The sequence below is a fragment of the Lissotriton vulgaris genome, chromosome 2_1 (genome assembly GCF_964263255.1).
Source record: "Lissotriton vulgaris chromosome 2_1, aLisVul1.2, whole genome shotgun sequence".
NCBI lineage: Eukaryota > Metazoa > Chordata > Amphibia > Caudata > Salamandridae > Lissotriton > Lissotriton vulgaris.
The window spans coordinates 1967734343-1968796737 of NC_141687.1; the positions used below are offsets into that span (position 1 = coordinate 1967734343).

Here is a 1062395-nt window from a genome sequence, read left to right on the forward strand (position 1 = left end):
AAAACCAATTCATTATTGTGCCACAGAACTGTATCATAGATACACGTTCTGTTGGCTGTCTCTATCTTAATTATGGAGTTCTGCCCTCCAGTGGGCTAAGCTCCCCTGTTTGTCACTATGCTTCTTATTTCAAACCAGGTGAATAACTCTCCTATTTTTATATTATGTTGATGTTTCAATATTAATTGCACTGATTTATATATGTCCGATACCATGAATACTCATACCGATATGTCTCCCTGCTTTGTTTGTTTATTTATAATATTTTATATCTCCCATTTCCTATTCATAAACAAATCTAAAATATAACAACATTACAATCATAAGTGCACATATAGTTCCTCACTTTGATTCAAACCAAAGGGAGTTAGTGTCCTCAAATTTAGGATTTGTCTGGACTCTCTCTGTCTCAATTTCTTCTCACGGTTCCCCCCTCTCTCACTAGGGGGAACTGTTTCGAGGGGCCAGAATGTTAGCAATTTCCAGTCCCCTTCATGGTCCACTTCCATGTGCTTTGCGACCGCATTGCTACGATCTCTGTTGACTGTCGCACGTACATGTTCTAAAATCCTCTTCTTGAGTTCACAAATCGTGCTCCTTCTGTATTTAAGCGAACACGGACATTCAATCATGTAAACCGCAAATTGGCTCTTGCACGTAATCAATTCTATGATTTGCCATATTTTTTTGTTAGGTAATTCTACTTGGTTGGTATTCTTGGCAATTTGACACACTTTACAACTGGAGCATTTTCTAAACCCCTTTGTTTGTAACAATTGAGTTCCTGTTGATTTGCTGGTAATTTGATGATGACTGTGGACTAATTTGTCCCTCAGATTTTGTGCTCTGCGCTAAGTTATGTTGGGAGTTCCCATTCGTTTCCCAATCGTTGGGTCCATTTGCAGCAGTTTCCAGTTTTTTCTCAATCTGATTGATTTCTTTGGTTTCAAAGCAATAATCCATTATTAGTCTCACGGGTTCCGTTGTCATTCGATCACTTGTTTGTGGTTTAATTTTTACTTTGAGAGTGTCTTGTCTCAATTTTTGATTAGCTCTCATCCATCCTCTTTTGATGCTGTGATCTTTATAGCCTCGTTGTCTAAATCGTACTGCAGTTGTTTTGCTGTTCTCTTGCCACTCATTTTCCTCCGAGCAGATTCTGCGAATTCTAAAAAATTCGCTATATGGTATGTTTTCAATAACTGTGGGTTTATGAAAACTAGTTGCATGGAGTGTGGCATTCGTAGAGGTCTCTTTTCGATGCAAGGTAGCTTGTACTTCACTATTGCGTATATAGATCTCTGTATCTAAAAATGTGACACGTTCCTTGCTGATGGTATACGTAAATTTGATCTTAGACTCTGTTGAGTTCAAATTTGAGAAGTATTCTTGGAACTCTACAGCTGTACCATCCCATACAATCAGGTGATCATCTATATGCGTTTAATCTTCAGAGGAAGATTGTTGGGAAATGTATATATATATATATATATATATATATATATATATATATATATATATATATATATATATATATATATATATATATATATATATAATTTAAATATTTAAACAATATTCGCTAATATATGTATATATGTATTCACTAAAATACACTTAATAAGCCAGTCAACCAATCAATTTTCTTTTTAAAAACATCCATTAAGACACTTATTTAAACATTTATTCTTCGATTGACTTTTACATATACATATATAAAACATATTTATTTTTCAGAAAGGCACACATTCACTGGATGGTGTCATCAGTGATGTCATGAGTGATGTCACTGACCATGTCATGAGTGATGTAATATGTGACGTCATCAGCAGTGCATTGCACGCGCAAGTTATAGTGAGTCCAACTAAGTATAACGTGGGAATTTCAATGGTTTCATGTCAGTAAAATTTCCAGCTAACTATAACTGGTGTGAAACCTATGGTTTTTTCAGTGAATTTAATAGGTTTTTTAAATGCTAATTCCTAACTATAACTGGTGTGAAACCTATGGTTTTTTCAGTGAATTTCATAGGTTTTTTAAATGCTAATCCCTAACTATAACGGATGTGAAACCTATGGTTTTATCAGTGAATATATATGCATATTAATATAATACCTTTTTTTTAAAGTATATTCATTTTTTTTTATGTTTCATCCTGGAGCGCTCCCGGTGCGCGCCCCGGTGCGCGTACTGGTGCGCGCTCTCAAAAAAATGTGGGAAACGAAATTACATAAAAACCACTGGACAGACTTTCACCAAATATAGCAAAGACCCTACTACATACCAGTCCCTACCATTATCCCACATTTGAAGGTATTCCATTGAGCCATTTGGGCTGTAGCCCTGTCTAAATATCCTGAGGTAAATTACATGACAAAAACACATATGAAAGTGTTGGAATTTACAACCAATTAAAATATTACTTACATTTTGTACTTTTATGTGCTGACATTTGATTGGTTAAGTACATGAATATATAAGAAAAATGACAGGGAAACACAGCCATTTTGACTGATACTACCTGAGGTACATTTTGATTGAATTTTGACAGAAAACTTCAACTACTTTAAAAAAGGTAAGTTGTTAATTTGAAAGGGGAACTATGTTGTGCACTTTAAGTTAATTTGGGAAAACGTTTTCTGATAGTTATATACTATCCCTGTGTAATAGTTATAGATTGGGTTAGGCTTCTCTGGTATAATTATGAATTTACTTAGACTTCATCACATGCAATCTTTAATAGTTCTACTTCCTGCCTGAAACCATACACTGCCCAAAAATTACTTCACTGTTAAAAACTCAGAAGTACCTGTCTAAACTTAAACCCAACAGTACCCTAACTCTACTAATATAGTTAATGTTTATGCAATTTTCAGAAAGAAAATGGAAGGAAAAAAACAAGCAAATGTTACTTCTATCGAAGTAAAGGTGGAAAATCCAGAAGAGCAAAAAGATAAAGTGGATTTCATGGATGACTCTTTGGACCAACAGTTAATAGAATGTTTGGAACAAATGGCATTATGTACTTATAATTAGGAGGAAATACCAGACAACATTATGTTACAAGTTTTATTAAATTATGAAAACGAATCAGAAGAATACATTTATATTTAATAATTTTAAATTGTTTGAGACAATATTCATTTTTATATGTAATTCATGAATTATTACCAAAATAATTATATTATAAAATGAGACTTATAGTATACTGTGCAACTTTTTTGTGTTACATAGTAAGTATAGTCAGAACACCGACACTTCTTCTTAAGGAAGTGATACTTCAAATTGTCCACCGAGGAAAACAGCAACGGAAGCAACCACCGCTTCAGAAACACAAGGTCAAAAACCTACACAAACCCCAACTGACACTGGTTCCACCATCCCTGAGCTTTTTTTAGAATCAGGCCCAGACGCAACCGACGACCCAGGCGGGGCAAAAGGGCAGGAAAAAGAAGCAGCAGACATCCAACAATCCACGAAGACCAAATCGAAAGCGAGAAAGAATCGCTAGTCATTAATCTCTCAGATACACAACTCAATGACCATGAGATCAACGTACTTCAGAAGGGGATGTCATTCATCCCAACCAGCAGCACTAATTTACTAGAGCTGGAAGTGAGCACATTTAAATTGACCCGCAAATTACGTTTGAGATACTTCTTTGAAAAAGTATTGGAACCTCCAACTGAGACTAAACCAGATTTGCTATTAGGCTTGAGACCACCCAGCACCTACATGCCTCCATGCAGCCACAAGAGTATTGACACTTTTGAGATGCTGGTAAAGCAAGACATTTCTAAAATAAACTTTCGGAAAAAACACAAACAAAACCTAACCACCAAAGACAAGGACACTCTAAGGAAGATTGCAAATAACACCTCAATCAAATGCTTGAAAGCCGACAAAGGAGGGGCCCTAGTTATCTTAAACACTGATCTATACGATCAGAGAGTTACGGAACATATTAAAGATCCGGACACATACATGCCATTAAGTGGGAACCCCACCAGCCAATTCAAAGCCGACTTAATGTCACTGATCACAAAAGCTTTCGATGATGAAATCATAGATGATAGAACGAAAAGATTCTTGATAGTAGAACACCCCAGAAGTCCAACTATCACTATGTTGCCGAAGATCCATAAAAACTTAAGAAACCCACCTTTTCGTCCGATTGTTTCTACAAGAGGGTCAATACATGAACCGATTGGCAAATTCATCGACCGATACCTCCAACCGTCCGTTACCAATCTCAAAAGCCACATTAAGGATACTACCGAATTCCTCACCAAACTTTCCCAAATACCCATCAGTGAAAATGAACAAATCATCCTATGCACAGCTGACGTCAAAAGCCTCTACACCTCCATCCCACACGGCGGTGGCATTGAGGCAGTGGAGAAAGCCTTACTACATAGTGACATTGGGGAACAACTTCAAACCTTCATACTGGAATTGATGATTTTTACCCTCTACCATAGCTATTTCTCACACAACCAGAAATGGTAGTTACAGATGTCCGGGATGGCCATGGGAAATTGCGCAGCACCGACCTATGCCAACATCTACATGGGTGAATTTGAATCCAACTATATCTATTCTGACAGCAACTGGACAGACAATCTTAAATTCTACGTACGTTATATAGACGATCTCTTTTTCGTTTGGAAAGACTCACGTGAAAATTTGGAAACCGCTCTCAAAACTTTGAATTCCAAAGACAATCGGATTGAACTTACCTGGAACATCAGCAGTGAAGAAATGACCTTCCTTGACGTACTCATAAGATCAACCAACCAAGGCTTACAAATAGACCTATATCGCAAAAGCACAGATCGGAATAACACTTTGCACTATACCAGCTTCCACCAAAATTCCCTAAAAAAACATCTCCCCTTCAGTCAAATGTTGAGGATCAAGCATGTTGTATCAGATCCTGAAACCAGCATCCTCCAAATGGAAACCATGGCAAAGAGGTTTTTGAAAAGAGGATACCCCAAAGTGACTATTGATGAAGCCATGACACATGTATCCACCATTCCACGAGCAGAAGTCCTGAAGGGCACTCCAAAGAAGGATAACAAGAGAACAGTACTGGTCAGCAGGTACTCTACGTCCAGTCAAACATACAGAAGCATCATAATAAAACATTGGTGCATCTCATCCTCAGAACCGGATTTTGGTGATTTATTCAAAGAAACACCCATCTTCGCTTATACTCGAGAGGAGAACATCAAAGAAACCTTATAAAAAAAAACCTTGGAACAATGCACATACACTGGCACCCGCCCGTGTCATCACTGCAATAACTGTAACAACATAATAAAAGGGAACACCATCAATCACCCCATGAGGGGATTTGATATAAAACTGAAAGTTGACGCAACATGCGATTCATGCAATTTGATCTATTTGTTGAAATGCCCGTGCGGCATGATCTACGTAGGCAAAACAACCAGGAAGATTAAAACCCGAATGAACGAACATAAATCAAACATCAGAACTAAAAATGTTAAATCCAACATTGCTGTTCACTTTATTGAAGCCAACCACAACGTTGCACAGTTGAAATTCCTTGTTCTAGAGATGGTACCAATAATGGAAGGAAGAGACATCAACAAAACACTTCTCCAGAGAGAAACATCTTGGATTTATAGACTTCAAGCCATGAAGCCTCATGGCCTCAATGATCGTTTAGAATTAAGTTGTTATTTATAGTACCTTTACGGTACATGTTATGCACATCGCCGCCTGTAACGGTCTGCCATGCTTGTATATTATACATTCCCCCACTAACCCATCACCAACCCAGCACAACCCTTTCTACCTCCTTCACTCCACTCCACTCTTAGATGGCCGCCTGTATTGGCGACCGATCCCCCAGCCCGTTTTTTATGTCTATGGCCACCTATCCTATTCAATCTGAGCTCACCGAGCACTCCGCTTGTGAGCCTCACGGAGTTTCACGAACTCCGCCAGCCCAGCAGCACGCCTAATGAAGACTCCGCATTGAGACGCCGACCAGATTCGTAAGTCTTTCACTCTCCCCGGAGCATCACGCTAATGCGCTCCTGCATTTTTGACATTCTTGTAACCTTTTTCTCTTGCCCATTGATTTCAGGCTCCCCGACTGCGGGAACGCAACTTGAAACGTAAGTCTCGCTTGGACGAGGCATTTTCCAAACCTTTCTTGATCCCGCTCTTAAAGCACGTCGCATTAACTCTCTATAAACAACCCTTCGAGCACTAGCTATCGTCTAATTATGTTAGAACTTCAACGTTTTCACTTTAGGCACTAACTCTTTCCCATTGAGAACACAGCGTTTTAAGTTTAACTCACTACTCATGTGCATTTCACTTTTTTTCCCGTGATGGCCATCACCCCCGATCCTCCCTCACTCAACCTGCATACAACCCACCCCTTCACCCTGTTTCCTAAAGCATGCTACACCGCACTATCCGATAAGCATGGACCAAATGTGTCACCATTATATAATGTTATATTATGTTTATATCATGTTATTCATGTTATTTAGTTACCGTATTTTCGCATATTGATGAGTACGTAATTTTGCATTCTTTTGTAGCGCTCCTTGATAAAGGGCCAACCGGCTCGAAATGCATCGGAGTTCGCATGGTTAACCTTGGTTTCATCATTAATTATGAACTTTGAAAATGTTTGAACATTGAAAACTGAGAATGTATCAGTTTAAAGCCTGCAAGTAAACTTTGGATCTTTGAAATCAAATGAACACTCATTGGCTATATTCATTGGAGTCGATAGTTTAACTACAACGAACCACAACAGAGTGCCCATACGCAGGGATGCATTTACACTTGAGGTAATGTACTCAACCCTTTAATATAGTAAGTTTACTCATAGTTACTACCTTTCTCCCACTATATTATCTCCTATGTGTATTTTACATCTCTTTTTCATCATAAAGGAGCAGGATAGAATACCCATGATCCCCTAGCACTTCTCAGGGAGTGCTTAAAGGATCTGTTTCTGCTTTCCTGACAGACTATGTTATGAATTCCATATACCACAATAATTTCTGAAACAACATGCAAGATATCTACAGAGGAAACGGTGTACATTAAATTTAAGTCTCTGCATTGGTACCTACATGTAGGTACTTAAATAAAAAAAAAAAAAAAAAGAACATTTCTTTAAAACAGCTACTTTTTTTTTAAACTGTCATTCTTTTTCCCCATGGTACGCTCCCCGGTGCGCGTACCGGGCGCTCCCCCGCGAAAATCGAAAAAAATATTAATTTTTTTGGGCCCCGCGGGGCCCTTTTATGGCCCCCACATCAAACCTAGGGGGTCAGGGGGGGGTCTACTCTGCCCCCTTATGGTCAATTCCCCCTTTGTTTTTGCCACCTCTTGTGTCTCGATCCTACCGAGACACAAGATGGCGGCCGCTCTGGACTGTTTCGAATGTTTACAGACACCCGAGAGCCAATCAGCTTTCCACACGCAAGTCGCGTGTCGCGCCCGGTACGCTCCCCGGTGCGCGTACCGGGGCGCTGCCATAGATATATATATATTTTTAAACCTAAATTACTCAAAAACCACTGGAGCACATATCTTGAGACATAGCAAAGGCACATCAGTCCCTACAATTTTGCCAAGTTTGGTGGAAATCCATTCAGCCGTTCGGGCTAAAAGTGAGTTTGACCGCCCTATGGAAATTAACATGGGGAAAACATATTTTGGGACCCCCCTTTTATCTCCGCCCCCGCTTGACGAATCCCCCCCAAACTTTCAAGGAAGGACCGAAGCTCCGCGTGGCAAATTTGAGGAAATTTTCAAGCAGATTCGTCAACCGACGCCAAAGTTATTCCAAATAGAATTTTGAGATTTTGCATTAAAAAAATCCTAACTATGACAACCTACTGGCGACCGCCAGTAGGTAATATATATATATATATATATATATATATATATATATATATATATATATATATATATATATATATATATATATATATATATATATATATATATATATATATATATATATATATATATATATATATACAGCAAAAACTTTGTCTCCACATCCAATCTTCTGGACAAACGAAAACGGACCCAGGTAAACAATTTGCAGTAGTTTATTTCTACAGTGTACCATGTACCACCATATCCATACACAAAGTTGTCCCCTTGAAAGAGCCCACAGCAGACAGGTAAGTTATTGGCAATTTATTGATGTGAGCTGCAGTCATCAGTTCAAAATGCAACTCCTCAAATATAACAGGTCTCTCATGCCGACACGTTTCGTGCAGCTGACGCACTTCTTCATGGGCAGACTCTGAAGACACCACCATGCAAACCTTCAGCACTAAAAACACTTATGACGGTCGCCCCACAGGGCGGGACGGACAAGCTGCCTTCTGGTCTTGATAGTTTATGTAGTGCCGGACAGTGTTAATTCAAGTGAATTTACATGCGCCCAGTCTTTGAATTAAACCACAGTGGGCAGGGGAAAACGTTCCGCTCTTGATGCGCTGCACAGTAACCCTCACATCTTGCTCCTCTCAGCTCATAAAAACTGTTGCAGGTTGGCGCTAGCAATGGCCGTGTTCCCACGGCAGGGCTTCCTCCGCGGCAGGACTGGCCTCAAAAAACATCCGAGGTTGTCCCCTTGAAAGAGCCCACAGCAGACAGATAAGTCTGGAATTCTATTTTTTCTTAGTGTAAAATCTGATCCTAACTAGAATGTCCATGTAAACTTTGACTTTTTTGTGAAATATATATATATGTATATATACGAAGTTTATTGTGTAGATTACTTAAAACCATGACAATAGAAAACATTTGAAAAGAAGAAACATAATTATACATAAATATATCAAATATATATATATACATATATATATATATATATATATATATATATCACTGAAAAAACCATAGGTTATAGACCATATATAGTTAGGAATTCGCATTTACAAAACCTTATTTTACTCACACAAAACCATTGAAATTCAATATATAGTTAGTTGCACTAACTATATATCGCGCACCCGCAATCCACTGCTGATGATGTCACATATTACATCATTCATGACATGGTCAGTGACATCACTGATGACATCACTGATGACATCTCAAATGACATCACTGATGACATCTCAAATGACATCACTGATGACATCACTGATGACATCTCATTTGACATTACTGATCACATCACTGATGATATCATTCATGTGATAATACGATGAACCTCTTCAGACTCTAATATAACCTTAGATACAATCAGTGTAAACAGACACTCACAGACTGTCACTCATCCATGGAGTTACTCACACACCTAGTCAGTCATGCAAAGAATCAATCACACCTCCATTTCCTCAACTATACAGTTATACAAACTTTACTTATTCAAACATATACTAACACATATTTACTCTCTTATACAATCCCTGATACAAGTTCACAATGATCCATACAGCCACTCACACATTCACTGGCTCTTATGCACAGTTATTTATATATGTTAACTCTCACATGTACTGTGTTTTACATATGTACTTACTTTGACATGTAGCACTGAGATATCCATTCACTCACCAATACACTCATGCACACAGTCAACCGCCCATACAGCTGTTTCCACATGCACTTTTGAAACCATACATCTAGTGAATCAACTGCTCACACATCTATGCACAGAGTCATACACCTCCCAGCTACCCACACACACACTCAGTCTCCCATACAAATACTTGGGCAACCAATCAATAACCCATATAGTTACTCATATAGCTACTTATCAACACATGCAACAGTTTACAGAACAACAGACATAATGATGCACAAATTAAGACAGTTTAGTCACTAACCCATGCACTCAGTGAGACACATTTAATCACTCACTCATACAGTCAGTCATGCACCTACTAAATCCTTCATCCAGACACTTATACATCCACTCATTCTTCAATATGTAAGACATATTTTAACTTTACAGAAACATACAGTCACTGGATGTTGTCATCAGTGATGTCATTTGAGATGTCATCAGTGATGTCATCAGTGATGTCACTGACCATGTCATGAATGATGTAATATGTGACATCATCAGCAGTGGATTGCGGGTGCGCGATATATAGTTAGTGCAACTAACTATATATTGAATTTCAATGGTTTTGTGTGAGTAAAATAAGGTTTTGTAAATGCGAATTCCTAACTATATATGGTCTATAACCTATGGTTTTTTCAGTGAATTTTCAGGGTTTTGTAAATGCTAATTCCTAACTATATATGGTCTATAACCTATGGTTTTTTCAGTGAATATATATATATATATATATACATACATATATAAACATATATCATCTGTATATCTATATAAATACAAACATAAATGCATGCATACATATATTTATATGCATACAGATGCATGTTATTTACATGAAAGTTGAAAAAACACTAATAAAAGCAAAGCTAAAAAGCCACCTCATTACAAACAGAATGGCTTTAACTTAAACGAGGGCGAGATCTATTGCATTTTCAATGCTTGTTTACTTTGGTTCGATCAAGAAGGCATTCAGATGTGTCACACATTTGCCATAAATTCTGAATGTTAGCACTCTAGTTGCACATTAGATCACTGTAGTAAAGCTACTGCTCACCAGGGACGTCTGCTGCTGGTATTCAAAGTGCATGTTTCAGTCTGCATGTCAGAATTTTTTTAATGAAATTGAAGAGGGTTTGAGAAGTCACTCAAAATGTGCCCTAATTTTTCTTTCTGCAGCACTAATCATAATTCATATGGCAAAATATACCCCCTCGTTTTGTTCCTTTTTAAATTAAATGTTTTAAGAGTTACAACTTTATTCCAATCAAGATGGCTTCAGGTGTGCCATACCTTTGTAATAAGTAGGACTGTTAGCGCTCTAGTTGTTCTTTAGAACACTCTGGGACATTCTGTCATTGGGCTATACTTGGGCTACATCTGGGTGATATTTGGGCTACATTTGGGCTCTTTTGTCTCTGGTGGCCATTTTGGGAGACTGCATGTCAGAATGTTTTAATGAAATAGAAGAGGATTTGAAAAGTCACTCAAAATGTGCCCTAATTTTTCTTTCTGCAGCACTAATAATACCTTCTATTGCATAATATACCCCCTCATTTTGTTCCTTTTTAAATTAAATGTTTTAAGAGTTACCACTTTATTCCCATCACGATGGCTCCAGGTGTGCTATACCTTTGTAATAAGTAGGACTGTTAGCGCTCTAGTTGTTCTTTAGAACACTCTGGGACATTCTGTCATTGGGCTATACTTGGGCTACATCTGGGTGCTATTTGGGCTACATTTGGGCTCTTTTGTCTCTGGTGGCCATTTTGGGAGACTGCATGTCAGAATGTTTTAATGAAATAGAAAAGGATTTGAGAAGTCACTCAAAATGTGCCCTAATTTTTCATTCTGCAGCACTAATCATACTTTCTATGGCAAAATATACCCCCTCATGTTGTTTCTTTTTAAATTAAATGTTTTAAGAGTTACCACTTTATTCCAATCAAGATGGCTTCAGGTGTGCCATTCCTTTGTAATAAGTAGGACTGTTAGCGCTCTAGTTGTTCTTTAGAACACTCTAGGAGGCTGCAGTAGAACACAAAGGAATCAACTGACAGTCTCTGTCCTTGTTGGATGTACATGTTTTACTGAGAATGTCAGACTTCATTTTCACATGACTGAGAAAGATAATGTGAATTTACAGAAAATATGCTTTCAGTTTAGCTTATAGATCCCCTTCCAAACCACTGTGGGAAAATCATGAGATATTAGTTTTCTTTCAAACAATATTCATGATATCACAGCAGAAGGTTTTTTCACATGGTAAAATCACCTTAGAGCCCACCACAATTCCTAAAACGAGTATGGTACCATCAACAAATGATTTATAATGTAACTAAAGTCCTAAAACCCTCTATTAACTACAATGCTTTTTAATGAGGTGCTATCATGTATATTGGTCCCAAGATGGCTGCCAACACATCTTGGATAAAGTGCTGACAGCCAATCAGATCAGATGTGTGGTTAGGCTCCGCCCAGATATATATATTTTTTTGAACCTAAATTACTCAAAATCCACTGGAGCACATATATTGAGACCTAGCAAAGGCACATCGAGCTAACAGTCCCTACAATTTTGCCAAGTTTCGTGCAAATCCATTCAGCCGTTCGAGCTAAAAGTGAGGCCAACCGCCCTATGGAAATTAACATGGGAAAAACGGGTTGTGGGACCCCCTTTTTTCTCGGCCCCCCCCTTGATGAAACCCCCCCAAATTGTATGGGGCTGCTCAGGAACAAAATGTTCCATTTTCCTGAAAATTTCAGCCAATTCCGTCCACAAACGCCAAAGTTATTAGACATAGAATTTTCAAAAATCCCATAGAGAAAAAATCCTAACTATATATACCTACTGGCGACCGCCAGTAGGTAATATATATATATATATATATATATATATATATATATATATATATATATATATATATACTGTTAGACTGGGATTTTTCAGCGGGTCTACCCCCAGACGTTTTGCTTTGTTACCTATTTATCATTGGTTTTAGGACTCTGGCACTTTACCACTGCTATTCAGTGCTAAACTGCCTATGCTCTGCATGTAAATTTTGTTATGAGCTCTACATGAAGCCCTTGGAGATACTTGGGTTGCAAAAAGAACCATCCAGTCCTTTCCCTGCCCAGGACAGAAGTAGCTCTTGCAGTCCAACTGCAGGCCAACCCCACACAGCAACAACAGTAAAGGGGGCAGTACTCCTCCTGGCAGCTCTTCCAGCTCTTCATCCTGGTAGGTTCCTTAGTCCAGCAGTTATTTAAAGTTCTCGGGTCAGGGCCCCAATATGTATACCAAATTATCCTTTGAAGTTTATAAACAAAGTTCCTCTGGCACACATAAACCCGTTCTCCCCGGTGCAGACCAGGTTCACTACAGGAGGTGGAAACAGCTTTGTGGAAGTCAATCACAGTACATTCAGGTGCAAGCGACAACTCCTTCTAATACTCTAAATGCAGCCAGGTCTCTGCAGCCTGACTATGAGCCACCCAGGAAAGGCAGGACACACCCAACCCCCCGTCTTCTGTCTAGTGTGAATGTACATCCCCAGCTCCTGTCTTCACCAAACCCAGACAGTGAATACACAAATGGCAGAGGCACACAGGATTGTTAGGCAAGAAAGTGCCATTTTCAAACACACAATATAAAAATCCATCTCGCACTGCAGATTTGGGTCTACCAACGGCAGCGCTTCGGCAATGACGGTGGTGCTGCTTTCACCGTGACCTATCAGCACCACAATGAGCACCGCCTGCTTCGCACCACAGCCCTGGTCTCACCGCTGCTGCTGGACGACCATCATAGAGGAGCTGCCTGCAGCGTTACCTGAAGGCACCTCACGTTGCACCGCTCCACTTCACACCGCAGCCCCGTGCTGGCGCTCCTGACTTCAAACTCACGGAGTTCAAGGTGTAATGCGTGGGACTTCAAGGGCCCGATGACTCCTGCACCAACTTCCAGAATCGACGCCTGCAGACGCTGCTCCTTCAGAGCTCACTGCAAGGTCCAATGCCCTGCATCTCCAAAGGTACTGTTTTACGGGTCACCCGACAACGTAGCTGGCCCGCAACTGGCCGGAAATGTTGCATGTGTTTGTTCACAACAATGTGGTAGCCCCAGACTGAGCTATTGACTTCAAGGACCTGTATATAAAGCCTATTTTTGCTTTATTGGTATTGTGGATTACTGTATGTTATATTTTTTGGTCTTGTTGTGCACAAATAACTATTGGGTATTTTTCTAAAACTGGTGTGGTGTCCTTTTGTGGTGTTTTCACTGGATTACTTTTGGTTATATGCAAATGCTTTACATACTGCCTCTGCGATAAGCCTAACTGCTCGTGCCAAGTTACCAAGAGGGTGAGCAGGGGTTATATTAGACATGCAATCCTCTTATCCTGACTAGAGTGGAGGATTCTGCCTGACTTAGGTGCATACCATAGCCAACCAGAAAACCCATTTCTAACATTGGCTGTCAGCGGAGAGGATAGGACCTGCATTTGCACGTGACCTACAGTGATTGGTGTACAATAATACCATATTGCAGATCATTACGTACCACAGACTGTTTCTCCCTGTTTGCCTTCTGGATGTATTGTTGAGAACTGGAACTCTGGTTAGTTGTTGTACCTGTGAGCCTTTGACAAAATGGAAATCAACTTTGGGCACTTGTACATCTACATGATGAAGGAGCTACTAGTCTTTTTGCAAGGACAGGGGGTTGCATTTGAAGAGGAGATCCACAAGGCGGGATTTTGAGGCAGGAAACACATTGGGTAGCAGCACTTCCAGATGACTCTGAGAAGGAGTCTGATGGGGAGGATCCTCAGCCTGAGTACCAGGAAAAGAAGGAAACAATGTGGGAAAGATGGGCTTGTGAAGAAAAGAGTAGGATTTTAGCTTGTGATCGGAGACTGAGAAAGTTCAACCGGGAACTCAAGAGGGCTGAGGCTAAGAGAGCCTCAGCCAAGAAAAAAGAAATTTATGTAGTTCATGAACTGAGCTTGGCTGGGCTGGAGGTAGAAGCCATGGGGCAGAGTCCAGCTCAGATGGTGGCAGTAAAAGTGTTATGTCCAGTACTGAGGGAGAAGTACACACACCCAGAGACTTGGTGCTCAGCTTCAAGGAAGGGGATGACATACACCAGAGGATTCAGGTTTATGTGGAAGCTCCAGTGGTGTGTAGGGTCCCTGAGGTGGATTGGAAAACTGGCACAGGGGTTCATATTCCTAATAGTGGGAGTGAGACTCTTCTGACTCTAGATGAGTTTCCCCATGGTAGAAGCCCTGATATGTGTGTGTGGAGACCACCCAGAAGAGTGTGGGCTGAGTGACAGAAACAGTCAGACACTGTCTTACCAGTCTCAGGAGGGTGATGTGGGGTACTTTTGCAAGCACTGGATGGTGACGTGAAGGGTAGCGTGGTTAGCACATGTGAGGGGCTGTGTGACTTAATTGTTGGAGAGCATATTTTAAGTCACTGTTTACCAGAGCTATGCCAACACCTGTTGGGGTGTGAGTTCTCTGATCCCAGGGAGCTTGGACTGGAGGCAGAACGTTTGGTAAATTCCAGAGGGTCGGATTAGGCTTTTGGGAGTGATCCTGAAAGAGGTGGCTCTGATCTTCCCCAACCAGGAGAGGTTTGTAGTGACCCACATAGGTCCCAGGGTCCCAGTGTAGTAGAATGGGTGAGGGATGTCATGTGCTGTCTCTGAGTAGAGGGAGTGATGGTGGGCAGAGTCCCAAAGTGCCCAAAACCCATCCCCAGAGCCAGGTTGGTTCCATTAGTGAACACCAGGAGGCCATCCCTTAGGGGGAACGCAGGGTGTCAGGTGAGCTGGAGGGGGGGGGGGCCTGAGAGGAGGGAGCGGCTGTCAAAAGCGTCCCACCAGTTCTTGTGTCTGGCAGCACCACTCCAAGTGGGAGGGTATACGAGTCCAGAGAAAGTGGTGAGGGGGGAGACCGTCCCCAGTGGAAAGACCAGATGCAATTTCTGATGGACAGAAGGCTGGAGACCTGCGCCAGGCAGTCTCTTGCACAACTCATGAGGAGTGTGTTACCATTGGCGGTGTGGATGTGCTCCCCTAGAAGTCCTGCCATGCCAGGCGTAGGTCCAGCCTCAGGGTACAGAACGTGGGTTGGCGGGCCAGGGACCTAACGGAAGGGGCGATTGCTTGTAGTGTCCCTACCATTTTGCCTTCTGGGGGTACTGCTTCAGGTGGGAGGGGTGCAAAGCCCCCAGGAGAGCAGGAGGAGGGAAGACTTGCCCCTGACTCCTGTCCATCCTAAGGGTACAGACCCTAGGCTGGCAAACCAATTGCAGTATAGCACCCTTGAACTAGTGGGAGAATTGTGCAGGATGGTGGCTCAGTTGCCATGACAATTCGAGACCCTAGGGGTACATCTCCACAGTGGAGGGCACATGACCCTGGAGGAAGGACCAGGGTTGGAGAACCCACCCCAGTCTCCTGGTAAGCTTCAGGGTACAGACCCTGAGCAGATTAACCAGTTGCAGGATAGCACCCCTGAACTGGTGGGAGAATTGTGCAGGAAGGTGGCCCAGTTTACCTGACAATTCCAGACCCTGGGGTGGGAGAGCCCACCCCTGTCTCCTGGCCAGCTGGGCTGCTGGGCCAGTGCCAGGATCCCATCACTGAACTGGTCGGAGGGAAACTGGATAGAGGGTGCAAAGCACCAGGAGCTACCACTCCCCAATCCCAGAAGCTACAGAGGATAGGGAGTCCTGAGAGGTGGGGTGCTTCGCTCTCCTCACACACAGCTGTCAGAGACCACTTTGGCTTGTTGTCCTAGTGGATAGCATTGACCCTGTGAGGCAGGGGGTTGCTTCAGGAGACACACCCCTAGGGTGGACTGGGCCACACCACTGTGTTGGCCACTGTGGTACTGTCCGCCTGCTGGGACACTTTGTGAGCAAGCTAAGGTGAGGTGCTGCAAAGATGGGGCCTGCACTTGAAAAGAGTTCTCCAAGGCTTAGGTTAGTGGGCCCTGAGAGTATGGGCAAAGTGATCCAACTGGGTTCAGGAAGGCATAGAGCCAGAATGTGGTCCGATGTTGATGGCCATGTCTATGTTCTATCACCCCAAGCAGGAAAATCCATCAAAGGATTGATTAGTCTACCCTGGCTTTAGGCTGGGAGGGGGTTGTGTTAGACTTGGCTTTTTCAGTGGGACATTTTCGCCTACTCTTTTTTTACCTCTCTTCTGTTGGTTTTAGGACTCTGGGCACTTTACCACTGCTATTCAGTGCGAAAGTGCATATGCTTTCCATGTAAATTGTGTTATGATTGCTTTTCCATGTTTGGGATATTAGATTTACTAGTAAATCCCTAGTACAGTGCACTGTGTGTGCCCAGGGCGTGTAAATCGAATGCTACTAGTGGGCTTGCATCACTGGTTGTGCCACCCACAAAAGTAGTTTTTCAAAGGTTTCTCAGACAACTGCGCACATTTTTTACTGCCATGTTGATCTAGCAAGTGCACTCACTTGTCAGGCCCTAACCTTCCATTTTCTTACATGTAAGACACCCCTCTGGTAGGCCCAAGGGATCCCATGGGCAGGTTGCAGTGTATGTGATAGTTGGGACATATGCTGGTGTGTTTTACATGTCATGATAGTGAAATACTGTGTATTTAGTTTTTCTCTGTTGAAAGGATATCTGTCCTGTTCGTTAACATTGGAGCTGCCTTGTAACATCTTACAACCGTAACTTTCCATTGGGATAATAGAGAAATGTAGCTTATGCTTCCTGAACTCAAAATTTAAAAATACATCTTTTAGTGAAGATAATATTTATAGTGTGTGTTTGAAAATGCCACTTTTAGAAAGTGGGCATTTTTTCTTGCTTAACCATACTGTGTGTCTCTGCCATTTTTTGTATTCACCATCTAGGTTTTGAGTGACAGGAACTGGGGATGTGCATTCACACTAGACAGCCACAAGGGGGATTGAGGTGTGTCCTACCTTTCCTGTGTGACTCATAGACAGGCTGAATAGACCTGGCTGCATTTAGAGTAGTGGGAGGAGTTGTTGTTTTCACCAGAATGGACTGCACTGCCTTTCACAAAGCTGTATCCACCTTGTGTAGTGAACCTGGCCTGCACCAGGCAGAACTAGTTTATGTGTGCCAGAGGAACTTTATTTGTACCAACTTCAAAGGAAAATGTGGTATAAATATTGGGTCCCTGACCCCAGAACTATAGATTACTGCTGGACTAAGGAACCTTCCAGGATTAAGAGCTGAAATACCTGACAGGATTGTTCCCATGAGGCACAGGGTCAGACTGATTTGCATTTGACCATGTCTGAACTGGGGTGGCAGAGTGGGCTAAAGAAAGGTGATGGATTAAACCCAGATCTGTTGACTGGGTGTGAGTGTTTGATGGGTTCAGATGCTCCGTCCATCGCCACCCCCTTTTGTACCGCTTTGTTCGCCATAAGTTGGCAGGGTATGATCAGACGTGAGTCCCTTGCTCACTTTGCCACTGGATTCAAGCAAGCCTGGCTGAAGACGGCTGTAATGCCAGAAACCGGTCCTAGGAAGCTTGCTTCTGGTCCAGGGAAGGCATGGCTTGGCAGTTCGGGCTGGACTTTTCCCATGAGGCACAGGGTCAGACTGATTTGTATATGGCCATGTCTGAACTGGGGTGGCAGAGAGCTAAAGAACGGTGATGGATTAAACCCAGATCTATTGACTGGGTGTGAGTGTTTGATTAGTTCAGATGCTCTGTCCATCACCACCCCCTTTTGTACCACTTTGTTTGCCATAAGTTGGCAGGGTATGCTCAGACGTGAGTCCCTTGCTCACTTTGCCACCGGATTCAAGCAAGCCTGGCTGAAGACTGTTGTAATGCCAGATACCGGGCCTAGGAGGCTTGTTTCCCGTCCAGGGAAGGCATGCCTTGGCAGTTCGGGCTGGACTGTTCCCATGAGGCCCAGGGTCAGACTGATTTGCATATGGCCATGTCTGAACTGGGGTGGCAGAGTGGGCTAAAGAACGGTTATGGATTAAACCCAGATCTGTTGACTGGGTGTGAGTGTTTGATTGGTTCAGATGCTCCGTCCATCACCACCCCCTTTTGTAACGCTTTGTTCGCCATAAATTGGCAGGGTATGCTCAGAAATGAGTCCCTTGCTCACTTTGCCACTGGATTCATGCAAGCCTGGCTGAAGACGGCTGTAATGCCAGAAAACGGTCCTAGGAAGCTTGTTTGCGGTCCAGGGAAGGCATGGCTTGGCAGTTCGGGCTTGACTGTTCCCATGAGGCACAGGGTCGAACTGATTTGCATATGGCCATGTCTGAACTGGGGTGGCAGAGTGGGCTAAAGAACGGTGATGGATTAAACCCAGATCTGTTGACTGGATGTGAGTGTTTGATGGGTTCAGATGCTCCGTCCATCACCACCCCCTTTTGTACCGCTTTGTTCGCCATAAGTTGGCAGGGTATGATCAGACGTGAGTCCCTTGCTCACTTTGCCACTGGATTCAAGCAAGCCTGGCTGAAGACGGCTGTAATGCCAGAAACCGGTCCTAGGAAGCTTGCTTCTGGTCCAGGGAAGGCATGGCTTGGCAGTTCGGGCTGGACTTTTCCCATGAGGCAAAGGGTCAGACTGATTTGTATATGGCCATGTCTGAACTGGGGTGGCAGAGTGGGCTAAAGAACGGTGATGGATTAAACCCAGATCTGTTGACTGGGTGTGACTGTTTGATTGGTTCAGATGCTCTGTCCATCACCACCCCCTTTTGTACCACTTTGTTCGCCATAAGTTGGCAGGGTATGCTCAGACATGAGTCCCTTGCTCACTTTGCCACTGGATTCAAGCAAGCCTGGCTGAAGACGGCTGTAATGCCAGAAACCGGTCCTAGGAAGCTTGTTTCCGGTCCAGGGAAGGCATGGATTGGCAGTTCAGGCTGGACTGTTCCCATGAGGCACAGGGTCGGACTGATTTGCATATGGCCATGTTTGAACTGGGGTGGCAGAGTGGGCTAAAGAACGGTGATGGATTAAACCCAGATCTGTTGACTGGGTGTGAGTGTTTGATTGGTTCAGATGCTCCGTCCATCACAACCTCCTTTTGTACCGCTTTGTTCGCCATAAGTTGGCAGGGTATGCTCAGACGTGAGTCCCTTGCTCACTTTGCCACTGGATTCAAGCAAGCCTGGCTGAAGACGGCTGTAATGCCAGAAACGGGTCCTAGGAAGCTTGTTTCCGGTCCAGGGAAGGCATGGCTTGGCAGTTCGGGCTGGACTGTTCCCATGAGGCACAGGGTCGGCCTGATTTGCATATGGCCATGTCTGAACTGGGGTGGCAGAGTGGGCTAAAGAACGGTGATGGAATAAACCTAGATCTGTTGACTGGGTGTGAGTGTTTGATGGGTTCAGATGCTCCGTCCATCAACACCCCCTTTTGTACCGCTTTGTTCGCCATAGTTGGCAGGGTATGATCAGACGTGAGTCCCTTGCTCACTTTGCCACTGGATTCAAGCAAGCCTGGCTGAAGACGGCTGTAATGCCAGAAACCGGTCCTAGGAAGCTTGTTTCTGGTCCAGGGAAGGCATGGCTTGGCAGTTCGGGCTGGACTTTTCCCATGAGGCACAGGGTCAGACTGATTTGTATATGGCCATGTCTGAACTGGGGTGGCAGAGTGGGCTAAAGAACGGTGATGGATTAAACCCAGATCTGTTGACTGGGTGTGAGTGTTTGATTGGTTCAGATGCTCTGTCCATCACCACCCCCTTTTGTACCAATTTGTTCGCCATAAGTTGGCAGGGTATGCTCAGACGTGAGTCCCTTGCTCACTTTGCCACTGGATTCAAGCAAGCCTGGCTGAAGACGGCTGTAATGCCAGAAACCGGTCCTAGGAAGCTTGTTTCTGGTCCAGGGAAGGCATGGCTTGGCAGTTCGGGCTGGACTGTTCCCATGAGGCACAGGGTCAGACTGATTTGCATATGGCCATGTCTGAACTGGGGTGACAGAGTGGGCTAAAGAACGGTGATGGATTAAACCCAGATCTGTTGACTGGGTGTGAGTGTTTGATTGGTTCAGATGCTCCGTCCATCACCACCCCCTTTGTACCACTTTGCTCGCCATAAGTTGGCAGGGTATGGTCAGACGTGAGTCCCTTGCTCACTCTGCCACTGGATTCAAGCAAGCATGGCTGAAGACGGCTGTAATGCCAGAAACCGGTCCTAGGAAGCTTGTTTTCGGTCCAGGGAAGGCATTGCTTGGCAGTTCGGGCTGGACTGTTCCCATGAGGCACAGGGTCAGACTGATTTGCATATGCCATGTCTGAACTGGGGTGGCAGAGTGGGCTAAAGAACGGTGATGGATTAAACCCAGATCTGTTGACTGGGTGTGAGTGTCTGATTGGTTCAGATGCTCCGTCCATCACCACCCCCTTTTGTACCACTATCAAGAGAGAAGGCAAAAGCAAAGACTATATAGGCTCAGTAATTCCTTGCTTACAAGGTGTCATAAGCCACCTACCTGAAGCCAAATGATTCCAATGGGGAGACAACGCTGGTTCCCAACCCACCCAGGACTTGCCCTAGGTTTATAGGAGGCCACACTGCTCCGGTGGCAAATCCCAGGGAAGGTGGTGGGGATGGAGAGAGCGCGTAAAGTCAAAGTTGCTGTGGCTTATCTACTCAACAGCAATACAGCAGCAAGCATTCACACCAGTCTGAGGTATGGTACCGGCAGATATGGTACTGATAAACAAATAAATAATAAGGCTTTAGTCTAGCATTAACTCTATCTCTTAAGGTATTAGCTCACAAAATCTCAACCAGCCTTTAGTTTTTGTGTTGTTTTGTTTTGATTTAGATTGTCCGTAGAGGCTGCCTTATAAAAATGTTCAAAACGGTAGTGAGCATGATTTCAGAATCAAACCCACAAGACAATTTGTACAGGAATGTTCAAGTTGAACACAAATGCTGGTTACCTTTGTTTGCAGCACAATGTTGCGACTGAGCTTAGCGCGTAGCCTGTTATTGCGTCTCTCCTTTTCTTCTTGTTCTTTTTCCATCCAGGTGTGAGACTAATGCGAACGTTCTTTGCAATGAGGTCGAAGCAAGAGGATCAAGGGAGCTGTCAAGACAGAGTCCTGGAAGCCGGGTAACAGGTAAGTGGCAGGTGAAGAGGCTAAGCGAAGGGGAGGTATGTGGACAGTCTTTAAATAAGACTGCGTTTGTAACAAGGAACAGGTGCAGATAATTAACTTGATGAGGCTGCCTTCTAGAAGATGCTTTAGAATATTCACAAAGGTTGCATTCTAATTTCTTATAGCAGAGAACAGGTGCTGATGATTAATTTGATGAGGCTGTGTCCTAGAGGGTGTTTTAGAATGTTCACAAAGGTCACATTCTAATTGCTTATAGCAAGGAACAGGTGCAGGGGATTAATGTGATAAGGGCTGTCTTCCGGAAGGTTCACGTTGAGGTTATCCATGTCAGTTGCTTGATGCTTATTCTGGTGGATTTTCTGGATGTTTTCATAGTGCCTGAAACCTGACCTTGTATATGCATAGTAAAACATTTATAAAAGCTAGTAAGCCTTTTCAAACAAACCGGGGGGAAAAGCTGCAGCTAGCTATTACCAACAGCATGTAATATGGTAAAAAGTCAGGGTACAAGACATTTGCTTATTTATTGAGTCATGTCAGTAAATTGTGATAATCAAGAGAGGTGAGCTGTGGCAGTAATCCTGACACAAAGCATCTTCAGCTGTGCCTCTAGGTAGCCCTTATACTGTTTTATAACATTTTAGGACCCTATTGTAATTTTCCCGATTAATGCCCTTATATAGGTATAAATCACCATATCCTTATATAGGCATAAGAATCATAACCATATTTAGACATAGTTCATGCAGTCCAAATACGGCAGGGCTACTTCCACTAGTTCCAAAAATCTACAACGATTTCTTGGAAAACTCGGCTTCAGCAGCTAGGGACTTTCCCTTGCTCTGAAACTGACTTGTCCAAGAACTCATGGAGTTTTCAAAGAATTGAGACTCTTTGATGACGTTGTTATATCCACCTTTACGTCAAACTTGGTACCTTCAAGGTATAAATATGCTTCTACTTGCCATAGCAAACACACAGTGGTTTGGAGCAGTTCTACTATCTACTTGCCCGACGCAGCTCGCTACTGCAAGTGCCGAAGGAAGCCGACCCTCCAGCAGACGCACTGAGAGAGACGCTGTCTTTTCTCCTGCCGAGAAATACAGCTCCAGTGTTTCCAAGCTACCCTTGCGGGTTGTTGGGAAATCGAGTCCTGAGCCTGACCTTCTTCATTACAAATCATGGTACGGAGCTGATTAGACCCTAAGAGAAATCTTGGACAAATTCTTGGCAAGGAATACTACATCTATGCTACACCTCACTTACTTCTTCCCTCATACTAAGCTTAGGTTAAGTACATCGGGATAGGCATATTTTAGAAGCACTAGTTGAGTACTTTTAGCCTCTATTATTTATGTATGTATTTATCTATGGTTTAAGAACCATACAATGCTCTTACAATATTATTTTATCCTACTCTTTTTACTGTATGCATTATATTTTGCAACCTGTTTTACGATTGTAGCAGTTCATTTCTTATGCTTGAGAAAGAAGACTGTTCAATAATTCCTTTTATTGAAAACGCCCGTCTCTCGATTTTCTGCACCTCTGGTGAAACGAAGCATGCACGATTGACTGAGTGAAATATCTATCTATTGTTTCCACGACTCTGAAGATCAGTTTTTCTCTTGGGGAAACAAAGTTGTCATGTTTATGCGGTTGTCAGAAACGAATCCCTACTTGTTCATTCGAGAAAGTTTCTAGTGACCTCTGAGCTAGCTGGCACTCACAATTAAGTCTAATATATTCGATAGAGACCTAGTAGACATAAGTCCTACGTCACATCTATAGGATATATTATTCCAATGCGCAGAGCCTATTGGGATGGGAATATAGGAACTATACTACATGGTGCCCAACGTTTGGTAAGGCACTAATTTAATGCTAGATACTAGAGTAACTCAGGCGTGCTTTTCACAGGGACCCCTTTATCCCGTAAAATACTCCAATAGACGTCTGGAGTGGGTTAAAGGATAAAATATCCACCTTAAACTGAGTAGGATAAAAAATCCTATGTATTAGTTTTTGGTTTGTTCAACGTTGAAGGATACAGTGTTCCAAAATATTCAGCACCTTATCTTTATTTCCTGAAACTTGATACCGCAGAGGATAATCCCAGGGTAAATGGAACTGCAGTAAATGCAAACCAACCAGGTCTTGACGCTACAGGTTTCTGAGATGACGACGTCGATGCTATAATCATCCCGGAAAATGTGCAGAAAACCATAGTTATAAAGCTCTTAGAAAATGGTCTATCACCGAGAGGTGGTAGGGTAATTTTCGTCATAGAGGCACACAAATATATGCAGACAGAGGTATTCTATTCATGGATTCTCTTCCCGCAAGCGAATCCAACAACACATGTGTTCCACTTCTACAAGATAGAGGAACCTCCAGCGGAATACGCTCCTTTCGAGGATGTTGAAATTCCACTAACTTACCAAGAGCATCAGCTCTGGTTTAAAGGCACCCTACAACATCAAAATCACATTACCAGGCTCGGTCCACTCGGTAGATCAGGAGCAACATGGCCGGTACTAGCCAGCTATACACCACATCCTGACATTGAAAGAATGACAGATGTAGAACTGTTAGCTCAGCTAAAACAATTAATTAAAATCCATAGACAATTGGTACAATATGTCATGCGGACTCTAACAGTCGAACCTACTATAAGAATTCCACAGCAGGCCCCTCATCAAGGTAACGCAAACAAAATCACACCACAGACTATACATTCAATCATCGATAAATTACCCACAAAAAGGGAACAAATTCCATTCTGGTTAGCTCAAAAAATTACTCAGATAGAGGCAGTATTTCCCGATAGTACACCTCATGAGAAACAGAGGATTCTAACAATCTGTTTGCCAATGGGGATCGCACCACACCTGGAGGACTGTGACACTTGGGTACAGTCTTTGTTGCAATCTACACAAAAACACATGGTGTACCGTCCATGGCGGTAAAACCAGACGTCCTGAAACAGATTCAAAATGAATACGGGGCAGAGCCTGCTTTAAATCTGGGTATTGCTGAAAGATTTCAAACAGGTCTCAGCTATAATATTAGCTAATATTAAAGGTGAAACAGCATCCTGGGCAATCCAACAAAAACTAAAAGAACTTGATGTAACTGAACAACCATATGAACTTGCCAGAATAATAGAAAAATCCTATGAAGAACTAGGAAGAGATAGTTTGGGAGGGAAACCAGTAAAACCCGAACTAACAGAAAATCCTGAATTTTATTTTTATTAAAAACATTCTCACCACTCCTAAAAAGAAGTGGGAAAATACTAGACAAACACTTCCTAAAGAGAAGCGTTCTCAATCCAGAGGTAGGTCTCCTCAAAAGGAACCCTCTGAAAAGAGGTATAACCTCAGAAACAGGAATAATTTGAGAAAACCTGATAGGTAACAAGATACTGATGCACGTTCCGCTCGTACCTTTCAGACTTCCTCGCAGAAATCCAAAAGAAGAGGACGATCAGAACACAAAGAAGAACGTGTGAAGTCCAAAGACGATCAACACATTCCGAAAAATAAGAAGACTCAATTTGCCAAAAAGAAGGTAGCAAGTCTTAAAATCAGACATGCCGAGGATCTTGAGACACAACTTAAGAACGGGGAGTGGTCCCAGATAATGCTGGACAGCGCAGCAGAGGTTACCATAGCTCGCAAGATCCTGAAGGATCTTCTGGAGACAGTGGACCTGAATGAATGCCTTCAGGTTGCAACTGCAGATACCTGGGTTAGTGTAGTTATATGTAGTCACACTCCGAATAGAGGGGGACATAACTAGGAAAATAAATGCACTCTTTTGGGAAAAAACTATCTACGGGTTATGACATTCTTCTGGCTGAAAAAGACTGGCCACCTGAACTTGTCAGGGAGTGCCCACATGGTGAAGAGATCATTATGCCAGCCTTCTCAAATCATATTCCTATTCATAAAAAATACACCTATGCCAGAAAATGGGCTGTAACCCAGGCTCCAGCATTATATAAAAATCATGTGGGATGGGATGAGGATTCTCCTCACCACAAAATCCAGTTAAAAAATCAACCAACTGCTCAGAAGCATTATCCAGTTAAACAAGAATCAAAGAAACAGGTCAGGGAGATCCTAGATCAACTTGAATACCAAGGGGTGATTGAAACTAAGCATGGGCGTAAAATCTGTTTCGCAGGCAAATTTGCGGATTTTTGGCAATTTCGCGATCTGCGAATCTCACGAATTTGCCCGAAAATCTGCAAATTCGCAAGCTGCAAATTATTTTGCTTGGTCGCGCTTGAAAAATACAATATCGCACGCGGCGTTGACTTACTGTGATTCTGAGTCCGCCGAGTTGTTTTTCTCCCGGTTTGCGTGTGCTGCGCCATTTTCGATCTTGCTGCGTGATCGCGCAAGAGTTTTTTGAACGCAATTACGTTATCGCGGCTCGTCATCTTGCACAGCAAGAGTTTGACAACGCGAGTACGTAATAAAGGCCCGCGATCACACATTGCGGGAGTAAACAATGCCGAACACGTAGATGTGGCGCGCAGCTGACTTTCGGCGGGAGATTTGAACAGCTCGCGTTCCCAAAATTGCAAAAATTGCAATTCTGCACAAGAAATCCACCGCAGGAAGCATGAACCTTGTGAAAATGATGATTTTGATCAGAATAACTCCTCAGATTGACATTTGGCTGCACTTGTTGGTGCAAGGAGTCCATTTTTTTAGGGGGGTGGGAGGAAGGAAGTGCCCCAGAGTCTCCAACTTCCTGTTCTTGTCCAGGAGGCTCCTCCCAGTGCTTTGTCCATGTCCTGGTCACTTTTGATTTGGATCTGGAGCTGGAAGGATTACTTTTTGTGTCTGCTGCTGGATATTTGTATTTGAGGACTTTTTGGACTTTGGAGTTTGGATCACTTGAGATTTTACAAGTAAGTTGGTGTTGTTTGTTTGGGGCATTGCAGTTGAGGCAACTACAGTTCTAAAACTTTTTTCACAACTTTAACAAAATATATATTGTGGGTAGCCACAGTATCCAGTAGGCCCAGGGTTAGTCATGGGTGCATGATACAACTGTTTCTGTGATTTTTTTTAACTTAATTCTCATGTATGTCATGGAATTTTAGCTCACTGTTATATGTTGATTTTTTTTTTCAATTTTGGGGTGCCTGTAAAGCCTCACTAACCAGTAGGCCCAGGTGTAGTGAGTGGTGAATGGACCTAGTCTTTCTGTGGGGTGTCTTGAATGTAAACATGATTGAGGGCATGGATGGCATTGGATTGTGGTGATTATTGTGTGTTTTTGACTTTTTGGGGTGTTGTTGGGGCCTGGCCATGTGGGTGGGGGCCATTTTGAGGCCTGGGACAGGCAGGGCCTGGCCATGTGGTGGGGGTCAAGGGGCCATTTTGAAGCCAGGCAGTGTGCTCAGGCCTGCACCCAGTTTGCCTTGCTTTCAACCATTATGCCCAGGGGTACTCAGTGGTGCATGGGCCTAGTCTATCTGTGGGGTGTCTTGCATTTAAACATCCTTGAGGGCATGGATAGCATTGGATTGTGGTGATTTTTGGTGTTTTTCGACTTTTTGGGGTGTATAACTGATGTTCCTCTGGCTTCCAATGCTTTTAGGTACACAAGAGAACCACCAGTGCCAGGAAGAAGTCCTGCCGCGGTGTGTGCAGCACAACGTCATGTGACGTCACCTGTGGCCACAGACAAAACAACTCTGCAACTCGTGCAACTGCGGCCTGCTGTTCTGACATCTGAAGAAGATGGCCCCAAAGGAAGGTGGCCATAGCGCCTCAGCGAAAAAAGTTGCCTGTGCCACTGCTAGTAAGAAGGAGCAGAAGAAGCAAGTTGCACCACTTACCAAGGAGACTGGTGTGCCCACTGACACCTTTTTTGGGGAAAAAAAACCTACGCCTGCAGCAGCGGTGTCCGCCGGTGAACAAGCTGGAAGCAGCACCTCGGCTTCATTGGGCTCAGTGCCACCACACCAAGTTAGGTCCAAGACCATTAGTGCTGCTGCGGCAGCCACTTTGGTTGTTCAATCACCATCGACCAGTGATCTTGGCTCATCACAAGAAAGTACCATCCAATCAACGCCGGGTGTAACTCAGCTGACGAGTGTTCAACAACCACAGTTGCAACGACAACCACAGGTGCAACTAGTACAAGCGCAAGTACATGGGCAAGGAGAGGCGCAAGGAGAGGTGCAAGTAGAGCCGCAAGGAGAGGCGCAAGTAGAGGCGCAAGGAGAGGCGCATGGACAGGTGCATGGAGAGGTGCAACTAGAGGTTCATGGAGCGGCACAACTGCCTACAACGCTTGTTCCTCCAGAAGTAGGGGCACATCAGGAAATTGATATTCAAGCGTTATCATCCGAGGAAGCCACTCCTCCTGAGGATGATCCATTGTCTTCCAGATCCCCAGCAAGAAAAAGGTCAAGGAGGGCTACTACTACTACAAGTTTTTCTTCAAGCCCCCTTCATTCTGATGACCTTGATCCTGATTGGAACCCACAAATGCAGTCTAAGAGTGAGGCACACCATAAGCCGACAAAGGTAGCTAAGCCTAAAAGGAAGGTTCCCGCAAGGCTTTGACTTATGTGTGATGACGACGAACAAGAAGTGGTGTCTTCTGCTGCTGATGAACAGTCTGACGACGACCCAGTCATCACAGTCGTCACTCCAGCCCCAGCGGGCATGCAGCAGACAGACATTTTGACCCTATACCGAATGACTGCTGAGCGGGATGTGGGCGGCGTGGCACTGGTACCACCACCAACGCAGTTAACTACAACACCAACACGACCTACAGCTTTCATCTTTTTTAGTCAGAAGGGCCGGCAGGGACCTCCATCCAGCTCGACCTCAAGTAGCTGTGCTGTAAGTGAACAACAGAAACGAATTCAGCCACGCCCATCCTCCACTTCATCTGGCATTGAAAGTCAAAGTAGCACCTCCACCACCAGCAGACATCACCAGTCCCCAGTTTGGGACTTCTTTACTGTTAGCGCAAAGGCGGAAAACATGGTTGTTTGTTCAATTTGTAAAGTATCCATTAGTCGGGGTAAGTTTGCTACCAACTATGGTACCGGAGGCTAGAAAGGTCATCTCAAAAAACACCACCCTATCCAGTAGTATTTGCACCTAAGTAAGATCGAGGAAGTCCAACAAAGTAGAACTGATCCAAATGTATCCATTCACATTGCATCTGATGCTGACGAGGGTCTGATTGTGCAGGCGGAAGTCAAGAAACGAGCAACATTTTTTCTGGTACACCCAGTACCCCTGGCAGCAGCACTGCAGTGGTAGCGCCCATACCCTCTACCCCTGCAACATGTATGAGGCACACTAAGAGTCTGGGACAGACACCAATGCAAAAAAGTCCATTAATGAGCCTAACTGGTTTGAAGTCTGCATCATCATCATCATCACGTAAAACGGTTCAGCCCACCATTAGAAGCATACTTTGGTCGGAGGCGCCATTTGAACGCAACCAATCAACGGTGCGTCTGTATAACGCAAAGCTGGATAAAATGCTAGCGCTGGACCTTCTCCTTTTTTCTTTTTTGGAAGGGGTGGGGTTTCTAGAATTAGTGGCAACAGTCTGCCCTAAATGGAAGGTTCCTAGTCGGTCCTATTTTGCCAGAGTTGCGGTTCCAGCACTACATCAAGATGTGCTGGAGGTGATTGGGGCGATTTACAAAAAGGGGGTGGTGATGAACAGAGTGTCTGAGTTAAACAGACCACTCTTACCCAGTCCAAAGATCAGGGCTTGATCCATCACCGTTATTTATCTCACTGCCCCATCCCAGCTCAGAACCTGGCTATATGCAAATCAGTCTGTCCCTGGCCCAGTGCATCATGGGAACAGGGCAGACTAAACTACCAAGCCAATTCTTCACCAGAAAGGAGACAAGCTACCGGGGACCGGTTTCTGGCATTTCAGCCTTCTTCGGCCCGGCTTGCTTGAATCCTGATGGAGCAGTGAGAAAGGGACTCATGTCTGAGTATACCCTGCCACACCTATAGTGGCCAAAAACGATTTACAAAAAGGGGGTGGTGATGAACAGAGTGTCTGAGTTAAACAGACCACTCTTACCCAGTCCAAAGATCAGGGCTTGATCCATCACCGTTATTTATCTCACTGCCCCATCCCAGCTCAGAACCTGGCTATATGCAAATCAGTCTGTCCCTGGCCCAGTGCATCATGGGAACAGGGCAGACTAAACTACCAAGCCAATTCTTCACCAGAAAGGAGACAAGCTACCGGGGACCGGTTTCTGGCATTTCAGCCTTCTTCGGCCCGGCTTGCTTGAATCCTGATGGAGCAGTGAGAAAGGGACTCATGTCTGAGTATACCCTGCCACACCTATAGTGGCCAAAAACGATTTACAAAAAGGGGGTGGTGATGAACAGAGTGTCTGAGTTAAACAGACCACTCTTACCCAGTCCAAAGATCAGAGCTTGATCCATCACCGTTATTTATCTCACTGCCCCATCCCAGCTCAGAACCTGGCTATATGCAAATCAGTCTGTCCCTGGCCCAGTGCATCATGGGAACAGGGCAGACTAAACTACCAAGCCAATTCTTCACCAGAAAGGAGACAAGCTACCGGGGACCGGTTTCTGGCATTTCAGCCTTCTTCGGCCCGGCTTGCTTGAATCCTGATGGAGCAGTGAGAAAGGGACTCATGTCTGAGTATACCCTGCCACACCTATAGTGGCCAAAAACGATTTACAAAAAGGGGGTGGTGATGAACAGAGTGTCTGAGTTAAACAGACCACTCTTACCCAGTCCAAAGATCAGGGCTTGATCCATCACCGTTATTTATCTCACTGCCCCATCCCAGCTCAGAACCTGGCTATATGCAAATCAGTCTGTCCCTGGCCCAGTGCATCATGGGAACAGGGCAGACTAAACTACCAAGCCAATTCTTCACCAGAAAGGAGACAAGCTACCGGGGACCGGTTTCTGGCATTTCAGCCTTCTTCGGCCCGGCTTGCTTGAATCCTGATGGAGCAGTGAGAAAGGGACTCATGTCTGAGTATACCCTGCCACACCTATAGTGGCCAAAAACGATTTACAAAAAGGGGGTGGTGATGAACAGAGTGTCTGAGTTAAACAGACCACTCTTACCCAGTCCAAAGATCAGGGCTTGATCCATCACCGTTATTTATCTCACTGCCCCATCCCAGCTCAGAACCTGGCTATATGCAAATCAGTCTGTCCCTGGCCCAGTGCATCATGGGAACAGGGCAGACTAAACTACCAAGCCAATTCTTCACCAGAAAGGAGACAAGCTACCGGGGACCGGTTTCTGGCATTTCAGCCTTCTTCGACCCGGCTTGCTTGAATCCTGATGGAGCAGTGAGAAAGGGACTCATGTCTGAGTATACCCTGCCACACCTATAGTGGCCAAAAACGATTTACAAAAAGGGGGTGGTGATGAACAGAGTGTCTGAGTTAAACAGACCACTCTTACCCAGTCCAAAGATCAGGGCTTGATCCATCACCGTTATTTATCTCACTGCCCCATCCCAGCTCAGAACCTGGCTATATGCAAATCAGTCTGTCCCTGGCCCAGTGCATCATGGGAACAGGGCAGACTAAACTACCAAGCCAATTCTTCACCAGAAAGGAGACAAGCTACCGGGGACCGGTTTCTGGCATTTCAGCCTTCTTCGGCCCGGCTTGCTTGAATCCTGATGGAGCAGTGAGAAAGGGACTCATGTCTGAGTATACCCTGCCACACCTATAGTGGCCAAAAACGATTTACAAAAAGGGGGTGGTGATGAACAGAGTGTCTGAGTTAAACAGACCACTCTTACCCAGTCCAAAGATCAGGGCTTGATCCATCACCGTTATTTATCTCACTGCCCCATCCCAGCTCAGAACCTGGCTATATGCAAATCAGTCTGTCCCTGGCCCAGTGCATCATGGGAACAGGGCAGACTAAACTACCAAGCCAATTCTTCACCAGAAAGGAGACAAGCTACCGGGGACCGGTTTCTGGCATTTCAGCCTTCTTCGGCCCGGCTTGCTTGAATCCTGATGGAGCAGTGAGAAAGGGACTCATGTCTGAGTATACCCTGCCACACCTATAGTGGCCAAAAACGATTTACAAAAAGGGGGTGGTGATGAACAGAGTGTCTGAGTTAAACAGACTGGGGCAGCTTTGCAGAAGAGTGCTGTTCACACTATCCACTTGACAACAGACATGTGGACCAGTTGCCAAGCCCTTGATTACATGTGCATCAATGCACACTGGGTCTCTTTTGCAGGGGTTAGAGACAAGTCAAGTGCAGGTGTTGACCCGGACACACTTTTTCAAGCTACTCAGAAACATGCAACATTAGCAATGTTTGCCATGGAGAAATCTCATACTGCAAAAAACATTTTGGAGGAGTTTAACAGTAAGGACTCTGAATGGCTGCATCCAAGAAATCGCATAGTTGGTTATGTTTCCACAGATAATGGCAGTAATATAGTTAAGGCCATGCAGCAAGGTGACTATTTCACAGTGCCCTGTTTGGTGCATGGTATTAACATCGTGGTGCAAGATTTCTTGAAAAATGAAAACACAGTCAGGAAGTTACTGATCACCTGCCGAAGAATCTGCACACATTTCAGCCATTCTTTTAAGGCCCGGAAGCAGCTGAGGGGCATTCAACATGAACATAAAGTGCCAGTCCGAGGACTCATCCAGGAGGTGGCAACATGATGGAACTCAACTTTTTACATGCTTGAGCATCTGTCTGAGCAGTACATGGTAATCAATGAGTATGTCTTTCGACGGGATTCTACTATGAAAGACATGAGGCTAGAGTTGGAGGAATGGAAGCTAGTCAAAAGCCTGACAGACATGCTTCGTCCTTTTGAGGTCATCACGCGTGAAGTCAGCAGAGAGGACTGTTCTTTGGGCAAAGCTATCCCATTGTTGGTCATGCTAGAGCACCAACCGAAGGCGGTGTCTTCAACGTTCAGAGATGATGGTGCAAAGCAAAACGCATATCAGTTGGCGGAGAGTTTATTAAGCCGCCTAGTTGACAATGAAAGGCTTAAAAACATACATACAGAACATTACTACATGTGTGCCACTATTCTGGATCCACGGTACAAAAAGGCAGTGGCCAGCAAAGCATTCATTCCTTTTGATGAAGCAAATGTTTCAAAGTACAAACATTGGCTAGCTGTGTCAGCCACTTGGTTCGAAAAAGATCGGCAGAAAATTCAAGGAGCCGGCAGAAGTCCAACTGAATCAGCAGGCCATCCGGCGTCAAGTTCCACTTCTGAATCTGTGGGCGAATGGAGTCACTTTCCCTCACAGCCAGCAGCAAACTTATCATCATCCTCACCTGCACCAGGCCCAGCCATAATATTGTCGGAAGCGGATTGGCTAACTCATCAAGGGTTTGCTCATTCCAGTGCTGCAAAGGCCACAGATGGTACGCAAAGTGGAGCAACCGTGGAGAACCTTGAGTCGATGGTGCAGGCCTATCTGGATGACCCAACAGAGGTCTTTGTTAATAAGAACCCATTGCTGTATTGGTATAGGAAAATGCCTCTATGGCCACTGATCACCAACCTGGCTCTAAATTATTTGTCTTGCCCACTCGCAAGTGTGTCTTCTGAACGTGTTTTCAGTGCTGCTGGTGCCATTATAACTTCAAAAAGGTCCCGCCTCTCGGCCAAAAATGTGGAGAGGATAACAGTGATCAAGATGAATCAGCACTTCATACCACCAGATTACAAAGTACGTGAATGCACGCAGGAAGAAGAGGACACTGACTTAGTTGATGGAAGTTCTTCTCTGTTACCTGACCTACTCCCGTCTCAATTCATGGAGTTTGAGGATGAGCTCTACTTCCCTGACACCGAGGCCTGAAAATGACTACCTTTTTTTGTCCTTATTCACTTTTATTCCTGGGTGTCTTTCTTTGTTTTTCAACTTTTACCACAACAAAACTCTAATCACCTAATCACAACAAGTCCATCAGCAGCACTGTCTTCATCTTATATTCCTTATTGATTTGAAGGTGCCGCAGTCTGCATTCCTGAGGTTCACAAGTTCACAACTCAATCATGCTCCTCTATACTCCTCCTCCAGACTCCCCCTATCCATTTCCTCAAGGCAGATGGATGGATTACGACGAGTCCCCTCAAGTGGGACAGAAATTACTGACTGACTACATGCTTGCTGATTGCTGACAGAGTTACTTCTAATATTAACAGGAGAGGCTGCCCTGTGGGCCCTCACTTTCCGAAGAAGATGCGGACAAAAAGTAGAACAGGTAATGAACAATGGTGAAGATGGCATGCAGTGGACAGCAATGGCTGTCTGGCTCTGATGAAACCAATTGCTGTTTGTTTTTTGTGTATGAAATGATGAATCACATGTCTTGTCTTAGTTATTATTTAATCTTTTACACAGTAATTGTAACTCATGTCAACTACTCTGTTTTTTTTACCTTGTTTAATTAAAATTGTACTTCACATTCAGGGGCCACTATGTTGCATTTCACAATATGCAAAATGTTCTTGGAGCAGACTCACTTTCCAATATACCATGATGATTGATTAAATAATATATCATTTTTTCTTTACAGTCACTCACTGGGATGGATGAATCATCAGCGTCGGTTTACGGAACAACTATGGCCAATTCGTGAGTGGCAAACAGGTAAACCAGTCTACAACAACTACTACAGCACAACTACATGTCTGTCTATTCGTGGTATGTAGTGGTCGAGGGCAAGGCAGTGTACTGTTGTTGTTATGCCAGGCAGAGTCCACTCCAGACAGCAGTTCATGTAAAATTGGGGCTATGTGGCTTGCTGCATACAATTAGATATGCTTTGTCTGTCTGACAAAGAGCCTAGGTATGCTACATCAGGTTGCTTCACTCAGTGGTGCCTGCCTTGACCGTCTGCCTGGCACTGCCTCAAGCTTGGGCCAAACATCCGTTATGTTTGGAAAATTTGCTGTTTTTCGGTATTTCGCAAATCTCCTGAAATTACCGAAAAAATTGCAAATTCTTGAGCTGAACGGATTTTTGGACCATGCTTGCGGCAGGGCCATGCAGACGGTCAAGGCAGGCACCACTGAGTGAAGCATCCTCCTGATGTAGCATACCTAGGCTCTTTGACACAGACAGACAAAGCATATCTAGGGTTTAGGGTTCAGTGCGATTTACTAGGGTTTTGGGGTTTAAGTTAGTATGGTTCACGCTGAGTCTAGGGCTCGGGGCCCGATGCAGGCTCGTTCATAATGATATTGGCAAGGTTTTAGGGGGGTTTGGTGTTCTTTGGTCCAGAATTGGCAGAATTTTGGCCTTTTGGGTGATTGCGGGCGCGTGTGTTTGGATGAAAACTAGTCGTAGACCTTCTTCTTCTTCTTCTTCTTCTTCTTCTTCTTCTTCTTCTTCTTCTTCTTCTTCTTTTTCTTCAAAGAGCGCAGTGGTTCGATTTTGTTCTGCCTTGCTGAGATTCTTGGGAATCACTGGAACAAGTGAGTGTCCAGGTATGTTTCAAGAGGATCGAAGTAGTGGATGCTGAAAACAGCAATGTTTTGTGAACAGCGCAATTTGCAATGTTTTAAATATACCAGTATTGCATGTTTTTGGGGGGCTGTTTGGGGGTGTTCTAGATTTGTGGGGGTGGGCCGGGGGGGGCTGGCAGCACTGCTGGGATAGTTTAATTTTGATTGCGAGTGGTTTGAAGAAAATCCATGGTGGAAAAGGGGGGTTTGGGCCAAGTTGCAGACAGCGTTTTGGCACAATTTAAACTGAGGCCTAGCAGTATTGCGAGTTTTTGGGGGGTGTTCTAGATTTATTGCGGAGGGTCTGGGGGTCTGGGAGCACTGCTGGGATAGCATAATTTTGATTGCAAGTGATTTTAAGAAAATTCATGGTGGGAAAGGGGAGTTAGGGCCTAGCTGCAGAGCGCGTTTGAACCGATGTTGACTGGTTGGCTGAAAATTTTCTAAGTATCAGTTTTTGCATTTTTGCTTTTTGCCTGTTTGGGGGTGTTCTGCTTTTTTGCTGGTGGCTGCAGGGGTCTGGGGGCATAGCTGGGAAAGTCTAATATCGGAATCAAGTGGTTTGGACAAAATCCATGGTGAAAAAGTTTTTCCGTTTTTGCTCACTTGCCGGTTTTTGGGGGGCTGTTTGGGGGGCTTCTAGGTTATTGGGGGTGGGTTTTGTGGTCTGGGGCACTGCTGGCACAGTCTAATTTTGATTGCATTTGTTTTTCAGAAAATCCATGGTGGAAAAAGGGAGTGCTGCAGAGTGCATTTGGACTGAATTGAAGGTAGGCCCATTTTTGCTTTTTGCTTGTTTGGGGGTGTTCTGTTTTTTGCCGGTGGCTGCAGGGGTCTGGGGGCATAGCTGGGAAAGTCTATAATCGGAATCAAGTGTTTTGGACAAAATCCATGGTGAAAAAGTTTTTCCGTTTGCAGACTTTTCGCTCACTTTGGTGTTTTCGGAGGGCTGTTTGGGGGGGTTCCTGGTGTTTGGGGGGTTTGGGGGGTCTTGGAGCAACGCTGAGTATGGATAGTTTTGATTGCAAGTGGTTTGAAGAAAATCCATGGTGGGAAAGGGGAGTTAGGGCCTAGCTGCAGATCGCGCTTGGAGTGATTTTGGAATGAGGCCTAAATTTCTCTGTCACTTTTTCCGGTTTTGCTTTTTGCCTGTTTGGGGGTGTTAAACTTGTTTTCGCCTGGGTTAACGGGCCTGGGGGCATTGCTGGGAAGGTCTAATACCGGATAAAAGTGTTTTGGAGAAAATCCATGGTGAAAAAGTTTTCGACTTTTCAGCGATTTTGCTCACTTTTGTGTTTTAGGGGGGCTGCTTGGGGGTGGTCCTGGTGTTTGGGGGGGTTTGGGGGGTCTTGGAGCAATGCTGGGCATGCCTAGTTTTGGCTGCAAGTGGTTTGAAGAAAATCCATGGTGGGAAAGGGGCGATTTGGCCTAGTTGAATAAAGCGTTTGACACTATTTTTAACTCGGGGCTCGTTAGGGTTAGCAGTATTGCATGTGTTTGGGGGTGTTCGAGATTTTGGCAACTGGGTTCTGGGGTCTACTCTTGGAGCACTTGCCAAGAAATGTCTAATTTTGGTTGTAAGTGGTTTGAAGAAAATCCATGGTGGAAAAGGGGGGATTTGGGCCTACTTTACTTTCAAAGTACGTTTTGTCACCATTTTCCACTAGGCCTCAGACAGATAGCAGTATCGCACGTTTTTTGGGGTCTGATTGGGGGTCTTCTACATTTTTGCGACTGGGTTTAAGGGTCTGGGAGCAATGCTGGGAAGATCTAATTTTTTGTTCTAAAATCGCAGTTTACAGTACACCTAGCTTGAGGGGAAAGATCCACAAAATTCGCCCAAACTTATTTATCCTTCAAAAGGAGACTCAGAGTACGCCCTTTCGAAACTATTGTACTGTTGATTCTGAAACTGAAAGTGTGACTTTTTGCGCTACACAGCGTACGTACCTTATATTTTTTTCTCAGTGGTGTTTTAATATCACTTCCTGTTTTTCCATCAACATTTACAGGGCGGCTTTCATCCTGTGCAATGGGAAAAAAGGATGAAGTCTGGCTTCACATTAGCGTGCTGCAATTCAGCATCCGCCATGCAGCCAGTGGACAGGGTATCTTCTGGTCACCAACATTGATCGACGGAGCGTCAGATAGAATGGAGGAGTACCGCAAATAAGAGAAATGGCTGGATTCATGCAACTTCCCAAATTCAACAGGACAACTACAACAACATACAGTAACAGTATCCATTCATTTCTACTTATCTTTAAAGTAATGTTATTGCTGTGAACTTCTATGAGTGTGACTCTGCATTTCTTTGCTCTCTGCTTCTAAATTCATCCCTCCAGCCATTGTATAGGTTTTACTTTGCTATTTTTCAAACTAATTTAATGTACGAAGTGCTTCTCTGAGTGCAGAGATAGGCAAGTGAAAACGCATAATTACTGCAGCCCTGTACTGTTGCATTCTTTCATTCATAGTTAGTACGTTGTAGAAAGTACTACTTACTTTTCAGTAACCTATCCATGTAGCAAACAACTTGATACATGCAGTAGTGCATGCACTTCCTTTATATCACTTAAAAGATTTATGGATAGCTTCGTATCCAAAGATTTGTTTATCTTCATTTGTTGTTTGTCCATGCTGTGCTTTTTTTTCTTCTCTCAACAAAACTTTCCCAAAAAACCCCATTCCCATCCAATTTCCAGACCCTAACCCTCTTCCTCCCGGCTGTGTGGTTTTCATTGATGTGTGAGTAAATTACAGCAATAATTCCACACACTTGCTGGGGAGGATAAGGCCATAGCAACAGAAAATGAATTACATTTCAAGGCTGGTGAAAGAATCTGAGGATATATTCTTACTCAGCTTGACACAGACCCATGACCATTGGCAAATCAAAGCAAATTTTCATGGGCGCCATCAACTGGATTGATCATCAAGAACGTCCTCCGCCTACACGTGGCAAATGATTACGCTGCTGTGTCCTTCACCTTCAGTACTATTTTTTGTAGTAGTAGCCAATGTCAATTTCCACGCAAGTAGTAGTTATACTTTCAATACTTTAGCATTTGTAAGGCTACATTATGGCACTGTTCTAGTGTACTGTCACGTGCTATAGTATCTATCGTACCGTTCTAATGCTCCGCTCAGGCCAATCAAGGTTTCATTTTCTTTTTTTCATATGCTGCAACTGCCACTGTGTACCACCACTAGTACCACAGCAATGATGCCATTTCATCTGCCCAGGATTGCCAACCTTAATCGCCATGTGCCATGCAGCCAGCCCTGTGCCTAGCCCTATTTTTAAACACGAATTACAGGTAAGGTAAGCGTTTGGGGGGAGAAAGAATAATGGAGTAGTAGGAGAGATGAGAGACTGACGGTAGTACTAGTAAAGTCCTAGGACAATTGAATTCACTAACTCTGTGAGAGGCACTTAGTTTTGTAAACATTTGGGCAATTACTTACACAATTTGAATCAAGAAGCCACTTAAGTTTCAGGAAAACAAACATACAGTTAACCCCCCCCCCCCAGCCGCAACTGCAGTAAAAACACGTATGCTATGTTTAAGTTGAAAGTAATAATTATTTATATCCCTAACAAAAATAAACTATCCCGGAAGACCCGACCCACCGCCCCCTCCCTAACCCCAAAGAATGTCCGTGAAATAAAAAGTCCCCAAAGTCCAAAAAACCCAACAACCAATTCCCACCCCCCAAAAGTCTTTAAAAAAGGGGCAAGGGACAGTCTCTCCTCCTCTAATGCCGCCGGCGGTGTACTTTTTTGGCCAGGTGGTCATGCTCCTTGCGGAGGTTCTTGAGCAGGATTTTCATTTTCTTCTGCTCCTGCTCAAGGTAGGACACCCTGAGGGTTAGACGGTGCATGTGTGCCTTTGAAGTGCTGTGGGTGGCAGCTGATTTTTTGGCTGCTTGGCGGTGGCGGGTGGCTGCGGTACCACGGCTCCGTACTGCTGGAGGCTTGCGCTGATTGGCTGACCCAGGGAGCGCGGAGGAGGATGCAGCTGTCGCTGTGGATGTTGTGGAGGGGGACTGCGTGTCCTCCTCCTCCTGGGCCACCAGCTGCCGATATTCGGCGACAGTCGCCTCCAGCTTCCGTTGCCGGGCCCGTCTAGCCAGCCCCTTCCGTGACAGTTTTGAAGGAGCACCTATATGAAGAAAGAAAGACATTATCTGTAACCAATGCTCTTTCAGATTAACACAAAATAATTCAGCAGAAAGTTGTGTCACAGTAGAACTAGCAACTTGCAAGCACAGTACATAACATTTGTGGCCTGTATCTATCTAACCGCCTACTTCTTCAGCCTTGCTCTAACATTAGTGGGAGTTTCAGGAATCAATTCTACGAGCACTATGGACTCACTACATTAGAGTCGACTATGACAGTACACCAGTATTATTCTTCTTCTACTCTCTTGTTTAGCGAAATTGGTACGTAAACTTCTGGAAGCCGGCATAATGCCAGCGCAGTCAACTTGCACCCGAGAAAAACAGACGCACGCCATGATGACACAGGCTTGCCTTACTGTACCAGTCCAGTACATGCAGGTGGTGAAGCTCTTACTTTTCTATTACGGGTGGCACTGAGAATACTTTGTTACAAGGTCTACTGCTTAATTAATTTAACTTTTCACCCTACAGTGCCAATGACTACTAGAAAAGGAAAATGAAGAAGATAAATAATATGATTATCTATCCTTTCACAGGATATGTATTTGCTTACATATGGGATGACTTTAGGTGCTTTGTTTTTTATTGAGTGAACAGTGATAGGCCACACATGAATGACAGAGTTGTACTAAAATTATTAACAGAGGTAGTGAGTGGCCCCAGTAATCGCCGGTTATATGCTGTGCTTGCAATACAAACTACTGCTACTATTCATGGTAGTATTCGGAAAAATACAACTTCTTTTCCTTGTCTTTCCTACACTGGAACAGACGTGCGGGGGTCAGTGTTACATGCTCTTCAAAGTAACACTTAGTTCATCCAGTGACCGTCTACTCTCTCTACATACACATATGCTATCTATGAGTCAGATAGTCCCATGATCCAGGCATCCATCCATTCAAAGTAAATGTCAATCATTCTTCTTAATGTCTCAACTGGACAAACCTTACTTTTTCTCACGGGAACACAACATTTTCGTTTTATTTTGGAAACCGCAAGCCATGCATCCGTGCTTGACTTGCATTTGAATTTCAACTAAAGAATATATTGTGCACACATACAGTTTCTGTTTCACCCACCCAGTTGGTCCTCTTCCCTTTCTCCTCCCATCCATCCTTGCTTCATCCTTCAACCGGCCATGCATCAAATTCCCAGCCACCTCGGGCAGCAATCAAACACGTATCATTCTTTGCCAGTCATTATTACTTTTAACTCGCTCGTCCTTCCACACTTACTTACACCCTTCTTTCCCTTTTCGTTCATCCCATCCATCAAGTTCATCTCTGATCTGACTTGGATTCTCGAAAAACCTTTCACAGCTGAGTTGAAGTTAATTTAGAGGAGGCTACTACCTGGTTGATAAAAACTTCGTTCTAAATTTGTACGTCTTCTTAACAGTATAGTATACTTGTACTGTACAACATATACACCCGTGCAGAGAGCACACTCTGCAGTCTGCAATCTCGAAACGTAAGGAATATAATAGCTTACCACTGTCCGCCACTACCGTGGCATCCCCCACAGCAACAGCAGTTTCCGATGGCTGTTGCACCGCCTCCGCCCCAGAAGTGCCCACCTCCGTGCTGGCCCCGGCACCGGTGGATGGTTGAGCCGATGTTCCGCCTAGAAAATACATTTCAGATTCTTAGATGCCATATACACCACTCCCTAGTATTTTGTCTAGGAATGAAAAAATTTCACTACGACTACACAAACAAATTTAATATTTTGTGACTGTCTAGTCAAAACAAAAAATTTCCCTTTTTTCAGGGAAGGGTGTTGTCTAGCTACACTTTTTGGCACAACTGATGAATGCTTGCTTTTTAACATGCACCATTTTTCTCATAACAGACAGAAGCTTCCCTTCTAAGAACAAGAGCAAGATCAGATCATCATCACTAGGACGGAGTCAACAACGATTCAGCACCACAAAGAAGATTTGAAGTTCCAACCAGTTGAGGGCTCACCCACAATGAATGTGTGAAATCACTAAGCACTTTTCCATTTTCAATCCACCGTTTATGTTGCATGATGAACTTGATTTTAATAAATGTTTTTTACTTTTAATAAAGCTTTAAAACTTACATAGACTCTGTGGTTTTTGGTCAGGAGTGAGTGAGCGAAAGGGTTTGCAATTTGCAAGCATGAGTCTGTGGCTCTGACAGTTCTGGACTCTGACTCCGTAGTCTTATGTCCTGGGTTGGATAATCATCATTGGGGATCAATCATCGATGAATTAGGGAGCTAAATGACTCTGCCACACTAGCTAGTCAGTAAGGAGATTGGGGGTTCAAATTCTGTTATGACTGAGGTATGTGGAAATTCTAACTGCGCCTATTATAATTGATAAACAATGCACTATTTAGAGTCCATAGTTCTGTTTGTGCAGAATTGTCCCTGCAACATTAGTAGTATGGATTGTCCTCCTATCCAGTCAAAAAGTAAACTAGTATCTTTTTCTTTCTTGGTGGTCATTGACATTTTATTGTTGGGAATTGTCAAAGCATAAACATTTAGAAGACTTCAAAAGACATTATGGACAACCCAGAGGACTGCGCTCAGTGCATAGAGCTATTGCTGAATAGAATGGGAGTTTTGTTTAACACCTTTTTCCAACTGTGCAAGCTTAGTTAGCTACACAGACAGACTAATAATAATAATCTAGTAGTACCACAGGGAGTCATAGTAGAGGCAGGATAAGAATTTAGAAACAGTCTACAAGAAGTTCAAAGACGATTTAGAAAAAATCGAATGAGGAACGTTAGTCAGAAATAGGTACTCTAAAAGATAGGGAAGTATAATTATTAATATTAACATGAAAACTACTGGGGCCAGCAGAGGAGCCCTCGCCGGACCGATCCTGGCCTTCCTGTTCCTGCTCTGCTGGCGCCGCTACCTCCTCCTCTGTCCTCTTGCCCCTGGGGGGAGCTGATGTACAACATGAAAGAAAGACCCAAACATGGATGATTGTTGTCAACCAAATCAAACATTTTAAAAGAACAGTAATAAATTATTTCGGGGAAAGAGCAAATAGACAACAATTGCACTACATTTATTGACCTATCTGATGTGGTCTACTAGGGTATTAGTATTGCTGGATTCGCGGACCGTCGACTTGGAAAGTTATGTATCTCACTAAACCAACTACAAAAAGGTTCGACTAGGACTGGCAGGCAGCACTCCGCAGCACGCGAAGTGACAGACAAAGTCCATCGTGATTGCAGAGCAGTGAGAACACTAAAAAGTAAGTTTCCTACTACATAACCAGTCATTAAAATACTCAAACTATCAATCCAACACCACTATCTCTTCTCAGTGGCAAAAGTACAAAGGAAGGACTCGACTTGAGTCCATAGGGGCAGATTTACAAGCCCATTGCGGCTCTTTTGCTCCGTCGTTGCGTGACTTTTGTGACGCAGCGGCAGCGCAAAAGAGGCGCCATGGTGTGGTGTATATTAACAACGTGACACCTTGAACATATAGAGAGTAAGGAATTTCGTCCTTGGATGCTGGACGGGGAATACTCCTGATCCCCTGGTCAATCTTGATAAAGAACAATTGAAGGAGTATCACCCGATGAGGGAGATGAAGGCTTTTCCGGATTAGGAAACACTGTTCCTTTGTTAGTAAACCCCTCACTCACCACCTAGTGGTAACTTGCTTCATCATCGGGGCCCACCCAAGTGGCCTAGCGTCACTTGGGTGTGCTTCAACACCTGAGTTGCAGTGGAGCAGGTAGTGAAGTGTGGGTTGTAGACAAAAAAAGTGTGAGTGTTAAAATTGTCCTGGTTAATACTTTATAAAGAATTTAATAAAAAAGTAACTGGACAATGTTAAAAAATGAAGGTGAGATACTGGGAGGGGAGTTACGACCTACGTATCTCTGCTATGTGTTGGTCAACATGTTTCTACCATTTGGGGTGATCCCCGGTATTCTTCAGGACCAAAACAAGGAAGTGGGAGGTGTGGGTCCCCTAAAAGACGCACCCTGTCCTAAATCCTTGGTCATCCAGATGAAATAATATTTCTCTGGGAAGACACTCCTAGAATGTAGGGTGCCAACAAAAACCTAAGGAAGGAAGAGAAGTAAAGGAAGTAATTACTATCCTGTAACGAAGCGCAGAAATTAGGTGCTTAATACGTGCAGTTATACTTGCTTTCCACGGTGGTGACTGGAAAAAGTGCCTTCATGAGTAGAGAGCGTGTCTACTTATGGGGTGGGAGCGTGCTCATATCGTGACAGTGTACGCTTCAGCATGGTATACCTAAGGTCATTCCACAGGTTAATAATCGGCGTCCTTTGTGCGTGCCTGAATCAGCATGCTACGGCGTCAAATGGATTTCACTGGACTATAGTGCTCATATCATTACCGGCGTGAATAGCACTGCGCCAGATGGTTGCCTTGCATTGCATGTGGGCTCAAAGATATCCTAATAAGGATGAGTGGTGTACACAAAAGACAAACTAGACTCACACAAACGAATAACACGAAGATAGTCACGGCACGTGACATGTCAGAAAAAGAGGCTTACTGGAGTAATACTCTAGTTGAACTTCAGCGAGCAGGGGGTAGGTGCTTTACTCGTAGCAACATATTCTATGTGAAAAGACATATATCGCAGTATTAAGTATTTGGAAGCTCGCCTACGTGCTGACTCGTGTGGTCAGGCCAAAGGTGGGACCTGTATGGAGGGAAAGTCTACTTACAGTTGGTACTCGTAAGAAAAGGCAGTTCACCTACGTCTACCATCCGCCGCTCGGTTACAGTGAATAGGCGAGCGAGGTGTGTATATAACTGCTAGCATACTTCCGGGGTAGGTCACGTGGTCTCTATGGAGGCCCGTGAGGGAATGGGTTGGCATGGAGATCATTCGAAGCTGCGCATGCGTATTGGCATGGAGATCAAGCGGGGCTGCGCACGCGTCAGGTTGGCATGGAGATCATTGGAAGCTGCGCATGCGCTGTGAGTTAGGAATTGGGTTGTGGATGTGTTCGGATGAAGACAACGTATCGGGACAGGAATATGTACAAACACTGGTACTATTAGAGTAATGGGATCGAAGGGGGAAGTCACAAGGATCCCTGTGTTTGTAGTAATCACATGTACAGTGCGCTACATTGCGGTGGTTGTCATAGGCGCAAAGATGCTGCGCATGTGAGGTGAGGGATTAGAGGCCATAGATGTCAACTGCATACCGATTGTATGCACAGCGGGGCTTATCTGGGTGGTGTGTGGGTATTAGCAGGCAGTGATGCTATTTAAATACAGAGTTCCATGGGATATTGTCATTGAGACCCCATTTGTGTGTGGAAAGTCTATATATCCATCTCTGTTCTTTTTCGAATAGACGGACTTGGATGTTGGGGCCTGGTGGCAACTGTTCAATGACTGTCCACCTCATGTCATTGGTGGTATGATGGGCAGTTAAAAAATGATCCGTGAGTTTTGTCATATTCTTTTTGCATCTTATAGTGCTTCTGTGTTCGCAAATGCGTTGTTTGATTTTGCGTGTCGTCATGCCCACGTAGGGTTTTCCACAGGTGCAGGTGATAAGGTAGATGACATTACTGCTATTGCAGTTGGTGTGGGATCTCTGCTCCCAAATTTTTCCAGGTTCCAAGGCTATGGTCTTGGTATTTTCTGTCAGGTGACAGACACTACAGTCCCCACATCGTGAATGTCCAGTTACTGGCGGGAGACCCCATATCTGTGTTAAGGTTGGGTCGTTGGAATTCGTGTTGTTTCTGGGTCTTGTGTTGACCAAGGTGTTTTTCAGACTAGGCGCTTTTTTATATGAGAAAAGAGGTTTTTCCCAGTTGAAGGTTCCAGAGTTGATTATTGACCAGTGCTTCCTGATGCTTTTGCTAACCTCATTGGAAATCACATTGTATGTAGTCACACATGTGAGGGGTATGTTGTCATTCTATTTTATTGTCTCTTCCAACAGTGCTTGTCGCGGTTGATTTCTGGCTCGTTTTTGACATTTCTTTGTGATCTTTGCTGGATAGCCACATTGTATGAGTTTCCCCGTCAGGTCATCAGCCTGTTCTTTGAGAGAACAGGCTGACTACATATAATGTGATTTCCAATGAGGTTAGAAAAAGCATCAGGAAGCACTGGTCAATAATCAACTCTGGAACCTTCAACTGGGAAAAACCTCTTTTCTCATATAAAAAAGCGCCTAGTCTGAAAAACACCTTGGTCAACACAAGACCCAGAAACAACACAAATTCTAACGACCCAACCTTAACACAGATATGGGGTCTCCCGCCAGTAACTGGACATTCACGATGTGGGGACTGTAGTGTCTGTCACCTGACAGAAAATACCAAGACCATAGCCTTGGAACCTGGAAAAATTTGGGAGCAGAGATCCCACACCAACTGCAATAGCAGTAATGTCATCTACCTTATCACCTGCACCTGTGGAAAACCCTACGTGGGCATGACGACACGCAAAACCAAACAACGCATTTGCGAACACAGAAGCACTATAAGATGCAAAAAGAATATGACAAAACTCACGGATCATTTTTTAACTGCCCATCATACCACCAATGACATGAGGTGGACAGTCATTGAACAGTTGCCACCAGGCCCCAACATCCAAGTCCGTCTATTCGAAAAAGAACAGAGATGGATATATAGACTTTCCACACACAAATGGGGTCTCAATGACAATATCCCATGGAACTCTGTATTTAAATAGCATCACTGCCTGCTAATACCCACACACCACCCAGATAAGCCCCGCTGTGCATACAATCGGTATGCAGTTGACATCAATGGCCTCTAATCCCTCACCTCACATGCGCAGCATCTTTGCGCCTATGACACCCACCGCAATGTAGCTCACTGTACATGTGATTACTACAAACACAGGGATCCTTGTGACTTCCCCCTTCGATCCCATTACTCTAATAGTACCAGTGTTTGTACATATTCCTGTCCCGATACGTTGACTTCATCCGAACACATCCACAACCCAATTCCTAACTCACAGCGCATGCCCAGCTTCCAATGATCTCCATGCCAACCTAACGCGTGCGCAGCCCCGCTTGATCTCCATGCCAATACGCATGCGCAGCTTCGAATGATCTCCATGCCAACCCATTCCCTCACGGGCCTCCATAGAGACCACGTGACCTACCCCGGAAGTATGCTAGCAGTTATATACACACCGCGCTCGCCTATTCACTGTAACCGAGCGGCGGATGGTAGACGTAGGTGAACTGCCTTTTCTTACGAGTACCAACTGTAAGTAGACTTTCCCTCCATACAGGTCCCACCTTTGGCCTGACCACACGAGTCAGCACGTAGGCGAGCTTCCAAATACTTAATACTGCGATATATGTCTTTTCACATAGAATATGTTGCTACGAGTAAAGCACCTACCCCCTGCTCGCTGAAGTTCAACTAGAGTATTACTCCAGTAAGCCCCTTTTTCTGACATGTTATGTGCCGTGACTATCTCCGTGTTATTCGTTTGTGTGAGTCTAGTTTGTCTTTTGTGTACACCACTCATCCTTATTAGGATATCTTTGAGCCCACATGCAATGCAAGGCAACCATCTGGCGCAGTGCTATTCACGTCGGTAATGATATGAGCACTATAGTCCAGTGAAATCCATTTGACGCCGTAGCATGCTGATTCAGGCACGCACAAAGGACGCCGATTATTAACCTGTGGAATGACCTTAGGTATACCATGCTGAAGCGTACACTGTCACGATATGAGCACGCTCCCACCCCATAAGTAGACACGCTCTCTACTCATGAAGGCACTTTTTCCAGTCACCACCGTGGAAAGCAAGTATAACTGCACGTATTAAGCACCTAATTTCTGCGCTTCGTTACAGGATAGTAATTACTTCCTTTACTTCCCTTCCTTCCTTAGGTTTTTGTTGGCACCCTACATTCTAGGAGTGTCTTCCCAGAGAAATATTTTTTCATCTGGATGACCAAGGATTTAGGACAGGGTGCGTCTTTTAGGGGACCCACACCTCCCACTTCCTTGTTTTGGTCCTGAAGAATACCGGGGATCACCCCAAATGGTAGAAACATGTTGACCAACACATAGCAGTGATACGTAGGTCGTAACTCCCCTCCCAGTATCTCACCTTTATTTTTTAACATTGTCCAGTTACTTTTTTATTAAATTCTTTATAAAGTATTAACCAGGACAATTTTAACACTCACACTTTTTTTGTCTACAACCCACACTTCACTACCTGCTCCACTGCAACTCAGGTGTTGAAGCACACCCAAGTGACGCTAGGCCACTTGGGTGGGCTCCGATGATGAAGCAAGTCACCACTAGGTGGTGAGTGAGGGGTTTACTAACAAAGGAACAGTGTTTCCTAATCCGGAAAAGCCTTCATCTCCCTCATCGGGTGATACTCCTTCAATTGTTCTTTATTAACAACGTGACTCATCTGGGAGATGCATTACGTTGTAAAGCCCAGCGCCATCAGGGGGCGTTCCGGCGCAATGGAGGGCATTCCTGCGCAGGAAAGCATCTTAAAAGTGGCTGAGTGAAATCTACAAGATTTCACTCACTCACTTTTAGGCCAATGCTGCGTCTCTCAAAACCCTGCGCCTGCTTGAAGCAGACGTACGGCTTGACGCAGCATTGGGGAGAGAGTGCACCCCAGAGCATTGCTGGATCTGCGTTGTGGTTGCGACGCAACTCCAGCAATGCGCCGCCTTTAGGGCACAGATACGTGACGCTTCTGTGTCGTTTTTGCCCCATGGTGCGCCGCATTGTCAATGCGGCGCACCATGGGTGGTGGAGGCGTGGCGCACAATTACTGGCGCATCCCTGCTAATTTTCAGGGATGCGCCAGTAATTGTAAATCTGCCCCTTCGTGTCTAGCATTACGGAGTTCTGTAAAGTACACTCATACATAATTACTCAGGCCAATGAAATGAGCACAAAATCGAAAACAAATAAGCATAGAAGCACCGCCACTGAGCAGGAGAGCAGTGCACCTGAAATGCAATCACAGAAGATTTTGAAACATAATTTACCTACAATGTAATCCGCAGCATTATTGCTCTTCAGAAAAAACAAAAATGTGCAATATGATAACACATAGAGCAGGAGAAAACAGAGTAGTGATTAAATAGCTACTACTACTCACCAAGCCCGGGGATCTTGACGCCTAGCAGGTCGAGCAGGTCGTGTTCACGGTCCAGGAGGTCGGACCACTGGTGCGTGGCCTGGCTGTAGGTGCGCCGGACCCGAGAATGTTTATACATTGCCCGGCACACCTTCTCACACAGCTTCCGACGACCTCGGAGCCCGTACCCGCTAGCGATCCTGCCGCCTGCAGCGATGGTCTTGGGGAGGCGGCGCTGCACATAATAAAGCAGTGCGGCCACCTCCTCTGCGCTGAAGATCTTCCGGGCTGAGACTAGCTCCCCCCTCAATCGCCCACATGGGAGCCGGGAACGGGGAGCGGGACCCTTCCCCTTGTCAGGCTGCTTCCCGGCTCCCTTTGCCATGGTCTGGACAGGAAGGTAAATAATAAATAGGAAAGAGACTAGGGAAAAAGTAAAGAAAAGAAAAGAGTTTAAAAAAGTAGGTATAAATTAACCAAAAGTAGAAGAAAACACAAAATATAGAGCTAGAAAAATAGAGGGATAGATAATAAGTAAAATAGATTAAAAAAACTTCAAACTATATCTGGTTGAAAATGTCAAATAAAGGTTTAAAAAAAAAAAAAAAAAAAAAACTTCAAACGAGCAAAGGATGGAAAAGATTGAAGCTGGATAGAGAAAGCATGCCCAGAACCATAGCAATGAATGAAAAACAAGATGGCCATGCTGGTTCAGGACCGCGTGGGTACGTTCGCGTGATATTTCCCCCCGCGAGCATGCAAAAGCACACGCAAACTTGTAATAGCGCGCCGCACACAACAAGAGATTGCCAATAGTGCTCGGACACTGAAATACGCAACGCGCACGAGATGGCCGTGTCCATGTACGACCGCATGGTTAGCGGTTGTTGCGCTGCAAGCGGCCCACGAAGACGCAAAAAACCCCGCGAAGAGGCAAACAAAATCCACAAATTCGCACAAATTTGTAGATTTTGCGGATTGCGAGGTCGATTTCGCGCGAATTCGCAGAACTCGAATTCGGAAATTTCGCCCATACTTAATTGACACATGTACCATGTCCATGAACAATCCTTTGTTTCCAGTCTCCAAACCAGACAATACATATCGTCTAGTTTTGGACTACAGACATTTAAATTCCTGTTGGAAAACATTTGCAGTACAAAATGCGCACAGTGCAGCACTGATGAATAACATTGTGCGCAAAAAATATACAACAGCATTAGATATTTCAAACGATTTCTTCTGTCAAAACATTGCACCTGAAAGCAGGTATTTGACTGCTTTCTCAATAATGGGGACACAGCAATACTTTTGTCGTCTCACCCAGGGATTCAAGAACAGTCCTGGGTTATTTTCAGCCAGAGAAACAGAGTTACTACAAACGTACGATGATGAGGCATTATCTTATGTCGATGACATCCGTCTTACAGATGATGACTTGGACAGGCACTTGACCAGGGTGAACACCCTAATACTTGGATTCGCCTCTGAAGAGTATTAATTCAACTTTAAAAAATCAAGAATTGCCCACCTCAACGTCCTATTCTTAGGATATGAACTTTCAAGTGAAGGCAAAAGCCTGGCAGCAAGAAGTTTTCATGTTGGAATGCTTTATTTTGTTTGTAGTCATCGTTCCACACCTACATTGTTCTATCACCCGAGCATTTGTGTATCTCCTACGCAGTACGACACAAGTCGACACATGGGTCACGCCACAGCACACGTTGTGTGCAAGACTCCCTCGTCAACCTAATGGCCAGGCCACTTAATCACACGCCCGCCGAGGGCACCTCCACGGCCAGGGGGGTTCCCCCACTACGCATACTGACATGGAATGTCCGGGGCCTGGGTGACAAAATCAAGAGAGGCTTGGTCCTCCAGGCCATAAAACGTCAGAATCCTGATGTGGTCCTCTTACAAGAAACCCACCTCACGGGGTCCACCTGCAAAGCCCTAGACAGACGCGGCTACACAATGGCGGTACACGCAGACTTCACTACTGGCTCCAGGGGAACAGGCATACTGGTGAGAAACTCTTCCCCCTTTATGGTGACCCGCCGTGTGGCGGATGACCAGGGTCGCTTTGCCGCAGTCCATGGGCAGTGGGAAGGCAGGGCACTAAACGTGATATCAGTATATATTCCCCCAGCCCTACACTCTGTGGCCCTACCAGCACTGGGCAAATTCCTTCTTGATCTCCCCGATGGCGACACGATTGTAGGAGGGGACTTTAACGCAGTCATGGATCCACTTCAGGACACCTTTCCCTCCAGAACCCGACCACGAGGCACGGCACCACTGTCGGACTTCGCGGAAGCCCTAGGCCTGGTAGACCTCTGGCGAAAGTTGCACGCCGAGGCCACCCAATACACTTACTACTCGGCGGTACATAATAGCTTGTCTCGCATAGACTACTTCATGGCACTGGGATTGGGACTAGACATGATAGACAAGGTGGACACACTACCCAGGGGGATCTCAGACCACTCTCCAATTGTCCTATCGCTCACCACCGGAGGGAAACGGAATGCTCGGCTCTACCCAATCTACCCCAATTTTTTAAAAATCCCCAAGATTTGGAAAAGACTCAAACTGGTGACAGCACAGTATTTTGCTGAAAACACCGGCACGGTGGAGTCACCTTCTACCCTATGGGAGGCGTACAAAACAGTCCTCAGGGGGGCGGCCATTGCAGCGATTACAGGACACAAACGGGACTCACGAAAGGAACTCACTGACCTGGAACTTGCACTCGACACGGCCAATAACGCTCATATGACGGACCCCTCCCCGTCCACGACACACACCCTCATGGTTCGGCAGCAACAATACCTTGCTCACCTCAAAACGACAGAAAAGGGGTATATCGCAAACACCAGACATAGAATTTACGATGTGGGCGACAAAGCGGGTCGTATGCTAGCATGGCTAGATAAGAGAGGGAATGGTGCAAGAGGTATTCATAGGCTCAACACTGAGGAAGGGCGAACACTGGTACACCCCGAAGAAATAGTTTGCGAACTAGCACGACACTTTCAGGAAACATACACACCGGAACAGAGGGTCACACGACAACTGGCGACGGCAACACTCGCAGACATTACCATCCCCAGCATCGCACAAGCTGATAGAGACACCCTAGAACTAGACCCAACGGAGGAGGAAATCCAGCTGGCGATCCAAGCACTACAGTCCGGTAAAGCACTAGGCCCTAATGGGATACCGGTAGAATGGTACAAGTCTATGGCTCCAGACCTCAGTGCCCCATTGCTGGCCATGTATTTAGAGAGTAGGGACAGGCTAGAGCTGCCGCTGGATCAACGCACGGCCACGATTGTAACAATACCCAAGCCCGGGAAACCCCCGACGGAGTGCACCTCATACCGCCCGATATCATTATTAAACATAGAGGCCAAGATACTAGCTAAACTTCTAGCCGCCCGCTTGCTGCCCCACCTCAGTACCTTAATCCACCCTGATCAGTCGGGCTTTATGCCCCACCGGAGCACTGCGATGAATCTCAGAAGAGTCCACGGAGTGTTAGCCCGAACGCACCTCCTCACGGAGCAGGCAGTGATCCTCTCTCTCGACGCCAAAATGGCGTTCGATCTGGTAGAGTGGGAATACCTCTTCGTGGTTCTGGAGCGCATGAGATTTGGGCCGAAATACATAACATGGATAAGGTTGCTTTATGCGAAACCCGTCGCACAGGTGGTGGCCAATGGCCACACGTCACCGAGATTCCCTCTAGGCAGGGGGACTAGACAGGGCTGCCCCCTGTCCCCCCTGCTTTTCGCTCTGGTACTTGAACCCCTGGCCATCCAGATCAGATCAACACCCCTGTTCGCGGGCATCAAGTGGGAGGAGGGGTGGGAGGACAAAGTCTCACTGTATGCAGACGGCATGCTTATCTACATGACCGCACCGGAAACCGGCATCCCAGCCCTACTAGACCTATGTGACACGCATGGGCGCGCATCGGGCTACACCCTCAACTGGTCGAAATCCACCATATACACGTTGAAAGGCCCGGCGCCAAGACTGCAGGGGAACTGTCCACTGCTGGCGACGTCGGCTTCTTTCAAATACTTAGGTATTATCATCACGAGCGGGGAAGCTGACTTTTTTGGTTAATAACCTAAAACCACCCATAGATCGCCTGCGAGCAGATGTTAAACATTGGGCGGCCCTCCCTCTGACCTTACTGGGCATGGTGGCATTGTACAAGATGATGGCCCTCCCGAGACTCCTCTACGTCCTGGAAAATACTCCACACCTCGTGCCTCCGCGTTATTTCCAACAGATTGTTGCGCTGGTCACTGTCCTCCTCTGGAATACAGGCCCGGCACGCATAGCGTACGACAAGCTGGTAAAAAGCTGGTACGAGGGGGGCATAGCGATCCCCAACATTCAGCTATATTACTGGGCGGCCCAACTCAAAATTATAAACTACTGGATCCACGCCCCAAAAGACGTCCCGGCCTATCGGGCGGACTGGTCACAACTCGGGACGGACTGTATGCTGTCCGTGCTCTACAACAAGTCACAACTGAAGACCCTCATTGGTCCGACCAAACACACGGCGGCGCTGTGGCACATGGCACAGGCCCGTCTGGGGTGGGCAGGCCGAATCACTAAAATGACGCCCTTGTGGGACACGAAGGCATTGGGGAATCTGAGAGGCTGTAAGGGGTTTGAACGGTGGGACTCCATAGGCATCTCTACAGTAGGAGACCTCTGGGACAACGACTCAGTAATTCCGTTCCCACACCTGCAACAGCAATACAACCTCGGACCCACAGAAACGTTTCGGTATGTCCAAATTAGGCATGCATTACTACAGGCAGTCCCTACTGGCACCACACTACCGGACTCCTCTCCATTGGAAGATAGACTGCTAACAGAATTCATGCTCCAAAGCGCCACCTCCCTTACATATAAAAAACTGTTAAACAATCTCAAAGACCCAACGCTAAAGCTTAAAGAAAAATGGGAGGGGGAACTAGGCGAGACAGACGAATTTGAATGGAATGAGGCGTTGGCCTCCCCGAAGGAGGTGGGAATCTCTAGTAAGCTCAGACTGGTACAACTCAAAATCCTCCACCGCATCTACTATACCAGGACACTCTTACATAAAATAAAGAGAGCGCAGCACCCCTTCTGTTTGAGAGGCTGCGGGGAGGAAGGGACACTGATTCACACGCTATGGGAATGCCCACAAATACGCGAATTCTGGAGACAGGTGCTCCGATCCATCTCCCAGGCCCTTAAACTTTCCATTTTGCCTGAACCACGTAAATGCCTCTTAAACATCTGGGACCCCAATGATCTGGGCAGGTATGAGCTGATCTGGGCATCGCTGGCAATGACAGTGGCTAAGCGGGATATAGCACAGAAATGGGGGGCGCCAGACGTACCTACCGCCAGTAGGTGGGCTAAAAACATGGACATCCTAATGGTGACAGAGAGAGCGGTTTACGTGCTTAGGGCAGCGCCCCGGAAGTGGAACAAAGTTTGGGCGGCGTGGAACATCTACAGAGGGGAAATCTGTGAGCCCTTACCAGAGGGAGAAGACTTAGACTCGGAGGGGGAGGAGGAGTAAATGGACGGATGTGGGGCAATGACCTCATGCACGGAACAGTGTTACACTGGCGACACTGACCTGGCCGTACAATGCAATGCAAGGGGTGGCACAGGCTACTACATGCTATGGGTGACACAAAAGGGTTACGATGACACATGGTTGGGGGGGTAAGTTGGGAAGTTTGTTGATAATGTTCTCATTAAAAAGAGATGTGGCCATTGCTGATATTTGAGGGAAGGGTTAATAAGGGACTGCAATTTACGCAATGTGAACTTACAATTGATGTATGTACAAGGCCCGTGGAGCCGCAAACAACTCAGTCCTTGTTACGAAACTGTCGCTCATTACTTACTGGAATGATACTTTCTACGAAATGTAACGATTACCGAGAAGATGTATGCAACTGATTAACCACTATTCCTTCCTATCAATAAAGTTTAAAAAAAAAAAAAGCCTGGCAGCAAACTTTTTAGAAAAATATGCCCTGGTCAGACCTCCAAAAACACTGAAAAAACTTGCAGTCAGTTCTAGGATTCCTGAATTTTGGAAGAACTTACATTTTAAATTACGCAGAAAGGTTTAAACCTCTCTACGAAATAATCAAACCTGATTTCAAACCTACTAATTGGAATCAAAAACACACCAAAATTTTGCGTTTAGTTCAAACAGACATGTTGGCAACAACACATTTACAGACACGCGTAAATGAACGCAAACTTGTAATGCGAATCATCCCAGGGAGATGCGGATTCACATACCTAACCTTTAATGAAGATGAAAAGGTACCAATAGCTTACAAATCACACTTGTACACACAAGCTGAAATTAAATTCACTTCAACAGAAAATATTCTGACAGCGGTTCAGACTGAGGTAGCAAAAGAGAAAGCCCTGGCTCAGGGTAAACGCATAAAAGTTGTTACTCCTGTACCTGCCTTAGAGGCAGTGACAAAGCAAGCATTCCAAATACAAAAGCTCTACATCCAAGATGGATACAATGGGTTAATTCTCTTGCTGCAACAGACATTGAATATTTTTTTTACCCTTACTTGAAGAAACAAGAATTTCTCCAATACGAACAAGAATGTCCTCTGCTCACTGAAATTCTGCCTCTAGAACATTACAGATGTATAATATATACAGACGGATCAGCACAACCCGCAATTGGGGGAAAACAAGCTTATAGTGCTGCATGCGCGATTGTTAAAGGTCGTTGGCACGATGGTAAATTCAGACCTATGGTCACAAAAACTCAATCCCTAGGAGACTGCGCAGCTCAGCGAGCTGAACTACAGGATTTCAAGATGGCGCTGGAAAATACTGATCGCGAATTCCCCATACTCATAGTGTGCGATTTGTATTACTGCGTCCAGTCTTACAATGAATATCTGCAGAACTGGGTTCAAAATGGATTCAAAGACGCAAAAGGTGGCACAATCAAGCATAAAATGCTTTGGGAACAAGTAGTTATTTTACAGAAAGAACTACAAAAGACTCACGTGATCCATACAGTGAGTCATCAGCGTGATGGCGTTCACATTGAAGAGAATTCATTGGTTGATGAAGCCGCGAAGGCAGCTGTGCAAACGGCTTCCATAGCTGCAATCACTCGTTCAAAAACAAAAATAGATAGCGAAATAATGCAAGCTGTCGCTGATTCAATAAAAGACGGTGGTAAACCACTACAAAAAGCTTTCCACTCAAGTACTCACATATAACTGATGCAAATAATGTTCCATTTGCTCAAATCCCTGGAGTGGGGGATAGAGTAATCCCAAACATGAAACACAGGTTAGGACTAATCTTAGCAGCACATGAAGGGCTTGCCTCTGCACACACAGGTGTTTCTGCTACAGTATCATTATTAAAATGAAGATACTGGTGGCCACGCATGAGGAAACAAACCAGAAACTATGTTTTGGAATGTGAAATCTGCCAGAAAATGAAAGCTTCAACAGTGAAACGTCCTACGCAGATGCCCCTGTTAATTTCTGATAAACCATTAGCATGTGTTTATCCGGACCACTGTGGTCCCCTACAGAGGGATGGTAACTATAAATACATCATGGTTGCAGTTGATTCATGCTCAAGATTCATTTGGATGTGGCCTCAGCGCTCGGCTGACGCCCGAACTGTTATAAAAGATTTGCCGTCTTTATCGGCACATACGCAATCGGCACGCTACATTTGTTAGGGATAGCCGATGCTCTTCGGGATCCGGGTGTTGCTCCAGAGGGTCCACCTCCGGATCTCCCCAGGCCTGGTTCTATAAAACACCTAGAGCCTAGAGGTGATCTGGCGAGGGAAAATAGGGGGCCGGGTTGGTGCTCTGTGGGGTGGTTACCTGGAAATACAAAGGACAAACCGTTAGAGTATACCGGTGTCCCATCCCCAGGACCCCTCCTCTCCCCTAATTCCCTAGGAACTCCGCCTACCTCGAACCCGTGATGTTGGTGACCAGGGAGTATAGTGGGTTCTCTTATACCTTGGAGCTCTGGGACTCTGTCCTGTGAACACAAGCACAGATCTTACTGACTCTTGCTCAATATCGCCCCTCCCTCTCTTAATGCTCGAAAATCTACTTTCTACATACCTGTTGCTTACCACAGAGTTCCCCTCAATGTACAAGGAAGCCAGAGTACCTAGATAAGGTAGTCAAACCAGCCCTCAGCAGATTCAATATAGTCCTTCTGTTACTTCACAGAAGCGAGGAATAACATGCACCAATATCCCAAATGAAAAGAAAAAAAAGAAAACACAAGAAATCCCAAGAGTAAAGTACTCCTTGTTACCTTACCGCCAAACGAAATGAGTCAACAGAGTCTCTGGGCTCCTTCGTTAAGACAGCGTTCCAGGGGTAACATGAGGATACTCCGACAATCCAAACTGAAGCAAGCGTCCCTTCAGACTGATCCAACCATACAGTAACTCCCGTTGCGCAAGGCGAGACTGAACCGACGAGCAGCGCCTCGACTCATTTTGCCTGGAACTCCAAGTAATGGATGTTCGTGTCTTCGCACAGCATGCCGCGAAGCACCACGCACCCCGAGAAAGAGTCAGCCGATCCTCTCCTGTGAACAGTAAACAAAGTCCGGATCACAGCGGGTCTGTGTTTTCATGGAAGCCGCCGGCGAAACACCACAGAACCCGCAGCCGTGAGTCAGCCGACTCACGGCGCTTCAAGCAGCAGGAAGAAAGAGCCCTTCCTCCCTTCACCCTCAACAAACAGAATAGCGGCCGTGTCTTCGCGGAACAAGCGAAGCACCACAGCTCTCAGATCAGCATAAAGTTGCACCACACACCAAACGAAACAAACGTGGAATCCAATACAACCCGTCCCCCGGGTTCAGGAAGTTCTTATAGTTCCCGCCTACTCGCCGTTTCTGGGACTAGTAGTTCGTTGTCTTTAGGCAGGCACACTGTTGTTCGTTACACGGTTCCTGACAACATTCTGAGCAGCGTCCTGCTTTTAACTATCTGGCTTATAAGAGGGCCATGGTCAGTTTGGGCGTTGCTGTGCAGTTTTCGAGTCCATTCCATCCTGAGGGAAATTCGGTTGTGGAAAAAAAAAACGTGACATAAAGCAATCTATAACAGCTAGGGTATTAGGTTCGGGTGACGGGTGGGTCAAACATCTAATAAGTGTCCAACGCAGTCTTCCTAACCTGCCAATAAATTCTCTGGGTGGAATCACTCCATATGAAATCCTTTTTGGTACTAGAATGATGGTTGAAGACCTCGATCGTCATACTTCAGTGGTAGAACAAAAACCAAAGATCGTTTGGCGGTTTTACGGGACTTAAACGAAACAAGAAGAAGTCTAAGCAACACATCCAAAAGTCAACGACCAAAACCACCTGTCCCAGGAAGACCTGTCTGGATTCCAAAGATTGGGGATCTGGTCAGAGAAAAAATAGCGGATAAGAAGGAATTTGGGCCTTCTTACAGAAAACCAGTACCTGTACTAGGAGTCCACGGAACCAGAACAGTGTTACTGCTGCACCTTGCTGGAAGAAAGGAGAACTGGTCTGTATCATTTGACCTGGTAAAACCACATCTGGTGGCCGATAAGTAGTAGGCCCAGTGGACTCCCAAGATGTAGCAGACGACAAAATCTTGCTACTATTTAAGAGGTTCAAACTGAAAGACTCATCATTCTGCAGTGAGAAAAGAAGGACTATGCAATAAAGCCATGGAACTTGTGCCTCTTGAAACCCAAATAACAGTTTGTCAAGAAACTCCCGTCTACAATGATGTAGCATCTGACTATACCAACATGTCAAGGGAACAAGCAGCTCCAGCGATTTCAAACAATCCGGATGCGATACCAACTATTGACATAACTGCCTCCGGCTATTTCATCAACTTCAATACCTTTTCTGAGGATCCCAGTGAACCTGAAACAACGCCAACAAACAAAACTTTCAAGGAACAATTAACGGAACTTGGTCACCAGCTTGCAAATACATATCTGGTTTCACCAGGGGTTGAATTTTGGATTGGGTTAGGTGTATTTTATCTCCTACTATGGCTCATTCTTGTTTTAAGTTTGGGACATGAAAAACATATTAAAATGGACACAGCAAGTAAGAACATCAACTTGCTCCTGAAACCACACAAATCATCTCATCGTGAACAACGAGACCTGTCATCAGTGATCTGTGTAGTGTAGTTCCTATATTCCCAATAGGCTCTGCGCATTGGAATAATATATCCTATAGATGTGACGTAGGACTTATGTTTACCAGGTTTCTAGCGAATATATTAGACTTAATTGTGAGTGCCAGCTAGCTCAGGGGTCACTAGAAACGTTCTCGAATGAACAAGAAGGGATTAGTTTCTGACAACCGCATAAACATGACAACTTTGTTTCCCCAAGATAAAACTGATCTTCAGAGTCGTGGAAACAATAGATAGATATTTCATTCAGTAAATCGTGCATGCTTCGTTTCACCAGAGGTGCAGAGAAATAGAGAGATGGGCGTTTTCAATAAAAAGATTTATTGAACAGTCTTCTTTCTCAAGCTTAAGAAATGAACTGCTACAATCGTAAAACTGGTTGCAAAATATAATGCATACAGTAAAAAGAGTAGGATAAAATAATACTGTAAGAGCATTGTATGGCATATTATCAAGAACGGAGTTAAAATTATCACAGCTTTAGCGACAGGAAACTGCTGCTATAGCGGAGATAATGGGCTTGATAATACGCCTTTGTGAATTCCCATGGAAGCCCAGGTTCGGGTGTGAACCTGGGCTTCTATGGGAATTCACAAGCTCATATTATTAAGCCCATTATTGCCGCTTTAGCAGTAGTTTCCTGCAGCTAAAGTGGCGATAATTTTAACGCCGTTCTTGATAATATGCCCCCATATTCTGTAGTTCAACACCACAAGCTGATAAGGACTTGTCATCCACTACATTGACTCTTTTATTAGACTTCCTGCTATTCTGACACACATTTGCATAATGCCCAACTTTGTTACAATATCAGCAAGAAGCATTTCGTGAAAGACATAGTTTTCCTTTATTGACATGAACAGGAAAACAACATCTAAAGCATTCTTTTGACTGAAAAACGTGCTGCTGTCATTGACTTCCTTCACATTCTTCTCACTTTTGACCTGAATTACCCCACACCGCCTCAACATTCCTTTTCTCATCAAGGTCCTATGCTGAAACATATGACATTTTTATTATTTTCACAGTATGAGTAGTTTCTTCCAATGATGGATTACCCACAGATAGAAGTTTTTGTTGTATTCCCTTATCCCAGCAGTGACTCACAAATTGTTCCCTCACCAATTGGTCCGCATATTCTTCAAACTGACACTCGGGGATCAGCCTTCTGAGTGTAGAAATGTATGACTCCACATTTTCATATTGATTTTCAAATCTTTTAAACAAGCGTGACCTAGTACTGATGGAGCAAGGATTCAAGAAAATGAAACTTGCTTGGAGCAATCTCTCATTAAAAGTACTAATCGGTAAAAATAGTATAGAAAACGAAATTAACATATGCACAACATTTACATATGGGGAAAGGAGCTTTACGCATGCTTAATTAATATAGCCTTATAGCCAGCCGTAGCGGGCTATATCGGCTATTAAAGGCCCGCTACCGCGTTAAAGGCCCGAGCCGAAGGCGAGGGACTTCAACGAGGTAACAGGACTTTAATAGCCAGTATAGCCCTGCTATGAAGGGCTATAAAAGGCTACTAGAACATTCTACCACTCGAGGGCAGAAAGTTCTAACAAATAAAACAAAGACCTCTCAAAGCTCGAGGGGATTTAAATACCCTCGAGCTTCAAGAGGACTTTGTAAGACATTGGAATGTTGCTCTGCGAGCCTTTACCGGGCTGTAGAAGCAGGGAGAACTCCATTGTCTTCAATGGAGCTCCCAACATTCCAATGTTCTAATGTAGAATAAAATGCAATGCGACTGAAACCCGCTTTAAACTGGAAAATGCTTTTGCGTATGTGCAAACCAGATTGACGTAGTTAACAACGTGACTAACCCATTTGAGAGGGAAAACTCTCACGCATGCGCATAGGTTACTAACATTAGGTCTTGAGGCACCGCATGCTGTCATAGGCTTGCCTGAACTTAAAGAGAGCTGTTGCTGCCAATGCTTTTTTTGCTTAAAGAAAAATAAATTAACGTGGGATAGAGTAGAAGTGGGTGGTGAACAGTGATAATCACATATTTGAGAAATTAACATCTGTTTATGATTCCTTTATTAATAGTGTTCGTTTGGGCTTTTTATGGCATGCAAAGGAAAAAGATGGCGGTGAAGATGGAGGCGAGCTAGACATGCGCAGTGTAATAGTGATGTGACCTGCTGACGGTGTCACTGACAGGCTGCCAAGGAACTCTTCTCGACTGTGGAACTGTATTGAAATATGTTTTGATTTGGAACATTAAATACATGTGAAAGGAAATAAGACCGAACATTAAACGATTTAAAGGGGAGGGGTTTGCTAGACAAAAGAGTTCATTAAAGAAGTAAGTATGTCAGCATGAGGTGATGACAACTCCCCTGTCCCTGCCCAATCACAGTTCGTAATCCACTGATATTTGCTACTCTTGAGGGTGGGACATGCGGAAATAAAGACTATAACTAGAGTGACTTACGATTTTATTTTTTTAAAAATATTTTTATTGGGTTTTTACAGACATATGAAACAGTTAACATTTAAACATTTTGCGTTGTCCATACAGGGTGGTGTTCCTTTTAGGCTTCGGTGTTGGTAGCCTGGGTTACAAAGGCTTAAGCTCCCTGTTACCACTATTGTCAAACAAATAACATATGACATATAACATAGAACATATACACTGCAGAGTTTTGTGTTAGGGGTGTCCGAAGGGTCGGGCTGGATACAGTGGATCATGGCCTTAGACAGGCACCTGCCACACTGACTACTCTGTGGGAAGTAAGGAGGGGGGTGAGAGAAAAAGAGAAAGAGTGTTCTAGGGGAAAAGGAGAGTGGGGGTGTCCTGCCCTGAATAACGGGGCCGTGCTGGGTTCTGTCACTGGTGTTGACCTGCACCTTCGGGGTGGATGATACGGGTCTAGGAACCTATCCAGGGGGGTCCACAATCCCCAATTAGGGGTTCTCCATGGTGTGTTGTGTACGGTTGTGATGTCAGTTCCCCTCAAGAAAGTTACCCAATTCAGCCACCCTTGAAGGTGGCCATGGAGGTGTCCTTCCAATTGGTGTGGACTATTTTAGCTGCTGCTGTTAGTAAGAGGTCGAGCAGGCTTCTGTCATGTTGCGAATCTAGATCGGAAGTTATGAATGCGGTGGTGAGTGAGGAGAACATAGGGCTTTGTTCATGAAGGAACAAACTTTGTTCCAAATTTTTTTTACTTTAGTGCAGTGGAAGATGAGGTGTGCCAGGCCCCCTTGTTCTATGTCACAGTTCCAGCAACGGTCGTGTTCCCTCAGGGCCATGACCGCTAGGCGAGCCGGGGTCCAATATAGTTTGTGTAGCAGCCAGAATTTTGTCTTAGCAGGCACCGGGGAGACCATATTCTTCGAGGGGGCCGACCAGAGGGCGTGTCTCTCTTGTTCGGTCAGGGCGGAGTCTAGGTCTGCCTCCCAGTAGTTTGTTGTTTTGCTATTAAGCATGGAGGTGTTGGGTCGGAGAAGTTTGTAGATGTGGGAGTTCTGATGGCCAACTTTGTTCAGATTCTCCATATATTGGAAAATTGATGGAATGTGTCTGGCTATACTTGATTTGGTTAGGGCGGTTCTGATTTTAAGAAAGTTGTAGAGTTCTATGTCAGGTAATTTATGTCGATTTTGTTGTATGTTAAAGGGGAGGGGTGACCCCCCTTCTTCCAGCTGGGCAGGGAACGAGAGCCCACATTTTTTCCATGTGTCTATAGTTAGGGGTTTCTCTCTATATTTTAATTTTGAGTTTCCCTACAGTGATTCCCATTTTGAGTTTTTGATGCTGTGTTTTAGTTTTTGATCCACCTTGAGCAGGGCAAGTCTGGTGTTTTTGAGTATAAGGCTCATGTTTTGTGATTGTTTGTTTATGGTGAGTATTGACAGTGGGTCAAGGTTGTTGAGTATGGCTTTCTCTATCCTGAGCCAAACTGGCGTGTAGCTCTGATTGGGTATGACCCAGTAGATCCCCTGTCTCGCTATAGATGCAGTCTGAAACGTTCTGAAATGTGCCAGGTTTGGGCCTCCTAGTTTCTTATCTAGTCTTCATTTCTTTAGGCTTATTCTAGGTTTTTTGTCTTGCCAAAGGAACTTGTTTAGCAATTTGTCAGTCTTGCGATGGAATTCGTCCGTTAGTGTAAGTGGGATCATTCCCGTGAGGTAGTTGATGACCGGAATGATCATCATCTTAACTGTGTCTACTCTCCCTCCACCAGGATACAAACTTGGGGGACCAGGCTTCCAAAAGCTTTTTTATTTTTTCTAAGGTTAGCTTCTCATTTTGGTCAAGTGTGGATTTGAGGCTTTTGCCGAATTGGATTCCTAGGTATTTGATGAACCCTGGTTGCCAGACGAGACCTGTGTTCTCAAGCACCTCTCTGGTGGTATGGATATTGAGTGGCATGCATTCCGATTTGTCTCTGTTAAGTTTGTATCCTGAGTGGGCCGAGTATTTACCGATGGTTTTCAAGAGGGCAGGGATGGATGATTTGGGGTCATCTGTGATTATGAGGATTTCGTCCGCGTAAGCGGCTAGTTTGGCAGTAGCCTCATTTATATTGACCCCTGCCACATCACTATTGGTTAGGATGTCTCTGATCAGAGGTTCGAGAGCCAGCAAGAGCAGCGCGGGGAACAGGGGGCAGCCCTGTCTTGTCCCTCGCCGTAGGGTGAATTGTTCTGATACCACCCCGTAAATAGCTATCTGCGCCTTAGGATTTGCGTAAAGTGCCAGACCTTTCCGCGTGTAGTTATCTCCCAGGTTGTATGACCTCATGCACTGTTCTAGGAAGTGCCAGGACACTCTGTCGAATGCTTTCTCTGCGTCTAAGGTGATTGCCACCACAGGTTTGTTAGAACTGGACGACTGTTCGAGGACGTGGCAGAGGAGTCTTGTGTTGTCATGTGACATGCGTGTCTTCAGAAAGCCTAATTGTGAGTTACCAATTAACTTTGGGAGTATCGCATTGAGTCTTGTGGCTAGGATTTTGGGGTAAATTTTGCAATCTAAATTGATAAGAAATATGGGTCTGTAGTTCTGGGGGCGTTGCATGTCCTTGCCTTCCTTAGGGATAACCATAATGTTTGCTTCCTTCATAGTGTTTGACACTCTGCCCGCCCCTTGCAGTGGTTGAAGACCTTTTTCATGGTTGGGAGCAGTTGAGGCCTGAAGGTTTTGTAGAAGGAGGCTGTATAGCCATCCGACCCGGGGTTTTGTTGTTTTTAAGTTAGTTATTTGCCATCTCACTTTCGGTAGCACTTATCTCCCTACCTAGTATGAGTGCTTCTTCGTTAGTTATCTTAGGCAGATTTAATCGGTTTAGGTACTCGGTGACTCCGTCCTGGTCTAGTGAGTCATCCCTTCTGTAGAGATCTTGGTAAAACTCACAGAATGTGCGAAGAATGTCTTTGTGTTGAGTGTGTGTATTGTTGTTTGAGTCCGTGATGGATGATAAGGTATGTTGTCCCTATTTGTATTTCAGGTATGCCGCAAGGGCTTTCTCTGCCTTGTTAGCCTCGCATAGGTTGGTCTGCTTGTATTTGTTGATCCACAGTCCCGCCCTTTCACTCAGAATTCTGTTATATTCATATTTCTTTTTTTTCTCAGCTCATTTAATGCGTTTTGCATTCCTTGTATCATTGCTATGAGTTCCCTCTAGAGTTTTGATGTCTAATTCTAGTCGGTCTAGGTGTAATCTAGCTATCTTGTTTCGTTTTGCCATGATGTCAATTAGTGTACCTCTGACTGTAGCTTTTAGTGCGTACCACACTATGGAGGGGTCCATGTTTAGCGTGTCGTTATGTTCTATGTATTCGTTAATGGCTTGCTCTATTTTAGTCCTGTCTTTTTTGTTTGTAAGAACAGCATTGTTAAACCTCCACCTGTGTGTGATGTGTTTGTTGTGACGGCCCGTCAATTGCAAGCTGATGCATGAGTGGTACGAGATAGTCCTAGCCGCTATCTCCGTGTGGTCTATTAGGTGGGTGTGAGAGCCTGATATTAATATATAGTCTATCCTACTGTAGGAGTTATGTGTGTTGGAGTAAAATGTATAATCTCTGGTGTCTGGGTGTTGTAGTCTCCAAGGGTCCCTGAGTTTGAATCTGTTGCATATGTTCTTTAGAATGTTGTGTGAGGCTGGGGGGAGGTTGTACGCCTGTGATTGTCTGTCCAGGGTGTAGTCGAGTGCCAGGTTGAAGTCACCTGCCACCACTGTCATGTCATTTTGGGGTCTCGCTTCCAGTCTCCTAGCGACATCCTCCCAATATGCTGTGTCATCTTTGTTTGGGGTGTATAGATTCACTACTTGGACTATTTTGCTGCCTCTTTTCAACTGTGTTACTAGTATCCTACCTTCAGCATCGTGTAGTTGGTCTTCTATGGTTATTCTGGATTTCTTACTTATGAGTGTAATCACTCCTCTTTTTTTCCCTGTCGCTGGTGAGCATGCAACCTGCCCTATCCATCTTGCCTTGACTCTAGTCGCGTCTTCTAGAGATAATTTGGTTTCCTGTAGCAGTATGACGTCACCTTTAGTCTTGGCTAAATAGTCTAGGATCTTCTTCCTCTTGACGGGGTGGTTGAGGCCCTTAAAATTGAGGGAGACTATCTTCAGTTTAGATGCCAGTGAGGGGTTATTGTTGTGTGTCATAACTTAGGCTGTGTGAGTGTCGCAGTTCCTCCCCGCTCCCCAATTTGGGTTGCGCGCCTTGCCCTTTAGTTTTGCTAGTGAGCCGTGTGCCCAAGTCGGCCTCCCTCTGGGCGTCCTCTCTTTCGTTGGGTGTAACGCCCCATAAGACTTTATTCCCATATACTTGGCTTTGTGCGGATAGTTAGAGAGCAGGATGTAAAAGGGGATGCATGTAGTAGGGTGTGTCAGAGTAGTCAAGAGACACAAAAAGTTTGTGTAAAACAAACTGGACGAACTAGATGAACTGGATGGGACAGATGGACAAGACAGACAGACATTAACCTTCTCCTCCCCCCAGCCTCCCTCTCCCCTCCCCCAACCTCCCTCCCCACGCCCCCCTCTCTCGCCACCTCCTACCCCCCTTCCTTGCACGCGAACGTGCGACAGCAAGATCCCTGCTCCGCCTCCCTGAGAGTGTCACGTTCGGAGACCCTTCTACCCCCCGGAGGGTGGCCATAATTAGATTATAGAGGTATCCCATATTGGTGATCAATACTTATGCATTTATAGATTATGGTGTATACCCCCCTTTATTCCCTCTGTCCTTAGTCCGCCCGTGTTGGCCTTTGATAGTTGCTTCTACGGCAAAAGGATAAACAGCGGCAGACTTGAGGTAGCTTCGTTGTATTGGTATAGTACTGAGGCGTATGGTTGTTCTGAGGTAGATGTGGTTAAGTATCCCGGTTGAGAACTTTAACTTCTTTAGTCTCTGTGACCAGCCAGCTCATTCTATTTTTGGCTCTGGCGATGCTCTTCTCTTACTCAATCCTGGTTGTGCTATTTCCATGTCTTGTGTGTCGGTGTCTGTAGCTATCTGCTTAGTTCATTAGGTTCTTCAAAGACTTTTGATCTACCCGTGTTGATTATTTTGAACCTGGTGGCTCCCACAAAAGAGAACAGGATATTTTCCTTTCTTCGTTTGTCACGCTGGGCCAGGAATCCCTTTCTTATGTCGACTGTACTCTTGGAGTAGTCTTGGGTTAGGATTATCTTGTGGCTGTTCCATTGCATGTTCTGGTTTTTCTGTGCTATCCTGAAGATGGTTTCCGTGTGTTGTGAGCGCAGGGGTTTGCATATAATCAGTTGAGGGCCTGGCCTGTTCGGTGATTTGAATGCAGGGACCCTATAAGCGTTGTCTAGTTCAAATGGTTGGTCAAGTTTGACGTTCGTGATTTTGGGAATCAGTTGTTCGATGAGGGCCATGCATGATCCAGCTGTTGTGCTTCTCATTCTACTGACATCATCATTGCTGATGTCCCTAGAGTGTTAGCCTGTATTAATTCCATGTTCTCTAGCCTGTGTTAATTCCATATTCTCTATTCTGATCCTGGCGGTTGCTGAGGCAGGATAGATTTTACTTGTTGTCCTGCATTACTTATAATAAATCTACTCTACTCACGATTTTGAACTACGACTCTTCACTTCATTTGCTTTATCTTCTTCCCCCTCTGGAACACCCAGGATTCTTATATGGCCTTTCCTGTTGGGATCATCCAGCTCCGCTGTCTGCTTCAGCAGTGTTGCCGTGGTCTTAGACAAAAGAAGACAAATAAGATGCCCAAACCCCCGTATCTTAATGATACAACTATTTCAACAAGACCAAATGCAAATTCATTAGACCTAGTCAGGTACTTTTATTTATACCCATCACTTACAATTTTTACTTTTTTTGAAGGACTTATTCTTTTTAGGCAAAAGAAGATATACATTTATAACATAACATTACAAACTGAGCAAATTTGACAGAAAACACATAAATCAAGAATACATCCAATTAACACAGAACATTAAACATTAAAAATGTCATTCATTTCACCAATGTTTGAAAGTCAATTTCTTTTTAAAGACAAACAAAGCAACGTTAAATCACAAGAGTAACACAGTATGTATTTATAATAATATATCACTCAATGCTATAGTTAACTCTTGTAGGTGTGCCGAAGCGTTTCAGGTTCGAGTAACCAATTCTCAAACCCTCATCAGGGCTTTGTTATTTATCTGTATAAGATGCAAAAAACCAATAAAGTTTTATTGACAACCTGTATGCCTCAAAGCTACCACTCTTAATTTATAGAATCATCAAAATATACCTGTATCTTTCAATCAAGCTGGCGGTGTTTCCATTAGTATCAAAGGGGGACGTTGTACTGTACTTCAAGTTTTATTTCTAAAATGAATAAGGCGCAAAGTATGTAAAGAATGTGGACGACAACGCAACGTTTTGTAGCGCTCAATGGCGCGTGTCTTAGGTCTACATACCTCCATTTGCACCATCCGGCGCCTCTTGGAGGGGAGGAAGAGGTCGTGGCCACTGTGTCAGGGATCCTAATTCAAGAAAAGGATTTATGTGTAATCTTGTTTGACTTTTTTATGAATATCGGATCGATATGCATTTCCATCACCAAGCTGCCCCATACCTTATGTCCGTGTCCTGGGTTGAATGGGCCTTTCAATTCTCTGTCTTTCAATAACAGTTTGCTGTAAACACGACCTATCGGGAATGGAGGACCGGTTACAAACAGCACGGGCCCGAATTGTTTAAAATACCCGAATATCTTTGTTTGCATGTCGTTTCCATAAAATAAAGCATCCCTGTTTTTAAATTGGAATTCAATTTCTCTCTCGTTGTCTTTTTCGGAAACCCCCGGGGGTCCGTTGTGTCCCTCGTTAATCGTCACGCACTACGTAAAAAATGAATAATGGCATGCGCTCAATGAATATCAGGGCCAGTAATGAACGTTGCAAGTTGTGGAGAAGGGTTTGGGGGGGGGGTTTGGTAATAGCGGTTCCAACATTCCTACCTTAATGCACTCGCTCACTGCCTCCACTGTCAGGCTCCCACTGGATCGCCTCACTAACTGCGGCGACCATCTTAGATAGTTTTAAAGTCACGAGTTCAGCGTCCCAGTGTGTTGTGGGACATGTAGTTTTGGTATACGTACCGTAGAGACTTGGCTTTACAAAAGTTAAATAAATGTATTGTGCCATGTTATGGAAGGTGTATCCCACTCTTAGGTCATTATTGTGCACATTTATTTCAACTTATTATGTTTATTTTGGGACGATAGGGGAGAATTTCGATCTGACACCGCATGAAATTTATTTGGTACTGCACGACATGCAAACTTCCTGGGATTGTCCTCATTTTGCATGGCTGTTATTATTACGAAAGTTGCCAACATTCTCAACCAGCCTGTGTTATTCATAAGGTGGTGTAATGGGATAGGTGATCTGCCTATTGTATAGCTTTTTAGAGGGGAATGTAATTATGTCCATATATCATCAATTGGCCATTGTGAATAACGAATCCATTTAAATCCTTGACAGTTCAGACATGCTATTCAGGCCTGTCAATGTACTGTTGACTTTAAGGATAAGGTATGCTTCCTTTTGCAACAACACCTTGTCTACATCCGCGGGCGCTGTACTGTACCCATTGTGAAGAGTACTGACCATTTAAAATCATTCTCAGTGTGGAACTTCTCTATAAAGTGTTCAACCATGGGAGCGGTTAGACCTTCTTTTTAATACGTGACCTGTGCTTTCTGATGCGTAAATTAACCTGCTGGTTTGTTTTGCCAATATAGATCTTTTGGCATGGACAGATTATCACGTATATAACATTTTTGGTCCTGCAGTTCGAGAAACCCAAATGTTTCCACTTTACCCCCTGATGTTCAAATACATTTCCTTCAATTGCTTTCGGACATGCGACACAATTGCCGCATCTATGGTGACCATCAATCGGCTTCATGTTCCAGAGTGACAGAAGGTCATGTTTGGGTTTAAGCTGTGCTAAATTAGCCCTCACAATTTGCTCTCCGATACTTTTATTCTTTTTGTACACAAATATTAGGCGGGAAAAAGGACATTCCAATCCTTCTAACAGGTGCCAATTTTTTAATATTGTTTGTCTCATTTTATGCGTGTCAGGACCAAAAGTGGTTAAACAAACCAAACGATCTAGCTCTTTCTTTTCTTTTGTTTCTAGCAGACACTCACGTGGCTTGAAGCAAACTCTTTTGTAAGAGTGTTTTAGAAGTTTTTTAGGGTAACCCCTATGTATCATCTCTTGACAGAATGTCTGAGCATGGGTATCAAAATCACTGGTCTCCGTACAATTTCTGCGTATCCGCAGCAATTGCCCGTAGGGTAAGTTAGCTTTTAGGTTCCTGGGGTGGTGGCTTCTGTGGTGCAGGATGGTGTTTTTTTCGGTTGATTTCTTATATAATGAGGTTTTTAAGAAACCATCCATACAAGTCACTTCCACATCCAAAAAAGTCATTTTGGTCGTACTTGCTTGCATAGAGAACTTGATGTCATTATGTCTAGCATTAATCCACTTGTGGAACGTCAATAGATCGGTCTGGCTCCCCTGCCACAGGAGCCAGACGTCGTCTATATAGCGCCACCACTGTACGATGTTCCCAATGTATTGATTGTTATTGTCCGCGAATCTCATTTCATATTGTGCCATGTAGAGCACTGCCATTTCTGGGGCATAAGGACACCCCATGGCAGTGCCCTTCACTTGCATGTAGAACTGATCATTAAATGCTAAATAGTTCTTTTTGAGAGCTATTTCTGCGAGTCGCAAGATGAAGCACGTGGGAACCCTATGTGGTCGTTCTTGCTTCTCTAGATACAGTTCAATCACTTCAAGGGCCTCTTCCTGGGAGATCTGCGTATATAAGGATGTGGCGTCCATGGTCACCATTATCTGTGTGAGAGGATCAAATGTTGTTCCTTCCACCTTAGTCAGGAAATCTGTGGTATCTTTAAGGTAAGACTTGACATTTTTAAGAAAGGGCTTCAGGAAAAAGTTGACGTATTTTGATATTGGCTCCAGACATGAGTCAACACCAGATACTATTGGCCTCCCCGGGGTTTCGACTAAGCTCTTATGGATCTTGGGTAGAAAATATAGAATCGGGGTTCTTGGAAACTTCTTATTCAGGAAATCAAATTCCTTGTGACCCCAAAATCCTTCATCTTTACCTTGTTCTAATATTTCAATGATTAGACCCTGGATCTGTTTTGTGCGACAGCAAGATCCCTGCTCCGCCTCCCTGAGAGAGTCACGTTCGGAGACCCTTCTACCCCCCGGAGGGTGGCCATAATTAGATTATAGAGGTATCCCATATTGGTGATCAATACTTATGCATTTATAGATTATGGTGTATACCCCCCTTTATTCCCTCTGTCCTTAGTCCGCCCGTGTTGGCCTTTGATAGTTGCTTCTACGGCAAAAGGATAAACAGCGGCAGACTTGAGGTAGCTTCGTTGTATTGGTATAGTACTGAGGCGTATGGTTGTTCTGAGGTAGATGTGGTTAAGTATCCCGGTTGAGAACTTTAACTTCTTTAGTCTCTGTGACCAGCCAGCTCATTCTATTTTTGGCTCTGGCGATGCTCTTCTCTTACTCAATCCTGGTTGTGCTATTTCCATGTCTTGTGTGTCGGTGTCTGTAGCTATCTGCTTAGTTCATTAGGTTCTTCAAAGACTTTTGATCTACCCGTGTTGATTATTTTGAACCTGGTGGCTCCCACAAAAGAGAACAGGATATTTTCCTTTCTTCGTTTGTCACGCTGGGCCAGGAATCCCTTTCTTATGTCGACTGTACTCTTGGAGTAGTCTTGGGTTAGGATTATCTTGTGGCTGTTCCATTGCATGTTCTGGTTTTTCTGTGCTATCCTGAAGATGGTTTCCGTGTGTTGTGAGCGCAGGGGTTTGCATATAATCAGTTGAGGGCCTGGCCTGTTCGGTGATTTGAATGCAGGGACCCTATAAGCGTTGTCTAGTTCAAATGGTTGGTCAAGTTTGACGTTCGTGATTTTGGGAATCAGTTGTTCGATGAGGGCCATGCATGATCCAGCTGTTGTGCTTCTCATTCTACTGACATCATCATTGCTGATGTCCCTAGAGTGTTAGCCTGTATTAATTCCATGTTCTCTAGCCTGTGTTAATTCCATATTCTCTATTCTGATCCTGGCGGTTGCTGAGGCAGGATAGATTTTACTTGTTGTCCTGCATTACTTATAATAAATCTACTCTACTCACGATTTTGAACTACGACTCTTCACTTCATTTGCTTTATCTTCTTCCCCCTCTGGAACACCCAGGATTCTTATATGGCCTTTCCTGTTGGGATCATCCAGCTCCGCTGTCTGCTTCAGCAGTGTTGCCGTGGTCTTAGACAAAAGAAGACAAATAAGATGCCCAAACCCCCGTATCTTAATGATACAACTATTTCAACAAGACCAAATGCAAATTCATTAGACCTAGTCAGGTACTTTTATTTATACCCATCACTTACAATTTTTACTTTTTTTGAAGGACTTATTCTTTTTAGGCAAAAGAAGATATACATTTATAACATAACATTACAAACTGAGCAAATTTGACAGAAAACACATAAATCAAGAATACATCCAATTAACACAGAACATTAAACATTAAAAATGTCATTCATTTCACCAATGTTTGAAAGTCAATTTCTTTTTAAAGACAAACAAAGCAACGTTAAATCACAAGAGTAACACAGTATGTATTTATAATAATATATCACTCAATGCTATAGTTAACTCTTGTAGGTGTGCCGAAGCGTTTCAGGTTCGAGTAACCAATTCTCAAACCCTCATCAGGGCTTTGTTATTTATCTGTATAAGATGCAAAAAACCAATAAAGTTTTATTGACAACCTGTATGCCTCAAAGCTACCACTCTTAATTTATAGAATCATCAAAATATACCTGTATCTTTCAATCAAGCTGGCGGTGTTTCCATTAGTATCAAAGGGGGACGTTGTACTGTACTTCAAGTTTTATTTCTAAAATGAATAAGGCGCAAAGTATGTAAAGAATGTGGACGACAACGCAACGTTTTGTAGCGCTCAATGGCGCGTGTCTTAGGTCTACATACCTCCATTTGCACCATCCGGCGCCTCTTGGAGGGGAGGAAGAGGTCGTGGCCACTGTGTCAGGGATCCTAATTCAAGAAAAGGATTTATGTGTAATCTTGTTTGACTTTTTTATGAATATCGGATCGATATGCATTTCCATCACCAAGCTGCCCCATACCTTATGTCCGTGTCCTGGGTTGAATGGGCCTTTCAATTCTCTGTCTTTCAATAACAGTTTGCTGTAAACACGACCTATCGGGAATGGAGGACCGGTTACAAACAGCACGGGCCCGAATTGTTTAAAATACCCGAATATCTTTGTTTGCATGTCGTTTCCATAAAATAAAGCATCCCTGTTTTTAAATTGGAATTCAATTTCTCTCTCGTTGTCTTTTTCGGAAACCCCCGGGGGTCCGTTGTGTCCCTCGTTAATCGTCACGCACTACGTAAAAAATGAATAATGGCATGCGCTCAATGAATATCAGGGCCAGTAATGAACGTTGCAAGTTGTGGAGAAGGGTTTGGGGGGGGGGTTTGGTAATAGCGGTTCCAACATTCCTACCTTAATGCACTCGCTCACTGCCTCCACTGTCAGGCTCCCACTGGATCGCCTCACTAACTGCGGCGACCATCTTAGATAGTTTTAAAGTCACGAGTTCAGCGTCCCAGTGTGTTGTGGGACATGTAGTTTTGGTATACGTACCGTAGAGACTTGGCTTTACAAAAGTTAAATAAATGTATTGTGCCATGTTATGGAAGGTGTATCCCACTCTTAGGTCATTATTGTGCACATTTATTTCAACTTATTATGTTTATTTTGGGACGATAGGGGAGAATTTCGATCTGACACCGCATGAAATTTATTTGGTACTGCACGACATGCAAACTTCCTGGGATTGTCCTCATTTTGCATGGCTGTTATTATTACGAAAGTTGCCAACATTCTCAACCAGCCTGTGTTATTCATAAGGTGGTGTAATGGGATAGGTGATCTGCCTATTGTATAGCTTTTTAGAGGGGAATGTAATTATGTCCATATATCATCAATTGGCCATTGTGAATAACGAATCCATTTAAATCCTTGACAGTTCAGACATGCTATTCAGGCCTGTCAATGTACTGTTGACTTTAAGGATAAGGTATGCTTCCTTTTGCAACAACACCTTGTCTACATCCGCGGGCGCTGTACTGTACCCATTGTGAAGAGTACTGACCATTTAAAATCATTCTCAGTGTGGAACTTCTCTATAAAGTGTTCAACCATGGGAGCGGTTAGACCTTCTTTTTAATACGTGACCTGTGCTTTCTGATGCGTAAATTAACCTGCTGGTTTGTTTTGCCAATATAGATCTTTTGGCATGGACAGATTATCACGTATATAACATTTTTGGTCCTGCAGTTCGAGAAACCCAAATGTTTCCACTTTACCCCCTGATGTTCAAATACATTTCCTTCAATTGCTTTCGGACATGCGACACAATTGCCGCATCTATGGTGACCATCAATCGGCTTCATGTTCCAGAGTGACAGAAGGTCATGTTTGGGTTTAAGCTGTGCTAAATTAGCCCTCACAATTTGCTCTCCGATACTTTTATTCTTTTTGTACACAAATATTAGGCGGGAAAAAGGACATTCCAATCCTTCTAACAGGTGCCAATTTTTTAATATTGTTTGTCTCATTTTATGCGTGTCAGGACCAAAAGTGGTTAAACAAACCAAACGATCTAGCTCTTTCTTTTCTTTTGTTTCTAGCAGACACTCACGTGGCTTGAAGCAAACTCTTTTGTAAGAGTGTTTTAGAAGTTTTTTAGGGTAACCCCTATGTATCATCTCTTGACAGAATGTCTGAGCATGGGTATCAAAATCACTGGTCTCCGTACAATTTCTGCGTATCCGCAGCAATTGCCCGTAGGGTAAGTTAGCTTTTAGGTTCCTGGGGTGGTGGCTTCTGTGGTGCAGGATGGTGTTTTTTTCGGTTGATTTCTTATATAATGAGGTTTTTAAGAAACCATCCATACAAGTCACTTCCACATCCAAAAAAGTCATTTTGGTCGTACTTGCTTGCATAGAGAACTTGATGTCATTATGTCTAGCATTAATCCACTTGTGGAACGTCAATAGATCGGTCTGGCTCCCCTGCCACAGGAGCCAGACGTCGTCTATATAGCGCCACCACTGTACGATGTTCCCAATGTATTGATTGTTATTGTCCGCGAATCTCATTTCATATTGTGCCATGTAGAGCACTGCCATTTCTGGGGCATAAGGACACCCCATGGCAGTGCCCTTCACTTGCATGTAGAACTGATCATTAAATGCTAAATAGTTCTTTTTGAGAGCTATTTCTGCGAGTCGCAAGATGAAGCACGTGGGAACCCTATGTGGTCGTTCTTGCTTCTCTAGATACAGTTCAATCACTTCAAGGGCCTCTTCCTGGGAGATCTGCGTATATAAGGATGTGGCGTCCATGGTCACCATTATCTGTGTGAGAGGATCAAATGTTGTTCCTTCCACCTTAGTCAGGAAATCTGTGGTATCTTTAAGGTAAGACTTGACATTTTTAAGAAAGGGCTTCAGGAAAAAGTTGACGTATTTTGATATTGGCTCCAGACATGAGTCAACACCAGATACTATTGGCCTCCCCGGGGTTTCGACTAAGCTCTTATGGATCTTGGGTAGAAAATATAGAATCGGGGTTCTTGGAAACTTCTTATTCAGGAAATCAAATTCCTTGTGACCCCAAAATCCTTCATCTTTACCTTGTTCTAATATTTCAATGATTAGACCCTGGATCTGTTTTGTGGGATCTTCCAGTAAGACTCGGTACCATGTATGATTATTTACTTGTTTCAAGCCTTCAGTTATATACTTGTCTCTTGGCCAGAGCACCACTTTACTCTGGCCAAGAGACAAGTATATAACTGAAGGCTTGAAACAAGTAAATAATCATACATTTGGTCTTAGAAAAGGCAGCTATGGTTTTGGTGGTGTGTTGGTCAGCGTCTTCAATGTCGCTGACCCTCTGTTCCACCGCTGTGATCCTGTTGTTCGCCGCATGGATGTCAGCCCTGGTCGCTGCTAGCTCAAGTTGGATTGTGTCGGTGGTCTGTTTGGTTGATTTGGCTAGGTCATGCACTTCAACTAGTTTTTTCAGGATCATGTCGAGAGCTGCGGTCAGGTCTGCTCTTTGTTTTATGGGTGAGTCCGTGGGGGAGTCCCCCTTGTTCTTCTTTGGTTGCTGACCTGCCATAGTTGGGAGTCCTCTCTTTGTTTGTACTAACTTGTATCTTTTGTCTGCTTTCTGCGCAGATGGGCTGCTGCTATGGCCCTTGGTTGCCTTGATCTGTGACCCCTCTTTGAGGTCTGGGATGGATTGACCAGATTTTGGGCTTGGTGTTAGTTTCTCTCTGACAAGCTTAGTTTTGAGCGCGTTTTGTTCCTCCCCCTGGGATCCCTTGTTGCTCTTGAAGGTGCCAATTTTTTTTTTCAATTGTCCGTTATTTCGCAACTGGCGATTGTTGTGGCTCTTGCTCCTCTAGGCTTGCTCGTTTCCTACTTGCATACGGGTACTGATGTTACCGCTTGATCGCTGCTGGGTACAGTTGGGTGTTCAATACTCTTGTGATGGAGCCCACTGGGTTTCTGAAGCCTCTTGACCCCGCACGGGGTGTACATTTTGTTGTGACTTGTGGGCTTTGTGACTCGATTGCTCGCAGGCCTTTGGACCCCCCACGATTGCGTGTCGTCACCTGTACAGGTTAGGCTACGTGGCTGTTTGGGGTTCTCTCTAGGCTCCCGCAGCGCCCGGGTGGCACGGGGAATGTAAATGTGTAAATGTAAATGTGTTGTATTTGTATAGTGCGAACAGTAACCCGTAAGCATCCCGGCGCTTGTACTCCTACCACAAGGGAACCCCTCCTGGCTTTTCCTTGTGAGGTGTCCACTCCTGGGCATCCCATGGTGAAACCAGGCATTCCTTGTTTATCGGGGGCCGTTGTGGAGACTAAGCAAGCTATTGCCCAGAGTTGCAGCGTGGGGCCCATGCTTAGATTCGGCACTGAGGCGAGAATATCCGGTCAGAGGAATTTTAAGCCTGATCCTGCCGAGGCGGGAATCGAACCCCGGTCCCTGGCCAGCGCTCTGCATCAAGGTCTGCCGCTCTAACCATTGAGCCACACTTCTCCAAGTGGCGGCAGGCTCTCTCCCAAGATGGCGGTCTTCTGCCTTAAGATTTTAAAAGCTAGAAGAGGAAGCCTCTGTTCATTGAGAGAGGATTCGGATTGTTCATTGAGAGAGAGAGATAGGAGAGAACTGCTGCTGAGAAGAAGAGAACAGACTGGGATGAGTCATACCTGAATGACAACCTGATTAGATTGAAGATTACGGAAGAATATCGAGGAGGGAGAGACAGTAAGAGAGGGATGCGTCGTTGCCTCAGACGTGTGCTGAGTCAAGGGGAACGTCAGTACACGTCTGAGGCAACAACGGACAGAGCGGGGCTTCAATATCCTGAGCTAGGTCCCGGTGAGGTGAGGTCCAGTCCCCGGTCAAGACGGATGCCATCTGCACCTCTTAAAGCAGAGGATCGGTACAAGTAGGTTGTATTGATTCCAACCTCTTTTCATGTTAGTGTTGTAACTAAAATTACACATATTCTTTGTACACTTTTTGTCGCAATAACAAAGTTTTAGAACAGAGGCCCTGAAAAAAGCAGAGGGCATTGTTCCCTATTGGCTGAAACATGTTGGCCTTATATATAACTTTTTCAGTTATTTGTTGAAACTGCTATTTGCACTGTTCTGTTTTTAGATTAGGGGGTGAGGCGTTATCTTGAATAAGTAGTTTGTTGTTTTTTTCCTCACTACTCTATTTTAGATCACCACTTTTTTGTTTTGCACTGCACGTAATTCCGATGTAGTCTGGAATAAAGGAATTTACTACCTGTCCATTCTTTCCTTGGGAGTTTGGTTTGATCCATATGAGCGAATTTCCATTGGATGAAAGTAAGTCTCTATTATCAAGAGACCCATCATCCTAATGGATGGATGACCAAATGATAAGATTGATCACCACAATACATTGATGGGAATCCTAGCATCTGCCCTATGATCTCACTTTGTCTACTCCTTGTTTGCTTTTGCTTTCTCTTGTTTGAGCGACTCCCTTTCTGACTCATTATTTAGAGCAGACTGAAGCGACAGGCACACATTGCTGATTTAAGACCCTGTTTTGTTGTTGCTATTGAACAATGTAGTTGTCCCCAGAATATTAATGCGCCTGCCCACAAATTCCTTTTGCAAATCACTTCCAAAACGATTAGGTTCTTTAAAATTAGGTAATTTGTAATCCATACTGTGCGCATACACACGGCTCCGACCTCCAACCGAGTCAAAGTTCGATCGGAGTGGAAATGCAGGTGTACACTGGACATATCATTGAAGAATAGCAGGTGGTACGAAGAAAATGCGCTGAAACCCACATGCACAGACCCGGAAAGGATTCTGGAAACAGGCCCCGGGTTCTACATCTAAGTAACCGCAGCTTGATGGCAGAAACCTCGGCGTGCTCGCGCAAGGAAGTATATGGCTTCACAGTTGAAATGCAGTATCCGATCCGCTGCGCTCGGCCAAGATAAACCCAGGTAGAGCGTGACAGGTGAAGAGGGTTTATTACTAGAAGAGAAGCTCCGTCAGCTCCAAGGGCTTCGACACAGCCTTGGGGTTGCACAGCCCACGGAGTTGACATAAGTTGGACAATGAGAAAAATCACTGAAGAAGAAAACGTGGTAGAATTGAAACAGAAAACAGCTTGCTGTCTCCTCCCTCAACTCATTGCTTAAGAAAAGCTGCAGTGTTCTGCTGATAGAAGACTCCGAGCTCCAATGACAGGAAACAAAACTGGTAAGTTTTATTGTGATCGTAGAACAACGGGCCCCCAGCACAACCATTACCAGCAGAGGACCACAAACTGACTCAATTTCAAATAACAACATTATATAACAGTGGAACATGCCTAAAGGACTGAGAACCTTATGGGTTTTATTTTGTAATGACTCACATAAGAATACTACAATCAGCCAGGGATCATTAAGGCAGCTGTAGGCCACATTTCAAAGTGCTTTCTGCTTATATTTACTTTTTGAAGTATGTACCGATAACCAAGGAAAAATATGGCTTTTTGTGTTTTTTTTACTTTTTGCACTGGCCAGGACAGTAAAATGTTGGTCTTATGGATAAAACACACCGCCGGATAGCAACACTACCAGCAGCCCTCCTCTAATCCGCCTCACTCACTAATGAGAAAGGTAGCTGGGTTCACTGAAAAAAACCTATTGGGCATTTCAGGAACAGGCCTCTCTCCGGCAAAGCCCAAGTGAGCCCATGGGTAGACTCTGAGAGAAATAACTATTGCTACGAAAACAACCTAGTACAATTTGTTACTACATAAAGGCTGTACAAAACTAAATAACATTTATTTACCTGTCCAATAATGTTAGTCCTGCTGTGCCAGTTACTCCTCTCCGAGTATAGAAATAATTACCTTTACAGAGAAAACTAAGTAGGGATCCGTGTACACAGAATACAGTAAGGAAGGATCCGTGTGTAATCTTTAAGTACCAGGTTTCCATCCTAATAAGAGAGAGCTTCCTCACAGGAATGCATGTAGAAGAGCCATACGGAAAAATACACATTGGCAAAGTCGATAAGTTTCTCCTATGCAAGATCTATTGCCTTTGCCGATCTGTTTTAGCCAGGTTGTACACCGGCATGGCTAAAAGTTAGTGGCGTAGAGGAATGTTGTGGAGTGGCATGAGTGTCGTAGAGTGGCATAGAGTTGAGTGTTGTAGTAGAGTGGAACAGAGTGACATAGAGTGGAGTGAAGTAGTGTGAATTGGCATAGAGTTGAGTGTGGTGGTGTCATAGAGTGGAGTGTTATGGACTGGAGTAGAGTGTCATAGAGCTGAGCGTCATAGAGTGGTTTGGTATAGAGTGGAGTAAAGAGATGTGGAGTGTCGTAAAGTGGAGAAGAGTTTGATAGAGTGGTGTGGCCTGGAGTGGAGTAGAGCCTCATATACATTGGACTGTCATAGAATTGAGTGGCGTAGAGTGGAGTGGTGTAGAGTGTCATAGACTGAATTGGAGTAGAGTGTCTTAGAGTAGAGTATTGCAGAGTATTGTATAGTGTCTTAGAGTACAGTGACATGGAGGGTCGTAAAGTGGAAAAGAGTGTAATAGAGTGGTGTGGCCTAGAGTGGAGTAGAGCTTCATCGAGTGGACTCTCATAGAATTGAGTGGCGCAGAGTGGAGTGATGTAGAGATTCGTAGACTGGACTGGAATGGAGTAGAAAATCTTAGAGTAGAGTATTGCAGAGCATTGTATAGAGTCTTAGAGTACAGTGGCATTGAGGGTCGTAAAGTGGAAAAGAGTGTAATAGAGTGGGGGGTCCTAGAGTGGAGTAGAGCTTCATTGAGTGGACTGTCATAGAAATGAGTGGCGCAGAGTGGAGTGGTGTAGAGGTTTGTAGACTGGAATGGAGTAGAGCATCTTAGAGTAGAGTATTGCAGAGCATTGTATAGAATCTTAGAGTACAGTGGTGTGGAGTGACTTAAAGTGGAGAAGAGTATAATAGAGTGGTGTGGCCTAGAGTGAAGTAGAGTTTCATAGAGTGGACTGTCATAGAATTGAGTGCTGCAGAGTGGAGTAGTGTAGAGTGCTGTAGACTGGAATAGAGTAAAGTGTCATAGTGTGGAGTGGTGTAGAATGGAGTGGTGTAGAGTGGAGTGGTAAAGTATGGCAGAGAGTAGAGTGGCTAGAGTAGAGAATCATATAGTGTTGTAAAGTGGAGCGGTGCAAAGTGTTCTACCGTGGCGCCTAGAGTGCAGTAGCATTGTAGAGTAGAGTGGAATAGCACAGAGTAGAGTGGCATAGAGTGGAGAGGAGTAGAGTGCCATAGTGTTGTGGTACTCCACACAGTGGAGTAGAGTAGAGTAAAGTAGAGTATTGATAAGTGATAGAGTAGAGAGTCATAGGGTGGAATGGTATACAATAGGTGGAGTGAAATTGAGGGGAGTGGAGTAGAGATGAGTAGTGTTGTGGAGTGCAGTGGTGTACAGTGGAATGGCATAGAGTATAGTAGACTGTCATAGAGTGGAGTGGCATAGAGTGTTGTGGGGTGGCATAGAGTGTTGTGGAGTAGAGTGCAGGCGTAGAGTTGAGTAAAGTGGAGTAGAGCTGATTGCCATAGAGTGGAGTGGCATAAAATACAGTAAAGTGTCATAGAGTAGAGTTCAGTATTGTAGACTGAGGTGGCATAGAGTGGAGTAAAGTGGTGTGATGTGGTGTAAAGTGGAGTACAGCGGAGCATAGTGGCGTAGAGTAGAGAAGAGTAGTAAAGAGTGGAGTAAAGTGGTGCAGAGTGTCATGGAGTGGAGTGGAGTAGAGTGGCGTAGAGTGGCATAGAGTGGAGCAGAGTGGCATAGAGTGGAGTGGTGTAAAATGCAGTAGAGTGCCATAGAGAGTGGAGTGACGCGGAGTAGTATAGAGTGGCGCAAAGTGCAGTGACATAGAATTTCGTAGACTGGAAGGGAGTAGGGCGCCATGGAGTGGCGTGTCATTTAGTGAAGAAGAGTAAAGTGTTGTACAATAGAGTAGAGTGGAGTATCGTATAATATTGTAGGGTGGGGAGTTCGTAGGGTAGAGTGGTATGCGTAGATTGGATAGAGTGTCAATGAATGGTGTGGCTTAGAGTGGAGTAGTTGTTATGGCAGAGTTTTTGGCTTTATTTAGCAGTGATATAGATCATTAATCTTGCTCGCATCTAGTATAGGTATTCTTAGCCTGTGTTGGCCCTTTTAAGCCCTTTTTTCCAGATCTAGAAGAGGATAGCTGCTTAATATGCCTTTATTCTTGACTTTCACCTGTCTATTGCCTATTGGCTTTGACATATTAGACACATTGGTATGGTTTATGTAGGTATTTTGACAGAGCTAAGGAGCATTTCACCCCTTTTCAGGCCTACAGGCCTAGAGCTAGAGGGACTCCATCTTGATGAAGCTGAGAGGCTTTTCAGGGCAAAGGCAAAGTTTATAGTTAAGGCTGTTGTTCGCTTGGAGAGAACCGGTTCAGGCTGGCCCTTATCGAAGGAATGTATTTTTCTCCACTCCGAAGACACAACTTCAGGCTGGCCAGCTGGGAACGTGTCCTTGGTACGGGGAGGTACAAGAATTTGGTGGGCGGCAGGTTACTGGCCGTAGCTTTCCATGAAAGGACAAGCTTCCATATTAGCGAGCTACAGGAAAGGAGGAGTGCTCAGTTCAGTTCAGTTTTGGAGGTCAGTCCAGCGTGGTGTGCAGTTCAGCGTGGTGCTCAGAACAGCTTGGAGCACAGAACTGCTGGGAGCTCAGAACAGCTTGGAGCTCAGAACAGCTTGCAGAGAGAGAGAGGATGTCTGCTGAAGCTGCAGAATAGAGTGCAGTTCTTGAATGGAGAAAGAAGGCAGACGATTGCTGAAGATGAGGAGAGAGAAAGCAGTGCAGAGAGCATCAAAGAAGGCTGTCAGCTGGAGCAACTGAACCAGAGGCGTGGTGATGTGGTGAAGGAGGGAGAGACAGAGAGAGCCCTAATCCCACCAGAGGCAGAGAGAGAGCCCTAATCCCACCAGAGGCAGAGAGAGAAATCTTCCTTCTAATAGGTGAGGTAGTCTGAATTAGTTACACTTACACTTTATGTCTAATCTTTTCCCTTTCAGCGGAGTGTTCCTGTTATGTTTAATCCTTCTCTTTCAAGCGGTGTGTTCTACCTATAGTCTTTGTCAGTTCTGTGTAAAGGTTTATATTGTACTAATAATAAATGACCCCATTAATTAGTGAATTAGTGTGCATGAGTTCTTTTATGATAAAGTTATCCTGGCTTCAAGCCAGTTGCCGTTGAGCCACTGATGGATCAAAAAGGGGGGTAGGAGCGCTTAAATCAAGAAATAACTCAATCACATAGTGTGTATATCTTTGTCCTCATACAGTAAGGATAATCTTTCCTGGTAAGTATTACTGTTTGAACAGATGCTACCCCTGATCAGGTAAGTAATAGTGAGGGAGAGAGAAGACTTGCAACCAAGGGACTAAGTTAGTACACCATCCCATAATATTATTGTAGTAGCAGACCCTTAGTGAAGAGACTTCCCAATATATATATATATATGTATAGGTGTTCATAGGAATGTGGTCGTCGTTGATATGCGGCGTTAGTGAGAGCACTGAATATGAGATCAGTGTGGATACCCACTGGATTGTGGCTTGAGTAAATGAGAGCACTAGGTAGTCGAACTAGTGTGTAGTTTCGCAGGATTGCGAACAGTTTGGAAAAGGGAGCATTGGGTTCTGCAGGCCCGTGTGTAGACGCACCGGATTGTGTGTCATATCTGCCCTAGGGTAGAACGGTCTGGGTCAGGGTGGCCGCGAGACCAACTGATGTGAATAAGTGTGGTGTAGGGTATGGATATCCCTAGTAATCAGTGAGTATTCTTAGTATCCCTATAGATTTAGTGGTGTTCTTAATAATATGAGCTTGTATATTGCGAGTTCCCCATCCTCAGGTAGGTACCAGGTGCCTGGATAGAGGAGTCCTGAGGAGGGAAGGTGAGTACGTTCTGGCTGGGTTGGAGGGGCCCCTGGGGGCTGATCCCACCTACTCAGAAAATCCAGCCATTACAGTAGTGTTGTGGAGTAAAGTATCATAGAGTGGAGTAAAGTGTCATAGAGTGAAGTGGCCTAGAGTGTTGTGGAGTGGTGTAGAATGCAGGGGCATGGTAGAGTAAAGTGGAGTAGAGTGCATTGGTGTAGACTGGAGTGGTGTGGATTGGCATAGAGTGGAGTGACATGAGGTGGAGTAGATTGTCATAGTGTGAAGTTGCATGAAGTCGAGTGGCGTAGAGGGAAGTGGCATGGAGTGTCGTGGAGTGGTGCAGAGAGGCATACAGTAGAGTTGTGTAGAGTGTCATAGAATGGTGTGTCGTAGCGTGGAGTGTCATAGAGTGGAGTGTTGTAGAGTGGGGTGGCATATTGTGGAGTAGCGTAGAGAGGGATACAGTGGAGTGATGTAGAGTGGAGTGTTGTGGAGAGGCGTAGAATGGAATGCATGGAGTGGAGTGATGCAGAGTAAAGTGTTACGGCAAAGAGTGGAATACTGTGGAGTGGCATAGAGCGGCATTGAATGAGGGGAGTAACGTAGAGTGGAGTAGAGTTGAGGGGCGTAGAGTGGCATAGATTGGAGTAGGGTGTCATAGAGTGGAATGGAGTGGAGTGTTATAGAGTAAAGGACAAAGAGTGGAATGGCGTAGAGTGAAGCAGAGGGGAGTGAGGTAGAATGGAGTAGAGCATGGAGGGAAGTGTCATAGAGTGGAGTAGAGTGTTGGGGAGTAAAGTGTCATAAAATGGAGCAGATGTTGTAAAGTGGAGTGGCATAGATTGGAATAGTGTTGTAGAGTGGAGTGGTATAAAATGGAGTACAGTGGAGTGGTGTAAAATGGAGCAGATTGGCCTGGAGTGGAGTGGTGTAAAATAGAGTGGAGTGGTATGGGGTTGCGTTGAGTGGAGAGTCATAAAGTGGAGTGGCATAGAGTGGTGAGGCATAGAGTTTAGTGGCATAGAGTGGAGGGTCGTAGGGTGGCATTGAGTATAGTAAAGTTTCATAGAGTGGAGTGACATAGAGGAGCATGAATTAGAGTGTCAGAGTGGAGTGACGTAGAGAGGAGTTGCATGGTATTGTAACACACTATCATTACAGACAACTCATTTTCAATTGACATTACCATTACATTTGCACAGACACAGTTTTACTTTAAAAAATATACAGCGCATTAACGATTGTGTGGAAATTGACATCAACTAATGTATTGATTTGTTTTTATCTTATTAAAATATTTGTTTCCACCACACTTTAGAATTACAAAAAATGTGCTTCATTTGTGTTTTTCTAATTCTGATATATTCTGAAATATTATACAGTTCCTTTACTATTATTAACATTTGTTGAGTGTGTAGTGGGCTGGTCCCATGTGTTCAGGAGACATAGAAGACTTAGCCGAGTTAAGTTTCTCTTAGTTTATTAAGATTATAGTTAGAAGTTACAGCAAGCCCCACCCTGAGCAGATTCCTAGCTGCTCAGCCCATCTTCCAACTGACAACAATCACACACCAGGCACCCAAGCATTCCTCTCACGTCACTCACACCAACATTCTGCATGGAACACTCACACTGGCTGAACAGCTAGATACAAAGAGAAGGGAACACATTTACATAACCTGAGGATACTACAATTCCTCTCCCTTTTACACTGAAAAAATAAAAGACCCAAACTAAAATGAAAACAACTATACACAGTAATCTACAAAAGATTAAATCAGTCCATAGACCCAGGGATGCATAATGGAACACATCGTGAGAGGGAAAACAGACAAGCAAAAAGGAGGAAAGAAGAATGAAAGGATAAAACACACACCAACACCATCCTCCTCCTTTAATAGTAAACAAAGAAAATGTAAATAGAGTAAGAAGAGCTCACATGCAACAAGTGAGCAAGACACAAAAGTAAAGGGGAAAACATACCCCAAGACTCCACAGAATGGGTGGACAACACCCAAAGAAGTAATTCTCACATAAGGAGACTGTGGCAAATCGAACAGAAACCTTAAGCGCCACCCCTCATTTGATGGACAATGCTAAGATGGGGCTGACCCATAGCAAAAGCAGTGTAACAGATAACATTGCATGGGACTGACACTCCAATATTACAGGTAACGTTGCATGCGACTAACACCCAAGAAACTGTGTAGCACGAACGCAGCACAGTGTGACTAACGCACACATTACGTTGACGTGAAACACAACATGACGATGCAAAAGCACAGGATGTGGCACAGGCCGACTTACACACACAAAGCAAGGTGATGCGCATGGCGGCCTACACACTGGACACAACATGACGTTCAACGTGTTAGTGGAACTAACACCCAAAACACACATCCAAAAGAAAGATGTACATCAAACCGAAGTAGTGTAAGGGAAGATGTAAAAAGTGAAATGTCCAACATAGTACAGGGACCAATGACTTTGAAATGGGGCTAACACCCAAATCAAACACAACAAAGGTAAACACCCCTTGCACAGTTACAAAAATGTGGAAAGGAGATGTGGGACTAAGACCCAGTCCCATTCCTTAGTCAGGGATACAACATCTGTAAAGAAAACATGGGTGAATAAGAGACATGGGACAGGGACCCACTCCCATCCCAATGACAGGGATAAAACATCAGAAACGTGAAGAAGCGTGAATAAGAGACATGGGACTAGGACCCACTCCCATCCCTTAGGCAGGGATACAACATCTGTAAAGTGAACATGTAATGACCTCCTTCATGTAAAGGTGAAAATACCCAATGTCACACATAACACAAAACTTGTTTTTCTAAAGATGTCCAAAAACTTGTGATAATGCAAAAAAGACATGCGCACAAGTTCAGCATTTCGAAAATAAAGTCACTGCGATAGTGAGGGACAGGCGTTCTTGAGAACAAAGAGTACTTGTTATGCGGCTCCAAGAAATTGTGGCAGAACAGAACATTGGTATGGAGACGACGCCCACTGAAGATTGAAAGACACCAGGGCATCTAATGAAATTTGAACTTACTACACAAACAGGCAGCAAAGAACAAAGTCCACAGAGTACAAAACCAATGAAAGCTCAAACTACAAACCAGCAGAGATTGCCAACAAGACAATACCAGCAAGGACAACGTTGCGCTTTAATGTTAAGCGTAGATGTGATAACAAGGAGAAGAGAACTGATCTACACTCCACGTCGCTGATGCTGAGTTTAAACAGGAACAGTTCGTGGTTTGCAAAAAAGAAATCACAGTCCATTAATCCCAAAGTTACGGATCTGCAGCCTCCAACCCAAAGATGGTGGCACGCTAGGAGACGCACGCCGAGTGGCTCACGGTGCACTCCTGCTGAAAACATCCAAAGGCAGATTTGAAGATCTTGGCAGGAAAGAAAACATCATGAAGGGTTCTGGAGCGGCTCCGCGCAACACCATGGACAAGGTAAGATGTGCGAGCTGTTTTTGAATTTAAAAAAAACATAGCACAACTGTTGTGTTTACTGGCCTCGATATAGGAATGGCAAACCACATCATTGAAACGAAAATAAAACATCACTTTGCTCACCATGTCAGTCTCATCTCTTGGAGCAGAAAGAGAGACCTTGCGATAACAGTACAGACCAGCCATATAACTTCCTAAGCGCCAGTAGTTGAAAGTACACAGGCAAACGTAGAGTTCCCTCCAGTGTTGCACTGACGAGGAGCTCTAAGTAGTTACAGCACACCAAAACCCACAGAAATAAAAGTCTTGAACTTAGATAGAGTCATGGAAAAACAGCCTCACTCAGAACAGAAGCACTGCACTTCGCACTGGAGGTAGAATCACAGGCAGTCACTGGTTACCTTATTACTTGAGGCACTGAAGACATTGGTAGTGGCACCGTAGAGGTTTGTTGAGGCACTGTAGACCTTTGTGGTGGCGTAGGGTCGCTGCGAGATGTAGGCAGCGTAGATAATGTATTTATCGATGTTGTAAGCGCAGAGATCGGAGCACAGTACACCTGGGCTGTCCGGTGTAATGGACACTGGTGGGGCTGCGAGGCATGCTTGACCGGTTTCTTTACCTTGAGTTACTTGACTGGTTTCTTTTCCTTGTGTTACTTGATTGTTGTTGCTCCACATTGGTAAATGTAGTAAGTCCTTTCCTACACGTAGTCCTGCTGTACTCCACATCTTTATTTGGCATCAAACTACCTTTAGTGCGTGAGATGAGCTCCAGATCGTCGCCAAAAATTGAAGTGGGCTGGCCTTGCGCGTGCAGGAGGCACAAGTAGACGCTGTAGACGTGGCCAGGTAAAAGTAGATGACATTTATTAAGTTCATAGAACATCTTACAGCCTTTACCAGCAAGATTGTCACCTATATCCTTTCACTTTGCAGGCAGAGAAAGAAAAATAAACCCCAACCTCCATTGGAAGACAGACCTCAGTATTCGAATGCACCGCAAATGTGACAAGATAAAAACAAAATGTAAAGGTCTGTTTAGTGCTCATTCGCTTCTGAACTTAAGCATGGTTATTTTGGGGGTTCTCCTGTACCCCCATGCTCCTCCTTCCAGTGCAAATGGCATGAGCCTGAAATTGAGGAAGAGGATTGTTTAAGTGATGCTATTAGTATAGAGCACTGACCAAAATAGACTAGTAGACAGAACATTATCTCTCACAGGCATGCAAGATTAGTAGCAAAGAGAAGTAGAATCAGTCAAGCAGAAAGATGGGAGGCAGGAAACGTCTCCCATTGAAAAATTAAAAAAAGTTCCCATAAAGTGAGCACTTGTGGACAAATGCAAGGAGCCAGTCAGTGAGGTGGTAGACAAGCTCTGCTCCTTGTGAGGGGCAAAGGCATGCTGGACAGCCTAAAACAAATAAAGCCAACAAACAGAAAACAAGCAAATGTGAGTTACAAAACACACAGCCAATGGTAAGCAATGGGCGGAATGCATTCCTAAGAAGCTTTCAGCATGTCCTCAGTATGTCTTTGCAACCAGACACATAGTAGGTTTCGACCTAAAAACAACTTTAAATAAGTCTCTACTACAAATGAACAGTATTATTGCACAGAAACTACCTAATCACTTTTATACCTTATCCTTCCTTCCAGCTCAAATCAGGAGCATACTTGTTTCTTTTGTTCTTTTCTACTAACCTTCCCCCCAAACCTGGTAGTTGGTCCACACTAACCTAAACAATAATATCCTTTTACAGTTGAAAGTATAAATTTGTGGGAGTACCATCCTGAAAGAAAAAAATATCGTGTTTCGTATCAGCCTACAGGGCAGTCTGTATAGTGGTGACGGTAACTTGGAAAACACCTGCAATCGCAGCTTCTGTGAAATTAGTGTTCTTAATTCAGTATTAGCAACCTGCTCAGGAAGCGGCATCGCGGTTGTCAAACCACTGTGAGTGGCATAGACCCTCATTACATAAAGATTCACCCCACTACGCCCCTCCTCCTGCGTCACCGTCACGCAGTGTCCCTCCAATCGCAGCCCAGCTTCTCGGTCGCCATGGTGACGGCGTGTCCGCTGTCTGGACTCTTGATGGAAGTCGTAGTGGCCGACCGATCGGCGGCGAGACGGGAGCCGGGGGAGGAGGGTGCCGAATACCGCCGGCGGGGGGGCCGAGGACACCCCCGGAGTCACACTGGACCGCACCGCGTCCCTAGTAACTACCACAGTGACAGCTGAAGGTGAGTGGCCAGTGGGGTTGTTGACCTACGGGATCGCACTTGGAAGATTTGTGAGCTGCAGCCGCATCAAACAAGGTTCATGTGACGCGGTTAGCAACATATGTCCCATATTTGTGACTGCGTTTAGTCTCTGTCTAAAGTATTCTCTGCATATAAATAACTTTTTTTTCGCTCTTTCTAATTACACGTGACTGTTGCTTTTGTGCCTCGTGTTTTTCGAGGTTCACCCTCTCGGGAACTGTGTTTTCCTTCCTTCATGGAGTGTTTGTTATCAATGACTTCGATTACTCGTCAGCTTCAGCGGAACTAGTCTTGGAGGACTTGTCTGCTCAATCCTGCTATTGCTCTTCACGGCGGTGCGTTGTCTACCTGGAACTTGACTGCTGTTCTTTCATTTCTCATTCTATTCCAACTTCTTCTGCCCGGACTTACTGCTTCTTTCTAACAACATTGATTTCTACTTCTGATCATATAGATTGCAGCTGGCCTTCATCCAGAGGATTTCTTCTCTTTCTTTGGCAGCAATGGATTTTTTTCGCCCCGGGTGTAATGTCTGGTAATGATTACAAGGGATCCTCTGCACGAGTTCTTACTTCTGATCCACTTTGAGTGTTATTCTGCTGGAATGTCTCCAGCTATTCTCCATCGATAATGTCTGTTAATGTACTTTCCTGAGAGCCGAATCAACTCAAGGTCTCGGAGCCTTTGTGAACGTGTAATCACCTGATTCCCTGCCATTACATTGATGCTCCTGCCTGGGGTTCTCTGTCCAGAACGGTCCAGCTCATTACTACTGCCAGAGGAGCTGTTTTCGTTCCTCTTTATAAAGTGGCTGAAAGGTCAATGATGTTCACTACCACATCATCTGTGTCTATCAAGAACGGTTCTAATGGTGTTCGTAAGATATGCAGGCATATTTTGATTTGGAAACCCCATCATAAATGAAGGATTATATACACAATAAAACAGTTTTTTTTTTAAATAGTGACTTCTTTTTTAGTGACAATGGGCTCGATACTCCATCTGGTCAAACTCCAGCATGAAAATCGGTTGAAGAATAGTAAATTGTGATTTTTTGCTTTAATGATTTTTGAAAATAGAATAAAGATTCCTTGATGCCTTGAAACCTAGTAGAATAAAGTGTTTATATGGATAATTGCAAACCCCGTTTGCTTGGAAATCTGTCCTCTGCTGAATTTTCATTCCATCATTTACATTGCCATTGGCAGTACTCCTCAGATTTTCCACCTAAGAATAAGTGGTCTAACTCTTACCCCGATCATGTATGCTTGCACACTGTCTATCCACCACCTAACCAAGTTTGCCTGTAATGTTGTGCCACCTCAAAGTTTTTAAGCGTATTGTGTGTCCATGCCTAGACATACACACGGGCCTATCAGGAAGAAATCCAGCCCTGAGTCCAATAAGCAGATTGGAGTTGGCAATGATATACAGACAAAATTTTATGCATCTCCGCTTAACGCGACACATTTAGATATGGAAAATGTTACATTGGCATTAATCAGTAGACCTGCTTCTTTGAATGCGTCCCAATGGATTTAATTATATACCTCTTTAATTCATTACAACCTATTTTAAGGGTTCAGGGCTTGCAGTAAAACAATCTCTCAAGTCACGGGATCAGTCAAAGTTAAAGCATGTAACATTCAGAGAAGCAGCAGTAGAATATGATCTAAGCAATGCCTGTGAAATGATTTAATTTCTCCTGATTTATATGGAACATATGGTTCGAAATGCATCGTGGAAATGATAAAAAATATAAAAATATACACACACACAAACTCCAGTAAAAAAATGTATATAGAAGAATGTGAAAAACATGTGGATGAATGAAAAAAAAATATGTGAAAGTCAATTACCTGTGATTGAATACATTAGGGCTTTCATGTTATCATTCAGAAGTTTTTCAGTGATTTTGAATAGACTGAAAATGCTGACTGACTAGTTGTGCAAGATGGCCTTTCAGCATATTGTTTGCATTGCTAAAGTTAACGATCTACTTGCAATGCAAAAATACTTAATTGTCTTGCCTTGACTATTACCGGTGTCTTCACGCATTAAGCAAAGGTAAAAAGTGTAATTTCTTTTAGGTATTTGAGGATTCTGAGTCTTCTTTTTTTCTAGATTCTATTGACCACAAAGCCTGTGGCTCAGAATATTTCCTTCTTTATCGAACCTCCACCTAGTCTAAGGTGTTTATATATCTATTGGACCATGGAATGTAAGGCCTCTCACCACATTTAGCAGGGGCGGGTGCAGGACACATTTGCGGTACATTACTGCATTCTAGTTCAGCAACCGTACCCTGAAGAGTAGAAGTGTCGACTGAGACGAGGTTTCCACATCATCCCTACAAAATGCACGTACTCACTTGATTTATTTGTTATTATGAGAATGATATACAATTTACAACAATAATGTTTACTAATAGTGACGCAGTAGAACATTTGTGAAGCCCGTGTATTCTAGGTATTAGAGCACAGACAGCCTCCTGAATGAGTAGAGACAGCTTAGGCTTCAGAGGCATGCATGACCACCTCTGATACAGGGAGAAAAGCCAAGAATGCCAAGGCTGAGTAACCATCGATAATTCAAACCTTAATTATTGTTAACTAATCTAAATCCACCGCTCAGATCAGCACCGGTCTACAGTTACCACCTGTTATACTTACAGGAATGACATTCCTTTCTGTCTATGGAAAAAAACTGTGACTATCAGTAGAAGATTGTATGTATATAAGCATGAGTTTATACGTACACGCAAATATGTGTATAAATGTATAGATATATATTGCAGAGTGACTCTATAGCTATCGTAGGAATCCAAGAAATAAGAATTCTGCAGATGTTTGCTCACTAATAACTTTTTCACCATTTGACGAAGCTCTACAAAACTTTGCATATCTATTGCTTTTTCAGGTCGAGCTATTTATAGCTCTGAAATATTGCAGGGGAAACAACGCTCTTGAACAAGCGGATTCTTCCCAATGCATGTTGTGCACTGAAGCGTGACGCTTGGCCAGGCGCGCGCTTGGCCTCACACCCCATCCCCATATGCGTTCCCTCCCACTCGCTCGCTCCCCCGCCCTCCACCAACCTGCTCCCCCGCCCCTCGCCATGAGACTTCAAAGCAATGCGCTGAATTCTCTGAAGTGATTGTTTTTCACGCGCTCTGCAGGTCACCATTTGCGGATGCTAGCGCTTTTTTCTATTGCTCTAGCTTGTTAGTATCCCGCACACCTCCCTTTCTGCCTGCGCCCATCGCTTGTGCTCGTTCCCCTGACTTTTCTTGTTGGCTCCCACTCACTTTTAAGTCATGTGGTGCCTTTTACTAACTGCCAATCCTTTCTGGGTATTGCTCACCACGTGCTCCGATCTCTCGCTCTGTCTCCCTATCCCATTCACGTGGCTTCCTTTCTCTTCCCTCCCCTTCCTCTCTCACTTGGCCTGTCGACTTTTCTCTGCTAGCATTCGTTCACCCTTTATCCACATCATGGTGCTGCCACCACTTCCCCAATGTGTTTTGAACAATTCTGGCTACATGTAAGCAAGGTACCAAACGGACAGTCGCTCTTCTGTACCAAATGCACAGTCTCTCCTCTCTGGCCTCGGTCGGTGGTCTTTTTGCTGGTTTATGTACTTGTGAGTTTCTGAACTCTGCCCCTCGCCTGCGCCTCCCCCATTTACCCCTGCACCTCCCCCTCCCCTACTGCAGAGCGCGTCTCACAGCCGTGCTTTCACTTTCACGGCCGCAAGGCCGTGTCTCTTTCATGGCCAAAGCTTGTTTTTCTAGCTCCTCTTGCGGCGAACCAACAAGCTCACTCGAAATGCCCAGAACGTTTACTTGTTGCTGGGAAGACATATTGGCGGGTATACACCCCTGAAGCTGTGATGTGTGCGTGCCTGGATATCTCTTTGCCAGTTAGATGTTTCATTCATAAAGGTTCAGAATATTAATGCTCTATTGAGACCGTGTGCGCGATGAGTGCATATGTTCAGATGTTGCATCGGGCACAAACAGCCAGCATTGCCGAGCCGCTGACAGACTGCAGACTTTCTACCCTGAAAACCTCCCTCCGGCTCTAGGATCGACACATTCCACCCCTAAACCCATAGTTGTGTTTTTCCCCTCTTTCCAAATGACCCTCCCCCCAAATCACACACTGCTTTACAACCCAGTACAAGGTCACGCCTACAAACTTCCACATCGAGCCTCCCAGGGCGTCTGAAACACTTTGATGCCATCAAACAAGCACTGCTCTGACTGCACTCCCGTTTCTTACAGAACTACGAAATACAGCCTCTCTGTGGCACGCGTTATAATTATTATTCAACTAGAAAAGCCCAGCATCCACCCTCTGTCTCTTCCTTTTGTGTTCACCCCTCCTCACCCCCATCTCCACTCTGTCTGTCTGCTTCTCGCTCGTCGATTCTCTTCCTTTCAGGCTTTCTCACTCTCATCCTCCCGGTCTCTCCACTTCCCTCCTCACCGACATCCACCCACCCACCCATCCATCCCCACCAGCTCTTTCTTCCTCCATGAGCAGTAAAAATAGGCCAGCAACAAATACCAGTGTAGAAAAAAGAGGGAAATTCTCAAAATAACTCTATAAATAGGGAAGACAATTAAAATTACATTACATTATTCTTTAGAAATATTGCCGGGGCCACAGCTCCCACTAGGGCGCATAGTCTCTCTCTCTCTCCTCTCGCTTTCTTTCTCTCTCTCTCCTGCTCTCTTTCTCTCTCTCCCACTCTCTCGCCCTCTCTCTCTCTCTCTCTCTCTCTCTCTCACTCTTTCCCTTTCTATCTCTCTCTCTCTTTCTCTAACTCCCTCTCTCTCACTTTATCTCTCCTCACACTTTCTGTCTCTCCCACTCTCTCTTTCTCTCTGGCTCTCTCTCCCCCTCTCTGGCTCTCTCTACTCCCCTCTCTCGCTCTCCCTCCCCACTCTCTCTTTCTCACTCTTTCCCTTTCTCTCCCTCCCTCTCTCTCTTTATCTCTCCTCCCTCTCTTTCTGTCTCTCTCCTCTCTCTTTCTCTCTCTCCCGCTCTCTCTTCCCCTCCTTCTCTTTCCCTCCCTCCCTCTATACCTCTCCTCTCTCTCCCCCCTTTTTTCTATCTCTCTATCTCTCCTCCCTCTCTCTCACTCTCTCCTTTCTCTCTCATCATTTGATCGTCCTCCCCCACACACAACCCCCCAAACACATTCCCCCACACATACACACAACCCCCCACACACAACCCCCCCCCCACACAACCCCCACACACAGACCCCCCACACACACACCCCCACACACAACCCCCCACACACACACAACACCACACACACACAACCCCCCCCACACACACAACCCCACACACACGCACAACCCTACACACAACCCCACGCACACACACACACACACCCACCCCACACACACACACCCCACACACACCCCCCGCCACACTAGTTTTGACTAGAAATAAAGTGTACTAGTGGTTTATAAGTAAACAGGAAGGATCAAGGCACTTTGGGTGAGTCTGAAAAGGGAGGCAAAAGTAGTTTAATTTCTTTATATATTTTAACAAAAATCAACGGAGTACTGCGGTAATACATAGAAAGTACCGCTGTACTTAAAAAGATTATCCAATCATATGCTGTTTTGTCATTGCAATGTACGCTGCATACCATGAAATAACTGCGGTATACAGTGGCACAATATGTGACTACGCTTTAGTGCTTTATAACTTTAATACTACTGAACCAATTTAGATCTACTATCAAAAAGGACCCTTCCACTCCAAAATCTATATTCCTGCCAAATTTCAGCCAATTTCCTGCTATGTCTGATTAAACTAAACTCTACGACACTCCACTCTACTCTATGACATGCCACTCCATTCTATGACACGCCATGCTGCTGTACGACAGTTCATTCTACTGACACTACACACCACTCCACTCCACTCTGCGATACACCACTCCTCTCTATGATATTGCAGTCTATGCCACTCTGCACCACACCACTCTACTCTACCCTGTTCCACTCTATGTCAACCCACTATACGCCACTCCACTCTACGCCACTCCACTCTTCGCCATTCCACTCTATGCCATTGTACTTTTTGCCACTCCACTCTACACCACTCCACTCTACACTATTCCACTCCACACCACCCCACTCCTCTCTATTGTATTGTATTGTATTGTATTGTAATTCCATTTATATAGCACTGACTACCCCTGATGAGGTGTCCAATCACTTTTTTGTGGGAGTAGCATGCTACTCCAGAACCCAAAAGGATTAGTGGTGAATTAGTATAGTGATATATGAACTTAATTTGAGTTATTTGGATTGAGACGGAAAGTGGGGGGATAGAAGAGGGAGGGGTCTATCAAGATTTATTTTTAGTTCATAGCATTAAAAGGGGATTTGGGATGAGTAAAGGGGAGGTTGAGGGAGAAGAGTCAGAGGGAAGGGTTTAGAAAGGCTAGTTTGGGAGATCTGAATATTAAAAGAAGTATGAGATGCTGCAAATAGGTGTAGAGGAGGGAAGAGTCTAGAAACGGTTATTTTGGGGATCATAGTAGTGGTATGAGTTGCGGGATGAATGAGAGTGGAGGTAGATAATATATTAAGTGAGGTATAAGGTGAGAATTAGGGTTGTGCATTGGAAAGAGTAATAGAATGAGGTTTGAGATGAGTCTGAGAGTTGAGGTAGAGTATATATTGCAAGAGATATAGGGTAGTGCACTGGATATGCTGAATTAGAAGGAAAGTAATAAATATAGAGATACATGAGCACATGGAAGGTATGTATGTATAAGGAAAGTAATATATGTAGATTAAAGTTGCATTTAGTAAACTCAGACTTTCAAGTGTTGCTGTACTTTAAATTATTATTTTGTTTAATTGTTTTGTAATGTGATAGGGAAGCAATAGTAGAGAAATAGTTATGATAAAAGATTTACTTAATTATACATTCACTTTTATACATGTTATACATAGAATAATGTAACTAAAAGTAATATGTACATTTGTTAAGCAGAACTAACAAATATCTATATATTTAAAAACATACTTATTATACACAAGTCACTGGTCGTGCTGAATGGTGAGTCAGCGGTCCTTTAACATCTTTGACTTGAAGAAGTGATGTTATCACTCACAGCAGTTAGCTAATTGGTAACACTGGTTTCTCTTAGAGCCTGACAAGTTTCATATGCAGTATAACAGGTACTGGCATTGCATCATCATCACAGCCTGCATAGCCGGTTTCGTCCGAGCCTCACTGATTGTTTTGCCTTTCTACAGGTTTCCACTTGTCAGGTTTTATCAAAGGGGCCCGTGAGTTTAAATGAGTTGGAGGCTTTTTCCCATTTCTATTGCATATACATAAAAAAAATTGTACCATTTTGATGGCGGGTTTGCTGAATGTCTTTTAATTATTCTCTTGCCACTGTTTAGCCCATTAGGCTGTTTCTCCACTCAGCATTCTGAGCATTGATGAGACTGCAACATTCCATAAAATATTGACCACCCAACCGATTACCACAATTCTCTTTATGATTCAATGTACTGCTGCAATGTAGGCAATGTCAACTTTCAGATTCCTTTTGTCTTCAAACACTCCACAATTCACGCATGAGTTTTGTATTGGTTTGGGTTTGATTTATTACACCCAGTTATTCATGGTTGGAATGTGTTATCACTGCTGTCTTCCTATTCATTTAGGTTGAGAAAGGCTCATTGTCATGATATACCTGAGGAAGCAATATTGCATTATATCTTTGTACTAAATATTGAGGGGAGCTTTTTTTCAGCCACTTTGTCTATCTAATGCAGTCTTCAAGGGCATTTTAAACTTTTGATGGACTAAATCATTGCCTTCAATTGTACAATGCTACCTCTACCTTGTCCTGAGGAAGACCCTTCATTAAGTAATTCAGATGGTCAAGTAATCGACAAATCACCAATTAGTCACACATTAGTTGTGGACATTTCATTTATTCATTTGAGGCTGAAAGAACACTGTGTTCTGTTATATTTTCAGTTGCCTTAGTTCCTAGGAATATTGGGGTTGCCGCCTGGTTTATTTGGAGGACAAGAAACTGGCCGTACATCTTCCCCCTTTAAGTCTCAGTTACTGAAACAGCATGTACTACCACCCTCTACGAAAAGGTCTACTCTTTACATTTTTCACATCCCTCCCTTAGCTAAGCTTTGCAGGTCACATGGTGGTCATTTATGAACTATGCTGGCTCTACTTAGTTGAGTTACTCAATTGATTATTCAGTGCCTCCTCATTTTGATGAGTTCCATCAATGTATGAGAGACATTGCAGTTTGGGTGGTGCAAAACTCATTCAAATTTATGTTCACAAGACAGAGGTACAATGCAGTAAGAGCCGAAGCCCACGCGGGCCCTACCTTCTCACCTGTAACAGGTGATATTACCTCAAACTTGGCTGTGTCAGTTCGGAATTTAGGTTTCTATCTGGAAGAGAAACGATCTATCAGCCATGCTCACAAGCTGCCTACTGCCTATTTTGCCTTGTTTAATGTCTTATGGTAGATCTTAACTCTTCTGCATGACTCTGCTCAGCAACTTGTCATCTAGTTTACTATTCTAAATTGGCTTGATTATGGCGGTTCCTTATTTTTAGGTGACCCAGCACATGTTTCAAGTCCTCTACAGAGAATTAAAAATACAGCAGCCCGATCGGTATTACTATGACCTCGTCACTCGTCTGCCACCAAAGCTCTGGACTCCCTGCACTGGCTGCCAGTGATCACTGGAGTAATGTTTAGATCACTATTTATTGTGTTCAAAACTCTTCATAAGACTGACCCTCTTTATCTGCAACACAAGAGTTTTAACGTCATGCCACAGTCTGCTTGCTTTGCTCCTCAAATGATAACTTTGTCACTATCCCAAGGCGTATCCTTGAGAGTTTAGGGAGTAGAGCATTCTCAGTTAAAGTGGCTCATTTTAGGAATGACATTCCGTCCTTCTTGTGAGCTACTGATTTGCTGGCATTTAGAAAGGCTCTGAAAACCTGGCCGGACACTATCTAGTTAGTCTTCTGTATCTATGTGACAGTTTATAGTGATGGTCTCTAGCATCAGGACACCTATATAGGTACCAAATTAACAGAACATAACATTTGTGCTTCAACGTATCAGGAGGCTCCTGCAGGAGTGTTAACATGTATCAACAGGAATGCTTCAGCAGGGCACTCAATATGCGTTTGTAAGGTATTTCATTCCTAACACCTTCTATTTTGTACTAGAGCTGCAGGTCCTGCTTTTAGCCTTCTGACCCACGCACCAAAAGGCAGCCTTTTAATGCATATTTGGTATGGTGTCTGTAGAAGGATATTAACATAACTTTTCAAATAGGATATCAGATGTCTGTGTCAGTTAACACAGCATAAGCCAGGCTACTTAACATAAAGATAATAACATATGGAACTAGCTCCTTTTGGATACTTGAAAGCTCAGCATTTGAAATAAACAACCAAATCAAGTAAGACAAATTCAAGGTATCGAAACTTGAAAAATATATTGTAAAATGGATCCTACTCATAAACCCATTTTGTTTCCTCATTTTCGACACCTTTGGAATGTTGACAGGTACTCCCTTGCCAATTTCTACTCTCACAGTAGAGTGCTGAGACAGATATTCTCTGAGACAATTAATGCTTTCAAAAGGAATGTCCATTGCAGCGGTGGCTCCTCAACTAAGGCGCAGGAACGTTGCCCCACTGCTCAAAAGAAAAAAAAATGATATTAACATATCATTATCATTTTATTTTTCCTATTGTCAGTGGCTCTCGGGGCGGGCGGGACTGGCCAGAGCTGGGGGAGGAGTGGATTGCACTCCTTAAGTGTGCATTACTGTTTGGCTGTCCCTTTTGGGCCGTCCAAACAGTCATGCACACTTTGTATGTTACCCACCAGGCTGCAATGCACAGCCCGGTGATGAACAATCAAAGCCTCCCAGTCCCTGTCTGAGTGCCGAACCACGGCACTCAGACCAATCACAAAGCTGCAATGCAGCATTTTGATTGGGTTAGGGTAACCTGGGTGCTTCCTGCTGCTTTCTGCTGCCATCGGAGACAGGAAGGAGGAAGAGGACTGAGTAGAGGCGGCAGGCGGCCTAGGTAAGTGTTTTTTTTTCATTTCTTCCCTACCTCCTCTCCCCCACTCCCATCCGGTAGCAGCCGCTACTGGTCCATTGGGGTAGACAAGTGTAGCAGCTGCTGCTCCTGGCTTACTTTTAGGTAAGACCAGTTGTTACTATTGCTGGTATCGGAGGGTATGAAAGCAGCAGTAGTACCAAAAAATATACTGTATGGTTAATTAGGAGTACTTTTCACTCTTTGTCCTTCATTAAGCCCGCCTGCAGCAAAAAAAGAGGCTATCATTTCATGTCCTTTCACATGAACTTCCCAGCAGCCTGTTTTGCACGGGAAACGGCCACTACAACTAGGCCGTTTCCACGAAAACCTTAACCACGCATGCATTACACCGCATGCGTGGTTACAACGAAAGCCTTTACCACGCATACGTTTACTACGAGGTACGTAGTAAAGGCATGTGTGGTAAAGGATACAATTAAAAAAAAGGGGGGGTTAGGGGGGGAATCCCCCCCCTAAATAAAAATAAAACTAACCTCAAGTCGAGATGGCCTGGCAATCGGCGCCATAGAAGACGTAACGGAAAAAGAAACCGCTTCCTCTTTACGGCGTATGACGTCACCACGGAAAAATACGTGGAGAAGGAATAACGTGGAACTACCATTCCGTTGTAACGCATGCGTGGTAAAGGCATGCGTTACAACGGAGATCGTTGTAGGAACATACAACCGTTTTGCACAAGATGGCAGCGGTCTGTTTCCTCACAGCAGTGACTACCGCACGCCGCTATGGAGTCGTCTGAGGAGGTACGCCGGTGTCCTACTGGTTCTTCATTCTGCAGGGATATCCAGGTGCTATGCCACTCCACTCTAAGCAACTCCACTGAGCACTATTCCACTCTACACCACTGCACTCTGTGCCACTCCACTTCATGCCAATTCACTTTACGCCACTCCATTCTAAGCCATTCCACTTTATGCCACTCTACTCTTTTGCACTTTGCGCCACTCCACTGTATATTGTGCAACTCTACAGCGCATCCCTCTACACCACTCTACTCTGTGCCACTCCACTCTATGCTGCTCCACTCTATGCTGCTCCACTCTATGCCACTCCCCTCTGCCACTTTAATCAATGCCATTCCACTCTACCTGACTCAACTGTGTGCCACTCCACGCTATCCTACTCAATGCTGTACCACTCTGCGCCACTACAGTCTACACTGTTCCACACTATGCCAGTCCACTATACACCACTCTACTCTACTCTATGTCACTCCAATCTACGCCACTACACTCTACACCATTTCACTGTATGCCACTCCAATGTATGCTATTCCACTCCATGCCATTGCACTCTATGCTCCTCCACTCTATGCCAGTTAACTTTATGCCACTGCACTCTATGCTATTTCACTCTACGCCACTCCACGCCACCCCAATGTACATTATCCAACTCAACACCACTCCACTCCACGCCACTCCACTGTACTCCACTCCACTCTAGGCCACTTACTCTCTGCTATTGCACGATATGCCACTCCACTCTAGGTTATTTAACTCTATGCCACTCCAAGCACTTTCACTTTTTGCCACGCCACTCTGCTCTACTCCACTTTATGCTTTTCTACTCCACGCCACTTCGCTCTACGCCTCTCCACTCTGCTATTCCACTCCATACCACTCCACTCTCCGCCACTACATTCTAGGAGTTTTGACTCTACAGCACTCCACTCTACGTCACTCCCCTCCACTCTGCTACTCCACTCAATGCCACTACACTCTAGGTTATTTGACTCTACGCCACTCCACTCTACTTTATTCAACTCCATGCCACTCCACTCTACATCACTACACTTTATGCCACTCCTCTCTATGCCACTCTACGCTGTTCGACTCTAGGCCACTCCGCTCTATGTTATTCGACTCTACACTTCACCATTCTACACTGTTCCACGCTACGCTATTCCACTCTACACCACTCCACTCTAGGCCACTCCACTCTATGCTATTCCACTCAACAACACTCCATTCTACACCACTCCACTCTATGCCACACCACTCTACATCGCTCCACTTTACGCTATTCCACTCTCCATCAATCCCCTCTATGACACTGTACTCTACGATATTGCATTCCATGCATTCCACTTTATGCCACTACATTCTGTCCTATACCACTCTGCGCCTTTATGGTTCACTGCTTTATACCCTCCTTATTACATCACTTAACCATGTAAAATCATAGTATTCATAACAATACTTACGACATCTCATTTGTGAGAACACTGTGCATGGTAAAGTGGTGAGTTATAGTTAATGTACTGTGGTTGGAAAGTTGACAACATTGTGTACATAGGTGCAAGAGTTAGTTATTTGAAGGTGGTGCATAAATTAGAAAAGTTATAGTATAACTATAACTTTAGAATGTCTAATTTTTGTCTAGTGTTAGTTTGGTTTGTATAGAAAGAAGAGTAATTTGAAGGTGGTGCGTGAATTATAGGTTGAAAGTGCAACTATAACTTTAGGATTTCTAATGTTTTGCATAGTCCAAGTTTTGTTTGTATAGAAAGATTAAATAACGTTTTTCTAACTGTAACTAAGCTGTAACCATTGGTTTTTCCATTGAATATATATTATATATATATATATATATATATATATATATATATATATATATATATATATATATATATATATATATATATATATATATATATATATATATTTTGCATGTTTGGGTCAATTTATTACACGAAGTGCAGCATTATAAAAGGCAATATTTCATAGTGACTTGTGAGATATGGAACATAATTTCACGAGTCCCGCTTAAATCTGGGCCTCATTATAAATGACTATCTCAAAGTAAAAGTCTAAGCCATACCTATAGGCTTTGTAAATGAACATATAGAGAGCTACATTTTGATAAATGCATTCCTTTACCATTTGATATAAAGTCTGAGCTTAGAGCTTCTTCTTTTAAAAAGTAGTTTTGATACTTTATATATTTTAACAAAAAGTAGCAGAGTACCACAGTACTACCTAGAAAGTACAGCAGTACTTAAACACATTACCCAATCATATGCTGATATGTCATTGTGATGTACTGCTCTATACTGTGAAAGTGCTGAAGTATACAGCAGCATAATATCTAACTAAGTTTTTGTGCTTTATCACTTTAACACTACTGAACCAATTTAGATCTACAGCCAATAGGACCTTTTCAACCCCAAAATCTATATTCCTGCCGAATTTCATCAACATTTGCTCAGCCATTTTCCTGCTACGTCTGGTTAAACTAGACTCTGTGACACACCACTCCGCTTCACTGCATGACATGCCGCTCCATTCTATGACATGTCACTCCACTCTGTGAAATGCCACACACTCTACGACAGTTCACTCCTCTCTGACACTCCACTCTACGACACGCCACTCCTCTCAACTCTAAGGTATTCCACTCTGTGCCACTTTACACCACTCCACTCTATGCCATTCCACCCTGCGCCACTCCACTGTACCCTATTTCACTCTATGCCAATCCAATCTACACCACTCCCCTCTGTTGTACAGAACTCCACTCTACGCTACTCCATTCTACGCTACTCCACTCTTTTATGCACTCCACTCAACGCCACTCCACTCAACGCCACTCCACTCAGTGCCACTACACTCAACGCCACTCCACTCAGTGCCACTCCACTCAACTCCACTCCACTCAACGCCACTCCACTCCATGCCATTCCACTCAACGCCATTCCACTCTATGCCACTACACTCTCTGCCACTCCACTGTACTCTATGCCACTCCACTGCAAACCTCATTCCACTCTATGCCACTGCATTCTATACCACTCCCCACCACTCCACTCTATGCCAATACACTTTGTGCCACTCCACTCTACGCCACTCCACTCTATGCCACTTTATTGTACATTAGTCAACTCAACACCGCTCCACTCTGCGGCACTTTTCTCTGCGCCACTCCACTCTGCGCCATTCCACTCTGTGCCATTCCACTCTACGCCACTCCACTCTATGCCATTCCACTCTTTGCCTCTCCACTTTGCACAACCCCACTGCATGCCAACCCACTCCAACGCTTTTCCTCTCTGAACCACTCCACGGCCCTGCACTTAATAACGCTCCACTCTACACCACTCAACTCTTTGTTATTTGACTCTACACACCTCCACTGTACACTGCTCCACTCTATGCCACTCCACTCTACGCCATTCGACTCTATGCGTCTCCACTCTATGCATTCCACCCTACGCCACTCCACTGTACACTAATTCCACTCAACGCCACTCCATGCCATTCCATTCTATGCCACCCCATGACACTCCAGTCTGTGTGATGCCACTCCACTCTACGATGTGCCACTCCACTGTACTCCACCCCACTGTACGCCACTTTACTCTGCCATTCCACTGTATGTCACTCCATTCTACATCACTATACTTTATGCCACTCCATCAAACGCTATTCTACGATATTCCACTCTATGGCACTCCACTCTATGCCACTCCACTCTGTGCTTTTCCACTCCACTCCACACCTCACCACTCTACACCGTTCTACTCAGCGCTACTGCACTCTACAATATTGCACTCCATACACTCCACTCTACACCACTCCACTCTACCCTATTCCACTGTGCTCTTTTGCGAGGCACTGCTTATACCCTTTCATAGTACATCACTTATTCCGTGTAAAATCAGAGCATTCATAACAATACTTATGACATCTCAAATGCCATAATTTGTGAGTACACTGTTATTGTAGAGTGGTGAGTTATAGTTAATGTACTGTGGCTTGCGAGTTGCCAACACTAGGTACTGAGATGCGGTGGTGCATAAATTATGAATTTCAGTTATAACTATAACTTTTGAATTTCTAATGTCTGTGTAGTGTTCGTTTAATTTGTATAGATAGAATAAATAATATTATAGTTATTTGAAGATGGTGCATAAATTATAAATTTAAAGTGCAACTATAAATTTAGAATTTCTAATGTTTATGTACTTTAGGTTTTGTTTGTATAGAAATATTAAATAGAGTTTTTCTAACTATAACTAAGCTTTAATCTTTGGTTTATCCATCAAATGTTTATGTTTCCATATACATTTATAATACATGTTTCGGTCCATTTACTGTAGAAAGTAAAGCGGTATAAAAAGCCATATTTCATAGTGACCTGTAAAATATGGAACATAATTTCATGGATCCCTTTGAAATCTGGGCCTCGTCATAATGACAGCCCTAAAGTAAAAATCTAAGCCAAACCTATTGGCTTTGCTAATGAACATATATAGCAAGGCTACATTTTAATGACTGCATTCCTTTGCCATATGATGTTAAGTCTGGAATGGGTGTTGATTCTTTTAATGTGAAAGCCATTCTAAATATTACAGTTTGCTACTGGCTGATGAGCTCATGATAAAGGCAAAAGCCGTCCTGGGTTGCTTGCGTTCCAGTTCAGGGAAGACATACCATGGCAGTTTGAACTGGACTGCTCCCATTGTAGCAGGGTAAAGACTGATTTCCATATAGTAGGGTGGAAACTAAGGTGGCATGGTGTGCAAAATAACCATGGATTAGCATGCAGCCTGACTGAGTAACAGTGGCTGAGATAAAGTCAAGCATTCCATCCATCACTTTTTGTGTACTTTTGGTTGTTGATCAATATGGCAAAACCCCTGATTGATGTGGGTATATTTATATCTAACTGCATATAAATTGTTTGAAAAGACTTTCAGCAAAATCTTGAAGTTTGTATTCAATAATGGGATAGTCCAGTAAGAGGCACAGTCCTTGGGTACCTTGTCTACTTATAAATGTGAACCATCATGGCCATCCTCTGATCTGAGGGGAGTTTGCCCTCCTCATTCACTACATATGTTAATGTTAACTAGACTTAGATAGCGCACAGCTGCCTCAGCGAAGAGGCGTCCCGGCGCTGAAAGCAGTGTAACATAGAGGCTAACAACTGAGCGTCCCGGTGCTGAAAGCAGTGTAACATAGAGGCTAAGACCTAGGCCATGGGGAAAAGGTGTCTAAATGGTCTTTCGAAAGGCCAGCAGGCTATCCAGACTGAGAATCTGAAAGGGCAGGGAGTTCCACAGTTTGGCTACCAAACAGCGGAAGGACCGTCTCCCGCATGGAGACAGTTCACTCGAGGGGCAGCAACCAAGTATTGCCCCAAGGAGCGCAGCTGGTGCATAGGAACATAAGGTACAAGCAAGTTGGCCAAAATCCCAGGAGACGCAAGCTTCAAAATTTTAAAGGTCAAGCAGAGAGCCTTGAGTTTGATCCGCTTGGCAATAGGCAACCAGTGTAACCGCCGAATGGCACCGGCTGTTGAGCAGCTTCGCGGGAGCCCCAGCAGGACTCTGGCTGCTGCATTTTGAACTCGCTGCAGGTGCACCATTCTGCCTGATTAGCCCCTAAGAGGAGCGAGCTGGCATAGTCCAATCTAGATAAGATAGCCGGCTGCACGATCAACTGATGGGTGGGTGGATAAAAAAAACCAGCATGGGCCTAAGAGAAGGGCGAAACAAGTGCCGGACACTTTCTTGGTGTGCTCCTGGAAGCTGAGTGTAGAGTCCATCCATACCCCTAGGTTATTTACCACCGCCTTTGGGGTGGGTGCACTACCAAGGGTGTTGGGCCACCATTGCTCACTCCATAGTCCCTTGTTTTTCCCCACCATCAACACCTCAGATTGATTGGGGTTAAGCTGGAGGCAGTTGGCGGTCACCCACTTCGCGACTGCCACCAGGCCACTTCTAAATTTGGAGGCGTCCTGCGTGGAGTCGTCGGAGAGGGCCACCACCAACTGCGTGTCATCAGCAAACGAGACCATGGTAAGACCTTTGTCCATAGCCACCGTAGCAAGAGGGTGAACGTACAGATTAAATAGTATGTTAATCATATAACATATGATGAATGGATTCTCCTAGTTCACATCAAACACTTAAAAATGTTGCTGCCAATTTGTTTGGGCCCAGGATTTCCCAATTTTTAAGTTGTTTAGTCGCGTCCACGATTTCCTTCACTGCTATCCCCTCCTCCAGTTTCTCAGGTGGATTACATTTAATGTCAGGTGGACAGTATCTTTGTGAGGACTGTTGAAAAAATTTCCCTAAATCACTTCAGGTTTATCCTCTTGTTGTCAGTCATATTCCCACTGGCGGCACTAGCACAGGGAGATGCCTTGGATCTCCCAGAGGTGGAGTATGGCAGGGAGAGGGTCCGTTTTCGCGACCTTGGCATTCAGGAAGCTCATTCTCCGGATGCTCTGTATGCACTGAATATGGGAGCAGTTATTATGGGCCTGAGGGAATCCGTCTGGTTCTGGAACAGACCTCCCATCTCGTTTGTGGGGCGTGGGACCATGGCAAGGATGGTTATGCTTCCCCGTTGTCTTTACGCCTTTCAAAACTCCTTCTGCAGTATCCCGAAATCCACTTTTGACACCCTGAATAGTCTCCTAATCTCGTTGGTGTGGACTGGAGGACGCAGCAGGGTAAAACTCGAAATACTCAAGTTAGATGCAGACTCAAGGGGACTGGGACTCCCAGAGTTCAGACTCCCATATTTTGCAGGTTTGCTGCAGTATGCAGCACAGTTGTTCGCCGAGGGCCGTAATGTCGAAAAGGGACTGCTGTCGGACTGAGGCATTGGGACAGAACTGCCAAGATACATCATGATGGGCTCCCGTACCCCTGGGGAATACCCGCACATATTCCAGCAGGTAGAGGAGACCTGGGAGCAAGTTGTTACCCTGATTATCCACAGGGCTAAATACGCTAGCTCACTTCTTCTTCGGTGGCTGCAGTGTTTCCACCAGATCCAGTTTGTCATGGATATAACTAAATGGTATGAGTGGGGCTGCACAGAGCTGGGGACATGTACATGAACGGGACCTTCTTATTCTTCAACGAGGCAAGGGAGTGGTTCCAAGTGCCGGATGGTTACTTCCAACAATATGTGAAAATATCGTAAAATATAGACCTCGTTTCCAGATGAGCCGGAGGAGTCGCACTCGTTTGCATTGTTACTTGACCCAGGGTCCACTAGAGGACTAATCTCACACATATATAGAAAGCCTTGAAAGAGGATCGTACGGTTGAGGTATCCATGATATAAGGCAGATGGAGATGGATGGCGGACTTGACTTCTCCACTCACTGAGGGGGAGTTGAAGAGGGCGTTTGCACAAGTCTGTGAGGTAGCCAGTAACTCAAGGTTTAAGCTCACTCAGTTTTTCTACCTACACCACACATATTTAACCTCTCAGAGATTAGCACGCTTCAATCCAGGGCACTCCTCTGCGTGCCCCCGATGTGGCGTAGACCAGGCAACATTTATAGATATGACCTAGACCTCTGTCTGCCTGCAATCGTCTTAGCAACAAGTGCTCCGGGTGTGCCGAACGGTTACAGCTGTGCGAATAGAGGCTACAGTTAATCAGTGTTATTGAAATAGCCTTCACCCGAGGGAAGAAGAGCTTGCCACCTGTGCCCTCTGAAACCTCTGCCTGCCATTTGATAGTCCTGCTAGGATGTCCTGTTTTCTATTCCCTATGGGATGGGTTCCTGCCACCGATCGCTGCCAAGGTTCATTTAGTTGTTCTTTTTATTTCCTTACTACAAGTTATAATAAGTATTGCTGCACTTATTTCTCCTTGGTGGGAAAAGCTTTATATACTGTTTAGTTATTATGCGTCCAGGAAGGAAACTACTGAGTGGAGCATTCGGGCAACCAAGTAGACTGCTGTGATATAACACGTTAATAATTAGTCTACCGCTGATACATTGTAAACTGTAAGGTCAACATGTAATGTGATATCTGTGCAGTGTTGCAATAAAAATAAGTAAAAAGAAAAAAAAGGTTCATCTTCTTGTTAATAGGGGGGTTATGCAATGGTATTTAACAATTCCTTCATAGTGTCTATATTTTAAGGTGCTCTACCATTCCTGTTTGTTTTAATAATCACATATGTACTTGAATTGTATGTTTTTAAGTAATGAACCATAAAAATGTTTAACTGATTGTGTCATAGGGCCTTTATGTCTTTTTGGTACACTGTTTGTTCTGCTAGAATATGAAGATATTCTGCAGGATACTCCGAAGAAAAACACTGCAGTATAGAGTAGGTTAGCGGCATGGTTAATACTTTGATCTGTTGTTGTACACTACATTTCTGCATAGATTGGCCCCAACACATGCCAAAAAGAACTGGTTTCTGTCAAGCCTGGAGTCATAGGCTACAATGCCAATGACAATCCAATTCCTCCTTCTCTGTTAATAAATAGGACACATCAACCAGAGAGTGTGAGGGGAAAAAAGGCACAAAAGCAAGAGATGCAGGTGGGTGCCTATTATATGCCTCTTTGAGTCAACAAGAAGGTCAGCAGGCAGCAGAAGAAGTGAATCTGTGTTAAAGAGAAACTCAAATGCAAACAACTGGAAAGGAAACGGTGCACCAGCAAGGAGCCCACCGACCGAACCACCTTCAAGACATCGCTCAACTAGTAACACAGACTCCTGAAAGAGACAAAAAGGAACGCCCTACCTGACTGCATCGAAGCCAGGTTGAACTACAGTAAAGAACTCATCAACATCATCAAGGAGGTCTCCAACCACTCAGCGACTGAAAACACCATCACCCCTCCCAAGAACTCTGCAACATTGTGGTGAACTTCCTCCACAGCAATATCTCCACCATCTATAAAAACTTCGAACCCCAGTCTACCATGTCGATGTCATCAGCCTCCTCGCTCCTACAGTCGCAACATCCGACCATTGAATCACCGCTTGGGTCCAGCTCACAATCGGAGTACTACTGACATCATGCACCATGTCCACTCAGGAGCACCCATGGACCCCAAGAACATCATCTGTGGCATCCCCCAAGGGTTCATCCCTCACCCTCCTCTGTTCAATACCTATATGACCCCCCTGGCAAACCTCATCAGAAACCACGGACTGAAAGTTATCTCCTATGAAGACGACACCCAACTGATCCTTTCGCTATTCAAAGACCCTTTCACCACGAGGGCCAACTTCCATCTGTTCATGACCAGCATTGCTGACTGGTTGCAAAATAAATTCAACACAGACAAGACTGAAGTACTGATCTTTGGGAACTACATCTCCCCTTAGAACAGCTCCTGGTGGCCTGCTGACTTGGGACCTTCTCCCACCCCCACGGACCACGCCCGGAACCTCAGCATCGTCTCGGGAAACAAACTTACAATGAAGAACCAGATCAACGCAGTCTCTGCCTGCTTCCTCCGGCTGCGCATGCTCCGAAAGATCTTCAAATGGCTTCCATTCTCCACCAGGCGCACTTTCCCTCAAACCCTCGTCACCAGCTGCTTCAACTACGGCGATGCACTCTATGCCCGAATTACCACACACCTCCTTACAAGACTGCAGACCATTAAGAACCCAGCGGTCAGACTCATCCTCGACTTCCCCAAACGGACACACATCCCCCCTCACCTGTAGAAACTCTACTGGCTTCCTGTCCACAAGAGATGCCAATTCAAGATTCTGACTCACACCTACAAACTACTGCTCAACCAAGGACCAGCATACATCAACCACTGCCTGAGCTTCCACCAACCCTCCAGACTCCTGCGATCTGACTCCCTCTCCCTTGCTCATGCCCCCTCATCTGCCGAAGTAACAGTGAGGACACTCCTCCTACCTTGCCATAAAGTCCTGGAACAGCCTCCCCCTCCATCTTTTAGACTTCTTCCTCTCTACAGGAGTTCAGAAGGGGACTCAAGACCTGGCTGTTCAACTGATATCACCCGAGCAGCTTGGATTTCCGCGCCTGAATACCTTCCCGCCTGATTAGATGCGCTCTATATATCCTGTTTGATTGAATAATTGATTGTCTGACGTATAATTATCAGGTGTGGCAATGATAAATCAGTAACAAAATTAATTAGTTTGGACAACAATCAAATTAGGCAACCAAGTCAAAGATCGGGCGCACAGCTCTAAGTAATGGAATGTATTACAACATAGGAAAATATGAAGTGTGAACTCGAAGAGAGAAAGGCACTGGTTGCCAGACAGTCACCAAAACACCCCAGACCTCCAGGGCAATTGGTTTGGAGCCTTTCTTACTAAACTCGCCAGATGTTAGGCGAGCCAATAGTTCTGTAAGATAAGGAGGAAGGCACAGAACAAACAAAGTAACAACACCTCTTCATAAACTTTACCAGCTTGAGGGAACCGGCAAAGTGAAAAATCAAGAAAGATCAACAGATTGAAAAACTGTGATTAACTAGACAAATCCGGAGCCACACAACCGAATGAAAAGTTGCCAGACAGCATCTGCACTCTAACCTTCAGCCTAAATACGTCTGCTGCCTATAATTCCCCATCAACGGTTGGCCTATCCCAGAAGTTTGTAAATAAGCGGGATGACGGTCTATTTCTCACTTCGAAACTCCATTACCTGTTTTCCCACCACTTCCAGCCAATCTTATAACCCACTCTTTTATTACCTGCACGTTTAGCTGGGATCTGTAGTTTGCCCTGGCTCTTTCCCTGCATTGTCTTTGTTCTCCTCCTAGGGTCTTTTTGATCTCCCCATGATGTCATCCTGCTCCACATTCCTGAGAGTTCATTCCGTGCCACACTCCAAGCAGGGTTGCTTTTATCACATGCCCTCATGCCAAGGTGGGCTGGTTTCGTCCCATGCCCTTATCTTGATCTCATACTAAAACTGTTCCAAGCAGTAGCCCTTTCTGCAGACAACTTCAGATGTTTTTGGACCTCATTTAATCAACTCTAATTAAAATAGGACACTGATATAGGAGGCACAGAACTACACAGGTGGCACAGAGACATTTCTGACTTATCCTTATGTAATTGTATTGCCGCACAGGCTACCTGAACTAGATACTCCCGCATCGTACCACTGTTATATCCTGATGTGGAAAATGTATGCCACAAGAGATATGTAATAAAACTGTAAAAAAAAACTACAAAAAAATAAAAGTTACACAGACATGATGTGTGTATTTGTGCATGCCCGTGCTTGCAAACGTTAGCACCTGGAGCCCAAATCTAATGGCTCTCCATTTCTTGTTTAACTGTGTTCCGGGTGCTGCAGAATGACCGATTTATCAACAAGCTTACGCAACAAGATAATGTTTTAGACTTCCTTAAAATAGCTTGTGTGATAAGAATCGTTTTATGATAGACTCAAGGGCCTATTGTATGAACTGCTTCTTTGTCACAATTGTAGGTTATCGTCTATTTTGAATGAGCAGCGCCCACTTTACTCTTCAAGGCTTGAACGTCTTAAATAAACAACTATTTGGCACTGCCAAAAACTGTATAAAAAATAGCTTTTAAATATAGTAGTCTCTTTTTTCGCACTTTTGATTTTTAGTTTTTGTACTAGAAAAGTTAATTTTATATCGCATGTATTGGTTTCCATTGAACAATAATCGGATCGAAAGAAAGCGAAATGAGATTGCAATGTCTTCCAGTGACCTATCTTTCTATAGTACTAAGAGTGGGTGAGAGAACTGTATATGTGAAGGAATAATGTTAATTTTATAGTAACTTTAACATGGCCAACCAAATAATTTGTAGGTAAATAGTAGCAAATACATGCTTTTTCACCAGTCATATGTGTGTTTTTTATTGGATTTGATGTGCACGGCACCAATTTTGCAAAAGTGTTGTATTCTATACGTACTTCAAGGGGCTATGAGTCAGCCTCCTTCAGCCACTGGCTTCTTTTTCTTTTTTTTAAAGAGGATTTAATTTTTTTTATTTTTATTAAATACCCGGCATACCAATAATAAATACATTTTACAATTCATTCTGTACTGTATAGTATAACATATAACATCCTGTGTATACATAAGACCAATAGATGAATTAAACAGTTAATATGATTAATAAAAGATAAAACATGGGGAGAAAACATAGATAGGATTAAATTGTCTTGTAGTTCAATCAGTAGTAAAAGCAACCTATCGACATGGGGGGGGGTCTTCCTTCAATCAGAGACGTATGTGCCATCAGAGGAGCAATACAATTACACTAGACTTTCTCTGACTACCATAATTCACCTTTTACCCTAGAGATAAATCATATCGTATCTGGGCAGTAACCTAGTCCACTCCCTCGCTCTCAATAGTCGGAGGGCGTTGCGCATTATCTCTCCATCTCTCGATGGGGGCCCAATTTCCTGAGCCCAACTCCCTCATCTTCCTACCTCTCCTTATATGAAGGGAGGATTCCAAGTTGTATATCCCTAAGAGCCGTGCAAGTCACATTTGAAAAGTGGGGGGAATTGGATCCTTCCATCCTGATGCTAGGAGTATCCTGAGAACTGCTACACATATGAAAAGAAGGGATTCATCTTCCTTACTGAGGCCCAAGCTACTATCATGCCCCATTAACAATAGGGTAGGGGATAAGTCGATATTAGATCCTAGCAGCCCCTCCCAGAAGATCCCAATCTCTCCTTAAATTACACTAAGTTTTTCACATTGATAGAACATGTGTATTAAATCAGCTGGCCCTTCTCCACACCTCGGACCTTTGTCACCTTCTTTCTTACCCCAATCATACAATTTAGCTGGAGTAAAATAAAGATTAAATAGGGTTTTATAATGTTGGGCTTTTAAGTTAGTCGAACGGAATAGCTTTTCTGCTAAATGCAGCGCTTTATACATATCCACATCAGGATCATTTAATTCAGTTACCCAGGTAGCTTCACATTTTTCCATATCATCTTGTGAATTCAGGAGCAAGGTACTGTATATCATATTTATTTTGCTTTCACCCCCTACTAAATACTCAATAATATTAATTCTACCCCTCTGAGAGATCCGTGGCCTAAAACCCTATAGATTTTTCTGAATTTGTATAAATTTGAAGCCTTGATTTGCAAGGAGCCCAAATTTCTGCTGTATGGCGCTAAATCCCAACATTTGATCTCCTTCATATATATCACCAATTTTTCTTATACCTTGTTGATCCCAGATCCTACCCATTCTAATTGCAGCAGTACAGTTGTTTTCCAAAGAGGGTTATAGTAGTTTATTTTGGGGATTGCCAAAGTTTTTTGTACCTTCCAAACCTCCCATGCGTTTACCGTTACCTTGTACCGTATTTTCTTGTAATATCGCCTGTCTGTTTAATGGAGTAAAAGCCCTATGGCCTCTCTGCCTAACGGTACAGAGCAGGAATATCGTCGCAAAAATATCGCCTAACATAAATATCGCTGCAAAAATATCTACAGGAAGAAATATCGATGACAAAAATATCGTCTGACCAAAATATCGACAGACAGGTAAGTAATATCGTTAACATTAATATAGTTGTAATAAATATCGTTTACAAAAACATAGTTTACAATAATATCGTTTTTTAAATAATTATAAGTAATGTAGTGTTTTTAATGATTATTTTTAGTCAAAGTAGTATTTTTAGTAGTATATTATTATTTAATAATGTATTTTCAGTTGAATTTAGTATTAATAGTTCCGTAGCGGGTTGTGGGTTTATAGGGGAGTAGGGTGGGAAGTAATTTAAATATAATGAAATAATACATTAATTAATGTTTTAAATGAATATAAATAGTGTAATAAATAATAGTTAATTAATTTCAATTAGTTAATTGAATCATAATTATGTAATTAATTATGTTAATTTTTTAATTATTTTTAGGTGTGTGTACAGGATTTTTTTAGTGAAAATGTTTTTGGGTAAAGGGGTATTTTTAGGGTTCAGGGTCAGTTTTCAGTTTTTGGGTAAAGGGGTATTTTTAGGGTTCAGGGTCAGTTTTTAGTTTTTGGGTAAAGGGGTATTTTTAGGGTTCAGGGTCAGTTTTCAGTTTTTGGGGTAAAGGGGTATTTTTAGGGTTCAGGGTCAGTTTTCAGTTTTTGGGTAAAGGGGTATTTTTAGGGTTCAGGGTCAGTTTTCAGTTTTTGGGTAAAGGGGTATTTTTAGGGTTCAGGGTCAGTTTTTAGTTTTTGGGTAAAGGGGTATTTTTAGGGTTCAGGGTCAGTTTTTAGTTTTTGGGTAAAGGGGTATTTTTTGGGTTCAGGGTCAGTTTTCAGTTTTTGGGTAAAGGGGTATTTTTAGGGTTCAGGGTCAGTTTTCAGTTTTTGGGTAAAGGGGTATTTTTAGGGTTCAGGGTCAGTTTTTAGTTTTTGGGTAAAGGGGTATTTTTAGGGTTCAGGGACAGTTTTTAGTTTTTGGGTAAAGGGGTATTTTTTGGGGTCAGGGTCAGTTTTCAGTTTTTGGGTAAAGGGGTTTTTAAATATAATGAAATAATAGATTAATTAATGTTTTAAATAAATATAAATAGTGTAATAAATAATAGTTAATTAATTTTAATTAGTTAATTGAATAAGAATTATGTCATTAATTATGTTAATTTTTTAATTAATTTTAGGTGTGTGTACAGGATTTTTTTAGTGAAAATGTTTTTGGGTAAAGGGGTATTTTTAGGGTTCAGGGTCAGTTTTCAGTTTTTGGGTAAAGGGGTATTTTTAGGGTTCAGGGTCAGTTTGGGGTTTTTGGGTAAAGGGGTATTTTAATTATATATATGTATTATTGTTGGTATATAAAGTAATGTGTAAAATTAATTTATATGTCCACATTTATTAAGTTTATAATTAAAAAGTGTAGTAAATTTTTTTGAAATAGTTAAAAAATAAAAGTAATGTAATGTATTTTGTTAATAGTACTTATATTTATTTATTATTTAATGTAATTTTAATTATTTTAAAAAGTCGATATTTTTTACATCTATATTAATTACAACGATATTTTGGAGTCGATATTTATGTACTTACCTGTTTAAGTATAGGGTGTCGATATTTTTGTAAACGATATTTTTGCAACGATATTTATGTCAGCTATATTTTTGTTATCGATATTTTAACACCTTCCCTGCCTAACATCAGCTCGAATATTGTCGGGAGGGTGTGATTACTTGCTGCCATAACCGTTTGGTTCCTTTCTGGGTCAAGTAGTATTGCCATCTGACTCAATAGACAGGAACACTGATAAAATCTAACATTCAGTTTTCTGGTGCTTTTGTCAGCAGACTATTTGACTAGGTTTGCCTTTTGCATAGAATGTGCACACCTGGTCTGCACAGAATACAAACCTTAATCAGTTTGTCTTTGCTGATGTTTGTATTTATTGCAATGCATGCTCCAGGCTAAGTGGAACTTTGCAGAGAAGAAAACCTCATCCCCGCAGGTACCATTTGTGGGTATCTGTGCAATAATACAGTCAGTGATATTGTTTCTCAAGTCTTGGAACAGGAGAGAGCAAGACTTTGATACCTGGAGATACCCATACGCTGACGCCACGGATGCAGTGATTGCACAGCTTTTACCAAAAAAAGGGACTGAAAAAATTAATAGAGTCACCCCAGCATCCCAAATGTACATGATAGATCAAATATCGGGATATCGTAATAAATGTATGATCTTTCCAAACTACCTATCTCGTCAAGGAATCTCAGAGTAGTTTTATTAGAATTCTCACACACAGGAATTACTAACTCCTTTGGTTGACATGTTGCAGCCACCCTAGTTCTCTGCTATTCTAAGTGACTTTTATCAAGAACTCGCATAGATCCCTTGGTATCTACTTATCAAGCTGTTACAAAACATTTTTCTACTTTGCTAGGTCTCCTACCACAATCTGTGGTTCTCACTAATCACAGCTATGCCACACACTCTGTGAGCCATACTCGCATATACAGACCCTCTTTAGTCTCGTCTTAGTAGAGTATCTGTGGGTTCGAAAGAACTATATAGTGCGTTCAGTGTAATAGTATCATATTTAATCACATTTTGTTGTGTCACCTTGTGAATACGGCACACTAAGACCACCATTATTATTAATTCTTCAGTGACTGGCTTGCAAAAGCCATTTTTAACGCAAAATAAAAAAGGCATTAGTGAAAATATCTTTAATTTTAGCATAGTACAATGAACAAAGACCCTGCATCCTTCAAAATGAACATCAATAAGATTTTATGGGTATAATCAGCTCTTTTTGCCTTATGAGGTTGATGGAGGCATGAAAGTCCTTTTGACACACACTAGCATGTAGAAAACACAAGAAGCAATCAGTACAGGGCATCGTATGGCTCTGAAAGTTGGAGTTTCAATTAAGAAAAACGGGGTAGATGTAAGGGCAAATGCAGGGGCAGGCCCTGGGGAAAACCATGGAACAGTAATGGGAATTTCCCTCCGTCCACCCTCTACCAACACCATTACCACCCCCACAGTACTATGTGTGGATGGATCCATTCCGCTTACACCCACCACCCCCAATAACACGCCATCTTATTTAAAGAGAAGACAAGAACAGTCAAGTGGAAGAAGAAAAACAATCAGATGTAGTTGGAGGATACTCAGCAGAGGGTACAGACAAAAAGCATGGCCAAGGATACAATAGTGGACCGAAGTACAAGCACAATCTAGTGATAAATTTGACACAAAAAGGTCTAAGTAAGAAACAATTACATTTGGGATAAATTCATGCTCATATGTGAGTTACCTAAGTTTTGTTTGGAAATTAAAATAAAAGAGAAAAGCATATTTTACTGGGACAGCTACAGTTACAAGTTACAAGTAAGGGCCCATCCACGCAAAATGAAACTGGTAGAAATCCTTATCTTGAAGCAGGCTGTTACTATGGAAATTGATAATTGAGATCATTCCACATGTCAAGGGAAATAAAAATAGCTATCAGTGAATTTAGAACAAACACTGAAACTTAATAAAGCCAGCAGACAAGAGAGGTGGGATAGTAACACAGAGAAAAATGATTACAGAAAGGAGAAAGGAGAGATAAAAAAACTATAACATTTTGATTACAGACCCTGCACAAAAGCTACTTAGAGAAATAAAAGACATGGTAGATGAATCAGAAATGGGAGGCTGGATATCAAGGAATGAATCAAAATTCATGGTTAAACACAAGCCAGTTACTCCATATTTTTGTACCCTCTCTAAGGTACATAGGAACAAGGTACCGCCCCCAGGATGCCCTGTTGTGTCGAGCATCGGTTTAGTATTGCTCTCATAATTCTGCATTTTCTTTCTTGTGAACTCTGGTTCAAAGAACTTCCACCTATCAAAAGGACACAAAGGTTCTCTTGATCCTCCTGAAAGACATACATTTTCATCCAGGAAATAATCTTCTTATTGGCCTGGATATAAAAAGCATTTCTACCAGTCCACCTCAGGAGACACTTGCAGTTCTTGAAGAACTCTTGTTTAGTGAAACACGGTAGCATTCTATCCCCAGATGTTTTTCGCTGGAACTATTTTGAATATGAAGGTATCCTATACTTACAGAGCCACGAAACATGAATAGGCTCTGTCTTAAGTGTGGGGGGTCTGTATGTATATCATTTTGAACTGAAATTTGCCTTGAACACTACCTACCCTTTTCTCACTCAGATACAAATTTGGAGGAGATGTATAGATGACATCTTCGCAATCTGGGCAAGTGATGCTGATTCAACCATGCCTTTCTTTGCATGGCTTAACAACTGTGATGTCAATCTTAAGTTCACGCACACAACAAGTAGAGCAGACCTTGCATTTCTAAATTTGAAAATCATACCCCATCAAGGCTATTTTCGAACAATAACCTATAAAAAGCCTACTGACAAGAATAACCGGTTAAATATGACAGTTTCTATCCCAAGCCATAGAGAGATTTTCCCCTGTGGCCAATTTTTACTTTTCTGGAGGAACTGCAGTAAACTACAGAAATTGTAAAAAAAAAAATGCAGAGAGCCTGGAGGTTACAGAATGAGACTACCCCAATAAAATTGAGGGTCTCTTAAAACCAGAATCAAGAGGGCCGACGCCGCTTCTCTCCTTGCCCTTAACACTGGACGCACCCCACAATGCTGCGTAGCTACCCCAGGACACACCCACGGACCATTCGCCTGCCACTCCTGCAAGTTCGCCTGCATCAGGACCCACACCAAATCCTCCTCCTCCAAATACAGCCCCGGCTCTAACCACCTGAAGTGCATCCTGCTGAACACCCGCTCGGTCCACAAACACGCCACTGAACTCTGGGACCTACTCGACACTACATCGCCAAACGTCGCCTTCCTTACAGAAACTTGGATGAACGCCTCATCAGCGCCCGACATCGCCATAGCCATCCCGGACGTTTACAAGATCATCCGAAAAGACCGCACCAACCAAACAGGAGGAGACATCGCCATCGCCCATAAGAACGCCATCGGAATTACGACCAGCTCCGACGATAACCTCGCGACCGCCGAACACCTTCACTTCCAGATCCACACCGACCCCAGGACCACACTTAGAGGCACCCTCATCTACAGACCACCAGGAACCCGCACACAATTCAACGAAAACATCACTGACTTCATCAGCCCACATGCCCTCGCCTCCGAGAACTACATTCTACTGGGAGACCTCAACTTCCACCTGAAAAAGAATAACGACAGCAACACCACCACCCTTCTGGACAACCTGGCCAATCTCGGACTCAAACAACTTGTTGACACCCCCACCCACTTAGCCGGACACATGCTCGACCCTATCTTCACCTCCAGCAAACACATCTCCTTCGATCACACCACAGCTCTCCATTGGACGGACCACAGCTGCGTTCACTTCAGCTACAAAAAGATCACGACCCACATCCCACCACAACCTATTCCTCGAAGAAACTGGAACAAAATCACCACCGACCAACTCTTCACATCACTTAACCAAAACCCCCCCGCCATATCATCGGACCCAAACCAAGCTGCCACCAAACTCACACAATGGATCACCCACAGCGCTGACGAATTAGCACCCTTTAAAAACCACCAGATCAAACAAGGTAGCAAAAAGGCCCCCTGGTTCAACGATGACATTAAGAAATCCAAGAAGTTATGTCGTACCCTCGAGAAAACCTGGAGAAAAAAACCCAACCACTTACAACCTGACCACCTTCAAGGACGCCACCCGCAAACACCACCAATTGATCCGATCCACCAAGAAATCAGCATTCAAGGATCGACTCGACAACAACGCCCACAACAGCAAGGAATTATTCAACATCGTCAAATAATTTACCAACCCCACCGCCGGCACCAACAACATCACTCCCTCCCAAGACCTCTGCGACTCTCTATCCTCTTTCTTCCACAACAAAATTGCCGACATTCATAACAGCTTTGAAAACCTGTCCGAAGAACAATCCACTCCACCCACCTCCGAACCAAAACAGCACTCTCACAACCTCTGCGCCTGGAACCCAATCACTATTGAAGACACCATCTGTATGATGAACTCCATCCACTCAGGTTCACCAACTGACCCATGCCCCCACCACATCTTCAACAAAGCAGACTCCATCATCGCACCCCATCTCCGCGATGTCATCAACTGCTCCTTCAACTCGGCTACCTTCCCAGAAAGCTGGAAACATGCCGAACTCAGCGCCCTTCTGAAGAAACCCACAGCGGACCCCTCTGAACTTAAGAACTACCCCCCATCTCACTCCTCCCCTTCCTGGCCAAAGTCATCGAGAAAGCCGTCAATAGTCAGCTCGCCGCCTTCCTCGAATCCAACAATTCACTCGACCCCTCACAGTACGGCTTTTGAGCCAAACACAGCACCGAAACCGCCCTCATCGCTGCTACAGACGACATCTGAACGCTACTAGACAACGGAGAAACAGTTGCCCTCATCCTACTTGACCTCTCCGCCGCCTTCGACACAGTCTGTCATAACACCCTCATACATCGCCTCAGCAACGTTGAAATACAAGGAAAAGTGTTGGACTGGAACATCTCGTTCCTCGCCGGAAGAACCCAAAGAGTCCGCCTCCCCCATTCAAATCAGAGGCCACCAAAGTCATCTGCGGCGTACCACAAGGCTCATCACTCAGTCCCACCCTCTTCAACGTGTACATGAGTCCCCTCGCATCCATCGCTCGACAACATAACCTCAACATCATCTCCTACGCAGACGACACCCAGCTAATCCTCTCCCTCACCAAAGACCCTAACACCGCCAAAACCAATCCACACGAAGGAATGAAAGAAGTAGCCGAATGGATGAAGAACAGTCGTTTAAAACTAAACTCGGACAAAATGGAAGTCCTCATCTTAGGATCATCCCCCTCTGCATGGAGCGACTCATGGTGGCCACCGGCTCTGGGTACAGCACCCATACCTACAGATCACACACGCAACCTGGGCTTCATCCTAGACTCCTCCCTCTCGATGACCAGACAAGTCAACGACGTCTCATCATCCTGCTTCAACATCCTACGCATGCTCAAAAAAATCTTCCACTGGATCCCCACCGAAACAAGAAAGACAGTCACCCACGCACTAGTCACTAGCCGACTAGATTATGGAAACATCCTTTACGCCGGAACCACAGCCAAACTACAGAAAAAACTCCAACGCATCCAAAACGCCTCAGCCAGACTCATACTGGACATCCCCCGTCAAGCTCACATTTCCGGTCACCTGAAAGATCTCCACTGGCTTCCCATCAACAAGAGAATAACGTTTCGTCTCCTCACCCACGCACACAAGGCCCTCTACGAACTAGGACCCGAATGTCTCAACAATCGACTGTCCTTCTATAAACCCACCCGCCAACTACGTTCATCCAATCAAGCCCTCGTCGCAATTCCGCGCATCAATAGATCCACCATGGGAGGAAGATCTTTCTCCTACTTAGCGGCCAAAACCTGGAATTCTCTCCCCACTCACCTCCGCCTTACACAGAACCACCTCTCCTTCAGAAAGCAGCTAAAAACCTGGCTATTCGATAAGTAACACACCCACCCTCCCTCAAGCGCCTTGAGACCCTCTGGGTGAGTAGTGCGCTATACAAATTACTGAACTTGAACTTGAAATATTGGAATCCAAACAAAGGACTGACCAGGACCAACCTTTGGTCTGTGTGACTACATATAACCCAGCCTCGAACGAGGTGAAGATCATTGATAAAAAGTTGCTGACACTCAATACATGCTCACTGGACTGCAAAAATACTTTATTTTCTCACAAACGTGGTATTAGCCTAAGGTGCATTTGTTGCATAGCATATGGAAGGTACAATGAATACTTCAGTCCTGGAATCATTCAAAACATGAACAAGGGGCAGAATGCACGTTAGGACTTGTCTGGCTGCTCATCCACATCAAGTGCTTGGTCACTCAAGACGACCTTACATTATCACCTGTGAAGGCACAGAAACTACTGAGCTCTTCTTGTTAATTATCACTGATGTCTCATGCTCTAAACCCATCTCGCTCCAGAAATACACACGTTTTTTAAAGCACTTTACTTGATTTTGACCATATTCTAGAATGTCTGAGCATTTTTGGGGAGTTAAAAATGTATTTCCAGTTCTTATTAAACACATAATCATTTTTGCTTTGAGGAGCAAAGGATGGAGGATTAAATTGAGACCCATTTAGAATAAGGAAGAACATGCAATGGCCCATATACAAATCATGTACCTTTACAATGAAGGTGAAAGTACTAGTGAAGCCTTACAATCACTATGGCTCATAGACAGCAATTCAATTTATTCCACCCTTTTCAAACGTTTTCTTAATAATCTTAACCCCTTCCATGCTCATGACAAGCTCAGCTCGTCATGAGTCACAGTGGAGCTGTGCTCATGACGAGCTGAGCTCAGCATAATGGCCGCGGCCCGCCGAAGCGCGGCTAATTCCCCGCCTGTGCAGGAGAATTAATGAGCGGCGGGTCTGTGATGAGCTCAGCTCGTCATGAGCACAGCTCCTCTGTGAGTCATGACGAGCTGAGCTCGTCATGAGCACAGCTGGGCCGCGGACCCCCCCACAACTCCCCCCGCACTGTGGGGGAATTACTCCAGCTGCCAAGGGGTTAAAGGGTTGCTAAGAACGATGCAAAGCTTAAACAATGCACTTATATAGCAAAGCATATGCACTAAAATATACTTCTGCTGGAGGCATTCCTATCAATGAGGGCCAGTTGTATAAGGTAGGTTTTCAGGAGCTTACATGCGCTCTTCCCTAAGCCATCCTAATGCTGTACACATTGCCACCTAACAGCAGTAAACCAGCTAGTATATCATGCACTGGATTTATTTTCAGTTGTTTTGATCAATTTTAGTGCCCTGTAATACTAATAACTAACATAACAATATAGCTCAGCCACAATCAGAGCCCTCAGTCGTGAAATTACCAGCATATTTCACAGGACAACAATGAAACCAGAGGTCAAGCATAATGTTTTATGGGCTTAAACGTATTTATCCGATCCATTGTCACAACTGAAGACCTAAAGGGTAAAGTTGATTCAGCCATTTTTTCCAAAGCTTTAGGGGGCAGTCCCCGGCTTTATAATCTGTCTCCATGGTCTCTGCACATATATCCAAACCTTTGTACCATTTCTCTGTAGGTGGGGTGGAGGGAGATGTTCAATATCTTGCTATATCTCTCTTGGCAACTAAGAGACCAGAGAAAGCCAGGACATTTAAAACCTAAAGATACACGTCCATCCTTTTAATTACACAACACCCTGCCCTATGGGCTACCTGTGGTCTACCTTATGGATGACGTTTATCTAATAAAAGGAGAGTTTAAGGCTCGGCAAGGGATTTAAATGCCAAGTTCACATGGCAGTTCTTTGCACAAGATGCCACAGGAGTTACCCCCATGACTGGACTATAAGGGATTTAAGATGCTGTCTTTATTAACACCCAGAATGTCTTTGTGATCTGCTATCTTGTTTAGTTGAGTGAGTTCTGTTATATTGAACCATGTACTCCTGTTGTGATATACTTTACATTGCAATGGGCGTTTGGTATGAAAGGCAGACTAGATCCGCAATGATCGCTATACGTATTACGATCAAAACCTAATAAAAATTGGGGGCGTGGCCTAGCTGGCAACAATGGTGGTCGTGTAGAGCGCGAGCTCCGACCAGCCGCCGTGTATCCTGCTGTAATATCCTTGCCCTAAGGATGTATGACGGTACAACGCGTACCGTCACAACGCATCCCTTTAGCACGCATCCCTTACAACGCAAGTCGTTACCACGACTTGCGTTGGGGGTGCGGATTTCGAATAGTATAATTTACTATTCTAACACCAGTCCCCGTGGACCCTAGGGAAGGTGTTAGGATAGTAAATTAACTATTTTTAAACCTTTAGCGCCCTCCAGCGCAAGTCGTGGTAACGACTTGAGTTGTAAGGGATGCGTGCTAAAGGTACTGCGTTGTGAAAACATCGTGGTAAACGATGTTTACCTTGCCCTAAGCATCTTTGAGGGCGCTGCTTGCTCCTGCGGGATCGCCCACCCCGGGGGAACTGTCCAGGGGCGGTGATATCACGGGCTCCGAGTGACGTGCGGAGCCCTGGAGGTGGGGAGCGGCCTGCAGGATTTTCGCGAGGCCTGGCGAGAGGCACCAGCTTGGCGGCGAGTTGGGGGACGGTGAGGCGGACACAGGTGGGAAGCAGCCCGCTCCTCTACATACGGGGCTGAGCGCGCCTGAGATACTGGCTGGAGTGGGGTTGGCGTTCCATCGGAGGCCGTGGATTGGGCGTGACGGCGTCCGTGAAGGACGGAAAGGGGCCCCACTCTGAGGCGGCCTGGTGGCAGCGTCCGCCATTTTGAGGCGCAGTGCTCTTTTTCGAGTGGCCTGGAGAGGAGGATAGGCACGTGAAGCCTCTGCTTGCTGGTGCCCCTGGTGTGGGAGGTTGTCTGAGTGGCCCCCCTGTGGACTGGCTGTGCTGGGTGTGGCTGCCTAGCGGGAGCGGCGACGACCTACTGCTGCGGTGAGCGGTGGGGGCAAGTGTGGTGCTGCGGGTGCGTTGGACCTTCCTCCCACCTCCCCTCCACATTCATCCCCTTGGACAACAGTGCCGTCCCCCGGTTGGGGTGTTCGGGGACCAGATCGGGCCCGGTGTGGGACTGCGGAGCCCCGGGATTTTGTGATTCTGGGATTGTGGCTGGTGCCGGTGGGCCTTGATCTCCTGGCTGGGGGGCCCCAGCGGCGGGGTCCGTGGCCCTCGCAGCTGGTCCAGCGCTGCAGTGGGCGAGAGTCTTTTCCAATGTGCCCGCGCGCCGAGTCCAAACAGCCTGCAGACGGCAGATGAGGGCCTGTTGACTTACATGTCGCCCTACCTGACCCGGGACTTGCCAGTGGAGACAGTTGTTGTAGTGGAGAGGCCGATCGCCGGCAATGCCTAAAGCAGCCACTATGACTCTGGAGCAGGGGACCCTCGAAAGATTTACGGAGGCGAGTCAGGCGACTGGCGCTGTGGGCTCGCAAAATCCGGCACCTGACAATGCAGCATTGTTAGCGGCGATAACGCAGTCCCGGGATATGTTGGACGCCAAGATCGGGGTGGTGGAAGTGGATGTTACGCTGCTCCGCCAGGACCTGCGGAATGCGGTGGAGAGAATCACTGGCACGGAGACCCGCATCTCGGAGGTGGAAGATGATGTGTCCGTGCTTAAAAAACAGGTCGCAGCCATGGAAAGAATTCAGAAGGGCTTGGCCATGCGGGTCAAGTACGCATAAGGGCAGGCTCGGCTGAGCAACTTACGCTTTGTGGGGTTTCCGGAGGGCTGTGAGATGGACAATGTGAAGCACTTTCTGGCCCAGTGGCTGGAGGGCTGGCTTCCCCCGGATACCCTCTCCCGCTGCTCTGTGGTGGAACGGGCCCACATGGCCCTGACGCAGAAGCACCCAGTTGGAGCTCGCCCGAGGCTGATCATCGCAAAATTCTTGAACTACTCTGATCGGGACGCCATTCTGCGGCAGGCGAGGGTAAAGGCCTCTCTCACTTATAGCAATGCAAATATCCTTATCTTCCCGGACTACACGAGGTTTGTGCAGCAGCAGAGACAATCCTTCCTTGCAGCCAAAGCCCGCCTTCGTGGTCTCAAGCTTCAGTATGCCTTGCTCTACCCAGCGTGGCTGCGAGTTATTTACAAGTCTTGTACGCTGTTCTTGGATTCCCCAGAGGAGGTGTTCAAATGGACAGATGAGACGGTGAAAATTCGAGTCAACTTGTCCCAGGGTGGAGAGTCGGATTCCCCCTCGAGCGGAATGGCCCGTGAGGGTCTCAGGAGTCAACAGCGACGCCGTAGGAGGTCGAACTCTGGACGTACATCGCGCTCTGGCTCGGTGCCCCCTCAAAGTGATCCGGTGCAGGAGCAGCAACACGCAGGGAAATGATGTCCTGAACTTCCACATTGAACTGAATGTATGGTAATCTTGGATGCTTAGGTGCGCAATAGTTGGGCTGGGTGCCTGACCCCACAGGTGTGGGTGGGAGGGAGTGAAAGCCCCCTGTTATGGGTTGTTACTGTGGGATCCATTGGAAGGGGTGGTTCTTTGTCCCACGTTGTGGATTAGGCCGCGATCCGACCGCAACAGGTGCTTCCCCGTTTGAGAAGTGCGGGTGTGGTGGTGGGGGGGTTGGCGGTCTGGTTTGGGGTTGGGGGTTTTGCTTGCGCATGTTTTGCAGCTGTATGTTTGCCATGTTGAATGCATGCTGAGCCATCGGGTCATCTGTTTCTTACATAGTACTATCTTCGTATGTCCGGTGCTGAGAAGGGAAGGTGGGTAGCCCCTGGCACCCTGTGTATACTGAGTTGGAATGTGCGGGGAGTGTTGGATAAGGTGAAACAGGGGGCGGTTCTTCAGTTTGCCAAGAGGGCTGGGGCAGACATCCTGTTACTCCAGGAGACTCACTTACTTGGTACCAAGGCTCTATGCTTGCAACGCTTTGGGTTTACGCACGTCTACCACTCCGGGTTTACAAGGGGCTCCAGGGGGGTTGCGATCCTTATACACCGTAGGGTCTCCTATGTGCATGATAAACTTTGGTCTGACACCCAGGGCTGGTATGTTTTTGTACAGGGCAAGGTGGGGGTGGGCAAGGTGACCCATGCACAGTGTGTATGCCCTGCCGCCATTGCAGTGGCCATTAGTGGAGAAGATCATGACCATTTGGAGTGCAATGCCTGATACCCTCTCCATTTTTGGGGGAGACTCGAACGATGTAATGGAACTAGGTAGTGATAGGTGGCGGGGGAGGGTGACGGACGAGGGTGGGGAGGTTGGGGGACCTACCACCAGTCTGCATGCCCTAGCCATGGGACTCGATTGGACGGATGCCTGGAGTTATAAGCATGGCTCACACAGGGAATGCACCTATCACTCCACGGTGCACGGCTCATTCTCCAGATTAGATTATATATTTGTACCTAGGGGACTGGCCCATAGGATAGTATCAACAGATATTTTGCCGAGAGCTTTATCAGATGATTTACCAGTAGTCCTCACATTTAGCATGGGCCCGGCCGGACAGCCGTTCCGGTGGCGCATGTCGGGGTGGCACCTGTTACAGGACGGTTACAGGGAGCACATGGCCGAAGAAATAGATTTTTACCTAACCTCCAACGAGAGACTTGGTGCAGCGTGAGGCGAACTTGTAGGTGTTGGAGCGCAGGAGTCAGGAGGAGGGCGGTAGCTCTGCTAGGCGAACGTTAGTTTTGGTCCAACAGCAGTATACCGCGGTTCTGATGGAGGAGGGGCGGCAGGCCTGGCTGGCTACTCGTAGTCAGGTGTACCAATGGGGCAATAAATCATGCAAGATGCTGCACCACCTGTGTCAGGGCACCCTGCATGCCCAACCACTGCCCCAACTATTAGACCCGGTGGGGGCACCCGTACTCGAGCCCCCGGCAATAGCGGAGAGCTTCGCTGCATACTATGAGGAGCTATATGCGCCTCAGGAATGCTTGACAGCTGATGTCGTCCAGCGATTCATAGATGATCTCCCCCCGCGGTCGGTCTCGGACGAGGTGCTGGAACTGTTGAATGGGCCCCTAACCGATGATGAATTGGGCACGGCCCTGGGCGAGTTGAATCCCGGTAAGGCACCGGGCCCCAACGGTTTCCCATGTGAATTTTTCTGGCAGTTCCATGTGCAGCTGGGTCCCCGCCTTCGTCCGGTTATGAGTAGGCGTGCAAGGGTGGAGTACTCCCCCCCGGATTGGAGACACGCGGAGGTGGTGGTCTTTCTGAAACCGGGTAGACCCCGGGAGTGTCACGCATCCTACCGTCCGATCTTGCTGCTCAATACGGAGGCCAAGGTCCTGGCTAAGGCTCTGGCTAATAGGCTTAAGCCCCACATCTTAGATCTGGTCCACCCGGACCAGGCGGGCTTCATGCCTCAGAGGGCGACTCGACACAATATCAGGAGAGCCCACATCGCAATATCCGCCTGGAGGAGTTTGGGAGAGAAGTCAGCGTTATTTTTGGTGGACATGGACCGAGCCTTTGATTCCCTAAGTTGGACGTATTTGTTTGCCCTCTTGCGGCGCCTTAATTTGAGACCGCGTTTCTTGGCCTATATACGGCTTCTGTACACCGATCTCGCGGCCTCGGTGCGAGTTGGGGGTGCGGTCTCTAGGTCCTTCTCGGTTCGGTGGGGAACGAGGCAGGGCTGTCCCCTCTGCCCCTATTTGTTCGCGCTCGCGATGGAGCCCCTGGCGGCGTGGGTGCGCATAGACGCCGAGCTCAAAGGCTTTCGGTGGTCCACGAGTCTTACTGACAAAATAGCGCTATACGCGGACGACGTTTTGTTTTTCCTCACCGACCTTGCAGATTTTTGCCGAATCTTCTGGCTTATACATGAACCCAGGTAAATCAACGTTGTGGATACTCGGTGGACAGCAGCACGTTGGAGCTTGGGCGTCAGGCCTGCAGGTGGCATCGAGAGGAGTGAAATACCTGGGGGTGTATCTGTCGGAGGAGGCGGTCGCCACCCGGGATCACAACCTCACCCCGGTATGGGATCGTATGCGCGAGGACATGAAGGCATCTATGGCAGGTTAGCTATCTTTAAAATGGTTGCGCTCCCGCGGCTAGTGTATTAATTACAGAATCACCCGCATCTGATTCCTCCCCGATGTTTCCAACAAGTCAACTCGGCACTGGGTGGGTTTTTATGGGAAGGGGGGATGGCTCGGGTGGCGTTACGGACGTGCTTCTTATTGTCTTTTACGGGGGGCTGTCTACATCAGACGTCCTTTCTTATTATCAAGCGGCACACCTGTTGGTCTTAAACGAATGGTGGGATGGGGATAGAAGCGATCCGGCCTATGCAGTGGAGCGGCACCTTATGGGGTCGGCGTCCGTTCATACACTGCTATACTCTGCACCGCTTCGGCGGGGTTTTCCGTCTGCCACGCGGGTGGTATTCTCTATCTGGAGGCAAATGCTTCGCAGAATGGGATGGTGGAATGTGCTTACCCAAGAAACCCCTCTCTGGCACAACGGTCACTTGCCCCAATTGGTTGCGTTGCTGGGATTTAGGGGGTGGGATGCGATAGGAATCTCATCCCTAGGGGATGTGATGTTGGGCTTCTCCCGGAAGTCCTTTCAAAAGCTACAGGACGAATTTGGGATGCCCCGCTCCCAGTTTTTTAAATACCTCCAGTTTCGGCATGCACTGACGCCATATCTGACTGACCTTGAGCAACTTCCCGAGTTTAGTCCGCTGGAGGCCAAGTTGTTTTGGGGGAGTTGCCAGACAAAAAGATTTCCCGTATATATCAGACGCTGATTCGTCATAGTTCATCCGACTTGCAGAGACTTAGGGCTGCGTGGGTGGGGGACGTGGGGGACTTGGAAGAAGAAGACTGGGCAGAGGCTTTAGCGAGTCCTTGGGAGGCAGCAATTTCCACTTGCCTACAATTGATGCAATTTAAATACCTACACCGCACCTATTTCACCAGGGAGCGTTTATGGAGGGCGGGCATGATAGACTCCCCCGACTGTCTTCGGTGCGGATCAGAGGTGGGTACACTTTTACACACTACATGGGGGTGTTCAGCGCTACATAGATTCTGGAACAGGGTTTTTAGATGTTTGTCTGAGGTGTTTGCTTGGGAGCTTCCCCGGGACCCGAAACTGGCCCTGCTGCACGTTATGGAGGGGGTAGGGGGCAACGATATAAGCGTCATTTATTGTTATTGGGCCTGACGTTGGCAAAACGAGACATTGCTAGAGCTTGGAAGGCGCCCCAGGCCCCGCCGTTGGCCGCCTTGTGGAATGGCATGGACTTTTGTATGGGGCTCGAGCAACCTATATTTCTGGCCAGGGGGTGCCCCCGCAAAACACTTTGAGATATGGAAGAGGTGGGCCGACTATCGGGGGCTGGACCTGGACCCCCCACCTGACAGGGCCGCCCTCCCGACAATCTGACGGATGGACCGTTGGCTGTGCTCAGGTGGCCATTTGATGGACTTAGCGTGTCCTTGTTTTGGATATTCTTTTACAACTTTGTAATGGCAGCAGCGCAATTGAGGGAGGGGAGAGAGAGGGGGTGGATGTTCGTATTTTATGTAAAAGCGTGACGATGTTATTATTGATCAAATACTGTGTGCAGCTGACTCCGGGGATCGGAGCTATGCAATCTTTGTATGTGCAGACGAATAAAATTTTGTGTTCAAAAAAACTTAATAAAAATTGGTAAAAAAACTAAAAGTTCACATGGCAGTTCAAAACTGCATTCAGACTGCAATGGTAGATCTGGGACATGTTTTGAAGTACTTCTTAAGTGGGCGGCGCAATAGGTGCCGCAGGCCTATTGGTAGCATTTAATTTATAGGCCCTGGATATATGGTATACCAATCTACAAGGGACTTATTGTTAAATTAAATATGACAATTAGGTATATGCCAATCAAACCATGTTTAGGGGAGTGAGCACAAACATGTTAGCACTGGTTGGCTGTGGTAAAGTGCACAGAGTCATAAAAAAACGAAATCCAGCAAAATTGGAGGCAAGTAGGCAAAAAGTGTGGAGAAAGACCACCCTAAGGCTGACCGGTCTAATAAGGAATATTTGTAGTTTCTGAGTAAGCATTTGCAGATGCTTCCCTTCTTTGCAGTCTTAGTCAATAGGAATATTTGTAGTTTCACCTTTCCATGCAAACCCACCACAACCAAGAAATAATTTTGCTAGCAGTAGCAAAATCATTAGTCCTTCCATGAGATGGCACTGAATCAATCAGTAAAGGCCAGAATAACCATTGCCTATTTTTAAAAATAAGGTTTGTTCTGATTTATGTGCCAGCCAAACAAAACACATGAGTTAAGGGATCTGCAATAGCATTCATAAATATTTGCCAGTTTTACATTTATAATTCTGCTTGTGTGTAGCAGTCATAGTAGAGAATATTAGCCATCACCAACACCCTAAAGTCCATATAATAATTTATCAGTGGCTTGCACTGAATGTTATTATTATACTTCTAGGACTATGAACAGTTTTCCTCCCATCGACGACAAGCGCTTAGCGGAACTTGTTGGACAAATCAAATCAGGCTCTAACACAGATCCATGCCCCCCAAGAATTTTTAAAATGGCCTTGCCAGGCATCCAGTCCCAGGTGCTGAGTCTACTGAACAACTCACTGGAAGCAGGCTATCTCCCAACTCAGATGAAGGAAGCTAGGGTCTCCCCACTTTTAAAGAAAGCAGGAATAGGCACGAAGGCTTTAAAAAACGATCGGCCTATCTCGCAGCTACCATTCCTGAGTAAGATCCTAGAAAAACACGTCCTGTGCACATTAGTCGGTCATCTGGAGGAACACCATCTCCTTCATGCCAGGCAGGCTGGGTTTCGGCCCCAACACAGCACAGAACTAGTCATGGCCTCGGTCGCCGACGAGCTGAGAGCCAGGGCAGACAATAAACAGCCATGCGCCCTGATTCTGTTAGACTTGTCGGCGGCTTTTGATACGGTCAGCCATACCATCTTGCTGGACCGTATCGCGAAGCTGGGGATCACAGGCCAGGTGCTTAAGTGGCTGGAATCCTTCCTGTCAGGACGAACTCAGAGGGTGCAGCTGGGAGACCTGTTGTCTGGGATTAGTGATGTGACATGGGGTGTGCCCCAGGGGTCGGTACTATACCCCCTGCTCTTTAATATTTATTTACAACCGCTGGTGGAGGAGCTTATGCGTAGGAATTGCGAAATCTTCAATTACGCAGACGATACCCAGCTATTGGTTCAGCTGGAAACACCAAAGTGGCCCAGGAATCAGTGAGGAACCTGCTCAGTTTCACGGTCAACTGGATGACTAACAATCTGTTGAAAGTGAATGCTGATAAAACGGAGGTGCTGGTGATCAGCAACCGAGGGAATCCCTGGGGTGACCTGTATTGGCCCCCAGAGTTAGGAACTACTCCCTCTCCTGGGATGGTGGTAAAAAGCCTGGGTCTGAGGATCGATGCAGACCTCTCGATGGCCCCTCAAGTTTCAGCTGTGGTTGGCTCTTGCACAAGTGTGTTGAGGCAATTACGAAAGCTAGTCCCCATCTTATCAGCCTCCACCCTGCAATCGATCGTATCTGCCACAGTTATCTCAAGACTCGACTATGGCAATGCCTTATATCTTGGCTTGCCACAGAAGCTGTTGAGGAAGCTGCATGTAGTACAGAACCACGCAGCAAGGCTGATCTACTCCCTGCCCAGAAATTTGCATGCAACCCCCCTGCTCCAGAAGCTGCACTGGCTACCAGTGAAATTCAGAGTTCAGTTTAAGTGTCTCTGTGTGGCCCATAAGGCACTCTTTGGGGAAGCCCCAGAGTACATTAAGCAACGTCTGAAGAGATATGTTCCTGGTAGAACTCTGCGCTCAGGAAAAACTTTCAATTTGATTCAACCCAGGTTTAAGCTAAAAACCAGAGGAGGTCGGGCCCTGTCTGTGCTTCTCCCGCAATTGTGGAATGAGCTTCCGGCCACTCTGAAGGAAGAATCACAGCTACTACCCTTCAGAAAAAAACTGAAAACCCACCTATTCAGAAAGGCAATGACTCCAGCTTAATTGGGGAGACAGCAGAGGGTGTGAGGTAACAGTGTGTTATGTTCTTCTGTTAAGCGCCTAGAGACCGGCGGTGATAGGCACTATACAACCAATTTATAACATACTTGTCAATTTTTACTCCCTCTCTTAAAGGATCTGCTAGTCCTAACTTTAAGCTGACAGAGTCTAATCCTATATTTTGGGGCAATGTTATGGCCTTGAATGGGAACTCCATTGAAAATCTTTTTTGATAAGTCTGTCTCCCAAGTTTCTTAGACTTTTTCCACATTGTTGTAATACCAAGAGTAGGCAGCCTATCGTAGAAAATTACCATCATATTCAAGATTGGGACAATGCAGGGTTGAACAAATTGCATACACATGTAGTACATAAAACATATTGGAGTTCATCCTGTCTGTCATATCTAATGAAATGAGGGGGGTGCTTGATCTCTGAAATACTCTGCATTTAAATCTTATCTTGCATGGAGCCTGTCGCTCATTACCATCAAAGCTGATTATATCCCTCTTTACTCCTCATTGGCACTCATTTTTAATCTATATCTGTTAGCACTTTAGCCCCATTCTCTGACTCCTTCTCCATCCTCACTTATTAAACTTCCTCACTCTTCCATTCTCACTCCTCTCTTATGCATCCATCCTCACTGAACACCATACGCATTATTCACCCCCACTCTGCAGTCAAACATCCATCCGTACACATCATTCATACTTAGTCATCCCTCCTGCTCACCACTCAGTACCTTCAGTTTCCATTTATTAACCATTTTCACTTATCACTCCATCTCCCTGCTCATCACCCCAACTCCCCATTCACCATGACTTCATAGCTGAAGCTCTGTTATCATGCAGTGCACAGATAGGATCCAAGTATCTGAGTGCTCTACATACAAGCATCATTAGTGTATACGTTTGCTACATTGGAGAATAAATGCACTTGAATACACTTTCTTACCTGGCCAGTCTACTCAATATATTGGGTGGACAAAGGAGACTTAGAACAAGCATTGGCATAGCCAATAGGTCTTGCCTTTTGGCCTTTGTAAGTGTTTAGCCATGCATCACTTTATCCTGAGTGCGAAGCCAATAATTCTTGGCAATCCTAGAGCTATGGCCATTGTCTTTGTCAATAACTTTGGGCCTGTCTTTAGGCAATACAAATCTTAGTTGCAAACACATTTATTGCACAACAGCCATTCATTTAGGATCTAGAACAATAACAGGTAATGTGTAAGTGAATATCCTGGTATTGGTTGCCTTCTTTTTTTTTTTTTTTAAACCTTTATTATACCTTCATACGGTTACACAGCAGTTTGCCTACAACCCCGAGGGGCCGGCCGCTATTAAATGAGCAGCGATAGCCAAGCTTAAAAGGAAGTCCACACTGTATTCACGTTGCTACTGGAAAAAGGCACATCACAAAATCGAGTGAAAGGTGTATAGTCAATATCACATTGCAAGTTAAGTGAGGTTTTGTTTTTTGTTTTTTATGAAAATAACAAAAAGAACAGTCAGGAAATCCCATTGAGGTCAAAAAATAAAATTATTAGTGCAGTTTAGCTGTACAGAAGATTCATATGGCAGTATGTGTTGTCCTCTATTGTCTGGAGTCCCTAACCAAAGTGGAGGAGGACAATACCCCCACCTCCGTTCGCATCCGTGTGGCATTTCCCATCCCCCCTCCCTTCCCTCAGTCTACCCCCCCCCCTCATCACCTGACTCTAACTGATCATCCTCGGGCAGAGGGTCACATATTTCACCACGATATACATTCCATGGGGACCATACCTTATTCCATTTACCCGGGCATGCACGGCTTAAATATACCGCCCTCTCAGTTACCATTATCTTGTCCATATTCATGCACCACTGCGACTTCGTTGGTAGTTCTGCCGCCCCCCCAGCGCTGAGCAATATCTCTTTTCGCCACAATCATGCCTAATGTCACCTAGGGTTGGCCATGTCTGGATATGTCAGTTGGTTCCCACACGTTTAAAAGACATCGCCTTGGTTCTGGGAGGAGTGAGGTCTTTAGGGTCTGTGATACAGTACGCAATATTTGCCGCCAGTAATTTTGTATGCGTGGGCAGTCCCAAAGTGTGTGGAAAAAGGTACCCTCCTCCCCACAGCCACGTAGACAGAAAGGGTGTTGTATTCTGTGGATGCGATGTAGGAGTGTTCTTGTATAAAATACCCTATGTAGGACCTTAAGCTGGACGAGTCTCAGCCTAGCTGAGATGCCTACCTCTTTTGGTGACGCCAATGCCTCATTCCATTCGTGTTCATCTAGGGTGTCTACTTCCCGTTCCCATCTTTCCTTCAGGGGCGCCAGCGGGTCAGGCAAGTTGTTCATGAGTTTACGATAAGTAAGTGATGTCGCTCTTTCTATCATAAAATCAGTGAGGAGGCGATCCTCCAACGGTGAGGACTCTGGCAGGGTCGACCCGGTGGGGATGGCTGCAAGCAGAGCATGGCGTATTTGAACGTAGCGGTATGACTCGTGTGGCCCCAGGTCGTACAATTTCCTCAGGCGGGTGAATGAAATGACTTCGCCCCGCTCCCACATGTCGCCCACCGTGGATATTCCAATGGAGTCCCAGTGAGAGAAGCCCTTACTGTATCTCAGGTTTCCTAAGGCACGTGCGTCCCAGAGTGGGGTGAGTTTGGTAATTTTCCTCTTCCAGCCCAGTGCTGCCGTCGCCACATGCCACAGTTCCACCGTGAGTTTGGTAGGCCCCGTTAGGGGTCTTATTCTACGTCGGTCATAGAGTGGGGCAAGCATGTTGTTGGCTCCCAGTTGCGCCCTATCTGTTTGAAAAGCTGGATCAGATTGTGAGGCATGTATCCACTGATTAATGGGCTTAAGCTGCGCCGCCCAGTAATATAGGTGCAGATTCGGCAATGCAATACCCCCATCATACCAGCCTCTGTGTAGTTTGGTCTGTGCTATGCGTGCCGGACGATTACCCCACAGCAGCCCAGAGACAACTGCTGCCACCTTTTTAAAGTACCCTGGTGCCACCGAAAAGCGCGTGTTGTCTAGGATATACAGAAAGCGGGGCAAGGACATCATTTTATATAACGCTGCCTTTCCCAGCATTGTCAATGGCAACCCCGCCCAGAATTTGACGTCTTGCTTAAGTCGTTCCAGAGGTGGCGCCAGATTCAGTCGCATGTATTCCAGTGGGTCCCGCGTGACATGGATCCCTAAATACTTGAACGAGGAACCAGCTAATCTTAGGGGACAGTCTGGTCTGAGCGTCAGGACCTGGCCTTTCAGTACATAGAGCTCCGATTTGTTCCAATTGATTGTATACCCTGAAATTTTGCCGTGCTCGTCACACAGATTCAGAAGTGCCGGCACGCCTTGTTCGGGGTCTGTTAAGTATACCAGCATGTCATCTGCATAGAGGGATAGTCGGTCTTCCCAACCCTCCTTCCATTGTATCCCTTTAAGCAAGGGTGTTTGCCTTATTAGGTTAGCCAGTGGCTCTAGGGCTATCGCAAAAAGCAAAGGAGTTAGGGGGCAGCCTTGTCGGGTGCCTCTCCCCAGCGAAAACGTACGTGAAATGTGGCCATTTGCCACCACGTGTGCCACCGGCTCCGCATACAACAGCTTAATCCACGATATAAAGTTTGGGCCAAAGCCCATACAGGACAACACCTCAAAAAGGTAGTTCCATTCCACCAAGTCGAAAGCCATTTTCGCATCCAGGGCCAGTATGACTGCGCTGTCTTGGATCAGGTCCGCCCTCGCCAGCACCCCATGTACCCTACAAAGATTTAGTGCCGTGTTCCTATGGGGCATAAATCCTGATTGATCTGGATGGATAAGATCAGGCAGATGAGCCATCAACCGGTTAGCCAGGAGTTTAGCCAGGATTTTGCCTTCTGCGTTTAGTAAGGAGATGGGGCGATATGAGGAACACTCTTCCTGTGGTTTTCCGGGCTTGGGTATTGCTACTATAGTGGCCGTTCTCTGATCTAGTGGAAGCACACCCTTCTCTCGGCATTCCACATACATATCTAGCAAGTATGGACTAAGGTCCTCGTACCGGGACTGGTACCATTCCACTGGAATGCCGTTTGGCCCGAGTGTTTTTCCAGGTTTGAGCGCTCGCATGGCCAGCTGTATTTCATCACAAGTGATGGCCACATCCAGGTCGGCAATTGCCTCTGGCTGTAGTACTGGGATTTCCATTCTACTCAGTGCATTCTGTGCCACGACCGCGGTCACCTCCCTCCTCGGAGTATACACCTGTTCAAAATGTGCCGCCAGTACCTCAACTATCTGTTCAGGGTTAGTTTGCGTCACACCATTCCTGTCTTTCACCTGTTGGATCCATCTGGAGCTACCCCCCCCTTTTATCAAGCCAGGCCAACATCCTTCCTGCCTTATCGCCTACATCATATATCCGGTTCTGCGTATCAGTGATGTGCCCCTGCACCGTGAGGCGAGTATGTTCTGTGTATAATCGCTGTTGGAGTGCTAGGGTATGCGCCGTGTCGTCTGTAGGGTTAGGCTTGTGTAAAGTTGTTGCTACACGTAGTGCTAGCTCAGGCTTAGATTGTTCAGCCGTCTGTTCCTTTTTATGGACCGCGATTGAGCTTATAGCTTGCCCCCTTAGTACTGTCTTGTAGGCCTCCCATAGCACCTCAGAGGAGGTCACAGTAGCCACATTTTCATCAAAATATTGCGTTGTAGCCTTCTGGAGGGTTTTCCTAATTTTCGGGATTTTGAGGTACGATGCTTGTATGGGGTATATGCGGGTACGCGATTTAGCCTGGGTGGTAATAGTTAGAGTAATCGGGGAATGGTCTGAAATGCCTCGAGGGTGAATGTCTGCAGTATCTACGCGCTGTAATCCTTCACGTAAAGCCAGGAAATAGTCTATCCGGGAAAGACTGTTGTGGACTGTGGAATGGAACGTGTACTGTTTGTCCTGGGGATGAACGTGACGCCATATATCTACTAATCCCATTGCTGTCAGGAATCGTTGAAACCGAGAGGGCCCCCCAGGTGAAGCTGTCGCTGGAAACCTATCAAGCTGTAGATCTACCGCTGCATTAAAATCCCCACCCAAAATTACATCATTCTCGGGGAGAGACAACAGAAAGTCACCAAGGGCTGGAAGCATTATTGAATGAAGGGATGGCGGGATATATACCGAGACCACAGTTAGAGGGCGACCGTCCCATTGCCCCTGCAACGCTGCGAAGCAGCCCTGACTATCAGTTTTTGTGCTCAGTGGGATGAAGTGCGAGGATTTTTTAATCAAAATACCAGTTCCCCGTGAGCCCGATGAAAACTCTGAGTGCACCATCATCTTGTACCTTCTCCTATCCAAGGCCTTAGTGGCCCCTCCCGTCAAGTGTGTTTCCTGTAAGAGCGCCAATTGGGGTTTGTGCCTCTTCATCGCATTTAATACCAGGCCGCGTTTCACCTTATCCCCCAGGCCCCGCACATTCCATGAAAGTATTCTAAGGGAGGAATCCCCCGATCGTGACTCAGCATTCCTTGCACCAACTAGTTGTTCAGCCGCCATTTTCAATCACACAGCCACGTTCAAACAATCCAAAAAGGATTAATCGTACTTGTAGGTGTACTTTGCCAGTTACTCCACACACATCGGAAGCACCAGTTTCTGACCAACTTAGTGAATTTCCAACAAAGAAACAACAACCCTCCCCCCCCATTCCCTCCCTGCCTCCCTGCTTAACGGACCTTCAAGTGCCGGCCTCCCCAACTGAGCAGAGCGCTTAACCCATCCCACGAACAGAGTACTTGCACGTTGGGGGAGAGTGTCTCCCCGAGCAGGCGGCTCCCTTGCTGCCCTCGGAGTACCCAGGCCGGCGTCCAATAACGACCTGTATAAGCAAACAGTGTGTCAGGGAGTCATTGTCTAAACAATTCACTGTCCGATGACATTATTTTCCCCCGGCTGCTCCAGACAGTTCCAGTGTCGGTGATATACTCGCACTTCTTCCAACTGAAGTCTGTGAGCCTGGCCGGCTGTCGTTCCGTTGTCGGTGTCGCAGTCTGTCGGATTGCGTTCCACTGTGCGCCATCCTTCAAGACAGTCTCACGCTGCCTTGGGGGAATCGAAAAACCAAACTTTCTTATCAGCAACCACCCGTAACCGGGCCGGAAACAGCATAGAGTATGGCAATTCCTGTTCACGCAGTGTCTTTTTCACTTCCAAAAAGGTCCTTCTCCGTCTTGTTACCTCCGCGGTATAGTCCGGGAAAAAGGATATTCGTGAGTTTTGAATTTGAATGGCTGGTGCCACTCTGGCCACCTGGAGAATGGTGTCGCGATCCCGAAAGTTAAAAAGTCTCGCTAGGATCGGGCGCGGTGAGGCCCCTGGCTTCGGTGTTCCCCCAGGTACCCTATGGGCCCATTCCACGGTGAAGAAGTTTGAGAGGCCCTTAGGGGCTAGCTAGTTCTTTATCAAGTCTTCCACATACAAGTCCATGGCTCCTGTGGTTTCAGATTCCGGGATCCCCAAAATGCGGACGTTGTTCCGCCGGGAACGACCTTCATGATCGTCCAGCTTTTCCTTGAGCAGTTTGTTGTCGGCCTGCAATTTCTCCATTGCGACCTGCAGATCCGAGACATTCTCCACCAATGATTTAGCTACCACCTCCACCTGCTTCACTCTTTCGCTCATCTTCTGGAGGTCCGCCCGTATCAGGGTCACTTCTGTTGCGATTGCTCCCACCGTTGCTTATACCTGGGCCAAGGCGTGTAAGACGTCCTCCAGGGTAGTCTTCCTCACACCGTCTCCTTCCGAGCCTTTGCCTAGGGATTTGCGCTGCTCCGGCTGGGAGAGTGATTGTTTGTCATAAGCGAATTTGTCAAGCTTAGCTTGAGTGGAGGTGTTTCTGAGCCCTTTGCCCGCCATAGTATTACGCTGATGCGGTCAGCCAGCCGCGGCTCTCTGGGGGGTTGGTCGGAGCGGATGGTTTGTAGGGTCGCCCGAGTTTCAGTGGCGCCCGTCTTCCTAGTTGTTGGACTTCCCACCGACGGTTCCACACTCTGTACACTAGATGCACTAGTTACTCGGGAGTTAGTTCCAAGTAGGTCGTCCGGTCCCTCCGGCGAGAAATTTCGCTCACACAGCGGCGGACGTGATGTAAAATGGCGGCTAGTACGCACTAACTTTACAGACTTCAGTCGTACTTAGCGTCGCCGTCGTCCACTGTAGAGGCTTGACGATGGAGCGATATTTCAAACCTTATTCGATCTGCAAGGATCTGCAGGCTTTCCACGCCGTTATCGTGGGTCTGTGCTCGCTGCGGGCACTTCCGGTTTACAGCGCCGACGTGGCTCCACTTCCGTCCAGGCAGGTTCCAACCCAGCCACTGCGGCTGCACTCATGCCACCAGGCCGCAGACAGGGGTCGATGTTTCTTCTCGTTTCCGGGGCAGCAATGCTCCCAAACTTTTCCTCCAAGTGCCGTTCGGTCACCGGACCCGGGACACCCATTCTGGGTTCGTTTTGGAGCGGATAGGCATGCGGATTGATGCGGGAAGCCGCCTTGCTACGGGAGCCTCTCTAGTTTGCTGCCGCCATCGTCGGCTGCTAGCCACGCCCCCCCTGGTTGCCTTCTTTTTGATAACAGTGCATTTGATGAAACGAGACCCAACTTTATGACCAAAACTACCAGCCCTTCAAAAGTGACGTATCTCTGTATTGCCTCCCTTCTCTACAGTGTCACAAATGTAAGCATGAAGAGACATTGGCAAATGGTGGCTGGTACGAAAAGCTACACACATGGCGTGTAAAGACATAGCCTACCTCCAACTCCATGCCATGCCAAAACAAGAGTAATCAAAGGGCAACTTCCAGGCTTCCAGGCTTCAGTAGTTTGAGTAATGCAATTTTGCAAATTCCACCCACCCCTAGCTAGAAGTCATCTGCACGCGGCTGTGAGCACACCACAGCGGTTGTGAGCTCACCACAGTGGCTGTGAGCCGACCACATCGGCAGTTGTATAATGAAACCTCTGTCTAGTCTACCTGTAAGAGGTGCTTTTAGGTAATCATGTTTAACAGTTTTGTAGAATGGTACTTTTAATCATTGAATTTGTGAAGCTTGTAAAGCCTTTCATATACGGACTGGCACTGCATCCTAAAACCATGCAATGTACTCCAACCTCCACTGAGGCATAGTTCACATTCTAAAAAAACCTCGAAAAAGAAATCAGAATACATATATAAATCAAGATAATGCTTCCTGATGATCCCAGCCAGCAGTTGCAGAAGCATTCTTTGCTCCTGAATTATTTATTATCACAGTTTACAAACGTGCTGATAAGTTTGTCACACACTATATCCAAGGCCATGGCCATTTAGTATAGCACGGCATTAGATGCCCTTCTGCTGTTACAGGGCTTTACCTGTCATTTGGTGAACTTGCTGACAGTGAGGAGAATAGTGAGGGACATTTTTGAGAAGTCAGACAGTAAGGGAGCACTGTAATGCCTGAATAAAGGACATGAAACATCCTGTCACGCAGACAAAATGTTCCTACAGCTATTTGTGTCTGCATAGTATTCAAGTGCATGGCTCTCTTGTGTACATTGCCAACATAAATGCTATGCATTAAAACCTTTGGTGTTATGTTGCCTCCGGTTACATGTATGCATCAATCTGTGTGATCCAAACAATTACTGTAATTGCCCGGTGCGCATCAGCCCAATTATTCCTTTCAACTGCAGTGGCCTCAAGAGGTAAAGCAGGCAAAGAAAAAACAGTGAAGCCCTTTCAGACACTAGTATGGCATACCCCAGATTCAGCCCTTTAAGAAGTGCTCAAAGGACTTTCTCTAGACATGGGCTAGAAGTAGGCCCGGGCAGTAAATTCCGTCCCGCTCATGGAATTTGGGTAATTTTGCGTTCCGCGGAAAACGTGAAATTGCTCAAAATTCTGCGTTCAACGATTGCGCGAAATTTTTGCTTGTTCGCATTATCAAAATGCGTGTTCGTGAGATATTTCCCCCCGAGCACGCAAACAACAATTGCGAACAGGAAAAAAGCATCACGATCAAGCAATTCCGCGTGTTCGCGGAATTTCTGCGTGTTCACAGAGATTTTTTACTGTTTCGCGTAGATTTGAGTAATGCAATTTTGCAAATTCCGCCCACCCCTAGCTAGAAGTCATCTGCACGCGGCTGTGAGCACACCACAGCGGTTGGGAGCTCACCACAGCGGCTGTGAGCCGACCACATCACCTTGGTCTTTGAAGAAGAGTTTCAGCTACTGCCTTGGGTGCTGTCAGGGTCCACACGCCTGCTGGCTTGATGCTAGCCCTCAGGCTGTGCCAGTCCATCCTTTCATCCATCCATCCATCCATCCATTTGTGGTTTATGAATGCAGATGCGGGAGCAATGCAAACAAGCTTAATTAACTACACTAATTCCGCTGAAATAACTCTCAAGCGCCACTCCCCTCCCCTCCACTCCCCTCCACTCCCCTCCTGCTGCTAAATACAGGTTCACGAAACACAGATGTCTTTTTCACAGTTGTTTACTTGGAATAACATTTGAAAACGTAAGTCACAACATGCGAGCCCTTGTTTAATTACACACTAGCTTGATTTATGCTTTACTGACACGGTTTGGCCGCCTAGTTCCTTACTTCTCCGGTGCAGCGCTGTTGTCTGTCAGAGCGCACAGGCCCCAAACAGCTTTATTAGAAACCCTTGATCCGGAGCTCGAGGAAACTTGCAGTGAATTTTATATTGCTTTTCTCCTGCTTATGAGTTGGAACATCTTCAGTGAAAAAAGTTGGTAATTACCCTTTTAGGAAAGCCGACACATCGTTTCATCTGCATACAATAGTTACCTTGTTAAAAGTTTGCTCAAATGTAGAGCAATTGCTCCCCCTGATGTAAAGAACACATCACTTCTCTGCAGGACACAGTGGCGAGAATGGACTACTTTATAAAACAAGCATTGGCCGCGCGGCCGTGAAAATGACGCGGCCGCGAAAGAAAGTGATTGCGATCAAGAGCGGCGGCCACGAGAAGTGATCTGTGGTGGGGTAGGGGGAGAAGAGGGAGTTGTGTGACGGAGGAAAGATAGATGGAGGCTGCGCGCGTGCACGTGAGCTTGCACGCAAGCTTGAGGCCAGAGGAAAAGCTTGTGAGGAGCACTTTGAAAACCCCCTTACTAAAGTCGAGCAAGCAGCGCATGCGCTGCTCTAGGCTCGACCTAAAAAGGAATTACTTTTTTGTAGCCGCATCCCGATTCCATACGGCCCAAGCCCAACAGCACTGATTTTTCGGAGCGGCATCTTCTTTATGGATTTTGCTTAGTGGAAGTGAGAGTCACACCTTCTCTCTCGTTGCTCAGATGTTACTTAGTTGCTTACTTATTTTGATTACCCCTTAAAAAGAAGAACTGACGATATCATGCCAAACACTGGCCTCTGCCTTCTGTAGCTACATGTTTGTAAGAAATTAAGTTATTGATTGAGGGGGTGAAGCCCCCCTCTGGCAGCAACAACACTTGTCAGGGTAAATCATAATAGTCTCTAAATTAACCTGTGCTTAACCCCCTGGTAGCCTGGTACAAACGCAGACAAGGTTAACTTAGAGGCAATGTGTAAAGTATTTATGCAGCACTCAAACAATAATGAAGTGAAAAAACAAAATATGTCAAATCCCAAACAAATTTAAAAAATAGATTACCTTTTAATAATAAAATGATACCTGAACAACCAAAATTCAATTGGTAGAACCAGAGATATGCAGATTTGAAGTTTTTCATGAAAATAGTGCCTAAAAGCACAAAGCACCACTTACGGTCATCTGGTCACCCTAGATCAGGGAAAGTCACAGGTTCAGGCCAGCTACGATGGAGTGCGGGTCAGATTAGCAACCAGATCAGTTGCACTAAAAAGTGACCTTATATTTCCAGTACAGAGAGTTATATTCTCATTGGAGGAGGCCATGAACAACAGCTTTGTGGAAGGTCGTCGCTGTAGTGCGAAGAGCCGGTTGAGTGTGAAGGACGGTCATTGCTGTAGCTTCATGTTGGTGCATGGGCTGAAGCAGGTTTTATGACACCCATGAAAGGTCATGCAAAATGGAACTACAGGCCTGCAATTGCAGCCTGTGTATGCACCACTTACTTAAGATATAGGTTTACTATATTTAAGGGTCACTGCACTTAAAACCTATAAATCACCCCTCTAGCAGGTCTTTACAATCCTGAGGGCAGGGTGCTTAGTTCTAAGTGAGAGGTTGCCACTGCATGAGCAGAACACTCCTGCAGCCTATGGAGTCCATTCTCCCGGGTTGTCAGTGAAGCAGCCATATATGACTTACAGAGGGGCATTACGCGACAGCATGATGACCAACTCTAAAACGGCTGAAACTAACCCTATTGTGTTTGGTGTCAAACATGTTGGAATCCTAACCCACACTGGTAATGGGTGTGGAAGGTATGATTCCACCCCTCAGAAGCGAGCTTCATGGGGTCCCTGGTGTTCCCCGTACCAGCCTTCTAGTCCCGGACAGCACAAAATGGCTGCTGCCTACCAGAGACACATTTCTGCCTTCCTGCTGCTGAGCCAAGCTCGAGCTGGGGAAGGCAGAACAATAGGCATCCTGTCCCAGGGAGGTGGTCCAGGGAGGTGTGACCACCTCCCAGACAGGATTTAGTGTATTAGGGCTGGGTGGGTGTGCTTACCAGCAACCGAAAGTCTGCATGAGGGGCACATTTGGTGTCCCTGTGCATTGTTCAGTTCAAACCAGTCCTCAGGCCCGGACTGGCCGTTGAGGGCACCGGGCAATTCCCCGGTGGGCCGCATGGTTGGGGGCCGGTTTTGGGCCCCTGGGGCCGTTTTTGTTACAGGGCCGTTATGCTGCAAAAACGGCCCTGTAACAAAAACGGCCGAAAACCGGCCCTGTCACAGAGCGTGGTCGCACCTCTCCTCCCTCCCCTCTCCTCCCTGAGGGGAGTTAGGGGGGTCGGCCGAGCACTTTGCCAGGGCCGGTTCTAGTTCCCAGTCCGGCCCTGCCAGCCCTGGGAGTCGTTGACTCCCGCTCTGGTACGAAACTGGACAAAGGACATGTGAGTAACCTCCCCCTGTCCAGACCCTCCCCTGGGAGGGTCCCCTGAATCTTGCCAACCCTCTCCCATGAGTACTTAAGGGCTTACATGGCTGTAGGATCTTAGATTCGTCGTGGACAAGATTCTGAACAAGAAACCACTGCACTTTGACAGTCTGGACATTCTGGACTTCACTGGACTTCGTTTGGGCCTGACTTCGTCTCCCTTTCAGCCTTCCACATTGCCCTTGCCCGTGCACCATACAAGATCCATGCAAGACCTGTGGAGCATCAAGGACAACTAAAGATAATCTCCCTAGGAGTGAAGGAGTCGCTTCCCTGCATTCGCAGGCACCTCAAAACTGCTGACCGGTCTGCTGATCCCAAGCTCCTACGGACTCCAAGGGGTCCACCAACACAGGAGGTGAGTTTCTATGTCCCTCAAGGCCTGAGCTGCCGTCTTACCGAGTTTGAGGCCAGTATGCCTGGTGGGGGCTGCAATACCCAAACCCTGTGCACCACGTTCATTTGCAAGTGCATGTGCTTGTTGGCATTTCTTTAACAAGTGCATTGGGCTCAGTGTAGCCCCAACCTCTGGCACCATTTCCTACCAAGATTTTCAACCTCCTCGCACCAAGTGCTCCGTGGCCTGTTTGGTGAATCTGCTTGACGTCCTCTTGCTACTCCTGTGCCTCTGGGTCTATTTGAGGGTAAACTTTGCTTTTCTTGGGCTCCCCTGGTTGCTCCAGGCCTGCCTGACTTCCCTTGCTGTGCTGGACCTTGCTGGTCAGAATCGTACATTATCTTGACTTTCTGCTTGGGTTGCTGGTACGAAGGCTAGTTGGTAATCCCGCCGGACACCGACCTCATAGCACTCGACAACCTTCATGGGACAGCTTGCATCCAGCTCCTGGTCATCTTCAACGTCGCCTGGTCCCCGCAGCTGCAGAGTCAAGAGCACCGTGAACTAACCTGAAGCACCCTATATCAGTTGGCATTCGTCTACGGAGCCCTTGGTCACTCCTAAGTGACCCAGACACTGTCCCCTCTGCTTTTAGGTACTCTTCATCAAAAATCCACGTTTGGATTCCACCGGACAAATCTCTTCCTTCCAGCAGCGGCACTTTCACGAAGTCCTCCATTGGGTTTGACTGCGGTTTTTGACGTCACTTCATCCCTATGCATCCAGCTTTCCTGGGATAGGTAACTTGGGTACTTCTGTATCCATGCGTGGGCTGCCTCTCCAATCTTCTGTCTTCCACAGGTTTTCTTCGAAGTCCACTGGGTCGGTTCCTTAATCTTTAAAACTTCAACCGCAACTTTCCCAAAGAGTTGTATGGAGCACGCGGTCATGTTCTCACACTGCACCCGTCCTCCGTCGGGTCCCTACTTACTCACCTTGGGTGGTTCCTTGGGGTCCTAGCAATTCTACGTCCTCTCGACATCATCCTCACTCAAGTCGTGGTTCTTATACCACTTAATTAGTATACAGTTTGGTCCCCCCTTGGGGCACACTGTGCATTAATGCTATTTACTATCATTTCTGTGCTTAAGTATTGTGCGCTTTGTGATTATCTCACTGTACGAGATACTGTGTCGTACTCGACAGTGTTATACTATGTGTGGTGGTTCTCCTTTCATTTAAACAATACTATAAGATTGCATTCTGCAAGCTGCTTGACATTCCTTCAAGACTAAGCCTGAGGGCTGCTCTCCTCAGCTATCACTTGGATAGCTTTCTAGGGTTATCTTTGACCTCTTAAATCAGCATAAGGGACTGGTGCAAGGTGCCCACTTTAAATAGTGGACAACATATACCAGGCCAACTTCTCACACAGTTACAGCAGGTTAGTTGAGCAGTTGTAGTGAAGCTTGATTTGTTCCTGTAGCTCACACAGGAGGTCCGCCAACTGACCCTTGGTGTCACTCTGGTTAGCTTGGCATGAAGGAAAGCAGGTCCAATTATCCTTCTCAGACAGTAAGGCAGTCCTTCAAACAGCAGTGCAGTTTTTCTTGTCTAACTTTCACAGGTCCAGGAGTGCTATGAACATCGGATATTTATACCTGGTGCCAGCCTTTGTGCAGTGCGGGAGGGGGATTTCCTGTCCTACTCCCATATCTCGTTCTGGAAGTGCTCTCTCTTCTCCTTTCAAGGCTGTAAACTGTCCAGGGGTGACCAAAGGCAGGGCAGTCCTGGCGTCAGTTTCCTCTGTGTGTGCAGCAGGCAGATTACGTTCTAGTTCAAGTGGGGCTGGATACAGCCCCACCCAGTTAGGTGGGCAGGATTGGCCATCCTGCCCACACCTAAGTCCCTTTTGTGTTACTGTCTGGAGGCAATACACAAATCTCAGTAACAGAGCCATTCACAATCATATTAATCAGGACAATGGCAAAGGTACAAATGGTTTAGGAAAGAAAATGCAAAGTGGCATTTTTAGAATTCTAACTTAAAATCTGACTTTACCATTTAAGTGGATATCAAATTACAATTTTTAGTGTAAACAGTATATTTCTATCTACTTCCAATCTAAAGTTAGCTCTTATTCAAGGTAATAAGGTAACCCAGCATTAGTCAACGGGAGAGATAGGCCCTACAATATTGACAAACAACTTAAGGAGATTTTCTTTGTCAAGACATGTGATACTTAAACATTTATGTCCTACTTTTTAAATACCATGCACCTTGCCATCAGGGTGGTTAGGGCGTACCTTTGGGGTGACATATGAGTATTAGGTTTAGACCTATCAAAAAGGTTTATTTTGCAAGGTTGAAATAGCAGTTTTAACATGCACTACGGGCTGCATTAGCAGACCTGAGACATGTTTTAAAAGGCCACTCTAGTGGATGGCACAATTGGTGCTGCAGCTCACTAGTTGCATTTAATTTACAGGCCATGGGTACAGTTAGTTCCATTTAATAGGAAAATGCAAGCAAATTAAATGTGTCAATTAGGTGTAGTCAAGCACTGAACAGCCAGCAGCTGCAGACAGCCTGGAGGGCCACCAGATTTCTTCAGAAGACGAGCCTCCTAATAATGCAAACTTAAAAAATGGCGAACAATCGTATCAAATCAAAGGATTAAGGATTACATAAGATGCTGAATTCAGCAAATGTCAAATTGTTTTATTTTTTTTTATTTTTTTCTGTCTTTCCTTTTAAAACAGAGAGTAAATGTAGGTTTTCATTCATTTTTCATTTTAATGATTTTATGTTATATTCTCTTTGCAAATTTTGTCAAGGTTTTAATTAACCATATACAATAAAATATTTACTTACTGTAGTCAAATTTTACCATGTTTGAAGGAGAGAGCACAAGCACTTTAATGGTGGTTAGCTGAGATGTAGTGCAGTGTCCTAATGCAAACAGAAATGATTTTAGCAAAACAGGAGGAGTGAAGGCAGGAAGGTTTAAGGTAATACCAGGCCAAAAATGTCAAGTCTAACAATGTAAAAGTTTTCTAACTTGTGTTCCCTGTAAAGGGGTTACACTTTCATTAATGCATAAGCGCTATAAAAACTATTAAATAAATAAATCAACAAAATGGTTTAGGAAAGAAAATGCAAAGTGGCATTTTCAGAATTCTAACTTAAAATCTGACTTTACCATTTAAGTGGATATCAAATTACAATTTTTAGTGTAAACAGTATATTTCTATCTACTTCCAATCTAAAGTTAGCTCTTATTCAAGGTAATAAGGTAACCCAGCATTAGTCAACGGGAGAGATAGGCCCTACAATATTGACAAACAACTTAAGGAGATTTTCTTTGTCAAGACATGTGATACTTAAACATTTATGTCCTACTTTTTAAATACCATGCACCTTGCCATCAGGGTGGTTAGGGCGTACCTTTGGGGTGACATATGAGTATTAGGTTTAGACCTATCAAAAAGGTTTATTTTGCAAGGTTGAAATAGCAGTTTTAACATGCACTACGGGCTGCATTAGCAGACCTGAGACATGTTTTAAAAGGCCACTCTAGTGGATGGCACAATTGGTGCTGCAGCTCACTAGTTGCATTTAATTTACAGGCCATGGGTACAGTTAGTTCCATTTAATAGGAAAATGCAAGCAAATTAAATGTGTCAATTAGGTGTAGTCAAGCACTGAACAGCCAGCAGCTGCAGACAGCCTGGAGGGCCACCAGATTTCTTCAGAAGACGAGCCTCCTAATAATGCAAACTTAAAAAATGGCGAACAATCGTATCAAATCAAAGGATTAAGGATTACAAAAGATGCTGAATTCAGCAAATGTCAAATTGTTTTATTTTTTTTTATTTTTTTCTGTCTTTCCTTTTAAAACAGAGAGTAAATGTAGGTTTTCATTCATTTTTCATTTTAATGATTTTATGTTATATTCTCTTTGCAAATTTTGTCAAGGTTTTAATTAACCATATACAATAAAATATTTACTTACTGTAGTCAAATTTTACCATGTTTGAAGGAGAGAGCACAAGCACTTTAATGGTGGTTAGCTGAGATGTAGTGCAGTGTCCTAATGCAAACAGAAATGATTTTAGCAAAACAGGAGGAGTGAAGGCAGGAAGGTTTAAGGTAATACCAGGCCAAAAATGTCAAGTCTAACAATGTAAAAGTTTTCTAACTTGTGTTCCCTGTAAAGGGGTTACACTTTCATTAATGCATAAGCGCTATAAAAACTATTAAATAAATAAATCAACAAATAAATCATTAACAATGTGTTTTAAAATTAAACCAACTGCATAGGTTCACATTGGTCCACACATAGCATTACAATATCTATCTTCAATAAATAATTGTACTTCCATGATGATTTTTAAATGGGAATTGTTTTAATTGTTGGCTTGATTAACACAGTAGCATTTCACATATCGAATGCAAAACTGCAGTCCTTGCCAATCCCTCTATGCATCATCCCTCAGCAGTGTGCATCCCTGTTCATCATCCTTATTTATTTGAAGTTTTTGGATAGCTCACTTATCGCCTCCAAGCCTCTTATTTTTAATCATTATCACTAGTTGTTGTTACAATGTAATGTTTTACTAACAGCTTGTCCAGTATCTACTTTTAGAGTTTATCTATAGATTAGGCTTATAGTTCAACGTTCATGTGCAAGTGATCAAAATGAGCCATCCAAATGTACCATTACTAGCTCACATCACAGGGCTGCCAGTGTTTGCCATTCTTTGTACGGTTTAGTATGCATGTTTTAGAGTTCTAATATTGTTGATCACTGCCTCTAAATGTTTTACATTGTCACTTGCTTTTATTTTCAATTATCTGATTTGAAATGGTGTGATTTATTTTGAAACTAATTAGACCTGTCAAACAACATGAATGAAGACTCTGAAGAGGGCGAGGGGTCAGAGGGTGATTTTGAGGAGGACGAAGATGCAGAGGAGGAGGAGGAGGAGGAGGAGGAGGAAGATGAAGATGGAGAAGAGATCGAATGTGAGTCTGAAGCAGAAAGTACAGGAGAACCCGACCAAGATCCCGCAGCTCCGCCTACGGCCGATCCCACTATTGCGATGATAGAATGGAACACAGAAACCATCATGGATCAACAAGCACAATACCATCCTAAGGAAGATAGTCCAACTGGAGAACCTATGCCAAATTCAGAAACATCAGAGCTCGTACCACAACCTATAAAGTCTGCAGACGAGACTGAGGCAGGAAGAAAGAAAAAAAGGAAAAAACGCAGGTATTAAAACTTGGTTATGACTTTTTTTTATCTTCAAACTCTCAGGTACAGTGTTCCATGCTCTCTATCAACTCCACTATTACTGAATGGGTTTTTAACTAATATATGGTGAACCACTACTGACAAGGCACACATTGCTCAGCTGCTGGTTGCTCTGTCAGGTGCAGTAAGCCGGTGGCAATCCCAGTGAGACCCTGTTTAGGGGGCAATGGGGCAGACCTGAGCTACTGGGCTTTAACCATTGTTGTTGAGGTTGTTTTCCACTTGTGTCATGGGGCACGTCTTACTATGGCTCTACAAATCTCTGCATGCACCCATCTGTCTCAGTTCACTGGTGAGCCATGGCACTGGTGCGGGCCTGGCTGGCGCAGCACTGTCTGACCACAGGATGTGAGTCAGTCTCAACTGGGTTATTTGGCCAATGCAGGTACAGGCCCCAACATGGGAGGCTCGGTCACCATAGGAGTTGTAACTCCAATCGGGCCAGGACAGTCAACGCAACTGATGCAGCCCTGACCGGGCTGATGCTGGCAAATGGAGCCCTGATTAAGGATACATAGTCACCACAGCGGATGCAGTCCCTACTGGGGCAATGCAGCCCTGATTGGTTCAAAGTGATCATGAATGCTTGAATCGAATCCCGCCAGGAACCTTTTGTGGGAAACCAAGGGAAGCCTTTGTCACCCAGGTCACTCCTAGCTTTACTCTCAAGTAGTGAGCCTTCTCTGGATATTCCTCACTTGTAGGGATACAAGGGACTTTTCCTCCTGGACAGTCTCTCTTCCTGGAGCCCGAGGCAGACCCCGTCCCCCTTATAGCAGGTAGCCAGATTTATAAGCACTACACAGACCCTCAGCCCTCCAGCAGACAGTGCAGACTTCAAGTGATGTCCTGTCATCCCAAGGCTGGTGTCTGGCTGTCAGGCAGACTCCAGCCCTAGTCACAGAGCAGTCCTTTGGAGTGGTCCCTTCCATGGTCATGAAGGGCCTGGAGTTGGAACAAAGTGGATGGTTTGAGAATCTCATTTTGCAAATTTTCTAGACCAGATATGTAAATCCCCTGTCTCAAACTTCAGAACTGGTTAGTTGTGGTTCTCTTTCAAGTGTCCTTCTCAGTTCATTTCCACGGTCAGGGAAAGTTGTGCTCATCCTACATCTTGTGCCATGGGAAGTCAGGCGTATCCAAAATGGATCCCACGGGCTCCAGTATTCAGACTCACTTACAGACTCTTACTACTTTGCATGTGTTACATCCACACTACACATACATACACAGGATGCCATTGCAAGGTTCTGTACACACACATAACAGCAGAACTTTACACAAAAGGGCCCTACAGGCTATATACTCAGTATCCATCATACAAATGTGTGGTCACGCCTCAGTTGCTATCGGTATCACTCTCCAAAACATGCTACACTGCAACAACTGATTTATTTACTACACCCAAGACAGGGGCAGTAGTCCTCTGTTCATTCTAAGGATACGCTTGGTGACCCCTAAATGTCATATGACAAGTTCTGGAACTTGCATTATCAGGGACAGACCTGGGTCTCTGTTCATACACTTAGATTAGCTTGACGCCAGTGGCAAAATAAAAAGTCAGGATACTAGATATACTCAATCGGTTGCTCAGGGCAGGAGAACATGCCCCTATACCATGCAGGAAACATTCCTGTCCCAATATCATCATTACAGTTTTTCATAGTAAGGCATACCACTGTGTCCATGGCCTCTATTATCAAAATGTGAATCACAATATATGTAGACTTTCCTGTTTTCAGTTTCTATTGTTGATAAATTCTGGTGAGGTTTTTTCAATACCTTAAAAAATCAGTGGTTATCAGTGGTTACACATTTTCGCGCCATTAAAAATAATTTATTTTAATTATTATTTGCTTTTTGCACTGATAGTACATGTGTATAGATAGCATGTGCACATGGTATATGAGGTCCAAATAAAATTTTACTGCACCAGAATGGACTAAAAAGTCAATAGCATTCTTCATTAACTCTGAAGATTGTAAAGATGTTTTCAGCATGCCATCTAGCAAGTGACAAGGATCTCGACAGGGAAGAACTTCAGCTCAGGTATCGATTTTGACAGGACATCATACAACTGTTTCACATATGTAGCTGAATTACTGCAAATACAAACAATATCACTCCAATCTTTATTGAACTTGGTAGGAACTTCTTTCAGCTGCATCCCAAGTGACAATGCGCTCCATTTTCACCAAACGTCTGGTGTCATGTTTTCACAACTATCTCAGATGCTTGGTGAGAACATTCTTTTCACATATACCTACCACTACATCTTGCATTGAATGTTTAAAGCTTGGGGTATTTGGCAATTCACTTGCAATCAATACCGACTCACTAGAAAAGGGGGCTGATGTATCAAAAGATTTTACCCATTCTCTGTCTGTGGGTAAATATGATTGTACATATTAGGAAAGATTCTTATGAAGCCAGCCATTTTACCTATCAGTGAAATCAAATGTAGTCAAAATATCAGATAGGATTTGGATATTTCCCGATACTCTACAGTTTATAAAATAAGTAAATAAGACCTAAAACATGCTTCTAAACACTGCATCTTTAGACCAAAGACCACAAAAATGAAAAAAGCTGAAGGAAGAAGAGGCAATGTTTTAGTGACATCCCTAAACAACAAAACTCAAGCAGAATAATGTTAGCCCAGTCTTTCTTGATTCTACCTTGTATAACAAAGTTACATTGTATTGGCCCCCTCAGGAAGAAATACAAATATCTCTTTCACTCATCTTTTCCTTTCTCTGAATGGCACTTAGTTTGTGGTTGCAAAGGTTTTTTTCAGTGTTTATATGTTTACACCGGTTATGGCTATTTTTCTTTTGGTGAGGTTTTAACAGGTATTATAGGTTAAAAACTAAAACCAGATAGCCTAAATATATGTGACTACAAGACCAGGTGATCCTTTTAGTTGTAGCCACACTACTGCCACTTCTTTATTACACGTTTACCTTGTCCTACAATAGAGATTTACGGAACAATGCCCTGAATTAATACGTTTGGTGGACATTTCCTTCCCAGACCTAAGGCAATGTCTTCACTTTACCAGTCATGTGGATCTCTCAATGCATCGGCACCAGGCACGACTGAGACATCGGGAGCATTGCTAAGTCACTGTGTACAACAATCTGGGAGCCTGAAACCAGCATTATTTTTAATGTGTATCTAATATCATTGACCCACAGAGCTTCTCCAGCATTTTGATTCAATTATTCAGCATTTTCTTTGTTCTGTTCATCAGTCATTTCCATCTATAATGTCACCCTATGTCCAGTCTAGTATCAGGCTGGAGAGTGAACTAACTCTGCTCATGTATGCTAAAATGGAATGATTTACTTTTAGAGATAAATTGCATTGTTAATAAAGATCAAAGTAGCTGTTATTAACTTTGTGACAGAGTAGAGATCAAAAATTGGTTAGACTTTGCCCAGGAAAGTGTGGCCTTGAGTCCAAGCAGGACTTTAACCATCCTAGAGGGGCCCGCCCAGGTAGTGTGACCTTTAGTGTACCAGCAACCTCACCTTCTTGCTTCTCAGACAAGAAAGCCAAATAAAGACCATTACTAAGTGTAAAAGATTCTGTGGATGGAAAGCATAAAGGATTTAAGGTGTGGAAGCATGAAGGAGTTCGTGCAATCTTTGTTCTCATGGGAATGCCATATACATTAGAGATGTAGTGTGCCAAGGAATTTTTTGCAATGAGAGGGCCACATTGATAAAGCCATGCTTTGTGATCATGTCTCCGTTATCCTTCCCTGATGTTGGTCCAGCGCTTTGGTCAGAGAGTGCTTGGTCCCCCTATTAAGGTCAATAAAAGCAAACAGTGAAGAATTGGATGAAACATATTGGTCCAGGAACCATAGACAAAAAAGAAAAGCATGTTGAACGTTCCTGGAAGGTTAGTTTGGAAAGATTGGAGAAGAGAGATAAAAAGGCACTAAGAAATGACAGTCTTTGAGGGCAGTGCAGAGAAAAAGAGAAAACACTGAAATCAGAAGTTGGCGGCATTGCCACAATTAGGGAGTAATGTGGTAGGAAAGGGGAACATGTAAGATAATTCTAAATTTGAGATTGATCAAACGTGCCAAAGCATAGATAGGAAGCACAACCTAAAAAGACAAACAGCAGTTTGATTAGGATAGCAGTACAGAAGAAGTTTTAAAGCAAAGAAAAGAAAAGAGCAACAGTTCTTCATATTATAGAGCTGAAATCTATGTCGATGAGTGTCTGTGACGATTTGCTGTGAGCACGAAACTAAAGAATTGAAAATAAAATCCAGTTTACTGCCAGATAAAGTTGGAGCTGTAGTTCAAGATGAAACATTGTTGGAAGCGTAGCACTTGCAATAGGCGATGTGGATAAATGGCTAGAACTGCTGACATTGGAAAAGGGGGATCAAGGATCCAACCTGGCCTTGGCTCAACATCCTGTGACTCTGCAAAAATGGCTTGATCTGCCTTTGTAACATAAACTGGTTCTGTTACCCTTCGGCAACATTCAAACTATATAAAAACTGCAAAAATAAGTAGATAAGGGAATTTAAAAAAGCCTTAGTATCTTGAGGATTGCTTTTCTAAATGAAGGTATCTTTACAAGTGTTAATGAGCTTGAGCGCTGATGCCGACTAGGATCATACCGTTGAATTTGGAGTACAGAGAGAAACTTTTCAGGACATGCGTCACTTTATGAATGAGCGCAAAGACATAAATTGTATCCATTGGTAACTAATGCAAAGTTACCAGACCAGCTGCGACTTAATTATACCATTTAAGTTTTAAAATGAATCTATCACTGCTGCATTTTTCATAAACTAGAGGGCTTGCATAGTTTTTATATTAAAACAAATTCACACTTTATCCAATCCTTGCTATGTGAAAAGTGGGAAAATGCAATAGAGAATTGTTGGAGTAAGAAAACTGTGAAATTCTATGAAAGGACATTAGAGGGTTAACTATAAATCTGTAATTGTGAAACACCCTACTAGAATATGTCTGGCCGCAGGAGGAGAACGGCCAAATTACATTTGATGTATCCTGGGATGTCAGAGCAATGTTGAGCACAGCCAATGGCAGCAGGACCTCAAGATGTAATACCTTTTATTTTCCCTGTGGCTATTTAGAGCTTTGTGAAACATGGGGAAGAACTTGCGTTCGCAATGTTATCACACAATGTTATTTTTTCCATTCATGTTAGGGCTACCTACCTTTTAAACAGACAGTATGACGGTTTAACGCCCCAACAATGCAGCACAACTGAACTACACATGCACATTTATTGAGTTTCTCAAAATATGTGTTAACAAGGAAGAATATACAGTAATGATATTTTCACATATTTCCTGGTAAAGCACGTTACTGACGTACTCCACTTCTGGTGGGCACGTCGGAAGATGCATATCTTATGGCAAAAGTATTGTAGTGTGATTAGTATGATTTGGTGGTCTTCTCGTTTGTGGAGAAACCACAGTTTGCTATTTTTGGGATGAGAAATGATATACTGAACACTTTAACCAAAGATAATTAGGTGTTTTTTGTTGTAACTGCTTTCGATAGCAAAACTGATTATCACTAAATCCAATGTTTGCAGCATAACATCATAACAGGAAACCTCTGGAGCAATTTATGCGGGGTGAGCAAAATTAACTGAAAATCAGTCTAATTTGGAAACCCTTCCAAACTTTCATGACCCAAGAAAACTGAGCGCATGCATGCACTGTGCGACTTAGAGCTCTGTTGTTTTTAGAATGATGGGAAGAAAATGTTGTTGAATAAGAATATTAATCAAAGAAGCCCCCAACAATGACTAAAGAAGAAAGGAGGGGTGGTCATGATGTGGGTTAATGTAAGGTTTAAAGAGCTATCTTTTCTTCCATATAAAACTGCTTCAGTTACTTGTAATTGAGGTATTTTGTCTCTCACTTGCTTTCTGTGAAAAAAAGAATAACAATGCAATAAAAAGGGAGCCCAATTATGGAAGAGTTTTTGGTGCCTAGCTTGGTGTAGAAAGCTTCCATTGAGTACCCAGGGTGAACACCTGCATCCACAGTGGACAACGTCGGCAGAGTGTGCTGTAACTGAATTAATAAGTCATAGCATGGTCCTTTCTATAGTTCTAGAAAGAAACACAAGTAATGTAGTTGAGTGATTAGTAGGCAAGCTAGATGGATTCAGGAAGGTTGTTTCATTACAGGTTTAAGAGCAGACGAAGACATCCATAAACAGGGAGGTGCGGCATAAGATAGACATATAAAGACGCATATTTGATCATTGTTTTTATAAAAGCATTCAGCATACGATTAGAGATTCATTCACTTGGATTTTCAGTATCCATGATGTTGGGATGGAAGTCCCACATTGATAGGCTGCTGTGAGAACCTGCCGCTGTGGTGTGCATTCTGAACTATGCTGTGATTTTCTTTGTGACCAGTGCCATTGTAGCTCATGGCCTCAAAGATACACTCCTTGTGGTTTTGTTTGATGCCCAAGTAGACTGCTAGACTTTGACCAATGGTGTACACATCTAGCATGTACTCTCCCCAAACATGAGGGTGAATATTGTCCCCTACGTAAGCCATGGGTGTGATTAATGATTAGTGCCACCAGGTTCATGGTGCAGGGACATGGTCTTTTTCACAAGTGTTGCTTGAGGATATATCTATCAACCTGGTAGAATCTATGCAGTCTCCCATAATTAAACGGATTTACTCCCATCTCAGTACTTGTGTGGTAATACATGTGTATGGAGTGCATGGAGACATTATGCAGCATAAATTGCCACATTTGCATGTGTGACAAGATTGTGTTTCCATGCAAAAGTGATTTATTTCTAGGTTCCATGTCTTTGGAAAAGGCCATAGTCCTTGTAACCGGGAAACCACATTGTAGTTTTTCCCTTATCTCTAGCCTTTTAGCCTTTTGGCCTGCAATCCATATTCACTCGAGAGATCCGCCTACGACTCTGCACTGTCCAAAACCGGATTGGCTGCCTGTGCAGCACTGCCCACAGATCTGTCTACCCACAATTTAATAAACAACACAAGAAAACTGGTGGTCTAACAAGGGAAGAAGGAAGAAGAAAACGTCACAGAACACGAGTAAGAGAAAGACCCCAAGCAAATCATTTGCCTATATGACAGCTAGTAGTAGTAAGAAGGTTCTGACACAGGTGTGACTCTGTGACAGAAGAAACCCTGAGAAGGGGAGAGAAAAATAGTGAGGATTTCCATCAACTGCCCTTCGTGGCCAGTGTCATCATTTGGTACTCCAAAAGTACCCCTGCCAACTCAGCTCTTCTGGCAACAAGCCAAACGCTGGTGGACTAGGCGTGATGTGAGGCCAATGATACCAAGATGAAAAATGACAGACTGAGTATCTCAAACAAGTATACTGACCAGGCTAGTCAAAAAATGCAGTGCAAAGGCAAAATTGTGAATGTAAGTGAGTTAAAAAAGATACAACAGTGGTCCAGGACACATTTATTAGTGACCACTGGTGAGCTTATTAAAAAACACAGTGTCGGCTTCGAGTTTATCTACCGAAAGAGATGGTCTACTAGTTTCAGCCGTAATGGGCTCAGGGACCCCGGCTTTCTTCAGGACCTAGTTGTTAAAACTACTGCATTGAGGGGGAGGAGCCAAGATGGCGACTGGTGAAGACGTGTAGGCTCCCGGCTCCGGCAGCTCCCTGTCCTCCGCACTGTTATCCTGCTTCATATCCTGACTTCTCCGACGGCGGACGGTGCGCCCAGCTGTGCTGACTTTATTCCTCTTTCCCGGACCTCCCAGCTCGCCCGGCAGCCGGAGATACGCGATAGCCGTAGTCGAGCCCTGACACCAGAACCACGCCACTGGCCGTCCCCGAGCCTGGTGGGCTGTGGAGCGGCCGTCTTGCCCGCGACTCGCTGACTCTGTGGAGATGGCCATCTCTCCCCGGATCGAGCTCCTGACTGGGCTGCCTGCAGTGGATTGCCGCACACGGAGCCCTGTGGTCTAACCGCCCCTCAAGCTGCCTCGTAAGTAACGCGCCTTTGTCTGTGTCTGGCGGCGGAAGATAAAGGGGACACGGCCATTTTGGTGCAACGGTGGATGCTTGCTAACCTGTCCCGGTGTGACGGCCAGTGGTAATACAGCCCCCAGCCTCGACAGCCCGACCTTCATCGACTCTATTGGCTTGGAGCCCTGTGCTGCGGACGGTTCGCGCTACACTCGCTTTGTAGCTGGCTCTGTGTCTCGCACATCGGAATGGGATCAATTGCCTCAGAGACTGGGGGGGTGCGCATATCCCTGTCTGAGGGATGTGTCGCCCGAAGAGCACTGGAAGCCGGCATGCTCGCTCCCCCCCGGGAACACGAATGTGAGAAGCTCCAACCACCGCTCTCCTACAGGGATATCCTGGCCGCCCTGACTAGCCTCAGTGTGGAAATGTGTGCGGGCTTTAGAGCGCTGGGTGACTGTTTCGACGCAATGGCATCCGATCTACGCGGCGATCGTAATGTGGAGGGCAAGTCCAATCTGGCTTCATCTTCAACCGAACCGACGTGGGATACAGGGCCCTTCATTTCTGATGGTGCAGTCGTGACTGTCTCTGCCTCTATGGACGCCTGCCATGAGCCGACCATAGCATTTGCCCGTGCTACGTTGTATCCTTTGTCTCCGGGATTGGTTGATATGCCGCCTGCAACAGTGTTACGGCCTCGCGCCCGGGTCTTGCCACTGTTGCCTTTGCCCTGTGACCCGGAGGCCCTGTGTTTTCCCGATGGCCCATGGACCTGGATTGCGACGAAGACAGGACTTATTGGTGACGTTCACTGGCCATTTTGTGTTACTGGGTTACTTTCCTTTGATGTGCGGCCATGTTGGTTCTTTGTCCTGGTGGGGGCGGGCCTTCTTCATGTGCTTCTTTCCTGGGTCTGTCCGAGGTCGGGTCAGGGCTAGGTTCTCCTTGTACTGCCGATTGCTGGGCGGGTGGGACCGGGACTGGAAGTTGTACAACCTTGCTTAAGTCACACAAGTTATACTGTTTTTCCCTAGCTGCTTTTATATTAATAATTGGGTTTCAATGACTGTAAATTGTATGGGGACTTTGTTGCTGACTGGGGTAATGGGAATGGCTCGTTTGGCTCCTCCTCCCGCTTCACTTGTAGGGGTTTTTTTGAGGGCTGTAGATTAGGGTGGCCTTTTCTCGCTCTCTGTATTTCATGGTAACGTTTTTATTATTTTCTTCTTTTTCTTTCTTCTTCCTATTGCTTGAACTATATTTCGGGTTCTTTATGGGGCGACAGGCACATTGTCGGGGGGGGTAGGCCGTAGCCTCCGCGTTGGTGCAGGGTGGGGGGGTAGATTTTAGTTTCCATATTAGTTACTATGGGCCTTTTCTCTTCTTTTCCTGCGCTTTCTAATGCTGTTTTCCTTTCTGGGTCTGCAACAGAGGATGGTTGGGAGTGGGTGGCACTGGGCGCGGCACGAGATTTACTACTGCTGTCCGCTTTGTCTTCCTATTGTTTTGTCGCCTTGACGAAGAGCTTTACGTAATTGATAGTATTTTATTGTTGCCTACTCATGTGGACCTACAGTATGGACTCGGATATTCTTTATATCAATCCTTTATTGTTTTTATTTCATCAAAAAAACTTTCAAATTGACCTCACTGATCCTTCTCCCTGGCGGCATGTCCTTTCCAGTGTAACTGTTATTAATTGTTGTTGTATCACATGATGCCGTCGGAAGGCCGTAATGTTGACACCTGTGCTCCTACATGTCGTGGCCGGCCGGATGGTTGTAGGCCCGTATTTGTTTTTCTGCAATATGCACAATAAAGGTCTTCAAAAATTTAAAAAAAAAAAAAAAAAAAAACTACTGCATTAAGTGCAATTTTGAAACAGTGAAAACAAACAAGCATCAGAAATATCACAGTGTAATTACACGTGACCAATCACAGTACCTCTATGCAGGATGGAAGATTATTCATACCTATCCTGTGTGAGGTAACAGGCCTCACCTCACCTGGCTCTGACTCAGGTCAAGGGAGGCACCGCCCTCTCCGTCGATACCTCGGGATGTGTCCTGAGGCAGGGGGAGGCCAATTTAATCCAATTTGAGAAATATGGTTTGTGACACCCAAATACACAGCCTGCTAGTCTGGCTTTGCTTCCTCCTCCCTCTAAGAAAACAAGCATTTGCAATGCAATAGGTCTCGCATTATTTAAGTTTGAGCTATTAGCATTGTAAATGGCAATTGTTTTTTGCTTTATGCTATAGTTTTTTTTTACATAAAAAGCTACATATAAAATATGTTTTATTAAAGTTATTTATGCAGTATCTAAATTTTGTTTGCATAAAACAGTATAATAATATCTTAGTAAAAAAGTCAAATATTTTAATGGAAATTCACCAAATGTTCATTTATGTGTTGGTTTTGAAAATAGCTAAATTAATAGCTTTGTCATTTACAATGCCAATAGTTATAACTTTCGCAAATGTGACACCTATAGCATTTGTAATGCAACATTTGTATTTACGTGACTTAGATGTATTGATATTACAAATAACAATGGCTTTTAATTTTTTTTAATACTGTGGTGGTTCTGAGTGATAATGTGGTGGTGCTGAGTGACTGTACTCACTGTCACTCTGCACTCACTGTCACTCTGCACTCACTGTCACTCTGCACTCACTGTCACTCTGCCTCACTGTCACTCTGCACGCACTCTGCACTCACTGTCACTCTGCACTCACTCTGCACTCACTGTCACTCTGCACTCACTGTCACTCTGCACTCACTCTGCACTCACTGTCACTCTGCACTCACTCTGCACTCACTGTCACTCTGCACTCACTGTCACTCTGCACTCACTGTCACTCTGCACTTACTGTCACTCTGCACTCACTGTCACTCTGCACTCACTGTCACTCTGCACGCACTGTCACTCTGCACGCACTCTGCACTCACTGTCACTCTGCACTCACTGTCACCTGCACTCACTGTCACTCTGCACGCACTCTGCACTCACTGTCACTCTGCACGCACTCTGTACTCACTGTCACTCTGCACGCACTCTGCACTCACTGTCATTCTGCACGCACTCTGCAATCACTGTCACTCTGCACTCACTGTCACTCTGCACTCACTGTCACTGCACTCACTGTCACTCTGCACTCACTGTCACTGCACTCACTCTGCACTCACTGTCACTCTGCACTCACTCTGACTCTGCACGCACTCTGCACTCACTGTTTCTGCACGCACTCTGCACTCACTGTCACGCTGCACTCACTGTCACTCTGCACTCACTGTCACTCTGCACTCACTGTCACTCTGCACGCACTGTCATTCTGCACGCACTGTCATTCTGCACGCACTCTGCACTCACTGTCACTCTGCACTCACTGTCACTCTGCACTCACTGTCACTCTGCACTCACTGTCACTCTGCACGCACTCTGCACTCACTGTCACTCTGCACGCACTCTGCACTCACTGTCACTCTGCACGCACTCTGCACTTACTGTCACTCTGCACGCACTCTGCACTCACTGTCACTCTGCACGCACTGTCACTCTGCACGCACTGTCACTCTGCACGCACTGTCATTCTGCACGCACTCTGCACTCACTGTCACTCTGCACTCACTGTCACTCTGCACTCACTGTCACTGCACTCACTCTGCACTCACTGTCACTCTGCACTCACTGTTTCTGCACGCACTCTGCACTCACTGTCACTCTGCACTCACTGTCACTCTGCACTCACTGTCACTCTGCACTCACTGTCACTCTGCACTTACTGTCACTCTGCACTCACTGTCACTCCGCACTCACTGTCACTCCGCACTCACTGTCACTCCGCACTCACTGTCACTCACTCTGCACTTACTGTCACTCTGCATTCACCGGTCGCGGGGGATATAGACGTCGCCTACTCGTCAATACTTCTCGAAAACTCTTCTAAGTGTTTCGGGCGACGTCCTGTAGGTAAGATTGTCCACCTTCAAGGACGTCATGCCTCCTACGTCAGGCGGCGGCCTGCCGTAACTCATCTCCAGGGAACCCGTGAGAGGCGTCGGGCGGAACCTTAACTACTCAGAAGGTGAAAGTCAGCAGGCGTGGGCGCCTACACTGACAAGAGCTTTGGCCAAAGTTAGTTAAAATAAAAAAATAACCTGAATAAAGTAATTGAGAAGTCAGTCAGGCCGGGGGCGGTACTGCGGGACACCTCTGTGACGTCATTCCCGGGCCGCGCTCTGATTGGCTGCTGGCCCGGGACCTGACGTGCAACCAGGAAGAGGAGCCGACAGAAGGAAGTGGCGTGAGCATTGCGGCCCCGGGGCTCCCGTGACCAGGAAGGAGCCCTGGATACTGTTTCCCTTTAAGTCCCGGTCCCGAGATGGGGGACCGGGTGAAGACCCGCGGGGCGAAGCGGGCGCACTGAGGAGGCGGGGCTCCCATGTGGAGAGAGAGCCCCGCCAAGCGCTACCACCGCCCGGCCGGAAGTGGCGTGAGCATTGCGGCCCCGGGGCTCCCGTGACCAGGAAGGAGCCCTGGATACTGTTTCCCTTTAAGTCCCGGTCCCGAGATGGGGGACCGGGTGAAGACCGCGGGGCGAAGCGGGCGCACTGAGGAGGCGGGGCTCCCATGTGGAGAGAGAGCCCCGCCGAGCGCTACCACCGCCCGGCCACAGAGAAGCCTTCTGTCTAGCAGTGGGCCCCCGTGATGTGGGGAGAGCCTGCAGCTGCGGAGGAAGGGAAGGTGCCTGGAGACCCGGGGAGCGCCCGCCAGACACCGGTGAGTGGAGCCGGGAGGAGAGGGGCTGGTGTGTGTGGAGGGGTCTCTGTGTATGCGTGTAGGTGCGGCGACGGGGGTGTGCCTGTGTATGCGTGTGTATGTGCGCATGCGTGAGTGCTGTGTATGCGTGTGGCTGTGATGTGCGCATGTGTGAATGTTGAGAGCCTGCAGCTGCCGAGGAAGGGAAGGAGCCTGGAGACCCGGGGAGCGCCCGCCAGACACCGGTGAGTGGAGCCGGGAGGAGAGGGGCTGGTGTGTGTGGAGGGGTCTCTGTGTATGCGTGTAGGTGCGGCGGCGGCGACGGGGGTGTGCCTGTGTATGCGTGTGTATGTGCGCATGCGTGAGTGCTGTGTATGCGTGTGGCTGTGATGTGCGCATGCGTGAATGTTTGTGCGCGTGCAAGCAGCTGAATCCAGCCGGGGAGAAGCGCGTGACAGTTTCTTGTCCGTCATTCCCCCGTGTCAGCTCGCTATAAGTCTCCAGCCTGGTCGCATCCTTCGGATGCGATTTCCAGGCGAGACCTAATGAGTGGTCCCGAGTCTGCACTGTTCTACTGTGCACCTGCCAAACCGACCTATAGGAGCAATGAATGGAAGGATTGTGGGGCATTATGAGCAGTGCACCCAACCATAAGTGTGAGACTTTTTAATTATCACCCAGTGAAGGTAGAGAAAATCTCACCGTAGAGAAGGCTGGAGGTCATCAACTTTACCAAGGTTATGAAAAGGTTTGGAGGTCATCAGAATCACCAGTTCTATAGGAGAACTAGAATCTGTCATACGTACACAGGGTAAAGCAAGGCTTTGACTCCCCCATAACTACCCACTCTAGATGGTGATGACTGAAATCCCCATGGTTCCTAAGTCAAGGGAGGACGAGAGGCCTCTAGCCCTAGCCCCCCTGCATTTAGAGAGTCTCAATTTCAGTTGTGAGACTTGACCAAGTTAGGAGCACCAGCTAGCAGTATCTCGAGTAGTGCTTACTTACACCCATGTGCCCGCACATGCACAGGCACATATGACACATGCCAAACTGCAGGCGCTTGATTTTCATTACATCCATGATGCTTGCTGGCTGCTAACCAGGCACCGTGACTGCTCACCCAAGTGTGTACCCCCGAGATTTGTGATACCTGTATTTGCTGTCATTACGGACCCTTTTAATATTGAATACTTTTTTTAACCTCGGCATACACATTGCAGTGGATTTGCCAGCATATGCTAGCAGATAATCATATCAATCTGACTAATACTGCCAATATTATCTGCAATCATATCGCGATGTTTCTGTGCACTACGGAGTTATATCCATGTCCCTAAGATGTAGAAGAAAAACCGAAAACAATACAAGCGATAAGCCAAACTTGCAGTCCTCGTGTTCTGTATATCTTTTGAGGGCGGGAGGGTCCCAGCCGTCCTGTGATTCGTAAGCCCCAGATGTAGATTGACATCTGCCGCCACTTGGATTCCACAGCCTGCATTCGTGCTGTGTTCCCCTGGCCTCTCCATGTGCGAGTCATTCCCTGACGGGGAAGAGGGCCCCCAGTCTGTCATAATGAGGAATATACCCCCACCGGAGTAAATCTCAAACGGGTGTTAAAACCAGAACAAAGCAGACAACATAGAAACCATACAGGCAGAACAAAGTGTGAACAATAATCACGTACACTCAGGGCTTTAAGTGGGATGAAAAAACTTGGGGGTCTTTCAAAGGGGCATGGTCAATGTAATTAAGGGCGTGGCTTAAAAACAAGTAAGCTAAAAATCTGTGTTTAGCACAGTGTGCCGCCCAACTTGTATTTAGCTGTTCCTGTCATTGCGTCCAGATATGATACAAGTCACATCATACCTACAAGTCAGGACTACTGGCTTTGTCACTGGTTGCATAAGATAAATAAGCAGCAACTATGGCTTGTATATAATATTGAAAACACTTCCACTTAAAGCCCTGGTGACACCACGACAATGTTGCTGCTCCTGAGATTCAAAAAGAGAAGGGAAATCCAGAGAGAAAATGACTCTCTTTAAAGGATTTCCCTTCCCCTACAACGCTCACCATGCTCACATCGATGTGCCTGCTGTCACTGCAGTCTGGGAAAAAAAAACACCCGACCGTCTGTGCCAGGGCACAAAACAGAGCACGATAGAGACCTGTTCGAGGCTCCCTTAAAAAAACTGCTGGTGCTCAGACCCGGTGAGACCCCGCCTACTTAAAGCGCTGCATACAATAGTAGGATTACTTGCAGGGCACAAGTCCTAAAAAAAGAAGTGGGGGGACGCTCCAAGTTAGGTGGTGTCACAGGAAGTGACTTCCCGACAGGAAGTGACATCACAAAAGGTAGTCCCCTCTTATTACAGGGAGACCCACTTCAATTGGGGGGCCACGTTAATACACTGTGGAATGTAGCGTCATTCTCTGTGTGTTTTAGGAGCGATTCTGTGAAAAGCTCTTTGAATCGACCCGGCAAGGTTACATGGCGATGGGGCAGGTACAATTCAGCTCTCCCAAAATCTACAGTACATTCACCAGATCAGGCGCTGGCCATTGGCCACAGTTCACTCTTTCCTAAGGGGCCTTCTTGTAGCCTAGTACACCCGCTACCACCATGTGCCCCCTGGCAGCTGCCATGCTCCTTCCCAGTATAATCCATGACCCACCATACTTGGTGGTAAAAGTATACGCATCTCAGAGAGGGAACTCTTGAAGGCTTCTGCAATCTTTCCATACAGCTCCTTCACGTTGGCGAAGCTCTCAATGCGGCCAGGCTTTTGGGCAGGGGGGACGGCGCCCACCCAGTAAAATAAGTGGGGGGACGCCATCCACCCACGTGGCACCCCTATTTGAGCCCTGGTCACTTGTTTAGGAAAACAGTTCACTTCTGCACCCAAATGGAAGTTTTATTAATAATCTAGTGAGTCCGTGTGTGTCGACGGCGCCTCCATCAGGACTATCAATCATATGCCTGAGACAAAACTAAATAGTACAATAATACATTAAACACCTGAATTGCATCATTCACATCATGTGTCAATATTGGATCAAATGGTACAATGATACTTAAACCACCTAAATATAAAGAAAGGAGGAAGGAAGAAAAAGAAGGAAAATAATGAACTGATGGAATTCAGTACCAGAAAAATCAAGACAGTGTACGGCACATGCAAGGTAGTGCAAGATGATACAAGGCTACATGCAGCCATTTAGAAACCAAATAACTGTGTGTCAGGTTCGCGAGGCGTGGGGGTCCATGCAACGAATGTGAACAGGGTCCATGCAGGGTAATCTTCTTTAATATGGATCTGTCGGCTGACCTGATGTTTATAGATCCCTTCATGGAAGGACTATTGGGCTACAATAGTGATAAGAAGCCAATGCCGTACAAAAAAGTTAGAATGGTAAGTGGGAGCACTAAATAAGGAGAATCTACATGATGTTTGGAGCTTCACACCCCTTGTTGGGCACTATAAATGTGGTGACTGCAGCATTTGGGATTACACCATTGAATCTAAAGAATTTGTACATAATGATGGACAAACTGTTTTAACTGAATTCTGCAGTTATAACACTCAGAACATTTATTTAATCACCTGCCCATGTAACATTATCTATGTTGGCCAAACTACCAAAAAATAAGAATATGCCAACATAGGAGCCAGATCAGGTGCAAGATCATGAATGCTCCTCTCGTGGAGCATTTTCAGACATCAGGACATTATGAGAATAATATTAAATGGCTGGTCGTTGTGGTCATAAAGACACCAGTACGTGGAGGTGACATCTCGACAATCATCAGCAGAACTAAAATGGATTTTGAAGATGGACAGCTTCCAAAATGGCTTGAACAGAATGGTGGACTGGACCACGTTGATCTATCCCTTCTTGTACTCGTGTAATCTCAAATTCATGGTAGTTTTTTTGCTTTCATCTTATGAATTTATCAATCACTGAATAAATACCCACTTTGTCTTAGGTTGTTTTTTGAGCTGGAGAAGAGTCTATGATGATCACGTATTAACATAGGCTTGAAACGCTGTCGATATACACACTCTGACCCGCTAGATTATATATAAAACTTCCGTTTGGGTGCAGAAGTGAACTGTTTTCTTAAACAAGTGACCCTACTATTGTACATGATCATTGATCACACTTTATCTTGCCTGTATGTTTTCTAGTTTGTCTGTTTCGTTCTGGTTTTAACACCTACTTGGCATTTACTCCGGTGGGGGTACATTCCTTATATGTTTTTCTGTTGATTTTTATTATGGAAATAAATTACATTCTATATAGTGATTGTCACAATCTATGGTAATTATTATTTTTCCACGAATATTGCTTACTAAAATGTAATGCTTAGGGACAATTGTCCCTTAGTCTCTAAAGTCCCAGGGCTTCTTTCCCTTGTTCTTAAAACCCCAGTCTCTTAGTCAGCACATCACATTTTCGTATGTCCCAGTCTTCTGTGGGTGCCTGCAGAACATCCAATAGCCCTTCCCAATCTTCTGCAATGGGTCTTTTACATACTCCTTGCCACTGCCTCCGCTATTGCCCACTTGAGCGTTTCTGCACTCCAACGCTCCACGCCAGGCATTGCCCGGGCCTTCCAATGCATGACAATCAGCCTGTGAGTCATCATCATTGCCAAGTCTATGAAGCGGGAAACAGCACCGCTAATTCACCTCCTCCTGTTCAATCTGACTAGGCACTGGCCATTGTGTGGAGATAGGTGCAACTGGTGAGGTCAGCGGGTTTGTTCGAAACCACTAGCCAGAGGCGGTTGACCATTGGGCAGTTCCAGAACATGTGCACTATGTCTGCTCTGGGATCCATACATTGTGGGCAGTTTGGCGAGGATGCGGGAAAGATTCTCTGGAGTCTTGCCAGTGTGAGATAAGCCCAATGTAAAATATTGTGTTGAATGTACTGAAATCTTGCATTACGGGAGACCTTCCGCGGGAAGAGGAGTGTTCTATGCCATTCTTTCTGCGTCAGCTCTTGGCCTGTATCGTCCTGCCAAGGTCTCCAAAGTGTGAGTAGGGGGTCTTTGGTATGATGTGAGAAGACACGGAACAGCCCTGTTAATAAGTGCGGACAGCACCCACACTGTGTATGGTGCGTACGGGTGGGTGTTTGTGAGATTCTCCATGACTAATCTGCCACACTCTTCCGAGCTCAGCCGTCATTCAAGCTTAGGCCAGGAAGTGTCCTGCGGGGAGAGCCCTGTCATCGCCCAATTGTTCAAATGGGAATGCTGAAACAGGTCCCCTAATGTGCTCGTTCCGGCCTCCTCCCACATCGTTATCCTTGAACGGATTGAATAAGTTAGTACTGAAACTTACTTAATGTCCTGTGTCTCTCTTTTTCACAAAATCATGGCAGTTGTGGACGTTTTAAACCCTGGACATGTCTGTACTTGTGTATTTCATGCCTCACCCGACTGGACGGAACATAAAACACTACCTTCTTTATGTTACCAGGTTACCATAACATCTCTGTGAGCGAAATCTAAAAACATTACTTTGCAGCCCCCTTTTAAAGGAATATCTTGTTACTTTGTCTTAGTTAATCATTCTTTACAACTGCTCAACATTGCACTCTGTCAGGCGTGTGTAGCGTTAAAAGTAAACCCTCCAATAAGACAACCATTGGCAAAGCCAATTGGTCTCGTCTGTGAAAGCCATTGGCTGTGGTAACAATTAGTAGCCATGCTGTAGAGCAGCTCGGATACTTTGCAGTGTGGCTAAAACTAATTAAAAAAAAAGAACTATGACGCAGCCAGGGCTAATGCAGTTTTTTTACATTAGCATTGGATGCATTATAGTCCTTTTTTATTATTATTTTTAGCCATGCTGCTATACAGCATGGTTACAAATAATTGTCTTAGTCAGCAATGCACATGCTCTACAGCATGAACAAAAGGCAATGCCAGCGCCAAAAGTCTCAAAGTCACGACCTATTGACTTTGCCAATCCTTGTTAAGTCTCGGCACAACACCTCTGTGATTCTCAGCAAATCAGTTAAGGCTTAGTTAAACTGGGCCACTTCGTTTCCAGAATCCCAAAAATCGTGAGACATTGAAAAGAAAGTTGTAACAAAATTCATACCAGTGTAATAACACTAAAAAGGGAAAGAGCTGATCTGGTCCGGCCTTCCTTTTATAAATGTCGGTAAACACAGAGCATAAGATACATTGTTTTGAAAAGGTGTTCCATTAATAAAGAAACAACAGGGGGTGGTGATGGACAGAGTCTCTGAATTAAGCAGACCACTCTCACCCAGTCAAGAGATCAGGGCTTAATCCAACACCGTTTTTTAGCTCACTGCACCATCCCAGCTCAGAACCTGGCTATATGCAAATTAGTCTGTCCCTGGCCCAGTGCATCATGGGAACAGGGCAAACCAAACTTAAAGTCAGAGTGTGGATAAGCAGTTATGAGACATGGGGACAATATAGACTAAATATTATAGGCAACAGCAGTCTGGCAATACGATAGTCCTAAAGCACAGGGAAGAAAATGGTGTGTGTGCCTTATAGGTACCAAAAGAGAGAGCAAAAATGGAACCCAAAGTACTACATTATTTTGCTGAAAAAGGCTTACAATTCATGTAACTGACGGCCAGAGTAGCAGTTTTAGTTACAGAAATCTATTTTGCGTGCACAGTATGAACAGGGCAAACCAAACTACCAAGCCAATTCTTTCACTTGATACCGCCTCATGACGTATTGCAGCCCGAGGCGAAGTTTAGACGTGAACCCATTGAAAGTATTGTAGACCTGGTGAAAAGTGACAGCACTGCCTGTTAAAGGTATGACAGCCCTACGGAGAAGTGTTGTTAGTTGCCATGACTACACATAACCTACTCAAGACGATAGCAAGTCCTTGTTCCAAACAAGCTGCAGTTCCCTTTTCATATCACAGTGTCACAAAACTTTACAAACATGCAGCTCCATTCATACTGTGCACACAAAATAGATTTCTGTAACTAAAACTGCTACTCTGGCAGTCAGTTACATGAATCGTAAGCCTTTTTCAGCAAAATAATGTAGTACTTTGGGTTCCATTTTTGCTCTCTCTTTTGGTACCTATAAGGCACACACACCATTTTCTTCCCTGTGCTTTAGGACTATCGTATTGCCAGACTGCTGTTGCCTATAATATTTAGTCTATATTGTCCCCATGTCTCATAACTGCTTATCCACACTCTGACTTTAACTTTATTTTTAGCATTCAGCTGAAGGTCATTGCTTTGAAAACGTATTTACATTTCTTTTAACATTTTCATTACTTTCTATTGTGCTTTTAGCAACAACCAGGAGATAGAAAAGGTAAGTATATGGGTAGTATCTGAACAGAAGATAGTGGAGTTATTTAAAAAAGAATGGAAAATATTTGGAAGAAGGACATTATATCAGGACATTATGTCAATTGAACATATTCAGCATGAATTAAGGATTCAGCATCTGCTTGAGATCATATGCAGCCAATAGAATGTACCCTCCTTTCTATCTCAACTCTGCAAACACCTCCTTTCTGGAGACCTTTCTGTACGGGTATTATTTAAACATGTTGTTTTACCCTATTCCTACCTTTTGCCACCACACCTTTAGACTCAGCTTAGAAAACGTTGAGCCCGGGAAAGGTAAGTTTTTATTTTTTTAATATTTAAACCGTCCCTGTGTGCCCCCTATCACTCTCAACCCCCTTCCCTCTCGTCCCACCCTTCCCTCTCGACCCACCCTTCCCTCTCGACCCACCCTTCCCTCTCGACCCCCTTCCATCGTGACCCCCTTTCCTTTGTGACCCCTTTACCCTCGTCACCCCCTTCCCTTGCGACCCCCCTTTCCCTCGCAACCCCCCTTCCCCTCGCAACCCCCTTCCCTCGCAAACCCCCCTTCCCTCGTAAACCCCCCTTCCCTCACAACCCCCTTCCCTCGCGACCCCGCCTTCCCTCATAACCCCCACTTCCCTCATGACCCCCACTTCCCTCATGACCCCCCTTCCCTCACGACCCCCCTTCCCTCACGACTCCCCCTTCCCTCACGACTCCCCCTTCCCTCGCGATCCCCTTCCCTCGTGACCCACCCATCCCTCATGACCCACCCTTCCCTCGCGACCACTCACCCGTTCCCCCACCTGTGAGTCATGCTTGCCGCGACTGTTTGTGGAACCCGAATACATCTTCTCCAGATTCTCAAGATCACTATGTAGGATTTAGTGCACTTCATGTTACTCTGATTTTCTGCCCAACATAATTTTTTTTATTTAGTGTTTTATATAGCGCAAACTAGACCCGAAGGTATCGGGTATCGGAGCACTTTATATAGCACCAGTTTTGTTACACAAGGGCACATTCGTTTTTGTTAGGCACTGGGAGATTGTGATTTGCCCAGAATCACAGGATGTTGAGCTACATCCTCTCCCCTTATTTTGACTGCATTAAGCAAGCTCTGAATACTAGTTATGCTCTATGGCTGTGCATGAATGGTATGTTTTATACAGGTCGTTGCTACATATGCTGAAGGTTGTTAGTGCTTGATTTCTCCATGCTGGGCAAAATGTTGGTGGTTGGCGTTTAGTCACCAATCTGACACTGCTGCACCATTGCTTAACCATTGAGTAGCTGTATGATTTGACCCACCTCTTTTTCAGGCCCTGACAATTTCACTACTATATTTCCAGGTTCGCTGGAATACTTCCTACCATTAGAACAATCGCTATGTTAATGCCATGCGTTGGTAACCCATATTCTAGTTAGCTCCGATTTATATAAGAAAGTGCCCTGAAGAGTCCATAGAGCTTCATAGTCTGTGCTATACAAAATGCTGATTTAAATACATTTGCTTGTTTTGTTGACTCATTTTCATGTCTTCATTTGAAGACTGTCAATGCAAAGTCTTCAACAATTATTAACATTCTTTTTTTTTTAAATTACAGATTACTTGGTATAAATTTGACAAACTGCAAGTATGAGAGTGGTAAGCAGACTAATCTATTCATTGTTTCGAACTAGAACAATTGTATCCAAAAGGAATTTCTTGCCAAATACTTAAGTTTATTTGTATTCTGGTGACACACATGCATTACATTTATTGCAAATCATTTTCCCAATAGAATTTCAAACACAAAATAGAAAAACAATAAGCATGCTAGCAGTATGTACCATATGCATTTCATGAATGTACATGGGGTCTGTTGTCATTTTGAAAAAGAAACATGAACATATTGGACCTATGGAGGGAAGAGTAGCAATACAATTGTTGAATATCTCCAAGATTGCTCCTCCATTCTACCAATCAGTAGCAATTATATTCCTTTCTGCTTTGTCTGTACTTTGAAATAAGATGAGTTGTCTATAAATGAAACCTGTTCTCTAGAGCTCATTTAGATCATCCACCTTGGATACAATGGGCTAACTTGCTCACCGCAACAGATGTAGATTACAGATTTGACTTTACACTACAAACAGACGTTTTTCTGCAATATGAACACGAATATCATCTGGCTCATTAAGTCATGCCACTACATCAGTATGATTACATCATCAATACTGATAGCTTTGCCCAGCCTGCCGTAGGGACGAAGCACCAATATTCAGCAGATGCGCTGTTGCAAAGGTTCATGTGCAGGATTGAGAATTCCACCATTAGAAAACCTACGTTCAGTCACTTGGAGACTGCACTGCGCAGTTGGCTGAACTAAGAGCTCTAATTCTGACACTTAAGAATACAGATCCCAAATTCTCCACACTAATAGTGTATGATTTGTAATATTGTGTCCAGTTTTACAATGAGTACTTACACTACTGGTGCCAAAATGGATTCAGGGATTCCAAGGGTTACACATTTAAGAGCAAGATGCTTTGGGAACAAACGGCTAAGCTGAAGAGTGCTTGCTTTAGACTCATGTTTTACATACATTGAGTCACCAACGTGCTGGCACACACATTGCAGGAAATTCTATAGCTGATGAAGCCGCAGAAGCAACAGTGCAAACTGCTGCATTCACTGCAATTACTCCTTCAAGTACGAGGATAGACGAAGACCTCATGACAACTGTCAACACTGCACCCGATGGCACCCACCTGCCTTAGAGTACTTGAGCATTCCACTCAAGTACTCCTACAATTTAAATGTGCAAAACATACAGTTTGCTCATATTCCCGTAGTGAGGGATAGAGTAATACCAAATTCAGACTTCAGGTTAGGTTTAATTCTAGCTGCACACACGGGTCTTGCATCTGCACACACAGGGGTGGTGGCTGCAAATTCGCTACTGCAGCAATGCAATTGGTGGCCATGTCTTTACAAACAGACCAAGGACTTTGTCCTCAAATGCGACATGTGACAGCAGATGAAGGGTTCTACTGTGGCATGTCCACCACAGAAACCTCTCTGAATGTCAAACAAGCCGCTGGCTTGTGTAGACCCTGGACCATTGCAGCCCCTTGTCATCAGATAGGGCTTACAGGTACATCTTGGTTGAGGGGATTCCTGATCTCTATTCCTATGGTTCTGGCCACAGTGGTCAGCTGACACCAGAACTGCTATAAAGAATCTGCAAGTCTTTATTGAAACATACACTGTTAATATTATTATTATAATTAAATGAAATCTGTAGAGCGCACAGCTACCCGGAGGTTTCCCGGCGCCAAGGACCAACGCAACAGAAAGACAGTATTTGCTGATTAAAGAGCCAGGTCTTAAGGCTTTTGCAGAAAGTTTTATGATTGATTTCATGCAGAAGTAAAGATGGAAGTGAATTCCACAACACAGGGGCCAGGTATGAAAAGGACCGTCCCCCTATGCGTGCTAGTTTAAATCTTGGGACTAAGAATTTTGCTTGAGAAGAGGATCTAAGCAGATGTGTCGGACGATATGTCTGGGCCAAAGAACATAAATAACAGGGAGCTGTGCCTATTTCAATTTTAAGCATATAGCATAAGGCCTTAAATTTAGTCCGGTTCCCAATTCTTAGCCACTGGAGGTCCCAAAGAGTGCCTGAAATGGGAGATTTTTTGGGTACATGACAGAGCAGCCTAGCTCCAGAATTCTGAACTACCTGGAATCTGCGTATTACCTCCTTATTGGCTCCTAGATACAGGATATTGCCGTAGTCCAATCTCGACATGTTTAATGCTTTAATTACAGTTGGCACATTCAAATTCCAACCAAGATCCAGATTTCGACTCGAGGTCTTTTAAAGATACCATGGAACGTTTGGGTGTGACTCTGTGGTATTCCTCCCCGAATCATCTATAGAAAAAATTGTTTGTGAAAAAAACTGAGACTTAAAGCAGTCTTTAACAGCTGGGATATTAGGCTCAGTTTGCAGCCGGGTCCATCACCTATAAGGGGTCCACAGAGCTTTAAACAATCTGCCTAGAAATCCCTGGGAAGTCACACTTGCTATGAGATCCTTTTTGGGGTTAAGATGTGGGTCCCAGACATCGACAGTCCCAGCACAGTGGTGGCTGAAACACCATTTGATATAAATGAACATTTGGCTGTTTTACAGAAACTAACCAGCTACCAGGACGAACAAAGCAACCTCCAAGTGAAACACATCGCCACTGGAGAAGTGAAGGAAGCACAAGCAGCTCCCAGCTGTTTGGAGATCTAGTCAGGGAGAACATTCTGGACAAAAAAGAATTGGCCATCCTACAGAGCACCTGTACCTTTCCTGGCTGTTGAAGGAATGAGAACTATAGTTCTTCCACCCTTTGCTGGCTGTAGAATGAAGAGATGTATCTCAATTGATCTGATCAAACCACATTATGTGACTGATTGTAAACAGTAGGCCACATGGGCTCCTGGGTAGTTTCATGCCTCCTCCTCTCACTACCATACAGGAAGTCCCTTTGGAAGCTAATCACTGATGAAGAGTTCTTTTCCCGGCTTGGGATAGCAGAAAACAACAATGAAGTATCCCTTCTGCCTGCAACATCAACAACTACTATATAATCAACTTGTACAGAAATACAGATTTTAATTCAAAATCCTGACACAAAGGCTGTTTATATCAATGTACCACAGTTCAAGTAATCTCCCAGTTCTACACAAACAACAGAGTTGCCAAAAATAGATTGAACTGCCTCCGGCTTCATCATCAACTTTGATGATTTTTCTTCAGATTCATCTGATCCGCCTGAACTTCCACCTCTACCATTCTGGATGAGACTACATGTTTTCTAACTTTGGCTGAAAAATACATACTTGTTCCTTCTTGGCTATACCTTCAAATTACAATCTCAATACTTTTCCTAGTCCTTTGGATTAGTTTTGTGACAGTCTTTTTCTTGCTCCTGGACAGACACTATCTCTCTGATCGTTCTGCTGTGCAACTGGTGAACTTGGTTATTCATCACCCAAAGTTCGCATAGACCTTTCCCTGGTGAACATTTCAGCTGTTCCAGTTCCTGTCCGTTCCGGATTGTTTGGAATAGGGTATTGCATGATGTATTGGGGCCTACAGAACTTTTACAGATACCATATGTTTTTGTATATTTCCGAATGGCAGTATCACCCCTACTACTGTTTCTGCAGATTGGGATATTGATACAGTGCATGAAATGCTAGAAGATATTGTGCATTCTGCAGTTTTTTCTCCTGATGAACTGTACAAAGGCACATCTAACTGTGATGAAATGTTCTGTTTTCAGCATTATGGGGATCATTTCTTACATAAAGCAAGTATTCCACTTGCAGTATTTAATTACACACAATGGGAACACTACCCTCTATCACCACTGGGTAGTTCATAGACGTTTGTACAGAAGTTTGCTTATTTTCTAGTTAGGATACATCTGACCCTGTGTCTTATTTTTATATGCTTGCACTTTCACCTGCAAAGAAAAATATGCTGACAAACACTCAGATGATATAGTCTGCTTCTTTCCTTTCACAGCTGTCCACTCAAGGATTTGACTTTTGAAGGGACACTGTAGATATGACATCCATTTGGGGAACGAAGGGTTGGAAGATTCATGGAAATGAGGCTTCGTTTAGAGCATGCCTTATACCACATCAGATGATGTTCCTGAACACAACTATGCAGCAAAAATCATGCCTTAGTTTAGCTAAGACCAAAGTCTGAAGCATACCAAGCATTCCCACATTTGCAAACTGGTGACAGTTTACAAGATGGAAGAACACTAGATGCCAACCTACGCAATGGTTTATTCAATTCATCAGCTATTAATTGAAGGGGTTGGTTAGTGTGGCCGTTAGAGACCGTTCAAGACCGTTCAAGACTAATGGATGTCTTACACGGTTCTTGGGTCACACCAACGGGTTTAAGATTAGCAGTCCTGACCCACGCAATGTGCAGACAGGACACTCAGGGTGGGAACAACTTACAGTATTGGAAAGTTATCTCTTGATTGGCTAAAAACCATTGACCCAGGTGAAACAGCATTTGTCTCTTCTTTCTGATGACATGGAACTACGGGACTTTTTATTGGGTCCTCGAAAACCACATCAAAAGCGCTTCTTGTATGCAATATACAATGAGATACAGAAGGTCTTACAGCAGGAGGCTCCTGAGAGATTGCGCAAAATTGGTGGGGCTGATATGGAAAGGGCACAAGCAATGGTTGATAATGGTATGACTACCTTGTCCTCTAGGATATACTCTCTAGGTAACATTATGTTGTTGGCAATATGGACAGTCACAGCTTAGATTGATCATGCTGCTAAGTTGGACACTCCAGTCACTTTGTTTTGGGTGCGTACCATGGTGACATATTAATGGCATCAGCCTGTTTTCACCATACAATCTTACAAAACAGCAAAGGATACAGAATACACTGTGTTACACATAGAGAAGCTAGAAAAATTACTTTTCACGATTGTGGAAACAGCCTCTGGGGATTGAATAATCCACAGGTTTGTTACTCTGCCGATTTCAATACTTATTTTCCAATTCTGCTTACAACATCAGGTAGGCAGATACGACCAACTAGGAGAGGGGTCGATATATGAATCATGGATTTTACCTAAATTCCATTGACGGAATAGGTAGTCTGAAGTTTTTCTTAGTGGAAGTACTTTGGGTCATTTCTTAGTTTGCAAGGAAGTTTCACTTCATGGTTCATCTAATGCGTCCATGACAAACTTATTGTTTTTCACCAGCGGCCATGAACCGTCTGACTTTCAGATTGCTCTCTAATGGGAGTTATTTGATGATGAACGATCAAAGTTGTTGCAGCATGACACCAGGAATAGCATATCTTGTTACTGTTTCGCCATTGTGACTTGTTGTAGACAAGTACTGTTTCCCCTTCCGATGCTTTGTACTTTCGATAAAGCTTTCAAATTTGCACTTTGACGCCCTGAGCAGATTGAAATCCTTATTGTTTCAGAAAGATGTGACCTCAACACCTGCAAAGGAGACGTTTCATCTTCTAGTTGCAAGGTCTTCTTCTGAAATACAGTAGAAACTCCGCACTAATTTCACATTACGTTTTGGAGAATAGGTATATCACATTTGTAACATATCTCATGCTGCAGGGTAGCAGAATATTTTTAATCAAAGGATCTTGTTTGGTTAGTACCTTCCAGTCAGTCTTTGGGATCATTCCATCATTCACTCACTCTATGCTTGGAAGGATTTTTAGAGGTCTTCCTCTGGTCCAGCTCCTGATGGTCGTGAATTTGATTTTATTTTTTCTGCTCTGCAATGAATGTTCCACTGTGAGATTCAATGGAACTAACACTTCCACATGTGTTTATGTGCTTTGGCGCACCCTTGCTTTAGAAACTGAATGAGCACTGGTACTGGTGGTCCTTCTGAAGGCCCTTTCGTATTTGTGTCCCCTGCATTTGCCATTGCTCCTAAACGCTTTCTACGAGCCCTCTTGGGATGCTTGTGCTCCTGGGGAATTTGATCCTGGCCCTGGTTCTATGAATTTTGCACAGGCCATGGTTCTTTCTTCAGCGGCTGCTATGGGGAATGGATGGGTTCATGTGTGCTCCATAAATTTGCTCCGAGGTGTGCTTGTGGGAACATCGTCATCGGTAGCTGGGAACATCAATGTTTTGTCTACCTCTCGGAACATATAAACAATCTGGCAGTTGTGAGTGGTTGAAACGTTTTAATTCTGACTTGTTTTTTACTGCCTAAATTGTTTCAAATTACATTATTTGTAACGTTTAATTGTATTAACGTTAACATAGTTTAAATTGTGGCTTTCTGAATGCTTTGGTTTCAAATGTAATAGTTTTAGCAAACATAGATATTGACAGCATTGCTGCGCATTGTTTTTTAGTAGCTTTGGATAGCTTTAGTTGATTCACGTCAGAGGAGTGAGTGTCATGTGTCTGGGTTTGGACCAGGAAGGAGCGCCAACATCTACATGCACACCTTTCTTAAGTTGCCTTCTTTTCTCACACAACGACTTTTGACACACATTTGCTTGGGTGACTGTGCAAGATTAGTTTCTCTGAACCCATATTGCTTGCATTTCAACTTCTTAGGAACACTATCACAACACCTTGAACATTTAGTACAAGGCCTAAGCGTACATTGTGCAAATGTTGTTTGTTGATCATCCTTAAGGCGACACAACTATCACAAGAGGATAAACAATGTCAGCATGGCTGAGGCTTTGGCACAGAAGCATGGGTGCTGTTTATTCTAAATACACAACCATTTCCGGGATTCGGGAGACAAGCACTCTGCTGTCCTTCCCTTTGCGAGGAGGGAGGTCCAACTTGTTCTCATGATGTGGACCTGCATACACTTACCCTCAGGTACTGGGGAGTTAGATCATCCAGTAAGAGATTTGACATATCGTCCGCTCTAGGCAAATTAGTTAGGGAGAACATAGTAGGAGTACACTACACACATTACTTATATGCCTGCATACATACCCTGTTTCAGCAGAAAGATGGAGTTGTTTATCCTTTTCCGTATTCTTGTAATGCTAATTAATCTCATCTGCTTCTATCTATAATCATTGCAGCACATGAATACTATACAAGAATCACAATGGTTCAATAAATATTGAAACTCCTCTTTGTCCATTACTTGTGTATCTCTCTGGGTACGCACGAGTGACTTAGCGAAATGGTTCTAGAACTGTTACCAGATTCATGGGGGAGTCAGGCTTGTCATGTTCTGAAGTTGCAGACACATTTGTTATCCTGTGGGGATAGAAGTGCAAATGGTGCACTGTGAGCTAGCAGGACTACAAGCCAGCTTATCCTGAGGGTACACAGAATCAGTCTGGCACAATCCAAATGTTTATGCTGTCCAACAAACGCACAATATACCAGTGAGGTACATACCATACAACACAAGTATATTGGGTATTCTTGATTAATTGGTACAAGTTAGTAGAAGAAACAGCCGTCATCATTTTGCCAAACTGCTGTACACACAGACTGGCTCACTCACAGCCCTCGTCGCAATTCCGCATATCCATAGATCCACCATGGGAGGAAGATCCTTCTCCTACTTAGCGGCCAAAACCTGGAATTCTCTCCCCACTCACCTCCGCCTTACACAGAACCACCTCTCCTTCAGAAAACAGCTAAAAACCTGGCTTTTTGATAAGTAATGCACCCTCCCTCCCTCAAGCGCCTTGAGACCCTCTGGGTGAGTAGTGCGCTATACAAATTCCTGACCTTGAACTTGAACTTTCTATCTCTTTGTAAAGTAATGTATTGGTGCTATATTGTAATGCTAACTACCCTCAACTGCTCTCATGGACCTCCCTTTCCTCATTCTCCCAGACAGTCATTCACACACACCTTTCCATTCCCTTTCATTCACCAGCACAGACATTGTCTTAAGAGAATACATTGAATTGTCGTCTTTCTCCTATTTGGTGACACACACCTGTTACAGAACTTGTTGAGTGCTGCTTTAGGGTTGGTTACTTGGTGATGTTTTCTCCCCTCCTCCAAACATGTTGAGTGGAATCACAAACTGTGCAACATGAAGGAATGAATATCATATTCATGCATGTCATGAACATGAAACACCTTTTGAATGGTTTACAAACTTAAAAAGAAGAATCTAGCGCATACATAGAAGAGTATTCTGATGTGTTGGGAGGAAGTGTAGGTGGAACTGAGAATCTTGATATCTAGGTTTGACCCCATGTTCTTCAGTCTCCTCGTCTTACTGTAGATGGTCTCATTTCACATTCACCTTCATAACTGTTTTAAATCATTTACCACACTTTCAGTCACCACTCGGTTCCCACATTCCCACCTTCATGCAAGTTACTTTGTGGTGTATAAGAGGGTATAGTAGAGTCCTTTAGGGGGGCAATATTCTAGCACAGTTTGACAACAGAAAGTAAAAAAATAGTGTCTTGGGTAATGTTGTTATAGCTTCCCTTTCTCTTCTTCAGTATGGTTGAGATCTTGATTGCTGGACCAAAAAGCTCCTACGAAGAAAATTATGGATGGTCCTAGGAAATTGGCATTCCAGCATTGTGAAGAGGCCACAGGATAATATGGACACTTTAGAAAATATGCAGCAAGGGAACTGTAGTACATTTACTGCAGCAGTTTAGGTGTTCTTTAATGCAATGCTCAGACTTGTACATTCAATCAATCGCATATTGAAAAGCACTGCTAATCACCCATCTGGGTATACAGGTGCTAGTTGTAGGGTTTAGTCAAAAAGCCAGGACTTGAGTTTCTTCATAAATTCTGCCAGGAAGGGTGATGTGCCGAGGTGAAGGGGAAGGTTGTTCCAGGAATTGGCGGCGACGGTAGGAGAGGGAACAGCCTCCACTGTGGCTACGCCGGATGCAAGGGAGGTGGAGTGCAGGTCTCTGGAGGGTTGGTGGATGTTCAGGCGGTGGTTGATGTATGCTGGTCCTTGGTTGTGGAGGGCTTTGTAGGTGTGTGTCAGCATTTTGAATTGGAACCTTTTCTGTAGGGGGAGCCAGTGTAGGTTATGTAGGGTTATGTATGTCCATTTGGGTAGTTTGAGGATGAGGCTGGATGCTGAGTTATGTATCATCTGGAGTCTCCTTGTGAGTTGGGCAGTGGTTCCTGCGTACAGTGTGTTACTGTAGTCCAGACAGCTGAGGACTAGGGTTTGAGCAATGTTTTTTCTTGTTTGAATGGGGAGCCATTTGACGATTCTTTGGAGCATGCGGATGGTGTGGAAGCATGTGGAGGAGACTGCATTAATCTGTTGTTTCATGGTGAGCTTGCTGGCCAGGATGATGCTGAGGTTGCGGGCATGGTCTGTTGGTGTGAGGGTGGGGCCGAGTTCAGCAGGCCATCAGGTGTGGTTCCACAGGGATGCGTTGTTACCAAAGATCGGCACTTCGGTATTGTCCGTATTAAGCTTCAGACAATTGGTCTTCAGCCAATCGGCACACTCATCATATAGTTGTGGAAGTTGGTCCTCGTTATGAAGGGGTCTGCACATAGTGAGAAGATGAGTTGGGTGTCGTCCGGGTAGGATATGATGTTTAGGTTAATGGTTCTGGCGATGTCCACTTCGGGTGTCATATAGGTGTTGAAGAGGGTGGGGCTGACGGATGAATCTTGGGGGACACCGCAAATGGTGTTCCTTGGTTCTGAGGTGAAGAGGGTAGGTGGATTCTCTGAGTTTGTACCATGAGGAATGATGTGATCCATCTGAGGGCGTCTCACTAGATCCCAATGTGGTTCAATCTCTTGATGAGTGTGTGGTGGGATACGGTGGTGAACGCTGAGGAAAGGTTTCGAATGATCAGTGCCTCTGATTCTCCCCTGTCGAGGATGGTGTCAATGGTGGTGATCAGGGGGGGTCTCAGTGCTGTGGTTGGCATGGAAGCCAGATTTGGAAGTGTTGCAGGTTGTTTCTCTCCAGATGTTCGCTGAGCTTATGGTCAATGACTTTCTCGAGGGAAAAGGGAGCAATGAGATGAAGCGGTAGTTTTGGAGTTTGCTGGGATAGGCAGATGGCCTCTTTAGGAGAGTCTGACTTCTGCATGTTTGTATGCATCAGGGAAGGTGGCTGTGGAGATGGATGCATTGAAGATGGTGGTGAGTTGGTGGCTGATCTCCTTGCTTCCAAGGTTGAAGAGGCGATGGGGGTGCTCCCGAATGGATGGAGTTCATTATGGTTGTGGTGTTCTGGGTGGTGAGCTATTCCCATGGTTTGAGCAGATGGCTTGGGGTGGCATCCGTAGGAGTGAGGAGGCTGTAGAAAGTTGATAGATTGGGCTTCGAAGTTCCTGTAGATGGTGGATATCTTGTGGAAATTGTTCGCCAGCTTGTTGCAGTGAAGCATATCCCTGATCAGCTTCACCAAAGCAGATCTCCCAGACCACCACTGTGTTTGCCTTGTACCTTGCGTGTGTTACATTTTAAGGTAGCTCTCATTTGATAGCAGTGGTGCTGAAAATCTTTAAAGATGCTTTTTACAACACCTTCTAAATTTGTATGCAGATTGTAAATAAATGTCTTTGTGTTACAGAACTGCTTCTCATCCTTTCTCTGAATATTCATAAACATGTACTACTACTAAATTTTAAAGGACAGGAATTAGAGTATACGCATAGTAGAATTAAGGGATACATTTTCTGGACAACACAATTTAAGCACTATCATGTATGGTGCTTTGGGAGAAGTACTGCCTTTCCGGGTAGCCTAAAAGTCATTATATTTAATAAAAGAGTGTTCCCCACAAGACACTGATTATATTATAATTTAGCCACATGCTTACGATGTTTTCCCTCACCTGTTTTGTTAAAGTTACTTTTCGAAGGTTACCTTGAGAGCTACGACGTTCTCTACACACTACAGTATGTTTACTGCTTTAGCATGGGTTTAACATTCATCAGATCTTATGATGTGTCCCATTACGATCGCCATATCACATATATTCTTCAACATCTACCTCCACAACTCAGTAACATCAGTGACCACAACACCCTACACCATTCGTACTGGTACACACTCTTATGTTCACAGCACCAAAAAGCAGAACTAACATCAGGTCTTAGAAATTTGTATTCTCTGCCATTGAATTATGGATTACCATTGACTTCCTGAAAAAGGAAAATGCTCATACCTGAAGCAATAGACACAATTATTCTCCTCATTGTCTAAATTTCCCCAGCCCTTCAGTTCAATTTTCTAATTCTCATCAGTTACAGTAAATGTTTTTGGAATACTATCCTGAGATTTACCATCATCCATATACAGAGGATGTGACATCACTGAATTCCCCATCATCTATTTGCACAAGAAGTGACATCACTGGATTTCCCATCATCCATCTGCACAGGCAGTGACATCACTGGTTTCCCCTCCAAACCATCTTTAAAAGAAGAAGCCAAGCAAGAGGAGTCAGTCCCATCCTCCCAATGCACAAGAAGTGGCATCATTGGATTTCCCATCATCCAGCTACAAAGGAAGTGACTTCACTGAATTTCCCATCCCCCACCTGTGCTGTAAATGGCATCACTGGTTTCCCGCAAAAACAGTCTTTGAAAGAATAAGGCAGGCAGAAAGAGACATTTCCATCATTTATCTGCACAGAAAGTCACATTATTGGATTTCCCATTATCCATGTGAAGAAAGTGACATCACTGTTTTCTGCCAAAATGGTCTTTAAAAGAAGAATCAAAACAAGAGAAGTCATTATCATCATCTATGTGCCCTGGGTGTGACGTCACTGGATTTCACATCATTCATCTGCAGAGGAAGCTGCATTAATGGATTTCCCATCATCCAGTTGCCCAGGAAGTGACATCACTGGTTTCCTGCTGAAACAGTCTTTAAAAGAAGAAGCCAAGCAAGAGGAGTCATTTCCATCATCACTCTGCACAAGAAGTGACATCACTGGATTTCCCATCATCCATCTGCACAGTAACTCACACAGTCCTGCAACCACCAATACAACACTTCACACTCACAAGCTTGCTCCTCATTCCCAGCTCACTCATCAAACACGACATAAGATATGGGACATGCTGCATGACAATGCCCCTGACCTGCTATACCTCACAGAAACCTGGCTGAACCCTGCATCAGTACCTGACTTCACTACAGCCTCTCTCATCTCCCCCACCTCATACGATATTGGTAGGCAGGATGGACTTCACAAGCCTGGTGGCGGAATCACCATCATCCACAAGAACGCTATCAAGTTCAAGTTCAAGTTTAGAATTTCTATAGCGCACTACTCACCCAGAGGGTCTCAAGGCGCTTGAGGGAGGGGGCTGCTTTACTTATCGAATATCCAAGTTTTAAGTTGTTTTCTGAAGGAGAGGTAGTTCTGTGTAAGGCGAAGGTGGGCGGGGAGAGAATTCCATGTTTTGGCCGCTAAGTAGGAGAAGGATCTTCCTCCCATGGTGGATCTATGGAGTTCGGCATGTTTCCAGCTTTCCGGGAAGGTAGCGGAGTTGAGGGAGCAGTTGATGACGTCTCGAAGATAGGGTGCGATAATGGAGTCTGCTTTGTTGAAAATGTGGTGGGGACATGGTTCGGTTGGTGCTCCTGAGTGGATGGAGTTCATCAGGCGGATGGTGTCTTCAGTGGTTATTGGGTTCCAGGCGCAAAGATTGTTGGAGGGGGATTTTGGTTCGGAGGTGGGTGGGGTTGACTGGTCTTTGGGCTGGTTTTCAAAGCTGTTATGTATGTCAGCGATTTTGTTGTGGAAGAATGTGGCTAGGGAGTCGCAGAGGGCTTGGGAGGGAGTGATGTCTTTGGTGCCGGCGGCAGGGTTGGTAAATTCTTTGACGATGTTGAATAGTTCTTTGCTGTTGTGGGCGTTGTTGTCGAGTCGATCCTTGAATGCTGATTTCTTGGTGGAACGGATCAGTTGGTGGTGTTTGCGGGTGGCGTTCTTGAGGGTGGTCATGTTGTCAGTTGTTGGGTTTTTTCTCCAGGTTTTCTCGAGGGTGCGGCAGAGCTTCTTAAGGTCATCGTTGAACCAGGGGGCTTTTTTGCTACCTTGCTTGATTTGATGTTTTTTCAAGGGTGCTAATTCGTCAGCGCTGTGGGTGATCCATTGTGAGAGGTTGATGGCTGCAAGGTTTGGGTTCGATGATTTTGGAGGAGGGTTTTGGTGTAGTGATGTGAAGAGTTGGTCGGGGGTGATTTTGTTCCAGTTTCTGCGGGGAATTGGTTGTGGGTGGTTGTGGGTCGTAATCTTTTTGTAGTTGAAGTGAACCCAGCTGTGGTCCGTCCAATGGAGAGCTGTGGTGTGATTGAAGGAGATGTGCTTGCTGGAGGTGAAGATTGGGTCGAGCGTGTGCCCGGCATAGTGGGTGGGGGTGTCAACAAGTTGTTTGAGTCCGAGATTGGCGAGGTTGTCCAGAAGGGTGGTGGTGTTGCTGTCGTTGTTCTTTTCCAGGTGGAAGTTGAGGTCTCCCAGTAGAATGTAGTCCTCGGAGGGGAGGGCGTTTGGGCTGATGAAGTCAGTGATGTCTTCGCAGAATTGTGTGCGGGGTCCTGGTGGCCTGTAGATGAGGGTGCCTCTGAGTGTGGTCTTGGGGTCTGTGTGGATCTGGAAGTGAAGGTGTTCGGCGGCTGCGAGGTTATCGTCGGAACTGGTTGTGATGCGGATGGTGTTCTTATGTACGATGGCGATGCCTCCTCCTGTTTGGTTGATGCGGCCCTTACAGATGATCTTGTAGTCGTCCGGGATGGCTATTGCGATGTCGGGTGCCGAAGAGGCGTTCATCTAGGTTTCTGTAAGAAAGGCGACGTCCGGCGATGTGGTGTCGAGTAGGTTCCAAAGTTGAGTGGCGTGCCTGTGGACCGAGCGGGTGTTGAGCAGGATGCACCTCAGGTGGTTAGTGTCGGAGCTCTGTTTGGAGTTTGAGGATTTGGTGTGGGTTCTGATGCATTCGAACTTGCAGGAGTGGCAGGTGAAGGGTCCATGGGTGTGTCCTGGGGCGGCTTGGTAGCAGACTGGGAGACGGCCGGGGTTAAGGGCTGAGAGGGTGGCAGCGTCATACGTTATGCGGGTGGATTGGATTTTGCGGGGGCCAGGGGGTCTGGCGCTGGGCGCGGTCCAGGCCCGGACGGACCTAGACGGGCTTACCTTTGGCGCACCTTCGGCGCGCATTGGGCGTGACCGCTGCGAGTGAACGCTGCGCACAAAAGCATCTGTCATATGTGGATAGTGGACAGTCATATGTGGATAGCTGCAAAACATCCATAGACACATTGTCCTCCAACTTGGAACAACTGTCTTTCAAGCTTCACGTCACTGCCACTTTTACCATCATTACAGACTTTCGTGCATTACTTGCCTTCGATGCTAGACACTGCATCCTACTCAGAGACTTCATCTCCCACCTGGAAGACCACGCTGGCCCCACCTCAAGTGCAAAAACAACAAGCTTGAATTAATCTCAGCCACTGGCAATTGCTCAGGGCTGCATCCCAGTCCATCATTTTTTGCCCATTGTACCACCTCAGTTTGCACTCAGCCATATGCAAATCAGTCTTGACCTCGCTCCGTATGGGAATAGTCCAGCACAAACTGCAAAGCCAGGTTCTCACTGAACCAGAGCACAAGCAACCCAGGACAGTTTTCGCCCTTGTTATGGGCTCATAAGCTGGGTATAGCTTGGTTCCCAGGACAGAGTGAGCTCAGGCCCACATCTGAGCATACCATAGGACACCAAATGCAAAACAACAGGGTGATGTATGGAATGCTTAAATCAATCTCAGTTACTGGCAATTTGCTCAGGCAGCATCCCAATCCATCTTTTTTTGCCCACCATGCCCCTTAAGATTGAACCCAGCCATATGCAAATCAGTCTTTACTATGCTCTTCATGGGAACAGTCTGGCCCGAACTGCCAAGTCAGGTCCTCCCTGAACCAGAACACAAGAAACCAAGGAACAGTTTTGCCCTTCCTATGGGCACATTCGCTGGGTATAGCTTAGTTCCAGTGTCACAGTGAGCCTGGGACCCACGTCTGGGCATACCTGGTGCACCTAGAATATCAGATGCAATTAATCCCAGCTGCTGGCAGTCCCTCGGGCAGTATCCCAATCCATCGCTTTTTTGTCCACCATCCCACCTTAGTTTGGACCCAGCCATATGCAAATCAGTCTTGAACCTGCTCCTCATGGGAAATGTCCATCCCAAACTGCCAAGCCAGGTCTTCCCTTACCAGAACATAAGCCGCCCTGCACCAGTTTCACCCTTATTATGGGCTCATCAGCCTGGTATAGCTTGGTTTCAGTGGCACAGGGAGCCCAGGACCCAAGTCTGGGCATACTGGGGCCCTTAGGGCAGCAAATGAAAAAACAAGAAGGTGTTCGAGGGAATGCTTGAATTAATCTCAGCCACTGGCAGTTGATCTCCCTGCTACCATTCCCAGCCAAGGCCTTAGAGAAAATCGTCAACAGACTTGTCAACGACCACCAACTACTCAGACCCAATCACAGCACTGAAACTGCCATCATCTCTGCCATGGATTACATTCACATGACTCTAGACAGAGGAGACACGGCGTCCCTCATCCTCCTTGACCTTTCCACTTGTCAGTCTCCCACCCCATCCTCATCCAATGCCTACACACCATCAGAAATCAGGTACATTCGCACCAATGAATTTGCTCCTTCCTGACTGGAAGGACCCAGTCAGTCAGACTGGCACTATACAACTCAGATGCCAGCAACCTCATCTGTCGAATTCTGCAAGGATCATTCCTAAGCCCAACCCTCTTCAATGCATCATGATCCCTATAGGCAACATCATCTGCTCTCATGATATCAATATCCTCCCCTGTGCAATGACAAGCAGCTCCTTCACTCCCTCACATCCAGAACGCAAACCAAGTTCAATGCCTGCTTGATTGAAATTACCCACTGGATGAAGATCAACTATCTAAAGCTGAACACTGACAAGACAGAAATCTTGATCTTCGGGACTGCACCTCGTGGCCAACAAAGCTAGGAGTTGGACCAGCACCCACCCCTACCACCTCGGAATCATCACTGACAGCAAACTCGAGATGACAGCCCAAGTCACTGCTATCACTGCCTCAAGCTTCCATACCCTGAAGATGATGAGGAAGATTTCTAAATGGTTCCCAATCAGCACCTGCAAAACTGTCATGCACCCCCTGGTCACAAGCAAGCTTTACTATGTGAACACCCTTCGACCAGGATCAATGAAAAACTCACCAGAGAGTTGCATACCATTCAGAACTCGGTGGTCAGAATAACTCTCAACCTTTCATGTCACCCTCACATCACACCACACTATTGTGTTTTTATCTAGGAACTTGAATCAATATTACTATTTTATGCCCTTGTACGGCTATAATCAATAATATCCCTATAATGGCATAAGAATCAGATCCATATTTCAGTAAATCGCCCTTGCAGTCCAAGGCACGGCAAAAGCTACTTCCTTGGATTTCTAGAAAGCACAAAGAGTTCTTTCGACACACCAAACCTCCAGCAACCTGGGAAATCCCCACTTGCTTTGTTTTGATTTGTAATAGAACTCCTGCGAGCACTGTAAGAACGGCCAGCTCTTAGTGACATCTTTATTGACGTCTTATGTCCAAACCTTACGTCAAACTCGGCACCTTTCAGGTATAAATATACCAACGTTGCCTTAAGCAAACACACGGTGGTGGTTTTGGAGTAGAGCAGCTATCTACTTGCCGAGAGCCCAGCTGATGCGAAGAGCCCACGGACGCTGCCTCTCCTCTTTGACGTGCTGAGAAAGACGCTGTCTTTTCTCCTGCCGAGAAAATCCAGCTTTGGCGTTTCCAGCCTACCCTTGCGGGTGACTGGGATATCGAGTCCTGAAAGAGAGATACCAGACCTCCTACATTCTATTCCCAAGGTACAGTGCTGACTAAACCCTTAGAGAGAATTCTTGAATCAGATTCTTGGCAAAACCAACTTAACCTAAACTGCTACTTACTTACTCCTTCCCACGTATTAGGCTTAGGTCAGGTACACCGGGGTGGGCGTATTTTAGAAGCACCAGTTGAGCACGTTAGTCAATGTATATATGTATGTATATATTTTATCCATTTTAAAGTGTCTTATGGCTAAGAAACCATATCAATGCTTTTACAGTATTATTTCATAATACTCCTTTTACTGTACGTACTTTACTTTATATTAAGTATTGCAATTGTGGCAATTCATTTCTCTTGCATGAGAAGGAAGACTGCTCAATAAATAATACCTTTTATTGAAAACGCCCGTCTCTCTCTTCTCTGCACTCTGGTGAAACTAAGAACGCACATTTGACTGAGTGAAATAGCCGTCTATTGTTTTCACACGACTCTAGAGATTTACTCTTATTCTGGGGGAGCAAAGTTGTCATGTTATATGGTTGTCAGAAGCTGAATCCCAACTTGTCTGAGCCAGGGAATCTTATCCCTCCCTATTCATTCAAGAAAGTTTCCAGTGACCTCTGAGCTAGCTGGCGCAAACCTAAATTAAGTTTAACATAGTCAGTAGAGACCTAGAAGACCTCAGTCCTACGTCTACACTGCTGTTTATGTTGTTCCAATGCGGAGAGCCTATTTGGAAAATAGGAACTACAATACATGGCGCCCAACGTTTGGTAAGGCGATAAACTCAGTAACTCAGTAACTCAGTCGTGCTTTTTCATACAGACCCTTTTTCCCGTAAATACTCCAATAGACGTCAGGAGTGGGTGAAAGGTTAAAATCCGCCGGAACTTAGTATGAAGAGATTCCTATGTAGAGTTTTTGGTTTAGTCAACGTTGAAGGATACAGTGTTCCAAAATATTGTGCACCTAATCTTTTGTTTCCTTGGAAACCTCCTTTGCAAACTTTCATTAAAGCAATGTCAAATAACGGCGACAGCAACGAAGCCGGTGAAGCCGCAGTAGATGCGAATCAACGGGGTTTCGATGTTACAGGGTTTAATGAAAATGAACCGGGTGCAATTATCATCCCGGCAAACATAAGAAGAGCTATAACTCTAAAACTTATAGATAACGGACTGACATCACGAGGTGGTACAGTCATATTCGTGATAGAGGCACACGAATATCGGCAGACAGAGGTATTCTATTCATGGATAAACTTTCCAACAGCAAACGCTGTAACACACAAATTCCACTATTACAAAACAGAGGAACCTCCGGAAGAATACACTCCTTTCGAGGATGTTGAAATCCCACTAAATTACCAAGAGCACCTGCTCTGGTTTAAAGGTGCCCTAAAACATACTAATCACATCACCAGGCTCGGTCCACTAGGTAGACCAGGAGCAACGTGGCCGGTTCTAGCCAGCTACAAACCAAATCCAGACATTGATAAAATGTCAAGTGAAGAACTCTTAGTTAAAATAAAAGAATTAACAAAGGCATATAGAGAGTTAGTTCAATTGGCGATGGAGGATATAACTTACCTTCAAAAATTGAAAGAAACAGATATAGCAGACCAACCAATTGAACTTGCCAGAATCATAGAAAAATCCTATGAAGAACTAGGTAGAGATAATTTGGGTGGGAAACCGGTAAAACCCCAACTACTTGAAAATCCTGAAAAAATATTTATTAAAAATAGTCTAAACACTCCAAAAAAGAGCTGGGATGGAAATAAACAATCCACTCCCAAAGAAAAAAGATTCCAGTCCAGAGGAAGGTCTCCTTGGCGGAGGGAAAGAATTCCGAACCGAGAACACAAGTCTCCCCAAAGGGAGCCCTCTGAAAAAAGATACAACCTTAGAAATAGGGATAATTTTAAAAAGCCTGATAGATATCAAGATATTGATACACGTCCCTCTCGATCTTTTCAGACTTCCTCGCAGAAATCGGAAAGAAGAGGACGGTCAGAACACAGGGAAGAGCACGTCAAGTCCAAAGACAAGGAACCTGCTCAAAGTAAAAAAATTACAATTTCCAAGAAAGAAGGTAGCAAGTATTAAAATAATCAAACATGCCGAGGATACTGAGGACACAGCTGAAAAATGGAGAGTGGGCACAGACAATGCTAGACAGCGCAGCAGAAGTGACCATAGCTCGCAAGATCCTGATGAATCATCTGGAGACAGTGGACACGAATGAATACATTCAGGTGGAAACTGCAGATACTAGAGTTAGCGAACCTCATAAAATATACGAAATAACATTGCGTATAGAGGGAGATGAGACTAGGAAGGTAAGGGGTCTGTTTTGGGATAGCCTCTCAAAAGGCTATGACATCCTATTAGCTGAGAAAGACTGGCCACCAGAGTTTGTCAGGGAGTGCCCTCAGGGCAAAGAAATGATTATGCCTGCCTTCTCAAATCATATTCCAATACATAGAAAATACGTATATGCGAGAAAATGGGCAGTAGCTCAAGCACCTGCATTATATAAGAATCATGTAGGATGGGATGAGAACTCTCCTCCTCACAAAATCCAGTTAAAATGTCAACCAACTGCACAAAGACAGTACCCAATTAAGCAAGATGCTAAAAAACAGGTCAGGGAGATCTTAGATCAACTTGAATACCAAGGGGTGATTGAAACATGCACCTCTCAAATGAACAATCCTTTGTTTCCTGTCTCCAAACCAGACGATTCATATCGTCTAGTCTTGGACTACAGACACCTTAACTCATGTTGCAAGACATTTGCGGTACAAAATTCGCATAGTGCGGCACTAATGAATAACATCATTCGCAAAAAATACAAAACAACATTAGACATTTCTAATGGATTCTTTTGTCAAAACATTGCACCAGAAAGCAGGTATTTAACCGCTTTCTCAATAAAGGGGTCACAGAAAATTTCTGTCGACTCTCACAGGGATTCAAGAATAGCCCAGGATTATTCTCAGCAAGAGTAACATAGTTACTACAAATATATGATGATGAGGCATTATCTTATGTCGATGACATCTATCTCACGGATGACGACCTGGATACTCACTTGAAAAGAGTGAACACCATAATACTTGGGTTCGCAGCAGAGGGTTACAAATTCAACTTTAAAAAGTCACGAATTGCCCAGCTAACTGTCCTGTTTTTAGGATATGAATTATCAAGTGAAGGCAAAAGCCTAGCAGACAACTTCTTAGAGAAGTGCGCTGTACTCCAAGCACCAAAAACGCTGAAGAACTTACAATCGATACTAGGCGTCCTGAATTTCGGAAGAACTTACATTCTAAATTATGCAGAGAGGGTCAAACCTCTCTACGAATTAATAAACCCTGATTTTAAACCAATCAATTGGACTCAGAAACACACAGAAATTTTGAGATCATTGCAAACAGACATGTTAGCTAAAACAAAATGAGAAACTTGCGACAATACACACAACCTGGTAATCCGAGTCATCCCAGGAAAATGCAGATTTACGTACCTGACCTCTAATGAGGGAGAAACGGTACCAATAGCTTACAAATCACATTTGTACACACAAGCTGAAAAAACATTCAGTCTTACAGAAAATACTGTAAAGGCGGTTCAGACTGCTGTAGCAAAAGAAAGAGCCCAAGCCCAAGCCAAAAGAATAACTGTTTTTACAGCAGAATCAGCCTTTGAGGCGTTATTCACCCAAGTTAATCTAAAAACGGTGGCACTAGATCCAAAATGGACACAGTGGGAAAATTCTCTTGCTGCAGAAGACGTGACATACTATTTTGACCCGAACATGAAAAAACTGAATGATTTGAAATATGAAGAAGAATATCCTCTGCCAATCGAAATTCTGCCTCTCCAACAGTACTCTTGTATAATCTATACGGACAGATTTGTACAACATTACGATGTGGATAATAAATCCTACAATGCAGCATGCGCGATTGTTAAAGGTCGCTGGCGCTGTGGTAAATTCAGACCAAAAATAACAAAAACTGAATCATTGAAAAACTGTTTGGCTCAGCGAGCTGAAATCAGATCTTTAAAGATGGCGCTTGAAAATGCCGATCGTGAATTCCTGACACTGATAGTGTGCGATTCGCATTTCTGCGTCAAATCTTACAATAATGACTTGCAGAACTGGGTTCAAAACGATTACAAAGATGACACAGGTGCCACAATAAAGCATAAGATGCTTTGGGAACAGGTTGTTCTTTTACAGAAAGAACTACAAAAGACTCACGTGATACACACACTGAGTCATCAACGTGATGGCGTTCACCAACATGCAAAGAATTCATTGGCTAATACAGCCACAGCGGAAGCAACTCAAACGGCTTCCCTAGCCACAAAAAAGCGTTCAGGAAAAAACATAGACTGGGAAACCATGCTGGCGGTAAAAACGTCTTCAAAAGGCGACTGTGCAGCACTACCCGTGAACTATCCACTCAATTATACATACGTAATTGACGCAAACTCTGTTCCTTTTGCTCGAATCCCTGGAGTGGGGGATAGAGTAATTCCAAACACGAACAGGAGAATCTTCTTAATAGCGGACGCACACATGGGATTGGGTCCGAGGCACAAACAGATCCAGGAATCTCTGAAAGAATTACAATCAGAATAAAGGTGGCCGGGGATGAGCCTGCAACATTATAAATTTGCAAAGAGCTGTCCAAACTGCAACAGAGATCGCAGTAGCGAGCCACCCGGAGTATTGCCATGGCCATTTCTGTAGTTAGCATAAGGCTATCTATACGTAAATTCCAGCGTCCCATTAATTTCTTTTAAGACTAGATTCACTTAAAAATACAGACCCCAGCGCTCGGCTGACGCCAGAACTGTTATAAAAGATTTGCGAGTCTTTATCGGCACATACGCAATTGGCATGCTACATTCTGATCAGGGTCCTGCTTTTAGCTCTCGAGCTTATAAGGAGGCCATGACCAGCATGGGCATTGCATTGCGGTACTCTTGTCCCTTCCATCCTGAGGGAAATGGGATTGTGGAAAGAAAAAACCGAGACATAAAGCAATCTATAACGGCAAAGGTATTATGTTCGGGTGATGGGTGGGTCCAACATTTAACAAGTGTCCAACGTAGTCTTAACAATCTGCCAAGAAATTCTCTAAAAGGTTTCAGCCCGTACAAACTATTGTTCGGAACTAGAATGTATATTCAGGATTTAGATAGTCAGACTTCAGTGGTAGAAGATAAGAAAAAATGCTTTCACATCAAAGATCGTTTGGCTGTTTTACAGGACTTAAATGAAACAAGAGAAGCCCTGAGCAACATAAAGTTAAAACAACGGCCAACAACCACTGAAGATACACCACCTGTCCCAGCAAGACCTGTCTGGATTCCAAAGATTGGGGATCTGGTCAGAGAGAAAATAGCGGTGAAGAAGGAATTTGGGCGTTCTTACAGAAAAGCAGTACCTGTCTTAGCAGTCAACGGAACAAGATCAGTTGTACTACCGCCCCTTGCTGGTAATAAGGAGAACCGAGTTGTATCCATCGACCTGGTAAAACCACAATCATGTGGCCAATGATAAGTAGTAGGCCCAGTGGACTCCCAAGAATTAGCAGAACTCCAAAACTTGCTACAATCCAAGAGGTTCAACTGAGAGACTAATCACATTTGATAAACCTGCAGTGAATAAAAAAGGACTATGCAACAATGCCATGGAACTTGTGCCTCTTGAAACCCAAATTGAAACAGTTCGTCAAGAAACACCAGTCTACAACGATGTAGCCTCAGACTATGCAATAGAAAGAAAAATTGAAAAAGCAATTACAACAATTGACAGAACTGCATCTGGCTACTTCATCAATTTCGATAACTTTTCTGAAGATCCAAGCGAACCTGAAGAAACGCCAGCAACAAAAACTTTAAAAGACAAAGCAACAGAACTCTTTCATCAACTCAGAGAAGCATATCTGAATGCACCATTGATTGAATTTTGGATTATATTAGGCGTACTTATACTCCTTTGTCTAATTTTAGTTCTAATTTTAGGAAAATTTATTACAGTACAATGGACACAGCAAGTCAGAACATCAACTTGGTCCTAAAGCCACACAAGTCATCTCACTTCGAGAAAAGAGAACGATCATCAGTGAATGTCACAGCCATTCCAATACCCGGTGGGGTAGTTTGGGACAAAACGGATTACGAAATCTATGGCCCGGTCGAACTCTTGAAATATCCACACCAATTCAAGGTTTCATTAAATGACTTTGTAAAACCAAGTACATTCTCTGATGATTGGGACTTTGAAAGCATAAATAATATGATGTCAGATTTAGTAATGTCAGCAAAATTTACAGAACATGATTATTTACAGGGTTCATCGAACTATGAACAAATGTACTGCTATAACCACTATGCACATCACTATTTTCATGAATCTGCTCAACCTAGAAATGTTTTTAAATACAATCAATGGGAACATTGTGCAACTTCACCTAAAAGCAGTTCGAAAACATTTTTTGAGAAATTCCCATACTTCTCAGGGTTTAACACAAGTGATGCAGAAACATTTTATTATAAACTGTTAGATAAAACAGGGATAAAAAACTATGTTGACAAATACTAAATTGATTTATTCGGAAACATTTTATGAAAAAATGATTACATTTGGTTTTGATTTCTGGAAAAACAACATTGAAACAAAAACCATCTGGGGTACAAAAGAATGGCAGGTCCAAGGTTTAGAAGCATTATTTCGAGCCTGCATGATCCCAGAATAAATAATGTTATTGAATGACACCATTCAACAGACTACTTGTCTTGGCCTAGCTAAGATTAAAGACCTAAACAAACCGTCTATTCCAAAGCCAATACCTGATAATACAACCACAGATATTGAGATAGACATATCCCAAATTTTACACCAAAACAGAACACATCCTGATTATAAAAAGTGGTTAATCTGGCCAACAGACACAAATAACTGTCAAGATAGATTCCTGAACAAAATACAGGGGTTAAAAATGACCAGACCAGACCCTAGATACTCCCAGAGACAACATCCAGGGATAGTAACAACATACAGTGTAGGGAAACTATTCCTTGAATGGCTACAGACATCCACACTGGCAGAAATTAAGCAACGCTTGACTTTACTTAAAGACGGTGCTGACTTGCGTGATTTCATAATGGGACCACGCAAACAGCGTCAAAAACGTTTCATAGCGGCCAGTATATACGCTGCGTACAATGAAGCTTGATAAGTAACTCAAATTGAGACAGCAGAGAAAATACGAGAAATTGATCGTATTAATTTGGAAAAATCGCTTTCTGTTGTGGAAAATGGGTTAATGACTCTGTCCTCCAGAATATATTCACTGGACAGTATTCTATCATCTGCTATGAATATAATAGATCAGGACGGTCAGTCCCAATTACGTTCTATTGTACAGCTAGGCTGGACGTTGCAAAATCTGCGTTCAGGCTACGTGCCATGGCGTCTGATAAACATAACGTCATTATTCTCTATCTTTAACCTTACTGATAAACAAATCAGTTTGGCACAAAAAGGAGCAGATTATACGATTCTGAGCATTGAAAAACTTGAGAGATTACCATTGACAATGTCAGAAAGACCTGTCATTGAATGGATAATACACGGAATAATCACAATTCCGATAACAACTTTCCAATTTAAAAATTGCCAAGAGTATATACCAGCAGGCCAGTATGAAAGGTTGGGTAAAGGGTACATTAAGTCATCATGGAAATTACCTTACACACACACATGTTACAGTGACAAGAACCAGAATGTATTTCTTAGTGGTAATAATTGTAAACGATCACTAAGCGGTATACTTCTGTGCCAAGGTATTAATTTGCATGGGGCCTGTGAGGGGACTTCAAATAACCTTTCATGCCACCAGCACGGCACACCTGCAACACAGATAGAGCCATTCTTTAGACAACTTTCTAACAGGAGTTACGTTCTAATAACGGACCACAGCTGTTGTGGCATGGTGCCAGGCAAAGCATATCTCGTAAGCGTTAGTTCCATGGTCACTTGCTGTATGCAAGTATTGTATCCAAACGGCCCTCCTGATACAGAGGCGACGATCTGGCCTTCTTTGAATATCTCTTCTATACAAATTGATACTTTAAGCAGAATGAAGTCTGTTCTTTTACAGACAACCGTGCCTTTAACGTCATCAAAAGAAACGTATGATCTTCAAGTTGCAAGGACAACAGCAGAGATACATACACTTTTATCAACTAATTGCCCCGTGCATTTCGTAGAAATGCTAAGCCAAATTCTAAATATGTCAGATACCAGTGGCATCGCACATGTATTTAAGACAATTTTTTCGGGACTGTTAACACCCTTCGAAGCAGTCCTGGGCATCTTTCCCAATTTTGTCCATTCTGTCTTTGGCGGCCTACCCGCTACTTTTGGGACTTGTAGCAGGAATTTTATTTTTGACTCTTCTACTCCGATATGGCAAGCCATACCGCAGACAAGACTCCAGCAACAATGGAAGAAACAATCCTAGCTATACGCTATCTGGACCGCATAACTAAAGTCTTTGGATTAGCCCGGCTAAGAGATCTGAATATGACCTGGTTTCTTTCATTCAGACCTATATGGCAGAACTGCATCTTACCTGTGCTTCGATGTATGCTATGCGGAGAAGAATGCGTGTTGAACACTTGTCTTACACTACAATCAGCAGTACCAATGGATATCAATACTTTGCTAAGTCCTGTAACGGCTCAAGCATCGTGTTGTCCCCAGCGGTTACCAATCCTGATGACGGCATTCGTTGAAACTTCACCACTACGATTAGGTGGCAGTGAAGCACGAGATGAGAGCAACATCACCCAGGTACAACCTTCTGTGAGCATTGCTGATCCTGACATCGATGATAGCAATCATTCTTACGACTGCCCGGTTACAGCACTTTCAACCATGGTCGAACTTTCACCTGAAGCTGTAGACTGTTTTTTTCACATCTGTCTAAAATTATGTTCTCCCCTGAACAGAAAGAATAAGTTTTTAAGCAAACCGGCACACAGTGTTCCCCTGAACTCTGAATTCGGCCTTCAGCTTTGATAAACAAAAGCTACTGAAAACATTTGGAACTATTTTTTCCCCTGAAAACGAAATTATTTTTTTTCAAAATTCCAAAATATTTACCCGTTTTCTGACACATGTACTCTGCTTAAAGTAGAACTATTCTTAAAGAACAGAGCTTCTATTTTTAGTAATTCTGGAGACAAAATATTACCTCAGCCTCTAGCACACTTACAAGCAATTGCATTTATATGTGATGAAATAGTCTCAACCTTCTTTTCTGTATTAAGAGACATTTCATGTGTAATTTCAGCTAAATATATATGCATCCTTTTTTTACTGATAATCTTTCGTGTATTTCGCATACACCATTTCAAATGCAAAAAATGTATTTTGGGGTGGGTTGGAAAACACATGCACCTTTACATGTTTACTATTGCTTAGTTTTAAGTAATGATGGACATTAGATCGTGGAGTGGGTATTGTGTTTTTATCCAGGAACCTGAATCAATATTAATATTTTATGCCCTTGTACGGCTATAATCAATAAAATCCCTTTAATGGCATAAGAATCAGATCCATATTTCAGTAAATCGCCCTTGCAGTTCAAGGCACGGCAAAAGCTACTTCCTTGGATTCCTAGAAAGCACAGCGAGTTTTTTCGACACACAAAACCTCCAGCAACCTGGGAAATCCCCACTTGCTTTGTTTTGATTTGTAATAGAACTCCTGCGAGCACTGTAAGAACGGCCAGTTCTTAGTGACATCTTTATTGACGTCTTATGTCCAAACCTTACGTCAAACTCGGCACCTTTCAGGTATAAATATACCAACGCTGCCTTAAGCAAACACACGGTGGTGGTTTTGGAGCAGAGCAGCTATCTACTTGCCGAGAGCCCAGCTGATGCGAAGAGCCCACGGACGCTGCCCCTCCTCTTTGACGCGCTGAGAAAGACGCTATCTTTTCTCCTGCCAAGAAAATCCAGCTCCGGCGTTTCCAGCCTTCCCTTGCGGGTGACTGGGATATCGAGTCCTGAAAGAGAGATACCAGACCTCCTACATTCTATTCCCAAGGTACAGTGCTGACTAAACCCTTAGAGAGAATTCTTGAATCATATTCTTGGCAAAACCAACTTAACTTAAACTGCTACTTACTTACTCCTACCCACGTATTAGGCTTAGGTCAGGTACACCGGGGTAGGCGTATTTTAGAAGCACCAGTTGAGCACGTTAGTCAATGTATATATGTATGTATATATTTTATCCATTTTAAAGTGTTTTATGGCTAAGAAACCATATCAATGCTTTTACAGTATTATTTCATAATACTCCTTTTACTGTACGTACTTTACTTTATATTAAGTATTGCAATTGTGGCAATTCATTTCTCTTGCATGAGAAGGAAGACTGCTCAATAAATAATACCTTTTATTGAAAACGCCCATCTCTCTCCTCTCTGCACTCTGGTGAAACTAAGAACGCACATTTGACTGAGTGAAATAGCTGTCTATTGTTTTCACACGACTCTAGAGATTTACTCTTATTTTGGGGGAGCAAAGTTGTCATGTTATATGGTTGTCGGAAGCTGAATCTCTTCTTGTCTGAGCCAGGGAAGCTTATCCCTCCCTATTCATTCAAGAAAGTTTCCAGTGACCTCCGAGCTAGCTGGCGCAAACCTAAATTAAGTTTAACATAGTCAGTAGAGACCTAGAAGACCTTAGTCCTACGTCTAAACTGCTGTTTATGTTATTCCAATGCGCAGAGCCTATTGGGAAAATAGGAAATACACTACAACACTTGAAGGAGCTCTACTGGCTCACCATTCACAAACAAGCTCATTTCAAACTCCTCACCCACTCCTTTAACACCTTGTGCGCTAGCGGTTTTCCCGCGGTGCGCTGGGTTTTCGAAAATCCCGAGTAACATGACAAGCTCAGCTCGTCATGAGTGTACGAGAGGCGTAACTCATGACGAGCTGAGCTCGTCATGAGCATAGAAGGCGTTAAAGCACTACATTACACTGGCCCAGCATACTTCAACAATTGCATCTTCTTTCACAAACCTTTCAGACAGCTCCACTTGTCCGGATTCCTCCTTGCACGTTGTCAATGTATACGGAAAACCAGATCTGGTGGTACATAGCATAACACAACACATTACCAAAATGTACCTTGTCCGGGGTGGGGGTGCTAGATGGCGCACGACCAAGATGGCCGCACACCTGTGAGGCTCCGGCTACTTGGCTCCGCTATTTTTCATTTCTCCTGTACCCCTGCTGTGTAATTACTATAAAGACATTGTGAACCGGTAACGTGGACCCATTGTTTGCTCCGGTATGGATTTTCATTGTGACTGCTAAATCTGAGTGAGAGGCAGAGCCTTGAGACCCAGTCGGTGGAGCGCCTTTGCATCCTGTATGGAGCCCTGATCTGCAGTGGTGGTAACTAGAGTGTCGCGGCTTCACACGTGGGCGCTGGGCCGCGTTAAATCGGGCTACTGACAGCGGGGGAAAACAAACGCATCAGTGACAAACATTTCATCTGCCACTGATCGGACCCTTATCGGCTTGCTGCGGTGAGTGCTGCGAGTGTGTGCATTGCACAACCGGGTGGAGAACGCGCCGCGGAGCCCTGCTGGGCGGACTGAAGGGCATGGTGTGAGGCGGGCTGGCCCCCCCTGGAGCAGAAGAGCGGCGATCAGTGTGCGGCCTGGGGGAAGAGAGCCCGCGTTGTGACCTGAAACTGGCTGAGTCCCTGCGGCTGTTGTAAGAAACGTATTCCCAGCACCGGGAGTGATTTTAGAGATTACTTGATTGCTGCCATTGCCGCGGGAGCATGAAACACACTTGCGCAAATGCATCCTATCCTTGCTTGATTCGGGCAGCAAGTGGGGGCTGACGGCCGGCCTGCATTGGCCTCCATCACAGCGCCCCTTTTAAAGACACCTCTGAAGCATACACAGGGGGCCCCTCGAAACAGTGATTGGCTGTTTGCTGGGTTAACTGCCTCTAGGAAATGTAAGAAATGCAACATTAAAGGAGAACTTGATTTTCAGGATTGTGATGGTGAAGGCCTCTCCCCTATATGATCACAACTGGTGAGAAATTGCACATCACACCTCGCCTCTCCTCAACATTAGACATCTGAGACAAGGTGGGAGATCAGGGGAGACAACAAACTTTGCAGCATCTGTTGGAGGCGACGATGCATAGCTGGTGCTGCAACACTGCACCTGTCTCCACTTTCCTTGGTTGTTGGCTCTACAATATGGAAGACCTCTTGACACCTACCTAAGGTAGATCACACGGTCACTTTGCCAGTCATGGGCAAACCGGACGGTAGAGAACCAAAGCTGGTCTTGGACGCCAAGAGGGTAGCCACACGCTCCAATTCTGACGACACTACTTCAAGTTCGAGAGATTTGACGATAACTCCACCCCCAACGCAGGAAGACGATGTCAAGTCATTGCTTCTGGCTCTGCAAAATAGTATGACTGACCTATCTGGGAGAATGGACACCATGAACACGCGCCTGGGTTTCCTCACCCAGAAGGTCGACAAACATGACGGACAGCTGAAAGAAGTGGAGCGCATATCAGATAATGAGGACAACACCTTGCAGTTGCAGAATCAAGTCACTGAAATGGACAAACTACTTAAAGTTATTGCAGCGAAAAATGAAGATTTGGAAGCCCGCAGCCGCCGCAATTATATAAGAAGCATGGGTATTCCAGAAAGCACCAATACGGGCCGCATGGAGGAGTATGTGGAGAGGCTGTTACGCTGTGCCAGTGAAGACAACCCATTCTCCTCCCAGTTCATAGTGGAACGGGTGCACCGCTCCCTAGGTCCCAGACCACCTCCTGGGGGGGCCCCCCCAAGACCAATCGTGGCTCGTCTTCTTAATTACCACGATGAAAGCTGGCCAGAGAGCACAAGAACTTGCGATATGATGGAGTTCTGTTTACTATATTTCCAGACTTCACTGTGGCAGTACAAGAGGCGCATCGCAAGTTTTTGGGTGTGAAGCAAAACCTCCGGAAAGCTCAGCTTGAATATGTCCTACTGAACCCGGCACGCTTGCCGGTCACTCACCGAGGTAAGAGCAGCATCTTTACTAATCCACACCAGGGGGAGGAATTCCTCAAATCAATCCAACTGCATCAGATGCTTGGATCTCCAGATCGCCCTCTCCTCAAACAGACTGATGCCCTTCCCTACTCGGATAGGGAATGGACTGTTGTATGGACCGTGTTTTTTTGATATACCGCGTAATCAGCGGTAATTTCCTTAACACATTTTGCCACTCAGAGGCCCTATGTGGTTGGAGCCTGTGGGCTTGATGGCGACGGTGTACCGGACTGGAGACGACAAACAGACTGATGATGGCTGACTTCAGATAAGTGACTTTACTAGATTCCTGGAGCTTGTCTCCCCCCTTATGTCAACTTTATTGGTATTATTTCTCCAACATGGCAGGCGGTAACAATCTGCGACGAGCCAAGTGACCCCCTCCTTTCCACCCCTGGCCTGCTTTATTCCCTGTTGTGGCACCAAGCGTACCCAACTTCTGGTGGAGAGAGGAGTGGTGGTTTCTGTGTTGCCCTGGCGACTCCCCATATGGGAAATCCTCCTTACCACTTGTTGTTTTATTTTTGTTCTAATTCCACGTAATGCATTAGTTGGATATGCATATATATTGCTTAACAGGGGTTTGGATGGGTGGGCGATTCCCAGCACGATTGGGGTGCCGCGGTGGGTGGAGGTGGTTAACGTTCTGTTGCACTATTTTAAAGGTTTTAATATGATACAGCGTCAACTGAATACATTGGCACACATGGCACTTCTTGCAGATCGATACTCGCATATGGCACCATATACTATCTATTCCCAAAATGAGCATGGCTTCGAAAGCTGGGAGTTTAACCACACCACTACACACAGACACAGGAAACTCTCACACAGATCCTCCAAGCCCATGGACTAGTTGACGCATGGCGGCATTGGCACCCAGGGAGGAGAGAAGGCACATATCACACTACTCTCCGAGCTGCCTAGTCTCGTTTAGACTATTGGTTGGTCACCAAAGGGGTGGCCCTTGGCTAACATCCGTGACGCACATGGCTAGGACATTCTCAGATCACTCGTCCGTGCTCTTACAGTTAACTCTTTCCTGCATTACTGCCCCCACCATTCAGTTGGAGACTGGTTCCCAAAGTGCTCTTAGACATGGTATTCAAGGCTGAACTAGGAGAGGAGATCTCAGAATTTTTTTTATCGTAATAAAGGGTCTGTGGCTAATATAGGTACTCTTTGGGAAGCTTTTAAAGTGAACCTCCGTGATTTTTGTATGGCAAAGAGTTTTGGGGTACTTAGGGACATAAGGCTAAGAAGCAAGAATTCTCTTCATTGAGTAAGGCAACTGGGTTTCTTATCAACACACGGTCCCTAGTTAAAAACAACATTGCGTTCAGGGATTTTATCTCGGATAGAAAACCCTCATGGGCTTTCATCACTGAAACCTGGGCTTCTGACTTTACAGGGCCTGAGCTTGTAAATGCCATCCCCGAGGGATATGCCCTGTCAAGAATGGATAGAGTGGGTCGCAGGGGGGGGGGAGCGGGGGGACTGGGCATATTGTATAAAAGCTCAATTAGATGCCGGACCGAGCCTCTCCCCTCCCATCTGGAGTCTTTCCAGGCAATGTAATTTGCTCTTAACTCCTCCCCTATTGTGTTCTTCTCTGGCATTTTGATCTATAGGCCCCTGGGCCCTAGGTCTGCTTTCAGCCATGATTTACTGAAAATTTTGGAACCGTATATTGATAGACCTAATATGACCATTCTTGGATATTTCAATTTCCATTTGGAAAATTCGAATTCTGGTGATATCACTCTCTTGTTAGACTCCCTGGCTTCCTGTGGATTTTTACAAGGAGTAGGAAGTCCCACCCATTCAGCTAGACATACCTTAGACGGGGTATTCTCCAACGATCCTAGGCTAGAAATAGGTTCCCCCCTTTCCCTGTCCTGGTCAGACCACATGACTGTCCCACTTGAATTTACACCTCAACACCTTTCTGTGCCCATATTGGACCCCAGTAAGTGGGAACTGAAAAGGAATTTCAGGGGTGTGAACAATGAACACTTGCATCATTGATATCCAGTCTTAGGCCCCGTGGATACTCTGGCCCCAGTCAAGCAGCATTACTCCGCCAGGAAACGACTCTCGCCCCCCTGGTACTCAGATCCCCTCAGACTGCTAAGGCAGAGTTGCAGGAAGCAAGAGAGACTCTGGAGGTCTCGCCTTGACCCGAAGGAAAAAGAAAAACACAAAAGTCTGCTTAAGGGATACAAAATTGCGGTCATGGAGGAAAAGAAAGCACACTTTGCTAAGTTGACTGCCTGTCTTAGCTCCCCTAGGGAACAGTTTAAAATCGTAGATTCCCTGTCCCTCCTCCAGTCACCCGATCCCATAGTGGCAACCCATGAACTGTGTGATCAGATCTCCTCTTTCTTTTACACTAAGATAATGGGTATTCACACAGCTCTAGAAGCCCTCAACTTAGATTTAGAGGCTTCACCCCCTCCGGTGGTACCCCCATTGGAACGCCAGGTTAATGGACCTTGTAGTAATTTCTCTAACTTTCCCCCTCTCACACTTGAACAACTGAGTTGGCTTTTAGATAAGCTTAAATCAGGATCCCCTCTGGACCCCTGTCCTCTGAAGATTCTCAAAGAGTGCAGGGAAGTAGTGCTGCCTCCTCTTCTGGAGGTGATGAACTTGGCAATCTCTGAAGGTGTTTTCCCAATCTCATGGAAAATGGTGATTGTCAAGCCCCTTCTTAAGATGGCTACCCTAGATCCCGGGATCTTGAAGAATTTCCTCCCCATATCCCTGCTTCCTGCCCCCGCTAAGATGTTCGAGGCCCATCTCAATCACCATCTGAGTGCCTTCCTGGATAACTCTAGCCTGCTGGACTCCTCTCAGCACGGCTTCCGGAGGGCACATAGCACTGAGTCTGCCCTTACAGTGGTTATCAATAACATCCGCGCTAAGGTCGACAGTGGCCAGACTACCCTTCTGGTACTGCTCGACCTTACAGCTGCATTTGATACCCTGTCCCCCTCCATTCTGGCTACTCGCCTTAGCGAGATGGGAGTGGATGGACCAGCACTGACTCTCTTGACATCCTTCCTTAATCAGCGAAAACAAAGGGTCAAGCTGGGTGACTTCCTCTCCACCGTTAAGCCTGTAAAGTGTGGGGTTCCTCAGGACTCGTCCTTGAGCCCCACACTTTTTAACATCTATGTAGCCCCACTTGCCAAGCTAGTAAGATCGTTCGGGCTGGAAGTTCTGTCATACGCTGACGACACCCAGATTATGGTCTCCCTTTCTCAATCAGTGAACATCACGGCCCTTAATTTCAGAAATTGCATGGAAGCAGTTGCGTGCTGGATGATTAAGAACTTCCTGAAATTAAATGGGGAGAAAACCGAAGTTCTTATCTTCGGAGGCAAACAGGAGATCTGGTCGATGGACTGGTGGCCTTCTGCTCTCGAAGCCTGCCCCATGCCCTCCCAATCTGCCCGCAACTTGGGTGTAATCTTGGACACCACGCTCTCCTTTGACAAGCAAGTCAGTAGGACGGCCTCAACCTGTTGTGTTGTTATAAAAATCTTGAGAAAGATCATACACTACCTTTCCCCCAAAGCACGAAAACAGGTCCTCAAGGTTGGATTACTGCAATGCACTATATCTAGGTATAAACAAAAGGTTGGTCCAACGCCTAAAAATAGTGCAGAATGAGGCAGCCAGGTTTGTTGTTGACGCCCCCAGACGCTCATCTGGCTCCTCAATTAGGAAAGATTTGCACTGGCTCCCTATGCAGGCCAGGATAAACTTCAAGGTCCTATGCCTCACTCATTGTGCTTTGCATGGGTCTGGAGCCGAAGATATCAGGTCCCTTGTATCCTTCTATGGTCCCGGTAGGGCACTCCGCTCTGCCAATAAGAACCTTTTGCTTGTCCCCCGAGTTGCTAAGGCTAGATGGGGAGGGAGGGCTTTTTTCTCTCTCGCTCCAAGACTGTGGAATATGCTTCCAGCTGAGCTCAAGGGCCAAACTTCCCTGGCACTCTTCCGCAAAGCATTAAAGACCTGGCTCTTCTCAGAAGCCTACTTGTAGTCGGCGCACTTTCCTACATCCTTAACAGCTGTTCCATCTTTTATGCGCCTTGATGCCCTTGGGTTAAGTTGCGCTTTATAAATCCTCATTCACTCACTCACTCACTCAATTTACATAGGCTAGAGGGAGAGCTCAAGTTGTTGGAAGCGGATATGTGGCAAGACCCGTCGGATGCACGGAGGGCTGACCTTCGAAACAAACTCACGGAATATATGGAGACTGCTGAATGGGAAACTTGATTTTGGGGGAAACATTTCACTGCATGCCAATATGGGGAAGGTGAGAGGATGGGTAGGGCACTGTCTCAGAGCATACAACAACCAAAATTCTAGCATTATATTTTGGAGGTGCTGGATAAGTCTGGAACGCGCCAGACGGATAGTCGCGACATTTTAGACACATTTACATCATTCTATGAGGCATTCTATACCTCCAGACGTTCTGCCCCCCCCCCCGCTTCACCCCCCGGGCTTCAGCCCTTTTCTAAATGACATCGCCCTGGGATGGCTGGGTGACACTCAACTGAAGTTTCTAGCAGCACCTTTTGAGGTGGATGAGTTAAGAGAAGCGATTATGCAAATGAAATCTGGCAGGGCCCGGGGTCTGACGGGCTACCGGATAATTTTTTACAAAGTCTACATTGAACAGCTGATACCTATATTGAGTGCAGTCTATGAGGAATCACTGGAGTCTCAAATTTTGCCAGCATCCATGAGAGAGGCCCTCATCAACTCCCTGCCAAAGCCTGACAAACCTGTGTATCAATGTGATTCGTATAGACCTCTATCCCTAATTAACACGGATGCGAAGATCCTGGCCAAACTTCTGGCTAACAGACTCATTCTAATAATGGAAAAGTTAGTTTTGCCGGATCAAGTGGGTTTTATACGGGAAGGGCTCCGTCTCATAATTTGCGTACCCTGTTTTTGGTTATGCACAGTGTCGACCCGCAGCTGGCAATCGTGGCTGTCTTTTTTGACACCACAAAAGCCTTTGACTCGGTCGAATGGGATTACCTATTTACCATTTTGCAATGCATGGGACTCTGAATTGGGTTCCTATAGTGCATCCGACTTCTATATACCTCCCCCATGCCCAGGGTATGCATGAATGGGCATGTTTCCTCCTCCAGTAGACTTACGAGGGGCACCAGAAGGGATGCCCTCTCTCCCCGCTACTATTTGCCCTTGCAACCGAACCCCTCGCTGCGAGACTCCAGCAACACCATTCGGAAAAATATCTTTGGTGCTTTCCTCGCCCTATCTTAGTCTCTTTATATGCAGTCGATGTTACTTTATATGTTAAAGACCCGATCCATAATCTTAACCCATTGCTGCGCGAATTTATACGATTTGGCGGCCTGTCCGGTATTGTCATTAACTGGGCTAAATCGCGAATATTTCCACTAACTGCAGTGGCGAAGCCCTTCCATGCGGAATACCCCATAGAATGGTGTACTGAACAGGTGAAATATTTGGGGGTACAGGTCACTAATGACCGCGCTGAGCTCCTCCGGAGTAATTATGGGTGTGCATTAGAGCAAGTCACAAACTGTATCAATAGGTGGATAGCCTTGCATCTCACAATGGCTGGGCGCATCTTGCTTATCAAAATGATCATACTTCCGAAATTTTATATCTTTTCTTAAATATTCCCCTATACCCTGGGCGACCCTTTTTTACAATGTTAAGAACTGAGCTTATAAGACTTGTTTTGGATAGCCTCAGGTAGCCGCAGAGCATTGGCTGGCACATCCAATCCCACTCGACGGTGTAATCCTGGCTGAACCTGAAAGTAGGACTGAAGGGCCATCTTCAGTAGACTGCACTATTAAAGCCTGGCAGCGCCTCCTTTAAATACTCAAGGCACCAATGCTTTACTCTCTGGTGCTCCCCCTTACATATCATCTGCGGATGCCACTATTATCGGAGGGCATCTTCTCCAAGACGAAATCCTAATTCCAGATTCATAACTGGGGAGATTTTTATCTAGATGGCACATTTAAGAACATGACACAACTTTTTCAAAAAGCACAAGCCTCCTCTATGGATATATTCCTATATGTGCGATTGAGACAGGGTATTCAAGAAAACACACCGTCATACCCCAGAGAACCCCCCACAGTTACATCATGTATTGCGCGCCCCTTAAGCCTCCCATCTAGTGTCAACTCTATACCACAGCTTATATACAGATATGGATTATAAACCTTGCCCAGCTCGTGCCAAATGGTGCATGGAACTGGGATGCGATATTACGGACCAGCAATGGGATTATTGCCGCAAGCAAATAGAGCTCATCTCCTCAAACAGCCTTAGCGCCTACATAAAAGTCACACGAACATGCATAAAACTAATACTACCACTCTGGGGAATGTGCGAGGGATATCCTATTGTATAACTGAACTGTTCCCTATATATTCCTGTGCTCACTTGCTTTGTAGGATGCAACAATAACTTAACTGCTGACTTGGAACATGATCGGAAACAGGCCTAGAAAAGCTGAATCAAGGACGAATGCTTAAAACACACATATCACCTATGTATGGTGCCTCTTTCTGATGTTTGATTATTGTGGGATATACTGCAGTGCCTAAACGTATGTAATTGTGCTGGAATCACAACTTGGAAATGTTTGTTATTGCTGAAAGAAAAAAAAATTACCTTGTAACCGTGGATATTATGAACGTCACACTTGCATGCACTCTCAATCAGATTGAATTACCATTGGCAGATTGTCAGTTTTGTTCAATGGAAGGTTCATTGTTCTTCATTGGTTCTTCCATTGAGTGCAAGCCCATACATCACAATGGCAGGTGCTTAAGTAACAGTTGGATCAAATCTGGCTTCAAGATCCCTTACCCTACACTTATGCCGTCAAGCATGGCATGTCCACATTCCACTAAATAGTCTGTTTCTTTGGTTCTGCTCTAGTGCGGCGTGCGGCCAAGCTTTGTAACTTAAGAGAAGTTGGGGATGACGAAGAGTGGATCCTGTACTGGACAGATTGTTCTGTGTCTCTGGAGCGGGTCATGGAAATGAAAAGGTTTCAGGTAAACATTCTACAGAAAAGTGTAACAAGAGCTCCACCAAGGCTGGTCCTGTAGCATGACATACCCATGCATTTGTTTGGGGTGGCTGGCGATAAAGACTACAGTGCCTTTTAATTAATTTGTCCTCCTTATCTCTGTTTAAATATTTTTATTGGGTTTTTCTGAAACAGCCCTATATCTGAGCTGAGATTTCCATACCTCACTCTTGAAGGCAGTGATAGTGGATCAGAACTAAGGAATATTTATAGTGTTGTCTCCCTCTTGGTCACATCACCAGCATTGCCAGTAGGTGACGAATATTGCCTGATATAGTTTGAAAGGAGACCAATTCCAATCATGCAGGATCATAAAATAACTACATTTTGGATGTGTTTCGTAAAAGCACTGTGTGTCAGAAAGATGTCTGCCCATTTTTGTCTTCAAAATCCTTTTTTGCTATTCTGTAGATTTTTTTGTTGTTGTTGGTTTAGAGTAAAGTTCGGCAATTCCCCAGAACCCACAAAGGATTAGTGAAGGGATAGAAGAGGAAAAAATGTTTGCATTTATATAGCACAAGTTAGTGTATGGGAATGACTCTTGGGCACGCCCTCACCAATGTCGTATAAGTTCACAAGGCCAACCCTATCCACTTTGGGCATTTTTGAGATGCAAAAAGTCTTCAGCCACACTGAACTTGAACTCCACATCAGTATGTGCATAATTCATAGGTGTTAAAGTTAAGCTAGACAGTTGAAAAAACAATATGCATTTTAAAGTGGCCACTTTTTGCATTGAGATCATTTTGATTTCCTTTTTTTAGTTAGCATAGGAGAACAAAGTCTTGTAAATGAGTGTGATTGCTGTGTCTGCTCACCATTAGGTAGGACACCAGTGGACCACACGTGTCTCTAATCAGTGCAGTACTGCGGTTTACTGGTTTGAGTTCCATTGAAGAAGATCTATGTGCAGAGGTGGCCCACATATTTGAGCTAGTGATACCAGTTGATTATAATTTTTTTACAAAAATAGACCTTCGATGGGTGACCAACATATGCCCAAACTGGCTGGATCCATGCAATATTTTCAGAATATCTATGGATGATATATTCACATTAAATTACTACAAATTAAAATAATTTAAAAAGTTAGTGCCTATCTTGAAAGTCTTGCATAGTTGGTCCTCGTTGTGCTGGGTTGGGCATCTCAGCGATACAAAAGGGGATGATCGACGGAGCGTTTGAGCAAATCAAACACTCACCTAGGTTGGCATCTCAAACATACCTGATTTAATCTCAAGTGTGTATACACTCTTGAAAGACTGAAGATTGTGTGTTTTAATAATACCTTATTTGAACACTGCCATAATGTTGCACCTTTTAGTTGCCAAAAACTCACGTCTATAAATATGCTGTGTCTTGAATCAGAAAATCAACCATTTTCCAGGGATGAATGAGATCTGCAGAAAGGATTTGCTTGCCCGGAACATGAACAGGCTCCTGAAACTCTTTCCCAAAGAATTCAACATTTTCCCACGCACATGGTGTCTTCCTGCAGAGTGAGTCATTTACATGCTTAAAGCCTTTTTCACCCATCTCTGTTTCAGTGTTTCTGCTCCATGTTCCTTCTTTCAGCATATCTGTGTTCATGATGCAGAGATGGTCAAATCCCTACAACTGTGCATCTGAAGACATTTTCAACTCATGGTGTGGGTGTTGAAGGGCTAGGAGAAGTCATGCCCCCTTTAACTCTCCTAAAATTAACCATTGGTAAGAAAGGGCTGTATTAAGCTCTCTGCTGCTACAGCTTTATTTATGACTCAACTCTTTTGCTCTCTAAAGACTAAGAGCTACATGGACTACTGACAGGATGGCAAATGTTTCTGTCGGTGCTGCTCCTTTGTTAAAGCCAGAAGGTATTTCCTGTAAGTCCAAAGAGTATAGTAAAACCTAATGTCACAATTTCGTCCACTCGATAGATGGAGAAAAGAGACTTTTATCTTCCACCGTGTGTGAGGGAAGGCATGATATATCACTAGTTGGTCTCATAAGCTAACTAATCAGCTACTTGAAGGAAAGGGACAATCACATTTGCTTTCACAAACCTTCCAGACCCCTTCCCTTAACAAAACCTCCTACTTGCTCAAATCCCACACATATGGAAAACCAGATCCAGCGGCCAAACCTTTTACAACACCCCTGAAGCATAGCATGACCTGCCCCTATACATAAGTGCCTCTTCTTCACTTTTTCAATTGTTGAAGAAACTGAAGACCTGGCTTTTCTAGTAATCCCACTTGGCCCTAGGTAAGGCTAGACTCACACCTACTCAGTGCCAGTATACTCTCCCAGGTGATAGTGCACTCTACAACTATGCATAACTTAATATATTAACCTGTCTTCTAATACTTCACAGATTAATGTATGCCACTTCTCTTTTGCTATCTCAGTGTGATGGTTAGTAGTTGTGTTGGTACTGTCACTGGTGGTGCAAGCTGCAATGGCCTCCTGGCAAGAGCCCTAGCACTTATTATTTTACAAATGAAGCACTGGGAGGCCAGGAGTAAAAGCACACTACAGTGTATGATCAGATGTGAAAACAGCAAAGTGCATCTTGCTGATCCGAGTCGGAAATGTTCACCACCATGCAATATAGAGCACTGTCAACGTGCATAATAAATGCAGTCAAAAAGTTTGTTATTTTCAATGTTCCTTATGGTTGTGAAGCTGGTTCCATCTATGGAACTAAATACTATTATCAAAAGTGATGATCATTCATTCATTGCAACCTATGTATAAGGTATATTGCAAATTCATATATTGGAAGATAGCATTTATTGTTGTGATACAAGTAGCCAGGAACGCAAGCAAGCTTCCATATTAATCAGACAGGTTGGTCACATATTAATCAGGAAGGCTGATCATCAGCCATTTTTATCAATGTTATTCTTTGCCCGGAAAGCTGTGATGCAATGTGACCATTCTATCGACAGAACTGAAAATATAAGATGGCTGTTGTCGTCAGTACTGAAGGAATTGGGCTATCTAATCAAGGTATATCTTTGTGGAGAATCTCATGAATTACAGGCTTCAATGTAGAAGCTTAATGTTGTGCTCATCTGAGGCTTAATGGCTGCTGAAGCTCTCCTTGCAGGGGTGCCTCTGCAGCACATGTGCAATGTAGTAATGTAGTGCAGCATGCATTTACAAAGCATTTTTCCTTGATATCAAATCCACATGAGAAGCAAGAGTTTGTCGGAGGCTATTTAAAAGAGGCGAGCCTCTCTGCCTGTTCACTGCTTCCATATCTTTTTAAAGTCCATTGAGTCATGAAACACTGACGTATCCGTAGCGATGTCTTCAGTTTTGGTGTCTTTTATAGATTGAAATGTAACCTGCCTTCCACAACAAGGTAATCGTAGCACACTCATGCTTTACTAACTAATGATGGCCCTAAGGCCAAGCAGAACTCCTTCATCTGAATTGCAGTTTTGAAATCATGTTGGGTGGGTACAAATTCACTGTAGGCAAGGGATTTTATTATTTTATGTAATATGTACAGAATTCCCAGCCTGATGATAGAGAATTCTTCTGAGCATTTGAATTTATGAGAGATACCAATTCGAGAGAACTGACTTTACATGCAAGTAACTTTTTCATTCTTGAAGGTGAAGCAGAAAGTAGCCTGAACATGCAAGCATACAATAGTAATGTTCTTCTAGTCTATCAGCTGTACTAGCAGCTGTGTCAGAAGTTTCTGTTGTGAAACACAAGTGCAGTATTTGCAACCACTACTTTATATAATTACCCCTCTCAGAAGCGATTTAAACCTTACAGTACTCTTTCATAATCTTGTAAAGATGAGGTTTACCTTGCTGCATAACTGTGGTGTCATTGCTTTCTGGCTTCTTTTTTCTGTAGCTATGGAGATCTCCAAGCCTACTGTCGCATGAAGAAAAACAAGACCTATATCTGTAAACCTGACAGCGGCTGCCAAGGTAAAGGCATCTACATCTGCCGCAATCCAAAGGAGCTTAAGCATGGGGATCACTTGATATGCCAGCAGTATATTGTCAAGGTAACAGACAGGGAAGTGTTTTCATCTTGTTAGTCCTCAGAACGCTTTCCTGCAGTATTTCTTTCCTGTTAATAGGACTGATTTAAATGAACAAGTTATAAATTGTATTGTAGACCGTGTAAACTTTCTCACTTGTCCAGAGCAATTCAGTTTTTTATTTAAGACTTTATTTAGTCTATTTGATTCGATTAGAAACATGTTAGACCCTACATCCTCGTTGTGATCTTCCCCCAAACATTTTGCCTTCACTCCTCCTCTTTTACTGAATTATTTTTTGTTGACTTTAGGACTTTGTACACTTTACCACTGCTAACCAATGCTAAAGTGCTTGTGCACTCTCCTTTAGCCATGGTAAATTTGACTTACACCTAATTGCCACATTTAATTTACTTCCCTATACCAAGGGCCTGTAAATCAAATGCTACTAGTGGGCCTGTAGTACTCATTGTGCCACCCACTAAGGTAGCCTTCTCACGCCTGCCATTGCAACCTGTAGTGTACCTTAAAAATGTCAATTCGACCTGGAAAAATAAACCTTTTGCCAGGCATAAACCTTCCTTTTTAATACATATAAGTTACCCCTAAAAGCCAATAGGACAAGGTGTATTGTATTTAAAAAGTAGGACAAGTGTGTTCGAGTTTTACATGTACTAATTGTGAAAAGCTCCTAAATTAATGTTTCACTACTGTAAGGCCTATCTTTCCAACAGGATACCATGCTATTGGAGTCAAGCCAACCTGGCTGATGAGAGTTGAAACCCCAAAACCGGTCCTAGGATGCTTGTTTTCCATTCCAGGGAGAACCTGGCCTGACAGTTTGGGCTGGATTGTTCCAATGAGGAACAGGATCAAGACTGATTTGCATATGGCTGGGTTTAAACTGGAGTGGCATGGGGGGCAAAGCAACAATGGATTTAGGCCCATATCTCTGTATTGGGGTGAATGTTTGACATTGTTCAACATTATTTCCATCAATTGTTCTTTTTACTTTTAGAAACTTGGCATATTCTTGTCCTAACCATTGGGTGCCTGCTGCCACCAGCCTTTCACAGTACTGTGAATGGCTTACCTTTTGGGATTTCTGTATTCCCACCAGACAGTGAGACAAAAAGGGGGACAAAGTTGGCAGGATGAGCCATCCTGGCATGATGGCTGGAGTGGAGTTGTCCCCTGCCTCACTTTCACTTCACAAGCCTGCCGAAAGCATACACACTAGTACTTTTATAACCCCATAGTTTTTCGAGCCCCCACTTCAAAGACTGGCACCAGGGATAAATAGTGGACCCTCCGAACACCTCTTCAGTACACCCCTGTACCTATGGACTACAGAAGAAGGGCTAACTTGTTCCCTAGAGGTCTGCCCTGCTGCTACCAGTGGACTCTCCTGATGCTTGAGACCTGCCTTGTTCCCCAGAACACTACTCTGAGACAGAAGACTAGACCTGCTCCTATCATTCCAAGCTAACCTGCGTGAATCCAAGAGTCAGTTGACTGAACTCCTGTTATAGAATACAGGGACAGAGCAAGCACCAGAGACTTGCCTGCGCTGCCCTGCTGCATCTAAACCTATAAGTGGACAGCAGAGGCCCACAGGCCTCTTCTGTCCTCTGCTGGAGTGAGTTCTTGATCTCCAAGTAGTGCTTTCCCAGGTCATGGCGCCTTGGCTCGTATTAGTGGAGCACCTACTGTGAAGAAAAGCAGAGTTCCTGAGACCAAGACTCTGCCTTCCGCGTCGATCACCAGCTCAGTTGAACTCAACTCTCCACATTACAGTGACCTCTAGCAGCAGCCGTCAACTTTAGATTTGCACTTTGCGCTACATTACGAAGATCCAGCAATGACCCTTCACAACGCTGACCACATATATGCAACATCAATGACCATTTGCACAGCCAGACCTGCTCTTCGTGCTACCGTGACCACCATCAGCGACGCTTTCCATGCTCCTCACTGCCTCGTCTCTGCAAAAAGAACTCTTCTCGCCAGTCTTTGAGACGGTAACATTTTCAGCTGGACTAGCCTGGTCCGTGTATCAGGGTTGTGTGCAAATTCCAGTCAGCCTGATCTTGTGACTTTCTCCCCGTTTAGCACATAAGTGGTGCTTTCTGCTTTTAGGCACTATATTTGCCTAAAACCTTATAAATTATTAACTTCAGTTCTACTGATTGCCTTTAAATATTTTTGGTGTCATTTTATTAATAAAAGGGTACTCTGTTTTTCTAATTTGGTTTGGGATTTTTCATGTGTTGTGTTTTCACATCTGATAAAGCCACAGATTCCTTAACTTACCACATTCCTCAGGTGTGCGATTGATTCCATAAATTTCCGAACTGTACTCCTGTATGCTGGTAGGTGTTGTTATTTGGCTCTGCACCGGATATAACTTGCAAAGTGCATATATAGGCGTTATCCCAGCGGGCTTAGGTTGGTTCTATTATTTCTGCGCCAGTCAGCTCAGATCCGAAGAGAGCTACCCCCAGTCTTTTTTCACTGACTTTTTCTTAACTTTTTGATGAACTCTTTTTCGAGATTTTATATTCTGGGGTGCTGGAGATGTCTCCCAAGAAGCCCACAGGCTTCAAACCATGTGTTGCCTGTCACATGTCTGTGACTAAGCATGAGCGAATTTTGCGGATCTCGCGTTCGCGAATTTTGCGGATTTGCGGATTCGCAATCCGCGAATTCCCGCGAATTTGCGGATTTTTTTTTTGTGTTCGCCCGTGTTTCTGCCAGTTCGCGAGGGTTTTTACAATTTCGCAATTTGCGAACTTACCTGTCGGGTCGCAAGTTTTGCGAACTTGTTGTTTCTACGTGTCCAGCCTGTTTGGGACACTCTTCTTCATCACTGCCACTCTCTGTCACCACTGCCACTCTCTGACTACTCATGCCACCCTCTGGCCCACCCATGCCACCCTCTGTTTCATCACCACACCCTCTGGTTGTCCAGTGTACATTATTTTCGGCAAAGCAAAGCACACCTTCCCTGCCTCAAGTGACCTGAATTAATTTGGGGCTGATTAATGTGTCACAGAATATTTTTTTAGCTGGCACCTGCTTCCTTAGTGCGCCCTGATTAGTGATCTTTTGCACTTGCTAAGTGCTTTCATTGTTGCAAAATTAGTTACAACACCTGCCCTGCCCCAACTGACAATAATGAATTAGGGGCTGATTAATGGATTTTAACTTCCAGCCTGGCTCCTGCTTGTCTCCCTTAGCTGTAATTCAGGACCTTTGTGGCATATGTGTAACTATTCTGAGGTTCAGTGCAGGGTCACATAATAGTTTCAACTGGCAACTGAACTCTGGAGGGGCCCCTCAGGAAGCACTACAGGAAATGGCTACTAATGATGTGCCTGAACTTTTGAACCTGGTAAGTAGTTACTTTCAGTTTTGCTAAGATCGTATTTCTGAAATTTTGCACTTATTCGCGGGGCGCGAACTCACGCGAACAGTGCGAGCAGTGCGAGCAAAATCCACTGCTCGCGGATTTGCGGATTTTGCGGGAAATTCGCAAATCTCGCGGATTGCGGATTTCCCGAAAATCCGCAAAATCCGCGAGCGGAACGGATTTTCCGCCCATGCCTATCTGTGACAGACCCACAACTGGTTTGTCTCTGGTTTTGAGGCAGGACCAGGACTCCTAGACGTGCAAGGATTTCCGCTCCGTGAAACCCAACATTCTGAGGGAACAATCCCTCAAACTTGTTGCTGCCCGAAATCGAACGACACCGTGACACTCGGTCATGGAGAGGGCTCTGGACCGCTTGCGGAGCTGTTCGCGGTGGGTAAGTCACATAAAAAGAAGAAGTCTAGGAAGTCGTAGTGCTCTTCAACTTCTCCTTGTCGGTTCAAGTGTTGGACTTATGCCAGGTCAGCTCTCCATCTCCCTGAGTTTCAGAGAGCTGGAGCAGCCTCCTCACAACTCAAGGAGTTTTATGAGGCTACACACCTCATATTTGGGCAGCCCAGTCCCTCTGGAGCGCCTTCTGACCCATGGGTATAGGAGGGGCCCCCAGCCAGTTCCACCTTCTACACCAGTTGGGCCCCTTGGACTTTCCCTGGAACCCAATGCAGTGCCGTCTGTCCTGCTGCAGCTGCCGGACCACGATGGCCCAGGCCCCATAATTATACCTGCTCCGGCGCTGACTGGTACCATGCTCTCTTAGTCGGAGCCATTGCCTTTTCCTTTTGACAAGACTAGAAAGGGTGACGACTGGAAAGGGTCAGAGGACCCTTATGGTTACTGTCATATAATGGATGATACAGAGGGGAACTGCTATGAGGAACTGGTGAATGCCAGTGGCTCGTACACCTCACCAGCCATTGGTCTGGTCACTCCTCCTACTGTTGCTATACAGGAGGGTACATCAGTCGCAGTGTTGGTGCAGAGGGCGGTTTGTGGTCCTGGACCTTCAGCTTCCCACTGTGGCTGTCAAGACAAATGTTAAGACAGAGGTGTTTCAGCCAAGAGTCACCCATTATGAACCTTTACTCTCATTCAGCAAAACCCTCACTAATGTCCTCTTTGGGGCATGGTCCAATGCACAGGACAATTGCCTGCTACCATCACTCCACTCCCAGGTACCCCAGTTTCCCAGCGTCCAAGCCTCCACTTCTAGGATCAATACTGGCACCTTCACTACCACTCCACTGCATAGGGAATCCAAAAGGCTGGATACCTTCAGTAAGAGGATTTTCTCTTCCGCCACCCTAGCACGGCATTCGTTGAACACCATCTGCCTTTTAAGCCTGAAGCAGCAGAATGTGAGGGATTTGGTGGCACATGGTTCTAGCCATCAAGTAATTGCTGATGGGCGAGATGCAGCGAAGTTCATCATCAGATGTGGGCTTAATATGACCTACTCTCTGGGCAGGGCAATTTCAGCAGTAGTGGCACTTAGACGCCGCACCTGGCTGAGAAGCAATAGTTTCTCAGGGGATGTCCAACTCTCTAGACAGAGCAGTTTCATTGTTAGTGGCACTTAGACGGCGCACCTGGCTGAGAAGCACTAGTTTCTCAAGGGGTGTCCCTCATGATCATTCCCTTTGATGGCTCTAATCTCTTTTGTGAAAAGGCAAACTCAGCACTGGAGTGATTCAATGATAGCAGAACTACAGCCAGGTCATTGGGCCTATCCATGGCTTCTCGGCAAACCCAGTCTGCCTTTGCCCCTTCCATGGCATTGGTAGTGGCTTTCAGCCGCATGCGTTTCTGTCCAGCTACCAAGGCTAACAGGGTTTCTAGCCCTTTAACTTTCATGGATGCTATTTCCACAGATCACGTGGGACCACGAGCTAGAGATCCGGTCGGTCCACCACTCCCCTCGCAGCCCCAGCCTCCAAACTCCTTTAGTTTGTGCTCTTACCAACATGGGCATCACCTTCCCCACTGGAAGTCAATAACACCTAGCAAGTGGGTTTTGTAAATCATTCAGAATGGCTACTCCTTCCCTTTCTTGGACGCCACCCACTTGCAATCAGCTGGCGGATGATCATCTCTCCTTTCTCCTTCAGGAAATGTTGGCTCTTTTGGCCAAAGGAGCTATTGAGAGGGTGGCGGCACTAGAAGTAGGTCAAGGTTGCTGTTCGCATTACTTTCTGGTGCCCATAAAGGACGAGGCTTCCAACCCCCTCATTCAATAGCCCAATTTCTTAAAAAACATGTATCACAGTTGTTAAGCTTTAGCAAAGCCAATAGCTATTTTATTTTAAAGGAACATTTTGGCTTTTCCAATACTTATCGCTGATCAACATCGGCAAAAAATAAATAATATGCTTGTTGCTCATACTTAACAGCATTGGCTGCTGCAACAGACATTTGTTTTTCAATTTATGAACGTACGGTGCCCATTTTGGAGCGATATAAACACATGAAAAGATATACGAAGCGCGTTACAAAGAAAAGAGTGACCCTTAGCAAATTGAAGCTTCCTACCCCCAAAAAAGTAATAGTTTACCATCAATACCATTACCAGCACTTTACTTCACTTTTTGTGGTGGTAGTGGTAGCAGTTGTAATAGTAATATTAATAAGTATGATTATGATGTTAACCCCTTTGATGCTGGTGACGTAACCATTCCGTCATCAGTCACGGTTGAGCTGTGCTGATGACGGAATGGTTCCGTCACGAGTACACCCTGTTCTGCATTGTCCAGCACAGGGGAGGAATTCAATCAGCAGCCAAGGTGTTAAAGGGTGTAGTAGTTAAGGGAGTGTTGGTGACAACAGTACTGTTCTTGGAAATTGTGTTACTGGAAATGGTTGGTGTAGTGCTAGAGGCACACCTATGTTTTGAAATCACTTGATGACCTTTGACCACCATTGTTTTAATTGACTTTCGGTGTTTTATTTTATCCTAGCTTGAATGTCCTGCATGTGCTCATTTCTTTGAAGATTTCTTTTGTGCCCCTTTGTAGTTTTAAAGTGGGAGCTTTCACAGAGTAGAACAGCCTTGCCAGGAACAGAACTTGTGGGATGGGCATTTGTACGCATGAGAGAGTGAGAGAGAGAGAGAGAGAGAGAGAGGTGTGTAATGTACTTCTTGGTCTTGAAGTGCAGTGTTATAAAAAGTGGTGCTCAAATGTGTATTATGTTGTACATTGGGAGATGAAGTGTGTGATGCTATAGGCAGTGGTGCACACGTGCATTGTGTTGTACATTGGGAAGTATTATGAAGTTCTTACTATTAGCTTTAACAGGGCCTCACGTCGTCTGGATTTCTAACTCTGTCGGCTAGCTTGAGCTTTTGCGTGCACAGGCAGGCCCCCAAGAATACTCAAATTGTTTAGGTTATTCACGTTCAAGGTTGTTTTGCTTTCTGCTGGATGGAGGATATCAGAATCTTCGCTGGGATAATGTGTGGTAAGTATGCTTGGTGCCTTTCAGAGCAGAGATTGTTGTTGCCAGAGAAATTTGTGGAATGTACAGCTCTGTCTCAGAGTCAAAATACAGGGGCCTGGCCAACTTCTGTCTTGACCTTGACACAGACCAGTATGGTCAGCACGTTTTTTTGTAACAGTAGAAAGGGGGCGGGGTTTCTAGAACCTTCTCCTCAGGTTGAGTAAAAAGTATTAAAGACTGGAGCTCGCACATGGGGCAGACATGTCATCACACGGGAACTAGGGTCCCGATTAAGCATGGGCGGAAAATCCGTTCCGCTCGTGGATTTTGCGGATTATCAGTATATTCGCAATCCGCGAATGCTCGCGAATTTACCGAAAATCCGCAAATTCGCACGCAGCAGATTTTTTTTCTTGGTGATACAATTTTGCGGCGTGCGGTGTAAGTTCGCAATTGCGAACATGTAGGTGCGGCGGGCAGCAACAATCTCGCACTCGCGAAATTACAAAAATTGCAATTCTGCACAAGAAATCTACTAGCAAGCAGCATAGACCTTCTGAAAATGATGATTTTTATCAGAATAACTCCTCAGGTTGACATTTGCCTGCACTTTTTTGGATTTGAGGGCTTTTGATTTTCTTTGGATAACTTTTGGATTAGAAATCAACTTTCTCATATAAGCTTGTTTGGGGCATTACAGTTGCTGTAATGCTGTTCTGCAGAAAAACGAGTTTTGCAATAGTGAAAGCATTCAGCAGGTTCAAAAGTTCAAACTCATCATTAGTAGCCATTCCCTGTAGTGCTTCCTGACAAGGGCCCCTCCAGAGTTCAGTTGCTAGTTGCAACAATTGTATGACCCTGCTCTGACCCTCACAGCAGGCTCATAGAATAGCTACAAGTAGGCCACAAAGGCCCTGGAAAAAAAATTGCACTGCAACAGAAAGCAAATTACAGATAAGGAAGCAGGTGCCAGACTGGAATTTTAAAACAGTGACACATTAATAAATCAACCCCAAATTAATGTCAGTTGAAGCAGGCAGGTGTGCTTGCTTTTTCCCCCCATAATCTACAGTGATGATGAACCAGAGGGTGGCATTGATGTACCAGAGGGTGGCATGGGTGAACCAGAGGGTGGCAGGGGTGAAACAGAGGGTGCTTGGAACCTGTGATGATGAACCAGACGTAGAAACAACATAATCGTGACCGTTGCGAGCCGACATGTAAGTTCGCAATTGCGAACTGGTACAAAACCCTCGCGAACTGGCAGAAATCCTTGCGAACTGGCAGAAATCCTTGCAAACACAAAAAAAAAATCGCGAGAATTCGCGGATTTTGCGGATTGCGAGTTCGCAAATTTGCAAAATTCACGAACGCCAGATTCGCAAAATTCGCCCATGCTTAGTCCTGATCGAGATTCCTGGCTGGGCTGTTAATAGGGCTCCTCCAGCTTGAGTTGAGTAGGATGTTGAGTGAACGATAGGTGAGGTGTTTTGTTTTTGAGTATTGACTTTGTGATGTGTGAGTAAGTTTGTGTGCATATTCAAGTCTCCAGTGGCTATAATCATCTAAGATGTTTTCATTGTGATGTGTGAGTGTCTGTGTGCACATCCAAGTCCTCAGTGATAGTAATCATCTGATTTATTTAATTTTATATATCTTTATGATTTCTTGCAGGACGTCCAGCATAATCTGCTTGTGTTTAATTCCAGTATTATCTGCTTGGGTTTTATTTCATAATATTATCTGCTTGCATTTCATGTATTTTATTCTATGCATTTAAACTTGTGTGTTGTTATTGTTTGCATATATACATATATATCTCCATATACATTTGAATGTTGTTCATTTGACATCTGGGAGAGCCTTTCTATTAAGAGAGCATTGCATAAATCAAAACCCATGTCTTATTCTTTGATGTGTTACATTTTTGTAATGGCTGGATTTTCTGAGTAGGTGGGATCAGCCCCCAGGGGCCCCTCCAACCCAGCCAGAACGTACTCACCTTCCCTCCCCAGGACCACCTATATCCAGGCACCTGGTACCTACCTGAGGATGGGGAACTCGCAATATACAAGCTCATATTATTAAAACACCACTAAATCTATAGGGATACTAAGAATACTCACTGATTACTAGGGATATCCATACCCTACACCACACTTATTCACATCAGTTGGTCTCGCGGCCACCCTGACCCAGACCGTTCTACCCTAGGGCAGATATGACACACAATCTGGTGCGTCTACACACGGGCCTGCAGAACCCAATGCTCCCTTTTCCAAACTGTTCGCAATCCTGCGAAACTACACGTTAGTTCGACCTCCTAACGCTCTCACTTATTCAAGCCACAATCCAGTGGGTATACACACTGGTTCGACTCCCCAGTGCTTTCATTAACGCCGCATATCAACGACGACCACATTCCTATGAACACCTATACATATATATATATATATTGGGAAGTCTCTTCACTAAGGGTCTGCTACTACAATAATATTATGGGATGGTGTACTAACTTAGTCCCTTGGTTGCAAGTCTCCTCTCTCCCTCACTATTACTTACCTGATCAGGGGTAGCATCTGTTCAAACAGTAATACCTACCAGGAGTGAGTAACCTCACTGTATGGGGATAAAGATATACACACTATGTGACTGAGTTATTTCTTGGTTTAAGCGCTCCTACCCCCCTTTTTGATTGAAGCCAGGATAACTTTATCATAAAAGAACTCATGCACACTAATTCACTAATTAATGGGGTCATTTATTATTAGTACAATATAAACCTTTACACAGATCTGACAAAGACTATAGGTAGAACACACCGCTTGAAAGGGAAGGATTACACATAACAGGAACACTCCGCTGAAAGGGAAAAGATTAGACATAAAGTGTAAGTGTAGCTAATGTGATGAAAACAATATCACCTGATTAGTGTGAAGTCTTGTTCTAGCTGTCATCTGGGTTCCTCTCTCGTCTGTGCCTTGGCTCATCTCAGACTCTCTCTCTCTCCTGCACTCTTGGGTACACCTCTGCGCTGATCACTCTGTCTCTGGACTCCTCTCCCCCACACGAACTGTCTCCACCTTCCATCTTCAATCTTAATGGTTCCTGCCGCTCTGATCACCGTTCATTCCACTAGCTTATTCACTCTGTCTCTGCGCCAATGTCCAATTAACTCCATCTGCTCCCATAGGTTAGTCCACGATCTCTCCTCTATCTCTTCTAAAAGGCATTACTTCAGACTCCAGCTATTCACACCTCCTCCTGATAAGCAACTGCTTCTGACTGCTTCCTTCAGTTCCAGCTCACTATTCAACTCAGCTCTTCTCCAGCTTGAACCCTCTCTGCTTGACTCCCTCTGCTCGACTCTCTGGCTGACTGACTCTCTCTCCTTGACTCTCTGCTTGACTCTCTGCTTGACTCACTGGCTCCGCCTCTGCACTTCACTGATATAGAATGCTGTTTCCTCATGGAAAGTTCCAGCCATCAGCCTGCCGCCCACCAGATCTCTGCACCACTTCGCATCAAGGACACACACCCAGCTGGCCAGCCTTTTGTGGTGTCTTCAACACAGAGAATAATACAGCCTACCGATAAGGGCTGGCCCAGACCGGTTCTCTCCAAGTGAAAAACAGCCTTAACTATAAACTTTGCCTTTGCCCTGAAAAGCCTCTCAGCTTCATCAAGATGGAGTCCCTCTAGCTCTAGGCCTGTAGGCCTGAAAGGGGTGAAATGCTCCTTAGCTCTGTCAGAATACCTACATAAACCATACCAATGTGTCTAATATGTCAAAGCCAATAGGCAATAGACAGGTTAAAGTCAAGAATAAAGGCATATTAAGCAGCTATCCTCTTATAGGTCTGGAAAAAGGGCTTAAAAGGGCCAACACAGGCTAAGAATACCTATACTAGATGCGAGCAAGATTAATGATCTATATCACTGCTAAATAAAGCCAAAAACTCTGCCATAACAATTTTATAAAGTGAAATCCCTTTCCAGGTGGTGTTGTGTTGTTTTTATTGCTTCGTCATGTTTGAGTCTCTATGTGGGAGGGCAGAATTTTCTCTTATCTGGGAGTGGGAAGCAATACAAAATGTGATTGGGTAATTGTGGTGGTAATGCTAGTAATGTTACTGGTGATGATGTAGTAATGATGGTGGTTGTAGTCATGGTGGTGATAACGAAGGTAGTGGAAGCACTGCTAATGTTGCTTATGCTTGTGATAATGGTGGTTGTGTTGGTGGCAATGGTAGTAATTGTGTTGGTGGCAGTATTGGTGGGGGTGATATTAGTTTTAATGATGGTAAAGGTGGTGGTGGTGATGGCAATGCTGTGTAAAAGGATGTTCAGCTCAGCTAGTATTCAGAAAAAAATAGTCTACAACTTGTCCTAAGTAGAAAGTCATATTTTAGTGCATACCTCATTTTCTCATTCATTAGTTTCCCATGTACCAACATAAAATACTTCTTGCTCACATAGTACCCATCAAATTATTCAGCCACTGAGAGCTGACGATGTAGGAAGAACACAGATCCCTTATGTACTAAGATACCTGCAACATGCTATCTGCAACGGCAGTGACTGCTTTTAACATAGTGCTAAACACATGATTTTTTGAATGGTTGATTAATCCTAAAATGCATATCTGTTGGACAGGCATGATGTGGAGCTTGTTGTTTACTGTGGCTCTATGACAATGTATGCAGCTCCATATTCTTGTGCATACCTTTTACAAAAATCATTAGCATGTAATAAAACAAGCTTAACTCTTTAAGCATTAAAAGGTTATGCAAAGGAAACATTTTCAAGCAGCGTATACTTTTCCAAACTCTCATTTACAGTGATGGCAGCAATAGCTGTCTTAATCTTAGCGTTTGACAACATAACATAAAGAATTATTTATTGGTAACGGTGAACTACGGAGATGTTTTTCACCAAGGAGTTCTAAGGGACATCAAATAGACAGTGAGAACTTAGTATGCAGTGTAAGTGTGTTAAGTCCATCAGGAGTGGACTGAGAGGGCGATTGTTCTCTATACATCATGTAGTTGATGCAGTCACTCAAGTGGAGGCAGAAGGGTACACTCAGACAGTTAATAGCATTAGGTGATAGATAAATGCTTGATTGGACTGAGCCAAGAAGTGATAGACAAAGTCTTAAGCAAGAGGCTGAAAGAGCTGGTTTAACAAAGCCAGTGTTAGAAAGGGGCTTAATCTATGAATATCGTAAGCAATAAGTGTGTTTGACATATACACTGCCCAAACCCTTTACATGAAAATACTTTAATGGTCTTTGAGAATGGTACAGTTAAAATGCTGATGGGCCGTGTGAATGTAGGTGGGCGTTTTCTTCTCTTCTTATAATGTAAATAAACAGACCAGATCCATAATATCAGATCTGAACACGTGTTTCCACCATGAAGCTCAACCATTAATATTTGGTTGAATATCACTCTGCCCTTGACTCCTATTGACCATCTCCCATGCTTACACTTCATCAACTGCTCTACATCCCACTTAAGATGACCTCAACTGACCACAATGATTTCACCCAATAGTTGTCTTCATATCTGCTTTATACATCTCAACATAACAGACTTTCAGAGCCAGTGACACTGTCACCCGGCTGCCCGTCCCTATTTACATATTTGCATTGTTCCATGATCTCTTACCCAGAGACCTTACCAGCTTACATCTGCCCCCACTACTCGTACTCTTGCTGCTCTGTTACCACTCCCTTACGGAAGCCCAGCGTTAATTGTAAAGCTCATTGTATTGTCATGACTTTCAAAACCATTTCTGCTCCCAAAATTTTTTTCCTTCGTCTAATTCTGTTGCCCGTGACAAAACACTTTTTTTCCATATTGACTCTCACTGTGATTGTGTTTCTAAATAACCTCTTGGCACCTCATTTCAACTTATTTCAAGAAAATGTACTGCATCTGTATATATAAAGAATGCATTGTACGGCACTATTTACCTGACCTAAAAGACTATGGAACCAGCTACCCGATTGCATACCAAAGAGAGAACCCCCACCTCTTATTCTACAAGGCTTTCACATCTTTTCGTTAGCTCGCAGTTTTCTTGTTTGGTTTTAGTACTGTTTTAAAGATTTTCTTCACAAAATGCAAGGAAACCATAATTGGTAGGAATGCTCTTTATGAAACAAATACAATCATGTTACCTACTACAACTAAGCTACTGATCGATAACCTCCTTCGTCTTGCATTTACCATACATTTCAAGGCCTCTTCTACTACCTTTATATAAAATCTATGTTCAGTAATGATTTCTGAAGTTGTAATTAATGACACAAAAAATACGGATAAAATATTAAAAGCCAACTTATGTTTTTCGGTATTTGCCAATGGTTATGTAAGAGGCTGAGTCGTGACTACATAATGTTCACCATGAATGTTTTTTGTTCTTTTTCAGCCATTCCTCATTGATGGATTTAAGTTTGACTTGAGAGTCTATGTTCTTGTCACCTCCTGTGATCCACTTCGGATCTTCGTCTATGAGGAAGGTTTGGCACGGTTTGCAACTAACAACTACATCGAACCAAGCAACAATAACCTGGTAAAATATTTTATTTCCCTTGGAAGAGGGCATATTTTAAGATAATACACCCTGTTAGGTTTTAGATGAAGAATTTCCACTTGTCCTTGAAGAGTGTGTGAGAGGTTTATTCAGGGGAGGCATCAAGGCAAATTAAGCAAAGATGAACATGTACATTTCCATATTTCTAATTGTATAAACCTATGATGGTAGAATTTCAGATACATAATAAGTAATCAGTGTTGGGGATAGCTGGTGGCTGGATATGTAGTAAATGCTCTCATTTGAGAAATGAAGCGACTTTGACCTTGAAATCAATACATTGGCCAATTACGTAAGGTGCTGATCGTGGGCAGCGCCATTCATATCAATGTCTTGTTATAGGTCCTCTACCAGGTTACCTACCACCATGTTTGATCTTTGTTTTTCAGCTGCATGACCTTCGAATTGCACTTCAATCACCCCGACTTGTTTTTCAGGTTGTGGTTTTAACATTTTAAAATGTCCTTTTTTTAAAAAAAAATCCAGATGCTGCCAAACTGTGCATGCTAATAGCGCAGGAAAAAGATCCTACATCAGATTTTTAAACACTTTATGGTGGGAACTATGAACTCCCTCAGCCTGTGATCCTTCTTTTCTCCTTAGGCATGTGGTCTGAAAGTAGTGTAGGCTTGGAAGAAGTTGAGAACCTCCTCAGTAGTAGCCGAAAAGGAAGATAAATTAAGGATGCTAACTAAGAATCTGGTTGTCTTCCACACAATCCTACGTTGTATCCCCTTCATATAAAATGGAAAGCCTTGCCTTTGTCACCTCAAACAGAGATTAAATTCATTGACCCAATGTCTAGTGGCACGGAATCTTTTCAAATAAAGTTGTTGGTCCTCTCCCAGAATTAACTCCTCGTATTGACCATAGAAATGTACCACATGACACTTAGAGTCTCAGTAATTAGTGTAGCTCACATGCTTTTCTCAAACACAGAGGGCACATGGGAAAATTTTATATCTCCCCTTAGATAGGAAGGATCAGTTGTTCTCGTCCATAGGTTTAGGAACCAGTGTAAAACAAATGTCATAACAGCAACTTCCTTGTTGTAAATTAAAAACTAAGCCGCTTCTAAACCACCTCAGAATGAGAAAGGTCATCCCCACAACGCGATTCAGGGTTCTGATGGGTTACCAACAACTTAATCTGTGACTTAAACTTGATACACTAGCTGTTATAGACTGCTTTAAGTCTTGGTTCTTCCTCTCCACTACTGTGTTTCCCTCAGGTTGATAGGGGGAGGAGTACTTGAAAGTCACACCCAATTTTCCAATGGTGTCTCTGTAAGCCTTAGAGGCAAATGCTGGACCCTGGCTGGTTTGAATTAAATGTGACTACAGCAAATGTTCTGATGAAGACTTACACGTCTTTTATAACAGTTCGGCGTCAGCCGATCCCTGTGGCCAAACAAAACGCATAGGAATCAATAGTAGGAATCCGCTGCTTCCATGATGTACTTGTTAGACCCATCAGAGTGTAAGGGTCAGCAGTGGTCCAGATAAACACAAGCCAGAACCTTCTCTGAGATCAATATGTGCTGGACGTGCTGTGATGGAAAATTTAATCTACTGACAGATGTCACATTTGAGCACAAAGTCCTTAGTCTTTTCTATAAGCCTGGTCACTAATAGCATTGCTTTAATAATGAAATTGTAGCCGCCACTCTGGCAGGAGCAGATGCTAGGCCCTCATGTGCTGCTAGAATCAGCCCTAACCTGTGATCTGAATTTGTTATTACTCTATCCCCCACTGCTGGAATGTGAGCAAATGGAATGTTTTGACGATCAACTGGTAGGAGTATTTAGTTAAAAAAAACTTTAAGTAAGTATGTGCTGTCACTCGCTGCCTTGACAGCAATCATGATGTCTCCATCTATTCTCTTACTAGAATGAGTAATTCCAGTGAATGCAGCAGTTTGCACTGTTGCTTTTGCTGCTTCGTCAGCCATGGAATTCCCTGCAACATGTATCCATACATGCTGGTAACTCAGCGTGTCTATCACATGAGTCAGTGGCAAACCAGCTTTTTGTTTGGCCGCATTTCACCAAAGCATTTTGTGCTTTATTGTGTACCCTTTGGAGTCTCTGAACCCAAGGCTGAACACAATAATACGAGTCACACACAATAAGTGTGGGGAATCTGAGATCCATATTCTTGTGTACCAGAATTAGAGCATTTAGTTCAGCCAGCTGCGCTGTGAAATCCCCAAGTGACTGCTTGTTGGTTTTATGAGGGTGAAATTCTCCACCCAGCATCCGGTCCTTTACTGCTATGCACGCAGCAGAGTATTGGTGCTTTGTCTTTATGGCAGGCTGAGCAGAATAGATGATATAATCATACTGAGATAGAGGGATGACTTTGTTGGGCAGGGGATATTCGTGTTCATATATGTGTGTCTAATGTAAAGTCACATGAAGGATTAAATTGGTCAACTCATTTACATTGATTGATGTAAATGAGTTGACCAATTGAATCCTTCTTGGATGTAAAGCTTTTGCGTTAGGAATGTTGGCCTTTGTGACATCCTCTAGGGTTGGAACTGGAGTCATGACAATGATGCATTTCCCATAAGCCCATGATCTTTCTGTCACCACAGCAGTCTGTACAGCTGTTAGAACTTTCTCTCTCGCTGAAAAACACATGTCTGCATTGGTATATAAATGTGATTTATATGCAAATGGTACGGTGTCTCCTTCATTGATTGTGGCATATGTGTACCCCGAAGCACCCGCAATTATACGGATTACCAGGTTTGTGGTGTTTGCTCTTGTGTGTAAGCTTGTATCCCAAAAACAGAACACAGAGCTAGGCTATTTTTGATTTCTTTAAATTAAATGTGTAGGCCATGTGAGCAAATCCCAAAACTATGCAATCTACTTTAACCAAGTGAGTTGATAGGTCATCATTCTTTAGGTATATGTTATCGACATAGGAAAATGCCTCGCCGTCAAAATCTTGTATAAGTACTGCTCCTCAGGCTGAACACAACCCTGGGCTGTTCCTAGACCCTTAGGGCAATCAACACAACTTTTTCTGAGAACCGAAAGCACTAAATGTGGTCAAGAATCAGCTCTCAGGCCCTATATTTTGGCAGAAAAATTCTTCTGAAATATCTAACGTGGTTTTGTATTTTTTACTCACTATATTGTTCAAAGTGCCACACTATGCCCGTTTTGTACAGCAAATGTGCGTGTAGCGGTGTTCAAGTGTCTATGATCTAACACTAAACAATATGAATGGTCTGGTGGTTTCATTACTAGAAACAACTGATTATGCATTGGTGAGGTGCAACTTTCTATTACACCTTGGTATTCAATTTGTGTGAGGATATCTCTAACTTTTTTTTTAGCCTTATGTTTAATGGGGTATTGTCTTTGTGTTCATGGGGTTGACCTCACAGGTATAATGAGATAAGGGGAACTATTATCCCACCTCACATAGTTGCAGTGTATTGCCAGAGCTTGCACTAAGAGCCACTCCTTGGTGTATGAATGTTTAACTGATTCTAGAACAATGACAGAAAAAGCAGGTAAAATTACAGTTTCTCCCCTGGGGCAGTCCATAACAAACTCTGGTGGCCAATCCTTTTCAGCCAAGAGAATTTCACTGCTGAATAACAAGTTCTCCAAAAAGAGAACATTTACGGAAAGCTGTATTTCCCACTCCATAATGGAGTTGCAATTCGTATACTTGACTACAGACGCTCAGTCTTTAGTCCAGGTGTTCAACCTGGATGTAGTCCCTTATTGTTACTGCCGCCAGACACTCTAAAGATTCCGTCAAACTATCATGATCTCTGCCCCGCTGTCCAGCATAGTAAGAGTCCACTCTTCGCTAAGAAGCAGTTTCATCAATATTCTTGGCAAGCTTGATTTTTTTTTGCCAGCTACCTTCTTCCTTTTTAATTGAAGTTTGAACTGTTTAGGTTTGTCTTCCTTTTGTATTAGAAAATCAGAAGATTTGTGTAAGTCTTTCCTTGGTTTAACATACTCCTCTGATCTATGCTATGATCGTCCTGCTCTTTTTGCTTGTTTTTCAGAATGAGTCCTGAAAGGAACGTATTTCAGTATCCTGATACCAATAAGGCGTTCTACGTGAATCACAGTTACCTAAATTATAGCATTTTTCAGTAGACTCCTGTTGAGGAGATCCACCCCACTTTTAGTCTTTCTTTACTTTCCTTATCATCCCACTTCATCTTAGAAGAGTCGGGCGCCTGCTTCAAGTTATCCTTTTCAGAATTACCCTTGATCTGTGGTTTATTAGGTCTGGCTCCCAAATGATCTCTACCTATCGATGCATAGGTTTCCTCAAAAAATTTGGGTAATTTGCACTTCTCATCTCCTGGAGTAACCCTTGCGAATCACTGGCATATAGCCAACGCTCTCCTTCATCTTTTATGCTATTTAACATTATGCAGGATACTTCTGGAAAATAGCTAATGAGGGTGTAACGTGTGTTCTGGTATATACTGCAGCAAAGTCTGTACCTCAGTGGTGTAGTATTCCAATAGGGGAGCCATCCCTATTGGCAGGCATATTGTGAGAATTCTTTATTCTTCATGAGGTCCTATATGGGGAAACCCTGCTTCATGCTAATTTGTTTTTGTGCAGTACAGAACAGAGTGTCCTTCCGTCTGATAGGAACCTTACCCATTACTCCATTGATGGTTACTGGACTTATTCCAGGCGTAGCCAATTGTGGTTGTGCAGCTTGAGCAGCCCTCACTGGATTTACTGTCATTGTTAACATCTCATAATGTGTCAAACATCTATATGGTATAACTAGATCTCTATATAGTATACATAGGTCTGCTGCTGTCCGATGAGCTATATCTGTGTACTATGTGTAACTGGCTAAGTCTGGCCATGTTGCTCCCTCATTACTAAGGGGACCCATTCTAACATTGTTTCTTGTATGTGGTAAGGCACCTTCTAGCCAATGTTGGTGTTCTTGATTTGTTGGTGGTATCTCTAGTGCTTTATAAGTTGTGTAGTTGTTAGGAACTGCAGCTACAGTGTAAGCATGAAAGTGTCTTTTTGTGTATCTACTGCTAGGAATGTAACTCATGAATAGAATACCTTTGTCATGTACGCCTAGTGGGCCTCCACAACAAAGGTAACTTCTCCACCCGCAAAGGGGAGTCCATGGTGTTGCAGCATTTGGGTGACCACTTGTCTGCAGTTCGTGTTATATTAACTGCTGTTTTATCAGCTATGAATATGTGGAATTCAGAGTGGGTACCTCAGTGTGGTGATCATTTAAAATGTTCAAGCTTGAACAACCTATAGCCAACACATAGGATTGGCCTACTCAGCTGAGGATGATTTTTCCCTAACACAACAGACGTCTCCTGTAAGTTGGTGAGTAGGGGTCTTTGGGCATACAAAAGAAAACTACTCAGGCAATCCATTCAATTAGAACCCAAGCTAGATCATTGGTGGTGCCATGTTGTTCAGCTTATACTTCCTGGCCTTAGTCCTGCTAGCTCACAGTGCACCTCTGTACCACCAACTGGGTAAGGTGATAGGTGGAATATGCAACCTCAGAACATGAGAACCCTGACACCCCAAGAAAAATCGTGGTAACAGATCTTAAACCTTTTCGTTTGGCTACTCATGCATACCCAAAGAGGTGCTCAAGAAATAGACAGCATGGCGTTTCAATATTTAATGACGCATTGTGATTCTTGAGTAAAATATTGGTGTTCAAAAATAATCAACAGAATAAGGTGATCAGCATTATGAAAATGGTGAAGAAAATAATTCAACCATTTCGCTGTAATAGAGAATACATGCTTATGTATAAGTCCTATAACATAAAGTATTCCTACCTAGCACTTCCTAACCTATTGTCCCTAGGGTTGGTGAATCTATCATAATTCCTGTAGGGTGATCTAACTCCCCCATTACCTGTGGGTAAGTGTCATCAGGGAGCCCTTCTTTTAGTAGTGAGCTGGGCCTCATCCCTCGTAGGAGGTAAACAGGAATCTGCTGGGCTTGAATTCAGGCGACCTCACAGCGCCAGTGAAATGCTCCTCAAACTAAATGATGGAGTGATGCCACTAATATAATCAACATCATCCATGTTGCCATGCTGAAGTCCCAGTCAGGACGCTATTGTTGATTCTTTTGTGATGGCTCAGTCGCTGAGCGGACTATAACAAATAAATACTTTTTGCTCATTGAACTTAGCCCTTGTACAGAATGTTTAAGGTATTGTGATAATATGCGTACAAAGTGCAAATGTAAACACAGATATTTCAGAGCATATTATCGTGCATAGGAACACAAGCAAATGTGTGTCATATGTCAGTGGTTCTAAGAAAAGAAGGCAAATTGAAAACGTCATCATGTAAAATGGTGGTGTTCCTGCCTGGGCCTAATATGACCACATGACACTACTACCACCTGCTGAGGGCAACAACGAAGAAAGCCTTACCCGCAGGCTTCAAACCCAGCAGCAACAACACCACGGAACTTTTCAATATCGTTAAGAAAATCTCCAAACCGGCTGCCCATAAAAACAACATCAGACCCTCACAGGAGCTGTGAAGCAAACTTTCCGACTTCTTCCATGACAAGATCGCAACTATGTACCGAAACTTCGAACCACAACCCACACATATTGACTTCCTCAACAAATATGCCACCACCACAACTGACACGAACCACAGACTGACCACATGGAACCTCCCTCCACCCAGGACACCACCTCCACTATGAAATCCATCTACTTGGGAGCTCCCACAGACACATGCCTGCACCACATCTTCCACTTCGGAAACCAAGGGATCTTCCAGGAACACACCTCTATCACCACTGCAACATTTCCCAATGTCTGGAAACCCGCCAAAGTCAAACCACTACTCAAAAAACCCTCCACCGATGCCAGTGAACTCAAAAACCACTGGCCAATATCCCTGTCCCCACTCTTAGTGAAGGTACTGGAAAAGATCATCAACAAATAGCTCATGGTACACCTGGAGTAGAACCAGCTACTTAACGCCTCCCAATCGGTCTTCTACAGCACTCACAGCACCAAAACAGCCCTGATCACAGCCACCGAGGACATCTGAACCCTCCTGACTAGGGTGAAACTGCAGCTGTGATCCTGCTCGTCCTCTCTGCAGCCTTCAACACCTTATCCCATCACACCCTGATCGAAAGACTCCACTACATCCGCATCCAAGGGGATGTGCTTAGATGGTTCACCTCCTTCCTTCCCGGAACAACCCAGAGGATCCTCCTACCACTTTTTTCCATCGAACCCAAGGATATCACATGCCGTGTCCCTCAGCTCTTATCCCTCAGCCCTAAGCTCTTCAAATGCATATGTAACCCAATTCCCAACATTGTCGGATCGCAGGATCTCATGGAACGACTGCTGGTGGCTATCAGACCTTGGAACCCGCACCCACTCCTTCCCACCACACCAGAAACCTCATAATCATCATTGACAACAAGCTCGCCATGGACTGGCGATTCTCCAAGCAAAGTGAAATGACAATCAAGATTTCATTAAAGACACATGATGCTAACATTATATTATATTATATGCTGTTTTTTATACCGCGCTCAATTACTACCGGAGTATCCTGGCACGAATAGACCGCTGGGGAACTCGTCCTGGCTTTCCCTGTGAGATGGTCCCTACTGGGTATCTCTAAGGTGAAACCAGGCATCCCCGGCGTATGGGGAGCTTAATGCCCAGAGTTACCAAGTGTGTTCCCAGGTTAGAGTAGGCACTGAGGCGAGAATTATCGAGTCCGCTGACCCTGGTCCAAGGATGTGATTATGCATCACATCCTTTAATTTCAACTCTGAAGCACCTTTAAAGAAGTATAACAATCCAAAACTCTAGGGCCTAGATGTAGGTAATAGCAAATTACTGAATAGTAAATTCCGAATTTTCCGATTCTGTATTTACTATTCGGTAATTGCTATTTAGGTAAAAAAAATCGGTAAAAATACCGAAACGGTAAGATTCGGTAATTACCGAATCGGTATTTGCCATTGATTCCTATGGCCCTTGAAGCCCATAGGATTCAATAGCAAATACTGATTCGGTAATTACCGAATCGGTAAAATTACCGATTTTACAAGGGGGACAGGGTGTCACTTTGACACCCTGTTGCAACTCTGTTACTGGCTTGTGTGCCATGTGACACACTGACATGCCCTTAGGGCATGTCTGTGTGCCACATGGCACAGGTGTACATGCACAGATGTGCATGTACACTGAAATTCGTTATTTACCATGTAATAGTATTACATGGTAAATAACGAATCGGTAATGGCCTGTGGCACTGTTTCCAGTGCCACCTACATCTGTATTTACCGATTCGGTAAATGTACCGATTCGGTATTTTACAGAATCGGTAAATTTGCCGAATCAGTAAATATACCGATTCTGTAAATTAAATGCCACCTGCATGTCAATTCCCAAATACCGGTCGGTAACGGCCGAATTCGGCCATTACCGGCCGGTAATTGGCGACCTACATCGGGCCCTAGAACCAGAACACTCCAGTACATAAATATCCCTTGTCTAGAACATTCCTCCTCTTTTAATCTGCGAACATACTTTTCTCCTTTCACCGCTTCTTCTTCTCTTTACCCGCCAAGCCGTTCAAATCCTTCTTTTTGCTTGCTACTCGGCTGAGAGAGAAAACCAACCCACGAACCTCCGTATTTCCTCATATAATACAACTGTGCATGAAGACAGTCTAAGTAAAGTACATTATTATACATAATCCTAAATTACACCTTCTCTTACCTTTTACCCCTCATTGCTACTTTCTTTTTTTAATTATTTATTAATTTCTGTTTATCTAAGGGAGTAGGCGGGAGGGATAATGTTAGCCTCTGTGTCTTTAATGAAATCTTGATTCTCATTTCACTTTGCTTGGAGAATTGCCATTTCATTTCAAGACAGAGGCTATCATTATGCATGTTGAAAGCCTTTCAAAATTACATTTGACAAAGGTTGTATTGGCCTAACATAGTGATTTTCAAAAATCCCTACATTAGACCAATCAGCTGCTAAAAAATGTCCTCTAATCTTCCTCCAGACAAATACAATTTACTTGCCACTGCACCTCTTTAAGAATGTGCCTTGAATTTTTCCACATCAATGCTACCTTCCTTCATAACATTCTTCACCCATCCAGCAATAGTTGCAGTACTCACCGCACCATATGGTTTCACATATGATATTAATAATTTATTCTTTCCATGTTTTCTGAATTCCAACACCCTGTTTACATGCTCATACATACATACATACTACTAAACACAACTTTCTTTCCTCTGGTTACTTTGGGTAAAATATCGACTCTGACATCGTCTTTGTCCATTTCCAAATCTCAAAATACACCCCATCTGGTCCCATTACATTGTTACTTACCTCCAATACACTCACATCTGAAACTCTTGTACATGAAACAAAGCATATCAAAGTTGCTAATTTTTAACTCTTCAAATCCAAATATTTATTTGTCAGCCAATGTAAAAACAAACTTAACACTGCATTGACATCCCACAACACATTGTACATCACCCTATGAGGCCTTTTCAATCTCATACTCTTCAGAATCCTACAAACCATAACTTTTCTCCTCACAAGAGTATGTCCTGCTGAAATTCCTGACCTATATCAATTAATCGTTCAGTAACGTAATCCTTCTTCAAACTTCTCTACCAAAAAATGTACTACCTCAACTACAGGATCCTCCATGGGATCCAAACTCCTTTCCATGCACCAACCAGACCATGTTTTCCAAATTCCTGGAACCCATGATTCCTCCAGTGCCTCTGCAGCCTTATTTGCAAGTCCTCTGAAACTGCTACCTCTCCTGACACCCTCTAAACAAGAAGGTTCAGCACCTTGCTCTGCACGCAATGATGCTCCTCTCCTTCTGCATTCCTTAGAAGACCTTCTCGTGCTGGAATCAAAAACGGTTCTGCACTTGCGAACGCCTTTATTGACGGGAACCATACCTGAGATGCCCAAAATGGTTTTAGCAACGCTATTTGACATTTCTCCTGTCTCAGCTTCAAAAATACTCTCTGTATCATTGCAAAAGGAGGAAAGGCGTACATTCTCACCAAAGGGTCTGGTCTCCAGCTGCAATAGTTCTCTACTGGATAGGTCAATCGACTGGCAAACAAATCCACCTCTAGTGGACCCCACAGTTTGTTTATCCTAAAGAAACAACTTGCATCCTGTTTCCAATCACTGAAATCCTTAAAATGCCTTGAATTTCAATCTGATTAATCTCTCCTGGTAGATACTCTGCCCTCACCTCTATCTTGTGTTCTAAACAAAAATTCCAAAACTCTGTCGCCAAGTTTGCCAATCCTCTGGATATTGTTCCTCCCAATCTGTTTGTATATGTTGCTGCCGTCACATTGTCCATCCTTATCAACACCGAGTGTCCTCTTAGAGTACTCCTAAAACTTTTAATTGCATACAATACTGCAGTCAACTCCAAGCAATTTATGTGCTCTGACTTCTCCTCCTTTGACCAAACTTCACCTGTCTGTTGACGAGCTCCCCATCCACTCAAGCTTGCATCTTTCTCCAAAACATAACATGGACAACTCCCAAAGATTGTGCATCCATTCCAAGGCTCCATATTGTTCATCCACCACTCCAATTCTTCTTTCACCTGTATACTCATAGATATTTGGTCTTCATACCATAATCCTTCTCTCAAGGGAAACATCACTTACAACGCAACTTTTACAACGACATACCATTACAACGCAACTTTTACATCGCAAAAACTTTTACAACGCATGTATTTACAACAAATGTTTTTACAACGCAGGTACCTTTACAACGCATACCATTACAACGTAAGTATTGGTAAGTATATAATTATTTTTTATATGTTATATGTTTGGGGTAAAGGGGTATATTTAGGGTTCAGGGTCAGTTTTGGATTTTTGGGAAAAGGGGTATTTTGGGGTTCAGGGTCAGTTTTTAGTTTTTGGCTAAAGGGGTATTTTTGGGGTTCAGGGTCAGTTTTTAGTTTTTGGGTAAAGGGGTATTTTTGGGGTTCAGGGTCAGTTTTTAGTGTTTGGGTAAAGGGGTATTTTTGGGGTTCAGGGTCAGTTTTTAGTTTTTGGGTAAAGGGGTATTTTTGGGGTTCAGGGTCAGTTTTTAGTTTTTGGGTAAAGGGGTATTTTTGGGGCTCAGGGTCAGTTTTTAGTTTTTGGGTAAAGGGGTATTTTTGGGGTTCAGGGTCAGTTTTTAGTTTTTGGGTAAAGGGGTATTTTTGGGGTTCAGGGTCAGTTTTTAGTTTTTGGGTAAAGGGGTATTTTTGGGGTTCAGGGTCAGTTTTTAGTTTTTGGGTAAAGGGGTATTTTTAGGGTTCAGGGTCAGTTTTTAGTTTTTGGGTAAAGGGGTATTTTTAGGGTTCAGGGTCAGTTTTTAGTTTTTGGGTAAAGGGGTATTTTTGGGGTTCAGGGTCAGTTTTTAGTTTTTGGGTAAAGGGGTATTTTTGGGGTTCAGGGTCAGTTTTTAGTTTTTGGGTAAAGGGGTATTTTTGGGGTTCAGGGTCAGTTTTTAGTTTTTGGGTAAAGGGGTATTTTTGGGGTTCAGGGTCAGTTTTGGGTTTTGGGGGTACAGGGGTACAGGGTAAAAATAAATTAAAATTAAATTTAAATTAAATTACATTAAATTAAATTTTTTTAAATTAATTTACGATTATAAAATTAACATATACTTACCAATACTTACGTTGTAATGGTATGCGTTGTAAAGGTACCTGCGTTGTAAAAACCATTTGTTGTAAATACATGCGTTGTAAAAGTTTTTGCGTTGTAAAAGCACGCGTTGTAATAACATGCGTTGTATCAACATAGATCCTTCTCTCAACGCCTCCCCCTTCACTCTCTGCAAAGCTCAGTAATGAAGGGGACCATGAAAAATCACCTGCATTGAAGAAGACAATAAACCTACTATCCTTGCCAAATCCCTCAATGTCATAAACTTCTTCATGTTCAACTGTATCTCTAGTTTTTTATGAACTTCACCTTCTTTTGTAGCAACAAAAGCATACTCTTCACTGTATGGACTGGGAAAAACCCAAAACTCCATCTTTTGACTCAGTACTAGAACAGACTTACCCAAGTTCACTATAATTCCTAAGTTCTCTAACTTCCTCATAACTTTCCTCAAGTTCTCCTTCAACCCTTCTGATTCGGACACATCAGCAAAATGTCATCTAAATAAATTATCATACGCATTCCTCTCTGTCGAAAAAAGGTCACGACCACCCTAATTACCTTTGTGAATAACCAAGGTGCTGATGATAGACCGAATAGAAGACACAAAAACTGGTAAAGAATCCCTTTCCACCTGAATTGTAAAAATCTCTCACTTTCTATCTTCATAGAAATTGTGAAATATGCATCCTTCAGATCCAATTTCAGTAAGCGGATCTCTCAAGCAATGGATTCCCTCAAACTTGAAATGTCTGTAAACTACATACCTGTTTAGGTCTCTTAGATTTTTGACTTGTCTCCATCCTTTTTCTTTATTATTTACAATAAATAAATTGCTTCCAAACCATTTCCTTGAATCCTTTGCACGTTGTATTGCATCATTCCTTAGGAAAGATTCTATTTCCACATCTACTATTAGCTCCTGTTCTATGGACATCTTTAGCTCCCTGGTCTTTTCTCTTTGACAGGGATAATCTGTAAACTCTACTCCATGCCCTTGAATTGTCTCTAAAACCCAAGGATTGGGGGCGTGGCAAAGATGGTGGCCTGATCGGACGTGTCTCTACGAGGCTCTCCGGCCCTGAACCCCAAAAGCCCTACTATATCTGCATGCAATACCCCGAAAACGCTGTTTCCATCACTGGGGTCGACACGCCTGCCTCCGGTGCCCCCCTGTAGTCGACCGGGACTATGCAGCCTCTCGGAGCCGGTCGGCGCCCGCCAGGAGCTCTCGCCACTATCCAGAGAAGAAATTGCGGCCACGGGCGCTCGCCGCTGGGAGTGAGCCGGGGCCTCTGCTGCCAGGAGCGGAACAGTCGGGGAAGGAGAGCGCAGCTTCCACCTCAGGGGCACGCTTGGCGACTCTGAAGCGAGCCTCCACCTGTTTCGGGGACCGGGGCACCGGCCGACGGCAGCCCGGACAGCATGACTACCCGAGCCCCCGGCTTGGGGCCTGGTACGGAGGGAGGCCGAAACCGGAGGGCTGTTCCGGCTCGGGGGCCCCGCGGGGATTCTGCAGTCCTCCGGAGAGGAGAGCGATCATCGCCACCGAGGGTCTGGACCTGCACGGGGGTGCAAGGCGGGCAGCAACGAGGGTGCAGCATCGGGCCTCCACCCAGGTAGGCCGCGGCCGCACCAGAGCCATCACTGCGCACCCCTTGCGCCGGGAGGAGCCACATACCACTGGACGGAGAGCGGGAGCCGGCGAACGCCGGTCTAGGGCAGCATTGCAGAGACATCGAGGGCTGAGCTCAGGGTGCAGTTTTCGGCCCTGGTGGAACGGAGCATAGACTTCTCCGCCCACCTCGGAGGCACATCCTACCCAGGTCTGCTGATCACGCTGAAGCCCTTGAGAAGGGTCCTAATCAAGGCAGTGCCCCCCTGAAGTGTACACCCGCTACTAAAGGCCAGCCGATGGGAGCTCAAGCTTGAAGGAGAGACTCCTGCACCCCATATCAGCAAGCGGAGGCGCCCTGGTCCCTGGTCGGCCCCCTGGCCCCCAGCCCACGACTACCGACCGGGAAAGGAAGAGCTCGCCGCCAAAACGCCAAACTAAGGTACCCTCTGGTCCTCCCCTTAGTCACTGGCCCGAGCCTGGACTCAGCACGCCCCGGACGGCCTCTGACCACCCTGACCACACAGAGCCACGGGTAGACTCCAGCCTCCACCACACTACGGATCCTGACGGTCCCACGGCCTCCATTAGGACTGTCCAACGTAACCGCTGTGCCGCCCCCGCCCCTACGGACCCGCGTCGGAACACCTGCGGCTCCATACACCGGCGACATGGCAAACACGAGCCGCAAAGGAACCCGTAATGTCGTGGACCTTCTCCACAAAAGCGCGCCGAAGAGCGAGAAGACCCAGACTGCGGCATCCCCGAAGACCCCAATAGCCCCCAGGGACAGGATGACGAGACTGCTCCCATCACCAAAGCCTTCTTAGACTCCCTCTTTAACACCTTGAGGGATGATTTCCAAACCCTGAAAGAAGAATTGGCGGGAGAACAAAGGGAGCTGCGTCGAGACCTGGACGGCCTGGGCGAACGAGTTGCGACGGTGGAAGAGGCGGACCAGTCCCGCAGCATGGAGGTGGAGCGGCTGCAACAGGAGATTATCCGTCTTCAAGACCAGCAGGTGGACTTACAGGCACACTCGGAAGACCTTGAGAACCGCTCTCGGCGGAACAACATACGGGTCCGAGGAGTTCCTTTGAAGTCCGAGGGGAACAATATGACCGAATATCTGCAGGACCTATTCCGGGAGATCCTGGGGGAATCGGAGGAGTTAGAGATCCGGATTGACCGTCCGCACAGGGTCAGCATGGCGCGAAGAGCACCGGCCCCCCCTCCGGACATACTGGCCTTCCTCCCGGATTTCCCAGTGAAAGAGCGTATCTTGAGAGAGGCCCGAGCGAAACAGCCAATTCTCTTCAGCGGTTACCCCATAGCCCTTTTTCAAGACCTCTCCAGCATCACCCTACAGAAACATAAATCCTTCCGGATTGCAACAAACTTTCTGAGAGACAATGGTATTCCCTACTCCTGGGATCACCCGTTTCGTCTGATCTTTAAGTGGAAAGGGTCGCTACACCAACTCCGCGGCACGTGTGCTTTGCTGAACATTGACATGCCTAAGGAAGCAGGGTCCCCGGATGCATCTCTGAGCAGATCACAAGATGGCCCCTTGCGGCGCCCGGGAGAGGGGTGGCAGACGGTGCGACGGAGGCGATCCCCGAGGTCCATCCCGAAACCTGACCCTGCCACAGTCGCTCAGGAACAGGAGGCGGCTGTACAGGAAGTAGCAGACAATACAGCGACCAAACTGTAAGACACTGTTATCTATGGGTATAACTTCACTCTATAGCTCTAACTGGGGGGATGGGTCGGGGAGCCGCCGGTTGGGCCGCTATCACGTTACCCTCTACATTGACCTTCTACGGACCTGCGCTATGCTCAGGTAGGCCCGAGACTTTGACTAGTTCTCTACTCAGGGGTTGTTTTGGGGAGGTGGGGGGGACACGCAAGGGAGTGTGGGTGTGTTTTGCTGGGGTTAGGGAGGTTCTGTGGGGTTGGTTGGGATGGGGGTGCAGGGGGGATTCCGGGAGGGGGAGGGTTGGTTAGGGGGGGGGGGGGTTGTCCAGTGCTCCGCTTTACCTTCAATGGTCGTAGCCCGACACCGTTGTCTCTCACCTCATCAGGCAGGCTAAACCGCCAGTTCACATCCCATTGACACCATGCCACCTACCACTCTTAAAGTGTTAACTCTGAATGTGCGGGGTCTCAACAACCCGGTCAAGAGACGGGCCATATTGTCTCTGCTGGAACACTCACAGGCAGACATCTGTCTTCTGCAAGAAACGCACTTATTGACACGTGACTGCCACCGACTACGGTCCCGAAAGTTCCCCACTCAATTCTTTTCCTCTGGCCCCAATAAGACCGGCGGGGTGGCAATCTTAGTGGCACAGGCGTTTAAGGGTAAAGTCTTACATAAATGCGCTGAACTGAAAGGGAGGCTGCTGGCTTTGCGCTGGGGGGCTTGCTATTCACCATTGGGTCCATTATAGTCCTAACGAGGGCCAGGAACGCTTCCTTCACTCCGCACTGTCAGACATCACCACCTCCCCAGATAGACACATCATCTTAGGTGGGGACTTCAATATGGTCTTTAATACAGCTTTAGATAGATCGGCGCAACGTTTTCCCCAGGCGGGGGCTTTCTCCACTGACTGTACGGACCGACTCATTGAACTAGATCTTCATGACCTTTGCGCCGCGCTCACCCACATGACAGGGAATATTCCTATTACTCCAACGCGCATAAGACGTACGCTAGATTAGACTATCTTTTAGCCTCTGGCCCGGTTTGTACACTAGCCACCTCGACGGAGACAGGGGTGCTTTCGCTCTCGGATCACGCACCGGTCACCACAACCCTCACGCTGCCTCCTACCGCTAACCCCCCTAGGGTGTGGCGCCTCCGTGACACATTACTACATAGGAAAGAGGTAGTCAAGCGCATTCAAGACGCAATCCATGACTATCAGTCACACAATGCTAACGATGATACCACACAGGCGACACAGTGGGCAGCTATGAAGGCAGTGCTCCGAGGGGAATTCATAGCCATCTCCGCAGCAGAGAATAAAGATAGACAGCTCAAGCGGGACGAGCTTACCCACCAGGTGAGAGAATTAGAACGCATCCACCAGAGGACGGGCCCCCTCGGATCTGGAAACAGCTTAAATTGGCCATACATCTCCTGTCCGCACTGGATATGGACCGGGCGGAATACGCTGCCCTACGGCTGCGAGATGCCTACTACACGGGGGGGGGACAGGTGCGGCAAGCTGCTGGCGAGCAGACTCCGAGTCTTACGGCACCAACAGACAGTGAAAGAACTCTCCCGCTCTGATGGTACGACGGTCACGGAAGATGCAGAGATAGCAGACGCGTTCCGTGAGTTCAACACTTCTCTCTTCGGCTCGATGACCGGGCTGCTGCCGAATATTTAAATTCAGTGGCGCTCCCCTCTCTGAAGCCTTGGCAGGCGGAACACCTCGACAGAGACATCCGCATAGAGGAGGTGATATCCGCCATAGCTAAACTCAAACCAGGGAAGGCACCGGGACCTGACAGTTTCACAGGTCTCTTCTACAAATTCTTTTGCACTATCCTGGCCCCGATCCTCACTCGTCTGTTCAACAACTTCTCAGAGCCAGTGGTTATCTCCCGGGACCTTCTAAGGGCGTCTCTCTCAGTCATCCCCAAGCCGGGAAAAGACAAGTCGAAGTGTGGTTCGTACTGTCCCATCTCGCTCCTGAACATCGACCTCAAACTATACATGAGCATCCTGGCGGCTCGCCTAAGTCCCCACTTGCCAGGTCTAATAGACCCAGACCAGGCGGGATTCATACCAGACCACCAAACGGTCGACCACACCAAGAGAGTCACTCATCTTATAGAGAACGGGTGCAACTGGCGGTTGACGCCGAAAAGGCATTCGACCGCGTCCACTGGCCGTACCTGGAAATGGTCCTGAAGAAAATTGGCATAGGTGAAAAGTTCCGCACTTTCATCTTCAATTGCTATACCTTTCCTACAGCAGTAGTCCGAGTCAACAGCTACATCTCCCAAAGCTTTCCCATCGAGAGGGGCACGAGGCAGGGCTGCCCTTTATCGCCCCTGCTCTTTGCTCTTTATATGGAGCCTCAACACCGCGGTAACGGGGATAAAATTCGGTGGCTACACACATACAATCAGCCTTTACGCAGATGATGTTCTGCTCACACTTGATAACCCATGGACGGCCCTTCCCGCGAGCCTAACGGAACTGGAGAGATTCGCGGCGGTAGCAGGTTTCAAGATGAATGCGGAGAAATCACTGGCTCTTGGCCTTTCCCTGACTCCCTCCACCAGGGAATACTTGCAGTCTACCCTTCCCCTCCAGTGGGCGTCTAAGGCCGTGCCCTACCTGGGGATCCTATTGACCTCTTCACTCCCAGCTATGACGACGGTCAACTACGCTGCTCTCCAGGTTAAAGTCCGTGGGGAACTTGACCGGTGGAGAAGCCTTCCCCTCTTGTGGTTGGGCAGAATCGCGGCTGTGAAAATGACGATTGTGCCTCAAGTTCTATACCTCTTCCGTGCATTGCCGCTTCAGCCGCCCACGGGGTGGCTCACGCAAACGCAGGTAGAGCTCGCCCGCTTCATTTGGCAAGGCCGGAAGCCGAGGATGCGAAAGGCCCTGTCCATGCTTGCTCCGGAGGAGGGGGGGTTAGGAATACCGGACCTGCGCAAATATTTCCAAGCAGCACAGTTGCGATGTTTGGTGGAATGGAGCAGGTGGGAGTCTGAGAAACCCTGGTTATTCCAGGATCAAGCGATAGCGGGACGTCCACTTCAGGAAATCCCGTTCCTTCGCAAGGCAGCCCGACCGGCTAATCTCTACGCTTCATTTGTTACACGGGTCCCGCTGCGAGCATGGGACGCCACTAATGTGGTACACGATCTCACCACCTTTCCCTCACCACTCACACCCCTAGTCGACAACCCGGACTTCACCCCGGGAATGGCGAAGGGGGCTTACGCTCACTGGCGATCGGCAGGATGCCGCTGCTTATGTCACATATATGGCCCGGAGGGAGTGCTCCCTTTCACCCTCTTCCGACAAGAATACAACTTCCCTGAGACGGAACGCATGTGTTACCTTCAGGTGCGCCACTGGGCCCTACAGCCGCAAGTGTGGGAGACTGCCGTCAGACTGTTCTGGCCGTACGAGAAATGGCTCCTGACTCGCACTTCGGACACCAAACTCATATCAGACATTTACAAATTCCTCCAACCACAATCAACCCATCTTTACAACCCGAGCAGGGAGCGGTGGGAGAGGCAATTGGGCAGGACCCTGAGCCACAAAGAATGGAGCCACATATCCTACTGAGCCCGGCACTCGGCATACCACTCAGGATTGACTGAGACACTGACTAAGGTGACCATGTACTGGTACTATACGCCGGAACGCATTGGTGAAATGGATCATAGCAAAGACCAGAGTTGCTGGAGGGGTTGTGGACACCTAGGCACCCTGCTACACATTCTATGGGACTGCCCTTTGATACAACCATATTGGACGCAGGTACTTGATGACGTAGATACACACTTCCACACTGAATTGCCCCGCTTTCCTGCCTACATCATACTTGGGCTCCCCAACCCCTTAAATTACCCCCTACGCTCTCGGAGAGGGCGCCAGATGGCCATCGCGCTGGGCTCTGCGATCCAAAACATCTTGGTACACTGGCGCACTGCAACTATCCCTTCCACTACGGGTTGGCTTCACCGACTATGGGGGGTGCTGGGGATGTAGAAGATGTCCCTTGCCCTAGACGGGGACATAGATCAATTTGAGGAACTGTGGCAGCCATTCCACACTCTTCTGATCACAGAATTCAGAGAACTTACATGCCCACGGTACCTCCGCTTATTACGTCTTTCGGAGCCGGAGGGCGAGTTCTGTGCTGGAAGGAGGGGCGAGCCTCCGATCTGAGGCCTGATGAGGCAACATAGGGAGAGATGGACTTGGGCAATGGACGGGGGGGCGGGGCGGGAGTTTTGGGAAGTTTGGGGGGGGATTAAGGGAGTCCTCACCTGATTGGCATGCAGCACTTTCCTTTCCTGAACAACGCAGCAACAGATCTAATGAGTACTGGACTTTCTTCAAAGCCTCTCCCGTGCACTATTTGTACCTTTTTCATGTATACTATTGCTGCTGATGTTGTACTGTCTATCCTGTATGACTTGCCTTCCAGGTGCAGTTTCCCAATAAAACAGAGTTAAACCTAAAACCCAAGGATTCTGTGTTATTCTCTTCCACTCCTCTGTGAAAAACTCAGAGTTCCCCCTACTTTTCCTTGGGTAGAACCAGTAAAAATCTCCATACTCACCTTGTCCTCCTTGGAGCTGGGCTCGTCCTCTCAAAAATCTTCCACGACCTGCTCTTCCCAATCTTCCTCTATTCGGATAGAATCCAACTGAAGTATAGCTCCTTTCTCTAAATTGATTTCTGTTTTGCGAATAATACTTGGAGCCATACTGGGACCTTTGTGCCCCTCAGCCACAGGTTGTCCCCTCCTACTGGCCCTACCAAAAACACCACCTCTGAATACCTTCCTCATATTCACTTGCAACTTATCCAATGCTGGGAAAGTATTCACATACTTTCTAATATTCTTAACAAGACCTTCCCCGAAGCGCAAACCCGTGGCATCCTCATTACTGTCCTTCTGTGCTATGTCCCCTAATTTAGGATTTATTCTCATTAGGATTGCCCTTCTTCGCTCCGTCAATAGTCCTGCATTTGCATTACCTAAAACCACTAAAGCTCTTTGGCTCCATCCCCTAAGCAAATCTGTGTCCATTGCCTCTCAATTTGCATAAAATTCTTCCGCCATGTCCAAATCTTGGCCATTTGCCCCAACACATCCAGGACCTTATCCTGGCAAATCTTTAAAGACCTTTCAAATCCTTTCCTAGGATCCCTCGCGAGCCGAAACAAAAAACGAATCAACTCGCAATCCAAATTTGGAGTACTACATACTCGTTCACCTTTCTGGCATATTCTGTCCTCATTACTCTTCGCCCATCCCTTTCCAGAGGCCTGCGTATCCAAGACCTAATGAACTTTGCCACATGCTCCATGCTACATGGATGCTTAACTTTTAATAGTGTAAACATCTCTCCTTCAAACGGGTCCTTGATGGCATCATTAGAACTTGAGTCTTCTATCTCTTCAAACTCTTCATCTATGTTCTCATCCTGATTCAAATCAAGTATATATTCGTCCAATTCTTTCTCATCTGTCTCGTTCACTCCTTTTTCAAACTCATCCTCATCATGCGTGCTGCCAAGGGACACCTTTCCATGCATGCTGCATGCCACTTAGGACACCCCCTTCTTTGTGTGCCGCCACGGACACCCATACTTGCACTGGCATTCAAGCCATCCATTCCTTTTTTGTGAACCCCAACATCCTCTACATGCCTAGTCTTTTGAAATCTCTTTCTTCCCACTTCAGCACTTACTCCTTCACCATCTGAAAGAGAAAAATATTCTTCTCCTCAATCTAACTCTCTCCTTCTACTATATTCAAAACATCATCCACAGCCTCATTAACCTGTTTCCTCATCTCATGCTGGATCAGCCTTTTCACTACCTCCTCATTCACCATATCTCCTTTTAAAGTGAACTCACTGTTATGCTCCTCTGACATTCTTAATTCTAAATACAAAACTTTCCAAATTCCAAAGTTTACCTCTGTACTAAAATATTCCTCTCTGTTTCATCGACTAATCCACAACTATCCTCGAATCTGATCGTTATACACCCGACCGCTCAACCGTCACAGCGGTAACGTAAAACCTGCTTATGCCAATCGAAAACTGCCAAAACTAAGATGGGTGCCCATTCTTGCGATGCTTTCTTACCTCATGTGCTGCCCATGCACGTATCAAATACGTACTGCCAATGCACGCGATACTACTTTCAAACCAAAGAGTTTCTTCACACGCCTACACCTCCCAATGCAGACACGCATGCCACGAGCTCCTCTTCCCGCTCGAGCTAGCAACGAGCGAGCCTCAGGTGACCGCGCTATGTACTTTCAAACAGGTAATATGCAGCGCTGTCTTTCATAAAATGCTCTTCTTTTTTTTTATTGAGCGACACGCTAAAACTCCCATCGTTTCACCCAAAAAAACTCAATTCTACGCTCCCTGTATCCAACGCCTACAAATTTCCCTACTTCACAATCTAAACTGTCAATTCCCAGAATTTACAAACAGCCCTTCAGCTTCTGAAAATTAGAAGCTGTAGGGTACCTATCATATCCCCCAAAAAATTTTTTACAATCAATGATTCTCAGACACATACCAAAAACAGTTTAACTCAGTGAACATAAAGACGGTTAAATGTACTTATCTTTCCTCGAGCAGCAATTAAAAGAGGAGGAATGTTCTAGACAAAGGATATTTATGGACTTAAGTGTTCTTGTTCTAGTGTTTTGGATTGTTATACTTCTTTAAAGGTGCTGCAGAGTGGCAATTAAAGGATGTGATGCATAATTGTAACCTCCGGTCTTAACATGAAATCATAGATCAACGCGGTCTTCTCCACCTGCTTCCTCAGTCGACGTATGCTACACAAGATCTTCAAGTGTCTACCCCTACACATGAGATGCACCATGACACAGCCCTCATCACCAGCCAACTTGACCACAGCAACACCATCTACGTGGGAATCACTGCACACCTCCTACACACACTTCATACCATACAAAACTCAGCAGCCTGACTTATCCTCGGCCTTCCCCAATGAACCCCCATCACATCCCATCCCCGACAACTCCACTGGCTCTCCATACAGAAGAGAAGCCAATTTAAGCTGACCCACGCACACAAGGCTCTACAAAACTAAGTACCAGCCTACATTAACCTCCGCCTGAACTTCCACCAACCGTCGAGAAGACTACGGTCTGCCTCCCTCTCACTTGCCCATACTCCCTGCATCTACCGAAGCAGAAGTCGAGGATGCTTCTTCTCCCGCATTGTAGCAAAGACATGGAACACCCCCCCCCCATGCTACTCCAGACCATCACCTCACTTCTGCAATTCTGAATGACCCTCAAGACCTAGCTGTTTGAATAAGCCTCTAGGACCTGCAAGTGCCTGGATACCCTATCAGGGGATTAGCGCACTTTATAAATCCTGATTGATTGATTGACTAGGAATGGCTGCATTCATTTTCTACCGGATATCTCCACTCCAATCTTACTCACATCCATGAGTCCTTGCCCTGACTGATGTAAAGATGCTCACCCCCAGCTGGGATCTACCCAGTTGGCTATGGGTAATGAATGCTCTATATTGAATATGTTGGCTTAACCAGTGGATCACTGCATTACTTATAGCACTGTTATTTTATGTTTGTGGAAAATGCAGTAAAGAAGAAGGCTGAAAGCGAGACGCAATTTCTAAAGGCAAGGGATGGCTAGTTCGGTAGTTTGACACCATGTGGTTAAATAACCTGCGTTTTAAGGTGTGACAGGGGAGTTTGGGACATGATTAAAGACTTTAGAATTATAGGGACATCTGGGGTGTGTGTTAGAAGACTTCAGTGATATTTTGTGCAATTCCTGTTTTTTATTGTTTTTTGTTTTTCGTAGAATCTTTTTTAGGTTCTTCTTTTGTGAGTGATGACATTTAAAAAAAGGATAGTTCAAACACACAATGTAATCATCTTCTCTAAGTGATTAAGTAACCTGTAGAAGTCAGTCACTTTTGAAATGTCTGGTAGCGCTAGGCATTTAGTTCACTTCTACTACAGAAGTGCAGAGCATTCAATTCCAAAGTATTTAATTGAAGTTAATGTGTAGTGATTATGAGTAGGCCTGTGGAAATGTTAATTGTGTTGGAGAAATTACTGAAAGTTCTCAAAATTTTACATTGTGCTTACACCGTAACCTTTTCCTACCCAAGCAACCAGCAAAACCACGTTTTTAAATAAAAGTTCTCATTATTCTAAAAGAAAAGTTTAAGAGGACTTTGGAAACATAGTTTGAATTGATATAAATTAATTTCAGAGCCAATTACGTAGTTGAAATCTTTAGCAGGTAGGTGTAACGTATTTCGATGGGGTTGAATGTGATCACTTGGTTGCAAGGCTTAAGAAGTTAAGAAGAGTATTGTGGTCACAGGTTCAAATCCCAGCAGGACCGCTCATTGTTTTTATTCTTCTAAGATCAGTTACATGGCTACCGTAAATTCTGGTGACAATAAACATCAAATATCCCTGCATTAAACTGTTTTGACAGTGTACACCATGTAATATTATTGCTAATAAGAATGTGCTTAATACAAATGCACAATCAGTAAATATATATCACTTTCTCTCCTCCCATCAGGATGACATATGCATGCACCTCACCAATTATGCCATCAATAAACATAATGAAAATTTTATCCGAGATGAAGTCAGTGGCAGCAAAAGGTACCATTTTATTTCTTGTCATACAAAACTGACCCAACCAATGTGCCCTGTATTTCTGTGCTATTCCTAAATACACTGATGTTTACTAACCAGGAAGCTCTCCACCCTGAATGAGTGGTTAAAGGACCATAATTATGACACAGCCAAGCTATGGGAAGATATTGAGGATGTGGTTATCAAGACCCTGATCGCAGCTCACCCCATCCTCAAGCACAACTACCGTACCTGTTTCCCAAATCATGTCGCTGGAAGTGCCTGCTTTGAGATTCTGGGATTCGACATCCTGCTGGACAGAAAGACCAAACCTTGGCTGCTTGAGGTAATGCGCAATTTTCTGTATTTACTTCTTCAGGAAAAGAATAAGGGTTTTTGAAGCAATTCTATATCAATTTTGGATTTAAGTCATAATGCGGCATTGTTGTGCACATTCTTAAGTAATTTAGATTTCTGCATTTACAATGATTTAAACAGCTCTACACTGGTTACATTTTTGAAGTTGGTGTGCCATTCATCTGTGTTCTAAATCAGTACTGCAGAGCCAGAGTTCTTTATTTACTAAACGTCTTATAGTCTCATCTCTTAACTGTGCACAACATTGCCCGTAGTCTTACCACTGCAGGCGTGATGTAGATACCTGGTTTCGTTTGGACCAAAGATGTTTTCCTATGGTAGTGATCCCTGCCTGACCGCATGGGCTTTTGGGCAAGATTGCTCAAATGGTATCTATTGTCCTCTAACACCTGCTTCTTTTGTATTCTCTTCTTACTTTGTATTCCATTCTTCTCCTTTCTTCCTATTCCCTTATCATTTTTCATTTTTATTTTCCTCTATTTTTTACCCTACTCTCCCACCACGTTGCAGTGTTATGTCTCTTTTTCTCAAATACTTTCTTTTGCTGATAACAGACGAAACACAATTTCGAAACTTTTGATAAGCATTCTTCCTTCAGTATATCGAGTTTGAATATTTACAATGTCTAATTTGATCTTGTATTTTTGATTATGCAGTGGCATACTACCCAATTACTAATTAAAGAATTGTTTAAAAAAATAGAGAACGGTAATGCTCGGTACGTACACCTTACATGTATTGTACTAATGTACATCTGCTCTCCCTCTGACGTGGACATAGACACCCCTTAACATTGAACACTGCAGCGGACAACATCATCACTTTTACAACACTGTAAAACCAAGCAAAGCCGGGTCTAGATAAAGGTGAATTAAAAAACTATCGCCCAATCGCAAGCCTTCCTTTTCTAGCAAAAGTCATCGAAAAGGCCATGAACCAGCAACTCTCGGAATTCATTGAGAGTCACAACCTGCTGGATGATACACAGTTCGGTTTCCGTAAACACCATGGAACGGAAACCGCTCTCATCAAGGCAGCTGATGACATAAGAGTCATCCGTGATCAGGGAGGTACAGCACTGCTTGTCCTTCTTGATCTCTCAGCGGCCTTCGACACGGTCGACCATAAGATCTTGATCGACCGTGTCGAAAGGATGGGTATTCGGCTTACTGCCAAGGATCTTCTTGCCTCCTTCCTGGCCAACAGAACCCAGGCGGTCACCATGGGTCTCTTCCAATCAGCGGATCTGTCGCTGCCGTGTGGGGTTCCTCAAGGCTCATCCCTCAGTCCGACACTATTTAATATCTATGTGTCGGACCTTGCAAGTGTCATTAAAGCACACGGGATGAGCCTCACCTCATACGCCGACGACACCCAGCTGGTTTTGGCCATAAAGGGTGATGGACAGGAGGTGGCAGAAAGATTCCAAAGGGGGATGATTGCTATCGGTGAGTGGATGGCAAGAAATTGCCTGAAGCTCAATTCCGATAAAACTGAGGTGGTCATCTTTGGCAACCTTCTGCCAGCTTGGTCGGCAGCTTGGTGGCCACCGGCTCTTGGTGTCCCTCCCACCCCCACCGCTAAGGTTAGAAACCTAGGAGTGACATTTGACGACAAGCTCTGTTTCATGGCCCATGCAAATAAGGTGGCATCTAATGCCCATTTCAAGCTCAAAATAATAAAAAAGATCATCCCTTATTTGCCAGATTCAGCAGCCAAGACGTTAGTCACCTCCTTGGTTCTCACATCGTTGGATTATTGCAACGGTCTATTGCTTAATGCACAAAGCAGAGTTACGAAAAAGCTTAAGACTGTGCAGAATGCAGCAGCACGCGTGCTCTCAAAAAAACCCAAGTTCACTCCCATTTCGGACACCCTGAAAGATTACCACTGGCTAACCATTCAAAATAGGGCCAAATTCAAAGCACTATGTATAGTCTATAAGACCCTGCAGGATCAAGGACCGCGCTTCCTCAGAAAGCTATTAATTCCTTACAATCCATCCAGAACACTTTGTTCCTCCTCACTTAACCAACTTGTGGTCCAACGAAGCAGAACAGTCTCATGGGGTGATCGCCGCTTTGCTATCGCAGCCCCTAAAATCTGGAACTCCTTACCGAACCACATTAAAACAAGTCCCACACTCCTCCAGTTCAGAAAGAAACTGAAGACGTGGTTATTCAACCAGTAAACCCAGCCACTATTCTTCTGCTCAGGGATAGACAGCATTGCATACCAGCGCCGAGACGCCTACGGGTAATTGCACACGCTCTACAAATGCCATAAATAAATAAATAAATAAATAAATAAATAAACAAAGCTTTCATAGCCTATATCTCTCATACTCATCAATGTGTCACAAATACTTCAAAATGCAAATACAATATCTCTTTCTTGTTCCGGGTCATGTTGTTCCTAAGCATGAGTTACCACTTTTTTTCTGTGATACTCTCTTTTCATAAAGTATTTTGAAACGACCTTGGGTGTTACATGTATGCAAAATGAATAAATAAGTGCATTTCCAAAACCACTGGTAGAAAATGTACTTTTGTATGATGCTCATTTTGTTTGTTTCTTACTGTGTTATGGTCAGGTGAATCACTCCCCAAGTTTTACTACTGATTCCCTAATGGATAGAGAGGTGAAAGATAGCCTACTTTATGATACCTTGAACTTGATCAATATCCGAGCATGTGACAAAAAGAAGGTGTTAGAAGAAGACAAACGAAGAGTAAAGGAACGTCTCTTCCAGCGCAACCCACCACGAGAAGCCAGGTATAGCATTGCTACTCACTCGAATAACTAGTTACAATTCATGTCCTTATGCTCTATTCGCTAGTAACTCTTGTTGTTACTATGTAATCACTGTGTAACTTATGTAAAAATGTTGTAACTTGCAACTCGCTGTTCCTTATGTAAAGCGCTCTGATACCTCTGGGTCTAGCCAGCGCTATATAAAACTAAAAAAAAAAAAAATGATATGTTTTAGTAAGTCAGATGGTGTATTCTTTCAAGGCTATACACTATGCATCTAGCTTTGAATGAAGAATGTTAATATAACATTGGCTTCATTTCAGTCATGCAGAAAGATGGTTCATCTCCAAACGAACAAACTACTGAAAATATGTCAAATATTAAACAAGCATTGGCAAAGCCAATAGGTCTGGCAAGGGCCACCAGCCTTCTGGCAATTCTTGTTTTGTTTTATCAAGGTTTCTTCAAAACCTTATTGTTTGGGAATATTTCGGGTCCACATAAATCTAAAAAGAAAAGTGAGAATAATTTGCTACAGGCAAACAAATATGTGGTCCAAATAAACCCTAACAGATTGCAATAGAGTACCATTGCACTGAGGGGGGACTACTTTGTGTGCAGATGTGTTCCTTATGAAAGAAAGGCATGCCATAGCTCATAATTAGGGTTTCCGGTTTTATGGTATTTATTTTTTCAACATTTCCGTCTGTATTTATCCATATTTGTTTTTTGGTTATTTTATCTGTATTGATCCATATTTATTTTATGTTTTGTTTATAAATAATGTTCTAAAACTGTAAATGTCCATATTTATTTAAATGATAGAGACACACTCATTCTTTTATGTGTGTTATGATTTAGCTATTTAAGAGGCCAAATATTGCATAACAATGCATCCACTAAATAGTAGCATTATAACACAAATATATGTTGACGTATGCCATTAATTAAAGACATTTCATCCTGTTTTTTAATTTCCCATGCTGCCCATCGCTCAGCTGTTGGGCTACAATTCATGAAAGACAGCACGAAGAGTCACTTAAAAGAAGTACAATTTTCTGTATTTATCGAGGCCCGGTTCTATAGCAGAGGGGCGGAGGCTCAGCTCTTTAGCAGAGGGGAGGGGAGCCGGCTCTATAGCAGAGGGGAATAGGCCCAGTACTGTATTCATCAAGTTTTAAACATTGTTTTCTGTCTCTATTTATCTGTAAAAATCTGTAAAAATGTTAAACAGGGAGCCTACATCATAATGAAGTCAGGCAGGGGCTGAAGTGAGCTGATACATTTCCTTTTAATACATGCTGGAGTGGTTGGAATAAAAATGCGAATGACGCATCCCATAGACTAATGGATGAGGTTTGGCATAAACCCCTGTAATTTACCACGTTATAAGCATCATTATAGTAAATTCCAGAGGTCTTGGCTAACCTATGCCTAAAAAAGACAATCAGTATAGCACTAGCTGCAAATCTCTTACCTTCCATAAAGAAAAAAAAGAGAGTGAGAAAACAAAGGCAAGAAAGAAAGAAAAAAAAGAAGGCAGGCAAGAAAGAAGATGAAACAGGGTAGAAGGATAGAGAAAGAAAGGAGGGAGAAAGGAAGGAAAGAAAGACGGACCGGAGGAAGGAAAATAAAAGAGAAAGAAGGCATGAAAGAAAGAAAAAAGAAAGAGACAAAGCGAAAAAAGAAAGGAAGGTAGAATGAAGGAAAGAAAATAAGTGGGAAAGAAGACAAGCTGGAAAGAAGACAAGAAATGAAGAGAAAGAAGAAGAGGATGAAAAAGAGGAAAAAAAAGGATAGCTTAATACAAAAACGTTTCAAATGGATACAATCTGGTATGTTGTGAAATAGCAACAGTCAGAAAAGCAAACCATTCCGTAAGGAATGTACGACATCATTGGCAGGAGATGGGATCTGATAAAGATGGAATGTGGATCAGAAGTGTCATGCTATCACATCAGACTTTAAACATAAAGGCAACACTTAAGTAATTATAATACTGGCATTGAACAGAACTAGCTTGAGTGGGGATGTGCTTCTTGTGACAGATTAAAATGCAGGCGGTCAAAGTGAATTGTAACTAGTGGCTTAAGGAAGCTGTCCCACTGCCCCATGCTATATGCTGTAGTGCGCAAAAACAAAATGTGAATGACACAACAACAGACCAATGGATGATGAGGGCTGTCTGAAAGCCGCTATATGTAATTTTATCCTACATAAAATCAAAAGGTCTTTTCTAACACCAGACCTAAAAAGACATGCCACACAATTTCCTTTCAGAATGTGGGTGATACATAAAATTTGTTGAGACAAATTTGGGGGAGAGGCTAAGCTACATTTTAATACAACAGATGTCGCCAGATGAAAGCAAGGTGAAATTCTGTGATGCCGTCTTTGTCATTTTAATTGCATTTTTATGGCACTTACTATTCTTAGCAAGTCTATGAAATGCTTTACTGTGAGTAGCAGACTACTCCAGGACCCATGGTTAGTGGTTAATCAAGTGGGTATTAGTTATTAACAGATTTTTAGATAAGTTACGTGCCATCAAGGTAAACCATTCAGTGGATTTACTCCATTTTCTTTGTGGGAGTTGAGTGTGGTCATTAGTGTGAGCTATATAGGTACTTACACATAGTTGGTAGGATGAATACATTGGGTAGCGGTGATTAAGTATTGTTGCGTTGCAGGAATATGATTAAAGGGGGATAGGCTGTTATCTATGAAATAAGGTATGAGTCATTTACAGAACTACAGCAATAGAATATAAAAGGCATACAGGCATATGACTTAGAGCACGGGTACTCATTGTACGACCCGCGGGTCCCCGGCGGTCCGGCAAGTCTTCCTTGGTAGACCGCGGACCTTGCAGACAATGTACCCGTGTTTAAAAAAAAAATAATTAAAGACTGTCTGCAAACACTGCCTGTTGCATCAGCGCTACTCTGAGAGACTCTGCTGCTCTGTGGGGGCCGCGGGATTCCAGTGATAGAGTGGAGCTGCAGTGGCGCTAAGAGGTGAAATACAACAATGCCTCATTAATATGCAAATGGTCTTTTAAAGACCTGTGAAGTGCTCCGTTGCGGCTGTGTGTGTGTGTGTGTGCCCTGGAAGCTGTCTCAGCCCAGGCACACTCAGGCAGGTGAGATGATAGAGAGTGACAGAGGGAGGTAGAGGGAGGGAGACAGAGGGAGGGAGGGAAAGGGAGGGAGACAGAGGGAGGGGGAAAGGGAGGGAGAGGGAGACAGAGGGAGGGAAACAGAAGGAGGGAGGCAGACAGAGGGAGACAGACGGAGGGAGACAGAGGCAGGGAGATGGAAGGAGGGAGACGGAGGGAGGGAGACGGAGGGAGGGAGACAGAGGGGGGGACACCGAGGGTGGGAGACAGCGGGAGGGAGTCAGACAGAGGGTGACAGACAGAGGGTGACAGACAGAGGGTGACGAGGGAGACAGAGGGTGACAGACAGAGGGAGACACAGGGACGGAGACAGAGAGAGGGAGACAGAGGGATGGAAACAGAGAGAGGGAGACAGACAGAGGGAGGAGGGTGACAGAGGGAGGGAGACACACAGAGGAAGGAGGGTGACAGGGTGGGAGACAGAGTGAGGGAGACAGGGAGGTAGACAGAGGATGATGGAGGGAGACAGAAGGAGGGAGACAGACAGACAGATAGAGGGAGACAGATAGAGGGAGACAGATAGAGGGTGACAGAGGGAGGGTGACGGAGGGAGGGAGACGGAGGGAGGGAGATGGAGGGAGACAGATGGAGGGAGACAGAGGGAGGGAGACAGAGGGAGGGAGACAGAGGGAGGGAGACAGACAAAGGGAGACAGAAGGAGGGAGACCGAGAGAGGGAGACATGCAGACAGAGGGAGACAGATAGAGGGAGACAGATAGAGGGTGACAGAGGGAAGGAGACGAGGGAGGGAGACGGAGGGAGGGAGACGGAGGGAGACAGAGGGTGACAGACAGAGGGAGACAGAGGGACGGAGACAGAGGGAGGGAGACAGAGGGACGCAGACAAAGGGAGGGAGACAGACAGAGGGAGGAGGGCGACAGGGTGGGAGACAGAGTGAGGGACACAGAGTGAGGGAGACAGGGAGGTAGACAGAGGGTGACAGACAGAGGGTGACAGACGAAGGGTGACAGAGGGAGGGAGACAGACGGAGGGAGACAGAGGGAGACAGAGGGTGACAGACAGAGGAGACACAGGGACGGAGACAGAGGGACGGAGACAGAGGGAGGGAGACAGAGGGATGGATACCGAGGGAGGGAGACAGACAGAGGGAGGAGGGTGACAGAGGGAGGGAGACAGACAGAGGAAGGAGGGTGACAGGGTGGGAGACAGAGTGAGGGAGACAGAGTGAGGGAGACAGGGAGGTAGACAGAGGGTGATGGAGGGAGACAGAAGGAGGGAGACAGGCAGACAGAGGGAGACAGATAGAGGGTGACCGAGGGAGGGGGACAGAGGGAGGGTGACGGAGGGAGGGTGACGGAGGGAGGGAGACGGAGGGAGGGAGACTGAGGGAGACGGAGGGAGGGAGATGGAGGGAGGGTGACAGAGGGAGACAGAGGGAGGGAGACAGACAAAGGGAGACAGAGGGAGGGAGACAGAGGGAGGGAGACAGGCAGACAGAGGGAGACATATAGAGGGAGACAGATAGAGGGAGACAGATAGAGGGAGACAGATAGAGGGTGACGGAGGGAGGGAGATGGAGGGAGGGTGACAGAGGGAGGGAGACAGAGAGAGGGAGACGGAGGGAGGGAGACGGAGGGAGACAGAGGGTGACAGACAGAGGGAGGAGTGTGACAGAGGGAGGGAGACAGACAGAGGGAGGAGGGCAACAGAGGAAGGAGGGCGATAGAGGGTGGGAGACAGAGTGAGGGAGACCGAATAAGGGAGATAGAGTGAGGGAGACATAGTGAGGGAGACATAGTGAGGGAGACAGATTGGGGGAGACATAGTGAGGGAGACAGATTGGGGGAGACAGAGGGAGGGAGACAGAGGGACGCAGACAGAGGGATGCAGACAAAGGGACGCAGACAGACAGAGGGAGGAGGGTGACAGAGGGAGGGAGGGAGACAGACAGAGGGAGGGAGACAGACAGAGGGAGGGAGACAGACAGAGGGAGGGAGACAGACATAGGGAGGAGGGCGACAGAGGGTGTGAGGGAAACAGAGTGAGGGAAACAGAGTGAGGGAAACAGAGTGAGGGAAACAGAGTGAGGGAGACTGAGTGAGGGAGACTGAGTGAGGGAGACTGAGTGAGGGATACAGAGTGAGGGATACAGAGTGAGGGAAACAGAGGGAGGGAGACGGAGGGAGGGAGACTGATTGAGGGAGACTGATTGAGGGAGATTGATTGAGGGAGCGGGAAGGAGAGAGAGGGAGACAGAGTGAGGAAGAGGGAAGGAGAGAGAGGGAGACAGAGAGAGAGAGGGAGAGAGAGATGGAGACAGAGATAGAGGGAGTGAGAGGGAGACAGAGAGAGAGAGAGGGAGTGAGAGGGAGGGAGACAGTTGGAGTGAGTGAGACAGAGGGAGACAGAGGGAGACCGTGAGAGAGGGAGGGAGAGGGAGAGAGAGATAGAGAGAGATAGAGAGTGGGAGGGAGACAGAGAGAGAGAGAAAGAGAGAGAACGAGAGAGAAAGAGAGAGAGAGAGAGAGAGATGTGTGTATGCCAGGTGTGGTGGAATAGTGGACGAAGGCGTCGCTGCAGGGACCTGTGTTCAATCTCATGGTCACAGTTTTCTTTTGTTGCTCTAGCCCCGCCCCAATCCCCCACTGACCCCGCCACCACCAGTGCGGCCCTCGTACACAAACCACACGGTAAATTTGGCCCCCAAGAGAAAGTTTGTGAGTAACCATGACTTAGAGTGTGATATACTCAGGGAGAACACAGGCATATACCAGATGGAAGGCAATGAGAGGGTCAGTGAGAAGAAAGAAAGGAGAGAAAATAACTGAAAGTTTTAAGTCAAATGGAATTTTTCATGAAGGGTTTTAGTAAAATAGTAGGAGAAAGATTTGTAATGCACTATGCAATTTGAGGAGGTAAAACTGTAGGAAGAAACAACATACCATGGATCTATGTCCAGGGCAGATTGATTAAACATGCAATCTCATGCTGATCATTTAGACATTAGAAGTCTGAGCATGCTATGTGAAAGGCTGAGGCAGACCATTACAGTCACCAGTATCCCAACTTAGTACATGGTGTATATACTGCAGAAGGTGAGATTGTGCAGACTTCTTTGTTAGGGAACAGCTAATTTAATGATCTTTACTCGCTATTCTAACCAGGGTCCGTCTAGTGATAAAATAGGCCGGGCACCAAAATAAAAGAGGCCCCATTAGCGAAACGGATAGCTAAAAAAGTGCCCAGTATTGATAAATCGGGGCAGTTTTGAACTCGTAAAAACACGCTGGACAGGTGTTTTACGAGATATGGGAGACTGACTGCATTAGAGCTTGCTGTAGCAAATGTTTGCGGTGATACATTCCAGTGATAGTAAAAGTAAGCAGCAGGCCATCAAACCAAAATACAGATCCACAAAGAGCCAAAATACCAGACCACAGACAGACCTGCCACACTTCCATATAGGGTAGCCCTCTCTGGACTCTAAAAGCACTACATTAAAAGGTCATTTGTTGAGATGCAGCAATCAATAAGATGCTGCACAGAATAAACCAGCAATAGGGGCTTTAAGTGGAATGAAAAAACTAGGGAGTCTCACAAAGGGGCGTGGCCTATACAATTATGGGTGTGGCTTAAAAACATGCAAGCTAGAAATATGTGCTTAGCATAGTGTGCTGCTCGACTGGTATTTAGCTGCTTCTGTCATTACATCCAGATATATACTACAACAAGTAACATAAAACCTACGAAAACAAGTTAGGACTATTAGCTTTGAAATGGTTGTTAGATTTGTAAGATAAATAAGCAACAACAATGGCATCGTTGTATAGAATATTGAAAACGTTTCATTTCTGAAATGATGACACTGAAAGAACTATAACAAGTCTCTTTGAAGTTACCTCAAAGGCTGTGAAGGGTGGTGCTGCTGCAGAGTTAAGATTTTTTTCTCACATTGAGGGCCAAAATGCAGAACCCTTAGGGACCCGTCTCAGCACCTGCTTCACCGGCAGGACCCGGCCCACTTAAAGCCCTGCCAGCAATTTATGATTTATTTTGTGTGAGTAAAACGGAGTTTCCATCACACAGCATGTGCCAAAAACGCTTTACTGTGATAGAGGCAATAATGGTACAAAGGTGTTTACCTTGATGCCTAAATACAAAAACGTCACATGTGAACCACAAAGATGGTAATCTTAAATAGAATAACTCCTCTTTCGACATCCATTGCCCCCGACATATTAGCTGAGCTACTACCGTGTGTATACCTGAAGAAATGGTTGTTGCATTTATTCCTTCTTTGAGATATTCTTAAGCTCAGGGACGAGGAGGCCTTTTTAAAAGCACATTCCGCATGGCCTGACACCACTGTACTTTTGTATCTGCCCATTTACTTAATCACACTAGGGCTGAAGCAACATCCATGAAAGGGTGGTGGTGTGAGTGGTATAAGCTCGAAAGAAAATAAACAAGCTGCCATCTAATTACAGATTGATTGCCCTACTAGATACAGAGAAGTCTTCGCCCTTGTTTTATTGCAGCAAAGAAATATTTATCTTCTAAACTATGGCTTTATTCTGAAATTATAAACGAATTTCTTTGAGAATGTTTTTGTCAACAACACTGTACTAGTGCTGCAAATACTGGTAAATGATGTTCTTCATCTCACATTACACAGAATTTTTAAACTGTTACCTTTAGCTTTTCGCCTGTTGCAGGAACTGCTGTACTAGTGGGAATTGAATTGAGGGGGGGAATCCTTGCACGCTGACTTGCCGCCATCTTGCATGTTAGCGCTCTAGTCTTTTACATCACCAGGGCTATATTAAGACTGATGACGCGACCGCGCAGCGAGTAAGAAGCTGCTGTATCTTAGCTAGCGCGAGAATCACGTCTTGAATAGTACTCGGAAACAGCATTAAAGTGCTTTTATGTTGTAAATAGAATTTTTAAACTGTTACCTTTAGCTTTTCCCCTGTTGCAGGAACTGCTGTACTAGTGGGAATTGAATTGAGGGGGAAATCCTTGCATGCTGACTTGCCGCCATCTTGCAAGTTAGCGCTCTAGTCTAGTCTTTTACATCACCAGGGCTATATTAAGCCCGATGACGCGACCGCGCAGCGGACACGTGCAGCGAACGCGCCGCTGGCGCTCCAAAGGCAAGCCCATCTGCGCCCGTCCACGCCTGTCCGAGCCCCTCCGGTACCAGGGGCCAGACCCCCCTGTCAGTTCTCTATCAGGAAAACTACGGTACAGCCCGAACTTACTCAAATCTTTTAACTCACCCTTAGACCCTGCTTGCCTTCATTCCATTGACCCGAATCAATGGAATCATGGGTGTAAGCACTGTTTACACAGCTTTCAGGGCCCTAGTTATACTACTCCATGTGCAGTAAAATCGTATCAAAGTTTTAAGTTATTTTTATTGAATTGTCGTTCTCTTCCAAAACATTCGGTGGAAATATCCTTACTCCTTATGGAGAAATGCCCGGATGTGTTATTCTTAACGGAAACGTGGCTGAATACATTTACTGACCCTACCCATCCATTTACTGGCTCTTCCTCCTGGCTATACAATACACAGACTTGATCGAACCCATGGTAAAGGGGGCGGAATTGCTATAATTTTAAAGACTCATTTCACTTGCAGAGCCCTGGGCAGTCCCCTAATGAATTGCGAAAACCTTCATTTTGCAATTGGACTTACTCCGACGCTAACCTTCTCAGGGATTCTGGTCTATCGCCCGCAAGGACCCATAGGTCAATTCTGTGATTTACTAATTGACGTGGCCTCCAAATTAGCAATTTCAACTGCTAATTTGACCATCTTGGAGATTTTAACATCCATTTTGATGATATGAACTCTAAGCTTGCAACTGAATTGATTTCTGATTTAGCGGCTATACAGTTATCTCAAGTAGTTCAGCTAGCAACACATGCAAAAGGGCACCTTTTGGACCCTATTTCTTCTGGTCTGAAGGAACTCTCTTGCCAATCACCATTAATTATTCCTTGGTCGGATCATTTTCTTATTCCTTTTTCTTGGTCCCCTGTTTGTTATCCCTTCAACTCAATTAGTTTATTCTAAGTCCCGATGCTGGTCAAAACTCCCATTTTACTCCTGGACGGCAACACTGGAGAAATCCAAACCTGTTTTTACATCAGATCCAATAGTGGCCAATGTGAACTTTGACAATTGGATTAATAATTCCCTGGACTTAGTCCTCCCTGAACTATTATTAAGCTTCATAAAGGTCATAATAAAGCTGTTTGGTATACCCCTAAGCTTCGAGAATTGAAACCATTGTGTAAGAAAGCTGAAAGAAGTTGGAGAAGGAATTTTTCCTCAGAAAAGAAGCAGGAATACAAGAAGACTATTAATAATTATAAAATGGAAATTAGAAACACCCAAGCTCTCTACTATGAGAAGACCATTGCTTCGGCTGCTAATTCATCTCGAGAAACTTTTAAAATTGTCAAGAATGTAATAAATGTCCGTTCTTTCTCTGATCCTACTGCCTCATCAGACCAGCGCTGTGATGAAATGGCGGAATGTTTTCAAAATAAAATTAAGAATATTTGCGTAGGTTTCGCATCCACTGAAGATTTCATTTCCATCCACCACGATAAACCCTCTATAGAAGGCAAGGAAATTAGTCTAGCGAATTTTCCTACAATGGACTATAATTGTCTGTTAGCGATGGTCGATCGAGTAAAAAGTGGATCACCTAATGACCCTGTACCTCTTAGTATCCTGAAGCTGGTACTAGTCAGTAGGTCCTGTTCTTCTAGATGTGGTTAAATCCTCTATTATGTCTGGAGTTCGCCCTCTGCCCTGGAAAAAAGCCATGTTAAGGGCTTTGCTGAAGAAACCTACCTTGGATCCTGACTGTCTCACCAACTATCGTCCGATTTCAGTTCTCCCTGGACCTCGCAAAATCCTGGAAAAGCATTTAAATATTACTCTTTCTGCCCACTTAGAATCGAATCATCTCCTTTATCAAACTCAAACAGGATTTCGTCCTGGTCACGTCACTGAGACAGCTCTTCTAGCTGTCATGGAAGAATCAAGAAAAATTCTCGACTCTGGAGGATCCTCAGCTGTGCTCTTACTCGATCTAAGTGCAGCATTTGATACGGTGAATCACCATATCTTGATTGACCGTCTTAGAAATTTAGGAGTGACAGGAATAGCACTAACCTGGTTGAGGTCCTTCTTGGAAGAACTTTCCTTACAAGTATTTGAGGGTGGAACTCTGTCTAAATCCTGGCCCCTCTCATGTGGAGAACCGCAGGGGTCTTCACTGAGCCCTACGCTCTTTAATGCGTATATGGCCCCACTGGCAGAAATCATACAGCCATATGGAGTAAATGTTGTGTCATATGCTGATGATACTCAGATGGTGGTTTCACTCAACCAGTCTGACTCATCCTCATCCACATCCCGCCTCTGCACTTGCCTTGAAGAAGTGGCCAAATGGATGCATTATTCTCATCTGAAATTGAATGGGGGTAAGACAGAGCTTATGCTCCTTGGCAATCCTCTTTTATTTAAACCAACAGAGATGTGGCTGAAGTGGAGGGTGGCTTTTTTCCTATAATGTAGCCAGGCTTTGAAATTCACTCCCCCTCCAGCTACGGAAAGAAACTAATCACCTGCCTTTTCGGAAGCTGTTGAAGACCTGGCTATTCCCCAGATAAGTTTCATAGGCCTCTTCCTGCTGCTAGCGCTGTGATGCCTATGGGTAGCCATGCGCTTTACAAATGCTACTTCTATTCTATTCTATTCTATTCTATCAGGAACTTGCGCTGATGTTTCTATTGATTGAAGTGCAGTCTTCAAAACTATAACTGTGGCACATCCATGGAAGAAATGTAAAAAGGGGGGGCATCGACCCCAGATTGCTCGTTGTTATTCAGATTTTGAACAGGGGAGGGCGGTAATACAGCATCCTATTTGCTTGGCTCTTGGCAGATGGTTTACATGGGCACAGCTAATGTGCCTTGACCTTGTGAACGATTTGCTATCTTTATCAACTGGCTTGTGAGTGAACACAAGGGAAAGGAAGATATCCACCATCAGAAATATGTTGGCTTTCCTGTTATAATTTTCAATTTGATTTGTAGTGGGATTATAATGTTTTTCAAGGTTTACTTTTTTTCTCATGAATGGTGTTTATTTCCTTCCCACCTTCTTTCATTCCTATTTCTCAATTCTTCTTTTATTCCTGTGCGAATTCCCTTCTTTGTACCTTTTCCTTGGATTTGTTCTTGCAAGTAACATTTCATTATTTTGCCCACCTCCCTGCCTCTCTCATTTCCTAGCACTTACATCAATGCACTCCCTTTTCCAGCAGACTAGTACAATCCACCTATGTCCAGGATGAGCATGGATGGGTTTATGTTTGCACCGCATTAAGATTTAGAACAGAACTTTGCCGTATATACCTCTTTGAGTCCACACAAGTCCCAATAATAAGTCTTTTCAGATGGCTTCTTCAGACCCAGTGTTTTCTATCTGACTTCAGGGGAGAGTGCCCCTTGCAAAACAACAGTGCGCTCCACAGTGTTCATATCCAGTCACCTCCAGCTGCCCCTCAGTGCACAATGTGCTTAGCTCGTGTCTTTTGTAAGTTTAGAATTTTGCAATTAAACCGTTAGATGTACCTTCATACCCCTCCCCTCCCCCACCTCAGCGCCTTGAGACCCTCACGGGTGAGTAACGCGCGTACAATTCCCTGATTGATTGATTGATTGATTGATTGATACTGCTTGTGAGGCATATCAATTCCTGACTTACAACAACTTACACACTCACACACACCTTGTCCACATCTGGCCGGTCCTTCATAGTGGTGGCTGGAGACAAATGGAATCGCCCCCCCCCCCCGCTTTCTTTGTGTGATCTCTCATGAGCAGCCTCTCATGAAGATTTAAAGGCTTACCTCTTCTCACTAAAGTAACCTGGTCGCCTTTCGCTTCTGAGTCATGAACGCCAGGACACTAGTCGGAGATAACAGGTTAATGGTGAACAGTCCAAACACACTTTCCTGCGGCTCTAGTCTTCACGCAAATAACAAAGTTCAACTCGATCAAGATGTTCTAGCTGATATACGAGGTTTGTATTGCTTGGTGCTTGCGGGACATTGCCATACTGCCTTGTTCTTTGTCTTGAGATACCAAGACAGAATGGGCACATACATTTACAGTTTATTTTACACTGTTGGGCCACGCATATTGAGTTAAGGATAGATTTTTGTCAACCATGTGGGTTTATGTTTATTGGAAAGCAATGCTGCAACTGTGCTCCAGCAGGCATGTTAGAGAATTCCCCAGTACACTTAATCTTTGTGGTCTGTGGAGTGTTTAGTGTTGTCGTGCATTATCCTTCATAGGGGAAAGAAGGAGCACTGCTTTATATGTTTATATTAAACACAGTCTCTCTGGGTTGTACAGGTGATTTTGTGAAGTGGCTGGTCTTCTTTTGGCACCACCAGTTTCAAGCTTCATTTTGAAAAGGAGGCAGAAAGAATGAAATTGAACTTGGTGCTCCTGGGGATGTATGTCGGCCCAGAATGGATTCCCACACATTTTTGCTCAGATTGTGTTGTGCGCACAATAAACTAGTACACAGTGGGTGCCTATTCCTGTTTCTGAGCTGCACTGTCAGCAGCTCATGCCCCAACCCATACATTTATGCACTGTGATGCATCCCTTATGCTCTGTGCATGTTTACAGAAGATGTTCATGACATGGTCTTTGTCCTTTTGTATAAGGGGACACACTTCTCATAGGCATGCTGTTCAGACTATCCTAAAATATTGATGGGTACAACACTTTATGGAATAATATTCTTTTTAGAGGTGACTGTATGCAGAGTGATCTTTGTTGTCACAATCTAAGCTTTAAGAAAGCAAAGCTCCATCCCATTCTCCATGAAGGATTACATCCTTGTTGGACCTCTTGCCCTGGACTGAGACCCTGCTCATAGTTCATATGAGAACCTGTTAGGCATGGCACAGCAATGTGCAGTAAACAGTGAACTGAAGGCATAGGAGGTGACCCATGCTCCCAAACGGCGCTCAGATCGTGTCTTACGCTGACGACACCCAGCTCTTGTTCACATACGACAAGAATGAGGTGTTCGATGGGATCCGCATCAGAGGCTGCCTAGAAGCAGTCTTTGATTGGTTCAAAAGACACGGCTTAAAATGCAACTCCGATAAATCGGAGCTGCTTTTTTTGGGATGTGTCTCTGAACCAAACTGGAAAAGTTGGTGGCCACAAGACCTGTTTCCACCGGTTAATGCAAGTACCAAGGCTAAAAATCTAGGTGTCATTGTTGACAATGAGTTAACCTTTGGGCCTCAAATATCCTGTCTTTCGGGGAAATGTTTCGGGATCCTGCGGATGCTCAGGAAATTCCTCCCCTTGATTTCTATGAACCATCGAAGGGTCATTGTCCAAGCACTTGTCGGGTCGCGTTTGGACTATGCAAATGCCCTCTATCTAGGACTCCCTAAATATCTCGTGAGGAGACTTCAAGTAGTCCAAAATTCAGCTGCCAGGGCTATTTATGGACTCCCTAGACGAGCTAGTGCTTCTGACTTGTTGAAGGAACTGCACTGGCTTCCTATAGCCAAGAGGGCTCTCTTTAAAAGCCTGACGCTGACCTACAAGGCCCTTCATGACTCCGGCCCTAGGTACATTAGGAAGCGCCTTGCTCTTTACAAGCCGAGCAGAACTTTGCGATCTGCCTCCTTGTCTAAAATGGTTGTTCCGTCCATCAAGCGAACCAGACAAGGGGGGGCGCTCTTTTCATTACCTGGCCCCGCGCGCCTGGAATGAGCTTCCCATTTCTTTCAGACAGGCCCCTAGTCTGATGTCGTTCAGAAAGGCATTAAAAACCTGGCTGTTTACCAGTTAACTTCGCTGTTCCTTTTATTCTGCAGTTATGTTTCCTCTTCTTAAAGGACCTCTTCGCTAAAGCGCCGGGACACTCCTACTGGAGTAGCCGTTGCGCTATAGAAGAACCCAAATAACATAACATAACGATAGTGAAGGTACATCAAGGGTGTCGGTGGACCATGTCAAAAGGGCATATTACATGGCTTACCAAAGCCCTAGAGGGCCATAGTGGGAGAGGTTGTATGACATTATAATGCATGCCTTTACATCACAAGTTTTACAACGCATGCTGTTACAACGCATTTCGCTTTGGGGTGCTGGATAGTGAATAGTTTAATTTACTATTCCAACTCCAGTTCCCGTGGATAGTAGGGAAGGTGTTGGATAGTAAATTAAATCTATTCCCTATCCTAGAGCACCCCCCAGCGCAATGCGTTGTAATGACATGCGTTGTAAAACTTGCGATGTAAAGCCATGCGTCGTAAAAGTTGCGTTGAAAAGGATATTCCCCAGTGGGAGCATTCATTACAGAAAAGTGCATAGATGTGAAGGCTGCACTTGCACTGCTTTGATGTCATGCACAAAAGCAGTAAAAGAGAAGCAAAATCCAGAGTTTTCTAGTTTCTTCTGAAAAGCTAATGTTTCCTTTGTTGGTGTTTTAGCGATTATAATCAGTTTTATTTGAAAACCGCAAATCCAAGTACTTTAATTTTCCAAGTCCATAGATAATTGGTGTTAAACTTGTTCCGTCCTTGAGTTCTTTTGATATAATTTGAAAATGAATGTGATCCAAACATCTGATATAGATGGGGTAGTAATACTAATTTAAAACAATGTTGTATTGGCAGTGCATGACCTAACAACCCTTCTAATTTCTATTGGTCATGGGCTTATTTAACGTTTGGCTCGATAATTATGATGGACCATTTTCCTCTTGCATAAGTTGCTATATTTATTTGTAGACTTACTTGTTAAGTAATAATGACTTTTATAAACATTTCCAGACCCTGTTTTTATGTTATAAATTATTAACCTGGGTAAAGTAAATGATTGTCAGCTCTAAGACTAAAAATATGTAATTAGGACTCTCCTTCAACCTGTTTTTTTTGTTTTTTATTTATAAATGTTATCACATTTAGAAAGGGAGACAATTATGGTCAGGATTTCATCCCTCCATCTGGGCATTGACCTCATTAAGTTCATAATGTATACCAATGGCTTGTGACTTAGTGGAAGTGTTTGCTTGGGCTTTTGGGTTAACCCTACATTGAATTTTAAACTGTGGTAAATTGACTTCTGCATAAATGACACTATTTGAAGGTATCGTTAAAAAACCATTATGGAATGCGGTGGTTATTCTATGACCTCTGTTCTCGAGGTCCATCAAGCACAGGTAGCGTAGCATTTTATTATTTAAACTGAGTAAGGTGAAGTCATACTTTTATAAGGATTGCTGTTTTTTGTTACACAAAGCACAGTTGAATCTGCAGGAAGATCAGTAGAGGAACGCCAAAGACAATGTTTGCTAGCTAGTACGTGAATTGGTAAATATTTATATGACTTGAGCAATACGAGGTTATTATGCAGAGACTTTTTTTGATCTAGCTTAGTCAATTGTTTTTCAAATACCAATGAAAAGTATACAATGCATTGGATTCTCATTCATGATTGCCTCTGCTTTTCATTGCAGGCGAGAACAATTGGAAAGTAATCAGGCTGTCTGGCTGGAACAGTCAGAGAAATACGAGGATGGCCATTTGGGCGGCTTCCGCCGCATATTTCCCAGTGAAAAGTCAGACAAGTATGAGAAGTTCTTCAAACACAATGGGTCCTTATTTCATGAGACTGCTGCATCTAAAGCAAGGGAGGAATGTGCTAGGTAAGCTATCCACCCAGAAAGAAAGGAGGTTAAATGTTAGGTGTGTGACTGCCAGTTCTTTTGGTTGATATGAAGAATTATCTCAGAAAGACTAATTGTGTAACAGATTTACCAATGACTAAGATTAAAGGGGATTAAAGGGCTGAAGCCACACAACTACCTTATGTGGCAATCAATACCTAAGATCCTGCTGATGTCCATAGTGCTTCATCTCGTGGTGAGTCCTGCTGCATCCACTCAACACATCCTCACTTCCATTGCTAGATTTGGGCACCAGTAGCTGGATCACACTTTCCCTATGGTCGATCCTCTGCAGCTAACTTTGAATGACAATGTATACTAGGATGAAGTTGTGGTGGTACTGAGTAAAAGAAGACCTCCAATGCATATGTAGTTATTCTGTCACCTTAATCTTTCAATTACATGATAATCCTTTATTTTAAAAAAAATATCGGAGTTTTACAGCAATAAACATAGAATCAATATAAGAACAAAAAGAAAAAACATTTCCGCTTTTGACCGGTGCTACTGACAATATAGTGTGAACATCGTCTACGTCATTCCAAATAGTGTATATACAACCCATGGCTTTACAAACATTTCAAAGTGCACCCACCACAGATTGAATTTAAGAAGTACGTCCTGACAATGGACAGAGCCTGACCATCGACCTGCATTATCACATAATCCACAATCGTATACCCTGGCAAGTTGTATTTAATCTAATTTGTCTAACCAAAGTCACCGCAAGCCAACTTTGTATGGTGTCCAGATGTCTCTGGGGCTCGAGCGCGTTGAAAGAAGTTCCCAGTAGCATGACAGTTGATCCCTACAATATGTTATGGCTTTCCCCCAGGCATTTACAGTTCTGGGTGATGTTGCTCTCCAGTGCATGACCACCCATCTTTTTGCAAGGAGTAACATTAGGAACGTGAGCTTTTTAGCAGATGTCGGGGTGTTATTTATTTTATTTATAAAGTTTTATACAGCGCAAACAAGATCCCAAAGGATATCAGAGCGCTTTACAATTGGAGGGAAGTAAAGGTAATAAATGCAGTATCAGCATCAAATAAGAATACCAAACAGAACAGTTAAAAACAAAAGGGGTCAGCAGATAATAAGACAGAACTGGTACATATCGAACTAGGAAGGGAGCAGATTATAAGCTAAAGAAGAATAGCACCAACGCTGGCCTTAAAGGTGTAAGTCCAATCCCTTTGAGCAGAGGATCCAAACCCATTTAAGGTAAGAACTTGTTCATCAGGAATCTTTTAGCTGTCAATTGGAAAGCAACCGTGGAAGAGATTCTGCGTACTTCTGGTGGGAGAGAGTTCCAGATTGTCAGGGCAGAACCTCAGAAAGCTCAGTGACACGTTCTCTTTTTGCAAAAGATCGGTGGCTTAAGGAGGAAAGAGTTAGCACTTCTAGAAGGTCTACTTCCTCTGGACAATACTTGCTTTTGCGCTAGATAACTGGGGGGCTTTAAAATGTTCGTTCGTAGGGCAACCTATTTAGAGATTTCAGGACTGGGGATATGTGCGCATTTCTTTTGGTAGCAGTAACCAATCTGGCAGCAGCGTTCAACTATGCCCTTAGTGGGGCCAAGGTATATTTGGGGCGGCCACAGAGTGTAGCACTGCCATAGTCTAGCCTTGGCAAAACAAGTGCCTGGACCACCTGCTTGAAGTTAGCTTGTGAAAGGAATGGTTTGAGATTCCAGAGTATCCTCATCAGGTGATGAACTCCCTTGCACACATTGCTAATATGGTTCTTCATGTTCAGATGCTTCTCCAGGGTGATTCAGAGAGATTTGGCTTAGTCAATAATGAAGGGGGAGCAGTTGAAGGCAGTGAGGTGGTTCATCCAGAGGTCTAACTTGGGGATGTGATTCGGAGGAGGAATGAGAAGGAATTCCATTTGTTGAGCAGGAGGTGGTTCTCGGTTAACCAGTTTTGAGAATTCGTTAAAGTAGTGTTGAGTGAAATGAGGTTATCCGGGGAGGAGATTTTCAGATAGAGTTGCCTATCATCCGCATATATATGGAAGAGAATGTTTGTGGAATTTAGTGCATTAGCTAATGGTTCCAAGAACAAGTTGAAGAGAATTGGAGATAGGGTGGACCCTTGGGGGACCCCCATGGATACTGGAGAGGGCTTGGAGAGAAAGTGGTTTGCCTTGACTCTTTGGGATCTGTGCTGGAGGAAGGACGAGAACCATTGCAACACCCGCCCAGGAAGGCCCATCCTGTTCTTCAAAATGAATAGGAGGTTTTCGTGATTGACAGTGTCAAATGCAGAGGAAAGGTACAGGAGGATTAGGAGGCAAGATTCATTATGGTCAAGCATTTTTAAAATGTCATCCATAATGTGAGTGAGAGCCGATTCAGTGCTGTGCCCACTCCGAACACCAGATTGATATTGGTCCAGGAGTTGGAAATTCTCGATGTGAGCACATAGTTTTGATTGGATGCATTTTTCTAGGAGTTTGGCTAGAGTGGGGGTGTTAGACATATGGCAGAAGTTGTTAAGGTCTACTTCCTCTGGACAATACTTGCTTTTGCGCTAGATAACTGGGGGCTTCAAAATGTTCGTTCGTAGGGCAACCTATTTAGAGATTTCAGGACTGGGGATATGTGCGCATTTCTTTTGGTAGCAGTAACCAATCTGGTAGCAGCGTTCAACTATGCCCTTAGTGGGGCCAAGGTATATTTGGGGCGGCCACAGAGTGTAGCACTGCCATAGTCTAGCCTTGGCAAAACAAGTGCCTGGACCACCTGCTTGAAGTTAGCTTGTGGAAGGAATGGTTTGAGATTCCAGAGTAACCTCATCAGGTGATGAACTCCCTTGCACACATTGCTAATATGATTCTTCATGTTCAGATGCTTCTCCAGGGTGATTCCGAGAGATTTGGCTGAGTCAATAATGAAGGGGGAGCAGTTGAAGGCAGTGAGGTGGTTCATCCAGAGGTCTAACTTGGGGATGTGATTCGGAGGAGGAATGAGAAGGAATTCCATTTGTTGAGCAGGAGGTGGTTCTCGGTTAACCAGTTTTGAGAATTCGTTAAAGTAGTGTTGAGTGAAATGAGGTTATCCGGGGAGGAGATTTTCAGATAGAGTTGCCTATCATCCGCATATATATGGAAGAGATTGTTTGTGGAATTTAGTGCAGTAGCTAATGGTTCCAAGAACAAGTTGAAGAGAATTGGAGATAGGGTGGACCCTTGGGGGACCCCCATGGATACTGGAGAGGGCTTGGAGAGAAAGTGGTTTGCCTTGACTCTTTGGGATCTGTGCTGGAGGAAGGACGAGAACCATTGCAACACCCGCCCAGGAAGGCCCATCCTGTTCTTCAAAATGAATAGGAGGTTTTCGTGATTGACAGTGTCAAATGCAGAGGAAAGGTACAGGAGGATTAGGAGGCAAGATTCATTATGGTGAAGCATTTTTAAAATGTCATCCATAATGTGAGTGAGAGCCAATTCAGTGCTGTGCCCACTCCGAACACCAGATTGATATTGGTCCAGGAGTTGGAAATTCTCGATGTGAGCACATAGTTTTGATTGGATGCATTTTTCTAGGAGTTTGGCTAGAGTGGGGATGTTAGACATAGGCCAGAAGTTGTTACGGTCAACACTATCTGCGTTAGTTTTTTTTTAGTTTAGATGATACCTGAGCTGCCTTTAGGCAATCCGTGATCGTGCCTTATGCCAGTAACACTTTGACAATCCTTCTCCAGATGGGGATGATGACATCCTTGATTTCTTTCAAGATGGAAGGTGGCTACGGGTCGCTGAAGAGATTAGATGGGTTGATACTCTGGATATTCTTACTAATGTCTCTCTCGCTGAGAGGAGTGATGGTGCCCCATGAGGCTTTGTTCTTGGTGCTCAGGCTGATTGGTTTCAGCTTCTATAAGAGGGCCAAAGGTGGCGAGGACCCATAAGGTGGCAGTAGAGCCTTCTTAGAAACAAGTTCAATATTGATGAGTCTTGATTTCTCAGAAACGAAAGCAGCCAGTTCGTCGCATGAAGGTGGGCTGACTCCAGAGTCAGAGTAGGTTGGAGCTTCCACCGATTGCTGTTTAAGCGGTTCAAAAAGTTTCTTGGGGCGGTTAGAGGCTAAGTTGGGATCTGAAGTAGTCGGCCTTAGCACTCTTGATTTGTTTGTTATATGAACTCCTAACCGCTTTAAGGATTTTTAGCTGATCCGAGGATACCTTGGATCTCCAATATCGTTCAATTGCCCTAAAGTTGCGGCGTTCTGAGTTTAAGTTGTCGTTGAACCACGGTTTGGATATTTTTGTTGAGGCATTTTTTTGTTGGAGTGGTGCAATGGAATCCATGATGCTAGAAATAGTGCAGTTTTAGAAGTCAGTAAGTATATGAACCTCAAACATGTCATCTTGGGAGGAGAGGGCATCTTTACAGTGGGACGCTAGTTCATCTGTATTGATAGATCCGAGGTCTCTTTTCCAAATCTTTGATTTCGTAGGTTGAGCTTTCCTCAGAGACACCTCTCTGTTAATATAGAAGAAGATGCTGTAATGGCCGGACCAATCGTAAGGAGTATCCAGAGTGATGGTGTGTCCTTTTGTGATGATGAGGTCCGGAATTTCTCCTTTATTATGGTTTGCCCGGTCCCAATGTTGAATCAACTCGTGATCACTTATGAATGATTTAAGGCATGTTACAGCATGTCATTGGGTTAGACCAGTGAAGGTTGAAATCGCAGAGGAAGATTTGGGACATTACGGAATCTACATTGCCAGAGATGATTTCCATTAATTGTTTGATGAAGGGGAGATTGTCCTCTGGGGGTGGGGGGATGAAATGTGTGAAGTTTGCACACCGTAAGGTTGTTACTTGAGATGTTGAGACAAAGGTATTCGCAGGAGGATGGCTTAGAGGCCTCCGAGTGGGAAACCAAGAGAGTGCTTCGATATATACAAGCTAGGTCACCGCCCAGCTTCATAGCTCTGTCTAGATGAATTATGTCATGGGTAGGAGGCTCCAGGGGATCTAGGATAGGAGTGGAAGAGGGATTGAGCCAAGTTTCAGTGAGGATGATGATGTCTAATTAATTGTGTTGGATGAGGTCGAAAATCAGAAGCATGTTTACTGGCTGACCTGCAGTTGAGTAGTACGCATTTAAGATATACCAGTGTATGAGGGGAAGGAGTCTGGGTGATGTTCACTCTCAAGTGGTTGTGATTATTAATGAGTCTAAGATTGTGCAGGGGTTCTCTTTTCGGGTTGGAATGAATGGCTTGAATTTGTCCCAGAGGTATCTTGTTGGTGTCTGGAGTAGGCGAGTAAGAGTTGAGTAGGTCATCAATATCATTAGACGCTAGATAGGCCTTCAGTCTTCTGGGGTTGAAGGGGGCGTTAGGTAGGGGTTTGGTAATGTTATGTAATATTAAGGTTATGTATGTATCCCAGCAGTGCCACCAGGGGAGTTTGTGCCATGGTTTGCTCAGTTAGTTACTCAATGTGTGTGAGTACCTCCGCCCAGTATGTGGCTACAGGGTGGCACTCCCAGGCCACATGTAGGAGCGTAGCCCAATGGGGACCTCATCTCCAGCAACACGTGTCAGGGCGTAATCCCATACGATGTAGTTGTGTTGGGTGCGATACATGTGGTGCAAATATTTTAAATGGATCAGCCTTAGGCGGTAATTGGGAGAGAGTTGCTCTAATTGACTACAACTGAAGTCCCATTGTTAATCTGTGATTTCTTCTCCGATGTCTACTACCCAGGCTGTGCGTGCCTGGGGAACTATGAGCGGGGATTCTCTTTGTGTATTGGAATATAGTCTAGTTATCAGTTACGTGCATTGGACACTGTGATTATATGTTCCAGCGCCGGCACCTGTGCTGGGGCTTTGGGGAATGTGTTGTATCTTGACCTACATGCAGCTCTTATCTGGTAATACAGTAGACTATCCGATGCAGAGGGTAGTGGTGAGCTATAGATTTGTTGGAGTGTGAGGAACTCCCCTTCTGGGTACAAATCACTACTGACCACAAGTTTATTTGTCTATGCTCTAGCCTTAGCTGTGTTTTCCAGCAACTAAGTTGTCAGTGTGTTGTTTGCTAATGGCATTGATGGTGCATATAATACACTTAGGTTCGCACTTTTGCAGAGCCCCTTTCAGGCCCAACGTAAGGTTTTTAGTAGTATTGATTTCAAGTCAAGGGCGTTTGTATGTTTGGTAAAAGGCCCGGTTCAGAGGTAGGGGTGCCACCCTGTCTATCTCAATGGCCACGTGAAGTTAAAAGCGTGTTGGATGTTGCCAAAAATGTAAGAATTGGGCCGGGGCACTGTTTGCGTATAATTCAAAGTCCCAGCGCCAACGGTAAAGTGAGTACATCCCAGGATATCCGTTTTTTTCCTGCCAATACTAGTGAAGTCATACTGGAATGAAGGCGTTTGAAAAAATTGTATGGTTAGTGGTTTGGGAATATTCACGAAGAGGTACAGCAGTTTGGGAAGAATAGTTATTTTGGTGAAGGCAATGCTTCTCGCAAGGGCAGTGTTTTCCATCTTTGAATCCTATATTCTATCCAGCCTGGCTATAGTTGGCTGACCAAATATCTTGCACATCGCTGCTGATCCAAATGCCCAGGTATCTCATTGGGCGATCTGCCCATGCTATTGGATATTCCGAGGCAAAGGCAAGTGTGCCGGTCGTTAGTGGAATTATCGTGGATTTAGCCCAATTTATTTGAATCACGGATAGACCTCCGTAGAGCACAAGTTCTCTAGTGATGGGTGCAAAATTCTCCGCCGTGTAGTTTACATATAATGTGATGTCATCTGCGTACATCGATACTATCAGCCCTCTAGTCCAGAATCCTATGCCTCGGTTTGCGTGGTGTTGCCTTAATATGGCAGCTAGTGGCTCTGTAGCTATAGCAAATAATGAGGGTAATAATGGGCATCCCAAGTGGGTTGCCCGTGTTATTTTTATGGTATCTGATATTAGGCCATTTACCTTAACTCTGGCGGTGGGCAATGTGTAGAGCAGCATGATTTGCTGAATGAAACTGGGGCTCAGACCCAACCGAGTTAGAGGTATGAACAGGAATTTCCACTCTAAGGAGTCAAAGGCTTTTCTTGCATTTAATAGTGCAGCGAATGCTGGTACATTTGGGGCAAGATAATGGAGGAGGGTGAAGATTGGGCACAGATTATGTGAGGTGGAGCTATCAGGGAGACATCCGGATTAATCCTGTCGCACAATTAGCGGTAGTAGTGGTTGTAGTTTGTTGGCTAGTAGTTTGGCAAATATTTTTGCACCAAATTTATTTGGGAGATTGAGCAGTATGAATCACATTTTGTGGGTTTTTTTTCTGGATTGAAGAGTTATTATGATCGCTTCCTGCATAGATGGCATCAGTATTCCGTTTTGTAGCGCCTCTGGGAATATCTCCAGCAAATGTGGAGCCAGCAACTCTACTTATTATTTATAAAACTTGGCAGTGATGCCATCGGCCCCAGGGGCCTTGTCTGCTGGGAGGCTGTGAATCACTTGTCTAATGTACTCTTCCGAGAAGGGAACGTCTAGATATTTGCGATTTGTCCTACTTAGCCATAAGAATTCTAGAGTGTCCAGGTATCCTAATGGTTCAGAATCGTCAGGATCTGTTTGTGTAGTGTATAATTGTGAGTAGATGTTTTTCATGGTATTTAGCACTTCTGTTAGCGATCGGGACGGTGATGCATCAGTATTGCTAAGCTCACTAATGTACGCTGAGCCTCTGGGAAATTTTAGGAGACTCGTCAGTGTTTTACCGGGCTAGGCTATCCCCCTCCCCCCCCCCCCCTTACCCACACACTTGTGCATATTTATGCAAGACTTTGACCTCTCTTGCCGCCTCTGTTTGATATTCTGTCAAATTTACCCGTATTGACGCAAGTACTGTGGGCTCGAGGATCTGGAAGTATTGACATTCCAGGTTGTGAATTTCGCACTCAAGTTTCTTTAGACGTGTTCGAATATCTTTGAGGACTCCCGATTGTAATGCTTATTTATTTTTTTGTCCTAATATTGCCAGTTCTCATGTTGAGCCTCTTCCTATCTCTCTATACTGATTGTAATGACCATCAAAGAGAGGAAGGAGTGCTTCATTATGGAGAGTGCAGTTTCTGATACCAGTCCCCATTTCTCTGTACCGCACTTGGAAATAAACTCCTGGAACTTCAGAGCCGCCAGCATGTTGGCTTAATCATTGGACCCACTTGTTTTTTCTTTCCATTCCATCAATAAAATCTCTCTACTCCCTGGGTCACAGGCCATATCTGATTCACTTGTTAATGTAATACTTTATAAAAGTTCAGCAAAGGATGGGGGGTCCTCAGACTTCCACTTCTTGCATATCTTACGCCTTGGAAGTATTATCACATAAAAAATTAGCTTAGAAGCAACATCTTTCCCCACCTCTCCCTCTTACTCTTGCGAGAGCTGAAAGAACACCAAACAAGGGCTTACCTTGATTTGTTTACCTCGGATCTCTCCCAGGAAGTTACAGACCTCTGACCAGTATTTCGTAATTTTTCGGCATTCCGGAAATATGTGCCTATCGTCGGATCCTTCTATCTTGCATCTTGGGCAGCAGTATTTATTACCTGTAACATTTGATAACTTTAACGGAGACCAATAGACTCTGTGGGCAGTAAATAAGGGGGTACGCTTAAATGAGGCTGGTCTCACAACTGCTCGTAGCATATCAAATGATTTCGCCCATATCATGCCAGCTTCCTCCTCCTTAAGTCGTCACTCCATAATTTTCTCACATCAGCCTCTAGCGTATCTTCTTCATCTACAAAGGGCCAATACCAGTAGAAGATTTCCTTCTCCCAGTGCTCTGTTCTTGTTATCTGGTCTAACTTAGGATCTTCCTCATCCTGTGCCCAATCTTGTGTTGCCCACCAAGAGCCCAATTGATAATATTTGAACCTTGGTAGCTTTCCCTTTGTCAGGTTACTAAGTGTCTCCCAGCTCACTAGACTGCCCTCTATCATAAGGTCTGCCCAATAGTAAATACCCCCATCTTTTAACGGTTAACTCAATTGATCATTCAAACATGTTGCGGTACCCGGTGATTCCCAAATTGGTGCCCTCTTAAAGTAATAAGGAATTTTCATTTGTTTCCGGACATACAGCCATGTTCTTAATGCCGTACTCAAAATCTTCAATCTGAAAAATTTTGGGTCACCATAATTAAATAAGAAATGCCGCTGGCCCAGACCCACCTCTCCAAGCATTGCTGTAAACAATACACCCAAAAATGACCTATCTGGCTTGTTTGGTAACATACAAAAGTTTTTGAAATGTAAAGCGTAACAATACACAAGCAGATCTGGTAACGCCAACCCCCAGCCTCCTCCTTAATTTCTTCCAGCCTATCCTTGACTCTTTAAATGCCCAGATAAAACTACCAATTTGTCCCTGTAGTTTAGCTATATCTTCTTTTTTTTTAAACAAAGGGATTAAATTAAAAAGGAAAGTAATTTTTGGGAGTATAAGCATCTTTATTAGGTTTACCCTACCAAAGATGTTTAACCGCAAGTTCGCCCACCTCAACAATGTAGATGAAATCTCCTGGCTTACTTTCTTCCTGTTTTTTCTTAGCATATTTTCCAGTTTCTGAGTAATAATTACCCTCAAATATTGAATTCGTGTTTTAGCTCCCTGAATACCTGTTTCCTGATTACACTGCATAATCTCAGTTTTATCTATGTTAACTTTATACCCAGAGAATAAGCCAAAACCCTCAGCTTTTCTCATCAGATTAGGTATTGCATCTTTAGGATTAGTTGTATATAAAATCAAATTGTCTGCGTAAATTCCCAATTTCATATTAAACCCATTAAAGGAAAAGGGTTAAATAAGGGTTAAATTGTAGTATCTGCCCTAATGGAAATAGCCAAGGGCTCTATATATAAATGAAACAGAAGTGGAGACAGTGGGCATCCCTGTCTTGTGCCTCTTGTTATGTTGAACCAGTTTGATAGCCCCCCATTAGTCAATACCTTAGCTCTAGGACTCTTGTATAGGTTTTTTACCACCCTCGCCAAATTCTCTGGGAAATGAAACCCATTGAGAACTTCCCACATATATTTCCAGTTAACTTGATCGAATGCTTTAGCAGCATCTACTGCTACTACTGTCAAGGGTATCTTTCATGCTTCAGCAATATCGATAGCTCCTATCATCTGAAACGTGAGCTCGTTTAATTGCCTATCTGGAATAAAGCCCCTTTGATCAGAATGCACAACCTCTTTTATCACCTTAGCCATGTGTGCTGCTAAAAAACCCGAGTAGATCTTATAATCAATGTTTAAGAGGGATAACGGTCTATAAGAATCTACTTTCTGTGAATCTTTATTAGGTTTAAGTATTAAGGTGATAGTGGCTTCTGACCATGAGCTAAGGAAATTCTCTCCCAGGTTATATAATCTATTACACAATGACGCAAATATAGGTACTACAATATCTAGCAAATATATGTAACCCTTCACTGGTATGCCACCTCCTCTTCTGTTATCTCTCTTTTTTTTTTTTTGCAGAGTTTTATATAGCGCGAACTTGACCCGAACCGAACCGGGTATCAGAGCGCTTTAAATAGCACCAGTTACGTTACACCAGGACACACATTCATTTTGTTAGGCATGGGAAGATTAAGTGATTTGCCCAGAATCACAGGAGGTTTAGCGACATTACCGAGACTCAAACCGGGTTCCCCAGGTCCGAGGTCGAGCACCCTAGCCGTTAGGCCAACTCCTCTCTAAAAGTCTTTTCTGTTCTGCAGCTAGCTGTGGAAGGTTTTCCCGCATTAACCACTTATTGATACTCTCTGGGTCTGCAAATACAGTTTCTTGATAAAGCTCACTCATAAGCCCTCTAGCTTCCCTCAATATGTCCACATTTGCACAGAGCTCCTCCCCTGATGCCCTGCTTTTTCAACTCTGAATTATGTTTCTAGCTCTGTCTGCTTTACTTTTCCAGGCCAACAGAGAGCTACATTTTTCACCATAAGCAAAATTTTGAAGCTTGCTTATCTTCCATTTCTCAAGTAATTTTTTATCCAGTTGGGCCTGAAATTTGACCTCTAGGTTCTCTAGATTCTTTACCAGGGTACGCATATTACTTGTACCTGCCCAGGAGGCTTTCTTTAGATCTTTCTCTTTTATCTTAATCTCCCTTATTCTACTATCTTCATCCTGTTTTGCTGTCTTTCTTTTCCCCCATTATTGACCTCAGAATTCCTCTTAAATATGCTTTGAAAACATCCCAGACCACATGCTCATTTGTAGAAACAATATTCACCCGGAAATAGTCTTCAGTTTTCTCCTTCAAATCTCTTATCGCGTCTTCATCTAATAAAATCGTTCTATCTAACGTCCATCTCCTTTGTCCCTCACTTTGATGGATGATCAAAGACATTACCACTGCTGAATGGTCAGATAGGATTGAAGGGGTATGCAATACTGCTTCCATATCTGCTTATAAGGCTTGGTCTACAAGGAAGTAATCTATGCGGGAGTGATCCCTATTTTTTTTATTATAATACGTAAATTCTCTTGTCTCTCCATTCTTACTGCGCCAAATATCTATCAAATTAAATTCATTTATCATGTTTTTCAATTTGGCAAATGCTTTTGGGGGAGCAACATATTTTATCCTTCGTTCTATCTAATTCCTTATTTAAGACCAAGTTAAAATCACCGCCTAAAATTATAGGAGCTTCTGTTTCTAGTAGGCAGACTTCAAGATTTACTAAGGGTCCCTGGTTATCCTCATTAGGTCCATAGTACACTGCACATATCAAGGGCTTGTCCTGTACCAATGTAATGCTATGCAGGCCCCACATATCACTACTTTGAGCCCCCCCATGTCGTACCTACCAAATCCACTGTACCCTCATTGTGTGCAAAGTATTTTTCTATCTTATTCCGTATCTCTTCTTTGAACACTGTGTCGAGTAATGCATTTGGCAGAAGACACCAGGTAAATGGTTGGATGTAAGGTTTCAGGATTTGGAATTGGATCATAATGGTTGCATGATCCGACAGCGTGCGTGGAGCATGGGAGACACCAGTTACCCAAGAGTGCATGTCTTTGAAGGTTAATCAACAGTCCAATCTGAACCACCACGTGTTGTGTTGTTGGGTTATGCAGGTACCCTCTTGGGCAGCAGGATGTAAAATCCGCCATGAGTCAATCAGTTGGTAGTCTTCTATTATGTTTCTGAGTGTGGCAGCCATTTGTGGATGGTGCGTGTGAGATGTGCTGACTCTGTCGTCCTGTGCCGACAGCACCACATTAAAGTCCCCCCAAACCCCCCCACAGTACAGCCAAGTTACCCTGTGATTGAATCCTGTGCCATACTTTATTGAAGAATTCGGGGCTGTCAGTATTGGGCCAATAAGTGTTTGCAATAATGACCTGCTGGTGGTATATCATCCCATGTACCAATATATAGCTCCCCTCAGGGTCTATTATGGCCTGAGGTTTAGTCCATTGGATGCCCTTTCATATAAAAATCGCCACTCCACAGGAGTAATTAGAGTAATTCGATGTGAATACCTCTATCCATCTGCTTGAATTTAATCTAGATCTCGGTGAATCTTTCAAGTGTGTTTCTTGCAGCAGACAAATGTCTGCCCCATGTTTGGCAAGGAAAGAGTGCACTAAATGTGACTTCCTATGATCATTTAGCCCATGTACATTCCAAGTATCGCATTTTAGTATGGACATTCTGTCTTGTTAGTGTAGTTTACAATACATGCACAGGGTCGAGCAGCACAATGTGTGATATCCTACCTGTGGTGCAGTGAATGTCTGGTATGATGACCTTTCTGCATATGAGATGATCTCCGCAGTTTATTCCAGCGTCAATTAGCAATGTGTAGAACGACCGCAGGATTAGCAAGACATTTATCTGTATTAAACAACCACAAATAAAAACCCCTACCCTCCCCCCACCCACACCAACCCCTCAATAAAGTTGTGTTGTCATCCCCTGTATCGACCCGAATCTTGTAGACATCCTATACAATCTGGGGAAGTTGGGAATTATACCCAGGGGAACGTGGGGTCACTGGCTAACTCCCCTGCTACCTACTTCAGGGTGGCCGAGCCCTATTGCAGCACAGCCTTACTTAATGTAGTAAACCATTTAACACAGTTTAGACAATAAACAAGCATCTCCTTACCCCCATCTCTTGTCTGTGTCTTTGTAATTTAACTGACCAAGAGTCAAGTGAGTCTCCCTTGCAGCCCAGTGATGGCCCATAGTGTTGTGAACAACCAATAGTAACCCCTAAATCTTATCTGTTTATACACATCAAGCCGAAAGTGCTCATGGGGTGCTTCAGTCATTTTCACTTAGGCGTTCATCTGGTGAGATCTCTCCTGATTGCTTCTGTGGTTTCCGTGTCTTGCCTGCTTGTTTCACAAACTTCAACCCAGCTTTTGAATCAGTAAATATGGTGGGTTTGCCAGTGACGCCCATCTTCAACTTAGCAGGTAGATCAGGGCATATTTGGTTCCTGCCTGTTGGAGTAGCTTCTTGGCAGGGATGAACTCTGCGAGCAGCTTGAACCTGCTAGGTGAAATCCGGATATGGAGATATATTGCTGCCTCATTATTGCACATTATCTCACTCCCTGGCAATTCTTAGAATTGTATGTCGATCCCGGTAATTTAGCACACATGCAAGGATTGGGCGTGATTGCGCCCGTAGGCAGCCTGGGGCCGAGAGAGCGATGCACTCGCTCAATGAGGAACATGTGTGAGAGGTCATCTTCGAACAGTTCCTTCAGCATAGACTCCACAAATATCTCCATGTTATGAATGTCTGTGGACTCAGGAATGTCAGTATTGTGCATGTTACTTCGATTGGACCTAGCTTCCAGGTCTTCATTCTTGGCCTTTATAAGATTCAATACTGTGTCCATCTGTAGCAATTTTTCCTGTGCCTCAGTCTGTAAATCGACAGCATCAAACACTGTTCTCGGACGTGTCTATTCGATTTTCAAGTTTCTCCACGCGTTCTGTTATCAGATCCATTCTAGCTGCTACAGTGTCTATTTTCCAGTCTGTGGCCTGCAAGCTTGCCTAAACATCTTTGAGCATGGAACGAATATTATTGTTTGGAAAGGTATTCATGCTGGTATCTCCTCGTTCGTCTATGGCAGCCGGTTCCCCCTCCTGTTGTTGTTTGGTAGCTCTTTTATCGAATGTCAGCCGAGGTTGTTTTGCGTCCGCTTTCCCCATGGATGTTGTGACTCTGCAAGGAGGCCGCGGGGGTCTGGTCCGCTTTTTACTAGCTCAGCAGGCTACCCTGCACGTGCAGTCCACAGAGCCTACACCGCTCACCTTGCATCAGCCCACAGTGTAATCTTCTGTCAGGGTCTTATTGAACTAATTCTCTCGAATAGGCTTGTCTCCAGCTGAAAGAGTATACCTTGTTCCGGCTTTTGCCGCACATACTTTACTTTTCCTCTTCTTCCTGTACAAACCCGGGGGATGTATAATGTCTTTGGAGCCCCAGTGGGCAATACACACGGTCAGTGGTCTCACGCTTCACCCCACGACGTTGGGGCTTACTCACAGCTCTGTGTGCACCATGCATAGCGCTTGCTTTCCGCTCTGGGAGATAGCTTGGATTATCCCCAGCCGGGTGCCCACAAAGTCCTTATATACAAGCACGGTGGTGCGGTCTCAGCACTCCTCAGGAGAATCTCGCTTTAGCGCTGGTTTGGGGTCCCACACGGGTGTCTGCCAAACGGGTACCTTATTGTGGGTGCCCTGCCAGGAGGCCCAAGCGTGATGGTTCGTCCGGGCAGCGCCGGAGTCCTTACAGCAGGCCGAGCAGTCAGGGCCACTCCTCTGGTCTGAGCCCCCGTGTCAGCGTTCAGAACTTGGCGCCCAGTTTCTCGTTTGGTGCTACCAGGCTTCTCTTGCAGCCAATCTCTGTAGTGCTTAACCCCTTCCATGCTGATGACGGCCCCCAGCCGTCATGCATCACGGTGCTCATGTGCTGATGACGGCTGGGGGCCATAATGAACCCGCCCACTCTTTAGAAGTGCCGCACAGGCGCAGAATCGTGGCCACGGCCAAGGGGTTAAAAGGCCCAGGCTCATATTTTTACAGGCGACGGCCCTTCACTTCACGCAAGACCGTGGCTTTTGTCTGGGCCTCGCGTCTAGGCCGCACAGGTCTCGGGCAGCCTCCCCCATCTCCGACCGCCTTATCTCTAAACGCGGTCTCCAGCAAGCGTCCACTCCATGGGGGGGGGGAGAAAACATACTGCTATGCTAGTATTCCGTTGCTGATGACAGGATTGTGTTGGATAATGAGGCTCGGCTGGCGGAGCCCACTTAACGTGCAGCCATTTCACAGCATGGCTTGGACACGCCCCCCGAGATCCAGCTATTACATGATAATCCTTGAATGAAGGAGCCTCTTTATTCTTTCATTGTATTCCCAGACCGTGGACCACATTTGGTATGTTCCACCATACTCTTGTTTCTTCTTTCCATCTCGCAGTTTTGAGGTCGTTGTCATTGGTTTGGAAATTAGAACCTTGAATCAAGGCATTCCATACAATACAAACCAGTCACTTCTTTAAGCAAGTGATCGGTGAGCTTTATTTAACCTTTGATTGTGTTCTGTTTTGTTTAATGTCTTTTCAATCGACTAGTACAGCACTTAGTTCATGCACAGTGCTTAGTAAATAATTCCTGCCACCCCAATCCCCCTTCTTTGACTCATAGCACCCACCTGTTCAAGTATTCTATGTTCAGATAAGTCACTGCTCTTCCTAAAGCATGAAAATAATACTCATCTGAGCGGATAGTCTCCTTTCATACAACCCTCGGCCTGCCCAAACAACTACCATTTTTTCCTGGGAATTCGCTTTGGTTTTCAGGGGAAATGTCCATCTCCTTTAGCCAATGCCAATGGTCATTCTTATTTGCTTTTAATTTATAGCTTCTCAAATACCTGTTACTCCTGCTTCCTTGCTGTTTGTGAGGTTCTGGTTTCTCTTTCATCCTCACTTTTGGCCCTCAGCATCTCCTGCTTTTGGAAGGTTCAGATCCTAGCGTGTGCATAAGAAATGACCAACATAAGAGGAAATAAATGAACAACAAGCAAACAGTGACCAAGTGATGATACAGTTGCCCATTGTACCTTTGAGCCTGCTGTAATTTCCTGTCATGTTGTTATTTTTCGCTTAATAATTTAGTGGCAATTGTCTGTGCCTTTGACTTACCTAGCCTTCACTTCTTTTTCTGTGACTGAATGATCACAGTATTAAATGACAGCATAATATCACAAAATTAACAAGAAGTGGAGAGAGAGTTTACAGGTGGATTTGTACCCCCTGGTCAGTAGTTACTAAACAAAAGGAATCCACTCAAGGAAGGGTTTCCCTACTTTGGTTGGGAACACCCTGTGTTGTAAAATATCCCTCACACACCAAAAGGACCCTTGGTGTCATGCTTCATCATTGGGGTCTTCGCACCCCTCTACGGGATGCGGCGTGCTACGACCAGCGACTACGCGGGAGCACTAATAAGGACTATGCGTGGTGTATGTGAAGGTATTTTATGTGAGTGGTGAGGTTTAGACGGCGAGTGAAGTTTAAAAAGGGCTTGGCTTGTGGGGTAAAAATGTTTTAATCTGCCCTCGGGCTGGCACTATTAAAAACATGCAGTAAACGGAGGTATAATGTGCAGGGCTATGTGCACTTCCTCCTTTGTGTGTGTGTCGACATTTTTCGGAGACTGAGCTCCTTCTTGAGGACAGGGTACACAAATCCCCACATTACTCACGTATTTTTACTAAAAACATGAAGTTATTAGTTATGAGAGCGGAGCCGCGTATGGGGCAGTCAGGCAGCAGTGTCTCCTAGACTTTCGTAGCGAATCTGCACGCATTCCCCTAAGTTCCAGAGGCTCATGAGGCATTGGAAGTGATTCATAACAGTCGAAATCAGCGACTACAAATCAGCTTGTAGGTACATATCATGTCCTGCACTTATTTTTCACTTTTGTAAATATCTTCATGTTTTAAGTAAAAATATGTGAGAAAGGTGGGTATTTGTGTACCCTGTCCTGAAGAAGGAGCTCAGTCTCCGAAAAATGTCGACACACACACAAAGGAGGAAGTGCACATAGCCCTGCACATTATACCTCCGTTTACTGCATGTTTTTAATAGTGCCAGCCCGACAACCTCAGCAACTCGTCACAACACCCACTCACTCAGCCGGCCACACGCTTGATCCATTCTTCTCAGCAAGCACCCACGTCTTCTTTGACCACACCACCGAACTCCACTGGACTGGCCACCGCTGCATCCACTTCACCCTCCAGAAACCCACCACACACCACCGCACCCAGCAGACGCAGCGCCGCAGCTGGGGCAAGATCACCGAGGACCAGCTAACCGCCGCTCTCGCCCAGAGCCCACCCGCGGACCTGACCAACCCCGACGCCGCAGCCCGCAGCCTCAGACAATGGATCAACGATTACGCAAACACCCTCGCCCCGCTCAAGAAGCCCCCCAACACCCACACCAGCAAGAGAGTCAGATGGTTCACTGAAGACCTCCAGCCCTCCAAGCGAACCTGCCGAAAACTAGAAAAAAACTGGACCTGCAATAGAAAAATCGAAAAGTTACACAGCCCACAGGAACGCCACCCGACTACACCACAAACTCATCAGATCTGCCAAAAGGACCACCCTCAGAGACGGCATAGACAACAACGCACACAACAGCAAAGAACTCTTCAGCATCGCGAAAGAACTCTCCAACCCCAGCGCCAACACCAACAACATCCCACCTTCACAAGACCTGTGCGACTCACTGGCCACATTCTTCCATCGCAAGATAGCAGACATCCACGACATCTTCGATACCGCCACCACCCCGGAAACCGCCGACACCCCCGTTCCCACGACCACCGCCCGCACCAACCGCCTGGACCAACATCAACGACGACTACACCATCAAGATTATGAACACCGTCCACTCTGGATCCCCGGAAGACCCCTGCCCACACCACATCTTCAACAAAGCCAGCAGCTCCATCGCACCCCACATCCGGAAAACCATCAACATCTCCTTCGAGACCGCGACCTTCCCGGAGAGCTGGAAGTTTGCAGAGATCAAAGCCCTAATAAAGAAACCCAAGGCGGACCACAATGACCTCAAGAACTTCCGACCCATCTCCCTGCTCCCGTTCCTGGCGAAGGTCATCGAAATGGCCATAAATAAACAACTGACCAGCTTCCTCGAAGAGAACAACATCCTGGACCCATCCCAGTCTGGATTTAGCAGCAACCACAGCACCGAAACTGCCCTCATCGCCGCCACCGGCGACATCTGGATCCTGCTTGACAATGGAATAACCGCAGCCCTCATCCTCCTGGCCCCGTCTGCCACCACACACTAAGAGCACGCCTCCATGACGCCGGAATCCAAGAGAAGGCCCTGGACTGGGCCACCTCCTTCCTTACCGGGAGAACCCAGAGAGTCCGCCTCCCCCCTTCCGCTCCAAAGCCACCAAGATCATCTGCGGCGTACCCCAAGGCTCATCCCTCAGCCCAACGTTGTTCAACGTTTACAAGGCACCGCTCGCCCACGTCTCCCGTCAGCACGACCTAAACATCATCTCCTACGCCGATGACACCCAGCTGATCCTCTCTCTCACCAAGGACCCCCACACCGCCAAAACCAAACTCCACGAAGGACTGAAGTCAGTCGCCGACTGGATGAGGGTCAGCCGACTAAAGCTGAATTCGGACAAAACTGAGGTCCTCATCCTCGGTTCCTCCCCCTCGGCCTGGGACGACTCCTGGTGGCCGACGACACTAGGAGCACCCTCCACACCCACCAACCATGCACGAAACCTAGTGGTCTCCTCGAATCCACACTCCATGACAAAGCAGGTCAACTACGTCTCCTCCTCCTGCTTTAACACCCTTTGCATGCTTCGCAGGATCTTCAATTGGATTCCCACCAAAACTAGAAGGACGGTCACCCAGGCTCTCATCAGCAGTAGACTGGACTACGGCAAAGCACTCTATGCAGGATCCCCGGCCAAACTCCTGAAACTACTGCAACGCATCCAGAACGTCTCCATGCGCCTGATCCTCGACATCCACAGCCACATCACACCCCACCTGAAGGACCTGCACTGGCATCCCATCAACATGAGAATAACCTTCAAGCTCCTCACCCAAACTCCACGACACCTGACCAGCATACCTCAACAGCAGACTCAGCCGCTACACCCCCGCCCGCCAGCTCCGCTCAGCAGACCGTGCCCTCACCACCGTTCCCCGCATCCGAAGAGTGACCGCTGGTGGCAGATCATTCTCCCACCTCGCCTCCAAGACGTGGAACACTCTCCCCATCCGTCTACGGCAGACCGAAGACCTCCTAGCCTTCAGGAGACTCCTCAAGACCAGGCTCTTCGAACAGTAGCAGCTCTCCCCCCCCCCTCGCACCTTGAGACCCTCACGGTTATGTAGTGCGCTTTACAAATGCTATGATTGAATAATTGATTGGCAGCAATGGGAAGTATACAGGGGCAACTGGGAGATACCTGAATGCTTAGAACGGGAGGGGGTGGTGGGCAGGGGGTGTCTCGGGAAAGGAATCTGATTGATCAGTTGAATATGTTACATAAGCTTATATGTTACAAACTGTGTAATATGGAGATGATGATGTACCAACAAATATTGCCTATTAGGATGCTGTATATTGATACTGACAAAAGTTTAATAAAAGGAAGTTTAAAAAAAAAGAAAAGTAAATTAACAGTTTAGGATCAGTTTATGTGTCTTTGTGACAGGGCATACGATCTATCTTTTTAAAAGGTGTAAGAATGGCTCTCTGAACTTAAAATAATGTAAGGTTTATTTGTGTTAGGATACTTGAAACCAATGTAGACTTTCTCTATAAAAGCTGAAGTGATACAGAATGATACAGAAGTTCCAAAATGAGATAATCAGAACATTAATTTCTTTCATTTATTTTCCTTAGAAACACTAAAAGATTGCTTTAAGCATAATACAGCACAGCCAACCCAATCGCAACGTGCTCTTAATTACAGCCCCTTTTCAGCATATATAAATTAGTGTAGCAGGGTGGACGAACGGGGACCAAAGGGACCTCCTACCCTGAACTGGTGGACTGTAGATCCTGATGTTGCCCCCTCTCTCCCCCCTCACCAGAACGAATGGAGAGTCGACAAGCAATCTCTATGGCCCACACTAGAGGAAGATATAGGACACAGCTCCTTTAATTGGGCATACAGTGCTGAAGAGGAAGGTCCGCCCCCGAATGACGTGGCCCTGGTTGGATTGGCCAAAAAGAACGAAGAAGAAGGATCAGCGTGTGACATCACCCCGGAGGAGTTTGGCGTGACGAGTGGAGTAGGAAGAGAGTCAGAAGAACATCGGAGCTGGGAGGCGAGCGGAATCCAGGAGGCGCAAGGAGAAGGATTGCCGTACCGCGAGACGAGCTGCCTGGGTGAGAGTTTTGGAGCGCCAAGAGGCTAACGTCCCCACGAGCCGCCGGGCCATGCTCCAGGAGGAGTGTGGCTTCAGCAGGTAGTGGTACGGCAGCGGGTTTCAGGTTGAGTGGGGAGGCGGGGAAACTCGTCTCGCTAGTCTAAACCCGACTTCGCTAACCTCTGACTACCGTGTACATACCGGGTAAATACCTTTCCCACCTCCCGCTATTCCTTCCTCTCCCCAACCACGCTTCCCCTCACTATTGTTCCTCGCACCACTTGTGTATATAAGTCTTGTATATATCACTTGATCAGCGGTGCTCCTCTCACTTATTGGGACCCCACGGGTATAGAAACATAGAGGACGGTGTCCTGACATCCTGATTGTTTTCTCTCCGCATGCTCTGTCGGGACGAGGTGTAAGAAGACCATCACCGCGATCCGAGCAAAGAAAAGGAAGACGCCCAGCAGGGGGGAAACTTGTCACCACAGATCCCGCAGCCTTTTCCTGAGAAAGACTCACCTCCAGGAGTAAAAGGACATTTACTAAAATAAAACCTTATCTAGCAAGAACCAGTCTCCGTGCCCTCACTGCAACCCCACCACAATGTCATAACGATATCATCAACATTTTCTCATCTTCTGCCTTCAAAGGGTCATGCAAATTTCATTTGGTTCACCCCCAAAATTGTGACAAACAGTGTGTACTTGGCCTTTCTATTAGGTAGATGAGATCTTAGCGTTTACTGTTGTTTTTTTGGTGATTCTCTCTATTACATGGCTGTACCTCTTTCTAAAGATTATTTATTATGAGCATAAAATGAGAGGCAACAACAATACTCAATGTAACAGACAACAACCTAAGCACAAACTGAAGGAAGCAAGACAAAGCAGTCACTGCTTTGTATTTTTATTTTTTATTTCATTGCTTTTCAGCAACCGCAGCCAACACGTTTCGCCTAAACAGAGGCTTCCTCAGGGTGAAATCCTACAAATGATTGTACATTTTCTTTGTCTGTATCACAATGTCATAGTCTAGCACAGCATTTTCACCAGTCTGACCAACAATTGTTATTTTATTATATCCATTATCGAACTTGTGTAATAAGACACTGCGGTCCGGGAGACTTTTTTAGCCGTACACAGCACTTGGCGCACACTCTCTGAATTTTAATAACCTGATGAACCTCTTTACTCATAGTAAGGATAGCAGCTCCACTGAGTTCGATATTAGAAATAGTGAAATAACAATTTATGGTCAGATTGGTTAAAATGATTTACTAAAATACAACATTTTAATATAGAAAATATACTATAATTCGTAGAATTTCGCCCTGAAGAAGCCTATGTGTAGGCAAAACGTGTTGGCTGTGCTTGCTGAAAAGGAAAGGAATAAAAAAGAAAAATTAGAAGCAGTGGCTGATTCGTCTTGCTTGCTTCAGTACTCTGCATATGTTGTTGCCTGTTACACTGAGGATTGTTGTTACCTCTTATTCTGTTATTCATGTATGAACAATTGGTAGCTGGTCATTTTTTAGGTGGGCAACTGTGTTTTGTTAAGTTGATAATTACTTCAGGTGATGCAGTGAGAAATCCCATGGCTGCCAATATTTTTCTCAAGATTCTTTATTATCCCTGCACCTGATTACCACCTATCTATTGTTGTTGTCAAACAGGCAATGGTTGGTGTCTAAAAACGAAATGAGACTCCCACTTCTTAAATTGGAAATTCTACAATAATGTTGCAAATTTATATTCAGAATCCTGTGTTCTTACAGTTCACCCCTGTTTTACTAATCAGTAATTACAGCTTTGTTCTATTTTTATGAAGACTACAATAACGTGTTGCATTGAATTAGAATCAATTAGAATAGACTTATGAAACTTGCCAGCTAGGGCACACCGACCTATCTCGTGTCATTCTGAGAATCTGCTATTAGCGCAGGGACACACTGTTGGTGTAACGAGGTGCTCTACAAATGCGAATCAAATCAAATGCTTGAATTAATCTCAACCTCTGATATTTACTCACAGCCACATTCCACTCCATATTTTTTTGCCCACTATGCCACCTCAAAGCCATATGCAAATCGGCATTGGTCCTTCTCCAGAATGAACTGCAAGCCTGGTCTTCTCGAAACCCAAACTTCCAGACCAGGTCCTCCCTGAACCAGAAGACAAACAACCCAGGACAGGAACCCAAGACTGGTTTCAACATATTTGGGACTCAGTAGGTTATGTGCAGCTTGGCTCTAGAGGCACAGTGAGCAGGGGACCTACTTCAAGGCATACCAATCTCACTTAGGTCGTCACAATGAAGAATACAAAAAAGTGATGGATGGAATGCATGGATTAATTTAAGCAACTAGTAATTATTCTGGCCACATGACAACCCATTGTTTTCCCCCCACCATACCAGCCATATGCAAATCCCCCTTGGTCCTACTCCAGTAGGAAAAGTACATTCTGAATTGCCATGCCAGTTCCTTTCTAAACCATAAGATAAGCAACCCCAGACTGGTATCAGCCTATTTGGGTCTCTTTAGTCAGGTGCAGCTTGGTTCAAGTGGCACAGCGAGCATATGAATCATGTCTGGGCATACCTGTTGCATTTAGGTCAACACGGTGGAGAATACAAAACAAACAATGTAATGCTTGAATTAGTCTCAGCCAGTGGTAATTACTTAGGGCTGCATGTGTGTTACCACCATGCCACCTCACATTAGACCCAGCCATATGCTAATGCGTGTTGGTCCCGTTCAAGTAGGAACAATACTGCTCAAACATCAAACCAGGTCCATATTATCAACCAGCCCTTCTTGCCTCACCGTCATCATATACTCCTCAGGTAGTTGATATGGGGGCTCCCCCCTCCCAACCACAAGATCAAACTACCGCCTCTCCACATATTCATTCCACTCACTGCTTATTTCCTTGCTACAAGAAATCTTTCACAATCTTAGTAATGCCCATCCTTAGATTCTACCCAGGGTATGCCACTCCTCACCTGCCACTAGGTCCTGTCATTCCCCTTCTATATCAAAGGTATTGCTTTGCCACCCTGCTTACGTCAGCAACAGACATCTATGTTCACATCAGACATCTAGATTCACAGCTTCATGACTCCCCAATACTGATGATTGTTTTTATATCTGAAAGTTTGGAGTTATTTCGACTACATGGCACATGATTGCTCCTATTGAGGATCAATTGCTCAGAACCAGTCTCTCTCACTTTGGGCAATTGAGCATCTTGGTAAGGTTTTAGGGGTATCTTTCAGGCTAGCTTGCTACACCTTCTCTAATAGACTCCTAACAAATGCTCTTTTCTATTGCATATTGTGAATATCATATGAACACTTAATAGGAATTTTTGAACGTGTGCCCCATGATTGATCGATTACCATGATATAGTACTTTAATTCTACTTGGCAAGTGCCAATTGGTTGTGATCAGGGAGAAATCTTGTAATACACTAATACTGACATTGGCAAATATTAGCACTGAATATTGTTTGTGACTAATTTCAGGGAAAAAGGCAGTTTTGTTTGGTATCCTGTTCATTTCCTTATTACTTCTGTTGGTTGTTTCTAAGGAAAATTAATTACCTATGTTGGACATAGTGCTTGCATTTGATACAGGCTACATAGGTTGTTAGGGAAAAGAGACAGAAGGGATGGGTTTTTAAATGTGTCCTAAAGAATAAAAGGGTTGTCTGAGTTCTGAGGTCCACTGGGACATATTTCCAAAAAGAATTTGCTACCCCAGAGAATGTTGTTCGTACACTTGGGCGCCTTTAAACTTCAAAACATTCAGGTAAGTGAATATGTACTTCAGAGATGGTGAGCAAATTTGTTAGCTGAATAGGTTTGTATTCCCGGTAGCCAATCTCAAATGTAATTCTACGTCCGGACCGGAGGTGAAGATTATGCTGTAACTTCCTTTATTCCTTACAGCCAGCAGTGTTCAACTTTAACATTCAAACAAAAAACTAGCACTCCCATGGTGCTTTAGGCAGTCCATAACACCCACCAATCAGCGTCCTCCGTCATCCCCGAGGGCGTGTGCTTCCTGTGGCAACTCCTCTTTCTTTCCTGCTGCCAGCAGTTAAGTCACATTTTTTCCATCTCTTCTTATTTTGATGTGAAATTAATGATCTTGAAGTGTATTTACGGCGCGCTGTGTATGTTTAATTGCGCTGTTGTTTTCACTTGCCTCCCACAATTCGGCAGCGGAGAGGAGAGGTTTTTGTCAGGAGACCGGTTTTGCTTAACCGTGTCTTCACAGTGGCGGGTTTCCTGCTTTAGGCAACGTTACGCTGGTATTTGTCTACTAATTGTTTCCCTTAGGTATTTTTTTTCGTTCGGGCCCCGGAGCATCGTTGAAGCTCCGCTCACGGTCCCTCAGTCACAGGCTCTGCAGTGCAGTGCGTCTTGGCCCGCAGCTTTGAACTCGGAGATCCAAGCCGCTCCCTGCGGTAAGGAGTGGCGAGTTCAAAAGAGCGGCCCACGATTTTCAGCCGTAGCGCGCCTTTGCCTGTCTGGTCTGGGAAACCTGACACCTGCGTTTGCAGGTTAGTTTTCACTTATTGCCACATCGAAACACCTGCAGTAGTTGTGGGTCGGACCCATTGCCATGAGGCGATCTTCAAGTAAAGCACATTTTTCTCATTTTAAGGTGCTTTCTAGCTGTTGTGGGGGCGGGCCCAGACCTCCTGACACCCATTGTATTACAGGGTGAGTCACCCCCAGGCAGACTTTTTTTTCCTGCCAGCTTCTCTGAGACACAAATATAAAGTGGTTTACCACACCTATATGTTACTCTGCCACTACATGCAGGCTTGCCTGTTAAAGCGTGAGCGTGTAGACTGCCACTACCAGCAAGGCTTATCAAGTGGGGACCTGCTAATGATGAAAATGGATTACACTGAGGAGGAATCCCTACAAGTTATCCCCTTAGATGAAAAATTTTGTGATGCTGTCGACGCGTCTATCTATCAAGCAGTAGAGGAAGCATTAGGTCCCTTCGAGCGCTGCCTTATGAAGTATGCCTACGCCATACAAGCCGAGCGTCCCCAGCACCAGATTCATGGGGCGTTTGAGCACCTAAAAAGGGCTTTGCTGACCAGACCCCTTCCAACGGAGCAGGAGTGAACCCCAGACTTCCTGGAGATCCCAGACTTGGATCAAGCTGAGGATGACGACTCGGCGGGGGAGTCCACGGACGAAGCAGGACCATCAACACATTGGTGCCCTAGCATGTTGCCATCTGATACCTCTAATCAGATTGAGCAATCCTCTGACATGTTGGTCCCTGAGGACCTAGTCCACCCACGGTCGTCAGCCTGGACGCCTTCCCCTAAGGTTTCAGCTTTCGTTGCTGTACGCCTGCATAAACCCCTAGAGAAGGTTAGGACCTGCCTTTGGGCAGAGTGCCCCCGTTCAACCCTTCCGGGCAAAGTTGCAACAAAGCCGGAGGTCGACCCTATGATGGCTTCCTTCCTCCAAAATTACGTTCGGGACCCTAAGAAGGGTATCAATGGGTCTTGGAAGAACTGCCAGGACAAGCTTCTGGACCTGACAGGACCGCTCACCAAAATCCTCGAATTGGCTGAGGAAGCCAAAGCGGCAGGTACCTCTTTGTCACCAGAGCATATTTCTAACTGGGCCCAGAGACCATAGTCTTTTTGGGGAACGCTAATTGCGCTTTTCTATGGAAAGGTGACGCTCCTTCCTCTTGAAAGTCGACCCCAAGCTTGGGGAATTGGCCTCTCCGAAAGTGGGCACTGTTGCTGAGGGTGGCCTTTTGGGGACCCTTTTATAAAGGAACTGACTAAGTTTGTCTCAACTTTCACCCCGCTCGACCAGGCGCAGACTTCAATCAAGAGAGTCTTCCACCCTCGTGTTTTTGTCAGCGCTGGTTGTGGCTAAGGTTGCTCGGCCAGCAAATTCAACACCCAAGGCCCTCAAAAATGCGGCAAAAGACCACGGACCCCGGCAGGCAGGAGTTCTTTCAGTCCCGACGATGATACAGAGGCTGGGAAGGCAGAGGACGAGGCAAACCATCGGCCACAACAGGTGAGACTTTTACCTTTACAACACCTCAAAGTGGGGGGCAGGTTGGCACTTTTCGTGAACAATTGGAGAACCATCACCTCAGACGCCTGGGTGTTACAAACAGTAAAGGGTTTCCAAATAGAGTTCTACGGCACTCCCATCCAGGACATTCACCCCAGGCGGCTGTTTTTCGCACAAGACAAGGTTGCACTTATCGACAAAGAAGTGACCGAGCTTCTGCGGAAAGGAGCCATGAATCTCAAAGAGTTCAATCAGTGGCTGGTCTACTGCCATTTCAAGATGGAGGGCATCCATCTTTTGCACGACCTCCTGCAACCCAATGATTGAATGGCGCGCTTGGATTTAAAAGATGCTAACTTACCTGTACCAGAGTATCCTCCTCAAAGACAATTCATTCAGTTTCTCTGGAAGGGCGTGGTCTATGAGTTCGCTACCCTTCCATTTGACCTTTCGTCAGCCCCGTGGTGCTTCACGAAGATTCTCAAACCGGTTGTGGAAACACCTCGGGCGAAGGGGCTGCGTCTCATCGTCTACCTAGACGATATCCTGCTTCTGGAGAAGTGCCCCTTACATCTGGTTGCCCGGCTCAAGGAAACGACTGTTTTTTTACAGAGCCTGTGGTTTGTCATCAACGACAAGAAATCTCTTCTGACCCTGTCCAGACAGTTGACCTTCCTGAGGTTTACCATTGATTCGGTGGCACGCACCCTGAGCCTTTCCTCGCAGAAGATTGTCAAAATTCGCAAGGAGCTCAGACGCACTTTGGCTCTTTCTTCCACCTCGCTGAGGCAGATAGCTTGTCTGGTGGGTCTCTTGTCCTTGTGGATCAAAGCTATCGTCCCGGCCCACTCCACTACAGGTTACTACACCGTCTGAAAGCCTTCCATCTCCGCAAGGACCTGCAATGTGCAGACCAGGTTCCCCTCACGGAGGAGGTTCGCATGGAGATGAGATGGTGGCTCGACCACATGAAGGCCTGGAATGGCAGAGCCATTTTTGGCTGTGACACGGATCTAGTTATAGAGTCCGATGCCAGCAAATCAAGCTAGGTGGCTCCTTGAGGGGACTCCTTAACTGGCGGACAGTGGTCTGCCATAGAAGGTCTGCTGTACATCAATTATCTGGAATTGATGACGGGCACCTTTGCAATACAGTGCTGGACCAAGGACAGGTTTATCCTGCAACGTCTCAGTGGTGCCTTATATCAACCATCTTGGGGGTACGAAGTCCAAGGCGTTTGCGGATTTGGCCAAGGATCTGTGGACCTTATGTCTTTACCACAGCATCTCGGTGACGGCGGAAACCTCCCAGGAGTGTCCAAAGTAGTGGCGGACAGGTGTTACAGAAGTTGGCTGGACATGAGCATGTGGCAGCTTCAACTGCTGGTTTTTCAGCAGTTGAACAACATGTGGGGCCCGTTCTTGGTGGACCTTTTTGCATCTAGGCTGGAACACCAACGCCCAAAATCCTACAGTTTTAAGCCGGACCCTCTAGCGACCACCACATGATCATGAGGCTCACAACTCATATTCGCAGGCAGCAAGCGAAAGTGGTGCTGCTCCTTATTGGAGGTCGCAAGTGTGGTTTCCAGTTCTTCTGGAACTTTCTTGGGATTCTCCAATCCTTCCACCCGCGATCCTTTTCTTCTGAGGGATCCTCAAGGTCTCCCTCACCCCCTCCTCCAGCAGGGGAGAATGCCTCTAATGGCCTGGCGGATTTCAGGCATCACTGGAGAGTTGACGGACTATCGCAAGAAGCTCAGAAATTGCTTGGAGCAGCGTGGCTGGACAGCACCAACAAGAGATACAGATCAGCCTAGGCTCGAATGGACGGTTAGTGTGTTTAGAACAATTACGATCCCATGGGGTGCGAGGTGGTAGCTGTCCTAAACTTCTTGGCATCCCTAGCTTCTTAGGGTTTAGCTTATCGGACGATTAATTCCTATCGTTCAGTGATTTTAGCGGGCCATATGCCGCTCCACCCTATGGTTCGTAAACTGCTGAGGGGAATACACTTAACGCTTCCCCCGGAACCTAGATATTCATTTCTTTGGCATGTTAACAAGGTTCTCCACTTGTTCAAATCCTGGCAAGCCAATAGATTTTTGTCCCGAAAAGAACTTCCAGCAAAGCTCCTGTGCCTCATTTCCTGTTGCAGGGTGTCTGATGTTCAGGCTCTGGACATCTCAGGCCAAGTCGATACCCCGCAGGGATTTACCTTCCACAGCATCCGCAGAACTAAGTCGGGCTCTAGAGTGATATCGTATCCAGTCTTTGATAGTTCGCCCAAGTTGTGCATGGTCAGATGCCTTAAAGAATACAAGAGCATGACGGAGGAGACACGGTCTCCGGGTAAACAGCAATTGTTGATTTCCTTACGAAAGCCCTTCAAAGCAGTTACACCACCGACTATAGCATGCTGGATCCGATGGGTGATGCAAGAAGCGGGCATAAACATCTCGCAGTTTGGTGCCCATTCGGTGCGGTGAGCCATGGCGCCAAAAGCTTTCTCCCTGGAAGCCAGGCTGAAAGACATTTTGAACACAGCTGACTGGTCATCGAATTCGATGTTCAAGTGGTTCTATTTCTAACCAGTCGTGGATATGGCCTCGCTAGTGGTGGATAAGCTTTGAACTAGCATAATCCTCACCTCCTTTCCTGACATAGAATGAAAAATGTCCTAGTAGTCATGACAGAAAGTTTCAATTCTTTTAAGGACGCGGAGGCAAGGATTTCCCCCTCCCAGGGCTCTAACGATCTCCTTGCTCCCACCCTTTGTGGCTTCATACTTCTTACTGTGGGGATGGTGATTCTTCTTATGGTATAAGTATGTCTACCTTGCCTCATTTTGTATATCTTACAGAAATGTGTGTTCTCTTTTGGTCATCAGGTGCTTATGCCTTGTTGTATTGACTGTCAGAGTCATGGAGAATAGAGTCATGGTCCTTCTGGTTGATCTGTTTCAGGTTCCGAGGGTGCCAAAAACAAATGATCTGATGCAAGGTTCTTCTGGCCGCAGTCTCGAAAGAGGAGTTGCCACAGGAAGCACACGCACTTGGGGATGACGGAGGACGCTGATTGGTGGATGTTATGGACTGCCTAAAGCACCATGGGAGTGCTAGTGTTTTGTTTGAATGTTAAAGTTGAACACTACGGGCTGTAAGGAATAAAGGAAGTTACAGCATAATCCTCGCCTCGGCGTCCTTAGTAGAATTTAAACTTTCCGTCATGAGTACTAGAAATTTTTTCATTCTGACTTCAATGGGCATCCAGGGTACACTACTCGGTCCAGAAGAGATGTGGCCAAATGTCTTGTGAAGATGGTGTCTGTGGAGCTGCTTTCACTGGAGCAAGAGGCAATGTTGGTACGTCTGTTAAAATAGCATTACCAAGGTTAAGCCTAGATATTACAAAAGCATGTGCTGCAACTCTCAGCGAGAGTGGGATAGTAAATGTTTGTTTATTTATAGTCAATATTATGCTATGTTGCTAATGTTTGGTTGAAGTAAGTAGGTGGTGAGGGGAGTAGCAATTCTAATGAGAACGAAATAGAGGAGGAGAAACCTTCAACCTTCAGCTGATCAATGAGTGCCAGATCAAATTTGTTTTTTTGCACTGGTGTGAGTAGGAACTCGGTTGGTGGATTTAGCATCATGAAGTAGTTACCCACCTACATTTGTAATATCCTCAATCAAGAACGAGGAATCAGCATGTCTTTGATCAAGGGTGTTTTCAAATACAGTTTCCTTTTTTCCACATTTTGATGTATGGAAACACCCTCCCCCGTAGTAAAGAACTCATTAGATTAACAACTTGAAACAATTTAATCCCAAACACACTTCTTAAGAAATGTGACTGGAAAGGCAAAAACTTGATATGGGGAGGTGGCATGATGCTGTGCTGAATGACTTGCTTATATTCTGCCTACTAGTGATTGCTGGAATTATCCTGTCATTCCCAAAGGAAGGAGACTCATATGCGCTGACAGGTAGGAATAAAAGACAGACCCCTGGCGCTGGTGAGGAGAAGGTAGAAAACAGTGACACAGTAAATAAAATGACCTTCATGGTGATTCTTGTACTCGTCCTTCCCCACGTATGGCAGATAACACATGTAGAATTTGATTGTGGCGTTTGGGTGGCGCACAAAGTGTAGAGGCGCCCTTGCTAATGGACAGCTTATTTTATAGACATTTTATATGACCCTCCTTGCCTGTCACTTTCAACTCTAAACACGTTATAAGGAAGGAGAGCAAGAGCTAAGTGTACCAGAATCACTCCGAAGATAATTTTTCCTGTGTTGGGCCACTTACTGCCTGTCCCTTTTCCTGGATTTGCTTGGATACAGATTATGTCAATTCTCCATCAATTGTTTTATTTTTACATCTATTACAGTTTGTCATTTTGTGTATCAAAGAGAATTATTATCTTCTTCATGTGGATCACATCAAATTGGCCACACATCTCCTTCTCTGAGCACTCCTCTTTCTATTTGGCATTTTCAGGTAAGTCTTAGTTCATCCTTGATAAACTTCAGTCAGTCTTTAGAGGAATAAACAATTCCAGCATTTTGACAAAACAAGAGTGGCCCTGACTCTCGTGTGATAAAGACACAGAAAAGAGGAACAGACATGAATAGGCAGTGAAAACTGATTGCGGTCATGAGTTAAAGGGAATTCTGTCCCTTAGAAAAATGTGCTGCAGATGTCTAGGCAAGCAACATGTCCCAGTACAAACTGCACAGACAGAAAGCACCAAAATACTTTTTCATTCTGTCATTTCTATGAAAATAAGCTCCATCATACTTGTCATTTGTAGCCCAAGGGCAGAAAAAATGTGTCAACATCGAGGGAAAAGAGTTGTAATCTGGCCACCCCTCAATGGACCAGTGTTTTAAAGCACTGTCTTCCAAAGGATTAACCCAGTCAGAGTTCTGATGACAAGCTGGAAAACCGAAAAGAACTATACTTTACACCAGTCCATTTAGCTCATTTAGAGTCCCACAGTGAATATCATTTGTCACATTCACAGTCAAATGCAAAATGTACTTGGACCCAGCTTTTTTTCTCTGCTCATCCTTCCACATATTTGGGTAGAAGGATTTGCACTGAATTAACTGCTGTTGAGTGCGTCCTCGTTTTTGGACACAATGGAAGCCATTTCCTTTTATTTGTGTAACAAACACAGTTCTAAAAAAGAACCTGATATGTTTCGGTTTGCTGAAATGCATGCAGAAGGGCACTCGGCCCTTTTGCATCCCCGGGGACCGGTCCGCCACCCCCCATGGCTTCTTTTAAAATATGTGGGGGGCAAGCCCCGGGGACTAAATGTAAATTTGGGGTTCCGTTACGGACCCCCGAGCCCCGGGGGCCATCACCTTCCTGGGGTTGTGCATATGATGGGAGGGTGGCCGCGCGGCCCCCCATTCTTGAAGCCTGTGATGGCCCTGGGGACCGCCACCCGCCAGGGCCGGCTCCTGCAGTGTCCCGGGGCGCTCACCCCTGGGACACTCCTGTTTGCTAAGGCAGGGCGGGAGCCTTATGGCTCCTGCCCTGCCATAGCAAACTGTGGTTTGGATTTTGGAAGAGAGAGCAGGAAACCTGCTCTCTCTTCCAAAATCCAAACCAGATTGCTTTTCCACACGGGGAGCTGCAAATCAGCAGCTTCCCGTGTGGAAATGCAATGCCGGCTCCCGCAGGAGGCGGGGCACCAGCTGGGACCGTGGGGGCATTGGGGCTCCCCCCACGATCCCCGACGAGAGGCCAGGCCCGGGGATGAGGTCCCCGGGGCAAGGAGTGGCCCAGGAGGGGGGCCACATGGCCCCTTTCCCCCATTGTAAAATTGGCCTGAGGCCTGAGAAGGGGGGCCATGCAGCCCCCTCCAAATATATTTCAGGAAAAAAAAAACACTGGCCATGCCCCAGGGGATGGGTCCCCGGGGCTGAATATGGCCTTGGGAGGGGGGGCCACGTGGCCCCCTTCCATTTAAAAAATAAAAATAAAATAGGGGTCAGGTCTGGGGGGATGGGGTCCCCAGGGCCCATAAAATAGGAAAGGGGGGTATGCCACACAGCTCCCCTTTTAAAAAAAAAAAAAAAGACCGACATTGCGGAGGCCCCGCCCCCTCCCTGCAACACTCTGCAAACGTGCCCTGTGGCGCGTTTAAAGTTCGGGAATTAATTCCCCTTCAACACTGGGGGTCCCTGGGGGCCAACTAGCCCACTAGGTACCTCCAGTAAGTGCCACAGGGCTGCGTTGCAGAGAGGTGGTCCAGGCCACACCCCTTTTTAGACTTCTCTGCAATGCAGCTCTGTGGCACTTACTGGAGGTACCTGGTGGGCTAGTTGGACCCCAGGGATCCTCAGGATTCAAGGGGACTTTATCCCCCAACTTAAAACGCGCCACGGGAGCGTTTGCACAGTGATGAAGGGAGGGGGCGTGGCCTGAGGTGACATGTGTGCAAACACGCCCTGTGGCGCGTTTTAAGTTGGGGCATTAATTAATTAACAGGCCTGTGTTGCATAGAGGTGATCCAGGCCAGGCCCCTTTTACTCCTCTCTGCAACCCAGCTCTGTAGCTTTTACTGGAGGTACCTGGTGGGCTAGTTGGACACCAGGGACCCTCAGGATTCAAGGGGACTTAATCTCTCAACTTAAAACCTGCCACAGGCGTGTTCGCACAGTGGTGAAGGGAGGGGACGGGACCTGAGGTGACATGTGTGCAAACACGCCCTGTTGTGTGTTTTAAGTTGAGGAATTAATTCCCGTTCAACCCTGAGGGCCTCTGGGGACCCACTAGCCCACCAGGTACTTCCAGTAAGCGCCACAGACCTGCGTTGCAGAGAGGTGGTCCAGGCCTCGCCCCTTTTTAAACCTCTCTGGTGCTTACTGGAGGTACGTGGTGGGCTAGTTGGATCCCAGGGACCCTCAGGATTCAGGTGGACTTAATCCCCCAAGTTACAACACGCCAGGGGGCGTATTTGCAGAGTGATGGAGAAAGGGGGCATGGCCTTTGTCTACCTCTCACCAATCCCACTGCGTAGGGCTTACTGGAGGTAAAAGGTAGGCTAGTTGACCCCTAAACGACCCACAGCAGTGAAGCAGACTTCAATCCCCATCCAAGAGCATGCCAGGGAGAACATTTGTAGAGTGGTGGGCAAAGTGGGCGTGGCCTGATACGAGTACTTACCAATGCTGCTGTGTGGGACTGACTGGAGGTAATAGTTTGGAAAGTTGGCCCCCAAGGATGCAACCTCTTGTTACCTCCAGTAAGTCCCACACAATGGGATTGCTAAGACGTCTTCGGAGGCCATGGCCCCCTTCCTCTAACACTCTGCAAACATGCCTCGTGGCAGACTACGGGATGGGCGATGAATTCCAATTTAGTCCTGAGGGAGTCTGGTGGCCAAGAATCCCTCCTGGTATCTCCTGTAAGTTCTACGCAGCAGAATTCCTGGTCGATGGTTGGACGCCCAGCACCCTTTCTCCACCACTCTGCAAACGCGACTACTAGTTAAAGTAGCATACTTCTGCACCCCTGACTTAGAGGTAGTTTTAATCCCCCTGCCCTATTATGTACTAGGGACTTACAGAGGAGGTCATGCTAATCACAGGGGTGCCCCAACGCATAGTGTTCTCTAGTGTATGTAGGTGTTTTCACTGTCTTCTAAGTGTCTTTTAGCATAGCACTGTCTCTAGGACTGGTTAGTCAGAGTCAGTTACTACCAGTACCCGTCTGAAAAAGTTATGGGCACAGGATGATTTTGCAACAAGGCCTCTTTCTGCTCCTCTGTTGGTTCTTTCTGCACATATCTTGCCTTTTCCTGCATTTTTCTTCGTCTTTGTGGACTTCTGTTGCTTCTTTTGGCATTTCTTTTGCTTCTTTCTGTGCGTTTTTTCTTCTTTCTTCACATGTCCTACCTCTGTAGGCATAGTTAGAAACTAGTATTTAAAAAAACCTTAGAAATTCACCGGAAAAAACATAGGTTTCAGGCACATTATAGTTAGAAATTAGCATTTAAAAAGCCTTTAAAATTCACTGAAAAAACATAAGTTTCAGGCACATTATAGTTAGAAATTAGCATTTGAAAAAACGTTGAAATTCACTGAAAAAACCATAGGTTTTAGGCACGTTATAGTTAGAAATTAGCATTTAAAAAACCTTAGAAATTCACTTAAAAAACCATAGGTTTCAGGGGCATTATAGTTAGTTGGACATTTCACTCGTACAAAACCAGTGAAATTCCCCCGTTATAGTTAGTTCAGCTAATGACGTCACATATTACATCATTCATGACATGGTCAATGACATCATCCAGTGACTGTGTGTTTCTCTAAAGTTTAAATATGTTTTATATAAATATTCCAAGGTGTATTGAAGAATGAGTGGGTGTATAAGTGTCTGGATGGAGGATTTAGTATGTGCATGACTAACTGTATAAGTGAGTGATTAAATGTGCCCTAATGAACGCATGGGTTAGTGACTAAACTGTCTGAATGTGTGTATCAGTATGTCTGTTGTTGTGTAAGCTGCTGCATGTGTTGGTCAGAAGCTACATGAGTGTCTTTATGGGTTACTGATTGGTTGCCTGAGTATTTGTATTGGAGACTGAGTGTCTGTGTGGGTGGGTGGGAGGTGTGTGACTCTGCATAGATGTGTGAGTGGTTGATTCACTGGGTGTATGGGTTCGAGTGCATGTGGAAACAGCTGTATGGGCGGGTGAGTGTGTGTATGGGTGTGTTGATGAGAGATTGGATGTCTCATTGGTACATGTCCAAGTAACTACATATGTAGAAGGCATTGTATGTGAGACTTGGAGTATATAAATGACTATACGTGAGAGTCAGTGACTGTGAGAGTGTCTGTATGGATGAGTGTGTACTTGTATCAGTGATTGTATAAGAGAGTAAGTATGTGTTAGTATATGTTTGAATAAGTGAGGTGGTGTGTGTGTATAACTGTATAGGTGAGGAAATGGGAGTGTGATTGATTCTTTGCATGACTGACTAGGTGTGTGAGTAACTCCATGGATGAGTGGCGGTGTGTGAGTGTCTGTATAGGTGTATGAGTGCATATGATAGTGTTGTATTGATGAGTGACTGTATGTATGAGTGATTGTATGGGTGAATGAGTGGATGTGTGTGTAGACCTAAGTATCAGTGAGTGGGTATGAAGTAACTAGTATTGGTGTGTCTATGGTTTCAAAAATGGTAGTCTGTATTTTAGAATGGGTGTAACAAAGGTTATATTAGGGTGTGAAGAGGTGCATCATATTATCACCTGATGATGTCATCAGTGATGTCATTTGAGATGTCATCAGTGATGTCATCAGTGATGTCACTGACCATGTCATTAATGATGTAATATGTGATTTCATCAGCAGTGCATTGCGGGGGCGCGAGTTATAGTTAGCTAAACTAACTATAACAGGGGAATTTCTATGGTTTTGTACGAGGGAAATGTCCAACTAACTATAACGTCCCTGAAACCTATGGTATTTTTAGTGAATTTCCAAGGTTTTTTAAATGTTAATTTCTAACTAGAACATTCCTGAAAACTATGGGTTATTCAGTGAATTTCAATGGTTTTTTAAATGCTAATTTCTAACTATGCCTACAAAGTTAGGACATGTGAATAAAGAGGAAGAAAAGCGCAGCAAGAAGCAAGACAAATGCAGAAAGAGGCAACAGAAGTCCAGAAAGACGAAGAAAAGTGCAGGAAGAAGCAAGAGATGCGCAAAAAGAACCAACAGACGAGCAGAAAGTCCTCCTGTGCCCCCAACTTTTTAGTGACGGGTACTGGTGGTAACTGACTCTGACTAACCAGGACCAGAGCAAGTGCTGTGCTAGAAAAATCTCTTAGAAAACAGTGAAAACACCTACATACACTAGGGAACACTATGTGTCGGGTGCCCCTGTAAAGAGCATGACCTCCTCTGTATTTGCCTTGAGTTAGTGCCTGGGACATTACATGAGTACATGGGTAGTGACTGGATGATTAGAGTGCTGCAAGGACAGTGCATGGTGATTTTATAACTGCTTGGGTTTTGGGGATTTTATAACTGCTTGGGTTTTGGCGGAGTGATTGGATAAGTACATGATGCTGGATGGGTGATTGGAGGAGTGCATGGGTAGTGACAGAGGGATTTCTAGAGCGCATGGGTACAACCTGGGTAATTGGAGGAGTGAGTCAATACTGTGTAGGTAGTTAGAGGTCTGCATGGGTAATGCACAGGATTGTAGCAGTGCATGTGTTAGTGCCTGGGTCACTCCATGAATACATGGGTACTGACTAGAAGATTAGAGTACTGCAAGGAGAGTGCATGGTGAAGTGCCTGGGTTTTGGCGGAGTGCATGGGTAGTGACAGGGCAATGGCTGGACTGCATGGGTTCTGCCCAGGGTATTGTAGCAGTGCGCAAGTTAGTGCATGAGTCATTGCATGAGTTCATGGGTAGTGACTGGATGATTAGAGTGCTGCAAGGAGAGTGAATGGTGAATTTATAAGTGCTAGGGTTTTGGTGGAGTGATTACATAAGTACACACATGTCCCATCAGGCCCTGTCCCCTCCCTTCACCACTGTGCAAACGCACCCTCTGTCGGGTTTTAATTTGGGGGATTAATTCCCCTTGAATCCTGAGAGTCCCTGGTGGCCAACTAGCCCACCATGTACCTCTAGTAAGCACTGCAGAGCTGCGTTGCAGAGAGGTGTCAAAAGGGTTGTGGCCTGTGAACAGCTCTCTGCAACGCAGCTCCCTGGCGCTTACTTGAGGTACCTGGTGGGCTAGTTGGCCCTCAGGTACCCTCAGGATTCAAGGGGACTTAATCCCGCAATTTACAATGCGCCAGGGGGTGCATTTGCACATTTGGTATGTCAGGGCCCGCCCCTTCCGTGCACCACTGTGAAAATCCGCCCCCTGGTGTGTTGTAAATTGCGGGATTAAGTCCCCTTGAATCCTGAGGGTCCCTGAGGGCCAACTAGCCCACCAGGTACCTCGAGTAAGCGCCAGGGAGCTGCGTTGCAGAGAGGTGATCAGAGGCCACGCCCCTTTTTACACCTCTCTGCAACTCAGCTCTGTGGCGCTTACTGGAGGTACCTGGTGGTCTAGTTGGCCCCCAGGGACCACGGGAAGCCTGCTGGAGTAGCCGGGGGTAGGCTCCCTTGGCTGCTGAAGACACAGGAGCCTCATAGGAGGTCCGGGTGGGACCGGACCTCCCTGAAGCGAAACCACTCACCTGCAGGAGCAGCCCGGGTGGGCTCCCCGATCTGCCATGAATCCCCTGGGAGTCCGGGCCCCCCCCAATGAACCGCATCCAGTCACCTGGAGGTCCGGGTGGGACCGGGCCCCCCATCAAGAACGGGAGACGCGGTGAAGCCACAGTGAGATCGCGGCTCCCTCCGAAGCAGCGGGGGAGCCGCTACTATAACATGCTGCATCACCCATAACTTCCTGGTTACGAGAGCTGCGTCCATTGACTGCCTCGAGACCTCGCTGATGCGACTTGTGTTTAACAAGATACGATCTGTTAAACACCGATCAAGACGCCCAAACGGGAACCAAAGAAATTCCATAAGGCGTAACTGACCCGACCTGATGGCAACTCTATTGGTCCTCCGCTGCTCCTAAGGAGGCCTGCCCACTGCTCCCCAGTCCTGATGAAGACCCGTCTGTAAGGGCCAACTACCCTACATCTTGCTAGGGTCGAAACGTAGACTGCTCTCTATAATCTTACTCCCAAGGTTAATCGAGATTCGAACAGCCTGAAAGAGGAGATATTGTTTGTTTTTCCAAAAAGTGTGATTTAATTCCGTTCTTGGCTCCGACTTTGGGAGACCATTTCAGAATGTATTGAAACTATTAATCAATGATGTACAATTGACGATTCTTTATACATTTTCACTTCTGTTCACCCAACTCCCTCACAGCACTTTCCCTTCCCCCCTACCCCATGTGGGCACAAATTGTTTTATAAAGCGTAAATAACTTTACAGAAAATAGCGTAACCATGAAGTGGTTGATATAGGTACTTTGTGAATTAAAACATCGTAACCTCATTTGTTTGTTCCTCTTTGATTCTTTTTCTTTTTCATTCTATGCTCCTTACTATATGTAAATCACTGTATAAGTCCGGGACCCCTTTGTCCGTATGAACAATTACCCAGGTCCCAGTGACTATTTTGGGTCGAACCCTGTTTTTGTACAGCATCACCCATAATGTCTTGCAGGCCAGGACCGGCCTGCAAGGGCAACACAGCGTTTTCACAGCTTGTATTGGCCCCAGGAGAGCGGGGTCGCCACCATACATGTGCCAAGGTGCTGGGGGAGCTGCTGGAGAAGCGCAGGCTCCCCCCAGCTCAAAGAGTCACCCTAAGTGTCTTAGGGATTTAAAGTAACCAACCCCTCAAGGGCTCAGCCAGTATATAATAACTTCTAGGGTGGAACTTTTGTTCTTCAGCTGAGGGTGTTTTGCCAACTGCATCATGGAGTGAAGGGCTGAGTTTCCATCGATGCCCACGACCCGGGTCCGCCATGTTGTTGATTCTTGTCATTTCCTTTGGTCCCTTGGATTCCATCCTGCTGACCTTCAGACATTTCACTTACGCTGGACTGCCTTATCTCTTTCTGCCCCTCAGGTCCCCCTCTCTCCTCTCACCAATCTCAGCCTCTAACTCTTCTCCCCCACATACCGCTCTCTACCCCTTTTTATTTTAATTTTTTAATTTTTTTTATTTCTTTTTTCACTCTGTAAATATGTGATATATACTTGTCCAAGCCGAATCGCTGGTAAAAGGGTATCCTGAGAACAGCTACTATTTGTATATATATATATGTATATGTATATATAGCTAACTCTAACCACCAGTATATGTAGTAGACCTTTGTACTCACTACCATTCCTATGTGATTCTTAGAGTTAATCCATTTGTATCTCATCCCTGTGTGACTTTACAACTTGTACATTTGCAATTTTTTTTCCTGTTTGTATCTTTTATGTAACTCATGTAATCCTAAGTCCTCATGTATCGCAACTGGTTCTTTTGTAAAGCGCTCTGACACCTTCGGGTAATGTTCGTGCTATAGAAAATCGCATTAAATAAATAAATTAAGCTCAACCCAATTCTATGAGATTCTGGAGTTAATTTAGAGAATAGGGCTAACAGAATAGCATTTTATCAATGTATTGATTTTTAGAAAATTGCATACAATACAAATATTAATGATAGAGTTAAAGATTGATGCATATTAGCCATTGATCTTTTATGTGTGCAATACCGTATTAAATGGGAGAAAAAATGTTTGCCCATTCTGTGGTCTTTTGAAGGTCCATAGATCACTATTAGTTTTCCTTTGGGTAGGACACACTTATAGGATGTTTGATGGTGTGTCATGAATTAAAAAGCCACCAATTAAGATTTGATAAAACTATCAACTAACTACCAACTCATGACCTGTTTCATTGCTACCACTTTTGGCTAAAGTCACTGAGAAGTATGTAACCCGACAGTTCTCCATGTTCATCGAGGCTAAAGATCTTCCTCATAGGACACAGTCGGGTTTTCCCCCATCCATTAGTACGGAGTCAGCCCTGCTGTTAGCCTCGAAATCCATTCTCCAAATCTTGGACACAGCCGCTCTTTTGATGCTAGATCTTTGTGCGGCATTCAGCACTGCTCATTGGACGTCTGCGGTGATGAGGTTTGGAGCACATGGCTGTATGGTGGGTTTTCCTTCTTTTTAAAAGGACACACCTTCCAGGTGTGTCAAAAATTACACCACTCTAAAGAATTTCATCTGTCAGAGAGAGTACCTCATGGCTACTCCCCGAGTCCAACCTTATTTGAGATATACATGCTCCCTCTGGCTAAGATTTTTGAACAGCATGGGTTCACAGTGATCACTTATGCTGATGATACTCAGCTGATCCTCACCCTCTTCCAGGATACTGCAATTCACCAGTATTGGATCTTTCATAGATTCACATTCATAGCAGTATGTATCACTATTATAGCCTATAATGGCAATGAAAAAGTCAGTTTAATACCCTATCTATGTCTCTTTTAAAAAAGGACCAAACTTGAACTATAACTAATCAGGCAACAGCACCCTCTAGAACATTCCCAACAGAGGCTGAGTCCCTCAGATTAGCTACCGCACGTCGTGTAAAGGGAGTCTCCCTGAGCTCTGCTCAGTTTCTTCAGCTATTATTTCTTTTTGGATCATTCAAGATTATATTTTGCATTTAATTTCTCTGACACTGGCACTAATATGTCAGAGTAGCAGGAAACAAGGTAATGAACTCCAAAACATGTCTAACCTTTTCCTCAAAAACTCTCACATTCAGAGAGATTAGGCTAATATTGGGACTACAGAAACTTAAATCGCTTCTGATGAGGACAGTGAGGATACCTTCACCTCATAGAAGATGTCAATAGGAGAGGTCTCCCATAGAGTCTCCAAAGGGTGCGTAGAAAAGCCATAAAAAAAGACTAACTATGAGTCTTGATAAGGCACTTCTCACAGAGAGAGAGCGACAATTGTAAAAAACTTCCTCAGAGGCAAACCCTACTACAACTCCCTCTTCAGCCCCGATACTACATCAGGGAAATCCTCATAACCTGACAATGAGGCATCTATGTCAAAACTGCAGTCAAAACATCGTTAACAACCATGTTGACTATTACTGCCTCACCAATAATGGCCTTGTCTATGATGGCATTGTCTTTGATGGCCTCATCTACGACTGTCGCCTGCAACAGCCTCTTCTACGACAGCCTCTTCTACAAATGCCCCATCTATGATGGTCATCTACGACAGCCTCATCTACGATGTTTGTCAACAACAGCCTTATCTATGACGGTCCTCTACGACGGTCATCTACGACATCTTCGGCTATGACAGCCTCATCCACAATGGTCGTCTATGACGGCCTCATCTCCAACGGTCGTCAACAACAGCCTCATCTACGATGACCGTCTATGACAGCCTGATCTACGATGGTCATTTATGATGAACTTCTACAACAGCCTCATCTACGATGGTCGTCTACGACGGCCTCATCTGCAATGGTCTCATCTATGCTGGCCTCATCTACAATGGCCTCATCTACAAATAGCCTAATCTGCGGTGGCCTACTCTGCAATGGCATCGGCTATGAGAGTCATCTATGAAGGTCGTGGATGACAGCCTCATCTACAGTGGTCATCTACGACGGTTGTCTACTACAGCCTTAGCAACAATGGCCTTATCTACGAATGGCCTCCTATACAATTGCCTCCTCTATAATGGCCTCATCTTCAATGGCAACGTCTGTGACAGTTGTCTAAAACAGCCTTGTCTACGACAGCCTCATCTATGATGGTTGTCTCTAACGGTAGTCTATGATGACAGCCTCAACTGCGATAACCCCACCTAAATGTAAATGTAAATGTAAATGTATAGGCATTTATATAGCGCACTACTTACCCGGAGGGTCCCAAGGCGCTTCGACCGCTGCAAAACCCTTCCTGGCTTCCCTGAGAGATGGTCCCTTAATGGGTATCTCCAGGGTGAGACCAGGCATCCCCGGCGGTCTGGTGGGGCCGTTAGTGAAGATGAGGCAAGCTAATGCCCAGAGTTGCCGAGTGTGATCGCTGATCAGAGTGGGCACCGAGGCGAGAGAATTATCGAGTCCGCTGACCCTGGTCCAGAAACCTGCCGCGCCGGGATTCGAACCCTGGTCCCGGGCCGTCCTCTGCTCTCGGGTCTGCCGCCTCTAACCAGTGAGCCACACTACTTCACAAGGATAAACATATCTACGATGGCTCGGCTGCGGTGGCCTCATCTGACTGCACCCTCTACAACTGCCTCGTCTACGGCGAAGGCCTCGTTGACGGCAAACATTGTTTTTTTGTTTTTTTTAAAACCTTTATTTATGAAATGCACAATACACAGCGTCTGCCTACAACCCCGCAGGGCCGGCCGCTATGACATACAAGAGGAGGATAAAAAGGAAGCCATTCGGACAGAACGCTGTTAAAGCCATCTATAAGCAAGAAGTATACTGTGGAGTAGCGAGCGATAGTATGAGGATAGAGAAAGGTTTAATTTTATGATTTTGTCGAGTACGAATTATAACACTACAAGGAGAGTAGAGGCTACTAAATGACCAGGATAGCTATCATCATTCGAAAAACACTGAACCCCGACCCCGAAGAGTAGAAGAAACATAGAAGAAGAAGAAGAAGAAGAGAAAAAGAGAAAGAGGGCCATAGAAACAAAGAGAGAACATAAAACACAACCCATCCCCCCACCCTGCATACCAGCGGAAGGCCACGGCCCACCCCCCCCCAATAGGCATGCCTGTCGCCCCAAGAGAACCCCCAAGTGGGAAAGAGAATAAAGAGAGTGAGAAAGAACATCCCACTCCCCAACTCCCAGAAGAGGAGGGAGGAGCCAAATTCGACATATTCCCGGTGCCCCCGGCCCTATAAGCATCCCCTCCCCGAAAGTACCAGATGCAAAACAGTAGTGGCAAGCGAAACTGCAGGTGGGGAAATCAAATCAAAATCTAGGAGTAAATCAAACCAAAGGCAGTATCATGCTCAGACAGTGATAGTCCCAGCTCAACCATCTCATACACCAATAACAAGGAAGAGCGATTTAGCCCCGGCCTAATCCCGGGTACGTCCCCGAACGGAGTTCCTGGAGATAGCTCGCCCCCCGGAAAACAAGAAACAACATGGCAGCATATACTAGATAGTCAATGGAGGGCCTAACATTATTCTTCCCGGACATACCCGCCGTGCAGTCTCTCCCCACTCCGTGAGATAGTAGAACAATAGCAGTCTTAATTACGATAGAGACGGGGTGGGTCATTGCGGTGCGCACAATCCAAAGCGTAGCAGAAAAAGTTCCAATCCGAGTCCCATTAGCTCGTCAGTCCCGATATACACACAGAGGTCTTCAGCCCTGGCCAGAGCGCAACAGTCCCCTTGCGCACCTCAATCGAGGAAAGCCCAATCCGTACAGAGTCGGGATAGAAAATGGCCACTGTCGATGAGGAAAGAGGAGATGGGGACAAGATGAAGGTCCCCAGGCGGCAGCCGCACCACAGGCAGACAATAGAAACACCCCCACATACAATGACGGACATACCTTCCGTTGCTGGGAAAAAGGCACTTGAGAAGCAGCAAGCTCAGGGGGATACAGTTTCCGAGTAAATGGAGGTTGGGGAAACAGTAACTTTTCCATAGTCAAGATCTCGGACTCCAGCGGTACGTGCAACAATGTATCTCCGGTACCAATGCCGGACTGCCATTCACGGGAGTCGCGATGTAGGCTGACATTCCGCACCTCCACGTCGATGCTCGGACTCACGACTTCCCCCTCCGTGCACGTAAAAGCTGAGTCAGTACATCGCTGAGGGGCGGCCGGTCGGACCCACTCCGTCCGCCATGACATGGTGTCTCCCGTCATGTTAGCTAGTGCTCGCAATTCCGCCCTGAGGTCAATCAATGCCATGAGAACATCACGGCAGGTCGGCTCCATCTGCAAATTGTTCCGCTCCGCAACGCGTGTCAATGGACGCTGCACCGAGGTCCATTTAACGTCTGGAAGGGGTTCGCTGGCGCGATGCGGACGGAGAGTCTCCACAGCAGGGAGGGCAGCCGCCATTTTCGGTGCCTGGTGTGGCGCAGTATTGAGGGGGGACAAAGACAGTCTCAGTGAGTTTGGGATCAGGCAAAGGTACCGCTCGAATCCGGAGCGATGCGAGAGGAGAATCACTGCCGCCGCGGTGCAAGTCTGGGCAGTCCTGGGGTGATCCACTTACTTCGGACGGTGCGGGTCAGCCCAGCCAGGGAGACGACAACAACAATGGAGGGCTGCGCCCTCAAGCACCGATCACGCGGGCTGTGGCGCAGGTGATGCAGGGCGGACCCATCCGACTCATCAAGCAGCGTTGCTTCCAGACAGTGGATCCCCGCTTCCAGGACTCAGCGAAAGCCTGCCGGTCCGAAGGTCCATGGCGGCCAGGAGCAGCACTGGTCTCAGCGTCCGAGCATGGAGTCCCGCCAGACGCGACAATATCTTCAAAAAACCAGCAAGTAGGGACCTCGACGGAGCACCGGGAATATCAGTACGGTAGCAGCTTTGGTCCACTGCGGTGCAAGGCCGGATTGGAGACCAGGATATAGTCACAGAATATACCGGCTTGCGGAGCCGAGAACCGAGCGTCCGTTCAGGTCGCCATCTTGGCTCCTCCTCGACGGCAAACATTGTTGAGGTCAGCCTAGTCATCTACGTCCACCTCGTCGACTACAATCTAGATGGCAATATAAACAACAAAAGCACTGTAGTCATCAACAAGAACAAAAGACACATAATCCATGTGAGAAGTTAGCCTGGCATATGATGTCCACTAGTTCTAGTGGGCACCGTGCACCAGTCTAATTGACCCTTATTGATGGTGGTTGTAAAGTCAACCTTATAGAAAGCTATCCTAGTGGTAGCATGAACCGGCAGTCTTCAGGCTAAGACTTCAGTAGGCGAGTTAAGCAAGTTGTTTTACCATATATAATCCCTTGAGTACCAAATGAAAGGACACCACACAAGGTATATATCAAATATATATGTATTTAATCTAAACACAACCTCTCTGCACTCTTTATAAGGTTAGAGGTAAAAATACAATACAAGTCACACAGTTAATATACGATAAGTTGCACAGTATACGTTATGCCCTAGGAGCCTCACAAACCATATACTAAGAAAGTGGTATAAGTACCACGTGAGAGTTAGAAAGCAGGCCTGCGGCCTGTGGAATCGCTGGGGCTACACTAAACAACCAAGGGTTAGGAATTAGGAGGCCCAGGGGAGACGCGGGCAGTGTCTAAAAACAGACGCGGATTACCATTCACTTTCTATGGGAAACAAAGAAGTTACAAATTCACAATTTAAGGACACTTCCGGATGAACTAGGACGGAACCCTTTTGAACTAGGACGGAACCCTTTTAAACTAGGACACTTCGAGAGACAAGACCCACGAGAGCACCGGAGTACCCGTGTTACCTCACCCAGGGGAGCTGGGTGCATAGGTGTCTTTTCGTGTCCGGTTTCGTCGTCGTTTCCTATGGAGAACTGCAAAGAAGTGCTGCAGGCAACCAGAGGAAAAGTGTCCGGGTGGATCGGAGATGTGAAGAACCTGAAAGCAGAGGGAACAGAGTCTGGGTCACTAGCCAGTGACCAGGAAGGTACCAGGAAGGAACCAGGCAACGTCGGGTGCTTGAAAGTGAAGAAGGTGAGTTTGTCTCTTCAGCCATGAGGTCCAGGAGGCACCGACGATGAGCAGGCGCTGGATTCAAGCTGTCCCATAATGGATCTTGATGACTGCGGTGTCGGTATCCGGATTGGACCCAACAAGCCTTGGCAACCGCAACCCACACAGGATGTCGAGATTGGCTCTGTTGCAGACCAGCAAGATCTGTGGCGCTTCTCCTTTTCAGGGAAGCTTGAGCAAGCCAGGAGAAACCAGGAAAGCAAGTCAAATTCAAAATGGAGTCATCAGGGCGCTCACTAGCCAACAGACTAGGAACCGGGAAGACGTGTCAAGCTCAAATGCAAAGTCGGGGCCCACAGGACACTCGCGGAGTGTGGTGGCCTGGGCTTCAGTGCAAATGGTGCTCAGGGCTGGGGCTTCTCGTATCCAATGTACAACTTACTGAGGCTTCAGGAAAGGAGTGCAGGTAGCAAAATGCAGGATGTCCAAGATGTCCGGTCCCACGTCTCTCGTGTCCGCCACGGGTCTCAGCTTTGCTATGGATGTGGGTCAGGTCAGAGAGTCTGGAAGTCCAGTTCTTGTGTCTCAGAGTCTTCAGGTTCCGACGGGAGCCTTGAAATTGCAGACCGGCAAAGATGCTGTTGGTGCTGTTTTCACAGGGTGGTCACTTGTTGACCACAAGGGAGATGTCTTCTGTCTTCCAGTCAGAATGGAATGTCGAAGGTCCAAGATATGTCTTTCAAAGATTCGTCCAGGATAATCCAAAGTCCTAGGGACACAGCTCCTATACTTATACTAAGAATGGGGGCTGGATTACCTGACTAGGTCCCTCCTATGGGTGGACCTGAGAAGGGGGTGGTTACACCCCTTTCCCTTTGTTCAGTTTTGCACCAGTGCTGGGGCTGGAGTGCCCCAGCAACTGGTTTGAACCGGGCTTTGCATGGAGCACCTTGTGTGCCCCAGGCAGTGTCACTGAATTCAGCCCTCCCTGCCCCAATACACAAAACCCCTGTCTGGGGAGGTGCCAGCACCTCCCTGATCCGGAAGCCTATTGTCCAGGCCTCCCCTGCTTGAGTTTCGTCCAGCAGCAGGAGGTCGGACTCGTGTTTGTGGCAGCAGCATCCATTTTGTGATGCTGAGGCTCTGTTTAACTTTAACCGGGTAAACCAGTAACTACATGTCTTCTCACTCTAGAAGGGTGGAATGCAAGGGTGGAATGCTACCCCCGCCACCAGAATTGGCGCGGGGGGTAGTATTCCAAAGTGTTTGACACTTTACATGACAGGTTTTGATTAACCGCGAGGATTATAATGCCCTTAAGAGTATATGGTATGGCTATATCATAGAACAGCTATAAGGAGATGGTTCCAAAACCTGCAGAGGGGCTCAGCTCATGCCTGGGCACCCTCTCACATAAAACCAAGCACTCTGCCACCAGGATTGTCGAGGCCTACCATAGGAGTGGCTTATAGATGTATATGTGTCTATATGTAAAGGTAGATTTAGGTATACTATATCTAAGTAAGGGGTGATTACACCACCTTACCCAGGCTGTGTGAACAGACCTGTGGTGTCAGTTTGGGAGGCAAACCAGGGGTGGCAAAATACATGCTGCAGCCCCTGGTAGGCCTAGGGTACACCTATGCCCTGGGTACCTATGGTACACTATACAGGGGCTCACAAGAGTGGCCCAGTAATTAATCTGGTATGTACCTAAAGTACATGGTATCAATTTAGAGAGAGAACAGCTGGGCTGTGGGTCTGATTAGCAGGCCCACAGCCACACTAAAGACGAAAAACCAGAGAATCACAGCAAAAAAGTGGGTGCGAACATAGGGAGCAGACCCTACTCTCCTACAATCCAGGATAACTTAATTTCACAAATGAATGGTACTAATATGAGCATGTCTACAACAGTCAGCAATATATGGAGAGACAATATGTGGAGCATTTTCACCACTTCGCTCCATCTCCAAATTCAGAGCATGGGTTAGGTCTATGTAGCTCTAATACTAGACCTACAGGGCATGTTACAGGATTACTACCAACACTTTCCAGAGCCTGCAAGGTCACATTGTGCCTAATATGTCGACATACTCCGATGCCCCTGCCTCTGAAAGAGTATTCCCAGTTTCAAATATTACCATTACTCCTGGGAACAGCCTGTTCACATCTGGTGATGATAGAGAGAAGGCCCACAACCTCTGGATTCCCCACCAGATGATTTATGATAGTTTGCAGACCCTAAAGGAACACGATGCCAAACGCTTCCAACTTCCAAAAGCAAATAAGCATTTGTTTGTTCGCTTTCTGGTTTTAAATAGAAAAGCTGTGAGACCTATTCCAATTGTTTATATATCTGGGAGTAATTGCAGTCATGAAAAACCGTGTCACTCATAACCCCACCTAACCAGCAAGGAGGCGTTCTCAACTACGCCCGATGCTGCCGTACAGGTTGCCAATTCACTGGCAATATGTGGCAGGTATAACCACGAGATGTAGTCAGCCATTGTCACATCCATAGAATTTCAGCCGAAAAACAGAAAGGACAGAAACAAAAAAGATTCTGCAGGGGTTGAAACGTTCTCATCAGTAAACCTAGATTGTGCTAGAGATATAGCTTCAATAGGTTTCCCATAACCGTCTCGGTCAGTGGCAAGGTTGGTTCCATGTCACTACATTTAAAACCAGAGGTTGTTTCACAAACTAGGTGTCCTTGTGAATTATCAAAGATCATCAACTCATCCATCCAAGAAGATTCTGTTCCTAGGCCGCAACACTAGATACTGTTCAGGACAAAGACTTTCTATCCCAAGTCAAACAACAAACGCTTTAACGCTCTAGGAACTGTCTCTCAAAAAAAAATAACAATAATAAATTTAATGCGTCTGTTCAAATAGCTTCTGGGCATCATGTCCTCATCAAAAAACCCCAAGCAGCAGGGGCGCGACCGCCACGGTCTCTCACACAGACACCATCTTGCCTCATCCTATATTAATTGTTTTAAATTGCATATGAATGTTATGTATATATTGTCTACCCACCATCTGTTATTTGAGCTATACTACAAGATATACTAATACAGTAACTACTTGCTATTCTGATTCAAGCATGTGAATCTATGAAAGATCCAATACTGGAGAAGAAAATAGATTCTCAATACATAAAAATCTGGAGGTCATTTTACAACCGTACGACCATAGTTTTGTCTCTTTTTCTTTATTCTTTTCTCAACGGTTTGTAGAATGACCTCCAGATTTTTATGTATTGAGTAGAGTGGATTTGGGGATTGAATCTGATGAGGTCGGTAAACTGTCCCTTAGACCCTTGTCCCTTGTGGATGTGTAGATAGAAGAAAATAGAGTACCTGTAACTGCAGTTCTCCTGTATTGGTATCTTTAATAGACTCTCACGCGACTCATCCTCCTCCCCAAAGTGGCTCTCCTTATAGCTCGGGATTATTTATTCCCACTTGTGCTAGAAAATCTGAAGGACTCAGCCACTGTTAGGAGTGTTCTAGAGGGTGCTGTCACCTGATTGGTTATAATTCAATCTTGGTCCTTTTTTTTTTTTTTAAAGGACAGAGATAGGCTATTAAGTTGACTTTTTCACTGCCATTATAGGCTATAATAGTGACACATACTGCTTTATTATGGTAACATTGGACTTGCACTTCAATGACGGGGAATGATTCAAGCATGTGAATCTATAAAAGATACCAGTACTGGAGAACTTCAGTTATAGGTAAGTAACTTATTTTCTTACAGCTACTTCGCTAAAGTTGTGTCTGGAAGAGGTTGTCAGGTGAATGTAACAACATTGTTTAAACTTGAATGCTGGGAAGATATATGTCTTGATCATGTGCAGACAACCCAAGATCTATTGGTGGCCTGAATCTCTTGGCCCTTTTCCCAGCCCCAAGCCCAAGGCCTCTTTTAGCACAGGGGAGAGCCTTCATTAGGGGAAACAACACTTACAACGCAACTTTTACAATGCACTACCTTTACAACGAAACTTTTACAACGTAACATCCATTACAACGCATACCATTACAACGCAACCATTACAACGCATGTCACTACAACGCATACCAGTACAACGCATGTCATTACAACGCAGTCATTACAACGCATACCATTACAACGCATACCTACACTATCCAACACTTACCCTACTGTTGCACCCCCTGGAGTTAGAATAGTAATTTTTACCCCTACACTATCCAACACTTACCCTACTGCTGCACCCCCTGGAGTTAGAATAGTAATTTTTACCCCTACACTATCCAATACTTACCATACATGCAATGTAATGGTATGCGTTGTAATGGTATGCGTTGTAAATGTAGTATGTGTTGTAGTGGAATGCGTTGTAAAGGTAGTTTCAAAGAATTCGTTGTAATGGCATGCGTTGTAATGGAATGTGTTGTAATGGATGTTGCGGTGTAAAAAATGCGTTGTAAAGGTATGCGTTGTAAAAGTATGCATTGTAACGACATACATCCCTTCATTAGATCTGTTTGCCTCTGAATAGAATGCGCAATGTCAGCAGTTTTGTGTGCTGGAGTTTTCAAGGTGGCTCTTGCTCTGCAGCGCTTTTCGCTGTGAGTGGAGGTCAGGCCTTTTATACGCTTTTCCTCCCATACCACCAGAGTGCTCAAGAAGATCAGGAGCGACCGGGCACAAGTTATTCTAGTGGCTCCAGACTGGGCACGGATAGTTTGGTATCCCGAGCTTCTAGACATGAGCATCGATCCTCCAATCAGGTTGCCCCTTCGGGAGGATCTTCTGTGGCAGCAGCAAGGGAGGGTTCTCCACCCAAACCTGCCCACTCTCCGCCTCCTAGCTTGGAGATTGAGTGGCGACAGTTGACAGCTTTTGACCTCCCTTTGAAAAGTCTGTAAGGTTATTCTGGCAACCAGCGGTACCTCCACGAAATCGATATACGCCTGCCGATGGAACACATTTTGTATATATTGTTCAGAAAGGTCCACTGACCCCTTATCTGTCTCCCTGGCAAATGTCCTTTTGTTTATCCTTTCCTTAGCCCAACAGTGCTCTGCCTTGGCCACCTTGAAGGGCTATCTTTCAGCCCTTTCAGCTTTTCTTCAGCTACCAGATCAGCCTTTACTTTCCAAGTCCCCTCTGGTGCAGAGGTTTTTAAAGGGGTTAACCCACTTGCTTCACCCTTCTCTTTTTCTTATGCCAAAATGGGACCTTAATTTGGACCTCACCTTTATTGATTTGCGCACCGTTTGAGCTGATGCACAACTGCCCTTCACAGTTGCTCACCATCAAATCAGCATTCTTACTAGTAATTACCTTTGCTAGGAGGATGCAGGAACTGCAGGCACTGTCATCACAGCCTCCTTACCTGACAGTTTTTCTGGAAAAAGTGGTGCTGAGAACTAGGGCGTTCTTTTTGCCCAAGGCTTTAACTGCCTTTCATCTGGGACAGTCCTTTACATTTCCCAATTTATATGCACCTCCGCAGCCTTCCAAGGAAGAGGAGCTTCTCCGCCATCTGGACTCAAAAAGAGCGTTCACATTCTATCTTGATTTCACTAAAGAGTTTCCGGTGGATGACCAACTCTTTATAGAATACGTGCAAGCAAAGAGGGGGCCTGCTGTTCAAAAGAGGACCATCTCCTGTTGGGTCGTCCTCTGTATAAAAATCTGCTATGCCTTGGCAAGGGAGCAGCCTTTTGAATTCCTTAGAGCCCATTCCACCAGGTCGAAGGTAGCCACCACAGCCATCCAGCGTGGGGCTCTCGTTGCCGATATCTGTCAAGTTGCCACGTGGGTGCTCTGTTCAGGAGGATTTTCTGGTCTAAAACGTTTCCGCAGTCCCTCCTCCATGGAAGGTATTGCTTGGGTATCTGTTCAAAGTTAAGGAATCTGCAGCTTGATGTATCTATCAGGTGGACAATTTACTTACCTTTGGTAATGCCTTATCTGGTAGAGACATGATCTAGCCGCAGATTCCTTACTGACCCACCTATCCTCCCCACACTGCGGAATTGTCTTTAGGTCCGGGATGTTCCCCTAGCTGTTCCTTTTCAACACACCATGGCAATTCACTTCATGGCTTCGCGCTTGTGGCGTAGAAAGTCATGAAAAGTACTGACGTCAGTGCACCTGAGTGGCAGTTATATTGATGATGCGGACGTCACAATGCCTAAAACGTCACGCGGAGTCGACTGACTCTACCTACCAGCGCACAGGGGTACTGCTAAGAAAAAAATCTTCTGGATCCAGCCTGACGCCTGGAAGTTCAAAGGAAAGAAATCTACGGCTAGATCATGTCTCAACCAGATAAGGCATTACCGAAGGTAAGTAACTTGTCCACCTATACCAGAGGCACAATTTTTGTTCGCACTCTAGTGTTTTTGCCTGAGCTTAATGAGAGCCGGTGCTCGTAAGCGCCTCTGGAGTGCCAAAGGCGCACCAAAGGCAACCCTGTCTGCACAAGAGAGTTGCCAGACTGCCAACATGCCTGACCACATGACCGATCAGTTACTTGTTGGTTAGATTAAAACAACTGCATTTCCTGTACATAAGAAATGTTATCATGCTTTGAATCCTGGTAGCCTTCCCATTAAATGTGGGGACTGTAGGTACACAGTAAAACATTTAAAGCCCAAAGAAGGTAATTGACCCACCTTTCAGCCAAGTTATGATTGCACATACCCTTCAGAATAAGAGTAACCACCAGTGGCATATGTTCTTAGTTAATTATAGGTCTCTTCCTAAGCACAAGCTTGCCATTTTTGAATTTCCGTAGGATAAACAGCCAGAAGCCTTATTATTCACAGAAACCTGGCTAAAAGCGGACTGTTTACCTGTTATTGCAGTAGCACTCCAACAAGGGCATTCGATCACCTTGTGCAATTGGGCTGACAAAGTGAGTGGTCAGGTTGCTGAGATTTTTAAAAGCGTTCTTAAAGCTAACTTCACTCTTATATTGATCCGGGGGCGCAAAACCCTTTTGTTTAAGAATTAAATCTCCCCTACCTTGTCCTTTTTGGGACTTCTTTCCTATTGCCCCCCACCGTCAGCCACTGCCTTTTAAATGTCCTGCCTGACATTCAGGCCTCAAATAGTCTGCAGTACACAAACGTCATGCTGCTAGGCGACCTAAACATGCACCTAGAGGAAAGCAAATGTGAATAGATGGTGCATTTGTTACACAATCTTTGGGCTATACAGCTTTCACAGTTAGTCAAATCCACCTCTCATATAAAATGTCTTCTACTTGCCTCAGTCTTCACTATTATTCACTGTATGTCAGTAAAAGCCCCCTCGCTGGGTGCTGGTCAGATCATTTTAATATTTCTTTTTCAATCCCAATAATGGTGAATAAATCTCCTATAGATGGGCAGCCAAAGGCAACTAGACTATGGTCTAAACTAGATCAACCAGCTGAGAAAAGGTCGTACTTACATCCATTACCGAAATTCATGACAACGTCTCTACATCATATACAGTCTTCAATGACCGGGTAAAAAACTCACTATGTGAGTTGATCCACCTTAGACTGAGCAAAAAACCTAGACTTCAAATAAAATCCTAATGGTTCTTAGCAGAATTGTAAAAGAAAGGAAAGGAAATAGAGGATGACACATGCAACTGACAAAAAAACATTTAAAAAGTATTGCTACGCTATCAGGAAAGCCCAGATGGACGACATAGCCCTGAGAATTGATAGTTCCTCCAATTCCTTGAAGCAACTTTACAAAATTAATACATTCTTTTTGAAACCTCAGAGCCAGAGTTTAGGCTCAGCCCTGCCCCCACACCTCCCTAACGCTGAGTCTTGATGCGACTCATTAACTAACTACTATCTCACAAAAGCTCATCTTATTTGCGATCAGCTCGTCATGGCTTCTGATCTCAGTGACCAGATTAACAATAAGTTCTCTGGAGTCAGGACCAAGGGAGAACTTCCTGTGTTTCCTCACGTCAATGTGACGGAAATCATCAACATAGCAAAACCATAAAATCATTCTCCCCACTGGACCCAGCCCCCCTTGATATTCTGCTGAAAGCATGGACTTCATAGTCTCAGCTCTCACAGATTTATACCACCTATCTCTGAATAGTAGTAGGGTACCTGACACGTGGAAGCACGCAATTATCTGACCCCTAATAAAAAAACATCTCTGAATCCAGAGCTAGCCGAGAGTTACAGACCTCTCTGTTTCCTCCTTGGAGTCAGCAAAATTATGGACAAACTAATAAGAAATCACCTCTCCACATTTTTGAAAACTCATGACATTTTACATCCTGCTCAATCTGGATTTAGACTGGGATGCAGCACAGAAACAATGCTACTTGCAGTCACAGAAGAACTAAAAATGGTCCTTGATAGTTGAGACACATCTGCTGTCATTCTTCTCGATTTAAGTATGCCTGGGCGGTGAACTCCGCTCCGTTGTCGGAGTTTGCAGAGTTTTCCGCTCTCCGGTAAGTTGGCGAGCGCAAGCGAGGGAAATCCAACCCTGGACCACCCCCAGCGACAATTCTCAACGTGTGTGGTCATGGATAATCGTGACTGCTTGCGTTGAGAAACCATTCGTTCGTGTTGAGGAAGCTTCAGCTCGAGTAGAAAATCTACTCGAGCGGCACAAAGTAGCAGCGCCCTCTTGCACTGTGCATAGCGTCGTTTGCACTGATTTTCCAATATTGGTTGGCTTTACCGTCACTCTCATTTGTTGCTTCTTGCTTCCTCTTCTTGTATTTGACCTTCCTTGTAGCATAGCCTCTATACCAGCCTTTTGGATGTCTGCCTTGTATCCTTCCACTACTTACTTTCTACTTTTTTCTAATTAAGCACACCATGAAAGTACATGAGTTTTCCAGCACTCTCCTCTGTGTTTCTCCCACTGTTAAATACCAATCCTCCGATGCCCATGTTGTTCATACCCTCTCTATCGCTTCTCTCCCCATTACCCCCACACTTTGAGTTGCTCTCTGCCTCCCTTGGTTCTCCCCCACCGGATGTTTTGCTCCCTCACTGTGTACTGCTTCTGGTGTGCTTCTTCCCAGGTTTCCTGCGCTCCCTGTTGTTTACTCTGTTGTGTGCTTCTTCTGCCCCATGTTGCCCTTTCCCTCGTGCTGCTTTTCTCCTTATTCTCCACCCGCTGATAAGTTGCCCACTACCCCTTGCAGACCGTTTTTTAATTTTTATTTTGTGCATTCACTTTACCGATCCAAGTCACCCATATTGAATCAGTAAATACATTTAAAAAAAATGACAACTACCACATTATGTCGGCAAGCGCATGCGTGGTGGCTCATGTGTGTGCCTACAGAATGACATAACTGGAAACAATGGTTGTGTCGTGTCTCATATCATTTTACCAATACTGCACAGCATCAGAAAATTGCATTGGCAAAGCCTATAGGCGAGACCTATTGGCTTTGCCAGTGGTTGTTTAGACCGATGGTGAGCTATAATGGGGGCCACAGCCACACTCTCTCTTTACCTTCAAGCTGTGCTTTCAATCACTTTCTTTATAAAGAGAGTAAAAAGCCCTGTGCTGGCTATTTCTCCTTTTTCTATTCTTAGTAATTGAATCTCACATTCTCTATTCTTTTCTCAAAATGTAAACACAGCAGGCTGGACCAAGCTTGGAATTCTCGGTATACATGTACATTTTCTTTATTTAGGAATCATTTGCATACAGTTTTCAAACCTATTCTAAAGATTCATGAGGGCTTGCATGAATAGGTGCACGACCCCACATAGACACTCAGTGGTCCTTTCTTAGATTCACTGGTAAACAAACTCCTAATAGAAACTTCTACAAATGAAACGGTGATATAGCTAAGAAATTAAATGATACCCATGTACATTACATTGAAACAACCCTATTGTGAAACAATGTCAAACCTATTTGTTAGACCCAGAGGTTTCTGGTCGGCTGAGACGCATCTAAGCGAGCCAGAATCCACCGTCCTAGATAGGATGAGTACGATACACTCATCCAATAACCTGCGCTCACCCTTGGATAGCTTGGCACTGAGCAGTCAGGCTTATCCTCAGGGTCGTAGTATTGGCACAACACTGCCCTTGCAACACACTGAGTACACTACAAAAAGACTCCAAACCGCATGTATAAAACACTGGTCGTTGTATTACACACACATTGAAAACAACATACACATTGAATATATGTTTTACAGGTATTGGCAATTGTTGAACTTTCCCATTAGCAGCACAATGCCATGACCATATATTCACTAGTCATAGGTATTTACTTGCCCCATTTGCCCCTCAGCCTCATAAGAGATATGAACACAATCTTGCACTTCCCCGAGGTGTTCACTATCCTAGCTATTCCTCCCACATCAACAATGACAGAAACATATATGCTGGCTGTTCAGAGGTATTCCATTTTCCCGCTATCACATTAGCATTGAAATTGACATTCTCAATATCCCATACCCCGTACTGTTGTTAAGGTCCAGAAATCACAGGTTTTGACTATGCCTCCTGACCAAGCCACTCAAACCACCCCAGCCCATGATACACTTGGTACCAGCTATCAAAACACTTTGATTAGTTTGTCAAGACCACCTTAAGTGGAAGGAAACCGTTACTTGGTTTTGTCCCTCCAGATTAGGACCTCAGGCCCCCACAAACAACTTCAGTCTGAGATCAATAGCCCCCTGCAGACCAAAGGCTGTGACTGGCGTGCTTCCAATTTGGAGAAATGTTTTCCCTCCAGCGAAGGCACGAGCTGCAGTTGCTCTAGGCAGCCAGCTGTGGGTGCACACAAGGCAAACGGGACCTTCGCGGATCCTGTCATGATATCCTCAACACCAGAGTACCTTGTGGCATGGGTCTGGGAAGAAGGAGCTGGTGACCTCGGAATGAGGCCTGAATGTTAAGGACTGTCGTCCTTCCGATCTGTAAGTTGTAGTCTAGGCTTTCAGGTCAGGTCTGTGGACTTAGAAACCCTCCCCAACACTCCTCAGACACCACACGCTATGAGGTACAAGCTAGCACAGATTTTCCTTTGTAAGCTCAGGTCTTCACACTTTGGCACCGCCAGGTGGGCTGCTGATTGTTACAAGCACACTTCTCGGCACAGTGTGATCACTGCATACGTCAGGACGGTCCTTGTCCCAACCGACGATTACTTCCACCCATTATCTGCCACACTTTGTGCGGTCCTTGCGATCTAATGGAAACGGGGAGATCTCCTTTTGTCACTGGGATCTTGCTGTCAGGAGGCCTGTAACCCAGCCCATGGAGAGTGCTTAGGGACCTGAGCCACAACAGTTGGCAATTAGCCGCAGTCCAGCAACATCCAGGCAAAATCCACCAAGTGATAGTCCCCTACTTGGATAACGACAAACTCCAGGCCACCACAAGTCTGCGGATAGTCCCTCCTGCCTCAATGGTACCTCTTGTCGATGTCCCAACGTCAAACCAGCACAGTATGGGTCCAATTCCAAAAGCATCTCAAATTCATGAGGGTAAAGCCTCAGTAGTTATACTCACAAAGGCCTTTGAAGATTAAATCGGTTCAAAAGGCCATGTTTAAAATGCACTGGCCCTCTCTAAATGTTGTCTTGTCTGCCATCCTACCCTGGGAGGTTTGATCAATATCTTTATTGAAGCCAGGACCCTACCCCTTGGAATGTAGGTGCCAGTTCCACCCCCTCTTACCCGTCCCTCGTAGCTAGAGTTCTGCAGTTTCCCTTGAGCCCCCACATTATGGCCATCTATCAGGAATCCACCGATGTAGTTATTGCCTCAGCACCCAGATGTGGATTGGAGACAGGCCGACAGGCACAAAAGAACCATGAGCATAGAAATTCCAACATTCCCAAAGTAGCATTCCATGCTAATAATGTTGAAACCACTCGAAATAATGCATCAATATCAAACAATATACTGACACTCTTCTGCACGCAGGAAATACAGCTCAATAGCCTTTCCTTAGAACCGTCATATCAATCAATGTGAGAAGCCAGACTTACCACCCGGTGCCATTCACTACAAGTGCATGTAGCCTACACGCGCACATGCCCTACCTATTCTCGACACCACACCTTGCCCCCAGGAACTATTCCGATGTAGCAAGAGACATGCAGAACATTGGCAAGTAGCTTTTTAAACGGAAGGTAAGTAACAGTAACCTGCACACACAGGACCTGCAAGGGCAAACCTGTGGCACCTTTGAAGAGCTACCTCCGTGGGTGGCACAACCATTGCTGCAGCCCACGGAGGAGCATTTCAGTTACATGCCCTAGGTATATGTCTTACCCCTAGACAAGTAACTTACTACTATCTCATATCAGCCAAGGATGTACACCAATCACCAGTATGTATATGACAAGCCCAGCACTTTGGCACTGCCTAGCAGAGACAAAGCCCTCAAAGTCCTACGCCAGCAAAGCAAGGTTCAAACAGGAGGTCAGTGACCAACACGTCAGGGGAGACCACGACGAAAGATGCCAGATCTAACACCGTTGATCAATAGATTTTTGCTTTTTTTCACTTTACATCTCCAAAAAAGTAATGTACACAATTCTATTCTATAAACATTTTATTAAAATTCTTCTAAAACAGAGTTTTTGCATCTTTAAGAGTTGCACTGATTTCCTTTATTCATTTGGTTCTGTGTATAGAGTGATATCAGTTGACATCACCCAAGACGATAGCTCTTGACCTAGTCAGTCACATGTTAGACAGTTGAGCATGGCGCAATATCATGCTTCTCTCAGATGTTAAACACATATTCTCCATCGGCTCACCCCCTTTTTGAGAGGTGGTTTTATCCACAAAAAGCATGAAGGCTCTGGGAGTTGGTAACGGTGTTGACTGTCTTGAATATAATTTGGCTGAATGAAAACCTGAGACAGCCATCAGGCACTGGCACCAAATATGTTGTTTTCCGTTTATTTTAAGGCTTCAGTTGGAGGAGCTTCGTTTGAAACAGGAGCAACGGGAAAATCTCACTGGAAAGAAGAAAAAGGAGAGCAAAGAGTTACTTCAGGGAGAGTCAGCAGGGGAAAAAACCATGCCCCGCCGCACAGTTGTTAAGAAGCCGCTACCTCGAATGACATTCAGCAATGTCAGGATCCCAGAAACAAAGGTATTGATATTAATGATTGTACTAAAAGCTCAGACTTGTGCATCAGGACAAAGTTAGAAAGTGCATATATTACAAAAATGTTCTCGTGATTGCTACTTCTTGATACCTTTACAATGAGCACTTTGGAATGCTTGGAGCACGATTGATGACATTCGCATACACAAGGATAGTGAGGAATGGCTGGCATACACCCTCTGCTTCAATATTCAAGTTTTCTCATTCGGTTAGCAAAGTTATAACATTGAATTAAGGTTTACAAAGCCGTGGTCTTGTCCTGTAAGTATAAAATAGAAAGGTTCAAATATGGAGCAGGTGGAATGTGCATAGCGGAAACGTATGTACCCCAACTGTCCTCTGGAGGGGAAGACATAACATTGAGAACCCGGCAAGAGGGTGCAGTGAAATGTAATCTGACAAATGTGATCCTATTTGTAGACGGAAAAAAAAGGCCTAAAGTCTGATAAAAAATGTCTCACGAAGTTGCTGTTGCAATTATTGCGTGTTATTTCAATAATAAAAAGAGTTTTTTTTTAAACTGAGAGATTAAACGCACCCATATTGGTGAAGAACTTTTGCAAAATCATATGTAACAAGATTTGAAAACAGAAAGACTTGCATAAAGGATTCAAAGTAAAAAAGGCAAAATGAAGCCTTTGGTGCCCCACTGAAGGCGGGATGCCTTGTTCCTTTGAAAGGTCTCAATTCCATGACGGTTGACTGTGCTTGTAATATTATCCGCTAGATCCAGCAGGAGTGATCATGTTTTTGTTTAATATGATTTGTGTAAAAATTGAGTACAATAGCTTTTAGATTTTTGTGTCCTTGTTCCCATACCCTGTTTGCATGCTCAATTCTTATTGGTATTTTACCCACTTTTATATTTCTTTATTTACTGTAAGTATTGATGAGTGATTCCTTGCCCACCTGTACAAGGGATTAGGAACATGCTGTCACTACAATACAGTCCACTATATCTTTAGTCAGCTGCTTCTTTGCACTATGACAGTTGTCATTTGGAAAGGTAGCTTCACTAAATGTCTTAAGTGTTTACTTGAGCACTTATTAGGCAATTTACTCATCAAAAATGTATAGGTTTATAACAAAGCAATTCGGTAATGCTTCATCCTTGGTAGATGCTTTTATGCATGGAAGTCGTATTAAAAAAATACAAGAAACAAAACCACAGCCCTGCATATTCTCCCTTGGGATATCGATTTTCTTCCTTTTTTGTCATACCTTCCCATGTGCAAGAGGACCTAAAAGATAACTTGATAGCTGGTTAATGTAAAGCTACAAGAGAAAATAGCAACTCATTCATTCACAGTGAGATCATTAGAGATGTCTAAAAATGCAAATATTCCTCTGAACAATGTAAAGAAATTCATATTTGAATTTGTCTGAAAGATATTGGGCATGTCACATATTTTTACTTTCATTATACAAACATTATTAATAGGTGGTATTCGTTCAAATAATGTAATAACTCCCAGTCCCTTTAAGCTTTTAATGTCAGTACTGACATGAGAAGGTTAGCTTTCAGCATGGAAAAGTAGAACATACAAGCACAATGTAGTTCTGAGATCTAAAAGAAAATCAAAAACTTGTATGCTGACTTGTATTCTGCTCTATCAAAAATCCCAGTTAGACATTCATCACAAGTGAATTCAGTGAGTTTAAGCAGAAATCGGGTAAGGTCAGGACGCCAGTGAAAGCAGAAAGTCTCAGTTACTTGAAAATATGGTGAAAGCTACAGTCTTTGAAAACTAAAAAACTGTTTTGTGATAAAAGCGAAGATAGAGAATAACGTCCAAAAACGGCCTGATGCAACCTACTTTGTCAGATTTCAAGCTTAAAGCCATGATGTGTGATATGTTGTCACTGATTCTTATAGAAAGCTTTCAGGCCTACATTACTGACAAGGCTGGGACAACCATTTCTGTGAGAAATTGGTTTGTTGTTTGAGTGGGGTGGAAACCCTTCTCAAGCAGCAGTCACAATCCACTAAATTCAGAAAATTAGTCTGTTCTTAGCCCTCTGGTATGTTGGCACAAAAGCAGTCAGGCTAAATTTAGAGGTAATATGTAAGGTATTTATGCATTACGCAAACAGTAATAAATTGAAAACACAGCACTAGAAAGAGTCCCAAACCAATTTAGAAAAGTAGAGTAAAATTTAATAAATTATTTGACACCAAAACGACAAAAATCCAATTAGTAGAACAGGCGATTTGCAGTTTTAAACATTTAGGTAAAAATAGTGCTTAAAAGCATAAAGTGCCAGCTGTGGTTATCTTTTCGCGCTGGACAGGGACCAAGTTAATATAGCTGAGGAATGTACCTTAAATCCTGCCAGTCCCAAAGAAGGAAGTGAGATCCACGTCAAGAACGCATGTTGCTTCAATGCTGCGTCCCGCTGCGTCCGTTCCGAAAAGCTACGAGGTCCGCGTTGAGGATGCACTGAGGAGTGGCAATTCTGATGAGCTGTAGGGCTGCCATGCGGGCTTGTGTTGAGGATGTGTCACGCTACATTGTTTCCAATGAGGAGCTGCATCGGCTTGCATCACACTGCATCAGTTCTGATTAGACCACAGCTAGTATGGCAGAGCACCTCCAGCCAGACTTCCAAGGATCCAGGGCTGGGCGGGCACCACTTGGAGGGGTTAGGATTCACAGCAGGTAGATTCCAGGTGACCCTGAGGCTCTGATCAGGAAGTCAGATAACTAGCCCTCAGAATCATTCTGGTGGTCCTGGGTTCAAGATGAAGATCTAATCCTTCCCATTCAGGCAGCAGGGCAACAGGGCAGTAGGGCAGTCATTCTTCTGAGCCTTCTATAGGTCCGGAAGTGCTCTGAACAGTGGGTCTAAGGGTCCTATTTTTATAGCTGGTGCCGCCTTTGAAGTAGAAGTTTATAGAAGTTCCCTTTAAAACGTTATTAGAATTTCCTGCTTCCCTGCCCAAGCTCCAGCCTAGCTGCAGACACAATGGGTTAGTGGAAAATTCTTTGTGTGAAGGGAGGGCACAGCCCATTTATTTTAAAGTGGGGCTTTGCTCATTTCACACCCCTACCCGCATCCTGCCAGTGATGGCACAACCAATCCCTCTATAGTGTGGCCATTTGGGAGGAATACACAAAATCCAACTGCCAACTACACTCTGTCATGTGTCCCAGGAACAGGCTGCAGGCACGAAATATGACAGGGAAATTCCAACTTTCTAAAAGTGGCATTTTCAAAATGGTAATTTAAAATCTGACTTTACCTTTAAAGAGAGTTTTTAACCCAATTTCTCAGACACCAATAATGACTTTCCTACCTATTCCCAATCATAAGTTAGCACTAATTAAATGCAGTGGCAGCTCCTTCGCTAAGGCGGAGGCGCGTCGCCCCACTGCTTTGCAGCAGTGTAAATAAAGGAAAAATAAAATGATAATAAAATTGTCTTTTTTCCTGCTGCTGCAGTTTTGTGGGCAGGGTGGGGTGTGCCTGTTGTCACAGCCAGCAGGGGGAGGAGTGGTATGTGAACTTAAGTGCACATAAATGTTTGGTCGGCGGTCTTGGGCCAGCCAAACAGTCATGCGCACTTTGCATGTTCTCCACCCAGGCTGCATTACAGCCTGTGTGGAGAACATGCCCAGTCCCCATCTAAGCACCGTACCATGGCGCTCAGACGAATCACAATGCTGCATTGCAGCGTTGTGTTCGGTTTAGGGGAGCCTGGGTGCTTCCTGGGGGCTCTGTTCCTGTCCCTGTAGAGACAACGGTGGAGAGACGCGGCGAAGAGGTAAGCTCATTTCTTTTTATTTACCCCGTCCCCTCCTACCCCCAATCCATGCCAGCCGCCACTGATTACATGTAACATAGTAACCCAATGATATCCTATGGGAGAGGTAGGCTTCACAGTAATGGAAAACAATTTTTAGGAGGTGTTTACTACCAGATCATGTAAAACTTAAAAGTAAATGTCCAACCTTTTAATTACAATGCACCCTGCCCTATGGACTACATAGGGTCTACCTTAGGGATGACATATGTAATAAACGGGGAGTTTAAGGCTTCGCAAAGGTGGTTATTTGCCAAGTCAAATTGGCAGTCATAAAACTGCACACTGGCTGCATTGGCAGTTCTGGGCATGTTTTACAGGGCGGCTTAAGTGGGTAGCACAATAAGAGCTGGCAGTTCACTAATAGCATTTAGGTTACAGGCCCTGGGTATATGGTATACCACTTCACTAGGTAAGTATAAGTAAATTAAATATATCAATCCGGTGTAAACAAATTCTACCATGTTTTAGGGAGTAAGCACTTTAACACTGGCTAGCAGTGGTAAAGTGCACAGTCTTAAGGCCAGATAAAACGAATTCAGGAAAATAGGAGGCTGAAAGCAAAAGTTTAGAGGAAGACCACCCTAAGGCTGACAGGTCTAACAATTTTCTAATCTTGTAATGAGCGAAACGGAATTTTGTGAAGGAATCTTAACATGGATCCATATTTCATATTCACGTCCGACTGCAAGAGTTAAGACAAGCAGGGCGGTCTCAGAATCACTGTTAATACAAAGAGGGACAAGACAAGGCTTTCCTTTCTCACCAGTCCTAGTTATTTTAGCTATGGAGCCATTAGCAAACCACGATCACAATGAGGGAGTACAACATGGTCTGATAGTCTGAGGGCAAGTAAACATTATCTCAATTATACAGAGAGCATCCTCCAAAACTCCTTTTACTCATCCAAAAGCCTTCTCCTATTGCTAAGACCTAAAAAAAAAATCTTTCACTCTTTTATCCCTCCACTATCCTTTTCAATCGGAATTAACAGACTAACATGTTCACTTCTCAAATTCCATATTAAACTATACTAATATACTACCCAAATAACTGAATAACATATCCACTACTCAAATTACTTCATATTTTTTTTAGTATACTAATTTTCAACAATAATCCTTTATGGGTTCTGGAGTGGCGTGCCACTCGCCAGAGAAGCGATTCAACACCCATCAGAGGTAACAAGTGCAATATGAATGCAAATCTTCCTTCCCCTTTTATCCCTCCGCTATCCTTCTCACTCCAAGTAACTGACTAATATCCACCACTAAAATTACTTCATATTTCACCATATTAATTCACCACTAATCCTTTGTAGGCTTCCTGAATAGCGTGCGTCAACAACCGCTATATTAATACAAACCTTTTTCCTCCCCTATCCATCTGCTATCATTCTGAATCCAATTAACTGACTAACCTACCCACCACTTAAAATGTACTTGCATGTTTCACTATACCAATTCAACACTAATCCTCTATGGGTCCCGGAGGAGCGTGCTACTCGCCGAAAAAACGCTTCGACGCCTCGTCGGGGGTAGTACGCGCTATATAAATGCAATTACAATACAATACAATATCCAGGACGTGTGGTCGGGCTCCCAGTGGTATTAAGTATACTTGAATAATTCAGCAGTTTCATGACTAAAATGTAACACTAACAAGTCCTATTTAGCTTAAAAATATACATAGCTTGTTATTAGTCTGAAACCTTTCAATATTTGGGTGTTATTGTGTACAGACAACCAACTGACACAGTGGTGGGAAATCTGACCCGAACCCTGTCATCCCAAAGAGTATCAGTAGACTTTTGGGTGAGATTAACCCTTTCTACACTAGGACATATAACACTGTAAATTTTTTCTCTTTCCTTGTATGATATATTGCTTTACTTCTTCAACAGCTTGAACACCAACTTTATAAAACTGATGTTGGGATTTGGCAGATGTGGAGACACTCTGACTTAATTATACTTATCAATGGACAAGACAGTCCTGGGGATACCCGACTGTTGATACCTCCTCAGCAGCAAGGCTCTAACTGTCTTGCTTTGCCTTTCAGATAATACAGAATCTCCCACATGGTGCTCAACCCACGGTGAAGCAGGAGACATAACACAAAACAAACAACACCTTTAGAAAAGGGGTTTATTTTACAAAATGCAAATACTCCCTTTTTAGAATAAGCCTTGGGGTTTTATTTTACGAAATGCACTCTAACAGAAAGGCTTTCCCAAATGCCAAAAGCAGAACATTCAAATACACAAAAAGATATATATATATGTTTATATGGAAGCAATAATACCACACTTGGTACATGCAACCTGTAAATGCATGAGTCATAACATGAATAAACAAGCATCAAATAATACGAGATAAGACTCAAGCAAATATAATGGGACGTCCTGCAGGGGATCAGAAAGATATATATACACTAGATACATCAAATGATTACTTTGGATGTGCACCTCACTCAGTCACACATCACAAAGAAAACACCTCAAATGATCAAATCCTTGGCCCCACATCACAATGGCAATAATCAAAACTCAAGCACCTCAAATGATCAAAGCCACTGGCCACACATCACAGTGGCAATAATCAAAGCTCAAACACCACAAATGACCACAGCCAATGGAACCACGCACCACAATGGCACTAGTCAAAACTCCACACTTCACCTGTTGCAAACACTGCATCTTAGCCCACTCCTGACCGGGGGATTAACAGCTGTGGTTGCGAGCCTCAGCAACCAGGGTTTTACTGTACCGAAGTAGAGGCATCTGTCCGCATTCGGATTCCAAAATCCCGGTTTTAAAGTCAACAACCCTCAGCTTTATAATCTCAAAAACACACTAGAGGATTCAAGGAACCTTCCCCCTGAACCAGATGAATCTTACCAGGAGTGGCCAGTTTACAAGTAAGCATTCCATGGCAGGAAGGAGTTCCCACGTTCCCTCTCAAATCTCTCATGTTCCAGCCTTTATCTTGACGAAGTTCACGAAAGCCTTCTAGGGTACATTAAACAATCTCTCACAAAAATAATCCTTGAACGTGATTAACCCAAACAACTTACAAGTGTGGCTGTGCATGCGATAAAGCTCAAGCCAAGCAGAGTCAGAATTCAGGATGACATGAGGCCATGTCAAAGCCAATAGCAAAAACTTCCTAATACTTATCAATGTACAACACAGTGCACATTTATGCACCACTGCTTATATCATCACATACTTCATCTCTGAATGTACAACACAGTGCACATTTGTGCACCACTGCTCACAACACTGCACTTCGAGACCAAAAGGTACATTCCACACCTCACTCTCTCTCTCATGCTTTCAAATGCACATCCCACATGTTCTGTTCGTGGCAAGGCTGTCCTACTCCGTGACAGCTCCCACTAAAAAACTGAAACCTTTTATAAATGCAAGGCATATGCAGGACGTTGTACATTCAGGCTAGGATAAAATAACACACCAAAGTAAATTAAAATAATGGTAGTCAAAGGTCTTCACAGGGTTTCAGAGCACACAAGAGTGCCTCTAGCACTACACTGGTTGGATGCAGTGGGGTACTTAAAGGATGCATCTATAAAAGTATCAATAGCAGAAGCAGCTCCTCTGCTGTGGCAGAGGAGCGTTGCCCCCCTGCCGCCAGTATTCATTTATTGTTGTACCTTATTTCGTTAATGTTGTTGTGCTTAAAAGAAGATGTCACAAATTCAGCAGCATTGTAAGCCAAAGTCAACACACTCCATTAAAGTTCCAATGGAAAGCAACAATTCAGCACTGTCGGGGTAAAATAGCATGGCGCCAGATCTTCAGCTAATTGAGAAACCAATCAATTCAAATCAGTGGCATAGAACTCGAGTCTTAAGTTAGGTCCTGCATTGCTCACGCCAAGTCATGAAACAGACAGAGGTGAACCTGAGCAAATTTAAGAAAAGAGCAATATGTGTGTTTCCAGCCTGACAAACGGAGCCAAACCAAGTATAGTAATGACGTCTCCACGAGTTTTGGTTGCTTTTCCAGTACCTCTGTTGTTTGTTGGACTAGAAACTCCCCGTGCAGATAGAATTAATACACAGCAATTACTTTTCTAATCCAGAAAGCATAATGGGGCAGAGGGCAAAGTACTCAGTACTGGGGACTCTCCTGTCCAGGTGTATAATGAGTGCAGAGAACTCCCACCCTCGAGGTGCTGTCTGCTCAGATAGTGGTACGTGAGGGGGGGAAGACACGGTGCTGACGTCATCATATAATAATTCAATGGTAATTAAATCCACCATTTTGGTTCTTGCAGATTTTATCCTAAGGAAGTTACTGCACAATGGGCTCTGTGTGTGAGTTTGCCTCACATTGTGGCAATGTTTGTTGCCCTCCACATATCACCCGTTCCAAAATATTGCAAGAAACACTGCTCAACGTGTCAATAATTGTTAATCGCAGTACTGTGCTGCACATCATACTCTAAAATACAAGAGATGAAAATTGCAAAAAACACAGTTGATGGACAGAATGTAGAACAATGTCATACATTCACCCCAGTACAAGGATCTGGGCCTAAATCAATCGTTTTTTTGCACTCCACACCTCCCTGGGTTAGACACTGGCTATATGCAAATCAGCTCTGACCCTGTGCCTCATGGGAACAGTCCAGTACGAACTACCAAGCCATGTCTTTCCCAGACCGGAATCAAGCATCCAAGGACCGGTTTCTGGCTATCAGCCTTCATCAGCCTGGATAGCTTGACTCCAGTGGTGTGGAGAGCCTGGGACTCACGTCTGAGTATACCCAGCACACTCGGGGTGAAAATTGCAAAAAACACAGTTGATGGACAGAATGTAGAACAATGTCATACATTCACCCCAGTACAAGGATCTAGGCCTAAATCCATCGTTTTTTTGCACTCCACACCACCCTGGGTTAGACACTGGCTATATGCAAATCAGCTCTGACCCTGTGCCTCATGGGAACAGTCCAGTCCGAACTACCAAGCCATTTCTTTCCCAGACCGGAATCAAGCATCCAAGGACCGGTTTCTGGCTATCAGCCTTCATCAGCCTGGATAGCTTGACTCCAGTGGTGTGGAGAACCTGGGACTCACGTCTGAGTATACCCAGCACACTCGTGGTGAAAATTGCAAAAAACACAGTTGATGGACAGAATGTAGAACAATGTCATATATTCACCCCAGTACAAGGATCTGGGCCTAAATCCATTGTTTTTTTGCACTCCACACCACCCTGGGTTAGACACTGGCTATGTGCAAAGCAGCTCTGAGCCTGTGCCTCATGGGAACAGTCCAGTCCGAACTACCAAGCCATATCTTTCCCAGACCGGAATCAAGCATCCAAGGACGTGAGTCCCAGGCTCTCCACACCACTGGAGGCAAGCTATCCAGGCTGATGAAGGCTGGGAAAGACATGGCTTGGTAGTTCGGACTGGACTGTTCCCATGAGGCACAGGGTCAGAGCTGATTTGCATATAGCCAGTGTCTAACCCAGGGTGGTGTGGAGTGCAAAAAAACGATGGATTTAGGCCCAGATCCTTGTACTGGGGTGAATGTATGACATTGTTCTACATTCTGTCCATCAACTGTGTTTTTTGCAGTTTTTGTCTAAAATACAAGAGTCACCCTTATGTAGAAAAAGCGCCAGGGAAGTGTAGAACAAAAACAATATTTGATTCCCCTTTTCCTCCTTATTTTAAGTGTTTATGGACTTTAAATAGTAAAGACAATAATAAATTAAGAATTAAAAATAATTTTGGGGAATGATGTAAAAAAAATCAAATGGACATCATCCTATACATGTTATACAAACAATGATTGTATTACAGAATGTTTCAATAAATATCATAAACCTTGTATATATAAATCCTTTTTTGCTTTTATTATGAATTATTTTCTCTGGGTTTTATGAATAATCCTCAAATTTAAGAGCAATGTGATTATTATGGTGCACCTTGAATGAATATCCTTCCTATAAGACCACTGTTACATCTGATACATGAATATCAAAATTCAATCTATATTCGTATTAGCAATTAAAAATTAAGAAATATACAATTAATATTTGAAATAAAAAATTCTAACAATGTCGACTCAGCCGTTCGATCAACAATGAAATAATATTTTCTTTCACCTTCTCCAGGACAAACATTGTAAAAAGTTTATTTCTAGAAAATAGAGAAGGACAGAAAATACATACCGATTATTACAGCTCATAATACATTAAACCATACAGTAATTGCTCTAAGGTCTATTCGTGTCCAATTGTTTTTTATAATTAAATAAAATGTTTCTAGTTACAGAAATTTTCCAAATAGTGTCTCCCACCAAATATTTGATTATATCTTATAAATGCATCCCTTAAATAGGGCTTTACCTATGTTTGGGTTAAAAAAGTATTTTTAATATTCAAGTTCATATTCAGTGACCTCGCTGCATTGTTTGCTTGGTGACACGGCTATGACTCGGGAGGACATCAGTAACCATGCGAGTGTCTCTACAAACTGTGTTATGGGTGGAACTACAACCAGGCCCGAGCCAAGGTTCCCTAGTGCCACTTCCAATTCGGCCTTATTCAGCTATGAAAACTTTCCTTCCAATCTCATACGAAAGTTGCTTAATAAAGCCTCCATTTTGTTAAAAAACTACTCCATTAAATCGCTTCCCATAAACAGAGTTTTGTGTAGGAGCAATTAAAGCGTTATTTGCCATGTTGCTTTTGGGCTCATCTACGGCAGTTCTAGAAAGCTTTGTCCAGCTAGTGGTTTGATTTTAGGTTAAACATTCCTTTTTTTTTTTGCGGTGGGGGACTAGTAGATAGCGGAGCATCCATCCAGTTTTGACACTCAATGTTGCTCTCCAAATGTGGGTCTGGGTTGGGTCTTGCTGTCAGGGAAGATGGTAAATGAGGAGAAAGAACAACCTGCTGCGGGCGTATGTGCACATTTACCACGGGGTATCCTTTCCGTCTTTCACCCTTTTCCATAATCACAGTTGGTTCTGGACCATTTTTTGAACTGCCACAATCCTTTTCTCAACCTGTTCTAATTCTGACGTTAAAGGCCCCATTACTGACGAGAGGTTGTAATCATGGGCTGGAAGGGTTTATTTTATTTTTGCTGTGCTCGAGGCAAGAGCCAGTTTCCTTTTCCCTCATCTTACCATTGTACACTATAGATTAAGTGTAGGCCTTTCTACAAATATGGAATGACTGCCCTCATTACGAAAATTGTACAAAATGAAGCCTTTAGATTTGAATCACAGGATAATTAAAGGAAACATGAAGTGAATATGAGCTCTTATATGAAGCCATCTCAAATGAACTAATATCACATAGCTCCAAGTCAGTGAGCCCTATACATTGCAGGTTTAACAAAGCATGCTCTACAGCCCACACAGAATTAAAAAGTGCCTTTGAATCAATCCCATGGTCACAAACCAACATTAGAGAGGCCAGGTTACAATACAAGAATGCCCTGCAGGAATGGAAGAACAAGGTGAGAGACAATGCCTGGGAGAACCTAAATCAGACGTGTGTCCTAAAAGATACTCACAAATTTTGGCAAGTGATAAACTACCCTTTTTTTCTCTGATTATGTAGGCACAAAATGGATTCTTTGATTACGAAGGCTGAATGTGTGACCAATTTTAGGAAAGTTTCTCAGGTGATTAACAGCGGTACATCTTGGTGTGAGACTCGTACTGGGTCTTTGGACATCATTCTCACCTATCTCACTAATCAATGTCGATTGCAAAATCTATGCGAAAATACTTGCATCAAGACTGAACAAAGTACTGCCAAAATTATTAAGCAACCCACAAGTAGAGTAGGTGGCATGAGAACACCAGACTCCTGTGCCACATACTGGAGCAAACTGCGGCAAGTGAGGAGCCAGCGTTGGCGATAACACTAGACGCCAAGACAGCGTTTGACAGGGTATCCTGGCACTTCCTGGAGCAGTGTATGCGGACATTCAACTTGGGGGTGGCATTCACAAATAAAGTAATGTCCCTATATAAAAACCCAAGTGCAAGGATAGTAATCAACGGAGCGGTCTCAGAACCCTTCAACCTGCAGCGGGGGACAAGACAGGGCTGTCACCCTCACTGTTCCTGCTGGCATTGGAGCCACTGATCAGAGATGTTGGCGCCAATGACGAGATGATGGGTTTTACCATCAACAAGGTGACGGTGAAACTAGCCGCATACGCGGACGACATCCTCATAATCACGAAGAGCCCCCAATCATCTATCAATGCCATAATGGAAACCATAGGAAAATATTCCAACCACTCAGGATACAAACTAAATAAGAATAAATTGGAATGTAAGCCCCTTAACATCCACACCACCAAAGAAACACTGGGGAATTCGGGCCTTGCCTGGCAAACCGGGTTTATTAAATACCTGGGGACACAATTCGGCAGGGACCTTAAGAGCACGCTAGACCTAAAGTGGCTTCTGGAAGCATGGTCACCCAGATACATAACATGGTGGGTGTTAATTGAGACAATAAAAATGATGATCACACCAATGGTCAACTACTTAGCTAACATGCTTCCACTAAGATTAACAGACGATTTCCACCATGAGAGACAAGCTGATTAACAAAGAAACACAAGAAAGCGAGGATAAGCCTGAAGAAGCTAAGGCTTCATAAGAAGCTGGGAGGGCTTAACCTAGCAGACTTCAAAACGTTCCAAACGGCATTCCTTGCAAAACAAGGGGTATACTGGATTCTCCCTGAACAAGACTATACGCCAGTCTGGCTCAAGATTGAGAGGAGCTTGCTAGATAACCTTGAGCCCATAGCGCTCCTCACAGCAAAGAAACGCACACAACCGACAAACCCAAATCTAAAAAATACACGTAACGCCCTGCTCATGGTAGACCAGAAAATGGACATCAGCATAAAGAACACAAGATGGGAATCACTATAGGGGAACAGGAAGATAAAGTACAGGGGGAAAACATTACCAATAGAGGCATGGAAAAGAATGGGCATCTCCTACCTAAGACAGCTAGACGAAAAAGATAACCCGTCCACCTTTAACATGCTAAAAACAAGGCTTAACCTCCCTGACCTAGAATTTTATAACTTCCCTATCGAAAGCGAAACTTAACAAACACAAACCCTCAATCATCCAGTACATGACTAACATTAACAGTACGGGACACCAGGAGTCACACATATACCGGCTACTACGACCCGGCACCACTAAGCTAAACAAAAAGGAAAACACATACTAGGAGAAAGAACTAGGGGCCACACTACACCTTTTATGGTCTTCTCCCACACAAAACAAAATCTCCTCAGTATTAGCACAGACAAAATTCTGGCTACTACAGAAGAGCTACTGGACACCAGCTCGGCTGGCGACATTAGGGCTCAGAGAAAACGACCGTTGCTGGAACTGTGACAAGGAGGTGGGCGACCTGGCACACCTAATATGCCACTGTCCCAAGATCAGAAAATTCTGGAATAGGATCTTCACCTTCATAAACAAAACACTGGGATGTACACTCAAACCAGAATTCGCCTCCCTCACAACTGCATTCCTGACTGCAGATCTAGACTCCCAACAAGACAAGGACCTATTGGACCTGCTACTGACAGCGGCGGTAAAAATAGTTCTCACCAAATGGAAAGACACCTCTAAGGCAACCTTAAAGGGCTGGCTCAACTGGGTGACATACCTGAGGGGGGCGGACACCATTGCACTCCAACACTCCCCATTGAAACAACCATGCAGGGGCATGTGGGAGGCCCTGGACAAATACCTGGTCACATACGACCCGCCTTAAACTATACTAACACAAAGCAATCGCCATGAGCACAGGACAACCCCACCCAGGGACCAAGTCAGTTCAAAGGAATAGCAAACTTATTGTATTCTTCTTCTCCTTTTTTCCTTCTTTCCTTATCACACCTCCCTCTACTCTCTAAGGGGACAATTGGATAAGGGGATCAGCCTAACATGATAAACCCATAATGTGTGCCACTTAATCAGCGACCTTTGGCTGGAAACCCTGTAACAAGAATGCGACGATGACTGTATGTTTTAGGTTTTATGTTGCATATAAAAAACAATAAAAACTTGTTGAAATTATAATCAGCAAATATGTGTCAGCCAAAAAGGGGGCGCTACACATGGCTTTTATTGATTTATCTAGCATTCTCGACCTGGTCAACCTAGAGAAATCATGGGAAATCATACAGGCTATGGTTATGTACCCTGGTCTTCTCAATATGATAAGGCGCTTACACCAGGATTTGGAGGTATCAATTCGTTATGGGCCTCAAGGAGAAATATTGTCATATACCGATTCCCTCTAGAGAGGACAGACATGGCTACATCTTGTCCCCCTTCTTCTTCCTCTTCCTATTATACATTAATGGAATTTCACAACATTAAATAAATTTAGGAAGGGATTCGCCAAAAATGGCCTCTCACAATATTCTAATTCTATTGTACGCAGATGGCCCACGCTGCTAATGGCCTTCAGAGCTTATTAGACTGTTTTCTTGAGTTCCTGGGGTTTTAGACCTGAAAGTGAAATACTCAAATTCATATATAATGATGTGTGGTTCCGCTAGCACAAAAGCAAAGCAGTTTAATATGGGTGGACATCATCTTGATAAGGTCAGGATATTCAACTTCTTGGGGATAGCTTTCAGTTCACTGTTTTTGGAAATCCCTGCTGAAGGCAAAAACTCAACAAATGAGTAGGCATATTGAAGGAATCTTCTGTTTCACCCAAAAACGAAACCACAAACCAGTAGTTCCATGTATGGTACAGGTGTGTGGGTTTTTTGTATAGCTGAGATGTTACAACGTACTGAAAACAGTTTCACACATGGGTTGTTGGCAGTGCCAAAAAACTCCACAAATGTAATGCGCCACTAAGAATTAGGCCTGCAATACCTGGAGGATATGTTTGGAGTGGGCCCCCTTCTTCTGCGCTTAGAGACCCCTGGGTGATACCACGCTATATAAACCTAAATAAATAAAATAAAAAATTCTGTGTATTAAATGCTGGGTGACACCGAAGCAGGCCTAGCAAGGTCAGGTATCCATGATTGTTTAGATTCAGACAATGTTGGAAAGTTACCATGGCTTTGTTATGTCAAACAGATGTTCCACCCACTAGGCCTAAAAGAATGTAAGTTTGATACACAAAATCCCGGTAGTGATGCAAAAATGATAGTGAGACAACGCTTTCATGAGGCCAAGATGGCCGAGAGACTAGAACATATATAGAAAATGCAGTCCGTAGAAGCTTATCTACAAGGGCCAACTGTTAGCACCACTGAACCCTATTTATCATGGTTTGAGAACTCAACTTGTCGTCTTTTCCTCACTTATTTTAAGCTAAGCATGATTCCTTTAAAGTGCCCTTTCCAGGCAAATGTTTATGGTCTCAAGAGTTACCTCCATGTCGCTGTAACAATGTATGGACCCAAAGCATTTGTCACTTTATGTTGTTTTGCACATTATATTCTTTTCCGAGGTCGATTTATCTTGCACCAGTGTTATGCAGGGCAAATGTTAGACAATATCGATTGGCCCTGGAGTTTTTTGCACAAACTGCTTATAAAAGAGGTTTGCTACGCAATTTTTAACTTCATGAAGAACGCTATGGCCATTAGGAGAAGGTACGAATTATTGCCCTATAAAACAATTAGTATTTTTACATACTTGGCACTTTATGTTTTTATTAGAAATTGTTCTGTTTTATCGTCCGAAATTGATTTGCTTAACATGTTTATTTAAAGTTTGCGATACTTATATAGCGCACGGCTACCCCTAACGGGGTGTCCCGGCGCTTTTGCATTGGGAACCCGTCCTGGCCTTTCCCTGTGAGATAGCCCCTACAGGGCATCCCCAAGGTGAAAGCCAGGCATCCCGCCGCGGGGGGCCGTTGTGGAGATTAAGCAAGCTAATGCCCAGAGTTGCAGAGTGAGAGCCCATGACCAGAACAGGCACCGAAGCGAGAATTATCGAGTCCGTGGACATTTGAGCTCAAGACCCTGCCGCGACGGGAATTGAACCCTGGTCCCGGGTCTGACCTCAGCTTCTGGGTCTGCCTGCTCTACACCGTGAGCCACACTTCTCCACTTTAAATTATAATATCCATATGTAGAAATATTTTTATGCCTTTATTGCTTTTTGCCAAATAAAGATGGTTTGACTGGCCTTGCAATGACAGCAGAGTGCTCCTCTGCCTAAACACGGAAATGCTTTTTTATTTATTAACGAAAAGCATCCTTGTTCTCGAGCTGATACCTTAGGAAGGCAGACATTGGTATGATTCTATTAATAGCTGTGTCGCCTTGTGGATGAAAATAAATAACAACATTGGCTCAATGTGTGTCGAGGCCTTGCCTGTGATTTTCAAGGAGTTGTGATAATGGAGTATCAGAGGGCGTTAAAATCATATCACAAAGCTATTCGAACAGCTCGTAAACATCATATTGCCTCACAGTTAGAGGCAGTAGGAAATTCGCCGAGGATGCTTTACCAAATACTGAACTCCTTCCTGAAGCCGGCAGCATGTGAGAGTGTTGGCACTTCATCTCAACAACTTTGTAATGATATTTCTTGCTTCTTTATGAACAAGATTGAAACCATCTATGAGAAGATTCATGCCTCCATTGCTTCCATTGGACATGTTACTCTCCCCACTGTTGTCCCAGCGAGTAAAAAGATCATCGCTTCCACTTTGGCAAACTTTTCCAACATCACCTTGGCTGAAGTGGAGGGACTCATTACAACTATAAAGAGTGGGAGTCCTATGGATCAGCTTCCACCGAGAGTGATGGTTTCAGTGAGGAGCACATTAGCACCAGAAATCCAAAGTTTGGTCAACCTCTCCTTGGACACAGGCTGTGTCCCATTGGAGTGGAAGAGAGCCCAAGTACGACCCATCCGCAAGAACACCGCCACTGCATGGGCTCACATGACTGATCTGAGACCCATTTCCCTTTTACCATTCATGGGAAAGCTCATAGAAAAGCACGTCAATAAGCACTTGTCTAATCACCTGGAGCATACTGGTGCCCTAGATCCATCTCAGTCGGGCTTTAGACCAAAATACAGCACGGAAACAGCATTGCTGTCGATTACCGATGATCTACGCATGCTCCAGGACAAAGGAACATCTGCTGTCCTGGTGCTGCTAGATTTATCGGCAGCTTTTGATACCATCTTACATGAGATTTTGGTCGAGCGTCTGACTGGGAGTGGACTAGGGGGCATGGCACTGGCTTGGCAAAGAGCTTTCTTTCGGATCGGACCCAATGTGTCACCATGGGCGATTTCCGATCCGAGGAGACCAGGATTACTAAGGGGGTGCCACAGGGCTCCTGTCTGAGCCCTACATTATTCAACATCTATGTGGCCCCCCTGGCTGACATCCTGAGAGCCTTTGGTTTTTGCCCAGTGTCATATGCTGACGATACCCAGCTGCTCTTTCCCTTTGACCATCTAACTCCAGAGGTATTACATTCTTTCTCTGAGGGGATGAGAGCAGTTTCCCAGTGGATGTCTTTGAATATGTTGCAGTGCAATGTTTCAAAGACAGAGGTCATGCTTTTCGGTGAGGCTAAGATCTGCTGGGCTCCTGACTGGTGGCCTTTAGATCTAGGCCCAGTCCCCGAGCCTAAGCAGATAGTCAAGAACCTAGGGGTCCGTCTGGAACAAGAACTCAGCTTGAAGCAGCATGTTACCAACCTTGTTGGATCTTGTTTTCGAACCATTGGATTGCTGCGCATAGTTTTTCCATTGCTTCCAGACACCATCAGACTATTGTAATGGGCTCTTGCTGTCAGCTAATGAGGAGGATCTGGATAGGTTACAGGTCGTGCAGAACACCGCAGCCAGGCTGGTTCTAAATGCCCCTCCGAGAACACCTTCAAAACCTCTTCTTGCCAGGCTTCATTGGCTTTCCATCCGTCAGAGAGTTGTTTTTAAGATCTGTTGTACGGTCCACAAAGGACTTCATGGTTTGGGTCCCTCCTATCTGGCAGACAAGTTTGTGCCGTATGTTCCTTCCCGTGCTCTACGCTCCAGTGACCAAATGCTTCTCACGATTCCTAGGATCAAGGGGGTAAGGCTCTGTCTGTGAGGGGACCGAGGATATGGAACGGTCTCCCTCTCCAGCTTAGGCAGCTTGAAAATCATCTGGCCTTCAGGAAAAAGCTGAAGACGTTCTTGTTCCAGGTCTAGCCACACAGTTTAAGAACTAGATTGGAGCCATGGAATTCGATCTCCTGCAGGTTCAGCAGTCAGATAGCGCGGAGATACTCCCTCGGGAGTTTATTCAAGCGCTCTACAAACACGCAAATAAATAAATAAATAATGTTCCCACTAAGTGGAATCTGTGAGCGGGGTAGTTTTTGAGAAAGTATTCCTGCATTGTCAAGCATGCAAATGTGTGTCAAAAGTAATCATGTGAAAGACAAGACAGCTTAGGAAACGTGTACATGGTAAAAGATTTAAAGGGTTCCTCCCTGGGCCTATTTTGGCCACATGACACCAGACTTCTCCAAATGATCAAGGAGAACCTGTGGTGTGCTGTTATCCCGGCAACTCCAGTCTGACTTCGCCAAGGTTCGCCCTTAAATCTCTTCCCCTTTTGCGGAGGGAGAATATTTAACTCCTCTGGAAGAGGTATCTTTTATCCATGGATGGGGGGAAATGGCTGTACATCTCCATACAATGGTTAAGCTTACATCTACCATCTTTCAGCTGAACCTCTTAATTTCTGGGAGCTGCTATTCCAACGTCTATGGCTCTCCTCAGAGAATCTAGAAATCTTAACAGCTGGCAGGAAATCCTTACTAGAACCCAGTACAGGGCTGTAAATGTGACAGCTGATATTGACTAAAAAACTGCTTATATGTTCTATACCTTATGTAACTTTTTTTCCATGCCACCTTGTTTGAAAAGATAAAGTGGTTATCGGGGCAAGACATACCTTGTGGTCAAAGGGTGCCAGTGGAACATTGCTTTCAAGCACTTCTTCACAGCCACTGTGCTAGCTGACACTGGGCATGTCACTGATGCATTCCGCTCCCATGCCTGGAAACGTATGGCCACATTAAGGGGCCAATTATGATCTTGATCGGACAGCTCTGGGAAGTGAAACCAGCTGGTCATTCCGGCAGGATTCCGGCAGGCTCAATGCCAGTCAGAAGCTAGCCTGTAATCCATATGGATGCCATTTTACACCATCTGGATTACAATGTACTGATTCCGACAGGTTTTCCGTGCCCGGCTTTCCGACATGGAAAGCCTGTCAGAAAGCGTGTTTGGTGCCCCCTAGAAAGGCCCCATTCTGTTTGCCCCCTCCGGTTGGGGGCCAAGAGGGCACCTATGGCACCCCCTTGTTGGTACCTGCACCCTGTGCTACGCACCCTAAGGAGCCTGCTGTGCTATGCACGGATAAACACAACCTCCGATTTCCCTATGGGAGCTTGTGCTTTGGCCTGGGTACAGCCGCAACACATGCACCCGTCGGGAAATGTGATAATGGAACCGCACCATGTGCAGGTGCATCGTAATTAGGCGTTCGGGACCACCGACTGGAGGTCACTTGATCGGTCTCGTTTCCGTGACGTCCGCCTGGCATCGTAATATGCCCTTAGAGTTTGTCAGATACAATATTCCTTCAAAAATGTGGCAGACAACCCACGTGCCCCCTCTATTTACCATTGGGATAACATCCATGCTTCTGCTGGCGAAGTCATCGGCTATTCGGCCATCAGTTAATGTACTTCAAACTGTCTACCCTATATAGGGTAGACTTTCCAACATACTTTTTTCTTGTTCTGGATCACCAGGTCAAAGCCTGAAAATTCTGAACTGGAAATTCTCTCTAGGAGAAAACTGCAAGTGTGTCAAGACAATCTATTTTTTTGCTTTTGTGGTAAAATCGATTACCTATGCATAATTTATAATCAATAATCAATAAGAATAACTCAGAAAAATAAGAGGCAAAATCCGGGATATTGAGGTTAACTCAAAAGGGTTTTATTCCTGTAAAAGGAATTGGGTTATTGGCTCGAGCCAAGGTGGCATACCATTCCGTCACCACACAGGTTCGGGAAGGGGCAGACAGACAACATATTATTTACAGAAGTTCATATATATAGTCAATGCATTACAATAACGAATATGCAGTAGGCGTAATAGCTGGAAAAAGAGAGATAAAACATGAATACGTCATAGAAAAGGCGTTACAATAGGCGTGCATGAAGGCGTGTACTAGAGACATCATTTATCATGAGGTCACAAATGGGTGGATACATAGGAGAATCTTGCAATGTCAGCAAAAATATATGGCAGGGATGCGCGCGCAGCAGCTTGACGTGAGTCTGACGTGTAACCGGAGGGTGAAGGAGACTTGACATTTAGCACTACAAGTGTAGACATAAGTCTGGGATGTCAGATCAACCTAATCCCAAATCGTATCTGATATCATATGTTTAAGGAACTGTAGTATCTGGAAGGGAAAAGGTCTCTCGGGCGGAGACTACTCTATACTGTCTGCGTGTATATGCGTCTACGTGTCGGCATGTGGGGTGAGGGGGCATGGGCCTACCATGGCAACAGAGTCTATGAATTACTTGCACGGAGACAGAAAGACCGGGCCCAATGCTCCTGCAGCTGGGAGGATGTTTACTTGAGCTACGAGACAGGAATGTATTTTCGAGGAGTGGAGCAGATAATTCGAAGGTTGAATACAGTCTTGGCAGGCAGAAGGCTGGGCTGGAGCCGCGCAAGGAGTAAGGCAGGGGTGACTGGTACAGGGGCAGCCTGGGTTGAGGCCCTCAGAGTCGGGAAGCAGGAAAGGCTCAATGGCAGAATCAGGGCCTACTTCGCCAGAGCTGAAAAACGTGTAAAGTGTACCACAAAAAGACGGTGGCACGGCATATATAGGAACTGAATATTCAATCCGTTCATGGCGGATCTGAAAGAAGACATGTTAAAGATGGACGCAAATGTATTTGCGTCTTTATAGCTGGCACAGGAGGGAAATCACATGCACTGCAAGCTAGTACATGGAGACGGTGGGGTACGCGCTGGGGAACACTACTCGATCAAAAATTATATTTCCTCATTCCCTCCTTGTTCCCCACGGACCCTTCATGATACATCAATTCTCATCAATTGATCAACTTGTTCACTTAACATCATTTGCTCTTCTTTCTTTTCGCGTTTTGAATGGGAACTTGGATGTGGAATGCATGAAGTGGCACACAGGCCGCAAATCGCCGGTCCACATTGTAGACACAGGCAACAACTGAGTACTATGAGAAGGCCAATACCTAGGAGGGATAGGATCTTCCACCCCCAGGCTGATAACGTTGTCCAGAACCAACCGGACCAAGTCCAGGTGCCTGGAGTCTGATGTATTAAACTTGCAATTTTATGGAGACGTGTAATAGCTTTATACACGGTTGGCGCGTTATTTGGGATGAAAACACAGCAACTTGACCCGATGACCTTACAAGCTCCACCCCTATCTGCCAAGATGACGTCAATAACGAGACGATTTTGAAGAACAACAACCCGCATGGCGGACTGCTCCTCCGTTAAGTTACCTAGGGCTGAAGTGGTCTCAAGTACCACTGCTTCGAGGGTTCTGGTTAATCTACGGATTAGTTTGCTATTGGAAACAGTACCTAGGTAGGGGAAGAAACCTTTGTTAAAATCTGTATATTGTTCCCATGTGGTTTCAGTATAATCGACAAGCGGGAGATCTCTTTGATATCTATGCTTAACCAGATTGGTGTTTCTATGGTAATCAGGAGGGGCTAGAAAAACAGGCGGCAGAAGGAATGCAATGTAACAGGTACCATCCCAATCTAGAGGCAAACGGACATATGCAGTATGGCCACAAATAAAATAGGAATGACGTAAAGCCCTAAACGTGGATCTACCATGATCACTGAAATCGACCACAGTAGTACATTTACTATGACCTAAGTGTACGGAACCATTCTTGCGAACACATAGTTCACCAGTAACTGGCAATACTGCCATAGCAGGTAGAACAGGGGCAGCTTCAGACTCGACAGATAGAATCATAAATGTAACTGTGTAATTACCTAATCCATATACTTCATTTTCTAGATCAGTTCCAGTGTCTACGGGGAGTCCCTCCTTGTCAGGGTAGCATACTTTAAGCAAAACTAAGTTCAGGTTTCCCCAAACCCAGTTACCTTCGAAAATAGCAGCATCAGAAACTAGGGAATTGAGCATTTTAAACCACGCTCCACATGTGCCATTGTGAGTGAACGGGTACGGGAAAAGGGGCAGAACTCCCTTGTTCTCTTGGTAGGGAGGGAGTCGACCACATATCCAACAGTTTGTAGCATTGGTAGTCTGATGGGAGTGATGTAACATACTAATGAAAGTGTTATTGCGCAGCGCAAGTCTGTAGGACAACTCATGAGGGGGTAATTCACTAAAAGAATGTTCAGCAGTAACATTATAAGCAGATTGTGCACGCTTGAATATAGGGTAATAAATGTGCAATAAAACACTAGCAGTAATAACCAGCAAACTTAAAAAAAACATAATAAGTAGTGTCACTATACAGCGACTGCGAAGTGATTTACAATATGCATTCTTCTTATGTTGTCTTTGTCTATCTCTCTCTCTATCTCGATCTAGGGGATACATGTCAGAAACTAATTTAACCGATTCACCTAGGGGAGGACTTCAACAATTAAACTGTCTGACTTGCTAGATCGTAATTTTGTTCTGTATTCTTCAGAAGCGGATTTCTCAACCAAAGGGAGTTTTGAGTCTGAGTCAGTTTGTGTAGGAGGGCAGGGCTTAGAGACCAAGTCCGAAGGAAGTCCGTAAAACTTTTTAACGTGGCTGGAATGCAGCCATCCCTTCCTGCCCTCTATTTTAACAGCTGTCCTCGTCGTGAGCAGAACCAATTTCGGGGCTTGCCAGCGGGGCTCCAATGGACTTCTCCGATCAAAGTTGCGGGTGAACACGTAGTCACCCGGGACCACCTCGTGGGGCTTCACCTCGGTGTTGTCGGGAAACGCTGCAGCTACCTGTGAACGACAAGATTGTAGTGCAGACATCAAGGAGGCAAGGTAATCTGTCAGCATAAGACAATCAACATCAGTTATTTTTCGTGGTATAGGCGTCCCCCACATATTCGGTGGTCTACCAAAAACCACTTCGTACGGGGATAGCCCAGATCGGGAATGGACCACCATCCTCATATAGAAGAGGGCGACCGGCAAGGCAACTATCCAGTCCACACCCTTCTCTCTACAGATCTTGGAAAGTCGGATTTTTAATGTCTGATTATGGCGCTCCACGAGACCTGCTGCCTCGGGATGCCGAACACAATGGAACTTCCACTGATAACCTAACAGAAGTGTAATGTGTTTCACAAGCTCGGATGAGAATGGCTGACCATTATCTGAGTATACGACACGGGGCAAACCATACCGTGGGAAGTATTCACGAACCAGCTGTTTGGCAGTGGTCGGAGCAGTGTAATCGGGAACTGGGTATGCCTCTATCCATCGGGAAAGAGCACATACGACTACGAGGACATACTTGAATCCTCGACAGCGTTCCATCTGGATATAATCCATCTGGAGTATTTCAAAAGGGTGTTCGGGAGGCTGAAATCCACCTTGTTCTACGGGGATGCTTTTACCTGGATTGAACTGACCACAAATCATGCAAGTACGCACTTTCTGTTTGGCTGCTGCCCGTAAGTTTTTATTGGACCATATGTGTTGAATACTGTCTAGCATTGCTTTCTCTCCTAGGTGTGCGGGACTATGTATCGTGTTAATGATGACTTGTACCATAGAGTCGGGGAGAAACCATGTAGATTTTCCCTTCGTCATCCAACCCTGGTCTGTTTGGATCCCTCCTAGTTTAGTCCATTCCTTAATTTCATCTGGTGTTGCATGTGACTGTATGTCGATCACATCATGTGCGGGATCCCTGACTGTCATGCAGTGCGATGGTAACACTAATTGTGTCTGATCAGTTACATGAGTCCGGTTCTGAGCAGTTTGTTTTGCTGTTCGGTCTGCCAGGTCGTTACCCTGGGAAATGATATCAGTAACCTTGGTATGTGCCTTACATTTCATGATAGATATTGCAGTGGGTAGATGTATTGCATCTAACAAAGCTTGAATGAGGGGACCGTGTTGGATGTTGGCCCCGTGAGAAGTTAAGTAACCTCTCTCTCGCCAGAGGACTCCAAAGTCGTGAACGACTCCGAATGCATACCGTGAATCAGTATATATGTTGACTCTCTTATTTCTGGCTTGAATACATGCTTGTGTCAGAGCAATAAGCTCTGCTGCTTGAGCTGACAAAGTGTCAATACAATTGGTTTCAATGACTTCAGTGTCTGTCGTGACGGCGTAGGCTGCCACTAATTCACCTGTCCTTGTTCTCATACATGAACCATCCACATAAAGTGTCAGGTCTGGATCTGGTAACGGAACATCTGTCAAGTCTTGTCTGGGTTTTGTTGTGATAGTAATGACTTCAATACAATCATGTGCCAATGGATCTACTCCATTTACTGGCAATAACGTGGCAGGATTTAATGTGCTGCAGCGTCTGATTTCGATGTGTGGTTGAAACAATGTCAGTTCGTAACCTGTCAATCTTGCTATGGTCAGGTGTTGGGTCTGAGTTCGATTTAAAAGGACTTCTACAGAATGTGGAACCTGTACTGTCAATGGATGTCCTAACACAATAGAATCACTCTGTCTGATTGCTAAGGCTGTTGCTGCAACTGATTTCAAACACGCCGGAAGGGCCTGGGCTACTGGGTCTAATGTGCTAGAAAAGTAAGCACATGGCTTGTGTGAACCTGCTTGTTCCTGAGTGAGGACTGACAAGGCAGTACCCTCACGTTCTGTGACAAAAAGTGTAAAAGGCTTACTGTAACATGGTGTTGCTAAAACAGGTGCTTGACATAGGGCTTTCTTCAAATCTTCAAAAGCTTGTGTATGTTCCTGAGTCCAAGGGAGGACAGTCGAAGTCGCTGCCTCCTGTGTCGTTAACTGAATGAGTGGTTTCGCTAGGAATGCATATTGGGGAATCCATTGTCTGCAGTATGAAGTTAGGCCTATGAAAGCCCGTACTTCCTTTTGTGTTCTGGGTGGTGCCATATTTATAATTAACTGAATGCGATCAGGTGTGAGCTGCCTCCCCACTTTGGACAGCAAGTGACCCAGGTACACAACTTGCTGAACACAGAATTGTAGCTTCGAAGGAGACACCTTGTGTCCCTTGTCGGCCAAGAAGTTCAAAACAATTAATGACGCATTTTCACATTCGGGTTCGCTTCGAGCGGTGATCAGCAGATCATCGACATATTGAAGCAGGGCAGTGTGAACTGGCATGTGGATGCTGTCGAGTTGCTTTTTCAATGCTTGACTATAGATGCTGGGGCTTTCTGTGAATCCTTGAGGTGCGCGGGCAAATTTGAAAGATCGTCCATTTAAACTGAATCCGAACAAATATTGGCTTTCCGGGTCAATAGGGACACTGAAGAAAGCGTTCTTGAGGTCAATTACAGTGAAGAACGCTGCTTCTGAATCAATAGCAGTTAGTAATGAAGAGATATCTGGGACCACGGGGTACTGTGGTACAATACATTTATTCAATTCGCGCAGATCAATAACTAATCGATAAACAGGTGGAGCATTTGGGTCAGTTCGTTTAAGAACAGGAATGATAGGAGAATTACACACATTGGAGTCAGTTTCCACAACCACTCCTTGTGCAATGAGCTCGTCAATGATTCTCAGTAAAGCCACTACAGCATCTGGGGGTAACTTGTATTGTCGAATTCGTGGTAATACCACTCCTGCCTTGAGTGTGACTCGATATGGGGTAATGTGCATACAACCTACATCAGTGGGGCCCTGTGCCCACAAGTGTGCAGGGACGTTCTGTAGTCGGGGATCCATATCTCTCAATACATAATGGCCTTTGAAATCTCGCAAAAACAATCGTACTCCCTCCGGAGAACAGCATATAATAGCTCCTAGAGCCTTCAATGTTTTTATACCTAACAGGTTTTCTGGACATGATTTCGTGAGCAATAAATCAGTAGTCCGTGTCAAAGGACCTACTGCAAGAGGGAGGGGTTGTGATACTTCATTAATAATGGGTTTTCCAGAAAATCCAAGGGACACATTCTGTGAGCCTGAGAGGGGTGCCCCTGGTACTTCGTTGTGGCTTATCGTGGTTCTGCTTGCCCCTGTATCAATGAGAAACTTTCTGTCTTTCCCTAATACTTGACTATGTACATAAGGACCATTTTGATCTACAGGAACTTCAATAAGAGGCAAGCGGAATTCCCTCTCCAGGCTGTTTCATGTGTATCGCTGGTAATCAGGGTAATCGTTCTGCGCATACTGGTACATCTGCTGTGTTGTATTTTGTGTTGCGGTAATGGGCTGTTGTTGGGGTATCGCTACGGTCTGTGTAGATGCTGGTATGGGTGCAATATGTTGTATATTCTGGGGTACTTGTTGTGAAGTCTGATCTTGTCTAGGAGGACGCGGTCTCTCTTTAGTCTTACCCGTGGCGATATTATGTTTCAGAACTGCACAATCGTTTATATAATGACCTGGCTGTTTGCAATAATTACATACACCCTTTACAGGACCTGTTGAATTACTGGGATGGGTCGCACCCTTTTTCTGACCGTCGGCAGGAACCGACTGAGCAACTAACATTTTCATTTTTGTATCTTTCATACGTCTTTGTTCATGTTCTTGTTCCTCTCTAAGTCTATTCTGGTGGTACTGTAACATTTGTAACATTTGTGAAGGAGTATTAGCTTGCCAAGTGCTTTCTACTTTCAGTACTCTATTCTTAACCTGGGGCAAGGAATTCTCGACTAATTTCGTTACAAAAAGATGTGGATATGACTCGCTACTTGCTTTCAGACCGCTATTAATACCAAAACATTTCTCGAATCGTGTATAAAAATCACTAGTGTCTTCATCAGGTTTCTGTTTGCATGCTGAGATTGCACCCCAATCTTCCTTTTTCGTACTCAATAAACGTGGCAACACTTGTATTAATAAACCTGGTAACACTTTAACTTTGTCTCCAAGCCCTAGGCCTGGCACTCGGGTATCTTCTTCATTTTGTAATGCAGCCCAATCAATCTTTGCGTCTCCCACCTCCCACTCTTTTTCTTTGAGTTTCTCATATATGCCTGGAGGCAGTAATACTTTCAGTATTTTCATAAGATCGGGATAAGTGTAATCGCCCATTAATAACATATCTTTTATTTCGCGGTGAAACCCTGCGGGATCTTTATCATGACTGGGTACTAGTTTCTTCATTTCCAACAATTCAATCTTAGTTACAGGTGTATACACAAACACGCGTCTAAGCGTGTTGTCTGCGTTCTGTACGGGGTGCACTTCTCGCAACGGATTCTGTCTATCCATATAATACATGGTTTTTCGTTCCATAACGGGTGCTGAATTGATCTGCGGACATAAGAATGTACTATACTTGTGGCGGTGTTCTAGAATTACTTTAATTAGATCAGTACTTAGACCTTTCCATCTGTTCGTGACCAGTTCTATTAATATGTCAGGCAGAGGACCTGGATCAGAATGTTGGCTTTTATACAATAAGAGCAGATGTTGTATCATGTACATACCAGCTAAACGCTGTTCACTCGGAGTCAAGTTCAAAAACGTATGTGCTAACGCATCATCACCATATTTCTCAGAGCTGTCAGCCCATTGTACGGCTGACCTGGCTAATTCTTGTTCATCCATAGAATCGAGTACATGGTACCCCATTCGCTCTTGAAGTATTCTGTCAGTGGCTTGGAATAAGTGTTCGGGTGTTCTAGGATTACACATGGCTTCCTGATATAACCTTTTACTTTCTGGGCGTACTGGGCGCATTGAATTATTATATGGTCTTCCTTTACCTACATAAGCTATCATTTCCCTGGCCGGCATCTGTGTGTGTTCCGGTGTCTCGGCTTCCTCTTCTGGCTCCTCCTCCGTGGATTCATGTTTGTCGGAATCTACTTCCGGTACAGGCTGTCTTTTCTCATGCATCTTATTTATCGCAGTTCTGATTCTTCGATACATATTGTCTATACAGGCCTCTTTGTCATGCTGTCCATCCGCTATATTCTGGCCCCATCTGTGGAGTGCTTTTACATTTTCCGGGTCTATACCCGGCCTATCCACTTCTCTAATGAAGCAGTTTATGAGAAACCGCAATGTCTTGGCTTTAGTATCCACTTTCTGATAGGTCATGGCCTCCTTAATACTGTCAGGCCCTACTCCTGTCTGAACAAACTTATATATTCGATCTAAGTATTCTGTCATTCCAGGTAATGTCATTAGGAAGTTCGTGACTCGCCGTAAACGTATTGATGCGAGTAACATTCTCTCGTCATTCTTTCTACCAGGTACAGGATCATATCTACAGTCTGCAAGGCGATCTCCAATGATTGTAATATCTGTTCTAGGTGTACGCTGTTGCGCTATCTCCCTAAAGCTCATGCGATGGGTGGCTGGCGGGGTCTGGAAACCTATCGCTCCTCCGGACGCGCCTCCTGAGGCGCCGGCTCCGAAGGGGTTAGTCGGGTCCGTATCAAGGGAAGCAGGAGGTGGAGGGAAAACTGGAAGACCAGGAGGATTCGGGGGAGGAGCATAATCGTTCTGGCCGTTAGGCGCAGGCACTTGTGGCAATGCGGTATTAACATAGGCGGGAGCTACATCGTCTAAATAGGAGGAGAGGAAAATGTCCTTTGCTGTCTTCTGGTGTGTTTTAGTCGGGAGCAATGGGGGTGGTAGGTCCTTCGGTACTTCCGGAGAGGCCTTTGGCAAGCCCTTTGACAGGATGGGGAACATGCCATTCATAAGTGTATTTCGCTGTCTGTCTACTTGTTCTAATTTTACTCTGATACCTTCCTCAACTAATGCGTTTTCTCGGGTCTTGTCAGGCTCCTCCTTACTCTTTTCTTCTAGTCTGTGAGCTTTTTCTGTACGCCTATGCGACTCTTTACGCCATAACTCGATGGCATCCTTCTGTGACTGTCTGGCTTTCTTTTTCCATAAAGCTTCTTCTACTCTCATGATGCAATCTGCATCCCATGTCCCAGCAGCGGGCCATCTCTGATTCTCTGACAGTTCTTTAGTGTAATCCACCCATAAGTCGAGAAATAAAACGGCATCTAGGCCGTGCTTATGGTACATGAAGTACCCTGGAGTGTCCCTAGGTGGAACGGGAACAGCTTCTTCTAGAACCCCTTTACGGGTTTTTATTTGTCTTAGTTTGGAAAACAACGGCATTCTATAATCTGGCTACTTGGTTCTTACTCACATGAACACACTACACAAAAACACGTGTAAGCACAATAATGAAGATCGAACATTCACTCATACCACGACATTTGAATGACACATTAAAACATTTCAAGAACGAACCACATTAATTAATTACAATGAAAACCTACCAACCACGTGAAACAGGATGTACCGCTAAACGGCACAGATACACCTTTTACAGATGCAAACTAGATATACTGCTAAACAGTATAGATACACTGCTAAACAGTGCAGACCAGGCTCGTGTACCCGAACCCGTCTTGACCGGCACAAACTAATGCGCACGTCAGGATGCGTTCCTAGCAACGGTACTCACCAGGAAGCACGGAAACAGAAGGCCTCGGAAACCCTGGACTGGACTGGGCTCGGACTGGATTCGGACTCGACTCGTGACGCAGATACTTCGGAACTTCGGAACCTGGTGGGCCTCCGTATACCTCGGATCTTGCTCTCTCAGCTAGGCTCAGGCCGGGATCCTCCGCACTCCTCACCGCCTCGTCTGGGTGTCGATCGCAGCCTCAGTCACCTCCGTTGGCCTGAGGGAGATACAGGAAATCCTGCGGGTACGCGTAGTTGTCCGTCCGGCTGTGGCAGGGGGCTAGGCCTGCAACGCACCTCCGGCGCGTGGGGTGGGGGAGGGGTCCCTATTCGGGCGCCAGAACTGTGGTAAAATCGATTACCTATGCATAATTTATAATCAATAATCAATAAGAATAACTCAGAAAAATAAGAGGCAAAATCCGGGATATTGAGGTTAACTCAAAAGGGTTTTATTCCTGTAAAAGGAATTGGGTTATTGGCTCGAGCCAAGGTGGCATACCATTCCGTCACCACACAGGTTCGGGAAGGGGCAGACAGACAACATATTATTTACAGAAGTTCATATATATAGTCAATGCATTACAATAACGAATATGCAGTAGGCGTAATAGCTGGAAAAAGAGAGATAAAACATGAATACGTCATAGAAAAGGCGTTACAATAGGCGTGCATGAAGGCGTGTACTAGAGACATCATTTATCATGAGGTCACAAATGGGTGGATACATAGGAGAATCTTGCAATGTCAGCAAAAATATATGGCAGGGATGCGCGCGCAGCAGCTTGACGTGAGTCTGACGTGTAACCGGAGGGTGAAGGAGACTTGACATTTAGCACTACAAGTGTAGACATAAGTCTGGGATGTCAGATCAACCTAATCCCAAATCGTATCTGATATCATATGTTTAAGGAACTGTAGTATCTGGAAGGGAAAAGGTCTCTCGGGCGGAGACTACTCTATACTGTCTGCGTGTATATGCGTCTACGTGTCGGCATGTGGGGTGAGGGGGCATGGGCCTACCATGGCAACAGAGTCTATGAATTACTTGCACGGAGACAGAAAGACCGGGCCCAATGCTCCTGCAGCTGGGAGGATGTTTACTTGAGCTACGAGACAGGAATGTATTTTCGAGGAGTGGAGCAGATAATTCGAAGGTTGAATACAGTCTTGGCAGGCAGAAGGCTGGGCTGGAGCCGCGCAAGGAGTAAGGCAGGGGTGACTGGTACAGGGGCAGCCTGGGTTGAGGCCCTCAGAGTCGGGAAGCAGGAAAGGCTCAATGGCAGAATCAGGGCCTACTTCGCCAGAGCTGAAAAACGTGTAAAGTGTACCACAAAAAGACGGTGGCACGGCATATATAGGAACTGAATATTCAATCCGTTCATGGCGGATCTGAAAGAAGACATGTTAAAGATGGACGCAAATGTATTTGCGTCTTTATAGCTGGCACAGGAGGGAAATCACATGCACTGCAAGCTAGTACATGGAGACGGTGGGGTACGCGCTGGGGAACACTACTCGATCAAAAATTATATTTCCTCACTTTGCTGAGGACCACAATAAACTTGGCAGCCTCTGCCAGGTTACAAACATCATGTGCACAGGATCCAATGGGATCAATGCTCCTTTCCGTCTCTAACCACCCCCACAAGTGGTCACTTAAACAGTGGTATGAGGGACAGCAGTAAAAGTGTGAATGGAATAAGAGAGACAATTTAGTCACAGGACTACAGCACTCTACCTCGCCACTTCTACTGGTCAAGGAGCTCTGTAGGATGTAATTAATCAATCTCTATATCACAAAGCGATATCTTAAGTTTACTTGTTTTTATGACTGCTAACTCACCATAATTGTAAATGGTCATACCATAGCAATATCTGTGTGTAATCAGCTGTCTGTACTTTGATATGTCACTGGTAATTCCTGAAAGCTAAACATACAAAAATTTGACTCTCAAATATAAAGTTCAGTACCACTTCTCCCTATGTTTTGAATACCTACCTCAAATTTCATCATAGTGCACTTTCATGTGGAAGACAAGCTATAGTTTCTGAATGACTAATGTAGGTCTGAAAAAAAACCACTACTATTAACATCCTGTTATTTCCTTCTCTTAGTAATTGTATGTGCATATAGACCGGTGCTACCTTTTGCATGACAGTTATATATATGTATGCAATATAGTGCATTTCTAAGAATCCTTCCTACTTCTTCACAGGTAACCTTTTGTAGAGTAGATAACACCAAAAATAGGAGCTCAGGTACATTTTCCTTTAAATAGGTCAAAGTTTACGTCTCATCAACAACATGCTTTCAAGATAATTCTCTGTCTTCCCAATATCCAGTAAAACATTCCCTTAGGAAGCAGTAAGTCTTGGCAAGAAAAATCCAAAATCCATGTAGAGAGTTTAGCTTCATCAACTTTGTATCATGATTGCCCAGCAAAGGGTGCCGTGAACCACAAGGGAAGGTGAACCTGAAAGAAAATATTCTGCCAATCATCTTTCCACATCCCCATGCCTTATCGGCTGAAGAGACTCTTGATAACTTGAAATGAAGCGGGCATTGCTCTCACAACAGAACAGAACAAAGGACTTGTACTCTTCGGACCAATTACTTATAACGTTATGGAGCATTGATTTTTTCTGTTTGGCTTCTATGGCCACGATGCTAGATGTCTATCACCTATTTATTTATTTATTTATTTTAAAGGTTTTATATAGCGCTGACTAGACCCGGATGTATCAGAGCGCTTCACATGAGCATCATATCATAGTTACAGGTTACACGTTACAAAGGTTACACAGTTATTAGAGCATGGCAACATAGTTACTTGTATGGTCGAGATAAACAATAAGCACAAATACGTAAGGGGAAAAGCAGGCAGGGGGAAAGATTCAGGGGAGGGGGAAGGAGCTGGGAAGTAGACAGGTAATGAAGCCGGGAAAGAGGATGGGAGAGGGAAGGACACCGCATGGGTAGAGGAGGGGAAGGGTGACGGGGAACACAAACCGATAGACGAGTCAAAGCAGCGTCCAAAGTCCTGTAAGCTGTGATCCCAGGGGAAGTGGTATCACTTCCCTATCTCAGTTGCGGGAGGCTTCCTTTACACAGTGGACTTTCTCAGAGGGGTCTCTGAGACTCCAAAGCCTACATTCTAGATCCTTCCCCAATAAGGGGAGTGGGAGTGCTTTGGCAAGGGGTGCCATACCATACCTCAGCTGTGAGTGGCTCCCTTGTGCAGTGGACTCTCTCAGCGGGTTCGCTGGGACTCCAGAGTATAAATATTGGATCTTTCCCCAACAAGGGGAGAAGGAGTGCTTAGTCAAAGGGCACAAAGGACAGGGGGCTAGGCAGACTAGCAAGCAAGATGAGAGATTCAGGGGACAGGGGAGAGGGGATCGGAGCTAGGGAGGTAGACAAAGAGAGAAAGAGTACTAAATGGGAACAGATTAATGAGTTATTATATACCGCTGGCTAGACCTGTGGGAATCAGAGCGCCTTACATGAGGAACAATAATGTTGCAATTTACATCAGTTAAAAGTTACTTAAGTATCAAAAAAAGCATTTAAAGAACATGGGGACAAGGTGAATGGAGCAAGGAAGGGTAAGGGAATAGGGTAAAGGGGTAGAAAGAAGATAGGACATAGAGACGAGGGGAAAATCCGCCCAAGGTCCAGCTGGGTAGGTGACAACAGGGGGGGGGAGTCCACAACCCATCTCCTCTTTATCTGTATGGTAGGTCCACCAGGCATCAGCCAAATCGCTAGGTCTCCACAGTCTGGGGTAAGTTCCGCAGATTCCAAGTCCTGATCTGTAGGCATGTTAGGGGATAGGTTCAAGATCTGGTCAATGTCCAATTGTTGTCCCAGAGAAGTAAAACAACGTATAGGGGGCCATTATGGAAGCCATCTTGGGGTCAGGCAGGGGACTGTACTGTACACTGGTGGCTATCCTAAGGTCAGGCATCTGGCAGTTAAAGTCAATATCCAGGACAGCGGCCACCAGAGAATAACAAATCCAGCATGCACACACCATCACAGGCACAGACATGCACAAGCACACACAAATGTGCTCACACTCTCATACACGCAGACACACACACAAGCACACATACAGAAAATATCATAAACCCAGGCACACATACAATCACATGCTCCAGAACAAAAATACCCAAGGACGTACACACAAAATACATGCACACACACACACACACCATCACACGCACAGACATGCACAAGCACACACAAATGTGCGCACACGCCCTCATACGTGAACAGAGGGCGCATACAAGTACGCATACAGGAACATCCACATGCACAAGCACACATACAATCCCATGTTCTAATACAAAGACACCCAAATACATGTCCACACCATCACACGCACAGACATGCACAAAGAAATGTGAACATAGTCTTTCATACACGCATAGGCGCACACACAAAAGCACTCCCTCCACATTTCTCCAGGACTGCCGCAGCATTGATGGCAAACAATGGCAGGTTTGGACAGACTAATGAAAGAAGGCTAGTTGTGGGCCCAGAGTAAGAGTCACAGCAATCTTGGCATAAAATGGCGGCCCCCAAATCAGCACATCCTGTGTAGTCTATTATGTGCACCATCTTTAACACCACGTTCATGTGGCCCCTGGGAACAGCGTTGATGCCCTCTCCCCACCAGGCCGTACAAACAGCCATCACCGATGTGAGGAAAGCAGTCTTCAGCTCTCACAGGCTCAGTCAGCTGCTCCACGTCACATAGCAGCCCATGCAGCAATCCCCCGGCAGCACCTCCTGCGGACCACGAGTACTGCTCGGTCCCGCCTTGCCTTCCCAGCTGCTTGCACTAATCCAACTTTGACGGTCCACAAGCTCCAGGATTCCAGGACTGTCATTGGGATGCCAAGGGAGGGGCCACCACGACTGTCCCATCTGAAGAGGCACAGAGAGACTTCAGCAAATCCCAGGCGGTGTTGTGGAGTGTGGCGCCAGCGTGGAGTGCACTCTAGCGAGGGGGAGTACGTCAGTGGCACAGGCAGGCGCGGGCTTAATATCATACTCTCTGCAGGGAGACCATGGTTCTTCACATGTCGGGGCTCTCTCTAGCGGTGCATGGATATGCCATATGCCTCATTAAACACAAGGGAAGGGGAGAGGGTCAACCACATACAACTCTACCAACCCGAACCCCCTGAGCACCAATTTTTACACACATAGAGGGTTGGATAGAATCAAGATCAAACCCCAAACACACCGTACAACTAAACAAAAAGTGTTTGTTTTGACAATACTGCCCTCACTCACACACCGAAGTGTGTGACATGCTTCATCATCGGGTCTGCTTACAGTACGCCCAGGTGTAGCCACACTCTGGAAGGAGCATAAGGGAGGGGGTTTGAACATAAAAGACCACTGGACACAATATAACAAAACACAACATATATACATGAACGGATATGTGATCAGTGCATGTCACCCTGTGACTGGAACTAAAGTGCAACACGTTCAGTTAATCAGGAAGTGTTAAAACTAGTTTGAGGATACAAAACAGGAAGTTTATTGACAGGTTCCGCAACCAGGATTAAAAGAAAAGAACGGATGGGTAGTGTTTACAAGAGAAAATCAAGTTCTCAAAACAACCTTCCTTACCCCGCTGTTGTCAACATGTTTCGACCGACTTACTGTGCCATGAGGGTCACCCCGGTCTTCATCAGGACCTGTGTTGCTATTAGTCCTGCAATTGGTCAAGCCGCAATACGGTCAAAGTACCAATTCCTACTGATCACCCTGGATTCTAATCGAATCAGCATGAGTGGAGGGGATCCCGAGAACACGGGAAACATAAGCGAGTTTATTACTAATGTAAACTCGACATGGTGTCCTGCAGGTCCGTCTCCCAAGAACACACTGTTCCGAGGAACGACCTCGTCCGGTTACCTGCTACTGGATCGCCGCGTATTGTAAGCAGACTATGCCATATGCCTATCAGAGATATATGAAAGGATTCCTCAAATCAAAGGAAATATCCAATCGTATTTTTTCATATAGCATAAGATATAAATGTAAGGCCGACATTTGGCAATCGTTTTCCAGGCCTGCTGTAGAGTTAGCGAGGAGGAGAGAGCTCAAAAGCCCTTTATAGGAATCTTGCTCAATCTGTGAACACACACTTAAGCTTTTGCTAGCTATGACATTGTCATACCTTATTGTGTTGTTGTTGTGAAAGTGGAAAAGCATTACAAATTTGTTGCGTTTCCTGTGCAAATCCACATGTATGATTTCTAGTGCTTCATTCAGCAGTATTAATTTCAGTTTCAGTTTCAAAATGCTTTATTCGGTATATATACATAACCATATAGCAGACATAAAGCATAAAACATAAGAACGCGCACTGTGAATATAATACAATTTTTGTGCTTAAAACCTTGCAATATCCATACAAAATGCGTAATCCACAGTCTGAGGACAATTTTTAATAAAAGTCTGATGTACAGTAATTCAAAAAGGCAGTGCAATAAATATGTCCAGGAGGTTCAGTACTTTATAAATGTAAAACACGACTAATAAAGTGCAATTGCCTTTACAACGCATGTGCAAAACTCGCAAAAGTAAAGTGACGCGTGCTAGTAACCAGAAATCACATAGATACAGTGTTCCTGGCAGTGACGCTTCTGCCCTTGCAAGGGCTAAAATAGAGGCGACGTTTCTCCTCCTAAAGGTTACATATATTAATTCCTGAATACTTGATGTTCAAATAATATTTGATTTCCTAGCAGTCATACATCTTAAAATGTATGTAGCTACATAAAAACATATATCAGAACTTCCCAGAGTAAACATTATCTGCATCGCAGCCTTGGTAGATCGTACCTTATATTTTAAAAAGATGGGTTTTAGGTAGAATTTCCTTAAAAAAATGTAAAATTTACAAAACAACATAAAATGGCAACAGCTTTGTTTGGAAATGCCGTCACAAGGGCATGGAGAGGTACTATTCCGTCTAATGTGAGGGAATGCCACAAGATGGTGGACAGTGCCTAGTCTAAAACGTGTTACTTCTGTTAAATAGGGCTGAAAACCTTCGCTTACATTATGCTCACGATAAAAAGTCAGGGTACATTGTTTCTTGCATTCAGCAGCCCTGGCATACCTTGTGTATTCTAAAAAGGATTTCTTAAGCTCTTTTTTTGATATAGATACAACCTGATCCGTCTCCAAAAAAGGGTCTAGATCGAAGAGTAACTTATACCAATGCTGAATATGTCTGAGCCATGGGATGCATGAGCAATGGTCTAGCTTTAAACAGTCATTGATTACACTCTGTGTAAATTTTGTTTCGGTTTTAGACCAGATAGACAGCCATAGTGCCAACAGACGCAAGGCTGCTAGGTCCTTAATATAATTTAGGCCCACTTCCCTGTGGATTATCTCAGTAGAGGCTGATGCTGGGACGCACAGCAAGCGTTTCAGGAATAAGTTTTCCTCATATTGAATTAGCTTGCCGCTATGGGTATGGTGACCCACTACTCCCGCCCCATATAATGCAGATGATAGGCCCCTTGCATTATAAATTGACACCATATCCTTAATTCTGCGGTTTCCCAGTTTGGCAGCAAATCTAAAAACGCTATTGGTGTTCCTAACCATATTGAGGCGCACATTCTCCTGTTCGTTGACCCACCTTCCTTATCCGGAAAATGTTATGCCAAGATAGCAGAACGTTTTAACGGTTTCAATTTTAACATCATCTAAATGGAAGGTCCTATTTTGCTTGGTCTTCTTCCCGCATGACATTACAAAAGTTTTTTCTTTATTAATTAGCAGTTTCCTACTGTCCGTAAACAACTGAAATTTGTCAATAAGGCGTTGGAGGCCAATTTGAGTACATGATAGGAGGACCGCATCATCTGCGTACAGCAATATTGGGATGGGGTTACCATCTATTAAGGGGGCATCCGCTGGGGTCTTTCTAAGGATTATGTCAATTTGATTAATAAATAATGAAAATAAAAGGGGTGCTAAAACGCAACCTTGCCTGATGCCTCTGTTGACCTTAAAAAAGGGAGTACATTCGCCGGCAGGCCCGAAGCGCACTTTGCTAGACAATCTTTCATAGAGTCTTGCCAGGTAGTGTATGATCTCTTTTGGTGCTCCTATTTCTGATAAAATAGGCCATAAAAGAGAATGTTCAACGAAATCGAAGGCACTACTTAAGTCGGCGAGGCATAAAAATAAGTTTCCTTCTTTAACCGTAGTATATTTATTGATAATAAGATCGAGGTTTATACACTGCTTCATTGTACCTATCCCCCTTCTGAACCCGTACTGTATAGGCGATAAGATGGCATTTTCCTCTGCCCATATTTCTAGTCTGTTTAGGAGAATTCTACTCAAGACTTTAATCGACGAATCCAGAAGGGAGAAAGAGCCTTTTTTAAAAAGCGGGACAATTATAGATTGGCCCCAAGTCAATGGAAGGTTGCCTTCAATAGCAGCATTAAAAAATTGTGTTAAAATTGGTGCCCATAAATTAATCTCATGCTTACAAAATCCACTGGCACACCATCGGGCGCAGGGCTTTACCTCCACTACTCTTTGCTAGCCCCTCATATACCTCATCCAGGCTAATGAGTAACGGTATAATAGGCCATGTGGATTTGTTTTAATAAAAAATAATCTACAATCAACCCATCCGAATTAAAAATCTTTGTAAAATAGTCTATCCAGGCGTTGCAGTTTACATGGGAAGGTAGTTCAGGGCTGTTATCATTCTTTAAAAAGGGACAATTGATAATCTCTCAAAATAATTTATTATTTTTTGTAGCCGCTGCCAGATCAAGGTTGGACCAGGCCTCATTTTGTAGTTCTTTTTTCCGCGCCTCCAAGGAGATCTTATAATTATAGCGATCGTCCCTAATTTGTGCTTGGTCTCTTGGTTTGGCAGCTAAAGAAGATTTCAATTTAGATAGAGCTTGGATGCAATTTTTCTCAAACCAACCGGCCTGTGTAGTCCTCGGTTTCCGACTCCAGCCTGTCAGTAAGCCCTCTATGACCATGTTTATCTTATAAAACTCAGAGAGCAATGTAGCAGGGGTTACCTCATTGCTTAAGCAGTAACTTATTTCTACACTGCATTTCACTTTAACATCCTCCAAAAGTCGGTCAGGATTAACGTTAACCCACTTGATTCTCATACCATTAGGTCTTACTGCGGCAATGTCCCTAATTGGGCTACTATAATTATGAGATTTATACCCCCAGCACAATAATGACAGGGAAATGTTGTTGTGATCACTTACAGCCTGCTCGACTACCCATAGATTAGAGTAGGTCGTGCCGCAGGAAACAAGGATATGGTCAATATTAGAGTGGGCGTCCCTTCCTTTAAAGGTTGGGCATCTAATGTTTCCCTTTGTCATAGTGCAATCCAATAACTCTAAATCTACTTTGGCTACTAGGTTATTCAGTGCAGTTCCATAATTATTATGTGGAAAATGGTTATATGGAGCACTGCCTCTGGGGTCCTGCTCCCCCAAGGAACCACAGGTCCCCTGCTTGCATCGAAGATATTATTATAGTAGTTGATTGTAACCAAATCTCTACCTTTATGATGCTCTAAACGTAGTAACTGTGCATAAGGGGCAATCTCGGAGTGACTCTTAAGTTTAAACTCAGTTAACCTAGTCATATCAGAATTAGGAGGCCACCTTTTGCCGTGCCTGCACCTGAATTCACTGCCTCTACCCAGTAAGATGTATAGCCCTCCACGTAAATTGGCTCTTTATACCAAGTCTCTTGGAGACAAATAATATCGTGCCCTTGTATGATAAAGTCCTTCCAGAATGGAGTAAACAACTTCCCACCAATACCCGCTATATTCCAGGTGATAATATTGAGGCCTTCCTCGATAGTGGCATATGAGATAGGTTGAGTTTGGTGTATTGTTAAACTGTTGGATAAATTAGTATCGGCTAGCGGCAGAATGTTATATTGTACCGTAGCTGCAACCAACTGTATATCATTATTTAAAACCACCACCTGGGATTTCTTTGCTATGCTATATGGTCTGGACAACTTGGAATAAGTTTTAATACTAGGCTATTGCTCCCCGTGATTGACTATACCAGCCTGGTCTGCAACTCCCCTTTCAGGGCTTACAGTATCGACATCATGCATCTTATCGTAGTGTGCATAGTGTGCAGTTTGCTGAATAAATCAGCAATGAACAACGAGGGAACACAAGTCCATCAATGATCAGCCTTAAGTTAACATGATGAATTTAAGTTTGAAGTGCATGATAAGAGAAACATAAAAATGCTATTATGAGAAAAAAATTCTAACTTTCATTCTAAGGCAGTGACCAATCCATAGTACACCAGATAATTGAGGGTAAAGACACGGTTTCACACTGTCCGTTTAGACAGTCATTGTAGTGGCATCCCCCGACAAACTATACGCAGTCGAGCAGCCATTGTCATGGGCCCTACTGTAAGCCAGAAAATGGATCACCAAGCTACTGTCCGAGTTCCAAAATACAGTAATAATCAGCTTTCAGTGGCTCTCCTGGCATGTGGGCGCCGTGCCACTGCACCTGCTGCACCAAATGGAAGATAAACACCATAGTATAAGGTTAAGGGTGGCAATGCCTTATGTGTGTTTCACAAGGTGCACCGGTGCAAGATGTCTCGGGATCGCTTTACCTCAGTGAAAGTAAAAGGGGTACTTAGGGTAGCCTACTATACCAGCTCTTGCAATAGTTGAGATACATTTTTACTTAGTGGTGCAAAAACACAACTAGGCTAGAAAGTAATCAATGTAAATAAAACAGGCAGCTTTGGGGCTGTAATAAATACTAAAAAATGTTTTTAGGACTCCCAAGAAAATGTGATGGTACAAACTACCTGGTACGCATCTTCAGGCGGCATACTGACACATGCAAAACCTGCGGTTCCAAAAGAAAAATACAGCGTTCTTTGATACAGGCACTGTGTATGAGGTAAGAGTGAATACAGTGGAATGACTAGTGGAGGCTGCTCCGGAAATGGAGACAGAGTGATCTATAGGCAAGCTTGTGACTTGCTAAAAACAAGGCGGGTCAGGCAACAAGCAGCAGGTGCAAGGTCACAGCAGCCTTGAGAACCGAACACAAACAGAGCATACCGTGCCAAACTTATGGTGGCCAAAAGCGGTACAAAAGGGGGTGGTGATGGAAGGAGCATCTGAATCAATCAAACACTCACACCCAGTCAAAAGATCTGGGTTTAATCCATCACCGTTCTTTAGCCCACTCTGCCACCCCAGTTCAGACATGGCTATATGCAAATCAGTCTGACCCTGTGCCTCATGGGAACAGTCCAGCCCGAACTGCCAAGCCATGTCTTCCCTGGACCGGAAACAATCTTCTGAGGACCGGTTTCTGGCATTCCAGCCGTCTTCAGCCCGGCTTGCTTGAATCCAGTGGCAAAGTGAGCAAGGGACTTACGTCTGAGCATACCCTGCCACACTTATGGTGGCCAAAAGCGGTACAAAAGGGAGTGGTGATGGACGGAGCATCTGAATCAATCAAACACTCACACCCACTCAAAAGATCTGGGTTTAATCCATCACCGTTCTTTAGCCCACTCTGCCACCCCAGTTCAGACATGGCTATATGCTAATCAGTCTGACCCTGTGCCTCATGGGGACAGTCCAGCCCAAACTGCCAAGCCATGTCTTCCCTGGACCGGTAACATGCTTCCGAGGACCGGTTTCTGGCATTCCAGCCGTCTTCAGCCCGGCTTGCTTGAATCCAGTGGCAAAGTGAGCAAGGGACTCACGTCTGAGCATACCCTGCCACACTTATGGTGGCCAAAAGCTGTACAAGAAGGGGTGGTGATGGACGGAGCATCTGAATCAATCAAACACTCACACCCAGTCAAAAGATCTGGGTTTAATCCATGACCGTTCTTTAGCCCACTCTCCCACCCCAGTTCAGACATGGCTATATGCAAATCAGTCTGACCCTGTGCCTCATGGGAACTGTGAGAAGTTGGCCCGATATGCAGCGTTCGCTATTCTAGCGACCGCTATGTATCGTTCCAAACGACCCTTATGGTGATTAGTTGTAAGTCAACCTATAGACCAGCTATCCTAGTAGCGTGGATACGAGCAGTCTAAGGCTAAAGACTCGAGAGGGCGTGTTAAGCCAGCTGTTTACCACACATGTACCCCTTGAATACCAAGTGAAAGGACACTACACAAGTGTTATGAAAATAAACAGTTATTTATTAAAGATCACAACAGCCCTGGACTCTTTATGAGGACAGGGTACTAAGCACAAACCAAATCTCTTAGGAAAATACTTCAAGTGCACAATTAAAACAAGTGTCCGAGGACACGGAAAGTCTAGTGGTCTCGGGCGGACCCGATAAGGCAAGTCGGAAGCGAGGGACTCGGGACCCTAGAGTAAAGAGGCTATGCAGGCACCGAAATGCCGAAGTTACCTAGCCACGAGGGCTGCGGCTGCACAAGTCTTACAGGCGTCGGGGTCTTCGCTGACAAGCCAGGAGCCGGAAGAAAAAGGAGTTGCTGGCCGGCGACCAGTGATGAATAGTTCGTAGAGATCCAAGCCTGGATCAGAGATCGTTGACACCTGAAAGCAGAGGGGACCAAGTTCGTACTACTAGCCAGTAGTCAGAGGGTACCAGGAGGGCACCGGTTGGCCGTCACCTCGACTAGGTGAGTGGGCGACGCTAGGCTCTGCAGTCTCACGGACCAGGAGGCGTTGTCGGCGACCAGGATGGAGGTGCGAGCTGTCCCACGAAGGATGATGCTGTCGGCGTCGCTGGGCTAAGCATGAGCGAATTTTGCGGATCTCGCGTTCGCGAATTTTGCGGATTTGCGGATTCGCAATCCGCAAAATCCGCGAATTCCCGCGAATTTGCGGATTTTTTTTTTTTGTGTTCGCCCGTGTTTCTGCCAGTTCGCGAGGGTTTTGTACACTTTCGCAAATTGCGAACTTACCTGTCGGGTCGCAAGTTTCGCAAACTTGTTGTTTCTACGTGTCCAGCCTGTTTTGGGACACTCTTCTTCATCACTGCCACTCTCTGTCACCACTGCCACTCTCTGACTACTCATGCCACCCTCTGGCCCACCCATGCCACCCTCTGTTTCATCACCACACCCTCTGGTTGTCCAGTGTACATTATTTTCGGCAAAGCAAAGCACACCTTCCCTGCCTCAAGTGACCTGAATTAATTTGGGGCTGATTCATGTGTCACAGAATATTTTTTTAGCTGGCACCTGCTTCCTTAGTGCGCCCTGATTAGTGATCTTTTGCACTTGCTAAGTGCTTTCATTGTTGCAAAATTAGTTACAACACCTGCCCTGCCCCAACTGACAATAATGAATTAGGGGCTGATTAATGGATTTTAACTTCCAGCCTGGCTCCTGCTTGTCTCCCTTAGCTGTAATTCAGGACCTTTGTGGCATATGTGTAACTATTCTGAGGTTCAGAGCAGGGTCACATAATAGTTTCAACTGGCAACTGAACTCTGGAGGGGCCCCTCAGGAAGCACTCCAGGAAATGGCTACTAATGATGAGCCTGAACTTTTGAACCTGGTAAGTAGTTACTTTCAGTTTTGCTAAGATCGTATTTCTGCAATTTTGCACTTATTCGCGGGGCGCGAACTCACGCGAACAGTGCGAGCAGTGCGAGCAAAATCCGCTGCTCGCGGATTTGCGGATTTTGCGGGAAATTCGCAAATCTCGCGGATTGCGGATTTCCCGAAAATCCGCAAAATCCGCGAGCGGAACGGATTTTCCGCCCACGCCTACGCTGGGCCCAGGATTGGGGCAACAAGCCTTGGCAGGTTTCAGGGCCACGTGGTGGGCCTAAAATGGCGTCTTAAGTGGACCAGGAGGGTCCGGGATGCTTCTCTCAAAGATGGAAGCAAAGGCCAGTCTGGAGCAACCAGACCAGCGGCGTTGGTTGTCGGATGTCGTCACAGAAGGGCACAAGCCAGCGGCTAGTGACCGGACAACGTGCTGAGCAGCGAGCAGAAGGGCCCCACGCAGATCGTGGAGATGCTGGGAGACTGCACTTCGGTGCTGGAGCGGCTCAGGGTCGGGGCTTCTCGGACCCCAGAGCACTCACCAGAGAATTACTTCGATGGTCGTGCTGATTAAGAAAGCGTGCAGGTTTTGATGATGGCCGGTCCCTCGAGGTCTCGTCGCACCCACAGATCACAGCTGAGCTGATGACGTGGGTAGACGTCAGAGGTGCCAGTGAAGCCGGTTCTCATCGAGCTGGGCCGTCGGATTCCTGAGGAAGGACTTGCAGCAAACCGCAGAGTTCTTAGATGGTGCCCGCGGATGCAGGGTGACTACTCCTTAGTCACAAGGGAGAAATCTTGAGAAGAGTCTCGAATGTCCTTTCGTAGAAAGTAGTTCTTGATTCAAAGATGATCTAATTTGGAAGGGTCCCCGCTCCGGCCTTTATCCTAAAGAAAGGGGTGGGTACATGACTAGGTCCTGCCCTAAGGGTGGGACCAGGAAGGGGGGTAGTTACACCCCTCTCCCCTGCCGGACTTTCCCCAGGTCAGGGCTGGCGCCCCTGGAACTGGTTCTGACCGGCAGATGCGTAGTGTGCACCGGGGTGCCACTCCGCAGTCACCTTCTCGCAAAAGCCCTACCTACCCAGAATACATAAACCCTGTCTGGGACGGTGCGAACACCGCCCTCGACAGGAAACCCTTTGTCCAAGCGCTCCTCGCTGGAAGGACTCCCAGCAGCAGGAGGTCAGACTCGTGTCTGTGGTGGCAGCATCCATTTTGTGGAGCTGAGGCTTTAGTTAACTTTAACCGGGGTTCACAGTTACGTACATGTCGTGTCCCTCTAGAAGGGCGGAATGCTAACCTCGTCGCCAGAATTGGTGAGGGGGCAGCATCCCGATTCGTATGACACCTTACTCGACATGTCTTGATAACGCGACACCGAAGTTACCGATGTGGTACGCGTTATCATGGAACAGCCATTGGGTCTTTGTTCCGCAAGCTGCAACCGGGCTCGGCTCGGGCCAGAACCTAGTTCACACGAGCCCACGCACTCTGCCTTCAGGATTGTCAAGGCCTGCCATAGGAGTGACTGATAGGAACTTGGGCGTCCATTGTACGGTTAGATATAGGGCTACTATACCTAAAGCAAAGGGTGATTACACGACTTTGCCCCAGCTGTCATGCAGCCAGTTGTGTCAAATTTAGGAGGCCAGCCAGGGGTGGCACAATACATGCTGCAGCCCCTGGCGGCCCTGGGTACACCTATGCCCTGCGTTACGGGGTCTGATAAGGTGGCCCAGTACCAATTGGTAAATGCACCTAGGGTACATGTCGTAATTTAGAAAGAGAACAGACAGGCTGTGGGTCTGATTGGCAGGCCCACAGCCAGAGAAAGTCGTAAACCAGTGAAACAAAAGCAAAAAATCTGGGTGATCATAGGATTGCAGACCCTACTCTCCTACATGACCCCCCCCCAAACGTTGGGACAATAAGCTAACCTTGACCAGGTGAGTCTTCTTGTTCTAAGTGGAAATATCTGGAGAGCCCATCGGCATTGCCATGATCAGTACCAGGTCTATGTTCCACTGTAAAGTCCATCCCCTGTAGGGAAATGGACCACCTTAGCAGTTTGGGGTTTTCACCCTTCATCTGATTTAGCCACAAGAGGGGCTTATGGTCGGTCTGAATCTTGAAGTGAGTGCCAAACAAGTATGGCCTCAGCTTCTTCAGGGCCCAAACCACAGCAAAGGCCTCCCTCTCAATAGCTGACCAATTCTTCTCTCTGGGGGTCAGCCTTCTGCTTATAAAAGCAATGGGCTGGTCTTGACCATCAAAATTCAGTTGAGAAAGAACAGCTCCCACACCCAACTCAGAAGCATCTGTTTGGACAATGAATGGTTTGGAGTAGTCTGGACTCTTAAGGATAGGCGCTGTGCACATGGCCTGCTTTAGGTCATCGAATGCTTTTTGACAGCCCGCTGTCCACTGAACCTTTTTTGGCATTTTCTTACTTGTCAGTTCATTTACTGGTGTCACAATGGAACCATAGTTCCTGACAAACTTTCTGTAGTATCCAGTCAGGCCCAAGAAAGCTCGAACCTGAGTCTGGGTGGTTGGAGGAGCCCAGTCCCTGATTGACTGTATTTTGCTCTCCAAAGGCTGAACCTGGCCTCCACCTACAAGGTGGCCCAGGTATACAACCTGTGTCTGCCCTATCTGGCACTTGGTGGCCTTGATAGTGAGGCCTGCTGCTTGCAGAGCCTCTAACACTTTCCTCAGGTGGACCAGGTGATCCTCCCAGGTGGAGCTAAAGACAGCAATATCATCTAGATATGCCGCACAGAAGTCATCCAGCCCAGTAAGGACTTGATTCACCAACCTTTGGAAGGTGGCAGGTGCATTTTTCAGACCAAAGGGCATCACCACGAACTGATAATGCCCACCAGGGGTAGAAAATGCGGTCTTAGGCTTGGCGTCCTCAGCTAACCTGATTTGCCAATACCCAGCTGTCAGGTCAAACGTACTTAAGTAGTTGGCCGAAGCCAATCTATCGATAAGCTCGTCTGCCCTTGGTATTGGGTGGGCGTCAGTCTTAGTGACTGCATTGAGACCCCTGTAGTCTACGCAGAACCTCATCTCTTTCTTACCGCCCGGGGTGTGAGGTTTCGGCACTAGAACTACGGGACTAGCCCAAGGGCTATCCGAGGGTTCAATGACTCCCAGCTCCAACATTTTCTGCACTTCACTCTTGATGCAGTCTCTAACGTGATCAGGCTGCCGGTAGATTTTACTCTTGACGGGCAAGCTATCACCAGTGTCAACCTCATGGGTGCACCAATTGGTCTGACTGGGTGTTAGAGAGAACATATGCCGGAAGGATTGAAGAACCTGTTTACAATCCTCCTGTTGATGTTCGGAGAGGCTGCCACAAAAGACAACACCATCTACCGATCCATCGTCAGGATTCTGAGTGAGCAGGTCGGGGAGAGGGTCACTCTCCTCCTCCTGTCCCTCATCTATGGCCATGAGCAAACTCATGTCCTTCCTGTCGACATATGCCTTGAGCCTGTTGACATGAAGCACCCTGTGGGGGCTCCGGGGAGTTCCCAGGTCGACCAGGTAGGTGACCTCTCCCTTTTTCTCCAGGATGGTGTAGGGCCCGGACCATTTGTCCTTGAGTGCTGCTGGGGCCACTGGCTCCAACACCCACACCTTCTGTCCGGGCTGGTAAACAGTCAAGACAGCCTTTTGGTCATGCCAAGCTTTTTGGAGTTCTTGGCTGGCCTTAAGGTTTTCGGATGCCTTCTCCATGTATTCAGCCATCCGCGAGCGGAGGCCAAGCACATAGTCCACTATGTTGGTTGCAGGCTTTTTGAGAGGTCTCTCCCATCCTTCCTTCACCAAACACAGGGGTCCTCTTACAGGATGCCCGTACAAAAGTTCAAAAGGGCTGTAGCCAACCCCCTTCTGTGGGACTTCTCTGTAAGCGAATAAAAGGCAGGGGATCAGGACGTCCCATCTACGCCGAAGCTTTTCAGGTAGTCCATGAATCATCCCTTTCAGGGTCCTGTTGAATCTCTCAACAAGCCCATTGCATTGTGGATGATAGGGTGTAGTAAACTTGTAGTTGACACCACATTCCTTCCACATAGCAGTTAAGTAGCTCGACATAAAGTTTGCACCTCTGTCGGAGACGACCTCCTTAGGGAAGCCCACTCTGGAGAATACTCCAACTAGGGCTCTTGCCACAACAGGTGCTGTAGTGGTCCTAAGGGGAATAGCTTCAGGATACCTGGTGGCATGATCCACTACCACCAGTATAAACTTGTGCCCTGATGCTGTTGGTGGTTCCATGGGACCGACGATGTCAATCCCCACCCGTTCAAAGGGCACCCCCACCACAGGCATTGGTATAAGGGGGGCCTTTGTCGTGCCACCTGACTTACCACTGGCTTGGCAAGTGACACAGGAGCGGCAAAACTCCTTGGTATCTTCGTTGATATGAGGCCAGTGAAAGTGTGAGACAAGCCTGTCCCACGTCTTCGTCTGGCCTAAGTGACCTGCTAAGGGAATCTCGTGGGCCAAGGTAAGTAGGAAACCTCGCTGGGACAAGGGTACAACCAGCCTCCTGGTCATGCCAGGCTTGGGGTCTCTTGACTCAGTGTACAGGAGTCCATCTTCCCAGTATATCTTGTGGGTACCTGTGGCGTTCCCAGCAGCCTCAGCAGCAGCCTGCTGTCTGAGGGGTTCAAGAGAAGGGCAGTCTAACTGGTCCTTCCCCAGGTCTTCCCTTGAGGGTCCCCCTGAACCCAAGAATTCAACTTGATCAAGTTCGAACTCTCTAGGCTCAGTTTCCCTCAATTCCTGTAGGTCAGCCTCCTCTGAGACTTGATCCACGACCTGGGGCAAGGGGGAAGGCGCAGCCTTAACCCTACTGCTCTTTTTCTTGGGAGGTGTCTGGTCCGTTGTTCCAGGATCCAGCACCTGTTCAGTGGGGCATTTCCTGACCTGTGACCTGGTCACAGCGAACACATGTGCTGGCAAGCCTAACATTTCCATGTGAGTCCTCTGCTCCACTTCTGACCATTGTGATGACTCCAAATCATTGCCCAACAAACAATCCACTGGGAGGTCTGAACTAACTACAACATTCTTTTGGCCAGTTACCCCTCCCCAGGAGAAAGCTACAATTGCCATACTGTGATTGGTAGTGACATTGCTTGCATTGGTCACCAGGAATTCTGTACCTGGCATGATCTGTCCAGGGTCCACAAAGTTAGGTGTCACCATGGTGACACTGGCACAAGTGTCCCTATAGGCCTGAGCCATTTTTCCATTTATGAAAGGTGTCTGTCTGTATTTGCCCAAAGTATTGGGACTTACGTCAGAGGACATATCCATATCCCCTGTACTGACAAGGACAGCCTGAGTGAGTGTACCAACTAAGTTGTCACGCCCCTCAGAACCCAGGGTTAACCCTACTAAACCCTTGGGAGGTGCACTACCACTGCTGGCTGTACTAGGGGGCACAGGTGCCTTAGGGGCTGCAGTGGCAGGAGTCTGCCCTCCTTTCTTGGTGCACTCACTAAACCAGTGAGTTTTACTTTTGCAGTATTGGCACCACCTTTTAGATTGGCCTTCTTTCTTCTTTTGGGGAGCCTGACCCCCACCCTCTTTGGGTTGTTGGGGACCTGTCGAAGACTTCTGGTCATTTTGTTCCCCCTTAGAATCTTTACCCTTCTGGTCTGCTTTCTTCTGACCACCTTGATTCTGGCCCTGGTTCTGTTTAACTCTTGTTCGAACCCATCTGTCTGCCTTCTTTCCCAATTCTTGGGGAGAGATCAGATCCGAGTCGACAAGATGCTGATGCAACAACTGGTTCTGACAATTGTTTAAAATTTGTTCTCTCATCATCAAATTATACAATCCTTTGTAATCAGTAACCTTACTGCCCAGCAACCAGCCCTCAAAAGCCTTAGTGGCACAATCGACAAAGTCAGACCAATCTTGAGACTGCGTTTTCTGGGTATCCCTGAACAGCACCCTGTACTGCTCAGTGGTTAGGCCAAACCCTTCAACCAGTGTATTCTTCAAGACTTGGTAATTGTTAGCCTCCTCTACCCTTGTGGTGAGGAGCTTGTCTCTACCTTTACCTTCAAAGGAGAGCCACAAGATAGCTGCCCACTGACTCTGGGGAACACCTTGCACAGTGCAGGCCCTCTCCAAAGCAGTAATCCATTTGTGGATGTCGTCCCCTTGTTTAAAGGGGGGCACTATCTTACCAAGGTGTTTTGTATCAAAACTCCTTTCCCTATTGCTAGGTACAATGCTGCCACCAGTGGGGACTACCCCACTTAACTGTTGCTCTCTAGCAAAGGCAAGCCTTTCTTTGGCCAGGGCAAGTTCTTCCCTTTCAATCCTCAGATTAGCTGCCCTTTCCTTAGCTTCGTACACTCTCCTCTGAGGGGACGTCATCCCTCTTTGAGAAGAGTTGTGAGAGCCATTGGTTTGAAGGGATCTGCCAGAGTCTCTTGACAGAGATCTGGCTCGTCCATTCCCAATGTTAAGCTGACCTGACAGTAGCCCTGGGGGTCCCCCAGTACCACTATCATGTTTGCTTAAGTTGGACCGGGTTAGTCTACCGACTTCTACCTGTCCCTTGTCTGCCTCATCCCCAGAGGGATCCTCATCCTCATCCTCCTCCACATTCTCATTCTCGGCGGAGAGGAGGATTAGGTCAGGGTCACCTCTGGTTCCCTCGAGGGGAGGCATGTCTCCATCTGGATTAGAAGGGCTAAGAAGCTTCTTAGCCTTTCTGGCATCATAAGTCTCTAGGAGACCAATCAGAAAGGAGGTGGTGGGGTTAGCCCCTTGCTTAATCTTCCTAGAGGTACATACTTGTCGTAACTCGCGGAAGCTAAGCACAGTATATCTTGAAGGGATGACCTGTGGAGGGTCAACTGACACAAGGGGAGACTCAGAGTTTCCTCCTTTGTCCGACATACTGTTTCTAGTGTGGTGTAAGTGATGCACCTACCTACACTATGTGTTTACCTACTGATCCCTTGCTAAGAGTTGCAGCCAAGGTGTGCTAGGCTTTGAGGAGCTGCAACAGCTGGTTCAGTAGAACTCAGAGTATTCTAAGCTTAGTTATATGTACTAACAGTACTTATGTGATCTTTCAACAAGATATTCTTAGGATACGTGTGGTAAAATAACAGCAAGCTCAAATCCCAACCGCTGCTCACCAATGTGAGAAGTTGGCCCGATATGCAGCGTTCGCTATTCTAGCGACCGCTATGTATCGTTCCAAACGACCCTTATGGTGATTGGTTGTAAGTCAACCTATAGACCAGCTATCCTAGTAGCGTGGATACGAGCAGTCTAAGGCTAAAGACCCGAGAGGGCGTGTTAAGCCAGCTGTTTACCACACATGTACCCCTTGAATACCAAGTGAAAGGACACCACACAAGTGTTATGAAAACAAACAGTTATTTATTAAAGATCACAACAGCCCTGGACTCTTTATGAGGACAGGGTACTAAGCACAAACCAAATCTCTTAGGAAAATACTTCAAGTGCACAATTAAAACAAGTGTCCGAGGAAACGGAAAGTTTAGTGGTCTCGGGCGGACCCGATAAGGCAAGTCGGAAGCGAGGGACTCGGGACCCTAGAGTAAAGAGGCTATGCAGGCACCGAAATGCCGAAGTTACCTAGCCACGAGGGCTGCGGCTGCACAAGTCTTACAGGCGTCGGGGTCTTCGCTGACGAGCCAGGAGCCGGAAGAAAAAGGAGTTGCTGGCCGGCGACCAGTGATGAATAGTTCGTAGAGATCCAAGCCTGGATCAGAGATCGTTGACACCTGAAAGCAGAGGGGACCAAGTTCGTACTACTAGCCAGTAGTCAGAGGGTACCAGGAGGGCACCGGTTGGCCGTCACCCCGACTAGGTGAGTGGGCGACGCTAGGCTCTGCAGTCTCACGGACCAGGAGGCGTTGTCGGCGACCAGGATGGAGGTGCGAGCTGTCCCACGAAGGATGATGCTGTCGGCGTCGCTGGGCCCAGGATTGGGGCAACAAGCCTTGGCAGATTTCAGGGCCACGTGGTGGGCCTAAAATGGCGTCTTGAGTGGACCAGGAGGGTCCGGGATGCTTCTCTCAAAGATGGAAGCAAAGGCCAGTCTGGAGCAACCAGACCAGCGGCGTTGGTTGTCGGATGTCGTCACAGAAGGGCACAAGCCAGCGGCTAGTGACCGGACAACGTGCTGAGCAGCGAGCAGAAGGGCCCCACGCAGATCGTGGAGATGCTGGGAGACTGCACTTCGGTGCTGGAGCGGCTCAGGGTCGGGGCTTCTCGGACCCCAGAGCACTCACCAGAGAATTACTTCGATGGTCGTGCTGATTAAGAAAGCGTGCAGGTTTTGATGATGGCCGGTCCCTCGAGGTCTCGTCGCACCCACAGATCACAGCTGAGCTGATGACGTGGGTAGAGGTCAGAGGTGCCAGGGAAGCCGGTTCTCGTCGAGCTGGGCCGTCGGATTCCTGAGGAAGGACTTGCAGCAAACCGCAGAGTTCTTAGATGGTGCCCGCGGATGCAGGGTGACTACTCCTTAGTCACAAGGGAGAAATCTTGAGAAGAGTCTCGAATGTCCTTTCGTAGAAAGTAGTTCTTGATTCAAAGATGATCTAATTTGGAAGGGTCCCCGCTCCGGCCTTTATCCTAAAGAAAGGGGTGGGTACATGACTAGGTCCTGCCCTAAGGGTGGGACCAGGAAGGGGGGTAGTTACACCCCTCTCCCCTGCCGGACTTTCCCCAGGTCAGGGCTGGCGCCCCTGGAACTGGTTCTGACCGGCAGATGCGTAGTGTGCACCGGGGTGCCACTCCGCAGTCACCTTCTCGCAAAAGCCCTACCTACCCAGAATACACAAACCCTGTCTGGGACGGTGCGAACACCGCCCTCGACAGGAAACCCTTTGTCCAAGCGCTCCTCGCTGGAAGGACTCCCAGCAGCAGGAGGTCAGACTCGTGTCTGTGGTGGCAGCATCCATTTTGTGGAGCTGAGGCTTTAGTTAACTTTAACCGGGGTTCACAGTTACGTACATGTCGTGTCCCTCTAGAAGGGCGGAATGCTAACCTCGTCGCCAGAATTGGTGAGGGGGCAGCATCCCGATTCGTATGACACCTTACTCCACATGTCTTGATAACGCGACACCGAAGTTACTGATGTGGTACGCGTTATCATCGAACAGCCATTGGGTCTTTGTTCCGCAAGCTGCAACCGGGCTCGGCTCGGGCCAGAACCTAGTTCACACGAGCCCACGCACTCTGCCTTCAGGATTGTCAAGGCCTGCCATAGGAGTGACTGATAGGAACTCGGGCGTCCATTGTACGGTTAGATATAGGGCTACTATACCTAAAGCAAAGGGTGATTACACGACTTTGCCCCAGCTGTCATGCAGCCAGTTGTGTCAAATTTAGGAGGCCAGCCAGGGGTGGCACAATACATGCTGCAGCCCCTGGCGGCCCTGGGTACACCTATGCCCTGCGTTACGGGGTCTGATAAGGTGGCCCAGTACCAATTGGTAAATGCACCTAGGGTACATGTCGTAATTTAGAAAGAGAACAGACAGGCTGTGGGTCTGATTGGCAGGCCCACAGCCAGAGAAAGTCGTAAACCAGTGAAACAAAAGCAAAAAATCTGGGTGATCATAGGATTGCAGACCCTACTCTCCTACAGGAACAGTCCAGCCCGAACTGCCAAGCCATGTCTTCCCTGGACCGGAAACAAGCTTCCGAGGACCGGTTTCTGGCATTCCAGCCGTCTTCAGCCCGGCTTACTTGAATCTAGTGGCAAAGTGAGCAAGGGACTCACGTCTGAGCATACCCTGCCACACTTATGGTGGCCAAAAGCGGTACAAAAAGGGGTGGTGATGGACGGAGCATCTCAATCAATTAAACACTCACACCCAGTCAAAAGATCTGGGTTTAATCCATCACCGTTCTTTAGCCCACTCTGCCACCCCAGTTCAGACATGGCTATATGCAAATCAGTCTGACCCTGTGCCTCATGGGAACAGTCCAGCCCGAACTGCCAAGCCATGTCTTCCCTGGACTGGAAACAAGCTTCTGAGGACCTGTTTCTGGCATTCCAGCCGTCTTCAGCCCGGCTTGCTTGAATCTAGTGGCAAAGTGAGCAAGGGACTCACGTCTGAGCATACCCTGCCACACTTATGGTGGCCAAAAACGGTACAAAAAGGGGTGGTGATGGACGGAGCATCTCAATTAATTAAACACTCACACCCAGTCAAAAGATCTGGGTTTAATCCATCACCGTTCTTTAGCCGACTCTGCCACCCCAGTTCAGACATGGCTATATGCAAATCAGTCTGACCCTGTGCCTCATGGGAACAGTCCAGCCCGAACTGCCAAGCCATGTCTTCCCTGGACCGGAAACAAGCTTCCGAGGAGCGGTTTCTGGCATTCCAGCCGTCTTCAGCCCGGCTTGCTTGAATCCAGTGGCAAAGTGAGCAAGGGACTCACGTCTGAGCATACCCTGCCACACTTATGGTGGCCAAAAGCAGTACAAAAGGGGGTGGTAATGGACGGAGCATCTGAATCAATCAAACACTCACACCCAGTCAAAAGATCTGGGTTTAATCCATCACCGTTCTTTAGCCCACTCTGCCACCCCAGTTCAGACATGGCTATATGCAAATCAGTCTGACCCTGTGCCTCATGGGAACAGTCCAGCCCGAACTGCCAAGCCATGTCTTCCCTGGACCGGAAACAAGCTTCCGAGGACCGGTTTCTGGCATTCCAGCCATCCTCAGCCCGGCTTGCTTGAATCCAGTGGCAAAGTGAGCAAGGGACTCACGTCTGAGCATACCCTGCCACACTTATGGTGGCCAAAAGCGGTACAAAAGGGGGTGGTGATGGACGGAGCATCTGAATCAATCAAACACTCACACCCAGTCAGCTTCCCGGCAGAAGCCACCAGAGATTAATTTCAGGCACCAGAAAAGTGACATTATCCGACAGAGGAGATCCCACTTCCTCTGCCTTTCAATTACATACTTACTACTAAGTTCGTCCCAGGCGCAGGGGGAGGCTTGTTTCTTGGCTCGAGCAATTCGATGCACACTGCTTTGAATGTTAAGCAAATATATACCATTGCAAATGTGCTAGCAGTGGCAGAAGAGCTAGCGGTTAAAAAAGACGAGAACCCCATCTACATGGACCATGAATCTGAGGTTTTCACTGAACACTGACCTGGAAACATTCACACACGATTTCAAGCCTGGTTCAACCACACTCACACCTCCATTGAGTGGGATAGCATCAGACTGGAGATGATTTTGTAAATGTTGCAAATTGTTCCATGATCTCTGGTGTGAGGGCGGAAAGGAAGTGGTGCCCAAGCAGGCTAGGGCATTTCACAGTTCGTAAGTAAAACTCCAGTAGGGTCCATCTTTTGCTAAGCAAAACAATAACCAATTATTTGAATACCAGCACTTTAGTGGGATCCTCAATTTAGTTCAGGGGAGGTCTAATCATACATACAAACACACACGAAACTATACCTTGTTTGGGTGTGCCGTGGTTGAGTTAGAATAGAGTAGGCTCTTATCGGTTAAGGGGTCTGGGAGAAATATCTGGATGAATATGTCCTGGATGCATATTTACAGAGGCAAATAAATATATGGAAGGTTACAGAGTGCACATGAAGCCCTGAATAGTGTTGAAGGTAGTACAATTCATAAGGTAAAAGTATAGACTTCATGGTGACAAGATGATAACGTGTAAAAGAAACAAATTCAATAATATTTGTCTGGCATTTGTGGATTCAGCAGCTAATGACTGTTCGGGCTTGTGCTCTATATGACCATTCTCTATGTCTCTGATAGGTCTGCGATTCCCTACCAAATAATTAAAATTACGTTTCTCAGGAACAGGGGGGAGTAGTGAACATTTGGGATAAATAGTGAACTTGATCACTCCAACAATTTTTTTTTAATCGTACTATATTAGTCTGTAATCTCCAAATGAGACTACAGAGAAATCTACCATTGCTGGTAGGCTGTTAACAGATCCATCAACATACCTATGCGTTCATCTAGCTGTATACAGAGCAGTAACTACTGTATGATCCCATGAAGTTTCAGAAGCAAACTCTGGGCACTAACGTATGCCGCCTAAACAAAATTAATAAACACAAGCTTGAGTTCAGAATGCACAGGTCGTGTTTCTGCTACAAGAATGCCCGAAAGATTTATTAGAATACAACAACCCAACAATTTCTTAATGTTGATTGAAAAAAATCATGGAATGAGGCTAAGAACTAGCTTTTTGGCTTTGAAAATGACAACGAAACTTATAAAATAAAACATTTCATGTGTATCAAAACATTAGATTGATCTGGTTGTTAATGTTATCCACAGTGTTATAACTCAAAAACTTTAGGAGCTATATGTTCCCTTCAGCGAATGCTGCTATTTCGTACTATCGCAGTGTTTACAAATAAGCCTTAGGATGTTAAAACAGCCTACAAGGCAGGGAATACATATATAATAATGCATGGCAGAAAAAGAAACATTTGCCATTCTATCTGCATCTTGTTGATAACTGTTTTTAAACAGCAGGAGGTTCCAATTGACACAATGAAGCCACTGGACATTGATGAAGAAGAAGAGCTGGAAAGAGTGCGGGGGCTGTTGGAAAGAGAAAAGCTTATTCGGGAGATGGGCATCCCAGATCTGATCTACAGACTCCTTAATGCAGTCAACCGCAAAGCGTCTCCCAATTATGTACCTGAAATCTACTCTACAGACCTCCAAGCAAGAAAGGCAGTAAGAAATTGTTTATTGTTCAGATTCGTTATTTCAGTGGGTAAACATTCTGTGCTGCAGTTGGGGATCATTGCTGGTGTTTGTCATAACAATGTGGAAGGGTGCTGCTACAATTATGAACTCTTTATACCATTATGGGAGTCTACAGAACACAAGAGCTTTGCAATCCCACAATGCAGTGCATCAACTTAGGCATATCAGTTTATTTTTACCAGTGCTATCAGAGTACCAAGAACACAAGATGTGAGCCCTAGGGTGGAGTATTGTTTTGGCTCCATAAATGATCCAAGTAAATAATACTTTTTAAGGCAAGTTTGCAAATTGAAGAAGGAGTTAACATAATTTTCGCCAGCCTGAGATCTTTTTGAGAGTTACAGCCTTGCTAATATAAAAAAGCAAGTAGTCCCCAATTTAGGTGAAGGTTATTAAGTTATGCACTAAAGAGAATTTTAGTATTAAATCTTTTTATTGAAATGTTTTAGCATATACAAAAACATACATGCCGTTCGGCATATTTGGATCCTTCCCCTGCCATGCTCAGTGTTAGCTTCTCCATACCAAGTACCTGCCACAAGCGGTGTTGCCAGCCTGTGAAGGTTGGGATGTGTGCGGTACGCCAGTGTGTGAGTATATTTTGCAAACTCAGAGCCAGGGCATCAGCATCTGTATCACAGTCTTACCGAAGTACCTGAAAATGCTTAGATTGTTTTTGTAGAGACTACCTGTAAATATTCAACGGGGAATTTTATCCTAGGAATGATGCTGCCACAGCTCTTGCCCTCATTGAATGAGCCCTGGGGGGACCTGGTAAAGACTCATTTTAATTTTGGAAGCACATTTTAATGTAGCATATAACCCATCTGGAAATTGCCTTCTTAGGCTGTGCCATGTGATCATCAAGCCTCACATTTCTATCAATTCCTATCTCTAGGGGAAGCCCAGTTGAGACCTTGGAAGTGTTAGATATTAATTCAGGGGTAAATTCTGCATCACTTAAAGTTTTTTCATTCTTGGTCAAATGAGAAGTCCTAGGTTCTTCTAGTCCCCTGTAGTGGGTTTCAATCAATCAATCAATGAACTTGTAAAACACACTACTTACCCGTGAGGGTCTCAAGGCGCTGAGGGGAGGGTGTGCTGTTACTGTTTGAAGAGTCAGGTCTTGAGGAGCTTTCTGAAGGTGAGCAGGTCTTGGGTCTGCCGCAGATGGACGGGGAGGGTGTTCCAGGTCTTGGCGGCAAGGAAGGATAAGGATCTTCCGCCGGAGGTTGTTCGTTGAATGCGCGGGACGGCGGCGAGGGCGAGGCTGGCGGAGCGGAGCTGGCGGGCGGGGGTGTAGAAGTTGAGTCTGTTGTTCAGGTAGGCTAGTCCGGTGATGTGGAGTGCTTTTTGTGCGTGGGTGAGGAGTTTGAAGGTGATCCTCTTGTTGACAGGGAGCCAGTGCAGGTCTCTTAGGTGGGAGGTGATGTGGCTGCGGCGGGGGACGTTGAGGATCAGTCGGGCGGAGGCATTTTGGATGCATTGTAGTCGTCGCAGGTGTTTGGCCGGGATTTCTGTGTAGAGCGCATTGCCGTAGTCCAGCCTGCTGCTGACGAGGGCTTGGGTCACCGTTCTTCTGGTTTCGATCGGGATCTACTTATAGATCCTGCGAAACATGCGGAGGGTGTTGTAGCAGGAGGAGGAGATGGCATTGACCTGCTTCGACATGGAGAGGGAGGGGTTGAGGAGGAATCCTAAGTTGCGTGCATGGTCCGTGGGTGTTGGAGCTGTTCCCAGTGTGGTTGGCCACCAGGAGTCGTAACAGGCGGAGGGGGTGGGGCTGAGGATGAGGACTTCCGTTTTGTCCGTGTTCAGCTTCAGGCGGCTGCTCCTCATACACTCGGCGACGGCTTTCATTCCCTCGTGGAGGTTGGTTTTGGCAGTGTGTGGGTCCTTGGTGAGGGAGAGGATGAGCTGGGCGTCGTCGGCGTAGGAGATGATGTTCAAGTTGTGCTGGCGGGCCACTTCTGCGAGGGGGGCCATGTAGACGTTGAACAGGGTCGAGCTGAGGGATGAGCCCTGGGTTACACCGCAGATGATGTCAGTGGCTTTGGATCTGAAGGGTGGGAGGCGGACTCTCTGGGTTCTGCCGGAGAGGAAGGACGTGGTCCAGTCCAGGTCCTTCATCTGGATACTGGCTTCTTGGAGGTGTGTTCTTAGTGTGCGGTGGCAGACCGTGTGGAAGGCTGCTGACAGGTCCAGGAGGATGAGGGCTGTAGTTTCGCCGTAGTCTAGTTGGTGCCTGATGTCCTCTGTGGCTGCGATGAGGGCTGTCTCTGTGCTGTGGTTTCGTCTGAATCTGGACTGGGATCGGTCTAGGATGTTGTTGTCCTCGAGGTGGCGGGTCAGCTGCAGGTTGGCGATTTTCTCGATGACCTTCACCGGGAAGGGGAGCAGGGAGATGGGCCGGAAGTGCTTGAGGGCATTGGGGTCCGCCTTGGGCTTCTTGAGGAGGGCATTGATTTCGGCGTGCTTCCAGCTTTCAGGGAAAGTCGCTGTGTTGAAGGAGACGTTGATGACCTTCCGTAGTTGGGGTGTGATGGTTGCGTCAGCTTTGTTGAAGATGTGGTGTGGGCAGGGGTCTGTTGGGGATCCTAAGTGGATGGAGTTCATGACCTTGTGGGTTTTGTCGTCGTTGACGTAGGACCAGGAGGCCAGCTGGTTGGTGCATGTGGCGTTCGTGGTGGGGTCTGTTGAGGTCGGGGTGTACGAGGTTTTGAAGCTGTTGTGGATGTCAGCGATCTTGCGATGAAAAAAGGTGGCCAGTGAGTCACGCAGATCTTGCGAGGGCAGGATGTCATTGGTGTTGGCGCTGGGGTTGGAGAGTTCCTTCACAATGTTGTGTGCGTTGTTGTCCAGGCGCGCTTTGAAGGAAGATCTCTTGTCTGTTCTGATGAGGTGGTGATGTCTGTGGATGGCGTCCTTATGGGCTGCGTGGCTGTCTGGTGTGTGGTCGTAGAGCCATTTCTTCTCAAGGTTTCGGCATGTACGTTTGGAGGTCTGGAAGTCTTCGGTGAACCAGGCAGCTTTCATGCTGGGGTGGTTGATGGAGGGTTTCGTGAGGGGGCCAGAGCGTTGGCGCAGTTGTCGATCCACTGTCTGAAGTTAACGGGCAGCGGCGTCTGTGTCGGTGGGGTCGGTGGGTGGGTTCTGAGCGAGGGCTTCACCAAAGCATACTCTCATTGAATGGGCTCTGGTAAGCCGAAAAGAGGCTCTCTATCATGCAAATGTCCCAGAATAATATGTTGTTACACAAATTAAATGCCAGCGATACTGTTCTAGCAGCATGCTAATCTGGAGAGGACTGTATAAAAAAGTGTTCATGATGTCTGGTATAATGCTACTTTTATTGAATTGAGGCAATGTGTTCATTTCTTTACAAGAAGTGTCCTGCCCATGTGGAATATTTAAAAAATGCTTATATCAATTCTAGAAGTGGCCTTGGAGGACTAGGGCGCAAGTCATGGAGCTTGTGCCTCACTCCTTTATAAACTGATTTAGGGCACTATTTAGGGCCTGATTACTAGTTTGGCAGTTCGGGAGCAGACCGCTATGCTGACGGCCTGCTCCAGCACTGCCAAACCTGTGTGCCCACTGCCTGCCAGATTACGAATTTCCTTGTGTCTGGTGGGCTTTTTTTGGCGGTCCCATGGCAGTTCCTCCGAAAATAGGCACCACAATGGGAACGCCAAAAACAGTAACTGCATGGCATGGACATGGGCAATTTGGGGACCTGTAGACCCCCCTTTGTTTGAGGACCACCATCATTTTCATAGAGTAAAGACCCCCATGACACCGCTGACGGTCCTGAAACAGTAATAGGCATGACGGTGCGGCAGTGGCACCACCAGCATATTGCCGAGCCCATGTCTGCCGGGCCGCCGCCATGGAACAGCGGTTCGCTGGCGGTCGCGGCAGTGCAGTGGTAGTCCTACTGCCAAAGTTGTAATTGGTGCGGTCGAACCACCATGCCCCTGCAAGTCTGGCAGTCCTTGGACCACCGAATGCGTAATTAGGCCCTTAGTGTTTGGCAGATGGGATACTGTACTGCAATCGTGGTGCATATCCCATCGACCGTTTTGTATTACAAGTACGTTGGAGTCTATGAAGCAGACGGATATCCGTCAATTTTGGACAGAGTATTCTTTCTGTCAAACTTTAAATAAGGCCCTAAGTCATTTTTTAAAAGCAGGAAATAGCAAAATCAAGTGAATGATTGATTTTTTGCCTTCACCAGTTTAGCAGGTAAACAATCGAGAAAATGCAGCCAACAAAGCAGAACAAAGCCTGAGAAGGGTGGCAGTGGCAACAGAGATGGATCCTTTCCTCAAGATAGGTTGATGTCGACTTCTGTCAAACAGCATACTATTGAAAAGAAAAGGGCAGTATGGAGGAGAATTTCCACATTATTGTGAGCATCCTGCAACATCGTGTGATCTTAAGATTTCTGAGTTCCTAAAAAGGCAAATGATGTTTTTTGATAAAACGGTGCAAGAACCAATGAAAAACACAAATGTAGCGAGGATTGTTTTTCTTTCCTTTTTACTTACTTTTGACCTATATGTTTGGTGTGATACTACTTCTGGCTCCTTAGGTTCCTATATATCATTGATTTTATAATGACATGCTTGATATTTTGTTGTTTTAAAGCTTACTAATATTCTATACCTCAATGGGCTGTAATCTTCGGAACTGGACCTTTCATAGATTGATATGCCGGAATCATTCCTTATTTTCAGGCTGAGAGTCCCTGATAATTTTGTGCATATCAGTAAACAGTGTTAACATGCCTACTGGCAAACAACATTAGCACAATCACTATATGAATACTCTACAAACATCAGCCAATGAGGTACTTCACACCTTAGAGTTCCCCTTAGTTGAGAAGTGTACACATGTTGTGCAAGTGAAAGTCTCCTGCGGAGCTCTGCTTTTCAACAACAAAAAGAATACTTAACACTGGAGGTCATCCAGCATACCGTGTTTCATCCTTTTCTACTGAGGAGTGTTTTTCAGGGGTTTTAAACCAAGAAACTGTGTTTATACACCATGGTTGAATCTTCCTAAGAGAACAAAATCTCTTTACAGGCAATGTGTTGCCAGTGGCCTTAGAAAAATCTATACTGGTTGTTCTCGCAACTATTGCCTTTATTGCTTGTACCTTTAACAGAATCCTAATGGCCGCATTTGCCATACATTTTCCTCCAAGACCCGTAGGGATAGGGTTAGTGGCTATTATATGACCTTAGGGAGACTAGATGCCCTCGCTCCTTTCGAGGAAGAATCGGTGTAGAGCACCTCACTGCACCCTCCAAAAAGACAGGGAAAAGTAAATATGAATTGGGGATTTAAAAAATGTAATTGCCAGGGATTAAATAGCTGGATTCCTCTTCCAAGAAACCACTTCACAAATAATTTTAAAAGCATGGCACGCCCCTGCTCCGATACATACTTCTGTCACTTGCTGATGTGTTTTTGACCCTTTTATATGCTGAGGTAAATTACTTTTAATTCGATATAATCATATATTTTGAGGTGCGTGAATTCTACCATGTATGTCTCTTGACTGCCCTGATGCGACTTCCAATGAATTTCACCATGCCTTTAATTGTACTATTTGTAGAGCTGCAGCTAATCGTTGGTGTTACACTTTATGTTCTGAAATATTAAATAAAAATAATAAAAAAGCATGGCAAGCCCTCTATTCCTGTTGCTTGAACTCATGGGAAATCTCAGTCAACCAGCTCCTCGTCATCTGCCAGGACTACGTCTGCTAAATCATGAAAGGCATTGCCTCTAGCGAGTCTTTCTCTCTACAGGCACACCGTCTCACATGACATTCCACTTCTTCCACCTCAGGTACAAAGTTGTCTTTGCCGATTTTTGTATCATCAGCCGCTTGATTGCCAATTCTATTGATGATCATCTTATCATTGATGTTTCCATTGATGATTACTTTATCACAGATACTACTGTTAATGAACTTCTTCTTAGTAACTTCACCAACGGTATAGTAAAAAAAACTGCTGTAGGTCACATGCAAATATACATCTACAAAGTTGTTTTTGTCACAAGAGTGATAATGTCCATCCTTCTGGCACGTAACTTGCCCAGGAAAGTCAAACTCCTTCAAACTCCTACCACTCTGTTTAACAGAAGAAGAGGGTAAAGGTGCTATTGATAGTACCAAGGCTTATGATGATAGTCCTGTATATCTCACGATGGAGTACCTTTCGGAGAAACAAGACAAGTAATGATCTGCAGTGCTATCAAGATGATGAGGAAATAGAGGCAGGTGAGAGCCACCATCCTTACTTCAAAGATGCTCGCTGGCAATATCACAAGGTTTATTACTTTTACTATGAAAAATGTATTTCCTACCAGGAGTCACACATGATTCAGGTCACAGTAGACTTCATAGCATCTTTGTAGGATATGTTAATGATGTCTATACCCGATTTCCAAATTTGCATCGATCCCCACCATGGTGATGTCACAGCAACCTGTTTCACAACTACTATGAGCTACCGCGACCCCACCTCTTGCAGCAGTGTTGATCTGTGCAGCACACTGAGCTAGAAACAACCTAGGGAAATAAAGGGGAGAGTAGTGAAGATGAAGGGGAGGAACATGATGATGCACACAGTTACCAGCCCCAGGAGTATGTGATCCCCTTTTAGGACAAAATTCTCTTTCCCCATCAGATTCACTGCTGAACATCATAACCTGATTCAATTTTCCAAGCGCGGGCCTCCAAAATGCTCAATCTACCCATGGCATATAAATGACTGTTTCTTGAAGGTTTTAGCCCTGTGAACCAATGAAAGAAATTGTTACTCTTGAGATCATATTAAAGGAAGTAAACTATTTCTCAGAGACCTAAATACAGTTTCTGCAGTAGTGCGAAGAAATACCGGATCCCTGACAGCACCCTCATTTGACCTACTGGACTTTCTAAAACTGATTTTGTAAGTGTATCTGCTGCCCTGCACCATTCTAGAAATGTAGCTTTTGCATGCACTTCCCCACCCAATCATGAACAACAAAATACTGATAATTTCAGAGAAAGGATTAGCTTCAATGGAGCAACATCCATCAAAGCTGCCAGTACAATGCCTACTAGGCCTTTATGTGGCACAACATTTCTCACTCCCTCTACTTTATTCTAGAGGACAAAAAGAACAAGGCTAAACCATTCTCAATTATGGAGAGCACACTTCATCTGTAGTCCTAAATGCCACCATGCAGGTATCCAGGACAGCGTTTAGGCTACTCAAAGCTGCTCTGGGATGCATGTCAGTACCCTTTTCCATCTGACGGTCTAGATCAGAGTGCTAGGTATATCATAAATGGGGAGGCTCTTAGGCAAACTTGCATGTAGCACTCTCAAGTAATAAGACAGATAAAAACGGCCATGTCCATCTGTGCTCTGTACTTTTGCCTGTCACTTGTTTGTCACAGTTTGACAGCCTGGGACTTACTCTGTTCGGGACAAATTGCCTTTTCTCCCTTCAGTTTCTGCAGTTTCTGTAAATCATCCTCAATGCATCCTTGGTAAAACCCTTGACATCCAAGGAACTTGAATCTTAGATTCAGTCTATGATCAACGATTTCCATAAACGTTCACCTGCACAGTCCACAAGTACTAGTTTCAGAAGTGTCCTCCAGCATTACTCTGATTAATCTTTATCACCTGCACATGTGTCTGGCCCAGGATGCATTGGACACATAGTGGCTTCAAGTCTCTGACTCATAGGACAACACTGTTCGAATAATGCAGAAGCTAAAATAAGCACTCAGTAGTCAGAACAGCAGTGCAGCATAACATTTTCCTCCAAGGAGCTGATGCTGCATTTTGTCATGATAAAGACTGAGATATCGACAGAAGCATGAGGGGCACATCTGCAAGAACTATCATCACTAGACCAGTTGTTAACAGAGTAGCAGGCTGTGCACATAAACATAATGAAAGTAAGACTTGTGAAGCTCCAGGTAATTCTTCATCGAAACCAGAGTTATTCAGTACTGATCAAGACAGACAACACCTTGTCCATATTCACATACACAGGCAAGGGGAAACAAGATTGCCCATATTTTGAGAGGAAGTTCAAATTCTGTCGTGCACTTGACCAATGCGCACACCATCAACCTGTTAGCGGAACCACCGGGCACAAATAATGAATGACAGATGCAATGAGCAGATTACATAAAGACTGCTACAATTCTGAACTACTTCCATGCCTGCTGTGTAAAGTCTTTCTGCACTGGAGAAAATTGTAACTGGACCTGTTTGCAAGCAGAGATAACAGGAAAGGCCAATTCTTTGAATTTGTCTAGGTCTGTCCTACCCTGGTAATACTGAGCAAAATCAAGAAGGAAGTGTACATCCTGGTATACTGACCTTTTGCTCCCGTCTTGCAGACCACAGAACATCCCGCCTACAATATGTCGCATGGAGGTACAGTGTAAAAAAATATCCATTATCTTGGCCATTATGATTGCCTATAGTCTTGCAGAAGCATACACACTCAATAGGGTCATTTCAGTCCGTCCCTTGCAGCCCTGCACTCCCACATATCTGCTGTTGGGATCTACCCAAATCGTGTTACCTGAAAGGGGACGTTCTTTTACACTAAAATGGCCCTCCCCTAAACACCCTGGAAAATTCAGCATGAACCCGGGTGGTGTACGCCCCTCACCTTAGGAATATGCAATGTGACCCGTTTAGGTGGGTTTCCTGTTGTAAAACAATATTGGTTTGTGTCCGCTTGATATATTGCACCACCAAACCCTGTTTGATTTTGCTACCCAGACCATTGATGATCTAGGTCAGCAACATGAGTGGTGTGTCAAAACTCCCCTAGTTTTAAACTCTGTATTACAGCAAGAATATTCTTCTCCATCAATATGTTGAAGTATTCATCCAGAAGAAATTTGCTGTCCTACCGTACTGATGTACTTCAGGATGCACAATCCAAGGTCTGATAATTTACAGGGCTAGTATCATGTCTTCTGCAAGTTATGTTTATGTTTTTTATGTTTATATGCTTATATAGCGCTCAATTGCAGTGGCGTCTTGGCGCTGAGGTATGTGGACAGGAACAATGCGCTGTATTGACAAGGAGCCTGTGCGGAAGTAAACAGCCATATTTTCAGTTTCTTCCTGAAAAACTGCAAGTTTGGTTGAAGCTTCATGGCCAAAGGCATTTTGTTCCAAAGCTTTGTCGCACATTGTGATATCGCCCTAACACCCCCCCCCCCATCCCCCCTCCATCATGCCTGTTTGGTCTTTGCGGTCTTAATGAAGCCCAGGCTGGCAGATCTAAGAGCACGTGGGGGAATGTACGGTGGGAACAGTTTTTGAATGTCCTCAGTACCCCTGCCATATATTGCCTTGTGCACAAGGCTTAGGGACTTGAATTCCACATGCTGTTTGATGGGAAGCCAGTGGAGTGATTTGATTCCTGCAGAGGTTGACTGTCCTCTGGGTATGCCCGGGAGTAATCTCGCTGCGGCATTCTGTAGGGATTGCAATTTTCTCAGTTGTGATTTGTCAATACCCAGAAATAGGGCATTACAGTAGTCTAGCTTGGATAAAAAAGTTCTGCTCCTGAAATACTTATTATCGACACTAGCGCTCTCTATTTGTACATTATGGGCCTAGGCAGCTCCTTTAAAGGCACTAGAGGTTTGTTGAGCGGCCACAATGTTTTATGCAGCTGCTCAGCAATTGTGTGTATTTTACGGAAACAAACTCCAAAAGCATGAGTTTGTTTTTTGTAATACAACATTCTAATGACCTTGAGAGTTATCTCAAAGGGTGTGGGAGTAATTTTCTTTTTTTTGGTCAGGACTGGCAGTCTTTTCAGAAAAAAAGTACATCAAATCATCTGCTCTATGTAAGGCATATTTTATGATGTACTTACGCCGGTGGCTCCATGTTTGTCAGGCTCTTGGTGTGAGGTTTTCCTCAGGCTGAAACCTAAAGGTGCTCCTAAATCCAAATTTTGCAGGCGGACAGCTGTGGTGTGTTGTAAGCAAGGAGGTGCACCAAGAAAGCAGATAAAGTCCTTTGTAATTCTTGAAGAAAATTCTTTATTCAAAGGTTCGTGCACATTCAATGAACAACCAGCCGACGGGTTTCGTTCCCAAGATACGTTCATGGAACTTCGTCTGTAACAGATACCATAGAAGGCATACAATGATTGACAAACATAACTGATGACAAAACAACTTCATAGTTGTCACTTTCATCAAATAATGATATATAACGTAAATCATTAAAATAAAATTAAAAGAAAATTGAAATTAAAACGGCACATAGGACACATCACTGATATTCGAAATACAATTAAAAAAACGAATTAAACCACAACAGAAAAACATTACTGATGACTGGACACAGTCATTTAATTTAAAGGAAACAAACATAGAAACACAGTAAGTCCTACGTAGAGATAGACTAAATGTAAACATGTCTTTTAGACTCCTTTATTAAAACGATAGTTTGCTTGTGTTATCATTTCGATTATCTGATAACTCATTAATTATGAAGTAAGTTATATTAAAACCCACGTTTTTGTCTCACTCATTACCAGGCCAATTATAATCGACATTTCACCCTAAAATGTGGTGATAGCAATAGCTTGATTAAAAAATATGTTTGTTTAGATTACTCATAGCTGAGTCACCGAGTATAAAAGCAAGCTTGGAACAGCATAAAGGGAAAGACAGAGAAGAATATAGGATTTAGAGAAACAGACAGGTGCTACATGAACTTTCCTTAGCAGCTAAAGTTATATCTGTATAAATCAGATGATAATCTGGCAGAGAAATATGTAAAATCAGAGAAACATCAAGTGCTGCATAAGCATTAATCAGTAGCTAGAGTTGTGTCTGGGGAAGCTAGATACAGATAAATCATATAATAATCTGACCTCTCACCTCTATAATGAGAAAGGTTAGTGCGCCGTAAGAAGACATCATGAATCTGATCTCGCCTTATCATAAAAGGAAAATTCCAGGCATACCTAGTGTGAGAATAATTAAAAAAACATATGATTAGAGTTCAGGTGAGAAATGTTAATATAACAATTGTGTAATGGAAGTGGAGACAATTGAAGCCCTCTAAAGTACGGATCGAGATCGTTAGATCGAGCTGAGCATAAGTGCATAGTTTTTATCCTTACGGACTTAAATCTAACATTATGTTCCCATTACCATTAACGATAGATCAAAGGCGTCACATGATACGCACGGACACTAATGTTCTATTTGGAGAGTACGAGTCCTATTTCTCTGGTTCCCAATGCCCATAAGCGCCTAAATGGATGCAAGGTAGCTTAAATTTCATAACTTAACCGAAGTAGAACCACATTGGAATCTCAAGTAGCTATCGCCTTCATCTCTCAATCCCCTGTATGCAGGCGGGTGCCCAAAACACTTCCGCAGGAATCATCAAAAGACAAGAATCAATTAGGGTGACCAACTGGCATGGGTGAAAATTCAGGACGGTGAGTGTAAAAATTCAGGACAAAGGGTCAAAATTCAGGACAAAAATTCAGGAAAGGAGGTCAAAATTCAGGACAAAACTTTGGGACAAAAGGTACGTTCTACAGACACGTCAGAGGAGGTCGCGCAATAGTATAAAAGTAAGTAAATAGACAACCATTTAAGTACAAATCAACATAAGTTTATATTACGTTGAGACAATCGTGCACTTCATGGCTTTTCGGTATGCCCGCAGCTTGCTAATTTAGATGATTCAAAACTCGCATCTCGCTCCAGCAGGTATTAGACACCAGACAATGGTGAACCATACCTGAATACAAGTGGGGCCTCTTTTATTGTTGATTGAAAACTACTGGATATACAAGGAACTTTGTAGCCCCCCGCCCCCCTCCTTTCCAGCCTCTCAGGGAAACACTTGATGCCCGGTCCAACCAGTCAAGCCTTGTTACCACTCTCCAATGGTGCCCCTCATCTTCACATAGACCGTCTCTCATGTGTATTTAATTTCTTATATAGTGCTACTCATCCCATGTATGTAGGGCAGGGTGTCGGAGTACATTACATCACACACACATCAAATGTTTTTTGAGAGGTGTCATCAAGAACAAAACTTCGTTTCGTAAAAAACAGTACACCCAAGGGGTAGCGCTGATAGAGGCAAATATATCGATTGTCCAAACTGAGTTAGACAGTCTTGACAATGCTCCTGAACATGTCATCTTGGCTAAACGGGAGGATTTGACAAAGCTTAAAGGGCGGTTAGCTTCTCTTCTAAACCAACGTATCCTGCAAAGGTGGGAAGCTAGCAAGTTAGCTAATTTTGAATTTGGCGAAGGGGCGGGCAAACTCTTAGCCTGGAAGTCAAGAACTGACCAGACCCGTAACAATATTGAGTCGATATCTACTGGCCTGGGAACAGTATCATCTGACCCAGAGATTAGGTCAGCTTTTAAAGACTTTTTTCAAGCCATCTACCGTGAAGACAACAACATTTCCTTTGATAATGTAAGAAATTGGCTTAACAAAATCTCACTCCCATCATTAACTATTGAACAAGCGGCCTCTTTAGACCAGCCTATAACGGTAGAAGAGGTATCAGAGGCCATACTCAAAAGTAGTAACGGGAAGGCGGCGGGGCCTGACGGTCTCCCGGCAGAGATTTATAAACATCTTGTACCTGACATTGCCCCTTTTCTTACCAGGTTATTTAATCAAGTCCTGATAGATGGCGATTTACCACCCACAACCTGGAATAAAGCATCAATTACGCTAATATTGAAACCAGGAAAGGCTTCCACCGCCTGCGGCTCGTATCGCCCTATCTCAATACTCAACGCAGACTATAAGATCTTCCCCTCACTTCTAGCTAAAAGGTTGGGCCAGGTCGCCCCTTCAGTTCTACATTCAAATCAAAAGGGCTTTGTTAAAGGCCGCCAGCTTTTTGAGCTGACTTATGACCTAATAGGAGCGATCGACATGGCAACTAGTTCATCGTTGCCTTTGGCTATTCTCACGTTGGACGCAGCCAAGGCCTTTGACAGGGTCAATTGGGTATACCTGTCGGGGGCCTTGGAAAAATTCGGCGTGGGACAGGCCTTTCGTAGAGCGGTGGAATTGCTGTACCATAGCCCTTCGGCCTCGGTACTGGTTAATGGGGGTCTGTCGGAACCATTTACCATCACAAGGGGCACCCGGCAGGGGTGCCCGCTTTCACCCCTCCTCTTCGATCTATATATTGAGCCATTTGCTCAAAAAATCCGGGAAGATACTAAAATCACACCTTTTAGATATAGAGATTGGACAAAAAAAGTATCCCTGTATGCCGATGATATTATGATCATAACCTCTGACATCAATTCCGCGTTTCCGAGAGCCATAAAATTAGCACAACAATTTGGTAATATCTCTGGCTATGAAGTTAATGCCACGAAGACTGAGGTCATGGTGTGGAATGGCATAGCAGCGGGGCTTCCTGTGCAACCCTGTGATAATATGAGATACCTCGGCATAAAGATCATAAAGGATATAAAGTTGATCGCCTCTACAAATTTTACTTTAGTGGCTAAAGAATGTAGGAAACTAATGAGCTCCTGGGCACATCTTCCTTTATCGCTCCTGGGTCGGTCAAACTTAGTTAAGATGTCTATCCTACCAAGGTTGACTTTTATTTTAAACAGTTTGCCACTTTACTTTGAGAAAACACTGATAGCAAAGATGCAGAGTGACATTACTTCATTTGTTTGGAGGAATAAGAGTGCCAGAATTGCTTGGACCAAACTGAGGCGACGTAGGGAGAAGGGTGGTTTGGCCGGTCCTGACCTCCAGATTTATGCTTGGGCCTTTCAGTTGACACATGCCCGTATGTTACTCAAAACTCCAGTAGATCAAGGCATCGGGCTCATGTTCACAGCATTATTGCAGTGTGAGGGTCTAAACCAGTCAGGTTTTTTATTTAAGTTTGGGGACCCTAAATTCTTTAAGAAGATCAAACTGAAGGTATTGCAGGACCTTGCAAGAACTTGGTATAACCTTCGAGTTGCTACCAAAATAGGCTACCATTCTAATAGATCTCCTATATGGGATCTTCCTGCTCCCCCTGGCTGGACCAAAGACACATTGATAAGCCCACTGAAAGACGCTGGTATATCATCATGGGGAGATCTATTTTTTGAAGGGGATATGTTCTCCTGGGAACACCTAGTTAGCATGGTAGGTCCCAATCTCTCTAGATTAAAATTCCTACAAATTTCAAGTTGGGCACAAGCACAAAAAATAGGGCCACCTTTCGACAACAACCACCTCTAGGAGGAAGTAGCCAATTGGAATCTTCTCTACTCGATAGGCCACCAGCACCCAAGGAGGTCTCCTTCTTTTATAATTTAATCTTAGAAGAGATCGACGGAGAATTCCATCTTCCAGACCAGCTCTGGGGCTCCCTATTGCCTACAATAAACTTGCACGAACTTTGGCTAACCTCCTGCAATGTTCTCTGGGATAGCGTTAAACCTGCCTGGCTTCATAGAAACCACCTTTTTACCCTCCACAGGGCTTATTATTCGCCTCAGAGGTTGTCTAAATTTTCACCAGGTATACCAGTGGCTTGTCCCCGTTGTGGCCAAGAGGCAGCCTCGGATGTGCATATGTTTTACGAATGCCCACGTCTAATATCTTACTGGCAATCAATAGGCACCAGATTAACATCTTCAACAGGCTCCATCGTGAGCATAGATCTCCGCCTAGTAATTTTTGGAGTAGTGGACACGAAACGTAATGCTAACAACAATCTTTTGTTCTACTCAATGTTGGCGGCGCGACGAGAGATTTGCAGGCGCTGGAAAGAGGCTTCTCCCCCGACCTTTTACGACTGGTGTTCCTCCATGCTACAAATATCTAAAATGGATCTTTCCAGGGCTGGAAAACCGGATAAAAGAGCTTTTTGGTCGAAACTTGATTGGTCCCAATAACTCGAGCTGGGGTTTTTTTTTAATTTTTTTTTTACCCCAGTTCCAATGATTACGAAGCCATGACACACTCTCTTCGCTATATCACTGTCGTCCTTCTTTAAAGGCGAATCAGTGGTAACAGCAATAGTGGAATCTGGTTAATGGCATTCACCTGTCGATGGGTGCACAGGGGCCAGAGATTGAGTGAGATAACGGCATAGCTGTAGGGTCTTGTCGGTTCCGTAATACGATCGCACCCCAACCAGTCCTGCACTGAGACAGCATGTCTACTCTCCACATCTCTCTTTTCCCTGTCCACGGTACTGACGGGCCAGCCATGGTTGAGATGAGGAACAAAAAATAAATAAATAAATAAAATAAAAAAAAAAATTCAGGACAGGAGGTCAAAATTCAGGACAAAACTTTGGGACAAAAGGTACGTTCTACAGACACGTCAGAGGAGGTCGCGCAATAGTATAAAAGTAAGTAAATAGACAACCATTTAAGTACAAATCAAAATAAGTTTATATTACGTTGAGACAATCGTGCACTTCATGGCTTTTCGGTATGCCCGCAGCTTGCTAATTTAGACGATTCAAAACTCGCATCTCGCTCCAGCAGGTATTAGACACCAGACAATGGTGAACCATACCTGAATACAAGTGGAGCCTCTTTTATTGTTGATTGAAAACTACTGGATATACAAGGAACTTTGTAGCCCCCCGCCCCCCTCCTTTCCAGCCTCTCAGGGAAACACTTGATGCCCGGTCCAACCAGTCAAGCCTTGTTACCACTCTCCAATGGTGCCCCTCATCTTCACATAGACCGTCTCTCATGTGTATTTAATTTCTTATATAGTGCTACTCATCCCATGTATGTAGGGCAGGGTGTCGGAGTACATTACATCACACACACATCATATAGAGACAATGACTCATATAAACGTGAAAGTCAACCTATAGGATATATTACTTAAGATAAAGGGTGCTACAAGGTGTAATCATTCTTTCATCCATCATTCAGTCTTCGCCATTCATTCTGTCCTTCCATCTATGTGCCCATCTATATCCAAACATATTCAACCATTTGCAAACCTATCCACCACATATCCTTCCATCCATCATTTCACTCATCCATCCCTCCATCCACCCTTTCACTTATTCATCCATTATTCATCCATCCACCCTTTCACCTCGTCTACCCATACCCTCATCCTTCCACTCATCCATCTATTTACTCATCCATCCAACCATTTACCCTTTCACCCATGCAGCCAGCCTTTCCCTTACTCATCCATCCACTCAGTCACTTATCCTTCCACCCATTCACCATTTCAGTCATTCATCCTCCCTTTCTCTCTCCATCCCCTTTTCACGTATCCATCCATCCTTCCACCAACCTACCCATCTACTCATCCATTCATGAATCCATCCATTGACCCTATTACTCATCAATCCTTTCACTCATCCATCCATCCGTTTTATCATCCATCTACCCTTTTACTTTTTCACTCATCTATCCTTCCTTTTGTCCATCTACCCTCTTTCACTCACTCATCAATCCTTACATCCACCCTTTCACTCATCCATTCATTCACCCTTTCACTTACCAATTCATCAATGCATCCATCCTTTCACTCATCCATCCACCAATTCACTCGCCCATCAGCTACCCTTTCACTCATCCATCCATCCTTTCACTCACCCATCCACCCTTTTACCCATCCATCTATCCTTCCACCCAAATATCCATCTATTTACCTTTCCTCTCATCCATCCTTCTACTCACTCACTCATCCATCCTTTCTTTCATTATCCATCCATTCAGCCTTTCATTCTTCCTTTCACTAAGCCATCCAGCCATTCACACATTCCTTCTCTTATTTACTCACCCACCTTTTCACATTATGAGCTGAGCCTTTGTCCGCAGAGTCGCAGATAGAGGAGGCCCATCAAGAACTTCAGCTTTTCCTAAAGCAAAGGGGTGGCGAAGGGTTCACTATGCCCCTGCACATAGGTAATCTGAAAACTTAGAAGTCATGATTCATGCATGATGCACAGTGCCAGGACGTGAGGTGACGGTGACATGGTGTTGTTTCAAGGGCTTAAGTGGGGTAGAAAAACCTAGGGGGTCTCTTCAAAGGGGGGTCTTCGATGTAAATAAGGGCGTGGCTTAAAACACCTAGGCTAAAAATATGTGCTTAGCATAGTGTTCTGGCCGACTGGTATTATGTTGTTTCTGTCATTGCATCCGGATATATAGTGCATTGCACCTACGACAAGCCAGGACTATTGGCTTTGTCAATGGTTGTTAGTTGCTTAAAATGAAAAAGAGGCAACCATGGCTGTTGAATATAATATTGAAAACGAGTCAGTTTTAAAATTATGCAACACTGAAAGAACTATAACTCGTTATTTTTAACTTGTTTCGCAGGCTTCTTTATATAAACTGTTTTCTCAGGTTGCAGCATGGGCTGCAGTGTACAGAATGTCATGCTGTACACTGAGGCAAGAGGAGGCCGCCACATGACTCATATTACCGTCCTTAGCAGGATAATAGGCTGAGTCAGCTTTGTTGGAATTCGGATTTGTGACCTTCAGATCATTTCAAGTGCCAGCAGTGAGCATGGAACTCCTTGAGCCATCTTGCACTCTCTAAGGCTGAACAAATAGAGCAGGGCACCACCTGGCCCCCTCTCAAGACGCTAGTGGCTGGCAACTATCCTCCAGCATCTTGGTATGGTATCAATAAAGTCGCCCGTTGAGAGCACTCGTTGCTATCTAAAATGTACAGTTCTACTCGTGAACTGGAGTCAGCAATGACGATAATGAGTTACAACCGCTCCATACTCAAAAGGGACACGTTTAGATTTAGAAAGAGGAACCAATTCCCACATGGCTGTGCCAAATGTCTATTAAGTGGGGAGTTTTCCACCCCCTCCCACGGGTCGCCACAATATACTGGTAACATTCTGTGCAGAATAGGAACCACTTCAATGAATTCAGCAATTCTAACTTTGTGCGACAAAATACGTGTGTGTCCAGGCCGAGCAGAGATTTTGTCTGCTTATAGAGCAAAACAGGCGAAAACTCGTCCATTGGAATATACCCCCCACCAATTTGAATATTTCAGAATTTTCGGGAAATCCTTGGAGGAGCCCAGACTGCCCCATTGTTATTCTGTATGTGGCAATTAGCTGGAATACATAAGGACAATGGGCGGGGTGGGGATGCACTTGAGATCAGGGAGGAGTGCGAGGCGCCAGCATCAAGGGGCTAAGGCCTCTCACAGGGAAGCAGTGCTGATCCCTGAAATGGCTAAAATTACGGACAAAAGGCGTCCGTAAAAGGGATCCTCGCGGACAACGGACGTGAGGTCCAAATTACGGACGGTCCGTGAAATTTACGGACGGTTGGTCACCGTAGAATCAATCGTAGTTCCATTCGCCTAGCTACGCGAAGGTACTTCTCAAATTCTAATGCTAATTGGGACCCACTTTAAAAGCTTTAGGATTTCCTTTAATAAGGAAATCGCAAACAGTGCTGAAAAGGAAAAATGAATATCAAAAATGTTTCATCCCCAACTGGCCACGTTACTAATTCCATGCGCCAAACTGTACGAGCGAGTTTGCCACTTTTACGGCTCCAATGCTGCTAATTTTAGTTAGCTTTTTACAGTTTGCCATAATGATTTTGTTAACATAGGTTGCCGGTAGACTCATATCAAATCACTTCCAAGTATTAAAAAACAAAATAGCCCCGCATTCTACATCCCTTGTTAACCACTCAAAGGAGACAGTTAAAACTCAATATTGCGTACTATGATGACCTGTTCTAATAATGAGTGACTCTCTGGAAAAACCTGACATACACAGACATCAATCTGCCTGGGTGGAGTTGAAAGTGAGACTCTCTTCCCACATACCTTGCTAGGTGTCTAAACTTCTCATCCGTGGTTCCATGTTGTGTCGAAAAGCGTGACAGTTTGTCAAGAGGCCCTGCGTCTCTGGGCATGGCTGGATCTCGGAACAAAACACAAAAGTAGGAGAAACTGGAGAATTAACCTTTTCTTGCGCTCCAAACCAGACTCTAAACCTCACCAAATGGGTACATAATATACAGCTAGGCTGTTATTTGGGAGGCGACGGGGGGAGGGGGGTAGTTGGGTGGGGGTTTCGCATTTGACATATTTCATCAGTATTGCTCTCACTTTCTCCTTGAATTCATTAGTGAAAAGTCAAAGTCATGATGCTCAATATTGATCGTGCAGATGTCTCTGGGTTACAGAGCTCTAATAAATAAATTTTGTTTTAAAAAAAGAACTCACCAAATGGGAAAGACATTATTGCTGCTCCAAACCTGGGGCCAGAGTGGGAACGTCGCCCTATAGCCACACTTTCTTCAAGGTGCGGCGTCTACGTCCGAGCCACTCTGCACCCTCCAACGCTTATAGGTTCTCTGAACGCCAGGGCAGATCAACTCAGCCGTCGATGCCTAGTGGATCAGGGATCCATCTGGAGGTGGCACAAGGTCTCTTTCAAAAGTGGGTAGATCCTTGGTTAGATCTATTCACCTCCACAGAGAACCTGTAATGTCAGCAGTTTTGCGCTCAGGAGTTTCCAAGGCGGTCTCCACTGGGAGATGCTTTTTGTCTTGAGTGGAGCTCAGGACTGCTGTATGCTTTTCTACCCATACCACTCATGCTCAGAGTTCTCAAGATCAGGAACAACTGGGCCCAAGTCATCCTTGTGGCTCTGGATTGGGCATGGAGAGTCTGATATCCCAAACTTCTGCAAATGACATCGATCCTCGAATCAGGCTGCCACTTCTGCAGGATCTTCTGTCGCAGCAGCAGGGTAGGGTCTTCTTCCCAAATCTGTCAACTCTACGCCTTCTTGCGTAATATTAAGTGGTGGCAGTTGATAGCATTTGATCTTCCTTCTGAAATGTGAAATGGCATTTTGGCAGCCAGGCAGCCCTCCACCAAGACCGTGCACGGCTGTCGGTGGAACAGATTTGTAAAATATGGTACAGAAAGGTCTATTCAAAACAGATTAAAATAACCTCACATACTTTTCTTATCCCTTTTGTACTAAAATACTGTTACAGTAGCTTCTTTCAAATGTTCATTAGCTCAGGATATAAATAAATTATGTGTTGCGAAGTTTCCCTCACTCCGTTACAAAGACAGCACGTGCTGCTTATCTGTGAGGGGCTTTCTGTCAAACTGGTAGGAAGGCAAATAGAGGAGTCTGAAGCATAAACAAGATGATATAGCCTTTGTGTTCAAGTTAAAATCTAAATATGAGTGTCTTTGACTTGAATAGGACTTCATGGTATACATAGAGTCTTTGTATAATGATACCATCTCAATGTCTAAGAGTCAGCTGATCATCTTAATTTCTTGGTTTCATAGTAACTTCTGAGAGGCTTTGGTCTTTTTGAACAGTTCGTCTATGGCTGGCAGATTATGTGTTACTATGTGATTTAGACAGTTCTTTGTTGATAACAAATATTATAGTGTTGTTAGCCGCCCCGTCTGTCTATACAATAGTTGATACAGTTAATTGTTATCCGGGACGTAATTGACATTAGGCCCGGTTCCCGTCTGATTAGGCTTTGCAGAATGGCTTTTCATAGATTGAATATCTTCCTTATACCACTAATAAACACTGGTTCTGCTATCCCGAGGGTTTCCAGTGGCCAACAAGTGGCTCCTTATGTACAGACTGGAACCAGCTTGGCGTTAGCTAGTGTTACCTTAGTGCCAATGACATTCAATCTGTCCTTTGCTGCAAATCTTTTTATAGCTTCAAAGCCAGTTTTTGTTGCAGATATTCCACGCGGGAGCTGGTCGTGATACCCCAGTAATGCTGCATCCAACTGACCCAACCTAACCGGGGAATGAGCCCTTTGGCCAAGACCCCTGACCCCCCACGAGCTACCCATCGCTCTGCAAAGTGTTGCTGTTGTTAACCCCCTGAACCATTCCCCAGTGTTGCCACTGTTTGCCCCCTTGCTGATTACTGCCCCCAGCCCCAAAGCAAATAACCAACGCATGCCTCCCTCTGCACTGTACACACTAGTCCAGTAACCTACAGAATTCCAGAGTGCAGAGTCGCAGAGTCCCTTATTAAAATCCCAACAGGACCCTCCTGCCCCTACCTGCCCTATACCTGTGCTTCCCACCCTTCCCCGGGTGGGCTTCCCCTGAAAGGGCTGGTAAACTATTGGGAGCTGCTAGCTGTAAAGATGGTTTTGCCCGCTCTAGACGCCCCCATAGTGTCCTGCCACAAATCAGTATCTAACTCCCCCATTTGCCACAGGATCCCAAGCCATACGTGCCCTGAACTCCTCATCATTATACTGGGCCCGATTGACACCATCAGTGGCTTTCCCAGCCTGCCCTTGACATTACCTGGCTGCAAGGAGGGTGTCCATGTTGTTGCAGTCAGCCTCGCCAGTGTCTTGGGTAATTCCGAACATATTGGCCTCTCCAAAGGTTTCAAACATTACTCTGTCCCCCCCATTATTTCCTCATCTCTCAATTCACCCTCCTCAAGGTTTTCTTCATCAAAATCCAGTTTGTTGCTTAAATCAACCTGTGATGCTATCTGCTGGCCTACCTGGCCCCTTCCCCCGCGCCCGAGGTGGTGCTGATTACACCCGGCACTCCTCCCCAGCATCTTTTGCCCACTTATTACTGTACTTCTCATGTCCCGCTGACCGCTGAGGTCTGTCAGGTGTTGGGGCCAGCGAGACCACTCGGGCCTGCTTGTGCGGGCCACGCCGGGATCCCCCGCTGGTAATTGGCCCGCCGCTCGAGGCTCCGCCCTCCCTTCTCCTCTGCACCAGCAAGCTGCCCCAAGCTCTGCTGAGTGTGATCTTCTGCGGTGTACCCCCGCCTGCAGAATAAAAAACTGGTCTGGTGTGCTGGGCCTAGGCAACCCCTCTCCGAAATCCCGTCTCCTCTTCTTGCTTCTGCCTAGGGTACTCTCTGCCCAGCCCCACCCTACCTTAAGCAGGTCCTCCATCTCCCTATCACTGACCCCCCCATTTTCCCCTTAGCTCCCATCCAAACCAGCTGCAATTCCAGCCTATGGCCAAATCTGCCCAGACCCGACCCCATGGCCCGACTCAAATGGCCCCTTGTGCCCTGCTTGACCAGGCCCTTGCCCATCTCCCCCTAACCCAAAGAACAACCCTTGGCTAAATACGTGTCCACCTGCCCCACCCTGTCAAAACTTCCACCTTGTCATTCCAATAGTTAAAAATATCCATCCCTCCCAAGCCTGACTACCTCCCGCAGGCTCCCAACCCCATCGGACTTTCTTCTCCCTCACCTTCAGAGAAAGACAGCTCCAGCACCCCCACATCTGGGGCCCAATCCAGGTTGCTGGGAGTCCCACGCTCCCCCCACCTCTAACCTTGACCCCCTCTCTGTTGTAAAAACCTGGCATTGCCCATCCCCCACAGATTCCTCCTGGGCGTGTTCCCAAATGAAGCCCCCCCTAAACTCCCTCACACCCTCCACCTCCTGACTCTGTGCCCCCCACGGATCCCGCGCTGCGGGTTCATAACCTCCTCCTCCCCCCGCTACGTCCCTTTCCCTCCTTCCGGGAACCCCTAGTGAGACTATTTTCTTTAAAAACCCTGTCCCCACTGCTCCACAGGCCTCAGACAGACTCACTGGCAGCCCCGGAGCAGACGCGATGCTGCTGATGCGCTACGCTAGTACTTGTGGCCCGCCTTGGCCCCGCCCCCATGTATTCCCGCCAGAGCCTCCGATTGGCATCAAGGCTCTGGCTCAGCAAGCACAGCGTGCTGCTCTCTGAGAATAAGAGCGACCCCGTGTACCTACTCCCTTCAACTCCCTTCAACTTAGCCCTCTTGTGTTAAGAGCCGGTCACAACGGCGGCCCCCACCCCCGCGCGCCAATGAGGGTGCACTGGATTCCCTTCATGCGGTATCGATATATCAAGTAAGCATGGGCGGAAAATCCGTTCCGCTCGCGGATTTTGCGGATTTTCGGTTAATTTGCAAACCGCGAACTCTCGCGAATTTACAGAAAATCCGCAAATTCGCACGCAGCAGATTTTTTTGCTTGGTGATACAATATTGCGGCGTTCACTTACCGTCATTCAGCATTTGCCGAGTTGTTTTTCTCGATATTTTGCGAGTGCTGCGCCATTTTGGAACTTGCTGCGGGATCCCGCGGGAGTTTGGCGACGCATCGCGAGAGTTCGCAATTGCGAACATGTAGATGCGGCGGGCAGCAACAATCTCGCACTCGCGAAATTACAAAATTTGCAATTCTGCACAAGAAATCCACCAGCAAGCAGCATAAACCTTCTGAAAATTATGATTTTTATCAGAATAACTCCTCAGGTTGACATTTGCCTGCACTTTCTTTTGCAAGGAGTCCATTGTGGGGGGGGGGGGGGGGGGGGGGGAAGGAAGTGCCCCACAGAAAAACAAGTTTTGCAAAACTGAAAGCACTCAGCAGGTGCAAAAGTTCAAACTCATCATTAGTAACCATTCCCTGTAGTGCTTCCTGAGGGGCCCCTCCAGAGTTCAGTTGCCTACTTGCAACTATTCTATGACCCTGCTCTGACCCTCACAGCAGGCTCATAGAATAGCAACAAGTAGCCACAAAGGTCCTGGGATAAAAATTGCACTGCAACAGAAAGCAAATTACAGATAAGGAAGCAGGTGCCAGACAGGAAGTTTAAATTCAGTGACACATTAATCAACCCCAAATTAATTCATGTCAGTTGAAGCAGGGCAGGTGTGCTTGCTTTCCCCCCCCCATAATCTACAGTGATGAACCAGAAATTAATTCATATCAGTTGAAGCAGGGCAGGTGTGCTTGCTTTTCCCCCCCATAATCTACAGTGATGAATCAGAGGGTGGCAGTGATGTACCAGAGGGTGGCAGTGGTGAAATAGAGGGTGCTGTGAACCTGTGATGATGAACCAGAGGTGGAAACAACAAAGTCGCGACCGTTGCGAGCCGACAAGTAAGTTCGCAATTACCAACTGGTACAAAACCCTCGCGAACTGGCAGAAACCCTTGCGAACACACAAAAAAAATCCGCTAATTCGCGAGAGTTCGCGGATTTTGCGGATTGCGAATTCACAAATACGCAAATTTGCGAACGCCAGATTCGCAAAATTCGCCCATGCTTAATATCAAGACACCCAGCTTCCGCTAACAGACGCACAACCTTGTGTACGCGATAATCTGCCATCACTAGTAAAGAGTACAAAAGCTAAACTTCTGGATAACTACCACAAACGTTTCCTCTAGATAAACGCTAGATAAACGCTGCTAGTAGGTTTTTGGAGGCAGTTACACTCCTGACTATTGCTGCTGAATACTAATGTTTACGCTATACTGTGGATTTGAATGTTTGTTGATTTTTTAATTCGCTGCAGTTAGATAGTTTTAAAAAGCATTTACTTTAGAATTGGTAGGTTTGGAAACATTGTTAGAACGTTCTTTTACCAGTGTGTTCTGCTGCCTGGGTCCTCTTGCTCCTTCGCGTTTTTTCCCCGGTCCACCGCAGCTTTTGCTGGTTGTGTGGAGGGAACATCTATGCCAGAATTGCCCTCACTACCGCCGAGACACTTAAAAGACGTCATCTTGTGTAGGAGACGGTCTAGTCTTGACACAAGCACACCGGCATTGCAGCTATAAAAACAGCTGATGGTGCTGACACGCAGCGGGTGCGCCGGCGGCACGCTGAAGGCGCACCAAAGGCAAGCCCGTCAGTGCCCGTTCGCATCCGGGGCGCGTCCAGCGCCAGCCATGCTGCTGGTTCACAATCAGATAAGGTACTTTCTTCCGTCTTCTTAAAACAATTGAATACCAAAAATCAGTGTGGACGTCACTTGGATGAGGCCCCATTACCTGTAAAGAATGTAGAGTACAGCTACCGCCTATGCAATTTAATCTTGTAATGCCAAAAAACAAAAGGGTAATTTATGACATGGTAATGAAGGGGGGCTTAGTTAATGCACGCTCCCTAGTCAAACATGCAACTGACAACAGAGAACTAATCATTGATAATGATGTAGACTTTTTATGCATTACAGAAACATGGCTAAAAAGAAGACTGCAACCCAGATATTGCAGTCGCCCTACCCCCTAATTATACGATCTGCAGGAAAGACAGAGAGGATTGTAGGGGTGGAGGGGTGGCTATCATTCACAGAGATACTCTATTGTGGGAAAACTTTATTCTACATGAACTCAAGGGGGCCGAAAGCCTTGGCTTCTGCTGTGCCGTAAATGGTTCAACCTCATTTGCGGGAGCCTTAATCTGTCGCCCTCCTGGCAACAGCGGCTCATTCCTAGACTCATTAGGGGAAACTCTCGGCTAAGCCTTGCTTAGATATGCTAATTTTACATTGCTCGGGGACATAAATCTCCATCTAGAATGCGTTAACAACCCTGGGGTCACTACATTCCTGGAAATTGTTACTCCCCTTGGTCTGAAACAACTAGTTCAAGGTCCAACACATAGGCCAGGACATACATTGGATAGTGTTTGTTCAAATTCTCCCTCAATCCGGATAGAGGCATCTATTCTTTAGGCTTGGTCCGACCATCAAGTTATCCCTTTGGCTATCCCAATATCTAAGGCGCCACAAGCATCTAAGAAAAGCTCTATAGGGATACCAAAACGGAAATGGCATCTACTAGCTACTAATCCCAGCCTGCCCAAAACTGCCCAAGAACAAATTCCGACACTGACCGGAGAGCCAGCTGAAGACTCCCACCGCTTCCATACCTGGATGACGAACATAAGTGATGATTTAATGCCTCTAAAACATACTTCCGGAAGGGGCAACACAAAATCACACAATGATCCATGGTTTACCAAAGAGCTAGCGAAGCTCCATCTACACAGTAAACAACTAGAACGTAGATGGAGAAGGGGCTATGAGATAGTAAATCTTTAGATCTTTAAATCATACAGGAAGCAATACCATATAGCAATCAAACTTGCAAAAAAAACTACTTTGGGAATAAAATAGCTAGGGCAAAGCAAAACCAAAAAAAGATTTTTGCTATAGTGTATTCTTTCATAGATCCTAAAGCCCTGCATTCAGTAGTCCCCCTCTCTCAATCTCTCTGTAATGACATTGCAACATTCTTTCAGGAAAAAATCACCAACATCCAAAAAGACTTTGGAGTATTAAGAACAGAAAAAGTGGTGAACGTATTGGGGTCAAATCACAGGCAGGATAGACCCCCTCTTCATATTTTTCAAACAACTACCCTATCTCAGACACATGAAGCTATTTTAGCATGTAAATCAGGGTCCCCATTGGATGCATGTCCTCCAATGATAATGCATCACATTATGGATATAGTGAACCCCGTGATTAATGGAATTGTGAATTCCTGGCTGTCTTCTGGCCTTTAAGGTGGTGGGTACTTGCTTTAGCCTAATTAAGAACATGAAAATATTCTTTGAGTTGATTCCACTGGCGGCAAGGAAAACAGTGATTGGGGCGTTAATACTCTCACGCCTAGACTAATGTAACAGCCTTCTAGCAGGGGTTAATAAATCAACTTTGAAGAGACTTCAGGTAGTACAACATGCAGTCACCGGACTAGTTTTGAAACTCCCACATAGGTCATCAGCATCAGAAGCTCTGAAAACTCTCCATTGGCTCCCGCAACACAAGAGAATTCTATTCAAGCTCTTGGTCATCACCTTCAGAGCAACCTGTCAACCTGGACCAGAATACCTCTCTAGGAGATTCACACCATATACCACAGGGAAGACCTTAGATCTACATCTGCTAACCTCCTCAAATTGCCTGGTTTTAAACTTAAAACCAGGGGAGGGAAGACTGATACAGTATTAGATGTAAAAGCTTGGAATTTTATGCCTATCAAACTGAGAATGACTGTATCAGAAATAAAGTTCAGGAAAGCTCTAAAAACCTGGATTTATGGAATAGGCGATAAATCCGGTCTTGCCCTTATCTAGGCCCTAACTTCTCACTATTCCGCTCGTTATCTGGATAGCGCCAGGAGGCTCCTTTGGGAGCGACAATTAGCGCTTTATCAATGCCACATTTCATTTCTACACTATCCTGCTCCCAGCCACCAGGTCACCAGAACCTAAAATGGTGGCTGGGAGAGCCCAAAAACTACAAAATGGCCGGCCAGGCCAACCTAGCCCCTCCCAATCTGCCCGGGTGGCAGACTTCCCTGCGCTCGGCTGCCCCCAATACCCCCTTATTCACAAATGACCTTTTGAGTCAAAGCATGCAACTCCTCGGCCATTACTGGGCTCCCTTACACAGCCTTTGATGTGCAGCAAAGAAAACCTTGGCAGGAATGCAGCTGAGAAGGAAAACTATGTTCCACGTGCGGTTTTGGTATTATGAAAATACAGCCTTAGAATGAGTGCCATTTATTAGTTTATAAGTTGTAATATACGACATTGTGGAGAAAGTTTCTGTATGTTTTCTTGAAAAGACAAACCCTCTTTGTAATCTATATACACAAATACAAATCTGCTCCTTGAAACGTTGGCCTCGTAGGGCATACTTTACATCGAAAGGCACTGCAATGATATGTTTGTGATATGAGGAGACGCACTTGGCTGTAGGGCCTCTGCAAGTCCTGCCATTTTCACATTTCAATGTTAGTAACCTATGACCTAGGAGCAGACAGCCTACCTCACAGCAGGAAGACGTTCAGCTCGGTTTCCTAGGCACGAGAGCTTGTTAATTTCATTTGGTAATTGTTCTTCTAATTATGCATTTTTGGCCTCTTGTATTCATCACATTAAAATATGCAGGTGACAACAAAAACTCCTCATAATCAATAAGTAACAGTTAGGTAAATAGCTTTCTGCCAAGCGACCCTAATGTCCAGTGTATTCCAGCATTTTAACAGGCGCTCTTTCTAGACTTGCAGAACGAGCTCTGGTCAGCACCGGTGCAGGGACCTACGCCCCCCTCCCGGTTTGGGCACCCTTGGGCTCCTTTGTTACTTTATTAAGGGCTCTGCGCATTTCTTTCCCTGCCATCTTGTCTTGCTGGTGTGTAGGTTCCAGGCTTGAATATCAGTGTCCTCTATTTTTGTCTGAAATAAAATCCACGCGGAGCACATATCCAGTGAACAAAGTTAAATACTTTTTTAACATGCATTTACAATGCAATGGTTTCGCCTTTGGAAAAGTTAGAGCTATTGGCATTGTATATGACAACATTTGTATTTATGTGTTGGTTTTGAAAACAGATAAACAAATGGCATTGTCATTTACATTGTCACTCTGCACTCCCTAGTCACTCTGCACTCCCTAGCACTCCCTAGCACTCCCTAGCACTCCCTAGTCACTCTGCACTCCCAAGCACTCCCTAGTCACTCTGCACTCCCTAGTCACTCTGCACTCCCTAGCACTCCCTAGTCACTCTGCACTCCCTAGCACTCCCTAGCACTCCCTAGCACTCTGCAGTCACTCTGCACTCCCTAGCACTCTGCACTCCCTAGCACTCTGCAGTCACTCTGCACTCCCTAGTCACTCTGCACTCCCTAGTCACTCTGCACTCCCTAGCACTCCCTAGTCACTCTGCACTCACACTCTGCACTCACTAGTCTGCACACTCACTACTCTGCACTCTACACACTCACTCTGCACTCAGATCCGTTACAATTAAAATAAAAGAAAACGATGTGTAAAAAATTATATGAAGTAATCTTCCTCAAGTTTTTCTAGCACCCGATTCTCTCCCTTCCTTCCCCCTTCTAGCGCCCCACCTCACCTGCTGCCCACACTTTTTCAGATTATGCTGTGAATGAGGGATGGCGGGCAAAAAGAGATGGGGTGAAGGAGGGACGAGGGGTTCGTGGTATACAAGGACGAGGGAGGGATAGAGTTATTGGGTGTAGGGATAGGGAGGGTCGTAGGAAGTGGGTACGAAGGGAAAGGGGGGGAAGGGGCCGGAATGGAAGGGGGGAGACGAGGGAGGAGATGAAGAGAAGAAACGGCAGGAGAGCTGAAGGAAGGGGGCCGGACAAGCTGGCTGCAGAGGGAAGAATCGCTGAGTGAAACCGGGTAGTGGAGAGAAGGAGGGACGAAGTGAAGGAGATGTGAGAAGGATAGGATGAGAGGGTTGGAAGGGAGCCTGGCTGAGGCTCGGCAGGGGCTGGAGCTGAATAACAGACGGGATTCAGCGGGGGTCTGTGTGGAGTGATGGAGGGGTAGGTGAGGCGAAGGGTCGTGAACTGATGGTGGGAAGAAGGGGCACTAGAGGAGAAGACGGACTCAGGAGAGACAGGCAGGGAGGAGGAAATGAAGCGGAGGTGGACTGAGAGATTGGGGTAGTTGGAAGATGTCTTGGAAAGAAGGTTTGGCAAGTATAGAGCAGAGACAAGAGTGAAGGGATGGGTGAAAGGGGCTTAGAGGGTCGTGGTAGATGACACTCGGGAGGGGTGGTGTTCGAGGTGATGTAGAAATGACCACACATCATTGATAGGCTGGTGCAGACGAAAGAGGCATATCTATGTGTGAGCAAAATGCAGACATAGAAAACCTGCCGGACATGTCATCATGGATATCCACAAAAGTGGTGAGCAGGGTTGTACTATGCACACAAGTACACATTGTGATTATTTTGCCATTTTATATAGCGCAAACTCAACCCGAAAGTATCAGTATCAGCTTATAATCGTTTCAATAATGCACAAAACTGAGGCTTTCTTTGAAATACTTCAGTGATGAAAAAAAACTAGGCTTTCTTTAAAATACTTCAGGGATGTAAAAAACGAGGCTTTCTTGAAAGTACTTTGAGTTCCTCCTTAAATGCTTTACCAATATTTTAGTTTCCCCCAACTATGCAGTTCTGGATTAAGGGCGCCCCGAGGGGGTACAGTACAGCTCTTGCTGCCTTAGAAGGAATGCCCAGTACCTGTTGATGCGCGGTACACGCGGGGTGCGGGGCGGGCTCTGGATGCTGGTCTTGTCGAGCCGGTCCGGCTTGGGGCAGACGTCCTCTCTGGCAGGCAGATTCCCCCAGAGGCGGCAGCGGCACGGGGCGGCCTGTACTTAAGTACAGTGCGGCTCTCGGGTGCGGTGCGGCCTCAGGAAAAGGTGCGGGGCCAACGCATACACTTCAGGCGTACGATGCGAACCTCTACCAATGCAGGCTCGCAGGATCAGAGGTGCTGTGCTTTAATGCGGGCAGGTTGGTGCGAGGCGTACGGCCACAAAGGCAAGGCGGTACGTCTCGCAGGGGGGCTGAAAATCAAAGGCTGGTGCGAGGCGTACGCTTCTGGCGTATGACGCGTATTTCAGTCAGGGCGAGTCTGAGCGTGGAAACGGACAGAGGGAGGGGGGGATCACATGGACAGCGGAAGGGGGGTGGACACACGGACAGCATGAAGGGGGACAGGGTAACGGGCTCACGGACAGCGGGAGGGGGGCGGGTGAACGGGCTCACGGACAGCGGGAGGGGCGGGTTAACAGTCACACGGACAGCGGGCAGGGGGCGGGCATTACACGGACAGCGGGAGGGGGGACGGAATAACGGCACACGGACAGCGGGAGGGGGGTCAGCAAACAGCCAGCGGGACAGGGAACAAGACTAACAAAGAACACAAACATCGGGGGGGGGAAAAAAAAAGTACACGCCCACAGTGGCCACGTCTTCATGACGTTGCGGAGAGGGAAAGAATCGGCGGAACGCCCACCAATCGCCTCGGGAAATGACGGACAGTTCTTTCTTCCAATGGCTAGCCTCCATTTATGGAGCTAGCCAATGGAAGAGAGAGGCGGAACGAAGGGCACACTGTTGTAACATTAGATTTCACCTGCGCCGAAAAGCTGCGCAGTGCGCAGCTTTCGACGAGGCGAAACCTAAAGACATTAAAGGGTACAGTTCGTACGGAAGCAATTTAAACCAAAATGTGTGTTAATTTTGCCTTACCTGCTTGGAAGGAAACTGTACGTTCTAGCATAAATATTTTGTTATTCTGATGCGTTTCTTCATATACTGAGTGTAAGAAAAAAGGGAAAGAAAACAGAAACAAGCATTGGCATAGCCAATAGGTCTCGCCTTTGGGACCTTATAAGTGTTTAGCCATGTAACAGTTGCACCATGGTTATTGTGCTGGAAAACTAACTAAAGACTTATAAGGTCCCAAAGGCAAGACCTATTGGCTATGCCAATGCTTGTTGTATGTAATCGCGTGGCTTGTTGAGGCAGAACAATTGGTTCGCCAATGCTCCTTTTAAAAGTAAATAAGAAACAAGGGGCGCTATTGACCGGTAACACGAAAGTCAAGGTCATGCAGACTGTTCTTTACATAGCCATGAAGGCACTCAGCTCATAACTTTTCAAAGAAATAAATAAATAACTATGATAAAACCCAGAGGTACAATGTGCAGCGTTTGCGGATTGTGGCTGTAGTCGCTGCAACATTTTGCATCACTTTGTATGTTCATTGTGTAGTAAAAAACCAAATGAAAAAAGGGGAAATTGTACCAACTTGGTAAAGAAAGCATTTGAAATGAATACAATCCCGTCCCTTAGTGTCGTATTTGAACTAGGCATAAGTCTTGGATATGCACGATTTTCTACGATCAATCTGTGGTCTTTTGTTAAACTTCACATTCCCAAAGGACATGTAGGAGACAATAATGGATAGGTAAGGAGACATTCAGAGGCGTAACGCAGCCCCTGTGGCGCAGGGGGCCCCAACCATTGACTCCAAGGACAATGCACATCTATCAATTTATCCCACTGGACTTATTCTTACAATTACTGTCTGAAGACTTGAAATTCACTTTCCTGTTGAGTGTTCAGCTTCCGTAAAAAGGTAGGTCCCTGACAAATCACAAAAATACTAAAATCATCAGTCTGTCTAGTCTGAAGTCTACGGAGCTAGAACAAGGACTCTTGTAATGGTGCGGTCGTGTGTTAAACAATAAAGTTAGAAGAATGTCTTCACTGCCTTAATGTATAGCACTTCTAGACACTACCGAAGGAAGGACTACACCTTTGTCACGCATCCTCTACCCAGTGCTCTGAAATGTAAGGCTCTAATCCTCGAGAGCATGTAGCTTCTTGGGCAAGCACGGGCCCCCCCACATTCATATGAAGATGCGTTTGTTACCTTGAACAGGTAACAACTTATTCTTAAAGTGCGTATCTGTGTGATCTTGGGCAAGTAGGCACCCGCTCTAAAAGCCATTCTGCATAAGACGAGGGTGTCAGCGCCCGCTTCTCTCAGCACTCTTGGGACAGGATAGTCTTGCATCTTAATGAACTTTGGGTGTAAGGGCAATACTGATTAAGGTTTGAGATCGAAGTTGTAGACCCCTCCCTAAACTGGTAACCCGTTATTATTTTAGACTTCCTGAGATATTCATGGAAGATGATGTTTCCACCCTCTTCGGCTTTGCTTGTGCGGCGCCGCTATCCACAAAGCTGCAAGTTAAAGTTTGTATAGTAGTAACCCAGTCTCAAATACATTACTACCAACTGACTCTGTTTCATGATTATGATACTATATTTGTAACTACTGACACGCACGATACAAACAGTACACAATAACCAACTTACCGAGCACAACAGAGTCCTTAAAAGAATTATTTGAAGGCATAAACCAGGATTTGCCGCAATCGGGGTGAAATAATGGGGCCCTGCTGTTTTTTAGGCAGTATGGTGTGCGCTTTGCATGTTGGTAGTTGTAGTTCACTACCAACATGCAAAGCGCACACTTGAGGATTCAATCGCCCTTGCAAAAGCTTTTAGGAACGCCTGCGCCTCTATCTAAAAAGCTGAAAGTTAAAGTTAGTATAGAAGTAACCCAGTCTCAAACACATTACTACCAACTGACTCTGTTTCATAATTAGGAAACTATATTTGTAACTACCGATACGCACAATACAAACAGTATACAATAACACACTTACTGAGCACAACAGAGTCCTTAAAAGAATTATTCGAAGGCATAAACCTTGATCCTACGCAATCAGGGTGAAATAATGGGGCCCTGCTGTTTTCCGGGCAATATGGTGTGCGCTTTGCATGTTGATAGTTGTAGTCCACTACCAACATGCAAAGCGCACACTTGATGATTCAATCACCACGGCAAAAGCTATTAGTAACCCCTGGGGAGCAACAGCGGGTGCTTCCTCATTGCGGAGATGCCGAAGAGATTAGCCCGGGAGTGCAGGCAGAGGCTTACATCAGCATTCAGGCAAGTGATGCCACACGCAGGCCGCATCGCGATCGACTGTCTTCACTTTTCAAGCACTGCACTCGTGCTTGTGGGTCATCCACCTTGCGGGAGCGAGTAGCAGCCATATGTTTGTAATTAACGTGGCCGTGCCGCTGCTCGCTCCCGCAAGGTGGAAGCCGCCACAAGCACAAGTGCAGTGCTTGAAAAGTGAAGACTGGTGGCTAAAGGCCCTCCTGGAGCAATGCATGCACGCTGCCTAGGCAAAACCTAAAAAGGGCCTCCATCATTGTGTACGCGTCCGCATACAAAATGACGCAGGCAGCTGCATCATAGTCTTTTTTAATTCTTCTGTAGCCATGATGCACAGAATCAGGGATGCTGTACAGCTTCCATGAAAATCATTGACAAAGCCAATAGGGGCCAAGGCATGACCATTTGGCTTTGCCAATGCTGCTTCTAATTGAAATGGTCACTGTAAATTCACAGAAGTGTCATTTACCTCTTTGCTGTCGAATCTATAAAAAAAACTCTCCAAAATGAGAACGATTGGAGATTCAGGTCTTCTTATTAAATTCTACTTCCCTATTAACTTTTACTGCACCAGCGTAGTGGCAAATCACAATGTTCATGTTATGATCCATCACTAAATGCTCACTATGTATACATTTTATAATACTTGGTTCAAGTTACCAACTTGCACTACACTGACAATACCCAATAATTTTAACCCTGACTTTTCTATAGCAATGCAAATTCAAGTCACATCCTTAGTATTTTTTTCTAACCAAAACAGCATACTTTTAGCAAACAGGCTTTTGACAATAACTAGGCCTCTTTATGCCTGCCCTATTTCTGTAATGTATACTTTTCGAGAAGGACACCACGCCTCAATGAAATTAATCAAACGTCAACAGCCACCCCTTATTTTAATCAACAAAATGACCACCTTGTCAATGCCCCAAAACATTCGGTCTACTGCCGGTCACTGGCAAGTTCATATACAACCAGAAGTGAAAATCAAATGTTACGCTGTTACTTTTAAAGACTGAGCATTGTGATTTAGAACTCTATTACACTACAAGAATGAATTCACAGCATTGGAGCCAAAATAAGTCTCTTTGGGTTAACATATTATAATGCACTGTATTGGTAAATGGAACTATAAAAAAACCGATGGTCCTAATGCTAATAAGAACACCTAGTTTGTTTGCAAGTTTAGAAACACGCAACATACTACAATCATAAATATAAATGCTGGAATAGCTCCAATAATTTACTAACAAGCATTGGCCGTGCGTCGCGAGAAGATTTAGTAATGGAAAAAAAAAGCACGCTAGTTTTGTGCGGCTGCGCACGCGCTCAGCAGCACGAAAAAGTTAAAGAGATCACGCTGGAAGGAGGCAGATGGCGGCTGCGTGCGTGAACGCAAGCGCTAGGTCACCAGGCAGCACTTTGAAAACCCCGATACTAAATGTCTCGTAGAGCAGCGCATGCGTTGGTTCAGCAAGACCTAAAAAGCCGTATCGCATTTGTAAACAGCGCTCATGTTTTTCTCCTTTGATTATTAATTTCTTTCCTTCCACAGAGAGCCCATTTTTAAAATTCTGTAAGGCACCTTGATCAGAGTGGATTTACCCCCGTTTTTAGGTCTCAGTTCAAAATGCAGCTGGCTGCAAAAGTTTTGCTTACAAGCTTTGGAAATGCTGTGTGTCGCTTGGTGTCCAGCAGCTACGTACACCACAAGGAAGTGAAAAGCCCTGGTGACATGCCTTCTGAGAAGGACTGACTGATTAAGTAAGACCGCGCTAAAAGGCAATTTTTATAAAATATATTGATTTATTTATTCATTTTTTGTATTAATGGTTCTCTTGACATCTATGGAAGGAGGGGAGGAAGTCAACAAAAGTGGGGCAGGCACCCATGTGTTGTAAGGAATACAAAGTGCTGAAAGAGCCCTACTCCATAATGCAGTAGTAGCCCAAGACTAAAATGTGTCCACTGAGGCTTTCATCGTTGGATCAGTGTATCCAACTTTTAAAGCACCCCCTCTATCCCAGAGGCCAACTGGAACATGCTACAGTAGCGCAATTGCCAGTCCAGCCATGTGACTATGTTATTCCCTATATAATTGCTTGGCTAAGTAAGTGTCTCAGTGAGGAGTCTCTGAGAAGGTCTGGTGTGTCCGCTTCCTGACTGCCTGAACCAAGGCCTGGTGGTGATGGACTGGATCCGGGTGTGCCCTGGTTGGTACAGATCTGCCAAACTTGATCACTTTACTTCTGCCATCTGCCTGGTTCCTGTTACCCCTCTGCTCCTTGCGGAGTTTGCCTATGTTCATCCCTCTCTCCGCTTTCACCTCCCAAATGTTTTTCATTGATGTGATTATTTACTGTTACTTTTATGTTTATTGTTTATTGTGCAACTATTCATGTTCTCAACCTATGTAAAGGGCTCTAATACCTCCGGGTCTAGCCAGCGCTATATAAAAACTCCAAATAAATAAATAAAGGGTGACTCCTCTCAGTAGCCTCAGTGCCTCACTGTTCAGCAGATCTAATATATGTGAAAGTTGATAAGTGTCTTCTTAAAATTTCCCCAGCTAAGAGAAAATCACTCACGAGGGGTTAAAAAATAATCGTTGGCAGGTCTAATTGAAGATGAATATTAGTACCACAGAAAATAGCAAAGCACCAAACTCCTGCTAACATCAGAAAGGAGAAAACAGTAATGAAAAGGATTTGAGAAGAGGCATTTTGTAGAGCGTTCAAACTTCACAGAGCACATTTTAGGGACAATAAAAGGTATTAAAAGGGTGATGCATGTGACAAAAAATAGGCAAACAAATGTGTTGTGATTCACCCTTGATTTTTGAAAGTTCCTTATTCTATATGGTACTAATGGAACCTCAAATGGCTGGAAAATATTCTACCTTTTCTTGGAGCGGTAACCTCTATTAATATTCACTAGACAAACCACCATCATGGAGTTGACAAATTATGGGGTTTGTCTATGCTCCTTTTCTGGAAATCATGACTCTTACATGGCAAACAAACAAGCTCATGATTGACATATTTTGACCGCTGATGCTTTTCACAATCCAAACAACACCCACACCCATAATCCAGGAAGCTTGAGGAACACCCCTCTGGGTGACCATGAGCATGGTGGGACCATGGTGGTTCATATGGTGCAAGTGCTCAGTACTTGGTTTAGTCCAGGTCTCAGAAATATGTTGCCTGACAATGTGAGACACCCTTACACCTCTTTAGCTCTAAAAGGGTCACCCAATGCAGCAGCAATTCAATGCATATTTTTAAAATAAGTATGTTATTCATAAGATGTCATATATGTGTTGAATGACTAAATACTTATAAAGTCCAAAAGGCAAAACCGATTGCATTTCAAATGCTTGTTGGTTTTACTGTCCCATATGAACTGAACACTTAAAAGATCACCTGAGTTTATATTTTCCAGCTCGCTACAATGGTGCAATATTCTTTTATTGTAAAGTAATTTAGGATAACAAATGAGCCTTCAGACGTGTACAAGGGATAAAAGTTAATCAACAAATGTTGTGATCCACCTGCCCCATATATCGTGATTGAATCATTATTTCAAGGCCCCAGAGCCACTTTATTTACTGGAGTGTCTGGAGAGTTATGCTTCATTAAGGTGTAACTCGGGTTAGCCCTTGGACTGTCGGAAGATTTTCAAAAGTAATTGTGTTTATTTTTTAGGTGGTTGATCGAAATACGTATCTTTCAATCTCTGAGGGTAGTGGTAAGTTTTCACAATTTGTGAAATGCCTTTAGAGATTTTCAAGAGAGTAAGTTGATTCTCTTCTCCTCCTGGGGGACCTGAGCTATTTTCATCAGTGGGAGTTCTCTTTTGTGTTTTAGTATTTTCCATCCCAAAGTTTCCCGCTGATGAGCCCTTCCTTCTTGATTGATCAACCTGCTCTGTACACTGTTGTGCCTTTTCAGTATCAAGCTTATACCCCCTGTCTTTTTATTTTCCTCTGAAAGACAACTCTTTCCCTTGGAAGATTTCATTCCTATTTTGTGACCGGTATGGATCTGCAATATGGTTATTCAGAGGGTTAGAATATTTTTTGTCATTCGCTGCCAAACCCTTCTTTCTCTGTTTAGAATTGCTATCAAAGATGGCAAACGTTCTCTTTCTGGGAGTTTGTGTTTTTCGGGTGACTTCTACTGCTTCATTTGTCCCCTTTCTATGACGTTTGCTAAGCCTTTTTAAGTGCAACTTGCTAATATATGGTTGCAAGCCACCAATATGCTGATCTACGTTTAAATGATGATTCTGCCCCTTGTCTACAGGTACTTTAAGCTCAGCTTCCAGAGACAAAATTGAACTCTTGCCCATGTTTATGCTCTTACTGGTTGGGCATCTTGGCAGCCACTCAGATTCTCCAGAACATTAGTTATCCATATCTATGGACGTCCCTCAAAAATTGTTGCCTTTTAGTGTGGAGTGGGGCCCTTGATGGCGGTCCTCTCAATTCCATGTTTTATAATTAGATCTACATTGCCCCCATCCAGTAAGGTCTTCAGTTTATGTGGTAACAATTGCAAATTAACCTATTATGTCCTCTATATTGAAGGAATTTTGTACCTTGTCCACTAGAGACCCTAAGGGAGCAATATGTGAGATTCTTGCTAACGCTTTGGTTATAGCATTCATAGCAGTGAGTGCCGGATAAGTAGAAGGAACGCCTTTCTTGACATCTATATCTGTTTGAATGAACAAGTCTGATTTAGGCTTTACATGTGCAGAGATTTGATTTGTCATCGGAGATGAGTTTGTCATATTTTGCTCCATAAAAACTCCATACAAACCCCAATCCCCTTTTGTTGTGGTTGCTGATATTGTGTTGATAAATTCATCTCATTAAGTAGATTAATAATTAATTATGTTGCATATGCCTGAGTGGTGGCCTCTAACTGTGCAGGAAAGCAGAACTTGCTTCGATATACCTAGTCTGTCATAAATTGATTCCTAATCCAAGTCTATGTAGTGTATGTAGAGAAGATTGTTGACGGTTAGGCAACTTATCTGTGCGGTGACCTCTGTTAATTTTCTTGGTTGTTGCACCTCTATCAATGAAACTTTTATTGCTAAGCTGTCCTTGCCCGCTCATGGTGGGCCAGATGCCTGTGAACGTACGCCTGTACAGCATGGAGTAATAGTTTGTTGCTTGTTTTTATGTGCTACTTCCATCCTGTCTGTGGTGGCGTTGTCCTTTTCAAAGAGCTTTTACCTTTCCCTGAACTGTTCAGAAGCCTCTGTGCTCTTGTTTTCATTTTGTGAAATGCTTTGAGGCACAGACAATTTGGACTGCACACTTTAGATTAGTCTAAAAGTTGATTATTGAGGTTTACTCATTAAAGGACACAAGGCCCATGCAAATCCAGGCCGATTGGCGAGTATTAGGGTAGTTGGTGCTTCTGATGTATAGCGAAACCGCCGGCCCCTAAATGGTAGCAGGATGGAAATAAGGTTTCACCGTGGACTTTGACTTCCCTTTGACCTCTTGCGGCAGTAGCCTCCTTCAGCAACCACTAAGTCTTGTGGTAGTTTGGGCAGACATGACACAGTGGGGTGATCCGTTATATTCCTGATCTATGTTGACTCTTCATCAGTGGAATAGGCTTTTAGGGCCCTCTGTCTCCAAGATGCTCTTCATTACAAACATTTTTCCTTAGGGACAAATTTCTCCTTTCTCATTGGCTTAGCTGGTCGCTATCTTTCTCTTGTGCACCTGTGCTGGGTGCCTTCGGCTGAGAAATATTGGCATGACATTTTGCCCAGGTGAGTATGTGGCCAGATTAATCCATGTGACAAATGCACCGAGTCTGTAGAGTGCTGCGGTGCAGGGTTAGGTGGACGAGGCCTTGAGCACAAGCCACACTGGTCGCTAAGCCGGCTGCTTCCATGCTTTCAGAACTCTACCCACTCCCACATCTACTCAAGTACAGCCTTGGCTCTGCTTTACCCAGCTGACTCACTTCAGGAGGCCTCCCAGCTTTCCTGTCCTCTGGTGAGTCACTAGGCTATGCTGGCAATGTAGCGGGCCGAGGCAAGCGCAGCGGGGTTTACAGGAGTGGGCTGGAGTAATCTTCCGTGAATTCCACAGCCCCAGGCTCTTGGCTTTCAGTCCACTGGATCCGCTGGTTTGCACTGCTCACATGGCTCCGCCATGTGCTCTGCCCCACAATTCTCCTCAGCATTAGCAATTTGGACCAGGTGCATATCTGCATTTTTATGCTAGTGTTGAAAGAGTTTTGATCAATTTCAAATATATGTAAGCTATTAAAATTATATTGTCTAAAAGTGCTTTAATTAAGGAGATGACAAATTGTATACTATGTGTATATCTTTTCTTACTTATGGCTTCTGACCATATTATCCAACAGGCATTTAAATGGCATTTGTGTGTGAGTGCTTCTGGAATCTGTTTTTATCGCGCTGTGTTTAAACCTGCCTATTTGCACCAGTCTTTTATAAATGACGATGTTTTGCACATTAGCCTCGTAAAGTTCTTTTAAAACTGCCTATTTGCACTAATCTTTTATAAAATCGCTGCCCTGCACATTAGCCTCGGAAAAATTTCTTTTACCTACCCTCATTTCCCCTGCCAGACTTTACATCGCACTGTTTGAGCTCCCCGCCCGACCCCAGCGGTCCCCGGAAGTTAGACGGGAGCGCACTGCACTTGGGGTTGGCGGTCTAGTGTTTTCTTTACCGACACCAATTAAACGCATGCTGGGGCGACTACGCAGCGGGCGATCACAGCGGGCGCGCCTAAGGCAAGCCCGTCTGCGCCCGTCCGCGCCTGGCCCGTGCCTAGGGCCAGGAACCCTGGCGGTATTATGGTCCATAACTATAGTCGTGCCCAACTCCTTGCTCTTCGGAGCAGTGTTAGCAAGTCTCAGAGCTTTGAAGAGGGTCAGGTCGCCGACTATTGTTCCCATTCCCCATTATACAGCATGACTATGCCTGACCATAGCAATAAGATGGGGATACAAGATGTGTGCGAGCCAGTGGAATGGAACAATATGGAAGGAGGGGAAAGAAAGGGAAAGGCTACCAAAGTAGGGGGATTAATTAAGGATCGACAAGGGACAACTCAATATACTGCCAAGTGCATTTTATTAAATGTTCGCTCAATGGGAAAACATAAATATGAAGTAGAGGAACTGATTCAGAATTCCTCCCCAGACATACTTTTCCTGACAGAAACATGGGCGGATAACACTGCTGCTCCCAACTGGAACATTGCGGTTCCGGAGGGATATGCCATCCTGTCTAATGATAGAGAAAAGGGCCCAGGCGGGGGAATAGCCATTATACATCGTGAGCATCTGAAGACACGGACAGAATCAATATCAATGCTGCCGGCAGAAGCACTACGCTTCTCCATAAAATTAAATAATTCCACTTCATTTCAGGGCTTTCTTCTTTATCGCCCACCTGGGGTGAGGTCAGCTTTCACCCAAGCCCTGCAAACATTGTTGGAGTCTTGTACTGACTCTTTGCCTCTCCCTATTCTGGGTGATTTTAACTATCACTTTTGAATTATCAAATAACCCAGAGTCTGCCAAACTGCTAGACATTTTGGAGGCCTATGGCTTGGGACAACTAGTGACCGACCGACCGACCCATAAAGCTGGCCATACCTTAGATGGCATTTTTACAAACAATCCTGTTATTGAGGCGGAGGACATAACTACCTTGGCATGGACGGACTATGGGGCTGTGCATTTCACTATTAGAACCGCGCAGTCCATTCGAGAACCCATCACCAAACCTGGTAAAATGAAGGTCCGGGGTTGGAATAAGGTTCAGGGTAATGATTTTGAGGCGGCCCTCAATGTTGGCCCTGAAGTGCCTTCATTGGACAATAATGCTGCTGCACTCCAGTTCAAGGAGTGGATTAAGGTGGCGGCTAGGCAGGTGGCCCCTGAGAAAGTGCTAACTGTAAGGAGACCAAGGATATCTTCCCCTTGGTATTGCCCTCAGCTCAAAGCTCTAAAAGTGGAATGCAGGAGAGCAGAAAATCTGTGGAGGATCAACTATAGTAAGAGCAGGAAAGTAACCTCTAATAAAACATTGCAGCGATATAAGATTGCAATAACTGTGGCTAAGGAGCATTATTTCACCACTAAAATTAGAGATGCAGCTAACTCTAATAAGGAGCTGTTTAGAATAGTTAACCTTTTGGCAAAACCACAGCAGGAAACCGCTTTTAAGGCAGATCTGGAGATATGCAATAATTTAGCCTTATTTTTTCAAAATAAGGTCCAAGTAATACATGATGATCGTTTAAACATGCAGGGATCCCGTGACGCCAATATACATTCAGAGGAGGATATGCCGCCTATGCAGTGCAGGCTATCCTGCTTTCCAGAAATGGCAAATGAGGAGGTGCAGAACATACTCCTTTCCATAAAATCAGGTTCTCCTAGGGATCCATGCTCCTCTGCTATTATGCATTTGGCTTGTAAGTAGATCTGTGAGAGGCTAATGCCTCTCATCAATCAAGTGTTGGAGACTGGATCATATCCTGCACTATGGAAATAAGTGGCTATTAGACCCCTGTTAAAAAACCCAACCTTGATCCTCAAGTGCTAAAGAATTATCGTCCGATTGCCGGACTGCCTACGGTGGCGAAGGTCATTGAAAAATTAATGAACAAGGTGTTGAGTGGCTATCAAAACTACTATATAACCTACTAGACCCGACACAACATGGCTTTCGGGCCTGTCACTCTACCGAATTGGCCTTGATCGTTGCATCTGAGGAAATACGGAGGGTTGTCGATGAGGGGGGCAGGGCGGTCCTGATTCTCCAAGACCTATCGGCAGCATTCGACACCGTGAATCACTCTGTGTTGGTGCAGCGGCTGAAGGATCTGGGGGTTGAGGATACCGCCCTTGCCCTGCTCTCCTCCTTTCTGGAGGACAGGGAACAAAAATTGGTCTAGGATGGACTGGTATCGAAGAGTTTTCATCTTCCATGTGGAATCCCGCAGGGATCTGCTCTATCCCCCACACCCTCTAATATTTATGTCACCCCGTTAGCGAGGCTCATCAGAAGGTATGGCTTTGCGTTGGTATCTTACGCGGACGACTCACAGCTTGTTATTTCCATCTGCAAGCAGCCTGAGGTCACAGCCGCAAAGTTTCATGCTTGCCTATCAGAGATCATTACCTGGATGAACCACAATTTTCTGAAAATCAGTACAGATAAAACGGAGGTGATGGAATTCGGGAGGGGACCCCCCTGTATGGAATGACCCATGGTGGCCAACCGAGGCTGGGAAGTGTCCAGTTCCCATCTCTAAGGTTAGGAACCTTGGGGTCATCTTTGATGACAAGCTAAATCTCTCTGCCCAGGTCAATAGCCTGACCTCTTCTTGCGTCTTTCTTTTAAAAACACTACGAAAGATTTTTCCATTTATCTCACGCGAGCTTCAGAAGACAGTAACGGTGAGTCTTTTTCTATCCAAACTAGATTACTGTAATACCCTGTTTTTGGGCATAGATAAAACACAGATGAGAAAGCTCCAATCTCTCCAGAATGCAGCAGCAAAGCTGCTTCTGGACATATCTAGGGGCTGTTCGACATCGGCAGGCATTAAATCATTGCATTGGCTTCCAGTACAGCAGCGTGTGGAGTTTAAGGCCTTGTGTCTGGTTCATAAGGCGCTGTATGGAGGTGGCACCAACGAGATCTCTAAATTATTTACGCCCTACACCCCGTGCATCCTCTAAGATCCACTAATCTAGGTCTGCTCAAGACGTCTTGGGTCAAGCGGGCCAGATGGGGAGGCAGGACACTATCCGATGGGGCAGCCCATTTATGAAATAGACTACCTATGGACATGAAATTTCAAGATAATAGGAAGCTGTTCAGGAAGAACCTGAAGACACTTCTTTTTGTCACTTAAACTGCTGCTGCTGAAAATCTATGGATTCTTACACACACCAGCGCCAAGATGCCACAGCAATCGAGCGCTTTATAAACTCTTATCCTATCCTATCCTAATGGGTATAAACGCTACCTCCATGAGTCCAGAAAAGTTAATAAAGGCAAACCACAACACACTGATTCGTTTATCACAATATACAGTTTGAAATAAATTACATCTTCTGGTTTGTTTATCTATATTGTACTGCATTGTACTGCATACTAGTGTTGGAAATGTGGGCTTTCTGCAAGGTCACCCCAGATTTTCTTTTATCCTTTTTGCTGAGGTTATTATTGCTGGCTTTCAAACTCTGTGATCTGTATCCCTGCTAACCATGAGTAAAGTACTTGTGCTCCTACTTTCAACATGGTAAAATTGGTACACCCCTAGTTGATTTATTTAATTTGCCTGTAAGTTCCAAGTATATGTACCAAGTGTATCCAGGGCCTGTAAATACATTTCTGCCCATGGACTGCAGCACTAAGTGTGCCATCCAATGCAGTGGCACTGTAAAGCATGTCTTGAGGACCACCATGGTATCCTGGCTGTGCAATTTTGAACAGTAAATTCAACCTGTCAAAATAAACCCTTTAGCCAGGCTTAACCCCTTTGCCGCAGCGCGAGTTTCGCTGCAGTGCAGGGAAGGGAAGGGGGGAAGTTAGGGGGGGGGGGTTGCTGCGATGTTCATGACTGCTCTCGGCCGTTTTAAAATCATGGTAGGCGTGTGCTCATAACGTCCGGGAGCCGTCAGAACTCTGCCCACCGATTAATTCGCCAGCACAGACCGGGAATTAATTGCGCTTGGGAGGAGCGGCAACGTTCTGATGGCTTCCAGCCGTCATGAGCACACACCTACCGTGACTCATAACGTCCAGGAGCCGCCATTAGCACTGAAGGTGTTAAGCCCTCCTTTTAAATAATAATAAGTCACCCCAAAGTTATCCTTATTGCACATAGGGCAAGAGTGCATGGCATTTAAAAGTAGGACATGTAAAGGTTTACTGTTCTACATGTCCTTGCAGTGAAAAAGGCCACAAGTTTTTTTCAATGTAGCAAGTCTGGCTGCTTCATAGGAAAACATTGAATTACATTATTACGCCTAATAATGCTAATTTCCATTTGGAAGCGGCTAGAAAAAGAATTCAAGGCTCAAATTGATAAAATCTAAATTCATTTTAATGGTAACATCGAATTTTATATAACCATTAAGGAGAAGGTACTTTCAGAAAGATTCCTGTTCCCTGCCGGAAGTCCCTGGAGGCCAGTCAGTAATTGGCATTCGAATAGCTATGAAGGAAGTGTGAACATGCCCCCAGGACAGGCACCAAAGCCTTAGATGCGGTGAGGTGTTCTTGTGGCTGCGGGTTGGGCCCAGTATCTTTATTAACTTAAAAGATTCCTACCCTGTCATAGGCAGATGTCGGTAACGCCCTTCTTTTGGCCATACTGACCTCAATCACAGTAGGCCTTTCGTCAAGATCACAATGTCAAATCCTTCTGTTAATAATACAGGACTCCTCTTTCATGTTATTGATAAAGCCTCTACTTTTACTTCTCCTGCTGGTCTTCTTGCTTTAGATACGGAGAAAGCATTCGATTAGGTTCATTGGCAGTTTCTTTTTCAAACGATATATTCTTTTAACCTCTTCCATGCTCATGACAAGCTCAGCTCGTAATGAGTCACAGTGGAGCTGTGCTCATGATCAGCTGAGCTCGTCATAATGGCTGTGGCCCGCCCAAGCGTGGCTAATTCCCTGCCTGTGCAGGAGAATTAATGAGCTGGCGGGTCTGTGACGAGCTCAACTCGTCCTGAGCACATCTCCTCTGTGAGTCATAACGAGCTGAGCTCGTCATGAGCACAGCTGGGCCGCGGATCCCCCCACCTTCCCCCCCCCCCCCGCACGGTGGGGGAATTACCCCAGCTGCCAAGGGGTTAATTTTGGTAATAATTTTATTAAAATGGTATCGAAATTATATGGCTCCCCTTCTGCTCGACTCTTTATTAATGGTCAATTTTCTAATCACTTTTCTCTCTATAGAGGAAACCGACAAGGCTGTCCATTGTCACCTTCTCTTTTTTTTGTAATTGAACCATTTCTCTCCTATATTCGGAATTCCATTGATATTGAAGGCTTAGTGTTGGCTAATGTTAACCTTAAAACGTCTGCTTATGCAGATGATGTCCTGCTATATCTTAGTAACCCAGCCACATCTATACCCGCAGTTTTAAATGTTATACATGATTTTTCAACTGTTTTTTTTATTATACTTTGAGTTCTCATAAAACATCATTCTTTCCCCTAAATGTTCATCATACACCTGCAGTATTGGATAATACTGATATTATCTGGCAAAAAGAGAAAATTAAGTATTTAGGTGTACTTTTTTCATCTTCCTTAAAACATTCCATTACTCTCAATTGTGATACTCTGTTTAAAAAACGTATAGCTAAAATTCGTCAATGGTCCACACTTCATTTATCTTGGTGGGAGAAACTTGAAACCATTAAAATGGTATTAGCCCCAATTATCTCCTATAGTTTATCTATGATCCCCATACAATTGCCTTTATCTGTCTTAAAAAAAAATTGATAAACTTATTTCGAAATTTATCTAGAATCATAAGCCTCCTCATATTGGTTATGTCAGGATTACTGGGACCACCACTCCAGGTTTAGTGAGAAACAGGTTAAAGAAGGTGCGCTTGGTGACAGGGCAGAAAATCCAGGCAAGGTCCAGCGTCATCAAGTCTCTGTTCTGTTCCTCCGGCGTTGTATGGAAAGTATCAGGGATTCCTACCCTTAAAGGGCGGTTTTGACGCAGCCGCCAAGTTCTAGGGTAGCGGTCTAGTAGCTGCGGGCTCCCGATCACTAGAACGGTTATTGCGCATGCTCAGTAAAGGAGCTGCGCACTTCAACCGTTTCTTCGTGCGAGGAGCAAGTGTCTCCTTCTCGCACAGACACATTTTGAAGTAGCGAGTTTTGGTGAGACACGAGTAGTGTCTCATTTTCTTTTCAGTCTAGTGTCTGACTTCTGTTGACGAATAAAGAAGAAAGAACAACGCATGCGTAACGAGGGAGTGTTCGGCTCGTGAGGCAAGTCAACGGAATTCTTCCAGCAAGCACTCTGAGGTAAACGCTTATCGTAAGAGACTTTTGGAGCCTGTTTTCAGCCAGCATTTCCTAGAAGTAAGGTATTCAGGACTTGTTATGTTTAATTATACGCCGCAAGAGAATAATGCAGCGTTAGTCTACAAGACTGTAGTATTATCATTGAAGAGAATCCCTAGTGGATAAGAAACAAGCATTATATCTATTAACAACCAAGAGAGTAGGGACCACACACACATTAAGGTAAGGGGCAAATACTAGAACAGCTAAATAGACAATAATAATAATCACAAATGCAAAAGTAAGCTATAACTAACTCTTATCTTGTGCAGATACTCGTGTGCTTCCAGCTCATCAACAAAGTAGAGAGTGGCAATAGCCTGGGTCAAAAAGGGTAAATATTCCGAACTAGAAAATTTGTAGTAGAAATAGTCTGAAAGAATTGTAAAGCAGAAGGGTGTATTCAATGCCTGTTATTCCCGCAGGTACGGTTTTCAAAACGTAAGCTGCTTGACCCGAAGCAGACGAGGACTCACGTTCTTCAACGCGGTGGCTGTCTCTCTGTCTCTCCCATTCCCCTTTCCCCTGTGCCCGCACGGTCAACCAAAAGTTATAACTTTTGGGTGGTTGTTCCGGTGTGGTGGCGTGGGGAACCGTTGACGGTTCCTGTGGTCTGACTCTAAAATCTGACAGGTTATACTAAACTTATACTTCCAAACTCAATGGAGGATTTGGCATACCTATTTTTTCAAATACCATATGGCATTTATTTTGAAACAAGGTTCACTATGGTTTACATGTGCAAACCCTAGCTATTCCCCTAAATGGTTAATGATAGAACGCAACTTAGTATCACCATTTCCCCTCCCATCACTGTTGTCTATGTCCAATTCAAATAAATTTTTTAAATCCTCCCCCATCATAGCATCCACTGAATTGGTTATAACTGATTTTGATGCATCTTTTTCGTCACATATTTTAGACTTTACTATGATTTCTCTTTGGCACAACCCTACATTAAAGTTTAATCGTACTATTGCATTTTGGAAATTATGTATATCAGCTGGTATTTTCTTCCTTAAGGATATTTATGAAAATGATGCGTTGTAATCTGTCTCTGAACTACGGGCTAGATTCATGTTACCCAATACTGAAGCTCTTAAATATAAAATATTTGTAATGTACTATTTAATACCCTCCCAAATGTGCTACCCCACATTAAAACTCGTGATTCGGTAACATGTATTAAAGCTTTTTCTACTGTTCAACACACTGTTTCCAAATTTCATAAACAGCTTAATTATACAAGTACTACCAATCTAACTTTTTTTTAACAATATATTTGATTGATTTTACATGAGATATATAGGGATGAGTTCCAGAGGATACATCGTGGTGGATATACATAACACCATTTCTCCAACACAGCAACTGGATTTGATGCAAAAATGGAAAGCACACGCGAAAATCTTAAAGCTGATGCTTTTATTGTGCAGACCCCCCTGACAGATGCGTTTCGCCTCACTGCTTTGTCAATGTCAGTTAGAATAACTTCATACTTGAGACACAGCTAAAAATGAGATTTCATTAATAGAGAGGAAGGGCTAATAACATCATTATAAATGAAACAAGAGATACCTAATTAGGAGGATGCCCTCCTCTCTATCTCTTCTCTTTTCTCCAAAACGTCCCTACTGAATAAATGGTTAAGAAAAATAGGGAGCTTGACAATGTGATGGCCCATTCAGGGCACAATTATGGAGGACATTTGGGTGAAAATGAATTGATAATAATACCAAATCTTGATCAAATTGCTAAATCACCCAAAGTCCAATCACTATTTTGTGATATTCATTTTATATATGTTGCACAAGCACTTTACACTTTTGTTTGTTTGCAATATATTTACTTAAGTAGATTTAACACACTATAAGATGGCCACCATGAATTGTACATTCAATGATGCATAAGTCTGTTGTTCATGTTTATTTTAACATGTTACTTATGATGATTTTAAATACTTGCGTGTTTGAACAAACAAACTGACATTGACGAAGCAGTGAGGCGAAACGCGTCTGTCAGGGGGGGGGTCTGCACAATAAAAGCATCAGCTTAAAGATTTTCGGGTGTGCTTTCCATTTTTGCATCAAATCCAGTTGCTGTGTTGGAGAAATCGATAAGCCGCTTAACACCACTGGATTAAGCACCTGGGAGAAAGGAGCGACAGCGGTGAAGTCAGGTTTGTCAAATACATAACACCATGTACATCAATAGGTATTAGCTGTATAATTCCCAAACATAACAATAGCAACTTTGCGCAGTTCATTTAGAATTCCACCAAACTATAATTGAACCACTGGATATGCAGTCGGAAGTAATCATATGAAGATTTCAATAGTATGGAGGCCAATCGCCTCACGGGGACACAGTCGTTCAAGGGTCTGACTCGATCAGTTGGGGTAATTATATGCCCCTGTAGTCCGCCCACCGCAACCCTATTTTCTTATGCTTCTGGGGTCATTCCCGGGCCTTAGACACCGCAATCTCTGCATGCATACATTCATCAATGGCGATGTTCCTTTTAGCAATGGTGACATCTAAAAACAGTAAGTGCTGCTTATAGCGCCCCCCGCCTAAATACGGTTGGTGCTATGCAGTAACAATAACTTCAGCTCAAGAGATAGATCCCACAACAGCACCTCACTCAGGCAAGCCACTACCTTTCACCAAAATGGTTGCAGTGTGGTACATCCCCAGACTGTATGTAAGAAGGTCCCTTCTGCTATCCCACATCTCATGCATACAGGGGACTGAATGGCACCCAACTTCCATAGTCTGATCGGGTATAGCATATACAGTACTGTATTGGTCGGTATCAGGTTGAGATTGCCGCTCCACGGGGGCCGGCCAAGGCTTCCGCCCAGTCATCATCAGTGAGATCTGGTATATCTTCCTCCCATGCAGTTCTAGTCTTGTGTAATGTGGTGTGAGTGTGCATTGTCAGGGTTTGGTATAGCTGACGCACCCATGTCACCCATCAGTAGGTACCCTTTTAGGGCATGAAATTCGGGCAAGGCATCAGTCTGCCGTAGTAGGAGGTTTGGGACATGCCGAAGTTGGAGGTATTTATAGAAGTGCGACTTATGAAGTTGAAACTCTGCCTAGAGTTGTTGAAATTACTTTAATAAGGTACCTTTCACTATATCCCCCAGGGTGGATATTCCTACCATGTCCCACCCGCAGAACCCTGTCAGAGCCGTTACCGTGCGCAGCAGTGTACCATGCCACAACGGGGTCGCCCAGGTCAGGCGGCCACACCATCCCATCTGTTGGACCAAGGCCTGCTATAGGCGAAGGACTGTGCTGCAAGCGGGGGGCAGAAAGTCTAGGTTATACAAACTATATAGGAGTTGGAGGAGTGGTATAGTCCCTATTGCCATGTGGTCCAAGGCATATGCTGGGTCCGATGGCGGGTTGTACTACCATTCATTGACCACCTGTAGGTGGGAGGCCACGTAGTAGGCATAGATGTCCGTAGCCGCTATACCACCGCAATAGGTTGACTGCGTGCATGTACTTAACGCCACCCGCACAGTCCAGTCATGCCAAAGAAATGTATTTTGTACAGAATTTACCTGAGTAAACCAAGCTTGCAGTATGGCATATGGAAAATTCTGTATCCTAAAAGTATTTTAGGTAGGGAAACCATTTTTAAAATTGCTGATCGCCCATATAAGGAAAGCGGGAGGGAGGACCAAACCGCTGTTTCGTCTTTAAGGCATTTTAGGAGGGGATTGATGTTACGAGCCCAAGAGGTCTGTGAGCAAGGCGACATAAAGATACCAAGGTACTTGAAGCCAGTGGTTGCTCCCGACAGCTGCTCGGCCCACCCCTCGCAGCCCTGGTGTCCATGCACTGGGAACAGTACAGACTTAGTGGGGTTCATGTGGAGCCCAGTGGTTTGACCGAAGACACGCAGGATCTGAAGGATCTGGGGGCCGAGAACCACGGGTCTGTCATAAAGAATAGGACGTCATCCTCATATAATGCTAAACGGTAAGATCGAGATGCATCCCAGTCAAAGCCTCTGAGCACCGGATAACCGCGCACTTACACCGCCAGAGGTTCCACTACGATGGCAAACAATAATGGTGATAAAGGGCAGCCCTGCTGCCTACCGTGATGTATTGGGAATGGGGAAGAGCGATGTCCAGCGACCCTAATCGAAGCAGTCAACCCTGAATATAGAAGGCTAATCTAACTTTTTTATCCACTTTTTGGAATGAATTTACCGTTAAATGAATGGAGACAAATATGGACCATAAATATATTAGGATGGTTTCCTGTATCATTATCTCAAATAATCGCTTTTATTTTAATCAATTGTCTAGGGACTCCTTGCAAATTATATATTCCTCACTTTGTTGGAACTACAAATATTATGAAGGTACTTTATAGCACATGCTTTACAAATGTGTAGTTATATTTCAATTTTGGAAGAATGTATGGGATATCATTGGTAAAACACTTCCTATCTTTGAGGCCCTCACTTATAACATGCTTATTGGTAAATCTTATGTTTTATCATCCACCTTATTGGAGTCCCATTATAAACTTTTTAATCTTCTTATTTCTGTTACTATTAAATCGATTTCTTCCAACTGCAAATCATCTGAAGCAATATCAATCCAACCATGGTGGTCTTATGTCACTTTCATTAGATCTGGTGCCCCAATTGCCTTATAAGGAACCTTTAAAAAATACATTGTAATTTCAACAGTTATGGAAACCGATCGATGATTATATTGACACTTATTTATAAAACATTTAATAACACAAATTTTTCTTTTATTGACATTGTTGTATGGTTAATGTTCTGAGGAGTAGCCTCATTTGTTCCACGTTCAATTTATATAATTGTACTTTTTTTTAAGACAATTCCGAACTTTGGTATATAGATTTTGTTATGACAATTAATTTTTTGGGGACTTTGCATTATTCTGTTATATATATACAAACACTGTATAATTATTTGTTTTATCTTTGTCTGCAAAAAACCTAATAAAATATGTTGAACACAATGTCAAATCCTGCTTAAATGTCAAGACCTGCTTGGTAGGTCTTCTGGTGTATTACAAATTTCACTTGGGGTGCACCCTGAAGGCGAGAGCTAGATGCTAAAACAGTTCTTCTGTATCCACTGTCAGGTTGATGATGAACCTCGCTATATTCCACAATAATTCTGTCTCTGGGTTTCTTGGTGGTATAGGGTCTGCCTCTAACTAGATTTGGTGTTGGATGTGGGAGGACATTAGTTTACCATGGTACAGTCCTCATCCTCATATGCACACCCAGTTCTCAGAACCAAGTTTAGTGTGGCCAAAGACTGACGCTATATTGATAATACCCAAAGTGGGTGGTAGCCCCAAAAACCTTCACCCTAGTGGTTAGGGCATGTCTGGGTAAATCCCACCCACTACCTTGTGCTAGGCATAAATGTGGCATCTCCAGTCACCACCTTTAGAACACTGCAGAGGACTCACCCTGTTGTCTGAGACCTTAGAAGAACCTAGAACACTGAATCTTGTAACCAGGACAAAGAGGTTCACCCCAAGGGTCATAAGGCTGATTACTTGTTCAACCTATATGGATACAACACACCACAAGACGTTTTTCCAGCAGCTGCCCAGCTGATCAGTGGCAACTTGACCTGGACTGGACTTTACCTGACACCCAGTAAATCTCCAGTGCCTCCCCTAGGTCCTGGGAGCTTTAGAAGTGTACTTCTGTGGTGGATTGGGACTTAAAGGACTAAAGACAGAAGGAAAAATCTTTGACCAGGTTGAATATGCTTAGTGTATGGGACTGGTGCTCCATTTCGGTTTGCGGCCAATTGTGCCTATGTCCTGCTCTACCTCGACAATTGACTATCATTTCCACTTTGTGCTTTTTGGCGATTTTTTCTTATTCATATTTTAAAAATTCATATCTCTGGTTCCTCTTATTGGAATTTTGTCATTGTGGTGTCATTTTATGTTTTTAAAATTTTACCCTACTTCCGGCTTCCTAATTTCTTAAACTGTTTTACATTAATTTTCTTGAAAAGGTGTTCTATAAACAAGAAAGGCAAAAACATGCATGACGGTGTTTATAATTTGTAAATGACTTGTCATGTATTTTAATGAAATATTAGGTCAGAAAATCTATTGATGCACTGAATTTATTTAATAATCTAATTCTGCTAATATTGCTGTAGATTTCTTAGCTATTTTAGTATTTTTTTAAGGAATTAACTATATGGTTACCACAGTTATGTACATTTTTAAGATAAGGATCTGATGAGATATATAATACTGAAGGAGGCTGTCATTATCAAGAATATTTGCTATAATAACAATACATGAGAACTTCATTAGCTAAAATCGGACAGGAAATGAACTGATGTCCTTTAAATCGTTTGCAGCTACATCAAAAGAGAGTTTCGTTAACACATATATAATTCAAATCTCCCAACATCCGAAAAATGAACGCTTCGCAGATCCTGAAAAAACCTACCCTGATTTCAAATACAATGTGCACAGTCTAAGAATATATAGAACACAGGTTCCAAATATTCTTTGAGAAAGCAGCATAGCCTCTTCTTTACGATAGCAACAAGTCACCTTCACTGATGAAATTTTTTAAACATTCGTGTGAAAACTCATTACATTTGCTGACCCAACATCTTCTTTAAAATAGTGCCGGGTGTGAAACTAGAATATTGCCAATGGGAATCATGGAGCAATGACAGAATGGAATAATTATATTGTCTATATATTTAAGACTGATCTAGGTTTACATATTATTGAGGCTTGCTATGATAACAAAGTATGCGGAACTTAATTTGAGCCTGTGGTTTCCAGTGCTCATCACCTGCGCATTTCATGAGCACCAGATAAGTACATTTATGGTAGGCATAGGGAGATAAAGGGGCTTATTTCGATGTTGGTTGGAGGCTTTCTGACCAACATCTACGGTTTCACTGCAGACCGCCTATCTACAATCTAGGCAGTCAAAAGACTCAAGGAGCCCGTTGGCCAGTTGGAGACCGGCACATAATCCCAACGGATGCCATTTCTGCTGTAGGGATTACGATATCGGTTTCCGACACGCTTTCCATGCCGGGCTTTCCAACAAGGAGCCCAGGTAAAAAGAAAATCCCTGCACCGTGTGGCAGGCAGCATGAGATGCCTGCCACACGGTGCAGGGATTCGTACCAACTCCCATTTTTCTATGGGAGCTTGTGCTACGGTCGGTTTACAGCCTCAGCACTAGCTCCCGTAGGGAAATGGGAGTATGCGACCTCACCACTCCGTGCGCGGTCCCATCATAATTATGCGGTCGGGACTGCCAACCAGAGGCGGTCGGTCCCAAATCCGCGATGATGTCTGTCAGAGGCAACTTTGACCGACACCATAATCTGGCCCTAAGTGATTAGGCCAGAATGAGAGGATGCTGAGTGGAGGCCGAGACTCGAAACTGGTTCCAGAGCTCCGAAGTTTTAGGTGGCGCCAGCAGGAAAAGTGGGCTGGTGCAACCTGCCTCCTGACCGGAGCCTAGGCAGTTTTTTATTTTATTTTACAAAATAACCACTGGTTATTGCACTGAAGTTCATATAGCTGAAATATTTCTACAGCGAACCAGATGTTGATTCCCAAGATATTTTAGCGCCGGAGCTCACCTTTCATAGTCGACAGAAGATAAGGATAAATAAACAAAAGAAGAGTGTCTGGGAGAAAAAAGAACTAAGCTTGGAGCTCAATAACAACCACACTAGGATGTTTAGGAAGGCCCTCACTCACCACCTAGTGATGACATGCTTCATCATTGGGCCCCACCAAAGAGACCGAGTGTCTCTTTGGTGTGCTGCAACGCCAGGATTACTGCGGAGCTGGATGGTGAATATAGGGCGTGTTGAGTGAAAATGAAAAATTAGTGAGTGATGAGGGTATTTTAAAAAATTGTCAGTAGTGTATCTGATGCAATTTTATTAATGATCACTAAAGACAGACAATAAAATATATTTAAGGATCCAGTCCACTTTTAATTGAATGGTGGGATCCTAGAGAGTAGTCAACATGTTTCTTGCCATCGAAATGGTGTTAATTTACCCGGCAATTCTTCAGGACTGGGTGTGATAAACCCTGGCGGTATGGGCACTCTAAGGCCCACCCTTACCTAGGGACGTGAAATGTGAAAATAATAAAAAAGTGAAAAAAGTGCAAAAAAATTAGGAATAAAGGATTAATTCCTAATTACTCCTGGTTTAGGAGGCTTCTACTGATCGTTTCTGCACCTGAAAGATAAGGGACAGAGACACAGATAGGACAGGACAAACATTTAGAATTACTCCTTGTTGCCAACAGTTATAGTGGTGAAATTGGTGCTCCAAACGTGAAAGACACTCTAGCTGTGGAGAAAATAGCGCTATGTTTAACACCACCTAGTAGCCAAGGGTACGCAAGGGCTAAGAGAGGTGTGGTGTACTATTTGTGGTACAGGCTAGTAGTGACTAGTGGATAAAAAACAAGTGAGGATCTTCAGAGAAGATCGACAGTTTTGCGATCAAATTAAAATATGTACATATGATCATCAAGTTTTAAAATTGTCTCACTTTTAAGGTGTTAAGAATAAACACCATTGGTCTCAGGAGGGGGGTGGGAGCGTATTCGGCACACCCTATATCATGGCACAACATAAGGAAAAACACAAACCGGCATTTAGAATCATGATTGCCCAAAATGGTTTAGCGGGGCGCGATTGGTACTTAGCTTAATGCAGGCAAGTTGTCTCTACTCACGCCCTCGACGCTCGTCACCCGTAGTGTACCTACGTCGCCCTCGTACTGGACCCCGACGATGAGTGAGTGGGTTCCGTATGTCGTTTTAAATGCAGCGAGGCAGGGCGGCAAATGCTTCCGGGTGGGCGTGGCCTGGTGTTGTTGTTAAACGTCACGTAGGCGTTTCTACACACGGGCGTCCCATTGGGCGTTGTCTCTTGGGTCCGCCGAGTGAGGGTGAGCGTGCCTTTCTATTGCCTGGGTAACCGGGAAAAACATCCGCGGTTACTGTGATGGGGACGCTTCCGGGTGGGCGTGGTCACGTGACGTGAGCACGGAGGCGTCGCTACGCGGCATTAGTCCATTGGTTGAGGTTACGTGGGGATTCGACCTCCTTGTCAGAGGGAAGGTGTCTGTAGTTACCCTGGTAACATGACTCTTTGGAATAAGCACGTTTTTCCACAATGGTAATAAAGCCTGACGGGTTGTGTAGAGGCAATAAGGAGTGGTGCTGATAAATAATGACCTTCTCATGAGGGTCAAGGAGGTTATTTACACGGGTTCAGAGAAATAAGTAAATAAAACACTGATATCACAAGACTCTGATTCATTTGATTACTGCATTCCAAGGAATATCATCGTTTAAACCAATAAGGTGGGTGCCAAGTCTATAGACCCACCTCTGTTCTTTCTCAAAAAGGAGGTTTGTGATGTTTTTAGTGCCCCCTACATGCTCAATAATAGTCCAACGCATGTCGTTGGGGTTGTGGTTGTGTTCCAGGAAATGGCGGCTTAGTTTTGTGGTTAGTTTTTTACATCTGATGTTGGAACGGTGTTCTCCTATTCTTTGCTTGACTTTGCGGGTGGTCATTCCTACGTAACGTAGGTCGCAGGTACACGTGATCAGGTAGATAACATTATCCGTGTTACAGTTGGTGTGACATCTTTGTGTCCATGTTTTCCCTGGTTCGAGTTCTAGGGTTTGAGACCCTCCAAATTGAAATACAAGAAACTGAGTCCAAATTCAAAGCCACAATAACGGGTTACAAAAAGAAACTCGACGAAATAAATAAGGAGCTGAATGAGTATAAGGATAATTTAACTCAAGCAAAAGTGAATAAATTTCAAAAAGATTTGAAAAAATTTGAATACGAAAAAGTGTATCCTTACTCAGTTCCAACATTTACTCCACCTTCCAGTAACCCTTCTAATGATGACATGTCAGATGACAACTCATCTAACAGCAGTGGATCTAGCTCTGGATCATTCAAACAAGGAAGAAGACGAGGCAATCGAGGCAACAGAAATAATCGTGGCCAACAAGGCTACCACAACCAACCACCCAGGTGGCCAGGACCACCCCAAATGCCTACTATGGGCCACCAATTCCCATTTCATCAACCACACCCCCAACGACATGCGTTGGACTATTATTGAGCATGTAGGGGGCACTAAAAACATCACAAACCTCCTTTTTGAGAAATAACAGAGGTGGGTCTATAGACTTGGCACCCACCTTATTGGTTTAAACGATGATATTCCTTGGAATGCAGTAATCAAATGAATCAGAGTCTTGTGATATCAGTGTTTTATTTACTTATTTCTCTGAACCCGTGTAAATAACCTCCTTGACCCTCATGAGAAGGTCATTATTTATCAGCACCACTCCTTATTGCCTCTACACAACCCGTCAGGCTTTATTACCATTGTGGAAAAACGTGCTTATTCCAAAGAGTCATGTTACCAGGGTAACTACAGACACCTTCCCTCTGACAAGGAGGTCGAATCCCCACGTAACCTCAACCAATGGACTAATGCCGCGTAGCGACGCCTCCGTGCTCACGTCACGTGACCACGCCCACCCGGAAGCGTCCCCATCACAGTAACCGCGGATGTTTTTCCCGGTTACCCAGGCAATAGAAAGGCACGCTCACCCTCACTCGGCGGACCCAAGAGACAACGCCCAATGGGACGCCCGTGTGTAGAAACGCCTACGTGACGTTTAACAACAACACCAGGCCACGCCCACCCGGAAGCATTTGCCGCCCTGCCTCGCTGCATTTAAAACGACATACGGAACCCACTCACTCATCGTCGGGGTCCAGTACGAGGGCGATGTAGGTACACTACGGGTGACGAGCGTCGAGGGCGTGAGTAGAGACAACTTGCCTGCATTAAGCTAAGTACCAATCGCGCCCCGCTAAACCATTTTGGGCAATCATGATTCTAAATGCCGGTTTGTGTTTTTCCTTATGTTGTGCCATGATATAGGGTGTGCCGAATACGCTCCCACCCCCCTCCTGAGACCAATGGTGTTTATTCTTAACACCTTAAAAGTGAGACAATTTTAAAACTTGATGATCATATGTACATATTTTAATTTGATCGCAAAACTGTCGATCTTCTCTGAAGATCCTCACTTGTTTTTTATCCACTAGTCACTACTAGCCTGTACCACAAATAGTACACCACACCTCTCTTAGCCCTTGCGAACCCTTGGCTACTAGGTGGTGTTAAACATAGCGCTATTTTCTCCACAGCTAGAGTGTCTTTCACGTTTGGAGCACCAATTTCACCACATTAACTGTTGGCAACAAGGAGTAATTCTAAATGTTTGTCCTGTCCTATCTGTGTCTCTGTCCCTTATCTTTCAGGTGCAGAAACGATCAGTAGAAGCCTCCTAAACCAGGAGTAATTAGGAATTAATCCTTTATTCCTAATTTTTTTGCACTTTTTTCACTTTTTTATTATTTTCACATTTCACGTCCCTAGGTAAGGGTGGGCCTTAGAGTGCCCATACCGCCAGGGTTTATCACACCCAGTCCTGAAGAATTGCCGGGTAAATTAACACCGTTTCGATGGCAAGAAACATGTTGACTACTCTCTAGGATCCCACCATTCAATTAAAAGTGGACTGGATCCTTAAATATATTTTATTGTCTGTCTTTAGTGATCATTAATAAAATTGCATCAGATACACTACTGACAATTTTTTTAAATACCCTCATCACTCACTAATTTTTCATTTTCACTCAACACGCCCTATATTCACCATCCAGCTCCGCAGTAATCCTGGCGTTGCAGCACACCAAAGAGACACTCGGTCTCTTTGGTGGGGCCCAATGATGAAGCATGTCATCACTAGGTGGTGAGTGAGGGCCTTCCTAAACATCCTAGTGTGGTTGTTATTGAGCTCCAAGCTTAGTTCTTTTTTCTCCCAGACACTCTTCTTTTGTTTATTTGTTATTGACCGGGGAACAAGAGTGTCAGTTACTCTCCCTACCTCTCTCCTTGATATTTCAGAAGATAAGGATATTCAACAGTGCCGGATCCTTCATTTGGGCGTGTGGGCGTTGCCCCACTTCTTTCTCGCAGTGCAAGAAGACAGCAACATAAAATAGTAAAACTACCATTTTATGTTTCTGCTTCTCGCACGGCGAGAAAGCAGAAGTGCCTGTTTGGGGGCGCCCCAGCCGTGCCATTTTCTCCTACATACAGGAAAAGGGAGACTGAGTAGTCCTGCTCGAGGCTTACCCACTGTTGTGGGTACTGACTGTTTGGTCGGCCCCTGGCCAAAGCCACTCCCCCCTGCCCTCGAGCAGGACCACTCACTCTCCCTTTTTAGGTTTCGCCTGGGGCCGGAGCTCCTAGCTCCGCCCAGGAGAAATCTTATGTCTCTACAGTGTACTGCTTAGTCCCGCCCTCTGTTCCATTGGCTAGCTCCATAAATGGAGGCTAGCCATTGGAACAGAGATCTGTCCGTCAAGGCTGGACCAGATTCGTGGGTGTTCCCGAGATTTTTTCCCTCTCCACCCGTTTTGCATCGTCATCGGGCGGTGGGCGGTTCGTTTTTTTTTTTTTGGTGTTTGTTTTCGTCATTTCATGCCGACCACGGCTGCCGGAAGAAGTCCAGGTGAGTGCGTTCCTTTCCCGCCCCCCCTCCCGCTGTCCGTGTCTTTCCCGGCCCCCCTCCCGCTGTCCGTTCCTTTCCCGCCCCCTCCCGCTGTCCGTGTGCCTGCCCGCCACGTTTCTGCTGCTTGTTTTTACCAGCCTCTGCAATTCCCGCCCCCCCTCCCGCTGTCCGTGTGCTTTCCCGCCCCCCCTCCCGCTCTCCTTGTCTTTCCCACCACCCCTCCCGCTGTCCGTCTTCCCGTTCCTGCCCCCGGCTCCCCTCCCGCTGTCCGTGAGTCTAACTGAGATATGCTCGTTTAAGGGAGGCTTTAGTTGTGTTAATAACCAGCAGGTGTTAGCTGGAAGGGCGGGGTGTTCCGTGCTTGAAATATGACTTTAATCCCTACTTGTTATTATTCTGTAACCTCGGTTCAATGCTGGGAGAGCATGTGCCCATGCGCATTTTCAATCGCTTTCTCTCCTCCGCGACTGGGCTGGGAGGAGGGATTTGAGGCGGGGCTTGGGTGTGTTGGCTGATGCCGTCCCCTTCCTCTAATCCCTGCTGCTGCTTCTTTCTCCTCGCCGGGGTCCCCTCTGCCAGAGCTTTCTCTCCGTCTGTGCAGCCTCGTTTTCCCAGTTAGTATGCGGCAGCTCCTGGGGCTGGATGCTGGTCGTTATCCTACCCAGGAGCTACCAGAGACGGCAAGCACGGCATGGTAGGTGGCTGGCTGGTGCAAAACTGCTTTTCTCCTGTTTTATGATGATGCACGATGCCGGGTCCTCGCTGCTGTGCTGAGCTGGTAACGTTAGAAAGGGGGTGGTGATAACCATGAGGGAGGGGTTCTCACAAACACATGGACTCTCCCTCTGGGGTTACAGCTCCATCGCCCAGTGCCCAGTGGCTTTATACAGAAACTGATTGACTTCTCTCCCTTTCCCTTACCTAGCAACTCTGATTAAAATAGGAAATTGTCATCCTCTCACGCCCCGTGTCCCCTCTCGATTTCAAACTGCTAATTCTGACGCCTCTCTCCAGGTTATTTTCTTAAACATATTTTGAATGGAAGCATCTAAAAAAATAATAAAGCGTTTGTTTTTCTCAAAATCCACGCGTGGTGCCTAGCAACAGGGCGGTGCGCTACATTTCTGCGTAACAGCCGCGTGATTTATGTTTTTATTCAGATGTTTGTGGCTTTTTTTTTTACGTCAGCTGTTGTGTTTTTTTATGAATGTAGTTTTGTGCTTTAAATACAGAGTGCCCACGCCCGCCCTTTAAAAGGATGTAGGTGTTATTCAGGGCACAGGTTACCCCAAGGTTGCCCGTGGTGAGGGTGGTGCCCGCACGTTTCTTCCTCCTTCCGCATTAGTCCTCACCTTCCCTGTGGCCGCTGACAGGTGAGGGTGCAGCTCCAGCAGGAACAGCGATGAATTTGCAAAACAGATTACACTGGAGCGTCATCGGGAGGCTCTCTGCCCACGAGGCGCAGAGCAGTGACAGGATGCTCTCTGCAGTGCCAGCCTCCCTACTGCCTGCGGCCATTATTACCCCAACGCAGTCACTAGAACCTTAGCATATACATTAAATAAAAAATGCTGTTACTTTTAAACCCCCACCCCCACCCTCCACCCCCCATTTCCTTCCAGATACAGATTTCGGGCAGTTGCACAGGTTTAAGTTGCCTTATGTAGTAACTGTTTCTTAACCACAAGCAATATCTTTTCAGTAGGCCAATATGTTCACTGTTATGCTGCTGGTTTATGAACCTTGTGAGGAGCTCACGCCACTGCAAAGTAGGTTGCCTGTAGCCTAAGTAGTTGAGAAGAAGTAACGAATTAATGGGGGCCTCCTAAGAGTCCGTCTGACGGCCGGTGTTAGTTACTTGTGCACGTTTTAAACGCTTCCTGTCTACTGCCGGTTCTTTCCGAACGCTGAAAATGGAAAATCACTTCTATTCCGACCATTGGAGTAGATGTTTTTTTGATGTTCCTTGATTGAGGCTCCCTGCGTAAAACACAATAGTCGGAACTTTTTAAAGTTTTTTTTTTCTTCTCTACTTTCTTGAACCCTGTATGGTTTGATCTGGTACTTAGCAACACAGAAATGGCATTATAGACAAGGTCGTTGCAGGGTGAATAGTGACTTGCGTATGTTTAGTGATACGAGGTCCCAGTCTTTAATATAAAGCACTGTGACTAAGTTCTTAAAATTACAAACAGTCTAATAGGTCGCTACAAAATTCGGAAAAAGTTTTTGATAAAACCTGCTTCCAAAATGTAGATTTTAGCAATGTAAGTAAACAGTGCTATTGTTTTTAAAACAGTCATTTTAGAAACTCAACATCTCAAAGAATACATGTTGTTAGGAAGCTTCAAGCCAATCCATCAACTAATCCTAATAACGGCTTCCCAGCCCCCTTTTTCGAGGTTGCTCACACTTTTTTCTGTATTTTTTCACGCATGCCGGCACAATAGCAAGAAGGCATGTTTAGTCACTTCAACTCCTGGTCCCTTGCAGCATGTCTGACTCGTCCCTGTGGCTAAAGTGGAGATTGCAGAGGAGGGTTGGCACTGTCAGTTATTTTTTAACATCAATGGGGCTATCCCACCTTATGAAGACCATAGTAGGTCACATCTCGCTTTAAGGATTGGAGTGTTTTGTGTAACACAAGTGCTTTTGATATCTGCTGCTCTATCCTGCAGATGATTGCACGAGCGTCTGGATGTCAAGGGAAATGGTTATTTTGTCACATAACTGTAGTAAGAACACCACTTGACTAGTGAGCAATGAGATTCTGAATGTCAGCCAGTTTATCCACAGACATGGATATATTTTAGAGTTAAGTGTAGACTAGAGTATTAAATAGCAAACACAAGGAGATGAATTGCTGAAACTTTTCAGACACTTGCCCCAAGTCACAGATTGGGGTTGAATCAATCATCGTTCTTTAGTTCACTTTGCCACCTCAGTTCAGACCCAGCTATATGCAAATCAGTCTTGACCCCGTGCCTTATGGGAACAGTCCAGCCCAAATTGCCAATCCAGGTTTTCCCTGAACTGGACACAAGCATCCTGGGGCCACTTTCGGGTAACACCCCTAATCAGCAAGGCTAGCTTGAATCCAGTGCCAAAGTGAGCAAGGGACCCACTTCGGGTATACCCTGCCAACAAGTGTGTGGAGTATTAAGATATCCAGGTTTATCGACCTGGAAGCCCCTAGGTTGGATGAATGCTGAGTAGTTTACTTTGTGCCCCTGTTTCGTTGGCAACATCGTTAAGAGGATGTTATTTCCACACATGCTTAACTAAATAAGCTAGTTCCCCATGTTGGCTGTTACTTAAGTTAGTAGTTTCCGTTAATCTCCAATAATCTGGATACGTTAAAACATCTGCAGTAATAATGCACACAATGTTGGTGAATGCGGGACCTGCAGCCTGAGAGATTAAGCTATTGGCATTGTAAATGACAATGCCATTTATTTATCTGCTTTCAAAACCAACACATAAATACAAAATTTGTATGTACAATGCCAATAGCTCAAACTTTTACAAAGGCGAAACTGTTGCATTGTAAATGCTTGTTCTGTATGTAGGAGAAAATGGCACGGCTGGGGCACTCTCCCCTACGCCTCAGCAATCACAACGCTGCCATTGCAGCATTGTGATTGGCTTAGGAGAGCAGGAGGAGGGAGGCTGTAAAAACGCCCCGGACTCGGAGCAGCAGGAGTTGCGGAGGCAGCGCGGGATGCGGTGGCAGAGAAAGGTATGTTTTATTTTATATGGATTCACCCCTCCCTCCCCCCAGCTCGAACCCACCTGCCCGTTTTGCCGGCCGCGACTTCGTTACTGGCGAATTATCAACCATTTCATTATGTAATATTTAATGTCACGTGAACAGGCGCATTGTGAAATCACGCCTGAAAATCCATTGCCGGGATTAAGGACAGTATTAGAAAATATCAAGTGCGTCTGTCGGTTTAATAGCAGCCACGACCTTCAGTCAGGGCCCATTGTTAGGCTGGTTGTGTGGGGATGAAGGGCGCGTGCCCGCAAGGGTAGTGTCGGGATATGGGCCTATGACACCACTGCCATGTCCAAGCAATACTATCCCATGGTTTTCCACCCGTAAAGGCAAGAGCAAAAGTCCTCAAATGAATGGACACGAAAAGTATTCTATTAACCTACAAACAACAAAACAGCGTCGCCACACTTGATCAGGACAGAACACAGATTACATGCAAATTCAAAAATCAGAGGTGAGGTGCTGTGTGAGTCAGCTCTGCTGCGGGTGCCCACACATTGGCGTCGGAATCAGTCTTCTGCATTGTGGAACTTAACCCACGCTAGAACCCCCCCCCCCCCCCCCCTACCCCCAGAAACGAGAGAAAGAGCACGACCCCCTCTATAGCTAAAAGCCGCACTTCTGTCTTGGCACGGGTGGCACTGAGATAATGGGGCCTGTGTAGCCTGAGCTTTCGGTATTACGGAGACCGCAGGTGAAGAGATATGAGATGTATAGCATGTGATGTAATTGGGTACTATAGCCCTAACAGCACAGGGATGCATTGGTAAACTAACAAAGCTGAAAATGGCATAGCCTGACCATCATAGGCTTTTCACTGCTTGTGTGTGGTGAGTGGATGTGGCCACTGTTGAAGTCATTCTATGTGGCAGCTGTTGTTGAGTGTAGGCTCTTTTCAAGCTCCACAGCACAAGGCACGCAGTACCAAATAATGTAAAGGTGTCTGTCCGAAATTAAGAATGTGCGTACTTGTAACCTGGGGCACACTCACATCCTCTAAGACGTCATCATATCCGCACTGCCGGCTATCACAGAGGACGGTCTTTATGTGGTCTATGCGACATAACTTCTGTTGACTTCAGAACATCATTAAAATAACATAATTTACTAGTAATGATGTAACCATGCTAGGATTGCACTACCCAAAAAATGTGTTATACTTTCACTGTATGTGCCTTGTCCCAATGCCTACACTGTTGGCATAGAACCGGATTTCATACCCTGTTGTAGTGTAGTTCTTCTATTCCCAATAGGCTCTGCGCATTGGAATAATATATCCTATAGATTAGACTTAGGACTGAAGTCGACTAGGTCTCTATTGAATATATTAAACTTAATTGTGAGTGCCAGCTAGCTCAGAGATCACTAGAAACTTTCTCGAATAAACAAGAAGGGATTAGTTTCTGACAACCGCATAAACATGACAACTTTGTTTCCCCAAGATAAAACTTATCTTCAGAGTCGTGGAAACAATAGATAGATATTTTACTCAGTCAATCGTGCATGCTTCGTTTCACCAGAGGTGCAGAGAAAATAGAGAGACAGGCGACAGGTATTTATTGAACAGTCTTCTTTCTCATGCAAAAGAAATGAACTGCTACAATCATAATACTGGCTGCAAAGTATAATCCGTACAGCAAGAAGAGTATTATAAAATAATACTGTAAAAGCATGGTATGGTTTCTAAGCCATAAAATACATAGAATACATACATGAATAAATAAAGACTAAAAGTGCTCAGCTGGTGCTTCTAAAATACGCCTACCCCGGTGTACCTAACCTAAGTCTAGTACGAGGGAAGTAGTAAGTGAGGTGTAGCATAAATCTAGTATTCTTTTGCCAAGAAGCTATCCAAGATTTTTCTTAGGGTCTAATCAGCTCCGTACCTTGGTTTAGAATAAAGGAGGTCTGGTATCTCTGTGTCTCAGGACTCAATTTCCCAGCAACCCGCAAGGGTAGCTTGGAAACACTTGACCTGAATTTCACGGCCAGAGAAAAGACAGCGTCTCTCTCAGTGCGTCTGCTGGAGGGTCAGCTTCCTTCGGCACTTGCTGTAGCGAGCTGCGTCGGGCAAGTAGATAGTCGAACTGCTCAAAACCACCGTGTGTTTGCTAAGGCAAGTGTGGGCATATTTATACCTTGAAGGTGCCGAGTTTGACGTAAAGGTGGACATAATAACGTCATCAAAGAGTCTCAGTTCTTTGAAAACTCCATGAGTTCTTGGATAAATCAATATTCAAGCAAGGGGAAGTCCCTAACTGCTGAAGCCGAGTTTTCCAAGAAATCGTTGTGGATTTGCAGAACTAGTGGAAGTAGCCATGCCGTATTTGGACTGCATGAGCTTTGTCTAAATATGGTAATGATTTCTATGCCTATAAAAGGATAGGGTGAGTTATACCTATATAAGGGCATGAATCAGGAAAATTACACTAGTGTCCTAAAATCCTATACAACACTGCTAAAGTTTAAATTGATGTATGGATTCCAAAAGCTGCATGTTTCAGTGACCCTAAACTGCTGTTCTCTGACCCCTGGCCATATACTCAGAATGTGCAAGGCACGAGGAATCCTGCATGGCGTGCTAGCTATCCCATCATAATCAGGGTGCACTGTTTGGCCCTGTCCGGCTTGAACGGAGCAGAAAGCGCCTTCTGTACTAGATCATAGCACTAAAGGGCCATTCCAGAAAGATCAAGATGTCCATACCTCCCTGCACAGTGCTGCTTGTGTATTTAGACTTGTTGTTTATCACATTTAGAATGGTCACATACATTCCCTAGTGGCTTTTGCAAAACATACACAACTGATATGCAAACACATATCTGTCTGGTATTGTTCAATATTCCTAGCTTATTTTTATTACCTCACATTTGCAATACGTACAACATGCAAGTCAAATTGTGGAATCATTTCTTAACAGCATCTTCCCTGTACATAGGCTGTTTTTACTCACACAAAACCTCCGGTTTAAGTTAAATCAACAAGTTTGAGGGTGCATTCCTAGGGCTTTGTGAATGCACAAAATGTACTAACTTTTGGTGTCTGTCTAATTTGCACCACACAGCTCTTTAGTTCTGTGACACTTTCCTTTGAACAGTTATTTTGTTAATGACAGTCCAAAGGTTTTAGCACATAATATTTTCATATGTTGTGTAACTGATCATCAGCTAGACACATGCCTTGAACAACTTAATGAATTGGGCCATAAAATCTACTAAGGGGGGCTTGTAATGCATCTATTGCACATTCCTGCATTCTGCCGCCCACATAGGCAATCCCTGCACATGGCACACCACATGCACTTGTGTGTGTCCGTCCTGGCATCCACGCACACCGTTGGTGTTCCTTTTCTGAACCCTCTGAGTGTACTGTGGCGACAGGCTCCTGGCCTGTCATGGCTCCGAAGTATTTGTACAAACATGTCTTTCTGTGGTCGTGCCTGCTACTCTCGGAGTTATATGGGTGGGCCACAAAGTGTACAGTAGGAGCCAGACAGGCGGCGGCTGCCTCTTCCTGCTTTCTTAAATTTGCTTGAAAATGCACCATTTGCCCACTGTTTTTCAAAATTTGCTCTGGGGTAGAATTGCCGCCAACTCGCCACAGTGCAGTACAACAATTGTTTTACGCCTCACCACTTTCAAATGTCATCATCCGCCACTGATATTCAATGTATATAATAGAGTGCTGTGGGTCAGTAGGAAACTAATACATTGAGTACCCTTGATCTCACTTTGTCTCACTATCCAGATAAAATCCCCTCACTAGTTGCAGGTGATTTTAACTGCACCTTTGAACTGCTTGCCCCGATCCCCTCAGACCTGACTGATGATTGGGATAGAGAGTGGCAAATTCCACAGTTTGATCTCCCCACAGTTAGGTGGTCCAAGCCAGCCCAGCTGTTTGCTCTTACTATGCAGCATGGCTTGAGAGCCACAAATGAGAGGACTACCTCTGATCCCAATGGGTACCCTACTTTCAACAGACCGGACTACGAAAGTAGAATAGATTACTGGTTGGTTTCTCTCAACCTTTGGCACTTAGTCCAAGACATGACAGTGGCTAACAGGGCTGACAGTGACCACAAAGCATTAGTACTTACACTCACTAAGCAGGGTGCACCCGAGCAAGATATAAGGGGTAGGCCGGATTTAGGCGTTTTGTCTATCACAAACAACTAGAGAGCAATTAGACAGGATTGGGTGGAGGGACAACCGGGGGCATTAGATCTAGCCAAGAGCCAAGTTCGTATTTTCTTGGAGGAGCTAGCAAATCGCACTATTAACAACATTGTGGAGATACTGCGCCCTAAACCATTATTGGATAACGGGGGTGCACTCCTACTTTTCCTGCTGTACCTCTAGACTGCTGTTTCAATAATAGTTACCTAAATTGTGCTGCACCTTCGAAAGTGCTGTCGAAACACGCATGCCAAAACTGACAGATTCTAACAAGTTCACAGACTTGGATACGATGTGCATTGTTCACAAGCAAAAATTAAAAACAAACTTTTTTATTTTTTATACCATAACACTGTTTGATTTTTCACGTTTGAATACTTATTTTTATTCCATCAGTATTCATTGGTATTTCTGATATATTGTGACAATCAATACCACATTTAAATTTGACACACAGTGACTCAATTTGATGAGTCATTTGTTGGTATGTTTTAGCATAAAATAAACATTAAAACATTACTTTTAATGTACAATATGGAAATAGTGTTCAACTTCATGCCCAATGCATTTCGGGACCTCAGTGTCCCTTCCAAAGGGGCATATCTGAAAACCCAAAAGTAAATGACAATGTTTTAACAACTGAAATACATGGAAGTTCTCATTCGCCCAAACTACTGTGCTACTGTTGGAGGCCTGTAACGACCCCTAGTACGTCATTCCACTGAATGATTCATGCTGCTGTTCAGCAGTGTAAACCGGTGAAAACCTATAAAAATGATATTACTGATGTCCATATTTCATGCCAAGCATGCAATGGCAGTGATTGTTGATTTGACACTATTTAAATGCACCCAGTGTTCAAAACATCCAATTTTCAAAACAATGTTACAGATGGCTTGCATTAATCCAGTGATGTAATAGTGTCAGTAAGTTCCAAAACGACAATCAATATCTCTCAAAGACACAGCCCTGCAAGTGTAAGCACACCACATATAAATGCTCTTACCAGTATAGAACGATTCCAATATCGCCATATGCCAATGGTTAAGAAGTGTAGGTCCCTGTAAGAACAGGACCTTATGTCATAAAGTGCAGTACTGTAGCAAATAGCAAGTCAATGTCCTTCAAAACTACTGCCCTGCCAGTGCAATCCAACCACATACCACTGTTCTTACCTCAATGAAACGATCGCAATGGTTGGCCGAGTTAAAGTATTTAAAAAAAATATTATAGGTCCCTGTGAAAGAAGAACTCGTATCAGAAAGTTGCAGTATTTTGAAAAATGGCCTCAAACTATAAGAGTATGAATGTAGTTGTGCACACCTTTTTTCTAAAATAACAACTCTTTTATCACAACTATACTACTATGCGTGCAGCCCCGTTGAAGGTAGCCAACCCTCCTGAGTAATAGGTAATATAAGCGAGTGAATTTTTACTTGGTGATTGGTTGCACAGCAGCTATTCACTTTTCATATACTCACAGTAATCTAAGTAAACAATTGTTATCAACATCCCTTTATGTTCAGAAGCTTTCATTTTAATGACATGCTCACAATCTACATAAATTCATTGTGTACATTCTCATGAATTCATTGCAAAACAGTCTGTCATGTAAATAAAACATTATCCTAATAAACAGCCTAAATGTCCGTAACATCAGTTGCTCAATGCATTTCGGGATTAAACAATCCCTTCTTCAGTAGCGTCTGTAAAAAAATAACGAAATTGTTTTAAACATCATGATGATAGGCTGAGTGTACAATATACAGGGATAGCTATCCCATTACCCAAATGCAAACACTCTTGGCAAAAACAATCCCTGTGTGGCATTACCTTGTGCCATGTAATCTAGTGAACTAGCACCAATAGCTCATATTGTGTGCACCAAACAGTGTTTAAAACCCAACCCAGAAACAAAAAAAGGAAAAAGAAAAAGGAAGAGACTGTCTAATCATGCATTAATCTTTCACTTTGTGACAAAGCTGAACCGATCACCAAAATTGCAATTCATGCGTTCATGCGTTGAATTTGTACTGCAACTTACTAAATTTTGCTGCGGACAACGCGCTCAGTTCAGTGTGCTCAAAACGAAACTGTGTTCTCTCCTAAAACAACTAAGTGGTCTCATCAGCAAACACTTTCACCGTGCCTAATAATCCCCTAGGCACCCCATTTCATGTGCTTTTCATATCTTTACGGGTATCGGGAATAACAACACTCCACAACCAAATATTCAGCGTAAGAATTCGACCACTGAAACTAACCATATGTAAAGTTTGAAATCCCGATATTAGAACCACTGCATTATCTCCGCATGATTCTATGAACAAACCCCCCTTGTTTAATCGGCATCGATCTCAAACTTAACCGTGCATGGCAAGCACTTCCCAAGCAAAGTGAAGAATGGTCTGATAGCGCGTCTGTGTCTCTGCGCACATAGTAAGAACTCTGAGTCCAATGATATTTAAACAAGTGCTCGAAAGTGAAAGAGGACTACTCTTTGAACAAAAAACCATGGCTGCCATCTTGGTATGTACTCACCTACAGAGTCCCATTGTAAAAGTGAAAACATCAAAGCTGTCACCCATAGCTAACCGACTTTAGGAACTCCATACACAAACTGAGATCGGAACTCTGAAATTCCAAAATTCCACTCTCATTTGAAGTAAGGGTGTGCTTATTGATATTGTATGCACATAGACGCTAACAAGAGTAAAACAGCGACTGTTACCTATGGCTCTCGTCAATAATACATGTCCTTGATGCATCTTACCGTGCATAACCATCAAGCTTATCAATGCCTGTATGTTAGTAAGAGTGAAAATGTAAGAATGAATCAAAAGTAGAAAACATGAAAAGAAAAAACAAAAGAGAGAAATGGCATGACGTTCCATGCTCAACTGTGTTAATTGTGCATATTGTTGTTTGCCATTTATGTTTACCAGAATGACTCATAATGATGGGAACATAGAAAATTATAATACACAGTGGTATTTCAAAATGTAAACGATTATACAATACCCTATGTCTGTGTTATATAAAACACATTATATCCATTTTGTCATTCAACCCCCCTGGATTTAAAGTATTCAATTTCCTCATCCACCAAATTTCACGTTGTATCAACACATTTGCATTGTCGCGGCTGTAATCAATGCCACATTTTCCAGGATGGTGTACCTCAACTGCGCTATTGTATGTTTATGATCATGCCAATGAGAGACTAGAATAGACTTGATGTTTTTGGTCCTGACGGTACTCCTATGTTAAGTAATACTTGTTTTTACTTTCCTTTCTGTTTTTCCTACATACATTAGACCACAAGGGCATTTAATGAAGTAAATTACACTTGAAGAGTTACAATCACCAGAGTACCTTAACGTGATTGGTTTGCCAGAGTGTGGATGATTCAGAATATTACCAGTCATAACATTGTTGCACTTGACACAATTAAAACATTTACGCATACCTAATGTAGATGCTCTATCAAAAGGTTTTGAGGCATGCTTACATTTCTTTTAAATTCTGACTTCTACTGTGCGTGAATAATGGTAGTTAATCGAATAATCCATTGAAATCGGGTTCAGACTGGAGGAGTTCCCATCTGGACATATGTTTTAAGGCTGTGGGTTTGGTAGAATATTTGGATACAAAAACCATGCGCTTTTGTTCTTTCTTCTCATGTGTTTGAAGTAGATCCTGACGGTGAGTGTCTGAAATTCTGCTCATGATCCTCGCCAGAATGCTGGCAGTATATCTTCTCTGCCTAAAATTCTCAATTTGGTTCTCTAAGGCTTGTATCAAAGATGTTTGAGATGATTCAATCCTAATTCTCAACAATTGGGAGAATGGCAAGTTTTTTATGAAACTTGGAGGATGAAAACTTGTTAATAATAATAAGTTATTCCGGTCAATTGCTTTTTTGAACACGGTGGTCTCCAAATTATCTTCTCCAATTGTAATAGAAACGTCAAGAGATGAGAGAATTTTTTTGCTGATGGTATGTGTGAATTAAATCCGAGCATTTCTATCTTTCCTGAATTTATTCCTGAATTTTAATTTCTAATTCTGGTTGAGACTTCTTACAAATGATAAAAATGTCATCTATGAATCTACCATAGAAGGCCAAGTTAGACCTCCACTCAATGTCAGAAAAGATGAAATCTTGCTGAATTTTTGACATGAAAATATTTGCAAAAGCAGGTGCCCCTGGAAAGTCTATCGATATTTCACTAATTTGTAAATAGAATTGGTTCTTCCACTCTAGATAGCTGTGTTGTTGGGAAAATTGTGACAATTCTAGTATGAACACCGTGTTAGCTTCAATATCTGCTAACTGCAGCAGTGCCCATTCACAAGCCTCTAACCCTTCTTGTATCAGTATTGATGTGTACAAAGACGCAAGGCATCCCATTTCTCTCTTTTCTTTTTTAGTTTTTAGTTTTCTACTTTTGATTAATTCTTACATTTTCACTCTTACTAACACACAGGCATGCATAAGCTTGACTGTTATGCACGGTAAGATGCATCATGGACGTGTATTATTGACAAGAGCCATAGGTCACAGTTGTTGTTTTACTTATTTTGTACACTTGTTAGCGTCTCTGTGCATACAATATCAATCAGCACACCCTTACTTTACATGAGCGTGGAATTTTGAAAATTCAAAGTTCCGATTTCAGTTAGTGTATGGAGTTCCTACAGTCAGTTATGTGACAGCTTTGATGTTTTAACTTTTACAACGGGACTCAGTAGTCGAGGACATGCCAAGGTAGCAGCCATGGTTTTTCGTTCAAAGAGTAATACTCTTTCACTTTCGAGCACTTGTTTAAATATCATTGGGCTTGGCGTTCTTACTATGTACGCAGAGACACAGACGCTCTGTCAGATCATTCGTCACTTCGCTTGGTAAGTGCTTGTCACGCAGGTTAAGATTGAGATCAATGCTGATTAAACAAGAGGGATTTGTTTATAGAACCTTGCAGAGATAATGACGTGGTTCTAATATCTGGATTTCAAATATTACTGATGGTTAGTTGCGGTGGTCGAATTCTTATGCTGAAGATTTGGTTGTGGTGTGTTGTTATTACAGAAACCTTTAAAGGTATGGAAAGCACATGAAGTGGGGTGTCTGAAGGATGTTTTAGCATAAAATAAACATCAAAACATTACTTAATGTACGGGGCGTGGCTTCGAGAGCGATGATGGCGGACGTGGCTCCTTAGAGCTCCCGCCGGCACGCTACTTATCCTGTGGATTTATCCTTCCCCGAACCTGTAATTCTCCCTACGGTGACGGCGGAGACTGCTGGGGACGGAGGGCACCCTCCGGCGCTGTATCCGGGGCCCCCGATTGCCGGCTGGAGAAGCTGTTGGTGGCGGCGCCCGCTGAGCCTGCTTGCCGCGTGGTGAGGCGGGGCCTCAATTTTTGCCTGACCCTGCCTGCTGGCTCCGAGCGCCGGGCGGCCTGCTTGCTGGTGGGCCCCCCGGGTCCTGGACAGCTGGTTCCTGGCTGCCGGAGGAGGGGCGGCGGAGCCTCCTGCCACCTGTAGGACCGGGAACATTGCTGGAGGTCGAGAGGAGGCGGCGCTGCGGAGGGATTCCGCGGACCCCGGGACGGTCGGGCCCCCAGGGCTGCCGGTGGACGGCGCTGTGGCGGAGCTGGCGCTGGACTGCCGGAGTGCACAGGGGAGCGCCTCATCCGTTTTGGCGGCCTGCTGTGGCCCTGTGGTGTGGCCCCGGGGGGAGCCGGTCCAGTGAACTGCTTGTGCCCCATATTCCCACCGACCCGGTGGAGCGGACTCCGGCGCATCGGCGCCTTTCTCGCCCCCGACTCTGGGGCCAGAATTGGTGGCTGGTGCAGCCCGAGGGAGCGGCGTTGCCTGGTTGCCGCGGCCTTGGGCCCGGTGGTGCCTGCCTTCCCGCGGCAGTGAAGTGCTCTATGGACTGAGGTGAGCGGAGGTGGCTGGTGTGAACCTGCGGGGGCCCCGTAAGGGTGGGGGGCAGAGCCGACTGCTACATTTTCGACTGGGGGCCCTGACTGCCATCTGGAGCCGTCGATCGCTGGTGTCTGGCGCAGTGGTGGCGAGCGGGTGTGGCGCAGTGCCCTGCAGGACTTCCAGGCTTCAGTCTCACCCCGAGTGGTGATCTCGGAGGACGGTGTGAGGAAGGCCTGCCACAGAAGCGAGTCGGCCCGCCGCAACTGTCTGGACCATGACCAGAGGCGGGGGTGGCACGGGCGCCACCAAGCAGGGGACCATTGATAAGTTCACCGGTCCCGGTGGAGGCTCGGGGGCTGCCGGGGGTGGCCAGGGCGCCGGACCGGACTACGCGGCTTTGATGGCGGCCATCACGCAGTCAAGAGACATGTTGGATGCCAAAATTGGTGCGGTGGGTGCCGATGTAATGCTGCTGCGCCAAGATCTCCGCAACGCTGTCGCCCGCATCACGGAGACCGAAACCAAGGTCGCGGAGGTGGAGGGAGACGTTGGCGCTCTGAAAAAGAAAATGACGGAGATGGAGAAGATCCAGAAGGGACTGACTCTTCGTGTGGAAGATGCAGAAGGGCGAGCGAGAAGAAATAACCTGCGCTTTGTAGGCTTTCCGGAGGATTGCGAGAAGGGACCCATGGATGCCTTCCTGACAAGGTGGTTGGAGAGCTGGCTTCCCCCGGACACCTTGTCACGCTGCTTCGTGGTGGAGCGAGCGCGTAGAGCCTTAACACAGAAACCACCGGTGGGGGAACGGCCTCGGCCAATCATCGCAAAAATCTTGAACTTCCACGATAGAGACACCATACTCTGGGAAGCGAGGGTCAAAGAGACTTTGCTGTTCGACAATCATAGAATCATGATCTTCCCGGACTACACCAAGCAGGTCCAGCAGCAGCGCCATTCCTTCCTGGCGGCAAAGGCCAAATTGCGCGGCCTAAAACTCCAATATTCACTGCTTTATCCGGCCCGTCTACGGATTGTCTTCAACTCCAAAACCCACTTCTTCGACTCCCCGGAAGATGTATTCAAGTGGACAGATGAGACGGTCAGGATCCGACCGAACGCCCAACTGGGACTGAGCTCTGGACCTTCCCGTGGATCATCGCAGCAGAGGTGCGACCCCGCCAGCAAGGGTAAACGACATCGGAAGTCTCGTTCACGACGGCGATCCCTGTCCCGGGAGGGCCTTTTGGGTGAAACACAGCCTGACACTGATCAATCTGGCAAAGAAAACTGAACACCGTATGGATCCGGCCTTTGTCGTTTAACCCTCGTCCGTGGATGGATTCTATGGAGGGCTTAGCTCTGGTGATGGAGCGGACGACGACTGGTGCAGTATGACTTGGGCCTTGGTGGGGTTTTGGGACCCTCGCCGAGCTGGCGCCTGTTTACTGCGCCCTCCCTGTGCACCGGATACTTGGTACATTGGGGTTCGGGGTACTGTTTGTGGGCCGCCTAGTCCTCCCAGGGTTGGGGGGTGGTCCTAGGGGTGAGCCCTGTTAGTTGGGGGGAGTAGTTGGGATCCATTGGTATGGTGGGTTTTAGGCGCTCTGTTTTGGGCCTGAAGCTCCACATGCCGCGACAGGTACTTCAATGTTTTCTGAGGTATAGGGGTGGGGGGTGGGTTCTGGGAGTTGGGCTGTTGGGGGGTCGGGGCTGGTGGACAGGGACAGGGGGGTTGTGGGCGTTCTGAAGGGGGTGCACGTGACTTCTGATATTTTGGCTTGTGTGGTGTGGGAGTCCTGGGTCGGGCCCTGGAGGTTGCAGAGACTTGTTCATCGAGACTATGGTTAACACCTCGGGGCAGGAACCTGCGAGTGACTCTGTGCGAATTATGAGCTGGAATGTCCGGGGGCTGTTGGACAAGATTAAGCGGGGGGCGGTGTTGCGCTTGGGTAAAAGGGACTCGGCTGATGTAATGCTCCTCCAGGAAACACATATGTTGGGTACTAAGGCACTGAGCTTGCAGCGATTTGGCTTCACCAGGTATTTCATGCAGGGTTTTCCAGGGGTTCAAGGGGGGTGGCCATTCTTGTCCACGGACGGCTGTCCTATACCCACGAGCGTCACTGGCTCGATCCCCAGGGTCGGTATGTGTTTGAGAAGGGGAGGATTGGAGCGGAGCCAGTGGTATTTGGCAGTGTGTATGCCCCCCCCCCCGCTGCAGTGGTCCTTGGCGGAGAAACTGTTTGACCTATGGGCCGAGATCCCCCACTCCCTAGCAGTGATTGGTGGTGACTGGAACGATGTAGTGGATGTGAGTCTGGACAGCCAGAGGTTGCAGGGGGTCGCGGCTGCGGCCTCTCCTACGCGGCTAAAGGCGATGATGGATGGGTTGGGATGGCCGGATGCTTGGAGACACTTGCATGCCAGGGCGCGTGAATATACCTATGTGTCAGCAGTGCACGGCTCCTTCTCACGCTTGGATTGTGTATTTGTGCCAGGGGCCTTCCTTGACAGGGTGAAATGGGCTGCAATTCGGCCTCGGGGGCTGTCTGATCACTCCCCAGTAGCGGTGCCGATTGACTTGCGCAAGACACGCCAACTATTTCGGTGGCGGATGTCCTCATGGCATCTACAGCAAGCGGCCTACACCCAGCATATGCGCAGTGCGGATTGGTGTCAGTACAACGCGTTGTATTACAACGCGTTCCGTTACAACGCAGATTTTACAACCCGGGATCCATTACAACGGATGTCATTACAATGCATGGCATTACATCGCAAATGCTATTACAACTCATGGCATTACATCGTAAGTATAGGTAAGTATACCTTTTAAAAAAAATGTAATTTAGTTTATTGTAATTAATTTATTTAAAATAATTTAATTAAAAGACATTTGAAAATTGTCATTAAATTAATTTAATTAAATAATATCTATTTAATAAATAATATCTATTTAATAAATGTAATTTTATTACAAAATAGTAATTAATTTAATTTAATAAAAAAAAGTAATTAGTTTAAAGTACATATTTTTTATAATGAAATTAAATTAAATTAATAATAATTATTTATTTAATTTAATTAATTTAATTTAAAAATGTAATTAGTGTAAAATAATTAATCTAATTTATTAAATATATTTTAATCAATTTTAAAATGGTAAATATAATTTAATTATCCCTAAACACAAACCCTACCCTAAAACCTAAAAATACCCCTGTACCCCAAAACCCAAACCCTGCCCTAAAACCTAAAAACACCCCTGTACCCCAAAACCCAAACCCTGCCCTAAAACCTAAAAACACCCCTGTACCCCAAAACTCAAACCCTACCCTAAAACCTAAAAACACCCCTGTACCCCAAAACCCAAACCCTGCCCTAAAACCTAAAAACACCCCTGTACCCCAAAACCCAAACCCTACCCTAAAACCTAAAAACACCCCTGTACCCCAAAACCCAAACCCTGCCCTAAAACCTAAAAACACCCCTGTACCCCAAAACCCAAACCCTGCCCTAAAACCTAAAAACACCCCTGTACCCCAAAACCCAAACCCTGCCCTAAAACCTAAAAACACCCCTGTACCCCAAAACCCAAACCCTGCCCTAAAACCTAAAAACACCCCTGTACCCCAAAACCCAAACCCTACCCTAAAACCTAAAAACACCCCTGTACCCCAAAACCCAAACACTGCCCTAAAACCTAAAAACACCCCTGTACCCCAAAACCCAAACCCTACCCTAAAACCTAAAAAACACCCCTGTACCCCAAAACCCAAACCCTGCCCTAAAACCTAAAAACACCCCTGTACCCCAAAACCCAAACACTGCCCTAAAACCTAAAAACACCCCTGTACCCCAAAACCCAAACCCTACCCTAAAACCTAAAAACACCCCTGTACCCCAAAACCCAAACCCTGCCCTAAAACCTAAAAACACCCCTGTACCCCAAAACCCAAACCCTGCCCTAAAACCTAAAAACACCCCTGTACCCCAAAACCCAAACCCTGCCCTAAAACCTAAAAACACCCCTGTACCCCAAAACCCAAACCCTGCCCTAAAACCTAAAAACACCCCTGTACCCCCAAACCCAAACCCTGCCCTAAAACCTAAAAACACCCCTGTACCCCAAAACCCAAACCCTACCCTAAAACCTAAAAACACCCCTGTACCCCAAAACCCAAACACTGCCCTAAAACCTAAAAACACCCCTGTACCCCAAAACCCAAACTCTACCCTAAAACCTAAAAACACCCCTGTACCCCAAAACCCAAACCCTGCCCTAAAACCTAAAAACACCCTTGTACCCCAAAACCCAAACACTGCCCTAAAACCTAAAAACACCCCTGTACCCCAAAACCCAAACCCTACCCTAAAACCTAAAAACACCCCTGTACCCCAAAACCCAAACCCTGCCCTAAAACCTAAAAACACCCCTGTACCCCAAAACCCACACCGTGCCCTAAAACCTAAAAACACCCCTGTACCCCAAAACCCAAACACTGCCCTAAAACCTAAAAATACCCAAACACCCCAAAACATATACATCAGTACCCCAAAACATATACTCCTATACTCATACTTATTTAAAAAATTACTTAAATTAATATATTTAATTTATAATATTTAAAAACGAAATAAATATTTTTTTATAATTAATAATAATTAAATCAATTATAAAATATTAAATAAAATTTTAAAAAAATTAAATACTTACCAATACTTACGATGTAATGGTATGCGTTGTAATAGCATCTGCTATGTAATGCCATGCGTTGTAATGGCATGCATTGTAATGGTATTTGCGATGTAATAGCTGCGTTGTAACAGCATTACGTTGTAATAGATGCGTTGTAAGAGTAACACACCGCGCAGTGCGATTGCCCACTATTGGCAGGAGAACCTGGCGGGAGGGGTTGACGCGGTGACGGTGTGGGAAGCCATGAAACCCACTATGAGAAGCATTGACGTTGCTTGGTACGCTGCTGCCCGCCATACTCGACAGGAGATCATTGTTACAGCTGCAGAGCGGGTGGAGGTGCTGGAGAGGCGATGCCGGGGGGAGGGTGATGACATGGCGCTGCAACTGCTTCTCCAGGCGCAGCAATCCTACGCCTCGGTGTTGCTAGACGAGGCTCGTCAAGCGTTGAAGGACTGGGTTCTTTAAGACCCAGCGGTGCCAGGGGACAACACCTGAAACCTTCGTGGGTAACCTGCTCCAGCGTACAAATCACAGAGACACGGGACACTTCCTTCGGCGTCAAAGATTCAAGGTTTATTTGCTGCAGGGAAACACAGGAATCACAGAAGTACAACGAGTGTAGTTCGGGGAGACTGCTTCAAATTGGTTCTGTGGATCGCTCCTTTTATACAGAATTCTCCCATAGGTTTGCATAGCACACAAAAGTTTATGACCCGGTTCTCACAATTATCCCCCAGAGGGGTCGCTTTGGTCACTTTGATACACACAAGGTCCGGAACATAAGTGCGGAAACATTTGACGGTTCCCAACTGTAAAAACCCATCTTCCCACCATTAGTACATTCCAATCAGCAGTAAAACAGATCGAAATAGGAAGAAGGACAGGTGCAAAGGAAGATGGAGACAGTGGGGAGATTGGAAAAGGGTGTAAAAGGGGAGGTACCGGGAAACATGAGCTACAGGCATCAAAGGGACGTGCCTAATGAGATGCACGGCTGAGACAATAAACCGGCACGGCGAGGTGGGCCTCGAGCGGGGCCATCTGCCTTACAGTATAATCCCCCTCGTCATAAAGACACTTACAAAGGACATGTGTCTTCCACAAATATCTTGGGAGTCCCAGGGTCGCGAAACGGACAACGTCCGTTCGCTGGCTACTTGAGGGCAAGAGACAAAATGGATGCCGTATCTAAGATGGAACCCGTGGGTACAAATAGAAATATCCACGTAACAGACGAACGGTTTAGGTTAGCACAGCGAAACTGCGTACACCCGCTAAACTCGTCATTTGCGGTTCATAGATACCAGACTCGACCATATTCGTGCGAGTCGAAAACACCACTTACAATTGTCACGGAACCTCAGACGCTCCTTTTGCCCTCATGTAGGCAAGCACTAGTCGGAATCATACTCGATATTCATCAGACCATCTAGATGTTGCTGTAGCATAGCTCTGTCCAACCGATTTCCATTGGTAACAGGCGGTTGTCTCATACACGTTGTAGCACAGAGGCCACATAAGGCAGGACCGCACTGCACACAAAGGCAACACGTGAACAGAAACGCCACGACAACTCCGATAATCATCAGAATCTTCCAACCCCAAGTCGACATCAGGCCCCAAAACCACCCAAGAAGCGTCCAATCCCCTACATCCACGTGTATGGATTCGGAGATCTTATGCAACTTTGAGATGGCTTGATAGACAGTCGGAGCGTTATCAGGAATGAAAATACAGCAGCTCGAATGGATCACCTTACATACCCCACCTCGATCTGCTAAGATCACGTCTAAAACCATACGGTTTTGTAACGTCATAAGCCTATCCGCCTGAAGTTCTGTGGTGATATTACCAAGGGCACTGACAGTAATATTAGCTGTCGATTCTACCACTCGAGTCAACTGTCTCAGGTTCCTACTATTAACCATAGGTCCCCAAAACGGGAGGAAACCCTTGAAAAGTCTCCTGCCTCTTGACCGGCAGTATCCTCTTCGCTAATTACGCCTCTCACAACTCTAGTCTTGTGATAATCTGCATCTACAGTGAACGTCGGAGGTAACAAATTTGCGATAAAACATGAGCCCATGAAGTCAGAGGGCAACCATGCATACGCACGATCATGACAGACAAAGTAGGTACCCTTGGCAGCCAGAAACACAGGGGACGAGATCATCGGCAGCATGTAATTTTCAGTGCAAGCACTCTCTCCAAGTCGGGCTTTTGGTCTTCGGCCACGACCCATTAGACAAAAATTACCAATGTGGGGTACGACCCATATCGAAGGCGAGCTTTTAAGCTGTTTATCACTCGTGAGCGCACTATACTCAACCTTACTCAGAACCCTATAGGCTTGTACCTCTTCCACTGGAATGAGCGACGGCTCGTAGATATCTCTATCTAAGTCTTCTATCGCTATAGACAAAGGCTTGTGATACGAGCCAGGGCCAAAGTAGGGAGAACGTGGCTCTCGATTGGGGTAGGAATCTAGTGCGCTTCGAAACATTGTTTGAAATGCTCGAGCGGACCCTTCGGAACTATACGGTAACACCAGATATGGAATTCCCTTATCCGTAGTATGTGGCATCAACCCACACACCCAACAATTAGTAGTGTTAACCACTAACTGATGCTGATGAAGGAGCTGAATAAAGGAATTGTTGCGGAATTCTGCACGTCTAGCCTGCTCGTGTTCGGGTAAGATGTGAAAAGAATGGGGAGATGCAACAGTGGTAAGTTTAGGATCAGGAGTAGGAGTAGGTATGACAGGAGATAAAAAACAAGACATCATGTAATACACCCCACCCGCCAATAATGCAGAAACAGTCAAAAGCAATACTAATATTTGGAACATAAAACATTTGGTACGACTGAGTTGTTGTAACTTGAACCTTTGCGCCTGAGCTTCTTCCAAGTCCATCAGCTTTGAAAACGCCATCCCCTACGACCGTCCGCAACGTTTCTTGACGCACTTTGTTCTGTGTAGCAGTAGTCAATCCCCAGGAGTTCCCAGGAACCGACGGTCTTTAACCTAGCGTCAAGACCTGCTAACCAGAAGGAAGTACACGCGCGGCCCTACGGCCTTTATTTCACAATTATGTATGCGAAAATGTCTCTCGGCTGTGGAAGCAAAAAGTATAAGGAACGAAACTCAATATATATATACAAAAATAATCACAATGATACAAATGTTCAAACTGATCATGGAAAACGGGATAATGCAGGTGTCAAGGGATCAGAGCAGGATCTTTTATTAGTCTTTAGTGCTAGATCGCAAAAAGTATCGGGTTTTCCCAGGACGTGTCTGTTCGTCAAACAAAGGATCCGTTGAAGAGACAGCGTCCTGCTGATCAGTTGAGTGTTCTGGTCTTGAGTCTTTTGATGATAAATGTTCAACAGTGTCTTTCTGCTGCACTGAGGATTCTCCGACAGGTTGTGCGTCGCTGAAAGGTACAAACGCCGGCAATCCTTCGGTTTCAGTTGATGCAATGCCTCTCCTCACCCACGAGTCTGCCGGCAACGGAATAGGGACTTTCTTCGTATGGGTGGCATGCACCCAGTTTTTCCGACCCTCTAAACGAACAGCAGTTCTCGTGGCAAGGAGGACCTAGAAGGGTCCAGTGAACCTGGGCTCCAAATTCGTCTTGCGCGAAAAATTCCGCGTCACCACCCAGTCTCCGGGCTGGAGCTGGTGGCCTGGACCCTCCATCTGCGTCGGCAATGCTTCGTAAACCTGTTGGTGAATTAACCTCAGTTTAGCAGTCAAGTCATGAAGATAATCGATCAACATTGGGTACTCAAGATCACAGAACACACCTGGCCTAGGGACCCCCCAAACATTTGCAGGACGACCGAACACTATTTCATAGGGACTAAGCCCTACTCGGGAGTGTACAGTTGCCCTTGTTGACAGTAATGCTAAGGGTAAAGCGTCAGGCCACGAGAGACCAGTCGTAGCCTGAATCTTCGCTAGCTTCAGTTTAAGGGTGCCGTTATACCCTTCAACCAAACCAGCTGACTGGGGATGATTGGCGCTATGGAATTTTTGATTAATTCCAAGGCCCTTACACACACTCTTCATCACACTCCCCACAAACTCACTTCCGTTATCTGACCACACAACTCTAGGCATTCCGTACCGAGGAAAGTATTCCTTCAGTAGGATTTTCGCAGTGGACAAAGCAGTATTGTCTTTGAGAGGATAGGCCTCAATCCATCGGGAGAATGCGCAAACCACAACTAAAACGTATTTTAGGTTATTGCATCGCTCCATATGGATGAAATCCAATTGAATCACCTCAAAGGGACATGAAGGGGGAACAAAACTACCAGGAGGAGTTGGGGTTCCCTTACCAGGATTGTACAACATACATACCATACAGTTCTTAACCAAGCGTTCAGCACATTTCGTGATACCATCATTCTTCCACACAGGGGACAGCAACTTACAAATACCTTTCGCGCTAATATGTGCTAACCCATGCGCCATTGTTACAACAGCCAGCACATACGCATCAGGCAGCATCCATCTTTTCTGATCCGATAAATCAATCCAACAACCATTCGCATCCAACTTTCCCGTACTTTCTTTCCACTTCATCTTTTCAGTTTCGGTGGCCTCATTCTGAATTTCTTTCACACTCTCAATAGTGTCTTCACACATACTCGACTCTGCAGGCCACCTAACCGAACTCGTCACATACATTCGAGTGCTAAGGTTCCGGGCAGTCTCCTTAGCAGTCTCATCCGCAAACGCATTGCCACGACCAACATCATCCGTCACCTTACGATGCGCACTACATTTAACAATCGCTACCTGCTTAGGCAACGTAAGTGCATCCAAAAGATCATTCACAAGCTGGCCATGCTGAATCTTCGTACCATGCGATGTCAGAAAACCTCTCTCTCTCCACAATCGTCCGAAGCTATGGGCGACGCCAAAAGCATATTGGCTGTCGGTAAACACATTCACACGTTTCCCTTTCGCTAACACACACGCTCTAGTGAGAGCGATCAGCTCTGCAGCTTGGGCAGAATTCTGATTTAACCTTGCAGTCTCAACAACAGTATTCAACGTTACAACAGCATACGCAGTAGTCACATCGCCATTCGGCAGTTTAAAACATGAACCATCCACATACAGCGTTCCATCTGGGTCTTCCAAAGGAGTGTTTTTAAGGTCCACTCGACCTTTTGTTTCCTCCTCTGTTCTCAAATACCAGTCGTGTTCTGTTATTTCATCTGACTCTGAGCTAATTGGTAACAAAGTCGCCGGATTCAGAACATTGCAACGTTTTATCTGAATATGACTTGCCAGCAACGTCAACTCATACCCAGACAATCTCGCACTCGTCAAGTGCTGTGTTTTCGTACGATTCAAAAGAGTATCGACTGCATGCGGAACCATCACCGTAAGCATATTATCCATGACCAATCCTGCTGATTGTCGGATGGACACCGCAGCTGCCGCTGTTGCTCTCAAACAACTCGGCAATGCTCTAGCCACCGGGTCCAAGGTCGAGGAAAAATATGCACATGGACGTTGCTTACCACCAAAAGGTTGCGTTAAAACACTCAAAGCACAACCTTCCCTCTCATGAACATATAATGTGAACGGCTTACTGTAATCAGGAGTACCTAACACAGGAGCCGAACACAATGAATCACGTAGTTCAGAAAAACTTTTCTGACATTCTTCCGTCCATGGTAAAGGAGTTGAAACATCCTTACACGTAAGAGCCACCAATGGTTTCTCTAGCAATGAAAAATTAGGAATCCATTGCCTGCAGTACGACGTGATACCTAGAAAAGCACGCACATCTCTTTGGGTTGTTGGCACAGCCATTCGCGCAATCGCTGCAATTCTCTCTGGGGTCAACCGCCTTCCCTCCTTTGACAATAAGTGACCTAGATAGGTTACTTCTTGACAACAATATTGGAGTTTAGAAGGCACACCTTGTTATTTAACTCGCAGAGATGTTGCAGTAGCGACACCGTAGCAATTTTGCAAATATCCTGAGTATCTGCAGCCACCAATAGGTCATCGACATATTGGATTAAGGCCGCACCAGCCGGCAACCTAAACGCATCCAGTTGACCCTTCAAGGCTTGACTGTAAATCGATGGACTTTCACAGTAGCCCTGAGGAGCGCGTTTAAACCGGAAGCTGCGTCCACCAAGAGAGAAACCGAAGAGGTCTCTGCTCTCCTCTGCAATCGGGATGCTGAAGAACGCATTCTTTAAATCAATCACCGAAAACCATGATGCAGAAGCTGGAATCAGAGTCAGTAGCGCCGTGATGTCAGGCACAACGGGGAACTGAGGAATCACAATTTTATTCACCTCCCGTAAATCGATAACAAAACGATAAACAGGTGGCTTTGAAGGATCAGTACGTTTAAGAATTGGCAGCACAGGGCTGTTGCACACGTTTCCCCGTGTCTCCTCAATAACATCTTTCTCGATCAGATCATAGATGATCGCTAACAGTGCTCGTTCACCATCAAGGGAGATACGATACTGGGGAATACGTGGCAATCGCACATTAGATTTCAACTGAACAACATAGGGTGAGATGTCAAGCAGGCCCACATCGTTGGGACCTGTTGCCCACAAAGACGCAGGAAGAGAACTCAATTCCGGTGGAAGCTTATCGAGAGACAAGTACATAGGAGAGACAACCCTCTCTCCCAACGTAAGCTTTACACCCGCAGGAGAACAATACAAAGTTGCATACAAGCGTTTAAGCAAATCCAGGCCCAAAAGATTTTCACCACAACCAGTAGTCAAAATCAACGGAGCTTGGAGCTCACGAGGCCCAATTGTGAGGGGCAAAGGGCGCGAAACTGGATTGCTAACGGGGGCGCCAGAGAATCCAACGGAAACATTTGTTAAGCCAGACAAAGGTGCGCCAGGGAGTTTCGAATGCATAATAGAACTTTTCGCTGCACCAGTGTCCAACAGAAAAGGCTCAACGACGCCCGATGTAGCAACTGCGACGTAAGGCCCTCTCTGATCAACCGAAACTGATACCACTCCCTCTCCTTGTCTTTGGCTGTCCTAGTAATTACTGTCGTCAGTTCCCTGATCGACGTAGTAATCGTCTACATTGTACTGCGCAGATCGTCCTTGCGATGATCCACGTTGATCAAAACAATTATTAGAATTTGATGAGTTATCTGAACGATCATTCTGAGCACCACGACCTCTACCGCGTGATGTCTGCTGTGAACCACCACGACCTCCTCTAGATGAATTACCACTATTACGATCGCTCAGAACAGGGCAATTGAATTTAATATGACCCTCCTGTCTACAAAAAGCACATTGATTGTACCCTAACGAAGATCTTTGGGAAGAGGAGTCATTTCGAGATTGTGATCGGTTCGATTGCGACTGCGATCTATTTTGTTGCGGAGCATTCTGATTCGAACGCGGAGGATACGCCTGCTGTAACAACACTTTAGTTTTAAGCTCTTTCGTCTTTTTATCAGCACGGTCGTTTTCTTCTTTCTCTCTATTCTCATAGTATTGTTCTGTGGCCAATATCTGAGCTGAGGTAGAAACGGCCCACGCACTTTCTGAATTCTTTAATTTATTGCTCAAATAGGGCAATAAGTTTGAAACAAATTTATCCACGAACAACCGTTGACCACCCTCAGTACCCATATCCTGACCACTATGGTCGATGAATGCCTCCTCGAATCTCGTAAAGAAGTCGGAGACATTCTCGTCCTTCTTCTGCTTACAAGCCGACAGTTTGTCCCAATTTACCCTCATAGCTGGCATAAGAGTTTTCATCAGAGTGATAATTCTTTGAGGAAGAGCAGCAATCAACTGCTCGGGTTTAGCACCACCAGTTTGTCGACCATCAGCCGCTACAATGGCAGCCCAAGCGCCACCTAGTTCATTCGGATGATTTTCCTGACGAATCTTAGCCCATACCGGTTGCGGTACGACATTGCCAAACAGCATGTCAATATCGGCAAGATTCATTACCGTAGCATCTACGAGCTGCGATAATTCTTTGTAATACCCTGTAGGATTTTTGCGAGGGTCAGGCAATGATTGCTTCACCTGTAACACTTCTGATCGTTTCCATGGGAGATGTATCCACACTCTCTGGAAGAATGGCAAGATCGGAGGTTGAGCTGCAGGATTACCTGGCATCCACACTGGTGGAACTTCGCACATAGGAAATTGACCAGACTCATCTGGCTGTCTTTCAACATCCTCAACAAACAAGGCTTGGGGTATAGGAGTGGGACGGAAAGATAGCAACCGCTCAACAGCACGTCGAACGTTGGTATCCACTATCAGTCCAGTCGAGAACTGAAGCTGTAGATCAGACAAAGCGGTCAGCACCTCGTCGGGTGCATCAGCCGAAATCTGATCGCGAAGGACCTTACACATTTCCTCGAATACAAATCTCTGGGTTGGTATATTGAATTGACAAAACGTGTTGAGTACAACACGTGGTGGATTTCTAAGGGGATGTGTCATCCAACCCATCGCCATATTATATAGCGAAGCGCGTTCTCTGTTACCAGGAAGCTGACTACGTCTCTGAGGACCATCGGAACCAGCGGACCCAAGAACAGGTCCGAGCGAATGAAAGAAGCTAGCCGCAAGAGGAGAAGTACGACTACGAGTAGAGGGAGAAGTATAGGTCACAGGACTAACAAGCGAAGGAGTAGAAACAGAAGCAACAGCTGGGGTTAACAGAGCAGAAGCAGCAGCGGGAGCAGGAGTATGTGGAAGTGGAGGAGCAGTAGGGATAGCAACAGGCAAAGGAGCAGGAACAGTCGGAAGAACGGGTGCAGGTTGAGGAACAGGCAGAGGAAGAATAGGTGGAAGAATAGGTACAGGAGGAACCACAGGAGCTGCGGCACCATGTACGTACGGAGGTGGCGACTTCATAAGATAGGACATTAAAGGATCCTCAACTGCTTCTTCCTTCTTTTCCGACTCCGTAGGCAAAGCAGGATAGCATTTATCTATAGTCATACGCTGTAGCCTATCAAACACTTCCTTTTCCTTAACCTCCTTATCACGCTGAAATTGCTCTGCTTTCTTTACGATGGCGGCAACACCATCTCTCTGATTTCGTTTAGTCTGTCTGATTTCTTTCTGTCGGGCTTCTTTACGCCACAACCGAAAGGCATCAAACATGGCCGGCCTTGACTTTTTCTCGAACAATTTAGCCTCTAGATTATCTAAGATCGGGGTCTCAAAGCTACTGTGAGGTGGCCAACTAAGGACACCATCCTTCTTAGTATAACGAATCCAATAATCATTAAAGGTAATCGGGCCTAGCCCATGTTTACTGTACAGTTCATAAGTCGGAGTTCCAACCGGAGGTATCGGACACGAGTCCTCCAGTCGGGAATCCGCACCACAACGTCTGAAACAACTAAACAAAGTACTGCGACCAGGCATCTTGCACACTAGCCGAGTTTCACAAACGTCAAGGGTTACGGGATTTACCAAGTCCCAGCAAAGAGCAAAAACCCTCGGTTTTTGGCGGCTGCAGTCGTCAAACAACACAACAAAGTACCAAGAACTACAAATGCAATGGAACCATGCAACCACTAAGCAACCACAACCAAGAACTCTGGGAGCGACCCACAAATACTTAACTCAAAGATCGATGGCGTCACCAGGAAGGCCCGTCAATCGTCTCGCTCTACCAAGGTCTACGCCAGGCGCCAAAACAGGTCTACAGTCAGGGCAGCAGTCCGTCGCAGCCGTCAGGAGGCGGGAATCTTCGCGGGAAAAGTCTTCGGGCCACTTGTTTCGACAACAGGATCGATGAAGCGGAGTGCACCTTCCCTCGGAGATTTCACACGAAGTTCCTCACGATCGTCGGGCTTGGACCGGTACCACTGATGCAGCCCCACGTTGGGCGCCAACTGAAGGACTGGGTTCTTTAAGACCCAGCGGTGCCAGGGGACAACACCTGAAACCTTCGTGGGTAACCTGCTCCGGCGTACAAATCACAGAGACACGGGACACTTCCTTCGGCGTCAAAGATTCAAGGTTTATTTGCTGCAGGGAAACACAGGAATCACAGAAGTACAACGAGTGTAGTTCGGGGAGACTGCTTCAAATTGGTTCTGTGGATCGCTCCTTTTATACAGAATTCTCCCATAGGTTTGCATAGCACACAAAAGTTTATGACCCGGTTCTCACAATTATCCCCCAGAGGGGTCGCTTTGGTCACTTTGATACACACAAGGTCCGGAACATAAGTGCGGAAACATTTGACGGTTCCCAACTGTAAAAACCCATCTTCCCACCATTAGTACATTCCAATCAGCAGTAAAACAGATCGAAATAGGAACAAGGACAGGTGCAAAGGAAGATGGAGACAGTGGGGAGATTGGAAAAGGGTGTAAAAGGGGAGGTACCGGGAAACATGAGCTACAGGCATCAAAGGGACGTGCCTAATGAGATGCACGGCTGAGACAATAAACCGGCACGGCGAGGTGGGCCTCGAGCGGGGCCATCTGCCTTACAGTATCATCCCCCTCGTCATAAAGACACTTACAAAGGACATGTGTCTTCCACAAATATCTTGGGAGTCCCAGGGTCGCGAAACGGACAACGTCCGTTCGCTGGCTACTTGAGGGCAAGAGACAAAATGGATGCCGTATCTAAGATGGAACCCGTGGGTACAAATAGAAATATCCACGTAACAGACGAACGGTTTAGGTTAGCACAGCGAAACTGCGTACACCCGCTAAACTCGTCATTTGCGGTTCATAGATACCAGACTCGACCATATTCGTGCGAGTCGAAAACACCACTTACAATTGTCACGGAACCTCAGCGTGGCTGGCTATGTGGAGCAGGGTCTACCAATGGGGGGATAAGTCCTGCACCATGCTTCATAGGCTCTGTCAGCAAACGCTACAACCGATCACCCTACCAGGCCTCACTGACGGGGAGGTGACCACGATAACAGACCCTGCGACTCTTGCGGCGAGCTTTGCGCGCTACTATGCCGAGCAGTACGCTTCTCGGGAATGCCTCCCACCTGAAGCGATTGATGGGTTCCTCACAGATATTCCCCCTCGTGCAGTCTCGGACGAGGTGAGGGAGTCCCTAGACCTCCCCTTGACGGCGGAGGAGCTGGGTGAAGCACTGGGCCAGCTCAATGTGGGCAAGGCGCCGGGTCTGAGGGGGTTCCCCAGTGAATTCTACAAGAAATTCCACTTGCAGCTTGGGCCGCACTATAGGCGGGCATTGGAATTGGCGCGGGAACGAGGTAGCCTGCCGCCGGACTGGCGTCAAGCCGAAATTGTGGTATTCCAGAAACCAGGTAGGCCTCCCGACCGCCATGAGTCTTATCGCCCTATATCCTTGATCAATTTCGAGGCCAAACTCCTGGCCAAGGCACTGGCGAACCGCCTGCTCCCACATATTGCAGATCTGGTCCACCCGGATCAGGCAGGCTTTATGCCGCACCGGGCGACGAGGCATAACATTCGGCGTGCACAGGCGGCGGTAGATGCGGTGGGGCGACCGGGGATCGGGCAGCGTTGTTGCTCGGGGATATTGATAGGGCGTTTGACTCGGTCAGCTGGACCTACCTCTTTGCCCTCCTGCCACTTCTTAACTTGGGACCGGTGTTCATCTCCTATGTGAGGCTGCTGTACACAGACATCACCGCCTCGGTGCGTATCTCTGGAGCGATCTCTGAGAAGTTCCCAATTGCTAGGGGAACCCGCCAGGGATGCCCCCTCTCTCCCTACCTATTCGCGCTGGCCATGGAGCCATTGGCCGCACGGGTGCGTCTCGATGCACAGTATCGAGGCTTTGTGTGGGGGGCGGAACTCTCGGACCGCATCGCATTGTATGCGGATGATGTCCTTTTCTTTATGACCGACCTTCACCGCTCTGGCCCTCGCATGCTGGACATAATGCGAATGTTTGGCGAGGTCTCGATACTCTTCCTCAATCCACGTAAATCGACCCTGTGGGTGCTGGGAGACGAGCCGGAGACATACCCCTGGGCCTCGGCTCTACAGGTGGCGGTCGGTGGTCTAAAATACCTGGGTGTCTTCCTGTCGGACTCTGCTGCTATGGCATGGGAACGCAACGTGCTGCCGGTATGGGACAAAGTCCAATCGGACATCAAGACCTGGTCACGCATGCCCCTTAATATCTATGGCAGATCTGCCATCTTTAAGATGGTTGCCCTGCCACGGCTCCTCTATCAACTACAGAACCACCCGTACAAGATCGACCCGCAGTGGTTCCGTCGTGTGAATTCAGTACTTGGTCGATTTCTGTGGGCTGGGGGTGCCTCCAGGGTAGCACTGCGGACTTGCTTTCTTTCCACGTACTGTGGCGGTCTGGCTACCTCTGACCTTCTGTCCTACTACCAGGCCTCGCATCTACTGGTGCTTAATGAGTGGTGGTATGGCGACCAGAGCGACCCGGCATATGCGTTGGAACACTTTTTGATGGGAGATGCCACGCTACACACGCTGCTGTACTCGGCCAGGCGGCGGAGGGCGCTGCCGCGGGTCACCCAGGTGGTCTTCATGATATGGAGACAGGCACTGCACCGTATGGGATGGTGGGGCAAGCTGACAGCCGAAACTCCGCTGTGGAATAACGGACAACTTCCAGAACTGGCCTCCCTATCGGGCTTCGGAGGCTGGGACGCCATCGGGATTTCCTCACTCGGCCATGTCCTCACGGGGACTACGCTCAAATCCTTTCAGGACCTCAGCTCCGAATTTAATATGCCCAAGACCCAATTTTTCAAATATCTACAATTTCGTCATGCACTCGCGCCGAGCCTGGTGGGGATGGACCAGGTTCCCGAATTCAGCCCAGTGGAGGCCAAGCTCTTCATGGGGGACCTGGGTGATAAGAAAGTTTCCAAAATATATCGAACGCTGGTTACTCACTGCTCTTCTTCTCTCCTGTCACTGAAGGCCTCCTGGGAGACGGATGTTGGACCGTTGGATGAGGATGACTGGAGGGAGGCCCTTGAGTCCCCCCGCGGGGCTGCCATAGCTATACGCCTCAGGTTTATACAGTTTAAATACGAACATAGGGCATACTACACTAGGGAGCGATTGTGGAGAGCGGGCCTCATTGCCGCTCCGGAATGTTTGCGCTGTGGAACTGAAAGAGGAACGCTGCTGCATACGGTATGGTCCTGTGTGGGTCTGACCCGGTTTTGGAATGGGGTGTGGAATTGTTTGTCGGAGGTGCTGGGGTGAGACCTCCCTCGTACGCCCAGACTGGGCCTCCTCCATGTCCTGGAGAATGTGGGAGGCACCATCTACAAACGCCACCTCCTGTTCCTGGGGTTGGTTGTAGCTAAACGGGATCTGGCGAGAGCCTGGAAGAGCGACCGTGCCCCCCCACTTAGCGCCTGGAAGGCGGGATTAGATTTTCTTATGGGGCTAGAATTACCTGTGTTTGAGGCCAGGGGGTGCCCCCGGAAACACTATAAGATCTGGAAGCGGTGGGCGGACTACAGGGGGCTGACTTTGGAACCCCCAGTCGATTTAGATGGTGTGCCACCTCTGGATGGGGACCTTGGGACCTAGGACGATATCTGACACCTGCTTTGCCTTACCCACGTATTTGGTGAACTGTGAACACGTGCACGGGGTTAGGGTGGGATAAGGGGTGGGTAGCAGGGGAAGGGAGTTGGGGTTTGTTTCTTGGGGGTTGGTGGGACATAGGATGGGGAGGGGGGTGCTTCCAAATTTAGGCCTTCTAGTCATTCTACTATGTGTATACTGTGGACAGTATCCTCCTGATTGTGGAGAACTGTACTTATGCTTTGCCTAAATTTTCAATAAAAGCGGTTTTGAAAAAAAAAACATTACTTAATGTACAATATGGTAATAGTGTTCAACTTCATGCCTGATGCATTTTGGGATGTCAGTGTCCCTTCCTCAGGGACATATCTGAAAACCCAAAAGAAAATGGCAATATTTTAACAACTGAAATACATGGAAGTTCTGATTCGCCCAAACTACCGTACTATTATTGTCGGCCTGTAACGACCCCTAGTACGTCATTCCACTCAATCATGCATGCTGCTTTGCAGCAGTGTAAACCGGTGAAAACCTATGAAAATTGTGTTATTAATGTGCATATTGTATGTCAAGCATGCAATGGCGGTGATTGTTGATCTTTCACTATTTAAATGCACCCAGTGTTCAAAACAATGTTTTAGGTGGCTTGTCATTAATCCAGTGATGTAGTAGTAGTAGAAAAGCTTTATTCGATTTTTGTAGAATTAAAAAATCATAAAAGCAACATCATCAGAAAATCGATACATAATGTACACAAATATAGCATTACATTTAAGGAGAACTGGCTGTGGATACAATAATTTTATGCACACATTAAACTTTTCCTTTTTCTAAAAACGGCCATGCTATGATATTTTACATTTCAACTAGACATATAATGGTCTAGGATACAAATCACATATGCTCCAGATAGATATATGGACCATCTCCTATTTGAGGCTGCCAAGATTGGAGAAAAGGAACCACATATTTAGACCTGAATTTAACAAGTACCAGATCGCCCACCAAGTCCTTGCGTAGAGGTCCTAGCCAGCCCACACTTCTGACACTAAGTATGGTTCCATCAATGTTGGGTGGTAGAGGTCTATTTTTGGTTAACCAAAGCGTGACCTTGTTTCTTAGGTCCGTATGGCTTTCATGTTTCCCCCTTATAAGTTCAGGTACTCCTAAAAGAACACACACAATAGGGGCGGCCTCTGGAGGCAAATGTAGATGCTTGGATTTGGACAACATATTGTGATTAACCACTGTTCCCTTATTTGAAGACAATTGTTTGTTTAGCCCTACTGTAGGGCGAGAGCTCCGTACAGCTGTGACAGGGGGATCCAAACTTTTCACATGTGGAGTTGCTAGCTGGTTATAAATGGTCTTGCTATGTATGGAGGATTCGGGCATTTCTGTGGCTACTAAACGCTGTAATTGAGTGGATGTTGCTATAGATATTGCAGGTAGTGGATTGGCCTTGATAGCTTCCTCAACGCCCGTAAGCCTGTCCCCTAAACTAACCATTTTATCCATCAAGGGGGATATTATAGTCTTGATCATGTTCTCGATTGTGGCCATTAGAGAAGCATGGATAGGTGTATTCGATATAACAATATTGGGAGTGTTGGGAGATACAGGATAAGGATTTAGTTTCTGTTGCTTGGCCCGTCTCCCCAAGTGTTTTACCCCATCTCTCTTCCTTTTAGCGATAGTGAGCTGAGGGGTCAATGCCGAGAGCGAGTTCACTTTTGATTGTATTAAAGGGGGCGCATCCTGTATACTGAGAGTTAGTTGAGGTTGATTGCAGGACCGAGGGCTAATATTTGGTATTGCGCGGGAGGGGGAATTAATTTTCACATTGTCTGGTTTCACATGAGCATACGTGGATTTACACATGTTGTTTAGTTCCTCCAGTAAGGATATCTCTGGAGCAACATCAGCAGTCTGTAAAGGAGAGCACGTAGTCTGCGAACTATCCAGGGGGATCGCTCTATTTGCTCTAGTTCTCTGACAATGGGGAGAGTTACCCTCTTTAGATAGTGGTCCATCGTTCCTCTGATCAAGCCACTGTGCGTGGCGACATTCCTGGTGCCCCCCCTTGCAGGTCATGTCATCAGCCATCTTCCAATATGAACAGTTCAATAGTACCACTATGAAGGCGAATAGGAAGGACCTATTAGTAAAGGGGCATAGGTAAGGGGAGACAGTACCTTTAATATTTTTTCCACATCTCCTCGTACCGAGCCAATGGGAATGGCCCCGCCCCGGCCTCCTCTGGCCTCTGATGGCCGCAGATGGCCCCACCCTTGTCCCGGGCTTGGCCCGGCGCAGTCCCGCGCGCGACCCGCGACGCGGGGGCTCTCGCTGGTACAAGAGCACCTCCCGGGGCGGAACTGGGCGTGCGCGACTTCCGCTGGCAAGGGCTGCTGGGGGATGTAGTCCCCGGTCCGCCGCGATGTCAGGTGGCAGAAACGGCAGATGGCAGGTGAGCAGGAAAGCTGCGGCGCTCCTCAGCCTCCCTTGGTCTCCCTCGCAATTCCCAGGTGAGTGGCTGTGTGTCCCCGCTCCGCCGGGGCTCTCGCTGGTACAAGAGCACCTCCGGGGGAGGGACTGGGCGTGCGCGACTTCCGCTGGCAGGGGCCGCTGGGGGATGTAGCCCCCGGTCTGCCGCGATGTCAGGTGGCAGAAACGGCAGATGGCAGGTGAGCAGGAAAGCTGCGGCGCTCCTCGGCGCTCCCTTGGTCTCCCTCGCAATTCCCAGGGGAGTGGCTGTGTTTCATCCAGTGATGTAATAGTGTCAGAAAGTTCCAAAAAGTCAAACAATATCTCTCAAAGACACTGCCCTGCCAGTGTAAGCACACCACTTATAAATGCTCTTACCTCTATAGAACGATTTCAATTGTCTCCATATGTCAATGGTTAAGAAGTGTAGGTCTGTGTGAGAACAAGACCTTTTATCAGAAAGTGCAGTATTGTAGCAAATAGCAAGTCAATGTCCTCCAAAACCACTGCCCTGCAAGTGTAATCCAACCACATACCTCTGTTCTTACCTTAATTGAACGATCGCAATAGTTGGCTGAGTTGAAGTGTTTGGAAAAAATATTACAGGTCCCCGTGGAAACAAGAACTTGTATCAAAATGTTGCGGTATTTTGAAAAATGGCCTCAAACTATCAGACCCACGTGTCTAGATAATATCCTTTTGGTAACCATAATACCATCCCAAATATCAAGATGCTTGTGCCAAATAGTCCTGTGCATGATGGTAAAAGAAAGGTAAATGCATCCCAAGCTTACGGGTAAAAGCGTGGCCTAGGGCTGAGCTAGAAATTTATTGGTTTAATGTTACAGTTTTAAAAGGTACCAATTGTTAGGAACTGGTCAGCTTCTCCCACTAGTCTCTGGTGTTCTGCATTGAGGCTCATGTTGTGCACCTGGTTAAAAGATCACTACCGGGGCGTAGACAGCGTAAAAAAACTACGTTAGTGAGTGATCAAGAAAATATATGCTGGTTTGGCCGCCATACTGGAGTGTGCAAATTAACAGTAATGTATCATGGAGATGTATCAAAAGTTAGTTTCATAAGGCCGTTGATCAATTGCCATAGAAATATTATGAATGCTGCCCTACCAGCCTATAAAACATTCCAAAACGAGCTTACATATGTCTAAGAAAAGAACGGTGATATCATATGGCAAGCGCTTATCGAATGTTCATGCCGAAATGTCGTATGCAAAGGTTGTAAGTCCTACATACCAATGTCGTGCGAGCTTGTAAAGACTCCACATATATTTATACCACGGGCCAATGATACATTAAAAAATATGCGTAAATAAGATGTGAGAGAGGGATACTACGATCGTATTGAATAGGATAAGAAACTATACTCTTAATTGCCATACCAGCCGACAAGACGAATGCTGAAAGCTACAAGGCAAAGGTCTCCATACTGCTATGGACTGTGGATGTCTAGATGACAAATATGGCCTCACACAAACTAAAATCGGCCAACACACAGCACTGACCTTATCTCCAAGGAAACTTTAGGAGAGTGTGATTATAAAAACAAAGCTGTATAAGTCCAATAGTGTTGTTAGTGATTAACTTCACCAAATACTAACATGACTATTGTGTTATGGTGATATTTTGTTGGGTTCCACAAACATTTTGAAGGTAAGTGATTCAGTAAGGTGATCGTACTTATATTTCTCTGAAAGGACGGTTACACATTAAGAATATCTCACTCATAATTTTCTACATGGATGGTCATAATGGTTCTATATAAAGCAACTCATATACATTTCGGTAGTTGAGTCCTTTTTTAGACATTCTTAGTGTGTAACCATCCTTTCCGATCAATATAAGTGTGATCACTTTACTGCATCACTTACCTTCAAAGTTTTAGTGCGAACACAACAAAATATCACAATAAACACAATAGGCATGTGAGTATTTGGTAGAGGTACTCACTAACAACACTATTGGACTTATACAGCTTTGTTTTTGTAACCACACTCTCCTACAGTTTCCTTGTAGATTCGGTCAGTGTTGTGTGTTAGCCGATTTTAGTTTGTTCGTCTTGTCGACTGCACCGGCAATTAAGATTATAGTTTCTTATCCTATTCAATACAATCGTAGTAGAACTTTCTCACATCTTTTTCACATATTTTTTTAATGCATCATTGGCCCATGGTATTAATATATGTGGAGTCTTTTCGAGCTCGCACTACATTGGTATGTAGGATTTACAACCTTTGCGTTCGACATTTCGGCAAAAACATTCATTAAGTGCTTGCCATATGATATCACCGTACTTTTCTTAGACATAGGTCGTCCATTTAAGCTTATTTTAGAATGTTTTGTAGGCTGGTAGGGCAACATTCGTTATACCTCACAGCAATTCATCAACGACCTTATGATACATCTCCATGATATATTTTAGTTCATTTGCACACTCCAGTATGGCGGCCATTCCGGCATATATTTTCGTGATCACTCACTATCGTAGTATTCCGTCACTGTCCCTGACCCGGCACTGATCTTTTAACCCAGTGCACAACATGAGCCTCGATGCAGAACGGCAGAGACTCGTGGGAGAAGCTGACCAGTTCCTAATGATAGATATGTTTTAAAACTTTAACGTTAAACCAATACTTTTCTACATTAGCCCTGGGCCAAGCTTTTACTAGTTAGCTTGGGACGCATTTACCTTTCTTTTACCATCGTGCACGGGAATATTTGGCACAAGCCTCTTGATGTTTGGGCTGGTCTTATGGTTACCAAAAGGATATTATCTAGACACGTGGGTCTGATAGTTTGGGTCAATTTTTCAAAATATAGCAACTTTCTGATACGAGTTCTTGTTTCCACAGGGATATTTAATATTTTTTTCAAATACTTCAACTCGGCCAACCATTCTGCTCGTTTTATTGAGTTAAGAAGAGTGGTACGTGGTTGGATTATACTGGCAAGGCAGTGGTTTTGGAGGACATTGACTTGCTATTTGCTACAATACTGCCCTTTCTGACATAAGGTCTTGTTCTCAGAGGGACCTGCACTTCTTAACCATTGACATATGGTGACTATTGGAATTGTTCTATTGAGGTAAGAGCATTGTGGTGTGCTTACACTGACAGGGCAGTGTCTTTGAAAGATATTGATTAACTCTTTGGAACTTTCTGACACTAATACATCACTGGATTAATTACAAGCCACCTATAATATTGTTTTGCACACTGGATTTTTTTAACACTGTGTGCATTTAAATATTGTCAGTTCAACGATCACTGCCATTGCATGCTTGGCATGCAATATGCACATTAGTGACACAATTGCCATAGGTTTTCACCGGTTTACAATGCTGCACAGCAGCATGAATAATTGAGTGCAATGACATAATAGGGGTTGTTACAGGCCTCTAATAATAGCACAGTAGTTTTGGCGATTGAGAACTTCCATGTATTTCAGTTGTTAAAAATTGGCATTTTCTTTTGGGTTTTCAGATATGCCCCTCAGGAAGAGGCACTGACGTCCCAAAATGCATCGGGCATGAAGTTGAACACTATTACCATATTATACATTAAGTAATGTTTTGATATTTATTTTATGTTAAAACATACCAACATATGACTCGGCAAATTGAGTAACTGTGTGTAAAATTTAAATGTGTTATTTATTGAGACAATATATCAGAAATACCAATGAATACTGATGGAATAAAAATAAGTATTCAAACGTGAAAAATCAAAAAGTGTTATGGTATAAAAAAGAAAGAAGTTTGTTTTGAATTTTTGATTGTGAACAGTCTGTGAATTTGTTAGAATCTGACACTGGCCCCTAGCCACGAGGCACTATACTCTGAGAAACCAAAGAAAAAAGAAGGGAACTGTTTACCCCAGAAGTCATCTCACCAAGGCACTTGGTATAATAAAGACTGTAGTCTACAAAGGAGGCTCTTATACGGTCCGTAAGGCAGAAATCCCGTCCTGAGGCTGTGGCCTGTAGGGCTAAGTATAGTTGTGCAATCGAGTCTTCAAAGAAGGAGTGGGAGAGCTCTTTGTGGTCCTCTCTATGGAATGCATTGGTAAGTAAAGACCCCAAGAGTTTTCGGAGCAAGGCGGCATACTGGCTCAAGCGAAGTGGGAGAGCCCTACAATTTACAGTTCATCCTGAGGAGTCGGTAGCACACTTTGGCTCTCTCTACAAATCCAGGGACACAAAAGCTGAGGGAGCTTCCCGGGGATGTGTGATGTCTGTCGATGAGGGTGGAGTCCTCTCCTTTTCTTTAGAAGAAACTCAAGCAGTAATCCGCTCTTGCGTTCCAGCCCACACCCCGGCCCTGATTGAATCCCCAATGATTTATATAAAGAGGATATAGTACTCTGGGGATCTTACATACATTTTTTGACCAGCTCAATTTTAGCTGGCACTCCCATTCCCTCCTTTTGGAAAATTGCAGCAGTTCTCCCTATTTTTAAAAAGGGAGACAGAGCGAAGCCTGCCAGCTATAGGAAAATAAGCCTTATCGATTCCTTATAGAAGATTTTCTGTAAGCAAATCCTAGGATGAATACAGGACTGGATTCATGAGTCTCATATTGTAAGCAACTTTTAAGCAGGCTTTCGAGCAAAGATAAGTACTTTGGATCAAGCCTTCCGGCTACTTTGCATATATTGAAAGGAAGTGGTAGCCAAGGGAGGAAAGCTTTATGTGTCCTTTGTTGACTTACGATCTGATTTTGACCTAGTTCTGCGTACAAGGCTTTAGACAATCTTAAAGGAACAGAGTATGCTGATGAATCTCTTAGATGTTTTGATCAGATTACATTCATCCAACACCGCACAGGTGTGAGGTGAGGGGGAACAATAAAGTCACAGATCCCTTCCCAGTTCAGTGCGGAGTCAGACAGGGATGCTTTTTTGCCCTCACTCTTTTTACACTTTGTATTACTGGTGTTGTCGATTTTCTCTATAGAGATGGGTGTGATGCCCCAAAATTTGGTCCAAAAATAGTTCCTGCCCTTCTTTTTGCCGACGACACGCTTTTAATTTCTAAATCACTGCTGGGACTAAAGCAGCTTTTGAAATTTTTTTTATTCTCTTTTTATTGAACAAAAACAATGGTACCATGGCATCACATAAAAGCATAGTGGTAGGAAATGACAATAGAGTCTCACAGACTGGTGCATACATCCAATCATGGCTACAAATCCCCCTAAACAGTGAGCTGATCAACATTGAGAGCATGATTTCTGCAATTCAATTGAAGGCAACACACAAAGGCCCCCCCGACACATTCCATTTCGCCCTCTTACTATCCCATTTGCCAGGGCAACCTCTACGTTTGAAAACGTCTTTATCGGCAGTCATTGCATTGTCGAAGTCTCTGGCCCATTTTGAAATCCTGGGTATATCAACTACTCCCCACCCCTGAGCGAAGTTCCTTTTGGCGAGAGCAAACCCCAAGGAAGCCCATGTGCGCTCCGTTTGGGTTAAGTCTGTGGCCTCCCACACATTTGGTAAACAAAGATGAGCAGAACAGTCAATCGTTTTCGCCCCCATCCGCTCCAAGGTATCAACAATTTTGTCCCAGTAGGGTTGGTGATGTGAACACTCCCAAATCGTGTGAAAGAAGGTACCTTCACCACCACTTCCTCTAAGGCAACCAGAGTTTTGGCGTCTGCCCATCCTGGCCAATGTATGTGCTGATAAGGATGTTCTGTGCAGGATTTTGAGTTGTGTAAGGCATAGGTGCATTGGGATGGCAACTTCCCTGGGGGGTGAGAGGGCCTCCTGCCAGTCGTCGTCGTCGAGATACACTAAGTAAGTCTCCCAGAGTTGCCGGAGGGACTACAGCTTCTTTTAAATTATTTTATTAAGTTCTGTGATGACCGAGGGTTGGTCCTAAATGAGTCAAAAACTAAATATATCATTTTTTAAAAAGAAGCTGCCAACCCCACCAAAAGATGGGTGTAAATTGGAAATAGCAAGCTGGAGCGAGTTAATGCCTTCGATTATCTCGGCATCCGTCTGACACCTACAATTTACTGGGCTGCACATATTGAGAAAGTCAGAATGCAACTACAACACCAGACTGCTTATATTTCCAAAATTCACAGGAAAACACTGACAAGACAGCTTGCGCCAGCCTTGGAAATTTAGAACACTAAGGTGTTAGGCGGGGCACTTTATCGAGCAGAGTTATAGGCATTGGCACTACTAACTGCTTGTCTACAATAGAGAATCGTTTCCTTACAACTTTGGTGAAACTACCTTCCAGTACCCCGCTGGTGCCCCTATATTTGGACCTCGCACACAGACAGCCAGTACATAAACTAAGTTATAAACTTTAAATGTTCTGGCACAGGTTGTGGTCTGTGGATGAGCTTGTTTCTCTCCAAAATACAGTCAAATAAAGGAAAGACTGACCCAATAAGTGTATTCTAGAGTGCAACTTAGAAATACTACAAATGTTCATTACAAAATTCAATACTACAATTCAAAAACTATGGCATGCAGAAACTTACATAGCAACCAGTTGCAATAAAGGCCATGCATTATAAGGCGGGATAATGAGCAAAATTCGGAAAAATGCTAAGTCCCAAGTGTCCAGTAAAATCAGTAAGAAACAGGACAGCATCGCTAGTAACATAGGAAAAGTTTCTCTCTTTTCCCTAAATTCAAGGGTTTATATAGTTATTCTCTCCATTGGGCAGTATTACAACTACAAAATCATGGTGCTGTGAGCAAAGTATTAAATTTTCAACAAATCACATGACAGCATTTTAAAAATGTCACATAGCCCTAACACTTTAGCATGAACCCACTACATTAATATATTGATGAATCTCCTCTGACCTAATGTCATTTGAAGGTGTCAGAAAAACATAAGCAATAGTTAACCATTATGAATGAACGCAATGCAGTTTTTTTGGAGAAAAGTGTCATTCAAAAATAAGCAAAACACAGCTTGCTTGACTATGTGCAGCACAACTATAAACAGAGAATAAATATGACACTTCGACATCCATTTTGAAAAGATGCTGTGGATTCCTAACTGAGGCCTAGTTAGTGTAAGCCACGAAGACACTTTACCATGTCATTAGCACATTCGTTTAATCTGCATTAGCTTCATGTCAATGTGCACATGTGAATTCAAGGGCAGATTATTTGCTCAGCTAATTACTATTAATGCACATTTTTAATAGAGGCCTAAACGTGTCATCAAAGTGAGATGGGATAAGTAACACTCAACCTCATCCTGTGGGAAAAATCTGATGCCCCGCAGGGAGCTTCAAACAGAAATGTGAACCCTTAGCTGATGCAGAGCTTTGTGGGTGCTGCAGAGATCTAATAGCGGTGGTGCCGCTTTGACGCCTTTTTTTGAATGTAGTTAAAAAAGAATGACTTCGGTTGTCCTTTCTTTCACAAAACATTTGTTTTTTTCTGAATATTGAGTTACAAAATTTGTTCGTGATGTTGCTGTATTCTAGGAGGTTATTGGAAAAATTATTTGTAATTAAACAGTAGTATCCAGGTGAAAGGCAGTCCCAATTAGTTAAAGATCTTGGTGAGGTCAGAGGAGTCGATGCAAAACAGAGGGCTTTACTCCCTCCTGGCCAGTACCTACCTGGGCTTAAAATCCCTCTTGAATAATATTGTTGTTGTAGTCTTGACATTTGTGGTGTAGTTCATGGAAGTGTTTGTTTGATGTTTTTTTTTATAATAGTTCCATGTTAGAGGAACGTTATATGAAGCGTAATTCCACGATTTGTGTTTTTATAGCAGCAGGAGATTTTCATTGAAAAACATTGGATTGAAAGACTACTTTTGGGGACAGCACAAAAAAATCTTATTTAAATTGTGACAACACATCTTAGAAATTAAATTGTGTTTTGGTGATAAAACACTAATTTGAGATTTTTTTTCCAAATTAATTTTATCAGATGAATACTTTTTATAAACTGTAGTGGTTAATACATAATTTTTGAGAGAAAAAACTATTTTGCCACGGAAATTATGAATAGAGGTCCAGTTTACATATTTTATCAATATTTTCTGCTTCCATGGTTGAAAAAGTTGAAGAATTAACAATTTTTTCCAAAAGCCTAGTCTGTCATTTGATTCATGGTGTTCTATTTTACCTCAAGGTTCGAGTGAACAACTTGATATTTATATTCTGTACTCATGTCTACGGTTAGGTAAACTTGGACCCTGGACTGCTGGAGTAAGAGGTGATGAATAAACGTCATTTGTTATAGAAGTGATTGAGGAAATGTGCAAAATAGGGTGTTTAAAGATGCAGTACATTATTAATGCTTATTTGAAACGGACTGTGACATATCGCATGAGAAACATATTTGTGTTGTTTATGTCATAAGACAGATAGTTTTAAAGACCTAAAACTAGCTAATGGGAGCATGCCTCACCAATACTCAGCATCAACTTGCCTCACACTATGTATTTGCCACTAAATATTTGATAACATTCACAGTCAGAAAACTGTGTAATGTTAGTAAACACATATTTTTTTAGTCCCCCCCCCCTTGTAATACAGTGGAGCAGATGTATTTTATGAGACGCATTATCATATTTTTTCCTCTGCCATTTCATTTTTCAGTACGCCACTTCAAAATAGTTTTTTATTTTGAACAAAATGGTTTAAAAAATGACATACTGGAAATATATATTTATTGCATATAGACAATATGTCTGTATGTTTACTTTGACACTGAAGACATGGTCAATGCCACATCCTTCCGAATGTCTGAATAGAAGGGTGCCATGTCGACGGTCAGGTCGCACCTTACACCTCACAGACACAAAGGAATGTGTGCGCATGACAGCTGTATTTGTGAGGACTGTGGGCAGAGGCCCCTTAGGGCCAACACTATGGGGAAGGTTAAAAGTTATGTTTCCTGTAGTGGCGACAACATACGCCGGGAACATAATTTTGTGTATTGTAATCTCTTCAGAAGCAGGGGCTGTTAAGATAATATATGGGTTTTTCAGGTGAAACCACAGTAGTACACGGTGCCGAAAACCAGCAGGGGAGGCGTTTCACAAGGTGGGTTAACTACTGGACAGCAGGTAGCAAAACCCATGGTTTGTTACACTGCAACAAGCTTTCAAAAGGGTTGGGAACAGGATATATCATGCCATGCTTCATATACTCTCCCCATTGGCTGCATGAGATTTGGGATAGATGCACCCACCATGGGCCAATCTAGTAGGGCTTTTTTTTCAAAGTAGGTGGGGCCACCCAGGGTGGAAGACATGTAAGTGGAAGAAGTAGGAACCACTTAGAAGGTGGGCTAGAAGCTGGGAGCATTCAGCAGCTGATTTCCCTTCAGTCTTCCAGAAGACTAGTGATATACCATAAGTGGGAAAAGAACCAGAACTTAGGAGCATACATAGGCTGATTTTCCTTCTCTCTTCCTCCAGGACTTGTCTGAGTTCAGTGTCCCTTGTGAAGAGGAGATTTGAAAAATAGGACCATCTGAGAAAACCATTTTGCCTATGAGTGGGATACAGGATATGAACTTTGAACTTGATGGGGATTTACCTGCAGTACAAGTATGATCTAATCATCTGATATGAACTCTGCCTTTACATTAAAAGAAATATACCTCAAGACCTGTTGAGTGTTTTGTTTATAGCAAGGGTTAATATAATACCTAACAAATTAGTAGATTAAATGTTAATTATAAGATCAAACAAGGCTAGCTTTCTATATGGTTGGGTCAGAAAAAAATAAACATGACATTGGAGAGTTAAAATCCAACTTGAGCATTTATCAAAAATAGTTTGGAAACCAAAACCCGCTCCCATTCTTTCTCTTGCTGTCCGCTATGCCTGGCTCTTTGAAGCACTTTAAATTGTAATTCAGCTCATTTTGTGGTATTGTTTCATACTTCATAAGTTGTTGCTTTTTATACATAATGAAAAGGTTCACTCCTCATCTATGCACTTACAGCACCAGTCAACTTATAGCCTAAGTTAAGAGAGCAGCAAATGCCACCTCCTCTGGGCCCATTAGCTGAAGTGGCCTGGCTTATTCCTTGTATATTAAAAATAGTCAAAATGTGATGCTTAAATGTTTTTAAAAGTGTCTTCTTTCCCCCTATACCAATATAATTACTAGCAATAATCCTCAAACAGTTCTAGAGTACTCAAATCAATTTCCATTCCGTTCCGCCAAAATACTTTATTTTGGTCAGCGACCATAAAAGCAACACATAATGGAAAGCACATTGTGATATTAATCAAGTGGATACAAGATAAACATTGTCCAGTTAAAAGGACCACAATGTAAAATGTTATATTAAATAAAATCTCTGCGTAAAATCAATTTTAAAGGTTAAATATGATTTTAAAAGCAGAACACGTAAAAACATTATTTTGTTATACAATTAAAAGTTTCTTGGCAGGTTATATTTAATAGTCAGCTTGGCAACGATGTACAGTGGCAACTATCATGATTGTAATCAATGTTTAAATTTGCGCGTTCGCATAATTTTTCTGGTGCAAACAGGCCAGACTACTTCTAAAAAATTTGCCAAAGAAAAGACCACACAAGACCTCGTGTCTGACCTTCAAATCTGCACGTCTTGTTTGTCGATTCATGTTCCAAGAAGTCTACATAAGGCCGGGTACAATTCATCATTTACTTTGTCTGGTATATCCTGGGCAGAAAAAAGTGGATGAGCATCTGTCTCCTGGGCGGGCTGCTCCACGGGCTGGGCATGCTGTGCTACTCTCTGTGTGGTGCCTCCAATTACAGGTGAAAGATGCGAGTGGCAGAATACCCAGCCTAAATTTTATATACAAGGATCTACTAAATGGTGGGTCGATCTCGTCCAGGTAGGTTTCAAATCTTAGTTCACATTTGAGGTTCAACAGGTAGTCAGATAGACTGCCACTACTAATGGATGTGAGTACCTTCCTTGTCTCCTTAGTACAGAAAGGAACTTTGACCCCTTTTACTGAAGAAGCAGAGACGCACTCTGGGCATTGCGAAAGATCAGAAGCCCCCAGTGCAAAAAGAGATTGCTTAATGTAGCTTAGCCACTGCAAAGTGTTAACACATCTGGGGTTATGAGAATATCCTTGTATCCGTTCCTAAAGCATTCTAGCTCATAGAACAGCCATAATCTCAGCCAATATGAGATTGGTTGTAATCTCACTGTGGCATTGTTTGGGCATACATTTAGGTCTATTCTAAAGAAAACCTGGGGCGTACCTTGGGGGAGTCCAAGCTCTGACCGAAAGAACTTATGTTCAGCAATCCATGGCGATTTCACATTGCTATGGCCCCAGAGTTCTTAGCCATCAGTAGCCGCAGACACAGCTTGGGCTCTCCAGCTTTCCAATAGTGCTGACATTGGATGAAAATATGGATTTTTGGTAAGATTCAACATGGCTGCAGCCCTATTCAACATGGCAGCAGCCCTATGATTAATAAGTAGCCCACTCGTGACTATCTGGCTGTCCCATGAGCTGGTGCTGGACAGATGCATACCCAGGTACTTGAAATCTGAGACTCTCTCCAGATTAACTCTCCCTAGTCTAATTGTCCCTCAGCATTGTTTATAGGGATTATTAGACATAAACTGTGTTTTATCAGCATTTATGGCTGGCCCTGTAGTAAGGCAAAACAAGTTAAATCTTTCTAATAGTAGTTCCAGTCCTTTGGGGGTTTTTGACACCAAGAAGGTGTCATCGGCAAATAGTGCTGTGATCTTGACACCACCCAGGACACATTAGGAAGATGTCTCACCTGTTAATAAAAAGTAGAAAGAGTGCTGGGGCAAGAACACATCCTTGCCTTACACCCTTATCTTCTGGGATGTGATCTGTTAATTGAACCTCAGAGCCCCATCTTACTTGGGTATAGTTTCCGGTGTGGAGTCGCACAATGATTTTGAGTAGCACGGGAGGGATACCCATGTCCTTCAAGTTTGCCCAGAGTTTAACCCTGTGGACATTATCGAAGGCAGCCTTGAGGTCCATGAATGCTGCATAAAGGCTCCCTCCATTGAGATCTATAGTTTTCCACCTCAGCCTCAACTACCTAAAAACGTGGTCTACATTACTTATTTTGGGGCGAAATCCTGCCTGAAAAGGGGACAAAATATTATTATTTCCAACCAAGTATTTAAATGGCCCAGAACTTGTTTGCAGAAGATCTTATGGGCTATATCCATCACGCCTATTTGGCAATAGTTTGCTGGAACCAATCTCATGCCTTTCAGGTATATGGTTACTATTTCTTCTCCCTTCCAGGAATCTGCCATAATGGCATTTCAGACACGGTTTAAGTATGGTGATCAGGTCTCTGGTACAGATTTGAACAAATCCCCAGGGATCTTATCCGGCACAAGGGCCTTTCCAAGTTTCAGTTCACAGATAGCCTGCTGTGTCACAGATAGGGTGAATACTCATTTATCATTTAGGAACTCTTGGCAGTCCCTGGGCTTCGAACAGCAACTCGTGAACAGGCAGATCTTTCTATATATTGTTTAGTTTGCCCTTGCCATAATGGGATTGAAAATGGAACACCCAGTCCATGGGTTGGATGTTGGCTTCAGGTGTCATTATGTCTGACTTATTTCCATGGCTAAATATATGCCAAAAGGTGGCTGGGTTTTTATTTCAAATGGCTTCTAAGATGTCCCCCCATATTTGAGATTCCCAGGTTCTCTTGGTATTTTTAATGATTTCTTTATACCTGGTCCTTGCTTCCTGGATCAGGGATTGTCGGCCATATTTCATAGATTTAACCAGGGAGGTTTTGACCTCTCTACACTCTTTATTATACCAAGAGCTATTAATCTGCGTGTGGTTGGAATTTGTAGTTATAGTTTTGGTAAAAGAAGTGCTCTTAAGCTCATTGAAACAATCACCATGGAGCTCTATTAATCCCGGGGGTTAAGATCGTCGTCACTCATTGATGCCAAAAAGTGTTCCAATATTTGGCTTAGAGCACCAGGATTTGAAGCAATACTATCCTATCTGATGTTTCTTCTGTTGTTGGTGACAGCCAATGTACTTTGGCAAGTCTTTGGCCAGATTTTCTAAAAACGAGTCCACCCACAAGATATAAAAGCAAGGGACAGTGGTCACTTTCATATCTGTCCTTGACCCTCATATCAATCAGCTGAGGTCAAGATTAGAGATCTAAGAGAAAATAGTAGATGTTCAGCCTGATTCATCAAGCTTTTTTGCGCTCGCAAAGGGCCAGATTCTGAGAATCAGGCCCTTTGCGAGAGCGATTTTTGCATTTGGGATTCAGCATCCCAAATGTAAAAATCGCTAATTGCGATCTCGCAATTTTGCGAGGAATGACATTTAAGGAATCTCTATTTGAGATTCCTTAAATGCAATTCAACATCCTATTTAAATTTGCGAATTCGCAATTTCCAGGCGCAATTTACCGCGAGGTCAGACCTTGCGGTAAATTGCAAAAACTCTGAAAAATGCATTTAAATGCATTTTTCTGAGTTGCATGTTACACACACACATGTCCTTTGGACATGTGTGTGTGCAACACCTATGTCACAGATCATTTGAGGGGTGCTACAGGGTGTCCTTCGGACACCCCTGGCACCCTTCAAATCGCTATCCTATTTGCGATTAGCAAATTGCTAATCGCAAATAAGGAATACTCACCATTCATTCCTATGGGCCTTTTGGCCCATAGGAATGCATGGGGAGTTTTTCCTTATTTGCGATTAGCAATTTGCTAATCGCAAATAAAGAATGTGTAGGAATCGCAAAAAATATTGCGATTCCTACATGAATCCCGTTTTGCGAGTCCTTAATAGCGATTCGCTATGAATCGCTATTAGGGCCTCGCAAAACGGGAGAATGATGAATCTGGCGGGTTGTTTCTATAAGGTCCCCTCCTTAATGTGGGCTGCCTCTTTAAATCTGAGGGGTACGACCATTACATGTTCTCAATTGGCATGAGAGAGAGAGAGAGATCTATCAATTGAAGAGTAACCTTAGAGGTGGTGGGGATAAAAGCTCCTTGCTGACGGAGATCACCATGGTGGAGGTCTTCATCGCTAGCTATGTCTCTAATTAGAACTGAAGGGTCTAAAGATATATTAAAATTGCCCCCAATTATAATAGCGATATCTCTACTAGGAATGGGTAGGCATTCCCTCAGGTTAGTTATAATCTCCAAATCTGCAGCTGCGGGGTTTTCCTATTCTACACATTATAAAAAAAAAGATTTTTGTCATTCCACGGCCCAAGTTGTAACCCCAAGATATCCTTGAAGTTGATGCTTAATTGTTTCACCTGGCATCCTAACCTAATACTGACTCATATTGTGAGGCCCCCTGAGGCTCTGCCTGAGCGAGACTTCTGCGCTGGCATGAAGAAACTTTTAAAATCATGCTTTACAGAAGCCATTAAATCCAGAGTCTCTTGAAACATGAGAATGTCAGCCTTGTCAATAGAGATCCTCCCGTCGGTTACGGACAATTTGCCTTTTAGGCCAGCAACATTCAAAGATATTATTGTCAGGTTATGGGCCCCCTGTGGGTTAGGTGATTGAGCCTCCTCGCTGGATGATGTTAATATTGGCGATAACCCAACGTGAGGAGCACCCAAGGGTGTCGCACCATTGCCTAGGTCAGAGGAGGATGGTCGCCTGAGAGCTCGGCTCCGGGACTGAGCCCGCGTTGATCCTGCAGATCGGAGTCCGCGGGGCACCCTAGTCCCCGCAAACCGATGATCGGACTGATTGGGACCTGCTGAGACGCCCGGTGAAACTCGAAAACCGGTTGATCCGACGGAAAATAAGTTTGGGGACCCGCGGAGTGCGACCCAAGATGGCGCCCGGACCTTCTCGACTCCTTGGCCGGGACCCTTAATCCGGAGGAGCATCGTTGGGCACGGCGCACCCTCCGCCTCCTATCTCCCTATGATGTGATGGTCTGGGTGTTGCTTTACTCAGAATCTGAGCACGGTGACCGATCCCGGACGGTCTGAGGTCCGGACTATCGTTGACCTCGGAACACGGACGTCTGGCGACCCTGTGTGTGGAACCGACCCCCTGTGCCGCACCCGGCTGCACCCCGCCGAGTGACTGAACTCCATGGGCAGCACGGCGCCTTGGCGCCACGAAGTCTCCGGCGGCGTTGGTGACTCTCGTTCCAGATCCTCATCGGCCAAGCGGGCCTACCCGACCTGGCGCCGATTGTCCCCGCCTCCTCCTCAGTGCCCTCCGACGACACGGTGGTGGCGCGGCCCGGGGTTGCGGAAGACCAACAGGCCCTGGAGACGGAGATCGACGACCCTCGGCTCCACGACAGCCTGCCGGGAGGGACATAGTCGACGCCCGCATTCGGTGGTGCCTCTGACTGACTTTCCACCGTGGGACTCCAGCGCCATGGGAAAACCGAGAGGACCCAAGAGGACCACTCCAGCCGCCTCGGATTCGGAGGCGCTGGACAAAGATGATCGTGGGGACCCGGAGAGCTCTGGTGGCCCTCACTTGCAACAACAATTTGACCGGGTCCTGGAGGCGATAGCGACCACGCGCTCGGCCCTCCAGCAGGACATTGCCCAGGTTGCGACGAGCCTGGGCCTCCTTAGAGCGGACCATGGCAAGCTCTCGGATAGAGTCAAGGAAGTGGAGGGCTCGGTAAAGACCTTAGAGCCCGCGCAGAAGACCCTGGCCGCGACGATGAAGGATGCCCTATCCCGGGTTGAGGCCCTGGAACGGCGAGCGGAGGATGCGGAGGGACGTAATAGGCGAAACAACATTCGAGTGATGGGCCTGCCGGAAAAGATTGAAGATGGCGATATGGTGGCCTACTAGGAAGCCTGGCTCCGGGACACAGTGGCCCCGGAAGGCCTGTCCTCCTTCTACACCCCGGAGCGAGCACACAGGGTGCCAGCGAGGCCGCTGCAGCAGGGCCGCGCCCCACGGCCGGTGGTGGCACGTTTGCTGCATTTTAGGGACAGAGACCTCATCCTTAATGCCGCCAGACATAATGGCCCTTACAAGGTGGAGAATAGCCAGGTGAACATTTTCCCGGACTACACGTATGAGACCCAGCGCAGACGGTCCTCTTTCCTGGCGATCAAGCGCGAACTCCGGAGCGAGGGCATCCAATACTCGCTCCTGTTTCCCGCAAGGCTCCGCATAATCGTTGATGACAAGACTCAGTTCTTTGATTCCCCGGAGGAAGTCTGTAACTGGCTCGAACTCTATAGGGCTGGTAAAGATGGTTTCAGCTCGTCATCTCAGCTGGCAACAGAACCTGGACAGCGACGGCGGTCCAAAAGGCTTCGGAGTCGCCGTGGCCAGACAGGCAGACCTTCGACCGTGGAGATGTCGGCGGAACGGAAGGGAGTGTTGGAGATGTTGTCTACGCTGTCTGGTTCACGAGAAGGCCCCATTATCGAGGAAACGGACCCTGGAGACGAGGGGGCACCAACGGACTAGGAGGAATCGGTGACCGACAGTGTCCACATGCCGGTGATCACTCCTAACTCGGTTGAGGACCTTTTGGATGGACAGGGATGACGGGGTGAGCTACTTCCATTTGGGTGGGGGTCTGCAGCGGTGGTGGCAGGGGTAGGCGATTGCCCATGAACTCCGGTGAAGATGGGGGAGGGATGCCCTGCTCGTGACATAGCTTTTTGTTTTGGGCTCACTTTAGTCTCGGTAGTCCGAGAGTCGAGGGCCCATTACCGGCGCCCAGCCCGCACCTAGCCCTTAAGGCCTTCCTGCGGTGGCGACCGCAGGATTAGTCGGGGATTGTGGGATTGTTGGGGGTATGGTTTGGATGGGAACTAGATGGTACTATTTGGGTCCTGTTCTGGGGAGGGTGGGCAGGGGTTCGTTCCGAACGGGAGTTGTTGTTTTATGGTTGGGGAAAATGGCCGCCATCAGTGTTGGGTTGATTGTTGCTCTTTCTTTGTTGGGACCGAGGTGGAGAGACCCGGAACAAACGATATGGGACAATGGCTGATGTTGCTAATGTGAAATGCATTACTTGGAACGTACGGGGGCTTCACACTATGTCTAGACGCCACAAAGTCCACGCTTATTTAGTGCGTAGAGGGGTGCAAATGGCGCTGCTGCAGGAGACCCATCTCAACAAGGCGGAAGGGGCGGCGCTACAGCGTAGGTGGAGAGGGCATGTCTTCTATACTTCGTACTCAGCGTATGCCAGGGGGGCGCTGATTTGGATCAGAGCTGGGGTTCCATTCCAGGTTACGAAATCCGTGGTGGATCCGGAGGGTCGCTACGTAGCCATCTCAGGCACACTGGGGGGGAGGGACCTGAACGTTTGCTGTGTTTATGCGCCTAATGTGGACCAGCATGCCTTTCTTTCCAGGTTATCGGGCTCGTTGGCCCACTTCTTCTCTGGGCCCCTCCTGCTCGGAGGGGATTTTAATTCATTAGTGGACGTGGAGGCCGACCGCTCGCACCCCCCCTCCCTGACTCTCCGGTTCGCCGTGTGGCTAAAGGTAGGAGGGAATGGCAGACGCACTGGGGGCTCACGGACATCTGGAGGGCACAACACCCCAACACTAGGGACTACCCCTACTTCTCGGGCCTAAACGAGTTGCACGTCCGACTGGACGGGTTTCTGGGCTCGGTGGAGTTGGCTTCAGCAGCGGTCCGGTCTGAATATCTGACCAGGACTATCTCAGACCATAACCCTCTCCTGCTGGACCTTCGCTGGTTTCCCGGGGTTCCCGCTGTGCCCACCTGGAAAATGCGCCCGGAGATCTTGGAGGACATAGTTTTTAAGGCGGACCTAGGGGATAAAATCTCGGAATATTTCGCGTCCAATGGGGGTACTGCGGGATCGAGGGCGCTGGAATGGGACGCCTTTAAGGTGGTGGTCAGGGGCTACTGCATTTCTAAAAGGGTGGGCATGCGGCGAATCATCCTTGATGACTTGGCTGCGGCTGATCGGAAGCTCCGTGAGTTGGAACTCCGCCGCCCCGGGCGTCCTGAACTCCAGGAGCGCACGGCAGCGGCGAAGGAGGCGGTGGCGGCGGAGGTCGAGCGGTTGCGCTGCTTCGACTACAAGGCCTATACTGCTAGGTCGCTCGCGGAGGGGGACAGATCGGGCGCATTGCTGGCGTGGTTAGCTAATCCCACACGCCAAACCTCTCTAACGACGTCCATGCACACGGCGGAAGGGGCCGAAGTGCACACTCAGCCTGAGATCTTGAGTTGTTACCTGCGCTACTATGAACACTTGTACCGCAGCTGCTCTGCCAGGGACCCCGACCTGATTGAGGACTACCTGCGACCCCTGGAGCTCCCAACGGTGGAGCCGGACGTAGCGAAAGCTCTGGGCTCCGACATCGAACTGGGTGAAATCTGCAGCGCCATTAAAAGGATGGCGAGGAATAAGACCCCGGGCCTAGACGGCCTTCCGATTGAATTTTATTCCGCCTACGCTGACCTCCTGGCGCCGAGGCTGCTGATAGTTTACAGAGAGGCGAAACGGCTGGGTCGACTCCCCGGCTCGATGTGTGAGGCCTTAGTGGTTCTCCTTCTCAAACCGGGAAGGGATTCATCCGACCCGGCGTCCTACTGTCCTTTATCCATGTTGACGGTCGATTATAAGATACTGAGCAGCATATTGGCATCGAGGCTGCTCGGTCACATGCGCTCTCTGGTACACGAGGACCAGGCCGGATTCATTCCCAAGCGAAACACGACCATGAACATCCGCAGGCTGTTCCGTTTGCTGGGAGAACCGCTCGTGGACGCCCCGTGCCCTGTGGTCCTTTCGGTGGATTTGGAAAAGGCCTTTGACAGCTTGGAATGGGACTACCTGCGCAGTGTACTACTGCGGTTCGGCCTAGGTGAGGGCTTCGTCAGGTGGACTACGGTACTGTATGCCTCGGCATCGGCCAGGGTACGGGCAGGCCCGCTGATTTCCTCGCAATACCCGGTGGAGAGAGGCACGAGGCAGGGTTGTTCACTGTCCCCGCTTCTCTTCGCACTAGCGGTGGAGCCACTGGCGCTGCTGCTCCGATCGGTTTGCGGACACCATCGGGCCCACATTATGTCTCGCTGTACGCTGATGACCTGTTGCTCTTCCTTGAGGACCCGATTGATGCCTTGAATGGGGCTGCATCGGCGCTCACGGCGTTTGGGGAGATCTCGGGCCTTCGGGTGAATTGGGCCAAGACCTGTCTGTTCCCGGTTCGCAGGGGCACGCCCAGCCCCGACATCAGTAGGGAGATTAGATGGGAACCTGACTGCTTCAAGTACCTGGGGGTGTACATCTACCACGACCCGACTGACCTCCTGGATGGGAACATAGCTCGCAGCACTCGCGCACTGCGTGGTAGCATGGATTTCTGGGCTACCCTGCCGCTCTCAGTGGCGGGGCGAATCGCTCTGCTAAAAATGGTGGCGCTCCCCCGGCTGCTGTACTATTTCCGTGCGCTGCCTGTTTGGATCCCGCCGGCCACCTTTCGTCTGCTACGGTCAATGGTGGTGGGATTCCTCTGGGGCTCGGGCCGCCGGAGAGTGGCCCTCAAGACCCTGACAAGGCCGAAAGCTGAGGGTGGTCTTGCGGTGCCGGACTTTGAGAAGTATTACTTGGCAGCGCAGCTACAGACCTTCACTCAGGAGGTCGCCAGAGAGTTCCGAGGCCCAGAGACCGAGAGGGGCACAGGGATGGCTAGGCATGTTATCTCCTTCATCGCGCTGCGACAACGTCTGGCCTTGCAGGACCTGACGCTCGAAGAAAAGACCATTCGATTATGCTGGAACCGCGCTCACGCCCGGGGACAGTTGCGGCTGCCGTATGCACCCGAAATACCTCTGGGTATGTTGACGGCCCTGCCTCACGGCGGTGATTGGTCACGACTAGCGGACTGGGAAGACGCGGGTCTGCAGCTGGTGGGTGACCTTTACGAAGATGGGGCGCTACTGCCCTTTCAGGAGCTCATTGACCGCTTTGATGTTCCTCGTGGCGACTTTCTTTTGCACACGGCCCTGGTACGAGCGATTCAGGCGCACTGGAAGAACGGATTGGAGGAACCTCCTACATCCCCAGTGTGCCAGTATGTCATGATGTCCGCGGGTACGGTCAAGGCGGTCACTTGCCTGTATAACCGACTGGTCAACGAGGGGTTAACCCCCCTCACCACCTTAAGAACCCGCTGGGAGGCGGACGTAGGGAAGGAGATTCCGGAGACGACCTGGTCACAACTCATGAGGCGGGCCTGGAAGGGCACGCGCCACGCCCGCTTTCAATTGGTCCACTTCTATGTACTCCACAGAGCATATTTGACCCCGGCGAAGATCCAACAATACTTTGCCACGGACTCTGCGGACTGCCCCAGGTGCCGAGCGCCTGGAGCAGACCTCCTCCACATGCTGTGGTCTTGCCCGGGGTTGTCCTCCTATTGGCTCGAGGTGGGGGACACCCTGAAGAGGGTGACGGGGAGGTCCTTATCGGTTGATGCGGCGGTGGGGCTCCTACACTGGTTTCCGCATACCCCCAAAAATAAAATCTCTAGTAAATTCATCGATCTAGGGCTTCTCCTTGCTAAGCGGGAGGTGACCAGGAATTGGAAGGCAAGGGTTGGTCCAACGGGGGCCCGGTGGCACAGCGAACTTTTGAAATGGGCGGCAGGGGAAAGCACGCTGCGATACCAGTTAGCTAGGAGGCAACACAACGAGAAGGCGCAGGAGGCAGCGCTAGAATGGGAGACATTAGTGCAGGCCCTCAGGGATTATTGCGCTTCCAGCGACTCTGAAAGTGAGGATCCAGCTCGCCCCGAGTCCCGGTAGACAGTTGTACTTTATATGTCTGTAGCATTCCCGGGGGATTCTCCCATGGTTCCTTCTACATCTCTTACCATACACTGATGGCGGGGTTGGGGAGGGTTCTGTTTAGTTCATAGGGTTTTTGGGGGGGGGGTTTCTTTTGCTTCTTTTTTGTAGGATGGTTTAGAAAAGCAGATGACGGACTGTGGATCATCCGGACCGGCCTCGACCTCCTATTGGGCCCTCACTGGTAATCGCCGTCCGACCCTCGGGTTGTGGGCTGAATGGCTGTGTAACGGAATATCTTACTGAGGGGGGATGGGATGTGTTCTACTATTTCCGATTGAACTTATAATGCTGGTCCACTTTGTAATTTTTTACTGATTCCTGCAATAAAAATATATTTAAAAAAAAAAAAGATCGTTTGGCTCCCAGATGTTCAACAGACAGAGCCTTGGCTCAGGTACTACAGATTCCTTCACTACCTGTGGAGTAATCTCTCAGCGCCAGGATACCTGCCAGGTGACAGATGCGCTATACAAATGTTTTAAATAAATAAATAAATAAATGCTCGCCCAAAGATTTCACAAATATCTAAGAGCACTATGATAGACCGCCTGGGGGAAGTCAAGTATAAGAGAACATCGTCCGCATACAGAAAAATGTGGTCTTCCCATGTTGCAGTCCAGTTTAGCCCCTTAATCATGTGGTCCCATCGAATCCAGGCCGCCAGTGGTTCCAATGCTAGAGCAAAGAGCAAAGGAGACAGTGGGCAGCCCTGGCGCATTCCACGACCCAATAAGAAGTCCCTTGAAATATGGCCATTGGCTACTACGTGCGCCAAAGGATGTGAGTATAGCAGTTTCACCCATGCACAAAATTTGGGACCAAAACCTAGATGCCTGAGGACAGCGAACAGATAAGTCCACTCCACCATGTCAAATGCCATTCGATCATCTAAGGAGAGGATGACTGCTGGCTCCTGCAGACATTGCATGTGTGCCATTACCGCGTGTACTCTCCGCAAGTTGAGTGCCGAGCTCTTATTGGGCATAAACCCGGATTGATCCGGAGGGTCAGAGTTTCGAGATGTGGGGACAAGCGGATAGCGATCATTTTTGCCAGAATCTTAGCTTCTGCGTTAAGCAGGGATATTGGACGGTATGACGAACATTCATCTGGGGGTTTACCAGGTTTCGGCACTGTAACTATAGTAGCCGTTCGTTGGTCACGTGGTAGCTCTCCTACCTCCAGGCTATGTAAAACCATTGTTAGGACATGTGGGGCCGTTAATTCAGATGTGCGTTTGTATAGTTCAATGGGGATCCCATTGGGCCCCACAGCCTTTCCGGACTGCAAAGAGCGGATGGCAGACAGGATCTCATCAGTCGTGAAATCAGCCTCTAGAGATAATGCCACGTCTTCTGACATTTGGATATCTTTAATGTATGTTTGTGCCTCTTCCGTTGTCATGTGGGAGTTAGAAGTGTAAACTTGTTCAAAATATTCAGCCAGGGTGTTTACTATTTCTGCGGAGGTAGTAACAATTGTACCATTCGGGTGTGGAGTTGAGCTATTGTTCTCTGCGCTCTTTCCCTCCTGTCCAGCCACGCCAAGAGCCTGCCTGCCTTATCTCCTACCTCATAGACAGTGTGCCTCGTAGCTTGGAGCTGTAACTTAACCTGTTCACCCTGATATTCTCAAAGCGCGCACTGTTTAAGAGGCAGGCTTTGCGCCGCCTCTGGAGAGGGGTCCTGCTCATACTGCGCCTGAAGCACTGTCAGGTCAGTCTATCCAACTTTCTTTTTGCCGTGCGCCTATGGCCCGTTATAGAGGCAATAGCCTGTCCTCCTACCACTGCCTTGTTTGCCTCCCACAAAACACCCGGGGACTGTACAGAGTTCACATTATCTTGAAAATAGTGCTTTGTAGCCGTTACAATATATTTGCGGATCTTAGGGACCTGCAAGTAGCCTGGAGCAATAGGGAAAATTCGCTTTCGTGTTTTGGTATGCATAGTGTAAGTCAGTAAGACAGGGGAGTGGTCTGATATGCCTCAAGGACGGAGCCCAACATCAGTCAAGTGGGGTAGGCTGTCTGCAGGAACAAGAAAGTAGTCTATATGGGAGAGCCTATTATGTACTCCTGATTGATAAGTGTAAGATCGTTCTGTGGGGTGTCTATATCTTCAGGCGTCAGTGAGACCTAAAGCGTTAACAAACCCAGTCATGTGGGATCCACCCGTCCCTGTGATCCTACTAGGGTAGCGGTCTGTGGTGCCATCAACAACTATATTAAAGTCGCCCCCTATAACCAACTCTCCCTCCGGTAGGCCCAATAAGAATGCGCTAAGCGCCGGAAAACCCACAGAGTGGAGGGCAAGGGGGACATATACCGACACAATATTGAACCGCTTCCCCTCCCACTGACACGATATGGCCGCAAACCGTCCATGAGTATCTGTCCAAGTGTGATGTATGATCATTGGAAATTGTTTACCAACCAGAATACCCACCCCTCTCGAGCTTGACGTGAACTTAGAGTTTGTTACCATTCTGTGACCCCAGCGGTCCATAGCTTTACATGCTGAACCCATCAGGTATGTTTCCTGCAATAACGCCACTGCTGGCCCGTTGTGCTTCAGGTATTGCAACACTAGCCCTCTTTTAATCTTGTCCCCCAGACCATGCACATTCCAGGTAAGCAACGTCAAGGGAGGCACTAGGGTTGTAGTGGGGGCATCAGTACCAATTCCAGAGCATGTCGACATTGTCCATCCCGCCATGGTAAAATACTGTTTCAAACCATCTCCTATGCAGCGCACCCTTGCAATAGCACCATATACAGTATCCTTCAGTTTTTGCCCTAACATTAAAACATGAAAATCTTGAACACCTCACAGAGAACCCTCTGCCTCTCCCTCGCCCCTCCCTGCTTGACGGAATAGCCCGCCACCCCGACAAAGCAGAGCGCTTAGTGACCATTCCCACTCTTTAATGATGGGGAGGATAGAGAACTGCTCCTGCCCCCCACAGATCCCTTTTACTCCATCATTGTCAGTGACCCAATGCCCCTGTCAATTGTCTCCAGAGAGAACCCTAGACGGGTATTATTATTATTATAATTGCATTTTTTGAGCGCGCAGCTACCCGGAGGTTTCCCGGCGCTAAAGAAAAACAGAGAATGAGATAGGTTTAGAGGGGATCCGTGCACCAATTAAGAATTAAAAAGCCATGTCTTGATTCCTTTACGGAATGTACAGTAACAAATTTCGGAACGTAAGGATTGGGGAATAGAATTCCATAAGGAAGGTGCCAGCAGAGCAAACGAGCGGCCGCCCATTTTGACTCTGTTGACCCGGGGGATCAGAAACTTGTCTTGTGTGGAGGATCTCAACGTACGGGAGGGAACGTAATGCTGGACTAAAGAGGAAAGGTATCTAGGGGCCTTACCCATTTTAATATGGTGCATAATGCAGAGAGCTTTAAATTTTACTCTGCTCTCAATGCGCAACCAATGCAGCTTACGTAGATGAATAGAGGCCGAAGACCTAGCAGGCAAATTGCAGAGAAGGCGGACTGCCATGTTCTGGACCACCTGGAGTTTCTGTAGTACCTCCTTACAAGCACCCAGAAGCAGAATGTTCCCGTAGTCCAGGCGTGAGGTGACAAGAGCCTGGACTACTGTCCTTAGGGTGTCAGCTGGAAGCATCCACGTGATTTTTCTCAGCCACCTAATGATGGTAGTACAGGTGGCAGAGACTTTTACGACGTGTTGCTTAAAAGACAGCTGGTTGTCAAAAAGAACCCCGAGGTTGCGAACTGAGGTTGAAGGGGTTGGAGACAGGCCCATCTGGAGAGGCCAATGTTGAGGGCCCCAGAGCGAAGTGTGCGGGCCGAATAGAAGTAGCTCTGTTTTATCTCCATTAAGCTTTAATTTATGACAGTGCATCCAGTTGGCAATTTGTTCCAACCCAGATTGCAAGGAAGTCGTGGGAAGGTGTTTATTGGTGGAAAGCGAGTAGACGATTTGTGTATCGTCTGCGTAAGAGTAGATTGTGAGGCCTGCTTGCTCAGCCAGGAAGGCAAGAGGTCTCACATAGAGATTGAAAAAAAGAGGGCTAAGAATAGATCCTTGGGGCACACCGTGGGGGGAGGAAAAGACAGAAGAAGCAGACGAAGAAGAGAAAACTTGAAAAGTGCGGTTAGAGAGAAAGCTAGCAATCCAGGCCAGGGCGGAACCATCAATACCCACCGATTTCAAGGTGGACAGCAAGATGGAATGGGAGACGGTGTCAAAAGCGGCACTCAAGTCTAACAAAATGAGTGCCACTGTTTTCTAATGGTCTCCGACACACCAAGAAGCGTGGTCTCAGTAGAGAAGCCAGCCCTGAACCCGGATTGAGAACATTGAAGAAGATTAGAAGATTCAACATAAGTAGTGAGAAGAGAATTAACGTGTTTTTCCAGAACCTTAGAGTAGCAAGGGAGCAAAGAGATGGGACGAAAGTTAGAGGGGTTGTTTGGGTCCGCGTTGGCCTTTTTTAACAATGGAACCACCATCGCGTGTTTCCATTCATTAGGGACCTTAGCTTCAACCAATGAAGCATTTAAAAGATTCAGAATGATCTGAAGTATGGTAGGATCCAAAGTGCGAAGAATTTGTGGAGGCATAGGATCAAGAGGAGAACCGGATTTGATTTCATTAAGATATTTTAGAAAAAGTGAGAGCGAAATTAGCTCCCAGGAATGAAGTGCGGGGGTGGTTGGAATTGACCTAGATACAGTGCCGGACCCAAGAGTGGGAGAAAAAGACGAGGAGATGGAAGGAGCAGTGGGGGTGGCGTCAAAGATAGCATAGATCTTATCTATTTCCTCCCTAAAGAAAGTTGCCAGGGCATTACATTGAGTTGAATCCAGACAGGGGTCTTTCGGGGTAGAAGACATGCCTGACAGATCTTTAACCACTTTGAACAAGGCCTTAGGTCTGTTTTGGGCATTAATTATAGTAGTGTTGGCATGATTAGCTCTGGCGGTGTCACAGGCAGAGTGGTACGCCCGCAAAGCGGCCTTATATCTACTTTTATTAGTGCTGCAGTAATTGGAGCGCCAGATGCGTTCCAGTTTCTTACAGCGAGATTTTTCAAGGCGAAGTGCATCATTGAACCAGGGGGCCGTAGGATGATGAATCTGAGATTTATTTTTCTGCATTGGAAGGCAAGAGTCTAGGGCAGAAGTCAACCACAGGCTGATGACCGGCGCCTCCTTTGTGGTGATGATGGGACACGTAGGTTTGGAAATTTCAAGGCAAGCGTACAATTTATCTTTATCTAATCGTTTCCAATTCCTACTGGCCTTGTGATGGTGTGAACTCGTGAAGGAGCAGTCATTAGTTATCTTAATTGAAGTCTTTTAGATGTCCGTAAACCGCATTTAAACCAGGCTTCCCACACAAAAACCTAGCAGCAAATGCCTCAGGGTAACTTCTTAACGTGATCATATCTGCAGCACTGCATAACCTATCATCCACTGTTACCAATACTGATCCAGTTCCCAGGGGATCGCAGTCCAGTTCCACCACGCAGCTGCAGTGTTGGCCTCTCATCCTCGGCACTTCGGAGGTCAGCGACCTGAATTCATTCTTGCTCTGCGTCGTCTTGTTGCTTGCCACGTTGCTGTTTACGATGACCGTTGCGACCCTGCCTTGATACCTTACGTCAACCATCCAGCCAGTCTTGGGCCTCCTCGGCCGTGAGGAAGAACCACACTTTTCCCTTGTCTTGCACTCTCAATTTGGCTTGGAAACAGTATGGAGTATTTCATCTCCCGTTCCCGAAGGGCCTTCTTCACATCCAGGAAGCTCCTCCGCTGCTTCGTGACTGCCCCAGTATAGTCCGGGAAGATTGTGATATTGGCGTTGTCAATGCGGATGGTTGAAGTCTTCCGGGCCGCTTGTAAGATCGCATCTCGATCTCAGAAATTGAATATTCGCGCCAGGATTGGACGTGGGGGCGCCCCAGGTTTAGGCCTACCACGTGGGACCCGATGAGCCCGTTCCACAGAGAAAAAATTGGATAGTCCTCTTGGCTCAAGGTGAGTTGTCACCAGGTACTCCACATAGAGGTCTAGGGCCGGCCCCCCTGTCGCTTCCGGCATGCCAATTAGGCCAATGTTGTTCGCCTGCTGCCGTCCTGGGCCCCTGGTTCCGCCGCTCGTCGCCCTCACTCACCACCTCCACAAGGAATGTTGGGGGCGGGAGTTTTTCAACCACTGGCCCCTTCACCCTCTTCCGATCCAGTGCACAAGCTGCCGTCCCCGGGTACTGGCAATACTGTGGGTCCAGGCTGCTGCACGTTTCTAGACCTCAACTCTTCAATGGCCACCACATCCGCAGGCAAGGTCGCTGGTCACAGCAATCGGCACCGGACGATGCTGCACGCCTTCCGCCGTGGTCCTGTGAGCTTTGGGGTCAGTGGGATCGCGGATAAATGATCGGATTAATCGAGCTCTGTGCTAGGAGCCCGGAGCCTCTCTAGGCTGCTGCCATACTTCCCGGCTGCTAGCCATGCCCTCACACCACGAGTTTAATTTATAAGCCTTGAAAACTGAAAATGGACCACTTGTTGTCAATTTATCATACTTTTATCATCACCTTTCTTGTTCATGACTGTCTTCGTAATTTAAAGTTTCATTTTAGTTCTGAGCCTGCCTTTTGAGTGCTGTTGCACGGAGTGTTCACATTGAATGTGAAAAATATACAACACTGAAACTTCAGTTGAAAAAAGATAGAAACATGATTTGCCACAGCTAACACTAAACACACGTCAACAAGAATGTTGAACACCCAAAGTATATGGCAGTAATCTATATCTACCTCTCCACTGCTAGGACACCCACCTTTATTCCGACTGTGGAATCTTTTTTGAAATGCAGTAGGCCAGGTGCACAAGAAATGATATCCTGTTGTTTACACTCAGCTTTGTTAAACCCATCAGCCAGTAGCCAGCACAGCCCTCTCGGAAACCCAGCCATCTCTAGATTAAATGTTTGCAAATTGCCATTGAACACCACATTAGCCAAATTTTGCACGTTTACCATATTTGATGGATCATGGACACTTTATTTATTTCAGCGGTTCTGTTTATTGTGATTTAGACCATGGTGGATAATGGGGCGCTTTACAGACGTGCATACATGGATTTTGTTTTAATAACTATAACTATATCATATAGCGTATAAAATATATAATGATGACAGTGGTAATAAAAGCAGCAATTAGAAAATATAGTGTGTCATAATGTCCCAAGAGAGAAGGATAGTCTTTAAATGAAGTCGGTGTATAGGGGTCATGGGTATACAACTATTGTCTGTCCTCAGGCAGGTGAATGAGCCAAAGGCCTTGCTGAAAGAATCAGTTAAAAAACAGCATTCAAGGCCAAAGAATCTTTGGAATAAGATGTATGTTAGTTCCTTTTTGAACACTTTATAGGAGAGGTTGGTTCTAGGTGCTGGGGAGATCGAATTCCACATTGTGGTTGCATTTCTGGGGCTGAATGGAGTTTCTATGAGCTGTTGTCTGAGCTTCACAGAGAGCAAGTTGCTCTGGAAATCATTAGTTTGTATGACCGCTATTAGGGGAATCCAGAAGGCAAGCAAATGGTTCTTGCGTGGATTGGGAGATATTTAAGTGAGATCTGGATCAGTGTGTTGTAATCATACCTTTGAAATCCGGAAATTAACTTAAACTTTGTGGCTCCATGGAGGGAAGCATTCAATGGAAACAGTTGGAATTTTGGATACCAGAGAGCAGCTCCTAAGGTTTATTTGTACTCATGGATAAAAAAAAGGTTTGACGCCTCTAGTGAGTTTGAAATATTATTATTCTCCTTTGGAAAAGAAACTTAAATTGGTGTAAAGGTTAAAAAGTTTGTGTAGCATGAATCCCCGAGATTTCACAAAGCCAACTCTTAGAGGCTTGCAGTCCACTATGTAGAAATTGTTTCCCAGGTTTGGACAGGAATTGAAAATAATGCCTGGGAGAACAGGATGAACTTCTTGCAGAGTCCGGCTTCAGGTATTGGACTGAAATCCAAGGCTGGGTGTAGAGAATCTTGGCAAGCTGAGCAATATCTTCGGGAAGAATACTTTCATTTGTAGGTGAGTGTCACCAGCACATAAGTGATAAGCAATATTGTAGTGTCAGAGTGGTGCTAATTTTTCCAGATATAGATTAAAACACATGGGGGACAGGATAGATCCATTGGAGCCCCCCGTCAGGAGAGAGGATGTGTTGGCACTGGTTACAGATATTCTTTCCAGTTTTTTTTTTTAAATATGAAGCATACTTTTTGAGAACTATCCCCTTCATTTCCATTTGTTCCTCCCGTGTTTTTAGGTAAGAGTGGTGGCTGACTGTCTCAATTTGCAAGTGACAGACTGACAGGCCAAGTCACCTTTGTCAAGCATGCGTGGTATGTCGTCTGCTATCTGAAGGTCTGCAATTTCTTGTGCTGCATACCTGCCTGATGCCTGATTGAAAGTCATTCAAAGGATCATTATCCACAATAAATGGTTTAGTTGCAATTTCACACATATTTCTAGTGTTTTGTCAAGTAAAGGGAGGTTGGAGATTTGCGGCAATTGCTCAGATCGTCTGAATCAATTCCTGACCTTTTCTTCTTTCCTTTGCGAGAGGTAAGACCCAGGCATTTTTTATGCAGCATGGTACGTCTCCCAGGATCAAAGAGGCATTGATTAGGCAGGTCCAATATAGAGAATGAGAAGGAGATGGAGAATAAAGGGTCAAGGAAGTGAGTGGAGAGCTTCTTATTCACAAAAGTATGCATAAGTTCAGATTGGCTGAATTATTCGAAAGATAGCCAGATGATTGAATATTTCGAAGGTATTGCATCTTGCAGTGTGCTGATTACCATTGGATGAGGGAGAGTTCTATGTTTTTTACTGTTGCTTCATAGAATTTGGATATTTTTTACATTTATTGTTTGACGGGTCAGATGTAGGAAGGACAGCTTCTTATGTTTTGTTTGAAAATCTCAAATAACTTCTTGGGAAGATTTATTTTTGCTTAAACAGTTTCATGTTAGAAGACCACTGCTTTGTATTTGTTACGGCCAGTTTGCATCTTTTACAGATTCATGTGTTTTTGGTTTTGCTTCCTTAGGGTACATAGACTCTGAGGGATCAGCTCTCCTTGTTCCCATCTTAAGAGAACCAAAATATTGGTTATCTTGATTTCAGGGGCAGAGCTTCAGCTTAGGGTGTGCCATTTTGTCAATGATCTATAACATTGGTTGTTATCTCCGGTTCCATTGGGATTCTGCTTTGTTTGAAATGCAGTGTGGATGTTTCAGTACTTTTGTAGTCTCTACTTCATTGTTTGGGCCTGCCTGGTTGTCCAGCCATTACTCTTTGGAGAGGATATGAGAGAATTGGAACGGGTGATGGTATGACAACTCTATTGGGATACGAGTCTCAATCTTTAAGATATTTTCCTTGGCAATTTTCAGATAAAATGTTGCACCTTTCGCAAATATAACCTTTTCCAAATCATGTAGGTCTTTCATCTTATCCACCAAAGAGCGAGACAGGTGAGCAGGAAAAATGCGCTCGTTTGAGATCTACATACACGGGAATGCTCACCTGTGAAATATTAACAAAGTTAGAGAGAGTCTTCGTATTCAGCAAAGTGTTGAGTATGCATAATGTTGCATGCTTACAATCAGTAAATATTGTTCTTTCTGTGATTGATAAAGGATGTTTCTAACTTGAACACATTTCAAAAGTATGGATATCAGTGTACGTACTTGCACCCGTGCACTGTGTACCACATTTAGGCAAACAAATGTAGATTGCCTATTAAACAAGAAATAAATAGTTTCTTAAGACCATAATTTAATTGCGCCAGATCAATAGCATACCTATTTTAAGCCATTAAAAGAAACTGTAATGGTTGCACAGTTGAAATAAATTTCACAGACTCGAAATAATTGAAGTATACAAGACGGAGCCATCCAGGTGTAAATAATGTGTTTTGGGCCTCCTGGTGTTCCAGAATTTAGAGGAGAAGAGATGACAACGGTTCCTATCTACACATTTTATCAGCTGCAACCGAAAGTGAAAGTATCTACAGCTGTCCTGTCCAGCAGCATGTCTCCTAGTGATGGTGCATTCTGGAAGGTGCCTTGTCTCCGTTTCTAGCTGCGAAATTACACACCAATCTGACCTAGATACAATATTAAAATTGCCTATGAGGTTAACAACGTTAAATGGAAAAGGAAGCACAAGCAGTGTAATGAAAACAAGTCATATTTGTTAAGGTAAGAACAGATCCTCCATTGGACTTACTTGGAATGGACCAAACCTTTCCTCCATAAGCAAGAAGATTAAGTATAGTATTGTTGAATAAATACCAGGACCCAGATTAGGGAAGTGGCTCAGAGGTGCAGCAGGCGTTTACCAGCATTTTGTTCACCTTTGGGAGCCTTTCTGCATCACAGAAGCAGTTCAAGATGCTAGCACAGCCCTTTCTCTATTCCCCCATGCACCTATTGATTGTCAGGCGTCCCTTTAAGTACATAGTGTGTGTATAGGAAAGCAGGATCTGCTTTCATGGTTACCCTCAATTTTTGCTTGGTGTCAGTATGTTTTTGACCTAGTCTGACTGGGATCCTGCTAATCAGGACTGCTGTCACTGTGCTTTTTCCCTAAATTGACCATGGAAAGTACTTGTGTACATTCACAATTGACTACTGGTGTACCCTTGTAAGTCCCAAGTATTTGGTACTAAGGGATACAGGGCCTAGGTACACCAGGTGGCTCCCATGGGCTGTAACATATATTGTGCCACCCATGAGAATCCACTCAAACTGTGACTACACACCTGCCATTGCAGCCTGTGTGAGTTGCTGCTTGCACCTCTCATGACAGACATAAGTTGCCTTATATCTGAGGTCACTGCACTTAAAAAACTATAAGTCACCCCTATGGCAGGCTGTTTGGTTATAAATGTGAGGGTGCCCCTGCATGAGCAAGACACCCTTACAAAACCCAGAGTTTCTTTTCCAGGCTTTGTAAGTGTGGTCAGCCATTTTAATATGTATAGTGGACATCAGGCATTACGAGAGGTCTAACTATATAGTGGCTGCCCCAACCCCAGTCATGTTTAGTATCAAACATGTTGAAATCATACCTCAACATGATTCCAGTGTTGGAAGTATGATCTGATGTACTGGGGGGCTCCCTTGGGGTACCCCCTTGTACTCCTAGTAACAGCCTTTCAGGGTCTGACAGCAAGCTAGTATTACTGCTGACCACTGACACAATTCTGCCCTCCTGCTGCTTAGCCAAGCTCGAGGAGGGGAATGTAGAACAATTGGTTTCCTGTCACAGGGAGGTGTGACCACCTCCCAAACAGGACTTGGTGTATTGGGCTGGGGTGGGGGCTCACTGCTTTGAAGGGAACATTTGATGTCCACCTTGCATACTCCAGCTTGGGCCAGTTCCGGGAGCCCTTGGCTCCTGCTCTGTCGCAAATCTGGACAAAGGACATGGGAGTATCCTCCCCTCAGCCCAGCCCCTCCTCTGAGAAGGACCCCTGAGTTGTTCCAACCCTTTCTTTAGGGTACTTGAGGGCTTACCTGTGGATGGGTCTTTAGATTTACTGTGGGACAAGACTCAAACAATGTCACTCTTAGACCATCTGGACATTTGGGCTTCACTGGACTTCACCCGGAACCGAGACAACACCAAGGAAGACTCCTGCTGCTCCTGGTCTTGCTGTTCTGCAAGTCTTCTTTGTTGTCTGTGCTTCTTCCAAGTTCTTCAACAGACCCATGGGCATCAAGGACACCCAAAGTAATCTCCCTGGGAGTGAAGGAGTCACTCCCCTGCATCTGCAGGCACCACAAGAAGCTGACTTTTTTTGTTACAGCTCCTGATGTCCTACAAACCTCCCAAGGCTCAGCAGCATGTGTGGTGATTCTGCAATTCCCTCGAGGTCCTGTCTTCTCTGCAATTTTGAGGCCAGTATCCCTTGTCCGAACAGCTGGGACAAAACCTCTGTGCTCCACATCAACTTACTGTTGCCAAGTATTGTTGGCTCTGCACTCTCAGAGATCTTTGGGCTACAAAAAGCTCCAACCTCCAGCATCTCTTCGCTCCAAGCTCAACGTCCTCACCACATCCTCTGCACCGTGGGCCTTCATTCTTGCTGAACTTCTCGAGGTCCTCTTGTGACTTCTATGCCTTTGGCCTGTGGCTCCTCCTGAGGTCCTCTACCGCTTCAGTGGGCTCCCCTGCTCCGACTCTCCTGCTATTGGTAAGTCCCTTGGACCGCGCTGGTCCCAAAGTTGCTCCGTCTTCGTTCTCCACATCAGTTGTGGTAGTTGTGGCTACCAAGGCTTAATGGTGCCCTTGCCAGACACCGACGACCTAGTCACTGATATCTGGTGTGGGACAACTGGTGCATGGCTCCTGGTCTTCCTCAGTGTCACTTGGTCCTCACAGCTGCAGCAACAAGGTCACTGTCGACTTTTCTGAGCCTCCTGACATCGGTGGGAATTGTGTCTTCATGCCTCCTGGTGGCATAGACTCTGTCCCCTCTGCTTGCAGGTTCTACACTTCCATAATCTACCCTTGAATATCATCAGACTTCTTCACTGTCTTCTCCAGAGGTATTTTTTTTCCAAGTCTTCCATTGCCATCTATGTAGGTTTCCGACATCTCTTCACCTGTATGCACCTGGCTTCCCTGTTGTAGGTAACCTGCTTACTGGGGCATCCACGGGGGTGGCTCTCCAACCTTCTGATGCATAAAGAGGTGCAGGCGATACATACTATTGGCTGCAGGATGGTGACATGGCTTTACAAATGTATTGGTGAGAATACTGGTGTCACACTCCTGCCTCTAAGGGATAAATGACAAAGTATTTCAGGCCATGTATGTAATGATAACGAATGGCAGCAAGCGCTTAAATAACCTAAAAAAGGCCAGATTCAGATCTATCCAGTTTACTACATTACATGGGACATATTTCACCCCATACAAGTTAGGGCATATATACCTGGGCTCCACAGCAACCTGATGAAGTCATGAACCAGCTAATATCCAACATACATTATGGAACTGATCTGCTATTAGAAATGGGGTCTCTAGTTGGCAGTGATGTGCACCCTGTCCAAGTAGGGGCCCTTCATTCTAGTTAGAATAAGGGAGTTACACACCCAGATAACCCCTGCTCACCGCCTTGGTAGCTTGGCACGAGCAGTCAGGCTTATCTAAGAGGAAATTTGTAAAGCATTTGTACATAACAAACAGTAACACAGTGAAAACACTACAAATGGACACCACATCAGTTTAGAAAAATAATGTATCTTTATCTAAACCAACAATACCCCCCAAAAAACTCCAACATACACGACTCAAAACATGACATTTAAAAGGTTTCAAGCAAATCTGTCCAAAGAACTCTATGGATGCTGTGATTGTATGCAAAGTACCTCAAATGCATCCAAATCCACAAGGCAAAACAGCAGTAGAGGAGAGAAGCATCTGAAAAACACAGCGATGCGTCAGTTCTGCTGCACGCAGGCGAAGTGATGAGTTGAATCTGGACTGTAGGGGTAAGTGATGCATCAAAATCCAAGACTGTTCTGATCTGCGGGTGATGCGTTGGAAAAACTTGGCGCACAGGTGCGATGCATTGAAATCCAGACGCGCTGGAGGTTGAAGGAGCAGCAACAAACAGATGCTGCATTGATTTCTTCAGCCATGATCCCACAATACGTCAATTCTATAAGACATCGGCTGCAGATTCCTTAACTTTTGAATTCTCCCCAGGCGTCAGATTAGATCCAGAAATTTTTCAGCAGTACCTCTGCGCGCTGGGGGATAACGCCATATGGCTTCACCATAACGTTGACTCAGGTTGTGATGTCAGTGGAGCCACTACAAGTCCCCTCTGTTTCATGGGCGTCAATGCATATACGGAGAAGGGTATACACCCGTTACAACGCATCTTTTACTCCGCACTACCATTACAACGCGACTTTTACAACGCATACCATTACAACGCATTGTGCTGGGGGGCGCTCTAGGATAGGGAATAAGTATAATTTACTATCCAACACCTTCCCTAGGGTCCACGGGGACTGGAGTTAGAATAGTAAATTATACTTACCACTATCCAGCACCTCAAAGCGCTATGCGTTGTAATGGTATGCGTTGTAATGGTCGCGTTGTAACGGTAGGTAGTTGTAATAGTATGCGTTGTAACATGGTACATCCACGGAGAAGCGGTTCTTCAGGCTGTTTTTCTTTCGTAGCTTTTGTTAGTGGAAACAGTGAGCCTTTCCCTAAAGTCATTGGGCTTTAAGCCTTGTGGGACCTGAGCTCCACAGATGTTGGTTACAGATCTGCATACTGTTTGTATGTGGTGTTTGTGGGAACACCAGGACTCCAAAGATTGCAACTCCTTCCAGAGACAGAAGCCGAAGGCACTAAAGGAACGCAGTATGAAGTTGTGGTCCTCACTCCTCAGAGCCATTGTGGCCTTGTTCAGTTCGCAAGGTCGTTCTAGGAGCCAAAGCCATTCTCCAGGATAGCGTATATCAGAAACATCCAATGGTAAGCACAGGCATTTAAAGTCTCGCGCACCTGACATTGCCACATGGAGACTCCGTCTCCCACGGCTATTCCCGCTCGCTGGTTGAGGAGGCCGTTCACGACTCCGCCCTGCATCTCCCCATCTTTCCGGGGGCTGGGGCATCGTTGGGCCAGATGAAGGAGTATTATAACTTTCTACACCATGTATTTGATCCTTCACCTGCCATGGGAGCACCCAGGAGCCCCAAGGAGGTGATTAGTCCTCCTTGGCGGTTGGGCCATTTAAGTCTTTAGGTCGGTGCCATTCAGCGTCGGCCAACTACGCTACATTACCGGTGCACAGCCCTTCAGGGACTCCACCTTCGCCATCCGTTGTTAATCAGCTGACACTGACATTGACATCGGCGGCACCGATCGAAGTCTCTCCCCCTCCTCCTATCCACGACAAAGTGTGACCTTCTCGGTGTCGATCGCAGTCAGGTGCGGAGTCGGTGGAGCAAACTGAGGGGAATTTAGCATTTTCACAACCTTCTCAGAGTGAGACTTCGGCGAGTAACCTTTTAACAGGTGATGTAAAGAGGTTTGGGCTCAGTCAACCCATTTCTGAAGTTATTCTACCTCAAGTGAAGAGTTGGATATCTGCTGTTGGTGAGGCTGAGTCCTCTCCAGCATCAGGGTTACTTTCCCCTACTAGTCTCACTACTGATGCAAGTGCTACCTTCGCAGATGTGTTGAAGAGAGTGGTAGCAGTTTTGGACTTATCACTGCCTATGGTGGAAAAGTCCACTGTCCGCTGATGGATGTCTTTTACCAAGGACAGTCCGGAGAAGACCCTGTTCTTCCATTCAGTGAGGCCCTGTTTGACATATTGTTAGGAACTTGGGCTAAGCCTGATTCAGTTGATTTGGTAGACCGTGCTACATCTCGTAGGTACCTACCTGCTCCAGGAGACCCAGTTTGTCTCCCCCAGGCATCCTACCACTCATATCCTAGTAGTTCACAGGATGTGGATACTGCATCTAAGACTCCGTTAAATAAGGAATCTAGGAGTCAAGATGAATGTGGACGATATATCTTCACTTCTGCTAGTTCTGCGTTAAGATCCCCCACCACGTTTTGTGTTCTTGGAAGGTTTTCCTTCGCTTTGTGGGATACCTTGCAGACCCTGTTGCCATCGCTTCCGGATAACCTCCGTTCTGATGTTGAAAACCTGATTAGAGATGGAGAACAGGCAGCTAAGCTTATAATCAGAGACAGCATGGATAGATCTGATTCAGTAGGTATAGTACTGATTGAGTCGTATAGGTGATACTGGTTTCTTTGTTTCTCAAAGTGCCTGACTTTGTTAGGGCATTGACATGTCCCTTTTTTGATTACACCTGGCTGGTGTTTCTATAGTGTGCAGATGTTATTGTTTCAATACTGGCTTTAGCATCTTAAGTGGTATAAGGATACGAGAGGTATATTTTTTCTTTTTTCTCTATTAACAATGAGCTGCATGTGCAAGAAGTGATGTGTCTTCCGGTTAGGAAGATTACCTTTTCACATATTTCTTTCAAAGCAGTTTGGTGATGTTGGTATGCATTACTGTGATTTGCAGTATTCTTAGACTGACATATGACTTGCTCCAATTGTGAGAATTTGTATACAGAGTGTATACTTGTTTTTTGCAAATACTCTGAATGTCCACTTCAGGGTAATTTTAGTCTCTGGTTTGTGTAATGCAGGCCTGTTGGCTACTTTAGCGGAGTGCACTTTTCATTGAATTCAGGTGGTGCTGTTTCTCTTCTGACTTGAAATCATAGGACACACTTAGACTCAGCACTGTCAAGATGAGACAAATATGCTGCTACATCATTTAATGACACATGTAGAAAAGGAACTCAGCACTCTCAGGATGAGGCAAGGAAACTGATTCAGGTGCATTTAAAATGAAACGGGCATTTATTAATTCAACACTTAAAAGGAAGACAAAATATATTGGTTAATACAGATTCCCAAATATCAACTGATAGGAGTCAAATGTAGATAGCATGTACACAAATCAAGAAAACAACGGAGCAAAGAAACTCATGAAATATATACACAAAGTAAATAAAGGAAATACATCACCGAACAAGAGTCTTTCAGCATTCTGGTCAGCATGACCAGGAAGCCCTTTCATGGTCAGACAGAAGTCTTGATTGGAAACACTGAAAATGCTGTGTGAAAGTGCGTCCACTCTGAAAACAAAGATCCCCTGCCTTTAATACCTTTTACTCAACCTCAGGAGTAGTTTCTAGAAACCTCTCCCCCCTCCTTCTGTTATGAAAACCAGGCTGACCGTACTGGTCTGTGTCATGGTCATCACAGTAGCTGGCCAGGCCTCCCTGTTTTGACTCCGAGACAGAGCTGTACATTCCTCACATTTCCCTGGCCAAATAAAATCTCAACTATGTGAAAGGTACGAGCGCGCATCCCACACAACATACAGTGAAGAGCAAAAACAGGTAAAGAACAAAAAAATCCCCTCCCCACCCTGCAACTGTGTGAGAGAACAGAAAATGGAGTCAGTTATACCAAATGGACTTGAGGGTCAATGTACCATTCCTGATAGCATCACATTCCACTCCCTGACCATTGACTCTCATAACATACCGGTCTGAAATCAACTGTTTAGGTCACAAACATGGATAGAAGATTGGGTACACATTGAACACAACAGCATACTAATATCAGAATTCATATTGCCATTATTATCCCACCTAAGATAGAGCGAAGTTTACCGAAATCAGGTAGCCACACAAACAAACAATCCCACCATCCTTTATCTATGTCCTGTCTCGCTTCTTTAACCAGTTAATTTAAAGCTTAAGTGTGAGAATGAATTGATTTAAAATTATCTGAAAAGTTGAAGCAGCATCTGCCGTGGAAATCTGAGCACTGATGATCATGTTTGAAGACCAGGTGATCAATTGCTGCTCTATACTGTAAGATAGCTTTTCTTGCCCCCTTCATATCTAATAATAAATCTACGAAAGCAACAGATGTGTGATTAATATTTTCAACCATCAAACATGCTCATTTATTAATAGTCCTAGAAGTATAAATAGTTAAGACTGAAACTCCTACTATTGAAGCATCTAAATGTATATATTCTGACTTAGATAATAAATTAACTTCAGAGTCACATTGTTCATTGAGCTGAACAGTTTTCCTCGTATTCTGGACTTGCAATGCTGGATTCAACGGAAACATCATAAGTCCTAATTGCGAAAAAGCACAGCTGTCAAATTCACTGGCATATATGTATATGTAACATTACCACATGAAAATAACCACCCTAGAAGCAATTTAACATGCTTGATATGACTGGCAGCAGATACTACATCCTTACATGACATACTATGATGTACATTTTCTAATACACTTTCATTTTAGTTTTTACATAGGGTTTGTTGTTCCCAAGTCATCTTTGCAGTAGTTACTTCAAGTCGCACATTGAGCACATTGACCAACGTTAGCTGGATTACAAGTTCATTTGTAGCAGACGTCACCTATAGTGACATTGTATGTTATCATTTGAGTTAAATTATCCCAAGTATGGTCAGTAGCTTCTGAACAAAACTGCCAGAACTCATAAGGTGACATGTGAGTTCTCACATCATTTTCTTCCACTGCCCTGCCTGCATGTGCCATTATAAGACCGCAGTAGTACATTGACGGGATAGGTATACCTACTAGGCATGTGGAATTAATATCCATGGTGCTCTTCATGTTCGGCATGCAAAAGTACAACCTGTTGAGAACCATTGGCGCGAGGTACACCCACACATTGTCAGGCCAATTCAACAAAGATATCAGTCTGTGCTGTTGGTTGGTCACTTCGGAGTTAGGGACCCCCAGCCCCAATCGAACACGACCAAACACAGTCCAGAAAATGCAAGAAGGGAACAAACATGCCACGCTGTGATCTAAACAAACAGAGAACACACAAGTATTAATCATTCTCGCAAGTAGCATTTGTCAGCAGCCACACATTCCCATTTCTCTTGCCCTGGTTTCATGATTAACAGAACATTGTTGTAGGAATCAATGAAGTCTGGTAGACAGCTCTTGTAGATGATGTTTTATTCTTCAAGGTACATCTTGGTAAGTTCCAATGTAAGCCTTAATATAAGCCCCACCAGGAGCAGCCTCCTGGCTGCTCAGCCCATCTTCTCCAACAGCTCCACCTTCAAGTACACACATCCATAACATTCCAAATGACATCATATAGCTAGAGCATCAGGCAGAGAACCAGGGCCAGGGAGATGCATTACATGAGAAGCAGATTACTACACATCTTCCCCTTTTAAATAAATTTAACAAAATGAAATAGTTTACACATACATAAACATAGGAAGAGAAGATAAACATTCCAGAAGTAAACGTAAAAGAACACCATAATAACATGAGCCAAACTCTCCGTATGTAATAATAATAATGTAAAAGCAATGCAATAATGACAAAATAGTAATGTACGTAATAAAATAGCCTTCCCTATGTAATAATAATAACAACAATGCAATAATGAGAAAATAGTGATGTAAGTATAAAATAGCCTTCCCTATGTAATAATAATGATAACCATGCAATAGTTATAATGTAAGTAATTAACAGACAGCCTTCTCTATGTAATAATAATGATAACAATAATAATGACATAGTAAATGTAGCAATAGTAATGTAAGCAATAAAGTAGTAATATAGAAGTCAAACTTAAACAAATGGCAGGACCAGGGAATAACATACATCCTCTACTGCACACACTATAATATACCGTCCACTTACCAGGAACACCCTCTACTGCATAATATTGCAGGACCAGGGAAATGTACATATCCTCTAATGCACATAAGATAATGTTCCGTCTGTATACTATTGCAGGACCGCACACGCATTAATACACAGTAACCTCCCAATAAGAGAACACATACCTCCTCGTAAAGGGGGAATCCACCTCCCTATAAACCACACACTTGCAGTAACCTCCAAATAATTGTAAAGGGGGAATGCACCTCCCTATAAACCACACACTTGCAGTAACCTCCCAAATAATTGTAAAGGGGGAATCCACCTCCCTATAAACCACACACGTGCAGTAAACTCCCAAACAATTGTAAAGGGGGAATCCGCCTCCCTATAAACCACACACTTGCAGTAACCTCCAAATAATTGTAAAGGGGGAATGCACCTCCCTATAAACCACACACTCGCAATAAACTCCTAAATAAGTGTAAAGGGGGAATCCACCTCCCTATAAACCACACACTTGCAGTAACCTCCCAAATAAGTGTAAAGGGGGAATCCACCTCCCTATAAACCACACACTTGCAGTAACCTTCCAAATAATCATAAAGGGGGGAATTCCACCTCCCTATAATAATACTGTAAATGAAAATACACATTGAGTATAAATTTAGAATATGACACGTTGCAAATCAAAAGCAGATGCACATTACATTGGCATATATCACCAAATTCAATGCAGTGTCACTAAGTGACTTAGCCGTCATCACATGCACCACAACAATCGAGTGAGTGACTTAATACCTAACAATCATCTCACACAGTACAGGTGTGGGTTTCCTATTTTCCTTATAGCAACATTTCATTACTGTTCCAGTTTTTAATCCTCCTTTCTCTGAGTGAACCAGTTAATTCCTTTTCTTGGTGCAATTGCGCTCCTTAGCCAGAAGATGGCGGTGTTGCACTAGTTCTAAGTTTTCCAAAGCACATTCTCAGTAATATATAGTTTTCAATTAGTGTAAATGACAGTACCTGTCATTTTCAATTAGTGTAAATGACAGTACATGTGACGATCTTCAGGCATCAATGCTCATGGCAACCCTCACATTAAAATCAACTTTATCACCAGTACTTGACTCACAAAATTACCTCTGATGGCAATCCAGGTCAGCTACAGAGCACAGGGACACAACAACAAACTGGGGCCTTCTTGCAATTCCATTTCAATACCATGGAGACACCAGTCGTGGTTGGCAAACACTGCACAGTTACAATAGACTGTGCAAAGGCCTGTAGACTACAATCCAAAGTTTTCTCCTCATTTGTTCTCTGTCACATTTTTAACAGCGGGGCTTGATGATTCTTTAAAAGCATGTGATCAAAATCTGCAATCATTGCCCACAGTTAAAACTGTAAATTCTTGTTGACTGCAGTTTGATTCACATTTGTTCTCTGTCACATTTTTAACAGTGGGGCTTGATGATTCTTTAAAAGCATGTGATCAAAATCTGCCCCCAATTATTTTCTACCATGTGTAGCCGCTTCTCATCAGGACATACCAGAGCCTTGTCAGCATTCAACACCGGGGCATGACCTTCGCCCCTACCAGGGCTCGATGTGTGCTCCCGACATCACTACATTACAGTCCATTTCAACACATTGAGGTTGATTTAGCACATACCTCTTCATTGGGCTTCACAGTTTTAAAACAGGACTGCAGATACACCTTACAGTTTCATACACAGGTGGATCTGGCGCCTAAAATTATTTAGGGCGACTGTTGTCAGGGTCACTGGTGGGGCGCGTGCCAGAAAGCTTAAATAGTTCAATGTCTTTAGTAATATTAGTACCTTAAGTTCCAGTAGCCATCAAATAGCCTTCTTTTCTCCACGCGTAAGTTGTTTTCCTTTTAAATCGTCGCCAATGTAGAAATCAATGAAGTCTCGTAGACAGCTCTTGTAGATGGTGTTTTATTCTTCAAGTTACTTCTTGGTAAGTTCCAATGTAAGCCTTAACCCCTTCCACGCTCATGACGAGCTGGACTCGTCATGGCGTAGCCTCCTCGCACGCTGATGACGACGAGCCCAGCTCGTCACGTAAAGTGCGGTTTTAAAAAACTCAGCTCAGGAGCGGAATTGCGCTAGCGCGCATGCGGTTAATATAAGCCCCACTTCCTGGCTGCTCAGCCCATCTTCTCCAACAGCTCCACCTTCAAGTACAAACATTCATAACATTCCAAATGACATCATATAGCTAGAAAACAACACTGGGTGTGGGCTTCCCACAGTAAGGCCAAGCCTCTTTAGCACTATAAAACAACACAAAAGCCAGTACCGTGACTTCTATTTAGCTTCAGTTTCCTACGCGCAAAGATTTAAACTAAGTGCGAATTGAAAAGGAATTTCACTAAAGATTTAAACTAAGTGCTAATTGAAAAGGAATTTCACGCAAAGATTTAAACTAAGTGCGAATTGAAAAGGAATTCCTTTTCAATTTGCACTTAGTTTAAATCTTTGCGCGTAGGAAACTGAAGCTAAATGGAAGTCACGGTACTGGCTTTTGTGTTATTTTATAATCATATAGCTAGAGCATCAGGCAGAGAACCAGGGCCAGGGAGATGCATTACATGAGAAGCAGATTACTACAATTGTCTTTCCCTGTTGCAATGATTTCTGCTTGTCCAGGGGGCCTATTTCAAGATTCTACCCACACATTGGCCCCCGGCTTCTTATCGGTGGAGAAGATGTGGCCTAACGGATAGATCAGTTGAAGCTTGGGACCCGGGTTCAAGTCTCGGCAGGTATGGTCAACATCCTGTGATTCTGGGCAAATCACTTAATCTCCCTCTGCCTAACAAAATGAATGTGTCTGTATGTAACACAACTGGCGCTCATGTAAAGCGCTCTGATACTTTCAGGTTTAGTCCACGCTATATAAAACTCAGGAATAAAAAGAACATCCTTCCCCTCACACTGTGATAAGGACTGGGGCCGTCCCTTTTTATTGATTATCCTTCACTACACCGGAATAATCACTATTTGATCAATTCTGTCTCCAGTTTCTATTACCAAATCAGTGTCTCCACTGTTCAATAAGCTGACCTTGATTGCGCCTTGATAGTCTACATCAAACACCCCTCCCAACAGTTAATGCCTTTGTGATCCAACCCAGATCTAGGAGCGGTCAATCCAAAGTGGTCCCGGGGAATCTGTATTCCCACTCCTGTCTCAATGAGTGCTATATCTCTTGGTCTGAGACTGTGCAGTTTCAAAGCATGCAAATCAAGACCTGCAGCCTTTGGTATTCCTGGTACAGAGCCAAAGCTCTGGGAGTTTTCTGCCAGTACAGAACAGTATTAGTGGCCACATGAGGCTGAATCTGCAAAGCTGGAGTTAACATCTGCATCAAAGGGGTATCTGCATTTGCTGAAGGTCTATTGTTCAATATTTGTACCACTTCATTCAAATGAACTCTCCAATTTTTCAGTAACCAGTCTGATAATTTTCTCGATTGATCTTTCAACAACCCGTTCATGGATTCCTTTCAAGTGATACAGAAGGTGTAAGGCCCACTCTGTATAGTGTTGTGCACAATAATCATGCACCAATTTACCTTTAAAATAAGATCTGTTATCACTTTGGATCTGCAGTGGAATCCCATAGTACAGAATCAACAAGTCTAACATTTTAATTGTATTCAACTGAGTAGCGTATTTGCATGGAAATGTTATCAAATATCCAGAGTATGTGTCCATCGCTGTGCACACATATTGACGTCCTCGACTGTTTGGCATGGGCCTAATGTAATCAATCTGCCAGATCTGTGCTTTAAAAAATGGTGTGAAATTCCATCCCAAGAAACACAGTTTCTGGGTTTCTTGGTAGACACTGTGAAGGCGGAACTTCGGCTTCTGGGCGACAAAGTGAGGAAAGAACTCAGAAAATTACTTGGTCTATAGAGCTTCTCCTTAAGAACCCTGGCAAAGATCTTGGCCTACTTTCATCCACAATTCAAGCAATTTTTCCAGGTCCCTTGCACTATCGAGCACTTCAGAGATTGAAGTCTAATTCTCTGAGACCGAACCCATCTTACTCCAAAATAGTTTCCCTAGATCAGGAATCAAGAACCGAACTCCTGTCGTGGTTGAACAATGTAGAAGCATGGAATGGCAGAGCCATTTTTGGGGAGGAACCGGATCTGATAATAGAATCAGATGCGAGTTTGGAAGGTTGAGGTGCGAGATGTGGGAACTGATCAACAGGGGGCTTTGGACTCCTCAAGAGAAGAAATTGCATATCAACTGCTTTTTACTAATTATTAGCAAGTTCATTTGCAATTCGTTGTTTCACACAGGAATCAATGAAATGCTGTGTAACGTTACGAATGGACAATGTGTTCGCAGTACGATTTGTCAGCAAATTAGGAGGTCCTCATTCCAAGGGTCTAACATACCTAGCGAAAAGCTTATGGAACTATTGTTTGAACAAAGGAATTACTTTTAGTTCTGGAACACGTTCCTGGGTTGAGGAACAGGGTGGCAGATTGGTACTCGAGGAATTTCAGAGATGCCAGCAGTTGGAGACTGGACAGACAAGTATTCTTAGCCATCCAATTCAAATGGGGTCCCTTCAAGACAGACCTATTTGCAGACCGTCTGAATACTCATCTGAAGAATTTCTTCAGTTGGAGACCGGACCCTCAAGCTCAAAGGATAGAGGTTTTCCTTCAAGATTGGAGGGGGTTAGCACCTTATGCTTTCCTGCCGTTTGCAATGCTTACTCGCCTGCTCCTTGATGCTCGACGTTACCAACAAACCATGGTCGTTACAACTCCACTTTGGAGATCTCAGGCCTGGTTCCCAATCATCCTAGAAATAAGTGTAGACTTTCCTATTTTAATTCCTTCTTTCAAGAAAATAATTCTAGATCCAGAGGGAAACATCCACCCCCTTGTAGAGCAGGGTCTTCTAACTCTGACGGCATGGAAGATTTCAGGAGACAATGGCGAATCCCTGGGCTTTCACCAAATGCTTTCAGACTCCTCTCTGAATCATGGGTATCTGGTACAAGAAAGGCTTATCGACTGGCATGGAATAAATGGGTTTGCTGGGGCCTTCAACAATATTTTAATCCCATTTTAATCCCATTTCAACTTTAGAAGAACCTCAGGCGTTAAAGCTTTAGATGTTTCTAGCAGGGCCTTCCAGCCCGAAGGGGTTTGTTTTTATCTCAAGAAAAGAACCAAGAATTTGTCTTCCTCTATCTTTTACCCCTTTTTTCTCAAATTTAATAATGAATGAATCCCAATTACTAATTTCTTATAGATCCCCTCATAAAGGAGTCTCCTCTCCGACCTTGGCTAGATGGGTAAAAAATGTCATGCATGAAAGCGGTGTAGATATATCTATTTTTGGTGCCCACTCCCTCAGGGGTGCCTCGGCCTCAAAGGCCTTCTTTCTGGGAGCTGGACTGCAAGATATCCTAAGGGCTGCAGATTGGTCGAATTAGAGTATGTTTAAAACGTGTTACTTCAGACCAATTCGTAATGTGATTGATAACGTTCTCAATGCACTTTAAACTTACATAATGTGGACTCCGTGTCGTGCCATAAAATTTAGATTTTTCACAGCCTGCTGGGCAGAAAATCTGGATTTTATTAAGGACACAGAGGCTAATATTATCCCTCCTCTTTCAATTTAAACCCTCCCTGTAATTACAATGATATTATGTTATGTTATTCTTTCCTCTCAGAATAAGAATTTCTATTTCCTTTGGATTTCATCGTGGAAAATTATCATCAGTTCTATTCCTTTTTTCTTCTCGACGTTGATCTTTCCTCGCAGTTTGACAAAGAAGGAAAATGGATGGTCTCCATGTGACTTTATACTTCTCTAGAATGTTGATTCAAGTTCTATGTTCTTCTAATTGTTGCTGCTGAGCTGTGGCAATAAAAGAGATTTGCATAATATTAGCCTCCGTGTCCTTAATAAGATACAGATTTTCTGCCCAGCAGACTTTGAAAAATCAAAATTTTCCTCTGCCTAGCTGACTTCTCACTATCTGTGGGACAGGTCTGTGTTGGGTATACTGACAAATAGGACAGTGATTGCGCTTTGCGGTAACATTTCCCAGATTGCTTGCCACATCTCCTTGCCCCATACCTCTTTTGAATGTATCATCCAGTTATGGGCATGCCATGTGGGAAGCCAACTAACTAACCCATTAGCAGTAGACCACGAATCTCTGTATATATGGTACTTTCCTGGCAATTCATGTTTTAAGACTTCATACACAACATATAGTTCTGCAAACTAGCTACTTTTTCCCTTTCCAGTAGTAGTCAAAAGTTTCTTGGTCACAGGATTGTATGACCCGGTCTTTCAGTGCTTCTTAGTCCCTACATACCAGGCTGATTCATCTGTAAACCACACGTCTCTTGTCTTCTGAAGACAATGCTGTAAACGGCTCACCCCACTTCACAGGGGACTCGTGTATCTTGGGTACATCATGCAACAACTCTGTATCTTCTACAGGGGTTTGCGCCACCTGCTCATGCAACCCTGCAGTGCCTTTGGGACCTCCTCTGGTCCTGTCCTGTATATACCACTTCCACTTGATTATGCTGGCTTCTTGTGCATGCTCTATTCTGTGGGTCTTGGGGGAACACATCAGCCTTTGCATTATAGGAATCTCAGGTCTCAAAATTCACATTGTGCCCTAGGGTCAACTGCTCAGAATCCACCAGGGCCCAATAACATACGAGCAGCTGTTTTTCAAAGGGAGTATACAGCTCACCAGCAGCTGGTTACTTCTTTGCCAAAATCCTAAAGGCACCCTCTTCTATCCTTGTTTCTGCCACAAACCCCAATTAGCATACTTCCCTTGAACTGTCACATTCAGCTCAACATCCACCTCTTGTACTGGCCACAAATCCAGAGCACACTGTATAGCTTCCTTTTCTGATTCAAAGGCAGGCCCCTGTACCTCTGCAGGATTTATCTCTCGCCCTTTACTCTGCAAGTGTGTCACAATCCTGTCCATTTGAATCTGCACTTGTTCTTGTGCATCTCCCTGTTTCATCACTTCTTCAATGTAATGGCAAAGTTGCACCCCAGTAATAACTGATACCTCATCCAAGTGCCCCGCCAAGAGCCGGTGACAGATGGTAGGACTATGCAAGTGCCCCATAGGGTGCTTTTGAAATGTGAACTGCCTGCCCGCCCACATGGCTATTGGTTTGATTTGATTTGATTTGATTTGGACTTGTAGAGCGCATGGCTGCCCTGGAGCGTCCCAGCGCTAATCCTAATCTGAACCTGGTGAACTCAAGCAAAGCAAGGTTAGATGGTGGTAGGGAACAAAAAGGTTTTAAGTGCTCTTCTGAATTTCAAGTGATCCGGTTCCATTCGGAGTTCTCTAGGGAGAGCATTCCATTTGTTTGACACATTCAGAGAGAACCGTCGGCCTCCTGTTCGTGCTTTCCTCACTCGTGGGACAATGGCCAAATTTTCTCCATCCGAGCGAAGGGCCCTGGTCGACTTGTAAGGTCGGATCAAACCTCTCAAGGCTGGAGGGCCTTTACCTTGCAGGGTTTTATGTGCAATACAGAGAGACTTGAAAGAGACCCGCTCTTGGATGGGGAGCCAGTGCAGGGCATTCAGCAATGGTTTGGCTGAGGCCCGTCTCGGCGCCCCCATCAGCAACCTGGCTGCGGCATTCTGAGCTCGCTGAAGAGTCTTGATGGTAGCAAGAGGGGCTGCGAGGAAAAGGGAGTTACCATAATCCAGTTTGGACAAGATCAAGCCCTGGATTAACAGCTTTCTAGATTGAAACGGAAGGAGAGGGAGTACCTTCCGGGCTGCCCGGAGCAAGCCGAAGCAGCCTCCAACCACTTTCTGCGCATGGGTCTTGAAGGTCAGTTGGGGTTCGAACCAAATCCCGAGGCTTTTTATTTGCTGCTTAGGGGGTGGAAGATCTCCCATACAGGCAGGCCACATCTCAGGGGGCAGAGAGGTGAATTGGTTGCCTAGGAGCATGATCTCCGTCTTCGATCCATTTAGTTTAAGTTTTGAACTAGACATCCAGGAGGAAATGGCTGTAAGACAATCTGGGAGATCAACCGAGCTGCCCTCATGTTGCGACAACGAGACGACAAGCTGCGTGTCGTCAGCATAACTTATAGCTTTAACCCCGAATGGGGCTATCACCTTCTCCAGCGGGGCCATGTAGACATTAAACAGTGTGGGGCTGAGAGAGGAGCCCTGCGGCACCCCACACTGAAGAGGGAAGGGCTCTGACATGGACCCATTTTCCCAGATCCTGAAGGATCTCTCCTCCAAGTAGGACTGCAACCATTTGAGGGCTGATCCTGAAATGCCCAGCAAGGCCAGGGGTTGGGCCAGGACAGCATGATCCACAGTATCGAATGCAGCACTCAGATCCAGGAGGATCAGAGCTACTGATCCCCCTGAATCCAAGATGCATCTTACCTCTTCAGTCACCGCCAAAAGGGCGGTGTCTGTGCCCTGACCCGGACGAAAACCAGTCTGAGAGTCACTGAGGAGATGGTTAACCTCTAGGTACTCGGAGATCTGCTTATTCACCACTTTTTCGGCCACTTTGCTTAGACCAGGTAGAAGCGAGATCGGGCGAAAGTTGGCCAGATCGGAGGTGTCTAGTCCTGGTTTCTTTAAAAGTGTTTTGACTCTGGCCTGTTTCCAGCTCGGGGGCACTATGCCCGAAGATAGCGACGAGTTGAGTAACTCCGTGGCTACCGGGGCAATGATGTTTAAAGTTTGTTTGAGAATGTGCATCGGGACTGGGTCTGAGGGAGAGCCGCTTTTAACAGTGGAAAAGATGTTACAAAAATCTTCTTTGGATATGGGGCTGAAAGCCTCTAGTTGGGGACAGGTAGGGTCAGGGGAAGGGATCTCGACAAGTTCAGTGATGGAGGTTTGAGGGAGGCTATCTAGGATTTTCCGAATTTTGGTGTCGAAAAATTCTGCTAACTGATTGCATCTCAGTACTGGGTCATTCTGGACCAAAGAGGGGGCTGGGACTTTAAGAAGCATGTTCACAATTTTGAATGTTTCTCTGGAGGAATTAGAAGAGAGACGTATTTTTTCTTCAAAAAAGGCAGCTTTAGATTTTTGTCGTCCTAGTTTGTAAAGTTTAAGGGCTGCTTTGTATGCGGTTTTGTGAGAAGGTGCCCAGTCTTTGCGCCAGGCACGCTCGGCTCTTTTGCACTCTTTCCTGAGTTCTCTTAGTTCAGGCGAGAACCAGGGAGATTTGAACGTATTGCTTTTTTTTGTACAGAGTTTAAGAGGCAGAACCGAATCCAAGGAATTAGTGAGCCAGTCTCGAAAATTTATGTCTGCCTGAAGAACATCGGATTCTGTGGGGGGAGCAGATTTTTCGAGAGCAGTTGACAAATTGTCTACTGACAGCCTTGGCCATGGCCTTTGAAGCGTACGGGAACAAGGGATCTTGATTCCTCCTTGGTGGAGTTCCCATGAAAAAGGAACTAGGAAGTGGTCTGACCATAATATGGGCAAGGGTGGTTTGGCTTTAATCTGGGGGATGTTAGAAAAAATCGGGTCTAACAGGTGACCTTTATTATGGGTGGCTTCCTTATTGGTATAGAAAAGAAGGTATTGGCAATATCAATAGTCACATACTAGGTCCCAGGATGTTTGTTTTTTCTCAATTAAGTTAATTGTAACTGGGACAGAGGCAGTCAGAGGAGGAGTGTGCTTTTTCAATTCACGATAATCCACTGTCATGCACTAACTATTGTCACTTTTTGCATAGCCCACGGAGGCTTATTCCAGGCGTTAGTGATTGGAATCACCACCCCTTCCTCTATCAAGTCTGGTATGGTCTCACTGATCTCCTCATGCCCTCTTGGAATTCTGTACTGTTTCATATGAATTACCTTAGTAGCCTGAGGGACCTTCACTGGAGGAATCTTCAAATTACCCACGCTTACGGCGGCAGTAGAGATGTTCCTTTTTGATCCAAATTGATAGCACCCATCTTCTAAATACAGAGCAATTTCCATCAAAATGTAAATTCTAATAATATATTCGGAGAAGGGCTTTATCAATACAGTTCACTTTCTTTTTGGTATTTGCCCTATTTTCATTTGGACCTTTGTTTTCACAGCTGTGTCTCTTTTCCACCTAAACAGTAATGGTAAAGTACTGCCTTTTAAAATTTTTCGGATATCCATATATTAAAGTGACCCTCACTCCGGTGTCTACTAGAGCTCAGGCATTCTGAACATTACGATGTTTTCAATACATTTCTATGTCCACATAGAGTCTATTATTTTGGCGAGCCCATCCCTGTACCACAGCTTGGCCTACTTCCTAATCTACTTTCAATCTGTCAACCTTTGCCTAAAGCAACTCCGGGTACAACCTGTCATATATTCAGGGGGGGGTGGGGGGGGGGGGGAGTCCTCCTGTTCTCACTGAGCCACTCATTGTCTGAGTCTCTCTCCCCCTCCACCTTCAAATGGGTAGTTCTTCTTCTCTCTTTTTCCTCTTCCTCCACCTCTGGCTTTCTTTGAATCACTTGCTTCTTGTCCTGTTTATTCACTTTCCTACTTCTTACTTCCTTGTCCAGCCCTTGCTTCTGATACATCTCCCACAGAGTCTAGGTTTCTATTCCATCTATCTACTCTTTTGTCATTCCATCCTTCAACAAGGCCATGAACATATCTCTCCCGAACACCCTGTTATTGTCTGTCTGGGCCTCAGACCGGGAAGCTCTCCCAGTCTTTATCCAGTCCCATAACTCCCCAAACTCAAGAACTGCCTCAATCATCTGTGCCAAAAATATTATTGGTCTGGTTAAATAACAGGGTCATTATTGCCTGTTATAGACTGGGGGAGCTGAACAGGTTATTTTATTTTGCACTGATACTGTCAACAGTCCATTCATCAGCTCATGTGCAATACCCAGGAAAATAGCAGTTTTTATTACTCCTTAAGTCTCTGTATAGCATCCCTCAATATGAACCAAGGTTTATCATCCAATGGCTAGTCGGGCTATGCTGGGTACCTGTGGCTGCATCCAGTAACCGCTAATTGTAGCAAGCTGATTTGATTAATGTCTCTATAAGTCATGAACTGTTCCTGTACAGTGGTGTCTGTGCTAAGTGTACAAAACGTAACTTCGTCTCTGTCGTCTGACATCACCCTAGAGGCTCCCATATCAAAAAGTCGCACCATCCACCTAAGCAAAACCTCCCCGGGACTCTGTCTAAATCTCGCTAGAATGTCATTAATCTTGTGCTGAGTAGAATCCTCCATGGAGTCCATCACAACCCATGTGCATAATTTGGACTAACCTGAATCTTTTGTCAAAATATGGGCTGTGCATGAACTACCTTTCGATCCTCCGACTCACCCTGGCTACTAGCTTGGCCAAACTCTCCCCCAGAATCTGAAAATTCTGATTAGTCCCAAGTATTTCCATCCCATGTTTCTGGGTCCCAATCAATTCCTACCTTAGCAATGGCTAAATGCAATTTTCTCTTACTAACCTTCTCCCTCCTATTCTTGTATTTATATTGTGCTACACATGAGGTGGCTTTCTCAGCCACAATCTGATAAGTTTCCAATTTATCTTGCAATAGTTTATTCTGACAAGTTAACATTGTGGAAGTATTCCTGGCTTCCACAAGCTGTTTTTTCTTTTGCTTTTGTTCCTACTGTAACTGAACACATTTTTAATGCATTTTACAATAAGCACATAAGAGGATCCAGCCTCTTTACCCTAAAGTGTTAAGCTCTTTTCCTTTCTCAATAGACACTTTCTGCAAACATGCGGCCACTTGTGCTGGCTCCACGTCAGCCACACATGCATTTCCAGTTTTCACTCAGTCCAGTTCAATGAGACCCCTCATGCATAAGCATACCGTAAGGCTACTGCCCACTAGGTATCTCAGTTGGCATCTGGGAATCTGCCTTTGTCTTTTTGGAAAAAATGTTTCCCCCTTTTTGTTTTGTAATCCTGCAAAGGGACGCCAAAATGTTTCGCTTCTGACTTGAAACAATAGGACACACTTCGACTTAGAACTCTCAAGATGAGGCAAATGTACTGCTGCACCTTTAAATGACACATGTAGAAAAGAAACTCAGCACTCTCAGAATGAGGCAAGGAAACTGATTCAGGTGCATTTAAAATGAAACATGTGCATTTATTAATTCAAAACTTTTAAAAGGAAGACAAGATATATTGATTAATTCAGATTTCCAAATATTAACTGAAAGGAGTCAAATGTAGATAGCAAGTGCACAGAGCAAGAAAACATATTAAATATGTACATGAAGCAAAGAAACTCACGAAATATATACACAAAGGAAATAAAGGAAATACATCACTGAATGAGAGTCTATCGACTTTCTGGCTAGCACGACTGGGAAGCTCTAGAAGGTTAGGCAGAAGTCTTAATCGGGTACACCAAAAATGCCCTGTGGCAATACGGCTGCACCACAGGCGAGCCTCTGTCTGAGAGCCAAGATCCTCCGCCTTTAATACCTTTTACTCAACCTGAGTAGAAGTTTCAAAAACCTCTTCCCGTTCCTTCTGTTACGAAAACTAGACTTATCATACCAGTGTGTGGAAGGGTCATTACAGAAGCTGGCCAGGCCTCTGTGTTTTGATTCTGAGACAGAGCGGTATATTCTGCACATTTAGATGGAGAAAAAATCTCAACCCTGTGAAACAGTACCGTGTGCGCATCCCACACAATATGTTTCAGCTTACTCTGCACGGTCAAGAGCGAAAACAGGTAAACCCCCAAAACATCCCCTCCCCACCTTACAACTGTGTGAGAGCACAGAAAATTGAGTCAGTTATACAAAATGGAGCCGTGGGTCAATGTACTGTTCCTGATCGCATCACAGGTGCATGGATAGTTTTATGTGGGATTCATTGTAGGTTATGTTTCCCGGTGAGGGAATTATGCCAGCTTTATAATGTGTTGAGTTCACTTACCTGCACAGAGGAATTTGTTCCATGGAAGTGTGCTCCTCTTTGCTGGAGGCGTTACATCTGGCAAGCTCAGGGTGTGTGCTGTGTTTTCTCTTGAATACTTACTGGACCTGATTCACATAGGTAACCTGAGACAACTGTCTAACTTTACGACTTTCGGTATTCACAAATGGAATTTCTGAGCAGTACAGTGACTCTTGGGATTCGCAAAGGGCATTTCTGAGTTGTAAAGTTAGGCTTTTGTCTCAGTTTACCTTTGTGAATCAGGCCCACAGCCTTTATTTCCTTAATTTCTGGAGGTGATGTTATTACTGTGTTCAATTTTGGAACATGGTTGTCCTGTGAGCGCTTCTTCAGAGATTTTCTGAGAGGCAGTGTTGGGATAGTTGCCTTAGGGTTGTTTACATGGTTGGAAAGGTTTCATCAGAAGAGAAGGTTCGCTTTTTGATCCTTCTTCACTTTAAGAACATCTTCAGTTTAGAGTTAAGCTCATATGTCTTAGGGACAATTATTTTATCTGAGTTCCCTTTGTGGATAATTTCCAGGTACTTCGCCTATTTTATTTATCATTTATTTTGTTGTTTTCACATGAGAACCTATTGCTGTGTTCACACTCTGCAGGTTCCTGGGATTTAGTCTGAACAGTGCGAGCAAGGTCGATCAACATGTATATTAGAGCACGTTAGTTAAAATAAATATTTTAAACTCATTTGTGTCTCTGTCAGATCTTATTGTGGACAGGTACAAGAGTGCGAGCGTAAGGGTGTGTCTTACAACCCCAATTGCTGAAAGAGGCGGGAGTGTTGTGTTCTAGGGTGTCTAATCACTTGTTTCACTGTGAGTGAGTAGGAGAGCAAGTGAGACACTATAGCTAGTTGGTCCTGGGCTCATGGGTACCCAGGTGGTAGGATGACTCAGTCCCTATACACTAAGGTCCCATGATCTTGTGCATAGTTCTGTTTGTGCAGAATCCCTGCAACATGGCACCGCCAACGTTTGGTCTGGTACTTATTCACGAGACCCCTGTATAGCGCTTGTGCTTGTCTACGATACCCTCTCACCGGTTTCCGGAGAAGTCCGTGGTAGGTGGGCTTTGCCTCCTATTTCTGTAGGTTTTTCAAGCTTGAAATGTAAAAGGTTTTTTGACCGTGTTTTGCGCTGCCTTTAAGTTGTTCATTTCTTTTTACACATGGCACAACCAGTTGCTATTGCAGAACATAACTGCGTGGCGGTTACAGCTTACTTTACCCAACACATAGACTCCAATGCAGGGGCTAATATTATTTTCGTGGTTGAGGCTGATCCAGCATACTGCTTTGATGTGTTTTATTCCTGGGTTACATTTCCCGCTCATTGCAATTGATAATTTGTTTTGCGCTTATACGACCGCTGCTACTCCAGCAGCGTATCGTCCTTATGCATTAATTGGAGTTCCGTTCACATCCTAGGAACATATCATTTGGTTAAATGGCGCCCTTCCTCACCTTATCTCTTTTGTTGGAATGGGCCTCTTATCTATCAATGGGCTACTTGGCCTGTTTTGGCTGGTTTTACACCACATATCAATTATCTCAATGTTACTATTGCAGAGCTACGAGTACTATATACACAATTGGTTCATCTTCATAGACAGGCCATACGGTTTATGGCTTGTGCACTTCAAGCCGCTCCAGCTGGGGCGGTTTCTCCAGCACCAGGTCAGGGTAGAGGTCTTGTGATTAGTCCCGTCATGATTAATTCTGTGATGGGTAAACATCCTCAAAATTGTGATGACTCGCCATTTTGGCTCACACATAAATTTCAACAACTGAGGCTGTTTTTCCACATACATCTCCTGTTGAAAAACACAGAGTCCTTACAAAGAGTTTGCCAAGTGGTCTGACTCCTCATTTGACTGATTGCACAACCTGGGGGGCGGTATTTGCTTCGGTCTATATACTGTGCTTTGGCACTCCCTCCATCAGCGTTCTGAAGAAGTTACAGGATGAACACAGGGCTGGTCCAGCCCTGTATTTGGGGAAGAAGTTAGTGGGCATGTTCCCTGTTGTCTCCGATATGATTCTGGCCAACAATAAAGGTGAAGCAGTGTGCTTACAAGTGCGTCAACGCCTGACGGCGGTAGCGGACGTTGATGTGGAACAACAATTGTCGATTATTTTTGCTGATGTGTATACATCCTTAGGTCGCAATAGCTTGGGGTTCGATAATTTACATAGGCACAGAGTAAACCCCCTCCTGAAAATGAGAGTTTTCCAGTCTTTCCTAAAAAGGCTTGGAATAAAAATGCACAGCAGCAACAACAGAAGCCTTGTTCTCGTGTTGGTTTACCACCACTTGACGCTTCTGAACGTAGATATGATATGCACGACCACTCTAAAATTAAGTCACCAGAGAGGTTTCAGGTTCCTGATCCTTGTTCTCCTCGTTCCTTTCAGGAATCGTTGCATCAACAATTCGGTGGAGGAGGGCGACAGGATCGCAGACAAGGCGAGTCTACGCAAGCGAGACGTGACCCACAGCGGCAGTTTGAAATAAAAGTCAAGCAGGAGGAACCACCTCAGTATCGAGCCCCATTTCAGAAGAAAAAAGTTGCTGCTTTTACTGCAAAGTATGCTTCAGGCAGGGAGAACCCTCCTCTTGGACAGGAGTTGGGCAGTAACTCTTCTCAACAGCGCAGCGGAGGTTACCATAGTGCGAGAGAAACTCCACCAACATCTGGAGTTGAAAGCAACTGACACTTTTATTTCTGTTGAAACAGCTGACACTCGTGTTGCTCCTCCTGATAGGCTTTATGAAGAAAGCCTCCAAATTGAAAGTGATATTAGGTGCACTATTAAAGCAGTCTTTTGGGACAATCTCACATCTTCTTACAATATTCTGCTGGCAGAGGTCGATTGGCCTCCCCCTTATGTCCTCACTTCCTCAAGGGGTAAGGGGGTTATTCTTCCTAGTTTTTTCACAAGATGTCCCACAGGAGACCAAAAAATGCTTATGTTTCGGAATGGGCCCTAGCCTTAGCTCCCGCTTTATATAGCATTCAGGCTGGTTGGGATATGGATTCACCAGTACATGTTATTCCTTTGCGTTTTACACCAGAACCCCAACCGCAATATCCAATTAAACATGATGCTCCGTTGGTGACATTTTGACTCAATTGGAATATCAGGGCATAACTGAGACCTTAGTTTTGACAATGAATAGTCCTCTTTTCCGATATTGAAACCGGATGGTGCATATCATTTAGTTTTAGACTATCGACACCCAAACAGTCAGGATCATACCTCTGCGGTACAGAAACCACGTTGCTCTGCGTTAGTAAACAACTTTCTTTGAAGGAAATATAAAACTATGTTAGATATTTCCAGTGTTTTTTTCAGTCACATATTGGCTTCTAAAAGCCAAGTCTTTACTGCATTCAGCACTCTCGGCAATCAAAGACGATATACACAATTGCCTATGGGATATGAGAATAGAAAAGAGTTTTTACAGCACATATTGTGTCGATCTTGCATGAAATTGACCCTGATGCCTTCTTGTACGTCGCGGTACAAAAGGGGGTGGTGATGGACGGAGCATCTGAACCAATCAAACACTCGCACCCAGTCAACAGATCTGGGTTTAATCCATCACCGTTCTTTAACCCACTCTGGCACCAAAGTTCAGACATGGCCATATGCAAATCAGTCTGACCCTGTGCTCATGCGAACAGGCCAGCCCGAACTGCCAAGCCATGCCGTCCCTGAACCAGAAACAAGCTTCCCAGGACCGGTTTCTGGCATTTCAGCCGACTTCAAAGCCAGGCTTGCTTGAATCCAGTGGCAAAGTGAGCAAGGAAGTCACGTCTGAGCATACCCTGCCAACTTATGGCAAACAAAGCGATACAAAAGGGGGTGGTGGTGGACCGAGCATCTGAACCAATCAAACACTCGCACCCAGTCAACAGATCTGGGTTTAATCCATCACCGTTCTTTAACCCACTCTGCCACCCCAGTTCAGACATGGCCATATGCAAATCAGTCTGACCCTGTGCCTCATGGGAACAGTCCAGCCCGAACTGCCAAGCCATGCCTTCCCTGGACCGGAAACAAGCTTCCTAAGACCGGTTTCTGGCATTTCAGCCATCTTCAGCCAGGCTTGCTTGAATCCAGTGGTAAAGTGAGCAAGGGGCTCACATCAGAGCATACCCTGCCAACTTATGGCGAACCAAGCGGTACAAAAGGGGGTGGTGATGGACAGAGCATCTGAACCAATTGGCCGAGTTATGTGCTTTAGTTCTGGCTCTTGAGTTTGCTGATCCTGCAATTCCTACGCTTGTAGTGTGCGATTCCTTTTACCGTGTACAATCTTTTAATGACAACTTGTTCTTTTGGCTACAAGTTAATTTTGTGATTCTAAAGGTAGTGCAATAAAGCATAAAATACTTTGGGTCTGAGTGGCCACTCTTAAGGAACTTTTGCCACTCACACATGTTATCAATACATTGAGCCATCAGCGTGTGGAAGCACACGCCGTTGGTAATTCTTTGGCTGATGAGGCCGCCAAATCCGTAATAGACACATGCTCAGTAGCAGCTGTTACTAGGTCTATGACTAAAATTGATGATGACATTCTGGTAGCTATTGCCGCTACAAAGGAGAGAACACAGTTACCTCAGGGATTCCCTTTACTTTACACTTATCACTTAACGCTTGTTTATACCAGCAAACGCACAAATATGTTCTATCGGGTGACATTTGTCAACAGATTAAGCCTCCACTGTTTCATGTCCACTATATACTCAGCTTTTCATTTCAAATCAACAGTTTGGTTGTATGTATCTGGATCACTGTCGTCCTTTGACATCAGACACTGCTTTCAATTATATTTTGGTTGCAGTGGATTCGTGCACTCTATTCCATTGGGTGTGGCTGCAACGCAGTGCTGACGCTTTGACTGTTATAAAAGATTTGCGTGTCTTTGTAGGGACATTTGCCTGTGGCACCTTCCATTCCGACCAAGGTCCTGCTTTGGCCTCTAAGGCTTATCGGAATGCAATGAAGTCTCTGAGGGTGCATGTTAGACGGGGACCTGGAGGGTCGGCCGAGTACAGGGGGAGAGGCCTCCAGTGAGGACCGTCTCCGGCGATCGTACAGACAAGTAACTTCCCCCCCACAGATGGACACCACACAAGGATAAGATCTGCACACTTTATATAGGATTCTTGAGGGAAGGTTATCAACGATACAGTGGGGGCAGGACACGAGGATCCTCCCAATTCTAGTCTCTGTAGGGTAAGGGGTAGCGGGACAGTCTTGGGTACCGGTCCGGTACCAGGGCGGCCAAAGGGTGCTCACAATCCTCGAGCTCGGAGGTCTGAAAGGTCGGGCCGCGGCAGCGCCAGCAGGCTAGGATGAAAAGTCTCGGCAAGGAGGGCCGCGGCAGCACCAGCAGGCTAGGACGAGAGTTCTCGGTACGATGGGCCGCGGCAGCGCCAGCAGGCTACGATGATGACTTCTCGGCAGAGGGGCTGCGGCAGCGCCAGCAGGCAGGAGCGATGGTTCACAAGGAAGGGCCGCGGCTGCGCCAGCAGGTCCAGACGAAGATGCACGTTGCAGAGGGCCGCGGCAGCGCCAGCAGGCTTCAGAGGTGGTTTCACAAGGCAGGGCTGCGGCAGCGCCAGCAGTCCGCAGGGATGAGTTCTTCAAGGTATCTCTCGACTCCAGGATACAACTGCCTTCCTGCTCTGGAACTGCCCCAGTTATAGGTCTGGCCTCCTTTGATGTCCGGACCCTCGCGCTTGGAGGTCGGGAGGTCCGTGATGAGGGAATCCAGACACCCAGCAGGGGGGTGGAGCCAGCGCCCGGGGAGGCTGGGGGCGATTGGCACCTGGCGGGGGAGAGCCATCGACACTCCTCTCTCCCATTGACCTGCCAAGTGGTCTCTTCACCTCCTGGGTGGATGGTGGTGCCTCGATGTCGGGGCCTGGCCAGGCCCAGGGTTGGGGTCGAGCTGAGGCCACGCGGCCTCGTGGTGTGGTGTCCAAGATGGCGACTGGGCCGGGGCAATGGTGCTGATGGAGGCCCGGGACAGCCGATGCTGGGATGTTCGGGGGCAGGCGTCCCGTCGGGGACGGGTTGCGGGTTGCTTCGGTGGGTTGCCGGGGTGGTTCTTCAGGGGCCACAGTGAGAGCCGGTGTCCGGCCCCCTTTCATGCGGGGAGGGAGCGGGCCCGTCACGAGGCCTGTCCAACATGCGTCCCCCCCAGCTGAAGGCAAGGAGAGTCACCCATCTTCTTGGGTACTCTCCTCGCCGAGGCGGAAAAAGCGTGACAGGCCGTCGGCGTTGGCGTGGTCCTGGCCAGGACGATGCTCCACAGTGAAGTCCATCCCTTGCAGGGAGATGGACCATCGCAACAGTTTTGGGTTCTCCCCCCGCATCTGCATCAGCCATTGCAGGGGTCGGTGGTCGGTCTGTACCCGGAAATGGGTACCGAAGAGGTAGGGCCGGAGTTTCTTGAGGGCCCATACCACTGCGAAGGCCTCCCGCTCGATGGTGCTCCAGCGCTGTTCTCGAGCCAGTAAGCGTCGGCTGATGAAGGCCACTGGCTGGTCGACCCCCTCTGCGTTGAGTTGAGAGAGGACTGCCCCAATGCCATGATCTGAGGCGTCCGTCTGGACTATGAATTCCCGGCTGTAGTCGGGGGCCTGGAGCACGGGGGCGGTGCACATGGCGGCCTTCAGCTTCTCGAAGGCCGTTTGACAGTCCGGAGTTCAGTTGACGATTTTGGGGTTTTTCTTTGATGTTAGTTCTGTAAGGGGCCCCACAATGCCGCCATAGTCCTTTACGAACCGCCGGTAGTATCCGGTGAGTCCAGGAAGGCCCGGACCTCGGTTTGGGTGACAGGTGGCTGCCAGGACTGGATGGCAGCGATCTTGAGCTGGAGGGGGGCCACCAGACCGCTCCCTACTTGGTGTCCGAGGTAGGTCACGGACCCCTGGCAAATCTGACACTTGCTGGCCTTGACAGTTAGGCCAGCCTGCTGGAGGGCGTGCAGGACTTCTCAGAGGTGGTGCCGGTGGTCCGCCCAGTGGCGACTGTACACAGCAATATCGTCCAGGTAGGCGGCGCTGAATTCTTCGAGGCCCGCCAGTACCCGGTTCACTAGTCGATGGAAGGTAGCTGGAGCGTTTTTCATGCCGAAGGGCATCACTTTGAAGTGGTAGTGACCATCCGGGGTAGAGAAGGCGGATCGTTCTTGAGCCCTGGGAGTGAGGCCGATTTGCCAGTAGCCCGCTGTGAGATCGAAGATGCTCAGGTAGCGGGCAGCCCCCATGCGGTCAACCAACTCCTCCGTCCGGGGGATGGGGTGCGCGTCGGTTCTGGTAACAGCGTTCAGGCCCCGATAGTCTACGCAGAACCGGAGCTCAGGGGCAGCGCCCGGGGCGGCAGTCTTGGGGACCAGTACGACTGGGCTGGCCCAGAGGCTGTCGGATGGCTCGATCACTCCTAAGGCCAGCATCTTAGTGACTTCGTCCTGGATGCAGGTGCGCACCCGATCTGGCACTCGGTACGCCCTGTGTCAAATGGGGGGACTATCCCCAGTGTCCACATTGTGAAGGCACCAGGGGGTGACCCCGGGGGTGAGGGAGAACAGGCTCGCAAATTGCAGCAGGAGAGCCCGACAGTCTTGGCGTTGTTCTGGGGACAAGGCATCGGAGAGTCTGACCCCTTCCACTGAGCCATCTTTCTCGCGGGTCCTCAGTAGGTCAGGGAGGGGCTCGGAGTCCTCTTCTGCCCCACTATCGGTTGCCATCAGTAGGCTGAGCTCCGAACGTACGAAGTGGGGCTTGAGTCTGTTGGCGTGGAGGACTCGCAGGGGGTTCCGGGAGGACTCCACGTCTACTAGGTAGGTGACAGGGCCCTTGCGCTCTATCACTTTGAAGGGGCCTGTCCATTTGTCCTGCAGGGCACAGGGTTCGACTGGAGCCATCACCCATACTTGCTGGCCGGGTTCGAACTCGATGGAGGAGGCATGCTGATCGTACCATCTCTTCATGTCTTCCTGACTGGCCTCGAGGTTGGCTTTGGCGAGTTCCCTGAACCACCGGGTCTGGTTGCGGAGGGTCAGGAGATACTTATAGACATCTGGAGGGGTCTTCTGGGGGGCCATCTCCCATCCTTCCTTGACCAGGCTGAGGGGGCCCCGGACGGGGTGTCCGTACAGGAGCTCAAAGGGGCTGAAGCCGAGGGATTTCTGGGGAACTTCTCGATAGGCAAAGAAGAGGCACGGGAGCAGCACGTCCCATTGGTGACGTAGGGGTTCTTCTGGGCCCATGATCATCCCCTTGAGAGTGCAGTTAAACCGCTCGACCAGTCCATTTCCTTGTGGGTGATAAGGGGTCGTGAACCGGTAGGTGACCCCGCACTGTTGCCAGAGAGACTTCATGTATTTTGAGATAAAGTTTGTGCCCCTGTCGCTGACGACTTCTCGGGGGAAGCCCACTCGAGAGAAGATCCCCATCAGGGCTCGGCCCACCACGGGTGCTGTCACTGTTCGAAGAGGGATGGCCTCGGGGTAGCGGGTGGCGTGGTCCACCAGGACTAGGATGAACCGGTGCCCCTGGGCGGTTCGGGGGTCTAGGGGCCCCACAATGTCTATTCCGACCCACTCGAACGGGGTGGTGACGACGGGAAAGGGTTGCAAGGGTGCTTTGATCTTCCGGCCGCTTTTCCCGCTGGCCTGGCAGGTAGGGCAGGCCCGGCAGTGGTTGGAGACATCATTACGCATTTTGAGCCAGTAGAAAGGGGTCACCAGACGGTTGTAGGTTTTGTCTTGCCCCAGGTGCCCAGCAAGGGGGACATCGTGCGCCAAGTTCAAAAGGAAGTCTCTGAAGCGGAGGGGGACCACCAACACCCGACTGGCCCCCAGCTCAGCAATTCTTTGCTCACTGTAGAGCAGGTCATTGTCCCAATAAATCCAGTGGGCCCCTGCGGGGTCTCCTGCGCTCTGGGCGAGGGCCTGCTGCCGGAGTCCCTCGAGGGAGGGACAGGTCCTCTGCTCTTGTCGGAACTGCTCTTGGGTGGGACCACCCTCTTGCCGCCACTGGGCCAATTCGGGAAGGTCCTGGAGTTGAACGGGCCTCTCTTCGGTCTGCTCTGGGGGATTGGCGCTTAGGGCGGCTCCCTCCGGGACGATCGGGTTAGGAGGTTCTGGCCATTCTGGTTCTTCGGGACTGGAGATGGCGCGGGTGCCATGGACCGGGTTGTTATGCAGGCCCAGTCAGGAAGGCCCAGCATCCCCAGGTGCTCTCTTCTTTCGACGGCTGCCCAGGGGGAACTTTCGAGGTCGTTCCCCAGGAGGCAGTCCACTGAGGCATCATCGCCGACAGTCACCTTCAGCATTCCGGACACTCCTCCCCACTCGAAGGGGATGCAGGCCATCCGACACAGGCTTTCTGAATTGTCGGCTGACCGGACGGGGCACAGGACATTGGGCAAGATCTGCTCCGGGGTCACCAGATGACAGCGGACTGCCGTCACACTGGCCCCGGTGTCACGTAGGCCTTCAGCCTGGCGCCCGTTGATGTTGACCCATTGGCTGTATTTCCGTGTATTGGCGGGTAGGGGAGCCCGCGGAATCATGTCTCTTTCCCCTAGGCAGACCAGGGACATGGCGGCTGGTTCCCACTCGGGCTGGTCAGCCTCGTACTCTTCAGAATCTTCTGGGGTTTGCTCCTCCCCCAGGGCGGCGGCAGCGACCTGGCGGAGCATAGGGTTCTGGTTCTTCGGGCAACTAGGGTCGTTGGCGTAGTGGCCGGGTCGCTGGCATCGGTGGCAAGTAACGTTGGCTCGGAACCCTGGACGCATCGGGGGGTTTCCCCTGCCGGCCGGGGGTGGGGCGTTGCCGGCGGGAGCCGCTGGGACGGCGTCTCTGCCCCGACCCTGGCCTCCTCCTCCCCCTCGGGGGCGATGGGGTCCTTGGTTGGTTCTGCTCGGTTCGTTTCGGGCAACTCGGGTGCTTTCCCATCGGTCAGCTTCGGCGGCGAGTTGCCGAAGGTTCAGTTAGTTTACTGTCGAGGAGGTGTTGCCTGAGCTCGACGAAGCAATTGTTAGAGAGATGCTCCCACACAATAAGGTCAAAGAGTTGCTCATACGTGGTCACCTTGCTGCCCTTGATCCACCCTTCGAAGGCTCTGCTGAAAAAGTTCACGTACTCCACCCAAGTTGTACCCGGGATCCGTTTGCAGTCGCGGAACCGCTGGCGGTACATCTCGGGCGTGAGTCCGTATCGAGTGAGAAGGGCGGCTTTCATTTGGTCATAGGAGGTCATCTGATGGTCCGGGAGTTGCAGCAGGGCGTCTCGCCCTTCGTTGACGAACCTCCCCCATAACCCGGCTCCCCAGTCGCTTCGGGGAATCCGGTGGGAGGTCATGGCTACTTCATAGGCTTTGAACCATTGCTGGATGTCGTCGTTCCGGTAATACTCTCTGACAACATCCTTGGGGATCTGGACTTTCGGGTCGGTGGTGGCAGGAGTGTTCGGGCGCTCGGGCACCCCAAGATCTTTATTCTGTTTTCGAAGCTCTATTTCTTTTAGGTTGCGCTCATGTTCGTAGGCTAGTTTTTTCTCTTCTAACTCTCTCTGTCTTTGTTTTTCTTCCCGCTCTTCTCGGAGCCGCAAGTGTTCCAATGTTATTTTTTGTTCCGCCAACTTCAGTTCTCCATCTAGCCGAAGTCGAGCCAGCTCCAATTCATGGAGCCTGCTTTTTTCCCATTCCCGGATCTCCTCTGGGGAGAGACCCGATCTTCTTTCTTCCGTCGGAGTGGGGTTTGTTTCCGGTGCCTCGAGGCTTTGGTTTTGGGGTACGGCCGTACCCGTCTCTGCCCACGTTTCCAGGGCTTTTTTGAAGTTTTCTTTCGTGCTCAGTCCTGTGGTAGCAATGCCTAGTTCTATGCAGAACTGCTTCAGTTCTCTGTGGTTATACTCTTCTAATTTCTCCATCTGGAATTTCTCTGTGGTTCCGCTCTCTTTCGTGGTCATGGTGGTTGTGTCGTGGGGTGAGTTACTTTCTGTACGCTACTCGTTGGTTCGGATCGCGCCGCGTACAGGGGGAGAGGCCTCCAGTGAGGACCGTCTCCGGCGATCGTACAGACAAGTAACTTCCCCCCCACAGATGGACACCACACAAGGATAAGATCTGCACACTTTATATAGGATTCTTGAGGGAAGGTTATCAACGATACAGTGGGGGCAGGACACGAGGATCCTCCCAATTCTAGTCTCTGTAGGGTAAGGGGTAGCGGGACAGTCTTGGGTACCGGTCCGGTACCAGGGCGGCCAAAGGGTGCTCACAATCCTCGAGCTCGGAGGTCTGAAAGGTCGGGCCGCGGCAGCGCCAGCAGGCTAGGATGAAAAGTCTCGGCAAGGAGGGCCGCGGCAGCGCCAGCAGGCTAGGCCGAGAGTTCTCGGTACGATGGGCCGCGGCAGCGCCAGCAGGCTACGATGATGACTTCTTGGCAGAGGGGCCGCGGCAGCGCCAGCAGGCAGGAGCGATGGTTCACAAGGAAGGGCCGCGGCAGCGCCAGCAGGTCCAGACGAAGATGCACGTTGCAGAGGGCCGCGGCAGCGCCAGCAGGCTTCAGAGGTGGTTTTACAAGGCAGGGCTGCGGCAGCGCCAGCAGTCCGTCAGGGATGAGTTCTTCAAGGTGTCTCTCGAATCCAGGATACAACTGCCTTCCTGCTCTGGAGCTGCCCCAGTTATAGGTCTGGCCTCCTTTGATGTCCGGACCCTCGCGCTTGGAGGTCGGGAGGTCCGGGATGAGGGAGTCCAGACACCCAACAGGGGGGTGGAGCCAGCGCCCGGGGAGGCTGCGGGCAATCGGCACCTGGCGGGGGAGAACCATTGACACTCCTCTCTCCCATTGACCTGCCAAGTGGTCTCTTCACCTTCTGGGTGGATGGTGGTGCCTCGATGTCGGGGCCTGGCCAGGCCCAGGGTTGGGGTCGAGCTGAGGCCACGCGGCCTCGTGGTGTGGTGTCCAAGATGGCGGCTGGGCCGGGGCAATGGTGCTGATGGAGGCCCGGGACAGCCGATGCTGGGATGTTCGGGGGCAGGCGTCCCGTCGGGGACGGGTTGCGGGTTGCTTCGGTGGGTTGCCGGGGTGGTTCTTCAGGGGCCACAGTGAGAGCCGGTGTCCGGCCCCCTTTCATGCGTAGAGGGAGCGGGCCCGTCACGAGGCCTGTCCAACAGTGCAGGTGCAATTCTCTTCTCCATATCGGCCTAAGGGCAATTCTGTTGTGGAGCAGATGAACTGTTACTTAAAGCAATCTTTAACAGTGAGGGTATTAGGTACTGGTCAGGAATGGTAGACCTATTTGTATGGAGTTCAACATGAACTTAATAATCTCCCAAGAAGATCTCTGAGTGCGCGGACCTGGTACAAATTTCTCTTTGGCATTAAAATGTTTGTGCCAGACCTTGATGGTCTAGACGTTGTGGCGGCTGCCGCAAGGTTTGACGTAGATAACAATTGTACTACGTTACCGGATCTACAAGAGGGTCGAGACACTCGTGCAAAAGTTAATATGCCTTTATCAACGGATGCTGCGGTGATGAACCCTGTTTCCAGATGGTTTGCTAAAGTTGGTGACCTGGTCTGAGAGAAGGTAGAGAGCAAAAAAGAATGTTGTCCATCGTACCGTTCACCTGTTCCAGTCCTTGGTTTGAAAGGCACCCCTACTGAGATCTTACCTCCGCTAACTGGTCGCAAGGAGAATCGTTTTGTTTCCATCGAACATGTCAAGTTACACCATATGGCCAATACTCAATAATACGCCTACAAGCATTCAGCGGAGGGAAGTCTCTCTTCATCCAATGCATTCTGTTTCCTTGAATCCTCCCCAAATTGTGTAAGGGGAAATGGAAACATCAATGGATTTATTGCCTGTTCTGCCTTCTACATCTGCAACTGTGAAAAATGAATATGCTTCTCCACCAGTTGAATTTATAGTGGCGTTCCTGAAAGTACTATTCATTCACCTTCCAATAAAGAACAGCCCCCATTGTTTCAACTAGGTTCCAGTGATTACTATTTGGACCAAGATAATTTTTCTTCAGATACATCTTCATTGTACTCCACTGTGGCAGAGTCGCCTATACAGATTTGTGTTCTCATCACCTGGTCAAAAAGAACTTTGGATTGTGTTGTCAATGGTTTTTCTCTTCATGTGGGTAGGCTTTGTGGCAGTATTTTTCCTTTTGATTAATGGACACTATTAACCTGAATGCTCTGCGGCTGATTTTGGTTGACGGAGTTCTGCCCCTACGTACTTTGTCTGACAGAATGAAACGAGATTGAGCCCTAGTAAATATTTCGGCTTTCCCAGTAGCTGATGGCATTGTTTGGGACAAAGTACCATTCAATGAATATGGACCTACGGAAATGTTGCAAATTCCATATGTCTTCCAAGTTTCTTTGGTGGATGTTGTGTTACCTGGAACGCACTCCGACGATTGGGATTTCAACTAGTTTACTCACTGTTTTCTGATTTACAATATAACACTGTGTTTGATACTGAAGTCTTGCATTTAAATTCAGCAAATTATGCAGATGTATTTTGTTACCAACATTACGGCCATCACTTTTTGCACAAGACCAATACACAGAGACTGCAATTTGATTATACACAATGGGGGCATTGCCCAACGCCATATAAGGGGTGTTCAGTTATACAGAAAAGAAAGTTTACCTACTGGTAATAATTTATCAGACCCGAAATCATATTATTACAAACTTAATATGGCCACTCGCAACAAATACATGCTTACCCACTCCAAACTGTTTTATTCTTCGCCCTTCATAACCGAGTTGTTCCTAAAAGGTTATGATGATTAGAAGGGCAAGATTGATTTATAATTACATGGGGAACTAAAAGTTTGCAGGTCCAGGGTATTGAGTCTTTATACTGTGTCTGTTTCTTACCATCACAGCTGATATTTTTAAATCAAACAGTTCAGCAGACTACATGCTTTGGTTTGGCCACTGCTAAGAATATAAATGCTTCGTCTTCTATTGATCCCTCTGGTTGGTTGCGGTGGCCCACAAACACAAATGCCTGCCATTTACGTTTTTTTGAATGCCACAACAGGGTTCACTCAGAGTAGACCTGACCCTCCTTACCCCCAATCTCATACAGTTACCATATATTCTGTTGGTAAATTATGTCAACATCGGTTAGAACATTCTACGCTATCGTCTGTGAAACACCATCTCTCCCTTTTGTCAGGTGACATTGATATTGCAGATTTTCTTTAAAGTCCAAAATCCACGCGCACTAAACGTTTTGCACACGCAACATATAATGAATTTTTGAAACTTTCCCAAATGGAAGCAGCAGTACGCTTTCGTCAAATTGATACGGATAATTTAGAAAAAGTTCTTGCTGTAGTTGACAGCAATATAAGTACTCGGTCTTCTTGAACATATACATTAGATAATATTGTATCATGTGTTATTGACTTTGTCCAACATGAAGTGTCTACTTTATATTATGGTCAAAATAAGCTGCTGTCTGTTATGCAATTTGGTTGGACCTTGCAAACACTGAAAAATGGGAGATTACCATGGGATTATTTGAATGTTTCCGCATAGTTTTTACAATTTAATTTGACGGATAAACAAAACGTACGTAGAAAAACTAGAACAGTTACCATTGTGGCAGAAACTGACTCAGCAGTGTGGTTAATGCAATGGGTTATTTCCTTGTTCATCTCACTTTTCCAGTTTTCAGCCTGCATGAAACACTATCCTCTTGGTAGATATGAGCCGCTTGGCAGAAATTATATTCATGAATTATGGTCATTACCTTTCGCATTTTTTTGTCGGCGGGCTCACACAGATGTTTTTCGTACTGGGGAGGATTGTGATTCTACAGTGGGAAATTCCCTTGTCTGTAAACAAGTTAAACTTCACGGCGCCTGCACTGCTTCGCCCCTAATTTGGCTTGTTTTTTAAAGGGGACTACGGTCCCTGATATTATTCCCACACTCACTTTGCTTTCTAACGGCAGTTATCTTATCCTAAATAACCCAAACTGCTGCAGTTTATGAGCAGGCATCCCGTATATACTAACAGTTTCCCAACGTGTTACAGGTTGCAGCAACGTCCTGTTTCCAACCCCACACAGGATTGTAGATAGTTTGCTGTGGCCTTCCATTCCAACTTTGAAAACAGATTTCAATAAGTTAAGCAGACTCAAAGCGCTATTGTTTCAACAAGAAGTGGCTCTCACATCCCTTTGTGAAACCTTAGAATTGTAGGTGGTGAGAACTGCGAGTGAGATTCAGTCACTACTAAATACGAATCTCCCTCTACATTTTGGGGAATTAATACACCAAATATTTAATGCGTCTGATACAGCGGGCCTAGCCCACTATTTTAAAGTCGTAGGATCTGGTCTTGTCACCTCGTTTCTGGCTATTTTTGAAGTAATCTTGGCTTTCATTCATTCTATTTTTCCCAGCATATTCGGAGGGTTTCCCTTACAGCTCATCTTGGTTTGTGGCGTTCTATTACTTCTACTGCTGCTCTGTAATGGCTGCTTGACCTGTGGTACTGCCAAGCCTAGACCAGTTGCAGCTGTATCTTGATCAATATCAGCATCTTTTTGGATTAATGCCATTGGAAGCTCTTAACATTGATTATTGTCTGCCCTTCCGTAATGCCTACTTCACTTGCGTGCAACCTGTGTTCTACTTCCTCCGGTGCCCTTTTCAATGTGCCCTGGATGTCTAACTCTCCAATCCATCACACGCTGCCCTGGATTGTGAAGTGTTGATGGGTCCGTTGATGATACATGACATCGACTGTTCTGTGGGTAGGCGCTTTGTGTACAAACCTACGCTTGGAGGATTGAGTAGCTGCACTTGTGCACAGCGCCTCTTGGATCTGAGTTTCATCGAAGTTAACACAGGTTGCCTTGAAATGCTCCTGACTGCCTTTGGATAGGAGGAGCATGTGTGTTCGTTCGAATTGTTGAATTGAATGGCATACATTTTTAGTATTGAAGGTTCTGACAGCCTGTTGGAGCTTATGGCGTTCCACTTCTCCCGTGAAGTTTTGAGCCCAGATGATATGCTGTGAATGGATGTCTCATTGTGCATAAAAAAAAAAATCTCCCTTGTCCTCGGTTTTATTTTCCAGGCCACCTAGATTCCACTTTGGATTTGAATGCTACCAAATTACCAATGCCAAAAACTCGTCTAAAACCCTCTTCACCATTGTCAAAGACTTCATTAATCCTCCGGCTAGGGCCACTCAGACCACTGCGAGTCAGGCTCTATGCGAGGGACTCTCAGATTACTTCCTTGAAAAAATAAACAAACTCTGTGTCTCCTTCCCTAAAGGGCTAGTCCCCCTGTCTCCCCCCACTAGTCCCCCAGCTTCTCCGTCCTTCCTCTCCTTCAATAAACTCAACCGGGACGATGCTATTAGGTTACTTACCCACTGCAAATCCGGCGCTCCCTCTGACCCTGTCCTTGCGAAACTCATGGGAGAACTGGCGCCTTCGCTAGCCTGCTCCTTCCTCTCCATCTGGAACGCCTCTCTTCACCATGGCTTCTTCCCTACCTCTTGGAAGGAGGCCTTGGTGATTCCTATCCTAAAAAAGGCGGATGCCGATCCCACTGTTTTCGCCAACTACCGCCCCATCTCCCTTCTCCCCAAACCCGCAAAGGTCCTGGAAAAAGCCGTGCAGTTGCAACTCACGGAATATCTGGAAAACCACTCTCTACTGCACGACTCTCAATCCGGATTTAGAGCTGGATTCAGCACTGAGACGGCATTGTTGGAAGTATCGGAAACTATTCGGGAATGCGTGGACAGGGGCGAGGAGGCCATGCTGGTCCTCCTCGACCTGTCCGCAGCTTTCGATACGGTCTCTCACCCCATCCTCCTTGACCGACTCAAACAGATAGGCATTGGCGGCACTGCCTTTCGGGAAGAAGTCAGAGGGTACTGCTGCGGCCTTTTAAATCGGAGGAAAAACCCCTGTCATGCGGTGTGCCACAGGGCTCCGCCCTCAGCCCCCTGTTCTTTAACGTCTATCTTGCCCCACTGGCCGACGTTGTGGAGTCCTACGGAGTCAGGGTGGTCTCCTATGCTGACGATACTCAGCTGGTGTTTTCCTTCAGAGACCACTCGGACTCCGCATTCACCAACTTCCGCCAGTGCCTCAACAACATCAGTGTCTGGATGACTGATAACCACCTCAGACTAAATGCAGACAAGACGGAGGTGCTGTTTTTCAATCAGAAAGATCCCATCCCCTCCTCCTGGTGGTGGCCCACGGCACTTGATCCCGCTCCCTCTCCCGTTCACTCTGCTCGTAACCTGGGTTTTCAGTTTGACGACTCCCTCTCATGCAAAACTCAGGTCAATAAAGTGACCTCTGCCTGCTTCCTGAAGTTGCGCATGATCAAAAAAATACTCCCCTATCTCCCTCTGGATTCCCGCCGTACAGTTACCCAAGCCCTCATCACGTCTCACCTGGACTATGCTAACAGCCTCTATGCTGGTGCCCCCCAGTATCTGTTAGACCGGCTTCAGATTGTCCAGAATGCGTCGGCCAGATTGATTGGTAATATTCCCTACCGTCAATCAGTATCCGCGTATCGTAAGGAACTTCACTGGCTACCAGTGGCCAGCCGTATCCAGTTCAAGATCCTTACCCTTACCTACCGAGCCATCAACGACCTCGGACCCAACTACCTGAAAAAACGTGTCTCTATATCTCGCTCCATCAGATCCTTGAGATCCAATGACCTCCGCCTCCTGATCTCTCCCCGTTTCAGACTATCTAGAATGGGTGGCAGAGGGTTCAGTGTCATTGCGGCAAAACTGTGGAACGCTCTGCCAATCGATCTGAGATTCTGTCCCTCCGAATCCATCTTCCGAGCCAAACTCAAAACTTGGCTCTTCTCTGGACTCTGATTTTACCCTGCTGTTCTCCATGCTCTATGCTCCTTCTTCTCCCCTGGAGGCTCAGGTTCTAGCGCCGGGACACCCCTTCGGGGGTAGCTGTGCGCTATATAAACCACATAAATAAATAAATAAATAAATAAATGCCTCCTTGGCCTTCCACCAAGACGCTTTGCCGCTGCTTACCTCTGATTTTTGTTTTAGTCCAAGGCTAATGACCTGACCAAGGGGAGAGTGTCACAGGGCCCATGGGGACATTGTCGTTTTCTAAATTAACATGAGCATGCTGCAGATTGGTGCTGCTTTGTGCACGTTCCTACAACAAGTTTATTTTGCAACTGCCTCTTTTGTCGTTTTCACGTGAGAACCTTTCACTATGTCCACACTCTGCAGGTTCCTGGGATTTAGTCTGAACAGTGTGAGCAAGGTCGAACAACAATGCCCCTTGTTATTCTCTTCTGGTCAGACCCCAGCACCTAGACAAAACATACTGATGCAGCTGTTATTTGGGAATACGTACTTTGGTCTTATTGGAATACACAAATAGGTAGCACACACTTGGAGAGGGACCTTTCCGGGGAGAAGAGCAAGACCACACCTATGATGTAGATCTGCCATCTATAGACTGAGGTACGGGGTCTGCTGATAACTCCCAGAGACTTTCTGATATATTAACATTCTGCTTCTATACAAGGGAGGGAGAATAGGCAATACTGTCTTTTTATAATGACAGCTTCTTTCATGATATACGGACTAATTACTATGCTTGCCATATTGCTGTTATGCATTTTCCTGCTTGTTGTGGCAAATATACTGCATATTAGAGAACGTTAGTGTAAATAAATATTTTAAACTGATTTGTGTCTCTGTCAGATCCTTTTGTGGGCAAGAGTGGGAGTGAAAGGGTGTGTCTTGCAACTGCGATTCCTGAGAGAGTCAGAGTGTTGTGTTCTGGGTTCTCTAATCAAATGTTTCTCTATGAGTGAGTAGGAGAGCAAGTGAAACACTATGGCTAGTCGGCCCTGGGCTCATGGGTACCAAGGTGGTAGTGTAGGATAGGATTAAAGTTTATAGAGCTCTTGAATGCAGGGGCGCCTTGGTGCTAAAGTGAGAAGAAAAAGAGGTAAAACAGCAGCAGTGCCAGCCAATTTATGTCTCGGGGAACAGACACATTTTTATTAGCTTCCTGAACACTATCCTGTTTGGTTGGAGTCTCACCCTGATAGGTGGTTGGTTCCACAGCCTAACTGCACAGTGCAATAGACTATTTCCACCACATCTGGCTCTACAGACTTTAGTGGCACAAATGAGACCAGAGTTAGCTGATCTGAGACTTCTGGTGGGAATATACCACTGACATTTGTTTCGAAGATCAGCTGCCCCTCAACCATTTAGTGTCTTATGAACCAGGCATAAAGCCTTGAATTCCAGACCCTGCTGTATTTGAAGCCAATGCAACGATTTAATGGCAGCGAATGTAGGGTGACCTTTTGGGGTATTTAATAATATTTGCGCAGCCGCATTTTGGATAGACTGCAATTTGGTCTTCTGCGCCGTGTCAAGGCCTATGAATAGAGCATTACAATAATCTAGGCGTGATAAAACTAAGGCCACTACCACTGTTTTTCTTAGCTCCTGCGGAATAAAAGGGAATACCTTCCTAAGAAGCTTCAGTATGTAAAAACAAGTGGAGGTTACACGGTTAATCTGGGCCGAAAAGTCTAGTTGGCCATCAAAAATGATCCCCAAGTTCTTAACTTTAGAGGATGGTGCTGGACATACGCCAGCCTCTGTCAGCCACCAAGTGTGGTTCCACCGGGACGGACCGTTACCAAACTGCATCACCTTTGTCTTATCCGTGTTGATTTTAAGGTAGTTATTGCTCATCCAACTAATGATGTGAATCAGACATGCATGTAAACTCGCTGCAACAGGCTCAGACTGTTTTGATACAGAGATGATAATCTGTGAATCGTCTGCGTAAGACACAAACGAGAATCCGTGCTGTCTGATGAGACTGGCGAGTGGTGTGACATAAATAATAAACAGAGTCAGTGACAGTGCAGATCCCTTTGGAACTCCACATGGAAGAAAGAATGATTCAGATTTTACATTTTCCCAATGTATGGTCTGTTCCCTAGCCTCTAAGAATAAAGAGAGGAGGAACAGAGCCTCCTCCCAAATCCCCACCGCCTTCAGCCTCCACACTAACACTGTGTGATTCATGGTGTCAAATGCTGCTGATAGTTCCAGGAGGATGAGGATTGCTCTTCCCCCCCATCCACCTGTCTCCGAATCTCCTCTGTTGCTATGAAAAGTGCAGTCTCAGTCAAGTGACATGACCAAAAGCCATGCTGACTTGAATCCAACAGGTTGTTAACGTCTAAATGTTCCTCTCCAACAGCGTGGCCTTGGAACAGGGGGTGCCTCAGGGCTCTGCCCTGAGTCCCACCCTGTTCAACCTGTATATGGCTCCATTGGCAGCTGTTGTTCAATCATACGGCATAGATCTAGTATCTTATGCCGATGACACGCAGCTGCTCATCTCCCTGTCACAGTCACCAAAGTTAGCAGCTGCCAATTTTAAAACCTGCATGCAGGAGCTTGCTGGCTGGATGAATCAACACTGCCTGAAGCTCAATGGGGCTAAAACTGAGGTGCTAGTGATAGGGGGAGATGGGGCGAGCTGGACTCAGGAATGGTGGCCGCCCTGCCTTGGCTCTCTGCCCATCCCATGCAGTGAGGCCAAGAACCTGGGGGTCTGGGTTGATCCTAAACTCTCTTTTGAGAGTCATGTTGACAAATTGGTGGGGAAATGCTTTGGGGTTATGAAGACCCTAAATCGCACTCTGGACCTACTGCCACTTGAGGCCAGACGCATTATGATCCAAGCTCTGGTCACTTCTCGCATGGACTATGCGAATGTGCTGCTATTAGGAACTACGGAGAAGAACCTGAGAAGACTGCAAGTGCTGCAAAATACGGCGGCCCGTCTAGTCCTCAGACTCCCCAAAAGAACAGCATCCAAGCTTACTTTGGCTGCCCTTCATTGGCTTCCTGTAAAGAAGAGAATCCTCTTTAAAGCCCTCCTTTTTTGTTACAGGATAACCTCTGCAGAAGCGCCAGGGTATTTGAAGGATTTGGCTATTCCGTATCTACCCCAAAGAGCACTTCGCTCGGCGGGTATGGGTCTCCTTACAGTTCCTCGTGTAAGAAAAGCCAGGATGGGAGGCCGCTCCTTTCGGGTGCTGGCAGCCACCCAGTGGAACAGCCTTCCACCTGTGATCAGACTAGCCAATACTGAAACTATGTTCCGGAAACTTTTAAAAACTCATCTGTTTGCCCTGTAGGGATTGATGCCCCTCCCCGTTTGATTCTCGCTCCACAGCGCGGGGACACGCCGTGATGGCGTAACCAGGCGCTTTAGAAACTCCTTTATTATTATTATAAATAAGTCGTCAGCTCCTAGTTTATCGACCTTTCAAGAATTTTGGCTGCAATCGGCAAACATAAGATAGGTCTATAATTCTTGACTTCCAATGAATCAAGCGCCGGCTTTTTCACGATTGGTCTGATGCAGGCATTTTTCCAGACCGACGGATAACTCCCCGATTCTATTACTTGATTTAAATGGGAGTTAAATGTCTGTTAATAGACCCGGAAACCACATGCATAACAGTCGGTGGACACGGATCCTTCGGAGATCCTGACTTGGTGGATAGCAGGATTTTATTTACTTCAGTAGGAGTAAGTGTGCTGAACATGTTAAAATGACGGTGCAGCATCTTATCCTCCATAGTGGTAATTAGACCATTATCATTTACCTGCCTGTTATTCCAAAGGTTATCATAGCTCGTTTGGATTTTAGTCTGAAAAACATTTGCCATTTTATTTCAGAAAGCGGAGTCTGGGCTGAATCGCGTGTTCTGACGTGATTTTGATAACACTTGGATATTTTTAAAAAGCTCCTTTGCGGAGTTGCTGGCCTCCTCTATTTTTACGGTGTAATAAGTAGTTTTTGCTTGTATGATAGCTTCTTTATATTGTTGTAGGGCTATATTGTAAGATGTCTTATGCTCTCTACTATACTCCGTTCTCCAAGCATGTTCGACTTTCCTACTTGTAACTTTCAGTTTTTTCAGCTCCAGGCCATACCAAGGCGATGACGCCTGCGTTCTTCTTACTTTGATACATTTCTCAGGAGTCACCTTGTTTACAGCCATAGCTATCCAGTTATTAAACTGCCTGGCCACCTAATTGTTATCAGGAACCTGTAGCAGGGGACAGCTGTTAAGAGCCTGCTCTAGTTCAGTTCCTTGGATTTTATTTTAACGTCTAATTTTTATGCTAGCTGGTTTATTTATACCAGGCTGAACCGGTAGTGAAAACTGAATGTTAAAATAGATCGCCATATGGTCAGTCCATGGAAGAGGGACTGTATTGATCAGCGTGCAATCAGTATTAGTGGCAAAAATGCCATCAAGTGTGTGGCCAGCAGAATGTGTGGGACCCACCCCCTTTTGATGAAAACCATAACCTGCTAGATTATTAAGAAGCCAGCTATGTTATTGAGAAGCCAGATATGTTATTGAGTTCCAGCTGATAATTAAAATCACCCAAATTAATGAGTATATTGGAATCTATACAGGATTCAAGCACGGTCTGTAAAGCTTGAGCACAAGGGGCTTTAGGACCTGAGACAAGGATGACTCAGTACCTATACAGTAAGGTCCCATGATCCTACGCATAGTTCTGTTTGTGCAGAATCCCTGCAACAGACCTTCTAGACCAACTGTTGTTGGTACTTGCTTATAGCAAGGTGTCTTTCTTATGTAGTTTGTTCTTTACGTATTACTGGCCTGTTAAAATACTTTTGGCAGGCGGCATTATATGCTGAGTCTCCAAGGTGTTTTGTGGAGGGTGCAATATTTCTCTTCATGCTATATGGTTGGTACTTTAGGACTTGTTTTTCAGTTCCTTTTTTCCATGTGTGTTTTTAGAGGATATGTAAGTGAATTGCATATGTGGTTATATATGCTGAGCTATGAATCTGCTAAAAAAAAAGGAACATGAGATGTGATTGCATCTCTCTTCTCAGTAAATTTGGATTTGGATCTATACATGTGCGTGGAACGCAGTGATATAGACCAGGAAATAATTGTTCAGTTTTTATGACAGATTTATATCTGCTAATTGTTGTCTTACTGTTCAGCAGGGACCAGCGTTCGGATGGTCATTTTGGCTAAAAATATGTTTCTGTTTCAATGATGAACTATGATATTCATCTACCTTGAAACTTGGTTTGCTATTGCAGACCTTGCAATAAATGGGTTATACATTTTGATTTGGTTTCTTTACTGTGATAAAGAATGTTGGTTATGTGGCATTCGTTTTGTCTTTGGCCCTTCTGATCTAAGGGTTCTTTTACTCTTTACCGATTGATTACTATTGTCTGACTGTTGTCAGATGTCTTCTGTCAGAGTTCTTCCTGTTTCCTTTGAGGCTTCGTTTTTTTCAGTGCCTGCGGGATTGTTTCGTATTTACACTGTCTGTGGTCATTGCCACGGTTTTTATAAGGATGTCTGGTCAGTGGCTAATTTCAACCAACTCGTTCTCTTTGGGAACATTGGTAGGATTGGTTCGCAGACTCTCCAATAGTTGGGTATAGCTACGGTATTTAATTCAAAAGTTAAGAAATCTGTGGCTAAATGTCGCGATCAGATAAGCAAGTTATTTACCTTTGGTAACATATTATCTGGTAGAGACACAATCTAGCCGGAGATTTCTTAACACCCTGCCCATCCTCCCTGCTCTGCGAATGATTTGTAATGTGAGGGTTATACCCCTTTTCAGTACAGTTTTCCTATACCAGGCATCACTGTTTCACATAATTGTGTGATTCAATATACAATAGCTCTTATTCCTTTAACTTGATTTGTTATTGTCATACCATTTGTTCGGATTGCTTCATCATTCCTTTTGCTCTTTCCTTATGGGCCTTGCCTGGGTGTGGTCCTACCATTTATTTCCCAGATCCGTTTATGTCTTTAAAGATATATTGATCTTTTTTGGCGCACTGTTTCCACAGCCAGTTTCTGTAGTGGCTCCGTGTTCTGGCACAGAAGTTTTCACAGAATGAACTGACTTTCGCACGACGGAGGGGACTTATATGGCTCCAATAACGTCACAACCGGAGTAAATGTCATCACAGAGCCGTACAGCAACATACCACGGCATGCAGAGGTACTTCTGAAAAATTTCTGGACCCAGTCTGACACCTGGGGAGAATTCAAAAGTTGAGGAATCTGCAGCTAGACTGTGTCTCTACCAAATAATCCGTTACCGAAGTAACTAAGGATACAAAGCAAGTCCTGTCCTTTTCTTCTCCAAAGCAGAAACAGCAACTGCAGGCCAACTCAGCAAAGCAACACACAGCAAAGGGACAGTACTCCTCCTCACAGCTCTTCTCCTTGGCAGAAGTTCCTCCTGATCCAGAAGTGTTCTTAATGTCTGGAGTTTTTAGGTCCAATACATATACCCCTTTTGGCCTTTGAAGTAGGCATTCTTTAAAGGACTGTCTTTCTAGTGCACAAGTTCTTGTCCTGCGTGATCGTGGCTCCAGATACATTCCAGTGGGGTGGAGACAGCTTTGTGAGAGGCTAAGCACAGCCCTATTCAGGTGCAGGTGATAGCTTCTCCCACCACCCTAGCTCAGAAAGGCCCATCAGCTTGATGATGGGCCATCATGATATGCAGGGCACACCTCAACTCCCTTTGTGTGACTGTCTAGAGTGAATACACAAACATGCCCTGTCAGTCTAAACCAGATGTTGATTCCACAGGCAAGCAGAGGCACAGAATGGTTAAACAAGAAAAATGCCCACTTTCTGGAAGTGGCATTTTCAAAAACACAATTTAAAAACCACCTTTACTAAAATATGTGTTTTTAAATTCTGAGCTCAGAGAGCCTAAACTCCAAATCTCACCTGTTCCCAATTGACACATACACATGTAAACATGTTACAAGGCAGCTCCAATGATAGCCAATAGGTGAGCTAGTCCTTGCAATAGTGCAAAACGAAATTGGTAGTATTTCACTATTAGGATATGTTAAATACACCAACACATGTCCTACCTTTCACATACCCTGCATTGGGATTACCTTAGGGGTGTCTTGCATGTAGTAGATGGGAAGGTTAGGTAGGGCCTGGCAAGTGGGTGTACTTGTCAGGTCGACGTGGATGTTTAAAACTGCACTCACAGACATTGGAATGGCAGGTCTGAGACAAGTTTACATGGCTACTCATGTGGGTAGCTCAATCAGTGCTGCAGACCCACTAGTAGCATTTGATTTACAGGCCCTGGGCCCACACATTTCACTTTACTAGGGACTTACCAGTAAATTAAATATGCCAATCATGGAGAACGAATCAGAATCACAATTTACACTTTAGCACTGATCAATAGTGGTAAAGGGCCCAGAGTACCTAAACCAGCAAAACATAAGTCCAGCATAACATATAAAATAAAGGTGGTAAAGGCAAAAAGACAGGGGAAACCATGCCAAAGCTGCCAGGTTTAACATCTGCTTTGTTTTTTTCTGGAGTATGAAGCTCATCTAAAAAGGCTGCATCAAAGGGAGAACAGATATAGGGAGCATGGAGGGCTGTATGCTCAGGATACAGGCACGACGTAAGAAATTTAAAGTATCTACAAAATTGACGATGTAGTAATGATATTAGCCTAGAGGGCCATTACATGGAGATGGAAAATACCTGGTTCCGCTGGGAGAGATCTCTCAAATAAATGTGAGGGGCCCCTTAAACACCAAAGGAGTAGGGTACCAAGTAGACCTCAGTCAGAAAAGTAGTCCCACTTTGATAACTTAAGACACCATAACACATACAGTCAAACTTATAGTCAAACTTATCACCATATCACCAAACATAACACCACCACCATCAAAGGGCCGAGTGCTAAACAATTCAAATCTCAAAGATTTTATTAAAAAGATATATCAAAACAAGTGGTTACACAGAAATAATATTTTCATAGAATGTTGAAAACAAATCTCTTTTTCTCACAATAAAAACATCATACACCACATAAAATGCCAAGAAACGTTAAAAACTGACTACTCAGTACAATATCAGATAATCAGCAAGACAAGAAAAAGTTTTTTTCCAGTCAAGCAAAAGGCAAAAACATCAGACCGAGATCATTGTTCAACATTTGATTTTTGTGCACATAATTTCATTATTTCAGCAAATGTCTTAACAGTCTCAAAGCCACATTTTAGACTGTTAAGACATTTGCTGAAATAGTGAAATTAATAAATACATTTAATAAAATCTTTGTGATTTGAATTGTTCAGCACTTGGCCCTTTGATGGTGGTGGTGTTATGTTCTGGTGATATGGTTAGAGGTTTGACTGTATGTGTTATGGCGTCTTAAGTTACCGAAGGGGGACTACGTTTCTGACTGGAGTCCCCTGGGAGAGATACCTGGTTTAGAGAGGTACTTTGTTGGACGGAGTTTGAAAGTAGAGCACTAAACAGCGAAGAGAGAGGGGGATTGCACAAAACCTCCATTGAAGTACAATAGGAGGAGATTACCCCTGCCTTCAAGGAAAATGAATGTAACATTGATAGGCCTCCTTAAATTTAAGAAAAGCCAGAAGCTGATGCAATGCTAAGAGATTACAAGTATAGACAGGTGTAGGCCACACGTGCTCAATAGAAATAAAAATGTAGATCCATAGAATATTTTAAACACGCATCCGAATGGAAATTGCCACATTCCGTGGGACAGATGGAAGGTAAGTTACAATTGTGGGGTGGGGAGTTAAAATATATAACTGTTATATGTAAGTTTACTTGATATGGCACACACTATGATACAACAAAGGCGGCCTGCTAATAGTCACACCATTAACTAGCCCTAGGTTTGTAACATCATGTAGCTGTATAATTAATTTTATGACTATATAACAATGACTGGCAGACCAAAATGTAATATAGAAATTTAAAATGCAAATAAAAAAGTTTTCTAAATAGAAAAAAGTTTGGATGAGGCACTGAGGGTTCCAGACATCCCCTAAAAATCTTCTGAGATGGGGCTACATTTGAAACTGCTCCTGTTGTGGGTGCTTTCCCGCATTCAAAGGCAGGCTGGGTCCACCAACAAGGGAAGACGAAGGGGTTGTTTAACATCTGCACTACATCTTTAACTGCCAAACACTCTCCAGTGAAAACACAAACTCAGAATGAATATCTTGTGTAGAGCATGCACTGTTCTGCTCTGCACCTGGTAGCCCCAGTGAGTGTGGACACCAGCACTAACCAGGACCATAAGTGTGATATGTAATCGGGCACAATATGGGCCCAATGTAGGTAATAGTGAAATACCGAATTCTAAATACTGAATTTTATCGATTCGGTATTTAGAAATCGGTATTTCAGAAGTAGGTAAGAATTCGGTAAAAAATACAGAATCCTTAATATGTGTTATTACCGAATCGGTAATTGAGATTTGGTAATAACGAATACCTACCCATTCATTCCTATGGGCTTGGAGGCCCATAGGAATGAATGTGAAGACATTCGGTATTACTGATTCTGTATTACCGAATCTGTAATACCGGGAGGTATTTCAAGGGTGCCAGGGTGTCCAAAGGACACCCTGTTGCACCCCTGAAATGTGCATGTGTGCACATGTGGCACACAAGCATGCCCAAGGGCATGGATGTGTGCCACATGGCACTTCAAAAAAAGCAAGAAAGTGCTTTTTTAAAGAAATTTGGTAATTACCATCAACTTGAAGTTGGTGATAATTACTGTGGTAATTACTGATTCCATAAGGCCCAAAAGCACTCTTTTATGTGCTTTCTACATTGCATTCAAGGAATCGGTATTACCGATTCCTTAAATGCAAGGCCAATAAGGAATCGGTATTAAGGAATCGGTATTGACCGATTCCGTATTGACCGGTTCCTTATTACCGATTCCTTCTCTATATCACGAATGCCTAAATACCGGTCGGTAACGGTGACATTTACCGAATTTCACTGTTACCGACCGGTATTTGGGCCACCTACAACGGGCCCTATGTCCTGAAAAAGTTACAGAATTCAATAATGACCAAGGGCCAGATGTAGGTAAATCCGATTTACCGACTTTTAAATACCGAGTCATACCGATTCGGTATTTAAAAGTCGGTAAATTGGAAGGAGGCAGATGTAGGTAAAAAATTACCGAATCTGTCAGAGTCGGTATTTACAGATTCTGTAAATACCGATTCGGTATTTCCCATCGATTCCTATGGGCCTTGAAGCCCATAGGAATCAATGTGAAATACAGATTCGGTATTTACAGAATCGGTAAATACCAAATCCTGCAAGGGTGCAGGGGGTGTCACTTTGACACCCTCTAGCACCCCAATTCTGGACTTGTGTGCAATGTGGCACACAGACATGCCCTTAGGGCATGTCTGTGTGTCGCAGTGCACAGGTGTGCATGCACAGATGTGCATGCACACCTGAGTTCGGTATTTTACCACCCAATAGTATTGGGTGGTAAAATACCGATTTTTAAGGGCCTGTGGCACTCTTAGGAGTGCCACCTACATATGGTTTGTCCGAATCGGTAAATATACCGATTCTGCATTTTACCGATTCTGTAAATTTACCGATTCGGTAACTTTACAGAATCGGTAAAATATGAGCCCCCTACATCTGGAAACCCAAATACCGGTCGGTAACGGCCGAATTCGGCAGTTACCGACCGGTATTAGGGCTCCTACATCTGGCCCCAAGTCTTTTTTTTCTGAGTAGGATCAGAATCATGAATTTGCCAGTTTGAAAGGTGCACTAACGGCCAAAATCAGATTATTAAAACATTTAAAGGAAAACACACAAAGATTTATTTTTTAAAAGAACTATAATTTAAGGTACATGTAGTCTAGCCCAGTTATGCAAAATATACCTTAACAAAGTCTGCTTGTGGGATTGCTCTGTGGCATTGTCATGACTGTCGTAAACCAGGTGGTTATATTTTAGAGAAGTTCAGAACTGCCTTTATTAAGCTAAGGGGTGATTTTCGATGAGTTGACATGAGTGACTCCCACAAAAGGGGTGGTAAGCGGGCCAGATAAAGGTTTGATTACCTGGTAAGTTTGGAGAAGCCCAACTATTTTGGGCCTTCACAACCATGAATAGGTATTTTCTGATTATTGCTTGAGACAGTATCTGCTCCTTTCCAAGGTTATAAATATGAGCAAGCTCCATGTTTTCTCTGGATAGCTTAGCAGCTATGAAAATGTGACAAGTGATTCGATTTTAGTTCCACAGCAATGCTGATGAAGTGCATTCTATGATAAAATTGTCAATTCTTGTCTACTGCTCCAAGAAGTGCGCAGAGTGTTTTGCATGGAAACAAGGTGAAGATAACCCTGGGGAAGGAAAGTTACTTACCTGTAGCCCTACACATTCAGTATCGGTATCTTCATCATATATAACTTCCTGCTCCTATCCTACTTGTACTATTGGAGAGTAGTGTGGAGTCATGCCCACTTCTAAAAAATAAGCTGAGGAGACTTGAGTAGAATGTAGAAAATAAGCCTCAACTGGTTAGTGCTTTTATTTCTGTTCAAAGCATGCCGGGTTCATGTTTGCTCCTGGTAGCTACTTCTTTCTGCTTATTGGTTAATGGCAGCGCGATTAACATGTTAGTATGCACGTCCTTCAGTAGTAGTTCGACTTTTTAAAACCGACATAATGTGAACATGCAGCAATCACACAGCTGGCCCAATGTATTAATCAATTCACACCGCTGCAGGTTCTATGGATTTTAGCTCATCTTATAAGCTCCTATCTGGCTCCATCTTGTCCTCCGAAAGAGCTGCATCTGTGACTGGTAGCATTGCAGCAAAGGCTCTTTGCCACTGTCTGATGGATCTGAAAACTTCATTGTGAAGCAGCAAGCACTCCAGGGGTGCATTTGTACACTGCCTTCTAGAGGAGAGGAAATGGCTGATTGTATTTCAGCGTTTGAAAAACTTGAGTGAGTACAAGACCAAAAATGTAATTGGACATTCAGCATGGGAAACACAACTCTATAGTTCCATGAACTGTACCTGGAACATTCAAACAAGACCAGGTTTTATGCAATGTTTTACATTCCATGCAGTGTACGATAACATGAACCATGGAAATCATACTATTTGGGGCGCCACCCCAGTATCATATCTTTAACACTGCACAGCAGGCTCCTCTTGACACTTAGGGGATGCACGTGTGCATAACCAGCATCATAATTTGAATAATTTTCAATTACATTTCTTTGAGATATTAAGGTTTATTCTTAATGTTGGGACTGTAAAATAACATTAATCAGAGGTCTACAGTAGCTAGGTAGGTTTACATTACCTTTGTTCATTTTGACTTAACACAATCTTTAAGTATTATGTAAAACTCCTTTATGTCTATAATGCTATCTTGTTGCTCAGTACATTAGTAAAGAAGAAAATATTTCAGATTCAAATGTTATCATGTGTTTTCATGTTCTTCATTGTAAAAAAGATGCATTCTCGTCTTGGTTATTGCAGACACGGTTTATCCAAGACAGGTTTCTATATCAGGGGAATGAAGACTTGCTGTCCCACCTTCCACTGTCCTACCTAGGAGTAACGGCTGATCTGGCTAAACAGGCTGTCCCACTCACAGCAGGAAAGTCTAAACATTTGCTGCACCATTACTTTGCACCTGGCTTCTTTGGAGGTGTTCCCCCTTCGACACAATGCGCATTGCGACACAGTCCAAAGAGCCTGGTCTTGTCTGGTGGCCAGAATACTGGGATGCTGACTAGAACCATTGACGCCACATCACGTACCAAACCATTGAAGGATGGAGGTCCAGTTCGATTTTCCAGTGCGAGAATCAACGCAGAATCTAGTGAGTACAGATCTTCCTTCGACATTGTGGGTGGAAATTCTTCATCTGTAAAGGTAGTTTGGGGGCATAGGAATGTTGGTACAAAATAAATGCATGGAACGTATATAATGAGATTGTAGTCTTTTTCCCTGTTCTTCAAAAGTTTAAGAGTCGGTCCTAGGCTAGGCATTGGCCAGGAACTTTCATACCTCATTGAAATGTGGGTTATTTTCCCAAAAGAATGTAATGAGCATTTAGATACTGAGCACAATGTGAAAGCATACTTGCTGTGCTTCATCTCTGGAGCTTATCTGAATCAAATATTCTCTTGCGAACGGATCTGTAAAGGGAGGATATTTTGGATGCTAGTTTTTCTTGGATGTATTTTGTGCTTATATTCAGTTAAACCATTCATTATTTGATATAAAACGTTCACCCTCAGCTCTCTCTGTCTTCTCCTCCCCTTTCTTCTTAGTGCCATATACTTTCTTCTGTCCACTAGTGTGTACAGAACTTGTTGGCAACATAGGGTTGTCACCTTCCCTCAAATCTGATATTATATTTCTATGGGTTCAGAGGAATCCATGAAGAATTTTAAACTCCATATTTATAATTATATTTAAAAAAACAATCAATTAGGATTTATAAAGTGCTGTAAATCACCTATGAGGGTCTCAAGGCGCTGGAGTTGCTAGCTGCTTCACAGTGTTCTGTTAATTCGAATAGCCATTTGAGCAGTGCATTTGGGCAAAAGGAGGAGAAAGCACTCAGGATAATGAAGGGAGAGGAAGGCAAAAGCTGGAGAAAGCACTTAAACAAATGTAGGGAGAGGAAGGCGAAAGCAGTAAAAAATGAGGCAGAAGCAGGAGAAAGCACTCAGAAAGACAGGGGAAGGGAGGTGAAAGCATTAAGAACAAGCACTGGCGTTGCCAATAGGTTTCGTAGTAGGAAAGTTGGAGCTATTACAATTGTAAATAACAATGCCTTTTATTTTTGTTTTCATTTTAAAAACATAAAGGGCTTTGTCATTTACAAACCAATAGCTCCAACTTTCCTACTGCGAGACCTATTGGCAACGCCAGTGCTTGTTTAAATTGGTGCGGACACGGTAGCTTATTCAAGAAAGTGAGCGAAAAAGTAGAACAAATTGTGGCCAACAGGCCTAATGGTTTTGGCAGTGCTGGTTTTAATAAACAAGACTGGCATAATATTCAGTGTGTCCCCATTTCCTTTGTTTTAGCTGGAGTCTGAAATGCTGAGTGAAGGGGTGTAACAGTGTTAGTTTTAGGGAAGATCAATGCGACTGGACCTACCTTTGATGTGATCTGAGGGCCTGAAATGGAATAAGGAACATATTTGAGTAGCTCCAGGCTCTTATGAAGTCCCAGCCTTCTCACTACATAAGCAATTTCAGATTACCTCTGAAGGTAGAGTCCATAGAATGGCCTTACTTTAATGCTCTTTGGTACACAGAGAATCGAGGAACCTTTTTAGTGTGAGAGACTGCTGTCAATTCTAACTTGTTGATGTGGTACTGTTGCTCTTGTGGAAGACCTTTAATTTGGGACCCCAAAACCATAGTTACCGTGGCTTCTTCCTTTGGTGGTTGCAGGAATTACATATTTAATCATGTTGTCGTTTAACACTGCTATTCGAGGGACTGCACAGGTAATTTCTTATGAAAATCCAATCCCACTGATGACCTTAAACACCCCCCGAGTAATTTTAGTGTCCGATACCAATAAATACTCACTGTTGGAAGCTAGAAGAGTTGATTATTGTCTGACGATTGGATGATATTGACGTAGGAGGTTATTCTTGCGCTATCCTGCGAAGGAGACACTACATAGTGTCCCTAACCAGATTTAAGTTTCGATTGTATTGACAGTTATTTGCTTTGACATTCAGTCCTAGATCACGTAAACGCTGTTATTGCATTTGTAAGTCCTGAATGACCTTTCGCTGAGTGTTTTGAGAAGCCAACTGTCAATAAATGTCAGTTATCACATTGCGGTGGGAAAAAAATCCAGTACCACTGCCGTGCATTATTGCAGGTCCCGGTGGCTGAATCAAGATTAACCCTAAGCATTCCATTGGTAGTTTTTGCTACCAATCATGGGTAGTAGGGATGTTGTCTTTAGCACAGATTGGGTCATGTCTTTTAGATCGGTCACGCATTTATCAGCTTGGAATTGGTAGAACGGTTTAATGTGATAAACATTCTGAACTCTTTTAACATGTTTGCTTTTAGGTCCGAGATGGCACCGTACTATAGTTTTGGGCCTTTCTTCTCGACTACTAAGTAGCATAGTAACGCAACGAGGGTACCCGCACTTTGCCGAATTTTGCAGTGTGCATTGGTTTTGAGTCGCGTGGCGCAGAGTACATTCAAGCGGTGCAGGATAGGTAGAGTGCAGCGTAGATTCGAGTGATGGGGTTAACAACTGAAGGAAGGTCTCGTTTGCAGGAACAGCCATGAAATATAACCTGAACATCTAATATGTTTCTTGTAAAAACGTTTCGTACAGCGTGTAAGAGAATGTATTTGATAAAGAGATGTACAGATGGCCATGTTTTCCTACCGGTCTATTAGCAATCTGTGTATGCAAAATAAAATTTGCTCTGTGACTGGAATTCAACAGAAAAACAAAAGTAAATCGGATTTCGAATTGCATTTTTGTGTGTTGACAGCAGGTGGTAGTGTAACAACGGCGTGCAGCAAGCGCTTTATATTTTGCAAAGCACGTATTGCATAGAGGGATATGGTATTTCAATCAGCAGTTTTGCTTTTGATTTAAGGGTCAGCTTGAAACGTGAAGATATCCAAGACACAAGGAAAACGGCTTCTAAAGTCTCTGGTGAAAGTAATCTCTACAACCCAATGTAATTTCTTTCTTTTTGCCTGATTTAAATTTACCCTTGCATGTCGGTTTGAATTGAAAGCCTAAGGATTGCAGGGAGGAGAAGTGCCGATAAACATAGTGTGTGTGGGGGTATGGCTGAAGCAAGAGACACTCGGAGAGAGAAAGACAGGCAAAGACAGAGACGGACCAAGAGGGGAGGGAAGAGGTAGACACAGAGAGATTAACACGTACCTGATAATGCCTGGAAACTGAAAGTACGGCCGGCCTGCGGCCGGCTATGAATTATTAGGGGAGGAGAAGCCCTTTGATGTGCTGTGCTGGGCGTGAATGCGCGTGCTTGTTTGCTCACGTGATTCACGTGAACTTCAAGAAAACCGCGGCTGAAAGCCCTTGGTTTCACGAGCATTTTGCCGACTTGAATTCTCGCTCCCTCAATGCGCTTGCGCGCATTGTAGGTCACGAGACCTAATAAACTAGGTGAAAGCAGGAGAAAGCACTCAGAAAAACGGGGGAAAGGACGGAGAATGCAGTAAAAAGCAAGGGAGGAGCAGGAGAAAGCACTCAGAAAACTGGAGGAAAGGAAGGAGAATGCAGTAGACTAAGAGGCTAAAGAAGGAGTAAGCACTATGAGAAACAGGAGAAAGGAAGGAGAAAGCAGTAAAATGAGGCAAAAGCAGGAGAAAGCACTCATTGAGACGGGGAGGAAGAAGAGCGGTGCAGCAGCACAGGAGTGCTGGGCTGGGACGTGCTCAATGGGCTCACTCTGTGGTCTCCATAAAGAAGGTCCTAGGAGGAGGAAGGGGTGCTGGGAAACGGTGAGAGGGGCTAGGGGGAGGCAGACAAACTGGTGGCAGGCGGAAGCAGAAAATGATGAATAAAACATGGCCAAGCAGTGAAAAATGAGGGAAAAGCATAAGGGAGCCCTCAGAAAAACAGGAAGAAGAAAGCAGTAAAACTGAGAAACAAACAGGAGAAAGCACTCATAAAAATGGAGGAAAGTAAGGAGCAAGCAGTAAGAAACGAGGGAAAAGCAGGAGAAAGCGCTCAGAAATATGGGGGAGAGGAAGTAGAAAGCAGTGAAATCTGAGGCAAAAGCAAGATAAAGCACTCAGAAGTGCGGGGGAAGAGAGGAGAAAGCAGTGAAAAAAACTAGGAAAAGCATGGAGAATGTAGTAAAAAGCAAGGGAGAAGCAGGAGAAAGCACTCAGAAAACTTGAGGAAAGGAAGGAGAATGCAGTAGACAAAGATGCAAAGGAAGGAGAAAGCACTCTGAAAAACAGGAGAAAAGAAGGAGAAAACAGTAAAATGAGGCAAAAGCAGGAGAAAGCACTCATAGAGACGGGGAGGAAGCAGAGCGTTGCAGCAGCACAGGAGTGCGGGGCTGGGACCTGCTCAATGGGGTCACGCTGTGGCCTCCATTAAGTAGGTCCTGGGAGGAGGAAGGGGTGCTAGGAGACAGTGGAGGGGTTAGGCGGGAGGCAGACAAACTGGTGGCAGGCAGGAGCAGAAAATGATGAATAAAACATGGCCAAGCAGTGACAAATGAGGGAAAAAGTATAATGGGGCACTCAGAAAAACAGGAAGAGAGGAAGAAGAAAGCTGTAAAACTGAGAAACAAGCAGGAGAAAGCACTCCTAAAAATGGAGGAGCACTCAGAAGTGCGGGGGAAGGGAGGAGAAAGCAGTAAAAAAAAAATACGAGAAAGCACTCAGAAAAACGGTAATGGACGCAGAATGCAGTAAAAAATTAGGGAGGAGCAGGCGAAAGCACTCAGAAAACTGGGATAAAGGAAGGAGAAAGCAGTAGAAGACAAGGCAAGAGCGAGAGAAAGCACTCAGAGATAGGGAAGAAGCAGAGCAGTAAGAGAGCTGGATCTAGGGGATCTATGACAGAATTTCGACAGACAGAATTTCGACCTACACAAATATCGGCGTAATTATATCGATAGCAAAAATATCGACGCCCTATGTACAACATGGTAAGTACCAAAATATCGAAAAAATAATATCGATGTTAAAAATATCGTTGTAAAATATATCGATTTTTTTTGGGATTTAAAATAACATAAAAAATACTGTAAATAATACTTATTAATTACTTAAACATATTTAAATATATGTAATAATGATAAAAAAATAATATTACATATTTAATTAAAAAAAAAATAATTAAAAATCATATATAATATATACTTACTTAACAATATTTACTATTCCCACTCCAGTGGGTGCAACAGTAGGGAAAACTGACCCTGAACACTAAAAATACCCCTTTACACAAAAACCTAAAACTGACCCTGAACCCTAAAAATACCCCTTTACCCAAAAACTGAAAACTGACCCTGAACCCAAAAAATACCCCTTTACCCAAGAACTGAAAACTGACCCTGAACCCAAAAAATACCCCTTTACCCAAAAACTGAAAACTGACCCTGAACCCTAAAAATACCCCTTTACCCAAAAACTGAAAACTGACCGGGAACCCTAAAAATACCCCTTTACCCAAAAACTGAAAACTGACCCTGAACCCTAAAAATACTCCTTTACCCAAAAACTAAAAACTGACCCTGAACCCAAAAAATACCCCTTTACCCAAAAACTGAAAACTGACCCTGAACCCCAAAAATACCCCTTTACCCAAAAACTGAAAACTGACCCTGAACCCTAAAAATACCCCTTTACCCAAAAACTGAAAACTGACCCTGAACCCTAAAAATACCCCTTTACCCAAAAACTGAAAACTGACCCTGAATCCTAAAAATACCCCTTTACCCCAAAAACCAAAACTGACCCAGAACACTAAAAATACCCCTTTACCCAAAAACCCAAAACTGACCCTGAACCCTAAAAATACTCCTTTACCCAAAATTAATTAATATTACAATTAAATTACTTCCCACCCTATTCCCCTATAAACCCACAACCCGCTCCAGTAGTAAAACATATAATTTACTTAAAAATATACATAAATTATCAATTAATTAATCAATTAATCAATTAAAATAATTCATTGCCAATTAATATTTAATTGCAAAATAAATTAATCATTAAAAAATAATTATTTAATTACAAATAAATTACTTCCCACCCTATTCCCCTATAAACCCACAACCCGCTCCAGTAGTAAAACATATTATTTACTTTTATATATTTTTTATTTATAAAAACATATTAAACACATATTATAACAATTAATTTAAATACTTAACTAAAATTCCGAACACATATTAGTAAATCGAAATTACTTACATCGATATATATGCTATCGATATAAGTAATTTCGATATTACTTACCTTAGGGTCGATATTCTGGCCATCGATATTCTGGACATCGATATTCTGTCCCATTGATATTAGCAACTCGATATAAGTGTAAGTCGAAATTAAAAAATCGATATTTTGACTGTTTACCGGATCTAGGACCTGTTCAATGGGGTTGCGCTGTTGCCTCCATTGAGTAGGTCCTGGGAGGAAGAAGGTGCGCTGGGAGGTGGTGGCGGCAGGACATTTGGCTGCAGTAGAAAATGATTGAAAAAAAGGAGAAGCAGTGAAATTTGAGGGAAAAGCAGGAGAGAGCACTAAAAAAAAACAGGTGGAGAAGGAGAAAGTAGTAAAAATGAGGCTAAAGCAAGATAAAGCACTAAGTAAGAAAGACAAGAGGAAAGAGCGGGGGAGAGGAAGTAGAAAGCGGTACAAACTGAGGCAAAAGCCAGAGAAAGCACTCAGAAAAACAGGGGGAGAGGTTAGAGAAAGCAGTAAACAAATTAAGCAAAAGCAGGAGAAGACACTAAGTAAAAGGGGGGGGGACAGAGAAAGCAGTACTAATGAGGCGATAGCAGTCAAAAACGGGGAGAACGGAAGGAGAAAGCAGTAAGAAACAAGGGAAAAGCATGAGAAAGTAAATACTAGGCAAAAGTAGGAGAAAGCACTCAGAAAAATGGCGAGAGTAAGGAGAAAGCTGTAACACATTTGGCAAAAGCAGGATAAAGCACTCAGAATGACAAGAGGAAAGGAGAGGGGAGACAAAGCAGTAAAAAACGAGGCAAAAGCAGGAGAACGTACTAAAAAATGAGGCAAAAGCAGGAGAAAGCAATCAGAAAAAAACGGGTAACGGAAGGAGAAAGTAGTAAAAATGATGCAAAAGCAGGATAAAGCACTCAGAGGACAAGAGGAAAGGTTGGGGAAAAGAAGTAGAAAGCAGTAAAAAATTAAGCAAAAGCAGGAGAAAGCACTCAAAGAAATGGGAGGAGAGGAATGAGAAAAAAGTAATAAAATGAGGCAAAAGCAGGAGAAGGCACTTGGAAAAACGGGGAAAAGGAAGGAGAAAGTTGTGACAAAATAGGCAAAAGCAGAAGAAAGCACTCAGACACAGAAGAAAGAAAGGAGAAAGCAGTAAAAAACATGGCAAAAGTAGGAGAAAGCATTTAGAAAATGGGGAAAGGAAGGAAAAAGAAGTAAAACAAGGCAAGCGCTGGAGAAAGCACTTAGAAAAACAGGGAAGAGGAAGAAGAAAGCAGGAGAATGAGACAAAAGCAGGAGAAAGCACTCAGACAGTGGGGGGGGGGGGGCAGAGTGGCGCAGCAGCAAGGGAGAGCTGGGTCTGAGGCAGTACACAAGAACATGAGAATGACTAAAAATGTATATTTTTTCTGTAAGTTGAAACTCGTGTAAAGGCTGCAATGGAATTGGGTGCTGACCTTTTAGGTTCACTAGTGATTTACCAGTCGAGAGTCTTCGTTCTGTTTTGAAGTCCTATGAGAAACACCATAAATCATCAGACGTTGAAGAGGTTGTTTAGAAATTTGACGATAATACTCATAATGATGACCAACAATTACAGATAGGAAGCGTTCCCTTCTCCATCATGGGGGTCTTCATCATCATTCATATCTCCTTAAATAGATTTGCGAGCAGTGCCATCAAGGCAGGATGATGTAAAGGAGGAAAGACCTGATGGAACAGTGTGGCCTACCTGAGAGTCTGGTTTGGGAATGTCTGTTCCTTTCTTTATGTGCTTTCAGATGCAGACCCGGAGCTCCACTCATATTTTCTTAACTTTTGACTAGATTTTTTTCTCTTTCTACATTTTTTCCAGAGTGCAAGATATGGCACCCCAAACACGAAAGGGTTCAAGCCTTGTAGGTACTGTTGGAAACAGATGTCTGTGGCAGATTCCCATTAGGAGTGCCTCTTGTGCCTGGATTCGTCACACAACTGTAAGGCTTGCAACAACTGTTCCCAAATTAACCCGAAAACCATCCGAGATTGAGAGGCAAAGCTCTACTTGGCTAAGCAACAGAAGGCCCCACGCAGGGACTGCTCCAATTCAAAGTTGCGAATGTAGACCCACTCCTGGTCCCAAGGACGTACCAGAGGCCGATCTTCTTTGAGGTTGTAATCTTTGGTTAACTCAAAGGCAAAGCATAAGAAGTCCAAGAAGGGCTCTGCCTCTTTCTGCTGGTCTTCGTAGCAGGTGCAAGAGCATCACATGACTCTCAATATCAGCCCGATCTGAGGAGCTGTGCCCATGTCTTGTCCTAGTGCACACTGAATTTCTAGATCAATAGATGTCCTTGCAGCAAGTCGAAGCCTTTCGTAAGACTATGCTGTTCATATTTGGCTCTATATCCCAGTTCCCTCTGGCAGGCATACAGGCAATAGATCTGTGCAGTCGTCCAGTTGGATCTCTGCCAGTGGGTTCTTCCTCTGGACTCCCATTCCAGGTTCTGTACCGGCATTGTGCTCGGTGCTGCATCCCACCGGCCCCTCATTCATTGATTCCAGCACAGACGCCTCTGGCACCAAAGGAGAACTTATAACCGATTGTCTGACTCCTAGCTGGTGTAGGCTCAACTTCAACCAAGGACGCACTCAGAATTTGACTTGCTGTACCTTATTGTAAACCAATTGGACTCGGACGCAATCACATTATCATGTGGCCATGCAAATACTGTGAACCAACCTTTTGGTTCGGACTCTAAACAGAACCAGCCTTCTGGAGATGGCAGTGGAGAGGATGGGAAGGCTTGACACTTCTTAAAATTCAGATGACTAGAATATGGACTTTCAAGAGGACAGTGGGCTAGACACCTCACCTTTTACTGTACTAGTTACCCTCCACCCCCAGGCTACCAACAGAGGAGAGTGTTAATTCTCTCCTGCTCAAAGTTCTGAGAAAGATCAGGAATGACTGGGCCCAAATCACCCTAGAGGCACTAGATTGGGCTAGGAGATGGTGATACCCTGAATGTTTGGGCCTGAGCATCTGTTCTCCCATCATCCTTCCATTATGGGAGCAATAGAGGAAGGTCTTGCACCCAAGCATGTGCCATCTCCATTCGTTGAGATTGAACAGCAGCAGTTGAGTTTCTATGATCTCCCTCCCAAAGCTGTGATGTCATCCGTGCAGGGAAGCATCCTTCCACATAATCTAAGTTTGTTCAAATTATGTGGTACCCGACGATTTGAGCCAATTCAGTCAAAATTGTCGGATGAGTGTTATTTTTGGCCCAGCAACGCCTTGCTCTGGGCACAGTTAAGGTTACCTATCAGCTTTGTTGGCCTTTCTAGAGTTGCCAGAGCAACCATCATTGTTCAAATCACCAGTTGTGATGCATTTTTATAAAAGGTTTGCAGTGTACTTTTCCACCAGCACCTTTTGTGATGTCACAGTGGTACTTGAAATGTAGTCACACTTTTCTCATGTGCACACATTTTGAGCCCATGCATAGTTAAACATCACATCTGCTCACCTTCAATACAGTCCTGGTGGCAATAACTTCCGTATCATGAGTGAGTGAACTTCAGGCTCTACTGGCCCACCCTCTTTACGCCTCCTTTTTCCTGGATAAGCAGGTGCTCAGGACCAGAGCAGGGCTTCAGACAAAGGTGGTTGTGACTTTTCACATCAGTCACGCCCTTGCACTCCTGGCCTACTTTGCTCTGCCTCATCTCTAGAAAGAGGAAGAGAGACTCTGGTTGGACCCCAAGAGAGCACTCAATTTTTACATTGAGTAGATGATCGCTGGGGTTTTCACAGGTGATAAAAAGCAAGGATGTGCAAATGAGCCCCATCTCTTGATGGATAGTCCTCTACAAAACTCTGCTACATGCTGTCTAAGAAGCAGTCTCCAGAAGGTCTCGGAGCACACTCCACCAGATTGAACCCTGCTACCACTGCAATGGCAATGCGAATTGCCTGTCTTCAATATCTGTCCGGCAGCTACTAGGGCATCAGTGCACAAGTTCACATAGCACTACTGCCATTGGGACTTGTTGAAGGGTGACCAGTCCATGCCTGTCCCATTGTTTCCAAGCTTTTAATGGTGAGTGCACAATTTCTATCATCTTAGGAGATACCCTCTCTAACTGTCCCATCTGCATCCCACAGTCACAACCACTGTTCAGAGTAGGAGGAGGAACTTGCGCGGGGACTTTTTCATCACTTCTTTGTGAGGCAAATTATATTTGTTGTCCATGTAAAGGTGCTTGAGCTGAGAGTAACCTTTCTGAATCTGAAAGCCTACTCCTCCAAACCTTGGATTCAAAACTTGGAGCATAACAAAGATAAACAAACAAATAACGAATAAAATAGGAGCCTTTGAGCAGTGCTTTAAATAGAAATATAAAAGTACAGGTACTCGCTGTTTAGAGTACCTGTTTGCTCCTGAGAAGTGCTGGTACTCTCCTACTAAATGCATTGCAGCACTGCTGAAAAGTGCAGGTACTCTCCCTTTCAAAATAAAGTAGTGCAAGTACTGAGTACCGGACAGTACCTGCCCATTTAAAGCACTGCACTTAAGGAAACGACTTCAGTGGTTTACGAAGTCAGTATTTTTGTATTATAATTTTGGCAGAGAACCAATGCGGGAGTGTGATTGAATTACCATAACATGAAACTTGTAGATACGTTTTATTGAGCTTTGGTCAATGTCCTGCTGTCGAAAAGGGTGTATCTTAGATACAAAGTGAAAAAGGATGATCCGCAGATTTCACAGTGAACCTAATTACAGTTCCTTTGATTTAAAGGAGGACATCGATGGTCTGATTTTGGTGTGGGAATAGCTGGTGCCGAAATGAACCCCTCCAGCAAGTATCTTGGCACCTCAATCTGGATATTATGAGTTAAACCACCCGTAATGGGGAAGAACTCGGTGATATTGAGTCAAATGCTGCTTGTGTTGTGTATCCGTATTCCAGGCGAAATAATGGGCAATTTTCCACCCCCGTATATTTACTGCATTGAGCAAATAGTAAAGGGGAGGGGGAGGAGCGCTGTGGGTGGCGGGTCTCTTGTGGTGGATGTGGTGAGCACTTCTGAGAACAGCTGAGGTTGTTGGCAGGCAGAGGTTAGGCAGTGTTCCATGTCCCCGTGCCATATGAGGAGATGGGATGAAGGCCGTTCTGTTCTTGTGCTTCCATGTGATTTTACCGGGTTAATTACAGAACCCTGTAAGATTGGGTTTCTCCCTCAGACATAGATACCTCCACCACCAACTTGTTATCATTCCCTTCACTTGAAGGTTATCATCCAAAATACCCCTGAAATGTTGACTTGCTTGTGGTGAATTGCGAAACCTCGATCCACAATAGTATTTTTATAGTGTACAGTCTCTAAATATTGCTGTGCTTGGTTGCCTTTATTATATTGACTATCAAGTTAAATTTACCACAAACATAAACAAAAGCACAAAGTATTTGCAATCCTTTTTTTTTAACAGTGAACATTTTTGAGTTTATCTAGATCTGTATTGAGAGCATACTTAAGGCAAGTCTGCATTACTTCATACAGTATTCAAGTCCCGGTACAGTATCTATTCTTAATACAATTCAGCTCCTTTTGAAAAAACTAAAGACCAATGTTATAAGTAAATTTCAAGGATGACCAGAGGTAGCCATGAAGTTTTACCATGTAAAGGTTTATTAGTTGCTCCAGTAGATATAAGTTGTAAGTCTTGTTAAGTTCATTAGATGTCCAAAAGGGAATCAAATAAGATATAGTAGAAGTCCCACCAGGAGCTAGATGGTTGTTGCTCAGCCTACACTCTTCAACTGTCATTCCTCACATATCAACAAGCACACTCACATTCCAATCACACTGTCATCAGGCATTCCAACATTCCACGCAGACATCACATTCATATTGGCTGAGCAACTAAGAAGAGGATGCACTAGGGAGAATCAAGTCACAACAACCAACAAAGCTAAAGCATAGTTAATGCCCAACTTTTCTCCCACCTTCTGAGACCACACACTCGAAATATTGCTGTTTGCACAACTCCACATGTAAAATCTCCAGACCCTCCATAGCAGCAGGAAGGATATATAAGAACTAATTTCCAGTTGTCTGCCGTAGCTCATTCACTACTGGTGTGTCCAATTAATCACATTTCTCAACAAGTTTTATCCACTTGATACTAGGCTGTCACAGACAGCTAGGACGACTAGGCACCAAGGTGTTTTAAAAGCAGTTTTCCTGTCTACTACGTTGTTAGTTAATTTTTACGTGGCAATAAGGTCCCATAGGCTTGTATGCTAGCGTGTTTACGGAGAAGGAGAAGTTTTTTTACAATGTGAGGCCACTGTGATACTGTGATTTTAGCTGCTCCTATGCATTTCCACAAGATCTTCTTCCGTACACTGGTCTGGTACCTCAAAACAAGTGATGTCACTCCTAACAGTACTGTAAGAACTTCATGATTGACAGAATAGCCTAGATTTGCCGTGAGTGCCTCAAGCACCTCAGTCTAAAAGTGGGATACACAAGAAAAGTCCCAACAAATATCTCATATTACCTGTTGCGTCGCAGACTGTACATCATTTGGAGCTGGCGTGGAGGTAAAGCAGGTGGAGTTTAGCTGGATAACAGTACCAATCGAGGAGTAGTTTATAGTGCGCATCTCTGCATAAAATGCTATGTACAGTTTGGTGAGGATCTCTCCAAACATAGAAGCATTGGGTATCTATAAGGGTAACACTGGCTAGATCTTACCATCTTCTTCAATGTCGGTTAAGGTCATAGGGGGTAACCACTTGTAAGAGTGCTTGTAGTTGTGTGATTATGCTCCTTTTTTCATTCTTTTTATTGAAAACAATCTCGTCTTACAACATATTATCAAGAAAGCTCTCAATTTCGCAAATTGGTTATACATTACATTCTGTGTCATCAGGACATGAAATACAGCTTGAATCACTTGCATATTACACCTCACAACCCTGGTTGGGCAACCCCATTCCCTCCTGCACAGTTCATCTGTAGGAGGGACACATATTCCACCTCTATACGTGTATCTTTTTCAGCGATCCTGGATCTGTCCATATCCCTCTTCCATCCCCCTCGACAATGGTGTGTTCCCTACCCCCCCACTTCTGGGCAATGTTTCAGCCCCAGGGAGACCCAGGCTTGTTCAGTATGGGTTAAATCAGTGGCCTCCAATATATTGAGTAAGCACAGCTGGGGGGTGCTGGCAATCCCTTTCTCAAACACCTCCTTCAGCCTGGATAATATTCCACCCCAGTAGGATTTAATAGCGGGGCACTCCTAGAGTGTATAGTAAAACGTTCCCTCTTGGGTACAATGCCGGAGGCACTCATCATCTTCTCTTTTCCCCATTTCAACCAAAGTACCTGCTGAAAGATAGGATCTGTGAAGAATTTTGAGTTGGATCAGTCTCAGTTTCAGTGGGATAGCTACTTCACGTGGTGAGGCTAGTGCTTGTTGCCAGTCATCATCTTCTAAGTTCCCTATGTCTGTCTGCCATAATTGTCTGAGACGTATGAGTGGGTCTGGTAGGTTGTTCCCCAGTTTTTGGTAAGTTGAGGATATTGCTTTTTGGGTCATCACCTCAAATAGCAGCCTTTCTTCCAGTGGGGACGTCTCAGGGAGAGCCTCTCCGCTGGGGATAGTGGACGTTAAATCATGGCATATTTGTAAATCCCTAAAGAGTTCAGAGTTTGCCAATTTATACTCCGCTTGCAGCTTAGTGAATGCGGTCATCATTTCCCTGTTCTAGAGAGCTTCACAATCTGACAGCATTTTTGGCGATCGACCATGGATAGTATATAGTGTGAATTTGGACCAATTTATGTGTAGCCTGAGTGTTTACCATATTGGAGAATAGATTGAGGGTCCTATAGTTCGAAGCAGTTGGGGCAGCGACGTATAACAATATATCATATGCGTACAGGGATATTTCGTGTTGTTCAGTCCATTTGAACCTTCTGATCATTGGGTCACCTCTCACCCACTTCCCTAAAGGTTTCAACACCAAGGCAAACATTAGTGGGGACAGGGGGCATCCCTGTCAAGTTCCCCTCCCCAGTTGGAATTGCAGAGATATGTGGCAGTTGACAGTTACTTGTGCCCTTGGGTCTCCATAAAGAAGTTTGATCCATTTAATGTAGGTATGGCCTAAGCCCATCCACTTCAGGACAGCAAATAAATAAGGCCATTCTACTGTGTCAAATGCCATTCTCGCATCAAGGGACAAGATAGCTGCATCTTCTTGAATTGAACCTAATCTTCCTAACACTCCCTGGAGACGGCAGAGATTGAGGGAAGTGTTTTGCCAAAGCATAAAGCCTGACTGATCCGGGTGCACTATTTTGTGGATGATGGGGGTTAATGAATGGCCAATATTTTGGCCAGAAGTTTAGCTTCAGCGTTTAGCAACAAAATAGGGCAATAGGAACTGCATTCCTCAACCAGTTTGCCTTGTTTGTGTATCACGACTATCAAGGCCAGTCTTTGGTCGCTCGGGAGGGAACCCTCTGGTGGCTTTCCAAGTACATGTTACGGAGGAAGGGTGTTCTCTTGGAAACCGTTAGCTTAAAAAATTCTATTGGCATGCCTTTGGGCCCCGTGGCCTTCCCGTATTGTATGCTACATATTGCTACTTGTAATTCTTCTGTGGTGAGATCCCCCTGTATAGATTCCCACTCTCCAGGGGATAGAGAGACCAATGGAATGTCTGCCAGTAAGTCTCGGGAATCGGCAGCAGTTGTTGTGTTGGTGGGCGTGTATATCTTGGCGAAATAAGTCGCGAATTCCTCCGCTATCTCCTGTGGATGTCTCAGCGCCTCCCCTTGGGCCCCCCTCAGGACCGGTACCCAGCGGTGGGCCTGAGCCCTCCTCTCCAACCAGGCCAACAGTTTACCCGTCCTGTCTCCCATTTCATATATATTTTGTGTTGTGCTGCATTTTGTTTGGCTTTGGCTGCCCCGTTAACAACTGCACATAATCTAGCCTCTTATTGTTAATGGCGTGTCTAGCAGACTTGTCACCTGTGTCTGTCATTCTCGCGTCTTCCTCCAAAATGTACAGTTCCAGCGTTTCTATCCTTGCTGTCAGTTCTCTTTTGTGCCCTACCATAAGTGCAAGTACTCAGCCTTTGATCACAGTGTTGAATGAATCCCACAGAGATTGTGACACATCCACGGTACCAACATTTTCGTTAAAGTATAGGTCGGTATCTTTCATTAGCTCTTTTCTTACATGTGAGACTTTCAGGTACCAAAGATTAATCGTGAGACTTGTCCATTTTTGGCGGGGAGTCCAAAACAATCTTGGCGCGGACTGAGTAATGATCGGCAATACCCCTTGCAAAACAATTTGCCTCTGTAAAGTAATGGATGTCATTTGCCAGTATCAGTAAATAATCTATCCATGATTGACTGTCATGGGCTCCCAAGTAGAATGTGTACTGTCGCACTAGTGGGTTAAGGTGCCTCCATATCTAAGAGGCCGAGGGCTGAGAGGAAGTCTGCTAGTTTTCATTAGCTCATGTGGGTTCTGTCGGGGGGGGGGGCTCCGGTCAATTTGCCCATTTACCATCATATTTAGGTCACCTCCTATCAGGAGGAGTCCTGAGGGAAGATCTAGAATGAACTTGCTGATATCTGCAAGTGTCGTTTTTTGCATAGCTGTTGGAAGTACACTGACAGCACGTTAATTGGTTTCCCCTCAAATATTCCAGCTATCCGCTGAAAATTTGCCCTGTGTTCACCCATGTTTTGTGTATTATGTACAAGCAGCTTTTGCGTATGAGTATACAAGTTCCCCTGGAGTCTGAGGTGAACCCCGCATGAGTTACCAACCCGTATCCCTATCTGTCCAACGCCTTACAGGTATTGCCAATCAGGTGCGTTTCTTGCAGTAGTACTATCTCTGCCGCGTGGTATTTAGTGGCCATCTTAGGCGTAGACCCAGCCCCAGCGCTCTAGCGCTCGAGGCTACGGTATAAAATCAGAGAGTTCTTTGGCTCGCGAGACTCTATTGCTTCTCCTGAGGCGGAAAGCCGGGAGACCGTGTGTAATCCTGGCAGTGTTTTAATTCTTGTTTATTTTATGCTCGAATTTCATTTGCGCCGCAAAGCTTTTCTTTTTTAAATAAATACACTTGACTGCAACTACTTGCATGAATCTCGTTAGTCTGAGGCCCCACATACAGCCGAACCAGTTGCTGATTGGGAGGTGGTATTTAGCGGCCATATTAGGCGTAGACCCAGCCCCAGCGCTCTAGCGCCCGAGGCTACGGTATAAAATCAGAGAGTTCTTTGGCTCGCGAGACTCTATTGCTTCTCCTGAGGCGGAAAGCCGGGAGACCGTGTGTAATCCTGACAGTGTTTTAATTCTTGTTCATTTTATGCTCGAATTTCATTTTCGCCGCAAAGCTTTTCTTTTTTAAATAAATACGCTTGCCTGCAACTACTTGCATGAATCTCGTTAGTCTGAGGCCCCGCATACAGCCGAACCAGTTGCTGAATGGAAGGTGGTATTTAGCGGCCATATTAGGCGTAGACCCAGCCCCCGCACTCTAGCGCTCGAGGCTACGGTATAAAATCATACGGCGATGCCTCCGCGCAGCGGACGCAGTAAGCGGGCGCGTCGGAGTCGCGCCGAAGTCAAGCCTAAGTCCTGCCCGTCTGCTCTCGTCCGCTCTGAGGACGGGCAAAAGGCCAGACACTCTGCTCAGGTAAAAACTATATCCAGAGATGCATTAATAGTCTTAGATAAAAACACTAATAATTGCCAACATGCACTCAATGTGCATACCTGGATGGGGCCAATCGGTTGTTATGACTGTAGGTGATTCTTAGAACCCTATCATACGCCTAAAGAGGATATAAAACCAAAGTACATAAAAGGTGGACTGATAAATGCACGGTCAATGTGTAAAAATTCACTTCACATTTACGATCTTATCACTGAAAAACAATTAGATTGCCTATTCATCACTGAAACCTGGCTGCGCAATTGGTCCAACCCTGATATTGTTCATGCCTTACCTCCTGAGTTCTCTATCAGTAGACAAGACCGTTTAGAACAGCGAGGCGGCGGGCTGGCCATTATCTATAGAGATTCTCTAAAGTGCTCAACTACGGAGCTCACAGACATCAGAGGTGCGGAAACCCTTGGTTTCTGCATTCAAGTGTGCGATACCTTCACTTTTGCAGGGGCATTGCTATACCGCCCTCCTGGCCAACCCATGCAGTTCCTGGATAGTGTAGGGGATGTCCTTGGTGATTTGACTCTTAGGTTCGCCAATTTTACTCTATTAGGAGACGTTAACTTTCATTTGGATGACCTAAGTGATCTTCATGCATCCAGTTTTAAAGAAACGCTGCATGTTCTTGGGCTGACAATGAAGGTACTATAACCGACTCACGAGGCTGGACATACCCTCGACTGCATTGGTTGCAATATGGACGCAATGACGGTCGACCCCCCCCCCCCCCGTACGGCAATCCTGGACAGATCATTATTTCATTGAATTCAACCTCAAGATGGAGGGAAATGAGATAAAGATAAAGGAGACATTAAATAAGGGCACACCCTCACCTTGCTGGGGAAAAATCATAGAGCACCCTGATCTTGGACAATAGGTGAAGGAAAGCAAACCCATTCTCACAGGGAACACAACAATAGACTACCAGAGATTTAAGAGTTGGATGACTACGATTGGAAATCAGATAAAAAACCCAGGCAGAAGTTCTGCCTCAAGTGAAAGGAGAATATCTGCACCTTGGTTCTTAGATGAACAAAAAGAAATGCTGGGTAAAATCATAATTCTAGAGCGAAGATGGCAACGTAATTATGGGATTGAAGAAAAGGAGACATACAAGAGAGCAAGGAGGCTTTATCACGCCTCTATAAAAGGCGCTAAAGCCAAGTACTTTACTTCACTGATTGAAGCCTCTAGTAATAAACAGAAAAAATATTTAAAATTGCTCAGAGCTTTATAAAGCCCAAAGCGTCATCACAAGAGATTCCACCCTCCCAGACTCTCCATGACGAGATAGCTAACCATTTCGCACAGAAAATAGATACCCTTACGATAGATTTCCCTCAGTCAGAGAAAGAGGAGTTAGAGGATAAAACCAGCATAGATAGAGGCAAATCATGCTGGAATACCTTCAATCAAATCAGTCTGGAAGACACATATCAGGGGATATCTGCGATTAAGTCAGGATCTCCCTTCGATCCCTGTCCCCCTATGTTGCTTAAAGCAATAATAGAAGAAGTTAATCCAGGAATTAACTCTATTATAAACTCATCCCTCCAATCAGGTGAGATCCCTCCCCATTGGAAAGTGGCAGCAGTCAGACCACTGCAGAAGAAGGTTTTGCAGGATCCCACGACCCTTTCTAACCTGCGCCCCATTTCACTCCTCCCAGCTGTTTGTAAATTAACGGAATCCTATGTCAATAAGCAACTTATGACTTTTTTTGAGGAAAATGAAATTCTCCACCCATGTCAAGCAGGTTTTAGAGCTTATCACTCAACTGAATCTGCCCTGTTGTCCTCAACTGAAACCATTCGAGCTGTACTGGATCAGGGCAAGATGGCAGTCCTGCTCCTATTAGATCTCTCTGCAGCATTCGACACGTTGTCCCACGCTATCCTTTTACATCGCCTAGCAAATGCGGGCATAACGGGAACCGTTTTCGAATGGTTAAAAAATTATTTGGCACACAGACGCCAGATTATTATGCTGGGAAATTTGCGCTCCGAGGAGAAAGTGTTGAAAACAGGGGTTCCGCAGGGCTCGAGTTTGAGCCCCACATTGTTCAACCTGTATATGGTTCCCCTGATTAAACTGATCTCCTCTTTCGGTATCAGTACGATTGCGTGTGCCGAAGATACCCAGTTGGTATTTGTTCTTGATAAGAACCAAACCAATGCGGAAATGACCCTGAGGGAATGCCTATTGGCAACTTTTACGAGGATGACGAACAATCACCTTGAGTGTAACTCTGCGAAAACAGAAATTTTGCCCTTTGGACCTAATAACTGCTTCTCTCCTCATGATTGGTGGCTTCAGGAGTCAGAAGCTCCACCAAAGACTATCAATGCAGCACGAAACCTGGGCATTAAATTTGATAACACTCTGTCCTTTAAACAACAAGCAAAAGAAGTGGCAGGTGCTTGTTTTAACATCATCAGGGGTCTCAGAAATTTTTTCGACTTGCTCCCCCTGAGTGCCAGGCGGCGGTTGCAGTGGCGCTGATAACATCTAGACTAGATTGCTGTAATAGTCTGTATGCAGGGTTAAATAAATCTGCCCTGCACAGACTTCAGATGGTCCAACATGCAGCCGCCAGACTGGTCCTCAGATGGCCCAGAAAATCTTCGGCCTCTGCTGCATTAGATGCCCTTTACTGGCTCCCAGTACAAAAGCGTATCCTGTTCAAGGTCCTTATTATCACCTACAGAGCCTTTCATCATAAGGGCCCATTGTACCTGCGTAGGCTCTTTGCACAATACCATCCGACGCGAGAACTTAGATCTTCTACAGCGAATCTCCTCTCTGTTCCTTGATTTAGGTTGTCAACCAAAGAGGAAAATCTCTAGCAGTTATCAGCTCTAAGGCATGGAACAAACTACCCCACTGCCTTCGGGAAGCTACCTCGGAGGATAGGTTCAGGAAAATACTGAAAACATGGATTTACACACTGTCAGACACAGGCTGTAAAGCCTTATTATGATCCCTCTATTACAACATGTGCAGTCCAGCTGTGGCTATCTGCTGGTATTTAGGAGTCTCAGCGCCAAGATGCTCCCTGGAGTGGTAGTGCGCTATAAAAATGCCATATCACATCACATCACACATCACAGCATGGCGTTTCAAATATTGAAGCACTATTCTTCGCTTGAGTTTATCCCCAAGCCCATTTACATTCCAGGTGAGGAATTGGAGTGATTTCCCTTTTTTATTATCACTCTGTGGGTTAAGCATTCATCTGTACGTTGGTCTAGTTTGTCAGTCTGTGCTCGTCTCCCAACTGTGCGCCATCCATCTAGCCATTCCCATGCTTCTTTGGGGTTACCTTCCACTTCTACTCTCACTTTGGCAGGAATTAGCATGGCGTATTTGAGCTCTTTCTCTTTTAGGGCCCTTTTGACTTCCAGGAAACTGTGGCGTTGTCTTTGTATTTTGAGTGTGAAGTCAGGGAAGAATGTTATGGTGCACTGCGAGCTGCCTGTAGGATTATGTCTCTATCTTGGAAATTAAATACACATGCCAATATGGGCCTAGGAGGTTCTCCCAGCTTTGGTCTCCATTCTCCCCTTGGCACTCTGTGTGCTCTTTCAATCGAAAAGTAGTTGGACAAGCCTCGGGCTGTAGATGTTTCACAACTAGATCTGCTACAAACAGATCTGCTGCCGGGCCATACGCTCGTTCCGGCACTCCTAGCATACAGACATTATTTTGCAGTGCCCTGCCTTCGTAGTCATCCAGTTGGGTTTCCATCCTCTCACTCCTGGCTTGGAGGTCCTTGATTTTTTTTTTTTTTAACTGAGTACTTTCTCTGACTAGCGAGTTGGTGGTGGTCTCTACTTCTTTGACTCCAATGTCCATATTACGGATATCCGCTCTGATCAGGGAGACTGGTAGAGACAGAGTCTAGCCTGGATTCCAGTGTAGTGTGCACGTTATTTATGGCTAACATTGTACACTGTAAAGTCAGATCTGTTTGTCCTTCAACCTGGTGCCTCTGTGCACAGGCAGTGTTCATTTCTTGTTCCTGGGCTTCTGACTCCTTTTGCCATGCAAATGTATCCAGTTTCGCCTGCAGCGAGGTCCAGACACTTTCCCCTCCCATCATTGTTGCTCCCAGCAGGCCGTGAAGGGTGTACACAGGATATTTGGATTCAGCTGGGTACTCTCCACCACCTGCTCTGGGGCCGAGGGACCTGTCCGGCCTGTCGGGTTTCACCAGCCACCTCCCCGTGTGTGCTTCTCTCTTTCGCTGTGGGTATATTTTACCTCTATCGGGGGTATCTTGTCCTTTGTTTTTGTCTGGGATTTCCACTGGGCACACGGTTCCGGCCTGCTCCCAGTGTGGAGTCTTCAATTGTTCACTGCCTTCTGCAGGCGAGGCCAGAGAGTTTAGGCCACCGGGTCCCCCCTTCCCTGCAGCCGCTGTACCGGGCCCGAGGCCGGTCGAGTCCGCTGTAATCAGCGCTTCCGTGTATGTGTCGCAGTGCCGTTAGAGTCCGCTGCCCCCTTGCATGTAATCTATTTCAGCGCTGTCTCTTTGCCTCTGTATTTTGCTTGAACCCAGTCTGATTGCAGCGTGGAGCCGTCTGTGGATCACCGCCTTCAGCGGTCTAGGCCAGAGAACCGGATCCGCCGGGTCCCTGCCCATTGCAACCGTTGTACCGGGCGCAAGTTCGGTTGAGCTCATTTTTCATTCTCCGGTTCCACTGCAAACAGTGCTTCCTAAGAGCTTGGCCGCCCCGCACGTTAGATAACGGGGTCCAACCTGGGATCGTGCTAGACCAGCAGCGGTGATGTCCCTCAGCATGCCTGCAGTTCGCCCGTCACTCGGCAGAGTCAGACCCGGCCCTACCCGTCGGTCTAGCCGCACTGCTCGAGTTGGCCCGCCCCTCGGTGATGGCCGGGCTCATGCACCGCAGCTGCAGTCACACGTTGCTGACTTCAACGCCGCAGCTTGCACTCTTTTCGCTGGTGAGGACACTGCTTCTTACGCTTATTTGTCACTGGGCCGCTCCTCCCCGGTTGCAACATGTGTCGCTCCCAGGCCTCACCGATTGCCGATGTTCCGGTGCGAACAGCCGTTCCCCTGCACCGAAGCTCCACACCATTCAATTAAGGTATGTGCAGGAGGATTCAAGCACTGTTTAGATTAGTTTCAGCTCTTTCATACGGATTAATGTGCAGATGTTATAGGATGCTGAGTGTGGTGTGCCTGAGCCACGTTAGGGTGCGGCCATCTTACTTGGCGTTCTGCCACGCCCTGTGATTATGCTCCTTGAGCCCGTTGCTTGGCGCATCCATTTAGAGTAAAGTCTGCAATTGATGCTTTCTTCAGCCCCGGCTGTAGTTCCAATTCTGTATAGTGGAATCTTTCCTTTTTGTGTATATGAATGCTTTGTTAGCAGTAATAAAATAAAATCAAATGTATTAATGCATAGTTAATTATAACCATCACATAGATAGATGCCATCTTACAAAATCATAGAACATCTATCATGCATTTAAAATTGATAGGTCATATGTTTAAAGTTAATGTAGACTTGTAAAATAAAATACGTAGTTCTCTTTCAGGGGCGCCTCATCAATAGTCATAAGCACTGAATAGTCACACCCACATACAGGTGTCCTGGAGCACTTTAAAATGTATACATATATGTATAGCAAACTCTGCATCATAGCACCTTAGATATATGTATGCAACCTAAAAGGAGGATAAAAATGGCCAGATTTCATTGAATTTTCATTTTGAAAAGAAGCCAATTGCATATAAATTTGTCACTATAAAAAAGTGTCCATAGAAAATCTTATACAAACCTTTTTTAAAGGAAAAAGAAAGAGAATATGAAGCATTGTTAGCTAATAGACTGCAATGCAAAGCATTGTAGGAAAATGTTGTACTGTGCCTTTAAGAACCTCATAATACCCCCTCAGTTCATTTTTTCTGGCTCCTGGAAACAGGAAACCTTATTTTACATTTTACTCTGAGCACAAGGTTTTTCACAACTCAGTCTTTGCACATTTCAAGAATTGATTGAAATGTGTTCTTTCTTTCATTGTGTAAATTCTTAAAGTTAGTAATGTGTTTCACCCAAATGTACAAAGAGAAGCCTGAGGTCATGCTTATTCAGTAAAATGTTCCTCTTACAAAAGTAAAGATGTGAATGAATCACACAACCATCTAATGTAGTATTGTTTTCACAGTGTTCTGTGGCCCAAGGTGGCTGTAGGTAAGGGCCAAACCCCTCCCCTATTGAGATACTTCCAATTTCTGAGCATAAAAAATAATTAAATGTTTTTAAGGTGCAGTGTAGACTCCAGACATTTCCAATACAAAGTCCTCCTCTTCGGACTGAAGTCAGCTCCCCGAACATTTGCAAATTGTATTGTCATTGCAGCATATCTGAGACAACAACAAAAAAATGATCTACCCTTACCTAGATGACTGGCTAATAAAAAGAAACCCCTTGAAAGAAACAAAGAGACATTTTCAAGTGTGCCTTCACACTCTAACAAAGTTAGGTGTTCAGGTAAAACCTCAGACAACATAAAACTTCCCCAGTTCAGAACATAAATTATCTGGGAGCCATAGTAGATAAACAGCCTGAAAAGGTGTATCCTTCTGAGGAGAGACTGTTATCAATCCAACTGAAGGGTTGCATTCTTTTGGCAACTCCTCATCCAACAGCCAGACTTCACCTGAAGCCTTTACAGCAATTAACTATGGTGAATATTTAACCATGGTGAATAGTTAACCATGGTGACAAGGCCATCCCATAAGTATGTACTAACAAGATTGAGGTTTGGAGTAGCACACCACTTGGTTGCCTTAACAAATCTTAAAAAACATCCTAAAGGCCCATGTTTGTGTGACGGCATTTCTAAACAGAGCACTTTGCACTTTTTATTGTTATGTAAACTGTACATGAACTTTCGTATTACCTATTTGAATCCGTTGTTTGTGAAATATGGTGTACGTACAGTTGATGAGGCAATGAATCTTATCTTTAACCTCAATTCTGTCGACATCTGCTTTTATACTGCTATGTTTTTAAATCAGTCTATTAGTGTACGCAAAGGCATGTTATTTTAAATTCCCTGCCCGTTTTTGTTGTTACTTTTTATTTGTAATTTATAATTTGTTTAATCATAATCTGCATTATATGCTTTTATGGTCATTTATATGAACCGAATAAAGCTTCATGAAATGAAATGATAAGCAGCCTGAAAAGGTGTATCCTTCTGAGGAGAGACTATTATCAATCTAACTGAAGTGTTGCATCCTATTGGAAACTCCTCATCCAACAGCCAGACTTCACCTGAAGCCTTTACAACAATGTCCAGAAGACCAGTGGAACCAGTACTCGAAAAACTGACTCTTTCACAAGCAGCTATCCATTCACTTCCATACTAGACCAAAATATCTGCTGTAAGGGACCTCTTTCCATCAGGATCTCCCAAACTCTAGCTAAAGATACATCTCTACTGTGTTGGGAAGTTCCCTCATGCAATTTAAGGGCCCACGGTCTTTGGTCACATAAAGAGAAGACCTCCACATCTCCCTATTACAGTTGAGAGCACTTCATCTGGCTTTAAAATATTTTCTTCCTGCAATCAAAACAACTTCTCTGCTTGTTCAGTCGGACAATATAATAACAATGTACTACCTGAAAACGCAGGGAGGGATGCATTTGAGTCCCTAGTCACAAGCTACATGAAATTACTTATTGCAAGGAACTTGACAATTAAAGCTGTCCACCTCCCAGGTGCACAAAGCATGGAAGCGGACACCCTCAGTCGAACCTTTTAAGAAAACTATGACTAAATTCTCAACGACGAAGTTGAGGAAGACATTTTCCAAGAATGGGGATATCCTCAAATAGAATTATTTGCTGTCATAAAAAACAAAAAATGCCAAGACTATGCCTCCAGATATTACTAACAAGGGACCAAGCGGTATGCTCTTTTTGGTAGACTTGTCAAAGAAATTTCAATATGCATTTCCACCAATTCCCCTCATTCCTACAGTTCTGGTCAAATGTTTCCAGTCCAAAACCAGGATGATCATGATTGCATCGGAATGGCCTCATCAGTGGTGGATCTCAGACCTTCTTCGCCTGTTTATTCACATAAGAGATTGCCTTGCGGACAGGATCTCCTGCACAAATATGAGGGACAAATCCTGCATCCTAAAGCTTCCTCACTGAACTTAACGGCATGTTCTTGAGTTCCTTCAATATGGCCATCTAGGTCTTCCACAAGAGTGCATGAACATTCTACAAAAAGCTAAATGACATTCCTCAAGAAACTTTATACCTTTAAGTGGAAGAGAATTTGCATCTGGTGCATTCAGAGCACACCACCCTGGACTCCCCCAGTTTTCCAATTCTCAGAAGTGTGCAGGACTGTAAATGTTCCATCTGAGTCTGTCCACAACGGAAGCCCAAGTTCATACCGGTTGATTTAGGACTACCACTAGTAATAGGGTCAAATGAACAGTATCTGACCATTGAACCCATCATTTAGTGTTAATGAGCATTAAATCTGCACCTGCATAAAGGTTATGACCTTTGTGATGGAGAGTTTGGGCAAGCTCCCATGCGATCTCACTGACTCAGTTTTCCTCAAGGAAGTCTCCATCCATAAAAAGATGGAAGTAGTCAATGGACAAACACTTTGCTGTATTGACCTTACATCCATCACTACTCAAACTTGGCCCTCGGAACATCTCCTTGTGGATGTCCAGAATTGCTTTAAGACTGAACGGTTCTAAGACGGAGGTTCTCACCCTGGGGAACAATCCCGAGCTCTGGGGAGCCAGCCATGGGCCTGTCTCTCTGGGACCTATGCCGACTCCCGTCCCCAAGGTTAAGAACTTAGGTTTCACCATCGACAGCAAGCTTTCTCTCGCTGCCCAGGTCTTGGGAGTCATCTCTGCCTGCTTTGCGACTCTCATCTCTGCCTGCTTTGCGACTGAGCAGCTGATGGAATGAGCCTACTTTGGCTCATTCCATTAGCTGCTCAGAGAACTGTCTTGCAGGCCTTGCTGATCTCCAGATTTGATTACGGTAATATACTCTATCTGGGTGCGGATAAGACCTCTGTCTGAAGTCTCCAGCTCACTCAGAATGCGGCAGCTCACCTGCTTTTTCGGCGTCACACTTCTGTTTCCCCTTTGCTCCATCAACTCCATTGCTCAAAGTTAGTAAGCGCACCAAGTTCAAGACCCTTTGCTATATGCTTACAGCTCAGCACGGCTTGGCCCCCAAGTACATACGTAACCTTGTCAAGCCTTATCAACCCTCTCGCAATATAAGATCGGCCAATCTCTCCCTCTTCTCAGTTCCCAGAGTGCAGCTGACCCGCATGGGTGGCCGCTCGTTTTCCTTCCTGGGACCAAAACTTTCGAAATCCCTTTCGCTGAAACAGAGAACCTGTCAATCTCTTCTTGTTTTCCAGAAAAAGCTGAAGATTTTTCTTTTTAGTCAGGCCTAATTGCCAACTGACCTCCATCAACCTCGGTGCTCCCGCTTTTCAGCGCCGGGAAACCCTGTTGGATAGCTGTGCGCTCTACAAATCCTCAAATAAAATAAATATAAATAAATATCTGCAAGTGAGCACTCTGTCTGTGCTCAGGCCCTTTCTGCCTGCACTCAACACTGATCTACACTATCACTAGCTCTTCGCTCTACAGTTAGTGCTTGCAAAGGGACATCACAAATAGCAGGCCCATGGTACTCTGAATCACTGGAAGATGAATTGTCACCGGAAGGAAATCCAACAGAAAAATCACTTCCAGATCCTGCACCATGACCCTCTCCCTCTGATGCTGTCTCACTATCAGACCCTTCCTCAAAGCGCTCCTCCATAATTCGAGTTAGTGCTTCAGAAGCAGTCACCAAACAAAATGCCATCTCTGTTTTCTAACTAAAACTTTCTGATCTAGGTTGAATACAGAGGTACTTTTAGAAATGATTGCTGTGTGTGTGCGCAGTGAAAAGGTGTGCTATGAAGTGAAAGAGTCTAATGCTGTGAGAGTGTAGCACAGTGTGACCACAAGAACAGTCTCAAGCTTGCACTTATCTGACATAGAACTTTTCCAAAGATCCAAAATAGTTCATGTAACAACACACAAAATAAGAAAAAAACACTTTTTGCTACATTGGTCCCTGATGCTTGGCAAACATTCTTTGCAAGATGCACTCCTTGTGGTCTATGTACCCCTCTGCTTCCACTGACCACAGCACGCATCAGGCACTGATCAGTTCTTGGGTCATTCACATTTTACTTTCCCCAGCACAGCATTGAAAATTGCAAAAATGGGTGAGCACACTTCAGCCATTTATCAGTTATTGTGCCATTCATTTAGTAAGTTTACTGAGCATAGCTGAATCCACTTCAGCCGCTAATCAGTTATTCAGCCATACACATTTTGCTTCCGACCCCATAGCAAAGGGCAATTCGTCTGCCTACCCTCCATGGCCTCCTAAAACACTATGGTCATACTAAAATGAAGGACTGAATAACTGATCAATGGCTGAAGTGACCTCACCACTGCCTGATGATCTAAGCTTTGCTGAGTGTAAATAAAATGTGAATGTCACACTGATCAGTGGCTGAACTGCTACAGGGGCTGAATCAGCCCCCTATGGAAAGGAAAATAATGAAATGTAATATATTGTCCCCTACTGGGATCCACCTGTGAGTGGTGAGGAACCAGAAAAGCCCCCGTAACATTTTTTTTAAAAAGGCTGCCAAATTGCCCCTTCTCTGCAAATTCAGGCAGCATCCTTGGGGACCAATCGCCCCCTCCCCAGGGAAGAGAAAACATATAAGTAAAATATGCGACCCCTGGGGGGGTCTGGCCGCCCCACTTCTAAAGTAATATCTCTAGTGTCTAGTGGTGCCAGCTCATGGGTCTTGGTGCATCTGCTGTCCACAAGCAGGGTTCAATTTGAGAAAGGCACTTCTGGAAAGGTGATACTCTTCCCTCTTCTAGCAATGCTTCTCTCATATTTGAAAAGGCAGCCTGCAAGGGAAACAAGCATTGGCATAGCCAATAGGTCTCGCCTTTGGGACCTTATAAGTGTTTAACCATGCAAACGTTAATGTTGTTGCACCAAGGATATTGTGCTGCATAACTAAATACTTTGAAGGTCCCAAAAGTGTCACAGTCTGCTCCTCCTCGGGATCAGGGTGATGCTGAAAGGGGTCCACCTCCTGATTTCCCCACACTCTGACTGTAACATAAACACAGAGCGTAGAGGTAATCAAGCGAGGGATAAATCAGGGAAGGGTAAGGGAAGGAACAGCAACGGAAGGGATAGCTGAAACAACAAGAAGAAAGAATTATCACATCAATTCTGACTACTCTCATTCAATTCTCGCTAATGAACCGATACATACCACATTAATCAGGAGGTGACCTCTGCCTCTCTATGTCATAGATACTTCTCTATACATGAGTGCTTCCTGTAAGAAAACCAACGATTACTGTTTGTTCAACAACACATTAGAATACCTCAATGGACAATCATGCAACACACATACCCTTATCTCACTTCCCCTGAAAGTATAACAACTCTCTCCAGTAACCCAGCGTGGGATTTCTTGTCAATGTTAAAACATCAGTTCAAGACACTGGAGAAGAAGGATTCAGTAAAGTCTTTCCAAACGATACCAGTTCATCCAAAGACAAAAATAGAACACAAAATAGTATTCCTAGCTGGGCCCAACTAAATGTGGAACACTAACAAAAATAGGAAATAACGAATTCAACCTCCTCCGAGGCTTACCAGCTTATCGTAGAAATTGGACTGCAAATTTTAGTGTTTTGTTGCGAGCATTTTCTCGCACTCCTTATACCAGGTGTTCGTCACGGAGTAAGCCGATTCCTTCCTCGCGGCAGCCGCACGCGGGAAGAAACAAAAGTACAAATAAACCCCGAAGCAGGTTTCCTTTCTTTAGCCAACAGAATCCAAAACCCAACCGTTCTCCGGTTAGAGCACCAAAGCTGGAAACCCTTCCTCGCGGCTGCTGCACGCGATAGGGTGAATTGTCAAGGCACAGAGACGCTTTCTCTTGTCCACAGTCTCGGAACTAGGCTTCTCCGCCGAGACCCGCTTTTCTTTACTCGCGGCAGCCGCACGCGGAAAGAAGGACGAAGAGAAGTTCCTTTCCCGATGTCTTTAACAAACGAAATCTTCGTACATCAGAAAAGCCTACGAAATCACAGGCTTCTGTTCTTTGATCCTGAACAGCAGTTCCCGAACACGGAACTCGACACAAACACAACCAGGTTCCAAAGAGTAATCACTTACAAGGCCCCCTGGTGGACGCCGGGGATATATAGATTCAGTTCTGCCCCCTCCTTAGCATTCTGGGATATGTAGTCAGGCAGGCGGAAGTAGGCAATGCATGACAAAAAGTGAGACCTATTGGCTATGCCAATGCTTGTTTCATTTGTATGGATGCCCCTGCTGCCACCCCGCCCCACCTCCTCACCCCAGCTCCTGCTGCCCTACACATGGCAAGGAACACAGGTTGTCTGATTTATGAAAGAGCAGGTTGCATATTGTAATCTGCTCTCTTTGGCATCAGACATCCTCCATTTCGATGCTCTGTTCTTCTGGAAATTGCAAGGTTACCAATTGTAACATAACACAATCTCCAGCAGTGACAGCGCACAAGCTTTACAGTATTTTTGTGGCAGACACCTTTTTTGCTGCTGCAAAAATAACACACATTTTTAGGTTTTGGGCCACAAATCTTGCTTTTTTTAGCTGCAAAATCTATCACCCAAAGCATCAAAATCCTGGGGGGCTTAGCAATGGAAGGACACTGATCAAGGGAAGCAGTACTTGTGCCATACTCCAGGGTAGGGACAAACCCATGAAAAGGAAGTGAAGCTTGCACTCCATGGCCAAAGAGAAGCAAGGAAATGAGAGTGGTGATGAAGCCAACCAATAGTAAGCAAAGAGTGGACTCTAAGCCCCCCTGTAGGCAAACAAAATGCCTCGCAAACGACAGGTAATGAGCTGTCTAAGGCAAGACCTAAAGAATAGGGTGTGGTGGAAGAGGGGGCAAAAGTGTGAATGTGGCCGCCACACATTCGGAAAGGCATGAAACAACTGACAGTGCCTCTCAAACATTCAAGGGCTCTAAAGTGAAGGCAGGAGAGTGTTTAAGGAGGGGATGGATGTGTACTGCATGAGAAGAAACAGCCTTTACCACACAGCCTTTACCATGCAGGACCTTGACCACGTAGGTAAGCACCCCGCAGATAGGTAGTTTTACCTTTACCATGCAGGTAAATATATGATTTTTAAATAACATGCATGTTAAGTTACTTTTTTTAAAAGGTGATGATGTTAGAGTTTAAAAGTAAAGGGAAATAAGGGTACTTTTAGGGTTCAGGTGTGAGCAGAGGCAAAGGCAAACCAATAGACCTGACTTAAGCAGGAGACTCCCAATATTTGAACTCAAAATGGCTTAATTTTAGTGTCTCCCACCTAAAGTTGCCTCGGCTTCAGTATAAACGAATAGGGAAAAAATATTCCCCCAACATGTTTTTCAAAATCTCTATTCCCAGTTTCAAAGTGTTGGCATGTAGGAAAAGGGAGGTAAAGGAGATTTCAGTCTTCAGGGGTGGGTAGAGGTAAAAAGAGGTAAGTGTGATTTTAGGGTGAGGAGAAGTATAGGGAGGGAGGTAAGGATGATTTTAGGGTTCGGGGATAGGTAAAAGTTTGGGGTGATTACAGGGTTCAGAGGTGGGTAGAGGTAAAGAGAGGTATGGGTGATTTTAATGTTCACAGGTGGTAAAATCACCCTTACCTCCCTGTAGAGGTTAAGGGAGATAAGGATGATGTTAGGTTTCAGGGGTGAGTAGAGGTAAAGGTTAGGCAAATTTAACTTTTCATGGGTGGGTAAGGGTGAAGGGAGGGATGGGTAACTTTTTTGTGGGTAAAGGTGAAGGGAGGGATGGGTGACTTTTGGGTTTTGTGTCGGTAGATGTAAATGGATTTGAGGAGAAATGGAAAGATGCACCAACACTTAGGGGCTCATTAGGATAGCGTATTTTCCACATCCTCTGGGCCGGCGGAGGCCACCGCCGGCCCGGAGGATGCGGAAAATCCGCTGCGGACCCACCAAAGGCCCACCGCCACATTAGGATGGCTGGTGGGTCCTGGTTTCAGTCTGCTGCTTTTCCGCCGCGGTTGGCTTACAACCGCGGCGGAAAAGCTCTAATATGGTGGCGGTGTCTCTCAGACACCGCCAGCCATATTAGGATGGGTTTCAAAAAATGCTTTTCCGCTGCGGGTTTTCCGCCGTGGAAAAGCATGTGGAACTTCACTGCAGGGGCCCGTTGCGGGCCCCCTGGGTGAAGGGGGGCTGGGGGGTGCACATGGGGGGTACCTATGGTACCCCCCTGCATTTGTATGCAAAAATCGGCAGGCACCGCACGGTGCCTGCCACTTTCTGCATACAAATGCAATGTATGCATTTTTACCATTGCGGCGGGTGCAGCTTGTAGCCGCACCCGCCACAATGGTAAAAATAGAGTATGTGACCGCCAGGGTGGCGGTCACATCCTAATTTCACAGGAGGTAACTCCGCAGGCCATGCGGAGGTTCCCTCCTACTCTCCGTCCGCAATCCTAATGGGCCCCTTAGTGTTGCTTAACACTAAAACTGGGGTGGCATCCGCATCTGCACGTCCTCTCTGGTACATGTCTGAGTTTGCAAAGGGGGCAGAATTTGCAGATATGACAGCCTGGACGACCACCAGAACCACAATAGTGGAAGATTTGTATAATGAGCTCAGCTCCCCAAACATCTGAAATATTGCAGCCAGTGAGCACGGAACCCACAGAACAATTGTTAACATTTGGTGCATTGATCACATCAATGGAAAAAACCTAGTCACATGACATTGAACAGCCTTATAGGATGTTGGAGATGATGCTAGAGCTAGGCTATAGTGGAAGAGTGGTGACTAGACTATATAAAGCACTATCATCCATGATGGAAATAAGCTTACAAGAACTGAGGAATGGGAATGCCTAGACAACAGACCCGTGCAGAGAGATCACAGACCCAGAGTGGAAAGCAACTTTAGAACACCCAAAGACAGGTTTTAGAAATGCCAGATTCTAATAAATACATCATAACATACTGCAGTGAACACATGTAACACCCAACCAGTTAAATGGAATATATCACGTTATACCACCAGAAATATGCCTGAAGGGAAACTTATTAGACACAATGGGCATGCATAGCAATGCATGCATTCTGGATCACGGAACAATTGGCAGGCAAAAAAAGGCGCCAATCAAAAGCCTGCTGCCTATCAGTCTTACAAACCTGCGCTAATAAAAAGAAATACGAATTTAGGCTCATAAGTTTGGCACACCTATTGGGTGAAAGGGAATTAACTAACAAAGTGGAAATCAGAAGTATAGCCAGATATTGCACAGTAGAGAAGAGAGTAAACTAAACAAGCATTGGCCGCGCGGCCATGAAAGTGACACAGCTGCGTGGCCGTGAAAGTGATCAAACGCTTCGAGCGGCGATCTGTGGTAGGTGAGGGGAAGAAGTGGGAGTTGTGTGACGGAGGAAAGACAGATGGCGGCTGCGCGCAACCGCGTAAACGCAAGCTTGAGGCCACCAAAAGCCTGTGGTGGCACTTTCAAAAGCTGCTTACTAAATGTCTCGCAGAGCACCGCATGCGCTGGCTCAGCGAGACCCAAAAAACCACCAGACGCACAGAGAGCTTCCTTACCTGCTCCTCTTCATGCTGTCCTCTGAGATGAGTGAAGTCAGTGCGCCGGGGGGTGGGGCAGGGGTTAACGTAGAAGCAATTCCGCTTCAACCCTCGCTGAAACCATCCGGGTAAGCCTGCCGTCAGAGAACCAAGCTTCCCCTGCATCCCCCCAGGAGGACGACTGGTAAACATCCTATGCTCTGTGGAAGTAGTGCAGAAGACGTCAATGTTTCTTTTTCAGCATCAAAGGGGTTAAAGGCCTCGGGGGTTACTTTCTTTGTGCTTCTATGCGTCATCTTAAAATTTCCAAATGGGCCATCATTGATGCCGCTTGCTGGGCTGTGTACTTTAAAAGGGCACTGTTTTATTCCCTTTGCTATGTATGTCACTTCTTGGTTAAAAACGATTGTGGACAATTTGAATGTCATAATATGCAACAGTCCAATGCTTCTGATTCCTGTGGAGCGACGAAACGTAATGTATTAGCTCTCTTTCCACATAGGTCCTTCCATTTACAGTGAAAGTTATCAAAAAAGATAGAGAAGGAAGGTTGCAGGTAAATATCCCTACATAACATGCCTGTATTATTTTTATTTTGTTTTTGCACAAAAGCAGGGGTTTCGTGACCTATGGATGATGTCATAGCCGTGAATAAAGTCTAATAGTAGCAGAAATGATTATTCATCTTGAGAATTTTTCATTTCAATTAGTGGGGGGCTACTGATATCAGTTATACGTCTACTTTACTCATTACTTTCCAGATAACTAGGCTCTAAGCATGAAATGTCTATAAATATTATTTTTAAATTGTGTGTATGTATGTGAGTGATTAAGTGTATGTCATTTGTGATGGTGTGTTGGTGCGCACATGTGGCAAAACGTGTGTGTGTGTGGTAGTATGCAATGGTATGTATATAGATGTGTTTGGTTGTGCGAGTGAGAGATGGGGTTGTTTAACCACTTGGGCGCGGCCGCGATTCTGCGCCTGTGCGGCACTTTTAATGAGTGGGCGGCTTCATGACGGCCCCCAGCCCTCATCAGCACACGCCCACCGCGGTGCATGACGGACGGGGGCCGTCATCAGCATAGAAGGGGTTAAAAATGTTTAACTTTATTTGTGTTATAGCAGATTGTATGACAAACACAAGAACATAGGGCATTTTGGAGCATTAGTGCCTAGACTCCAACATACACTTGATATTTCTGTTATATCAAAGGTAGTGGTTATATCAAAGGTAGTGCTAAGGTGAAACATCATACCCTCTATCTTTGTAAATTCACCTGACATAGAAGATATTGTTTCTACTGTGTACACATTTAGTAGAACCCAAAAATGCCCATGTTTCCGGATGTACAGAGCATCTGGGCGCTCCAGTTTCATTACCCCCCTCACATTTGAGCAAGAACTGTATAATTAATGCTTGGCAGTGTCCCACTCGGGGCCCAGACTGCAGGGCAATCAGATATAAAAGGATCGAAAGGGTTTGAGTACCAGAGAGGATAGGGTGAAGGGAGAAAATGTGTGAGAGAGAGGCGTCATAGGTCGGCTAAAGAAAGTGGGAGGGATTCTGGGGTCAAATCCAATCAGGAGGGGTCGGGGAACATGGGATGACAATTAGCACTGAGCAATCTTGAAGATGTACCACATCTCTGTTTCCTCTAAAAGTCTTGGAAGTCCTATTTCTTTTCTCGTGTAATTTGCATTTCAACAAATAAACGGAAACCACAAAAGTAAAACAAGCAACCTGGTTCTTTTATCCCCAGTTTGTATTCCTGCAGCATCGTATAAGTCAGTCAAGCATCATGTAAGTCAGTCAGGCACTCTTGAAAGTTTCTTCCTTTGTAGGCTAATGTGCAGCTTAAAATATTTGTGAAACTCTGCTTGGCTGTCGAGATCCTGTACATCAAAATTTTGATTTCTAAGCCTTCCAAGTTACTCAGAATTCTCTCATTCCTTTTAACTCTTCACTATGGCATCAGTACATCGTGTCTCCTTTAGAGTCTGAAAGGCTGGATTCATTCACGTTGAGTGTCTTTTCTCGAGGTAGCCAGTCGCTGTCACCATGGTCATCTCAGACCGGCCGATCCTCCATCTCTAATCTCCTAGCTGTGTGGGCTGCTTCCTTTGGCAAAGCACTTGGCCCTCCAGTAAGTTCCTCTAAATATCTAGGTTTTCAAATTTTGAACCAGCTGGGTTGTGTTCTCCATAGTTCTGCACAGCGATTTGTGCTTGACCCAGGGACTCCCCTTCACCGGTCGTCAATGCTGCTCTACTGCACCTACCGTCTCTAGCGACCCAGAGCCCTCTGCCACACTCTCTGGACATTCATAGTGATCCCACACTACACATTACCTCTGAATTGTATATTGCCTGTACTCTTTTTCTCTTATTCCACATCAATAATCGAAGCAGTATTTTTATTTTTTACCTCATGGTCCTCCATCCTGGGCCGCTCGATACACGGAGTGCAGGGGCGACGCGGGGCATTGCAGTGTGAGCAGTGCCAGTTGCCCAGGCCACGGCAGCACACTGGTCCTCTCTTGCCCCCTGCCGATCCAATTGAAAAAACGATGTCCCATTGGCATTGGGCATTCGACATGGGGCCAGCCAAAATTGCCAAGTCAGGTCCTTTGTGAACCAGAAAACAAGCAACCCAAGACCAGTTTCAGGATATTTGTATGTCTTGAGTCGAGTGCAGCTTGATTCCTTTGGCACTGTGAGCACAGGACCCACATCTGGGCATACCCGTTGCAGGCCATCAAATGAAAAGTACAAACAAGTGATAGATGGAAAACTTGAATTAATCTCAGCCACTGGGAACTGCCAAGCCAGGTCCTCTCTGAACCGGAACACAAGCAACACAAGGCCAGTTTCAGCCTATTTGGGCCTCTACGGTCGCGTGCATCTTGGTTCCAGTGGCACAGTGCATGCATTGTGTGCCCTACAGTTCCCCTGTCTTTCATTACCATTCACAAGAGCAGATGTCATATCATCCAGGCACCAGAAAATAGTCCAAGGGGACTGAACTGAGCAAGTGAGCCTAGCCTCCTTAGGGCACCTGGGTGGCTCGTCTGGAGAAATTATTTAAAAAATACAGAGCAACATGGTACATTTTGCTTCATGATTTTAACATACGTTGGCTAAAACTCCATTTACGCAAGGTCATATGAGCTATTGTTTCTCAAAATATGTTGGGGTTTTTTGCCACATTTTTCCATCCAACCTCTTCCAATTAGATTGTCAGTTATATCTTATGTCCAGAGTTCGTCACGGAACGGGCATGGTAAACAAATCCCAATGTATACATATCTTAGAGACAGGCCGTAGATAGCAAATTCTCCTGTTCAATTACATAGAGATTGTAGGATCATACAGCAGACAGCTAACACCATTCTTATTGGCTTGGGACACACACAGCAGTAGTGATATTATTAAGTAGTGATGAAATGGCTCTAAGCAAGTCATGGAAGTCCTGCAAGTATACTAATTACCTTTGGAGACGCTAGGGGGTGTGCGGACAAGGTGCCGCATTGTAGTGAGACTCCGTCAGCCCCGGAGCCCCAATCCAGCAATTATTCTTAATTTGCAGGGCAATCTTGCTGTATGACTCCTCCCCTCTCCCCCCCCATGGTGTGGCGGAAAGTCAGCTGAGGCGGCACGACTGGTTTGCAAAGGCCCCCTATCCACAGAAGACCAAATTGGGCACTGTGTACGGATCGTGGGCTGCACGGCGAGGCGCGGCACGGTCGGAGTAGCCGCGTGAGGAGAATGCCCGATGCCGGACACGCGCGCCGAGAAAGCAGGGTCCAGCTTTCGCTGCATGACACCCGAGAGCCACAGATGTGCCTCCTGACGAAGCGATAACGACGCTCGGAGGAAACTAAATGGCATCTCAGAGGCATACTCGTCGATATGTGATTGGCCGGGCCAAGTGAGGACAGGGCCCACTGCCAGCCGCAGGGACCGTGCAGCCACACCTGCGAGGGTCTAACCCCTGCTGAAAATTTTCCGAGAACCAAGGACGCATCATTAAATGTCAAGGAGGCAGCGCTGGGGGAAAATTGAATTGAGCGGCGGGCTCTGGGTGCTGTCGTTGTGGACTGCCCTGGGGTGCCTTTGGGAGGGAGGGGCGAGGGGTGGGGGGGTGAGCAGACCACCAGACAAGTATATGTGTGTGAAAAAGGCCGCTTTATTGAAACAGGTGCACATTAACAAATTAAAAACCTTGGCCAATGCCTTACAAAACTAAACCTCACTAAATAATAACTTCCTTAGTTTCCACCATCCCACCCCCACCCCTAAAACGTCATTGACCCCGCCCCCACCCAAACATTACATCATTACAAATCCAACAATGCAAACACCCTGCATAAACATTTCAACTTATCAAACCCTCCAAACCATAAAACAAACTCCACAGTTTGCCCTCAAACCCCTCATGGTCCCCCAACCTATGCAACCATCCCAAACAGTCATCATGCCCAATTCCCCCTGCCGAATGTGCCAAACAAGTAAAAACCAACCACAAACTTACCAAGCCTGCCAAAAACAACTAAACCCCGCACAGCACCTGTTCCAAGCGACAAATATAACAGAAAACAAAGCCCATGTCCACCTGTTCCAACAAAAAAACGCCTAAAACGAAAGAAAAAAGGCAGAAAAAACCCCAAGAAATATAAAAATAGTAAAAAAGGGGAAAAAGAATACTCAGAAGAAAACGTGTAAGAAAAACATACCGAAAAAGAGGGAGGGAGGGGGGGAAAAAATTCTCTAAACTACCTCCCGGCCACCAGGTCACCAAACCTAAAATGGTGGCCGGGGGGAGGCGCCAGCAGCATTTATGCTTGGGCTACCTCTAGTAGGAAAAGCAAGCCCAAACTTGGAAAATGCCCGGAGGACTGAAACACAACCCCCCCCCCCCCCCGCCTGACCCTCCCAAACTGCCCGGGGGGGACCTTCCTAAGGTCGGCTGCCCCCCCCCCCCAAGTTCCCCTTGGGAGGGAGGGGCGAGGGGGGGGGAGGGGTGAGCAGACCACCAGACAAGTATATGTGTGTGAAAAAGGCTGCTTTATTGAAACAGGTGCACATTAACAAATTAAAAACCTCGGCCAATGCCTTACAAAACTAAACGTCACTGAATAATAACTTCCTTAGTTTCCACCATCCCACCCCCACCCCTAGAACGTCATTGACCCCGCCCCCACCCAAACATTACATCATTACAAATCCAACAATGCAAACACCCTGCATAAACATTTCAACTTATCAAACCCTCCAAACCATAAAACAAACTCCACAGTTTGCCCTCAAACCCCTCTTGGTCCCCCAACCTATGCAACCACCCCAAACATTCATCATGCCCAATTCCCCCTGCCGAATGTGCCAACCAAGTAAAAACCAACCACAAACTTACCAAGCCTGCCAAAAACAACTAAACCCTGCCACCCAGAAAGCGGGGGGGGGGGGAGAAATACACCCCCCTTTCTGCCCCCCAAAACAGTGCAAATACACTAAAGAGCTAAAAAGAGAAGGGAAATTAACCAGCAAACGTCTGAATCTTCAAACAGCGAGACAAAACTTCACGCAATTCCAAAAGATACATGTCCATACCCAAACGAGAAAGGTGAACACCATCATCCCGAAAGAACTCCACCGCATCATACCGGATGTCACTATGCGACACACGACCAAAACCCAAATCCCTGCAACACTTGGAAACCTCTGAGTTTATCTTTTTCCGCGCCTTATCAATTGCCTTGGGCTTGTTAGCTCCTCTCCAAGATCTCCTCGGGACCAATTCCGTCCAAAAAACATTACAACCCGCCCACTGCTGCCTCAATAGAGAAAGATCCTTCTTTATTGCACGTAAGAGAACCACTCCCTTCACCCTGCAGAGATCATTATCTCCCAGGTGAATAACTAAAACATCAGGACAGTGGCCCCCACCCAACCAGGAATTAAGAGCAGGAATTAATTCCTTCCAACACACCCCCCCTCTGCCTCTCCAAATAACATTGAAAAAACGTTCATTAAAACCAAGCAGTGATCCAAAATAGCTATTTCGTGCTTGAATCTGTGCCCACTTCACGAATGAATGACCCACAATCCAAATGGTGAGAGCCGTAGACCGGGGACCAGCCACCGAACCTGGAATGAGAAAAGCAGCATCAAATTTTAAGACAAAGAGGATGACGCAAGCGCCTCGCCCACTTCAGGTCGTACATAGCGCTGAAAACACCTGGATGACCAACGCCCTAAGTGCATGATATCCTGCCCTGACCAACCCCGATTATGCGCCTCAGTCGCTGCCCCAATTTGAAAAGAATGAGTTCCATACTTCCTTTCATCCAGACCAATGCTCTTCAACGCTTTGCGTAGTACCATGCGCAATTGATAATCAGTAACCCTGGCGCCATTTGCGTGCTGAAAATCGCCAGCTTCCATAGCCCCACCAGAAACAGTACACCATCTCGTGGCCCACTGCAAGGAACACGTTACAAAGGTTGAGGATGCTTCTAACCAGACCCCTTTACCCTTACCTCTTTGATCCGTTTTTGAACGATGTAGCCATACATGAACACCTTTCTCGGACAAATGAACATCCCCCCACCCAACACCATCATGAAACTTAGAACCCAACAACTCCGAAACCCTGAATGCTCCAAAAAACATCCACACCATAAGTGTGGAAAACAAGCAAACCTCAAAATCATTAGTGCAAATAAACGAAGTGCCTCCACCACCCAGGCCAGATTCTGCCAAGACAAAGGATTCCGAACTGACTGCTGCACACTGTGTTCACCAGACCACCCCTCCAACAATCTCCTCCCAACTTCACCTGCTGAAGAAGAATAACCCCAAAGGAGTTTACCCATAAAGGAGATGCCCGCTAACTTCCCAGCAATAGTAACCCTGGATAACCCTTTATCTATCAAGCACAGAATAAATTGAACTACATCATCCAAACGCCTGCGAGCTCTGGACGCCAAAAATTCCCTCCAAGCCAGGTCATATGCGGCTTGAGTAGATGAAGACAACGAACCTACCACCAACTGTAGGACCCTGTGTTGCCGACCTCCCAAACTTGCTCCGGCATGCGTGTCGGTGTCCTGTCCGCCTCCGAGGCAAGCCCATGGAACCTCTCCCACTGTGAACGAGACAAAGCATCCGCAATGTCATTGTCCACACCAGGAATGTGCAGAGCCCTAAAGCTGATGTCATACTTAAGGCAGCCCAACACAAAAACTCGTAGCAATTTCAGAATCTGGGGATCCCTGGCAGACTGTTTGTTGATGATGTCCACCACAGCCCGATTGTCAATTCGTAACAAAACCTTCTTGTGGGCTAACTCCTGCCCCCACAGCGTCAAAGCAACCACCACTGGAAACAATTCCAAAAAAGCAATGCTTCTGCCACCATCCTTCCACAGATCCGGCCACTTCTCCGCGCACCACCTGCCTTGCCAATACAAACCAAAACCATCACTGCCTGCTGCATCTGAGAAAATTTGAACCTCCCACAGCCAGTCCTCCTCACGAGCCAAAGGAACTCCATTAAAGGAATGCAAAAAGGTGGACCACATCCGCAAATCCTCTTTCACACCAGCATTCAATCTCACATGGTGATGAGGCAAATGATGTCCTGACAGTGCCCTGCCTAGACGCCTGCAGAAAGTTCTGCCCGCTCTCACCACCCTGCAGGCAAAATTCAAATGACCCAACAGGACCTGTACCTCTTTCACTGAAACCTTTGGTTTTGCCAACATTGTCTGTAAAAGATCCAGCATTTTCACTTTCTTATCCAGTGGCAAACGAGCCTGCATGGCTCTTGAATCAAGCTCAATTCCCAAAAAAGACATGGTCGCGCAAGGACCCAAGGTCTTTTCCAGAGCCAATGGCACTCCCAAATAGTCCATACGTTTTTGAAATCCGTCCAATGCTGCCTGACACTCAGAGGATCCCTGGGGCCCCACAAAAAAGAAATCGTCTAAATAGTGTGTGACAAGCTCATGACCAGATTGGCGTGTGAAAAACCACTGCAAAAAAGTGCTAAAAGTTTCAAAAAGAGCACAGGACATCGAGCAACCCATTGGCAGTGCTTTGTCCACGTACCATTTTCCATGAAAATGGATACCCAGAAGACACCAATCTTCAGGATGAACTGGAAGCAGCCTAAATGCATATTTGATGTCGCATTTTGCCATTTCAGCCAAATGACCCGCTGCCACCACTAAAGACATGGCCACATCCACAGAAGAATAGGACACTGATGCTGACTCTTCCTCAATGAAATCATTCACTGATGCCCCTTCCGGCCATGATAAATGTTGAATCAACCTATATTGACCAGGCTCTTTCTTAGGAACGACTCCTATAGGTGAAATGATCAAGTCCTCCAAAGGCCAAACATCAAAAGGGCCTGCCATTCTCTCTTCAAGCACTTCTTTATCTAGTTTGTCCTGCACCACTGATTGAAGCTCATCAGCCAATTTCAAATTCCTGGACCAACGCCTCACACGAGGACCTGAATAACCCAATCTGAAACCTTCTTGAAAACCTGTTAACAAAATTTCTTGAGCTCTCACATCACCATAACCCGTCAGACTGTCAGCCAACTGGACCAATTTAACCGGAGAACGAGCCTTTGGACCCAACTCCAGATCCATTCTTCCCCCCTCTATTTGCCTGGGATGGTTGGGAGGGGCCGGACGTGCCAGCACCCTGCTGCGACCACTGTTTCCCGTTGATCTAGGCCCCCAGCATTTGACTGATGGGTGTTTCCTACCACATTGGGAGCATTCATGTCGAAATCTGCAGAACTCCCTTGAACACAGCCCTTTGTTAAAATCCCAACAGGCCCCCCCTCCTGACTGCGTAACTGCTGTGTTTCCCACCCCTCCCCTGGTGGGCTTTCCTTGAAAGGGCCGACAAACTAACGGTAAGCCACTAGCTGTGAAAATGGTCTTACCACCCACTGAAACACCCATCGTTTGTTGCCAAAGATCAGTGTCCAATTCGCCCCACTTGGCGTCAGGGTCCCACGCCTTACGGGCCCTGAACCCCTCATCATATTGTGCCCAAGCAAAACCACTACCAGTGATCTGTGCTTTCCTGATAACATCCATGTATTTAAATAAAGCAACGCAGCGCTCTGGAAACCTTTCTCACTACACACTACCGTAAATTAAAAATGCTGACGTCCAGTTCTCAATAGTCAGCGGTACCTTAGGGCGCTTAGCCAGCTCATACTCCTCCTCCTTTGAGCCTTCTTTATTTCGCACCTCCCTATGTAGCAGCTTCAAAAGCTCTACATACTCATCTTTCCAAATCCTTTCTTTAGTGGAAAGCATCAAATGGGCCCCTAAAGGCTTAGTCACAACCATATAGGGTAATTTCTTAATTTTCAATTCCTTGCTATGCAAAGGGTCTTTCCCTTCCCCTACGGACGCAGTGTTCGTGCCACTGTCAACCTTGGCGGCCGCACTCTCACCATCACCTGTACCTACCCCTTGATCTTCAACATAGCGCCCCTTAAAAATTTACCTCCTGTCTCACCCTCTAATGACTCACTCCCGATCCCCACCAACACCATTTTTGGTTTGGCCCGTAGTTCACGAAGCTCACCTGGTTTTAACACGGGGGCTTGCCCTGGCCCCGACCTCCATGCCATTTGGTCCACGTTGTCCACCATCCGAGGAAACCTTCCTGCGGGGCCGAGCTCTCTAGTTGGTCCGGACACCACCACTTTCTTTGCTTGCACCGCCACCGGTGCCTGTAAAACACTAGAAGAAGCATGAAAATGCCCCCCCCCCCCGACACAGTATCACGCAGTTCCCCTTCCTCTGGGCTATCCTCATCATAGTCCAAGAGCAAAGGCTCCTCCATCCGGGGAGGGCTTGACGCCAACAACCTTTTACGGCTCTACCACACTAGATTGGGCCTTACCAACCCTTTGTTGAACACTCAAAGGGGGAGCCAACTGTACACGACGGTACTCCCCTGACTTTTTACTACTCCTGTAAAGATTTGCAGCAGACCAATCCATCCTCCGTGTGTGAAGATATGTAGGGGCCAGCGAGGGCGCGCTGGACCTGCATCTGCTGACCGCGCCGGGATCCCCCGACGGTACGGAATGTGCCGCACTAGGCTCCACCCTCCCTTCTCCTCAGTGAAAATGGGCTGGGCTCCGCCCTACCGAGTCTGCTGTCCCACGCCGGTCCCTAACCTGAAAAGAAAAAGGCTGGACTGATGTGCCGGGACCCTGACTACGAACCACACCAAGACCAACTGACCCCTTTAACCCAACTCCCTGCATGATCCCTTTATCTTGCAGCAAACCCTACTGGGAGGAGGGGAAGGCTCCACCACCTCCTCCCCACTGCTCCAATCTAGTACAGCCTGTAATACAGCTGATGCAGGACCTAGAGTTTGGCCTCCAGACTCCACCTGTTTCTGAACCACTACATCAGGAGCCTCCTTCACTTGACTCCCCAACTTAGGGTTATGCAATTGAACAAACCGCCCGACTGTTCCTGAGAGCCAAAACTAACTCCACTCCTGCCCCTACCAGAGTCACGAACACCCTCAGACCATGAAGAAAAAACATCCAGTCCTTCCCAGGACCCTGCTCCCACACCAAGCCCCTTTTTCACCACCTCCTTTGAAGAAAAAGAGTCTGCCTGTAACAAATTCATAGGAACCACCCTACTGGACCCCAAAGAATAAACAGGGGATGTTAAAATGCCTGTTTCCTGTCCCAGCGCCCCAAAAGACATATCTACCGAACCCCCAGTCTGAGCCCACTCCCCCTCCCCTACTGACCCACTCCGAACAGAAAGTACTTCATCTCTATTGGAAGCTGCAGGGGGAAACAACAAAGGGCTGAATTGCCCCATATGCCCACTGATCCAAAACCTCCTCTGCTGCATGAACCGGTAACTGCTGTTGCCTCACAACAACCTCCTGTCCCCTCACATACGAACGAACAGGTGACAAAAAGCTCACTTTCCTCCCGAGAACATTCAAAATTGGCCCAGAGTCGCTCACCGTGACCTCAGAAAAGGACTGCCCCTCTCCCTCCAACGCAAAGGTATTCAATTGAGGGAGCGACGGGGAGCAAGTAACACGCACCCGCTCCTCCCCCCCTCCCCGAGTAACCGCTACTGATACAAACGCGGAGGCCGAATCAGAGCGCTTCTGGCCACCGCGCTGCAAACCTCTCTTCCCCCGCTGGGCCGACACAGAGCCAGCCCGCACCAAAGCCACCGGAGCATGAAACAGCTCCTGCGGCCCCCCCCCCCGCAGTCAAAGCCCCTACCTGCGCGGATCTTACCGGGACCAAAGACTGCTGGGCTTCATCACTCGCCTCCACCTCCATCTTCCGCTGGGCCGCCTTCTTAACACGGGAGCGGCAACGCTCGCTCAACGCCCCCCAGCGGGAGCGCTTGGGGGTGACACAGGCTGCCACCACAGCGGCAACACCGTCGGAAGCTTGACGGTGAGGCCGCGACGGGCCCTCAGTATTGCCGATAACTAAGTCCAGCCTCCCAGCTTCACTGAGAAGCCGAATAGCTTCTAGAACCCTATAGTCTTCGGCCGCCATAATAACAGAATAAATGACGTCAAAAAAGACAAGTGAAACGAAATAAATCACCTCAGGAAAAAATTCTCTAAACTACCTCCCGGCCACCAGGTCACCAAACCTAAAATGGTGGCCGGGGGGAGGCGCCAGCAGCATTTATGCTTGGGCTACCTCTAGTAGGAAAAGCAAGCCCAAACTTGGAAAATGCCCGGAGGACTGAAACACCCACCCCCCCGCCTGACCCTCCCAAATTGCCCGGGGGGGGACCTCCCTAAGGTTGGCTGCCCCCCCCCAAGCCGCCCTTAGCAGGGATCAGAGCATGCGGGGCTGGAGCCCCGGGCCTACTACACGCAGTGCTCCACTGACCCAATTCTGGACTGAAGGCCTTATCCAGACACCCAAGGCGAAGTCCGCTCCTACATACATCCGCTGACTCTAACAAGGGCCGCGGGGCTGGGAAGAGGAGCCGGCCCCCTCCATCTAGCTGACCTGGGCCCACGCCTTAAGCAGCAGCTGCTCCAGCTGCGCATCTGGGGCATCTGCGGCAACGGTCTGCGCCGGGAAGCTACGTTGATCGCACATAGCCCTGCAGGCGTCCAAGTGCAGCACTAGGAGACCCCGATCAAGCCGCACCTGATGCGGCGTCCTGCGCTACCCACTGTGCGACTACCGACTCACCTCCCATGCTGCAGATTGACGCAGGGCCTGCCCGACCTCCACCACATGCTCCAGGCACATGGGGCCCCAGGCCCCTCCTTGCCGGATCAGCCTGATTCCTGGCTTCCGCTGTGTGCAGGGCTGCGCGCTCCCCGGCCCTAGGGATAATCGATCAGCATGAACTGCGGGCCTGCCCCTCCTCCAAAGACTTTGTGCCTGCCAGAGGTAAATGTTAGAGCACTACATCGCACCCATGTCTCTCTGGGAAGCTGCGGGTGGACAGCCTCTCAGCGCCCCTTTCTGCGCAAAATTCCTGTGCATACATCGCGCAGACTGCTGCCGGGCACTCCCCACAGGTTGACAGGGTGCCTGGGAAGCCAACGTTCCTCTGCATTACCTACTCTTAACAGTCTGGCTGCCCCGAAGCTCACAGGCACCACGAACTACCGCTAAAAGCCCTCATAACTTGCAAGTGGGCGTTGGAGAACAAACCATATTGCCTGTATAAGTTCCTCACTTGAGCCCACCAATTGACTGTGGCAGAGACGCAGTGGCAGCACGGTTGGGCGCCATTCCACTCATCGGAACATAAACGAGGGAAGAGCGAGCCCTAAGTCACCCAGGCCCCAATCCAAACTGCATGCCCCGCATCACTCAGGCAACGCCAATAGGTTCTGCATCACCTGAACAACACAAGGAGTCGCGTGACCACCGCGCCTGGATGCCGAAGCGTGCACTGCAATAACCCTGGAGTAAATATACACTCCCAGGCACGTCGGACCAGTATCAAAGCCCCTCAGGTACTCAACACAGCCACGAAGCCACCAAAACACGCAGGTGTGACGTGGCGCATAGAGCACCAGTTAAGCGTTCACCTGTGCCTCTGCCTCTCTGTCTCAACAAACACAACCATGGGAAAGCCGGACGGCAAGCAGCCCAACCTCACATTTGACACCCGCAGAACACCCAGGGGACATCCACACGACACGGAGCAAGACGGCGTTAGTCAATCAAATCAAGATACAGACGAGGTAGATATAAAGACGCTGCTTAATACAATGAAAGCTAGTTTCGCCTCAATCGAAGGGAAAATGGACTCCATGTGCGCGAGAATGGACCAGATTACCCAAAAAATCGAAAAGCAAGATGGCAAAATAAAAGAGGTCGGAACGCGAATCTCCACTCTTGAAGATGATCATGCGCAAGTGTCTTGGCAACTTACTGACATCGACAAGTTGCTAAAGACTGCAATGAAAGGTTGCTCACTACCTGTTTCGGTCAAGAGACCTTTTAAAAAATGCTCATCGTGGAACGGGCGCATCGAACACTGGCTCCTAAGCCTCCACAGGTACACAGCCCAGGCCCATAGTCGTGAGACTACTCACCTATCGCGACCGTGATGCAGCACTGAGAAAAGCGAGGGAGCTGAAAGACGTTATTTTCGAGATCAACGCTCTATCACTATATCACGAATTTACCCTCAATGTCCTGGAGGCGCGGAAGAAATTTGTGCTTATTAAAAAGAAGCTGCATCAAGAAGGAGGTGAGTATGCCATGCTCTATCCCGCTCATCTACGACTCACCTACGATGGCAAGCACTATATCTGCAACACCCCACAACAGGTGGCGGACTTCTTTAAGAAGAGGGCGGAGCGCTCCCCCTCAAGCGGCAGAGAGGGCCCACCGCTTCACGATAAGGACTCAGATTAATCGGCAGTCGCTTGCTGACCATCCCTTGCAGGTTTGAATGTGGACACTGTATTCCTCACTGCATGCTTCGAGCAACAGGTAACGTTACATGTTGCCCTTATGTGGCTGCCCGAACTGGTATCATATCAAATATAGACAGTGAGAACCCAGCAGGCATTCCGGGGTCCCCTCCTGCACGGCATTACAGTGCAGGAGGCGCTGCCACGCCCCCTGGGACACACGCCTCCGAGGGTGCTCCCTTTTCCCCCATTAATGGGAGCAATATGGTTAGGCTGTTGCCTATTTTGTTGTATGATGGGGTCATTTCAAATCGAGGTCACCAGCGACCATGGGATCCGAACACTACTTGTTCTTCTACCTGTCAGCACCTACATGTCGCTGTACAAAGATACCTCCATGTTACTGATGTTACTGATGTTTTGTAGATACACAGCATTGTTGGCGCATAGAAAACTCAGGGCAGCTGTCCCACAAAATAGGTGGAGTTTCTTAGATGCATTGGGAGGGGTTAAGTGGTTGGTAATCATGCATGGTAAGTGGGGTCGCCGATGTGGGAGGGATGTTGGGGAAGAAGGGCGGGCATTCCCAAGCTTACAATGGATATTAGGATATGTGGGAACAGTTCAAACTTCAAAACAGGTACATGTACTTTATAAATTATTAACCTTGTCACTGAAATTACAGCGACTCCTAAGATTGACTGCCCGCCGCTGGTCATGCCAGTTAGAACGCCAGCGACAACTCCATTATCTACCTTACCCTTGATTACAAAGGAGAGGTTGTCTTCTCTTATGGGGCGGGTCAAGTCGGGCTCCAGGTCGGATCTGTGCCCACCTGAAGTGTTTAAACTTGCACTCCCTGGCATAGAGGAAGATGTGCTGAGCCTCCTAAACCTATCTTTACAGGTAGGACAAGTGCCTGCTTCCTTTAAGGAAGCTTGACTGTTCCCCCTGCTAAAAGAAACGGGGGCGGACTTGAAATGTCTGAAAATTTTCAGACCAATCTTCCAGCTACCGTTCCTGGCGAAAGTACTGGAGCAACACGTTCTCACCACTTTGTCGGAACACCTGGAAAGCTACATGCTGTTAGAGCCGAATCAAGCAGGTTTTCGTGCGAACCATAGCATGGAGCTTGTCATGCTGACGATTGTAGATGAGCTTAGGAACAGAGCAGACAAGAAAACTCCGGGTGCCCTGGTGCTGCTGGACCTCTCCGCGGCATTTGATACCGTGTGTCATGAACAACTATTGTCGCGGATGAGGGAATTTGGCATTCAGGGCCCAACACTTGCATGGTTCACATCCTTTCTTCAAGGGAGGATGCAGGGAGTGCAACTAGGCGACCTGCTTTCCACCGCAACTTCGATCACCTGCGGAGTTCCGCAAGGGTCTGCTCTGTCACCCCTTTTGTTCAATATATATCTACAGCCTCTGATTCTAATGCTCAATCAAATGGACTGCCAGGTATATAACTATGCGGATGACACCCAAATTATCATCCAATTGGATGATAGCCAGGATGCCTTTGCTAGATTGCAAAACATTCTGAGAAGTACAGCTAACTGGATGCCTGGGAACTCCCTAAAAATCAATCTGGACAAAACCGAGGTGTTGCCAATTACCATCGCTGGCAACCCTTGGAGCGATCAATTTTGGCCTAGGGAGCTGGGTATGCCCCCGGAACCGGCGGCTGTGGTCAAGAGCCTGGGCATTCATGTGGACAGTAAACTGTCCATGAAAAAGCAAGTCACAGCTGTGGTGGGCACCTGTGTCGGCCTCCTCCGACAACTCAGGAAAGTTTCCTCGTTGCTTTCCTTCTCCACTCTGAGGAGTGCGGTCTCTGCTATGATTCTAGCCAGGCTGGACTATGGCAACTCGTTGTACATAGGACTACCACAAAGACTTTTAAATAGAATGCAGATTGTCATGAATGACGCCGCCAGACTTATTTTTAAAAAGCCGAGGAACACTCATGCATCCCCCCTCTTGCGTGAACTACATTGGCTGCCAGTCAAGCAGAGGCTAATGTTAAAGGGGCTATGTATTGTCAATAAAGCCCTTTATGGTAAGGCACCTACCTACATGAAATCACGTCTGACTCTCTACAAACCGGGGAGGGTGCTTAGATCTGCAGAAGCTACCCTCCTTGTTCAGCCACGCTGTAGACTGGTGGGTGGGTGTGTTTTCTCACACACACTTCCAGCTATGTGGAACAAACTGCCACTGGAACTGCAGAAAGAAACTAAGCTAATGTCCTTCCGAAAGAAATTAAAAACTGTGCTCTTCCAGCAAGCGTGGGGTGGTCTTTAATCTGTAACCAGATGTATCCCTCTGTATCGCCTAGCGGACCCTGACAAAGCGCTTAGAGACCTCTGGGTTATAGTGTGCTATATAAATCAAATAAATAAATAAATACACACATTCACACGGAACACTAGGCAATGGCGGGTGAGGGACAGAGGGACAGCACCGCTGCGCACATAGGACTCCTAACATTTGAACGTCAGAGGATTGGGCGACCCTAGAAAAAATTAACACATCTTTGCCTAGCTGGACAGGCACCATGTCACCATGGCTATGCTGCAGGAAACACACACCCTCCCTGTGCAGCAGTCCCAGTTTGCTTCCAGATGGGCCTCCCATAGATATTTCTCCTCGTACTGAGCCTTCTCGAGATGCACTGTCATCCTAACTTAAAAAACGGTGCCCTACATAGAGGAGGGCTCTACCCAGGCTGGCGTCAGCTTCGATCACACTGGTCTGTATCTACGGGCCCAATATAGACAACGAGGACTGCGAGGACCAGCATTCCACATCTCCAGCTGGTCCTCTTCCCGCGAGTGCCGTGCCCCCCCACCGTGACACGCCCCCAGCTGAGCCCGTCAACTTCTCGCGGCACCCGCTTCGCGGGTGCCACTCGTGAAGTGTCTGCGCTGATTGAAGCGAACCTTGCCTGCGCAGACTGAGGAGATCCCTGCCTGCTTTGACCGTGCTACAGGAGTAGCAGAAATCACCGCCTGCCTGGCTGCCTGATCGGCTTGGAAGCCGTCAATCACTGCGTATGTCAGGAGGAGTGAGAGGCGCTGGCCCCGGGACTGCGAGGACCAGCATTCCACATCTCCAGCTGGTCCTCTTCCCGCGAGTGCCGCGCCCCCCCACCGTGACACGCCCCCAGCTGAGCCCGTCAACTTCTCGCGGCACCCGCTTCGCGGGTGCCACTCGTGAAGTGTCTGCGCTGATTGAAGCGAACCTTGCCTGCGCAGACTGAGGAGATCCCTGCCTGCTTTGACCGTGCTACAGGAGTAGCAGAAATCACCGCCTGCCTGGCTGCCTGATCGGCTTGGAAGCCGTCAATCACTGCGTGTGTCCAGAGGAGTGAGAGGCGCTGGCCCCGGGACTGCGAGGACCAGCATTCCACATCTCCAGCTGGTCCTCTTCCCGCGAGTGCCGCGCCCCCCCACCGTGACACGCCCCCAGCTGAGCCCGCCAACTTCTCGCGGCACCCGCTGTGCGGGTGCCACTCGTGAAGTGTCTGCGCTGATTGAAGCGAACCTTGCCTGCGCAGACTGAGGAGATCCCTGCCTGCTTTGACCGTGCTACAGGAGTAGCAGAAATCACCGCCTGCCTGGCTGCCTGATCGGCTTGGAAGCCGTCAATCACTGCGTGTGTCCGGAGGAGTGAGAGGCGCTGGCCCCGGGGCTGCGAGGACCAGCATTCCACATCTCCAGCTGGTCCTCTTCCCGTGAGTGCCGCGCCCCCCCAACGTGACACGCCCCTATACTTCAAAAGCGATCTACTGCACGCGCATCGCGGGACGCGCATCGCGGGACGCGCATCGCGGGACGCGCATCGCGGGACGCGCGTGGGTCGGAGCCCGGGGCGAAGCCCGGGCAAAGGGCGGGCCATCTGTGGCCGTCCGGGGACGCACGAGGACGGGACGGGCCCCCCCCTTTTCATTTCGACCATCTCTACAGAAATCAACTTTCTTGGTAAGATACTAGGGGAAGCCCAATTAACCTGCAGACAACATCAGAGCTTACATCGGTTTACTTGTGAGATAACATTTAAATAAAAATAATTTAACGCATATAGGTTAATAAATGGGCTTCAAAAAACTACGCTCCCGTACGATATTTATGAAAAGAATGGGGACAGAGAATGCTGTTCGGAAATCTACCGACAAAGCCATTAAACCTGGTCGGATAACTCTAACGCCGGCAATCAGTACATACTTCACTACACTTACAGCTAAAGACACTCAAGAATCGAATACATCAGGCAAAGAAACCTCTCTTAACGTTTCCGTAATCATAAGGGAATCTGAAAGCACTCCAATGATACCTAACTCACAATCTAAATTGGGTCATCTGGCCCCCGATTTAAGTAGCAAATTACTTTGTACTCCAATAGATCTACAAAACCCTCAACAGGAACCGTCTACTCTAAAAACCTCAACTCCTATCAAAAATGGAGGGAGCTCAATGTTATTTGGCGACTCAAATGTTAACAAATCAATTCTAGGACCACAAAATTCGGAACATGGAACAAGCCAGAATAATCAGGAGAAAACATCTCCTCCAATCACCTTACTTGATCTCTCATCGGATCCTTTCAACTTTAAAACAAATAATAATATCATTAACACAACCATTAACCATTAACAACAACGACCGCAACACCAGCACCCTGCTCGACAACCTCACCAACCTGGGACTCAAGCAACTGGTGTCCACCCCCACCCACCTCGCCGGACACACACTCGACGCTGTCTTCTCATCCAGCAAGGACATCAACTTCAGCCACACCACAGAGCTTCAATGGACGGACCACAGCTGCGTCCACTTCACCTTCAAGAAAACAACGACCCACCACCACCAGCAACAGACCGCCCGCAGAAGCTGGAACAAGATCACAGCAGACCAGCTCGCCACCTCCCTGAGCCAGCACCCTCCTGCCAGCTCAGCGAACCCCAGCCAGGCCGCCGACAACCTCACGAAGTGGATCAGCAACTGCGCGGACGAACTCGCCCCACTGAGGACCCCGCCCAGCAGACCCGGCAGCAAGAAAGCCCCATGGTTCACCGACGAACTCAAGAGCTCCAAGAAGAACTGCCGAGCCCTCGAGAAAGTCTGGAGAAGGGAACCGACACCGGACAACAGGACCTCCTTCAAACTTGCCACCCGGAAACACCACCAGCTGATCCGCGCCGCCAAGAAAACAGCATTCAAGGACCGGTTGGACAACAACGCACACAACTGCAAGGAACTCTTCAACATCGTCAAAGAGCTTTCCAACCCCAGCGCAGGAAACAACGACATCACCCCATCGCAAGACCTCTGCAACTCCCTGGCTTCATACTTCCACAACAAGATCGCGGACATACACAACAGCTTCAACAACCAACCAACGCACACCATGACCGAACAACCACCCCCCACCACCACCCTCCACGCCTGGACCCCGATCAGCACCGAAGACACCATCCGCACGATGAACTCCATCCACTCCGGATCACCGACCGACCCCTGCCCTCACCACGTCTTCAACAAAGCCGACGCTGTCATCGCACCCCACCTGCGAGACATCATCAACACATCCCTCGACACCACCATCTTCCCCGAGAGCTGGAAACACGCCGAACTCAGCGCCCTACTCAAGAAACCAACAGCGGACCCCACCGACCTCAAGAATTACCGCCCCATCTCGCTCCTCCCGTTTCCAGCCAAAGTCATCGAGAAGACCGTCAACAAGCAGATGGCCGCTTTCCTCGAGACGAACGGATCCCTCGACCCCTCACAGTCCGGCTTCCGAGCCAACCACAGCACCGAGACCGCCCTCATCGCCGCCACCGACGACATCCGAGCCCTGATGGACAATGGAGAAACAGCGGCCCTCATCCTCCTAGACCTCTCCGCGGCATTCGACACGGTCTGCCACCGCACCCTAGTACGGCGTCTCAGCAACGTCGGAATCCAGGACAAGGCGCTGGAGTGGATCACCTCCTTCCTCGACGGGAGAACACAGAGAGTCCGCCTACCACCGTACAAGTCAGAGGCCACCGAAGTCATCTGCGGCGTCCCCCAAGGATCATCTCTGAGCCCCACCCTCTTCAACGTCTACATGAGCCCCCTCGCGGCCATCGTACGCAAACACAACCTCAGCATAATCTCCTACGCCGACGACACCCAGCTGATCCTCTCCCTGACCAACGACCCCGCCGCCGCCAGAGCCAACCTGCACGAAGGGATGAAAGAGGTAGCCGAGTGGATGACGACCAGCCGCCTGAAACTGAACTCGGACAAGACGGAGGTCCTCATCCTGGGCTCCTCTCCCTCCGCCTGGGACGACTCCTGGTGGCCTCCCGCCCTGGGCACCGCACCCAAACCGACAGATCATGCACGCAACCTGGGCTTCATCCTGGACTCCTCCCTCTCCATGACCAGGCAAGTCAACAACGTCTCCTCGGCATGCTTCAACATCCTACGCATGCTACGGAAGATCTTCTGGTGGATCCCCACCGAGACCAGGAAGACAGTCACCCAGGCCCTCGTCACCAGCCGACTGGACTACGGCAACGCCCTCTACGCCGGGACCACCGCCAAGCTCCAGAAGAGACTCCAGCGGATCCAGAACGCCTCAGCCAGACTCATCCTCGACATCCCACGAACCAGCCACATCTCCGGACATCTGCGAGACCTTCACTGGCTCCCCGTCAACAAAAGAATCACCTTCCGCCTCCTCACCCACGCACACAAAGCCCTACACGACCAAGGCCCGAGCTACCTCAACAGCCGAGTCAACTTCTACGCTCCCAAACGCCACCTCCGATCAGCCAACCACGCCCTCGCCGCCGTCCCCCGCATCCGAAGAGCGACTACAGGAGGAAGGTCCTTCTCCCACCTGGCCGCCAAGACCTGGAACTCCCTCCCGACCGACCTGCGCCTGACCCAAGACCACCTCTCCTTCAGGAAGAAGCTGAAGACCTGGCTGTTCGAGCAGTAGCGGCTCCCCCCCCCCCCAGCGCCTTGAGACCCCACGGGTATGTAGCGCGCTTTATAAGTGTCACTGATTGATTGATTGATTGAACTTCACCTATATCAAAAGCCTTGTTCTCGCTGCAAGAGATTTTGGAATCTGTCCTCTCTTTTCTGGGAAACATTCTAGAAAACTCCGATCAAACCCTGGACGTTCAAATAGGGATACTAAAACATCTAGTTGATAAGAAAAAGAAAAAAGATTTCTTCTTAGCAGAGGAAAATAATTTACCAACGAAAATAAAATCTGAGCAATATGACATATCGAAAGAATATAATAAAGATCAGAAGAAAAGAACACGCGATTTTGGTACCCAAACTTCTAAGACTCAAATACAACAAAAACAAAAGACGGAACATTCAAATGATTCAACAATATATTCCCTAAAAAAACTTTTCAAAGAAAAACATCAGCAAAAAATCAAACATTTCCCAATATTCACAAAAAGAAGTGAAACAACCACACTTGTAAATGATTCCGTACCAGATACTCAGGAAATACACACCTCTAAAATAACAAACCAAGAAAATGGAGAATTCACAGATAAAAAGAAACAGGAAAATAACATAGAAGGAAGGAAAAGAAGGAGGAAAAAACCAATAAGAAGGATTCAGAAAAAGAAAGCTTACAAACTAAAATTTCGAAAATCAGTTATAATACAAAACCTTGAAGAGGAACAAGCCGATAAAATAATAGCATCTGAAAACACTGAAAAATTAGCAACTAGAAAAAACTTTGAAGAAAAGTCGCCACAATTAGATCCAAGAGCGCAAGAATATGTCCCTATCAGACTTCTAGAGGAACCAGATCAAACCAACAACAACAAAATCACGGAAGTCATAAACAGGAACAAACAAAGAGAGAAAGAGTCTTCTCCCAAAATTCTACAATTCGATGAACTTTTTCCTAGTGATTCAGCTCCACTTAACAGAGGAAGGATAATACATCTATTACGACATATTAAGCCTCTACAATCATTGAGCAGTAACGAACTTGATTTAGTAATCTTTCCCATCAAAGACAATACTAAATTAGTAAGGGTAACATTCTGGTCGTCTGTTCTTCCAGAAATTATACTGAATGACAAGGAGACACTACACAAACACGGCTATGATGTAGTGGAAAGAAAGGAACCAACGGTCAGTAAAGCTCCAACCGGGTATAACGCTCAAATACGTGCACTCTCTAATTCATATGGGAAACAATTCCAAAGAAACTATGAGGTGACAGAAGACCAAGAAATCACGCACTCAGATATTCACTCTGTAGGGCAAGAAAAACTAAAAATTCTGGTGAACAAAGGTCAACGGGCTGTTTGGTACCAAGCTCCTAAAAAATCTGAGAACGACAACAGTACAAAATCTTGGGCTTGGGTTTCAGAGACTCTGAATAGCAACAAAATCAAGAGCACTCAACAACAATCTGTTTAGCACCGGCATAAAAATAACCTCCTGGAATATCGCAGGTGGAATTAAGAACAAACTGTCCACGGCTACCAGAAATCTACCGGATATCTTGATCTTACAAGAAACGTGGGCAACTGAACCTATCACTGTTCAAAACTATTATGTTTACGAAATTCCAGCAACAAATACTCATCGAGGTCATGCTAAAGGCGGTTTGGCCATTCTACTAAGTGAAGAATATTTGTGGGCACAGGAACTATTAGATACTAACCTAGAAAACCTACAGTGCATCAAAATCTCCGCTAAAACATACAGCACGGCCCACCCTAAAACAATTCTCCTCTTTAACGTATATGCTCCTCCGGGTAAAAAGCATGATATAACATTCTTAAAAATCATGGAAAAGATCGAGACTATAACAGAAAACCATCTCCATTCATCCTTTTTAATTGTCGGCGACTTCAATAGTAAAATTTCTAACTTAGAAATTAATAAATGGGCAAAACAACACTCAGAAGAAGGTATGGATATCGTATCCCCGCAATTCCCGGAGGGCATACTGACTGATAAAAGAGGGAAACTGTTATTATCAACATTGACAAATCTCAATGGAGTAATAGTGAATGGTAACATGGAAGGGGACATTCCAGCAAACTATACCAGGCGGGGTAATGGGACTCCATCTATTATAGACTACATAATTAGTAGTATGGATTTGCTAGATACAGTCACACACCTGCTTAACCAGTTTTGTCAAGAAAGTGACCACGCTCTAATGCATTTGACAACAGATTGGTTACCTAAATCTTCTGCAGCTGTCACATTATGTACCAAAAAAGCAATATAGTGGTCAACAGCGAAAAGAGACGCATTTTCTGGAACTCTTCGACCATTGACAAAATCACTTCTTTGATTGAACATTCTCAATTTTTAAAGAAAATATTCTCTGAAAATCCTATTGAAAATTTTGAATTCATTATAAAAGAGTTCAGAACTCTCATCTTAAATATGACAGCAAAGGACGCAGCAGGTACCAGTAAGAAGAAAGACAAAAATAAGCGCACTTTTAAGAACTCTGAAGTAAAGAAAAAATTAAATAAATACATACGCGCCCAATATATGAATCCTACTCCAGATATAAAAAAGGAAATAAACAAAACGAAAAATCAACTAAGACGCGAGAATCAAAGAAATAAAAAAACTTTACAAGATCGTAATTGGGTCAACATCCAGATAGCAGCGAATAAGAACGACCAGCGCAAATATTGGTATCTAATAGGAAAACTTACTGGATCTAAAAAGAAATTACAATCAATACCGGTCCCTCCGAACGCCTGGGAAACTTTTCTGACAGATCTTTACAGATCAAACTCAATAGTCCCATCGGAAAGCAGTGGGGTTTACAACAAAGGAAAAGACAAATGTCCAATAAATAAAACTACAGCAACATCGGTTGAACTAAACATACGTAATGCAAGAACAACGGGTGCTTCTGGCCCTGATCAGATTCCAATCAAAGCATTACAAATTGCCCCAAAGGAATGGAGTCAGTTGCTATATCCCCTTTTCAATTATATTTTAGATACTGGTCAAGTTCCAAAATCATGGCAGGGAAGCATAATCATCCCAATTCACAAAAAGGGAAGCAAAACCCAAGCAAGCAATTACCGCCAAATAGCACTTATAGATGCCGTGGGCAAAGTATTTGCAGCAGAAATTTTACATCGTCTGAAAGAATGGGCTTTCACGACAGGTCAGATACCGATGTTTCAAGCAGGCTTCAGACCTAAACATTCGGTAACAGACAATATCGCAGTTATCCAAGTCATCCTCGACAAATATGTAACACAAAAAAGCCAGGTTGTTTATGCTGCTTTTATAGATTATTCTACAGCATTTGACCGGGTAGACCGATCAACACTGTGGAAAAAATTGAGGAAGCTCGGTATACATGAACAATTACTACAGTCTATAGTAAGCTTACATACCAACACTTGGTGTCAAGTCCAAATGGGGGGAGAAAAAGGTTACACGAAAAGAATCAAAACCGAAAACGGATTAAAGCAAGGGTGCCTTTTAGCCCCAATCCTATTCTCCCTCTACTTAAGCGACTTGAGTCACTACCTGCAATTGGGCTCCAACCTACCTCCAAAAATTGCTGATCACAAAATAAATGCTCTGCTATATGCTGACGACATAGTGTTGTTGGGTCTTACCCCTTTTGGACTACAAATGTCACTCGATATTCTGCACAACTACTCCAAAGAAAACTATTTAGTCCCAAACATCAAGAAAACAAAAGTGCTAGCCTTCTCGGGGAGGAAACAAAGCGCCAAATATACCTGGAGTTTAGGAGGAGAAATGATAGAAGAAGTTAAGGACTATCCCTACCTCGGCAGGATCCTTTCAAAAAATTTAACTAACACAACGCAATTGAATAATTTGCTAAGGAAATCAGATATACATGCCGCGGCCCTCCAGAGACTCTATAGCGCAACAGGGAATAGACATTTTTCCTCATTGATAAACATCTACAGAGTAAAAATACCACCTGTACTTTCTTATGCGACGGAGTACATTCCCATAAAACAATGGGCTTTCATGGATCGCATAGAGGGAAAGATTTTAAGAAAAATTATGAAACTGTCAGATGCAGTACCCGTTCAAGCACTGAGATTGGAACTATCAGTCACAAGCTCCTACGCTGTAGCAATTGCAAATGTAATTAGGTGGGCCTACAATTTATTGCATGCAAAAGAGAACACATTAAGGTCACTGCTGAAAAAAGAAACCTTTGGGCCTGACGCTAAAAAGCAAGTCTTCAGAGAGAACATGACTGAAGCATTTCGCGTAGCAAATATTAGCACTGAACTGTTGCTTACTTGGTCACCAGCACAACTAAAACTGTTTCTAAAATGCTTCACCCCAAAACTAAGCTACGAAGTGGACTCTCGACACTGCACCAAATTACCTACCTATAAACCCTTTGTTGACTCACTAGAATATAAACAAAGCCGGTCCTACATCGGGCTAACCTTGACACATGGCGCAAGGAGAACAATTGCTATGCTTCGATTGGGCATCCTTCCCGTATTATCATTTACCTCAAGATGGTTTCCGGGAGGATCTCCTTTATGTACACTGTGTGCAGGGGGTGATCAGACTCTGGAGCATGTCTTATTTGTATGTCCGAACCAGAACGTAATTTTAGCCCGTACTAGATTCCTAAAACCAATATATCGTTCCTGTAGAATCACGACGGTGAGAGAACTTATAACTCTATGCAAACAACCTCCGAATGAATTTGTCTGTTATAATTTGTATAAATTTTTGAAACCGTTTTTATCTCTGTATTGATAAAATTGAATCTCTTTTATATATGTAACTTGTAGACTATATTTTGTGGTCCTCTGTTGAGTACCAGTACAAATAAAACTTTTTGACTTTGACAACGAGGATTACTTCATTATCCTTCATTATGTGCGCACATAGTGAACATGGGTTCGACTCATCTCATATGGGGGGGGTGGGGGATTTTAATCTAACACTGCAGCCCACACAGGACCACTCCCACTCGTTGCCGCATCACTGCTCCAAACGTCAACTACAGCAAATACTGGCGGACAACGGCTAGTGGATGTATGGCGCAATCACCACCCCACGCAGGGTGAAGGCACATTCCACTCGGCAGTACATATACATTCCGTTGCGGCAGAAAGTCAAGGCCGCCACACCTGGGTTCCTGAAGGAACCTCCCATACTACTCACACTGCACCTAACTCTACAGGCCAGGGCGTCACGTGCTATGTCCCGTATATATATCGCCACCATCGGGGCAGGATCACATAACACCCTGAAAGCAAAGCAGGGATGGGAAACGGAATTAGGTCATCTAATTACAGAAGAAGTCTGGGCATACTGTTGCCAACAAAATGAATGTATCACAGCCACCGGCAGGATTTAGATCATACATTTCAAATTTCTCCATCGAATGCACTATACCCATGAGAGAATGCACAAACTTCAATTGCGTGATAGTGATAAATGCGACCGCTGCAGACGATAGGGGGCGGGGTTCCTACACATCGCATGGGAGTGCAGACCCATAGCACACTTCTGGGCTGGGGTGGCAGCGGCCTTAGGGGACATGGTTGGGGGGCAGTTTGAACTTACACCTGAAATGGGCCTCCTGGGATACCTCTCTGGGTATAGAGGCTACATCAAGCGCTTCCTGGCCCTGGGCCTTCTTCATGCCAAGTGTAAAATTGCATGCAGATGGGGGGGCGCCCAAATTTAAGGATTGGTTAGCTGACCTCACTTATTGTCAGGAGCAAAACAATGTATATGTTGAGCTGCTTCCACCCTGCTCACAGCCCGTGACATCTGGGAACCCCTCACCTCCTACCTGCTGAGAGTGATGACAGGAGAAGTTGAAGATAACGCTGTGAACGCGTAGAGTAGCTGTCAGATGGAGTCTGTTAGGCCCCCAATTAGCGGGGTCACCCTCTAGTATTCCTGTTGTGAAATTCTGTATACCTCTCATGCCTATGCCAGATATAATATATTGTGTCCTGCACCTTTAACCTCACATTCTGTGGTTTATGTACTGTATCGCCGTATCCATGCAGCGTAAATGCAATGCCCACCATGTACTGCCTTGTTTGTGTTGTAGTGCAAAAAAAGGCAATAAACTAAGTTTAAAAAAAAGTATACCAATTACCGTAACCAGAATAAGTTTCAAAACCTTAACATGGGTTACTGCTCAGATATCAGTGTTATATATCTTTCACAAATGCATTTTATATTTTGGCTGAAATATCAACCCCTTGTTTCCCAAAATACTGATATTTCACAATGATTTTCAAAGTTGTTATTTTTGAAAACATAATTTTTGTTACGAAATACGACATTTTTATGTTTATAATTATATTATATATGCATTGTTATTTTTGTATATAGACATGCACTTGCAGCTTCTACTAAGCACTCACCTGTACTAATGTACCACATGGACGGAATCAGAGCTTTCGGACCCAAGGCATGTAACTTAAAGGTGAAATCTATTGGCTTTGTCATATTTTTTATTACATATTGCAAAGCAGTTGAGCTGGTGTGCAACTTAGCTTAATGTAAAATAAAAAAAGCCCCATGATGCGGCCAGTATTAATTACGCCCTAGAACTTTTTTCCTTTTTACTTTATGCCATGTTGCACAGAAGCTCAACTATTGTGCACCATAAAAAAACATTGACAAAGCGGATAGATTTTGCATAGGTAAAACCTATTGGCTTTGCCAATGCTTGTTAAGATATATGTACGTTATGTTATGTTATGTTATGTTGTGTTGTGTTGTGTTGTGTTGTGTTTTGTTATGGTAGGTTATGTTATGTTACCGAGTACCTATAGAGCACACATCCACCATAAGGTCTCTTGACGTTAGAGCTACAGAAGCAATATCCAGTTTTGCAATCTGACAGATCAATCATAACTCTCCCTTAAGAGCTGAGTTTCCTAAATTTGGAAAAGCAAGAAGCAGTCTAGATATCGGAAGGTAGAGTATTCCAACTACGAGGAGCAAGTGCTGAGAAACTGGAGCCACCCGACGTCTTCTTCGTAAAGGAAGGAATATATATATATTTTTTTAAAACTTTTTATTATTAAAGTTCTTGAATCATAATTTCGGTTTAGTAAGAATCAAATATGTATATTGACAACCAAGGAATACAATTCATAATTTACAAAATACAATTTCCAATATTACTCAAAATACGATTTCCAAATTTTGTCAAATTTCCTTATTCCCCCAATTCGCTGTGCATAACGAAACTCACTTATTCTGACATTTCTCATTTTCTGAAGCCAAGAATTAAACATAGGAGCTTGTGTTAATTTCCAATTCTGGAGTACCAACAACCTCGCTATTACCATCACAATAAATAATAGTTTAACCATCTGTTCTAACAATCCAAGATCAGAATCATATCCATACAGTATTAATTTAACGTTATAAGCAATCTGAATCCCACAGTATATTTGTAAATATTCGAAAATCCCATTCCAAAAAGGTACAATTTTAACACAGTGAGCTATAGTGTGGGACCAATTAGTGGGACTGTATTGCTGACCTCTAAAACAGATGGCACTAATATTTACACACATTTTAGAAATAACGGCAGGAGTTCGATATAGGAGACATTTACTAAAAAAGCACATTCTCCTCCAATTCGAATTCCACACTAAAATTCAATCAAAGATCAATCAATCAAAGACATTTATAGAGCGCACTACTTACCCGTAGGGTCTCAAGGCGCTTGGGGGGGGGGGGGTGCCGTTACTGCTCGAACAGCCAGGTCTGAAGGAGAGGTGGTCTTGGGTCAGGCGCAGGTCGGTCGGGAGGGAGTTCCAGGTCTTGGCGGCCAGGTAGGAGAAGGATCTTCCTCCTGTCGTCGCTCTTCGGATGCGGGGGATGGCGGCGAGGGCGTGGCTGGCTGATCGGAGGTGGCGTTTGGGAGCGTAGAAGTTGATTCGGTTGTTGAGGTAGCTCGGGCCTTGGTCGTGAAGGGCTTTGTGTGCGTGGGTGAGGAGACGGAAGGTGATTCTTTTGTTGACGGGGAGCCAATGCAGGTCTCTCAGGTGTCCGGAGATGTGGCTGTTTCGTGGGATGTCGAGTATGAGTCTGGCTGAGGCGTTCTGGATCCGCTGGAGTCTCTTCTGGAGCTTGGCGGTGGTACTGGCGTAGAGGGCGTTGCCGTAGTCCAGTCGGCTGGTGACGAGGGCCTGGGTGACGGTCTTCCTGGTCTCGGTGGGGATCCACCAGAAGATCTTCCGTAGCATGCGTAGGATGTTGAAGCACGCCGAGGAGACGGCGTTGACTTGCCTGGTCACGGAGAGGGAGGAGTCCAGGATGAAGCCCAGGTTGCGTGCGTGGTCTGTCGGTTTGGGTGCGGTGCCCAGGGCGGGGGGCCACCAGGAGTCGTCCCAGGCGGAGGGCGAGGGGCCCAGGATGAGGACCTCCGTCTTGTCTGAGTTCAGTTTCAGGCGGCTGGTCGTCATCCACTCGGCTACATCTTTCATCCCTTCGTGTAGATTGGCTCTGGCGGCGGCGGGGTCGTTGGTTAGGGAGAGGATCAGCTGGGTGTCGTCGGCGTAGGAGATTATGTTGAGGTTGTGTTGGCGTGCGATGGCCGCGAGGGGGCTCATGTAGACGTTGAAGAGGGTGGGGCTCAGCGAGGATCCTTGAGGGACGCCGCAGATGACTTTGGTGGCCTCTGACTTGTACGGTGGTAGGCGGACTCTCTGTGTCCTTCCGTCGAGGAAGGAGATGATCCAATCCAGTGCCTTCTCCTGGATTCCGACGTTGCTGAGGCGCTGTACTAGGGTGCGGTGGCAGACCGTGTCGAATGCCGCGGAGAGGTCTAGGAGGATGAGGGCCGCTGTGTCTCCGTTGTCCATCAGGGCTCTGATGTCGTCGGTGGCAGCGATGAGGGCGGTCTCGGTGCTGTGGTTGGCTCGGAAGCCCGACTGTGAGGGGTCGAGGGATCCATTTGTCTCGAGGAATTTATACATTTTCAGGTATTCATAGTAAGAACATGATTTTCTTGTTCCTGCCATTTTTTAATGACTCTTGTACTGAGATCTAATTCAATATGTTGTGATAATAAACGTTTCCATGCTCCTGGCTTCTTACTCTGAGGAATCAAAAACAAATCGTACCAAAACTGACAAGGGGAGTCAATCATTCTTGGCTCGACTTGTCTTAGTACTTTGAAAAACGAAGCATATGAATTTAATAACATAAAGTTTCCTGAAATTAATTGGTGCATCTCTCCTGGTAACAGCCAGGCCCCTTCTCTTACAAAATCTGATAGAGTACTAAACCCAGCCCGCTCCCATTGAAAGACAATATCTGCTCCGATTTTGATTCCCATAAAGATGAGAGCGTTCCTTAAAGGGGTTCTAGAATTAAACTGCGGGAGAGAGTACCTTTTTAGAAAAACATCACGACGTTTAAAAAACCAATACATCATTTTATATCGGGTGAGTTTTGGTGATTTAGGGATGTGCAGAGGAACTGGGGTTTGTACCTCTTGACTAATTTGGTCAAAAAAGAAATTGATAAATAATTTTGGACTCTGCATTCCTGATTTAAATCTATCTAAGTATTGGGCGAAATATCCACTGTAATAATCTCTAAGATTTGGAACAGATAGGCCTCCCAGTTCGGTGTCCACGTACAGTGTCTTCATTGCTATTCTAGGGCGTTTTTTAGCCCATATAAAGCTTGAAAATAATGACTCTACTTTTGAAAAAAAGCTGCTAGGCTCGAAGCACGGAATAGCTGAGAATAAAAAATTAAATAAAGGAAGTACGGGCATCTTTATAAGTGCCACCCGTCCCATAATAGTAAATGGTAGTGAATCCCATCTAGTGAATAAGGATTGTACCTTTCGTAAAAGTGGGTCAAAGTTCAGCTTCACTAAATCGGATACCAGGGTAGAAAACATAACTCCTAAATACCGTTTTGGTCTAAAATTAATACAACCGACTAAATCCGCATGTAAATCCACCTCCACCCCACCACACACTAATATTTCAGTCTTTTTTTGATTAATTCGGTAACCTCCTAAGGCCTCGAATTCTTCAAAAAGCTGTAAAACAGCAGTTTGAGATTGAATATCCGTCTTAATTATCAACATAATATCATCGGCATAGAGTTTAATTTTTGCCATAGATGAAATCGGTGGAGGGATATTTACAGATTCACGGATTGCTGTGGCTAAAAAGTTCAATAAAGAAAGCAAAAAGGATAGGAGATAAGGGGCAACCCTGCCTGGTGCCCCGTTTGACCGATACTGTGCCTGCCATAACAGAATTGATAATTATATTAGCTCTGGCACCCGTGTATAAATTTTGAATTAAACTAATAATTTGTGAGGGGATACCAAAGTGTTTTAGAATAACAAATAAAGTTATCCACACCACTAAATCAAAAGCTTTCTCTGCGTCTAACAGTAAAATTAAAGCTGGGATTTTTTTAACCTGAAAATAATCTAACGCTTCCGTGAGAAAATGGGTATTGGTCACTAACTAGCGGCCTGCCACAAAGCCATTCTGATCAAAGTGAATAAGATCCGTTGCGATTAAATTAAAACGTATTGCAAGTAATTTAGTGAGGATCTTATAATTGGTATTAAGTAATGTGATAGGCCTGTACGAGTTAGGGTCTTTTGGATCTTTACCTTTCTTTGGAAAACTGACAACAGTCCCCTCCCCGAAAGAATCCGAGACTTGGCCACCCATTAACATATAATTAAATAATTGTAATAATAAATCATAGAACGCTCTGAAAAAGCTCTTAAAAAATTCAGCCGGAAGGCCATACGGGCCACATGCTTTGCCAATTGGTAAATTCTTAACCACTACTTCTAGTTCTGATTTAGAAAATAAACGCTGCATTGAATCGCTATCTGCCTGAGTTAGGGAGGGAATATTATATCTGGATAAAAAATTCAAAAGCCTGGAGTGATCTATTATTTGCTGTTGACTGTAAATCTGTTTATAGTGAGATAACATAATAGTGCCAATAGCATCCGTCTGTGATACTTCTACTTGAGTGACAGGACACTTTAAAGAATGGATTAATTTTTTTTTTTCTTTTTCACAACCAGTTTATTGGTGAAGATGAGCATATGAAATAGAGTGGCAGCCCACAATCAGGACTACACCACCAGACATTATGATACAATCACAGCAGTTAACCAAGTGTCCAAGCGAGAAGATGATGCAATTAAGGATATCAGAAAACAGTAACCCCACCTTCACCTTATTCCGCTACCTACCTACCCAACTCCCCGATCCCACCCTGGAACCCACCCGAACCCCATGCATGTGTGCACCAACCGTATTGACGTAAGATTGTGACGTGGGTATTGTGTGTGGACATGGGCTTTGCCAGCCAGTACGGGGCTAAAGGTCCTCCTCTTGCTCCACTGGAGGGTCTAGCGTCAGACCTCTATAATCTGCCCACCTCTTCCAAATCTTAAAGTGTTTGCGGGGGCATCCTCGCGCCTCAAATATAGGTCTCTCCAGGCCCATACAGAAGTCCATACCAGCCTTCCATGCAGTCAGGGGGGGGGGCCTCACATTCTTCCACGCTCGGGCCAGGTCCCTTTTAGCCACCACCAGCCCCAGTAGGAGCAGGTGCCGCTTATAAATATTGCCACCAACCCCTTCCAGGACGTGCAACAGGCCCAGACGGTGGGTACGGGGGAGGGTCCAGCCCAGCACCTCAGACAGACAGCCCCAAACACCCCGCCAGAAGCCAACCAGCCTAGAGCACGACCACATTGTGTGAAGCAGCGTACCCACCTCAGCCCCACACCGCAGACATTCCGGGGACCCAATCAGGCCCGCCTTCCACAGACGCTCTCGGGTATAGTATGCTCTATGGAGAATCTTGAATTGGATGAGTCGGAATCGCATTGCGATAGCCGCCCCCCTCGGGGATTCCAAGGCCTCTCGCCAGTCGTCCTCGTCCAAGGGGCCGAGATCAGCTTCCCAAGTCGTCTTCAGTGAGAGAAGAGTAGGGAAGCAGTGGGTGACCATGGTTTGATAAATGCGCGATACTTTCTTGTCCCCAAGATCTCCCATGAAGACCTTCGCCTCGATCGGGCTAAAGTCAGGGAGTGAGTCAAGGTTGGCAATGCTGGGCGTCAGTGCATGTCGGAACTGTAGGTACCGGAAAAATTGAGATTGGGGCATATCAAATTCGGCACTGAGGGTCTGAAAGGATTTGAGCGACGTACCAGACATCACTTGGCCTAACTGCGAGATACCTATTGCATCCCAGCCATCGAAGCCTGACAATTTAGAGAGTTCAGGTAGCATGCCGTTCCGCCATAGAGGTGTTTCTGCGGTTAGTCGGCCCCACCAGCCCACACGACGCAAGGCCTGTCGCCATATAGCAAACACGAGTTTAGTAACCCTTGGCAGCGAGTTACGCAGTCGGGGTGAGTATAGGATGGTATGGAGCGAGTTATCGCCCATCAAAGCACGCTCTAGGGCATAGGCCGGGTCCCCACCGTCACAGTACCACCATTCGTTCAGAATAGTGAGATGAGCGGCCTGGTAATACGACTGCAGATCCGAGGTGGCCAGGCCTCCACAGTAGGTGGACAAAAAGCAAGTGCGCAGTGCCACCCGGGCAGAGCCTCCCGCCCAGAGAAAGCGGCCCAGCACTGAGTTAACCTGTTTAAACCACCGAGGTGGGATAGGATACGGATGGTTTTGCAACTGGTAGAGTAGGCGCGGGAGCGCAACCATCTTGAAAATGGCAGAACGGCCACAGATTGTCAGGGGCATTCGAGACCAAGTTTTGACGTCCGTCTGAACTCGTTCCCAGACGGGCTGCAAGTTACGGTCCCAGGCAGTGTCAGCCGAGTCTGAGAGAAACACCCCAAGGTATTTCAGCCCAGTCGTGGCCATCCGTAATCCTGAAGCCCAGGGGTCTGTCACCGGGTCTCCTGATAGCACCCACAGGGTGGACTTGTGGAGGTTGAGATACAAGCCCGAGGCCTCTCCAAACTGGTGCATGATCTCCAAGACACGTGGACCCGAGCGCTGCAAATCAGTAAGGAAAAAGAGGACATCATCCGCGTACAACGCGATCTTGTCCGACAGGGTAGCATTCCATACAAATCCCCGTATCTGTGCATCTTGGCGCACTCTTGCCGCCAGGGGCTCCATGGCCAGCGCAAAAAGATAGGGGGAGAGCGGGCAGCCCTGCCTGGTCCCTCGGCCTATGCGGAATGTCTCTGACACCGCCCCGGCGACCCGCACCGAGGCTGTAACATCAGTGTAAAGGAGCTTTATATAGGATAGGAAGACCGGGCCTAAGTTGAGCCAAGATAATAGGGTAAAGAGGTACGACCAGCCGACCGAGTCGAAGGCCTTGTTGATATCGGCCAGCAGCAACGCCGCCTGGTCCCCCAGGGCTCCAACAGCGTCGATCGCCGCCTGTGCGCGCCTGATATTGTGTCGCGTCGCCCTTCGGGGCATAAAGCCTGCCTGGTCCGAATGGACTAGAGCAGTAATGTGTGGAGCCAGACGGTTCGCCAGAGCCTTGGCCAGTATCTTAGCCTCAGTATTAATTAAGGAGATGGGCCTGTACGAATCATGGCTATCCGGGGGCCTGCCAGGCTTCTGAAAGACCACTATTTCTGCATGGCGCCAGTCTGGTGGCAGCAGACCCCGAGTACGGGCCGCTTCCAGCGCTCGGCGGTAGTGCGGTCCCAACTGCACATGGAATTTTTTAAAAAACTCACATGGGTAGCCGTTCGGTCCAGGGGCCTTACCGGCGTTGAGTTGCCCCAATGCGTCTCCCAGTTCCTCCGCCGTGAGGGGTGCATCCAGGGCCTCCCTGGTCTCGTCCGACACCGGCACCGGCGGGAACTCCGCGAAGAAGCGGGCCAAGTCGCCCTCAGGCAATTGGTCGCGTGGGGCATACTGGTCTGTGAAATACGTGGCGAAGCTTGCCGCCAATTCGTTTGGGTCGGTTAGGACGTCTCCGTCGTCGTTCGTGAGACCCGGTAGTACGAGGGGCTGGAAATTGTGCTGGCACAATCTATGGAGCATGGAACACGACTTGTCCCCCCATTGATACACCCTACTTCTGGTGGCGAGCCACGACTGTTTAGCTTCATCTAGCAATAGGGACGCGTACGATTGCTGTGCCTGCAGGAGCAGCCGCAGATCCACCCCATCACCACCGGTACTGTGTTCTTGTTCGAGGGTCGCTACTCGGGCAGCTGCCTCTGCAGTATGCTCCCGCCACTGCCGACGGGCCGCCGAGCACCATGCAATATCGACTCCCCGTATGGTAGGTTTCATAGCCTCCCACACCACACTTGCATCGGCACCCTCCACCAGGTTCTCCCGCCAATAATGGTCAATGGTTTCTCGCAAGTGCTTAGTGTACGCCGGTTTCAGGAGGTGCCACGAGGACATCCTCCATCTAAACGGCTGCCGTTTCTGTAGGAGATCCATCTTAACCGAAACTGGGGAGTGGTCGGACAGGCCCCTCGGCAAGATGTCTGCACCCCTCACCCTACACAAGTATTCTCCAGGTAGAAACATATAATCCAACCGCGAGAACGAGCCATGTACTGCTGAGACATACGTATAGTCTCGGGTTACAGGGTGCATATGTCGCCAAGCATCCACCCAGCCTAGCCCCTCGCTCATGGCATGCAATCTGGTGGGCGGAAGGGAGGGGGGGGTGGTGTCAGTCACCTCTTGGCGTCTCCGGCGATCCACACTCACGTCCATCACATCATTCCAATCACCCCCAATCACTGCCAGTGGTCCAGAGACATCTTCCCACACCGCAAACAGCCGCTCTGCCAGGGCCCACTGCAGGGGAGGGGGGGCGTACACACTCCCAAACACCACGGACTCCGTGCCCACCATGCCCTTAACAAACAGGTAGCGACCCTGAGGATCCACCCACTGCTTCTCGTGCACATACGCCACCCTGCGGTGTATCAATATGGCCACACCCCTGGATCCTCTGGAGAACCCCGCGTGGAAAACCTGCTGATATCCAAATCTCTGTAGGCCCAGTGCCTTCGTGCCCATCATGTGAGTTTCCTGAAGCAGTAATACATCTGCCGCTTCCCTTTTCCCCCATCGCAACACCGCCCCCCGTTTAATCTTGTCCAACAATCCCCTGACATTCCACGTAACCACCCGCATAGAGTCCACAGGGAGTCGATCGGTCGATTCAGCCATAGTCAATCGGAGTCCACCATAAAAGCCCCCCAGGCCCGCACCACCCGCCACACGCCACACAAAGCATCACCTTGGTACACACATGCAGTATACTAACAACCCCAAGAAAAACTATCAACCCCCTCGTCCCATGATCTGCAACAGTTCCTTCCCCCAACTCAGCAGTCGCATCCCCGACCGCCCGCATCCCGCCTCCCCCCACCCTATACCTCAATGAACCATGAAGTACCTGTCGCGGCATGGGTAATCCCGAGCCCAAAACCGAGGGCCCGGGCCCACCCATACCAATGGATCCCAACATCCCAAGCAGAAAAACCCTAAACACACCCCCCTCCCTTCGACGTCCCACTCACAACTAGGAGAGTGGTAGCCCTTATATCGTAGTCCCCAAGTCCCAAACCCACCCAAAAACTCTCCCCCCAATTAGGAGATCAAAACAGTACTATCTCAGAGCTGCAGAGTGGTCAGTAATTCACAGGTCTCAAGCGACTCAGCGCACCCAGCCCAGAGTCACAGCATTACTAGCAATAACTCGGAGTCGAGGCTCCGGAGACTTCAGTGATCTGTTCCCGACTGCTCCGAGTCTTCTGTTCTACCAGTGTCTAGTGAGCCATCCACCGAGGCCGCACGCCTGCGTGACTTAGAGCGTTTGGACCGTCTACTCTTTGCCGTTTGGTCTCTCTGCGCCCGCAGTGAACCCTCAGGGGTGCCTGGATGAAGGCCTGGCTGAGGATTTGGTCTGACCCGAACTGTTTCATCCGTCCACTTGAAAAGGTCTTCCGGGGTATCAAAAAACAGTGTCCGTGACTGGAATATCACCCTCAGGCGCGCCGGGTACAACAGGGAGTATTGTAACTTAAGACCGCTCAGCTTAGCCTTAGCCGCCACAAAAGAATGGCGCTGTTGCTGAACGAGTCTAGTATAGTCAGGGAAAATCATGATCTTTTGATTTTCAAACAGGAGGGTTTCCTTGGTTCTGGCTTCCCTCAGTATAGCGTCCCTGTCGTGGTAATTTAACAGCCTAGCGATCACTGCCCTAGGCCGCTCGCCCTCAGGCGGCCTTTGCGTCAGGGCGCGGTGTGCTCTTTCGATAACAAAACAGGCAGATAGCGACCCCGGGGGCATCCATGACTCCAGCCACTGTGTGAGAAAATGCTCCATGTTACCCTTGGCACAGCTCTCCGGAAATCCAAGAAAACGGAGGTTGTTACGCCGTGCCCGCCCTTCAGCATCCTCCACCCGAAGCGCTGTGGTCCGCTGCGCGTCCTCCACCGCCGCCATTCTCTTCTTAAGGGCACTTACATCTTCCTCCACCACTGACACCCTGGACTCGGCTTCCGTGATTCGTGCCACTGCGTTTCTAAGATCCTGGCGCAACAGGGTTACGTCGGCACCAACTGCCCCTATCTTTGCGTCCAGCATGTCCCGTGACTGGGTTATGGCCGCCATGAGGGCTGCATTATCCGGCCCTCCTCCTGATGGACCACCCCCCGATGATCCAGGGCCCCCACCGGGGCCAGTAAATTTGTCGATGGTCACCTGCTTGGTGGATCCACCACCTCCCCTGGTCATGATTGTCCGGGTGGGTGAGGGCCACTAGGGTCGCCGGACCACAGTCGGGGAGACCTGAAAGAAGTCCCTTCGGTAAGGACTGGTGGCAGTTGAGAAATAGGGGGCAGGCTTCAGCCACTTCCCCCAGGAACAGCCCCCCCAGCCGCCGTCGACCAGGGCCCCCCGTGACCCACGTTGCCTCTCAGGGGGGCGCGAGGACTCCCAGCGTCCTGCACTGCTGCGCCGATAACGTCTCTGAATAGCGGGCCCGGGGGGTGGAGGGGGGGGGGCCGGGGAGGGCCACTACTCACAGTTGCTGCTCGCCGGGCCACCGGTCGCCCTACGTCCGTCTGCCTCCGACCAGGGTCTCCAGGGGATGCCAGTCACTCCTCCAGGCCGCCGGCCCCGGCCCGACACGAGGCCGCGAAAATCGAGGTCCCGGCTGCGCCAGGACACCAGGCCGCCTCTGCTGCCACTGTCCACTCGTGGCGCCTGTGCCTCTCTCCAGCCCAGCCTGGCCCCAGGTGAAGGATCGTCTGTGATGGCACGGCCTCAGGGACAGCCAACACCGCGGCCGCTCCCGGGCCAAGCAACGCACTCTGCCGCGTCGCCAAAATCGAGGCCCCGGCTGCTCCGCGACCACCAGGCCGCACCTCGCCCCTCTCTGCTCGGGTCTGTCCGGGGGCACGAGATCACCCCCGAGCCCACCGGATGGTTCCCGGCGCCTTCAGCAACATCGGTCGTGGTCCGGTAGTGGGTTAGTGGATTTGGGGACAGGATAACTCGTCGGATAATCGGCGGGCCGGCGGGAGCTCTAGCAAGCTGCGACCGCCATCACCGCTTGCGTAGCCACGCCCAAGAATGGATTAAATTTGCGGCGACTTGCTCTTTTGCCTGCCATGCGAGGAGTTTACCAGAAAAATTACTTTCCTTGTAAATCTTCTGATATTTTATCGAGAATTGCTGTTCACTCTGTGTGAAAAAGAACGCATTAAGTTCACGTTTAGCCTCATTTAGTCTTTTTTGTACATCACTGGCAGGATTAACTTGACGCAGCAGGGTAAGTGAATGGATTTTTTGATAAAGCGAGGACTTAGTTTGTTTGATAGTACGCCATTCTTCTGCATCTTTACTAATTATAATACCACGTATAAAAGCTTTTAATGATTCCCATACAATATGGAGTGGGGCGGTATCCATGTTACGTGCAATAAACTCAGTAATTTCAGTTTTTAAGAAAGAGATCCAATTATTGTCCTGCAAATACATTTTATTAAATATCCATCTTTTAGATGGCTTAATTTCTTCGCCTAATTCAAATTCAATTAACAAATTATTTTTTCTGTGGAAATTTAAAACGCCATGGGTCACAGAGATCCAATAAAGATATGTTCTGCATATTGGACCTTCTTGATTTTGGTTTCGATTGTTTCCTCGACATGCCAGTGGAGTCTAATCTTATATCCATAAGTATATTAAAATCACCACCTATCACTATATCCCCCCTGACTAACAACAGAGATTGAAATAGCTCGTCATAGATTGGGGCACGGTCTTCCACTGGGGCATAAAAACTGACAAAAGTAATTGGTATTTTCATATCTTTTATTAAGCACGTGATCCAGCACCACCGTCCTGCTCACCCATCTTCAAACTGGACAATTTCTGCATCTAAATTCTGATTTAGAAAAATAGCGACCCCCTTTTAGATTCTTGAGCGCATGAAAACCCTCTATATACCGACCAGGTTTTAAACATAGAAAAGGAGCTAATCTTAGCAGCAGAAATATGAGTTTCTTGGAGCATTACAGCAGCTGGTCGTTCTGACTTAATCCAGAGCTCAATTGCTCGCATTTTTTTTTTTTTATTATTCAGCCCATTAACGTTAAAGAAAATCACTTTAAGCCCCCCTATAGTCATATATATAAATCATTGATAATTCGTTAGAAAACACATCTTGCCAACTTATTTTGCCATCAAAATCCAACAAGAACTTCAATTTTTTCCTTTTTTCCCCTCCTCCCACCCCACACCCCATCACAGGTGCTCCCCTCCAGCACCCAGCCCTGTGGCCCTGCACTACGCCTTCTCCCCACGCTGGCCACCTGACACTCACCCTTCTCATGGAGGCGCCTTGTTGTTGCGCCCCGAACCCTGTGATCCCCCTGTTCCTCACCTACCCCCCCCCCCCAAATCTTGTCTAGTTACATCAATGTCTTATTTGGGCTTAGCTCTGCAGCTGACTAAGCATTTCACGTGCCTCATCAACATCAGTGAACAAGTAAAATGTGCCTTTTATCAGGACCTTTAACTTTGCCTGCTGTGCCATTGAGGCTTGAACACCCTTTTCCTTAAATAATTGCAAAATCTTTACAAAGTCTTTTCTCCGTCTAGCAGCAGCAGCCGACAAATCGGAGAAAATCCGACATTTAGTAGTTGGATTGGCATGAAATTGTCTTTGCTTAAAAGCCTATGATAAGATTGTTTCTTTGACTTGTACATCAGCAAAGTTAACAATAATTGTCCGAGGAAATGGAGAGTTGGGAAATGGACGCGCTGGAATTCGGTGTGCACGTGTAATTGTTAGGTCTCCCTTTAACTCAGGGATTACCTCTCGAGAAAAGAAGGAAGTAATCCATTGCATCATGTCTGATCCTTCAATATTCTTTGACCTTCTATTATAGTTTTCTAACTCATCCAATTTAATTTCAAAGGCTTTTGAAGATTTAGACATAGTGGACACCTCCTTCTGCATAGTAGTCATATTGTCTTCCAGCCCTGAAATTCTAGTCTTGGATTCTTGAAATCGAGTTGTAAAAGAAGCCATTGAGTCTTCAATTTTATCCAAACGATTACTAATTACTGCCAATTCAGCTTTTTGAAATTGCTTCATTTCTCTTATTTCTCCTAATATCAAATTTAACATGTCTTTCACTGAAATTTGGAAGTCCCCAGTAGTCTTCGTGTCCATCTCCAAGATCGGACAACTGCGCAATTGCATTTGCCATAGCGTCATCATTCGAATCTAATTTAGAATGTGGCAAGATAGAGGATACAGCAGAGGGAACGACCGTAGAAGAAAAAGTTGAGACTTCGTTCACTGCAGTTTTTATATCTAAGGATGGAGAGTCTATTAAATTGACTGCTTCACTGGTTGATGTCATTACATCTGTAGAATTTAAGGGAGTTGGGGAAGTTGCCCGGGTCCCGGCTATATTAGTATTAGTATTAGTATTAGTATTGGTAGTAATATGCCCTATGCCCTTTCGCTCGAATAGCGGAAATTGTTTAGAGACCTTAGGAGTAGAAATTGCTAGGGCATCTTTAGGTACCTGCGGATCATGTGCCATTGTAGAATTCACACCTTGTACCAGTCCCGGTGATTTAACTACTAAACTTGACACAGCCATATCCATTCCAACCACGGGCAGTTCTAATACCTCCGTCACCTCCTTCCCCTTGCTAGTAATCGAGTTACCGGAACCTTGTTGATGAGCCTATCTTATGTTCTCACTTAGAAGATTGTTTTCGCCCTCTCCAGAGCTCTCAGAATTTTCAGCCGAAGAGTTTTCCTGCTCTGTAGTAGAACCGGCCAGTTTCGCTTTTTCAAATTTCTCTTTCTGTTGTTGACGTCTTTTTATCGCCCTGGTCCTAGCCGTCAATTGCTTGCCCAAAATCAGAAAACAAGGCGAAGTACTCTCACCTCAAAGTCTCTGAACTTTAATCTTTAATCCAGAGCAAAGCAGAGTCAGTGTATTAGATACCAAAAGCCAGGGCGTCAGAAAATGCCAGGGCTTATGATTTACTTAGAATTCACAGTATTTTCCAATTGCTAGCAGGATCCCGGCTATTCGAAGTCTTTACCATACTGCAGATTCAGCACAAACTATATAGTGAAAGTAGCGGGGCAAAAGCACTCAAAATCAAAAGGTCCAATAACCTCTCAGACCCCTGGAATGCTGGGACTTGTAGTTTTGTGATTTTTTAATCAAACCACATAATCGACATAGTGCTCAAATATGTAAGTGAAGCGGCAAAAAAAAGAAAAAAAACACAATTTTCGTCAGCAGTGGGAGCACCGAGTCAAAGTTCAAGCCTTTCCACCGACTCTTAAAAGCTTGCCACTCCACTCCGAACTTACAATCTCGGCAAACCCAGCCTCTGAAAAAGTCTCAGATCGCTACAGCGCGAAAAAACAATCTTCAGCGTATTCAAGGTTTAACACTTCTTATCCACGATATTGCCGACTATTGCATTGCATTGCTCCCAATGATATGAGCGCCTCCGAAAGCGTCTAACAGTTCTAACGGCGCTGTTTTAGTTGGAATGTCTCTCTGCAATAGATGTGCGGCATGCTGGGACTTGTAGTTTTACTTGTAGTTTTACCCACACGCTCCACTGTATGGTTAAAGCGGCGGGGTAGAGTGATTTCAATGTCCTGCAGGACGCCCAGTTATCCGAAGTCTCCACCTCCGAGTTGGTCAGTCGTCAAATCTGAGATCCGAGCCTTTCAATCGGCTCCTAGGTGCTTATTAATTCCACCAAATGCCAGCCAAAGCACTGCACTCTTCACAGCACCAGCGCCAGCAACACTGTTCCACAACCAAGTCCGCTATCAACTGCAGTCAGCCACCGACTCACCACAGCCTCGGACAGATGACAGCTCCAGCACCAGCAGTAGATTAGTGCAGAAAAGAGAAAGTCTGAATCCAATGCCAGTTTTTTTTTACTTGCCCAATAGTTACAACAATCTCTTTGAAGCGCTTTGAAATGCCCTTGGCGTATTATCGCAAGTGCTTTGCCTACCAAAAATATTTGCAGAGAAAGCCGGCGTTGAAAATATGGTGTAGACTCCACTGCAATAATAAGCAGCTTCAGCGGCAATGTCTGTAGTGGTATGACGGTGACAGGTCGAAGCGGCAAACAGCAAATGGAAAGACACTTGTATAGAGCACAGCGTTAGTGCGCAGCCAGAATCAGTCTATCCTGATACATTGTATCTCGCACCCAGACCGAGTCCGTAGGAGATGAAGCGCCGCTCACCTCGCTCCCTTGCGTCTCCTTAAAAAGCCGATTTTCAGCTGCGTAGCACTCCGTTAGCCATGCCTGCTTTAGTCGACTTCAGCAATTTCGGATAATCCTCGGCAATCACGGAGAAACCCAACACGGCATGCCAGAACAGCAGCAGCGTTCGCCATTGACCTCGAGGCGAGGTGGGGGAGGAGTCAGGAACAGGAACTCAGGCTACGTGGAGGCGTGGAACTCCACCGTAGCGGTCTCACTACCATCGTAAAGGAAGGAATAGACAGAAGATTCAAATAAGAGACTCTTAGATTCTGACCAGGTACATATTTGTTGAAGCGGGTTGAAATAAAGGATCAGCTGCAACCCTGTAAGGGTTTGAAAACAGTGCAGCAGGCCTTGAAGACTGAGTGTTGCTCCATTGGAAGCCAGTGCAACTCCAGAAACAGGGGCGCAGTATGACACCTGTGGGGTAATTACTATAAGAGTCTTGCAGCCTGATTTTGAACTAATTGAAGCCTGCCAGCTAGACCCTTGGGAAGGCCCAAGTATAGTGAATTATCATAGTCAACTCTACAGATGACCAATGTGATGATGACTTGTTTTAAAGCCTCAAAGAGGTTGGTAATAACAGGCCGAGACTATCGCCCCTACCTGGGGGTTCATTGACAATTTGGAGTTAATCACAAATCCAAGACTTTTAACAGAATTTTTTTGCATGGGAGGAGTGCCTATTGAGACAGGCCACAAAGCAGCATTCCACAGATTCTGTTGTTTACTGATGATAAAAATGTTTTATCTGAATTTCATTTAAGTAGATTATTCATCCAATCCTGGATGAACACCATTGTATCCTGGAAGGAAGATTTGGATTGCGGTGAATCCTCAGCGGAGAAGATCAGTTGCTTGTTATCTGCATAGTTATACACTTTAACATGCATTTTAGTCAAAGCACTGACTAAAGGGTGAGGTACACCACAGGCTAACTTAACCTTTGGAGAGCAAATGGAAGAGAGCATAACTGACTGTGCACCATCTGTGAGGAACGAGATAACCCACTCCAGAGTGGTACCTTCCAAGCCGGCCGCCCTGACATGGTCCACCGGAATCATGTGGGTGACCATGTCAAGGGCTGCTGAGAGATCGAGTACTACCAGAAACTAATTAGTCCCTTTATCTGCATTCCTCTGTAAATCTTCCACCACTGATAAGATAATCAATTCAGTGGAATGAGCTGGCCGGAAACCGGCTTGATGAGAGTTAAGGAAGTTAGTGTCTTCTATAAAAGAGTAGATACATCCTACTACATGTGCCTCAAGTACTTTTGCCCAGCGGCGTAGGAAGGGGGTTGCAATGGGTGTGGGCCGCCCTGGGTGTCATCACTGAGGGGGGTGACAAAAGTGCAAAAATATGTGTTTTTTAAATAAAAAATAAACTTTTGGGCTCACAACACTTTAAAAAAAAATTATATATTATTTAAAACAAGTGGTGCGCAGCAAAGAAAAAAACAAAGGAAAAGTTTAAGTATCTTATTTTTCCTTCTTTGATAATTACAATGTGTGGGGGGTGGCAAGAAATTTTCCGCACCGGTTACCACCTGACCTTGCTACGCCACTGCTTTTGCCAAGTACAGAAGGAGTGAAATAGGGTGATAGTTTTTAATACAGAAGGATCCTCCCCGACCTTCTTCAACAGAGGTACCACTGTGGCTTCCTTGAAGGCAATGGGAGCCGTTCCACAACTCAAAGACTGATTTAAAAAAGCTAGAGCTAATTTAGGAAAATGGATTAACGCAGTCCATAGGACCCACGAAGCACAAGGGTCATCAAGTGATCCTGATTTCACTTTATTTAATAATCCCCGATAACTATACTTACTGATAGCAGGCAGTTCAGACATTATCATGAGGTTGTGGTCTTCCTCTGTTACCCCTCCTTCAGGCTGTCTCGCAGGAATGCTTGCTTTAATGGTCGAAATATTATTCACAAATAAGGAATTAAGAGCTTGACAAAGACTCTGAGTCGGTGTGACAGTGATAGTCACTCTATCTGGATTGGATAGTTCATTCATAATTCCGAAGATTTCCTGGGACTTATTTGTAGAATTTATAACCCTTCCTGAGAAAAAAGCAGCTTTAGCCAGAATAATTAGTCTTTTATAATGTTTTAGTTGGAGCGTAAATGCCGCCTTGTCATTTGGGGAATAGATCTTCTGCCACTTTCGTTCAGCTTGGCTCAATTTTAATTTACCTACTTTTAATTAATCAGAAAACCAGTTTGACGCATTATGTTGCCGAGGTGGTTTGATTTTGTGAAGCAGGGCATGAACATCACTGGCCTGTGTTAACCACATAGCAATCTCTCCCTAAAATCCTTCAACATTAGGGAGGTCAGTGTCAGGCAGCGACATTGCCAAAGCACAAAAAAAGTCTTCCATGTTGATACAAGCCCAGTATGTGGAGATTTAATTAGCACAAAGGCAAGGTTTAGGAAGGGCCACATCTGAAAGTACAAATTTGATTAAGGAGTGATTCAACCAGACACAAGGGAGGATTTTGATGTTGTAGACTGATAGATTAAAGGACCATACCCGATCCATGATATGTCCTTTCATGTGGATTGATGAGCGCACATGCTCTTGTTAGATTTAGACTGCTTAACAATTCTGTGAAGCCCGCAGAACTATATCCGGACACAAGTTAAGGGATGGATTGGAGAGTCCAGACTTACTACGTGGCTGTCTATCATTGGAATGATAAAAGATTCAAGTAAAGCAAACTTTAAGTGTTTCATAATAATAGCTGCTACACCAGCACTCTATCGGAGCCACTCTATCTGAGCCGCAATTAGATTTCAGGATGTAGTAAGCTTTGGCAGCGCTGCGAGGATATATAGGGTTGATACAACAGTCAGTCACGTTTCTGTTAAAAACAGACTAGCCGGAGGGGATAGGGGGCAATAGGTATAAGCGCCACCTGCTATTGCTAGGCTTAACACTGGCTAAGAGAGACATTGCCAAGGCATGGAAGGTGCCTCAAGCCCCGCCGTTAACTGCTTGGAAGAATGAGATGGACTTTTCTATGGGACTTGAGCAAACTATATTCATAGCTAGGGGGTACCCCTTAAGTATTTTAAGATCTGGAAGAGTTGGGCGGACTACCGTGGATTAGATCTGGACCCGCCGCCTGAGAGGGCTGACCTCCTGGTGATTAGATAGGTGGCTCCTGGGTGGAAGGGAGGGGGTGTTTCGTTGGACTTAGCATGCACTTTACAGACTCTTTGTAAACAGGTATCAGCATCGGCGTAAACGGAGGGTGGGGAGGTGTTGTTAGTTTAAGTATAATTGTCTAAGATTGTATTGCTGATATATTGATGTGTACAGGGAACTCCGGGGTCCGGAGCTCTGCAGTATATGTGACCTATGACAAATAAAATCTGTTTTCAAAAAAAAAAAAAGACTAGCCGGGCTCGCAGATTCTAGCAAGAGGAAGATCTCCAGTTGGTGTTTTAGACCTAGTATTTAGGTACAAAATCCTCAACTGATCGGAAGAAGGAAGAGGCGAACACCTGCTAATAGGGCTAGAATAAGAACTAATGTGGGAGGTTTTACAGTTTTCCAGCATTTTGGAATCAGTATTACAGTTGTCAAAAATATTGGGACCGCTGGAACTTATTATTGTATCAGTAAGTATCTCAAAATTGGAGATAGCTGATGGAGTAGCTAAACCAAGCTGGTAACCTGGGGAATACAGCTGTCTCAGCTTACTCGATGTGCAAGTTACATTTTGCGCATGATAACTAGTCCCTAGCCCCTGCCGGCAGTGGACAGGCACAGACAGGCTTGCCTTAGGCATGCCTTTGGCGTGCCAGCGATGCGTCTGAGTTCCCACTGGCATTTAAAGGACTTCGAGCTCTTACAGACACCATCCCCTATTGCTTGATTGGTCCCCCTCTCTGACAATCAACAAAAGACTATGGCGTAAACCGGAAAATTTTAAACATTAAGGGCCAGATGTAGGTCACCAAATACAGGTCGGTAACGCCCGATTTCTGCCGTTACCGACCGGTATTTGATGATTGAGATGTACGGGGCCTAAATTTTACAGAATCGGTAAATTTACCGATTCTGTAAAATACCAATTCAGTAAATTTACCGAATCGGTAAATCTATATGTAGGTGGCACTGCAAACCGTGCCACAGGCCCCTAAGAATTTGTTATTTACCATGTAATGCTATTGCATGGTAAATAACGAATTCCTGTGCACATGCACATCTGTCAATGTACACCTGTGCCATGTGGCACACAGACATGCCCTAGGGGCATGTATGTGTGTCAGATGGCACACAAGCCTGAATCAGGGGTGCAACAGGGTGTCAAAGTTACACCCTGTCCCCCTTGTCAATTCGGTAATTTTACTGAATCGGTATTTACCGATTCGGTAATTGCCATTAGTTCCTATGGGCCTCAAGGCCCATAGGAATTAATGGCAATTACCGAATCGGTAAATACCGATTCGGTAATTACCGAATTCTACAGATTCGGTAAATTAATCGGTTAAAATACGTACATAGGATTTACCGATTTGTAAATACTGAATCGGTAAAATTCGGTATTTACGAATCGGTAAATGCCATTTACCTTCATCTGGCCCTAAATCTCTGAAGTAAAATGCAAATTGCAATGCTAAAAACAGAGTAAAAATAGATCAGATTCGATTAAACAAATAAAATGAGATGCAACTATTATCATACAGAGCGCTAAAACTCAAGTTGTACACGTAAATTGGGCAGTCAAATGGTTAGGAATAATTCCTGGCTGCCAAACTAAAGCTGGAAATACCCAAATGTGTGTGTGTTCTAATTTAAAACAATACAAAACATGTTTCTCCTTCCACTGCTTAAAATCATTTTCAGAAATGGGAAGCCTAGGAAAAAACGTGTAAACTGCAGCACTTTATTAAAATGGGTTTGGACCCTTTGTAGAAATATACCTTTTTAGGGGTACAATGGTGCAGGGTCACCCTTTTGTCCACGGGTTCAAAGACCAACAAAGTAGAGATCAGCACTGGAGTAGGAATAAATAACAAGTTTATAATCACTACTGAGTGGGACCACGTCCGCACAACACTCTCAAGTGCAGGAGGAGGTAGTACACTTAAGTCACAGAACACAGAGCTTTTATACAGTTTTTCTGCAGTCTAAGCATGTGAACAGAAATAGGAAGGACAAGTTTTTGAAATAGTTTTCAACAAACAAGTGCAGATGAATAACCACTTGGTCAGCAAAGTGGGAGAGGGAACAGGAGTGCTTATGGCAGCAGAAATGGCTGACAGTTACCAGGTGTACTGGCAGCTACTAACTCTCATCATGTACATTGCTTTTAGCTGAGTCAGGAAGTCAACTAAAATAGATAGCACAGGCAGAGTGAAAAGACAAAAGAATTACAAAGGAAACTTAAATAGACACCACAGCCAAAATGGCTGCAGCTTATGCCAAGTAAAATATTACCGTTTTCCACAGACGGCCCTTTTGGCATAAGCTAAGACATTTTCTTATGCTTCAAAAACGGGGTACGATAAATATCATGTATATCGATCAGCATCATATCGCTGACTTCTCGGTCTATTGCTAAATTGGTATTTACATTTTGGACATTCGTTTTAGATGGTAGATAAGCAGTACAAGTGAAGATACAGAGGGAACAAAGCATTGGCCCTCATTGGATACATAAGCAACAAGAGAAAAGAATTGTAATAATTATCAATAAGGCCAAAAATATTTGTAAGCCCCATACAGAAAACACGCTCCAGAACCATCCAGCTCAAGTCCATGTTCCTGAATCTTGATATATCTCAGTAGCTATTTTGTGTCGTTTGGAGATGACCGCATATACAGAAGGAGAATTGTCCAGTGTGAAGACACAACAGCTGGATCAGATGATACAGCATGCTACAGTCTATAAGGTTCCCATGTGGTCTCTGTCTGGTCGACTACAGAGACATAGATTGCACGTTTTCCCCTACTACCAGCATAGTGATTGAACAATTGCAAATCTTGATGGTAGGTTGAGGGAGCTAAAAACACAGGTGGTAGAAGGAAGGCTATGTAACAGGTACCAGACCACCCTGGAGGTAGGAAGTAGTATGCCTTAGTTCCACAAACAAAAGAAAGCTCCTTCAGCCTCTCGTAGACATCTGCAACACTGCAGTACAGTTACTGTGGCCCACTGGCACATCGCCTGTACTTTGTACACGAAGGGGGCCAGTGGTCATGGCAACAGAGATAACAAGGGGTCCATTTACTTTAGCCGACCTAGAATTTGGATACACATAGTTTGTTGCTGCACTTCCTTTACTATATTCTTCCATTTCTAAAGCAGTCCCTTTTGCTTATGGGTCCCCACCTTCGTTGGGGTAGCAGACTTTGTTCACTAGAGGCATATAGAAGTTTGAACCAAGCTTGGCATGGGCAATTGTGAGAGAATGGCAGCGGTGACAACGGGATTCCTTTTATGTTCTGATGAGGAGGAATCTTGCCACAAACCCAACAGTTAGTAGGATTGCTTAGCTGGTGTGTCTGATGCAACATTTGAAGAAATGAATTGTTTCTCAGATTTTGCCGGTATCCCAGTTCATGTTGCGGCAAATCAAAATGATGGTGCTCTTTTGCAGCAAGTGATGCAACAGTAATGTTAGGTAAGGATGCTCCAGTCATTACTTTTTCCACTACCCACATTACAGTAGCAATGATGGCAGCAGTCAAGACCAAGGATGAAGATTGTACAGCTGTTGCACATTGTCGCAGCAATCTCCTTCTTCTTAGGCGAGCTCATTTTCATCAGCAAATAACAAAACAGATGGTGCCCTAAGGTACTGGCCAGGCATTGGTTTTTTCACCAACATTGAGATGAGTAGTCACTAATAACCTACCACCCTTCGTAGTCAGCCTTTAACCACCCAGGACAGTGGCTCAAACAGTCTCTTTCTGCGCTGAAATGTCTTTCTTCCTGGATCAAAGCAGATATCTAGATGTACCAGGGATCGTGTGGTCCGGGAAGACTTCATCAGGTCCTTCAGGTGATGCAGCTCGTCCTTTCTTGGTGACAAAAATGTTGCGATGATCTGTCAGCATAGCAGGGCTCACAAGCAAGAGCTTCCTGCACCTGCTGATAAATAGAAGACAAGCTGTCAATTAACTGGGACAAATAGTCACTCATCAACATGTCTGGCATACTTAATACTGGTGCAGAACAAAGGGCTTGGCGTAACTGTTGGAAGGCACTCTGGCACTCAGCAGTCCATGGGAGGGGCAAAAAAAACAACAAAGGTTTAATAATGTGTGAAAAACTGCCTACAAAAAGAAGTGGGGCCAATCAGTGCAGAAACATCCTTCTGAGTGCGGGGTACAGGATTGTCCAGAATGGTCTGAATGCGGTTTGATGTGAGTGCACGTCCCCCCTTAGGCAGGAGGTGACCTAAATAGGTAACCTTCTGTCTACAATATTGCAATTTCTTTCGCAAGACTTTTTGATGATGGGAGGCAAGAAATGATAACAATGACAGTGTTCCTTCTCCACCCTAGGTAAGGACGCCGGAGTGGCATCCTCATGAATCTCTCAACCATTGGATTATTGTTATTTAAAATAACATGCACACCTTCTGGAGAAAAACGTATAGTGGCACGAAAATATTTAAGTATATCGATACCCACAATGTTGTCCGGTGTGGTAGGGGAAAGCAAAAATGGACATGCTGCAGTGAATTTGTCAAGTCCGAATTCAAGTTGCTGTGAAAGTGGGCTAGGTGTAGGTGTCCCATCGAATCCTATCGATATTAATATTGTGCCGGACAGGAGAGCCCTAGGAACCAATCTTTTAGACAGAGCACTACAGATAGCCCCTGTGTCAACCAGAAACCGATCAGTAGATCCCAAGACGCTTGCATCAACATAAGGACCCATTTGATCTACTGGCACCTCAACTGGTCCCTTACCCCATCCTAAGCATCCCTATGCATAGTTGGAATCTGCAAGAGCATCAGCAGAGTAATCAAACATTTGATTTTCATTTCGTCTATCAAAAGTATTAGAGTAAATTGGTCCTTGTTCAACTGCTTCAAATTTTGGGAGAGCTCCTGTACCTACCCTGTTTCCTGAATTCCCTGGGTGTCCTCTCATACTACCCCTTCCCCGCTGATAATGCTGACCTCGCAAAAGGGGGCACTCCAGGTGTATACATTGCGCTTCCACCTCCCCTAAATGGTGGACTATATACTTGAGCCAACATAACTTTTGTCTTTAATTCTTTAACCTTCTTATCCTCCCTGCCTTTTGCTTCCTGTTCCTGTTGCTCATAATATTGGGCCATGGTCAAAAGGGAAACTGGGGAAGAGGTGGTCCAAGAACTCTCGCTGGCCTTTAAGCGACTAGCTATTTCTGGTAACATATTAGCAACAAATGTATCAACAAATGTTTACCCGTATCATCGGCCAATGACTGACCACTAAAATCATAGAATGTTTCCTCAAACCTTGAAAAGAAGTCAGAAACGAACTCATCCTTTTTATGTTTACAGGACGCTAACGTGGTCCAATCTATTTTCATAGGGGGTATGAGAGTCTTTAACTTAGTCACAATAGCTTTAGGAAGATCTAATATCTCTTTCTGAGGTTTCTGCGCAGGCTCCCTTTTCGTATGTATTCTTTCTAATTCCACCCATGTGTCACCAAATGCTGCATTGTCATCTATTTTACGTATTGTTCACCACATATCAGGGGGCAAAATAAGTCCAAAGAACATATCAAAATCTGGCAAGGTCATGGTGCAGGAGCTAATGGCTCCTTCCACCTCCTCATAGAAGGCGGCAGGATTTTTTTCCGGGGTCCGGGCAAAGCAGCTTTAAAAGCCATCACATCAGCTCTACTCCAAGGAGTGTAAACCCAACTATTTATAAAATATCCCTTTGCATCAGTCGAAGTTGTATCATTATTGGTTACAATCAATCAATCAATCAAGTAATTTGTAGAGCGCGCTACATACCCGCTAGGGTCTCAAGGCGCTGGGGGGAGGAGGGATTGCAGCTAGTGGTCGAAGAGCCAGGTCTTGAGCAGTCATCTGAATGCCGGGAGGTTTGTGGTCTGTCGTAGGTGGAGGGGGAGAGTGTTCCAGCTCTTGGTGGCGCGGTGGGAGAAGGATCTACCTCCGGAAGCGGTTCTGTGGATGCGTGGGACGACGGCCAGGGATAGGTCAGCGGAGCAGAGTTTCCTGTTGGGTACGTAGAAGGAGAGTCTGCTGTTGAGGTAGGCAGGGCCGGTCTTGTGGAGTGTTTTGTATGCGTGGATCATGAGCTTGAAAGTGATTCTCTGTGGTGCGAGGTGATGTGGTCTCTGCGTGGGACGTCTAGGATCAGTCGTGCGGAAGCGTTCTGGATTCTTTGGAGTCTGCTGATGAGTTTGGCTGGGGCTCCAGCGTAGAGGGCGTTTCTATAGTCGAGACGGCTGCTGATGAGGGCGTGGGTGACGGTTTACCAAGTGTTCGTCGGGATCCATCTGTAGATCTTGCGGAGCATGCGCAGGGTGTGGAAGCAGGGGGAGGAGACTGCGTTGACTTGGCTGGTCATGCTGAGCTTGGAGTCGAGGATGACCCCCAGGTTGCATGCATGGTTGGTGGGTGCCGGGGGGTCCTAGAGATGGGGGCCACCAGGAGTCGTCCCATGCTGAGGGGTTGGGCCCAAGGATGAGGACCTCCGTCTTGTCCGTGTTCAACTTGAGCCGGCTTGCTTCCATCCAGTCTGCGACGGCCTTCATTCCCAGGTGCCGGTTGGATTTGGCGGTGAGGGGGTCTTTGGTGAGGGAGAGGATGAGTTGGGTGTCGTCGGCGTAGGAGGTTATGTTGAGGTTGTGTAGTCTGGCGATGCGAGCGAGGGGAGCCATGTAGACGTTGAACAGCGGCGGACTGAGGGAGGATCACTGAGGGACGCCGCAGATCTTTTTGGTGGTTCCGGATTTGAACGGGGGGAGGAGGACTCTCTGGGTTCTGTCGGTGAGGAAGGAGGTAGTCCAGTCCAGGGCCTTGTCTCTGATCCCTGCGTCGTAGAGGCGTGTGCGAAGTGTGTGGTGGCAGACGGTGTCGAAGGCGGCGGAGAGGTTGAGGAGGATGAGGGCTGCTGTCTCGCCGTTGTCGAGTAGGATTCTGATGTCGTCTGTGGCGGCGATGATGGCGGTCTCGGTGCTGTGGTTCCTGCGGAAACCATATTGGGAGGGGTCCAGGATGTTGTTGTCTTCTAGGTAACGGGTGAGTTGGGTGTTTACGTTTTTTTCGATGACTTTAGCTGGGAATAGAAGCAGGGAGATGGGCCAGAAGTTCTTGAGGTCGCTCGGGTCCGTCTTGGGCTTCTTAAGTAGGGCGTTGATCTCGGCGTGCTTCCAGGCCTCGGGAAAGGTGGCTGTTTCAAAGGAGAGGTTGACGACGTTGCGTAGGTGGGGTGCGATGAGCCTGTTGACTTTGTTGGCGATGTGGTGGGGGAGAGGGTCCGACGGGGAGCCTGAGTGGATGGTGCTCATGGTGTTGATTATGTCCTCGGTGCTTACGTTGGTCCATGTGGAAAGAGAAAAATGGTCGTTGGGGTTGGGTGTGTTTGTAGTGGTAGGGTACGTCGGGTTCATTCGGGGGATGAAGCTGTTGTGGATGTTGGTGATTTTGTGGTGGAAGAAGGTAGCGAGGGCGTCGCACAAGGCTTGCGACGGCGGGATGTCGTTGGTGCAGAGCTGGTGAGTTCTTTCACGATGCTAAAGAGCTCTTTGCTGTTGTGTGCGTTGTTGTCCAGGCGGTCTTTGAATGAGGCTCTTTTGGTGGTCCTGATGAGGTGGAGGTGGTTGCGGATGGCGTCTTTGTGGGCTGCGTGGTTGGCGGGTGTTCTGTCGCTGGGCCAGGAGTTTTCGAGTTTTCATCAGGTGCGTTTGGAGGCCAGGAGCTCTGGGGTGAACCAGCTGGCTCCCAGGCTGGTGTCTCTGTCGGTGGGTTGTCGTACTGGTGCTATGGTGTTGGCACAGTTTTCCATCCAGAGTCTGAGTGAGCGGGCCCCGTCCTCTGGGTCGGTGGGACTGATCGGGGGGTCGAGAGCGAGGTGGTTTTCCAGCTGTTCTTTGGTATCTTTGCCCTAGCGTCGGCGGGGGCTCTGTGGGGTGCGGTGGTGGGTGACGAGTTTTTGGAAGGTGAAGTGGACGCAGTGGTCGGTCCAGGTGAGCTCGGAGGCGTGGCTGTAGGCGACGTGTGGGCTGGAGGAAAAGATGGCATCGAACGTGTGGCCGGCGATGTGAGTAGGGGTAGTGATGATCTGTTTCAGTCCGAGGGTGGCGAGGTTGTCGACCAGGGTGGAGGAGTTGCTGTCGTTGTTGTTTTCCAGATGGAAGTTCAGGTCGCCGAGCAGGATGTGATTGGCGGAGGTCAGTGCGTGCGTGCTGATGAGGTCGGCGATGGAGTTGCTGAATTGAGGGCGTGGTCCGGGTGGTCTATAGATGAGGGTGCCTCTGAGGGTGGTTTTGGGGTCCGTGTGGATCTTGAAGTGCATGTGTGGGCTGGAGGAAAAGATGGCATCGAACGTGTGGCCGGCGATGTGAGTAGGGGTAGTGACGATCTGTTTCAGTCCGAGGGTGGCGAGGTTGTCGACCAGGGTGGAGGAGTTGCTGTCGTTGTTGTTTTCCAGATGGAAGTTCAGGTCGCCGAGCAGGATGTAATTGGCGGAGGTCAGTGCGTGCGTGCTGATGAGGTCGGCGATGGAGTTGCTTAATTGGGGGCGTGGTCCGGGTGGTCTGTAGATGAGGGTGCCTCTGAGGGTGGTTTTGGGGTCCGTGTGGATCTTGAAGTGCATGCGTTCAGTAGCGGTGAGGGTGTCGTCGGTGTTCGTGGAGACCCTGATGGTGTTCTTGTGGACGATGGTGATTCCTCCTCCGGCTCCGTTGGCGCAGTCTCTGCGGGAGATCTTGTATCCATCGGGAATGGCCACTGCGATGTCTGGGGATGAGGTTTCGTTCAGCCAGGTCTCGGTCAGGAAGGCAATGTCTGGGGATGCAGAGGTGAGTAGGTCCCAGAGCCCGAGTGCGTGCTTGCGTGCAGAGCGGGTGTTCAGCAGAATGCAGCGCAGTCGGTTGGGTCCCATTTCTGTAGGTGCTTTGGCGTCATTGGTGAAGGTGAAGGTGCAGTTTCGGCAGGTGAAGGAGCCGTGGGTGCGCTTGGGGGTAGCTTTGTGGCAGGTAGGCGTCCGTCCGTTGTTGAGCGCAATGAGGGTGTTGGCGTCGTAGTGGAGTCTTGCTCTGTCGGTGGCGGGAGGGCCAGGGGTCCAGGCTCTGGGCGCGGTCCCGGCGCGGACGGGCAGCGGCCACCATTTAAGGAGAGGTGGGGAGGAGGGGTCCGCTGGGAGGCGGGAGGGCAGGTCAGCGAATGGGCACGGGGGCGGGGCCACACGGGAGGCAGCGGCGGGAAAATACATGGGGGGCAGCGGCGATGGGGACAAGGGTATCAGCGCACACGGGGGTACAGAAGGAAAAAGAGGGCAATACAGGCACACGGGGCACAAAAAAGAAGTGGGGCACAGGCAGGCACTGACACACAGGGAAGGTCTCCCAGGGGGGAGCCACGAGCGGAGCGAGGCGGGAAGGAGATTCGGCGCAGGCAGGAGGAGGCAGACAGCAGAGCAGAGCAGATAGTAGGCAGGCAGGAGGAGGAGGGTCCTGGCACAGGTGGCGCTGCAGTGGTGGGGAAGCGACCTACCCGGAGGGTCAAGGGTCGCTGTCTCTACCGCGCAGCAGCTGCCATTTAAGGGGAGGTGGGGAGGAGGGGTCAGCTGGGAGGCGGGAGGGCAGGTCAGCGAATGGGCACGGGGGCGGGGCCGCACGGGAGGCAGCGGCGGGAAAATAAACGGGGCAGCGGCGATGGGGACAAGGATATCAGCGCACACAGGGGTACAGAAGGAAAAAGAGGGCAATACAGGCACACGGGGCACACAAAAGAAGAGGGGCACAGGCAGGCACTGGCACACAGGGAAGGTCTCCCAGGGGGGGCCACGAGCGGAGCGAGGTAGGAAGGAGATTCGGCGCAGGCAGGAGGAGTCAGACAGCAGCACCCTTCGGAGGAACATACAGGGGTGCAGCTTCACACATAGGTTTCATAGCAGACTTACTACTACTAGGTTTATTCGCATCCACCAAAGCATCTACTTTCTTTGCCTGAGATTGAACTGCTTCTGCACCTTTATTTTTCCTAGCAAATTCCTGCCCTATTTCGCAAATGCAATGTGTCATCTCATATTTGGACCACCCGTCTAATCATATCAGGTAGGTTCGAAAAAAGGAAAGTCCCATCTCCTAACAACTGTTTATAATCAGTACTTATATCATCTGGTTCAGTTGCATTCGAAATATGCCGCCAACCATATATTTCCTCCCAAGTGAATTTTTCTTTGGCGTCTTCCGAAGTCTGAACTGTAACTGTGAGGGCTGTTGCTGTAGTAATCTGACGTGCTTCCTCTCTAGCAATATCTCGCAAGTTATCTTTCTCTTCCCTAGATAAAGTAGAGCGAGGCTGCCACCCAAATTGCTTATCTTTATCTTTTTCTTCTGAAGACAAATGCTCCTTATCAAAACCTCATCCTCAGGGGCCCTTGGAGTGGGGAATTTATACGGGGTGGGGTTGATCTAATGGGATGCAGTCATCCTGAGGTTTATTAAGTATGGGATAAATAAGGCACCTAATAGGGTACTGACCATTTACCTCTAATCAACGTTCTCTATCTTCTTTTTCTATTTGTTCCCTCTTTTCGTTATTTTTTTTAATTGTTGCGCTTTTTTATATCGTTTTCATTGTTCTTTTTCTGCTATAACTTCTGCTCTTTTCACTCTCTCTCGTACTTCTTTCTCCCACATACGCACATAATCAAACATATCCTGTCTATTTTTTCTTTCAAATAAACACTACTTTACATAGTGAACCTTTTTAAAATCAAATGACCCATTCACAGGCCATTGTAGATCAAAATCTTTTTGTGTGTATTTGTTCCACAGTGTACTGTACATTATGGAAGAAATACCATATTTGACATGTCTTTTTTTAGGTGGCCCCTCTGGGGAAGTCGGCTGACTTTTTTTTTTTCAACTTTGTTTGGTACCACCAGAGCAGAAACACCACCTACAGAGTGTGCTGAGAACAAGCATGCTTCATCAAAAATGTGTAAAATATTATCACTTCAAATACTTCAAAAGGAGAAAAATCTCCACATTACCTGCCTTCAATTTTTGCAAAAAGTGAATCACAAATTAGATAAAAAAAGCCCAGGCTTAACAAATCAAGAGTGCTGCTTTAGCGACCTTACCAGACAGAAGTCTCCAAGTCCCACCTGCTGATCTCTGGTCGACCTAATGGTCACTACAAAAGTTCGCCAAAGAAAACCCCAGTCGAGACCAGCACACCTGGAGGGTCAAATCAGCAAAACCAGAAAAGTCTTTCGGCCTGGAAAGATAAAGGTCTCCTTGTGCAGCGCGCTTCCTCAGTGAAATTCCAGTCCTTTGTCAAGACCACTCCTTCGGCGGCCGCATCTCCGATGGGGTCCTACGACGTGCGCCAATTGTGGAAATATACGTTTTTAGGGGTACACTGGTGCAGGGTCACCCTTTTGTCCACGGGTTCAAAGACCAACAAAGTAGAGATCAGTACTGGAGTAGGAATAAATAACAAGTTTATTAATCACTCATGAGTGGGACCACGTCCACACAGCACTCTCAAGTGGTAGAGGAGGTCGTACACTGAAGTCCCAGAACACAGAGCTTTTATACAGTTTTTCTGCAGTGTTAGCATGTGAACAGAAATAAGAAGGACAAGTTTTCGAAATAGTTTTCAACAAACAAGGGCAGATGAATAACCACTTGGTCAGCAAAGTGGGAGAGGGAACAGGAGTGCTTATGGCAGCAGAAATGGTTGACAGTTACCAGGTGTACTGGCAGCTACAAACTCTCCGCACGTACATTGCTTTTAGCTGAGTCTGGAAGTCAACTAAAATAGATAGCACAGGCAGAGTGAAAAGACGAAAGAATTACAAAGGAAACTTAAATTGACACCACAGCCAAAATGGCTGCAGCTTATGGCAAGTAAAATATTGCACGTTTTCCACACTTTTAAAATGTGTTTTTAAAGTGAGCGGGTTTTTCTTTGTTTTATAGAGCTCGGACCCAATTGACATTTTACTTAATTCTTTGTTTGAGATTTATCTGTGCAATTATCCTCAATAAGAGGACCTTTGGAGAGTCAGATATGAATATCTAGAGGATAACCTTGCTGAGAAAAATTGTTACAGATAAGTAACCTTAGCTTCTTTAGCAAAAGACCTAACAGATGCCAAAGTATTAGCTTGTCATAAGTAAGGAGCTAGTGCTTAATTTGAGCCTGTGTTTTCCAGTGCTCAGCATGGGCACTTAATTGTCAGCTCCGGCACTCAATTAACAGCACCGGTACTTATGACAGGCGCTGTTCGTCTCATTTAGAGATACGTACCACAAGAGTTGTTTCTTAATAAAATATACATTACAATTGGCTAATACCTACCACCCAAGCAATTGTTATAGCTTTGAGGCCCTGGAATTGTCTGAATTAGCACACTTGTAGGAGTGTGATCGTTAGTAGTTGTGTTCGTACAGTCATTTGGCAGCTCTGCCAGGGCTAATGGGTGGTGCAAGCTGCAGTAGTCTCCTGACGAGGGCCCTAGCATTTATATTTGTAACAAATTAAGCACTGTAAGAAGCTAACTGGAGGAAGCCTTACCAACACATTCCGAAGAGAAGGCTGATCATTAGTAAGTCAGTCTTCACATGAGAATACAAGTAGTAATGTGCACAGGAGGTAGGTAGAAAAAACTATGTTGCTATTCTACAGGTATCGGCCAATGGAAAATTATGAAACATTGATGCAGCTATTGATACACCTTATTAGACTCAAGTTTTCTTCCCGATAACATAACCTTATAACCTTGTTCTTTTACAATCTATCTGGTTGTCAAGACTGCCTCAGTCTTCAAATGTTATACCTGCAAAGAATTTCCAAAATAAGTGCACAAAATAGAAATATTTGGTTATAAAGCTGTGAAATGTATGGAACTGGATGAAATATGACCAAATAAATGATCCTGATGTAGCATATAAGGAAGTTTGCTTCTATTTGCCCTCATAAAGTCCTCAAGGGCAGGAAGAATTAAAATTTTTGTTTCTGCCATTGAGGAGTGTTCAGACAAGTTTGGTGGGATCCAAATCCATCTGAAAAGAATAAGGATGAATTGGAGAGACTGTGGGTCAGAGAGGGAATTCCTTTAGCAGGACTTGATTAAATGTAAATGTTTTTCTGCAGCCAATTACCTGAAGATAATAAATCCAAGTTAACTATCTTTTTGTTTATATTACACAGATATGTATGCTTGCTAGATCTAACCATGTCCTAAGTGGTCTCCAACATTGCAATAATTAAATGAATTTAAGAAACTCAAACAGTTCTGCCAATTTAATTAGTTGCTGCAGAAATATTTTCATTTTGGAAAACCTTCAGGAAAGGCTGCTTCTCCATGATGGACTGACTTTAAAAACAAGAACTGCACTGGAAAGAAAGTAAAGGAGGGAAAACCAAACCATCATCCAACCAACTTCACTTAAAGCCACTGCAACAGTGTTACACCATAGCCACCAATCTAGCAAAATACACAGTACGTCTAAAATTAACACCTGCTTTTGTCACCCAAAAAGGACTCCTGCATTCCATAACTAAATCTCTCTCAGAGACTATTTGAGAAAATCAAGGCCTCATCTCATCAAATCCAAATGCCTCTAACTCAGTAGTTCCAGACCTTACCATGAAGTCTCTCCCCAAATTCTTGTATAAAACATTTTTGAAAACCAGACCCTCACCTTACATATAGACTGTTGTTTTTCTGTGGTCTCCAGGGAGACCAGCCTTACTCTTTGACCAAGTGCAGCCTCATTTCCTTTAAGGTTAGCTTTCTAGACTTCTTCAACAAATTATGTATCAAACCCCTGCTACCAAAAAAACTTCCCATTATCCTACTGTTAAAATAAACTACTGTCATATCGACACCACCAATTAAGTGGGAACATTTTAGAAGAAATTGTTTATATCTGCCTTCAAGCCGTCCTCAACAACATCTCATCGCTGGACCCCTTTCAATTGAAGCCCATTGTATGATACTAAAACAGCCATGGTAGCTGTTTAACCTCTTTAACCTGTCAGCCCTTTGACTCTTCCAATTACAAGATCCTTAAACACCACTTCCAATCAAGTTCAAGTTCAAAAGACCTTTATTTGAATTTCATAAAGTTCATAAAAGTACCACATAAAAACAATTCATTTACATTAAACATTACAAAAATTCATGATTAAAATGTAATACAATTCTAATGAGGCTAATTTCAAGGGTTTTCCATCATTTTGCGCACTCGTGTAATCAGTCTCAGAAAAGTGCTAGTGCGAAAGATTAATTCATCTGAATCCAGGGAAACCAACATTAAATAAGACTCCTCAAGCGAGAGGGGTCTATGTTTCTTAAAATATGGAGTTAAAAACCATTTGATATATCTTAGATAAAATTTACAAAAGAATAGGAAGTGAAAATCATCCTGTGTACTGACGCCATCACACGGACATGGATTATAATCAGTGCTGTGTCGATAACCCAAAGGGAAGGACAACAAAAATGTCACTGAACCCGCTCTTAAACGAAACAAAAGTGATCTCTCCCAGCTGGTCATGGGTAGAGTAAGATAGGGCGGGAGTGGTTGCCTACACAGTTTGTTTCCCATATATTTTACAACAGTTGATTTTGATAATTCTCTTCCCATCCGTTCAGATTTATAAAGTGCATACAGTGCATGTTTAACCTCAATATTATCCTTGAGCTCAATCCTAGTGGGGTCGGAGAAAAGGTTACCTCTGTCCACGGCGCTCAGTGTTTTGAAGACTCTTGAGAGCCATGGAATCTCCATGCCACGGTCACAATTTAAGCAATCCTTTATAATATTTTGTGTGAGGGTGGCTGAGTTGTTCCTCCAAACCCTAACCCAGAGTAGTGCTGGTCTGTCTCTGATAAAATCACATACACTGGGAAGATTTAATTCATTATGACAGATAAAATCAGAAGATGAGATTGGTGCGCCCAGTATTTTTCTGCAAAAACGACTTTCTTCCCGCTGAATGCATGGACTACTTCCCAACCCCCAAACCTCAGCTCCATATGAGGCTACTGGTAGGCACTGAAATCTAAAAGATTTTAAGATAGCTCTTGTGGCACCTATTTTCTTCGGGCGGGGCAAGCTCAAGATAGAATTGGTGTCTTTCAAGAAATTGCTCGTGGCGTGGGCCAAATGCCCACTCCACGAGCCGTTCGCAGCGAAAACCAATCCTAAATAAGGAAATGTAGGGACAGATTCAAGTTTATCTGTCCCTATATGTATGGTATTGAGCTTCCGTTTCCCAGGGCCGCATGACATGATAAAAGATTTTTTTAAATTTACACGCAGATCTAATCCCTCCATATATTGGACAAAGCTTTGAACAAGTAAGCGGAGGGCATTTGGTGTGCGGCCCATAAGCACCGCATCATCTGTGTATAATAGCACTGGTAGAGGTTTCCCCAGGATTGTCGGTACGTCACTAGTGACTTGTTTAAGACTTCCGGCTAAGCCATTAATGTAGATAATGAACAACAAGGGTGCTAAAATGCACCCCTGTCTCACCCCCCTGCCGATATCAATAGCTCCAGAGACTTCTCCACCCATCCCAATCCTGACCTGTGCTTTAAGATCAGTATGGAGATAAGCCAAGAAGTTAACACGAGCCTCGTCTAGCCCGTAATTCAATAAGGTGGTCCAGAGTTTAGATCTATTCACTAGATCAAAAGCGGAAGAAAGATCCATAAAAGCAAGGTAAATAGGGGATGATCGAGCAATGCTATACTTGTCAATTATCAATTTTAGGTTCAAGCATTGCTCCACTGTCCCCACCCTGCTCCTGAATCCTATCTGACATGGGTCCAGTAAGTCTGTGTCTTCAGTCCATTCGAGCACCCTGTTATAGATTACTCGCCCCAAAATTTTTAAGGTGTTATCCAAGAGGGAGATCGGACGATAGTTGACTGGGTCCGACCTATCTCCCTTTTTAAAGATTGGGCCGATGGTGCTGGTTGCCCAAGTAGTGGGCATGGGCGCTGCTGGCAAGTTGTTAAAGACATTAAGAATAATTGGTGCCCATAAATCCGGGCTATGCTTAATGATATCAATGGGCAAACCATCAGGGCCTGGTGCCTTGTTTCCAAGGCTCTCTTTTATAGCTATTTCTACTTCATGGGCATCAATCTGTAGGCCACACAACTGTCCAGGGCTGAAAGTCATCGACTCCTCAGGTGGTGCGGCATAGATTTTGGAGAAGTGGGCCTCCCATACGCTGCTAGTTATATTACAGCTAATTGATGTTAGCTTTTTACCCATTTCCCTTGTTTTCCTGACTGCAGACCAGAAGGGCCCGCTGCCCCCCAGATTTGCGCTTGCGACCAGCGATTCCCACTGTTCCGAGAGTAATGCGGGCTTTCTTTCTGCTATTTTAAGTTTGTACTGTTTTCTAGCTGACTGAACGGTCGTTATACACCTGGGTTTAGTGGTAAGTGCCCTTCGTAATTCCCTATTTGCCAGTGAACAAGCCGAATCAAACCACCTTGGTTCTTTCCCTTCCTTTGGTAACGGTACTGACAAGAGAGTTTTTATAGTTGAACATAGTTTGCCAAAGTCAGTAATTATCCTGTGATAATTACCGTCCATGGATAAGCAGGAGTTAATCAGATGGGGGTATTTAGTTTGTACACTATCCAAAATTACCCCGCTGTCAACCCCCCTCCATTTCAATCGCAAACCATCAGCCGAGGGTGTAATATCCCTTGCACCATTTAAGTTCGTGTAGACCGAACTAGGGGCTAAGTCCAGAGTTACTGTGAGTGGATTGTGGTCCCCGAAAAATGACTCCATCACTGTAGACTTTACTACACAATCTATTAAATGGGGCGATATAAAGATGTAGTCAATGGTGGAGCTGCTGTCCCTGCCTCTGAACGTGGGAGCATGAGAAGCATTAGAGGTGTAGCCTGTTTCCATGGCATCACCAAGGGTGAACTAAGTTAGTATGTTGGCTAATTCAATGACCCTTCGTTCCACTTGATCTAAGTGGGTCCTATCCTCAGTCCCGTAATTCTTTGGTATCTTTGCATTGAAGTCACCCCCAATTAAAATCCCTGACCCAACATCAGCCTGTGGACTAAATTCCAGGTTGTGTACGGTCTTTGAAAGTGCCTCAAAGTTCTTATTAGGTACACAATAAAAATTATTATAAAAATGTATTAAATAAATCCAGGTCTTTAACTTGTATTCAAGAATTTGTATATTCGGATTCCCTCTAGACAAATCTCTGATTGTGCCACCAGCCAATATCTTAATCCCAATAAACAAACCACCCACTGCTCGGCCAAAACTAGGTTTGGGCGCTGTTACACTGAAACAGTGATAGCCCTCTATGTGTAGGTTCCCAACAGCCCAAGTCTCCTGAAACATAACAATGTCTATGCCATCAATTATCTTGGACAAACTTGGAGGCCCCCCTGACTCAGTCAAGGCCTGAGATACCGACGGACAGAGCGGGGTCTCATATATCCTGAGCCAGGTCCAGGAAGAGGTGAGGTCCACTCCCCGGACACACTGGTACATATTCAACCAGGTGCCGAAGAGAGGAGTTGAAACAGTCGAAGGAACATTATATCCTTTACTGATTTTTCACTTGTGTGTTTTTTACATTTATTTTTCACACTTTAATCACAACCAATGCAGTAGTATTATCATAGAACAGAGACCCTGACGAAAGCCGAAGGAGTCATCCCTTAGTGGCTGAAACATGTTGGTCTCCTCGCAGCTATTTGTTTGGACTGCGATGACGATATTATACTGTTCTTGTTTTTAGCAAGGAAGGGGCCAGCAATTATTAAAGTTTTCTGGGTTGAGTTCCCTATCCTTTTTTAAGACTACCACTTATTTTTTATTTACACTGCACTTCCCATCACATCAACATCATGTGGCAGTACCGAGTGATTGTGGGTCGATACCCCGTATCTGGTTATCGGGTCATGCCGGTCTCAATGATCTAGAGACACAATACCCGATAAGGACTACCAAATGATAATATTGATCATTACAAGACTGTTGATGGGAATCCTACACCAGGGGTGACTCACGTTACTGGTTCTTCACATCTTGTGATCTGGTTTGTTAATATCATTTTGTTCGTACCCTTGTACTATTGATAAGGTGTTGACGAGCAGAGGATTACGGTTGAATCCCTAATAAGACCCCTAAGTTTGTAGTTGTTTGTTGATTCCTATGGGGGATAATACTTAGGCTGGTCTATAAATATCCCTCTAGCCCTGCAATAGATTTTGTTTTTCAACATCAATTATCTTGGCCCATTGAGGATCTGAGAGCCTTGGTTCTAGCCCAGCTACATTCCAGCTAAGAATTGACAAACCACGATGACTGGGATCTCTAGTAGGCTTATTCCTAAGACTCCTCACTATATTCACATCGGGTTCAGAGAATGTGGGAATTTTATATTCATGTGTGGCTGAAGGTGTAACAGGGTGGTCATGTATAGGTGTTCCCTGGGTGGCGTTAGCTGCTGTTACTAGAGGGTGTTCTTCATTAATGTTGCCAACTACTGGACAGCCGCTATTGCCATCCATATCACCAGTTAGTCTATTCTGAATTGTTCTATCTTCTACTGATAATAAATATCCCTTGTTGTCATTGCTTATGTCTATACTTCCGATGTTGTTACCAGCCATTTTATCCAGTCAATCCTGCTCATCTAAATTTGAAAAGGCATATTCAAACCGATTATAGGTTGGAATATTGAATATTGGCCTTACTTCGTTCCGCTGCGTATACTGATTTGGGGTGATTGCTGGATATAACCTTTCCCTGTGATCATACTGGGGCATTATGGGAAAGTGAGGGTAGTACAACGGATGTGCTGGAAGTGGTGCCTGATGACGCTGGGCAGGGCCCCTCAGGGGATTAAAGTCTTGATTCTGGTGAAAGAATGGAGACTTAATCCTAGTATAGAAATTTCGGTCCTGGTATGGCACAGCAAGGTTGTTTGTCATATTCGGCTTAGGGGAAATCAAGTGTCTATAAAAGTAACCCAGTGGGAGCAGGGTGGTGTTAAATTCCCATGGTGAGGGTAGTGGTGCACTAGCCAGGGTTTTTTCGGCCCATTGGGGGTTCTTGAAATTTATGGTTATGCAGTCCCCCTCGAACTTTTTCCTCAGTGGGCCTATCCATCCCACTCTCTGGGTATGAATTATCTCCCTTGCCCCTTCCATTGGGAAGTTGCAATTTGCAATTAGCCAATGTAGGGTCTTATTCTTAAGGGATGTGGGGGTTTCTTCTTGGTCCTTCCTAAGTTTGGAAACATTAACTAGGACCAGCACGTACGCCCCGCATTCAGGCGGCAGGCTGATGCGTGGTGGAATCTGCCTCATGTTAGTTGCCGTATTTTGGACTGGCTGAGCCTTTGGGAGATTTTGGGCAGAGTTATTAATTTGACTAGTTGGAATCCCCTTGCTCTGGGCAATATTTTGCCCCTTCCCTGACTGTGTAACTACCTTGGTCGTATTGAAATTATCAGTAAGATTAGCGCTAGTATTTCCTATACATGGAACTTGTGGGGTTTTAAGCTTTATCGTTGTGTTTGGGGCTGGGGGGTTCTTGGGTTTAGGACATGTAGGTTTTGAGGAACTTGATTTAGCTCCCACGCAAGTAAGGGCCCCATCGCTCGAAGTGTTTTTAGTGGGAGCGCTTAATTCAGCTAATTGCTTTTCGATTCGTACAAGTCTGGATTCTATCGGGGACAAATGGATGCTAAGAAGTTCACCCATTCTTTCCAACAGTTGGTCATTTACAATATTTGCGTCAAGTTTGTCCCCTGTGCCCGACAACCTCCCCTGAGTCTCTTCGCTTTCTATCTCTATGGTTACATTTGTTCCGTCTGCATTTGGGTGTGAGTTAGGGCCCTTCCTAGGCTTTCGCTTTCGCGCGCTATGCTTTCTAGCCTTAGGCATACTATGCTTTGTTGTGTGTTTTATTTGTTTCCGTATGGCACCCTCCCGCCTGCCCTTTAATTGCCTTGTAGTGTTTATGACTGCTTCATCTGGTGTGGGATTGATGGACAGGTCAGGGGTCCTTTCCAGTTCCATGCTAGATTCTGGGTCTGAGTCTATTAAGGGGTTTAATGCTGATAAATTAACCTCATTTGGTATACTGTGAATATCGGCACGGACATCAATTACAGGCCCGGTATTGATAGTTTTGGCCTGGACTGGTGTTCTTGCCAATGCAATGAGTCCAAGGGATGATCGTTTTGCTAGGGCTAAGTCTTGCAAAACCCTACGCTCCAGGAGTAAAATGCCCTGATCTATGGCATCATTGGCCCTTGTTATGAAGTTATCTATTGGGCCTATCACTGGAGCCCCCCCAGCTGCTGTTTTGCTTCTAGTGCCCCTAGTAGACATAGTGTAAGTTTAGAAATGTTTATATTATCAAAATTAGAATGTTACTCAGATCCAAAACAAAAGACAGAAGGTGTTATACTCGGCTTTGACCCTCCCACTCTCCCCGCTAAATAGCAGTGATGGCAAACGGATCCCCTATAGGGAAACTATTGCACAGAAGCGGGTGAGTTGGGACAAACCCAGTACTGAAATAAACGCAGTGAAGGGCACAAGTCCAATACGGTATATACAGTCGTTATAGTCACTCAGATATATCACCAGCTGTGGCTGTAAGGGTAGAGATTGGGAGGATGCGAAAAACAATATGCCGTACAGTAAAGTTCACAAGGGACAGCGAGATAAATACAAGTCTGCGATATATCCCTCGAATGGTAGGTGAAATATGTAGAAGTTCGGAAGTCAATCCAGATGCAACAAGAAGTGTGGGAAAAACGTACCTTGGGGACACCTACAACGTCAGTGTTAGGGGGTGCACCCGGCCCGGCCTCCTCGACCTCTGAGGGCCTCAGAGGGCCCGCCCTTTGCCGGGCGGAGGTTGCAGCGTCTTTATGCGCCGCCTGGCGCTCCCAATGCGTCACTGGACCGCGCCGCCGCTGGGGCTGCCGGGATTCGTAGTCCCGGGGCGGCTGCGGTGATGGCAGTGATGTCGCTCGGCGCTTCCGCGCTTCAAATTATGCCGGCCTGACTCTTGGCGGTGGATTCGGCAGTCATGCTGGCCCCCTGCACACGAGGTGAGTTCCCCCCGCTCCGCCGGGGTTGCAGCGTCTTTATGCGCCGCCTGGCGCTCCCAATGCGTCACTGGACCGCGCCGCCGCTGGGGCTGCCGGGATTCGTAGTCCCGGGGCAGCTGCGGTGATAGCAGTGATGTCGCTCGGCGCTTCCGCGCTTCAAATTACGCCGGCCTGACTCTTGGCGGTGGATTCGGCAGTCAAGCTGGTCCCCTGCACACGAGCAGGGCTTAATTTGAGCCGGAGCTTGCCGCTGCTTAGCACCGGCACCTAATTATCAGGGCCGGGTCTACAGTCACGCTCATTAAGTGCACCGTCAGTAATTGATAATGAGTTGTGGCACTGGCACAGAGAGCGTGTGCTGTGCTGTGCTGCGCCTGCTGTAGTACCGTTAGTGCTGCTGCTGTAACTTGCTTAGTTTAAGTTCTGTCGTACTGGTTGTGGACGTAAAACACTTACTGTGTGTCTTAAATGGTGACAACGTGATGTCACGTGATTGACTCAGATTCTCTCATCTCCTCACTTTCACTTCACCGGCCGCGGATCAGTGTTTCTGGCCCACTCGGCTCAGTGGGCAGGGCACTGAGTTGGGCAGGGCACCTTTGCGGTCTTCTTCTGCGGGGGTTGGGGCTGTGTGCAACAGAGGCAGCGACGCGTGCGCAGATTTGAACGCGCTAGCATTCGCTGCTTTAATTTTGCCATGGCACGCCCGCCCCAGCATACCCGCACGGCCGCACCTTACCGACCACCGAGTACCCACTGGTGGTTGATGAACTACTTCAATGCCGCCCTTCAAAGTAGCGGGAGTCAGGACCTGGTATGTTACTTTTCTCTACATTGAGAAATAATTCCACTAGATTTCCTGCCGGTTTCACCCCGACTGTAGGTAAAGCAACCCTGGCTCTTCATGTTTTACAATTCATACTTCTTGAAGCCGGTTGCATCACCGTGAGCCTGGAGACATTTAAACTGTGATCTGATTCAATCAACTCCCTTCACCCAACGCTGCTAAACACTACTTTGTTACACTGAGTTTGCCCTGTTTGTATTCAGACGTGTGACCGTCGGCACACTGGGTGGGCCACTGAGCTGTATTGTGTATTAAGGCGGCATGAGATTCACGGTCTTTCCTTTGAGGCCCTGATATTGTATGTGTCACCAGGGTCTGAATGTGAAAATTGTTCTCAGCCACCTTGCCTCCCAACCGGTTAGGTGAAATAGGAGTTTACCAATCTGTGGGAAAGCACAGAAACTGCTTCGGTTAGCCAGAAGTGGGCATTCTGAGTCGGGCGGGTCAAGCAAGGATCTGGTCCGAAATAGTAATAATAGCTTGTTTTCTTGAGTGGTGCTTGCTGTGGCAATTTGCACTTTTGCAGAACTGTATACAATTAAAAAGTAATATATCCCACCACACAGTGAACTCATAGGGACAAAACGCTGAGTCAAACAAGGGTGCTGGCAAGGAACATGTAGAGCCCAGATCACCGCAGCGAGTACATTAACCCACTGAACTAACGTACGCATGACACAACTCTTTCATTTATTTATTTCAGATCTTCCATACATTCGTTTAGTTAAAGTATTTCATATGGCACATACTTGGGGCCACAAAACAACAGAGTGCCTTAATCGCAGCATTTTATTGCAGCCGGAGAATCTCCAACACGAAAATAAACAGGTAAAGAGTGGTGTGCGAGGCCTATAAATAAAGCTGCGTAGGTGAGGCAGGGCCTGGCAGGCCGCAGGCGCATGACAGTGATTACTGTTTTTTTTATCATTATGTTGATTGGTCTGGTCATGATGGCCTGGGGTAGGCGGCGTAGGTCGGCGGCCATATCATGATTTATAAAATAAAGCTGCGCAGGTGAAGCATGCAGGAACAGCAGGACACACCAAAGGCTCCAGAGGTGTAGTGATCCTATTGCGTATCAACCTGGGGCCTGACACTACATGCACACGCAACGAGGGAGCCCTCTTTAGGCACTGGGCACTTAAGACCTACTGCCCATTCTACTACTAGCCTCTCTGTCGAGAATTCACCTCCAAGAGGTGAGAGGGATGCCAACTAGGGATCTCTCTATGAGGCACATGGCTGTAGACAAGCAAGTAACATTCTCTTTGCCCATCCAATCAATGGCTGGGTCACTTCTAAAGAAGGGTTCAGCCTACACGCTCGTTCAGCTCTGGACGCTCTTGTGCATACAACTCATAACATTTCTACTGCGTGGCGAACATCTCCCAGCTGGAAACAAACACGCTTCTCTCACAAGCCCCCTTCTTTACCAGACCCTCACGCACCCTAAGCCCTCACACCACTATATCCCTCTGCTCATGAACACCGTTTAGTGCAGGCTTTCGTGCAGCTGGAATCAGCATATTGTAAAATGTCCATTTATTGAAGCTTCTAGAATGTTTTAGGGGAGCTTTGGAAGCCTCTATGTGCAGGTTTTCATAGCATGACACCTTGAAGTATGTTAACTAAAGACAAGACAGGCGTGGCATCGTATGTCAATGACGTCATGTCTAACTGATAGTGTGTTACCGAAAGAAGGGAGTGAGACCTGTTATCTACTGAAAGGCGTGTCCATCAGTTGTGGTCTCACATTACTAAACTACTGCAAGGGGTTTATTGGGGTACACTTAGGATTTCTCTCCCAGGGCCAAGGGGACAGCGGGTACCCTCTGCAAATGGTGGGTTGTAAATTACTGAATAGATAAGTGGGCTTTGTGAGCTAAAAACGGTCTTCCTTTAAAGATGGTAGCCCCCCCACCAGCCTAGTGGCAGGCTTCATCATAGGATCCTCCTCCCACCTCTTGGGGGTGGGCTACAGCCTTGCTAGGCATGGGGGCTCCAGAAATGTCCATGTGTGGTGTGGTGGAGTCCTATATCAAAGAAGGCCTTGTGGCGTGGGGGAAATATTTGGAAAAAGTGGATAAAATAACCTTGCAGTGCTATGTACAGAGACGCAGAACGACTAAAAAAGACCTCTCTGGTGCCCTAATAAACTCTACTCCCGTCCCCTGATGGGCTTAATTAAAAGTGCAGAGGAATGATTCAACCCTTTGGTCAAGTGGGTATGTTTCAGCCCACTGTATTGCACCTCCACAGAATGCGTACATAACCTACCCACTGGTGGTATCCGAAGTGACGAACGATTCTCTGGGTAGATATGTGGTGGTAGAGGTACCCTTTTTGAAGGTTGCCCAATCCCTCCCCTTGGAACGTATATTTGCCCCCCTCCAGCTAGAACCAAGTGTGAGATGTGATACTAAAATTACCCTAGGGAATCACCCTCAAAAGGTGTGACTTTAATGATGCGCTGAATCCAGCGGTGGGCTCTACGGGGCCCAGTGTGTCAGAAGGGGGACATTGACAGGCCTAAAATAATGGGTCGTAGTCCTGGTGCTTTGTGACGCTTGGAGGACATGGAACCCCCATGACCGGTTTTACACTCACCTGTTGGCAACACACAAGATACGATCCCAAAATAGCCTACTGTTACTCCATGCTACTGATCTGACTCAATTGTCTGGTTCCCTCATTGTGCCCAGGTTTATCTCTGACCACACCCCAGTAATGCTACACTTTGGTTTTCAGAGTGTGGGACCTAGCCCAGTGTGGAGGCTCAACGTGTGGCACCTCTCAGACCGGTGTTTCACACAGAGACTGGCTCAGGGACTCCAGGAATATTTGACCCTCAACAAACACTCTGTTGCCTCGCCTAGCATGATGTGGGAGGCCTAAAAGCCTACTATGAGGGGCTGTGCACCACAGTTCACAGTATGTTCACATGGAAGGGTGCAGCCGGGTTATGTAAAAGGGTTATTATTATTACTGCCCTGGCTCTGACCCGTTGAAGATGTGGGTGGAGCTAATATAGTAAGTCGGTGGAGCCAGTGGAGGAAGTGGGTGGAGCCAGAGAAAAGTAGGTGAGGTCTCCGACAAACATTTGAGCACCTGCACTTCATATTTTACAAATTAAGCACTGCACACGAGGTGAGTTCCCCCCGCTCCGCCGGGGTTGCAGCGTCTTTATGCGCCGCCTGGCGCTCCCAATGCGTCACTGGACCGCACCGCCGCTGGGGCTGCCGGGATTCGTAGTCCCGGGGTGGCTGGGGTGATGGCAGTGATGTCGCTCGGCGCTTCCGCGCTCCAAATTATGCCGGCCTGACTCTTGGCGGTGGATTCGGCAGTCAAGCTGGCCCCCTGCACATGAGGTGAGTTCCAATCTCTAGCTTGGATGTCCTCACTGCATATAGTAGTTTGAGTTCCACATCAACAACTCTCCCATTCAAATATACTGGGGTCTGCTGCTCTTCTTTCCACTGGCTGCATCCATTTTTGGAGTTCCACAATTCTCCGTTCTCATCTTTGGTTTTGCAGCTTACTCAGGTAGCCGATTGGTGACATCTACTCACCAGATTCGATTCCTCATTTCAGCGGACAACAATTAGCTGTACATTGATCTCTCCCAGCATTGTTCTCACCCACATTTAGATGTGCGTAATGGACACTATTTTCAGTCTTAATGTGTTTAAGACTAATTTTCCTGCCTGGACTCCTTCGTAGTTCTCTCAAACCTGCACATTTCATGCCCCAATCCAGTGTTTCTCAAACACAATATATTGTCTTCCAAAAATCTAACAGTCTCAAGGTTATACTATATCAGTGGGGTCCAACAAAGGATCTAGGTGGACTACATCAATGCGAGATGTTCAGGATATGAACAAAATAAAAGATTATATGAAGCAAATGTATATTGAATTAATGTGTGCGTTTCTTCTGAAAGGTAGCACAGATCCAGCACTTTTGGACCTAAGCCAGTTAGTTTTGCACTAGAATATACCCTCTCTTTGAAGCACACATCAATTCTGGGAAGTGCTCCAGTAACTTCACCACAAGTTGTATTCTGATCATGAGGCAACTCCCTTAATCTCCTGCCATCCCTTAAAGTTTCAGGCTCTGAAAAACTGAGACATTTGTCTCATTTTGATCACAGCTCTTTGGGACCACATCTGATTAATCCTTACTGTGGTATATTGGCTACATGTCAAAGAAAACTGGTATTTCAGAATTCTAATTCTGGTCAAAAAAGGACTACACAGTATAAGGAGGGATTTGTTAGAAGAGGAGTCACCACAGCAATTTTTAATCAAAAGGGGCAACAACTTGTTTCACTGAGGTTCTGCTAAGGGTTGTATAACTAGTGTTGGGCCATTGTGCATGAGGAGCTATTTATAAATAGAAGCCGACAAAGAATTTCGTAGACAATATTGACATGAATCACAAGCTTTTAAGTCTGGTAATTGATGACAATTGCTTTCTTGGGAAACAAGCAAATAAAACAAGTCTTAATAGTTCTATGAGTGTAAGTAACAACATTCCACTTCATCAGCATTTAAGTGGTGATATTGATCATCATATTCCTGCTGAGAAGACTTTACTGTGCTTCTTTTAGCAATAGTAGTATGGAGAATAGGAGAATACAGAATATTGTGGTCTATAGTGCTTAAGAAATTGTGTTTCTATGGGAAGAGGGTGAGGCCGTATGAAGAGAGTTTAGATGATTCTTTAAATAGGAATATTTTGTCTAACAATATGTCATTGAGATCATTGAACAGTGATTGGTAATCAGAGAAATGTTTTTTTAAACACAAATATTGATAACATGTGGTCTAAATCCACCACTTGACACATTCTGTTAAGCTCTTACTGTAATAAATTGGGTAGTTGGTTGACGGGGGTGTAAACCCTGCTCAAGCAGCAACCACATTGCTTGTCCGGGAAAAGCACAAGCAAACCCCAAATAAACCTGTGCTCAACCCCCTGGTAGCATGGCACAGAGCAGTCAGGCTTAACTTAGAGGCAATGTGTTAAGTTTTTGTGCAGTACTTCAAACAGTAAAAATGTGAAAGCACTACATGAAAAAAATCCCACACCAGGTTAAAAACATAGAGTTTAATGTAATGAATAAACCAAGACCAAAACGACAGAAATCCAATTAGCAGGACCAGAAATATTGAATTTGAGAGTTCTAGGTAAAAATAGCACCAAAAAGCGCCAGCTAGAGATATCTGGGCAAGCTGGACGGGACAAAGTCACAAGTTCAGGCCGACTATAATGGAGCGCGGGCTAACTACAGGGACCCAGTTAGGCCGGCTGAATTAAGTAGCTTCAAATCCTGGTTTACGGGGCGTTGCGTAGATCCACATCAAAGATGCGTCACACAGCCAAAGTGATGCATCGATTCAAAGATGCTGGGAGGCTGCGATGCGAGGGCATGCATAGTCATCAAGAATCCCGTCGCAGGGGCTTGAGATGTGAAGTCTGGCTTTGAGGATGCGGCACGCAGTCAAGTCAGGCTGCGTTGCGTAGTCCATCGTCGTCATCGAGGCTGCCGTCGACAAGGAATGTGATGGCCTGTGCTGAGAATGTTCATGCAGTCGGGGCGAAGTTTTGGGAAAAAATTAAGTTTTGTGCCTGGCAAATTATTTATTTTGCTAGGTCGAAATGGCAGTTTAGAAACTGCACACACAGACTCTGCAATGGCAGGCCTGAGACATGTTTAAAGGGCTACGTAAGTAGGTGGCACAGTCAGTGCTGCAGACCCACTAGTAGCTTACAGGCCCTGGGTACATGTAGTGCCACTTTACTTGGGTCTTATAAGTAAATAAATAGTCCTATTGGCGTATGTTGCCGATTGGCAATGTTACCATGTTTCAAGGCGGGATCACAAGCACTTTAGCGCTGGTTAGCAGAGGTAAAGTGCACTCGAAAGGCCAGCAAAAACAAATTCAGTAAAAAATAGGAAAAGGAAAGCAAAAAGTTCAGGAGTGACCTTGCAGAGAGGGCCAGGGCCAACACTTACTTTATCTCTGTTTAATTAGGATACCCTTTACTTGCAGTTTAGAAAAAGGGATAGCTGCATGGTTTGTCTATGTCAGCTGTAAAGGCTGCTTGTCTGAGAACCCTCTTTTTGGCCCTGAGTATGTCAGTATTACTACCTTCAGAGGTGCCAGTAACTGATTGAATTACATATACTCCATCCATATTAAAGAGTATCAGGTTAGTGGTGCTGAGCGTGTGGCCTTAAAATTGCTTATCTCCTAGCAAGTTAATATACTAGATATAGATTTCTGCTACTATATAAGTTGCATTGTTTGAGAGTTTGTAAGTAAGTAAAATGTGAGCTAAACTTGAAAGGAGGAAGATTAGGATTCACATTATAGTAGTGATGTATTACTGCCAGATTTTTCTTATGGGCAAAGGCTAGGCCTCCTGTACGACCTAGATTGCATTTGGCTACTAACACATTAAAATGGTGAGGAGTCATATCTCATACAAGGTTTAATAATATGTAATTAAAAGTATGGCCAGGTGATTTTTTGGTAAAAGTTAAAAACGTGATCTGTGTTTTAACAGTATTCAAATTATTTACAATCAATTGTGCATACATATTGTTTGAGTTAGTTTGTCAGAATGGAGCCGCTTACTAATACACTTACAATGAAATGAATACTGTTTTAGTGGTTAGGGGTTGAACTAATGTGAAAAACACTTTGCTATGGAAGACAGCACATACATAAGCACAAGAACTTGAAAAGAAATCATCCAAATTATTCACTGTTTTTGATGTCTGCTTGACATAATTGGCCACTTTTTAGTATGTTACCACTTTTTAACTGATTGAAAACAGAAAACTGATATTGCTTGTGATCTAAACTACAAATGAGCACAATTGTCGACTACATTAGCATGTTCAGTTCAGAAAGCCCCCTTCAATCTCTCCAGCGTAGGACCAGAGTCTTTGCATCTTTGTAATACTTTGTTTTCCTAAAATATGCCTCTTCTTGCAGAACGTTCTGTCTCTAGATGGCCAGGCCGTACGAATGGTGTATTGCCTGGTGGGTCTTTGAGCAACCTTCTCCCTGCTGGCCCTGGTCTCTCTTCCACAGCACGTGCCCACCCTGGTGTAGCAGGGATCTTGCCCAACTCTGCAGAACTGGAGCTTGCTATAACCTCTGCCTCAGCTCCCATTGCACCACGCGTGATTCATATGCACCGGGTCAGTCCTGCGAGCACACACACTCTGAAACTACACAGGTAATCGTTCTACTTTCTTTCATACACTGTACTTCATGTGAGAAGAGGATTTTTCGTAATATTCATCCTGCAGGTTTTTCATGTTGTTCTATATACCCATGAGCCATACTTGGAAAATTGTAATACCATAGATTGGGCACCAGGTTCCCACACCAGAAATGTTTGTCTCATCAATTGAGTGTCGATGTTAGCAGCTTAGAACATTCGCCCAACACATATTTTCCTCTTGTACAATTTTTTCACTCCCCAACATACTAGATCCAGTGTCACACTGGGTGCCTTTCTCTCCACACCACTTTTCCTGATAGTGAGGCTGCAAGATTAGCTGCCGCAGAAACCAAGGTTAGGGCTGTTGTGGTCTACCACTCTAGTATGGACTTTGACTTTATTAATTAATATGGGTAGAGAATTACTCACAAAACTAGGATGATGAAATCTGCCTTTTATCAGTTTCATTGACAGCTAAACATACTCTTTGGTTCAGTGTGAACACTGAAACTATTTTTGTTTTGATTTTCAAAAACCTTTATTCAAAAGGAAATCACAACACAATACAGGTTGTCATTGCAGCAGTAATACAGTAGCAATTACTCTTACATTTACATTCCACGTTGGAAGATGATGGTGGGCAAAAGGAGCAGAATACATAGCCCATCTATAATAAGTGGTGATTAAGGCACGTTTGGGGAAGCGCAAATAGGCTGACAAAATGGGGGGGGGGGGTACTACCTGTGGCACGTTCTCTGGCATTTTGTGTGTCGGTGATGAGGTAGTCTGTTATTGGGTCGTCAGAAGCGGTTGATCGTTGCAGGTAGGAAATGAAAGGAGCCCATATGTCTGGGGGCCTGCTGGCCGCTGGCATCTAATCCCAAAATTCACCTAGAAGTGTCTGGCAATGGGCTGCATCGTCCAACCAGTTCTTAACCCTGGGCGCAAGTTTACGCCCCCAGTGGATGGCCCAACTATGCTTAGCAAGCAATAGAAGCATCGCAATCTATTTGCGATTCGCATCTGATATTTGCTTGACGTAACCTAGGAGGCACACCAGGGGATCGGGAGTGATGCGTATAAGTGTGATGTCACTGATAGCTGCACATACCCCTTGCCAGAACTCTGAAACCCTGGGGCACGGGTCAAAGTCCGTGCCGGGAGCCGAGTAGCGTGCGTATCTGTTGTTGTCGAGTAGGCCTATCTTGTGTAGTGACAAAGGGGAGCGGTAGAGTCTGTGCAAATACTTAAAATCAATGAGCCTCAGGCGATAGATGGGAGAGAGGCTCTTGATCTGGTTGCAGCAATCGAGCCAGTGCTCAGGAGGGTTGTCCCTTTCTAAGTCTACACTCCCCGCATTGCGGGCACGCTCTGTGCTAGTGGAAGAGACGTCTTTTGTAGAAAGTAATATACCCAGGCAACACACAAACACTGGCGAAGTTCAAGTGACAAAATAAATAATAAATAATGAAGCACTAGATTAGCACAGAAAATACAATTTAATAGATTTGATAAAAAGTGTCATGAAATAAATCATTGACATGATTACTGATTACAAAACTGTAAAAAATGTGTTTCAGTGGATATACAACAGATGCACGTTATTTGTTTATACAGTTGTACAGTACAGTAGGAAGATGGTTTCCGTCATTTGTTTATACAGTTGTACAGTACAGTAGGAAGATGGTTTCCGTGCTAGTGGAAGAGACGGCCAGTGTGAGAACATACAGTCTAGTGACCAGCTTACGCTGGGATCTGGAGGAATGGACAAATTCGAGGGTAGCATTGGTCTGAGGGGCCTGAGGGAACGCGGGGTTAACTTCTTTGCAAGTCGCTCTAATCTGATAGTACAGTAACTTGTCCATTGGAGCAGCATTTTTGTGAAGGGTAAAAACGTATTATCAGGGTAGACGTCCGCTATAGTGTTAAGTCCTAGGTGGGCAGCGTGATGGGCCATGCCCACTGTCTGCACTGGGGGAATGCTGGGCTGCTGGCAAGTTTCATGGAATGAGCATACAGTGTGCCGGCACCGGTATATTTATGCAGGCCGTCCCAAGCCCAACGCAACCGTTTTAATCTCATCGCTTGGGGGTTTGGATGGGAGAAAGAGTGCGGTCTGAAGCGGCCATGAGGCAGCAAGTTCCGTCTCAACCGCCTCATGGGGTTGGAAAGGCGTGGGATGGAGCCAAAAGTGGAGGAAGCTGGCTTGGACGCACAGCGTGTAGCGCTTAAAATCTATACCGCCCCAAACCAGGGGTATTGTAACATTATCATAAACAATTTAGGTTGACGTCCTGCCCAGACCAGAGTGATAATGTTGGAACGTAATTTGCAGAAAAAATGTGACGTGAGAGGGACGGAAATCTTTAAAAAGAGGTACAAGAATTTTGAGAGCAACACCATTTTAGCAATGGCAAGGCGCCCAGCTAATGATACATGGATCTTGGTCTCCAGCCAGTCCATCGCCCGGCCAAAATTGGACTCCCAAAGTTCGTCTCGTCCCTACTCAGCCAGATGCTGAGGTATCTAGTGGGGCCCGACGCCCAAACAAAGGGTTAATCAGGGGTGAAGGACATTGTAGCGTCTGTGAGGGGAAAAAGGACCGACTTGCTCCAATTGACTTGGACTCCAGATAAGCAACCAAACCGCACCACCTACCTCGTCATGAGTGCAAGATTTTCCTAAGGTCCTGGACGTAAATCATGACATCATCCGCGTATATGGAAGTGACAAGAGCACGGGCCGAGAAGCTGATGCCCCGGTGGGTGTGAAGTTGGCATAGACGAGCCACGAGGGGTTCCATGGCGATGGCAAAAAGCATGGGGGAGAGGGGACACCCCTGTGTGGTGTCTCTTCAGATAGCAATGGGGTCAGTGACCTGCCCATTTGTTCTGATGCCAGCTGTGGGAAGAGTGTATAATATTTGTATCTTATGTATAAGATCTAGGCTGAAACCCAAGCGTGGGAGGAGGTAGAACAGGAGTGGCCACTTCAGAGTATCAAAGGCTTTGGTAGGGTCTAATAGGGCAGCCACAGTTGGGAGAGGGGGATTAATCTGGTGGAGGACTGAGAAGATTGTGAGAGGTGGTGAGTGATTAATGACATAAGTGGGAGGAGGCGGGTTGCCAGTAATTTGCCGTAAATTTTATTATCCGTGTTTATGAGGGACAGAGGACGATATGAATCACAGCACTAGGGAGGTTTATCCGGTTTCAAAAGAAGGGTAAGCAATGCCTCGCAAAGAGATTGGGGGAAACTTCTGCATTCGAAATAATCATTATACATGGCGGCTAAGTGTGGGACAAGGAGAGGCGCATATTGTTTATAGAATGCAGGGGTGAGGCCATCTGACCCAGGAGCCTTGTCGCCCGGGAGCCCTGCGATGACAGTGGTGGTTATTACTAAGCCATAGGAGTTCTTTGGTGTCAAAATATTGGTCCAATATCTCGTGTGGGGCCGCATCGACAGCAGTGCATAACTGGGAATAAAAGGCGGGCACGCTCTGTGCTAGTGGAAGAGACGTTTTTTGTAGAAAGTAATATACCCAGGCAACACACAAACACTGGCGAAGTTCAAGTGACAAAATAAATAATAAATAATGAAGCACTAGATTAGCACAGAAAATACAATTTAATAGATTTGATAAAAAGTGTCATGAAATAAATCATTGACATGATTACTGATTACAAAACTGTAAAAAATGTGTTTCAGTGGATATACAACAGATGCACGTTATTTGTTTATACAGTTGTACAGTACAGTAGGAAGATGGTTTCCGTCATTTGTTTATACAGTTGTACAGTACAGTAGGAAGATGGTTTCCGTGCTAGTGGAAGAGACGGCCAGTGTGAGAGCATACAGTCTAGTGACCAGCTTACGCTGGGATCTGGAGGAATGGACAAATTCGAGGGTAGCATTGGTCTGAGGGGCCTGAGGGAACGCGGGGTTAACTTCTTTGCAAGTCGCTCTAATCTGATAGTACAGTAACTTGTCCATTGGAGCAGCATTTTTGTGAAGGGTAAAAACGTATTATCAGGGTAGACGTCCGCTATAGTGTTAAGTCCTAGGTGGGCAGCGTGATGGGCCATGCCCACTGTCTGCACTGGGGGAATGCTGGGCTGCTGGCAAGTTTCATGGAAGGAGCATACAGTGTGCCGGCACTGGTATATTTATGCAGGCCGTCCCAAGCCCAACGCAACCGTTTTAATCTCATCGCTTGGGGGTTTGGATGGGAGAAAGAGTGCGGTCTGAAGCGGCCATGAGGCAGCAAGTTCCGTCTCAACCGCCTCATGGGGTTGGAAAGGCGTGGGATGGAGCCAAAAGTGGAGGAAGCTGGCTTGGACGCACAGCGTGTAGCGCTTAAAATCTATACCGCCCCAAACCAGGGGTATTGTAACATTATCATAAACAATTTAGGTTGACGTCCTGCCCAGACCAGAGTGATAATGTTGGAACGTAATTTGCAGAAAAAATGTGACGTGAGAGGGACGGAAATCTTTAAAAAGAGGTACAAGAATTTTGAGAGCAACACCATTTTAGCAATGGCAAGGCGCCCAGCTAATGATACATGGATCTTGGTCTCCAGCCAGTCCATCGCCCGGCCAAAATTGGACTCCCAAAGTTCGTCTCGTCCCTACTCAGCCAGATGCTGAGGTATCTAGTGGGGCCCGACGCCCAAACAAAGGGTTAATCAGGGGTGAAGGACATTGTAGCGTCTGTGAGGGGAAAAAGGACCGACTTGCTCCAATTGACTTGGACTCCAGATAAGCAACCAAACCGCACCACCTACCTCGTCATGAGTGCAAGATTTTCCTAAGGTCCTGGACGTAAATCATGACATCATCCGCGTATATGGAAGTGACAAGAGCACGGGCCGAGAAGCTGATGCCCCGGTGGGTGTGAAGTTGGCATAGACGAGCCACGAGGGGTTCCATGGCGATGGCAAAAAGCATGGGGGAGAGGGGACACCCCTGTGTGGTGTCTCTTCAGATAGCAATGGGGTCAGTGACCTGCCCAGTTTGGTCTGATGCCAGCTGTGGGAAGAGTGTATAATATTTGTATCTTATGTATAAGATCTAGGCTGAAACCCAAGCGTGGGAGGAGGTAGAACAGGAGTGGCCACTTCAGAGTATCAAAGGCTTTGGTAGGGTCTAATAGGGCAGCCACAGTTGGGAGAGAGGGATTAATCTGGTGGAGGACTGAGAAGATTGTGAGAGGTGGTGAGTGATTAATGACATAAGTGGGAGGAGGCGGGTTGCCAGTAATTTGCCGTAAATTTTATTATCCGTGTTTATGAGGGACAGAGGACGATATGAATCACAGCACTAGGGAGGTTTATCCGGTTTCAAAAGAAGGGTAAGCAATGCCTCGCAAAGAGATTGGGGGAAACTTCTGCATTCGAAATAATCATTATACATGGCGGCTAAGTGTGGGACAAGGAGAGGCGCATATTGTTTATAGAATGCAGGGGTGAGGCCATCTGACCCAGGAGCCTTGTCGCCCGGGAGCCCTGCGATGACAGTGGTGGTTATTACTAAGCCATAGGAGTTCTTTGGTGTCAAAATATTGGTCCAATATCTCGTGTGGGGCCGCATCGACAGCAGTGCATAACTGGGAATAAAAGGTTGAGGTTCTAGCGATGCTTTCCGTAGGGGAAGTTGTTCTGCCAGAGGCCTCATCCTGCGCTGCCATAATATAAGAGGGGGCATGCGGTTGGTTCTGATCAGCGCAAGGGTGGTAGGGCTTGGGTCTCGGGACTGCTGTAGATCTAAAGTTCTGATCTCATTCTCAAGATGCACAAGGGTGCCCCGGATAGATCTTAACACCCCAGATTCCTTGGCAATACACTCCCTCCGAATTAGAACCTTAAAGCCCTCCCAGAGGGTTGAAGGTGACTCTACCGAGCCAACATTGTGTTCATAGTAGGCAAGTATGGGACCGCGAGTTTCATCATGGAAAACAGCATCTCGGAGAGCATTGGGGGGCAACCGCCACGCAAACATACGACACAACGTGAGCAGGAGCTGCAAGCACAGGCGTACAGGGGCGTGATCGGATAGGGTGCCAGCCATGTGATCCAGGGCGAGATGTCACAGGTAGTGATCCATAGGTCGAGGCAGGACCGTGAGCCTATCGGGGTACACATGTCGCCAAACATCCAACAAGAGGTTGTCTGACATAATGGAGTGGAGAAGGGAAGTAGCCTGAGGGTGTCGGGTGCGATCTCCAGAGCGGTCTAGCGCCTGTGCGGGAGCTATGTTAAAGTCGCCTCCCCAAATCAGGGAATGGGGTCACAGGGAAGAAATGAGCTGCCAAAAAGTCAGGATCATCCGAATTGGGGCCGTACAGTGTTGCTAAGATCAGAGGCTGATTGAAAAGAGTGCCAGCGAGGATCACATATTTACCCTCTGAGTCAATGATAGATTGAGTGTTGTGCCATGGGAGACCTTTACGGAAGAGGAAAGAGACGCCACAGGAGTAGTTAGAATAGAAGGAGGAATGCGATTCACCCCAGTACCGATATTGCAGCCTTGAAGCAGTAGCAGGAAGGAGGTGTGCCTCCTGGAGAAAACAAACATTCACGTGGTGTCTGATAAGTTGGGTGTGCATAAGGCGTGCCTTGCGATGGTCGTTTAGGCTTCTAATGTTCCCGTTCCCCATATGTGGTGTCCGTCATGTGGTAACATGGAGAGGTTTAATAGCAGATTACCCAAAGTTTGACGGAGTGACCGCAGTAAGCGCCGTGGTGAACAATGTATTAATAAATTGCATACCGCAACAACATGCCAAAAACAAGACCAAACAATGAAAGGAACAAGCCCCTTGTAGGAGGTGTCAACCCCATAAGGGAATCTCCAACCCGCCCACCGCCCACTCCAACACCCCAATTAGGTTGAGCATCCCAACCCACCCCACCCAGCGACCCCCCCAACTTGGAGACATAGCTATGTAGATGGGAAAGGGAACTATCCCAAGGAGGCATGGTTGTACCTGGCATACACCCCTGCCATTGAGACAGGATGGCCAAGCCACACTAGTGATCGGACATTGATGAAGCAAATCATTAGGAAGCATATAGGCAATCAGCCCCAAAAGAGATTCAAATGCGAGTCTAAAACATCATCACATCAACAGGTCTGATAACCAGGCTGCATTGCAGTATAAAAGCAATGGATTGCATCCCGCAATTTAGGTAATCATTGTCGCTTAATTGTCGGTTTTCTGTGTTCTCAAGGCTCTTGGATGCAGTTCGTTTCTGCGCATCTAACTTCTTGGTAAATGGCAGCGCAGCCTTAGGGTCACTGAAGATCTGTGTAGCCTGGTAGGGCAGATCGGAGCGTATTGCAACTCATGTTTTGGAGGAGCCTTTTAGCCGAGAGTAATTCCCGTGGGCGGCCTGCTCACCCAGGGTAAAGTCAGAGTAAAACGATAGAAGATTCCCTTAGTGCCGCACTTCGCCCATCTCCTGCGCCGCCCGCAGCACAGCGTCATGGTAGTTCAACAGCTAGGCTATGATCGGGCGAGTTGGCGCTTCTGACGGGGGCCGCGGTCCGAGAGATCTGTGCGTTCGCCCCACAATAAAAACTGGCAAGAGCACATTGCCAACAAGCATTTGCAATGAAATAGGTCTTGCATTAGGAAAGTTTGAGCTATTGGTATTGTAAATGACAATTTTTTTATTTATGTGTTGGTTTTGAAAATAGCGAAATTAATAGCTTTGTCATTTACAATGCCAATAGTTTTAATTTTCGTAAATGTGACACCTGTAGCATTTGTAATGCAATATGTGTTGTATTTACGTGACTTAGATGTATTGATATTACAAATAACAATGGCTTTTATTTTTTTATTAATTAATACTTAAATAAAAGTTATTGTAATTTATAATGGCAATAGCTTAAACTTTTGTAAATAACTTTTATGAAGATTATGTTCAGTGTATTTTATTGTGACGAAAAACCAAGAACAGATGTGAAATATTAACATCTTTTTGTGACATTTGTAATAAAGCTTGAAACATTGAGAGAACATATTTGAACCAGTTGTTGTTGAATGGTTGCACAGGTTGATGCTGTGGTGGCGCTGAGTGATGTTGTGGTGGCAACAAATGATGCTGTGGCGTTCAGTGATGCTGTGGTAGCGCATAGTGATGTTGAGGTGTCCCTGAGTGATGCTGTGGTGGTGCTGAGTGATGCTGTGGTGATGCGATAGATAGATAGAGTGAGTGCGATAAATAGAGTAAGAGCGATAGATAGATAGAGTGAGGGCGATAGATAGATAGAGTGAGGGCGATAGATAGATAGAGTGAGGGTGATAGATAGATAGAGTGAGGGCGATAGATAGAGTGAGGCAGATAGATAGATAGATAGATAGATAGATAGATAGATAGATAGATAGATAGATAGATAGATAGATAGATAGATAGATAGATAGATAGATAGATAGATAGATAGATAGATAGATAGATAGATAGATAGATAGATAGATAGATAGAGGGCGATAGATAGATAGATAGATAGATAGATAGATAGATAGATAGATAGATAGATAGATAGATAGATAGATAGATAGATAGATAGATAGATAGAGTGAGGGTGATAGATAGAGTGAGGGTGATAGATAGAGTGAGGGTGATAGTTAGAGTGAGGGTGATAGATAGAGTGAGGGTGATAGATAGAGTGAGAGTGATAGATAGAGTGAGGGCGATAGATAGAGTGAGGGCGATAGATAGATAGAGGAAGGACGATAGATAGATAGAGGGAGGGCGACAGATAGAGTGAAGGCGATAGATAGATAGATAGAGTGAGGGTGATAGATAGATAGATAGAGTGAGGGTGATAGATAGATAGATAGATAGAGTGAGGGCGATAGATAGAGTGAGGGCGATAGATAAAGTGAGGGCAATAGATGAAGTGAGGGCGATAGATGAAGTGAGGGCGATAGATGAAGTGAGGGCGATAGATAGAGTGAGGGCAATAGATAGCTAGAGTGAGGGCAATAGATAGAGTGAGGGCGATAGATAGGTAGATAGAGTGAAGGCAATAAATAGATAGCGTGAGGGAGATAGATAGATAGATAGATAGATAGATAGATAGATAGATAGATAGATAGATAGATAGATAGATAGATAGATAGATAGATAGATAGATAGATAGATAGATAGATAGATAGATAGATAGATAGATAGATAGAGGGCGATAGATAGATAGATAGATAGATAGATAGATAGATAGATAGATAGATAGATAGATAGATAGATAGATAGATAGATAGATAGATAGATAGATAGATAGATAGATAGAGTGAGGGCGATAGATAGATAGATAGAGTGAGGGCCATAGATAGATAGATAGAGTGAGGGCGATAGATAGATAGAGTGAGGGCGATAGATAGGTAGAGAAAACGTTTTCCCACAAGATAATGTAATGTAATGTAAAAAAAATGAGGAGAATTATTCTTACTTGTTTTGAGACAGTACTTCATGCTACACTTCGACCCTTTTTAGGTGCTGTAAATATCCAGCGTTACTATTACCCAATTCAATCATAAAATGTCCAAGTAAACAGTTCCACTTACTTTATTAGGAATGTTTAGGATTCACTGTGCTTCAGTGCAGCCCTATATACTAATAAGAACAGTCTGCGGATGTTTAGTGGGGGATCTTTGGCTGAATTGATAGTTTTGTTGTGTACTTCCCGAGTATTCCCTGCTTAGTGACAGGTCAAAAAGTGTACTAGCGATCTCTGAGTTTTTTTGTAATGCGCTCGAACGCCATTGGGTAACGTCCGCACTATATAAAAACAAGCTCTCGGCATTCCGTGGCGAGGGGGCGCGGGGGAGTAGATTCCTTTGAAGTCTGATGGGGGGGGTCAGTAGAGCGGATTCCTTTGAAGTCTGATGCCGAGGTGTGCGATGTGGCTGGTGGTGTAAGAGCGTGGGTAGGCCGCTGCCCCCAAAACTCGTGCTGCCCAGGGCGGAAAGCCACCCACTCACCACCCCCTTGCTAAGCCACTGGAGACAAAAATACTCCTGTCAATTAATTTAAGTTGTAATTGAATTAAGTGTTGCACGCCAATTGCTAGGAGCTTTAAAGCAAAATAAGCCAATGGCTGAACATGGCTGATCCAAAGCACCTTCAAGTAAGTATAGATACATTGTGTTAGCCATGAATCGCGCAAGTGCTGTTACGTCTAACCTAAAACAGCATGGTCTGACTAAGACAGGGTTTCCCCTCCTTTTCTGGGTGGCTTGCTTCAGCAGGCGGATGGTGCTTCTGATGTGTTTCTAACAGTGTGGTTTGCACTGAGTATCTGCTACTGGATTGGTTGTTGGTTCGCTACAATTTACAATGAACTAGCCTTGCAAATTTAGTCTCTTGCTTTGTTATTCTTTATTTGAAATCGATTAAAAAACACAGAGCATCAGATTGCGTGCAAATTAAGACCGCTGCTAATTCTGCCAGAGAGCTGTTCTCTGTTGTCACGACTCTGTCCACCCCTCCCTCTGGCCCTGGAGTTGAGCCCTCACAGACCTTCTGTAATGAATTATCCACTTTCTTTACCACAAAGGTGGCAGATATATATGCTTCATTTGGAGATGATATCAAAACTGAACACAGAAGCGGTCCTGTGAAAGAAGCACTTTTCCACCTCAATCATGAATCCTTTCCATGTTTTTCACCCGCTTCACATGATGATGTTATTAAACTCATTTCCACCATCAAATCGGGCTCCCCTCTGGACCCTTGCCCTCCTTCTGTGATGCTAAAACTCACAGAAGTGATCTCACGCCTCCTTATGGAGATCTGCAATACTGCATTTCAGACAGGCCAATTCCCCAGTATATGGAAGAAGGCTGTTATAAAACCCCTTTTAAAAAAACCCTCCCTAGACCCTACAGCCGTCGCCAGTTATAGACCCATTGCGTGCCTGCCCTTTCCTGCCAAAGTATGCGAATTCCTGATGAATAGACAGCTCTCAGAGTTCGTCGAGACCCACCAACTTCTCGACGAAATGCAGTTTGGTTTTAGGAAAGGGCATGGAACAGAGACCGCCTTGATAAAGGCCTCTGATGAGATCAGAACGATCTTAGATCAGGGAGGGGCGGTTGTCCTCATCCTTCTGGATTTGTCAGCAGCCTTTGACACGGTCGACCATGTCACTCTAGTCGACCGTGTCACAGCCCTGGGGATAAACGGTCTGGCTAAGGATCTTATTTCATCTTTCCTGGCAAACCGTACCCAGACAGTAAAGCTGGGAGATTTTTACTCCCCTATTTCTGCACTCCCTTGTGGAGTCCCACAAGGCTCCTCGCTAAGTCCTATGCTATTCAACATCTATGTAGCGGACTTAGCGAGGGTCATAAAGGCCCATGGGATACGGCTTACATCGTATGCAGATGATACCCAGCTGGTTCTGGGTATCCATAAGGATGGCTTTACTGTGGCAGCCAACTTCCAGAGAGCTATGATTGAGGTCAGTACTTGGATGGCCTCGAATTGTCTTAGGCTCAACTCGGACAAGACCGAGGTTATGACCTTCGGTAGACTCTCCCCGGAATGGTCCCCTAGTTGGTGGCCGGAAAAGCTCGGCCATCCACCTGTCCCAGTGGAAAAAGCCAGAAATCTCGGAGTGATTTTTGACAGCAAGCTGGCTTTTGACCTTCACACTAACAAGGTCGTGTCGTCATCATTCTTTATCTTGAAAAAAATCAAGAAGCTGCTACCTTATCTCCCTCCCTCAGCTGGGAAGACTTTGGTCTCTACCTTAGTCTTCTCTAAAATAGATTATGGGAACGCTCTCTTTCTTCACACCCAGAAGCGTGTCATAACGAAGCTGCAATCCATCCAGAATGCGGCTGCCAGGATCCTCCTAAACATTCCTCGCCGCAAATCCACCACTCTTGGCATTCGTCAGCTCCACTGGCTGAGAGTTGAGAGCCGTATTAAATTCAAGGCCCTCTGCATTGCATACAAGGCAGTACATGGCATAGGACCCAGGTTCTTGACCGAAGCTTTTCAGCTGTATACTCCCAGAAGGCAATTAAGATCGGCCAACACCAGTCTCCTCCCTGTGCCACGTACCAGAACGGCCACCTGGGGAGACAGGCGCTTTCTTGTGGCCACTCCAAAACTTTGGAATCTTTTGCCACTTCCCATCAAAACCGCCCCGAATCTGATGAGCTTCCGCAGGCTCTTAAAAACATGGTTGTTTAACCAGTAAGAGGATGGCCGACCCCAGTAGCTCCACAGCGCCGAGATACCCCAGGGTAATTGTTGCGCTATAAAAATTGCGTAAATAAATAAATAAATAAATTGTCACCAAAAAAATTGAGGGGGTTTAGAGAAAACGGTTGCCCACAAGAGCTTCAGGAAGGAAAATAGAGAACAAAGGTAATCGGGAGAAGTGGAGGAAGGAAACGTAAGAGACGGGGGACGACAGAAAGGAGAGAGGGAGCAGACTGGAGGAAAGGAGGAAAGAAGAAGTAAGAAGGAAAAGAAAGTGAGACTGGGAGGGGGAGGGTAGGAATGCCAGGGGAAGAGGAAGAAGGAAGGAAGAAGGTATGATAGATGAAGTAGGAGGAAGTGGGTTTGCTGAGGACTACAAGGCAGAGAGAAGAAAGGAGGAAGAAGGTGAACACAGGAACAGAAGCAAGCAACACAGAGGACTGAGGAGGAAGGAAAAGGCAAGAGGGAGGATGAGGATGAAAGCGAAGAAGGAGAAACGGTGGGTGAGGGCGCAAGTGGGAGAGAGCGTAGTATTGTAATGTAATAAAAATAAGGAGAATTATTCTTATTTGTTTTGAGGCAGCGCTTCATGCCGCACTTCCGCCCTTTTTAAGTGCTGTAAATATCCAGCGTTACAATTACCCAATTCAATCATACAATGCATAAACAGCCCTAGCTTTGTTGGCGCGAGGATGGGTACCATGCAGGAGAGGTACTCCTGGAAAGTAGGGAACACTCACAACAGTGATATTAACACTCTTGAATGGCCAAAAGATGTTTTTCATGCATTCTTGAAAGAAAATACCTTGATAACCAAATAAACCTCCTGGTGCTATGAATGCAGTCTCTTGTGTCTAAAACAATACTGCGAGAAAACAGGACACTTGTTACCGTTGTTGAACTGTAGAACAAGAAAAAAAAATACTGATATGAAGAAAGTAGTAGACAATGTTTGCCCTAATTATTGCTATAATTAGCTTCAATTGTTGTTAAGAAACAAATAATACACTTATAACGTAATCAAAGGTTTTTCACTGAGTGATTTCCTGCTGACTTCATCGCCTCTATATTAGCATTATAATGACTTAGTGGACAAAGTTCTCAAAGCAAGAAACAGAAGGGAGCATTTGGGAAGTAATATTTTTCCATCCTGGCATCAGATCGGAGCGCAAAGTAGTAGAACCTTCATCTTGCATAAAGAATATGTAATCAGAAAGCAGCATCGACTGACATTGGGGAAATGCTTACAATGCCTGCTCATACAGGAGGCAGGCTGCTGCTATTTGGAGCCGCGCTTTAAAAGTCAATCTAAACAAGCTCTCGCCATTACGTGGTGAGGGCGGGGAAGCGGCATTGGGTGGCGGGGGCGGGAGAGTGGCTTCCTTTAAAGTCTGAGTCTGATACCGATGGTGTGCGATGTGCATGGCTCACATGCACTGTACCCGATTTGCAGTTTGGGTACACTTTTTGAAAGCCTTACTATAATCTCGCCAACATCCCTAACAGGATTGCTTAGGCGAGACCTAAAAAGGTCCTGCAGTAAAGTTTCCACGTAGTCTTCCATCCTATGGATTTTGGTGGACTCAGGCAGTCCAGTGATGCGAATGATGCCCCTTCTGGAGCGCGCCTCCAAATAATCGTTCTGGGCCCTAATCAGTTCCAACACTTTGTCCATCTTGAGCAATTGTTGCTTGTACGCCATTGCCATGTCTTTGACCTTCGACGCCTCCAACTGTGTTATCTGTGTATCGTGTGTGTCCACTCTTGCCTTCACCTGGTCGAGGCGAGCAGTCAGACGGTCAAGTTTGGAGTCTATTGTGCCGAGGCTGGATTTGACTACCAGCAGGAGTGCCTTCAAGTCATCATTTCGCACTGCAGTGGGATCTGTCTGGGTGGACTGTTCTTCCGCTTCTTGTGCGGGCTCCTCCTGTCTGGTTTGGCGCTGGTTGTCAACCGAAAGCTTGGTCTGCTTAGCATTCACCTTGCCCGCGTTGCTGGACCCAGTCTGGGATGCGGGAGAGTTGAAGAAGACGGCGCCCCACACCCTAGGACCGATGGTGGCCCGTAAGCCTTCGCGTAGGGCTGGGCATAGGCACTGATAGGACACCACTCGATCGTCGGTTTCGGGGAGTGTGCTCCCTCCTCCCCGTGGCTTATGGATGGTGCAGGTTGCAGAGAAAACTTTCTGGGCGCAACACGCAGCAATTAGTTGAGGTTCAGCAGTGGGCAAGCATAACTACGGTGTCCGCGAGGGGACACAAATATATAGATCACAACAGGCAGGCTGCCAGGTATGCACCGTGTCACTAGCGCCTGTAAGATAATGGCAGGTGCTTTTCCAGCATGGTTTGTGTCAACTTGTTGTTCTGGCAGGCTCTACCAAGATTGCCAAGTGACCTCTTACTCAGCAATGAGCGTGTGGGTAAGTAGGCTGTGATCAGTGGGGCAGCAGCGCGCTGCAGGCCCGCTTTGTTCCCAGCCAGACAGGCTCCCCAGGAGGCACGGTACGGGCAGATCGCCACAGCAGGCATCAGTTGCCTCTCACGTAATGCACGATGAGTAAGGCCCACCAGGCCGGAGACCAAGCCAGTATCAAGATGAGGCACACGTGTTGTCAAGCAATGGGGATACAGAGCGTTGACTTGTAGCTGGCTCCTGCTCATCGCACCTCCGACATCTCCCAGGCCTGTGCATGGGCCGTGTTAGCCCAGCAGGAACCCTGTGTGATACAGCGCCTGAAGCGGGTGCACCCCGAGCGAGGAGGCCAGAGATGCGCAGCACTCCCGTCGTGGGTTCCGCGCAGATACACCAGCAGTCGGGGGAGAGCTCCCTCTCCCCACCAGGCCCCGTCCGCGCGGCCTCGCCGGTGCAAGGCCCGCGCCCCTACCTTGCCACTGTCCCCCACTGCCGCAAGGAGCACCACTCACTTGGGCCTCACTGAGCGCTCCGGAGTCCAGCGTGGTCCTGCACCTCCCACCGATGCCGCCTTCAGGGGTCTCTCCAGCCGCGGTGATGTTCTACACCACCGGAACGCCTCCCAGCAATGCAGGTATCAATTCTGACTCACATCACTGCTGTGCCGCAGAGGCCGCTCATCCTTATATCTCCAGGTCCTATGCTGGGGTCTGTAGCCCTCGTGGAGCGCGCCTCCGTAGTAGCGTGAAGTGTGGGGAAATGGGGCAAATGCCGCAGTCTTTAGGGTGCAGGCACCACACAGCTTAGGAATAGGGGGCCGGGCCCAGGGAGCCCCCAGTTCGCAGGATGCTGACGGAAGATCGTCTTGGCCGCAGAGCCCACTCGAGGTGCGGCCATCTTGCAGCCGGCTAAGCCACGCCCCGTGAATACTGAAACTTGGTCCATTTTGCACTTCTATGCTTGCCTGTGTGTTTTTTAGGTCTCGCCTAGACATCGCTGGTACTGTCTCTTCTAGACATGCTATATCTAGGATATGTGCAACGCAAACAAATAATGGACGGAATGCTGAATAAATCATGTACTCACTCCCAGTCAACCGCTCTGAGTCAAATCCATTGTTCTTTTGCTCGCCATGTCACCCCAGTTTAGAACCAGCCATATGCAAATCAGTCTTGAACCTGATCCTCATGGGAACTGTCCAACCCGAACAGCCAATCTAGGTCCTTCCTGGATCGGAAACATGCATCCTCATACCAGTTCTGGGGTATTACCCCATATCAGGCTAGCTTGAATCCAGTGGCACAGTGAGCAAGGGACCCATGTCTGGGCATACCTATCCCACTGTGACGGGGCGGGTTCACCAGTGGGGGTACAGGCACCGGAAATGGACTGGTGGTCTGCCACCCCGTTTTTACCTACTACCCTTCCGTCATTTCAGCAGCCCGAATCCAGCTCCAGGAGTGGGCTGAAAGAGACCCTGAACACTGGTGGCAAGAAAAGGAGCTAGAGGTGCCTGTTCCCTTTAAGTGGGAGTATTCAACGAATGAAGCCCCGCCCATGACAAGCGTCCCGACGTCAAAAGGAGAGAGAATCCTGGAAGCGACGGACGGCGTTTTCCCGGAGGAGAAAGGAGTTTTTCGCATCACAGAAGAGAGGACGAACGTGGAGAACTGTGCAGACCAAGACCTGAAGACCTGAGGGAAGTCGGAGAAGCCAGGAGGCCACCGTTCCCACGAGTCGCCCCGCCACGCTCCCACAGGAGGAGCGTGGCTACAACAGGTGCGGGGCAGAGTGGCGGGCTGGGTGGGACGTCGGGTCCATCCTACTGAGTAGCCTGTAAAATTGTATAGCCCCGTGTACAGTCCGGATACCCTCTTCCCTGTACTGCACGAGCACTCCTACACAACGGCTGTATAAACCCACTGTGTGCGCACTTGGTTACCCTCACTCCCGGTCCTTATTTTCTCGAGTCCCAAAACCTTCCACTAAATCTGTTCCCTTTCTCTTTTCCTTATGGTGGATGCATCTGGTCTTCGGGACAAGCGGACATCTAACCAGAGAACAAGCTGGAGTCCTTAAGAAAACCGGCCATCGATCCTGCAGCCTTTGCACGAGAGAGAATTACCAGCCGGAGGAGAAAATCCTATATCAAAATAAAGCCTTCACTAAAAACCTTCTTTAAAGTCTCAGACTCGATCTCTACCACACCTTCCCCTCCTCCCTCTCCTACCCTCACCAACCCTAGACACCCACTTAGGACGAAAAGTTAAATGCAAGCAAATGATGAACGGAATGCTGAGTAAATCATACATTCACCCCCAGTCAAGAGATCTTGGTTAAATCCATAGTTATTTTGCTTGCCATGCCACCGCAGATTAGACCTAGCCATCTGCAAATCAGTCTTGATCCTGTTCGTCATGGGAACAGTCCAGCCCAAACTGCCAAGCCAGGTTACTCCTGGACTGGAAACAAGCATCCTGGGACCGGTTTCAGGGAATAACCCCTCATCATCCAGGCTAGCTTGAATCCAGTGGCACAGAAACTAACAACACAGCAAGGACTTGACTCATTATACTGGCCATAATTATTTTATCTATGTCAATGCTCCCTCTATATGCGCTTGCAAGTTTACCTTCTTCAACCGCAACCAATGTTTTAAGGCACCGCTTTGCGAATCCTCTGTTCCCTATTTGTTCTAATATCAGTCAACTCTCTGCTGTTTCTCCGGTGACCCTCACAACGACAAAGCCTCATTAGTTTTCCCACTCACTAGAAGTCACGCTACTACTTCATTCATTTTACTACCATGTACAGGTGATCATGTGCCACCATGAAACATACATTTTAGTGATGGTGCTTTCTTACTTCATGATCTTGAAGTTATGTTTGGGCCAGCTCTTTGCAGGAGATCCATTCCATTCAACGTAGAGGTAGTGCCTGATGCCGAATCTCCTCAGGGCACTTGTGACTCATTAGACCCTTATAAAAGCACTTCCTTTGCATTGGGGAACACTTTGCTTTGGACTCACCTCCCTAAAGCCCGCCTGTGGCTTTCAAAGCAGGACTGTGCTTGGTAAAGCTACTCAATTATTGCTGCTAGATATCTGTATTTCTGCAGTAGGCGCAGCTGCACAGTTAAATGTGCATCTGAGCTGCAGTGCAAGGTTGCGCCTTCCTTGCAATAGAATTTAAAAAAGCTCATCACATGAGTGAGGTGTTTGTGTTTACCTTGCATTTCGTTTCTCAAGAGCACACTTGCCTTTTCCTCTGCATAAGGTTCTGGAACAGTGGAGCTGCATCTAACCTTGAAATGACCTCACGAGGCCTGCAGCATAGAGCTGTGAAGGGGGAGGTCTGACACCACTGATTTTAGGCAATTCTGCTGAACTTTAAAGGGGCACCACGAGGAGCATAGAAGCTAGACTTGATGCATTGTACAGGCCTGTTTTCTAGGTGGCCTGCACGGGTCACCTAAAAAATTTAGGTGAGCCTGTGTTTCTTTACATGGGAGATATCGAATACAAATATCCTTTTCTCAAAGCATCAATTTTTACCTATTAAGTGTTGTGACATTTAAAAGATTAAAAATGCAATTTTCTTTGCAGAGATCTGTGTCAGTGAGCTGCCTATAGTAAGTAATGCAGGTTTCGGGGAAGAGATTCCAAGAGATTTTCCCCAATCTCTGCTAGGATACTATAGCTGATAGAAGTCAAAAGACACCTACGGTCGGCATCTGCAAAGGAGCATGTTGCTAGCCCATGTGTTGAACTAGAAACTGGACATATACCAAACAGTTGGAGTTTGTCTGTGGCCTGTCACCACCAGAGCCAAGGTGTTAGTGTACTTCTCAAAAGAGAGAACATGCATGGAAGTCTGAACATATCAGGAAGACAGACCACAACCATATGTAATATCGAACTTAGAAGCAGAAAAGACTGCTCGAACTGTGAGTTGGTTGCTTCTGCCCAAAGCAAGGTCTGTACCTTATTCTGAAAAGTATCTGTACAGCAGATGTCCGGTGTACCCTAAGAAACTAAAAAGGCAAAAAAGGGAGGAGCTATGGGCTGAACCAAGATGGCCGTGTAAGCTCTCGTCTCCTGCCGTGACCGTCCCCTGGCCCTAATATCCGGACACCTATCCTGACTTTGGAGTGCAGTAATCAACGTTGGAAGATGAACGACTCTTGCGGCGACTACTCCGGTCTCTCTCTGACGTTGAGGGCCGGAGTTAAGGGAGTCGGAAGTTACGGCCTATGTGGAGCCCGAAGCCGGGGACTGCTGTAATATCGGGACCGCAGTGAAGTGTCACAACATCGGGGTCTCGGGCCGGAAGTCGCCAGTCATGCTGCAGTCCCCGTGAATGGCTGAGGTGGCCTGCAGTGGTGGTGCGTCTGCGGCGAGGGGGGCAGAAGGCGACGCATTGGAAAGGGCCCCTGCACTCACGTCCCCTTGCAACGTAGCGATCACAGGAGAGGCGGTGAGATAGGAGCCTTGGTGCAGACAGCTGGATGCCGGCAGGAGCTAGATCGAGACTGTCCTGAGGGGGGGCCAAGGGTGAGTGGGCGGCTGTCACTCGGTTTGCACCCCCCCCCACCCTGTTCATAACATCACGGGGGAGAAACGTTGCAGGACCTGGAGAGGTGGGCTCTGGCATTGGAAGGCCCATATAAACTTGCAGCAAATTGACCAGAGGCTGGGCTGCTGGCCCGTGGTGGATCGCAAGGCACTAGTGGAGGCTTGCTGCCGGTGGGGCCGCCCCCTGGAGGCTGACCCCTGACTGTGGGAGACCGAAGGGTTGTGCTATGAGCCGGAGTGAGGCGGCTCGGCTGCAGGAGTCGGGGATCCAGCCCAGGTACTCATAACAGGGGGGGTCCAGGAGGAGAGGGCCCCTTCCCTGTATTCAGACCCTCATCAGGCACTAAGGTCAACATGCGAAGAGCAGCAGTGCACCACCGATGACAGTGACCTCGTGTAGTGGCGGGAGAACCGGGGAGACTGAGGACGGTGTTGAGCTGCATAGTTACTGAGGAGCGCGGTGTGTCCCCCGGCGGTCTTTGCCCGGATCGCCCCCAGAAGACACACAATTGACCAGAAGGCCAGCAACCGTAAAGCAAATGAGGAGCTCTGCAGCCTGGTCGTGAAGGGCAACAACACCGTTATACCCTGAGAACGGATTTCCTGATGACGTCCAAACCGGACACCGACAAACATCAGCCCAGGACATCCAAGGGTGTGAGGCAAGTACAAACTAATAAACTGGATCGCTACACGTTGCCCAGGGTTCCCCAACAGACACAAGGCACACCACTTCAGTGGGAGGAGATTCCTTGGGCCCTCCGCCAGACCTGACTTTGCTCGACGTAATGGCGGCGATCGATGGGGTCAAGGCATCCCTCGGGCAAAAAATGGAATCGCCTGACAACAAGTTGGACACAGTTTCCATAGAAGTCAATCTCATCTGAGCGGATCTCACCAAAGTAAATCAGAAGGTCAAATCTTTGGACATTAAGACAACCAGCCTGACCGACGACGTGGCGCAGCTCTAGTAGGAAATGCATGACCTCAAGTCTTCCCATGAAACAACGGTGCGTAAGCTGGACGAATACGAAGGGAGGGCCCGGCACAATAACATCTGCATCTTGGGGGTGCCCGAAAAAAGTCAGAAGGACCGGCCCCGGACCTGTTTGTCGAGGACCTCGTTCCAACACATCTTAAGGCCAAGGTACCTAGTAACTACTTCACCATCGAACGTGCGCACAGGGTCCCAGGGGGGGCGGCCGAAGACCGGCGCGCCTCCGCGTCTGATGATTGCCAGGGTCCTGAACTTTAGGGACAGGGATGTCATCCTGCAGTCTGCCCGATTGGGACCTCATCTATGCTATGAGAATGCTTTCCTCTCTTTCTTTCCTGATTTAACACAATTGATGCAGAAGGAACGCAGGAATTTTCTCACAGTAAAGAAGAAATTAAGGGACATGGGGATAAAGTACACAATGATGTTCCCGGCGTGCCTGACGGTGGAGATTGAGGGACAAGCAAGGTCTTTTGATAATCCGGAGGTGGCGTCTGATTGGATCGACAGCCGTCCCCCCGGTAACTCGGAGGCACGGGCCCGAAGCGGAGAGCAGGCATCACAGGAGCAAGAGTGAGATCCGGCACGTATGCTGTGTGACTGCACATGTGTGGCCAGGTAGTGGGGAGACTGGCCGTCGATAGGTCGTTTAAAGATCCTGGGGAGATACTATGACTTTAATGTGTAAAACCGCTTCAAGGACACTTTTGTTTGAGTTGGTACGGGTCGGGGGGGACGGAGTGCCGGCCTTCCTCTTATTTACTACTTTTAGTCAGGTTTAGTGTGCGGGGTGACAGGCACTCTGCCAGTTGAGGATGGGCGAAGGCTGTGAGCAGGGGTGAAGGGAGGGGGGGAGGCGGGTGGCGTTTGTATTGATTTTCGTTTTCATGTTTGTGAAGAATGTTTGCAATTTCGACCTTCACTTGTTTATGGTTTTCGTTGTTTCGGCATCAGAAAATGACATTGCAGAGCAGGTGATATTTCCGCACAGGCATAATGGCGAGCGATAGACGGGGAGCGGGGTTCAGAGTATTGAGTTGGAATGTGAACGGACTGGGAGACAAAATGAAGAGGGGGATGGTAAATCAATTTATCAGAAGGCACACCACGTGGTCCTTCTGTAAGAAACACATTTAGTTGGAAAAACGTGCATGGCCTTACACAGAGGAGGGTATAAACTTGTAGCACACACGGAATTTACCTCAGGGTCTGGGGGGTTGGTGTACTAGTTAAACACTCATTTCCCCTTGCTATACTGGCTACGTAGTCAGACAAGCGGGGTAGATATGTGGGGATATCAGGGCAATGGGAAGGGAAAACAGCCACGGTTGTCTCGATATATGTCCCACCTGGCCTACATGTAGACACATTCAAGGACCTGAGTTCTATTTCTTGTCATTGCCGCGGAGCATCTTGGTGCTTGGGGGGGGAGACTTCAATGCGATAATGGACAGGGACATTGACCGACACTCGGCTCGTATGCTTAGGCCCGCACAAAGATGGCTTCCCGATTATGTGGACACAATGGGCTTGTAGATAGCTGGCGGGCACATAGCCCTGGTAGAACCCAATACACACATGTGTCATGCGTGCACCAAAGCTTGTCGAGAATAGATTATGTGCTAGTCCTGGCCGCGCAGTCCCATACACTCCGAAAGGTACGTCACTTGGTTCGGGCCATCTCAGATCATCCCCCGGTGTGACTCAAACTGGAATTTAAACAGATTAATGCTGGTAGGGTAGCCCCAATTAACCCGTGGTACTTGAAAGATCCCGCTACAAAGAAAAGCATTGCCACAGCCACTGACAGATATTTCCAAGAGAATCAGGGCACAGTTGACTCAGCACAGTCCCTGTGGGAGGCATATAAAACTGTCATTCGGGGAGATACCATCTCCTTGATCGCAGGAAAAAAGAGGGAACAACAGGCTGAACTGGAAAGAGCAGAAGACGGTGTGTTAAGGTCGGAAGAGGAAGTGGCCCGAGCGGTAACGCCGAAGAGCCTTCACCTTTTGAAGCTACGCCAAGATGAGTTCAGCAGTCTGGCCAGGAAGAGAGCCAAGGCGCAGAGTAGGGATGTTCAGAGTAGGATTTATGAACACTGAGTAAGGCAGGGAAGCTGATTGCTTGGTTGGATAGAAGGGAATGGGCATCGAGACTGGTGCCCGAGATAAGGGGTGGAGACTCCAGCGCCATCACGGCCCGGCAGGCTATTGCAGATGCATTTGCAGATCGCCTTCGCGTGGTGTATACCACGGCGGGTAGATTCACAGAAGAGGAAAACAGGGAGGTGGTCAGGGATATTCAGCTAACCACATTATCGGGTGAAAACAGGGACTATCTGGAGTCCCCGCTGACAGACGATGAAGTGGCACAGACCATCAGGAGCATGCACTCGGGAAATGCTACAGGGCCCAATTGCTACATAACATAAGACTGGACTCGAAACTCCGTTACATCCGTAATCAGACTCCCCCCTTGTTGAGAGTCAGGAGCGACGTCGCTCGCTGGAAAGCCCTTCTGCTCTCTATGCTGGGTAGAGCGGTGCTTTTTAAGATGATGGCTTTGTCCCGATTCTTGTAAATACTCCTAAACACAATGGATCCGGTCCCAGCTTCCTACTTTAGAGAAATTAGGAGTCTCCAGAGGCAGCTCCTCTAGGATGGCGAACCCCGTACAGCGTTTTCAAAGCTGACCCTCAATTGGTATGACGGAGGCATAGGGTTGCCCGACCTTAGGAAATATTATTGGGCGTCCCAATTGGTGCCCATCAATCATGGAATATATGGGGAACCAAGTGATCCTGGGTGTGCCATGGATAGGTGGCAGCTTCCAGGGGGGAATACACCAGGGCGTTATACGCAGGACCCCGCAGGTTTCCGCTTACTGGCCCTACGACGCATGCCGTACATGTATGGCATACAGCCAACAGGCACCTGAGGTGGTAAGGCAAATTGACACTAGCCACTAGAGAAATTAGGGATCCTTTGGAAATCCAAAGGGTTTGACAAGTGGAATCTCATTGGGATCTCAAAAATAAAAGACGTCTGGGGGGCAAGAACTGTCCACACTTTCAATTCACTCAAGCTACAATACAGTCTAAATGAGAGTGAGTACTTCGGTTACCTCCAGGTTCGGCATGCGCTACATTGCCAGACCCCTAGGCAAACAACACTTCCAGACGCTTCTCCTCTGGAAGACAGGGTGCTAGATGGACTCCTTCCGGAAAAGACTATATCTCTGATCTATAGGAAACTAATAAATAAAATGGACGATCCATTGCTTAGTATCAAACGGAATTGGAATGAGGATGGCCTTGAATTGGACGACGAAGTCTAGCAGGCGGCTGTTTCTTCCCCGCGTGTAGTGGCTATCCAAACAAGACTTAAGCTAGTACAGCTTAAAATACTGCATAGGACGTATGTTACAGGTCCGCGTCTAGTTTGAATGGGTCATATGGAGGGTGGAGAGTGCAGGCGGAGCTGTGTGGAACTGGGGACATTTATCCACATACTGTGGCACTGCCAACACATACAACCATATAGGAGGGAGGTTCATCGCACGCTGCGGGCGGTCTTGGGGATTGACTTGGAGCCAGAGGATCGTAGATGCATCTTAAATGTCTAGGAACCAACAGACCTGAACACCCACAAAACGCAATGGTCAACCTTAGCATTCATGGTAGCAAAGCGTAACATTGCTAAAATGTGGGGGGCTGGCCAATCGCCTCGGATTGGGAAGTGGATGGAAGATCTGGACTTGTGTATGTTTAGGGAGAAGTCAGTGTACATTGCCAAGGGATGTCCAGGGAAATGGAACAGGGTGTGGGAGGCTTGGAATCGCTACAGGGGGGGGATATCTGCACCCCACCAGAATTGGGAAATGTTGATGCGCTTGGATCCCCCTGATCTGCCTAATACTATAACTGTGTATCATTTTGAAATCTGCTATATGTCATTTTGGTATGTTGGAGACACCTGCTTGTAACCATTGGATGTGATTTGGTTGAATATTCAATAAAAAGAAATAAAAAAGAACTGAAGTGAAACAGACAACTTGACCAGTTGGAATTGGGTGCATCTGGTTGCCCCTGGCACCTAGGTTTGGAAGTTAGCCATTAAATTAACTCTCAATTCCTGAATTCTCGTGTTCTGGAGAGTACTGAGTGCTGTGTGTGCCGGCAGTAGAAATAGAACTAAAACTTGGTCTTTAATCTGTTTGAGCACACATATCTGTACAAAAGTGTTTTTAAGAAATGTTTTTTTTGCATATGTGATATACTGCATTGACCAAATCAATTGTAAAGGTTGAGCGCATTGGTGGTATATCTTAGTGAAATTCATGTAAAATATTTATAGATGGTCTTCCCCATCAGAAAAATATCACACATTTTTAGGTCTCAGCCTGATCCAGCGCATGTGCTGGTCTGGCCGAGACATTTAGTAGCTGCTTTGAAAAGTGCTAGTACTTACCCTGCGACCAGCTTACTATCACGCGCACAAGAGCGCGTGCACAAGCGCGTAATAGCAAGCTGGTGGCCGGCAAGGTAGCACTTGCAGTGACGCGCGTGCCCACCACACGCATCACCACTCGTGTTTTTTTTTATTTCATTTCGCAGCTGCGCAGCTTTACTTTTACGGCCGCGCGGCCAATGCTTGTTATATGAAAGCTGCCATCACCCTTGGTACATACGTAGCTTTGCCAAGCAAATATGCCACTCGTGTGAATATTGTGCCAATATTGTCAGTGCTGCTAATCATCAGCAGTCTGGTGATGCTCTCTCGCCAGTTTACATAATGTGATCAGTGGATGTCTCTCTGCCTTCTGTTCACGGGGTCGTCTTCGGGCCCTGTGTTCTGCTTTGCCCATATAGAGCACCATTTTCTGGCTGCTTGCCACCATCCTGGCAGACAGATGGCATCATACACTGCGAGAGAAGTGTGGGGGCGCAGGGTCCACCCAAGGCTTCTTGTTTGTATCTAACGCACCATAGCCAGGTAGGAAGAGATAGCCATCCCAGGTTGTCCCTTTTTAAGTGCGAGCTGTTCGGATGTACACATTTCTGAGTTCTACTGGTGCTCGTTTTATTCTGCACACTGGTACTTAAGGCTTCCCTTTTCTTTATTAATTCAAATGAACGGATGTGGCCTGACATTTGACACGGTAACAGCTTCGGAGTAACTCTACAAACCCCACAGACTACAATGCACCCAAGAGAGAACCCGGCCGAAGGCCTTACAAGCCTTTCCTCATAGAGCATCCTTACACTCAAATTCCGGCCATCCCTGAGTTCAACACCAGCGCACTCAAGTGGTGGCCCACCGGAAATAGCGTCAAGACGATAATAATGCTGTTCGTTGCACAGTGCTTTTGTGAATGTATTCATACAGCGTTTACGGCCCCTAGCAAGGAATTAACGCTATTCATCAGCATCGTACTGACAAACCTTTAAAGTGCAGTAAATATTAAAGAAGACCTTGCCCGCCCGCAGGCATAGAAGCGCAATTAAACGCATGCTTCTTGCAGGGCTTTAATAGAGGCGTCACCTCTGTAATTAAGGGCATGACACTTAAGCTAAAAATCTATGTTTACCATAGTGCAGCCCAACTGGCATTTTGCTGCTTCTGTACATTTTTGGGCAGATTTATATAGCGCTTTAGATGAGAACCAGTTACATTACACAAGGACACATTTATTTCTAGGTAGGTAGGTGATTTGCCCAGAATTCCAGAAAGTTCAGCCGACACCTAGGCTCGAACCTGCTTCCACAGCTCCAAAGTCGGCACCTCTGGCCGTAAGGCCACACCCTCTCCCATTCATCCAGACATATAATGCAACAAGTAACATTATACCTTCAACAGTCCAGGACTATTGGCTTTGTCAATGGTTGTAAGTTGCAGAAGATAAATAAGCAACAACTATCACTTTGTTGTAAATAATATTATATAATATTGCAAATGCTACTCGTTCTTGTGGGTGAAGTTGTGGGTAAGGCGAGAGCAGCTAACCTTCAAGCTGAGAAAACAGGTGCGAGCCAAACTCCTGTAATTCAAACAATCATTGACTTAGCCAATAGATCTCGCTTTTGGGACGTTATAAGTATTTACTTATGCAGCACAATATCCTTGGTTCAACAACATCAACTGTTGCATGGCTAAACACTTATAAGATCCCAAAGGTGAGACCTATTGGCTATGCCAATGCTTGTTTTGTTAATTAGCAGCATAAATTGTATTGTTGTCAGGGCCTGATTTAGACTTTGATGGATAGGGATACTCCGTTACAAACATGATGGATACACCATCCGCCTTATATCTGATAGAGACTTCTAGCTGCAGATTCCTTACCTTTGAATTTCCCAGGCATCAGGAAGGATCCGAAAACTTTTGCTGAGCAATACCCCTTGTGTGCACTGTCAGGTGACTCCATTCAACTCTGCATGACATTGGTTATGACGTTCCGATGCCTATATACGTGCCACCCAGGCGTGCGGACGTCAGTTCTTTTCTTTCCGCGCCAGTTAAGCTCCGATCCAGGAAGAGCTACCCCTCTGTCGCTTTTTCAAAGGGCTTTTTCTCTACTTTTTGTCGGATTCTGAAGATTTGTTTCATTTGTGTGCGAGGATATCATTGAGGAAGTCTTGGGTCAAGCCATGCAGTGCCTGTCACCACATGATGTCAGTTACCAACCCCCACCTCGTCTGCCGCTGGTGTCTCGAGCGCGGCCATGATTTGAAGTCATGCTTGGAGTTCCGGACCATGGCTCAGAAGGCCTTGCCCATCCTAAGCAAAGGGTTGGGACGATTCAGATGTCCCTCCCAGAGGAGGGCCTGGACAATGGGGGGTATACTCCCATGTCCTTTTTCCAGTTTCACACCAGAGCGAGAGCCAATGTCTTCCTGAACTGGTTTCCACAGGAGTATGCAAGGAGGGCACCAAATGTGTCCTTCAACGCAGTCTAATGGTGCTGGTAAGCACCCCATCCTGTCCCAATACACTAAGTTCGGTTTGGGAGTTGGTCACACCTCCCTGTGACAGGAACCCTATTGTCCAGTCTTCCCCTGCTCGAGCATGGCTCAGCAGCAGGAGGGCAGAATTGTGTCTCTGGTTGGCAGCAGCCATAGTTTCTGTCTAGGTCTTGACGACTGGTAGCAGGAGCACTGAGGGCCTCCCGGAGGAGCTTCACAGTGCAAAACAGTGTGGGAGGTATAATTCCAACATGTTTGTTACTAAACAAGACAGGTTTCGTTACAGCCAGTTTAGAGATAGCCATTGCATAATGATGCACGGCCACTCTATATATTGTAATGGCTGATGCACTTACAACCTGGAAGAATGAACTCCGAAGGTTGCAGGGGTGTCCTGCTCATGCAGGGGCACCCTCCCACTCATAACCAAGCACCCTGCCTTCTGGATTGACAGGCCTGCCTTAGTGTTGACTTATAGGTTTAAAGTGTAGTGACCTCAGATATAAGGAAACTTGTCTGTCGTAAGTGGTGCTAGCACCAGCTTACACCGGCTGCAATGTCAGGCCTCTAGTCACAATTTGAATGGTCTCCGATAGGTGGTATGGTACAAGCTTTAGCCCAGGGGGGACCTCTGGTGTACCTATGCCCTGGGTACCTTAGTACCATATCAAGGGATTTTAAAGATTACAAGAGTAGCCAATCTGGAGTGTACCTAAGTACTCACCATGTCCAATTTAGGGAAGAAGCACAGAGACTGGGGTCCTAATTACCAAGATCCTTCAGACTAGTCAGAAAAAAACCAGGCAAAAAGTGAGGGTAACCATGTGGAAGGATCCTACCTTCCTACAACCATCCTGCTGGGCACAGGCATTACCTGCGGTTCAAGGTGGGCCACGAGCACTTTCAGTTTACTGTGCTCCCCTTCGGCCTGCCCTGCGGGTGTTCACCAAGTTGATGCCGGTGGTCACAGCTCATCTGCGCAGGTTAGGGGTGTCGGTCTTCCCCTACCTGAACGACTGGCTGTTGAAGGCATCCTCCCCCCAGACTGTCGTCTCCCACCTTCCGACTACCGCGAATCTCCTGCATTCACTTGGGTTTTCTATAAACGTGCCGAAGTCACACCTGACTCCTTCTCAGACGCTCCCTTTCATCTGAGCTGATCTGAACACAGTGCAGTTTTGTGCCTATTCTCCCGAGCAGCGAGTCCAGGATATTCAGGTTATGATTCCGATGTTTCAGCTTCTATCCTGGATTTTCGGAGAGAATGACTCTGAGGCTGCTGGGCCTCATGGCCTCCTGCATCCTGTTGGTGAAGCATGCCAGGTGGCATATTCGGGCTCTATAGTGGGACCTGAAGTTCCAGTGGGCACAGCATCAAGGAAATATCACCAACATGGTCCAAATCTCGGAAGGAAATGCCAGAGATTTGTAGTAGTGCTTGATAAACCGTTCATCAACCGCAAACCCCTCTCCCTTCCCCAACTAGTGTTGCATTCTAACCTAGGATCCTGATCGATACTGTGACCTTATGCCCCTATTCGGCTATAAATCCATTTATTCCCTATATTGGCATAACCGTTCAAGTGCAATATTCAGAAACTCATCTCTGGCCTCACACGAACAGAGCCACATTCCAGAATAGCTTTCTCTGCCACTTCCTTTGCAACCAATTAGTGCAATGACAGAGCAGAAGTTACTATCTGAGATTCCTAGATTAACACTCTGAGTTCTTCAACAAGATAAAAACTCAGCAAACCTGGAAATCCCCGCTTGCTGTGTTTTGATTAGTAATAGAACTCTAATGAGCACTGATAGACGATCACTTCCTAAGTGACATCTTTATTGACGTCTTATGTCCAGCAAACTTACGTCAAACAAGGCACCTTTCAGGTATAAATACTACCAACGTGGCCTTAAGCAAGTCCCCTGTTGCCCGTCGCCTGAAGCTGCTGTTATGCTGAAGATATCATAGCTGCTATCGCTACTGCTATCGCTGCTAACTAGCGAACGATGGTGTGGTGAACGTAAAAGCTGAACAGCCGTCCCCCTGCAAGAGCCCAGCAGATGCAAGCTGCCCGCGGACGCTGCCCCTCCTCCTCCTCGACGCGCTGAAGACGAGACGCTGCCTTTCTCCTGCAGAGAAATCCAGCTCCAGCGTTTCTAGTCTACCCTTGCGGGTGACTGGGATATCGAGCCCTGAGGGAGATACCAGACCTCCATCATTCTATTCCAGAGGTATGGTGTTGACTAAACCCTTGAGAGAGAATTCTTGAAGCAAACCTTGGCAAAACCAACTTAACTTAAAGCTACTTACTTACTCCCCTCCCAAGTATTAGGCTTAGGTCAGGTACACTGGGGTAGGCGTAGTTAGAAGCACCAGTTGAGTATTTTAGCCTAATGTATATATGAATGTATATATGTTTTATTACTTTTAAACCATTGTATGGCTAAGAAACCATATCAATGCTTTTACAGTATTATTTCGCAATACTTATCTTACTGTACATACTTTTTATAATAACAAGTCTTGCAATTGTGGCAATTCATTTCTCTTGTACGAGAAGAAAGACTGTTCAATAAATGTTAACCCTTTATTGACAAACGCCCGTCTCTCTGTTCTCTACATATTGTGAAAGTAAGCTGCACCAACCTGACTGAGTAAAATAACTGTCTATTGTTTCACACGACCCTAGAGATTGACTCTTGATCTGAGGAGCAAAGTTGTCATGTTGCACGGTTGTTGGAAAACTGAATCCCTTCTTGTCTGTCCCAGGGAAGCTGATCACTTCCTATTTCAGTCAAGAAAGTTTCCAGTGACCTCTGAGCTAGTTGGTAACAAACCCAATTAAGTTTAGCATAGTCAGTAGAGGCCTGGAAGATCCGCACTTCTACGTCGATACTACTGTTTATGTTATTCCAATGCGCAGGGCCTATTGGGAAAATAGGAACTACGCTACATGGCGCTCAACGTTTGGTAAGGCGATAAACTAACGCAAGACGTTAGAGTAACTCAGTTGTGCATATTTCACACAGACCCCTTTCTCCCGTAAATACTCCAATAGACGTCTGGAGTGGGTGAAAGGTTAAAATCCGCCCGAACTCAGTAGAAAGAGATTCCTATGTAAAGCTCTGGTTTATTCAACGTTGAAGGATACAGTGTTCCAAAATATTGTGCACCTAATCTTTGTCTCCTTGGAGACCTACTCTGCAAACCTTGCTTTTATACAATGCCAGGAGAAAACGGAACCATTGGGGCCGCAGCAGATGCGACTCAGCAGGGTCCCGACGATACGGTACCGGGTGCAATAATCATCCCGGCACATTTAAGAAAATCTATAACGTTAAAACTTATAGAAAACGGACTGACACCACAAGGTGGTACAGTAATTTTCGTGATAGAGGCACACGAATATCGGCAGACAGAGGTATTCTATTCATGGATAAACTTTCCAGCGGCAAACGCTAGAACAAAAGAGTTTCACTATTACAAAATAGAGAAACCACCAGAAGAGTACGCTCCTTTCGAGGAGACTGAAATTCCACTAAAATTCTAAGAGCACCTGCTCTGGTTTAATGGCGCCCTAAAACATAATGATCATATTACCAGGCTCGGTCCACTAGGTAGACCAGGAGCAACGTGGCCGGTTCTAGCCAGCTACACACCACATCCGGACATTGCAAAAATGTCAAAGGAAGAGCTGTTAGTACAGCTAAAAACACTTATAAAAATACATAGGCAATTAGTCCAATATGTAATGCGGACTGCAACAGTCCAACCAGCTGTTAATATACCACAGCTGACCCCTCATCAGGGGAACACTAATAAAATCACACCACAGAACATACAGTCATGTCTTGGTAAAACACCCGTAAAACGGGAACAAATCCATTTCTGGTTAGCACAGAAAATCACTCAAATAGAGGCATTATTTCCAGATACTACCCCTATTGAGAAACACAGAATCTTGACCATCTGCCTTCCTATGGGAATCGCACCACACGTGGAGGACTGTGACACTTGGGGTACAGTCTTTGCTTCCATTTACACAAAAACACACGGTGTTCCGTCTATGGCGGTAATACCAGAAGTGCTAAAACAGATTCAAAATGAATACGGTCCAGAGCCCGCTTTAACTCTTGGTATGAAATTACTGAAAGACTTCAAGCAGGTCTCGGCTATATTATTAGCCAACATAAAGGGAGAAGCAGCATCTGTGGCGATCCGCCCGAAGTTGAAGGAAACAGATATAACAGATCAGCCAGTTGAGCTTGCCAGAATCATAGAGAAATGCTGTGAAGAATTAGGTAGAGACAGCTTGAGTGGAAAGCCAGTAAAGCCCCAACTGCTCGAAAAACCTGAAAAATTATTTATTAAAAATAATTTAAACACTCCTAAAAAGAGCTGGGAGGGAAATAAACAATCCACTCCCAAGGAAAAAGTTTTCCAGTCCAGAGGAAGGTCTCCTCGACGGAGGGAAAGAACTCCGACTCGAGAACACCAGTCTCCCCAGAGGGAGCCCTCTGAGAAAAGATATAACCTTAGAAATAGGGATAATCTGAAAAAACCTGATAGATATCAAAGTATTGATACACGTCCCTCTTGATCTTTTTCGCAGAAATCGGAAAGAAGAGGACGGTCAGACCCAGGAGAGCACACCAAGTCCAAAGACAAGGAACCTGCTCAGAGTAAAAAATCTCAATTTCCAAAAAAGAAGGTAGCCAGTATTAGAGTAATCAACCATGCCGAGAATACAGAGGACACAGTTGAAAAACGGGGAGTGGGCATTGACAATGTTGGACAGGGCAGCAGAAATCAGTATAGCCCGCAAGATCTTGATGAGTCATCTGGAGACAGTGGACACGAATGAATTCATTCAGGTTGAAACTGCCGACACCAGACTTAGCGAGCCCCATAAGGATAAACTCTCAAAAGGCTATGATATTCTGTTAGCTGAAAAAGATTGGCCCCCAGAGTTTGTCAGGGAGTGCCCTCGTGGCGAAGAAATGATTATGCCTGCCTTCTCGAATCACATTCCGATTCACAAAAAATATACATATGCAAGGAAATGGGCAGTAGCCCAGGCACCGGCATTATATAAAAATCATGTAGGATGGGATGAGGACTCACCTCCCCACAAAATACAATTAAAAAGTGAACCAACTGCCCAACGGCAGTATCCCATTAAGCAAGAAGCTAAAAAACAGGTCAGGGAGATCTTACATCAACTTGAATACCAGGGGGTGATTGAAACATGCACCTCTCAAATGAACAATCCTTTGTTTCCTGTCTCCAAGCCAGACAATTCATATCGTCTAGCTAAAAAACAGGTCAGGGAGATCTTAGATCAACTTGAATACCAGGGGGTGATTGAAACATGCACCTCTCAAATGAACAATCCTTTGTTTCCTGTCTCCAAGCCAGACAATTCATATCGTCTAGTTTTGGACTACAGACACCTTAATGCATGTTGTAAAACTTTTGCAGTACAAAACTCGCATAGTGCAGCCCTAATGAATAACATAGTTAGGAAAAAATATAAAACGACATTAGACATATCTAATTGTTTCTTTTGTCAAAACATTGCACCAGAAAGCAGATACTTGACCGCTTTCTCAGCATTTGGGTCGCAGAAAAATTCTGTCGACTCCCACAGGGGTTCAAGAACAGCCCAGGACTATTCTCAGCTAGGGTAACAGAGTTACTACAAATATATGATGATGAGGCATTATCTTACGTAGATGATATCTATCTCACAGACGACGACTTGGATACTCACTTGAAAAGAGTGAACACCATTATACTTGGGTTCGCAGCAGAGGGTTACAAATTCAACTTTAAAAAGTCTCGAATTGCCCATCTGACAGTACTATTCTTAGGGTACGAGTTATCAAGTGAAGGAAAAAGCCTAGCGGACAACTTCTTAGAAAAGTGCGCTGTACTCCAAGCTCCAAAAACGCTGAAGAATTTACAATCCATACTAGGTTTTCTGAGTTTCGGAAGAACGTACATTCTAAATTACGCAGAGAGGGTTAAACCTCTCTACAAACTAATTAAACCTGATTTTAAACAAATCTATTGGACTCAAAAACACACAGAAATTTTGAGATCACTGCAAACAGACATGTTAGCTAAAACTAAATTAGATACACGTGACAACACACGTGATCTTGTAATCCGAGTCATCCCAGGAAGATGCGGATTCACGTATCTGACCTCTAATGAGGGAGAAAAGGTACCAATTTCAATTAAATCTCACTTGTACACACAAGCAGAAAAAACATTCAGTGACACAGAAAAAACTGTGAAAGCAGTGCAAATTGCATTAGCAAATGAACGAGAACTAGCACATGGTAGAAGGATTAATATCCTCACAGCGGAATCCGCCTTCGAGGCGCTATTCAGCTCAGTAAACCTCCTTACAGTGTCACTGGATCCGAAATGGATACAGTGTGTAGATTCTCTAGGAGCGGAAGATGTGAAATACTTTTTCGCCCCGCAATTCGAAGAACTGAATGATTTAGAATATGAAGAAGAATATCCTCTGCCAATCGAACTTCTGCCTCTCCCACAGTACGCCTGTATAATCTATACAGATAGATTTGTACAGCATTTCAACGTAGAGAGAAAATCCTACGATGCAGCCTGTGTGATTGTTAAAGGTCGTTGGCTGTGCGGTAAATTCAGACCGAAAGTAACAAAAACTGAATCAGTAAGAAACTGTTCGGCTCAGAGAGCTGAAATCGGATCTTTAAAGAGGGCGCTCGAAAATGCAGAACGTGAATTCCCGACACTAATCGTGTGCGATTCTCATTTATGCATCAACTTTTATAATAATAAACTGCAGAGTTGGATTGAAAACGATTACAAAGATGACACAGGTGCCACAATAAAGCATAAATTGCTCTGGAAACAGGTAGCTCTTTTTCAGAAAGAACTACAAAAGACTCACGTGATACACGCACAGAGTCTTCAACGTGATGGCGTTCACGTTGCAGGGAATTCATTGGCTAATACAGCCACAGCGGAAGCAACTAACCCGGCTTCCGTAGCCACAAAAAAGCGTACAGAAAAATACATAGACGGGGAAACCATGCTGGTAGTAAAAACGACCGTAAAAGGCGACTGTGCAGCACTGCCCGTGAACTATCCACTCAATTATGCATACATAATCGATGCAAACTCCGTTCCTTTTGCTCGAATCCCTGGAGTGGGGGATAGGGTAATTCAAAACACAAACAGGAGAATATTTTTAATAGCAGACGCACACATGGGTTTGGATCCTAGGCACAGAAAGATCAAGGAATCCCTGACTGAATTACAATCAGTATACTGGTGGCCGGGAATGAGTGTACAACACCAAATATATGCAAACAACTGTGAAAACTGCAACAGGGATCGCAGCAGTGAACCATGCTACTGGCTACCGATCAGAAACAGCGTAACGCTGTCTACACCCCATCCTGCGTCCTATTAATCATTAAGGCTAAACACACTTAAAAAATGTGGCCTCCAGCGCTCGGCTGATGCCAGAACGGTTATAAAAGATCTGCGAGTCTTTATCGGCACATACGCAATTACCACGTTCCATTCTGACCAGGGTCCTGCTTTCAGCTCTCGAGCCTATAAGGAGGCCATGGCCAGCATGGGAATTGGGTTGCGGTATTCTTGTCCGTCGCACCCCGAAGGGAAAAGTGTGGTTGAAAGAAAAAACCGGGACATAAAGCGATCTATAACAGCGAAGGTATTAGGTTCAGGCGCTGGGTGGGTCAAACATTTAATAAGTGTCCAGTCCAGTCTTAACAATTTGCCAAGAAAATCTCTAAAAGGTTTCAGCCCATACGAACTATTGTTCGGAATTAGAATGACAATTCAGGACTTAGATAGTCAGGTATCAGTGGTACAAGATAAGAAAACAGACTTTGACATCAAAGATCGTTTGGCTGTTTTACAGGAACTGAATGAAACAAGAAAATCCTTAAGCAACATAAAGTTAAAGCAACAGCCAGATACCACTGACGAGGCACCACAAGCAACAGCCCCAGCAAGGCCTGTCTGGATTCCAAAGATTGGGGATCTAGTCAGAGAAAAAATTGCGGTGAAGAAGGAATTTGGGCCTTCTTACAGAAAAGCAGTACCTGTCTTGGCAGTCACCGGAACAAGATCAGTAGTACTACCGCCCCTTGCTGGTAAAAAAGAGAACAGAGTCGTGTCTATCGACCTGGTAAAACCACAACCATGTGGCCTATAATCAACAATAGGCCCAGTGGACTCCCAAGAAACAACAGAATACCCAAACTTGCAACAATCCAAGAGGTTCAAACTGAAAGACTAATCACATTCGACCAGCCTGCAGTGCACAGAGAAGGACTATGCAATAATGCCATGGAACTCGTGCCTCTTGAGACACAGATTGAAACAGTTCGTCAAGAAACCCCAGTCTACAATAATGTGGCATCAGACAATGCTACCGAAAGACAGATTGAAAGAACAATCCCAACAATTGACAGAACTTCCTCTGGTTATTTCATCGACTTCGACAACTTCTCTGAAGATCAAAACGACCCCGAAGTGATGCCAGAAACAAAAATGACTTTTAAAGAAAAAGCAACGGAACTCTTTCATCAACTAAAGGAAATCTACCTTATTTCCCCTTGGTTAGAGTTCTGGTTCGGTCTAGGTGTATTTTTCCTCCTGCTTTGGCTCATCATTGAACTTTGTTTGGGAAAATTCATTGAGGGAAAATATAGTACAATGGACACAGCAAGTCAGAACATCAACCTAGTCCTCAAACCACACAGATCATTCCACGTGAAGAAAAGAGAACTGTCAACAGTAAATGTCACAGCCATTCCAATACCCGGTGGGGTAGTATGGGAGAAAACTGACTATGAGATCTATGGTCCGGTCGAGATCCTGAAGTATCCTCATCAACTGAAGGTTTCCTTAAGTGACTTTGTAAAACCTAGTACATTCTCTGATGATTGGGACTTTGATAGTATAAATGACATGATGTCTGATTTAGTAATGTCAGCTAGATTCACAGAACATGATTATTTACAAGGTTCATCTAGTTATGAGCAGTTATTGTGCTACACACATTATGGTGATCATTATTTGCATAAATCTGCACAGCCTAGAAATATTTTTAAGTATAATCAATGGGAACATTGTGCTACACCACCTAAAAGCAGTTTTAAAGCATTTTTTGAGAAATTCAAGTACTTCTCAGGGATTAACACCAGTGATGCAGAAACGTTTTATTACAAACTGTTAGATAAAACTGGAATGAAAACAATGCTGACAAACACTAAATTAATATATTCAGAAGCATTTTATGAAAAAATGATGACATTTGGTTTTGATTATTGGAAAAATAACATTGAAACAAAAACCATTTGGGGTACAAAAGATTGGCAGGTACAAGGCCTTGAAGCACTATTCAGAACCTGCATGATACCAGAACAAATGATGTTTTTAAATGACACAATTCACCAAACATCCTGTCTTGGCCTAGCTAGGATTAAAGACCTTAACAAACCGTCTATTCCAAAGTCAATACCTGAAAATACAACAACAGATATTGAGATAGACGTATCTAAAATTTTACATTTTAACAGAACACATCCTGATTGGAAAAAGTGGTTAATCTGGCCTACTGACACAAACAGCTGTCAAGATAGATTCCTGAATAAAACACAGGGGTTAAAAATGACCAGACAAGACCCTAGATACTCCCAGAGACAACATCCAGGGATAGTAACAACATACAGTGTAGGGAAACTCTGCCTCGAATGGCTAGGAACATCCACACTGGCTGAAATTAAGCAACACTTGTCTTTACTAAAAGATGGTGCTGATTTGCGCGATTTCATTCTTGGACCACACAAATAGCGTCAAAAACGTTTCATAGCGGCCAGCATCTATGCTGAGTAAAACGAGGCTTGGAAAGTCACACAAATTGAAACAGCAGAAAAAATACGAGAAATTGATCGTATTAATTTGGAAAAATCACTTTCTGTAGTGGACAATGGGTTAATGACTCTGTCCTCCAGAATATATTCTTTGGACAATATTGTATCTTCTGCCTTTGACATAATAGACAGAGACTTGCTAATGTTACAGCATGGCCAATCTCAATTACGTTCTATTGTACAATTAGGCTGGACGCTGCAAAATCTTCGTTCAGGCTTTGTGCCTTGGCGTTTAATCAACATAACGTCATTATTTTCCATTTTTAACCTTACTGATAAACAAATCAGTTTGGCACAAAAAGGAGCAGACTATACAATCCTGAGCATCGAAAAACTTGAGAGATTACCATTGACAATGTCAGAGAGTCCTGTCATTGAATGGATAATACACGGAATTATCACTATTCCGATAACAACTTTCCGATTTAAAAAGTGCCTTGAATACATACCTACTGGCCAGTATGAACGATTGGGTAAAGGTTATGTTAAATCAGAATGGAAATTACCATACACACATTCATGCTACAGTGACAGCGACAAAAATGTATTTCTTAGTGGTGAGAACTGTAAACATTCACTAAGCGGTATACTTTTGTGTCAGGGTATTAATTTACACGGAGCCTGTGAAGGTAATTCTAACAACCTTTCATGCCACCAGCTTGTCACACCTGCAACTCAGATAGAGCCCTTCTTTATGCAACTTGCGAATGGGAGTTACATTCTTTTTTTTTAAGGGTGAAAAAAATAAAAAACTTTATTTTTTCAGCAGAATAAACAATACTTCCCCCCCCCAACATTGGCATCAAGGTATAGAAAAAACATGTGTACGCAGTTCACACCCCCAGCACGGCTTCAACAGTTGCAGATAAAACAGGAGATGCAAGAATCAGATCCATTGGATACAGTGCAAGTACAGGAAAACTGACATAAGGAACATGTGCGTAGTCATCAGGGCAGTACCCCAGCCCCTACTCACCCTCCCCATCCCCCGCCACTCCTTCCTCAGGTTCCGATTCCTCGGACGAGAACAATGCAGCACTAGTAGCATCAGAGTCGCTGGCAGTCGACCCCCCCGCACACATCATACGCCATGCAAGTAAGTCCTCCTGTAGCCGCTCATCCCTACGCGTATGTTGCATGTGCGTTTCTTCAGCCAATGTCCATTCCCCCACATCCCGAAGCCATAACGTCATATCTGGCGCCCTTTGTCCCATCCAGGTTATAGCCACCCGCCGTCGAGCCAGGACTAAGAGCAGCTGCAGCATTTTATATGATAGGTTCCTCTTCTTAGGTTTGGGGACTAGGGCTAACAAGCAATGGGTCGGGGACAGGTCAAGACGCAATCCCGTGACTCTCCGGATGTAGGCTACCACAACCCTCCAGAAGTCCCCGACTAGTGGGCACTCCCAAGCTAGGTGGAGAAATCCGGCTCCTACTGAACCACACCGAGGACAGGCATCCGATTTGTCCGGCGCAATGCGGCGCAGAGCAACTGGGGTTACGTAAGTGCGGTGCATGAAATTAAAATGGATTAATTTGAAACGTGCGTTACACGAAACCTTCTTGGTGAGCGTCCCTATCCGCCCCCGCTGTCCCGGGTCCAAGGCAACCCCTAAGTCTGCCTCCCACGCCGCCCAGGACGGAGACACCGGAGGCGCCGAGTCGCTTCTCATCGCTGTATATAAAAGCGTTATCAATCGCCGTCCCGCGCCGCACGATAGCACGATATTCAAAGTATGGGACACCCGGGGTGCCTCAGGGAACTGTGGCCACGTCGCTCTCGCCATGTCCCGCAGGCCTCCATAGTGAAGGTATTGGCCCCAGTAAGACTGAAGGCCTCGATGGCTCTCTCCAGGGTCACAAAGGACTCGTCCGGGTATAAGTCTGCCAATGTGTCGCAGCCGCCCTCACGCCATTCCCGAAACGACATGTGCTCCTCCATTAGAGTGACCGGTGCCAATATCCATATCGGCAGCTCCTTATGAAAAGGGGCCCGTCTCAGCACTCTCTCCACCACTCGCTGCCAGATCCCTGCAGTATGCCGAACAATGTACGGCAGGTTGCCATCCGCTCCTCTGCCACGCATCAGAGCCAATTGCAACGCCCTCTCATCTGCGCTCCCGGCCAAGAGTCGCAATTCCCAATTGTCCGCGCCCGCGAACCAGCGCGCAGCCGGTATAAGTTGGGCCGCGTAGTAGTAGAGATCAAAGCGTGGGGCCTCCAAGCCCCCCTCCTCCCAGCGTCTGACCATCGTACGCAGCGCAACTCTGCTGCGTCTGCCTGCCCAGAGCAGGGAGGTAAGCATCGTATTAAGCTTGCTGAAAATTCGAGGAGGTAGAGGACAGAGGGTATTCTGTAGGATATACAATATTCTAGGCAGCATCACCATCTTTGAGACAGCCAATCGTCCCATGAGTGAGAGTGGCAGCGTATTCCAAAAGGATACAGATTGTTGTATTGAACTGAGCACACGGTCGGCGTTGCGGGCCAGCAATTGTTCATCCGAGACAGCCACCTGAATGCCCAAATAGCGGAAGGCCTCCATCTCCCACCGCAGCCCCAGGGGCGGGAAACCCACACGAGGGTCTTCACCGCATCCCGCAAGGGGAAAGATCAGGGACTTCTCAGGATTAAGACGCAGCCCAGAAGCTGCACCGAAGCGTTCCAAGTGGTGTAACAGGATCGGCAGCGACTCCCGCGGGGAGGTCAGGTAGAACAACGCATCGTCCGCATAAAGCGAAACCAGGTGTACCACATCCCCCACTCGTATTCCCCAGGGCGCCATCTCCGTGCGCAGTGTCACTGCAAGGGGCTCAATCGCCAGAGCGAACAGGAGCGGTGACAGGGGGCACCCCTGACGGGTGCCCCTGCCCAACCGCCACTCCTCCGAGCGGGCCGCTCCGAGCCTGACCCTGGCCGTAGGCGCACTGTAAAGGATACGAATCCATTTGCAGAAAAGGGGTCCCATCCCCGCTAACCGAAGCACCTCCAACAAGTACCCCCAGCTAACTGTATCGAAGGCTTTAGCCAGGTCTATCGAGACCAGGACCTGAGGACCCTCCCTATCGCGCACCTCATGTAGAACGTGGTTCAGACGCCGAAGATTCATGGCGGTGTTGCGGCCCGGAATGAACCCGCACTGATCATGGTGAACCAGGTGCGTCATATGTGGGGCCAGCCGGGTGGCCAAAATCTTAGTAAGAATTTTGGCGTCGGTATTGATTAAAGTGATCGGCCGGTAGGCCGCAGGATCACAGTCATCCCCACCCGGTTTCAGGAGCATGCAGACCTCACCCTGCTGCATGGTGGGCGGGAGCGCGGCTCGCACCATCGCTTCATGGTATACCTGCAAGAGATGGGGCGCGAGGGTATCAACAAACGCCTGGTAAAACTCTGGGGGAAAACCGTCTCCTCCCGGCGACTTAGCCTTCGGCAGGGCGGCCACCGCCACCCTGACCTCTTGGAGCGTCACTGGGGTATCCATGTCCTCAGCATCCTCTTCAGAGAGGGTCTGAAGGGGCAAATCCCGGAGGTATGACTGATAGGACGCCTCTGTCACCAGGGGGTCAGCAGTATAGACCTTCTGCAGATGTGTGCGGAGCACCGCAAGAAGGTCCCGTTCCGAGTGCACTAGGACCCCAGCGGGATTTCTCAACGCAACAATCCGCGCACGGGCCGATTCCCTTCGGAGAATCCAGGCCAGCAATCGGCCCGACTTGTCCCCCTCACGGTGAAGGCGTTGGCGATATCGACCGAGAGTGAATCTATCTAGCCGGTCTAGGATATCATGGACGCCTTCTCGGGCTGTCCGCTCAGAGTCCGCGTTCGACCCATCCGGGTCCGGTAAGGACTGATAGTGGCTGAGGCGCTCCTCAGCACTCGCAAGGTCACGGAGCAGCTGTTTGCGAACTCCATACGTCAGCCCCATGCAAGCGCCCCGCACGACTGCCTTAAGGGCATCCCACTTGGTCGCAAAAGGGATATCACCCACTTCCCAGTTCAGTTCCAGATAAGTACGCAGGGACGTCTCCACATGTTCCCGTCCCACCGGATCCTGCAGAAGATCCCCTGGCATCCGCCAGGTCCGTGGGCGGGAGGAGCGGTCCACCCACTGTACCTTGCATGTCACGGGCGAATGGTCGGATAAGAACCGGGCCTGATGTGTGACCGATAAAACAAGGGATGCGCCAATGTTGGCCGCGAGGACCCTGTCGAGCCTGCTATGTGTGTTATGTGTGGGGGTATAGCAAGTGTAAAGCTTCAGGCCCGGATTGCCGAGTCGCCAGACATCCACAGCACCCAGATTCTCCATTACCTCCCGGAGCCGTGTCGTCATCCGAGGTTTTGTACCCGCCCGGGGGGGATGCCTGTCCAGCAGTGGATCCAGTACACAATTAAAATCTCCAAACCAGAGGAGGGGGGCATCCAGGTCCGTCGCTATAAGCTCCTGCAGGCCAGTAAAGAAACTTGGGTCATCTATGTTAGGTGCATAAGAGTTCACCAGCAGGAAGTCCCTCCCATCCAGTTTCACACGTATAAGAACATATCTGCCCTCTACATCAGCCTCAACATACTGGACCGCTAGGGGTACCCCCGGAGCCACCCAGATCAGGACCCCCCTAGCATAGGTAGAGAAGGAGGAATGGAACACCTGACCCCTCCATTTCCTTGCCAATTTAAGAGCACCCTCCTCATTCAAATGCGTTTCCTGTAGGCACGCCACTGACACTCCATGCCGACGAAGGAAGGATAGCACCCTATACCGCTTGGAGCAAGTACCCAGGCCACGCACGTTCCAAGTTAAAAATTTGAATCCCATAAGCGTTGGTCTTGCCCATCCGGGCATCCAAGTTTAACTTCTGCAAACAGCCTCCTAGGGGCACGAACAGTAGTACACACCATGCCAAAAACAAATACCCCCCACAACTCCCCCCAACCCCACAGTACCCGCAACCACCCAACCCCAAAAACAACCCCCCCCCCCTCCCCCGCTCATAAGGAGGAATGACTCAACCGGAAAACACACCATCCCGGTCATCCCACACCAGCGCCATTCAAAAACAATGTGACCCAACACCCCATCAGAACCAGTCCCCCCTCCCCACCCGCGAGCAAAAGGACAGCAACAACCAAAAACGCTACCCTGCCCTTCCCCTGCCAGTGCCAGGACGTGCACAGCCACCCCATACACCACACGCACCCCACACTCACACACAACCAAACAAAACCACCCACCCTCCCCCCCAACTCCCCGAGGACCCCATGTTCCAGGACAGTCTCCAGGAACGTTCATGAAAGTTAATTCCAATGCTGGGCGACGGTACGCCATAAACTCTCGGACCTCGCACCACAACGCCTCGGCCAACATGGTGTCCATCCTCTGTTCAGCCCACCAACCAGGGCTCCCAGCACCAGGCAGAGACATCACCGGGCAGGTATAAACCAGGAGAGGCGACCCTCCCAACCTCCCAGGGCAACAACATTTTAACAAGACAGTACCTCATATCAGAGTTCACTCAGGCCGTGTGTCGGAGAGGGCGGTTTCCGGTATCACCGGGGGCGCAGAGTGTATCTCCAGCAAGGTTTCCTGCAGGGTATCTGGGACCAGGATCACACCAGGTGTAGGGGCCTCAGGTGACTCCGGATCGGCCCCCGCCGTTGATGGTCTCACGTGGAGCGCCCCATCCTCGCCTACAGTAATCCGGGGCTCGGGAGAACCCCGGGGTCCAGATCTACGTCTCCCTCTGCCTCGTCGACGTCTCTGGGGCCGGGTCCCCCAGGTCTCGCGGGGGCCACCCCGTTCACCAGGAGGTAGGTCGTCTCCCCGTATCTCGAGCCACTCCCACACTTCCGCCGGTGACTCAAAGAAGTGAGCGCGCCCTTGGGAGAGCACCTTGAGTTTGGCCGGGTACAGGAGCATATATTGTAGCTTCATGTCCCGAAGTTTCTGCTTGACGCCCAGGTAGGACTTCCGTTGCTCCTGCACCTGCTGAGTATAGTCTGGGTAGATGGAAACACGACTATTTTCAATGGTGATGGACTCCATTTCTCTCGCGGCCCGTAGAATACAATCGCGATCTTTATAATTTAGAATCTTTGCAATGATGGCTCTAGGTGACTCGCCCGGGCGTGGAGGGGGAACCAGGGCCCTGTGTGCCCTCTAAATAACAAAGACACTGGACAGTCCGGTCGGGCATAGCTGGGTACGGATCCACGTCTCCAAGAAGCGTTCAGCGTTGCCCGCCTCAAGGCGCTCCGGCACGCCTAGGACCCTGATGTTGCTCCGACGGGCCCTGCCTTCCGCATCCTCCGCCCTCCTCTCCAGTGCACGGGTAGTGGACGTCAGGTGCGCGACCGATTTCTGCAGGGAGGCCACTTCCGTTTGCAGTTGGGCAATATTGCCCTCCGCGTCTGAGACCTTGTCTGCCACCTTACGGAGGTCCGTCCGGAGGAGATTTACGTCTATCGACACCGTCTCGATCTGCCTCTCCAAGGCAGAATGGGATCCCTGGATCGCCTTCAGGATCTCTGCCCGGGAAGGTTCATGCAGTCCATCGCCCCCATCGTCCGGTCCCGTCTGCCGCGTGATCCTCTGCGATGGCAGTCTTGGGGTGGTATACTGCACGATGGTGTTGGGTTGGGAGGATTTCGCATTCCTGTCCTTGCGGGTCGTCATCCTGGGGGGCAGATCGGGAGCCCCCACGGGGCGCCTCAGCTAGGATTCACCCGGTCCCACCGGGTAGGCACAGGTCCCAACAGCAGGGCGAAGGCGGGAGGACCGGCGGAGAGGACAATGCAGCAGGGCGTACCGGGCAATCCGATCGAGGGCAGCCAACCAATCAGTTCCCCCGCCAACTAGTGCACCCGGGACGAGCCCCCTCACCATCCAGGAGCAACAGAACAATCTTCAAGCCTCTAGGGGCAAGGCGCAACGTGGGCCGGGGGTATCACAGTCTGTATCCCGCTGCTGCGTAGGAAGGAAGGCGCCCCGGCTCTCAGGCAATGTCGTGTATACCAGGGGGGCTCCAAGCCACCCACGTCCCCCGGAGCCCAACCCCTCAGGCCGCCGCAGGTCCCAGCGCCACCACAGGCTCCACGTGGAAGGGCCGCCGTACTTCACTGTCCCGGGGAAGGGACGGAGGCCGCAATCCCCACAGCTGCAGCAAAACCAGGAGGGGCAGCCTGTGCAGGTCGCACCGGCACTCAGTGCGGGGACGGGCTCCAAAGGCCAACAGACGCGGCAATATCAGTGAGAAGCCCTTGGTGGCCGCACCGCCTCAGCCCTCCAACAGTCCTGCAGAGCCCCAGGGACCAGGGAAGCACTCACCCGGGGCTGCGCTCCACAGCCGGGAGCTCCGGTACAGCAGAGGATCGGAGGGGGGAGGGGCGGGTGCTGCAACCCCTCACACGGGTCAGCGGAGATCACCGGACCCCAGATCAGCCTTCCACTAGTCGCCCCGGGCGCTCGCCACCATCTCCAGCAATCGAGGGGCCAGCAGCGGACGCGGTCAGCCCCGGAGCAGGAAATCGCCTTCACCGCCAGTCTCACACGCAGGCCCAGTCCGCGGACTCGCGTAGAACCAGGCGGAGCCCTCAGAGTGCCGCTTCGATCTCCGGCGGTGTTTACCGGGGCACCGGAGGCTCTCTCGGCAATGTGGGGGTCCCCAGCGTGGCAGGAGAGGATCCGGACCGTCAGCTCCCCTTTGGAGGGTCCAGCAAGGATCTTGTAGGCAGGATTAGTGGGTCCTCGGACGGAGCTGGTGAAGCTCACGTCCTGTCGGCCATGCTGCTTGGCCACGCCCCCTGGGAGTTACATTCTTAGAACGGATCACAGATGTTGTGGCCTTGTTCCAGGGAAAAGTTATCTAGTAAGCGTAACATCCATGGTCAAATGCTGTATGCAAGCATTGTTCCCGAGCGGGCCTGTAGACACAAAGACTCCCATCTGGCCTCGTCTGAATCTCTATTCTTTACGAATTGATACTTTAAGCAAAATGAAGTCTGTGCTTTTGCAGACAACAGTGCCCATAACGTCATCAAAAGAGACGTATGATCTCCTAGTTGCAAGGACAGCTACGGAGGTTCATGACCTTTTATCAACAAATTGCCCCGTGCATTTCATAGAAATGCTTAGCCAACTCCTTAACATGTCTAGTGCCACAGGCATCCCAGGCATATTTAAGACGTTTTTTACGGGACTGCTAACACCATTTCAATCAATTCTGGGAATCGTTCCAAATTTTGTCCACTCTGTTTTTGGCGGCATACCCCTATTTTTGGGACTTGTAGCAGGGATTTTATTTTTGACCCTCCTGCTTCATTATGGCAAGCCAAAGCTCAGACATAGCTCCTATGGGAATGGAAGAGACAATCCTAGCAATGCGCTACCGGGACAGAATAACTAGAGTCCTTGGATTGGCCAGGCCGAGAGATCTAAACATGACCTGGTTCCTTTCATTCAGACCGATATGGCAATCCTGTATCTTACCTGTACTTCGATGTATGCTATGCGGAGATGAGTGCGTGTTGGACATCTGTCTTTCACTTCCATCAGCAGTACCAATGGATATCGATACTTTGCTCAGTCCGATAACGGCTCACGCATTGTGTTGTCCCCAGCGGCTACCAAACCTGATGACGGCATTCGTTGAGACTCCTGTGCTACGACTAGGTGGTAACAGTGGAGCGAGTGACAAAAGCAACATCACCCAGGTTCGACCATCTGTGAGCATTGCTGATCCCGACTATGATGACAGCAATCATTCTCACACCTGCCAAGTTACAGCACTATCGAATTTGGTCGAACTGTCACCTGATTTTGTAGACCAATTCTTTGAGAGCCTGTCTGATATGATGTTCTCACCCGAACAGAAACAATAACTTTGGAGAAGCTTTCCGACACACAGCGTTCCCATGAACTCTGAATTCGGCCTTCAGTTTTGAACAACAAAAACTGCTAAAAGCGTTGGAACTCAATTTCCCCGTTCAAGCAATAATTCTTTTGAATTGAACACTTTTTAATATTCACCCTTTTTTGGCACGAAAAATTCTTTGCTTAAGGTAAAAACTATTCATAGAGAACAGAAACTTCAAACTTCTATTTCTACATACATCTAGAGACATAATAACTTTACACCAGCCTCTAGCACATTTATTGCAATGCATTTATATGTGATGATTTATCTCGCCCTTCTTCTGTTTCAGAGATATTTCATGTGTAATTCTTTTTGCATAATCGTTCATTGATTTCATATGCTATAATTTTTGAATGATTTCTATGCTTCAAAAACGTACAGTACCTAAATTTTCACGTATTACAATATACGCCTATTTCAAATGCATATATGTATTTTGGGGTGGGCAATGTTACACATGCATCTTATTGCTCTAGTTTTAGTAATTTGATGAACATGAATTCGTGGAGTGGGTGTTGTGTTCTAATCTAGGATCCTGATCGATACTGTGACCTTATGCCCCTATTCGGCTATAAATCCATTTATTCCCTATATTGGCATAACCGTTCAAGTGCAATATTCAGAAACTCATCTCTGGCCTCACACGAACAGAGCCACATTCCAGAATAGCTTTCTCTGCCACTTCCTTTGCAACCAATTAGTGCAATGACAGAGCAGAAGTTACTATCTGAGATTCCTAGATTAACACTCTGAGTTCTTCAACAAGATAAAAACTCAGCAAACCTGGAAATCCCCGCTTGCTGTGTTTTGATTAGTAATAGAACTCTAATGAGCACTGATAGACGATCACTTTCTAAGTGACATCTTTATTGACGTCTTATGTCCAGCAAACTTACGTCAAACAAGGCACCTTTCAGGTATAAATACTACCAACGTGGCCTTAAGCAAGTCCCCTGTTGCCCGTCGCCTGAAGCTGCTGTTATGCTGAAGATATCATAGCTGCTATCGCTACTGCTATCGCTGCTAACTAGCGAACGATGGTGTGGTGAACTTAAGAGCTGAACAGCCGTCCCCCTGCAAGAGCCCAGCAGATGCAAGCTGCCCGCGGACGCTGCCCCTCCTCCTCCTCGACGCGCTGAAGATGAGACGCTGCCTTTCTCCTGCAGAGAAATCCAGCTCCAGCGTTTCTAGTCTACCCTTGCGGGTGACTGGGATATCGAGCCCTGAGGGAGATACCAGACCTTCATCATTCTATTCCAGAGGTATGGTGTTGACTAAACCCTTGAGAGAGAATTCTTGAAGCAAACCTTGGCAAAACCAACTTAACTTAAAGCTACTTACTTACTCCCCTCCCAAGTATTAGGCTTAGGTCAGGTACACTGGGGTAGGCGTAGTTAGAAGCACCAGTTGAGTATTTTAGCCTAATGTATATATGAATGTATATATGTTTTATCACTTTTCAACCATTGTATGGCTAAGAAACCATATCAATGCTTTTACAGTATTATTTCGCAATACTTATCTTACTGTACGTACTTTTTATAATAACAAGTCTTGCAATTGTGGCAATTCATTTCTCTTGTACGAGAAGAAAGACTGTTCAATAAATGTTAACCCTTTATTGACAAACGCCCGTCCCTCTGTTCTCTACATATTGTGAAAGTAAACTGCACCAACCTGACTGAGTAAAATAACTATCTATTGTTTCACACGACCCTAGAGATTGACTCTTGATCTGAGGAGCAAAGTTGTCATGTTGCACGGTTGTTGGAAAACTGAATCCCTTCTTGTCTGTCCCAGGGAAGCTGATCACTTCCTATTTCAGTCAAGAAAGTTTCCAGTGACCTCTGAGCTAGTTGGTAACAAACCCAATTAAGTTTAGCATAGTCAGTAGAGGCCTGGAAGATCCGCACTTCTACGTCAATACTACTGTTTATGTTATTCCAATGCGCAGGGCCTATTGGGAAAATAGGAACTACGCTACACTAGAGCTCACAGTTGTTACAGACGTGACACTTCTGGGATGGGGCAGTCATCTTGGAGAGGTGGAGATCAGGGCTCCACAACAATTTGTTGGAGTTTCGAGCAATTCGGTTGTCATTGAAGACATTTCTTCAGTCTGTCAAGGGAAAGTTAGTGCATGTCTTCATGGACAACACCACCACCATGTAGTAGTGCAACAAACAGAGGAGGGTAGGATCGTGGGCCTTTCGTCGAGAGGCCCTGCATCTCTGGACATGGCTGGAACAGCAGGGCATATCCCTGGTGGACCAACACCTGGCAGGTTCTCTGAACACCAGGGCGGACAAACCCTGGGAAATTCAAAGGTAAGATATCTGCAGTTAGAAAGAGCCTCTACCAGATAATGCATTACTGAAGGTAAGTAACGTGTTCTACAAGTGCCATAGGATATAATGTACTTGTAATACAAATACAGTGTAATCACCTCCTAAAAATTTAAATATGATGCCAGATCCCACGAATGGCTACGTATAGCTCTTTCTGAAAGGTAGGGTTTAAGATGTGCCAGGAAGTATGGAGCCTTGCTCTGTTTGCGTTTAGTAGGTTCGCTATGCCTGTGACACAATGCAACCAGGATAGGGGAAGTACCCTATAACCCCTATATGTGTGTGGGCAGAGACCCGCACAATTTTAGACAAAACAAAGTCCTGGGCACACGTTAATGGGTAAGTACAATGATTAGCAAAGTCTCTTGCATCAAGAATGTTGCCATACAAGGTCCACTTAAATTATTTGGAATCTCTTCAATGTGTTTAATCTTTATCATTAGTAGACACAACCAGCCAAAGACCCGGGACTTTGTTTGGCTACGCATAGCTTACCAGGCTGGCCACATGCTAATTCCTACAAAATTCAACCATGTACTCTTTATGCCAAGATCATTTGCTCATTTCTTTATTGTGATTCAATTTTTTTTACTCATTATTCCTTTTTACATTTTACAACTTAATTAGGTTATACATGATATAAGCACATTCAATTTTAATACACAACACTGAGCGGTTATTCTAACGCTTGCCTCACCAATTCAACTGTGGTAACAGGGGCACTGCTGAAGGGCCCCGACAAGCGAGAGACTGCTCCCACGAGTTGACTGTGCAAATCTCCCCAGTGGTCTGATTCAATCTGTGGGGGGAATTTGCCTCTAATCCCTATTGCATGTGCTGTCCTCATGGAACTCACAAAGTGTGCATCCTCAAGAATAAAAAAATGTTAAAAAGAAATTTAAATAAAGCGTAAATCCTGCTACGGCCTGCATAGCCTTCCTCACTCAAATTCTCCTGGAGGCATATTTTGGGCCAAATGTACGACATATTTTTGCATGCGCAAACCAGTTTGCGACCCGTTTGCGCATGCAAAAATACCTAAGTGCCATGTACAAACCCTAATTAGCGAGTCGTAATTTATTTGCGACTCGCTAATTAGGATTTGTGACTCGCTATTAGGAAGGGACGTTTCAAGGGCGTCCCTTCCTAATAGCGATTCTGAGCCCTTTGTATGACTGTTTTTTGACTGCTATTGCAGCCGCAAAACAGTTGCAATTTACCACCTACTACAAATAGGTAGTAAAGAATTTGCAAAGGGGAAGGGGTCCCCATAGGACCCCTTCCCCTTTGGGAATGCATGGGAATTTTTTTTTTAAATGCACTGGCGAGGATGCTGGAGGACTGGGAGGGTGAGGCGATCCTGCATCACTTCTAAACTGCGAGCGCTAGCCAGGTCGGCCATCGGACAGTGGGGCCAATGCACAGTGGCAGGTGATGAGCTGCATTGAGAGGTGCAAGCAGCGAAAACACAAGCCTAGCTCCTGCAGGACGAGCCGTGCAGAGGGTGGTGTGGAACGCCTGGTGCACAGAAGCGGCTAGTGAATAGTGAGGTAGGCTTACCCCGCTCAATGAAGGCAGCGCTGCAGTGCATTGCGAAGAACACACACTCCTGAGAAGCGCGGGGCACTGGTTGGAGACTGGGCACGACAGAAGACTGGGGCCCAGACGAAAATCAAGCACCAGCGCAGGGATATACCACATTACACAACAGGGGGCAACAAACTGTTGCAGCAAACTGCTACAGTGTAATCGGGGCCTGGAAATCCAGCAGAGCAGCAGCACTGCAGAACCAAATGAAGAGAGAAAAGTCCAGGTATGGAGGAGTGGCCTGGAGAGGAGACAAGGTAATAATGAGGATCCCTTTGCAGTGTCCAAATAAGGAGATTGGAATATTACATATAGCACGAGGGCGTGAGGGGCCTGAGCAACTGAGGAAGGATGGTGAACTCCCTGCAGGATAAAAGCACAGACTCCGACCCAGCTGGCATACTAGCAGAGGGCCGGAGGATCACTGAAGTATGAGTGCAGTAACCAGGACTCGGAGCTGGGTTAGCCGCGCTGAGCCGAAGTACTGCGCCAGACAGCAAACCCCCCTTATAGGGGGTCAAGAAACCTGGGGACCATAGGGAAGGTCCCCCTAAGGAGGAGACTACACACACCTAGACTGCAAAAAGAGGAGAAGAGTGCAAGGCGCTGACACAGTGTACTCTAGGTGGGCAATGAGGAAAGTCACAAGAAAGTGCGGCAATAATGGATCACCAGCAGAGACCACGCTGGAAGGAGTTGAGGCCCTCACCCCCCACAAGCCCCCGGAAGAAGCACCCACAAGCCTCAATGCTGCAAGATATCTTGCAAGTGATAACAGCTTCTAGCGAATGCCTAGAGGTGAAGATAGACTCAATAGGTACAGACTTGGGCATACTGTGTGAAGATCACAAGCGGTTAGCAGAGCGAGTCACGGCAAATTAAAGACAACTATCAGAAACTTCTCTGGACATTTCAACAATGAAAAAAACAGCTGGCTATATTAGAAACTAAGGGCTAGATGTAGGTAATTGTAAATTACCGATTCCAAAATACCGAATTTTACAGATTCAGTATTTTCGAATCAGTAATTGCTATGTAGATTAAAAATCGGTAAAAATTACCGAATCGTTAAGATTCCATAATTACCGAATCGGTATTTACCGATTCGGTAATTGCCATTCATTCCTATGGGCCTGGAGGCCCATAGGAATGAATGTCAATTACCGAATCGGTAAATACCGATTCTGTAAAATAGGGAAAGAGTCAAGAGTGGCAGGGTGTCACTTTGACACCCTGTTGCACCCCTGATTAGTGCTTGTGTGCACATGTGGCACACATACTGCCACATGGCACAGTTGAAAATGCATTGATTTGCATTTTCTAAGGTATTCCTTATTTACCACCAACTAATAGTTGTATCGTAGAATGATTTGACCCACTTCCACTGGCTTTAGACACTCTGATAACAGCCATGCAAGTGGTGATTGCAGCTGTTCTTTCCAATGACTGAAGCATTTTGTAGAAGCATTGGTTGCAAGGAATGCTGGAGGCACAAAAGATAACTGACTCTATTTTATGTCCCTCATGAACTGTCTATGGATGATCGAGGGTGCTTCCTTCGATGACCACGTTTGGTGATACCGTCAAGCCTAACTCCTCAGGTAGGCACCTGGCCCATAATGGTCATCAAAGCATGGTCAAAACCAAGAGTAGTCTTAGAGCTAAGGTGTTGTTTCCTGGGAATCTATGAAATGGTGGAAAAGGCAACCAAGTGTGACACTGGTACCAGGGTCCCGGATCCCCAGAGCAACTCTCTCCAGTCATCATGGAAGAAGGCCCGTATTCCCCCTGGGAGCAGGCCATTTTGAATTTCAGTCATCTGCCTGACGGGCGACATTTGATAGTCATTATTAATGAGTACACTAAATACCCGGAAGTGGAGATTGTCAATTCTCAGACTGCGACGGAAGTCATCACCAAATTAGAAAAAGTAATTGCCACGAATGGAATCATAAATGTCATAAGGAGGGGGTGTGGCCACGGCGGCGATCGGAATGGCTGCCTTTCCGTGAAGCTCCTCCATGCGGGCTCCTGACGGCGGCGACTAAGATGTAAACCATCACTCCTGCTCCCCACATCCTTGCGGATCCGAACACTGATGTCGCCCCGATCATCTGGGTAACTTGGGAGAATGCGGGAGCGGCCTGCGGAAAGTGCACGGCGGAAGAGAAACGGGGCCTTCGGACCTCGGCGCCATCTTCTCTCACTGCGCCGATTCGCTGGTGAGTGCCGCGCGGGGCCTGGTCGACGGGCCTTCGCCCCCACGGGCGTCTCCTGTGGGGGTTTCTCGCGCGCTGCCCGTCCGCTTCGGGCTCCCGGGTGGGGGCTGCTGGTTCCCGGCACATTCTCGGCCCATTGGCCTGGGGGGTGCCAGGACTGGGGGCCTCGATTTGCGGGCCTGGGCCGGATGTTAGGTGGCAGGCGGGGACTCTCGCGGGGGGACGGCGGGGGTGTGTGAGCTCGGCGGCTGGGCGGCGGGGGGGCACCGCTACGCGATTTTCGGCGGCCCCGTCTCAGAGGCACTCGTTGGGTTCTGCAACCCCTCCATTCCTCCTGCTCTAAGCGACGGGAGAGGGCCTCTCCCCACTCCACTACATACTGAGGGTGCATTCTGTACTTTCGACCAGACCTTGGAACTAGGACCCTGCTGAGGCTGACCTGGTCCTCATTCACATGGACCAAGCACATTTCGGCCTCTGAGACCCTGCTGTTGGTGGAACTTTCTGGAACTTTCTGAGCTTGGTGTTATTCTACCGCTGTCTCCCATTACCGAGCTACCCACACCGCCTCTTCCGACTCAACTACACCCTCCGGGCTACTGTGGAAATGGCGAAGAGAGATCCTAACCAGAGGAAACTTAGCTTCGACAAGACCCCCCTTCTTGCTACGGACCCCCCGCCTGGTTCGGCGGCCGGGGCCTCCAGCCCTACTGACTTGGGTGACGCGGCGGCTATGGTCGCCACCATGATGGGTGAAATGCACCCAGGCTTCAAGGCGCTAGACACCCGCTTCGACAGTCTGTAGCAAAAGATAGCGGACATGGGCTCCAAGGTGCAGGACCATGACAGAAGGCTCGATGTGGCTGAATCACGGATATCAGACATAGAAGATGGCGCCTCGAAATCGCTTAAGAGACTGGAGCGGGTTGAGAAAATACTTAAAGATGTGGCCATCAAAAACGAAGACTTGGAAGCGCGCAGCAGGCGCAATAACATTCGTATTCTTGGCATGGCGGAGACGACGGCCACGGGCAGGTTCGACACCTTTGTCGAAACTCTTCTGATCGAGCTATTTGGCAGAGACACCTTCACTGCGGGCTTTGTTGTTGAGCATGCACATAGGTCTCTGGGGCCTAAACCTCGCCCAGGCCAACTACCACGACCCATTATCGCCAGAATCATGAACTTCCGCGACGCTGTGCTGCGTGCGGCACGCGAGGCTGGAGAAATACAGTGGCAGGGCAGTAAGCTGTCCTTTTTCCCTGATTTCACACGATGGTCCAGGAGACACGCCGCAAATATAACGGAGTTAAATCCACCCTCCGGAACTTAGGCCTGAAATATGGTATGCTGTACCCAGCTAGGTTGAAGGTGGATGTGAATGGCAGATTCCGCATTTTTGACTCTCCCGCGGAAGCGCAGGATTTCTGCCATGACTACAAGTGCTGACCTTTTTGCTGAAACTGGCCAGGGCTGATCGCTCAGCGTTAATTACTCTTGCACCCTTCTCGAAATGCTGTTATCTGGATGTGTTTCTTCCAGTAGTGTATTGTCTGGTCTCCGGTTCGGAAACCGCTTGTTAGGAAGCCCGCCTGGAGTGGCGTTGCTACCCCCGATGGCGCGGGCCATGTTGTTAATATTTTCTGGGGCTTTAACATATTTTTGTTTGAAGTTATACTATTTCTTTGAATGGCTATTAACTTTTGTAATTTGCACTATTGTTCAGCAATGGTCTGGGGATTGCCTCTCGTGGGATTCTGGGAGGCTGGGAGGTGGGTGGGGGTTGGGATATGTTTTGTTTGTGTGGTCATGTATGTTAGAGATTAGCTGCGGGTATCGTTGCAGCAGACTGTCGTATGCACACTTGTTGCAGAATATCTTGACTGGGGAGTTATGGCCAGCATAGGTTTACAGTCTGGTCCCTCCAGACTGACTTTGATGTCTTGGAACGTGTGTGGTTTAAACACCACAAGGAAACGCAAACAGGTGTTGGCTTATGCGGCACGACATGGGGTGGATGTCCTCTTTCTGCAAGAGACTCGTTTGGTGCAGCCGGACGTGGCCTCGGTGGCCAGAGGGTGGGGGTCGCATAAAGTGTTTTCCTGCTATTGTAGATATGCTAGGGGTGCAGCAATTCTTGTGCACAAACGTGTCCCGTTTGTAATGACCGGCAACAAAACTGATGAGGAGGGCAGATATGCGCTTATTATGGGAGTACTGTTTGGATACAAGATCGCACTGATGGGAGTCTACGGCCCCAATGTAGATTCCCCAGCCTTTTTCCAGGACCTGCAGATGACGCTGCTTCACTCCGACATTGATTTGTTGGTTCTGGGGGGAGACTTTAACATATTGATGAATCCTGATAGGGACAGCACTTCTCCCTCTCCTGACTGCAAACCAAAGTCCCGCGCAGTACTGGCGGAAATCTGCTCCCACTTTTCCCTAGTGGACATAGAGGCTAGCCTGCACCACCACACACCTGATTACACGCATCACTCTGGCTTCCACAATACAAGCACTAGAATTGATTATTGGCTCCTCTCCCCGGGTATTGCGGGATGGGTGGATGGCCTTTCCATGTTACCTCGCACCCTGTCAGACCACTCTCCCATTATTTTGACTCTAGCGGTCCCCAGGTTGGGGGGGTTCGAAAGGCAGTGGCGATTTCCTGGTAGGGCTCTACTAGACCCGACTTTTAAAGAGGACATACGCACCGCCATCGACGACTACTTCGACATAAACACAGGCTCTGTTACCTCCTGGTCCACGCTATGGGAAGGCTTCAAGGCTACATTACGTGGGGTTTGCATCACCAAGCGAGTGGGGTCCCTGCGCGAGATTCGCTCCACCTTGACCCGCATTGAAACAGATCTCAATAAGATAGATGAGGAGATCCTTGAGGATTCATCGGTGGATCGTGAGGCTAAACGCCTTGAGCTACTTTTAGAATTTCGGGACGCAGCAGATAGAGAGGTGAGGTTCATGGGTAAATACTACACTGCGCGGCAGTACGGCGAGGGCGACAGGCCAGGCAAACTATCAGCGCAAATGCTTCGACCGCCGCACCAAGCTGCTTACATTACCGAGGTGATTGACGCCCAGGGTACACGACAACATTCCACTCCCGATATATCCAACACCTTTCTATCATATTACAAAACCCTTTACACTTCCACACTCACGAGGGAGCACCGCCACCCGGGACCGTATTTGAATGATATAGCCATGGTGTACCTAGAGAAAAACATGCAGGAGTTTTTGGCCATGCCCATTACACCGGATTTTATAATTGAGGCAATCAACTCCTTATGGAGCTCTTCTGCTCCAGGCCTTGACGGCTACACAGCCATCTTTTACAAGGATTACAAGGAGGAACTTGTCCCTAAACTTGTCGAGGTATACGCGGAGGCAGTGGAGGCGGGCATTCTTCCACCTACGCTCCGGGAAGCGGGTATTGTTTTATTACCCAAACAAGGCCTTGACCCCTCTTTGTGCAGCTCCTACAGACCCCTATCCCTCTTAAACTTGGACTACAAAATTCTGGCCAAAGTCCTTGCAATTCGTTTAGCGCTTCTCGTGGAAACTATAATTTCGCCAGCACAGTCCGGATTTGTCCCACATCGATCCACTTCTCTAAACCTTCGGACACTGTTTTCTGTTTTACACAGAATAGAGCCCTCCACACCGGCTGCAGCAGTGTTCCTGGACGCGGAGAAAGCGTTCGACACCCTGGAGTGGCCTTTTTTTTGTCAATTATGAGGAGAATGGGGATGCCTGCTATGTTTGTGGCGACGGTGGAGTTACTGTACTCGGCTCCTACCGCCCGGATACGGCTAAACGGCACCATTACTGACAGCTTCACACTCTCACGAGGCACCCGCCAGGGGTGTCCACTATCCCCGCTCCTGTTCATCATTGCGATGGACCCCCTGGTGCGACATTTTCAAGAGAAACATCTCCACCGTGGGCTCCAGTTTCGCACTGGACCACTGCTGGTCTCGTTATATGCCGATGACACTGTTCTGTATGTTCGGACTCCCCAGTCCAACCTGGAGCCTCTGTTGATAGAGATTTCCCGCTTTGGAGACTACTCGGGCCTTAAAATAAATTGGCATAAGTCAGTAATTTTCCTGCTCATCCCCTCCACCGTGCAGTGGACCTGCTTGTTCCCTCTAGAATGGAGCACGGACTCTGTAAAATATTTGGGTGTACACATTCACCTTGACACGGTATCCATTGTCCGATTGAATTACGGCTGCGCCCTTGATTTTTTGGAAGACAATACGGAGCGCTGGATTCGCCTCCCGCTGTCTATGGCTGGTCGGATTGCCATTGTTAAAATGATTGTCCTCCCCCGGTTCTTGTATTTATTTAACAATATTCCAATCCCCCTCACCCAAAAAAAAATTCCCCAACTTCGCTCCTCACTTCTGCGTCTGATATGGGGAGGCAAAAACCCATGTGTGTCCTGGCGAACATTAACACTCCCTTACGAACGGGGCGGCTTCGTAGTATCAGACTTTTTTCTTTATTACTTGGTCGCACAGAGCTCGTACGCATACCCTTGGTTTCACCCGGATGCCAGGATTCCTCACTTGAGACCAGAGGCTGACTTGGCGCTTCCTGTGGCCCTCTCTTCCGTCCTTCTTAGGGGACTCCCCCGAGACCCGCAACATATACAGCCTTTGTCCACTACTTGTTGTGCTTGGGACAAAATTCGACGCCTCTTACTCCTTGAGAAACTATACTCGCTTGCACTGCCGTTGCCCAACCCCCACTGGCTCCCCATCACAGCCGAATCGGTGGTGCAGCGCACGCTATCCAAATATCGGATACACACTGTCGGGGACCTTTTCCCTGGACAGCCATGCCTTTTCCCTTACAGAAGATCACCGCTTCAGGGACAGGACTTTCATGGACTCATTCACGCTGACTAGACGTCGCTCAATGCTCAGGGCTGAATTCCCCACATTCCCGCTCCCCCCGATGACACCCCCGCGCTCACATTCATAATACAGAACCAAACAGGGGCGCATGTCGTATCTAAGCTATATAAGCTGTGCCTGGCCTCAGTTCCCTCACTCGACGCTAAGGTGCGCGCTGATTGGGAGGGCGACCTGGGTGCCAAATCACGAATGATTAATGGGCTGCATGTTGTGCCACCACAAGAGATGTGTCCATTAACACCAGACATAAACTTATACATTTTAAGTTCCTGAGGAGGGCGTACCACACTCCCGAACTAGCCCTTAGAATTGACCCCCAGCAGACCGCACAATTGCCCTAAATGCAAAGGCCCACAGGCTGATTTTGCCCATCTTTCCTGGACTTGCCTGAAATTGCACACCTACACCAGGTTTTGGGGGAAATACTCAGCATGGACCTGCAACCCATCCCTGAAATTGCGCTGCTTGGTTATGTCGCCAACTTCCCGCGCCCGCTTCGAAAACTGGCGTCCATTGGCCTCCTTTTAGCTAAACGTGAAGTGGCGCTGCTCTGGTGTGCTAGGCGCGCTCCAAAGGTCCGCGCTTGGCTCTGTAGTATGGCTTACTGTAATGTTAATAGCGCTGAATACTCCGAGATGGTTCCTATCGCCTCCAGACCGCTGGATATACGGGGCCATACCGGAAATATATTGCGAAGCTAGCTCAGGAGACACAATCCCAAGCGATTAACTCCTTTGTCCCTGCGGGGGTGGGATAGGAAGAGCCACACTACCACATGGGGACTATCCCCAGCGCTATTTTTCACTTGGTGCATGCATCACCGACAGTGCTAGGTCACGGAATTAGCCGTCCTGGCAACTTGCTGAATGTCCTCAGAGACCGCATTGAGTGTTGCCTTTCTCACTGTGGGGTTCCGAAATCACCTTTGTGGAGTTTGACAGATGACTGGTCTGTACCTGAAAGTCTTGATGTTCCATTCTCAATGTGCCATGCTGTGGATAAATCAGAATTTTGTTCTGACTGACCTGCTCGATTGTGCTCGCAGCATTATTGTCTTGTATCATTCTTTGTACATTGATGACCGCTTTTTATTCAGTTATAATATCATTTCCCTTTTTCTTTCTCGTTTTGTAAAAAAGCAAAAATGTACCATCGTTATGAGTCATTCAGATAGTTTGCAATCCCACTGTGATACATTCAATTATCGTTTGTTTAACCAATCAGTGCCTCTCTGTGTTTGCATTGCTACATTTGTAAGTAATGATTGGATTGCTTTCCTGTGCAATAAACAGATTTACAAAAAAAAAAAAAATGTCATAAGGACTGATAATGGACCTCCATTTCATGGACAAGAATTCTCAGACTATCTGAGGTCATGGAATTGCCATCATAACAAAGTGACTCTGAGGTGGCCGCAGGCAAACGCTGAAGTGGAGTGGTTTATGCGGACCCTGAACAAGGTCACCCACATAGCCCACACGGGCAATGGACTGTGCTCCAGGGTATGCCTGCATGGGGTGCATTGTTGCAGATACCACCCACATCACCCCACCTGGGTTTCTGATCCCATAGATGACGTGGAACTATTCAACAGGAGAAAGGCCACAATTGACAGATACAGTGCTTGTCGAAGGGCTTGTGTGTCCGAGGTTCGGCTGGGTAATTCTGTCTATCTCAAAGACCGCTACCAAGGTGGCAAGTTCTGTCTCCTGTTTGAGCAATGCCCTTGGTTTGTAGTGTCGCGCAAAGGTACAATGTTAGCAGAGTGGTGGAGAAAGGGGTCTGGGCCTCCGACCAGCTTTCAGGAATCCTGCTGTGTAGGACTTGAAGGAGGCACTAGGAGGGCTTCTTGGCCCCCAAGGTCCCTCGGGAGTAAAGTGGATTCCAACCCCGAACCAGTAGTGCGCCAGGAGGCACGTTTGCAGAGTGGTGGAGAAAGGGAGCATGGCCTCCGAAGACCTCTTAGCAATTCCGCTGTGGGGGACTTACTGGAGGTAACACGAGTGGTAGTTGGCCCCCAAGGACATCCTTGGGGGGGCCAACTACCCCTCCAATTACCTCCAGTGAGTCCCATACTGCAGGATTGCTGAGAGGTTGTTGGTGGCCATGCCCCCTTCCTCCACCATTTTGCAAACGCACCTCCTAGCGCACTACTAGTTGGGAGATTAAGTCCCCTTGGCTGTGAAGGGTCCTTTGGAGCCAACTAACTCCCATCTTACCTCAAGTAAGACTCACACAGCTGGATTGGTGAGAGGTCGTCAGAGGCCATGCCCCCTTTATCCACCTCTCTGCAAATGCGACCTCTGGCACAGTACTGGGTGGGTGAAGAAGGTGGCTCCCCTACCCTGGGCCAATTTCGACCCCGGGAACCCCATCTCACGGGGCCAGGCATTTGTAGAATGTGAAGAGGGGCCATTTCTGGCCCCGGGGACACCTTCCCCCAGGCCAGCCTACATTTATTTATTTTCTAATTTGTTTTTATAAATATGAGAGAGGGGCACACTCCTTGGCTGATTTTGACCTGAGGACCCCATCCCCCAGGCCATAATACTTGGTGCCCTGGTCCCACCCAGGACACCCAGTCATTTTCATTGGGGACCACGGGGGAGCCTGAAAGCCCCCAAGGTCTCTGCTGACTCCCTGCGTCCTACAGGAGCTGCATAGAATCCAGCAATAGACCAAATTAAGGCCTATTACCAAATGTCTATAACAGGCAGTAAATACAACCTGTAGCTCTAATAGGGTGAGCTAATCCACTCAGCTTACATAGATCATGCATAGCCTCTCAACATTTGAGACGGCTGGATCCTTTGGTCCTGAAGAAAGCCATCGGATCCTTTTGGGCGGTACAGTCTGAAACATGTCGACTGACTACTGACCAGGTGCTTTGGACCTATAGTTATCCAAATAAGTACGGCCCACTTTTTTAACGATATCTCTCTCCTGTGAAAATAAAAACAACTACACAGAAGAGAAGATATTTTTTATATTTTTTTATTATTCCAACACTCTTCCCGCTCACGACTGTCGCACACCAGACAGTCTCCCTCCTGGTGGAGGATGATGAACACCTGAAGAATGGGACACTCGGGTGCTAAGACCCTATGATGATTCATCCCACTTAATCAAATAAGCAGAGAACCAAGATATACCGCTGCTGTGACAATGTGACTGAGGGTTCTCATCAGAAAATTTACAAGAGACTCTGGAAAACTACCTAAGTGATTCATTCTTTTTTTTTGATCAAATTTGTTTTTATTGGGTTCAGCCAAGCAATACAACACATTTTGTAATACAATATGACCTTGCGCTCCATTCCCCTCCTGTTGTAGCTCACATACCCTGGAGTTCTGAGCTTTGGGGAAGGTTGTCTTGTGTCCATGTAAGCTTGAATGATGGGAGCCTGTATAAACATTGCAAGCTAGAACCCTTATATCCACGCCCCTCCCTCGACCCTCCCTAACCCCAACTGCCCCATGTCTCCCATTACCATCCACCCCCCGCCCCCCTCCCCTCAGTGTGTCCAACCTTCGCCAGTGCCTGAGGGGACTCAATCTAGGCCTTGTGCATCTCCTCCTTTGTCTCATTGCGGAATTCCTCTGAGAGTCTGAGGACCCATGGGTATTTAGGGCATGTGAGCTCTGTGAATTCTTGGGTGAGCATGGTGAGTATCGGCTGCCATGTTTCTTTGAATGCGTCAGATGTTTGTGTGAGTGAAGCTTGGATCCTCTCCATCCCCATTATGTACCACAGTCGGTGCAGCCACCCTGTGTGTGTGGGTTTCCTTGACGTTCCCCACAGGGAGAGGATGTGTTGTGTTGCAGCTCCTAGTGCCAGTCCCATTTGCTTCCCTCTGATGGATTTGAGTGGGAACATGAGTCTGTTGGGAAGGCCGAGGATTGTGTATGCCGGGAAACGGGGAAGTTCCGTCTCGAAATATACATCTATGTCTTTGAGTACCCCCTCCCAGTATTCCTGCACTTCCACACGTTCCCACAGTACGTGTATCATGGTCCCTGTTTGTCCGCACCCCCTCCAACATGCGGGATCTCCCCGTGGGTTACTTTGGTGTAGGCGTTCCGGTGTTAGGCCACTTTCACCGCCGATTCTTTGCTGGCTGTGTTCCTAGCTGTGTGATGTGCTCGGTAGTATATGTCCTGCCACTCCTTGTCAGTGAGTGTTCGTCCTAATTCTTTCTCCCACCTCTTGACCTGCTGATCTCATCGTGGGCGGAGGGGGGGGCTAGAAGTTTGTAAAGCTCTGTGATGGCTTTCGAGTCTTTAGATTTAGTGAGGAGCCATTTCTCATATGGAGTGAGGGGCCGGCCTACTAGGGGTTCTACGTCTTTATGTGTGAGCCAGTGCCTTAGCTGAAAGTACTGAAATCGGTGCGGCCGGTCAAGTCCATACTTTTCCTTCATCGTGTCCAACGTCATAAAGCCCTGTAGGTCAAATAAGTGTCCTGCAGAGCAACATTCGATTTGCCGCCATTGGGGAAAGGAGCCAAGGAATACCCCGGGGGGAAACGCTGGGTTGTCCAGCAGGGGCATCATTGGTGATGGAAATGACGTCAGGCCCCTGGGGACCGCTACCGCATCTCACACCTGGAGAAGTGTTTTGGTGATGGGCGACTTTTTAAGATAGGCTGGTCTGTGTGCCCGTGCCAGAAAGGGGACCCTCCACAGTGGCACTCCCACCATCGCCCTGTCCTGGATAGTGGGTGGGACCATTCCAGAAGGTATCTCATCTGTGCTGCTTGAAAGTAGCGCTTCAAGTCAGGTACCCCCAGTCCACCCTCCTCCGTCGTTCTTGTGACCAATTCGCGACGAAACCTGGGACGTTTGTTTGCCCAGATAAACCGTTGTATGGTGTCTTGTAATTTTTTAAGCATGCCCAGGGGGGGAATGGTCTGGAACAAGTAGAGCACCTTCGGTAACAGGGTCATCTTGACGGTGGCAACTCAGCCCAACCACGAGAGCGGTTGTTGCCGCCATCTAGATATGTCTCCCTGTATGCGGGTCAGGAGTTTGGAGTAGTTAAGTTCAACCGTTTGGGCTGTGGAGGGAGTCAATTCAATTCCTAGGTATGGCAATGCTGTTTGCACCGCCAGCCCCCCTATGTGGAGTGTACTTCTGTGGGCCTGATGGGTATTGCTGCCCAGGGGGAGAATAACGAACTTTCCCACGTTCATCTTAAATCCAGGGACCGCCCCAAATTGCTCCATCTCTGTCAGGAATGCCGGTATAGACAGTCTGGGGTTATCTACCACGACTAGAATGTTGTCCGCATAAAGGCTAATGGTCTGCTCCTCCCCTCCAAATTTGATGCCTGAGATATCTTTGTTATTCCGAATGTGTTGGGCGAACGGCTCTATATATAGGGCGAACAGCAGTGGCGATAGCGGGCAACCTTGCCGGGTGCCTCGCCGAATTTCGAATGGCTTGGAGCATGCCCCATTGACTTTAATCGTCGCCTGGGGAGAGGCGTAGCAGCTGGCTACCCAGGCTCGAAACCTATCCCCTAGGCCGAATCTCACCAGGGTGTTGTCCATGTATTGCCAGTCCACTCTGTCAAACGCTTTTTCAGCGTCAACTGATAGCAAGGCCGCATCCGAGGCGTTGAAGTGTGCCTTATCTATTGTGTGCATAAGGCATTTAGTATTGTCCGCGCACTGCCTGGTGGGAACAAAGCCCGCTTGGTCTGGTTCTATTACCCCTGGCAAGCAAGGGCCAAGGCGTGCAGCCAAGATCCCGGTGAATAACTTCAGATCTATGTTAAGGAGTGATATTGGCCTGTATGCCGCACACCTAGTTGGGTATTTACCTGGTTTCGGCAAGACTATAACGTCAGCCTCCAACATCATTTGCGGGATCGAGTCCGGGCCCTGAAAGGAGTTGAATAGGTTTGTCAATACCGGTGCTAGCAAAGGGCAGAACGTTTTATAGAAGCCAGCAGAAAAGCCGTCTGGTCCCGGTGCCTTTAGCGGTTTGAGTCTTGCTATTGCCGATATTACCTCCTCCAGGCGTATCGGAGTCTCCAATGCCTGTACGCTAGTTTCGTTTATGGCCATCACGTCTGCGGTCTCTAGGTATGCGGTGCCAGCATCATGATCCAAGTCCGGATCTGCTGCGTACAGTTTGGCGTAAAAGGCCCGAAAGGCCTCTGCGATTCCATCGTCCTCTTTAGCTTCCACTCCATCTTCTACGTAAATAAGGGGAATCTTGGAGCGGACTGTTTTTGCCTTCAGTTTGCTGGCCAACAGGCGCCCAGTCTTGTCACCCCCACATAATATGTATGGCGGAGGCAGAGTGCAGCGTATTCCGCCCGGTCCAAATCTAGGCTCGCGAGCTGCGCCCTGGCCGCCTTCAGTTTACGCCAGATTCTCGGGCCCCTGTCCGTCAGTGAACTCTCTCTAGTTCCAACACCTGTTCCGCCAGGTCCTTACGTCTTTCTTTTCGCTCTTTGTTGTCCGCTGCCGTGATCGCCATTGTCTCCCCTCGAAGGACCGCCTTGAGTGCTCCCCAGACGGTCGCCTGAGTCACCTCTCCTGTGTCATTTCGGCTCAGGTAGTCAGTAATACTTTAGGACAATTGCTTCGTAACCTCCTTGCGGGTAAGTATGTTTTCCCTAAAGCGCCATCTGCCTCTATGACAACGTGTATGTGGGACATTCAGTTGAAGGGTCACTGCATCGTGGTCTGATAGTGCTGCTGGGGTGACTTCTACATCTTTCTCCATGGGGGACATATCAGCGGACCCAATGAAATGATCTATTCTGGCATATGTGCGGTGCACGTGGGAATAGAAAGTGTACCCTGGGGCCGTGTGGTGTTTTTCTCGCCATTCGTCCACCAACCCCCTGTCGGCTAGCCATTGTTTCCCCGCTGTGGAAAGGGCCCCTGAGTCGCCTGCTCTCCTTCCTGATCTATCCAGAACATTATCTATGACCAGGTTGAGGTCTCCCCCAATTAATATATGTCTGGTATCCCCGGTAAGTGTGTCAGAAAGTGCTCCTTTAAGAAAGGCTTCCTGTTTGGAGTTTGGTGCATAGAGTGACCCCACTGTGAATGACAAAACCCCCATCTGTACCGTGTGGGCCAGTAGTCTGCCCTTGATTTCGGCCACTTTGTCTCCTATTCGCCCCTTAAAGTGCCTCGCTACTAGGGTGGCCACCCCTGCCTTTTTCTCAGTCGTGGAGGAGTAGTATTGGTGTGGGAATGCCCTGGATTTCATATGGTGCCAATCTTTAGCCAGCAAGTGCGTCTCTTGGAGGAGACCTATATCCGCCCCAGAATGTTCCAAGAAAGAGATAATCGCCCTCCTTTTAATCGGGTTGTTTAGCCCTTTTACGTTAAGGGTGAGAATTTGGATGGGCTTCTCAGCCATTGGGAGGTGTATGCACTACCTGCTGAAGTCCTGACCTAGCACTGCCCCCTACTGTCCTGCGTATCTCTTGATCTGACCCAACACACCGAGTCCCCCGTCCCCCGTCCACCCACCCCTCCCCCCTTGCCCCAACCCCAACTTTGAAACCCCAACCGGTGAACATTGTCCCAGGCCTCTTCAACAACAGTCCAGGCCTGTGGTATATTGTCTGGTAGTGGGGAAGCGTGTCCATGGCGGGCCCGATGCCCCCGTCCCGCCCCCCCTGGCAATGCCACTGAAAGGCGAGTATGCATCTCCATTCTTGTGTGCCTATGAATCGGCATTGGTGTCTTTGGAGACCTCCAGCTGCTTTATGTTCGTGTGCCACGGTCTCGGGGTCCGGCCTGAACCCTTTCTTGGGTGAGCGTCTGCGTCTCACTTGTTGCCATTCGTCTCTCATCTGTTGTGACGAGTTTGGGCGGGAGAATCGTCGACCTGAATTATCGTCCGGTGCGTCTTCTTCGTGGGGGATGCCCAAAACTTTGCATGTATCCCTTAATGACCTGAGCTGGTCGAGGGCCCCTTTCCACTTGAAAATCAGTCTGAAAGTGTAGCCCCATGAGTACGGAACCCCATTGTCTCTTAAGAAGGTAGTTGCCACCTTGAATGTTCACAACTTCTGCAGCGTAATCGTAGACAGGTCTTGGAAGAGCTGAGGCGTGTGATCACGAAAGTTAATGGGTCGCAGTTGTCTCGCTGCCTTCAAGATGCGTTCTTTAAGGGGGTAGTCCGTCAGGAAAGCCAAAATATCCGGTGGGGGGGGGGGGCGGCGATCGGCGTGCAAGGCCCACCCTATGGGCTCTATCAATGCGAATGTCTAGGTCCTCGCCCTCACCCAGTATCTCGCGGAACAGATCCTGCAGGTACGCCGTGATGTCCCCCCCTTCTGCTTTAGAAGGCACATTGCGAACCCTTATGTTGTTTCGCCTGGAGCGGTTTTCCAGGTCTTCTGTGTGTGCCTGTAGGTCTGTTTGCTGTTCATGGAGCCTGATGATTTCTTGTTGCAGGAGTTCCACCTCTCCACTCCTGGATTGCTCTGAGTTTTCGACCGCCGCTACCCTTTCTCCTATGTCATCTATATCGCGCCGTAGTTCTTTGTAGCCGCCTGCCATATCCTGCCTTAGGGTCTGAATGTCCTCTCTCAGAGACGCAAACAGGTTCTCCATGAACGATTTCGTTGCGGGAGCTTCTCCTTCGTCCCTGTCTTTGTCTTGTGGTTGAGACTGTGGCGCTGGTTTGTCTGGGCTTTTCTCCCCCTTTGATAGCATTTCGGGAATAGTGCGCCCCCCTCTACGATTCGTGGAGGACATTGTTGGTGTTCTCTTTTATGATAGCGCAGCCAGACCGCGAGGGAGACGTGGATCCTCTGCAAATGGCGGCTGCTAGGTGGATATTTCGTCACGGTGCTGTGTCGGCTCCGGCCCCAACGGGGTGTTCCGCGTTGTGTCGGGGGTCCGTGCAGGGGACACCCTTCGAGGCGGGTTGCTGCCGTGGTCGATCGCGCGGCCACTCTCACGCTTAGTGTCCCCGGCACACCGGCCCCTGCCCCGCCGCCTTATGTCCTCGCCGGTGTTTTGTTGGGGTATACTCGGCTTCCCTCGGGTCGTGTCGCCTTGTTGTCTACCTCCGGGGGCTCGGTGTATGCCCCCCGAAGCCGGTCTCTTCGTGTCCGGGTCGCCCGGCCTTGGTGCCGCGTTTTCCTGTCTTCGTCTGCCAGAAGGCCGCTCAGGCCCTCACATTCGCCTCCGGCGCACCGCGTGGCCCAGGCCGTTCTCGCTCCCTGCAATCACCGTTCCCTCTCGTAGGGGCCTCGCCACCCCACCGCCGACCGCCGGGATCTCAGCGTGTGCTTCTGGCTTCTATCCGTTGGAGCTTCTAAAGTTCTCCTGCTCCCGCCTTGCAATCGTAGCCGTTGGCCGCCTGGGCCTCTGCCACCCTCCACTGCCTGCCTCCGTTACGCCGTCCGGCCATCCTCCACCGGGCCTCGTGATGTGCCTCTATCGCTGGGCGGGCCCTGTCCGCTCCGGGGGCTTGATGGCAGCCCCCCGATGTGCCTCCCACACGCGCCTAGGCAGCCCGTATCTCATCTCGTTTTCTCTGGGCCGGCGACGGGCTGCGGTGGACGTCTTGTTCCGTGCCTCCGGCAGTATGTCTCGCAGCCAGACGCTGTCCTCTGCTCCAACGGTCACCGGGCTGGCAGTTTCAGATCTCACGCCCCGGTCCCCGCTCAGCTCCTGTGACCTGCACAGGCCATTGCTCTCGGGCCCGACCTCCGGCTGGCAGCAGTGCGGGATCTCGGCTGCTCACGTGGGAAGGCCTCGCCTACTCCGTTCCTCCAGCTGCCAATGGCGGCGGCTGAAGCTCGTGGGGCTGTATCGTAGCCCCCTGCTCCTACTATTCTGGTCTGGGTCGATACCGGGTCTCCCCCGCAGCATATGATCGCCTGCAAAGGCGGGGAAAGTGCTTCGAAAATATCACCTTGGGGGTTTGGGACGAGGAGCCTCCGCGGGTTGCGACTGCTCAGGCCGCCATCTTGGCCACGCCCCCCGATCCATTCTTTTTGATTATTATTTAGGTGTATGGGCATCACTCCATATGTTCACAAGGCGCTACTGACTGGACAGCCAGGTTCATCTAGTAGGGAATTTTGCTCTTTCGGTCAAACAGGACTTTATGGTCTAAGCCAATTCACAGACCCACCTCCTAATAGGGACCGTGCTAGATTCTACTCAAAAGCGAGAAATCTGCAGTTGAAGTCTCTATCAGAAGAGCAAGGTACTTAACTTTGGTAACACTCTTTCTGGTAGAGACTCTATCTAACCGTAGATTCCTCACTGACCCTCCCATCCTCCCCATCTCAAGTCTAGGATTCTGCACACTGGTCAAAGGTATTTTGCTGTAGGGGCTTTGCGCCTAGGAGCGCATACAGCCTCTAAAAGAACTGATGTCAGCATGTGGGAGTAGCACCTATATGGGCCCTGCATATCATTTCCAGAGCAGAACTGTGTCAGTGCAAATCCACACAGCCTACTTACTGGTGTGCAGAGATACTGGACAAACATTTTCAGATCCAGTCTGACACCTGGTGAGTACTCGGAAGAAAAGGAATCTGTGGTCAAATAGAGTCTGGACCAGAAAGATAGTTACAAAAGGCAAGTAACTTTTCATTCCTTCAATCTCATGCCGTGTAATGCATGTCAGACAACACAACCACCGTCAATTACCCCAACACACAAGGTAGTGTGGGTTCTAGGAAACTTTGATAGTAGGTCAAACACTTCTGGTAATGGGATTTGAAAACCAGAGGTTTTTTCAGTGGCCACCAATTTGGCAGGTGAGCCAGATATGAGGGCAGATGCTTTGATTCGCCTGTCTGTGGATGATCCAAATATGAACTCCACCCTGAGATTATGAGTTTGGCCTTCTCCCAACTGGGCCATCACTGCTTCACCCACTTGAACACAGACCTCAACACAAAATGTCTTCTTGTCTGCACCCTGCACTTCCCACCATACGGCTGTCTGGGCGATGCCTTCTAACTGAGATAATCTCATGGGATACAACAGGCTTCTCCAAGTAGCCGTTGCGCTATTGGTAGCTCTCAAGTTACCTGTTAGTAGCTTTACTGTGTGCAGCCCAGCTTGCTATTTAGAAGAGAAAAATGATGCTTTGTAAAATATATTTATGACATTTGAGTGAAAAAATCATGCAGCATCAGAGAGACTTATGGCTCATAATATTTCCTTGGTGCCCTGGGTATTACAGCTATGGCTCTTATGTATTACCCATATAAAGGCACTCCACATTAATAAACGCCTGTTTTTTACATTGCTGGTAACAACTTTGTCTGTGTCACTGATGTGATCACTGCTGGTAATCTAGCATGGGGGTGGTCGCTAATGTCATCTTGTCTGCTATGGTCACTATTAGAGTAGTAATAACAATAGTAAGAACTGTAGCTCCGTTTGATATTCAATGAACATAAATAGCTCTTATAACAAGAAAGGTTGGAGACCCCTGGGCTACATTATCCATTTCCTCTGATTTTATACATCACGAGGGTATTGCATCAAGTGAGCAAGGATGGCACACAGGTGATTGTTATAGCCAAGGACTTGGTGAAGAGGATATTTTATCCAGATCTCTTCGAACTCAGTGTTTGGCCTCCTCGCCCTCTTCTAGACAGGACCGTTCTGCTTACACAACAGGGTGGCCAAGATGTCTCCAGGCTTGAAACTTGAGTGGTGCCAATTAAAGTTTTAAATTTTCTGCCAGAGGTGACGGACGTAATTGTGGTTCATGTGAAACCAGCTGACAAGTCTATTTATCCTGAGCATGGGGACACATTTGTCTATTGGTTCCAAGCTGTAGGCTTGAACCTCTTGAGGCTCCCGTATCAGATGTTCTGAACTTTGCGTTCTCCCTTTCTCATCAGAGCTTGACAGTCTCCACAGTAAAAGAGTACTTGGTTTGACGTCTGCCTTCATAAGCCACTGTCGCCACTGTGACTCGATTCTTATATTGTCTTTTGTACGTTTCAATGCATGTCCTGTGTTTCTCCACAGTATGACTTAAATGTAATGTTGACCTTCCTCATGGCATTGCTGTTTGAACAAATGTATATATGTTCTGTTCACCTATTTACTCTCAAGACTGCCTCCCTGGGGCAATTACTTCAGGCACTAGGTTTGGGGAACTGCAGACCCCGTCGCTCCGTTGATCGTATATGATCTTTTACCCAGACAGGTTGCTCCTTTTGCCAAACGTGGTTTCTGCCTTCCATATGGGCCATTCTGTCAATCTTCCATCCTCCACGCCACCACCGGCCGTACTAAGCAAGATGATTGGTTGCACAGGCTGGACCCTTAGCACGCTGTCTTCTATTACAGTGACTGTAAAAGGCTAGACTGAGCGGGTTACCATATTTCTGGTGGTTTTCATGGAGCAATAAAGCATAAAGCACCAAACAAGCATACCATTTCTCGTTGATTAACTCTTTGCATTAAGAACTGTTGCACCTTGGTTAAGAAGAATCCTCTGGCTGATATTCATGCATATTTCACGAGGGTCTTGGCAGCCTCTACTGCTTTGTCCTTGAGCATCCTAGTAGCCAATATATGCCAGGCTGTCAGATGGCATATTACACAAGTTGGCAAAGCATTATTGTCTAGCTGCTCATGTGAGGGCTAATGGCTGCGCTGCAACTGATGTTCTGTATGGGTTTCTTTTTTTAATAAGCTCTCCTCACTGCCGCTTTTTGGTGGGTGCTTCTTTAGGATTTATTCCTAAGGTGAGGAATCAGCAGGAAGATGTATCCATCAGGAGACTGAGTTTACCTATTGTAACTTATTTTCTGGTGGACAGATTTTCCTGCATATTCCTTACTGTTCTGTAAAGACACTTGCGTACTAATAGCTTGTGTGCAAAATCACCATTCACAGAGGGTTGCAAAATGGGTTGCAGAATGCCTTGCCTGATGAGTATTAATTAAGCAGGGTGAAGCTTACAACCTCCCTTCCCCATATTAGCTGCAAATACATGGATGGTGGCCACCATCCCTTTGTTAGCATTCCTACATGGAAAACTTTTTTTTAAACAATTAATGTTCTCTAAAGGAACATATGCTGCTTTAAAAAAAAAAAGGTTTTCATTTGGGTAAACATCAGGGGACAGGATCCCATGCCACTGTCTATTCCCCCAAGACTGCCAAAATAATTCTCAAAGAGAAACGGGTCCCTAAGGCATGACCCTTTCCCCTTTGTGGATCATTTGTAGGCTATTTTGTTTTACAGGTAAACCTATAATAACTGATAAAACCCCACCGAAAGGAAACTAGCCATCACCGGTGTAAACATATAAACACTGAAAAAACACCTTTGCAACCACAAACTAAGTGCCATTCAAAGAAAGGAAAAGATGAGTGAAGGGGCCAATGCGATGCAACTTTGTAATACAAGGTAGCATCAAGAAAGAATGGGCTAACATTATTCTGCTTGAGTTTTGTTGTTTAGGGATGTCACTAAAACAAGGGCTCCTCTTCCTTCTGCTTTTTTCAGTTTTGTGGTCTTTGGTCTAAAAATGCAGTGTTTAGAAGCATTATTTAGTTATTTTATCAACTGAACAGAATCAGGAAATATCAAAATTACATTTGTTATTTTGGCTACATTTGATTTCACTGATAGGTAAAATTGCTGGTTTCATAAGAATCTTTCCTAATATGTAGCCTCACATTTACCCACAGACAGAGAATGGGTGAAATCCTTTGATACATCAGCCCCCTTTTCAAGTGAGTCAGTATTGAATGTAAGTGAATTGCCAAACAGCTCTAGCTTTAAACATTCAATGCAAGATGTGGTGACAGGTATATGTGAAAAGAATGTTGCCACCAAGCATCTGAGATAGTGGTGAAAACATGACACCAGACGTTTAGTAAACATGGAACGCAGTGTCACTTGGAATGCTGCTGAAAAAGTTCCTACCAAGTTCAACAAAGATTGGAGTGACATTGTTTGTATTTGCAGTATTTTAGCTACGTATGTGAAAAAAGTTGTATGATGGTCTGTCAAAATCGATACCTGAGCTGAAGTGTAATTGATCCTTGTCACTTGCTAGATGGTATGCTGAAAGCATCTTTACAATTTTCAGAGTTAATGAAGAATGCTATTGACTTTATAGTCCATTCTGGTGCAGTAAAAATGTATTTGGACCTCATATACTCTGTGCACATGCTATCTATGCACATGTACTATCAGTGCAGAACGCAAGCAATAATTAAAAGTAAATAAAAATTCCATAAACACCGGAAAAACACTATTTCCGTTGTTTTTAATGGTGTGAAAATGTGTAACCACTGATATGTTTTGAAAAACACCACCAGAATTTACCAAAAATAGAAACTGAAAACAGGAAAGCCTGATCATTTGGCAGCTTCTTTGAGATGTTGGTAACTGTTCAATGGTTTTCGACTGGAATTGCAGTTGCAAACCAGTGACACTAGCGACTGGCATGACTCGTGGGTGGTGGGGTGGGCGCTATAGCGCAGGTTTGAGAATATACAAAAATATATATATATATCTGCCGGGTTCCGCGTCTCTGCTCCTGCTGCTCTCCTCGTGGGAATCGAGGAGCAGGAAGAACAAACAGGCTCCCCTGACCAATCACAACGAGGCTCCCCTGACCTGCAGCATTGTGATTGGTTTTGAGCGACCTGGTTCGACTGTCAAGCAGATAATGGGGGCCTGGGCATGTTCTCCTCATAGTCTTTAATGCAGAATGTTGCACATAGTCGCTTCCCTACTGCTTGGAACATCTCTGTGCAACAAGAAAGTTTCTGACATCATAGATAAAATCATAAATTGACAGCAACTGGCAATCAATACACGTGGTTTAGGAGAAGTGAATGATTTGCAAATAAGAACTTGCAAATCATCTCACTCATGCATCATTCTAAATGGCTTGGTATTTTGTAGCACTAGTACCGAACCAGGTGTTACCAACACTGTGTAATTCTGAATGAGGCATAGCATGTGCATGTAACTTCATAACTACGGGTATTTTAGCAAGTTCAAAGCCCTCCAGGTAAGACCTATAGGATTTGTGCCTGGTAAAAAGAAAAATGCAGAAATACCGCAGCTGGGAATCCCTAGTGCAAACCATACTATGATGTTTTAGACTGTGAGTGAAAATGTGTCGGAAGTAGTTGCAGGAACATGGCCGTTGAAGAGTCGGGCACCGTTTACCAAGAAATGTTTCTACCAAAAAAAGAGATATCTGAGAAATATTTCCCACTGTTTTTCTATGCATATAAATGTAAAAACAAAGGAGTGCTCGCCAATAAAAGCCATAAAGGTTCTACTAAGTGTTCCCTTAAGTGAACGCATTTTTCTATGGTTAGGAATCAATACATATGCTAATAATATTTATTTAATGTTCACTTTTATTTTTTTCAAACGGCCTTTTTTTCTAATAGGCTAAACCACCAATAGAGTGCATATTTTGTGTTCAGCACGATGCTCAGTACCACGTTTGTGTTTTCATTATGTGCCCTTCGGTCGTGTGCTAGCACAACCCCTTTTTTCATAGTGCTTAAAAGGTGCACGTAACCGATGATGGCACTTTATACCAATAAGAGTTAATGATGCTGTTCTTCTTTCATAGGAAATGGACCTGAACATGCAGCCAATAGTTTTATGCCGGGAAGATATCAGAGAAACTCTGGAAATCTGGGATTAAAGCGGTGGAAGATGGTACCTGTGCCAAATAAACTCCCAGGGCATTTTCTGCAAGAGAGAAACTGCAAGCTGCTCACCAGAACGCCAGTGAAGGAAGTCAAGATGAGGAAATACGTGATGTAATGACTGTTCATACTACAAAGACAACTTTAAAAACGCCTATCAAGATGGCGCTTGGCCTTTGAGTATAAATAATAGAGCACATTTTATACTAATTTGCACTAACAAGGAATATCACGTTTGTAATTAGTATACTGTACAACAGGACGGTATTGTTTTCTCTTTTTATCTGCAAGCACAGTTCACGCAGAATGTTAATTAGCAGAAGAACTAAACGCAATACAAGGAAATCATTTTCTTATGTGATTAAAATACTTTTTTTAAAAATAAAGTCCATATTTTAATTTACTATCTGTCAGTTCCAGCACACTTTTCAATACAGAACTCTAGTGTACTAAAATTAACCCCCACTGAACTAAAGTGATAAGGTTTGCCCTGCCGTGTGGTACAAGCCAAGCAAACATGTACAAAGTTTCGAACTGAGAGAAATATTCGACTAGGTTTATTATGTTCACTGCAGTTTCTTATACAAGTTTCATGACCCCAGGTAAGTGAAATCCTGAACAACAATATTTGTTTTTAAACTTGCTGCGCTTTTTAATTCAGTCAATTAAACACAATCATACCTGAAGGGAAAAAGCACTCCAAGCTAGATGAGCCGCAAGACGAACACCCTTCATTCAGTCTTCGAACCAATGGTTTTTCATCGAACCACCAAGCTGCACACATTGGACACAATAAACATTTCTGGATCTAACCACCAACCATGACCACCAGTACTCAAACGCTCAAGAAATCATACACAACAATCTGTTTTTAGGTCTCGGCATCGCTCTCAAGGGACACAGAGCGGTGCACGAGCCAACCAGGGTCTGTGGACGCGCACACACACAGGCAGGCAGGCAGGCATGTGTCGCGAACACACAAACACACACACACAGACAGACACACGCGCGCGCACACCCACACACACACACACACACACCCCTCGCTCTCTGCCCACTCCCTCTCTGCCGCCTCCCCTTTACTCCCACTCACCGGGCTCTTTCCCTCCGCAGCGGGTCAGTCACGGTAGCAGGCAGACTCGGTGTCTTCTCCGGCGATCTTCAGCTGATGTGCACGCCCACGCTGCGTCTCGTGCGCGCCCACCACGCTGTTTCGTGCCAGTTGATCCTCAGCTTGCTTGTAATTCTTCCTGTTGCTCGGTGCCTACGGTGGCCTCTTAGTGATTTAACCTCTCCTCTTCTAGGCGTTTTGTCACTTGTTACCGGATTCTTGTGAATGCAGTGGTCAGCTTTTGTTCTAGTTAGGCTCAGTGGGCAAGCACAGGCTGCTGCTGAAGATACTCAAAAACGGACTTTCCTGCGGCCAGCGTCGCAGTTTCAACCTCCCCAGAGCCGTTTCATTGTCGGGCTTTGCCCAGTATTATTTTTTGGGAGCAGTGTGTGATAATGTAACCCTTCTTGAATGGTGTTTCTGACAACGATGCCTCGTTGCGTTGCAGCTGACAGAGGCGGCTCTATTGCTGCGAGCTCACAGGCGCACCTTTGTGCCAGATCGGCGCGCGCTGGCATGGGGCACGGAGCAGATGACGGGGCTGGCGCGTGGACATGTTTCTGGCCTGGCTTTCGGGAGACTTTGTACACCTTGCAGTGGCGTGTTTTTGCAATTACACGGTTTGAGTTTAATGTTGTTTGGATGGCGTCATGTTTTCCACCTGTACACGCCCCCCTTTCTCGCCCCACCCCCTTTCAGTGCAAGACTGCAAAAGGCCGGTTCTATAGGTGTTCTTTATACTCTTGCAGTTTTGGTAGTAGTTCCATGACGACGCTTTTAATTGTATAGTGAAATTTGTTGTGTGTGTGAAAAAATATATATAATGGGAATTTTTCTCAGGGAGGCATAGTTTATTTTTTTTGTGGGGGGGAAGAGGTCCAGTTGAGCCCCCCCCCCCCCCCAACCAAGGCTTTACTTAAAGGACCAGGTACAAGCATCCGTGGAGCGTCGTGATCATGGTAAGGGATGGTAAACGTTTGTTTTCGTCACTGTCGATGGATTACAAGACATGCCTGTGTGGGGATGCTCTGAACCAGCAATCGCTGATAAAGCCGAAGCAGGTGAAGGTCTGAGGTTTGAGTAAGCCATGACCCGAGTTAAACATCTCCCGGATACTTATGGAAATGTTCTGTACGTTGACTGTTGTCTGCTTGTTTTGTCGCGTGCCTGCATGCAAATGCTTGGTTTGCGAAGTCATTCTGTAAATTTGTTTGCTTTCTGTAGATTCTAATGCATGTTTTGAAAATTCTAACTTGTTAACTTTGGCCTTGAAATGCTGACCATCGTCGCATAACATCACGGAATTCCCTCAGTTTGCAAAACAGATGGTTAGGTCACCTGTGGGTTAGGTCACCAATGCAGGGTTATACAGCCGCTGTAAGAATTGCACGTTTAAATACAACACAGCAATCCCCCCTCCTTGTATTTATTAATTTTTGTGGCTTAGGGCGACCCTACACCTCGTGCTAAAAAGACTGTTGCTTACCTCTTACTTTCCTGCATATAATTTGCATTATAGCAGATTGTGTAGTGTAGTTCCTATTTTCCCTATAGGCCCTGCGCATTGGAATAACATAAACAGCAGTGTAGACGTAGAAGTGCAGTCTTCCAGGTCTCTACTGACTATGATAAACTTAATTGGGTTTGTACCAACTAGCTCAGAGGTCACTGGAAACTTTCTTGACTGAATAGGGAGTGATCAGCTCCCCTGGCTCAGACAAGAATGGATTCAGTTTTCCAACAACCGCATAAACATGACAACTTTGCTCCTTAGAATAAGAGTCAATCTCTAGAGTCGTGTGAAACAATAGACAGCTATTTCACTCAGTCAGCTGTGCAGATTACTTTCACCAGGATGCAGAGAATAGAGAGACGGACGTTTTCAATAAAATGTATTATTTATTGAACAGTCTTTCTTCTCATGCAAGAGAAATGAATTGCCACAATTGCAAGACTTGTTATTATAAAAAGTGCGTACAGTAAAAGGAGGATTGCGAAATAATACTGTAAGAGCATTGATATGGTTTCTTAGCCATACAATGATTAAAATGAATAAAATATATACATTCATATATACATTTGACTAACGTACTCAACTGGTGCTTCTAACTACGCCTACCCCAGTGTACCTGACCCATGCCTAATACGTGGAAGGGAGTAAGTAAGTAGCAGTTTAAGTTAAGTTGGTTTTGCCAAGAGTTTGCTGCAAGAATTCTCTTTAAGGGTTTAGTCAACACTGTATCTCTAGAATAGAATGCTGGAGGTCTTGTATCTCCTCTCAGGACTCGATATCCCAGTCACCCGCAAGGGTAGGCTGGAAACGCCGGGGCTGGATTTTCTCGGTCGGAGAAAAGACAGCGTCTTTCTCAGCGTGTCAGGGAGGAGGAGGGGCAGCGTCCGTGGGCTTCTCGCATCTGCTGGGCTTTACAAGGGACAGCTGTTCTGCTCCTGTATTCTCTATCACCACCGCTGTCTTTGCTTAAGGCAACGTTGGTAATATTTATACCTGGAAGGTGCCTTGTTTGACGTAAGTTTTTGGACATAAGATGTCAATAAAGATGTCACTAAGAACCGGTCGTTCTTACAGTGCTCATTAGAGTTCTATTACTAATCAAAACATAGCAAGCGGGGCTTTCCCAGGTTGCTGGAGGTTTTATCTGTTGAAAGAACTCAGTGTGTAATCTAGGAATCTAAGATAGTGGCTTCTGTTGTGTCATCTACTGTAATGAGCTGTAGAGGCGAGGTTCTGAAATATGGCTCTGATCGTTTATGCCAGAGACGAGTTTCTGAAATATGGCTCTGATCGTTTATGCCATTATAGGGGTATGGATGGATTATAGCCGTATTGGGGCATAAGGTCACAATATTGATCGGGGTCCTAGATTAGAACACAACAATTGCCAATATGCTCTGCTCTCAAAAAAAGAATTCAATCTCAAATGTATCCATCAACATCGCAAACAGAAGTTTGAGTTTCGGTGTAGCCCCTTCTGTGTGTGCTTTACACCACCCCTGCCCTGCCAGAATTTCCAGTCGGATTAATACTTGCTGTATTGAGATGGTTCTGTAAGAATATGACTATACTTTTTTATTTTTTACCTCTGTCAGTAAATGCCCATAATTAATACATATTGGCAAGCAGGAAATCGCTGGTGTCCTTTGATTGCGGCGCTTAAAGGTTTGTGATCATAAAATTGAGGCTAGACTGGAAGTTTCCGTTGTGGCGATAAGGTAAAATCTGCCAGTCTAGTCCAAGCGAGTAGTATGGAGGTAGTTTCTGATGAGGCGACTCAACCCTGAAGTAACACCCAACTTTTTCAGCTCCTCGACACGTGTAGCTGTAAACGGTAAAGTTGGCAAAAGATTACAAAAAAGATAACCAGGCACGTTGGTCACATGAAGTCTGCATCTTCAGCGTTGGTTGGAACTTTAAAATGGTCAAGAGGTGAATCTGGCTGTGGAGAGCCCAAGATGGCTATATATCAAAAGGTGTGGTGTGCATTTTTTCATTGTAAGATCCTTACTGTTGGGTGTATTTCAAAAATGCATTGCACCTTTTTAGCCTAGAAATGCAGTGACTGTTCTTCCTCTACTCTATCTGCTCTTCTGCATGCTTTGCACCATGGTTGCACTAGGGCAGATTTGTGCTGCCCCTAAGATAAGAGTTGTAGTTGCATGTTCTGTTCTTTTGAGTGTCATCAGTGACCTGTCTAGAGTGCCGTGTCCTTGCCCAGGCTAGAGCGCAGTGTTCTTGCCATCAGCCTGTGTCTCTGGTTTTGGGTGCCCGTGCTCTGCATCCTATGCTCCTATACTACCTACAAGAAGCATGTGCTAGAATTGCCAAGGAAATTTCAGATAATTATGTATGGCTTCTTTTTTAGCCATTTTTGTAGTGGGTGGGGAGTTTGAGCTAAACTTCTATTACAGTGAAATACCCTTTACTCTTAGTGGGGATGCATTTTTTCAAATATATTTATATCTTGGGGGGGGGGGGTCAAATTAGATTGTGCAGGTATTTGACATTTGATAAATCAGTAAGCTCATGGTTGTTTAATTTGTGAACAAGAGTTGTGTATTGGTTTCAAAGTATTTTAACTGCCAACCAAAACACTGCACATCAAAATGTTTGTAGCATTCTCCACCATTTGTGTGATGGGGTGAGTGGCTTGGGGCAAGTTCTTCCATAGTTCTTTAGACTCTGTAAGACTTGAGAGGTCTTTCTCAAGGTTTGATGGGGTGCCTGGTCCAGCAGCTCCACATCCTCCCATGAAGTGGTATTAAGATTCCAAGAATGCATTGCCAGATCCTGGCAATCCTGAACACTTGGTCCAGGATTTCGTTGGTTGTGACGTATGAAACAGAACTCCAAGACACTAGCACTTTCACATCCTCTGCCATTTAGTCTTCTCGCTCAACAAAACAGCATCCCTGAACGTGTACAGCTCTCTGATGTACCTACACCAGCACATACATAGAAGTTTGATAGTCATTATTTTGCTGGTGTTTTGTAGGTTTTAGACCTACTGTATATATCCCATAAAGAATCACCTTTGTGCCTTTCAAAGTACTCGTGTGTTTATTTATACCTGTATGTGGTTGCCATTGTTGACTGTACATTTATGACACTTCAGTCCATGTTGTACTTGTAATGTATGCAGTAAAAGCGAATACCTTTGCTAACCGGTGGGTATAAAGTGGGTTTTGGCTCCTTCCAGAGGAATATTTCTCTCTTGTCTTATGCAGAGTACTTGCATTGCAGTACATGAGACTATTTTACATCCAGAAAGTACACTGACTCATCACACATTAAATTCTATCTCTCAAATGCACCGTATACAGAAAGCTTTCGCATTGCATTTTTTTCACTGCAGCCGGCTCTATTTAATGGTTTAGTCAGAACTCAAAATCCAAGACAGGCCTTTTGAATTTGACAGTGCTTGTCTTGCCTTCTGCCCCCTGATTGCACTCGTTTTTCTTGCCTTCTGCCCCCTGATTGCACTAGTTTTTCTTGCCTCTGCTCCCCTAATTGTGCCATTTTTCTGCCTCTGCCCCCCTGATTGTTCTATTGGCAATGTAAATGACAATGCCATTCATTTTTTTTGTAGGTGGCTCTATGTGTGGGTGGCTCTGTCTGTGTGAGGGTGGCTCTGTGTAGGGTGTAGCTATTGGCATTGTAAATGACAATGCCATTTATTTAACAATTAAGCTATTGGCAATGTAAATGACAATGTCATTTATTGATGATTTAAAAAAAAAATGTCATAAACAATACCAAAAGCTCTACCTTTAATGATGCCGAGACCATTGCATTGTAAATGCTTGTTATCAATACTCTTGTGAAGTAGCTCAGAGCTGCACAAAAACATTCGCATTAGACTATTCACAGCACAACATTGGTGTATAACTCTGGCATTCGTGGTTTACAAATCCTAGCAACAAGAGGGATGTAGGCAGGACAAGTGCCATCCCTCATCTGGAGGGTTACATACACATGGATGATGTGTTGCTTGAAGTTGAGGGTCAGTTTCTACCTGAAAGGCAGGATTAAAGGAGCCTGCTCTATTTGGGTTGAAGCAATTTACAGGTCCCAGAATCAAAACAAGAGGAGGCTTATGGTCTTGTCCTTTGCTGCATTTTTTGTATCTAGCCTTTTATGTTTAAATTTCTTTTATTGAAAAGCATGAATAAACGTACATGGGCAGCAGAAGCAGTACATAAGAGAATGTAGCCCAACAATCGGACTAACTCGTTGGCCATTAGATAAACAACCAAATGCAAAGAAAAGCCCATCTCTTCCCTCCTCCCTCCCCCTCCTCCAACCCTCAAGCAGGTCAAACCAAGGCAGAAGTTTCCAGAGCCTCTACTACAGGTAGTCGTAGAACCAGATACTTAGGGGGTTGTGTGGCCATCCGGTCGTCTAAGAGTGGATGAATCTGCAAACCGGAGGACTCTCAGGTATTTTGGACAAGTGAGCTCTGTAAACTCCCCAGTCAACAGTGTGAGAAAAGGTTGCCACAGGTCGCAGAAGGAGGCCCCCGGGCGTGTCAATGAGCGTGAAATCTTCTCCATCCCCAGAATTCCCCAGAGTCTATGAAGCCTCCCCAGGTAAGTCGGAATCTTCTGAGTACCCCAGTGGGAGATGATCTGCTGTAGGGCCGCTCATAGAGCTAGAGCCATCTCTCGGCCTCTTCTCGCTTTGAGTGGGAAGGTGAGTGAGTTAGGGAGATCCAGTAGGATATACGCTGGTAGGCGGGGAATCTCAGTTTCGAAGTGCAAGTCAATGTCATCTAAGATTTGCTTCCAGTAACACATGGGGGAGAGGCAGTCCCACAAGAGGTGAGTTAAAGTGCCAAGCGAGCCCCAAGCCCTCCAGCAGTAGGGGCTATTTATTTATTTTATTTATTTGCGGGTTTGTAGAGCGCTTGAATAAACTCCCAAGAGAGTATCTCCGCGCTATCTGACTGCTGAACCTGCAGGAGATCGAATTCCCTGGCTCTGAGCTATGAGCTCTGAGCTCTGAGCTATGAGAGGGATTCCCTTTGTGGAGTCGAGGAGGGGTTAGGTACCAATACGTAACAGTTTCAATAGCTGCTACATTACGTGCAGAATGCCGGGTTTTATAATATATGTCCTACCATTCCTTTTCTGACAGTGGACGCCCCAACTCCCCCTCCCAGCGCAACTGACTAGGGGATATCCCAGTTATGTGGGTGTCCCGAACAGATTTGTACAAGTCCGTCGTCAGGCGGGCGTCAGTGTGTCTATTTAGGAGCCACTTATCAAAATGGGTAAGTTGTTGTTCCGCACCCTCACAAACCTCTGGGTTCATCACCCAGTGGCGTATCTGTATAAAGCAGAATCGCTCTGATTACAGAACATCCCGCTCCCTGCCGAAGTCAGAGAAAGACAGAGGCCCCGTTTCATCAAAGGAACTCCCTATGGAGTGCCCGCCCTCCTTGGTCCAGTGCGTGAATCCCATCTGGTCCAACCCTGTAGTGAAATCCGAATTGTGCACAATAGGGGTAATTGGTGACTGGAAGGAAGGCAATCCCTGGGAAACGGCCACCCTGTCCCAGGCCAACAAAATGGGTAGAGGTTCCGGGGCCCAGCAGAGTGAGTGAGACAGGGAACACCCCACAGTGGCTCAAAACACAATGAAGACCTGGCCTATTTACTAGAACAGATCCAAGTGGACCTAGTATTTATCAGTAGCTGCCACGACTTTGTGTGCTGCATGGGCAGTGAATCCTACACTGTCTACCTCTTTAAGTCTCTGTTCTATTTTTAAAAATGTTCCCTGTTAGTGCAACCCAGTGCTAAGTGTAATCACTACAGTTCTATTTGTACACATAAGTGCCAATAAAGTGCCGAAAGTGCAAAAAAAATGTGCAATGGTACGGGGTGCCTCACGGAAGTAACACCATGGGAGTCCACTGCTTGGTTCTCACCAGTGGTTCTCATCATCAGCACACCCGTACCTTAAAGAAACACAAAAAAGTAAAGAAAATATATATAATAATAATAATGGTGAAGTGCACATGTGGTGAGTGTGCAGTACAACCAGTTGTGACTGTACTGGTTATGAGAACTAAAGTAGTACTCTAAGTGCTAAAAAACTGACCCCATAAAGTGTATCCTAACATTTAGGAACCACTTTATTGTTTAAAAACGAGCTATTGCCAACACTAGCTTATGACCTTTATTCTACGCTGTGGGTTTGCTCACATTAAAAGGACACTCTATTGCCTCTTTTCGTCAGAGAGGGCCAACACGTTTCATTGCCTGTTGATTTTGAGGCAATTTCTTCAGGGCACGGGTCAGTACCACCACTCTACTTTCCTTTCATAGATAAGTGTATTCTGCTTCGGTGCTCAGACTGATCATACCGGTGACCGCCTTTATTTTGTTTTGTCACTTTAGCGATTATGTCCCCTGCTACTGTTGTTAGCCCGGCTGTCTTGTCAAGGATCTATCCATAAACAGACAATATTTCTCAGATTCTGGGCAGGACCATTCCACCAACACACGCAGCTGTACTGCCCTCCAGTACGCCTGTAAGTTAGGGACACCTAAACCCCCGTTTAGAGGGTCCTTATAGATCAATTCTCTACGCAGCCGGGGTCGCTGGTCTTGCCATATGAAGCACTCTTTGTCCTTTTGGAGTGAGAAAATGACTCCCGACAGGGGTGCCAGTGGTAGGGTTTGGAACACGTAGATGATCTTGGGAAGAATGTAATTTTTTATTGGTGCTGGAGGGACTCTCAATCTGCAATTTAAACACACGCTCAATGGTGAAACACCAGCACGAGATCTTTCACTTTCTAGATGCTGACAAACCCGACACCCTCCTCCTCCTCTCCGAAAGATGGTTGAGAACAGAATCTGCCCCTGACATTCTTGCAGCAATCCCAGACATTTAGTATATCCTCCAGGCTAATTGACCCGGGGGTAAAATTGGAGGAGGGGGTCGCAGCAATAATTCAACAGAAGTATAAATTTACAACATTAGTATCTGTAGGCATCCCCTCAGTCGACAGCCTTCTTTTAAAATTTGAATCTCAGCATTGCCTTTCATATGTGTACTATGCTGCAGAACCCCACAACATTTTCCCACATTCCCCCAGCTGTTAGGTGATATAATTGCCAAATTGGTGGTTAACCATTCCCGAATTCTGATTATTGGCAATTTTAACTTCTGGTCCTACGACGCACGAGAAAGTCCCTGCTCTATTTTATTCACTGAACTCTTGGAGGGCCTGAATTGCACTTAGCATGTAAAGATAGGCATCCATAGTAAGGGTCACATTTTAGACCAGGTCTGGACCGCAACTTAGAAATTTCTCATCCGCAGGTTTCTCCTTGTATATGGTAGGACCATCACTTCATTGCCTTTGTCATTCCTAATGTCCGTCCAACTAACACCCCTTTGCCAGGAATTTCATGGCCAGAAACTGGGGTCGGGTGGACATCAAAGAATTATGTTCCTTGTTAACTGCTTCAGCCCCCAGTCTCCCCATATTCATGCGGAAAACATTCATTCTTGGATGGAATCGACCAGAGATAGTATAGCCCCCCTGAGGAAAATTAAAACAAGGAGGCCCCACAACGCTTAACACAGGTTTTCCGCAGATCTAAAATTAAAGACACTTGCACTGAGACAAGCTGAACGCAAGTGGCGCCATGATTACTGCCCCGTCAAAAAGGCCGCTTTTGTGTCTCTACGAAGAGACTATAAAAACCTCTATTCTTGAGACCAAAACTGAATATTTCTCCCTTAAAATATTAAACTCAGCCAACAAAGCTAAGGACATTTTCTCTATTGTGGACAAACTTGCTTCATTGGATCGGGTCATGGCAAAACCGTTCCATCACAAACTCTATGTAATTCTCTCAATTCTTTCTTTATTGAGAAAAATGCCCTTAAGCCCTACCTACCCCTGACCCCTCCATGCTCTTACATAAACCCTGCTCATTTAGATGAAATCTCTTTTATTACTCGAGACACCTTTTTTGCCCTACTTATAAAGGTCTGGTCCACCTCCCCTATGGATAGTTGTCCCCCTCACATCCTTCGGGAAGCATTACTTTGCTGCCTGGACCCCCCCTACTGCTTCTTAACAACTCCCTCACTCAAGGGAATGTTCCAGATTTATTCAAAAAAACAGAAGTTGTTCCCAGCCTTAAGAAACCCAGTTTAGACCCTCTGGTTCCTGGTAATTATCACGCTATTTCTTTGTTGCCTTACTTAAGTAAGATTTTGGAAGCCCACGTCGCTAATTGTCTCAGTTATTTTGTCGAGCAATCTTATTATTTGGATGCTCATCGAACTGAAAATTCAACTGTCTGTCATCTTGGCAGTCCTGGATGAACTGATAGGGGGAGCTGATCAGGGTACTACTCAGGCCCTGGTGTTTCTGGAATTGTCGGCCACTTTTGACACGGTCTACCATCACCTTTTGATCAACCGTGTCGGCTGCGCCAGGATCCAAGGTCTGCCTTTGAATTGGATCACTTCCTTTCTCAACAATCGCTTCCAATCAGTTCACCTTGCTAATTTTTGTGCAGAACAAAGAAAATTGACCTGCGGGGTCCCACAGGGCTCTTCCCTTTCACCCCTTCTTTTTAATTTGTACATTTTACCTTTGATTCTGGCTTAAAAGAGAGGTAATATTTTTTAACTATGCCGACAATCTTCAGCTGGTGTTTAACATTGATTCATCCGCATCATCTGCTGTGAGTTTTCAATCCACAATGAATTTCATCAGTGATTGGATGAACAGAAACCAGCTCAAATTAAACCTTGACAAAACCGAGCTGATCCTCACTGGCGGGTCGGCTAACCCTTGAAACTCCAACTTCTGACCTCTGTTACTGGGGAGTCCCCCATTCCCATCTAGTTAAAAAAAAAAACTTGTAAATCGTGATCAGTAATGATCTAAGAATGAAGGCTCAGATCTGCTCAGTGGTCTCTGCATGTTTTTTCCATCTCCGATGAATTAAAAAAATCATTAGATTCCTGTCCAGAGAGGCCCTGACTCAGGTTGTGCTTGCCCTGGTAATTTTGCGTATTAATTATGCTAAATCTCTGTATGAAGGTATACCAGCTTACCAATTGCATCGGCTGCAACTGGTTCAGAACCAAGTGGCTAGGCTAATTTTTGTTCAGCCGAAACACCAACATGTAAGTCCATTGCTGAGAAGCCTCCATTGGCTTCCTTTGTCCCAACGCTGTCTATTCAAGCTAGGCTGCACCATCTATAAAGCTCTTTCAGGATGTGGTCCTGCCTTCATTGCCTCAAAGTTACAGCGTATATTCCTTCGCGCCACCTAACAAGAACTTGCTATCCCCCAATCCCTTCAAACGAAAGAAACATGGGGGCCTTAGATTTATGACCTTGGCTCTTCAGTTCTGGAACCCTCTTCCCCTCGAATTGCATATGGCAAGCTCTTACACCCAATTCAGTAAATTACTCAAGACTTGGCTCTTCTCCCAGGCATATAAATGAACTCACTATTTTACGACTGCAACTGTCCTCTCTTCAGCACCAAGAAACCGCCTGGTGTACGAGCGCTTAACAAATCACTTTTAACATAACATAACATGGCGCCGTTGCGGCACAGCCTCGAAAGAGAGTAGGGCCTCCACTTCCGGAGGCAGTCCCCCACATGCTGCAAGATCAGAGTATAATTTGTTATGTTAGTCATCTGGAGATTGGCCGACAGCTGCAAGCCTAAATACAGGATCGTACACGTTGCCCATTGGATACTATAGGACTGCTGGCGAAAGGCCAAGATGTCCGGACAGAGAGATAAGTTAAGAGCCTGTGACTTATGCACATTGATTTTGAAACCAGACACCAGAGCGAACTGGTCAAATTTGGCCAGAAAAGCAGGGATAGAGTCTCAGGGGGCCCCAACGTCGCCACCACATCGTCGGCATACAGACAGATCTTATGCCTGTCCCTCCCAAATTGCATCCCGGTGATGAGGGGATCGTCCTTGACCCGTTGAGCCATCGGCTCCATATATATGGCAAACAGAAGGGGTGACAATGGGCAACTCTGTCATGTTCCCCGCTGGATGGGAAAGGACTTCGCGAGGAGCCCATTCACCCGCACCAAGGCCGTAGGGGTAGAGTAGCCGCTGAGCACCCATGTAATGAAACGCTGTGGGAGGCCAAAATGGGATATGGTCTCCACAAGATAGGGCCAATGCACTCTATCGAACGCCTTCTCAAGTTCGACGGAGAGAACCATCCGCTCGGCTGGAAAGCGCTCTGACCTATCTATAAGGTGGAGCAAGCGCTTCGTGTTATCAGAGCATTGGCACCCGGAAACAAAGCTGGATTGGTCCGGGTCTATGAGTCGGGGAAGGTGAAAGGAAAGACGCTGAGCCAAAATCCCTGTAAAAAAGTTTAGGTCAACATTCAGGAGGGAAATTTGGGTGGTAAGAAGCACACTGCCGATTATCCTTACCCAGTTTGGGAATCAATGAAATTAGCGCTGCCAGCAATGACAGTGGGAGAGGGCTAGAGGTCCTGATGAAGTTATATACCCTCGTAAGTAGCTGGGCCAGAGTCTAGCAAAAGCTTTTGAAAAGGGGGGAAGAAAAGCCGTCCGGGCCTGGGGATTTGTGAGGCTTTAGTTTAGATATGGCTAATATGACCTCTTCCACCCATATCGGAGCTTCCAACTCCTGAGCCTGACTCGGGACTAACTTGGCTGTGGCCACCCCAGCAAGATATTGAGCTGCACCATCCTCCGGGAGGTTCTGTGCCTCATAGAGAGTTGCATAAAAGTGCTGGAAGGTGTCTGCAATCTCCTGATCTGTAGACCCTTCCTGGCCAGCGTGGTCTACTACCCCAGCGATATGTGAGGCCTGTCGCTATGCGTGCAGCCTATTGGCCAAGAGCCTCACTCATCTATCCCCCCACATAAAAGGCATGTCTAAGCCGAAGCGCAGCGTATTCTGCCCTGTCAGCGTCCAAGCTTGCCAACTGTGCTCTTGCGGCCTTGAGCTGCTTCCAAACCCTAGGGACCCCTGTTCTCTGGTGGATACGCTCTAGCTCAGTCACTGCTTTGGAAAGCTGCTCGCTTTGCTCCCTCCTAAGCTTATTATCCGTCGCGGAAATCCCAATGACCTCTCCTCTAATTACCTCCTTTAATCCATCCCACAGGGTCGCTACAGAGACGTCAGAGGTATCATTGATAGCTAAGTAGTCTGTGATAGCATTGGTGACCTGTTGGACCACAGAAGGACACTGTAGCATGGGTTCTCTAAGGTGCCACAGGCAGCGGGGGTATTGGCCATTAGGGTCAGTGACACCCCACTGCTGAGTGCTCAGACAGAGTGAAAGGGAGGATCTCTATTTTATGCATCAATTGTGTGAATGCGTTGGAGGTCAAGATATAGTAAATCCTGGTGTAAGATTTGTGGTAATGTGAGTAGAAGATGTATTCCCTAGACCCCGGATGATGTGTCCTCCAGATATCCATGAGCCCTGCTTCCGCCAGCAAGCCTCTTCCTTTGTTGGTGATAGCCCGGACTGTCCCCATCGCTGGGAGGATCTAGATGTCATTGTCAAGAACTAAGTTAAAAGTCTCCGCCTATAAATAGTGATCTGTCCGGGAGGCAAGTCAGCTCCTGAACTGCCTATCATATGAAACCCTCTTGCCCCTCATTAGAGACATAAACTGAGGCCACTGTGAAGGCGTGATGTCCTAGTAGCCACGGCTACCCTCAGTCTGTTGCACACCACATCAGGACCTGCTAAACGGCTCGAGCAATCAACCCAGCCTGTATTCCGAACAAAATGCCTAAATGTAGAGTGTGGAAGAGAGGAACCCATTACCCCAAACAAAACAGAACTGGAACTGGAGAAGTCCATAATTGTCCTGAAATGTGAACCCCATGGTATGGCATGAGATGTACAGCAGGGGTCTCCCACCGCCCCACCTCCCCCCAGACCCCAGAAACCCAAAAGGACCCCTCAATCAAGCTGCCCCGAAGAGACCGAAGCCCTGTGCTCCTCAGTCCGCGGAGGCAGTCTTCAGTCAGGGATGCAATGACTGCATGTCGTTCCTTGGCCATAGTCTCAAGGTCAGGAAGAAGGCGTGAGGAGCGCCGCCCCACCCGCTGCCATTTGTCCATTCCATCACGGTGGTTCCTGGCTTCCCCTGGTGTCGGGGAGTTCTCCTCCTCATCTGACAGCTTAAGTAGGAGCAAGGTCTCCTGCAGAGAACGGATATGATGAAGCTTGCCCTCCCATTTGAAAACAATACGGAATGGGTGACCCAGGAGTATGAAATGCTCAGCTGAGGAATGCTGTGGCAGGTTTAAACGCACATCATTTATGCAGGGTGGAGGAAGCTAAGTCCTGAAATAGGAGGGGCCTTCAGGAAACACACTTGACGGAGGCAGAGGGTAAGGCACTTCAGCGTTGCTGGAAAGGTCAGGTCTATAATACTACTTACTCGGCATATGCCAGGGGGACACTGAATTGGATAAGGGCAGGAGTACTGTTTCAGTGTCTTAGGCAGGTGGTTGACTCCGAGGGTAGATTCACAGTGGTCACAGGGCGACTGGATGGACGGTACATAACGCTGAGAAGCATATATGGCCCCAATATAGATCAACCCACCTTCCTTGCACAACTTTCACAGAAACTGGCGGGGGTGCTCACGGGTCCTGTGTTACCAGGGGGGGATTTTAACTGTGTAACGGACGTGGGCCTGGACCGTTCCCACCCACCACTACATGACGCCCCTGCCCGTAGGATAGCAGACGGCTGGCGGGAATGGCAGCGGAGTTGGGGGCTTACTGACACTTGGAGGGCCCATCATCCCAGGGAACGCGGCTACTCCTATTTTTCTGCTGTGCATGAGCTGTATGTCAGACTGGATGCGGTCTTGTGCCCCCCGGACGTTCATATGAAGGTTACAGCGAGTGAATACCTAGCCAGAACGACCTCTGATCACAACCCCCTACTGGCGACCTTGACTTGGATTCGGGTTAGGCCGCCGATTCCAAACTGGCGTCTCCGACCGGAGGCCCTGGATGACCTGGTCTTCCAGACCACTATAGGCACAGCAATAGAGGAGTATTTCCAACACAATGCGGGCACCTCCTCCAGTCTGCATAATGAATGGGACGCGTTTAAAACGGTGATCCTTGGACGATGCATCGGAGAGGCGGTGGGTGTTCATAGAACTCTCGTGGATGAGGTACAGGGGGCGGAACAAAAGCTTCGGGACAAGGAATGAGAAAGACCGGGTGGATAGAGGACCAGGAGGGGCTCTTAAGGGCAAAAGAGGAGCTAGCCACACAAGTGGCGAGGCTCAGATGTTTTGATTATAAGGCTTACATGGTGAGAGCGCATGCGGAACGTGATAAGTCGGGGGCACTTCTGGCCTGGTTAGCGAACCCGGCCCGCAGGGGCACGCCGATCCTTGAGCTAAGGGACGAGGGGGGGATGTCCCACTTTGGGCAGCAGGCAATCAACGTGCAATTTTCGGATTACTACTCCACACTGTATCATAGTGCACTGGACCCCAGGGAGCTGGGAAACGAGGATTTCCTAACTATAGACTTACCACAGATTGAAGCGGAGGAGGCAGAGGAGTTGGGCCGCCCGGTAGACGAGGGCGAGGTCCGGAGAGCCCTTAAACGCATGGCTAAGAACAAAACCCCAGGCACTGATGGGTTCCCGTCGGAGTTTTATGTCACTTACATTGATGCACTGGCCCCGCAGCTGGTGTCCCTATATAACTGTTCAAAGCAGGTTGGTTATTTGCCCACTTCGATGAGAGAGGCGGTGATTGTCCCGATCCTTAAACCGGAGAAGCCGGAGTGGGATCGCACAGCGAATCGCCCCCTCGTGATGTTGAATATTGATTATAAGGTGCTGAGTGGCATACTGGCGCATTGCCTGATGGTACACATGACGACCCTGGTACACGAGGACCAATCTGGTTTTATCCCCACCCGGAACATGGCGGTAAATATCAGGAGACTGTGCCAATTGATACAGGCATCGGAGGCCGGAGATGAGGAGGCATGTGTGCTCTCCATTGACATTAAAAAGGCTTTTGATAGCCTGGAGTGGCCCTACTTGTTTCGGGTTTTGAGGGCCTTTGGCCTCGAAGAGGGATCCGTGGCATGGACGCAGATCCTATACTATAATTCGACGGCCAGGGTGGGGACGGGAGGGGTGATCTCGGAGGCGTGTGCGGTGGGTAGAGGGACGAGGCAGGGCTGCCCCCTCTCTCCCTTCCTGTTTGCCCTAGCAATGGAGCCCCTTGGGGTGCGTGCACGGAGGGGGGAACACTACAGGGGCCTAGAAGTACAGGGCCGAACGCACCACATTGCCCTATACGCTGATGACTTACTGATGTTCCTTGCCGATCACAATGGCGCACTCCGTGGAGCTCGGGAACTGCTGGAGAGACTGGGGGAGGTGGCTAGACTCAAGGTTAATGGGCCAAGACCTGCCTGTTTCCAATGCGGGGTGACCGAGGTGCTCCCCCTGAGGGGCTAGATGCAAGATGGGAAGGTAGCTGTTTACCGTACTTGGGGGTGCGGATTTACCATGGTGCAGCCGACTTATTTGAAGGCAACATAGGCTGGGCCCTGCGAAACACCAATAATAACCTGGAATTCTGGGGGTCATTACCCCTATCGGTTGCAGGACGAATGGCACTTCTGAAAATGATCACCCTCCCCCAGTTGCTCTCTTACTTTGGGACACTACCACTCTGGATACCGGGGAGGTACTTCGCCCAGCTCAACTCCATGATCTCGGGCTTCCTGTGGGATTCGGGGAGGCGCAGGGTGGCCCTACCTACCCTGATGCGCCCAAGACGGGAAGGAGGTCTTGCAGCTCCTGAGTTTGAGGCCTACTACCATGCGGCCCAATTTCAATGATTAGCCGGGAAATTAGGCCTGGAAATAGCTCAGAGAGACTGGGACGCAGAGATGCACCATTTGGCGTGGATAGTCCTGCGCCTCCCGCTGCGGGTTGGGGAGGTCCCCGGGGACCTCTGGGTCCTGAGGCTCTGCTGGAATAGGGCCCTGCGTCGCCAGAAAGGTGGCTTGGCGTACTCGCCTGAGATTCCGATATGGCTCTGCATTGAACTCCCCCATGGAGGGAATTGGCAGCGGCTACATGAGTGGGAAGAGTTCGGGATCTCCACCCTTGGAGATTTGTATGAAGATGGTGCACTCCTGCCGTTCCAAGAACTGGTGGACAGACATGAATTACCGGCGCAGGACTTTCTCCTTCACGCGGCCTTGATGGCTGCGGTGCGCAAACACTGGAAGGGAGGACTAGAGGAGCTGTGGATTTTCCTTCCTTGCCAATATGTAGTCACCTCTGCGGGAAGGGTTAAGGCGGTAATGTGTCTGTACTGCAGATTGACACAGGGCTTGAGAACCCCACTGGAGAGATTGCGCCCTAAATGGGAGATATACTTGGGAATTCCCATCGAGCCTAAGCCTTGGGAAATGCTGATGGAAAGAGCGTGGAAATGTTCCCGAAACGCCAGATTCCAACTTATCCAATTCTACGTGTTCCATCGGGCGTACCTCACTCCTTCCAAACTTAATGAGTTCTTCGACTCCCATGCCGCCTGTCCACGATGCAGACTGGAGGATGCAGGGTACATACACATGTTCTGGGATTGCCCTATACTCCGGGGATACTGGGGAGGGATACTGGCCAAATTGACTGGGGTAACACGGAGGGACCTGCAAAGTACCCCGGCTGTGTGTCTGCTGCACTGGTTCCCCCACACTGCCTGCAGCAAAACTACCAGCAGGTTTTTGAATCTGGGGCTGGTTCTAGCCAAGCGTGAAATCACCAGTCATTGGAAAGCAGCCGCAGGCCCTAATGCGGGGCGCTGGCTCAGAGAATTCCTTAAGTGGGCAGACTACGAGGGGACACTCCAACCCCAGCTGGCTCGAAGAACTGACAATGACAAGCTATGAGACACAGCCAGAGCCTGGGTAGCACTGACAGACCTACTTAAAGACTCGACTGACGACGAGGACGGATCCCCATGATCTTGCCTACCATCTAGATTGTGCAGGGCCTAAGGGGCAGGCAGTGGGATGACCAGGTAGGCGGACGGTGGGGCCCCCTGCTCGAGCGCATTCTCCTGGACGACGATTAGACCACTGACACAGGGCTCCATTGGAATGGGTGGAATACGTTGTGAGCGGCACACATTGTGCTGGAGAAGCGGCATGTCTGAGGGGAGGGGGGCAGGAGGGGGAAGGGTGGAGAAGGGTTGGGTGTGAGTCTGTTGGGGGGAGGGGGGAAAGGGAGGAGGACAGAGAGTTGGATGTTCGGTTACCTGATCTATTGAAGGGACAGGAGTCTGTGTTCACTAAGCTTGAATAGTAAACAGCGGCTGTCCCGAGGAACTATGCTGCTAGGTGGCGAAGAGATGATGACACCTGTCACCAATATGGCTGGGCACTGCACGCTGAGATTACACGTAATGCAACTGACTCTCAGAAGGGTGAAACAATAATCTATTGTATCTGCACTGACACCTCAGACATAATGAGCGCAACCTGCATTCAATGACAAGCTGAAAAAGATGTTTGCTCTTAATATGTTGTGGGGGTTCGGCCAGGGTCGGTAGGTGTACTGAGGGGGTCTCGAACAGATTCGCACACACGGGTTGTCGGGGTAGTGCAGGTTTTATTATTTTATACAATCGGCGCTTTGGTACAGGCACTCTGTAAAATGGTAATGGCGGTTCCGCCTCCTCCGTCGTGGATCTTCCTCCTCCGGATCGTCTGTCCCAAGGTCTCCTGGGAGTTGTAGGCCTTTTCCCCGCCGTCTCGCTGGTCTCGTTGGTCTCGTTGTGCCGGTACACCGAAAAAGGAAAAAGGAAAGTCCGTCTCAGTAGGTGCTCAACAGAACTTCTCTCAGGGAAGGGAGTGAGGGGAAACACACGTGCAACCTCCTATCCTGACTTCGGGACGTGAGCCCTTGTGCCAAACAAAATAACAACAAGGGTGTGAAGTGGTGTTCTCGTCTTTAAGAGGGCTTCCCTCGTCTAGAGCCTCCCCACCCTGTGCCTTTGGACCGTACCTGGTTGAGCCACACTTCCGTGCTAGTGTGGCTGGGCGATGCGCGTTCCACAGAGCCTCCTGGCTTCCCGCGGTAGTCACCCTCAGGTTCGTTCTCTGGTCCTGCCTCCGCCGTCCCTCCTGGAGTCGCCTCGTAGCTCCGCCTCGCCTCCTGTTGTCTCCCCGTCCACCTTCGAGGTCTCTCTCCGCTTCCCTCGTCGTGCCTGCGATGATCTTGCACCTCCTCTGCCTCCGTACTACTCTCTCCGTCCTCCTCGTCCTCCGTCCTCCGATCTTCCTCCGTCTTCCTCTCGTCGTCCTCCTCCGTCCACTCCGCTCCGCTGTCTCGCCACTCGCTCCACCAATCTCCTACTCCGCCTCCGGGTGTCTCGCACACCTGGGTGGACTCCGGGATGGGTTTTACCTCGTCGGGGAGGGCGTGCCGCCATTCCAACTCCGCCCCCTTAAAGGTGTAGTCCTGTCGGATCTCCGCTTCGGGCCGTCTCCGTACGACATCAGGGGTGTTCCACGCCTCTGTATGCTGGATAGAAAGGGCAGACACGTTAATAGGCATACCAGGGGGCCCCTCGTCCGGGTCCCCCGTGTCACACATCCCGCCCCTAGGATTCTCCCGATCGGGGAGAGGGTACCGAGAAAGGAAGTCCGCATGGACATTCTCGGATCCCTTCTGGTGCCGGACCTGGAACCGGAAGGGTTGCAAGGCCAGGAACCACCTCATCACACGAGGGTTGTTGGAAATGTTCCTCGCCATCCATAAGAGAGGAGCATGGTCGGTGTACAGCAGGAAAGAACGCCCCTCCAGGTAGTAGCGTAGTTTGTCCACCGCCCACCTGATGGCAAGGCACTCCTTCTCAATGGTCGGGTACCTGACCTCCCGGGGAAACAACTTTCGGCTGATGTAGAGAACGGGCCGAAGGCCCCCCTCCCCAGTGTCTTGGGACAACACCGCCCCGATACCAAAGTCGGAAGCATCAGTATGCAACACAAAGGTTTTGTTGAAATCGGGAGACGTAAGAACTGGCCTGGTGGTGATAGCCTTCTTAAGGGTCTGAAAGGCCGTCCACATGGCCGGCATTGGGTTGTGGAAGTCTGGGCGGGTCTTCGTTTTCCTGAGGGTATCGGTCAGGGGTGTCGCGACCTCCGAAAAGGCGGGTATGAACCGACGGTAGTACCCTACCAGGCCTAAAAAGGCACGCATGTCCTTCAGGGTTTTAGGAAATGGGGTTTCTGCGATAGCCCTCACTTTCTCGACCTGTGGTTCAATGATACCATGTCCCAGAAGGTACCCCAAATACTTGACCTTATGGTATCCGATTCGGGACTTCTTGGAGTTGACATGGAGTCCCGCGGATGCGAGTAGATTGAACACGACATCGAGATGGTGCAAGTGAGCCTCCCAGGAGGGACTGAAAATGATGATGTCATCAAGATATGCGGAGCAATATTGATGATGACCCCGTAGGACCGTATTCATGAGTCTCTGAAACGTTGTGGGGGACCCGTGTAGACCAAAGGGCAGAACTGTGAATTCAAACAGCCCCTCAGAGGTAGCGAATGCCGTTTTTCTCCTGTCTTCCTCCCGCAGGGGTACCTGCCAATACCCCTTGGTCAGGTCCAGGGTACTGATATATTTTGCATCCCCGAGTTTCTCGATGAGTTCATCGATCCGGGGTATTGGGTACGAATCGAATGCTGACACTTCGTTTAGTGCCCGGAAGTCCATACAAAAACGGCTACTGCCATCTGGTTTAGGCACCATGACAATAGGGGATGACCATTCACTCCTGGATGGCCGAATCACGCCTAACCTGAGCATTTCCGCAACCTCTTTAGCTATGGCTTCCCTTTTTGCCTCGGGAATCCTATACGGGCGCTGCTTGACTACGGTACCAACAGGCGTCTCGATTCTGTGCTCTGCCAAGGTGGTTTTACCGGGAAGGTCGGAGAAAATGTGGGCGTATTTCCTCAGAACTTGTCGGAGCCCCTCCTGCTCCTCTTCATACAATTCCTCACTGACAACCAAGTCATCCATGGTGGTTGAGAGGGCCATCTTGGGGTTAGTCACCAGGTTTGCTGCCACAGGAGTCGTTCCTAGCCATTTTTTCAACAGATTTATGTGGAAAATCTGGGTCTTCCTGGTGGTGAGACGGAGCCGATACGTCGTCTTGCCTATCGTCTCGATGACCTCATAGGGGCCCTGCCACTCGTTACGGAACTTTTTGGCCATTGAAGGCAGTAATACCAGTGCCCAGTCACCGATTTTTAGCGACCTCCATTTTTTTCCCTTGTTATACTGGGTCTGCTGGTGTTTCTGGCTTTCCTCCAAGTGGGTAAAAGCGAGTTCCCTGATTTTCCCTAACTTGTTCCTCAAGTTCGTGCTGTACTCGAGAAGAGTTCTGGTTTCTCCGCCTTGTTCAGTTTCCCACATTTCTTTTGTCATGTCTAGCAAGCTCCTGGGTTGTCTCCCATAGAGCATCTCGAAGGATGAACACCCAAGACTGCTTTGTCGCTGGCCTCTTATCACGTACAGGGCTAGCGGCAACAACGAATCCCAGTCGGTCTGATTCACCTCCACCATTTTCTTCAGGACCGTTTTTAACGTCCTGTTGTACCGTTCGACTAACCCGTCTGTTTGAGGGTGGTACACGGAAGTCTTAATCTGGTGTAAACCCAACATTTGGCAAACTTCCTGCATCACCTTGGACATGAATGGGGTCCCTTGGTCTGTGAGGATCTCTTTAGGGAACCCCACTCGAGAAAACAATTCAAGAAACTTATCAGCTATGTTCCTAGAGGTGGGAGCTTTTAGAGGAAACGCCTCAGGAAATCTGGTGGCGTAGTCCACAATGATGAGAGCGTATCTGAAACCTTTTTTTGTGGTGGATAAGGGGCCTATCAGATCCATCCCCACCCTCTCGAATGGGGTCCCGATGACTGGCAGAGGTTGTAAAGGTACTGCTGCAGGTCGTTGGGTATTTTTCCGCTGGCAAAGGTCACAGGTTTGGCAATGCTTTTTTATATCACTATAGATTCCGGGCCAGTAAAAATTCCTGAGGACGTTTTGGGTCGTTTTCTCGCTCCCTATGTGTCCCGCCAGTAGGTGGGTATATGCAAAGTACATAATCTGCTCGCGAAAGCAGGCTGGCACCAACAGTTGCATCGGCTCACCCCTAGAGGCCAGTCTATACAGAAGATCATCCTTAATCACGAAAGTGGGGTAAGTGGGATTAGGATTGGTTAAACTGACGTGTGCCTGTTCCCAGGCATTGATGAGGGTGTCGTCATTGGCTTGGGCGAATTGAAATGACCTGTCCCCTTCCCAAGGACCCGTGGACAATAGGTTAGTTACTGCTTCCCCCTGGTCACTGTCCAGGCGTAACTGGCCTTTGAAGAGGTTCAGGAAGTTCGGATTATCTGTGCCCAGGATCAGGGGTTCGGGTAGGGTGTCCATTACTCCCACTTTCACTACCATCCTTTCCATCCCCTCTAGACCTAGTGGAATGTGGGCCACCGGATATTCCTTCACATCCCCGTGTACACATTTTATAAACACACTGTTCTCAGGCAACAACTGTAGAGGAGACACATAAGTCCCTTGGATGACCGATTGCTTACAGCCGGAATCAAGGAGGGCCCTGACCACCACCCCATTAACCGTAACACTCACATGGAAGGAGCCTCCTAGTTCGGCTGAATACAACACCGCCTTTGGAAGATAGTTGACGTCCATTGGTTCTTCCTGGTTTCGTTTCTGGGGGCAGAGACGTGCTATGTGGCCCCACTGTCCACAGTCAAAACACTGCGGACCCCGGAAAGGGGGGTGTTCGACAGCCGATGGTCGCGGGAGAGGAGGGAGGGGTCCCGGCTGAGCCCTCACTCGACGCTCGGGTCTAGTCGGTCCCTTTGTTGACCTGTCTGGTTTCGCATTGTGAAGACGGGGTTGGGCTCGGGCGTAGGTGGTGGCCATCTCCATGGCCTGAGCCGTGGTCAAGTTAGAATGCTGGCGTAGCCACCGCTGTGTCCCATAGGGAAGGGCTTCCAGATACTGTTCGAGATATATTTTGTCCATGATTTGGTCTTTAGAACTCGTGTTTGGGGTAAGCCATTTGTCTGCTGCGGTCTTCAATCTAAAGAATAAGGTTTTGGGGTTGTCTCCGGCTTGACCCCTCTCCTTGCGGAACCGAACCCTATAGGCTTCTGAGTCCAAGCCTAGGTGATCCAAAATTATAGTCTTGATCTGAGCATAAGGTGTAGTACCATTGCTGTTGGCTACCTGATATGCTGCCTGTGCCTCTCCACTCAACAATGGTGCCAAGAAAAAGGGCCACTTGTCCACAGACCAGCCACATGCCAGGGCCACCCTTTCAAAGTTGGTTAGGAAGGCGTCTGGGTCCTCCCCTGTGACGTATTTTTGTAAGGATATACCCGCGGGTGTGGGGGGTGCCCGGGTCTCACGGACGGGGACGCTGGTGGGGTCTCCCGTAGCCCTCATGCCTTCCAGTTGCTGTACCACTGTGCTTCGGAACGTGTCCCTGTCCAATTGGGCCGCCGCGAGTTGCTGCTCGACAGCCCATGCTAGTTGTTCTTGGCCCTTCACGAGGGCCTGCAGGATCGCATCCATCGTTGTGTCCTCGATGTCACTCACTGGCTGATTGCCCGCATTCTCCACCACTTGTGGGGGTTCGGCCAGGGTCGGTAGGTGTACTGAGGGGGTCTCGAACAGATTCGCACACACGGGTTGTCGGGGTAGTGCAGGTTTTATTATTTTATACAATCGGCGCTTTTGTACAGGCACTCTGTAAAATGGTAATGGCGGTTCCGCCTCCTCCGTCGTGGATCTTCCTCCTCCGGATCGTCTGTCCCAAGGTCTCCTGGGAGTTGTAGGCCTTTTCCCCGCCGTCTCGCTGGTCTCGTTGTGCCGGTACACCGAAAAAGGAAAAAGGAAAGTCTGTCTCAGTAGGTGCTCAACAGAACTTCTCTCAGGGAAAGGAGTGAGGGGAAACACACGTGCAACCTCCTATCCTGACTTCGGGACGTGAGCCCTTGTGCCAAACAAAATAACAACAAGGGTGTGAAGTGGTGTTCTCGTCTTTAAGAGGGCTTCCCTCGTCTAGAGCCTCCCCACCCTGTGCCTTTGGACCGTACCTGGTTGAGCCACACTTCCGTGTTAGTGTGGCTGGGCGATGCGCGTTCCACAGAGCCTCCTGGCTTCCCGCGGTAGTCACCCTCAGGTTCGTTCTCTGGTCCTGCCTCCGCCGTCCCTCCTGGAGTCGCCTCGTAGCTCCGCCTCGCCTCCTGTTGTCTCCCCGTCCACCTTCGAGGTCTCTCTCCGCTTCCCTCGTCGTGCCTGCGATGATCTTGCACCTCCTCTGCCTCCGTACTACTCTCTCCGTCCTCCTCGTCCTCCGTCCTCCGATCTTCCTCTGTCTTCCTCTCGTCGTCCTCCTCCGTCCACTCCGCTCCGCTGTCTCGCCACTCGCTCCACCAATCTCCTACTCCGCCTCCGGGTGTCTCGCACACCTGGGTGGACTCCGGGATGGGTTTTACCTCGTCGGGGAGGGCGTGCCGCCATTCCAACTCCGCCCCCTTAAAGGTGTAGTCCTGTCGGATCTCCGCTTCGGGCCGTCTCCGTACGACATCAGGGGTGTTCCACGCCTCTGTATGCTGGATAGAAAGGGCAGACACGTTAATAGGCATACCAGGGGGCCCCTCGTCCGGGTCCCCCGTGTCACATATGTAAAACCTCAATAAAATCTGTTAAAAAAAAGACACAGCCTTACTTATTTTTGTCCAATGTAAATTTTACCCATATACCAAGTGTTGCCTTGGTTTCCTAATGTGCACCATCTTATGTGGATCTGCCTAAGAGTAACTTGGATGGAACAGTAGTCTGGAGGAAAGTGTGATGGAAGAATACAGTAAATATACCATATCCCGTGGCAGTTATATTGATATTTTAATATTATAGGGTGCTCCAATAAAACAGTTTAAAGAGTATTTCTCTAGCAAAGAATAGGAATGTAATTTGAGGTTGACTTAAAGCAGTATCACATGCGATTTATCTTAGATGTATGTTTAAAAATTTCTGGATGTTTTTATTTATTTATTTTTAATTTTGATACAGGCAAATTTTTTATTTTTATTTAACAAAAGTTTTTTTATTGGTAGTTGCTCAGTGCATCCCTATGCCCTTTGGGGAATGCAATTCACGAAAAGAGCAATGGCACCAAACAGAGTTAATTATTTTAACATTATTGGTTGAAAAGATAAATAAAAAGTATCATAAATATGGGTAACCAACCCAGAATCCTGCTGTCACGTCCTTAACTCTCCATATTAAGCCAATGTTTTATCATTGCTTTTTTAACACATTTTCAGTGAATTGCAGTCCGCCTTATCTGATCTGCGTATGCTTGGTAACACGTGCTAACACCACTCACAAGTTTTGAGGATTTGTTTACTTGGGCTTTTTCTCTTTGTAGCAATTCATTTTTGATTATACTTTACTCATCTTCACTTATTTTCCATGCCGGTATTCGGGGAATAATTTCACCTGTGCCAAACCTTCTTCTCCCTTCCTCCATGCAGGTTCTGCCATTTTAGGAGGAGCCCTGTTCATTTTGTTCTGCTCTTCTTACCGATCAGCTGTTCATATGTGCAGGCCATCAGAGGCCTATTTAGAGACCAACCCCCAGATTCATCAAGAACACATTTTGCGATTCTTTAATAGCGAAAAATACCGATTCGCTATTAAGGAATTGCAAAATGGAATGCACCAAGAAATCACTAAAAAAATAGCGATTTCTTAATATTCCTTAATTGCGACTAGCAAATTGCGAGTCGCAATTAAGGAATACCTCCCCATTCCTTCCTATGGGCCTAGAGGCCTAGAGGCCCATAGGAATGAATGGGAAGACAATCTCAATTGGCGAATCGCAATTAGCGATTCGAAAATTGAGATTGAGATTTCAAGGGTGCAGGGGTGTCCAAAGGACACCCTGTTGCACACCTGAAATTGATTTGTGCACATATGTTACGCACACACATGCCCTTAGGGCATGTGTGTGCGCAACATGAAACTTTGAAAAATGCACTTTAATGCATTTTTCAAAGTTTTTGCAAATTACCATGAAGTTGTACTTCATGGTAATTTGCGTGCCCTATTAGCGAATTCGCTATTTTTTAAACTTTTATGCATTGCATTTAAGGAATCTCAATTTGAGATTCCTTAAATGCAATAAATCGCAATTTAGCGAATTCTCTATTTGCGATTTTTGCATTTGGGATGATGCATCCCAAATGCAAAAATACCAGTCGCAAAGGGGCAGATTTTGAGAATCTGCCCCTTTGCAAGCAGATTTTGGTTTGATGAATCTGGCCCCAAGTTCACATGGTTTGCGAGCCATGCTGATGGTCAATTCAGCTAGCTGTCGCTTTGCTACTCAGGTTAGAAACTTCTTTCTCTTGCACACAACTCTTTGCCTCTTTCATCATTCACACCTAATCCTGGCAATTATAGGGAGGGGTGTCTCCTAGAGAAAGCTGCTCTTAGTGGGCCAGAGCAGCTGCGAGGCAAAGGGATACGAATACAGAGGCTGAGCACTTGGAGAAAGGGCCATGCTGTAGAACAAGCTTCTCTAACGAGTAGCTTGTGAGCTACTGGTAGCTCTCCAGGTACCTATAAGAAGCTTTCCTGTGTGCAACCTAGTCAACTGAGTTGGTATTGGTTGAAGTACTATATGCGTGCCTAAATTGAAAAGCATATATTTGAGACAAATTTGTTTTTATTTTCAGAACTCATAAGCCAATGAGTGGCGAAAAATGGTTGAATTACCAAAATATATTTAAAGCTGATATTTGAATGAGAAAAATCAAATTGTGTTGGGGAGATTTTTTTTCTATTATTATTAACTTGGTGGTAGGGCATTGCACCTATTACTGTTATGTATTACCAACGTAGAGGCCTTCCACATTGACAAAGCATTTTCACATTACTGCTAGCAACCGTGGCTGATGCACTGAGGCGAATGCTGCTGGTAAACTTGCAAAAGATGGCCACTAATGTAATGTAGTCTGGTGTGGTCTATTCCACCTCAAATAATATTAGTAGCGCAGGAGAATTTTCATTGACCATAAGTAGCTCTTATTACAGAAAAGGTTGGAGACCTCTGCTGTAGACCCTTAGAAGAACTAAAGTCATATGGTCTGCTATGGTCTGCCTGTGCCGTGTGGTACAAGCCAAGCAAATATGTAAAAAGTTTTGAATTGGGAGAAATATTCGATAAGTTAATTATGTTCACTGCAGTTTCTAATGCAACTTTCTTAACCCAAGGTAAGTGAAGTCATGAATACCAATAATTATTTTTAAACTTGCTTCTTCCTTAGAAGAACCCCCCAGAAATATTGATTCCTGGTGTTCTATTAATGCCCAAACATATATGGGAACTCAGACTGTAGGTCTGGAGTAAGTTAACATGGACCTGCTCCTAATCATGAAATCTTGGCTGGGTCATAGCTCTAGTCCTGATCCTGAAATATCTTTCAATTCACATGGTATTTAAGATCTTGTGGCTCAAAGGGAACGAGAGGAGGTAGAGTGGTTATCATTAGGTCTTGCCTACGCAGCTCGCATGCGCTGCATAGGAGGAGACCTTTAGGAATCTATTTGCTTTTTCGCCCAAAAACGTGCACACTCTGCATTGCTTTCAATGGCAACGCGTGCACGTTTGGCGATTCCCTTGTGGGAGCGAGCATTGGCGACATCTGTTTGTAATGAACTTTCAAACAGATGGTGCTCATGCTCGCTCCTGCAAGGGAAATGCTGTGTGGGTCTTTTGTTCATAAAAATTATTTTCTTATCTGACATCTAACCCTCGATAATCTTTGAATAGATTAGGTCCAAAATGAGAGTCAGTTTTATGTCACAGTTTTTTTTTTGTTTAGATATGGTGTTGCACACAAGGCGTGCCTACCTTTTTGGGACAGTATCTTTGCAGTGTTCGTTTATTATTTCTGCAGACTTCTCAATGATAAGTTCTCATCTTATAGACGGCTGGCTGCCTACATGTGTGCAGAAAGCAATTCTTATATATTGTATATCAGTCGCTGTAATCCCTAACCGTTTCCGGCGCCACATATGGCTCAGTGATGAATACAATGAAGAACGGCGGCATCCGTGCAAACTCTTTGCACGCAACTCCATTGATAATTACCTTATTGGGCACTGTGAGTGCGAGAAATCTACATTTTATTGATTTACCACCAGAGAGATTATTTCAGTAAATGTGGAAAAATACTTCGTGATTAAACAAATCGTCATTATTGAATGATTTTTTTGTTTAAATCAATGACAGACCCTCTGGTCAGTTACGATATTGTTAAAAAATGACATCCTTACGCGTGTCACGATCTACAAACTTTCGCTACGCTAGACTTTTTTTTCTGTTGTCCTCTTTTTATTTCTGAAGACGACTGTTTAACGATCTCCTCTCTTGTTGCTATGGAGCTATCCTTTTAGTCCCTTCTCTATGTCTCCGCCCAGTGCTTCTGTTGGTGCCTATCAGTGCCACAGATCAACAGCAACACCATCTGAGGTCCGTGAGAGTTGCGTAGGGACAGAGGGCTGCAGAGAACAAGGTTAGCTGTGAGGCACAGGCAGGTCCCGGGCCCTTTTAAGTTGAGTAGAGGGCAAATGTTCCACAACACACCTTAAGTATTTGCATTTAACTAGTTTGTGTGCATAAAATGTATTTCTTTTGGAATGTAGTAAACTGTGTAGCTTTTATCCAAAGGAAAGCCAGAAATATCTGTCAAAATATAGATGCACACTATATTCGTGCATAAATTATACGCTCAGCTTAAGAGACAAGGAAAGGATTCAGCTCGTTGCCCTTCTGACACTTGACCTCAAATGTGTTTTCTTAGCTGTGAGAGGCACTTACTAGTTCTTGTTGCTAATTAACACTGTGCTGTGTTAGCCAAACTTGCAACAGGGCGGGACTTGATTGTTGCTTGACATTGTGATCAGCTTAGCCCTTGCCCTCGCCTCAGAGCAACATCCAATCAGAGAGGCCCACCCGGCTCATCCCACTTTTATGAGCCAGTGAACTGCTATAGCTGTAGCAACACGGTGCTTAAACAACACATTGGAGAGAACAGATGGCCTAAGGAAACAAAAGCAATGCACATTTGTCAACGATGCGCCATTGTTTCTCCTGATAACATTATTTTGAAAATAAGGCACCATTTATTGGAGTAATATACAGGGGATGCTAAAGGTATGATTATGTGTGATGTATGCATTCTCCGTGGATTGACATGCGAGAACAAAACAGAAGTGAGGGTTTCATACAGGTTATGCACGAATATGAATTTATTTTTTATCTTAGCCACTATTGGGCTGTTTTCGTATTTTGTAAAAAACGGGAACATGCACTTTAATGTAGAGGTGCTAAATGTATTCCATAGCAATGAAGATTTTTAAATGTTTTGGTGATATTTTGTATGTATCCCAAATTGATTTTCTGGACATCTCTCAGACTAAGTAAGTCCATTTCATTTTTACATGCAGTAATAAACCAAAACAGCAGGTCACTAGGCCGTGGTCCTAGTTAATCACATTTTGTACTTACAGTAGGTAAAAGTAAACAAGCATTGGCATGGCCAATAGGTCGCGCCTTTGGGACCTTAAAAGTGTTTACACATGCAACAGTTGATGTTGTTGTACCAAGGATATTGTGCTGCATAACTAAATACTTATAAGGTCCCAAAGGCGAGACCTATTGGCTATGCCAATGCTTGTAAAAATGTCATTGTAGTAGATTGAATTACATTATTCCTTTCTGACACATTGGTATGCCAGCTGTCAGTTTCCTAGTCACACACGCAGGTCATAATCCTTGCATACCATTTTCCTGATTCCAACGCCGAATGACTTGAGAATTATATCGACCTAGCCTGCGGTTTGGTATGATAGCATGTGCTATAGTATAGCAGCCAACCCCTCCCGCCCTTGAATATTACTGCAGTGGGTCTGCACCCCTGGTCACTAGGCAGATCACACGCTTTACTCTATCTTTCATACACTCACCCCCCTTACTGACATTGTTGGTCTTACTACAAAGCCTTTCCGGCCAAAGTCATTGAGAAGTCCATCAACAAACAACTCTCCGCCTTCCTCGAGACAAACGGATCCCTCGACCCCTCACAGTCTGGTTTCCGAGCAAACCACAGCACCGAGACCGCTCTTATCGCAGCTACAGACGACATCAGGTCCCTGCTCGACAATGGGGAAACTGCTGCCCTCATCCTCTGTCTTGACAGGTTTTTTGGCTTTATTTCGGAGTGATGAAGACTTTAAGCTTGCTCACACCTATAGTCTGTATTCTTACCTTGTGTTGGCCCTTTTAAGCCCTTTTTCCAGACCTAGAAGAGGATAGCTGCTTTATATGATGATAGATCCCTTATTCTTGACTCTAATCCATCTATTGCCTATTGGCTTTGACATAATTATGTGTCCTTTCATTATCCTGCCTATAGTAGAGGGTGGAGCCTGTGGTCCTGACTTTATATTACATATTGGTATGGTTTGTGTAGGTCCTCTGACAGAGCTAAGGGTTATTTCATCCTTCTCAGGCCTACAAGGCCCAGAACTAGAGAGACTCCATTTTGCTTTCTATCCCTGCAGAGCTGAGATGCTTGAAGGGGAAAGGTAATATTTTGGTTTTGAGCTGTTGTTCGCCCTAAGCGAACCGGAGAGAACCGGCCAGAGCTGAATCTAATCAAGAAGTGTCCCTGGGCTCAGGTCTATAGACGAAACAAGCAGCTGATCACTGTGGGAGCGTCTAGAGCAAGGAGCCCGGTGCATGGACCTGGTGGGAGGAGGCTGCTGGCTGGAGCTTTCCACTAGAGGAGAGGATTCCATATTAGCGAATTGCAGGAGAGGAGGAGTGGTCAGTTTGGTTCTTGAAGAGTGGAGAGTAGGATGTTTGCTGGAGCTGCAGAGTACAGTGCAGTTCTATTGGTTTTCTGGAATGGAGAAAGAAGGCAGATGCTTGCTGAAGCTGGAGAGAGCAGTCATATGAACAAAGTTGGAACTATCAGCTGGGACTGCCAGTCTATCAGAATGCATTAAAGCAGATGGAGGAGTTGAGGCTGTCAGCTGAAGCAGTTGAGCCAGAGGCGTGAAGCTGTGGTGACGGAGGGAGAGACAGAGAGCCCTGATCCTACCAGAGAGATAAACATTCCTTCTAATAGGTGAGGTAGTCTAAATTAGCTTGCTTTACACTTACACCTTAATCTTGTCTTTATTCCCTAGGCTATTATATGTCTAATCCTTTTCTTTCAGCGGTGTGTTACAGTTCCTGTCAGTTACAGAGACCCCGCAGATTTGTGTATGTGTATACTATTGTTATTGTAATAAAGATACCCCAGTTCTTAGTGAACTAGTGTGTAACTGTTGTTTTCTTATGATAAGGTTAACCTTTCTTCTAGTCAGATGCTGTTATGTGAACGGATGCGACTCCTGTCCAGGTAAATGGTAACTGAACAATGAGGGGGAGAGGAGAGTTTGTGTTTGATAATAACAATTGCACACTGTGATTTGGCCATTCTTGTGTACCACATAAAATATAACAATTACATCCCCAGTAGGTATTAGATGTATGAGAGAAACTTCCCAACAGAGAGAGAGAGAGCTGAAGGTATTCATAGGACAGAGATTGCCACTAGAGAAAGAGTGGCATTAGTGAGAGCACTCAGTGTGTATACCCACAGGATTGTGGCTTGTGTAAAAGGAACAGTCTTACGGGACTCTAAAGATAGAGAACAGTCTTACGGGACTCTAAAGATAGAGAACAGTCTTACCGGACTCTAAAGATAGAGAACAGTCTTACGGGACTCTAAAGATAGAGAACAGTCTTACGGGACTCTAAAGATAGATGGGCTTGCGTGAGCACTGATTGTGGTCAGTGTGTAGGTCCGCCGGATTGTGGACCGGATAAAAAGAGAGCACTGGGGCTGCAGCTCCGTGTGTATGGCATGCCGGATTGCGTGTCGAGTGAGCACTGATCAGTGTGTAATGGTAAATAATCAGAACTGCCCCAGGGTAGATTAGTCTGGACCCATGTGGTCGCGAGACTATGAGGTATGAGTGTGGTGTTGGGCATGGAGGTCCTTAGTAATCAGTGAGTATTCCTAGTAATCCCTATAGATTTAGTGGTGTTTCTAATGATATGAGCTTGTATATTGCGAGTTCCCCATCCTCAGGTAGGTACCCAGGTGCCTGGATAGATGGGTCCTGAGGAGGGAGGTGGTTACGTTTTGGCCAGGTTGGTGTTGCTCTAGTGAGCTGGTTCTATCTGGTCTGAGAATCTGGTCATTACATCTGGCGTCAACGAACCGTTTACGAAGCCTGTGTGCGCTGTATTGGTTTTTATCTTGATGGTTTCCACTTGGCACGAAAATTGGCCTATGGGCTTGAACAGTTGCAGTGTAAGGAGATTGCAGTACATCATGGCATTTGACTTATGCAGGGTGGAAGAAATGCTTTTCATCTTGGTGTTTGAACTGTCAGGCTTGAAGGGTGACATTACATGAGGGAGCCAATTACATCTTTGTGATGATCCAATTGTACATATGTGTGTGAAAAATGCTTTTAAATTGCCCATTAAATTGCTTGCTGCATTTGCTTATGCTGTGCAATGTGAAATGTATTCACTGTAATGTGACTTGTTGAATTTCTTGTAAATATGCTTTGTAAATAGCGCCATGTAAATGTGGCTTGTGAGGAGCATGTTCTCATTTTGACTTGCTGTGTTCCTTGTGAATTGCGCCTTGAATATATTCCTTGTGAAGAGCATGTCATTTTTTGGACTTGTTGACTTTCTTGTAAATATGGCTTGTAAATAGCGCCATGTAATTATGGCTTGTGAGGTGCATGTTCTCATTTTGACTTGCTGTGTTCCTTGTGAATTGCGCCTTGAATATATTCCTTGTGAAGAGCATGTCATTTTTTGGACTTGTTGACTTTCTTGTAAATATGGCTTGTGAATAGCGCCATGTGTATATTGCTTGTACAGAGCATGTTATTGTTGCGTTAGGCAGGAGAGAGCTGGATCTCTTTCAAATGCTTGGGGACAATGTTTTGTAGATGTGCGCGCGTGTTATTTGAAAACGTGGAGTGATAAGTTCTTTAATTTCCCATGTACTGCAGACATTGGGGAATGAGTGTGTTTGAGCTGCCAAAGGGTTAATATCTTAGATTGAGACGGCAGTATTTATTTTAACATGCTGTTTAACATGCATGGTTATGTGAGCTGACGCTAAAAGTCAGTGATTGTTTAGATGAATGGTGGTTTGATTTGACTTTCATTGGTTGCTGAGTCTGCCTATGTGCTTTGTCAGCTTGCTGACAGAATGGTAACATCTTGCATGGAGTGAAAAGCTGTGTTCATTTAACATTCTATTTGAAATGCGTCCACGAATTTGTGTGGGTTTGCCTTGGAACACATGATTTAATGTGTCTGTCTCGGAGGTCGGAAAGTTATAAATCAACCAGTCGGATTGAGATAAGGGTTTTCAGCTGTGGATGGCACACGAACCAGTGTTTTAGAATTAGTGCGTTACCGGTTGTGAAGAAAATATAAAACAGACCCATCACGGAATGTGCTTTTAATTAGTGAAATGCAACCGTGTGCTTTTAAAAATAATGTGTTCTAGAAAATATACATGATTATTTTTTCCAATGCAAGCTGCCCTTTAGAATAGCGTGTGAAAGTTAACCCACTCAGTTGGAAAACATGGCTATTTACAAAAAAAAAAATGTTGAATCTGGCCCTTTTTAATGGGTAGAATAGAAAAGCTTGCACACTAAATTATGAATTCTTGGTTATGCAATGTAAAATTACATGTTGCCCCTTGTTTTAATTTGATAATATGTCACATGTTATTTTTAAAAAGAAAAATGTAATGTGTTTGCATGCAATGTTGGTCTAATATTTTTCCCTTTCAGCACGTAGCTGTTTTCTTGACATAATTATTTTAAAATGCTAGCATGTGACTTAGTTGCAAAAAATATGTCTTTATTAATTTGCTTTTTACCACGTTTCAATCTGCTTCACTTAGTTAGAAGATAATGGTCAATGCTTCTGCCCTGGGAAAGGCTGTAATGTTTTCAGTTTCAAGGCATCTGCTTTGACCTTGACTGATATGAGCCCTGTATCTGTTCGCGCTCAAAGTTTTGAAAGGGTGGAAGCCGAGTAACTTCTGAGAGCAGAGAGAGCCAGCTTGTTATTCTTGGCTATGTTTCAATTTCTTTCTGCGGAGAAATGTTTATGTCAGGGGGGGTCAAGTTGCTCTTCCTTGCTGTCGGCGCAGACAGCTTCATTGACTTCAGATAAGGGATCCTTGCACATGCAGAATAATTGGCAGACGCTTGGCCCTTGGAGTTAGATAAATACAGTAGGCCTAAGTGAGCTTCCCTGACTAGAGATTAGAGATGCTTGGACAGAATGGTTGGCAGTAGCCTTACTCCTGCAATGAGATCAGCATTTGGCAGTGATTCAAAATTACATCGCACTGTAGCCCGGCTTCTGCTAATTCTTGGAGCGGATTCAAAACTCTGAGCGCGAACATCTTTCTGAAGGGAGGGGCTGTTTCTCAGATGAGTTAGGAGTAGCTAGGCCCCAGCCCTTCTGGCTGTGTATGACAAGATTGGATTTTGCCCAAACAAATTTAAAGATTATGATTTATATAGAATGTTTACATCATTCCTTGGATTTAGAAGAATTCTTTTATAAATTAGGAGGTTTCTTTCGACAATAAAAAGCACTTGGGGTGCTTTTTAAATGGAAAATGTATTTTTGCTAGATTAATGATACTTGTTTTTCGTTTCAGGTTGTTGGGTTGTGGTGTTTGGTGTGTGCTTCGGCCCACCCCCCTCCCACTCCCTTTGTTATTTTACTTTATTGTTTTCATTTTTTATGTTAGTTTGTTATTTTTGGAATATGGAACCAGACCAGACCGGATGGTGGCGGATGAACGGCGGAAGCTGGTGACTAATGACCAGATCGGAGGAAGTGCTTCCTTGGCACCGGATACAGATGAAGATGAAGGGTGGTGACCTACACTGATGAATCAACAGACTGTCTTTCCACAGTTGACTGCCTTGACAGAATTTCGAACTGACTTTTTGAAAAAAAAATATATTTCTGAACCCTAAATTACAGTATTGCACGAGTCATGTGCTATGATCCCTAATGATGAAATGCTGAATCCATTTTTATTTGATTATAATTATGTTTCGTTCTTGAGCCTTGCATTTTTCCCCATGTTTCTATTTCAGATGGACATTATGCCACTTTTGCAGTTACCATATACAGGCCCCACTTAAAAAAGTCTCACAGTCCTGTTCATGGTTTTGATGTTTATGCAGTGCCACATGAATGAAATAGTTCATATATATTTTGCTTTTAGTATGCTATGCCATTTCATTATTGATACACTTGTTTATCTTTCACCTATTTCATAGTTTTCCTGTTTTCTGCAAAACAGTTTTGCCAATGAAGGGAAAGCAATGTTCTGCATGATGGTGCATCAAGACAAACGTGCACATCAAAAAATATATATCTATATATGTACCCACATAAAAAATATATACAAGAAGATATACACACATATATATGTACAAAATATACATAAAACACCATATTCCATGTTGCCCCATTCACAGGTCATTGTATATATATATATATATAGGCATCATGTATTCCTCATTTATTTCATAAATTTTCATTTTCATAAGCCTATATATCTTTGTTCTAATCCTAATTTTTAATCAAGATTCATGTCCTAGTAACATCAATGTAGATTTCACTCTATTGCTAAGCCATAGACCATACTGTCAGCAAATCATGTCTAGGTACAACAACAACCACCTAAGTACCACAAATCATAAATATCTACTAATTCCAGGTCCACACTTCCACATCTCCTATGTATGCGATGTCATCATAATTTGCATTTTTACGCATAATCTTAGTAGGGTGTATTAACCACAGCGCCCGTCCTAACTCCTATAGCAACAGCACTATAAATGTATAAGATAATATAATATATATGTAACATACCGTTCTTATATCCTACTAGGTAGTGTCGGTATCCCCTTGTCATTAGATTAATTATTCCACAGTGGTGTTCCACAGATTGCTACAGAGGGAATAGGTACAAACTGTTTTCTGAGTTAGATGATTTATGACCTTTACCTATTGCCTTTGGCATGGTTCAAATTTACAATATATGCACCACACTTAGATAATTTTCTTTGATTTTATTGCTTGATATGCATAGTGCTACACCAACTATTTTGTAGGAATGGGGTTATCCTTATTTTCCTGTTATTACACTTTCACTTTGATTGATCAACTCTTAATTAGAACAGTGGGATTAGTTCCAAGGGTGGTCACCCTAAACTTTAAGTTGTCCTGGGATGTGTGTCTTTTAGTCAGGTTATGTCCTACATCTATTAGTACTGTTTGACCAGACCTTGAGGACCCTTTGTCATGTTTATTTGTTAGATTTCACCAAATCCTTTCTTAAGTTGACCTAAGTTGGTAGGCCTCATTTAGGCCCATTGTTATTTTCGTTCCACAAACATGGCCCTACACCAATGGATTTCATGAGTTATCATTAGAAGTTGAGGCTTAAGTTGACCAAAGTAGGTAGGCCTCATTTAGGCCCTTTGTTGTTTTATCATTAGAAGTTGAGGCACATTTAGTTCTTAAGTTGACCGAAGTAGGTAGGCCCCATTTAGGCCCCTTGCTGTTTTCATTCTACAAACATGTCCCTACATCAATAGATTTCATCAGTTATCACTAAAAGTTGAGGCACATTTAGTTTGTAGGTGCTTTGGTTAGTTTCAGATCAATCTTAGTTACATTTCAGCATTCAGGTCAAGGGTGCTTTGATTTGTTTTCAGTTGATTGTTAGATTTGTATTACCTATATCAAGTTTCAGGTGGAATTTCCTTAAGTTGTCATTTCTTTTAGAGAGTTCTTTTGGTTTTTGGTTTTGTTGATAGATTATGTTGATGTTTGTTTATTAGTTTGTTGTTGTTTATAGATGTTCGCAAGATAAAGTCTAGGGTGGAATGTCTTGACAGGTTTTTTGGCTTTATTTCGGAGTGATGAAGACTTTAAGCTTGCTCACACCTATAGTCTGTATTCTTACCTTGTGTTGGCCCTTTTAAGCCCTTTTTCCAGACCTAGAAGAGGATAGCTGCTTTATATGATGATAGATCCCTTATTCTTGACTCTAATCCATCTATTGCCTATTGGCTTTGACATAATTATGTGTCCTTTCATTATCCTGCCTATAGTAGAGGGTGGAGCCTGTGGTCCTGACTTTATATTACATATTGGTATGGTTTGTGTAGGTCCTCTGACAGAGCTAAGGGTTATTTCATCCTTCTCAGGCCTACAAGGCCCAGAACTAGAGAGACTCCATTTTGCTTTCTATCCCTGCAGAGCTGAGATGCTTGAAGGGGAAAGGTAATATTTTGGTTTTGAGCTGTTGTTCGCCCTAAGCGAACCGGAGAGAACCGGCCAGAGCTGAATCTAATCAAGAAGTGTCCCTGGGCTCAGGTCTATAGACGAAACAAGCAGCTGATCACTGTGGGAGCGTCTAGAGCAAGGAGCCCGGTGCATGGACCTGGTGGGAGGAGGCTGCTGGCTGGAGCTTTCCACTAGAGGAGAGGATTCCATATTAGCGAATTGCAGGAGAGGAGGAGTGGTCAGTTTGGTTCTTGAAGAGTGGAGAGTAGGATGTTTGCTGGAGCTGCAGAGTACAGTGCAGTTCTATTGGTTTTCTGGAATGGAGAAAGAAGGCAGATGCTTGCTGAAGCTGGAGAGAGCAGTCATATGAACAAAGTTGGAACTATCAGCTGGGACTGCCAGTCTATCAGAATGCATTAAAGCAGATGGAGGAGTTGAGGCTGTCAGCTGAAGCAGTTGAGCCAGAGGCGTGAAGCTGTGGTGACGGAGGGAGAGACAGAGAGCCCTGATCCTACCAGAGAGATAAACATTCCTTCTAATAGGTGAGGTAGTCTAAATTAGCTTGCTTTACACTTACACCTTAATCTTGTCTTTATTCCCTAGGCTATTATATGTCTAATCCTTTTCTTTCAGCGGTGTGTTACAGTTCCTGTCAGTTACAGAGACCCCGCAGATTTGTGTATGTGTATACTATTGTTATTGTAATAAAGATACCCCAGTTCTTAGTGAACTAGTGTGTAACTGTTGTTTTCTTATGATAAGGTTAACCTTTCTTCTAGTCAGATGCTGTTATGTGAACGGATGCGACTCCTGTCCAGGTAAATGGTAACTGAACAATGAGGGGGAGAGGAGAGTTTATGTTTGATAATAACAATTGCACACTGTGATTTGGCCATTCTTGTGTACCACATAAAATATAACAATTACATCCCCAGTAGGTATTAGATGTATGAGAGAAACTTCCCAACAGAGAGAGAGAGAGCTGAAGGTATTCATAGGACAGAGATTGCCACTAGAGAGAGAGTGGCATTAGTGAGAGCACTCAGTGTGTATACTCACAGGATTGTGGCTTGTGTAAAAGGAACAGTCTTACGGGACTCTAAAGATAGAGAACAGTCTTACGGGACTCTAAAGATAGAGAACAGTCTTACCGGACTCTAAAGATAGAGAACAGTCTTACGGGACTCTAAAGATAGAGAACAGTCTTACGGGACTCTAAAGATAGATGGGCTTGCGTGAGCACTGATTGTGGTCAGTGTGTAGGTCCGCCGGATTGTGGACCGGATAAAAAGAGAGCACTGGGGCTGCAGCTCAGTGTGTATGGCATGCCGGATTGCGTGTCGAGTGAGCACTGATCAGTGTGTAATGGTAAATAATCAGAACTGCCCCAGGGTAGATTAGTCTGGACCCATGTGGTCGCGAGACTATGAGGTATGAGTGTGGTGTTGGGCATGGACGTCCTTAGTAATCAGTGAGTATTCCTAGTAATCCCTATAGATTTAGTGGTGTTTCTAATGATATGAGCTTGTATATTGCGAGTTCCCCATCCTCAGGTAGGTACCCAGGTGCCTGGATAGATGGGTCCTGAGGATGGAGGTGGTTACGTTTTGGCCAGGTTGGTGTTGCTCTAGTGAGCTGGTTCTATCTGGTCTGAGAATCTGGTCATTACATCTGGCGTCAACGAACCGTTTACGAAGCCTGTGTGCGCTGTATTGGTTTTTATCTTGATGGTTTGCACTTGGCACGAAAATTGGCCTATGGGCTTGAACAGTTGCAGTGTAAGGAGATTGCAGTACATCATGGCATTTGACTTATGCAGGGTGGAAGAAATGCTTTTCATCTTGGTGTTTGAACTGTCAGGCTTGAAGGGTGACATTACATGAGGGAGCCAATTACATCTTTGTGATGATCCAATTGTACATATGTGTGTGAAAAATGCTTTTAAATTGCCCATTAAATTGCTTGCTGCATTTGCTTATGCTGTGCAATGTGAAATGTATTCACTGTAATGTGACTTGTTGACTTTCTTGTAAATATGCTTTGTAAATAGCGCCATGTAAATGTGGCTTGTGAGGAGCATGTTCTCATTTTGACTTGCTGTGTTCCTTGTGAATTGCGCCTTGAATATATTCCTTGTGAAGAGCATGTCATTTTTTGGACTTGTTGACTTTCTTGTAAATATGGCTTGTAAATAGCGCCATGTAATTATGGCTTGTGAGGTGCATGTTCTCATTTTGACTTGCTGTGTTCCTTGTGAATTGCGCCTTGAATATATTCCTTGTGAAGAGCATGTCATTTTTTGGACTTGTTGACTTTCTTGTAAATATGGCTTGTGAATAGCGCCATGTGTATATTGCTTGTACAGAGCATGTTATTGTTGCGTTAGGCAGGAGAGAGCTGGATCTCTTTCAAATGCTTGGGGACAATGTTTTGTAGATGTGCGCGCGTGTTATTTGAAAACGTGGAGTGATAAGTTCTTTAATTTCCCATGTACTGCAGACATTGGGGAATGAGTGTGTTTGAGCTGCCAAAGGGTTAATATCTTAGATTGAGACGGCAGTATTTATTTTAACATGCTGTTTAACATGCATGGTTATGTGAGCTGACGCTAAAAGTCAGTGATTGTTTAGATGAATGGTGGTTTGATTTGACTTTCATTGGTTGCTGAGTCTGCCTATGTGCTTTGTCAGCTTGCTGACAGAATGGTAACATCTTGCATGGAGTGAAAAGCTGTGTTCATTTAACATTCTATTTGAAATGCGTCCACGAATTTGTGTGGGTTTGCCTTGGAACACATGATTTAATGTGTCTGTCTCGGAGGTCGGAAAGTTATAAATCAACCAGTCGGATTGAGATAAGGGTTTTCAGCTGTGGATGGCACACGAACCAGTGTTTTAGAATTAGTGCGTTACCGGTTGTGAAGAAAATATAAAACAGACCCATCACGGAATGTGCTTTTAATTAGTGAAATGCAACCGTGTGCTTTTAAAAATAATGTGTTCTAGAAAATATACATGATTATTTTTTCCAATGCTAGCTGCCCTTTAGAATAGCGTGTGAAAGTTAACCCACTCAGTTGGAAAACATGGCTATTTACAAAAAAAAAAATGTTGAATCTGGCCCTTTTTAATGGGTAGAATAGAAAAGCTTGCACACTAAATTATGAATTCTTGGTTATGCAATGTAAAATTACATGTTGCCCCTTGTTTTAATTTGATAATATGTCACATGTTATTTTTAAAAAGAAAAATGTAATGTGTTTGCATGCAATGTTGGTCTAATATTTTTCCCTTTCAGCACGTAGCTGTTTTCTTGACATAATTATTTTAAAATGCTAGCATGTGACTTAGTTGCAAAAAATATGTCTTTATTAATTTGCTTTTTACCACGTTTCAATCTGCTTCACTTAGTTAGAAGATAATGGTCAATGCTTCTGCCCTGGGAAAGGCTGTAATGTTTTCAGTTTCAAGGCATCTGCTTTGACCTTGACTGATATGAGCCCTGTATCTGTTCGCGCTCTGAGTTTTGAAAGGGTGGAAGCCGAGTAACTTCTGAGAGCAGAGAGAGCCAGCTTGTTATTCTTGGCTATGTTTCAATTTCTTTCTGCGGAGAAATGTTTATGTAAGGGGGGGTCAAGTCGCTCTTCCTTGCTGTCGGCGCAGACAGCTTCATTGACTTCAGATAAGGGATCCTTGCACATGCAGAATAATTGGCAGACGCTTGGCCCTTGGAGTTAGATAAATACAGTAGGCCTAAGTGAGCTTCCCTGACTAGAGATTAGAGATGCTTGGACAGAATGGTTGGCAGTAGCCTTACTCCTGCAATGAGATCAGCATTTGGCAGTGATTCAAAATTACATCGCACTGTAGCCCGGCTTCTGCTAATTCTTGGAGCGGATTCAAAACTCTGAGCGCGAACATCTTTCTGAAGGGAGGGGCTGTTTCTCAGATGAGTTAGGAGTAGCTAGGCCCCAGCCCTTCTGGCTGTGTATGACAAGATTGGATTTTGCCCAAACAAATTTAAAGATTATGATTTATATAGAATGTTTACATCATTCCTTGGATTTAGAAGAATTCTTTTATAAATTAGGAGGTTTCTTTCGACAATAAAAAGCACTTGGGGTGCTTTTTAAATGGAAAATGTATTTTTGCTAGATTAATGATACTTGTTTTTCGTTTCAGGTTGTTGGGTTGTGGTGTTTGGTGTGTGCTTCGGCCCACCCCCCTCCCACTCCCTTTGTTATTTTACTTTATTGTTTTCATTTTTTATGTTAGTTTGTTATTTTTGGAATATGGAACCAGACCAGACCGGATGGTGGCGGATGAACGGCGGAAGCTGGTGACTAATGACCAGATCGGAGGAAGTCCTTCCTTGGCACCGGATACAGATGAAGATGAAGGGTGGTGACCTACACTGATGAATCAACAGACTGTCTTTCCACAGTTGACTGCCTTGACAGAATTTCGAACTGACTTTTTGAAAAAAAAATATATTTCTGAACCCTAAATTACAGTATTGCACGAGTCATGTGCTATGATCCCTAATGATGAAATGCTGAATCCATTTTTATTTGATTATAATTATGTTTCGTTCTTGAGCCTTGCATTTTTCCCCATGTTTCTATTTCAGATGAACATTATGCCACTTTTGCAGTTACCATATACAGGCCCCACTTAAAAAAGTCTCACAGTCCTGTTCATGGTTTTGATGTTTATGCAGTGCCACATGAATGAAATAGTTCATATATATTTTGCTTTTAGTATGCTATGCCATTTCATTATTGATACACTTGTTTATCTTTCACCTATTTCATAGTTTTCCTGTTTTCTGCAAAACAGTTTTGCCAATGAAGGGAAAGCAATGTTCTGCATGATGGTGCATCAAGACAAACGTGCACATCAAAAAATATATATCTATATATGTACCCACATAAAAAATATATACAAGAAGATATACACACATATATATGTACAAAATATACATAAAACACCATATTCCATGTTGCCCCATTCACAGGTCATTGTATATATATATATATATAGGCATCATGTATTCCTCATTTATTTCATAAATTTTCATTTTCATAAGCCTATATATCTTTGTTCTAATCCTAATTTTTAATCAAGATTCATGTCCTAGTAACATCAATGTAGATTTCACTCTATTGCTAAGCCATAGACCATACTGTCAGCAAATCATGTCTAGGTACAACAACAACCACCTAAGTACCACAAATCACAAATATCTACTAATTCCAGGTCCACACTTCCACATCTCCTATGTATGCAATGTCATCATAATTTGCATTTTTACGCATAATCTTAGTAGGGTGTATTAACCACAGCGCCCGTCCTAACTCCTATAGCAACAGCACTATAAATGTATAAGATAATATAATATATATGTAACATACCGTTCTTATATCCTACTAGGTAGTGTCGGTATCCCCTTGTCATTAGATTAATTATTCCACAGTGGTGTTCCACAGATTGCTACAGAGGGAATAGGTACAAACTGTTTTCTGAGTTAGATGATTTATGACCTTTACCTATTGCCTTTGGCATGGTTCAAATTTACAATATATGCACCACACTTAGATAATTTTCTTTGATTTTATTGCTTGATATGCATAGTGCTACACCAACTATTTTGTAGGAATGGGGTTATCCTTATTTTCCTGTTATTACACTTTCACTTTGATTGATCAACTCTTAATTAGAACAGTGGGATTAGTTCCAAGGGTGGTCACCCTAAACTTTAAGTTGTCCTGGGATGTGTGTCTTTTAGTCAGGTTATGTCCTACATCTATTAGTACTGTTTGCCCAGACCTTGAGGACCCTTTGTCATGTTTATTTGTTAGATTTCACCAAATCCTTTCTTAAGTTGACCTAAGTTGGTAGGCCTCATTTAGGCCCATTGTTATTTTCGTTCCACAAACATGGCCCTACACCAATGGATTTCATGAGTTATCATTAGAAGTTGAGGCTTAAGTTGACCAAAGTAGGTAGGCCTCATTTAGGCCCTTTGTTGTTTTATCATTAGAAGTTGAGGCACATTTAGTTCTTAAGTTGACCGAAGTAGGTAGGCCCCATTTAGGCCCCTTGCTGTTTTCATTCTACAAACATGTCCCTACATCAATAGATTTCATCAGTTATCACTAAAAGTTGAGGCACATTTAGTTTGAGGGTGCTTTGGTTAGTTTCAGATCAATCTTAGTTACATTTCAGCATTTAGGTCAAGGGTGCTTTGATTTGTTTTCAGTTGATTGTTAGATTTGTATTACCTATATCAAGTTTCAGGTGGAATTTCCTTAAGTTGTCATTTCTTTTAGAGAGTTCTTTTGGTTTTTGGTTTTGTTGATAGATTATGTTGATGTTTGTTTATTAGTTTGTTGTTGTTTATAGATGTTCGCAAGATAAAGTCTAGGGTGGAATGTCTTGACAGGTTTTTTGGCTCTATTTCGGAGTGATGAAGACTTTAAGCTTGCTCACACCTATAGTCTGTATTCTTACCTTGTGTTGGCCCTTTTAAGCCCTTTTTCCAGACCTAGAAGAGGATAGCTGCTTTATATGATGATAGATCCCTTATTCTTGACTCTAATCCATCTATTGCCTATTGGCTTTGACATAATTATGTGTCCTTTCATTATCCTGCCTATAGTAGAGGGTGGATCCTGTGGTCCTGACTTTATATTACATATTGGTATGGTTTGTGTAGGTCCTCTGACAGAGCTAAGGGTTATTTCATCCTTCTCAGGCCTACAAGGCCCAGAACTAGAGAGACTCCATTTTGCTTTCTATCCATGCAGAGCTGAGATGCTTGAAGGGGAAAGGTAATATTTTGGTTTTGAGCTGTTGTTCGCCCTAAGCGAACCGGAGAGAACCGGCCAGAGCTGAATCTAATCAAGAAGTGTCCCTGGCCTCAGGTCTCTAGACGAAACAAGAAGCTGATCACTGTGGGAGCGTCTAGAGCAAGGAGCCCGGTGCATGGACCTGGTGGGAGGAGGCTGCTGGCTGGAGCTTTCCACTAGAGGAGAGGATTCCATTTAAGCGAATTGCAGGAGAGGAGGAGTGGTCAGTTTGGTTCTTGAAGAGTGGAGAGTAGGATGTTTGCTGGAGCTGCAGAGTACAGTGCAGTTCTATTGGTTTTCTGGAATGGAGAAAGAAGGCAGATGATTGCTGAAGCTGGAGAGAGCAGTCATATGAACAAAGTTGGAACTATCAGCTGGGACTGCCAGTCTATCAGAATGCATTAAAGCAGATGGAGGAGTTGAGGCTGTCAGCTGAAGCAGTTGAGTCAGAGGCGTGAAGCTGTGGTGACGGAGGGAGAGACAGAGAGCCCTGACCCTACCAGAGAGATAAACATTCCTTCTAATAGGTGAGGTAGTCTAAATTAGCTTGCTTTACACTTACACCTTAATCTTGTCTTTATTCCCTAGGCTATTATATGTCTAATCCTTTTCTTTCAGCGGTGTGTTACAGTTCCTGTTAGTTACAGAGACCCCGCAGATTTGTGTATGTGTATTCTATTGTTATTGTAATAAAGATACCCCAGTTCTTAGTGAACTAGTGTGTAACTGTTGTTTTCTTATGATAAGGTTAACCTTTCTTCTAGTCAGATGCTGTTATGTGAACGGATGCGACTCCTGTCCAGGTAAATGGTAACTGAACAATGAGGGGGAGAGGAGAGCTTGTGTTTGATAATAACAATTGCACACTGTGATTTGGCCATTCTTGTGTACCACATAAAATATAACAATTACATCCCCAGTAGGTATTAGATGTATGAGAGAAACTTCCCAACAGAGAGAGAGAGAGCTGAAGGTATTCATAGGACAGAGATTGCCACTAGAGAGAGAGTGGCATTAGTGAGAGCACTCAGTGTGTATACCCACAGGATTGTGGCTTGTGTAAAAGGAACAGTTTTACGGGACTCTAAAGATAGAGAACAGTCTTATGGGACTCTAAAGATAGAGAACAGTCTTACGGGACGCTAAAGATAGAGAACAGTCTTACGGGACTCTAAAGATAGAGAACAGTCTTACGGGACTCTAAAGATAGATGGGCTTGCGTGAGCACTGATTGTGGTCAGTGTGTAGGTCCGCCGGATTGTGGACCGAATAACAAGAGAGAACTGGGGCTGCAGCTCAGTGTGTATGGCATGCCGGATTGCGTGTCGAGTGAGCACTGATGGTGATCAGTGTGTAATGGTAAATAATCAGAACTGCCCCAGGGTAGATTAGTCTGGACCCATGTGGTCGCGAGACTATGAGGTATGAGTGTGGTGTAGGGCATGGACGTCCTTAGTAATCAGTGAGTATTCCTAGTAATCCCTATAGATTTAGTGGTGTTTCTAATGATATGAGCTTGTATATTGCGAGTTCCCCATCCTCAGGTAGGTACCCAGGTGCCTGGATAGATGGGTCCTGAGGAGGGAGGTGGTTACGTTTTGGCCAGGTTGGTGTTGCTCTAGTGAGCTGGTTCTATCTGGTCTGAGAATCTGGTCATTACATCCTCCTAGACCTCTCAGCAGCCTTCGACACCGTATGCCACTGCACCCTAATACAGTGCCTCAGCAACACGGGAATCCAAGGAACGGCCCTGGAGTGGATCATCTCGTTCCTCGCCGGAAGAACCCAGAGAGTCCGCCTCCCCCTGTTCCGATCTGCGGCCACCGAAGTCATCTGCGGCGTTCCGCAAGGATCCTCACTCAGCTCCACCCTCTTCAACGTCTACATGAGCCCTCTCGCAGCCATCGCACACCAACACAACCTTAACATCATCTCCTACGCCGACGACACCCAGCTGATCCTCTCCCTCACCAACGACCCCGACCCAGCCACCGCCAGAACCAGCCTCCAGGAAGGAATGAAAGACGTCGCGGAATGAATGAAGCTCAGCCGTCTGAAACTGAACTCAGACAAGATTGAAGTCCTCATCCTGGGACCATCCCCTTCTGCCTGGGATGACTCCTGGTGGCCCCCTGCCCTGGGCACCGCACCCAAGCCAACGGACCATGACGCATCCTGGGCTTCATCCTGGACTCCTCCCTCACGATGACCAAGCAAGTCAACGCCGTCTCGTCATCCTGCTTCAACACCCTGCACATGTTCTGAAAGATCTTCCGGTGGATCCCCACCGAAACCAGGAAGACGGTCCCCCAGGCCCTCGTCACCAGCTGACTGGACTACGGGAACTACCTCTACGCTGGAACCACAGCCAAACTCCAGAAAAGACTCCAGCGCATACAGAACGCCTCTGCACGACCCATCCTGGACATCCCTCGTCGCAGACACATCTCTGCCCATCTGAAAGACCTGCACTGGCTTCCCGTCAGCAAGAGGATCACGTTCAGACTCCTCACCCACGCACACAAGGCTCTCCACGACATGGGCCCGAAATACCTCAACAGCCGCCTCACATTCTACACACCCACCCTTCAGCTCCGTTCCGCCAGCCTCGCCTCCGTCCCACGAATTCGCAAATCCACCGCCGGCGGAAGATCCTTCTCCTACGTGGCGGCCAAGACATGGAACTCCCTCCCCACCCACCTATGGCTGATCCAGGACCATCTCTCCTTCAGGAAACATCTCAAGACCTGGCTGTTCGAGCAGTAGCGTCTCCCCCCCTCCCAGCGCCTTGAGACCCTAGCGGGTGAGTAGCGCGCTTTACAAATTTCTTTGATTGATTGATTTCCTATGGTCTGATGGCTCCCTAATCTCTCTTCTTTATCTGAGATAAATCTCATGGGCCCAAAATGAAACAGAACGTGGCATAAGCTGGATGTTCTAGCAGTTCTGACAGATACTGCTAATGATGCCACATTTATTGGTGCTAATGAAAACGCATCAGAGGCACTTGATTATTTCAACAATGATATAACCCGGTGTTAGAGCACTTAGTGGCCTGGTCCAACCATCCTACCTCCTTATGCCTATTGGTCTGCAAATAGGTAGTGCACTCCAGAACTCAAGCAAAGTTGACGTCATGCTTGGCATACAGAACATAAGTGGAGATTAGGTACTCTAAAAAAATCTAAAGAATTTAAAGAGTTAAACTTAGAAAATATAAAATATATGTACATGCAATAAATGCCTCTTTAAGCACTGGAGTCAGCGCTGCCTTCAATCTTATTCAACATCTTTGTGTAACCCCTGGGTGAATTGATCTGCAGATATTGTTTGCATATGTTATACCTGCATATGCTATATCGGAAACACTAAGCTTCTAAATTTCAACTCCACCTCTTCTGGTAAGATAGGTAGGCTGAAAGAATTCTTGTCAGCAGTCTATATATGGATGTTGGATAACTTCCTTTTACGGAGCGGGATTAGGAAGGTTTTTTTGTTGATGGAGGATGACCCATCAGTCACAGATGGTGGCCTCCCTCACTCGATGAGCTGCCAATTCTGATCGTACAAGCAAAAAATTGGAATGGTCTAGTTCAATAATATACAATACAAAAAAGAGTAACTGTGTGTCAACTCTGTGTCAGAATGTGTCTAGATGACTGAGTGTGTGCTTTGGGTGTGTTAGAAAGGCAAGAGATATCGCACTGTATGGGAAGATATCCATCAGTTACTCGCCCTTTGCCGCCCTTTCATCATTTGAACCACTTCCCAGAGTGGAGAGTCTTAGTTGTTGCCACCTTCTATGGGAAAGGCTGATGTAAGGTTGAGGACTTAGAGGCAAGTGCTATTAGTAACTGAGGAGCAGTGCAAAAACGAATTGTGAAAAACAAAAAGGGAAATAATGTGCTCTATGATAAAATTGAATAATGAACGCAAAAATATTTTATTCTGGTGCCGTTCATTTCCAAAGCTAAAAACAGTTCAGTGCAAATTTGCCAGTGATTAACCCTAATAGTCACTGGCCCTATGTGATGGTCGACATGTTTCTGCGGTAATTTAAAGATCACTAAGTATCTCCCGCTTCTTCAGGACCTATAACATTTGCTACTGCTAGATGGTGCGATATATAAAAGAATTTTGATACAGATATCACCTGTTCAAACCTGGTAGTCCTCCTCTAGGGTAAGAGGAACGTGCCACTCCTCGCCTGGCAACAGCTCAGGAAGATAGTGCACCGCTCTGCCCGTTGGTACACGAGGAGAATTTAAAGAGTTCAACTTAGAAAATATAAAATATATGTACATGCAATAAATGCCTCTTAAAGCACTGGAGTCAGCACTACCTTCAATCTTATTCAACATCTTTGTGTAACCCCTGGGTGAATTGATCTGCAGATATTGTTTGCATATGTTATACCTGCATATGCTATATCGGCAACACTAAGCTGCTTCTAAATTTCAACTCCACCTCTTCTGGTAAGATAGGTAGGCTGAAAGAATGCTTGTCAGCAGTCTATATGTGGATGTCGGATAACTTCCTTTTACGGAACAGCATTAAGAAAGATTTTTTGTTGATGGAGGATGACCCATCAGTCAGACAGATGGTGGCCTCCCTCACTCGATAATCTGCCAATTCTGATCGTACAAGCAAAAAATTGGAATAGTCTAGTTCAATAATAACCTGGTCATTGATATCCTGCTTTCTTCTTTAGGTTCTGAGAAGAAAATTCTCCCTTCTGTTTCTTAAGAGATGCAGGCATCAGAATTGTGACCACTAATTCTATCCCACTTGGATAATGGGAATGCTGTGTACCTTGTCCTCCCTGAGAAACAACTTAGAACAGTACAATATATCCAAAATATGACTGTCTGCCTAGTTGTAAATGTGCAAAACTTTGACCATGTCTTAGGAGCTCGGAGATCATTACACTGGCTGCCTATTAAGCAACAGATCCACCAAAAGCTATTTACTTTCAGATCTTTTTGCTCCTAATAATCAGGTACAATCTCAAGATCTCGATAGCTTGCCTTGTTGATGATCCTAATTTGCAGGAAGGCACTTTGTGGTGGAAAATCCTTCAAAGTCATGGTCGCCCAACTCTGGAACTCTTCAGCAGCGCTTAATATCTGAGTATGCTGCTTTTCCTAAGATACCGAAGACCTACATTTTCTGTTAATTATTGTATTTTGTTTAGGTTTCTATTTGGGCAATGTGCTGTCTCTGTTTTTATTAGTTTCATGGTGCCTCTGGTTACTGTGCGCCCTATAAATGAATAGCAAAGTGCAGCTGTACAAATTAGTTAACACAATTGAAATACCTAATATAAGATACCCACATACCTCTCAATAATTGAAAAGTAGTAAAATAAATCCAAATTATATATAAAAAGGCACAAAGTGAAGTTGGAAATATAATAAAGGTGAACCATATGTGATCATACCACACCTTTAGAATGTGTTTTTGGTCATTATTAAACATATACAAGGCACCCTTTCCTTGTTTTGTTACATAATAATTTAGTAGTGCTTCCAATTATCCATTCCAAATGTTCACCTAGATCATTCCAAGATTTCACTACTCTTAACAAGTTCCATAATAAACAATCCAACATATCTGGGGTGGAGCTGTAACCCCAACAAAACTCTCATTCAGTTAATGAAAATGTATATATTCTGCTGCAGTGGCATTTTTTAATTGAGACCTGATACACAGGTCTTACAGTTTGCTTTACTCTGAAGAAGAGCTCAAGCGTTAATACCCTGTGTGGAGTATCCTTTATATGCCATGGTGAGCATTTCTAAATATATATATTGTGTGTGTGTGTGTGTGTGTGTGTGTGTGTGTGTGTGTGTGTGTGTGTGTGTGGTCGTGTGTGTGTGTGTGTGTGTATATATATATATATATGTATATATATATATATATATATATATATATATATGGATCAATTTCTGTTTCCAGTTGAAACCACAGAAGTAACGGACCACCACACGGCTTACAGAGTGTCACAGCGAACTTTTATTATCCATTTTTTCAGCAGTTCAGGTAGGCATGACGCGTTTCGGGCAGGCGACTGCCCTTGATCACATAACGGAAATGCAGTTAGTGTCACTTTAAATAGAGCACACACTCATTTTTTACTTCTATGGTAACACCACGTGTTCTAATGGTCAAAACATAGAAAACGGACTTTTTAAAGTGTAAAGTGTTTTACATGTGCACGGAAAAATTGGTAACTTTGCCAGCATGGCTTTGAACTCTTAGCAGCATATTTTATATTGCACAAAAAATTGAATATTTTCAATTTAGTTCAATTTGCAACGAACATATGACCGCATAAATGCGTTTTGACTTGTGCAAATTTAGACTAACAGCATAATACTTAAAAACCACACAGTGCAACTACAATATCATAGTAATTCAATATGTAAAACCATTGCAACCAATAAATAACATATAAATATGTTAAAATAGTAAAAAAGACCTTATATACATACAAGGTTAATTGATGATTTACATAAATAAATATTATGTTTAAAATGATTGTGCAAATGGTGATTTACCAAACAAATGGCTATACTAGTAATGTAGCTGGTTTGTGAGTTAATTTTTCACACTGTCTCATAGAAATATCACACTTTAATGTCACGTTGCTACATAAAAACATACTGTTTATAAAGTGCTAATGCTGAACAAATACCAGAAGGATAGTGCCACTACCCTTAAGCCATTGGTTCCTTCTAAAAGGAATGGATGACCAGATGTATTGAAAGCAAAATTCCAATTATAAAGTGCTGAGTGAAATAGGTGCAACCAAAGCAATGTGAGAGGTTTAAAAACTAGTGATACTGGAGAGAGATATAAAATCACAGGTTCAATAAAGGCTGCTCAGGGACATTAGTCAGATAGTCATTAAGTCATATGCTGTAGTCATACGGATTACTGGTGATAGAATGGACCCAAGTGACATATCTGACCGAATCAGTGGATGGGGTGTTGGACAGGATACAGTAATTCAAATTACAGGAAGGTATACATGTCCTCCCTGTCGTTAAGGCCGTTAGGATGCTTAGAATCTAGGTCAAGAATATATCTTGTCTCTAACAGCCTTAGAGCCTTGTCCCTATCTCCACCTCGCTTGGGTGCCGGTGCCTGATCAATTACAAAGTAAGTAAGACAATTCACGTCTTTATTGTGGCTTACTTTAAAATGTCTGGCTACCGGATAAGCCGGGTCACTGTGGATGATAGCCCGAATGTGTTGCAGGATGCGCATATATACAGGATTTTTTGTACTGCCAACATAACGTAAGCCGCAAGTGCACGTGAGAACGTATATAGCGTACTCAGTGCGGCAATCATATTTACCCCTGATAGATTGTGCTTTTGTTTTAAACGGGGTGTTATAGGTGGCAGTGTTGGCTCCAAAGTTGCATGCCCTACAGGTAGCACATTTACGAAATCCGTTACTGGAGGGCATCCAAGTTTTTATACTAGTAGACCCAGTGGAGATCTCTTTAGATAAAAGATTCCCCATGTTTTTTGATTTTCTGAATGTCACGCTAGGATGTTCTAATAACGTGTTTTTCAGAATAGGGTCTGTAAGAACTATGGGCCAATTCTTATTCATGATGTTACGTATTTTGCGTTCCTGTCTACTGTAAGTGGTGATCAATCTTGGGGAACTGTTTTCCTCTGCTGTGCCAGCATCTAACTCAATGGTGCTTGGTAACAGGGTGGATCTTGGTCTCTCATTAGTTTTATTCATGGCTTTGTCAAGAATGTCCTCGCTATACCCTCTCGCTTGCATGCGTTCCAAACTTAACTGACTGCAGATATTAAATTGTTCCGGCGTGCTGCAAATGCGTTTTAAACGCAGCAATTCACCGTAGGGTATGCTGGCTATTAAGTGGCACGGATGAGCACTGGATGCGTGTAATATTGCATTTCCAGCGGATGGTTTTCTATATGCTGTGGTAATTAGTGTCTCATCTGTTATCTGTATTTGGACATCCAAAAACTCTAGCATAGTGTCACTTATGTTTGAAGTGAAGTGTAGATTAAACTCATTAGTATTTAAAAGTTCAACAAACTCTAGTGCACTTTGCGTACTGCCCTTCCAAATAACAAAAACATCGTCTATATAACGAAGCCATGAAATAACATTGTTTTCAAACATAGTCTTGTGTTCCTTCATGAGGACCTGCTTTTCCCAAAACCCCACATGCAAGCATGCGTAGCTTGGAGAAAAGCAGGCCCCCATGGCCACCCCTTGCTTCTGTCTATACAGTTCCTTTTCAAACGAAAAGTAATTGTTATTTAAGCACCATGAGATAAGGGAAATTAACATTTTGTTGTGCATAGCATATTCAGCAGGACGTGTATTTAGGAAGTGTTCAACACCGCGTAAACCACATTTGTGACGTATACTAGTATAGAGGGACTCTATATCTAGAGTTAATAAAATCCATTCCTTTGACCAAGTTATGTTACTGAGGTGCCGTAAAAAATCACCAGTGTCCTTTAGATAAGAGGGCATAGTTCTTATCAGGTCCTGTAAATAGAAGTCAATGTATGAGCCCACATTTTCCGTCATACTTCCTATCGCCGAGATTATAGGGCGTCCAGGAACCGGAGTAGTGTTCTTATGAATTTTTGATAGTAAATACAGGAAGGGTAACTTTGGGTGGGTGTTGAACAGAAACTTATGCTCATAATTCGATAACAGCCCCTCAGATTTCCATTTGGATAGTTCTTTCTTTAAATTGTCCTTAGCTTTATTGTATTTACTCCACGTTGTTAATTCATAACACTCATTGTTATTCAATTGTCTCTTGGCTTCTAAATCATATTGTTGTTTAGGCCACAGGACCACATTGCCCCCTTTATCAGATTTTTTGATGATGACAGAAGCATCCTTGGCTAGCTTATCTGTTAATTTATTTAGAGCAACTTGTCGTTGATTGAGGGTAACATTTTTATTGCGATTGATGGAACAGTTTAATTCTTTTATTTCCTCCACGACGCGGTCATGAAAGACGTCGATTGCGTCCTTTGGCATCAGTGGAATGAAGGTGGACTTGGGTTTGAAAGGGCTTTCCCCTGCACCCTTTTGTAGTAAATTCAGTTCTCTTACTTTTGCTTGTGTTGGTGCTTGGGAATTCAACTCATCTTCATTGTTCAAGCCATGTAATGCCCATAACGCTGGTATTTCTCCGACTAACAAGCCCGAGGAGTTAGAGGCTTCCTGCTTGTTTTGCTTATTTTCTCCTAGATTTTTAAGGGCATGAAATTTTTTGAGCTTTAATTTCCTGATGAAAAGAAATAAATCTACACGCGTAGAAGCATAGTCAAAGGTAGTGTTAGGACAGAAATTTAAACCCAGAGAAAGCAATTGTTCCTCAGCTTTTGTCAGGGTTATAGTGCTGAGGTTAACTACTGTGTTGTCACTCATTGCTTCTTTTTCCGCCAGTAGTTTTGCCTCCTTTTTGGCTTGCCTTTTACGTTTTCTCCGGGCGGTTTTTCTGATGGTGTTCCGCCTTCGTCGGCTTGCTTCCTTTCCTTTCTCGGTCTCAGGGTTTTCAAACGGTCCTGCACTAAAAAATCCACCTCTTCGCCCAAGCCCGGAATGGTATCTATGGGTTCCATGCTGCTTGAACCCACTGAGCTTAAACTAGATTCACTTGTGAGGGATATGGTGTCTAATTCTGGTGAGTCTCCAGTTGCTGCAGTCTGTTTGGCTTCCAAGATATTTAGTTTAGTAGACACTTTTCCTTTCATTTTGCGGATATTTTCATACTTTTTTGCAAAATTTTATATATATATATATATATATATATATATACAATTTATCAGAAAAAGAAGGTTGCACCACTGAGGATGTCGCACACAAAGGGGTATGCACACTCTTGCCACAGGCGGTTTCATTCAACAGCCAAACGCATTTCAAGTATCAGCAACTCTTGATCACTGGCAATGTTTTCGCTTCCATTTCATGCACGAAAACAGCAAACTGTTTCAGGGCGATATTTATTGGCTGCACAAGTCCTGCCCCAATGGACTTCTGAATTGGCCTTTTGGTTGTTGTAGTCCAAACTGTTAACAGCCATACTTGTAGTCCCTTTAAATCCCAAGTGGGCATGGCTTGTGTCTGCATTTCATTCCAAGGCACAAACAGATAGAAAAAAAGATTAAAAAATCCCTCATGGGTGAGAGCGATGAGTTGGCCCCTTGCAATGCACACCAATATATACCTGTGGCTTTGGTCGGCTTTGTTCTTTACCAAGCTTGCGGTTGCGAGCATTGAAGAACCGCCTTTCCGGCTGCAGGACATCCTCGCGGCTGGACAGGACGCATTAAATCACAAAAAGAAGGTTGCCCCACTGAGGATGTGGCACACAAAGGGGTTAGCACACTCTTGCCACAGGCGGTTTCACTGCAGCGTGCCCCGCTTGCTTCTCATCCAACAGCCAAACTCGTTTCAAGTATCAGCAACTCTTGATCAATAGCAATATTTTCGCTTCCATTTCATGCACGAGCACAGCAAACTGTTTCAGGACGATAGTTATTGGCTGCACAAGTCCCGCCTTAATGGACGTCTGAAATGGCCTTTTGGTTATTATAGTCCAAACTGTTTTCGGCCATACTTGTAGTCTGGTATTTCTCACCTTGTGTACTATTAGACTCATTTTAAAGTGTAGAATTCCACCCTCTGTGTGGGGTTATTTCTCTGATGTACGATATCATTCGTTTGGGAGGTTTGGTACCCCTTATTAGGTGTTTTTGAAATTTGCATCCCTATAGGATTCTCACAGTATATGATTTGCCTTTTGATAAGGGTTTTATTTACAATGATCCTCTTATTAGTCTAAGTTAATATGATGAAGTTTCTCTTATACTTTTATATAGTATTTGTGTGACCTTTTCCTTTGTTTATTGGCATGCATTAATAGACTAAGGTGCAGTTGATGGGATAGTACAGCACTAGGAGTGTCTATCCCAAATTTCCTTCTGGTATTTTCACAGAAAGTAGCTGGTAGCTTACATTATTAGTTTACGTGGCTTCTGCTTTTCCACTGGTACTTGCCTTACGTTTAGATTATAGATGATGTTACTTATGATTGTTTGTAAAAGTTCTCTACTTTTGCTAGATTTAGAACATTGTTGACCAAAAGCTTATACAATTGTGAGCCTTAAGACACAATATGTTTTACTATTCAGGTTCTCTCTTGTGGCCAGTGCTGTTGATTGGCTCTTCTGCCCCTTTGTGTAGACATTGTTAGTTTGTAAATGTTCATTAAGCATGTTTGTTTGTTTTCCTGGGATTGTGTCATGACATTCTAGGTCTCCACTCAGATGTAGTCTTTCGGACAATCCTATTCCTTCTATTATGAAGAGTACTACCATTTTCTGACTTTTGGGGTTGTGACAACACTTTGCAATATTACTAAAGATTTTCTTCTGTTCTCAAGGACATTTCCCTCTAATGGTGTACCTTTTCTTCTCTGTGAAGTTGTTCAGATACATTGGTCCATAAGGAGAACAGATGTTGGCCTCATAGCTTCTCCTTTTTGTAAACTACTTTTATTCCTGTCATACCGGATTGTTGCTCCTGTAGGGGACAACTCTTTTCATCATTTACCGGTCTGTAGTTGCTGGTGGGTGGATTCACACTTTGGAAAGTGTGGTTCCCTAGATAACATAAACAAATTGATGTTTATTTTATAGTTCAGTCCGAGTCTTTTATTATGGAATCTTATCAAATTTCCGGTGTCAGCATGGGGGACTTTTTTCTATATCATCTGTAGATGGGCCTCTATTCATAAAGTAAGATCACGTCCTAACCTTGGTTTTCGCTAGGCTATCAAGGTTTCTTTTTCATGCTTACTATCTTATTCAATTTTATACAACTTTTGGCTAATGCTGGTGTCTCAGGCAACGTACATTACTCTAACGGGTTGGATGTCTGTTGCTTTCCTAAGTGGTGTGATCACACTACAGTTACATACTGTGATGTCAGTATTGTCTGTTGCTTATTTGACTTTATTTTCATATATAAATTGTATTTTGATGATACATAGGCATTTATTTATGTTACTCCAATGTCACTAGATATATTAGGGATATCCTAGAGATATTTGTATCATCTCTTGTTCTTTTTCCTATCGAAAGACTTCTACTATGCCAATAGTTGCTATTGTGGTCTTCAACTGCTTTTTATGAGGAACATTGATTATGTCTTCTTAATGGGAGATGGATCTTTCTCTGTGTAATTTACAGGGCAGTACTGGCTAGGACGGGACTTTATATGGCATAGAGGAATTATTTAGTTGTATGGCCTGCTGCTCAGTTTTCAACAAGTATCGAACACGTAGGTTCGGGCCTCGTTATAAGACCAAATGACTTTATATTCATTGGGCCATTTGGTCATATTGTCTTATTGTCAGGGGTAATGTTATCCCCATGCTTTTTTATGTTTTATGTCTTTTGTTACTGTGGTCCTGTCCGCAGTTATTGTGGGGTGAGAATGCATGGGTATGGCTCCCGTTAGTGGTGTGAATAGTTTTATACTCATACTGTTGGTTGGCTTCTGACACAGATTTGTCATACTAACATGGGTATTTTATTCCCATGGTTTAAATATCTTACAAATTTACTTTACTGTGGTTCCGTCCAGGGGTTTCTTATGTGGTAGAGTATGTTATTGCTCACCTAAATTACTATGAATATCAGGTCCTTTTTTTCTTGTTCTGGACTGGGATTCTTCTAGTAAGAGACTTTTAATAGTCTCAGTTCACAGACCTTCCTCCGGAGATGGCATGGCTTTGGTATTTGATTCTTAAGTAAGGAATTTGCGTCATTGAATTCATTGAACTAACAGTTTTTGAACATTTCGAGTTTTTCATCAAATTCATCCACCATTTCACCATCTCTGTGTCTCTCCTGATTGAAGATGTACCTTTCATAGTCAACGTTTAGTATCGGATTGTGAAATGCCACCTTGACATCCTGGTAAGATACTCTGTTCACCTGTGATATCTTTTTTATCACTTCTTTTACTCCTTCTCCTGCTATGTTCTTAAGATAATTGATGAATCTAATAGAGACTTCTAGCTGCATATTCCTTACCTTTGAATTTCCCTGGGGTCAGGTTGGATCCGGAAACTTTTGCTGAGCAATACCCCTTGCACGCGACGTCTGGTGGCTCCATTCGGCTCGGCGTGACATTGTCGGTGTCTGTAGCATCATTTATGAAGTCTTTGTGGATGCCAGTTATTTTCTTTCCCGTCAATCCGGAAAGAGCTACCCCTCACCTGCTTTTTGAAAGTGTTTTTCTTAACTTTTGTTGAACTTTCCGAGATACGACTTTGTGTGTGAGGGATGTCTGGTAGAAAGACAGGTTTTAAACCTTGCAGGACTTGCTCCCGCATAATGTCGGTCACCGACTTGTATGGGGAACTTGGGGAAGCCAGTGGTCTGGATACTTCCCCAGACACTAGCATGCTCTCTCCACCTACAGGGGCTACGGAGGAGAGGGGTGTCCTATGTCATGGTGGTTAAGAGGGCAGATGAGGTCCTTGGACTGGAGTTGCCCTCAGGGCAGGTCAGGACTAATCTCCTGACCGAAGGGCTTCAAACTGGGGCTTCCACCTATGACCCCCTATTGCCATTTAATAAGGCACTTACGGATGTCCTCCTAGGAACATGGTCCCAGCCTAGCACAGGGGCTCCGTGAATGGGACGATTGCACACCACCATCGCCCAGCGCTGGGCGACCCAAAGTTCCTCAGCCAACACCCCACCCCAGAAAGTTTGGTGGTGTAGGCCTCTACTTCCCAAGTCTCATTCCCTTCCTCACCGCCTGATAGGGAATCCAAGAGACTGGACTCATTTGGGAAGAAGATGTTTTCTTCCTCCAGTCTGACATTGCGGTCAGAGAATACTGCATGCTTATTGGCCTGTTTCTCCTACTCTCTTTGGGAGATGGTTGCGCAGGTGCTGCCACAAGTCCCAGGAGGCTGCCACAAGTCCCAGGAGGCCCAGGCTGTGATCTTCCAAGCGGTCAAGGATGGGCGAGATACAACAAAATTCACCATATAGTGTGGATTAGATACGACCGATTCGCTGGGCTAGTCGATTTCAATGACGGTGGCCTTTAGGTGCCACACCCTGCTCCATACAACTGGCTTCTTGGGGGATATCCAAGCCAATTTGATGGACATGCCCTTTGATGGAATCCACCTTTTTGGGGGAAAGGCAGACTCGGCCCTGGTCAGTTTCAAGGACTCTCGAGCTACGGCCAGATCCGTGGGCCTCTCCTCCACTCCTCGTGGCCAGTCTTTCTTTCGTGGAAGGGGTGTCCAGCTGTGTCAGCCCTATCCTAGCCACCATCCCGCTCAGACTACTCAAGCTCTGCATGTACGCAGTACATTCCATCCTAGGAATGGAGGCCAGAAGCCGTCTACCACACTGCCCCAGCAGCCGCATCCTCCAAGCACTCTTAGGCTGATTCTGCAGGAACACACTGGGTGGGAGAATTCGTCATCATCTCCCCCGCTGGAGATCTATAACATCAGACAAGTGGGTCTTGCAGATCGTCCAGGAGGGCTATTCTCTTCCTTTTCTTTCTTTTCCTCCTACTATTCTTCTGTGTCAGGAAAGGCAGGCGGAGGATCATTTAAGCTGCTCCAAGAGGAAGTTTCAGCTCTTTTGACCAAAGGAGCAATAGAAAAGGCTCCAGCTTCAGAAGTAAGCAGTGGCTGTTCTTCCCGCTACTTTCTGATTCCGAAGAAGAAGAAGGGGCTTCGGCCCATTTTGGATCTTCGTACTGTCAATCTCGTCCTCAAAAAGGAGAAATTCAAAATGCTCACTTTGGCTCAACTCTTGTCTGCCCTAGACCAAGAGGACTGGATGGTAGCATTGGACCTGCAGGACGTGTATTTTCATATTCCCATCCTGCTGGGCCACGTTACCTGCGGTTCAAGGTGGGCTGCAAGAACTTTCAGTTTACCGTGCTCTCTTTCGGCCTTACCAGTGCCCCTCGGGTGTTCACCAAGATGATGGCAGTGGTTGCAGCTGAACTGCGCAGGCTAGGGGTGTCAGTCTTCCACTACCTCGACGACTGCCTGTTGAAGGTAGCCTCGTCGCAGACAGTCATCTCCCACCTTCAGACTACGGCGAACCTCCTGCATTCGGGGTTCTCTATAAACACGCCAATTTCACACCTGACTCCTTCTCAGATGCTCCCTTTCATTGGAGATGTTCTGGACGCAGTGCAGTTTCGGACTTATCCTCCTGAGCAGCGAGTCCAGGAAATTCACGCTATGATTCAGATATTTCAGCCTCTACCCTGGATTTTGCTGAGACTGACTCTGAGGCTGTTGGGCCACATGGCCTCCTGCATCCTTTTGGTGAGAGATGCTAGATAGCATATGGGGGCTATGCAGTGGGACTTGAAGTTCCAATGGGCACAGCATCAGGGTAATCTCACCGACGTGGTTCACCGTTATGTGGTACTGCAACAAGCAAGGCGGGTAGGGTCGTGCACCCTATGTCAGGAGGCTTTGCATCTCTAGACATGGCTGGAACAGCAGGGCATAACCCTGGTGGGTCAACACCTGGCAGGTTCTCTGAACGCCAGGGCAGACTATCTCAGCCGTCGATGCCTGCCAGATCCTGAATGGCGTCACCAGTTGGAGCTGGCGCAAGGTCTCTTTCAGCAGTTGGGAGAACCTTGGTTAAATTTGTTCGCCTATGAAGAGAACGCGCAATGTCAGCAGTGCTGCGCGCTGGAGTTTCCAAGGTGGCTATCGCTCGGTGATGCATTTCGTCGCAATTGTAGCTCATGCCGTTTGTACGCCTTTCCACCCATACTACTCATGCCCAGGGTTCTGAAGAAGATCAGGAACGACCGGGCCCAAGTCATTCTTGTAGCTCCGGTCTAGGCAAGGAGAGTCTGGTATCCAGAGCTTCTGAGAATGAGCATCGATCCTCTGATCAGGCTGCCCCTTTGGGAGTATCTTCTGTCGCAGCAGCAGTGTTCGCCACCCGAACCTGTCAACTTTGCGCCTCCATGCGTGGAGACTGAGCAGTGGCAATTGATGGCTTTTGAACTTTCTCCAGAAGTCTGTAATGTTATTCTGGTGGGCAGGCGGCCCAAATAACTAGGTCGGTATACGCCTGCTGTTGGCAGAAATTTGTATTATACTGTAAAGAAAGGTCTAGTGACTCTATTTCTGCTTCTTTTTCCACTGTCCTTTTATTCATTCTAACCCTTGTTCAGCAGGGCACTGCTTTGGGGACTCGCAGGGGTTACCTCTCTGCTCTGTCTGCTTTTTTACGGCTACCAGGCCAGCCTTCTCTCTTTAAATCTCCTGTTGTAAATAGATTTCTTAAAGGGCTGCCTCACTTGTTTCCACCCACGCCCTTTATTATGCCACCATGGGACCTTAATATGGTCCTCACTTACCTAATGTGTGCTCCTTTCGGGCCTTTGCTCAACTGTCTCCTACGGCTGTTGACCATCAAAACAGCCTTCTTAGTGGTGATTACATCGGCCCGGAGTGTGAGTGAATTACAGACGTTATCCAGTTTGCCTCCTTATCTTATGTCTTTTCCAAACAAAGTGGTGCTTCGCACCAGGCAACATTTTTGCCAAAGGTTGTGACCCCATTTCATCTGGGACAATCCATTACTTTGCCCACCTTCTTTGCTCCCCCATATCCATCTAAGTCATAGTAACGTCTCCACTGTCTGGACCCAAAAAGAGCGTTGTCGTTCTACCTTGACCGCACAAAAGAGTTACGGGTGGATGACCAACACTTTGTAGGGTCGGTGGGAGCAAAGAAGGGAAAGGCAGTGAAGAAAAGAACCATCTCTCGCTGGGTTGTTCTCTGCATTAAAATGTTTAGTTAGAAGTAAGTTTCATCCTTTGGTTACTACACACTTGATTTTCTATGTATAGTTAGCTCACAACTCACACCAATCGACCACAAGAACCAATGTAGCCCAAGCAGTGAACACAATTACTGTCAAAAGTAGAACTTTCCTACTGAAATATTTATTTAAAAATCTTTATAAACATGTATATTGTTACATCAGTTCATAAAAACTCTAAAAAGTATCTATGGTTCCAGCCAAATGGACAAATTGTGTAAAGACGCTTCCTTTACACAATTTGTCCATTTGGCTGGAACCATAGATACTGAGTAAAGTGAACAACTTGGGTCTTTGTCAATATACCTTCTCTTTTCGGATTTGTCTAAATTGTTGACAAAGTACACTGTCTGTTCTTTTCTCTCGAAAGATTAGGTGGATTAATTTTAATGCACAGGGTATTCCTTTTACCCAACTAGTACGAGTAAACTATTTGATCATTTACTGTATATGCACTTGTTTTTTTTTATTATCTACTAGCTTATCCGTCGTGCGTTGCTGCGATCTCAGAAGAAAGGAAATTTAAGGAAACTTGTTATGATAAAATTAAATTTACATTGTGTCATTTTTATTGAAACGTATTCATTTTAATATGGAAAACATTTTAAAGTGTTGTTTTAATTCTGTGTATTTATTCGAGTGCTTGTGGATTCACGGTATTTTTTGTTTTTCCGTCTGGTGCATACACAAATAAATCAGAAGGTTTTCCGACACGTGAGCTGGCCACATACAGTTGTCCATGTGAGAAACACGGATTCTCCAAATCTAGTCCACACACTTGCAGCGATTGTCCTTGTGCTTTGTTGATGGTCAGTGCAAAAGCGAGTCGCACCGTAAACTGTAAACGTTCAGTATTGGAAAGATTATGAGGGCCCTGGGGGGCCGATATTTAACATTTTTTTTTTGCGAGAAACTTTCGAGGGACTGTACTCAACAACCTTTAACAATGCTTTTTTTTGTTAAAAAAAAAAAAACATTTGGGCCAGAAACCTTCGCGGGAGTGTACTGAACAACTTCCCAAAGTTTCAGGCCGATCGGATGAATGGTGTAGTAATGCATAAAGGACAAACAGACAGACATTCATTCGTTTTTATATATATAGATGTATTATGGTAACAATGATCTCTTGCACAAATAAATCGTTTTTTAGAGTTGTTCTTAATTGATATAACAATATACATGTGTATAAAGAATTTTTAATAAATATTTCCGTATGAAATTTCTACTTTTGACAGTTATTGTGTTTACTGCTTGGGCTACATTGTTCTTGTTTTGAATCTTGGGGTTGATTGGTATGAGTTGTGAGCTAACTATACATAGAAAAGCAAGTGTGTAGTAACCAAAGGATAACATTTACTTCTAACTTGTCAAGAGTACCCCATTCCTTTGGTGAGGCGAAGGGCTCCCTTTCTTATAATTTCTGGTTAAAATATGTTACGTCTTGGCAAAGAAGCAGCCTCTCTGGAGTTAAGAGTCCACTACACCAGGGGAAAGGCTGTGACTACGCCCTTGTCTCTGGGTGTCCCAGTCCAGGACATCTGTCAGGCAGCGACATGGGCATCTTTGCCCACGTTTGCAAGGCATTATTGCCTTGATGGTCAAGTGCGCAGGGATGGGCAATATCCCCATTCAGTCTTGCAAGACTTCTTAGTCTAGGTCATGAGTCCGCAACCCACCCCCAGGATGGTATGGCTCGGGTATCTGATTCAAGGGTAAGGAATCTGCAGCTAGAAGTCTCTATCAAATGAACATGTTACTTACCTTCGGTAATGCATTATCTGGTAGAGACTCTATCTAGCTGCAGATTCCTTACAGCCCCACCCATACCTCCACGCTCTGCGGACTGATGTAGTAGATCTAGGGATCCTCCCCTTTCAACGCCCTAGTTTTGCACACGTTTTTGTCAGTCACTTCGTGGCTCTGAGCTTCTGGCGAGGAAAAACGAAAAATACTGATGTCAGCACGCCTGGGTGATGCCTATGTAGGCACCGCAACATCATAACCGACTCTACCGACGTCATCGAGGACACGCGCAGCCGAATGGAGCCACGTGACGTCGCGCACGAGTGGTATTGTGCAGCAAAAGTTTCCAGATCCAGCCTGACACCTGGAAAATTCAAAGGTAAGGAATGTGCAGCTAGATAAAGTCTCTACCAGATAAAGCATTACCAAAGGTAAGTAGCTTGTTTGACAGGCCTGTTATGTTTTTTAGGTTGAGCCTGGGCGGTGCGGGTGCAGCTGCGAGGCATGCAGTAGTGGAGTATGGCTTTGATGCCCTTCTAACTCTCCGCCCGTATTTTTAATTGGCTTGTGTCATTGTCCTTTGTAAACCCTGGCTTCCAAGTCGTAATTAGGCTCGTTAGTCCATTCTTGGTACCGCCTTGTCTAAATTTGTAACCTCCAGTGGCGACTGGCCCTTTTACTTCTGTTGCGACACGGTATGTTCCTAACAAAAAGAGGGACAGGGAGGGCTGTTTAACGGGGTCCAGCGTACATGCCCTAATGACAGTTAACCAAAAAAGAGAGAGTACGCAGTTCCCCAGTTAAGAAAGGGGAGGTCCAGATGAACCAAAGTGAGTGAAAGACTCTACCTCTAACCCTCGGGTAGGTCACTTCCCCACCGCTGCTGCTCCGCCTGCCAGTCTTCTGCTTCCTGCTCCCCCCTCCAGAACGGCGCTCTCCTACGCTGTTCGAGCGCCGCCTGGACGGCCTGCGCCTGGACTGAGTGCCCCTGTGTGCCTGCCTGCCCCATTCTCTTTTTCTGTACCCCTGCCTGAGTGCCTGTGTGCCTGCCTGCCCCATTCTCTTTTCTGTACCCCTGCCTGAGTGCCCGTGTGCCTGCCTGCCCCATTCTCTATTTTGTTCACCCCGTGTGAGTTGCTTCGCCCGCCGGGCTCCTCAGCCCCGTTTTCCCACCGCTGCCTCCCGTGCGGCCCCGCCCCCCCACACCCATTGGTTTCTTCCCTCCCGCCTCCCAGCTGACCTCTCCTCCCCTCTTATGACGCCCCCGGAGCGACCGCGCAGAACGCCAGCCCACACGACAGACTTACGACCCCACCACCCTCAACGCACTCAACGCTGGCCGGAACACCCGCCCGCTACCGAGCCACCCCGTACGCACCCACGGACCCTTCACCTGCCAAGCCTGCTGATTCTCCTGCCTCCGGACCTGCACCGCCCCCGCCAAGCCAGACACCAGCAACAACCACCTCAAGTGCATCCTGCTCAACACCCGCTCCGTCCACAAGCACACCGTGGAACTCTGGAACCTGCTCGACGCGACAGCACCAGACGTCGCCTTCCTCACTGAAACCTGGATGAACGCCTCCTCAGCACCCGACATCGCCATAGCCATCCTGGACGGATACAAGATCACCCGGAGGGACCGCGTCAACCAGACCGGAGGAGGCATCGCCATCGTACACAAGAACACCATCCGCATCTCGACCAACTCCGACGAAACCTTCACCACCGCCGAACACCTCCACTTACAGATACACACCGACTCCAAGACCACCCTCCGAGGCACCCTCATCTACAGACCCCCGGGACCACACACGCAATTCAGCGAAGACATCGCAAACTTCATCAGCCCGCACACCCTTCCCTCTGTCTACTACATCCTCCTAGGGGACCTCAACTTCCACCTGGAGAACAACAATGACAGAAACACCACCGCCCTGCTGGACAACCTCGGACTCAAGCAATTGGTGAACACCCCCACCCACTGCGCCGGCCACAAGCTTGACCCCGTCTTCTCATCCAGCAAGCACATCTCCTTCAGCCACTCCACCGGACTGCACTAGACCAACCACAGATGCGTCCACTTCAGCTTCAGAAGAACTACAACCCATCACCACCCGCAACAGGTTCCCCGCCGGAGCTGGAGCAAGATCACCGCCGAGCAGCTCACCGCCTCCCTCAGCCAGAACACTCCCACCAGCACCACGGACCCCAACGAAGCAGCCAGCAACCTCACCAAGTGGCTGACCGCCTGCGCCGATGACCTCGCACCACTAAAGAACCCTCCCAGCAAACCCGGCAGCAAGAAAACCCCCTGGTTCACCGACGAACTCAAGGACTCCAAGAAGAACTGCCGCACCCTCGAGAAAGCCTAGCGGCTCAACCAGACCACAGACAACAGGACCGCCCTCAAGCGCACCACCCGCAAACACCATCAGCTGATCCGCGCCACCAAGAAGACGGCACTCAAAGAACGACTGGACAACAACGCCCACGACAGCAAGGAACTCTTCAGCATCGTCAAAGAGTTCTCCAACCCCAGCGCCGGAAACAACGATATCACTCCCTCGCAAGACCTCTGCAACTCACTCGCCTCGTTCTTCCACCGCAAGATCGCAGACATACACAACAGCTTCAACGCACAGACCACGCACCCTACCACCAAACCAAACCCCGCCACCACCACCCTCTGCAACTGGACCCCGATCAGCACCGAAGACACCACCCGCACGATGAACTCCATCCACTCCGGATCACCAACCGAACCCTGCCCACACCACGTCTTCAACAAAGCAGACGCCATCATCGCACCCCATCTCCGGAACATCATCAACACCTCCTTTCGCACCGCCACCTTCCCGGAGAGCTGGAAGCACGCCAAGCTTACCGCCCTCCTGAAGAAACCAACGGCGGACCCCACCGACCTCAAGAACTACCGCCCCATCTCGCTCCTTCCTTTTCCTGCCAAAGTCATCGAGAAGACCGTCAACAGACAGCTCGCCGCCTTCCTCGAGACGAACGTATCCCTCGACCCCTCGCAGTCTGGATTTCGGGCCAACCACAGCACCGAGACAGCCCTGATCGCAGCCACCAACGACATCAGAGCCCTGATTGACAACGGGGAAACAGCGGCCCTCATCCTCCTGGACCGCTCTGCGGCGTTCGACCCTATCTGCCACTGCACCCTAGTGCAGCGCCTCAGCAACATCGGAATCCAAGAGAAAGCACTGGAATGGATCATCCCGTTCCTCGTCGGAAGAACCCAGAGAGTCTGCCTCCCCCGTTCAGATCCGAGGCCACCGAAGTCATCTGCGGCGTACCACAGGGATCCTCACTCAGCCCAACCCTCTTCAACGTCTACATGAGCCCCCTCGCAGCCATCGCACGCCAACACTACCTCAACATCATCTCCTACGCCAATGACACCCAACTGATCCTCTCCCTCACCAACGACCCCGCCACCGCCAGAGCCAGCCTACACGAAGGGATGAAAGACGTCGCCGACTGGATGAAGAACAGCCGCCTGAAACTGAACTCAGACAAGACGGAAGTCCTCATCCTGGGATCATCACCCTCCACCTGGGACGACTCCTGGTGGCCCCCTGCCCTGGGCAACGCTCCCAAGCCAACGGACCACGCATGCAACCTAGGTTTCATCCTGGATTCCTCCCTCTCGATGACTAGACAAGTCAACGCCGTTTCCTCATCATGCTTCAACACCCTGCGCATGCTCCGCAAGATCTTCAGATGGATCCCAACAGAAACCAGGAAGACCGTGACCCAGGCACTCGTCACCAGCCGACTGGACTACGGAAACACCCTCTACGCCGGAACCACAGCCAAACTTCAAAAAAGACTCCAACGCATCCAGAACGCCTCAGCACGACTCATCCTGGAAATCCCCCGACAAAGCCACATCACCGGACACCTGAGAGACCTGCACTGGCTCCCCGTCAGCAAGAGAATCACGTTCAGACTCCTCACCCACGCACACAAAGCCCTCCACGGCCTGGGCCCTAAGTACCTCAACGACCGCATGACCTTCTACACACCCACCCGCCAGCTACGATCGACCAGCCACGCCCTCGCCACCGTACCACGCATCTGCAGAGCCATTGCCGGAGGAAGATCCTTCTCCTACCTGGCAGCCAAGACTTGGAACTCCCTCCCCACCCACCTGCGGCGAGCCCAAGACCATCTCACCTTCAGGAAGCAGCGCAAGACCTGGCTGTTCGAGCAGTAACACACCCCTCTCCCCCAGCGCCTTGAGACCCTCCCGGGTGAGTAGCGCGCTTTACAAATGCTGTGATTGATTGATTGATTGATTACTCTTACATACATGGTCAACATGTTTCACGCAATGTGTTCTAAGCGATACAGTGCATTTCATCAGCTACCCGGCCATAGCGCAGGGGTAGTTTAAAAGCACTTGTTCTAATAAGAACAGGACAACCAGCTTGAGGTGTCCTATGCCGGGGAGATGACAGGAGCAAGCGCATCAAGCTAGTCGGGTTTCACTAGCCTTGGCGGGACTTCGTACTCGCACTCTGATTTAGTAGTGGGTAGGCACACTTCCACCCACACCACCTAGTCTAGATAGTATTTTGGTCCTGATGAAATGCACTGTATGGCTTAGAACACATTGCATGAAACATGTTGACAATGTATATAGAGTAGAGTCTGGCTCCCCTGGACCCTTAAGCCAGAGAGCTTCTACTCTGTTTGCTTTTAGTAAGGTGGGATACCACTTTATTAATGTTCCTTCCCCTAGAGCCCTCACACCCACTGAACCATACGGCAGGAACAAAAGATCTCTGCCAAATAGTCCCTTTATGGGTGCCCGTTGGGTATTGCACCGCCGACCCGACGAGGAGCAAGCCCATATGATGAAGCATGACACCTGGCTTTCTGGGTGTGTGAGGACTCTATTTCCAACAAGCGGATTCCCCTCCACTCCTGTGTGCCTTTCACTCAATTTGGTTCATCTGTCCCTCCCCTTTCTTAACTGGGGAACTGCGTACACTCTCTTTTTGGTTAAGCAACACGGTATGTCCTATTTAGTCTGTAAGCACTATTGAGTTTCTCCTACTGCAGGCATGCTGTTCTTTCCTCACCATGCGCGCTTTCACTTTCAAGTAGCCCTGGACAATGGTGCCTGCTTCTTTGAAGTAAACTAAGACAGGGAGCAGGAGCATCTGCACCTAATAATACTCCCAATCTCAATCATGGTACTCAAACTAGCCCAAATACGTTTTTAGACTTTCCCCCAGAAGCCACTCCATACAAAATTGTATTAGGCAACATTCCACCCAACCTCTTAAATGCGTGGAACACTGGTCAACCTTACGGAATAGATCATTACACCTTTTATCTAAGAGGCCTGGGTTGACTGATATTCTTTTCTCAGAATTTAAAATGGTTCGGCGTATATCTTGGATTGGCAAATCACCAAGGACGATGGAAGGAGACTGTGTGGTTCTATCTTTTAGATCGCCTAGATTAGTACACTCCTGGGACTCAGTTTATTCATACTCACAATATTAGCATATTGCCCTTGGGGTTCTTTTACGAACCCTCCGGCATCCCTGGAAGACCCAGGAGAATCAGCCCCATGGGGGAACAATACTTAGCTAAAGATTGGTATAGTTACTCTATCCCAGTTAATAACCGTTATGGGGTTCTGGGTACATTGGACGAACAAGATTAACTTGCATACCCATTAGGTCTCACTAATGGAAATAATTTCTGCTGTGCTAATAATTATTGCGACAATAATCCCGTATCTGAGGTAGATCACCCGCCTCCTGGGTCCAGTTTGATTCCGAGGTCTCCCTGGTCTCTTTATCCTAGAACAGAAGGGCCTTTCTCCGCCACATACAGCTTGCACGTCGCCGTCCTACCTCTGAACTCGAACTTCAGGCTTCGGTATCCGACCATGGGTATGGGGTTGCTCGTGTACGATATCGGCCGTTTGTCTGACGGCTCCAGTCTAGGACCAAGGCTGGGTCTGAATTCCTCCTCCCATACCGATCTCTGTACGATGGTGTATGGGGATACCGAGTCAATCGCGATTCGAATTTTGACTCCTCCTATCAGCATGTCCGCTCGCGGTTTGTCGGAGCGCTTGTTGTCAATGCCAAGTACCTGCTCCTCAATGAACAGTACTCTGTCGTCTTCATCTGATTCTTCGTCAGCACCTTCCTCGGGTTGCGGTTGTGCTATGAACTTTACCACCGACTTCTTTTCTTTCCTCCGACACACCTTCTCATAGTGGCCTACCAGGCCACAGAACGCGCATCTCGCGCGAAACACCGGGCAGCGTTTGTCTTGGGCCACGTGGTTTGTGCTCCCGCATCTATAGCACGTGGGCTTGAGTTGCGGAAGCTGTTTCCCCGCTTGTCCTGGTCTTCCCGTCTATTTGCTGTTACCTCTGCTGTCTCCGGTCACCATCTTGTATCTCCCCACTGGCTCTGCGTCGTCTACTTTGTTGACCATGGTTCTCTGCGCACTCTCTTTCTTGGCTGCCTCAGCACAACGTTTGGAGAGTTCGGCCTTCTTCACCATTGCGATCACTTCTTTTAGCGACGCTTCACCATGGGCCCACAGTTTGTCCTGCACATTTCTGTTGGTGGTGTGCATTACGATCTGGTCCTTAATAAAATCTTCCTCTGACGCTCCATACTTGCACGTGACAGCTAGTCGCCTCAGGGCCGCTACATAGTCGTCAACCGACTTCCTTCACCTTGCTTTCTTTGCTGAAAGTCGTACTGGTCAATGGAGACACATACCGCTGGGCGATAGTGGGCGTCCAGATCTTCCAGAGCTTGTTTGAACACATCTGCATCGACTGCTTGTGGTGGTGTCATCGCTATGTTCGTGAAAACCCTTATTCCTTCTGGGCCCAGGTTGTGTAGTAGTATGCGCTTCCGTCTTGCGGGAGTGAACTTGTCACTGGATTTGTCTTTAGGGCTTCTCGGTAGTTCTTAAAGTATTCCCGCCAGTCCTCCCACTTCATCTGTGGTTCCCCGGGCCTGGGTAGGAATGGAATCGGCGCTGTGAGTGAGGACGCTTGACTACTCATTTTCGCCTGTCTTCCTGGTTCACCCCCTTGATTTCTGGGGCTGCCGGGTGCGCCTTCGTTCTCCCCTCTATTTCTGGGGCTGCCCGGTGTGGTGACACTCGCTGTTTGCGACGTGGTGGTGCTTGGGTTTTCTCTACCCCTTTCCTCGTGGTCACCCTTTTCCGCCAGGGCCTCAGTGGTGACGCACTCTTGTTCCTACCGTGCTTTTGCGTAAGCTGTCGCTCTGCTGGGCATTTGGTCCACGTGGTGTGGTTGTCCAAGCTTCCGCGCCTCTGCCACGCTCTTCCTGTGCTTCTCGCCGTGCTTTCCGCGTGCTTCTCCGCCTCTTATGTTGGGGCGCAGTCTGATGGTGTCTCCTGGTTCTTTTCCTTCTCTCCACTTTCGTTTCTCTCTGGTTCGTTTTTTTTTGTGTGGGGAGAGATCCCACTCCTCATCGCCACTGTGGAGGTGCAGGCTTCCCTGCTGAATGATTACCAGGGACACGAAGTGCAGTGAGCAAACGTGATATTTATTAGGCACTAAATACACAAAAGAGCGCCGGGCGTCTTATCACTATCGCGCTCCGATCTGCCCTGCCGGCGCGAACCGCTGTTCGCGCATGCGCACTCCCGTGCGCCGTTCCCCAGAGCGTGTTACGTCACACGCTGTCGGTGCAACTAGAACGCCAACACCACAGAAAGGAGTTGTATGCGTGCTGTTTAGGGTAACTCTCTTGATTATTCCTGAAACCACGACATGATGACATTGTCAGCAATGCTGAGAGAGCATCAGTGTTCAGATGTTGAGGGTGAAGGTGTTGATAATTGTTTTGGGGAAATGGGTCTTTTAGACCCCAAACAAACACATCTGCTTCATGCCAAAACTGGGAGAATTAGTTTAGTTTGTGCTACAACACGATGCAACAACACAGGCACTGTATTACTTTTAGTGTCAGTTTATGTGGTAATGGTGAAGTACTTTGGAGTGGAGAGCAGGGAAGGGAATTGGTCAAAGTAAGTGAATGTTGACTACCACGATATTTACATTTATTGTTGTCCCGTACTATCATGAATGCCTTGTAAAATAAAAAGCTTTGTTTTGTTTGAATATCTTTGGGCAAATACATAGAATACAACCTTTGCCAGACAAGTCGTACTGGAATTACTTTAACTCAAGGGTTATTTCTTAATACATGTATCATTGTGGCCTGCTTCCTCTGCAAGATCCATTCAATGTTCTTTTTTGGAGCCACATTGCTGAAATGGGTTTGATGATCCAGTTCTTAGATTTCATAAGGTTGAGTATAATCTGCTCATGTAGAGTCAGGAGTATCGGGCTCTAGTTTGTATTTGTGGTGACAGAAGTGCTGATTAAAAGGTCACAAAGGGGACTGGTCGTCAGAACGAGTGTTTTAATAGAATTTAGGAATGATTAAAGAAGCCCATTTGTGCCCAGTGTACCTCCTCCAACTATATATGACAAAGGTCGAAGCACGACCGAAATGCCTTGGGACAATACTGAACTCGCCTATGCTGCAACATTAAAATAAATGCTTTTGGAACTGCCCAGCATGTGTGCGACTCAATTCCTTTCTTCTGGAGAGGCTCCTGTTTCATGTTTTGAGGCCGTCCTACCTCGAGTTACGCACCGCCTGCAAAGAGCGCCGTCACTGCCTGACACTTGGACATCCCTTCGTTTCTGCGCAAGCTACCAGGGCAGCAGGCTGCCGCCAAGGACCAGACTTTGGTTAAGGCCCCCAGCATCCAAAACACGGAATGCAAGAGGATCCTGGCAAGTCCAAAAAGCAGCACATTTCAAACCGGCATTACCCACTGGAGGGAAACACCGTGAGGTTACCAGCACACTACAAGAACTAGCATGCCCGTAAGGATAAGTCAACCCGCCGTGGTGGCCACTAGATGGCGAATACCTTAAAGGAGCCCAGCTGGTCAGTGTGCTGCTTACACCCGTGAGATGCCGAGGCGTTCTCCCCTGATGAAGGTCGAAGCACGACCGAAATGCATTGGGACAATACTGCACTCGCCTAGGCTGCAACATTAAAATAAATGCTTTTGGAACTGCCCAGTATGTGTGCGACTCAACTCCTTTCTTCTGGAGAGGCTCCTGTTTCATGTTTTGAGGCCGTCCTACCTTGAGTTACGCACCGCCTGCAAAGAGCGCCGTCACTGCCCGACACTTGGACATCCCTTCGTTTCTGTGCAAGCTACCAGGGCAGCAGGCTGCCGCCAAGGACCAGACTTTGGTTAAGGCCCCCAGCATCCTAAACACGGAATGCAAGAGGATCCTGGCAAGTCCAAAAAGCAGCAAATTTCAAACCGGCATTACCCACTGGAGGGAAACACCGTGAGGTTACCAGCACACTACAAGAACCAGCATGCCGTAAGGATAAGTCAACCCGCCGTGGTGGCCACTAGATGGCGAATACCTTAAAGGAGCCCAGCTGGTCAGTGTGCTGCTTACACCCGTGAGATGCCGAGGCATTCTCCCCTGACGAAGGTCGAAGCACGACCGAAATGCATTGGGACAATACTGCACTCGCCTACGCTGCAACATTAAAATAAATGCTTTTGGAACTGCCCAGCATGTGTGCGACTCAATTCCTTTCTTCTGGAGAGGCTCCTGTTTCATGTTTTGAGGCCGTCCTACCTCGAGTTACGCACCGCCTGCAAAAAGCGCCGTCACTGCCCGACACTTGGACATCCCTTGGTTTCTGCGCAAGCTACCAGGGCAGCAGGCTGCCGCCAAGGACCAGACTTTGGTTAAGGCCCCCAGCATCCTAAACCTGGAATGCAAGAGGATCCTGGCAAGTCCAAAAAGCAGCACATTTCAAACCGGCATTACCCACTGGAGGGAAACACCGTGAGGTTACCAGCACACTACAAGAACCAGCATGCCCGTAAGGATAAGTCAACCCGCCGTGGTGGCCACTAGATGGCGAATACCTTAAAGGAGCCCAGTTGGTCAGTGTGCTGCTTACACCCGTGAGATGCCGAGGCATTCTCCCCTGACGAAGGTCGAAGCATGACCGAAATGCATTGGGACAATACTGCACTCGCCTAAGCTGCAACATTAAAATAAATGCTTTTGGAACTGCCCAGCATGTGTGCGACTCATTCCTTTCTTCTGGAGAGGCTCCTGTTTCATGTTTTGAGGCCGTCCTACCTCGAGTTACGCACCGCCTGCAAAGAGCGCCGTCACTGCCCGACACTTGGACATCCCTTCGTTTCTGCCCAAGCTACCAGAGCAGCAGGCTGCTGCCAAGGACCAGACTTTGGTTAAGGCCCCCAGCATCCTAAACACGGAATGCAAGAGGATCCTGGCAAGTCCATAAAGCAGCACATTTCAAACCGGATCTATGACAGAATTTCGACAAACAGAATTTTGACCTACACAAATATCGGCGTAATTATATCGATTGCAAAAATATCGACGCCCTATGTACAACATGGTAAGTACCAAAATATCGAAAAAATAATATCGATGTTAAAAATATCGTTGTCAAATATATCGTTTTTTTGGGGGTTTAAAATAACATAAAAAATACTGTAAATAATACTTATAAATTACTTAAACATATTTAAATATATTTAATAATGGTAAAAAAAAAATAATAATACAGATTTAATAAAAAAATTTTTTTTACAAATCATATATAGTATATACTTACTTAACAATAATTACTATTCCCACTCCAGTGGGTGCAACAGTAGGGAAAACTGACCCTGAACCTAAAAAATATCCCTTTACCCAAGAACTGAAAACTGACCCTGAGCCCTAAAAATACCCCTTTACCCAAAAACCCAAAACTGACCCTGAACCCTAAAAATATCCCTTCACCCAAGAACTGAAAACTGACCCTGAACCCTAAAAATACCCCTTTACCCAAAACTGAAAACTGACCATAAACCCTAAAAATACCCCTTTACCCAAAAACTGAAAACTGACCCTGAACCCTAAAAATACCCCTTTACCCAAAAACTGAAAACTGACCCTGAACCCTAAAAATACCCCTTTACCCAAAAACTGAAAACTGACCCTGAACCCTAAAAATACCCCTTTACCCAAAAAACCAAAACTGACCCTGAACCCTAAAAATACTCCTTTACCCAAAATTAATTAATATTACAATTAAATTACTTCCCACCCTATTCCCCTATAAACCCACAACCCGCTCCAGTAGTAAAACATATAATTTAGTTAAAAATATTCATAAATTATCAATTAATTATTCAATTAATCAATTAAAATAATTCATTACCAATTAATATTTAATTGCAAAATAAATTAATCATTAAAAAATAATTATTTAATTACAAATAAATTACTTCCCACCCTATTCCCCTATAAACCCACAACCCGCTCCAGTAGTAAAACATATAATTTACTTAAAAATATACATAAATTATCAATTAATTAATCAATTAAAATAATTCATTGCCAATTAATATTTAATTGCAAAATAAATTAATCATTAAAAAATAATTATTCAATTACAAATAAATTACTTCCCACCCTATTCCCCTATAAACCCACAACCCGCTCCAGTAGTAAAACATATAATTTACTTAAAAATATACATAAATTATCAATTAATTAATCAATTAATCAATTAAAATAATTCATTGCCAATTAATATTTAATTGCAAAATAAATTAATCATTAAAAAATAATTATTTAATTACAAATAAATTACTTCCCACCCTATTCCCCTAAAAACCCACAACCCGCTCTGGTAGTAAAACATATTATTTACTTTTATATATTTTTTATTTATAAAAACATATTAAACACATATTATAACAATTAATTTAAATACTTAACTAAAATTTCTAACACATATTAGTAAATCGAAATTACTTACATCGATATATATGCTATCGGTATGAGTAATGTCGATATTACTTACATCGATATATATGCTATCGATATAAGTAATTTCGATATTACTTACCTTAGGGTCGATATTCTGGCCATCGATATTCTGGACATCGATATTCTGTCCCTTCGATATTAGCAACTCGATATAAGTGTAAGTCGAAATTAAAGATTCGATATTTTGACTGTGTACCTTTCAAACCGGCATTACCCACTGGAGGGAAACACCGTGAGGTTACCAGCACACTAAAAGAACCAGCATGCCCGTAAGGATAAGTCAACCCGCCGTGGTGGCCACTAGATGGCGAATACCTTAAAGGAGCCCAGCTGGTCAGTGTCCTGCTTACACCCGTGAGATGCTGAGGCGTTCTCCCCTGACGAAGGTCGAAGCACGACCGAAATGCATTGGGACAATACTGCACTCGCCTACGCTGCAACATTAAAATAAATGCTTTTGGAACTGCCCAGCATGTGTGCGACTCAATTCCTTTCTTCTGGAGAGGCTCCTGTTTCATGTTTTGAGGCCGCCCTACATCGAGTTACGCACCGCCTGCAAAGAGCGCCGCCACTGCCCGACACTTGGACATCCCTTCGTTTCTGCGCAAGCTACCAGGGCAGCAGGCTGCCGCCAAGGACCAGACTTTGGTTAAGGCCCCCAGCATCCTAAACACGGAATGCAAGAGGATCCTGGCAAGTCCAAAAAGCAGCACATTTCAAACCGGCATTACCCACTGGAGGGAAACACCGTGAGGTTACCAGCACACTACAAGAACCAGCATGCCCGTAAGGATAATTCAACCCGCCGTGGTGGCCACTAGATGGCGAATACCTTAAAGGAGCCCAGCTGGTCAGTGTGCTGCTTACACCCGTGAGATGCCAAGGCGTTCTCCCCTGACGAAGGTCGAAGCACGACCGAAATGCATTGGGACAATACTGCACTCGCCTACGCTGCAACATTAAAATAAATGCTATTGGAACTGCCCAGCATGTGTGCGACTCAATTCCTTTCTTCTGGAGAGGCTCCTGTTTCATGTTTTGAGGCCGTCCTACCTCGAGTTACGCACCGCCTGCAAAGAGCGCCGTCACTGCCCGACACTTGGACATCCCTTCATTTCTGCGCAAGCTACCAGGGCAGCAGGCTGCCGCCAAGGACCAGACTTTGGTTAAGGCCCCCAGCATCCTAAACACGGAAGGCAAGAGGATCCTGGCAAGTCCAAAAAGCAGCACATTTCAAACCGGCATTACCCACTGGAGGGAAACACCGTGAGGTTACCAGCACACTACAAGAACCAGCATGCCCGTAAGGATAAGTCAACCCGCCGTGGTGGCCACTAGATGGCGAATACCTTAAAGGAGCCCAGCTGGTCAGTGTGATGCCGAGGCGTTCTCCCCTGACGAAGGTCGAAGCACGACCGAAATGCATTGGGACAATACTGCACTCGCCTACGCTGCAACATTAAAATAAATGCTTTTGGAACTGCCCAGCATGTGTGCGACTCAATTCCTTTCTTCTGGAGAGGCTCCTGTTTCATATATATATATATATATATATATATATAAATGAACAAAGTCTCGTCAGACGCAGGCAGCGTCTCCAGCTCGCATATCAACCGGATAAATGACGATGAGTCGAACCCAAAATCGGTGCCAGAACAAAGGTGCTTTATTGGTGCATAATTCTTCTCAGCATGCCGCCATGACGCGTTTCGACTGTCTCCACAGTCTTGATCATATATATATATGCTTCACGGATGGTTCACAGTCGGGCGATGATGGCGCTCTTGTGGTGGTGCGTCGCTCTTCGGCAGAACCATGCCAATAATTATACCACCACTTCTCCCCATCAGGACAGAAAACGAGCCGCACACGTAACTTTCTTTGCCGCTTTAATTTCTCATCGGAAAAGCATGAGGCAGGTTCCTAATGCATTTCGTTCTTCACAGAACTTCTTCAGAGGTAAGCCTGCTCCAAAGCACGCCGCTTGCATTCACAGTCTTTAGCCCTTAGTTTATTGTCCTTCCTCTAATGGAATACTTTTAAAGTGCATTATGGGGCCTGTGATTCAAACGGTCATGCACAATTTTTTTCTCCCTCCAATGGGCGGTGCTGAGACATGCTGTTCTGGGTAATAATACTCCTATTGTCATTCTTTTTGGCACATAGTTACCCCACATCAAATCCATTTTCGAGACTCATTTTGGTCCAATACCGAAGCTAGTCTTCGGCGGCACCGCATCACCCTTAGTATAATCATACGCTTCACGGATGGTTCACAATCGGGCGATGATGGCGCGCTTGTGGTGGTGCGTCGCTCTTCGGCAGAACCATGCCGATAAATATATCACCACTTCTCCCCACCAGGACAGAAAACGAGCCGCACACGTAACTTTCTTTGCCGCTTTAATTTCTCATCGGAAAAGCATGAAGCAGGTTCCTAATGCATTTCGTTCTTCACAGAACTTCTTCAGAGGTAAGCCTGCACCAAAGCACGCTGCTTGCATTCACAGTCTTTAGCCCTTAGTTTATTGACCTTCCTCTAATGGAATACTTTTAAAGTGCATTATGGGGCCTGTGGTTCAAATGGTCATGTACAATTTTTTTCTCCCTCCAATGGGCGGTGCTGAGACATGCTGTTCTGGGTAATAATACTGCTATTGTTCATTCTTTTTGGCACATAGTTACCCCACATCAAATCCATTTTCAAGACTTAATTGGGTCCAATACCGAAGACAGTCTTCGGCGGCACCGCATCACCCTTAGTATAATCATACGCTTCACGGATGGTTCACAGTCGGGCGATGATGGCGCTCTTGTGGTGGTGCGTCGCTCTTCGGCTGAACCATGCCGATAAATATATCACCACTTCTTCCCATCAGGACAGAAAACGAGCCGCACATTTTGGGACTATATATATATATATATATATATATATATATATATATATTCACTGAAAAAAACATAGGTTTCACACCAGTTATAGTTAGCTGGAAATTTTACTGACATAAAACCATTGAAATTCCCACGTTATAGTTAGTTGGACTCACTATAACTTGCGCGCGCGCCTGCAATGCGCTGCTGATGACGTCGCATATTACATCACTCATGACATGGTCAGTGACATCACTCATGACATCACTGATGAAACCATCCAGTGAATGTGTGTCTTTCTGAAAAATAAATATGTTTTATATATGTATTTGTAAAGGTCGATGGAAGAATAAATGTTTAAATAAGTGTGTAAATGGATGTTTTTTAATAAAATATTGATTGGTTAACTGGCTTATTAAGTGTATCTTAGTAAATACAGATATTAGCGAGTAATTTTTAAATATTTAAATATATGTATCAGTGTTTCACTTTGTGTGTAAGTGGCTGCATGGGTTGGTGACTGACTCACTGTTTGTATGTGTTTTGAAGACAGCATATGTGCAGGACTGTATGGGTGGCTGTGAATGCCTGCCTAACTAGTGTATTTATGAGTAACTACATATGTTTTAATCTAGTATATTTGAGTATTGATGTATATAAGTGAGTATATGTGAGAGTGAGAGATTGTAAGAGTTCCTGTTTAAATAAGTATGTGTTTCTATAAATGACTGTTTAAGAGAGTAAGTATGTGTAAGTTTCCTTAGAAGTAAGGTGGTAGTGTGTGTATAGTTGTATCTGCTAATAAATGGATGTTCAATAGTTTATTTGCATGTGTGAGTATGTGTGTGAGTAATTTTTGGAATACTGTCAGTGTGTAACAGGATGTATATGTGTATCACTACATATGATGAGTGAATATATGTATGAGTGACTATATAGAACTGTTGCTGAATGAGTGGATGTGTATATAGATAGTGGTATTACTGAATTGGTTGTTGTAACTGGTATGGGTATCTCCATTTTTTTGTAAACGTTAGTTTCTATTTTTGAAGATGTGTTTCAAGGGTTACATTACACTGAAAGGAGGTCTGTCACTCTGTCACAAGGATGGTGTCATCAGTGATGTCATGAGTGATGTCACTGACCATGTCATGAGTGGTCCTAACTATAACTACTGTGAAACCTATGTTTTTTTCAGTGAATTTCAAAGGTTTTTTAAATGCTAATTCCTAAGTATAACTGGTGTGAAACCTTTGGTTTTTCAGTGAATTTCATAGGTTTTTTAATAGCAAATTTCTATATCTATGAAATGTAATATTTTTTATAATGAATCCTATAATGTATATTGTTCATGTTTTTTTTTTTTTCTTTGCCCTGGAGCGCTCCCGGTTTTGCGGCGCGTACCGGTGAGCGTCCCGTTAGCGCTTTTTCCACGAACGAAAACATCATCGTGACGTATCGCGTAGCCGCGTCCGCGTGATACGCACGTCGTAAACGCACCCGGAAGCACTCGAGCGCATACGATCGCGCAACGTAAGCATCCGACGCGCTTACGCGACGCGCCCCTGGTCGCGCCCGGGGGCGCGTAGCGTAAGCGCGTAGGGTCATGTGACCTAAAAATAACACTTTTTATTGGTGCAGGACAGTTTTGGTTTCCAAATGATGAAAGCCCTGGTCATGTGACCTGAAATTAACACTTTTCATTGGTTCAGGACAGTTTTTTTTTCCTAATGACGAAAGCCCCCACCTTTTTCCCTCATTCTCACTTTGTACTTTGAGTGAAGAAGACCTGTTGAAAGACCTCTCTGTACTTTTTTGGACTGAAAAATGGCTTCAGTAGTAGCAGCAGCAGGAGCATCTCAGCCACCACGACCACCACCACCACCAAGAGGACCACCACAACACCACACTGGTGGAGATGATGAAGAAGAGGAAGAGGAGGAGGAGGAAGAGGAGGGGAGGAGGACATTCCTGCCAGAAGACAATACCCCATATAGGCCAAAGCCACACATTGTATGGGAGTTTTTTGCATCCCAAGTGGCCTGAAAAAGGTGAATGCGCCAAAGGTGACTTGCCTAATCTGTGGCACTGAACTTTCAAGGGGGAACCCTAACAAAAAATACTCATTTGGCAATAACACCATGATTCGCCACATGCAGCGCAAGCATCCCAACAACTATGCTGCGGCAGAGGTGAGAGAACTGGCCAGTAACCCTCCCCAATCTTCACCCAGCACCTCAAAAAGAAAGCAACCCACTCCATCGGGACCAGAGACAAGAGAGATGGTCCCAAACATTTAACCCCAGTTTGGGAAATACAAGATCACTTGTATTTTTTGTGGGAAAGCCATCACCTATGGTGAGCAAAGCATAAAGCTCATCAACCGTGCTGGTGACAACCACAAATGCCCCAAAAAGCCATCATTTTTTCCTGTTTTTTTTTTTTTCCAGTTGAGCCATTTTCAATTCCTTGTTTTTTGTTTCTCCCCAGAAAAATAACAAAAAAAATATAAAATAGTTCATAAAAGCCAAAAAAAGTACAAAATGTTCAAAAAAACATTTAAAAAATATAAAACAACAAAAAGAAAAAAACAGTTTTTTTCAGAACTACCTCCAATTTATAAAAAAGGCTACATTTTTAAAAAACTCTGTCATTCTTTTTCCCCCATGGTACGCTCCCCGGTCCGCTCCCCGGTGCGCGTACTGGACGCTCCCCCCGCGCAAATCAATTTTTTTTTTTTTGCCCTGCAGGGAACCTTTAATTGCCCCCACATCAAACCTAGGGGGTATGGGGGGGTCTATCCTGCCCCCTTTTGGTCATTCCCCTCTTTGTTTTTGCCACCTCTTGTGTCTCTATCCTACCGAGACACAAGCTGGCGGCCGCTCCGGACTGTTTGGAATGTTGACAGACACCCGGGAGCCAATCAGGTTTCCATGCGCGAACTCGCGTAGCGCGCTGGTTAGCGCCCCGGTGCGCATACCGGGGCGCGCTTATAGATATATATATTTTTTGGAACCTAAATTACTCAAAATCCACTGTAGCACATATCTTGAGACATAGCAAAGGCACATCGGGCTACCAGTCTCTACAATTTTGCCAAGTTTAGTAGAAATCCATTCAGCCATTTAGGCTAAAAGTGAGGTCGACCGCCCTATGGAAATTAAGATGGGGAAAACACGTTTTGGGACCCCCTTTTTTCTCGGCCCGGCTTCACGAATCCCCCCAAACTTTCAGGCAAGGACCGGAGCGCCGCGGGGCAAATTTGAGGAAATTTTCAGGCAGATTCCTCAACCGGCGCCAAAGTTAATCCCAATAGAATGTTGTGATTTTCCTAAGAATGTAAAATCATGACAATGAGATTTATAGAAAGAGGATATAGTAACCAATGTATATCCACAGCCTGTTCTAAAGTAAGAATAAGAACCAGGGACGAACTGTTGGTAGGTGAGCTGAGAGAAGACTTAACACAAAGTAGTGAGAAAGTTAGATTTGTAACCACGTACAGCAACAAGGCCTATGAGGTAAGAAAATGCCTGGAAAAGCATTGGAACATTTTACAGACTAACCTTGATATAGGAAAGTCAGTGAATGAGTCCCCACAAATCACCTTCAGAAAAGGGAGATCAATAAGGGACTTGGTAAGTCCAGCTAACTTGCCAAGATTGTCACCCATAAAAACAAATCCTATACAGGGATTTTTTATCTGTGGCAAATGTAAAGCCTGCAAACATAGTAAAAATTGCAAATCAGTCAAACTGTCAGCCAATAGCAAACCATTCAAAATCCAGAAACACCTTTCATGCGAGACAGAGTATGCAGTGTACGCCCTCAGATGCCCCTGTAATTTATATTATATAGGGAGTACGGTACACAAAGCAAAAAAAAGAGTACTGGAGCATCTGAGGGCCATTAATCACCATGATCAACAATACCCAATTGCCCGCCATTTCTACAACGAACACAACCGAAACACAAATTTATTATCATTTGTGGTATTGGATAGCATACCCAAGAGAGAAAGGGGTGGCGACAGGGTAAAAGAATTACGAAGACTGGAATCCAGGTTTATAATCGGATTCCAAACCATGTTTCCATCAGGACATAATGCAGATGAGGGACTGGCATCTCACTTAGGATAATAACAGTGCTAGTGCCACATTTGATGTATAAATGAATCTTGCTGTCTTTATTGAAATTGCGGAAAGAGAATGTTTTTAAATAATTTTTTGCAAAAATTGTTGAGTCAAGATTTTAATAGATATACTCTCTCATTTTCAGGTCACATATGAATCTTTATTCACTGCGGAATGCGTGAACACGAATGAAAGCCACAAGTTGAAAGTGATCAAAGGTGCATTAAGCACAACGTGGGACTAATCAATTATAATTTGTAACTTTGTTATACTAGAATCTGAATGGCCAAGCCCACTGGGGCGCAATGTGTCAGAAGACGAATAGATGTGCAATGAGCCACACTCAATGTCTAGATAGCAACAAACATATTGTTGCTAAGAGTTGATAAACTGTTGCAAGTAAGGTGGTAATAATTGCCCACTGGGGCTCTATGGCACGTCTAGGTAAAACAAATTGATCCGCATCACTGGACTTCTTACTGAATGAATTAATTCAGTTTAGTAAATGTTGCTGAAAACAAGCGATAGCGATATATGAATTTAGTGTAATCCTTTGGGTTATTGTGGAACATAATCACCATGAATTATGGGAAATGTAGTCCTGCAAACGCGTGAGGAAATGTCACTTTTTCCGCGAATGGCTAATAATAATGAACAAAATGAAATGAACAATAATGTGACATAAATTGTGTATTGTAATGAAAAATGTAATGTGAGACATGAAGCAATGTCGGATGAGAGAGTATGTTTTCACTGTTAAGATGTCACATGCATAGGTCACATGACTAAGTTTCCGTTTTCTTTTTTGTATATATCTTTATTTGAAAGAACACAACCTGTCACTCGTGAGCAAGCGGCGAAGGCTGCGAAACGCGTTGGGTGTTGTTGCCGATTAAATCACTTTAACAAGCAAAATTGGGCCTTGACTTTCTGTCGTGTGTAAGAAAAAGACAGCGTCTTCTTGGATTTTAAGGGGTAAGACGAAACCCCGTCGAGGCCCGCCATTGTCAAAGAGGCGCAGGCAGAACTTCATCATTATATATATATATATATATATATATATATTCCAACAAACAGGCAGCACCAGTAAGAGAAACCGCCGGAGGATCAACAATTCACTTCTTTATTCATAGTCAGCAACTTGCAAGCAGGTAGCCCCCAAGGTATCTTGCATCGAAATATTCATCAGCCAAACGCGTTTCGGGAAATGGCTTCCCTTCGTCAGTGGCGGTGCAGAAAATAAACTTCACGCAGGTAGCGCACATTTGTAAGTTCCAACTTCCTACCCCAGTGGGCGTGGCTGTTGCTACAGCCTAATGGTAGTTGTAGTCCGCTACTGTAATTCCTAGTGGGTGCGCTCAAATTATCTTCTTAAATTAGTCATTGATCTCTGCCCAAGTGGGTCGGTGCACCGTGCCAGGGGGGCGCCTGCCCCACTTTCCAGAAGATGACACGAAGTGTATGTGTGCGCCAGCCCTGTACTGGCGTCAACATGCCTCCTGATGATATGGTCGTTCAATAGCCAACATGGGGCACTCAGAAAGATTCTTGTGTCTCGGTAGGATCGAGACACAAGAGGTGGCCAACACAAAGGGGGAAATGACCATAAGGGGGCAGAGTAGATCCTCCCTGACCTCCTAGGTTTGATGTGGGGGCCTTAAAAGAGCCCCGTGGGGTAAATAAAAATATTTGTATTTTTTGTTTTTTTTGCGGCGGGAGCGCCCGGTACGCGCACCGGGAAGCGGTCCAGGGAGCGTAAAATGGGGAAAAAAGAATGATAGCATTTTCAAATATTGTATGTTTATTGATTGTTCTTTTTGTTGTTTTTTTTGTTTTTTTTTATTTACGTAGCAATATGTAGGTACCAATGCAGAGTCTAAAAATAAATAAACACCGTCTCCTTTGTAGATATCTTGCAAGTTGTTTCAGAAGTTTTTGTGGTATATGGAATTCATACCATAGTCTGTCAGGAAAGCAGAAACAATATGGAGGCAGGAGATGATAAAGAGATGTTAAATACACATTGGAGGTAATATAGTTGGAGAAAGGAAGTAACTATGAGCAAACTTACTATGTAACACAAAAAAGTTGCACAGTATATTTTAGTCTCACTTTTTATTATATCTTTTTGGGTACTATTTCATAATTTACAAATAAAAAAGAATAATGTCTCAAACAATTGTAACTTTTAAAATTTTAATTTATTTTTCAGATTTTTCAAAATCTAAAAGAATTTGTAACATCAATTCATCAGGTATGTCCTCCTTTTCATTCCATGATTCATATTCTTCTACACATTCAATTAATTCTTCGTCTAATGTGTCATCCAAAAAGTCAATTTCATCATTTTCTTCATTTGGATTTTTTTCAATCTTAATTTGAAAGGAAATTTTATTTTCTTTCTGTTGTTCTTCCATTTTCTTGCTGTAAATTGCATAAAAAATAAATATATCAGTAGAGATAGGTTACTGTTGGGGTAAAGTTCAGACAGGTACTTGTGAGTTTTTAACAGTGAAGTTATCTTTGGGCACTGTATGTATTCAGGCAGGAAGTAGAACTATTAAAAAGTGCCTGTGATGAAGACTAAGTAAATTCATAATTATACCATAGAAGCCTAACTCAATCCATAATTATAACAGAGAAGCCTATCTCAATCTCTAACTTTTACAGAGGGACAGTATATAACTATCTGAAAACGTTTTCACAAATTACCATAACATAGTTCTCATTTCAAATTTTTTAAATAACTTCTTACCTTTCAAAAAGAAGTTTAAGTTGTCAGTGAAAATGCTCTTCAAATGTACTTCAGGAAGTAGTAGTCAAAATGGCTGTGTTTCTCTCTCTTTCTTTATATATATTCAGGTACATAACCAATCAAATGTCATGATATAATAGTAGAAAATGAAAGTAACATTTTAATTGGTTGTCAATTCTAACACTTCATATGTGTTTTTGTCATGTAATTTACCTCAGGATATTTAGTCAGGCCTACAGCATAAATGTCTCAATGGAATTCCATCAAATTTGGGTAAATGGTGGGGAGTGCTATGTAGTAGGGCCTATTCTATATTTGATGAAAGTGTCTCAAGTGGTTTTTCTGTAAATTACTTTCCCACCTTTTTTTATCGAGCGCTTACCGGTTCGCGCACCGGTACACGTACCGGCAGCGTTACGGGAGTCCTCCATTTTGTGTTTCGGTAGGATTGAGACACAAGATGAAGGGCAAACAATGTTCGGAATGGGTAGAAGGGGGCACGGTAGACACTTCCTGACCCTCTAGGTTTTCTGAGGGGGGCTTAGGACGCTCATATAGGCAAAAAATAAAAATCTGCGTGGGGAGCGCCCGGTACGCGCACCGGTAAGCGTACCGGGGAGCGTACTTTGATGAAAAATAGTGAAAAAACTTAGAAAATGATAAATGTTTAGAATGATCAGAGGTAGGGTAGCTCTGAAAAGAGCTATTGGGTTCTGTGGCTGATTTAGGTACCTTCAAGTAAGTTACAATGCACAGTATTAAATTCAGGAGGAATATTCTATTCCCCTCATCTGACAAGTGCACACCATCTCCTCTGTAGATGTCTTGCATGTTGAAACGCAAGTTGTTGTTGTATATTGAACCATTCCAAAGTCTCTCATGTAAGCAGAAACAGATTAATTCACATGTTTCCATGCTTTCTCAAATTGTGGACAAAATTGGTTGGACCAGTTCCATTTCTGTCTTTGGCATATATTGGAATATACCAAGGAAGTTTGGGGAAAAAGTGTCATCAATTGATGAAAGGTGTCCTTTAAAGGCATTTCCAGACCAACCCCAGTCATAGTGCCCAAATCATTTCCACCACAGTGCACTATTAAGAGGTCAGGGTTTGGCAGATGCATAAAAAAATTATATTAAAAACATATAAAATATATTTTTCATTTAAAAGAATAATACATTTTACAGCTTTTGATAATTGCTATTAAAAAACCATTGAAATTCACTGAAAAAACCATAGGTTATAGACCATATATAGTTAGGAATTAGCATTTACAAAACCTTGAAAATTCAATTAAAAAGCCATAGGTTATAGACCATATATAGTTAGGGATTAGCATTTACAAAACCTTATTTTACTCACACAAAACCATTGAAATTCGCATATATAGTTCGTTGCACTAACTATATATCGCTCACCCGCAATCCACTGCTGATGATGTCACATATTACATCATTCATGACATGGTCAGTGACATCACTGATGACATCACTGATGACAACTCAAATGACATCACTGATGACAACATCCAGTGACTGTATGTTTCTGTAAAGTTAAAATATGTCTTACATATTGAAGAATGAGTGGATGTATAAATGTCTGGATGAAGGATTTAGTAGGTGCATGACTGATTGTATGAGAGAGTGATTAAATGTGTCTCACTGAGTGCATGGGTTAGTGATTAAACTGTCTTAATTTGTGCATCATTATATCTGTTGTTCTGTAAACTGCTGCATGTGTTGATCCGTAGCTATATGAGTAACTATATGGGTTATTGATTGGTTGCCCAAGTATTTGTATGGGAGAGTGAGTGTGTGTGTGGGGGTGGCTGGGAGGTGTGTGACTCTGTGCATAGATGTGTGAACAGTTGATTCACTAGATGTATGGGTTCAAAACTGCATGTGGAAACAGCTGTGTGGATGGTTGACTGTGTGCATGAGTGTATTGGTGAGTGAATAGATATCTCAGTGCTACATGTCAAAGTAAGAACATATGTAAAACACAGAACATGTGAGAGTTGACATATATAAATTACTGTGTTTAAGAGCATGTGAATGTGTGAGTGGCTGCATGGATCATTGAAAACTTGTATCAGTGATTGTATAAGAGAGTAAATATGTGTTAGAATATGTTTCAATAAGTAAGGTGTGTATAACTGTATAGTTGAGGAAATGGAGGTGTGATTGATTCTTTGCATGACTGACTAGGTGTATGAGTAACTCCATGGATGAGTGACAATCTGTGAGTGTCTGTTTTCACTGAGTGTATCTAAGGTTATATCAGAGCCTGTAGAGGTTCATCGTATTAACACATGAATGATGTCATCAGTGATATTGTCAGTGATGTCATTTGAGTTGTCATCAGTGATGTTATCAGTGATGTCCCTGACCATGTCATGAATGATGTAATATGTGACATCATCAGCAGTGGATTGCGGGTGCGCGATATATAGTTAGTGCAACTAACTATATATGCGAATTTCAATGGTTTTGTGTGAGTAAAATAAGGTTTTGTAAATGCTAATCCCTAACTATATATGGTCTATAACCTATGGCTTTTTAATTGAATATATATATATATATATATATATATATATATATATATATATATATATATATATATATATATATATATATATATATATATATATATATATATATATATATATATATATATATATAGGGTCCCAAAGTCCATTTTGGGAATATATATATATATATATATATATATTCCCAAAACGGACTTTGGGACCCTATATCTAAGTATGTGGATTTTTTTTCTCCATGATTTTAGGGAGGCTCTTCCTACTTATTTAAGAGACACTGGTGATTTTTTAACTAAATTGAAAGATTTTATCTGGAAACCTAATTATATGTTTTAGTAATGGATATCTCCTCTCTTTACACCTCGATTAATCACAGTGAGGGTTTAACAGCTATTGAATATTTTATGTCTAAAAGGGACATTAAGTATTTTGAACACAGCAAAATGCTGATCACTATGATTGATCTATGTCTCAAAAATAATTTCTTTTTGTTTAACAATGAAGTCTACCAAGAATTGCGGGGTGTAGCGATGGGGGCATGCTTCTCCCCCAGTTACGCGTGTTTACACGTGGGCTGGTGGGAGAGGCATGTTCTTGGTGGGCTCCGTGATTGTTTGGGGGACACTGAGACTGGCATGGTTAACATGTGCCGTTTTATTGACGACGTGTTTATAATTTGGCAAGGCTGCAAATCTTCTGCTGAAGAATTTTTGAGTAATATCAACATCAACTCATTGAATCTGGAATTCACAGCTAATATTAACAATGTGAGTGTATACTTCTTGGATGTAGAGGTTTACATTATGGACAATAACATCAAGACTAGGATGCATAGAAAATCCACGGCTGGAAATTCTATTTTACATGGCCAAAGTAATCATCCTCGCCATTTAATCAAGAGTATTCCTTATGGGGAATTTTTAAGAATTAAGCGCATATGCAATAACGAGATTGACCTTGTTACTTGTCTTGATGGTTCCTTTCAAAGATTTTTACGTAGGGGATATAACAAAGATGCACTTACTAGTTCCCTTAAAAAAGTGATGTCTAGTCAGATTGAGTCTACTCTCAATTTTGGGGTTACCATTAATGACACACCTGAGTCTGTGCCCACTAAAACCGATAAATCTACTATTAGGTTAATTACTACTTTTAATAACCATGAAAGGAAGGTCAGACAGATATTAAAATCCAATTGGCCTATTTTAAAAACGGATATTACATTAGCGCCCTATTTGCCGGGCATTGCTTTTCGCAGAGCAACCTCCATGAGGGATGCTCTGGTAAAAATGAGTCCGGAGATTAGCCTTAAACCCAATTGGCTATCCAATAGAACAGGGTTCTGTAAATGTAGCTCTTGCAGGGCCTGTAAATTTGGAGCCAATACTACTGAATATCTTGAAGGACTCACTAGTACTACGATTAAATCAACAGTCTCTACACCTGCAAAACTGATCATGCGGTTTATGTTTTAAAGTGCACTTGTGAGTTGGTAGCACTAAATTACAAGTGTATAACCGTATTTTACAGCATCTTCGGGCCATAGTCAATTCTGACCCCAACTACCCGGTGGCCCGTCATTTTAAATTAGTTCATGATAACAATTTGAATGATTTACAATATTTTGTTATTGATGTTGTTCCTCTGTGCAAGAGAGGGGGTGATAGAGAGAAGAAATTACGACAACTTGAAAGTCATTACATAGTCCTCCTTAACACAAAGGTTCCTAACGGTTTGAATATGGGAGAAGATCTTCATAATTTTTTGTAAATATTTTAGCATGTCTCATTATTTGCACAGTATCTTAATGGTTTTACCTATATTTATGGTTTTACTTATTTTTATATTGTGCTGAGGATGATTTATTGCTAAATTATTATTATTATATAGTAAGTTGTATATGATTCATGAAATGGTCCTGGATATTCTTGATGAAATGTTACTTTTTCTTGATCATCATATTGGATGCAATTTCAATTTCTTTTTCATTTCATTTCTGAAACTTCATGAACTTTTGCACATGTTCTTATTGTATATGCATTTTTTGCTGCAATTGAGATATTAGCCGGTTTTATGCACTTTTATTGCACTTTGCACTTTTCACTAGTGAATTTGGTATGGCTGTTGATAATTTGTTACTTTTAGAAATTAGCAGGCTCTAGTCCATTTTGTGGGCTATAATTATTGCAATAGTTTTTGCACACTTTTATATTATGTGGTTTTTAACTTCCTTACTGGATTGTGTCCGTTTGACCTCCTGGGATAAGAAGTATCAACTAATATGTTTTCACTATTGTATTAGCTGGCTGTGACTTTGGGCACTTGCCCTGTATTTTTCATTCATTCTTTTCATCATTCTCATCATTGTATATATAAAGGCAGTTTAGTAATTATCATGGTTTTAAACTTTTTCCTTTACAATGAATTATCTCTTAAAAAGTGATGTTATGAATACACTATCTTAGAATTTTAATAAGTTTTAATGATTTGAAAAACTTAGCCGGCCGATTATGATGCACTAGTATTTTTACTATGTCCTTGTTTTATGGGAGGAGTCAAGGGTAGGGACTGTCAGTATTTAACCACATGTATCTCTGGGATTGTCATGTGATCAAGTCCGGGTTCCCCGGAAGAAACGCGTCATGTTGCCGTTCCCATCGATGGAATAAAGCACTTCATTTTGACTACGTAACCCTCGTTGTGGTCTGTACCTATTCTTGTGTTGGAGCCGTTGCCTGGTTGCTTGCACTGCAGGATTGTGGAATCCTATATATATATATATATATATATATCCATACTAATATAATAAAGAGAGAGCCCAAACCTTTGAGGCGGGTAATCTCAGGAACCACAGCACCAATCACAACACCCAATACAGCGTTGGAAAGGGCAGTTGCAGCAGAAGGACATAAACTATGCAGACGCCCACCATATACACTTAAAAGGTAAAAGAACCGTGCCAGCAAAGTAGTCCCTTGTGGGCGTGTCTGCGTTGTGCTGTGGGCGTGTGCTGGGGGCGTGACAAACGCTGGGGGCGTGTGGTACGTTCCGCAGTTTATGCCATGTCTCATATCGTGTGCTAATCCCACCCTGCTCCCTTTAAATACCCCTGCACCCCATAATCATAACCCACCCTTACTCCTGAAAATACCCCAACACCCTTAAACACTAACCCATCTTAACCCTATAAATATACCCTGTACCCCAAAACCCAAACATACCCCTAAACCCTATAAATACCCCTGTACCCCAAAACCCAAACCTAGCCCTGAACCCTAAAATACCCCTGTACCCCAAAACCCAAACTTAGCCCTGAACCCTAAAAATAACCTTGTACCCCAAAACCCAAACCTACCCCTGAACCCTAAAATACCCCTGTACCCCAAAACCCAATCCTAGCCCTGAACCCTAAAAATACTCCTGTACCCCAAAACCCAAACCTAGCCCTGAACCCTTAAAATACCCCTGTACCCCAAAACCCAAACCTACCCCTGAACCCTAAAAATACCCCTATACCCAATAACCCAAACTATATCTGAACCCTTAAAATACCCAAACACCCCAAAACATATACCTCAGTACCCCAAAACATATACCCCATACCCATACTTACCTTATCCAAACATTAAAAAAACATGCTTTTACCATTCATGCATTTACAATGAATTTTGTTGTAAATGTATGCGTGGTAAAAGCATATAAAATGTAATGCCATGCGTTATAATGGCATTGTGGAGTCATGGTACTTTCGTAATGAAAGTATGCGGAGTGATGGTATGCGGAAAGAAAGTTGCGGAATAATGGGTGTTTACCCTCCCCCGGTAAGTACATTGGTTGCACAGCTGCCCACATCTCCAGCAACATACTCATATTTTTTCACCACCCATTTGAAAAATGCACAGGTCTCTCTCATTGATGGCCAGCACCGACATACACTTTTAGACACATCTCCCGCCACAAGTTCTAGAATTGCGAACTTTAGAGCTGGGGAGCTACGTTTGAATCTCGGCATCAGCTCAACATCCGGTGATTCCAGGCAAATCACTTTGTCTCCCCGTGCCTACCATAAATGAATGTGTTCTTCTGTAATGTAAATTGTGCTCATGCCATGTTGTCGAGTTTGCGCTATATAATATTGCAAGGAAAAATAAAGTAGGGAAACTCGAGTTCACACACTACTGAACGCGCACTCTTAAGTGCATCAGCAGTGCACTGTGAATCGGAGCGTTCCACAGGCCTGTCACAGATAAGAAATGCTATCAAAACGAAATCCTACAAAACAATATACTACTGGCCGGCAGCAATTCATACCCGGACAACGTCGGGACGGGCTGCTAGTACTAATATTATAAAGAGAGAGCCCAAACCTTTGAGGCGGGTAATCTCAGGAACCACAGCCCCAATCACAACACCCAATACAGCATTGGAAAGGGCAGTTGCAGCATAAGGACATAGGCTATACAGATGCCCACCATATACATATGAAAGGTAAAAGAACATTACCAGCAAAGTAGTCCCTTGTGGGCGTGGGCGGGGCGCGACATGACAAAAAAAAGCGTTCCTTAAACGTGTGCGTTGTGCTGGGGGAGTGTGCTGGGGGCGTGAACAAGGCCAATGGGCATGGTAATTGCGCAGCACCAAGGGGTGTGGCCAATGGGTGCGACAAACAGCAACAATGGCGCGGCTCATCCCCCCCCAAAAAACGGGCCTTGAGGGTGTGTGGAAAAGAAATGTGTGCGTTGGGCCGGGGGCATGGCCAAGGCCAATGGGCGCGGCAATTGCGCGGGAGCAAGGGGCATGGCCAATGGGCGCGGCAATTGCCTCGGCCTTGGCGGGGGCAGATGCGACTGATCGTGCCTGCGGGGACAGTAAGTGAACAGTATCCTGCGCGCTGTCACACACTCAACTCTCTGCATAAACAAATTGACACCAGGCGCACAACATCACCAGGGCTGCAGCCTGGCTCAGGCGGCGGATGACGCGACTAAGCGCGCCTGCTGGGACACTAACCTTTGAACTGACTGCACTTTCCCACACGTGCAGCGTCTCCAGCGCACGCTGTCACCCACTCAACTCTCTGCATCAACGACTTTACACCACAAGCACAACATCAAACAAAACTGGAGCCGGGCCTCAAGCAGGGGATGACGCGATTCAGCGTGCCTGCGGGGACACTAAATTTACAACTGAATGCACTTACACATACGTTTACCTACGTAAGTGGAGTACATACACACTAGAGCATAGGTCTTCAAACTGTGGTGCGCGCCCCCCTGGGGGGCCGCAGCATCCCTTCAGGGGGGGCGCGCCCTCACCCCACCACTTCACCTTCTATTGTGTCTTACAGGGTCGAGTTGTGTATCTCAGCCGGGTTGCTGAAGCTCCTGCTGCTGGGGGCTCGGCTGAGTGTCTGGAATCGCAGGTCTTTAAAGGTCAGTGGCGCAACAATTTCCAGGTTGTGGGGGGGGGCTAATTCTTCCAGCAATAGGCAGAGTGGAGCTGCATGGGCTCTAAGAAGGGGTAAAATAACAACAAAGCCTCATTAACGTGTAAATGGTCTTTTAAAGACCTGTGAAGTACTCGGGTGCTGCTGGCAGCTCCAAAACTGTCTGTGCGCGCGCCCGGGATGTTGTCTCAGCCCAGACACACACAAATGGGGGGGAGGGGGCTATAAATAACATAGTATGTCTTCATTTGTAATGTGATGTTTCAATCTTTGTTCCCTTTAATTATGTCACAGATCATTCAGACAGCCTTCAAACACAATCAAAAAAGCTTTCTATTTATTTTTGCTGTTCCAAGTATGCACAGATAAGTGCTGAAAATAGGCTTTTGGAGACTGCTTACTTTTGTACTGTCTGGAACATCAATATAATGAGCTGTCAACCCTAATCACAAGACTGAAAGTTTGTTGCAGGATGAGTACAATATTTATTTTCTCCACCCTCGATCCCTGGACCCTGAATAATGTCATAAAAGCAATAGTTTAACTTCTATCTGAAATCCTATGCCAGGCCTCAATAACATCCTTAGTAACTTTAACTGTGTCAGGGAATGCACCCAGCATTCAAATAACTCACTCCTCATTCCTGCCCTTCACTTTCACACTCACCCTGCACTCACAAGGATCACAATGTTCTCACATTGAACCCTATGCACTCAACCCACCGCTCACCCTGCACTCACAGTGACCACACTGCATTTAGCCACTCACCATGAACTTACACCGTTCTCCCTCCATAATATCCTGCGATCACATGAGCACACCGCACACTCTGCACTCACAGTGATCACTCTGCACTCACAATGCTCTTGCATTGTTTACCCTGTACCTCACCCTGCAGTCAAACGAGCACACTACTAACCCTGCCCATGCAACACTTCACTCACCTGTCGCTCTCACGTGAGCAATCAGTGTTAGCCGCCCCCCCCCCCCGAAGTTCGGGTTTAGTTGCGCCCCATGTTGCTTCCCACGTCAGAAGTAAGTTTCACTTCAAGGAATTTACAACGGTTGTATCCTTCCTGAAGATTCCATTCTCTGGCAGGTAAGAGTGAAGAGCTTTTTGTATTATTTTTTTAAAGCCTCGCTCCTTTCCCCTTTGCCCCACTACTAGTGGGAACGTTGGATGTTTCAAGGAGGAGCGGATTTGGCCTTAATGCTATAGGTGCTGACTTGGTTCTGGGGACCGGGTTCGAGTCCTGGTTTTGGCTCAACATCTTGTGATCCTGGGCAAAATCACTTAATTTACCAGTGACCTACGAGAAATGAATTTGACCTTGATTAAAGTCGCTGGTGCTTGTTTAACATGTTCCAATCCCTAGAGCTGAGTCCACAAGCCTAATATAACAAATATTGTGAAGTATGCCTACCATCTGTCCTCACTTCTTTCGTTAGCCAAATGTAAATGTTTTCTTGTGCAGCTATTTCTGAAGCTTTGGAAGGTGATCTCCTTTATAAGACAACTATGCTAACAAATTGACTCTTGATGCTGCTAGAGAATAAAGATGTATATATCCTCTTGAATCACTTGTTGTCAGAACCGCTGAAGCCGATGTTTGCGGCATACATATCCCGCAGAAGAGTCAGGAGTTCTCAAACTGCAGTAACTGGACAAGGCTGGTCCACTACTGGAGACTTAAGATGGCTGCCGGAATGGAGCAGTAGGTAGGCGTTCTAGCCTCTGGGGACACAGCTGCTTGAGAATCAAGACGCAGCGCGAGCGCTTTAACTACGACGCACTTCACCGAAGATTCCAGGCTGAAGAGTTCGTTATAGAAGGAGCGCTTGCAAAATATAAATAAACCAAGAATTAGTCTAGAGAGTATCCTGAACATTTTCCCTGAGAGTTATTGACAAGATTTATAGTCCGACTCAGCAATTAGCCTTGCGCGAGTAATTTCCTGAATGGAAAAAGCCGGAGCAGTATTTGAATTCTTCGCGTCTCATGCGCTCAAAGAAGAAGACGTTTCCCTGAAGGGAGAAAGCCGGAGCAGTGACAGAAATCATCGCGTCTCATGTGTTAGAAGACGAAAACGTTCAGAGCTAAGTAGAAAGGAACAATGTATTTTTCTGAAGTCAATTTGCAGTAAACAGTTGTTTTTTGATGACAAAAAGATTACAATAGAACCCAGAAATTAATGAGAGAGTTTTGACTGTTAAAAAAGGATAAGACAAAAGGTGTCAGCCAAGTTAAAATAAAAACGTGATTCTTACCTTAAGGAAGTTCATGTCCCCAAAGGTTAACAGCTCAACTCAAGACTTTAAGCAGGAAAATAAAATATAAAATAAAAAGGGAAATTAATTTTTTAAGGATAAGAGATGAGCAAAGAATTCTTATTGGAGAAATTGTAAATATGTAGTTACTCACCTAGCAGCAGCAGCTTTCTTCAAGGAATCCTGAAAAAAGCAAGAAGAGAGAAAAAGATTAAAACAAGAGGAAGCTTACATACAGAAACCCAAATAAAGTTAGACCCTTCAGTTAGTGAAGTAAGTGAAATTCCAATCATTTAAATAGTAATTGGTTGGGTATATTAATAAGAAGACTAATGTTGTCATTTCCTTCACTAGTAACAACTAATTGATGAGGAAGATCGAAATAACCGTTCTAAAAATCAGAAGAGCAGCAAAAGTCCAGAAGAGCCAGGGTGGGTGTGAGAATTCAGTAGAGAAATAGAGTAATAGAGTAGAAAGGTTTTGATAGTAACTGTGCATTAAAATTGCAGGTTTCACTTACTGAACAGTCGGTGTCCATCGACTCAAGACGGAAGAACCCTATCTGGACCAGTCTCTTCTTTGTTGTTTATTATTTTATCCAATTTCCCCCTTCCCTTAAGGTAATGACTAGAGGGTTCTGAGTATAGACCTTCTGGCGTTGCCGAAGGGGATTTGGGACCTAGCATCTCTGTTCCTGTGCAAGAACCTGTAAGAGTTATCAAACGAGTGTTAAACAAACTTGAGCTCTGACAGAGTGAAGTGCCCAAGTCGTTTTTGCACCTGAACAGAGATGGCGGAGGGAATAGACGTACAATCTCTGGGAACCATTTTAGATGCAATACAAAAGGAACTGGGAGTGGTTAGAGAGGAAAACCAAAGTCTTAGACAGGAAGTAGTTAGTGCAAGAAAGGAAACTGCAGAATTAGCTTTAAGACTCAGGTCATCTAGCACACTAGAGAGAGAAGCGATGAATCCAGTATTAGAGTCCACCAATAGATCAACCACACAGGTGATTCATTCTCTATCCCCAGTCATTCCATTAGCTGCCCCAGAAAGGTTTAATGGAGACCCTCAGAAGGCTCAAATATTTCTTTCACAATGTTCCCTACACTTCATGTGCCGCCCTTCGATCTTCCCTGATGCGCAGTCTAGGGTGGCGTTCATACTCTCATATCTGAGCGGAGATGCAGCCTCTTGGTCGATGCCCCTAGTCACCCGGTATGATCCTCTATTGAGAAACTTTGAAGAATTTAAGCAGGAATTCCTTCGAATATTTGACAGAAGGAGAATATCCCAGGTGGTGGATAATGAACTGCTTGACTTGCGGCAAGGAAACCGATATTTAATAGCTTACTTGGTCCAGTTCAACAAGTTAGTGGTGGAGACCAATTGGCCAGAAAGCAAGAGAGCGGCAGTGTTTTACCGTGGGTTGAGAGATGAATTGAAAGATACCTTGGCCCAAATTCCTAATCGACCCACGGAGATTTAGGCACTATAAGATTTAGTCTTGGAAATAGACTTTCGTCAGGGAGAAAGAAGAGGTGAAAAGAAAAAGGACTTTAGAGCAATTACCCCAAGATTTGACAGGATTCGATCTGATAGCTCGAGAAGCGTAGAAAATCAACACGGAACGGAACCTATGCAGATCGGAACGATAAGAGGTCCCTTGTCTAAAGAGGAGAAGGACAAGAGAAGGCTTGGAAATTTATGTATGTACTGCGGAACCGGAGGGCATTTCGTGAGAAATTGCCCGAAGAAACCCAGAAACAGCTATAAACCGAAGGAAAACTAACGGCACCACCTGTGGGGGGAGTTGAACAGGTGGGTGCGATTCAAGAAATAACTCCAAAAGAATATCAAGTAGTGAATACACTGCAATCAGCGGCTCCACATTTGAACCTGTCAATGGAAGTGAGATTCCGAGAGATTATTCTGACGGAAGTATCAGTCGTGATAGATTCTGGAGCCACAGGAAACTTTTGCGATTTGAGATTTGCAGCAAAAGTGGGCATTCAAGCTATCAAGAAAATGAAGAGTGAGCCCGTTCGGGCGGTGGACGGAACCAATCTTTCGTCAGGACCGATCGTGAGTCACACCGAGTCAATACAACTAGTCTCCAGAGACGGGCATAAGGAGAAAATTCAGTTTAATTTGGCTGATGCCCCACAATTTCAATTAATTTTAGGTCTTCCATGGCTTACCGAGCACAACCCAACGATCGATTGGAGTTCCAGAACTATTATGATGAACTCGAGTTATTGCCAGGAGAATTGTTTTGATACTGCAGAGAAGTCTTTGGAGAGTAACCCGGCCTTGTCCTTGTGTTCTACGGGACATTCCATGTGTGTAATTGATGTTCAGGAAATCCCAGAAGAATATAAAGAATTCGAAGATGTGTTCAACGAAGCGGAGGCGGAACAACTACCTCCACATCGAGTATATGACTGCAAAATAGATTTAGAAGTGGGCTCGAATTTACCATGCAGTCGAGTGTATGCTCTAACGGAAAAAGAAAACCATCATTTGAAAGAATATCTGGATAAGTATCTCGCAAACGGATTTATTCGACCCTCCCAGTCCCCTGTCTCGTCTCCCTTATTTTTCGTGCCGAAGAAGGAAGGGAATTTGCGGACATGCATCGATTATAGGGCAATTAACAAGATTACCAAGAAAAATCGGTACCCCTTGCCCTTAATCTCAGTACTATTGGACCAAGTAAAAGGTGCTCAAATCTACACCAAATTAGATCTGAGAGGCGCCTATCACCTAGTCCGAATGCGCGAAGGAGACGAGTGGAAGACGGCCTTTCGGACGAGGTTCGGGCTTTTTGAATATCAGGTGATGCCTTATGGTTTATGCAATGCCCCAGCTGCCTTTCAGCACTTCAACAATGACGTCTTGAAGGAATTTATAGATCAGTGTGCTATAGTGTACATAGATGACATCTTGATATACTCCTCCGACGTGACAAGACATCATGAGCAAGTGAAAGAGGTATTGAGGAAAGTACAAGAAAACAAACTGTTTGTCAAATTGGAAAAGTGTGCCTTTGATGAGTCACAGGTGGAGTTTTTGGGCTCCGTCCTTTCGCCTTCTGGAATTCTGATGGATCAAAAGAAGGTGGAAGCAATTAAGAACTGGGAATTTCCTACAAGTGTAAAAGAAGTCCAAAGTTTCATTGGATTTGCTAATTTCTATCGAAGATTTATCGGAGAATTTTCTAGAAAGATTCTTCCTCTCACCAAATTACTGAGGAAAGGGATCAAGTTTGATTGGACCAAGAAAACAGAGGAAGCCTTTCAATCTTTAAAGACAGATTTCACCACTGCGCCAGTCCTGTTACATGCTGACCCTAATGAACCATTTTATGTTGAGACGGATGCATCCGATCAAGCTGTAGGTGGAGTTTTGTCACAACGACACAAAACCACGGGGCAGTTGCATCCGGTCACTTATCGCTCCAGAAAATTAACCTCGGCTGAGATTAATTACACTATCACGGATAAGGAGTTACTAGCGATTCAGGATGCATTTAAAGAGTGGCGACATTATTTGATGGGGGCTCAACATCAGGTGACGGTGTTTACTGATCATAGAAATTTGAAATTTCTAAAGACAGCGAGAACTCTTACTCCCAGACAATTGAGGTGGTCCTTATATTTTGCAGACTACGATTTCGTAATCACGTATCGTCCGGGAGCCCAGAATGGTAAAGCAGACGCATTGTCCAGAATTGGTACAGAAGCTCAGAAGATAGTTACAGAAAACCAACCCATCATTCCAAGTACCAAAATAATAGGAGTCACCACTTCAATTAGTTTGGAAAAAGTATTGCAGAAGCCATGAGTCCAGAAACTATGCAGAATTGGGTAAAAGAAGATCAAAACAGGAAAATCGTCAACCAGTTGCCTTACCATCAAGAAGCCCTATATGTACAAACCACCGAATTGCAACAGCAAATAATGCAGGAATGTCATGATGATAAACTGGCTGGCCATAAAGGAGAAGCCAAGACAGAGGAATTGATAAAAAGACACTATAGGCGGCCTAAGATGACTTCCGATATCAAGAGATATGTTAAGTCCTGTGAGATTTGCGCTCAGGGAAAATCGAAGAGGCAGGCCCCGAAGGGTCTTCTGCAACCATTACCAACCCCACCTTACCCATGGCACACTATCACATTAGACCTCATCACAGATTTACCCCTTAGTCAAGGTTATGATACTATCCTAGTAGTGGTAGATGCTTTTTCTAAGATGGCCCATTTTACTGCCTTAAAAGGGGTCCCTTCTGCAAAACAACTAGCAGCCCATTTCAGTTCCCAAATAGTGAAAATACATGGAATACCCAAAATTGTGATTTCAGACAGTGGAACTCAATTTGTGTCTCATTTCTGGAGAGCCTTTATGGAAGGGTTAGGTACTGAGGTCCGATTCTCCACAAGTTACCATCCTCAGACAGATGGTCAGGCAGAGAGGGTGAATCAAGAATTAGAGCAGTATCTGAGGTTGTTTCTGTTGAAGGAGGAAGGGAACTGGTCGGACTATTTGTGGACGGCTGAGTTTGCCCATAATAATGCTAAGAACAGTTCAACAGGTTACTCCCCCTTCTACCTAAACTATGGCAGGCATCCAAATGCAACTATTCATCAAATTGATATCACGGTTCCTGCAGTCAAAGAAGTAGTTTCACACATACATCAAATACAACAGAGAGCAATAGATAATCTTACCAGGGCTAAGGAAAAGTACAAGAGTTATGCTGACAGAAAGAGACGAGAAGGTCCAGCACTGGAGATTGGGGACCGAGTTTGGTTGAGCACAAAAAACTTGAGGTTAAAGGGAAATCGGACGTTTCAGCCCCGATTCATTGGACCTTATCGAGTAAAAGAAAGGATCAATCAGGTCACTTATCGGGTGAAGCTATCACCTAGGTTTAAGATTCACCCAGTTTTTCATGTTTCCTTGTTAAAGAAAGCTTCTGCAGATTTAAGAACTCAATTACCCCCAAAACCAATTCAATTAGAGACTGGAACTGAGTTCGAGGTTAAGGAAATTCTGGACTCAAAAAGGTCAAAAGGAAAGCTGTATTACTATATAGACTGGAAGGGGTATGGTCCAGAGGAACTGTCTTGGGAAGTGGAAGAGAATGTTCACGCTCCTAGGTTAATCAAGTCATTTCATCGCCAATTCCCCACAAAACCAAGAGGGAAAGAAGCTGCCTTGTTGGGGGGTACTGTCAGAACCGCTGAAGAGCCGATGCCTGTGTTTGCGGCATACATATCCCACAGAAGAGTCAGGAGTTCTCAAACTGCAGTAGCTGAACAAGGCTTGTCCACTACTGGAGACTTAAGATGGCTGCCGGAATGGAGCAGGAGGTAGGCGTTCTAGCCTCTGGGGACACAGCTGCTTCAGAATCAAGACGCAGCGCGAGCGCGTTAACTACGACGCACTTCACCGAAGATTCCAGGCTGAAGAGTTCGTTATAGAAGGAGTGCTTGCAAAATATAAATAAACCAAGAATTAGTCTAGCGAGTATCCTGAACATTTTCCCTGAGAGTTATTGACAAGATTCATAGTACGACTCGGCAATTAGCCTTGCGCGAGTAATTTCCTGAAGGGAAAAAGCCAGAGCAGTATTTGAATTCTTCGCGTCTCATGCGCTCAAAGAAGAAGACGTTTCCCTGAAGGGAGAAAGCCGGAGCAGTGACAGAAATCATTGCGTCTCATGTGTTAGAAGACGAAAACGTTCAGAGCTAAGTAGAAAGGAACTATGTATTTTTCTGAAGTCAATTTACAGTAAACAGTTGGTTTTTGATGACAAAAAGATTACAATAGAACCCAGAAATTAATGAGAGAGTTTTGACTGTTAAAAAAGGATAAGACAAAAGGTGTCAGCCAAGTTAAAATAAAAACGTGATTCTTACCTGAAGGAAGTTCGTGTCCCCAAAGGTTAACAGCTCAACTCAAGACTTTAGGCAGGAAAATAAAAGATAAAATAAAAAGGGAAATTAGTTTTTCAAGGATAAGAGATGAGCAAAGAATTCTTATTGGAGAAATTGTAAATATGTAGTTACTCACCTAGCAGCAGCAGCTTTCTTCAAGGAATCCTGAAAAAAGCAAGAAGAGAGAAAAAGATTAAAACAAGAGGAAGCTTACATACAGAAACCCAAATAAAGTTAGACCCTTCAGTTAGTGAAGTACGTGAAATTCCAATCATTTAAATAGTAATTGGTTGGGTATATTAATAAGAAGACTAATGTTGTCATTTCCTTCACTAGTAACAACTAATTGATGAGGAAGATCGAAATAACAGTTCTAAAAATCAGAAGAGCAGCAAAAGTCCAGAAGAGCCAGGGTGGGTGTGAGAATTCAGTAGAGAAATAGAGTAATAGAGTGGAAAGGTTTTGATAGTAACTGTGCATTAAAATCACAGGTTCCACTTACTGAACAGTCGGTGTCCATCGACTCAAGACGGAAGAACCCTATCTGGACCAGTCTCTTCTTTGTTGTTTATTATTTTATCCAATTTCCCCCTTCCCTTAAGGTAATGACTATAGGGTTCTGAGTATAGACCTTCTGGCGTTGCCGAAGGGGATTTGGGACCTAGCATCTCTGTTCCTGTGCAAGAACCGGTAAGAGTTATCAAACGAGTGTTAAACAAACTTGAGCTCTGACACTTGTATCACATGTGTATGATGTGAATGTCCCCTAGGCCTTCTTGAAAAACTGTGGCTGACCTCCTACTGACATGGCAACACCTCGCCATACTCCACATAATCATGGATTTTTCAATTGTGTCAGAAAGCATGTTTTGTGGAACTTCGTTTTCTGATATCTTGTTTAGGGGCAAGAATGTGGCACAACAGCCAGAGCTGATGACTGTAGAGCTGGGAAACCAGGTTCAATTCTTGATGTCTGCTCAACATACTGTGGTTCTGGGCAAATCACTTAATCTCCCTGGGCTTTCAAAAAATGAGTGTGTGATTGTGTAATGTAAAAGATGCTCCTGTAAAGCGCTCCAATACCTTTGGGTCATGTTTGTGCTATATAAAACTGCAAAAAATATTTTACAAAATGTTTTGAACCCTCCCGTTTCCAGGCACTGCTCAAGACTGGAAGTGGAGCACAGCCTAAGGATGGCAGAAGCAAGAATCCACCCACACATTGTCTCTGTGGAGAAAAACATGCAGTCCCACGCCGGTGTTTTGGGAGTGTTTTTGCTAATCTATCCTAAATGTTGTGTTTTATGTGGAAAATAAAACACTAATGTATTTTTTGTGCTCATTTTTTTCTTGGAGACTTTTCATTTGAACTTTAGAATAAGCACATGCACTACAAAAACTTCAGTTTACTAAACATTCTTACTTTACTTAATATTATTTGCCCTATACGACCTGGGCTCTGCAGGAGGGAATGGCCATCAATGATGCAGAGTACCAGCTTCCAGAACTCTTTAGTCGGGTGGTAGTGGTGGCGGCGGTGGGGACGAGAGGGGCATGGGGGACTCGATGTGTAAAAAGGTTTTGATGGGGGGGGCTCGGCCGACAAAAGTTTGAAGACCTCTGCACTAGAGACATCTGCTAATACTTCTTACTCCGAGGTACACACAGTATCTGCACACACATGCCAAACTATGTTGTCGACCGCGAGATTTTAAAATAAATTTCCCTTGCCTATTACACACATTGCACACATTCTATTTCATACCTGGACAACGTCGGGATGGGCTGCTAGTATATATATATATATATATATTCATTGACGAAACCATAGGTTTCATGGGTGTTATAGGGAGCTGGACATTTCACTCATACAAAACCATTGAAATTCCTCCGTTATAGTTAGTTGTACTAACTGTAACTCTCTCGCCCGCAATCCACTGGTGATGGTGTCACATATTACATCATTAATGACATGGTCAGTGACATCACTGATGACTTCATTGATGACATCATCCAGTGAATGTGGTTTGGTTTGTTATTTAAATATGTATTATATATACACCAATTCGCATTGAAGAATCAGTGGATAAATAAATATCTGGATAGAGGATTTAGTAGCAGTGTGATTGATTGTTTACTTGAGTAATTTATAGTGTCTCGCTAAATATGTTGGATAGTGACTAAACTGTGTGAGTATCTGTATTACGTGGTCAGGTGTTGTGTAAACTGCTGCACCAGTTGATTAGTAGCTACGTGAAAGTCTATATTAGTTATTGATTAGTTGACTGACTATTTGTATGGGAGAGTGAATGTGTGTGTGGTTCGGTGGGGGGTCTGTGGCTGCCCAAAGATATGTGAATAGTAAATTCAGTAGGTATATGACGTTAAGACTACATGTTATAATAGTTGTTTGGATGAGTGAATATCTTTATGGTTGTGGTGATGAGCAAATATATTTCTCAATGATACATGTCCAACAAAGAAGATAAAATAAAAAGCAGTGTATGTGACAGTTGTTGTATATAAATAAGTTTACATAAAACTCATTGATTGCATGAGTGACTGTATAGATAACTGTATACTTGTAATAGTGATTTCATAGCACACTAAGTATGAGTTACTATCTATATGAATAAGTAAAGTGCTATTTGTATAAGAGTAAACGTAAATATGATACATTGTTTGCAAAAGTGAGTAGGATAACTGCATAACTGAATAGGATGTGTGCTGGTGTGTAATATATAGTATAGGTGTATAAGTATATTTGATAGTGTTCTATTGATCATTTACAACAGGTATGAGGGAATCTATAGTTAATTGATTAGATGTGTGTGTAGATCTAGTAATCACTGAGTTGGTTTTTAGATATTTCTATTGCTGTGTCAATGGATTCAAATATGGTACTCTGTATTTTACAGTGAGTGATGAAAGGTTATAGTAGTGTATGATGAGGTGTATCTGATAGTCACGTGGATGATGTCATCAGAGTCATCAGTGATGTCATTTGAGATGTCATCAGTGATGTCATCAGTGATGTCACTGACCATGTCATGAATGATGTGACATCATCACCAGTGGATTGCGGGCGTGAGAGTTACAGTTAGTACAACTTACTATAACGGAGGAATTTCAATGGTGTTGTATGATTGAAATGTCCAGCTCCCAATAACACCCCTGAAACCTATGATTTTTTCAATGAATTTCTAAGGTTTTTTAAATGATAATTCCTAACTATAACGTGCCTGAAACCTATGGTTTTTTCAGTAAATTTCAAAGTTTTTTTAAATGCTTATTTCTAATAATAATGTTCATTAAGCATATCTGTTTTTAGGTTTCGCCTGGCGTCCACTGCGCAGCAGTGTTCGCGCAGGCAAAATCTTTTGATTTTCAGTAAGGGCCTTTCACTTGCCTCTCTCTTCCATTGGCTAGCTCCATAAATGGAGGCTAGCCATTGGAAGAGAGATCTGTCCGTAATTCTCGGAGCAGATTCGTGGGCGTTCCGTAGATTTTTTCTCATCCTGCCACTTTTTGAACGTCATGCGGCGGTGGGCGGATGGTTTTTTTTTTTTCTCAGCATGTTTTGGTCATTTCCACCGTGTCTCCAAGGATTGCTGCTCGCCGTCCGGCAAGCAGAGCTCGGCCGAGAGCGACGCCTGGGTGCTGCAGAGTCTTTATTGTAAAGTGTGACGGGACTGCCTGTCGGTCGTGCCTTGCCAAATTCACTACTACGAGGCTTTCAGAGCGTGTGCCCGCTCGGGCGTAGATAAGCTGGTGAGATGGCGTTTTGTCTTAGGCTCATTACAATACGGGGCATTACGGCAGCAGCGGCGGCTCGCCAGGGTGCCTGCTATGAAGTAGGTCGAACTACTTCGTGCTATCATTCGTCTCGGCATGCCAGCGTCCCTGGGAGGTGGTTGGGGAAGGGAAGGGTTCTTCGCCCGTCCCGTTTGCTGCATTATTTTGTGAGATGCAAGTCTTTATTGTAAAGTGTGACGGGACTGCCTGTCGGTCGTGCCTTGCCAAATTCACTACTAAGAGGCTTTCGGAGAGTGTGCCCGCTCGGGCGTAGATAAGCTGGTGAGATGGCACGAGTTCAAAGGACGGTTCCTTGGTGGCGCGTGTGTGTGGGGAGGGGGGTTTGGATTATAAATAAGTAATTGCTGTGCATAATGGATAACAAATAAGTAAACTGTGAGACGCAAGTCTTTATTGTAAAGTGTGACGGGACTGTCTGTCGGTCGTGCCTTGCCAAATTCACTACTACGAGGTTTTCAGAGCGTGTGCCCGCTCGGGCGTAGATAAGCTGGTGAGATGGCGTTTTGTCTTAGGCTCATTACAATACGGGGCCTTCCGGCGGCGGCGGCGGCTCATCAGGGTGCCAGCTTTGAAGTAGGTCGAACTACTTTGTGCTATCATTCGTCCCTGCATGCCAGCGTCCCTGGGAGGCGGTTGGGGAAGGGAAGGGTTCTTCGCCCGTCCTGTTTGCTGCATTATTTTGTGCGCAAGCGTGAAGTCTTGTGCGGACGGTCACCAGGCACCACTTGCCTGGCCTCATGAAAATTAAAGACGGGCGAATTCATTTTCACTGTACTTGGCGCGACTTGAAATCAATTTGTACATTTAATCTGGAAGTAGGCATACGCATCCATTGTGTTGCTCCAAAACCTGTTACCTCCCTTCTACAAAAGTGTGCCAGCTTCTTAGTCAATTCTGTATCCTGTTCTAATGGCATGTTTACCTAACTGCTGCTGCTACAGTACAGTGTGTACTTTATTTCTGTAGCTTCGGGAAAAAAGTCTGATTGTCAAACAGGGAGGAGGGGGTAAGCATGAGCGAATTTTGCGGATCTCGCGTTCGCTAATTTTGCGGATTTGCGGATTCGCAATCCGCAAAATCCGCGAATTCCCGCGAATTTGCGGATTTTTTTTTTGTGTTCGCCCGTGTTTCTGCCAGTTCGCGAGGGTTTTGTACACTTTCGCAAATTGCGAACTTACCTGTCGGGTCGCAAGTTTCGCGAACTTGTTGTTTCTACGTGTCCAGCCTGTTTGGGACACTCTTCTTCATCACTGCCACTCTCTGTCACCACTGCCACTCTCTGACTACTCATGCCACCCTCTGGCCCACCCATGCCACCCTCTGTTTCATCACCACACCCTCTGGTTGTCCAGTGTACATTATTTTCGGCAAAGCACACCTTCCCTGCCTCAAGTGACCTGAATTAATTTGGGGCTGATTCATGTGTCACAGAATATTTTTTTAGCTGGCACCTGCTTCCTTAGTGCGCCCTGATTAGTGATCTTTTGCACTTGCTAAGTGCTTTCATTGTTGCAAAATTAGTTACAACACCTGCCCTGCCCCAACTGACAATAATGAATTAGGGGCTGATTAATGGATTTTAACTTCCAGCCTGGCTCCTGCTTGTCTCCCTTAGCTGTAATTCAGGACCTTTGTGGCATATGTGTAACTATTCTGAGGTTCAGAGCAGGGTCACATACTAGTTTCAACTGGCAACTGAACTCTGGAGGGGCCCCTCAGGAAGCACTCCAGGAAATGGCTACTAATGATGAGCCTGAACTTTTGAACCTGGTAAGTAGTTACTTTCAGTTTTGCTAAAATCGTATTTCTGCAATTTTGCACTTATTCGCGGGGCGCGAACTCACGCGAACAGTGCGAGCAGTGCGAGCAAAATCCGCTGCTCGCAGATTTGCGGATTTTGCGGGAAATTCGCAAATCTCGCGGATTGCGGATTTCCCGAAAATCCGCAAAATCCGCGAGCGGAACGGATTTTCCGCCCACGCCTAGGAGGGGGGAAAGGGGGAAAGGAAACAGGAGAACCAGCACCAAGCTCTAAAGGATCTCTCTTAACCCAGCCTATGAAGTGTCGTTTTTCTGATACAGGTAAACACGAATTCCCCGGGAGGAGACCTCTGTATGAAATCGGTGTTCCAGAAGACGTAAAGCTTTGCCGATTGCCAAACGCTGTAATACTTACTTGGTGGCTGGGGGGGGGGAGGGGTGGCTGCCCCCAAATCCACTTACGCGAATAAAGGAAATACTTCCTTTCTGTACAAATGGGTAACCTGCAGTGAAAAGAGAATCGTGGTGGCTCTGTCGTATTTTTCCTGCAAGATACCTATAAATAGTCAAATCTAAACGCTGACGAATGGTAACTAGTCCTAAGCGAGTTCTGCTCGCACTCACGCTGCTTCCCAAGGAGATCCCCTCCTATTTTTAGGTCTAGCCTACAAGACAGACCAAGCTACTAAGGACCGACTATTAACAGCTGTGAGGCACAGTGTGTGCTTATAGTGGGTTTTTAACCTGCCCATCAATTACCACTGGATGGCTTTATTGTCACCCATTTGCTTGCTTCTTATTCGTTAGCTTGTCTGGGATTGCCTTCTTCTTCTGTGTTTGTCGTTCCCCTGAATGTGTGTGTGTGTGTGTGTGTGTATGTGGCTGGGTGTGTGTGGCTCTGTGTGTGGGGGCTCTGTGTGTGGGGGGGCTCTATGTGTGTGTAGGTGTGGGTCTGTGTGTTTGTGTGTGGCATTTGCGAGAGATTAAGCTATTGGCATTGTAAATGACAATGCCATTTATTTATCTGTTTTCAAAACCAACACATAAATGACAATGTTGTCATTTACAATGCCAATAGCTCTAACTTTTGCAAAGGCGAAACCGTTGCATTGTAAATGCTTGTTTTCTTTCTTTTTTAATTATCATCCCAATCTCAACTTAGTAAAAACTGCAAATATCAACACTCTTCAATTGATTCCTTCCGCCAACAAAATGGCCACAAACCACTAAAAAAAAAAAGCGATAGCTCCACTTACCAGTAACAAATTAACATCAAAATTTAACTGGTGTAAGGAGGTCGACTATCTACTGCGTGAATTACACCCAACTCACACCCATATTTAAAGACGAATATGTGATAGAGGTACTAATCATGCACCTCCGACAGACAACAAAATCACAACACCCAGCACCACCACCACCACAACCACCCCCCTGCCCCCGGATTCCTCCCCCCCTACTACTTCAGAGGCAGCGCAAAACAGGACAACAGACCTTCCAAAGATACCATATCCTCTCAAACACAAAATAGCTGAATATTCAGAGATGTGGCAACCAACTATGTATAAGGGAGTAAATTCGCGCAACAACAATATTTTACAGAATCCCAAGTGTACCGGTGATATGCTATACACAACTCACAATAGAAACACAAAACTTTTCCATGTGAAAATATAGTATTGATACCTGTAGGGTATTGCACAGTGGATGCAACCATATTATCTCAGACTCTGGGGAATATCTCGGTCATGTAGCTGTGTTGTCTCCCCCCCCCCCTCTTTCAAGCAGAAGCGGCGTGGGCTGGTCCAACGTACGCAACTCCAGCGTAAGAGTATAAATAATTAGTCTACGCCTTGGGCGTGGTTCACTTCTGCAAAGAGAAAAGACTCTGCCACAGCAAAGGTCCTCACCCTGCCACGTGGCTGCCGACATGACCACCTGCCTCCTCCATACAGGCCCATTCTGAACTCAACGCCACAGCACCGCAAACTTATGTCAGTATGAACTACTGCCTTCAATCTACACTGCGGACAGCAGGGTTCACAACTTGAATTCAGCTTTGGATTTACACTACGGACATCATTGAATCAAGCCTTCCTTTATTTAATTCAGAGACAATTGTACTATATGTCTTCTGATTTTGTAAAAGGATGTCACAAAAAGCATTGGTCTATAACTGAGCTGACTACTGCCTTCGATCTACACTTTGGACAGCAGGGTTCACAACCTGAATTCAGCTTTGGATCTACACTACGGACAGCATTGAATCAAGCCTAGCATTATTTAAGGTAGAGACAATTGTACTCTATGTCTTCCGATTTTGTAAAAGGATACGACAAAAAGAATTTCTTGATGTCTGTGCTAACTACTGCCTTCGATCAACAGTGAGGACAGCATGGTTCACAACTTGAATTCAACTTTGGATCTACACTACGGACAGCATGAAATTCAGCCTTGCTTTCTTTAAGGCAGATACAATTGTACTCTATGTCCGCAGATTTTGTTAAAGGATGCAACAAAACACATTCCTCAATGTCTGTACTAACTACTGCCTTCGATCTATGCCTTCGATCTACATTGTAAGGCCTCACGATTCAGGTGGAATGGCGATTGCACATGACGCATTCCAATAGGCAAGACACATTGTACCAGTGCGACCCGCCCGAACCACGAATCATCTCAGGGTGCGCACACACTGAGTTCTTCAGGTACCACTAACTCACTACACCACAAGTCATCTCCCCGTGGCCTTATTAAGACAGAATTCACTAGGCAAAAAACATTGCTCCCAGTGCGGCTGGCCCACACCACGCATCATCGCTGTCTGCGTAGACGCTGGGAGCCACACCTACCACTAACTCTATACAGCTCAAGTCAATGCCACATGGCTGTGGGCCCTTCTTGACGATTGCCTCCGGTCTATACTGCGAACAGTAGGGCTCACAATTCAAGATTAGTACCGATGCAAATTGTGTAAGAGACTATAATCGGTTAAGAAAACCAAATGCTCCCAATCTCCAACATTGCCACCAGACATACGTACCCATTTTGAGAAAGTTAGAATGCACTGCGTGAAGTGCAATCGTTTCATTTGATATGGGGAGCAATCAGTAGACCTAGTTTGCAGAACAATTGTTAACCATTGATGGTAGTTTTTTTTTCCCCCTCAAAGTTCATGCAGTCCAGTATGTAACAGTCAATGCTTTGAGTACATATTGGCTTTTTTTTTTAGACCCCCGGTTCTTCGTGTTATTATAATTGAGTACAGACTGCTCAGACCATGCATCATCGCAGGTTACGTACACGCTTAGTCCCAAAGGTACTACTAACTCAGTGCACCATAATTCATCGCCAAGTAGCCGTATTCAGGCACAATTCAACTGACTCTTCATTCATTATTTGCAGTGTGCAGTACCAAACAGAGTAAAACATCTATCAAACCCTATACAATATCTCTTTAGTAGCCTTCCTTCTTAAACTTCTTTTATATCAGTTCTAGGTTTAATTGAAAAACTAAATTCACGCTGCAAGTGCAAAGGCACACTCAATGGCAGCCTACAATGTGGACAGCACAGGTCACAACTTGAACTATAATGTCCCTGAAACATACACATTTCGACAATTTATTCCATACATGTTTCATCTTTTATTTCAATCGTGATTACAGATAATGCAGTCCAGCCTAAGATCTACACTGCGGAGAGCAGGGTTTACAACTTGAATTCCTCTTTGTATCTACACTAGACACAGTAGTGAATTGAGCCTTGATTTATTTAAGGCAGAGACAAAAAATACTCTTGTGGCACTGCTAGTAAGCACCTTTAATCCCTGCATCCTGTGAACTATGCTCACAAAGAATGTAGAACACAGCGCCAAAATGTACCTCCACCACCGGCAATACCAAGTACCTCTGGGGCATCACCTTTAACATCGCGATTAGACATACGTCTCCATTTTGAGAAAGTTAGAATGCACTGCGTGAAATGCAATAGTTTAATTTGTTATGGGGAGCAATCAGTAGATCTAGTTTGCAGAGCAATTGATAACCATTGATGGTAGTTGTTTGTTTTCCCCTCAAAGTTCATACAGTCCAGTATGCAACAGTCAATGCTTTGAGTACAGACTGCTCGAACAACGCATCATCGCAGGGTGAGCACATGCTGAGCACCAGACGTACCACTAACTCAGTGCACCATAAATAATCGCCACATGGCCTTATTAAGGCAAAATTAAGTTGCCAAAAGACATTCTTACCGGTGCGCTCTGCCTAAACCACGCATCATCGCAGGCTCCTCACAAACCGATCCTACCTTAGTGCACCACAACTCATGAACCCTTTACGATAGAATCTTTTATGTATTATTTCACATATAGTGCTCCTACCTTTGTACAGCAGAAGTCATAAACCGTTTATGATTGAATATCTGTGTATGATATCATGATTACTATTCTACTTGTTACCAACAGCAACGTAATAAAATGGAGTCGAGCACACATGCCCGTACCCACTTCAACCATCTATCTGTGTCTGTGTACTTATTATGTTTGTAAAATGCTGCTCCTGCGCCCTACCACATTATATTGTGCTGTAAACAGCGTATGCAACCATCTTACCTCTGCCAATAACAAAAACTTACATTATATAACTTTCTCTCGCTCATTCTACAAATACGAACGTACAAAGCGGATCATTGCAATACTGCAAAGAAACTGTATAGTCAATTTATATGTGTGTGCTATTTCTTTTTTTTATTATATTTTTTAGCATATTTATATAGCGCAAAGTCGACCCAAAACTATATCAACAATTTACATGAGCACCGTATTTACAGTACATTTTCAGGCACGCGTAGATTACGTCATTACTCTACAATAACAGGATGTGGACGCGACTCCGAGCCTCGAACACTGATTTCCAGCACCAAGTTAGACAGGATACCCGAATGACCACATACGTATATATATATTATCTGTCCTTCATGTGCCAAAAACTGCAACCTAAACCTTTCACAGTCCTGTATTACTACAGCTACAACACTCCACTGAATGTACAACAAACATTAGTATTCGCAGAAATGCGTCATGTCCACCATCTTTTATGTGTGCAACTATGGATGAATATAAGGTCAATGATACCCCGTACCTTCCATGTTAGCCATATTGTGGGACTTTAGAGACATAATGACACATTTGTGTGAAAGAACCATGTGACAGCCGCACTACAACACGGACACCTGAATCAGTTGATGTCTCATATAGCTCACGACGGAACCACGCCCATAGCTGCGGAGTCATCGTTCACAGCCTCGCGCAGCACTGGCATAAGTCAGTCCAGCCCACTCCGCTTACGCTTCCAGGAAAACACAACAACGCTACATGGCCCAGATTTCCATTGTAGTGATTTCTTACTTCCAGGTCTAGTTGTCAGAACAGCACACACACACTCCCTCATGGCTGTTATACACCCACACCACACCCATCCAGCACATACGTCACTACACACGTGACCTTACCATAAAAAAGACGGGGCGCACGTGCTCTACGCCATTTTAGTGTTGCTCCCATCGCAAGCGCTGTGATGGCCCGTCCTAGTGGTTCGGACACCTCATGTAGGCCCGAACCACCGAGCAGGGGGGCCCACCACTACGTGCATGGCCTCTTTGGTCACTGAGTTAGTGGTATCGCAAGGACTGAGCGAGTGAGCAACCTGCGATGATGATGGGAGCACGAGTATGTCCTTAGCCATAGTGATATCAAGACTCAGCACCATATGTGAGACTTCTTGGTGGCAGAGCGGGCCTGCATGATGTAGAAGGTGCCCTGTCCACGAAAAGGTAAGCAGTGAGGCCTGGGTGTGCAGCTGAGGGAGTAGATGGGGTGCAGCAGACTGGATACAAAAAGGCGACCTATATACCATATCTTATTGCATTTGTATTTTTTTTCCAATTGCAGGAAAGTTTTTATAGTCGGTCAAATGTCCGTCGCTCGTGATGATTGAAACCACGTGTATCACTGCGCACCACTTGTTTTCACAACCGGATGGAAAACATTACTTCTCTACTAATTGTTCATAAATCGAAGTTGGAACTGTACAAATAGTTGGATTTTTTTAAGCGGGAGGGAAGGTGTATGAAAGGGCGATGTTAAGATAGTGACAATTACCAATAATAACATCTTTCTTTTACTATCTTTTAGATGTAAAGCTTCAGTAGCATTATGTCCGGCACGTGGTGAAAGACACACGGGTGACAGAAAGGTGAGCTGCGAATATTCTTTTCAGTCACTCTCTCACTTCCTCTCTCCTTTGAGAAAGAAATGACGAACAATGTTATCTTCCTTTTTATCTAACAGGTTGTGTTTCACAAATTGGCATCCCCCCCCCTCCCAACACCTCCAAAGCTCAACGTTTGAGGATTCTGCGATGATACAATGTCTGAGAAGGCTGCTTCGACACGTGGTGTACCCTCTTTGAATCACGCCAATGGCACAAGGTGAGCAAAGAAGCTTGTTTCCGAAGCAACCAGAAGTCACCTGTGTGCGGAGAGAGTGGGTACTGTGCAGCAGCTTGACTGCTTAGGAATGTATAATTACCTCCGGGCAGTGAGAATGGATAGGTGGGAACAGTCTGATTGCGCAAGAAAAGGCACTCACCTCCGGACTCTGGGAGTCAATGGGGTGCAACAGTCTGGGTACGCAGTAATGAGAACTCACCCCTTTGCAGTGGGAGTGCATGGTGTATAGTACTCTGGGAGAAAAAGAGCGCACAGACACCACCTTCCAGTGAAAGTTGATGTAATACGGTATCCTGACTGTCCAAAGGCATAAAGCAGAAATATACTTGTGCAGTTGTATGTACTCTGCTATTACTAACTCTATACCATCTTTCAGATCACTAAACTTGAGGGGGCTCTATGAACCGGCACGTGCTTGGACACACAAAGGAGGCAAAAAGGTGAGCTACGAAGATTTTCTCCAGTATTAATACTAACTCTCCTGCTCCATCTATTACTTTCTCTCTCCCACACTTTTAATGTTGTTTTTTCACTCTTTCTCTCTCTCCCTCTCTGTCACATTGTTTCTCTTTCTCTTTTCCAGTTATGGATGCTGCTGTCCACTATGCCGTTAAATAAATAAAGGCTGAATTTAATACAGTTTGCAGTGTAGAACAAAGCAAACTTCAAGTTGTGAACTCTGTTCGCTACAGTGTGTACACAAGGTAAGTAGAGCGGCCTAGATACACAATGCCTCCAATTAAATGCGTTCAAAATAAAAATATTGTCCTGCATAATGACGTGGTCTCTCACCTAATTCTGTCTCATCTATGAATCATTTTAAAGACCTCTTGGTCTATACTGTAAATCTGACGCAGTAGACACTTCCCTACAGACACCTCTTCAACGCGGGCCTATAAGAGAGGTGGAATGTATCAGGCACACTGCAGACGTGCGAATAACCACATATTGCCAAGTGTTACCTTAATTTGTGATCTTTGACCTCATTTAGTCACATCAATCTAATTTTAAACACTTATTTTCATTTTTGTTTTGCAGGTTACCTACCCAACCCATTGGAGTCCATCTCACATTTTGTTTATTATATTGTTATGTTAAAGTTCTGTTTCTAGTTATTTATTATATTGTTATCTTAAAGTTACGTTTCTAGTTATTTATTGTTGTTTTAATAAAATGTAATTAAAAAAAAGTATTTACGTCTTCTTTTTCGGACAACATTTCACTAATATTTAGTGTGATAATCATATGCTTAGAAAACATTAAACAATTAAAAATAGAAATGATGTTTATAACTAGAAGTATAATACCGAGGCTAACTCTTTACCAGCTCTTTACCGGAGTCTTTAGCTGCGATTAACGGTTCCTATATAAAATTTTACAAAATATCCAGCACAGTAACTGATTGGATTAGCAACATTGAGTGGTGAACTTGTAACGTGTGTGGTCACTTAAGTGTTCCATGAACTGTTACTATGGTTATAGGCACTAAGCAGTTTGGGGGTAGGGTTGAAAGGTACTGGCTGTACAGAAAACGTTATATTTACCCAGGATCCTCTACATCACAGAGAGGAAAGCAAACTAAGACAGAACACTTTGTAGCATATTTACAAGCCCCTTGCGCCACTTTCGCGTCACTTTTACCATGTTAAAAGTGATGCAATGGTGGCGCAAGGGACTTGTAAATCTGCCCCCATGTACATTACGAGCAAAAGAAGTATACAGCTCTTCGAATTCTTTATCAATCACAATTAGACGGTGTTGCTTCACGATTCACAATGCACTTCACTAAATACTTTGTGCCTATTTAAATGGGAGACAGAATTGTCGACATTACAAAACTTAGGGGCATATTTACAAGGACAGAGTTAAAATTGTCGCCGCTTTAACGGCAGAAAACTACAACTAAAACGGCGATAATGGACTTCAAAATCCTTTCTTATCTTACCGGAAGATTTTTTCAACATTGCTGTTTGCTATGTAAGAGTGAGAGCCGAGGCTCTCGCCCTGCCATAGCAAACTTGGGGGCATATTATCAATATAATCAAGGACAATGTTAAAATGTTCTGGTGTAAACCTGGGCTTCTATTGGAATTCTCAAAAGCCTATCAATAGGCCATTATGGCCGCTTTAACGACACTTTCCTAACACTAAAGCGACGATAATTTTAACGCTGTTCTTGTAAATATGCCCCCAATATCGCAAGAAATTCAGCCATAATTTATGTTCGCAAGTGAAACTGTGACTGTGAACTTAACATATCAATCCACCTCGCATATTAAACATGCTTAAGTCTACTTCAGAACAGATGTTAGGATCCAACATAAACCACAATTAGCAAGAGTTTTGCTATCGGTCCTCAAATCCAGGGCGGCCTTGTAAATACAACGCTATTGTCATACCTCCCTCTTCCTTTTTATATTCTCATAGAAGCACCTACCTTGCCACTGAGAACACCTACATTGCAACTCATTGGAGATACGAGGCGAGCCCTTAGCAACCCGGCTGCTAACATGCATTAATGCATCTTAGCGTCACCTAGTACATAGGGCAATATAATTTTCACGGCATTTTGGGCTTTTTTAAAACAATTGCGGCGAAATGGCACTTGTTAATATGCCCTCAAGTTTGCTATACAAAAGGGGGTGGCGATGGACGGAGCATCTGAACCAATCAAACACTCACACCCAGTAAACAGATCTGGGTTTAATCCATCACCGTTCTTTAGCCCACTCTGCCACCCCAGTTCAGACTGATTTGCATATGGCCATGTCTGAACTGGAGTGGTGGAGTGAGCTAAAGAATGATGATGTATTAAACCCAGATCAGTTGACTGGGGGTAATGTAACGTAAGGGACATTTCTACCGCGCGGATTTCACTCCAAGGAGTATCTTGGCGCTCACACAACTCAGATGGAAGAATTGGAAGGGAAAGGGGTGTCCTATATTCTACACAAACATTACACCAAGGTCCTACATGTAGCGTCAGGCAAAGAGAAAATCCAAGTTTTTAATGCCTTCCTGAAGGGGGCTTCTTGAGAGAATGACCGCAACAAGAGAGGGAGCTTGTTCCAGGCCTTAGTGCCCAGTACAAAAAGAGATTTGCCCCCTTTTGTGGCCAGCTTGAAATGAGGGAGGGTGAGTAGGTTCTGGCTTGCAGATCTCAGACAACGCGTTGGATGGTATCTTTTAAACCCGTTGCGTAAATAGGTTGGGCCTCGTTGGTGAAATGCCCTAAAAGTGATTAAGAGAAGTTTAAACAAGATTCTTTTACCTATTGGCAGCCAATGGAGAGTTCAATAATCAAAAATAGGTTTGTATTCGAAAACCCTCATAGACATCCTGGTATTGTCGTTTGCGGTGTATCTTTTTTCCGCCCCATCAGGAGTCATGGCGTATTCATCGGGTGATCGATTGACGTGCTGGGTGCCTGCCTCACCTGAGGCTACCTCTGGTACAAGTAGAAGTGTCCAGAGATCAAAAGAATATATGTGGAGGAATAGACTAAAAATAGTGTCTAATCAAAAAAAACATTATTTGTTCTGGATAGTTTAGCACTATAGTTAAAAAGGAATTGCGATATGCAGGTGGCCAGTTACTGGACTACCATATCTCTTGAGAGACGTGTCGACATGTTTCAGCTCACTTGGCCCGGTCGGGTCTATGGAGCTTTCGTCAGGACAAAAAACGTATAAACAAACAAAACGTACGAAGGAAAATTAAGAAATGTGCTTCACACAATTTGTGCGGGATTTAGTGTTTGAGTAATGGGAAATTCCAATGCTGTTTTGCGCAAAATGAGCACTTCAACAGGGGAACCAGAGTCGCATAAGGTTTTTTACCATGAGGTACAGCTTGGTGTCCCTTGTGCTGACTCTTCCCCTGGCCATAGTAGCTGAAACATGTCGACACGTCTCTCAAGAGATAGCACGTCAATCGATCACCCGATGAATACGCCATGACTCCTGATGGGGCGGAAAAAAGATACACCGCAAACGACAATACCAGGATGTCTAAGAGGGTTTTCGAATACAAACCAATGGTTTTGTAGAAACAAGTGTCCATTCTATTTTTGATTATTGAACGTTTACCCAGGAGAAATGAATGGACTTCTAATCCTCTTCCCTCCTATTTTTGATATAAGCCAATGGAGAGTTTTAAGTGCTGCGGAGGCTGACGACTTTCGGGGCAGACGCAGAACAAGGCGGGCTGCCGCATTTTGGACCATTTGTAATTTCTGGAGAACAGTTTTATTAGCTCCAACGTATAATCCATTACAATAGTCCAGCCTAGAACTTATTAAGGTCACTGCGACTGTTTTCCTCGCCGATAATGGGAGCAGATCGAAGAACTTCCTCAGTGCTTTTATGATCTGAAAGCACATGCCTGCTACTGCTGCAGCCTGGGGTTTAAAAGATAGTTGGTTGTCAAATTTGATGCCCAGATTGCGAGCGGAAGCAATTGGCCAGCACATTTTTGGGGAGAAAAGATTGTGATTCCCTATGGGTAAAATTTCTGTTTTTCCGGCGTTGCACTTTAAATGGTTGTTCGTCATCCATTTAAAGGTTGCTGCAAGACAATCCTTAAGATCTTCTTCGGCGCCTGGCCGCTCCCTATCCAACACCAGTATGAGTTGAGTGTTGTCAGCGTATGAAATGGAGCTGATCTGGAATGACGTGATCAGTTTCATCAGGGGTACCATATAAAGGTTAAAAAGGACAGGGCTCAAGCTAGAGCCCTGAGGGACCCCTGAGCTGACGTCTTTAGCCTCAGACTGATATGGGCCTAGCACTGTTACTTGGCGTCTGTTGGTAAGGAAATTCCTACACCATGCCAGGACCTGTCCTCCTACCCCTGCGGCAGCCAACCGGTCCACTAAGATGTTATGTGAAACCGTATCGAAGGCTGCCGACAGGTCAAGTAGGATAAGGACAGCCTTCTTTCCTCGATCCATTGCTGCCCGTAATGTTTCTGCGGTGAAGAGTAATGCCGACTCGGTAGAATGTTCTGACCAGAATCCTGACTGGTTAGGATGGAGAATGTTGTTCTTCTCCAAGAAGTTAGTCAGTTGACTATTGACAAACTTTTCAGTCAGTTTGAATAGAATGGGTAACAAGGAAATTGGGCGCAGATTGGAGAGGGTGGTAGGATCGGCAAGGGCCTTTTTTGGGAGAAGCTTGACAGCTGCAAGTTTCCAATCATTAGGGATACTTGCCGTAGTTAGAGAGGAATTAATAATCCTGTTGATCATTGGATTAACCATCTCTATTAAAAGATGCAACACCGGAGGGGGACAGGGATCGAAGGGAGATCCCGATTTGCTGGCCAAAATCGCTTTAGCAGTTTCCTCCAAGGATACTGGAGCGAAATCATCAAAGCAGGGGGAAGTTATCGTCTCCACTATCTGTTCAACATCCACAGTCGCAATTGCTCCTGATGGAAAGGTCTTCGTGATAGCCAGGATCTTATTATCAAAGTAGTCAGATATCGCATTACAGAGATCCTGCGATGGAGGAATCTCTTGCGATAGAGCTGAGGGATTCATAAAATCCTTGACAATCTTGAAAATTGCTTTTTGTTCCTGGCCTGCCATAGATAAGGCCTGTAGATAGTGTGTTTTTTTTGCGGATTTTATTCCTGCATGATACTTCCGTCTCGCTGCTATATAGATGCTACGTGCAGCGGTGTCGTAATTTCGACGCCACCTCCGTTCCAGTGCTTTAACTTCACCTAGTTCAAGCTTTAAAGTTATTGAAAACCAAGGGGCGCTCTTTTTAATCTTCCTGGGTTTAGAGTTCTCATTTCTAGATGACTTTAGCAGAGTTCCCGCTCCAGCAATCCAGTGACAAAAGGTCTGATTGTCTGTCGAGGTAAGATCGACTAGGACTGGCGTACTGTCTTTTAGTTTGTCAATAGCATCAGGTCTGCTAGCTAGTGATTTCCAATCCGGGATAGTTTTAATTTTGGGTTTGTTGTTGTTACACTTCGAAAGATTTGTAGTAGGTTTCAAATTCCCAACAATGTTAAAAGGGATAAAGAAATGGTCTGTCCATATCTGAGGGCAAGGGGATTTGACTCTCAGGTTAGGATAGTTGGAGCAGATGCAATCTAATAGATGTCCCGCCTGGTGGGTGGGTTCCAGGTTCACAAGTGTAAGGCCTAACACTTCGATTATATCCATAAAGCAACTAACTCCAGGTTCATTTGGGGACTCAAGATGCAAGTTAAGGTCACCCAATACAGAAAAGTTGGAGAATCTGAGTGTTAAATCACTCAGAGCATCGCCTACTGTGTCCAAAAACTTTGAAGAAGGGCCCGGGGGACGATAGATGAGGACCCCAGAGAAAACAAAAGTATCGTGAATTTCCAAGGAGAATGCTAATGCTTCTGCCTCTTTAATATCCGTCAGTTCTTGAGTAGAACATTTAAAGGTGTTACGATAGATAACTGCAAGACCTCCTCCCCGTTGTCCATGTCTATCCAAACGTTGGATAAGGAAGTTATGAGGGAGGGCTATGGCTAGGTCAGGTTTACACCACGGCTTTAGCCACGTTTCTGTGACCAAGAGCCAATCCAAACGTGAATCAGTAATGAGATCATGAATGTTCTGGGCATTTTTAGGTAAGGAGCGTGCATTAATTAAACCACCCGCACTATAAAAGAGTCCACGGGTGTCTCTATTGGGGGTTCAGGAATTAATGTCGTATGACAATGGGCACAGTAGACAGGGCCATACCAACTTTGAGGGAGTATAGCACAATTACAGGGGGCTTGAGGCCCTTGAAAAGATAACAGAAAATCACGCGACATACCTGAAGCTGAGGATTAAGAATAAGCAACGAAAAGTTGCTCAGACTCTCCCGCCTCTCACGCCTCCTTAGCGCTGACGGGCAGACTCTGGCTTGACTCAGGCGCGAGTCAGGCGCTTCCGCTGCGCGGGAGGGGTGAGCATTAAGTAGAGGCTCACCTGATCTCCTGACTGAGCACTAGAGCGCTCAGGCAAGTGGTACACTGAGGTCCCGAACACCCCCAAGATGGCGGCAAGACGCCACGGGTAGGCAATGACCAAACGATTTAATCCGCTCTACAAAGCGGTGGGGGCACAATTATGGTGCAGGTATGTGGGCGCAATAATGGTCCTTAAAATCAGGGGCTAAGAACTTAAAATTCAACAAAGATGAAAAAGCGGTATTTTAAAATAGAATAGCGCTGCACGCCCTGTTACACGCTGGCAGTAACGCGCATTAAGAACAAGTACACCTTTCCCAAAGGTCGAGCTGCTCAAGGTGTTCGCCTTAAGTAGAGGCTCACCTGATCTCCTGGCTGAGCACTAGAGCGCTCAGGCAAGTGGCACACTGAGGTCCCGAACACCCCCAAGATGGCGGCAAGACGCCACGAGTAGGCAATGACCAAACGATTTACTCCGCTCTACAAAGCGGTGGGGGCACAATTATGGTGCAGGTATGTGGGCGCAATAATGGTCCTTAAAATCAGGGGCTAAGAACTTAAAATTCAACAAAGATGAAAAAGCTGTATTTTTAAAATAGAATAGCGCTGCACGCCCTGTTACACGCTGGCAGTAACGCGCATTAAGAACAAGTACACCTTTCCCAAAGTGAGTGTTTGATTTGCTCAAGCGCTCCGTCCATCATCCCCTTTGGTATCGCTCAAGCTTGCTATGACACAGCGGGAACCTCGACTCCCGCCCTGCCATAGCAAACAGTAGTGTCCCAGGGATAGACAACCCCAGACACAGCAGGTGCAGCTCCTTGGAGGTGGTGTTCCCCAAGGCTTTCGACTGCTCCAGATGGAGACCACACGACCCCCCTCCCAAAATATAAAAAGCCCTGGAGGGTGGTAATCCCTGGGGCTTAGACGGACCTTTGAGCTCCCTCACCCATTTATTTTGTAGCACCGAGGAATGGCGGTCCCTGGGCTACAGGGTTCCTTTGGACCCCCATCAAATGTAATATTTTAGACCCCGGGTTTTAGCCCTCCCAGGTAGCTAATTTTTAAACAAGCACAGGAGCCCCCGTTTCGTTTTTATTTTTATTACGGCGGATCCATGCACCCAACGCACATTTCTCAATTTTTTCCAAAAAAATGAAAAAAAATTGGGACCCTAGGGGTCCTTGTCGGACCTCCTAAGCAGGTCTAGATGATCAAAATATTTTACATGACCCAATTTATACATTTTGAACACTTGTCCCACTATTTTCTAGATCCTAGCTTCTACCGAGGCACAAAATGGTTGCCAACACTTCCTGGTTTCAAATGATGACAACCACTTGACAGTCAATTAGCGCGTGATCGGGAAGGTGCGCTTAGAGTGCGCTCAAGATGCGCGGATCCACTAAGGCCATAGATATATATGAACTTTTAATTGTAATTTTCTCAGGAACTACTGAACGGATTTACACCATTTGAGCAAAAGGCACGAGTCTGAACCAAAGACTACCACTTTGCCAAATTTGGTGTAATTCCGTTCAGCCGTTCGGGCTGTTGCCGCAATGAACGGCTACTATGGCAAATTGCAAGGGGAAAACACATTTTGGGACCCCCCTTTTTTCTCGACCCTGCTTCAAATGCAATATATATCTGCTCAATAATCCCTCCTCGCAGTCACACGGGAAAACAGGAAGCAGCACTCCAGGGTGGGTTGACAAAATGTATTTAATTCTCAAAAAGAACGCGCTTTCGGCACTCGGCCTTCCTCAGTAATGAGACGGAGAGCCACAACAAACACCATCCATTTAAACCTTCGCGTTTCATAGGTGCTAAACATAGTGGTAGGACATAAAGTAAATCAATGTCCGCCATCTTGGAACGGGTCTATATCTTATTAGATACGGCAAGATATGCAGAAACGCAATTTATCTATATTGCTACAATTCATGGGATAGCCACAATCAGAAATTATAAATAATCATTCATGTGAACAAGGCTCCGTTGAGCCGAAACGTCTTTGACAGTACCTCTGCAATAAAAAAGCAAGAGCCCATCTGGTCCGTGTCCGTGTTTCCTTTGCTGGCTGGCGAGACTCGTTGCAGCGCAATTTGAAAGCGGCATTCCTGATATATATATATATATATATATAAAAAAAATCATAGACTTTAAAATTAACTTTAAAATGATTTCTGAATTCTATTTTTGTATAATTTGACAGTTTCACCTTTGGACTTTTTTTGTGCTGATACTGCTCTGTGGTGGGCTGAATTTGGGCTTGTACTTGGACAGCTTTGGACTTGGGATGGGTTTAAAAATCTGACAACACGATCTTGTACTCCACCGGTCATTAGGAGAGCAGAAGGGAGCCGAAAGGCTTGTCTGTACGAAAAAAATATGTACTTGTAGCTATTTGCTGCACAGAGTGATCACTACTGGAATGTAATCAAAATAAATGTATCACACACCGGAAGGAACAAGACTCAATTGATGATTCGCTCATCTATCCATACACAGCAATGTAGTTTTTAGATCGAGCCTAGCGGCAGCGCGCATGCACTGCTCGCTCTACGAGACTGCTGAAGTAGAGTATGGGAGTGAAGACGCGCCCACTCTCCACCCAGATTTTTCATTGGCTTGTGTCAGTGTCTTTCCTAAATGCTGCTTTCAGATTTGTTAATAGGCTTGTTAGTCCCTCCTTAGTATGGCCTTGTCTTCATTTGTAACCTCCCATGGCTACTGGCCCCTTTACTTCGATTGTTACACGGGACCTGTTATTTAGTCTGTAAGCACTATTTACTTTATTGAGTTTCTCTTATTGCAGGCCGGACATGTGCTGCTTCAGCTGAAACCGATTGTGTTTTTTTAAGCAGCACGCTGCACCCCGCAACACAGGTGCCCGCTTTCATTCACTTTAACCCGGCATGATCTTGTGTCTGTTTGAAATGAAATGAATGAATGAAATTAAATGAAAATAATTTTTATATAGCGCGATAGCTACCCTGTGGCATCCTAGCGCTGCGGACTGGCGTATGTAAGTGAACTGTGGGGCCGAGTCAGATTTAGTGAATAACAGGGTTTGTTTCAAACCCCCAATAAAATGGATTTAGAAATGATTAGCGAATTAAGTCATGTGAATTCCAGGTAGCACACAATCGTGTACTAATGGGCTGAAGCTGAAAACAGCACATCTGTGTTACATGTCATCTGCACTAAGCCACCTCATGGGTTGTTTTCAAAATGTTGTTTTATTAACAACAACAATAATACCACCACCACCAATACCACCACCATCAATACCACCACCATCAATACCACCACCAATACCACCACCAGCATTAATACCACCACCATCAATGCCACCAACATCAATACCACCACCAAATACCACCACCAAATACCACCACCATCACCACCAATACCACCACCAATACCATCACCCATACCACCAATTCCAAAACCACCACCACCTATAATAATACCACCACAAATACCGGCACAACCACCACCAATAACACAACTAATTCCACCACCAATACCACCACCACCCCCACCAATGCCACCACCACCACCAATACCATCACTGTCAATACCACCACCACCACCACTAATATCACTACCACCAATCCAATACCACCACCAATACCAATACCACCACCACCAATACCTCTAATACCACCAATACCATCAATACCACCACTACCAATACCAATACCACCATCAATACCCATACCACCATCACCAATACCACCACCGCCACCACCACCAATACCACCAATACCAGCACCACCAAAATCACCACCACCAATACCACCACCACCAATACTACCAGCACTACCAATACCACCACAACCCCCAATACCACCACCAATACTACCCCAACAATACCACCACCACCAATACCACTACCACCAATACCACCACCACCAATACCACCACCAATATCTCTAATACCACCAATACCAGCACAACCACTACCAATACCACCACCAAAACCTCCACCACCACCAATACCTCCAATACCAACAATACCAACAATACCAGCACAACCACCACCAATACTGCAACCAATTCCACCACCACCATCAACAATACCATGACCACTACCACCAATGCCACCACCACCACCAATACTGCAACCAATTCCACCACCAATACCACGACCACTGCCACCAATACCACCACCACCACCAATACCACCACCACCAATAATATCACTACCACCAATCCAATACCACCACCAATACCAATACCACCACCACCATCAATACCAATACCACCACCACCAATACCTCCAATACCACCAATTCCAACAATACCACCAATACCACCACCAATACCCATACCACCACTACCAATACCCATATCACCACCACAAATACCCATATCACCATCACCAATACCACCAATATCACCAATACCAGAATCACCAATACCAGCACCACCAACACCACCACCACCAATACCACCGCCAGTACCAATACCACCACCACTACCACCAATACCACCACCAATACCACCACCACCAATACCACCACAAGGAATACCACCACCACCAATACCACCACTACTACCAATACCACCACCTCCAAAACCCCCACCACCACTACCAATACCACCACCAATACCACTACCACCAATACCACCACCAATACCATCACCACCACCAATACCAGCACCACCAATAGCACCACCCATACCAATACCACCAAAATACCACCACCAATGTCAATACTACCACAAATACCACTAATTCCACCACCAATACCAATACCACACCAAGATTCCACCAGAAATACCACCAATGCCAGTACCACCACCACTAATACCAGCACCACCAATACCAGCACCAACAATACCAGCACCACCAATACCAGCACCACAACCACCCCCATTACCACCACCACCAAAACCACCACCACCAATACCAGCAATACCACCACCACCATTACCACCACCACCAATACCACCACCACTACCAATACCACCACCACTACCAATACCACCACTACCAATACCACTACCACCACCACCAATAACACCACCGCCAATACCAGTACCACTACAAATGCCACCATCAATACCAACACCACCACAAATACCACTAATTCCACTACCACCACCAATAGCAATACCACCACCAATATTCCACCAGAAATACCACCAATACCATTACCACCACCAATTCCAGCATCACCAATACCAGCACCACCAATACCAGCACCAATACCACCACCAACAATACAACCGCCAATAACAATACCACATCCACCAAACCCACCACCACCACCAATACCACCAATACCACCACCACCAATACCACCACCATCAATACTTCCACCACCACTACCAATACAACCACCATCAATACCACCATCAATACCACCACCACCACCACCAATACCAATACCACCACAAATACCAATACCACCAGCAATACCACTAATTCCACCACTACCACCAATACCACCACCAATAACTCACCAAAAATACCACCAATACCACCACCAACACTACCGCCAAGACCTTCAATACCAACAATACCACCAATACCACCACCAATTCCGCCACCAATACCACTACCACCAATACCACCACCGATACCACCACCACCAATACCACCACCACCACTACCAATACCACCACCTAAGCGCATCTCGCTCACTAGTAATAGCAGGGGCACTGCACGAGGCCGGAGCTGCAGCCAAGACCAGCCCTGCCTCATGCCTGCCGTAAAGCACAGCCCGCTCTGCACCAGGAGGTGAAGCCTGGGCCCTACTACAACTGAGTGTTTTTAGGTCTCGCCTGAGCCAGCGCATGTGTGCGCTGTCTCTGGCGAGACATTTAGTATGTGGGCTTTTAAAAGTCCTACCACAGATTTTTGTGGCCTAGAGCCTGCGGTTACGCGCAAAATGATGAGCAGCGGTGCCATCTGGCCTTCCTCTCTCGTCATGGCTCATTAACCACATCGCTCTTTCACGGCCGCACTTGCTTTCCGCATGCCCCTGCTTGTTTTTAATGTATTTCCTGTCATGTGCTTATCTAGGTTCCTGATCGATACTGTGACCTTATGCCCCTATTCGGCTATAAATCCATTTATTCCCTATATTGGCATAACCGTTCAAGTGCGATTTTCTGTAAAGTCATCTCTGGCCTCACACGAGCCACAGAGCCACATTCCAGCATGACTCTCTGCTACTTCCTTTGCGACCAATTAGTGCAATGACAGAGCAGCAGTCACTATCTGATATTCCTAGATAACACTCCGAGTTCTTCAACAAGATAAAAACTTAGCAAACCTGGAAATCCCCGCTTGCTATGTTTTGATTAGTAATAGAACTCTAATGAGCAACTGATAGCTGCCACTTCCTTGTGACATCTTTAATTGACGTCTTATGTCCAGCAAACTTGCGTCAAACCCGGCACCTGTCAGGTATAAATATTACCAACGTTGCCTTAAGCAATGAGCGAACATGTTGCTGATGCCAGCTGCCTGCAGGACCCCGTGTTGGTAAAAACTAGCACTCTGTCGCTGCAGCCTGCTATCCTGTGGTGGTGAAGCTGCTGATTACCATTATCGCCGCTACAGCGCGACCTATGGTGCAGTACGCTTGAGGAGCCGTGCAGCCGTCCTCTGCGAAGACATCCAGCCCAGCTGCCCGCGGACGCTGTCACCCCTCCTTCCTCCAGACGCGCTGAGAGAAGCCGCTGCCTTTCTCGTGCAGAGAAATCCAGTCCCGGCGCTTCCAGTTTACCCTCGCGGGTGACTGGGATATCGAGAGAGACCCCTGAAGGAGATACCAATCCTCCATCATTCTATTCAGAGGTATGGTGTTGACTAAACCCTTAGACGAGAATTCTTGAAACAAACCTTGGCAAAACCAACTTAACTTAAGCTACTTACTTACTCCCCTTCTCACGTGTTAGGCCTAGGTCAGGCACACTGGGGTAGGCTTAGTTAGAAGCACCAGTTGAGTATGTTAGCCTAATGTATATATGACTGTATAAATGTTTTATTACTTTTAAACCATTGTATGGCTAAGAAACCATATCAATGCTTTTACAGTTCTATTTTGCTATTCTTATCTTACTGTACGTACTTTTTATAATAACAGTTATTGCAATTGTGGCAATACATTTCTCTTGTATGAGAAGAAAGACTGTTCAATAAATGTTAACCTTTATTGATACACGCCCGTCTCTCTATTCTCTACATACTGTGAAAGTAAACTGCACTAGACTGACTGAGTGAAATCTATGTCTATTGTTTCACACGACCCTAGAGATCGACTCTTGATCTGAGGAGCAAAGTTGTCATGTTGCACGGTTGTTGGAAAGCTGAATCCCTTCTTGTCTGTGCCAAGGAAGCTGATCACTTCCTATGCAGAGAAGAAAGTTTCCAGTGACCTCTGAGCTAGTTGGTAACACAACCCAATTAAGTTTAGCATAGTCAGTGGAGGCCTGGAATATAAGCAGTTCCACGTCGATACTACTGTTTATGTTATTCCAATGCGCAGGGCCTAGTGGGAAACTAGGAACTACACTACATGGCGCCCAACGTTTGGTAAGGCGATAAACTAACGCAAGACTTGTAGAGTAACTCAGTCGTGCATATTTCACACCCCTTTCTCCCGTAAATACTCCAATAGACGTCTGGAGTGGGTGAAAGGTTAAAATCCGCCCGACCTTAGTAGGAAGAGATTCCTATGTAAAGCTCTGGTTTATTCAACGTTGAAGGATACAGTGTTCCAAAATATTGTGCATCTAATCTTTGTCTCCTTGGAGACCTACTCTGCAAAACTCGCATTTTTACAATGCCAGAAAACGGAACCTCTGGGGCCGCAGTAGATGCGACTCAGCAAGGTCCCGAATACACAGACCCGGATGCTATTATCATCCCGGTCCAGTTAAGAAGATCTATAACTTTAAAACTTATAGAAAACGGACTGCCACCTCAAGGTGGTACAGTAATTTTCGTGATAGAGGCTCACGAGTATCGGCAGACAGAGGTATTCTATTCATGGATAAACTTTCCAGCGGTAAACGCTATAACACAAGAGTTTCACTATTACAAAATAGAGGAACCTCCGGATGAGTACGCCCCTTTCGAGGAGGTTGAAATTCCACTTAAATTTCAAGAGCACCTGCTCTGGTTTAATGGCGCCCTAAAACACAATGATCACATAACTAGGCTCGGTCCACTAGGTAGACCAGGAGCCACGTGGCCGGTTCTAGCCAGCTACACACCACATCCTGACATTACAAGAATGTCTAGAGAAGAGCTGTTAGCACAGCTAAACACATTAATAAAAATACATAGGCAATTAGTCCAATATGTAATACGGACTGCAACAGTCCAGCCAGCTGTTAATACACCACAGCTGACCCCTCATCAGGGGAACACAAATAAAATTACACCACAGAACATACAGTCATGTCTTGGTAAAACACCCGTAAAACGGGAACAAATTCCTTTCTGGTTAGCCCAGAAAATCACTCAAATAGAGGCAGTATTTCCTGATACTACCCCTATTGAGAAACACAGAATCTTGACCATCTGCCTTCCTATGGGAATCGCACCACACGTGGAGGACTGCGACACTTGGGGTACAGTCTTTGCTTCCATTTACACAAAAACACACGGTGTTCCGTCTATGGCGGTAATACCAGACGTGCTAAAACAGATTCAAAATGAATTCGGTCCAGAACCAGCTTTAAATCTAGGTATGAAATTACTGAAAGACTTCAAGCAGGTCACGGCTATATTATTAGCCAACGTAAAGGGAGAAGCAGCATCTGTGGCGATTCGCCAGAAGTTGAGGGAAACAGATATAAAAGATCCTGTTGAGCTTGCAAAAATCATAGAAAAATGCTATGAAGAATTAGGTAGAGACAGCTTGGGTGGGAAACCAGTTAAGCCCCAACTGCTCGAAAATCCAGAAAAATTATTTATTAAAAATAATTTAAACACTCCTAAAAAGAGCTGGGATGGAAATAAACAATCCACTCCCAAGGAAAAAGTTTTCCAGTCCAGAGGAAGGTCTCCTCGACGGAGGGAAAGAACTCCGACTCGAGAACGCCAGTCTCCCCAACGGGAGCCCTCTGAGAAAAGATATAACCTTAGAAATAGGGATAATATAAAAAGACCTGATAGATATCAAAGTATTGATACACGTCCCTCTCGATCTCTTCCACAGAATTCGGAAAGAAGAGGACGGTCAGACCCAGGAGAGCACACCAAGTCCAAAGACAAGGAACCTGCTCAAAATAAGAAATCTCAATTTCCTAAAAAGAAGGTAGCCAGTATTAGAGTAATCAACCATGCCGAGAATACTGAGGACACAGTTGAAAAACGGGGAGTGGGCATTGACAATGTTGGACAGTGCAGCAGAGATCAGTATAGCGCGCAAGACCTTGATGAGTCATCTGGAGACAGTGGACATGAATGAATACATTCAGGTTGAAACTGCCGACGCCAGGCTTAGCGAGCCCCATAAAATATACGAAATAACATTGCGTATAGAGGGTGATAAGACTAGGAAAATTAAGGGTCTATTTTGGGATAAGCTCTCAAAAGGCTATGATATTCTGTTAGCTGAAAAAGATTGGCCCCCGGAGTTTGTCAGGGAGTGCCCTCGTGGCGAAGAAGTGATTATGCCTGCCTTCTCGAATCACATACCGATTCACAAAAAATACACATATGCAAGGAAATGGGCAGTAGCCCAGGCACCTGCATTGTATAAAAATCATGTAGGATGGGATGAGGATTCACCTCCTCACAAAATCCAACTAAAAAGTGAACCAACTGCCCAACGGCAGTATCCCATAAAGCAAGAAGCTAAAAAACAGGTCAGGGAGATCTTAGATCAACTTGAGTACCAGGGGGTGATTGAAACATGCACCTCTCAAATGAACAATCCTTTGTTTCCTGTCTCCAAGCCAGACAATTCATATCGTCTAGTTTTGGACTACAGACACCTTAATACATGTTGCAAAACTTTTGCAGTACAAAACTCGCATAGTGCAGCCCTAATGAATAACATAGTTAGGAAAAAATATAAAACGACATTAGACATTTCTAATGGTTTCTTTTGTCAAAACATTGCACCAGAAAGCAGATACTTGACCGCTTTCTCCGCATTTGGGTCACAGAAAAAATTCTGTCGACTCCCACAGGGGTTCAAGAACAGCCCAGGACTATTCTCAGCTAGGGTAACAGAGTTACTACAAATCTATGATGATGAAGCATTATCTTACGTAGATGATATTTATCTCACAGACGATGACTTGGATACTCACTTGAAAAGGGTGAACACCATTATACTTGGGTTCGCAGCAGAGGGTTACAAATTCAACTTTAAAAAGTCCCGAATTGCCCATCTGACAGTACTATTTTTAGGGTACGAATTATCAAGTGAAGGGAAAAGCCTAGCGGACAACTTCTTAGAGAAGTGCGCTGTACTCCAAGCTCCAAAAACGCTGAAGAATTTACAATCCATACTAGGTTTTCTGAATTTCGGAAGAACTTACATCCTAAATTACGCAGAGAGGGTTAAACCTCTCTACGAACTAATAAAACCTGATTTAAAACAAATCAATTGGACTCAAAAACACACAGAAATTTTGAGATCACTGCAAACAGACATGTTAGCAAAAACAAAATTAGATACACGTGACAACACGATCGATCTTGTAATCCGAGTCATCCCAGGAAGATGCGGATTCACGTACCTAACCTCTAATGAGGGAGAAAAGGTACCAATTTCAATTAAGTCTCACTTGTACACACAAGCAGAAAAAACATTCAGTCACACAGAAAGAACTGTGAACGCAGTGCAAATCGCATTAGCAAATGAAAGAGAACTAGCACACGGCAAACGGATTAATATCCTTACAGCGGAATCCGCCTTCGAAGCGCTATTCAGCCCAGTAAACCTGCCTACAGTGTCACTGGATCCAAAATGGATACAGTGCATAGATTCTCTAGCAGCGGAAGATGTGAAATACTATTTCGCCCCGCAATACGAAGAACTGAATGATTTAGAATATGAAGAAGAATATCCTCTGCCAATCGAAATCCTGCCTCTCCCACAATACGCATGTATAATCTATACAGATAGCTTTGTACAGCATTTCAACGTAGAGAGAAAATCCTACGATGCAGCATGTGCGATTATTAAAGGTCGTTGGCTGTGCGGTAAATTCAGACCGAAAGTAACAAAAACTGAATCTGTAAGAAACTGTTCGGTTCAGAGAACTGAAATCAGATCTTTAAAGATGGCGCTCGAAAATGCAGAACGCGAATTCCCCACACTTATAGTGTGCGATTCTCATTTTTGCGTCAACTCTTACAACAATAAACTGCAGAGTTGGATCGAAAACGACTACAAAGATGACACAGGTGCCACAATAAAGCATAAATTGCTCTGGAACGAGGTAGCTCTTTTACACAAAGAACTACAAAAGACTCACGTGATTCACGCACAGAGTCTTCAGGGTGATGGCGTTCACGTTGCAGGGAATTCATTGGCTAATACAGCCACCGCGGAAGCAACTAACCCGGCTTCCGTAGCCACAAAAAAGCGTACAGATAAGTATATAGACGGGGAAACTATGCTAGCAGTAAAAACGACCGTAAAAGGCGACTGTGCAGCACTACCCGTAAACTATCCACTCAATTATGCATACATAATCGATGCAAACTCCGTTCCTTTTGCTCGAATCCCTGGAGTGGGGGATAGAGTAATTCCAAACATGAACAGGAGAATATTTTTAATAGCAGACGCACACATGGGTTTGGGTCTTAGGCACAGAAAGATCAAGGAATCACTGACTGAATTACAATCAGTATTCTGGTGGCCGGGAATGAGTGTAGAACACCAAATATATGCAAACAACTGTGAAAACTGCAATAGGGATCGCAGTAGCGAACCTTGCTACCGGCTACCAATCAGAAAGAGCGTAACGCTGCCTACACCCCATCCTGCGTCCTATTAATAGTTAAGACGAAATACACTTAAAAAATGAGGTCTCCAGCGCTCGGCTGACGCTAGAACGGTTATAAAAGATTTGCGAGTCCATATCGGCACATGCGCAATTACCACGTTCCATTCTGACCATGGTCCTGCTTTCAGCTCTCGAGCCTATAAGGAGGCCATGGCCAGCATGGGAATTGGGTTGCGGTATTCTTGTCCATCGCACAAGTGTGGTAGAAAGAAAAAACCGGGACATAAAGCAATCTATAACAGCGAAGGTATTAGGTTCAGGCGCTGGGTGGGTCAAACATTTAATAAGTGTCCAGACTAGTCTTAACAACATGCCAAGAAATTCTCTAAAAGGTTTCAGCGCATACGAACTATTGTTCGGAATAAGAATGAACGTTCAGGACCTCGATAGTCAGATGTCAGTGGTACAAAAAGAAACAACGCAGTTTGAAGTAAAAGACCGTTTGGCTGTTTTACAGGAACTGAATGAAACAAGAAAATCATTAAGCAACATAAAGTTAAAGCAACAGCCAAGTACCACTGACGAGGCACCACCCGCAACAGCCCCAGCAAGGCCTGTCTGGATTCCAAAGATTGGGGATCTAGTCAGAGAAAAGATCGCGGTTAAGAAGGAATTTGGGCCTTCTTACAGAAAAGCAGTACCTGTCTTAGCAGTCACCGGAACAAGATCAGTTGTGCTACCGCCCCTTGCTGGTAAAAAGGAGAACAGAGTCGTGTCCATCGATCTGGTAAAACCACAAGCATGTGGCCTATAATCAACAGTAGGCCCAGTGGACTCCCAAGAAACAACAGAATACCCAAACTTGCAACAATCCAAGAGGTTCAAACTGAAAGACTCATCACATTCGATCAGCCTGCAGTGCAAAATGAAGGACTATGCAATACAGCCATGGAACTCGTGCCTCTTGAAACACAGATTGAAACAGTTCGTCAAGAAACAACACCAGTCTACAATGATGTGGCATCAGAAAGTGCTACCGAGAGACAGATTGAAAGAACAATCCCATCAATTGACAGAACTGCCTCTGGTTATTTCATCAACTTCGACAACTTCTCTGAAGATGAAAACGATCCCGAAGTGATGCCAGAAACAAAAAAGTCTTTTAAAGAAAAAGCAACGGAACTCTTTCATCAACTGAAGGAAATCTACCTAATTTCCCCTTGGCTAGAGTTCTGGTTTGGTCTAGGTGTATTTTTCCTCCTGCTTTGGCTCATCATGGTACTGTGTTTGGGAAAATTCATTGAAGGAAAATATATTACAATGGACACAGCAAGTCAGAACATCAACCTAGTCCTGAAACCACACAGATCATCCCACGTGAAGAAAAGAGAACTGTCAACAGTAAATGTCACAGCAATTCCAATACCTGGTGGGGTAGTATGGGAGAAAACAGACTATGAGATCTATGGTCCGGTCGAAATCCTGAAGTATCCTCATCAACTAAAGGTTTCCTTAAGTGACTTTGTGACACCAAGTACATTCTCTGATGATTGGGACTTTAACAGTATTAATGACATGATGTCTGATTTAGTAATGTCAGCTAGATTCACAGATCATGATTATTTACAAGGTTCATCTAGTTATGAGCAGTTATTCTGTTATACCCACTATGGGGATCATTACTTGCATAAATCTGCACAGCCTAGAAATGTTTTTATGTATAATCAATGGGAACATTGTGCTACACCACCTAAAAGCAGTTCTAAAGCATTTTTTGAGAAATTCAAATACTTTTCAGGGTTTAACACCAGTGATGCAGAAACGTTTTATTATAAACTGTTAGATAAAACAGGAATGAAAACAATGCTGACAAATTCTAAATTGATATATTCAGAAGCATTTTATGACAAAATGATGACATTTGGTTTTGATTATTGGAAAAATAATATTGAAACGAAATCAATTTGGGGTACAAAAGATTGGCAGGTGCAAGGCATAGAAGCACTTTTTAGAACCTGCATGATACCGGAACAAATGTTATTTTTAAATGACACTGTACACCAAACATCTTGTCTTGGCCTAGCCAAGAACAAAGAAATGAAAACACCGTCTATACCAAAGCCAATAGCTGAGAATACAACTGCAGATAATGAGTTAGACGTGTCACACATTTTACATTTCAACAGAACACATCCTGATTGGAAAAAGTGGTTAATCTGGCCTACAGACACAAATAGCTGTCAAGATCGATTCCTGAATAAAACACAGGGTTTAAAAATGACCAGATTAGACTCAAGATATTCCCAGAGACAACATCCAGGAATTATAACCACATACAGTGTAGGCAAACTCTGCCTAGAATGGCTAACTACATCCACACTGGCTGAAATTAAGCAACACTTGTCTTTATTAAAAGATGGTGCTGATTTGCGCGATTTCATTCTTGGACCACGCAAACAGCGTCAAAAGCGTTTCATAGCGACCAGCATCTATGCTGCTTACAACGAGGCTTGGAAAGTAAAGCAAATTGAAACTGCTGAAAAGATACGAGAAATTGATCGTATTAATTTGGAAAAATCACTTTCTGTGGTAGACAATGGGTTAATGACTCTGTCTTCCAGAATATATTCTTTGGACAATATTGTATCATCTGCCTTTGATGTGATAGACAGAGATTTGCTAATGTTACAACATGGCCAATCTCAATTACGCTCTATTATAGAATTAGGCTGGACGCTGCAAAATCTTCGTTCAGGCTATGTGCCTTGGCGTTTGATAAACACAACGTCATTATTTTCCATTTTTAACCTTACTGATAAACAGATCAGTTTGGCACAGAAAGGAGCAGACTATACAATTTTGAGCATCGAGAAACTCGAGAGATTACCATTGACAATGTCAGAGAGCCCTGTCATTGAATGGATAATACACGGAATTATCACAATTCCGATAACAACTTTCCGCTTTAAAAAATGCCTTGAATACATACCTGCTGGCCAATATGAACAATTGGGTAAGGGATATGTTAAATCCGAATGGAAATTACCATACACTCATTCTTGCTATAGTGACAGCGACAAAAATGTATTTCTTAGTGGTGACAACTGTAAACATTCACTAAGCGGTATACTTTTGTGTCAGGGTATTAATTTACACGGAGCATGTGATGGAAATTCAAACAACCTTTCATGCCACCAGCTAGTCACACCTGCAACTCAGATAGAGCCCTTCTTTATGCAACTCGCAAACGGGAGTTACATTCTAAGAACGGATCACAGGTGCTGTGGCCTCGCGCCCGGAAAAAGTTATCTAATACAAGTAACGTCCATGGTCAAATGTTGCATGCAAGCATTGTTCCCGAGCGGGCCTCCAGACACAGTGACTCCCCTCTGGCCTCGTCTGAATCTCTATTCTATACGAATTGATACATTAAGCAAAATGAAATCTGTGCTTTTACAGACAACAGTGCCTATAACGTCATCTAAAGAGACGTATGATCTTCTAGTCGCAAGGACGGCTACTGAGGTCCATGACCTTTTATCAACAAATTGCCCCGTGCATTTCGTACAAATACTCGACCAACTCCTTAACATGTCTAGTGCTACAAGCATCCCAGGCATATTTAAGACAGTCTTTACGGGACTGCTAACACCCTTCCAGGCAATTTTGGGAATCTTTCCTAATTTTGTGCACTCCATCTTTGGTGGTATTCCACTATTTTTTGGACTCATCGCAGGGATTCTATTTTTGACCATCCTGCTACGTTATGGCAAGCCTCGGCTCAGACATAGCTCCCATGGGAATGGAAGAAACAATCCTAGCAATGCGCTACAGGGACAGGATAACTAACGTCCTCGGATTGGCCAGGCTGAGAGATCTAAACATGACCTGGTTCCTTTCATTCAGACCAATATGGCAAAATTGCATTTTACCTGTGCTACGGTGTATGCTTTGCGGCGATGAATGCGTGTTGGACATCTGTCTTTCACTTCCATCAGCAGTACCAATGGACGTCGATACTTTGCTAAGTCCAATAACGGCTCACGCATTGTGTTGTCCCCAGCGGCTACCAATCCTGATGACGGCATTCGTGGAGACTCCTGTACTACAGCCAAGTGGTAACAGTGGAGCGAGTGACAAAAGCAACATCATCCAGGTACAACGTTCTGTGAGCATTGCTGATCCTGCCTTCGATGACAGCAATCATTCTCACACCTGCCAAGTTACAGCGCTATCTAATTTGGTTGAACTATCACCTGATTTTGTAGACCAATTCTTTGCGAGCCTGTCTGATACGATGTTCTCACCCACAGAGAAACAATAACTTTTGAAAAGCTTTCCGACACACGGCGTTCCCATGAACTCTGAATTCGGCCTTCAGTTTTGATCAACATAAAACTGCCAGGAGCTTTGGTAAACTGATTTTTCTTTGAATTGGACAATTTTTTTAATATTGACCCTTTTTGGCACGAACAATTCTTTGCTTAACGTAAAAACTATTCTTAGAGAACAGAAGCTTCACACTTCTATTTCTAAACACATCTAGAGACATAACAACATAACACCAGCCTCTAGCACACATATTATTACAATGCATTTTTATGTGATGATTTATCTCGCATTTCTTCTGTCAGAGATACTTCATGTGTAATTCTTTATGCATAATCGTTCATTGATTTCATATGCAATAATTTTTTGAATGATTACTATGCTTTTAAAACTACGTACAGTACCTAAATTCCATGTATTACAAGTACGCCTATTTCGAATGCATTTATGTATTTTGGGGTGGGCTATGTTACACAATGTTACACATGCATCTAATTGCTTAGTTTTAGTGATTTTGATGGACATGAATTCGTGGAGTGGGTGTCATGTGCTTATCTAGGTTCCTGATCGATACTGTGACCTTATGCCCCTATTCGGCTATAAATCCATTTATTCCCTATATTGGCATAACCGTTCAAGTGCGATTTTCTGTAAAGTCATCTCTGGCCTCACACGAGCCACAGAGCCACATTCCAGCATGACTCTCTGCTACTTCCTTTGCGACCAATTAGTGCAATGACAGAGCAGCAGTCACTATCTGATATTCCTAGATAACACTCCGAGTTCTTCAACAAGATAAAAACTTAGCAAACCTGGAAATCCCCGCTTGCTATGTTTTGATTAGTAATAGAACTCTAATGAGCAACTGATAGCTGCCACTTCCTTGTGACATCTTTAATTGACGTCTTATGTCCAGCAAACTTGCGTCAAACCCGGCACCTGTCAGGTATAAATATTACCAACGTTGCCTTAAGCAATGAGCGAACATGTTGCTGATGCCAGCTGCCTGCAGGACCCCGTGTTGGTAAAAACTAGCACTCTGTCGCTGCAGCCTGCTATCCTGTGGTGGTGAAGCTGCTGATTACCATTATCGCCGCTACAGCGCGACCTATGGTGCAGTACGCTTGAGGAGCCGTGCAGCCGTCCTCTGCGAAGACATCCAGCCCAGCTGCCCGCGGACGCTGTCACCCCTCCTTCCTCCAGACGCGCTGAGAGAAGCCGCTGCCTTTCTCGTGCAGAGAAATCCAGTCCCGGCGCTTCCAGTTTACCCTCGCGGGTGACTGGGATATCGAGAGAGACCCCTGAAGGAGATACCAATCCTCCATCATTCTATTCAGAGGTATGGTGTTGACTAAACCCTTAGACGAGAATTCTTGAAACAAACCTTGGCAAAACCAACTTAACTTAAGCTACTTACTTACTCCCCTTCTCACGTGTTAGGCCTAGGTCAGGCACACTGGGGTAGGCTTAGTTAGAAGCACCAGTTGAGTATGTTAGCCTAATGTATATATGACTGTATAAATGTTTTATTACTTTTAAACCATTGTATGGCTAAGAAACCATATCAATGCTTTTACAGTTCTATTTTGCTATTCTTATCTTACTGTACGTACTTTTTATAATAACAGTTATTGCAATTGTGGCAATACATTTCTCTTGTATGAGAAGAAAGACTGTTCAATAAATGTTAACCTTTATTGATACACGCCCGTCTCTCTATTCTCTACATACTGTGAAAGTAAACTGCACTAGACTGACTGAGTGAAATCTATGTCTATTGTTTCACACGACCCTAGAGATCGACTCTTGATCTGAGGAGCAAAGTTGTCATGTTGCACGGTTGTTGGAAAGCTGAATCCCTTCTTGTCTGTGCCAAGGAAGCTGATCACTTCCTATGCAGAGAAGAAAGTTTCCAGTGACCTCTGAGCTAGTTGGTAACACAACCCAATTAAGTTTAGCATAGTCAGTGGAGGCCTGGAATATAAGCAGTTCCACGTCGATACTACTGTTTATGTTATTCCAATGCGCAGGGCCTAGTGGGAAACTAGGAACTACACTACTGTCTTTTTTCACGTCATAATGCTGCAATAAATAAATAAAAGTCTGCGATGATTTCTAAGCTTTGTGTTAAAAACGAAGGCGTTTTGTTTGTAAGTGTTTTCCCCTCCAACTAACTTTAAAGTTTTAAAGACACTGAGGTTTCCGTAATTATGAACACACTGCTCTGTGTCATGGAATTATCTTAGAAGCATCTCGAGCCTTGGGAAACAAGGCTTCCCACCTCTTTCTTCTAGCTCCAGAATAGCAAGTTGCCAGGGATCCGGTTCCAGTTGCAGCGCACAGTTTAGAGAGATAACCGTCAATAACAGGCTGCTGGGACCAAACTGCTGTATAAATTAAACGTTACAGGTGTGAAATGGGGAAGACCTGCAAGGCCGGCTACTAAAGGCACAGAGCTGCTCGGTGGCATAAAACAGCCACACATAATCCGGGCATGGGCATGCTCTGAGCTTCCACAAACAAAAACATTCTTCACTAACTGAGCAACTAAGGTGCAATAATGCTGCTGACTGAAAGCATGATGCTGCTTCATTACCAGCAACACCACCATAAAGTATTGAATCTTAGGGGTGTAAATAAGCACACTACTCCAGAAGCAGACTCTTAAACCAGCATTTTATCTTTTATTTCACGCTGTTTTATTTTATTATTTCTCCCTAGTTCGTGAATAATTGTTTATCAGGACACTCTATAGCTGTTCCTGGATGTACAAGGACGTGGCCACGAAGTTCTAAATGGACTTTCTCAGAATTCTCACTTTGCCCCTAAGTGAGGCTGAAACTTTTTGTGTTTAGGTTTCCATTTTGTTTACGAACAAGCAAAACAACAATACAACATTATTGTCACACCTATCAAGAAAACTACAACCTTCCACCCCTTCTGTTGCTCCCCTTCCCTTGCCAAAGTTATAGAGTTTCATTGCTCAATTCCCCCTTACATCTCAGTACAGGCCTCCATAACATTTTTAACTGCTCTTCAGCAATTTACCGCAATAGTTCCCAGTTTTTGTATTTAAACAGTCCTACCTAAACCCAGGTCAATGTATATTATTCAGAATACTAAATGCAATTCCTCTGCAGCATTACTTAACATTCATAAGGTTAATATTTTAAAGTTGTACATATGATTAACCGCCTGACACAGGTGAAATAAGTATACTGGACCAAGTGCAGTGCAAACTACTGACTGCTCACACTGTTGTGTTGTATAGTGTGCGGCGTGGATCGGGCGCTCACGGGTTACGGTTGATATTATGTAATTCAATATTTCTCAGTACTGGGTGCCCAGGGAGAAGGTAATCATCCAACACCTCCACCTATGGATCAGCTGATACTTACAACTTTGTCGCAAGCCCTGGCACACCAGTTTACAGATTTTAACCAGTTAATGATTTGAGATTCACGACAAATACAGTAACACAATATATGCTTTAATAATCCTTTTCTTGTTCTGACTTCAGCCAGCCAACACGTGTTTCGTAGTTCGGGACAAGATAACCGAGACTTCCTCAGGGCTTTCAGTATTTGAATAAGTATTGAATGCCTTCTGGCTGGTTATATTTCCGTCCCAGCCTAATTGTGGCTGGGCAATTTGCTAGTCATCCGTAGACGGGTCTTATTAAGAGGAAATATATCATATTTGCACGATCCGTTATGCGTATGTGCTCAAAAGTGGACTCAAATCATGCCCGCTTTATGCGTACTGTGTATCGCAGCATTGCACCTTGAGAGCGTTCTTCAGCAACAGTGCTGTACAGTGCAGCATTTGGTTGTCACCCGAAGTGAGCAGAGAATCGACTTACACAATGCTATGCACTGAAGCACATGGTCTGCCTCTTTCACCATACACTGGCGCACCACTGTCTCTGGCACTGTACAATGACTCTCTACACCTAGCTGTGCACTGCCACATGTAGTCTGTCTCTTGCACCATATAGTTATTAGACACACACACACATAGTTGCCAAGGTTTCAAATTCCTATGTGTGACATTTTAATATTTTCAGTGTAATTATGAGTGACATTTCAATGATTATGAGTGACACTTTTTCACGAGCGAAATCAAGCAATGAAGATGAGGGACACATATAAATATCAGAAATTACACCCATTTGAGCAACAAAAAACTCCAGGAACATCTTAAATCTCCTGCAAAGCACCAGAAATGTTCTCTGTCGACGTGGGACCTGGCCCAACAGGAAGGATGTGCGAGGCCTCAACATGAACAAGTTACACACAGAGGCATCTCAACTGGATAAGTGCCACACTCTCAGCTGATTCACACGCAGACAGGCTGACGAGCACCATTTTGCATTGTCCAGTCACAGGCTGAGGTTTGCGCAGTAATCTCCAATACAACATAGCCGACACCTTATTATTGTCAGAAACCTGCTTTAAATTACCCCCAGCGGTTTTGAGAAATAAACCGCAAACGTAAAGGAGGAGACAGAAACACACACCTGGTCACAGCTCTAACCACGGCCGTCAGCCAGTTGTCCATTAGCTATTCTCATTCTTTTAGCATTACATTTACAACAACAGTGACATTGCAGACTATACGGTCCTGTTTTGAACATGCTGTAGATTACAGGCTGTTCATTAAGACATCACATGCCATTAACTGCAGACTACACATGTATACATTTGTAAAAGGTGGAGGGAGAGGGATGAAAAGAAAGAAGAAAATAGGAGGCGGTAGAAGAGAGGGAAGGAGGGAGACAATGGGAGTAGGGAGAGGGGGGAGGAGGTAGATAAAAAGAGGGAAAGAGATAGAAAAAGAAAGGGTATAGGTGATATTGGAGGAACGAGAGAGATGGGCAAAAATCTGAAATGGAAGTGGAAAAGCAAATGTAAGGCATTTGTCATGGCTATTGCAGAAAGTAAATATAGCCGGAGGTGCGCTGGCCTGCTTGGTTAATTTATAGATACGATCTCGGTTATGGGAACGAAAACGAATGTGCTGCTCTGCTGTGAATCACTGTACTGTTGCCTGGAAGCTGGACGAGCACCCTGCACCTTCCGATAAGTAGTGTGTGTGGACCCCCAAAAGTGGGTCATACAAAAAGTGTTCCATCTTTGCTGAAGGGACCCTGTCTTTATGGGCTCAACAGGTTCCGCTGTGCATCCTAAAGTAAATGATCATTGAGCATTGAGGTCGCCAGGGAGTGGTGAGCAGAAATGGTTCAAGTGCAACAAGTAATCCTTTATATGTTTGCTTTGTGCTGTACATTTAAAGAGACAGTTGGCAGTGAGTTTTCTCTCCGCCGGTGGAAATTGCTCTAGCACAGAGCTCATTCCCAGCTTCTGACTGAAAGATCCAGGGTTACCAGACCACAGACAGAATGTCGATTTTTTTCGGAAAGCAGGCTGCATGCATTGAACAAAATTCCTTCGCAGCTCTGTGGGGGTCAGTCAGGGTGAAGGGGTAGTAGCTGGATGACAGGTAGCGATGTGCAGGCACCAGTGGGCACGCCGCCCATGGCAGACGTCTCACCCTCAGACTGCACCCCGAGTCTGTTTCTCCGATAATTATATTTTTGAGCGTGAAGCGGAGGGGCCGGCTGAGAGCTTCCTTCTGTTCTAGGCCTGTGACTGTGAGAGGCCTGTGAGAGGCAGCCCCTGGGCCATAGTGCAGCGTGATCGACTCTATGCCTACGGAGCAAAACTGGAGGGGATCCCGCCATCACGGGGATGGGTCAGAAGTTACAGGTCAGCTCAGAGGCATGGGAATGAAGGTTAGTAATTAGGGAAAGTCTCAGGGAGGAAGACAGCGAGCAGGTACAGGTCAGCTCAGTGAGCCTCCCCCTGGGCATGGCAGTTTTAGTAATTAGGTAAAGTCTTCAGGGGAGAATCCAGCTGGGCCGGTATGAATGCACGTGTGACGGAGCAGAGCAAAATTATATTATTTATATAATAAAGGGTGTTGATCGACATTAGATCATGCAGCCACGCCAGGACACTACAGATCTTCTGAGCCACTGACTGCAGGCAGCTGCTGATCGCGCGCTGCCTGAATGAATTGTTCAATCGCACATACCGTGTTTAGCTGCATTTCACCACTTTCTCACGTACTTCTCTGCCAGTAATTCTTGCAGCGACTCTGCTCTGCGCGGTAGGCTCAGGCGGCAGGCCTCGAGCCACCATGCAATTGCCGTTTGCCGCCCGGCTTACTCAGTCCTCCGAGCCAGGCCATTCAGGTCCTCCAGTGACAGTCCTGATCACTGCTGCAGATGCTGCAACGATCATTCCTGTATGGCTCTATATCACCGCGGGCGGTGCGGCTGAGGCTCAAATATTTACTGCAGCTTTCTGACTGAGAAGCTGAGCCACGCGGCGGCCTACAGACACAGCGGTGCTGCGCCATGACATTTAGACGCAAAGTAGTCCAGCCCCCTCCCTCAAGTTAACTCTCAATCAGCAGGGCATGACCCCCCGTTCTCAATGCACACAAGTAAATGTTTCACTTTCAGCCACTAATAATTCAGCCAGCCGCGAGCGAGCCCTAAGCTTGATATAATGAGAGCAGTGCGCGCTGCCAGCTGCTACTTCATTTTAATAGTTTTAGGCAGCGCTAACGGCTTGAGTGACAGCTGTGGGACTATGCCTAAATGCGTGACAATACATTTCAGTGCGGTGATGCGGAGAACAGCATTGAAAAGCGTTAGTGTCACACACGATGCGTGATACTTGGCAGAACTGACACACATAGTTGTTAATCGCATCATTTATTCCGTCTTTGGTGCTATGTAATAGCTCACCACTGGCAGTGCTGTGTAATGAAGCATGGGATTTTTCTCTTCCACAGTGCAGTGACTTAGCAGACACAGTGTTTTTTTCGGCTGTATGTATTCCATCTCTTTCAGTGTACTGTACACTGAATCGCAGTTACAGTTAGACAAGGGAACCCTCTAGGTAGTTAGGGAGCTAGGGTAGCAATTTATAAACAGAACAGTGGTCCTTAACACATTTAATAGCCACAATTTAGTGAGGTATAGTCAACGATGTGTACTATAGAACAAAAGTAACCAATGTACACTGAATCGCTTCACACAATGCAGTGTCCTGCAGTAAATGACCAAAGGGAGGAGGAACTAAATACATCATGAGCCTTAAGGTTTCAAACGGTTTTCTATTATGCTGATTTTGTGCAGTGGCTTCTTTCCCTACAGCTTGCACAAGCTTAAGAAATAAAATGTTCTGTTGATCTGTGAGGTGGGATTTCATAGAAATTAGAATCATGGATTAGCATTCCACGCCTTTCTGTTCCATTTTATCCATCTTGCTTTTTTCTGTTTCGCTCTGCTTTCATATATTATTTTCCGATCCTGTTTGTATTTGTTTGTCGCTATTTCCTGCTTTATTTAATTTGTTAATGTGTGGACATTTTTGTATTCTTCACTTCTTTTTTTTATCATTCTGTCTTTGTAGTGCCGTTTCCATTTCCCCCTATATTTTCTTTTCACCCCCTTTCCTCAGATTCGTTCCATCTCCATTTCATTTTCCTCCTTTCTCAAGCATCCCTTCTGTTTCCATTTTTGTTCCTCTTTCACTCCTTCACGGTAGAGTGACATTGTGCAAAGCCAATACCTCTAATTGTCACAAATGCGAGACCAATTTGCAATGCAAATGCTTGTTTATTAGGCCAAAGATAGCAATGACCTTAAGCAATGCCACACTACACACTCAAATCACGGAGAGGGCAGGAAATAGCCCTCCACTCTTCCTAATGAGCCGTGACAGTGTAATCACAGAGCGAAAGGTGTTGGAGAGCTTTGTTAGTGTTTTTAACTTGGATCATATTTAACTCTCACTTCACATTTTGTGTCTGTGTAATTGACAACACTTATACATCTTCTTCACTGCACTATTTATCACTACATTGAAGACGTCGCAGGCCAGTCTCTTCCTCTGATATTTACAATCTAACATGCGGTCGAGAAGCCCCTTTATTGGAATGCAATATTTCTCGCAAACTCGCGTGAATGCAAGATCTATTGAATTGCCAATGCTTGTTAATTTTATTGTTCCCTTATTGGCTGCTGCTAGTTTCCAGTAAAGAAATGAGTAACATAACTTGAGCCTCCGGTCGTGCCATAGAATTGATGTTGTTTATTCTTTTGCAGTATAGTGTCGCGCTCTATTCTTCACGCTACAGTGTGATGATGTGGGGCACGGCCGCCATTTTGGGTGCTATTCGAGCGCCAGATCCTGAGAGCAACGGACTTTCCCGGCGCTCTATTGCAGTGTATTATAATATAGTCTAATAACTTACCTCACAACGTTCCTCATCTTTGGGGGTAAACCTACATCATTACAGTGGCGACGAGGCTGAGATCCCAAGAAAAAGCGAACCCACCGGCAGGGGAGCAGGCAAAGGGGCTAGAACGAACACTGCAAGGCCCGAACCAGACAGGCTGCAAGTGAGCGTGGCAGAGGACAGCGCCACATCAGGTGAGCACCCACAGGAGTCAGCAGCCGCATAAAAGAGGCACGAACGGCTGAGAAAGCTGCAGACACTGGGGGTAAGCAAATCCGGGCGAGAGAAAACGGAAAACAGGCACGTCTCAGGGCGCAGAGAGTAAGCCTAGGCAGGCAGTGACCCAGGGTGAGTGCATAAAGCCAAATAAAGGAGAAGACAGGCAGATAGACCCAATGTCACCCCAGAGGACATAACCCAACTGGAGGTATCCCACAGGTCACCCAAGACCCTAGCGGAGCAACCAAGGCACAACGCAGGAGACGCATTGGAGTCTCAACAAGATCAAGCGCTCCACAGAGGCACAAGCGCGTCAGGCAGTCCCAGAAGCACAGAGGCAACAGAAGAAAGGCGCGCTGAAATGAGTGCACAGGCGTCATCGCTCACTACACCAATCCCGTTCCTACCCAAGCCGGGTGAGCCTTCAATGAAATGGGAGGATTGGAGAGAGTATTTCATGAACTACTTGGAAGCTCTAGAGGATGAAGGCGGGGAAGCATTCCCCTGCAAGAGGAGGAAAAGAATATTACTGCACAACTTAGGCTCCGAAGGTATTAGGGTCTTCCAAAACCTGGTTCCCGCGCAGCGCCCAGCAACCAATGACGGCGTGTTCCGACATGCAATAGAGGACTTGAACAACCACTACAGACCGGCGGTGTGCACATCCATAGACAGATACAACATCCAACAAAGGAAGCAAGCAGTGGGCGAGTCCATAGATGACTATGTCGCGGCGTTGAAGAAATTGGCGATCACTTGTAAGTTTGGCGCCTTACATGCTGAGTTCATCAAAGATCAAATAGTCATGCACACCACTAACACAGCGATCCAGGACAAACTATGGGTGAATGGGGAGGCTACCCTGAAAGAAGTTATAGCCATGGTGAAAAAGGCAGAATTGTCCAGAAGATGTGCAGACGCAGCGAAGAGAGAAGCTACCGCAAGGCCCATGGTTAACAGAGTCTCCGAAGCAGAACTGCCAGAAAGTGGCAAAACTATGGCGATGGAACAGAGGGTGCAAACCAAATGGGTTCCACGACCGACACAAGTGAAGAAAGTGAACAAGGAAGGCATGAACATCTGTTACAGATGCAGCAGCCCGTCCCACACAGCGTATGACAAACGTTGCCCAGCTTTCCGGGTGAAGTGCATGTACTGCGGGATTGTGGGACACTTCGAAAAGGTGTTTCGCCAAAAACTGAAGAAGCCAACAGTCAAATACATAGCACAAGAGATAGGAGAGGAAGAAGAAGGTGACGAAGGAGAGGAAGACAAAGTCCTATGTGTCGGAGAGCAGGTGCTGGGTATAGACTGCAGATGCTCCAAGAAACCGCAATGCGACATGGTGGTGGGAGGAGTGCCGATCAAGATGGTGGCTGACTCGGGATCCCCGTACACCATCATACAGCGCTCGGTGTGGCATGACTGCTTCAGGCCCAGCCTGGGATCTCATCTAGAACCACCAGACATACGCCCGGTCACATTCACGGGAGAACCCATCCCAATGGTAGGATTCCGCGTTTTGAAATTCGAATTTAAAGATCGCAGTGCGGAATGCAAACTATACGTGGCAGAAAGAGGACCCTCTGTCCTGGGATGGGTGGACCAAGGCGACTTGGGCATACAACTGAACCCAGGAGGAGACAACCAAGTCCTGATGACCAGCACAGAATGTCAACAAAACACACAAACACTACGATGACCAGGTAATAGTCAGGCGCTCAACAAAAATTATGGCTACTGTAAGAAAATTCTTGTACAATATTCCTGCTGCAAAGCTAAGAGAAGGGAGGTCACCTTACTCCCTTACAAACACCAGGGATCCCCTTGGCTAATACATGAACAAAATTCCTAGCTGAGCAAGTTATAATCCGTATAAGGTGAGGTCAATGGTGGAGAACCATTTTATTCCCTTGGTTTTTGCTAGCATCTCGTCTATCCTTGGCAGAGGGAATTTTTCCACTATTATGCATTTGTTCAGTTCCCTTAGGTCCACACACAAACAAACCTTGCCGTTGTATTGTATTGTATTGTATTTTATATTTGATTTATATAGCGCTTATCACCCAGGCGTCTCTAAGCGCTTGCCTTGGGAACCCGTCCTGGCTTTTCCCTGTGAGATAGCCCCTACCGGGCATCCCCAAGGTGAAAGCCAGGCATCCCGCCGCGGGGGCCGTTGTGAAGATTAAGCAAGCTTAATGCCCAGAGTTGCAGAGTGTGAACCCATGATTAGGTCAGGCACCGAAGTGAGAATTATCGAGTCCGTGGACATTTGAGCTCAAGACCCTGCCGCGTCAGGAATTGAACCCTGGTCCCGGGTCTGACCTCTGCTTCAGGGTCTGCCTGCTCTAACCAGTGAGCCACACTTCTCCACTTCTCCGTTGAGTTTCTTCGCCACCACCAATGGGGCTAGCCACTCCGAGCTATTTATCGGTTCTATTATCCCGTTGTCCTCTAGTCTCTGCATCTCTTGCTGTACTGCTTCTATGATTGCCAGAAGTACGTTTCTCACTTTGTGGGACACCGGCCTGGCATCGTCCTTAAGGTCAATCCTGTGTGTGAACTTTGTGAGCTTCCCCACTCTTCCACCAAACACTGTAGGGAATTCTTCTTTCATTCTGGAAAAGTCTTGTTGACATTCTGAACAAAATTCCTAGCTGAGCAAGTTATAATCCGTATAAGTCCAATGTTTGTTTAAGAAAAACACATATCACTGGTAGACTAATAAGTATCTTGTTTTGTGTCCAAAGCGATGTATTCTTCAGATTAACAACACCAGGGTCCGTTACTAGGTCATCATTGTCATTTATTCCAGTTCGTTTTTCTTCAAACAAAAGCAAAGCCTCAGCCAACACGTGTTTCGTCGGGCATTAATGTCATGCTATACGACTTCTTCAGGGCTGCAAGCCAAGAAGATGAGAGTACTTAATATCTATACTATATACAATAGTATTCAAAGTAAGGTTATACTAGGGGGAAAGGTAAAGTCATATGTGAGGTCACCATTAAAAGTTACCTTGTGACTCAGTTTATGCCAATGAGAGAATCACCTACAGATGAAAGTGCCTGCCCTGGTGTATAGACAAAGCAACAAGAAAAGACCCACAAGTCCCATGATTGAAAGATATAGTGGTATAAAATTCTCTTTACCAAATAAGAATATATATCCTTCCTGTGGTTCAGACCTCCAAAGTATAGCCAAGCGCTACGCCCTAGGACGAGAGAGGACACTCCTCATTTCCTTCTAAATTCTTCATTTACTCCAAATAATTCATTATTCGTCAACGAGATCCTAATATTCATAAGGTTATCCAATAAGCATATTTTGCAATAAAATTCCTCTTATGTACACAAGAGCCAGTTATGCTACACCCAGAGTGCATCGCATTTCTATACAGAGAATTCTAATTAGTCCAAGCCAAGGTACATAATACTCTAAAACATCGAGCCCAGTTAAGCAAAACGCAAGTATATAACACTGTGGTACAGTAGAAGCTCGGTATAAAAGAGACAAAAGTAAACATTAGGTAAACTCCGGTTAGGTAAAGCGATGTATTAAACTTTTAATAGGGTGAATGGTCTCCAAAATCGTAATGAAATAGTGGGTTGATTTGGTAGTCCCCAAAATCGTTGGTAAATGTGTTTGTTAAAAAAAGATCTTGTCGTTTGAATACAACAATACTGGTACTTTTATGATTAAGACATTCATTAACTGTGAAACTACATTTGTTATCTATATAATAGCCTGCAGCTGTGGGAAAATTTATGTTGGAAGTACAGTGAGACGTTTGAAGGAAAGAATGATGGAGCACTTTCGTGCACTTAAGAATGGTGACACCCGTTATCCTATTGCTTCTCATGCAATTCAAAATCGAGATGATTCTAAAAACCATGTATTTACTTATCACGGAATAGAACATGTAAGTGTTGACAGAAGAGGTGGGAATAGAGCCTTAAAACTAAGACGCAGAGAAGCTAGATGGATTATGATTTTGAGAGTAGTTGAGGAGGGTTTAAATTTGGATTCAGAACTGCAATTCTTTTTAGGAGATTAATATGATGCATTAGTTATAATTTATACATGATGCAATTCTGGATTTATGGCATACAGTATGATTGATTTTTTGACTACTGTTCATATTTAACTTTCTTAAGTAATGTGGTTAGAATGTTTTAACCTCTGTTCTTGTGAAATGTGAAGTTAAATTATGTGCATAACATATAGTGAATATATTGTATAATTACGAACTACCAGTATACAAGATGGTAATTGGCCTTGCTGACATTGCCCTGACCCTGCTTCCTTGATTTGTCACTTAATTTCTTTTTCCCCTAACTAATTGGAGATATGTTCCTGATAACCTCAGACCTCCGGGTGTACATGGTGTTATAGTTCTGGAACGAGGGTCGACATTTCGAAGTAGTAAGTAGTGACCTGTAATTGTTTCCCTTATGGTATTATTTTTCGTTGAGATCCCGAGCGGCGGCGATAGCACGAGTGAGTTGACTAGGTTTAGAAGCTAAATTCCCTTTTAACTTTAAGGGTTCGGGTCCCTGACTTGAGAGCTGAAAACATAATATTTCCTTCTACAGCTGTCATGCCCCGAGAATCGCGGTCTGTAGCTTACACGTACTGCCCCTTTAACAGACAAGCCCTATAAATCTGTCATGAGCCCAGGGAGCGACGCTTTACGTTCTTGCGCCTAAGCTCCGATTTCCTGTTCGTCCTGTTTCCTGTGCCTGACTTCCGGTTTTTCCGTTCCTTTCGTTTGGAGAGCTGCCGAGGGATATTTGTCCTTCGTTTGGATTCAGAAGTTTTGGTGACTTCCGCTTTCATTTTTTCCTGAAGCCGCATACTCTGTCAGTCTCTCCCGCATTGCTCCACCCGACGGCCGGGTTTGCACTCCGCCGTCCGGTCGGGCACTTGTGTGCTCAGCTTCCTCTCCCGCACTGCTCCGCCCGACGGCCGGGTTTGTACTCCGCCGTCCGGTCGGGCACTGGTGTGCTCAGCTTCCTCTCCCGCACTGCTCCGCCCGACGGCCGGGTTTGTACTCCGCCGTCCGGCCGGGCACTGGTGTGCTCAGCTTCCTCTCCCGCACTGCTCCGCCCGACGGCCGGGTTTGTACTCCGCCGTCTGGCCGGGCACTTGTGTGCTCCACTTCCTCTCCCGTTTCTGCTCCGCCGTCCGGCCAGGCTTGGACTCCGCCGTCCGGCCGGGCTACATTCCTTCCTTTGTACAACTACCCTTAGACCCAATTGTGGACTACTCCGCCTGGCGGCCGGGCTTGTTCCCCGTCATCCGGCCGGGTGGTCTAAGGGTCAACTCATTTAGGTATTTAGGTTATTCTTACATCTTGTATGCCCTTTGGCCAGGGTTTTTCTCGGTCATTTGGCAAGCCCACTTTCATTTTGCCCCTTCCATTCCTCCACTTGACTGCATTACTGCTGGCCCCTCATCCACCATCATCTGGGTCAACTATCCTCTGTACTTGGGGACACTTGCGTGGATTTAAGTGGAGGTGCAAGATAGAACAGACTCATCCAAGACTCACGGTAACAGCGCTGTGCGCTGCCTACTTATTTATTCCCAACTTTTGATGTGCTTTGGTTCTCATACATGTGTTTTGTTATTCAGATATTCACTGCCCAGTGTTGGTGTTGGCATTGAACGCTCGTCAAGGGTATTATTGAACACCACTTACGTTGGACAACCTTGTGCTTCAGAATAAGTGAGAGAGCCTTGTGTTTTAAGAGTTTTAAGTGTATGTTCCTGGTGGACCAGAGTGGTATCATTTAATCCTGTTCCATTACTTAGTTGTAGCTCAAGACGAAAACCTCAACATCCCGTACATCACTCCTGACATCAGACAAAACATTGGGGGTATGTTAGACTGCTACAGGGAATATAGAGGTTCATGTATAGTAGACAACTGGTGTTAGAATTATATATTTGTCTTTCAGCCCGATGTCCTCCTGAATCCTGTACAACAAGGTGTTCTATCGTCACAGAAAATTACAGTCAAGTCTTCTTTTGTTCTTCCCCGCCTTTCCTTGTTTTGTCTCCCTGTTTTCCCCTGGCGAGCCTCTCGATACTCTAGTGTTTGATAGAGTCGGAAGGCCGTAGGGGAAGGCTGAGGAATTATCATCGGATTCCTGACGCTCCTGCTGAACCTGTCTGGATACCATTACACAACATACATCCGTTTGGACGGAATTTACCTTTTTAATATATATACATCGCGTTGTAGCTTTGACCTATTATGCAATTTCCGTGTTATATATTGGTATCTTGAGAGTTGATTATGTTGGTATGACTATGATAGCGGTTATAATATATTGGCTAAATTGTCCTGTTTTATTCACACAATCTAGATATATAATTTAGGATATTGATATGAAAAATAAGAACGCATACCATGGAGTATAGGTTGTTTATTCACTAAGTTACATGAATATTGGCCACTACAAGATGGCGACTAAAGTCATGTTTTCATTTCATCTGACATTTGTTAATAAAATGGCGCGTGCCTAGGACGCCAGCCGCTGACTCTGTGGATCTGACGGCGTACACGAGGAACTCCATAGGTAAACTGTCCGGCTTTTGCTGTACACTTGCGTGTTGTACCTTGTAATGGTTTGATACAACACAGGCTTACGGACGTTTCTTTACATTTTTAGATATGAGAAGACCCGTTACGTACTCGTAATCAGAACGGGAATCTTAGAACTTTTTGATAACGTCAGCACAAATACGGGTGAGTGCTACTGGCTAATTTGAGGCTGTAGAATTATAACTTTATATGCTTTGGACATTAGAGACTAAAATTAGGAATATTATGTTATTGCCTCCTAGAAAATATTATTTAACAAACACATTTACCAACGATTTTGGGGACTACCAAATCAACCCACTATTTCATTACGATTTTGGAGACCATTCACCCTACATTGAGGTGAGCTACTATTAAAAGTTTAATACATCGCTTTACCTAACCGGAGCTTACCTAATGTTTACTTTTGTCTCTTTTATACCGAGCTTCTACTGTACCACAGTGTTATATACTTGCGTTTTGCTTAACTGGGCTCGATGTTTTAGAGTATTATGTACTTTGGCTTGAACTAATTAGAATTCTCTGTATAGAAATGCGATGCACTCTGGGTGTAGCATAACTGGCTCTTGTATACATGAGAGGAATTTTATTGCAAAATATGCTTATTGGATAACCTTAGGAATATTAGGATCTCGTTGACGAATAATGAATTATTTGGAGTAAATGAAGAATTTAGAAGGAAATGAGGAGTGTCCTCTCTCGTTCTAGGGCGTAGCGCTTGGCTATACTTTGGAGGTCTGAACCACAAGAAGGATATATATTCTTATTTGGTAAAGAGAATTTTATACCACTATATCTTTCAATCTTGGGACTTGTGGGTCTTTTCTTGTTGCTTTGTCTATACACCAGGGCAGGCACTTTCATCTGTAGGTGATTCTCTCATTGGCATAAACTGAGTCACAAGGTAACTTTTAATGGTAACCTCACATATGACTTTACCTTTCCCCCTAGTATAACCTTACTTTGAATACTATTGTATATAGTTATATAGTGTAGATATTAAGTACTCTCATCTTCTTGGCTTGCAGCCCTGAAGAAGTCGTATAGCATGACATTAATGCCCGACGAAACACGTGTTGGCTGAGGCTTTGCTTTTGTTTGAAGAAAAACGAACTGGAATAAATGACATTGATGACCTAGTAACGGACCCTGGTGTTGTTAATCTGAAGAATACATCGCTTTGGACACAAAGCATGATACTTATTAGTCTACCAGTGATATGTGTTTTTCTCAAACAAACATTGGACTTATACGGATTATAACTTGCTCAGCTAGGAATTTTGTTCAGAATGTCAACAAGACTTTTTCAGAATGAAAGAAGAATTCCCTACAGTGTTTGGTGGAAGAGTGGGGAAGCTCACAAAGTTCACACACAGGATTGACCTTAAGGACGATGCCAGGCCGGTGTCCCACAAAGTGAGAAACGTACTTCTGGCAATCATAGAAGCAGTACAGCAAGAGATGCAGAGACTAGAGGACAACGGGATAATAGAACCGATAAATAGCTCGGAGTGGCTAGCCCCATTGGTGGTGGCGAAGAAACCCAACGGAGAAGTGGAGAAGTGTGGCTCACTGGTTAGAGCAGGCAGACCCTGAAGCAGAGGTCAGACCCGGGACCAGGGTTCAATTCCCGACGCGGCAGGGTCTTGAGCTCAAATGTCCACGGACTCGATAATTCTCACTTCGGTGCCTGACCTAATCATGGGTTCACACTCTGCAACTCTGGGCATTAAGCTTGCTTAATCTTCACAACGGCCCCCGCGGCGGGATGCCTGGCTTTCACCTTGGGGATGCCCGGTAGGGGCTATCTCACTGGGAAAAGCCAGGACGGGTTCCCAATGCAAGCGCTTAGAGACCCCTGGGTGATAAGCGCTATATAAATCCAATATACAATACAATACAATACAATACAATACAACAGCAAGGTTTGTTTGTGTGTGGACCTAAGGGAACTGAACAAATGCATAATAGTGGAAAAATTCCCTCTGCCAAGGATAGACGAGATGCTAGCAAAAACCAAGGGAATAAAATGGTTCTCCACCATTGACCTCACCTCGGCCTATCATCAGATAGCCCTAGATCACACTAACCGTAAGCTGACGTCCTTCATAACACAGTTCGGATGCTATCAGTTCCGCCGGATGCCGTTTGGATTGGCATGCATCAGCAGCTGCGGTGTTCCAAAAACTGATGTACAAACTGTTCAAAGATGTTTGAGGGGGTACATACTTTCAGGACGACATCTTGGTAATGGGCAGGGACAGGACCGAGCACGACAGGAAGCTAGCCACCATCTTGCATGTGCTAGAAAGGAATGGTCTGACAGCAGAGTGGGAGAAGTGCCGATTTGGTATGACATCGGTCACCTACTTGGGCCACGAGATTAGCGATCAAGGTATCGCGCCCAAGCATGCCAATGTGAAGGCAACATGTGAAGCGCTGACACCAAAGAGCAAGGAGGAAGTGAGATTCTTCTTAGGGATGGCTGAGTATTACAGTAAGTTCGTGCAGCATTTCGCCACTAAGACCCACCATCTGCAATTACTTGTGAGGGACAAGTCAGCCTTCGTGTGGACAGAGGAAGCTCAAAAGGAATTTCAGGAAATCAAAGGGGACATAAGAGAATCAGTTCCCCTACAAGGTTATGATCCACGGGAAAATTCCATCTTGACAACAGATGCGAGCGAGAAAGGACTAGGAGCAGTCCTTATGCAGGAAAGGAAGAATGGAGAGATGGCAACAATCAGTTTTGCATCCAGGTCTTTATCTCCCACGGAACAGAAATTTTGTGTGATCGAAAAAGAGATGCTGGCGGTAGTATGAGCCATGGGAAAATTACGCCAGTTCCTATGGGGCACAAGGTTTCAACTAAAGACAGACCACAAACCGCTGGTCAAAGTTCTCACGTCCTGCGGCCATGCGAGCGCTACCCCACGCATTGTAAAAATGACTCTTAAATTGCTGGAATGTAAAGACTCTGTATGTGGTTTCCTCAGGAGTGCCAGGAGCCGATGATAGCCCCAACCCGTCCCCCCTACACCACTTGTGTCTATCAAACACTAGAACAAAAGGGTGATATGGAGGGAAAGGAAGGAACAAAACAAGGAAATTTGGGGGAGACAAAACACTGGACTCTTCGGACACTGCTCTCTTCTGCTTCTGTCTGTAGGTGAAGCGACAAGGAATAATGGGTTAATACAATAACAGTCACCCCACAATTCCCCAATATCAATATATGAACCTCTCTTTACCTGAGAGCACAAGAGTGTGTCAATCAATGTAAATACGAACTCGTCTGGAAACTCAAATGTGACCATGGAATTATGGACATCCAATGTGGCCTGGATTTAAGGGATGTAAGATATTATCTCTGGTAAAGACCTTGGTACATACCAATATAGTGGCCAGAATACTCCTTACCTAACTAGAACATCTCTGGCCAAAAGATCTTGTAGTGTATAAAATGTCAGGATCACATCAGTAGTAGCCTGGAGAGTCAAAATTACATACATCAACACTTATGACTGTATAGTAAAAACACGATGTAAATAGAGTGCGCTACAAGCGCTTTACCGGTTCCTCCTGTCTCAGTACTGTGATGAATGCCAGAATCCGGGAAGTCCAGAAAACAAACAGATAATAAGGATAATAAAGGGAAATAAGGGATATCGCTTGGCGGACCACAAAGCCCACAATGCCACGCAACACTCCTCACCCCTGCCTCCGCATATACCGGCCGTTCGGCGGGACCATAGTCCGGCCCAATGACGAGTCCGCAAGAAACAGGGTGAAGAATACCACCGCGACATCGGGAAGATTTATTTCAGAACAAACCCACTTTCTCTAGCTCTTTTTTATCTTTACCTTCCTTGCATTTATGTTGCTTTGAAACAAATCTGATATCCTGTGGATACGATAGGGTGGAAATTGTTAAACCACTCGTTAACTAAGAGTCAACGTCTTTGAAACAAGTCCCTTGTAGCACCTTATGTTTTGAACTATAAACTGCCCAAGCCTACAAGGGTTTATTGGGTTTCCCCTGTGAGAAAACAAGTTAATCAAAAGGCACTTGGGACTGCTGTAATTTGCCTAGAACTCCTTCTGTGACCAATGAGGAGAGTGGGATGCCTGATGACTCTCAGCGTGTGGATCAGGAAGGCAAAAATAAGCAACAACAAAGAATCAGGAAAACTGAAGGGATATCTATAGGCAGATACAAAAACAAGCAAAGAGGAGATGGAATGAAGAGGGATGGAGTGAATTAAAACAGGCATGTACCAACAAAGATTCCAAGCGGTTTTGGGCCCTAATTAAATGGAATAGGGGTGGGACAGCAGATCAACCACAAAATCATGTGCCTATAGATGGCTGGAATGATTTTTTTAAACCTCAGTACGCAAGAGCCTCGACATATGCATCCATATCTCCCCCCCAAGCTATATTTTTCAGCGATCATATATTCACTGAAAAGGATGTTAACTTGGCACTAGATTGTGTATCGGGTGGAAAGGCGCCAGGCATGTATGGCATCCCAGCTGACGTCTTCCTATCTGACCGTGCCTCTTGGTGCACATATTTCACAATGCTGTCAAATGCTATCGCAATGGGTGGAGAAGTCCCAGCCTCATGGAAAGGGGCAGAAATCATCCCTATCTATAACAAGCATTTGCAATGCAATAGGTCTCGCATTAGAAAAGTTTGAGTTATTGGTATTGTAAATGACAATTTTTTTATTTATGTGTTGGTTTTGAAAATAGCGAAATTAATAGCTTTGTCATTTACAATGCCAATAGTTATAACTTTCGCAAATGTGACACCTATTGCATTTGTAATGCAATATGTGTTGTATTTACGTGACTTAGATGTATTGATATTACAAATAACAATGGCTTAATTTTTTTAAATAATTAATACTTAAAAGTTATTGTAATTTATAATGGGAATAGCTTAAACTTTAGTAAATAACTTTTGTGAATATCATGTTCAGTGTACTTTATTGTGACGAAAATCCAAGAACAGAAATGAAATATTAACATATTTTTGTGACATTTGTAATAAGGCTTGAAACATTGATAGAACATATTTGAACCAGTTGTTGTTGAATCGTTGCACAGATTGATGCTGTGGTGCCCCTGAGTGCTGCTGTGGTGCCCCTGAGTGCTGCTGTGGTGCCCCTGAGTGATGCTGTGGTGGTGCGCTAGATAGAGTGAGGGCGATAGAGTGAGGGCGATAGATAGAGTGAGGGCGATAGGTAGATAGAGTGAGGGCGATAGGTAGATAGAGTGAGGGCGATAGATAGAGTGAGGGCGATAGATAGAGTGAAGGCGATAGATAGAGTGAGGGCGATAGATAGATACAGTGAGGGCGATAGATAGATACAGTGAGGGCGATAGATAGATACAGTGAGGGCGATAGATAGATACAGTGAGGGCGATAGATAGAGTGAGGGCGATAGATAGAGTGAGGGCGATAGATAGAGTGAGGGCGATAGATAGAGTGAGGGCGATAGATGGATAGAATAATTATGTGCCGTGTAATTATGTGGCACTGAGTGGTATTTGGAGTGTATGTTGCATTGAGTGCAGTGTAATTATGTGGCATGTAATTATGTGGCGTGTAATTATGTGGCACGGAGGGGTATTTGGAGTGTATGTTGCGTTGAGCTCAGTGTAATTATGTAGCATATAATTATGTGGCACTGAGGGGTAATATGAGGAGTGTATGTTGTATTCAGTAGAGTGTAATTATGTGGTGTGTAATTATGTGGCACAGAGTGGTATTTGGAGTGTATGTTGCATCGTAATTATGTAGCATATAATTATGTGGCACTGAGTGGTATTGTGTGGAGTGTGTGTAGCATTCAGTTGAGTGTAATTATGTGGTGTGTAATTTTGTGGCACCGAGTAGTATTTGGGGTGTATGCTGCATTGAGTAGAGTGTAATTATGTTGTGTGTAATTATGTGGCACTGAGTGGTATTTGGAGTGTATGTTGCATTGAGTGCAGTGTAATTATGTGGCATGTAACTATGTGGCACTGAGTGGTATTTGGAGTGTATGTTGCATTGAGTGCAGTGTAATTATGTGGCATGTAACTATGTGGCACTGAGTGGTATTTGGAGTGTATGTTGCATTGAGTGCAGTGTAATTATGTGGCACTGAGTGTTATTTGGAGTGTATGTTGCATTGAGTGCAGTGTAATTATGTGGCACTGAGTGTTATTTGGAGTGTATGTTGCATTGAGGGTGCAGAGTGTTTGAGGGTGCAGAGTGTGTGAGGGTGCAGAGTGTGTGGCCTAAAGTAGTGTGCGGGCGCAGTGTGCGTGGTCTAAAGTAGTGTGTGTGGCCTAAAGTAGTGTGTGTGTGCAGTGTGCGTGGCCTAAAGTAGTGTGTGGGCGCAGTGTGTGTGGCCTAAAGTAGTGTGTGGGCGCAGTGTGTGTGGCCTAAAGTAGTGTGTGGGCGCAGTGTCTGTGGCCTAAAGTAGTATGTGGGCGCAGTGTGGGTGGCCTAAAGTAGTGTGTGGGCGCAGTGTACTAAAGTAGTGTGTCACCTCATTTGTCAGCAGCGAGCGCAGATGCTCTTCGAGGGTGGTGGCGGAGACATAAAATAAAATAGGGAAAGCGTCTCCATGGACATCGATGTTTTACTTACAGATTGTATTCCCAGCCTAACATTTTTTTTAAACATCGTTATGTCACTCCCATACATGAGTGCAAAAAGCGAGCCCCAGCGCCTTGACAGCTGTAGGTGGAATGGGCGCTACACAAACATCTGATAACATAGCAGCCAGATCGTAGCCGGAGGTTGAGCTACAAACAGCAGAAAAGAGAGGATGATGGAGAGATGAAAGAGAGCTAGAGACTGCCCGAACAGAGAGTCTGCGGGGGAGGGGCTTGGAGGAGAGAGGGAGATCAAGAAAGGGGGAAAGAAGAGTAAAGAATCATTGAGAAAGCAAGGGGGGGTGAGGCACGGAGAATGACTTAGAGGAGGACAGAGATTTAGGAATGACAGGACAATAGACTAGAGAGGCGGGGGAGCATCCCCACTCCCCAGAGAGTTGGCAAGACAAAGTCATGCGATAACGGGTTGGGCGTGAAACGGAGAGCTAGAGAGAACGGCGAGATAAAGAGAGGAAGAGAAACTGGGACCGATAGAGTGCGAGATACGGGGCTTTTGCAGAGGAATAGCAACGCGTGACTTGAGCAGAGAGTGACAGACAGACGCGGACAGAGCAATCCAGGGAGGGACAATGCAGAGAGATAACAATGGACTAAGCGGATTTTCAATGAGGCCGGGGAGCGTGAGGGCAAAAACAGACATCAAGAGTGGCGAAAAGGAATGAGAGAAATGGGTCTTGGCAGTGAGAACACAATGCAAGAGAGACAGCGAGAGGGAGAGAGAGGAGGACAGCTGGAGTGATGGGGAAAAAAGAGCGGCAAAGAAGGGAAACAGCGAGAGAGAGGCGGTAAAAGAGAGTATGGATTCAGGGAAGGTTTGGGTACCACTGAGCAAGTCTTAAATCTGACTTTATTAACGGCAAATACGTGAATGCTAAAGTTGGGAGAGTGCATATGGCTTACGTAGACTTAACATCAGCCTTCGACTGCGTAAGCCACTCGAAAATGTGAGGCATTTTAATAGAAATGGGTATTGATCTCTCACTAGTTAATTTCCTACGTGAAATGTACTCCAATGCCACGGCCAGAGTGAGATTTGGAGTGGGAGGAGAGCTGACAGCGCCGTTTAGGGTTGAGCGGGGTGTCAGGCAGGGTTGTGTCCTGCCCCCCTACCTTTTTACCCTTTATACAAATGGCTTAGAAGAAGCCATGTTGGAGGGGTGCCAGGACCTACCTCTGCTCCAAAACCGTCCGATACCCGCTCTCTTCTACGCGGACAACGCAGTGATTATTGCCCGTACGCCCCTGGAACGCTCACTCAACAGATATAACACCTTTGTGTCTAATCTTGACATAAAAATTAACATCAAAAAAACTTTTATAATGAATGTAGGGCCAAGGCATAAAAAAAGTAGAGACATCTTTATCAATAATTCCAGGGTGGAGAATACAAATACATACCCTTATCTTGGAATTTAAATAGATGACAAATGCTCATGGAGAAAAGCTATAGAGGCCAGAAAGTTGTTGCTTTTAAGGTCAACCATGGCGTTAGTAATTTTCACTCAGAGGCTAGGAAAAAGACCTCCGGTTGAGATGATCCGTATATATCTGTACTGTATGAGATTTTTAAGCTATTTTTTTATTTTTGTACAAATATATTGTATTTGATTAAATTTTGTGCTATGTACGGTTTTAGATTACTTTTATGGTTTTATGCAAAAACTGAATAAAGTGTATTTGATTGATTGAAACACTGAAATGTAACCTACTTCTATTAGTAACCAAAAGTGTAGGTGCACTCCAATTCCCATATTAAAACTACCTGCCAGTGTTATTATCTAAACAGTAAAGAGCTGCTGAGTGGTCACTCCTCGACAATATAAAGTACAAACCACAGTGATGAAGAGCTGTGTAAATCACTTTTGCCTAGCCTTTATTGCCACCGTGCTCTCTCAGATGTCTGCAAGTCAATGTGCAAGTCAATGTGGTCAATTTTACTAAACGTTTAATGCAATACATTAACCATCTGAGCATTAAACACTTTCTGTAAAGGCGAGTTCTACAAGAAGTATTTACCATGTGCGAATAAATAAGAAACGTGACATCAGTACTAGTAGCATTGCAATGAGGTCAAGAGAACCAGAAGCAGATGAGAAGCAGGGTTGGCAACGGTGAACAGCGAAAGAGCCCGAGCTGCAGAGGCCTCCAAAAATCCAACAACCCTAACTGATGACCACAGGATCCACGAACCCAGCACAATCTAAACAGAACACTAGTCCCTATATACAGAAAATCACAACAACACATCAAGACTAACAATAAGAAAAACTGAGGACCGATAAAAGCAAAACCCAGCACATAACAAGCATTCCAAGTAGTTTATAGTGCAGAATACAAAAAGAGAAAATACACAATAATCGGGCATGTAATCATCCCCAGAAACAAATTTAAAAGAGCCTTAGTCAACAGCAACCAGGCCCGGGTTAAATACACAGCAGCAAAACCGTCAAGGAGGTTCAATAATAACACGTCTGCTTCACTGCTTGCATAACACATAAATGTTACAAAACGAACTTCTCCGTGCACTGAAAACAATTCCCAAGGACTCATCTACAGTTTGGAGGGGTCTTAAAATCCTTTCTGAAAGAAAATCTAAATGCGGAGTAGGTGCACCCGAAAGAATTTCCTCTTCAGCATGGATAGTAAACAAGTACCTGGAAATCGCTTGAGTTCCTGGCAAGCCACCGGCCCGACTGGCTCGAAATCCGGAAGTCCGGCAGCGTCATGCTTGCTGTGGGGCGGGACTTCCGCCATAAGCTCGTGCAAGAAGTGACTCGCCGAGATGGAAGTGGTGACGCCGGGCTCCCATGCCGGAGGGGGAGCCCGGCGGTGGCAGCAGAAAAGTGGTGACTGATGCTGTGGATACAAGTGCGGGGCTCCCATCAGTGAGAGAAGCCCCGTGTGTGCCACGTCAATGGAGGCGGAGGAGATGACACCCGGTGAGTGAGACTTGGTGCCTTGGGGGCTCGTGCACAGGCTCGGGCGGCTGGTGCGTGTGTGCACGGCCATGACGGCTGGTGCGTGTGTGGGCAGCTGGTGCGTGTGTGCGTGGCTGGGGGCGGCTGTTGCGTGTGTGAGCTGGTGGGTGTGTGCGCGGCTGGTGCGTGTGTGAGCTGGTGCGTGTGCGCGCTGCTGGGGGCGGCTGGTGCGTCTGTGCGCGGCTAGTGCATGTGGTGGCGGCTGGTGCGCATGCACGGAACAGAATCTGCGCGTTCACGGACCTGAATCGCCGCTCGTGACCCTGTCTGGGTCCGTTGACAAGCAACTTGGCAGCAATAGGTCTACGAGACCTAAAAAGGGGGACAAAACCCAGGCAAAAAATTATAGACCCATTAGTCTGATTGATACAGCGCAGAAAATAATGGGTCGACTAGTCCAGAATAAACTGCAACAATGGATTGAAGACCAAAATATACTGTCACCTTATCAAGCGGGTTTTCGCCCCTTGACTAGTAGTGTTGACCAAGTCTTTTATTTTCTAGCCGTTTATTGGAGAAATGTCACGCTGCGAAAGGGAACATTGTATGCAGTTTCTGTGGACCTAAAAGCGGCGTTTGACCTGGTCCCGAGAGAGAAATTGTGGGAAACCCTGGATGAGGTGGGAATAAGTCCTGAGCTCCTCACTTTGCTGGTGCGCCTTCATGAAAATAATTATGCGAAAATAAGGTGGGGCAAACAGGGGGAAGTGACATCCCCCTTCCCAGTAGAACGAGGGGTGAGGCAAGGGTGCGTTCTGGCCCCAACGCTTTTTTCAATCTACATAAATGGAATTGTGGAGCATTTAAATAAATCTCCAACTGATGCTCCAACCATGGCAGGTGTACACGTCCCCGTACTTATGTTCGCGGACGATACGCTTTTATTATCACGTACGCCTAGTGGATTGCAGAAAGCGGTTGATGCCTTTGGGGTTTTTTGCGATAGTCGAGGCCTGGAATTAAATACCAGCAAAACTAAATTTATGTGCCTGAACTCCCAAACAGGTTTTAAGGGGACGATAAAATATAAGGGTGAACCACTGGAAAAAGTAGATGCCTTTGCTTATCTAGGAATCACCCTTCAAAATGACATGAAATGGAATTCACACATCAACATGGCATCTTTAAAATTTAGCCAGCTAGCAGGTGCAGTTACAGTCAAACATAATACTTCTTTGACAAGACCTATAAATTGTGCACTTGAAGTTTATAGTATGAAAGTAGTAAGTGCATGCCTGTATGGGTCTGAGCTCTGGGGTTTTTCAAATCTAGGTGACCTAGGGCGGGCGGAAAATAGATTCTTACGAGGGCTTGTTAGGGCCCCACAAAGTACACCTATTATCCCACTTAAGATGGATCTAGGTAGGAAAAATATTGAAGACATTGCCCGCCTACGTCCCTTGCTATACTGGAGGCGGTTAATGGTAACCCCAGAGTTAAGTCACTATGCATCTGCTTTTTTTGATGTTGTGAAGTTTGATTGCTTTCATTCCATTGTATGGCTAAATGAACTGCGGAGCACACTGGTGAAATTGGGTCTGGACCATTTGTGGGGTAATAAGGATGTTGCCCTATTTCCTTCAAAAAAACAACTCAAGGATATTTACTGGGAGTCAGTATATGCAACACTGTATTGCAAAGGTTTGCAATCTTCCCTGACCTTACGCTTTTTGGATACAAAACAAATTCCATCATATGAAAAATACTGGGATGTAGTTGAACGTCCATTGGATAGGAAACTATATTTCCAATTTCGGGTGGGAACTCTCCCAGTGAACGCTTTTACACAAAAATGGTCTCCACTAAAGGACGCTTATTGCAACCATTGTAAAAATGAAATAGAGGACATTGCACACTTGTTTTTCATCTGCCCCCTCTATGTGACCCCGCGCCAAAAGTGGTTAAAACCAACCTGTAGGAATTTGGGTACTCGTTGTTGCTCACAGGCCCTAAGAATTTTAATGTCTGACACCTCAACACCATTGGTAATAGGCGTAGCAAAATTCCTCGCATGGGCGTGGGTAATAAGATCTTGTGCTTCACGGCCTATTGAATAATATGATTTATTAACTGCTTGTATAACCTTCCTTGTCCATTTTTAACATTTTTACATGGAATTTTATAAAATTGTATGTATACATTTTATAGTATTACTAGCTTTTCGATTTCTACTGTTTAATATGTTTTTTAATGTAGTATTTTAAGAATTTATTGTATGATGTTTAGGAGGTTGCTTTTATGACTAAAAGTCGAATAAAGCTTTGAAACGCCTACGAAATAGAATTCAGAAAATAGTCGCTTGTAAGACCTGGAGCGGTATGACTTGAAATGCCGATGCCCCTGAGTCAGGACAAAAGTAACCAGCGAGTACGGCAATAGGAAACCGAGCTTAGCATCAAAGGACAAACGCCCAAGCTGAGACGAGAGCGTGTAATCAGAAGTGGCCAGTGGAAACGTCAACTCGTAGGAGAAGAACTAGAGCGCGAAGTGCTGAGTGCCTGGGGAAACGAGCTTAAGTTCCGGGTCGAACCCCTCGCGCATGCGCAATGCCACGTGGCCGTCTTGGAATGGTCTCAGTGTCGGAAGTTCGTCTGTATCGTCCACGGAGACTAGGCAGGCATGACATGGAATACCGGTACGATGTTGAGTATATCCTGAGATCCAAGAATAAGATAGCAAATTATCTCAACCCCGCTTCAGCTATGGATGAGGCCCCAACACTGGATGAAGAAGAAGAAGTCCTGGTGGCATTCACCGAAGACTATGAGAGAGTGATAAGTAAGCATGAGTGGGAACAGGCATATGATGATGACACTGTGATCAAAGAAGTCAAGCGATGCGTACTGCAAGGGTGGCCGGAGAAAAGACTCCTGAAAGCAGAAGATGGTTCTTCGATGTACGTGAAGAATTTTCCATAGAAAACCAAGGTACATTCTATTCAGAGGGCATAAGGTGGTGCCTCCAGCGTCATTAACACCTCACTTACTGGCCGTTCTGCATGAAGGGCACTTGGGTATAGTGAAGACAAAGATGAGGGCCAAGCAGATGTACTGGTGGCCGGACATGGATAGCCAAATTGAGAGACATGTGCGGCAATGTGACCAGTGCCAAAGAGCAGACAAAACACAAACCTTACTACGGCCGTCGTTAGGAAAATTCGACAACCCAGCCAACCCGTGGGAGGAGGTGTTGATCGACATCCTTGGTCCAGTACTAGACTCACAAGTAACCCAGAAATATGTGGTTGTACTCATAGATCGATATTCTAAGTGGCCAGAAATAGACATACAAGAGGAGATGGACACTGACACTATTCTCAAATTTCTGACAGCCACATTCCTTAGAGAAGGGATTCCTCACTTCATCCTGAGCGACAATGGACCTCAATTTATCTCAGACAAATGGAACAAGTACATGGAGCGAAACAGCATCAAGGTCAAACACACCTCCGTATACCACCCAGCCGGCAACGGACTAGCCGAGAGGTTTAACAGAGTTATCATCGGCTCCATACAATCAGCCATAGGAGTGGGGAAAGATTGGGAAAGTGAGGAGTACACTGTGGGCCTACCGAATCACACCCACAGTCACTGGATACAGCCCATTCCAAATCTTGAGAGGTCATGACCCGTTCACCAAGGATAATTTGGCATGGAAGGAGAGAACAGTCACAAGCAAGTGGTCTCCAGCTATTGTGCATCATAACTTAGAGAAAGCACAGAGAATATATACTGAGCATTACAACAAGAGATGCAATGTCAAGGAGACACTATTGGAGAGAGAGGAATGGGTCAGAGTCACACTTGCTCAACTAAGAAGGAAAGGGGACAGCAAATACAGTGCACCCCTGCAAGTGAAGGAAGTGTATGACAGAGCAGCCTTACTGAGCAACGGTAACATCTGGTCGCAAGATCGCATGTCCAAATGCAACAAGATACTGCGATGGACCAGAGAGGAAGAATCGAGGACACGGGAGGAGCACAGTTCCAACACTAGAAGCGACGCACCACGTGAAGAAGAAAAGGACTCGGGATCAGAAGGAGGAGGAGCGGAGAATGAAGGGGAAGACCTTCCGAGTGCTGAGGAATATCCGGACATCGACGTCGAGACTCCTGCCAGAGAGAGCCCTAAGAGAAGTGAATTGAGAGGGGCTGTCGTGACCGAGGACAATGCAGAGGCATCCATCTCCACTCCGGTAAGGCGTACACGTACGGGGAGAACAGTGGTGCGGCCTGCCAAATACAGAGACTATGAGATGGAAGAAGTGAAGTAACCTGCCCCCACAAGGACTAAGTGTTTTGTCACATGTTTGTTGATGTATATAAATAAGGGAGATATGTAGTGTTGCGCTCTAGTCTTCATGCTACAGCATGATGACGTGCGGCTCGGCCGCCATTTTGTGGCTATTCGAGCACCAGATCCTGAGAGCAACGGACGTTCCCGGCACTCTCTTGCAGTATATTATAATACCAGAAACATCAAAGAAATACCTCTATCTGAACTTGAAGCCAAGATTCTTCCCCATCTTCAACTCCATCCCTCATCATGGACGGCTGATGACCTCACCTCTCACTTCAACTCAAGAATGTCAGAGGTCTTAGACCAAGTAGCTCCTCTCAAACTCAAACAACTGAGGAGAACAAAATCAAAACCCTGGTTTAACGTGGAGCTGAATGATGAACGGCGCTAACTCAGACAAACAGAAAGGTCTTGGAGACAAAACCCCTCATCCCTGAACCTAACACATCTTAGATCTACTCGACGGTCTTACAAAAAACAAATCTTCGATGAAAAGGCATCTTTTTTCCGCAGCCAACTAGTTCTAACAAAACACAGACCAAAAGAACTATTTAACATTGTTAAAAGCCAAACTAATTGCACTCCCTCTCAAGAAATCGAAGCCACCAATGAGCGATGTGAAGAAATTGCCACCTTCTTCACAAATAAAGTCTCTAAAATTGATCAATCCTTCTTACCAACTGCTAATCCCCCTACCCCCTTAACCGACCCCCCTTCAACCTCCCTGGATCACTCGGAAAGAGCTCTTTACAAGGACAATCAAACCTACCTCCAGCTCAAAAACAATGCGCACTGGTCCGACTTTGAGCTAATGTCGGAAAATGAGGTCTGCAATATAATTTCCAATCTAAAACCTTCCTCCCACACCATGGACCCCCTCCCTTCCGCAATCATAAAAGAACTTAACCACACCATCTCTCCTTTCTGGACAAAAATCATCAATGCCTCTCTCACCTCAGGCTGTGTCCCAGACTCCCTGCAACTAGGACAAATCAAACCCATTCTCAAGAAACCTGGGACTGACCCTAATGATCTTAACAACCTCAGACCTATCTCTAACCTCCCATTCTTGCAGAAACATTAGAGAAATATGTTCTCCTCCAACTCAAAAATCACATTAATAAGTTCAACCTCCTTAATGCCTTCCAGTCTGGTTTCAGAAAAGGCTGTAGAACGGAAACAGCTATGCTCAACGTCACCGACGACATTCACAAGGCCCTAGACAACGGGGATGCCTGCCTACTCATCCTTATCGACCTTTTTGCGGCATTCGACATTGTAATCCACCCAGCCCTCTTGGAGACCCTGTGGAAACGGTCCGGCATCAATGGCACAGTACTAAAATGGTTCACTTCCTTCCTTCAACACCGCTCGCAACAAATTAAAATTAACTCCTGTCTTTCAAAACCAACTAAAGTTACACTGGGGGTTCCACAAGGCTCGATCCTCTCCCCGTCCCTCTTCAATCTCTTCATGGAACCCCTCACAATTATATTGAAAAAAGCCAGAGTGAATTACCACCTTTACGCGGACGACACCCAAATCTATTTCAGGATCACGTCTCCTAGCGACATTCTACTCCTTAATACTACCCTAACCGAGATCCAAACTTGGTTCTACATTAACCACTTAAAGCTCAACCCTGACAAAACTGAACTAATCCTATTCTCTCCAAAAAGTAACCATCGCCCAATCCAAGAGTGGCTCAAGAATCTGGTTGCCCTAAACTGCCCCCTTACCGTATCCGACTCAGTCACGTCTCTAGGCATCACCCTTGAAAAAAACCTATCAATGGAGGCCCACATCAAAAACTCTGGAAAAAGTGCTCTTTTCGCTCTAAAACACCTCAAGAAACTGAAACCTTTTCTACCTCATGATGACCTCAAGACAGTGGTCCAATCCCTAGTTCTCTCCAAAATCGACTACGGAAACGCCATCCTTACAGGGACTCCTAAAGCACACCTAGCCCCTCTATGAGCAGTGCTGAACATGTCAGCTCGACTAATTTCTGGAGTTAAAAGATTTGAACACATCATTCCAGCTCTCAACCGCCTCAATTAGCTTCCCATGGAAGGGAGATGTATCTACAAATTAGCCTGCATCATGCACAAAACCCTTCACTCTCCTACCCCCAACTACTTAAACAACAAACTGATTAGAGCAGGTCAATCCAGAACACTAAGAAGCACCAACTCACTCCTCCTTATTCCTCCAAAAGTGAAAAAGAAAAGTACCCAATACCAATCGTTCTCTGGCAACGCTCCCAGGATATGGAACGCTCTCCCTGGAGTCCTCAGATGCAACCCCTCCTTCTCCTGTTTCAAAAGGGACCTGAAACTCCTTCTCCTAAACAAATACTTTCATGACCAACGTCAACTAACACAGTCTTTCTTATCCAAGTTGTCTCCCCTCTCCCTGGACTCTCATGGATAGTGGGTGACCGGACGATGTCGTTCTCGCCCTTTCTTTTGCTCTCTCCCCCTCCGCTGTACTGCATATTCATTCATTCCCTTGTTAGGTTTCGTCCTCGAAACCTATTACTGCCAAGATGCCTGTTAAGGGAGACAGGCCGGTGCACGAGCCGCATAGGGTGTGTGAACGCGCTTCGCGTGCGCACACACACACAGCGCTACTGAGGCCGGCCGAAGGCACGCACACACGCGCATACACAGACAGACGCACACACACACGCGCGCACAGACACACATACACACACACCGCCCCTGCCCCCCTCACGCACACAAACTCACACACCGCCGCCCCCCCACGCGCGCACACACACACACGCCGCCCCCCACTGCCCCCAATTAAGCCGCACTTACCATATCAGCAGCCTTAGTCGCCACTCCTGAGGTCTGCTGCCACCGCGGGGCTCTACCTCGGGCATGGGAGCCCCGCGTCTTCACTGCTCCTGGGCCATCCACTCCATGGGCGCGGGCTTCTGGGCTTGTCGCAGAAGACAGGAAGTCCCGCCCCACGACAGGCGTGACGCTCCCGAACTTCCGGTTTCGGGATTTGCAGGTGCACGCTCGCGGCTTGTTCTCGTTTTTATCTCCTACCCACTCCCCTCTCAACCAATCTTTCTACTTCCCCTTTGTTTTCTCTGTCCATGCTTTGCCCCCTTCTTTGTTATTCTCCCTTTCCGCTCTACTAACTGTTCTTTCTGCGGTTATGTCTCTCTCGTCCTTCCCTTCTCTCCCTTGTCCTCCTTTCTACTCTCTGTCCCTTTGTTTCTGCTTCCATCTGTCTTCGACAACTCTGTCTCTCCCTTACTCTCCTTTCGTTCCTTTCTCATCTATGCCTTCCCTTTTCCTCTCTCTCGCTCACCTCTTTTCTCCGTCTTTCCCTCTGTCTTTTCTCTGCTCCTTTACCATCCTCCCTCCCCTCTGTCTCCTTCTCCACTTTGCTGCTGCCCTCCCTCTGGTACACCGTCCCCTCGGCTCCCCACCGCTCCCGTGCTCACAGTTTGCCTGATTCCTGCTAGCCATTCGCAGAACAGGTTTTTTCATTTGCGAACGGGGAGAGATTCACAGCTACTTCTGTCACGCCCTTCTGGTTGGGTTTGTCAGGCAAAATGAACCCAGCCAAAACACTGCTCATTCCAATGAAAACTAATTGGGATGCGAGTCCTTTGTAGTGCAATTATAGATGGAGACCAGGCTGCCGGAAGTGACTGCGGGGTGAACAAAGTATCGTTTTAAGAGCCAGGAGAAGGGTCCCCTTCGAGCTGGCGACCCTGGGGGAGGGGTGTAGGATGGAGGGGGGAGGTGGCATGAGGAGCCGGGTGCCCTGACGCCAGACATAAATTGTATTTATGTAATGCCAACCAGATGAGTGTTGTTAGCATAGCAAACAAGATCTTGTTTAGACCTGGGAATCTTGAGAGTTTGTCTGGGACCGGATGTGTGTGGCTTGCAACATGCACACAGTTCTCTGCAGCCAGGGCATTGACCCACAGAACTATCTTGTGTGTGGTGGAACTATTTTGTAGGTGCGTATACATTATTTGCAGGCCGGACAAGGGGGCGTCTGGTGTATTCGCCCACCGTTCCTCCTTGAGAGCGACACACGCTGGAGGCGGTGGGTGAGCCCGCATCTTGAGTCAGGGAGTTGCGCGCTTCTCCGTTTCGGTAAAAGGCAGATCAGGAGAAAGCGGGAGGGAAACCAGACAGGTTTGGCCTGTCTCTGGGAGTTTAGATGGCAGGTTGGAACACAAGCCCCAACCTGTACACACCCACAGCCTGTGGAGGCATCGCTGCCGGCTACTGCACCCTGAAGAGCGCGCAGGAGATCCAATTGTTACAGCATCTCACTTTCAGATAAGTGAATCCAGGCCAGTGCTTCCTTGCATTATAACACAGCCTGGCATCTGGGAACACCCGGGAAGGTGATTTCGGAATTCGAAGGAGATTAACTCTATTTGTCAATTTACCGTTTATGATGACTAATAAAGGGGAAAGAGATTAGGAAAGCTGATATATACCACTGCATTTTGCTAAAATCAGAAGGACTCTCCTTTCTAAATAGCGTTGGTGTGCATACATGTTTAGCCCTACTGCTCTCATAGCCAGCTATGTGTCTGCTTGTGCCGTATGGTGGCTCTGTAAGAATGAAGGGCCTTATTGGGGTTTTCTGATCCCTCTCCGTAATTTATCTCAAAGGGACAGAGGTTTGCAGTTTGGTTCGACCTGCGATTAAAACTGCTCGCAAATTGGGTACTTCCTGCCCGGGTTAAACGAGAGGTACATTCGAGATGCGTCATGCACATGCACGAATGACATGAGACCTGAAGAAAACTGGATATTCGCATCTGGCAATTAGTTGTGCGGTAGGGGTCGCTATTCGAATACACAAAGACATCTTCAACCTCTTTCATCAACTGAAAGCTTCCCCAGTCCCAGCTAAAGTGGACACCCCCAGTAAACAGTACGTCCATTTATATTGCCATCAAAGGCCAATACTACCCAAGTCGCTCTTTGGACTTTCATGTACGTCTCAGTCATTGGTTGAAGTGCTACCACAAGTTACAAAGGCGTTTTGATCTAATGGCTTTTTTTTCCAAATTCAGTTTTGGGATTTAGCCAGTCAGGGATGTGGTTTTTCTCTGATTAATTGAAACGTAGTCTGTGCTGTGGACAGCACACCCTTAAAGTAAATCAATGTTGCTAGTTCCGGTGATGAATGAGTTTCTACGCGGTGGGGCTGGCGATTGATTCATCATCATTGGTTGGGTTTGGTTGGAGGGACACTCTCTCCTTTGCAAGGACTGGGTGACCCTTGACTCTCCATCTCACAGTGGTTTGAGCTTTGAGCTCTCCCTTCTGGGTTTTCCACATCCACCACCACCACCACATCCTCCACCACCACATCCACCACCACCATATCCTCCACCACCACCACATCCTCCACCACCACATCCACCACCACCACATCCACCATCACATCCACCACCACATCCACCACCACCAACTCCACAACCACGTCCACCCCCACCACCACATCCACCACCACCAGATCCACCACCGCCACATCCACCACCACCACATCCACCACACCCACCACCGCCACATCCACCACCACCACATCCACATCCACCACATCCACATCCACCACATCCTCCACCATCACATCCTCCACCACCATCACATCCACCACCACTACCACCACCATCACATCCACCACCACCACATTCACCACCACCACTTCATGACATCATAGGAGGTGAAACAACTGAGGTTCTAGGGTCATTAGTGTGTTATGTTCTTTCTGGTTAAGCGCTTAGAGACCGGCGGTGATAGGCGCTATACAAGCAATCCCTAACATAACATAACACCACATTCACCACCACCACCACATTCACCACCACCACCACATTCACCACCACCACCACATTCACCACCACCACATCTATGTGTGTGCTTGTGTGTGTGTGTTGGTGGGTGCAAATGCAATAGGTCTCGCATTTGCGAGAGATTAAGCTATTGCCATTGTAAATGACAATGCCATTTATTTATCTGTTTTCAAAACCAACACATAAATAAAACATTTGTCATTTACAATGCCAATAGCTCTAACTTTTGAAAAGGCGAGACCGTTGCATTGTAAATGCTTGTTTTATTTGGATCTATGGTTTGCTTCCTTACTGTAGCCCTACTATGTAATTGTAATGTCCTCTTGCTGTGTACTGTTTGTATGTAAAGCGCTCTGATACCTACGGGTCGAGCTAGCACTATATAAAACTTTAAATAAATAAATAAATAAGTCTAATAACTCACCTCACGACGTTCCTCGTCTTTGGGGGGTAAACCTACATCATTACAGGCAGCAGCACAGATGGGAAGTGGGCAGTCATCAAACTACAAGGATTTTTAGCTCTGGCTTGACAGTGCAACTGACACCTGACCTTTTTTTTAGAGCCGACATATTGCCAATGCTTGTTTGTTTAATGTTATTTTCATGATCTCGGGGAGGGTAGTACCTCTTCTATTTCCATTGTGTCGCTCCACTTTAGCGGAAGCTGGTGTGTAGTTCCTGAGCTCCTGCCGGTGGTGGCACTTCAGACATTATACAGCCGCACGCCGAGGGAAAGACGGCGGAGCTTGTCCACCATGGCTGTCGCTCTGGTTTTGCGGAACGTCAGGACTGCTCTTTGGGGTACAATTCTTCGTCCAAATGCTGCGGTCCAGGCGCTCGTGCACACTGCACCTCCACGGACACGCGCGCGAGGCTCTCGACCGAAGGCTGCGGAGAGCGAAAGTATCGACTGGGAGCTGGAAGAAGAGGCCGACGAAGGTCCGGACATGCAGGAGGTGGCAAGGTATCACAGGCGGTGTTCATGGGAGTTGTGGGCTGGTGCAGGCATAAGACATGCAGGCATAAGAATCAGGTGGTTATATGCGGGAAACACGTGAATGTGTCCTTGTGTAATGTAACTGGTGCTCATGTACAGCGCTGGTAGAGTTGGCGCTATATAAAACAGATACACAATCAACCTGTTGTGGCCAGTCAGGTAAGTGGCCAAATTCAAGCAGTAGAAGGTTGCCACTGTTGGGTGGGATGGCAGATACAGCTGTGAGGAAGGTGGTCCGCTCTAGAATGTGTGCCCTTGATTTGAGATCCACGCCCTCCACCTCTGTCACAGGGCAGCTGCCAAGCTTGGGAATGGTTTTGCGTATTTGGCTTGTAGTTGCAAGCTGGCTCTCTGTGTTGATTTCCAATACTGAGGCTTGAGTCTCATTACGTAGTGTACTTTGGTACAATTCATAGTCTCAGTTATGTTTATTTGTAGATTTGTGTGTGACACGTTGTTACAGACGTAGTGATCGGCCGCGGAGCGGGAAACAACAGGTACGAGTGTCCAGTAATGTCAATAGCTTGCTTTCTTGGTCCGAGTCTTGGTTTTTGGCGAGTCCTTCGTGGAAATCCTTCTTGAGCTTCAGGAGGTGGCTGTCCTGTTTACTACAACAAAAGGTGTCCAGGAGTCACAACTTAGTATTTTTACTCTAGACTGACCACCATATGACTTACAGGTTAGAATGTGTATTGTTCATGTGTGAAAACCATACAACTACTCATATGCTTAACATGCAAACAGGGTAGGAATTTTTCCCATCAGTTGCTGTTCTGTACCACGACTATCACATCATTTGGGTCCTCCTTACCCAGGAGTTAGTACACGTGATCAGTCACACTATGTGAAGTGTGAAGACTGTGTGAGTGAGGAGACCGATGTTGTTTGTTTTGCTGGGTGGTATCGATATGGTGTTGAAATGATAATTACAACTGAAAGAAAGCAGTGCAGTGAAAAAGAGTGGGAGTGAGTAAAATTAGGTGGAACTGAGTAGAATAAGTGCTTTATTAGTTTCTCTCAGACCCCCAAGACTAAAAACAAGTGAAAAGTAGATTTGACAAAATATCTACTGGCAAGTGGTCAACATGTTTCTGCATATAAACGGAAGGTTTCCTATGCATTCATCAGGACCTAGATGTTGCTACTGCTTGCATGATTAAGTGATAAAGAAGTAAAAGAATAAAAGGGAAAAATTTCACCTGAATGTCAGGTGTTGATTCTCCACCACAATCTAGGAAAGTCATATGGATAAGGAAAAAGAAAAGGGAAAAACACAACATATATCAAAGAATGCACTCACAAAGTTGCGCTATTCCTGTGGTCACGTATATACATTTTAATCGACATGATAACACTCACCCAATGTTTGTGGGGAAGGCACCTCACCTGGCTGCAGCTCAGGTAAATAAGGAGCACCGCTCTGTTAGCAAAATACAATTATAGAAACACTCAACCGATTCAGTGAAACAAGGCAAAAAAAATGTTTTTAATTTTTTTTTTATATAACAGGTAAGTCTGTGCGTAATACAGAAATGAGACTAAGTAGGTAAAAGTCTCTCGTTACGAGTATATAATTATGTAACCGCTACCCCATAAATACACAGGATTCGGTGGGGCGATTTCTGATGATAAGCTCGTGTGTTTAGGGTTAGAAAGCCACAAGATCGTAGCGGGATATTATCGTTTATGTGGCCGGCATCGTTGTCAGTAGAGACCCCTCACACACTCACCTCTCCGTCGGTGTCTCCCAACGTCCCTCTGGGCTATTCTGGGGAGGCACCGAACGAGAGAAAAGGGCGGGTATATCAATGATGCTTGACAAGCAGGTATGGTGTTTGCTGGGAAACGTAGTTTCCATACAAAGAAGCAGAAGAAAGTTGGTAGTTCTAGATTTTTTTGCTTAGGTGTGTGCTGGGAATCGTAGTTTCCCTTCAGAAAAGCAGTAGTTCTAGGTTATAAAAGAAAGGATCCCTCTTTCTATTCAAGATGTAATTCCACCAATTTGTTTACGGATAGGATCAGACCCAATTATAATGACATCCATGGTATCGGTTCGTTTTTCCCCTGCCTCCGGTACAAGGACACCATCCTTGCGGTAATTGCGGTAATTGTTCGGCATGTCCCCAAACAACTAAGTCCACCAGTGTTGACATCGGAACTATGCGCCCATGGCAACAGCGCAAATTCACCAATTGCAACAGTGAGAACACCATCTATATGATCACTTGCCCGTGCCCTAAGAGGTACGTGGGCATGACAACCCGAAAAACGAAAATAAGAATTGGTGAACACAAGAGTACTGTCCGATGCCGCAAACAAGCGACACGCTTAACAGCTCACTTCTTGGAAAAGGGACACGGTCCTATTGATTTCACATGGACCATACTGGAACAACCTACCATACCAGACTACTGTCCTGATATAGGAAAGTTTCTGTTTAGAATTGAACAGAAATGGGTCTATAAATTGAACAGTGACAAGGAGGGTCTGAACGAACCGATACCATGGATGCCATTATAATTGGGTCTGATCCTATCCGTAAACAAATTGGTGGAATTACAAAAGCAGTAGTTCTAGGTTATAAAAGAAAGGATCCCTCTTTCTATTCAAGATGTAATTCCACCAATTGGTGTAGCGGTTACATAATTATATACTCGTAACGAGAGACTTTTACCTACTTAGTCTCTTTTCTGTATTACGCACAGACTTACCTGTTATATTAAAAAAAAATTAAAAAAAAATTTTTTTGCCTTGTTTCACTGAATCGGTTGAGTGTTTCTATAATTGTATTTTGCTAACAGAGCGGTGCTCCTTATTTACCTGAGCCGCAGCCAGGTGAGGTGAGGCGCCTTCCCCACAAACATTGGGTGAGTGTTATCATGTCGATTAAAATGTATATACGTGACCACAGGAATAGCGCAACTTTGTGAGTGCATTCTTTGATATATGTTGTGTTTTTCCCTTTTCTTTTTCCTTATCCATATGACTTTCCTAGATTGTGGTGGAGAATCAACACCTGACATTCAGGTGAAATTTTTCCCTTTTATTCTTTTACTTCTTTATCACTTAATCATGCAAGCAGTAGCAACATCTAGGTCCTGATGAATGCATAGGAAACCTTCCGTTTATATGCAGAAACATGTTGACCACTTGCCAGTAGATATTTTGTCAAATCTACTTTTCACTTGTTTTTAGTCTTGGGGGTCTGAGAGAAACTAACAAAGCACTTATTCTACTCAGTTCCACCTAATTTTACTCACTCCCACTCTTTTTCACTGCACTGCTTTCTTTCAGTTGTAATTATCATTTCAACACCATATCGATACCATCCAGCAAAACAAACTACATCGGTCTCCTCACTCGCACAGTCTTCACACTTCACATAGTGTGACTGATCACGTGTACTAACTCCTGGGTAAGGAGGACCCAAATGATGTGATAGTGGTGGTACAGAACGGCAACTGATGGGAAAAATTCCTACCCTGTTTGCATGTTGAGCATATGAGTAGTTGTATGGTTTTCACACATGAACAATACACAATCTAACCTGTAAGTCATATGGTGGTCAGTCTAGAGTAAAAATACTAAGTTGTGACTCCTGGACACCTTTTGTTGTAGTAAGTTAGACAGTAGGGGCATGTGTCCAGTCTAGAATCGTAAAACTAGACCCTCATTTATACAGTGTGTTTTGTGGTGGCTGTCCTGTCCCACATCTCAAGACTCGGCTCCTTGTAAAAGTCTGAATATTATGAAGACAGAAGTAGCCATTGCTATCCTTAGCATACAAGTAAGCATTCCTGATTAGAGTGAGAGACTCATTTTTTAACCTAGACCCTAGACGTGACTTTATCCTAAGAACAGTGGAAACGAATTATAATTAGGTGGCAAAGCAGTCTGTGCAGCAGTTGCCATGGATAGTTACAATTCTGTCTAGTGATGAGATTGAACAAAAAAGTATACTACTCAAGATTCTGCTAGGTGAGCACATTGGTCACAAACTGGAGTCAACCGTGGTTTTGAGTGATTTTATGGTCACCCTTTCATGGTTTGATTGGGAAACTGGAAGTATAGTGGGCCTCCGTTAGTTGTTAAAGATCCTCGTGACTTTCCATGTTATCCAAGATCACAGACAGGAGGTAGAGCAGGCTCATTTGTAGTATTTTCAGCATCAGCAGTATTTTTTAACACAATCCTTGGCAGTTTGTCAACCTTCAGAGTGGTTCTCAGTCTCTTGTGCTGGATGCAGTGTGGTTTGTGTTGTTGGCTTTACTGCTGGGGATAGGCAGGAGCTGTAGTCCATTCGTCCTCTTGTTTCCTCCTCTCCCTTCCTTGTGCTTGATCTGTAGGGAGTTTGCTGGGTTTTCCGTTAATCTCTGCAGTCACTATGTGAAGGATTGGTCCTACCTATCAATGGTGATATGCAAGATAAGTCCTCATATGTTGCCTTCTCTTTAAGCATCCAAGAGGAGACTTAGTCACAGCTTTAGCCAGAGCATACAAATATTCTGCCAAACCGGGAGCTCCAAGAAGGAAAAGGTGCTGATCCAAGGAAGAAGGCCTGGCAACTCTCACTTTTCTCTCTGATAATCTGTGCCTTTCTCCCTTCAAGTGTTTGCTTGTGCCTGGGAACCTCTTTTATGCATGCGCCTAGTCCAGCTTGATGGCAGTCGGGTAAAATGTTGCCTTCCTCATACGAGAGTTGGTGTGAGGATGTTTTTGCTCTTGGGATAAATTGTTGCCAAAATCAGCTCCACTTTGGTGATTATGTCTTCTCAAGATATTAAGCATGCTACTTTTACCTCAGGATACATGGGAGACCTAACTTTATCTAGCAAGGGCTGTTGTCCTCTCAGGCGCAGCAGAAGCCAGCACTGACTTTTTCCCAAGGCATGCGATGTGTTCATCTGTGAAGTGAAAGTGATTGGTCCCCTTAACCTACACCCTGATTACTGGGAAGATAGTCTTTAACGGTAGCACACACACATTGGAACCAAACTGTCCCTTATATGCGGCCCTTTTTTTAACAACACCACGGTGGCCTACATGCAAGCTGAAAATATTATACATTGAGTGATTTCATCATAACAATTTGAATCCGTTTTAGGAGGACTTCATTTTAAAGTTGCAATGGCGGTTGAGTTACAGTAAGTTCTTCTACCGGTTCCCACAGAGGGCTGCCATTACTACTTGAGTGAGATTGCTCTTTAGAAGTAAGTACTCAGCTGTCAAATACAACTGGGGCATTCTATACTTGATAGAGCGCGCAGGTCACCCGGTCACAAGTTTACCAATTTTCCCCACGCACTGGGCCCTGGCGTGAGTACGAGGACTGAGTTTGCGTGAACCGGGTGATTTCTTGCACGCCACTATGAGTAATTCGGGGGGTGACTCTTACACCACTTACTATTCATGTACCTGACTTACCACAGGCACATTACTCCTGACGGATCAGGAGCTAGCAGTGGACAGGTGACAAGTTTCCTAAAGGGAGTAAAACTTTGCATATACCAAGTACATTTATCCACACTTTTACTGTAAATGACCACAGACACCTGATAAGTTTTAAAGATTTATCAAAAGATTTCAGAATGAATATGCCAGAATGATAAGCCAAATACAAAGTAACACATCAATCAATAGAACCAAAGCCACAATATAACTATGGATTAGGGCGAGGACCATTAAAGTAAGTGTGAACACTATGGGGTGAGAATACTAAAACAGAACTATTCACAGTAAGTTATACTAGGGCATGGGACATGAACAGGATCTAAACGTGTATTGTACTAGACTACTTAGCCTATTCTTACTAAGTTCACTGCAACCATGCTAAAAGGGAGGAGAAAAAGTGGAACACACTAATATAATACGACAATTTTATAATACCTACTGGTGGGGAGAGAAGTGGAACAATTCTATACAAACAATTGCATATAATGTGCATTCGAAGGTGATAGAGCAATATCACAGGCAAGAGTGCTTTATTAAGAGGAGGAGAGAGAGAGTTAGGAAGATGTAAACCCACAGATTTATAATTACCTAGATACGATTGAGGACTAACCCTGGCCACGGGTCAGTTTGGGAAGACGGGGACAAGGACCCTCAAGGAATAGAATACCAGAATGCGAGCAGGTACAGCTCACGGACAGTCAGGACAGGATACCCCTCAGGTTTGGGTCAGGACTGGGCTCACCAAGGTACGACCAACACCCACAGCTTCGGATGCAACGCCTGCGTTACCCCTCTCTGCATGTAATCCGCCAGTAACCCCGATTGGGTTTTCGAATTTCCCCAGCAAAGTGCTCCGCCAGCACTTAAGACTATTTCCACCCCTAGGAGTTTGTGGAAAGTATGGACAGAGTGCTCCGCAGCACTCTAGATTGATCACCTGTAGAGTTCGTAGGGTCAGTGACAGGTCTGCTACTCGGACAATTTCTCTATGCTACACTAGGCCAGTTATACGGTTTGGGGACCCCTGGACCACCCACTAATGTTGCAAGTGACAATTTCCCACATGGTGATTGGTCAGGAGAGGTGATTTGGTCATTGTCACCTCCTAGAATTCAGTGTTCACATCATTAATAATAAATTTTGCATACCCGCCCCTTGGGTTCACGTTCCCAGGCATAGGAATACAGAAGACAATACAAGTGCATAGCATATAGCAACAGTGTTGCTTCGGTCAAGGTAGAATTCAGTCTCCTGGAGAGGGTTCCCAGGCGCATCGGGCTTCAGGAGCCAGCTGGCTTGTTTTAGCTTCTGCGCAGTGAGGTTTCTCCCAGGTCACATGGCAGGGTTCAGAGGAGCTTCAGTATGGCGTAGCTCATGTACTCCCCAGCCCCCAGAGACGCGATACATGAAAAGTAAGCGAGAACAAATTAGAATCATACATAAAAATGATCACACTGTATACCGTGATAGATTTTAACACACCCCTTATTTCATAACATCTATAGTATTAAAGTTTAGTGCGAAAAGACAGATAGGCTGAAGCAGCAATGCCAAGCACAGAGCATGGTGAGAAACAAGCGGCCATATTTGCAACAGTGCGCATGAGCAATAAAGTCCCTCCAAAATGCGAGTGCGTCACATCACATGAGTATGACCGACGCATGCGCAGACTGGATTTCTGCAAAGCAGCCATTTCCTTAGTGCAAGCATTGTGAGGATGAAAAGACACACAGGCAAGCCTCTCGGGGACACCCGCGTGTTGGGGAAAATGCTAAATAAATGACGAACAATTGGATTAATATGATTATACATTAGGCGAGGTTCATGAGTGAGAGCAAGTCGCTTTACGTGCGAATCCTTGCTCCATCAATCCCCTCTTTGATGATATTTACTATCATCACTACAAAGGAAACAGATGCCAACTTTCATTCGTCCATATCATGCATCTCAATTTCGATGAACTTATTGTTGAGTTTTCTTTCTGCTTCTCTGAGAGTGGTGATTCTTGGCCTTTTTGTAGATTTTATTCTTTAATTCTTCTAATTCTAACTCATCAATGTTTTTTTTCACCGCTCTTTTATTCACTGCATATTTTCTGCATTTTTGACATTTACAGCAGATGAATATGATCAGTGCAACCACACCTATTCCAGCTATTGGCATCAGTATTTTCCACAGAAGACTTCTACCTAAGTTAGAAAACCAACTACCTATAGAGGAGAGACCTCCAGTCAGTCTCGTCCAGGCACTGTCAACCTCCAATGGTTTGAGTTCTTTTTCCAAATTAGTTATGTTTCTTACATATCTCTTAAGTTCGATACTTTTGTCAGGTATGTAGGTGCAACAATGTTGCGCCTTCAGCATTCTACAGACTCCGCCCTCTTTTGCCAATAAGGTATCAAGAGCAAGGCGATTCTGTAAAACCATTGATCTGATCGCAACCATCTCAGTATTGACCAGCAGGAATCCAGCAGCAGTGTCAGTTGATAACCGATCCACTACCGTAGACAATTTGCAGATTCTGTGAGTATTCAGAACTACCCCCATTCCAGGTATCAGTGCACTAAAGATATCGCCTATAATTTCGCCTACACTTTCTCGCTTTCTACGCGCTAAGCCATTAGTCTCTTCATTGCTTCCAGCAGCATTATTCACATGGTATATTTTCGGGAAGACAATGCCAAAGTAGCAGCTTCCATACCAGTGATCTGGCAATTTGAAATAAGCCTTGTTCCCACATATATAATAAATTCCGGGAAACACAGGTTCTGACCCATTTTTGAAACCCCAACCTCCAATTACCTTGTAATTATGTTCACACTCGCTGGAACCGATGAATACATTGTTATAATAATCTGTCCTTTCTCTATGGAGACAAAGTTTCCCTTTCCGTTCAAAGTCCAGCAACAAAGCAGGATTAGCTTCCCCTTGTGAGGTGTTATCCATGTGCTCTGCCCACCTAGGGACTCTATCCTTTTCGTCATTTGCCTTTTTCTGAAACTTTTCTCTCCTTCTGTCTGCCATTTTTATAAACATCTTTTCCTGCTCTTGCAAAGAACAGGTCAGATTTTCTTGTCTTGCTTCATTTAAGTCTGTCACCTATAGTCAGAAAATATTCTCCCATATATCGGGTAACCTCGCTCCTAACATGTACAAGGTTCAGGTGTCCTCTAATAGGAAGTTCAGAAAAGATTACGTCAGCATTTGAATAGTAGTACTGTAAAGTGCTTCTATAAAACAAGCTTGCTAATATACTACAGGAAATTCCGTATGTTAGTGGTAGGTGGTGATATGTCACACCTTCAGCTACAGAAGTGGGTAGCTTCATGCAGACATAGCAATCTTCTATTTCCATAGCTTCTACGTAATGCACTAAAAGGTTAGCAAAAACATTTAAATGTGTCCGGTTTCTCATCTTGTGAAAATGCAGTTCGCCCTCATCTGATGCTTCTAAATTTTGTCGTGTGTGTCTCAGACCACCTGGGTTGTCACGTCGTTCTAAGCGTCGTGGTGTTTCTACAGTCTGTCCAACGTGTGGGTCTACCACTTCAGGTTCAGTAGCGGAGAGGTTAGGATCTTTACTGATCATAAAAGGAATAAAAACTGTTAGTCCTATCCACATCACTATCAACATAGCTACACTACATAAGCATATTTTACAGCACGATTTGCAACACCCAAATCTGGATCTTCCAGCTACGCTTGAATCAGACATTTTAGCTTACAGGTGGCTTTTGCAACCCCTCTTTGTCTCCTTACACCAAGGTTTCATTCGGTTCTGTCTCAAGGAGGGTCTTCGTCAGAACTCCGATCAGTACCAGACTCTTCGTCACTTTTGCCACTGTGATTGGCCTCATCAATTTCTTCCAACACCAAATATGTCCATTCAGGGCTCCGATACAGTCTGTTCTGTTTCTTCACTCTGTCGCTCTTTCTCAGAGACTTGCCTCAGGCTGCTTTTCTTTCACTTTCAGCCCTCTTTCGGTCTTTGTTTTTCTTCGACTGTTTTTATTCGGAGTCTTAGCCTTTTGACGTGTCTGGGTGTACTTTTGCTTCTATGACTTTCAGTGGTCGAGGACACTTGGCCTTCCTCGTGCACTCTTTTTATGCGTTCTTTGGGTTTGACAGTCTATTTCCCTTCCTGTCTGACTAGTTCCAGGTCTTTCATCTATTTCTTCTGCCTGGTCCTCAAGCTGGCCCTGTTCCGGTTCACTTTGTATGTTTTCTTTGCTTTCTGGTGAACTGGTTTCTGATTCCTGAACACGTTCATCTATTTCTATCTGCTCTGGTTCATGCACTTCGTTCCCTTCATCTTCTTCTGCATGAACTTCAACTTTGACCACTATCTGTCCCTTTCCAGACTCCGGTGTTTCGGGTGGAGTGTCGATGTCTTGATCTGTCCCTACTTGGCCTATTTCCTGATCAGGTGTGATGTGAGTTTCGCTGACCTGATCTTCGTCCTCTAGTTCTGTCTCACCTGGACTATCCCACTCACTGTCTAGGTAGGAATATTTCCTGGTTCGTATTGGATCAAGAACCTGGTCGTCGGCAGGGTACCAATCAACGTCTCGACTTGTGCTCGGCAGTTCGATGTCAGCGAGATCCGGACTCTCTTCGGGAGTCTCCTCAGCGGTGCTGCCTTCAGCTTCAGTCGCGTTTTCTCCGGTTACCCGCTTTGTGTGGCTGGTATGGATCCACTTCGGTACACCAGCACACTTTACAGCAGTAGTGGTGACAAGGATCACTTGTCTTGGCTTTCCCCACTTTGGTCCAAGGCAACTCTTCCGGGTGTGTTTCTTTAACACCACCCAATCACCTGGTTGTAGCTTATGTGCTGGAGTCTTGGGCCAGTCGTCAGCTGTCTCTCCAATCTGGTGGGAGAGAGAACGCACTTGGTCACCCAGTTGCTTGCAGTATTCTAGCACCAAATCATCAGTAATGCTTAGCAGTTTGTGTCCAAGTACCCATGCTTGTCGCATCACTCTCCCCATTAGCACCTCATGGGGGCTCAGGCCTGTTTTTCGATTCGGAATACTTCTCAGACTCATCAGCACAAGGGGCAAAGCTTCTGTCCAGTTCATTTTGGTGGAATCACACATCTTCGCCAATCTGGACTTGATCGTGCCATTTATCTGCTCAACCACCCCAGACGCCTCGGGATGGTAGGCACAGTGCAGTCTTTGCTTCATTTTAAAGGCCCTACAGAGTTCTTCTAGGACCTCGTTGGCAAAATGCCCACCTTGGTCTGTTTCAATCGTCTCAGGAATTCCATACCTAGGTATCAACTCCCTGAGTAATAATTTGGCTACAGTCAGGGCATCATTTTTCTTTGCTGGGTAAGCTTCCACCCACCGGGAAAACAGGCACACTATGACCAGGACATACCTATATCCCTTACATCTGGGCATTGTTATAAAGTCCGCCTGCATCCTGACAAAGGGACCTACTGCCTTTCCGATGGTACTTTGTTCTACTACAGTCCTCTTTCCTGCATTGAATTGCTGACACACTAGGCACCTCTGACAAAGCCTTTCCGCTTGGTTCCTGAACTTTGAATTATAGAACACTTTGTCAAACACACGACACATTGCGTCTCTTCCCATAAGTGTTGGTTCATGTATCATTCGGATCATGGGATCTATCAGGCTGTCGGGCAGTACAGGTACCCCAGTCGAGCTTACCACCACACCATCATTCCTTATGCTGCATTCATCCGCCCTCCATCTGCCTTTCTCTTCCCTGTCTGTTGCCTGTTGTAAGTCTCTCAATTCTTCCCACGTTGACACATTCTCAAACAACATCAGTTGGCAGCTGTGTCCACCCCATAACCCAATTTGGAGGGACATTTGGTGTCGGGCACAAAACTGTGCGATTTGGTCAGCGTATCTGTTTCCGGCTGTCACATCATCATTTCCTGATCTGTGAGCCGCACACTTGACCATAGCCAATTCTTTGGGCAATTTAATAGCTTCCAGTAATTCTTGTACCACCTTTCCATTTCTGATAGGGGTACCTGAGGAAGTCATGAATTCTCTTTGTAACCATAGTTGGCCGAAGTCATGAACAACCCCATAACAGTACTGGCTGTCGGTGTAAACAGTTATTCTTTTGTTTTTACCCCTCCTACAGGCTCTTGTCAATGCGATGAGCTCTGCTACTTGTGCAGATTTCACCTCGCATAGGTAAGCGGCTTCTATGGTGTTTGTCAATGTGACTACAGCATAGGCAGCACACAGACCTCCACTCTCATGTCTTAAACATGAGCCGTCCACAAAGATTGTAAGATCCCCATCAAGCAAGGCTACTTCTCGGATGTCAGGACGGGGCTTAGTGCTGAATTCTGTTAGATCAATACAGTTATGTTCCATTTCATCCTCGGCGTCTACATCCAGAGGAACAGGTAACAGAGTTGCAGGGTTTAAGATATTGCACCGAGAAATGGTTACATTCTCAGCACCAATCAAAATTCTCTCATACTTAGTCAGCCGACTAGGTGTGAGATACTGAGTCTTGGTTCTTGTCAGTAGAATTACAACAGAATGTGGAACATATACGGTGACAGGATGTCCCATGACAATATTCTCACTCTGTTCTAGACTGACGCAAGTAGCAGCTACTGCCTTCAGGCATCCGGGTAATCCAGCAGCCACTGGATCCAGAGTGGCCGAGAAGTAGGCCACTGGACGCCTGACCAGCCCATGCTCCTGGGTCAGGACTGAGAGCGCACAATTTTCTCTTGTATCACAGAACAGTTCAAAGTGCTTGGAATAGTCAAGCATACCCAATGCAGGAGCGGTACATAGACAATTTCGCAATGTTACCCAAGCGGACATGCTTTCACTGTCCCAACTGACTGGGTCTTCTACTCCTTTCTTGGTCATTTTTATCAAAGGTTTGGCTAGAGTTGCGAATCCCACAATCCACTGCCTGCAGTACCCCACAACTCCTAGAAACATCCTCACCTCTTTCTGAGTTCGGGGTAGGTCCATTGCTTTAATTATCTTGATCCTTTCTGTGGTGACTTTTCGGATCCCTTTCTCTATCTGGTGCCCCAGATATTTTACTGAGTTTTTACAGAACTGTAATTTGTCAGGGGATACTTTATGTCCTCCCCTTCCTAGGTGATTCAGCAAGGCGATGGTGTCGGTGACACAGTCAGTTTGAGTCTTAGATGCCACCAAAAGGTCATCTATGTACTGTACCAAAACGGACTCTCTGGGCAGCACTAGGGATTCAAGGCATTTCTTTAGGATCTGATTGAAAATCGATGGACTTTCAGTGTACCCTTGAGGGACACGATTCCAGACATAGATATGGATGTCAAATTCAAAACTAAAAAGGAACTTACTTTCTGGGTGCAATGGGATGGAAAAGAATGCATGGCACAAGTCAATGGCAGTGAACCATTCCGCATTCCAAGGAATCTGATATAGGATCACTGCAGGGTTGGGCACAATGGGACAGCAAGGTACAACAATTTGGTTTACCTTGCCTAGGTCCTGCACTACTCTGTACTTTCCACTAGTCTTTTTAATCCCAATGATGGGTGAATTGCAGGGACTGCTCATTACTTCCTGTATGATGTCTGCTTCGAGCAATCTGTTAATTTCAACTGCGACTCCTGCTTTTACTTCTGCAATCATTTTGTACTGTCTTGTTCTGGGGTATACAGCATTTGTTTTTATTGTTATTTTAACTGGGTCCACATTTGCCATTAAGCCTACATCTTTTCCCGTGAAATCCCATACTTCAGGTACCACTCTTAACTGGAGCTCTTCAGGTAAGTCTTCAACGGACAAGGGTCTAATATCAGAGTCAGGTCTTACTAACATCAGTTTGTACAAGCCATCTTCATCGGGGGTCTGAATTTCGACACCTTTTGGTGTGCAAAAGATGGTACAGTTCATTTTGCACAACAAATCGCGTCCTAGCAGGTTTACCGGACTGGAATCACAGACCACAAACCTGTGCATTTCTTTAAAATTTCCTATGGATATCTCCATTGGTTCGGTTACTGGAGTACTGATTATTTGATTGGAGACACCCACTACTTGGATTGCTTCTCCCGAGAGGGGTAGGTTAGGAACATCCACTGTTCTCACAGTGGACCGGGTAGCACCAGTGTCCAACAGAAAGGTGACGTCTTTTCCCTCTACCTTTCCTTCAATGTATGGTCCAGTCTGGTCTACCGGTAAGGAGGCGCCAAGCACGCACTCCTTATCCTCCCCCCCTCAGGCCCCGTCAATCTTGTTCATCACAGAGGAACGTATCGTTTAACAAGTACTGCGGAATTGCTGCATTTCTCTCATTCTCTCCTTCCCATATTTCCGCCCTTTCATTCTGCTGACCCTGATTCTTATAATTCTGTCTAGGAGCGCGAGGTACAGGAGGTAGCTTTACCTGTTGCTGGTTCTTTCTCGTCCCCTCTTTCTGCACCTGTGGATTTAAACCATTTATAGGGGCATTACCGGCCTGTAGGTGTGGACACTCGTCTCTCCAATGCCCTATCTGGCCACACCCGTGGCAGGGGAATTTCTTCATAGCCTCTTCCCGACTCCTTTTTACCCGGGGCTTCCCTCCTCCCCCAGCGTTGGTATTCTGGGCATTATTATTAGAATTCAATTTACTTAACTGTTTTTCTTGCTGTTCAGCCAATTTCACTTGTGCCCACATCACTTTCTCCTTGAGGGCTTTCTTTTTATTCTCTATTTCATCTTCGCAGTACTTGGCGTACTTTAGGACATCATCTATGGGCTTTCCCTGCCAACTGATTTTATTGTCTCGAATCCATTGTGATATTTCAGGCCTTAATCCTAGCACGAATCTGTAACTGAAATGGGTCATGTCTTTCATGTCCACATTATCGATCCCACTGTAAGTTTTGAACACTTGTAGCAACCTTCCATAAAAGGAGTGGACAGTTTCGTCGCGCTCTTGGGTAGTTCTATCTATCTGGGTCCAATCTGTTTCTTTTGCGGGCACCTTTTTCTTGAGGTATTGTATGACTTGATCATACTTCCTCATTACTTCGGGTGAGGGAGCTCCGGTTTTGGGGTCTCTCACATACTCATCATTAGGCCAATCAATTTCAATTTTACACTCGGTCCATAAGTCTACAGGCACCACAATGTCGAAAAACCCATCCAGGTCTTTTAAAAGGCATTTCTGAACCTTTATGAAGCGTTCGACCTGTCTGTACCAATCAACTGGTTTTTCCCGTAACTTTGGAAAGTCATTTGTAAATGACACACTATCCTGTCGGGACCAAGGAACATGGACGTATTTTCCCCCCGGGACCTCCCTCATGGGACACAATTTTTCTGCGGGACTTACTTCTTTGAGCACATATTCTGACGTTTGAGACTTAGCCCTACTGTCTTCCTTTTTCTTTGCCGACCGGGTTCTCCATTTTCCCACATCCCCCCATTTCTGTAGGAGTTTCAGTAATTCTTTTATCTGGATCTGTTTCCCTACCACATTCAAGCTCTCTAAATCTTTGTCTGAAAAATCTACTCTGTAGGGTTTCTGAAGGATTTTGGAGCGACTGACATCGATTCCCATTTCTGCGGCAGTGTCCATTAATCTTTCATGGAGCAATCTAGCGTTCCGGGTAAGATTTTTGCTGATGAACAGTAATTGTTCTTCGCTAAAGGAGTTTAATCTTTCTAATCCTACATTTCCAGCCATTAACTTCTCTATTTCTATCCTTAATTTATAGATTTCTAATTGTTTGGGTTGGGGAGTGGTCTCTTTTTCTAACTCATTGGTCCATCTGTCCAATTCTTCGGGAGATACTACTGTGGCACTCCTAACCCCTGATGTGCTTTCAATCTGCACTTCTTTTGCCCTACTCTGACTTCTTGGACCTGGCATGCTCGCTCTAGATTCCCTAATGGGCATATCCATCAGGACCACTGACTCGCACTCACTTTCTTGATCATCATCTATGAGCACTTCTTTTCTCGGTAGTGGAATGCTAGGAGTTGGCATGTTTGGGGTCATGACAGGAGGACGAGGACTAGCTAGTCTATCCCCGTAAAGAGGAATAGCAGGCCCAATAGTTACTGGGATGGTCAGGGAATCTGGATGGGGATGTATCTGGGCTATGGTCCGAACCAAATCCTCTCGCTGTCTAGCTAGAGCTTCCTTCTCTCGCTCTCGTAAAGCCTTTTCTGCAGAATTGTCATGCAACACTTGCGGTACCAAGGGAGGGTAAATACTTGGGGCAGTCGGAGTAACCAACCGAGGTGGATCTTCTCCAAACGGGCGGTAATTTGGGACCGTGGAGCTAGGTTTACAAAACCCATCTCCCTCGCTGGTCTTACTATCCGTTCCTGTTCCATCTGTCTCACTATCCCTCCGACATCTCGGATATCTAGAAAACGGGTTTGGTGAACTCAGGGGCTCTGATTCGGCAACATAGGGAGGGGGGTTTTTCATCAATAAATCCTCTAGGTGCTCATCTTCAGAGTCCCCCCCCCCCCCCCCCCCAGCCATTAAGTGATGAGTCTTCTCTTTGCACTTCCCTTTCTTTTGTTCTAATACCCCCATCATTGGAAACAACCCCTCCACCATCATGCTTTGTCTCCAATGTTTCATTTTCTGCTCTTTGGTTTCTCTATGGAACCTCGGGTACCACTTGCTCACTCCCTTGTCCATCCGGGGTCTATCTCTTTCCACAGCCTCAATTTCCCATTCTTCTAAGGCTACATACTGGGTTAATCTGGGTCTGGGATGTAGTTCATTCATGCGGGTCCTCAAATTAAACAGGATTCTGCCATTAAACGTACCATCAATAGGAAATGCTAGAATCCCATCATCTGCAGTATACTTTGCCCAATTCTCTAGCCATACACAGGTATGATACCCTTTTTCGAACATCATGAAGGAAGCAGGTGTATTCGGGGGAGGGATGATCACCCCCTCCCTTGTTCTAATGGGCTTGTCTGTTTTAAAAAAGTTCTTTACTTTATCGGCAAATGACATTTTTCTTTTTACTCCATACATCATGTGCGGTCTACCTCGTAATATCTGTTCCTTATAGAAGCCAAAGTTTTGTGGATTAGGTAAGAACTCCGGATACCACATACACCTTTCTATACCTCTCTCAAGCTCCTGTTGATTAATTTTGTTTACCTTTGAGCTTCCAATGCTAGTGCGACTTTTATTCCTTTAGCAACCAATCAACACTGGGATTGCGAAAATCCTTGTCCAATGGGTGCGCGGCCTTTTCGCGAGACGAGGTCTCACGCTCCGGCACTCACCCCTCCCTTACAATTTCAGCTTCACTACACACCCGCTGTCTTGACCAATACCAGCGCGGCACGGAGTGACGTCAGAGCAGTCTTCCGACCGACTCCCTCCTTCACAAGGTAACGGAAACTTTTAACTTTTCCTAAAGTGCGAATGCAAATCTTAGTTAACAACACACAACGTCTGCCACTGTGTTTGAGTGTTCTAAACAAGTAGAAACATTTTCTTTCACTACTAGTAAACCACTTCTGTCTACTTTTCATTCACTCCGGATAGACTTCTTTGCCTAACCCTTCACACGAGCAATATAGAACCTGTTACTCCTCTGACTCATCCACTTCTTTCCGGGATATATACTAAGTCAGAATTTCACCAGCGGACTATTTTACTTACCATTCAAGCCTCGGAGACCCTATTACTCCTCCCGTATGTGACCCTTACTAGGTGATATCACAATGGAAGTTTTATAACGGACTCGTAGCTATCACTTATGCAGATGCAAGAAGGTCCTAATTAGTGCTTCCAGGTATTCCTAACCCTGCACTAATGACTCACAACAAGTGACTTTTCCAGCTAACCGGATTCTGCTCACCGTTAGCTATATACCTCCCCGGGGATTCGGACTACACTGAACACTTACAAACAATTTCTTTGTTAATATTACATATAACACTTATAGCAGAAATGCAAAATCATTTACATACATATACAAATCCTTAAACAGTTGCACAGTATAAAATTAATGCAATAGAAATTTCAGCAGCACATTTTAATTTCACGGTTTGTTTATCAACTATCCTGTCTACCTATCTTAACTAGTCCTAACCATAGCTCTGCTTACCAGAAAATTAACGGTAGCACACACACATTGGAACCAAACTGTCCCTTATATGCGGCCCTTTTTTTAACCACACCACGGTGGCCTACATGCAAGCTGAAAATATTATACATTGAGTGATTTCATCATAACAATTTGAATCCGTTTTAGGAGGACTTCATTTTAAAGTTGCAATGGCGGTTGAGTTACAGTAAGTTCTTCTACCGGTTCCCACCGAGGGCTGCCATTACTACTTGAGTGAGATTGCTCTTTAGAAGTAAGTACTCAGCTGTCAAATACAACTGGGGCATTCTATACTCTCTGGTATTCCTCTAGCCAAACAATCCCAGATTACACTGACCTTCCCCATCCAACTTTGTCACTCTTCTCCCATCAATGTATGCCAAGATGATGTCTTCAAATTGCACTTCTCTGCCCTGATATCTCATTCCATGCCCAATTGTTTCAAATGAAACAGACCCTAATTAAATAAGACAACATGTCCAAGGGGACAGTAACGGGCCACTCCCCCTTCTGGACTTTGTTGGGGAGCCTCAAATCCAAGCACATTCTAACAGCCCTATAGTTTGAGATTTTTTGGAGGACTGCAATTGGTGTTATTGAGGGGATAGAACCTTTGACTTTCAGTAATCCCCACTGGCTCCATCTTTTCTAGCACAGCCTCAACTTTGGCTCGTGTTTAGAACTGCATTCAACAATGTTATTGTTGAGCTATTGTCTATGGCAGCAACATGGAGGTTCTCTTCTGTAAGCCATCCTGTTCTATTGAAGATGCAATGGTATTCATCGAAGATTTGTTTTGATTGACATAAGCACATTTCGGGGCACACTGAATCATTTCAAATACCTCCGGCATGTACTAGCTAAGAGGCATACTAGTGCTTATTTCAGTGGCCAATATTGTAGCATTAACTTGGATGTATCCATAGTACACTTGGGAAACGTCCCGATCAACAGCTGCAGTGCAGCACCTCAGTATGGAAATAAATGTGCTTGTTTTGTGAAACTGCCCTCCTGACATGACATTGACAGACTCGTCAGTGTCAATGAGCATAGTTGGCTTGAGATGTGACTGGCGGTTTTTAATGTCTGTTTCTGCAATAGTAGCACAAGATCCTCTTCAATTCCATTCTTTGAGCACCTAGAAATGCTTTGATTTATCACCGCTCCTCATTTCTCGTTCTCTGGCATCCCATGCTCTGGTTATATTAAGGCTGTTTTATGGTTAATCACAGACTGATTCCCATATGGTGGACGATTCCTCAAGTATATTTAGTCATTCCCATTTCTTTGTCCAGACTTATTCTTTACTCCGGTCACCAACCAGTCAACGGCATCCAAAGTCAGGACATTTTCCATCTCCTGAATGACTAGAAAAAGCAGCTTATAAAGCCTCTCTGTCGAAGACCATTGTGGAATACAAAATATTTAAGCTTCGGGTTTCTGAAGCACCTCAAGTTTGCAAATGACCACCCATTGGTATTAAATGTGTTACTTCAGCATTCAGGCTTAGCAGGGTGTGAGATGCAAGCATGGATGCAGGCCTGGTCATGTTTTGATAGAACTACAGGAGTAGGCCTGGAACAGTGGTTTGAGTGCGGGTGATGCTTGTGGTCAGTTACAGACCTGGATTATGAGACTCACTTGGAACATGTGGGTAGGTATCAGGGCTGTGGAATTTAATAAAACTATCTACTTGTCCTCGGGCAGGTTGCTTCATATATCTGCTTGTCTTGTAACAAATTCCACATGTACCTTTTGTGCCATGTAATGTGGCAACAAATTATAGTGGCAATATCATTAATCTTTTCCCATACTGAGAAAGGTTGGAAATTTACTCCCGAAAAGGGCAGATGTAAACTTCTTCCAGGGCAGGTAAAAAGTGGTTTGTGGGAAAGTGAACTTATTGAAACTGGTTGCACTGATTTTCCAATGTGACTATTTTTGGGAAATACTAGCATACATCAACACATTTTACTAAATGATGCTGCAATGAAATGTTGCCTAAAATGTTACAATAGTTTAGCGGAACGTTTTTTTTCCTACTTACATTTTTTTGTGAACATTTTATTTTGAAAGCAAAGAATCATCAATCTTTGCTTTCAAGCTTCTGCAAATATTTGCGTCTAATCAGAGAGCATTTTGGGAGCATTATACATAGCCTCATATTGCTAAACACTGAAAACGTATGTACACATTTTTATACTGGAACCACTGCCAGAGTGCAGTCTGAGCTTACAACATTTTGAGTTGGAGATTAGCAGGAGGATGCAGAATCGACAAGTTTTAATTGTGATATAATTTACTTGCTAGTAGTCAAGGACGTTCTTGGCTAAAAGGAACGGGGTTCATACACGGAAGATCTGAAAAGTCCCCACCCACTAATTGCCATTCAGTGCTACCACCTTTGCTGTGAATCTACAACTTTTTAAATGTACTCCTCCTACACCCTTCGTATCACTTAGTACAACTTAAGAAACTCATGTGAGACATGTAAATGGTATGATGTTTGTAATTTACAGAACTTTTATTTATTGCTTCTAGTATTCTAAATCCTGTTCGTAACTTAATTGTCCCACCTCACAACTGTATTTGAACTAGTATTGCACGATTTGGGACAGACTACCAACTTCTGCAGGTCCCTGTGTGTTTGCCAGACTCTGGTGGGAACCAAGACTCCTGTCCTGGCAGGCTCTGTTGTAAAGAGACTCCAAAAAGTCAAGATCCTAAGAGATTCTGTTTTGTTTCAGGGTGCAGAGGTGTAGCTCAGTGGAAATTCTAGAATAGGCATTTTTAGTATCAGAATTTATGGATCTCTTTTGTTGTATTTTTGATATTTAGGCTGTTGAAGCGACAAAAGCGGGCAATTCTGTTCCAGAAAATGAAGCATGAGATGGAGCCTCGTGTGCCAACTGAAAGAACTCTCACCTGGGAGGCCATTGAGCAGATCAGGTAAGAGATGTTAAAGCCTATCAAACGTGGGTGGTTTTGAAGTGTCCATCTACTCTGAACACCTCTGTCACACTACCAACTGTCAGTAGGCCTTCTTGAAGAGTATTTAAACCAGTGGTTCTTTAACCTTTTGACTTCTGGGGACCCACACTTATTCATTGTTGGAACCTGGGGACCCCCAATCAGTCATATTGGAATCCGGGGACTCCTACTGAGTGATTACAGAAAGCAAAGACGCTAAGCCATTTCTTTGTAATTGAGAACTGTGATGCAAACAAAGATTTAAAGACTAGCAAAACAAATCCGAAAACTTTACTTAGGGAGGTGCAAATGACAAATATTTACAGAAACTCTATTTCTAAACATTATTGTTTTTACACTATATAGTTTTATCAGTAAAACCGCATGTCAGAGGGAAATTTCGTGGCCATTTCATTGTAAAATCTGCTGATTCCAAATGACAGTGTACTACCACTTCATTTTTTAACTGTGTATTTCTTAAGTGATAGGATTTTAAACATGATTGAAGAAACATGCCTACCACAGCCCTGATTAGTTATTGAACTAAGTGGCAAGTTGGGGGTCATGTGTATCCTATATGTGGCCAGATTGGTATTGTAAATATAACAAAAGTTTAGCGGACATGCTTGATTTGCATATTTGAAGGTGTTCTCATGTCTGATAAAGAAGAAAATGGTGGCTCAATTAACTTAAATATTTTCTAGGAGCACATCATTTGAAACCAGGTTATAGTCTAGAAAATTACAGAGGTCATATTTATGATATTTTTTTTTTTAGGCCTGGTATGTCACTTCATAGTTTTTTTGTGGAAATTGGTATTGAGAATACAAACACCTAGGACAAACATATCAAAATCATAAACAACTTCCTACTTCAAAATATACAATAAAAAAATATCAAATACGCAGCACAAAAACAATGAAATGCAAAATGATACCAAACAATTGAAATACAGCAACGAATCACACAAAATATAAATCACATAAAGCAATTACCACAATATACCCAGATGAAGAAAAGAGACTGAGTGAGTTCCAGTATTTGAAGTGCGAGTTACACTGGCCTGTGACACAGTACGGCACACCTGGTGTCTGTGGTGCATCACTCCTGCATGCGTAAACATTAGTAGGGGGAAATACAGGACCAGGTGAGTGACATAGGCAGCTAGTATGCTGGACATTCAATGGCTTGGGAGGCCGTCTGGGTAGTAGCAGCCTGCGAAGCAAGTAATGTTTGCTGCAAGTGCGTGCGATAAACACACCAGTTGTCTCGGGGTCTGGACGTTGGGGGCTGAAGCGTAGCGTATATTTCAGATTGGACGCTTCAATATGCCAGGCTACAAAGTCAGGCAGATTTAGTTAGTCGAGCCCTTGCCCCCCATAAGGCAGCAATCTCACGTTTGGCCAAAAGTAACGCTATGGCCGTAAAGTGCCTATAACAAAGTTTAATGCGAGTAACCAATCCTAACAGACCCATTTCAGGGGAGGGTACCAGAGGAGTGTCTATAAATTGCGCCAGCGTTGCAAAGATCTCTTGCCAGTAAGCCGAAATTGGAGGGCAAGTCCAGGACATATGTGTAAAAACAGCATCTAAAATATTACACTTGGGGCAATTTGTGGGTGTAGTAGGGTCAAACTTTGCCTGTTGGCTAGGGGTAATGTAAATTCTATGGACAAACTTAAAATGAAGCAATTTATGCCTATGGTTGGGAGACACTCTATGGGTTTGCTCGAAACAGAAGGCCCACTCCTTGTCCGTCAGCGAATGTCCAAGATCGCCCCCACACCTCTGTCGAGTCCTCCCGTCCCTTCCCACCCGGAGTTTCAAAGAAGCCTTATACAGTTTTGTGAACAGGTGCGATACAGTGTCGTCCGCAATGAGCAGGGTAAGCGGGGGAAAGTCTTTGTACGGGGCGGAGAAAGTGACCGAAGGGTCCCCTGAAGCCTAGCCACGTTTAGGTAGTCTACGCCAGTCAGTCCGTGGAGTTGCGTCATGTCCTCTATTTTTCGTGCCCAGCCATCCGGGAACAGGGATCCAAAAGTGTCGAACCCCAGTTTAGAGAGAGTGGCCGAGACCACTCTCCCACTCACCCCGTGTCAGTGGTGAGAGGTAAGAACGGATTGTGAGCCGGCGGGAGAGTAAAGAGGGCCAGCTCCAAATAACCAGTTTAGTTTGCTCCAAGCCCAACATGTGGTAGCCGGAGGTTGAATGTCTTGCAAATCGAGGGGGATTCCCTTCGGGAGCAGAGACACAAGAGTAGTTGGAGCGGCTAATTCCTTATCTGTTTTGGTATAGGGAATACGGGCTTCCGGGTGGAACCAATGGTGTGCAAAGTGAACCTGCGCTACCAAGAAATACAGTTGAGGGACTGGAACCGCAAACCCCCGCGTATACGAAAGTGTGAGAGTGTACGACCAGCCCATATCAGCTGGATGAGGAGGTCACGTAACTGAGCAAAAAAGGCATTGGTGAGAGGAATGGGTATGGTACGAAAAAAATAGAGAAAACTGGGCAATACCTTCATCTTTATAAGTGGGATACGGCCCACCATGGATAGGGGCAGTTGTATCCATCGCTCCACTTGCGTAGTGAGGTGTTCTATAGCCGGCCCGTAGTTGAGTTGTATAACCTGGCCTTTGTCTCTATGGAGATGCACCCCAAGATAATTCGTAGTCTCCCGGGCTACCTGTAAGGGATACTCCGACCCGTTTGCCGCCGCCGCATCCGTAATGGGAAATGGCACTGATTTTCCCCAGTTAATCTTGAGCCCAGTCACAGAGCCAAATCGTTCAATCTCATCGATTAAGGGCTGCAAATTAGTTTGGTGATGGCGGACAAAAAGTAAAACGTCATCTGCTTATAGAGACATTAAGAGCGGTCCAGCAGGGAATTGCAGGCTGCAAAGCAGGTGCTTTTCTTGAAGGTGGCGCACCAGGGGGTCTATCACTATGATAAATAAAAGCGGGGACAAGGGACACCCCTGACGTGTGCCACATGTAATGGAGATTGGAGGGGACAAGGAGCCATTACCCCGGAGACAGCAGGTAGGAGAAGAATACAGCAGAGCAATCAGAGCGATAAAGTTAAAAGGTAGGCCAAGTTTACGCAAAGGCGCCATAAGGAAGGGCCACTCAAGGGAATCCAAGGCCTTCTCTGCGTCTAGTAATGCAACTGCCGCAGGTGTAGTGGGTTCGATGCGGTTGATGACCAAGAATACCATGCAGAGATTTAGTGCAGTGGAGCGACGCAGTATAAAACTGGACTGTACTGGGGACAAAATTTGATCCATGAGCAAGGAAAGGCGTGTGGAAAGCGTTTTAGCTAGGATTTTATTATCGAAATTGGTGAGGGAAATGGGCCGGTAGGATGAGCAATGCGTCGGATCCTTCCCCGGCTTGAGTAGAAGGGAGATGGCCGCTGTGCGCATAGTGGGGGGGAGGATTCCCGATCTGATTCCAGTGCCCCAGCAAACACCTCCAGAAGTTGGGGCGCCAGGCTGTTCTTGTAGGGTTTACAAAACGCTTCAGAGAGTCCTTCAAGGCCCGGCGCTTTGGAGCCAGAGAGTGCATCTATGGCAAGCGGGATTTCCTCAACCGTAAAGGGGTCCGCTAAAAAATCAGCCTGGCATTTAGTGAGCCATACCATAGCCACTTACTCCAGATAGAACAGATGCTGTGTAAACATGTCAGGAAGCGTAGTGGAGTAAAGGGACCGATAGTAGGCCACCAGCACCGCCACAATGTCTGCGTCAGAAGTGGCAGGCGTACTGTCCGCTCGCTCAATGGACGTGATATGTCCAGTCCCCTTCGGGGGGGGGGGGGGGGGAGGGGGTTCACCGAGCGAGCCAGCGTCCTGCCAGGGCGTTCGCCCTATCCGTAGCGCCGAGCCAGATGGTATTTACCAAGCAGGGAGGCCTCCCTGTCAGCGTGATCATTGAAGTCCAGCAAGAGAGTATTGCGCTTAGCCTCTACGTGCGGATCCATAGAGGATTCGTCCAGGAACGTCAATTCGGCTTCTTCTGTATCCAGGCTATCACGCACGGTCTGCAAAACCTCGGCCTGTTTGGAAATGGTAACTCCGCGTATGAACGCCTTAATGGCTTTGAGTTGAGTGGAGTATTGGGCCACCGAGCCAGTATTGAAAGCAAAGTACTACATAATGGCTTCCTGGACCTCTGAGCGGAAGAACTCGTCCAGCAGGACCGAGTCTGGAAAAGCCCATCTCTATTCCCACCCAGCGGAATGTGGAATGTTCAGTGCAAAAGTACAGGGGAATGGTCTGATAAGGTACGGGGCTGTACGTCCATATCCTCCACCCTTCGACACCCTGCAGCAGTAGCAAAGACTTAGTCAATACGAGTGTGTGTTGAGTGGGGTGCCAATGGGTGATGCCTACGCCAGACGTTGCGGAGGTCCAAAGAATGGATCAGGTCATTAAATACCTCAATGGAGCGAACCTTCGGGGACGCCTGAGTGTTTGAGGAGTCTAGAGCATGATTGAGCCAGAGGTTGAGGTCCACACCTAAAAAGAGAATGTGGTAATCGTGGCGGTTCAACAGAGCATGCAGATTACCAGAAAAGACAGGATCATCAGTATTTGGGGCATAGATATTAAGGAGGGGGGACTGTTTGGCCCAGGAGTTTTCCCTTTATTAGTAAATAACGTCCTTGCGGATTTTCCGCTTTATCCTGGAGTGTAAAAGGGAGAGAGCTGTGAATTAAAGTGCAGACCCCCCGGGAATATGCACTGTCGCTGGTGAAGCACCTGTTGGATCCCCAAGAGGAAGCAAAGGGAGGGGAACCCTGGGGAGGGAAGTGGGTCTCCTGTAAAACGGCTATCTCTGCCTTTTGTCGTATTTAGGACAAATGAAGAGTAGGTGTGCGTCTGTTTGATCAATACTCGTACAGAATTTGCAGCACTTAGTGGCATCTACAGAGGAAGCCCAGCATGCATTGATGGAAGCAATAGGGGGTGTGCCATACCTAAACTGTAGGAACAGAGTGTGGGTGCTTACTGTTTTACTGTAATCCAAGAACTCCTCAGCTTTATGCATTAAATATTTAGTCAGCGTTCCTCTACTAAGAGAGCATGCCTTCTCCCAATATCTCTGTTTAACCATTGGATCATCATTTATCGGGATCGTCCCAAAACCGTGCTAATCCTAGCTCAGTCAGTGAACTTCTCAGATTCTTTAGCCATTCAGTCTTCTTGCACGGCATAGCATCACTAAGGCCAGACATGCAGCTGTATCTTTGCAATTCGCTAGTGGTCCATATACAGATTCAATATAGCAGCGTTATTAAAGCTGCAAGATCAGCAACAGGATGGATTCAAAGGTCCAATGTTAGGGACAACAGGGGTGTCCCTTTCCCCACCTTGGTGATACCTCTGAGGAAATTATTCTTCTTTACACCCAAAGTGTTAAGATTTCACTGTCTCCAGAGTTCTCCTCCATACAGGCCTACTCCCCTTACCTGAATTGTGTAAATGTCAACCACAGGATTGACTGGGAACCGCTGTGCTTTTTTAGCCATTCTTATAATTGCTCCCGCTATGTGACTTGTGAACATTTGGTTATCTGAGGGAGCCAGGATCCTGAGTCTGCCAATCTAACACCTAAGAAATTGATCTCAGCAACCCTTTTCATTATCTCGTCGTTCAATGTGACCACGCCAGTCTGCCGTCTTTTTATTAGTGTATACCATCCGCTTGGTCTTGGCAACTTCCAAGCCAAAATCTTAACAAAATTAACACAAACTGCTCACTAAGTTCTGAAGCCCGACCCTAGTTTTGTTTTAGCTAATAAAAGGGTATCATCAGCATAGAACAGGCCAGACATTTTTTGTCCAGCTAATGAAGGAGAATCATTAATACAATTGGTTAGGTAATCTGTTGGACCTGATACTCGTCAGGTAGTGTTTCCCTAAAGTTTTTGCATTTTTCCGCCTGTGTTTTATGGATTATATTGTGTGGCCTCCGGCAATTTCCCACCATAAATACAGTGTGAAAATGCACATGCCCGACCTACCAGTGTTGGGAAGTGACGCTGACCTGATGTTCTGAAACATGTGCCCGGGCTGCCATTGCAGACCGGTGTGTGTGCACTGGCAACTATCGTGATTAAACCCCCAATCAGCCTGTCATAGCAGGCCGATGTATATGCGCACCCGCACTTAGGGTCCCTTTGATTGCGTGTGTAGCCTGCCATTGAAGGCCTGTGCGCGTGCGCACGGACAGTCATATTAGTAAACCTGTGTCCAGTCTGCTGTTGCGGACTCTGGCGGGAGCACTTGCACCCCTGGTGCTGGGGACTATGTGTCGGACCTTCCATTGCAGGTTTGTGTGCGCACTAGCGCACATGCGTCCAGGTAGTGAGGAATACCTGCATGCATTGTCAGTACATATGAGATTTGCTCTTCACATAGGTTAACATGGGGACACTGGTCAACCTTATTTTGGGCTGCAAAATTGAGTTGCAGTGGAGCATCCTTCTGATGTTTCCTATCAATGTATTCCCCATCCCAAAGCCTTTCCGGGGGTAAAAGAGTTTGGCATAACTCGCCTAGACATGCCACTTATAGAATATGGATATTTCTATGCTCTGAGTCTTCTTTGTGCTGTGGTGTCTGGCTCCAGTGCACACCAGAGGAGCACATCTGTGAATTCCCCAGTGACGGCCATAAACCAAGAGCCTACCAATAGAACGACAGCCCTCTGACATTTGAGGGCTGAATGGGATAGATTGGAGGGAGAGGTTTTGACACTTGGCCTCTGGGGGCCGGATCATGGCCCCACTAAAGATTCAACTCTACATTACATGGCCCCATGGCAACAGGCCTACAATTTAGGGGAGACATCTATGGTTCAAGGGCAAACCCCTTAAACCACCTCTAACTTCAGACACACAACAGTATAACTACTGGTGCCATCCTTCAGCCAAGGGTGAGAAACCCGGGATCCGAGAAACCAGACTGCATCGTGCATATTGTCAGAGTACTGTTGTGGGGAAACAGCCTTTTCAATGAGGTTTTTACCTTGTTGTGCCTTTTCCACGCATTTTTTTTAGCACGCATATTTTTACAGTGAATATGCATTTACAACGCACACCAATACCACACATTTAAGGTAAATTGTGGGTGTGGGGGTCTCCGCCCACAAATACATTGTTTTCAAAACTAAAAACAGTACGTGGTATTGGCATGCGTTGTAAATGCATATTCACAGTAAAAACATGCATGGCGAAGGCATGTGAAGTAATTATCTGCGCTTTACCATCCTACAACCCGATTATGCACATAGAGGATTACTGCCCTTGAAGGGGACCACTTGTCCTTTCTGAATAGTGTCTGGCCTGGGCCGAGGACCTACTGAAAGTGTGGTGGCCTGACGTGTGCTCTCCAAGGGCCCGTTCGTGGGCCTCCTGTTCTCCCGGCGATCTCGGGGACATCAAAGATCTCCTGTGTGGGACCTACACCATCTACCTGTGACATCTGTAGAGCGGTGCCCTTTCAAGTGCCCACATTTGCTACTGCATTCCAGTGGGTAGCGCGTTATGAGCGTGGTACTAAGACTTGTGTCTGTAGACTGGACTGTCTATTGCGGATCAGCAGAAATCTTGCCCGCATCTAAGGCATGTGGTTCCTGTTCTGCAGAGACCCTGAGACTCATAAGTGTCTAGTTGGTGGTGAGAGGATTCACTGGTTGCGGGACCACACGTGGCCCATTTCATCGATCATGTTGCCTCTCTCTTGTGCGTCACGATGACTGCATGCTCATTGCTTCACTATTGAACTACAAAAAAAATCACAAAAATAATAATTTAAAGTACAACACTTGAAATGCACCTTTAATCTACATATGTTATGTTAGCTACATTTATTTTGCGCACAGCTGCTCCAGCGAAGGAGCGTCCTGGCGCATGGAAAAGGTGAACTTAAAACAACGCGAGGAAGAAAGTGAAAATCAACATAAAAAGTTAAAACAGGTAGGTTTTCACGGCCCTGCGAAATGCTAGTAGATCCTCTAAGAGGCGGATTTCCAAAGGAAGAGAATTCCATAGAGCCGCAGCTCTCACACGGAAGGAACGCCCGCCCATCCGGCTAAGCCTGAAACGCGGGGTAACCGCAAGGGATTGCCCAAGAGATCTGAGGGAGCGAGTCGGGACATAAGGGGATAGAAGATTATTGAGGATCTCAGGTGCCGATCCTTTTAAAATTTTAAAGGCGAGGCTGAGTACCTTAAAATGGATTCGGCTTTTCACTGGTAACCAGTGTAGGGACCGCAGAGTATTGGACGTGGGACAGGACCTCGGCAGGCCCACCACTGCTCTCGCAGCCGCGTTCTGGACGCGCTGCAGGCGAACAATCTCAGATTGGTTAGCTCCCAGCAGGAGCGAACTGGCATAGTCCAGCCGGGAGATGATCGTCGCTTGGATGACCAACTGTCTCGTCGGAGCATCGAAAAATTTAAGGACCGGCCTCAGTCCACGCAGAACACCAAAACAGCATGCTGCCACTCTCTTAGTGTGGGTGGTAAAACATAAGGTGTGGTCAAGCCATACTCCCAGGTTTCTGAGCTCCATCACCGGTATGGGGGCAGGCCCGAGCTCCTGAGGCCACCAACTGTCCCCCCAGCAGTCCGTTCCTCTTCCCACGATCATCACCTCAGTTTTTTTCGCGTTCAGCTGGAGACAGTTGTTATTCATCCAGCTGGCCACCTCTCTCAGCCCGTCTCGGGACCTGGGGGCATCCAGTTCGGCATCCCCGCTGATCGTGACCGCTAGCTGTGTGTCGTCGGCATATGAGACCATAGTAAGGCCCACTGCCTGGCGACATCAGCCAGCGGCCGCACGTAGAGATTGAAAAGCGTGGGACTCAGCGAGGAGCCCTGGGGAACCCCCAGGTCCAACTGATGGAATTTGGACTGAAAAGGAGGGGTGGCAACGCAGAAGGAGCGATCGCTGAGGAAGGAACGGAACCACTGCAGAGCGGGCCACAAATGCCAATGTCCTCCAGGCGGTGTAGAAGGATGCGATGGGACACCGTGTCAAAGGCAGCGCTAAGATCTAATAAAATAAGCGCTGCCGTTTGACCTGCATCCAACACACTCCGCAGATGTTCTACCATTGCCAGAAGGGCGGTCTCCGTGCTGTGCCCAGCACGGAACCCATTCTGCGTAGGATCGAGGACATTGGCCCGGGCCAAATGCTCAGATGAGGCTAGGTTGACATGGGCCTCCATGACTTTGGCCGGCCAGGGAAGCAATGAAATCGGGCGATAGTTTTCCGGTTTTAGAGGATCCAATGGTGGTTTTTTCAGGATCGGGGAAACCACCGCCTGCTTCCACTTGGCAGGAACAGTGCCTGAAGTCAGGGAAAGATTGATTAATGAACACACTACCGTGCGCCCCTGAAAAGACGGATCTCTAAAGAATATCCTACCTTCTTTATGCATATATATACCTTCCATGTACTTATGTATCTAGATATTTAGTACTTTTCTTCCAATTCAGCATATCCAATACACTACCCTATTTCACACCGTATACCGCTCTCAATATATACTCTACCTCAACTCTAACTCATCTCAAACCTTATTCTTCTACTCTTTCCAATGAAATACCCTATTTATTTCTCACCCTATACCTCCATCAATATATCCTCTACATCCACTTCTCATTCATCCCAAACCCCATACCACTACTATGATCCCCAAAATAACCTTTTCTAGACTCTTCCCTACTTTACGCCTTCTTGCATCATCTCATACCTCTTTACTATTCAGATCTCACAAACAAGCCTTTCCAAACCCTTCCCTCTGACTGTTTGCCCTCCACCTCCCTTTTACTCCTCCAAGGCCGCCTCCTACTGCGAAGAGTGCCAAAAAAAACTCTAAATCCAAATAACAGAATGACATATTCATCACTTAAATTACTTTCATATTTCACTGTACTAATTCACCACTAATCCTTTATGGGTTCCAGAGTAGCCTGCTACTTGCCGAAAAAGCTCTTCAACCCCTTATCAGGGGTGGCAAGCGCTATATAAATGTAAACCTTTTTCCCCTCTTCTATCCCTCCACTATCCTTCTCAATCCAAATAACTGACCAACATATGCACCAATTAAATTATTTTCATATTTCTCTATACTAATTCACTTCTAATCCTTTGAGTTCCGGAATAGCGTACTGCTCACAGAAAAAGCGATTTGATGCCTTGTCCGGGGTAGTAAGCTCTCTATTAATGCAATTACAATACAATAAAATTGTTGCTACTGCAGCTAACTCAGCTGAGTTTCCCGCACAACTCTTTATGGGTAGTTCTTGTATTCTAAATCTTGTTCTTGTTAAAAAAGAACTCTTCTTGGGTTCTGTTTAATAATAATAATTCTTTCTTTATTCTGATGCAAAAGCGTCCATAAAAGATACCGCATACAGTCCCACAATAAAAAAAATGCATGTCTTTAAACAACCGCCGTTGCACACAGGTTAAAACATCACCTTCTTTTAAAAACAATACAAATGATTAAAATTCTAAAACTCTAGGGCTATTCTCACCATCATGCTAGGATTGGCTTCATGGGTGCAATCTATTCAGAGATTAGTCCAACCTAGAGAGCCTCGATCTATAGGCTGCCCGCAAAAAGCTTATTACTGTGCAGAGGGTATAAGGGTTTAGTTGCAGCTGCAGGTGCAAAAGTGTCACTTTAGCTTGCCTGAACTTCAGGCTCTTTACCAGGGGTCTAAAGAATCTTTTCCTTCACAATGAGACAAGTTGCAGAGTACAACAAAGTGGAGTGTGGCCTGTGGGGATCTAAGATCGCAACCGCATAGAACCCTTTGGGTTAGGGCAAAAAAACAGCCGGGTATGCCAAAAGATGGAAAAGTTGATTGAATCTAAAGCTCGTGATTAAAAATCTATTGTGAGCACTGGTTAATGCTAAAAGGTATGGTTCCATGCCCAACACAAATTTTAACATTATATAAGCCCTCATTGTGGGTTTCTTAAGCTCAGTGTTTTCACGCTGCACATTGGAAAAGTTGTGGAATAGATCTTTCATGATGTTGGTATCCCAAATGCTTAAAGTGTCATGTGCAGAGAAAATGTCTGGCCTTCCCATTGCCTGACAATACTCCTTAACTTAGCGTATCCAAGGGATTTTTTTTATCCTGTTCCAAGGCTAAACAGTGTGGTAGGATCAAACGATTGAAGCCCTTTTCCGCGTGTGTTCATATATTTATCCAACACAGTAAGGGGTTGACTGCTACTTGATCCACCAGATAATCCACCTCTAGCTCTTCGTGCACGAGCTAGGCTGGTGTGCCATGGGGGCTTGGAGGATCCGGTGTAAAAACCTATTTTCCGCCACTTGTAACCTCTGAGACCAGATATACCCCCAGATCTCACTGCCATTCTAGCTGGTTCAGTGAAGCAGTGGCTATTGTTGATCTTCCAGAAATGGGCTGAATCCCTCAATTTTTAGCGTCTTTGTAAAAACGTTGACACAAGCTTACTCTATCCTTTTCCCTGGGCACTTGTTTCAGGCCTATCTTTAACCCCTTCCATGCGGCCGCGATTTTGCGCCTGTACGGCAGAATCGCGAGTGGGCGGGTTTATGACGGCCCCTGCCGTCATCAGCACACGAGCACCGTAGTGCATGACGGCTGGGGGCCGTCATCAGCATGGAAGGGGTTAAACTCATCAATGCCTGTGAACACTTGTGATCAAACCAAGAGGGGGAAGACTGTCCCCGCACCACTGCCTGTGTGGTTAAAAGTCCTGAAACCACCTGGGCAATGGAGGAGAACGGGCTTAAGATATCCTCACTCGATGTATGGAAGTCTAAACATGCACTAATCTTGTGCTGGCAGGAAGAGAAGAGGTTATAATTAAAGGTCTTTATATCGATACTTACCCAATTTAGGTGCCTTCCCTGATCCGTTGGGATTACGAGTGCCTGTGACTTTTGATTACCCTTTGGCTTGTTACCCAGACTCATGAGTAAAAGTATCAGTGGGTTGTGGTCGCTGTGGGTTCTATTTTAAGTAGGTTATGCTCCGTAGCTATCTTTGTGCCAATTTTCCTTTATTTAACACTTAGTATTAATTTAGGCGGTCACTAATTAATCTTTTTATTAATATTTCTGTAAATCCACTAATCTGAATAACGATGACAAAACAATACTAATCCGTTAAGATAAATAAATGTGTTGAAAAGTTCATCTACCTCTCATCATTGACTGGACATTAATAATCTGACTCTTGATGATATATGCATAGTTTGTTTTCGTTCTAGCTCCATTCTAAAATGGTTCAGAAAAGGGGGTGGTGATGAACAGAGTGTCTGAATTAAGCAGACCACTCTTACCCAGTCCAAAGATCAGGGCGTGATCCATCACCGTTATTTATCTCACTGCACCATCCCAGCTCAGAACCTGGCTATATGCAAATCAGTCTGTCCCTGGCCCAGTGCATCATGGGAACAGGGCAGACTAAACTACCAAGCCAATTCTTCACCAGAAAGGAGACAAGCTACCGGGGACCCTTGCTCATTGCACCATCAGGATTCAAGCAAACCGGGCCGAAGACGGCTGTAATGCCAGAAACCGGTCCCCGGGAGCTTGTTTCCTTCCCAGTGTAAGAATTGGCTTTTGTAGTTTGGTTTGCCCTGTTCCCATCATGCACTGGGACAGGAACAGACTAATTTGCATACAGCCAGGTTCTGAAACTGGGATGGTGCAATGAGCTAAAAAACGGTGTTGGATCTAGCCCTCATCTCTTGACTGGGTGAGAGCTTTCTGCTTAATTCAGAGACTCTGTCCCTCACCACCCCCTGTTGTAAATATTTTTGTCCACCCTAAGCGTGGAAGGGTATTCTCAGATGTGAGACCCTTGCTCATTGCACCATCAGGATTCAAGCAAACCGGGCCGAAGACGGCTGTAATGCCAGAAACCGGTCCCCGGGAGCTTGTTTCCTTCCCAGTGTAAGAATTGGCTTTTGTAGTTTGGTTTGCCCTGTTCCCATCATGCACTGGGACAGGAACAGACTAATTTGCATACAGCCAGGTTCTGAAACTGGGATGGTGCAGTGAGCTAAAAAACGGTGTTGGATCTAGCCCTCATCTCTTGACTGGGTGAGAGCTTTCTGCTTAATTCAGAGACTCTGTCCCTCACCACCCCCTGTTGTAAATATTTTTGTCCACCCTAAGCGTGGAAGGGTATTCTCAGATGTGAGACCCTTGCTCATTGCACCATCAGGATTCAAGCAAACCGGGCCGAAGACGGCTGTAATGCCAGAAACCGGTCCCCGGGAGCTTGTTTCCTTCCCAGTGTAAGAATTGGCTTTTGTAGTTTGGTTTGCCCTGTTCCCATCATGCACTGGGACAGGAACAGACTAATTTGCATACAGCCAGGTTCTGAAACTGGGATGGTGCAGTGAGCTAAAAAACGGTGTTGGATCTAGCGCTGATCTCTTGACTGGGTGAGAGCTTTCTGCTTAATTCAGAGACTCTGTCCCTCACCACCCCCTGTTGTAAATATTTTTGTCCACCCTAAGCGTGGAAGGGTATTCTCAGATGTGAGACCCTTGCTCATTGCACCATCAGGATTCAAGCAAACCGGGCCGAAGACGGCTGTAATGCCAGAAACCGGTCCCCGGGAGCTTGTTTCCTTCCCAGTGTAAGAATTGGCTTTTGTAGTTTGGTTTGCCCTGTTCCCATCATGCACTGGGACAGGAACAGACTAATTTGCATACAGCCAGGTTCTGAAACTGGGATGGTGCAGTGAGCTAAAAAACGGTGTTGGATCTAGCCCTGATCTCTTGACTGGGTGAGAGCTTTCTGCTTAATTCAGAGACTCTGTCCCTCACCACCCCCTGTTGTAAACATTCTAAAATGGTGGCAAAGGTCTATTGACTTTTCAAGAGCCATTAAAATTTCCCATAGGACGAAATCTGTAAATGGGTTTTAGTATTAAATACCATTCTTGTCGGGGGGCGTGGCCAGCCGGGAAGCGAAATGGCCGCTCTGTGAGCGAGCTCCGCCGGCTGCACATAATAAATCCTGCACTATCCTGCACCGCGTCCTCGAGGGGCCCTGCTTTGCAGATGCCTGAGCTGCTGACACCTTGAGGCGAACTCGACCAAATCCTCCAGGGACTCGGACGTCCGGGGAGCGAGATACGGCCCCCGACATCTGGTCCGGCGCGACTGCCTGCGGAGGCCGGCTGCTGTGGAGACCTATGCGGCGGCGACCTTCTACTCCGGCCCGGGGTTTGTGAGGCCTGGCTGCCCGAGTGGCGGAGAGAGCGTCGGACTTCCCCGACCCGCCGCACCCACAGGTACTGTGCTTGAAACGGCTGCACCGCGGGAGAGGGAGTCTTAGACCCGGCGGAGGTCAGCTGAGGAAGGGGCGAGATGCGGAGATCACATATGTGCTGATCCGAAAACAGACTGGGGTGGAACCGCCATTTTGTCTCTGCAGCGTGGGGCTGTGGGAGACGCTCACTGTCCCGTGACTCGTGGCTGGACTCCACTGCTGCCTACCCTGCCTGACACGTCCCTGTGCCCCAGCAACCCCTGCCATACAAACTGCCTCCTGCCACTGCATCGGAGGCTGGTGTACTTGGGAGGCCACATACGCGGGGCGCTGCTGCAGCGGGTGGCGGAGGTGTGGACCACGGACCACTGACCACTGACCCTAAGGGTGGCGAAGTCCGGTCGCGGGCTGAAGACGAGACGGGGTCCCGGTGCGCCCCTGCACCCGCTGTGATCGGCCGGGACTGCTACTCTTTACACATCCCATTGGGTGTACAGGGCCGACATCTTGCTGCCGTCTGCCTCTCCTTCCAAAACTGTGCACGTGCCTAACTTACGCCTGCCTGGTGTGTGGGATCTGATCCACCGGGTGCTCCGGAGAGAGCTGAGACGAGTCCTACGTTGAACACCCCACAGAGCTGTGCCTCCCCACGTTCATGATGGGGGGGGGTAAAAATGAAGCGAGGCAGCAAAGACTCACCTTTGAACAGAAACAAAAGACCAAGCAGACTACGCCGGAAACTGAGGCGCCCCCTTCGCAGGGTCCTGCTGCAGACATTGATTTCGGGGCATTGATCATGGAGGTCAGGTCAAGCCTTAAAAGTATAGACTCTAAGCTGGACGCCATGTCCTCGCAACTGGATGCTGTTAAGACCAAAGTAGATGCGCATGAGACGCGACTGGACTGCCTGGAGAATAGAAATACGGAGTGCTGCGAGTTCCAGCAACACACCAAACAGCACTTAACCAACATTGAGCGGGAACTGGAATCTCTACGCCATAAGGCAGACGATTTGGAAGCGCGTTCCCGGAGATCGAACATTAGAATCACGGGCATTCCGGAAACGGACAACACTGGGAAAATGGAGGTGTTTGTGACAGATCTCTTGCATGAACTATTTGATCCGGAACTTTCCCAAGTCTTCACGGTCGAGAGAGCGCACAGGGCTCTTGGTAAGAAACCACCGCCGGGCGCTACTCCTCGCCCTATCCTTGCAAAGCTGTTGAACTTTCAGGACAGGGATCACATACTCTGACTTGCCAGGGAGAAGGGTAAGATCACTCACAAAGGCAACCACATCTCCTTTTACCCTGCCTTTACTCCCCTTGTCCAAGCGGCCAAGAAGGAATTCATGCCGGCCAAGAAACTGCTGATGCAAGCCAGGGTCCAGTACTCCTTACTTTATCCGGCGAAACTGAAGGTGCTACATGAGCATACCGCCCACTTTTTCACGGATGCACAATCGGCTATGAAATTTGCTAAGCACATCTGTGGCCCAGGGGCACGGCGCAAATCGCCGCGACAGGGAGAAGACACTGGACAGCTGAGCGACAACGATTGAAAGGCCTGTGGCAGCCTGGGGTGTGAGTTCCCCTAGTTGGAACTACCTCATTTGGACTACGAGAGCTACCTGCTGCTGTATTTAGAGGTGAACTGTTTCTTATGGCCTGACCTCACTGTGCATTTCGATATGGGTACCCGGTTGTGAGTCATACTCCGTGTTTGAGCTGCTCTTTCTGCATTCCGGACTAAAAAGTGGACATACTGTGGGGCGAGGCACCCTTCGAGCTGCGGTACTCTCCTTCCATGTGCAGCCACCCTGAGCAATCAGGGGTGTAGGCCGGGAGCACCACGCCCCCATGGGGTGTCTCCCACTGTTCCTGTTTCTAGTTGACCTGAGCGCTATTCAGGGCTCTGGGGGGATTTGTCACAACCTGATTGGGGGGTTGGTGAGGGTGGGGGAGGAGGGGGTTGTTGGGGGATTTGGTTATAGTTATTATAGGGTGCACTACAGGATGTCATATGTTTTATCTACTGCAAGGGGTTCTGCTGTGCGTACTTCGGGTGGGATTGGGATGGACTGCAGGGGCGGACGCGAGAGAGGCCTTGATGCCTCCACATGATTTCCGAAATGGGGGGGGTTAAACTGTGGACCTGGAACATCCGGGGTTTAGGGGACTATAAAAAAGCTAGGCTAATGCATGGTATGCTTGCTAGACATAATGTGGACATATGTTTTCTCCAAGAGACACACCTCAACACAACCCCCTCGGCCAGATTGAAACACTCTAGATGGTCGCATGTATACTCGGCCATTTACTCGAACTATGCCAGAGGTGTGGCCATACTCATCCGTAGGGGGCTAGACTGGAGGGAACACACTTGTGTGCTCGATAAAGAAGGGAGATATGTCATTGTCCACGGCTCGTTGCAGGGGAGACCACTGACACTAGCTGCCGTATATGGTCCGAATGTGGATGATCCAGACTTCTTTCGGAACGTTTGGGCACAGATAATGCTGCTAGATTGCCCACAGATTGCTCTGGGGGGAGATTTCAATGTGGTACTCAACGATGATCTAGACCGTAGAGGCGTAGGGAGGCCCACGCATGCTAAAGCGCGTCAGGCGATTCTTGATGTGATGGATGAGGGCTTGCTGTCTGATGTATGGAGAACTAGACACCCCGGGGACAAAGTAGGAACTTGTATTACATGCCATCACGCTGCTTGGTCCCGCCTGGACTTCTGGTTGGTGTCTCCTGCTGTGGCGACTTGGGTTGGGGAGGTGGACATCCAAGCTAGATCACTCTCGGACCACGCCCCCTGCATGTTGGAGCTGCGCGTACCCAATGCCGCCAATAAGGCGTTTTCATGGCGCCTGCCCCCCCACGCCCTCACAGACCCAAGTTTTCACTGAAGAAATTAGGGCAGATATTGTGCAGTATTTTGAAAACAACGAGGGGTCGGCTTCATCGGAAGCTATTGTGTGGGACGCTTTCAAAGCGGTAATTCGGGGCCAATGTATCGCGAGACAAGCCGGGGTATTGCGGACCATTCGTCAAACACTGTCCCAATTGGAGCGTGAGCTGCAGGAGCTGGACCTGGCCTTCTGTCGAGACCCTACACTAGACCTTGCTGGCCAAATGAAATCCAAACTACTTGCATTTAATGAGGAGGCGCAGAGGGAGGTGAAGTTCCTGAGGAAACAGGCAGAGGCCCGTAGGTACGGGGAAGGGGACAGACCTAGTAGAACTCTAGCTCGTTTGATAGCCCCTCGAGCGCAGACACATTACGTGCATTCCATTCAGAATAGCGAGGGATCCCTAGTTGTTGGACAGGAAGCCGTCCTTGATGCGTTCACCGAGTTTTACTCATCCCTGTACACAACTAGGCAACCCGCGACCCCAGCTTCCCTGGACAACTTCCTAGACTCCATTGCCCTCATCTGGTTCAATGACCTCCATCGTCAATATATGGATGTCCCCGTGACCGTTCGGGACATAACTCAGGTGATCAAAAGCATGCCCGCGAACAAAGCCCCTGGCCCTTATGGTCTGACGACCGCCTTTTATAAGACGTATGCTGAGGAGCTCGCCCCGAAACTACACTCGGTGTTTGCTGAAGCTCTGGAACTGAACTCCCTCCCGGATTCGATGCGTGAAGCATTGATTATAACCCTGCTAAAACCCGACAAGAACTGCCAGTCCCTTGACTCATATCGTCCCCTTTCCCTTATCAATGTGGACGCCAAAATCTATGCTAAAATTATTGCGGACAAGCTACAACCTTTATTGCCGATAGTCGCACTCGCTGACCAATCGGGATTTATTCCTGGCCGGGCCACATCGCACAACCTCAGAACGATCTTTTCTGTTCTGCATTATTTACATCCCTCCATACAAGCTGCTGTGGTGTTCCTGGACGCCACTAAAGCGTTTGATTCTTTAGAATGGCCGTACCTGTTCCGAATTCTAGGCAGGATGGTATTTAGCCACAACTTCATAACCCTTATCAGACTGTTGTACGATGCGCCCAGGGCTCGAGTGAGTGTAAACGGGCTCATATCTAAACCCTTTGCCATCTCTAGGGGGACAAGACAGGGCTGACCCTTGTCCCCACTACTTTTTGCCATCGCTATGGACCCTCTGGCGGCCAGGATTCGCCAGCACCACAACTGCCCTCCAGAACTTGCTTTCGAGGCCCTCTCCAAAGAAGTTGGTGTCTCGATTGTACAACTGCATGCAGGAGCAGTCACCGATAACTGTGCCCTCCGCTATGCAGGCTTGGAGTGCTGACCTGGAGACGCCCCTTACGGATGACATATGGGAATATTGCTGTAAGCAACTCACAGCGCTGTCACCGAATTACAAGTTGCGGTTGGTTCACTTCAAGTTCTTGCACCGATACTAACGCACACCGGTATTGTTACACCGCATGGGCATCCGTGACGATGCCGCGTGCTGGAAATGTGGCAGGGCTGACGCGTCCTTTCTGCTTGTGGCGTGGAGCTGCCCTAAGCTCGAAGAACTGGTCAGACATTTTCACCGCCATTAGCCAAATCCTACACAGAACAGTTGCGCCGTCCCCCCTTCTAGGTTTGCTAGGCTATGTACAGGACACGGAGCCCGGGGAGAGGAAGCTACATGCACTGTTGCTCCTCTACGCCAAGAGGCAAGTGGCGATACATTGGGGCCGCAAAGCTTCACCCACGTTCACTGCATGGGTGAGAGATGTGACGTATGGAAACGCGCAGCTCACGCACTACTGGGAATCGATGCCCACCGCCTCACGACCAAAGGACATATGGGAACCATTTCTGCAGTGGGCAAGGGAGCGGGAGGATTCCACTGCTTCTGGAGACTCGCCCGCGGTGGAAGTGTCTGATGACATGGGATGATGTATTGGAAGCTGCACGCGAGACCGCATGTATGGGTGATGCGCGAATGGGTTGGTGCTCCGTGGCTGTGGGGCGACACTATAAGTGCACTGTTTGAGAGTATGTGCGACTAACTTTCTTCACGCTGTGACCCCACCTCCCTGGCCGGGCGGCCCATTGGGCTAGTCTGTTCCCCCCCCCCTCCTCCATGTAGCAATCAGCTGTCTTCCCGCTATAGCCCCTGCTGACACTACACATAATTGAAATGCTACCTTGACCGAGTACGTACGACCCTGCGTGTGAATGACGATATGTGAGTTTGATGCTTCCTCTTTGCACCTGAGTTTGTTGTTTCCCTTTAAGACTGTTGTTGGGTGGTGGGTGAAAAAAAGGAGCCTGTAGACGTGTTTATTCGCATTACAGTCCAATTGTACTACGTGCTGCTCTACGTATATTGCTGTTGAATCACATCCGTTCATTCGGAGATGCTTTCACGTCTACTGACCCCGACAAAAATGTGCCTGTTTTTTATTTAAAACCAGACGACGCTAGCAAAAGTAAAATCGCAGTTTACTCACTAGTATGGCAAACCTGTTTTTATGAAAGTTTTTTTTAATGCAGTAACCAAAGTATGCTACTGATGTGAAAGCCGGCACATTTACCTTTCAAGAGAGCACGGGGTATGAGTCACATAGTAAGGGTATTGAAACACAGTAGAAATTGGCAATTGTATAATGATTATTTATTAATCTTGGCCATGCACAACAGGAAAGAAATGCAATCATTTGAATTAATTAGATTTCCTTAAATTGATGCATTTAAGTTTAAAAATAGACAAAGTGTAAATACCAAAACTGACCGAATGGAGTACACTTTACGGAGGCAATTCTGAAAAGTGCTGCACTCACGGCAGTGCACGCTTTTTAAGATCGCTGCTGGATTCACCAAATACTCTTTAGTGCTGCATTTGTCTCGTCTTTCCATGAGTATGTTTATTACATATTGACTTATCTTCTACTCCCTGCAGGCTGAACCACACTCCTGTTGGGTAATGACTCCGATGGCTGGAAATACCGTGAAGGACTAACTCGTGCTCAGGCAGAGCCAAGTGTAAACAGTGCTCACTGTGCCTGAGGCCATGACAGGAGCTGTTGTATAATTGGCAAGCCACAATTAAGTTCTAAACTCCACACCCTTGTGACTTGCGCACAGTTCCATCAGTTGCACCCATTTTTTAGGTCTTGTCTCCGCTAGCGCATGCGTTAGCTTATGTAGGCACTTCAGAAATGCTCCGAAAAAGCGCAGCACACACAGTTCATGTGCGACGGGCGCGCGCTCACCGTTTGCCTGCCTGCGGCCACTGACAACAGGAAAGCGCTTTGATCTACATCATTTCCCCTCTACCACTCCATCCTCCCACTTGCTCCTGCGCACCATTTGTCACCCCCTCCCTTCCTGCTGGCATTCCCCCCGCCCCCCTCCCGGGAAATTCACAATCACATCCGCTGCCTTTACACATTAACTCCTAGACACACATGGGGGCAACACCATGGCATAAATAGGTAACATGCACATGCATTGAGTGAGAGGTGTAAAATATAAACGTTTATTGCATTAACAGGATCATGCTCATACTGCGCTATAAAGCGACTTTTAAAACTCCGTTACGAGTGACCACTATCAAAAGCAATATTAAATCAGTAGTGAGCATTTTAAATGTACACCCACATTTTGATATATGGCGGCCGCGCAGCGGTGAGGAGAGCGACCCGTGACCTTCCTGGTAGGTCGCCCCCCGCTGCAGCTCCACCTGCATCCCCGCTGTCCCTGCTGCCGCCAGTGATATCGAGGCCCTCCACCACCCGCAGGCTTCCACCTGCGCCACATCCCTGGTGGCCAGTGGTGGCCTTACGTTTGTACCGGCTTTATTGTGTGTGCCTGTAACTGCCTGTGCCCCCTGCCCCCCGTTCGCTGCTTTGCTTCTGTGCCCACTTTTATTCTGTACCCCTCGCCAACTTCTGTGCCTCCGTTTACATTGTACCCCTCTGCTGACTTCTGTGCCTTCTGTGCCCCGTTGATTTTGTACCCCTTGTGCTCTTTTCTGTGCCCCCCTCTCGAGTCCCGCCCCGCGCCGGTCTCCTTTCCACCGTCCCCGCCGCTGCCTCCCCTGCGGCCTCGCGCCCATTCGCTCCACCCGTCCCTCGCTTCCCAGCTGCTCCTCCCTCCCCACCTTCCCATATATGGCGGCCACGCAGCGGTGAAGAGAGCGACCCTTGACCTTCCTGGTAGGTTGCTCACCCCGCTGCAGCTCCACCTGCATCTCTGCTGTCCCTGCTGCAGCCAGTGATATCGAGGCCCTCCACCACCCGCAGGCTTCCACCTGCGCCTCATCCCTGGTGGCCAGTGGTGGCCTTAGGTTTGTACCCGGTTTATTGTGTGTGCCTGTAACTGCCTGTGCCCGCCTGGCCCCACGCTCGCCGCTTTGCTTCTGTGCCCCCTTTTATTCTGTACCCCTCGCCAACTTTTGTGCCTCCGTTTACATTGTACTCCTGTGCTGATTTCTGTGCCTTTTTTTGCCATGTTGATTTTGTACCCCTTGTGCTCTTTTCTGTGCCCCCCCTCTTGAGTCTGTGCCCCGCGCCAGTCTCCTTTCCACTGTCTCCGCCGCTGCTTCCCCTGCGGCCCGCCCCCTCCGCGCCCATTCGCTTCACCCGTCCCTCGCCTCCCAGCTGCTCCTCCCTCCCCACCTCACCATATATGGCAGCACGCCTAAGGCAAGCGCGTCTGCGCCTGGACCGTGCCCAGCGCCAGAACCTCTGGCCCCCGCACCAGCCATGAAGACCGCCTCGGTTACGACGCCAGCACCCTCGTCGCTCTCAACCCAGGAAGGACCCACACCTGCTGCAAGGCTGCCCGAAGCGCACCCATGGTCCCTTCACCTGCCGGAACTGCAGCTTCTCCTGCCTCGAAAGCGCCAAGACGCCTGCCACGACGGTACCCAGCCAGCTTAGATGCATCCTGATCAACACCCGCTCCGCACACAAACACGCCCTAGAACTCTGGGACCTACTCGACAACGCTTCACTGGACGTCGCCTTCCTCACCGAGACCTGGATGAACTAAGCCTCCTCACGAGACATCGCCATAGCCATCCCAGACGGGTAAATGATCAACCGCAAAGACCGCACCAACAGGGCCGGAGGAGGAATTGTCATTGTCCACAAAAACACCATCCGGATCTCAACAAACACCAACGACACCCTCAGCACCGCCGAACACATGCACTTCCAGATCCACACGGACCCCAAGACCACCCTAAGAGGCACCCTCGTCCACAGACCGCCAGGACCCCGGCCTCAATTCTGTGACTCCATCGCCGACCTCATCAGCTCGCACGCGCTGACTTCCACCGACTACATCCTCCTCGGAGACCTGAACTATCACCTGGAGAACAACAATGACAACCACTCCTCCACCCTGATCGCCAACCTCATACTGAAACAGCTCGTCACGACGCCGACTCACATCGCCGGCCACACACTGATTGCCATCTATTCCTCAAGACCCCAGGTCACCTTCTGCCACGGCTCCGAACTCACCTGGACAGACAACCACTGCATCCACTTCTCCTTCCGAAAACCCCACACACACCACCGCCCCCTACAGCCCCCCCGCCGCTGCTGGGGCAAAGTCTCTGAAGAACAACTACAGACAAGCCTCGCACTCAATCCTCCGACTAACCTCACCAACCCAGATGAGGACGTACTCCCCCTCGAACGCTGGATGAATGACTGCGCTAACACTGTATCCCCGCTGAAAAACCCCCACAAACAGACACCAGCAAAAGAGTCAGCTGGTTCACCCCGGAACTCCTCGACTCCAAACGCACCTACCGGAAATTGGAGAACATATGGCACAACGACAAGACACCAGACAGCCGCGCTGCCCACAAAGACGCCCTCCGCAACCACCACCACCTCATCAGGACTGCCAAAAGAACCTCCTTAACAGACCGCCTTGACAACAACGCACACAACAGCAAGGAGCTCTTCACAATCATGAAGGAACTCTCCAGCTCCAGTGCCAACGACCTCCCACCATCGCAAGCCCTGTGCGACTCCCTCGCCACCTTCTTTCACCGGAAAATCACCGACATCCATGACAGTTTCAAACCCTGTACGACCGCTGCAGACCTTGTCGCACCGGACCCACCGCACCCCACCACCGCCCACGACACCCTGACAACCTGGGCCAACGTGAACATAGAGGACACCATCAAGACCATGGACACAATCCACTCCGGATCCCCGTCCGACCCTCTCCCGCACCACATCTTCAACAAAGCCAGCAACTCCATCTCACCCCAACTGCACAAAATAATCATCCTCTCCTTCGAGACCGCCACCTTCCCTGAGAACTGGAAGCACGCAGAGTTCAACGCCCTACTGAAGAAACCCAAGGCGGATCCGAGCGACCTCAAGAACTTCCGGCCCATCTCCCTGCTTCCGTTCCCAACAAATGTCATCGAGAAGATAGTTAACACCCAGCTCACCCGTCACCTCGAAGACAACAACATCCTGGACCCCTCCCAATCAGGATTCCGCAGCAACCAGAGCACTGAGACCTCCCTCATCGCCGCCACAGACGACATCAGAATCCTTCTAGACAAAGGCAAGACGGCGGCCCTCATCCTCCTGGATCTCTCGCTGCCTTCGACACAGTCTGCCACCACACAATTTGCACGCGGCTCCAAGACGCAGGGATCCAGGAGAAAGCCCTGGACTGGACCACCTCCTTCCTCACCGGCAGAACTCAGAGAGTCCGCCTCCCCCCTTTACGGTCCGAGGCCTCCGAGATCATCTGCGGCGTCCCTCAAGGATCCTCACTCAGCCAGACGCTGTTCAATGTGTACATGGCACCACTAGCACGCATCGCCCGACAGCACGACCTCAACATAATCTCCTACGCCGACGACATGCAGCTGATCCTCTCCCTCACCAAGGACCCTCTCACCGCCAAATCCAACCTCCACCAGGGGATGAAGGCAATTTCCGACTGGATGAAGGAAAGCCGACTCAAGCTGAACACAGACAAGACGGAGATCCTCATCCTCGGCTCCACCCCCTCAGCATGGGACGACTCATGGTGGACCACAAAAACTGGGGGATCCCCCCGGCCCCCACCGATCACGCACGCAACCTGGGAATCATCCTCGACTCAAAACTCACCATGACCAAACAAGTCAACGCAGTCTCCTCCGCCTGCTTCAACACCCTCCGCATGCTCCGCAAGATCTACAGATGGATCCCGACAAACACGAGGAAAACACTCACCCAGGCCCTCGTCAGCAGCAGACTCGACTACGGAAACGCCCTCTGCGCCGGAGCCTCGTCCAAGCTCATCAACAGACTACAGAGAATTCAGAACGCCTCTGCACGCCTGATACTCGACGTCCCGTGACCACATCACCCCCACCTAAGGAACCTGCACTGGCACCCCCTTGAAAGGAGAATCTCCTTCAAGCTCCTGATCCACACACACAAGGCACTCCACAAGACCGACCAGCCTATCTCAACAACCGACTCTCTTTCTACGTACCCAACTGGAAACTCCGCTCTGCCGACCACGCCCTAGCCACGATCCCGCGTATCCGTAGAACAACCTCCGGAGGCAGGTCCTTCTCCCACCGCGCCTCCAGGACCTGGAACAACCTCCCCCTCTACTTACGACAAACCGAAGACCTGCTGACCTTCAGGGGACAACTCAAGACCTGGCTCTTCGACCAGTAGCAGCAGCACCACCCCCTCCACCCCGAGCGCCTTGAAACCCTTACATGTATGTAGTGCGCTTTACAAATTACTTGATTGATTGAACGCGCCAGGCTATACAGAATAAATGGTACTAATGTGACGTTTGAAAACTGGCCTTCATGCTGCGCGCAGTAACATGCAGTGTACCCACCGAGCTGTCCTAATCACAGAGTCCCGAGTAGCAAAAGCAGACAAGGAGCAACAAAACTATATAACGCCTTCCCGCATAATTACCAACCCAACCCATAGAACCGTATTCATTCTCAACGACTCCAACAGAACATTACAGACTGGAGCCGTCATTGTGTATCCGCCAATGCCCCCTTGTGGACAGCGCCGGAAAGTTCCTTAGCACGCTGTACACCTGACCATTGTGTTCCATCCACCTTGATAAAGCGCTGTACACACGCAGTTGGCGCCGTACATTTAAAAATGGCATTGAAACAACACTATGCAGGTAACACCCCACGGTTCTCTACTCCCACAAACAGGTGGAGGGTACCGAACAGCGCAACAGGCGCTTCATGACTCTGGAAAGGCGCTGGATCGAGCGATTATCCCTCCGCCCCCGTCCATCCTTGCATAATAAGGTTGTCAGATCTCTGCGGGCCGGTCAGTGATTGCCCCAGGTCCACAACCCCCGTCCGGTTCTCTCTTACAAATAATTGGTGCGCTGTAGTTTGATCAAAAAAGGAAAATAAACCTTAAACTCCCAGAAAGAACTGATTTGGTAAATGAATACCGTGGAGTGGAAACATGGCGCCATGCTGGTAAAAACTGGATTGCAGTACTTTGGAATCTTATTTCGTTTGGTGATTTACATACAAGACTGTAACAGTGTTTGGGTGTTGGTGAACATTTTCATTGCTTCTCCGGAAACTGCTTTTCACTGAAGTCATTTAAATGCATCTTGCAAACAACTGAAGGAGATGCTTGTGGTTCTTTGTCAGGTGGTCCACGGAAATGCAACCCGAATGCTCAGTGAGGGGAAGGAGTGCATGATCTAGATTTCCATGTGAAACTAGTTTAGTAACCAACATCACGCAAAGTGGAAACAATGATTGAAAAGGCAGTGAAGAAATCCTTTCATCGTGTTGAACGTGTTACAAATAATGTGTGTTTCCTGCCGATTTTATATTTACTATGTTAATTCTCCGAAGAAGCCTTACAAATATGTTAACCCCCCCAAAAGTGTAAATGATACCTATATTTGGCCATAATTTTAAAGTACTTGGTGTACTTAAAATGGTTAATTATTAACCTTTCTGTCTCGCTCGTCTGTTAAAAAACAAAAGGAAGCGGCAGCGTCTGTTTGTGAACTCACAATCTAATCTCTGTGCCTTGTGTACATTGGCTCAAACTTCAGCTGACAGAGTTTACAGGAATGCTTCAAAGTGAGTGATTTATCACAGGGACATACACACTGCAAGTCACACAGACACACTGCTAGACAAACTCAGGCACCTAAAACATTCATGTCGCTAGTCACATATAGCTACTCTGCAGAATACGCAGATATACACTTCTGGAAACAATTATTAGTACACACAAACACTGCAAATCAGGCACTGCCGTATTCGTACTATTAGACACACACACACACACTGTTAGACACCTGCAGGCACCTGATATATACATGTTGCTAGACAGTTACACTGCTAAACACGCACACACCAGTAGAAACACTTCTATACACACTAATACTGAAAGACAGGCATGGCCATATTCACACTATTAGACACACAGACATACACACACTGCTAGACACACTCGGGCACCTGGCACATGCATGCTCCCAGACACATAGTTGTGCTGCCAGAAACACTTATGTACACACAAACACTGGAAGATTGGCACTGCCATATTCACACGATTAGAGACAAACACATCGACATACACACTGCCTGACACACTCAGGCACCTGACACATACTTAATGGTAGACACATATAGTTACATTGCTAAACACGCACAAACTGCTACGAGGACTTTGGTACAAACAAGCGTTGCAAGATAGGCACAGCCATAGTCACGCTATTAGAGACATACACAGAGACACACTGCTAGACACGCTCAGGAACCTGACTCATTCACATTGCTAGACACATATAGTTACACTGATAAACACCCACACACACATCTAAAAATACTTAGGTACACACACTTTGCACCCTCGCACACTCTGCACCCTCGCACACTCTGCACCCTCGCACACTCTGCACCCTCGCACACTCTGCACCCTCGCACACTTTGCACCCTCGCACACTTTGCACCCTCGCACACTTTGCACCCTCGCACACTTTGCACCCTCGCACACTTTGCACCCTCGCACACTCTGCACCCTCGCACACTCTGCACCCTCGCACACTCTGCACCCTCGCACACTCTGCACCCTCGCACACTGCACCCTCGCACACTGCACCCTCGCACACTCTGCACCCTCGCACACTCTGCACCCTCGCACACTCTGCACCCTCGCACACTCTGCACCCTCGCACACTCTGCACCCTCGCACACTCTGCACCCTCTGCACCCTCGCACACTCTGCACCCTCGCACACTCTGCACCCTCGCACACTCTGCACCCTCGCACACTCTGCACCCTCGCACACTCTGCACACTCTGCACCCTCGCACACTCTGCACCCTCGCACACTCTGCATCCTCGCACACTCTGCACACTCTGCACCCTCGCACACTCTGCACTCCTACACACTCTATCTATCGCCCTCACTCTAGCCATCTATCGCCCTCACTCTAGCCATCTATCGCCCTCACTCTAGCCATCTATCGCCCTCACTCTAGCCATCTATCGCCCTCACTCTAGCCATCTATCGCCCTCACTCTAGCCATCTATCGCCCTCACTCTAGCCATCTATCGCCCTCACTCTAGCTATCTATCTCCCTCACTCTATCTAGCTATCGCCTTCACTCTATCTAGCTATTGCCCTCCCTCTATCTATCGCACTCGCTCTATCACACCACCACAGCATCACTCAGCACCACCACAGCATCACTCAGCACCACCACAGCATCACTCAGCACCACCACAGCATCACTCAGGGGCACCACAACATCACTATGCGCTACCACAGCATCACTGAACGCTACAGCATCACTCGTCGCCACCACAACGTCACTCAGCGCCACCACAGCATCAATCTGTGCAACCATTCAACAACAACTGGTTCAACTATGTTCTCTCAATGTTTCAAGCTTTATAACATATGTCACAAAAAGATGTTAATATTTCCCTTCTGTTCTTGGATTTTCGTCATAATAAAATACACTAAACATAATCGTCACAAAAGTTATTTACAAATGTTTAAGCTATTGCATTATAAATTGCAATAACTTTTATTTAAGTATTATTAAAACACATTTAAAGCCATTATTTGTAATATCAATACATCTAAGTTATGTAAATACAACACATATTCATTACAAATGCTATAGGTGTCACATTTGCGAAAGTTATAACTATTGGCATTGTAAATGACAAAGCTATTAATTTCCCTATTTTCAAAACCAACACATAAATAAAAAATGTGTCATTTATAATACCAATAGCTCAAACGTTCCTAATGCGAGACCTATTGCATTGCAAATGCTTGTTTTAATACATGTTCCGCTGAACAGGATGGAGAATGAAACCAAGCCATTTTTATCACCATGTCTTGGTGCTGTCTGCCTCCCCATTATGAAGCGGTACAAAAGGGGATGATGGACGGAGCGTTTGAGCAAATCAAACACTCACCCCCAGTCAACTGATCTGGATTTAATCCATCACCATTCTTTAGCTCACTCTGCCACCCCAGTTCAGACATGGCCATATGCAAATCAATCTGACCCTGTGCCTCATGGTAACAGTCCCGCCCGAACTGCCAAGCCATGCCTTCACTGGACCGGAAACAAGCATCCTGGGACCAATGCAAACCATATTGCTTTTCCACACGGGGAGCTGCATGTTCATGCTCACTACGCCACTGGAGTCGAGCTATCCTGGCTGAAGATGGCTGATAGCCAGTAACCGGTCCTAGGGTGCTTGATTCCGGTCCAGGGAAGACGTGGCTTTGGCAGTTCTGGCTGGACTGTTCCCATGAGGCACAGGGTCTGACTGATTTGCATATGGCCATGTCTGAACTGGGGTGGCGGAGTGAGCTAAAGAATGGTGATGGATTAAACCCAGATCAGTTGACTGGGGGTGAGTGTTTGATTTGCTCAAGCGCTCCGCCCATCATCCCCTTTTGTATCGCTTTGTTCGCCCTAAGTTGGCAGGGTATGCTCAGACGCGAGTCCCTTGCTCACTTTTCCACTGGATTCAAGCTAGCCTGGCTGATGACGGCTACAATGCCAGAAACCGGTCCCAGGATGCTTGTTTCCGGTCCAGGGAAGACATGGCTTTGGCAGTTCGGGCTGGACTGTTCCCATGAGGCACAGGGTCAGACTGATATGCATATGGCCATGTCTGAACTGGGGTGGCGGAGTGAGCTAAAGAATGGTGATGGATTAAACCCAGATCAGTTGACTGGGGGTGAGTGTTTGATTTGCTCAAGCGCTCCGCCCATCATCCCCTTTTGTATCGCTTTGTTCGCCCTAAGTTGGCAGGGTATGCTCAGACGCGAGTCCCTTGCTCACTTTTCCACTGGATTCAAGCTAGCCTGGCTGATGACGGCTACAATGCCAGAAACCGGTCCCAGGATGCTTGTTTCCGGTCCAGGGAAGACATGGCTTTGGCAGTTCGGGCTGGACTGTTCCCATGAGGCACAGGGTCAGACTGATATGCATATGGCCATGTCTGAACTGGGGTGGCGGAGTGAGCTAAAGAATGGTGATGAATTAAACCCAGATCAGTTGACTGGGGGTGAGTGTTTGATTTGCTCAAGCGCTCCGTCCATCATCCCCTTTTATATCCCCATTATGGGCGTTCCTGCGGGGTTGTGTACCAAGGTTTTTGGTCTTCTGAGCCGATCACAGGGAGACTGCGTCTGTGTGCTTCCTCCCCTACCCAGACTCCCCAAATACACAACACTTGTTGGGAAGAGCTGAAGTACACGTCAGACGGTCAGACTGACATGCACATTTCATTTCAGGAAAGGAGATGCCAATCATCATGTGAGTTATGTTGCAAATATGAACATGTAAATGGCGGTAATTCTTGATATTTGGTAGACAATATTGGCATTATGCTGCCCACCCATATGCTTACAGAGGCATAATGAAAATAATTTGTGACATATTGTAAGCACTCTTGGAACAGTGCCACCCTTAGTGTAATACTTGCATTTGCATGACATTGGTGATTCATTCATTTTCTTAACAGTCTTACTTCTGCTGTCTGAAACCTTAGCCTTCAGGATTGATGTAATGTGCATGAATCTATACATTTAATCCATTCAGGCACTCAGCAATTCACCCTTCCATCAGTGTACTCGTGTATTCAAACATTCACCCATCTATGAACTCACTGTGAACATATCAGTGCATTTTCTCATTTATTCATACATGCTCATCCATCTAACCATTGACATATGCCATTCAGCAACTCTCCCATCTAAAAAATCAAACTTGCTAATCAATCAAGAATCACTTTAATGTAAAAAAAAAAAAGCCAGGCCTATTGACTTTGTTAGTCTTTATTAATTTTACACTTGCTGGTGAGGAATTTAATGTGACAGTGCAATATGACATAGGGATAGGTGGAATCATACAATCTGGTTTATCATTTTGAGATTTATTAATTTATCTTTCTTTTCCATGTTGGATCTAGGCACTTAAACCAGGAATTTCCAGAAGAGTGGTCAATCCCCCATTTGGCCGAAGGGTTTAATGTGGACACTGATGTGATCAGAAGAATTTTGAGAAGCAAGTTTTCTCCTCCGTTGACTGTAAAATTGAAGCAAGATGAAAAGGTTGCCATGAAATCTAAAAGCAGAATGATTTCTCAAGCCTCTTCAAAAGTTGCAAAACCTTTCAATATTGCATCTGAAAATCCTCCCCTGGTAGAAATACAACCTGGAATGGAGAAGCTGCAGAGGATTCCCGGCATGCATATCCGCAAGGATAACTCACGTTCAGAGGTGTTGCAACTAAAAGCCAGCACATCCATGGAAATAATGGGAACACCAACAAAGTTTACACAAGAGAGATTAAGACGGACAAAGGAAAGGCTGCCTAGCATGAGCAAACCACCACACTTGGGGAATCCTGGTACTGTACCTTTGGCTCCATCAACCACTTCAACCTTCATCAGTGACTGTGAGACAAATGAACGGTCAGCTTATCATCAAGAACAAGATGAAGAGTGGGATGGGGAGATCTTAAGTGAACAGGAACTTGAGTCTATATTAGAAAATGGATACAAATCAAACATGAAAGTAGTACAAAAGGGTCGAGAGTTTTTTGACAGTGATGGAAATTTTTTATATAGAATATGACACTTTTTTTATACACGCCAAAGAACTGTAGAAGTAATATATCATCGAAGAAACTTGATGCATAATGCATATTGGAACTTATCATCCCTCAATCATGGCATGTCTAAACGAAGGTGTCAATGCAGCTATACAGAGCCGACATTGTTTTAGTTCATCTTTCATAAACCTCCTTGTTTACTCACCCATAGGGAAACGAAAAAAACATAAAATAAAAAATGATTGGAAAAGTTCTTTTGTACATCTGCATAACTATTATCTGAAATATATTTTTATAATCTGAATATAAAAATTGTTCAAAGTTTGCAAAATTAAGAAAATATATCTGGATAAAACACAGCCATAGTAATATCCCAACACTAGTAACCGAATGTAAGTGACTCGTATTATAATGACAAATTGCTACCCTAGGGGCAATGCTGCCACAGTGTTGTTACATTATGAGTACAATCCTATAAAGAACAGTAATAACTGAAGTAGAAATAGCATGATATTACAGCAGCGATATCTGTAACAATGCCAAAAATGCAGTGCATTAGTATGGAAGTGTCACTTCAAAGCATACAAAATTGAATTCAAGAAGAATATACTGGCATGATTGTTAATGAATCCCACAGAATATTTACTTCCGCATAAACTGGGACTGGAGCATAAAATAGAACTGCATTTCATAAAATCGAAAAGAGGTATGTTTAGTGCGTAAAGGACATCCTCAGCTATATTGTTTCCTCTAATACCATCATCACACCTACATGTTTGACATTGGGAGGTATCCTAACCGGAATATGGTTTTGTTTACTCACTTAGTTCAAATATCTTATCAAGTAATCATGTTGACTTACAATCTCCACTTGAATTGTACGTTTTCATTCATTATGGCCAGAGACTACAGCACCAGTGTGTTACCAAAGCTTTTCCAAGTCATAGCTGCAAGGCTTGTTCAACTTTGAGTTTTCTTGATTTTTTTTTGTTGTTTTTTTTTTTTGTCCACGGTGCAGCCATTCAATAGAAATATTTGAACCAGATTTTTCGTTGCCAAAAATGTTATGCACTTCAGAAAATTAGTAAGAATTGTTGACGAAGATCCTAGTTTTTCCTCAATCCTGTGAATTTGTTTTTCTGAGAGAAGTAATCGATCACTTTAATAAAGTTTTGATAGTAATGATAATAAATCAAACGAGCACTGGCAAAGCAAGTAGGTCTGGGTCAATTGAGGTGAATGTGTCCTTTACATGTTGGAGCGTCTTCTACTGCTATCATCTATTGCGTTCAAGAGCCAAATCAGCCTTCAATGGCGTAATTATGAATAACCTATTTGTTACAAGTTCCTGGTTGTCCATTGGAGTTTTCCCAGGTCTGATGCAAGCATGTTAATACTGGCAACCAAATTTACTTTTTCTTTCTGAAGGCAATGGCAGATTGGGGCAGCATTTGCGCTTGCCTACAGCAAAGGCACCTTCAAGAGGTTCTCTCCTTGGAAACTTGCATGTTGTAAGAAAGGTAAAACACAACCAGAATAAAAGGGAACTCGCACTATGCTGCACTTCCATCATAAAGGTCATGGAATCTTTGAGAGGTGCCCGAATTGAATAGAGGAAGTCTCCACCACTCCTCCCCTATAAGTCTGTGCTTCAAAGGTCAAAGAAATTCCTTCCGAAACACTAGATTGCCATAAAAACTAGATTTCAGATGAACAAATGGTTTAGTGGCAGTAAGTACATCGACAATGTACTCTCTCGCGCTCTATCTACGCAATGCGCAGATGTAGTGATTTCCATATAAAGTCAGCAATGTAATGTTCAAGAAATGTATGTGGTGTGTAAAACACAAGTAAATTCCGTCATGGTGTTGTGTAAGGCTGCCACTGAGATGGATAATTTGGCAGTGCGATCCCCTGGGGCTGAATTCTAATATTAAGGGGAGGGGGTCATGCAGCCACCCTCCTTAAGAGTTAATGTGGCGCAGGGACCCCATCCCCTGGGGCTGAATGTATGTGGAACGGGGTATGCTGTACCCCTCCTGAGCCCTATTAGGTCCCAGGGCCGAATTGGATAAAAAAGAGCGGGGGTGTCCCCCTCCATGTACCTTTTTAGGCCGCGGGGACTCCATTCCCTGGGACCAAAAGTAATAAAAAAGGAGGAGGCCCTCATCCGAAGCCTTATTAGACCCCAGTGTGAGACGTTAGCCTGGCATATGATGTCCACTAGTTCTAGTGGGCACCTTGCGTCGGTTTAATCGACCCTTATTGATGGTGGTTGTAAAGTCAACCTTATAGAAAGCTATCCTAGGGGTAGCAATGGCGAGCAGTCTTCAGGCTAAGACTTCAGAGAGCGAATTAAGCCAGTTATTTTACCTATTATAATCCCTTGAGTATCAAATGAAAGCACACCACACAAGGTATATAGCAAAGATATATGTATTTAATCTAAACACAACCCCTCTGCACTCTTTATGAGGTCAGAGGTAAAAGTACAATACAAGGAACTTTATTAGCATACGATAAGTTGCACAGTATACGTTTTGCCCTAGGCATACCATATACTAAAATAGTGGTGTAAGAACCACGTGAGGAATAGAAATCAGGCCTGGGGCCTGTGGAATCTCTGGGGCTACTCAAGACAACCAAAGGTTAGGATGTAGGAGGCCCACGGGAGACACGTGCAGTGTCTAAACACAGCCGCGGGTTACCATTGACTTTCTATGGGAAACAAACAAGTTACAATTTTACACTTTAAGGACACTTCTAAATGAACTACGATGGAACCCTTTTAGACTTCGAAACTAGGAGGACCAATACCCTCGAGACTACCAGAGTACTCGTGTTACCTGTCCCACGGAAGCTGGGTGCATAGGTCTCTTTTGGTGTCTGGTTTCGTCGTCGAAGTGTCCGGGTGGATCCAAGGGTGGATCGAAGATCTGAAGAACCCGAAAGCAGGGTGGCGATAGAAAGATGCCACCAGATGTCGGGTGATTTCTGGTGAAAAGGTGAAGTTTGTCTCTTCAGCCACGAGGACCAGGAGGCGTCGACGACCAGCAATAGCTGGATTTGAGCTTTCCCACGAAGGATCTAGTTGACTTCGGTGTCGGTATCCGGATTGGACCCAACAAGCCTTGGCAAACGCAACCCACGCAGGATTTCGAGATTGGCTTCGGTGCAGACCAGCAAGGTCTGTGGAAATTCTCCTTTGCAGGGAAGTTGGAGCAAGCCTGGAGCAACCAGGAAAGCAAGTTAAAACAAAGGATTATCTTCTTGGGGGCTCACTAGCCAAGGACTAGGAACCGCGAAGACCCGTTGAGTGGAAATGCACAAAGCGGGCCCACGGGCCACTCGTGGAGTGTGGGGCTTCGAACTTCGGTGCAAAAGGTGCTCGGATCTGGGGCTTCAAGCACAACTTCCGGATACCTCGGGAAGTCGATGCAGGATGTCCAGGAGTTCCGGTCCCACGTCTCTCTGGTCCGCCACGGGTCTCAGCTTTGCTGTGAGCGAAGGTCGGGTCAGAGATATCTGGAAGTCCATGTCCTGTGTCGTAGATTCTTCGGGATACGGCGGTAGCCTCGAAAATGCAGACCGGCAAAGATGCTGTCGGGCCTGTTTTAACAGGGTGGTCACTCCTTGACCAGAAGGGCGATTTCTTCTATCTTCCAGTCGATATGGAATGTTGAAGGTCCAGGATATATGTTGCAGAGTTTCGTCCAGGGTAATCTAAAGTCCTATGGACTGGGGTTCTATACTCCTAGTAAGTTTAGAGGTTGGACTAACTCCAGGGTCCCTCCTATGGGTGGACCTGTGTGGGGGAGGTTACAACCCTTTCCCTTTGTCCAGTTTCGTGCCAGAGCTGGGGCTGAGTGCCCCAGCAACCGGTTTGAACTGGGAAATGCATGGAGCACCTAGTGTGCCCCAGGCAGTGTCTGAAAAGCATTCACTGAATGAAACCCTCCCTGTCCCAATACACTAAAGCCTGTCTGGTGAGGTGTCAGCACCTCCCTTGTCAGGAAACCTATTGCCCAGGCCTCCCCTGCAGAGTTCGTCCAGCAGCAGGAGGCAGACTCGTGTCTGTGGCAGGAGCATCCATTTTGTGATTCTGGGGCGCTGTTTAACTTTAAACCGGGAAACCAGTGTTGGACTTGGCCCTTCTGGCAGGTTCACCCCTAAACTTTTTGCTTTTTGTTTGTGACCCAGTGGTAGTGATTTTTGGTTTCTGCACACTTTCACGTGTCCCAGTGGAAAGTGCGTGCGCACTCTGAGTGCGTGGAGTGTGGTTGGCCTGCCCTCCCATAGGAATGCATGGGGAATGTCTGTGTCCCTGGAAGATCCTGATGCGTGAGGCGTGCATGCTCGAGTTTGGTATGTGCGAACTCGTGAGAGTGAATGCTGCGCAATGGTATGTGCGGCGTGTGTTTGTCTAGTGGGGAAGTTCCACTTCTAGACATGGCTGTACGTTTGCTGTGAGGGTGCTGGAGTGTGATTGGCTGGAACTGGCTGGGATGCCAGGCTCCAGGATGTCTGGATGGGTCTGCCCAGTGGTGAGTGCTGAGATTAGCATGCTGATGGCTGGGGAGGAGTGCACCGGTGTCCTTAATGAGGCTGGGTTTTCCCCACACAATGCTGGCTCCGCCCCCTGTGGTGCGACTGATGACCCTAGTCCTGCCAGTGAATGAAAAGGGTGATTGAGCACATCAAGGGTGCTCCAAAACCAGCGGTGACTGGTTTCTCCCCCACCTGCACAAAGACAAAGGAATGTGGTGTATAAAAATGGTGCTGTGTCCCCACAGAAGTTGTTCTTTCCTGATCCTACTTGAGGGGGGCTGCTGCTGAAGCCAGGAGGAACCGCCACTTGGGACTGCCTTCCTGCCTGGAGAGCCCAGTGAGCTGGCCCCTGGCCCAGCCTTGCCCCCCCCCTTTGCCTTGCTCTGCAGAGGGACCTTTTCCTGGACCTGTGCTGTCCTATAGCGCTGGGAGCGCTGTAATTATCTCTTTAGCGTTGGGAGCGCTTTACTTTTGCTTTAGCGCCTGGAAGCGCTTGATTGTGACTAGCGCTTGAGAGCGCTTTATTTTGCTGAGGCCGGTGCCCACCCGGCATTGTCCGCCCCAATCGAGTGCCCACCTCAATCTATTCTTTATTTTAAACGGAGCAGGTGCCCATTCGGCATTTGCCACAGATTCTGGCCGTAAAGTCTCCCCCCCCAGTGTTAGTGTTCCTTTTAGGAGCCCAGAGGAGACTTGCAGCTGCCCAGCACTTCGTGGGCAGCTGCCACGTTTAGGCCCCTGACACTGGGACACAGGGCGTCCTAGCCCCAACAAGGCCAGTTGGCCTAGGGACAGTCACAGGTGGTGACTAATGTGAATTTCTGCGCAATTGTGTTCTTTTGCTGCATCTCTGAATGTGTTTTTATGCGTCATGTGCCTTGTTTTACACCGCTGAATGTAGGTTCTGCATCATGTGTTTTCCTTCCCTACACCTCTGAATGTGTTGTGATGCATCATGCGTAATGTGCTTCTACCCCTACAGGTATTGTGATACTTAGGTGGTTGTTCTTGCTAGTGCAGGTGGTGCTAGTGAGGTCCTGGTTCCCTGCGTGACCTGTTCCTAAGGTGGTTAGGGTTGCGTAGGTGGCACTTACTGGTTACCAGAAGTTACTGGTTGTGTGCTTTATATTCTACTTTGTGCTACAGTGATTTATATTCTATGTTCTAAGTGCTAATTCTACCTTCTGCTAAGTTCTAAAAGTGCTGATTCCTGATAGTGGTCCATGTGGCCCTGTCTTGTACATATCCCCTGTAAATTCTGCCCGTGCCTGTTGGCACATTGTAAAGTGTGTGTTTTATCTAATGTGTTTTGGTATAATACAAAGGCTATTTTTATATATAACCTTGTGTGGAGTTTCCTTTGTGGTGGGCCTTGGGTATTGTTGCTGGGTGCGCGCGCAAACACTTAACTCACATCGCCTCCAAGTTTAGCCTTGCTGCTCGCGCCACGTTACCTAGAGGATGAGCAGGGGTTATCTTGGCGTGTAACTCCCTTGCCCTGACTTAGGAGTGGTGGTCTCTGACTGACTTTGGCGCAAGCCCTGGCCAGCCAGGGATCCCATTTCTAACAACCAGTAACTACATGTCTTCTCCCTCTAGAGCGGTGGAAGGCTACCCCACCGCCGGAACAGGCGGGGGTAGTATTCCAAAGTGTTTGACACCTTTCACAACATGTTTTGTTAAAGCCAAACCAAAGTTAGTATTAACCGCGAGGATTATAATGCACTTAAGAGTATATGGTATGGCTATATCATAGAACAGCTATAAGGAGATGGTTCCGAAAGCTGCAGAGGGTCCCAGCTCATGCTAGGTCACCCTCTCACATAAAACCAAGCACTCTGTCTCCAGGATTTCAAGGCCTGCCATGGGAGTGATTTATAGATTTATAGATGTATATGTGTCTATATGTATATATAGATATAGGTATACTATATCTAAGTAAGGGGTGATTACACCACTTTACCCAGGCTGTGTAAACAGACCTGTGGTGTCCTTTTGGAAGGCAAATCAGGGGTGGCACAATACATGCTGCAGCCCCTGGTAGGCCTAGGGTGCACCTGTGGTGCACTATACAGGGGCTCACAAGGGTGACCCAGTAACCAATCTGGTATGTACCTAAAGTACATGGTATCAATATAGAGAGAGAACAGCTGGGCTGTGGGCCTGATTAGCAGGTCCACAGCCACACTAAAGTCGAAAAACCAGAGAATCACAGCAAAAAGTGGGGTTAACCATAGAAAGCAGACCCTACTCTCCTACACCTAGCACCTAGAGCCAAAGTCCATAATTAAGGGTAAGTGTATGCAGTCCCCTTCCCTGACCCTTCTTGGGCCCCGGGAGACATCATCCCCTGGGTCCACAGGTAAGTACCCCTGTCCCTGCCTGGGGCACCCACAAACCTCAAGCTGGTGGCTGTAGGGGGAGCCCTATGGCCCCTGCCGGCTCCCACAATAGTGCAGAGTTTCCATTGCCCCCACCCAGAGGGAGAAGCTCTCTCAGCATGCACACTCAGGGTGCGAGCAATCTCAGGAGTATGGGATGAGGAACGGAAGTCTGCTTCCACCAGGTGGGAAAAATGTTTAAATCTCTCGCCATGCTGCTAATTACCCATATATTACATCACTCCTGATATCTTCAATGACGACGTTGATAATATCAGTGTAACATTTGCTGTAAAATTAATAATTTGAAAACTGTACATGGTGGGGGCGCGAGTTATAGTTACCTTAAGGCACGAGTTATAGTTACTTGAGAACTCAAACTATAATTGCTATGATTTTTTGTTTTTAAAATCTTAACCAAACTATAATGGCCTTAACAATTTACGGATCCTTTCTAAATTAATAATAATATTTTATTCATTATTTAGCTACAATTTTAGTACACAAATTAACATTTTTAAACTTATACCATTAATTTATCATTCATGCAAAACCTTCAAGTCATTAGAACTTGAGCTCCTCCTTGCAAAGTGTATTCAGCTCGGTAGCAACACTACATTAAGTGTAACTCGCGCCTTCTCCATGCACCACTTATACCCTTCTATATTATATACAGATATACGATGTGCAATAATATTAATTACAATAAGAGTTATGACGCTGCTCGCAGGCAGGTCGCTCCCCACTCCACACGGCCGCCAGCTGACTCGTACCTGCTCCCTGCCGCTCGCCTGTTTTCCCGGCATTTCCCGCTCCTGCGGCCCCGCCCCACTGCCACCCATTGGACACCCTGCTCCCGCCTCCCAGCTGCTCCTCCCTCCCTATCCCTCTCTTATGGAGGCTGCGCAAGCCCGTATGCGCCCGTCCGTGCCTGGACCGCACCCAGCGCCAGAACCCCTGGACCCCGCGAATGCCACAACACCAGACTCCGCTACGACGCCAGCACCCTCTACGCAATCAACGCCGGCTGAAACCACACCTACTACCAAGCCGCCCCGAAACGGACTCACGGACCGTTCTCCTGCCACACTGCAGCTTCACCTGCGACAGAACCACCAAACCTCCAAGGACTGGACCTAACCACCTCCACTGCATACTCCTCAACATCCGCTTCGCATGCAAACATGCAGTCGAGCTCTGGGATCTGCTCGACACCTCTGCCCCAGACGTGGCCTTCCTGACCGAGACCTTGTGGAATGACTCCTCGGTGCCCAACATCGCCATAGCCATCGCATATGGCTACAAGATCACCCGCAGGGATCGTGCCAACGGAATCTGAGGAGGAAGTGCCATCGTCCACAAGTCCACCCTCAAGGCTGCCACCCACGCAGACAACACCCTCAGCACCGCCGAACACCTGCACTTCCGGATCCACACCGACCCCTAACACCACCCTCAGAGGAACACTCATCTACAGACCCCCCGGACCGCGAGCTCAATTTAGCGACTCCATCGCTGACCTCACCAGCACCCAGTCACTCGTCTCCACGGACTACATCCTCCTCGGGGACCTGAATTTCCACCTCGAGAACGTCGCCGCCAACTCCGCCACCCTGATCGACAACCTCTCCAACCTCGGCCTCCAACTACTCGTCACCGCACCCACCCACGCCGGACCCCGTCTTCTCCACAGGCACCCACGCCACCTTCGACCATGCCACCAGACTCCACTGGACCGACCACCGCTGCATCCATTTCCCCTTCAATAAATCAACCACGCACCACCGCACCCAACAGCTACCTCGCTGCTGCTGGAGCAAAGTCACAGAAGATCAGATGATCAACACCCTTCCCCAAAACCCACCCACCGACCCCCACCAACCCAGACACCGCAGCCCGCAACCTTAGACAGTGGATCGACGACTGCACCAACACCCTCGCCCCACTCAAGAAACCCTCCAACAACCCCGCCAGCAAGAGAGCCACCTGGTTCACTGACGAGCTGCAGACCTCCAAACGGTCATGCCGGAAACTGGAAAAGATATGGCTCCACGAACGCACTCCAGACAACCACGCAGCCCACAAGGACGCCACCCTCAGATATCACCACCTCATCAGATTAGCCAAGAGATCCTTCTTCAAAGACCGCCTGGATAACAACGCGCACAACAGCAAAGAGCTTTTCAGCATCGTAAAGGAACTCTCCAACCCCAACGACATACTGCCCTCACAAGAACTGTGCAACTCACTGCCCATCTTCCACCGCAAGATTGCTGACATCCGTGACAGCTTCAACACCATGACCGCCCTGACTATGCCAGACCCCACCTCCCATGTGAACACCACCAGCGCCAACCGCCTGACCTCCTGGTCCAACGTCAACGACGACGAGACACGCAAGGTCATGAACTCCATCCACTCAGGATCTCCGTCAGACCCGTGCCCACACCACGTATTCAACCAAGCAGATGCTGCCATCGCCCCTCAACTACAGAAGGTCATCAACATCTCCTTCGAAACAGCGACATTCCCAGAAAGCTGGAAGCACGCTGAAATAAACGCCCTCCTCGAGAAGCCCAAGGCGGACCCCAAGGACCGCAAGAACTTCCGGCCCATCTCCCTGCTCCCGTTCCCGGCAAAGGTCATCGAGAAAATCGTCAATATGCAACTCGCCCGTCACCTGGAAGACAACAACATCTTGGACCCATCCAGTCCGGGTTCAGACGAAACCACAGCACAGAGACAGCCCTCATCGCCGCCACAGACAACATCAGGCGCCAACTAGACAATGGCGAAACATCAGCCCTCATCCTCCTGGAACTGTCAGTCTGCCATCGCACTCTAACGACACGCCTCCTAGAAGCCGGAATCCAAGAGAAGGCCCTTGACTGGACCACGTCCTACCTCTCCGGCAGAACACAGAGCGTCCGCCTCCCACCCTTCCGATCTGAGGCCACCAACATAATCTGCGGCGTCCCCCAGGGCTCATCCCTCAGCCTGACGCTGTTCAACGTCTACATGGACCCCTCACACAAGTGGCCCGCCAACATGACCGCAATATCATCTCCTACGCTGACGACACCCAGCTCATCTTCTCCCTCACCAAGGACCCGCACACCGCCAAAACCAACCTCCACGAGGGAATGAAGGCCGTCGCCGACTGGATGAGGAACAGCCATCTGAAGCTGAACTCTGACTATACGGAGGTACTCATCCTCGGACCCACCCCTTCAGCCTGGGACGACTCCTAGTGGCCGACCACACTGGAAACAGCACCGACACCAACCGACCATGCACGCAACCTAGGATTCATCCTCGACTCCTCCCTCTCCATGTCTAAACAGGTCAACGCTGTCTCCTCCTCCTGCTACAACACCCTCCACATGCTCTGCAGGATCTACAAGTGGTTCCCGACCGAAACAAGAAGTACAGTGACACAGGCCCTCGTCAGCAGCAGACTGGACTACGGCAACGCGCACTACGCAGGAATCCCAGCCAAACACCTACGATGACTACAATGCATCCAACACGCCTCCGCCCAACTGATCGTCAACGTACCCTGCCACAGCCACATCACCCCCCACCTGAGAGGCCTACACTGGCTCCCCGTCAACAAGAGGATCACCTTCAAGCTCCTCACGCACACAAAGCACTCCACAATGCCGTACCAGCCTACCTGAACAGCAGACTCAGCTTCTACACCCCCACCCGCCAGTTCTGCTCCGCCCTCGCCGCTGTTCCCCGCATCCAATGAACAACCTCCGGTGGCAGATCCTTCTCCTACCTCGCCGCCAAGACCTCGAACACCCTCCCTTCCCACCTACGGCAGACCCAAGACCTACTCGCCTTCAGAAGACTCCTCAAGACCTGGCTCTTCGAGCAGTAGCAGCACTCCCTCCCCTCAGCGCCTTGAGACCCTTACGGGTAAGTAGCGCGCTTTACAAGTACTCTGATTAATTGATTGCTATCGCAAAGCATATGTTTTGTTGAGTTATAGTTAATGTAGTGTGGCTACCAAGTTGAGTACACGGAGTATCAAGGTGGGCAAATTATAATAATTTGAAGGTTTTACCTGTGGGCTATGCCTAGTGTTGAGGATCACCAAAAGAATATGATACCTCTCATCATAAGGGGTTAATCTCCGACACATTTGTATTCCTCCATGCGTTAATAGTGCCAATGGCATAATAATAGTCATCTTGTTTTGGGCATTCTTGGTCGAATTGTGGCATACAGGCAGCTGTCCTTGCATATTAAGAGCAGGACTGGCCTATTGTTAGCCATCCCTGACATAATGGTGCCCCACCCGCATATTAATAGCCGTAACAGATAGGGGGCGGGGGGCATCTTGGCCCCTTTGGTGTTCAGCCTTGGTATGTTGGGGTCTCTAATATAACAGTGGGCTTTTGTGGCATATTACAGACATTCTTCGTATTATTTGGAGTTTTTTTGTAATACCTGGGCATTTGAAGCACAATCTGTCTGTGTGGATATATAGGATCTCTCGTTATTATTGAAAAAGATGCTTCATATATATCAGTGAGGTGTTAAATGTCTCAGTAATCCCAACATTTGACACATTCCTCTGGTAGCTCATTTTTCTAAAATGTGTTCACCAAGAATATGTGACATTATCCTGCAATCAATTACCCCGCATACCTTCACCCTGCATTTTTTATAACGCAATTACCATGACCCTGCAAAGTATCATAAAGCAAACTTTTACGACGACTATTATTATTATTATAAACCATTTTATAGCGCGCTCTGCTACTGGGGAGTATCCTGGCGCGGGGGAAAGAAAAAGACAGAAAGCAGACCCTCACAAAAATAAGGAGCTCTTAAATAGCACTGTTAAACAGATATGTCTTCAGATGTTTTTTAAATGTGGCTACAGTGGGTGTGGAGCACAGGTGAAAAGGAAGAGCATTCCAGGCGCGAGCCATGACCACCGCAATCGACTGACCACCAAGTCTGGCACGTTTGAAACGGGGGAGGGATAGTTGAAACATAGTGGAGGATCTCAGAGTACGTGCGGGAACGTAGCTGATGAATCTTTTTCTCAGGTACTGGGGGCCTTGATCATGAATAGCACGAAACGCCAGAACCAGTGACTTAAACCGGATGCGCTGTGCAACCGGGAGCCAATGAAGTGTGCGCATCTCCGCACGAACGCTCTTCCATCTAGGAATGTTAAATAAAAGACAGACTGTCGCGTTCTGGATGATTTGCAGGCGTTTGACCAGGTAAGAGGGAATTCCACTGAACAATGCATTAGCATAGTCCAACCTGGACAGTATAAGCACTCGCGCAACAGACTCCTTTGCTTCTCTAGGAAGCAAGGGAAAGAATTTGCGAAGCATTTTTAGGGTCGCAAAACAGGTGCCAGTAAGTTTTTTAATATGATGTTTAAATCTTAAGTCCTCATCAAACCAGATGCCCAGGTTTTTGGCAGGTCTCCCCATCTCTTTCGGGCCTGGGATGTCAGAGGGCCAAAGAGTGCTCATAAACGAGGGGGGAAAGGAGCCATAAAAAAGAACCTCGGATTTGTCCTCGTTGCACTTCAACTGGGCCTTCGTCAACCAGCGAAATACCGAGGACAAACATAGATGAACTATAGAGGTATCCAGGTTATCATCAGGCCAGGTGAACAGCAGTTGGGTATCGTCTGCGTACCCAATAATCTTAGCCCCGAACTGTTCAGCTAGATAAACCAAAGGTGTAATGTAGGCATTGAACAGAAGGGGGCTGAGAGTGGAACCCTGCGGGACACCTGTAAGCAGAGGTTCAGGCTCGGAGGCATAGGGAGGCAGCCAGACCTGCTGGGTCCTGTCAGACAAGAAGGAGGACAGCCAGTCTAACACCACCCCTCCAATACCTATATCCGCCAGCCGGCTAAGAAGGAGCTCATGGGGGACGGTATCGAACGCGGCAGAGAGGTCCAAAAGAATTAGGACCGCTCTGCCGCCCCCGTCTAAGCAGTCCCGAATGGCCTCGCTCATCTCCAAGAGGGCTGTCTCGGTGCTGTAAGCAGCCCTGAAGCCCGATTGGGCCGGGTGGAGGGCATTGGAAGTTTCAACAAATCTCTCTAGTTGTCGAAATGCCACCTTCTCACAGATTTTAGTGAGTGCCGGTAAAAGGGAAATTGGTCGATAATTCCCGGGGGCCGTCCAGTCTAGACCTGGTTTCTTTAGGAGAGGTAGAAGCTTAGCCTGTTTCCAAGCAGTGGGGACCACGCCCGTCCTCAGGGAAAGGTTAACAATCTGCGTGATCTCAGTACAGACTAATTCCGCCACCTCCGAGAGCACCCGGGCAGGACACGGATCGGCGGGTGAGCCAGATTTCAGGGACTGAATTAAGGGAAGAATGGTGTCCTCCACAATCTGCTCGAAGATCGTGAACTGCTGTTCCGAACTAGGGCAAAGAGAGGGACACAGGCCCTCTATTGCATGGTCGGTGGGGAGGGCTGCTGTAAGGTCTTGCTGAATCCTCTTTATTTTATTAATGAAAAAGGAGGACAGTTCCTCGCACCATTGCAACGAGGATGGATGGGAGACGGCCTCAGCGACGGGTGCCACGAAGCTTTTCACAATGGCAAAGATCTCTTTGCTACTGTTATCTGCCTTGGCGATACGCCCAGCATAATATTTCCCCTTCGCATCCTTGATGGCTGAGTGGTATTCTTTTTGCGCCAGCCGTAGAGTGGATTTAGCCTCTGGGCTATAATCACGTCTCCACGCTGGTTCAAGCTTTTTACACCCCAGTTTTAATTCCCTCGATTCAGGGGAAAACCAAGGTTGGGAGGGGGTACGTCTAGATCTGGTAAGCGTGGTCTGCCTAATAGAGGCGGTAGCCGCCTGCTGAAGCCACTCATTAAATTCACAAACCGCATCGCCCAGGAGCAAATTCAAATTGGGGCGAGTATTGCTCAGAGCCTGTCTAAATGGAGGTAGGTTGATCTTTTGGGAGTGAGGAATAGAAGATGGGGGACAAGGCTCCACAATCTCCCAATTAAATCTGACCAAATCATGGTCGGACCAGGTCGTTTTTTCAACAGCCACAGACTGAATAGGGAAGTTAGAACATACCAGATCAAGCAGGTGGCCCCCCATATGCGTCGGGGCTGTCACCTATTGCTTGAGTTGGGCAAGCTCCAAAATTTCACCTAGCCTGTGGGCATCAGACAGATCCGGGACATCCATATGAATATTCAGGTCCCCAACCAGTAGGAACCTAGGAAAACCTAGGGCTCGTGGGACCAGATATTCTTCTAGGGCGTCCAGAAAGCGGGTAGCCAGACCCGGAGGTCTGTATATGAGAGAGCCTCCTAAAGTAAAGTGGGGGGAAGTTGTGATGGAAAAGTGGAGGACCTCACCCCCTATATCCGCGACCGGCGGCTCAGAAGCGAAGCACCACTCTTCCTTGAACACAACCGCTAGTCCGCCCCCTCTGCCTAGGGGTCGGTCCACTCTGGCGATCTTAAACCCCCTAGGGACGGCGAGTTCTACACTAGGTGCGGAGGTGCTGGTCAGCCATGTCTCCGTAAGGAACAGCACCTCCAGTTGGTCATCCACCAGTAGATCAAAGATCTCGGCGGCATGCCTAACTGCAGATCTGGCGTTAATCAGTCCTGCCCGTATGTTCGTGGAAGGAGCACCAATGTCAGATCTTGGGGGGGGGGGGGGGGGGGGGGGGGTGGGGGGAGGGTTGAGGGGCAAAACCACAGGAGGGGCATAAAGACATGTGGCAATTCAAATCCGCACGTATACAGTGTCCACTATTAACAGAGGGAGCAAGCCTCCACAGATCATGATGTGAATACCTGTACGTTGCAGATTTGACCGAACCCAAAGGTCGCCGAGTAGAATGGCTGGCCCTGGGTCCGTCCGAGGCACGGACGGGCACAGACGGGCCCTCCTTTGGCGCTCCTTCGGCGCGCAGACGGCGCGCCCGCTGCGCGCGACCGCTGCGCGTTCTATGGTGTAGCATTATTTATCGCCCAAGCCCCTCCCCGAGCTGGACTGCTAACTACCGACCAGCCGGGTACCGGGCCTCACCAAAGATGGCGCCGCCCGACCTGACCCTCCACGACAAACGGCACGGAAAGCCGCGGTGGACCGGGGCCCAGGGGAACCGGGAAACAGTGCACAAGGTATTTAAACGCACTACAATTTATTTAAAAAAGCAAACAACACAATTCGTGTTCAATGTAAGGTAAAATTATTTGTTTTAAAAATGCGCTAGAAAATCAATGCTGCGGAGAGTGAGTAGGCAGAAGAGGAACCCTCGCAGTCTGCCCGTCTTTCCCCAGCGAGGTCACTAAGTGCTGCCACCACCAAGATCAGTCGCGAGGAATCAGAGCAATCAGGGTCTATTTATCGCCCAAGCCCCTCCCCGAGCTGGACCGCTAACTACCGACCAGCCGGGTACCGGGCCTCACCAAAGATGGCGCCGCCCGACCTGACCCTCCACAACAAACGGCACGGAAAGCCGCGGTGGACCGGGGCCCAGGGGAACCGGGAAACAGTGCACAAGGTATTTAAACGCACTACAATTTATTTAAAAAAGCAAACAACACAATTCGTGTTCAATGTAAGGTAAAATTATTTGTTTTAAAAATGCGCTAGAAAATCAATGCTGCGGAGAGTGAGTAGGCAGAAGAGGAACCCTCGCAGTCTGCCCGTCTTTCCCCAGCGAGGTCACTAAGTGCTGCCACCACCAAGATCAGTCGCGAGGAATCAGAGCAATCAGGGTCTATTTATCGCCCAAGCCCCTCCCCGAGCTGGACCGCTAACTACCGACCAGCCGGGTACCGGGCCTCACCAAAGATGGCGCCGCCCGACCTGACCCTCCACAACAAACGGCACGGAAAGCCGCGGTGGACCGGGGCCCAGGAGAACCGGGAAACAGTGCACAAGGTATTTAAACGCACTACAATTTATTTAAAAAAGCAAACAACACAATTCGTGTTCAATGTAAGGTAAAATTATTTGTTTTAAAAATGCGCTAGAAAATCAATGCTGCGGAGAGTGAGTAGGCAGAAGAGGAACCCTCGCAGTCTGCCCGTCTTTCCCCAGCGAGGTCACTAAGTGCTGCCACCACCAAGATCAGTCGCGAGGAATCAGAGCAATCAGGGTCTATTTATCGCCCAAGCCCCTCCCCGAGCTGGACCGCTAACTACCGACCAGCCGGGTACCGGGCCTCACCAAAGATGGCGCCGCCCGACCTGACCCTCCACAACAAACGGCACGGAAAGCCGCGGTGATGGGGGGCCCAGGGGAACCGGGAAACAGTGCACAAGGTATTTAAACGCACTACAATTTATTTAAAAAAGCAAACAACACAATTCGTGTTCAATGTAAGGTAAAATTATTTGTTTTAAAAATGCGCTAGAAAATCAATGCTGCGGAGAGTGAGTAGGCAGAAGAGGAACCCTCGCAGTCTGCCCGTCTTTCCCCAGCGAGGTCACTAAGTGCTGCCACCACCAAGATCAGTCGCGAGGAATCAGAGCAATCAGGGTCTATTTATCGCCCAAGCCCCTCCCCGAGCTGGACCGCTAACTACCGACCAGCCGGGTACCGGGCCTCACCAAAGATGGCGCCGCCCGACCTGACCCTCCACAACAAACGGCACGGAAAGCCGCGGTGGACCGGGGCCCAGGGGAACCGGGAAACAGTGCACAAGGTATTTAAACGCACTACAATTTATTTAAAAAAGCAAACAACACAATTCGTGTTCAATGTAAGGTAAAATTATTTGTTTTAAAAATGCGCTAGAAAATCAATGCTGCGGAGAATGAGTAGGCAGAAGAGGAACCCTCGCAGTCTGCCCGTCTTTCCCCAGCGAGGTCACTAAGTGCTGCCACCACCAAGATCAGTCGCGAGGAATCAGAGCAATCAGGGTCTATTTATCGCCCAAGCCCCTCCCCGAGCTGGACCGCTAACTACCGACCAGCCGGGTACCGGGCCTCACCAAAGATGGCGCCGCCCGACCTGACCCTCCACAACAAACGGCACGGAAAGCCGCGGTGGACCGGGGCCCAGGGGAACCGGGAAACAGTGCACAAGGTATTTAAACGCACTACAATTTATTTAAAAAAGCAAACAACACAATTCGTGTTCAATGTAAGGTAAAATTATTTGTTTTAAAAATGCGCTAGAAAATCAATGCTGCGGAGAGTGAGTAGGCAGAAGAGGAACCCTCGCAGTCTGCCCGTCTTTCCCCAGCGAGGTCACTAAGTGCTGCCACCACCAAGATCAGTCGCGAGGAATCCGAGCAATCAGGGTCTATTTATCGCCCAAGCCCCTCCCCGAGCTGGACCGCTAACTACCAACCAGCCGGGTACCGGGCCTCACCAAAGATGGCGCCGCCCGACCTGACCCTCCACAACAAACGGCACGGAAAGCCGCGGTGGACCGGGGCCCAGGGGAACCGGGAAACAGTGCACAAGGTATTTAAACGCACTACAATTTATTTAAAAAAGCAAACAACACAATTCGTGTTCAATGTAAGGTAAAATTATTTGTTTTAAAAATGCGCTAGAAAATCAATGCTGCGGAGAGTGAGTAGGCAGAAGAGGAACCCTCGCAGTCTGCCCGTCTTTCCCCAGCGAGGTCACTAAGTGCTGCCACCACCAAGATCAGTCTATGTCTTTACCACAATTGCCATTAAAACGCAAAGGCATGTGTGGTAAAGATATAGTCATTGTAAAAGTTTTAAAGGTAAGTGAGAGTACCTTACCCTACCCTACAGCCTGTAGGTAGTACCCCTGCACGATCCTCACTTGACACCCAGTCTCTTTCCTACATTTACACTACCCAGCACGACCCTCCAACACTACCATAAACCACTACTCTGCACTACACAACACTACAACACTACTCTAAAACACTACCCCCAGCACGACTGCCCAACCCCCAGTCCTACACTCTATTGATTGATTGATTGATTTTATTGTTGACCGTTTGATTATTTAAAACCATTACAGTAAAAAGCTAAAATTAAAACGCAATCCCACATACCCTCCCACCTATTCCCTCCCCTTTCCCCGAGGGCCTCCTGTGAGATTTAAAACCCCATTTCCAACAGTCAAACTTGTGTTACAGGGAACTTTCTGCGTTCAGTTCAGGAGCTTAATTTTAATGTGGCGATGTTCCAGTCAAAGTACTTGAGGTGGTGGACAAGGTCTTCTTTGCCCATGGGTGTTACAGTGACACCTTGTTGGCGCATTAATCTGACTCTGACTTTCATCGGCTTGAAGAAAATCAGTTATATTCTAGCGTCTAATGCTTGACCAATCTGGTAAGTGCCGCTCTTGCCAGGTGGTGTGTTTTTATTTCTGAAAAGCACCAGTCGGATGCCTCCTTGCAAGTTCTAATGCCAAGGGCTCTGAAAATGGGACGAAGCAGCCTCTGTCGCTCGCTGGTGAGTTTGGGGCAGCAGCGTAGTAAGTGAAGCCAGGATTCCTGTTGGTAATTGCATAGGCGGCATTAAATGGCTCCGTCTGTTCGTGCCCATGCTGGGTTGAAGTCCCCAATTCTAAGTGCCGTCAGCCTCCGAAAAAGGATTTTCTTATGGGCCTGGGCCCCTAGTGCTTCCCTTGGGTATGGTTGGGCTTTCTGACGTATATTTAACAAGGACCCCCTGAGTACATGGATCTTATAGTTCCTAGGTCAGGGAAAACAATACATTTGAAAAACAACAACCTAGGCAACTAATATTTAGAACACAATAACAATAAAAATGAACAATTGGCTACAGCTGGCTACAAAACTTGGTATTTTATTAAGTAATTAAAAATAGACAAATCAATGGCATAACACAATAATGAGGTTAAAATTTCACAGAACACATTATTAATGTAAAAAATATTGTACAAAGGTTAATGAAAACACAAGTTAAAAATTATCTATAGTGGATAGGTGGCACAATGAGTCTCTACGCGCGTTTCGGCGGCCAGCGCCTTCTTCCTGGAGCAGCCATGCAATTTTAGTAGGAGTTTTTGTGAAACTAATCGGATACAGTTTCTGCTTCTTGTTTAATTCCTTTTGGTCAAGTGTTGCAGGAGCTGATTAATTAGAAGTTAATGAATTGATTCCCGCCAGCCGGAGCCCTTTGTATAGAATGGGGCTGGATGATATCAAAAGTTGAATTCTTCCAAAGTATCTCTGGATATCTATTGGCCTTTAGAGGTAGGTGTTGGTGCTATTTTTTGATTTGCTGTACAGTGTCTTGAGCCCAGGTTACGATCTGTGATACGATTTGATAACGATGAGCTGCTTTAGATAGATTCCCAAGATAATGGAGTCTTGTATTCCAAAGGTATGGATAGTGTTTTAGGGTTCTCGGACTTTGGACACGAAGGAATAATGTTAAAAGATCTCCCTACCTGAGGATGGTCGGCAGGGCTCTCTATGTCCGGCGGCGGGTTATTCTGACTGGCGATACGAACGCGGGAAATGGTAATTCAAATGGATGGTTGGGCTTTCCCCAAGGTGTAAGATTCCTCCAATGCCTGTGCATAGGTGTTATGTCTGAGTGCGGTTAGATCCTTTTCATACGAAATGGAGCGGACCTGCTGTCTCATGATGTTTGACCAAGCCTTAAGCGGGATATCTGTTAGGGACAGACTGTTGGAATCTAAGTTTAGGGCCTCTATTGTTTTACCCAGCTTGGTGTACCAGGGGGAGTCCTCTTCTCCGAAAATTGTTACAAGATGATGTTTGAGAGAGTTGTGCGGTGCTTTGAGGACTCTGATGTAGTATTTTATTAGATCTCCCTGGAGGGCCAGTTCGGGTCTGCTGAGGCCTAATTCCAGCTGTAATCTCATGTTTCTTGCATTCCTAGGTACTTGCAGCACAATCTTGTGGGCTTTGACCTGCGCTGCTGCTATAAGTTTATCTAAAGCTCCTGGAAATGCCAAGTGACTAGTTAACGGCCGGGATTAGTTTTGTCCTGAGGACCTTCATCATGGGGTCTGCTGTGGGACTAGTCAAGCGTTGATTCAGGCGTCTCTTTGACAAAATTACGCTGTTGATTTTAGCAGTTAGATGTTTTGAATGAGCTGCCGATGTTGTCCTCTCGTTTAACCAAACACCAAGATAGTTATAGGTTATGGTGGTCCCAATTTGGTGATCTCCCAACTTCCAGACTGCTTGTTTTTTATGTGGGTATCTGCCAAATATCATTATCTTTGTTTTGCCTTGATTAACTGTCAGGTGATTCTCCTTGTGTACTCCCCCCAGCTCTTTAAGTGCTTTTTGGAGGCCCCCTCTAGTGTGGTCCATCACTACGGTATCATCTGCGTATTTTAGAATTGCCATACCTGCCGTGCCCAGTCTCGGTGGAACCAAACTTGCCTCTTTGAGGGCTCCCCCCATATCTGAGGTTAAAGATTAAATAATAGGGGGGCAGGACGCAGCTGTGCTTCAGTCCGTTGTTGGTTTCGACTTTTGCTGACAGAGCTGTGGGGCTTAATTTGACTTCTACCCAGGTCCCCTCGTGAAGAGATATGATGGCTTACAATAGCTTGGGAGATACCCCCCAGTATAGCAGTTTCCCCTAGAGTTTGTCCCTATCGACTTTATCAAAAGCTGTGCTGTAATAAAAAAAAACACAACAGGTGACGGACCGAATGTAGATCAATGTCACACACTCACCCCAGTCCAAAGATCTGGGCCCAAATCCATAGTTATTTTGCACTCCACACCACCCTGGGTTAGACAATGGCGATATGCAAATCAGCTCTGACCCTGTGCCCCATGGGAACAGTCCAGTCGGAACTACAAAAGCCATGTCCTTCCCAGAACGGAATCAAGCATCCGAGGACCGGACCGGTTTCGAGGTAACACCTCTCATCAGCCCGGCTAGCTTGACTCCAAGTGTAGTTCGGACTGGACTGTTCCCATGGGGCACAGGGTCAGAGCTGATTTGCATATCGCCATTGTCTAACCCAGGGTGGTGTGTAGTGCAAAATAACGATGGATTTGGGCCCAGATCTTTGGACTGGGGTGAGTGTGTGACATTGATCCACATTCTGTACATCAAATTGTTTTTTGTAATTTTCTCCCTGAGTGTACTGGGGTAGCTCAGACGTGGGTCCCAGAGCCTCCACACCACTGGAGTCAAGCTAGCCGGGCTGATGAGAGGTGTTACCTCGAAACCGGTCCGGTCCTCGGATGCTTGATTCCGGTCTGGGGAAGATATGGCTGTTGTAGTTCGGACTGGACTGTTCCCATGGGGCACAGGGTCAGAGCTGATTTGCATAAAGCCATTATCTGACCCAGGGTGGTGTGGAGTGCAAAAAACGATGGATTTAGGCCCAGATCCTTGTACTGGGGTGAATGTAAGACCTTGATCTACATTCTGTCCATCAAATTGTTTTTAGTAATAAAAAAAACAGCAAAACAATGGAGGGTGCCTGACTTTCACAGCACGTTTTGAGAGATAGGCCAGGGCCATGATGTTTTCTCTTGTTGCACTGTTTTTCCTGAAGCCAGTCTGATGGAGTGGTAATATTTCGTTGTTATTAGCCCAGTCTTCTAGATCGCTTAATAGTAGTTTGGCAAAAGCTTCGGCTGAAACCGGTCCTAGAATGCTTGTTTCCAGTCCAGTGAGGACCTGGCTTGGCAGTTCGGGCTGGACTGTTCCCATGGGGCACATTTACCACTAAGAGAGTGAGAGTAAGGTATAATCCTCTTTAACCTCTGCCATACCTTTGGGGACTCATTGGACTCTGTGCAAACTATACCACTTTTTGGTATAGTATATAGAGAGCCAGATTCCTATAGCTATTTAAATATTTTTGTAGCTAGTCTCATTCCAAGGAACAGTATTTAGATTTTTAATTTGTACTCTGGTTTTCTATATAAGGCAGCTAGGCCTGACACAGTGAAAAATTACTTTTGGGTGCAAGTCAAATTCAGAATATGTATGTTAACCTTAAATTTCTACATTTTCTACTTCTAAATGCACTGCACCCTGCCTGGTGAGCGACAACTCCCAGATAGGGGTTGCTTATTAATATTTAAAATGAAGGGTTTGAATTGTCTAAAGTGTTTATGTTGAAATTTTGAATTTCATTATTTGAACTGCCAGTCAGGCTACATGGGTCTTCCTGAAGTCCTGTTGTACACGGTCACTGTTGTGAATGACATAATGGGTGTTTAAGTTCACTAACAAACACACAGGGTCCAGCCGAATGAGAAAAATCTAGGGTGATCAAATAGAAAAGCAGAATTTCCCACAGTAGTGAAAAGGGACGCAAGGGTAGAGACCCATTTTGTTTTTTTCCTCCCAGTATATGCACCAATATTGTTCTCAGTGGAGGACTGAGAAAACTACCGTGGACACAAGGAAAGAACTTGATTACAGTGAAAGGTGGTGGAAATATCTCTGTTCACTCGTTTTAGGAACATTTTAAACCAGAGTACCAGGTTGCATGTGTTGTGTTTATTTTGACGGGCCCTACACTGGAAATTATCACAGATAGTGAGGCTCGGCCTCTGGGAAAAACTCATTAGTGTGTAGGTCGAGCAGCTTTCTGAAAGGATTCCATTGGGATGAATAACTTTGGGATTGAGGACTTTGGTAACATTGCATTATATACATCGTATATTAAAGCCACTCTTGTATGTATAACGTACAGTACAATGATTTCTTGAGACCTTCATAGCACTTCATGGCCTGAATATTTCGCAGACAAGTTCAAGTGGTGTATTCCAGAGAGGCAGCTGCGCTCTGCGACCTCTACAAATCTGATGATCCCTAGGGCCAAAACGGCCTCCTGGGGGAGGAGAAGTTTAATTCTAGGTACAGCCAGATTGTGGAACTCCCTCCCACTGACACTAAAGACAGAAAACAATCTACTGGGATTTCGTAAACTTTTAAAAACTCAGCTTTTTAACAACTAGCTCATCACAGCATGTTAATTTTCCACTCTGGTTAGTATATCAGGGGGAGCAGCCGCGCATAGACACCTCTGGGTATTAACGCGCGTTATACATTTAATTTTCATTTCATTTTCATTATATTTCAGAAATGTGCCTAGATGTTTAGCACTGCATGCAAAGTAGCATATGACCTTTTTTAGGTTGAGCATTCAAGACCTCTTTTATATAGTTTAGTATATACTAATATGTGTATGTACTTTGTGGACTTTGGAGATAAGCCCTAGGACTTGTCTGCTTCTGCTTTTTCTGTTCAACTGCCTCTATGTATCCGTCTTGATAGAAAATGACAAGCAGGGGTCAGTAAAATACCAGAATTGCTTTTGGCTTAGGGGCTTTCTATTTAACTTTCTTGATAGAAAATGACCAGCAGAGGTTAATAAAATACCAGAATCACTTTAGCATTCTCTAGATTCCAGTCCATAGAAATTGTCTTCCATGAGCACCCGTAGACAATACAGTTTTTTAAATCTTGTATTTTCAGTGATATGACCACGGAAGGCCCCGATTTTATATTAAAACAGAGCTTTGCACTATACCATTTCCAGCTGAAAAGCAATATTTTTCTCCATGTGTAACCATAACTGGTGTGTCACGCAGTTTGGTGCTTATTTTCCCTCCATGTTAAATAACAGTAGATGTTTCTGCACCCAGGCTAATGTGCTGCATAGCTAAACACATACAAGGTTCCAAAGGCGAGACTGATTGCATTGTAAATGCTTGGTTTTTTTGGGTAGTAGTTTGCTACCGTCACTTAGTGGCACAACAAGGCTGCTGCCTTGCTTAACCATGTACAGGTTCCTGTCCCGCCCAACACCTCTCTGTTTACAACCTAAGTGACATAATTTCTTCTTGCCAATTTGGGCATTGTATTGCTGAATCTCGCTAGCCAGGGTTTGAATTTGGCAGCAGTCGTCCTACAGCTCCAGCTTCTGTTTGGAGAAAGGGGCTCTCTATACTATGCCTTTGTAGCAAGCATTGCAGTCTTTTGGCACTTCCTGTTGGCTAGTATCTTAAAGCTTAAACTAATGCAGTATGAGTCTATACATAGAATACCTGTGGTTGTAGACTTCACAACAATTCTTGAGGTTCTCATCATAATTTCTTTTGGTAGGTGGAGATAGCAAACTTCTTGTCAATTCTCACTTGTCCAAAGACACTTACAAGGAGCCCATTTTATAGGTCAGGCCTAGAGGCCTTTTTGGCTGTCTCACTAGCCTTCTGTAAAAAAAGAGAAGTTTAGAAAAATACATCTGTACTTACAAAGAAGGGCTTTAGGTCAGCCCTCTTTATCCATTGGTCTGTCATGTGTCATTCAAATTTTGCTTCTGTCCACCATACCATACAACTTCGGGCAGTAGGCTGTGCCCACTTCAGTCACTACCTTATTGCGGTGCGAGCGGCATTTTACATGCGCCTATGTGCATCTTTGCCCAAAAAAAGGTGCATTTCTGTCTAAGGGCTGATGAGACAATTCTGTAGTTGTCAAATGTTTTTATTTTTTTATTTTTTATTCTTGATCATTTTTAGATCTGGCTGAACCGGGCAGCTGTTGCAGGGCTTTGTGACCAACAGTAAATGTTTTAAGAAGCACTATGGAGAGAGGAGTGTTGGCTCAGTACACTTGCTGGCCAACAATATTGTTCCTCTGCTGAAAAAGAGCCAATTGGACAGCGTAGCCTCAGTAAATTAGGCTGTTGATTATTGTGACAAGCATGATCAAGGTTGTTGGCCTGATTGGTTCATTGGGAAGAATGATGTCAGATGCCAGGGGTCTGAGCTGCTAATTTTTATGTGATGATAAACGTAGGCTCGGTCAGCACACCAAATAGTGGTGTCAAATATGCTTTTGAAAGTGATATTTTGTGCACCTTGTGTGCTAGGTAGCCCCTTGGGGTGGTAGGTGTAAATAGGGCTACCTGAGCACCCATGTTTTGTGGTCAATACAAACTATAGTAGATACAATTCACGTATTATAAACATCTTAGAGAACTTTAACGGAAGTGCGGACGTTTCTCCTTTTCTAGGGGAACACTACCGCCTAAAATTCTGCAACTAAATGATGATAAACGTAGTCAGCCCAATGTATTTATTGTGAGAAGGATGTTAAAAGCAGTTCTCCTTTAGCAGTGGATTGCGATTACACTGTATTAAAGTCTTTAGGCTGGGGTTCCACTGCAGCGATTTTCCGATATTACTGTAGTTAGCACGTGTTTTGGTGTTCGTTTCAGTCTCTCCGACTTTGTGGGTAGAAAAATTACACTTTGATAACCATCATTAACACTTTCAGAAGGAGTTTAATATTGTTTTGCAAACTGAATTTTTAAAAATAATTTTCTAACCTTATGCCTTTGGTCTGACTTATGGGAAAACGTATGCAGATTTCAGTATGCCTTAGGGCCTGATGTCGTTTTCGGCGGACGGGTTAAGCCTTCACAACAGTGACTAATTTCCTGTTCACCGAAATATAAATCCCATAGAATATTATGCAATTTGTATGTAGGTAGGCACCGTTGTGACAGAGTAAACCGTCCATGGTAAAGGCAGTTAGGGGGGAAGGAGTTGGGTATCAGAGGCAATGTGGGCAGAGACACTGGATGACGCCATTGTGAACAAACCCAGAGGCTGGACAAGAAGGAGGGAGCAGGGAAGTGATGTGTCGCTGTTTGATAGGGGACCATACACTGCAAGAAGGTTGTTCCAACAATGGCCCTAATTTTAAAGAGTAATATCCATCTATTTACCTTAAATCTAGTGACAGAAATATAATCAAAATATTCTCATTTCATTTCTTGTTTTATTATCATTTTTTATATATATTTCCTTGTTATTCAGTATAAAACATCTTATCACAAATATGCTTTTTATAAATATTTTTTTCTTCAAAAACATGATTTTTAGCAAGTACAAACAAGTATCACAAAATAAATATAAATACACCTGGTTCAACAAATTGAAAAAAAACACCTGATATCATATACACACACTCATAATCCTCACACCCTCACATCCAAAACTTCATTCACACCAACCAATAAAGGAAAAAAGGGAAAGAACTGAGTCTAAGTTGGCACGATCTAAACGCCAATATTAGGGTCTCAAAAGGAATTCTGGGACCCCTGCACCAGGTGTACTCACTAAAAATCATGTATTTTGAGGAAAAAAATATTTATAAAAAGCATATTTGTGATAAGATGTTTTATACTGAATAACAAGGAAATATATATAAAAAATGATAATAAAACAAGAAATGAAATGAGAATATGTTGATTATATTTCTGTTACTAGATTTAAAGTAAATAGATGGATATTACTCTTTAAAATTAGGGCCATTGTTGGAACAACCTTCTTGCAGTGTATGGTTTGTCTTCCCCTCTGTTCCGTGGCCACAACTTAACCTTTTGAGGGGATGCCATCCTACATGCTGTTTGATAGGGGACACAGAGACTTCCTGCCAGCCCCCAAACCTCTCATACAAAGATTTGTTTTTGTTTTTATTATCTGTGTAAAAATGTTTGTAGTTAATAAATTTTTTTGTTCTAATTTAGCATTTTTAGTTCCATAGTGGGATGTGGGTTTACAGGGGAGTAGGGTGGAAAGTTATATAATTGCCTCAAATTGTAAAGCGCTCTGATATCCTTCGGGATCAAGTGCGCGCTATATAAAACTTTATAAATAAAAAAATTGTTCTGCATTCTGTCCATCAACTGTTGTTTTTGCATTTGGCTTCTACATCCAGTAGGTCCAAATTCAAAGAAGAGAGGTCTGCCCTATATATTTTAGTTTAAGGGCTCATAAAGAATCCCACAATAGTCAAACAACACAACTGTGAGCTCACTGACGGTCACGGTCACCACGATCAAATTCTCAACACAGCTTCAGAATAAATATATAGTTTTATTTTCATTTTTCAAAATATAAATTTGATTTCAGAAACATGTAAAAACATCATCCTTCAAATAAATGCAAAGCACAGTGATGGAATCACAATATACATAAATACATATCCCCTATGCACCCTCTCATCTTTCATTCAAAAACACAGACTCAAATCAACTAACACATTCAATCCATTCAATTAACAAAATGCAAAAACCTCAAAACCCATCGCACACAAATACACTGAGGTAATTCTGCGGTATCCTCTCAGCAACTTGCTTGGGAGATGCCAGATGGTGTAGGCAGAAAAGATGGTCACACGCCGACGCGCGTTTCGGTGCCAAGCCCGGTCTACGGCGGCACCTTCATCAGGGCATGTATACGAGGGGGAGCAAAAGGGGGGAACAGTACAGTTTTACAGCCGTGGTCACTCTGTGATGAACAAAATAGACAATTTTTTTAGAATCACAATACACAATTACATTCTCTTTTCACTTCATTTTCTAAAAACAAGTTACATACATGGGTCTTTGAAGAGGCTAACACTGTTATGTCCGTGATAAAGTAATTAGATTTGAGACCAAGTCAAGTTTATATATTGTCCTTCTTGTAACAGTCGTATTTTAGGCAGATAAGGTTCAGTTCACAGAGTGCGTGCAGCGAGCTCAAAGAAGTGTGCAACTTAATAATGGCCTTATCGCACTGTGATTAATTATTAGCCCAAAAGGGTCATGAAGCAAAGGAATCCCTTGAGGAAGACAAACAAACGCTAGTCAAACAATACAAAATGTTAAAACAATATATCAAAAAGACATTGCACACCATGTACAGGAGAGAAAGCTTGGGACAACAATAGGGGCTCTTGTAATTAGCCCTCCCAGGAATCTATCAATGGGGTTATTGTAGGCGTTTTTCTGGTCAAAGTAATGGAGAGCTATGATAACATATACCTTAGATCCACAACGTGAGAGCAAGGTGCCACTCCCGTTTCTCCAGGAGGTTTAGGCCGGTTAGATAGAATGAAAAAACTGACTCAGGATGTACTCTATTAGGAGACAGGGAAAACAGTTTTTTTCGTCAGTTCTAAAATTTCTGTCAAGGGGGCGTGTCGTCACACTCCTTACTTTTAAATCAAGACTTACTTAAGGATCTTAAATAGTAGCAGTTGCTTGTTTACTCCGCCAAAGTGTTGTAAATGCCCATTTTTTCAAAGCAAAACTTGAGCAACAGATAACCTGTAAACAAAATATGAGGGAGATTTAATAGTGGTAGCGAAAGTTCTTCATAAAGATGTCTCAACCTCACGTAAACAAACGTGCTTTAAAACTTACTATTCAGGCGAGATATTTCTGTTCTAAACCGCTTCTTCCCAGAAATTGATTTTCATGGCTCAAAGGCCCGGTAATTGTCCAGCCAAGACGGATCTCCGATATTAGTAGGCTCGGGGCTCTAAACATAGAGAGAACAGGAGATGATATAAGTATACCGAAACTGATGTCTAAAACAAAATTACATCTCGGGCGTTTTGGATGACTGAAACGTTACATTCTGACACCGTATATAATTAAAATCGAAGGCGTTTCTGGGGACTGAGGTGTTACATTATAACACCGTATTCCATAAGAGCCAGTAGTTATTTGCATTTCCTCTATCAGCCGATCCACGATTGTGGTGCATGCGAGGCTGGGTCGGCGATTTCGATTTTAAAACAAACGGCCAGGAAAAGATACCGTATGTACAAGAACCAAAGCCAACAGGCTGGAATTAGGGCTGGGAACCTCAAAAGTTTAGAGAGCTTACCTCCGAGATACGGGTCAGTGATTCTCTTATCGGGTCCTCCGGCGGCAATCACAGCAGTCCGGGCGTTCAGGAAATCTAAGCCGGGTTCCCGCGGTTTTTAAAGCATGGGGAGGACACACCTCCCTTCCCTCCTTCTCTTTCTTTCCTTACTGATCAGGGGCGGGCTCGAGCTAATGAGGAGCACACAAATGAAAACCCGGGTCAGGTTTCCTTACTGATCAGGGGCGGGCTCGAGCTAATGAGGAGCACACAAATGAAAACCCGGATCGGACCCGGGGGATGATTGAGGTTTTAAAGGGAGAGAGCCTCATTAGGGGCCAGAGCAGGGCCCAAAGATGGAAAACTAAAAGCAATCAGCGAGAACGGGACAGATCCACCCAATCCAGTGAAATAAGGATAACATAGCGGCCCGGGTCTATCACGGGTTTCTTTTAATGGAAAATCCATCCAAAAGATCCGACCTGGAAAGGAGCAAATTAAAGAGCACCCAGGTGTCAGATATATGCGAGGATGCACATAAGCATAAGGACAAATATAAATCGCACCGATCACAGCAACATAGAATAACCATATTCATGGTTTTAAACAGATAGGAAAATCCCTACAAGATAGCGTTCTCCCATGGGCAGCACTCGTTCAAACCCATATTGACAGAATCAAGAAAAAAGATCCAGTACAACTCACGGTTCTCAGCAGTGTGGCATCCTTGCCAGGGATGTTCCGAATCTTTTCAAGAATGGACCATTTGAGATCACTCTCTGAATGTTTGGCCGTGGTCCAATGTGCTACAAGTGGAGCCCCACTTTTCTGATTTCGAATATTTGCCTATGTTCCCCAATCCGGGTTCGACACTCACGTCCTGTTTCGCCAACGTAGGGCCGTCCACAGGGGCATATGATGACATAAATTGTGTTGGTGGTTCGGCAGTTACTCATACTCTTCAGTTGAATGTTGTGCTTACCAATCTTCAGGTTATTACCTGTGATGACATCCAGTAGGGCCACTAGCCTGTAATTTGCGGGGTTGGAGTGATCACCTTTCTTGTGAATACGGAAAAAGATAGATCCTTTCCATGAGTGTGGGATTATTGCAGTTGCATAAGAAAGGTTGTATAAGGGGGTGAAGACTGTGAAAAAGAATGTTTGAGCTGTTTTAAAAGCCATGGCTGGAATGCCTTTTGGGCCTGGCGTCCAGTCATTCCTCATTTTCCTAATCTCCATCGTTATTTCGGCTTCCGTAAATCCATTGTCCTCAAGCATCCTTTGTCCTGTGTCTTCTGTGTGCCTGGGGAGAGTGGCTATGTAGGAGCCTCTTTCCCAGATGTTCTTCAAACGATCTTGCTCAGTAGCTGGTGTACTTTTTGGTATATAATCCCCTTACGTACTCGTCCCACTCTTTGCTTGCAATATTGTTCTCGTTGCTCCTAGGTTGAGAGCTCAGGCGATTGATGTACCTCCATAATTTAGCATTGTTCTTTTCCTTTAGCATGGCAAATACTGTGATCCATTTTTGTTCCATCTCTTTCCTCTTCTGCTCACCTACTTTCCTCCTGAAGGCGGCTCTTTGTGCTGCTATGGAGGCCCCCTCTGCAGATTTTCCTCTTTTCTTCCTTCTTCTGAGCGCCTTCATTGGCGCTCCTTTACATTGTCTCATGCTCTTCGATGTCTGTTGGTTCTTTAAGGAGTGAGCCTTATGACAGGGTTTTTTTTTACGGTGATTTTTGCCCAGCTTCCGCCACAGGTCTTCTGTCAGTTCCTCCCAGAGACCAATCACCTCTGAGTCGGTCTCCCGTAATCCTCAAGCCTGCCACGTTAATACCTACTCCTGCATTTTCCCTTCAAGAGAGGTTGACCATTTTTTAATATCTCTGAAGCGTTCGTCCCCTGTGGTTTCTCCCATCATTTTCTAGAGGTCTGTTGCTTCCATACCTAAGTTGAATCTTGCGCATAGAGGCCTCTGGTCACTTTCCCCTCTATCATCGACCTGGAATTCTTCCAGCCTCTCCGCCGTTTTCTATTTGATTAAGATATAATCTATGGTAGATATATTCCGGAACAATGGTTTGGAGGACCACAAAGGTGATCGTAGTTTCATCAGGAAGTGGGTTGAGTGGAGTTTAACATTTTTAAGAAGAAAAAGCAATGGGCCTGCCTTTTGCTGTTTGTTTTGTTTTCCCAGGGCACTTTCCAAACCTCTCAAGTTAAAGTCTCCTGCTATGATTATATTGTAGTGCTCATATTTTATTAATATATCTTCCAGCTTGTTGGTAACAGATGTCATACTGGCAGCAGTGAGTGCCGGGTTGATATAGCAGTTTATGAGCAACAGATTAAACGGCAGGTGACCCTTCCTTAACCCAACGATTGTTATTGCTTGCAGGTCTGGGGAGTTTACTCTTATTTCTGTGGGCTTAAGTTTACTCGCGTGGCTTATGAACATAGAAAGACCCCCCCGAAGATGTTTGTTTTGTTTTATTAATCCGATGTTCATAAAAGCCAGCAAATAATGTCCCCTTTTGCAAAATAGTCCTGTACTTCCTTGGTCCCTGCTTTTAAAGGCATGCGTGGTAAATGCACCCACGTTGGGAAAAAAAATGCGTAGTGATGGTATGGGGCGGTCAAAGTTCGCGTAAAAAAAGTTTTGTTCTAAACGTGGATACAACAGAAAGACACAAAGGAAGTTTACAATATTTATTGAAACTATTGTGTCTTATAATGAAGCAATTATGCTGCACTATGGAAACATATGCTACTCAGTAATGTGATAAGCAATATCAGTAGACTGTACACAATGAAAAGCCCTATGTGGTGAATGATATATTTGCATAATCGTAACCTCACTACATGAGCACTTTAATATATCAGAGAATTCTGGGATTATAGCTGGGGCCATACCTGGCATTTGCCATAAACTGGTCTGCATCCCAGATTGCGCAAAGTTGGCGCGCTATGCATTGAGTGTGTTTGTGACCTGTCTCTGCAAGATTTGCTGCACTTTTTGTTTTTATGTAAATGGTATGAAATTCCCCGTAAGCACTTCCTGGTTCCCATTTTAAAAATAATGGATGTTAAACAGGCTCGCCCAGCCCTTCTGTATCTCCAACTTTTGAAAGAAGACTGTATCTTTTTTATAGTAGGGGTTTTAAAAGCTTCTCTGAAATCCAGAACCTGTATGGATGTGTATTGTTGGTACAATTAGGCATGTTTATTATTTCAGCTGATTCTCTAGCAGCACAAAACATTGTTTTAAACTATGTATCAATTCCTTTTTAACTGTTTTAATCATCTGTTTTGTAACTTTTATGGTTTTTACAAACAAAAACCTAATAAAGTTTATTTGAATTGAATTGAGTGTTTGTGACTGACCACAGAGCAAAACAGAGGACAGTGTTCCACCTGGTACGAAATGTTCAGACTGAACCCCAGCAGAAGATCTGAATAATAAAAAATACATGTGCAGCCCATTCCAAAAATAATAATGTTGCACATAAAGAAACATGTAACTTCGTAAGGTGTGCACAGCAAAAGCGGTCTGCACTCGACAGTTAGACTAACACAGGGGAGAACTACAGTGGGTCCTATAGACAATTCATGACTTTCACTTTCAAATTGATTCTGTAGAGATAGAGTCTCTGCTTTACCATTATTAGGGCCTGATCTGTAACAAAATCTTAATCAGAAAAGAACAAGGTCTATCTTAGTTGTCTAGGAATACGTGCTCTAGCTGATTTCAGGAACTGCACATATCTGTGATTTATATACACTTCTATATTGGGCTGGTCTCCAAAAAGCAATGCCTCCATTCTTTAAATGTTCTCTTAATGGCTAGAAGTGTCTTTTCAGTGATGGTGTAGTCTTTAACTCTGTTGGTGAACTGTAATAGTATGACATGTATGAGTGAGAGAATGGAAGAGGATGACCTGTTACCACAGTTCCCTGAGGGTATTAGAGTGTCGTCTTCTGGGGTGCCAACTTACCTGTTACTCTGGGAAGGTTAGGAGTGCAGGTTAGGCACTATGAGCTAGTCAGGATTCGGACGATAGGTACTGACATGGTATGGTGTCTCAGTCCCTACATATTGACGTTCTGTGATCCCAGGCATAGTTCTGTTTCTAAAACAGAATCCCTACAACAGATGATTCTCAGATTCCTTTTCAGCCTGCCACAGGGAATGCACGGATTAATGGGCCCAGATGTGCTGTTTGAGGCCTTTTACACCCGAATCCCTGTCCCATCCGCTTCTTTGTAATGTGGTAGGGGTTATTCCTCATTCATTGGTGGCCACATCCAGGGAATGTTCACTAGTAGGCCTTTACTCAGGAGTCCACTCTGACGAAAATAATCAAGTTTTCTTGGCAACGCAGCATCCTTAGCAGCAAGTGCCCTGGGGTCTGATAGGTCTTTAACCGGTCTTACCTGCTCCAGCAGTGTAGAATCGGCCAGTATCTTAGTGGGTGCCCTGACCACAGGCACTCCCAATGCTCCGAAACCTTTTCAGAGAGCCAGGCAGCACCCTGCATGTGGACTCTCCTCTGCGCTTACGCAGCCAGCTCCAGCTGCGATTGGAGGCACTCTGGTGCTCCTCCTGCATGGTAAGGTCTGTGCTCCCCAACGGAGAGAAAGGGGTTGGATTCCAATGCTCCCGGTCAGGGTCCCAGTGGTGTGGTGATACACCCATGGTGTCCTCTGTTGACGGGGGCAATTCCAATACAATCCTTTATGGTGACCTACCGGTCACTTGACTTCAAATTTCTTGTGCGACTGCCCGATCCTCACAGCAATCTTGATATTGGCAGCCCCTCCTGGCATATGGGGTTTCTGCAACACTACCAGCCAAGGCGCTAGCCATCGCTGCACAGTAGTGCTGGCATACAGGGTTACTTCTAGGCTCTACATTAGGTTCAGCCCTCAGTATCCAGCAATAACTTCCACAGTGGCCCCTCATGGCAAATAGGGTTACTGCATCCCGTGCGGCACAAGCTTCACTCGCCAATGACTGTCATCACAGCGGCTCTCTTCTGGCATACGGGGGTCTCTGTCTTGAATCTGCTCATGGGTAATGACGGGACCGTTGCCGCAGCAGTCTCATCACACTGGGAGACCACTCTGCTGAGCTCACAACTGAACCTCGGTCCCTTCAACGCTTTGCTCTTCCTCACAAGCCACACTGGTCTTGGCAAACAGATAGATGCTGGCGCTCCAGAGCAGGTGGTTATGGTTTCCTTGGGTGATGTCCCTTCACCCAGCATGGAGACTAGCATGCATTGGTCCCCAGTTCTGGTCACAGGATAAAGTCTTGCAAAGCTTCCCCTCCTCACACAGCCCGTCTGGCTGCTTGGCAGATGAGAAATCTTTGGGGACTCAACCTCCCCTTCTTATAATCTGTTTCCAGGCACCAAATGTTATTTAGTATCTGGGTTTTATGTTGAGGTTCTGCTTCTTTGGAAATACACTTCTCACCTCCTTCTTCCTCTTAAAGACAGTCTGTCACTGCAGCAGAGATTCCCAAGCTGATTGACCCACAGCACAGGTCATGGGAGTGCATAGAGTTCACACCTGGATGTCAGCCACATTGATTTGTTCATTACATTCACCATGCATGCGCTGCACAACCCTTCATCCTTCATATATAGTAACTGTTTTTTAGGAACACATATACCCAATGCATGCCTCTCAAATGCAGATTTCCAGTAAAGGTTTTAAATACCTAGATGTGCCTATTACACAATATATAGACAAGATCTGGGAATGTACAATTCTTGATCAACCGTCTTGACTCAGCAGAAACCTAACTCTTTGGTCCCCCCACTTTTATCCGTTCTGGGTAGAGTAGCTACAAGTCACCATTTGATAGTGGTATAGGGAGAGCCGTGGCTCAGGCAGCAGCACAATTAGGTGTGACCAAAATATGGTGGCATGCTCCCCAATCTGATCCAGAAAGGTGGGCCATGTGAAATACTCACTTCTTGCATTACCTATATGAGGTAAGGAGACAAAACTCTTTCCTTCAATGACTATGGGGGTTCTGGAGCTCAGGCTTTAGACACTTGGAGACCTGGGATGGTGGGCCGGCTGACATGGGAGGCCTAATGCGAATGGAGACTATACTGTGAAAAACTGCTGCCTTAGCGGGTGTTCAGCAAGGGAACAAAATTGTCTTTTCTAGATTGGGTGATATAATTTCCAGTGCTCACATGTGCTCATTTCTTATTCTTCAAGAGCCACAACATGCACAAACAACACTTCTTCAGCTACCTACAGCTCAACAATGCTCTACACTGATACTCTTTCTAACCCTCTGAGGCGGAAGCCGGAGGTTCTCTCACTTGATCTTTTTACTGCATTGCTAGCAGACACTTGCTATTTGGAATAAGCATTTTAAAACTGTCAACTGTGATTGATGCATTTACTCGCGCTTGATTTTTAATAAGCGCCAGAATTACGAATTCGTCTCCTCCTACCTCCCTTCTCCATCTGGGCCACTCTCAGCTGAGTGCTGACGCTGAGAGTTGGTCCCGGGGAGGCAAGGGTGCAATAGCGGCCATATTGAAGGTAGGCCCGCCCTGGCGCGCTCTAGCTTACTACTTAAGGGGCTTGGTCATTTGCGCGCTGAAACTCTTTCTAACCCTCTGAGGCGGAAGCCGGAGGTTCTCTCGCTTGATCTTTTTACTGCATTGCTAGCAGACACTTGCTATTTGGAATAAGCATTTTAAAACTGTCAACTGTGATTGATGCATTTACTCGCGCTTGATTTTTAATAAGCGCCAGAATTACGAATTCGTCTCCTCCTACCTCCCTTCTCCATCTGGGCCACTCTCAGCTGAGTGCTGACGCTGAGAGTTGGTCCCGGGGAGGCGAGGGTGCAATAGCGGCCATATTGAAGGTAGGCCCGCCCTGACGCGCTCTAGCTTACTACTTAAGGGGCTTGGTCATTTGCGCGCTGAAACTCTTTCTAAGCCTCTGAGGCGGAAGCCGGAGGTTCTCTCGCTTGATATTTTTACTGCATTGCTAGCAGACACTTGCTATTTGGAATAAGCATTTTAAAACTGTCAACTGTGATTGATGCATTTACTCGCGCTTGATTTTTAATAAGCGCCAGAATTACGAATTCATCTCCTCCTACCTCCCTTCTACATCTGGGACACTCTCAGCTGAGTGCTGACGCTGAGAGTTGGTCCCGGGGAGGCGAGGGTGCAATAGCGGCCATATTGAAGGTAGGCCCGCCCTGACGCGCTCTAGCTTACTACTTAAGGGGCTTGGTCATTTGCGCGCTGAAACTCTTTCTAACCCTCTGAGGCGGAAGCCGGAGGTTCTCTCGCTTGATCTTTTTACTGCATTGCTAGCAGACACTTGCTATTTGGAATAAGCATTTTAAAACTGTCAACTGTGATTGATGCATTTACTCGCGCTTGATTTTTAATAAGCGCCAGAATTACGAATTCGTCTCCTCCTACCTCCCTTCTCCATCTGGGCCACTCTCAGCTGAGTGCTGACGCTGAGAGTTGGTCCCGGGGAGGCGAGGGTGCAATAGCGGCCATATTGAAGGTAGGCCCGCCCTGACGCGCTCTAGCTTACTACTTAAGGGGCTTGGTCATTTGCGCGCTGAAACTCTTTCTAACCCTCTGAGGCGGAAGCCGGAGGTTCTCTCGCTTGATCTTTTTACTGCATTGCTAGCAGACACTTGCTATTTGGAATAAGCTTTTTAAAACTGTCAACTGTGATTGATGCATTTACTCGCGCTTGATTTTTAATAAGCGCCAGAATTACGAATTCGTCTCCTCCTACCTCCCTTCTCCATCTGGGCCACTCTCAGCTGAGTGCTGACGCTGAGAGTTGGTCCCGGGGAGGCGAGGGTGCAATAGCGGCCATATTGAAGGTAGGCCCGCCCTGACGCGCTCTAGCTTACTACTTAAGGGGGAGGGCCTCTCCGCGTAGCGGACGCCCGCCGGAGTCACGCCAGAGTCCAGCCCGTCTGCGCCCGTCCGCGCTGAGGACGGGCTGCCCCTCTCAATTATGTCCTCAGGTAGTCAATCTCCTGATGGCCGTGTATTTTATTATTCTTCCACGACATTATTATCATTGCGACCCTGCACCTCCATCTCTTGCACCTCATGCATCCTGCCGCGTCATTACTTCTTATGTGCTGGTTGTGGCTTTTCTACTGGCAAAATGCAGCTCTCTAAGACACAACAGAGCGTTAAGCATCATAGGGGAAAAAGGAAGCCTACTAAGGGTCATACTACTTCCCCCTCCCCGCTCCACTTTTGGAGCCTAAATTGCAGATCGCTTCCTAAGAACAAACTCAACATCTTCGACCTTATCACTGAGGAATCCCCTGACGCTCTGTTTCTGACCGAGACTTGGATACAGGCCAGCTCGGGTCCAGACATTGCCGCAGCTATCCCTCCCAACTATGTTGTACTGCATCAGGATAGACCCTCAGGTAAAGGTGGTGGAATAGCAATCATTTTCAAATCCATTTACCAATGCAAACTGGAATCATTACATCTTCCAGGTAGTGAGGCAGCTTTGTTTAAACTGATGATTAATCCTCGAATGACGCTTTCCGGTCTGCTAATTTATCGGCTGCCCGGAAACGCCGCTCCTTGGATCCCCTCACTTATTGATTGTCTATTAGCAACACTACTAAAATCGAATAATTTCACCATTCTTGGTGATTTAAACATCCATTTCGACGATGTCAATAATCCCCTTAATAAAGCTTTTCTCTCTGATCTTGAGGTTTTTAACCTCAAACTTTGTAACTCGGGAGCTACTCACCTTGCTGGTCATCTTCTGGACCCAATCATCTCTACTCTTTCATTTGACTGCTCTTACTCAGCACGCCCGCTTGTCTGGTCTGATCACTATGCGATACATTTCGTGTTACCACCTGGTATATACTCGGCCAGGGTTCATGTGGAAGAAATTAAATCATCTTATCGCTGGGACAGGCTTGATATAGCTGCTTTTAACCTGCGTTTAACTGAGTCTATTCCATCTTCCATTAACACTGAGTAGAATCTGAATGTCCCCATCTCCGGTTGGTTGACAAATGCAGTGTCGGCCCTTGTTCCTCGGTCGAGCAGCAAATGTAGATCCTTGCGCCCACCAGCACCTTGGTATTCGGAGGAGTTGAAAATCCAACGTGCCAAATGTAAAGCCCTGGAGAGGAAGTGGAGGATGTCTTACTCCGCTCCCTCTAAAGTGATCTATAATGAAGAACTAAAACTCTATCATGCAAACTGCAAACATGCTAAGGCCTCTCATACTACTTCCACAATCACTTCAGTGCAAAATTGTCCTCGGACTCTTTTTGCCACAGTTAAGAAACTCACAGGAGCTGATACCATTCCCGCGCTGCCGGCCTTAGATGGCACACAATGTAATGCCATTGCAGACTTTTTTATATCTAAGGTTGAGGGCATCTATCAATCTCTGGCCTCCCTTCCACCTTCTATTGATTCCTCCCAACCTGGCCCTCTTTGCAATGCTTTCACCTCCCCTACTGAGCTCATTCACAACTGGATACCATTCGACGACTCCTCTTTCCTATCCTGCTTAAAAAGCATCAGGTCAGGTTCTCCGCGGGACCCTGTCCCTATGAAAATACTCAAACAACTTGACCTTGAACCACGGAGATTCCTAATGAGGTTACTAAACATCTCTCTCACTGAATCTCGGGTGGAACAGGATTGGAAACATGCCATGGTCGTTCCCTTGCTTAAAAAATCTGGTGCTGACATCACAAATCTTGCCAACTTCAGGCCCATATCCCTGCTGCCAGCTTGTTCTAAAATCTTAGAGTGTCACGTTAACACCCAGCTTAATGAATTTGTTGAAAACGTGGGATATCTCCATCCTTCCCAATCAGGCTTTCGCGCTTATTATTCCACCGAATCCGCACTCCTTGGGGTCACTGAGCGACTCCGACACGGTATCGATGGCGGTGAGACCTTTGCGCTTATTCTCCTTCATTTAAGCGCTGCTTTCGATACCGTGTCTCATTCCATCCTATTAGAGTCTCTCCGTTCCCTTGGTGTTGTTGGATCAGCGCTTGCCTGGGTGACCTCATTTCTCAATGAGCGCACCTTTCAAGTTTTCTCACACAAAGCTGAATCTGCGATCCATTCCTCTGCCTACGGCGTCCCCCAAGGGTCTATATTGAGCCCTCTGTTGTTCAATATTTACATCAAACCGCTTGCTTCTATTGTAGAGGACGCCGGCTTGTCTATATATTCATATGCAGACGACACGCAGATTGTGTTCTCTCTGTCCAACAGCAGGGTTCAGGACACTTCTGCTCTTAAAATCGGCCTTTCTCGTGTTGCAGCTTGGATGCAAACGCATCTGTTAAAGCTCAACGGAGATAAGACCGAGGTGATCATACTTGGCAAACAAAAAGATCTATGGGGTTCAAGACACTGGCCCAGTGATATGGGCCCACTGCCTACCCCTGTGCCTGTTGCTCGCAACCTCGGAGTCCTGATTGACGACAAACTCTCGATGAGGCAGCAGGCAACTAAGGTCGCTGCAATCTGTTTTAATACTCTTCGTTGGTTGCAGAAGATCATTTGGATGTTGCCTGAGTCCACTCGTAGAACTGTTGTACAGGCCCTTGTGATGTCTCATATCGACTACGGTAATGTGCTTTATCTAGGAGCAGATAAAGCCACAATCAATAAACTCCAGGTTGTACAGAACTCAGCTGCCCGCCTGCTGCGCAATGTCCCTCGAAGAATGTCTGCAACGCAAGCTCTACGTGACCTTCATTGGTTAAAAATTTCGGATCGTGTGGCCTTTAAAACTTTATGCCTTCTATTTAAGATCCGTCAAGGTTCTGCTCCTATTTACCTGCAGAATCTTGCTCAGCCATATCAGCCTGGCCGCCTTCTGAGGTCATCTAACAGTGGCAATCTTGCGATTCCTAGAATCCGATTGGCAAAAATGGGAGGCCGTTCATTTGCATATCTTGGACCTAAGATGTGGAACGCTCTCCCGTTGGCGCTAAAAACAGAAACGAGTCTTCTCGCTTTCCGTAAAAAACTGAAAACTCTTCTGTTTTAAATCTTTTGGTCTTGTGTCTCCCCTCTCTGCAGTTGCCTGTTTTCTTCTCTAGTCTGTCCCTGGCGCCGGGAAACCCATTGCGAGTAGCTGTGCGCAATATAAGTGCAATAAAATAAAATAAAATAATAAATACATCAAAGGATTGATTACTCTTCATGATCTTAACCTACTGGAAGGTAAGCTCTTAATTGGAGAATTGTTCTTCACCATTCCTTGATCACTAGTACTCCTGATACCTCTGGCTTGCTTAAATTGGCTTTGAGAGAGATATGGTGGAGAATACAGTGCTCAGGTTTTCGTCCATCATACAGTATGGAGTCTGACTTGTTGTTGGCGACAAAGTTCTGGATGCAGCAGTTCAACTGCACTATTATTATTAGATCTTGTGCCGCATTTTCCACTGTCCCCTTAACATCCTGTTGGAGAGACTCTGTAACTGTGGAATTGGCGATAAAGCATTGAGTTGGGTCGCTTTGTTCTTGCAGGGGCATACTTTTCAGGTATCACAAAAACCATACCAGTCAAAGGTGCTTCCAGTGAATCAAGGAGTGCCACAGGGCTCGTCTTTGAGTCCAACATTGTTAAATGTGTACACGCAACCGCTTGCGGTGGTCATCAGCCACTATGGGTTTACCATTGTCTCATATGCGGATGACATGCAGCTTATCATCACGCTGTCACAGAACGTTTCCAACATTGCCTCGTCCTTGTGTCTCTGCCTTGCAGAAGTTGCCAGGTGGATGGACTGGAACGTTCTTAAACTCAATGGTGGAAAGACCAAGGTGCCGACCTTGGGCACTCAATCAAACATCTGGGCCACTGCTTGGCGGTCCGGCAAGCTGGGTCCGCTACCTGAACCAGGACCCAAGGTTAAGAACCTGAGTCTTTGGCTGGACAGACAGCAGTGTTTTGACAGCCAAATTACTGCAGAAGCAGGAAAATGTTTTGGGAATTCTCAAGATGTTGAGAAACATTCTCTGCCTTCTGCCAGAGCCTGCAAGAAAAACATTAATTCAGCCTCTGATTGTGTCATGGCTTGATTACTGCAATGTGCTGTATCTGAGGGTTACACAGGGCTGGATTTAGAGACTCCAAGAGTACAGAATGCTGCTGCGCATCTTCTCTTGATCCTCCCATGGTGCACATCGATGGGGTCCGCAATTAAGAAGCTGCACTGGTTGCCGGAGAGGCATAGGGCATATTTTAAAGCCTTGTGCTATTACCACAAGGCACTTGTAAAAAATGGACCACGGTAATAGAGCGCGCAGGTCACACGACTCTTATTTTACCAAATATGCACACCTGGGCCCATAACGTATTTATCACTATATTTCATTAATCAGGTTTCCTACACACCGCTATCAGTAATCCTTGTTCCTTTCTATTTATTTCCGTGTACCTGACTTACCAATCCTCGAAAACAGGTACCTAAGATCACAATGGATCAGGAGCTAGCTGTAGGATCAAGTAGAAAACACAAATACCATGTACATTTGAATTTGTTTGTATTCTTGTAATAACCACAAACGCACGAGATTTTCAACACCTTTATCTAATTAAGTTTAGTCATCTTATGCCATGAGAATGAAATTTACACAGATCAGACTATCAATAACTAAGATCAGAAATATAGTGTCGCTATGAATCAAAGTAAGAATCATCTATAAATCGAAGAATAAAGGGAGGGAAAAATAAGGAACACGCTATTTTAGTCTATCAGACTTTCACAACGTTACTAAAGGCGGGTAAAGAAAGGGAACATACTAATCAAAGTAAGTTTTCAAAATATTATGACAGTTAAGAGTGAAACGAAAATCATGAAAGTCTCTATACCAACAAGTGCTTATTTTCTATAGGGAGGGTAAGAATGGAACATACTATATATATAAACAGTTCAGTATTTGACTATAGGTAGGGAGAAAATATGGAACATGCTAGTAAAATATTTTATGTGAGAATCAAATGACAGAGAAATTTGACATAGGCAAGTTTGCTTTATTTAAGATGGGAGAGAGAGAGAGAGAGAGAAAGATTTAGATGGACAAACACCCACATGGAATATATTTACCTAGAATAGGATGGAGACTAACCCTGGCCACGGGTCAGTTGGGAAAGGCGAGAAAGGACCCTCAAGGACTTAGGATGCCAGTAGGCGAGCAGGTACATCTCATGGACAGTCAGGACAGGATAACCCCAGGATTTGGATCAGGACTGGGCTCACCAAAGGGTATGACCAACACCTGCAGCTTCGGATGCAACGCCTGCGCTACTCCCTCTCTGCAAGGAATCTGCCAATAACCCTGATTGGATTCTCGAATCACCCAGCAAAGTGCTTCGCCAGCACTTAAGGTTTCCAAACTCCGACTGAGTTTGTGGAAATTACGGACAGAGTGCTCCGCAGCTCTCTGTATCAATCACCTATAGAGTTCGTTGGGTCAGTGACAGGTCAGCTATTCGGACAAGTCGGACAATTTCTCTAGCTAAACCTAGGCTAGTTATACTGTTTTCGGGTCAGTGTACCACCCACCAATGTTGCAAGTGTAAGGATTGATCCCCAACTTCTGATTGGACACGGGAGATGGTTAGGTCATTGTACCTCCGGATTTAAGACATTCTCATAATTAATATTCAATATTTGAACCCACCCTCTACATTCCAGTTCCCATGGCATATGAGTTTTAGAAAACAATAGAGCACACAGTACAACATTACAATGTAACAGATGCAGGTACGGGTTAGTATCTTCGCGCTGGGGCTCAGTTCAGGTTCCCATGAGCATCTTAGCTTCGGCAGCCAGCTGGCTGGGTTCCACTGCTGTATGACTCTCTTGTCCCCCATCACGTGATTTGTACCACACGGGCTTCCAAGATGGAGTAGCACCTCTCTCCCAGGCCCCCGAAGAATGTTACATGAAAAGTAAGCGAAAACAATTTAGAAACACGGGAAAAATTAAATACACTGTATACCATGATTGGCTATACTACATCCCTTACTTTATAATAACTATAGCATTAGGAGTTAAGCAGAACGAAACAGCCGAGCTAAAGCAGCAGTGCAAGCGAAGAGCATATGAGAAACAAAGCAGCCATCTTTAGCAGTACTGCGCAGGAGCGACAAGTTCCCTCCGGAACTGCGAGTGCGTCACATCACATGGGTATGACCGACGCATGCGCAGACTAGAATCCCCCAAAGCAGTGACCATTTTATATGCAAGCGTAGTTAGGATTAGTAAACACATAGGCAAGCATCACTGGGACACCCTCGTGTAGTGTAAAAGTGCAATATTAATGAGACAAACATGTTGATTATGATGTTAACGTTATTAGAGGTTCATGAATACAAGCAAGTCGCGTAACGTGCGAATCCTTGCTCCATCAACGGTACCTCTGGTAAGACTATATATTCCAGCAAAAAATCTAAGATCAGCTGGGTAGAGGTTGGTGTTTGTTCAAAACATAAAAACAGCATGTTCAGGTGGAAGTTCTCTCAGTCACCTGTCACCGAAGTTGTTGAACTCTGCTACCGACGGTTCGTCAGATTCAAACGAAGTGTGTTTTTAAAACAAACTTGGTACTTTAGTGTGGGAGCCAGGGGAGTTTAATCACTGCATTTGAGGCTGCGGGTACCTGTAGCCAGTGCTGGGACACCTCTTTCAAGGTAGTTACGCGCTTTATAAAATGCGTTATTGTTATTATAATAATTGGGTCTGTGGGGAGACAACTGAATGTTTCTGGAGATGCAAGTTCAAAAGGTCCATGGTTGTCCGCACAATCATACTAAGATATGGGGAAACTGGGAGGTATATAAGGGCATTACTCTCGAACCACAGGATAATGATGGCAGCGATGGAGCATGTGAGCTACTCCATGCTCAACATGACACAAGACATTAGGCGCACATATCTGGCTAGGGGCTATAAACTGACTGTTTTGTATGCTAAGACTTCTGTACCAAGTACTTGTGGTGAAGCGATTTAAGACTGAGATTATTGTAAACAAAGTTGTTTTCAACATATACTAATAAAAGCCAATAAAAACTTCTTTCATAAAAAAAAAATCAAAAACAGTGTAAAGTCAGTTGTCTGCCAGTACCCTTGGCAAGGTGTGTTGTCAAAAGGCAAACCATAGGCCTTGTCTACAGTGATAAAGACAGTTACGGACACCCTCCAACTACACAGTTGAAGAAGATGGTCCTACCAGAAACTTCCCAACATTCATGCTAGCCATCCTTGCCTAATAGTCTCCTCAAGGGCTGGGCCTAGCACAGTAGGAGCGGAAGCTGATTGGCATGTGATGGTGACAAAAGCTCAGACTCAAACACAGTCACATCTCATCAGCAAGTTTATTGCATTTGTAATTGCCTGTGTCACATCAAGAGCCAGGTCACAAGCATTGCATTTGGTTTGCGTGTTATGGTTTGAAAGCTGTAGAGATGCCTATGGATGCAGAGCTAACTATAAATGCCCCCCAATTTTTTTTTCTTATTGAGTTTTCATTATATGAACAGGTACCGTGAGAACTACTATCTACAAACAGTTTTATAAGTTGCCGATATTAGTGTTTTTCAGTATTAATTCATAACCATAATTGTACTTTAACTGTTTTTCACGCGATTTTTTTGTTTTTAACATATCTTCAGTGTGTGTGCATGTATGTACAGATATCTCTTGAAAAGCACAGTTGAAAAAGGAATTTATGATTCTGTCTCAAAAGCATAATGCCAGTGAAATTTAGCCAACCATGGTTATCAACACACACCATAGCCCACGCTGCCTGCCGAATTGTTATCTTAATATATTTTGTTATTTTTGGTCTATTTTGAAACTGATGTTATGAACACGGCGAACGGCGCATGTTATGGCGTGTGTTGGCTGTATTAATAACCTTAACTGGCGAGTTTCAGTGGTTTGATACATTTGAGGCAGAACCATGCTCATTTTCGAACAGTTCTTCAGTGATTGTTGCCATTGCATGTGCGTATCCCCTGCTGCGTATGGCCTTAAGCCGTGCACAGTGGGGGTTGGGCATACAACCTGGAATCCAAACTGCTATGGGCCCTCACCAGCCGGAGATGAATTCAACCCCACTGCACTAGGCCTTTGGCTGTGGGCAGTGGGTGTTAGGAGCAGGGCTTTGCCTATGGCTAGACATGTCATACAAACCCCTGTGGGCACCCAACAGCTGGAGATGAGTGCAACCCCCATTGTGTAAGACATTTGGCCGTGTGCATTAGGGGTTGGGCGCAGGTACTAGCCTTTGGCCAGTCACTGAAACGACAAACCATTGGCACATTGCCCTCACTAAGCACAGCCCGAGGCTGTGTGCAACAGGGACTGGCAGCACACAGTCTCGGACTGGCAGCAGGGTCAGGTCACAGGCTAATCTCCGGCCCGAACCTGTCCTCAGCCGGGACACAAAGTCTTGGTTAAATTCAGCACCTGACATGGATGCTCATGATTTTTCTGTGACTGGAAAGCCATTTCTGCTTTTTTAGTCTGGTGAGCCTTTTGCTTTCTATGTATCCAAGTACCCCTGACCACTGGCCTATAGTCGGGCACTTTTAAGTAATGGTAACACTTAGGCATAAGTGTTCAATTCCAGTCTTTATTGGAGCATCCACCATCCAGCTAGACTGGTAACCAACTGAATAAGAACCCCCAGCCTAGAAAGTGGGATGCCATCAGTAAGATGAAGCTCAACTTGGTTAGGAACATGAAATAAATAAGCTCAACCAATGAATACATACAATAACAACAATAAGGTAAGTCATGCCTGCGGTAAAGACACATGGTTAGGAACATGGAGTAAAGACTACTTAGAATGCTCATTGTAAAATATTAACTACCACATACCCCCTTGCCTCTACTAAAAACAATAAATTAAGAAATAATCATTATATAATAAAATTATCATTTTGTTTTAGGGAACTTGGTATTTCTCTTTCTTTGCTCTAAAATGTCAGGTATTTCGCTAACTTTTTTTAAGATAGTCATCTGAAACATTTCTTGTAATTGATTCACCTCCAAAGTCAGGTACATCAGTTACATTGACATACTTTTGCAAATGAGAATTCGTTTTTGCTAATCTAGAAATACACCACCATGTACCATTGTCCAATAAAGCTGAAGTTTTTCCCAACTTGACAATTTTCTTACATCCGAAAATTTAGAACAACCTTTTTGAACATGGCCCGGTAATTTGATCTTAACTTGATCTCCAATATTTAATGTTCGTTATGGTTTTCTTTTTTTAAACTCTTGTTTGAAACTTATTATTTTTTTTTTTCATTTTCATATTGGTTTTGACTGTATCGTACATCTGTTTGAGATTACAAGTATTTTCCTTGGGAAATAATCAACCAGGATTAAGTTGTTGTCTAGGACTTCTCCCTTTAAGTAACATAAAAGGTGAAAACTTGGTGGTGCAATGAGGGGTACAGTGATAAGACCACAAAAGATCAGCATTAAGTTGAGAGCCAACTGGATGCCTTCTACTAATCTTCTGTTAAATCTCTCCACTAATCCATTCATATTTGGAGAGTATAAAGGTGTAGAATGCCTAAACTCTTAAAATAGTCACTCTTGGTAGCAGAGGGAAATTGAGTGCCATTATCAGATACAATAAAATCTGGAAATCCTCCTTCCTGAAAACTTCTTGTAAAAAATCAATAACTACAGTATTAGGTTGAGGAATCCACTTTAATTCCACCCATTTAAAAAAATAATAAATAGGAGCCAAAATATGCGTTTTTCCAAACTCAATTCCTTTGTAAGGTGTAGAGATGACAAGATACCGGTAAGTAGTAAAGTCTTTATTGTATAAAGAAACACCTGACACCAAAGGTACGTCTGACAGCAAGTGTCATAGGCGAGCAACTGTCATTCTAACTGTCAGCCTGCCGGTGGTCAGGTAGAACACCCTGACGTCATAATGCACCGGCAGGCAGCGCGTGCGGTGAACATGCTGCGCGTGCAATAAGGACCAAGCAATAGTTTATATAAACACAACACATCTCCCTTCCTAAAACAACCAGGGAGCCTATGGATGACATAAAGGGTTGCGGATGGGAAAAGAGGAAACCACAGCTAATCACAAACGTAATCTTGTAATTTAGCTGGAGGCTTAACTACTCTTCCAAATCGGCTTACATTGGGTTCATCCTCCCAACTGACGTCCTGTGACGTGACATCTTCATAAACAGAATCATCGGAATCCGACTCACTATCACTGTTAGTCAGACACCTGTACTCCTCAATTTTACCTTGCTCTGCCCACTACTACTGTCTTCTAACCGTGAGGTATCTGAATTGTTCTCACTCTCAGAAAACACCTCGTTTGTACCTAGAGATACAACGTTGGTACCCTCTGGTCGAGACTCCTCAACTCCAACACGGTCCAGAATCCAATCGTAGTCCTGAGAACAGAAAACTTCGTTGTTTTCCAGATCAGATTTGTAATCACACTCTCCACCTCCCTCCTTGCATAAAGACAAAGCAGAAAAATGCCATGACTTTCCATCGCTTAAAAGGGCTGAATTACAAAACACTTTTTTCACTTCCATAGGTTGAGAGTATTGTTTTTTTCCCTTTCTGGTGATCCTAGCACTTTTAACTCTCACAAAGTCACCTTCCTTGATGTTAGCTCTTTTACTAGCATGTTTACTGTCATAGTACTTTTTACTTATGGTTTGCGACCTCCTTACATTCTCCTGTATTTCCTCTGGAGACCACGTCACTCTTTCTGTCTTGGCCCAACTTATATTATCCTTTGTGATTGGAGTCCTTCCTCTCAAAAGTACAAAAGGACTGGTGCCAGTAGATACACATGGTGTAACTCGGAATGACCAAAGATTCTTTAATATTTGTTTCCTCCATGACATGTTATTCTGGTTTGCCAGTTGGATTATGCCTTTAATCACCTGATTAAATCTTTCTACTGCGCCATTTCCAGCAGGATGGTAGACAGACGTAGTTTTGTGCTCTATACCATGTTTCTTCAGAAACTCTTTGAACTCTTTGGAAATGAACTGTGGGCCGTTGTCCGATACAATGCATTTTGGAAGTCCCTCCCTTAGGAAAAGTTTGCGCAAAAAAACAACAACACTTTTTGCATCAGCATCCTGCACCACTTCTCTCTGGCCACTTTGAGAAATGGTCTACAAGAACAATCAGATACAACAGTTCTCCTTTTTCTCTGATTGGACCACAAAAATCTATACCCAGTCTGACCCATGGCATGTTAGGACAAGACAGTGGTTGAAGAGGTGGTCTCAATGTTTGTTTTGTCTTATCCGAATTTTCACAGGCTGTACAATTTTTACACTTCTTTCAATGTCCAAGTCATACCCTGGCCACCAGTATGAATTTCTTACTCTACTCTTGGTCTTACCAATTCCAAGGTGCCCTTCATGGCAAATATCCAGGAGTTTTGAACGCAACTCTCTAGGTGGAACCACCTTCCCACTCCTTAAAATCAGATCACTTTCAACTGACAGTTCATTTCTAAGTTCCCAAAAAGGACGTAATTGAGCCGGTATTTTCCTCTTGTCAGGCCAGCCCGCCCTTATGTATTTTTTTACCTCAAGTAAAATCTCATCTTTTTCCATCTTTTCTGTCCACTCCTCAACAGAAATACAATGCACTTCTTCCAGAACGTTTGCTATACAGAAAGTGTCTATACCTGAAACCTGTTCTTCATCATAAGGTAGGGGTAGACGGCTTAGACAGTCCGCCACCTTGTTTCTCACACCAGGAAGGTATTCAACCTCATAGTTATACTCTAACATGTTCATGGAAATCCTTGATAATCTGGGGGAAGCAACCTGGAGACCCTTTGTGGACAGCACTTTTACCAAAGGTTTGTGATCGCTTCTAAGGGTGATGTTGTATCCCCAAATGTATTGTCTGAAGTGGTTCAGTGCCCACGCACATGCTAGTGCCTCCCTCTCAATCACGGAATACCTCACCTCAGTAGGCGTGACTGATCGAGAGGCAAAAGCAATGGTAACTTCTTTACCTTCTCCATTGACCTGCGAAAGTACTGCGCCCAACCCCTTGTTGCTCGCATCTGTGGTAACTATGCTTTTCAGGGAGGGGTTAAACCCTTGAAGGGTGGGGCACCACAAATATCTTCTTTTATCCTTCTAAACGCCCCTTCACAAACAGGATTCCACTCAAATGTATTCTTTTGTTTAATGAGTTCCCTTAAATGTAAGGTTTTAGAAGAGAAGTTCTTTACGAACTTTGCGTAAAATTCAGATAGGCCTAAGAATGCCCTGACCTCATCTTTATTCTTGGGTGAAGGTGCATCCCTAATTGCTGCCAGCAGCTCCTCTTTTGGTCTTATACCATTTCCATCAATTTCATGCCCTAAATAGGTGACTTTATTAGCAGCAAATTTGCATTTACGCAGATCTGCTGTAAGCCCATGATGTTCCAGCAACCCTAGGACTCTGTTTAGTTTGGCATCATGTTCACCTCTGCTTTTGCCTGTTACCATGATGTCATCTTGGAAAATCAATAGATTTTTTTCACCTTTGAAGAGTTCACTCATCAACCTCTGAAACATGGCCGCAGCAGAGGCCAGCCCAAAAGGTACTCTCTTGAACCTAAAACACCCCAGCGGGGTCACGAATGTTGTAAGACTTTTGCTTTTAGGATGTAATGCCACCTGGTGGTAAGCAGAGCTCAGGTCAATTGTAGAAAACCATTTTGCACCATTAGTAAGGGACAGCATCTCGCTAATCTTTGGCAAGGGAAATTGATCTACTAGAATGTTTTTATTAAGATCGCGTAGATCAATGCATAGACGAAGCTTGCCATTTGGCTTCTTCGCGACCACCAAAGGCGAAACCCACTCCACCGATTCCACCGGTTCAATGATGCCCACCCTCTGCAACTTTTTTAGTTCATTTTCCACTTCACCAATGATGGAAAATGGTATGTTCCTTGACTTGTGTATGCAGGGCATGGCGTCCCTCTTAAGTTTGATTTCGTGGACAAAACCTTTAAGCTTCCCAATGTTCTCTGAAAATACCCCAGGATACCTTTTCTTGTAGAAATTGTTACATTCTTCTTCTGTTTGAAAGATGAGGACAGGATCTGGACTGTTGGATCTAGAATCATACCTAATTCTCCCTGATCCATCCATCCTAACACGGATGGACCAACCTTGGAGATGTACAGTTTGCCAAATGCTTGACGGGATTTAAATTTGAACTCATGTTCCCTGTAACCTAACATTTCAATGGGTTGATAATTGAATGATTTGGGGAAAACATCTGGTTTCATCAATTTCTTCCCTATTACAGGTACAAATTTCTCCATCCATACTTCCTCATTCACTATAGTATATGGCGAGCCCGAATCTGCCACAATAGACATATCAACCCCGCTAATATTCATGTCACAGATCGGTTTCTTTTTTTTGTTTACCCCATCTTCTACAATTAACACAAATAAGTTCATATCATCTTCATCAGAAGATGTAAATCTTTCTTCTTCCTCTGAAATTACTGCTTTCACATTTCTATTGTTTTTTTGTTTCTTAGGACACATAACACCAAAATGTCCAACCATACTGCAATTAGAAATTTTTTGTCTCACCGCTGGACAAGACCTGTCATTGGCTAGATGGTATCTACTGCCGCATCTATAACACCTCCTCTCATCTGAAAGCTTATTTTTATGGCCAGTATCTTTACTTTTTTCGTATCCAGAACTTGGTTTACTATAACTTTTCCTAGAACTTATGACTTTTGCTACAGTAGATTTATCCTCAACAGAGGATTTTTCCTCTAGTAATACAGCTTTTGCACATCTTCCTGTTAATTCTGTACATTTCACAATTTCAACTATTTCTTCCAAAGGCAATTCACCTTTCGCCCACAATTTCTCCTGTACATGTTTATTTGAGGATCTCATAACGACCTGGTCACGAATCAGCTCGTCATGTAATGCCCCAAATCTACAGGTAAGTGCTAAGTTTTTCAACGGAGCAACATAATCTTCTATAGATTCTTCCTGTGCTTGCTTGCGTTGAAAAAATTTGAATCTGTTTACAGAAATAGAAATAGTAGGCTTGAAATACATGGTCAAATCTTCTAATGCATTATTATATACATCTCCAGGCCTAGTTTTTTTGTTTATTCTATTATATATTTTCATTGCCTTCGCCCCTAAACATTGAAGTAGGATTTTCTTTTTCTTTTCTGGGGTCAACTCCTCTTCACCCTCAAAAGTGGATAAATAATTTTCAAAATACTCCCTCCACTCTTCCCATTTGAGTGCGTCATCACCAGTAGAGGGTATGAAAGGTTGTGGTGGTGATAGATTCCAAACATTTCCTGTAGCCATTATATATGTTAATTACACTCAAAGATAGTGGAGAAATAATATATATATATCTTATTTAAATGTACCAAACCTCTGAACACTCTCAAAAGCTTTCCCCACTGAAGAATATCTTTTTTTTTTGTAATAATACATACAATGTAGATAATCAGTAATTTCCTGTATGTGTTTTTTCCTTCCCCACTGAGCAGCGTTTATTTGTTATTTTCAAACTTAGATGTGCGTGTCATCGATTTTGACAACACGCCAACAATCATTGTGAAAACAAATTTCCTTCTCAAGCAGGTAATTCCCCCTTAAATCTGCTCACCGATGCAAGAAAAGCCTCTTTCTTTTTCAGTTTATTGGTGTGCGTATCACCGGCAGATGACACACACGATTAATCACTCGCTTATCTTCAAAATGGCCGCCAGACGTCGCCTCACGTTGCGTTCCATTGACTTCATAGACGAGCCTGACAGGATTATCTCCTCAGGGCTTTCCGTGTTGATGCGCAGGAAGGCGGAACTCGCTTCGACTTCTACAGCGGAGACACTCCTCACACAATCGCTATCCTTCTGCCCTTCTACCACGCCGGACTGTAACACGCTGCCTCAGCCAGCGAAGGCAACTTTGTCACGCAGACAATCTCCTCACAAGATCTGCCCTTTAGCTTCCACAACCGACAACCGGCAAGAGGGTGGGGAGCAAACTGGACTTAAACTCGCAGGCGGTGTCCCTCGGTAATCACCAAGACATCCTCCGATCATCCAAACCTCCTTATTATTTTCATTTTCATTTGTGAAGTGAAGCACTGTGATTCCTCATTCACACACAGGGCTAAAACAATAGCAGGGTAATTCTGACTCACCCTATCCTTTTCCGCTGTGCTTCACAAATTCCAGGTTGATGATTCTGAGGGAATGCTTATGTTGCTCACGAGGACAGTAACGCTGCTATGCGTTTTTCTTTTTCCTCGCAAATCTCACACGTCGGAAGGTCAGCAGTTCACCCTTCGGTTCCGCCAAGTAACTCTTCCTCTACATGGAATTCCAACAATGTGGTTGCAGTCCAAGACGTACCCAAACTCAAACTTTATTTTGCTTCTCGTGGGTTCCTCGTGGTGTCAGGCTCTCCGCCTCGTCGCCACTTGTAGAGATGACAAGATATCGGTAAGTAGTAAAGTCTTTATTGTATAAAGAAACACCTGACACCAAAGGTACGTCTGACAGCAAGTGCCATAGGCGAGCAACTGTCATTCTAACTGTCAGCCTGCCGGTGGTCAGGTAGAACACCCTGACGTCATAATGCACCGGCAGGCAGCGCGTGTGGAGAACATGCTGCGCGTGCAATAAGGACCAAGCAATAGTTTATATAAACACAACATAAGGTCCTAAAAGATCCATAACTAATTTGGTCCAAGCTTTACTATGTAACATAGTTTGAACATGATCAATTTGTTGATTCTTCAAGACTTTGTCAGATTTAATACATAAGGACAGTTTTCCACAAAGCTAACAATGGCAGTGCCCATGTATGATCACCCAAAAAACTCTCTGACCTTTTTAATGGTACTAGACTGACCCACGTGGCCTAAATAAGTAATCTCTGACCTTCCAGAAAACTTCAAATTCTTTTGACAAATGTTTTTCTAAAGGCCAACCTTCTAAAATAGAACCTTTAAGTGTTTCAAACGTGCCACCTTAGACATGGCTAAGAACCATTCTTCTTCAGGCAACGCTTCACCCACTGAAATTTCTACATCTTCAAGAGGTGCTACAACACATTCTTCTTATGTTAGTAAACTAGAGGATGATAAAACATCACCCGATAGATGAGAAAGACAATCATCTTGAACATTCCGTGTCCCTGGTATGCATGTCACTGTGAAATTATATTCATAAAGTTTGGTTAAAATTCTAACCAATGTGGATGATGCTTTACCTATACCATGTTTTGAAAGTAAAGAAATGAGTGGCTTATGGTCAGTCTTAAGATGAAAATGTTTTCCCCATAAACACCTTTTGAAATTTTCCACTGACCAAGTACATCCCAATGCCTCGCGTTCAATGGTGGAATACCTAGACTCGTTTGTAGTAAGTGGTCTGTAAGAAAAGGAGATGGTGTGGTCAAAACCATCCTTAATTCGACTCAGAACTGCTTCAAGACCAGTAGCACTGGCATCCACAGTAACCACATTGGTAGATCATGAGAAAAGGAGCACAATGGTTTAGAGTTGATAATCGCTTCCTTAAGACCATTAAACGATAAAGAATGTTCTTCCAAGCACTCAAACTTAGTTCCTTTTTAGGTCTCGCATGAGCCAGCGCATGCGCTGCCCTCAAAGACATTTAGTAAGTGGGTTTTCAAAGTGCTACCCACAGGCTTTTGCTGACCGATCGCGTGCATGTGCACAGCTGCCATCTGGGTTTCTGTAATGGCTCCTCTGCTCGCACTACCCCCTCCCTTCTCACCCTCCCTCCTGGTCAGCTTCATTCAGGCTCCTCTGTCTGCACTACCCCCTCCCTTCTCGTCAGCTTCATTCAGGCTCCTTTGCTTGCACTGCCCCTTCCCTTCTCCCTCTCTCTTCTCGTCAGCTTCATTTTTTGTTTGTTTTAGATCGCTGTGAATCATGCTACTCTGCTCGCATTCCCCCTCCCTTCTCCCCCTCTGTTTTCATCAGTTTGATTTTCCTCTTGTGCTGCTTGCGCAAACAAAGCGCTTGCATTTAATTATAAAATACAAGCAATGTTCCTGATCTTAGACGCTAGGCAGACAGGCCTTCCTCCGGTACAGCAGGACAAGAAGTGCTAGGGGGCATGGCCCCACTTCCCGATCAGTTCCACCACTTACCAGCGATAAGGCACCCTAACTCACAATATTTTCCAACATCTGGTAACAAAGGTTAGTAACTTAGGTACTTAATACTCGTGTCTGGAGCATAACTTATTGCAGAATTGAGTCATTAACAATCTGTCATCTATAGTGGTACGAAACGACAAATCTGATGTAGTGAACGCTCTATAAAAAAATTAAAATTAAAATAAACATTTTTGAATAGCGCTGGTGGCCCTGCTGGGCAGTAAATAGCAGCTGCTACTAAATAAGGCACTTTTGAACCATTCTGGTCTACACTGCGGAACAACTGCTTCGAAACCGGGATGCCCTGGCCCAACAGTGCGGCTCAAAAGAAGCTGTTTTCATTTATTTTACTTTCACAGAATGAATAGTGCCTAGAGGCAAAAACAGTTCACGGGGCTTATTTACAAACCCCTTGGCGCTACAGGTGCAACACTTTTCCCCATGTTCAAAGTGACGCACTTGTAAAAATGCCCCCTCCCCCCAGGATGCACTAAATCGTGATTTTATTTTGATCCACGTAACACGCAGCCCTGCACTAGTGAGCTGTTTCTGCATCCAGTTAAAAAGCTGCTGTGGCCCTGGTACCGCTTAGTCCAGTTGAGATGCCAAGTGTGCAAGGGGGTCGCTCACTCACCAATGTCACTATTTTCTGCTTCCGTTCGGAGGCGCTCCCGGGAAGCAGCTGCAGGCAGAGGCCGGCCCAGCAGCAGGCACCAGACAGACGGAGCACTGCACAGAGCGCCCTCCATGGCGCGGTGGGGCCCAGTGTCTGAGGCGCAACATACACTTGGCACAATGACAAAACAGAAGGGGACGGGGCCATCTATGACTTCAAAGAAAGTATGGGAGTGGCTCTGTTTCAGATCCTTTCCACTTTCGCTTACTCCTTTCCAATCCGAGCTTGGCAGTCATGTTTTTGGTTCATGATGACGACACGTGGGCAAAACAATGCTGTCTGTAGTCTTTGAACCCTTTAATTAACCTGTGTATTCTTACTGTATTGTGAATTTTATTTAGCGAGTTGTTTAATAGTTTTATTAATCGTCTTTCGCTTACTTCATAGGGCATTAATAAGCGGAAAGGAAAGAAAGCATTGACAAGCAAAATAGTCCATCTGGCATTTTTTTTAATGTTATTATAGAAATACCTGGGTCCTATCATGATTCCCCCCACCCCTCTCTCAACTTCTTCACCCTCATCGCGGAGCAGAGCCCCCGCTGTTTTGCACCCGCAGTGCTTAAAGTCAATTTCTTCGAGTAAGTGCATTTTTTTAGACAGCATGACTCCGAAATAGGCAGAGACAAACTTTGTCCACTGTTTCGAGCTGTACTGTCTGAAAATGAAGCATTACTCTCTCAGCAAAATATAGGGTTAGATTAATTCACTTTACCTTTTGCAGGCGAATAGAACAAGCATTGGCATAGCCAATAGGTCTCGCTTTTGGGACCTTATAAGTATTTAGTTATGCAACACAATATCCTTGGTGCAACAACATCAACTGTTGCATGGCTAAACACTTATAAGGTCCCAAAGGCGAGACCTATTGGCTATGCCAATGATTGTTTAAGTAAAGATGTTAAAGGAAGAACATCAGAATTCTTTTTTTTACTAATCTAGCTTAGTATTCGCATAAACCCCAAAAATATTTGAGCTGATCCTTCCTTTTGGGAATTTGTATATTCTGAATAGAATTCAACATATCTTTCTTAGGATAAATGCCAGATATGGAGATCGTGTGACCTAAATATTCTACTTCATGTGTGAAGGATTTACATTTATGAAGACGAATAGTCATCCCTTTTTCTTCCAAAATAGTTAACACCCTACTTAGTATGTTAGAATGTTCATCCTCTGTTTTAGAATAAACCAAGATGTCGTCCTGGAATTTAACAACTCCATCGATATCTCTTAAAAAAACCTAAAAAAACATAATTTTTTTTTAAACCGATGCAGCGGACGCTAATCCAAAAGGCATCGTGACATATCTAAATGCCCCTGCAGGTGTAATGAATGTGACAATAGGTCTTGATTCAGATGTTAACGCAACCTGATGATAGACTGCTTTAAGGTCAATTGCAGAAAAAACATTAGCCCCTTCCAATTTTGCTAATAATTCATGCACTTTAGGCAAAGGATGGCAATCCACCGAAATTTGTATGTTTAGAGACCTCAAATCTGAGCAGAGCCTAAGTTCTCCATTTATTTTTTTAGCAAAGCAATCATAGAAACCAACTCTGATAAATTAACAGGTTCAATTATTCGTTCTTTGCACGTCTTTCAACATTTGAGATAACTCTGCTCGAACTGATAATGGAACACGCCTCAATTTATGTTTTAGAGGTACAGCATCCTTTTTTAATTGAATATGATGTGAAAAACCTTAAACCTTTTCAAGTTCTTTCCAGAAAAGACTCGTGTTCTCCTAGAATACTTTCTAATTTGTTATCTTTATCCATAACACTTTGCACAAACTTTGTGTCTTCAGCAAAACACACCTGTATCTTCACATTAGGATAAAGAGTGCTATTAAACATCCCTTGGTGTCTCCATCCTAATAAATGCAAACTATCCACAGCGACATACACTTTCCCAAAAATAGTTTTATGTCTGAAAGAAATTTCATTGTAATTTCTTTGCCTCCAAGCACTCTAGCATCAGTGGCTTCAAGATTGTTATCTTGCCAATTCTTGTAGAAAAAATTATCTGATATAATAGTATAAGGAGAACCAGAATCATAACTGCCGTCGATAATGATCTCACACATGGATTGTACATAAGGTTCTGCACCCACTTCACCATGAGAAATGCCGGAAATTAAATGCACTTCTTGAGCGTTACAGTTATTGGAAACTGATTCACTGCCTTGTGGAAAGATCATGCAAACATCATTCTTCTTATCAGTTTCTTTTACAGAGACACTTTCTCTAATATACAACACAACTTCTTGTTCACACCCTTCCTCCATACAACATTCATGAACACTTGAAGCTCTTTAAGCCTTACCTAAACAAACATTTCCAAAATGCCCAATTTTTCCATATGTAAACATTCTTTACCCTTGGCTGAGCATTGCTTAAATTGAGCAGAATGCATTTCTGAACCACAACGATTGCAAGAAAATGTAGTGCTTGAATTACTTAGAGGTGTAAATAGTATCGTTTTAGTTTTGGCAGATCCAAATTTACTGTTATTTTTAATAGAAAAGGCAGATACCCCAACTGTAGGGCTGGCAACATTAATAGTTTTAAGAGAATTAATAGAACGTTCAACTCTTTTAGCAATGTCTATTTCTTCTTGTAATGTAGGATAACGTAGACGCAAAAGCTGTTCTTGAATCTTTTTGTTAGAGCAAAGAATAATCAATTGATCTCTAATCCAAGTGTCTACTTCAGCACCAAATGAGCAGTCTGCAGTAAGAACACTCAAGGAAGAAACATAAGCTTCCACAGACTCCTCAAGTAATTGATGATGTGTTTTGAAATGAAACCTTTATGTGGTTCTTCACTGAATCTTTTTTTTAATCTAATAACAGTCAAGCCCCCACTTCTACTCCATTTGGTGGTGCCATAGCAGGCAAATGTTCGAAAATGTCTTCAGCATCAGTGCCCATTAAACTTAGTACTAAAGCTTTTTTCTTATGGGTGGAAATATTCCTCCATTAATTACCAAAAGATAATTGTTAAAATGCGTAAGCCATATGTCCCATTTCATGCTGGTAATTATTATTATTAGCCATAGTAGACTGATTGGACAATACATTTGTAAAAATGCGGAAAAAAGAAAGAATATAATATCAAACTTGACAGAAAATCCAAAAACGCTGCCAATGCTGCTGGAAGATGAAAGGGCAATAACAATCTTCCCGTGTGACACATCCAATGTAAGCTGCAAAGGACATAATAGCCTTTAAAGTACTCAAATCAAAACTTCCACAAAATATGGCCATCACGGCGTACAGACGTAAGCACATAAAGTAAATTCCAACCAGCTGCTTGAATTCTATGTCAGGACCGAAGGCTCTGATTATGCTTCTCATTTTCTTTACTGAAAATTCTCAGCAGGCAATCAAATGAAAGTAAAAACAAATAACACTACAATACCCATGAGCACTCACTGGGTATCACATGACAACCATAGAGTAACCCCTACATAAGGAGCACAAGAGAATATCACATCCTCTTTCTTTGCTGCTCCGCAGCCAGTTAAGTGCTTTTGCTTAATGTGTATTTCAATTGCTTAATGCTTACTGTATCGTGCTTACATATTGTTGATCTATTTGCCGATGTGCTTAATTTACTGTTGTGGGCTTATACTGGGTTCGAGTCTGTTCCGACTCTCCCTTTGCTGTTTGCCGGTACTGCCGGTACGCGTGTATCGCGCTTCATTGGTCTGCATTGTACTGTTTTTTGCAGGCTGATTGCTTTGTTTGCGAGCGCGAGTGTCGCGCCTTTCTTGTTGCATTGTCCGGATTTAAATCCTTTTCTTGCACGCACGGGGCTTGGGAGCGCTTGTTGCCTGCCCGGAACGGGTATTCTGTGCCCGGGACTTTGCTGTGGAGCGGGAGACTCGGGTGAGGACGCGCGTCGTTACGACGCACATTCCTCTTTCCGGCTTCATGGGCGGCTCGCAACGCGCATGTGCGGCGGCCATTTTACCCGGTTTAATGTTTTCTTCGGGTTTGAGTGAGCGCGGGAGCAGCGCTTTAATTGCTCGTGACCCACTTGCCTGTGCCAGTCCCCAACGACGCCTATTTATAGTATTGTGGTGCATTTGGGCTGTATAATAATTGCATAGGCGTTTCCAAGAGTAGTTGTTTCTGTGCAAGCCCTCCCTCCACGTTTTACATATATTACACACATTGTGATTTCTGTACTCGTGGTGTACTGGCTTGTCTGGGGTTTTCCATTCCCCCCTATTGAACCACTGTCGCTCTATTCAGGTTTTTTTCTGTGTTTTTCCATTCAGGGCAGTGTATTTTTGAATCCACATACTCCTCCAGTGGGTATATTTGCCACTTTCCAGAGTCACCATGTCTGAGTATTACTATGATGTGGAGTATTTTGATGAGGGCCCTTCTGGGTCATTGAAGCATGAGCTTGTCGAAGCTCTTGATGTGGGTATTCAACACTCCGTTAATAAGGCCATGGTCAGGGCTATTCAACCTCTGAAACGTTATTTGTGTAATTACGCCCTACAGCAGGGATGGCTTCCGGGCTCTACTGCCCGTTCTACCTCTGGCGGAAAGGGTTCCAAGAATCCTCACTCTTCTGACTTTGCCAAGTTAGAGAAAGCCTTGTCTTCTGATCATACATATGGTTCCTCCTCCAAGGAACTACTTTCTGGTTTACCTCAAGGGGATGATGATGATACCTCTTCTGATACTGTTTCGGAACCAGAGATTTCTCCTCCACCCGCTAAAAAGCAGCGTTATGTAGATGCGCCATCCCATCCTACATTACTCACCTTTGATCCTACAGAGATTGTCCATCCTAACTCCTCGTCATGGCTTCCCTCTCCTGAGGTTGCTGACTATGTACAGTCCCATATCCGCCAGGCATTTGATAAAGCTGTGAGGGTGCGTTTGTGCTTGGAATGTCCTAGACCGGACTTGGCTGACAAGGTGGCTGACACACCTGAGGTGGATCCCTCTATGCTCACTTACCTCAAGAAATACTCTAAAGATCCTAAGAAAGTAATTGATAGAGCATGGAGGTATTGTTAGGATAAGTTACTGGATTTGACAGGTCCTCTTACAAAAATTTTGGACCTGGGTTTTAGAGCAAAGGCCTCAGGGTACGTAATAGATCCTGATGATCTGATCGGATAGGCTCAACAGGCCATTTGTCAATTGGGCAACGCAAACTGCGCCATGTCTTGTGAGCGCCGTTGCTCTATTCTTTTGAAACCCGACCCGAAATTGGCAGAACTCTCTACCTCTGAATCTGGTCCTTTGGCTCAGCGTCTACTTTTCGGTCAGCCTTTTCTAAAGGAACTGACAGTTTGTTGCTACATTCAGTGGTCTCGACAAGGTGCGAGGTTCCCTCAAGCAGGCTTTTCTTCCGGTTTTTGGCCAGGTTGGATGATATCGTGGGCGCCCAGTGAGGATATAACTCCCAATGTGGTAGATATCAGGATCCCAACTCCAACTCCTCCGCTTCCTTCTATCCAACACGTGGAGCTAAAAACAGGTTCCAGAAGGGCCATTATGGAGGTAACCAGGGAGGCCAACGTGATGCCACGTCTTCAGGTGAGCTTGACTTCCTTTTCAGAAGTACAATTGGGGGGCAGGATCAAATATTTTCTCTACAATTGGCAAGAAATCTCGCACGATGCATGGATCCTGGACACAGTGCAGGGTTACAAAATAGAGTTTTTCCATTCTCCCTCTAAAACTCTACCTCCACGACCAATGCTTTTTTCCCTTCAAGATCAGAACTTCATTTCCAGCGAGATCGACTCTCTGCTTCAAAAAGGGGCCATAGTGCGGACGTTTCATCACCCCCAGGGTTTCATCAGCAACATCTTCCTAGTACATAAGAAGGGGGGTGGATCCAGTCTAGTTTTAAATCTCAAGGAGTTCAATGGATGGGTTGTATATCAGCACATTAAGATGGAGGGGATCCATCTTCTTTGCGATCTTCTTCAGTAAGGGGACTGGATGGTCCGCCTAGATCTCAAAGATGCGTATCTGTCTGTGCCCATTCACAGACCTCATCGTCGTTTTCTTCAGTTCCAATGGCAGGGTATCTGGTACGAGTACAAAGTCCTTCCCTTCGGCCTCTCGTCAGCACCTTGGTGCTTCACGAAAATTCTGAGGCCTGTGGTAGAATCTCTTCGAGCCCGGGGTGTTCGTCTCATTATTTACTTGGACGACATTCTCATCATTGGTCAGTGTCCTTACCGGTTAATGCAGCATCTGGCCTGGACCATCGATCTTTTACAGACTCTGGGTTTTCTGGTCAATCCACAGAAGTCTGTCCTGATTCCGTCTCAATCTGTCGAGTTCCTGGGGTTTCTGATCAACTCCCTCAATTGTCAACTTCTCTTACCCAATCAGAAAATCAGATCTATCAAGAGAGAGTAGAGATTGATTTTGCACAAGCAGATTGTGTAGCCCGGATCTTCGGCTTGTTAGCCTCCTCCATCCAAGCGATCTTCCCGGGTACCCTTCATTTCCGAGCGCTACAATGACTCGAGATTCGTCATCTCTAGAAAGGCCTCAAATATTCGGATCGGATTTCTCTCACAGAAGAGGCGAGGTGGGAGATGTTGTGGTGGCTGTAACACATGGAGTCGTGGAACGGTCGAGCCATCTTCGGGTCCACCCCAGAGATGGTGATAGAATCCGATGCAAGTCGGTGGGTTTGGGGAGCCTGTTGCCGTCTACGGGCGGTCGCTGACCTCAAGAGGAATTGAATCTCCACATCAATTGCCTGGTACTTCTCTTAGGCTCCTTTGCGATTTGTTGCCTCTCGCCCCGCCAGACGAATTGTTGCATTCTTCTCCGCATGGACAACGTTTCAGTGGGTCGTTATGTGAACAAATTGGGCGGGACAAGGTCCCGGATTCTAGCGGAAATTGCCAAGGATTTCTGCCACTTTATCCTTCAAAAAAATCTGTTTGTGGTGGCAGAATATCTTCCGGGGTGCAACAGTCAGATTGCTGATTGGCATTCCCGTCATCTCCATGATTTCAGCGATTAGAGACTCTACCCTCGAGTGTTCCGGTCGCTGAACCAGATATGGAGTCCTTGTCAGATCTATCTGTTTGCCTCTCGACTCAACAAACAGATTCCAGTCTTTTTCAGCTGGCTCCCGGATCCGGAGTCTCTGGCCATGGATGCCTTTCTTCAAGAATGGCCGCCAACACTGTGTTAGGCTTTTCCTCTGTTTGTAATGATTCCCAGCGTCCTGGCCCAGACCAAAAGGTATCAATCAGAGTTGATTCTGATCACTCCTGTTTGGAGGGCTCAGGCATGGTTCCCAGGTGTTGGACTTGGCCCTTTTGGCAGGTTCACCCCTAAACTTTTTGCCTTTTAATGTGCCCTGATACTAGTAGTTTTTGGCCACTGCTCACTTTAGCCCTGTGTCCCAGTGTAAAGTGCGTGCGCACTCTGACCGCGTGTGGTGAGATTGGCCTGCCCTCCAATAGGAATACATGGGGGATGTGTGTGTCCATGGTACTTCCTGGTATGAGAGGAGTGCAGGGGCGAGTTTGGTATGAGCAAACTCGTGAGAATAAATGCTGCGCAATGGTATGCGCAGATTTATTGTGACTGGTGGAGAAGTGCCACTTTTAGAAGTTGGTATTCTGTGTGCTGTGTGTCTGCCTGCTTGATGTGGAGTGCATGTCTGGCTTGTGATTGACAGGGGCTGGATGGTGTGCTTGGCTCCAGGAGCCAAGATGAGTCCGCCCAGTGGTGAATAGGGAGATCCGCATGTAAATGGGAGGGAGGAGTTGCACCTGGGACCTGAATAGGGCTGTGCCTTCCCTCCACAATGCTGGCTCCGCCCCCTGTGGTGCGTCTGAGCACCTAGCCCCACCTGACAAAGGGGAGAGGAGCTGAGCACAACAAAGGGCTCCAAAGCTCCCCCAAACCAGTTGCATCTGGTTTTTCCCTAAACCCTGTGCTGTGTGGTGACAAAGGGAAAAGTAGTATAATTGTAGGGGCTGTGACCCCAATGTTCTGTTGTGCTTATGTTCTTGAGGGGACACTCTGCCAGGAGAAACCACTGCGGGACCCAGCTGCTGGTTCCTGTGGGTCCCTGTGTGCTGGCCTGCCTGACTGCGCCTTGCTGGGGTCTCCCCAGCACCCAAGATTCTGATTCTGCCTTCCTGGAGACTTTGTGCTAAAGCGCCTGGGAAGCGCTAAATCTTCATTTTCTGATGAGCGCTTTATTGTGTTGCCGAGAGGAGCAGCGCTTCTATTTTCAACTGCAGCACGAAGCTGCAATCATTTTTGAAAGGGAATCCCCGGCGTGGAGATTCCCCCGCAATTCTACTTATTTACGGCACGGGAGCCCACTCCGCTTTGCCTGCCGCATTATGGAGAAGACGGGAGCCTACCCCGTAGTAGCATACTTCGCGGGTGCCTACCCCCAATTGAGGGATTAATCAACAAGTGGGTGCCCACCCCGTCTTGTCACAAAGGAAGGAAAGAACCAGAGCCGGCGCCCGCGCCTGATGGGGGCGGGGCCGGATGAGACCTAGAGAGGAACCTCGCGGGCGCCATTTCCGCTTCCCCCTGCTGGGAGGAAGCTGTCCCCAGTCTTGCAGGCGTCCCTGCGCAGTTCCGGTTCCAGGAAGGGGGACCGGGCAAAGGGAGACAGGCTGCACTGAGTTGGAATCGAAGCTGGGCTCCCAGGTGGAAGGGAGTGCCCGCGTCCCGTCTACAGCCGCCAGAGAGCCCAGGTGAGGAGGGCTCCACCGAGCATTGCACGCACCAGGAGCAGCGCTGGAGGGTAGTCCCCGCAACAGTCCGGTGAGTGGAGTTAGAAAGGGGGCTGTGCCTTCTTTCTCCCTGTGGGGCCCGAGTCTGGCCAGTATTTTGGTGCCCGTGCCTGTTGGTCTCAGCGGCCCCGAGAGAGCGCGGGCCGCTGTAACGAGGAGCTCCCCGGGCCCAGTGGAATTGGTGCTTGCTTTCGTTTGCACGAGGGAATCCCTGTAACTAGAAGCTCCACAGTGGCTGCGGTACTGTAAAGCTAGGGGCGATTCCGCTTTCACTTTCAAGTCCCAGAGTGGGACTTGGGGCCATTTGGTATTTAAGGGTCCCGGAGTGAGGGTGCAGTGGCACCGTGGTGCCTGGGCTCATTGCCCAGCTGCGCTGCGAGCGCGCAGGCAGCTACAAGGTTTGCCGGAACATTTATTTTCTGCTAGAGTCCCAAAGAGGGGCTCAGAGGGCACAGTGGTGCCCATGCTAATTTTTACAGCTGCCCAGCAAGTAGTGGGCAGCTGCCACGTTTAGGCCTGAACTTTTGCAGTTTTATACCTAATGTGATGCCTACAATGATTTATGCGTAATGTGTTATGCAAATGGTTTTTAGATCTCATGTGTTTATGGCTACAGTGATTGCATACTGTGTTTTAGGCCTAATGTGAGGATTATTGCATAGTGGGATTTCCTTTGCATGATCTAGGCCTCAGTTCAGTATTTCACCAGTAGTTACTGGTTGTGCTCTACATTGATTATTTGTGCTACCTTTACAATTGGTGATTTGTGATGGTTATGTCAGTTGCCCCAGTGGCCCTGTTGTGTGTGTATAATCCCCTTTAGATACTGCCCAGGGCCAGTTCGCACAGTGTAAATTGTGTGATTATGATCTAATGTGTTTATGGTAATACAAAGGCTATTTTTATATATATAACCTTGTGTGGAGTTCCTTTTGTGGTGTGCCTAGTGTGTTGCTGCTGTGTGTGTGTGTTGCGCAAACGCTTTACACATTGCCTCTGGGATAGGCCTGACTGATCGTGCCAAGCTACCAAGGGGGTGAGCGGGGGTTATCTTTGGCGTGTAACTAACAAGCCCTGACTAGAGTGGTGGTCTGTGCCTGGCTTTGGCGCAAGCCTTAGGCAACCAGAGATCCCATTTCTAACACCAGTACTTCTGGAAATGCTGTGTGCAGTACCGATCCTTCTACCCCAGTGGTGGAATCTGTTGCTGGATCCTCTCAAATCACCGCATCCTCTGAATGCCTCAGGCCAACTCATGCTGGTTGCTTGGCGAATTTTGGGGATCGCTGGAAAATCCCAGGCCTTTTGCAAGACGCTACCAAATTTATCAGTGCGGCTTGATCTCCCCACACACACAAACGTTATTCTGCAGCCTGGAAACTATGGTGTGATTGGTGTTCTCAACCGGAGGTGGATCCCGCTAGAGCGGATGTCTCTTTGATAGTGAATTTTCTTGCATCCATCGCGTCTTCAGGTCTTGCCTATCGCACTGTCAGTAATTTTCGGGGGTAGTATGTTTTCTCCGGAAGGCGTTACTTTTGTTGTCACCAGACGCACTTCTATCACTTATCCTGTTTTTCCTGATAATCCTAAACTATAATTGGCACAATGTATCCTGGATTATGGGGTAAGTACTGTGGAATTTTGACAGGATATGGGAGGTCAATTATTGATTGCTCTGCAGAAACCTTTTCACTCAGTAACCCCAGCTTCCTTAGCAAGATGGGTGCGCTGGCTCATGGGCGAAGCAGGAATTGATGTTTCAAAATTTGGGGAACATTCTGCTTGTTGGGCCATGGCCTCTAAAGCATTTTCTGTGGGATTCAGTTTAATGGATCTTGTGAATGCAGTTGACTGGGCTTCTGACTCTATGTTTAAGTCTTTTTATTATAAAACCTATTGTGAATATTGCATCTGTGGTGGTTGCGCAGTTTTAACCCCTTCCATGCTCATGACGAGCTCAGCTCGTCATGCAGTACACTGGTCGTGTGCTTGAGCTCGTCATGAACCATGGAAATCTGAAAAGTTCAGCACCAAGCTGGAATTGCTGTAGCAGTCAAGGTGTTAAACAAGCATAATCGGAGACTCTGGTCCTGACATAGACTTCAAAATTTGCGAACATACATGACAAGAATTTTCAATTCTATTAAGGACACGGAGGCGAGGATTATCCCACCCATGAATCTGTATTGATTTGTGATTTGCATTGCATACATATTTTATACTGTTTATATCTTCTGTTTTTCTTTTCCCTTTATGATATATGACACTCTTGGAAGGAGAAAGGTATTACGACTCTGTCTTTGCCTTTTAGGTTCAGATGTCAAATAAGGTTTGCTGATTTTCGCCTTTGGAGAAGTCTTCATGGTCTCTGCATGATTGAAGAGTTTCTTTGGAGCGAGCTTCAAGTCTCCTGTTTGCAGTCTGTTGGCCTGCTGGTTTCGTTCTGAAGAATTTCTTTTTGTCTTTCAAATTGATTTGCGGATGTCGGACTATGTTTCATGGACTTAACTGTTTATTACTCAGACAAAGAATGGATGTGGTATTCTCTTGTGCTCCTTATGTAGGGGTTACTCTATAGTTGTCATGTGATACTCAGTGAGTGTTCATGGGTTTCGTTTGTTTTTACTTTCATTTGATTGGCTGCTGAGAATTTTCAGTAACAAAAATGAAAAGAATAATCCTCGCCTCCATGTCCTTAATAGAATTGAAAATTCTTGTCACGTATGTTCGCAAATTTTGAATCCTTGTGTGTTTACGACTGAATGCACGAGAAATGAAACAATGAAATGGTGGAGCGGAAAATGAAGGAAAATTGAGAATTGTTTGAAAGGGAAGTGCTCGTTGAAGCTCACTGCTTCGAAACAAAGCGAATTCCAAAGAAAGTCAGGTAAAATTACACCGAGAAGGCAGATTAACAATAACAAAAGGCATTGATGCATAGAGATATGCACCTCACTTGCGTCGTGCCACCAGTTCCAAAACGGTAAATTAAAAACAGTCTCGAACATTTCTCTCACATCAAGCCACTTGCCTTATATACACCAGAAACTGCAACTGTGCCGATCATGCATAAAATAAGTAAAACGGCACTCCTTGACAGTAAGTGGAGGTAGAAACAGCCTCTTGTCTCTTACCAATCAGTGGAGATAAATTCCACCTCTCCTTTAATGAAGAGCATATCGAAGATACAGCTGCAAACCAGTGTGGATGCTCCTTCAGGGTTCTTCATAAATTGCCGACAAAATGAAGTAATGATAACACTTAGGAATAAGTGTTCAATTCAGTCTTTATTGGAGCATCCACCAACCAGCTAGACTGGTAACCAACTGAATAGGAACCCCAATTCTAGAAAGACGGGAATGTCATCAGTAAGATGAAGCTCAACCAATGTGTATATACAATAACAATAAGGTAAGTAATGCCTGCAGTAAAGAAACTTGGTTAGAAACATGGAATAAAGGAATACTTGTAGGAAGATGGATACCTGACTATGGTTGCCCCCAACTTTTTGCCTAGTGTTTAGCTGGTTTTCGACTTAGTTGGCCTGGGATCCTGCTATTCAGGACCCCAGGCTATCTGCTCTCTCAGTACAATTGACTCCAGGTACTGTAGGTACATACCAAATTGGGAATTGGTTCACCCTGTCGGCCCCTGTAGAAGTGTCCCATAGGTACTCAGGGCATAGGTGTAACCAAGGCCTACCAGGGGCTGCAGCATGTATTATGCCACCCCTGGCTGGCCACTTAAATAGACACAACTGGATGATCACTCAGCTGGGACAAGGTCGTGTAACCACCCCTTGCTTAGGTGTAGTATTCCTATACCTACTTACATATAGACACATAGTAACCTATAAGTCACGCCTATGGCAGGCCTTAACAATCCTGGAGGCAGAGTGCTTGGTTATGTGTGAGATGGTGCTCTAGGATGAGCTGAGCCTGTCTGCAGCTTTCGGAACCATGTCCTTATAGCTGTTCTATGATACTGCCATACCATATACTCTTAAGTGCATTATGAACCTCGCGGTTAAATGTCAACTTTGGTTTGGCTTTATCCAAACATGTCGTGTAAGGTGTCATGCGCTTTGGAATACTACCCCCTCGCCAATTCTGGCGACGGGGGTAGCATTCCACCCTTCTAGAGGGAGAAGACATGTTAGTTCTGACTATCCCAGTTAAAGTTAAGCAGAGCCCCAGCATCACAAAATGGATGCTGCTGCCACAGACACAAGTCTGACCTACAGTTGCTGGGAGTCCTTCGAGTCACGGAGGTTTGGACAATAGGTTTCCTGCTTGGGGAGGTGCGAGCACCACACCAGACAGGAGGATGTGTATTGGCACAGGGAGGGCTGAATAGATTGAGACACTGCCTGAGGCACACTAGGTGCTTCATGCATACCCCAGTTCAAACCGGTTGCTGGGGCACTCCAACCCCAGCTCTGGCACGAAACTGGACAAAGGAAAGGGGATGTAACCACCCCCTTTCCTGGTCCCACCCATAAGATGGACCTAGTGAGCAAATCAGCCCCCTTTAGTTGTATAAAGGCAGGAGCTGACCTAGGAGAAATTAGATTAATCCTGGACTCGACTGAAGACGAAACTCTGGACCCTTCGACATTCATCCAAGCTGAAGACTGAAGAATCTCCCTTGTGGCCAAGGAGTGACCACCCTGGAAAAACCAGGCACCATCCAGCAACTCAACGGCTTGCTTTGTCCCCGTTCCCACCGGAACCCGAGCACAGAGCCTGACAAGACCTCGACTCCCGGATCCCTCTGACCCCACTGAACGACTCCAGCACAGCTGAGCCCCGTGGAAGGCGTCGGGACCCGTGGAAGCAGGTAACTTGGAAAGTTGACAACTTGCTAACCGCGCAGCTCCTTAGGCCTCCTCGAAGCTGTGCCCTGAGGACTGAGACAACCCAACACCGAGCTCCACCTGCACCGAAGACCAGCCCTCCCCGAGATCTGCGTGGGGCCCTTCTGCCTGTGTTCTGCTCGACGCGTTGTCGGTTTCTGGTCCATTGGCTAGTAGCCCCTGACGACGATCCTTTTTGAAACTCCACAGCTGGTCTGGTTGCTCCAGACTGGCACTTGCTTCCCTGAAAAGGTGAAGTACCTCAGACCCTCCTGGTCTGCACCAAAAGCTCCTTGTGTATCCTGCGTGGGTTGCCTTTGCTTAGGCTTGTTGGCTCTGATCTTGATCCAAGTCGTGGTTCTTATACCACTTACTTAGTATATGGTTTGACGCGCCCCTAGGGCCTAACTGTAAATTGTGCTATTTAAAGTATTTCTAAGTGTAACTTGTTATGTGATTTTGCCTCTGATCTCATAAAGAGTTCAGAGGAGTGTGTTAGTAAATAAATACATATATATTTTATATATATCCTGTGTGGTGTCCTTTCATTTGATATTCAAGGGGTTACATATGGTAAAACAGCTGGCTTTACACGCCCTCAAGAGTCTTTTAGCCCAAGAATATTCTGTCCACGCTACCTCTAGGATAGCTGGTCTATAAGGTTGACTTTACAACCATCACCATAAGGGTTGTTTGGACTGGTGCAAGGTGTTCACTAGAATAGTGAACATCATATACCAGGCCAACTTCTCAAATTGGTGTGCAGCGGTTGGGATTAGAGCTTGCTGTTGTTTTACCACTTGTAATCTTGAGATATCATTTGAAAGATCACACAGGTACCTGTAGGTACATATAAAAACAAGTCTTAGTATACTTAAGTTCTACTGAACTTAGCTGTTGTCTTGCCTGGGCCTAGCACACCCTGACTACAGCTCCTAGAGAGGTTCTTTAGAAAACACATAGTGTAGGTAGGTGCAACACCCCACCTCACCTGAAAACATGTCTCAGACATTGAACCCCAGTGGTTCTCTGCCTGCAGAAGTAGATCCCTTGAGGACTGCTTCGAGATATGAAGCCTTAGCTTTCCAAGAATTGAGACAATTGTGTACTTCTAGAAGGCTAAAACAGGGTTCAAACCCTACCCTCAGGTTCCTGGTTGAGCTCTTAGAAGAGTGTGATGCTCAACAGCCACCTAAGACAGGTGACACAGGCAATGCAGATGAAACCTTTCCCTTCTCAGATGATAATACTGATGCTCCAGTACCAGATGAGGAAGAAGGATATGGGAGGGAAGGAGATGATTCTGATCTTGAGTCAAACAGTCAGACCTTAGTCAGAAGACTCAGTCAGGCTAACTTAAGCATACATGGGAGTCAGTATGATCAGCCCCCATACAGACCCCCAAGTGGGCTTAACCAGAGGCAGAGAAGAGGAAGATCCCAGTCCAGGGACTCTTTCCAATCTCATGCTTCAAATGGCTCTCATGGCTATGCTCAGAGAGGGATGACCTCCCCTCAGAGAAGGTAACATGAGGCTAAAATGAGAGAAGCTGCTCTTAGGATTGAGAGACAGGAACTTGAGGTTGCCCTGGCCAAAGAGAAGCTTGCTCGTGCTAGAGAGCATAAAGAGAGTGGGTTAGAACCCACTGGTGGCAGCAATATCCCTAGGATAAAGATAGGTCCTATGATACTACTAGCAACCTAAGCAAGATTGTGCCTCCCTACAAAGAAGATGATGACATCCACAAGTGGATAACTGCTTTGGAGAGGGCCTGCAAAGTGCAGCAGGTTCCCCAAAGTCAGCGGGCAGCGATCTTATGACTCTCCTTTTCAGAAAAAGGTAGAGACCAGCTCCTCACAGTTAGTTATGGGCATGCTAACAACTACTCTGTCCTGAAGAGTGCTCTGATTAATGGGTTTGGCTTACCCACTGAACAATATAGGTTGTTGTTCAGAGATACCCAGAAGAGACAGACTCAGGACTGGACTGATTTTGTAGATTGTGCTACTATGGCTCTGGAGGGCTGGTTATTGGGCAGCAAAGTACATGACTATACAGGATTGTATGATTTGATTATGAGGGAGCAGATCCTTAGTAATTGTCAAAACCAGCTTCTACACCAGCACCTGGTGGACTCCGATCTGACCTCTCCACAAGAATTGGGTAAGAAGGCAGACAAATGGGTCAGGACCAGGATTAGGCCTAAAAATCAGGGTGGTGACCAGAAGAAAGATTCTACCAAACCTCAAGAGAAAGGTGGGGATAAATCTAAAAACAAGACTTCCCCATGGCCCCAAAATTCCAATGATGGGGGTGGGTCCCAAAATCCTTCATCTACAGTTAAGAAACCTTATTGCCATGCTTGTAAAAAGCCTGGCCACTGGAAGACTGACAGCAGTTGCCCCAAGGCCAGCAATAAGGAAAATATTCCTCCAAGTAATACTCCCAACACCTCCTGTTACTACTAGTAGTAATCCCAGGTGGTGGGATTGCCCCGAAGAATTTGGCTGGGTTTACTTGGGAAACTCAGGTGGACTCTGGCCTAACCAGGTCCCCTGCCACAGCTACTCTTGTCTGTGAAAATGGCATGGGGTTTGCCAACTTTACTGCTTGTCCCAACACTTTGGGAAAGTACAGACATGAGCCCCTCATCAATGGCCAGAAAGTTGAAGCCTATAGAGACACAGGCTAGCATCACTATGGTGACTGACAGTCTAGTTCCCTCAGGACAACTTTTACCTGGGTTCACCTATCAGGTGATCAACATTGATGAAGTGCAGAAAGATCATCCCATGGCAGTAGTAAATCTCAGATGGGGGGTGTCACTGGCCCCAAGAGAGTGGCAGAGTCTACAAACTTGCCTGTAGATTGACTACTGGGGAAATATTTAGAGATCTCAGCCTGGGCTGAGGTAGAGCAAGAAACCCATTCCAGAATGGTAGGCCTTCCAGAAAAGGTTAGTGGGGCTGTGGTAGCCACAGCCCCAGCACAGGACAAATTCCTTCCTAAAGAGATTGGAAGGGCTGTGATGGTCACAGCCCACACCCAAACAGAGTTCCTTCCTGAACAGGTTGGTAGTACTGTGATAGTCACAGCCCAAACTCAAACAGATTTTAGTGTTGTGAAGCCTGAAACTATGATCACTACACTCAGACAGAGGAAGAAAAGTCTCCCTCCCACCAGACATTAGGTGAGAGTCAGCCTCCTCAGGGAACTGACCCTACCCCTTGTGAAGGAACTGCCCCAGAGGTAGTCAGGCCTAGCCTGGCAGAACCCCTGATGTCAGTGGACCCTTCCAAGGTGGGACCCAGTCTGGAGCAGGTAACCTGCCCCTCTCTACCCTGCCTCAGTCAGCACAGGGCTGTAGAGGTCAGGGAGGCCAGTGGACCCCAAAGGGCCCCCTGTCCACAGGAACCCCCCATCAGCAGATTAGGGGCACCAAAGCTAGAAACCCTAGCCAGGTGAAAATTTCAAGAACTCCTGAGGGATCTCCCTTACACCTAGTTAGGGACCTCCCCCAGATGGACTCTGTTGGGCACAGCACAACCTGGGACCTAAGGGCCCAAAACCTGACCTGTCCCTCCAGTGAGCCAACAGAAAGGACCCAGCCTCCAGCTGTAGGTAGCCAGAGGTTGACCCTGAGAGCACAGTGCAACTCAGTCATGGAAAGAAAGGCATATATGGTGGATAGTGATTGCAGGTAGCTGAGCCCAACATTAGTGGAGGCTCACTTCAATACTCCATTCCCACACCAGCCTTTTACTTTGCCAAAACACACCACAGGTAGAGATTCCCTACGGTGGAGACCCTCTGATACCCTTAGGGCAGAGGTCTTCAAACTTTTGTTGGCTTAGCCCCCCAGCTAATTTTTTTTAGATGTCGGGCCCCCCCACCACCCGACAGAAATTTTTGGAATCTGGTACACTATATAAATCGACCGCCGTCCGCATATCACGGGCCATATCTGGCAAATAATGTTAAACACAAGAACAGTGTTTAGTAAACTTCAGATTTGTGAGTGTGTGTGTGGTTAAAAGACAGAGACTTCTTACAGAGTTTAAATCAAAATTTCCAAGATGAAATGTGCGCAAATTGTTTTTACTACGAAGCTTTGTTTTACACATATAACACATGATGTGACATAGATTGATAATAACACCACTAACATTAATGCGATGGATGTGCCTGTTTTTCGCCACAGAGACGGTCAGTCTGTGGATGGATTTTTGCTACTGCCATCCTCAGGTTGTGTTCCATATCTAGTCTTGACCGGTACTTAGTCTTTAACACTGCAAGTGCTGAGAACCCAACCTCACATAAATAGGACGAGCTGAAAGGCAAGAGAGTTTTGATAGCAGTTTCTCTCAAAGCTGAATGTTCTGCAGACATTTTCAGCCAAAACTCTCCCAATGAGACTTTGCTGAATTGCATCTGCAGAGTGTGGTCACTTTGGAGATCAATCCGTTCTTCCTGCATGCAAATCGGGAGATGGCTCCCCCCCCTCTGCCAGAAATGGTTGAAAGACCCAGTCATTGAAGTGATCGCTGTCCTCAGGAAAATACTTTTCTAAACTGTTCCTGAGAGACGTCAGGTGATTTTTTATTATCTCACCAACACTTGGAAGTTCATATTCAGTCTCCTCAAGAGCATCTACTAAACATGGAAATGACTCAAACACGCCCTCTTCCACTAGTCTTCTCCATAATTCCAGCTTCTTCTTGAATGCAGTTATTCTTTTGTTCATGGTAAAAGAAGTGATTTCAGCTCCTTGCAGAGACAGATTCAAGGAATTTAATTTCTCGAAAATGTCAGCAAGGTAAGCTAAAAGCACAAGCCAGCGGGGATTGCATAGCTGTTCTGCTTTGCCAGGGTCCAAACCCAGAAGAAACTGCCGTACTTCATTCCTTAATTCAAAGATTCGAGTCAGCACTTTCCCCCGGGATAACCACCACGCTTCTGTATGAAACAGCAAGCCATCATGCTCAGCTCCCATTTCTGCACATAAAATTGCAAAAAGACGAGCTCTTGTGGGATGGGTCTTTATAAAATTCACTATTTTTATGGCAGAATTAAGCACATCCTCAAGTTCACTGTCCATGTTTCGAACAGCAAGGGCTTCCCGGTGTATAATACAGTGGGTCCACAGAATATGTGGAGCCACTTTCAACACGTTAGCTTTTAGGCCAGCCCTAGCACCACACATTGAAGGAGCACCGTCTGTACAGATTCCAACACAGTTTTCCCATTTTAAGCCATGGATATTCAAGAAGTCATTGATAATGTCAAACAAATCAGACCCTGTTGCTCGCCCCTTGATTGGCCTGCAAAATAAAAAATCTTCCAATAGTAGCGTTTCATAACAGTATCGAACATAAGCAATTAAATGGGCATCCTTTGACACATCAGTTGCTTCATCTAATTGCACAGCAAGCAAACTTGATTTCAACCGGGCTATGAGCTGTCCCTGGATATCTTCTGACATGTCAGAGAGGCGGCGGCAAACTGTTGTGTCTGAGATGGGTATGCTTTTGAATTTCTCTGCTGCTTTTTTCCCCAAGCATTGTCCTAGCCACATCGAGCAATGCTGGGAGAATCACTTTTTCTCCATCTACAAAGGGCCTTTTGTTTTTAGCAATCTGGTATGCTACTTGGTATGAAGCTTTTAATGCATTTGCTGGAGTACTTGCCACATGTTTCACTGCTTCTTTCATCCATAGGAACACCATCAAAATCACGACCAGCTCCGACGATAATCTTGCAACCGCCGAACACCTCCACTTCCAGATCCACACCGACCCTAGGACCACACTCAGAGGCACCCTCATCTACAGGCCTCCAGGTACCTGCACTCAATTCAACTATGACATCACGGACTTCGTCAGCCCACATGTCCTCGCTTCCGAGAACTACATTCTTTTAGGAGACTTCAACTACCACCTTGAAAACAAACACGACAGCAACACCACCACCCTTCTGGACAACCTGGCTAATCTCGGACTCAAACAACTTGTTGACACCCCCACCCATGTAGCCGGACACACGCTCGACCCTATCTTCACCTCCAGCAAGCACATCTCCTTCGATCGCACCACAGCTCTCCACTGGACGGACCACAGCTGTGTCCACTTCAGCTACAAAACCACCCTGGCCCACAACCGCCCACAACTTATTCCTCGGAGAAACTGGAACAAAATCACCACCGACCAACTCCTCACATCACTCAACCAAAACCCTCCCACCCTCTCAACGGACCCAAACCAAGCGGCCACCAATCTCAAGCAATGGATCACCCACAGTGCTGACGAATTAGCTCCCCTGAAAAAGCACCAGATCAAATCAGCCAGCAAAAATGCTCCCTGGTTCAATGAGGACCTTAAAAAATCCAAGAAGCTATGCCGCACCCTGGAGAAAACATGGAGAAAAAACCCAACCACCGACAACATGTCCACCCTCAAGGCAGCCACCCGCAAACATCACCAGCTATTTCGATCCACCAAGAAATCAGCATTCAAGGATCGTCTCGACAACAACGCCCACAACAGCAAGGAACTTTTCAACATCGTCAAAGAATTCACCAACCCCACCGCAGCATCTAACGACATCACTCCCTCCCAAGACCTTTGCGATGCATTATCCTCCTTCTTCTACAACAAAATTGCCGACATCCACAACAGCTTCGAGAATACTCCCAGCGTTCAACCCTCCCCTCCCCCTCAGATCCCAGCCAGCCAACTAACAACCTAAGCGCTTGGAACCCAATCACCACTGAAGACACCATCCGCCTAATGAACTCAATCCACTCTGGCTCACCAACCGACCCCTGCCCCCACCACATCTTCAACAAAGCGGACTCCATCATCGCACCCCATCCCCGTGATGTCATCAACTGCTCGTTCAACTCTGCCACCTTTCCAGAAAGCTGGAAACACGCCAAACTCAGCGCCCTCCTGAAGAAACCCACAGCAGACCCCTCAGAACTTAAAAACTTCCGACCCATATCCCTCCTCCCATTCCCGGCCAAAGTCATCGAGAAAGCCGTCAACAACCAGCTCGCCGCCTTCCTTGAATCCAACAACTCCCTCGATCCATCTCAATCCGGGTTTCGAGCCAAACACAGCACCGAAACCGCCCTCATTGCAGCGACTGACGACATCCGAACACTACTGGACAACGGTGAAACAGTGGCCGAGTGGATGACAACCAGCCGCCTGAAACTGAACTCAGACAAGACGGAGGTCCTCATCCTGGGCTCCTCGCCCTCCGCCTGGGACGACTCCTGGTGGCCCCCCGCCCTGGGCACCGCACCCAAACCAACGGACCACGCACGAAACCTGGGTTTCATCCTGGACTCCTCCCTCTCCATGACCAGGCAAGTCAACGCCGTCTCCTCGTCGTGCTTCAACATACTACGCATGCTACGGAAGATCTTCTGGTGGATCCCCACCGAGACCAGGAAGACCGTCACCCAGGCCCTCGTCACCAGCCGACTGGACTACGGCAACGCCCTCTACGCCGGTACCACCGCCAAGCTCCAGAAGAGACTCCAGCGGATCCAGAACGCCTCAGCCAGACTCATCCTCGACATCCCACGAACCAGCCACATCTCCGGACATCTGAGAGACCTGCACTGGCTCCCCGTCAACAAAAGAATCACCTTCCGTCTCCTCACCCACGCACACAAGCCCTACACAGGCCCGAGCTACCTCAACAACCGAGTCAACTTCTACGCTCCCAAACGCCACCTCCGGTCAGCCAACCACGCCCTCGCCGCCGTCCCCCGCATCCGAAGAGCGACAACAGGAGGAAGGTCCTTCTCCTACCTGGCCGCCAAAACCTGGAACTCCCTCCCGACCGACCTGCGCTTGACCCAAGACCACCTCTCCTTCAGGAAGAAGCTCAAGACCTGGCTGTTCGAGCAGTAACGGCACCCCCCCCCCCCCAAGCGCCTTGAGACCCTACGGGTAAGTAGTGCGCTCTACAAATGTCTTTGATTGATTGATTGATTGGCCCTCATTCTACTCGACCTCTCCGCCGCTTTCGACACAGTCTGCCACACCACCCTTATACAACGCCTCAGCAACATCGACATACAAGGAAAAGCCTTGGACTGGATCACCTCATTCCTCGCTGGGAGAACTCAAAGAGTCCGACTTCCCCCGTTCAACTCTGAAGCCACTGAATTCATCTGTGGCGTACCACAAGGATCCTCACTCAGTCCCACCCTCTTCAACGTTTACATGAGTCCACTCGCCTTCATCGCGCGTCTACACAACCTTAACATCATCTCTTACGCCGACGACACCCAGTTAATCCTTTCCCTCACCAAAGACCCTAACACCGCCAAAACCAATCTTCACGAAGGCATGAAAGAAGTAGCCGAATGGATGAAACATAGCCGCCTAAAACTCAACTCAGACAAAACGGAGGTGCTCATCCTAGGATCTTCCCCCTCTTCCTGGGACGACTCTTGGTGGCCTTCCGCTCTGGGCACAGCACCCACACCCACAGACCATGCACGTAACCTTGGCTTCATCCTAGGCTCCTCTCTCTCGATGTCCAGACAAGTCAATGCAGTCTCATCCTCCTGCTTCAACGTACTTCGCATTCTCAAAAAGATCTTCCGCTGGATCCCCCTCGAGACAAGAAAGACTGTCACCCACGCACTGGTCACGAGTCGACTGGATTATGGTAACACACTATATGCCGGAATCACAGCAAAATTACAGAAAAAACGCATCCAAAACGCATCAGCGAGACTCATATTAGACATCCCCCGCCAAGAACACATCACTGGACACCTCAAAGCCCTCCACTGGCTTCCCGTCAACAAAAGAATTACATTCCGCCTCCTCACCCACGCACACAAGGCCCTCTACAATCTAGGACCCGAATGCCTCAACACTCGACTGTCCTTCTACAAACCCACCGCCAACTAAGATCGCCCAATCAAGCCCTCACGGCTGTCCCGCGCATTCGAAAATCCACCATGGGTGGCAGATCCTTCTCTTTCCTTGCCGCCAGGACCTGGAACTCACTCCCCACCCACCTCCGCCTCACTCAAAACCACATCTCCTTCAGAAAAGAACTTAAAACCTGTCTATTCGACAAATAATGAACCACATCCCCAAGCGCCTTGAGACCCTCTGGGTGAGCAGTGCGCTATACAAATGCCCGAACTTGAACTTGAACTCTCACACCCAGCCTCCTCCCCTGCCCACCTCCGCCTGACAGAGACAACTTGGGCATGCCTGTGCCTTCGATTTTCCCTCTCTCCCCCCACCTCCTCCCCTGCCCACCTCCGCCTGACAGTGAAAACTTGGGCATGTGCCTTCGATTTTCCCTCTCTCCCCCCCACCTCCTCCCCTGCCCACCTCCACCTGACAGAGAAAACTTGGGCATGTGCCTTCGATTTTCCCTCTCTTGAGGTGCCAGGTTTTTAGAGACCCGATGGTGCCAGGGGACCACACCCGAAGACCTCTAGGTTCTCCCTGTTCTGGACTTACAGAAACACAGAGTCTTCTAGTTGAAGTCAGGGATCGAGTTTTATTGGCTGCAACAAAGTAACATGTGTCCTAGAAGTACGGCAGCACGGGCCGTAAGTTCTCAGGAGACTGTTCGTTTTTACAGAACCAGACTTCTCCTTATATACACAAATAACAGCTGTAGGCAAGAATTCTTAAGTTTACGATATGGCAATACAAATATTTCCACAATAATACAAAGAGCGAAGTCATGCTGGTCAGCACATATTTCAGATGTCCAGTTGGTGATGGATTACGCCGCCAGATCCAGAACTCCCATCAGATATCGATGAAACACCAATAAGGTCGGGCACCCTCCCATCGTAAAACTGGTCATAAACAAGAATCATGGACAGGTGTATGTGTATGGAAAACATGGTCTGTATGTAGTGAATGGTTTATGGCATGTTGAGCCTTGATGATATCTTACTCGGCCACTGGGCGAGGAGCTGCCCAAACAGGTTTGGCTGGAGGCGGTGGAGTCAGCTCGGCCAGGTCACGGGGAAGTCAGCTACGGTGGACGTGTCCTTTCAGATCAAACTCGGCCTTAATCAATTGACTATATGAGGGCAAGCCATAAGATGGATGCCGTTCACAAAATGGCGTCTGAGGGTTCGAGACGGAAACCACGATTTAAGGGTGTCAGCATCACTCGATCATGACGCAAATGCATAGGGATGATGTCCTAATCATTACCGGTCCGTCGATACCAAATTCGTCATGGTACGACGACATTTGCGATACGAGTGTGTGGACCCCGAGGCTGGTGAAACGAAAGGGTCCAGAATTGCAGTACCACAGACCCTCCTTTTGCCCTCATATAAGGCAATAACTCTAATCTGAATCCGGATCTGTGTTGATGAATTCGTGGAGATGCTGCTGGAGCATCATTCTGTTGCTCAGTTCGTTCCTTGATACAGGCTTCCTCACACATGAAGTAGCACAGAGGTCACATAATGTAGGAGTACACTGTACAAACAGGCAGAACATAAACAGAACGGCTAGGATCATCCCAATGAAGATCAGAGTCTTCCATCCCCAGGCAGAGATCAGTTCCCAGAACCACCCTAGCAGAGACCAATCCCCTTTCTCCGTGTAAAGGGAATCAGAGATTTTGTGTAGTTTGGAGATGGCCTGGTACACTGTCGGAGCATTATCAGGGATGAAAATGCAGCAACTAGATTGGATCACTCTACATACACCACCACGGTCTGCAAGTATGACATCTAGGGCAACCCTGTTCTGAAGTGTCATAAGTCGATCCGACTGAAGCTCGGCCGTTAAGTTGCTAAGGGCACCGGCCGTTTCAGTCACGGCGGACTCAACTATCCTCGTTAATTGTCGAATGTTCCTGCTGTTCACCATAGGCCCCCAAAATGGCAGAAAACCCTTTGCGAAGTCTCCAAATTCTTGACCCGCGGTGTCGTCTTGACTCACGACACCCCTAACTGTCCTTGTCCGATGGTAATCTGCCCCGGCCATGTAGGTGGGTGGCAGCAGAAACGAGATGAAGCATGTGCCCGAGAAGTCAGGGGGCAACCATGTATAGGCTTTGTCATGGCAGACGAAATAGGTGCCTTTAGCCGCCAAGAATGGAGGGGAAGTTCGGGAAGCAAACACATATGTTTCCGTGCATACGCTCTTCCCCAACTGTGCTTTGGGATCCCTGCCAATACCTTGCAGACATAAGTGACCACGGTGGGGCACTATCCAGACTGGGGATGATCTCTTCGTTTTCTGGTTTTCATTCAAAGAGAACCCATATTTAGTCATATTCCAACGGCTATATGGAGTGAGTTCATCTTTAGGAATCGTTTGGTACGTGTCAACATCCCTACTCATATTTCTTATTCCTACCACTAGTGCCTTGTTGCTGGAATCGCTCTCGGTGGAACGAGGCGGGTATGGTTCTAGGGCGAACAGGAACATGGTCTGGAAAGCCCACAGAGAACCATAATAACTGAATGGCAGGATGAAGTATGGAATACCCTTATCTGTTGTGTGTGGCATGAGTCCACATATCCAACAATTCGATGTGTTCATTATAGACTGGTGCTGGTGTAGGAGCTGGATGAAGGAGTTATTTACAAACTCTAGTCTTCTGGCAGACTCGTGTTCAGGAAGAGGGTGAAAGGAGTGTGAAGAAACAGTCGGAGGAGGTGTGGGCTGAGTGTTGTTTAAAAAGGTGATTTGAAACGTGAATAAAGTATAACCAATCAAGAACATCGTTATGCTACATATCATCAAAATACATGTTATCAAGAATTTCTTCTTTGCCATCACAGTGCATATTCTCTTTTTAAAGTTCATGCGTCTAGCAGGTCTCTCTACCCTCGAAAACTCCATCCTCTGGTTGCTGCCCGCGGTGGGAGGTTGCTTCTGCCAAGATGTGCGCTCTGTCCAATCCGGGGTGATTCCCTCAGACTGACCAGAACCGTTGACCTAGGCGTCCCCGGCTGCACTCCTCAGACTTCAACCGCGGCCTTAGCAGCAGAACCGGATGGCGGTTCGAAAATCAAAAATGAGCTAGTTCCCTGGGCGAGAGAGCTGTGGAATCAAAAATAGTTAAGGGGAAAAGGGAAGATCGCACTAGTTCGAGAATGTCAGTTCTTTGGTCTTGACCTTAGATTATATCGTTCTTTTCCAGGCACGGTGTGATCTTCAAACAGTGTTTCAGGTTTTGTAGTGTCCAACTGCAGCGACGGTGGCACAGATCCTTGCAGAATGCAATCGCTCTCTTTGTTGGTACCAGTTCCTTTTAGTCGTGCATCGCTGAAGGGGACAAAACGTGGTACAGACTCAGTCTTGGAGTCAGCGACTCCTTGCTGGACCCATCGGTCGTATGGAAGGGGCAACGGGACCCTTTTGCAATGGGCGCCGTGCACCCAATGTTTCTTGCCATGGACACGTACTGCAGAGCGGGTCGACAGCAAAACCTGGAAAGGTCCGGTCCAGCGAGGCTCCTCGTTCTTCATTCGTCTGAAGTTGCGAATCAGGATCCAAGAGCCAGGTTCGATAGCATGGCCTGGATCGTCAGATGCCGGTGGAGAGGAGCTGTGGACCTGTTGATGTAAAGCATGCACTTTAGTCGTCAAGTCGTGCAGGTAATTAAACAGTGCAGGGTACTCTATCTCACTGAGCTTTCTAGGCCTCGGTACTCCCCATATATTTGCGGGGCGCCCAAACACGATCTCGTGTGGGCTAAGTCCCAGTCGAGAATGGACAATCATCCTGGTAGACAGGAGTGCTAAAGGCAGGGCGTCTGGCCACTTGAGACCTGTGCTAGCTTGGATCTTGGCCACTTTCAATTTAAGCGTGCCATTATAGCATTCTACCAATCCTGCCGATTGGGGGTGGTTTGCAGCGTGGAACTTCTGGCGGATGCCTAGACACTCACACACTCTCCTCATCACTCGTCCCACAAATTCACTTCCGTTATCACTCCAGACAATCCTAGGCATGCCAAATCTAGGGAAGAATTCTTTGACAAGGGCTTTGGCAGTTGACAATGCAGTGTTGTCCTTAAGGGGGTACGCTTCTACCCACCTGGAGAAGGCGCAAACAACAACAAGTACATATTTCAGGTTGTTGCACCTCTCCATGTGGATGAAATCGAGCTGAAAGACCTCGAACGGATACGTTGGAGGTGCAAAGTGACCAGCTGGGGTTGGGGTCCCTTTACCGGGATTGTGCTTTAAACACACCATACAATTTCTGACCAGATTCTCTGCACATTTTGGGATACCACTATTCTGCCATACTGGGGCCAACAACTTACATATTCCTTTCACACTGACGTGTGCCACTCCATGGGCCATCGTCACCACTGCGAGCACATAAGCGTTAGGTAACAACCATCGCTGATGTTCTGAAAGTTCGACCCAACAACCATTCGCATCTAATCTACCCTTGCTTTCTCTCCATTCATTCACCTCTCTCTCAGTCGCGTCAGCTTGTATAGATTTCACGCTTTCGATGGTGTCCTCACACATACCCACATCAGGGGTCCATCTAGCAGGACCTACAACATACATCCGACTCATTGTGTTCCTTGCAGTCTCTTTCGCGACCTCGTCTGCAAATGCATTCCCTCGACCAACATCATCTTGAATCTTTCTGTGTGCACTGCATTTTACAATCGCAACTTGTAGGGGCAGGGTCAGTGACTCGAGAAGGTCGTGTACTAGCTGGCCATGTTGAATTTTCGCGCCATGTGACGTCAGGAACCCACGTTCACGCCACAATCGTCCAAAACTATGGGCTACGCCAAAGGCGTACTGACTATCAGTGTACACATTCACTCGTTTTCCTTTCGCCAACACGCACGCTCTTGTGAGTGCGACTAACTCTGCTGCTTGCGCGGAATTGTGGGGGATGCGAGCTGTCTCTACAATCGTGTGTAATGTTGTCACGGCATATGCTGCAGTCGTATCACCATTCAGCAACTTGAAACATGAACCATCAACCCATAAATTATCATTACATTCAGGGAGAGGAGTGTCCTGCAAATCTACTCTCCCTTTTGGTTCTTCCTCTGTCCTAAAACAGCAATCATGTTTGTCGACCTCATCTGTCTCTGCTGGAATGGGTAATAATGTAGCAGGGTTGAGTGTATCACACCTCTTTATGTGAATGTGACTCGCTAACAGTGTCAATTCATAGCTGGACAGTCGAGCACTAGTTAAGTGTTGTGTTTTCGTTCTGTTTAGTAAGATATCTACTGCATGTGGGACCATGACGATCAGGGTATTATTCATGACTAACCCAGCAGACTGTCGACCTGACCTGGTTCTAGCTGACGGGGAGAGACGCTGGCTCGCACGCTCCTCGGTCCACATAATCCCTTCGGATATGGTGAAGTGATACTCCCATTTTAAGAATCAAAAAACCCCGTTACGACGGAGGAGCTACATAAAGATCTACTCTTCGAATTCGGCCATGCCTTAATGCAGAGATACGGACAGCAATCGCTACAATAATAAGCTACAGCCAGGTCACGGACCACGCTTTTGCAGGCCGCCATTTGACTTCTCACCAGGAAACAGCCCCACCATCCCCTTCCCTCACGTCCTGACGAAGACCCGCGTAGTAAGGATCTACTGTCCTACATTTTATGGGTCGAAACGTAGACTTCTATCTACAAACTTGAACTCCTAAGGAAAATCTGATGTATACAGCCGATTAGGAGCTTCTGTCTAAAACGTTTTTGATGTTTGTACACTGCATTTGACCCCTCGTATGGGGATCTATGACTTTCGTGATTTTGATCTGTAGATTCATGCACATGAGAACTTTGACTAGTGATGTATAACTATCAAAAAATGTGTATCCTTTCCCCTGCACTCTTTCCCCTTTCCCTGTGGGCGCATTGAACTTATGTATATTTTTATTGACTTCTGGATCTTTGAATGGTTATAACGGTGCGGTGAAAATAAAAACACTATGCACCCTGATTTGTTTTGGATCAATTTAACTAAAATATTGTGATTATTTATAAATCATTTTGTGTTTGGTCTGGGACCCCTTACATATATATCGATCTAATGTCGAATACAGACAGCTGCTGCTGCAGTGGCCCTCAAGCAACTTGGTAATGCCTTGGCTACAGGATCTAGAGTCGCAGAGAAATACGCACAAGGGCGTTGTTTGTCCCCAAAGTGTTGTGTCAGGACTGATAATGCGCAACCTTCCTTCTCGTGGACGTATAATGTAAACGGCTTGCTGTAGTCGGGGTTGCCCAATACAGGAGTCGAACATAATGCCTCACGCAACTCATGGAAACTCGCCTGACAATCTTCAGACCAAGGCAAAGGATTGGATGTATCTTTACGGATTAGTGCCAGCAAAGGTTTGGCCAACAGTGAGAAGTTCGGTATCCATTGTCTACAGTACGATGTGATGCCCAAGAAGGCACGCACTTCTCTTTGCGTCCTCGGGACACTTAGTTCTGCAATTGCCTGTATTCTTTCTGGGGTCAGTCTCCTTCCCTCCTTCGATAAGATGTGACCTAAGTAGGTTACTTCTTGTCGGCAAAATTGTAGTTTGGAAAGCGAGACTTTGTGCTTCATGTCACATAAATGACGCAACAATGACAATGTGGCTTGCTTGCAAATCTCTTCAGTATCTGCAGCGATCAGTAGATCATCTACATACTGGATTAGAGTCGCGCCACCAGGTAGAATAATCGTGTCTAGTTGTGTTTTCAGGGCTTGACTGAATATTGATGGGCTCTCACAGTAGCCTTGAGGAGCGCGTTTAAAGCGGAAGCTTCGTCCTCCTAAATTGAAGCCGAAGATATCTCTGCTCTCCTCGGCAATCGGGATGCTGAAGAAAGCGTTCTTCAGGTCAATCACCGAAAACCAATTGGCTGAAGCTGGAACCATTGTCAATAAGGCAGTAATGTCGGGGACGACTGGAAACTGCGGTACAACGATCTTATTCACTTCCCTTAGATCGATCACAAATCGGTACACAGGGGGCTGTGAAGGATCAGTACGCATTAAGACAGGCAAAACCGGACTGTTACAAATGTTGCCTGTAGTTTCTTCGATGACATATTTCGCAATCAGGTCGTAAATGATCGCTAACAAAGCCTTTTCACATTCGTTCGATATTCTATATTGGGGAATGCGTGGTAACCTAACATTAGCTTTCAATGTTATGACATACGGTGCTATCTCTAAACGACCCACATCGTTGGAACCATTCGCCCAAAGTTCATCCGGAAGAGATGACAATTCGGGCGGAATATTTTCCTTCGCCAAATACATTGGAGAAGTAACTTTCCTTCCTAGGGTAAGCTGTACTCCCGAGGGGGAGCAGTACAAAGTTGCATATAATCTCTTTAACAAATCCAAGCCTAACAAATTTTCGCCACAACCTGTTGTAAGAATGAGGGGTGCTTCTAATTCGCATGGGCCAACAGAAAGGGGCATGGGATTGGAGATCGGGTTTCTAACAGGGGCGCCAGAAAAACCTACTGAAACGTTCATTTCGCCAGACAAAGGTGCGCCAGGAAGTTTTGAGTGCATAATCGAACTTTTCGTAGCACCAGTATCCAGCAGAAATGGCTCCGACACTCCGGATGTAATCACCTCAACGTAAGGTCCATTCTGGTCTACTGGAACTGAAACAACTCCCTCTCTCTGTCCATGGCTGTCCTAGCAACTATTACCCTCATTCTCGTTTTCTGCGTAATAGTCATCTGCATAGTACTGAGCTGTCCTGGAAGACGCATTATTCTGTTGGTCAAAGCTATTCATGGAATTTTGAGGAGGAAAAGAAGTTGTATTCTGGGAGAAATTTCCACGGCCCCTACCTCTAGGAACCTGTTGAACACCTTTACCTCTTGCGCCGGAAACACCATTTAAGCGTCGCGCAAGAGCTGCACAATTACTTTTGAAATGACCCTCTTCTTTGCAATAGGCACATTGATTCGGGCCATACGGAGAACGCTGATGGGAAAACTCGTTTCCTTGCGCGTTTTTCGAATACTGCTGTGGCTGTTGATAACTGGGCTGACTAGCAGTGCGAGGCGGATAGGCTTGCTGGAGAAGAGCCTTAGTTTTTAACTCCTTAGTCTTTTTGTCTGCCTTATCTAGCTCGTCTTTGCGCCTATTTTCGTAGTACTGGGCTGTGGCTAAAATCTGCGCTGACGTGGAAACAGCCCAAGCACTCTCTGAATCTTTCAATTTATTGCACAGTTCGGGAAGCAGATTATGTACAAATTTGTCTACAAACAGTCTTTGGCCACCCTCGGTAGCCATATCCTGACCACTGTGATCCGTGAAAGTCTCCTCAAATCTCGTGAAAAAGTCAGACACATTCTCATCTTTCTTCTGCTTGCATGCGGACAGCTTGTCCCAATTTACGCGCAATTCAGGCATTAATGTCTTCATGTACGCAATAATCCTACCGGGAAGTTCTGCTATTAAAGGCTCGGGTTTAGAACCACCGACCTGTCTAGCATCAGTAGCAGTAAAATTAGCCCATGAGTCACCTAGTTCTTGATCATGATCTGCATGACGAATTTTACTCCATAAAGGATGCGGAACAACATTCCCAAACAACATGTCTATGTCTGCTAAATTCATTATACATGAGCTGGCAGTTTGTGATAACTCCTTGTAATACCCTGCAGGATTTTTACGCGGATCAGGTAGTGTCTGTTTGAGTGCTAAAACTTCCGATCTTTTCCAGGGGACATGTTCCCATACTCGCTGGAAATGCGGTGGAACAGGTGGTTGTGCATTCGCATCACCTTCCCTCCATACTGGAGGAACCTCTCTCATGGGGTATTGTCACGCCTTTTTCCTATCTGACACATCATCTTCGTACAGTGATCTAGAGACATTTCCCTTACTCCTATAGGATAACAATAAATCTATTGCTTTTTCAACATCGGCACCTACAATCATACCTTCATAGAACTTAAAACGCATGCGGAATAATTCCTTCATTTTACGCTTGGGATCGTTTGTCTCTAAATCCTCACATAGATATACACACATCTCTTCAAATACGTATTGTTGGGTGGGCGCATCCCATTGACGGAAAACTTCCATAACGGACTGAACATCATACTTAGCAGTGTCAGTAACCCATTTGCGTGCTAACTCATTTAGTACCTCTCTTTCTTTGTAATCGGGCAGTTGACTACGCAACTGTCTACGTCCTGTTTTAGGGGTCGTCTTAGGCGACCCAAAGAAAGGTGAGAACAGACCAGTGACAGTACTTGCCACTCTCTGTTGAACGGAAGGAGAAGCTTGTGGAGAAGCAGATGCGCCAGAAAAGACAGGCTGATGTAAAGAAGAAGTCGAGGCAATAGCAGAGGAAGTGGCAGTAGCAGACGTAGTATCATAGTGGACAGTTGGAGCAGTAGGCAAAGTTGTAGAAGTAGATGGAGTATGTAGCAAAGGCGGCGGCCATTGAGAAGGCTGCGCCGGAGAAGTAGGAACCAGCTGAAGAGGAGCTGGTGCTTGTGCGAGAGCTGCATTTCGTGTACCAGGGCGTGGTATAACAAAGCGCTTTGGGGGTGCAGTAGCGTCTAACGCATATGGGGGTGGTGAACTTAATAAGTGGGACATTAACGGATCTTTCTCTGATGTTCCCTTTGAGCCTTGTCCCTCATGTGGTAACATCGGGTAGCATTTATCTACTGCTAATTTCTTGCTCCTGAGCATTTGTTCACTTTCCTGCTCGTCCTCATTATCCCTGTATGCAATGGCAGCTTGCACCATTGACATACCTCTTTTATTCTTCTTTGCTAATTTCATTTCTTTCTGTTTGGCTTCTTTGCGCCATAAGCGAAAAGAGTCAAACATCGCCGGCCGGGCTTTCTTCTTGAACAATTTGGCCTCGAGGTTATCTAAAATTTCGGAGTCAAAACTACCATATTGGGGCCTTTTTAAAACACCATCCTTGCGGGTGTATTTTATCCATACCTCATTATACGTGATAGGACCTACTCCACGTTTTATATATAACTCATATGTTGGAGTTCCAATCGGAGGAACCGGACACGAATCCTCTAATCGGGAGTCCTTACTACAACCAAGACAAAACAAGTTTCCAAGTCTGCTAAGACCAGGCATCTTTGCTCACTAGTCTAGCTTCAAACTTCAAGGGATTATCTAATTATGATATTTTTGTAAATACACGAATCCCTCGGTTTTGGTGCTTGCAAGTACCAATATACAAACCGTATCTCTGGGATACCAAACTAAGAACCAAACAAGAACCAAACTAAGAACTGGGAGACGCTCCACTTATACTTAACTGAGTATTGAAGATCGGTGACGTCACTAGAAGACTCGTCTATCGTTTCGCTCTACCAAGGATCACTGGGTCCAAAACAGGGCGATATTCAGGGCAGCAGTCCTTCGTAGCCGTCGGGACGCGGGGAACCTCGCAGCAAAGACCTTCGGAACCACGTCGACATGCAGGGGTCGCTGAAGTGGCTGGCCTTCCTCCGGAATTTTCACACGAAGCTCCTCACGAACATCTGGCTTGGACCGTCACCGCTTGATATCGCCTCGAGTTGGGCGCCAACTGAGGTGCCGGGTTTTTAGAGACCCGGTGGTGCCAGGGGACCACACCCGAAGACCTCTAGGTTCTCCCTGTTCTGGACTTACAGAAACACCGAGTCTTCTAGTTGAAGTCAGGGATCGAGTTTTATTGGCTGCAACCAAGTAACATGTGTCCTAGAAGTACGGCGGCACAGGCCGTAAGTTCTCAGGAGACTGTTCGTTTATACAGAACCAGACTTCTCCTTATATACACAAATAACAGCTGTAGGCAAGAATTCTTAAGTTTACGATATGGCAATACAAATATTTCCACAATAATACAAAGAGCAAAGTCATGCTGGTCAGCACATATTTCAGATGTCCAGTTGGTGATGGATTACCCCGCCAGATCCAGAACTCCCATCAGATATCGATGAAACACCAATAAGGTCGGGCACCCTCCCATTGTAAAACTGGTCATAAACAAGAATCATGGACAGGTGTATGTGTATGGAAAACATGGTCTGTATGTAGTGAATGGTTTATGGCATGTTGAGCCTTGATGATATCTTACTCTGCCACTGGGCGAGGAGCTGCCCAAACAGGTTTGGCTGGAGGCGGTGGAGTCAGCTCGGCCAGGTCACGGGGAAGTCAGCTACGGTGGACGTGTCCTTTCAGATCAAACTCGGCCTTAATCAATTGACTATATGAGGGCAAGCCATAAGATGGATTCCGTTCACAAAATGGCGTCTGAGGGTTCGAGACGGAAACCACGATTTAAGGGTGTCAGCATCACTCGATCATGACGCAAATGCATAGGGATGATGTCCTAATCATTACCGGTCCGTCGATACCAAATTCGTCATGGTACGACGACATTTGCGATACGAGTGTGTGGACCCCGAGGCTGGTGAAACGAAAGGGTCCAGAATTGCAGTACCACACTCTACCCCCAGCCTCCTCCCCTGCCCACCTCCACCCGACAGAGACAACTTGGGCATGCCTGTGCCTTCGATTTTCCCTCTCACCCCCAGCCTCCTCCCCTACCCACCTCCGCCTGACAGAGACAACTTAGGCATTCCTGTGCCTTTGATTTCCCTCTCACCCCCAGCCTTCCACCTGACAGAGAAAACTTGGGCATCTGCCTTCGATTTTCCCTCTCTACCCCCAGCCTCCTCCCCTGCCCACCTTCACCTGACAGAGACAACTTGGGCATGCCTGTGCCTTCGATTTTCCCTCTCACCCCCAGCCTCCTCCCCTGCCCACCTCCGCCCGACAGAGACAACTTGGGCATGCCTGTGCCTTCGATTTTCCCTCTCTCCCCCCCCACCTCCTCCCCTGCCCACCTCCACGTGACAGAGGAAACTTGGGCATGTGCCTTCGATTTTCCCTCTCTCCCCCCGCCTCCTCCCCTGCCCACCTCCACCCGACAGAGACAACTTGGGCATGCCTGTGCCTTCGATTTTCCCTCTCACCCCCAGCCTCCACCCCAACCCAACAGAGACAACTTGGGCATGCCTCTGCCTTCGATTTTCCCTCTCACCCCCCAGCCTCCTCCCCCGGCCCCCTCCGCCTGACTGGGAAAACTAGGCACCATTGAAAGGAGACTGTTTGCACACAAGGCTACACATTATTAGGGAGAAAATAAAAGTGTTACAAACTTACCTGTTGGTGGTTTCAATCTTCCGACAGCAGCAGGAGAACACCAGGGCATCCGCACTAAAGTTCTTCATGTCGTTGAAGTCAACCGAAGATCACACAGCAGGATAACTTCAACACAGGAACCAAGGAAGACGGTGAAAGGCAGCAAACGGCAGGAGTGAAGAAATGCCACACTATCCAAAAAGATGAATTCCGGAGCTTTATGTTCGTGCTTTCGCTGCACTTCCTGCCATCAGTACAGCTGTCCCCTTCATTGGTGTAACGTCAGTGCAGACGTTGCCGAGTGCTGATTGGCTGCTGTGAAGGAGTTTGCCAATCCAAAATCCCCATATGAAAAGGGGACGAAATGCAGGAAGTAAACGTACTTTGGACGTTTAAAAACAGGTGAGAATTTCCGGTGGAGTGCGCGCCCCCCCTGGGATGATGACGCGCCCCCCCCAGGGGGGCGCGCCCCACAGATTGAAGTAGTCTGCCTTAGGGTGAGGATTGCTTAGTGGACCATGAGATAGGGGGTAACCATGTCAGTGCAGGTACTTCCTTATATGGCCACTTAGGCAACATAGGCTTACCTGTTCAAGGATAGCCTTATCTCCTTTTGTTTGGGGGGGGGGCTGTGTAGGGAGGTGGATACCTGACTATGGTTGCCCCCATCTTTTTGCCTAGTGTTTAGCTGGTTTTCGACTTAGTTGGCCTGGGATCCTGCTATTCAGGACCCCAGACTATCTGCTCTCTCTTTACAATGGACTCCAGGTACTGTAGGTACATACCAAATTGGGATTTGGTTCACCCTGTCAGCCCCTGTAGAAGTGTACCATAAGTACTCAGGGCATAGGTGTAACCAAGGCCTACAAGGGGCTGCAGCATGTATTATGCCACCTCTGGCTGGCCACTCAAATAGACCCAACTGGCTGATCACTCAGCTGGGGCAAGGTCGTGTAACCACCCCTTTCTTAGGTGTAGTATTCCTATACCTACTTACATATAGACACATAGTAACCTCTAAGTCACTCCTATGGCAGGTCTTAACAATCCTGGAGGCAGAGTGCTTGGTTATGTGTGAGATGGTGCTCTAGCATGAGCTGAGCCTGTCTGCAGCTTTTGGAACCATGTCCTTATAGCTGTTCTATGATACTGCCATATCATATACTCTTAAGTGCATTATGAACCTCGCGGTTAAATGCCAACTTTGGTTTGGCTTTATCCAAACATGTCGTGTAAGGTGTCATACGCTTTGGAATACTACCCCCTCGCCAATTCTGGCGACGGGGGTAGCATTCCACCCTTCTAGAGGGAGAAGACATGTTAGTTCTGACTATCCCGGTTAAAGTTAACCAGAGCCCCAGCATCACAAAATTGATGCTGCTGCCACAGACACAAGTCTGACCTCCTGCTGCTGGGAGTCCTTCCAGTCACAGAGGTTTGGACAATAGGTTTCCTGCTTGGGGAGGTGCGAGCACCACCCCAAGCAGGAGGATGTGTATTGGGACAGGGAGGGCTGAATAGATTGAGACACTGCCTGAGGCACACCAGGTGCTTCATGCATACCCCAGTTCAAACTGGTTGCTGGGGCACTCCAGCCCCAGCACGAAACTGGACAAAGGAAAGGGGGTGTAACCACCCCCCTTCCTGGTCCCACCCATAGGAGGGACCTAGTGAGAAAACCAGCCCCCTTTAGTTGTATAAAGGTAGGAGCTGACCCAGGAGAAATTAGATTAATCCTGGACTCGACTGAAGACGAAACTCTGGACCCTTCGACATTCATCCAAGCTAGAGACTGAAGAATCTCCCTTGTGGCCAAGGAGTGACCACCCTGGAAAAACCAGGCACCATCCAGCAACTCAACGGCTTGCTTTGTTCCCGTTCCCGCTGGAACCCGAGCACAGACCCTGATAAGACCTCGACTCCCGGATCCCTCTGACCCCACTGCACGACTCCAGCACAGCTGAGCCCCGTGGAAGGCGTCAGGACCCGTGGAAGCAGGTAACTTGGAAAGTCGACAACTTGCTAACAGTGCAGCTCCTGCGGCCTCTTCAAAGCTGTGCCCTGGGGACTGAGACACCCCGACACCGAGCTCCACCTGCACCGAAGACCAGCCCTCCACACTCCACGAGATCTGCGTGGGGCCCTTCTGCCTGTGTTCTGCTCGACGCGTTGTCCGGTTGCTGGACGATCCTTTTTGAAACTCCACAGCTGGTCTGGTTGCTCCAGACTGGCACTTGCTTCCCTGAAAAGGTGAAGTACCTCAGACCCTCCTGGTCTGCAACAGAAGCTCCTTGTGTATCCTGCGTGGGTTGCCTTTGCTTGGGCTTGTTGGCTCTGATCTTGAAGCCGACCCCTCCATCTGCGAGATCCTTCCTGGGACAGCTCCTCTCCAGCACCTGGCCGTCCTCGACGCCTCCTGGTCCGCATAGCTGCAACGACAAACTTCACCCCAGCACCTGATTGCTCCTCGACGACGTCTGGTTCCTTCCCTGGTTCCACCCGGTCACTGGCTAGTGACCTAGACTCTGTCCCCTCTGCTTTCAGGTCCTCTTCATCCTCGATCCACCCTTGGATCCACCCGGACATCTTCCTCCTGGTCGCCGGCAGGATCTTTCTTCACAGGCTCCATAGACTTCAACGCCGAAACATCTTCACACCTATGCACCCGCTTCCTGTGGGTGAGGTAACGAGAGTACTTCGGTGCTCTCAAGGGTATTGGCTATCCAAGTGTCCAGGTTTTTAGTTGTATCCTTCTAGCTAGACCGGAAGTGTCCTAAATCTACATTTACTTAACTTTTACATTCCTATTGACTTTCTATTGACTCTCGCGTGAGAGTACTGACTCTGCATGCGCTGCCTGTGGGCCTCCTACTCCTAACCTAAGGGTCAGGTAGTGTAGCTCCAGCGATTCCCTAGGCCTTCTCCTTTCCCAAGTCGTGGTTCTTATACCACTTACTTATCATATGGTTTGACGCGCCCCTAGGGCCAAACTGTAAATTGTGCTATTTAAAGTATTTCTAAGTTTAACTTGTTATGTGCTTTTGCCTCTGATATCATAAAGAGTTCAGAGGAGTGTGTTAGTAAATAAATACATATATATTTTATATATATATCCTGTGTGGTGTCCTTTCATTTGATATTCAAGGGGTTACATATGGTAAAACAGCTGGCTTTACACGCCCTCAAGAGTCTTTTAGCCTAAGACTGTTCTGTCCATGCTACCTCTAGGATAGCTGGTCTATAAGGTTGACTTTACAACCATCACCATAAGGGTTGTTTGGACTGGTGCAAGGTGTTCACTAGAATAGGGAACATCATATACCAGGCCAACTTCTCACAATACTTACATGGAATAAAAAATAATTTGTATGCTCATTGTAAAATAGCTAACATTAGCTACCACACACTTTTGGCAAATGTCCCTATGGCTGTGGAATTTTTGTTTACCACTGCATTAAATGCACAAGTTATAGAATTTAAGGATGTTGAAAATTGTTATTAAAGATTTTCATCCCTAACCTAGCCAATCACATTTTGCAAACAATTTTTTTAAATGATTGCCAGGATTTGAGTCTAGACTTGCACGTTAAAATGTCAGAGATTTAACCCTTCAAATCCTAGTTGCCAAGTATCTCAAAAATAACTCAACAGATTTATAGTAGCAAAATTTCTTATGGGAGTAAAAATGGGAAAACCCTTTTTTTCCCCTGCACAAATATTTACAAAACTTGCCATGCTCAAATTTAGCTGACTGAGTTAATAGATTGTCAAATTTCCTGCAAATCGTTCTATGGGCTCAAAAGTTATAGCCAAATCAAGAAATACATTTTCAATGGAAACCCATTTGAGCCTCAGGTTCCTGGTATAGCAATAAATTGGTTCATTTCAATTAATTGATATGTTGTAACTACCCTGGTTCTTAGGGTAATTGATTTGACCTCGTTGATTACTACAAACACAGGTAGATGGTGGCACTGGCAATGTGGTATATATTTATATTTGTGGTGCTGTTGTCTTATAAATATACATATATTTTACATTTGTGGTACTGCCCCCTTTACTCCCAGCTTCACGTATATCTTTAACTAGATTTTGTGAAATAAAAGCAACAGAACAGGTGTAGGACAAATGCACATGCGCAGAGTGAAATATTCTATGAATAATCCTTGTTGGATATGGTGAGGGGCAGGGAGTCACCAAAAGCGAAGGCTAGAAAAACATACCATACTGCACTCAGCAGAGCTGCATGTATGGTTTACACCATGCTGTTATTTTCATTTGCAGTATTTATAAACAAAGGAGTTGAACCATAGCCAGAAACCAAGGGGCTTAACTTGGGCAGTGGGATAAAATCACTATTACTAGGTCTTGAGACTTAGGCCCTGTTATGGCTGGATTTTCCGTTGAAATGGGATCAGCCCCCAGGGGCCCCTATGACCCAGCCAAAACGTACTCACCTTCCCTCCTTAGACAGTATTCACAATGGATAGATGTACGGATATATATACAGGTCGTACCTAAGGATGGGGAATATACATAGATTTTCTACAATATCACATCAGTTGGTCTCGCGGCCACCCCGACCCAGACCGGTCTACCCTAGGGCAGATCTGACACACAATCCGGTGCGTCTACACATGGGCCTGCAGAACCCAATGCTCCCTTTTCCAAACTGTTCGCAATCCTGCGAAACTACACGCTAGTTCGACCTCCTAGCGCTCTCACTTATTCAAGCCACAATCCTGTGGGTATCGGCACTGGTAATCCTCCCCAGTGTTCTCACTAACGCCGTATATCAACGACGACCACATTCCTATGAACAATCATCAGGATAATATCTCAGTTACCTACTCGGGATAAAACTATAATAATGACGTTTGATACGGTTCCCAAATTATATGGTGTACCTCCTATTCTTGGCATCAAAGGTCCACTCACTCCCTCTTTGTTCGATCACTATTTACCTGATCGGGATTTCACATCCGCTCACATAAACAACGCTCAACTAGGAGATACATTTACCAAGATTGAACATGAACACGAGGCACACGATAATTCCATAAGAATTAGGATATTTATTAACAGTAGACACAAATCACATTACTATGCAACATAACTTCTGCAAAGAAAAAGGTAAAGATTAGAGTGCACGTTCTATTAGAGCTGGTCGGACGTCACCTGATTAATATGAAGTTTGGGCTCGGCAGTCATCTAGGTTCCCTTCTCGTCTCTGTATCCTGGCTCGCCTTGCAGTCACACCCCAGCCGTCACAAGTACACGTCTGTACCGCTAGGCTAAACCTCGTCTGCTTCCCCTCAGGACACCGGAACCTTGCTGATTATTAGATACTGCCTCTTTCTCTCTCTGTATCAGTGCGCTCCGCGCTAATTCTCGCTCAGTCTTTCTCAGAGAGTTTTGGTCTTAAATCTTTCTCGGACTTCAAAGATGGCAACTGTCCGCCATGAGATGAGTAATGGCAGAGATGCTAACGGCTAGGGGCCGCCTACGGACTAACTGAAAAAACTGACTAACACATTCGCTAATATCAAAGCCCGTTCCTTCATGGAAATTCACGGCCAGTAACCTGCCGCCCACCAAATTCTTGTACCTCCCCGTACCAAGGACACTTTCCCAGCCGGCCGGCCTGAAGTTGTGTCTTCGGAGTGGAGAAAAATACATTCCTTCGATAAGGGTCAGCCTGAACCGGTTCTCTCCAAGCGAACAACAGCTTGAAACTAAAACACTACATTTGACCTAGAAAGCCTTCTCGAGCTACCAGGCAGAAAGCAAAATGGAGTCTGTCTCGTTTAAGGCCTACGGAGCCCACAATATGCATAGCTCTATGGAAAATATCCAGCAAATGAGCAAATCATGACTAATACTTATATATCTATCCCCTAACTTAAATTCATAAGCCCTACTTTAAGGAAAATAACACGAAAATGCCCTAATATATGTAAGACAGGGGCCCTGTCTAAAGTCCTAGTCCCTATGCTATGGGGGTGATAGGCTGGAGTCACTCTCCATCATTCTCCCTCTCCAAAGAGCCAGCAGAAGGGCAGCCATTACATTACACCCCTTGACTCCAGTCTATTAACCTCAAACTAAATGGAACT

The 1062395-nt window shown here is 45.7% G+C and overlaps 2 protein-coding genes and 1 long non-coding RNA gene across 7 annotated transcripts; 2 read left to right on the forward strand and 1 right to left on the reverse strand.

Moving 5' to 3' along the window:
• The first annotated feature begins 88618 nt into the window (after positions 1–88618).
• Positions 88619–742512, forward strand: TTLL13 (tubulin tyrosine ligase like 13). 5 transcript variants are annotated; one of them, XM_086958162.1, is made up of 16 exons: positions 88619–88780; positions 149220–149604; positions 171368–171408; positions 208366–208484; positions 209888–210018; positions 212381–212537; positions 225817–225960; positions 249680–249765; positions 249859–250084; positions 252710–252891; positions 268605–268793; positions 327583–327769; positions 383494–383703; positions 561117–561462; positions 669046–669292; positions 742030–742512. In XM_086958162.1, exons 2-16 carry the CDS (start codon positions 149234–149236, stop codon positions 742040–742042), a joined length of 2649 nt encoding a protein of 882 aa, XP_086814288.1. In that variant the 5' UTR covers positions 88619–88780; positions 149220–149233; the 3' UTR covers positions 742043–742512. The 5 variants fall into 5 exon arrangements, with proteins under 5 accessions (XP_086814288.1, XP_086814289.1, XP_086814291.1 ...); XM_086958163.1 differs by lacking the exon at positions 669046–669292; XM_086958164.1 differs by lacking the exon at positions 149220–149604 and having other exon boundaries at positions 88656–88780.
• A 172196-nt stretch (positions 742513–914708) lies between these two features.
• Positions 914709–968185, forward strand: NGRN (neugrin, neurite outgrowth associated). Its single transcript, XM_086958167.1, has 3 exons — positions 914709–915030; positions 935447–935557; positions 966344–968185. Exons 1-3 carry the CDS (start codon positions 914822–914824, stop codon positions 967008–967010), a joined length of 987 nt encoding a protein of 328 aa, XP_086814293.1. The 5' UTR covers positions 914709–914821; the 3' UTR covers positions 967011–968185.
• A 25557-nt stretch (positions 968186–993742) lies between these two features.
• On the reverse strand, positions 993743–995693 carry LOC147733577 (uncharacterized). Its single transcript, XR_015308738.1, has 5 exons — positions 995543–995693; positions 995074–995191; positions 994885–994977; positions 994693–994787; positions 993743–994174 (listed from the first exon to the last, which is right to left on the reverse strand). It is a non-coding gene; the product is annotated as an uncharacterized LOC147733577 (long non-coding RNA).
• Positions 995694–1062395: the final 66702 nt, after the last annotated feature.

Excerpts from the sequence above, each read along its gene's own strand:
- TTLL13 (XM_086958162.1), top strand. The coding sequence starts at position 149,234 with ATGAATGAAGACTCTGAAGAGGGCGAGGGGTCAGAGGGTGATTTTGAG. Across the intron at positions 208,485-209,887 it reads TGGAAATGAAAAGGTTTCAG|AAAATCAACCATTTTCCAGG; the intron begins GTAAACATTCTA and ends GTCTTGAATCAG. Across the intron at positions 268,794-327,582 it reads GCAAGGGAGGAATGTGCTAG|GCTTCAGTTGGAGGAGCTTC; the intron begins GTAAGCTATCCA and ends GTTTATTTTAAG.
- NGRN (XM_086958167.1), top strand. The coding sequence starts at position 914,822 with ATGGCTGTCGCTCTGGTTTTGCGGAACGTCAGGACTGCTCTTTGGGGT. Across the intron at positions 915,031-935,446 it reads GACATGCAGGAGGTGGCAAG|GCTGTTGAAGCGACAAAAGC; the intron begins GTATCACAGGCG and ends TTTGATATTTAG. Across the intron at positions 935,558-966,343 it reads GAGGCCATTGAGCAGATCAG|GCACTTAAACCAGGAATTTC; the intron begins GTAAGAGATGTT and ends TGTTGGATCTAG.